Source organism: Bos grunniens, chromosome 10, assembly GCF_055505025.1.
Source record: "Bos grunniens cultivar Pamir isolate PY7600 chromosome 10, Bosgru_T2T1.0, whole genome shotgun sequence".
Lineage (NCBI taxonomy): Eukaryota > Metazoa > Chordata > Mammalia > Artiodactyla > Bovidae > Bos > Bos grunniens.
The window spans coordinates 100063518-101160461 of NC_141174.1; the positions used below are offsets into that span (position 1 = coordinate 100063518).

The 1096944-nt window shown below is 40.7% G+C and overlaps 4 protein-coding genes, 3 long non-coding RNA genes, 1 other non-coding gene and 1 pseudogene across 47 annotated transcripts; 5 read left to right on the top strand and 4 right to left on the bottom strand.

The window, feature by feature from the left end:
* Nucleotides 1–5772: 5772 nt before the first annotated feature.
* Nucleotides 5773–323839, bottom strand: LOC147365493 (uncharacterized). 2 transcript variants are annotated; one of them, XR_015135598.1, is made up of 4 exons: nucleotides 323510–323839; nucleotides 213933–214199; nucleotides 109342–109490; nucleotides 5773–5834 (listed from the first exon to the last, which is right to left on the bottom strand). It is a non-coding gene; the product is annotated as an uncharacterized LOC147365493 (long non-coding RNA). The 2 variants fall into 2 exon arrangements; XR_015135597.1 differs by having other exon boundaries at nucleotides 323505–323746.
* LOC147365494 (protein NipSnap homolog 2 pseudogene) lies at nucleotides 28182–29223 on the top strand (annotated as a pseudogene).
* Nucleotides 323840–323884: 45 nt separating the features above from the next.
* On the top strand, nucleotides 323885–325529 carry LOC147365495 (uncharacterized). Its single transcript, XR_015135596.1, has 3 exons — nucleotides 323885–324407; nucleotides 324914–324990; nucleotides 325374–325529. It is a non-coding gene; the product is annotated as an uncharacterized LOC147365495 (long non-coding RNA).
* On the top strand, nucleotides 324698–324834 carry LOC147365496 (small nucleolar RNA SNORA13). The gene has a single exon (XR_015135676.1). It is a non-coding gene; the product is annotated as a small nucleolar RNA SNORA13 (small nucleolar RNA).
* A 1269-nt stretch (nucleotides 325530–326798) lies between the features above and the next one.
* Nucleotides 326799–620257, bottom strand: EPB41L4A (erythrocyte membrane protein band 4.1 like 4A). Of its 12 annotated transcripts, none has more exons than XM_086323329.1 (23): nucleotides 620117–620251; nucleotides 500469–500573; nucleotides 464295–464346; nucleotides 459264–459342; nucleotides 443560–443657; nucleotides 442257–442377; nucleotides 439555–439642; nucleotides 436944–437032; nucleotides 436268–436331; nucleotides 408789–408880; nucleotides 407439–407516; nucleotides 401033–401154; nucleotides 375675–375765; nucleotides 372527–372610; nucleotides 371477–371590; nucleotides 358293–358340; nucleotides 357112–357189; nucleotides 346133–346252; nucleotides 336451–336498; nucleotides 335229–335297; nucleotides 334524–334634; nucleotides 332891–332972; nucleotides 326799–327464 (listed from the first exon to the last, which is right to left on the bottom strand). In XM_086323329.1, the coding sequence occupies exons 1-23, from the start codon at nucleotides 620213–620215 to the stop codon at nucleotides 327336–327338; spliced, it is 2061 nt and encodes a 686-aa protein (XP_086179455.1). In that variant the 5' UTR covers nucleotides 620216–620251; the 3' UTR covers nucleotides 326799–327335. The 12 variants fall into 12 exon arrangements, with proteins under 12 accessions (XP_086179455.1, XP_086179461.1, XP_086179457.1 ...); XM_086323335.1 differs by lacking the exon at nucleotides 620117–620251 and adding an exon at nucleotides 564562–564642; XM_086323331.1 differs by lacking the exon at nucleotides 371477–371590.
* Nucleotides 620231–971974, top strand: APC (APC regulator of Wnt signaling pathway). 28 transcript variants are annotated; one of them, XM_086323303.1, is made up of 20 exons: nucleotides 620231–620370; nucleotides 644820–644932; nucleotides 788663–788779; nucleotides 897705–897857; nucleotides 906426–906510; nucleotides 907657–907858; nucleotides 914177–914285; nucleotides 916844–916957; nucleotides 920530–920601; nucleotides 928963–929046; nucleotides 935023–935127; nucleotides 946062–946160; nucleotides 948335–948713; nucleotides 950417–950512; nucleotides 951791–951844; nucleotides 955379–955518; nucleotides 956166–956243; nucleotides 956770–956886; nucleotides 962484–962698; nucleotides 964377–971974. In XM_086323303.1, the coding sequence occupies exons 4-20, from the start codon at nucleotides 897723–897725 to the stop codon at nucleotides 970972–970974; spliced, it is 8682 nt and encodes a 2893-aa protein (XP_086179429.1). In that variant the 5' UTR covers nucleotides 620231–620370; nucleotides 644820–644932; nucleotides 788663–788779; nucleotides 897705–897722; the 3' UTR covers nucleotides 970975–971974. The 28 variants fall into 28 exon arrangements, with proteins under 28 accessions (XP_086179429.1, XP_086179442.1, XP_086179427.1 ...); XM_086323316.1 differs by lacking the exons at nucleotides 920530–920601; nucleotides 951791–951844; XM_086323301.1 differs by lacking the exons at nucleotides 620231–620370; nucleotides 644820–644932; nucleotides 788663–788779 and adding an exon at nucleotides 840423–840801.
* On the bottom strand, nucleotides 757249–760003 carry LOC147365499 (uncharacterized). The gene is made up of 2 exons (XR_015133576.1): nucleotides 757882–760003; nucleotides 757249–757738 (listed from the first exon to the last, which is right to left on the bottom strand). It is a non-coding gene; the product is annotated as an uncharacterized LOC147365499 (long non-coding RNA).
* A 7049-nt stretch (nucleotides 971975–979023) lies between the features above and the next one.
* On the top strand, nucleotides 979024–987190 carry SRP19 (signal recognition particle 19). Its single transcript, XM_086323342.1, has 5 exons — nucleotides 979024–979176; nucleotides 979837–979912; nucleotides 981892–981963; nucleotides 982055–982166; nucleotides 986648–987190. Exons 1-5 carry the CDS (start codon nucleotides 979136–979138, stop codon nucleotides 986779–986781), a joined length of 435 nt encoding a protein of 144 aa, XP_086179468.1. The 5' UTR covers nucleotides 979024–979135; the 3' UTR covers nucleotides 986782–987190.
* Nucleotides 987191–994952: 7762 nt separating this feature from the next.
* On the bottom strand, nucleotides 994953–1047388 carry REEP5 (receptor accessory protein 5). Its single transcript, XM_086323341.1, has 5 exons — nucleotides 1047180–1047388; nucleotides 1046425–1046518; nucleotides 1016587–1016725; nucleotides 999651–999819; nucleotides 994953–997271 (listed from the first exon to the last, which is right to left on the bottom strand). Exons 1-5 carry the CDS (start codon nucleotides 1047295–1047297, stop codon nucleotides 997222–997224), a joined length of 570 nt encoding a protein of 189 aa, XP_086179467.1. The 5' UTR covers nucleotides 1047298–1047388; the 3' UTR covers nucleotides 994953–997221.
* Nucleotides 1047389–1096944: the final 49556 nt, after the last annotated feature.

Genomic DNA, 1096944 nt, shown 5'->3' on the forward strand with positions numbered 1-1096944 from the left:
CCATAATCAGGATGCAGCTCATTTTCAGGAGGACTCTTGGCCCACCTGAGGTGTAGCCCGTGGTGTGAATGTCCCCGGCTGCGTTCTCAATGGAGACACTGCTTATAGCACAGCCCAGGCCCCTGGGGGAGAAAAGAGATACTCAGTTGTGTCTGACTCTTTGCGACCCCACGGACTGCAGCAAGTCAGACTCCTTTGTCCATGAAATTCTCCAGGCAAGATACTGGAGTGGGTTACCAAATTCTGGGGGAATTAGTGATAGAAAAAAAAAAAATAAACTAATTAACTAAAATAATTAGTTAATGTGTGCATATTAAATTGCTTCATTCATGTCTGACTCTTTGTGACTGTATGGACTGTAGCCTGCCAGACTCCTCTGTCCATAGGAATCTCCAGGCAAGAATACGGAGTGGGTTGCCATTTCCTCTTCTGGGGGATCTTGCTGACCCAGAGATCAAACCCACGTCTCCTGCATTGGCAGGTGGATCTTTACCAACTGTGCTACCTGGGAAGCCTGGGTTATGACATAATATTAAGAAAAAACTGGAAATTGACAAGTCTGAAACTCACCCTTGAGCCAACTTCATATTTGATTGGATTGAGGTGATTATCCTTTAACTTCTCTCCAGGAGAAAAAAAATAGATCACCCCTTAAAAAAAACTATCTGCAGCCCATGTAATTTTAACAATAACTTGGGTTGTCAGTTCAGTTCAGTTGCTCAGTCATGTTCGACTCTTTGCGACCCCATGGACTGCATCACGCCAGGCTTCCTTGTCCATCACCAACTCCCAGAGCTTACTGAAGCTCATGTCCATTGAGTCAGTGATGCCATCCAACCATCTCATCCTCTGTTGTCCCCTTTTCCTCCCACCTTCAATTTTTCCCAGCATCAGGGTCTTTTCTAATGAATGAGTCAGCTCTTCACATCAGGTGGCCAAAGATTTGGAGTTTCAGCTTCAGCATCAGTCCTTCCAATGAATATTCAGGACTGATTTCCTCTGGAATGGACTGGTTTAAATTCCCTGAAGTCCAAAGGACTCTAAAGAGTCTTTTCCAACACCACAGTTCAAAAGCATCAATTCTTTGGCACTGAGCTTCCTTTATAGTCCACCTCTCACATCCATACATGACTACTGGAAAAACCACAGCTTTGACTACAGGGACCTTTGTTGACAAAGTAATGTCTCTGCTTTTTAATATGCTGTCTAGGCTCGTCATAGCTTTTCTTCCAGGAACAAGCATCTTTTAATTTCATGGCTGCAGCCACCATCTGCAGTGATTTTGGAGCCCCCCAAAATAAAGTCTCTCGCTGTTTCCATTGCTTCCCCATCTGTTTGCCATGAAGTGATGGGACCGGATGCCATGATCTTAGTTTTTTGAATGTTGAGTTTTAAGCCAACTTTTTCACTCTCTTTCACTTTCATCAAGAGGCTCTTTAGTTCTTATTTGCTTTCTGCCACTCAAGGAGAATTACTAGGCATACAATGATTATTGTACAAAGATTTGTTTAAACTATTATAAATATGTTGAGGAAAATTATTAAAGATAAATTTTTCAACAGAGAAAGTGTCTATAAAATAGCAAATGGAAATTCTAAAACTGAAAAACACAATCAAGGAAATAAAGAATTCAAAGCCGGTAAAGAATTCAAAGAAGGTAAGACAGAACAGAAGAAATGATTAGTAATATAGAAGCTGGATCAGTAAAAAAAGATTCAAACTGTAGCACAGAGTAAAAGGAACAGAAAATACACATGAATCCAGATCTAAGATTCATAAAACCTAAACAAGGTAAGATCCAAGTAAACCACATTTAGTCACATCAGAGTGAAATTGCTTAAAATCAGAGACAAAGAAAAGAATCTCAAAAGCAGTTAGAGGGGGAAAAAGACCCATTGTCTTCAGAGGGACAGTTTAAGACAAACTGGCTATTTACAATAGCCACATTAAAACTGTCTATTGCCCACAAACAAATGACTGGATTTTAAAAAATGTGATATGGATAAATAAAATAGAATACTATTCAGTCATAAAAATAAGGAAATCTGCAATATGGGACAGATTGAATGAATCTAATTGCATTACATTAAATGAAATAAGACAGAGAAAGACAAATATTGCATGATCTTACTTATATGCGGAATTAAAAATAAAAAACACCAAACACACACGAAAAAGAAATAATAAACAACTCATAGAAAAAGAGATGAAATTTGTGGTTACCAGAGACAGGAGATGAGGGGTGGCAAATAGGATAAAGATGGTCAAAAGGTATAAACATCTAGTTATAAATAAGCACAGGGGATGTTATGTAAAACATAACGACTATAGTTAGCATTGCTGTGCTGTGCTGTGCTTAGTCGCTCAGTCGTGTCCGACTCTTTGTGACCCCATGGACTGTAGCCCACCAGGCTCCTCTATCCATGGGATTGTCTAGGCAAGAATAGTGGAGTGGGTTGCTATGCCCTCCTCCAGGGGATCTTCCTGTACGGTATATGTGAAAATTGTTACAGAGTAAATTTTAATATTAATAGCTCTCCTGACAAGGAAAAATGTATTTTTTTCTTTTTCTTTTTTGTAACTATATGAGGAGATAGATATTAACTAAAATCAATGTGGTAATCATTTCACAATATATGCTTATAAACAGTGTATTTTATAGAAATATAAAACAGCACTATACAATGACAGCACTTTAACTCAGGCCTAAACAAAGCTTACCCAGTACATGTGTTTTCTCTATGAGGCACACTGCAGGCTTTTTGCCCTTAGGAACATCGGACAGCACTTCAATACTAAATTTAGCGGACATTTTAAACAGCAAAATCATCATGAAAAAAAGGCACAAAAATGCAAATGCAAAACAAAGGCACTAAATAGACCAGAAAAAGCCACCTGTTGATAGGATGAGAATGAAGACGAGAAAACAGAACTTGCTTTGGCCAATCTTAGCTGCGAATGCGCATCCAGTCACTCAAATCTTTCCCTACCTACCACTGTGTACATGACTGCAAAAGCTTCGTGAGTGTAGACTGGGGCTTACAAATGAGTCTCAGCAAATGAGGATCGACTGTGTATATGTATCGCACAATCGCAGCGGTTCTAGTGGTGTCCGGTGAGTTCTTGCTGGCCCTTCAAAATCCAGGGGAGAGGCTGTAAATCTTGCCCGGGACTGTACCTATATCCACAGCAGGTCTCCAAGGTGAACAGTTACCAAACTATGTATGAAAATGATAAATACCAGTTTCTTTTACCTCTGGTAAAGGGGGGAATGGAAAGGGATGAGGGAAGGCTATAGCTCAATTTGCTTTTTTTTTTTTAATAGAGAGAAAATTGGTACACATATCACTGATCATAGATATATTAGTTTTGTAATTTCCACTTAAAATATTTTATATTAAATAATAAGAAATCGTGTAAGTGTGATCTGTCTTTCTCCATTGTTTAAGACTAACAAAAACTTCAATTACATATTAGTGTTATTAGATAAGATATGAAAAATATTTTGATAAAAGATGTCAAGGATAAAAGTGGATTATTGAGAAAAGATAAGGAAAATCATCAGGTAAAGATGATATCTGAGAACAACAAAACTCTAAATCTGTAACAACATCTTAGAAACAGAGGTAGGAATGAATTTGAGTACACGTTTCCAAACGTGGCTGTGCTGCAAAAATTACTGGATTACATTCAAAAACACAGACAAATCTTTGGGTTCCAATCTTTCAGATTCTAATTCAGTAGGACTGGAATAAAAGTTTTGGCAAAGCTCACTAGATAATTCAGATACATAGTTAGGACTGAGAATCAGCAGACAAGATGTTGGCCTTAGAACAGGGCTTCGGCCCGTAAGGACTTCAGAAGCCATTAGGCACACAGCCCACTGTCGGTGCCTCCTGGGGTTGTGCAAAGCTGCAGTCCCGTGAGACTCATGTGCTTTCTCTGTGACACTATTTCTATACTTCTGATTGGGACTGTGAGGAATTAGGAAACCTAATGACTGATCAGGAGTGTGAAATATGAAACACAGCTCCTGATACACCCGTTTTAGTTCCATTTTTTTATACCCTTTCTTTTAAAGAAAAACAATGCTTTTTTTTTGGTGTTAAATGAGTTGCTTAAGTCATGGATGTGTATATGAAAAAAGAAACTTACAAATGTGGTCTAAAATAGATTTAATGTAATCTGAGTTAAAGTTACCAGTGTAATCATACTTAGGGACACATTTATATTTATTAATCTAAATCCAACTATATGAAACAAATTCAAGTACAGATATTTAGGAGCAGAAAACATCAAAGAAATTTCTTGAGAAAACCAAATACCAACAGTTACTCTATTGAAATGTCTGTTTCTGGCATTTCTTAACTGAGCTTTTTTCTTTTCTTTTTTTTTTTTAACATATAGAAACAGGAAGCAAGCAGGGCAAGAGATATGACTAGTTTCATGTTCCTTTCTCTCCTCATCTAATTTGTTCAGCATCACAGCCTGGCTCTGGTACTGGAAGTTACTTCGATCTATCTTGCCTTTGCTACTTGCCCGGCTATGGTTTGGGACTCAGAAAAGTCTGTTTACAGGAGGAAAAAATGTTTATATATACATATTGGTGTTTTTTTTTTGATGGAGCAGAATGATTCCAAGTTGCTGCAAAATTATGTAGGTTGTGTTGCTTTCTAAACAGCACCAACAACCCTTCTAATATGAAAACATATTAGAAATATCAAAACATATTAGAAATATGAAATACTTTCTGTATATACGTATATTTTAATGCACTTTTTACTATTTTTAAGCCACAATTAATTGCAAATAGGTTAATCAAATTCTGTATTAGCAAGAGTTGCCTATATATACACCTATAGAAGCATAGGCTAATTTCAGTTAGGGTATATACTAGCTTGTTTCAGGCCAACTCTCCCACTGAAAATTTCCCCAGAGAATCTGGGGAAAAAAATGTTAATCAACTCTCTGAAGGCATCAGAGAGCTACAAAAGCAGTGAAGATTAGGAATGCAAGACCCTGGAGGGAGGGGAAGTATGGAATAATGAGGTTAAAATTTAGTGTTACTTTTCCCTGAAGGTATTTGTCGATTTACAGTAGATCTGAGAAACTGAGAAGCTAGAGGCAAGGGGCAGAGACTGGGAGAATCTGAGACTACAGCTGAAAAAAGCCTTGAGTGAGTGAAGTCGCTCAGTCGTGTCCGACTCTTTGAGACCCCGTGGACTGTAGCCTAACAAGGTTCCTCCGTCCATGGGATTTTCCAGGTAAGAATACTGGAGTGGGTTGCCATTTCCTTCTCCAGGAGATCTTCCCAACCCAAGGATTGAACCCAGGTCTCCTGCATTGTAGTTTACAGTCTGAGCCACCAGGGAAGATCTGAAAAGAGCCTTGGGGAGACAAAAACCCTGGTAAATACCCCCAGACTATAGTTGGGACCCCTAGAAAGGCTACATCCTAGAAGTAAGGCTGATAAGAAATTGAACAGTCCTTACAAAGACTGAAACTCAGCTCTGGATCTGTTTCCTACCAGATTGAGTGAAGGTGATCTGCCTTTACTCTGCCTGCCTGCCTGCCTGCCAAAATCTAAAGAAAATACTCTCAGTAGGACCCCAAAATCATTCACAGCTTGAAATTGAAATTTACTCTACATAGACACTGTCCACCATGAAATAATAATGATAATTTTTTAAAATGCCAAGCATACTAGGCAACAAGATCAAATAGTCAAAATCAATAGAAAAAAAAATTGTAGTTACAAGGATTTTAAGATACTTGCCATTAGTGTGTGCAAAACATAGATGACAAGATGAAGAATATCAACAGAGAACTGGAATCTGTAAAAAAAATAATAATAATAAAGTAAAATTACAAAACTGAAAACCATGGATGTTCATATATATCTTTCTATCTACTGCCCAATCCAGTAGCTGATGAAACTCCCTGACAATTGTAATTAACTAAATTCACGCTAATGGTAGAGAGTGAAGAGGAACTAAAGAGCCTCTTGATGAGAGTGAAAGAGAAGAATGAAAAAACTGGCTTGAAACTCAACATTCAAAACCTATGATCATGGCAACCAGAGTCATCACTCCATTACAAATAGAAGGGGAAAAAATTGCAAGCAGTGATAGATTTTATTTTGTTGACTCCAAAATAACTGCAGATGGTGACTGCAGCCATGAAATTAAAAGATGGTTGCTCTTTGGAAGGAAAGCTGTGACAAACCTAGAGAGGGTATTAAAAAGCAGAGACATCGCTTTGCCAACTAAGGAAAGGAAAGTTGCTCGGTCGTGTCTGACTCTTTGCGACCCCATGGACTGTAGCCTACCAGGCTCCTCCGTCCATGGGATTTTCCAGGCAAGAATACTGGAGTGGCTGCCATTTCCTTCTGCATTGCCAACTAAGGTCCATATAGTCAAAGCTATGGTTTTTCCAGCAGTCATGCATGGATGTGAGATTTGGATAATAAAGAAGGCTGAGAGCCAAAGAATTGATGCTTTCAAATTATGGTGCTGGAGAAGACTCTTGAGAGTCCCTTGGACTGCAAGGAGATTCAACCAGTCCATCCTAAAGGAAATCAATCCTGAATATTCATTGGAAGGACTGATGCTGAAGCTGAAGCGCCAGTACTTTGGCCACCTGAAGCAAAGAACTGATTCATTGGAAAAGGCCTTGATGCTGGTAAAGATTGAAGGTGGGAGGAGAAGTGGGTGATAGAGGATGAGATGGTTGAATAACAACACCAACTCAATGGACATGAATTTGAGCAAACTCTGGGAGATAGTGGAGGACAGAAGAGCCTGGCATGCTGTAGTCCATGGGGTTGTAGAGAGTTGGACACGACTTAACGACTGAACAACAACAACAAATTCTTACTCAATTAAAACTCTCATGTATATTTATCTTTTATTTTTCTCTGATCTGATCTGATCTGAATACACTTATTCCCTAAGAAAGAAGAATATCTAACTGTTACATTGAATATCTGAATGCTACAAATAGTTCAATTAAAGCATTACATATACTATATAGTTCCAAATGTGTTACTTTATTTGATTCATAATCAGATGTAAAGTTATTCATTAATTAGGACTATTTATAATTCCATTATTAATGAAAAATATGTATTTATTTGAACCGATCTTTCTTTGTAAGAGTATAGTATAACTTGTCACAGATAGTTTTGGGGTTTCAAAAAATTACTTAATTCTTACTGTTTTACATTTCCTAGGAGGAGTCTGGAGTAACTCAATATGTTCTCTGACTTAAAAATCTCAAGTTCTTACTTAATCTAATAAAATCATTATTTTATGAAGTCACATGACATATAAGAGCCTAATCAATTAGTTTCTTAACAGATGTTTCTTAGTTACAAGTGCATTTTAAAGTATTTTATGAGTTTAATTTTAGGATGGCATGTAACTGTACACATAAATAAACACATGCATATAGATAAACAATTTCTTTTAAAATTAGTTAACAGAGTAATGAAATGAACACTTATTTTCCAGAAATTCTGAGAAGCCAGAGGAGGGAGTGGTAATTAGGGAAAAAGGGAAAGGAAATATTAATATTTATTAATATCTAAGCATGAAATTAAAAGATGCTTACTCCTTGGAAGGAAAGTTATGACCAACCTAGATAGCATATTCAAAAGCAGAGACAGTACTTTGCCAACAAAGGTCCGTCCAGTCAAGGCTATGGTTTTTCCAGTGGTCATGCATGGATGTGAGAGTTGGACTGTGAAGAAAGCTGAGCGCTGAAGAATTGATGCTTTTGAGCTGTGGTGTTGGAGAAGACTCTTGAGAGTCCCTTGGAGTGCAAGGAGATCCAACCAGTCTATTCTAAAGGAGATCAGTCCTGGGTGTTCTTTGGAAGGAATGATGTTAAAGCTGAAACTCCAATACTTTGGCCACCTCATGCGAAGTGTTGACTCATTGGAAAAGAGTGTGATGCTGGGAGGGACTGGGGGCAGGAGGAGAAGGGGATGACAGAGGATGAGATGGCTGGATGGCATCACCGACTCGATGGACGTGAGTTTGAGTGAACTCCGGGAGATGGTGATGGACAGGGAGGCCTGACGTGCTGCGATTCATGGGGTCACAAAGAGTCGGACATGACTGAGCAACTGAACTGAACTGAAGTGAACTGAAGCTTTGTAAAGTAGGTATTACTCTTTCCATTATACAGTGATATTCAAAGAAATTAAGTAATATAATCATGGCCATAGACCTAGTAAATGGCAACAATGGAATGCAAACACAGTTCTATTTGATTTCAAAGCCTATATTCTTTCAAGTACATTATGCTTTCTATCTTTAGAAATAGATGAGTGGGCAGATTTATGTTAAAAATGGTGAGGATATAATCCTGTTAGGAATTTAATAGGATTTTTATGTGAAGTTTATTATATTTCAAATTTGAGTGTGACCAATGAAATTCATCAAATTTGGATCTCATATTTCAAAAGTGTATAGAATTCCATGTATAATTTTTGCATCTACCATTGATATTCTTCTCCAGGTAAGTTTTAGCACACAATGTTCAGTTATATGGCCTTGAGTGGGTAGGTGCTCAGGGTATAGATTAATTAAAATAAATTAATTCCACAAAGTAGAAAAAGATTAAGATATAGAGCACTATATAAAGAACTAGGAATAGTTCAATAAATGCATTATAATTTTTTACATCTATGTTGTACTTAAGTTAATAACCAGAGAAGGAACATAAGATTCTTCATTAACTGTTTCCTATCTGGTCAGAGTTGAGAACAGTGGTGCTGTATTAGAGCTAAGGGATACGTATATTATATAGTTATCATGCAGACTCTAATTTCCTTTGCTTTAAACTGTTCTGGTATTCTGTTATGATACCTATTTATGAATAGCAATGTTAGATCATTTGACATTTAATGAAAAAAAAAAAAGGCCCAAGTTTCTCTATATTTTCAGAAGAGATCCATCTAGCAATGCTCATACTGCAGCCAGATGCTCATTTGTTTCTCACTCGTCCTTAGTTGCAAGTGGGTTGATGGGTACTTGGGTTGGGAGATTAAAGCAGGGCCACAGTTTCAAACTTCAATCCCATTATTTTCCATATCTCCCTATGTGTGTGTCCTAAGTCACTCTGTGCGACCCTATGGACTATAACCCCCCAGGTTCCTCTGTTCATGGGAATTCTCCAGGCAAGAATATTGGAATGGGTTGCCATGCCCTCCTCCAGGGGATCTTTCTGACCCAGGGATTGAACCCATGTCTCTTACATCTCCTGCAATGGCAGATGACTTCTTTACCACTGGCGCCACCTGGGAGGGCCCATATCTCCCTATGCTTTCTTCCATTTTAACTCCACAGTTGCAATTATATGTTTCTCATTCTATCTGTGTTTAGTATGTATGTCCCTTTCTAGAATATACCAAAGAACAGAAAATATGTCTTTAGTACACTAAAGACAAGCAGAATTCTTGTTTACAAACAATGCTGCTGCCGCTAAGTCACTTCAGTCGTGTCTGACTGTGCGACCCCATAGACGGCAGCCCACTAACAATACAAGACACTAATTTGTCGAAATAGAAGGGGATTTTTGGTAGCTTTCATATCCCCATGTGGTCTAGAGCACAAGACTTGGATACTACCAAGCCAGGCACAACGAAGGCAGGAAAAACTTTCAACTCATACCATGAAAGAAAAGTGAAAGTGAAAGTTGTTCATTCGTGTCTGACTCAGACCCCCCACGGACTATTCAGTCCATGGCACTCTCCAGGCCAGAATAACTGGAGTGGGAAGCTGTTCCTTTCTCCAGGGGATCTTCCCAACCCAGGGATCGAACCCAGGTCTCCCACATTGCAGGTGGATTCTTTGCCAGCTGAGTCATCAGGGAAGCCCAAGAATACTGGAGTGTGTAGCCTGTCCCTTCTCCAGAGGATCTTCCCAACCCAGGAATCAAGCCGGGGTCTGCTGCATTGCAGGCAGATTCTTTACCAGCTGAGCTACTGCCCCAAATTTAGTACTGAGCATGTTAAGATATGAACACAACAACTCCTATCATAGCTATTTCAAAAGAACCAGCTTCCAACTCCACTGTGCATGTCAGAAGATCTATTCTCTCTCTAAGACTAAAGCCTCGGGTTTCTCATTTTAGTATTCAAATGTTATTCAGAGCCATCTGACTGGTAGCACCTAGGTCACATGTCTGTAGTCTAATTGCAAGGGAGTATGCAAGTATAATTTGTATCTTTCAAGCCTCTCTAGTGGAAGGAGACAAGTTGGAAGAAGGTTAAAATGGGTACTGAATGACTTCATGTGCAAAATATGTGACAACACTCAATGAGTACTTGTTAGATTTCCTTCTTCATAACCAGGATTTATTTTCTTATTTGAAGATATATTCTTGTGGACCAGACTAAAAGTAGAAAACAAATGTTTTCTTGAAAACCAATACTAACTGTTTATTAGTAGCAGACTTTCCCATCCTCAGTGGGAAAATGTGGTTGACTGGTGTTGACTTTCTTATATACTGAAGGACTGTTATTGCTCTGTGTCAGTCTTTCCTTGTGGAAAAATGGGCACTACTGTACAATATTTATCAGTGTAGGGGTGTGCACTTTTGGTCTGCACCCTACATGTGGCTGCAGTTTAGTGTCAGGGAATCTTGTGGGTCAGTGTGTCACATCAGAAAGACTATTGTTGTTTAGTCACTAAGTTACATATGACTCTTTTGCAACCCCATGGACGGTAGCCGACCAGGCTCCCCTGTCCATGGGATTTTCCAGGCAAGAACACTGGAGTGGGTTGCCATTTCCTCCTTCCCAATCTAGTGACCCCACCTGCATCTCCTGCACTGGCAGGTGGCTGTCTTTACTGCCGAGCCAGCTAGGGAAGCCATCCAAAGGATTGTTAAGGGATGCCATTTTTTTTCTTAATTATACTTAGATAATATTTAGCATGAAGGGTGTCTGCTGCTGCTGCTGCTAAGTTGCTTCAGTTGTGTCCGACTCTGTGTGACCCCATAGTCGGCAGCCCATCAGGCTCCCCCGTCCCTGGGATTCTCCAGGCAAGAACACTGGAGTGGGTTGCCATTTCCTTCTCCATTGTGTGAAAGTTAAAAGTGAAAGTGAAGTCGCTCAGTTGCATCCGACACGTAGTGACCCCATGGACTGCAGCCTACCAGGCTGCTCCATCCATGGGATTTTCCAGGCAAGAGTCCTGGAGTGGGGTGCCATTGCCTTCTCCGGAAGGGTCTCTAGCAGAATCAAAGAATGTTTTTCACAAACTAGTCACCCAATGACTAAGATACTGAGAAACCAGGCTATTCCTCCAAGGTAACAAGATCTTCCATTTTCCAGAAAATGGTCTAGTGAAATTGTTCTTCAGGAAGAATAAATGCTGTGCATTCTCTGCAGATTCAATACCTCACCAAGTGCACAAGAATGTTTTCCAAGTGTTCCTTCAGACAACATTTCAAATAGTGCTTCCATAAGTATCTTTTGTATTTATGAATACTTTGACACAATATCTCTATTCCTTTTGGATATTTGTTTTTTAGGCAAGGAATGAAGAGAAAGGTTGTGTGGAGTGTTGGAGGTGCTGCTTTGGGGAACAAGTAAAGAGTATAGCAGAAAAAGATCTATGTAGTGTATGTATGACATGTATCTCTTTAAAAAAAAAAACTCATAAACATTCATTCTCTAAAACAATGTTCACCTACTGTCCCTTGGATGACTTCAACTTAATTTCACACTTAATAACCTTAAAGATTAGAGCATTTAATTACAGCAGTTACTGCTGATTGCTTTGGAAATGAAAAATGAATATCTAATATAAAGTCATTAATACTGTATCTGATGGATTGGTGTTATTATTTATTATAATCCATATCTTGGGTCCTTGTCCATTTTTTTTAACATGATAAAATGAAATATTTATTGCTTCAAGGAAATAATCATGTGCATCATAAAGATATAAATGGATTCAACAAATATTGAATAAGTGCCCACGATATGCCAAAGACTAGAGTAGGTAGCAGGGCTACCAAAATCAATAAGACAAGTTCCTTCCAAAAGGGCACAGTCTGGTAGCAACACAGACAGAGCCTCTGCCCTCCCGCGGCATCATAACCCATGTGCACGTGATACCACAGCAGCGCAGCCCGCCAGCCAGAGAACCATCCAGAGGGGAGACTGAGCTCAGCCTAGTAGTTTTCCAGGCAGCGACAGGCAAGGTCATTCCAGGCAAGACAGTAAAGGCAAACTGGCATAAAAGAGCCCAGTGTATTCAGGGGAAAACATATAATTCCATGTGGCTAGAACACTGGGTACATGTTAGGGAGACATAAGAGCTGAGCTTGCAGAGCAGACAGTCCAACTTGTGAAGTACGTTATATGCCCTACAAAAGAGTTCAGACTTCATTATTTTGCAGTGGAAGCCCAAAGAAGAGTTTTCTAGCAGTGTACCAACACAATAAGGTTTGGGTTTCACAAATGGAACTCTGGCAGCCACCTGGAAGAGGTATTGGCAGGGGGAGAGTCTGAACTCAGGGAAACTAGCTAGTGTTTTATTGCAGAAGACCAGTAAAAGATGATTATCTTGAACCTGTTCCTCCAAGAGAGCCTGACACCCACTGGCCCATAAAAACAATGTTCCTGAGACTTCTTCCCAATCCACACCCAAATATATCAAGTTCCCAATGGGATTTCAATCTTTGAGTCCCAATTCTGTCCCTTTATATACACTCTTACTCTTCTAAGCTCAGTTCCCTCATTAAATTTCTTACCTAACAACGGATGAGCTCAAAAAGTAAATATTAATACCTGTTTGTGTCTGACCCTATGACAGTCCAGACCTTACCTGAACTCAGCTCCTAGGCTGGGGGCTAGCATCCCATTCATCCTGCTATTCCTCTGTGTTAGAGGACAGAGGACCTAGACATCGAATAGCTACTGAATTTGTCCAACCCATTCCTGGTCCTTTAAACTCAGCTACCTCATCCACATATTCTACCATAGACAAACTCCTGTAAGAAACTATAGATGTGTTATTGACCATGATATGACTGCTTACTGCCCTATATTGGGTTTACAATGCTGACGAAGGTAACTCACTAGAGGATGAGAAACTTACCCAAAGCAATCTGGATACACTCTTATGATTGGCCCTACCTCCCTGGAAAATTCTCCTAGAACATACATTAAAAGCAGGTGAAAATCTAGGAGCTTTTATTACAATGAAGGATCAGGAAATGCCCCAAATTAAGGAGGAATCCTTTAAAATAAAAAAGCATCACTCAAAGAATCAAGCCCAATCAGGCAACAGGAGCAAATATGTCTGAGCTAGAAAGCATGTGATTGCCACAGCTGAGTCAGAAGGCACCCCAAACTGACCTGATGGTATCTGTCATGATGATCTCATCTTTCAACCCAGAGAATTAAGTGAACCCAAAACATTGGAAGTTCATTTGATGGAACCATGATCCACTTCCAAGGCACTCTAACCAGAAAGTGACTACAAAGATGTGTTTCCTGGAACAGAGCCATCTTCTCCCTCCCTGCCCCTTGACCCCTCCTTTCTCTCCAGGCTAAAGGACTTTAAAAGAAAGTATGATTAGAGGTGAGGCAAGGTATTTTTGTCTCCAGTGGCTAGATAGACCCATTTGAGTATGCTGAGAAATTTCAGGGAGGAGAGAGACTCAAACTTTTATGACTTTGTTGGATACTGCTGCTACTGCTAAGTCACTTCAGTCATGTCCGACTCTGTGCGACCCCATAGACAGCAGCCCACCCGGCTCTGCCGTCCCTGGGATTCTCCAGGCAAGAACACTGGAGTGGGTTGCCATTTCCTTCTCCATTGCATGAAAGTGAAAGTGAAGTCGCTCAGTCGCGGCTGACACGTAGTGACCCCATGGACTGCAGCCTACCAGGCTCCTCCATCCATGGGATTTTCTAGGCAAGAGTACTGGAGTGGCTACAGATGCCCAATTCACCATTCTACCAGTTCCACGAGGGGTAGGGACATCAGAATTCTACTACTAAGTACTGGCAGGGCCCACAATGGGACAGGGAAGCTAACATGACTTTATGGGTGGGGCATTTGGACCAATTCAATGTACTGTTGCTGCTGATTCTTCAACTGACACTATTAAGAGAAATAATATGTTATATGCTTGTACATTTTGTCCCATAAGTGCCAGGAGGAATTCTGATTGGTAAAAGCTGCATGTAGAGAAGTGTTAAAAAAAAAAATGTAAATTGCTTTCTAATCATCTCTCTACCCCATCCCAAATAGGGCTTTACAATCTTAATGGCCTCTAGGAGCTATATGCTTCTGGCTAATGATTTCACCCACTGAAGCTTCTGGCAGAAGATGCCTTCATCTGGAAGCTTCCATCAGGGGCACTCCTATGGTTCTGGACCCATCACTTCTTTGAGAAAGTTACTGGGCACATCCCTTTTGAAAAGCAGCTCTTTGTTTGCTACTGGGCTCCAGTTGACACTGAACACCTGACCCATGGAGCCCTTGTAACTCTTTAGGCTGATAATTCCATTATGTCCTGCCATCAACTCAGACACAACGATTAACAGGATGTGAATGGCACATCACAACAGGACTCACTTGTCAAAGGAAAATGAAATGCTCAAGATACAGCTAACCTAGCCCAGGGAGTATCTTGGCTTGACATGAAGAAATGACAGCCATCCTCCTGGGGGAAACTTTATTCCCCATTACACTACCATTCAATATCACAGCAATCCAAGTCTATGCCCTGACCAGTAATGCTGAAGTTGAATGTTTATATGAAGACCTACAAGACCTTCTAAAACTAACAACCAAAAAAGATGTCTTTTCAATTATAGGGGACTGGAATACAGAAGTAGGAAGTGCAAAAGAAACACCTGGAGTAACAGGCAAATTTGACCTTGGAGTACAGAAGGAAGCAGGGCAAAGGCTAATAAAGCTTTGCCAAGAAAACTCACTGGTCAGAGGGTCAGTCATCCTCTTCCAACAACACAAGAGAAGACTCTACACATGGACATCACCAGATGGTCAACACCGAAATCAGATTGATTATATTCTTTGCAGCCAAAGATGGAGAAGCTCTATATAGTCAGCAAAAACAAGACCGGGAGCTGACTGTGGCACAGACCATGAACTCCTTATTGCCAAATTCAGACTTAAATTGAAGAAAGTAGGGAACCACTAGACCATTCAGGTATGACCTAAATCAAATCCCTTATGATTATACAGTGGAAGCGACAAATAGATTCAAGGGATTAGATCTGATAGACAGAGTGCCTGAAGAACTATGGACAGAGGTTCATGACATTATACAGGAGGCAGGGATCAAGACCAAGGAAAAGAAATGCAAAAAGGCAAAATGGTTTTCTGAGGAGACTTTACAAATAGCTGTGAAAAGAAGAGAAGCGAAGGCAAAGGAGAAAAGGAAAGATATACCCATCTGAATGCAGAATTCCAAAGAATAGCAAGGAGAGATAAGAAAGCCTTCCTCAGAGATCAATACAAAGAAATAATGGAAAACAATAGAATGGGAAAGTCTGGAGATCTCTTCAAGAAAATTAGAGATACCAAGGGAACATTTCATGCAAAGATGCACACAAAAGGACAGAAATGGTATGGACCTAACAGAAGCAGAAGATATTAAGAGATGGCAAGAATACACATAACTATACAAAAAATATCATGAACCAGATAATCATGATGGTGTGATCACTCACCTAGAGCCAGACATCCTGGAATGTGAAGTCAAGTGGGCCTTAGGAAGCATCACTATGAACAAAGCTAGTAGAGGTGATGGAATTCCAGTTGAGCTATTTCAAATGCTAAAAGATGATACTGTGAAAGTGCTGCCTTCAATATGCCAGCAAATTTGGAAAACTCAGCAGTGGCCACAGGACTGGAAAAGGTCAGTTTTTATTCCAATTCCTAAGAAAGGCTCAATTCCAATGCCAAAGAATGCTCAAACTAGCACACAATTGCACTCATCTCACACACTAGTAAAGTAATGTTCAAAATTCTCTAAGCCAGGCTTCAACAGTATGTGCACCATGAACTTCCAGACATTCAAGCTGGATTTAGAAAAGGAGCCCCAAGAAGGGCTCCAAAATCACTGCAGATTATGACTGCAGCCATGAAATTAAAAGACACTTGCTCCTTCATAGAGAAGTTATGACCAACCTAAACAGCATATTAACAAGCAGAGACATTACTTTGCCAACAAAGGTCCACCTAATCAAAGCTATGGTTTTTCCAGTAGTCATATATGGATGCGAGACTTGGACTATAAAGAAAGCTGAATGCCAAAAAATTGATGCTTTTGAACTGTGGGGTTGGAGAAGACTCTTGAGAGTCCCTTGGACTGCAAGGAGATCCATCCAGTCCATCCTAAAGGAAGTCAGTCCTGAATATTCATTGGAAAGACTGATGTTGAAGCTGAAACTCCAGTACTTTGGCCACCTGATGCAAAGAAGTGACTCATTAGAAAATACCCTGATGCTGGGAAAGATTGAAGGCAGGAGGAGAAGGGGGTGACGGAGGATAAGATGATTGGATGGCATCAGCAACTCAATGGACATGCGTTTCAGTAAACTCCAAGTGTTGGTGATGCACAGGGAGGCCTGACATGCTGCAGTCCATGGGGTCGCAAAGAGTCGGACATGGCTAAGTGACTGAACTGAATTGTCATTGCTTAAGGCAAAGCCACTAGTTCAGTGAGATCGACAATGCACAGAGGTTTCCCTAAATGACTGGCTCACCCATGGCTCAGTCCAGCTAAAACCAAATGGTGTCCAGGTGCTGCTGTGGTACTTCAATCTCAATGCCATCAATGCCGAACCAAAAGTGGACATGGTTGCTCTCCTCAATGGTCAGGATTCAAGCTGTTCTTTGTCCAATACTCCCTTTGATGAACCTTGTTCCATTTTTGTTGACTCGGGTTGTTACTAATGGCCTAGCATTTTGGAAAGCCCCTCTTTGGGGCTGTGAATAGCAAAAATAAATTACAGCTGCTGATTCAACCCTTTGAGTCACTCATGTAGACACCCACAGTAAGGGCTTGCTCTTCAATGAGACAACTGTAATCAAGCTGCACCACGCACTTTGATACTATTTCCATCTAAATCCATGTTTTACCAGATATGGAAACATGCCCACCATCATAGATTGGGCAAAAGCAAAAACACTTGTTCTAATTCCAAGGCTACTGCTACATGCCAGGTTTGTGATTCCTGCTAAAAGCTGACCTGTCTGTCTCAAGGTGAAGGAGACCACACTGTATGCATGTCTCCATCTGCTCCTGAAAGACTAAGTTGGATTTTTTATTCTTTCTTGGGGCCATTGGTAGTTCCTCTCTTCCACTGAAACACTCACAAAATCCCATGCTACTATTTCAGTCCCACCAGTTGGTCTTGGTCATACCATTCTGGTGCTTAAAACTAACTTGTGTCATGTTTTCTGCTTTTTAGAGTTTGAAAATACATGAGTTTTACTGCAAAACCACCCTATAGTGGGCTGGTTGTCAATGTATTCAATGGACTTTTCACTCTCCCTACCATCCATAGATGTGTCGCACTGTGGAATGTTGACCTTCTCAAAGGACAAAGCCCAAAGATTTCTGACTCTACCTGTCTCACCTCCTGGTCTACAATATTTTTAACAAGGAGCTTTGTTCACTTAATGTGGCTACCCCCAGAAAGGAATCATCTTCTCTCAGACATGTTCTGGGTAATAATCAGGAATTATGTACATCTGTTTTGAAAACTGGAGGTTCCACCCTGACATCTCTGGACATGATACGTCTCTCTTTTCCCTAATGGCAACCTCAGGCCAACCTGACTGGTGCAACTTCTTGGTGGCAGCCAGATTAACAGAAACCTAGAGAATCCAAACTTAATTCTGGTGCTACCATCTTGTTCTCTTGTGGGTTTTACATGGTCCAATGATGGCCTAAGGATAATGGTCACTTGGCTGGGTACACTGCTTGCCAAGTGACCCATACAGGCCAAAGTGGTAGACATAAACAACCTCTGTATGTCTTATAAAGGCCCCAACTTCTGCACTTCCCATGCAAAATATCTGCCAGCCTCTCTGGATCTCTTTACTCCTAGCCCCATAGTTGATATTCAGTCTTTCCACAGACTGGATGAATGCGATGATATTGTGGATAAATGGGTAAAGTTGAATACACTCAGGCAGTTCCTCCAAAAAGAAGGATTAGACTCAATTCCTATAGTGAAGCTGCAACTGTGGGCTGGCCATGAGGACACATGGGCTGTGAAGCGCTGGCAGCCCATGTCCCTGACTGAAGTCTGCCCCATCTGGTGGGCTCCAAGGATGGTAAACAACAGCGGCTTGCCCAGGACTATGTTTCTTTGTGAAAGCCAGGCACTAACTTGCCTCCCTCCTTAAAACACAGTGCTTTGCACCTTAGAGATGGTCATAGGAGACCTAAAAGTGTTGAAAGAAATACTTCTAGATCATGTAGTCCTCAGACAGCGGCAATGACCTCTCCAAAATAAGGTTACTTCAGGGAAAATTCTCAAGGGAGAACTGACTTGTAACTTAGGGGCACCCTCAAGACAGTTTTCCCTACAAAATGAATCCTTCAACTAAAAAAGACAATACACATTTTCCCCCTGACTTTAGTTGAACTGATTGATGACTCACTTTGGTGCTGGAAGGCATTTAAGTCAGTCTCAATCCACAGGCCAGAGTTAGTCTGGAGGACAGAATCTTCCTAGACTTCCTTCCTCCTTGCAGGCCAAGATGGAATCTGTCCAATCACTAATACATCTTACTGCACCTGGATTAATGCCTCAGGCCAAGCAATTCAAGGAGAAACCACTTGACACTTTCTACAGCAGACACGGATGGTTTATGGAATTTATTTAGCTAAGTGGGTCTGAGCCCTAGGTGCACGATTAAAGCAAGCACAGCAGATGGCCTCATCCTGTTGCTTGAAGTTTTGGTGAGAGTATCCTTAATTAAATGCTGTGTAAGACTAATTCACAGATTCAGTCCCAGCTTCTCTCAGCCAGATTAAGCAGAGTGGCCCCAGCTTCTGCTGGCATACTCATGGAAAAAATCACCAGAAGCCAAGACTGTAAAGAAATGAGTAGGCAGGTATCAGTACAAGGGGATATTCTGTGGATCCATCTTGGTTTTGCATGTTTTGTAAATAGAGGTTCTGACAATCTTTGTTTCAGATGAGTTTTCCAGGGATATTTTTTGTTTGTACGGCAGGCAGCCTTTGGAGATAGAGATGGTGTCTCCCTTTAGAGCAAAAGGCAGCCAGCCTTACTCCATGTTATAGAAGATTCAGATTCCCTAACGTCCAGGTTCTTCTGTCACCAACCCACTGTGAAAGCTACTGACACCCAGCCTTCTTTGTGTTGCCCTGCAGGACTTGGGGTTTAGGAAACCAGTGTGAAGGCAAATGCACTCTGACTACTGCTCTTGCCAGGACTGATAGTTTTAAGATTCTAACCCAGGGGTTTTGTGTCTTCATCAGCAGCCATGAAGCTGTCTTGAAAGGTGGTAAGGATGGTAAAACTTCAGACCCTTCCCAGCTCTTAATGGTAATCCCAGCTATCTAATGGTAATCTGGCAATTCCATTATCAAATACTGTGCTTCATTATCACATGTTAATTCTGTCATTGATTTCATGATCTTTCCAAAGTAGAACCATGCATTTTGTAGTTGAAGAACCAAAATGTGAAACAATTATTTCAAACTAAAATATTTTTAGTATCAGGAAAGATCAACACCAGGTCATAGACCAATATTGCTGCTGCTGCTGCTTCTAAGTCGCTCCAGTCGTGTCTGACTCTGTGCGACCCCAGAGACGGCAGCCCATGAGGCTCCCCCGTCCCTGGGCTTCTCCAGGCAAGAACACTGGAGTGGGTTGCCATTTCCTTCTCCACTGCATGAAAGTGAAAAGTGAAAGTGAAGTCACTCAGTCATGTCCGACTCTTAGTGACCCCATGGACTGCAGCCCACCAGGCTCCTCCATCCACGGGATTTTCCAGGCAAGAGTGCTGGAGTGGGGTTCCATTGCCTTCTCCATAGACCAATATTAGGAAATGACAAATGCAGTAATGTTTGGAATCATATGTATGCTGTTAAATTACCTTACAGTATCATAATACATTCCAGCTGCTGTGGTCAAGTCTTTTCCTCTTCATGTACTTTTTCTATTTATGCATATAATTAGCATAATGAAGTGGAAAAGGTATTGGATGGGATATCAGGAAACCTGAGATCAAATACCAGTTTTGCCAGTTACTGGTTGCAAGACACTGGACAGGTTTCCTCCCACTACTATGGACCTTAGACTCTTCATCTTTAAAATGTGAATTAGGATGGGCAAAATGAATGGGTTTTGTTAGATTATTTTTTAGATTTTTTTCCCTAGTACTTGTTTTCAATGAATGGTAGAAAGGACTTATAGCCAAGATGGATAATTATGAGGTTTTGGGTTTTTTTTTTTCTTTTCCTATTTGCTTTAGCAGAAAGTTCAGACACTGGAATAAAGATTTCCACAACTGTCTACTTGTCCAAGCCCTTGTGAGCAAGATTTGTTGTAACCCTCCTTGAATTAGGGTTTACATTCCAAGGGGGTAACTCCTGTGAAATGAAAGAGAGGAACATTCCTTGCACAGAAGGTCTTTTCATTTGCTGTCCTCACCACACACAGACATCTTTCCTTTGGCCAGCGTATTACACAAACAAGAAAGTTAGTTGATTTCCTACTCAATACATGACACAACCTTGCCAAGGTCAGGGTGCCCTTGCCAGAGCTGGCTACAGGAGGAACACACATTGGCTTGAACTACCATCGGATTTTTCCTGAGCACAGTGGAGCAGCTAGAGACAATGAGATGGTCAGTCTCATTGGTTCATTCATTAATCAGTATATCAGTCAAAGCCCTTAGGACCTACTACAGCCAACCACTGGGAATATACATGTTACTGATAAGACCATGTAACTGCCCACAAGGATCCCACAATCACTTGCGGGAGGCAGATAAATCAACAGATGATTATAACACATCTGAAACTGGTGAAATTATAGAAGGGAGTTGAAACTGGTGAAATTATGACCATCTATTCTGTGGGAGCTGAAGAGGACTCCTCAGAGGAGAGAATTCTTGAGCTGAGACTTGGAGGCAAAGAATGAGAAGATATTCAAGCAAAAGAGCATATGAAAAGTAAAAAAGACAGATGAACTAAGATAGAGGGTCAGATATTTCAGTATGAGAGGAACATAGCTTTAGGGCTGCAAGTTACAGGAGATGAAGATAGAGAGGCAGGTAGGAGCATTTTAGGGTAAGAGGGGGACAGGGCTTTAAAAGATTTGAAACACTAGAGCCTATTTATATGCTGAGTAGAAGGAGCTAACCGGAGAAGGCAATGGCAGCCCACTCCAGTACTCTTGCTTGGAAAATCCCATGGGTGGAGGAGCCTGGTAGGCTGCAGTCCATGGGGTTGCGAAGAGTCAGACACGACTGAGTGACTTCACTTTTGCTTTTCACTTTCATGCATTGGAGAAGGACATGGCAACCCACTCTAGTGTTCTTGCCTGGAGAATCCTAGGGACGGGGGAGCCTGGTGGGCTGCTGTCTATGGGGTCGCACAGAGTCAGACACGACTGGAGTGACTTAGCAGCAGCAGCAGCAGCAGCAGAAGGAGCTAACAGGAAGGGTAAAGATAGAACAAGGGAGACCACTGCTGAATCAAGATCCTAGGGAAATTAGGAGATGTATTCTAGACATAAGTTGAGTAGAAAGGCTTGTCTGAAGTTGAAAATGGATCTCTTTCTCCTCTTAGAAAGGAAAAAGAGAAAATAGGTGCAGACGAAAGTGGGTTTGAAAGAGAAGCATGGAAAGCCAAGAATTTAGGCATCTGAGCCCTAGGAGCTAGAGAAAATGTAAGGTTCCTGCAGTCTGGGTGGTCAGCAATTTACATGCTTATTCATTCAGCCATTCCTTCCTTCAGAAATATCTGATGAATACAGAAATACAACGATGAACTAGACACTGATTCTCCTTCCAAAGAATATACAATCCAGTTCAGATTTTAAAGGCACAAACCTTGGTAGGAAGAAAATTCTTAGTATATGTTCATAGAAGAATAATGAATAAAAAAATAAGTTCAACAAGAAAGGTAGAAATGAAGTATAATTAGAATAGAAGGAGAAAGGACTATTTTCTAGGCTTGTGTGGGCCCAAAGAATGGGTGGATCTGAATATACAGAGCCTGGGAGGGAGTAGGAAAGGTCAATCTATGCAAAAAGAACACATGAGCAAAATTCTGGAGGTGAGAAAGGGTAGGCGCTAAGGCAGGGAATAGCAAATCTTTCCAAAGTGATGTTCAGCGAAGTAATATTTGGAAACAATAACACAAGTCTTTCTTTCTTCGTGTTTCTTTGGGCCTCCTACACCAAAATTAGTGGTATTTATTGTCTTGGGTAGGAGACAAAACACTTCAAGAGAAGCCAGCATTAAAGTAGAAATATGTGGTATGGAATAGGAAGACAGTCCCAGAGGGAGCCCCAGAGGGAGGGAAAGAGAGCATCCTAAATTTTCTTACAATCCAGACGCAGGTGGCAGCAGTTGTGAATGGATGATTAGACCTAGAAATTCCCAGCAGCTCGGACAGAGAGCACGGAGAGTGGTCTGCAGAGACCTGGGGACCAAGGAGCAGAGAGAACACGTACATCTTAGATGTGGATGTTGCTGAAAAGGGATCCTGTGCTATTATTTTCAAAGTCTGGCATCCTACGCATGAATATGACACCTCCTTTTAGGTTCTAGGACAACTTAAAACACTCGTGTTTCCCAGCCCTGACATCTATACTATCTTTGGGGAAAAGGTAAGGATTGCAAGAAACAAAAGAGATCTAAATTTGATTGAATTTTAATCCAACTAAGCCTAAGAAAAATCCAGAAGGGACTGAATTTAATTGGATTGGAAAGAATTTACTAACATCAGTGGAAATTCAGGTTGCTTATAGGGAAATAAAATTCCATTTTTTTAACCCCAAGTTTATGACCGTAAAATTCAGATATAATTACAAGTAAATAAAGTTATGACTGTAAGCACAAGATCTTAGTTTCTAAACACATTTCCTAATACAAGGCTTTTTAAAAGAAATGGTTGATTCAAATATGAGCAGGAAGGCACAAGGTGAGTCTGGTCTGGGATATATTGCTTTCCCAGAAAGCAAGAAAGCTTTCCAGGATCAATGAGATTGTGTCCGAGGATACTGGAAACAAACTGAAGGGCTACCCATAGTTGAAGTATAAAAACTCAAGCATCAAAGAGAATAATGATTGAAGTTGACTGAAAGATATTCTGAATGTAAAGAAAACCCACAAGTTTATAATGATATTGAAAAAAGAGAAACCAAGAAAAAAGTAATTTATCATCATTTACAGTATTCACTTAATCAATTCTTTACACTGAAAACTGGCAATTGAGGGAGAGAGGTAAGAATGAAAGGAAAGAGACAAAATCTTTTCAATAACTATTTATAGCAAATGATCTGAGTTAAACAGGAAACCTCTACTTGGTGGACTAAAGATAATTACTTATGTACAAGAAATGACAAAATTGAACATTAGCTATTTTTGAAATCTCTGATGAAATTATTGATTTAAGCAAGAACTATCAACGGCTACTGAAATCATTAGATACATTGGCAACTAGAAACAGAATGTCCTTATGGCAGCAAAGTGACACCATGTGGATTACTTTCTAGTCTGCTGCTGCTGCTAAGTCGCTTCAGTTGTGTCCGACTCTGTGCGACCCCATAGACGGCAGCCCACCAGGCTCTGCTGTCCCTGGGATTCTCCAGGCAATCCCACTGGAGTGGGTTACCATTCAGTTCAGTTCAGTTCAGTCGCTCAGTCGTGTCCGACTCTTCACGACCCCATGAATCGCAGCATGCCAGGCCTCCCTGTCCATCACCAACTCCCAGAGTTCACCCAGACTCACGTCCATCGAGTCAGTGATACCATCCAGCCATCTCATCCTCTGTCGTCCCCTTCTCCTCCTGCCCCCAGTCCCTCCCAGCATCAGAGTCTTTTCCAATGAGTCAACTCTTCGCATGAGGTGGCCATTAGACAAACCTAATTTTACCACTGGAGACTCAGTGTTCATCACCTTAATTCTGCGACCAAGCTCTAAACCACTAATAGTATATACAAAGATAATACTTTCTACTCCATATGAAGTACCATGACAATGCAATCTTACTGGGATAGTTGAGGCTTAATCTAACTGAGTGACTGAACTGAACTGAACCAAATCTTTAGAGTCTAATTTCTAGGTTACAGAAAATACAGAGGCTAGAGTAGCACTGCCCTCCCCACATATATATGTTGCCACATATATAATTTAAAATTTTCTAGTCATCCACTTTAAAAAGTAAAATGAACCAATGAAATTAATTGTAGTGGTTAATACATTTTTAATCCAGCACACCTCAAATACTATCATTTCATATAAGCAATAATAAAAACAATGATAACCAAATAATAAAAAAATTATTAATGACATCATTTATACTCTTTATTTGTACTATGTCTTCTAAATTTGGTATGGATTTCACACTACAGTTCAGACTAACTACATTTCAAGTGCTTATTAGGAGCTGCTAGTCACCATATAGGACACCACAGGACTAGAAGAAAAAGCTAAACAACACTGCGGAATTTAGTTCTATGTGTCAACTTGGCTAGGCTATAGCAGCCAGATTTCAGCTAACCACTGATCTAGGCATCACTAGGGATGTATTTTATAGATGTGGTTCATGCCTACAATCACCTGACTTTAAGGAAAAGAGATTGTCCATGGGATAATGTGGATAGGCCTCATTTAATCAGTTGAAGGGCCTTAAAAGCAAAACTGAGGTTTCCTTGAGGGAGAAGCTCCTGCCTGAGAGTGTCTAACCTGCCAGCTTGCCCTTCAGATTACAGACTTGTCAGCCTATATAATCCCATAAACCAATTCCTTGTTTCATTCAATTCATACATTTCATATACAGATACATGGTTTTCACATACACACACACACATATATATGATATTTACATATATAGTCTATTTTTATATATAATCTATGTCTATATATTATAAACCAGATCTAAGAGGTATATTGGAGGCAACTGGATATTTTTGAATACGAACTTCTTGAATAATTAAGGAGCTATTGTCAGTTTTACAGGTGAGATAATATAAACTTATCTATGGAGGAAAACATCAGTATTGTCTAGAGATGCCTTTTGAAGTAATAAAGGATTAGATGTCATGATGATGATGGATTATACTCTATTGACTAAATCTACATGAAGTCATAATGCTTAGTAAAATGAAGAAAATAAATCCAGCCTTTATCCTCATTGACATAAACTACATTATCTTTCAGTCAGTTCAGTTCCATTGCTCAGTTGTGTCCAGCTCTTTGCGACCCCATGGACTGCAGCATGCCAGGCCTCCCTGTCCATCACCAGCTCCTGGAGCTTGCTCAGACTCACGTCCATCGAGTCAGTGATGCCATCCAACCAACTCATTCTCTGTTGTCCCCTTCATTAGCTTTAGCATAACAATAGTTAATAAAGTTTCAGCCTAATATTTAATAGAGCTTCACAGCATGATAAATTGGTCTTTAAAAATTAAATGAGAGGGAACCTAAGGGTGTGATGCAGTTTGCTTTCACTAGCTGAGGGAACAGAAAGCATTCTCCTTCCAGAGCACGAAGAGCAATGACCAGAGTCACAGGAAGTGATGTGGACGATTCAAAATGTGAGTGTTTCCCACTTGGCCCCTAGCTCCACGTGACACCCCAGGACACTATGCCTCAGAATGATGACTTTTTACAATCAGCTATAAAACCAATATTTTGGCTTTTCCTGTTGTTTTCTTAAGAATACAGATGTTACTGGTCAAGTAACAGTGTGTTCTTACCAAAACTCTCCTGTACAACTAAAATGACAGATATTTTTCCTTCCTTTCTGTCACTAAATTGTAATGAAGTGTTGATAGTCTTTGCTGTTATGGTTACTGTTATTACCATGGTGATAACCTATACATTCCGAAAGAAGAAAAAACCATATCCGCCCAGTGTATAGCATTATTTTATAAAAGTCCTCTGTCAGAAATACAAGGTAAGTTTACTTTTCAACATAAAATCTAAATAAATATTTGGGTACCTACTATGTACTTAGTTGAGTGTAGGACAGAATACTTTCTAATTTATGCATAAAATAAACTACTCAGTAGTTTGCAAGGCATTCTGCAAAGCTCTTTCACACATGTGATCCTATCAGAACCTCATGGAGACCCAAGTTTGATCCCTGAGTTGGGAAGATCCCCTGGAAAAGGGAACAGCAATCCACTCCAGTATTCTTGACTGGAGATTCCCACGGACAGAGGAGTCTGGTGGGATACGGTCCATGGGGTTGTGAAGAGTCGGACATGACTGAGTGACTAATACAAAACACACACACACACACATTTCATAGGACTCCACGGAGTTTGTAGGTTAGGTGTTACTAACTTCATTTTGCAAAGTGGGAACGTGGTAGACATAATTGGGTGCCTACCTGACATCCATTCATTCCATCATCCCAACCTCATTGCTAACAAAATCCTCAATGTGTTCAAGAGAAAAATTGCCCTTCTTCAATCTAGGTATTTGTTTTTCCTAGTCCTGCTGTAGGAGTATGTGCTATAGTTCAGACTCATGTCTCATAAAGTAGAAATCTGCTAGGGCTTCTGGGACATCTTTTTTGGTTGTGCGTGTGTTGGTTTTTGCTTAAAGGAACTAAACTACAGCTGAAACTCTCCTCCACTCTCCCTTCCTGCTTTGTATGTGATTGTGAGGACTGGAACTGCCATGGCTATTATGTGACCAGGAATGAAAAGAAAAAAAAAATACTGGTTCAACAGCCTAGTTTTGGATTTTATTATGTGAGACTATAAACCCTTATTTAAGAGACTAATGAAGATAACTTTTCTATTACCTATAGTTAAATGCATTCCCAACTGAAGCTGAGATAAGGTTTAAACGATATTCCCAAGATAACACAAACTATTAGGAACATGCTGTTGTTGGTGGTTAAGTCTTGTCTGATTCTTTGTGACCGCCATGGACTGCAGCATGCCAGGCTTCCCTGTCCTTCACTATCTCCTGGAGTTTGCTCAAACTCATGTTCATTGAGTCAGTGATGCTATCTAACCATCTCATCCTCTGCTTCCCTCTTCTCCTTTTGCCTTCAATCTTTCACAGCATCAAGATCTTTTCCAAATTTGTGTTGTTTTAAGTCACTAAATTTGTGGAAATTTGTTAAAGCAGCTGGAGAAAACAGCACAAAGGGCTTCTTGCTGCTATTATTAAGCAGAGAGCTTGACCTCTATTAGACCACAGTCTATTCTGAGTTACATTAACTTGAGAAGAATAAAACTTCATTTTTTAAAATAAAATATTTTGCAGTGCACTTTCCATTCATTCAAGTTTACTTCTCCCACTGTTTTTTTCTCAATCAGTGATACGTTAGTGTTCTTCTAGGTGATTCTCTGGCTATAGAGTTCAATGAGATGATATCAAACTCTTCTGGGTTTGCTCCTTGTATATGACATTTCTTTTATTAGCTAACCATGGCATATTTTATAGTTATTTGTATATAATTTAAGAGACCTTGCTTAGAAATCAAAATATTAACATTCATGGTTCATTCATTCATACATGTATTAAACTAATGTTTTATTAAGCATCCACCAAAAGTCATAAAGTCAAGCAAAAAGACTTTGACCAAACACTAATAAAAGCGATGCCTGACCCAGAGGCTTCTGTCATAACAGAACCATGGCCTCTTCATTTTCATGAGACTATATATTTTCAAGATTGCTGGGAGTAACATGAATAACCTCAGATATGCAGATGACAGCACCCTAATGGCAGAAAGCAAAGAGGAACTAAAGCTTCTTGATGAAGGTGAAACAGGAGAGTGAGAAAGCTGACTTAAAACTCAACATTCAAAAAACTAAGATCATGGCATCCGGTCCCATCACTTCATGCAAATAGATGGGGGGAAAATGGCAACAGTGAGAGACCTTTATTTTCTTAGGCTCCAAAGTTACTGCAGATGGTGACTGCTGCCATGAAATTAAAAGAGGCTTGCTCCTTGGAAGAAAAGCTATGACCAAACTAGACGGCACATTAACAAGCAGAGACCTCGCCCGCGCGGTGGGAGCGAGCCACCTGAGCAAGACAGCGGGTGGAGAGCTGCGCACCCGCGGAGCGGCCTTCCTGGGCGGGCCAGCCCCTGCCGCCTCCTGCCCCATCTCCGGAAACTGACATCTCCCAGTAACAGACCTCGAGAGGACGGCTGGCTAAAATCCTTGTTTGTCCACAAAGTTGACCCAAGGACAGATGCTCACTCTAACCTGCTAGCCAAAAAGGAAACCAGCAGTCTGTACAAATTACAGTTTCACAATGTGACACCGGAACGCCTAGAAGCATACAACAAAATCGGTCAAGAGATGTTGCCACAGATTCATGAAGATAAACATTACCCTTGTACTTTGGTGGGGACTTGGAACACGTGGTATGGCGAGCAGGATCAAGCTGTTTGCCTCAGGAGATATGAAGGAGGCTATCCAGCTCTCACTGAGGTGATGAATAAACTTAAACAAAATCAGGAATTTTGAAATTCCATAAGGCAAGAAGCAACAGGCTTCTCTCGAGAATCAGCTGCTGGTGGCGTTCAGTTTCTGGAATGAGCCCATCTCACGGTCCGGACCGAACATACATGAACTCAGATCCTGCCAGCTCCGACCAGGAACTATGTTTCAATGGGGCAATTACTGGGCTCGTGCTCTTCGCTTCAGACAGGAGGGCAATGAAGCAGTTGGAGGGTTCTTCTCCCTAATTGGGCAGCTCTATATGGTGCACCATCTTTGGGCTTACAAGGATCTTCAGACCAGGGAGGATAATACGGAATGCAGCATGGCATAAACATGGCTGGGAAGAACTAGTATATTATACAGTCCCGCTTATTCAGGAAAGGGAATCCAGAATCATGATCCCACAGAAGACCTCTCCCCTCCAGTGAAGTGACGGAATGGAGATGTGCCTACAGAAGTTTATGTGACAAGTGCTTGTCATCAATCAATTTGAACTGTGTGAGAGAGAAACACTTAAGTGTAAACTGCTGTATATAGCTTGTAAAAGACCTCTTTTCTTTAAAATTTACATAATCACAAGACAGGAAACTATTACAGTTTGGCGTGGGCTGTAGTCCTCTGGAACACCCTTAGGTTTATCGAATGTGCTGTATAATATTAACAACAATCCACCTCTCCCCACCCCCCCAGGAAAAGAGAGCCCAACTGAAAATTGGAGTCATCTCCAAGTAAGAATCTAACCATGGGGGGAAAAAAGTTAGCCATTTTTTTTATAAAGAGCAACTTGCTTTATAATTACAAATTTTTTAGACAAATTTCTTGTATCAGGAAGAAATATAAATTTCATCATGTTTCTGTAGCTTTTTTTTTCTGAATTTCAGACTAGGAACAAATTATATGTGTACTCAATACCTGGAAATGTTTTACTTCACTCTCATTTTTAATGTCAGCATAGTAAACTGTGTCATCATTGAGGGGGAAGTGGTTGATCAGTAATTCAGTCTCCATTTTGCGTATTGTGATATCTTTATACAGGAGGAAAAGATGGCTTGAACCTGTGTATCTTATGTGACTTTGAAATGAACACCTTGAACAGCACTAATTTTTATTTGTAATATTTTTCTACAACAAAACGAGTAGCATTAGGAAAAGAGGTTTTATTCTGTAAACAGTCATCTGTGACCTGTGTTTTAATAAGCTCACAGCAGATTCTTCGAAGTTCATGAATGGGGGAGGGGAGTGTGCATGTTGAGATTTAAATTGGCATAAAACTGCATACTTTGTCTAGCTCTGATTTCGTTTTTTAATAGTGCCAATTTTGTGACTGTAATCATGTGAAAGTCCTGTTGAAATAAAAAATTATATCTGACCCCCAGATCAAATAATTTATGTTAAAGTGTAAATAAATCTCATATCAAATGTCAAAAAGAAAAAAGCAGAGACATGATTTTGCTGACAAAAGTCCATATAGCCAAAGCTATGATTTTTCCAGTGTTCATGTACAGATGTTCATGTACAGATGTTCATGTACAGATGTGCAGAGAGTTGGACTATAAAGAAGGCTAAGCACCAAAGAACTGATGCTTTCAAATTGTGATGCTGGAGAATACTCTTGAGAGTCCCTTGGACAGCAAGGAGATCAAACCAGTTAATCCTAAAGAAAATCAACACTGAATATTCATTGGAATGATGGATGCTGGAGCTGAAGCTCCAATACTTTGGCTACCTGATGCGAACTGACTCATTGGAGAAGACCCTGATACCAGGGAAGATTGAAGGCATGAGGAGAAGGGGATGAGATGGTTGGATGGTATCATTGACTCAATGGATGTGAGTTTGAACAAACTCTGGGAGACAGTGAAGGACATGGAAGCCTGGCATGCTGCAGTCCATGGGGTCATAAAGAGCTGGGCACGACTGGGCAACTGAACAACAAACAACAGCAACGTATATTTTCAAAAAGGAAGACATGTGAAACACGTTTTCTTTTCCATGTTATTTACTTATTTTTTAAGAAACCAATGCTTTTTACACACACAAATTAATGTGATATGATTGTGCTCTCCATGCAATAATGATGGAATTTATAAACTCTACAATCTCACAGTGCTCTGCAAAACAGTATAGTCTAGCAAGGGGCCCAAGTTTAGGTATATGATGCATGCAGTTTGGTTCCAATTCTGTCAGCACATCTGACTCTTTGTATGTCCTTGTTTGGAGACAAGGTCAACTTCCTAAGTTTGCTGCCCTTTGTGAATATAAGGCCGGGGCCAAATGTCCCTGCCTAACCTCAGTTATTTACTATCAAATTAGAATAAATTGCATACACAGTTACCAGTCACATAGTTAACTGTACACAAATAGAATTCAAAGTTTCTATTCATACCCATGAACTTAGTTAAAACTACTGGTTGCGTCAATTTCCAGGGTAAATATACATGTGTTCTTTCTAGGTCCTCCATTCCAAAATATTCCCAGAGGACACTTGCTATTTCATTTTCCAGCACTGCCAGAGATTTAAGACCAAGTCTCAGGAGGGCCCTGACCAAGGAATGCCCAGCCCAGAGATTCAGCAGGGCTCAAGAAACTGGATCCACAGGGCTGAGTCTTTCTCAGCTTCCTCCCTTGAAGAATACTACAAATACTCTAAGTCAATAGATGTCTGGTTTATGGTTTTGGGTGTCTTTGAGTTGAAATACTGTTGACAAGAAGAAAAGTGTAATTAAAAGACATTTTTGATTTTTAGTTTGTCATAAATTTGAAAGTTAGTAAGCTCCTTCTTTCATATAAAGTATTTTTAGACACAGTTGGCAAACCATATGGATGTATTTCTAGTTCTTTATTTCTAGTAAGGTTTTATTAAAAAAGAAAAACACAGATTAACTAGAGCTTTCAAATTAGTGCATACTTCAATGCTAGCCATTTAGACACTCATAGGATACCTTCAACACTCTCATTTGCCCACATGGAAAGAAAATTTTTTTCTTTCCCTGTAGCACCTTGGAGCCACACCTGCCTGTTTAAAATCAGGCACACAGCAGAGGAAGTGCTGATGAATTTGGTACTGTCTAGACAAGTACACTAATGTGCAGTGTTGGGCTGGTGGTTGTCATGGTAATAAGCAAATAAGCTCTTACAGCTCCACTAAATAGTGGGTTGTGGATGCTTCCTTTACAATAGGCAATTTTCCCTCCCTTGAAAGGGGCATTGCCAAAAACGATCTGACTAGCTCTAAGACATGGAATCATGACATGCAGCAATGTTTCAGGTTGTAAGATAAATGCCACATTCTAATGTTTCTTGTAAAAGTAATTCATTTTCTTTGCCATTTGTCAGCATATTAATAAGTCCCTCATTATGTTGCAGAGCCTGAGCTGAAGAAACAACAGAAAATGGGCAGGAAATCTAAAGTGTTTTCACTGCTTTAATAAATAATAGCTTTTAAGTTTTTCTCTCATTAGAATTATTCCTTCCTTTCATGCAAGCAATATTTTTCAGTCTCTCACTCCATACTAGTCACTGTGCTAACCTCCAGGCACTCAGACTTGCAGAGGGGCTTCTTTTCCTTCAAGGAGCTGAGAGTTTGGTGGGTAACACAGAGAAGCCAAGCATTACAAGGCAGATTTGGATAAGTGATACACATGACACTCTGGGTACTTTCAGGACGAGTATGTATGGCACATATATACTTCAGAGAAACCCGTATGCAAGTCAAGACGCAACAGTTAGAACTGGTCACGGAACAACGGGCAAGTTCAAATTGGGAAAGGAGTACATCAAGGTTGTATATTGTCACCCTGCTTATTTAACTTACATGCAGAGCACTTCATGCAAAATGCTGGGCTGAATGAAGCACAAGCTGGAATCAAGATTGTCAGAAGAAATATCAATAACCTCAGATATGCAGATGACACCACCCTTATGGCAGAAAGTGAAGAACTAAAGAGCCTCTTGATGAAAGTGAAAGAGGCGAGTGAAAAAGCTGGCTTACAACTCAACATTCAAGAAACTAAGATCATGGCATCGGGTCCCATCATTTCATGGCAAACAGATGGGAAACAATGGAAATAGTGAGAGACTTTATTTTCTTGGGCTCCAAAATCACTGCAGATGGTGACTGCAGCCATGAAATTAAAAGACGCTTGCTCCTTGGGAAAAAAGCTATGACAAACCTAGATAGCTTATTAACAAGCAGAGACATTACTTAGCCAACGAAGGCCCATTTAGTCAAAGCTATGGTTTTTCCAGTGGTCATGTATGGATGTGAGAGTTGGACTGTGAAGAAAGCTGAGCACCAAAGAATTGATGCTTTTGAACTGTGGTGTTGGAGAAGACTCTTGAGAGTCCCTTGGACTGCAAGGAGATCCAACCAGTCCATCCTTAAGGAAGTCAGTCCTGAATATTCATTGGAAGGACTGATATTGAAGCTGAAGCTCCAATAATTTGGCCACCTGATGCAAAGAACTGACTTACTGGAAAAGACCCTGATGTTGGTAAAAAATTGAAGGCAGGAGGAACAGGGGATGACAGACAATGAGATGGTTGGATGGCATCATGGACTCAATGGACATGAGTTTGAGCAAGCTCTGGGAGATGGTGAAGGACAGGGAAGCCTGGCGTGCTGCAGTCCATGGGGTCGCAAAGAGTTAGACACGACTGAGTGACAGAAGAACAACCACAATATGTGGCTCAGAACTCTGTCCTGGAAGACCTAAGAAAGTGTCCTGGTGGGGGCAGTATCTAGGCTATAAAGAAGATGGGAAGAATCCAAGCAGAAGTGGGGAAGGTATACTAAGAAGAGGGAACAGGAGAGGGCAGGAGAGGAGCTGCCAGTCAGGGTGAGACACAGAGGGAGGGAGCAAGTGGAAGTGGGTCCTCAGTCACGCCGACTCCTTGGGCCCTGGGGACTGGAGCCCACTCAGCTCCTCTGTCCGCGCAGTCCTTCTGCCAAGAGTTCTGGAGTGGTTTGCCGTGTCCTTCTCCAGTGGATCTTCCCGACCCAGGGACTGAACCTAGGTCTCCTGAATTGAAGGCTAACTTTACCATCTCAGCCACCAGGGAAGCCCCTGAGGGGACAACATAGGGCGTAATGGGCTCTATGAGGAGGAGAACAGAGAGGTGAGTCTTAAGAGGCAGGTAGGATTTGAATGACAACAGCCTAGCTACACTTAGAGGTTAAGGCTTCATCCTAAAAGTGCTGAAGAGTCAAGGCAGCGTTTAAGCAGAAGAGTGAGACACTTTGGAAAACTAATTTTAATTGCTGCACGGACAATGGTTTGGAAGACAGTAAGACTGGAGGCAGGAAGAAAAGTTAAATAGGCCTTTTAAATAGCCAACCACTTGTCAAAAAGTGTCTTTTCTGAATTATTATTATCCTTTCCATTCAAGATGGAGATGGCTAATGTTCCCCAATATCCATGCTTCCCTCATTACAAAGTATGAAGCTGAGAGTCAGGTGAGCACATGGCTGCCCAAACATTTACATTTCCCAGATTCCCTGTAACCAAGGACAGTCATGGAAAACTGAAACGTGCAACTTCCAACGCTGGCCTTTCCCATTCCTCTTTTCCTTCTTTCTGCAAACTTGAATACAGATGTGATGGCAAGAACTGGTGGAACTGACTTAAACCATGAGAACAAAGCCCAGTTTAGACTGCTATAACAATGGAGCATCAACTAGGAAACTTATAAACAACAGAGATTTATTTCTCACAGTTCTGGAGGCTGGAATCTGAAATGAGGACGCCATCATGGTCAGGTTCTGGTAAGAGCCCTCTTCCAGGTTGCAGACTTCCACCTCCTTGTGGTATCCTCTCATGGTAGAAGGCCAGGAGAGCTCTCTGGAGTCCTTCTACAAGAGCATTAATCCATAGTTTCCTAGTTCACCTCTCAAAGTCCCCACCTCCTAATAGCCTCACGCTGGCAGTTGGGATTTTGACATATAATTTTGAGGGATACACACATTCAATCCACTGTACCCAGTGTTAAGGAGGCAGAGCAATAAAGTAGAAGAATCCTGGGACTCTGATGATTGTGGAATTAGCATTCCAACCCTGAACCATTTAATGCGGCTGTTTTGATTTTTCAGTTATAGAATCTCAGCCAACGTTCTAACACATAGTGTCTTTAAGTCATTTGACAGTGTCGGGAGCTAAGTCATTTTCCCCATAACCCGTCTACCATCTTGTCTTTATGACAACTTCTCTGCCCGCTTATCTGTCCGGCTATCTATCAGCTCAGTTCTTCCACTTCACCAACTACTCCCTGGGTAGTGGCTTTCCTGGGTTCTCTTTGTCTTTCTGCATCATCATGGGTGTGATGTCAGCTCTGTTCTGCACTCCTCTGTTGATAGAGTCTGTATTCAATGCAGAAGGTTTCCCATTTTATATTTGAGCCTGATCTTTGTCTAGACCCATATTTTTAGATGCCTGTAGCATATTTCCATTTATGTCTCTGGTTATCACTTCCCAATCAACATGTCCCAAATTGAGCTTGTCATCCTCTTCCCCTCACCCACAAGATTCTATTTCCCAGAACTGTCTTTTTGTTCCAAGGCAGTATCATTTTCTTCTCCTCTTTCAGCCCTCGAATCTTTTGATTAACTTGAACTGCTCCCCTCATCCATCATCCCTCATGTCTAACCTATACCTAAGTTTCATTGCTCTAGTTTGTCTCAAATAGCTTTAATATTTGCCCTTCCCATCACTTCTGACACTATTCATTGCAGCCTTTTTATCTGGGCCCCCCGATATCCATTCTCATCCTTTAATACTCTTGTCTTTAGTAAGCAGCCCAGTGAACAGTTTCCTAAATCACTTTCCTGTATCCCTTTTCTCCTTAAGAACAAAAGTGATCAGGCTTTATCACATTACCTGCAAACCCATCTCCTGAGAAAGAGTGTGACATGGTGGAGAGAACCAGGGCCTTAGAGTCTGACAGAACAGGTATGAACCACTAACCCATTGATCACTGAGTGTGTTATCTTAAGATTCCTTTACTGCTCAAAGCTGAAATAGTCACACGTATGAATAGAGATAGTAAGAATTCATTTCTGGAGACTGTTGTGAGACTCGAGTGAGATGAGTCATCCTTACTATAGTTGGCAGCATGTGGAAGGTGTCAGTGAAATGTCATCTGCCTGCTGGGCAGCTGCAGTCTCGTGTTACGCTACCCTGCCCGGTTCAGTTCTACATTTTTCTACCCTGGTCAGGTCAGGCTGGCCTCAATCAGTTCAATCTCTGTGCCTCTGCCCGTACTGTTCCACCTGTAAGGTACACATTTTCCTTCTTTTTTTTATTCAACAAATGATCATTGAGAGCATTCTAGGTACCAGGTATTGATTCAGACACTTACCTAAATCCTACTCCTCCCTTATGATGTATCAAGCTCCATGAAGCCCCTGGACATACTCTAGTGTCAACAGAATGTTCTTCTCCAAACTTGCTATTGTCCTAACATGAGAAAACCTGGTTGCTCTCTAGTTATTTGTTGGTATTTTCTCATATAGTCCATGAGTTAGTTGAGAGCAGGAAAACTTAATTATACTTCTTCTCATTTCCAGCTTGGTATACCCTCCCTTAATAGCCAACTGACAAATACTGTTGCTTAAAAAAGTAACTTTAACTCCAATATTTATCATTTCATAAGGGAACTTCTTTGATTACTTCAGCTCTGGCTTAGGAAAAGTTTAAATCAAGGGAAACAAAAATCATAGGCATACTAACAGGTAATAATACAACAAGCCATTGTTAGCTGCTTACATAAATATTGCTGGAGACTAGAACCATCAGCCTTCCTGCTCACACTGAATATTCATAAGAAAGACTTAACATCCTGCAAAACATGAACCATTTTCTAAGTATCCCTTCTATGGAGAGGCCAAATAATCTGCTAATGAGCTTCAGGCAGGAGACAAGAGTTCTAGACCACCTTCAGGGATGGGCTGTCAACAGTCAAACTTTTCTCCAAAAGGTGGTGGAAGGGGAGGGAGGGGGAAAGGTGAGGCTGTGTAGTGCAAATTTTCTACTTTCATCTGTGTAATCTACTCTTCTGTATCGCTTGTCGCTAACCCAAAGGCACTTTATCCTAATGTTATGCCCCTTCCCTGCAGATTCTTCTGTGTCAGGCTTTCTTCTCAACATTCTGACGAGGGTGCAGATGAGATCACTACATGACCTCAAAGCCTGGAGGTGTGCAGTGCCTCAGTGCTTCTCAGACTTATGGTCATCCTGACTTGTCCTCATTTTCCCTGAGAATGTGACTGTATTTCAGTTCCAATGAAGAGATACTTGTAAAGTGCCTATTACGAGCAAAGCATGCTCTGAGGGTTTATTTAAAGTCAGAAGTTCTGGGTTCTGGTTCCATCTGGCCGCTCACTTTGGGACTTTGAGAAAGCCGTTTCTGTTTTTTGTTGGGGGAGGAGGTGGATGTTTATTATTAAATTAGGAGATTCATTGGAAGGAGTGATACTGAAGCTGAAACTCCAATACTTTGGCCACCTAATGCAAAGAACTGACTCATTGGGAAAGACCCTGATGCTGGAAGAGATTGAAGGCAGGAGGAGAAGGGGACGACAGAGGATGAGATGGTTGGATGGTATCGCCGACGCGATGGACATGAGCTTGGGTAAACTCTGGGAGATGGTGATGGACAGGGAGGCCTTGCCTGCTGCAGTCCATGGGGTCACAAAGAGTCGGACATGACTGAGCGACTGGAGTGAACTAGGAGATTCTTTTGAATACTATGTCGTATGATAAAATACAATTTCATTGTTTTTGGAGCATACAGGTAGGACATTAAGACGTTATAACCAGGCAGTAAAAAACGAACTGTGGAATCAGATCACCAAGATTCAAATACTAGCCCCACCTCTTTAGCAACTGTATGCCCCTGAGCTAATCAGGAAACCTCTGGGTCCTAGATCCCTTTTTAAATGGCCATGACAAGAGCACCTTTCTCAAAGATCTGTAGAGAGGACTGAAAGTCCGTATCAAACAATTCATAGCAAAGGCCATGAAGGAGCTACTTGGGTGATGGAAGCCGTCTGTGTCTTGAATGTGGTGGTGCTTACACTTCTGTACACATTTGTTAAAACTCATAGAACTGCATGCCTAAAAAGGGTGCATTTACCTTAAAAACCCCTAATCTTAAAAATAAAGGTCTACTCTATGATTCTAATGACATATTCTGGAAAAGGTAGAACTATTAGTCATAGTAAATAGGTCAGAGGTTGCAGGGGTTTGGCGGTGGCGAGCAGGCTGGTGAAGCTGCTCTTCTGAATCTGTACCAGTGGCTACACGTCATTACACGGTTTTCAAAAGCCACAGAATATACAACACAAAGAGTGGGCCCTGATATAAACTATGAACTTCAGTTAATAATATATCGATTTGACTCATCAACTGTAACAAAAGCACCACGTGAATGAAAAATGTTAATAATAGGGGAATGTGGGAAATCTCTGTACTTTCCACTGAAACTTTCATAAATCTAAATCTGCCCTAAAAAATACATTTTATTAAAAAAAAAAACAAAGAAACAAGCACTTAGAAACAAATACTCCATAGTTACTGTTATTACTATCCCTTCCTTTGAAAACAACAACCAAGGTTTATTCCTTAAAAGCAGGCCAACATACCCATGCCTGGGTTGCATCTTAGCAGGAGAAGAATGTATGAACAAGTAACAAAGTGTGGTCCCTCCCAACTCAGACTTCTTAAATACTGCTTTCCCTGGTGGCTCAGACGGTAAAGCATCTGTCTACAATGTGAGAGACCTGGGTTCTATCCCTGGGTTGGGAAGATTCCCTAGAGAAGGAAATGGCAACCCACTCCAGTACTCTTGCCTTGAAAATCTCATGGACAGAGGAGCTTGGTGCACGCTACTATCCACTGGGTCGCAGAGTCGGCATGACTGAGTGACTTCACTTTCACTTTCACTTTTGTTTAAAAGGGGAAAATAATCTCATAAACATCTCCTCTCAGATCATTTCTCTGAGGCCTGATCTGCCTGTGGAAGCTGCTCTTTTCTCCCGAGCTGCTCCCCTTCTCTGTGATTCAGCCACAGATGCTCTTTCTTATTTCATGATCGTATCTGCTGTTGTACCAAGGCACTGAAGACATGGAACAGCCAATTAAATATCGTCACATGTTCAGTGCCCTTGGGAAAGCCGTACAGGAAACAGACTGTTTATATCTCACACCTCTGGGGAGGCTGCACAAGCTGAAAGCAATGTAGGATTTTTCCTTCTCTTTATTCTCAGAGAAGAATTAAAAACAAAAATCCAAGCCACACATTCACCCAAAACAAACAAAAAAAACTGTAGTTTCAAATATAGAAACACTCTCCTTCATGATGAATATGCATGTGGGAGAATTGTCACAAAGTCTATGAACAATCTGGCCAAAGGCTGCTTCATTTGGGAGCTCAACAGCGCTTCTGCTCAGGACTTTTAGAGCACATACATGGGTTCTGAGCATGGGGCCAGCCTCTGGGAGGCTCTGTGGGGCAGCACCTTGCAGGGCCACTTGCCCAGGGAGCACTAGTGGTTGGGCTCCGAGTGAGGGGTGTAAGCCCACCCTATGTGTCCCGTGCTCATGATGAGAAGGCTGCTCTGGGGGACCACAGTCAAGCTACATAATCTTCCAGAGCTCCACTGTCTTCATTGGTGAAAGTGAAAAATCTCTAGGATCCCTTCCAGCCCCGCCATCTGTGACTTTTAGGGTTTTTTCCAGAACTGAAGTTCAGTTCAGTTCAGTTGCTCAGTTGGTCCGAATCTTTGCGACCCCATGGACTGCAGCACGCCAGGCCTCCCTGTCCATCACCAACTCCCGGAGTTTACTCAAACTCATGTCCATTGAGTTGGTGATGCCATCCAGCCATCTCATCCTCTGTCGTCCCCTTCTCCTCCTGCCTTTAATCTTTCCCAGCATCAGGGACTTTTCCAATGAGTCAGTTCTTTGCATCAGGTGGCCAGAGTATTGGAGTTTCAGCTTCAGCATCAGTCCTTCCAATGAATATTCAGGACTGCTCTCCTTTAGGATGGACTGGTTGGATCTCCTTGTAGTCCAAGGGACCCTCAAGTGTCCTCTCCAACACCATAGTTCAAAACCATCAATTCTTCAGTGCTCAGCTTTCTTTATAGTCCAACTCTCACATCCATACATACATTAACAAATTAATGTATTTCTTTATATATTTATCCACCTGTCAATTTCTATTTATTTTTAATTGCATAAGTAAAACATAAAGATATGAAAATGAATAAGAAAACATGAAAAAAGAGAACACTTTATACATAAGGCCAGGCCCCTCTGATTAAAATCTCTTTTACCTTCCCTTCTGCCCCTTCCCAGAAATAACCATTGTTATTATCCTGCTGGTATCTTTCCAGATACTTTCACACCTATATAGAGGCAGAGAAAATAGGCAAGATTGTGTTTGTTTTTTAACATAAGTGGTATCATACCATTTGCTTCATTCTGCAACTTGTTTTATCACTCAGCAATAGGTCTTAAAGAGGTCTCCATACTGTGGAATTATAGAATATTCATTCTGTAATATCACTGTGCCGTTCCACAGTGTAAGAACTATAGTTTATCCATCCGTACTTTACTGGTTCATGTTTAGCCCCTCTGCTCACACAAACAATGCTATAACCAAAGCCTCACAGTGAATGAGTGAGTGTATTTCCCTCAGGTAGATGTGAGTGGAATTGCTGAATTAGTTAATTACTGTTTATTTTCATAGGTATTGCTGGATTGTTCCAGAAACTGTCTGGACCAACAGACACACTGGTAGCAAGTACATTTTCTGAGTCATATGGAATAATGGCTAAAAGCACAGGATCTGGAGAGTGCCTGCATTTCTCCCCACGCCACTACTCAGAGTTCTGGGACTCTGAAATATCAGTCAAGATATTTTCTCTGTGCCTCAGTTTCCACGTGTTAAAACAGGAATAAAATGCATGGCAAATTGCTCTGAGGATTACTAGACAGTTGCTGGCACAGAATAATAGTTCCATCTTATTTTTAATCATCACTATTTTTACTAAGTTATGTTTTGAGGACCTTCAAGCTTCTTGACCAAATGGGTCTGCCGTCCCACCTCCCAAATCACTCTGTGAGTCAGGATTTTTCCAGACCCAGAGGTTAAGTGCCTGCTGGGCTCATTTAACTCCCACTTCTGAGTCCTTCTCTGAAGTGAAGCCAGCAGAGCCCTGACTGACAGGCTGCCAGTGCCTGTTTGTACAACAGTCTTTGCTAATGTAAATAGCTAAATGCAAACTGCACCATCTAAGAACCCTCAGGGGATTTGAGGACATTCTTGGAAGAGGCTGATTGCATTAATCTTTAAGAAGCAAAACACAGGCCACCCTGACCTCACATGCAAGTCCATCCACAGGAATTGCAGAACAGGACAAATCACACGGGGTCTCTCCTCCTCTTTCATGCAGGTAAAATCAGGTTAAAATGAACACCAGCGACAGCTTGGAGTCAAAAAGAAAGGTGAAAGAAAATGATCTGCAGCTGTAAGAATGTAAAAGGACAAAAACTGTTTTGTCCGCCCTCCTCCCTCTGTGTTATTGGTGAGGACCTGAGCAAGACACGACTATGGATGAGCTAGCCTTGGTTAACTCGCTGAGCCGCTCTGAACTGTCCCTCCGTCTCTGGCTACTTGTATGCTGGTCTACCTGCCATGGAGCGAGGGGGGAAAGATGGAGGGTCTAGGATGTTTCCACTTAAAATGCCATCTGCCCAAATACAGGATTCCCCCAAAGGGCTACTGAATCTAGCTGTGTCATCTCCACTTTCAAGGAAATGTAAATAGTTGCTTCTTCTTTTATCCAGATCTTTACAAAAAAGGATATTGGTGCCCAGAGAGTTAAGTTCAAACAGGAATGTCAGAGCCACAGTAGGCCCCTTCCTGTTTTGCAGCCCAATACCCTTTCCATATGTAATAAGCCAATTAAAGAAGCAAACTCACATCCTTATACTGAGGCTCCAAAGGCATGAATTCTTTCTGACAATTGCCTTATGGTGGGTGGTTAAGAACAAAAGCTGGGATTTTTGCCGACCTCAGTCTGAATTCCAGAACCAAGCACTTAACTAGTCTCCACACCAGAAGGAACACAGTCCACTCTTAGCTCAACTACCTGACCCCTGACAGTGTTTATCCCAAATAATCACCATGTAGATTGTCAAGGCATTAAAATTTAACCATTTATGATAGCAAAATACAAAACATTTAATGATTTTTTTCAGAAGTGAAAGAACATTTACACTCAAGTCTTTTTTTTTTTTCAGCTTCCCTCTGACAAAAAGAGATATTGTGGTGTAGTGAAGGGTTGAGCAACTGATTATTCCCTTTCAACATATAGTTTTGGTTTAATGTGTGTTAGATGTTTTTTTTTTTTAAGTTTGACACTAATTTTGGTATTCCTTAATTTTAAGTTCTTTTTGTTTGTGTATGTTTTAATTTAGTTTCTTTGTAAATTTTACCTCAATTTTTTTTTTCTGTTTATAGAAACATGCTAGTAAAATATTGCTGCCTGATGACAAAACACAGCTGTAGTAGGATATTTCTGCTGAATTCAAAGCGCATGTGCTAGATTTCCAAATGGGCATCACCCTGCATATTTCCCTGGGAAGCAGGTTGGGAGAACCAAGTATAATCACGGGAGTCTTTAGAAAACACAAGCGAGTGCTTGTCACCCACACAAAGTGAACCCGAGAGGTCACTTTCGTTGTTGTTCAGTTGCCAAGTTGTGCCTGACTCTTTGTGACCCCATGAACTGCAGCATGCCAGGCAACCCTGTTCTTCACTATCTCCTGGAGTTTGCTCATATTCATGTCCATTGAGTTAGTGATGCCATCCAACCATCTCATCCTCTGGTCCCCACTTCTAATCTTGCTTTCAATCTTTCATAGCATCAGGATCTTTTCTAGTGAGTCAGCTCTTCGCATCAGGTGGCCAAAGTGTTGCAGCTTCAGCTTTAGCATCAGTCCTTCCAATGAATATTCAGAGCTGATTTCCTTGAGAATTGACTGGTTTGATTGTCTTACTGTCCAAGGAACTCTCAAGAGTCTTCTCCAGTACCACAATTTGAAAGCATCTGTTATTTGGCCCTTAGCCTTCCTTATAGTCCAACTCTCACATCTGTGTATGACTATGGGAAAAATCATAGCTTTTATTATACAGACCTTTTTCTGCAAAGTGATGTCTCTGCTTTTTAATATGCTATCTAAGTTTGCATAGTTTGCCCTCCATGGAGCAAGTGTCTTTTAATTTCATGGCTGCAGTCACTATCTGCAATGATTTTGGAGTCCAAGAAAATAAAATTTGTCACCATTTCCAATTTTTTCCCTTCTATTTGCCATGAAGTGATGGGACCAGAAGCCATGATCTTCATTTTTTCACTGTTGAGTTTCAAGCCAGCTTTTTCACTCTCCTCTTTCACCTTCATCAAGAGATTGCTTAGTTTCTCTTCATTTTCTGCCATTAGGGTAGTATCATTTGCATACCTGAGGTTGTTGATATTTCTCCCAACAAACTTGATTCCAGCTTGTGATTTATCCAACCTGGATTTCACACGACGTACTCTCTATATGAGTTAAATAAGCAGGGTGACGTACTTCTCTCCCAATTTGGAAACAGTCAGTTATTCCATGTCCAGTTCTAACTACTGCTTCTTGACCTGCATACAGGTTTCTTAGGAGACATGCAAGGTGGTCTGGTATATCCCATCTCTTTAAAAATTTTCCACAGTTTGTTGTGATCCACACAGTAAAAGGTTATAGGAAATGGTAAACCACTCCAGTATTATTGCTGCAAGAACAGCATGAAAGGCAAAAAAATATGACACCATAGGATGAGTCCCCCAAGTCAGAAAGTGTCCAGTATGCTACTGGGGAAGAGTGGAGGGCAATTACTAAGGGAAAGAAAGAATTCCAGAAAGAATGAAGGGCTAGGTCTAAGCAGAAGCAATACCCAGCTGTGGATGTGTTTGGTGGTGAAAGTCCCATGCTGTAAAAAACAATATTGCATAGAAACCTGGAATGTTAGGTCTATGAATCAAGGTAAATTGGACATGGTCAGTCAGGAGATGGCAAGAGTGAACACGGACATATTAGGATCAGTGAACTAAAATGGATTGGAATGAGTGAATTTAATTCAGATGATCATTATATCTACTACTGTGGGCTAGAATCCCTTAGAAGAAATAGAGTAGCCCTCACAATCAATAAAAGAGTCTGAAATAGAGTACTTAGGTGCAATTTCAAAAATGACAGGATGATCTCAGTTTGTTTCCAAGGCAAACTAGTCAACATCACAGTAATCCAAGTCTGTGCCATAACCACTAATGTCGAAGAACCTGAAGTTGAATGGTTCTATAAGGACCTTCAAGACCTTCTAGAACTAACACCAAAAAAAGATGTCCTTTTCATCATAGGGGATAGACTGCAAAAGTATGAAGTCAAGAGATACCTGGAACGACAGGCAAGTTTGGCCTTGAAGTACAAAAAGAAGCAGAGTCGTGGAGCATAAAGCTGTGTGTTGCTCTGTGGTCCTGGCTTCATCTTAAGCATATGGTACTCATTATAAACCAGAGAGCAGAACCTAAAAGCCAAATTGATGGTTCTCCCCTTTAACCTATTGATCTTAAATTTAGTTTATCACATACCTTGAGTTTGTTATTCTCACCTAGCCTCAGGTGATACCTAAACGTTCTAGTGGTTTTCCCTACTTCCTTCAATTTAACTTTGAATTTTGCAATAAGGAGTTCATGATCTGAGCCATAGTATTCTTGTCTTGTTTTTGCTGACACTAAAGAGCTTCTCCATCTTTGACTGCAAAGAATATGATTTTTTGAACCTGATTTTGGTATTGCTCATCCAGTGATGTCCACATGTAGAGATGTCTCTTGTGTTGTTGGAAGAGGGTGTTTGCTATGACCAGTGTGCTCTTTTGGCAAAGCTCTGTTAGCCTTTGCCCTGCTTCATTCTGTACTCCAAGGCTAAACTTGCCTGTTACTCCAGGTATCTCTTGCCTTCCTACTTTTGCATTCAAGTTCCCTATGATGAAACGGACACCTTTCTTTGGTGTTAGTTCTAGAAGGTCTTGTAGGCCATCATAGAACTGTTCAGCTTCTTCAGCCTTAGTGGTTGGGCACAGACTTGGATTACTGTGATATTGAATGGTTTGCCTTGGAAACAAACATATTCTGTCATTTTTTTAGATTGCTTCCAAGTACTGCATTTCAGACTCTTGTTGACTATGAGGGCCACTCATTTTTTATGACGGATTCTTGCCCACAGTAGTAGATATCATGGTCATCTGAATTAAATCTGCCCATTCCAGTCCATTTTAGTTCACCGATTCCTAAAATGTCTATGTTCACTCTTGCCATCTCCTGTTTGACCACTTTCAATTTACCTTGATTCATGGACCTAACATTCCAGGTTCCTATGCAATACTGCTCTTTATAGCATCGGACTTTACTTCCATCACCAGTCACATCCACAACTTGGTTTGTTTTCATTTTGGCTCTGTCTCTTAATTCTTCCTGGAGTTATTTCTCTACTCTTCTCCAGTAGCATACTGGGCACCTCATGACGTGGGGAGTTCATCTTTCAGTGTCCTATATTTTGGCCTTTTCATACTGTTCATGGAGTTCTTGTGGCAAGAATACTGTTGTGGTTTGCCATTCCTTTCCCAGTGGACCATGTTTTGTCAGAACTCTCCACCATGACCTGTCCATCTTGGGTGGCCCTTCATAGCATGGCTCATAGTTCCATTGAGTTAAACAAGGCTGTGGTCCATGTGATCAGGTTGGTTAGTTTTCTGTTATGGGTTTTCATTCTGTCTGCCCTCTGATGGGTAAGGATAAGAGGCTTATGAAAGATTCCTGATGGGAGAGACTGTGGGGGAAACTGGGTCTTATTCTGGTGGGTAGAGCCATGTTCAGTAAATCTTTAATCCAATTTTCTCTTGATGGGCAAGGCTGTGTTCCCTCCCTGTTGTTTGGTCTGATACCAAACTATGGTGGAGGTAATGAACCTAAATCAAATCCCTTATGATTATACTGTGGAAGTGACAAATAGAGTCAAGGGGTTAGATCTGATAGACAGAGTGCCTGAAGAACTATGGATGGAGGTTTGTGACATTATACAGGAGGCAGTGATCAAGACCGCACAATTGCACTCATTTCACATGCTAGCAAAGTAATGCCCAAAATTCTCCAAGCCAGGCTTCAACAGTACATGGACCATGAACTTCCAGATGTTTAAGCTGGACTTAGAAAAGGCAGAACCAGAGATCAAATTTCCAACATCCGTTGGATTATAGAAAAAGTAACATAGTTCCAGAAAAACATCTACTTCTGCTTTATTGACTACACCAGAGCTTTTGTGTGGATTACAACAAAGTCTGGAAAATTCTTAGAAAGATGGGAATACCGGACCACCTTACCTGCCTCTTGAGTGAAATCTGCATGCAGGTCAAGAAGAAACAGTTTGAACCGGACATGGAACAACTGACTGGTTTCAAACTGGGAAAAGAGTACGTCAAGGCTGTATATTGTCACCCTGCTTATTTAACTCAGATGCACAGTACATCATGAGAAACGCTGGGCTAGATGAAGCACAAGCTGGGATCAAGACTGCTGGGAGAAATACCAATAACCTCAGATATTCAGAGGACACCACCCTTGTGGCAGAAAGTGAAGAGTAACCAAAGAACCTCTTGATGAATGTGAAAAAGGAGAGTGAAAAAGCAGTCTTAAAACTTAACATTCAAAAAACTAAGATCATGGTGTTCAGTCCCATCACCCATGGCAAATAAACGGGGAAACAATGGAAATAGTGACAAACTTTATTTTTTGGGGGTTCCAAAATCACTGCAGATAGTGACTGCAGCCATGAAATTAAAAGATACTTGCTCCTTGGAAGAAAAGTTATGACAAACCTAGCATTTAAAAAGCAGAGACATTACTTTGCCAACAAAGGTCTGTCTAGTCAAAGCTATGGTTTTTCCAGTAGTCATGTTTGGATGTGGGAGTTGGACCATAAAGAAAGCTGAACACTGAAGAATTGATGCTTTTGAACTGTGATGTTGGAAAAGAGAGTCCCTTGGACTGCAAGGAGATCCAACCAGTCCTGAATATTTATTGGAAGGATGGATGCTGAAGCTGAAGCTCCAATAATTTGGCCACCTAATGCAAAGAACTGACTAATTGGAAAAGACCCCGATGCTGGGAAAGATTGAAGGCAGGAGGAGAAGGTGATGGACAGAGGATGAGATGTTTGGATGGCATCACTGACTTAATAGACATGAGTTTGAGCAAGCTCCGGGAGATGGTGATGGACAGGGAAGCCTGGCATGGTGCAGCCCGTTGGGTGGCAAAGAGTCGGACACAACTGAGCAACTGAACTGAATTGAACTGAACTGAACCTCAGGTGTGCATTAGGGTGCTAGGCGTAGAGCAGGTGAACCTTAAAAATATCTGATTACTAAACTTTCTTCCTTGGACAATGGGAATTGTTTGCACTGAGTTCTCTTTACTACAGTCTGGAATAGAAACTCCATAAATAGACATATTGGTCTGTTTTTTTTTTCATAACTAGATCCCCAGCCTCTAGCAAAGTGAATGGGACATAGTAAAACTAAATAAAATATGTGTTGAATGGAAAAATAAATAAATGCATGACTTTTTCATTGTCCTCTGGAAAGGTAGAAGAGAGGAAATGAGTAACTACTCATCTTCCCACAGTAGTGATACATAAAAGCAATAAGAAGTGACAGCAGCCACTGTCCCCAGTGGCAATCCCTTCCGATACCAATCTTGGGATCAACCAAAAAGGACATGAAAAAATATCCCATTCATTCCTCTGCTATTTGATTGTACTTCAGAGCTAAAATACTCTGCTACAGGTTACAGCTCCTAGAAGTGAGAAATTTACTTACATGACTCTCAAAGGTGGTCCCTGGAAACAGCAACATCAGCTTCACCGGGAATGTGGTGTTAGAAATCACACTTTCAGGTGTTACAGCAAACCACTGGATCAGAAACTCTGGGGGCAGAGCCAGCAATCTGTGTTTTAACAACCCTCCAGGGGTTTGATTCTGATGCAGGCTTAAGTTTGAAAACCACTTACCTGAAACACGGTTTTTGCTTCTGTAACTCTCCACACCCTACCCTGCCCAGAGTAAGGTTTCTTTCTATTTTATTTATTTTGCCTTCTCTACCTACATGATCTGGATGTTCCACATTCCAAATCTTCCCCACCAAATCCAGATCACCTTTTCTTATCTCATATGTCCCAGGAGCAGCCGTGTCCAGCTTTTTTGGGTGGGGGAGTTGGAGGGGGATGGGGTTAACTGTCCCTGGAGTAATAGGCAAGTTTAGCCTTGGAGAACAAAATGAAGCAGGGCAAAAGCTAATTGAATTCTGCCAAGAGAATGCACTGGTCATAGCAAACACCCATTTCAACAACATGAGAGACGACTGTACATGTGGACATCACGAATAGGTCAATACCAAAATCAAATTGATTACATTCTTTGTAGCCAAAGATGGAGAAGCTGATACAGTCAGCAAAAAGAAGACCTGGACCTGATGGTGGCTCAGATCAGCAGCTTCTCATCGCAAAATTCAGGCTTAAACAGAGCAGGGAAAAGCACTAGACCAGCCAGATGTGACATAAATCCCATCCCCTATGACTATTCAGTGGAGGTGACAAAGAGATTCAAAGGATTTGAGCTAGTAAACAGTGTGCCTGAAGAACAGACAGAAGTCTGTAATATTGTACCGGAGGCAGTGAACAAAACCATCCCAAAGAAAAAGAAAAGAAAGAAGGCAAAGTGGTTATCTGAGGAGGCTTTACAAACAGCTGAAGAAAGAAAAGAAGCAAAAAGCAAGGGGAAAAGGAAATGTACATGCAACTAAATGCAGAGTTCCAAAGAATAGCAAGGAGCGACAAAAAGCCCTCTTCAATATACAGTGCATAAAAATCGAGGGAAACAACAGGGAGCAAAGGACTAGAGAGCTCTTCAGGAAAATTGGAAATATCAAGAGAACATGTTGCTCAAAAAGTGAAATCGCTCAGTTGTGTCCAACTCTTTGTGACCCCATGGACTGTAGCCTACCAGGCTCCTCCGTCTGTGGGATTTTCCAGGTAAGAATGTTGCTCAAATAAAGGGCACAATAAAGGACAGAAATGGTAGAGATCTATTAGATGCTGAAAAGATCAAAAAGAGATGGAAAGAATATGCAGAAAGACTGCACAAAAGAAATCTTAATGAACCGGATAACTATGATGGTGTGGTCAGCCACCCAGAGCCAGACATTCTGGAGTGTGAACTCAAGTGGGCCTTAGGAAGCACTACTGATAATGAAGCTACTGGATGTGATGGAATTCCGGTAAAGCTATCCAAAACAGTAAAGGATGATGCTATCAAAGTGTTGTACTCAATATGTCAGCAAATCTGGAAGACTCAGCAGTGGTCACAGGACTGGAAAAGGTCAATCCTCATCCCAATTACCAAGAAGGGTAGTACTAAAGAATGTTCTAAACATCGGACAATTGCAATCATCTCCCATGCTAGTAAGATCATGCTTAAAATCTTGCATGCTACAACTTGGCAGGCTACAGTCCGTGGGGTTGCAAAGAGTCAGACACAACTGAATGACTAAGCACAGCACATGGCTTCAGCAGTATGTGAACCAAGAACTTGCAGACATCCAGACTGGGTTTAGAAAAGGCAGTGGAATCAGAGATCAAATTGCTAACATTCACTGGATCACAGAGAAAGCAAGGGAATTCTGGAAAAACATTTACCTCTGTTTCATCAACTACACTAAAGCCTTTGACTGTGTGAACCATAACAAACTGGAAAGTCTTAAAGAGATGGGAATACCAGACCATCTTATCTGTCTCCTGAGACACCTGTATGCAGGTCAAGAAGCAACAGTTAGAACCCTGTATGGAACAACTGATTGGTTCATGATTGAGAGAGGAGTATGACAGGGATGTCTGCTGTCATCCTATTTATTTAACCTATATGTCTAGCACATCAAAAGAAATGCCGAGTTGGGTGAATTACAAGCTGGAATCAAGATAGGCAGGAGAAACATCAACAACCTCAGATATGTGGATGATATCACTCTAATGGCAGAAAACAAAGAAGAACTAAAGAACTTCTTGATGAGGGTAAAGGAGAAAAGTGAAAGAGCCTGCTTAAAACTAAATATTAAAAAAAACTAAGATCACGGCATCTGGCCCCATTACTGCATGGCAAATAGAAGGTGGAAAAGGTGGAAGTAATGACAGATTTCCTTTTATTGGGCTCTAAAATCACTGCAGATGGTGACTGCAGCCATGAAATCAGAAGATGACTGCTTCTCAGCAGTGAATACAAACCTAGACAGTGTGTTTAAAAGCAGAGACATTACTCTGCCAACAAAGGTCCATTTAGTCAAGGCTATGGTCTTCGGGAGGCCTGGAGTGCTGCAATTCATGGGGTCGTAAAGAGTCGGACACGACTGAGCGACTGAACTGAACTGAACTGATGGTCTTCCCAGTGGTCATGTACAGTTGTGAGAGCTGGACCATAAAGAAGGCAAGAGTGCCAAAGAACTGATGCCTTCAAACTGTAGTGCTGGAGAAGACTACTGAGAGTCCCTTGGACACCAAGGACATACCAGTCAGTCTTAAGGCAAATCAACCCCTAATGCTCATTGGAAGGACTGATGCTGAAGCTGAAGCTTCAATGTTTTGGTCACCTGATGCGAACTGCTAACTCATTGGGAAAGTCCCTGATGTTGGGAAAAAATGAAGGAAAAAGGAGAAAGGGGTGTCAAAGGATGAGACGGCTGGATGGTATCACCGATGCAATTGACGTGAACTTGGGCAAACTTAGGAGATGGTGAGGGACAGGGAGGGCTGGCATGCTGCAGCCCATGGAGTCTCAAAGAGTCAGACAACTGGGCAACTGAACACCAGCGAGGGTAACTCTCATGAAGGGATTCCATATAACAAGTTTTAGCAAAGATTCCTAAGAATGTGGGAACTAGCAGGGGTTTTTGAAATCATAAGGTCTGAATCATTTATTTTGTATATGAGAAAAACTGACTTCAAAGAGATTTAATAACTTAGCTGAGACCAAATACATTTAAAATACTAAATCTGAATTTTTCCACTCATAGACAAGCTTTTCCCATCATTACTGCAAAATGACCCATACAACCTTATATTTATATTCAAGATGTTTATTTCCAGAGCTTCAAACACCAACAAGGGTACATGGAACCTGTTTATGTTATAATGATTCTCACAGCGTGGGTGTATGATTAATCACTCAGTCGTGTCCAACTCTTTGACCCCATAGACTATAGCACACAAGGCTCCTCTGTCCTGGGGATTCTCCAGGCAAGAATACTGGAGTGGGTTGCCAAGCCTTCCTCCAGGGGAGTTTCCCAACCCAGGGATTGAACCCAGGTCTCCCGCATTGTAGGCAGATTCTTTACCATCTGAGCCAGCAGGGAAGCCCAGGAATACTGGAATGGGTAGTCTATCCTTTCTCCAGAGGTTCTTCCCGACCCAGGAATCGAACCAGAGTCTCCTGCATTACAGGCAGATTCTTTACCAGCTGAGCTACCAGGGAAGTCGGGATTCTCAAAGTAATTTCTATATATTCATTCCCATTTCCCAAGAGAGCTGAAGCAATGTGAAAGGTAACATGTAGATGATCAGCCAAAGAACAAGTTTTGAAAAAAGAATGACACAAATCAGGAAAAAACTAAGTTTTTCTACCTCTTACTTCTCAGCCTTAGGGGTAGATCCATGTGTTGCCCACATGGGCTTCTGATAACATCTACCAGGACCTGATGCTCAACATTCAGAAAACGAAGATCATTGCATCCGGTCCCATCACTTCATGGGAAATAGATGGGGAAACAATGGAAACAGTGTCAGACTTTATTTTTTTTGGCTCCAAAATCATTGCAGATGGTGACTGCAGCCATGAAATTAAAAGATGCTTACTCCTTGGAAGGAAAGTTATGACCAACCTAGATAGCATATTCAAAAGCAGAGACATTACTTTGCCAACAAAGGTCCGTCTAGTCAAGGCTATGGTTTTTCCTGTGGTCATGTATGGATGTGAGAGTTGGACTGTGAAGAAAGCTGAGCGCTGAAGAATTGATGCTTTCGAACTGTGGTGTAGGAGAAGACTCTTGAGAGTCCCTTGGACTGCAAGGAGATCCTACCAGTCCATTCTGAAGGAGATCAGCCTTGGGATTTCTTTGGAAGTAATGATGCTGAAGCTGACACTCCAGTACTTTGGCCACCTCGTGCGAAGAGTTGACTCATTGGAAAAGACCCTGATGCTGGGAGGGATTGGGGGCAGGAGGAGAAGGGGACGACAGAGGATGAGATGGCTGAAAGGCATCACTGACTCGATGGACGTGAGTCTCAGTGAACTCCGGGAGTTGGTGATGGACAGGGAGGCGTGGCGTGCTGTGATTCACGGGGTCGCAAAGAGTCGGACACAACTGAGCGACTGAACTGAACTGAACTGATTTAGAAATGTGAGTTCTTAGGGCAGAAAAAGGGTTTAAAGTGGCGATTCCGAATACTTTGAATTACAGCTTAGACAACATGTTCCCTTATCTCTTTCAGGTAGAGAGTCTTCATCTAAGAAGGAGTCATTCTGAGCAGAAATTTTTGTCTTGACTGCTAAATACTCTAAAAGGGACTCCACAGTACTAGGAAGACAGACACCAGTTCTAGCTAGCCAAAGAAAACCTGTGGTACAATTGAAATGTTGCAGCAAAAGATCCAACCACTCAAAAGGAAAAAAGATAACAAGCTTAAAAAGAAGAAATTGCTTTTAGAATAGAAGTTTTTGCCAAAGAAAAAAGTCAATAATTGAGTAAGAGAAGAGAGTGTGCCAGGCAGCTGTGCCCCAGAGCACTTCCTCTTGCTGTTTAGTGTAAATTAGGCAACCAAAGCACCTTGGAGGCCTTTGGGATGAAGCTTGGAAGACAGATCTTACAAGGGTAATGTTAATGTGTTCACAGACCTGCTGGGGATCTGGAGCCAGGCACAGCCTTGCCCTTGCTGGCTCTCTGCTCTCCTACCCTACCATACCTGGTGGTATTTATTTTTCCGAGGACCGCAAGAGGAGGTCAAACCCGGACATGCTGAAAACAGAATGGTTCCAGGAATCTTGCTGAGAAATCCAAAAATATCCACCACCCCACAGGCAATTTTATCTGCCCAGTCTTTTTTAATCAGGTCATCCTACTACTAACAGTGACTGGTAATGTTCCTTGGGCGGTGAACTTAAACCTGAACTAATCCAGGATCAATGTACAGCTCATGTTGCACATTTTTATTAGCAATCCAGCTTTTCATCAATTTGGCTTCATAGGCTCACCAAAATTTCTTTCAGTTTTCAGGTCTTTGGGCTTCTTTACAGGGCAAGCAAATGCTCTGGAGCCTCACTTACGACTCTCCTGTTACATCCAAGTTGCATAATCATGTTGTAAGTGAAAAGCAATGTTGTAATGAAATCCTTCTAGGACTTCCAGGAATAAACTTCCTTGGATGGGGTCCAAGATGAAATCACCTTACTCTGACTTCAAGGCTTATAGGAACTAGTTCAAGGCCCCAGTGTGAGTGTGTGTCACTCGGGGCATAGGACACGCTCCCTCTGAGTTCTCTGTCTTCACAGATGACACCACTGTCTTCTTTACAATGAAAACCTTGGCATCTCTTTTGATTACCTCTTCCCATCACTCACATCCAACATTTCACCAAGAACAATCATGTGTTTCCTTGAAATACTTATTTACACCTTCTTGTCCATTCTGCTGCTGCTGCTGCTGCTAAGTCGCTCAGGCGTGTCCGACTCTGTGCGACCCCACAGACAGCAGCCCACCAGGCTCCCCCGTCCCTGGGATTCTCCAGGCAAGAACACTGGAGTGGGTTGCCATTTCCTTCTCCAATACATGAAAGTGAAAAGTGAAAGTGAAGTCGCTCAGTCGTGTCCGACTCTTAGCGACCCCATGGACTGCAGCCTACCAGGCTCCTCCGTCCATGGGATTTTCCAGGCAAGAGTACTGGAGTGGGGAGCCACTGCCTTCTCCCCTTGTCCATTCTATTTGCACTTTAATCCTGGGTCTCATCAGTGTTATGCTTATATTTCTGTGGAAATCTACCAGCTGGTCTTTCTGATTCCAGTCTCTCCCTCCTTCATTCTGTCCTAAACTCAGTTTCCCAACTAACACATAGGAAAATATCTTTTTGCCTATTTTCCAGAGCAAAATCCAACAAGGCTTGTATTTCATATTTTAACTGTATTTCTTATTCATCACCCAACATACAATAGACATCATTTAAAAAGAGCAAAGTGAAAAGTAGTTGTGTTAGGAAAGGACAGGATAATTCATATGAAAATGCTTAATGTATTCAGACACATTATATAAACGTAAAAAACTAAAGAAACAAATCTTTCAGAAACACTTGGGAAACATTTGTAGCATGTCTTACACATAATTTTGTGGTTCACTGCTCTCACAACAATAACGAACGCTCCGGAGTTGGGATCGAGATGGTGGTCTGAGAGCACCAGGCTGTGACACTTCTGCCCTAAATCCTTAAAAGTGGTGGAAAAGAGTTTTAAAATTCTGAAAACAAAGGAAAACAACAACAAAAACGATGAGGAATCCTTGAAAGAAAACAGATGCTGAGAAAATACTGGAGAAAATCACAGCCTAGAATGCATTTTGAAGGGAGTAGATTTGAGAGTGGAAAGGGTCAGAGCCACCTTGAGCTCAGAAGCTTCAGGGACAGGGAACAGGAAGTGTTCCTTAGCAACTGCTATGGTGGTGGGCTTGGGCTCTGCTTTTGGAACAGCCAGATGTGCAGTGTTCCCTCTCTGATTTCTGTTTGGGCCAAGAAGTGGCTGCAGAGGTCTGTGCCCCAGGGCTAGTACTTGGGATGCTTGGATTAGACAGGTGTAGTAATGACTCTTGTAGCTACAGATATACAAGGTGGGTGAGGTGGGGAGTGTCGAGCACAAGGAGAAACTGATGTCACATTCCTAGAAGACTCATCATGTTCTCAATGAGGTCTTTGATTTCCCCAGGGCTAGTTATGATCCATCATTTCCTATGTTCATCGTATCTTCTATACATCTCCCCAATATCAATTATTAATTGCATTATATTTGATAACAGAAGCCAAACATAACTGTCATTTTATGATTAAATTTCAGACCTATGAGAACATATCAGCTGTTATATTGCTGTAAAGAACAACTTGAAATGTTTTTCAACAGGTTTTGTTTTCTTTTTTTTTTTAGAGCTTTTTTAAAAAATTTTTTTAACTTTACAATATTGTATGGTTTTGCCATATATCAACATGAATCCACCACAGGTACACACGTGTCCCCCATCCTGAACCCTCCTCCCTCCTCCCTCTCTGTACCATCCCTCTGGGTTGTCCCAGTGCACCAGCCCCAAGCATCCAGTCAATAGGTTTTCTTAGACTTCAGTCTAAGAAAGTTTTGTTCTACATATAGGAACATGGCGAATAACACTAAGTTGCATACAGTAGGTATGAAACAAATATTGATTTAAGATAATGCTAGTCATGTTGCCCAGGAAAATACTAACTATCCCACAAGAACTTTTATTAGCAAAGGGAAGCACAGTCTTCAAAATTATTAGTCTTGACATATGTAATAAATAATACATAGGCTATTATGCCATTCAAATACCAAGTAAAAAAAGGAAATTAATTGAATGGTGCAAGTAGAACATTTACACATGATGATTTTCTTATTTACCTGTATAGAATAATGACTATATTTTTATATTCCCCTAAATAGTTAGGGAAATGGCTTATTTTTAATCAATTATGAGTATAATTTTAAAAGCATATATATTTTTATCAATAGAGATGCATTAAGTCATACTATACCAGAAAATAATGAACTAAGTGCAATTCTTTGTATAAAGCTTCTATTTACAATGAATTCACTTGGAAATTATAAGGTTGGTGAGATGTCTTATATTTTGGACAAGAATTTAAACTCCCTGAGGATAGTCAAATTATTCATGCATGAAGCATATAAATGTCTCCAGGAGTTGGTAGGTTGATAGATGATGGGGCATGCTGGTACAGAAAACAGAATGCCACTGAAATATTTCCAAGGACAACACAGATCAGAGAGCAGGGAAGTCAGCTAAGTGTGTGCACCTTGCTATCAGCAACTATTTCATTATGCAAGAAAGGAAGCTATAGCTCTCTCTGAGGCATGAAGGAGAATACAGTCAGGCTCCCAGGGAAGGTATGGTCCTTCTGAGGCAAGACTCCAGGAAGTAGCATTCTCTTACTCAAGGCAGCAATATTAAGAGAATGGAGGATGTATGACAGTCCAGTTTTAAGAACGGACTTGTAAACAGCTGTCAGTTTCCTAGAAAAGTAGGCTATCTGGACCATCTTTCCCACACTTTTATAAATTAAAAGCCAGGAGAAAGAAAACATTATTCACTGATACATCAACTTTTATTACCTAGTTCCTTGTATCAAATCCTGTGTTACATTCTGGGAATAGAGCAGGGAATCTGACAAACTGGGCTTAAAGTCTGTTAAAGACGAGAGACATAAAATTACTCACTGCACAATTATGTGTTTATTGTTGTGACATATATAACAACGAAGAGAGTCAGGTATGAGCATGTTATATTTAAAAATCAAAAGACAACCAACACAGCTCACTGCATCCAACACAGAGAAAGGTGACAATAGGTTTTCTAATCAAAAGGGTGGATTATTTGGGGCCTTAGAAGACATATTAAATATCTTAATATTGATTCTGAGAGCATATTTATTGAAAGCCTTTAGTCAAGGGATAATATGCCAATTGCAAAAGATTACATTGGCTTCTGAGTGAAAACAAATTCAAAGAGGAAAGAATGAACCCTAAGGAACCAGTTAGAAGGCTGCAGTAATGTTCAGGTGAAAGTGGTTGTGGTTAGGTGCAGAATGAGTAGTAGAGACAGATAAAAGTAGAAAATGCAAGAAACAGTAAAACTTAAGAACAAAGTGATTCAGTGATAGGGTAAATGTGGAGAGTGAAAGAGAGGTGATGATTTCCCAGTCACTCTCTGCTAGCAATGCCATTCACTGAGGTACATTACACTGGGGGAAAATTCAGATATGAATTCAGCTTTTTATGTACTGTATGCAAGATATCAATAAAACACCCAAGTAGAGAGTCTGAAGTGGATATTTTGTTGTTGAATACACAGTCTTGAACGTCAGAAAAGAGGTGTGTGCTGAAAGTGTACATTTGGAAATTGTCTCTTTCCAGTGGTTGAAGATTTGAGTATATATGAGATTGCTTGCACAGAATATTAGGGGGAAGGGGAAGGAAAAAGGGAAGAAGAAGGAGGAGAAGGGGAGGAGAAGGAGGAAGAGGATGGTCCAAGACAAAGCTTTATGGAACTCTTAACATCACAAGCTTGAGGGAAAGAGGATAAAACAATGAGACTGAGAAATGGTAGCCACAGAAGTGAGAGAGAAGTTATGAGAAGGCAGTGCCACTGGATCAAGGGGAAGTGAACATTTCAATAAACAACTGTAATTAATGTCAAGTGGTGATGAACAGTTGAAGATAAAGACCTAATTCCATTATCTGCTATTTGTATCGAAGATGGTTCAGATGCCTGACCAGCCAGCTGGTGCTAGCTTTCAGCTGGAAACTCGTTTGGAACTATCACTAGGAATCCTGAGTCTTTGCCCATGTGGACCGCTCCACGGGCACTGTCTGGGCCTCCCCACACCCTGGCCACCAGCTCCATCATCAGGCGTTCAAAGACACAGAAGTCTTCTAAGGTCTAATCCCAGAAAACAGTACAGTGTCATCCCTACCATCATCTGCTGGCCAAGAAGTCATACTGCTCACCATGATTCAAGGGCATGAGGCACTTACTGACAGAGGACTGTCAGAGAAATCATGACATCTTGTTTTAAAAAAAAATTTATTTATTTTAATTGGAGGCTAATTACTTTACAATATTGTATCGGTTTTGCCATACATTGACATGAATCAGCCATAGGGGTACATGTGTTCCCCATCCTGAACCCCCCTCCCACCTCCCTCCCCATCCCATCACTCGGGGTCATCCCAGTGCACCAGCCCTGAGCACCCTGTCTCATGCATCAAGCCTGGACTGGCGATCTGTTTCACATATGATAATATACATGTTTCAAGGCTATTCTCTCAAGTCATTCCACTCTTGCCTTCTCCCATGGAGTCCAAAAGTCTGTTCTTTACATCTGTGTCTCTTTTGCTATGTCAGAGAAATCATGACGTCTTTAATCTACCACAGACCCCAATATTCAATGTGTATAATCCTAATCATTGTAACATGTTTTTTTTAAAGCAGAAAAAATTGGAAATAACCTAAACATCCATCACTAAAGTTAAATAAATTTAAATTACCTTAAGTAAATTAGTTTAAATTTATAAAATTAAATACTATGCACCCGTTAAAAACAATGGGGATGTTTTTAATATAATATTATAAAAATATTACCATGGGATATTTTGAGTAAAAAAAGGAAAGGTTAGTATGTGTGTAGTATGGTACCATCTGTGTGAAAGGCGGAAAATAAAATGCATTTGTATTTACTTGTATTTGCATCAAACAGCTATGGAATATGCATTCTCATTGGGGTGATATCACCACTGAAGCGGTAAAAACTGGTTCTTTTGTGGGAGGAATCTTAATATTTTTATGTAAGGAGCACAGTTATATGTAGAGTACAAAAACAGATACACAATATACCTGTGTATTCAAATTAAAGGAGGAGCCAATAATCAGGAAGAGATGTCTTCAAAGCCTCCTTAAGAGAGTGGTGATGGAAAAAGGTTTGCAGAAAAAAAAGGATGAGAAACATCTTTTTCTAGAAGGATGTAAAGAAATGAGTCCAGATGGTTGTCTGAGAGAGCAGAAATGAGTTACTGGGGAAAGGAAGTGATAAGAATAAGAATGTTCAGTGTGTTCTCTTTCATATTTTTAGTGTTAGAATCATGGGACGATAGTATCTATCTAAATTTAAACTAAAAAACTGTTGTGTGAAAATTGTATAAATCTTAATTATGCTGAATTGGTTAAAAAAGATACAAGCTTTTGGTTGGTTATAAGAAAAATAAGCACTAGTGATGTAGTATACACACGATGACTATAGTTAATACTCCCCTATGATGTATATGAAAATTAAGAGAATAAATCTTAAGAGTTCTCATTACAAGGAAGAAAATACTTTTTTGTATCCATGTGAGATGATGAATGTTCACTAGATTTATTGTGAACATGTAATCATTTCATGATGTATATAACTAAAAGCATTATGTGTGTACCTTAAACCTGTACAGTAATATATGTCAATTTTATCCTAATATAACTGGAAGAAAACAATTGAAAAGGTTATCAATCTCATTTAATCATATAGTATTACTAAACAGAAGCTCTTTCAGCAAATATTACAGTATATATAAACCATACACTTTTAAAGGACTAGTCTGGACAAGAAAATAATTTCATTCAGTTATTTTGACTATTCAAGAGAAGCTCATAAAGTGACATTTTAAACAAAGCCTTAAAAGTCAATTATTACTATATATTCAAGGTAAACAGTTCTGAAAGACATGTTGTGTGTGCTTCATTCTAAAGGGACAGAGGATATGATCCCCTCCTAGAAGTGTGAAGGGTTGCTGGAGTTCTCTCAGTGTTGAAATGTTTCCTCCTTCACACTCCAGGACAGAAGCAGCAGCTATAAGACTCAGAGAAGTAGAGGCGATGTGAACAGTTAAAGTCCTTAGCAATGCTGTAAAACAACTATACTCCAACAAAAATTAATTTTTAAAAATTCCTCAGGCAACAGCCATACAAAACAAATTTTTTTTACATGTACTAATATGGCTCAACTTACACTGCAGAAGAATGTAGCCATGCTAAACTCTTGGCAATCTTCTAGTTGGGAACACCCATATGTAAAGCTAGCCAAATAAATAACTTCCTTGTTATCTCTGCTCCTTTAACACTGAAAATCTACAGTAAGGTTGTAGCTCTTAACTGCTGAAGTCACCAGGGGAAGAGCAACATTAAACCTGACCCTGGTATCTAAAAGACAGCATGCAGCTCTGGGAGCTGGACCGTGTCCTCGGGAGGGAATCAGACTCGCCCAGTGTTCCAAGCAGCAGCTATGTCGCCACTATGACCAATACTGGGCAGCCTGAAAGGATAAAGAGGAGACTTGGAAGCAGTAAAGAGCTATGGCTTTGCCTAATACTACTAGCCTTGCAAAAAAGTGGCTATTTCATCATTAAGTTCCTATATCCTCCCAATGACACCAACTGATACCGGTAAAGCTGACTTAATTGCGTAGAATTTCCACAGAGAGTTCATGGACAAAGCACTGAAAATAATTTTAAAAGTCCACTTAGACCATTCATCGTTTCTCAAATTTACCCTCACATCATATCAAGTGCAACTCTGATCACAAATGCCCTTTAGAAAAGCATGTGACTACATGTGGTATAACCCAAACCATAAGTTCTGTTCAACAATGCATAAAAACTAATGTCCCAAGTCACCAGGTGATATGCAGTCACTCCCTGCCAACTTTGGATGCTCTCCATTGCCTTGAAATGTAGCTCCCTCGTGTTTCTCTATGGACACTGGGATAGCAGTTGTTAGAATATTGGTTAATTCTTTTTTGTTTGTTTGTTTTTTTACTGTTTTTGTCAAACCTCAACATGAATCAGCCATAGGTATACATATATCCCCTCCGTTTTGAACTTCCCTCCATTTCCCTCCCCACCCCATCCCTCTAGTGGTGAGCTTCCTGAGCCATACAGCAAATTCCCATTGGCTATCTATTTTACATATGGTAATGTAAGTCTCCATGTTACTCTTTCCATACATCTTACCCTCTCCTCCCCCACCCCACCTCCATAAGTCTGTTCTCTATGTCTGTCTACTGTTGCCCTGCAAATAAATTCTTCAGTACCATTTTTCTAGATTCCATATATCTGCATTAGAATATGGTATTTATCTTTCTCTTTCTGACTCACTTCACTCTGTATAATAGGTTCTAGATTCATCCACCTCATTAGAACTGACTCAAAGGTGTTCCTTTTTATGGCTGAGTAATATTCCATTGTGTATATGTTCCCAAACTTCTTTATCCATTCATCTGTCGATGGACATCTAGGTTGCTTTCATGTTCTAGCTAGCTATAATGAACAATGAAAAATGGGATACATGTGTCTCTTTCAATTTTGGTTTCCTCAGGGTATATGCCTAGGAGTGGGATTACTGGGTCATATGGTGGTTTTATTCCTGGTTTGTAAAGGAGTCTCCATACCGTCTTCCATAGTGGCTGTGTCAATTTACATTCCCGCCAACAGTGCACGAGTGCTCCCTTTTCTCCACACCCTCTCCAGCATTTATTGTTCGTAGACTTTTTTGATGATGGCCATTCTGACCAGTGTGAGGTGATATCTCATTGTAGTTTTGATTCGCATTTCTCTCATAATGAGCGATGTTGAGCATCTTTTCATGTGTTTGTTAGTCATCTGTCGTCTTTGGAGAAATGTCTGTTTAGGACTGTTTCCCACTTTCTGATTGGGTTGTTTGTTTTTCTGGTGTGGAGTTGTATGAGCTGCTTGTATATTTTGGAAATTAATCCTTTGTCAGCTTGCTATTATTTTCTCCCATTCTGAGGGTTGTCTTTTCACCTTGCTTATAGTTTCCTTTGCTGTGCAAACGCTTTTAAGCTTAATCAGGTCCCACTTGTTTACTTTTGTTTTTATTTCCATTACTCTAGGAGGTGGGTCATAGAGGATCTTGCTTTGATTTATATTATCAAGTGTTTGGCCTATGTTTTCCTGTAAGAGTTTTATAGTTTCTGGTCTTACATTTAGGTCTTTAACCTATTTTGAGTTTATCTTTGTGTGTGGTGTTAGGAAGTGTTCTAATTTCATTCTTCATAGCTGTCCAGTCCTCCCAGCACCACGTATTGAAGATGCTGTCTTTGCCCCATTGTATATTCTTGCCTCCTTTGTCAAAAATAAGGTACCCATAGGTGTATGGGTTTATGTCTGGGCTTCCTATCTTGTTCCATTGGTCTATATTTCTGGTTTTGTGTCAGTACCATACTGTTTTGATGACTGTAGCTTTGCAGCATAATCTGAAGTTAGGAAGGTTGAGTCCTCCAGCTCCATTCTTCTTTCTCAAGACTGCTTTGGCTATTTGGGGTCTTTTGTGTTTCCATAGGAATTGTGAAATTTTTTGTTCTAGTTCTGTGAAAAATGCCATTAATAATTTTATAGGGATCACATTAAATCTGTACACTGTGTTTCATAGTATAGCCATTTTCACAATATTGATTCTTCCTACCCAGGAACATAGAATGTCTGTCTGTTTATGTTGTCTTTGATTTCTTTCATCAGTGTCTTATAATTTTCTGTGTACAGTTCTTTTGTCTCCTTAGGTAAGTTTATTCCTAGATATTTAATTCTTTTTGTTGCTATGGTAAATGGGATTGATTCCTTAATTTCTTTCTGATTTTTCATTGTTAGTATATAGAAATACAAGTGATTTCTGCGTATGATTTTGTATCCTGCAACTTTGCTAAATTCACTGATTAAGTCTAGTAATTTTCCAATACTATCTTTAGGGTTTTCTGTGTACAGTATCATGTCATCTCCAAACAGTGAGAGCTTTACTTCTTCTTTTCTGACCTGGATTCCTTTTATTTCTTTTTCTTCTCTGATTGCTGTAGCTAGAACTTCCAGAACTATGTTGAATAATAGTGGTGAAAGTGGACACCCTTGTCTTGTTCCTGATCTTAGGGGAATGCTTTCAGTTTTGCACCATTGAGAATAATGTTTGCTGTAGGCTTATCATATATGGCCTTTACTATGTTGAGGTAGGTTCCTTCTATGCCCATTTTTTGAAGAGTTTTAATCATAAATGGGTGCTGAATTTTGTCAAAGGCTTTTTCTGCATCTATTGAGATGATCATACAGTTTTTATCTTTCAATTTGTCAATATGGTGTATCCCACTGATTTATTTGCATATATTGAAGAATCCTTGCATCCCTTGTATAAACCCAACTTGATTGTAGTGTATGAGCTTTTTGATGTGTTGCTGAATTCTGTTTGCTAAAATTTTGTTGAGGAATTTTGCATCTATTTTCATCAGTGATATTGGCCTGTCGTTTTCTTTTTCTTGCGTTGTCTTTGTCTGGTTTTGGTATTAGGGTGATGGTGGCCTCATAGAATTTGGAAGTCTTCTTTCCTCTGCAATTTCTTGAAAGAGTTTTAAAAAGATAGGCATTAGCTCTTCTCTAAATGATTGATAGAATTCTCCTGTGAAGCCTTCTGGTCCTGGGCTTTTGTTTTTTGGGAGATTTTTGATCACAGCTTCAATTTCAGTGCTGGTAATTGGGTTGTTTATAATTTCTATTTCTTCCTGTCTTGGAATATTGAACTTTTCTAAGAATCTGTCCATTTCTTCCAGGTTATCTATTTTATTGTCATATAGCTATTCATAATAGTCTCTTATAATCCTTTGTATTTCTGCATTGTCTGTTGCAACCTCTCCTTTTTCATTTCTAATTTTGTTGATTTGATTCTTCTCTCTTTTTTTCTTGATGAGTTGGTTTGTCAATATTATTTATCTTCTCAAAGAACCAGCTTTTAGTTTTATTAAACTTTACTATTGTTTCTTTCACTTCTTTTTCATTTACTTCTTTATGATTTTTTTTCCTTCTACTAATTTTTTTTTTTGGGGGGGTGTTGTTCTTTTTCCAGTTTTTTAGGTGTAAAGTTAGGTTGTCTGTTTGATGTTTTTCTTGTTTCTTGAGGTAGGATTGTATTGCTAAAAACTTCCCTCTTAGAACTGCTTTTGCTGCATCCTGTAGGTTTTGAATTGTCTTGTTTTCATTGGCATTTGTTTCTAGGATTTTTTTTTAATTTCCCTTTTGATTTCTTTAGTAACCTGTTGGTTATTTAGAAATGTGTTGTTTAATCTCCCTGTGTTTGTGTTTCTTACAGTTTTTTTCTTGTAATTGATATCTAGTCTCATAGCACCATGGTTAGAGAAGATGCTTGATATGATTTCAATTTTCTTAAATTTACTGAGGTTTGATTTGTGACCCAGGATGTGGTCCATCCTGAAGAATGTTCCATGTGCACTTGAGAAAAAGGTATATTCTTCTGCATTTGGATGGAATGTCCTGAAGATATCAATGAGATCCATCTCATCTAATGTATCATTTAAGACTTGTGTTTCCTTATTAATTTTCTGTTTTGATGATCTGTCCATTGGTGTGAATGGGGTGTTAGAGTCCCCTACTATTATTGTGTTACTGTCAATTTCTCCTTTTATGTCTGTTAGTGTTTGTCTTATGTACTGAGGTGCTCCTATGTTGGGTGCATAGATATTTACAATTGTTATGTCTTCCTCTTGGACTGATCCCTTGATCATTATGTAGTGTCCTTCCTTATCTCTTGTAATTGTTTTTATTTTAAGGTCTATTGTGTCTGATATGGGGATTGCTACTCCAGCTTTCTTTTGCTTCCCATTTGCATGGAATATATTTTTCCACCCTCTCATTTTCAGTCTATATGTGTCTTGAGGTATGAAGTGGGTTTCTTGTAGACAGCATATATATGGGTTTTGTTTTTGTATCCATTCAGCCAGTCTGTGTCTTTTGGTTGAAGCATTTAATCAATTTACAGTTAAATTAATTATATATATATATATATACACACACACACACACACACACACACTCCTATTGCCTTTTTTTTTTTGTTTGGGGTTGATTTTGTAGATCTTTTTTCTTCTGTTGTATTTCTTGACTATATAAGTCCCTTTAACATTTGTTGTAAAGCTGGTTAGGTGGTACTGAATTCTCTTAACTTTTGCTTGTCTGAAAAGCTTTTGATTTCTCCAGCAATTTTGAATGAGATCCTTGTTGGGTACAGTAATCTTGGTTGTAGATTTTTCCCATTCAGTACTTTAAATGTATCTTGCCATTCCCTTCTGGCCTCCAAAGTTTCTGCTGAAAGATCAGCTGTTAAGCATATGGGGTTTCCCTTGTATGTTACTTATTGCTTCTCCCTTGCTGCTTTTAATATTCTTTCTTTGTGTTTTGTCTTTGTTAGTTTGATTAGTATGTGTCTTGGTGTGTTTCTCCTGGGGTTTATCCTGTATGGGACTCTATGTGCCTCTTGGACTTGATTGGCTATTTCCTTTTCCGTGTTGGGGAAATTTTCAACTGTAATCTCTTCAAAATTTTTCTCATACCCTTTCTTTCTCTCTTCCTCTTCTGGGACCCCTATAATTTGAATGTTGGTGCATTTGATATGGTACCAGAGGTCTCTGAGACTGTCCTCAGCTCTTTTCATTCTTTTTATTTTATTCTGCTCTTCAGAAGTTATTTCCACCATTTTATCTTCCAGCTCACTGATTCATTCTTCTGCTTCAGATATTCTATTATTGATTCCTTCTAGAGTATTTTTAATTTCCATAATCCTGTTGTTTGTCTCTGTATGTTTATTCTTTAATTCTTCTAGGTCTTTGCTAATTGATTCTTGCATTTTCTCCATTTTGTTTTCAAGGTTTTTGATCATCTTTACTATCATTGTTCTGAATTCTTTTTCAGGTAGTTTGCTTATTTCCTCTTCTTTTATTTGGACTTCTGTGTTTCTAGTTTGTTCCTTCATTTGTGCAGTATTTCTCTGCCTTTTCATTATTTTTTTCTAAGTTATTGTTTTTGAGGTCTCCTTTTCTCAGGCTTCAAGGAAAGTTGAAGTCTTTCTTTGAAGAAGGTTGAATTCTTTCCTCCTTTTGGTTTCTGCCCTGCTAATGTTGGTCCAGTGGTTTGTGTGAGCTTCATATAGGGTGAGATTTGTGCTGAGTTTTTGGTTTTTTGTTTGTTTGTTTTTCCTCTGATGGGCAAGGCTGAGTAAGGCGGTAACCCTGTCTGCTGATGATTGGATTCGTATTTTTGTTTGTTGTTTAGATGAGACGTCCTGCATGGGGTGCTACTGGTGGTTGGGTGATGCTGGGTCTTGTATTCATGTGGTTTCCTTTCTGTGAGTTCTCATTATTTGATACTCCCTAGGGTTAGTTCTCTGGTAGTCTAGGGTCTTGGAGTCAGTGCTCCCACTCCAAAGGTTCAGAGCTTGATCTCTATTAAGAAGCTGTGGGCATGAATCTAAACCTGGAGCGATGTCTGTTCACACTTGACTCTCGCCCAGTGGTTACTGGTTAATTCTTTTTTTAATTTATTTTTAATTAGAGGATAATTGCTTTACAATGTTGTGTTGGTTTCTGCCATACATCAACATGAATCAGCCATATGTTCCCTCCCTCTTGAATCTTCCTTCCCCATCTCACCCCAACTCATCCCAGTAGACTGTCACAGAGTACCAGGTTAATTAATTCTCATTCATTTAAAGGCTTAGCTCTGGTTGCTACAACAAAATACCATATAAAGGGTGGCTTAAAAAACAAAAATTTATCTCCTCCCAGTGTGGAGGCTGGAAGTCTGAGATCAGTATACCAACATAGTTAAGTTCTGGTGAGGGCTCTATTCCTGGTTTAAGAATGGCCACTCTCTTGCTATATGTTCACATGGCCTTTTCTCAGTGCATGCATTGGCGGGGAGGCGGGGGTGGTGGGGCATGGGTGACACAGAGAAAGAGAGAGAGAGAGAGAGAGAGAGAGAGAGAGAGAGAGAGAGAGAGAATCTTTTCCTGTTTAAAAGTCCACCAATTCTATTGGATCAGGACTCCACCTTTATGACCTCAGTTCAGTTCAGTTCAGTTCAGTCGCTCAGTCGTGTCTGACTCTTTGCGACCCCATGAATCGCAGCACACCAGGCCTCCCTGTCCATCACCAGCTCCCAGAGTTCACTCAAACTCATGTGCATGGAGTCGGTGATGCCATCCAGCCATCTCATCATCTGTCATCCTTTTCCTACTGCCCCCAATCCCTCCCAGCATCAGAGTCTTTTCCAATGAGTCAACTCTTTGCATGAGGTAGCCAAAGTACTGGAGTTTCAGCTTTAGCATCATTCCTTCCAAAGAAATCCCAGGGCTGATCTCCTTCAGAATGGACTGGTTGGATCTCCTTGCAGTCCAAGGGACTCTCAAGAGTCTTCTCCAACACCATAGTTCAAAAGCGTCAATTCTTTGGCGCTCAGCTTTCTTCACAGTCCAAATCTCATATCCATACATGACCACAGGAAAAACCATAGCCTTGACTAGATAGACCTTTGTTGGTAAAGTAATATCTGTGCTTTTCAATATGCTATCTAGGTTGGTCATAACTTTTTTTCCAAGGAGTAAGCGTCTTTTTATTTCATGGCTGCAGTCACCATCTGCCATTATTTTGGAGCCCCAAAAAATAAAGTCTGACACTGTTTCCACTGTTTCCCCATTTATTTCCCATGAAGTGGTGGGACCAGATGCCATGATCTTCATTTTCTGAATGTTGAGCTTTAAGCCAACTTTTTCACTCTCTTCTCTCACTTTCATCAAGAGGCTTTTTAGTTCCTCTTCACTTTCTGCCATAAGGGTGGTGTCATCTGCATATCTGAGGTTACTGATATTTCTCCTGGAAATCTTGATTCCAGCTTGTGCTTCCTCCAGCCCAGCGTTTCTCATGATGTACTCTGCATTTAACCTTAATTAGCTCCTAAAGGTACTATCTCCAAATACAGTCACATTAGCGGTTAAAGCTTCAACTTATGAATTTGGGGGGGGGGGCGGGGGGAAGGGAGTCACAATTCAGTTCACAGCATCTATAAACATAGATCAGAAATGTTTAAATATCTACAAGAAAAATTTAGGTTGAATATTAGAGTGAAGTGAAAGTTGCTTAGTCGTGTCCGACTCTTTGCAACCCCATGGACTATACAGTCCATGGAATTCTCCAGGCAAGAATACTGGAGTGGGCAGCCTTTCCCTTCTCCAGGGGGTCTTCCCAACCCAGGGATCAAACCCAGGTCCCCTGCATTGCAGGCAGATTCTTTACCAGCTGAGCCACAAGGGCAGCCCAGGAATACTGGAGTGGGTAGCCTATCTTTTCTCCAGCGGATCTTTCTGACCCACTTAGGAATCGAACTGTGTCTCCTGCATTGCAGGTGGATTCTTTACCAACTGAGCTGTCAGAGAAGCCCACAAGGGGACCTGTTTCCTCCTAGCGTCGAACCCAGGATCTTTTGCGTGTTAGGCAAACATGGTAACCACTACACTATGGAAACCACACATATATTAGAGAGGTTGAATATTAGAGAGGTTAAGAATTATATAAGAGCTTAAGAAATGTAGCTAGCTATTCAGAAAATAAAATAAGGAAATACAGCATCCTTACCTGACACTGTAAACCTCTCTAATGATAATAATGCATCTTGGCCCTGTGGCAATGGCATTTTTGCTTAAATTGAAGCAAAATTCACATAACAAAATTCTCTAGTTAAACCATTTCAAAGTGTAAAATTCAGTGACTTCCAGTACATTTACCATGTTGTACAACCATCACATCTATCTAATTTCAGAACATTTTTAATCACTCAAAAAAGAAACCCTGTACCTGTTAAGTGGTGATTCTCCATTGCTCCTAACCCAAGTCCCTAGCATTGCTCTTTTAAAGTTCAGGAAAGAAAGTTACAGAGCTTTATTTATTATTTCCACTGAGGAACAAAAAGGCACTATTTTAAAAACCACTGGTACCATAAACTCAGAGAGAATTTAACTTAGAGAACAAAGTCTTTGTCTTATTTTGTTGTGGGAAGGACAACTTCATAGAAATGTAGAGTCAGAGATCATGCAGAGGATTTCTGTTCCCAGAGCATCTCTAAATGCATAATACCAAATAGCTGAAAAAATAAAAGTTATGGATATCATGTCCTCATACACCCTCCTCAACAAAAGAAAAACAGATTTTTGTTGAAATATGTTTAAGAAATTCTAAATTCAACTGTTAACAGATTTCTTTGCCAAGCAAAGAGGATGGATAGAGCACCAACAGGCAAGTTTTGCTTTTTGTTTTAATTATCAGTGTAGAATACCAGTTGCAACCTGGTGGTTTTGTCACAACAAATGGACCAAAATCACAGATGGATTTTATTTTTTAAAGAAATTGAGCCAATAATGTAGTGTCTGTAAATTTTACACAAAAGTATAGATTTCTAGTTTTGCTTAAAAAATTCTAGGCTAGGTGGCAACTCTGGGCCCTTGTAGATGAGACTAGAGACAATTGCTGGTTTTGAGAGGATCGTGCGTAACCGAGTTTACTAGAGCCCTCATCTAGTCCATTTCTATCCTGTGTTAGCTGCTTGGCCCCTGATGACACTTGAATTTGCTTTTCCTATTGTACAACAGCCTCTGAAGAGAGATTACAGAGGCATATTCTTTTAATCATACTTCAAGCACAAAGCCATCTTAAACTTGAAGTATCATCCAACTTTCTACCACAATTTTGAATTCATGATGGTTATTATCCCTATAGATCTAGCAACTTGAATGAAAAGTACAAAATATTTGAGTGGGAGACCAATGACTAAACTGGACTTTTTTGAAAGATACACAAAAATTTCTGTTTAAGGGGTAAATAGTTTTTGCACACTGGGTCTCAGCATAAGTATATGTAATTCACTTAGACTCTAATAAATATGTGGGAGCCATGAGGTGGGAATAATTTGAGCCATAGCAAATGGTTTACAAAAGTCTATATGCATATGTATCTCCCACATAGATAGAATTATAGATATACCCAGAGGTATAGTTAATAGAATCTACATACTCATACTAGTTAAGGATGAGAGATTATTTACCAGCATCAGAGAAAGCAAGTGAAGCATGGAGGTTTAGCCAAAATTACACATCTGCTCAAAAAACAATAATTAGAACTTCCTTAAATTCCATTTGTTGACATGCTGCTTGAAACTATACTGAAGTTATTTCAAACATACATATTTCTACCATTTAAATACAAAATTAAGGACTTTCCCAAAATTATTTTGTTTACATTTCATTTCTCCTCTAAAATCCAGTAGTATAACTGCTCTTAAATTAATCACTGTCAATCAAGTTTTAACTAAATATCCCAAGTCTCACGAGCAGTTGCATGCTCTCTTGTACTTGTTTTAGAGTCACACTGTTCTTGGTGTTAAATAGTGTAGTACATGTGATCCAGTACAATATCATGGCTAAAAGTTCAGGCTTTAAATTCAGAGAGACCTGGATTAAAATGCTCATGTGGAAAGGACGAACAAATAGAGTCATGAGAATTCTTCTCAGGAATAACAGTGGATTTGGGGGAGGGATATGCTTTGAGAAATGCTAAGGAAGAAAGAGTGAGACCCTAAGTGCATGCTCAAGAACAACAGAAGCAGAAGACAAGAAGAACAACTTGTTTCTTTCCTGCTAGAAAGAGTGAGTAAAAATAGGAAGAACCAGCTTAAAATTGACCAAATGCAAAACATGTTTTCTGGGAGTGAATTTCTTAATAGAGAAATATGTATGTGTAGCTGAATTGATATAGGGCAAAAAAGACAGAACATTATAACCTCTAAGATTTAAAGTTCTTCAGCATAGACTCTGCAATATTGTATATATGCCAATTAGTATAAATTTCAACTTCAGCGGCAGACTATTGACCTTAATGCACCAGGAATTAGTGGTTGGGAAGATCCACTGGAGAAGGGATAGGTTACCCACGCCAGTATTCTTGGGCTTCCCTTGCAGCTCAGCTGGTAAAGAATTTGCCTGCAATGAAGGAGACATGGGTTCAATTCCTGGGTTGGGAAGACCCCCTGGAGAAGAGAAAGTCTACCCACTCCAGTATTCTGTCCCGGAGAATTCCATGGACTCTAGAGTCCATGGGGTCGCAAAGAGTTGGACAGGATTGAGTGACTTTCACTTTTGTTTTTCAGCTTTAAACATGGTCAGGCTGGAAGAATTCTCTCTTACTCTTGGAAGAGTGAACTTACACAGGCATTCAAATGGTTAGATAATGATGACTCCACATTGTGGAGGGGGATCTTCTTTACTCATTCTACCAATTTAAATGTTAATCTCATCCAAAAATAGCCTAACAGAAACACCCAGAATAATATTTGACCAAATAGCTGGGCCCCTCGCAGCCCTCAGGTTGACAGATGAAAGTAACCATCACAACATCCATGCTTTAACCTCTAAGAAGTTGTGCGCTCTACCATTAGCTTAAGAGGATTGATAGTTGCTTGCGCTACCTCCAAATGTAACAGAATCTTGTCTCTGGAATGTAGTTACACCTGCTTGAGCAAATCTTTTGTACAAGGTGGTGTTGGAGCATCTAAAGGATAAAATTTTGGAACTTGCTAATCCATATTTGTATGAACTGTGTTGGTCCTGCATGCTAATGAATATTTGTTTAATAAATGCTTGTACTTGTGGCAGAATTTGAAGTGAGATTTCCTTTAATTTATATAGGATGGCAAGTTTCAAAAGGAAGTAGTTAAACCTCACAATTCTCAAATTTCTAATGCTTTACATTAGCTATTGAAAAGAATGTGAAAGTCATACTTCACCAAATTTCTGGGAAGGGCTTCAGCTTTTCACAAGCTGAGAAACTGTCAGCATTTCAGTCATTCTTACTTGGATCAGAGGCATAAAGCATTCCCAGTTGATATCTAGGTCGTATCATTTATTAAACAGCAATCTGACATTGAGCTATTAACCTTTCCAAGTCTTGGTTTAGTCACCTGCAAACTGGGGGAAATAGTAGTACCTACCTCAACTACTACTGTGAAAATTAGATATCATAATTCAGGTAATGGCTTTCCTGGTGGCTCAGACTATAAAGAATCCACCTGCAATGCAGGAGACCTGGGTTCACTCCCTGGGTTGGGAAGATCCCCTGGAGGAGAGCATGACAACCCACTCCAGTATTCTTGCCTGGAGAATCCCCAGAGGAGCCTGGTGGTCTACAGTCCATGAGGTCACAAAGAGTCAGACACAACTGAGTAACTAAGCACAGTACAGCACAAAGGTTGTCATTATTATTTTTAATCTTAGATGTTGTTTGACAAGCCAGAAAAATAACGGAGGACAGCAAATGGGTGTGACCATAAAATGAACAGAAGGACCAGGAATATCTTAATTTTCTATCACTATTGTGACAAATCACCACAAATTTGGAGGCTAAAACGGACACAAATTTATTATCCTACAGTTATGTAGGTCTGAAGTCTAGAAAGCTCTCTCTCACTGGGCTAAAATCAAGACGTCCATAGACTGTATTTCTTTCTAGGGGATAATCTGTTTTCTGCTCATTCAACTTGTTGGAAGAATTCAGTTCTTTTCAACTACAGAACCAAGGTCCCCAACTTCTTGCTGGCTGTATACTGAGCACTGGTCACCACTTTTAGAGGCCACCTGCGTTTCTTGGCTCATGGCCCCCTTCTCCATCTTCAAAGTGAGCAGTGACTGATTGAGACCTTCTCACGTCTTGTCTCCTGCCCCACTCTTCTGCCTCCCTTTTCAAAGATTTGTGAGATTAGATTGCATCATCCAGATAATCCAGGATTAATCACATCTGCAAAGTCCTTTTCTTCACATAAGGTAACAAATTCACAGAGTCCAGGGATTAGGATGTGAACATCTGCGAGGGAACCATTATACTGCCAACCACAAGGAACGAGGGGGAGAGAGAGCAGGTAGAGTCCTAGTAACTCCAGGAAACCTCTTATGTTCTCCTGACCTAGACATCTTCTCCCCACTCCCTCCCCATCCACGCCCAACTTTCTCTCCACAACAGAGAGTGTCTCAGGTGGAGACAAAGACACAGATTAAAGATAGGAACACACTGTTTGGGCTGGTGATTTTTGTTCTGGGTGGTGGTACAATCTCATCTGTTCATAACCTGAGGGCCTAGACGTTGATGAGGAGTTAGGTGTATGAAGAAAATAACCTACTTGCACCACAGCCCAGTCTCTGCAGTGTATTTGAGGTATCACAAAACCCCAAGATAGAAAGTGCTCATTTGCAGACATAGGTGAAAATACAAGCCATGTTTTTTAAAGCTCTCCTTACACTGCTCTCCTTGTTAGCTAAGATGCTAAAATGAGTCATCTGTATGAACACTACATGTATGCTCTATGCTAAGATTGAGAGCCAAATCTGGAAGAAAGAGAAAAAGAAACATTTCACAAGTCCAAGAAAAAAGTGTATAAAATCCTTCACTGATTGAGATCTATGGGACTTGATTTTTAAGTGACTATTCAGCTATCCAGTGTTTTGATCCTAAGAAGCAGGGTTTTTCCATTATAATTCTTTCTTGATTTGTGGACTTCATGATAGGCTCCAGAAAGGTTGGCCCTGTCTAGGGAGAAACTTTTGTGGCTTAACAGGCTTTTTAATCCTGTTACATAGATTAGCTTGTTTGGAGCTGCTAATGTAGCTAACATTTTTTATACAAATCATATATGCAGGTAGCATAAACTTTTGCAGGAAGTCTTCCAAGGACTGCATGGAGCTGGGGGCTGAAGAGAAGAGGTACTTCTGCCTCCATGCTGAGTTACATGTGAGGTAGGCTACCTGGTGCCTTATGACCTATTATAGGCCCATCTCAGTGTGGATATGTTTCTGGCCACTTGTCACAGAGCAGACTGCCTGAGACACTCTACTGTCTTCTGTGTTCTACACTAATAAAATTATTTAAGCAGGATGGTTCATATGGGTTTAGAACATGAGCTCTAACACGATGCATGTTAAGTCTAAGCATAAAAGCCCTTCTACGCTTGGGTTGACTAGAATGTCTGAAATTACATTATTAAAGAGTTGTTCTTTGGACTCTAATCTCTCTCTCTAAATTTCCTCTTACCTTTTCAATTTTAAAATAGTACTATTCCTAAAAAACTACTATGAGCCATGCCACGTAGAGCCACCCAGGACGGACTGGGTCATGGTGAAGAGTTAAGACAAAATGTGGTCCACTGGAGAAGGGAATGGCAAACCACTTCAGTATTCTTGCCACAAGAACCTCATGAACGGTATGAAAAGACAAAAAGATAGGACACTGAAAGATGAACTCCCCAGGTGAGTAGGTGCCCAATATGCTACTGGAGATAAGTAGAGAAATAACTCCAGAAAAATGCAGGGATGGAGCCATCACACTAGGACCACAGCCTTGTCTAACTCAGTGAAACTAAGCCATGCCCATGGGGCCACCCAAGACGGGCAGGTCATGGTGAAGAGTTAAGACAGAATGTGGTCCACTGGAGAAGGGAATGGCAAACCACTTCAGTCTTCTTGCCTTGAGAACCCCATGAACAGTATGAAAAGGCAAAATGATAGGATACTGAAAGAGGAACTCCCCAGGTCAGTAGGTGCCCAATATGCTACTGGAGATCAGTGGAGAAGTAACTCCAGAAAGAATAAAGGGATGGAGCCAAAGCAAAAACAATACCCAGTTGTGGATGTGACTGGTGATAGAAGCAAGGTCCAATGCTGTAAAGAGCAATATTGCATAGGAACCTGGAATGTCAGGTCCATGAATCAAGGCAAATTGGAAGTGGTCAAACAAGAGATGGCAAGAGTGAACATTCTAGGAATCAGTGAACTCAAATGGACTGGAATGGGTGAATTTAACTCAGATGAACATTATATCTACTACTGCAGGCAGGAATCCCTCAGAAGAAATGGAGTAGCCATCATGGTCAACAAAAGACTTCGAAATACAGTACTTGCATGCAATCTCAAAAACGACAGAATGATCTCTGTTTGTTTCCAAGGCAAACTATTCAATATCACAGTAATCTAAGTATATGCTCCAAGCAGTAATGCTGAACAAGCTGAAGTTGAACGGTTCTATGAAGACCTACATGACCTTTTAGAACTAACACTCAAAAAAGATGTCCTTTTCATTATAGGGGACTGGAATGCAAAAGTAGGAAGTCAAGAAACACCTGGAGTAACAGGCAAATTTGGCCTTGGAATACGGAATGAAGCAGGGCAAAGGCTAATAGAGTTTTGCCAAGAAAATGCACTGGTCATAGCAAAAACCCTCTTCCAACAACACAAGAGAAGACTCTACACATGGACATCACCAGATGGTCAACACTGAAATCAGATTGATTATATTCTTTGCAGCCAAAGATGGAGAAGCTCTATACAGTCAACAAAAACAACACCAGAAGCTGACAGCAGCTCAGATCATGAACTCCTTATTAGCAAATTCAGACTTAAATTGAAGAAAGTAGGGAACACCACTAGACCATTCAGGTATGACCTAAATCAAATCCCTTATGATTATACAGTGGAAGTGAGAAATAGATTTAAGGGACTAGCTCTGATAGATAGAGTGCCTGATGAACTATGGACTGATGTTTGTGACATTGTACAGGAGACAGGGATCAAGACCATCCCCATGGAAAAGAAATGCAAAAAAGCAAAATGGCTGTCTGGGGAGGCCTTACAAATAGCTGTGAAAAGAAGAGAAGTGAAAACCAAAGGAGAAAAGGAAAGATATAAGCATCTGAATGCAGAGTTCCAAAGAAAACCAAGAAGATATAAGAAAGCCTTCCTCAGCAATCAATGCAAAGAAATAGAGGAAAACATCAGAATGGGAAAGACTAGAGATCTCTTCAAGAAAATTAGAGATACCAAGGGAACATTTCATACAAAGATGGGCTCGACAAAGGACAGAAATGGTATGGACTTAACAGAAGCAGGAGATATTAAGAAGAGGCGGCAAGAATACACAGAAGAACTGTACAAAAAAGATCTTCATGACCCAGATAATCACGATGGTGTGATCACTCACCTAGAGCCAGACATCCTGGAATGTGAAGTCAAGTGGGCCTTAGAAAGCATCACTATGAACAAAGTAGTGGAGGTGATGGAATTCCAGTTGAGCTATTTCAAATCCTGAAAGATAATGCTGTGAAAGTGCTGCACCCAATATGCCAGCAAATATGGAAAACTCAGCAGTGGCCACAGGACTGGAAAAGGTCAGTTTTCATTCCAATCCCAAAGAAAGGCAATGACAAAGAATGCTCAAACTACTGCACAATTGCACTCATCTCACATGCTAGTAAAGTAATGCTCAAAATTCTCCAAGCCAGGCTTCAGCAATACGTGAACCGTGAACTTCCAGATGTTCAAGCTGGTTTTAGGAAAGGCAGAGGAACCAGAGATCAAATTGCCAACATCCGCTGGATCATCAGAAAAGCAAGAGAGTTCCAGAAAAATATCTATTTCTGTTTTATTGACTATGCCAAAGCCTTTGACTGCGTGGATCACAATAAACTGTGGAAAATTCTGAAAGAGATGGGAATACCAGACCTCCTGACCTGCCTCTTGAGAAACCTATATGCAGGTCAGGAAGCAACAGTTTGAACTGGACATGGAATAACAGACTGGTTCCAAATAGGAAAAGGAGTACGTCAAGGCTGCTTATTTAACTTCTATGCAGAGTACATCATGAGAAATGCTGGACTGGAAGAAGCACAAGCTGGAATCAAGATTGCCAGAAGAAATATCAATAACCTCAGATATGCAGATGACACCACCCTTATGGCAGAAAGTGAAGAGGAACTAAAAAGCCTCTTGATGAAGGTGAAAGAGGAGAGTGAAAAAGTTGGCTTAAAGCTCAACATTCAGAAAACAAAGATCAAGGCATCTGGTCCCATCACTTCATGGGAAATAGATGGGGAAACAGTGGAAACAGTGTCAGACTTTATTGTTTGGGGCTCCAAAATCACTACAGATGGTGACTGCAGCCATGAAATTAAAAGACACTTACTCCTTGAACGATAAGTTATGACCAACCTAGATAGCATATTGAAAAGCAGAGACATTACTTTGCCAACAAAGGTCTGTCTAGTCAAGGCTATGGTTTTTCCAGTGGTCATGTATGGATGTGAGAGTTGGACTGTGAAGAAAGCTGAGCACCAAAGAATTTGATGCTTTTGAACTATGGTGTTGGAGAAGACTCTTGAGAGTCCCTTGGACTGCAAGGAGATCCAACCAGTCCATTCTGAAAGAGATCAGCCCTGGGATTTCTTTGGAAGGACTGATGCTAAAGCTGAAACTCCAGTACTTTGGCCACCTCATGCAAAGAGTTGACTCATTGGAAAAGACTCTGATGCTGGGAGGGATTGGGGGCAAGAGGAGAAGGAGACAACAGAGGATGAGATGGCTGGATGGCATCACTGACTCAATGTATGTGAGTCTGAGTGAACTCTGGGAATTGGTGATGGACAGGGAGGCCTGGCGTGCTGCGATTCATTGGGTCGCAAAGAGTCGGACACGACTGAGCGACTGAACTGAACTGAACTGAAAAGATGATACTGTGAAAGTGCTGCACTCAATATGCCAGCAAATTTGGAAAACTCAGCAGTGACCACAGGACTGGAAAAGGTCAGTTTTCATTCCAATCCCAAAGAAAGGCAATGACAAAGAATGTTCAAACTACTGCACAATGGCACTCATCTCATATGCTAGCAAAGTAATGCTCAAAATTCTCCAAGCCAGGCTTCAACAGTACATGAACTGAGAACTTCCAGATGTTCAAGCTGGATTTAGAAAAGGCAGAGGAACCAGAGATCAAATTGCCAACATCCATTAGATCATAGAAAAAGCAACAGAGTTCCAGAAAAACCTCTCCTTCTGCTTTATTGACTACACCAAAGCCTTTGGCTGTGTAGATCACAAGAAACTGTGGAAAATTCTCAGAGATGAGAATATCGAACCACCTTACTACCTCTTGAGAAATCTGTATGTGGGTCAAGAAGCAACAGTTAGAACTGGACATGGAATAATGGACTGATTCCAAATTGGAAAAGGCTATATATTGCCACCCTGCTCATTTAACTTATATGCAGAGTACATCATGGGAAATGCTGGGCTGGGTAAAGCACAAGCTGGAATAAGACTGCCGGGAGAAATATCAATAACCTCAGATATGCAGATGACACCACCCTTATGGCAGAAAGTGAAGAGCAACTAAAAAGCCTCTTGATGAAAGTGAAGAGGAGAGTGAAAAAGTTGGCTTAAAGCTCAACATTCAGAAAACAAAGATCAAGGCATCTGGTCCCATCACTTCATGGGAATTAGATGGGGAAACAGTGGAAAGTGTCAGACTTTATTTTGGGGGGCTCCAAAATCACTGCAGATGGTGACTGCAGCCACGAAATTAAAAGACACTTGCTCCTTGGAAGAAAAATTATAACCAACCTAGACAGCATTTTAAAGAGCAGAGACATCACTTTTCTGAGAAAGGTCCATCTAGTCAAAGCTATGGTTTTTCAGTGGTCATATATGGGATGTGAGAGTTGGACTATAAAGAAAGCTGAGTGCCGAAGAATTTATGCTTTTGAGCTGTGGTGTTGGAGAAGACTCTTTAGAGTCCCTTGGACTGCAAGGAGATCCAACCAGTCCATCATAAAGGAGACCAGTCCTGAATATTCATTGGAAGGACTGATGCTGAAGCTGAAACTCCAATATTTTAACCTCCTGATGTGAAGAATTGACCCACTGGAAAAGACCCTGATGCTGGGAAAGGTTGAAGGCAGGAGGAGAAGGGGACGACAGAGATGGCATGACTTACTCAATGGACATGAGTGAGTAAGCTCCGTGAGTTGGTGATGGACAGGGAAGCCTGGCGTGCTGCAGTCCATGGGGTCACAAAGAGTTGGACATGACTGAGCAACTGAACTGAACTGAACTGTTGCCTAAAAAACATCTTTTAATAATAGGCCTTATGAGATGTATAGAAAAAGAGATAAATAGAAAATGCTTTCCCTAGATCTGAAGCTGTCATTAAAAAAGAAGACAAAGAATATATTGTCCTCATTGCATTTTTGCTGAGAGGATCAGTTTTCAAAAATGTCTGAAAAAAAGTAAAATTAAGACAACATGGGAGGCTTATTGTTTCTACCACTCAGAATATACCAGCAATTTACATAATGGCTCTTGGACACCAAACTCTGCAAGCTCTAATATCATTGAACTTAGCTCCCAGTGTTCCCCCCTCTCCTCAGTTTATCTCCTTACATTATAGAGAAAATGTTATAATTCAGAAACCCCGTTCAGAAACAGTCAAGTTAACCCATCACTTCTGAAACATTAAATTTAACTCCTATTATACTTCTGACTGTTGGAGATAATATCTAAGCGGTTGAGGAGGTTTCTGTTTTTCTTTTACAGGTGTGAGAACGCCTGACTTTCACGGGCCATCAGTGGTGATGGGGCTCAGAACAAAGAGCGAAGCTGGGTACCAGTTCATCGATTCCTCCTCCTCTTAACCATGAGTCCAAAACTCCTCAGAGGGGCAGGTCATCTGGTCTTCAATGACATAAAATTCCCACACACAGTCCCAGGAGGAGAATTGGTGTTTGAGGGCTGTGAGTACCAAGTCTCTCCACTTTCTAAAGCAGAACAAAAGAAAACACAATCTAATCCAGCGATATGAGGAAACACTAACCAACATCATTCTTAATATAAAATACACCTCAGTAGAGTCAGGATGTCAACCCAGGTGGTCTTTGTTTTTAACCAGTCTACTTAGTTGGCTCTCATTCCCTAATGATAAAATAGTGGCATATTTTGTATAACTCAGTATTCTGAAATCACAATATTTTCTCAAAATCTGCTTTTACTCTTATGTTGCTGATTCTGGTTACTGATATAACCCATCTAAGCCATCAAACCAGATACCCTCATGTGTGTTAATTCCCTAAGGATAATCTATCACTTTTACCTATCAATTCTATTTCCTGCATGTCTCTCAGTCTTTGCTCTCTCATCTATTGCTTCTGCTATAGCCTAGTCAGCTCTCCGTGGGCCCCTGCAACAGCCTCCTCCATAGAGGCTGTCACTTCTTTCATATCCTTTATCCATTCCTTCTCTGACGATCCTAAAACACAAGCTAATCATACTATTCCCACTAAAACAAAACAAAACAAAACAAAACCCTCTCATTATTTCCCAGCCTCTATATCAGTGTCTTTCAGGCTATTTCTCCATGAACCAACAACATATTAGTCATTCTAAGGATCTTTTAAAAAGTACAGATTTGTGGCTGCCACCTTGACCCTAGTGAATCAGAATTTCTGGGGATGGGACTCAGGAGTCTGAATTTTGTTAAGTGCTTGAGGAGATTTTTACATACACTTGAAGTTAGAGCAGTACAGATCTGCTGAGGAAATTCCAGATCCACTGCAGGGGTATAAAGGTCCCGGGATCCCATCTTACCTATTCCCCAGTCTCGGCTCCTGTTGCCTCTCTCACTTTCGGTCCTGCAGTACTCCAGCTCCCACTGCAGGGGTATAAAGGTCCCGGGATCCCATCTTACCTATTCTCCAGTCTCGCCTCCTATTGCCTCTCTCTCACTTCCGGTCCTGCACTGCTCAGGCCTGCAGTGGCTGCACTGAGCCATCTGCATTGCCATCGCGTGTGTTGCCGCCTGTCTCCTCTGTCTTGAGAGTTCTACCATCTCCTCTCACACTGCCCACTCCATGAGGCCTTCCTTGAATAAACCATGCCAAACAAATGACTCCGCTCCTCCTTATCCCTTTGCCCCATGACAATACCTTCCAGATGGCACTTTAGCTACTTGTTTACCTGTCTCCTCACATACACTGAAAACTCCTTGAAAGTAAAAATCTGTCTTTTTCAGATTTTACTTCTATTTCTACCATAGAGCCTGAACAAGCTGCATGAATGATACTGAGTTTAAAAAGTTCCATGATCACTTTGCATTAGGAGAGAGCAGTAGGAGTGGGTATCTTTAGAGCTGACATTCATGCCAAGAAATGGAGCCTCATCACAGACCACATCCAGGTCATCCTTTTCCTGCCTAAAGCCAAAAAGGCCTGTTAAAACTTCCCCACTGCTGCGTTCAGGGTCAGTCAAGGTGAAACTTCTTGGCAAAGCTGTGTTTATCACAGTTTCTTTTTCTGTAGAGTAAAGGTTTTAGACAGAAATTGAAATAATATTTGAAATACAAGTCTGTGTAATTAGCGTAGAAAGCCTACACCTTGAGAAACAAACTTTGAGCCACTGAAGGTAGGAATGCTGGACACTGTATTAATTAGGCTGTTCTGTAAATATATGGTGGAAACTAACTTGAACTAGTTAAGTGAAAAGGAAAAGCTTATAATGATATCAGAGTATTTTACAAAACTCAGGCTTAAGAATGCAGCTGGAGATGCAGAACAACTTGAACTAAGGACATGAACACTGTTGGGAACCCCCCCTGCTGCCCCCCCGCTGCTCAGCATTGCTCCATTCACCACTCTGGCTATATACAATGGAAAGCATGGTTGCTGTAACTTCTGAGCTTTAGACCACATAGTTGTAGACTCTTAAGTATTCTGAAAGAGATGGGAATACCAGACCACCTGACCTGCCTCTTGAGAAACCTGTATGCAGGTCAGGAAGAAACAGTTAGAACTGGACATGGAACAACAGACTGGTTCCAAATAGGAAAAGGAGTACATCAAGGCTGTAAATTGTCACCCTGCTTATTTAACTTATATGCAGAGTACATCATGAGAAACGCTGGGCTGGAGGAAGCACACGTTGGAATCAAGATTGCCGGGAGAAATATCAATAACCTCAGATATGCAGATGCTAATGCTAATGCTAAGTCGCTTCAGTCATGTCCGACTCTGTGTGACCCCATAGACGGCAGCCCATCAGGCTCCCCCATCCCTGGGATTCTTCAGGCAAGAACAATGGAGTGGGTTGCCATTTCTTCTCCAATGCATGAAAGTGAAAAGTGAAAGTGAAGTCACTCAGTCATGTCTGACTCGTAGCAACCCCATGGACTGCAGCCTATCAGGCTCCTCCGTCCATGGGATTCTCCAGGCAGGAATACTGGAGTGGGGTGCCATTGCCTTCTCCGATATGCAGATGACACCACCCTTATGGCAGAAACTGAAGAGGAACTCAAAAGCCTCTTGATGAAGGTGAAAGAGGAGAGTGAAAAAGTTGGTTTAAAGCTCAACATTCAGAAAACAAAGATCATCTCATCAGGTTCCATCACTTCTTGGGAAATGGGAAAACAGTGGAAAGAGTGTCAGACTTTATTTTTTGGGGCTCCAAAATCATGGCAGATGGTGACTGCAGCCATGAAATAAAAAGACACTTATTCCTTGGAAGGAAAGTTATGACCATATTAAAAAGCAGAGACAGTACTTTGCCAACAAAGGTCCGTCTAGTCAAGGCTATGGTTTTTCCAGTAGTCATGTATGGATGTGAGTTGGACTATGAAGAAAGCTGAACACTGAATAATTGATGCTTTTGAACTGTGGTGTTGGAGAAGACTCTTGCGAGTCCCTTGGACTGCAGGGAGATCCAACCAGTCCATTCTAAAGGAGATCAGTCCTGGGTATTCATTGGAAGGACTGATGCTGAGGCTGAAACTCCAATACTTTGGCCACCTCCTGCGAAGAGCTGACTCATTGGAAAAGACCCTGATGCTGGGAAAGATTGAAGGCAGGAGGAGAAGGGGACGACAGAGGGTGAGATGGCTGGATCGCATCACTGACTCGATGGACATGGGTTTGGGTGGACGCCGGGAGTTGGTGATTGACACGGAGGCCTGGCGTGCTGCGGTTCATGGGGTCTCAAAGAGTCAGACACAACTGAGTGACTGAACTGAACTGAACTGAAAGAGATCCTCACTGAACTCTCAGGGGAGCAGCTCAATAACCCAGTTGAGTCAATGACCAAGTTTCTTCGGGTTAATTCAGTGTGACTGACAACACCAGCAGAGACATATTGGAACAAGGTGCCCCAACTCGTTATGTGAAAGGGAGAGGTAACTGGAGTGAGAAATCCTGTAAGTGATTACCAGCAAGAACAAGCTCATTGATGCTGGAAGCAAAGAGGATAGTTTATATTGTGGGTAATCCAAATGGGATATATGGAATGGGACAACTGAACAAGAAGAGCCAGACCAGGAGGCTGGGCCAAAATCTCCCCTGGTAAAAGCCTGTACCAATAGCACAGTGAGGAACTGACTGTTAGGGCCACAGTTGTCTGTTTGTCATTTATCATTTGCTGCTATGTCTGCTACAGTTAAACATTTGTATGCAAAATAAGAAGTCTGTTGCATAGAGCAGTTTTAGTTTTTAACTAATCCTTGTGTCATCTTTTTAAAGCCATAAGTAAAGAAATCTTTTTAAAGAGAGCAAACATGTAGAAAACAGTAAGAAATCTAGACTCCGTTATGCCTGACGGATACTGCAACGCACTGGAAGGCACTTGCGTTAGTCTGCTCGGGCTGCCACTTCCGGTCTCTTTCTTCTGTGTCCACATTTCCTCTCCTTATAAGGACACGGCTGATGCTAAGTCTCTTCAGTCGTGTCTGACTCTGTGTGACCCCATAGACGGCAGCCCACCAGGCTCCCCCGTCCCTGGGATTCCCCAGGCAAGAACACTGGAGTGGGTTGCCATTTCCTTCTCCAGTGCATGAAAGAGAAAAGTGAATGTGAAGTCGTTCAGTCCTGTCTGACTCTGTGCGACCCCATGGACTGTAGCCCACCAGGCTCCTCCATTCATGGGATTTTCCAGACAAGAGTACTGGAGTGGGGTGCCATTGCCTTCTCTGTATAAGGACACTAATCATATTAAATTAGGGCCCTTTCTAAAGATCTCATTTTAACTTAACTCTTTAAAAACTTTATTTCCAATCACAGTCACATTTGAAGTACTAGGATTTAGAACTTCGACATATGAAGTTGGAAGAAGGGAACATCAGAGACATGTCAGCCCATAACACTTGAAATGCAAACTTTTTAAACTCTCAGATATATTATTTTATTGGTCTTCATGAAAAAATTTTAACATTGCAAGGAGACTTGCATTGCTATTATCTCAAGTGAACAGATAAGAAGGCTGCAGGTAACAGTGGGCAGAATCATGATCCCAGACAAATGCTCAGTCCCCAAGATCACAATGCTTCCACAAGCTGTCACTTCCACTAATCTCAGCGAGATGCAATTACGAGCTGCTGAGTCCAGTCTGGGCAAGGCAGAGTGGGACTGTAGTAGGACAGCTGCTCTAAATACTGTAGAATAGGAATCTGGACTTTGGATAATTTAATTGGTATGAAGAATGGGGGAAAAGGACGTTAAGTGCCTTGAAATATAGCTGAATGCCTTGTCATCTGGGGTTTGCTTGGCTATTTTTCACTGAGGTTGTTCAAATCCAACTGAAGGCATTCCAGACAGATTCTACCCAGAAAACTCTCATTTTAAAAAGTGCTGACATGGCCATGGGCATTGCTCTTGAGATGTAGGCAGATCTGATACTCATGCACCTTTTTGTAAAGTCCTGATCCAGCTCTAAGTATAAATTGGATTTGCCTGTCTCAGAGTCACCCACCTGACAGGCCCCCAAAACACAATTCTGATTACTTCTTAGCAGTATTCCCAGAGGTATCTTGTTAGAGCAATCACAGAACCATTTGAAATCAAGGGGAAAGTCCTGGCAAATGAACTACTGAAATAATTGTACTTTACAAGGCTTCCATGGCCCAGTTTGCTGTAGCACTGATGAAAAACAGAAACTTCAGAATGGAATCCTAATGGACTACAGGCTTGGGATGGGGGTAAGATTAGGCAACAGAGTTCTGTTTCAGAAATCCTGTCATGCTTTTGGACTGAAAGTCAACCTGTTGCCTCTAAATTATGAAACAGCGGTCACTGCTAGCACCTACTGTTCAGCTAGATGCAATCTTTCATTTTAGCCTGCGTCCTACTTCTTAGGTAATGGGTCTCAATGAAAAGTTTATGGCCGTAAAAATACGAAATAATGCCATTTGCAGAAACATGGATGGACCTAGAGATTCTCATAATGACTGAAGTAATTCAGACAGAAAGACAAATAACGTGATATCGCTTATATGAGGAATCTAAAAAACAGCCTACAAATGAACTTATCTACAAAACTGAAATTGAGTTACAGATAAACTTATGGTTGCTAGGGTGGGTAAGGGGGTGATACGGGCTTCCCAGGTGATGCTAGTGGTAAAGAACCTGCCGACCAAAGCAGGAGATGGAGAGTGATGTGGGTTCAATCCCTGGGTTGGGAAGGTATTTCTTGCCTGGAGAATCCCTTGGATAGAGGAGTTTGGCGGGCTACAGTCCATGGGGTTGCAAAGAGTCAGACAAGACTGAAGCGACTTAATACACACACACACACAAGAGGGATATAAACTGGAGGAGTGGGTTGACACATACCCGCTACTATATATACAACAGAACTAATACGCACCTACAGTATAGCACGGGGAGCTCTACTCAGTACTCTGTAATGGCCTATATGGGAAGAGAAAGAACGGGAAAAGAGTGGATATATGTATACGTATAGCTGATTCACTTTGCTGTAATACAACATTGTAAATCAATTATACCAATACAAATTTTAAAAAATTTTAGTGTAAAAACTAAACAAAGCAACAATAACAAAAAAGAAAATGTTATGGCCAATTGCCCACAGCTCACCATCAACAGGAATGCCTTTTCATCTCTCCCTTGTCCCTCACCTTGTCCCACACCCCAAGCTAACTAAATTGCACTGAACAGGAGACTGAGCTCCAGTTCAAATGTTGGGTTGAGAGCAACATTTCCCTCCAGTCTTTCTCTAAGACTCCATTGAAATAAAATTTTAGGGGCACACAAGGAATAAACATATGCAGCAACTTGAACAAGAGTGAGGTGGTGATTATTAGTGGATTGATGGATTTCAACAAATATATGAAAGCCAGAAAATTGAGCAATATGTATGGCCTCACACAGTAAACACACTCCTGGGACACATGTCAGAGAAATTCTCAGTTAGGTCTACAGGGAGCATGTTCATGGATGGTTCTTGCACACGAACACAATGGCCATTTAAGGTAATGGGAAGCAGGAAGAAACTTTGGGAAAAGATAATTAAAGAGGAGTGAGAACATTCTATGAAACACTGGGCAGTAACAAATAGAAAAATTAGACATAGAATGAGAATTTATAAGAAAAGTAAAAACGAGGAAGCACAATGTTATCTGTGTAAACACTAACACACAACAGAGCATATTATTAACAATTTCATGCACATTTTGAGGACATGTAAATACATTACTGCAGGTACCTACAGGGAAGAGACAGATGGAAAGGAATGAAAGACTAGAGAAGAAGGGAAAAATATAATAATAGAGGGTACTCATTTAAGTTACTAGTAACAACGTACTCTGCATAGCATGCCTGGGAGCCTACAGGAAAGATACACTGAGTAGTATGGATTGGATGAAACAGGGAAGAAGCTACATATCAGAATGGAGGGTCAACAATCTATGTACTATAACATCAAAATGATCTCACATATTTATACTCCTACATTTATTTATATACATATAAAAATTACTTGAAGATGCACTCTAACTTTTCAATATAAGCAAGTCTAAATAATTTCATTTTTCACTATGGTGCATACATTGTTTAGATTAAAAATTAAGAAAAAGAGGGGCTGTAATACACTGAGAAAAACTCAATTTACTCTCTTTTTTTCAAAGGAAAAAACCACACACAAATAGGGAAGAGAATGCCTGAAGGAAATGTAGGTTAAGATTTTAACATGTGGAGTGCCTACAATCTTATTTTAAAACTTGACTTTCTCTGTATGTTTTAAGGAATAACTCTGAAAACACAAGAAGAGGCTCTGGAGAGCAGCTGCCACGGGGCAGCCATTCAGGACATTGGTTTGGGAATTCTATAAACCCTATAAAAACTTGGGTTTCTTAGGATCTGAAGGTTACTGGATTTTTTTATTAATGAAAGTCTAGCCCACCAGCAATATGAAGTTTCTACTCTGTGAGAGGAAAATACTGCTAACTGAACCCATCATTAAATTGGAGAAAACCTAGAACTCCAGTGGAAAAACAGTTTTATTGATTCCCCGCATTTGCCACTGAGCTACCCGCAGCAGCTCTCATGACCTTACACAGCTAGGTAGAGAATTTGCTTTGTTGTGTGATGGTTGCAGCCAGATCTTCCTGTCTAGATGAAGATTCCACACAAATCCCAGGAAAACAAAACAAAGGGTGAACTGCAAATAATTCCTGTGGGTCATCAGGATGGCTTTTTGCTTTAATTGCAATTATGTTATGAGCATTCAGCACTAAATAGGGAAATAACACAAAGACACTAACTTAAGTAATACTCAGACAGCTGACAGATACTATATACACTGTACACTGAGTAGAGAAGACAATTAAGGTCTTTAAAGAAAAGAAACAGGTGCTTCATGACACAAAGACTAAATGGGTAAACTCTTAAAGCTCCTTTCCTTTCTTCTCTGGGCACTACCTCAGGGTGGCATTCACGAATCATTTTGAAAGATTTCCAGTAAAACTTTATTCCATATTTCCAAAGCAAAGACTATTTACAACATGAGAACTGTACACTAAGTTTAGAATATCAAAATAGAAAATTAAAGCCAAATAAAATGATATATGCAAATACATCCATTTTAACAGTTAAAACTAAGTTGTTGGGATTTCCCATTTAATTTTCAGGGGACCTGAGCATTCACAATTCATTTCACAATCATCTAACTCTCATGAGGCATGAAGGGACAGGAGTGGAGTTTTTACAGAGAGGTCTAAAAAGTGCAATGACTCTAACCTAGAAATTAGCTTTAGCAAATAATAGTATAATAATAATAAATTTTCCAAATAAAAACTCTTGGTTAATCCTAGTTCAAGTACAGGGTACTGAAGATAATCTATTTAAATAGCTATGTTTATGATAAGAAATTTTTGTGTTTCAAAATTTGTTCTTTTAAATGGGAAGTTCTGTGATTAAGACTTAGAATGAATTTATTCTAATTAGCTTTTCTGTCAGCATAACCTTGAGGGATTTTCTTTTTCTATTTTTTTCTCAGCATGAAGTCCTGCTGGAACAAAATTAAATTTGATGAGATTTGGGAATTCAGTTGTGCTTTTCCTTGAAATTTGATCATTTAAAGTCAAACCAAATGGAAAACCAGCAGCTTTCCAAAAGCAGAGACACTTGTATGTTGAAACATGATTTTCTAATTCCAAAGACAAGTTAACCTACTGATTCAAAGCAAGTCAGGCCTTGGCCCAGCTCTTTATTGTACTGATGATTCCTGCTGCCTGTGTGATTTCACTGAGAACGTAATTGTTGATCTACAACAGCAGACAACCCTATGGTGTGGCCTTCAGATTATGGCCAGCATGGGGTAATCCCAAGGCCAGGAGGGGGATGTCATCCACATGGAGTGAAGAGTCATCACAATATTTATACAGTTATCATGGTACCTCGACATCAGATCCTCTGCAACAACACTGTAAGATGTTTAATCACCAGGAAAGTCATAACTCAAGCAGAAGATGACTAGGCAAAACAATCTGCGTGCACAGCTCTTAGAGTACCCTCTGAGTAGAAGGTTCTGGGGCATGGCTTTGGCTCTCATGCCTTCTGAGGCTGCTTTATGGTGCTGATTCTGGGGATGCTGCAGAAACCGTCATTTTAATTCGGAGACAATCTGATGGGGACTAAAAAGCACTGTTCTCCAAGCTTTCAGAGAGAAATATTTTTTTTCTTATGCAGTATACATTCTAGGTGGGAGTGCCAGAGATGAAACAAAAATAACTATAAAGGTAATATCAGGTGGTTTCAGTGCCATGAAATAGAGAACCCCTGGGGGTAGCAATTTGCCAGGTAGAGCCAGAAGGCAGTGGAGAAAACAAGTAAGGAAGACAGTGCTATGGATGTGACAGGCAGGAAGAAGAGGGGTATCTCAGGGCGCTGTAACTTAGGCATTACTGCCAACTGGGGCCAGATAACTCTGTGTCACAGAGGGCTGGTCTGTGTCCTGCAGGATGTGAGCAGTGTTTCTGGCCGCTCTCCAGGAACATGTCCGGAGCACACCCCATCTGTGACAACCAAAAATGTCTCCAGATATTGCTGACAATCCCTCGGAACATTTGAGACTCTCTAGTTGAGAACAGCTAGCTCACATAGGGTCTTAGAAGCAGGAGAAATAGGCAAAATATTTAACTCACGCAGCAAGAGCACTGGCCACTCAGACTAGGCATCCTCTATAAATAATCCACAGAGCTGTACCAATGCATCCTGGGTGAATATCAGCCCTGCTCCAGCTCACGATAAGGAGTTTGAATTATATTATAATTGTGATAAAAAAGCTATAGTAGCAATTCCTATTTGTCCATTAAAACAAAAAGTGACATGATTTCTTTTATGTTATTCAAAAAGACCAATTCAGCTGCTAAGCAGAGAACAGATTTCAGGGCAGGGAGCAGGAGAGGACACAGGGAGACTGGGAGGAGGCTGCTGAAGAGGTCTACATGCAAAGATGCTGGTGGCTTGGGCTAGGCTAATAGCGGTGGGGACAAATCAAAGTGACCACAATACATTCGAGACACGGAGGGCAACTGAGAAATGAAGGGTCATAACTAGGTTTGGGGAGAAGGCAATGGCACCCCTCTCCAGTACTCTTGCCTGGAAAATCCCATGGAAGGAAGAGCCTGGTGGGCTGCTGTCTATGGGGTCGCACAGAGTCAGACACGACTGAAGCGACTTAGCAGCAACAGCAGCAACTAGGTTTGGACTTAACAACTGAGTGAATGGTGTTCGTGTATAAAGATGAGGAAGACTAGGTAAAGAATGGATTTCAGAAGGATAATCAAAAATTCTTTTTTTAGGTATGTTAAAGTTTCAGATGCCTATGAAACATCTAAATGAAGTTGTCCAACAGGTACCAGCTGGGAACGTGAGACTAGAGGTCTGAACAAATTTGATAAGCACCAGCATATATAATCCAGAAACAACTGATATCCAGAGTGTGTGTTTACATAGGTAATCAACACAGGACAAGCCACCAACCATTTAAATCAATGTATCTCCTCACTTTCTAAAGATGAACTTACATATTTCATGGCCTGCCTCCCATAACCTTCCATGTCTTCCCTACAATTGACAAAGATTCAGTTCAGTTCAGTTCAGTTACTCAGTCGTGTCTGACTCCTTGCGATCCCATGAATCGCAGCACGCCAGGCCTCCCCGTCCATCACCAACTCCCGGAGTTCATTCAGACTCACGTCCATCGAGTCAGTGATGCCATCCAGCCATCTCATCCTCTGTCGTCCCCTTCTCCTCCTGCCCCCAATCCCTCCCAGCATCAGAGTCTTTTCCAATGAGTCAACTCTTCTCATGAGGTGGCCAAAGTACTGGACTTTCAGCTTCAGCATCATTCCTTCCAAAGAAATCCCAGGGCTGATCTCCTTCAGAATGGACTGGTTGGATCTCCTTGCCGTCCAAGGGACTCTCAACAGTCTGCTACAATACCACAGTTCAAAAGCATCAATTCTTTGGCGCTCAGCCTTCTTCACAGTCCAACTCTCACATCCATACATGACCACTGGAAAAACCATAGCCTTGACTAGACGAACCTTTGTTGGCAAAGTAATGTTCCTGCTTTTCAATATGCTATCTAGGTTGGTCATAACTTTCCTTCCAAAGAGTAAGTGTCTTTTAATTTCATGGCTGCAGTCACCATCTGCAGTGATTTTGGAGCCCCAAAAAATAAAGTCTGACACTGTTTCCACTGTTTCCCCATCTATTTCCCATGAAGTGATGGGACGGGATGCCATGATCTTCGTTTTCTGAACATTGAGCTTTAAGCCAACTTTTTCACTCTCCTCTTTCACTCTCATCAAGAGGCTTTTGAAAAAAAAAAAAAAGAGGCTTTTGAGTTCCTCTTCAGTTTCTGCCATAAGGGTGGTGTCATCTGCATATCTGAGGTTATTGATATTTCTCCCACAATCTTGAGTCTAGCTTGTGCTTCTTCCAGTCCAGCGTTTCCCATGATGTACTCTGCAAAGATTAGCCTCATTTAATTTCAATTAATAAACAGACTGACCTTTACACTTTGTTTTTTACTGAAAAATCTTGGGCAAATACTCCTGTGTACTTTTTAAAGGTTTTGTTATAATGCAAAATTGAATGCAAATCTATTAGGTACTGGGGTGGGGACAGGGGCATGGAAAGAAAGTCATAGTTCTTTGGGTAACAATATGATTCCTTATTCTTAGTCCCAGACAGCCCAGGACCCCACAATTAAATACTATCTATTTTTACAATATTCAATGTATTTTGTCATCATTTCATTTACTATTATTAAATTCTTATTGGTCTTGAAGGATAGGTGTTACTCTATTAGATTCAAATCTGGTTCTAACAAGTGCCAGTAAATACTGTTAATAATAAAGGAAATCTTATATTTAAATAACACTTTGTGGTTTTCAAGGCATTTCCTATACTGATAAGATTTTATTTTCACCACAGTTTATGACATAGGAAGGGCAGATATTAGTACACCAATTTTAAAATAAGGACACTATTGTTCAGTGAGATTAAATGATTTGCCCTTTGTCCTAGAGTTGGTAAATGTTAGGGAAAGGATTGGAACACTAGTGTTTTGACAGCTAATTCAGTACTGAGAGAGTAGACAGTGTTCTGCCAGTACATTATGATACCAAAAGTGAACTCTTGTTTGACTTTTTCCTAAAGATGATTTGAACTTGTTCCTCAGCCCAAACATATTTTCCTGTTTCTTCTCTGTAATCGAATTTTCTAGGCCTGATAAGATTTGTGTGTCTGCCTCCCATGTTCAACATGCTATCTGTCTGTTTTCTTGGGTTGTGTTTATTTTAGCTGACAACCTTTTCCCAAGACTGCCGTGCTGGCATCCTAACTTTTCCCTAATTACTGCAATGCCATTATGACCAAGACAGTGCCACAGACTACACAAATTGAATTATATTTGCTCCTTTTCCATGCTTAGTGAGTTTACTCTAACTTTGCTCTCCATCATTATTAACAACTTTGCTCTCCCATTTTCCCAACTTAAATGTCTCATTCTGCATTGACAAAATGTTTTCCTTACTAATTTTACGTCTAATAAATGATATTGTGAAAAATGACATAAAAGTACAAAGAAGAAAATATAAATTACCAACATACCCACTAGTCAAATATCAGTAAAATGTGATTGCCTGATTGCGTTTGCTGTCTATTGAATCGAATGTTTATTAACCTTTTAAATTCTTTCTTGTTAATAGTAAATGGATTCAAGTCTATGAATTTTACTCAAAGTTTTAATACAACTTTAGCCATATCCCATCACCTTGGGGGAAAAATAGTAAAAATGAACTCAGAGAGGCAACATGGCAGAATGTGTAGGCCTTGGAGGTCATTGTGAAAACTTTAGCTTTTACTAAGATGAAATAGAGAGCCAGGGAGAGTTTTAGGCAAAGCAGTAGCATAATTTAACTAAAAGACTCAAATGAACTGCAAAGTAAAAAGTGTCTATTTAGGAATGTGAACAATGCCACAGAAATACAAAAAATCCCATAAAAATTAATATGCAATTTTGCCTTCCCCATCTGTAAGTACTGAGCCCTATGATATAACAGAAACATGTTTTATTCTCCATAATTGCAATAACCAAAATCTAATAAACATTTAAATAAATATTGAAGTGAAGTGAAGTGAAGTCGCTCAGTTGTGTCCGACTCTTTGCGACCCCATGGACTGTAGCCTACTACGCTCCTCCGTCCATGGCATTTTCCAGGCAAGAGTACTGGAGTGGGTTGCCATTTCCTTCTCCAGAGGATCTTCCTGACCCAGGGATCGAACCCATGTCTCCCGCACTGTAGGCAGACGCTTTACTCTCTGAGCCACCAGGGAAGTCAAATAAATATTAGTTATTACATTTTCATCTCATCCTAGCATTTTATATTAATAAAGTATAGACCACTGAGTCTTACATAATGAGTATCCAATAAATAAATATTGTTGGTTTAAAAACGAAAAAGAAAGAAAGGGAAGAAGAGGGATGGATCGAGAGTGAGAAAGACGAGGGAGAAGACAGGAAAGTCATTTAGTAGACCTACTTCTACAAAAAGGAAATATGCATACTGTTTAGGACAAATACTTAGGTTAATACATCTCAACTAATCTCAAATTTTAGAGAATATACAATATGATGAGCCTATAATTTAAAAACAAAGAACAAAGAAATGTTTTATTTCTTAAAATTGCTATTAAAAACTGAGCTTGTATCTGTTCTTACAGAGGACAGATTACTGTGAGAAACTAAGATGGTGCAAGATATACCTTGAGCTGGCTTTCTTCCCGAGATCAATGCAGAACAACAAATAAAATACTAATTTGCACATCTGGGCTTGGTTTTGTTATTAGTGTTTGAAACAATTTCAATTTTTGTATTGATGATTGTTTAAAGGATTTAGTATGTCTTAAGGAGAACTATTTTAATGCACTTACAAAGTGGAATAAGATTTGCTTCTCTATAACTGTGTTTAGCAGCTCAAGATACCATGGGAAATGGATTGGTGTGTAAATTTGCTCTCCCCATGTGAAGCAAACATGTTAGGCTTCTAGGACTTCATGATCTAAAACCACTAAAAGAGAAGAGAGATACTTGAACAGCAGGTTACAGCAGGAATGTGCTTTTGTGTGAATCCCCACTTACATTTTTCTAATGGTTTACATATCAAATATATCCCATCTACATGTCAAAGTTTTCATTTTCTAATATAAATTCCACCCAGAGCCTCAATGCCAAGCTGTGTTCTCTCAGCCTTGATTTGTCAATGCCAGATAACAGGCCTAGCAGTAACAGTTCATCTGACAGTTTTGCGATGAGCATGGGAGGCAGAACTGCATGCAGATGGCTCTGCCATCACTGCATTATCATCCCTGCGGCTCTAACCACAAAACTCACCTTTTGTGGATTAAGCAGGCATTTATGATTAAATGTCTGGACCACAGCTTTATCTGGGACTTCTTTATTTCCATGTATAGGACTGACTTAGTAAGTCTCAGAAGAGCACAATGTAATTTAGTTATCATATAATACACAATTACAAAAGAATATGAATTACTGAATTTGTTGTAGACTAGAGCAGGCTTCAGGCTTCCCAGCTGGTGCTAGTGGTAAAGAACCTGCCTGCCAATGCAGGAGACATAAGAGTCATGAGTTTGATCCCTGGATCGGGAAGATCCCCTGGAGGAAGCATGGCAACTCAGTCCAGTCCTCCCATAAACAGAGGAGCCTGGTGGGCTACAGTCCATGGGTTCGCAAAGAGTCAGACACGATTGAAGTGACTGAGCGTGCAGACACAGAGTGGGCTTCCCTGGTGGCTCTGATGATAAAGAATCTGCCTGCAATGCAAGAGACTCAGGCTTGATTCCTGGGTCAGAAAGATCCCCTGGAGAAGGAATGGCTACCCACTCCATTATTCTTGCCTAGAGAAGTCAATGGACAGAAGAGCCTGGCAGGCTACAGTCCATGGGGTTGCAAAGAGTCGGACATGTCTGACTGACTAACACTTTCGCTTTCAGAGTGATGTTATATTTTTTCATTTCCTTAAATTCAGTTATCTTCAGCTAGTGAAATTAATGGTTAAAATGCCCATTTACCTCCCTGAATTTTCATTCTGGATACCAACAAAAGATGACATTCATTTTAAGAAGTTGGAAGCATTTTAAATGTTTACAAATATAGACTGAATAAAAAATACTTGCCACTTTTCTATAAGAGTTTAAGTTAAATCATCTTTTTTCTATAATCAGAGTTCTCACAGGGAATATTACAAAAGGGTCAATGTATGGGGATTAATTGTCTCCTGTTTTTATTATGAGGGATAGGTTAGCAGAGTGTCCTTACAACAAAAAACCTTAAGAAGTGAAAAATTCAGAAGGACCCACACACTTATCATAACTGGCTTTCTCCATGAAAAGAAATTTGAAGTAAATTGTAAATGGTATCAAAGATAAAATTCAAAAAATATGAAAGGTGCTGAGGACAAGAATGTTGCCACGTGTGGGTCTAGTGCCTGCTAAGTTGCTTCAGTCGTGTCCAGCTCTTCGCAACCCTATGGACTGTAGCCCTCCAGGCTCCTCTGTGCATGGGACTCTCCAGGCAAGAATACTGGAGTGTGTTGCCATGCCCTCGTCCAGGGAATCTTCCTGGCCCAGGGATCGAACCTGTGTCTCTTATGTCTCCTGCGTTGGCAGGAGGGTTCTTTACCACCAGCACACCTGGGAAGTCTTTGTGGGTCTCAGCATGATGCTATTTGGCACCATCAAAGCCCCAGGCTGGGAAGCTGAGGAACCTGGCCTCTGGGACTGTAAGAAACGCACAGTTCTCCCAGGAGATGAGCCCTCTGACGGCTAACTCTTGAAAAGAAAACCCCCTGAGGAAGGAACCTTGTCTATCTTGTTCACTGCCATAATACATTCGCGTACCCAGGTTTCTAAAACACAGGGTTCCAAATATTAAATTATAATTTCTAATAAGTCCATGTATAGCTCCTGTTGTGCATCCCCCAAATGGCCTCCCACCACCTCAGCCCCTTCTTGGTCCTGGATGCTTCAGAAAGGTATCCCCCGGCAGAACAGAGCACCTCCGGGATGCCACTTTATCACCACCAGTGTCAGTTCTAATTAGCACTGCAGGGACACTGGTTCCTTATTCTAGAAACCATCCCTTTACCCACTGCTCTGAGAACCTCCAGTGTGCAGAGTGGTGTCTGCCACACAGATGCTACTTCTTGAGTTTTTCTGAGTAAAATGATGAATAACGACCTATTTACTTTCTTTATTTCATATTTTTAATATATTTTATATATATTTACATATTTTTTATATTTTATATTTTTATTTATATATTTTAGTTTATGCATTTCCTCAGAAACATTACCTATTCACTAGTTCAACCCAACAAAACCCAAGTATCTGCATGGTTATCATCCACATTTCCAATGCCATCCATCCATGCAGACAAACCCTGAGTAAGCATCTACCATGTGGCAGAAATCCTTCTGGACCTTGGACCGATCCTCCAGGAGTCTGAGGGAGACAGAGATGTGTTTGGACTTCTTCCCCAAAGTACAGATCACATAAATAATTCACAAGTAGGAGAGAAAATGAGATGTCAAAGAGATTAAAGGGGTCGTAAGCATGCTGCTATTCTTCAGGCTCAATTTGGCTTCTTTTTGACTCTAGTCCTAGGGTCTAAAAGTTATTTTTATGACCAGCTAAAGACATAAAAATAGGTACAACCATATGACAGGTCAGATTACATAAGCTTGAGGAGACCTCTAGACATACATGTAGAATCCAAATTCAGAATAGTTTACACACATTGCCTAGCTACTGTGAGCCAAGCACCGTGCTAAGACACAACCAAACAGCCTTTCGTTCAGTGTCCAAACCACCCCATGAGCAAATTCTAGGCTTCACCTTATTTTACACATAACATAACTTAGTGGGAACTCAAATAATTTGCCAAAAGGTACACAGCTGATAAGAGGCAAGGACAAAATGTGATCTCCTGTCTTTCTGCCTCCAGAGTTTGGGTGAAAGCACTGCACCATCTGCCTTGTAAAGACGTAAATCTAGTACATTAAGTGTCTCTGAAATTGTAAATTTTATGCTAGAATAGCCAGTATTTAAACTAGAGCAGATCTTAAACCTTTTGGCCACTTTAATTTTCTTCCCAGCTTATGAGTTGGTACAAGTTGCCATAGCAACACTCTGCAGCCTTTTTCTTCTGCTCTTTGCTCATCAGCCTCTTCTCTCTGACTCCGTCATGCAGTCTGGTGTGGCCCCGTAAGTGACTGAAACCACCACAGCAGACGGGCTAGGGTCTCCCTGGTCACATTTCAAGCAGACTTGGGTTTGCTTATTGAACCTCCTCACTTCACCCACTCAGAGCCTTGTTCTTCTCTCTGCTCATCTGATGCCCTTGACCACTGGTCTGATGCAGATTACTGTGTCCATATACTGACCCTACTTACCATTAGAGCTTGACTTATAGTCTATTGTCTCCATATCTCTGAAAATGGTCTCTCGCTCAACTTTCCTAAAGGATATAGATGTGCCTCTTTTGTTTGACTCTGGATATTCAAGGACAAACTTCAGAGGGGATTGAGATATTCTCTTTCTTGTCTTTTTAATATCCAAAATACCTAGACTTTTTATTAAAAAAAAAAACACTCAATTACATGCCAAGATGGGCCTCTGTGCCACATGTCTTGTACCCTCCAGAGGACCCACCCTAGCCTTTGGCACCTAGTGAAAGTGAAAGTGGTGTTCGCTCAGTCATTACTGACTCTTTGCGACCCCATGAAGCACATAAATAAGTTAATAAATAAATGAATGGATGGTTGACTAGTAGATATAGACTAGAGAAGAGCTAGTATTGTGCACAGGTGAAGGAGAATCTAATTTAAGAGGTACAACTTATTTCTTTCCTTCTATACAGAGTATCTAAGAAATATTTGATCATTAAGATTACCAGCATTACTTGGAGTTACAATATTCTTTTACAATATTTGCATTTACAATACAAATACAAAGCAATACAATATTGTTTTATAACTTGGTTTATAATACTGTTACTATATTAGCTTCAATTTGTAAGACACCTACCTGTATATCAGACACTAACCTGGGTACTCTTTATACTTTTTAAGTAAATAGCTCCAAAAATATGGAAGACAAGTGCTAGTATCCTTTTTTTTATATATTTTATTTTATTCTTAAACTTTACAATATTTTATTGGTTTTGCCATATAGCAACATGAATCCGCCACAGGTATACATGTGTTCCCCATCCTGAACCCTCCTCCCTCCTCCCTCCCCATACCATCCCTCTGGGTTGTCCCAGAGCGCCAGCCCCAAGCAACCAGTATTGGGCATCGAACCTGGACTGGCGACTCGTTTCATATATGATATTATACATGTTTCAATGCCATTCTCCCAAATCATCCCACCTTCTCCCTCTCCCACAGAGTCCAAATATCCTTTTTTTATGGGTGTTAAAAGGTAGATTAGGCAGGTTCAGAGAGGTTAAATAACTATGGATGATCTCTTGGGAAATAAGGAAGAGAGATGGATTTGATCCAATGTCCATTTAATTCCAAAAGTAAGATTTCACTTTCTCCTATACTGTCTCATTATTGAGGGAGTCATAAGAATATTCCCCTTAAAATTTGCAGGTGTTTTCAGGAGATGAAGAATTAGTATGTTGTCTTTAATCTATTACCATAGACTAGGTGACAAGACCATCAAGCTATCACATAGCAGAAAGAACAATCTTGTATAGATAGAACTCAGGATAGGTTAATTTTGATGGGAGAAAAGGAAGTTTAAGAAGATTCAAATGACATCTTCCCAGATTACCGGGTGGAGAAGGCAATGGTGCCCCACTCCAGTACTCTTGCCTGGAGAATCCCAGGGACGGGGGAGCCTGGTAGGCGGCCGTCTATGGGGTCGCACAGAGTCGGACACGACTGAAGCGACTTAGCAGCAGCAGATTACCGGGGCGGTGGCGGGGGGGGGGGGGGGTGAGTCTATATTTCAATGTACTATATGACCAAGGAATAAGATGAGGACACTAAATGGCCAGAAGAGACAGAGAACCAGAAGCCAAAAGAAGGAACTAACAGAAAGTAGAGTGGAAGAGAAGGGATGGGTGCTGAAAACAAGATTTTCTTCTTCACAGGAGAGAAGGGGCAATTTCCAAGTTCTATTCTTTTCCCATCTCTGGCTCTGATTACAGGGATGGTGCTATTACTACAAAAGACAAAAGGGCAGGGCAAGGGAAGGGAAGTAGAAGACATTTCACATTGAAATAACATCACCACTTAAAGTTACCTTATGATGGAGGAGGTCATCATAAATTCAAGTCAAGCCACAGATGTACTCTAAAAATTAAAAGCATGTCCAGTCTGAATTAGGAGACAAATGGAGTGTAACCATCCATAGGCATAAAAATGTAAGATTCTTCAGTGGTCAACGGCACTTTTAGATTTGAGTCCATTGGCAGAAAAAAATTTAAATGGAAATGACAATCAGGTGCAAAAATGGGCTCTAGGCTAAGGGCCACATTCCCACTTCAGATCCAGGGATCAGCATAAAGAGCCTTCTAAGCATAAGGACTGGTATGTCTTTAGCTGAAGCACTTACTGCAAAAGTGAGTTCTTGGCTTCTGTTCCTCTTTGCTCACAGAATACATCTCTAAGGCAGAAGATTTCCATCTTAGGTGGTTAGGGAAGCTTAAGAAGTTTAAACATATATGTAACTTTCTCTGATATGAACTTAAAAACGTGCCCTAAAGTTGCTCTCAGGGAGTGGTCTTTCCATTTTTGTAAAACTCTTGCTCTTTCTGATTATTCTCTTGAACTATGTCCATGCATGAACAAAAGTCCTTTTAATTGTAAACATAGGCTTCCTGATGGCTCAGATGGTAAGGAATCCACTTACAATGCAGGAGACCCGAGTTCAATCCCTGGAGAAGAGAATGGCTACCCTTCCAGTATTCTTGCCTGGAGAATTCCATGGACAGAGGAGCCTAGCTGGCTACAGCGTGTGGGGTCGGAAAGAGTTGGACACGACAGAGCAACTAACACTTTCACTTTTTCACTTTAAGACATAGATAACCAACCACTCAAACCAGGGCTAGCAAATACCATCACTCCAGGCCGATGCCCTCAGATTACCCCTTTTGTGCTGGCTTTCTTGTTGATTGCTTTCTGTGGACTCATCAATGACTATTCTTTCAAAGACTCCCTCTGGCTATTGAGTTGCACAATCAGGAAGCTGGACATGCTTGGGAGTTTGCATCCCCCTGAGTCCTGAACCAGCGGCTGATGGTGCAGGGCAACGGAAGGCCAACATTCTGAGCTCAGGTCAAGAGAGCTCTGAGGTGAAGCTACCTTCCATAGACTATCTGAAATCACAACTTACTCTTCTCTTCTCTTACATTGCTTTCTCCGTTTCCTTTCAACTTCTCTTGGGAGTACTTCCTTAGTCAATTACCTGGACATGAACTGTCACTTCAGCATCAGTCTCAAGAGAACCTGACCTAAGACACCAGCCCAAATAAAAACTGGCTGGAGTGGCCTGGGTAACACTGCAAGAGGTGATCACAGACACACACAAAGCGCAGCCTCATCTTGGGAACTGGTGCTCAAGAGCATTTGGGTACTAGAGCTTCTCTCTGCAACTGCAGCTCCATGATTGCTATCGTGTGTTTGAGTGTGTGTGTGTGTTTCTTTTAGAATCTTTCCCAGTCCCCTCATTGCAGAGAGCCTTCTCAAACTTCAGGCAGCCTTGCCCAAGGACACAGGTCAGAAGTATAAGACTGGCCACCTGGGTGTACATTTTCATCAGAGGTGCGTGTGTGCACACACACAAACACACACACATGCAAAACTTGTTTAAGTTCTAAAGTGCACAAATGAATTAAGCTGAAGGGGAGCAGAAGATAGGTACAGATACATTTGCATATTATTGTAAATATTTTGTATGTGAAAATACGCTGATTATATAATATGGAAAATGTTCATGAGAACTGAACATCAGAGCCTACTAGTTTACTAGCCTTTCACATAGGCATAGCTACTTTGTAGTCTAGAATAGATGAATGAGAAATATGCTTTGTTTCAAAAAGCATTTGTGTGCAGGGAAAGTGAGTGAGAGGTTAACTGTGAACTGTCGCCTTCTCTTTCCTCCTTAAAGAGTATGAGTGAATATTCACATATATCTTGTGTTTTATGATACAGATAATTACTGAGGCAATTCAGAACCCTGTCTCCCAATCCGTCCCTCTTATCTTCTGCCAGGAGATGTGACACTGACCAATAGCAACATCTACCCTACGACTATGGTTTTCAAATCTTTCTGGCCCATAGTAACAACACAACCTAATATATGCCAACACATGCACATATAAACAAAATTTAAACATAATCAAAACAAATATTTGTGAAATAATACTTATTCTTCCTACCTCTGATGTGCTTTGTTTTCCATTGTTTTGTTATAACTGAGTCTATTTCATTTATAAAAATGCTAGCAGCAAGCAACTAAATTGATTTCAGGGCCCATTAATGGGTTGCAACTAGTGCCTTGGGACATTAAGGGCCTACCTCTAAAGGCTAATATTACTAGAAGTGTTACCCCTTTAAGTCATTACCAACCACTAACATCTGGTTGTGCATCAGCTCATTGTTCACGTAAGAAATGTGTTCTGAGCACCTGCTCTGTGTTTGTCATTTTGCTGAGAGCCAAGAAAGACACAAGCAGAAAAAAGCACCCATCTTCACCTTTAAAATATCACCAGCAGGGTCCTTGGTTGCAAGCAGTAGGAGCCTATTCTGACTGACATAAGGAGCTATATACTGTATAGTTATGAGAGTGTTGTAGATGATAGATAAAGAGACAGACGATAGACAGTAACTTTTCCAGGACCACCAGGAAAGAGAGAGAACCTCATAGAACGTTGCGTGGCCCAAGCTACAGTCACAATCATACCCCAGCAGGGGTCCACAGCTGTCCCTGCTGGCACTCCACGCTGCCAACCCTGGACCCCAGTTGCTACCACTGGCCCATCATCGGCATGTTGCCCTGAGACAGTCCAAGCGGTGGCCATAGTGGTCCTCCCCGGTCCCACATGGAATCTCCTGTCACTGCTTCTCTGAGGCACCAGCTCTTGAAAAACAGTCTGCGTTGACTGTACCTGATTGTGTGAACTTGGGCCATGTGCCTTTGCCTGGTGACTTAGAACTGAGATTCTAGAGTCAGATTCCTTGGATTCGAAGCTTGGCTTATCCAGTTACTTGTTGTGCGACCATGAGCAAGTTACTTTGTCTCTGCAGGCTCCAGTTAGTCCCCTCCTGTATCCATTTGATAATGTGCGCGTGCTCAGTTGCTTCAGTTGTGTCCAACTCTTTGAGGCCCTGTGGACTGTAGCCCACTCAGCTCCTCTGTCCGTACAATTCTCCAGACAAGAACACTTGAGTGGGTTGCCACGCCCTCCTCCAGGGGATCTTCCCAACCAAGGGATTGAACCTATCTCGTCTCTTGTGTCTCCTGCAATACAGGTGGATTCTTTACCACTGAGCCACCAGGGAAGACTAATTTGATAATAATGGTACCAATTTCACAGGTATTAATGAAGATTACTAAATTTAAGACTATTATAGTTGGGTTATATATTATGATAGCTGTTATTAAGGATTATATGAGTTATTACTTGTCAAGTACTTAGAAGTGATATCACTTAGTAGAAGGAGTTGGGAAAGGGAATATAGGAAACTTTTAGATTTTATCATGCGAGATGGGTTCAGCCTCCAATCAAGACTCAAAAGATGGGGAACTTTCTAAACCACAGAATGGGCAAAGAAGAATGGTCACTAAGCTAGTAGAAACTTTTAAAAGGACTTCCCTGGTGGTCTAGTGGCTAAGACACTGAGCTCCCAGTAGGGTGCCCGGTTCTGATTCCTGGCTAGGGAACTAGATCCCATGTGCTGCAACTAAAAGTTCTCAGGCTGCAACCAAAGACGCCACATATGGCCACAAAGATTGAAGATCCTGCACGCTGTGACTAAGACCCAGGGAACCAAACAAACAAGTAAGCTGAAATAAATAAAAAAACGTGAGTTGAACAATTAGATCCCTGCTCCTGGAGGTCAGGGCTCTGTAGAAATGAAACCCAGAATAGGATGGAAGTGCAAGGACTATGGAGAAGGCAATGGCACCCCACTCCAGTACTCTTGCCTGGAAAATCCCATGGATGGAGGGGCCTGGTAGGCTGCAGTCCATGGGGTCGCTAAGAGTCGGACAGGACTGAGCGACTTCACTTTCACTTTTCACTTTCATGCATTGGAGAAGGAAATGGCAACCCACTCCAGTGTTCTTGCCTGGAGAATCCCAGGGACGGAGGAGCCTGGTGGGCTGCTGTCTCTGGGGTCGCACAGAGTCGGACACGACTGAAGCGACTTAGCAGCAGCAAGGACTATAGAAACTGGACTGGGGAACCCTGGCTGCCAGAGACCTCTGTGAGGAAAGCTTCAAAGGAAAGGCAGAGCAGAGAGAGGAGAAGGCCCAGACGCCAGAGACTTCCTTTCTGGACAATTTTGTGATGGACTCCTCCTGTTCTGCCCCGCCCTAAGATAATATGACACTCTCAGGCAGTAGTCTTCAAATACTTTTGCCCAAACATCCCCTAAAAGAATTTTGCAAACTATCTACATGCCACAGATTTCTAACATCTAGAATTTTTATCATAAATTTAAACAGTTGAAAATGTTGTGATTTCTGGCATACAATATACATGCTTTAAATATATTCCTCAAAATCTTGAAGCTTCAGATTTAGCTATTTTAATTTATAGAAACTGTGTATCCTTAAAAGGAAAATGGCAAAGTTCTCAGTTTCAAATCAATTAGGCAAAACAGACCATTTTTGTCAGCAAAAAAAAGTCTGACTTTATATTTAATTGAAATGCATATATTAATCTGTGTCTCTGGGTTAACCAACTGATTCTGAATTCAAGTTCTAACAGAAATGGAGCCTTTCCTTGAGTCTGAAGCCTGAAGCAAATAATGTGTTTCTCCTTTCAGATCTTTCCACTAGAAGTTTCTCTTTATTTTCCTCACACAATGCTTCCTTATGAGCTGTGAAGTCTCAAATTCTCCCTTTGGCACCTTGACATTCAAGTCCTGAGTCCTGAGCAAGGCATCACGGTCAAACTTAGGACCACTAAAGTGGAGGGAGGCAACTGTAAAAAGGGAGACAGAGAACCCATAGACCACAGGTTCATTCTCAGGTGGCCCGTTTAGGAAGAACAAATGTAGAAGTTAAAAAACAGAAGTTTATTCCTTAAAATGAACCCAGCTTACATATTCACTGAAAAATCTCACTGGAGCATGTATTCCAGTTACAAACAAACAAACAAAACTTATTCTAGAGCTATATCTAAATGCAGAACTCTTTATATGCATATTTTCTATTATAAGTATATTTTCCATTAGAGAGAGAGAGATAAATGACGGACAGACATAGATGTTCTTACCGAGAGTTTGAGCCAATCAGGGCCAATATGGTAGAGGTGCTCCCACCCTCTCCACAACAAAAGGAAAAGGAACATGCAGCAAATGGTGCAACATTTTATATTACACATTTATCTCTGTCTTTGCCAGCAGCTTAACTTTCTTAGGGGGCCCTACAATGCCTTTGGTTCCAAATTAATCTTGACAAAATATTATATGTAATTGTGAAATAATGTGACTATTTTATGAAGTGCTATGGTATTTAGAGCAAATATATGATCCAAAGAAAGGCAAACAGAAAGATACTAAGGAATTTTGCCAATCCATTTTAAAGGGGAAAGCCAATGGGTTAGGGAGTCCCCAAGTCTCCACTCCCTCCACCCCCCTCCCCTGACCCCCCATGAAATCAGCCTGAGAGCTTCTGGAGCCAACACCTACAGCCACCTCTGCAGAGGCCTGGCTCCAGTAAGGGACTTTCCTCACCACATCTAAGGAGCTTGTTAGAAAGTGTTAATCGCTCAGTCGTGTCCAGCTCTTTGCGGGTTACCCCATGGACTGTAGTCCACGAGGCTGCTCGTCCATAGAAATCTCCAGGCAAAAATACTAGAGTGGATTGCCATTCCCTTCACCAGAGGATCTTTCTGACCCATGGATTGAACCCAGGTCTCCTGCTTTGCAGGCCGATTCTTTACCTGGGAGCTTGAGCTGGTAAGGAGGAGCTTAAGCTGGCCACAAATATTTAGACACTTTGAAGTTAAATTCCCTGATCACTGTCAAGTTGACTTTAAATAGAAATCTTCCTTTCCTTCTCTTAGCATGTGTATGACTGACACAACATTCTGTAGGAAATGAGAAATCTGCACACCAATCTTTATACATTTTCAGTTCAGGCAAAATCTTTAAGGAATTAATTATGTGTCTTGGATCTGCTGTTATTCAATTTGTCAAGGCAATTTCTGTGTGCCAGACAGAGTTTTCCACTCCCAGTCATTCACTTGCCCCCTGAATGATAGGGAAACAGAAGCCCTCGGAGACCTCAAAGCCAAATAAGTGAAAGAAAGAAAAGAAAGAAAGGCAGAAAGAGTGAGAGAAAGAGAGGGGGAAAAAAAAAAAACCTATTAAATGCAAAGTATCTAACCAAATATCTTTGTACCTACGCAAGTTTAGCCTTTCTCCCAGGAGAAGAAGATTATTTCTACTCTTTCCTCTTTCTTCTGTTCCCCTGAGTTTGTCTTGAGAAACTGTCAAGCAATTGTAAAAACTCCATGAAATGACTAAAACAGAGCACAGATGAAACATGACGAATGAACTGCTGTGGAGATGTGCTTTGGGTGAGCGATGCTGAAATCACCCTGAATAGCTCTGCAGGGCTCAGGATAACAGAGAGGCAAGAGCATCAGCCTGTGGCCCCAGTGGCCTGCCGCGGTCTCTGACTGAGCAAGAGCAGTGGAAGGAACGCGGGGTGTGAAAAGGCGGGCGAGCAAATGACCCCTCTCTTCCACCAACACTGAATATTATTAAAGATGTATTCTGAGATTATATTTTCTGAATTTTTACTTATTTTAACTAGAATGAGCATTATATTAAGAGTTACTGAGGGGCTACTTGGACTTGACCTTCTGTCTAAAGTATAACCCTTTACATTCCACAGAAGAGGCACTCTTGTCCTGCTCACAAGGCATGGTGATTAGAAGACCGTCATGGAAGGAGATCACGGATCCAAAGCTAATTACCAGCTTATAGTGTTTCCCTCTCTTTCTTGCAAAGGGAACTCTTAATTTACTTCAGTGTCCACCTGAGGACAAGCTAGCTCCTGGTCTCTAGCTCAGGAACGCATCCCGATTTATGTAAGCCATTCACGGCAATGCCACTCCGCTTGCCTGTGATTTGAGTAGGTGATACAGTTCTGGTCAGGTAGTTAAGACAGGAAATCATTGAAGGCTTCCAGAAAAGGTTTTCTTACCCAAAAATCACATCACAAGGAAGACAAAACCGTTTTTCCTGCTGGATGTTGTGACTGGATATGGTAGCCAGTACTTGTCCAGTCATCTGGCAACTCTGTGTGGGCCTAACTGGAGCACAAAGTCAAGGCACCAAACGTGGCAGAACAGAAAGGGGAAAGAGTGCAGACCCTTGACCGTGTCACAAAGATGCTGAGCTAAATAATTCTGGCACTGCCTTATCTTGCCCCTTCTCATGTCCTTATTATTTCAACCTTCTGTTTTGGCTTTAAAATATGCTCCCATTCACTGATCTTCTTCCATAAATGACTGAAACCTAAATCTCCCCCCTTGATTTAGCAGACTTAGTGACTCACTTCTAAAAAATAGCATAGGGCGGAAGTGACAGCACACAACTTCAGAGACTAGATTTAAAAGGGCAAAGGCTTCCTCTTCACTTTCTCTCTCAGAGCACTCACAGTAGATGAAGCTACCTGTCATGTCCTGAGGACACTCAAGCAGCCTAAGCAGAGGCCCATGTGGTGAGGAACAGAGCTCGTCTGCCAACAGACATAGGTAAGCCATTCAGAAGCAGACCTTCCAAGCCCAGTCGAGCCTGAAGATGATGGAAGTCCCTGTTTGTGTCCTAACTGCAACTTAATAAGAGACTCTTAGCCAGAACAATCCAGCTAAACCACTCCTGAAGTGCTGACTCATGCAAATGCTGATATAATATCATTGTTGTTTCAACCACTACTTTGTTGGAGAAACTGTTATAAAAGAGCAGATAACAAATACGCTTTTTAAGATTTAGTCTAACCTTGTCAAAGGTATATTAATTGATAAAATGTTCTAAAAGTCTGCATCCTAAAGCCAAAGAATTACAGGGCCCTTCAGGGGTCCCCTGGATCATTTTCCTCTTTCTTTAAAAGGGCATACGATACACTCTGAGACAAATAGATATCTCTCTCATATGACCTTCCAAAAAAGGAGATAATAGTTGTTCTAGGGCTTTACTTTTACAGTCATCTGGTGAGAGGCCAAAATCCTCTAGCTGTGATTAAACCAACTGCATCTTGATTAAACTGAATAGTATTTCCCAAATTTCTTATAGGAAAAGTATCCTGAATAACATTAACAGATATTCTACCCCCCCCAAAAAAAAAGAGAGAGGGAAGTGATAGGGATTCAAAGCATACACATAGTGTAGTGAAGTCTTTGGAGAAGTCTTTCTGCAAAGAAATCGGTTTAACTTTTAAGTCATAGTTTCTCAAATTTAGGGTGACTATAGACAGTCCTCGGGGCTTCCCTGGTGGCTCAGAGGTTAAAGCGTCTGCCTGGAATGTGGGAGACCCGGGTTCGATCCCTGGGTCGGGAAGATCCCCTGGAGAAGGAAATGGCACCCCACTCCAGTACTCTTGCCTGGAGAATCCCATGGAGGGAGGAGCCTGGTAGGCTACAGTCCATGGGGTCGCAAAGACTCGGACACAACTGAATGACTTCACTTTCTTTCTTTCTTTCTATAAACAGTCCTCTAATTCTCCTTTCTTCCAACAAAAATACCTATGATAATATCTTGAGACATAAATGTTCTTTAGGATACAGAGAAACATGAGAGTGGATGAGAAAGAGAGCATCACAATACACTGAATGAATGTATTAACATGAATGATCAAAATAATTCAACACTATACTCAAAATACCACAGCCATCCTACGGAGACACAGTCACATCCATTATCTGAGTAATTCAGTGTCTAAGTTTAGACTTAGATCTCAAGTCAGAAATGGTATAAGAATTAGCAATGTGCAATGTGCAAAATAGGACTCATGTACATTTACTCAAAAAGATTAGCACTTTTCTCCAGAAGTCCAAACTTTCAGATTAGTTTCTTCTTTTCATTAAGCAATAAAATGTTGCTTTTGCCTTTAAAATTTTTAATTTTAACATTTCAGGAGAATTTTTCCTCTCAAATATTTGGCAAAGGAAAAGAACTTCTTACAAAGATTGCTAAAATATTGATATCTGGTATATAAAACCCCAAATTGACATGCCAGTGCCTGCTAAAATGTCAAATAATTCACTAATGATGCAGCCACTAGTGCCAAGGCTGGCAGTGTCAGCTCCTGGATTCTGTCCTGTTAAGCCCCAAGTCAGTTCAGTTCAGTCACTCAGTCACGTCCGACTCTTTGCAACTCCATGGACTGCAGCACACCAGGCTTCTCTGTCCAACAGCAACTCCCAGAGCTTACTCAAACTCATGTCCATTGAGTCAGTGATTTGGGTTAAGCCCCAAAGCCAAGTGAATAAAGTCCCACACTCCTGAGTAAGTAGGAAGATCACTCACAGGAGTCAGTCAGGACTTCCTCTAACCAGACAAGGTCCCATAAGGTAAATAGTTCTGTCCTGGGGCTGGGCCAACCTTTTATGCCCAGAATACCTCTGACCTCCTAATTATACCTTTGAAGGAATTTCTTTACCATTTAAACATCAAATCAGGATGGGGAACACGTGTATACCTGTGGCAGATTCATGTCGATATGTGGCAAAACCAATAAAATTAATTTAAAAAAATCAAATCACCAACCCTTTAAAACTCTTTAGAAATGGGATCTATGGAAATGAATATATTCAAGCAGGTACATGAGAAGGCCCGCTTTTCTCCTCCACCCCCTGGTCTCCATCTTTGATACTTGTAGTTGGCCATCATGCTCGCCACTCAGGAAAGGGAGACTGCTTTCTTCGGTCTTGTCCAGGAGAGGACATGAATGCTTTTCCTTAGTTCCATTACTAGCAACTTCCATTTAGGAAAAGGAACTCCAAAGGAAAGAAATGGAGTAATTGCAGAGCAATCTTTGAGTGGTCAGTTTTTGAAAGGATGCTACAACTGCTGCAGTCTTAACGGCTGGTAAATCGGTTTGGACATTTTCCTGGTTTCTTCTATTAGTTAACCCATTAACTGGTTAATCCATTGCCTATAATCCTTTATTGAGAGAGGATGTTACCATCTTGGTCAAGGATGAAATGACTACATTCTTTCTCATCCATACCATCACTCCCAGTAGTTCAAGTTCCGTTTTTTGTTTGTTTGTTTGTTTATGAAAGATTCCTCATCTGCAGCTTTCCTAAATTCCCATATCCTGTTGGTCAGCCAATCCATGAAGGGCATTGCTCAATCCTAGAATTTCTGAGAACTTAAGAACAGCTGCACCATTTTTTTCCTTTTGGCTTGCTTGAGGGAAGGATGGACATCACATCACATGGTAGACTGCGTTCCTAAATAGAAACCATAGCTACTAATCTTTTAACTGAGACAGTCTCAGAAACCAGAGCAGGTCCATGGAGTGGAGTCACACAGAACCTAAAAAGACCCAGGGTTTTTAGACTGTTTTCCCCCCACGACATGAGGTCAGGCTTCTCACCGACCCTCAGGAGGAGGAAGCTGTGGCTGTAGCTCACGGCAGGACCCAGCCCACACTGTCTACTGCCTGAAGCAATGAGTGGTGCAGGATCTGCTATGTGAGGCCCAACGGAGGTTCATCCCAGGCAAGAAGTGTTGCCAACACAGGTGACTTAGCAAGGATGGAGAACCTCCTGTAGGAACAAACAGCACACCCCAGATGATGGCGGCAGTAACTTCAGCCAGACTTACCTACACAGCTTTGGAGAGGCTGGAGAATATCTCACCCACACAGCTAGATACCGCTTGGTGTGTGGGAGTTACTGTCTTTGAGGAACACGTTCATTCAGGATGCAGACCCATGGTGAGGTGGGTGGATAGGAGGAGGATGAGAAGGCCACCTAGAAAAGAAAGAGTATTTTGTAGGATTCTTTTTGTAGTTTTAGTAATTATTTTTCTAGAAGAGAAATGTGGCTGTACAGCATTTTTTAAAACTAACTGATCACTCCCCGTCACCTCCAATATTTCCCTACCTTCTGAGTGCTCATAATTACATAGCAGGGAGATGATAGCAGAAAGCAAAGATAAAAAGAACTATTCCAATCAGTCCCAAAGGCAGAAGGAGAGTAGCTGTTTACTGAGCCTTAGACAACATCCCGGAAGAGTCCAAACCTCAGCACAGCTCGAACTTAGCAGACCACATCAATGGGCCAGGAGGGCTAGGAGCCAGTGCAAAGAATGAAGAAGCACCCAAGACCACCCTCGCTTCTGACACCTAATGCAAGCTTGGGGGTCCTCAAGTGCACTTCTGGCACCAAAGGCAAATTTGAGTTTCCCCAAGAACACTCTCAGGTTGAATAATTCACCAAATTAAAAAGCAGCAAAGGGAAGAGGCACATACGTCAAGAGTATTCCATGCATGAGCTTCCGGTGGTCCTGTCCCAGTGGAGTCATGCAGACAGCACTTATTTCTCCCAACAAAGATATGTGACAATATACAGTGCACAGAGTACTCCCAACCAGACAAGCTCACTCTGGCCTTGGCAATCAGAGTTTTTCCTGGGGCTCGGTCATGTAGCTATGGTAGACAACCATACTGTGTGACCCAAGGATCCCCAAATAAATCACACTGTCACCACAGATTGTCTGTCATGGCTGGTTTTTCTGAATGCACTGCAAGAGAGTTCATTTCCACGCTTTCTTCCGTTTCTAGGGGTCACCTGGAGTTTTCTGCTTGCATTCCCTTTCTCCAGCCTCAGAGCACATCACTCCCTTCTTTGTTTCCATCATCACATCACTTTCAACTGTGACCCTTACTCTTCCAGAGTCTCTGTTACAAGGTTCCTTACCTAGGGTAACCTTCCACCTCAAGATCTTAAACTTAATTACATTTGCCAAGCCCCTTCTGCCCTATAAGGCAACATTCGCAGTTTGCAAGGACTTGACAGGGACATATTTCGGAGTCTGTTATTCAGTCTATTTCAGATGGGTTGTATGCCTAAAGAATCATAGGTACCACCAAAAAAAATGTATTTTATCTTCATTTTATCTGACTTATAGTAAGAGATTTGTTATGAATAGCAAATATTTGTTTCTCAGAAACATTTATAATACGGAGAAAACTTAAAATTTTCTTAATAGGAAAAAAAATCCCTCCTTAAAGAGACTTACATTTTGTAGCATAAATGTTTTGATACCCTGGAAATGCCAGCTGGCTTCAAAGAGTGAAAGGGCTAGGATGAAATATAATTAAGTAAGCCTGCATAAAAAAAGAGCTCATGGAGAAGAATGAGAAGCTACTTGCTGGGGCGGAGGGTGGGGCAGGGAGGTATGGTCAGTGGAGAAAACAAAATGATTCATGAGAATTTCCTGAGTGCTGAGTCTTGCGTACTCTGATGCTTGGGAAGATTTGAGGGCACGAGGAGAAGCAGGTGACAGAGGATGAGATAGTTGGATGGCATTACTGATTCAATGGGCATGAGTTTCAGCAAACTCTGGGAGGTGGTGAAGGACAGGGAAGCCTAGGGTGCTGCAGATCACGGGGTTGCAAACAGCAGGACATGACTTAGCAGCAGAATAACAACAATGATCGATCCAACACTTCGTGGAAGAGCAAAACCAACTTGTTTTTTTTTTTTGCTTTTGTGATAAGAGTGCCTCTCCCAGGGATCAATTCCATAAAGCACTATCTTATCTTATCCTTACAAAAATAACTATATTAATTTAACCTCACAAAAGACATTTTTCTTGATATTCTTGTAGTAATTATTTTAGGAAAAAACTGCCAGTATTTAAAAGCTTGTTTGTTAATAAAAGTTTATCCAGATGCTTACCTTAAAATGTTTAATATCATTTCATATTTTTATTGAGAATTATACCAAATAACACTAAAATCAAAATGATTCACTTTTACTTCAATTGTGGGTATTCTGAATCTTCTCACTTTAAAAAGTCTGATGAGATTTGCATTCCCATCTGATAAATGAGAGTCATGGTCACATGTGATGGAGTCATTGCTCATATCCCTGGTGTGGGTTAAAAACAGTCTCTAAAATAGGCTCTGTTGCTTTTCCTGATGCCTTGACTGCATTACACTACATCTGCAGCCCTGCAGGTGTCTTCAATTCACTGCAACGCAGTTTGTGCTATCAACTAACAGCAGTGTGTGCTAAGATCACCTTGGAAAGAGACTTTTGCACTCCAGATTTGGCTTTAAAAAAGAGAGAAAAATATTTTACTGTGATTGCTCATATAAGTAAGAGGCTGTAAAGAGAAGGGATTAAGCACATGGACTCAAGAATCAAAATGCCTGGTGTCAAATCTGTGTTCAGCCCTTAGTAACAGAAAATGTGAGGCAAGTTCCTGGAACTTTTTTTCCTGAGTTCCCTCAACTGTAAAATGTGGATAAACATAGTGCTTTGTAGGGCTGTGGTGAGACTGTCAGTCACAGCACTGAGAACAAGACCTGGCGCTAGGCAGCACTCAGTGATGGGGCTGAAGTGTCATCCTCTCCTCCTCCTCTCCTCTGACCTCACTTTCATCCCATCACCACCCTCTCATGTCCTCCCTTTTCCTCTTCCCCATCATCAGCTTTATACAAGGCTTTGAAATTGGCTCTCCTTTTGTATCTGTACTCTGTCCCTGGCTGAATTCAATAACATATTAATAAAGCATCCTGCTATTACTCTTCGATAATAACAATAGTTAACATTTTTTGAGCATTCACTATGTTCCTATTATGCATCCTTTTGTGAAATACACCCTACACCCCTAAGCAGTCTCCTCCCTGAACTCTGTGGAAAAATACTGTCATATTTTTCCTTGCGTCCTCCTCCTTTCTCTTAAAGGCTGGCTTTCCTTGGCATTCTTTCCCAGTGCCTTCTCTGTACACTTTCCTTTGGGTGGTAAATATTGCATATTTTCAGTAACCTACTACATGCTGATGATCTCAAAACTGTATCTCCAGCTTGAACTTCTCCCCAGAGTTGCAGAATCTGATGGATGTGCACTGAACATCTCACTTAGATGTCCCACTGTAGCGTGAAGCCAGCGCAGGCAACCTGAGTTCATCTTCACACCGAAGTCTTCCCCTTCTTGCATTCCTATCTAAGAAGCAGCAGCATCCCTGCCCCATCCCAAGATGTAACATGTTAAATACTGAGTTGAAAAAGTTAAGAGCAAGAAAATGGGCTCTGCCCTTGTGGAACTTAGAATCTAACTGGAGGATACAATAGAAGAAACAAGTAAATAGGCCATACTTAATTTTCTGTCTTTTTACTATTATTACTTACATAATTAAGTGTACTCTTTTCTTGGGATTTTTTTAATTTGCTTTTTATAAAACTGACTCTCTCATATTTTACCACACATACTTTCTTATTCAGTAATTTTTCTGCATTCACCAATCTATTATTTTTAAATGATCAGGGCTAACGACCTTTCCTTCTATGAACTTTTGTCTACCACTAAATCAACAAAGGTTTTCTCTATCAGGAGATCTTACGAACGGTCAAGTTTGTCTTCCAGTTTTTCTATTTGTTTATGTTTCATTCTGTTCTAATTAGGCATTTGTTATTGATGAGGTATTATTAAAATTTAATTTATGAAGTTCTCCAAATCTTAATAAATAGATTGGACGAGAAATCAACCTGCCTAGTTGATTGAGATTGCCTAGATAGCAGTCTCTTTCATTTCTGAAATATTTGATACCATCAATTTTTCTATCTTAAAATTTGCATCTTCCTTGTTTTAGCAACAGAACTTTTAGGGTTCTTCCTACCTTTTCAGCTTTGACACCTCTCTCCTATTTTCTCATCCCTCCTCCTCTTTCCTTCTGGTTGTATTTGTTCCCACAGCTAACGTCTTAGACATCTGTCCTCACCTGATTACTTTCCTTGACTCAGTTCTGGTCCACGGTATCAAAGATACTTTGATTAGGATGACTTCCTACTTATATTCAGCAAGAATAAAATTCAACATAAAATCTCCTGCAGCCTTCAACCGGCTTACTCTCCAATTTCTCAATTGATAACAATCTTTTCTTCAATCAAAATCCCAGTTACATATACTCAAAACCTCAGAATCACCTTCAACTCTCCTTTATCTCCCTTATTTCATTAGTTAATGATTTCTACTAATGCTGCCTTTAAATATTTTATTATTATTTACATCTATCCCTACATCTCTAATCTAATAGACTAATGATCAAAGGCCAGCCAGAACTCTTCCCTGTACGTTTAAACAACACCCTAACTTCTGTTAATGAATGCACTCTCTTCATCCTTCAGTGTCTACCGTGCACTTCTACCAGAAGAACCATCCCTATCATGCTATTTCCAAAATTAAAAAACCTTAGGGTATAAATGACAAAGTCCAGCACTGTTATCCTAATTTTCAAGTCCTTGTGTGATCTGATTGTATTTAGTTTCTTACTAAACACCTTTAAACTAAGGGCAAAAGAAAAAAAAAAGATGAAAAGGAAAGGGAAGGAAAATAAAAAAAGGAAATAAAAAATGGAAGAGAGGAAAATGTTTAAAATTTTTAAAAGAAGGGTATTTTTGTTGGAAATGACAGACACCAATCTCAAAATAAATTAATCACAGAAATAAAATCGTTGACACATATAATTAGGAATGTGAGGTCTGAATCTGGCTTCAGGAGAGTTGGATCGAGGGTTTTACATGATATCATTAGGACACTGTGTCTCTCTTTATTTCACAGCTCTGTTTTCCTCAGTATCTGTTTTATTCTATGCCAAAGTCTCTGAAAAAAAAAAGAAAAAAGGAGACCTGAACCAGTTTAGCCAACTCATTTAGATAGCATCACCAAATTTCTGTCATGAGCTCTGACTGGCTCACCTTGGCCTTGTGCCCAATTCTAAACCCATCACTGCGACCAAAGACAAGCAGTACGTTCATTAGCAGATGTGGGGCACATCCTCATCCCTGGAATTAGGCCTGGTTTGAACCCCACCAAACCCAATGTTTGAAACTGAGGCAGAGGAGACTCTCAAAAGAGATTTTTATGTGGCATAATACACATTTATGTGAGACAAACTAAATTTGAAAGAGTCATGACTAGCCTGAAAGTGTCAATTCTGCTAATCAGCTATTGGTGAGATTTCTGTCAAGCTAATTCAATTTTATTTGTGCTTCACTTTCTTTCACAACAAAATGGGCATAGAATTTATGCCACCAGCTGCTCCCAAAAAACAAGATCCTCAGATGAACCTTGACAGAGTTCTGCCAACACCACAAAAGGCAAGAGTTTGTAGAGTCCAGTGTGGGCCTTACACTGAAGTTCTTCACAGTCATATATGGAGCTTTTGACTTTAAGGCACTTTCATACTGTCTAATTTGATCCAAATAAGACAACTGTGAAATACCTAGCTTTTCATTTTACACATAATACTTTGCTTCTCAGGCCACAGCCCCCTAAAGGCATCTCGGCTATCCCATAGCATCAGTCATTTCCTCCCTTCCCACTCTCATTCTTTCCAGCAAAGTCACATGTAAAGAAGGAGGGTGGTGTCTCAGCACTGACTGTAGAGAGCCCACTCTGCTAAGGGGCTGACGTCTGTTTAGAGGACACTGCATGTCCTTGCCTCTCCTCCCCAACGGAAAAGTCAATTCCCACTGACTCCGTGCCAAGAACAGCCCCAACTTCCTCCAAAATTATCTCTGCTTCTCTTCCAGTCTACTTCTAGAGTTTTATAGTCAACCAATTGAGAGATCAAAACCAAAACCAACCAACCAAGAAACATACAAAATTTCTTCTAAGAAAAATAAGAAAATCCCAGTCTCTTTACCATTAATCCAATTTTTCCCCTACAACATGATGAACTTTAACTCTCCTGGGGCAGGGATGATTAGTAAGATTTGGAAACACAGTTTACAGAATTTCCCAACAAATTCCTCTTGGACATTTAAAAAGGTATAAATTCAAAGAAAGAATATATAACTATGGAAGTCCCTATTTTTTAATTCCCTCCTCCACAGTAGTTTACAGTTGTTTGTACACAGTAGCTACTGTAAAATTCTTGTCAAAATTAATTAAAATACTATCTTTGGAGGTTCTAAATACCAAACTTATTAAAAAAAAACTTTTAAATTCAGATCTCATTAATTCATGTTCTGTGTTCTTTCAATCAAGAACAGAAGTAAATTGTCTACCTTTATAATATTAAAAAGGAATGTGACATGATAAATGATGGGTAATATTGAACTATATTATAGAGGGATATTTATCAACTTTGAAAAACAGTTTTAGTTTTATTGTTTGCATAGCAATTATATAATGTAATTATGATAGATATCACTTACTGAGTACTGATTGGGTGTTACCCTAACTGCTTTATATTATCTTATTAAATCCTCACAACAAATCTATGAGGCAATTACTTTCTTTACAGATGCAAAAACTAAATCTCAGAGAGAAACTATTCAGGGGTTTTATATAGTAAGGTTGGACCCTAGCGCCAAACATTATGCTCTTAACCAATACACTGTACTCTTCCTCCTTCTAAGAGGTGACCACTCTTTGGAAGAGTGCTTTGATATGGTAATTTAAAATTATTTTTGTACATACTTTAAATAAAGGCATCTTGACAAGAAATATTTTGATAACATATTTTAGTTATTGTGTAAATTTTAGTATTCATGTAATGTTTGAAGTAAACATATTTCTTATCAATGTCTTACAAACATGTCCTCTTATGAGTTGCTGAGCTGTTCCTAGACTTTGCTCCTTCATTTATTCCCAGGTTAAGTTCACATGCTATACTCCATACATGCAGCCCTCACTCACATTTCTAGTCATTTCTGACTCAATATTTGCTGCCACTTCAATTTGCATGAGCCACATTAAACGTATTAGATATCAGTTCTATTTGTTGGAAAACACATTTGTTGGTCCCAAATTTTAAATAATGAAGATAAACTGCTGTTGAGAGAGGTAGGGAACCAAAAGAGATTGGTAGGGAACCAATCTCTATAAACCCCCAAACATTTAGTTTCCCACAAAAGGCTTATTCCAATGATTTAATATTTCCTGTAATGCTATTTCCCTGGTGGAAAGATCAGTGTGTTCTACACTTCTTGGACCACTTTGTATTTTGGATCAGAAATGTATGGCAGTGAACAGCTGTGGAGAAAGTGGAAGACAGTGTGCTGGGTAAGGGCCTGCCAAAACACCCTGAAATGAATCCTCACTATTTTGACAACGACCATACAAACTATATATTTCCGGTCTTCACTGTAACTCAGCCCTCCCCTTATGGGATACATAAGAGAGGGAGATGCCCTGATGGTATTCGCTTCTATGTCACCAATCAGTAGGCTAGAATCTGTCCTGGCTATTTCAGTTCTATCAAGTTCAAAGACCATTTGTCATATATACCGAGACAAAAACAAGAGTCCTTCTCAGACAGCTGTGCCTAAGGGCCATGCGAAAGTGAATGGAGGTCCAAGGAATGTCTTCATGGAAAAAATTCCTGAACTCTAAAAGCCAGCACTTCTCCCTCCTGCCCCGTCAGCCTGTCACCTTTCCCAAGCATGGAACAGCTCACTGTAAGTGGACAACATGTTCCCAGCTGCGGCTGACTCATCATGTCTGTGAATCCAAATCAGCTTCTTTCCAGTGTGGGAAAAATCTGAACTTAATCAATTCCCTATGTAGAAGGCATTTCCAATTTTTCTCATCCTCTCTGGAGAACTAGAAAGTCACCTAACTTGAGACTTGGTGACCAAAACTCACCCATCTAAAATGTGAAATAAAGGACAAACATTGTTGGTGGATCTCTTTCTAGAATTTTCAAAGAGGAAAGCAGAGAACAACAAATAAACCATAGGATTTGGGCTAGAAAACTGAAGTAATGGTAAATTCATAAAGACAAATAAATGAAAAAACAAAACAGAATCTTGACAACACTTTCTCCTCTCAACCAGCAATTTTCCATAGCAACCTATTCTGATTACAAATAAAAGTGCTGCTGGAAGACCAAGGCTAGTGAAAGCACTTTCATTGTCCAACACAAATGTTATCATATTAAAAGTGCTGTCAAACAGGCTCCATGGATGGAGCACGTGGTTGCACCACTGAATGAGACATTAAGATTCAACTAATTGCAGCTGTCTATCAACAAGGGGTCAAAACCTGCAGTCTAACACAAAGGCATTCAAAATTTAAAACTCTATAAAAATTTTTAATCATAAAGTATTTGAGACAAAGAAAAAGGTCCAGGATATGATATAATGAGCACTCCTTTACACACCATTTGTAGATCCTCCATGAGCATTAAACTTCAATTTAAGTCCCCTGCATGCCCTTCCTTGATAGCTCTGAACTCACTCTTGCCATAGGTTACCACTATTCTAAATTCGATGTTTGTCTTTCTCATAAATCTTTTTATACTTTTATTATATATATACATATCTTAAAACAATAGGTGCAATTATTCTGTAAAACTCAAATAAATTACATCACATTTTCTGCATACTTCTTGCTTAAACATTGTGGGATCTATCCATGATGATATAGAGTGCTGGGACTTCCCTGGTGATCCAGAGGTTAAGAATCCACCTTCCAATGCAGGAGCCTCAGGTCCGATCCCTGATCAGGGAAATAAGATCCCACGTGTTGCTGAGCAACTAAGCCCAAGTGAAGCAACTGAGACCAAGGACAGCCAAAAAAATAAATATTTTTAAAAGAAGAAATATACAGAGTGCTCGTATTTATTCATTGGCAGATACAGTTATTTCACTGCACATATATACAATCTACTTATCCATTTTTCTAATGATGGACATTCAGTTTATTTCTAATTTGCTCTATTGCCAACAATGATGTTATGAACATTCTTATGTGTTCTTATGTATTTGTCTTGTGTGTATAAAATTAAATGATTCTTTAGGTCAGGAGTCAGCAAACTATGTCTTTTGGCCAAATATGGCCTGTCATTTGCATTTTTAAATAAAGTTTAATGGAAGAGAGCATGTTCATCTGTTTATGTTTTATCTATGGTTGCCTTCAACACAAGAGATGACTCTACACATGGACACCACCAGACAGTCAACACCAAAATCAGATTGATTATATTCCTTGCAACCAAAGATGGAGAAACTCTATACAGTCAGCATAAAAAAAAAAAAAAAAAAAAAAAAAATGACCTGGAGCTGACTGTGGCTCAGATCATGAAGCTCCTTATTGCAAAATTCAGGCTCAAATTGAAGAAAGTAGAGAAAATTACTAGATCATTCAGGTTTGGCTTAAATCAAATCTCTAATGATTAGACAGTGGAGGTGACCAAGAGATTTAAGGGATTAGATCTGGTAGACAGAGTGCCTTAAGAGCTATGGACAGAGGATTACAACACTGTACAGGAGGCAGTGACCAAAACCATCCCAAAGAAAAAGAAATGCAAGAAGGCAAAATGGTTGTCTGAGGAGGCCTTACAGATAGCTGAGGAAAGAAGAGAAGCAAAAGGCAAGAAAGAAAGGGAAAGATATTTCCAACTGAATGCTGAGTTCCAGAAAATAGCAAGAAGAGATAAGAAAGCCTTCTTACATGAACAATGCAAGGAAACAGAGGGAAACAATAGAATGGGAAAGACTAGAGATTTCTTCAAGAAAACTGGAGATACCAAGGGAACATTTCATATAAAGATGGGCACAATAAAGGACAGAAAACAGCAAGGACCTAACAGAAACAGAAGAGATTAAGAAGAGGTGGCAAGAATACACAGAAGAACTATACAAAAAATGGCCTTATGACCTGGATAATCATGACAGTGTTCACTCACCTAGAGCCAGATATCCTGGAGTGTGAAGTCAAGTGGGCCTTAGGAAGCATTACTAAGAACAAAGCTAGTGGAGGTGGTGGAATTCCAGCAGAGCTATTTCAAATCCTAAGAGATGATACTGTTAAAGTGCTGCCCTCAGTATGTCAACAAATTTGGAAAACTCAGCAGTGGCCCCAGGACTGGAAAAGGTCAATTTTCATTCCAATCCCAAAGAAAAGCAATGCCAAAGAATGTTCAAACTACTGTGCAATTGTGCTCATTTCACATGATAACAAGATAATGTTCAAAACCCTTCAAGCTAGGCTTCAACACTATGTGAACCAAGAACTTCCAGATGTACAAGCTGGATTTAGAAAAGGCAGAGGAACCAGAGATCAAACTGCCAACATCTGTTGGATCATAGATAAAGCAAGAGAGTTTCAGAAAAATATCTATTTCTGCTTTATTGACTATGCCAAAGCCTTTGACTGTGTAGATCACAACAAATGGTGGTAAATTCTTAAAGAGATGGGAATACCAGACCACCTTATCAGCAACAGTTAGAACCAGACATGGAACAACAGACTGGTTCCAAATTGGGAAAGGAGTAGGTCAAGGCTGTATATTGTCACCCTATTTATTTAACTTATATGTATAGTACCTCACATCAAATGTGAGCTAGATGAATCACAAGCTGGAATCAAGACTGCCAGGAGAAATATCAACAACCTTAGATATCCAGATAACACCACCCTTATGGCAAAAAGCGATAAGAAACAGAAGAGCTTCTTGATGAAGGTGAAAGAAGAGTGTGAAAAAACTCAACATTCAAAAAACTAACATTATGGCATCTGGTCCCATCATTTCATGGCAAATAGATTGGGAAACAATGGAAACAGTGACAGATTTTATTTTCTTAGGCTCCAAAATCACTGCAGACAGTGACTGCAGCCATGAAATTAAGACACTTGCTCTGTGGAAGAAAAGCTATGACAAACCTAGACAGCATATTAAAAAGCAGAGACATCACTTTGCCAACAAAAATCTGTATAGTCAAAGCTATGGTTTTTCCAGTAATCATGTATGGGTATGAGAGTTGGACCATAAAGAAAGCTGAGCACTGAAGAACTGACTCTTCAGAGCTGTGGTTCTGAAGACGCTTGAGAGTCCCTTGGATAACAAGGAGATCCAACCAGTCAATCCTAAAAGAAATCAGTCCTGAATATTCACCAGAAGGAGTGAAGCTGAAGCTCCAATACTTTGGCCACCTGGTTTGAAGAGCCAGCTCATTGGAAAAGACCCTGTTGCTGGGAAAGATTGAGGGCAGGTGGAGAAGGGGACAACAGAGGATGAGGTGGTTGAATGGCATCACTGACTCAATAGACATGAGTTAGAGCAAACTCTGGGAGACAGTGAAGGACAGGGAAGCCTGATGTTCTGTAGTCCATGGGGTCACAAAGAGCTGGACATGACTTAGCAGCTGAGCTACAACAATGAATGGTTGCATTCACACTACAGTTGCAGAGCTGAGTAGCTGTGACAGATAATATGTGGCATGTGAAACTGAAAGTATTTATCTGATCTTTTATAGTAAAATTTGCCAACCCCTACTTTAGGGTAGAAGCTTAGCAGTGACATGTTTGGATTGAGTGAAAGTGAAGTCGCTCAGTCGTGTCCGACTCTTTGCGACCCCATGGATGGTAGCCTATCAGGCTCCACGGTCCATGGGATTTTCCAGGCAAGAATACTGGAGTGGGCTGCCATTTCCTTCTTGGATTGAAGACTACATAAATATTCAATTTTACCAAATATTGCCAGATGCCTCCCAAAGTAATATGCCAATTTACATTCTCTTCAATAATGTAAAAACAACTCCATTCTCCTTGTTCCTCAACCTTACTAGCACTTGAAATCTCAAAAACTTGCGAATCTTGTCTAGTTGTCTTGTGGTTTCATTTCAGATATCCTGGATTTGTATTATAATGGCGCACATCTATATTTGTAGGTCATGTTCCAGGGCAATAATTTCAATGGTAGACAATGGTCTAACTCCATCCCAAGGTCAGGCTGAGGCACAAAAGTGCTGAGGGATATCTCCTCATCTGTTTCCACCTTAAGTTCCTCCTTGCAAACACTATATCCTGTTCTCTTTCCTGGCACCTGAACCCCAGGTTCTCTAAGGTCTCTAAGGACCTATGCATCTGGATCATGTGTACCAAGTTCTAGAGTTCATTTGCTACCTGCCGAATACAGCTTTCTACTCCTTCCATTCACAGATAAATTGCACGGTGAAAGAGGACCCTGGTGGTTTTCCTGAATGAAGAGAGAAGTCCTACTCTTTCAGTGTGGATACTAGGTCTCCACATGGCATCATCATAGTGCAGTTTCTACCACCTACACATGAGGCCAACCAGACAGGCAGCTGTAAGAATATGCTGAAAGGAGGAAGGACTGTTCTGTGCCTCTGGCTACTCTGGAGATGAGGTTCACTGTCTAGGTGCCTCTGGATTATCCAGTTTTGATCAAACTCTTTGATGGAAGTAAATCAGCTTTTTATCTTCTCAAGGCCTTTGATTTTATTCTGGAACACAGATACTGCTTTACAAGAGTCTAGCTTATTGTCTTTTCATTTATTCAGTTGGCTATGGTAAGGGAAACGCCCCTCCTCATGGATATTCCTATAACCTGAGTAGGTAAATGAGACAAGGGGGCAGCAAGGGAAGGGCAAGAAGTAACAGAAGAAGTTTATACGAGTCAGTTACTGACACATTCTCAGAGCCCTGAAATGCCAAATAGCACCTCAGTTTTACAGTCAGGCTGTTGATCTAGGTGAATTTAAAGAGGGAAAGGCAGATAAAAGGGAATAGAGAAAATTGGGTGAGAGAAGCAAGACAGGAATCATGATGAAACAAGAGAAAATCAGCATGAAGAGAAGTTGAAGAGAGCTATCAATAATGTATATGATACGTAATGATTAGCACAATTCCAGCTACGGTGAGGTACAAGTTGGGCTATCATAATACAGGCACATGTGCTAATACTTAGGGACAGGAGACAGGGACTTCCCACCATGGGGTGAGTGATTCAGAGCAGCATAGCTCCAAGCCTTGTCAAGCTTGTGCTTCCCAGAGGGGTAGTGAGCAAGCAGGCATTGGTATGCAGGGAGGCCACTTGGCAGTGGACATGCTCATGGCTAAATTACACCTTGGGAATGATTCAGTGGATTTCCTTTTGAACGCTCTGTACATGGGTATAGAATCATCTGAGGCCATTAGTTATGTCCCAAACATTTTCTCCTGCATTACTGGCAACTTCTTCCACTATTTCCTTTTTTTTTCTTTCTCTCGGACTAGCTGTCTTCTAAAAATGTCTGGTTTTTCAGCTTTGTCTGAGCTTGCTCTCATTCTCTAGGCAACATGTGTCCAAACAGTATTTACTGAGGGCCAACTCAATAAATGAGGAAAACAAAGATTAAAGAAGACATGGTTCCTGCCTTCAGAAATTTCAGATACTAAGTCACATTACAGAGTGGAAAGGAGGAGGACGTGAACTAAGTGTCAAGATCTGGGAGCAGAGAGAAATAAATTCTCCCTCAGAGAATTGAGGTATATTTTCAGAAAATTTGAGTTGTGTTGTGAAAAATAATGGCGAAAGAGAAGAAAGATAGTCCAGGTAGGAGGGCCAACAGATGCAAAGGCACACTGATGTGGAAATACATGGCATGTTTAGGGGAAATAGTTTTTAAATAACTGCTCTAGAGGGTGGGAAGTCCTAGCCCCATGTCCTTGAAGTTATCAAAGCTTTGAGCAGGGATATATTTTATTTGATTTTTTTTTTCTGATTTCGCGAAACTGTCTAAGAATGGCGTTTTTTTAAAGTCCCAAATAGATGTATTTTCATATCATTTAAATGACTTGCTCTAATAAATGACAATTTCTCTACACTTGAAAGTATCCATTGTTAGATTGGAGAATACCACTTTCTCCTTTGCTCACAAAGATATATTTGGAAAATAAAAAGGAGAAAAAATTAGAAGGATAAAGAAAGGTAGAGAATAGAAATGCAAAGTGAGAAATAATACATATGTGAAATGGAAAGCAACAGGTTCTTTCCATGTTACAGTGAGGGCAGGGAGATCTAAGCAGTTAAATGCCTCCAGTGTTTGCACAGAGTAAGAAGCTGGGTCCCCAGACTGTCTGGGACCCTGCTCTCAGACCATTCTGTACACACCTTCTGGTAGGAGCAAAGAGAGTGTGAGAATAGGATGTTAAATAACTTTTTGAAAAATACATTTTGATGATTATTGGTAACCAATACAAAAGACTAAGTGCAAGATGTTGCAGATGATATTAAGGACTAACGTACGGTCATAAGCAGATTAATTATTTTAAGAAGAAAAAGGCAGACAGCATATATATACTAGTCTGCTAAGATTGCCATAACAAAACATCATAGACTCGAGTCATTTAAACAACCGAAATTTATTTTCTCACAATTCTGGAATCTGGAAGCCAAGATCAAGGTGTTAACAGGATGGTCTCATGTCTTTCTCTTTGGCTTCCAGGAGACCACCTTCTTTCCACGTCCTCACATGAAATATCCTCTTTGTGCACATTCCTGCATCTCTTTCTATTCTTACAAGGATATCAGTCCTGTTGAATTAGAGCCCCACCCTGATGGCCTCAATCTTAACCACCTCCTTAAAGGCCCTATCTCCAAATACCGTCACACTGCGGGTTTACAGCTTCAACATATGATTTTTTCAGGGACACAGTTCAGTCCATAACAGTGTGTAACAGACAGGGAGACAGGTCCAGACCAAAGAGAGTGGTACCTGCGTTACTGTTCCAAAGAATTTACTCTAGCCTCTACCTTGCATGTCCTGTGGCATCTTGCTGACCTCCAACACTCTACTATCGTCTTTTAGAATTTGTCAAAATAACTATTCATTTATTGACTTTCTACGCAGTTTTTCAACTCTCGCCCTTGGAACTCTGAACTCCGTTCCTGGGCCAGGTACCTGTCAGTTTCTAACACAAAGACCCGCTCCCCTTGAACTCTCACTGGCCCAGGGTGACCCTTTCCTACACAGTGGCTTGAGTACTACTGTCCTTGTCCACTGTCCTTCCATCTGTGCGCTTTCAGGCTTCTCCGGGGACCACTTCTGCCAGCACAGCTGCCCAGTAAAGCTTCAACTACCTGCCAACACATGTTCTTCCACCTCTAACCCAAAAGGTCCTTGAGGCAACGACTATGTCTTGTTCATTTTGTGTACTCAAGGCCCACAATGGTGTTTGAGCATGTAATAAGTTTTTGAGAAATGTTTTATAATAAGTGACAAAAAACAAATCAGGTTTCTAATGGAGATACATGGGGAAGAAGGCTAAATGAAATTGGCAGTGAGTCCAGATTTTTTGTTTGCTCTAGTAAGGAAAATGTAGCTCCACATGATATTATCCTCTACAATAACACTTACCCTCGGCCTGCCTGACATATAGATGAAACCGGGAAGAATAAGTAAAGGGTTGTGGAGAAAGTCACAGCCCCATGCTTAATTCTTCACTCAACTAGCACTTTTTAAGCAGCAGCTACAGTCAAAAAGCTATCACATTCTGTACACATTCAAAGAGGAATACCAGTTTTATATTTCTTCAGGTCATGCTGCTGCTGCTGCTGCTAAGTTGCTTCAGTCGTGTCCAACTCTGTGCGACCCCATAGATGGCAGCCCATCAGGCTCCCCCGTTCCTGGGATTCTCAAGGCAAGAACACTGGAGTGGGTTGCCATTTCCTTCTCCAATGCATGAAAGTGAAAAGTGAAAGTGAAGTCGCTCAGTCCTGTCTGACTCTTAGCGAACCCATGGACTGCAGCTCACCAGGCTCCTCCGTCAATGGGATTTTCCAGGCAAGAGTACTGGAGTGGGGTGCCATTGCCTTCTGTTATTATTGGTACACATGCTAATAAAATAATAATTATGAACATTTTATTTATATGCCACTTCATTCTACCAAAAATTTATATAATGCAGAAATATAAAATTAATAGTTGAGTCACTTCAAAAAAGATTAATAGTTAAGAGAGACCAAAAAAAGGAATATTTTCACTAACTGCAGGACATCCAAGATGCTGTATCTAGAGATGCTAGAAATGAGAGACAAACTGGGCCATAATCTACCTATACCAAGAAAAAACTTTCAGTTACAAGACTTGTGGTAAGAAACATAATGTGTTCTTATGTAGAGATCCTGTAAGTAATTTCTTTCCATGTCTGTATGAGGGGAACACTGTGGAGACTTTTTTGGGGGGGGAGTGGGGGGTCCAGGAAATATTTATTTATTTATTTTTAATTTATTTTTTTATTGAAGGACAATGGCTTTACAGAATTTTCTTGTTTTCTGTCAAACCTCAATGTGAATCGGCCATATTAAGTAGAGTTGGACTGTGAAGAAAGCTGAGCACCGGAGAATTGATGCTTTTGAACTGTGGTGTTGGAGAAGACTCTTGAGAGTCCCTTGGACTGCAAGGAGATCCAACCAGTCCATTCTAAAGGAGATCAGTCCTGGGTGTTCTTTGGAAGGAATGATGCTGAAGCTGAAAGTCCAGTACTTTGGCCACCTCATGCGAAGAGTTGACTCATTGAAAAAGACTCTGATGCTGGGAGGGATTGGGGGCAGGAGGAGAAGGGGATGACAGAGGATGAGATGGCTGGATGGCATCACCGACTCAATAGACAGTGAGTTTGAGTGAACTCTGGGAGTTGGTGATGGACAGGGAGGCCTGGTGTGCTGTGATTCATGGGGTTGCAAAGAGTCAGACACGACTGAGCAACTGAACTGAAACGAACTGAACTGAAGGATTTAAGTCCTCATTTCCATTCCAATAATAAAATACTAAATAAAGTATATAAACTATATTTATTTTTATGTAAATGAGCTGGATGAAAGGAATAATGAGAAATACCCAGGTGTCAGAAATGTAGTGATTTTAGGCTGAGTTCTGGAAACTCATGGTATCCTGGGAGATCTTGGCAGATCCTGGGAGTAAACAGAACCATGGAGTCTGTATTTCAACATCAACATGAGGATGAGTGTTAACAGTTACAGATCTCATCCCTGTGGTGGAAAACCAAAGTGATGTAATTCTTAACTACACCTAGGCCCAAAGTTGGGTTTCCTGTGAGAATATAGGACCTGGTAAGCAAATTGTCCACTCAAGCCATGGTTGGAAATAGCTTCCCATTGAATTCCAGAATCTTGGATCTGTGTCATATCATTGCCTAGTTACAATATTTAAATCCAAAAGAACCAGAGACAAAACACAAACATAAGAACTTTCTCAGAGACAGTGGCAGTGCCTAGGTAAGGCTACAAGGGGAAACGTCCACAACAGAGGGTATACACGAGGGGCTCAGAGAAAGGGTGATGACCCAGGAGAGTGAACTCACAGACAAGAAAGACACAGCAAATGGGAATGCTTGCATCCAGAGAAAAGACAGCACATAGAGCTCAGAGCAAAGAATAAGACAATGACAAATGCCTAGGAATTAAGTTATTAGAAAAACAAACCAACTCATGGTTATGATTCAACATTTCAAAAAATATTTTTCTCTCCCTAAATAATTTATAAATCTATGTGTGCATGGACTGCAGCCTGCCAGGCTCCTCTTTCCATGGTATTTTCCAGGAAAGAATATTGGAATGGGTTGCCATTTCCTACTCCAGGGGATCTTCCTGACCCAGAGATTGAACCCGTGTCTCGTGTGTAGGCAGGCAGGTTTTTCACCACTGCGTCGCCTGGGAAGCCAGCAATTCTGATAAAAAATGCCAAGAAGAATTTGCAAAGAACTTGATAAGCTAACTACAAGATTCACTTTGGAAAGCTTTGGGAAAATATCAAGATTTTTTTTAAAAGGACAGTGTTAGGAGAGAACTTGGTGCTACATCTATCAAAATACTAAAAATAATAAAAGCATGTTCTTTTAACAAGGGTATACAAATAAATAACAGTACAGAATAGGTAGTCCTATGTGATGAATCACTGGGGAAGGGCACTTTTCAAGGCACTTCAGATACATTTTACTTTTCAGAAAGGAAAAAACTATATTCCTACTTCATACAAGGAAAAGATCAGATGGGTTAGGGAACTAAGTGGAAATTCAAACTGCAAATCTATTTAAAAGACAACTTGAGTTTCAGATGAGAAGTTTTCTTGAACAACTTACAAAGACATAAAGGAAAGATGAACATATCTGACTAAATAAAATATATAATGGCTAAACATCAAAATATATTCAAACTTACTCCATAAGTTCATTTATGTAAATGTTAAAATGGTGACTGAAATCAGAATAGTGGTTACCTTTGAGAAAGGGGGGCTTCCCTGGTAGTTCAGTTGGTAAAGAATCCACCTGCAATGCAGGAGACCCCAGTTTGATTCCTGGGTCGGGAAGATCCACTGGAGAAGGGATAGGCCACCCACTCCAGTATTCTTTGGGCTTCCCATGTGGCTCAGCTGATAAAGAATCTACCTGCAATGTGGGAAATTGGGTTTGATCCCTGAGTTGGGAAGATCCCCTGGAGCAGGGAAAGGCTACCTACTCCAATATTCTGGCTTGGAGAATTCCATGGACTAGTCCCAGGGGTTGCAAAGAGTCAGACACAACTGAATGACTTTCACTTTGAGGAAGGGATGTGTGGGTAATAATTGGAGAGGTTTATAAGGGGGGCCTCTGAGTGCTAATGAAGTTTTTGCTTCTGATTTGGATGATGATTACACTTTTTGAAAAGATATCAGGCTGCACATATGTGTACACTTTTCTTTATGTATATAACTAAATTTAAAATTTTAAATAAACATGGATATCTAAACATGATTAAAATGCAAACAGTATTGGGGGGGCATTTGTATTAGATATCAAAGAAACTGAGTATCCAGAGTATATATTTTTGTAAAAACTCACAAACGCAAATCAATATTCCATTTTTTTTAACCTATAGCATTGACAAGAACTTTTAAGACTTCAAATATCAAGAGTTAACAAAGGAGTAGATAAAACTATATTCTCATGTGAAATCAGTGAAAAAATAATTAGCTTGACATACTGAAGAACAATTTAGTGTCATTTCTATTGAATTCATACTGTATGGATGTAAAAGTTGGACTATAAAGAAAGCTGAGCACTGAAGAATCGATGCTTTTGAACTATGGTGTTGGAGAAGACCCTTGAGAGTCCCTTGGACTGCAAGGAGATCCAACCAGTCCATCCTAAAGAAAATCAGTCCTGAATATTCATTGGAAGGACTGATGTTGAAGTTGAAACTCCAATACTTTGGCCATCTGATGCAAAGCACTGAGTCACTGGAAAAGACCCTAATTTGGGGAGAGATTGAAGGTGGGAGGAGAAGGGGACGACAGAGGATGAGATGGTTGGATGGCATCACTGACTTGATGGACATGAGTTTGAGTAAATTCCAGGAGTTGGTGATGGAGGGAGGCCTGGCGTGCTGCAGTCTATGGGGTCACAAAGAGTCAGATACAACTGAGCGACTGAACTGAACTGAACTGTTGAAATTAAAAGTTCATATACCTTAAACTCAGTAATTCAACTTTTGCCTAAACACCATAGAGCAGTATTTTTCAAATTGTTTGTTGTGACTCATGAAGTGGGTTCTTAAATCAACTTCATGCTTTATAACAAGGTTTGTTTTTTTTTTTTCCATGAAGTATAAAAACAATAAAATATTTGGACATGGAAATGCTATGCATGGATAGCAGTCAGTCCAAGACATGCTTTTCACTGAACCAAATGAAGAAACAAAAATGTCAAGTTTTTCATAAAGCTAACCAGATAATGTAATATTTTAATTCTGAGACTGTTGTTAAAACTTTTTAGTACAGAAAAGTTCCTTCTATCATAAATTATAGTGACTCAATATTAATATTGTCTGTGGATTTTTTAATGTTTGCATCAAGCAAAAGTAAAAGTTGGCAAACCTGTGTGCATCACCAACTTTTTCCCTCTAAATATCACTGATCTCTGACATTCCAAAGTCCGGGAATCACTATTCTACTCCACACCTCGGCAGTTTTGAGCAGATCAGAGTCACAGTCTGAGCCTTTCGTGCTGTAACTACTGAACTAACCATGCACTCATTCTTTAGCACATCCAGTGAGTGGATGTTGAGGGGACGGAGGCATAAAGGTCAGTTAGCTTGATTTAATTCCACAACAAAGCCTTTAAAATATGTGCGCCATTGTTCACTAGGGCATGGCAATGGAGGTGGATGGATTATTGCAAATCCATCATCGCTGTGAAAAACAATCCAGCGGACGGGTCAAAACCTTCATCTTTATTTGAATATGATCTCATATGAGCACACTGCTAGTGATCTGAATAGACAAGAATGCGGAGGATCAAAGAACAATACAGGCCTAGCGCCCACTGGAAGTAGCCTACTGGAGTGGCTGTGAGAAACAGAGACGGAGTGAGGCTGGATCCTGAGGTGGAGTTTACAATCCACTCTGACTCACCCTCACTGTATCTAAATTTGCTTACAGTTTAGAAATAGATGTCTATAGATTGTTTGAAAGTTTAAATGTTTTACAAGTTTTATTTAAAAAATGCCAAGCAGTTAGGGATCTATAAAGCTTAGAAGATGAAAAACCGATCCTTCAGCTATATAAACAATGAAAAGTGATTTTAAAAATCAGTTTAAGCCAAATAACCTCCAGCATTACCAATTTAAATATTAAATATTTTGTGTATGTTGTGTTAGTCGCTCAGTCATGTCCAACTCTTTGCGACCCCATGGACTATAGCCCACTAAGGCTCCTTTGTCCATGGGATTCTCCAGGCAAGAATACTGGCTGCTAAGTTGCTGCTAAGTCACTTCAGTCGTGTCCGACTCTGTGTGACCCCATAGACGGCAGCCCACCAGGCTCCCCCGTCCCTGGGATTCTCCAGGCAAGAACACTGGAGTGGGTTGCCGTTTCCTTCTCCAATGCATGGAAGTGAAAAGTGAAAGTGAAGTCGCTCAGTCATGTCCGACCTTCAGCGACCCCATGGACTGCAGCCTTCCAGGCTCCTCCATCCATGGGATTTTCCAGGCAGAAGTACTGGAGTGGGGTGCCAGTGCCTTCTCCGAAGAATACTGGAGTCTGTGTCATAACATGTTACCCGTAAGCACTCATGTGGCAGTAGTCCTGGCTTAGTCAGTTTAGACTTCTACTCATTGACAAGTTCCTATCCACTTCCAACTATAAACCCAGAGATCATTTATCTCAGTCTTTCCCCACATTGCAGTTAAGAAGCTGAGGCTCAAAGAGGTGAAATGACTTTTACACAGGCAGTTAGTTCAGAATCAAGGCCCCTTGGCTCTTAGTCCAGTGCTCCCCTAGTGGTACCACTTTGGATGGAAATTATACCCACTTGGAGTGCACTTTACCCCTCCAGCAACCAATGCTCACTGGATTTAAGTTTGAAAAGGAAAATGAATATTAATAATCAGCAACAAAATGCTATATTTTTGTCCAAAAGAAAATAATAAGTGCTATGCTCCATTGATCTATGGTCCAGTTAGGAGAGCTTTCTTAATCTGACAGTTGAATGAAACAACATTTGATGAGAAACAAATGGTAAAAATATGCTAAAAATATTATAATTTCAACTCTAGTATTTTCTGTTCATTTAACCTAACTTTAAAGAGTTATGTTATTTTAGAGCTGTGAGTCTATTTCTAGTATGAAAACCACTTCCTTTTATTTACTCTATATTTATAATTTTTAAGTAGCGCTATAGTTTCCATGTATAATTTCTACTGTTTGCCAATTCTATACTTTCAGTTCAGTTCAGTCGCTCAGTTGCGTCTGACTCTTTGCGACCCCATGAACCACAGCATGCCAGGCCTCCCTGTCCATCACCAGCTCCCAGAGTTTACTCAAACTCATCTCCATTGAGTCAGTGATGCCATCCAACCATCTCATCCTCTTTTCATGTCCCCTTCTCCTCCCACCTTCAATCTTTCCCAGCATCAGGGTCTTTTCAAATGAGTCAGCTCTTTGCATCAGGTGGCCAAAGTATTTTTGGAGTTTCAACTTCAACATCAGTCCTACCAATGAACACTCAGGACTGACGTCCTTTAGCATGGACTGGTTGGATCTCCTTGCAGTCCAAGGGACTCAAGGGTCTTCTCCAACACCACAGTTCAAAAGCATCAATTCTTCAGTGCTCTATACTTTAACAAGTGTCAAATACTGCTATTACCCTACTGTCTTCTGATTCTATAAGCTAGAGATTCCAAATCTGAACGCTTTTCCGGGCTAAGCGATAACATAAATGTGTGAAGTGACAATTTGGAGTGATGAGGATTTGGTGAACAAGTTCATGTCTTTGTTTTTGCTCTACATGGATTTTGAAAACATGTAGAATTTTAACAGGAGTGTTAGAATATCAGTGAGCAATTAGATAAAACTCTAAAGAAGAAGGGGAGAGAAACTGAGAGGGTCCATTAGAAACAAAGACCGTGCTTTCTGTAAGTCAGGGCTCCAGTAAAGGGTATAGTCAGATCTCAGGGAAGGTATAACAGCCTCCATAATGACAAAGCTCAAGTTGCCTCAGTAGTCCAGTGCTCTTTTCATGTCAATACCAGGACTAACGATGAAAAAAGTTTTGTTGTTGTTTTTTTTTAACCAACTGAAGTTCTTTTCTTTTACCTTATTTCACCTGTAAAACCTCTTCGTTCTTTATCATTAGCTAAGAGGAGACTGGGCTTCCGTAGCGGCTCAGATTGTAAAGAATCTGCCTGCAATGCATGAGACCTGGGATCGATCCCTGGGTTGGGAAGATCCTCTGGAGGAGGGCATGGCTACCCACTCCAGTATTGTTGCCTGGAGAATCCCATGGACAGAGAAGCCTAGTGGGCTACAACCCACGGGTCACAAAGAATAGGTCACAACTGAGCAACTAAGCACAGCACAGCAAGAGGAGACTATCCTAAACCTGAATCCTTAAAAAAGAAATCACTGATATGGGTGGATGAGCCAATTAAATGTAATCCATGCAGTAAAACTGATGCACTCAGAACATTGCTCACATTTTCCAGTTCTCAACCCTGGTAATCCACTCTGCTAAAAAATCAGTATTACAGAAGACATTGTCAAGTACTCTTTCTTTTCTTCTTTAGCAAATGTTCCCCTAAATATTCAGTGACTCTCTCAGAGAGTGACAGCATCTCAGAGAAACTCTCTGGAACAGACGCTATAAAATTGTGCCAAAATGTCATCCCGCCAAGAAAACACAGAACAAGAGATTTTTTTTTAATGGATCATCAAAACCCAGTTCAGAATAGCATGAAACAGAGAAAGCAATTTGAGAACTGAAGGCAGTCAATTAAACAAGACTGAACTTCCTCCCTCTAGCCCTGTCCAGAGATGTAGTTGACAGTTTTCTAACAGACTATGTAGTTTTCACACCTAAATTTACTACAGAAGTTTCTATGGCACCTTGAAATTCACAAGTTTCACATGGTCTGTACTCAAGACCAACAGCCAAGAAGCTTGAAAGAAGAAAACGTAGAATGAAGTGACATATCATAGAAAAATAGAAAATTACAGTAAGAAATGACTCTTGAGGTTCAATTCTCTCATTTTATAGAAATAGAAACTTGAGTCCTTGGAATGACATACTCAAATAAGATGAGTAGCAATCTTGTTTATTTTCTACTACACTACTACCATTCATAAAGGCTTTCTAAAAAATTCTTTTGAAGTATTATCAATGCATGAAAATGAAAGTGAAGTTGCTCAGTTGTGTCCTACTCTTTGCGACCCCATGGACTTCTCCAAGCCAGAATACTGGAGTGGGTGGCCTTTCCTTTCTCCAGGGGATCTTCCCAACCCAGGGTTCGAACCCAGGTCTCCCTCATTGCCGGTGGATTCTTTACCAGCTCAGCCACAAGGGAAGCCCCATTATCAATACATATAGGAAAGTAAATTAATCAAATGTACATTAAAAAAAAAAACAATAATAATAAAGCAGGAACTTGTGAAAGCACCACCCAGGCAAAGAATCAGGACACTGCCAGTCTTTTGGAAGCCCTCACATGACCCTCTTATTGCTCCCTCTTCCCTCCCTGCAAAGGAAGCCAGGCTCTCCTGCAAGTGCTTTACTTTATACTCTTTCTACTTAGGCATCTGTACCTAAATAACGTATTTTTAGTTTTTTTATTTAGTGGAATCAAATCATTATATGGAAAATTTTATATCTGACATCTTTCACTCAATGTACATTTGCAAGATTCAACTAAGCTGATGTGTAGAGCTATAATTTGCTCATTTCATTGCTATTTAATATTTCACTACATGAATATGTCATTTTTTTAATCTTTAGGTTATATATCTGTATAGAGTGCAATTTCTATGCTGTAGAGTATGCACATAGTCTACTTAGAACACTTTCAGCAGGAAAAAAATATGTAACTCTAATTAAAAATGGCTCAAACAATAAGAACACTTACTATTTTGCATAACAAGGAATTAAGGCATAAGTAAAATCCAATGTTGTCTGTTTCAGTGACTTAACAGCATCATCAAGGACCTAGGCAATTTCATCTTCTGCTCTCATCCTTGATCTCTGTCCCACTTTGTTCTCAGGCCGGGTCCTTCATAATCACAATAAGCCACAACAGCTCCAGACAATATATCCAACCACGACCACATCCAGAGGGAGAAGGGGCCATTTCTCCAGTGTTTCTCTCTTAAGTGTAACACAACCTTTCCTTGGAGCCCGCAGCAAACTTTCTCTCACCTCATAGTTAATGATTATATCACTTGTTCTACCGAAATCAATCACTACAAAGACAAATAAAACTCATCTATGTCAATCAAGGTAAGGTGTTCAATACAAACTCTCAGAGGCCAGTGAGAGACCCTGGCCCTGAGCGCTTTGCCATGGGAATGAGGTTGTATGCTTTATCTTTATTCTCTTAAATTTTACTATTGTTAAACATAATGACATATATTTGTTTACTATGGAACATGTAATTTTAAACCTATATAAGAACACAGTGAAAAGAATAATAAACCTAAACCCCAGTCCATGAAACCAGTTCCGAGCTTCACTATTAACTCATGCCCAGTCTCCTTTCATCTGTACCCCATCCATTCCCCTGTTCCTTCTTTGGTTGCTGCTGCTGCTAAGTCACTTCAGTCGTGTCTGACTCTGTGTGACCCCGTAGACGGCAGCCCACCAGGCTCCGCCATCCTTGGGATTCTCAAGGCAAGAACACTGGAGTGGGCTGCCATTTCCTTCTCCAATGCATGAAAGTGAAAAGTGAAAGTGAAGTCGCTCAGTCGTGTCTGGATCCAGCTCTCATGTTATTACATCTATAAATATATCAGTTGCTGTTTAGTCTCTCAGTTGTGTTTGACTCTTTGCAACCCCACGGGACTGTAGCCCACCAGGCTCCGCTGTCCATAGGATTTCCCAGACAAGAATACTGGAGTGGGTTGCCACTTCCTTCTTCAGGGGATCTTCCTGACCAAGGGATTGAACCCAAGTCTCCTGCATTGGCAGGCAGATTCTTTACCACTGAGACACCAGGGAAGCAAAACTATATACCAATATAAGTCTTTTTAAGACTCCTTTAGAAACAAAGCCACAATACAATTATCACAAGTTGAAAAAAGAAATTTCCTAATACAAGCAGAAGATATTAAGAAGAGGTGGCAAGAATACACAGAAGAACTGTACAAAAAAGATCTTCATGATTCAGATAATCACGATGGAGTGATCACTCACCTAGAGCCAGACATCCTGGAATGTGAAGTCAAGTGGGCCTTAGGAAGCATCACTACGAACAAAGCTAGGGGAGGTGATGGAATTCCAGTTGAGCTATTTCAAATCCTGAAAGATGATGCTGTGAAAGTGCTGCACTCAATATGCCAGCAAATTTGGAAAACTCAGCAGTGGCCACAGGACTGGAAAAGGTCAGTTTTCATTCCAATCCCAAAGAAAGGCAATGCCACAGAATGCTCAAACTACCGCACGATTGCACTCATCTCACATGCTAGTAAAGTAATGCTCAAAATTCTCCAAGCCAGGCTTTAGCAATACGTGAACCTTGAACTTCCAGATGTTCAGGCTGGTTTTCGAAAAGGCAGAGGAACCAGAGATCAAATTGCCAACATCCGCTGGATCATCGGAAAAGCAAGAGAGTTCCAGAAAAACATCAATTTCTGCTTTATTGACTATGCCAAAGCCTTTGACTGTGTGGATCACAATAAACTGTGGAAAATTCTGAAAGAGATGGGAATATCAGACCACCTGACCTGCCTCTTGAGAAATCTGTATGCAGGTCAGGAAGCAACAGTTAGAACTGGACATGGAACAAAAGATTGGTTCCAAATAGGAAAAGGAGTATGTCAAGGCTGTATATCGTCACCCTGCTTATTTAATTTATATGCAGAGTACATCATGAGAAAGGCTGGGCTGGATGAAGCACAAGCTGGAATCAAGATTGCTGGGAGAAATATCAATAACCTCAAATACAAAGATGACACCACCCTCATGGCAGAAAGCGAAGAAAAACTAAAGTGCCTCTTGATGAAAGTGAAAGAGGAGTGTGAAAAAATTGCCTTAAAGCTCAACATTCAGAAAATGAAGATGATGGCATCTGGTCCCATCACTTCATGGCAAACAGATGGGGAAACAGTGAGAGACTTTATTTTTTTGACCTCCAAAATCACTGCAGAATGGTTACTGCAGCCGTGAAATTAAAAAATGCTTACTCCTTAGAAGGAAAGTTATGACCAACCTAGACAGCATATTAAAAAGCAGAGACATTACTTTGTCAACAAAGGTCTGTCTAGTCAAGGCTATGGTTTTTCCAGTGGTCATGTTATGATGTGAGAATTGGACTATAAAGAAAGCTGAGCACCAAAGAATTGATGCTTTTGAACTGTGGTGTTGGAGAAGACTCTTGAGAGTCCCTGGACTGCAAGGAGATCCAACCAGTCCATCCTAAAGGAGATCAGTCCTGGGTGTTCATTGGTAGGACTCATGTTGAAACTGAAACTTTAATACTTTGGCCAACTGATGTGAAGATCTGACTCACTGGAAAAGACCCTGATGCTGGGAAAGATTGAAGGTGGGAGGAGAAGGGGACGACAGAGGATGACATGGTTGGATGGCATCACCAACTCAATGGACATGGGTTTGGGTGGACTCTGGGAGTTGGTGATGGAAAGGGAGGCCTGGCGTGCTGCGGTTCATGGGGTCGCAAAGAGTCGGACACACTGAGCGACTGAACTGAGCTAATACAACAAATATCCTGTTAGTATTCAAATATTTCCAACCACCTCATAAATATATATCAGCAAGTGTATTTATGTCCATGTGTGTAGGTCGTGTATTTAGAGAGTTTGAATTGAGATCCAAATAAGGCCCAAACATTCCAATTATTGATAGGTCTCCTAAGCAGGACAAGGTATTCTTGAAAAAAAAGTCAGGGTTTTGTAAATGAGGAGGATGGGCAGTTGAGGTAATGTGAGTACAGGCTGGAGCTCCCAAGCTAATAAGCCTCAACCAGGCTCTGAAAGTCTCCCTAAAAGACCAATCCATGGACCATGGTCAGTGATCACACCTAGAAATGCGCAGGTTACAGTCTAGAAGACCTCCTTCGCTCAAAGGGCAAAAAATACTAAGGATCCAAATTTCTTATGAAAAGCATATCACGAAGAAATGAGCATCATCAAAACTGGGTGAGAAAGAACATGGAATTAATGCTAACGTCACTGCAGCAACGATTTGTTTTTAAGAAATCAACTGTTAACAAAAGATTAATAAAGGTGGTAAAAGACTAGAAATGTGTAATTCCCTGATGAATGATATCTATTGGTTAAAATAAAAGTAAAAGTATAAAATATAGTGACTTCAAGTCATCACTTCTTTGTAATCAATTTCGCTTTTAATCTACACTTAGATTTTACAATTAGGTTGTAAATACTTGAAATGATTGGTATCGAATTTGAAATTGTGATTTTTTAAAAATGTGGTGTTGAGATAAACTGCTAACCGAAGAAGTGATATAGTGCTAATGAGATTTTATGGTGCTATTTATTAATACCTCTCCACTTCTAAAAATGATTTGCAGTAACAAAATAAAATATATAGATTTGATAAGACTGGAAAAACATCAAAGAAGAATAAAGGCAAAATTCAAGAAATGAAAGAAGGAAAGGAGAATAATTAAGCAGAAAACATGGGCTAAAGCAAGGGATCGACTACTTTTTAAAAAAATAAAACTTAAGTTTACTATTCCCCGTCTCTACTTTTCCAACCCATTTTTCTTCTAACAGTCACAAGTCAGAGGTAGTGGTTCAAAGAGGAGGAAAAAATGCTTATTATCACCACAGCTTCTCCAGGAACTGGGCATGGCAAGATGGCTGTGCTGAATACACCTACAGCCTATTATACAGAGTGAAGGGAGTCAGAAAGAGAAAGATAAATATCATATACTAACGCATACATACGGAATCTAGAAAGATGGTACTGAAGAATTTATTTGCAGGGCAGCAATGGAGAAACAGACATAGAGAACAGACTATGGACATGGGGAGAGGGGAGGAGAGGGTGAGATGTATGGAGAGAGTAACATGGAAACTTACAGTACCATGTGTAAAATAGATCAGTTCAGTTCAGTCTCTCAGTTGTGTCCAACTCTTTGCGACTCCATGGACTGCAGCACACCAGGCCTCCCTGTCCATCACCAACTCCCGGAGTTTACTCAAACTCATCTCCATTAAGTCGGTGATGCCATCCAACCATCTCATCCTCTGTCATCCCCTTTTCCTCCCGCCTTCAATCTTTCCCATTATCAGAGTCTTTTCAAATGAGTCAGCTCTTTGCATCGGGTGGCCAAAGTATTGGAGTTTCAGCTTCAGCATCAGTCCTTTCAATGATCACTCAGGACTGATCTCCTTTAGGATGGACTGGATGTAAAATAGATAGCCAATGGGAATTTGCTGTATGTCTCACAAATTCAAACAGGGGCTCTGTATCAACCTAGCAGGGAGGGATGGGGAGGGAGATGGGAGAGGATTCAAGAGGGAGGGGATATATGTATACCTATGGCTGATTAATGTTGAGGTTTGACAGAAAAGAACAAAATTCTGTAAAGCAATTATCCTTCAATTTAAAAATAAGTAAATTTTTAAAATTTATATTTAAAAAAGGAATACGACAGTGGTTCTCAATGACGGTAATTTCGCCCCTCAGGGGGAGAATTGGAATTGCATGGAGACATTCTGTCTATGTTTGTTTCAATAATGGAGAGTTACTATGTTCAATGAGTGGACAGAGGCCCAGGCTGCTGCTAAACATCCTACTATGTACAGGATGCTCCCTTCCCCCAGTAAAGAATCACTCAGCACAATATGTCAACAGGACCAGGTTGAGAATCCCAGCTCTAGTGGACAACACTGTAGAACAATTCCAAGGCACCAGCCCATCATGCACCATTAACATACACAGAAGGACTTCTCTCTCCTTTGTCCAACAAATTCTTTCCCAACAATTTTCTTTCCTTGCTGTTACCCTCAGCACAATCAAAATACATGCTTTAACAGATCAATTCCAGTTTACTGCAAGCCCCCAAATGATTTTATGGCTCACTTTGATATGAGTTCACAGATGTCTAATTTTTCTGACATTATAATTGACCCCTCTCACCTAAGAATGGCAGGGGTTTCTGCTTTGTCTATGATGTCAAAGCTAATTCCTCTTCCTGACAACAGACTCATCATCCATCAATGGCTAATTCTTCACTTTTGTAAACTCACCTTAAATCTTCACAGATCCTTTTCTCCAGCCAAGACATCAAAAGGCCTTTCTCCCTCTTATCTCCTTCACCTGTTCAACCTGCCTCCAGGTTGGTTAAAAACTTTGGTAAAGAATACTTTCGAAAAACCGGATGTATTTTTTAGTTCAGTCAATTCAGTCACTCAGTCATGTCCAACTCTTTGCGACCCCATGGACTGCAGCATGCCAGCCCTCCCTGTCCATCACCAACTCCCAGAGCTTGCTCAAACTCATGTGCATTGAGTCGGTGATGCCATTCAACCATCTCATCCTCTGTTGTCCCCTTCTCCTCCCTCCTTCACTCTTTCCCAGCATCAGGGTCTTTTCCAATGAGTCAGCTCTTCACATCAGGTGGCCAAAGTATTGGAGTTGCAGCTTCAGCATCAGTCCTTCCAATGAATATTCAGGACTGCTCTCCTTTAGGATGGACTTGTTGGATCTCCTTGCAGTCCAAGGGACTCTCAAGAGTCTTCTCCAACACCACAGTTCAAAAGCATCAATTCTTCGGTGCTCAGCTTTCTTTATAGTCCAACTCTCACATCCATACATGACTACTGGAGAAACCATACCTTTGACTAGATGGACCTTTGTTGGCTGAGTAATGTCTCTGTTTTTTAATATGCTGTCTAGGTTGAACATAGCTATTCTTCCAAGGAGCAAGCGTCTTTTAATTTCATGGCTGCAGTCACCACCTGCAGTGATTTTGGAGCCCCCCCCCAAAAAAGTCTCTCACTGTTTCCATTGTTTTCCCATCTATTTGCCATGAATTGATGGGACCGGATGCCATGATCTTAGTTTTCTGAATGTTGAGTTTTAAGCTAACTTTTTCACTCTCCTCTTTCAGTTTCATCAAGAGGCTCTTTAGTTTTTCTTTGCTTTCTGCCATAAACGTGATATCATCCGCAAGCTTGATTCCAGCTTGTCCTTCATCCAGTCCAGCATTTCTCATGATGCACTGTGCATACAAGTTAGATAAGCGGGGTGACAATATACAGCCTTGACGTACTCCTTTCCCAATTTGGAACCAGTCTCTTGTTCCATGTCTGGTTCTAACTGTTGCTTCTTGACCTGCATACAGATTTCTTAGGAAGCAGGTAAGGTGATCTGGTATTCCCATTTCTTTAAGAATTTTCCACAGTCTACTGTGATCCACATAGTCAGAGGCTTTGGCGTAGTCAATAAAGCACAAGGAGATGTCTTTCTGGAACTCTGTCACTTTTTCTATGATCCAAGGATGTTGGCAATTTGATCTCTGGTTCCTCTGCTTTTTCTAAATCCAATTTGAACATCTGGAAGTTCACGGTTCACGTTCTGTTGAAGCCTGGCTTGGAGAATTTTGAGCATTACTTTGCTAGCATGTGAGATGAGTGCAATTGTGTACCAGTTTGAGAATTCTTTGGCATTGACTTTCTTTGGGATTGGAATGAAAGCTGACCTTTTCCAGTCCTGCAGCCACTGCTGAGTTTTCCAAATTTGAGGCATATTGAGTGCAGCACTTTCACAGCATCATCTTTTAGGATTTGAAATAACTCAACTGAAATTCCATCACCTCCACTAGCTTTGTTCGTAGTGATGCTTCCTAAGGCCCACCTGACTTCTCATTTCAAGATTTGTGGCTTTAGGTGAGTGGTCACACCATCGTGGTTATCTGGGTCATGAAGATCTTTTTTGTATAGTTCTTCTTATATTCTTGCCACCTTTTCTTAATATCTTCTGCTTCTGTTAGGTCCATACCATTTCTGTCCTTTCTTGTGCCCATCTTTGCAGATTTTTAGTGACTTCCCTTGTGGTAAGTGGGACAATAGTAGAATCCACTACAAAATCTGTGTGTTGAAAAGGCTTTTTCTATGACTTTTTCCAGACTCCGCCTGCCAATGCAGAAGATGCAGGAGACACAGATTTGATCCCTGTGTTGGGAAGATCCCCTGGAGAGGAAATGGCAGCCCACTCCAGTATTCTTGCCTGGAAATTTTCATGGACAGAGGAGCCTGGCAGGCTACTGTCCATAGGCTTGCAAAGAGTCAGACACAACTGAGTTCTGGGCATGCACACATTTTCCTTCTAATATTCTATGTCAGAAAACTAAGGCTGAAACAAAATATATTTTGATGCAAAAACAATTTTAGTTAATTGAAACTGAGTCCCCCTAAGATTGAGTTCCCTTGCCAAATTTATGATTTATTCTCCTTTGTCCTGCCCCCTGTTTCCCTCAGGTTGAGGACTATCAAAGAAATAGGGAACTGAAACCAAGCAAGACCTGTGGGGCCCTCCTAAGTACAAAAGTTCCTCTGTGTCCCCTGTCTGTCCTTTGTAGAACAAGGCTTTAGTCTTCGAGGCCTTCCCAGAGTTCCAAGAAGCCCACTCAAGTAACTACTAACTGGATAAGTGAGGGAATGCAGAAACAAAGGAAAAGCAGTGAAGCAAGAAAATTAATGACACTAGTTCCTCCTCAAAGGACATGTGTAACAATTGGATGCATATCTTTTAATCATTCTGCAAGAACCAAGACCTCCACCCAGGGAGAGGATGGTGACTAGAGGCTGAACACAAGCCCACAGATCCCAGACTGGTTGGAATTAGAAGGCTGATTAAGATGCCTGAAATACCACTCTGTTAGGCTACCACCAACCAATCAGAAGAAAGTCCTGCCTCCTTTCAACCCTCACCCCAAATGTTGCCTTTAAAAATCCTCTCTGAAAACCATTGAGAAATTTTGGTCCTTTGAGTGTAAGCCACCTGTATTCCTTGCTTAGTACCTGCAAAAAACCTCTAATTTCCTCCATTACAACCTGGCGCTAGTAGAAGAGTTCTGCTGTGAGGTGAACAAGCAGACACAAGCTTGTTTTAGTAACATAATCATAATTTTTTCATTTTCCACTGGTTTAATTAATGGAGATTTTGTTTCATGAAAATCTGTGTTCAGAAGAAAGGAAATTTAGGGAGATATCATTCACACTTTTTTAATTTGTTGTTGTTTTTTTAATTTTAAAAATTACCCTTTTGGGGGAAATTTTTTAATATATTGAAATCTAGTGACTGAAAAAATGAGATGAAAATAAAATATGAAAATTGAATTCACATTTTTAAAAATAAACTCTATTGCAGAAGAGAATTACTCTCATTTCTGATAACACTAAGTCAACATTTCTAGTACAGATATTGGAAATGCTCAGCCTGAATAAAACATGAAAACTATTTTAAAATATCTAAGAATTTATTACACAGAAAGGGGGATAGATGAACTTTCAAAGTTGCTCACAATGAGAGCAGTAGAATAAATGAGGCAGTTGCAAGAAGTGAGATTTTGACTTAATATAAGAATGAAGACTTGCCTCCACTCTGATATTCAAGGAGCTTCCTGAATGTTTCAATGCCATCACTTTAGTTAGGAAAATATGCCCTAACTATCAACTGATGGGCTGGGCATCAGCATTCCCTCCTGGTGTTTTATGGACACGACACATGCAGCTTCATGCCTTCAGATCCTTGGTTACCCAGCTTCTCTCAGGGTTTGGGCAGCCACCAGCCCCATACATCGTACTTAGATGTACTGGGTTGACCAAAAACTTGATTCGGGTTTTTTGACCAGCTCCATAATTATGCTCCTCCTTTGCTCAACAGCAGAAGTCCCCTGCTGTGTCCGAAACAGCCATAAAAATTTAGCAAGAGTCACAGGGCCCTTCACAATCTGCACACCACCACCAACCACTCCTCCACCCTGGTGGAAGAGTAAAGATTTTGATGTAAAACAAGTCCATTTTTTAAAAATTCATTGTTATTTATTTATTTTTTTTTTTAGAAAAAACATTTTGATGGACTCAAAGGAATGACTTGGGGAAATGTTATAGATAGAAAATGCATTCAGATAGTATAAAGGAATTTAATAAAGTTTCCCCTAAGATTTTTTAAGTCAAGTTAGAGAAATGTGAACCAGATACTAGGACATTCAGGAGAATCTATAACTAGAAAAGTGACATCAGAAACTAATTAATGGATGATTACTAGCCTTAAAAAGAGATTTCCAATGGCAAAACACAGAATGTTGCTTGTCCAATGACATGTTTAAAAATATGGAACTCCTGTTCATCACATCTACAGACCATGGTGCTGAGAAGGGAAGCAAATACAGTGAACGGCAGAAATAAGAGGCAAAAAGCTAGAAGGTCAGAATGCTGGATGGAAAAGAAGATGAAATTCAACCAATTCAGAAAGCAAACTGCAAAAGTACAAGACAGTGAGACAGTGATATTCCAGAACCATTTGTAGAAAAGGCATAAATATTTTACTCAACTGCAAACTTAATATAAGTCAACATATGACTCTCCCTCCAAAAAGGAACTAATATGACCTTGAGTTGTATTAATAGACATACAGTAGCTATATAAAGGAGATAAATGTTCCTCTGTTCTCTACAACCTAAATGCAAAGGTACTGGTGATATTTAGCCTCAAGAAAGAAGGTAGATTGATTGCTCTCTTTAAATATTTAAAGGGGTGTCATGTAGAAGCAGCTCTCAGAAGTTTGACATACAATGGGTAAAATATATGAGGAGATAAATTTGGATCTTCTTCCTAACAGTGAAAATATCCATGGGAAGGAATAAGGTCTCTATTACCAGACTGGACCAGTTTTATACATGCTGAAGGTTGGATTCAAGTTCTGGAGAAGTGACTGGAGTGAATGAGACAGTTCAAAATATCTACCTCATTCACTAGGGGGTCATTGGGTAAAGCTGATGGTGGATTGGACAGAGTGGGGATTAGTGAAGGAAAATTGCTCCATACTGGAGAAGGCAAAGGCACCCCACTCCAGTACTCTTGCCTGGAAAATCCCATGGATGGAGGAGCCTGGTAGGCAGCAGTCCATGGGGTTGCTAAGAGTCAGACATGACTGAGCGACTTCACTTTCACTTTTCACTTTCATGCATTGGAGAAGGAAATGGCAACCCACTCCAGTGTTCTTGCCTGGAGAATCCCAGGGATGGGGGAGCCTGGTGGGCTGCCATCTTCGGGGTCACACAGAGTCGGACACGACTGAAGCGATGCAGCAGCAGCAGCAGAAAAAGCATGAAGCAAAACTCCTACTGTCTCTCATTAAAGTTTTACTAGAGATGAATTGCACTTCCACACTCATTAGGAACAAAGCCTAATAGAATTACAGAGAAAATTCTCTTTCCATTTTATGTTTTGTAAAAACTTCAAAATGTTTCCTCTTCCTAAACCTGATCTTCAAAATCTCTTTTATAAACTGTGTACAATGTAGACTTGTTAGGCATTTTCCAGGAGTAATTTTTCAACTGTAATAAGTGAAGCCCAACAACAAACTGTAGAATAAATCTGTTACTTGGAATTAAAATTTGCAGTTCTAAATTTATTTTTTAGTTTCTTTTGTGTTCCCAAGATATCAAGTAAAATAAACCTATCTGTCAGCACACATGGGTCTCCTTACATCAATGTCAAAATGATGGTTTCGGTCTGAGTATTTTAGTTCTCAACATCAGTGACAAGTATTTGGCCAACATTCCTTTGGGATTTACCTGTGCTGGTTTTGTATCAACATTCTATAGACATGCTCATTTTCTCTGGCTCCAAGGGACTTCCTGGCCTCTCATATGCATTTAGTTTCTATTCCCACCACTTCTTCATGGCATTTCTTCAAGGCAATAAATACATCTAGAAGTCTTGCTGGCCAGATCTCTTATAGCTTCATTTGCCTGCTTTTCCTTTCTCTTGAGCTGAGAGCTCTCAAATTTAGAATGCTTCAAAATCACCTGTATAGCTAGTTTAAAAATATGGATCCCAAGATCTCATCCTCAGGTGTTCTGATTTAATAGCTGCCTTGAGACAAGTATGACCATTCTAACAAATTCCACTTACCCTATAAAGGTGTGTGTGTGTTTTAATACAGAAGGTCAACAGATTACACATGGAGAAATATTCTCCCAAGGATTCTAAATGGAAATGAAGCAATGTACTATGTGGTATTTTTCTCATCAGGCCTGAGAAAATTCGTTGATGATCTACATTTTTACAACAATGACTGGTTAAAACATGTCTCCCTCACCCAAAAAGAGACAGCAAAAAATGTAGTTTCAAGACTATCTGCTATTTAAATGGTGATCTGTATGGAGCTTGTTAGAAATCTCACCCCATACCCACTGGATCAGAACCTGCATTCCAATAGGATAGCCAGGTGATTTATATCAACACTAAGCTTTGAGAAGCAACTGTGCTACATACAGCACATGAAAAAAATGACAAGCAACATACATAGGCCATCACACCAGGGTTGATTCAGCTTCAAATACCACACACTCAAAAATAGCAGTAGCTTAAACAAGAAAGCTTGTTTCTCTCACAAACAAAAGTCCACCTGTAGGTGTATTAGGGCAGATACTATAACTTTCTTCTGTGTGGTGGTCCTCAGGGATCCAGGTTCCTTCTTGACCAAGCTGTTGTGTTTTGTCATGCAAAATGCACACTGCACAACTCTAGGATACCATTCACATAATATTCAAAAAGGATTTGTGAATTTATTATGACAGTTTTCCTGCATGTGGCAATAAAGGACTTAACAGAATGGATGCTTTTTTCTAAATCACAAAAACTTGCTTTTATGGGCTGATGGCAGAACAGTCTAGCTTTCTGCTTATTATCCCTTCATCCTCCTGCTAAGTTAGATTTCCAGAAGTCACACTCACTTTTCAAGCAGAATCCTAGATAAAGGGCCAAGAAGTATGCACCAGTTATCTAGTCCTGCTATATTTACCTGGTGCTGCCAAAATCTTAGCATACATCTCATTGATCAGACCTGATACCAGAGATACACATAGTTGCAAAGGAAGCTGGAAAATGTAGTCTTTATTTTGGGCAGCTGTACATCCAGCTCAAAAGTCTATTATGATGAAAAACAGGAATAACACTATGGTAAACAACTAGGAAACATATATTTGGGGACAAAGCCAAGTAATTCTGAGATTTCTACAGCAAAATAATCTGCCTTTTCAGAACCTGTTCCACTCAACCAGATGGTTCTACTTCAAAGTTGAGTCTCTCTAAAACTGCCACATTTGCTATAAGCAACTTCATAGCAACATTTGACTGTCTCAGTTTTCTTTCCTTTGTCCTGGAGGGGCAGTGATAGGAAAGTGGTTAGGAGTGAGCCTAGAGAAAAGAGCAGAAAAATGCAGGTACCTGTACTGAGGTACAGAGGAGACAATGTTCAAAAGAAATTAGAAGTTGTCATCAAAGAAAGACTAACAGACAAAGTGACCTAATACTGAGTCTTAGGGAGTTAAGCCAAAGCATCTTCAATCCTTTGTGTTCAAAGCAAGGATTGTCCTAAAGGCAGGAGAGGTTGAGTATACTGAACTAGAGGAGTCATCACTCTCGGGAGCAAGGTTAGCTCCCAAATTTGTGGAACCCAGTGCAAAATAAAGATGCAGGGTCCCTTGTTCAAAAAGAAGGAAGAAAGTGTAAAGTTACTAAAATATAAAGCTATTTCCTTTAAAACTATCTTATTATTTATAAACATAATAAGGATATAGTAATAGGTGAGTAACAACATTAACTTACAAATTGTACAAAAATTATATTTTGGTACATAATTTTATAATACTATTTTATTAATGTAATATCTTGATTCATTACAAAATTTGCTGGATCATTTTTGTGCAAACTTATTTATCAGGTCATCAGAATACTTTATTTTCAATTGATACAATTAAAGTCACATAAAGTGTTCCTGCTTATTTAACTTACATGCAGAGTACATCATGAGCAATGCTGGGCTGGAGGACGCATAAGCTAGAATCAAGATTGCTGGGAGAAATATCAATAACCTCAGATATGCAGATGACACCACGCTTATGGCAGAAAGTGAAGAGGAACTAAAAAGCCTCTTGATGAAAGCGAAAGAGAAGAGTGAAAAAGTTGGCCTAAAGCTCAACATTCAGAAAACGAAGATCATGGCATCCAGTCCCATCACTTCATGGGAAATAGATGGGGAAACAGTGGAAACAGTGTCAGACTTTATTTTTTTGGGCTCCAAAATCATTGCAGATGGTGATTGCAGCCATGAAATTAAAAGACGCTTACTCCTTGGAAGGAAAGTCATGACCAACTTAGATAGCATATTAAAAAGCAGAGATATTACTTTGTCAACAAAGGTCTGTCTAGTCAAGGCTATGGTTTTCCTGTGGTCATGTATGGATGTGAGAGTTGGACTGTGAAGAAAGCTGAGCGCTGAAGAATTGATGCTTTGGAACTGTGGTGTTGGAGAAGGCTCTTGAGAGTCCCTTGGACTGCAAGGAGGTCCAACCAGTCCATCCTAAAGAAGATCAGCCCTGGGATTTCTTTGGAAGGAACGATGCTAAAGCTGAAACTCCAGTACTTTGGCCACCTCATGCGAAGAGTTGACTCATTGGAAAAGACCCTGATGCTGGGAGGGACTGGGGGCAGGAGGAGAAGGGGACGACAGCAGATGAGATGGCTGGATGGCATCACCAACTCCATGCACATGAGTTTGAGTGAACTCCGGGAGTTGGTGATGGACAGGGAGGCCTGGCGTGCTGCGATTCATGTGGTCGCAAAGAGTCAGACACAACTGAGCGACTGAACTGAACTGAACTGAAAGTGTTCCTGGCAAATAAAAGATGACAAATCACTTTTTTCAATATTTAATTGTGAGAAGGATCTCTCAGCTCACATAACTGTTATTAGAGCTATTAAGAGTATTTCATAGACTGTGTCAAAATTGGGATAAAAAAATTGTTTTGAAATGTAAAGGTTAGTATATCTAGAGCCAATGGTTCTTGCAGAAGAAAATCTTTAAAAGATTTAATTTCAGAGCTTCCCCGGTAGCTCAGCAGTAAAGAATTCGCCTGCCAGAGCAGGAGACAGAGGTTCAGTCCCTGGTCCGAGACGAGCCAACACGCCGCAGAGTAACTAAGCCCATGCACCACAATTGAGCCTGTGCTCTAGAGCCTGGGAGTCAGCACTGCTGAGCCCACATGAGCTCCAGGGCCCGTGCTCCACAACAAAAGCAGCCACCACAATGAAAAGCCTGAGCGCCACAACTAGAGAGCAGCCTGAGCAGCAACAAAGACCCAGCACAGCCAAAAATAAACCAACACACTTAAAAAAATAATAATAATTTGAAGTATCTTCTAAATACGACCATTTTGGCCTGAACCATTCCCTCCCTCACCTCCTCTCCATCACCAATCCAGGAGACAAGTACAGGCATGTGTAATGCTTAGAGGTGTTTGAATAAATTCATATCAACAATCATTTACAAAAAACAAGCATTCCTATGAATTTCAACACAAAGTATACAAAATGTGATAATTTTACTACTTTGTCATACACTGGCAACCTCTTTAACATCTAGAGACTAGAGGTCACAAAATTAGGACTCATTTGTCCGTGATATATACTAGATACACAGCAAAACCAAATGCACATAACATACAAAAAATGATTTCATCTGAAAATGTCCAGGGACAAACAACTTGCATATTGACTTAATTTGTCCACTATATACAGAGCAGTCTTGAATAAACTGCCACATATAATGGTTATAATCTGAAATTGTCTTCAAAATATGAGTATTCTAGCCTAAGACCCTTCCCTTCTCTCCCCTCTCCACCATACCCAGGAGGCTATAATGCTCAAATTTTCAGAAGACAATCTTTCCTAGAAACTTTTAACACAAAATGTACAAAATGTATTGTTTATTAACTATTTTCGTCATACAGTGGCAACCTCTTTAACATCTAGAAAGACTAGATGTTGTAAATTAGGATTCATTTGTCCATTATATACACTATATACACAGCAAAGTGAAACAAAATGCACTAACAGAAAAGACAACGGTTAATCTTGCCTCACTATAAACACACTGGCACAGAGGTCTGCACTACCCTCCCCTCGTGGCCACCACCCCTGACCTCCAACCAGTGCACAAAACACGTGGTCTGGCCAATCCCCCCATCCCCCAACATTTCATATGAATTTTAACAAAAAGGTATTTACAAAATGTCTTTTTACTAAAGCGACTTTTAACATATATCAGGCACTTCAGAACATCTAGAAGGATTTTTCCAAAAAGTACTTATTGTCAACTATATATACAGTATTGAGGACTGAAATGTACACACAAAACAATGTTTATATGAAAATGTCATCTAAGTATGATCAGTCTGGCATAGAACTTTCTATTCTTCCTCCCCAAGGTCTTCCATTCCATGTCCTCCAACCCACTGAAAAAACCGGGACTTCGGTGGCTCCGGAAGTTGCTTCTAGAGGTAATCGGACAACTCATTTCGAAAAGTCATTTCCAGAAGACTGCTACTGCTGGTGCTAAGTCGCTTCAGTAGTGTCCGACTCTGTGCGACCCCACAGATGGCAGCCCACCAGGCTCCCCCGTCCCTGGGATTCTCCAGGCAAGAACACTGGAGTGGGTTGCCATTTCCTTCTCCAATGCATGAAAGTGAAAAGTGAAAGTGAAGTCGCTCAGTCGTGTCCGACTCTTCGCGACCCCATGGACTGCAGCCTACCAGGCTCCTCTGTCCATGGGATTTTCCAGGCAAGAGTACTGGAGTGGGGTGCCATTGCCTTCTCCTTCCAGAAGACATTTCTTTTCTATAGTTTTGTTTTGTTTTTAACAAATGAGTATTTACAAGACATGTGATTTTTCCGTTTTATCGTACGTCGGCAACCGCTTTACATCTAGGAGGCCTAGATGCAGCGACAGTTTTTTTCCTGAAAGGTTGGGGTGGCAGGGGAGATGGGAGCAGCTTTTCCGTATTATATACACAGGCCTTGTGTCAGCGGCCAGTAAAACCTCCCGCTGGGCGATGGGCACTTTCTGCTGGCCGCAGGGGTACGTTACTCTGCCATTTCTGTCTTCTGACATCAAGGGCTTGGCTGAACGACGCTCATCATCCCATGGCCCACTAACGCTCCACTTGTCATGGACTGCGGCTCCGCTCACCTCGTGGGCTCGCTAAGGCCTTTGTCCCTCACTGTCTGGACGAGGTGAGGTCTTATCCAACCGGGATGCAGCGGTCACCTCAGGCTGCGGATCCGTGCGGCCCCAAGGCCTAAGGGTGGACGCGCCAGCACCACAGTCCTTCCCGGCCCCGGGCTCTAACGGGCCTCCACGGACTTGGAGCGGGCGCCATTCTTCTAGTCCCGCAACGCCCGACGCCCAGAGGTGCCACGATCTCAGAGGCCGGGAGGAGGCTTCACCTGAGGCCAAGCCCTGCCGCGCAGGGTGGAGACCCAGCGGTCGGCAGATCCCGGCTCGGAGGGGCCGCCGCCATTAGGTCGCGGGGGTGCGGGTTGGGGCGAGGAGAGGTTCGCGGATGCTTCCGGTCCTGGGCCCCGCCGACCGGGGCCTCGGCTACCGCTCTGCAGAGCACACCACGACTGACCCAGGGCCCGCGGTTCACCGACCGACCAGAGGCTGGAGGGCCTGGAGGGCCCCAGGGTAGAAGGCCACGGTCCGCTTCTGGCCACGCTCTCTGCCAGACCTAAACAAATACATTTTGAAAAGATATATTTTTCAAAAAGGCAAACCCAATTAAAAAAAAAAAAAAAGATTTAATTCTTCATGCAAATCAGTTTTATGCATTTGAGTTTAATTATAAACATAAATTAGTGTAATGGCATTTAAGTATTTCCTCTAAGAGTTCCGGAAATGGAGGTTGTACAAGAAACCAAAAGTGGTTTTGAATTTGCAAATAATTCAGAATACTTGCTTATTCAGTTCAGTTCAGTTCAGTTGCTCAGTCGTGTCCGACTCTTTGCGACCCCATGAATCGCAGCACGCCAGGCCTCCCTGTCCATCACAAATCCCAGAGTTTACCCAAACTGATGTCCATCGAGTTGGTGATGCCATCCAGCCATCCCATTCTCTGTCGTCCCCTTCTCCTCCTGCCCCCAATCCCTCCCAGCATTAGGGTCTTTTCAGTGAGTCAACTCCGCATGAGGTGGCCAAAGTATTGGAGTCTCAGCTTCAGCATCAGCCATTCCAATGAACACCCAGGACTGGTCTCCTTTAGGATGGACTGGTTGGACCTCCTTGCAGTCCAAGGGACTCTCAAGAGCCTTCTCCAACACCACAGTTCAAAAGCATCAATTCTTCGGTGCTCAGCTTTCTTTATAGTCCAACTCTCACATCCATACATGACCACTGGAAAAACCATAGCCTTGACTAGACGGACCTTTGTTGGCAAAGTAATGTCTCTGCTTTATAATATGCTATCTAGGTTGGTCATAACTTTTCTTCCAAGGAGTAAGCGTCTTAATTTCATGGCTGCAATCACCATCTGCAGTGATTTTGGAGCCCCAAAAAATAAAGTCTGACACTGTTTCCACTCTTTCCCCATCTATTTCCCATGAAGTGATGGGACCAGATGCCATAATCTTAGTTCTGAATGTTGAGCTTTAAGCCAACTTTTTCACTCTCCACTTTCACTTTCATCAAGAGGCTTTTTAGTTCCTCTTCACTTTCTGCCATAAGCATGGTGTCATCTGCATATCTGAGGTTATTGATATTTCTCCCGGCAATGTTGATTCTGGCTTGTGCTTCTTCCAGCCCAGGGTTTCTCATGATGTACTCTACACATAAGTTAAATAAGCAGGGTGACAGTATACAGCCTTGACGTACTCCTTTTCCTATTTGGAACCAGTCTGTTGTTCCATGTCCAGTTCTAACTGTTGCTTCCTGACCTGCATACAAATTTCTCAAGAGGCAGGTCAGGTGGTCTGGTATTTCCATCTCTTTAAGAATTTTCCACAGTTTATTGTGATCCACACAGTCAAAGGCGTTGGCATAGTCAATAAAGCAGAAATTGATGTTTTTCTGGAACTCTCTTGCTTTTTCCATGATCCAGCGAATGTTGGCAATTTGATCTCTGGTTCCTCTGCCTTTCCTAAAACCAGCTTGAACATCTGGAAGTTCATGGTTCACATATTGCTGAAGCCTGGCTTGGAGAATTTTGAGCATTACTTTACTAGCATGTGAGATGAGTGCAATTGTGCGGTAGTTTGAGCATTCTTTGTCATTGCCTTTCTTTGGGATTGGAATGAAAACTGACCTTTTCCAGTCTGGTGGCCACTGCTGAGTTTTCCAAATTTGCTGGCATATTGAGTGCAGCACTTTTACACCATTATCTTTCAGGATTTGAAATAGCTCAACTGGAATTCCATCACCTCCACTAGTTTTGTTTGTAGTGATGCTTTCTAAGGCCCACTTGACTTCACATTCCAGGATGTCTGGCTATAGGTGAGTGATCACACCATCGTGGTTATCTGGGACATGATCTTTTTTGTACAGTTCTTCTGTGTATTCTTGCCACCTCTTCTTAATATCTCCTGCTTCTGTTAGGTCCATACCATTTCTGTCCTTTATCGAGCCCATCTTTGCATGAAATGTTCCCTTGGTATCTCTAATTTTCTTGAAGAGATCTCTAGTCTTTCCCATTCTGTTGTTTTCCTCTATTTCTTTGCACTGATGGCTGAGGAAGGCTTTCTTATCTCTCCTTGCTATTCTTTGGAACCCTGCATTCAGATTCTCTATCTTTCCTTTTCTCCTTTGCTTTTCACTTCTCTTTTCACAGCTATTTGTAAGGCCTCCTCAGACAGCCATTTTGCTTTTTTGCATTTCTTTTCCATGGGGATGGTCTTGATCCCTGTCTCCTGTACATTGTCACGAACCTCATTCCATAGTTCATCAGGCACTCTATCTATCAGATCTAGTCCCTTAAATCTATTTCTCACTTCCACTGTATAATCATAAGGGATTTGATTTAGGTCATACCTGAATGGTCTAGTGGTTTTCCCTGCCGGGGACCAGCCCCGGCTGATCCAGGGTATTCGAAGGAGAGACGGCGTAGGCAAAGATCAGGAAACAACTGCTTAATTAAACGTTAATTAAGGATATAAAGAGTAATAGAATGAGGATAGCTCAGTGAGGAAATTCAGTGGAGAAAAGAGGCTGAAATAAGGATAGCTCAGTGAGGAAATTCAGTGTAGAAAAGAGGCTGAATAATTCAGCCAGAAGGTAAGAGAAAGAAGGACATGGTGAGACCAAGTTTCGGTGAACAAGGCCCGCATTTTATTTTCCAAAGTAGTTTTTGTACCTTAAGTTATGCATAGAGGATAATGGGGGAAGGGGTAGAGTCAGGCAGCAAGCCAGGCTTTCTTCCTGCAAAGTTATCATATGCAAAAGCTTAGGTGATTTACATCATCTTCTGGCCCGGAGGCCTGTTAACATTTTAAGACCCTTTCTTCAGAAAACTTATTTTTCTCTAAAGGTGATTGGTCAGGAGCCACCCTCCAAAAGCATTAGATAAAGTTGCATTCCTACAGCGCAAAGTGTGGTGGGCTATAACAAGAAAAAGAATTAACTCAAGGGTCCCAGGTTACAAACATTAAAGCTACTACTTACACCAATTATATTAATCAATACACTGCCAGGGACACAGCAGGTAAGGGATATGGAAACTTAGCAGCAAACATTGGCCCAACAAGTGAAAATCCCTTCACCAATACAATTTCTAATCAATCTTTCAACTACTCAAAATAATCTGTGTTTAGACAGTTTAGAACATCTCTTGCCTCTCACAGTTGGGAGGCTCTGAACAATCACATGTGGCCGGAAAAACCTATTCAGGCAGGCTGGAGGATTTCCAAAGGAGTTTGTAGGTTAAACACTGTCACACCCAGGAATTATTAACTGGAACTGTAAGCTAACTCTTTTTTCAGAGAGAGGTAGTGGGGGACAGCCCCCCGTAAAGTCAGAGGTATAGGTGAAAGCACAAAGCAGAAAGTAGGCAGACTCTGGTTTTGGGGGTATATGCTCAAGAATTTCCAGGGGGACTCCTGAAGCTCGATCCTGCCTTTGCGTATGCCTAGCCTCCTTCCTCGTGACCTTTGTCATGGGCGGAGTTCCTCACACTGGCTACCGGCAGTGATAGAATTCCAGTTGAGCTATTCCAGATCCTGAAAGATGATGCTGTGGAAAGTGCTGCACTCAATATGCAATATGCCGGCTCCCGGCATTTCCCTACTTTCTTCAATTTAAGTCTGAATTTGGCAATAAGGAGTTCATGATCTGAGCCATAGTCTGCTCCCGGTCTTGTTTTTGCTGACTGTATGGAGCTTCTCCATCTACGGCTGCAAAGAATAGAATCAATCTGATTTCAGTGTTGACCATCTGGTGATGTCCATGTGTAGAGTCTTCTCTTGTGTTGTTGGAAGAGGGTGTTTGCTATGACCAGTGCATTCTCTTGGCAAAACTCTATTAGCCTTTGCCCTGCTTCATTCCATATTCCAAGGCCAAATTTGCCTGTTACCCCAGGTTTTTCTTGACTTCCTACTTTTGCATTCCAGTCCCCTATAATGAAAAGGACATCTTTTTTTGGGTGTTAGTTCTAAAAGGTCTTGTAAGTCTTCATAGAACCATTCAATTTCAGCTTCTTCAGTGTTATTGGTTGGGGCATAGGCTTGGATTAGTGTAATATTGAATGGTATTTCCTCTAAGAGTTCTGGAAATGGAGGTTGTACAAGAAACCAAAAGTGGTTCTGAATTTGCAAATAATTCAGAATACTTGCTTATAGACCCTATCGTATTTTCAATTAAAAGGAAAAGTCAATCTTAGACTTGTCATCCTTATTAGTAATTGGTTCATCTGATGCTCGGAGAAGGCAATGGCACCCCACTCCAGTACTCTTGCCTAGAAAATCCCATGGAAGGAGGAGCCTAGAAGGCTGCAGTCCATGGGGTTGCTGAGGGTCAGACATGACTGAGCGACTTCACTTTCACTTTTCACTTTCATGCATTGGAGAAGGAAATGGCAACCCACTCCAATGTTCTTGCCTGGAGAATCCCAGGGACGGGGGAGCCTGGTGGGCTGGCGTCTCTGGGGTCGCACAGAGTCAGACACGACTGAAGCGACTTAGCAGCAGCAGCAGCATCTGATGCTACATATGAAAACAATGTTCTTTTCCATCCACTGGGGCAATCATTAAAGTTAGTTTGTTTCATACATGATATTATACATGTTTCAATGCCATTCTCCCAAATCTTCCCTCCCTCTCCCTCTGCAACAGAGTCCATAAGACTGTTCTATACATCAGTGTCTCTTTTGCTGTCTCGTACACAGGGTTATTGTTACCATCTTTCTAAATTCCATATATATGCATTAGTATACTGTATTGGTGTTTTTCCTTCTGGCTTACTTCACTCTCTATAATAGGCTCCAGTTTCATCCACCTCATTAGAACTGATTCAAATGTATTCTTTTTAATGGCTGAGTAATACTCCATTGTGTATATGTACCACAGCTTTCTTATCCATTCATCTGCTGATGGACATCTAGGTTGCTTCCATGTCCTGGCTATTATAAACAGTGCTGTGATGAACATTGGGGTACACGTGTCTCTTTCCCTTCTGGTTTCCTCAGTGTGTATGCCCAGCAGTGGGATTGCTGGATCATAAGGCAGTTCTATTTCCAGTTTTTTAAGGAATCTCTACACTGTTCTCCATAGTGGCTGTACTAGTTTGCATTCCTGAAACGAGTTGCCAGTCCAGGTTCGATGCTCGATACTGGATGCTTGGGGCTAGTGCACTGGGACGACCCAGAGGGATGGTATGGGGAGGGAGGAGGGAGGAGGGTTCAGGATGGGGAACACATGTATACCTGTGGTGGATTCATTTTGATATTTGGCAAAACTAATACAATATTGTAAAGTTTAAAAATAAAATAAAATTAAAAAAAAAAGTTAGTTTGTATTTCTAAGCCTGTAGCTGTCTGTTTGCAATGTTGTAACAGCTTTTAAACCCATGGACTAAACTCTTTGAAAAAAAATGATAGTCATTTCCTATTACACTTTATTGCAAGGTGCATGTGTACACTTTTATTTTGTAGGTATTAGCAAAATGTACCTAAGTACTGGCAGTTCCTATATCAGCATTCCATCTTGAGGATTAATACTTATGCTAAAGCCCTAGGGATGAGCTCCTAAGACAAATACCCAAGCCGGGGTCCTGGCCCAGTCTCAGTCCTACAGCCTTCCCAAGGCTGCACTGCTGGCTGTCACCACCAATCTAGACCAGGTCCTAGTCTCAGCGGCCCACTCCAGGTCTCACATCATCCTGTACTGTCCCAGCAATGAGAGTGCACACAGAGCAACACTCAATGTATATGCCCCAGTGTACAGCACAATGCTTTTACATTTTTATACATCATATTTCACTTAAAGTTATTATGAAATATTGGCTATATTCCTTGTGCCATACAGTATATTCTTACAGCTATTTATTCACTCCTGGGACAGTCCAGGATGCTGTGAGACCTGGAGTGGGCTGCTGGGGCCAGGACCTGGTCTAGATTGGTGATGGCAGCCAGCTTATTTATTTTATACATAGAAGTTTGTACATTATTTTATACATAAAAGTTTGTAAGTCACTTCCCTGGTGGCTTAGACAGTAAAGAGTCAGCCTGCAATGCAGAAGACCCAGGTTCTATCCCTGGGTCAGGAAGATCCTCTGGAGAAGGGAATGTCAAACCACTCCAGTATTCTTGCTTGGAGAATCCCATGGACCTAGGAACCTGGTGGGCTACAGTCCATGGATTAGCAAAGAGTTGGACAAGACTGAGCAACTAACACTTTCACCATTCATTCTGGAAGTTTGTACACATTAATCTTCAACACCTATCTTGTACCTTCCCACTGTATCTGTCCCCACTGGTAACCACTAGTTGGTTCTCTTTATCTATAAGTTTATTTCTGCTTTGTTATATTCATTTATTTTTTAGATTCCACATATAAGTGATAACACACAGTATTTGTCTTTCTCTGACTTATTTCACTAAGCACAATATCCTCCAGGTCCATCTGTGTTTTTGAAAATTTTTTAAGCTGAGTAATATTCGCGTGTGTGTACGTAAACAGACCGATCTTCTTACCACTTTACCTTTTGATGGACACCTAGGTTGCTTCCATATCTTGGCGATTGTAAACAATGCTGCTATGAACACTGGGGTGCATGTATCTTTTCAAGTTAGTGGTTTTGTTTTCTTTGGATCTATATCCAGGAGTTGAATTGCTGGATCACGTGGTAGTTCCACTTTGAGTTTTCTGAGACACTTCCATACTCTTTCCCATAGTGGTTACACCAATTTACATCCCCACCAACAGTGTACCAGGGTTGCCTTTTCTCCACACTCTTGCTAGCATTTTTACCTGTGGTCTTTTTGATGATAGCCATTCTTATAGGTGTGAGATAGTATCCCGTTGTGATTTTTTGTTTGCCTTTCTCTGATGATTCACGATGTTGAACATCTTTCGTTTCTTTGCACAAGCCTAAAGCAACCTCCTGAGTTTTGAATCTTCCATTTGCATTTAACAAAAAAGGCCAAACTTGTAAGTTATTGAGTGTATATTTACTTTTAATTTCTCCTTTTTTCTATTCAAGTTACCAGGTTTAATGCTATTTATCCACACTTAATTTGTAATAAGGCAAATTGTTTCTGAAATACTTTCCCAGATCACATGCACATATATCAATTATGTACACTATTTCAGTTCTCTATCACTGAACATTTTCCCCATGCTCTGAGTATTATCTACACAGGCTCTAAGCCAACAAGAATTGAGACACACACTGACATACTTCCCTGGTGACTCAGTGGTAAAAGAATTCACTTCAGCAATGTAGAAGACATAGGTTTGATTCCTGGGTGGGAAAGATCTTTTGGAGAAGGAAATGGAAACCCACTCCAGCATTCTTGCCTGGGAAGTCTTATGGACAGAGGAGTCTGGTGGGTTACAGTCCATGGGGTCCCAAGAGTTGGACCAACATGATTTAGCAACTAAACAACTGACATACTGAAAAAACCCTTACCTGAGTCTGTTGCTTGCTTTCTTGTAGCTAGTACGTTCTGCATGGCTTTCTCTCTCTGAAGTCTTTATTTCCACCAATTATTTTGGGTCTGGTCAAGATTTTTACTCTTACTGGCTCACAAAATGTGTGAAAGTGATACAGTTGGACCTCCCCAAGGACAGCAAGGAAAGTATCATGTTGGATGCTGTATTTATGTAAGTTGTAGGGCAGCAGATGTTACCTTCAAAGAAATAGATGTGGAAACATAGGATGAAGCTAGGCAGACAATTCAGGGATTGGTGGAAATACAGAGACATTAAGAACGGCGATATAAACATCTCTGTGGTTTGGGATAACTGATCTGTCATTGTTGAAAAAAACACATCAAAGAAAACAGGCCCAGAAGCAGTCTTGACTTCAAGTCATTTTAAGAGAATGGAAAAAGTATTGTCAACATAAAATGCTAGGAACTCATAGTGTTGACAGCTGGGCTACAACAACCTTATATGACATTGCTAGCAGTCCTACTTCCCAAAACACATCCTCCTTGCTAAACAGTGTGTGCACACATCATATAGTAGTATCTTTATATAAAGCACATCACTGTAAGAACTATTGCTATTTAATTTAATCTAATAGTAAAATAATTATACTCAGCAAACATGAGTGCATTATATTTAAGTTCATTTTCCATTTAAACTGTATTTTCAAAATTCTCATAGAACTATAAAACAACAGTTGGCAACATCATTTTTATCAAAATCAAGCACATATAATGTTTAAGGCACTGGAGATACATAAACATAGGTTATATTGTCTCAAGTCTCAAGGAATTTAAAATGCAGTTAGAGGAAAAATATCAGTGAGCATTTACTGAGAAAAAGGTGCCTATAATACAATGGATGCCCAGGGAACTAGGAAAAGATATATACGGCAAGTGGAGCTTGAGCTGGATGCTAGTAAGGATTGACCCTCCTAAAAGGAGAGACTGGTGAAGGTCCCTGTGCAGAGGTGTGAGGGAAGAAACATAAACAAAGCTCAGGAAGTTGAGTGAAGAGCCTGAAGTCATGGAAGGGGTCACATAGGGTAGTAGTGAGGATTACAATAGTAAGAAACTGCTTGGCTGCATATGATAGAAACTCAAACCAGTTGAACCAAAAAGAGGAAATCAGGATTACACAATCCAAGAACAGAAATCTGGCAGAGAACCTGAGGACAACTGGAACCAAGGATGCTTGTCTGTCTTCTTTTCCTCTTGGCTCGTGTTTCATCTTCTACGTGACAAGAAAATGGATGCCAACACTCTCTCAGTATACATCTTACAGCCTCAGCGATTCAGAATGAGAGAAGGAGAATGGTCTCTGTTTCCATTTCTAAAATTCCTGAGAAAGACAGTGACTGGCCAGGGTACGGAATCAGGAGATCTGGAAGCCTAACGATTAATGTAAGGAAAGGAAGGTGGTTTAATAAAGTGTTTGAAAAGGAAAATGGTTATACTATAAATATATACATGTTACATATGGAAATAATATCCATAAACACGCATTCATGCCGAAAACCAAAAATACCACATTTTGTGTTCCTTAACTTGGAATTAAAAATGCTTAAAAACTCACATCAAAATGCTAGCCTGAGACAGGCTTGATTCATTCCTGTTATTCTTTCCTAAAACAGTTAATATCACCTGTAATTATTAGATGAAATGCAATTATCTTTAGGACTCACTGCTGCTTTGTATTCTGTGCCAGGCTTTCATCAAAGCCACATTCCATCCTCTTGCTTTCCTGTCTTTGTTTAAGTTAGGCAGCATATAGACTGTTTTACAAATTAAGCTGCTCTTTCTTCAAGGTGAAACCTTTTTATAATGATAATTGAGGGGAACTGAGCTAACCTCAAAATGTAGATTAACTATGTTATATCATGATTTTATGGTACATAGTATGTTTTGAGGTCTAAGAATTTGCTAATTTCATATAATAAACTCTATTATAAGGAATCATTACTGCCTTCATTCAGAAAAGACTGCATAATAGCTTCTGAGTTAAATAGGTGCTCTGAATATTTCAATGCTATAGTGAAAAGTGTTAGAAGCATGATAGAAAAACTGGTATTTGTTTTATGGCATTCTTGACTTAAGAAATGTAGATTCTAGTCCTATTGAAACAAGTCCACATCTATGTCTGACATGTTTATATTTCCAGAGCTGGAAAGAAGAATGCCTTCCAGAATACATTCTTACAGATCCTCAGTAGAATTTCCCCTCCCCTCTCTTTTTTGCCACTTTATTTATTTTTTTAATTGAAGGATAATTGCTTTACATAATTTTGTGGTTTTCTGTCATACAACAACAAGGATCAGCCACTCTCCCCTTGCCCTGCATTTTCATGGACATGCATTTCCCAGGTGGCTCAGTGGTAAAGAATCTGACTGCCAATGCAGGAGATAAGGGTTCTATCCCTGGTCTGACAAGATTCTCTGGAGAAGGAAATGGCAACCCATTCCAGTATTCTTGTCTGGGAAATCCTACTGACAGAGAAGCCTGGCGGGCTACAGTTCATGGGCTTGCAAAGAGTTGGGCAGGACTGAGTAATAGAGCACGCACGCACACACACACTCGTCATAGTCTCTCATACTAAATTACATAATATATTTCACTATTGCTAGTTCTTTGCACTAGGGAGCACTCAATAAAAATATGTGACTTGCTTTGGAAAGCAAAACAAAAAAAAGAAAAAGAAATGTAGATTCTACATCAAGTTTTCCCTTTGGAATAACTTTTTTCCTGCCTCATTACTCTGTGCTGCACCCCAGTGGCTTCAACTCAGATGGTTCTACCATATACCAGTAGGGGAGCACAATGTGCCACCCTAAAATGCATCTCTTTGGCAGAAGGACTAATTTAAGTTGATTATTTTTTAAAAAACTGTTTATTTATTTTACTTACTCATCTCGGCCGCCTCGGGTTTTAGTTGTGGTGCACGGGCTTAGTTGCTCCGCAGCACGTGGGGTCTTAGTTCCCAGGCGAGGGACTGAATCTGCATCCCTTGCATTGCAAGGTGGATTCTTAACCATGGACCACCAGGGAAGTCCCTAGGTTGATTATTTTTAAGAAGCTGAAGACACAGGAAGTCTTTCTTTTCACCTTCACCCTAACTGCCCAAAAGAATGTAGACAGAGGACCTGTTCCAGGAAGGGAGCTGTCACCACAGATCACTACAGTTTGAATGTGATAGACAGGGAGGAATGAAGCAAAATATATTTGTTACAATTCATCTCTGTGTTTCATGTGTCTACATATGTGGCCCAGAAAACATTTGTTTACCAAATATCAGCTTTTCATATCCATGTGAATTGCCTTCCTCTCCTTTGAAAGTCTCAAACCACTACTCCCAATATCCTCTTTTGTCTTTAGCTGAAGACTGTATTTAAGCTCAGGGTTTCAGCCACTTTGGTGAGCTACTTCTTGTTTCTGGGTCTTTCCCATGTATACATGTTATTAAACTTCTGTTTGACTTTCTCCTGCTAATCTGTCTCATGACAATTCCTAGGACGAAAATTTCTTCCTCCTCAACATATCTCAAGGCCAGGGTTCAGCCTCCATTGGGGCAAAAATGTCTTTCTATTCTAGCACCTGAAATGGTGACAGGACCATTGGCATTCAGTCAATATTGAATAAATGAATGAATTGCATCAAAGGTTTGCATTCATGGACACAAATCAATAAACAGAGTAAAAACATCCCCCAACTAAAAAGAGCAAGGTTAAAATGAAGAGGTCAGTGAGGCAGGGAGCAAACAGCTTATACTTGCTTCCTTTCTTTATAAAATGTCCCTTCATGTGCATAAATAGAAAGTTATTCTTTACATACCAAAGCTGAGTAATTCCAACTCCATTTATTCCAATTCTGTTAGTGCTTGGGGATTAAGTTCAGTCTCTAAAGGACAAATAAGTTTCTTGCTCAGTGTTGGCCAAATGGCTCAGGGCACAGCTCTGAAGTCCATTCTGACTATCCAAAGTTTCTTTTGATAAATAGCATGATTGCACTGACTGGAAGAGTAATTCCTTCTATCAGAAAATACTAGCAAAAGAATTATTCTGGACTATCAGAATAATTGATAGTAATTATCAATTATATAATTACCTGATAATAATCACAGTGCAAAAGTATAAAAGTGTCTGCATTTTTATCAATAGGTAGATATTGATACAGACAAAAGTCTGCATTTTATCAATGTCAAATTTAATCAATATGTTGGGATCAGTTTTTATTTGGTTCCTTGGATAACGAGACAACACACAGCTTATTCTGTGAATTAAGTCTATCCAAGCCCAAATACACAGTTTCACACAGCACACCACATGTCTTTATGCTACGCCCAAGGCATTTTCCTAATTAGCAAAAATGAAGAGCATATGGTAGGAAGGAGAGAGACAGCAAGCACCAGGAGTTTGAAGTACCTATGGGGCAATCCAGGGGCAGATATGCAGTAGCAGATATATAGGGCTTAAAACCAATAATGGTTTAAATCATAGCTAACATGTATTAAATAGTTGCTAGCCACCATGCTAAAGGCTTCACCATGTGACTTCACTTAAGCCTTACAACAACACTCTGAATATGCTCTACATTAATCTCCATCTTACAGATAAGGAAATAGAGGCATAAAGGGATGAAATAATTTGTTTACAACTAACAGTTGTAAATTGATGAGTTAAAGCTAGTTTGTGCCTCTTTCAAAGAAAGAACAGATTTCATGGCAAAACCTCCCCCATTATTTTAATCTGCTGTTATGTGTGCTCAGTCGTGTCTGACTCTCTGAGACCCCATGGACTCTAGCCCACCAGGCTCCTCTGTCCAAGGGGATTCTGCAGCCAAGAATACTGGAGTGGGTTGCCATGCCCTTCTCCAGGGGATCTTCCCAACCCAGGGATCAAACCCAGGTCTCCCACATTGCAGGTGGATTCTTTATCACTTGATCCACCAGGGAAGCCCACCATCATTTACATACTCTAGCAAATTTTTCTTTCTCCATATAAAAAATGTTGAGATTCTGAGTCAAAATAGATTTTGAGGCTTCAAAAAGTCCTATAAGTGTTTTGTTGATGGAGGTAATGTCTCCTTCTCTTTACATCCATGACACAAAACATCTAGAATTATTAGTGACCATCTAAAACTTCCATGGTAATCCTCTCTCAGTTCTTGCCTCCAAATGGTGCTCTCTTTTACATTCTGAATCTGGCTTTTAATAATTCAACTTTGTTTGCCTCCCTTGTACTGAGTTACAAATTCTGCAGTTATTTCTTGTACTGCCCCACAAAAGGCAGCTAATCTTATCTTGCCAGGAAAATGTCAAAGATGTAGTTAGCCCTCTAGAAGCTGATACCCTCTCATTTCTTAATGATGATTTAGGGCAGGAGTCCCCAAACTGTAGCTCACAGTTCAAGTTTGGTTGTCTGCTTGTCCGTATAAGTGCTTTTCATTGCAACACAACCCACATTCATTTGTTCATATATTGTCTGTGGCTGCTTTTGTGTTACAAGAGCAGCAATGAGTAGTTGCAGCAGACACTACTGGCCCACAATGCTAAAAATGTTTACCATCTGGCCTTTTACAGAAAAAATGTTTGGACTCCTGGTCCAGGTGGTTAGATGGGGCACTCTATCACAAGCATGCTTTCAACGAAATGCATGAGAACTGACAGGCAGTGACTTTAACTTAAGAATGCTTATCGCTTTCCCAACCTAAAGTCTAGAGTCTGCAGATTCCAGTTGGTTCATAGATTCAACAGTGACATCAGAGACCCAGGTTCTTTATCCTTGTCCACTCTGCCATCCTCAGCAGGTTGACTTACCAGTTCAGCATGTCCAGATGGCTAAACAACTACCAGTGTCCTCACAGGACAGCATCCAAGAAAGACGGAAAGTAAAGGGCAAAGGAGACTTCGAATTCTTTTTTTTTAATCATGAAAGTGAAGCTTTTCCAGAAAACATTAGCAGAAATTCCCATATTTGGCTATGTGCATAGCCTTGGACCAGTAGAAAATGGGTTTGGAGACATGGCTGTCTTGCCTGGTTGCATATCAGAATGACCTGCAGAGTAAACAGCAAATTAGAAACACTAACATCTGTGCCCTGTCTCAGACCAATTATGTCAGAAACTCTGAAACTGTTCCTAGCAGTGGCATTTTTCTTTAACTCCCAAGAAGATCCCAACAGGTAACCAGGAATGAGAATCACTAGTTACACTAATCATAATTTCTTTCCTGGAGCTAAGCATACTTCCATATGAACAAAAGCAGAATTCATTTTTCTAGGAAGATGATGGAATAGTTGATGGTTTGGGACAGGCAACCAACAGTGTTTGCTACAGTTATATACATGTATAATCAAAGCTATGGTTTTTCCAGTAGTCATATATGGAGGTGAGAGTTGGACCATAAAGAAGGCTGAGCAATGAAGAATTGATGCTTTTGAATTGTGATGCTGGAAAATACTCTTGAGAGTCCCTTGGACAGCAAGGAGATCAAACCAGTCAATCTTAAAGGAAATCAACCCTGAATATTCATTGAAGGACAGATGCTGAAGCTGAAGCTCCAATACTTTGGCCACCCGATGCAAAGAGCTAACTCATTGGAAAATATCCTGATGCTGGGAAAGATTGAAGGCAAAAAGAGAAACGGACAGTAGAGGATGAAATGGTTAGATAGCATCACCAACTCAATGAGAGTGAAAGACAAGGGAGCCTGGTGTGCTACAGTCCACGAGGTCACCAAGAGTCTATGGGTACACAACTTAGCAACTGAACAATAAGAACAACATACATGGACGTTAAAGTAATTCAGATAGATGGTGGGACTAATGTGGAAGAGACAATGAGCAAGGATCCCCCCCAAATCCTCAAAGAATGGGGAGAAGTACTCAGAAAACTTCTGAGCAACAACTCAGAGAAGAGTAGAGGGCCATGAACTTCAAGGAAGAAAGAACACGCAGATGGAGATCACAGGAGATAGGGAGTGTTACAAGTGTAAGAAATACAGGAAAGAAAGGAGTTCTGAGAGTACAATTGGTTCAGTATTAGGGTAAAGTGTCTATGTTATTTCAACAAAAAGACTCATCAGTCTAGAATTCAAATAAGTATTCTTTATAAAACATTTTTGAGAATGATAGGCAGGAGGCTACTAATAATTTCCTCAATGAATAGGAGTAAACTAAGTCAGGAGAAAACTCTAACTATGAGGATGGTGGAGATCATGAGTCTGGGTGAAGCTGTTCTGTGAGATATGTAAAGTACAGAGAAAAGTATACAACAAATACAAATCAAGTCTGCTACCAACTGTTAATAGGTTGTAGATGTTTAGAATTATCCTGAACTTCTGCTAAAGATAATAGAAATTTGAATGTTTTACTTGACATACTTTAAACCTTGATGATAAAATTAGTTTTCAACTAATAAGACAGGATAAATCCAGTCCTTCTAATTCCAGATTCCCTGGATTGAGTCCTCACTTAAACTAAAGATTGATTTGCACACGACTAGTAACCACAGAATGTGAGTGACCTTTTGGTCTCCAATGAAACATCCTGGGAAAATTGTTTTCCCTGAACTCATTTAAAAACAGCTAACTGCTCTATATTATTTAAGGATCTTTTGTCAAGGGAATTCAATGAGCATCAGCCTGAGGTCACCTCATGACTTCTTAAACTTTTTCATCCTGCGAACTCCCCTGGGTTTTCCATGACTCATATCAACTGTCCACAGAAAAATAACTTCAGTTTTCATCATACAGATTCTGCAGTAGCTTTGGTCTCCCCCTTAGTATCACATCAAATCTGAAAGGAGGAAGTGCCCAAGGGGAGGCTGAAGGTAAAGAATGCTGGGTCACCCACAGTTTAGTGCCTCTTCTCCAAACACTGCCCAGAGCACTGGCCTACAGATGCTATGATTTCCTGAGAACAGTCCATGAACTCGGTATGGGTCAACCAGCTCCTAGTGTAAAAAAACACTGGGAAAGTATTGAAAATCTATTTGGTGTAATGACAGACTATAAGATAAATAGAACCCAGGAATGCTAAAATAATAATTTTCCAAAATTGCTATATCAATAGCATAAAAACATCACCTTAAAAATCAGTGGGCAAATATTTATTGTTTGCTATTATTAGTAAATTTAAAATATGCCACTTTCATAACACTATCATAAGTTAAAAACATCATTCTTTAGCCTTTAGTTCAATAAATACTTCAGTGCCTACTATATGCGTGTCATGCGTAAGGGCCAAGGTTAGTGGAACACAATTCCTGCTTTTCAGGAAATTTAAAAATCTAAATAATACCTTTGCTTAAAACAAAAAAGTTAACATGATATTATAATATGGCACAAAGGTATTAGAGTTAGTCCAGCATTCACAATGAGAATTCGGATGTGCGTGCTGTCACTTCAGTCATGTCTGACTTTTTGAGACCCCATGGACCGCAGCTGGCCAGGCTCCTCTCCATGGGATTCTCTAGGCAACAACACTGCAGCGGGCTGCCATGCCCTCCTCCGGGGGATCTTCTCGACCTAGGGATGGAACCTGCTCCTCTTACATCTCCAGCATGTAGGTTCTTTAACACCAGAGCCACCTGGGAAGCCCAGAATTCTGAGGTACCTGATCATATTCCACACGCTTTATGTAATAGGCTTACCAGGAATCCAACCATAGGCATCTCTTGCTAAGAAGACATGATTAGGTAGGTAAGCCTGGCCTGGTTGAAATGCACTTCTGTCAGCGGCGGGTGACTCTGACAGCCGTGTCTGCCCATTAGAAGTCTCCTTTGCCCTTTGTGCAACAGCAGAAGGAACTGTTCCCACCAACACCAACAGGATGTGAGACCAGACAGGGCCACGGGCCGGCCCTAGTCTCTCACAGAGAACGGTCTGTTAATGCAACCAAACCCTTAGCAAATTCAGTCCTTCAGCAAATATTCTTCACGAGTCTACAATCTGGCAGAGTCACAGGGCTGTGTGGCCTAACAAAAATGGAGGAAGATGAATAATGTTCATATGCCGTGAAATAATCAAGCTGATGTGTTTTAAATTCATGAGGTTCTTATTGGAATAGAATGTCCAACTGGTGACAAATTTTTAAGGATGTGTGAAGGCTAAAGCAGATCCAGAGGAAAATGGAAAGGATGATTAATTAGGAAAGGAAATTAGGTTCTATGAGGAAAAGTTAAATTAATTCCAGCTTTAACTTGGAGAAGACTAAGGGCTGACTTGATTATTATCTTTATGATCAGGACAGATTTTATGTTTTTTTTTCCCTAAAAGACCTGGACACAGAATTCCCTGGTGATACAGTGGATAAGAATCTGCCTGCCAATGCAGGGTTCAATCCTGGTCTGGGAAGATTCCACATGCTGCCAAGCAAGTAAGCCCATGGGCCATAACTACTGAGCCTGCATTCTAGCGCCTGTAAGCTGCAACTGCTGAAGCCTAGGTGCCTAGAGTCTCTGTTCTGCAACAAGAGAAGCTGCTACAACATGAAGCCGGTGCAGCACAATAACGAGTAGTGCTCGCTCTCCGAAACTAGAGAAACTCCCATGCAGCAATGAAGACCAAGGGCAACCAAAAATAAAAAAAAAAAAACACCCAGACATAGAAGAAATAGGATAAATTCAAAGCATTTATTTAGACACTGGTCTAAATAAAACACAATAAACACACAGTGTGGGCCACTGCCTCATTGCCTAACGCAATAGGAGGTTGCAGAAGCACAAAGATGAAGTACATATGTCTCTGCCAATAGAAGTCACTGCATTTCAATATAAGAAAGAACTCCTTTGACTAATCAGGTGATAAAACTCATGAACTGGCTGAAGGGGCATATGTAATATAAGCGCCTAGAGATTGTCAAGAATAATACTGAATGCTATTCAAGATTGTTATGATAGTTATGATCATAGAACTAGATGATTATTGAAGTTCCTTTCTAGACTGATACTAGAGCCTGTACCTTAGTTTTACAATCAACAGTTTCCTTCAAGTGGTGTTAAAATTAATATACAACCAAAGTATATATAACTGGATTTATACTTGTCCACTGCAAGGAGATTCAACCAGTCCATCCTAAAGGACATCAGTCCTGAATATTCATTGAAAGGACTGATGCTGAAGCTGAAACTCCAAAACTTTGGCCACCCAATGCAAAGAGCTGACTCATTTGAAAAGACCCTGATGCTGGGAAAGGTTGAAGGCAGGAGGAGAAAGGGACGACAGAGGATGACATGGCTGGATGGCATCACCAACTCAATGGACATGAGTTTGAGTAAACTCCAGGAGTTGGTGATGGACAGGGAGGCCTGACGTGCTGAGGTCCATGGGGTCACAAAGAATCGGACACGACTAAGTGACTGAACTGAACTGGTTGATTAATATTACAATTTCATGGCAAAATATTCTTATGTCCATTTTTCAGCTGATTTAATTAAAAGCAATACTTAACTCCTTAAATTTAAGGGAAAACAACTGATAAGCCCTCTGACAAAGGGTTAAGAATTTAAACTCTGCATCAAGATTGTGTGTGTGTTCAGTCACTAAGTCATGTCCAACTCTTTGCAACCCCATGCACTGTCGCCCACCAGGCTCCTCTGTCCATGGAATTTTTCATTCAAGAATACTGGAGTAGGTTGCCATTTCCTTCTCCAGGGGATATTCTTGACCCACGGATAGAACCCACATCTCCTGTATTGGCAGGTGGATTCTTTACCATTGAGTCACCTGAGAAGCCCCTGGATTAAGATTATTACCAATAAATAGATTACAGCTATAAAACGAGAGGACTATTTGGAATGTGATCGACTACATTTTAATTTGAGTTTTCAGGTTGAATATGCAGTATTACAGACTAGAAAAAGAACTATGAAAGCTGAATTCAGTACTATTCAAGAAATGTAATGAGATACATATAACCCTGAAGCCTAGAGCTTACATCTAGAACATTTGTTGTTTAATAAGAACACTACAAAGAATAAAAATATTTGAAACAGCTTTCTAGGTATTTCTACTTGGATATCCCACTAAAATTTCAAATACAATGCATGAAGAAAAGGGAGAGAGAAAGTCAAAGAGTAAGAGAGTGAGACCTTAACTCAAATCTGTACCTTGTATTCTTTATATGTCTTTATAAGTATCACCATCTTCCCAGTATTTCAGTCCAGAAATGTCAACCATCTTTGACTCCTTACTTTCTGTTCCCCACATTAATTAATTTAACAATAATTTATTGGGCACCTATCATAAGTCTGTCACCACATTAGAGGTTGCTATGCTAAGTCACTTCAGTCGTGTCTGACTCTGTGCGACTCCATAGACGGCAGCCCACCAGGCTCCCCCGTCCCTGGGATTCTCCAGGCAAGAGTACTGGAGTGGGGTGCCATTGCCTTCTCCACATTAGAGGTTAGGAGTGCAAAAATACATGACATTGTATTTGCCCTCAAGTATATGGCCATGTAAACCAATTTTCAGCCCCACATAATTAGACTGTTTTTGCTTCAGCATCATTGAGATCATTGTGGATTCATATGCAATGATTATGTTAAAAGACATAATACAGAGAAATCTTTCACACACTTTGCTTCATTTCCTCCAGTCTTAGATACTACAAAACTATAGTGTATCAAACCAGAATATTTATATTGACCCAATCCAATCCTTATTCAGATTTTCCCAGTTTCATTAGTATGTGTGTGTTTAGTTCTACACAATATAATCACATATGTAGGTTCCTTTATCCACCAACACAATCAAGCTATTAACAATGCCATCACTTCAAGCGTTCCGTCACCCTTTTACAACCACACCCACTTCTCTTCCATTTCCCACCCCTATTCAACTGATTTCTAGTTCCTGTTTGGGTAGCGCTTTTTCCGGCTTAGCTGGAACTTCACATTTCCTCCACCTCCTTCTTAGCCTGTGGAAATGTTCCTGATCCTTAAAGACTCAGGCTCAGTCTGATTTCCTTTCATGAAAGTCTCCCAATTCCCTTCCCTCCTCCATCTCCTGATTTATGCTACTACTCTTACTTTAGGTTTCACCATCATTTTGCTTCTATCATGAAACTACCATGATACTACAGTTTAAAAACTCCTTCTAACATGTCTGTGGACATCAAAGCCACTTCTGATAAGTTTATGGAAATGCAGAGTGAGCTGCACACCAGTGATGTTGCCAGTTTCACACATTTTTCAAATACAAGAGCTCAAATGACAAAACTGCCAAGAGTTAAGTCAAGGTGACCATTCATTACCTGGAAGGTGTGACCAGACTATTTTTTAATAGTTTTCTCTTAAAAATAATAAAATAAATATATATAGGATGCAATGCAAATTTATCTCTTGGTGATGAGCCAATGTGTTGATCTAACTTGAAATTTATCAGGAAAACCTGACATCTCCTGCCCTTTTAAAAAGAATAATTTACAAAACTATTCTCTAAATGAAGACCCAGTAAATGTTACCTCTTTCTCTAATAAAATTAGTATTCTATTCCTATAGTATGCTGATGGCACTCAATATATCTTCAATTTAAAGGAAAAGGAACAATTTCATGCTAACCTTTTTTGATATATAAAATAAATACCATAAAAGGTTAAAGGTTAAAAGCTTAAAGTAGGATCACTTAGCCTCCTCTTCTCTGGACACAGAGTCATCAGGAGCTGATCACTGGGACTGTCGCTGAAGTTCTCAAATAAACTACATTGTTATTTGTTCTTTTTTCCCCCTGCGGTAAAGCAAATATATTCCTTACTTTTTGAAAGAAACTCAGCAACACCGAGGTCATGATTTTTATTAAGTTCTAAAATCACAGCCAGTATCTAAATTGGATCTTTTGATAGATCTTTAATCAGTTTTTAATCACATTCACCACAAGTTCCAGCCACTGTAATAAAAATTTCCCTCTAACTTATCAGACCTAAGAGGAGTATGATTTTTTGGAAATTCCAACATAGGCTTAGCTGAACACAGAGATTTCTTTGGAGCCTAATTTTATTTTAGCCCTCTTTCCTGATTAGAAATGAAAATTTAAAAAAATGTTTAATCATTAGGTGTATCAAATAAATGAGTGGCTATCTGTACCTTCCAGGGAAAATATTGCCATCTAGGCAGGACCCTCATGAACTAATGACAGGCTCAGTTCAGCCATAATGGACAACAGTTAGCAATAAAATTGACTTACATAAATGTTTCAATTTTTGTACTGTTCCTTATCCTTTAATATTGAACAAAGTCAGAAAAAGAAGCTTTAAAAGGAGACTGGAAGAAGAAAAAAGAAACACACTGGAAGGAAGTCACAGGGTGGAAAATGAGCCATAGCAGGGGAATATGATGAAAATTTTTGATGGATTTATGTCATGTATTAGAGTGTCATAAGAAAATAAATTAAAACAGGAAAGAAAAGAGAGAGGCTTCAAAAGTCCTCCAGTGCTTCAATAATAATAAAAATAATGCTACTATAAATAGTTCTCATCTGATTTGTGTTTGGACCACACAGTGCACTTTTGCCCACACATATTTTCTTTCCTAATCCTCACAATAACTCTTTGAAGTGAAAAAAAATTACTTAATGTAGATGTATGGCAGAAACACAATATTGTAAAGTAATAATCCTTCAATTAAAAATAAATACATTTAAAAAAATTACTTGAGCTTCATACCACCTAATACTGCAGCATTCAACTGTAGGAATGGCATACCTTCTCTTAGTAGCTCTCTGCAGAGAATCTGCTTGCTGTGTTTAAACATACAAGTAGAGTGGTGGATTCAATCATCCACAGTGTGAATAAGATCTACTAAAACTGTAGTGATCTGACAAGCTTATGGATTTCTGATTCCTCTGTGTACCTGACCCTACTTCTCAGTTCTCATGTCACGTACCACATCCTAGAAGCTGCTTCTTTACTTACTGTGACTTTTGATGATATGGCCAGTGTAAGACACTGTGTCTTAATGACAAATTCGACAGAAGTAAAAGGCAACTCTAGGGACTTCTCTATGAATAAGAAAATTTTGCAGTGTTAACTGATAAATCTTTAATTTTTAATTTAATTGGACCTAATTAAATACATGTGAGTTGAACAGCTGCAGTTTAACTGTCTTCATCCTATCTATGAAACTTAAACCTTCAATGATTGGTGGGTCAGAAATGAACAATAACAGTTTCTAATAGAGTTGCATTTATAAAAATATTTCACATTTTTGGTTAATTTGTCATCTGGGGCATGTTTAGTCTAAAATAAAGCAGAAGCCATGACTATTACTATTGTGGCCTGGGTTCGGGCCACATGAGACACATATGACCTCAGACAGAATACAATGAGTCAGCACTGTGGTCTAGAATAAGGACGAATTAGCCCTAGATTGGACTTCATGTCCATGGAGTTGAGTCCCACGTGGACCAAACAGCTAATGGAGCTGAGTCATCAGTGTCTAGGGGCTCAGCCAATTATTTCCCAACTGAGAAGCTTTTTACAATACAGACACATAAACCACTCCCTGGATCTACTTCATACCGTTCATGGTCACACTGTTCATGGGGTCCTCAAGGCAAGAATACTGAAGTGGTTTGCCATTCTCTTCTCCAGTGGACCACGTTCTGTCAGACCTCTCCACCATGACCCGCCTGTCTTGGATCTATTTCACCCATATTTCTTGGAATGCTTATGGATCTGAATTTTTCAGAAGTTTCCCAGGTGACTGGATGATCAGTAAATTTTGGGAAATAGGGCTAGACTAAAATTATTCTAAGTAGGCATAAAAGGGGTATAGGAGTTCTCCATCTACTCACAGACAGAAAAAAAAAGCCACCTTAAACTACTGCTCCACCACCCAATGCTGCTAACTAGAAATCTGATTACAAATGGACTCTTACTCCTTTCTTAACCATTTGTTTGTATAACTGATTGACTGACTGATCTTCTCTAGAAACTGAATTTGGAGACCAGAAACTTTATTACGATGCAGCTATTTAAAGGTACTCTATTAATCTAAAGACCCCAAACCTTCAGCTCAAGGGAAATTCCTCTAGTTCCTTTTCATCACTTCCATTTCCTATGTTCTCTTTTCCTAAAGCACCTATTTTATAAGTATTTAAGATTAAGAATTAAAATTCTTGTGTTTTAACTTTTAACTCATTTTTGTTCTCATTTTTTCCTCTTTTCTCTCCAAATTTTAGAATATTTTATTGTCCAGAACACTAATTTAGGCCTTCACTGTTTTTCAACTCTTGCATTTTTTTTCAACGTTGCCTTTGAGGTTTTTAATTTCTAGGACCAATTTGTGTTTTCTTATTATTCATCTTCATAACAATCTTTTCCTTTCCCTCCTTCTCCCTCCTCATCTTCCCCCTTCTTTGCTTTTCTTTTAATGGATAATAGCCATTTGACTTTCTCTAAAAGATATTTTTAAGTGTTTCTTATTAAGTTTTCATCTATTTCTTGAAATGTTTATTTTATAACCTTAGATCAGTAGTTCAGCTAGTTCATCTTGTTTGTTCTATTGTTTTTCATCAACTATCTGGTGATGGGTGGTTGTCCATGAATAGCTGGAATGGGTCACTTCTGCAGTGATGTAGTTCCAATGTTCCAGCAGGCCTCAACTTTGATTGAAAAGACTGCTTTTAGTTTTCACATAAACGGTTAGGGTGGGTCAAGCACACAACACCCCTCAAGGCTCCCTGGGCATGGGCGGGCAGGCAGGCTGGGTATCCATCTGCTGTACCCCCTGCCAACTTAGGAAGATGTGTACTTTGGCAGAGAAGCACTTCAGAGCTTGAAACTCCTGGCAGAGCAGTCTGTTCTGTTTTTTCCCTCTGTGCCTGTATGTGTCTCATGTCACCACATGATCTGCTCTCCTTTTCACTCAGACCCCTGAAGGCTGTTTTTGAAAATACATTTCAGGCTTACCCTGACACTGAATTTCACCTGTGCCTGTCATTTAGTTTTAGTGGGGTAAGTGAAAGGACTAAATTGCTCCATTGTTCAGATTTAGCTCCTGTTTAATTATTACAAGGGAAATTCCTTCAGCTCACTCTCCTTTATGTTAGGTCACTCTCAACTTGCAGGATCTCAGGACTGCATTCTCTCTAATTTGAAAAATCCTCAAAATTTTCTGCCTGCTGATGACATTCTTCCTCCTTTTCCAACACTGATCTGAAATATACACATATATTTTATATATATACACATTCAGCCATATAAGAGAGTCAAGACAACAGGAAATTTAGATGTTTTCAGTTTGATCTCCTCCTACAATAATTCTCTTAGATTTCTCCCATATTAAATCACAGATACATTCAACTCCAGGCACAAACACAAACATTAAACCACATCTTTCGTAAAATACATAAGAAACCAGTGAGTAAAAAGCTTACAAAACTCACAGGCTAATGACATCTGTTTCTTCATGAAAATATAAATAGATGAATTATATTTTATATTTGACCTTTTTTTTACTATTATTTTTCATTTTTAACAAAAGAAGTTCTACCTGACAAGGTATCTTCTTGAGTAAACAGAAGTACTGCTCAAGTTGATAAAGCATACTTGACTACATATAACAGTTTCTATCATTTTCAAAATATTTAGTCCAAGAGAAGCCTGAAGTGAACCTATCATCATGGCCTATTGTATCATATAAATTTATAACAAGAATGATACCTACAAGGTACTGTGAAAATCTACGTTAATAATTCTCAACCTCTTGGATGGTTATTGACCATCTGCAGTTACTAGTTACACAAGGAAACTGTTTCTTGCCAAAATACAGACCCAGTTGCAGAGGGTTATAAGTCCTATTAATCCGCATACATACTTCTGTTAGAGATTAAATTTTGAAATCATATAACTTGATACTTGCAAATATCACTCAGGAACATGCTATCTTCCATCTTCCCATAGTGAAGAATCAGTAATCACTCATAAGTCACACACCAAAATTCTATGTGCTCACCACATTAATCATAAGTGTGTGTGTGTGTATAATCCAGTTGTGATGTAAACTCAAAAACTAAGGGCTTTAGAATCTCCTTATCCTATTTCCAATTCACATCTCGATGGTAAATATGGCACAAAAAAAAATGACCTGTATCAAGAACTTGTCTGTTATATATTCATGCACTCAAATTGGTCTGGAGTTGATGGGACATGACATGCTACATGGACAAAAATATAAACAGAGAAAAGCAAACAGCTTTGATATTAAAGGTAAGTTGTCTAGACTGCCCAGAGTAGCAAACTATAAGATTAACCAGTGGCCAAAAGGCCATGAGAATAAGTGTAAAGTATTTTTAAATATCAAGAGATGTAAATAGAGCTGTATCGGTAGTGACAATAGTTGTGATTATCTTTTCCCTGTGAATTTAGAGACATTCTCAAATCAGCCATGTCATACTAGGCTTCCCTCAGAAGTATGAATAAATAGCAAGCTACCACTAAAGTAGAAAAGAAAGAATCTGAAGAAAGTGAATGTTCATGCTAGCAGAAGACCCTGTAGTATATATGGAGGCAAAACCTGCCTTGGGTCCCAGAGGGTCAGGGATCTGATGGTATTAAAATGATACATAAAGACAATTTCATTTTGATGGCCTAAGTTTAAAATACATTCCAGTGAAGACTGTGTGACATGTTATGTTGAGTTTGGAAAGAGAAATAATTATACTATAATTTTTATCTGTGTATAAAAATGTATTGGACAGGAGACAGGAATCAAGACCATCCCCAAGAAAATGAAATGCAAAAAAGCAAAATGGCTGTCTGAGGAGGCCTTACAAATAGCTGTGAAAAGAAGAGAAGAGAACAGTAAAGGAGAAAAGGAAGGATATACCCATTTGAATGCAGAGTTCCAAAGAATAGCAAAAAGAGATAAAAAGGCCTTCCTCAGTGATCAATGCAAAGAAATAGAGGAAAACAACAGAATGGGAAAGACTAGAGATCTCTTCAAGAAAATTAGAGATACCAAGGGAACATTTCATACAAAGACGGGCTCGATAAAGGACAGAAATGGTATGGACCTAACAGAAGCAGAAGATATTAAGAAGAGGTGGCAAGAATACACAGAAGAACTGTACAAAAAAGATCTTCATGACCCCGATAATCACGATGGTGTGATCACTCATCTAGAGCCAGACATCCTGGAATGTGAAGTCAAGTGGGCCTTAGAAAGCATCACTACGAACAAAGCTAGTGGAGGTGATGGAATTCCAGTGGAGCTATTTCAAATTCTAAAAGATGATGCTGTGAAAGTGCTACACTCAATATGCCAGCAAATTTGGAAAAGTCAGCAGTGGCCACAGGACTGGAAAAGGTCAGTTTTCATTCCAATCCCAAAGAAAGGCAATGACAAAGAATGCTCAAACTACCACACAATTGCACTCATCTCACATGCTAGTAAAGTAATTCTCAAAATTCTCCAAGCCAGGCTTCAGCACCACATGAACCATGAACTTCCAGATGTTCAAGCTGGTTTTCGAAAAGGCAGAGGAACCTGGGATCAAATTGCCAACACCTGCTGGATCATCAAAAAAGCAAGAGAGTTCCAGAAAAACATCAATTTCTGCTTTATTGACTGTGCCAAAGCCTTTGACTGTGTGGATCACAATAAACTGTGGAAAATTCTGAAGGAGATAGAAATACCAGACCACCTGACCTGTCTCTTCAGAAACCTATATGCAGGTTAAGACGCAACAGTTAGAACTGGACATGGAACAACAGACTGGTTGCAAATAGGAAAAGGAGTATGTCAAGGCTGTATATTGTCACCCTGCTTATTTAACTTTTTTGCAGAGTACATCATGAGAAACCCTGGGCTGGATGAAGCACAAGCTAGAATCAAGATTGCCAAGAGAAATATCAATAACCTCAGATATGCAAATGACACCACCCTTATGGCAGAAAGTGAAGAACTAAAGAGCCTCTTGATGGAAATGAAAGAGGAGAGTGAAAAAGTTGGCTTAAAGCTCAACATTCAGAAAATGAAGATCATGGCATTCGGTCCCATCACTTTATGGCAAATAGATGGGGAAACAGCGGAAACAGTGTCAGACTTTATTTTGGGGGGCTCCAAAATCACTGCAGGTGGTGATTACAGCCATGAAATTAAAAGACGCTTACTCCTTGGAAGAAAAGTTATGACAACCTAGATACCACACTAAAAAGCAGAGACATTACTTTGTCAACAAAGGTCTGTCTAGTCAAGGCTATGTTTTTTCCAGTAGTCATGTATGGATGTGAGAGTTGGACTATAAAGAAAGCTGAGCACCAAAGAATTGATGCTTTTGAACTGTGGTGTTGGGGAAGACTCTTGAGAGCCCCTTGGACTGCAGGGAGATCCAACCAGTCCATCCTAAAGGAGATCAGTCCTGGGTGTTCATAGGAAGGACTGATGTTGATGCTGAAAGTTCAATACTTTGGCCACCTCATGTGCAGAGCCGACTCATTTGAAAAGACCCTGATGCTGGGAAAGATCGAGGGCAGGAGGAGAAGGGGACGACAGAGGATGAGATGATTGGATGGCATCATCGACTCGATGGACATGGGTTAGGGTGGACTCCGGGAGTTGGTGATGGACAGGGAGGCCTGGTGTGCTACAGTTCATGGGGTCGCAAAGGTCGAACATGACTGAGCGACTGAACTAAACTGACTGAATGTGTGAGGAGATTTCGGCAGGAGAATCTGGGGAATTAAGCATCTGTGCTGCATTAGCTTTCTAGGGCTGCATTTCCTTTGTACCTGTCTGTGTCCAAATTTCCTCCTCTATAAGGACACCAGCCATACTGGATCAGGGCCCACCCTAATAGCTTTAGTTTAATTTAATTACCTCTGTAAGACTCTGTCTTTAAATATGGTCTCATTCTGAGGTACTGGCAGTTAGGACTTCAATCATGTTTTTGAGGGGACATGATTCAGCCCATAATGCATGCTATTTTTGCTAGGTATTTTTGTAAAGAGAGCAGAAATTAATGGGTGAAGGAAGGAGGGCAGGGGTGGGAACAAGGGAATCTTAACATTGAACTCTAAATAATAAGTTTACCAGAGCCTATACAACTGAATTAAATGTCAAACAAGAGCCCACACTAGATGAACAAAAAAATTTAGATTTTCTTAACAAAAAAAGAAGCAGTGGCAACTTGAAGGAGATACAATGGTTCTTGAATATGGACCTTACAAATTCATATTAATAACAATTAGAGAAACATTATTAATTGCAATGTGAACAGACAATCTAGGATTATTTAGGATGAGATCAAAATTAATTATGTATAAAGCTCCTTTACTGGAAAATATGATAAAGTGTTTGTGGTATTACTATAATATGAGATATCAAATTACTATTATCTAACCTATTTTTTTTTTTCAGTTTTCTGCTATCTATATAGCAATTGATGTTGATTATTAGGATGACATTTTTTAATTGGGGTATTTGGCTTTTTTAGTTTTTTTTTTTTAAAGAATATCATTGATAAGAAATGAGTATGAATAAGAGTAACACGAAATTTCCTGGCATTTTGACCCTTACTGAAAAATCAGGCAGACCTGCTAAGATACGAGTGAGGACTAGGATATCACTTTATGCTAACATCTTCCATTTCAAAATTTTCACCGTGAAACATCCGTGCATTTAAAATGAAAAGCTATAACAAATTCACTTCAGTAGAGTTTTTGACTTCAGCCTTATACTCTCCCCTCCAGACCTCACCAGCAGTCTGGGAATGCCACCATGCAGTCTAGGTTGAAAGAAGTCAAAAACACTGGTGTTTCTGGGACAATACACATTCTCCTTTCTGTCTCTCAGTCACAGCTTCAAAACCCTAAGGGGTGATGCTGAGACCTGCTTGATTTACCTTGCGATGTGACCTGTTTTGACTCTTGTGCTGGTGACTCACTGAACATCTCTTTTATTAATCCTTGTATCTACTGCTAACAACCAACATTGGAGCTGACACAGCTTTCAGAAATAAACAGTGTTTTCCTGTACTCTCAGAGGGGAAAAAAAGAGAGAGATGAGGGCACTGGCCATATAAAACCATATACTATATACACTTGGCTTAGAAAGCTAACGTTTTTAATCTGTATTTTAAAAGTTGGGAGTCTATTTTTAATTTTTCCCTACTCAGATTCTAGGGGGCATTATCTGTCTATTCTAGCTTTTTTAGTTTTCTGATATCTATATGATACTCACTAATAGAACAAGGTTGTTGGTTAAGATGTTTGCTTTTGTTGCTGTTTTCTCATGTTGTTTTTTATTCGTTTATTTATTTGGAGGAGTTTCATTTTCCATTCATTGATTTTTCCTGAACAGCCCTGTCTCTGCTTGCCATGGTTCATAACTATGGTTACTTTAAATCTTCTCTTTAGGTAGGACAAGATGTGGGGTCTCAGATTCTCCAACACAGAGGAGAAATATGAACAAATTTGATAATGAAAACTTTATTTTAATACAAATTCTAGAAAAATCTTCACACATGCTCAGTTCAGTTCAGTCACTCAGTTGTGTCCGACTCTTTTGCGACCCCATGAATCACAGCATGCCAGGCCTCCCTGTCTATCACCAACTCCCGGAGTTCACTCAGACTCATGTCCATCGAGTCAGAGATGCCATCCAGCCAGCTCATCCTCTGTCATCCCTTTCTCCTCCTGCCCCCAATCCCTCCCAGCATCAGAGTCTTTTCCAATGAGTCAACTCTTCGCATTGAGGTGGCCAAAGTACTGGAGTTTCAGCTTTAGCATCAGTCCCTCCAAAGAAATCACAGAGCTGATCTCCTTCAGAATGGACTGGTTGGATCTCCTTGCAGTCCAAGGGACTCTCAAGAGTCTTCTCCAACACCACAGTTCAAAAGCATCAATTCTTCAGCACTCAGCTTTCTTCACAGTCCAACTCTCACATCCATACCAGACCACTGAAAAAACCATAGCCTTGACTAGACGGACCTTTGTTGGCAAAGTAATGTCTCTGCTTTTCAATATGCTATCTAGGTTGGTCATAACTTTTCTTCCAAGGAGTAAGCGTCTTTTAATTTCATGGCTGCAGTCACCATCTGCAGTGATTTTGGAGCCCCCAAAAATAAAGTCTGACACTGTTTCCACATCTATGTGCCATGAAGTGATGGGACCAGATGCCATGATCTTCATTAACTGAATGTTGAGTTTTAAGCCAACTTTTTCACTCTCCTCTTTCACCTTCATCAAGAGGCTTTTTAGTTCCTCTTCACTTTCTGCCATAAGCATGGTGTCATCTGCATATCTGAGGTTACTGATATTTCTCCTGGCAATCTTGATTCCAGCTTATGCTTCTTCCAGCCCAGCGTTTCTCATGATGTACTCTGCATATAAGTTAAATAAGCAGGGTGACACTATACAGCCTTGACGTACTCCTTTTCCTATTTGGAACCAGTCTGTTGTTCCATGTCCAGTTCTAACTGTTTCTTCCTGACCTGCATATAGGTTTCTGAAGAGGCAGGTCAGGTGGTCTGGTATTCCCATCTCTTTCAGAATTTTCCACAGTTTATTGTGATCCATACAGTCAAAGGCTTTGGCATAGTCAATAAAGCAGAAATAAATGCTTTTCTGGAACTCTTGCTTTTTCCATGATCCAGCGGATGTTGGCAATTTGGTCTCTGGTTCCTCTGCCTTTTCTAAAACCAGCTTGAACATCTGGAAGTTCATGGTTCACATATTGCTAAAGCCTGACTTGGAGAATTTTGAGCATTACTTTACTAGCATGTGAGATGAGTGCAATTGTGAGGTCGTTTGAGCATTCTTTGTCATTGCCTTTCTTTGGGATTGGAATGAAAACTGACCTTTTCCAGTCTGGTGGCCACTGCTGAGTTTTCCAAATTTGCTGGCATATTGAGTGCAGCACTTTCACAGCATCATCTTTCAGGATTTGAAATAGCTCAACTGGAATTCCATCACCTCCACTAGCTTTGTTCATAGTGATGCTTTCTAAGGCCCACTTGACTTCACATTCCAGGATACCTGGCTCTAGGTGAGTGATCACACCATCATGATCATCTTGGTCGTGAAGATCTTTTTTGTACAGTTCTGTGTATTCTTGCCACCTCTTCTTAATATCTTCTGCTTCTGTTAGGTCCATACCATTTCTGTCCTTTATCAAGCCCATCTTTGCATGAAATGTTCCCTTGGTATCTCTAATTTTCTTAAAGAGATCTCTAGTCTTTCCCATTCTGTTTTTTTCCTCTATTTCTTTGCACTGATCACTGAGGAAGGCTTTTTTATCTCTTCTTGCTATTATTTGGAACTCTGCATTCAGATGCTTATATCTTTCCTTTTCTCCTTTGCTTTTCGCTTCTCTTCTTTTCACAGCTATTTGTAAGGCCTCCCCAAGGTCAGAAGGGGTGGCTGTGAGGAGATACCCCTCATCCAAGGTAAGGAGCAGTGGCTGTGCTTTGCTGGAGCAGCCGTGAAGAGATACCCCATATCCAAGGTAAGAGAATCCCAAGTAAGACAGTAAGTGTTGCAAGAGGGCATCAGAGGGCAGACACACTGAAACTATACTCACAGAAAACTAGTCAATCTAATCACACTAGGACCACAGCCTTGTCTATCTCAATGAAACTAAGCCATGCCCGTGGGGCCACCCAAGATGGGCAAGTCATGGTGGAGAGGTCTGACAGAATGAGGTCCACTGGAGAAGGGAATGGCAAACCACTTCAGTATTCTTGCCTTGAGAACCCCATGAACAGTATGAAAAGGCAAAATGATAGGATACTGAAAGAGGAACTCCCCAGGTCAGTAGGTGCCCCACACATGCTCAGAGATATATAAAAATATTTATGAAGTATTGTTTGAAACAGCAATAAATAAGGAAACCATATCTGTTAATGGAACAGTAGTGAATAAACTATGAAATATCAAACCAATAGAACACCATGCAGCAGCTAAAGAAATGAGGCAGACCTGTGTGTATGCAGGTCTCTGTATTTTGTTTTGCTTTTGGCCATTCAGCCTGCAGACCCATTTTTTATCTGAAGGGAATTCTCTTTTCACAAGATAGGAATACTTGGTAGATTTAACATGTGACTTGCTCATCCCCTCTACATGCCCCTGGGTGGGCCTACAAAAATATTCTTTATGCCAAAGGTTGGCTTTTTGATACCTTCTTTATGAAAGAGGTACTACATCTAGAATATTTAGAAACAAGAATTAGAACAGTGTCTGATACATAATAAGTGCTCAATAAATGTCATCTCTTCCTATTATCTTATACTTCTATACAGAAATATATAGCATTAACTGGGAATGTGAATCTCAAACTTTTTGTACAACTGCACTATGTCTCTGAGCTAACACTAATTCCTGAGGACCAAGAATATCACTCTCGAGCACTGATCAGAGTGAGGATAAGGAGGATTCAGATTAAAATGGAATGCTGATAGCCTCAAAATGGGTTTAGAAAGACCCTGAATTACAAACAAATACAGACTCAAGAGATGAAGAACAGATATCATTAATCATAGAGTGCCGCCCACCCCCCACCCCCGCCACCACCAATCATGATACCTTTCTGATTTACAGAGTAACGAATAAGGACTAACAAATTAAATATCCTGGAACATCTATTCCTATATTCAACCAAGCCATACTGCAATTCTGAGGACTGGCCAGGGTGGTAACATCAGTGAAGATCTGAAATGTATGGTGGTGGCTTCTACTCTGTGTGTGTATGTTAGTAACTCAGTCATGTCCAACTCTTTGCAACCCTGTGGACTGTAGCCTGCCAAGTTCCTCTGTCCATGGGATTTTCCAGGCAAGAATACCGTTGTGGGTTGCCATTTCCTTCTCCAGAGGCTCTTCCTGACCCAGGGATCAAACCCAGGTCTCCTGCATTGCAGGGAGATTCTTTACTGTTTGAGCCACACTACCATTTAATTCTCCAGCTTGGTTGGTTGAAGAAAGAGATGGATGGGTATTGGAGAGTAATAGTGGGAGAAGCACAACTATTGCCAGAAGCACTCCATTATTAAATAGAAGTACATTTAAGGATGAGGTTTGAGCAGTTCTGAAAATCCAAGTAAACTGAAAAGAAGTCTACTTATACTTATTTCAGTCCAATTGCAAAGCAGCTCTGTTGCTGAGTGGATCTTGGAAGCATTTTCCATAAGACCATGACTGCCCTGGTCCATCTGGCAAAACCATTCTTCTCAAGAGATGGAGACATCACATATGCCTGGACTGGTGCCACTGTGCACTGAGTTTATTTAAAGCTCCCTCTTCTGAGTCCGGGATCACCAAGAAACTCTGATTCTGAAGTTGTTTAACTTTAGGCAAAGAACAGATTGATGATATAACTGTCTTCCTGAAATCACTGTATTTTTTCCCATGGTTTGAAGCATCTTAACAAGGTCTGTCTACAGGGAAAGACTGCATTAATCATGTTTCCACGTGTATGCCCAGGCCGTGTAGTAGTTATATTTTCCTTTGTTAATAAATAAACCATCATTCTGGGTCTACCTCAGTCATGCAAAGTATTTTGGTAAGCATGAGTCAGATTCTCAGGGCCTGGTCACTCCTGGGAAATATAAGTCATTGGAACTTTAAAAGATGACCAAATTTAGCTGGTCTCTTTTTTAGATGACATCGCATGCAGGAGCACATGTCCATTCAAAACATTTTAAAAGTTTCCATTTCCTTCGTCTCCGTTTAGCTTTTGGTAAGTACCTGCATTTCAATTTTTATTTCTTCAGCCCTATTACATGTAATTTGATTTCTACTTTTACTCTTTTACTCCAAGGTCTTCACTAAAGGTTCTAGAAGGATTTTCTGTGGACCTAGTTTTATTGATGTTATTGCTATTGGAGATTATGGTCAAATGATAAAACTTGGCCAGGCCCTGATGGGAGGGAGTTTGGGGAAGAATGGACACATGTATATGTATGTCTGAGTCCCTTCTCTGCTCACCTGAAACTACCCCAACACTTAATCAGTTCTATCCCTACACAAAATAAAAAGTTAAAGCAAAACTAGGCCAGGTCCCAGTTTTCCCCTCTGTATCCAACTGTGTCTGGAAACAGTTAACACTTGACATCCCTATAAGTAAAGAAATGGCTTCTCTGTACGTTCATGGAGTTTTTTTTCCCCAGAGATGCACATGCTTATTGCTGGGTCTCTCAAGAATTCCCTGTATTTGCCTGTTGCCCAAACCTGTTGCCAAAGCCAATTCTCTTTATTTCCTTAGTCTTACTTAAACACATTAATCTGAATTAAATAAAGCAGTTTTCTGATGACCTGTCAAAAAACCAACTCCACAAATGATTAAACTTTTCTTAAGTCCTCTTCCAAACAGCACTGGGTTGCCCAGAGATTTATCTTGGCAAAACGAACACTGCAAACCTAGAGCATGCTGGGTAAAAACCTCATCATTAATCCTCAAAGAGGTGACTCAGTCTGCTTGGCATTCACCTTTGGCCTTTGCCCAAATATGTAGAAATTTTTTCTTAGTGACAAAATAGAACTAACGGCATTTGGTAAGAGAAGGGGAAAAATGGAGGGAGGAGAGCAGAGAAAAGAGAATAGAAGCATATAAATGAGAAATGTGTCCCTTTGGGCTTATGCATCAGAGTAATGCATTATACTCAAATTCCAAATATAGGTTGAAATTTGTTTTAAATTGCATTATTTTTGTAATTGGTTTATTAAGAGTAAATTTCCAAAATGAACCTGTTACATCCCAAGATTCAACAATGGAATAACACAGAACTTTAAAAAATTGGTTTAAAAATCACTGTTTCTCTAACTCATGAGTTAGCATGTGAATCATAGAATAAATGGCTCACCTAAAAATAATGTTAGAGCTTCATATAAAGTTAGTATTTTTGAACTATTTTAAAATGAAGTCTTTTTTATCATCTAAAATTAAGTTTAGCATTTTGGAAAGTCACTTCCTTCAAAGCTCTAAGGATCTTATGCTAGAGCAATTAGTAAACAATCACAGTCCCTTTTTGTATGCTTTGATCTGCTTTGTTGATGATGTTCCATATAAAAAATATGCTTCACAACTAACAAAGGATTAATCTCCAAAATATGTAAGCAGCTCATATGGCTTATATTAGAAAAGCAAAATAGCCCAATCAAAAAGTGGGCAGATGACCTAAACAGACATTGCTCCAAAGAAGACATATAGATGGCCAATAAACACATGAAAAGATGCTCAATATTGCTCATTATTGGAGAAATGCACATCAAAACTACAATGAGGTATTCACCTCACACTAATCAGAATGGTCATCATCAAAAAAAAAAAAAAAAAAAAACTACAAATGATAAATGCTGGAGAAGATGTGGAAAAAAGGGAACCCTACTGCACTGCTGGTGGTAATATAGATTGATACAGCCACTATACAGAACAGTATGGGAGGTTCATCAACAAACTAGGAACAAAACTACCATATGACCCAGCAACCACGCTACTGGGCATATACCCTGAGAAAACCACAATTCAAAAAGACACCTGTACCCAATGTTCATTGCAGCACTATTTACAATAGCTAGAACATGGAAGCAACCTAGATGTCCTTTGATAGATGAATGGATAAATAAGACGTGATACATACGTACAATGGAATATTACTTGGTCATAAAAAGGAATGAAATTAGGTCAGTTGTAGTGAGGTGGATGAACCTACGGTTTGTGACACAGAGTGAAGTAAGTCAGAGAAAAACAAATATCATATATTAACACACAAATATGGAATTTAGAAAAATAGTATTGATGAACCTATTTTGCAGGGAAGAAACGGAGATGCAGACATAGAGAATGGACTTGTGGGTAGAGGGGAGGGGAAAGTGAGGCTGGGATGAGTTGAGAGAGCAGCACTGACATATACAGACTACCACATGTAAAGCAGACAGCTAATGGGGAGCTGCCGTGTGACACAGGAAGCCCAGTCTGGCACTCCGTGATGATCTGGAGTGGGGATGGGAGGGCGGAAGGAGCCTCAGGAGGGAGGGGATACAGAAATATATATAAAACTATGACTGATCTGCGTTGTACGGCAGAAACCAATACAATATTGTAAAGCAATTAGCCTCCAATTAAAAATAAAGAAAAAAGCTTCAATTAACTAATTGCTTTTATACAGGACATCCTATAACATAGTGGAATCAACTGTATTAATAAATACATCTGAAGTAAAATTAGTTAACATATAGGATGTTTTCGTTTTTCAGGCCTCCTCGACAAAAATTTATCCTAAATCAATAAACTAGAAATTTAACTAATATACACACACTTATATTAATATAAAAACAATAATGATGATGGAATTACATCTTTAGAAGCCATCTAGCTCATTTTATAGATGAGGACGCTGAGGTCAACAGAGTTATAAATTAGATGAAATCTGTCTTCAAAATAGTAAAAATATTTTTGTCCTCTTCTTTTAAAAGTCATTCTCAAAAAACATAGGTAACAAAAAACAGAAAAAAAACTTTAACTTCATTACAATTGAGGATCTCTATAATCCTGAACCAATTAGTATATGAAAACAGAAAGCGGATAGAGAAATGGTGAAATGATTCAGAAGGCGGTGGTGGGAAGATTAAGTCCACAACAGCATGGTACAAATGAGAAGCAAGCCACTTTTATCTTAGAATCTTGGGAAGTTTTAGGAAATGGAGGTAGAAATCATGGAAGTCAGTTGGAAAGTTTCTACTATCTCCTACCTCCAACACATTACTGAACCAGAGGGCCCTTGACTGGAACATCAGGCACAGAGGAGGGAGAGATGTGGTGCCTTGCTGGAAACTGGAGGATGACATTCTATCTGCATCATAAACAGTGAAACTTCCAAGCTCTTCTGCCTCCCAGATTTAGTAGTATTTAGTACTCCTAGATTTAGCCTCCTCCAGGCAAGAAACAGAAAGATCCTCTTTCTGAGAAGAACTGTTGCGGAATAAAAATCAACAGAATTTCACATCCAAGGGAAAATCCTGCTGACCATATTCATGATATCCACCAGTTGGTAAGATCCACCCAAATACACGAATGCCAATCAACATTTTACTACGTCTTTCACAAATATAAACATAGTCAAGAGAGATCAGAGATTTGAGAAAGATAGAGGTCAGATTGACCTTGCTGGGCTTTGTGAAAATCATGCTGCTGCTGCTAAGTTGCTTCAGTCATGTCCGACGCTATGCGACCCCATAAACAGCAGCCCAACAGGCTCCCCCGTCCCTGGGATTCTCCAGGCAAGAACACTGGAGTGGGTTGCCATTTCCTTTTCCAATGCATGAAAGTGAAAAGTGAAAGTAAAGTCTCTCAGTCGTGTCCAACTGTTAGTGATCCCATGGACTGCAGCCTACCAGGCTCCTCCATCCATGGGATTTTCCAGGCAAGAGTACTGGACTGGGGTGCTATTGTAAAAATCATATGAGTTTGTAAATTCCCAGTATCTAGTAGAGTGAAGGTGCCTACAATGTATGCATAGGATTCTTACGTAATGTTGAATTCAAGTATACATTTCTTTCCTTTCAAAAGTAACCAAATGTGCATCTTCACAATACACCTTTAAAGGTAGATGGAGACTTCCGTTGTATTGCTTTTGCTCTTATTGTAATTACTATTTTAGCAGTTTCAAGAGAGATTTGGGACCATGGATACCATAAAAGTGGGAAAATTCTTTGTCTGAAATGAACATTCATGGATAGTGACACATCTGTCTACACAAAGAACAAGAATGTTTAGAGGCACACTTTTCATTCAGGTGTGCATATCAAAACCTCGATGTCTATCTGGAGCTTCTGGAAAGGGATCTTACATCAATATAAATAACTTGAAAATAGGAAAATCCCTTATGATAAGAATTTAAAATAATTTCCCCTGAAACACTGAAAATAGGAAATGTTTCTAATACAGTGAAAGAAAGTAAAAGCATAGTGATAATTTTTCTAGGCAGGGTATCTGATCACCAATGTAAATGGCAAAATATTTAAGATTAATGTTAATCTGACGCTCATCCTCCTCTCTTATGAACCCCATCAGACTGAACACCTGTCACAGGATCTGTGCTGTGGACCCTTGTGTGACTCCACATCATGCATTCCCGCTTCCTTGATTAACGGGCGAGGTACTTATCAACTCTCAGACCAAATGGTTCAGATGGAACCAACTTCATCCTCAAGTCTAGAGGTGGACATTTGATCCTTGAGGGACCATCCAGAACATCATCAACCTACCCCAAACACAGTAATTGGTTAAGCAAAGAAAATATGTCCACATTAGAAGGTTCCAGGCCTTTGGCCCTGGGCACTGGTGAGAATTCTTTCCTTTCTGCAATACCAAAGATTTAAAGATGAGCTTCTAAAGGTCAGCTCTAAGAGAAAGCCTACCTGAGAGGGAAGTCAACTTCCAAATGGATGCAAAACAAAGATTAAAAGAGTGATTTGATTCTGATTACATCAATACATCAGATCTAGTGGTATTTAAGCAATACATACCCTTGGCTTTTCAGATATATGAGCCAATTAAGTTCCCTTTTTTGCTAAAGGCAGTTTGAATTGGGTTTCCTATTACTTGAACTAAAAAACCCTAAAACAATCATGCATTTGTATGTAAGTATATTCAAGATAAAACTATGTATAATCTAGTCTCCTTCCTTAGATCATATAAACTCCCCACACATGTCTCACATATAGTCTTCCAACACAAATATATATAAGAGAGCCTAAAAGCTATTTTTAAAAAATTTTTCAAAACCTATTATACTTAATAAGGAGTGAGAAATGCTCCATAAATGTTTATTGAGTGATTTGAAGATGACAGACTGAATATATGAATGAATAAAATAGATCCCTGAACTTGTCTAATATTAATCCATGCAATAATAGATTCTCTGTATCAGATCAGATTAGTCACTCAGTCGTGTCCGACTCTTTGCGACCCCATGAGTTACAGCACACCAGGCCTCCCTGTCCAGCACCAACTCCCAGAGTTCACTGAGACACACGTCCATCAAGTCAGTGATGCCATCCAGCCATCTCATCCTCTGTCGTCCCCTTCTCCTCTTGCCCCCATTTCCTCCCAGCATCAGAGTCTTTTCCAATGAGTCAACTCTTCACATGAGGTGGCCAAAGTACTGGACTTTCAGCTTTAGCATCATTCCTTCCAAAGAAATCCCAGGGCTGATCTCCTTTAGGATGGACTGGTTGGACCTCCTTGCAGTCCAAGGGACTCTCAAGAGTCTTCTCCAACACCACAGTTCAAAAGCATCAATTCCTCGGTGCTCAGCCTTCTTCACAGTCCAACTCTCACATCCATACATGACCACAGGAAAAACCATAGCCTTGACTAGACGGACCTTTGTTGGCAAAGTAATGTCTTTGCTTTTGAATATGCTATCTAGGTTGGTCATAACTTTCCTTCCAAGGAGTAAGCGTCTTTTAATTTCATGGCTGCAGTAACCATCTGCAGTGATTTTGGAGCCCAGAAGAATAAAGTCGGACACTGTTTCCACTGTTTCCCCATCTATTTCCCATGAAGTGATGGGACCAGATGCCATGATCTTCGTTTTCTGAACGTTGAGCTTTAAGCCAACTTTTTCACTCTCCACTTTCACTTTCATCAAGAGATTTCATCAAGAGTTTCACATTCATCAAGATTCTCTGTATAATCATTAATTCTAATTTAATAATTTTCAAGAATCATTGGAAGCTCCCAATCTTCTTCAGCTGAAAGGAAACTATTAAATTAGCTTTATCCAGTACAAACAGAATGCACCTACAAAATTCTTAGTGCTTGATTAGAGACTGGAAAAAACCAAGTTAAACTGGCATGGTTCTTATCAACTAGAAGCTCATCAGCTAATATGTATAATGTATGGAGAACTCTAAAGGAAATATGACTGTACAGCTGTATGCATATAGTTAAGATAACTTTTTAAAAAATCCTCATATTATACTGATCCCTTTATAATCCTAGGAATTTTCCTCTAAATATACACTAATATGCTTTTACAAGAATAATAATTAAAGTAATTTATTAAGCAATTACCTTGTGCTGTATACACTGTGTGGTACGAAGAGCTGATTCATTGGAAAAGACCCTGATGCTGGGAAAGATTAAAGGCAGGAGGAGAAGGGGACGGCAGAGGACGAGATGGCTGGATGGCATCACCGACTCAATGGACATGAGTTTGAGTGAACTCCGGGAGTTGGTGATGAACAAGGAGGCCTGGTGTGCTGCAGTCCATGGGGCTGCAAAGAGTAGGGACTTAGTGACTGAAAAACAATACATTGTGTGAAGTCTCTATATCCATTACTATTTCTTGAACTCCTCATATCAACTGTACATGGTATAACTGAAGATAATTTCTTTGAAAGTTTAAAGGCTGTAAGCATTCAAATAATTTTCATGATTGCCTATTTTTAGTCACGCTATATAATAACAGATCACTTTGCTATAATGTGCTTTGCTGAGCTAAGTTGTTTTTTTGTTTATTTATGGTTTCCCTGGTGGCTCAATAGTAAAGAATCTGCTTCAAGGTGGTAAACGACAGGAAGGTGATGATGAAATGGACAAGGCAGTGCAGAACACAAAGAAAGGTTAGACATTTCATAAATCCCATGGAACAAAATATATTCACTGGTGAGCAGAAGTTACTCCAAAGGCATAGGAAGGGAGAGAAGCTTGAAAATGAAAGAAAGAACAAGTACACAGTGGGTCCCGCCTGACCTTTTCCGAAGACCTATTGTATCGTCCTCTCCTGTGGCTGCTACAGAAAAAGCAAATCCTAGTGATTAATAATCTTACGAAACTTCTTTCTGCAGATTAGGAACTAATTGTATGTTTTTAAAATAAATCTTGTGCCTAAAAAATTTCCAGGTGCTTTTTAAAGCCATTTTTTAAGGAAATGAATATGGTTTATAAATTCTGATTTTGTAATAAAAGTGTGATGGGCAAAATATATTGATTATACATACAATGTTTATAACATTAAATCTTTATATTTTATGTGATACATATTTTCCTTTCACAGGTAAACAAATATTTTCATTTGAATCATCCACAGATACACAGAATTCTTTAGTAATTTGCATGGTATTTAACTCATAAAAGTGATTCTGTAAGACATCAATGCATATTAAATTTATTTCATATCATAGTTGACATCTCATATTATATACCAAAACTATCAGACTAAAATGGCTTTGGTAAATCACTGTGCTCTTTAGGAATTAAGATATCTAAAGTAAGAAATATTAACCTGGAATGAGTCAGGTCCCAACAGTCTAAGTAAATGATCTTTTATTGTAGGTATTAGTGCCCATACTTTATTGATGGGGAAAATGGGGCTCAAAGAAAATAAGTAAGGTCAAAGTAAGCCAAGATTCAAATTCTTGCCTCTCTGATTCCAAAGCATATGCTCTTTTTTAAAAAACAATATTTGCTTTTGGTTTTGCTGGGTCTTCCTTGCTGCAAACACGCTTTCTCTGGTTGTGGGGCTACTCTCTGGTTGCGGACTTCTCACTGTGGTGGCTTCTCCTGTTGGGAGCACGCGCTCTAGGCTGTGCAGGCTTCAGTAGTTGTGGCTCCCGGGCTCGGAAATCGTGACTCCTGGGCTCAGTAATCGCGGCTCCCGGGCTCAGTTATCGTGGCTCCCGGGCTCAGTAATCATGGCTCCCCGGGCTCATGGGCTCAGTAATCGTGGCTGCCGGGCTCAGTAATCATGGCTGCCAGGCTCAGTAATCATGGCTCCCTGGGCTCATGGGCTCAGTAAGCATGGTTCCTGGGCTCAGTAATCGTGGCTCCCGGGCTCAGTAATCATGGCTCCCTGGGCTCATGGGCTCAGTAATCATGGCTCCTGGGCTCAGTAATCGTGGCTCCCGGGCTCAGTTGCTCGGCAGCATGTGGAATCTTTCCAGATCAGAGGTTGAACCCAGGTCTCCTGCGTTGGCAGGTAGATTCTTTACCACTGAGCCACTACAGAAGCCCTCTTTTTTTTTTTTTTTTTTTTAATGTTTCTTATCTGAATCCATTTTTTAAAATTAAAGTATAATTGCTTTACAAGGTTTTATTAGTTTCTGTTGCACAACAAAAGTGAGTCAGCTATATGTATACACACAATGTATAATAAAATACACTAGAATATAACTCCATGAGGTTAAGCATTTTTATGTTTTGTTCACTGTTGTAGTTCCAGAAACTATGACAGTTACTAGTATATATTTAAGAGGTACTTAATAAATATTTGTAAAACAAATAGAAAAATGGTTACTTCCTTTTACTTACTATTAACACAACCTAATGCTTAAGTTGTTTAGCAATGAGAAGATAAGTGTCTTGTATTTACATCTGACTATGTTTATATTCTTGTGAATGTGACATAATAGAAAAGTAAATAAAGAAAACACATTGTAAGAAATCCCAGAATTCCTGGGATGATTTTCTTCAGTGAATGAAAGAGGTGGAAGAGAGTGTATATGATAGTTTTATGTCTAATTGTAACAGTTTATCTCTCTAGGAACATAAAGGAAGACAAAGTATGTAGGTGCACAGGACATGATGAGTGATTTGAACATCCTCATCAGTCTACTTACATTTTTTTAGTGAACAAGAAGGAAGGTCATCAGCTGAGACTATGAATGGAGGAGGTGACAGTGTTTGAGGAGAGAGAAAAAGTCCAAAATAGTCATGTGACAGACTTGGAGAGGGAAGAGGTTAGGGACACACAAAAAGATCAGTGCCATCAAGAGTGAGGCTAGTCTGCAGTCCTGTTTATCCACGGATTCATGTAGAGAGCCAGATTTATCCATGGCTGTGGTTTTGTAAAGGACAAGGCAAAAGATGGGCAAGGGAGTGATGATCAACCATGAAATTAAGCTTTGTGGGAGGAAACACAGAACAGCAAGAGGGTAAAAGACAATCAAAAGTGGTCCGTAAAATCAATGGAGTCAAGGTACTGAACTTTATTAAGTGCAGCCATTTTTTTAGCCACTCAACTCCTTTTGAATCTTAATCCTGTTGTTAACTATATTACTTCCTTTTTTGTATCACATGAAAGTAATACTAAATTTGACATTAAATTCACCTACTCAAAAATACTTTACTGAGTACCAGATGCTGTGGGATATAAAGTTAAATAAGATTGGTCTTTTACCTCAAGAACTTCACAACCTCCCAAAGGAAACAGGCAAGAAAGCAAGGAATTACAGAATAATGTGGAAAATTCTATGAAAAACTACTATAGTGATACAGAAGGGAGATCTCTGAACCAAATTGGGGTGTGACAGAAGACTTCTGAGGTGGGGCTTTGAAGATCAAATAGACAATCAAACAGGAAATAGAAAAGGTCCTTCCATGACTCACCCAAACTATAAATCAAAATGCTTATTGAAGTTACACCAACTAAGAGTCTTGTGGCACATCTCTAAAAATCACCTCCTAAATTAGATAATTTCATGGAGTAGCCATAGCAGTTCTGACAGACTGGGCCATTTCACCCAGTTCTGTTTTCTACATCTTGTCCATGAAGCCATCTTGAGCAACTACTTCAAGCATCTTGCTGGAATCAAAATGCTCTCTATAGGTTCTCTGACCTCCCAGTGCAGGGAACCTATGTAAGGGAGAGATTAGTTTGCCATTTGTTCTTAGAAAATTCATGAATACCCTCACAGTTTATCACTGGCTTTTTTCCCTAAGTGCTAACAAACTACTTATTTAATATTCTGTTTAAGGATTTTCCCAATAACTTATAGCAGATTCATCAGCCTGTAACTTGCCTGCTTACAGAGGGTGATATTAGGATGGGAAGCAATACCTCTTTTTGAAAATATTTTAAGGAGATAATAGTGTTTGAGAGTCACTTTTATGCTGAGGGAATTGAGATGAGAAAGTTCTGCCTAAGACAAAGGATGAGGATAGATAGGGCAAGATAAATGGGACAAAAAGGGAGAACATTAGCCTGGAGAAATGGAGTGTTATTTAAGAAGTTTGTGTTCAATTCATGAAGGGGAGTAATCCAGGTCAGCTTGGATAAAGTCCTTAGAAGTCAAAGATGATGTCTTGGTTCTGACATCTGGTAAAGGGCTCTCTTCGAGCTCAAGATAGAAGCCACACTTACTGGGGAAAAACTTGGAAACCACTTTTAAATAAAACAAAAGAAATTCTTTTCTATGACGTCACACCAATTCTGCCAAATCACAGTTTGCCAATGCTTGTCACAATGTTTACAATTAAGAATTTGAATACATAAAAGCCCTTGGTTCTCCTGCAGTTCAGCAAGGCTGCTAAGAATCTGGAATAACTCCTTCAAGGGAAAGGAAAAGAAATTAAATTGATGACAGACAAAAAAATCACAGCTCAATACAGATAAAAGAGACTAGTAGGTTAAAGAAATTGCATTAATTGGGTCAGCAAGGACCTAGCTGATAATTAAGTCATTAATTGCTTTTTTCTTTCCTTAATCATAAAAGTTAATTCAAAAAACAAAAGTTTTATTTTGTGTGATTCCTTTAGTGCCTATATTAATTTTTTAATCTTAAAATCAAAATACAGACAATATTACGTTTATCAAAGTTAAAAACAACGCCTGATGAAGCAGGAGGATGGGTAAGGGAGAAACTATCTCTGATTATCTTTTGGTTAAATCTTATTTGGAAAAAAAAACGTAATGTTTGGGCAAAGCATCTAATGAGCAGAGAATCCAATATTCTCTGTTCAGTTTTTGCTGGGGAGGCAGGAGGTAGAACCTAGAAATCCTGAAATTGCCAAAATGAAAGTAATCTGATTAAATTTCTCTCAACATTAACAACAATTTATTATTAGGCCAAGATTAGCCAGCCTTGAAAACCAGTATGTTTCCTTCAGGAAAGGCAGCTAAGGCAATCAGAAAAATATGCTGGTTGGTTTTTTAAACCAGCATTACTTATGCAATAGTAACCAAACGGTGTGAATAATTATATGTCGGTGGGTACCCCATGGGCAGGTACCATCTTATCTATTGTCTTACATGCTCTGAACAGACAGAAGATTGTGCTACAAAACCAAGAACTTTTGAAAACTGAATCACATGAACAGTTTAAATTGAAATCTATGCAAAATTAATCTGGCATATTTAATGATGAATCATTGCTATTGTGTTTTTATGTTATTGACAATTATACATAATTGATGATTGGTTTATACATTTATTGTAACTAGCATTTTTAACAATTTTTTTCTCTTTTATTTCTCAGTGCCTGCTGTTGGTGTTACTTGAAAGTTTTCCTCATTCTATAGCAGATTTTAATTATTATCACTTTACTTCTGTCATAGAAGGTCATTCTATGTCAAGTCATTCTGGACTTGATACCTCAAATTTAGGTGCCAGGCTCTAGTCTGAGGAACTCTGCCCTGAAGTGCCTTGCCCACTCTACACCATCACAGGAGGCCTTCCAACGCCATTTTAGTTACTTTCCATTTAGGACCCTAGGAGTTATGCTAACTGAACAGACAAGAGAATGAAAATGTAGGTTGTGAGCCTGTGCAGGAGCTGGCAATATGGCACATGCATGAGGGAAGCAGTGTACAGGGCAGGGGTGGAAAAGCAGGTTGGTCCCCAAGGCTGGGTGAAAAAAAGAAGAGGCAGATGCCAAAGAGGGAACAGATGTGGGGTTTTAAACCTGCACCCAATACTTCAGAGAAAACATAAAGCTGCTCCCATTTGTTTTTTCCTATCTACCTTCTCCTGATGTTTAGCTTTTATACTGGCAGATGCTCAGGTGTGTTCAGGGTGGTATAATCGGGCATTGATCAGGTTATAAAAAGAATTAAATTAGGCAACAATCTCTGTTTAAGTCACTGGAAAAAATTAAGGGACAGCTTATCTCCACATTATTTCACAAACATCTTCTCCATTTTCTGTACTGCCTAGAACTTAGTGTAATGCCTCATATACTGCCCCTGCTGCTAAGTCTTTTCAGTCATGTCCGACTCTGGGCGACCCCATAGACAGCAGCTAACCAGGCTCCTCTGTCCCTGGGATTCTCCAGGCAAGAATACTGGAGCGGGTTGCCATTTCCTTCTCCAGTGCATGTGTGCATGCTAAGTCGCTTCAGTGTCCGACTCCTCATATGCTATAGGAGCTCAATGAATTACTGAATATATTATTTTTAATCCTTTTTTAAAGAAACTTCTCAGTATTATATGTATTGCTGTCTAGAACCAAGTCACAGACTCACCTAACCAATTCATAGCTTCCTGAATTGTTAATCTAGAAATAGTACAAGCACCCAGGATATAGCAGGGAGAGTGTATGCCTGAGTCTGTAGTTCAGGGTTGGTTATCCAATGTTCTAGGTATAAAAAAGGTCAAAATCTATTTTCTGGCTCAAATCTACATTTTGTTTTAAATAACTGTGTAAATTTGATCCTAATAGCAGCCAGCTGCTTGATCTTAGGGCATAGAATTATTATACTACCTTTGTTTTCTGGTCTTTAAGAAGAGGGTGTATACATTTCACTACATTTTATTAAGAAGTCCTGCCTGCAGAGCACTGTGCTCGACACTGCTATAGGGAAGAAAACTGACAGTATGGTGCTTTCTATTTTCTTTAGGAGCCAAGACCACCCAAAATAAGCAGGTCTCTATCCTCCTCTAAACATTCACAGGGAATATCTCTTAATAAACAATGTTAACAATAAAAGTAATCCTTCCACTTTCTTTTCCTTAAATCCCTTTTGGGATTTAACAAGGACACTGATAAAATGCCTTACATTCCCTAGAGTTAGAAAGCTTTTTATTTCAAATCTAAATCCTGTGTGCTATAGCTTAAATCTATTTCCTCTTATTCTGTTCTCATGGAAGACAGAGAAAAATCACTTATCCTCCTCTATATAATAGTCCTTCATGTATTAAAGATTTCAGTCTTCATTTCTCCAGGTTCAGTTCAGTTCAATTCAGTCGCTCAGTCGTGTCTGACTCTTTGCAACCCCATGAATCGCAGCACACCAGGCCTCCCTGTCCATCACCAACTCCTAGAGTTTACCCAAACTCATGTCCATCGAGTCAGTGATGCCATCCAATCATCTCATCCTCTGTCGTCCCCTTCTCCTCCTGCCCCCAATCCCTCCCAGCATCAGAGTCTTTTCCAATGAGTCAACTCTTCACATGAGGTGGCCAAAGTACTGGACTTTCAGCTTTAGCATCAGTCCTTCCAATGAACACCCAGGACTGATTTCCTTTAGAATGGACTGGTTGGATCTCCTTGCAGTCCAAGGGACTCTCAAGAGTCTTCTCCAACACCACAGTTCAAAAGCATCAGTTCTTCGGCGCTCAGCTTTCTTCACAGTCCAACTCTCACATCCATACATGACCACTGGAAAAACCATAGCCTTGACTAGATGGACCTTTGTTGGCAAAGTAATGTCTCTGCTTTTGAATATGCTATCTAGGTTGGTCAAAACTTTCCTTCCAAGGAGTAAGTGTCTTAATTTCATGGCTCCAATCACCATCTGCAGTGATTTTGGAGCCCAAGAAAACAAAGTCTAACACTGTTTCCACTGTTTCCCCATCTATTTCCCATGAAGTGATGGGACCAGATGCCATGATCTTAGTTTTCTGAGTTACAGAATGCCAATTCCTTTCATTTTATTCATATATCTTATTTTTCCCAAGCTTTTAAATGCCTCTTGGACTCTATGAATAATCAAATAGTCATGCAGTCCCTTTCAAATTCTAATTGAGTAATAAACCTTCAAGGAGTGAAGTTTTTAAACTTAAATCAGAATCTCACATGATCTGGGGTTTAAAACATTTTTGGAGAGCAGGAGGAAGCTGGAAACACTGGCACAGAAAGCATGGGAAGAGGCAAGAAAGTACTATTTGAATATTGTTATTATTTTATTACAGAGAAAATTAAGGGATATGTCACAGCAAATAAGGAAAAATGCAAGATTAAAGTCACAATTAAAATAACCAGCTGCTTATTCCTGATTTCCTACCAAATTGCTGTCAGATGACTATGATATCTGATCATAGTAATCTAGATTGAAGTTAAAAAAAAAAAAATCACAGTTTAATTGGGCATGAATTCACTCTGTACAGTGTTTGCATCATTTTTCTAGAAGTCTTCCAGTTTTTTTCTTCTTCCCATTCCAACTAAGTTCTGCAAAAGAATTCCTCCCCATATATTCTATGGAGAAAAATAAGAGACTGTTACCCTATTAGACTTCATCTAACATCTAGAATCAATTAGCATGTATATAAAATATTATTTGCCTAAATTCCATAACTGATGAATGGATAAACAAAATATGGTATAGCCATACAACAGAAAAGCCACAAAAAGGAGTGAAGTACTGACACATATCATAGATAAACCTTGAAACATTATGTTGAGTGAAGGGAGCTAGACACAAAAAGCCACATATTGTAGGAGTCCATTTGTATGAGAGGTCAAAACAGGCACATCCATAGAGACAGAGACAGATTTGATCTTACCAGGGACTTTGAGGAAGAAGGATGGGGAGTAACTGCTTGATGTGCATAGCATTTCCATTTAAGGTGATGAAAAAGTATTGGAACCAGATAGTGGTGATGGTAATTGCAGGGCTAATAAAGTGATGTCATCATTTTTGTGAAATTCTTCTCATAAAATGTACTTAATAACCTTGAATTGTATATTTTAACATGGTTAAAATGGTAAACTGTGTGGTATGTATATTTTACCACAATAAAGAAAACATCACTTGTATTCTCAGGGAGTGTACATATTACCAAAAAATCAAGTAGAAACAGAGGTTAGACACAAGAGGACTTTCTTGTAAGTTAGTAAGCAGTTTAACATTTATTGAGAGCCTACAAAGAGCGAAGTACTGGGCTGAGTGTAGAGACACAGCAGGGCATAGAGACAGACGCGGATTCCGCCCTAGCACAGCAGTTGAGTGAAGCAGCCATTCTTCCACTTCTTCTCTGCTGCTTGAGATACATTCATTCTTAGAGAAAAAAATAAGACAAAAAATATATATATGGGCTCTATTGAGCCACCAGATATACCTACACCTACATTTTGTTTGTAAATAAACAAACAAAAATGAAGCAAAGAGTTGCTAAAAAGTTTATCTCGGATCCTAAAATAAGGACTTGAAAATTTATACTTAAATTTACTCTTAAGCTTATAGAATGCCATGAAAAAGAAGGGATAATACTTAGTGATTCAGTGTATCTGCATATGATTTCACAAATCGGGATCCTTTCCATCCCACATGTCATTTCTCATACATATCATTTCTCATAAAGAATAAAAAATTACAAGATAGTTTGGATTACTCTTCAATAAATATTCACTCCTATCCTTCCCACTCCTCCAGGGGTTTGTTATATCCATGGATTCCAGGCTTGGCCATGAGACTGACCTTGACCAAAGGAACCTCAGAGGATGATGCTTGTAGAGTTTCTGCTCTTTGCCACAGCAAAGTGCTCTGAGCAGAAACTGGTCCAAGAACAGTGAAAAGCTCATAAAACTAATATAACTGCAATTAGCGCCTTAAGAAGGGTTGCCCAGCTGTTCTGGGCTGGACCTCTCTGCAGTCAAATATAAACGTTTGAGATGAGAATAATTTCATCTTGTTGTATAAATTGTGAAGTGCTGGAGTATTTATGCAGCATTATTGTGGTAATAAAGGATTAATTCAATACACACATTGCAATCAACTGACCCAGAATTCTCTCAAAATATGATTTATAAAAATACTTAGAAAGCTAACCATCAATAATAAATTAGCTTTTTCTTTATATATTTTCTTATTCAGTTACAGATTTAGTACTAAAAATCCTCAAATGTGTAAAATGGAAATTCACACTATCATTTATCTATTAGTATAACTGGTGAGATATGCAAGGATGTACTACTGGGATGTTAAAAAAAATACAGAAACCATGATATTTGCTACATATATCCTGATATAATGAGGTTCTAATAAACATTTTGATGAAAGCAAATTAGTCACTAATCCGACATTTTCTTTTGGTAAATTAGCAAGATTAGGTTTCACGTTAAATGAAATGTGTTTCTGCTTAAGTACTCCATCAGAGCAGGATCACTGATGGCCTGGGTAGAGGGAACTAATTTAAGTAAACCTCCTCACTATATTCTACATTTCTATTCTACATTTCTACATCACTATATTCAGACATTTCTATTCTTAATCTTCATGTTTTTAGGTCCCAGACAGAGCTGATATATCAATGTCATATTTTTTTTTGTGAAATTTTCCTCATGAAATATTGAAGAAGTTTAAAGGAAAGCATCTGGCACATTCAGAAAACCTTATGATGTTTTTCGTTTAACCTGAGTCCCTCCATTGATCCCCGGTGGAAAACTGAAAATACTATACAATGACTACTAAGAAGATATTTATAAAAACAGTCTCTTAAAGAAGTGTAATTCATTTTTAACTTTTCATAGGGCACAAGATTTTATTTTTCCTAATAAAATGTTAGTTTATGAAATAAACATTGTTTATAAATTATGATGGAACATCTAATGAAGGTAATTTTCCTCTCATTGGACACTCCCTGCCATTCATAAAAGTTCACTGGAATAGGAAAAAATGCAAAATAGTAAACAAAGAAGATGAAACAATGCTTATTAGCAATCACAAACCAAAAAAGGAGTTGAATTTTTAAGACAATTAGAAAAAAAAATGATTTAGGATAGATTAAATGATAGAAGTAGGCAGAGACAAAGAATTCTATTTGCCTGAGATAGCTGAGAGTTAAAATGACTGTGAAAAGGCCAAAACACCCCACTAAATAGCCACAAGACAAAGTGGAACAGAGACTGCTATTCATTCAATAAACATCAACAATACACTATGTACTTCATTAGAAACTTAAATAAATCAAGGAAGTGGAGATTACAGGTTGTAGTAACTCCGAGAAATTTAAATAATGACTAGAGCAGAAAAACACATGAAGGAATCAAGAGTTCTGCCCTGAGGGAAAGAGTAGTCATGAAAAATTCCAGAGGCAGGTCTCCAGAGTAAATTCATTGCATGTGTCCTTTGACTAAATTAATGCCATGGAAACTTTTAAAAAAATATTATTGCATTGGAAAGCAATAGGCTTTGTGATCAGAAAAAAAAAAAAACAAAAACTTAAAGTAAGAAAAGACAGATTCTGAGAAGGATTCAAATACTTTAAATACTTCAAATATTTTCAAGTTTTTAATCTCTGTGGTAGGCAGAACTCTAAGACAGTCCCCCAAGATTCCTGGCATTTGGTGTGCACACATCCTTTCAATCAAACACTAATCTACATTCTGCTCTGAAGGGATTTTGCAGATAATTAAGGTCCTAAATAAGTTAACCTTTAAATTTAAGAGATTATATGGGTGGGTTAGATCTAGTCATGTGAACCCCTTTTACAACTAGAGTTTTCATCCACTGGTATCAGAAGAGGAAGTTAAAGAACTTCAAATTGTGAGTGAGAGTGAATGAGGAGAAATTTCCCATTGGAGGTTATATTCATTTCTTACTGCTGCTGTAACTAATCATAAGAAATTTAGTGACTTAAAACAATGCACATCTATTCTCTTATATTAGTTCTGGAGGTCAGAAATCTAGGATAAGTCTGAAGAGGCTTAAATTACGGTGTCAGCAGCTGGTCTGTTCCAAGGGTGAATTTGTCCCTTGCTCTTCTAGCTTCTAGAGGCTTCAGCATCCTTTGGTTCCTGGCTGCATTACTCCTATCTCTGCCTCTGCCTTCTGATTGCCTTCTCTCCTATGAGGACCTTTGTGATTACTCAAATTTACCTAGACAGTTGAGTATAGTCTCCCATCTCAGGACCTTAATTTAATAACATCTGCATAGTTCCTTTTGTCTATAAGGTAACATATTCATAGGTTTCAGGGATTAGGATATGGAGATCTTTGGGGCTGGGGAGGAGGATGGGGCACATTACTCCACCTACCACTTTGGCTTTGAAGATGAAAGAGGTGGCCCACAGGAACTAAGAGCAGCCCCCAGCTGACAGCCAGCAAGGAAAGGAGGACCTCAAGTCTACAACCGCAAGGAACAGAATTCTGCCAGGACTTCCCTGGCAGTCCAATGGTTAGGAGTCTACGTTACGACTGCAGGAAGCCTGGGTTTGATCCCTGGTCAGGGAACTAAGATTCTACAAGCCCCACAGCACAGTCTAAAAAAAAAAAAAAAAAAATTGCCAACAAAAATGAGTTTAGAAACAGGTTTTTCCAGAGTCTCCAAAAGATAACTCATTCAGGCCAACACCATGTGATACTCTAAGCACAGAATCCAGGCATTCCATACTGGACTTCTAACCCACAGAATGGTAAGCTATTATATGGTAAATGGTAAAGTATGATATCATTTCAAGCTTCTTGTAGTCATTTGTTACACAGCAGCAGAAAACTGCAAAATATTTTGCCCTCAAAATATTTTGCCCTCAAAATATTTTCAATATTTCAAATCAGTCACAGTATTCATGATGCTATGCACTAAAAGGTTTTGAATTTCAATTAAAAATGTGTGTGTGCAGCACAAATAGGTGCAAACATCAATATCACCTAGTTATTCATGTTCTTTACTGACATTGATATAATTATTTTAGTCAACACATACTCTAGTGACACAAATGAAAGCCTTTGAAATCATAACACTCAGTTATGCAGCTAGGAACACGACACACAAGCAAGGCCTTGCTAGAAGATGGCACCACGAGAAAATGTGTATAGAACCACCCTCCTTGAAGTCTATTAAAATAAATAAAATGAACCTGAGTTAGCTACAAAAATCTCATCTACAATAATACTAGGGTACTACCACAATCTAAAATAAAGACTTCCAATAATATGTACTCATAAACAGTGAAATTTGGACACAACCACAGGGAAATGTTGAGAACTGAAATCTGTCTCCATAATCTTGATCAGTTTTTGTTTTACACGATAACATCCCTTAAGTAAAAAGGGTAAATACCAGTGTCAGGTTAAACCTTGAAGAAGAAAAAAAGCATCCACTTGAATGGATGTATTATCTGTACATGCAAAGACAAACAATGAGACAAGGCTGAAGATGGTAATAGGCCACATGTCATCTTTATTTTGTATGAACCTAACTGGAAAAATCCATCATTATGATCTTTAAAACAAAATTAGAAGGTAGTACCTCTTTCTCATATATTATCCCAACCTCACACCCACACATACACACCCCAAATGAAAGATGTCTAAAGACAGGTGATTTATCATTTCTGAAAAGTGTGTAGAAACAACATATCTGAACTAAAGCTGCAGACTGCCTGCTATCCGAGCTCACACATCACTGCCCTCCACCCTACTCCACCACACACACACACACACATGAAACCTTACCTTCCATTTAAGTCTTCAGGGGACAATTTAAACAATGCCTATATAAGCATGATGAAGATCTTCCCTACTCGCTGACAAACAGAGGATCAAGAGTCATTTATGACCCTATCCCCACATCAGGCAGCAAGGAGGGCTGTTCAGAGCCTGAGACCTAGATTACCAGTGATGCCGGGGTTGGGGTGTGGCTGTCTTTCAACATTAAATAACAACAAGCTCCCCCAGAATCCCAATTCCACTTAGATTCAAAGTTCAAAGCAGAGCCTCTCCCATCAAGAGCGGACTGTGCTCTAGTTCAGGGGAATGCAATCCTATGATATAGGGCAAAAATCCACTTCCTTATTTCCTGTTGCCTCTGTCAACAGGATCAAGAGGGAGCTTCAAGCACCCAATTGTTCCTGCCCAAAACACTCAGGCTGCTACCATTTTCTGCCTTGAATCATATAATAAGGGTGAATCTCACTATAGCCTTATATATGTTATCTCTGCAGCCCCAGATGGCTAAGTACACCCTCATCTCCTACCTTTGAAACCCCATAAAGTTTTGCTAGCTCCTCATCCATTCTCTTCTTCCAACCCTCCAGGAATCTTTTTACTAACTAGAATTTGGGGACTCTATTATTGGCACGACCCCAAACATCCCCAACCCCTTCTCTGATTCTCTTACCTTCTTACTCCAAAGGAAACCTGGCATTGTCCTAGGTTTCCCCTGTGGCTCAGCATTAAAGAAGCCATCTGCCAATGCAAGAGACACAGGAGACGCAGGTTTCGTCTCTAAGTCAGGAAGATTCCCTGGAGGAGAAAATGGCAACCCACTCCAGTATTCTTACCTGGAGAATTCCATGGACAGAGGAGCCTGGCAGGCTACAGCCCATGGGGTCACAAAGAGCTGGACACGACTGAGCATGCGCACACACAGCACAGTCAGCATTGCCCTAAAGGCATTGCTTCCTGCAGAGCCATTGACCATATAGGAAAAAACTGATTTTCTCCATCAGTCCTTATGTCCCTGAGCATGGGACTGAGCATGGATAGCCTCCCTGTTGCTTATTCCTTTCTCACTTCCATCTAAAAACCTTCAGCTGTATGTTTCATGACATCAGATTATATTATCTCCTACCCCTCAATTCTGCTCTGTCTACAGGTCTTCCACCACATTATTCACTCTTGTATCTCAAGACTTTCACATCTGACTCATTGTCCTTCTCTCCAGACTACACCTTTCTTAATTTTTGGAGAGTTCAACATACATATAGATAATCTTTTCAAGTCCCAAGCTTCTCAGTTCCCTGAACCTCTCTCCTCTGGTGATACTGTTTTCCACATTATTTAGCCTCTACTTCCATAGATTTTATTATTATAAAACATAACATAATAACATAGATGTTATTATAACTTTAGCCTCTCCCTACTCATTATTTCACCTATTTTACTATTGGATAACCACCTTCTTTTGTTTTCACTCGATCTGGCTCACAAACTGCAACAATCCGTTGGCCCCTCTAGGACTCCAGTGTTATCAGTTTTGACTGTGTCTCACCTTATTGTTATTTCTCTCCCTTCTTTAACTAGCTTTACTTTCATAATCCTTAGCTCTCTCGTCCTTCTCCTTCATCATTATAAATACTTAGGAAATGTCTAAACCTGGTTAAATCTAACCTTTCAACCACCACATGTCTGCATCTCTGCAGCTGGATATGGCTTTTAAAAAATCCACATAACTACCTCGATTGGCATCAATTTGAATTCATGATCATAAACCTCAATCAATCCCCTACTGCTCTCTTACTATCATCCTACACTTCTATAGCCTATTCACTTTCTACTCTGCTAGAAATTCATTTTACTTTTTCTCATTTCTCCTCAAACTCCCAACATCTCCTGCATCCTCACTCTTGATTATAATTTTGCTTCCAACTTCACAATGAAAATTAGGACAACATTTACAAATTTATACTACCACATTTTCCCAATTGCCAGTCTTGCATTTGTCACCTGTTACCACAGCAGCTTTCTGACTTTCACAAGGAAATAGCTCAAGATAAAATGGACAGTTCATATCCATTAAAAATTAACAAAAATCCTGAAGATAAGTCCAAGAAGAAATTAAAAGATTATTTAATGTAGTCCATGATTACTGGTTATTTTAATTTTATAGAGTTACTTCCCTAAATGTGACCAAGGCCCTATAATTTCAGAAATAAATTGCTTCAAATTTCTAAGAAATAAAATTCCTATTTAAGCTACATTGGAAAGCAGTAGGAAAAAAAAGAGAAATGCTTCCCAGATCATTTATAAAATTAAATAGCATTGCTACTGAAATCATACAAAGATACCTTTAAAAAAGAAAATACGTATACCCGTGGTGGATGCATGTTGATGTATGGCAAAACCAATACAATATTGTAAAGTAAAAATAAATAAATAAATAATAAAAAGAAAGAAAGAAAGAAAATATAGGTTAATTTCACTTATCTAGTTATAGCCATTCCAGAATTGCAGGGATGGATCAATATTAAGAATTCTATTAATAATATTCACCATACACTTATCTAGTGAGTGAGTGAAAGTTGTTCAGTCATGTCCAACTCTTTGTACAGTCCATGGAATTCTCTAGGCCAGAATACTGGAGTGGGTAGCCTTTCTCTTCTCCAGGGGATCTTCCCAACCTAGGGATCGAACCCAGGTTTCCCACATTCCAGGCAGATTATTTACCAGCTAAGCCACGAGGGAAGCCCTTATCTAAGTAGATAGCAAAAAGGCATTGGATACAATTTAATTATTTATAAAAGTTGGATTTAAATCAATCCCGTTTTATATTTAAAAAATTCAATAAAGTAAACATTCATAGTTACTTAATTAACATGATACACATACAACTCAAAAGACAGCATTATGCTTAATTTAGGTACTAGAAACAGAAATATTAAAGTAAGCAGCAGGGTGAAAAGATACCTAACATTATCACAACAGCTGTACTTTGCACTGGAAAAACTCTGAAAACAGAGCACTAGACTAAGATTTACCAATAGAAAAAAAAAAGGCAAGTCATTACTATTTACAGGTATTTGTCTCTCTGGAAAGTGAAAGGCAAGCAACTTTAAAAGTACTAGCAGGAAACAAAATATTCAGCATAGAGCTGGATTGAAAATTAATATACAAAAATCAATAATTTGATATATTCTTATAAAACATAATGAAAATATGTATAATAGAAACAAAAAATACAAAATATCCTGGGAATATTGGTCAGAAATACATAGTCCCTATGAGAAAAAGTTAAATAAGCAGGGTGACAATATACAGCCTTGATATACTCCTTTCCCGATTTGGAACCAGTCTGTTGTTTCATGTCCAGTTCTAAATGTTGCGTCTTGACCTGCATACTCAGGAGGCAGGTCAAGTGGTCTGGTATTCCCATCTCTTGAAGAATTTTCCACAGTTTGTTGTGATCCACAGAGTCAAAGGCTTTGGCATAGTCAATAAAGCAGAAATAGATGTTTTTCTGGAACGCTCTTGTTCTTTTGATGATCCAACAGATGTTGGCAATTTGATCTCTGGTTCCTCTGTCTTTCCTAAAACCAGCTTGAACATCTGGAAGTTCACGGTTTCACATATTGTTGAAGCCTGGTTTGGAGAATTTTGAGCATTACTTTACTAGCGTGTGAGATGAGTGCAATTGTGCGGTAGTTTGAGCATTCTTTGGCATTGCCTTTCTTTGGGATTGAAATGAAAACAGACTTTTTCCAGTCCTGTGGCCACTGCTGAGTTTTCCAAATTTGCTGGCATATTGAGTGCAGCGCTTTCACAGCATCATCTTTCAGGATTTGAAATAGCTCAACTGGAATTCCATTACCTCCACTAGCTTTGTTTGTAGTGATGCTTCCTAAGGCCCACTTGACTTCACATTCCAGGATGTCTGGCTCTAGGTGAGTGATCACACCGCTATGATTATCTGGGTCATGAAGATCTTTTTTGTATACTTCTTCTGTGTGTTCTTGCCACCCCTTCTTAATATCTTCTGCTTCTGTTAGGTCCATACCATTTCTGTCCTTTATCGAGCCTTGTCTTGGCATGAAATATTCCCTTGGTATCTCTAGTTTTCTTGAAGAGATCTCTAGTCCTTCCCATTCCATTGTTTTCCTCTATTTCTTTGCACTGATCACTGAGGAAGGCTTTCTTGTCTCTCCTTGATATTCTTCGGAACTCTGCATTCAAATGGGTATATTTTTCCTTTTCTCCTTTGCTTTTCACTTCTCTTCTTTTCATAGCTGTTTGTAAGGCCTCCTCACACAACCATTTTGCCTTTTTGCATTTCTTTTTCTTAGGGATGGTCTTGATCACTGCCTCCTGAACAATGTCATGAACCTCTTTCCATAGTTCTTCAGGCACTCTGTCTATCAGATCTAATCCCTTGAATCTATTTATCACTCCCACTGTATAATCATAAGGGATTTGATTTAGGTCATACCTGAATGGTCTAGTAGTTTTCCCTACTTTCTTCAATTTAAGTCTGAATTTGGCAATAAGGAGTTCATGATCTGAGCCACAGTCCATTCCTGGTCCTGTTTTTGCTGACTGTATAGAGAGTCTTCATTTTTGGCTGCAAAGAAGATAATCGATCTGATTTCGGTGTTGACCATCTGGTGATGTCCATGTGTAGAGTCTTCTCTTATGTTGTTGGAAGAGGGTGTTCGCCATGACAAATGCATTCTTTTGGCAAAACTCTGTTAGCCTTTGCCTTGCTTCATTCTGTACGCCAAGGCCAAATTTGCCTGTTCCTTCAGGTATTTATTGACTTCCTACTTTTGCATACCAGTCCCCTACAATGAAAAGACATCTTTTTTGTATGTTAGTCCTAGAAGGTCTTATAGGTCTTCATAGACCCATTCAACTTCAGCTTCTTCAGCATTATTGGTAGGGGCATAGACTCGGATTACTGTGATATTGAATGGTTTGCCTTGGAAATGAAAAGAGATCATTCTGTTGTTTTTGAGACTGCATCCAAGTACTGCATTTCAGACTGTTTTGTTGATTATGATGGCTACTCCATTTCTTCTAAGGAATTCTTGCCCACAGTAGTAGATGTAATGGTCATCTGAATTAAATTCACCCATTCCAGTCCATTTTAGTTCGCAGATTCCTAAAATGTCAGTGTTCACTCTTGCCATCTCCTGTTTGACCACTTCCAATTTACCTTGATTCATGGACCATGAATTACAAGTTCCCATGCTGTATTGCTCTTTACAGCATCAGACCTTACTTCCATCACCAGTCACATCCATAACTGAGTGTTTTTACTTTGGCTCCATCTCTTCATTCTTTCTGCAGTTAGTTCTCCACTGATCTCCAGTAGTGTATTGGGCACCTACTGTCCGGGGGAGTTCATCTTTCAGTGTTCAATCTTTTTGTCTTTTCATACTGTTCATGGGGTTCTCAAGGAAAGAATACTGAAGGGGTTTGCCATTCCCTTCTCCATTGGACCACGTTTTGTCAGACCTCTCCACCATAACCTGTCCCTTTTGGATGGCCCTACACAGCACGGCACCCTGCTTATTTAACTTCTATGCAGAGTACATCATGAGAAACGCTGGACTGGAAGAAGCACAAGCTGGAATCAAGACTGCCGGGAGAAATATCAATAACCTCAGATATGCAGATGACACCACCCTTATGGCAGAAAGTGAAGAAGAACTAAAAAGCCTCTTGATGAAAGTGAAAGTAGAGAGTGAAAAAGTTTGCTTAAAGCTTAACATTCAGAAAACGAAGATCATGGCATCCAGTCCCATCACTTCATGGGAAATAGATGGGGAAACAGTGGAAACAGTGTCCGACTTTATTTTTCTGGGCTCCAAAATCACTGCTGATAGTGACTGCAGCCATGAAATTAAAAGACGCTTACTCCTTGGAAGGAAAGTCATGACCAACCTAGATAGCCTATTCAAAAGCAGAGACATTACTTTGCCAACAAAGGTCCATCTAGTCAAGGCTATGGTTTTTCCTGTGGTCATGTATGGATGTGAGAGTTGGACCATGAAGAAGGCTGAGCACCGAAGAATTGATGCTTTTGAACTGTGGTGTTGGAGAAGACTCTTGAGAGTCCCTTGGACTGCAGGGAGATCCAACCAGTCCATCCTAAAGAAGATCAGCCCTGGGATTTCTTTGGAAGGAATGATGCTACAGCTGAAACTCCAGTACTTTGGCCACCTCGTGTGAAGAGTTGACTCATTGGAAAAGACTCTGATGCTGGGAGGGATTGGGGGCAGTAGGAGAAGGGGACGACAGTGGATGAGATGGCTGGATGGCATCCCTGACTCAATGGACATGAGTCTGAGTGAACTTGGGGAGTTGGTGATGGACAGGGAGGCCTGGCATGCTGCGATTCATGGGGTCGCAAAGAGTCAGACACGACTGAGTGACTGAACTGAACTGAACTGAACACAGCATGGCTCATTGTTTCACTGAGTTAGACAAGGCTGTCCATGTGATCAGAATGGTTAGTTTTCTGTGATTGTGGTTTTCAGTCTGTCTGCCTTCTGATGGAGAAGGCTAAGAGGCTTATAGAAGCTTCCTGATGGGAGAGACTGACTGAGGGGGAAATTGGGTCTCGTTCTGATGGGTGGGCCATGCTCAGTAAATCTTTAATCCAATTTTCTGTTGGATTTTTCTGGATTTTCTGGATGAAGCAAAAACTGGAATCAAGATTGCTGGGGAAAATATCAATAACTTCAGATATGCAGATGATAGCATACTTTTGGCAGAAAGTCAAGAAGAACTAAAGAGCCTCTTGATGAAAGTGAAAGAGGACAGTTAAAAAGTTGGCTTAAAACTCAACATTCAGAAAACAAAGATCATGGCATTGGTCCCATCACTTCATGGCAAATAGATGGGGAAACAGTGGAAACAGTGACAGAATTTATTTTGGGGGCTCCAAAATCACTGCAGATGTTGACTGCAGCTGTGAAATGAAAAGACACTTGCTCCTTGGAAGAAATGCCCAACCTAGACAGCATATTAAAAAGCAGAGATATTACTTTGCCAACAAATGTCGGTCTAGTCAAAACTGTGGTTTTTCCAGGAGTCATGTATGGATGTGAGAGTTGGACTATAAAGAAAGCTGAGCACTGAAGAATTGATGCTTTTGAAGAGAAGACTCTTGAGAGTCCCTCGGACTGCAAGGAGATCCAACCAGTCCATCCTAAAGGAAATCAGTCCTGAATGTTTATTGGAAGGAGTGATGTTGAAGTTGAAACTCCAATACTTTGCCCACCTGATGCAAAGAGCTAAATCATTTGAAAAGACCCTGATACTGGGAAAGATGGAGGGCAGGAGGAGAAGGGGACGACAGAGGATGAGATGGTTGGATGGCATCACCGACTCAATGGATATGAGTTTGAGTAAACTCCGGGAGTTGGTGATGGACAGGGGGGCCTGGCATGCTGTGGTCCATGGGGTTGCAGAGAGTCAGACATGACTGAGCAACTGAACTGAACTGAACTGATGAGAAAAAGAGTATAAAATTCCAATGAAGGCCATAAAAGAAGACTTGAAAAATGAGTTTCATTTTGTTTGGGGGTAAAAAGATTCACTTACTTAAAGGTATCTTTTTTATCAAATTAATCTATAAATCAGTGTTATAAAAATCAATATTCCCATTGTACTTTTAAATTTGGCTCTATAACTTGAACAAAGGAAAGTGGAAGGCCCTTTAGATATTCAAATATATTCAAGCTACAATAATAAAACATCCCAGGATCAGCACAGCAATAGACAGAATAAAAGAAAATAGACTCAAGTATATGTAAATGTATTTGATAAGGATGGTATTTCAAATTAGTGGAGAGAAAAATGGACTACTGAAAGAAGAGGCTTGTACAATGAACCAGTCATCTGGAAAAGGACAGCAAATTGGAAAAGTGAATCCATGACTTATCCATTAGCAATGGCTAATATGTGTCATAAACTTAGAATTCAGGAGGTATTTCCAAGCATGATATGATATCTAGAAGCAATGACATAATGGACACATATGTTCACATGAAAATTTGAAACTTCTGCAAGGCAAAATATACCATAACAAAAGAAAGAAGACAGAGTGATCAGAGAAAAGTACAGACAACACACAGAAAAGACAAAAGTCTAACATCTCTAATATGTATTAATATATGTAACATATTTATATATCATATATGTTAATATATCATATATTAACAGGTTAATATGATATATAATATATATGTGATATATAATAATGTATTTGTTAATATATTAATTAACAAATTAATATGTATATATTGTGTGCTCAGTCTTGTCAGACTCTTTGCAACCCCATGGGCTGTAGCCCACCAGGTTCCTCTGTCTATGGAGTTTTCCAGGCAAGATTACTGGAGTGGGTTGCCATTCCCTACTCCAGGGGATCTTCCTGACCCAGGGATTGAATCTGTCTCTTGTGTCTCCTACACTGGAAGGCAGATTCTTTACCACTAGCGCCACCTAGGAAGCCTATTAACATTATATAGAAGTCTGTATTTAAAAAGACAAATAACCAAATAGGGAAAAGATACACATCAACAGGCAACTTGTAGGAAAAATTCTGTGGGCCAATAAACTTATAAAAAGGAGCTGAACCTAACAATTAAAGAAATTTAAAGTAAAACAGAATTAACAAAGAGTAATAAAGACCAATGGTAGATTATAGACAGTATTAATGAATACAACTTTACTTGGCAGAGTAATTAATAATATATCAATTGGAAAAACATTTATGGACAATCTACTAAAATTCTGAAAGTTCAGAATCTTTGAACCAGCAATACTACAGGTATTAATTCAGAGGACAGAAAGAGAAGAAGAGGAGTGGGGAATGAGAATGGGGGATATAGGGAAGAGGACTAAGGAGAGGAGAATGAAGAGGAGAAGGAAGAGGAAAAAGAGGAGAAGAGGAGGACATCAGAGGAAAGGGAAGAGGAGGAAGAGGAGAAGAATCTCATAAAAAATAAAAAATAAATTCTGGAAGAGTATAAAGAATATAGACAAACTATTAATGACAGTTACTTCTGAAGGATGAGTTGGTATGGGAATTTCACTTACTGTTAAATATTTGCATAGCACTTAACTTTTTAATATAAGAAAATATTAGTTTTGAAATCTAATTTTGAAATATTAGATTTCTACTTTTAGAAATCTAATTTTTGAATATATAGATATATTTATATCTATATATAATCTTATAAATATATAGATATATATTTCTAACAATAGAAATATTAGAAATCTACTTTTTGAAATATTTCAAAAGTAAAATGAAATTGCAAGCAAGCTTAGAAAGATAGCATTTCCTTTATAGTGATTTTGTTGCTAGCTTTTTCTCACCAAGTGCATATCTAGAGCTCCTATAGATAAAATTTCCGATTTCCACCCAAGTAGTGACCATTCCACTCTCTCTGCTCATGCACTGTAGAAATAGAGAATGGAATGGTCTTCATCAAAGCTTAATTCCTCAACACACAACACTGACACATATTTCCCCAAATTGCTCAGATTGTTGACTTTAAGAACCATTAGGCAAGAAATGCTGGAAAGCTAGCACAGAATTATATAAATACTGATCTGAAAGTAATGAAAATGATTGCACTTTGCCAAGTCAGAAATCTAAGAATTCTATTGGGGAAGCAAAAGAAAGTTGTTTTCATCAAGATAGTTTGTGATGTCTCCAATACAACTAAAAATCAAAGAACTTACTTGGATGGGCCTGCTCCTTAATTAACACTTTGGAAATGTCTTATCACCAAAAGGTTTCCTAGGAATTAGTATCCCTGCTCAGTGGAATGAAGAGGAGGATTTTCACCTTTTGACCTAAAATTTTTGAATCTTTCCAAGCATTGATTCAGCACCAAAAAATCCAATTTAGTATTGACTTCTACATAATAAACAATATATTAAATAGATTTATACATATTAATCTTCATGTCCCTTCATATTAATATTTTCACAGCCTAGGGAATAATAAAAATGATGTAAGGAACTTGGAATAATAATACAGTAACCAATTCTCCCAATCAATACACAAATTATTTCAGAGACAGAGTCAAAGTTCCTTAAGGATCTAATTTTCTTCATACTGAGAAGCACAGTGATGACTCAAAGAAACTGAAGTTAACAACAACCCATTTTCTGTAATTTGGAGATTGTTTAGGGGTGTGCATAAGGGTGGTGCGGTGGTAAAGAATTCACCTGCAATGAAGGTGACACAGAAGTTGTGGGTTCCATCCCTGGGTCAGGAAGATCCCCTAGAGAAGGAAACGGCAACCCACTCCAGTATTCTTGCCTGGAAAATTCCATGGAAAGAGAAACCTGGTGGGCTGCAGTACCTGAGGCCATAAAAAGAGTCAGACATGATTGAGCATGCATCTCCTCTCCTCCTCCTCCTCCTAGGGGTGTGTGTATTGAATGCATACCTTGGATGGTCCTCTGTGTCCTCTATGAAGAAGAGCAACATGTGGCATCTCTAAATCATTCTCATCTTCTGGGTAACATCTCTCATAGTTGCTAGATTACCATACTTCACAGTCATTTTCATTCAAACCTCACTTATGTGTTTAGAGTAAAGGAGTCCTTGTCTTTTGTAGTCTGTTTCAAGTTTAGTCTTCAAGTTGAAGTATGTGATCATCTTAAGACAGTTGGAATTTAGGATGCTCTCTGAATAAAGCTCCACCATAGCTGACCTGGGGAAGAAAGAAATTTGGTACCAGGTGTTAAAGGGTTAAGATTAGAGGCTGAGTATCCAAAGAGAATGTACAAAAAAAAAAAAAAAAGGCAATTCACAAGATGTCTTGATCTCCTGGAACACAAGGGAACCTCATACTTTGATAGACATTATCGATGCTCACTAGTATCCAGGTCTTCCTCCTGGATACATAATACTGTACCTCCAGGTATACTTGGGATTCAGTTCAGTTCAGTTCAGTTGCTCAGTCGTGCCTGACTCTTTGCAGCCCCATGGACTGCTGAACACCAGGCTTCCCTGTCCATCACCAATTCCCAGAGCTTACTCAAACTCATGTCCATCAAGTCAGGCAGGGTCTAAAAACTAATTCTAGACAATGTTATGAGTGGAAGTGTTCATGCCTTTTTCCAGGCAGGCATATTTAATTATTGGCACGAGACCCTTCAGAGTTCTCCACCTGCTGTGCTGACTAGATAAACACATTATGAAATGAAAGTATCATGAGATGGTAGTGCACTCTTTACTTTGGAAGCATGAATAACTGTGAAGAGCAGAGGTCTACTGCTGGACCTCATTGGGTGTATTCCTGTTTTAAGCCACTGAGATTTGAGCGATCTCGTACCAGCTGCATAACCCAACTTGTCTTGAGAAATACATATACTTAAGCAATCATCATGGTACCAGATGAAAGGTCTTTTTGATGTCATCATTATGGTCAACAAAGATGACCTGGGGTAAAGTATTATCATTTCAGTACTAGAATAAGTTCATGACATAGTTAGCTATGCATGTATATAAATTGGTGGATAAAAAGATCTTTAAAATTTTCATAAACTAATAATTGGGTTTTCTGAATTTGCCTTTTATTTCCAAATACCTTGGTTTATTTTTTAATGAATAATATTTGAAGGAGAGAGAAGATGGGGCTAAAAATATAAATTTACCCTCATCTATTAATAGTTAACAGCCAAGTATACAGGCAAGAAGAGTGATTTCTTTCTGTTTCGGTAGTGGGAAGATATATTGTTAAATCAACATGACATATTTATAAGCCACAAATGCAAGTTTAGCCTGAGACAGTTCTATCCAATGAGACAAAGAGTATACTGGTTATTTTATATTTGTTTAAAATGGGCACCTTATCTCTCCTTTCACCCTAGTCTTACCCCACGAGCACTTATACATTTTGTGTTCAGCCAATAAGGATGCTCAAGCAGAAAATGAAGAGAGAAGACAATATGGTCAGGATATTATGTCCCTAATTCTCTCCTTGGAAAATCACCTCAACTTGTCTGTGTCCCTAAAAGAAAGTCATTGCTTCTCTCAAGGAAGTATTAATACCCACTCCCCCCCAACCCCGCCCTCCCCAACCAACACACACACCCTGCTGTTGTAGCTTCCAGCCTAGGGATGGTAACAGCTCCACTATTCCTAGCTTCAGGCTCCTGCACTACTCTTGACAACTTACATAATTCTATAATAGAACAGACTTAATGAAAGAAACATTTAGGCATTGGTTCTTACTGGCTACTGAACTGGGGAATAAATAATTTAACATTATCTCTTCCATTGAATCACAACACTTGATTTTAAAGACAGAAGAATAACATAACATATTGTTCATAAAAGAATCCAACTTGTTATTTTACTAGGGCTATCATTTCATGTTTATATAGTAAACTACTTTTGTAAAGAATCTTCATGTAAAACGAGCAATCAACTAGATGGGAGAACAAGACAACTTTGCAACAAAACCACAAAAAAGACCCACACAAAAGACCCCCACATCCCTAAATAAAGCAAAGTGACAGCATCCACAAGATCTGCATGTCATCAGTGTCTGTGGAGAGAAGACAGAGAGAAGAAATGGGGTGTCTGTGGGTCTAAAAAATGAAAAAGCAGAACAGCGTACAGGTATTCCCTGAGGAGCAAGACCCGCCAATTTGAAAACAGCATTCAAAACTGGAAGCTTTTTGACCAACTCAACAGTGGATGGGAGCTTCCCTGGTGGTCCAGGGTTCTGCCTTCCAGTAAGGATCTGCCTTCCAATACAGAGGATGCAGGTTCTATCCCTGGTCAGGCGATTAAGATCCCACATGCCACGGGGCAACTAAGCCCATGTGCTACAACCAAGATACAGAGCAGTAAAAAAAAAGAAAAAAAACTATAAATGGCTGTTGATTGCTGCAAGAGACCCTACAGTAAAGTCTGAAAAAGACAAGCAGTATGGGTCACATGAATTGTCAAGATCAAACAGCCAAAATTTCCCTCTGAGACAAAGTCCCACAGTAGGCAGAAACTTCTTGGAATAAAGTGAAAATTCAGAAAAATTTGGGCACTGTAGAAACATGGAAGAGAGGACCCAGGTAAGTACGGAAAGGGAAACAGAGCCAGGAAACCTCAAAGAGTAAGTGAATATATGCCCTCACACTCCAAAAACATAAAACTAGAGAGTAAGTGAGTATATGCCCTAACACTCCAAAAACATAAAACTAAAGGGAGCACTAAAAATTAAGAAAACTACCTTGAGTAATAGAGCTATAACTTCTAAAAGCTTAGAAAAATTAGTTTCACATAAATATGAGCAACAGAAAAAGATCTAGGTCAAATCCAATACAAAGCTATTGAGGGAAAAAAGAGAAAAAGTATATACTACTACCCCTTTGGACACTGAAAACATACTAGGAGACATAAGCACAAAACAGATCTAATTGTGACCTCTCAGAGCAAATAAAGCTGCTAAGAAAACTATGTAACTTAAAAGAAGAACATTAATCAGAATTATAACTCAGAGTGTTAAGAGTTGATATACTTAAACAGAGCGATCGGGGCTCTGTAATCCCCGATCAGCCACCCCCCACCACCTTCCTTCCACCAGTCTATGCGGGAAGGTGAGGACCACAGGGACGCGGCACCGGGGTCAAGAGGCCCCACGGGCTCCAGCACAGGCCTCCAGCACAGCATGTGGGAAGGAGCTTGTGAGAGAATCTGGCTATCCTCCGCAGAGCCAGGGAGTCAGAGCTGGGATGACCACTCTCACCTGAGGACGTCAGCTGGCCCCGACTGAGGGTGAGCAAAGCCGCTGACAGGAGCAGGCACCAGTGGCGGCAGGTGCTATACCAAAAGGAGGCTGCAGAGGACCCAAGGACTGGACCTGAGGGGAACCTAAAAGCATCAGCAAGAAAACCCACCCCCCTGCACCAAGGAAGTGCAGAGGGGAGATCCCCTGCGGTGAGGCTTCCAAAGAACTCCCCAGGGTGATGGGAGAGGAGGAGCCGGGAGCTCTGGCCCTTCAGATTCCGTGTCCATTCCCATCCGCCCCCCTCACAGGGGAAGAAGCACAAACAGCCTTGAGGACAGGGATAAACCTGTGGAAAGCTGAAGAAGCGTAACCTTATTGGTCAAACTGTGCTCCCCTTGCCTACTATAGGTTTCACAAGAGCAAGCTGTGAAAGGGGAAACTTTTTAATTGACTGAGAGATTGATGTTGTTCAGTTGCTCAGTCGTGTCCCATCTCTTTGCAACTCCATGGACTGCAGCACACCAGGCTTCCCCATCCTGCACTGTCTCCCAGAGTTTACTCAAACTCATGTCCATTGAGTGGATCACGCCATCCAACATCTCATCCTCTGTTGCCCCTTCTCTTCCTTCCCTCAATTTTTCCTAGCATTAGGGTCTTTTCCAAAGGGTCAACTCTTTGCATCAGGTGACCAAAGAATTGGAGCTTCAGCTTCAGCATCAGTCCTTCCAATGAACACTCAGGACTAATCTCCTTTAGGATGGACTAGTTGGATCTCCTTGCAGTCCAAGGGACTCTCAAGAGTCTTCTCCAACACCACAGTTCAAAAGCATCAATTCTTCAGCACTCAGCTTTCTTTATAGTCCAACTCTCACATCCATACATGACTACTGGAAAAACCACAGCTTTGACTAGATGGACCTTTGTTAACAAAGTAATGTCTCTGCTTTGTAATATGCTGTCTAGCTTGTCATAGTTTTTCTTCCAAGGAGCAAGTGTCTTTAAATTTCATGGCTGCAGTCACCATCTGCAGTGCTTTTGGAGCCCAAGAAAGTAAAGTCTGTCACTGTTTCCATTGTTTCCCCATCTATTTGCCATGAAGTGATGGGACCGGATGCCATGATGTTAGTTTTCTGAATATTGAGTTTTAAGCCAGCTTTTTCACATTCCTCTTTGACCTTCATCAAGAGGCTCTTTAGTCCTCTTTGTTTTCTGCCATAAGGGTGGTGTCTGCATATCTGAGGTTACTGATATTTTTCCCAGCAATCTTGATTCCAGATTATGCTTCATCTAGCCCAGAATTTTGCATGCTATACTCTGCATGTGTTAAATAAGCAGGGTGACAATATACAGCCTTGATGTATTCCTTTCTCAATTTGGAGCCAGTCCATTGTTCCATGTCCAGTTCTAACTGTTGCTTCTTGACTTGCATACAAGTTTCTGAGTGAGAGATAGACGTTTGCATTTATACAAGATTGGACTTTCTAATGGCTGAAAATGAGACTGTCTTTAATGTCTGAATGAAAATGATGAGATCTGTCCTAGGGAGTTTCCTGGGGTGGAAAAGGGAGGGAAGACAAAAAGGGCAGGAAGACAAGGTGAAAATACATAATGAAATGAAGTTGCTTCTGCTGTTATCCTACCAATGAAATGGTTGAATGGTAACATTTCTGGAACCAGCACAGAAGAGCTACACTCTCTGGGACTGGAGGAATTAATAGATGGTGAGGACTGACAGCACTTTGACTCAATGTGGGCCCTTTGTCCTTAAAACCTAATGATTCAGTATGATTCACACATTTTAAATCTTACAGGTAAAGAAACTGAGACTCAGAAACTTTACATAAATGGCCCAAGGACAGCGCTGGTACAAGCATGTCTAGGACATTTGTGAAGTAGGCTGCTCCAGCTCTGTGGTGTGTTTTATACACACTTCTCATTTAATCCAAACAACTCCTTACAGGCTAGCTTCTATTTTTATGCCCAGATCAGAAAGTCAAATTAGTCTTTGGTGCCTCCTCCTGCTTCACTACCTTGGGCAGTAGGGTGATTTTAGGAATCCAAAGAAAAGCTTAGTGCAGTGTATCCTTTAGTGAGGAAAAGGTCCCACTGGCACCCTCAGAGCCAAAGAAAATGTGTTCCAGATTTAGTGCCAACTTTTCATGTCAGATGCAGGTAGTTTCAACAAAATTATAGAACAGATTTTATTCACTATCCATTTGTATCCCAAAATTACTTGATTCATACCAATAGTTGCTGGGCTGTTTTAAAAATACTCATTTTCTTTATTTAAAGCTGTCACACACAAATTCTTGGGATGCAGCCTGATGTAAAATTAACTACCAAGCATATTTCAACTGCCAAGAATAAAAACTCAGAACCATAAATGTCAATGGTTTACTGTGCTATAGTTGACTTTATAGTTAGCATTATTAGTTTTCTTCCTAAGGAAGAACATAGTATGAGGCTTTAAGGACATACTGCCAGACAGTCACAGAGAAATATATTTCCTTCCAGGAGCCATTGAAACTGTACTGGCTGGAGAGAAAGGATAGATAATTACAGTAGACAAGTATACAAATTACACTAGTCAGAAGGACAATGGAACAGACAGGAAGAGGATAATCCTGGTTTCCTTGGGGCAATATAGAATGTGGTGTTTGTAAATTTTAGTTATGATGGCACTGAAATCGACAAAGACACCCTCAGTCATCACCTCATTCCTTTTTATTTTTAGCTACCAACCGAGGTTACATTCTGCTCAGTTTCAGTAAGAAATGGGTTTTGTTTTACATTTTCTAGGCTCTGCTTTAATTAAGAAATCTTACTACATAGAGACTTTATTTCTACATATTAATTTGATAGCCAAATCTGTGAGCCCTCTGCCCTTTGGTTGAGCTTGTTTTTAGTACAATGTATTCTGTAACCAACATCTTTTGTTCCTTTGCTATATCATGATTTGTTTTCTGGGTTCTTAGTACATAAGATATACACAAACTTGCTGTCATAGAATTGGTTTTCAAGATGGACAAAGAAAAATAAAGAATTACAAAAGGGCCTACAGGAGCCAAGAAACTTCATCAGATTTCTTATATACTTCCATCTTCTTGGAGTTTGTTCATGGTATTATCTCATTTCTTTCCCCCTTGTGATGATTAGTTCTTAAACCATTAAAATAAAAAGATCCTGTGTTCTGTCTTTGGGTATAGAAAGCAAAGGAGTTCTCAAAGAGCTGCATCTGAGTCCTCAGCCAGGACCATGGAAAGAGGAAACACACACACACACACACACACATACACAAGAAGTGTATAGTAGCATCATCCAACCAGGAAGGTTTCCAGGTTCACTTAAAAAGAAAGACCTTCAAGAAAGAACACCAGAGCCCTGGGAGCAGATCTGAGCCAGGCTGGAGTGAGTGACAAGACCTTTGCATCACATGTCATGATCCAAAGACACTAAAGGATTTGCATCTAGGTAAAGCACCATGCTGGAGAAGGCGATGGCACCCCACTCCAGTACTCTTGCCTGGAAAATCCCATGGATGGAGGAGCCTGGTAGGCTACAGTCCATGGGGTCGCGAAGAGTCGGACACGACTGAGCGACTTCACTTTCACTTTTCACTTTCATGCATTGGAGAAGGAAATGGCAACCCACTCCAGTGTTCTTGCCTGGAGAATCCCAGGGACAGGGGAGCCTGGTGGGTTGCCGTCTATGGGGTCGCACAGAGTCGGACACGACTGAAGTGACTTAGCAGCAGCAGCAGCAGCAAAGCACCATGCCACAGCGAGTGTACCTAACCTAGCAAGGTCATGTCACACAAAAATCTTTCTCCGTATTTTAATGGAGATATGGCCAGACCACTTATCCCAACTAAGATGATCGGTAGCAATATCATTGCATTTATTCTTCTCTGGTATTGCATGCCTACCAAGCCAAACTAAAAGCTCCCTTAAACTAAAGAGCTAAAGTAATTCTCCACAACTTGATGTGTTGAACAGTCTCAAAATCAAGAGCATGGATACCAGAATTGGAAAGTGAATAGGAGAAATGATAACTGAGAAGTTTCCCCTAATAGAAGTTTTCTTTAATAGCCCTCCCAAGAGCAAGCCTTCATGGAGAAAAGGAAAAAAAATTGTGTACTTTGCACATATTTGGATATTCATATTTTGAACAGCTTTTGAAAAATCTCAACAAAATTACCACAGAAACCTGGATAAACACTGGTAATATTTAAGATAATGACTGCTCCCTTCCAAACCAATCTCAGAAGCAACAAAATATGGTACTGCAAGGAATAATTCAGCAGTCCATAAAAACAATTCTGCTTAATGAAAGTGAGTGATTCGCAAGTATTGCAAGAAATAGGAAACATTCTCAGGAAGCATTTATGGTTCATGTGTTAGTATTTATACTAACCTGGATTATTCCCTCTTTAATTTTAGGCAATATAGTGCTTTGCAGGTGGGTGGCTCAGTGATAAAGAATCTGCCTGCCAATGCAGGAGACACAGGTTCGATCCCTGGATTAGGAAGATCCCCTGGAGGAGGAATTGACAACTCACTCCAGTATTCTTGCCTGGAAAATTCTGGAAAATGGACAGAGGAGCCTACTGGGCTACTATCCATGGGGTCGCAAAGAGTCAGACACAGCTGAGCCGCTGAGCATGTGCACGAGTGCTATCTAAATTTAGGTCTCTTTTTTTCCTTTGTCACATTTTTCTTATGGCACATGTGCTTTTGGGTCAACATTAGTGGTGAAGCCCAAAAGCACACATGCTGACAATTATATTTTCCTTACTATGCATCTCTATTGTGGGTTAACTCTTATGATCTTTCTCACGAAAGCCAAGCAAATCAGATTTACGTTCATGGAACTATAACAAAACTTTTGGGAATGTTGGTAATGGGTCCCACATGTTCTGTTTGCTTAGATTCATAAAGCTGGAAAGGGAATTTCAAGGGATCATGTGGGGATTTTAGAAACTTAATTTTAAATGATCTGATACCATTTACTAATTTTCCACAAGGATAGATTTCTGAGCAAATGGGTAGTTTCTGTTAGGCCCCTTGAGTTCTCACTTGTAAGACTGAACCCACTTTTGTGTGAGAGAATACACTGCTGACAGATAAAGGGAATTCTGATGTCACCCTTATGAAGACAGTAGGAGGCAAGTGGCAGACACCACAGAACACCTTAAGCAATTCTGGTATCAGGATAGATATATGACACCAGAATTCCAACCAATTAAAAGCATAAAAATATCTATGAAGCATGCATAAGTAGCCATTATTATTTTCTAAATGTACTAGTGATGCAACATGCAATATAAAATAAAATATGTTTCAACATATTTTTGCATGCTGAATCTTCAAGGGATAATCCTGCTAAATTACTCTTCAATCAGGAAATTATTTTATTAGTTGGTCTCTCAAATAGTTTGCCTTGAGGAAACTGAAAAATTTCAGTCATTTTGGCCAGACCTCTGCTGCTGGTATCTATACTTAAATCACCCAAAATAGGTGGTTGCTTATCCAGTTTTTAAACCCTTTCTGAAACAGGGATCTCATAACCTTCTCATTACACCAAAATGCCTCCTATATGTAAATCTGCTCTTTGGGTCACCACTACACTCACTATATGAGTAGACCTTAACATGGCAGTAGATGGACTTCATAAATTGGTAAAGAATTAGTAATGTATGTAGGGAGCAGAGTCAGCTATAGGAAATAAAGAGGACGGCTGGGACTAGCTCACAAGCACAGGGTGCACAGCAGCAGTTCTCAAACTGAGGCCTGCATCAGAGTTACCTGGAGGGCTCACTCAACAGATTACTGGACCCAGTACTTCTAATTCAGTAAGTCTGGTGTAATCTAATGTCTGAACTTTTTTTATTTCTAAAATATTTCCCAGTGAGGCTGATGTTGCTGGTCCAGGGACCACATTTTGAGAACCACTGTTCTACAGTATTTATTCTTGCAAATAGCTCCATCTTCCTGAGATACAGAAATGTATACAAAATAAAAACAGAAAAATCTTAGGAAGAAAAAATTGCTTTCATTTCTCCTAGAAACATTTTTCACATAGATCTATAACTGTTTGTCTCCCTAATTATGGAGTTAACTTGTCTGTACCAAAAAGACCCCAAATGGTTACTGCCGAGCCTGGAGTGTTACCTTCTGAGGTATTTAAATGTCAAGGAGGAATGAGCCCCAAAACTTGGAGATACTTCTTGGGTGGTAAAAGCCAAGAACACAGGGCATTCTGGCTCCTGGAGAGATTTTATTTATAAACAAAAGAGCTGAAGTAAGGATTTAGGCCCATGATGTTTCCAAGGAGATATTTTCAGGAGAGGAGGGGGATAGCTGTCTCCTTCCCCCTTGTAAGCAAAGAAAAATCATTTTCCCTGTCTCTCACCTATGGAGTGTTCAGCCACTCAAGTAGTACACTTGTCCTTACTTTTATTACATCACACCAGAGGTAAGTTCTGGGACAACAGGAGTTGATGTGCTTAAGAACTCTCTCTCATACCCACAATACTTTATGTATGCATTTAGGACAAAATTTTAAAAAGCTAGTATTAAAAACCTAACAGCATCCAACCTTAAATCAGCTCCACTGTGATTAGGGCACCTTGCAATTCCTGATAAAGGTTAAGACTGTACCCAGCTGATTCTGTAAAAGGGATATTAAAAAATTTTATCCAAATTATTTCTTCCTGGCAGAAAAAATAACTCATATGTGTATTGCCTTTTAGACCATTAACCAGTTTCCAACTGTACTCACCATTCTCATTCTAAGATTCTCTTACTGAATTTCCTACAAATGCCGACTTTCTCAAAGTGTTATTGTAATCAAGCTTTCATCTTACTGGTTCCTTCATTATTTGATAAGTTAAGTAAAATTGTTGACAAGTTATTTCTATTTCTATAAGTTACACTTTTAAATTCAAAACCTGTGTTTACAGGAAGTTCCAACAGCCATCACTCTAACAAAGCCTGTAGCAATGGGGCTTGCCCCTGTCTGTGCTGCTGTCCCACCTCTACTACCGATTCATGGAAGTGCTGCCTCTTCTCTTGACAAATTTACTTAGGCAGGCGCCATCATTCCTCACCTGACATCCATGTGCCTTATGGTTTAGTCGCTAAGTCGTGTCTGACTCTTGAGACCCCAGGCTCCTCTGTCCATGGGATTCTCCAGGCAAGAATACTGGAGTGGGTTGCCATTTCCTTCTCCAATGTGCCTTATACCCTGCTTGAAATGGAGAAAAACATTAACCTTTACACCTACTCTTTCTTTGACAAAGGTCCTCCTAGCGCGTCTAAGTAGCACAACTGGACGTGATTCACACAACCTCCATTTAGATGAGGCCATGCCCTGTGGAGTTGTGCAATATGGTGGCTCTGGACCACCAGGTCTTGTCTTGGGAGCACAAGATGGATCATAAAAAGTATTTATATTTTATCCATACTCTATAAGCCACTCATCCAGAGGAAAAAGACTCCAGTCTAGTCCACATCTGGAATAATATAACTAATGAAGAAGAAAGAGGAAGTTCTAGGTTGCTTAAATGTATATAATGAGCATTTTCCATTTTTCTTCCTCTTATGCAGAAAGTCATTCCTTCTCCATATAAGTAAATACATTTAGTTCCTTCATCACTCTTAAGCACCGAAGAAGCCCAGATGGCCACAAAAGCAGAGCAGGCTCATCTGTCTCTACGTCTTTCTTTCCAGAGCACAGTGGCTTCAGAAGCAGATTCTGGTTCTTCTATCTGGTTGTATAAATGGTTTGTAGTGTAACAGCCCTTGGTAGGAGTGATTTTGCTGAATTGCTGTTGGATATGAAGCCACTGATAATTAACAACCCTGAGAAATGTATCAGAGTACCACAGAACTCTGCTGAGAATATCATTCATTACGTCACAAGATGCCATCTCCATTAAATCTTCTCCTGTCTGTCCCCAACCTCAAGGATATATCTGTACCTCTGGAGTCACAAATGTTTGCATCTTATGTACAACCAGCCTCTTTTCTGAATAGCTTTTAAAATATCAGACATAAATATAAGGGCCTTTGTAGACCTTTATGGTTGACTTTTTAAATTATTATTATTATTAATGTTATTTCTTGCTCCATTTTAATATTCATGCTTTTATGTTGCTCACTTCTCATTTCCTTTAAAATTGTATCATTTTGCTTTCTCTTGTTCTTATTTTTCCCCAACTCTTTCTCTATCTCCATCCCCTCCCCCACAACTGTCATACAGTCCTACACACAGAGAGAGAACTATTTGGAAACATAAGATCTCTCTGTAACAGGTAGACAGTAAAAGAAAGAACCCTGGATTCTCTAAGTCAATGATTCAGTACTCTAGTCGTCTGTTAACATATGCCCTCATTACTCCACACACTGTTCAACTGTGATCCCCCCAACCCTGAAGTTTCTACCTTTCTTCCCTACTTTCATCAGGAACACTATCCAGCTTATCCAATGTTTGGTAAGTTTTCAAACAATGCAGTTCTTGATATTAGGTAATTCTTTGAATGTTGTCAAGAAACTGGGACATATTAGTTAAGGGGAGTCATTTGTTTGGGGGAAGCAGTTTTTTTAATTACTAGGCAGTATTATCTATATTTCAGATAATATTAACAGAAGCAGAAGATGTTAAGAGGTGGCAAGAATACACAGAAGAACTATACACAAAAGATCTTCATGGCCCAGATAACCACGATGGTGTGATCACTCATCTAGGGCCAGACATCCTGGAATGTGAAGTTGGGTGGGCCTTAGGAAGCATCACTACCAACAAAGCTAGTGGAGGTGATGGAATTCCAGTTGAGCTATTTCAAATCCTGACAGACGATGCTGTGAAAATGCTGCACTCCATGTGCCAGCAAATTTGGAAAACTCAGCAATGGCCACAGGACTGGAAAAGGTCAGTTTTCATTGCAATCCCAAAGAAAAGCAATGCCAAAGAATGCTCAAACTACTGCACAATTGCACTCATCTCACATGCTAGCAAAGTAATGCCCAAAATTCTCCAAGCCAGGCTTCAGCAGTACATGAAACCATGAACTTCCAGATGTTCAAGCTGGATTTAGAAAAGGCAGAGGAACCAGAAATCAAATTGCCAACATCCACTGGATCATCAAAAAAGCAACAGAGTTCCAGAAAAACATCTATTTATGCTTTATTGACTACAGCAAATCCTTTGACTGTGTGGAACAACAAACTGGAAAATTCTTCAAGAGATGGGAATACCAGACCACCTGACCTGCCTCCTGAGAAATGTGTATGCAGGTCAGGAAGCAACAATTACAACTGGCCATGGAACAACAGACTGGTTCCAAATTGGGAAAGGAGTACTTCAAGGCTGTATATTGTCACTCTGCTTATTTAATTTATGTGCAGAGTACATTATGCAAAATGCCAGGCTGGATGAAGCACAAGCTGGAATCAAGATTGCCGGGAGAAATATCAATAACCTCAGGTATGTAGATGACACCACCCTTATGGCAGAAAGCAAAGAAGAACTAAAGAGCCTGTTGATGAAAGTGAAAAAGGACAGTGAAAATGTTGGCTTAAAACTCAACATTCAGAAAACTAAGATCACGGCATCCAGCCCCATCAGTTCATGGCAAATAGATGGGGAAACAATGGAAATAGTGACAGACATTATTTTCTTGGGCTCCAAAATCACTGCAGATGGTGACTGCAGCTCTGAAATGAAAAGACATTTGCTCTTTGGAAGAAAAGTTATGGCCAACCTAGACAGCATATTAAAAAGCAGAGACATTACTTTGCCAACAAAGGTGGGTATAGTCAAAGTTATGGTTTTTCCAGTAGTCATGTATGGATGTGAGAATTGGAGTATAAAGAAAGCTGAGCACTGAAGAATTGATGCTTTTGAACTGTGGTGTTGGAGAAGACTCTTGAGAGTCCCTTGGACTGCAAGGAGATCCAACCAGTTCATCCTAAAGGAGATCAGTCCTGAATATTCATTGAAAGTACTGATGCTGAAGCTGGAACTCCAATACTTTGGCCACCTGATGCAAAGAACTGACTCATTGGGAAAGACCCTGATGCTGGGAAAGATTGAAGGCAGGAGGAGAAGGGGACAACCAAGGACGAGATGGTTAGATGGCATCACTGACTCGATGGAGATGAGTTTGACCAAACTTCGGGACATGGTAAAGGACAGGGAAGCCTGGAGTCCTGCAGTCCATGGGGTTGCAAAGAGTCAGACACAACTAAGCAAATGAGTTGACTATCTGTATTTATGTCTCTGTACAGCAAAAATAAACTTTATTACTGCAGAATATGTCTCTGATTATTTTAAACTTGCACTGACCACCAGCAGCATTTGAAGTACCAGAAAAAAAAACAGCATTAAACCTAATTACAGCCCAGTGGGCATGCTGCCTAAAATGGTCATGTTCTGGCTTCTGTCTAATATAATTCTGTTTATTTGGCTTACCCTGTCAATTTAGGTTTTATTTGTCATCTTTTATTCATCGTTATTCTTTAAAGACCTATATCTATCACTAAAAATTCCCAAGCAATCCTAATCATGTGAAGAAAAGAAAAATCTAATTTGTACAAAATATCTGAGTCCCAACTTTGTTATAAATTCTGAGATTTATTTCTTTAATAATGTATCAAGACAATTTGAATAACAGTCTTTTCATAGGTTTTAATGCTGTAAATTCTGGATGCTAAAGTTTTTGCTTTCTCATTATGTCCAGAAACTCAAATAATCTGGAAATTACTCCTTCAGGTACCTACCATACTAATGCATTACACTATGTGTTGTGATTACCCAAGTAAAATAAGAGCCAAGGATAAGGTGAAGGTTACTATTTGCTTCCAAAGAGGCTGTTTCATTGAGATTTTTATATTCTGTGAGTGCTACCTAAATACTTGTTGACTATGAAAAGAAGGTACCCCTTCCAGGGCCCATGTCCATCATTCAGTCCCTTCACTGACCTCAGGATGCTTACACTCTGCTGTCACAGCTCTCACCTCCCCTGATGACTATTTCCTTTCAGTTTTCCATGCTGTTTGGCTCATATGCAGACAATGTAATGGGACGCATCATTAACATCAAATACAGGGAAAGGCGAGGAAGCTTCACTCCCTTTCTTTATTTAAACTGCATAAAGGCTCACAAGGTAGTCAGGTAGAAAGAAGTAATATGTCTCAATGGAGAGTTGTAGAAGTTCTCACATCCAGGCAACAGAAAATGTGAAATGTAATTCATTCTCCTACTCCAACCTGATTATATTCCAAAGGCTTCCTAGTTCTAGAGCTGGATCAAGAATTTATGCCTGTTGTTGGCTATTTTAAAAATCCCAGATTCGTTACAGTCATTTGGATGTGCTTCCTTTCTTGAGAATCCAAAAAAAACAAGTGACTGAAGTCTAAGGCCCAACTCCCAACCCTACCCCTGGAGGCAGTTGAGTCATTCCAAAACATCAGAAAGTTATCTAGTCTGGCAAAATTTCAATCCTCCCCTGCTTGCTTCATCTTTATGGCAGTTAGAAACTTATTGCAAAGCTTCTGGTTATAGCTGAAGACTACATGCATTTACCTAGCCTAACTTGCACAATCCCATTAAAATGGCATCAGTTCAGTTCAGTCACTCAGTTGTGTCTCACTCTTTGTGACCGCATGGACTGCAGCACACAAGGCCTCCCTGTCTATCACCAACTCCCGGAGCTTCCTCAAACTCATGTCCATGAGTCAGTGATGCCATCCAACCATCTCATCCTGAGAGAGTCAATTCCTAGGTAGGTTGATAAGAAGTCTGGGGGTCCCAAGGAAGAGAAAGGGGTCTGGGGCTCTCAAAGTGGAGATTGGGGGTCTGGAATTCTCAAGGAGGAGAAAAGGACAAACTTTTTTTTTTTTTTTTCCCTCTGCATTCCTTAGTCTTAGTCAATTAAACAACTCAGTTTAAACTGTACTATGGATTATACAACAACAACGTATCTGGCTGGAGGACAGTTTCTCCTTCCTGAAAACCTTCTGACTAATTCTGATATCTTCAGATCACATCAGTCGCTCAGTCATGTCCGACTCTTCGCGACCCCATGAATCACAGCACGTCAGGCCTCCCTGTTCATCACCAACTTCTGGAGTTCACTGAGACTCACATCCATCGAGTCAGTGATGCCATCCAGCCATCTCATCCTCTGTCGTCCCCTTCTCCTCCTGCCCCCAATCCCTCCCAGCATCAGAGTCTTTTCCAGTGAGTCAACTCTTCGCATGAGGTGGCCAAAGTACTGGAGTTTCAGCTTTAGCATCATTCCTTCCAAAGAAATCCCAGGGTTGATCTCCTTCAGAATGGACTGGTTGGATCTCCTTGCAGTCCAAGGGACTCTCAAGAGTCTTCTCCAACACCACAGTTCAAAAACATCAATTCTTTGGCGCTCAGCCTTCTTCACAGTCCAACTCTCACATCCATACATGACCACTGGAAAAACCATAGCCTTGACTAGACGAACCTTTGTTGGCAAACTAATGTCTCTGCTTTTGAATATGCTACCTAGGTTGGTCATAACTTTCCTTCCAAAGAGTAAGCATCTTTTAACTTCATGGCTGCAGTCACCATCTGTAGTGATTTTGGAGCCCAGAAAAATAAAGTCTGACACTGTTTCCCGATCTATTTCCCATGAAGTGATGGGACCGGATTCCATGATCTTCGTTTTCTGAATGTTGAGCTTTAAGCCAACTTTTTCACTCTCCACTTTCTCTTTCATCAAGAGGCTTTTTAGTTCCTCTTCAGTTTCTGCCCTAAGGGTGGTGTCATCTGCATATCTGAGGTGATTGATATTTCTTCCAGCAATCTTGATTCCAGCTTGTGCTTCTTCCAGTCCAGCGTTTCTCATGATGTACTCTGCATATAAGTTAAATAAACAGAGTGATAATATACAGCCTTGACGTACTTCTTTTCCTAATTGGAACCAGTCTGTTGCTCCATGTCCGGTTCTAACTGTTGCTTCATGACCTCCATATAGGTTTCTCAAGAGGCAGGTCAGGTGGTCTGGTATTCCCATCTCTTTCAGAATTTTCCAGTTTTTTGTGATCCACACAGTCAAAGGCTTTGGCATAGTCAATAAAGCAGAAATAAATGCATTTCTGGAACTCTCTTGCTTTTTCCACGATCCAGCGGATTTTGGCAATTTGATCTCTGGTTCCTCTGCCTTTTCTAAAACCAGCTTCAACATCTGGAAGTTCACGGTTCACATATTGCTGTAGCCTGGCTTGGAGAATTTTGAGCATTACTTTACTAGCATGTGAGATGAGTGCAATTGTGCAGTAGTTTGAGCATTCTTTGGCATTGCCTTTCTTTGGGATTGGAATGAAAACTGACCTTTTCCAGTCCTGTGGCCACTGCTGAGTTTTCCAAATTTGCTGGCATATTGAGTGCAGCACTTTCACAGCATCATGTTTCAGGATTTGGAATAGCTCAACTAGAATTCCATCACCTCCACTAGCTTTGTTCGTAGTGATGCTTTTTAAGGCCCACTTGACTTCACATTCCAGGATGTCTGGCTCTAGGTCAGTGATCACACCATTGTGATTATCTAGGTCGTGAAGATCTTTTTTGTACAGTTCTTCTGTGTATTCTTGCCATCTCTTCTTAATATCTTCTGCTTCTGTATGGTCCATACCATTTCTGTCCTTTATCGAGCCCATCTTTGCATGAAATGTTCCCTTGGTATCTCTGATTTTCTTGAAGAGATCTCTAGTCTTTCCCATTTTGTTGTTTTCCTCTATTTCTTTGCATTGATCGCTGAAGAAGGCTTTCTTATCTCTTCTTGCTATTCTTTGGAACTCTGCATTCAGATGTTTATATCTTTCCTTTTCTCCTTTGCTTTTCGCTTCTCCTCTTTTCACAGCTATTTGTAAGGCCTCCCCAGACAGCCATTTTGCTTTTTTGCATTTCTTTTCCATGGGAATGGTCTTGATCCCTGTCTCCTGTACAATGTCACGAATCTCATTCCATAGTTCATCAGGCACTCTATCAGATCTAGGCCCTTAAATCTATTTCTCACTTCCACTGTATAATCATAAGGGATTTGATTTAGGTCATACCTGAATGGTCTAGTGGTTTTCTCTACTTTCTTCGATTTAAGTCTAAATTTGGCAATAAAGAGTTCATGGTCTGAGCCACAGTCAGCTCCTGGTCTTGTTTTTGCTGACTGTATAGAGCTTCTCCATCTTTGGCTGCAAAGAATATAATCAATCTGATTTCGGTGTTGATCATCTGGTGATGTCCATGTATAGAGTCTTCTCTTGTGTTGTTGGAAGAGGGTGTTTGTTATGACCAGTGCATTTTCTTGGCAAAACTCGATTAGTCTTTGCCCTGCTTCATTCTGTATTCCAAGGCCAAATTTGCCTGTTACTCCAGGTGTTTCTTGACTTTCTACTTTTGCATTCCAGTCCCCTATAATGAAAAGGACATCTTTTTTGGGTGTTAGTTCTAAAAGGTCTTGTAGGTCTTCATAGAACCGTTCAACTTCAGCTTCTTCAGTGTTACTGGTTGGGGCATAGACTTGGATTACTGTAATATTGAATGATTTGCCTTGGAAACGAACAGAGATCATTCTGTCGTTTTTGAGATTGCATCCAAGTACTGCATTTCGGACTCTTTTGTTGACCATGATGGCCACTCCATTTCTTCTGAGGGATTTCTGCCCGCAGTAGTAGATATAATGGTCATCTGAGTTAAATTCACCCATTCCAGTCCATTTCAGTTCGCTGATTCCTAGAATGTCGGTGTTCTCTCTTGCCATCTCTTGTTTGACCACTTCCAATTTGCCTTGATTCATGGACCTGACATTCCAGGTTCCTATGCAATATTGCTCTTTACAGCATCGGACCTTGCTTCTATCACCAGTCACATCCACAGCTGGGTATTCTTTTCGCTTTGGCTCCATCCCTTCATTCTTTCTGGAGTTATTTCTCCACTGATCTCCAGTAGCATATTGGGCACCTACTGACCTGGGGAGTTCCTCTTTCAGTATCCTATCATTTTGCCTTTTCGTACTGTTCATGGGGTTCTCAAGGCAAGAATACTGAAGTGGTTTGCCATTCCCTTCTCCAGTGGACCACATTCTGTCAGATCTCTCCACCATGACCGGCTCGTCTGGGTTGCCCCACGGGCATGGCTTAGTTTCATTGAGTTAGACAAGGCTGTGGTCCTAGTGTGATTAGATTGACTAGTTTTCTGTGAGTATGGTTTCAGTGTGTTTGCCCTCTGATGCCCTCTTGCAACACCTACCATCTTACTTGGGTTTCTCTTACCTTGGGCGTGGGGTATCTCTTCACAGCTGCTCCAGCAAAGCATAGCCATTGCTCCTTACCTTGGACGAGGGGTATCTCCTCACTGCTGCCCTTCCTGACCTTCAACGTGGGATAGCTCCTCTAGGCCCTCCTGCACCCACGCAGCCACGGCTCCTTGGACGTGGGGTTGTACTCCCGGCCACTGCTCCTGGCCTCAGGCGTGGGGTTGCTCCTCCCGGCCGCCACCCTTGGCCTCGGGCATGGGGGCGTGGGGTAGCTCCTCCCACCCACCACCCCTGGCCTTGGGCTTGGGGCACGGGTTATGTCCTCCCCGCCACCGCCCCTGACCTCAGACGCGGGGTAACTCCTCTCGTCGCCACCCCTGACCTTGAACGCTGGGTATCTCCTCTTGGCCGCCCCCCCCACCCCCCGCCCCCCGACCTCGGATGCGGGGTAGCTCCTCTCGGCCGTTCCTGCACCGTCGCAGTCTGGTACTGTCAGCCGCTGCCCCTGACCTCGGACGTGGGGTAACTCCTCTTGGCCGCCGCTCTTCCGGCATGGGGTTCTCCCGGCTTCTGCCCCTGAATTCGGACGTGGGGTGGCTCCTCTCGGCCGCGCTTAGGGCGCCCGTCGCAGCCGCCTGCGCTTTAGCGCGCCCGTCGCATATATATTATGGGAGTGGGTCTGGAAGATCTTTCTATTGTTAAATTCTAATCTTGTTATCCTAAAATGTAAACTGTGAGAGTGGGTCTGGTAAAATTTTCACAAACTTGAGACATTCTTTTGATTCATTGTAATAACTAATTAAAAGTATATAACTCCATTGCTAACACTTGCAAGGGGGTACTCTTTCTGTCCCCTTCTATGTCAGAAGCATTCTCTATCCTTTTTATACTTTAATAAAATTCTATTGCACAAAAGCTCTGAGCAATCAAGCCTTGTCTCTGGCCCTGGATTGAATTCTTCTCCTCTGGAGGCCAAGAATCCAGGCCTCTTTTGTGGCTCAGCAACAACCTTTCAATCCTCTGTTGTCTCCTTTTCCTCCTGCTTCAATCTTTTCCAGCATCAGGGTCTTTTCCAATGAGTCAGTTCTTTGCATCAGGTGGCCAAAGTATTGGAGTTTCAGCTTCAGCATCAGTCCTTTCAATGAATATTCAGGACTGATTTCCTTTAGGATGGACTAGTTGGATCTCCTTGCAGTCCAAGGGACTCTCAAGAGTCTTCTCCAACACCACAGTTCAAAAGCATCAATTCTTCGGTGCTCAGCTTTCTTCACAGTCCAACTCTCACATCCATACATGACTACTGGAGAAACCATACCTTTGACTAGATGGACCTTTGTTGGTAAAGTAATGTCTCTGCTTTTTAATATGCTGTCTAGGTTTGTCATAGCTTTTTTTCCAAGAAGCGTCTTTTCATTTCATGGCTGCAGTCACCATCTGCAGTGATTTTGAAGCCTAAGAAAATAAAGTCTGTCACTGTTTCCCCATCTATTTGCCATGAAGTGATGGGACTGGATGCCATGATCTTAGTTTTCTGAATGTTGAGTTTTAAGCCAACTTAAACAGCTATGTCTTATGTTAGCCTCCTGAAGCTGCAATAACAAACTACCACAAACTCAGTGACTTAAAAGAAATTGATTCCCTTATGATTCTAGAATCTAGAGATATGAAATCAGTATCACTGGGTAGAAATCAGGGTGTTGGCACAGCCTCTAGAGACCCTAGAGAAGAAGCTCTTCCTGCCTCCTCCAGTTTGGATGGCTGCCACAATTTCTTGGCTTATGGCTGCATCATCTTAATTTCTGCCCCCATAATCACATCCCCTTCTCCTGTCGGTAACAAATCTCCCTCTGCCTCGTTCTTAAATGGACATTTGTGGTTATATCTAGGGCCCACCTGGATATCCAGGATGGTCTCCCATTTCAAGATCTTTAACTTAACCACACCTGCAAAGTCTTTACCATGTAAAGGAACACTCAGAGTTTCCAGAGACTAGGACATGGATATCTTTTGAGGGGGCCATTATTTACCCTACTATATGCCTCAAAAGATATGAGGAGAGGGATCAACAGCATCTAAGAAAGGACTTTTTTAGATGATTAAAGTAGATGAAGCAGCTCAACATTGCTAATCATCAGAGAAATGCAAATCAAAACTACAATCAACTATCACCTCCCATATCAAAATGGCTATCATTAAAAAGAACACAAATAACCACAAATAACAAATGTTCATGAGGATGCAGAGAAAAGGGAACATTTTCACACTGTTGGTGGGAATGTAAAGTGATGCAATCACTGTGGAAAACCTTAAGGAAGAAAGAATATTAACAAAAAGGTATTTATCACTGTGGTTATCTACTGTCTTTCTCCCAACCTGACAGGAAAGCAGAGGTTATTCTCTGGAGAAATAAAGGCAAAAAGGCCTCACAGTTATGGCCACCAAACAGAATGGAGGAGAGAAGTGTGGCAAAGGATAAAACCAGAGGATGACAAGGTACACTAGTGAACGAAGGAATATGCAACCCCCTTTCTCTGACCCACTCCCAAAATGCCACCATATAGCACAAAGTCAAAGAAATGAAGAATTCCTCTCTGGAATAAAATGAACAATTTCAGAAAAATGCATCTACGAGTAATAACATTTATGAGTGTTCCAATGAAAAGACCAGGTCTTCCTTCTAAGACCTGTAGCAGCACATCTCAAATTCTGGTGCCTGTACCTCCTTATAGTCACAAAAATTTCTGATAGCTTCAAACTATGCAAATTACAGGTATCAAATTGTAACATTTTAGAAATTAAAATGGGAATTTAAAAATACTTATTAATTCATTTCAAAATAACAATAACAAATCTACCATATAACATAAGTAACATTTTTAATGAAAAATAATTATTTAAAACAAAAAATATTTAGTGGAAGAGTGGTAGTTTGAACAATCTCTTTAAAGTCTGTTGTAACAAAATACATCTGGGCTCTCATATCTGCTCCTGCATTTAACCTGTTGCAAAGTTCTGGTTGAAGTATATGAAGAAACTGTAGCCTCACAATAATATATACAGTTGGAAAATGGAAAACGTATTTTAGTACCCTTTTTGGATAAGTGAAGACTGAAACTCCACCAAAACTTGAAAATCAGTAGTTTCTAAAGGTTATCCTTAGGCAGAATCTGAAATTATACCAGTGAACTTTTTGTACTATGTTTCATTAAAGTCCATTGGTCTATCTTGCACTTTGAACGTATCTTTTGATTTTGTAACATCATGCATTTATCATTTAGAAAAATCTTTGCTCACTGAGTTACAGAGGTCTTCCAAATGTTGACACATTTCATTATACAATATCCAAAAAAATCACATTTGTTAATATTACCACAGATATCATCAGAAAACTCTATAAGTATTGGTAAGCTGTCAAGTTCCCCATGGCCAATTTAAATGTTTCAAACTTTTATATTTCTTGAAAGCTTGAATTTTATCATTGGCAAAAAATAGTATGAGTTGTTTTCCTTAAAGTGACATGCTCGCTTTATTGATTTTTAAGAAAATGTCTGGTAGGTATCCAACTCTAAATGATCATAGTTTGTCTATCATTCACTCTTGTAAATAAAAATGGTTTTCATGAAAAAAAAAAAAATCACTTCAACTTTCAACTCAGACAAGGGCACTAATGATTCTCCTTGAGACAGCCACTGTATACAGTGTGTGGCAGAAATGTCCTAGGCAGACTTGCCATTTTCTTGCACAGAATGTTAAAAAATGTGTACTCAATTCATAAATTTTACTATTTCACCAAGGTTAACCTTCAGTGAAACTAGCATGTTATACAATAGCTTGTGGTGGTGAATAATACTGGCATGGCTCAGTGCCATTACCTTTATTCATGGCAAGAGGTTTCAGCAGTTTTATCCACCAGTGCTTTGCACCATCTGTGTGAATGTTAACACAGTGAAAAAGCAAACAGCTGTCTGATATTTAATACGAAAATAATTTTGACCTCATGAACTCCTTGCAAATTTCTCTGAGATCTCAGGAGTCCTTGAACAACACTTTGAGAACCATTACCTTATAACCAAATGAACAAACCTGTCTTTATGATCTGAGAACTCTTTGGGCATTTTAGTCACTTACTTAAAAATATGCAGAGTTAAGTAAGAATCACTTTTGTGCTGGGGTTTTCCAGGACGACCCTCAGGCTCAGTGATTCACTAGAGGGACTTAGAGTACTAGAAAAGCTGTTATACTCATAGCTATATTTTATTACAATAAAAGAACACAGATTAAATTCAGTAAAGAGAAAAGGTACATGGGATGAAATCCAAGAAAAGTCAGGTATAAGTTTCCAGGCTTCCCATCCCGGTGGAGTCATATAGGGATACAACTAACTCTCCCAGCAATGATATGTGGCACATGTAAAGTTGTGCCAACCAGGGAAGCTCACTGGAGCCTGGGTATCCAGGGTTTTTATTGGGTGTCAGTCATGTAGGCAAGCAGAACCTGTATGAATAACCTCAGCTACTGACCTTTCAGTCTCCCTCCTCCAGTACAAAACCAGGCAGTCAACATAAATCACTTTTTTAGCACAAACCATTGGATCACATTGGTTCAGTGTGGCCCAAGGTCTCAAGCATACAAAATCAATTTTATCAAGTAGGATATTCCAGGGGCTCAGAATTTATCCTCCAAGAGCCAGCCAAGGGACAGTTCTGAAGGTAGGACTTTCTGTGAAATGTGTTGGGTTTACCTCAGGTGTGCTAAGTCAATCCTTTCCTGATCAATCTGCCTCCATAATTAAAGAAAAAAGATAAAGAACTGAGGGTGGCTCAGTGGGGAATCCGCCTGCCAATGCATGAGACACAGGTTGGGTCTCTGGTCCAGGAGGACCCCGCTTGCAGCAGAGCCATAGGCCCACACACCACAACTATTTGAGTCCGCACTCTAGAGCCCAGGAAACCGCAGCAACTGAGCCCTTGAGTGGCAACTACTGAAGCCCAGGTGCCTAAGGGCCGTGCTCCGCAGCAGGAAAGGCCACCTCAGTGAGAGGCCCGCGCACCACACCTGGAGAGTGGCCCTGCTCTCCACAAGGAGAGAAAAGCCCATGCATAGGCGAAGACCCAGAATGGCCAAAAATAAATAAACTATTAAAAAAAAAAAAAGCTGAACGGAAAAACAGAAGAGACACGCAAGCCAGATGCAGAGCAAAATTCAAATAAGTTATAAATAATATCCCCAGTGACATAATACAAGATATTGCACTCATAAAACAATATGAGTAGCCTACACAATGATCAGAGGGTAAGAAAGAGCTCTTGGGAATTTGCCATCATAAAATATCCAAAATAAAGAAATCAAATAGTTGAAAGTTAAAACAGAAGATATTACCAAGAAGCCAGAATAAAAAACTTTTAAAAAGTCAGAAAATATAAAAACAATGGTTAAAAAGAACCCACAAAAATCCTCTTTGAGTTGATCTAGGATGGCCAGTGAATGAAAGGAGGATGAAAATGAGGGAGCAGAGACAATGGAGAGAAACAGCTCCAAGAAGGAGCACAAGACATTTTTCCAGAATTATAAGGCAAAAAATCTACAGTTTGAAAGAGTCTGCTGAGTGACTAGAGCAATGAAAGAATATGCATCATTTCAAAATTTCAGAATGCCAGAGATAACGAGAAGAAGTTTCCAGAGAGAGAAAGCCTGTCAACATAAAAGAATGAGAATGAGAATGATATCAAATTTCACAACAGCAATATTGAATGCTAATGACAGTGGAGTAGAGCGATGTTTCAAAATCTAAGGGAAAATATTTTTTTACTTAAAATTTTGTCCAAGCCAAACTATAAAGGAAGTGTGAAAATTAAAAAATAGAGTCAGTTTAGACTCTAAAAGTTTTTTAATAAATGTCTCATGCACCTTTTTGAAGGATATGCTTCAGCAAAAAAGGGGAGTCAGTCAAGAAAGCAAAATGTGTTCATTGTAAGTGCCAACAAAGTGACTGTATCAAAGGAGAGTAAGAGTGTCAAAGAAAGGTACAGAATTATCCCATCCATCACTCTGTTTTCCATACAAATAGGATGACTGCACAGCCTCTGTTTGTTGAGACAGTACCAGTTTATACAAGTTGGTCATAAAACCTCCTTTAACTCTCAAAAATGTCCAGGTTTGACAATAAATCATATAGTCACTTTAATTAAAAGCCACTGTATCAAACAGCTTAGCTAAGTTATTCTATGATAATAAATAGCCCTAAAATCTCAGTGGTGGGCAACAATATGAATGGAATTACTTCCTTTCCATGGTCACTATGGGTATCTCTTCTCATCTTCATTACAAGATCAAGGCTGAAGATCAGACTCTAGTTGAGACATAAGAATTTTGTAGTAGAAGGAAAGAATAATGGCAGAACCACATTATGGCTCTTAAAGTCTCTGCTGAGAAGTGGCACCTATCACTTGCATTCACATTATTGGCTAAAGCATGTTACATGGCCAAGTCTGAAACCACTGAGTTGAGAATTAAAAACCTTCTGTAGTGTGATTCTCAGTATGGAAAGGATCAGTTGGGGTTGATGTAAGTAAATTATTTCTGGAAAGTAATTTACATTATCACAGGTATGTAGAATTTAGTTTTAGAACTGCATATTTCAATTCAATAAAGATAAAGATTGACTTTAAAGTAGCAATTCATGAAAAACCCTGATTCTTATCTAGAGAGCAATCACTAGGAAAGGTGTGCATTAAATAATGGCATTCCTCAATATATCTAATGTTGATTCAGGAGTTAAAGTAGCATCAGAGCTTTCCAGGTGAACAGCATAAACTACTAGGTAAGACTCAAGTCACTCTTGACTTACTACGTCATCAGCATACACTTTCTTCAGAGACACGTGGTGCCAAACTGACTTAAGTCTACTCATTCATTCATTCCTTCACACAGCACACATGTACTGAGCATTAGAAATCCAAATTCCCGTATTGAGCTACATGAGTTGTTTGTTTATTTTAGAAATTAATCCTTTGTCAGTTGTTTCATTTGCTATTATTTTCTCCCGTCCTGAGGGCAGCCTTTTCACCTTGTTTACAGTTTTCTGTGCTGCGGTTACGTATACCTATGGCTAATTCATGCTGATGTATGGCAGAAACCAACGCAACGTTGTAAAGCAGTCCAATTAAAAACCAGGTCTGTGTGTGTGTTAGTCACTCAGTCGTGTCTGACTCTTTGCAACCCCATGGACTGTGGCCCCCCAGGCTCCTTTGTCCATGGAATTCTCCAGGCAAAAGAAAACTAAAAAAAAAAAAAAAAAGAAATCCAAATTCAAATAAGATTCTATAGTTTCCTACAAGGAGCCCTCAATCTTAAGGAATTGTGAAAATACTGATAATACAATGGGATATGTACTTTATGCTTTTAATAAAGTGCTTTGTGAGCACTTTATTACTGTTGGGTTGATCTTGTTCACTGGTCTGAATTTCACTGTCTCCCTCCTGCTGTGGCCTAGCTGAGGCACTTAGAAATAATTGTAAATTTTTAAACTATATGGTATTTTCATAAAGTGGTTAAATACCCAAATGTCCTACAATGACACACTTTTCCTTAAGTTCCATGCTAAGTAATTATCTCAGGCTATCTACCCAAGCATCTTTCTCTGGATTGATAGTCACTGTGTATAGTGTAAAGGAAATGACAAAAACACAGAGGCATAATTGTAGAAGATGATATTTCCCAAAGAAGATCTGATTCCAATTACGACCATTCACTTTAAGGATTCTGATTAAGGGAACCTACAATTTCATGGTTGTAAAATCCTTAATTACCAGCTAACATGTAAACTTTCAGGAGTAAGGAAAAAAAAAAAAAAACCAGCAAAGTACAGTTGACCTTGAACAAAGTGAGTTTGAATTGCACAAGTCCACTCACACAGAGATTTTCTTCAACAGTAAATACTACAGTACTGCATGATTCAGTGGTTGAATCTGCAGATGTGAAACTGCAGATACAGAAGAATGACTGTAAAGTTTTACATGGATTTTTGACTGGTTCTGGGGGCTCCATGCCCCTAACCTCCACATTCTTCAAGGTCAACTGTTGAACAAAAGCATAGAGCATCTTAAATCAAGGCAGAAGGTGAACCAGATAAGAACCAGAATAGGGGAAATGTCAGGCTCACATTGATGCTGTTTCCCTAAAGGTAACTCCTCACAAATCCATATATTCCTTCTCTGGGTTGAATATTCCTGGCGTTGTAATACATCTCTTCCATTTTTCCCTTAACGTCTCCTCACTTTACAAGACTGTACAAGCCCGCTGTTCCTAAGAATCAAGTAGATCTCAGGCTCCATCTCCATGATCTGGGGAAGAAGGTATTTCCTTCCATTTTCCCAAAGCTAATATCACTTCAGAGTAGAAAAAGATAAAATGTCAGCAAAAACCTTCTGAGAGCTGTGCCTTCTTGCCCACTGGAAATAGCTAAGTGCTTTACATGCAACATCTCATTTTATCTTCTCATGAGACCCAGGAGAACTTTTTTAAAATATCCATCTTACTGATGAAGAGAAATTACGTAACAGAAAAGTTGATACTTTGTCCAATATCTCATTACTAACAACTGGTGGAGCTAGGATTTGAGCCCCTACAGGCTTCAGAGCCAATGCCTTAATTATATACTATACTGTACCCCCTCCATGGCAGCAAATGTGGAAAAGACTATAGTGATAGAAACTAAAAAGTGGCAAATATCTTGAATATGTGCCAATCCAACAATCTGCAGATAGATCCCATGGAATTAGTTAGAAACTTCTGTACTATTTTATGTGGAACATCCACCTTTCCTATCAAGCAACCCCAGATAGAACAACAACCTGCCAAATGGCTTGAACGCAATAAGTGTAACCAAATAATCTTAACAAGAACTTCTACAAAAATCATTTCACAATACATGTAAATCAAGTTATCACTCGATATGTCCTCAACTTATATAGTGATATATATCAATTGCTTCTCAATAAAACTAGAGAAAAAAGAAAAAAACTTAAAATCTGCAATGTTTTCATAGCTACTTCAAAGAGTTAGTACAGCAGCTTGATTTTTAGTCAGCAATTTGTTCTCTGTGGAAAAAAGAAATTATCATATAATAGGTCTCACATTCATAGTCACTCCAAGTTAGTATGAATTTTAAGCATAAGCATTGTGGCAGAAAACAGTCTTAACTTTTTAACTGCTTAGAATTTAATTTTAAAACATTTCTATTCAAGTTGTAATTTGAACAACATATGCTGCTAAATATTAAAACAAAAATTATCCTAATTTTCAACCATATTTATAGAAAAAAGTTTTTATTTATAGTTTTAACCTGTTATCAATAAGGAAGAAGACATACAACAACACACATGACTTTTCAGCAGAGATCAAAAGATTTGTATTTCAAATGTCATATATACTCCAAATTTCTAAACCCGCTTGTATTTATTCTTTAAAAGCAAAAAGAAAGCAAAAAAAGGTCAATTTCTAATTTCAAAGAATATTAGTGTGTACTTTGAAAGTATTGATTTTGCCTCTGACAGAGTTATTTCACGCCATTAAAAAATTATGGCTTAGAGGTTACTAGAAACTGTCTCCCCCTATAAACAGAATTGAAGACCATAAAAACAAGTTGCAAATAGAAAGCTCACTTTTTCGCTAATAGACATTTATGTGTTTCAATTATATCTATGTTTTTAAAATACAAAAGCTTAAATATTACACAAGAACATCATGAAAATTATGTTGGAAGAAAAATATAGTCACCGCTTATCACACTGCATGTGGATCAACTGAAAACTAAATTTATAATGTTGCTTTAAAAGAGACCAAAAGGATGTCCTAAAGTAGGGACTCTGGTTGGTGGTATTATAAGCATCATTCATTTTTTCTTTATTTACTAATTTCCTAATTTTATACTGCTAAAATGTAAAACATTTGAGATGAAATAAGGTTTACCATGTGTTTAGTCGCTCAGTCATGTCCTACTCTTTGCAACCCCATCAACTGTAGCCTGCCAGGCTCCTCTGTCCATGGGACTTCTCCAGGCAAGAACATTGGAGCGGGTCACCATGCCCTTCTACAGGGAATCTTCCCAGCCCAGGGATTGAACCCAGGTCTCCCACATTGCAAGCAGATTCTTTATCAGCTGAGCCACCAGGGAAGTCCCAAGGTTTATTAAATCTAATGTGGAAAGATAAAGGGAATATATGCTGATTTCAAAGCTACAGTAATTAAAATATGATATTGGCACAAGAATAGACATATAAATCAATGGAATAGAATTGAGAAACTAGAATAAGCCCTTAAATTTATGTTCAATTGGTTTCAACAAAGGTACCAGGACAATTCAGTGGGGTTTTTCAACAAATGATGCTGGGATAACCAAATATCTATACACAAAAGATGAAAGTGGACCCTATCTCATACCACATACAAAGATTAACTTAAATGTGAAAGTTAAAACTGTAAAGTTTTTAGAAGAAAACCTAGGTATAAATCTTTGGAACTTTAAATTGTTTTGGAGACTCTGAATTAAGAAATCTTTGGTTTCTTACATGTAACACTAAAAGTATAAGCAATAAAAAAATAGATAAGTTGGACTGTATTAAATTTTTAAATGTTTATGCTTCAAAGAACACCAATAAGAAAGTGAAATGCCAACCCACAGAATGAGAAAAAACATTTTCAAATTATATGACTGATTAGGGATTTGTTTCCAGAAAATATATATAATATATATAAAGAATTCTTGCAACTCAACAATAAAAAGCAAATGTCAAATTTTAAAATGTGAGAAGCGTTTGAATATACTGTCTTTCTTCAGATATATGAATGACCAATAAGCACACGGAAAAGTGCTCAACATCATTAGTCATTTGGGAAATAACAGAGTGAGATATCAATTCAAAGATATACAATCATAAGTGTTGGCAAGGAGGTGAAGAAACTGAACTCTCATACATTGCTAATAGGAATACAAAATGATACCGACACTCTCAAAACAGTCTGGCAGTACCTCAAAATATGATACATAGGGTTACTATGTAACCCAGTAATTTCACTCCTAGGTATCTACATGTGAAACTTTTGAAAAATTATGTCCCCATAAAATCTTGTACACAAATAGAAGAAACCCAAGTATCCTTTCTGCTTTATTGACCATGCCAAAGCCTTTGACTGTGTGGATCACAATAAACTGTGGAAAATTCTGAAAGAGATGGGAATACCAGACCACCTGATCTGCGTCTTGAGAAATCGGTATGCAGGTCAGGAAGCAACAGTTAGAACTGGACATGGAACAATAGACTGGTTCCAAATAGGAAAAGGAGTACATCAAGGCTGTATATTGTCACCCTGCTTATTTAACTTATATGCAGAGTACATCATGAGAAACGCTGGACTGGAAGAAACACAAGCTGGAATCAAGATTGCCGGGAGAAATATCAATCACCTCAGGTATGCAGATGACACCACCCTGATGGCAGAAAGTGAAGAGGAACTCAAAAGCCTCTGGATGAAAGTGAAAGTGGAGAGTGAAAAAGTTGGCCTAAAGCTCAACATTCAGAAAACTAAGATCATGGCATCCGGTCTCATCACTTCATGGGAAATAGATGGGGAAACAGTGGAAACAGCGTCAGACTTTATTTTTTTGGGCTCCAAAATCACTGCAGATGGTGACTGCAGCCATGAGATTAAAAGACGCTTACTACTTGGAAGGAAAGTTATGACCAACCTAGATAGCATATTCAAAAGCAGAGACATTTCTTTGCCAACAAAGGTCCATCTAATCAAGGCCATGGTTTTTCCTGTGGTCATGTATGGATGTGAGAGTTGGACTGTGAAGAAGGCTGAGCACCGAAGAATAGACGCTTTTGAACTGTGGTGTTGGAGAAGACTCTTGAGAGTCCCTTGGACTGCAAGGAGATCCAACCAGTCCATCCTGAAGGAGATCAGCCCTGGGATTTCTTTGGAGGGAACGATGCTGAAGCTGAAACTCCAGTACTTTGGCCACCTCATGCAAAGAGCTGACTCATTGGAAAAGACTCTGATGTTGGGAGGAATTGAGGCAGGAGGAGAAGGGGACCCCAGAGGATGAGATGGCTGGATGGCATCACTGACTTGATGGACTTGAGTCTGAGTAAACTCCGGGAGTTTGTGATGGACAGGGAGGTGTGGTGTGCTGCAATTCATGGGGTCACAAAGAGTCGGACACGACTGAGTGACTGAACTGAACTGAACTGAGGAAAAGACAGACAAAATGTGGTCTGTCCAATGCAGCAACAGGATGAAGTACTGACACATACAGTAAGGATGAATACTGAAAACAACTGTGTTAAATGAAGGAAGTCAAACACAAAAGGTCACATATCACATGATTCTATTTACATGAAATGTCCAGAATAGGCACATCTATAGATATAGAAAGCAAGCTGATTAGTAGTTTCCAGGGACTGAAGGAGAGGTGAGGTGGGGGTGGGAAGTGACTATTAACAGGTACAGGGTTTCTATCTAGCATGATGAAACGTTCTAAAATTAAATTTTAGTGACACTTTCACAATTTTATAAATATAATAAAAATCATTGAACTGCATATACACTTTAAATGAGTGAATTTTATGGTATTTATACACTAATAAATATTTTTTACATAGTCACCACAATAGTGTTTGTAACAATACATTATTTTGACAATAATCCAAATTTCCATCAACAGTAGAACAGGTGAATAAATGAGTATTTACACAATGCCATGCCTATGGCAATGGAAAGGAGTGAGGTATATACTAGGATAAATAAAGAAGAATTTCAAAACCCTATCACTGAACAGTAAAAGGAAGGTACAGAAATGCATAAAGTGATTACATGTATAGAATTCAAAAACTAAACAAAATGTCTTTTCTAATCTGATTACTCACTTAGAGGGGAAAAAAAATCAATGTTATGGTTAACTATTTGTCCATGCTATAAAATTTTAAATTTTTAAACTTTAAGATTATTTTGCTGTGAAAGAAGCCCTCTCCTCTAAAAATAGATATCAATATCTTTATCTTCATTCTGCACTTTATTTTACCAAAATCTTATTCAAAGTAAGTTTAAAATTAAAAAACAAAAACTCTTGACAGAAATGTCAACATAAAGGATGCATAAATACTAAACATTACAAAACATCCACTAAATATCATAAACAAAAGGGTAAGTCTATATTTTATCCTGTGGTGATTGATGGCAGTCTTATGAGACTGCAATTGAGGACAACAGCATTTTTATTCCAATTAGTCATGAAGGATTTCATAAAACTTCATAACATGTTAAGATCTTCTGTTTCAAATAGGAAGAGGTTATGAAGTTGAAAACCTTTAAAACTAAACTGTCTTTTTTTGAGGCTATTTTCTCATTTTACTATTCTCTGCTCAAATATTTAAAAGTCCAGTTAAATGAGAAATAAAGGTACAGTATCCCCATACTTATCAACTTACTATGTGGTTTATAAGATGATTTCAGTTCAATTCACTTCAGTCGCTCAGTCGTGTCCGACTCTTTGCGAACCCATGAACTGCAGCATGCCAAGCCTCCCTGTCCATCACCATTTCCCGGAGTTCACTCAAACTCACGCCCATCGAGTTGGTGATGTCATCCAGCCATCTCATCCTCTGTCATCCCCTTTTCCTCCTGCTCCCAATCCCTCCAAGCATCAGAGTCTTTTCCAATGAGTCAACTCTTCGCATGAGGTGGCCAAAGTACTGGAGTTTCAGCTTTAGCATCATTCCTTCCAAAGAAATCCCAGGGCTGATCTTCTTCAGAATGGACTGGCTGGATCTCCTTGCAGTCCAAGGGACTCTCAAGAGTCTTCTCCAACACCACAGTTCAAAAGCATCTATTCTTCAGCGCTCAGCTTTCTTCACAGTCCAACTCTAATATCCATACATGACCACAGGAAAAACCATAGCCTTGACTAGATGGACTTTTGTTGGCAAAGTAATGTCTCTGCTTTTCAATATGCTATCTAGGTTGGTCATAACTTTCCTTCCAAGTAGTAAGTGTCTTTTAATCTCATGGCTGCAGTCACCATCTGCAGTGATTTTGGAGCCCAGAAAAATAAAGTCTGACACTGTTTCCACTGTTTCCCTATCTATTTCCCATGAAGTGATGGGACCGGATGCCTTGATCTTTGTTTTCTGAATGTTGAGCTTTAAGCCAACTTTTTCACTCTCCTCTTTCACCTTCATCCAGAGGCTTTTGAGTTCCTCTTCACTTTCTGCCATCAGGGTGGTGTCATCTGCATATCTGAGGTTATTGATATTTCTCCCGGCAATCTTGATTCCAGCTTGTGCTTCATCCAGCCCAGGGTTTCTCATGATGTACTCTGCATAGAAGTTAAATACGCAGGATGACAATATACAGCCTTGACGTACTCCTTTTCCTATTTGGAACCAGTCTGTTGTTCCATGTCCAGTTCTACCATTTCTGAAAGAGTAGTGAGGGACAAGATTATTGGGTTCCTGGAGATTCTGATTCAAAATTGAATATTTGAATATAAACATCTGAATACTTTTAAAGGAACTATAGGAAATTTTAAGGGAACCACTGAATTAGAAACTTCTTTAAGTCCCAATTCCAGTTTTACACTGCAAAATACAACAACTGTATAAGCAACTAGTTAGCAACAACAGAATGGTACAGGACTAGTCAAGTTATCAAATCACAAATCTTGGAATATAAACACACTGCTTTGTGATAAGCAGAGCAGCTCTTTAATCTGGTAAGAGAAACTGAAATCACATCTACTAGGAAGGCCTGATAGATACTGAACACGGAATCAGTAAACAGAATTCATTATTTTAATAATTCACATTCTTCAAGGCACTTTAACTCACAAGGAAAATGAGAAAATACATGATAAGAAGTTCTAATCATCTAGCTGTGTGGTGATATTTTTCTTTTAAATATATGTAAACAATCTGTATACTATAATTAGATCTCAATTTTTACCCAAAGGTTTTCATATCTTTCAGTAAAAATGGACTTTAGGAATCAAGAGAAAATTACTAAGATTCAGATTTCTCTAGTTCTTTAATTTGGCAATGAAGGAGTAGCATGGTATGTCAAAAACATCTAGAACTAAAGAATAAATTTAACTCTGCATACCTTATCCATCTGAGATTATAGTCATCTACAGACTTCACAGAAACTTTAGAAGTCATCTGATTTTTTTTTAATGATGTCTCATAATACCCTTAAATTCCTTTCAAAGGCAAATTCTCTCTTGGGTTTCCAGGTTATGTCCTTTTTCTGCAAACACATGTCGCTGAAAGCCAATGGAATTACCTAAACAGGATAGAGGGCCAACACAGCGGTCCAGGCCTGTGTCAGAGTTGAGCCGTTTCTGCTTCTGCCAGTTCCCATCGCCACTCCTGCCAGGAGCCCATCGCAGCATACACGATAGGTCTGCCTGTAACTGATCCTGCTTCTACAAGGTCGCACATCATCAAGACAGAGCTTCCTTTTATTTCTACCTTGAGTTGATTTATTAGCTCAACTTCTCTAACCTTCTTTGGAAAAGAAGTTATATAAATAAGAACTTTCTTCTGCTTAGGACATTTGACTAGAACAAAGTTACCTTTGATTCCGAATGTATTTTGAAAGAATAAATACCAACAATGAAATATCAAACATCAAACATCAATATGCCTTTTGTTTTTTACTCTTTTAAGAAGAAGAAAAATAATACAAGAATAAGAAAGCAAACTACTAAAATATGGTCCAAGACATTAACAAACACCTCACCAAAGAAGATATACAGGTGAAAAATAAGCATATGAAAAAATGCTCCACGTCATGTCATCAGGAAAAGCAAATTAAAAAAACAATGAGATTCAACTACATACCTATTAGAATGACCAAATTTTGGAACACTGACAGCATCAGATGCTGGTGAGAATGTGGAGCAGTGGGAACTCTTGTTCATCGTTGACAAGAACGCAAAATAGTACAGATACTTTGAAAGACAGTTTGGCTATTTCTTACAAAACTAAACATACTTTTACCACTTGGCCCAGCTGTTATGTCCCTTAATATCTAACCAAAGGAACTACAACCTATGTCCACACAAAAACATCCATGTCCTGCACACGGATGTTTATAGCAGCTTTACTCTAATTACCAAAACTTGGAAGCAACCAAAATGTCCTTTAGTATGTGAATGGATAAACTGTGGAACATTCAGGCAATGGAATTAAAAAGAAAAGTGATATTCAGGTATAAAAAGACATGGAGGAAAGTTAAATACATATTACAAAGTGAGTAAGGCCAATATGAGAAGCTATTACAGTATGATTCCAACTTTATGACATTCTAGAAAAAGTAAAGTATGGTGATAGTAAAAATACCTGTGGTTCTTGGTGTTGAGGGGTAAATAGGCAGAGAACAGGAGATTTTTAGGGCAGTAAAATATTCTACGTGATATTATACTTATGGATATATTTACATATATATATACATTTGTCCAAACCCATAGGATGTTCAAGGCCAAAGGTGAGCCCTAAGGTAAACTATCAGTGCAATTGAGGTGGGTCAATGTAGGGTTATCAGTTCAGTCATTCAGTAGTGTATAACTGTTTGCAACCCCATAGACTGCCCCACATCAGGCCTCCCTGTCCATCACCAACTCCTGAGTTTACTTATATTCAGGTCCATTGGGTCGGTGATGCCATCCAACCATCTCACCCTCTGTTGTCCCCTTCTCCTCCTGCCTTCAATCTTTCCCAGCATCAGGGTTTTTTCAAATGAGTCAGCCCTTCACATCAGGTGGCCAAAGTATTGGAGTTTCAGCTTCAGCATCAGTCCTTCCAATGAATATTTAGGACTGATTTCCTTTGGGATGGACTGGTTGGATCTCCTTGCAGACCAAGGGACTTTCAAGAGTCTTCTCCAACACCACAGTTCAAAAGCATCAGTTCTTTGGCACTCAGCTTTCTTTATAGTCCGGTTCTCATATCCATACATGACCACTGGAAAAACCATAGTCTTGACTAGATGGACCTTTGTTGGCAAAGTAATGTCTCTGCTTTTTAATATGCTTTCTAGGTTGGTCATAACTTTTCTTCCAAGGAGTAAGTGTCTTTTAATTTCATGGCTGCAGTCACCATCTGCAGTGATTTGGGAGCCCAAAAAATAAAGTCTGACACTGTTTCTACTGTTTCCACTGTTTCTACTGTTTCCCCATCTATTTGCCATAAAGTGATGGGACCAGATGTCATGATCTTCATTTTTTGAATGTTGAGCTTTAAGCCAACTTTTTCACTCTTCTCCTTCACTTTCATCAACAGGCTCTTTAGTTCTTCTTCACTTTGTCATAAGGGTGGTATCATTTGCATATCTGAAGTTATTGATATTTCTCCCAGCTGTCTTGATTCCAGCTTGTGCTTCATCCAGCTCAGAGTTTCTCATGATGTACTCTGTATATAAGTAAAATAAGCAAGGCGACAATATACAGCCTTGATGTACTCCTTTCCCTATTTGGAACCAGTTCGATGTCCAGTTCTAACTGTTGCTTCCTGACCTGCATACAGATTTCTCAAGAGGCAGGTCAGGTGGTCTGGTATTTCCATCTCTAAGAATTTTCCACAGTTTGTTGTGATCCACACAGTCAAAGCCTTTGGCATAGTCAATAAAGCAGAAATAGATATTTTTCTATAACTCTCTTGCTATTTCGACGATCCAACAGATGTTGGCAATTTGATCTCTGGTTCCTCTGCCCTTTCTAAATCCAGCTTGAACATCTGGAAGTTCATGGTTCACATCCTGTTGAAGGCTGGCTTGGAGAATTTTGAACATTACTTTACTAGCGTGTGAGATGAGTGCAACTGTGCAGTAGTTTGAGCATTCTTTGTCATTGCCTTTCTTTGGGATTGGAATGAAAACTGACCTTTTCCAGTCCTGTGGCCACTGCTGAGTTTTCCAACTTTGCTGGCATATTGACTGCAGCACTTTCACAGCATCATCTTTCAGGATTTGAAATCGCTCAACTGGAATTCTATCACCTCCACTAGCTTTGTTCATAGTGATGCTTTCTAAGGCCCACTTGATGTCGCATTCCAGAATGTCTGGCTCTAGGTGAGTGATTACACTATCATGATTATCTGGGTCATGAAGACCCTTTTTGTATAGCCTCTTCTGTGTGTTCTTGCCATCTCTTCTTAATATCTTCTGCTTCTGTTAGGTCCATACCATTTCTGTCCTTTATCGAGCCCATCTTTGCATGCAATGTTCCCTTGGTATCTAATTTTCTTGAAGAGCTCTCGTCTTTCCCATTCTATTGTTTTCCTCTATTTCTTTGCATTGATCACTGAGGAAGACTTTCTTATCTCTCCTTGCTATTCTTTGGAACTCTGCATTCAAACGGGTGTATATTTCCTTTTCTCCTTTCCTCACTTCTCTTTTCTCCGCTATTTGTAAGGCCTCCTCACACAGCCATTTGCTTTTTTGCATTTCTTTTCCTTGGGGATGGTCTTGATCCCTGTCTCCTGTACAATGTCACGAACCTCTGTCCCTAATTCAATAGGCACTCTGCTATCAGATCTAATCTCTTGAATCTATTTGTCACTTCTACTGTATAATCATAAGGGATTTGATTTAGGTAATACCTGAATGGTGTAGTGGTTTTCCCTACTTTCTTCAATTTAAGTCTGAATTTGACAATAGGAGTTCATGATCTGAGCCACAGTCTGCTCCCAGTCTTGTTTTTGCTGACTGTATAGAGCTTCTCCATCTTTGGCTACAAAGAATATAATCAATTTGATTTCAGTGTTGACCATCTGGTGATGTCCATGTGTAGAGTCTTCTCTTGAGTTGTTGGAAGAGGGTGTTTCCTATGACCAGTGCGTTCTCTTGGCAAAACTCTATTAGCCTTTGCCCTGCTTCATTCTGTACTCCAAGGCCAAATTTGCCTGTTACTTCTGGTGTTTCTTGACTCCCTACTTTTGCATTCCAGTTCCCTATAATGTAGGGTTATACTTGGTAAAAAAGAAAAAAATGTGTACCACTCTAGTGAATAATATTGATACTGGTAGAAGCTATACATGTGTGTAGTAAGGGAGTATAATGGGTAATTTTCTTATCTTTGTATCAATTTTATTTTAAAACTAAAATTACTCAAAAAATAATAAGTTCTTAAATAAAAAGAATAATAATAAAGAGGCTGAATAATTTCTCTAAATATCAGTATGTGCTTTTTTATTCTCCCATCCATAGGTATTTTCCTCTCTCCATCCCAAGGAGGTTTTCTAAGCTTATTTCTTCCCTTGCCTTGACGCAAATGTTTCTGTGTCCAAATATAAAACAAAGCTTGGGCGTCTAGAAAACAACACCTCCTCTTGGACTTTATATGCAAAATCAAACTCATAGAAGGAATAATTGAAGAGAAAGTTGAGGACTTTGAGGTAGAGGGAGGGAGGAAGTAAGAGAGCTTCTCTTAAAGAGTTGGGGGACCACAGCTCTCCTCCACACATATGATCCAAGCATCCTCTTTCTGAGGATTCTTAAAGGCAACCTGTGAAACAGCAATGGGCATAGAAGAGAAAGAACCATGTCCATGGAAACTTTGGGGAAAGGTCTTATGCCCAGTCTTGGCACAGAAGCAACAATGCTATTATGTAGCTTAGGACATGAGTCAGTTCAGTTCAGTCAGTTCAGTCGCTCAGTCATGTCTGACTCTTTGCAACCCCGTGAATTGCAGCATGCCAGGCCTCCCTGTCCATCACCAACTCCCAGAGTTCACTCAGACTCACGTCCATCAAATTGGTGATGCCATCCAGCCATCTCATCCTCTGTCATCCCCTTCTCCTCTTGCCCCCAATCCCTCCCAGCATCAGAGTCTTTTCCAATGAGTCAACTCTTAGCATGAGGTGGCCAAAGTACTGGAGTTTCAGCTTTAGCATCAGTCCTTCCAATGAACACCCAGGACTGATCTCCTTTAGGATGGACTGGTTGGATCTCCTTGCAGTCCAAGGGACTAGTAGCGGGCATTAGAAAGCATCACTACAAAGAAATTCCAGTGGAATTCCAGTTGAGCTATTTCAAATCCTGAAAGATGATGCTGTGAAAGTGCTGCACTCAATACGCCAGCAAATTTGGAAAACTCAGCAGTGGCCACAGGACTGGAAAAGGTCAATTTTCATTCCAATCCCAAAGAAAGGCAACACCAAAGAATACTCAAACTACCACACAATTGCACTCATCTCACACACTAGTAAAGAAATGCTCAAAATTCTCCAAGCCAGGCTTCAGCAGTATGTGAATGGTGAACTTCCAGATGTTCAAGCTGGTTTTAGAAAAGGCAGAGGAACCAGAGATCAAATTGCCAACATCCACTGGATCATGGAAAAAGCAAGAGAATTCCAGAAAAACATCTATTTTTGCTTTACTGTCTATGCCAAAGCCTTTGACTGTGTGGATCACAATAAACTGTGGAAAATTCTGAAAGCTATGGGAATACCAGACCACCTCACCTGCCTCTTGAGAAATCTATATGCAGGTCAGGACATGAGTAGTCGAGACTAAAGATTGAAGGCTATAAAAAGAATGAAATAACGCTATCTGTAGCAACATGGATGGATCTAGAGAGTATCATACTAAGTGAAGTAAGTCAGACAAAAATAAATATCACATGATATCACATATGTGAAATCTTTAAAAAAAATGATACAAATGAACTTATTTGCAAAACGGAAACAGACTCTCAGACTTCAAAAGCAAGTTTATGGTTACCAAAGGGGAAATGCGTCAGGGGAAGATAAATTAGAAGTTTGGGATTAACATATGCACACTCCTGGTGGCATAGTGGTAAAGAACCCACCTTCCAAAACAGGAGACATGAGACGTGTGTTCAGGCTCTGGGTTGGGAAGACCCCCTGAAGGAGGGCATGGCAACCCACTCCAGTATTCTTGCCTGGAGAATCTCATGGACAGAGGAGGCTGGCAGGCTACAGCCCATAATGTTGCCAAGAGTGAGACACAACTGAAGCAACTTAGCATGCACACACACATGTGAAAATGAAAGTGTTAGTCATTCAGTTGTGTCAGATTCTGTGCGACCCATGGACTGTGGCCCACCAGGCTCCTCTGTCCATGGGATTTTCCAGGCAAGAATACTAGTGTGGGTTGTCATTTCCTTCTCCAGGGGATCTTCCCAATCCAGGGATCGAACCCAGGTCTCCTGCGTTGCAGGCAGACTCTTTACCATCTGAACCACCCAGTGAAAAAATGAAAGTGAAAGTCGCTCAAACATGTCTGACTCTGTGACCCCATGGACTATAGCCCATCAGGCTTCTCTGTCCATGGGATTTTCCAGGCCAGAATACTGGAGAGGGTAGCCATTCCCTTCTTCAGGAAATCTTCCCAACCCAGGGATTGAACTCAGGTCTTCTTTACCAGCTGAGCTACCAGGGAAGCACACATATATAAAAGAGGTAATCAACAAGGACCTACTTGTAACTCTACTCAATATTCTTTAAAAACCTACATGGGACACCTTATCTTTGACAAAGGAGGCAAAAATATACAATGGAGAAAAGACAATCTCTTTAACAAGTGGTGCTGGGAAAACTGGTCAACCATTAGTAAAAGAATGAAACGAGAACACTTTCTAACACCATACACAAAAATAAACTCAAAATGGATTAAAGATCTAAATGCAATACCAGAAACTATAAAACTCCTAGAGGAAAACATAGGCAAAACACTCTCTGACATAAATCATAGTAGAATCCTCTATGACCCACCTCCCAGAGTAATGGAAATCAAAGCAAAAATAAACAAATGGGACCTAATTAAACTTAAAAGCTTCTGCACAACAAAGGAAACAAAGGAAATAAGCAAGGTGAAAAGACAGCCTTCAGAATGGGAGAAAATAATAGCAAATGAAGCAACTGACAAAGAATTAATCTCAAAAATATACAAGCAACTCCTGCAGCTCAATTCCAGAAAAATAAGCGACCCAATCAAAAAATGGGTCAAAGAACTAAACAGACATTTCTCCAAAGAAGACATACAGATGGCTAACAAACACATGAAAAGATGTTCAACATCACTCATTATCAAAGAAATGCAAATCAAAACCACAATGAGGTACCATCTCACGCCAGTCAGAATGGCTGCTATCAAAAAGTCTACCAACAATAAATGCTGGTCAGGGTGTGGAGAAAAGGGAACCCTCTTACACTGTTGGTGGGAATGCAAACTAGTAGAGCCACTATGGAGAACAGTGTGGAGATTCCTTAAAAAACTGGAAATAGAACTTACGACCCAGCAATCCCACTGCTGGGCATACACATCGAGGAAACCAGAAACCAGAACTTGTACCCCAATGTTCATCACAGCACTGTTTACAGTAGCCAGGACATGGAAGCAACCTAGATGTCCATTGGCAGACGAATGGACAAAAAAGCTGTGGTACATATACACAATGGAATGTTACGTAGCTATTAAAAAGAATGCATTTGAATCACTTCTAATGAGGTGGAAGAAACTGGAGCCTATTATACAGAGTGAAGTCAGAAAGAAAAACACCAATACAGTATATTAACACATACATATGGAATTTAGAAAGATGGTAACGATGACCCTATATGCGAGACAGCAAAAGAGACACAGATGTAAAGAACAGACTGTTGAACTCTGTGGGAGAAGGCGAGGGTGGGATGATTTGAGAGAAGAGCACTGAAACATGTATATTATCATATATGAAACAGATCGCCAGTCCAGGTTCGATGCATGAGACAGGGGGCTCAGGGCTGGTACATTGGGATGACCCTGAGGGATGGGATGGGGAGAGAGGTGGGAGGGGGGTTCAGGATGCAGAACACAGGTGCACCCATGGCTGATTCATGTGAATGTATGGCAAAAACCACCACAATACTGTAAAGTAATTAGCCTCCAATTAAAAATTTTTTTAAAAACCTATATGGGAAAAGAATCTGAAAAAGAATGGATAAATGTATATGCATAACTAAATCACTTTGCTATATACTTGAAACTAACACAACATTGTAAATCAACTATATTCCAATATAAAATAAAAAGTAAATTTAAAAAGACTAAAGACTGAGGAATGAGGCTTCCCTGGCTCATTCCTTGAAAATCTATCTGCAGTGAAGGAGACACAAAAGATGTGCATTCAATTCCTGGGTCTGTAAGATCCCCTGGAGGAGGGCATGGCAACCCACTCCAGTATTCTTGCCTGGAGAATCCCATGGGCAGAAGAGCCCATCAGGCTACAGTCCATAGAGTCACAAAGAGTTGGACACAACTGAACCGACTGAGCATGCACACATACAAAGACTGAGGAATATAATGTTCCGAACTGTAAAGAACTCTTAAAACCTTTGGATGAACAAGGTGGCAGGCAAAGAACCTTAGTAATGACTGAGATTTAATTCCTTGGCAGTGCATCAGGGTGGGAGAATATCTGACCTGGAAAAATGAAGGGAATACAATGGTTTATTATTGCCTGATGTCATAGAATAAATACTAAATTTTCTACAGTTTGGAAAAATTCCATGTATATACACCGTACCTTTCCACCTCAAGGTTAGACAACCAGTCAGAATGCTTCCAGAAAACCACTAATCAGTTTTTTCAATTTAAGAAAGGTCTTCTATATAACCATCAGGATATCTGATGCAGCAGCCAAGCAGAAACATGTTTTGTATACACAATGGAGAGAATAAAGTAAAGCAGATTTCTCTGAGAAACAAGTAAAGGCCAATTACTTCTTCTCGGTCAGTGGAACAAAATGAAAAAGAAATGAACTATAAAAATGCCAAACTTCCAAAAGTATGTCATTTTGTTCTTCTCACATGAGTGGAAATATCTAAACTTTTGAAGGGTAAACTCAGTTTTTTGTACTAATATTGACTAATAGGCTATAGTTAATTTTAAAGTAGACATTTTCAAATTCACTTGACCACCTTTATAGGAATACTACAATATAGAAGGTAATCTTATAGGAACTTCAGTTCAGTTTAGTCGCTCAGTCATGTCCAACTCTTTGGGACCCCATGGATTGCAGCACGCCAGGCCTCCCTGTCCATCACCAACTCCTGGAGTTCACTCAGACTCACATCCATCGAGTCAGTGATGCCATCCAGCCATCTCATCCTCTGTCGTCCCCTTCTCCTCCCACCTTCAGTCTTTCCCAGCATCAGGGTCTTTTCCAATCAGTCAGTTCTTTGCATCAGATGTCCAAAGTATTGGAATTTCAGCTTCAGCATCAGTCCTTCCAATGGATATTCAGGACTGATTTCCTTTAGGATGGACTGGTTAGATCTCCTTGCAGTCCAAGGGACTTTCAAGAGTCTTCTCCAACACCACAGTTCAAAAGCATCAATTCTTCGGTGCTCAGCTTTCTTTATAGTCCAACTCTCACATCCATACATGACTACTGGAAAAACCATACCTTTGACTAGACAGACCTTTGTTGGCAAAGTAATGTTTCTGCTTTTTAATACGCTGTCTAGGTTGGTCATAACTTTTCTTCTTAGGAGTAAGTGTCTTTTAATTTCATGGCTGCAGTCACCATCTGCAGTGATTTTTGGAGCCCAAAAAAATAAAGTCTGCCACTGTTTCCATTGTTTCCCCATCTATTTGCTATGAAGTGATGGGACCGGATGCCATGATCTTAGTTTTCTGAATGTTGAGCTTTAATTCAACTTTTTTACTCTCCTCTTTCACTTTCATCAACAGGCTCTTTAGTTCTTCTTCATTTCTGCCATAAGGGTGGTATCATCTGCATATCTGAGGTTATTGATATTTCTCCTGGCAATCTTGATTCCAGCTGTGCTTCATCCAGCCCAGCATTTCTCATGATGTACTCTGCATATAAGTTAAATAAGCAGGGTGACAATATATAGCCTTGACGTACTGCTTTCCCTATTTGGAACCAGTCTGTTGTTCCATGTCCAGTTCTAACTGTTGCTTCTTGACCTGCATACAGATTTCTCAAGAGGCAGGTCAGATGGTCTGTATTTCATCTCTTTAAGAGTTTTCCACAGTTTGTTGTTCCACACAGTCAAAGGCTTTGGCATAGTCAATAAAGCAGAAATAGATATTTTTCTGGAACTCTCTTCCTTTTTTGATGATCCAACAGATGTTGGCAATTTGATCTCTTGTTTCCTCTGCCTTTTCTAAATTCAGCTTAAACATCTGGAAGTTCATGGTTCACATACTGTTGAAGCTTGGCTTGGAGAATATTGAGCATTACTTTGCTAGCGTGTGAGATGAGTACAATTTTGTGGTAGTTTGAGCATTCTTTGGCACTGCCTTTCTTTGGGACTGAAATGAAAACTGAACTTTTCCAGTCCTATGGCCATTGCTGAGTTTTCCAAATTTGCTGGCGTATTGAGCACAGCACTTTCACAACATTATCTTTTAGGATTTGAAAGCTCAACTGGAATTCCATCACCTCCACTAGCTTTGTTTGTAGTGATGCTTCCGACTCTGTGACCCCATGGACTGTGGCCTACTACGTTCCCCTGTTCATGGGATTTTCCAGGCAAGAGTACTGGAGTGGGTTGCCATTTCCTTTTCCAGAGGATCTTCCCTACCCAGGGATCGAACCCAGGTCTCCCACATTATTGGCAGACGCTTTACCGTCTGAGCCCAATGCCCTAAAGAGTTTATAACTTACCAAATCTGAAACTAGAGGCCAATCTCAGGAATAGATATACGGCTTGTATGTTTAGTTAATTCTTACGCAGTGCACTTCTCAGAGACAACAGATCATTTACACTGTAGCCCCATTTGCCCTAGAGTATTGCCTGGCACGTAGCAGGTGTTCAGTAAGTATGTTTTGAATTGAATTTAACTCTTTCCTGAAATTTCAGGTTCCTGCCCCAAAGTAAACAGTAATAGATGTTGTGGGTGCCTCTCATATATTCACTGATTAATATTTCCATCTCTAACGCTCTGAACTTGCTATTGTTGCTAACACTTTGCACTTACACTTCACAAATGCACGTTGGGTGGGTATTTGGGAAGAGAATAGTGGAAGACTGAATAAATGAAGTGAGGAAAAACTACTTCTGCAGAGCGCTGCCTCAGCAGGAGATGCCTTGGAAATTAAAGCGTAATCACCCCATATATCCAGCCCAGAGGATGGCCAAGGATTGGTCAATATGGAGTTTAGAGCCTGGTCCTCTTGCCTCAAGGCAGAACAGCTCTAGGCTGAACCTAGATTCAGAGCACCCTGTGAATCAGACTAAGGCGAGACTTTACCCAAGACTCCATCACTGCTCAACTCCTCCTCCTTTATCCTGCTTCCTTTACTTAGTCCTGAAAAGCACTTCCTCAACCCACACATACCTCAGTCTCTGTCTTGAACTCTTCTTTTAACAAATGTGATCTAACACAGTAATTCTCGGCTCCCGTCCTCTGTTTCTGTTTCTCTCTCATAAGCATGTGCCACTCCACTAATACAACCATGCCTTCTATAAATTCACTTTAGGTTTACTTCTGCTTAACTTTTTTAGTAAATAGTAACCACTGCCTGGATTTCACCAATCAAAAAAAAGCAGAGGTTCCTGAAAAGGCCAAGGGTCCCAAATAGGTCTGAGATCTCTGTTGGTCAAGAGAGAATCTTGACATTTATTTGCTCCTGCAGTATCAAGACTATTGGAAAATGTAGTTGGCAATTCTGAATATAACCAAATGCAAAATTCAACTAAAGGTCAACTATTCAACACCAGAATATTACACTTCTGGTGTTACTGAAATGCAAGTTCCTATGCCCAACACACAGTGAGGCCATGCAACACTAAAATGTCAGAGCCTGGAACAGATTTATTGCAGGGCCATGCAACAAACCAGGAGGCTCATGCCTTAAAAACTCCAAACTTCCAGAAAGCTTTTGGCAAAGCCCTTTTCTAAGAAAGGTGAAGGAGGGGGCATAATTAGTTGTTGCAAGCTTTCTGATGTCAGATCCTTTGTTTCAGAGGTCAGGTCATGGTCAGGTAATGATGTTCCTGTAAATCTCTGCCAAAGTAGTGTTATTCTCACAAGTCTCTCTATGTTTTGGGGATATGTTGATACAACGGGGGAAGGAGAGGGTGGAACAAATTGAAAGAGTAGCACTGAAACATATACATTACCATATGTGAAACAGATCAAGCTGGAAACGACTGAGCAACTGAACAACAGACAAAACAGCTAGCTAAGCTAGTGGGAAGTTGCTGTAGAGCACAGGGAGCTCGACTTGGAGGGGTGGGATGGGGACGGGGGAGGGAGGCTCGAGAGGCAGGAGACCTATATACTTATGGCTGATTCACACTGTTGTACGGCAGAAAACAACACAACAGTATAAGGCAATTATTCCTTCAATAAAAAACAAATTAAAAAACGAGAGTCATCCTCTGTCCAGACAAGAAAGGGTGAGGTCCCAAGGGATAAATCTCCCTTCTGAGGTCCTGGTCCTGGCTAAAAGACAGGTCTCAGCTGGCGGCTCCCTCGGGGCCAATCCCCAGACCCTTCCCAGCTGTCATCCCCGAGGGAGCCAGGCGCCCAGGACCCAGCAGCCCTCAGGCTCCTCAGGCCGCTGGGGTGGTGGGGACCAGGTTCGCAGGCTGCATCCCATGCAGACGGGCCACCGCCATCAGGCTGCAGAGGTAGGGGGGCACGAGAGGGAGGTTCAGGGCCACCTCACAGACCTCAGTCCAGTCGGTGGGAGGCCTTGGTGAGGGCTCTGGAACCCTGCAGGACACCACCCCCAGCCTGCTCCCTGCCCCCCAGCTCACCTGCTGGCCGGAGGCCCGGTGAACTGGAGAGCCCCCAGAAGAAGACCAGGATCCCTCTCTCACCTCACTCCCTCACTCCCTGAGGACCACCACTCCGCCCACCGCCGGCTGAATGGACCCACTAACGGTCCCTCCTTGACAGCTGGCTGCTGGGGGAGGGGCCCACTGCTGTGCCCACCAGTGGCTGAGCAGGACCGCCGCCTGCGGTAACTGTGGCAGCCACAGGCTGAGAGCTGCACCCGCTGCGCTGTATTACACCGCCTCTGTAGGAGAGTGCTTCCCTGATGGCTCAGGTGGTAAAGAACCTGCCTACAATGTGGGAGACCTGGGTTCGATGCCTGGATTGGGAAGATCCCATGGGAGAGAGCATGGCAACCCACCCCAGTATCCAAAGGCACAGGTTACCCACCCCAGTATTTTTGGGCTTCCCTAGTGGCTCAGACAGTAAAACATCTACCTGCAATGCGGGAGACCCCATGAAGGAGGGCATGGCAACCCACTCCAGTCTTCTTGCCTGGAGAATCCCCCTGGACAGAGGAGCCTGGCAGGCTACAGTCCATGGGGCCGCAAAGAGTTGGACACAACTGAGCAGCTAAGCAGAGCACAGCACAGCACACTGCTTCTGTAGGAAAGTTAACATTGAAATGATTTATTACTAGTTATGACTTAAAATTGTACAGTGACTGGAAAGACCACTAAGATAAGAATCTGGTAACCTGATCACCAATAAATATTTAGTTGGATTATTGTGCAAAAGGTTATCGTAAACTTATATGTCAATACTATACTTACATATAAAATTTGATAATTCAATTAATATAATCTAGAGATTTTTTATCAACATCTAATAAACAGAAGAGCTGAGGTATAGTTTTTTATCAACAATAAAGATGATAAAATATATAATTACCTTCAAGAGCCAACTCAATCAGCAGCTTACACTTCCAGCTCTCACTGTTGATAATCAGATAACTTTAAGCTGCATCTCTATAGTTCTCTTGTTCTTCATGGTCTCACAGTAAATACAGAAGCTCCAAATATCACATTTTCACCTCATTATCAAAGACAAAAAGCATGGGGAGAGGTAGCTTTCTCTCATTGGAGAAGGATTCTTTCCCAGGAGCCCCCAACACATGTCCTCTGGCCAAAACTAGGTCTCATGACCTCTCTTAAGCCAAGTTCAGTTCAGTTGCTCAGTCGTGTCCAACTCTTGGGACCCCATGAACTGCAGCATGTCAGGCCTCCCTGTCCATCACCAATTCCCAGAGTTCACTCAAACTCACATCCATCGAGTTGGTGATGCCATCCAGCCATCTCATCCTCTATCGTCCCCTTCTCCTCCTGCCCCCAATCCCTCCCAGCATCAGAGTCTTTTCCAATGAGTCAACTCTTCGCATGAGGTGGCCAAAGTACTGGACTTTCAGCTTCAGCATCATTCCTTCTAAAGAACACCCGGGGCTAATCTCCTTTAGAATGCACTCGTTGGATCTCCTTGCAGTCCAAGGGACTCTCAAGAGTCTTCTCCAACACCACAGTTCAAAAGCATCAGTTCTTCAGCGCTCAGCTTTCTTCACAGTCCAACTCTCACATCCACACATGACCACTGGAAAAACCATAGCCTTGACTAGACAGACCTTTGTTGGCAAAGTAATGTCTCTGCTTTTGAATATACTATCTAGGTTGGTCATAACTTTCCTTCCAAGGAGTAAGTTTCTTTTAATTTCATGGCTGCAGTCACCATCTGCAGTGATTTTGGAGTCTCCCAAAATAAAGTGTGCCACTGTTTCCACTGTTTCCCCATCTATTTGCCATAAAGTGATGGGACCAGATGCCATGATCTTAGTTTTCTAAATGTTGAGTTTTAAGCCAACTTTTTCACTCTCTACTTTCACTTTCATCGAGGCTTTTTAGTTCCTCTTCACTTTCTGCCATAAGGATGGTGTCATCTCCATATCTGAGGTTATGGATATTTCTCCTGGCAATCTTGATTCCAGCTTGTGCTTCTTCCAGCCCAGCATTTCTCATGATATATTCTTCATATAAGTTAAATAACCAGGGTGACAATATACAGCCTTGATGTACTCCTTTTCCTATTTCGAACCAGTCTGTTGTTCCATGTCCAGTTTTAACTGTTGCTTCCTGACCTCCATATAGGTTTCTCAAGAGGCAGGTCAGGTGCTCCGGTATTCCCATCTCTTTCAGAATTTTCCACAGTTTATTGTGATCCACACAGTCAAAGGCTTTGGCATAGTCAATAAAGCAGAAATAAATGTTTTTCTGGAACTCTTGCTTTTTCGATGATCCAGCAGATGTTGGCAATTTGATCTCTGGTTCCTCTGCCTTTTCTAAATCCAGCTTGAACATCTGGAAGTTCACAGTTCACGTATTACTAAAGTCTGGCTTGGAGAATTTTGAGCATTACTTTTCTAGCATGTGAGATGAGTGCAATTGTGCGGTAGTTTGAGCATTCTTTGTCATTGCCTTTCTTTGGGATTGGAATGAAAAGGGACCTTTTCCAGTCCTGTGGCCACTGCTGAGTTTTCCAACTTTGCTGGCATATTGAGTGCAGCACTTTCACAGCATCATCTTTCAGGATTTGAAATCGCTCAACTGGAATTCCATCACCTCCACTAGCTTTGTTTGAAGTGATGCTTTCTAAGGCCCACTTGACTTCACATTCCAGGATGTCTGGCTCTAGGTTAGTGATCACACCATCATGATTATCTTAGTCGTGAAGATCTTTTTTGTACAGTCTTTGCAGCCAAAGATGGAGAAGCTCTATGCAGTCAGCAAAAACAAGACCAGGAGCTGACTGTGGCTCAGATCATGAACTCCTTATTGCCAAATTCAGACTTAAATTGAAGAAAGTAGGGAAAACCACTAGACCATTCAGGTATGACCTAAATCAAATCCCTTATGATTATACAGTGGAAGTGAGAAATAGATTTAAGGGACTAGATCTGATACATAGAGTGCCTGATGAACTATGGACTGATGTTTGTGACATTGTACAGGAGACAGGGATCAAGTCCATCCCCATGGAAAAGAAATGCAAAAAAGCAAAATGGCTGTCTGGGGAGGCCTTACAAATAGCTGTGAAAAGAAGAGAAGTGAAAGGCAAAGGAGAAAAGGAAAGATATAAGCATCTGAATGCAGAGTTCCAAGGAATAGCAAGAAGAGATAAGAAAGCCTTCCTCAGAGATCAATGCAAAGAAATACAGGAAAACAACAAAATAGGAAAGACTAGAGATCTCTTCAAGAAAATCAGAGATACCACAGGAACATTTCATGCCAAGATGGGCTCGATAAAGGACAGAAATGGTATGGACCTAACAAAAGCAGAAGATATTAAGAAGAGGTGGCAAGAATACACAGAAGAACTCTTAAGCGAAAGGATGGGCCTATTTTGCCTCAAACTCATTTTCTCTACCTCAAACCTGAATAAAATTGGAGGAAAAGATGCAAAAAATGTTTGGGGCCAGGCAACAGTTCTGCTAGAGTCAACATAAAAAGTCAGGGAATCTCCTTTAGCAAACCTATTTCTGGTTCTCCTCAAAGTTACAGAGTCATTTAACTAAACTCAAGGCTTTTTCATCTCAGACAAGATGTATTTGCATATTTCTACACTGCTAGTTATAAGAGAGAGAGAGAGAGAGATTCATTATAATTCAAAGGTGTAGACAGTGACATCCTACAGCTTTTTTCAAATAAGGAAAAAGGCCTAAAAACAGAATTGCTTTCCTCTGTTTACTTTATAATAGTACATAATTGTCTACATATAACAGCCACTCAGTTCATGTTGTCCACTAGAAGGGGGCATGTGTATACAATTAGAAGCAGAGAGCCAGATGGATGTGAGTTCAGTATAACCTCCTTCACTTGCCAGCAATGGACTTGGGTCAGATATTTTACCTCTGTATGCCTCAGTTTCACTATTTGCAAAAGGGCCCCATCAATCCTTACCTTGCTCTTTTGAAGATGAAGATTACTTTAAAAGAAAAAAAAAAAAAACAGCACAATTTCTGGGCCACACTAAGTAGTCAATATGTGAAAACTATTATTGTCAGTTCAAGAGTCTAAAAAGTGAAATGATGGCAGTCACCTAGCCAATTCCCATTCTCCTCCTCAACTAGAGAAAAAAACTAAAAACAACAAGGATCAGCTTCATCCCTTTCCAGCGTAAAGGTTTCTGAGAAGTTATGATCTACTGGTAAAAATTTATAGGTATGAATGTTCCCTTCAGAGAGATTTCCTAAAGCATACCTCCTAGAAGACTTCTGATTCACTGGATTTTGTTTCTATTATTCCCATGAATTGTAGTATGGAAATCCAAAAGGGGCCAATCTCATTTCAGTCCATTTTTCATTTTTCACTAATTGCTTTCTCATATCTTGGTCTGAGTGGTAGGTCTTATGTAAAATAACTGTGTGATTAAAACAAACATAATTTTGATACTGTAAGCCTCCTAGACAGCATCAGTTACCCATACTGAGAAGGAAACTCAATATTTGAAATGCCTTCTTACATTTTAGAAACACTGTCATGTGTGTTTCTAAAGACATATTTTATTAGTAAAATTTTTCTAAGTGCTTTTTTCTCTGCAAAGGCACACCAACCACACATTACAGTGAATGGCTTTTCTAAACGTACTGCTGCTGCTAAGTCACTTCAGTCGTGTCCGACTCTGTGTGACCCCACACAGACGTCAGCCCACCAGGCTCTCCCGCCCCTGGGATTCTCCAGGCAAGAACACTGGAGTAGGTTGCCATTTCCTTCTCCAATGCATGAAAGTGAAAAGTGAAAGTGAAGTCTCTAAGTCATATCCGACTCTTAGCGACCCCATGGACTGCAGCCTACCAGGCTCCTCCGTCCATGGGATTCTCCAGGCAAGAGTACTGGAGTGCGGTGCCATCGCCTTCTCCCTAAACGTACTGCTGCTGCTGCTGCTAAGTCGCTTCAGTCGTGTCCGACTCTGTGCGACCCCTTAGACGGCAGCCAACCAGGCTTCCTGTCCCTGGGATTCTCCAGGCAAGAACACTGGAGTGGGTTGCCATTTCCTTCTCCAATGCATGAAAGTGAAAAGTGAAAGTGAAGTCGCTCAGTCGTGTCTGACTCTAGCGACCCCATGAACTGCAGCCCACCAGGCTCCTCCGTCCATGGGATTTTCCAGGCAAAAGTACTGGAGTGGGGTGCCATTGTCTTCTCTGCCCTAAATGTACTAGTTATTTTATAATATAGTCTTAAACTTCTCTTTGCTGTTCTGGTTCTTATACCAAGTAAACTATGTCATGAATTAACAATACTCAAGATCGTTAAGTATTTAATTAAAGAATTATATGAGACAATCCTCACCTCCTAACTATCCTGTCTTTTATTTTTATGGGTCCATTGGTAAAAGGAATCACAATGCACCTAGCATTAAATACCTGCTTTTGGGAACAAATATTTTTGGCTTACAGAAATAAAATACCATGATATAAAGACAATAGTTTCCAGAGACATTATGAAAAATATATCAAGTAAAGAAATTTAAATCTCTCTCATAAAAAAAAAAAAGAATGAAAATGGATGAACTACTTAACCACATGGAACAATATAGATGAATACACTGCATGCTTTTATACCTAATAAAATATATAGTAAAATATATGTCAGTTTCTGCTGCATAGAAAACAACTACAAAATCTCAGCAATAAACAAAAATGGCACTTATTGCTTGCTCACTTGTCTGCAGGGTCATCTGGGCTTCAGCTAAAGGCCCAGCATGGCCAGGCTTGACACAAAGCTGTGTGATTTCAAGTCCATTCTAGGTTCCAAGTCTGTGCTTTTCCTTGTCCTGGGCTGGGTAGATTACCCAGGGCATGCTCTCACGGACATGGCAAAAGAGCATAAAAACAAGTCTAGTATATATAATACGAAACCATTCATATAAATTTTTTAAATAAACACAAAGCAAAACCATGTATTCTTTATAAAAAAGAATAAAAATATGAATGGAAATGGAATAATTTTAAAATAGTGAAATGGAAGAAGAGATAAGCCTGAAGTTTTAGCTATGACAGTAAAACCTAATTAAAAAGAAAAAGAGAGTCTACAAAAAAATATGCAAAATATGAACATCTCTTAAATCTCAGTGTGTGGTTAGTAAATATATGACAATTATAATTACCTGTATATTCAAAATAATTCATAATTAGAAACTATGAATGATTATATTTTTTGAAAAGCAACATAAAAACTAACCAATTGCCCATAATATTTCTGGAAAATATTGTTTCACAGGAATCATTGATTCAGCCTGAAGATTCTACAAATACCCTCAGTAACTCATCCATACATTAATAACTCTCACTATCTAAGATTTCCTCTCCTTTCACAACAATCAGGGGCTTTGTTCAAAATACTTCCATAATTTGTGAGAAATCTTGATGTTTGATGGCAACTTTGTGCAGATGACCACACATGCTGAGCAATCTGGTATTTTATGAGTTTTGTCATACTTTTAACTCCCCAGGGATATTTTCAATATATGGAGATTGAAAGTAGCTAATAGAATGACAGCCAAATCTCATCATCTTCTTTGTTTTAAGGACAGCTCTTACCAGGTTGCAAATAGAGACTGAATTAAAATCTGGATGTGCCTACAAAAAGAACATTCTAATCTGAAAATGGGGATGTTCCACCAAATTTCAGCTGAGGAAAGAGAGTTAAAAATATGAACACTGAGTATATATGTCAGGCATTTGTTTTACATGTATTTTCCTACATAATCTTTGTGGACAGAGTATCTCTTCCCAGTCTTGGTTGAAATTACCCTTGCTGTGGTCTCAGCAAAGTGTCATGAAAACAATTTTAAAGATTGAAAAGACTGATTTATACTAATATGTAACCAGTGTACACAGCCCTGGAAACAAGTGTAAAAGCAAAGTTATTATACCATGACTCAAAATGAAGACTAGCTATAATTTCCTTCAAAAGACCTAAATAAAATATTAATAGTACTACAGTGTATAGATACATGGAGATATTCTACAGAAATTCTATTTATAAATAAATTAATTAAACATATTACATTTATTTAGAAAATGATTATAATTTTTCATAGATAGAATTAGTGAATTTGGAATTACTGCATCTTAGAAAAAATACAGCCAACCAGACAACTCATGTGTTCCTTGCCCTAGAGAAGCCAAATGAAGACACCGAGAGAGAACAATGGCCCCACACGAGCAGAATCTCTCTAAATGACAACATTTTATGTAAGAAGAATGGGCAAACATACATTATGGGGCAGGAAGTTCTATTTCCCCTGCAGGAATACATCGAAGTCCCCAGACTAATGTATTCACCCAATTTCTCATTTTAAGCCCCAGAAGATACCAGCAAGTCTTCTTATCCCAAAGAAGAAATTAATATTTTCCCTTCTATGTAGGCCTATGAAAGTGAAAGTGTTAGCTGCTCAGTCTTGGCAGACTCTTTGCGACCCCATGGACTGTAGCCTGCCAGGCTCTTCTGTCTATGGGGTTTCCAGGCAAGAATACTGGAGTCGGTTGCCATGCCCTCCTCCAGGGAATCTTCCCAACCCAGGGATCAAACCAGGGTCTGCCACATGCCAGGCAGATTCTTTACCATCTGAGCCACCAGGGAAGCCCCAGTGTAGGCCTATACCAACTACTTAAATAATACAACAATCTACAGGAGTCATCTACCCACAAAAGGATGGATTTTAAAAGCCTTCTAAGGCAAATAAGCCCCTTCTGCTAAGAAAACAAAGCTCAAGTCTTTGGCAATACATGTACGACTGAGTGGGCTTCCCTACTCAGGTTACGTACTCCAGTATTCTTGCCTTAAGAATTCCATTGGCAGAGGAGTCTGGCAGGCTACAGTCAATGGGTTGCAAAGAGTCAGACACAACTGAGTGACTACCACTTTCCTTTTCTATATGACTGAGTACTCTATGAGCATTCAGTATTTACTGAATACCCACTATGTGCCAGATATAACACTTGACCCTGAGGATACAGCTGATGGTAGGCAGCCTCTTAGCTTACCCAGAATCCCTACTCACTGTTATCCATCCTGTGTAACCCACTTCCCTTGAGTCACTAGATCTAGTGACTTCTTTCTAATGACTAAAAATGGTAAAAGAGATTGGATGTCACTTCCAAAATTAAATTATGAAAATACTGTAGCTTCTGTTTTGGGTTCATTCATATTCTCCGCTGTCTCTCTCTCCCCCACCAGTTATCCCTGGGAAAGTCAGCTTGCCATGTACGGGAGGTGGCCCTGGTCTACATGAATTAGTTGAGAAGTAGGAGTGAGCTCAAGAGCAGACCTGTCAGCCCAACCTCAAGAGAGATCTTGAGCAAGAAGCCCTCATCTCTACCACACCCAGATAAATCCTGACCCACAGAAATTATAACATAATAAATGTTTGCTGTTTTAAGCTGCTAGATGTGGGGGTAATTTGTTAAGCAACAATAGAAAACTATTATTAATACATGATGGTTTATAACACAAACGAAGACCTTGTCTAAGTGCAGCTTACAAATGAGTGGACAGACACAGAAAATAAACAGATATATATAATATAATTTTCTATAATTTTAAATGCTATGGGGTAAGTAAAACAAAGTAATGGGATATAGGGTGATTGCATAGGTGGGTGGAGAAAGAAGACTCCTCTGCAGAGACCAGAATGAAGTGGACCTGAGCAATGGGTATGTGCTACTGTAATAATTTAAATGAAAAAGCAGATATGAGAATTAAGCCATCTTCTGTTAAGCCAAACATTACAGAAATTTGCAAAAATGTAAAGCAATGCCACTCTTTCCAATAATTTTTTGTTTTGAAAAAGCTATTTTCATTCAAAGTGTGATATGTACTATGTTGTATTACTACTGTTTCTAAATAAACATTTTTCCATTTTTGATTTTGTTTTAATGTCTAATATAATAAATCTAAATAGCTATAACTCATATAAACAAAGACATTTGAGGATCCTCAATAATATTTAAGAGTTCAAAGGGATCCCAAGACCTAAATAAATGAGAATGCTGGTTTAGGTCATGGTATGAAGTATATATATATTATTCCAAGTTTAACAGGACTAAACTCCATTGAAGGATTTTTCAGCAAATGATATGACCTGAAGTAACTTTTTCAAAAGATTATTTGGGGTTACATAGGAGAATGGACTATGTAAGAGAGAAACGTGGAAATCTGTCAGAACTTTGCAAATAATTACCCATGATGTTTTCATGTGGACCTGAGAATAGCTCATAAAGTGAGGCTTGTATTTTTTACATACCAATTTCATGTTATCCCACATGAAAATAACATATCTCTATTTTGCAACCAAAGATTTGCTAGTGTCATATTAATAAAAGATTCACTAGTATCATTATTAATAAAGGAGTAAATGAATCCTGATGAGTTAGATTATAACATGGAATTTCCTTTTCACTTGTTCCCCAGACCCCAGTGATTTGTTCCAAGCCTTTACGTTATGCTCTATGGACTTTACCCAGGCACACCATATAAATTCTAAGCAAAACAGCAAATTTATACTTTGGTGACATTTCCTGCAAGATGAAACAATCAGAAAACAGGGCTACCTGCTGGCTGCATTCAGCTCTGCTTTTGCCATTATGAAATTCATGCTTCTATAAACTGGCAGTAATAGAATTTCACCTGTCTTATAAATACCACTTTTAGAGATGGCTTAAATGTTATCTCTAACAGCAGTATGCCACAGAAATAGAAAACAAACAGACCAAACCAAAACACTTTAACTTTTGCATTGTTAGATGAAACATGGTGGGGGGTTTTCTGCCAAATATTAACTTACAGAAACAACAGGATCTAATCTGAAGTTCTAAAATGTAAAAATTTCAACAAAACTGAATTAGTATAGGTCTTTAAGGTATCTTTCCTGAATTTTTCTGCCAACACTAAGGAATATCCGGTGCTACTGATGACTAGTAATTCCTAGTTTGATTCTTCTCCCACAAGTAATGCTTCAGGAAATATACTTAAAATGCTAGGAAAAAAAAAAATCATGCATCTTTCTGAATTAAGTGAGTTTCTGATCTTGCTCATATCCTCCTTTGTGAATCAGTCAAGCATCGAGGTAGGTGCCTACCTAGTGTAGTGTAAATAAAATACTGCATGCTTCGCATTACCCTCACTAATTTCCCTTCCTTACAGGGAAATTTTTTTAAAAGATGGGGGAAAAGAAAAGAAAAACCTGTAATAAGTTTTTTCCTGAAGATAGACAAAATTGGATGGCATCAAAGAAGAAAACATAACAGCACAAAGAGAAGTGAAAATCTGCTAAGGATTTGGTGCAGTATGCCTGATTTAGGCTTGGAGAAGGCAATGGCACCCCACTCCAGTACTCTTGCTTGGAAAATCCCATGGGTGAAGGAGCATGGTAGGCTGCAGTCCATGGGGTGGCTAAGAGTCGGACACGACTGAGCGACTTCACTTTCACTTTTCACTTTAATGCGCTGGAGAAGGAAATGGCAACCCACTCCAGTATTCTTGCCTAGAGAATCCCAGGGACGGGGGAGTCTGGTGGGCTGCCACCTATGGGGTTACAGAGTCGGACACGACTGAAGCAACTTAGCAGCAGTAGCAGCCTGATTTAGGCTACAGAGTACACTTCAAGCGTAAGCTGCTCATCCTGACTTTCAACAGAAAATCAAGCAAAAGAAAGATCAGATTTTTTCTCTTTGAGCCAGCTTTAGGAAAACAGTTTAATATAGCTACTGACTGATGGAAGGAAAGAAATTATTTGATATGTGATTATAAAATCAAATGTGGAATAAATAAAAAAACGATATTAAAAAAGTACAGCTTCTATGAAACTAAAGTGTAATTATGTTTTATGCATTCTTTGTAACCCAGTGGAATATACTAGAGCAAATTTTAAACAGTATGTTGGAAATAGCACTTCATTTGCAGAAATTCATTTATGCAAATTTTCAAAGGTATATTTAAAGGAAAGCACATCCGGCTTATTAAATTATTTGCCTGAAAGCTAGAACAAGGAAACCTTGGAAGTTGCTTTAATTTCCTTCTGTTTCTCTCCATCCAATATCCTTTTCCTTCACTCTTATTTGCAAGGTCTCCAGACCTGACCGTCCCTGCTCTGTAGGGTGATAAGTGCCACATGAAGCAGCAAGATGTAAACAGAAGAGGCATTAAGTATGCCAGCTTACATGTGGCAGCTGCCAGCAACAGGTAGTTTTAAAAGTTGCAAAAGCCTTACCTACCCCCTTGACTAATTTTTGCCCACTGACTTCTAACTTAGAGCCAGAAATTTCTATAGGTTCTACTCTTTGACCCACGGAAGTAGGAACTCTTGCCTAAATGCCAATATTATATAAGAGAAATAGACTAGCAAGATTTAAGTGGAAGGGAAAAGAACTGTGAGCTTGGCACAGGAGTGTGAGACTGCAAAATCGAAATTTACTAGTCAAAATTTCATCCAGAATAAATTTGTATGAGTGAAATGAGGCAGGTACAGGGTCATTAGACTGGAACCTTGGTGGGTGAGTGTCTTAGTGAGTACAGGTACTTACTTACTGGGGAAAAATACTCTTCCACTATTGAAAAGCAGAGACATTCCTTTGCCAACAAAGGTCCGTCTAGCCAAGGCCATGGTTTTTCCAGTGGTCATGTACGGATATGAGAGTTGGACTATAAGAAAGCTGAGCGCCAAAGAATTGATGCCTTTGAACTGTGGTGTTGGAGAAGACTCTTGAGAGTCCCTTGGACTGCAAGGAGATGCAACCAGTCCATCCTAAAGGAGATCAGTCCTGAGTGTTCATTGGAAGGACTGATGCTGAAGCTGAAACTCCAGTACTTTGGCCACCTGTTGTGAAGAGCTGACTCATTGGAAAAGACCCTGATGCTGGGAAAGATTGAGGGCAGGAGGAGAAGGGGACGACAGAGGATGAGATGGTTGGATGGCATCATCGACTTGATGGACATGGGTTTGGGGGGACTCCGGGAATTGGTGATGGACAGGGAGGCCCGGCGTGCTGCGGTTCATGGGGTCGCAAAGAGTCAGACACGACTGAGCGACTGAACTGAACTGATTGGACCAAAAATCCAAAGTCTTGAAGCAAAGCTGATTCAGGAACTACAGAGAAAGCCAGACTCCAAAGAAACAAATTAGGGATAAGTCAGAGGATTTTTGCTCTGTGGGTGTATTAAAAGCATCATGCAACTTTCTGGCTGATAAAAAAGATGATCAGCTTTGTACAAAAACACGGCATGGAAAGGAAGTGGAGTGTCCAGTATGTTGGCACTAAGGGTCAGTAGCTTAAGAAAGAATACTGGATTGGTCACTTAAAATCAAAGAATGATCCACAGTAAACTGATGGAAGACTGTGAAGAAGCAACATCACTAGCAAAATACATTAAAGAAAGTAGGACAGAGAGCATAGCTATGAAGATTAGGAGCAGGCACTGAACTAAAACTGGGGCAAGAGAAGGGATTTAGGGATGAAAAGAGGAACCAGAAGGGTGTACATAATAAAGAGAGGAAAGAATTTCAAGAAAAAAAAAACTGTAAACAACAGTGACGGCAGAAAGAGAACAAACTTATGGTTATCAGGAAGGGTGGGAGGGAGGGATAGTCAGGGAGTTTGTGATTGACACTTATACACTTCTATATTTAAAATGGATAACCCACCTGCAATGCAGGAGAAGTGGTTTCCATCCCTGGGTCGGCAAGATGCCCTGGAGAAGAAAAAGGCAGCCCACTTCAGTATTCTTGCCTAGGAAATCCCATGGACAGAGGATCCTGTGGTCTCAAAGAGTTGATCAAGACTGAGCGACTGAACTGAACTGAACTGAGCGACTAACACTTAAACCTTGGGTCTTGTCTACCTTTTCTCAAGGTCAGTTCAGTCACTCAGTCATGTCTGACTCTGTGACACGATGGACAGCAGTACACCAGGCTTCCATGACCATGACCAACTCCCAGAGCTTGCTCAAACACAACTCCATTGAGTCAGTGATGCCATCAAACCATCTCATTCTCTGTCATCCTATTATCGTCCTGCCTTCAGTCTTTTCAAGCATCAGAGTCTTTTCCAATTTGGCATCAGGTAGCCAAAATATTGGAGTTCCAGCTTCACCATCAGTCCTTCCAATGAATATTCAGGACTGATTTCCTTTAAGATTGACTGGTTTGATCTCCTTGCAGTCCAAGGAACTTTCAAGAATCTTCTCCAACACCACAGTTCAAAAGCATCAATTCTTTAGCGCTCAATTTCTTTCGTGTCCAACTCTCACATCCATACTGACCACTGGAAAAACCATAGCCTTGACTAGATGGACCTTTGTTGGCAAAGTAATGTCTCTGCTCTTTAATATGCTGTCTAGGTTGGTCATAGCTTTTCTCCCAAGGAGCAAGCATCTTTTTATTTCATGGCTACAGTCACCATCTGCAGTGATTTTGGAGCCCCTCAAAATAAAGTCTGTCAACTGTATCCATTGTTTCCCCATCTATTGGCCATGAAGTGATGGGACCAGATACCAGGATCTTAGGTTATTGAATGTTGAGTTTTAATCCAACTTTTTCACTCTCTTTAAACTTTCATCAAGAGGATCCTTAGTTCTACTTCACTTTCTGCCATAAGAGTGGTATCATCTGCATATCTGAGGTTACTGATATTTCTCCCAGCAATTTTGATCCCAGCTTGTGCTTCCTCCAGCCCAGCATTTCTCATGATGTACTCTGAATATAAGTTAAATCAGTAGGGTGACAATATACAGCCATGACATAGTCTTTTCCCAATTTGGAACGAGTCTGTTGTTCCTTGTCCAGTTCTAACTGTCGCTTCTTGACTTGCATACAGATTTCTCAGAAGGCAGGTAAGGTGGTCTGGTCTTCCCATCTCTTGAAGAATTTTTCACAGTTTGTTGTGATCCACACAGCCAAAGGCTTTGGTGTAACCAATAAGCAGAAGTAGATGTGTTTCTGGAACTCCCTTGCTTTATCTATGATACAACGAATGTTGGCAATTTGATCTCTGGTTCCTCTGCCTTTTCTAAATCCAGCTTGAACATCTGGAAGTTCATGGTTCACATACTGTTGAAGCCTGGCTTTGAGAATTTTGAGCATTACTTTGCTAGCATGTGAGATGAGTGCAACTGTGTGATAAGTTGAACATTGTTTGGCATTGCCCTTCTTTGGGATTGCAATAAAAACTGACCTTTTACAGTCCTGTGGCCACTGCTGAGTTTTCCAAATTTGCTGGCACACTGAGTGCAGCACTTTCACGGCATCATCTTTTAGGATTTCAAATAGCTCAACTGGAATGCCATTACCTCCACTAGCTTTATTTGTAGTGATGCTTCCTAAGGCCCACTTGTCTTCACATTCCAGAATGTCTGGCTCTAGGTGAGTGATCACATCATCATGATTATCTGGGTTGTGAAGATCTTTTTTGTATAGTTCTTCTGTGTATTCTTGCCACCTCTTCTTAATATCTTCTGCTTCTGTTAGGACCATACCATTTCTGTCCTTTATTGAGCCCATATCTGCATGAAATGTTCCCTTGGTATCTCTCATTTTCTTGAAGAAATCTCTAGTCTTTCCCATTCTATTGTTTTCCTCTGTTTCTTTGCATTGATCACTGAGGAAGGCTTTCTTATCTTTCCTTGCTATTCTTTGGAACTCTGCATCCAGATGGGTATATCTTTTCTTTTCTCCAATGCCGTTCGCGTCTATTCTTTTCTTGGCTATTTGTAAGGTCTCCTCAGACAATCATTTTGCCTTTTTGCACATCTTTTTTCTTGGGTATGGTCTTGATCCCTTCCTCCTGTACAATGTCATGAACCTCCGCCCATAGTTCTTCAGGCACTCTCTCTATCAGATCTAATCCCTTGAATCTATTTGTCACTTCCACTGTATAACTGTAAGGGATTTGATTTAGGTCATACCTGAATAGTCTAGTGGTTTTTCCTACTTTCTTCACTTTAAGTCTGAATTTAATAATAAGGAGTTCATGATCTGAGCCACAGTCAGCTCCCAGTCTTGTTTTTGCTAACTGTATAGAGCTTCTCCATCTTTGGCTGCAAAGAACAGAATCAATCTGATTTCAGTATTGACCATCTGGTGATGTCCATGTGTAGAGTTTTCTCTTGTGTTGCTGGAAGACGGTGTTTACAATGACCAGTGCGTTCTCTTGGCAAAACTCTATTAGAATTTGGCCTGCTTCATTTTGCACTCTGAGGCCAAACTTTATTACTCCAGGTATTTCTTGACTCCCTACTTTGGCATTCCAGTCCCCTATGATCAAAAGGAAATCTTTTTTGGATGTTAGTTCTAGAAGGTCTTGTAGGTCTTCATCAAGGTAGATGAGACCTAAAAGAGATGGTTTTTCATTATAGGGGACTGGAAAGCAAAAGTAGGGAGTAAAGAAACACCTGGAATAACAGGCCAATTTGGCCTTGGAGTACAGAAAGAAGCAGAGCAAAGGCTAATAGAGTTGCCAATAGAACACACTGGTCATAGCAAACACCCTCTTCCAACAATACAAGAGAAGACTCTACACATGGACATCACCAGATGGTCAATACCGAAATCAGATTGATTTTATTCTTTGTAGCCAAAGATGGAGAAACTCTATACAGTAGCAAAAACAAGACTGGAAGCTAACTGTGGCTCAGATCATGAACTCCTTATTGCCAAATTCAGATTTAAGTGAAGAAAGTAGGGAAAATCACTAGACTATTCAGGTATGACCTAAATCAAATCCCTTTCAGTTATACAGTAGAAGTGACAAATAGATTCAAGGGATTAGATCTGATAGAGAGAGTGCCTGAAGAACTATGGACGGAGGTTCATGACATTGTACAGGAGGCAGGGATCAAGACAATCCTCAAGAAAAAGATGTGCAAAAAGGCAAAATGATTGTCTGAGGAGGCCTTACAAATAGCCAAGAAAAGAATAGAAGCTAACAGCATACGAGAAAAGGAAAGATATACCCATCTGAATGCAGAGTCCCAAAGAATAGCAAGGAAAGATAAGAAAGCCTTCCTCAGTGATCAATGCAAAGAAACAGAGGAAAACAATAGAATGGGAAAGACTAGAGATTTCTTCAAGAAAATGAGAGATACCAAAGGAACATTTCATGCAGATATGGGCTCAATAAAGGACAGAAATGGTATGGTCCTAACAGAAGCAGAAGATATTAAGAAGAGGTGGCAAGAATACACAGAAGAACTATACAAAAAAGATCTTCACAACCCAGATAATCATGATGATGTGATCACTCACCTAGAGCCAGACACTCTGGAATGTGACGTCAAGTGGGCCTTAGGAAGCATCACTACAAATAAAGCTAGTGGAGGTGATGGAATTCCAGTTGAGCTATTTGAAATCCTGAAAGAGGATGCCATGAAAGTGCTGCACTCAATATGTCAGCAAATTTGGAAAACTCAGCAGTGGCCACAGGACTGTAAAAGGTCAGTTTTCATTGCAATCCCAAAGAAGGCAATGCCAAAGAATGCTCAAAGTACCACAAAATTGCATTCATCTCACACACTAGTAAAGTAATGTTCAAAATTCTCCAATCCAGATTTCAACAATACATGAACCATGAACTTCCAGATTTTCAAGCTGGATTTAGAAAAGGCAGAGGAACCAGAGATCAAATTACCAACATCCATTGGATCTTCGAAAAAGCAAGGGAACTCCAGTAAAATATTACTTCTTCCTTATTGACAATGCCAAACCCTTTGACTGTGTGGATCACAACAAACTCTGGAAAATTCTTAGAGATGGGAATACCAGACCACCTGACCTGCCTCCTGAGAAATCTGTATGCAGATCAGGAAACAACAGTTAGAACTGGACATGAAACAATGGACTCATTCCAAATAGGGAAAGGCACACCTCAAGGCTGTATATTGTCACCCTGCTTATTTAACTTATATGCGGAGTACATCATGAGAAACGCTGGGCTGGATGAAGCACAAGCTGGAATCAAGACTGCTAGGAGAAATATCAATAACTTTAGATACGTAGATGACACCAACCTTATGGCAGAAAGCAAAGAAAAACTAAAGAGGCTGTTCATTAAAGTGTAAGAGGAGAGTGAAAAAGTTGGCTTAAAGCTCAAGATTCAAAAAACTAAGATCATGGCATCTGGTCCCATCACTTCATAGCAAACAGATGGGGAAACAGTGGAAACAGTGACGGACTTTATTTTCTTGGGCTCCAAAATCACTGCAGATGGTGACTGCAGTCATGAAATTAAAAGACGCTTACTCCTTGGAAGAAAAGTTATGACCAACCTAGACAGCATATTAAAAAGCAGAGACATTACTTTGCCAACCAAGGTCAGACTTGTCAAAGCTATGGTTTTCCCAGTAATCATGTATGGATGTGAAAATTGGACTGTAAAGAAAGCTGAGTGTGAAAGAATTGATGCTTTTAAACTGTGGTGTTGGAGAAGGCTCTTGAGAGTCCCTCTGACTGCAAAGAGATCCAACCAGTCCATCGTAAAGGAAGTCAGTCCTGAATTTTCATTGGAAGGACTGATATTGAAGCTGAAATGCCAATATTTTGGTTACCTGATGCAAAGATATGACTCATTGGAAAAGACCCTGATGCTGGGAAAGACTGAATGCAGGAGGATAAGGGGACGACAGAAGATGAGATGGTTGGATGGCACCACTAACACAATGAACATGAGTTTGAGTAAACTCCAGTAGTTGACAATGGACAGGGAGGCCTGGCATGCTGCAGTCCATGGGATCACAAAGAATCAGACATGACTGAGTAACTGAACTGAACTGAACTGAAAAGAGATGGTAGATCTTATCTCCTTCTGGTTCTGCAGACAGTAAAAAGTGAGCACAAATGTGCAAGAAGTGTTCTGACCACAGATCCCTCCAGAAAAGGAACCAGGAGAAAATTAACTCCCTCTCTAAAGTAACAGATGTTGGCTTCTGCTTTAGATACTTTTGTTAAGGAACAGACGTTCCTCCAAATATACCGCACTCCATTCCATCCTTTCCCCCATCCACCCTGGGGACACTATTTGCTTTCTAGCAGTTTCCCACCCACAGGGTCTCAGTTTGCTCCTTTTCTGTACCAGACCTCGTGGTAAGATTCACTTCTCATGCTTTTCTCTCTCTCTTTTTTGGCTGTGCTAGGTCTTCACTACCGTTCAGGCTTTCTCTAGTTGTGGTGATTGGGAGATAGTCTTCACTGTGGTGCAAAGACGTCTCATTTTGGTGGCTTCTCTTGTTCCGGGGCCCAGGCTTCAGTTGCTGTGGTTCCTAGGCAATAGAGCAGAGGCTCAGTACTTGGGGCACTCAGGCTTGAATGCTCCAAGGCATGTGGTAATTTCCTGGGCCAGGGATTCAACCTGTGTCTCCTGCATTGGCAGGCAGATTCTTTACCACAGAGCCACCATGGAAATGCCCACCCTGTTTTCAGCTAAATCATCTCCTTGCCTCTAGGTCAAGGTTTCTTACCCTCTGTTCTACTGTCATGTTGAATCCAATAATTTCTGGAAGGGGTATGGATTGGGGGATCCTGTGCACTGTAGGATATCTAGTTGCATCTCTGGCTTCTCCCTAAGAGATGGCAGTACCATGCCCTCCTACAGTCCTAACAATCAAAAATGTCTCCAGATAATGCTAAGTGTTCTTCTTGGGGCAAAATACCTCACTCCCACACTGAGAATCACTGCCAAGACACCTCTGTCCCTGAATTCACCCAAAGCCCAATGCAGACAACTTCTCCCATCCCAGGTCTCCCATACTGCCTGTCTCTGAAATAAGCAAATGACATTTTTTTCTTTGCAACAGTTTTTCTCTACAGGTAAAAACTGATGAGGCTTAACAAATATAATCATGAAAAAATTCCAGTTTCAAGAATGCTAACCAAGTGGCCATGCTCCCATATTCCACAGAAGCACGATGGGAATAAGGGCTGCAGTTTACATGCCCCCTTCCTAGACCTCCTCCTTGGCTAAGCATGGGATACAGCTGCATCCCAACCAATCATGGTGAGACTGGATGCTGGACCCAACTCCAGGTTCACAGTCCTAATGGACCACTTTCACTTGCACTTTCTAGAATTCTGAACTGTTTTTTCATTGTATGTTCCAGGAATGTATACATAATATTAGCAAGTCCATTCTAAAGGAGATCAGCCCTGGGATTTCTTTGGAAGGAATGATGCTAAAGCTGAAACTCCAGTACTTTGGCCACCTCATGCGAAGAGTTGACTCGTTCAAAAACACTCTGATGCTGTGAGGGATTGGTGGCAAGAGGAGAAGGGGACGACAGAGGATGAGATGGCTGGATGGCATCACTGACTCGATGGACGTGAGTCTCAGTGAACTCCGGGAGTTGGTGATGGACAGGGAGGCCTGGCGTGCTGCGATTCATGGGGTTGCAAAGAGTCGGACACAACTGAGCTACTGATTTGATCTGATCTGATGCCAATATTAATAAAGTACTACAAATGCATCATTTGTTTAGAAGAAATAATCCAAATTGGTAGGAAAATGGTTGATTGTAGATATTTTACCTTAAAAAAAGTGAAACACCTTTTGAAAGACAAGAATCTTAATATGCCTCTCTGAGTACCTCTCTTTTACACAGGGGAAAAACACCCCACAGATTCATATAATATGACATAAACTTATACAAAAATCAAGAAATTATGTTTCAGAAATTTTAAGAAAACTTCCATGTGCCATCTACTCACTTACATACTGTAGAAAATAGATTTTAAAATATGAATTTTCTCTACAATCTTGAGAAAAATTGATTCCACTTCTAGACAGACTCATTATTAACATTGTTTTCTGATAGTAAGTATAGGTTTTTTCTTTCAAAAATCAATAGATGCATTCTCATTCATAAAAAATAAATGTCATCACCTTGAAATATTTTTATACAGCTTTTTGTCCATCTGATATAACTTTTTTTCTTTAAACTCCTTGAGCAAGCAATGTTAAAGCTTCAAGATATTTTTTGCCCAATTTCAATTAAAGATTCATTAGGTCATCATGCCAGTAAATTTGAGCTGCAGTAGGTGTTTTTGTATTTATTACCAAGAAGCCTGTTGCTGATGGACAATTCACTAATCCACTTAAAGGGAGGAGAGATGGAGGCAAAGAGGAAATGGGGAAGAGGAGGCAAGAGAGGAGAGGGCAAGACAGAACACAAGAGGAAAGAGGAGAGAGGAATGGACCTATAAGAAAATGAAGCATGTGCTAAATTCAATTCACAGTGAAATCAACCTCCTCTCAGATCATAGGGTGTTTCCTTCTGACACATATTTATCCTTATGTGAGCCTTTATTGCTCTGTCAATTTGTACCTTTTAATGGATTAAGCAGATCTTTTTATATTTGTAAGTACTTTGCAAAACTGGCATGACTAAATAGGCATATTTATATGTTTGGAGTTAAACACCTGTTCTTCAGTATGGATTGTTGTATAACAAAAGAATTAGAGATGTTAAAAACATCTACTCATTTCAGAAAGTACATTTTCTGTGTATCTATTTATTGAAGAGTATTTTTTCTGTTTATGTGTTTCAGTTCCCATCACTCATCTTTGATTGTCTTTAAATATGTTTTTCAAACCCCCTTCTGTTGGGCAACTTTTCTCTGTGGCAGTCTTCTGTCTGCAAAGGTCACTTATTATCATGTTTACTGTATATGCTTAATTTTATATTGTGCAATATATCTTCAATAGCTCCTACATATGATAAGTCTGAAGGTTCAATCAGAGGTTGGATGTATCAATGTTTAATGCATTTCTCAATAAAAATAATTAGTATATGTTTTAAAAAAAAGAAAGATGTATTGTCTCCTATCTTCTTCATGTTTTTATCATCTTGAGGATGGTTACCATTTAATAAAATCAGTTTATCCTTACCAAAGCTTTCCATTCATTCCCAGATCAATCAACATGCCTTTAAATATTTTCCTTTCAGCCCTCTGCCCCCACATAAGCATCCAGAAGAAAAATGCCAATTTTTCCAACCAGTTTCTGGCTAATACATTTAGTCCCTACTTTAATAAATAAGCAGATACTTTCCTAAGGCTTTCATTAAAAGACCTTTCCAAATACTACTGATTCTCCTCTCCAACTATATAGTTTAACACAGCCACTGACTTTAGCATATGCCTAACTTACTTTTAAAAAGAAAAGGAAAAAAAGGCTCCAAAATGTCAATACAAGAGTCCAAGATATTCGCCATGTAACCAAGGACTGAGAATACATTTGCACAAGGAGCTCAGGTCCTCCTCTGAGCGAAGACGCTTGAGAATCTGAAGAATATACACAGTGAATTGATCTCTTCATATCATGGATAAAACTGACAGGAGAGAGCCTTCAGATCATTTTACTCCATAACCTGCAAGATGAAGAGTTACTGTGTACAATCATAATCTTTTTCCCATCATTGAAAACTCAGTAAATATCAGTAACTACAACTCTTGGTTTGTACCAAAATTTTTTATTTAACTGACCTAGGAAGGTTGATTAAAATTCCACTTGGTGTTATAATTTAAAACACAAGTGAGATGACACCTCTAAGAATACATATATATATATATATATATATATATACTGTTTTGAGTTGTGTGGAAGGATTATAGAAATAAATGAAATGCACAACGAAAACAGTGGAAGTGAGAATCAGTCCCTGTGGGTGTACAGGGATTGAGTATAAGAGAGGAAGTGAAAAACTGGGAAAGGAGAACAGGACGCATTTCTCTTTAGGATACAGAAAATAAAACAGGAAACCAGGGAAGAGTTCAGGGAGGGTTTTCGTCTTCTTTCCTGCTACAGAAAATCACCAATACTTTCTGAGAAAAGAGATAAGCCAACCAATTTTTACCTATTAGTGAAATTTCTTAGTTTAGGCATATTAGTGATTACTGTCCTTTATAATAGCTCAAGAAAATTCCGCTTAGAAAATACTTGACAGTAATCCCCATTGTTTCTAAGGTAAATTCACCATTTTAAGTGAAACTCCAAAAATGTGACTTCTAAAGAACACCAAGCAGATTAACAAAAGAAATGCTAAGATCCTGCTAAAACATCCAATGTAATATAATCCATATCCAGAACCAACTGAAGCAAAATGGTCAGTATGCAGAAATGTATACTTTTTAGGAAACATTTTAAATTTGAATATATGACATGCCAGCCTTTCTGAGAACCTTTCATAGAAGCAGCTAAGTGGAACTGTTGGTGTCCCCATTTCCTTCCTTGTATCTTCCTCTATGACCACTATGGAAGCAGGTTCATCCTACTGGTCCTGCATTCTTAATCCAGAGCGATCCTTTAAGAGACCATGTCAATTTTCATGAAGGAGAGGCTGGGACATCCCCCTTCCACCCTTCACTTCCCCCATTCAGCACACGCCCTGAGCTGTCCCCAGAATTAACCTGGAAGACCAGCAATCATAGCAATAGATTTGATTGAGTCAAAATCCCCAGGATAAACCCCAAGGCTAACTTCCATTTCTAAAATTTCAGCACCCACCAGGGTTCCCCTAAGTCATTTCACTGGGTCATGATGAAAAAAAGTTCAGATCTCTAGTACAGTCACAACTTCTAATTCAGAGGAGGAGATCACGGCATTAAAAGTCAAAACTATTGACAGTCTCATCTCATCTGCATAACAACTCCAAAGAAATAGGTTTGGTCTGTTTGACCATTTATAATGCATTAGAGAGCTCTTGCTACATGTAAAGACTTGAAAAAATAGAGAAATTACATTGTTGACTCCCACATGGTAGCATATATTCAATATAATACTGTGCTGAAATGCTGTGATAGGCGAGAGCTGGTTTACATGAATGTGTTGTAATCTGAATTAAAATGCCTCTACATTATTAAAAAGAATAACTTTCACTACCATTTGGTATGTAAGGCTCTGGAGGCTCTCCTTCCCCATTTCTGTTTTAGGATCTCTACTTTCCATACATTTGCTAACTCTACTTGCATTGTTTTCTGGACAAGCCTGGGGGTAAACCTCACCAAGGTTAGCTTTTTGACTGCTAGAAAACTAGTATCACTATGCAGCATATCCATATGATTCTTGTCTGATAATTCAGATCTGTATTTGTGACATCGAATATTTCTGTGTTCTTCTTTCACACTGTTATGGACTGAATTGTGTCCCTCCAAAATTCATATATTGAAGTCTTAACCTCAGAATGTGACCATATTTGGAGACAGGGTCTTTATAAAGGTAATTAACTTAAAATAAGGTCATGACATTAGGCCCCCGTTCAATATGATCAGTGTCCTTACAAGAGGAGCGAACGTGGATACACATACAGAGGGAATATGATGTACAGAAACAGGGAGTTGATAGCCATCCACAAGCTGAGGAGAAAGGCCTCGAACAAATCCTTTCCTCATGGTCATCAGAAGGAAGCAATTTTGCTGATGCCTTGATCTTGTACTTCAAGACTCCAAAACTGTGAAAGTCCTTCATTTGTGTCCAACTCTTTGCTACCCCATGGACTACACAGTCCATGGAATTCTCCAGGCCAGAATACTGGAGTGGGTAGCCATTTCCTTCTCCAGGGGATCTTCCCAACCCAGGGATTGAACCCAGGTCCCCAAAAAGAGAAGCCACAATACTGGAGTGGGCAGCCTATCCCTTCTCCAGAGGATCTTCCCAACCCAGGAATCCAACCAGGGTTTCCTGCATTGCAGGCGGATTCCTTACCAACGGAGCTATCAGGGAAGCCCAACACTGTAAGACAATTAATTTCTGCTGCTTGAGCCACTTAATCTGTGGTACTTTGTTATGGCAGCCCAAGCAAACTAATACGCTTACCAAAGGAAGAAGGGTGCAGGAAGTTTTAAGATGCCAAAGGGACAGATTGTAAAACAGTAGGAAATGGGGAAGTTCATTAAGATGACAAGTGGGAGCCAACAGGTTACATAAGAGTACAACTGTTAGGCATTCCCAGCAAAGGAAAGAATTAATTTAGGTCCTGCTGGACAATTCAAAAGGTGTAAATTAAAGAAAATTATCTGTTCCTAAGTTTAAAGAAAAAAACATAGACAAACATTGAAATACACAAAGATGCAAAGTAGCAAAAAGAGATCTGCCATGTTGAAAATATATTAGGATACTGAGTTAAAATAAACAGTCCTAACATTTTAATACATAAGACATAATACAAAGACGTAAGTCTTTGAAGCTGCTTGGCAAATTCTAAGACTCCTTTCTAAGGCTTAAGAAAGTCTAAGTAACCAATTTATTCACTGGAAAATGGCAATAGAAACAGTCCTAAGGTATTTGTAGCACACTGCAACTTAGGCTGAGAAGTAGATTTCAGTTAAACCTATATAGAATAATTGATAATAGATTTTTCCAATATAATTTTTAAAAGACATACATTTACTTTTAATAAATGATAAATAAATGCCAACTTGAGGTACGTTAATAATCAATTTTGGCTGTTTCCCCATTTATTAAAAATGGGAAATATGTAGTTTATAGCTCTATAAATATACTCAGACTGAACATTTTATCTTCCTGGAGAGGAGCTATCAGAGGTGGCTCAAGAATAGGGCCATACACTATATTATAAATGATTTTACTTTTGTTCTCATCATCTTCATTATAACATCTCATTCACTCAAGTAGAGAAACAGACCATCTAATGTTTCACAAAAGATAAAGCATTTTCCATCTTTCATGTTGTGCAGAAGGCTGAATTCTCTTAATCTCACATTGTATTTTTTGTCTTAAGCATCAAGCCTGTCCTCGGTTTTCTACCCACAAGCCAGAATATTGGGTTGATTATCATCCTTCAAGCACACTCTTTGCCAAGGTCTACCATTATTTTTCATTAGTTTTAATTCTGGAGAAAAGGAGCTGGAGCCTATACAGGTGATGTATGGGGTTAAGGGCCCAAAGACTAACGTGATTGTGTAAGAAGCTACTGCTGGGTGATATATGGACATATTGGAGTAACACACGCTAAAAGTGAGGAGGCAGCATGGAGCAGTTGGCAGGACAACAGGAAGCCTAAATTACATCATTCATTTAATAGGTCTAACATATGGCAGCTATTACATCTTCAAAACAAACGCAAGACTAACCAACACTCTCACAGAAAAGGAGCTTCCCCTCTTATTTTTGCTTATAAAAGTCCTCAGTCCAAGTTGCTGACAATCCAACACAATAATACATGTTTCTAAAAGCAATAATAGTACAGATTGTGCCATGAAACTGTTTCTCCTGATAACATACAGAATGTTAAATGTTCTTGTTTTCATCTGATACATTTTTTGAGAAGCTCTATAGTAACTCAAATGGATAATTTAATGGTTTTTAAACAATAATTCAGTAACATATAAATCAGCTCATAATTGTTTTCAGAATGAATGATACAAATACTCTATATCAAAGCTGGTCTTTACTCAAAGCAAGTGAAATATGTCTTCAATTTTGTCATTTTCCAATTAATCTCATTTTTGTGTTGCAGAAAAAAAAAATGCAGGAAAAAGCTCCAGTGATCTTTGAGGACCTAATTTTGTCCTTGTTTTACATGGTTTTCTAGTAGTCACCCTAATTAGGAGAAAGAGAGACAGTAAAAGAGTAAGGTAAAAGCATTATAACCTACTAATAATAACTGGAATTATTTTTTATCCTGCTTAAGGAAAACCATCCATCTAAATTCCAGCTCTTCTGGTAAGATACCCTTAAAGTCTCAGACCCTCTGGAAACACTCTGGAAGGGAAATGGCTTAGGAAGAGGAATACAAAACAACTTTGCACCAAAATTCAAACAGGGACCCATTAGTTCATTCCTCATTGCCTACCTCTGAATTCTATGCTTTATCCATGTCACTCTTAGGCATGACCCAAGATGCAATTCCTCCTACTTTCTTGAACTTAAACCCATTGGGTGTAGTCCCCTGCTTCTTTGACTGGCTTCTTCTCATCCTACTTCCCTTTCACCAACTGTCTAAAGCTTTAAAACGGAATATCATTCTTCTACCTAGAAATTTCCAACATTTCAAAGCTTTTTAAGAACGTCAATTTTCAGGACCTCCCTGGTGATCCATTGGATAAACTCCACACTTCTAAGGGAGAAGGCAATGGCATCCCACTCCAGTACTGTTGCCCGGAAAATCCCATGGATGGAGGAGCCTGGTGGGCTGCAGTCCATGGGGTCGCTAAGAGTCAGACACGACTGAGCGACTTCACTTTCACTTTCCATTTTAATGCACTGGAGAAGGAAACGGCAACCCACTCCAGTGTTCTTGCCTGGAGAATCCCAGGGACGGAGAAGCCTGGTGGGCTGCAGTCCATGGGATCGCACAGAGTCGGACACGACTGAAGCGACTTAGCAGCAGCAGCAGCAGCAGCAGCAGCCACACTTCTAATGTAGGGGGCCTAGCTTCAACCCTGGCCAGGGAACTAGATTTCACATGTGAACAAGAGTTCGCATGCTGCAATTAAAAAATCCTGCATGCCACAACTAAGACCCAGAGCAGTCAACCAATCAATAAATATTTAGGGATTTCCCTGGTGGTACAGTGGATAAGAATCTGCCTGCCAATGCAGGGGACATGGGTTTAACCCCGGGTCTGGGAAGATTCCACATACCCCAGGGCAACTAAGCCCGTGTGCCAAGACTACTGAGCCTGTACTCTAGAGCCCAGGAGCCACAAGTACTGAGCCCAGGAGCCACAAGTACTCAGCCCAGGAGCCACAACCACTGAGCCCAGGAGCCACAACTGCTGAGGCCAGGAACCACAGCTACTGAAGCCCACATGCCCCAGAGCCCATGCTCCATAACAAGAGAAGTCACTGCAGTGTGAAGTCCATGCACCACAACTGGAGAGTAGCCCCTACTCCCCACAACTAGAGAAAAAGCCCACGCAGCAACAAAGACCCAGCACGGTCAAAAGATAAATAAATAAAACTTTTTAAAAGAATAAATACTATTTTTAAAAAAGAATGTCATTTCTCTACCCTAGTATCCATTCACCTTTTTCTAGATTGCATTATCAAAGTTTTCCTCTGAGAAACCAACTTCTTCCTCATTCTATCTTCTTACAGCCAGAACAGGTAGAGTTAACTCTACCCCGACTCTAGAATTAAAATATAAAATGAAAACATAATCAATCAAAGAATTGCATTCTACTCTTACCATCCATTCCACTTTGTGGTGATGATGAGCTTAGAATGAGTACGTGAACCAGTAAGGTCCAATGAGAAACCCAAGATGTTCCAAATGGCACACAAGGACAAACTCTATTCCACTGGGCACCACGCAGGAGGACGTGACCTGACGCTAGTAGACGTATTTCCGATACACGAGCCCCAAGAATGAAGCCGCAGCGAATGACCCCAAACCAAGAGATGGCTCAAGACCACTGGAGACCTTTATACTGTCTTTCCCTTCTTAGTTGCTATTATCTCAGAAGCAGAACTGTGTACCCCTTGAGATCAAGCTCGTGGGTATTTCTTTATACTTTCAACCACATCTAACACTGTCTGTACTTTCTCTACCAGGAGAGAGAATTATAATAAATGTCGCAAATAATGTGTGCATCTTTGCCCCCATTTCATTTACAGCCCAAATTGAGATTAATCTGAGACGTAAAGTGCTCTTCCCTTAATTTACTTCTCATGGTGTGAGCACCACATTGAACATGATTGTGGAGTTTAAAGAAACTTTTAAAGTACAACACTGTCCCTAAATATGGGTCATCTACTTCACATGAAGCTCAACTGAATATTTGAGAAAGTTTCACGGTAGTTGTCACTGTAAATTATTGCTTTAGATGTTGGTTTTATGACCAAACCAAAGTAATATGTGACTTTCCTTTGTGTGCTGTGTGACCAGGCTGGTGCAGACCACGGTCATACTAAGTCCAGAAGCAGGAGTGATGTGGAGCTTGATAATGCCATATCTTGATGCAGTGTAGAAAAAAACCTGTCTGTCTCAGAACCGGAATTCTTTGCCTCCAAAAACTCTTGGACTGCTCAAAGAGCTGTTACTGTGAAAAAATTCAAGTTCACCACAAAGAGAGGTACCTGGAGACCTCTGGCCATAATTCATTGTTATGAATCCATGGGCTTGGGGGTGGGGGTGACTCACAGAGAATTCCCAGTATAAGTAAGAGAACATGGAAACTGTATCCCATAAAACTTTTTCCCCTCTTTTAGCAAGTTCTCATGTGTCTCTGAGGCTCACTGAAGTTTCTGCAGAGGAAAGCTGATGAGGAAGAACCCAAGAACCTGAAGGTCCCAGCACCTGGTTATCAGAGTGAGTGAGACCTCAGAGAGGTATCAGGGTCTCAAATAGAGACTGACCTTGAGAAACACTGAGGAAGGCAGGACATGACTGCCCCCAACAGACATCTGTATCTAGCATGGTACACAAGCTACTCCTCTAGCCTGGCAGAGAGAAAAACTCAAGTGAGCACTACCTCACCACAAGGGGCTGTGAAACTGCTCAGTGTAAATAACGGAGAGAATGCAGAGACCACACGGACAGACGAGCACAGGACAAGAAGGACAAGGTGTGGGCCCACATGTGAGAACCTGTCTGCTGCTTCAAGGCTCCCTGGTGCACAGGAACACATGGGAGGCTGTTTTGGCCCCACTCGCCGGGCATCGCATGGCCACTCCTCCAGAGCTGCACTCAGGCACCAGGGCTTCGGGCCCCTCTCTGAGGCTCAACCGGTTCCCCTTCTACCCTCCAGCTGAGGGATCTCTCTTTAATCTCAGGGGAAGCCTGCTCTCTTCCTCCTACGGCTTCTAAATATCTTGTCGATACCTCCAAATACTCTTAATTCCCTAAGGCTTTAGGGTTTGGGAACACAACTCTAGAGAGGTTCTTCCTACACTGTCACTTCCCTTCCTGGGGTGATGAGCTCAGAGCTGGCCATCTGCTCCAACGGGAAGAGGAAAGATGTGCCAGAAGAAATAAAATAATAAATCTCCACGGTATTATTCCACCATATCCTCCTCCTGAATTAAATATTTACATCCCTGCAAAGCAAATTTACTCCACATGCAGGCATCACTCCTCACCCTCACCAAATACCCCCTTCAAACACACACACGTGCGTATACATGTACACACACACACACACACACACACACACACACACACACACACCACAGGCTCAGATCTGGGTCCAAATCCCAGAAGGATGAAAACTGCTGTGGACAAGTGGCCCTTGACCACAGGAGTGATATTTTCTCTGAGTTCCCAAAGGTGGTGGTGGTGTTAGTCACTAAGTCATGTTTGACTCTTTTGCAACCCCACCAGGCTCCTCTTCATGGGATTATCCAGGCAAGAATACTGGAGTAGGTTACAATTTCTTTCTCTAGGGGATCTTCCCGACCCAGGTATTGAACCTGCATCTCAACCACATTGGCAGGCAGATTCTTTACCACTGAGCCACCAGGGAAGCCCAAAGGTGAAGTAGGTAAAAATGTGCCCTGGATGAGGCTTTCTCCTTTATAATTCTCCTTATCTGAGGTCATCCATAAAATTCTCCCACTCCCATCAATAATCCTTTTGCCATCTGCCCCCCAAACCAACCCATTATTTCTACTGAATTAAGGAGCCCACTTTACCCAAGAAGTGAAAAGCTGATGACATCTGTTGGTGACAGGTGTGTGATCAGACTCCTCAACCTCAATTCCCATTACCTCATTCCCAAAATCTCTGCTGCAAGATCTCTGGACTCCAGAGGTCTGGATAATGGAGAGATATAGGGGTTTACTGAGCCTAGACTCTCCTGTTTTTATTTAATTTACTTATTTGGCCACTCTGTCTGGCCTGTGGGATCTTAGTTCTCCAGTTCAATTCAGTTCAGTTGCTCAATTGTGTGTGACTCTTTGCAACCCCATAGACTGCAGCACACCAGGCTTCCTTGTCCATCACTAACTCCCAGAGCTTTCTCAAACTCATGTCCATCGAGTCAGTGATGCCATCCAACCATCTCATCCTCTGTCGTTCCCTTCTCCTCCTACCTTCAATCTTTCCCAGCATCAAGGTCTTTTTCAGAGTCAGATCTTCGCATCAGGTGGCCAAAGTATTCGAACTTCAGCATCAGTCCTTCCAATAAATATTCAGGACTTATTTCCTTTAGGATGGACTGGTTTGATCTCCTTGCAGTCCAAGGGACTATCAAGAGTGTTCTCCAACATCCCAGTTCAAAAGCGTAAATTCTGTGCTCAGGTATCTTTATGGTCCAACTCTCACATCCATACATGACTACTGGAAAAACCATAGCTGTTTTTAGTTCCCCAACCAGGGGATCAAGTCTGCATCCTCTGCATTGGAAAGTGAAAGTGAAAGTCACTCAGTCATGTCCGTCTCTTTGCGACCCCATGGACTGTACAGTCCCTGGAATTCTCCTGGCCAGAATACTGGAGTGGGTAGCCATTCTCTTCTCCAGGGAATCTTCCCAATCCAAAGATCAAACTCAGGTCCCCCGCATTGCAGGCGGATTCTTTACCAGCTGAGCCACCAAGGAAGCCCAAGAATATTGAAGTGGGTAGCCTATTCCTTCTCCAGCAGATCTGTCCAACCCAGGAATTGAACCAGGGTCTCCTGCATTGCAGGTGGATTCTTTACCAGCTAAACTACCAGGGGATCTTAACCACTGGACCGCCAGGGAAGTCCCCAGACTCTTTCCTGAAGGTAGAAAATGGCCCTACTCTTTGGTCCTCTCACTTTTCTGAGACCCTTTCCTCTTACCCTCACCAAGCAGACCTTACCTCCAGTATTAATGACTGAGGGTTTCCTTTAAGGCAAAGTCATCATTAAAATGGTCCTTTTTTCTGGCAAACAAAATAGCAGTGTTGTGCTTCACTAGTCTTAGAAACATTCTCCAATGTAGAGCTGTGCCCTCTGGAGGCTTGTTAAGAAGTCCTATCTCCTTTCCTAAGACAGCGTCTGACTGTGGCCCTGGCCATTGCATCAATGCATTAAGCAGAGTAATAGGATCCTTCTGCCTTGCAAGCTACCTTACAAATAGCCTAGGTAAGGGCCTCCCAAAAGAGCTGCTGTGGTAAATACCCATCTATGCCATCTGGCAGGGTGAGAGCTCGTGTTGCTTGGAATCACTCCTTTCTCCTTAGAGTCCACTCTACATCCAGAGTCTGAGTCTGAGAATATGCCTTGAGAAGATGCCATGCACCTTCCTTTGTCACTGCCTTCCTGACACTTACAAAGCTCAAATTCACCCATTTATAAGGTTACATTTGTCTTCTCTTCTGCCCATCAGCCCTCAGGTTGCCCCCAAATTTTAAAGTATTTTTGTAAAACTCTTGCAAACTTGATCTCACTACAGTCCAGTTTTCTGATCACTGGTGTTTCTGGAGCACTTACCTTATCTCTGCATGGGTTCATAAGTATTGCCCCCAGAGGGACTTTGACCCTATTTCTGGAAGGTATCTGCGATCTGTAGTCCAGAAATATGCTGCCTCAGGAATCACAGACATTCCAGGTCCCCATGGGTATGAGATGCAAGTCCTAGCATCTCAAAACAGGTGTGCCATCAACATAGTTCTTCTCCATGATTCAGTCTACCTTTAAGTTCCATGTCCCTAGACAGGTTAAAATTTAATCTGTGTTGGTTTGGCATTCTTCCTTTCATACTTTTCCTTTCCTGGGTCATATCTAAGTCTCCAGGGATCTACAGGGATCTACATGCCGTTGGTTACTTTCTAAAGCATCTGATGTCCTGTCTGGTCCTCCCTCACCACCCTAAGGCCTCCCACACTCTGTCCGCAGGGCCCTGGGGAGTTCAGTGACTCTTCCCTCTGCTTCTGAGCCCTGCCTGCGGGATCCAGGAACCTCCGTGAGGCCATCTGTGGCTGGCTGCTAAAATACACCGTGTGCCAGCTCCACTAGGGTCTGATTCCTTCCCCATGGCCTCTCCTGGAAAGTGGGCATACAGCCATTCTTGGCCCCCATAAACCTATCTGAAATTGCACATCCTCCAGAATATTTGGAATTAAATCTCAGAAACACTAGTCATTCTCCATTGCATGCCTGGTCTGAAAAATTCTTTAGGATGGCCATTTTCCATCTAGGCATGGAGAAGCAAAAAAATTTGCATGAAAAAAAGAATGAGGCAAGCTCCCACACAGAAGCAGAGAAATAAAGAATAAGATCCAGAAAACTACTACGTGAATCCTAATGGATTTTTGGTCATAGTCTGCTGGGAGCCGGCACGAGGACCTCCGCCCATGGCAAAGGTCGTGAGGAAGGAGGCCTGACATACGCAAGGGTGGGATCGAGCCTCAGGAGTCCCCCTGGATATGCTCGAGCATCTACCCCCAAAACCAGAGTCTGCCTACTTTACTGCTTTGTGCTCTCACCTCTGACTTTACTGGGGGCTGTCCCCCACCACCATCTCGCTCTCTTTGATAAAGAGTTAACTTACAGCTCCAGTTAATAAGTTCCTGGGCATTAGGAGTGTTTAAATCCAAACCCCTCAGATAGCTCTCTAACTGGCCTGACAAGTTTACCCGGACTCCTACAGCTATGCATACGATTGTTTACAGTCTCTCAGCCATGAGAGGCAGGGGAAGCTTAAGATATTCAAATAGCTTAAAGCCTCTCAGAGAGTTAGAAACTGTCAGAATAAAACTAGTAAAAGATTTGATTGATGAGCCAATGCTTGCTACCAAGTTTCCACATCCCCTGTGTTGTATCCTTGAATGTGATTTAATTAATATAGTTGTTATGTAGAAAAAATAAGTAGTGGCCTTGGTGTTAGCAACTTTAGACCCTTAAGGTAATAAATTCTTTCCTTTGTTGTAAACCCACTGCACCTCTGCCCTATAGGAATGCAACTTTATGTAACACCTCCGGACGATGGCGCCAAACCTTAAAATAATTACTCCTAGAGAAAATAAGTCTTACGGTTGACAAACCTCTGTCAAGAGTCATAAAACGTTAATAGGCCTTCTGGCCAGAAGATGATGTAAATCACCTAAACCATTTATATACGATAAATTTGCAGGAAAGAAACCCTGGTTTTGATAAGGATCAAAGACTGCTGACTTTGCATGGTTTCATGCCCCCTATTATCCTCTATGTACAACTTATGGTATAAAAGCCCCAGTTGAAAATAAAGCTAAGGGCCTTGCTCACCAAAGCTTGGTCTCCCCATGTCATTCTTTCTTTTCACATTCCGGCTGAAGTTTCCATCTGGAGCGTGGAGGTCCTCTGCGACCATTTATTTGCCTGGGCTTCTAAGACCCACTCGAGAAGGTGCCTAAGGTGGGGCACCTTCCGCTATTCGAGAGGGCGCCTGCGGCCTCCATGGTCAGGGCTAACCTGATGTCACAGGTTATATTGATTTTCCGTGTAAACCAAGCTACTCAGCCTCTTTTCTCCGCTGAATTTTCCTACTGAGCTATCCTCATGCTATTACTCTTTATATCTTTGATGAATATTTAAATTAATCGCCAATGCCGTCTCCCCTTCGAACTCCCTGGATCAGCCGGGGCTGGACCTCGGCAATAGTCCAGTCCTTTGTGAGACCAGAATGAACCTTTTGTTTTCAAACTGTATCTTTCCATTTTCAGTAGGTATCTGTTAAAACAGATTCACATATTACTTCTAGGTTTGATTTTAAAGTCAGTTAAGTGAAGAAAATCATATACAGCATCATGTATCCTTAAAATACTTTACACTGCTAAAAAGTATAGTATGCATTTTTTACAGCTCTGTAAGATGCTTTATTGGCTCCCCTAATTAATCACCTATACATGTTCCCCCACTGACATCAATTAATTCTTCAACTCTTCAAGAGTGTAGGTGAATCTACATTAACTTACTTGGTCATCTAAACAATACACTTCTGTCCATTGTCAGTGATAAAAATAATTCTTAAGTGACATCATTTTTACATTATTTCCATAGGTTTTGTTTGACCAACCTGCACTGACAACTGATTATTTAAGTGTCCTGTATTATGTAACGGCTTCCCAGGTGGCGCTACTGGTAAAGAACACAACTGCCAGTAAAGGAGACCTGAGATGCAAGTTGGGTCCCCGGGTCGGGAAGATCCCCTGGAGAAGGGAATGGCAATCCACTCCAGTATTCTTGCCTGGAGAATCCCATGGACTCTTTCTCCCTCTTACTCTCTGGCTCTCACTCCTGAATTGGAGAAATTTTGAAGTTGAGTAAGCTAATTATGCATATGATAAAATTCTATTATACATGCAAACAAGTAGAGGACATAGGAGACCATGCATTTAGGACTACTCCTATATTTCGCCCATGCAGAAACGCAGGCCCAGAGCGCGCACACTCACTTCAAAAGTATAGAGTAATGATTAAGAACATAGCCTCTGAAATCAGCTAACTTCTTCCTTTGGGCTTTTCTTCATTTTCAGGTGTTCTTCAGGGAGCATGAATTATTATTTTTTAATTAGAAGACACAAATAAATGATTTTATTTAATGATTAAGGACCTAAATGTGAATTGAATTCAAATGGAAGACTTACTGGTGTTATTGTCAGTAATTCTTCATAATTCCCTAGGTTCATTATGAAATTTTTAATGAATTCAATGTGAACAACTTAAAGTTTAGCTTCGATTTACAATTAGCTTCGATTTAGCTTCAATTACAGTTAATAATTGTTCTACTTCTGCTCACATGTCAGCTGGTAGAAGTGGCACTATGGTGTTTGGGCTTAAAAGACCTACAAGTGCACAGGTGCTATCTAGTTAAGAAAAAAAGACTTTCCCAAGATTTTAGGTAGACCACATCTAGGGGTCAGAAATGTCACATGCCACACTGCATTTTCATGAGTTACATGTTGTATACTCCTTAATGAATGAATAAACAAATGTGCAAATGAATAATAATGAGATAGATATTATGTAGTATGTGATGCAATGTCAAAAGTTCTTGCAAACAAAACATTTAATCCAGTGGGGTTCTGCTTTTCAAAGATTCCCCCTTCTCTTCTGCTTCTGTCCATCCTAGTGAAGTAAAGTGAGCAACTGCAACAGTGGAATTCTGGGTGTGGTTGGCAGCCTTTAAAATGCGCTCCAGTGATCCCGCCTCCCTGCATTCAGGCCACTGAATTGTCCCTTCCCTTGAATGTGAGCAAAAGTGACAGGCTGCCACCTGTAAGATTAGGTTACAAGAAACACTACGATTTCCATCTTGGGCGCCCCTCCCCCTGCCCACCCTGCTTGGAGGGAAGCCAGGTGCTGTGCTGTGAGCGGTCTGTGACTGTCCCTTGCCTATGTCTGCATGCAATAGCTGGCAAGGCCCTGAGGGTTACAAACACCACGTGTGTCAGCCTCTTCAGTCGAGGCTTCAGAACACCACAGCTCCACCTGACACGCTGACTGCACACTTGTGAGGGATCGGAGGTACTCAGTAAGTCACAACCAGAGAAACCCTAAGATAATAATGTTTGTTGTTTTAAGCAACTAAGCTTAGGGTTAATTTGTTATGCAGCAATAGTCCAGGGAACAAAAAGAAAGCTTAAATCAATATCATATAAGGTAATAAAAAAATAACAACAATAAGACCCAGGAAAGCTAGAACAATTTGGGCAAAAATAAATAAATAATGTTGTTGTATTAGATCATGACGTATAACTGGATGATAGAATAAACAGAAGTACATTTATACTGATATACAGGCTTCCCAGGTGGCGCTAGTGGTAAAGAACCCATCTGCCAATGCAGGAGACATAAGAGATGCAGGTCCAATCCCAGGTCAGAAAGATCCCCTGGAGGGGGCCATGGCAACCCACTCCAGTATTCTTTCCTGGAGAATCCCAGAGACAGAGAAGCCTGGCAGGCTATAGTCCACAGGGTCACAAAGAGTTGGACATGCCTGAGTGGCTAAATGTACATACATACTGATATAAATAAATGACTGAAGACAGGGAAGACAGAAGGAAGGCATACTTCTTAGAGAAAAATTCCACATAATACCTACCATCCTCTCCCTGCTCCAAGGAGGTATAGCTTAATCTCCCACCTACTTGAGTGTGGGCTGGGCTTAAAAACTTACTTCCAAAGAACAGAGAATAGAAAAGGAAAATAGTAACTTCACAATGGAGAAACCTGGAAAACTCTACATTTAAATGATAAGATTAACATCAGCAGGGGCAAGTCATGTGGATATACACGCCCTTTATGAAGTAATAATAAATGTGCCTCTTTCCTTCTTGGCAGAAAAGCTATGACAAACCTAGACAGTGTACTGAAAAGCAAAGACGTCACTTTGCTGACAAAGGTCCGTATAGTCAGGCTATGGTCTTTCCTGTGGTCATGAACGGTTGTGAGAGTTGGACCGTAAAGAAGGCAGAGTGCTGAAGAATTGATGCCTTTGAACTGTGGTCCTTGAGAAAACTCTTGAGAGTCCCTTGGACAGCGATGATATCAAAGCAGTCAATCTTAAAGGAAATCAACCCTGAATATTCATTAGTAGGACTGATGCTACACCTGAAGTTCCAGCATTTTGGTCGCCTGATGCGAACAACTGACTCCTTGGAAAAGACCCTGATGCTGGGAAAAACTGAGGGCAGGAGGAGAAGGGGACAACAGAGCATGAGATGGCTGGACAGCATCACTGATGCAATGGACATGAACTTAGGCAAACTAAGGGAGATGGTGAGGGACAGAGAAGCCTGGTGTGCTGCAGTCCACGGGGTCACAAAGAGTTGGACACGTCTGGGCAATTGAACGACAACAACATGATGTAATGAAAGAAGCAATACACCTTCATCGTATTCTTTCCCAGAACTCACAATCCAGTCTAATCATGAAAAAAAAAGAGTAGACAAACCCAGAGTGGGGGATATTCTACAAAATATCTAACCAGGGCTGCCAAAACCATCAAGGTCATGGAAAACAAACAATGACTAGGAAACTGTCACAGAACAAAGACTGTAGAGACCTGACAAGCAGCACCGTTTGATATCCTGGATAGGATCCTAGTTCGGAAAGGGGAATATCAATGAAGAAATGAGCCTTGTCCTCTTCTCCCCATGTGTCCCTGCTCTTTGTGTCTTTTATAAGGACCTCTGTCATTGGATTTAAGGCCCACTCAGATAATCCAGAACAATCTCATCTTCAAATGCTTAATTACATCAGCAAAGATTCTTCAAATAAGGTCACATTCACAGATTCTGGGGTTTAGGATGTGGACATGGATTCTGCAGGCCACCATTCCACCCACTTACAGATGGCAAACATTAGGAAAAGATAGGTGAAGTGTATATGAAAACTTGCTACACTCTTTTTGTAAATTTTCTGTGCATATAAAATTATTCCAAAATAAAAGTGTACTCAAAAAATATTCAAGCAAAGTTGGCTTATGACATAAATATTCAGAGACTGAAACCATAAAAAGAAGCATCCACAGACAGATGCCCCTTTGCTGACAGCAAAACTGGTGGCAGCAGTTATCTATAACTTTGTAAAGAATAACATGTATATTAATAATAATATAGAAGATTATAGAATCTAGAAGATTACACTGGTTTTTTGAAAGCATGTCCAAAACAGCAGAGATGGAAAACCATCCTGATCTTTCAAATACCTTCAACCAGAACTTGAAAGTAAAGAATGCAAAACTGCTTTCATGTTTGGTTGCTTTTCCTTCCCTTTTTAATTACAGATTTAGAAGAAAGGTCAATCACTGCAAAATATACAGGTAATACAAATTCAACAACTCTTTGATTTTGTCACACCACAGAAGAATTCCAAACTCTAAAATTTGCTCTAATTTACTCAGTGCTTTGAACAAATGCAAGATAAATGGTTCTAGTGGCTGATCTTTCCTCTGTATTTACCAAAAAAGACATTCCTACAGCTCAAACTTGTGATTTAAAAGCTTAAAATGATTATATGGAGTTGGCCTACTTGAACTTTAAAAAAAAAATTTTAGTCTTCTTTCTGAGACAGTCCTATATGGCCATGGATCTGTTTTAATTTCCTTGGGTTATTTTTCCTTTAAAACATAAAATGTACTCTATTGTCTCAAATGGTTCATGCTGAAAACTGACTTCAGGCTTCTATTCTCACCCACATGGTTAGAACCCTGCACCTTTTGCTGAGGGGAAAGAGTCTACAGTCAGATGACTGTAGATACAAAGTCTCAGATGTGGGGTACAGGAATGTCAGGCCCCACAGCCCTGAGATCCAGCCTTGACTGCAGGCCAAATTCCTCTGATTGAGGCAGTCACCCAGTGCCAGAATGCAGACCAACAGACAAGAGGGAAAACAGATTCTCCATTCAAAGTTTCTCTGTGTTTCTAAACACAGAATGCACAAACCTTCTTAAATCACTTAGGAAACTTGTCAGGGAGAATGTAATCCCTGTTTTGTTTCCTCCAAAGAGAACACATTACAGTTCTTTTGCTACCCTGTCTTTTCCTGACCGCCAGATTCCAAAATCAGAACCTATTCTGGTATGAGATTGGCATGTTTATCAAAGTAATGAAAAGAAGTTGAATGTACAGGCTAATATGATGTTTAAAAATTATACATATGACCTTTATCCCTACTAACCGATTTATAAGTCATAAAGCCATCTGCTTTCTCACCAATCCAAAGATGTCCTCTTACCTGTCCTCCTTCCCCTTCTCCTGCCTCATGTGAACCATTTGAACACTCCCCTTTCTTATGCCCACATCCCAGGTGTGAGTTCCAGTCATCCCACATCAAACCAAATGAACTCCAAAATGTTTGCAAGTGTTCAGTTCTACTCACTAGTGTTCCCTCCTAGAGAAGCCCTTATTTCAGTTGCAGAAAGAAAGTTTCTGACAGTTGTCTTCTTCATTTTTCACTGTTTGTTTCTGTACCTTTTTGTTGCTGTACACTGTTTGTTTCTATACCTTCCTAATCTTCCTTTCTTCACAGCAATCATGCTTTTTAATTATTAAATTTCATGAGGTAAAGTTGCCTGTGTGGCCATCCCTTTCCATCAACACCCTTAGGACTGTTCTAGAGGAAGAATTATAACATCCAGACTTTTAAAGTAGGCCTGCACAGAGCGTTTGAGCTAATTATTTTGGTAGAGGCACAATATGAGACAGCGAGTCTTATAGTGCAACACCAGGCTCTCTGTACTCCATCCTTATGAGAAGCCCTGGAGACAGCTGCCTCTGGAATATGCATGGGGCCTTTCACACCAAGCTGCAAGATTCCCAGGTAGCTCAGATGGTAAAGAATCTGCCTGCAATGCTGGATATCTGGGTCGGAAAGATTCCTGGGTCGGAAAGAACCCCTGGAGAAGGGCATGGCAACCCACTCCAGTATTCTTGCTGGGAGAATTCCATGGACAGAGGAGCCTGGCGGGCTACAGTCCATGGAGTCGCAAAGATTCGGACATGACTGGGACACTAACGCTTTCACTTTCACTGTTAAGATTCCTCAGCTTAAAGGACAGCCACTATCACTATTACTCTCCTCAGAATCCTTCAGGATTGAGGCTCACTGTCTCTCCCTTCCGCTTGTTGACAGGCTTCTTCTCTCTGAACAGCTCTCATCAACTTCCAGTTTCCCACTTGCCTGAACTAAGTGTTCCCCCACTATCAATCCAGGTCTCCCGCACTGCAGGCAGATTTTTAACCATCTGAGCCACCAGGGAAGCACTAATTATCTCTAAGTATTACTATATTGTTCTTATTGTTTAGTCACTAAGTCCTGTTGCATTCTTTGCAACCCAATGAACTGCAGTACACCAGGCCCCTCTGTCCTCCACTATCTCCTGGAGTTTGTCAAATTCATGTCCATTGAGTTGGTAATGCTATCTAGCCATCCCATCCTCTGCTCCCCTCTTCTTCTGCCCTCAATCTTTCCCAGTATCAGGGTCTTTTCCAGTGAATCAGCTTTTCACATCAGGTGGCCAAAGTATTGGAGTTTCAGTTTCAGCATCAGTCCTTCCAATGAATATTCAGGACTGATTTCCTTTAGGATTGACTGGTTTGATCTCCTTGCAGTCCAAGGGACACTCAAGAGTCTTCTAGAGCACCACAATTCAAAAGCATAAATTCTTTGATGCTCAGTCTTCCTTATGATCCAACTCTCACATCTGGACATGACTACTGGAAAAACTATAGCCTTGACTATACGGACCTTTGTTGACAATGTCTCTGCTTTTTAATATGCTGTCTAGGTTTGTCACAGCATTTCTTCCAAGGAGCAAGTTTCTTTAACTTCACGGCTGCAGTCATCATTTGCAGTGATTTTGGAGCCCAAGAAAATAAAGTCTGCCACTGCTTCCATTTTTTTCTCATCTATTTTCCATAAGGTGATGGGACCAGATGCCATGATCTTAGTTTTCTGAATGTTGGGTTTCAAGCCAGCTTTTTCACTCTCCTCTTTTACACTCATCAAGAGGACCTTTAGTTCCTCTTCGCTTTCTGCCATAAGGGTGGTATCATCTGCATATCTGAGGCTGTTATTTCTCCTGGCAATCTTTTGATTCCTGCTTGTGATTCATCCAGTCTGGCATTTTGTATGATGTACTCTGCATATAAGTTAAATAAGCAGGGTGACAATATACAGCCTTGTCGTAGTCCTTTCCCAATTTGGAACCAGTCAGTTGTTCTGTGTCTGGATTTTTTTTTTTTTTTCTGTGTCTGGTTCTAACTGTTGCTTCCTGTCCTGCATACGGTTTCTCAGGAGATAGGTAAGATGATCTGGTACTCCTATCTGTTTAAGAATTTTCCAGTTTGAGGTAATCCACACAGTCAATGGCTTTAGCATAGTCAATGAAGCAGAAGTATGTATCTGTTTTTCTGGAATTCCTCTGCTTTTTTCATAATCTAGTGAATGTCGGCAATTTGATCTCTGGTTCTGCTGCCTTTTCTAAACCCAAATTGTACATCTGGAAGTTCTCAGTTCACGTATTGCTGAAGCCTAGCTCGAAGGATTTTGAACATAATCTTGCTAACATGTGAAATGAGCGCAATTGTATGGTAGTTTGAACACTCTGGCATTGGAATGAAAACTGATTTTCTCCAGTCAGGGGGCACCGCTGAGTTTTCCAAATTTGCTGACATATCGAGTGCAGTACTTTAACAGCATCATCTTTTAGGATGTGAAATAGCTCAGCTGGAATTCCGTCACCTTCACTAGCTTTGTTCATAGTAATGCTTCCGAAGGCCCACTTGACTTCACACTCCAGGATGTCTGGCTCTAGATAAGTGATCACACCATCATAGTTATCCAGGTCATTAGGACTTTTTTTGTATAGTTCTTCTGTATCCTCTTGCCACCTCTTCCTAATCTCTTCTGTTTCTGTTAGATCCTTTGAATTTCTGTCCTTTACCATACTCATCCTTGCATGAGATGTCCCCTTGGAATCTCCAATTTTCTTGAGGAGATCTCTGGTCTTTCCCATTTCATTCTTTTCCTCTATTTCTTTGCACTATTTATTTAAGAAGGCCTTCTTATCTCTCCTAGCCATTCCCTGGAACTCTGCATTCAGTTGGGTATCTTTCCCTTTCTCCCCTGTCTTTAGCCTCTCTTCTTTCCTCAGCTATTTGTAAAGCCTCCTCAGACAACCACTTTCCCTTCTTGCATTTTGTTTTCTTTAGAATGGTTCTGGTCACTGTCTCCTGTACAGTGTTACAAACCTCCACCCATAGTTGTTCAGACACTCGGTCTACCAGATCTAATTCCCTGAATCTATTCATCACCTCCATTGTATAAGCATTAGGGATTTTATTTAGGTCATACCTGAATGGCCTAGTGGTTTCCCCCATTTTTTTTTTCCAATATAAGCCTGAATTTTGCAATAAGGAGTTCATGATCTGTGCCACAGTCAGCTCCAGGTCTTGTTTTCACTGACTGTATAGAGCTTTTCCATTTTTGACTGCAAAGAACATAATCAATCTGATTTTGGTACTGACCATCTGGTGATGTCCATGTGTAGAGTGGTCTCTTGGGTTGTTGGAAGAGGGTGTTTGCTATGATTGGCATGTTCTTTTGACAAACAGTTAGGCTTTGCCTTGCTTCATTTTGTACTCCAAGGTTAAACTTCCTATACACTACAAGTTATTTTATCTATTCTCCAAAAATAACACTTGGTATTTCAAATCATAGTGTGATGCAAATTGAAAATATGAACTTCCTTTTCTTGTGGATACAAATATGGATAAAAATGCTTGTAAGTATAGCTCAAGAAGACCTATTCATAGAAAGTTAATACCTTTATTATAATAAGGAACTTGTCATAACAAGTTTCAAGTCATTCAAAAGTGATCTAAGAACAGGACTCTAGAAACTATTAGTAATTAAGTTGTGACATCTGGACTGCATGGATCAATCAGCAAGACTAAAGAGAAACACTGAAAGAGCAAGATTTTCAGTCATAAGATTAAGGCTCAATTCCTGTCTCTAATGCTTATTAGCCAGGACCGTGAGGAAATTTCTAAACTTTTGAAACGCACATAACAATTTTTTTTTAAATTTTATTTAACTTTACAATATTGTATTGGTTTTGCCATATATCAAAATGAATCTGCCACAGGTATACATGTGTTTCCCATCCTGAACCCTCCTCCCTCTTCTCTCCTCATACCATCCCTCTGGGTCGTCCCAGTGCACCAGCCCCAAGCATCTAGTATCATGCATCAAACCTGGACTGGCGACTCGTTTCATATATGATATTACACATATTTCAATGCCATTCTCCCAAATCATCCCACCCTCGCCCTCTCCCACAGAGTCCAAAAGACTGTTCTATACATCAGTGTCTCTTTTGCTGTCTCGTATACAGGGTTATTGTTACCATCTTTCTAAATTCCATATATATGCGTTAGTATACTGTATTGGTGTTTTTCTTTGACAAAGGAGGCAAGAATATACAATGGATTAAAGACAATCTCTTTAGCAAGTGGTGCAGGGAAAACTGGTCAACCACTTGTAAAAGAATGAAACTAGAGCACTTTCTAACACCATACACAAAAATAAACTTAAAATGGATTAAAGATCTAAACGTAAGACCAGAAACTATAAAACTCCTAGAGGAGAACATGGCAAAACACTCTCCGACATACATCACAGCAGGGTCCTCTATGACCTACCTCCCAGAATATTGGAAATAAAAGCAAAAATAAACAAATGGGACCTAATTAAACTTAAAAACTTCTGCATAACAAAGGAAACTACTAGCAAGGTGAAAAGACAGCCTTCAGAATGGGAGAAAATAATAGCAAATGAAGCAACAGACAAACAACTAATCTCAAAAATATAGAAGCAACACCTACAGCTCAATTCCAGAAAAATAAATCAAAAAATGGGCCAAAGAACTAGACATTTCTCCAAAGAAAACATACAGATGGCTAACAAACACATGAAAAGATGCTCAACATCACTCATTATCAGAGAAATGCAAATCAAAACCACTATGAGGTACCATTTCACACCAATCAGAATGGCTGCGATCCAAAAGTCTACAAGCAATAAACGCTGGAGAGGGTGTGGAGAAAAGGGAACCCTCTTACACTGTTGGTGGGAATGCAAACTAGTACAGCCACTATGGAGAACAGTGTGGAGATTCCTTAAAAAACTGGAAATAGAACTGCCTTATGATCCAGCAATCCCACTGCTGGGCATACACACTGAGGAAACCAGAACGGAAAGAGACACGTGTACCCCAATGTTCATCACAGCACTGTTTATAATAGCCAGGACATGGAAGCAACCTAGATGCCCATCAGCAGATGAATGGATAAGCAAGCTGTGGTACATATACACAATGGAGTATTACTCAGCCATTAAAAAGAATATATTTGAATCATTTCTAATGAGGTGGATGAAATTGGAGCCTATTATACAGAGCACATAATTTTTTAGTAGATTAGCTGTGCTCTCATTTTTCCATGCCTGCCTATGCTCATGTCCTTTGGCTTCCAACTCCTCCCATTAAAAGTAGAGACTATTTCCTCATTGTCTGAGTCAGGGCTGGCCCTGTACTTTGGCCAGTAGGATGCAGCAGAAGTAGAGAAGTGCCAGTGCCTGGTCTGGGCCTCGAGAGGACTTCACGCACCACCCACTCTCTGGAAAACCCATTACGTCCATGTGAATGAGCCTGCCCCATGTAGACACAGATACCCTTCCAGTTTCAGGAACACAGAAGTAAAAGCAATTTTCCTTATTGACTGCACTATAGGACAGTCTCCTAGACAAGGGCTCTTACTGGCCTTGTTCAGGTCATGTGTCGGATCTGAACCAACCACATAGACAGGTGAATGAAGCTCTAAGACTCTATTAGTTCTTGTGCTGATCCCTATATGAAGACAGGAAGTAGAATCTGCACTAAAGGAATAGGAAAGGAGAGGAAATATGCTGGGTTGCAGAAATAATAGTGCCAGAAGCCTGGAATAGTACTGCTACCCTACAATTTATTACATATACAATTGTCCCACATTATCACTGAACTACATCTTTAGACTCGGAGGCCATAGTCTAATAAGGCAGAAAGAAGATAATCTGACCTCAGAAATAGAATTCAGTGCTCTTATTTCTCTATTTACAATCCTTTAACCACCACAAATATGGAGCAGTTCTGGGAACATCAGCTCAGATCAGTTCAGTCGCTCAGTTGTGTTCGACTCTTTGTGACCCCATGGATTGTAGCACACCAGGCTTTCCTGTCTATCACCAACTCCTGGACCTTGTGCAAATTCACGTCCATCAAGTCAGTGATGCCACCCAACCATCTCATCCTCTGTCATCCCCTTCTCCTACTTGCTTCAACCTTTCCCAACATCAGGGTCTTTTCCAGTGAGTCAGTTCTTCGCATCTGGTGGCCAAAGTATTGGAGTTTCAGCTTCAGCATCAGTTCTTCCAATGAATTTTTAGGACTGATTTCACCTCCTTACAGTCCCAGGGACTCTCAAGAGTCTTTTCCAACACGACAGTTCAAAAGCATCAATTCTTTAGTGCCCAGATTACTTTACAGTCCAACTCTGACATACATACATGACTACTGGAAAAACCATACCTTTGACTAGATGGACCTTTGTCAGCAAATTAATGTCTCTGCTTTTTAATATTCTAAGTTGGTCACAGCTTTCCTTCCAAGAAGGAAGCATCTTCTAATTTCATGACTGCAGTCACCATCTGCAGTGATTCTGGAGCCCAAGAAAATAGTCTATCAACTGTTTCCATTGTTTCTCCATCTATTTGCCAAGAAGTGATGGTACTGGACGCCATGATCTTAGTTTTTTGAATGTTGAGTTTTAAGCCAACTTTTTCACTGCCCTTTTTTACTTCACTCTTTCACTTTCATCAACAGGCTCTTTAGTTCCTCTTTGCTTTCTGCAATAAGGGTGGTGTCATCTGCATATCTGAGGTTACTGATATTTCTCCCTGAAATCCTGATTCCAGCTTGTGCTTCATACAGTCTGGCATTTCTCATGATGCACTCTGCATATTAAATAAGCAAGGTGACAATATACAACTTTAACATACTCCTTTCCCAATTTGGAACGAGTCTGTTGTTCAATGTCTGGGTCCTATTGTTTCTTCTTCACCTGCATACAGATTTCTTAACAAGCAGGTAAGGTGGTCTGGTATTCCCATCTCTTGAGGAATTTTCCACAGTTTGTTGTAATCCACACAGTCAAAGGCTTTAGCATAGCCAATGAAGCAGAAGTAGATGTTTTTCTGGAACTCTCTTGCTTTTTTGATGATACAACAGATGTTGGCAATTTGATCTCTGTTTCCTCTGCCTTTTCTAAATCTAGCTTGAACATCTGGAAGTTCATGGTTCACATACTGTTGAGGTCTGGCTTGGAGAATTTTGAGCATTACTTTGCTAGCATGTGAGATGAGTGCAATTGTGCAGTAGTTTGAGCATTCTTTGGCATTGCACTTCTTTAGGATCGTAATGAAAACCGACCTTTTCCAGTCCTGTGGCCACTGTTGAGTTTTCCAAATTTGCTGGCACATTGAGTGCAGCACTTTCACAGCATCATCTTTTAGGATGTGAACTAGCTCAGCTGGAATTCCATCACCTCCACTAGCTTTGTTCATAGTGATGTTTCCTAAAGCCCACTTGACTTCTCACTCCAGGATGTCTGGCTCTAGGTGAGTGATCACACCATTGTGGTTATCTGGGTCATGAAGATCTTTTTTGTATAGTTCTTCTGTGTATTCATGTCACCTCTTCTTAATATTTTCTGCTTCTGTTAAGGCCCTACCATTTTGGTCCTTTATTGTGCCCATCTTTGCATGAAATGTTCCCTTGGTATCTCTCATTTTCTTGAGGGATCTTTAATCTTTCCCATTTTATTGTTTTCTTCTATTTCTTTGCATTGATCACTGAGGAAGGCTTTTTATCTCTCCTTGCTATTCTTTGGAACTCTGCATTCAAATGGGTATATCTTTCCTTTTCTCCTTTGCCTTTCACTTCTAGTCTTTTCTCCACTATTTGTAAGGCCTCCTCAGACAACCATTTTGCCTTTTGTCTTTCTTCTTCTTGGGGATGGTTTTGATCACTGCCTCCTGTACAATATCACGAACCTCTGTCCATAGTTCTTCAGACACCCTATCTATCAGGTCTAATCCCTTGAATCTATTTGTCACTTTCACTGTATAATTGCAAGGGATTTGATTTAGGTCATACCTGAATGGTCTAGTGTTTTTCCCTACTTTCTTCAATTTAAGTCTGAATTTGGCAATAACGAGTCCATGATCTGAGCCAGAATCAGCTCCTGGTCTTGTTTTTACTGACTGTATAGAGCTTCTCCATCTTTGGCTGCAAAGAATATAATCAATCTGATTTTGGTATTGACTGTCTACGGATGCCCATGTGTAGAGTTGTTGCTTTTGTTGCGGGAAGAGAGTGGTTGCTATGACCAGTGCATTCTCTTGGGAAAACTCTGTTAGCCTTTGTTCTGCTTCATTTTGTACTCCAAGGCCATATTTGCCTGTTATTCCAGGTTCAGTATCTCTTGACTTCCTAGTTTTGTATTCCAGTCCCCTATAATGAAAAGGACATCTTTTTTGAGTGTTAGTTCTAGAAGGTCTTGTAGGTTTAGAACCGTTCAACTTCAGCTTCTTCTGCATTAGTGGCTGGGGCAAAGACTTGGATTACTGTGATAATTGAATGGTTTGCTTTGGAAATGAATAGAGATCATTCTGTCATTTTTGAGACTGCACCCAAATAGTGCATTTCGGACTCTTGTTGACCATGAGGGAACAAAAAAGAAATTAAATGAACATACATGTATTTTTTAAAGAAAGGTACTTTATTATACTTAACTTTCCATTCTCTCTCAGCAACATACAAATATTCTCACGGCATTCTTACAGGGTTTTTGATGCTCTAAATACTGAGATTTTAGAGGCTTAAGCTGCCATGGCTGAATTTATACCTAGGATTTAAAGATGATGTCTCTTGAGCTGAATCAAAAGACTCTGGATACAGAAGAAAACTCAGCAATCACTTAAATCTAAACTGGACACAAACAGCAAAGACATTTCAGGTTACAGGCTTTAGCGCCATAAATGGGGCAATCGTTGGCATTAGGGATTCCAGCAAAGAACTGAGTAGATTAACAGGTATGTTGCCCACTCATTCTGACTGCTTTATGATGTTCTAATCAGTGTCTCATTTTCATTTGAACTGAAATGTACACCTTACTGTATAATTTTAAATAGCCCAACTAGTTAGAGAAATGATTTGTTTGTGCCAACCCTTTTTGGGGCCTGTCAGAGACTCTGACAGGAATTTACAGATAATTCCATCACCTTAGACAGCAGCTGTGCTCTGAAGAGACTTAAAATCCAAGGGCAAATGAAGCCTAGTTGTTCTGCACACATGAGCAAGAAAATGCAGAACTATCTCATCAATTCCAAGAGATCTGAGGGATTCTTTCATATTTAATTTCCCATTCCTTTTACTTCCTCGAATGTAGTTTGCCTGTGCCTTTTCATCGACAAAATGTAAAAATCACAGGTAGACGGCACCAGCAGAATTAATATGGGTAAGACACTGAAAATGCATGTGCTCACAATGCCGTATCTTACTAAAGCTTATCTATATTAAGTTTAACAGAGAGGAAAACTACTGGACAAACCAGAAACACAGAAGATAGGCTTACCACTACATTTAGGCACAAAACACAGTCGCATACCAATGGGGAAAAAATATCAAAGTTCAGTTAATTAAATCTTTTCTGGAAAAACTTCTGGATATAAACATTTATAAATACTAAATTAGATAGACAGACACACGGATACCAAGCCTTGGTTGTGACGTAAAATGGAAAGAGCATTACAAAGCTAAAAGGAACTGGAGATCTTCTGCAGGTGAAGAAATTTAGGACCCAGAGACATAGGGTGACCTGTTATTGACACTGCTCTTTGGTGACAAAACCACACCAAGAATCTAGCTGGCATTTCCAGTCACTGCTGTAGCCAGCTCATCTACTTATTAAGCTGCTCTGCTCAAGATGCACACAGAGAACAGCTTTATCCTTTTTTCCACTCTCTTCACACCTGCTTTCTGGACTCCTTCACTCCCTTTGAATGGGAACTTAGGAAGGTCCCACAGTTCTCTTATCTAAGTTGCAAGAATGGTCTTACTTGAGTATTTTAAAAGCCTCTTTCATTTACTGTCCAAATTCCAAAATCTCTGATGTAAATTGGCTCCCATCTTCCTAAGCCTCGGGCAGGCAGGTGCATGGGGTTAGGTTCTTCTACCTTTCTTGCTCCACCTCTGCCCATGATCACACAGCAAGTAAGTAGCAGAGCCCGGCTTTGAACCTAGTGGCCTGGCTCTCTAGGCAGTGAATCTCCTCTCACTGACTTCTTGTCAGTCTCCTCCACCAGCCCTTTATGGTAGTCCACCCTCCAGGCAACCTTTTAAAATGAACAGGCACCTTTGCCACACCCACTGCATGATGGTGGAGCTGCTTCCACCAAATCGCTCTCGTCTGAGCCACTGCAGGCAGGGGCAGCTCCAGCCACGGTCTCTCTTAGCGTCACAGTCCTTGAGTCTCCCAAACTTCCATACACACCACGTTCTCCCAGAGTTCCCCGGGGTGGGGACGGGTATTATACAGCATGCCAATGACTCTAACAGTTTTTATCACCAGTGCTTAAGCTCCAACCCTAGAGGTTAGCAATGGGCCAATACAGGCCGAACTGGTTGCCCAACCATATAATACAATCTGCTCAGGTGATCTCTTTAGGATTTGGAAGTACTTGGCATCTACTGTGTTTATCTTGCCATTGGAGTTTTGACCTTATCTCCTGGTGGCTCAGACAGTAAAGCATCTATCTACAATGTGGGAGACCTGGGTTCGATCCCTGGGTCAGGAAGTTCCCTGGAGAAGGAAATGGCAACCCACTCCAGTACTCTTGCCTAGAACGTCCCGTGGACGGAGGAACCTGGTGTCCATGGGGTTGCAAAGAGTCGGACACGACTGAGCAACTTCACTTTTTTTCTTTCTTTCTTTCTGAGATAACAGGAATAAAAGTCACATTTAAAATCCTAATACTGTCTCTGCTGACTAAAGACATTAAAAAGAAAAAATAACACATATTAGGATTATTGAGGTAAATTAATATTGCTCAATCTTTAAAGATGCCTTTTCTTAAGGAGTCTTGTTAGCTTAAGAAAATATGGATTAAGAAAATAACCATAAACTCTCAGAATTGAAAGGAATTTTTTTTAAGGCCAAACAGGACCTTAGTTCCTTGACCAGGGATCAAACCCGTGTCCTCTACATTGGGAACGTGGAGTCTCAACCATTGGACCACCTTGGAAGGGATTTTTAAATGTATTTAACTGTCTATCAGTTGCTAAGATATTTCTAAGTTCTTACCCATCCATGCTTGGACAGCCTCATGATGAAGAAATCACCATCTCTTCAACAGTTTGTTCCCATCTGGGCTTGCTTTCAACCATTAGAAAGTCATTATATGAAACTCAAAACTGCCTCTTTAAGGTTTCCACCCCTTGATTTTAATTTGATCCCTTGGGATGACTCAGAACAAGTCTAACCCCCCTCTCACAGGGCAGACTTCCAAACATGTGAAGCCAACGTCACTCTGTCTTCTGATACTGCACCTTCTAGTCCCCAGTTCCTTCAGTCACTTCCTTTATAACACAGCCTCTAGTGTTCTTGTTACCTGGGTGGTCTTTTTCCTAAATAGTCCCGAGCCTGCCTATGACGCACCTGAGGGACAGCACGTAGAACTGAAGACAGGATGGTGCAGCCTGGGGAAGAAGGAACATCTCTCCTTTGCCATGGCACACTTTTTGATTAATAAAACCTAAGTTTACACTTACACTGCTGATTGCCATGGTACAAATGGATTTATATTATATTCACTGCCAACAAATTCCCTTAAGTCTTTTCTAGGCATGCTACAGCTAAGTTACAACTTATCCTATATACACGCTGTTGATTTTAGGGCACACATAGTGGACTTTACATATATTCTCTTCAAAATCATTCTTTTAACACTCACCAAGTTCAACAAACCTAAGATTTTAGGATTCTGTCTAATTTATCCTCTTTAACTTCATATCATCTCAAATTTTATAACGGTGCCTTCAACATCTTCATACAGACCAACAATAAAAAAGATGAAAGGAAAAGGCCAAGGGCATTCCTAGAAACATCTCTCTATTGAACATCAACCTATTAAACAACATCCCCTTGGTAGCTATTAAAGTACTTATCAACATACACAATGACAGGGGTACATAATAAGGGACTTAGTTGTGTCTTATTTAGATTCAGGTTGCTAGGTTCTTCTACTCAGCTCTCGAGGTCTGGATACCTTACTAAAAAAAGAAATTTCACTGTGATGGGTGTTAAATTCTTTCTGGCTTCTCATAAGTAAGTGACGCAGCTTTTAAGGACTCACATCAGTCACTTATTAGTACTTTACGGAATTGTAACCACACTGGTTATTATAGACCGGAGTTTACTGAAATTACTTAATTTTTTGAAAGTTTGAAGGATCAGAACCCTCAAACTCCTCCCATCCTTCAGCTCCTCCTGGGCTCACCATGATGTTTCACAGATTCCTGACTGAGATTCTGTGTGATCAATTTCAAGCTGAGCCTCAGTACTCAGGGATTTAATTTATTCAGCTGTGAGACTTCAAATCTCTAATCAAGCAGCTAGGAATTCTCTTTCAGTGGCTAAAACAAACATTAACATTAATGCAACTAAAGCCACTCATTAGAAACCCAGGTTTGGGGGTTTGTGCTGTTGGAACTGTTCTGTGCCTCACAGGAGCACTCGTCTCACAGAAGACCTTCCAGTGCTGTCTACACCAAAGAAAGCCTCGGGCACCACCAAAGAGGAAAGTTACTAATATGGAAACAGATGTTCCTAAGAATACCCTTGGAAATGTATGGATATGAAACACATGCCACATATATTTAGTTACAAAAATTAAAAATCCTATTTTTATCTAGCAACTATTTATTTCCAGAAAGTGACTAAGCACTGCAATCAAGTCATACCTGACTTAAAAAAATTAAGACAGACTGAGCTCTCTAACCCACAAAAGAAGTATCTATTAATAATTCAACTCCAATTGCTATGTATATTTCCTGGCAGTCTAGATCCTGACTAAAAGCACCAGATTTATTTTCCTAGTTGGCTTAGGACATACACTTCTGTGGCACAGGGAATTTTACCACTGAAAGATGTTTCATTTGTGTCCAGACTGGAATACATAAGATGTTCTTTTGAATTACTCAAGGTAGCATATTAAATGGAGAAGGCACTGGCACCCCACTCCAGTACTCTTGCCTGGAAAATCCCATGGACGGAGGAGCCTGGTAGGCTGCAGTCCACGGTGTCGCTGAGGGTCAGACACGACTGAGCAACTTCACTTTCACTTTTCACTTTCATGCATTGGAGAAGGAAATGGCAACCCACTCCAGTGTTCTTGCCTGGAGAATCCCAGGGACAGGGGAGCCTCGTGGGCTGCCGTCTATGGGGTCGCACAGAGTCGGACACGACTGAAGTGACTCAGCAGCAGCATATTAAAACAGGTTTTTCTATGCAACTTGACCAGATATTAAAAAAAAAAATCGAAGTATCACCTCTGAAAAACTTGTATAAAAACCCAGGTTTTAAAAACACCTGGAGAAGAGGGTGATTCTACTCCAATGTGGATATTTGATTGCTAATTTCATTCCAATTAAAGTGTAACAACTGAGAATGCATCTGTTAAGCACAGGGAAGTTTTGTGCTTGGCTTGTACTGCCACCTGGCGGTTTACTGCCTGTACTGTCAGACTTGTTTAAGGAATTTCTTGAAGCAGCATTCATTTAACAGTCTCTTTGCAAGTATCACGGGACTTCCCAGGTGGTGCTGGTCCTAAAAAATCCACCTGTGGATGCAGGAGATGCAAGAGTCGCGGGTTCGATCATGGAGTGGGGAAGAGCCCCTGGAGTAGGAAATACCAACCGACTCCAATACTCTTGCCTGCACAATTCCATGGGCAGAAGAGGCTGGATGGACTACAGGCGATAGGGCCACAAAGAATTGGACAGTTTTGAGCGATGGAACACTACTACTTGCAGCATCACTGGCATTGACAAACAAAATATTTCTGTAAGACCTCTAACATGGGGATGCAGAAGAGATTTCACATAAAGGCTCTGCTAACCAAGTTAAGATAAACCACATCATCTGAACACAATAAGCAAAATGATTAGTAAATTAATAATAAAAGATCTGTCAGGAAAAAAAGTTAGGCCTAATCACACCCTAAAATAAGAACAAAATGAAAGAGACAAAGCTTCTCTAAACATAGACATACCTAGCTTTTAGTTAAAAAATGAATATATGAAAATAAAACTGGAAATTTAGTTTACATTTATACAAATGAATAGGGTTACAAAAATATTTTTCAAAAAAAATTCCTTAAGGTATTAACACTTCTCAATGTTTCAGAGTCCATGCTTCTCCTTTGTGAAACATCTTTTCTTGGTTTTGGTCCTACTGGGTTATCAGCATTTCTATGGATTAACAGGAATACTTTATTAAGTATTATATTTGTTAAGGTATATCTATTGTAAGAATTTGGCCTGTAGATACAAGATATTTTCCTTGTAATATTTAAGATGTGTGTGCATGCTTAGTTGCTCAGTCGTGTCTGACTCTTTGCGACCCTTTGGACTGTAGCCCGCTAGGTTCCTTAGTCAATGGGATTCTCCAGGCAAAAATACTGGAGTGGGTTTTCATGCCCTCCTCCAGGGGATCTGCCCAACCCAGGGATCAAACTCACATTCCTTATGTCTCCCGCATTGGCAGGTGGGTTCTTTATCCGCTGAGCCATTGGGGAAGCCCTTAATTATGTAAGATAAAGAGTTTTAATTTTTGCCAAATCAAATTATTTTCTTACTCTTTTCATTTATTTATTTTTTAAATAAAGATTATTATTTTGAAAGGTAATACTTCCTCATGGCCAAAAAGTAAGGAAAGTATATTATGTTGCTATTCGTTGTAATCAGTTTCTTCCAGAAACAGCCATTAGCCATTAAGTTTAGTAAGTCCTTTCTTCAGTCAAATATTTTCACTAGCCTTTCTATTATTTGTTTTTTTCCCATTTAATTCTTTAAACTATACAGGACTTATTTTGATTTATATCAGGTAATATTCTTTTTATTTCCAAAATGACAAATCACTCCTATCAGTGACAGGCGTGGGTTGAAGCCCTCCCATCTCTGCTGATTTGTGGTGTCTGCTTTAAGATATATTAAAATTTAACATACAGAACAAATGCTTATGAGTTATACCTTCCATTTCATTGATAGGTGAGTGCCTGTGCCAAACCCTTAATTATCTTATGAAGTTGAGAATGTTGTAATATTTAATATTGGAATATATATTAATATTTAGAGTTAGGTAAGGAGTTAGCCCTCCATCATTACTCTTCTTTTTCTAAATTTTTCTGGCTATTTTCATTAGTTTCTTGCTTTAAATGACCTTCAGAATAATTTTGTGAAGTTGCAAAAAAATTTAACCAAGTTAATTTAATAGATACTCTGTGAGAATTGCTCTAAATTATAAATTATTTTGAGAAGAGTTATTACCTTTACAGATAGGTTGTTAGTAGAAAAAGCAGGATTAGTGATAAGCCTTCTGACACTCTTAAGCTGAATGGCTTTTCAAGGATCAAATTGATGAAGAAACGCAAATTCTTCTGTACCTGCAATGTGGCAGGAGATATGCAGAGAAGTCCCCTAATTCCAAAAATTAAAAATGCTGGATAAAATATTTTAAAATATCTTTCTAAATGCATGGCTGAGTTGGCTAAAAAATAAGGGAAGTCCTCAGAGGCCACATATAAAAGACAGCATTAATCCAAAGTAAGTTCTGGAGCTGGTATGTGCCTGGGACATCTATCGACCTATCCCTGGTGGCTTACAGCTTAAGCTTCCCAGGGTCAGTTGGAAGTTAGGACATAAGGCCTGAGCCAGCGGGAAGCAGAACTGCCCATCCATATGTTAAGTGAATGAGGCAGGGTGGTAGCGAGTGAATCACCCTACGGAGAGAAATAGTGGAGACAGTTATCCCACTTTTTATTAGGAAGGATAAAACGGGGGGAATGTCTCTCTAGAGAATGGCTAGCACCAGCTCTCCCTCACGCAGGAGGGCGCACAGCTGGCGCTCTGCGGAGCGGGTGGGGCGGCCTGACAGCGCCTCCAGGCAGTAGTGGTGGCAGCGGTTTAGTCGCTAAGTCACGTCCACCCCTCGCGACCCTGTGCACTGGGGCCCGCCAGGCTCCTCTGCCCATGGGATTTCCCAGGCAAGAATACCAGAGTGGGTGGCCACTTCCTCCTCCAAGAGATCTTCCCAACCCAGGTCTCCTGCATTGTAGGTGGATTCTTTACCAACGGAGCCAGCAGGGAAGACCTGATAAAAGCACCCCAAATGCCCAGCAACACCACACATAAACCTTTTCTAGAGGAACACACCCAAAAGATTACCACAGCTTAGTTTCCAGAGAACATATTCTTACAGTTTAAAAAAAAAAAAAAACCAACCTATAAGAAAACATATAACATATATCAGTGAGTTGAAACAGACAACTTTAATTTCTGACCTTGAGAATATTGAATGAGTGTGTTTATATTTAAATATAAATCTCACATATATTTTTGAGAAATAAAAGGGGGTACATAACAAAGGAACAAAAGATATCATAAGTAACCTACATCTCTGAAAAAGAACCAAAGAGAAATGCTAGAAAAATAATTTCTAATCATTGACATCAGAAACTCAGTCTCAGCATCTGGCTCAAAATGGCAACGTAAGAGGCTCTCTGACCTCACCCTCCCAGAGACACACTGAATCAACAGCTGGACACAAGACAATTTCCTCTGAAGAAAATCCAGAAAACACTAGACTCCTACTTACTGGGAAAATGAGAAAAAACCCACATAAAACCAAGGAGAAGCTGAGAAACAATCTTGCCATAACCCCCAGCCCTGGTGCAGCAACACCTAACTAGGAGGGAACTCAACACCTTCCAGCTTCTCCCTAAGGAGTGAAGGATTGAGACCTCCAATCTGATGCTAACTTTTAAGACCTCCACCTGAGAGACGAGTACCTAAAACATCTAGCTTTGAAAACCAGTAGGACTTGCATCCATGAGCTACACAAGGCCACAGGGCTCTAAAAGACAGTCCCTAAAGGGCTCACACAGACAGCATGGCTAACCCCTCAGGCCCAGCACAGAAGCAGCAGGCTGAAACCTGCCCAGTCTTTCCATAAAAGAGGCCTATTTGCGTATTTTGGTAACAATGATCTGAGGGGTAACTTCTAATTTAACAGATATCCAAGGGCTGACTTCATTTTTACCCCCCTTGCCCTATAATTACTGTTTTTGACATCATATCTCACATCTTTTCGGTTGCGTATCCCTTAACTACTCATTGTGGATTAGATGATTTTACTACTTGTATTTTAACTTCCCTAGGAGGTTTTCACACAGTTGGTTTACTACGTTTATGGTACATTTGCCTTTACCTGTTTTTCCTATTGCAATAATTGTGTTTCTAGTCGTGGACTTCTGTTTTTCCCTTAGAGAAACCCCTTCATCATTTCTTGTAAAGCTGGTTTGGTGGTGCTGAACTCTGTAAGCGTCTGCTTATCCTTGCAATTTTTCATGTCTCCATCAAATGTGAATGTAAGCTTTGCTGGGTAGAGTACTCTTGGTTGTAGATTTTTCCCTTTCATCACTTTAAAATATATTGTGGCACTCCCTTCCGGCCTGCAGAGTCTCTGCTGAAAAGTCATCTAGAGCTTTAGGTGAGTTCCCTTGTATGTAACTTGTTGCTTTTCCCTTGCTGCTTTTAATATCTTCTCTTTATCATTACTTATTGCCATTTTAATAAAAAATGTGTCCTGGTGTAATCGTCTTTAGTTTGATTTTGTTTGGGACTCTCCATGTTTCCTGGATCAACAATTCCAAAAGGCAGCAGAATGGAGGCGAAATGGATACATTCCTCAGAAGGATGACTTAACAAAACTGACTAAAGAAAAAACGTGAATGGTTCAATCATTAAAGAAACTGATTCAGTAGTTTGAAATATATTCCTACAAAGAAAATTCTAGATCCAGATAATTCTTAAAGGGAGGTTTATTTTTTACTTTAAAAAAATTTCTGACTTTATATTAAATTCTTCAGAGTAGACAAAAAGAGGAAAAAGTCTCCAAGTAATTTTATAAAGCCAGTACTGTATAGGCACAGAGAAGGCAATGGCACCCCACTCCAGTACTCTTGCCTGGAAAATCCCATGGACAGAAGAGCCTGGTAGGCTGCAGTCCATGGGGTCGCTAAGAGTCGGACACGACTGAGCGACTTCATTTTCACTTTTCACTTTCATGCCTTGGAGAAGGAAATGGCAACCCACCCCAGTGTTCTTGCCTGGAGAATCCCAGGGACGGGGAGCCTGGTGGGCTGCCGTCTATGGGGTTGCACAGAGTCGGACACGACTGAAGCGACTTAGCAGCAGCAGCAGCAACTGTATAGGCATACTCCACAGAACATTTTCCTGATTAATGTTTTCCCAATAAATTAACTCTTGTATTTAATACTCCAACATCATATAACACATACATCATTCAAAACAACAACAGAGTGAAGTCAGAAAGAGAAACAAATAAATACTGTATATTAACGCATATAGATGGAAGCTAGGTACTGACCAGCCTGTCCACAGGGCAGGAACAGAGAACAGACTTGCCGACACAGCAGGGGAAGGAGCGGGAGGGCCAACCTGCAAGAGGAGCGTGGAAACACAAGCAGCACCGTATGCAGCCCAGGTAGCATCGGGAAGGGCGAAACACAAGGTGCTCAATCCTGTGCTCTGCGACAACCTAGAGGGGTGGTACCGGGGTGCTATGAGGGGCTCAAGAGGGAGGGGCCACAGGTGCGCTTATGGCTGGTTCATGGTGAATGGCAGAAACCAACATCACAACAACATTGTAAAGCAATTACCCTCCAGTTAAAAGTAAATCCTAAAAACTAAAAAACCGACTATTTATATAGAAATATTATATTTAGGACCCCAAAACACATTTTTACCAATAACAACAAAGGTATAGGGAATGCCCTGAGTTGCATTACAAACGCAACTGGAAAAATGTTCCCAGCATCATCTGTCAGCAAATCACAAAGCATACTGAATTTCAGTGAAAGGGATATTCCATATAGACGCCATTGGGGATGGAAGAAGCACTAAAGTACCATACCATCCTCAGTGTGAGTCATTTCCTGCCACATTTCCACACTGCCTTTCATATTTCATATTGCCTTCCCCCTGACCCCAGTTTTGTATTCTGAGAACCAAGAAAGCTGAGGAAATGTTAAAGATTAATGGAGAAAGAAGCAAACCAAGCAGAAAAGTAGTAACAATAAAAGAGATTATGTTAATGCTGACAAAGCAACTATTTGTTCATAACTATATGATTGGGTGATCAGGAAGGGAAGTTATGGATGTTATAGCCTATTGTTACAGTTTTTTATTTAATAGAGCTTTGTTTAATATATTTTAGTTACATTTTATGAAACTAGTTTGGGTTAAGGACAAACTCATTATAATTTTACCATTTAAAACAAAGGAAATAGGCTCCCAGTAAATGTTTTTGCATAGAATATCTGTAATTTGTTCAGAGACAAGTTACTAATATTAAGTAGATATCTAGGAGCTTCCCAGATAGAGCAATGGTAAAGAATCCACCAGCCAAGGCAAGAGTCAAGGATTCGATCCCTGGCTTGGGAAAATCCCCTGGCGTAGGAAAGGGCAACCTGCCCCAGCAGTCTTGCCTGGGAAATTCTATGGACAAAGGAGACTGGTGGGCTACAGCCCATGGGACCGGGAGACTCGGACACGGCTGAGCCACCGAGCACAAGGACAAGAAGAACTATTGTGTGAGTGAGTGAAGCCGTTCAGTCGTGCCCGACTCTTGGCGACCCCACGGACTGTAGCCTACCAGGCCCCTCAGTCCATGGAATTTTCCAGGCAAGAGTACTGCAGTGGGTTGCCATTTCCTCCTCCAAGGGATCTTCCCGACCCAGGGATTGAACCCGGGACTCCCACATTGCAGGCAGACGCTTTACTGTCTGAGCCACCAGGGAAGCCCCAAACTATCTGTATAATTCTAGCCAAAACTATCAAAGGGGCTTTCCTGGTGGTCCAGTGGTTAAGAATCTGCCTTGCATTACAGGAAACACCAGTTCAACCCCTGGTCTGGGAAGATCCCACATGACACAGAGCAACTAAACCCCGGTGCCACAACCACTGAAGCCTGTAAACCTAGAGCCTGTGCTCTGCAACGGAAGCCACCGCAGTAAGGAGCCCGAGCACCACAGCTCCAGGGCAGCCCCTGCTTGTCGCTACTAGAGAAATGCCCGCTCACAGCAGCCAAGACCCGGCACAGCCAAAAATAAATGCACAAATGTCTAAACACATAGATAAAAAAAACTATCGAAGACAGTATGAGAAAGATAAACACAATCCCCTCTTGTCCATAAATATAAATGCAGTAATTCTAAACAGAACAGTTTTTGAAATGACAAGTTTGGTTTCTCCCAGAAATGTAAGGCTGGTTCAACATTAGCAAATGTATTCACGCAATTCACCTCATTAACACACTATAAGAAAAAACCTTGTGTTCATCTCAATAGAGGCAGAAAAAAAAACCATTTAATAAAATTTAACATCCACTCATGATATATTAAAAAAAACTATTAGCAAACTAAAAATAGGACACTTCTCTAACCCAATCAACGATAAAATGCATTAAAATGTCATACATGTTGTACATACATGCTGAAACTTTACGGGCATTCTCTTAAAGCTGGGAACAAGACAAGGATGTCTATTATCATTCTATTCAACAATATCCTACATGTCCCAGTTTGGGCATGCACACACACACAGTATAAGTAGAAAGGAAAAACACTTTCATAGATAATATGATTGTTTAAAGAGAAAATCCAAGAAAATCACAAATGACTTTAAATTGAGTATTCAAATTATTTAATATCTATTGGATTTTATATCAGATCCCTAACTCCCAACATAAAGAAAATGTCAGTCCTATGGATTAAGCACTTCACAATGAAATGTGCATAGCTTATCTGCAAAATTTTACTGTGTCCCTGATGAGAAAATTGAAGCAGGACGAGGAGCAGGGGAAGAAAAGCAGCCCACTTCTCCCTCTCCACCCTTACAGGGTTTATTAGTTTTCTCTTGCCACCATAACAAATTAACACAAATTTAGCAGCTTCAAACAACACAAATCTATGATCACAGCTCTGTAGGTAGGAAGTCTGGCATGAGTTTCAGTGGACTAAAGTCAAGGCATCAGCACGGCTGTGTTCTTTTCTGGAGACTCCAGGGGAGAATCTGCTTTCGTGCACACTCAGGTGGTTGGCAGATTCGGTGCACACAGCTGTAGACAGGACGTCCGTGTTTGCTTACTGGCTGTCAGAGGAGGGCCGTTCCCAGATTCTAGATGCTGTCCATCCAAAGATCTTCCCCGTCCATCTTCAAAGCTAGCAACGGAAGGTTGAGTCCTTCTCCTGCCTTCTCTTCTGCCACATCTCTCTGACTTTTTTTCTCTGCGTTTTTTATCTTCTCATTGCGCGGTCCCTCATATTAATCACATCTGCAAAGCCCCCTTTTTACTACATAATGGAACATATTCACGGGTTCTGGGAATTAGGATGTGGACACCTTTGAGGGACCATTATTCTGCCTACCAATCAGAACAAGGAAACTGGGTTTGTTCCACGCTTGCATTAACACTGTAGGTAGCTTGTACATCTTTCCATACCAACAGCATAGGAACTACCCCCTAACTTTTTCTCACGTCCTTTCTGCTTGCGTTGGCTGAATTATCAAGCCTTCCTTCCTAGGCTATGTGAGGTCGAAGCAGACGGGAAGATGAAGAATTTCAAATGAATTTCCTGACACTTAACATTAATCCAGTAATTGAAACAAATGCCTTCTATTCTTGAACCATCCAGAGTTTAGGGATGATTTACAAGGGGCGGATGAGAAAGAATGAGGTGGAAACAAAATGTCAAGATGTTAAAAGAAAAATAGCAGCATAGTACCCCCCTTCCTTAAGACGTCAACCCAAGAAGTTTCCATACTTGGGATGGCAGTAAACAAGGAGAGTATAGCTCATCAGAGTCCTTAATTGGGTGTCACTATGTACTGTACAGTGTTAACTGATGCAACAAACCTTGCTTAAATCTTTAATCTATGTGGTCCATGGCAACCTCTGGGACACAGTGAAGGACAGGGACGCCTGGCATGCTGCAGCCCCTAGGGCCGCAGAGTCGGACACAACTTAGCGGCTGAACGACAACAATGTGGCACGTGGAATTCCCAGGTGGTGCAGCGGCCAAGCGTCTGCCTGCCAGTGCAGGAGACACAAGAGACGCGGGTTCAATCCCTGAGTCAGGAAGACCCCCTTGAGGAGGAAATGGCAACCCGCTCCAGAATTCTTGCCTGGACAATTTCATAGACAGAGGAGCCTGGTGAGCTACAGTCCATAGGATCACAAAGAGTCGGATATGACTGAGCAACGGAGCAGGCACACATGCACCCATGTGGTACACAGGTAAAGGTATTATCCTATAAGATAGAACCCTGGGCTTAGAGACGTGGTCACTTACCCAAAAGCACAAAAGTCAAAGAAAGAAAGAAAGTCAAGTCGCTTAGTTGTGTCTGACTCTTTGCAACCCCATGGACTGTAGCCCGCCAGACTCCTCCGTCCATGGGATTTTCCAAGCAAGAACACTGCAGTGGGTTCCCATTTCTTCCTCCGGGGGAATCTTCCTGACGCAGGGATTGAACCTGGGTCTCCCTCTACTGCAGGTAGACTCTTCAACGTCTGCCCACCAGGGAAGCCAAAAGTCAAAGAGCTGGATAGGAACTTGGGTCAGCTGGCTCCTCCAGCCAAAAGAAATATCTTCTCACTGACTCTCCCGAGCAAGAAGGCAAGATTGAAAGTTGCCATAATCCCCAAACTGTACCCTTCAGAGTCTTCAAATAACACTCTTTGAGGAGACCTTCTCCTTCTCCAAACTTTCTCTCCCCAGATGTTACAGAGACTTCCTAATGAAGGTCTTAGATTTATTTACCTTTTCATGGTCATTACACATTTACTTCTGTATGGTCCCTGCCCCTTTGTCCCAATGGTGATGTTATCATTCAGGCCAGTCCTTGTGGGATGACCACTGGACTACAGGCATTAAATTACCTTTTCTTTTCTTCTTCCTTCCTTTCCTTCTTCTCTTTCCTCTTTCTCTGTTTCTTTTTTTTTTTTCTTTTCTCACTTCTTCTATCTTCTCTCTTTCCCTTTCATTCCTTCCTTCCTTCCCTCCCTCCCTTCTCTCTTTCTTCATGCAGAAGCTTCAAAGAAACAAAGAAAGGTGCTGGGCTGAAGTCTCTGGTGCTTCTCTACTAGGACTTGGGGGTGCAAGGAAACCACACAGTCCAAATCACTACAGTTTCCATCCCTCCCATAAGTTATGGTGATCCGCAAGAAACCAATGAACCACCTCTACTTTCTTTCAGTGCTAAAAATCAATTTTAAAATTTCAGCATAAAATCCCAACCCCTTACCACAGGTAAAATCCCTATATGATTTGTTCCCGCCTGTCTCTCCCGCCGCATCTGATGCCAGCCTGCACTCCTCTGGCGGCTCCAGCCACGCTGACCAGGGCCTGCTTCTGAGCACCAGAAACGTGACTCATCTGAATTGAAATGTACTAGAAATAAATACACTGGATTTCGAAGACTTCATAGGAATAAAAGAATGCAATGTATATCATTAATAATTGTATAGTAACTACATGTTTAAATGATAATACTTACCACAGTTTGCAACTCAGAATTTAACTTGTTCCTTTTTTTTTAACTTAAAAAAGGTTTTATTGAGATATAATTGACATCATACAATGCACCCATTTAAAGTATATGATTCAATGGTTTTTAGACATATTCACAGATATATGCAACCATCACCATTTAGAACATTTTCATCTCAAAAGAAACCCCATATCTTTAAGCTGTCACCTCCCTAGCCATCCATTCCCACTCCCCCAGTTCTATGCTGCTGCTGCTGCTAAGTGGCATCAGTCGTGTCCGACTCTGTGCGACCCTGTAGACGGAAGCCCACCAGGCTCCTCTGTCCCTGGGATTCTCCAGGCAAGAATACTGGAGTGGGTTGCCATTTCCTTCTCCAATGCATGCATGCATGCATGCTAAGTCACTTCAGTCGTGTCCGACTCTGTGCGACCCCATAGACGGCAGCCCACCAGGCTCCTCTGTCCCTGGGATTCTCCAGGCAAGAACACTGGAGTGGGTTGCCGTTTCCTTCTCCTAACTTGTTCCTTTTAACGTGCATTTCGAAAACTTAAGACATTCGTGGTTCGCACTCGATTCCTACCGGACTGCGCGGCCCTATCACGTTTTCGCCTCCTTTGTTTCCGTCTTGGCACTTACACTGATGAACTTACGGGGTGCACGTTACCTGTTTCGTATCTTTCTCACAGAAACAGAATGTAAGACAGGAACTCTGTCTCATTCACACCTGGTTCTCAGGCATTTAGAATAGAGCATGAAGCACAGTATATACTCAATAAATATTTCTGGATTAATGACCTTACTCTTCCTCAGCTGGAGACGGTGAGCTCTGTCTCTCCTCCTCAGAACACGAGGTCTCCGGTCCTCTGGACTACACCCGCAGCTCAGCGCTGACCGTGTGCTCTTGACACTGGGAGGAGGGGTGGTTGAGTATCCACAATGGGAAAAAACCTCCCCTCCCGCATAAAGAACTGCTCGCTGGGCTCCACCGGCCGGCGCTGGGAGTGAGAAGCCGCGCCCTCACAACTCTGCCCGTGCCGCCCCGCCCCTCTGCCAATCACTGGGCAATTCGCCCTCCGGCCACACGGCGGCGTCTGGCGAGGGCGCGCGAATGTCGATGGTGCAGTCCGTCCTCCCCGCACCCCTCTAGCAATGGGTCGTTCCAGTCGTAGAAAAGCATTGTGGGAAGACGGCGCGTCCTTTCTGGCCTCGGCTCTCGGTGGGGGATGCTCGTTTGCTAGAGGTTCGGATGGCTCGGGTCGCCCCGGAGCCAGCCCTCTGAGGGCCCGGGCGCCGGGCAGGACCCTGCGGCCTGCCTGAGTCTTGGGAGGCTGCTGCCGCAACCGGGCCGGGCAAGATGCTCCCAGCACCTGAACGCGTGGAGGGCAGCGGCCTGCTTTGGCCTCCGCCACGTTGTTGAGACCTCAGGAGGCCCCAAGCGGCCCCGAGTCTGTTTTTCCATGCCAGGAGACGCGGCGATGGGGGCGGGGGCTTCTGACTTCATCGACTGTGTGTCAGGGAATTTCTAATGAGGGAATTTTGTGCGTGTGAAACGGAAAGGCTTCACCGTGTAACAGTACGTATGCCGACCATGTCGTGGTGTGAAATCAGGTCAACGCGAGAGTGCCATTTCAGGTGTAGATGTTGATAACTATGTCGTGGTGCGGAATTTGGCGGAAATGAGTATCACCATCCGTGCAGGTGAGTTTTCATGTTCTTACAGAAAGGACCAGTTGCCTCGAGATTTTAATATTTTAGCCATCTAGTAGAGTAATTAAGCGTTCTTTACCCAGTTGGATTCTGAGTTGTAGAAGAAAATGTAGAACTGGGCTTAGTTATCCTCAGAACAGTGAATCTCCGCCCGTTGTCAGGGTTAGCACCTCGGCGCCACGCAGTATTGCTTACGCTGTGTTCTTACCGCCTTTGTGTTGCCCATTCCTTACGCGGTGTTACCGCCTTTGTGTTGCCCATTCCTTAAGCGGTGTTCTTACCGCCTTTGTGTTGCCCATTCACTTTTGGAAACTAGTGGATGTGGTGTCAAAAAAGGCGAACACAAAACACTTTCGCAGCTTTTTTTCCTGCCCTTGTATTTGATGTCTTTGGTGTAGGAGCTGCGTAAGTAACATACACTCATTATTTACACATGTAGTTTTGATTCTGCAAAGTCAAGTGTACCTTTCTCTTAACCGGTTTTAATTTTTGTTCAGGTGAAAGATGGACGCTGGAAGCATAGACTGCTGCCAACTGAATACTTAACTATCTGGAAGCGTGAAGATGACCTAAGGTAGGGTGATAGTTTTGAATTATTGATAGTTGTCATAACAGCAGTTATCAGTAACGTGAATTTTATCTTTCTAGATCGGGGGTCCTTCTCTGGTGGTTATTAGTTTATAATTGTTAATAGTTCATTAATATTAGTACTGCTGTAAACGGATTATTAACTGCAAATGGGATACCCTCATCCCATTTATCATGAAATATTCACATGATTTTATGCGTAGTAGCTAAAATTTTAAAAACCACTTGGCCAGATCTCAAGCATGTTTTATGTTGATGTATGAAGTCCAGAAGTGCATGACTTAATCCAGGAAAGACGAATGTACTGAGTTTATAAGTCTTGAAGTAAATGTTCACTTGTCAAGTTGAGCGTCTTATTTTTTCTTTTAGGCTGTCCTTGGTGAGGAATTTGACAACTTGATCTTCAGGAGCTGCTTAGAGTATTTAAAATTTCCAGGATTGCTTAAAAAAAGAAGTGCTTTTGGACAGCCCATAAATGTACATATACAACAGTGGGACTGTAAATAAAATAATGTGCTTCTTGGAGGTTTGTTTGTGTGTTATAATTTAACTGCTAGAACACAGCATTCTTTCACTGAAAGATCAAAAGGGGGCAGATCACTTAAGGCTCTGTTTAAAGCAAGGGAAAGCCATGATGGAAATGTACATTTGCAAGAAAAGCAGTGCTGTGGGCCAACTGGAGGCTTCTCCTGTATGCCATATTCTGTCTATGCCAGAGCTGACCACCTTGGACAAGGGTGGTGTAAAGTTAGGGAAGAGATAGTTAAAACTATAGCAGCCAGGAGTTAGTAATGAAGGATATGTCCGTAATGATTGCTAGGTGTGTGGTCTTCTACATTCACAGATGAGCTGGGGGAGCAGCTTTTTGAGCTAGTCTATTTGAATTGCCTTAGAAATCTAAGTGACTCCTTGATACTACACTGGTCTGTAGTCTGAAGGAAAATGAAAGTCGCTCACTCTTGTCCCAGCTCTTTGTGACCCCATGGCGTATACAGTTCATGAAATTCTCCAGGCCAGAATATTCGAATGAGTAGCCTTTCCCTCCTCCAGCAGATCTTCCCAACCCAGGAATCAAACTTGGGTCTCCCACATTGTAGGAGACTGAGCCACCAGGGAAGTCTGTAGTCTAAGCTATGTGAATAAAACTTGGCCACAGGAATAAGTGTGATCCATGAGGGTCTAGATTTAAGAGACTCAATTACTGATGATGTAGAATAGGGGGAGCTGGCAAGGACAGAATGGCAGGAGCAATGGGAAATGCATGAAAGTAAAAATACTGCAGTATAGCTGGAAAGTTAACCTTGGGATGTGGTGACATGAGGGTAATGTCTGCTTTAGTGGAACAGTGGGGAAGAATCCATATTTGAGATGGGTTGAGATAGCACATTAGGAGATTAGTTGAGCACACTGGTAACTGGAGAAGGGTCTGGTGGTGAGATCTGGCTGTCTTTAGATGGCAGTCTAGCTGACAGGAAGAGGCTGAATACATGAGGCAGCAGGGATGAGAAGGCTGAGGGAGCTGGGCTCCAGAGCATAGGTAGAGAGACAGGAAAAAAGGAAGGACGTGGGTTGATGGCAGCCATGAGGAGGTTTGTATCAGGGGAAGATGAAAGATCCTATAGGACTATGTCTTCCCTGTAGACTGCAGTCATCTGCCAAGAGGAAAGGTCTGAAGTAGTGTTTTGGAAGAGTTAGCCAGGCAGACCTTTCAGGTTGAAGGTCATGAATTTATAAGCTGAGGTCAAGTGAAATCCGCACATAACTTCTGACAGCACAAGACAAGGACACTAGGAATTAAAAGCAGCACTTTTTTTTAACATTTGCAAATAACCAGTGAAACTTAATGCCACAAAATACAGTATTACAAAGAACATTAATGTGAATAAAAATATCTGCAGTGTGAAAGTGATCCCTCAGCCATGCATTTCTACACAGGCCAGAGATCTACCCAGAGTCAGGAAGAACCTTTTCATCTCCCTTAGTGCACTGCTGCATAGCTACCTGGCCACAGTCCAGGATTCCAGAACTTTGATCTGAAGCCTCTGGTCTTGATGGTGGCAGACAAGACACTTGGGAGTTTCCAGGAAGGTAAACATGGCATCAAATGAAAAAGGTTTTATAAGACCACCATCTTTCCAGTTACCAAATAAAAAGGCCCTTAGGCACAAATAAACTGTAATTAAACTTTTAAAAGATGCAATAGACTCCATTATTTTCTTCTGAAGAAACACTTCTGCAGGTCCAAGATATTTCAATAATTATAATTCACAGTTTCAAAGTAAAGGTGGCACACATACCCTTCCCACCCCCATCCCAAGCCCTTCACTGGGATTAAGTCTCTATCTTGAGGCGTGAAGCTTGGATAGTTTTTATTGTTTTTGCTGTGTGTTTTCCAGCCATGTTGCTTGTAGATGTCTGAGATTTTTCTTCAATCAGGCTATCTTTAGACCCGTTTCTTCTCTGGAAAACAATATTTGAAAAAAGAGAATGTAAGATTCAGAGAAGAAACTACAGCCAAGTAAATTTTATTAACACATTAGAAATAACTAAGACACCAAGTTATATTTAGGAAAAGTGTGTGATACCAGGCTGTACAAATACTCCCTTTATTTAAGTAATTATGATAAACGTGTTTAAATCTTAAAAAGTTATATGTGCATAACAAATTTTAAGAAAGTATCTCAATCCATTTCCCCAATTAAGTGTCATTTCTACTGAGAGGCTAACCCAGCCTCTCGGGCCTCTCTTCAGAGGAGGGGCAGAGAGATGAAGAGAAAGGGGAGTTTGGGATAATTTTTAATCTTCCCTGATTATATTTTCAGTAGTCACTGAAGAAACCCCTCCAACACAATGCTCTGGGTGTCCTCCCTGAGGGCTGGAGCTCCCTGGCGGCTGGGGTGGGGGGCCCTCGAAGCGGGGGCCCCTCACGGAGAAGCGGGAGTTAAGACCCAGGGCCTGAGCGCCACACAGGGCTGCCGCTCGAGGCTCTCGTGCGCCTCCCACAGCCGCTGCGGAGGCCCTGGGAAACAGGAGAGGTGCTGCCACAGCGCCCCCTGCCTAACAAGCCTGCCTGCTCGTGCCTTTGCTGCTGCTGCTAAGTCGCGCAGTCGTGTCCGACTTGTGCAACCCCATAGACAGCAGCCCACCAGGCTCCCCCGTCCCTGGGATTCTCCAGGCAAGAATACTGGAGTGGGTTGCCATTTCCTTCTCCAATGCATGAAAGTGAAAAGTGAAAGTGAAGTCACTCAGTCGTGTCCGACTCTTAGCGACCCCATGGACTGCAGCCTTCCAGGCCCCTCCGTCCATGGGATTCTCCAGGCAAGAGTACTGCAGTGGGTTGCCATTGCCTTCTCCACTACAGATGGCCTAACCTGTCAGTAGATCTGGGCTAAAGAAGCATATTTACTTCCCCAAAAGTATCTCCCCACACATAATGATTTACACTCCAGAATTCTATTATTCTGGGATTTCTCTGGACTGAAGCCACCCTCTAAAAAAGTTGTCTTTTATCTGTTGTGAGACTGGCTTAATTTTACTCATATTCAAAGAAGCACTGATGGAACGATTTTGCTGAGCATAGGGAGTACAAATCAAGCTAATTTTGGAGTCAAACACCTGTTTGGGATAGAAGATTTTTAGTTAACCAGAGGCGTAGGAGGAGGATACCAGAGCATGAGAGTCAGGGCAAGGGAATATAGCGTTAAGACAGCAGAAGAATCACTACCGTTTAAGTTTGTTAAGCGTTGAACCTCTCTCTTCTGCCTGCAAACCTTAAGGGAAATGAATCCAAGTCCCAAATCCATCCCACTTTAACCAGCCTTCTGCATAAAAAAGTGAGATGAGATGCAGGCGGGCCAGGCCACTGGCAGAACTCTGGCATCACCGTGGAACTTAGGAAATGCAACTTTCCCACTTGCCCATCTCACTTGCATCCTTTTTCCACATGGCAACCAGATCAGCAGTTTCCTTTTGGCACAAAGAATAATACAGAACAAAATCCAAACAAACTCTTTTCCCACGGCATCTAAGGCTCTGCATTATCTGCCCTCCTTCCCCTTCACTGTGCTCAGACCTCAAACACCCAGGCCTTGCCAGCCTCAGCATTTTTTTTACCATGCTCTTCCTTCTGCTTCCGTCAGCCTTTCACGAGTACTCACATAGTTGGCTCCTTCTCACCTGCGAGTTTCAGTTTTCCAGGTTACTTTCTGAGATGGCCTTTGCCATATCTAAAGTGAAGTCACCTATTTTCTAACTCAGGCCTTTGTTTCTTCACAATGCTTACCTAGTTTCTGGTTTTGTTTCACCTGTCTACTGTTATGTGTCAAGGCAAGAGTCACCATCTTCTGTCAAGGGCGAGTCATAGACTCCGCCCGTCTCTAGTGCATACTGTTTTTCCCTGCCTGCAAGCAACCCTTTAAAAGCAAAAGCAGTTAGCTCCTGGACTATACAGAAGCAGGCTGCAAACTAAATTTATCCTATGGGCTGTAGTTTGCTGACTGCTCCAGTGAGTGCCTTGTCATTCCTTAGAGGTGCTCACTAGATAGTTATTGAATTCAGAATCAAAGGTGTCCCAGAGACAAGCTTAGATTCAGTGCCATTGATCAGAAGATGCATGTGAGTTGTTCCTGTGTGCAGCAAAGTGATAGCTATTCTTTCAACATTTCATGTAAGTTTTTTGAGATTCCTAAGTGGTGATTGGGGGCTTCCCTTATAGTTCAGTTGGTGAAGAATCCACCTGTAATGCAGGAGACCCCGGTTTGATTCCTGGGTCAGGAAGATCCGCTAGAGAAGGGATTAGTTATCCATTTCAGTATTCTTGGGCTTCCCTTGTGGCTCAGCTGGTAAAGAATCTGCCTGCAATGTGGGAGACCTGGGTTTGATCCCTGGGTTGGGAAGATCCCCTGGAGAAGGGAAAGGCTACCCACTCCAGTATTCTGGCCTGGAGAATTCCATGGACTGTATAGGCCATGGGGTTGCAAAGAGTCAGACACGAATGAGTGACTTAGAGAGCCTAGTTGGAAAAGCAGAAATACAATGAAATTCTCATTTGTATTGAAGCCAACTTAAATTTAAGACCAAAAAAAAAAAAAAAAAGAGCTCTGAAAAATAATAATGCTTATTAATCCTCCAAGCAACCTCAAGAAGTAATTATTATCCACATTCCAAAGAAATTTAGTTTAGAAGTTTAACAACCTTCAAAGCCATACATGTGGTGTGTGGAGAGAGACAGAGAGACGCCAGTGCACGTCCTGTCTGAAGGCAAAGTCTAAACTACTAGTCGTGAATGTAGTTTTTTTAAATTGCTATTGACTTAAATTGTTTGGACAACCTATTAGCTCTCCCAGATTAATCAAAAATTATGCAGATTTTAGTGGAAGCTGTGGTTAACCACGCAGATCTCTATTCCAGACTGAGGCAGTCATTCCCCAGCAGCTTGAAGAGACAGCTGCCATACAGCTCAAAACTGAGCCCCACCCTGGGCTGAGGAGGCCACCTCATCCATGGTCAGGACCCCCTCCTAGGGCACCCTTTATCCAGTCACTTGCTACATGGTGAGTGTTTAAGGTCCAGCCCCCTCATATGCAGGTGGGAGGAATCAGAAGGGCCATCTTGGCTCCAGAACTCCCCATGGGACCATCTGATGCCTTTACTGGGGCTTGTATCATTCAATTCAACTCTTGCCTATCTTTTACACCCCAACAAGTATTGATCCTAAAAGCACTTTCCAATAAACTTCCCCCATGCAAACCTCCATTACAGAATCTCTTCCTAGGGAACCTAACCTAAATTGGCACAGGCTTTTTCTGTCCTTGCTCAGTTCAGTTCAGTTCAATTCAATCGCTCAGTCATCTCTGACTCTTTGCGACCCCATGGACTGCAGCACGCCAGGCTCTTCTGTCCATCACCACAACTCCCGGAGTTTACCCAAACTCATGTCCATCGAGTCGGTGATGCCATCCAACCATCTCATCCTCTGTTGTCCCCTTCTCCTCCCGCCTTCAATCTTTCCTACTCCAACACCACAGTTCAAAAGCATCAATTCTTCGGCGCTCAGCTTTCTTTATAGTCCAACTCTCACATCCATACGTGACTACTGGAAAAACCATACCTTTGACTAGACAGACCTTTACTGGCAAAGTAACGTCTCTGCTTTTTAACATGCTGTCTAGGTTGGTCGTAGCTTTTCTTCCAAGGAGCAAGCGTCTTTAAATTTCATGACTGCAGTCACCATCTACAGTGATTTTGGAGCCCCAAAAAATAAAGTCTCTCACTGTTTCCATCGTTTCCCCATCTATTTGCCGTGAAGTGATGGGACCAGATGCCATGATCTTAGTTTTCTGAATGTTAAGCTTTAAGCCAACTTTTTCACTGTCTTCTTTCACTTTCATCAAGAGGCTCTTTAGTTCTTCACTTTCTGCCATAAGGGTGGTGTCATCTGCATACCTGAGGTTATTGATACTTCTCCTGGCAATCTTGATTCCAGCTTGTGCTTCTTCCAGCCCAGCGCTTCTCATGATGTACTCTGCATATAAGTTACATAAGCAGGGTGACAATATACAGCCTTGATATACTCCTTTTCCTATTTGGAACCAGTCTGTTGTTCCATGTCCAGTTCTAACTGTTGCTTCTTGACAACAGATTTTTAGGAGGCAGGTCAGGTGGTCTAGTATTCCCATCTCTTTAAGAGTTTTCCACAGTTTGTTGTGATCCACACAGTCAAAGACTTTGGCATAGAAGATGTTTTTCTGGAACTCTCTTGCTTTATCTATGATACAACAAATGTTGGCAATTTGATCTCTGGTTCCTCTGCCTTTTCTAAATTCATCTTGAACATCTGGAAGTTCACGGTTCACATACTGTTGAAGCCTGGTCTGGATAATTTTGAGCATTACTTTGCTTGTATGTGAGATGAGTGCAACTGTGCAATAGTTTGAACATTCTTTGGCATTGCCTTTCTTTGGAGGTGGAATGAAAACTGACCTTTTCCAGTCCTGTGGCCACTGCTGAGTTTTCCAAATTTGCTGGCATATTTGAGTGCAACACTTTAACAGCTTCGTCAGCATCAACAGAAAATTGGTCCTTGCTCAAGTCATTAACAAAAATGAATCAAGTTAAGCACAGTGAATGACAGATACGCTGAAGTCAGGGTTCTTAGGTTGTCCATGAACTTCTTGAATCGTATGCTCATGTGCTTGAAATATACGCTTACACACATTTTCATGGGAAAAAGACAGTAGTTATAATTGCCTCTCAAAGGGATCCACGATCTGAACAATCCACTGCGAACAACAAGCTGATACTGATCCATTATAAACATCACTGATACAAATCTATCCAGTAAGCTTATATAGCCTCCATCTTTTTCTGTCTTGTTAAATATACAGTGAGAGATGATGTCAAACACTTTGTTTGCTCCAGTGTTCCTCTGGTATAGCTATCTAATTCAGCTGAGTATTAAACTGATTTTGTTAAGGAAGCTAGATGCTTTGCAATGTCCTTGAATTTCTCTTTGACCACATTTTTAATACATCTCCAGAACAAGTGTAACTCTCTTTGACTGAGAAGACAGAAATAAAATGGGAATAAAACGGGACTTCAGTAATTCTGCCTGCTATCAGTTAACAACAGAACACGGGTCCCCTTATCCTTATTTCTCTGACTCAAAAAAAAACTTACAATCTTTGTTTTCATTGGCTTTGCCCCAATTCTCACTTTAGAGTTTACACTACCTCTAGCTGTCACTTCGAACTTGCCAGGTTGTGCCTTGTCTTGACCACACACCCTTCCTTCCTTCCTTCTTCTTCAACGTTTTATACATGCTATTTTTTTAAACATGGAACCTCATCATCAATACAATACCCTCTTAAAACCTGATTATTTCCTACCTGATGAACTGTGGAACCACCAGAACCCTGAGCATCTGAAGAACGGGTCACAGGAAGCGGAGGTACAAGATCGGTTTTTGAACTGCAGAGAGTGAGTTTTAGAATTAATGACTGAGATAGTACCTAAAAGCACAATTTGAGTTGGTAAAAGGCTACAGCAAAATAAACAGGTTTTACATATCTTGCATTCCTTATAGTTACTAGTACAGTGCTTTACACAGAGAGGTATTTAATAAATGTTTCTGAATTAAGTTCAATGGGTTAAGTAACTTACCTCAAATCACAGCAAATAAATAGAAGAACCAAGAATAAATTGTAAGTATGTGCTTTTCTTACTGTGATATGTGTATAAATGGCTTTTTGATTTGTTTGTAAAGAAATACTTATTGGCCATGTATTTTTTTTTATTTAAAAAAAAAAAACAAACAGCTGTGGAGCTATGGACAGCAATGTTCTACATTTTACAAGCAAACAAAAAATTTAAAAAACAAAAACCTGACCTATATCTCTCTCTGATGGGCTAGTCTATCTCCCAATTTATTAATGTTTATTTTAGTTTTAAGCCTTAATGCTGAGTTTAATGGTTAATATTCCTACCCTGCAATATCAAGTACATGAATTTCCATGGGGCTCCCTGGTGGCTTAGTGGTAAAGAATCTGCCTGCAGTGCAGGAGACCCAGATTCGATTCCTGGGTTGGGAAGATCCCCTGGAGGAGGAATGACAACACACTCCATTATTCTTGCCTGGACAATTCCATGGACAGAGGAGCCTGACGGGCTACAGACCATGATATCATAGAGTCAGACATGCCTCTGTGACTAACACACAGACAGTACTTTCATAAATGGATGCATAATTATTTTGTTAACACATTCATTTAAAATATAGCACTTATTGTGTTAAGCTGAAATACAGCTACTTTTCTCAAAAGAAAAACTAAACAACACAAAGAAACAAACTACTGTAACATAATATTTGCTATAGTAAAAGAAAATATAAAATGCCATCGATTCAAAAAGAAACTGTTATGCCAAATTCTCTCTAATATGGATGCATTTATTATTCAAAATAGAATAGTCATGCATTTTTTCTGTCTTCTAAAAGCTTCAGTGCATAGTTTGGAAGGGCAATGCATGCATGCTAAGTCACTTCATTTGTGTCCAACTTTATACGACCCTATGGACTGTAGCCCACCAGGCTCCTCTGTCCATGAGGTTCTCCAGGCAAGAATACTGGAGTGGGTTCCTATGCCCTCCTCCAGGGAATCTCCCCAACCCAGGGATGAAACCTGTGTTTCTTATATCCCCTGCACTGGCAGGCAGGTGTTTTGTTTTTTTTTTTTTTTTTACCACTAGTGCCAGCTGGGAAGCCCTTAGAAAGGCCATAATTCAGTATAATCATAGTCTAGGTCTGTGCTATCCAATATGGTTGCCACCAGCCACACATTGCTGCTTAAGTTTAAATTAATTAAAATTATAAATAATAGGTTTTTATTTTCTAGGTCACACCAGCCACATTCCAAATACTCTATGTCCTCAGATACAGAACATTTCTATCACTGCAGACAGTTCTCTTGTGCTCTGCTGTCTGGAGCTGTGAAGGTGATGGCGTACTCACGCCTGCCCACTTACTTCACTTCTGAGAGGACGGACCGCTCTCCATCTGAGCACTGGGACCTGCGATGCTGCCGGTGGCTTCTCGGTGAATGAGAATGCCGGATGCGGACTGGGTCACCTTGAGTCCTGAACAAGCAAAGACAAACCATGGAGACAAACACACCAGAAGTCAGAATGGGACCACGTTGGGGTTTTCCTTAATATTGTAACTGTGAAGGAATATAACTGAGAGTTTTAAAAACTTGATCTCTCTGAGCTTGGAAAGCCTAAATGGCTTTCATTTCACAAGTTAACAAAAGAAAACTACCTCCATCAGAACATGCAAATAAAACTTCATCATACAGTTGGCCCTTGAATAATGCTTGCTTAGGGATACCAACCCTGAGCGAAGTTGAAAATCCCCATACCCCGTTACAGTCTGAATCCATGGATTCAGCCAGTGAAGATCGTACAGTACTGCTGTACTTATTTAGTGGAAAACACCCAGTACAAGTGGACCACCTACAAATAGGCAGTCTACAGGAGAGAGAGTGACCTCAGTATAGAATGACAATAATTAGTTTTAATACACCCCTTTCTACTTCTTCTTCTATAGTTATTTTTACTTTTAGTTAAAATGTAAAGACAAAGCACTGAAAGGAATACCTCTGAAGAGTAAGAATGGATTACTCATTTACAAATATTAATAAAACTTTTTAAGAAAGATTTTCAAAGACATACTCTATTTTAGTGTATGGAATCTCTTTTAATTGTTCTTCTGACAGTCCAGATGGATCCACAAGCTCTTTTCTAGAAGGGAATGAGCAAGAGAATGAAAGTTTTGACATAAATACTAACACCATTTACAACTGGCAGGTGAGTTTTCACCTCTCTAATCTTGTCTCAGCTTTCTTTAAGAAAAAGAAAAGCTTTCTTTTCTAAAGAAAGCTGAGTGCCAAAGAATTGATGCTTTTCAACTGGTGTTGGGGAAGACTCTTGAGAGTCCCTTGGACTGCAAGGAGATCCAACCAGTCCATCCTAAAGGAAATCAGTCCTGAGTGTTCATTGGAAGGACTGATGTTGAAGCTGAAACTCCAATACTTTGGTCACCTGATGCAAAGAACTGACTCATTGGAAAAGACCCTGATGCTGGGAAAGACTGGAGGTGGGAGGAGAAGGGGACGACAGAGGATGAGATGGTTGGATGGCATCACCGACTTGATGGACATGAGTTTGAGTAAGCTCCGGGAGTTGGTGATGGACAGTGAGGCCTGGCGTGCTGCGGTTCATGGAGTAGCAAAGAGTCAGACACAACCGAGCGACTGAGCTGAACTGAATCTTGTCTTATAACACAGTGTTAATAAAAGTAATAGAGATATAAGCCAGGAATGAAGATTAAGAAAACTAGGGTCCATCTGGGACATCCTTGACAGTCTTGGGAAGGGACTCTGCCTTCTAATGGAGGGGGTATGGGTTCAATCCCTGGCCAGGGAACTAAGATTCCACATGCTGCAGCCAAAAACTAAAACATAGACATAAATAAAACTTAAAAAAAATAAAAAAAACACTAGTATGTATTTAAGGGAAAAATGGAAGGAAAACCTTTTCAGTAGCTCTTCTACCCTCTTGCAGTTTTTCTTTATTCAGGATATAGATGACTCGCCAGTATCTCCTATCTCCCTAAAAAGATCTGCTTCTCTCTCCTGTAGCAGGTGTCTTTTCCTTGGTATTTATTTACACAGTGTTGGCCTGTCTGAGGCTCATTTACAGGCAAGGCTGACTGGCCTCAGGAGAGATGGCGGGCTGCCTGCTGAGGTCTGCTGGCCGCTGAGGCACCACCGCTGAGTGCCGGCCTCCACACAGTGATGGCAGTGAAGACCACCTCGCAGGCTTCAGCCCGAGCTGCCTCTCTGTGTCCTTATAAGTGCCTTCAAACCACGTGAGTTTTAAAAACAGTACTCACTGGATATGCTTCCATAGCTCTTCTTTCGCTTGGATATCGGGACTCCTCCTATAAATAGAAAGAACAACACTCATCTCGGCACACATGCTTCATCCAATGATCTAATCTCTAACTTCAGCAGAGCCACAATATTACCAGTTTCCAGACTGTGATGTTCTTATCTGCCAGCTGATACCAGACAAGGAAAGGCTGAACAGGAAGAGCTAATGTGGGATGGTTAGCACAAAGATACCAGATAATTTATCTGCTAGTTCACTAAAAAAAAAAGAAAAGACATAAAAATCAGCCACAACCAGGGCTCCATTTAATGAAGAGCTTAGCAGTAGCGGGGCAAATCTACACACTCTCCAGTGGTGGTTTTACAATGAAGACTGATTTGAGGCTTCTGTTTCTGGTCCTAACTACTTCTCAGTTAAATCAAAAGAACTAACCTTGACTGTATTAACATGGAGAAGTCCCAATGTGATCTGTGATTACGTAGTAGAAGCAACACCACAAGGGAAAGGAAAATGGTGGGACAGCCAGGCTGGCAGACCGTGTGCCGCTGACTCACTGTCCTTTTTCGCTGCATCTGACACTGCATTTCTGGGTGAAGATGTGGGTTCACAAGGACGGGAGCATGTCCGTGGCCCATGCTGCCGTCTTCCCATATGCCCTTCTCCACCCCGTCTATAGACTGTACAAATTTCTCCTCTAGGAACTACTTGAATACAAACCGCAGCACTATGTTTAACTTTCTAGAATGAGAAATTCAAAGCCAGCATTCAGGTGTTCAAGGTCCCCATAGCAGTGAGAGCTAGAAATCTATGATCACAGCAACTGTTGCCACAGAATGTTTTTTTTTTTTTTTCCCCCTAGTGAGATAATGATAAGATCAGTCCTTTCAAGAGAACTAAGTTCTAACAAAGGCCCAAAGAAAAGACCTAAACTCCAACAATTAAAATGTCCACAGCAAACAAAGCCACCGATACGCTCTCCTGTGGAATTTTAAATTTATAATCTGTATCAGCATTTCTGGGCTCAATATCACTTTCAGCATATGAAATTATCATTGCTTTCACTTTTCTTGGTTAATAAGGGCATCACTGAGACATTCTGGTAGGTCTTTCTGAGTCCACAGAATACAATAAACTACTTTCTCACAACTGAATTGACTAAGTAGTTTTTTCCCTTTGTAGAGAAAGAAAAAAAATTCTGCAGACCTTTTAATCCACTCAAAAGGAGTCAAAACACAGAAGATAAGGGAAAGGGAACGAAGCCTTGGTCTCAGACGTATAAAATATGGTATTGTTAAAGGTAGAGTTTGTTATCAAAAATAAAATTGTAGGCTTAAAAAACTTAAAATGCTTCTTTGGAAAAATCTCCTATATGGGATCTGCCTTTCCTACATGGCTGATCTTGTTCACTAGACGATACATTAGCCCAGTCAACTACACTGCCGGAGAGAAGGTACTAATATTGAAAAGCACCAAACTATTATTCTGTTTATATACAGAAAGATGAAAGATGGTTCCATTGTAATTATACACCAGCATCTGATTTTCACAGGAAGTCACCCAACAATCCTCAGTATTACATAGCATCTAGGTTAGGAAGCGATTCTGCTGGGAACCACGCTTGTTTCAGGACGGTGCAGTGCTGAGGCTGTCTTAAGGGCAGGGTATGTTGACACCCCACTGCTGACACTGGGGTCAGATGTCATCCATGGGTGTTGGGGGCTGTCTTGACCACCGTAGGATGATTAGTAGTGCCTATGGACAGGGAGGCCTGGCGCGCTGCGGTTCGTGGGGTCGCAAAGAGTCGGACACGACTGAGCGACTGAACTGAACAGCCTTGACACCTAGATGCCAGTAACACCCTCCAGTGAGGCAACCAAAAACGTCTCCAGACTTCACCAAGTGTCCTCTGGGAGGAAAGACTATCCCAGGGTAAAAACCACTGGTCAATGGTATGATACGGTAGTACAACAGCCAAAGTCTGGTGAGGAAAGGAAGAGGCCAAATGATCGTAAAGCTCCATTTTATGTGGGTACTGAATATTGCTGGATAGAATGACACTGAAACAGGAACTATTTAAATCTTAAAAGAATGAAGGAAATGTCATAATTTGATAGCAGGAGGGAGGAAGGGAGGAGAATGACAAAATGAGGGGCAAGGAGGACACGTTCCCCAAGGCTGCCAACCCCAGGCCTACTGGTAGAAAATGGTAAATGTGAGCAAAATACAAAAAGCTGATAACAACAGATATTTCTGAGTGTTGGAATTGCACCTAATTTTATTTTCTTATTTACATTTTCCTATAGTCTGATTTTTTTTTCTTTTAGCCAAGAGAATTTCTTACCTTAATTATCAGAAAAGAAAAAAAATAAGGTTATTTTCATGTTTTATACTTATGGATGATTCACATTGTTGTACAGCAGAAACCAACCCAAAAATTGTAAAGCAATTATCCTCCAATTAAAAATTTTTTTAAATTACAATTGGGGGGAGGAATAAATTAAGAGCTTGAGATTAATATATACATACTGCTATATATAAAATAAACAAGGACTTATTGTACAGCACAGGGAACTATATTCAGTATCTTGTAAGAACCTATAAGGGAAAAGAATCTGAAAAAGCACACACGTGTTACTGAATCACTCTGCTGTTCACCCGAAACCAACACAACACTGCAAATCAGTGACACTTCAATTTTTAAAAAAGTTATTAATGCTGCAATTCCACAAGAAACGTCTTTCATTCACATCTCAGAAAAATTGGGAAAATGTTATCTGAAAAGAGGGCTTCCCCGGTGGCTCAGTGGTAAAGAATCCACTTGTAATGCAGGAGTCTCAGGCTCTATCCCTGAGTTGGGAAGATCCCCTACAGGAGGATATGACAACCTATTCCAGTATTCTTGCCTGGAAATCATATGAATAGAGGAGCCTGGTGGGCTGCAGTCCGTCCATAGGGTCATAAAGAGTCAGACACAACTGAGCTACTGAGCACTTATCTTAAAAGAACATTAGTCCTTCCAGACATAAATATTGGTCCTAAAAGATTCAGAAATTTAGTCTACATGTTTAAATGCTATGGTACCATAACAGTCATGTATTTAACCAAACTAAATTCTGAAATGCCAGCAGTTTCAAAAAACATTAAGTCAGGGAAAAGTCCCAAAGCTAAAAGAAAAAAAAATGCTAATTTCCTCCAATTGCTAGACAACCTGCGATTTAATAAATGTAAACACAGGTTACATGCTAATGAGAACTGTATAATTTTTATGCTGACATCTGCATGCATTTCATCAATAATTTAGGATGATCTCATGATGTGCAACTCAACATTGATTTGTGGATTCTGAAAGCTGTGGGATTTTAACTGCCGTTTTTCTTAACTTAAAGGCCCTTAATTATGCAGGTGTTTTACTTGAACTCACCAAATAAATTTCTAAGAAAATAGAACCATGAGTTTCCACAGGTACAATGTATATAAAACACATACATGCAGTCCAATATTAGCCCAATATTTTTCAAAAAACATCCTTCATACACACCTTATACCAATAACTCAAATTAATATTACCTTTCAGAGAGATTTCTTTGATAAGACATCATAGAAATAATTTTTCTTTTTTCCATATAGTCTTTTTCTACATCCCCAAACACTATCTAGAAAATAGTATAACATATGCTGCTGCTGCTGCTGCTAAGTCACTTCAGTCGTGTCCAACTCTGTGCGACCCCATAGGCGGCAGCGCACCAGGCTCCCCCGTCCCTGGGATTCTCCAGGCAGGAACACTGGAGTGGTTTGCCATTTCCTTCTCCAATGCATGAAAGTGAAAAGTGAAAGTGAAGTCACTCAGTCATGTCTGACTCTTAGCGACCCCATGGACTGTAGCCGACCAGGCTCCTCCATCCATGGGATTTTCTAGGCAAGAGTACTAGAGTGGGGAGCCATTGCCTTCTCCGTAACATATAATATGTGCTATATATTATAGTAGAGTGTTATTCACTCAGCTGTGTCCAACTCTCTGTGACCGCATTATAACCCACCAGGCTCCTCTGTCCATGGAATTCTCCAGGCAAGAATACTAGAGTGGCCATTCCCTTCTCCAGGGAGCCAGAGATTGAACCTGGCTCTCCCACATTGCAGGTAAATTCTCTACCATCTGAGCCACCAAGGAAGCCCATATTATAGTACATAGTATACTATATTTTGTATACTATATTATGCTGAAAAAAATACATATGACAGTATTTGACTTATTTTTGGGATCACTGCCAATAGAAGGAAATTTAGAGTTGAAAATGTGTTACTAAAACAATCAATTTTATAAAACACCTTTATTTAAAACATTCAGAACACTTAACTCAGTAATTGCTTATCAAATTCCTGAGTGGTCAGAATAGGTATGATTATGCAATGTCTTAAATCTTCTCCTCCTTCCCTCTCCCCCTCTAAGAATTAAAGAAAGATTAGAAAGCCACAGAGCCCAGAAACCTAGTTGCTGAAGATCACTCAGGAGTCACTTCCAGGAACTTCATGCTAAATCTTTATCTAAGGCATCAGACTTCTGTTTTGTGTGTAACTGGGAACATCATTCCACTCTGACAACCTCATCTTTCACTGTTTTTCATAGAAGTAGTAAGACATTATTGCCACCAGAGGGAGCCTGAGCCTTCGTGCACATACAAGTTGAACCTGTAAGAACTTACTGTTTCAACTTCCATGTCTTTTCCAAATATCCCAGTAAATAAAAAAATTCACCCATGTAGAAAAGAAGTTTCATTTAAGTTTCCCAATGATATGTAATATCAACGTCTTGGCAATGAAGCTGAAAAATAAACTAGATAGGACCATTCCCACATTCAAGTAAATTATATCCAATCATATTTCAGTTTATGTGTTTTAGGAAAGAGGATTTTGTATTTTCTACAACTGTGTATCTCTGGTATTTAATAATGAACACGATTTTCTAGTTTTTCACTGGAGATTTAAAAAAACAATGAGTGAATCATGTGTGAATGATGTATCATAACATTCTAAATCCTCAGTGGATACCTCTCTATGGGCAATTGACACACATGACCATAGCAATTCAAGAATAGGGGAGTAACTGACAGATATGTGGCTTACTAAGTATCTTAAATGCTACATACACTTACAAATATTGATACATCTAAAGAACAATTTTAATTACTTTCTTCAGATTGCTGCTCTACGTTTTCACTTAAAAGAAAGAAAAGCTGTGGTGGTTCCTAGAGATTCCTAAATTCTCAAATTCTAGTTCTAATGTGAGTGACCTCAACCTGCTCTCTTTTCTCAGCTCTTCCCCATTTCAAGGGGAAAAAAATCAAGTAACTTATTTATACGGATACACTGAGACCTGGAGAACTTACTAATTATAGTAATTGCAATTGTGAGTATTTATGCTGTCACTTGACATATATGATTTGACTTAATGTTCAGCAAAATCTCTTCAGGATGGTATCATCATACATGACACTAAGAAGTTCATGGAGACGAGGTAATAAGCTAACATTCAGAGGCCCAGAATGCAGACATAGGTCTGTTCTTAACAACAGCACCAATCAGATATTTTCTTAACTGTCAACAAACCTTGGGTTTTTGATGTCATGACTCAAATAGAAGGCAGAGTCCAGTTTGTCCTAAATAAAGTAATGAACAATCTTGCAGAATTTTAACACTTCTGTCTAACAGCCTACCTGACATTTCCGTTTGAGCGCCAACTTGGTTTTTCAAACCTAATGAAACAGAAACCTTAACACTTCCCACAGACACCAGACCATCTCTCTCCATCTCATGGATGAAGTATGTAAAAAGACATGGCTACTCACTTAATCTGTCAACTCCAAAGTTCATCCACACTATCCCTCACACTATGAACCCATTAGCTTTCCTTCCAAAATGTGTATTCATCCACTTCACTTCCACCACCACCACAATCTTCTCTGAGTTAAAACCACCTCACACTTGGACCACTGAAAAATTTTTTAAATTGCTCTTCCTGCTTCCTTTCCTTTCTCAATCTGCTTTTAACTCAGCAGCCAGAGCAACTTCTGAAAGAATTACTCTTCAAATTTATATTTTTTTGTTAACTGTACTTTGGCCATATCAGCTATAATCAAGTTCAATTAGAAAGTCATACCACAAACATTTGATAAGTCTTTTTATGGTTTGTTTTAAAAACTAAATTCCAGAAAGGTACATATCATACTATTTACATGATTCTATCACACAATTGCATTGTTCTGAGATAACCCTCTCTCTGGTCTGATATTTTTATCATGTAAGATTTAAAAGAAAGTTTAAACCCCAAATATTAATAATTATATGACCCATAAGTATCCTAAACACTCAATTTACGTTATAGATGGTCAGACTATATTTTTTAAAAAAATTTTAAGACAAATTACTGCAATCTACAAGAGATCAAGAGATGGGCTTTAATCATAAAGATATACTTAGGCCTAAAATAAAAGTCACTTCAGTCATGTCCGACTCTTTGTGACCCTATGGACTATACAGCCCACCAGGCTTCTCTGTCTATGGGCTTCTCAGGCAAGAGTAAGGAGCGGTTGCTATTTCCTCCTCCAGGGGATCTTCCTGACCCAGGGACTGCACCTGCATCTGTTATGTCTCCTGCATTGGCCGGCGGGTTCTTTACCACTAGCGCCACCTGGAAAGCAGTAGCTCAGCTGGTAAAGAATCTGCCTGCAATGTGGGATACCTGGGTTTGATCCCTGGGTCAGGAGGATCCCCTGGTTAGGGAATGGTTACTGACTCCAGTATTCTTGCCTGGAGAATTCCATGGACAGAGGTTACAGTCCATAGGGTCACAAAGAGTTGGACACAACTGAATGACTTTCACTTTCCTACAACATGTAAAAAGTGAGCATGAACAAAGTATAATGGCTACATATAAGTACACATATACATATACACACAAAAGTCTGTGGGTAAAATGGATACAGAGAAAGGAACAGTTCCAGAATAAAAGACATGTCACAATGATAAAAAGTTTATCAGGTAGACCAAAAAAACCCCCACTTTTTTCCCCCACAAATATGTGTGTACCTAATGCCAGAGCTTCACACTAATCTGAAACAAGAACTGACAGAACTAAAGGGTAAAACAGAAAAATCCACAATTATTGGAAATTTTAACATTTCTCTCAATGACTGATTGAAAAGTAGACAAAGAAATCAGCAAAGTCACAGAGCATCTAGACAACATTCTCAGTTAACTAGATTCACCTGACATTTGTAGACTATACCCAACAACTGAGAATGACTCTCTTCAAGTCCATCAGATCATTCATCGTTAAAGACTATATGCTAGCTCTTAAGATAGATCTCAATAAATTTGAAATGATTGAAATCTTACAGATCTTAACCAAAATACAAGTAAATTAGAAATTAATAGTAATTTGATATGTAGAAAATCTCCAAATACTTGGAAATTAAATAACACACTACTAAAAAAAAAACAAGGTCAAGGAAATCACAGATTTCAGTGTCACATTAAGAAGATTAAAAAAAGAGCAAATAAAAGACAAAATACATAGAAGAAAGTAATAAAGAGTAGAAATCAATGAGTGGTTAACAGACAAAGAAAATCAACAAAACCCAGAATTAGTTCTTTGAAAAACTAGAAAACATAATTAAGGAGAAGATTAAAAGAAGAAACAATTTATCCACATCAGGAATGAAAGAGGTAATATCACAACAGATGTTCAAAGGACACTAATAGAATTCTCATAAACAAATTTTTTATTAAAAGATAACAACTTAGATAAAAGGAACAAATTCTTTTAAAAACACATACTACTGAAACCTACACATAACAAGCGGACACAATCTTAACAGCCCAGTATCTGTTAAAGAATTTCAGTTTGTACTTTAAGACTTACCACAAAGAAAGTTCATGGAAGGGTTGGTTTCCTGGGTAAGTTATATCAATATTTATGGAAAGAACACTGTTAATTTTATACTCTCAGAAAATAGAGAAAACAAGGGAAAATTCCTAAACTATTTTAAATGACCAGCATATCCCTGTTTAAAAAAAAAAAAAAACTGACACAAATGCTACAAGAATTGTAAACCAGAATCTCTCATGAACATGTGGAAAAAAATCTTAGCAAAATATTAGATAGAAAGTGGCAATATATGGAAAGGATAGTAGGTTTATTGGGCATTTAACCCAGGAATGCAAGGATGTATCACTCAAAGCTCAGTCAATGTAATTCCTCCACTGACAGAATAAAGAAAACCCATACCCGAGACACTCTCTCTCCCTCCACGTGTAGGCAACACGAGACATCTAACTACCCAGGATCATAAAGGGATATAGGTAGTTAGTCCCAGCTCACTTTTCATTTTAAAAATGTATGCTTTGGGGCTTCCCTGGGATGGTTCAGCTGTAAAGAATCCATCTGCCCATGCGGGAGACATGAGTTCGATCCCTGGTCCAGGAAGGTCCCGCATGCGGTAGAGCAATCAGGCCTGTGCACCACAACTCCCGAGCCTGTGCTCCAGAGTGCAGGAGCCACAAGCACGGAAGCCGACATGCCCTACAGGCCACACTCCACAAGAAGAGACGCTACTGCAGTGAGAAGCCAGCCGACTGCAGCTGGAGTGTAGCCCCCACTCGCCACAGCCAGAGAACAGCCTGCGCAGCGACAAAGACCCAGTAGCAATGAGAAGCCAGCCGACTGCAACTGGAGTGTAGCCCCCACTCGCCGCAGCCAGAGAACAGCCTGCGCAGCGACAAAGACCCAGTACAGCCAAATAAACAATACATTTTAAAAGTATGCATTTTTTAAAAAGGCATCATTGGGGGCCACTCTCACCTTTTAAAATGGGTCACATTCTCTCCATGGAATATGCCCATCTCCCGGGGCCTCTCACCTTCTGGGGTGGCCCATACTCAAGTCTATGAAGTGCATATCCATAAGACAGAATACATAAAGCTGCTTTCCCTCTTAGTTCTTGGAGCACAGTCCCCTTGTCTGCCCACTTATATCTCTCGTAAGTGCCCTATATTAATAAATCTACTTCTTGCTCATCAAAAAAAGAATGAGATGCTTTGGAACAAGAGGTGGGAGTGGGGAGTCTAAATCTGGATGATGCATATTTTTTTTTAAGTATAAACATTATCAGTTCAAAAAAAATTGATCTGGGGGACTGGCAATCTCATCATCATGGGATAATTGAGCTCACGCTTGGCATTGCCTAGCTGGGACATAATGAATCACTCACTGACAACTGCTCACAAATGGTAATTTGATGGGAAGTTAGTCATTGCTAGTTAACCTGGACCAAGGCTTCAGACGAGAGAAGCAGCAGGTATTTCACCAACAGTCTGGCTCCAGAACAAAGGAGACTTCCTACTTACTCAGCTGAATATACACTTTTGTTTAAAAACAAAACAAAACATGATTTTGATAGCCTTGTGTTTAAGATATTTTGCTTTGTCTGTGCTCCAACTTCTACCCCTTCAGAGATAGTTGATGAGTGTCACAATAAAACAAAGTAAATATGACAGATATAGGATAATTGTGATAAACCTGAACCACTTTAGAAGACCTCAGAAGAGACAGTCCAATGCGCCCCAGAATCCACATGCTACCAAAACTTCTGAGCTTTTAAATTCAGGCATAAAGAGGGAGCACATACGAGCGAGATCTGTGTCTGGATCGTCTATTGTTCGGGTCCGCTTGGTTTTTCTCCTTTTGTCTCCTTAATACAGCTTCCCACTGTGGTGCCGAATCAACCATATCATTCTCCTGCCGTATTCTGAAAAGAAACAATGGTCACCTAAAGTTAACACCCATACATGTGTTACCTTTATCAGTTCATCCTAAATGCGCTGTCAAAAAGTATCAAAGTTATCAAAAAGGTCAAAGGTCAAAGGTGTCAAAGGTATCAAAAAGTTATTAAATAAGCTATTTAGAAGTTATTAAGAAATGAAATGCAGATGACACCACCCTTATGGCAGAAAGTGAAGGGGAACTAAAGAGCCTCTTGATTAAAGTAAGAGAGGAGAGTGAAAAAGTTGGCTTAAAGCTCAACATTCAGAAAACTAAGATCATGGCATCCGGTCCCGTCACTTCATGGCAAATAGATGGGGAAACAGTGTCAGACTTTATTTTTCTGGGCTCCAAAATCACTGCAGATGGTGACTGCAGCCAAGAAATTAAAAGACGCTTACTCCTTGGAAGGAAAGTTATGACCAACATGCTACTGCTGCTGCTAAGTCACTTCAGTCGTGTCCGACTCTGTGGGACCCCACAGACGGCAGCCCACCAGGCTCCCTCGTCCCTGGGATTCTCCAGGCAAGAACACTGGAGTGGGTTGCCATTTTCTTCTCCGATGCATGAAAGTGAGAAGTGAAAGTGAAGTCGCTCAGTCGTGTCTGACTCTTAGCGACCCCATGGAAGGCAGCCCACCAGGCTCCTCCATGCATGGGATTTTCCAGGCAAGAGTACTGGAATGGGGTGCCATTGCCTTCTCCATGACCAACCTAGACAGCATATTAAAAAGCAGAGACATTACTTTGTCAACAAAGGTCCATCTAGTCAAGGCTATGGTCTTTCCAGTGGTCACGTATGAAAGCTAGAAATTCAAACAGTTAAATATGGTGGCATAATGCCTTGGCAGTGGGGTAGGCACAGAACGTTCTGGTTACGCTGCTAGCGTGTTTAAGAGAGAATGAGGGCTGAGCACTCAGTGTGGCCAGGGTCCTGGCAGGGAGAACAAACCAAGGGAAAGTGAAGCTGGGGGGAGAAGGGGCTGGGGGTACAGGCACTTGTCATTTGAGGTCAGGGGACAATATTATCAATCCTGTCAGTTTTCAAAAGATAATCTACAAATCTGGATCTTTTTTTAATGAACTCTTTACTTTTTTAAGTAATGGCAATCAATTATGAGTGTGAAGATACTGAACAGACCTAGCAAAAACCATCATGGACCACACCCAGTCTGCAGATACATCAAGTCTTTCTAAAAACAAGGGTGAGGAGTTACAGGGGAGAGAGGGAAACAAGTATTAAATTAAAGCAAGTGCATACTTAATGTGTAAATAATGTCTAGAATGCACTGATGCTGTAAAGCCATGAGTATTTCTTGCAAAAATCAGACAACTGTTATCTGAATCTTTAACTCTGACTTTATGTAATTTCTTGAGGAAGCCACTCCAGGCTGTTTCTTTCACACTGCTGCTCCCAGGACATGGGAGAGCAGCATCACACAGTAATCATCCAGTACTCGGACTGCATGAGCATAACTGTCTCAAAAGAGAAATGAAAAGAATAGGCAAGTCTGGAGTCATTTCTTTCACTGAACAGATGTCTTTTGGTTGCCCTCTTACAGCACTGTGGGATGGTTATCTGGATTTGCTTATAATGCAGATCAGTAGACAGTGACAAATATTCATCTCACTTAAACAGAGACAAAGGAAAGCAAATTCGAGTTTAAAAAAAAAACTAAAAGTAGCTTAAAAGGAAAAAGCTATTTAAATCTCTCTATATTAAAGAGGAATTGTGTTAAGTAAAAACTTATCTGTAACACACTTCAAGTCTTTGAACTGTATCTATTTCCTCACTAAAGCTTTCATTTCTATTATTTGAATATTATTAACAGGATACAATCATGGTATTTTTTACAAATTCAAGAACATAGTTCCCTCTCTCATGGTATATCCAAAGGAAATTAAAATTGAACATATGTGGTTATGAATTTGAACATTAGAAATAGCTAAAGAAAAATATGAGAAGATATATGAATATTAGACATAGCTAAAGAAAACTATGAGAAGATATACGATTCAAAGTCATATGATTATTAATAATTATTTGAAACACTGTTATTTTTTATATTTTGACTACATATACAAACACATACGTATATGGATTTTCATAGCCAAAACCTACACCTCCGAGCCATTCGCTGTATCACATGACAGCCAGGGACCAACCAGACCTGCTGGGGGAGCACTGTCCTGTACACCCCCAGGACTGAGGAGTCCAAAGTTAGGAAGAGGTGGTCAGTGGGAAGGTGTCAGGCTGGCAAGGAGATAGCTCCCTTCTCACAGGAACCCACACCTTGCGTTGCCCGGGGATAGATGTAGAACCAGGTCCGTGCGGCTCCCAAGCCTGGAGTCTTCTAGATGCAGCTTCCATGCTGAGCTAAATCACTGTATAGTTCATGGACAGGACTAAATTTCACTAATTTTGTTTTTATCAGTTAAGTCAGAACCTTTAAATATTTTTGAGGGGTCAGGTGTGCCAGCAAGGGTGAAACCTGACTCAGGCAAACATACTTTTGCGAGAAGAACATTCCCTAGACATTTCAAAGGAAGCACAAGGAGTATATGCTCCTTCTTCTGTTGTGGACTTTAGCTAGCTACCTTCATGCTGAGGCTTTTCTCTGGTAACAGAAATGAAAACTCCTACTTCCAGTACCTTACTAGTAATAAGAACCATATCAGAAAGAATTTCAGACCGTGGCCTGTACCTTTAACTTCTATCTTCCTAATCAAATAGTTGAAAGTGAGGGCAATGAAACCCTGTCAGTTAATATCCTTGGGACCCACATGTTCCAGAGACAGATGCCCTCTACCGGTGATGCAGCTTCATAAATATTCTAACAAGGTGCATTAAAAATGTAAGGCTCATTGCAGAGTCACAACAGAAGCACGTTTTCCTGAGTAATGGGTGGTGTGGCTGCCTTAGTCTGTAATGAAGTTTGAAATTACACCCTTACAAAAGGCCTCTGGTTAATGGTACCTCATTACAAGAGTGAAAGTGTCATTTCTTCCATCACTGACCTGCTCCGGAAAATACAGATGCTACTTGGAAAGGAAAAATCCTACCCTTAGAGGCAAGAATACTGTAATACTCAGTCCTTAGGAGGCAGAGGTTAACTGTTTTCTTTATGCATAAGTAACTAAAGAAATCTTTACAACACATATCCTATAACGGTTCTATTTTGTGAGTCTCATTTCTCCTGAGACGTGGGACACACAGAGTACTGGGTTTTGCTTCTTTCCTGATAGATTTTAATTTTAATGCAGGAATTTAAATTATGAAGAGTAAAAATACTGTAAGCATTATATTGATACAGGGCCTTTTGAAAAGTCAAAATGTTTTCTATTTTGACTTTTTACAGTCATGAAAGTGTTAAGGGGGGAAAGAGTCCGTTGCATTTTTTACTGGGAATACATTCATTTTCAAATGTTATATTTAAAGTTGAACCTCAAAAATGCTAAACATTTCTTTCCTGTATCCACTAAGGCAATAACTCTACATATCATATTTTGTCTATTTCCTCAGTACAATTAAGAAGACTTAACAGCTAGACTAAGAAGCCTAACCATAAGAAGGCTTTTTTTTTTTTAATTCTCCATCATTTTATGTTTTTTTGGCTACGCCACATAGCATGTGGGATCTTAGTTCCACAACAGGGATGGAACCCACAGCTCCTGCAGTGGGAGTGCAGAGTCTCAACCACTGGAGCACCAAGGAAGTCTCGGCTTTTGTGTTTCAGTTAATGTGTAAGGAAGAGAGTTCCTCTAGATCAGAGCATTTTCCAGTAATATTTCAGAATAAGAGAGTTCTGATATACTTCCTTCATATCTCACCAAACTTCAACACCCTACTTTTCCAGGCTATCCATGCAATTTAGATTTTAACTGCATTTGACACTTAATTAAAGTTTGTAAAAGATTGTGAAGATGAAATGCCATATAATCATTTGATAACAATAATGAAGATAATGACTATTCTTAGTCTCTTCTTTCCATCTTCCCCGTTATAGTTCTGCTGCTTCTGCAAAATTCTTCACGTTACCACATGAAGTCTTATACAAATCCTTGTGGATTTTACTTGGTCCTCCAGATTTACCAGGGCAGTTTCCTTCCTAACAGGACATTCCTTTAGACCAGTTCTTAATTCATTTCTCCTTCACTGAGATAAAAGGCCATGTTTAATACAAACCTGAGCAATCTTACAGAGCAAATGTAGAATGACGCTTTGGATGATAAGGAGCAATCCCTGTTGCTCCTGAGTTCAGCCTAGTTCCAGCTCTGTTGTTATCTGACTCAGAGATCTCTGGGCAAAACGTTTAACCTTCTTTGGTAAGTCTGTTTCTTCATCTACTGAATTACTGTGAAGATCCTTTCCAGATTTAAAACTCCATGTTTTTCTCTTTGTGCTTCATTTGTTCATTGTTCTTTGAAACAAACCTCCACTCTTCAGCTACAGCATGACTCTCCAGACAATTGCTTCATATGGCCACTCAATCGCTAACAGTAACTCTGCAGTTTCCAACCGATTGTGGACTTGTGCTTCTCAACAACAGCTCTCATTCTGGGATCACCTGCTATAAACCAACCTTCTTTTTTTTTCAGTAGTTTTTCTTCCCTAGGGAAATTTATATCAGTTCCAGGCATCTGTCGACATACTCCCTGAAGACCAGCAAGCAAAAAATTCATTTGCTTTTCCCATCTCCCCCCACCATCGATAAATTAATCTTATTTGCTCTTAAAGGTACTTCAATGTCTTCCACTTACACCTTATGCTCTCCCTCCTAAAATGGGCTACCTGCAGCATAATTTCCTCTCCCCAACTCTGCTTCTGTTTTCGTAATCATTCAACCTGCCTCGAGTTTAGTCCTCTGAGAACATTTCTCTGTTGCTGTAGCTTTGGGCTTCCATAGTCGTCTCTATCAATTTGGATTATGCTCTGGAATTCCTAAATTATCCATTATCAAATGTTTAAATCTTAATACAACTTAGTAAAGTAGAAATCAGAATGCTATGCCATGTGTGGAGCACAGTAAACGTCACTTCCAGTGGCTCTGAACAGACTACCCACTCCAGCCCCGCAATTTGTACCTGGTTTGCAGCCCAGACATTTCTGTCAGGGACAGGAACCAGGCAGGAGGGCATGCTTGCGAGGAAACAGTTATCTATTTTCAGGCCATGTGGAATAAACACCCTTGGGTTTAACTTTGCCATCATCCAAAACACATCTTTCCCTTAAGGCACAGGGACAGTAATGTTTTGTTTTATGATTCTAACAACAACAAAACCCTACCAAGGCTGTGATCTAGATTTGCCTGCCTCAGCCATATCGTCCCTGTTACCTGCAGTGCCACAGAGGATGGTTTCTTACTTTTCTCAGAAAAATAATATAAAAGACTTTGTGGAATGCATTTAAAATATTTCAAACCATCTTAATCCATTATTCAGATACAGATTCTAAGAGACACCTAAAAAGCAGGAGGAAACTCTAACATTTGTGGCAGGATAAACTCACATGTTAGAAACACTGGTCTCTTTGTTGTTAAAGGGAGCTGCCCCCACTCTGTAGATACAATGGGGACTTCAGGTAACACTGAGCAGCACTGAACATTCTCATCAGTCGAATGCAGGGCTCTTTCTGCTTTTCAAAGCACATCCGTTATCTCAGATCTTCACAAACCTCATGAGGTAGGCCAGGCAGGTATGATCCCATTTAGCATGTAAGAAAATTAAAACTCAGAGGGTAAAGGAACCAGCTTCTAGGCACGGAGCTCTTCAAAGCAGGGGCAGATTCATAATGCACGGTCCCTCATTCTTTGTTCTGTGCTCTATTTCACCCACACGCATGCACACATGTGCATACATATCGCCTCATGTACATAATTCATGTGATTATGATGCAAACGGCTTAGAATGAAATTTGGGAAAGGTCCAAATGGTCCCCTGTTGCCAATTTATTCTAGTCCTGTTCTTACCCCCAGCTTCTCTCATTTTTCTTACTCTTTTAATTTTTGCCAGGCTCCAGAGTTACTTCCACTTTTATGCTTATGCAAAAAACACCAGACGGGTTCTCTGCCTCACTGCCCCCTACCTCCTCCAAATCTCCCACTTCAAATCCTAAAAGCCTAGCAACACATCAAAGCTAATGACTGAGTAATCCACAGATCCCAGTGAATGCCTAAAGGAGAGCTGATTTTCATCAGCAGCACAAAGGATATTTTGCAGACCAGTTCCTTTGAATGTGAAGGATATTTTATTAAGCTCAAGGTATTTTCAGGGAAAGCTGGCTTATGAAAGGCTTCACCGTGATAGATCTACTTCTTAGGTCCTCCTCCAACATGCTCTGTGGGCAAGTCCCAAGAATGGCCCGGGGGTTCAAATCCACAAAGAGGAGCCAACGGACACTTCTGATTTTACGTGCAAGATTCAAAATTCTAACTAGTAAAAACTAATGCAATCTAATACTCACAAAGATCATTAATTTAATGCTTCTCTGTACTTGGTAGGTTTCTAATTTGATTAATTTAATTGAACCAATTTTTTCACAAATCGGTATAGAAAAGTAAGGAATCTCAAAAGAAATTTGCAGCCTTTTATATTTCAACCCTACCAGTGAACTAAGATATCAACTCCATTTCCCAATATCAATCTATCTTTCATTATTTAGATCATAATGACCACTTTATAACTTTTTAGAGATCAGATACCCTCTTAAGAATCTGATTAAATCTACAGACTCTTATCACCAGAAAATTGTATGCTTGGAAACAGAGAATTTTACATAAAATTGCTTGAGATTATGATACCCCTAAAACCTACCCATCAATCAAAGGATAAAAAAGCCTGGTCTGAAAATACAAATGTGTAGATAGGGAAGATGGGGAAATGGAGGACAAAGTTAAAAGAAAAGTGGAAAAGGCTAGAAAGAGGGTGTAGGAGAGGTTGGGACAGCCAAAGAAGAGGCAGTGACACCAAAATCAGATATCCAGCTCTGTCCGCCACAGCGCCATCACCCCTTATAGCGCAGTTAGTCTTTGCGGGAACTCAAGAAAACAGACCAGGCAGTACACACACCATTTTAAGGATGACAAAGCTAAGTTTAAATTGATTAAATGAGTTGCCCAAGGTCAAACAGCAGACACGGCAGAACCAAAACCCTGACCCACTCCCTTAGGGTTTTATCTTTGCTTTTTTTTTTTTTTGACATTTTATCACTGGTTCCTAAACAAAGACAGATGTCAAAGAGGACAGGAAAGAAAGTGAGAAAGAAGCTAAGAAAAGAAAAGAATAGGAGGGACCTGGTGAGGGAAAAAAATGTGATAGAGTAAAAAAGGGAGAGAAGAGAAGAGAGATGAAGAGAAAGGTGTACGTAGAGACACCACCAGGCTTCCCTGGTGGTTCAGACAGTAAAGCATCTGCCTACAATGCGGGAGACCCGGGTTCAATCTCTGGGTCGGGAAGATTACCTGGAGAAGGAAATGGCGACCCACTCCAGTACCCTTGCCTGGAAAATCCCATGGACGGAGGAGCCTGGTAGGCTACAGTCCATGAGGTCGCAAAGAGTCAGACACGACTGAGCGACTTCACATACTAGAGACACTGAGGGGAAAATAAGGACTCTGTCATCTTAAAGATGTTATAACAAGAAATTGCTCCAACTTCCAGTTAATTATACAGAGGAAAAAAAAAACTACTTTCTCCAACCTCAAAATCTGGAAAACTGTAGGTACCCATGCAGATTATGAAAACAATAAAGAGACAACTAAAGTGAAAGAGGATTAAGAAATACATAAACAATTTCCCAAACAAAGGAGGCTTAAGTCTCTGCTGTTGGAAATTCTGTGGAATGATACCCTGCAGTTATTCCTCACCCATCTGGCCTCACTAGCTCTCGACCCAAAGCTAACGGAGGAGGTTGCTTATCTACAGTCATATTTTTCTAAAATTGAATCTAAACAACATCCTGTTTCTAATACTAGCCTTCCAGGGTCAGTGTGGATTATGAGTTTTTCCATGTCTGTTCAAAGCCACAACCACTGCTTTGAATAAAGCTGATCTGTAACACTGTCTTGTTGACTTGTGCTTCTCTTCACGCAAATGAGAGATACTGAAACTGTTATCTATGGGAGCACCAAAGCAGCTTGAACTCCAATAGGCAGACACTGAAAAAACAGTATTGACACAGGATTGTCTTAAACCTAATATGAGAGACCTTCCTCATGTTAAAAAAGCAAACAAAGAAACGAACAACAACAACAAAAATTGCAACAACAGCAAGAAGCAGTGGCAGAGGAAATATCATCCTGAAGACCACACAGAGTCTCCAGAACGTCTCTCTGGAGAGAGTCTGTCCAGAGCTCCACTGGACACATCATGGGCTTCAAAACAGTGCTTGAAAAGCTAATGTGCACAGTCTTTGTCCTTCTGCCCCAGGCTACAGTTCCCATGGGGAGATAGGAAAATGAGTGTCTCCGGCGCAGGCTCTGACTTTCAAAGTGAGAAAGTATCCGGAGCTGAATTTAGAGACCTTGCTGGCAGGAAGCAGAAAATCAGCACGTTCAAGACTCACTTTGCCTCATTCTAGGGTTACCAGAGTCCTTTAATAAAAGCACAAAGGACGCTGGTGAGAGCTTGGCTGGGTCACCCTGCCAATGGAAATAAGGAAAGGCAACTGAGGTTGAAGAGATTCATTCTCTCCCAAAGTTGAAAGTCAGACATCGTTAGACAACCCTTCATTACAGACACAAGACATGTTGGGACCATTAGCAGGGCCACAGTATAAATATTCAGACCCACGTATCCCAAGGTAGAGTGAGTGGGCTCTGGCACGATTTTAAAGGCTGATAATGGGGTGGAGTGGGTAGTGGCAGCACTGCATCACGGGTACGTGGCCCCCGGGGCAGAGTCCTGCGCGGCACCGCCCCGCACGCTGTGCCTCCACCAGGAGTCTCAGCCATGGGATTAGCACTGCAAGACCTGCTCCTTCCTTCGCCCACTTTCTGCTATGCCTCTGAGAGCCAGACTCCAGACCCCATCTTCTACAGACACAGCCACCCTGTGTGAGCCCAGGGCAGTATCTCCACAGGTGAAAGAAATTAGTTTTGCAAGTCTTTGTGTCAGTGTGCATGGAAAGCAATTTCTCATTAATAGCCTTATAAAGTACTTTAGCATTTAAACATTCAGAACCACCATCATTCTAAAATATACTATTTATACAGTACAAAAAAGCCAATCTGAAAAATTGTTGATGAAACGAGGGTAGAGGCAGAAAACACCTATTAGGAATATTAAAGCCAATGCTTCTAGATCAGTAATGAGCTATTTAGGAATTTGCTGGCAACCTTTGAATAGTGTTTCATTTTAACAGCAAATGTCAAGTTAGCACTTCTGGCTCAAAAAGACAGTTTTTAAATAGGCTGGCTCTGAGAAGTTGAGAATAGCGCACCAGGCCCTGGTCCATAGGGTCACAAAGAGAGGGGCTAAAGCAACCTAGCATGCACAAACTCAGAATACACCAAGCAAAACAGAAATATATTTGTCAAGACACTGGCTTGATAACTAGGTCCATGGAGATGCAGGAGGTGTTTTTCCGTTTGTTTTGTGTTGTCTGTGCAGAAATACTGGATTTTAGAGTGGGAAGAGCATACCTGAGGGAAAGCTACCGTCCACACTTGGGTTTTTATAGATGAAGACATTGGGATCATTTCCTTGAGAAAACTGTCCTAACACATTGAGATCTCACCTCTATCAAGAAGGCTCAACACAGAAAGTTTTCCTAAGAGAGTGGTCCACTCTCACAGTGCTGTCTGGGCGGTTATGACATAGGTGCTGCAGTTAGAGAGGGAGGCCAGTTCAGTGCATGCCATGCACAAGGGCTCTGAACACAAAACAAGGACCCCAGAGAGCATCTCATGCAACCTCCTCAGCAAGTGGCAACCCAGAAGAAGCAACCACGCCGGAGTCTACGTCAGGTGGGGACGGGCTTCCCCACGGTCACCACTGCCATCTGGGGCTAGGTGTTCCAGCTGTGGAGTGCTGCCTTCTGCACTGTCGGACGTCCAGCAGCATCCCTAGTCAGTAGCAACCCCCAGCTGTGACAGCCAAAAGTATCCCAAAACACTGCCAGGGAAGAGAGGGAAAACAAAACTGTCCCCAGCTGAGAACCACTGGATTAGAAACTGGCATAACCGATAACTATATCCCTCAGCTCCCCAACTTGGTGTTCTTTCATCATGGATCACTTGTTTTCAAATAAATATTTCAGAATTAGGAAGAACTGATTAAATCAATGCATTGCCATCACTAATATTGATTACATGTCAAATCATGTTACTAACAAGCTCTTAAGACTAAGTCCTAAAAATATGAACTAATTGCATTTACCCATCTAATTGCGTGTGCCTAGCACAAGTATAAACACATTTGCATTAAATATACATAAGACTAAAAGTATGCAACTATGAGTGTCTTGGTTTTTGGTTGGGCAAAGAATAATGATGTCAAGTTAAAAGACACTTCAGGGAGAAATCTCTCTACAAATGATAAAATTTCTTACCACTCTTAGGCAAATTCACTACATGTTGTACCTAAATATAGATTATTGCTTTTTATTTTTTTTAATTAACAAGAAGGGACATCACTGTCAAACTGTTTAATCATCTTATTATAAAGATAAGAAACTCAGTTCAAAGAGCTGAGGTTTCCTAAAATAGTACTTCAGAATCATTCCAGATTTCTTCTTAAATACAGCTGAGAAAAATCAGGTAAAAAAATTCATAGGACACACAGCTTCTACAATCAGTGGTAGCCGCTGATGTCAGAGTTTCTGTTAACTATCATATTCCAACATTACCTGTTTCTCTTTTTCCGGTGCTCTCTGTTAGAATTTTCTGATTCACTACCACTGCTTGTGTTACAGCGTGAGCGTGACCTGAAAAGAAAATAAGAGGAAAAAAACTATATTTATGACAAATGACAAATTTCAGAACGGTTCATGTAGGTTCTTTAGAATTAATTTTGCAATAAAATTACCAATTCAAACATAAGTAGTTGTCATAACCCTCTCCCAATCAGTTCCTCAATTCAGCTAGCCATCTGAACGTCTATAAGAAATGTGGAAGCAGACTAAAGTAAATGTCACCATGCTCCTAGAAAGGACCACAGAATCAAGTGCTTTCAACAGAACTCTGATGTGGAAAAGCTGTAAATCCCTGGGGTGGACTAAATATGGACTCAAAGTCCTGTCAAACCCCTACCCCCATGAAGAGAGGGAGAGTTTATTTCCACTCCCCTTGAATTTGTGCTGGTCCTACGAGTGATTTTTCCAACAGAAGGAGGTAGAAGGGATACTCTGCCAGTTCTAGGACTATCTCTTAACAGGGCTGGTAGCTTCTGCTTCTTCCCAGCCACCTAGGTTAACCAGGCGCAGAGATCACAGACAGAGTGAGTTCCCAGGCGGACAGCCATTCTGCCAGGGACCAGTTAAACTAGCTAACAAACTGCTGTTCAATCAATAGAATCATATAAGATATATATGGTTGTTGTTATATTCAACCACCCCGTTCCAGATGGTTTTACTGTAGCAAGAGATAAGCGAGGGACTTCCCTGACAGCCCAGTGGTTAAGACTCCACACGTCCATTGCAGGGGGCATGGGTTCGATCCCTGGTCAGGGAACTAAGATCCCAAATGCCACGGTGTGGTGTGGCCAAAAAGAAAAACAGAAAGAAAGAGACTAGAAAAGAAAAAAAGAAAAAGAGAGATAATGGAGATAGCTCCTCTAAGACAAAAAGGAGCAGGGTAAAAAAAAAAGAGAGAGAGAGAGAGAGAAACTCCTAAAGATGTTAAGGAATGGAAGACGGAGAACCAGTTGCAGCCAAAATTGTTATTTCAAAGTTTAAAAAATTACAATATCCTTAAAGCAGTCACTAATAAAACCAAACATTCCCCACACTCTTGCCTCAGGTCTGAGCTGTGCTGACCTGCTAAGCCCTTTCCCTCTCCCTTGACCCTCCTTCCATTTTGGCTTTTTTACCTCCTCCTTTGCTTTAGATCTGAATCTTCACCACTGTTATGGGCTTTCCTATGGGGGGAAAAGAATAATAATTCATTCAGGAGAATAGAAAATTATCAACTGGCTAAGGAAAGCATACCAGAATGAGTTTTACTTCAGTTAATGCACATTACACAGTCATCCACTCACGTCAGTCACCAAACACATGAGTCACACATACATGCCCAGCTCTACAACAGATCCCAGAAACGATATCAAATGGCCTCAAGAAGCCAACAGGCTAGCAGGGGCTACAAACAGTCCATAAGTAATTATGCACAATTATCTGTGTCTGTAATTATCCATTAAGTAATTAACAGATATAACTAATTATCTGTTAAGTTCCATTCATCCAATAACAGAGTTCAATTGTAGTGTCCAGATCTGCAACTGAAATAGAGCACTAACCTGATTAGGTGCACCAAATCCAACCTGCCTCACTTGCTTTTAGTTGATTTTAAACTAACCACTCCCTAGCTTCCTTATGGATAACACCTCCGATGTATGGGTCACTATAGTAATGGTTGCTTAAATTGTTTTTCAGGAATGTGGAGTTAGTCCTTACCCAGTTCAAACTGGTTGAAACCACTGACCATTCAACTGGCCATGCGTGAGTGTCAGACGGATGATCTTTTGATGCTAGAGGGCCAAAACCTCTACCCTCAGAACACACTAACTCTGCCATCTTCTGAACAGTTGCCACGGAGAACCATGAAGCTTGACCACTCTTGCAGAAACCACTGATTACCTCCCTTTTCTTACCTCAATCACCTCTCCCCACGCCTGATACACCCTGCCTCTTTATCCTATAAACATCCCTAAGTCTGACCTTCAGGGAGACAAGTTTTGGATTTGTTCTCCCATCAACTTGTTTGGCTATCTTGTGAATTAACGATTTCTCTGCTGCAAACCTTGGTGTCTCAATGTCTGACTTGCTGCAAGTTAAGCAAACAAACCCAATTCCGCAACACAATCCACCAAGCCAAGTTCTGCTATAATCTGATGTCAGCTCTCACCTGAATGCCCTTTCCAACATCCCAGCCTCCATGGCCCTTGTCATCTTCCCTAAGGACCTCTTTACTGCAACTCAGCAACCCCATCAGGGTCACACTTTGGACTTTATTATCTGTAACCACCTGCAAAAACCTTGTTCTCTAAACTGAATCTCCTCTCCTTCCTGAATACCACTTCCTATTTACCTTCAAACAGCTTCAGTGGGGCATCCTGTTAAATGTGTGAGTTTTGTAGTCCTGAATGTGAATCCCGTCCCGTCTGATGATAAGTAGTGTGATTTAAACACAAGACTTCTCTACTGAGCCTCAGTTTGAACAGTACTTCCCACACAGAGTTGTTATGAGGATAAAATGAATTAATATATTTAAAATGCACACAGTAGGACCTGGCCCACTCTAAGCACTCAATAAATGTTGACTATTATCATTGCTGCTTGTTCAATGACTTCCATCTACCTTTCTTCGACCTCAGTAGTACTGTCTGTCTATCAACCTTGCAACTTTCTGTAAGCTAACTTTTATTTCCTCCCTGACTCAGTTTGGATTTTCATCATCACAATAACATGTATGCCAGTACTTGAAACTTCCTCTGACTGTGTTTTTTGTTCAGTCTCTATGACAAAACTCCAGAGGTGGGTGAATCCAACTCTCCAGGTTCTTTGGGCAAGCCCTCAAAAGCTGGCAAGCAGTGCTAGATGAGGTTACATAAAAGGGCATGTTAACTACACTACAAATCCATGTGCATAATCTCAGATCTACAACATGGCCCAGCAATCCTACCACCTTTCTCTGATCCAAGAACTCTCAGTTTCTTCAAAGTGCTTTCAAACTCCTTTCGCCTTGCAGCCCTCTGACTCACTGTACCACTGCTGCACCAAATGACTTTGTGTTCTCCTTCCAAAGCAAAAAGGAGCCAGCCATTAGATGGGAACACTTTCCTTTTCCTGTTACCCAAAATAAAACTCACCCACATCACCCTCTCTTTTACGGAAGTGTCCTTATAATTAAGGTCAATCCGCTCACCTGTGCTGTGCAGATCCCATCGCCTTTTACCTCCTCGGTGACTGTCATTAACCACGTCTTGTCTCTCACATATATTCACCTTGTCCTCAGAGCCAAGTTTCTTTACCAGCCTTTCACATTCTCAAGTCTCTCCTGTTCAAACATACACACACCTACTTTGACTCCACATCTCCCACGACTTTCTGCCCAGTCTCTCTCCTCTCCTGCAAAGCCATACTTCTTGAGCAAGGTCTCTTTCTTGCTTTTGGGCTCCATGTCCTTATCCTTTGTTATACGTGCCTTTCCGATCTAGCCAGGGCAGACATGAATCTTTTAATGCCACATTCACAACTTTCATTTTCCCACTTTCCCAACATAATTATATCAAATATATCAAACAACATTATGTTGATAGAATTGTTAACTGTAAACACAATTACGTAACTATTGTTCACAGATGACTGATCTAAACAGTGTTTTAGGAACACAATTTCTTGTATAGGTTTAAATTTTTCTTAGAGATGATAACTGGCTAGTTTTCTACTTAAGTTGCTTGCTTAGTTTTCCTCGTGCTGCTGCTGCTAAGTCGCTTCAGACGTGTCTGACTCTGTGCAACCCCATAGATGGCAGCCCACCAGGCTCCCCCGTCCCTGGGATTCTCCAGGCAAGAACACTGGAGTGGGTTGCCATTTCCCTCTCCAATGCATGAAAGTGAAAAGTGAAAGTGAAGTTGCTCAGTCATATCCGACTCTTAGCGACCCCATGGACTGCAGCCCACCAGGCTCCTCCACCCATGGGATTTTCCAGGCAAGAGTACTGGAGTGGGGTGCCATTGCCTTCTCTGAGTTTTCCTCGTACTTCTCACTAATACTTTATGCCATCTCTGAGAGAGCTGCACAACTCCTCCTGAGATAGATAAATACACAGATAGCAAGTTCCATGTAAATCCCTTCTGGAGCACTCTGCCCTCCTACTCACATTGGACAGTTTGCTGTCTAGCACTGCTGCATAGATGTCCCTTCACCCTGACCATGGAATTTATTTTGCACCTTTGATGAATTCCATAGTCTTAGGTCTGATGGCCTCTTGTCATGGCAGCTATATATTCATATATATACACACACACACACACATATATATACTCCTATTTAAGTCACTTCAGCCATGTCTGACTCTTTGCAACACTATGTACTGTAGCCCGCCAGGCTCTTCTGTCCATGGGATTCTCTAGGCGAGAATACCGAAGTGGGTAACCACGCCCTCCTCCAGGGGACCTTCCTGACCTAGGGACTGAACCCGTGTCTCTTATGTCTCTTGCATTGGCAGGTGAGTTCTTTATCACTAGCGCCACCCGGGAGGCCCATACACACTATATATCAGTTCAGTCTAGTCGCTCAGTCGTGTCCAACGCTTCGCAACCACATGAACTACAGCACACCAGGCCTCCCTGTGCATCACCAACTCCCAGAGTTTATTCAAACTCATCTCCATTGGGTCAGTGATGCCATCCAACCATCTCATCCTCTAGCATCCCCTTCTCCTCCTGCCTTCAATCTTTCCCAGCATCAGGGTCTTTTCAAATGAGTCAGCTCTTCGCATCAAGTAGCCAAAGTATTGGAGTTTCACCTTCAGCATCAGTCCTTCCAATGAACAGCCAGGACTGATCTCCTTTAGGATGGACTGGTTGGATCTCCTTACAGTCCAAGGGACTCTCAAGAGTCTTCTCCAACACTACAGTTCAAAATCATCAATTCTTTGGTGCTCAGCTTTCTTTATAGTCCAACTCTCACATCCATACATGACTACTAGAAAAACCATAGCCTTGGCTAGACGGACCTCTGTTGGCAAAGTAATGTCTCTGCTTTTTAATATGCTGTCTAGGTTGGTCATAACTTTTCTTCCAAGGAGTAAGCGTCTTTTAATTTCATGGCTGCAAAAAAAAATAAAAAAAATTTCATGGCTGCAGTCACCATTCTGCAGTGATTTTGGAGCTCAAAAAAATAAAGTCTCTCACTGTTTCCACTGTTTCCCCATATATTTGCCACTAAGTGATGGGACCAGATGCCATCATCTTAGTTTTCTGAATGTTGAGCTTTAAGCCAATTTTTTCACTCTCCTCTTTCACTTTCATCAAGAGGCACTTTAGTTTTTCTTCGCTTTCTGCCATAAACGTGGAGTCTTCTGTGTATCTGAGGTTATTGATATTTCTCCCAGTAATCTTGATTCCAGCTTGTGCTTCATCCAGCCCAGCGTTTCTCATGATGTACTCTGCATAGAGGTTAAATAAGTAGGGTGACAATACTCACCCTTGACGTACTCCTTTCCCAATTTGGAACCAGTCTGTTGTTCCACATTCAGTTCTAACTGTTGCTTCCTGACCTGCATACAGATTTCTCAAGAGGCAGGTCAGAATACCAGGTGGTCTGGTATTCCCATCTCTTGAAGAATTTTCCACAGTTTATTGTGATCCACACAGTCAAAGGCTTTGGCATAGTCAATAAAGCAGAAGTAGATGTTTTTCTGGAACTCTCTTGCTTTTTCAATGATCCAGCGGATGTTGGTACTTTGATCTCTTGTTCCTCTGCCTTTTCTAAAACCAGTTTGAACACCTGGAAGTCATGGTTCACGTATTGTTGAAGTCTGGCTTGGAGAATTTTAAGCATTACTTTACTAGCATGTGAGATGAGTACAATTGTGCAATAGTTTGAGCTATGTATATACATATAAATATATATGTGTGTATGCGTGTGTATACACTAAATATACAAAATACATTGTATATATATATGCACACTATATATAAATATATTTTTGAGAATGAAATTTCTGACAATGTCTTCTTTATACACATATAATCTGGTTTATCTTGGCATAGAATCCTAAATTGAAATTAACCTTCCTTCAGCATTTGGAGGCAATGCCTCATTATCTTCTTTCCCTGCTTTTGCTGTGAAGCAGTCCAAGTCCATGATATTTATTTGTCATGATCTGTGTTTTTTTCCTTTCACATTGTCCTCCCTGATGCCAATTTTTTAAAATTCTCTCTTGGTCTATAATGTTTTAATGATCTTGGTACAGATCTTACTTTTCAATACACTATGCCAAATGCTCAGTGCGTTCTGTCTACCTATAAAGTTAAACCATTCCAATCTGGGGTATTTTCTTATATTATTTATTTCATAGTTTCCTTACTTGTAATTTTTTGGGTTTTTTCCCCTCAGAAATTTCATTAGTCAAATGACTGATATTCAGGTTTGATCATAATAATCCTTATTTCCATGGATTTGTTTTGGTTCTACTTTGGGAAAGATTTCCTTATCTTCCAATTTAATTATTTAAAATTATACCCCACAAATTTAAGATCTGAAAACTCTTACTCACTCTTTCAATACCACAGTTTTCACTTTTCTAAAGGTAATAAGTATATATTTTTTAGAAAATTTTGTTTCTTATACTGTCTCTATTTCCTGTGAATTCCCCCCGCACATACTCCTAAGTCTTGGCTCAGTCTCTGTCTTTCCAAAGAGAAGCTATCCCCAAATGCAGGGTGATTATGGCTCTTTTGATATTTTAGACACTAAAAAGACTGGAACCCTCTGGATGGTGCAGTGCATGGTAACAGACAGCCTCACTGCATTGCAGAGCTAATATGGGAAGTCTCGCCATTTCACTGGAGAATCTTTTGAAAGTTCCTATCTGTAGACCTTTTCCCTAGTATCTTTCCATATTTTATAGGGAGAGTCTCTACTCTCATGCCTAGGAAATAGAAGCCTGGCTTCTAGCATTCTGGGAATGAGGACTTCAGTTCAGTTCAGTCACGCAGTAGTGTCTGACTCTTTGCGATCCCATGGATTGTAGCACACCAGGCTTCCCTATCCACCTCACCAACTCCTGGAGCCTGCTCAAACTCATGTCCATCGAGTCGGTGATGCCATCCAACCATCTCATCCCCTTCTCCTCCTGCCTTCAATCTTTCCCAGCATCAGGGCCTTTTCCAATGAGTCCGTTCTTCCTATTAGGTGGCCAACGTATTGGAGTTTCAGCTTCAGCATCAGTCCTTCTAATGAACATTCAGGACTGATTTCCTTTAGGATGGACTGGTTTGATCTCCTTGAAGTCCAAGGGACTCTCAAGACTCTTCTTCAACACCACAGTTAAAAAGCATCAATTCTTTGGCGCTCAGCTTTCTTTATAGTCCAACTCTCACATCCATACATGACTACTGGAAAAGCCATAGCTTTGACTAGACGGATCTTTGTTGGCAAAGTAATGTCTCTGCTTTTTAATATGCTATCTAGGTTGGTCATAGCCTTTCCTCCAAGGAGAAAGCATCTTTTAATTTCATGGTTGCAGTCACCATCTGCACTGATTTTGGAGCCCAAGAAAATAAAGTCTGTCACTGTTTCCATTGTTTCCCCATCTATTTGCCATGGAGTGACGGGACTGGATACCATGATCTTAGTTTTCTGAATGTTGAGCTTTAAGCCAACTTTTTCACTCTCCTCTTTCTTTCATCAAGAGGCTCTTTAATTCCTCTTCACTTTTTGCCATAAAGGTGGTGTCATCTGTGTATCTGAGGTTACTGATATTTCTCCCAGCAATCTTGATTCCAGATTGTGCTTCATCTAGCATCTTGCAAGATGTACTCTGCATAGAAATTAAATAAGCAGGGTGATAATACACAGCCTTGAAGTACTCCTTTCCCAATTTCACACCAGTCTGTTGTTCCATGATTTTTCATATAGATATAATATCTCTGTCTCTTTTACAAGTTAATCCTCTTCAACTAAGGCAAATAAATGCTGAAGTTTCTCACAGCTCTGTCATTGGCTTGTCTTTGCATTCTATCTATAGTATGTATCTATCTAGACAACCTCAACTCTATTTCATATTTCAACTAACATCTGTAAGAAATCTATATTTCAGTCCAGATAGCCATCTAGCTCCTGACTTATATCAAACAATCCATGTAAATCCCTCACTTGGACTTCTCAATGGTACAACAAATTCAACTTATCAACAACCAAACTCAGTTTTCCTTTTTAAGCCTGTGATATCCAGGTGATTCTTATTTCAGTGCATCACACCTCCATCCATGAAATTATACAAGTCTGGCTTTCATCCTGACGCCTGTCACTCCTTCGCCCCTCATTTTGATCCTTCTCATCCCACACTTTTACCTCTTAAAGGGTTTTAAAACCATCCACTTCCTCCTATCTCCACATCGCCACCTTGGCACAAGTTCCCATCCTCTTTCTCTAGGACCTGTGTGCTGTCTGGCCTACGTCCACCACCACCTTTCCCCCAGAGGCAGTAAAGACCATCTTCACCCAGTACAAATGCAACCGTGTTACCACCCCCTTAGAAAAACTACCGGAAAAATGACTGAAATCCTCAACAAAGGCCAGGTGTCCTGTGAGGTCTGACTTCTCTTTCTCTCTTCCGTTCTCTCTTTCTCTCCGGGCTCGTCTCTAACACATTTCTGTCCTCTCAGTGCTTGACGACACTGACCTTTCAGCCTTTCTATGAATACTCCCCATCTCCATTCCATCCCAAGGCCCCTACAGGGACTGTCTCTAGTGCTGGTTAACACATGCCTTGCATAGAGACGCCCTCAATAAGCATTTTTGAGTGTGAAAATGGACTGGGGTAAAAATAAACTTGTACTGCCCAGAACTATAGTAGCTGTTCTGTTCTAAAACAGGACTGCTTAAACAAGCAGGCTTCAGGATCTCCATGAACGTTGAAAAATTCTATGAAAATTTATGTAGTGGTGGTTTAGTCACTAAATTATGTCCGATTCTTGTGACCCCATGGACTGTAACCTGCAGGCTCCTCTGTCCATGGGATTCTCCAGGCAAGAATACTGGAGTAGTTTGCCATTTCCTTCTCCAAGGGATCTTCCCGACCCAGGAATCGAACCCAGGTCTCCTGCATTGCAGGCAGATTCTTTAGCAATTGAGCTGCAAAGGAAAATTTATACATGTATTTAATTAAGTACCTACCCCCGCCCCGCCCCCGGAATGAATCCAACATTTCATCAGTCTCTCAGAGAGTTTCATCATCCCAAAAGGTTAAGGACCAGGGTTCTAGACTCCACCAGAATTTGATAGATTTATCTATTTAATGACAGACAACTAGCAAAACAGGAAATTTTGATATGTTTGGCAAAACATGTTATTCTGGCCATGCATTGCAAAGTAGAATTTTCCATTATTAAATTTAAGTACATGATATTCCTCCATGCTGATGACAAATCTCAGTTTTAAATGTCAGAGTTGATTCAACTATGCAGGGATTTGTGCTCAAGAGCAAGGTAAATACATGTGAAGATAAAACAAGACTGAGAAGGACAGGGACAATTACAGAGTATTTAGAGTGGAAAGAAACAAAGAATGAGCCCCAGCTCTTGATGCCAACAGTCAGCAATGTCTAGTCTCCTCAAAACACACATGCCCAATAAGACACCTTTCAAGTACCACACAGAACCAGACAGAGGCCCTGATGCTCAGACAAAAAGATTCACTACTCTATAAAATCAAAACTGTCTTTCCCCTGGATGGTACCCATGAGAGGATCCTGTGTCCACTCACCACAATTATGTCTCTGTGTTGCACAGGAAGCCAGCAGAAACTGTATTCAATATGAACATTATTAAGTCTCGACTTGGGAATGTGTGTGCTCCCAACTATTTCAAGCAATTAGTTTAGGAAAAAAAATTTCTATAAATTTTGATATGTAATGTAAAAACTTGATAAATTCACTTCTAAACATTAAAATTGAAATGACCATCTGCTCAGTGTGTGTATTTTATTTAGGGAATGGTGAAAAAATACACTAATAATTTAGGGTGAGAACCTATAAAAACCTATCTATTAACAATAATCATACCATCACAGATTCTTAAAAGATTTAGTAATTCCCACTCCCCAGAACTCCTCAATACACATGTACAGACAAATGCACTATATAGTGTTTCCCAGTGATGTTGACTTGTTTTTTAAGTGTTCTCCAAGTTGAACCAATTGTCGGAAGAGAAAGGAGAGCAGAAAATCTATTCCCCTGCCTGTTTTAAATGATGACTCATTATCCCTGCCTTTTTCAGACATACAGATGTGGACCCAAATTCTGGATGTGTGCAAGGAATAGTTACTCTTTCCTCCTCAAGCCTGTTTTCTCATCTATAAAAGTGAGGTAATAATGCTGGACCAGGTATTTCTCCATTGGTACTCAGTCCCATCCAGACCTAGCTGCAGTCTCCCATGTATTGCCAAGACGAGAGACCTGAAAATTACACCTTCCTAGGCTTCTTCACCACTTAGGTGCTCAGCTGAGACTTGAAGGCAGGAGAAAAAAGGAGGCGATTTTGCTTCTGGCAGCACCTGCAGCACTTACTGTTGCATTCCCTAAAAGTGAGGATTCCACAGCCTTAGACGTGGTGGTACCTTCTCCAGCAGTTGCAGCAAGAGTCATTCCTACAGTGGTGGTGGCCCCGGCAGTGTCAGCGCCAAGCACAGGCTCCCGGGGGGCCAGCTCTAAGGCAGAAGCAGCTTTGAATCTTTGGGTGACTTCCCCATCTCCCCCGCTACTCCTGCAGCCCAGGGGCAGCACAGCATCCAGGCCACAGACTCTTGGTCTTTTTGTTCCTTCAGTCCTGCTCATACCTGTGCACTGATTTCTGCCTTAATCCCTCTCTGCTGGAAAGGCCTAGTAACTGAGAGATACATCAGCTTCTGTAGGGTATCATAAGGTTGAAACGAGATAATACATAGCTAGTAAACTGCTCAGTACTTGGAACATGGTACATGCCAGCTATTTTTCCATTATTCTGTCTAATCATCATGGGTTATGATCTGGCTCCCCCTTCTCAGTCCTGTTAGGTGAAGATGATGACCTTTCTTTTCTTAACTTTCAAAGGATTTTGGTGAAGTGGACCTGGTTTGAGAAAGTTATGGATGAAGACTCTGGGAAACTGGCAGAAGCAGAAGGAATCAAGCAGGGATGGACCAGCAAGTGAGTATGCAAAAGGGCAGAGAAAAGAGATGCACCTCTGCTTTCTAAATCGACAGTGCATACAAAAAGAATCTTGATGGTTATCTGAAAACATGACATAATGTGGAACATCTCATAATGTGGTTATTGTCATTGTTGTTCAGTTGCTAAATTGTGTCCAACTCTTCATGACCCATGGACAGCAACATGCCAGGCTCCTCTGTCCTCCACTATCTCCTGGAGCTTGCTTGAATTCATGTCCATTTAGTTGGTGATGCTATCTATTCATCTCATAATTATAAGTCACATAAAATACCACTCATGTAGGCACCCAAAGTAAAACACAGTCCCCATTAGATAGAAATAAAGTGAATTTCACTAGTAAGTGATTTCTAAGTCTTCCTCTCTTAGACCTATCATATTGCCCAGCCTACTTTGCAGAGAGGGTTCAAAACCGCTATTTAGGAATTTTTCTTTTTTTTATTAAGCACAAACACACAAGTATATTCATATGAACAATCTGACCTGCTGGGTAAAATGTAACACGACTCATTTTCTCTGTTCTTGAAAGGGGTTTTACTCAAGTTTAAGCAACAATATCAGTCTTGAGAGCCAATAACTCAGTCTCACCTAAGAGATATCTCTCTAACCATGATCCTGTCTTCCCAGTTCAGTTCAGTTGCTCAGATGTGTCCGACTCTTTGCAATTCCATGGACTGCAGCATGCCAGGCTTCCCTGTCCATCACCAACTCCAAGAACTTGCTCAAACTCACGTCCATCAAATTGGTGATACCATCCAACAATCCCATCCTCTGTCGTCCCCTTCTCCTCCCACCTTCAATCCTTCCCAGCATCAGGGTCCTTTCCAAGGAGTCAGTTTTCGCATCAGGTGGCCAAAGTATTGGCGTTTCGGCTTCAACATCGGTCCTACCAATGAATATTCACCCTGACTTCCTTTAGAATGGACTGGTTGGATATCCTTGCAGTCCAAGGGACTCTCAAAGGTCTTCTCCAACACCACAGTTCAAAAGCATCAATTCTTTGGTGCTCAGCTTCCTTTATAGTCCAACTCTCATATCCATATCTGATTACTGGAAAAGCCATAGCTTTGACTAGACGGACCTTTGTTGGCAAAGTAATGTCTCCAACATTAAATGCTTAAATATTAAATGCTTTTTAATATGCTGTCTAGGTTGGTCACAGCTTTTCTTCCAAAGAGCAAGCATCTTTTAATTTCATGGCTGCAGTCACCATCTGCAGTGATTTTGGAGCTCAAAAAAATAAAGTATCTCACTGTTTCCATTTTTCCCCATCTATTTGCCACAAAGTGATGGGACTAGATGCCATGATCTTAGTTCTCTGAATATTGAGCTTTAAGCCAACTTTTTCACTCTCCTCTTTCACTTTCATCAAGAAGCTCTTCAGTTCTTCTTCACTTTCTGCCATCAGTTCAGTTCAGTTGCTCAGTCGTGTCCGACTCTTTGCGACCCCGTGAATCGCAGCACGCCAGGCCTCCCTGTCCATCACCAACTCCTGGAGTTCACTCAAACTCATGTCCAGCGAGTCGGTGATGCCATCCAGCCATCTCATCCTCTGTCGTCCCCTTCTCCTCCTGTGCCCAATCCCCCCCAGCACAGAGTCTTTTCCAATGAGTCAACTCTTCGCATGAGGTGGCCAAAGTATTGGAGTTTCAGCTTTAGCATCAGTCCTTCCAAAGAATACCCAGGACCGATCTCCTTTAGAATGGACTGGTTGGACCTCCTTGCAGTCCAAGGGACTCTCAAGAGTCTTCTCCAACGCCACAGTTCAAAACCATCAATTCTTCGTCTCTCAGTCTTCTTCACAGTCCAACTCTCACATCCATACATGACCACTTCAAAAACCATAGCCTTGACTAGACGGACCTTTGTTGGCAAAGTAATGCCATAAAGGTGGTATTATCTGTGTATCTGAGGTTACTGATATTTATCCCAGCAATCTTGATTCCAGCTTGTGCTTCATCCAGCCCAGCGTTTCTCATGATGTACTCTGCATATAAGTTAAAAAGCAGGGTGACAATATACAACCTTGACGTACGCCTTTCCCGATTTTGAACCAGTCTGTTATTCCATGTCCAGTTCTAACTGTAGCTTCTTGACCCGCATACAGATTTCTCAGGAGGCAGGTCAGGTGGTCTGGTATCCCTATCTCTTGAAGAATTTTCCACAGTTTGTTGTGATCCACACAGTCAAAGGCTTTGGTATAGTCAATAAAGCAGAAACAGATGTTTTTCTGGAACTCTTTTGCTTTTTCAATGATCCAATGGTTGTTGGCAATTTGGTCTCTGGTTCCTCTGCCTTTTCTAAATCCAGCTTGAACATCTGGAAGTTCACAGTTCATGTACTGTTGAAGCCTGGCTTGGAGAATTTTGAGAGATTTTTTATTTTGCTAGCATGTGAGATGACTGCAATTGTGCGGTAGTTTGAACATTCTTTGGCATTGCCCTTTTTTGGGATGGAATGAAAACTGACCTTTTCCAGTCCTGTGGTCACTGTTGAGTTTTCCAAATTTGCTGGCATATTGAGTGCAGAACTTTCGCAGCATCATCTTTTAGGATTTGAAATAGTTCAACTGGAATTCCATCACCTCCACTAGCTTTGTTGTAGTGATGCTTCCTAAGGCCCACTTGACTTTGCATTTCAGGATGTCTGGCTCTTGGTGGGTGATCACACCATTGTGGCTATCTGGGTCATGAAGATCTTTTTGGGGTCATGAAGATCTTGTCTTCTCAGATAAAAACATTTAAATCTTTTACATATTAATGTATATCATTAACCCAATACATATTATATATACATATTATACATACTATATAATATATATTTTCAAAATATTATACATATTTTTAAAAATTTAGTCTTAACTACAATACAGAGAGTAAGTTCCCATCAATATTTTATGAAATCATCCTCTGAAACTCTGGCTTTTTAAGAGAAATGCTTCAGGACCTCTAGCTTATTTCATCTCAAAAAAACAAAAAACAACAACAACAAAACTCAGAAGCTCTCTGTTATTGTGAGGGGACCAACAGTCACGCACTATGAGAATATCCTGGTTAAACTGCAGCTGGGGCCTGGAACTGCTGCTGAAAATTTAAAACCGACGGCCGTTCCGCTTACCTCCTCCTGGTGGGCTGCACAGAGTCATTGTCGCTCCCACACGAGGGGTTTCGGCGGCGTGTGTAAGGGAACTTGGGGGATTTCGTGCGGTCGTTGGGGGAGTTATAGAGTCCGCTGGAGTGGAAGAGGAATGGTCAAGGATGTCTGCAGAGGGCTGGGAGAAGCAATACCCTAAGCTGGACCTAGGGAAGTGCTCATAACTGCCATTCTCTACTTTCCGGGGAATACTGGGTCTTGGGCATATGGTTCTCTTTCCTGACAAGATTTATTGAAAGAAGAGTAAGATCTAGTAAAATAAATCAGGAATGGGCTTGTTTTACTGGACTTCAAAAGAAATGAGCGCACAAATGATGGCAACAGTAACAACAATCCGCGTTTAAGATGAATCTACACATGCTTGCTGAGGGCTTTATACTCATTATCCCAGTTTATCTCCAGGTCAACCCTAGTCACTGAAGTACAGGTATTAGACCCATTTAACAGTAAAGAAAACAGAAATACAGAATATTTAGTTAAGCAGCCAAGTACCCAGGAAAGAGGCAGAGTTAGAATCTGAACCATCGCATGGTCAGACCTGGAACCATCATTCAACTTATCAATAAATTATGAAGCAGATCTGTCCCTGGTATGGTAATTGTGAACAAAATTAACTAAATATTTATTTCTAGGAATAAACGTCATCTAAAAGCACTATTCATCAACGGTAGTTTTCAATTTAAGTTTTAACAAGAACAATGCAGTTGGGGAAATTATCATCAATATGTCATTTCAAGCATCCAGATGACCACCTAAGCCATCCTCACCAACTTTCAGGCAGTTTCTTAGTATACGCACGTTTTCCTTTCTGTCTTTCCAGGAGAAAGTTTCATGTTAGGACACATGCTGTTGACTTCGACTTCAGAAGTTCTCAGTCATGCTGATCTAGGAATCTGACTGCCTTGTCCACAGTTAGTCATCACCAGCCACAAAGCAAATTCCATTGTTTAACAAGCTGCAATTGCCAACCCCATTTATACTGTTCTCCTTTATAAAAACAAGGATTCTCTTTACCTTTGGGGGCCATTTTCTTCCCACGGTGCATGAGATTTGCTTCTCTGGGTATCAGGGCTGTTTTCATTCTTTGCTTTCTTAAAGCTTTAATTTAAAAAAACAAACAAACAAAAAAGAGTGGAAAATAAATTAAATAGAAAATAAAAGAAAATTAACTCACATACTTATTTCTTCAGTAAAATTATTTAACAAATGTTTTAAAATGTGTTTTTATTCATACCTATGACTCATTCCAGAAAAAAAGGTAAAGTGGCTGCCTAAAAAAGAATAATAATAATAATAATAAACTTTCCAGCTGTACCTTGGTGGTCTCTTTGCCTCTTCTTTCTTTCTAGTTTTACTGCCGTAAGTCACCCAAATGCCAAGTCATCAATTGTTAAAAGAAATTTTCTAGAGTCCACCTGCAGTATGGGAAGGGGCTTCCCTGATAGCTCAGTTGGTAAAGAATCCACCTGCAATGCAGGACACCCCGGTGCAATTCCTGGGTTGGGAAGATCTGCTGGAGAAGGGATAGGCTACCCACTCCAGTATTCTTGGGCTTCCCTTGTGGCTCAGCTGGTAAAGAATCCACCTGCAATGAGGGAGACCTGGGTTCAAACCCTGGGTTGGGAGGATCCCCTGGAGAAGGGAAAGGCTACCCACACCGGTATTCTGGCCTGGAGAATTCTGGCAGGATGAGAAACAGGGGGAACCAGCAAGCCAAAAACACAAGGCTGACAAGAAAGGAAAGTTGAGTATCCTGGCTCATGTGGCTGGTTCCCTCTTTCAGTAGTGGTCAGAGACCGCTGGCTTTGGATCTGGGTCTGAATTTGTGCAGGCCGGTCAGCTTTGGGCAGGTTCAGGCCGCCCAAATTGACCTTCTCTGCCCCCAGCTTCCGCCGTATCTTGGCTTCATCCTTCCAAATCAGAATGACTTTCAAATCTTATTTCCTGACCTAGTATCATCTTTCTGTCCCAAGAATGTAAATATAACTGAGCTGTTATTCAACCTCAACAATTATTTTAGAAACACTGGGAGACACAAGGCAGGGGCTCATCAAAAGCCTCCCGTCACCAGGGGAGGACAGAAGGTGTGCCACCTCTCACTTCCCTGGGAGCCTCCACTTCAGAAAAAGATAGAGCTACTTAACTCCTAATCCATGTTTAACCCCAGCTTTCTGAGGAATCCTCTATTTAATTGTCCTGGAATATAGTCATAGCAGAGTTCTTTGTAACAGCAAAGAAAGAGGAGAGAAAAAATGACAAGGTAATTTCAAAAAATGAAAATATACTTGTACCCTAGTATATGATATTCATCTAGGGAGTTATAAAGCCTAAAAAATTAGATATTTGACAAAGGCATGTTAAAGAGCACTAGTATTCGTAGACGGTAGGTATATTTTATTTATGTTATTCTTAAAAAGATTAAAAAACATTTGGAAGATCAAATTTCTAAAGTAAAACTTTAATTTTGAAAGGAGGAAAAGTAATAAATATGGTATGTAGAAAGATACAGTAGAAAGTTTGGGTGTGTTTAATAAATCAGAGAGAAAAGAGAAAAGGGAGATTGAGCAGTGCAGTAGGGACATGAAAGAGGAACTGAGAGAGCAGCAGCAGAATAATGAAATCTCAGGGGGCAAATTAACTGAATGCAGTCTCTGAGCTAGTTCTCATCTGGAGCTTGAGTGGGAAAATTTGGCAGTCCTTCAGGTATCAGTCCTATGGGCAAGAATGCAGTTGTGGAGCGGACTGCACTCCTTCCATACACTCTAAAAAGCCTTGGGATCTGAATTTCATGCATGACCATTCTTATGTTAGACTCACCGTAAGCATACCCTGTACATACAGATTCAGCTGACCCTCTAGCCACAACTACGAGGCTACGAGAAGCACAGCACATGAAAGTACATCAATGCTGGTATAAAATCGATAGTGGGGAGCTGCTACAGGACACAGGGAGCCCAGTCCAGCGCTCGGTGCCAACCTAGAGGGGTGGGATGGCGGGGAGTGGGGGGAAGGCCCACGGGGAGGGGTATACTTATGGCTGGTTCTTGCTGTTGTACCGCAGAAACTAACACAACATTGTAAAGCAATTATCAACCCATCAAAACAAGAATGCAAAAAGAGAAAAGAGGAAGAAAGTGTACACGAAAGCAAAGAACTTATCATTCCAAAAAGGGAATCTATACAGGGAGCACCCAGCACGTAAACAAAGAAAATGAAGGCGAAACCTTGGGGAAAACACTGCAACTCTGAGAAATTTCAGAACTTAGAATTATTTTGCTGAGAAATCATACACTATATTTCTCCAAGTAGCAACAATCCAATTGAATGAAAACACCATTATTATTTTTTTTGGGGGGGGGAGGTGCTTTGCAGATACTGCATTTTTTTTTTTTTTTTACTTTACAATATTGTATTATTTATTAACAAAAGATGGAGTAGATGATCTAAGAAGTTTCTCAAGGTCACATATCTCGGAAATATGTGACTTCTCTACAATACGTATGGAGTACTCTCTATAGAGAGCTCACTGTATGTGCAACATTCTGTTCCATGAACATAATTGGAGATAGGAAAAAGTGACGCTGAAACAGTGTCTGAACAGAGAACAAGGCTGATCTTTCAGGGAAACAATCCACATAATATATTAAGAGAAGGTCCTTCCGCTGGGGGATGCTTCAGGGAAAATTGATGCAAAAGACCATGACAACTCTTCATACATATGCAATCACTGCCTTCTGAAACCCTGCACCTCTAAACGCTATAAAACCTCCTTCCAGGGCCACAGTTCAGCGTACTGCTATAATGAACGCAGTACATTAAACATGAATGCTATCTACTTTACTTTCCAGGGCCCTCGGAGTTAGTCCATTATATCATGCCATTTAAAAAAATCACATGGGATTTTCACTGTGTTGTGGAGAAGGCAGACCACAGACTATCTATAACTTCATCATGCTATGACGGCAGGAGCATTTCCTTCAAATGAGAGGGACATGTTCTGATTCTTTACATTTTACTGGCATCTTAAAGTATTCTTTGGCCCATTGACTATTTTCATTAAAAGTACTAATTAATTACCAGCGTGCTTCTTAACCTTGACAAAAGATAAATAGCATTTCTGTGACAGCAGATAGCAGTGTGTCCTTTCAGTTAACTAACTGACCTTTTTATTGGTGAAGGTGCGATAATTTTAGTTGTTCCTTCATTTTCTCCATTTTCCATATTCTCAGTCACCCGATTTATGCTGTTTGATCCTAGTAGCAAAGCAGAGGAAAGAAAGAGACATTGGAGAAGAAAAAAAAAGGAGGCAGTGGTCAGAAAAACACAAAATAAATGGAAAAAAAAATTTTAATGTAAACTTAGGGACATCATGGCACAATGTACTGGTAAAATATAATTCTAAATACATAATGAATTGCTCAATAAATCTGAGATAATATTTTCTGAAATGTACTAAACCCTGAACATGACAATGTCCAAGGGGTCTGGGTTATGGCACCATTTGAAAATAGGATGTTTTGAGACTTCAGTGTTTACAAAGTTCCCACATCATGGACATTCTTTAAACCGTTAAATAAGAATCTAAGATATTTAGTACTATTATACTGGAATGTAAGCCATTCCAATAGGTTTTTGACAACTGTGTTGTGAAAAAAATTACTGTTTCTTGGCATGCCGTTGACAACCCTCATTCTCATTCAAACCTACCCCAAATATTTCAGACCTGAAAATACTCCAACTCATAATGCAAATGGAAAAAACAGACTAATATAGATATGATTTGTATCACTCACATTAAAAAAAAAAACATTTTCAAGTGTGCTTTTTAATGTAAACATCCCTAAAAGGCTAAAACTAACTTTTTAAAAGCTGCTATCCCCCAGATTTGCACACATGCTAGATGGACCAGCAGAGGGCACCCCCAGCAGACACAACGATGGAAACTGATCAAATCTAGCACAGCAGCCAAGCCCATCCAGGAAATCTGGATCCCATTCTTGGGGGAGAGGCTGATAAGCCTGCAGGGGAGAGATGTGCAGGCACTGATGGCTAGTCTCCTCTCTAGTGGCACGCCCCCCACTCCAGGAGGATGGACGCCTGCAGTCCTGGTTCAATCATGTGGCAGGCAGGCGTGTCCTCCTCAGAAAGCCATCTTGTATGTCCATGGGTCAAGTCCTTCAATCCAAAGTATAATTATCGTTGCTGCTGCTGCTAAGTCACTTCAGTCGTGTCCGACTCTGTGCGACCCCAGAGACAGCCTCCTACCAGGCTCCTCTGTCCCTGGGATTCTCTAGGCAAGAACACTGGAGTGGGTTGCCATTTCCTTCTCCAATATAATCACGGCTAACAGTTTCCAAATTCTAAGGTAAGTCTGTAATACTAGTAAGAGCTGATACCTGTTGAGCACTTACTATGTGGTGGGTGCTGACCAAGTAAAAGTCGCTCAGTTGTGTCCGATTCTTTGCGACTCCATGGACCCTCCGTCTATGGGATTCTCCAGGCAAGAATACTGGAGTGGGTTGCAATTCCCTTCTCCAGGGATCAAACCCAGGTCTCCTGCATTGCAGGCAGATTCTTTACCATTTGAGCCACCAAACTGTCCTAAGTACTTCTGGTTTATTTACTTATATAATCCTCAAAATAATCCTCTAATATGGATACTAATTATTTCCCCATTTTATAGATAAGAAAAACAGGACTTTGCCAAGGTCCCACAGCTCATGAGCGAAGGCCCAGCTTTTAAACCCACCAATCTGGCTCCTGAGAATTAGCTCAAAACCACCACAATGCACAGCCTTCCATGGCCACCTGTGCCTCATCCTCAGGAGCCAGTCTAAATTAAGGATACACTGGGAGAAACAGACTCTCTGGAAGGTAAGTGAAAAGAATACCCAATGAGGAGGACATTTAATCGTCAACAAAGAGAAGAACTCTCTGCCAAGGGCAACCAACCTTGAGAGATAACAAGAGAAACATGTGAGCACCCTGAAGTTGGCGACTCCCTCCAGGACATTGGGAGGCAGCTTTGGCTACTGATCAGGAATGATAAACATTAATGAATACACCTTAGACACGGAAAGCAAACAGGGGTTTCAAATCAGCACTCCATAAACTATTACGAGCAATTTGACATGGATTCAATACCTGAATTTTGTTCCAGTTTCGGAATCCTGAAGTGAAAAGGTGAACCTGAAGATGGCATCAAACGTAAGCTCACATGGGAGCAACATTCAGAATTCAGGCATTATAAGAGTACGGTCGGATGAATGGGACACAACCAACTCCCTCTGAACAACCGCCAATGCAATCAGACACTGGAGTGGCCAGTCACTGTCTACTTTGCCATAACCCTTAATAAAAATCACAAGGGCATATTCCCAAAATTGCAGGCGTAGATGTGAGAAGGAGCTGCTTCTCAAAAGTGGGAACTCTGTGTGATATGGCCCTGGGACAGTGACAAGAGGGATTAATTCATTTGTGCCCCAGACAGCTGATGTGTCCCCATAATCAATATTTTTAATAGTTTTAAATACATGTTTTGTAAATGCAGCATTGTTCTAAGCTGGTATTACTAATTTATAATATAAGGGAAATTCACAGACCCAGGGCTATTTCCCAGGCTGGGGGAAGAAGGGGGCACAGCAGGGAAACCAGCCCAAGTGCCCAGTGGCAACAACAGCAGTGAAAGAAGCACCGAGTGAAAGCAAGCATCACTTAAACTGAAGTCCTGTGCAGCTAGCTGGGGGATAAACCTGGGTTTGCTTCAAGTCTTATCACTTTTGACTGAGCTGCTGCTGCTGCTAAGTCGCATCAGTCGTGTCCGACTCAGTCCCCATGGACTGCAGCCCACCAGGCTCCTCCATCCATGGGATTTTCCAGGCAAGAGTACTGGAGTGGGGTGCCATTGCTTTCTCCGTTTGACTGAGCAGTCGGTCTCTTTTTGGCTTTTTTTTTTTGGGGGGGGGTTGTTGTTTGTTTGTTTTTTGTCCTTTGTTTGATTTTAAAATTTTTATTAGAGTATAGTTGATTCACAATGTTGTGTTACTTTCTGCTGTACAGCAAAGTGAATCAGTTATACATACATATACCCACTCTTTCTTAGATTCTTCTCTCATGTAGGTCATTACAGAGTACTGGGTAGAGTTCCTTGTGCTACACAGTAGTTCCTTATTATTTATTTTACACAAAGTAGTGTGTATGTGTCAATCCCAACCTCCCAATTTATCCCAGTCTTCCTCTCCCTAGCCCTGGTAACCGTAATATTGCTGAGCAGTCTTTTCTGCGGCTTGATCACTTTCACCGAGTCTCTTTCCCAAGCTTGCAAAAGCTTAATAAACAGGCCAAAAACTGAGGAATATTTTCAAATAGAAAATTTTCAAACTTTATATGTATATGTACTTCCTTAAAGAAACCAACATTTGGTTATTCACAATACCTAAGTCATAATTTTTGAGGTCAAACACTAGATCTATGGTTTTCTCAAAGAATTTCAGGGAAAAAAATCACGTACAAGCTCTCTCAGACAATCTCAGACACAATAGGCAAATGTCTTCAAAATAAACTGCTTCACTGACAAGACTATTTTACTAACATAACAGTCATATAATACATACACTCAAACACATCGTAACTAGATAGGGTAATCCAATTTAATTTATATTTTTTTATACTCAAAACAGCATACTACTAACCAAAAAAAATCTATTTATATGCATCTCCCTCCTCTGTAAGTATGTGAACTGGACAAGTCTGAAGTGTAAAAGACTTACTAGGAAAACTAACTATAAGAAAAAAAGCTACTTATAAGCCTTAACTTACTGGGAGATTTTCTGCAGTATCCATTCATGTAATATTCATACCTTAATTATAAATTACTCTTTTTATTCATGAATGTAGGGTTCTTTAAAAACTCTAAGTAGGCAATACTTATTAGCTTTACATTAGTAAATATGCACTTAAAAGTAATAACTATACTTTAAAAATATTATATTTTAACCATTGTCCTAATTATGTCAAATGAGTGAGGTTTTTTTAATCATGCTATCATTTAAGAAGAAAGCTAAGCAATTAAATATTGCTTACTGAAATCTGCAAAGGTGAGAGAGATGGTTATGCATCCTTTAGGCTCACCGATTTTCCATTTTGCTGACATGCACTAACTGCTTTCCTTTTCAAAACTCTTCCTCCCCTCATTATCCTACCTTCCAGAACCAGCCCTTCTACATAAGCTCAGATTCTTGAACTACAGAGAAGTGGTGATCTGACAAACCAACTACGCTAAAGGGCTCATGTCTTCATGTATTAACTGGTCACAAATGGTTGCATTTTAAAGACAAAAAGGAGAAGACAAATATTAACTAAAATAATTGATAACAATGGAATTTTAGGCATTGTTCCAGAAGAAATTTTGAGGCTGGAGAAATTGGTTTTCAACATTCTTTTTTCATTGTAAATTATAACAGACCACCAGAAAAGAATATAACATACATATGTGAACTGTTTAACAAATTATTATAAAGTGAACCACTATTAAACTACTTCTCATGTCGAGAAATAAAACATTAAGGGCAGTTTTCCTACACTATAGAAATCACTCCATGTGCGGCAACTCTTTCTTTTAGAGAAGGGAAAATAGTTGTTTTCCATCTAAAATATCCAGAAACACAAATGGCCACATATATATTTCAAAAAATATTTATAATATACACAATAAAATTATTAATAAAAGTGAATAAGGCCTCAAAATCTTAATAAAATGAAGGGCATATCACTGAGGCCCCATGATTTCCAGCACAGTGTTTTATAGTATTCAGTGAAGGTTTGTTACTATAGAGGATGTCTTTCTGTTTCTACTATTTTTTCCAACTAGAAGGGAAAATTGAGGATAATAATGTTATGTTTAAAAAGTGTCAAAACTAAGACAAAAAAAAAATCTGGATGTGGCAGTATGGAAAATGCAGGAGACGAAGTGACATGCAGCCATACTCTACAAGCCTGGGCTACTTCTCAGGGCTTTACGGCAGCCTTCCGCTATAGCATGCTCCTCCTTTCTAGCCTTTAAAATGAAAGCAGCAGATGATCTACAAAAAAAGTCAGTTATCCACATAGGATTACCAAGGCTCCTAAGTAAATTTGTATTTTATTTTACATAACATATTAACTCTAGCAAGGTCATTTAGAATTAGAAGCATCCAGTTCAACTTACATATCATTCACAGAAAAAGACAAAGGTCTGGGACTTCCTGGAGGTCCGGTTAAGACTCTATCCTCCCACTGCAGGGAGCGTGGGTTCCATTCCTGGTCAGGGAACTGAGATCCCGCATGCCACATGGTGTGGTAACCCCCCTCCCCCAAAAGACAAAGGGCTTTACTCATGAGACTGGTCACAGGTAGAAGAATAAGTTTATCAGGAGACTGCTATAGTTTATTAAGGAGCCAGATCTAGCTCATGATCTGTGATTATTTTTGTCTCTGGACTGTTAAACACTGCAGCATGGCATGGGCCCACACAATGCCCTATGGGTTAGGCAGCACTGCAGTGCCAGTGTTCAGTGTTCCATGGTCTCATCTGTTCACCTTTTAACACCCCATATGCAAATGCTTTCAGCCCGCGTGCAGCGGACCATGACCACGCTATTGTGCAGTTTGGCTTTGCTCACAATTCAGTGCCTTCATCTTAAGTGACCCTTGCCTTCCGTTCAGGAAGAGCGGCTTTCAGAAACAGAACCAACTTTCCCAGGATCTGTTTAGCTGCTTGACCTGGGGGAGATTCTTAAAAGTCATCGCTGTGATGTCCAGATTTCAAGATGCAGTACTGAATTCACATGGATGCTCAATTATAAAAACACTGAGCCTCACAAGGTCCCTCATAGCTCAGTCAATAAAGAATCTGCCTGCAATACAGGAGACCTGAGTTCGATTCCTGGGTTGGGAAGATACCCTAGAGAAGGAAATGGCAACCCACTCTAGTATTCTTGCCTGGATAATCCCCATGGACAGAGGAGCCTGACAGGCTACTGTCCATGATGTCACAAGAGCTGGACATGACTTAGCAACTAAACCACCACCAGCAAAGTTCATAGCTCAATTTGACATCTGTCAACCTTAGTTTAAATGTCTGATGTTACTTAAATGTTGCCACTGCTTTGAATTTAGAGTGGGCATGGAGGATGAACATGTGACATTAAAAGAAAAAAAAAATATATATATATATATATATTTATCAGAGTAATTTGACTTATTCTGTTTAATGGGGAAAAGGACAAATAGCCAGTAAGTAAAGCGAGACTATCATATATACAAGATTTCATTTTTAAAACTCTCAAATATGATACATTTGTAAACTTTTAGGCTAAATTTTATCCCACTTATTCACATTTTCTTTCCTGACCTATATTTTTTAAAAGCTACATCTAATGCTTGAGACAAATAATCAGGACAGAATAGATTTTAACTCTTCACAACACAACAGATTATTAGGTTTCATTAAAGACAGTCTGAGTTCATATTATCTGATCTAGAATGACTTATCAGAAGAAATATTATATTCATGAATTAAGAATGAGCTAGTAACTGGAAATATATTTTAGCTCTAGTTCTCACACTGATAGTACAGAATCACTTTGCTGTGGTTTTTCAACTTTATAACTGGTTACTATGGGAAAAAATGGCAGAAGACAGAACAACTTGGCAAAATATATTTTTCTAACATCACAAATTACAAACAGTAAAATGGCCATGGAAACTTTATATATATTTTTTCCTATCATCATGAAGGTTTTATATTTGCCAAAACTGATATTCATTATGTATAATTTAATTAAATTTCAAAACACATGATTTGGAAAATAAAAAGTGTTTAAGTGTACAGTGGCTAATTCTTTAAAGTTCAAATGCCTGACCTCAGCCCGTTCATCCCAAAGAGGTAGCCAGACCCCTGCCTTTCTGTTTCTGCATTCAAAAGTCCTAAGGGTGGTATTTAAACACAGTTACCTCTTTACTACAAACATACAGACTTTTAAGACTGATTTTGCTACATGTCAACTGCAAGATCAAACAAAGCATTCTGCTAGAAAGCTGGAGGGTAGATCATAAAGAGTGGGTGTGGATGAGAAAGATGCTAGGAAAATATGTCTATGCATGAAAGATCCCTTCCCTGGTTGGTCTGCTTCCAGTGTCTTCTCCCTTGACCCAGCACTCTCCTGGATCCCTCTGCTTTCCTCGTGACCAACATGGTCAACTTAGGAGAAGAAGAGATGAAGGCATTTCATCCTCTGCCCAAGCTGCCGAGGCACACACCCCGAGAGGTGGGCACCAACACCCTTCTCTGTAGGTCAGAATACTGGTTCAAAACCAAAAAAGGCACGTCCAAGCATTTGTTTTCTCCCTTAGGCCCTCAGAGTGGAACAAGGGGCTGTAGTATCTGAAGGACCTGTGATCCACACCTGTGTACGCTGGAGGGGCTGCCAGCCACGCTAACAGTAGAGGGGTGCCTATCTTTCCTCTCAGCCGTCCCAGGCCCAGTGCTAACGTGGCTCTGTGAATGGTTGTCTGGAAGCACGAGGTGTGGCAAACCTCTTCGTCTCCAAGTTTTTCTTCCTGTGATATGAGAACACAGTATGGTGGAGGAGAACTGAGCAAGCGCTCACATCCTATCCCTGTGCTGCTCTCCCACTCCCCCTCCCCCGCGGCCCCCCATCAACAGGGCCACACAGTTGAGAGCAACCTACAGCAGACCTTCTCCAGCCATCTTTTCTCAGGCCCCACATTTATGCTCATTTGGTCTAGGGCAGGGGAACAGCTCCACACCAGACACAAAGTTTGTTCTGTTCCAGAAGAGAGTGCTAGACCACGGCTTTAGAGGTTTTATTTGATGTAATTACAGTGGTGTATAAAGAGTGTGTGTGCTCAGTCACGTCTGACGCCTTGTAACCTCATAGACTACAGCCCGCCAAGTTCTTCTGTCCATGGAGTTTGCCAGGCAAGAATAGTAGAGTGGGTTGCCATTTCCTATCCCAGGGGATCTTCCCAACCCAGGGATAGGACCTGCATCCCCTGTGTCTCCTGCATTTACAGGCGGATTCTTTACAACCGTGCCACTTGGGAAGCCCCATATAAAGTATATACAAACACAAAATACATATAATTGTATGTAAAGATCACTTTTAAAAGGTTTATTTTGCTTAGGCAAAATTGAGAACATTTTTGGTTTTTCTGATTTTTCCACAGTTGAGCTCATACCTAGGAGGCCTTAACTCAGTGTTCTTTAAACTTTTTACACAAGTACTCACTAAAAGAATTTGGAAAATGATTCACCTTAGTGCATGTTTCTAAGATGATATCTAACATCTTGCATCAGAAGTTTAAAGAGTATCAAAAGGATGTCATTTGCAACATACAGTAAATACTGACATTTTAAAATGTAACTGTTTTTACATACACTTATGGCTGATTCATGTTGATATATGGCAGAAACTAACAAAATATTAAATTAAAAACAAACATGTTTTAAAATTTTTAAATAAAAAGATGTAAATCTCTTGAATCTCTCTATTCACAGAGAATGATCTGGTGGCTGCCAAGGGGGAGGGGGCTGGGGAGGTATGAGATAGGAGAGGTTAGGGTTAGCAAATGCATACTTTGAGACACATAATGAGTAAACAAGGTCCTATTGTATAGCAGAGAATGGTATTCAATATCCTATGATAAACCATTACGGAAAAGAATATTTTTAAAAAGAACACACACAACCGAATCACTTTGCTATAAGTACAAATTAACACGACACTGTGAATCAACAGTATTTCATAAAAAATATTAAAACAAAAAATTAATTAAATGAAACGGCTTCATGACTCTCTTAAATATATCCAGTGTAATAAAATACCATACAACTTTGATCTCCACAGTCATTCATTTTAAAAATACATGAAATGACCTGGAGGGGTGGATGGGGTACAGCAGGCAGGGATAAGAGGGAGGGGTATGCATATATAGAGCTGATTCACATTGTTGCACAACAGAAACTAACACTACATTGCAAATTAATCACACCCCAATTTAAAAAATTTAATTACAAAAATAAGCAGACAAAAATACATGAAATGAGTTTATCAGTTGAAAATTTCACAGCAATCTTTCATTCTCCTTGTAGTTGCAACTCAATTTCATCTCCTCTGCAAAAATGTATCCCAAAGTAATGTTTTATGCTTGAAAGTATTTATTCATCACTATATCTTACTTTTGTGACAGAAAAACAGAAATAAAGTAAAAGGTTTATTTCCCATGACCATAAAGCTCGACATGGTAAAATTTTTTTCTAAACCAAGTTATCATTACAATTACTAACAGCATGTTATTAGTATACTGCATCAATGCTGATAAGTAATTTTTAAATGTAAAATGTATGTTTTTATTGAAAAGTTAGTTCTTAATAAGATAAACAGGATAGTCTTGTTTTCTCCATGATTAACCTGGATCATACCCATTCAAGAATATTATTTTGTGCTAAAATGAAACAGTTTAGCAACAATTCTATTCTTATTTTTATTTGAATAGATTTTCTTCTTCACATTAAGTAGAGGTTTATATTATTCTGTTAAGTATTCTGTTATAAGGACATCACCAGTGTCCCAGAGAACTTCCAAATTACATGTAGACCTATAACTCTACAAGTAGTGATACATTATCTAAAAGTATTTCAAATTTTCTATTAAGTGGCAAATCAATTGGGTCCTTCATCAGTTCTGCTGAAAGTCAAAGTGAGAAAATAACATACAAGGGTGTGTCACTTGATAATCAAGGTCATTTTACTTTTCCAACATCAGTCCAGGAGGTTGAACATTTAAACACAAAATAGTGTAACAGATTCTGAGTGGGAAAAATGACTACTTTTCTTTTGGAAAATAGGAAAAAGTCCATTGGAAGGGGCAAGCCTACTATCACAGGCAGGCTCCTTCCAGGAAAGAGAATCTGGAAATCTAGTCTATCAAAACTGCCTGGGTCTAGAGAACCCTGAGAAAACCCTCCGGCATCCCCTCCTCACCAGGGGCTAGAATCTTCCGTCCCAGGCCACCAGACCTTCAGAATTTGCTTCCTTCACAACAGCATCATAGAACATACCATTAGTCATAAGAAAACTATCTTCCTGGACACTTAAAACAGAAAGTGCTCCACTCCACAATACCTGACACATGTGCCTGATTTCGGTAGGTCTTTTATCTCTTTGGTATGACAAACTGGTTAAGTATACAAGTCTTACAAACCCAGATTCGTTTCTAGCTCTGCAAATTTACCCACTGTGTGATCTTAAACAAGTTATTAAATCTCTTTGCATCTCAGTTTTCTCATCTATAAAATGAAGATATAACGAACTCCTTATATAGTGGATATGAGGATTACATCAGATAATTTCTCAGTTCAGTTCGGTCACCTCAGTCATGTTCGACTCTTTGCAACCCCGTGGACTGCAGCACACCAGGCTTCCCTATCCATCACCAACTCCTGGAGTTTACTCAAACTCATGTCCATTGAGTTGGTGATACCATCCAACCATCTCATCCTCTGTTGTCCCCTTCTCCTCCCACCTTCAATCCTTCCCAGCATCAGGGTCTTTTCAAATGAGTCAGCTCTTCGCATCAGGTGGCCAAAGTCTTGGAGTTTCAGCTTGAACATCAGTCCTTCCAATGAAAATTCAGGACTGATCCCTTTAGGATGGACTGGATGGATCTCCTTGCAGTCCAAGGGATTCTCAAGAGTCTTCTCCAACACCACACTTCAAAAGCATCAATTCTTTGGCACTCAGCTTTCCTTATAGTCCAACTCTCACATCCATACATGACTACTGGAAAAACCATAGCCTTGACTAGACGGACCTTTACTGGCAAAGTAATTTTATGCTGTCTAGGTTAGTCACAGCTTTTCTTCCAAGGAGCAAGCATCTTTTAATTTCATGGCTGCAGTCATCATCTGCAGTGATTTTGGAGCTCAAAAAAATAGTCTGCCACTGTTTCCACTGTTTCTCCATCTATGTGCCATGAAGTGATGGGACCAGATGCCATGATCTTCGTTTTCTGAATGTTGAGCTTTAAGCTAACTTTTTCACTTTCCTCTTGCACTTTCATCAAGAAACTCTTTAGTTCTTCGCTTTGTGCCATAAGGGTGGTGTCATCTGCATTTCTGAGGTTATTGATATTTCCCCCAGGCATCTTGATTCCAGCTTGTGCTTCATCCAGCCCAGCATTTCGCATGATGTCCTCTGCATATAAGTTAAATAAGCAGGGTGACAATATACAGCTTTGACGTACTCCTTTCCTGATTTGGAACCAGTCTGTTGTTGCATATCCAGTTCTATCTGTTGCTTCCTGACCTGCATACAGGTTTCTCAAGAGGCAGGTCAGGTGGTCTGGTATTCCCATCTCTTTCAGAATTTTCCACAGTTTATTGTGATCCACACAGTCAAAGGCTTTGGCATAGTCAATGAAGCAGAAGTAGATGTTTTTCTGGAACTCTTGCTTTTTCGATGATCCAGCGGATGTTGGCAATTTGATCTGTGGTTCCTCGGCCTTTTCTAAAACCAATTTGAACATCTGGAAGTTCACAGTTCATGTATTGTTGAAGCCTGGCTTGGAGAATTTTGAGCATTACTGCGCGGCGCTGGAGTGACGAGCAGCCAAGGGGAGATACCCCATGGCCGAGGTCAGGAGCAGCTCCTGCACTTCGCTGAAGCACCCGTGAATAGATACCCCATGTCCAAGGTCAGGCACGGCAGCTGTGCTTCACTGGACCAGCGGTGTGGAGATACCCCACATCCAAGGTCAGAGAAACCCCCATAAGACGGTAAGCACTGGAGCCACTGTGAGGAGATACCCTACGTCCAAGGGCAAAGGAGAAGCCCTAGCAAGATGGTAGGAGGGGCAAATTCACATTTAGAATCAAACCCCATTCCCGCCAGAGATGCTCAGAGGGCTCAAATAAACCTTATGCGCACCAGGACCCAGGGACCCCACAGAGACTGGGACAGAATTGTGTTTGAGCATCTCCTGTGGAGGTACGGGTCGGCAGTGGTCTGCCGCAGGAACAGGGGCTCTGGGTGTGGGGATGGCATAAGCCCTCTTGGAGGAGGTCACCATTAACCCTACCACAGAGCTGCCAGAACTTACACAGGACTGGGAAATGGACTCTTGGAGGGCACAACAGAGCCTTGTGCACTAGGACCAGAGAGGAAGGAACAGCGGCCCCACAGGAGACTTGCCTGTGGTGTCCAGGAGTCTCTGGCGAAGGTGTGGGTTGGTGGTGGCCTGCTGCAGGGCTGGGGGCACGGACTGTAGCAGTACATGCATGGGACCTTTTGAGGGAGGTCACCATTATCTTCATTACATCCACCATAGTTTGGCCCCAGATAAATAGCAGGGAGGGAACACAGCTCCACCCATCAACAGATAATTTCTAGAAAGTATTTAGACAGTGCTTGTCATTTGTTGTTGTTGTTGTTAAGTCACTTCAGTCGTGTCCGACTCTGCATGACCCCATAGACGTCAGCCCACCAGGCTCTCCTGCCCCTGGGATTCTCCAGGCTTGTCATTTAGCAAGTGCTAAATAACTGTTATATCCTTTTTATATGATAAAGTTCCTCTAGATCAGGGGCAAGTCTTGCTCCATGGGACAGGGTCTGCACTGGGTGTTTTTCCAACACTATCAAGTAATTCTTCAATTTTCAGCAGACACTGCTGAGTATCCTGAAATTCAACTCTGTCCTGATACTATCTACCTGGGTAGCATCAGATCAAACAGGTTAAGGGCTCAGCTCCATAAGACTGCCCCCTTCTTTATTTTTAATTGGAGGATAACTGCTTTACAATGTTGTACTGGTTTCTGTATTATATCAACATGAATCAGCCATAGGTATAACATCTGTCTCCTCCCTCTTGAACCTCCTTCCCACCTCCCATCCCATCACAGGCTGCTAGGTTGTCACAGAGGATGAGGTTGAGCTCTCTGTGTTATATAGCAAATTCCCACTACCTACCTATTTTACATACGGTAATGTATATGCAGCTGTGGGGAGCTGGAGCAACAGTGAGGAGATACCCCATATCCAAGGGCAAAGGAGAAGCCCAAGCATGGCCGTAGGAGGGGTGAAATCATGGTTAGAATCAAAGCCCATACCCAACAGAGACTCTCAAAGGGCTCAAGCATACCTTGTGCGCACCAGGACCCAGAGACTCCACAGAGACTGAGACAGAACTGTGTTTGGGTGTCTCCTGAGGAGGTATGGGGCAGCAGTGGACTGCTCCAGGGGCAGGGGCTCTGGGTGCAGTAGACGTGGGTATGGCATAAGCCGTCTTGGAGGAGGTTGCCATTAACCCAACATAGAGCCGCCAGAACTTACACAGAACTGGGGAAACACACTCTGGGAGGGCACAAATAGAACCTCATGCACACCAGGATCCAGGAGAAAGGAGCAGTGACCCCACAAGAGACTGACCCAGACTTGCCTGTGAGTGTCCAAGAGTCTCTGGTGGAGGAGTGGGTCGGTGGTGGCCTGCTGCAGGGTCAGGGGCACTGAGTATAGCAGTGCATGCGTGGGGCCTTTTGAAGGAGGTCACCATTATCTTCATTACCTCCCCCATAGTTTGGCCTCAGGTCAAATAACATGGAGGAAACACAGCCCCGCCCTTCAACAGAAAATTGGATTAAAGATTTACTGACCAAGTGAGTGAGTGAAGTTGCTCAGTCATGTCTGACTCCTTGCAACCCCATGGACTTAGCCTTCCAGGCTCCTCCATCCATGGGATTTTCCAGGCAAGAACACTGGAGTGGGGTGCCATTTTCTTCTCCAGGAGATCTTCCCTACCCAGGGATTGAACCCGGGTCTACCACACTGTAGGCAGATGCTTTACCTTCTGAGCCACCAGGAGCCCTGCCCATCAGAACAAGACCCAGTTTCCCCCTGTCAGTCTCTCCCATCAGGAAGCTTCCATAAGCCTCTTATCCTTCTCCATGAATCAAGGTCCATGAATCAAGGCAAACTGGAAGTGGTCAAACAGGAGATGGCAAGAGTAAACATCAACATTTTAGGAATCAGTGAACTAAAGTGGAATGGAATGGGTGAATTTAACTCAGATGACCATGAAATCTAATACTTTGGGCAAGAATCCCTTAGAAGAAATGGAGTAGCCATCATAGTCAACAAAAGAGTCCAAAATGCAGTACTTGGATGCAATCTCAAAAGCAACCGAATGATCTCTGTTCCTTTCCAAGGCAAACCATTCAATATCAGAGTAATCCAAGTCTAAGCCTCAACCAATAATGCTGGAAAAGCTGAAGTTGAATAGTTCTATGAAGACCTACAACACCTTCTAGAACTAACACGCGAAAAAGATATCCTTTTCATTATAGCGGACTGGAATGCAAAAGTAGGAAGTCAAGAACACCTGGAGTAACAGGAAAATTTGGCCTTGGAGAACAGAATGAAGCAGGACAAAGGCTAATAGAGTTTTGCCAAGAGAACGCATTGGTCATAGTAACCCTCTTCCAACAACACAAGAGAAGACTCTACACATGGACATCACCAGATGGTCAACACCAAAATCAGATTGATTATATTCTTTGCAGCCAAAGATTAAGAAGCTCTATACAGTCAGCAAAAACAAGACAGGGAGCTGACTATGGCTCAGATCATGCACTCTTTATTGCCAAATTCAGACTTAAATTGAAGAAAGTAGGGAAAACCACTAGACCATTCAGGTATGACCTAAATCAAATACTTTATAACTATACAGTGGAAGTGAGAAATAGATTCACGGCTGTATACTGTCACCCTGCTTATTTAAGTTATATGCCAAGTATATTATGAGAAATGCTGGACTGGATGAAATATCAATAACCTCAGACATGCAGATGACACCATCCTTATGTCAGAATGCAAAGAAAAACAAAAAGCCTCTTGATGAAAGTGAAAGAGGAGAGTGAAAATGTTGGCTTAAAACTCAACATTCAGAAAATAAAGATCATGGCATCTGGTCCCATCACTTCATGGGAAATAGATGGAGAAACAGTGGAAACAGTGACAGATTTTATTTTCTCAGGCTCCAAAATCACTGCAGATGATGACTGCAGCCATGAAATTAAAAGATGCTTGCTCCTTGGAAGAAAAGCTATGACCAACCTAGACAGCATATTAAAAAGCAGAGATATTACTTTGCCAACAAAGGTCCATCTAGTCAAAGCTATGGTTTTTCCAGTAGTCATATATGGATGTGAGAGTTGGACTATAAAGAAAGCTGAGCACCAAAGAATTGAAGATTTTAAACTGTGGTTGGAGTTGACTTGTGGTTGGAGAAGTTGACTTGTGGTTGGGGAAGACTCTTGAGAGCCCCTTGGACTGCAAGGAGATCCAACCAGTTCATCCTAAAGGAGATCAGTCCTGAATATTCATTGGAAGGATTGATGCTGAAGCTGAAACTCCAATACTTTGGCCACCTGATGTGAAGAGCTGACTCAGTTGAAAAGACCTTGATGCTGGGAAAGACTGAAGGTGGGAGGAGAGGGGACAGCAGAGGATAAGATGGCTGGATGGCATCACCGACTCGATGGACATGAGTTTGAGTAAACTCTGGGAGTTGGTGATGGACAGGGAGGCCTGGCGTGCTGTAGTCCATGGGGTCACAAAGAGTTGGACACGACTGAGCGTCTGAACTGAACTGAATGTATATGTTTCAATGCTACTCTATTTGTCCTACTCTCTCTGTCTCCTTCTGTGTCCCCAAGTCTATTCTCCATGTCTGTGTCTCTACTGCTGCCCTGCGTATAGGTTAGTTAGTACCATCTTTCTAGATTCCATATGTGTGTTAATATGCAAAATTTGTTTTTCTTCTTCTGACTTACTTCACTCTGTATAACAGGCTCTAGGTTCTTGCCTCCACTTTAGATACCTGTTGCAATTTCAGGTACCCACCTGTGATTCTAACCAACAGGCTACAGATCAGAGACTCCCAAGACCCCCTCCTAAGATTAATCTGCTAAATTAACTAACAGAACTCAGACCTCAGTTACTTACTAGATTGCTGGTTTGTTATATGTAAAAGGATGTAACTCAAAAGCAGTCAGATGAAGAGAGGCACAGGGCAAAGATACATGGAAAGAGACAGAGACCTTCCATGCTGTATGTACACCGCTCTTCCCACATCTACATCTATATGTTCACCAACCCCTCAGAACCCTGTCCTTTCTAGGTTTGGGAGGTTTCATTAATAGGCAAGATTGATGAAACTACTGGCCATGGGGGACTGATTCAACCTCCAGCGTCTCTCCCCTCCCCAGACATCACCAGATGAGACAGAAGTTTCTGACCCTCTGTTCAAGTTTAGTTCCCCTGGCAGTTAGCATCCCCTCCTTGTTTGGGGCTTTCCAGAAGTCATCTCATCACCATAAACTCAGATGTGGTTAAAAGGAGCTTGTTACGAGTAACAAATGATGCTCCTTTCACGTTTAAAGTTCTTACCACTTAGGCAATTTCAAGTGTTTAAGGAGCTCTGTGCCAGAAATGGGGATGAAGGCCAAATGATTAATTATTTTAATTACAACATCACAAGTCTTATGACAAACAAGGGTTCAATGAATTCTTGTTGAATGAGAAAGTAAAGGGAAGAAAAATGTCATTTATGGTAACTCACTAAAGCTATGGTATTTAACAGGAATATACAGTACGCCTTAGCCTTGGTTGCTTTTTTAATTTTGATAGCTATGCATGGAATGCTAAACACTCCCAGAAAGAGTGGAAACATTAACTTTTTAGAGAAAATATAACCAGTCTGCCATATATTAAGACATTTTTTATAGAATGAAAATAAACATTAGCTTCAAGACGGAATAGAAAAAGGTGTCAACAAAGGAAGACAGCCTTGAACAAACATACCCCAGACTCTGGGACCTAACGTTCCTTGCAATTAACACAGTTACTGTCATTTCCCCTCTTTGCTAGGCAAAATGTCCCAAAGAAATTAAATATTTTCCGTGAACAACTAGATGGTATAAAAAAACAGAATGATTTGCTGCTACTCTATAAATGTACTATCTTCAAAAATACCTGCTGAAACAGCATCTAGTGAAGTAAAGAAATCACACAATAGTAGAAAAATAGAGGACATATACTTATTTTCAAATTACTTTTCACTTTTTTTGTTTTTTATTTACTTTCCAAGGATGTGCCTTAATATTCCAAAAACTTCAGTTCAAATTCTGATGCTGCTCTTACTATCTGTGTAACTCTGAATAAGTGTTCAATGTTTTTGAGCTACAGTTTCCTTATGTGCAAGATGAGGATAACACCCACCGTCCTCACAGCTTTACCAAAAGAGTTGCTTCACTTCATGGACAATGAGATGAAAGCTCAGCCATGCTGAATGATGTGTTACAAGTCACAGTCAAGGTAGACCAGGAATTCAAGTCTACTCAAATCAGATAGATTTTTTTTTTCCTGCCACTGTCCCACATGCCTTCTCAATACAAAAGCTTATATCATCAGTTGCAGGAATTCTTAGGGTGAAGAGAAAGTGGGCTCACAGATTTGGACCACACATCAACAGATGACCTAATTCTGACTTGCCAGTTTGAAGGAGGAAAGTCATAGTCACACTTTCTCTAAAACAAAGTTAACACTCTCCTAAATTTTCTAGAAATCATCTCCAAAACTACCCACATAGTTGTTACACGCTTGGTTAGAATGCTTTTTCTCATTTCCTTATATGAGAATTTTTACTAATGCCTTCCCTTCCTGTCTTCAGCTGACCTAGGGAGGACAAACATGCAAAAACTTCACAATGCCTACTAAGTGCCCAACAGGCGTGAGAGCTATTATTATCAATTTTCTCAATCTGTTCCCAGACAGTACCTACTGATTCTCATCCAGATAACCTCCAGGTTCCAGAACTTGCTACACTTGCAAATCATTTCACCTCTTTGGGCCTCAGTGTCCTTGCCTACAACACAAGTGAGTATCCTCTATTTCATCTAATCCAAAAACACATGTGGGTCCTACATAAGTCTTCCTCCTTTGACCTGATGATCTACAGTGCAATTTCCTATACTTTAAGGCTTACATTTAAATGCACAGATATGAGTGTGTCTAATGCCTTTGCCGTGAAGACTTGGGCTGTATCTGTTACAGCACAGTAGAAATCCTAACATTTGAACTTGGATGATCCATCCTGTATTGTTCTATTACATCTTTCATAAATTATCATGCACACATCCTAGCACAATATCAGTGTCCTCATCTGAGCTTTTCAAGAATCTGTCTGTTGGAAACTTGGACATTTGAAATTACTCTGTGAACTTAAGACACTCATGACAATTATCTGAAGGGATTTTTTTTTAAGTACAACATGGTAAAAATGCAAATACTATTAAAGAATACAGAGTAAATTTATCTCTCTCCCATTTCTGATTTTCTATTTTTGATCCTATATCTACGCAATGGGAGTATCTTGCCTGCTGCTACCCACTACCCCTGCCCTTTTTTCCCCCCTTGCTTATACTGTATCTTGGAAATCATTTCATATCGATGCCAATTTATCACTTTCTTTTTTGTTCCCTCTCCACAGTGACCTGGTTCATATCCAGCTCTGGGATGCTGGACAAGTCCTTGCCTCTGACTGTTGACCTGTACACTGTGAGTCAGAGCATCTTCCAAAAGAAATGAGGGCAATACTACTTGCAGGGTGCCCAGTACACTGCAAGGCATGCAGTGATGCTCACTGACTATTAGTTATTAACAATCCTCTGCCTGGGGAGCTCCTCAGGGGATCTGACCTTTTGCAGCAGACGTGGGGGGACTACAGAGTTGGCCAACATAAATTCAAATCCTGCCCTCAGATTTCTTCTAAAAGACACATGGTATTTCCCAGGGGTACACATCTGTTATTTTATTAGGTCAGTTCCCTACTAGTGGACACTTAGGTAGTTTCCAGTCTCTCGTGATGATAAACATAGCCATGGGCCTGCTCATATGGCAGAAGTGAGGTTGCTGCTGATCTAACAATATGTTGAGGCTGTGACTTGACTTATGAAATCACATATCCACAGCTGTGACTGCTATTTCCTCTTCACTCAACAACTCTGATTCCCTCTCCGAGCCCTTTCAGCTTTGCCCTTTATCTTCTGTTTCTATTGTCTGCTCATTAGGAAAAATGCACTTGGGTAGGCCTAGTGCCTAATTACCTCAAATAGGGAAAACCATCTTACACAGAAGATGAAATGATTAACTATGTGAACCTTAAAAACAGCATACAATCGCATCATTATTATGGGTTCACTGTAAGGAGTTTGTTATTCTCAACTCACAGCCATAGACTATCCAGGGGTGGCGGGGGTGGGGGTTAGAGAGCCTGGAGAATGGTGAGCATGGAGTAGGGGCTAAAAATAAGTGGAGAAAAATGATTACTCTGAGGAGTAGGAACAGGGTAAGTAGGACAACCCCTAGCTCTGGGCTCCTCATACTGCCTGACAACAGCTGCCCTTGGGTGCCCAGGGATTTTTGGGCAGGCAGTGGAAGAATGAAGCAATACACCTGGCCCCAGAGGGGGCACTTTGACCTGCCCACTTCCTTCATATTGTTTATACCTAATCTTCTAGAATAAATCGGTACCAATCCAGTGGTAACCAGTTTCTTTCTGAAGCCCATTCATTGAACTTCAATGACTCTGTCCACGCATCACTCCCAAAAGGCCCCTCCTCCACATGATACTAACCTTTGTATGTGAAACTGATTCTATATGATAAATATAATTCAAAGACTGCCAGGTAGACTCACAGACTGGTCCCCACTATGTATGGAAAGACTCCTTTTGATTTAGGAGAAAGAAACTAAAGAGATGTTTGAAAGAGAAACTAAAGAATGTGGAAAGCACTCTTCCACATTCCCAACATGATGCTGTGTCCCATACCACCACCTGTGAGGCAGGAGGTAATACCACCACCGGATCCACAAAGAAACTGAGGCTCAGGATGGTTAAATGACTTCATAACATCACACAACTAGTCCAGGAATGACTGAGGCTGAACCCAGATTAACAAGATGGAGCTAAGTCTGATACGCCAGTCTCTACTCACATAGCTGGTTTTTCGACTGCCTTAAAAAAAATTATTTTAAAATATATTTTTGATCACCACAAGTCAAGCTGGACTTCTGCTGACCTCACATCTGGCACATGTCAACCAGAGCAAGGGCTCAGTGACATTGACATTACTATTTCCCAGCAGCCCAGGGAGTCTTACTGCACCAAATTGGTGAAAGTGTACTTCACTGTCTCTCCTGCTTGGGCTGCTCTCCTGCATTTCTCGGGTTCTCCTGCTCTGGCCTGCACCAGCTCAGGGAACCAGTAAGCGTCGGTCAGCTTCCCACATGTGAATCATTTGTTAGGGGCTTCAGAACTGTGTGGCACCATCAACCCCTGGAGCTGGCCAACTCACCTACCAGCTATAAAGTGCTCCTGCTGGGAGTCGCGGACTGTAGAATCTGATTTAGGGACCCTACAGGAGATGCTGCAGAAACCACAGAGACCCCAGGGCAGGTAGGCCGGTCATTCATACCAACTCTGTCAATCAGGTTCTGAAGAGGCAGCCCTCAAGCCATAGTGGCCCTTTAGCAATGTTTCATTTGGCACACAGAGACTTTCTTCAAAATGAAATTAATCGCCAATACTTAAAACTCTGGAAAGTTTCTATAAATAGCCAAATTCCATGCTTCCCTTAAGACAGTGGAAGATTTGGAAACACGACTTGAGTCTTCTTTCCTGCACAGAAACACTGGCTTGGCCTGAGCAGGAGCTGTCTGCTTCCAGACCGGCCTCACTCATGAGTCATTTTCACGAACCCTCTTGCATTGTGTCTGCAGCGTCTTCTAGAATGCCAAAATGTCACCTGAACCAGCTTTTCAATTGCCTGAAGGACTACACTGCAACTATTTATTTCTCTGTTCATCAGTATGATATCCTTAAAAACTCAAAATGCTGCACCAGACAATCGCAGCATTGTTTATCCACTGTAAATGGTTTCAGCCATTACTTTTCAAATAGCTAACTACAGATTATAGCTAAACATTCTGTCTTTACTGCCCTTCTTACAGCAGAAGCTCTTCTATGACATGAACCCACTTACGTGAGGTGCCAAGAACTTGTCAGAGAAAGGGCTGGACACACATGCACTTTTCCTTCCTGCCATCTGGCCTCTTGCTTTACCCCGAATGCCTGCCTCTGCCGGGCAGATCTGCAGGAATGCTCTGGATGCCTGCCCTGGCGCTGAACTCCTCTGGGTGGGGCAGCAGGCAGGGCTCTTGACTCTGGAATGCACTTCCTCACAGAGGTGCCAAGGCCTAATCTCAGTGGATTCTAATCACAATGGCTTTTGAGCTACCAGGGCATTTATTATTCCTGATCAAGAAATGAACAAACAGACTTTTAAAAATTATCAGAGAACTTAGATACAGGTTAAGAGGAATAGTGATTGAATTTGACTGAATTACTTCAGCAGAAATAAAAGAATGTCTTCTACAGTTACAAGTCATGCAGTATAAATTAATGATATAAACTAACAAAAAGCCAAAGTTCCCTTTCTATCTTAACTTGTTTTTTAGTTAAATAAGAGGGGAGGATTTATGCCAATAACTCTGGGAACTGTAGTTCTCAAGTTTTATTTTAGACAGAATACCAGAATTCAATTTATGGAAATTCATAGCTGGTCTTAAAGAGTTTTTTTTTTTTTTTTTTAATCTATCTTCCCTTTAAACCACAGCTCCATTTTTGTGAAACACAGTACAATCTAATAAAATAAACGTTCTCTATGCTTTAAAATAAGCTTTCTACCATTTTAATTGTCAAATTTTTCAAATTAAAATTAAAGCAATTGTGACAAGAATTAAGGTAATACTTTTGCTTTTCTTGGGTTAGTTAAAAGAATAATAATAATAATAAAAACCTACTGTTTTGAGCAATTGTTCCTTTCCTGCCCAGCCACCCATGAATGAGTCTTAGGAACAGGGAGCTTTGGAGGAGGAGGCAGCTCTGGAGCTGGGAGTATGGGAATCAGAAGTGACAGGCCTAGGAGAGCTGCCTGGAGCAGGAGAAAAGGCTTGGTAGGGAAGGAGGTGGAGGCTGGAGGGCTGGGTGACCTAGTGACCTGCAGGCCACCCCCTCACAGCAGCCTCCCCTCCCCACTCTCAGCAGCAGAGCCTTAAAGGGCAGGCTTGACTCTCAGCATAGGAAGCTTCCAGCTTACCCATGACCTCCCCTCTCTACACACAGGAACACAGATTCACACAGAATTGCCCTGCTTCAAGGGACCTGGTGGACAGGATAAGGAGCAGAAAGTGACTGATAAACGTGAACACAAGAACGCCCTCTTCAAATGTTCTGCTCCAAGTCCAAACCCCACCATGACCTTAGATACCCGGTCTCGACCAGCTGGGTTCAACTGAGGCTCAAAGTAGAGTACATTTGAATTAGAGGAAAAAGAATATACTACATTCAAAAACACATACAACAACATCATCCCTGCCCCTACAATAGTCTTCATTTGTGCATGACAGCAACTAAAGTAACACTGCTTCACTGGCATTGCTAAATGGTCCTTTTCCACCCAGTCATGGTCTCAAGGGCAGGGTCACCTCTGGGTTCCCAGAACACATCACAATTTTGCAGCATACAGGCTTGAAAAGCAAAACTGATAGGTACATACAGTCAAAGTCTTAGTTTTTAAACACAGCATTGTATGGCTTTTTTTTTTTTTTTGAATGGGCTTCCCTTGTGGCTCAGCTGGTAAAGAATCCATCTGCAATGTGGGAGACCTGAGTTCGATCCCTGGGTTGGGAAGATCTCCTGGAGAAGGGAAAGGCTACCCACTCCAGTATTCTGGCCCGGAGAATTCCTCACCCTAGAAGGAATGTGTTTTAATGCAACACTACGGGGGAAGGGAGAAAACATGAGGCTCAATACAGTTTCAGGCAGGTTTGTGAAAATTGCACTTGGCTGGATTCTACATAAGCCAGCAAAGAAACAAACAAACAAAACCTCTGTCTTTGGAATTGAGGCTTACAAGGAGAGACTCACAGAGTGCTATACAGGCAGATGTTTTTCTAAGAGCATGTGAAGAGAGGAAAAGGAGCAACCTGAGCAGGTTTGTGTAAAAAGCATGTGTGATTCCAGCATCTCAAGTGGAATGAAATGTTGATTTGACACAAGGAATGCTTTTGATATTCTCAGTTGGTCTCAGAATAATTTCATGAGGCCTGGTGTTTCAGAAATGCATGATGATCTGAAAGTTGGCTTATCAATTATACCACACTGCACTTGATCCAAAGGATTAATACTGATCAGATACAAAGATAATCACAAAATATTGATAAAGATATTAAATTTCAAGGCTAAAATTTCTGTCCTAAGTCACCTGCCTATTATGTAATCTTGGCTAAATTACCTTTATAATCTTAGTTTCCTCAACAGCTAAATGGGGATAATGATATTACTTATGTGGCACGGTAATCTATTGTAAAATTAAATCATGTCTAATTTTTGCCACTGTAGAAACATCAGAAAGAATTTAATTTCCGCTCAGCCCAGTGAGAGGAGGGGACCTACAATCAGATTTAATTTCACTCTAGAAACTCGAAATAAGTCAGGTGACATTCTCGCAGCCAGCAGCAGTGGAGCAAACTTAAACATGTTCCTCATAGCCTTGGTATGAGGATTAAAAGAAACAACGGCTGTCATAATGCTTTGCCAGCTGTCATGTAATGTTCCGATGCTAATTACTGTTATTAAAAATTCCATTCATTTCATACAATATGGCAAAAAGACCCAGGAGGTCTGGGCTCTCATCCCAGCCTCACTCCTGTCTAGCTACTGAGACCATGTCTTTCTCATCTGTAAAATGAAAACACAGACTTTGCCATGCCCTCCCTCCCAGGATTACTGTGAGGCTCAAGTGAAATAATACATGTGAAAAGCCTGTGGAGAGTGTTAGACAAGGGTGATCTGTAAGAAACCACAAACCAAAATCAGTACTATCACTTTAGAGTAAAATCTGTGAGCTCTGAGCATTGAACATAGGTTAAAACTGATGGATTAGGTGGCTTTATTAAAGAAATGGTGTGCATTAAAAACAAAAAACCTGAATAACCCAATGTACATCAACAGTAGAATGGATAAAGAAGCTGTCATACAACAGAAAACTCATTGCAAGGAAAATGAATGCACTTTAAAAGAACACCCTCCTTGATTCATTTATATTACACTTTAAAAACAGGCAAAATAAACTACTTTGTTCAGAGAAGGCTACATAAGCAGTAAAATTATAGTGAAAAGTAAGGAAATAATTATCACAAAGTCAGATGGGGGTTTTTGCCAGTTGGGACAAGAGGAGATGGTGAGGCTGTGATCAAGCAAATAGTAGGGACTTCTGGGGCCACAGGCTATGTTAAACTGTGTGTGTGTGTGCACGTGTACACATATATATACACATATGTGGGGATTCCCTGGTAGCTCAGCTGGTAAAGAATCCACCTGCAATGCAGGAGATCCCAGTTCTATTAGTGGGTTGGGAAGATCCCCTGGAGAAGGAATAGGCTACCCACTCCAGTATTCTTGGGCTTCCCTGGTGGCTCAGCTCAGAATCTGCCTACAATGTGGGAGACCCGGGTTTGATCCCTGGATTGGGAAGATTCCCTGGAGAAGGGAATGGTTACCCACTCCAGCATTCTGGCCTAGAGAATTCCATGGGCTGTATAGTCTATTGGGTTGCAAAGATTCGGACATGACTGAGCGATTTTCAGTTTCACACACATATGTATGTGTAATGCTCAGTCATTTCCAACTCTTTGTGACCCCATGGACTACAGCCTGCCAGGTCCCTCTGTCCATGGCATTTTCCAGGCTAGGATACTGGAATGGGTTGCTATTTCCTCCTCCAAGGGATCTTCCCGACCCAAGGACAGAGCCCGCATCTCCTGAGTCTCCTGCATTGTCGGGCGGATTCTTGACCACTGAACTGCCTGGGAAGCCTCATACATACCACATTATGTTTATGTGCGCAGGTGTACATGTTTGTACATTTATGCACTTTATTATACTGCACAATGAAACACAGTCCAACGCCAATAAAAACCAATTAAACTCTTCACAGACTGTTACACCAGCAGTATTTTTTTTAATGAATTTTGCTAAGACTTTGTTTTAATTCTAATCTCAGCTACACCAAACTAAGAAATTGCTCAGTTGTGATTTTATTTAACCCCTTCAAAAAATGAATTATTAAGTACAGTCAGTAAGCAAGTTACAGTGATTCAAATTGATTACCTGTCAATTTATGAATAATTCTGATTGCTGGGACATTTTCTGGGTCACATTGAAAACTCTATGTTAACAGTTAAAACCTTTCAAGGCTACAGTCACCACTTCAGTATATGCCGTACCAACAGCCTCAAAGGAAATGCAAGGTAACTGATGAGCTGGGGGTTCTGTGACTTACCAGCTGGCTGTGTTTGTGCTATTCTCTTAGGGTAAGTCTTGCTTCGACTCCTTGACACATTCTGATCGGGCCGGGGAAGTTGAATAGAAAGATCTCGACTCATCTGTAGTGCTGTCCTGCCACTTGAAAATACAACATTTTGAGTAACACAGGTAAGACCACACAGCCACAAAATTAAAGCACAGCTCATAAAGAATATCTGCAGTGTATGGAGAGAAAGAAAAAAAACAAACAGACTCACGTAGATTATATAGGACCTTCAAATGATTCCCATTGCAGTGTTAAGCAAGGAAAGATTTAGGTGAGATATAACTGCCAGCTGAAGAATGTCACCCATCATCTGGTTCTGCAAGAATGAAGCCACTAGCCACTACAGCTGCTGACCTTCGACATACTCTAAAAGGGATTCGGGACAGAGATTGGGACTGAGGCACTCTGTGCTCTGGGAAAAAGTGGCAAAACAGGCCTTCAGATAGACATTTTCAGGAGAATATTTTATGAACTTGATCTCTTGCATCTTCTACTAGAAAAGCACTACAATCATTAATGGAGACATCTGCTCCTTGTGACTAGCAGCAACCTTCTACAGAGATATGTGTTTGATTGCACACATTCCCTTAGGGGCAGGCCCTCAGAGCTATCTGAAAGACCGTCTCTCAGCCTCTAGTCCTCTCTCTACAAGCACCAATAAAGCTTGACTCACAGCTCTAATGTTGCACTTTTTTTTTCCCTCAGCTGACATAAGGAAGACTTTTCAGAGAGAGAACCAAGAAAGAATTTATTAAAGAAGGAATCAGGTTTGGATTTAAGTAGAATGATAGGCTAGAAACTCAGGATGCTCATGTTGTCAGCTCAACAACTTAGCAATAAAAGCGTGCTGGGCTGAAGTACTGAGGGCAAAGATTCTACATGAGTCAACATGTCCTCGTGCTGTACTTACAAGGCAAGTCGTAGAGCCTCTGCCACTGTGCCACTTGGTGAGATTGCACTCTGAAACCTGTGACACAATCAGCCACTGATTCTGCCCACCCCACCTGTGCCAGCAAGTACCCAGGAAGATTCAGAGCAGCCAGAATCCTCCGGCACAGCACTACTTCCTGATGAGTCTATGAGGCAATAGGGTGAGCTTTCCCTGAGGATAAACTAAACTTCTCAAGAACCATGTAATTTAATTTACTGAATTTTTGTCAACGTTCATTTTACTAAACAGTTATTCCACAGCTGCTGAATTTGAACCAATAAATGACTCTTGGATTTCAAGGGAAGTGTCATTTAGGTACAGAGAAAATGCATTTCTAAGTGACTACTTTGATTCACTATAAGAAGTGCCATCTAATGGGAAAAAAGTCTTTTAATGGCCTCAACCTATTTACCCTACATTTACAGGACACATGGCAATCCACTCCAGTGTTCTTGCCTGGAGAATGCCAGGGGCGGCGGAGCCTGCTGGGCTGCCGTCTGTGGGGTGGCACAGAGTCGGACACTACTCAAGAGCCTTGGCAGCAGCAGCACAGGATACATATTGGTGGTTCTCTCCCCAAAAGAGATCAAATGAGATGGAAAAAAAGCCAAATTTACCTCCTACATACTTCTGTAGAAACTTCCCCTGCTTACTACCCCATTCATTTTACAAGAAATAGAGGCCTGAAACATTCATAATGAGCAATTTCTCATCGGGCTAACTGGGGATGTGGCTTACTATGTGGAATGAAGATGACAGTTTCTATCCATGAGTGTATATACTCCACATTCAAGACTTCATGAAAACCAGGGGGAGGGCAGGGGGCTGGGGGGCAGAGAGTGACAGGTCTGCCTTCACTTGAAATTTAACTACATGTCCCCTTATATATGATGAAAATGTATCATACAGAAATCTCATAACATTATTTGATAAGAAAATTATCATTTATCAAGTTTAATTTTGCTGTTTTTACATATTAATATATTGTTACTAAGAAGCTCTGGACACTGGGTTCAAATTCCAGCTATGTCATATCCTAGCTCTCTGACCCCAGCAAACATTACTCAAACTGTCTGTATCTCAGATTCCTCATTACTAAAGCAACAATAATACCAATGACCACTTTATAGGCTTATTATGAATGTTAAGTATGAATGTTTCTAAATTTTCCAGAACAATGCCAAGCATATAAAATGCTACATAATTATTAACTAAATACAAATAGATTTTTAAAATTATTAATTTGAGAACTTTCAACAGTTTTAGCTATTCTAAAGGTAGTACATAAGATAATACAAATAGCAACATCTCTCCCCTGAAAATCTTTTTTAAATTCTATAGACAGCAAAATTCCATTATTATAAATGATTTGGAGTATGAAGATAAGATCTCCTTGCAACAGACTTAATCTAAGACTTGGATAGTCTGTACTTCATTGCATGGAGGAAAAAACATTTGCCCTAAAAACATAACCTAATATGTGGACTACTGAGGCATTCGATAATGAGATTTTACTTTATTATTCAATTTTTCCTCATGGCTTGTTTCTCAGGAATAAAGGAGAAATGAGAAAATCGTATCACAAGACTAATAAAACTGAAGTCCAGGGACATAAGCTGACCTGGCAGAGGCTGCACAGGACCCAGGACTGGGAGAAGCTTTCTACCCTCCGGCTGGCCAGGGTGGCACAGCTGGGCAGCCCAGGAGAAGAACAGCGCGCACAGCCATGTACTTTAAAGCTACAAGCCTGGCTCAAAGCTCAGCTCTACCAGAAATGTGTGGTCTTCAGTAGATTATTCTTTTAATCTCCTAGAACCTCATTTTCCTTGTCTGTATTTCTATTGTTCATATTATTTCCTAGCAGAAATACTCCTGTATGGTATTCTTAGTACTTCCTTGTAACAAAAAAGCACAGGGCAAATGCAGAGATTTTCAGTGTTGGTACAGGCGCTCCTACACACCTAGTGGCTGTCCACAGTGCCAGGACAGGGCTTTGTCCCCGTGTCACCCACTTGCCCACCCTCGCCCTGCGGCACACATACTCCCATTCCATGCTGGGAGGCCCTGCCAGCAGCCCTTCTTCAACTCCAAAGTGAGGCTACAAACAGCCATTGGTTGGGTAGAGGGAAGAGAACAAGACACCTGGGTTCAAATCTCAACTCTGCTGCTTAGTAGCTAAAGGTCTTCAGTTCAATTACCTTAGACTTGAGGGGGCTCAAATATCTTGTCTATACAAATGAGGATAAGTCCCCTTTGATGGGTCATTGAATGTGTTTAATAAAGTAACACACATGAAAGCACTGGACACAAAGTAAGTTCTCAGGAGAACTGGATCTCTTTCACACTTCAAGAAATGTGGCAAGAAGGTTATCAGGGTTCTGGGGAGCAGGGGCTGGTTCTCAGGTCTAAGTCTCATTTCTAGACTATAAGTTCTACACAACTCATTCATTCATACAAACCAGGAGTCCTCTACAAACTTAACAACAGGTAGAGGCAAGATTAGTTTTTAAGGGGCTCAGAGAAAGAGAGAGCAGTGTATAACAAAATATTTAACCAAAGACTATTTCAGATGACTTTGACTATCACATTTCAGCTCAATCTTTCCCCAAAAATTTAATTTTGAATTTCTGAAAGGACTGCCTGTCACATACCACTAAAATTAAGTTTTCTCCTCTAAAGTAATGACTGCTGCTGCTGCTAAGTCGCTTCAGTCGTGTCCGACTCTGTGCGACCCCGTAGACGGCAGCCCACCAGGCTCCCCCATCCCTGGGATTCTCCAGGCAAGAACACTGGAGTGGGTTGCCATTTCCTTCTCCAATGCATGAAAGTGAAAAGGGAAAGTGATGTCGCTCAGTCGTGTCTGACTCCTAGCGACTCCATGGACTGCAGCCCACCAGGCTCCTCTGTCCATGGGATTTTCCAGGCAAGAGTAATGGAGTGGGGTGCGTTTTTCTTAAAGATGTTGGAATCTCCTTGGTATTCTGCAAGCGCTAAGATGCAAAAGAGAAAGTAAAGACTAGAACTCTGTCTTTCTCTATCATACACTCCTACACACACATACTCCACTGTGAACACATGTAGAGTTATACACACAGACAACCACACTCACACACCACAGCCACTGGTTATGCCATTCACTACCTCCCATGCTCTAAAAACCTACAGGGTAAAGTAAGGAGCTTTCTGTTTCCAGAACTCTTCCTTCCTTCCAGGTTGCCTCCAGCACATCTCAAAATAAAGGAACAGGCATATGATGTTTTTTAAGGATTGGCTGTTATTACTTTTGACAATTAACAGTCATGTACTGGTGACCACCTAGTAGTCAGAGACCCATCCCTGCCTAAGCCTGGCTCTGGATAGTGGGATGAAACATCCTCCTTCCAGGAATTGCATAATGTTAGTGCTTCCTACAGAGTCGGACACGACTGAAGTGACTTAGCAGTGCTTCCTACATACAGACATTGAGACTCGAATTTCATTAAGATTTACTAGGCAGTTAACACCAGCCACAAAATTAGAACAGATTTAGCAGAGCTTCCAATTTGCAAAGGTTACCTTTAATTACTTTTGTGGAAGAAATTATATTTAATATGCAAAATCCAATAACTTCCTAATAATAATTCCCAGAGCAACAGCATTTGCATTTCAATAAATTTGAAAAATTAGGTATGTAAATTTGTGGAAACCAGCTACAGTGTATGTTAAACAGCATAATTACAAATTTAACATTGTGAATATTAAGATAGATGCTTTTTCACTAGCTTCATTTCAGTGACAAAGAGACAGGTTTACACATTCACTCTATAACCCTTGAAATGTGTTAAGTTCCAATGGGAAGAACAGCCCAAATACTGACTATGAGCTGTTTTCCTTAATAAAAAAGTAAATACTCTCTCCTTAAATTCCTGTAATTATATCACTATCTAGGGGAAAACCTTGATAACTTAAAGTTTAAATTTTTAGATTTCAATAAACACTTTCTTACAGATACCCAGAACATCTATAATAATACTTAAGTGTTAAGTCAGCAAATGAGGAAACATCCAAGTGAATATATAAAGATTAATGCACTGAACATTTAATATTAATCACTCCTTTACTGATTATCCCTGGTTTCAAAGCAAGATAAACAAAAGTGGTTCATAAAAGAAAGGAACTAAAATCTGACATATTATTATCTTGCAAACACTTGACCTGGTTTGATTTTTAAGTCTCCTAAGTAAGCATTTCACTTGGAGATGTCTCAAATGGACTGACAGAACAGTGTCCTGCCTCCCAAGTCCCATTTCTGCATGCTGCTTGGGTTTTATAGGGCCTGGGACCGTCTCACTGCCTGAATAATACTGTAGCTCTCTGAAGGCAGAGGTGTTAGTTGCTCAGTCGTGTTCGACTCTTTGCGACCCCATGGACTGTATGTAGCCCGCCAGTCTACAGTCTCTGTCCATGGGATTCTCCAAGCAAGAATACTGGAGTGGGTTGCCATGCCGTCCTCCAGGGGTTCTTCCCAACCCAGGTATGGAACCCAGGTCTCCCACATTGCAGGCAGATTCTTTATGTCTGAGCCACTAGGGAAGCCGAAGGTAAAGGTGGTGAAATCTTATTCTTTCTATCTCTGGGCACCTATTACCCTGCCTTCGACATCACAGGCTCTCTAGTTAACAGAATGAACTGAAACAAAACAAATTATTTTTCAAAACATAGAAACTTTCCATTTTCACAAGCACCTGCCTGGCTGCTTGACAATCAGGCTTTCCCCACAACATGCAACAGTCTGACTAACCGGTAAAGACACAGGCTCTGTCTGGAGTTAGACTGCCAGATAGTGGGCCCAACACAAACACTTCCTGGCTGGTTTCTCTGAGAAGTGACTTGTCTCTGAGCCTCAGTTTCCTCACATAGTATGAGGATAACATCAATAAGACTGTAATGATTAAAGAAGCAATAAATGGGACACATTTAGCACAATATATGGCACTTGGTACAAGTATAAAGTTACCATATATTTGCTAGCATTACTATATTGTAGGCATTATACTACAGAAAACATTTGACCCATGATATTACAACACTCAACTGAATATCCTAAGAATACCAATAAACTACTATTCAGAATATCTATTTTGTTTCATAATCACAACATAATTGGAAATAACTGATAATTGGACCAAAATGAATTTCTGAAGATAGTAAGCTCTACTACATTCTAAAAACTCTATACTTAATCAAGCTAATGTACTCTTTAAACATCATTAAACCTAGAAAATCATTTTTTGTCAAGAAAGTTTAATAAACTGTTATTGCCTATCAAAATCACTGGCATTGTGAAAAAAATCAGAAAAAAATCAGATTACAAACTTTAATATGCATGCATGCATCTGGATGGTTAGATTAAATATGCATTCATACACACATCCACACACCCCAGAGGAAAAGAATGCCATTTACCTATACCGGTGCTTATAACTCATGGATCCAAACTTGCTCAGTTTTCTTGACAACGAATTTGATTCATTTTCTGGCATTCTAATGAATTTGTAAAAGAAAATTAGAAAAAGACTTACAAATATACTTATGTAACATGAGCAAAAACTACGTAGAAATATATTAATAGTGCAATACTGCTTAACACATAGCTGAAATATTTTACTCAGTCTACATATTGGCAAAAAATAATAATTGATTATTTTAAAGCTAATACTTAAAACAACAACCACATTCTAGTATTTTATACAAGTATGATATCAAAATACTCATACTTCCTGAAGACTATTAAATATATCATCACCCTTACAAGGAAGCTTTTGTTGTGAATAAATTTAATTTCTCTACTTAAATTCTCTTGGAAGCCTTGTCACTATGTTGATTAACCCCAGCCAAGGTTGTCATGGCAGTCGATCATATCTAATGCCATGGTTCACCCCTCTTTGTACTTTCCACTCTGTGGTACATTCAACACACAGCTCCAAGTGGAGTTTCTTGGCCCCGCCCCACTGATGGAGAGGTACTGTCTCAGACATTTTGGGCTACATCCCTTTCTGAACACAAACTCCTCCAAAGATGTGGATCATTTTATAACACTACTCCTCTAGCATCATACTATTTGGAAAAAATGTTCAGTGTAAATCAAAAAGGAAAAAGGGGAAGGATTAATCTAGTTTTAAATCTGAAAACCAAAAATAGTTTAATGTATAATATTACCTGATAAAATTTAATCTTTACACCATAAGAATGTGAAACAAACAGTGCCCACACGACCCAACGGTCAGTTCTCTGCCTGCATCCCTGCGACCTCCCAGGAGCACACAATGCAGATGCCAGCTCCTCACTCATCACAGCATCTGCCTCCCTTACTTCCCATTCCCCACGCTCCTGTCCTCTAAACGCTGGGAGGGTCCCACAGCGCAGTCCCTTTCCTCTCTTTACTGTTTACATAGGCGACTGTCTGCCTACTGTCTGCCTTATTACCTACAAAATTTACATGACCAACCTTGGTCTTTTCTGTAAGTTTTGCATACCCAGCCACCCATTCCATATTCCCAGGTTAGGCATTTTAATTTTAGTGTGTCCACAGCAGAACACTTAACTCCCAGCAATACCAAAGCTATACTTTTACATAAACCTAAAAAGCAATCATCCTTGATCCTTTCTTATAGTATGACAAAAAAAAAAAAAAATCTACATGCATGTGCATGTAAAAAAGTTAATACAAGAGAAACACTTCTAAATTTCTTCTAAGAATAGAATTCTTGTTATAAAAGCAAACACAATTTTCATTTATTAGGCAAAGGAACATACCTAAAAAATGTATGATATTCTACACTACATTTCCAAAGGTGCTTGCAAGCAGTTTTACTTCGAGCTTCAAAAAAGAATGAGGTTTCACTGCACTAAGAGAGAAAAAAATGTGAGATTATAAATTACAAACCATAAGATTTTTCAGATGACACCCACCTTCTAGGTACCAAAAATTCAAGTAAGCAGAGAAATCATTGTTAACACATTTAAAAAAAAAAAAAGAAGAACAATTATCTCTTGATAGAATTACAAAATGTAAGTTCCATGTAAATTTTAACACCATCACCTCTACTACCTTTTTCTACATCACCCCATGACTGCAAATAACCACAGTGATGGCGCGGAAGCACTGAAAACTCTTCTGCCAACCATGTGCACCAGAACAGGAAAAATACTGACCACGTGGAAATCAATGCCCCCCAGAAGAGAAGACACTCATAAATCCAGTTCTTAACTGTGTTTTTTTCAGGGATGTACAGGCCACACTTATATGAAAGAATCTCAAGAGGGGCTGCTAGGAGGGACAACACCATTGCAGCAGTGTAATCTGGGCAAGTTACTGAGTTTCTCCATTCTGCATCAAGTTATTGGGTGAAAGAAATTAAATGACATGACAGATGTAAAGTGCCATATACTAGGTATGCAATTAATTTTCACAATTATTTTAATCTGGTAGTTCCTTATCTATTTTATACATATACAATATCTATTTTATACTTATATAGTTTAATACAAAAGAAACAGAGGCAATATTAGATGTAATTTGAATTATACAGGAAAAGATACTATTTTTTAAAGTGACTTAATAGAAAACCAAGCAAAATACAGTATCCATACAAAAATAATAATAAACCACAAGCTCTGTGAAGTTACATAATTGCTAATTTAGTTTCAAATAAAAATCAAACTCAAGTCACAAATGCAGAAATGCCTGTGGAATAAGGTTTCCATGGATTCATAAACACAAAATTGTCAATGCAGAGGAATAATTGAAATGATTCCTCCCCCTTCACACATCCTTTTAGCAAGGACAGAACATTTATATGCAGGAAATTTCTCCCAAGTCCATCTAGAATGAGGCTGCCCAATTTAGGAGTTTATTTGCAAAATGAAATGGTGTGATGGAAACAGAGCCAATATACGCATTTTACACAGCAGACAACCTGTAATTCCAAACTTCGTGAGGTGGAGGAAGGAACTTGGGCAAGTCTAGGCTTCTGAGCTGGGTGCAGCAAAGTACTAAAATATAGCAAGTGGAAAAAACTGGGGATCTGGATGGCAGAGGAATGGACAATAGCTCACACTATTTTGATTTTGAGGCGCCCATAGAATTGGGAACTCCACACACCTAGTGGGCCGGTAAATATGCAAGGGCAGGGTGAGGGGAGAGGTCGTGTCTGCTGGTATAGGTGATTTTACCCAAGAATCTAAAACAGTTTGCTCAGGGAGAGAGCACAGATAATGATGGGATCACAGTGAAGATGTTCACGAAGGAGGAGTGAGAAAGGTCAACATGGACCAGAAGGCAATGGTGTCAGAGAGGTTGGGGGATAGGGCAGGTCTCAAGTGACCCAGAAAGGTCACAGGGCTTGAAAAGAGGTCACTGCATTTCATGGGGAGAGATCTTCAGTGGCTTTCATGAAAGGGGCAAGGATTTAAAAAGTAGGGATGAGTAAGAAAAGGAAATGAATTCAGAATGTGTCTTCCTCAAAAGCAAAAGAAACCAGGGGGGAGCAGAGGAAGAAGGGGCACAGAGGAAATCACAGAAGATCCTTGGAGGCAGGAGGGAGACCAAGCATCCTGTCAGGAGATGGGGATGCTTAGAGGGGAATTGTTCTTCTTTCACGTTTCCTTTTTAAATACATACACGTGGTAAAAACACCAAAAGTTACCAAAGTGGTCACACAATGAGAACTAAACCTCCCTCTCATCACTGTCTCCAATTCCCCTCCCCAGAGGCAACCACTATTAAGAGTTTCTTATATAACATGCCGGTGTTTTGAGGTCACTGGATTATCCAATATATAATGCACAGGTCATTAATTTTAAGAAAATGTGTTTCTGGCTGTTTATCAGGATAAATAAGATAAAGTCAGTGCACGGGACCTCCCTGGTGGTCCAGTGGGTAAGACTCTGTGCTTCCACTGCAGGAGGTACGGGTGCTATCCCCGGCTGGGGAAGTAAGATGCAGCATGTCTTCTCAAAAAAAAAAAAAAATAGCCAGTATAAGACAGGTTCCCCCTGGTGGTTTAGTCACTAAGTTGTGCCCAACTCTTGCAACACTGTGGACTGTAGCCTGCCAGGCTCCTCAGTCTATGGGTTTCTCCAGGCAAGAATACTGGAGTGGGTTGCCATTTCCTTCTCCAGGCCATCTTCCCCACCCAGGAGTCGAACTCAGGTCTCCTGCATTGCAGGTGGATTCTTTTCCAGCTGAGCTATCAGGGAAGCCCCAGGCTCCTCCTCCCCTGCCCCAACTACCACCTTTCTCAATACATCTCTCTGTCAGCAACTGAAGCACGAAGTGTTTCAGGTAGGACCACATGCTGGGCATTGTCACTGACAAGAAATGGTGGCTGCTGATGACTACTCTGTGACAGAGACACCATCATGTTTTATCAAGAACATCCAAAAATAAGGTGTGATTTAATTACATATATTACCTAGGTTTCCAAAAATGCAGGAGAAAAAAAAAAAAAAAACATTTAAACTTGAAAATAAAGTTCAGTTCAGTTCAGTGGCTCAGTCGTGTCCGACTCTTTGCGACCCCATCAAACGCAGAGCGCTAGGCCTCCCTGTCCATCACCAACTCCCGGTGTTCCCTCAGACTCACGTCCATCGAGTCAGTGATGCCATCCAGCCATCTCATCCTCTGTCGTCCCCTTCTCCTCCTGCCCCCAATCCCTCGCAACATCAGAGTCTTTTCCAATGAGTCAACTCTTCGCATGAGGTGGCCAAAGTACTGGAGTTTCAGCTTTAGCATCATTCCTTCCAAAGAACATGGAGGGCTGATCTCTTTTAGAATGGATTGGTTGGATCTCCTTGCAGTCCAAGGGACTCTCAAGAATCTTCTCCAACACCACAGTTCAAAACCATCAATTCTTCAGCAGTCAGCTTTCTTCACAGTCCAACTCTCACATCCATACATGATCACTGGAAAAACCATAGCCTTGACTAGATGGACCTTTGTTGGCAAAGTCATGTCCCTGCTTTTGAATATGCTATCTAGGTTGGTCATAATGTTTCTTCCAAGGAGTAAGCGTCTTTTAATTTCATGGCTGCAGTCACCATCTGTAGTGATTTTGAAGCCCAAAAAGATAAAGTCTGACACTGTTTCCACTGTTTCCCCATCTATTTCCCATGAAGTGATGAGACCAGATGCAATGATCTTCATTTTTCTGAATGTTGAGCTTTAAGGCAACTATTTTACTCTCCTCTTTCACTTTAATCAAGAGGCTTTTGAGTTCCTCTTGACTTTCTGCCACAAGGGTGGTGTCATCTGCATATCTGAGGTTATTGATATTTCTCCTGGCAATCTTGATTCCAGCTTGTGCTTCTTCCAGCCCAGGGTTTCTCATGATGTACTCTGCATATAAGTTAAATAAGCAGGGTGACAGTATACAGCCTTTTCCTATTTGGAAAGGAGACAGTATATGTACTCCTTTTCCTATTTGGAACCAGTCTGTTGTTCTATGTCCAGTTCTAACTGTTGCTTCCTGACCTGCATACAGATTTCTCAAGAGGCAGGTCTGGTGGTCTGGTATTCCCATCTTTTGAAGAATTTTCCACAGTTTATTGTGATCCACACAGTCAAAGGCTTTGGCATAGTCAATAAAGAAGAAATGTTTTTCTGGAACGCTCTTCCTTTTGCGATGATCCAGCGGATGGTGGTAATTTGATCTGTGGTTCCTCTGCCTTTTCTAAAACCAGCTTAAACATCTGGAAGTTAACGGTTCACATGTTGCTGAAGCCTGGCTTGGAGAATTTTGAGGATTACATTACTAGCGTGTGAGATGAGTGCAATTATGCGGTCGTTTGAGCATTCTTTGGCATTGCCTTTCTTTGGGATTGGAATGAAAACTGACCTTTTCCAGTCCTGTGGCCACTGCTGAGTTTTCCAACTTTGCTGGCATATTGAGTGCAGCACTTTTACAGCATCATCTTTCAGGATTTGAAAGAGCTCAACTGGAATTCCATCAGCTCCACTAGCTTTGTTCGTAGTGATGCTTTCTAAGGCCCACTTGACTTCACATTCCAGGATGTCTGGTTGTAGGTCACTGATCACACCATCGTGATTATCTTGGTTGTGAAGATCTTTTTTGTACAGTTCTTCTGTGTATTCTTGCCATCTCTTCTTAATATCTTCTGCTTCTGTTAGGTCCATACCACTTCTGTCCTTTATCGAGCCCATCTTTGCATGAAATGTTCCCTTGGTATCTCTAATTTTTTGAAGAGACCTCTAGTCTTTCCCATTCTGTTGTTTTCCTCTATTTCTTTGCATTGATCGCTGAGGAAGGCTTTCTTATCTCTCCTTGCTATTCTTTGGAACTCTGCATTCAGATGCTTATATCTTTCCTTTTCTTCTTTGCTTTTCGCTTCTCTTCTTTTCACAGCTATTTGTAAGGCCTCCCCAGACAGCCATTTTGCTTTTTTGCATTTCTTTTCCATGGGGATGGTCTTCATCCCTGTCTCCTGTACAATGTCACGAACCTCATTCCATAGTTCATCAGGCACTCTATCTATCAGATCTAGGCCCTTAAATCTATTTCTCACTTCCACTGTATAGTCATAAGGCATTTGATTTAGGTCATACCTGAATGGTCTAGTGGTTTTCCCTATTTTCTTGAATTTAAGTCTGAATTTGGCAATAAGGAGTTCATGGTCTGAGCCACAGTCAGCTCCTTTGCTGACTGTATACAGCTTCTCCATCTTTGGCTTCAAAGAATATAATCAATCTGATTTCGGTGTTGACCATCTGGTGATGTCCATGTGTAGAGTCTTCTCTTGTGTTGTTGGTAGAGGGTGTTTGCTATGACCAGTGCATTCTCTTGGCAAAATTCTATTAGCCTTTGCCCTGCTTCATTCCGTATTCCAAGGCCAAATTTGCCTGTTACTCCAGGTGTTTCTTGACTTTCTACTTTTGCATTACAGTCCCCTATAATGAACAGGACATCTTTTTTGGGTGTTAGTTCTAAAAGGTCTTGTAGGTCTTCATAGAACCGTTCAACTTCAGCTTCTTCAGCGTTACTGGTTGTGGCATAGACTTGGATTACTGTGATATTGAATGGTTTGCCTTGGAAACGAACAGAGATCATTCTGTCATTTTTGAGATTGCATCCAAGTACTGCATTTCGGACTCTTTTGTTGACCGTGATGGCTACTCCATTTCTTCTAAGGTATTCCTGCCCACAGTAGTAGATATAATGGTCATCTGAGTTAAATTCACCCATTCCAGTCCATTTTAGTTTGCTGATTCCTAGAATGCTGACATTCACTCTTGCCATCTCCTGTCTGACCACTTCCGATTTGCCTTGATTCATGGACCTAACATTCCAGGTTCCTATGCAATATTGCTCTTTACAGCATCGGACCTTGCTTCTGTCACCAGCCACATCCACAGCCAGGTATTGTTTTTGCTTTGGCTCCATCCCTTCATTCTTTCTGGAGTTATTTCTCCACCTATCTCCAGTAGCATATTGGGCACTTACTGACCTGGGGAGTTCCTCTTTCAGTATCAAGGCAAAAATACTGAAGTGGTTTGCCATTCCCTTCTCCAGTGGACCACATTCTGTCAGTACACATTCCTTGGGTACAAATTTATTAAAGGAACAAAAGAGTTTCCCACAGGCCCCCTAATTACTTCTGCACCATGCAATGACAAGTATAAACTCATTCCCCCATTCATACAGGGCTTTAACACCAGCTGCCTGGATTTTGTCCCACTGTAGCAGAATGATCCAAATACTAAAAGGTGAGTTGATATAAATAAATTAAAAAAAAAAAAGCCAGGTATTCTGAATAAATTCTATATATTTTTGCCACTTAAAGTAACTGCTGACATGAATGTAACTGACATGATATTTAAATATCTTTCCTTCCCTTGTGGCTCAGCTAGTAAAGAATCTGCCTACAATGTGGGAAACCTGGGTTCGATTCCTGTCTGGGTTGGGAAGATCTCCTGGAGAAGGGAAAGCCTACCTACTCCAGTATTCTAGCCTGTAGTATTCCATGGACTGTATAGTCCATGAGGTCACAAAGAGTCGGACACGACTGAGTGACTTTCACTTCTTTAGTGACTTCCCTGGTGGCTCAGACGGTAAAGCGTCTACCTGCAATGCGGGAGACCCAGGTTCGATCCCTGGGTCAGGAAGATCCCGTGGAGAAGGAAATGGCAACCTACTCCAGTACTCTTGCCTGGAAAAATCCATGAACAGAGGAGCCTTGTAGGCTACAGTCCATGGGGTCACAAAGAGTCGGACACGACTGAGCGACTTCACTCACTCACTACCTGCTAAACCTTTTCCAAAAGGACATGGACAATTAGCACCTTTCCATTAGTTTATACAAACGCAAGTAGCTGCTTAACTTCGGAAGTTCATTCCAACCAATTGCTAAAATACTTTATCCAAGAATCCAATGCATGCTTTTGGCAAAATTTTTCAAATTCCTTCATAACTTCAGCCATTTCATGCCAGAAGAAAAACTATGGTCTCAATCTACTTTTTTTTATTTTATAAACAGACCAAGCTTAAGTCACCTCTAACTCAGATAACACATGATGGTTCATCATACTGTGGATCTCTAAGTAAACGGGGCTCAAAATCCCAATCCCATCATTTGTAACAATTCAGGACCCAGATGAAATGGATGAATTCCCAACCTAACTCCCTTTGTTTTTCTCACTCTTTTCCCATCTCTGCTGGCTGTTTCACTTTGCAGCTTTGAGAAATCAATCTGTTTTGAGCCTGACTTCTCTGAAGGGCCTTGAGTTTACTGACAGGGTCATGGAGGTGCTTACGCTGCAAGACGCTCCGCAGTTACCTCTCCCTGGGCTCCAGCTTCACTGCCTCTCCCATGCCCAACAGCCTCGCCGCACAAAGCCCTACTCTAGCTGGTCCCTCGCTCCTGCCTTGGGAAGCAACCACAACTGGACAGTTTGCCTTCCCCAGCTTCCCTAGAACTGCCGGGGATAAACATCTTCTCAATCCTGTCATTACATATTCATCCCATCTCCAAGGTCAATTGAAGTAACCTAAGGGACACTGCAAAGGTCAAATACTTAAAAGAGATTAGTACTTCTAACAATGGTAAAATGCAATCATTACATAAATATTGGAAAGGCCTACAGCAGAGAGGTTCCTTATCAATGATCCACAGAGACAGAAGAGAGACTAAAAAGAAGTGCAAAGATTACAAGACTACAGTATTATGGGATCTTTTTTAAACATTCGATTTCTACAAGATTTATATGTACTTGTCAATTATGAACTTACTTTAGGCACCAGATGAAATAAAAATCAGGGGACTAATAGCAAATGACTGAAAGAACTTAATTACTGATAAAGCAAAGGAAGGCAAATGGTAGAATGGAAAAAACTATTCTTGAACTAAAAGTAAATACCAAAGAAATATCACAAAATTTTAAGTATTTTGAGAAATTTTATCTTTATAAATGGTGAGCCTAAATGTAAAATTAAATTATGTTTGTGTATGTGAGACAGTGGGCACAGTATTTTAATCACTTTCCCCATATCTTCCACTGTTTTCTCACTCCAAGTGCAAAGCCATATAAAGAATTCAACTAAGTTCTGCAATAAAAAAACTATCAATCTTGCTATTAGTTGGAAAGGCAAGTTAGAAGGGAATTTGAAAACACTGAGTAAAATATTATCTTGTTCTTTTAACGTTATCTTGTTTTTTCTTTACAGAGTGCTCTCTAAAAAGTGACTCTTGAACATTAACTTCTCGTGATATTGGCATAAAAAAGAGTTCTATGTTCAAGTAAGTTTGGGAAACACCAGGTTAAATGCTCAGATCTTTTAATGAGCTAATTTTACACTGTGACTCTAGAAGAGCTGCTAAGGTAGCCGGTCTTTCCTTGATTTATATAAGCAAAAAGTTTATTTCTAGAACTTTGGCTTTTATACACTACTTTTATATGTAGTTTATATACTACATATAAACACCCCTACACACACATCAGTTATTTTTAAAATTCTTTTTGAAATGCACATAATATGGTTTGAATTAAAAATCACTGGGCATTTCAACAGAGCACTGCAAGAATAACATTAATTTCCATTCCTACATATATGTTGTATTTTACAATAAAAGAACAAAAACAGCAAAAATATTCCAGAACTCTTTTGTCTGCTATGTGGGTAGTATTTCAAATCATACACTAAACATGAAAAACCTTTTAACCTCTTTTACAAAGAAATTAATTGCTTAATGAATAATTGTTTATAATTCTTTCTAGTTCATAGAAATATATATTAAAGAATTTGAAGGGATGTGTTAGACTGTGTTGCATCTACCCTTTTTCCTTTTCCTCCCAGGAATTTAAAGGAGAAAACAGGAGCCAAAACATTAGAGAATGTTTATATCATGTTTCAGTAAACTTTTTTGAAAACTATTTTGTTGAACTTACTCTTCTTCCTATTTGAAAAAATTCACAGATGCAAATCCAAGATTCCAGATGGCTTGCTTTTTTATTGTTTTTACTCTATCTTTTCTTCATCTTCTCTTTAAAGAAACTGTAGAATTTCCTTAAATGTCAGCATTTCTTTCTTATACTTGCATGTTTCATTTTTTCATGAAAACTAATCCTTATTGCCAGTCTTACAAATGTTTGAAAGACTTTAATAACAAATGTTACTTAAGCTTGTTAAAATGAAGGCATATCTGGTACTATCTACGGATACTCTTAATGTAGAAAATTTTTATAGCAGAATTTAGACATTCTTCCAAACGAATGGCTCACTTAATTATGGAAAAACATACATAGGAAACTCCATGGGCCTGAAAAGACCTGAGCTCCCCTTCCTGCTGTGGCATCAGCTGTTCACCTTTCAAGAACAAGTGCTGCCTGAGCCCTTTCCTGTGCAAAACTTTAAGTGCATGAGGGCAAGATACTTCCAACACAGAGACATGTACCCGGTGCTTGCGACAAGTCCAGCTTTGGACTGGGTTCATTCACAGTACGACCTCACAACCCTGTAAAACAGATATTATCATCCTCCCTTCATAGATAAGAAAAGGGAGTTTCAGTGTTGTTCAGGAAATTGTCCAAAGTTAGAGAAGTGAGAGTTCTGGGCTTACATTATGCTATTTGACCACAAGTTTAGTAGTCCATCATTGAATCTGAAAGACTCCAAGCCAAACTGTCATATGGCCTCAGGATCCAAATGTTACCAATGGAGTCACACGTTTGAACATTTACAGGAAAATACAAATAGTTCAGGTGAAATGCACAATGGCACAGAAACTGCGGGTAAAGGCTGGGGTATGGGAATAAGGCAACACCTAATATTCACACCTGTACTTACCCTCTTAACTGAGCATTCTCACTCCTGAGAACATACCCCAAAGACAGTCCACCAACAATATAAAAATACATATGCACAAAGTTATTGACTGAAGGAAAAATACATAATTGCAAACTATCAAGAACTATCAAATGATCCAGCATAGGAGATTGGTTGAGTAAATGATTTTATAGACACTCAATAAAGAAAATGCAGCTGTACAAGAGAATAAGAAAGCTCTCGATGATCTGATATAGAGATTTCTAGGAGGTATTACTAAACAAAGGAAAAAGCACAAAACCATATACAGGGACTTCCCTGGTGGCCCAGTGGTTAAGAATTCACCATCCAAAGCACGGCACACAGGTTTGATCCCTGGTCAGGGACCTAAGATACCACATGCCAAGAGGCAGCTAAGCCTGGGTGCCACAACTAGAAAGAAACAAAAAAAACCTGTCAATTTTAGTGGTTTGCCAAAGGAATTCTGACACTGCTTGAGATGAAGTTTTAAGACCGAACAAACAAGTAAATGTGTTACTGTCCGGAGCTAAGATTCTCATATGCAAAAAAAGGTTATACAAATATGAAATGAGGAAAAGAAGAGCAAGCCCTGTGGGGCTAGATGGAAATTTGAGGTATGGCATGAATTTACAATTTCTAAAATATGTAGAAATAGCTGTGAAAAGAAGAGAAGTGAGAAGCAAAGGAGAAAAGGAAAGATACAAGCATCTGAATGCAGAGTTCCAAAGAACAACAAGGAGGGATAAGAAAGCCTTCGTCAGTGATCAAAGCAAAGAAATAGAGGAAAACAACAGAATGGGAAAGACTAAGATCTCTTCAAGAAAATTAGAGATACTAAGGGAACATTTCATTCAAAGATGGGCTCGATAAAGGACAGAAGTGGTATGGACCTAACAGAAGCAGAAGATATTAAGAAGAGGTGGCAAGAATACACAGAAGAACTGTACAAAAAAGATCTTCATGACCAAGATAAGCACAATGGTGTGATCACTCACCTAGAGCCAGATATCCTAGAATGTGAAGTCAAGTGGGCCTTAGAAAGCATCACTATGAACAAAGCTAGTGGAGGTGATGGAATTCCAGTTGGGCGATTTCAAATCCTGAAAGATGATGCTGTGAAAGTGCTGCACTCAATATGCCAGCAAAGTTGGAAAACTCAGCAGTGGCCACAGGACTGGAAAAGGTCAGTTTTCATTCCAATCCCAAAGAAAGGCAATGCCAAAGAATGCTCAAACTACTGCATAATTGCACTCATCTCACACGCTAGTAAAGTAATGCTCAAAATTCTCCAAGCCAGGCTTCAGCAATATGTGAACCATGAACTTCCTGATGTTCAAGCTGGTTTTAGAAAAGGCAGAGGAACCTTGCCAACATCTGCTGGATCATTGAAAAAGCAAGAGAGTTCCAGAAAAACATCTATTTCTGCTTTATTGGCTATGCCAAAGCCTTTGACTATGTGGATCACAATAAACTGTGGAAAATTCTGAAAGAGATGGGAATACCAGACCACCTGACCTGCCTCTTGAGAAATCTGTATACAGGTCAGGAAGCAACAGGTAAAACTAGACATGGAACAACAGACTGGTTCCAAATAGGAAAAGGAGTACGTCAAGGCTGTATATTGTCACCCTGCTTGTTTAACTTACATGCAGAGTGTATCATGAGAAACAATGGGCTGGAAGAAGCACAAGCTGGAATCAAGATTGCCGAAGAGGAACTGAAAAGCCTCTTGATGAAAGTGAAAGAGGAGAGTGAAAAAGTTGGCTTAAAACTCAACATTCAGAAAACGAAGATCATGGCATCCGGTCCCACCACTTTATGGGAAATAGATGGGGAAACAGTGGAAACAGTGTCAGACTTTATTTTTCTGGGCTCCAAAATCACTGCAGATGGTGACTGCATCCATGAAATTAAAAGACACTTACTCCTTGGAAGGAAAGTTATGACCAACCTAGACAGCATATTGAAAATCAGAGACATAACTTTGCCAACAAAGGTCCATCTAGTCAAGGCTATGGTTTTTCCAGTGGTCATGTATGGATGTGAGAGTTGGACTGTGAAGAAAGCTGAGCACCAAAGAATTGATGCTTTTGAACTGTGGTGTTGGAGAAGACTCTTGAGAGTCCCTTGGACTGCAAGGAGATCCAACTAGTCCATTCTAAAGGAGATTAGTCCTAAGTGTTCATTGGAAGGACTGATGCTAAAGCTGAAACTCCAGTACTTTGGCCACCTCATGCGAAGAGTTGACTCACTGGAAAAGGCCCTGATGCTGGGAGGGATTGGGGGCAGGAGGAGAAGGGGATGACAGAGGATGAGATGGCTGGATGGCATCACTAACTCCATGGACATGAGTCTGAGTGAACTCCAGGAGTTGGTGATGGACAGGGAGGCCTGGCGTGCTGCGATTCATGGGGTCGCAAAGAGTCGGACACGACTGAGAGACTGAACTGAACTGAACTGAAAATATTTAGAAGCATGTTCATTTGAGCACATGTGTATGAATGTATGTATTTACACCTGTACATATATGTATATTCATGTGTGTATTCCCTGGCATTGTCCACTAGAAAGTCCAGAAGCAAAGTCATCCCAGTAGCAGTGACCACACTGACACCCAGATCTTGACCCTTCCCCACTAAAAGGAACCAAGGCTCTTTGGAGAAATAACTGATAAGAGTGTAAATGCGGGGTAGGTACAAGATGCACCTGAAATACCATGAGATGCCAAAAAAGGGAGAAAATGATCAAAACAATGGTAGGTGACATGTCAAAAGGGCTCCCATTGGCCATATCTAGGACAATTACAACACCAGAATAGCTAGGTACAGTAGTGCATTAGAAACCACTAGAAAAAATAGGAGTAAGTCCATGCTGATAACAGAAATAAATTAAAAAGAGAGAAGGTGAGGCTCTCACAGTGGAATGTCAAGGATTGACTGATAAATGTGGAGGATATATGTATGTGTGTATATATATACACACATACATATACACACCTAATTATGACTGATTGAAGTTGTACAGCAGAAAAAAACACAGCACTGTAAAGCAATTTTCCTCCAATTAAAAATAAAATATGGAGGCAACGGGAGAGCTAGAAAATCAGCATTTTGCAAGCATCATAGTAAAAGATCTAATCAGGAAAGAGTCCTAAGTCAATGTTAGACCTAAGGGACATTTTGAAGAGCACAGTATTTGCAATGAATGACATGATCCCTCCACAGATTTCCTATTAGTTGTAAAGGAGGGGAAAAACACCAGCAATTACACTAATTTAATATAACCAACGAGAGGTAGACAGGAGTCTCCATGCTCCTCCAGATCTAACACCCCAGGTGAGCCACAACTTCACCTGGGCTGCCTTCCAGCTGAGAATGCAGAATCTCATCTGACCACAGTGAAATATCAGACAAATATGAAAATCTACAGTTGACCCTGGAGCAATAGTGCATTAGCAGTGCCAACCCCCACACAGTCGGCCCTCTGGATCCAGGGTTCTGCTTCTACATGTCCAACTAAGCACAGATCAAGAAGTACCTGTAGCATCTATTTAGTGAAACAAATCCATCCATGGTGGACCCATGCAATTCAACCCCCTTGATATTTAAAAGTCAACTGTATTTTCAAAAAGTGGGGTAGAATTGTATTCTTCAAAAATCCCCCATCCATCATAAAAAACAAAAATGCTACTAAAATGTTCCAGATTAAAGGAGGCTAAGTTGATTCTACACTGGAGCAGGAAAATGCTATTAATATAAAGAATGTTATTAGGTCAATCAACAAAGTTGAAAAAATATTTATATATATTTCTATAAGTAGATAATAGAAGTATTCTATCAACATAAATTTATTAAGAAGATAAATATGCTGTGGCCACATGAGAAAATATTCTTATTCTTAGGAAATACACACTGAAGTAATTAGAGACAAATGACATGTGAAACATACAGTCGAATCACTCAGAAGGTAGTATGTATGTGTAGAGAAATAACAAAAATGGAAACGGAGTAAAATGCTAACAAATGAATGTAAGTAACAATATATAACCCTGTTCTTTGTAGTATTTTAATCTTTGCAACTTTTTATAAATTTGGAATTGTCCTCAAATAAAATCAAATTTTAAAACTCTGTAGTTCTACTTCAAGCATGAAAGGAATGCCTAGCTTGTGTAACCAAGACCTCTTGGGCTTGTTGATGAACAGTGTCAGCTCCTGGCCACCATCACTTCCCGTGTCCTCTTGCCAAAGCAGGCAGAGAGTTCAGCCACGTTGGTCTAATTACTTGTGGCCAGAGCTGCCAGAAACCTTTTGATTCTACATCCTGTCACGCTGGGTGGGTTTAGCTGAGGTCAGTTCCACGATGTATTACATGTAAATATAATCACAGCATCATTTTTTCCCCCGTTCATTCAACAATGTGCTTAGTACATGCCAACTTCTGGGCCTACTGTGGAGACTACATTCTCCCCTGTTAATGAAACCAAGAAATTTGGGTATGATCCTAAACTCCTCCTTATTTTCACAAATCATTCAATCTGCTACCAATCAGAAACAACTTTACCTCCTATTAATATAAAGAATGTTATTATACATGTCTCCCAAATGTCCCCATTTAAACATCTACCACATATCTGAGACTCCCTGAACCTCTCTACTCACAGCCTCCCCCACCTCCCTTGATGGCAGCTCCATTCTTGCTGCCATTGGTGCCAAACACATTTAAGTCACCAAGTCATATTTCCCACGTCCATAAAACCATGTGGCTGCATCCAGATCCAAAAGCTTCTCAGCACTTGAAATAGTACGACTCTGGTCCAAGTCACTATCATCTCTCATCTGGATTTTTGAAATCAGCATTACTTATTGAATGAGTGAACAACCAGCAATCTTGGCTCTCAGGGCACTCAGTGAAAATCAACCATTTCATCCAAACTTTTAAAAAATGTAAACTCCAGTAATGAACACATTCTTAAAACCGAGAGCTAATATACATGTTGTAAAACAATAGTGGGGTTTTTATTAAAATAAAAAACCACATATTAATCAAATTAACAAAGATCAAACACAAAGAACAAATATTAAAAGCAGCAACAGAAAAACAACAAATAACACACAAGGGGATTCCCATAAGGATAACATCTGATCTTTCAATAGAAACTCTTCAGGCCAGAAAGGAATGGCAAGACATACTTAGAGTGATGAAAGAAAATAACCTACAGCCCAGATTACTGTACCCAGAAAGGATCTCATTCAAATATGAAGGAGAAATCAAAAGCTTTACAGACAAGCAAAAGCTGAGAGAATTCAGCACACCAAACCAGCTCTCCAACAAATGCTAAAGGATCTTCTCTAGACAGGAAACACAGAAAAGGTGTATAAACTCGAACCCAAAACAATAAAGAAAATGGCAACAGGATCATACTCGTCAATAATTACCTTAAATGTAAATAGGTTGAATGCCTCAACCAAAAGACAAAGACTGGCTGAATGGATACAAAAACAAGACCCCTATATATGTTGTCTACAAGAGACCTACCTCAAAACAAGGAACACATACAGACTGAAAGTGAAGGGCTGGAAAAAGATATTCCATGCAAATAGAGACTAAAAGAAAGAAGGTGTAGCAATACTCACATCAGATAAAATAGACTTTAAAACAAAGGCTGTGAAAAGAGACAAAGAAGGACACTACATAATGATCAAAGGATCAATCCAAGAAGAAGATATAACAATTATAAATATATATTCACCCAACATAGGAGCACCACAATATGTAAGACAAATGCTAACAAGTATGAAAGGGGAAATTAACAATAACACAATAATAGTGGGAGACTTTAATACCCCATGCATACCTATGGATAGATAAACTAAACAGAAAATTAACAAGGAAACACAAACTTTAAATGATACAATAGACCAGTTAGACCTAATTGATATCTATAGGACATTTCACCCCAAAACAATGAATTTTACCTTTTTCTCAAGCGCACATGGAACCTTCTCCAGGATAGATCATATCCTGGGCCATAAATCTAGCCTTGGTAAATTCAAAAAAAACTGAAATCATTCCAAGTATCTTTTCTGACCACAATACAGTAAGATGAGATGTCAATTACAGGAGAAAAACTATTAAAAATTCCAACATATGGAGGCTGAACAACACGCTGCTGAATAACCAACTTATCACAGAAGAAATCAAAAAAGAAATAAAAATATGCATAGAAACAAATGAAGATGAAAACACAACAACCCAAAACCTGTGAGATACTATAAAAGCAGTGCTAAGGAGAAGGATCATAACAATACAGGCTCACCTCAAGAAACAAGAAAAAAGTTAAATAAATAACCTAACTCTACACCTAAACCAACTAGAAAAGGAAGAAATGAAGAACCCCATAATTAGTAGAAGGAAAGAAATCTTAAAAATTAGGGAAGAAATAAATGCAAAAGAAACAAAAGAGACCATAGCAAAAATCAACAAAACCAAAAGCTGGTTCTTTGAGAAGATAAATAAAATTGACAAATCATTAGCCAGACTCATCAAGAAACAAAGGGAGAAAAATCAAATCAATAAAACTAGAAATGAAAATGGAGAGATCACAACAGACAACAAAGAAATACAAAGGATCATGAGACTACTATCAGTAACTATATGCCAATAAAATGGACAACTTGGAAGAAATGGACAAATTCTTAGAAAAGTACAACTTTCCAAAACTGGACCAGGAAGAAATAGAAAATCTTAACAGATCCATCACAAGCACGGAGATTGAAACTGTAATCAGAAATCTTCCAACAAACAAAAGCCCAGGACCAGACGGCTTCACAGCTGAATTCTACCAAAAATTTTGAGAAGAGTTAACACCTATCCTACTCAAACTTTTCCAGAAAATTGCAGAGGAAGGTAAACTTCCAAACTCATTCTATGAGGCCACCATCACTCTAATACCAAAAAGTGACAAAGATGCCACAAAAAAGAAAACTACAGGCCAATATCACTGATGAATATAGATGCAAAAATCCTTAACAAAATTCTAGCAAACAGAATCCAACAACATATTAAAAAGATCATACATCATGACCAAGTGGGTTTTATCCCAGGGATACAAGGATTCTTCAATATCTGCAAATCAATCAATGTAGTATACCACATTAACAAATTGAAAGATAAAAACCATATGATTATCTCAATAGATGCAGAGAAAGCCTTTGACAAAATTCAACATCCATTTATGACAAAAACCCTCCAGAAAGCAGGAACAGAAGGAACATACCTCAACATAATAAAAGCTATATATGACAAACCCACAGCAAACATTATCCTCAATGGTGAAAAATTGAAAGCATTTCCCCTAAAGTCAAGAACAAGACAAGGGTGCCCACTCTCACCACTACTATTCAACATAGTTTTGGAAGTTTTGGCCACAGCAATAAGAGCAGAAAAAGACATAAAAGGAATCCAGATTGGAAAAGAAGTAAAACTCTCACTGTTTGCAGATGACATGATCCTCTACACAGAAAACCCTGAAGACTCCACCAGAAAATTACTAGAGCTAATCAATGAATATAGTAAAGTTGCAGGATATAAAATCAACACACAGAAATCACTTTCATTCCTATACACTAATAATGAGAAAATAGAGAAATTAAGGAAACAATTCCATTCACCATTGCAATGAAAAGAATAAAATACTTAGGAATATATATACCTAAAGAAGCAAAACACCTATATATATAAAACTATAAAACACTGGTGAAAGAAATCAATGAGGAAACTAATAGATGGAGAAATATACCATGTTCATGGATTGGAAGAATCAATATAGTGAAAATGAGTATACTACCCAAAGCAATCTATAGATTCAGTGCAATCCCTATCAAGCTACCAAAGGTATTTTTCATAGTTCAGTTCAGTTCAGTCACTCAGTCATGTCCAATTCTTTGCAACCCCATGAATCGCAGCATGCCAGGCCTCGCTGTCCATCACCAACACCCAGAGTTCACTCAAACTCATGTCCATAGAGTTGGTGATGCCATCCAGCCATTTCATCCTCTGTCATCCCCTTCTCCTCCTGCCCCCAATCCCTCCCAGCATCAGGGTCTTTTTCAATGAGTCAACTCTTCACATGAGGTGGCCAAAGTATTGGAATTTCGGCTTTAGCATTAGTCCTTCCAATGAACACCCAGGACTCATCTCCTTTAGGATGGACTGGTTGGATCTCCTTGCAGTCCAAGGGATTCTCAAGAGTCTTCTCAAACACCACAGTTCAAAAGCATCTATTCTTCGGCTCTCAGCTTTCTTCACAGTCCAACTCTCACATCCACACATGACCATTGGAAAAACCAGAGCCTTGAGTAGACGGACCTTTGTTGGCAAAGTTACATCTCTGCTTTTGAATAGGCTATCTAGGTTGGTCATAACTTTCCTTCCAAGGAGTAAGCGTCTTTTAATTTCATGGCTGCAATCACCATCTGCAGTGATTCTGGAGCCCCCCCAAAAAAAGTCTGACACTGTTTCCATAGTTTCCCCAACTATTTCCCATGAAGCGATGGGACCAGATGCAATGATCTTAGTTTTCTGAATGTTGAGCTTTAAGCCAACTTTTTCCAACTTTTTTTATAGACAGAGAAGCTCTATATAGTCAGCAAAAACAAGACGGGGAGCTAGCTGACTGTGGCTCAGATCATGAACTCCTTATTGCCAAATTCAGACTTAAATTGAAGAAAGTAGGGAAAACCACTAGACTATTCAGGTATGACCTAAATCAAATCCCTTATGACTACACAGTGGAAGTGAGAAATAGATTTAAGGGACTAGATCTGATAGGTAGAGTGCCTGATGAACTATGGATGGAGGTTCCTGACACTGCACAGGAGACAGGGATCAAGACCATCCCCATGGAAAAGAAATGCAAAAAAGCAAAATGGCTGTCTGAGGAGGCCTTACAAATAGCTGTGAAAAGAAGAGAAGTGAAAAGCAAAGGAGAAAAGGGAAGATATAAGCATCTGAATGCAGAGTTCCAAAGAATCACAAGGAGAGCTAAGAAAGCCTTCTTCAGCGATCAATGCAAAGAAATAGAGGAAAACAACAGAATGGGAAAGACTAGAGATCTCTTCAAGAAAATTAGAGATACCAAGGGAACATTTCATGCAAAGATGGTCTTGCTAAAGGACAGACATGGTATGAACCTAACAGAAGCAGAAGATATTAAGAAGAGATGGCAAGAATACACAGAAGAACTGTACAAAAAAGATCTTCACAATCAAGATTTTTCACAGAGCTAGGACCAATAATTTCACAATTTGTATGGAAATACAAAAAAACCTCAAATAGCCAAAGCAATCTTGAGAAAGAAGAATGGAACTGGAGGAATCAACTTGCCTGACTTCAGGCTCTACTACAAAGTCACAGTCATCAAGACAGTATAGTACTGGCACAAAGACAGACATATAGATCAATGGAACAAAATAGAAAGCCCAGAGATAAATCCACAGACCTATGGATACCTTATCTTTGACAAAGGAAGCAAGAATACACAATGGAGAAACAACAATCTCTTTAACAAGTGGTGCTGGGAAAACTGGTCAACCACTTGGAAAAGAATGAAACTAGAACACTTTCTAACACCATACACAAAAATAAACTCAAAATGGATTGAAGATCTATAAACGTAAGACCAGAAACTATAAAACTCTTAGAGGAGAACATAGGCAAAACACTCTCCAACATAAATCACAGCAGGATCCTCTATGACCCACCTCCCAGAATATTGGAAATCAAAGCAAAAATAAACAAATGGGACCTAATTAAACTTAAAAGCTTCTGCACAACAAAGGAAACTATAAGCAAGGTGAAAAGACAGCCTTCAGAATGTGAGAAAATAATAGAAAATGAAGCAGCTGACAAAGAATTAATCTCAAAAATATACAAGCAACTCCTGCAGAGTTGCAGCTCAACTCCAGAAAAATAAATGACCCAATCAAAAAATGGGCCAAAGATCTAAATAGACATTTCTCCAGAGAAGACATATAGATGGCTAACAAACACATGAAAAGATGCTCAACATCATTCATTATCAGAGAAATATAAATCAAAACCACAATGAGGCACCATTTCACGCCAGTCAGAATGGCTGCGATCCAAAAGTCTACAAGCAATAAATGCTGGAGAGGGTGTGGAGAAAAGGGAACCCTCTTACACTGTTGGTGGGAATGCAAACTAGTACAGCCACTATGGAGAACAGTGTGGAGATTCCTTAAAAAACTGGAAATAGAACTGCCATACGACCCAGCAATTCCACTGCTGGGCATACACACCAAGGAAACCAGAATGGAAAGAGACACGTGTACCCCAATGTTCATCGCAGCACTGTTTATAATAGCCAGGACATGGAAGCAACCTAGATGTCCATCAGCAGAAGAATGGATAAGAAAGCTGTGGTACATATACACAATGGAGTGTTACTCAGCCATTAAAAAGAATACGTTTGAATCAGTTCTAATGAGGTGGATGAAACTGGAGCCTATTATACAGAGTGAAGTAAGCCAGAAAGAAAAACACCAATGCAGTATACTAACGCATATATATGGAATTTAGAAAGATGGCAATGATAACCCTGTATATGAGACAGCAAAAGAGACACAGATATATAGAACAGTCTTTTGGACTCTGTGGGAGAGGGAGAGGGTGGGATGATTTGGGAGAATGGCATTGAAACATGTATATTACCATATGTGAAACAAATCGCCAGTCCAGGTTCGATGCATGATACAGAATACACGGGGCTGGTGCACTGGGATGACCCAGAAGGATGGGATGGGGAGGGAAGAGGGAGGGGGATTCAGGATCGGGAACACATGTACACCTATGGCAGATTCATGTCAACGTATGGCAAAACCAGTACAATATTGTAAAGTAATTATTCTCCAATTAAAATAAATAAATTTATATTTAAAAAAATAAAATAAAATATGGAGAGGTAGGAATTCCCCCATGGTCCAGTGGTAAAGGCCCTGCACTTCCATTGCAGTGAGTCCAGGTTAGATCTTGGTGAGGGAACTAAGACCCAGAAACAGGGCAGTGTGACTCCCCCAAAAAAAAGCCAAAACAAAAAACAAAACAAACCAACAAACAGAAAAAACAGTGAGGTGAGTGAAATGAGTATACAAATGCAGAATCCTGTTTTTATTAAGATTCTGATATTTTGTTCATCATGGATTTTTGTTTGCATTGATTTTGATTTTTTAATTACTTAAAAATAGCATTTATTTGCAAATCAAAATCACAGTGAGACACCACCTCACAACCACTGTGACAGTCACAATAAAAAAAGTAGAAAATCACAAGTGTGAATGAGCATATCAAAAACTTGGAGCTCTGCTAGATGGGAATGTAAAACGCTTTAGCTGCTGTGACAGTTCATTAAAGAGTTAAACTCAATAAATAAAAGTAAAAAATAAAAAGAAATAAAATAAAAAACTAACCAAGAATTCTTTATATGACTAGATCACTTGACACTCTTCTAGAAGTTGTGACCAATACTATAAAATTACAAAAGTTTATTAAATAAGCGAAACAAGAGTATAAACTATTTTTACCTGTGACTGATATAACTATATAGCTATAAAATGTGTAAGTATCAAATTAAGACTCCTGGCTAGAACAAAAGAATTCAACAAAACATCCATATTTGAAATAAACATAAAATTCCACAGCTTTCACCTCTATCAGCAAAAAAAAGTTATGAGATATAAGAGGAGGAAAAAAATGTTAACTGCAACATTAAGAAAAAACACATAACCAAACACTATGCAGGCACAACATGAATATATATAATAAAAGGAGAAATATTTGTGATATGCTATGAAGTATAAAAACTGTGTACAAAACCACATGGAGATGAAATATATATACATGTCTATATACATACATTAAATGTTCACTCTAACAGGGAAAAAATCTAAGAGAGTGTACCAAAGTAATAATCATAATCACTACCTTTGATCTAAAGTACTAGATAATTTAAATTTTCTTCTTCATAGTGTAATTCCCAGATTTCTACAATCATCATGAAAGATTTTTCTTTAAACCACAGTACCTACTAGGAAGCTTAAATAATGCATAAAAGTATTTATACTAATTAGATTCTGACCTTGTCAGAGGGATAAACCTTTATAAAAACAGTACTTAGTTACAGACAGCTATTTGCTATTTGCAAAGCAATATACAGACAGATTATCAGTACACATTAAATATTATTAATGTTTATTAAAATATGTCAATGTGTTATGTTGGGCACAGTCAATATTTAAAAGTGGAATGGGACAGCATTAGTGCCACAGTATTGGAGAAGGAAATGGCAACCCACTCCAGTATTCTTGCCTGGAGAATCCCAGGGCCAGAGGAGCCTAGTGGGGTCACACAGATCAGACACGACTGAAGCGACTTAGCAGCAGCAGAAGCAGCAGTGCCACAGAGCGACCTCAGGAAAATATTTTATCTACAGGACATTGCTATTCTTTTGAGAACTCAATCTCTGAATTTGGCCCTAACAGCACTTAACATACGTAGTTAAGTCTCTGGAGCAGTCAACCAGAAAACCAGCAGAATAAGGCCCTCAATCATTTTTCAAATTGATGGTGATTATTGTTCCAGGTGATAAGTTTCAGGGGCTTATTTAATCTGTGATTAACAGTTAGGCCTCCATAGTAATCAACTTTATTCTAACATATATATCACCACCTTACAAAGAGATGCCCTGGTAGAGAAAGAAAAAAGACTCTGCAAATCCAAAATACTCAGGAAATTGTGTGCTTTGGTTAATGTAGTATTTAATAAAACAAAATTTTTTTCTTTTTTTTAATTTATTTTAATTGGAGGCTAATTACTTTACAATATTGTAGTGGTTCTGCATACGTTGACAAGAATCAGCCATGCGTGTACATGTGTTCCGCACCCTGAACCCCCCTCCCACCTCCCTCCCCATCCCATCCCTCAGGGTCATCCCAGTGCACTAGCCCTGAGCACCCTGTCTCATGCATTGAACCTGGACTGGTGATCCATTTCACATATGGTAATATATATGTTTCAATGCTATTCTCTCAGATCATCCCACCTTCACCTTCTCCCCCAGAGTCCAAAAGTCTGTTCTTTACATCTGTGTCTCTTTTGCTGTCTCGCATATAGGGGTCATCGTTACCATCTTTCTAAATTCCATATATATGTGTTAATATATATTGTATATATTATATAATATATACTATATATATATGTATATAAACATAGAATATGTATTGGTGTTTTTCTTTCTGACTTACTTCACTCTGTATAGGCTCCAGTTTCATCCACCTCAATAGAACTGATTCAAATGCATTCTTTTTAATAGCTGTGTAATATTCCATTGTGTATATGTACCACAGATTTCTTATCCATTCGTCTGCCAATGGGCATCTAGGTTGCTTCCATGTCCTGGCTATTGTAAACAGTGCTGCGATGAACAATGGGGTACACGTGTCTCTTTCAATTCTGGTTTGCTCAGTGTGTATGCCCAGCAGTGGGATTGCTGGGTCGTATGGCAGTTCTATTTCCAGTTTTTTAAGGAATCTCCACACTGTTCTCCATAGTGGCTGTACTAGTTTGCATTCCCACCAACAGTGTAAGAGGGTTCCCTTTTCTCCACACCCTCTCCAGCATTTATTGTTTGTAGACTTTTTGATAGCAGCCATTCTCACCGGAGTGAGATGGTACCTCATTGTGGTTTTGATTTACATTTCTCTGATAATGAGTGATGTTGAGCATCTTTTCACGTGTAAAACAAAAATTTTAATCCCTTTGATTCAAGCATGAGTTATATGTGACCTGCTCTGTCACTTTACTAAAGACCACAGCCACTAAAAGAGCCAGGAGCACACGGTGCCTCAGGATGCACACTGACAAACGGTCACGCTTTCTCAGAAATGCCAGGGCACAGACAGTGAGCTGTGTGTGTAGGAAACCAGGCCACCCCCTGGAGACTGCCACTAAAAAAATAAAAAATCACACAATGACATCAACTTTATTGTTGCTTTTGCCTAATAATGAAGAAATGTAAGAAATTGAAAGTTCAAGTTAGCTGCAACTTTACCAAACATTTATCTCAAAGCAGCAGATGGCATTTTAAGGCAGTGTAGTAATAATGTACAAAGAGTTCACCAAAGGACCTCATTCACAAAAGTAAGTTAGGTTTCAATGGAAAAATGACATTGAATAATAGTGATGTTTCCATGAAAAAGTCTTACCATTTTATTATCATGCTTTGTTTTGTTTTTCCCTGTCAAGGCCACGCAGTTTGTGAGGTCGTAATCATAGATCCCCGACCAGGGACTGAACATGGGCCCTAGCAGTTGGAAGTGTGGAGTCCTAACCACTGGACTGCCAGGGAACCCCTACTATCACATTCTCACTAAACACTCTGCTAGCAGGCCACGTAATTCTGGGAGGGATCACTGCATTTTCTTCTAGAAGAACGAATGGTAGTACCAAGTTCTCTGCTTTGGCAGCCCACCACCCTAGTACATCAGTTCACTGATCAGGTGACAAGTGTTTACTGAGCACCTGCTGCATACAGGACACTGAGCCAGATATGTTCCAACTGTGGTTGCAGCCACTTTTCTTCCTGTGTCTTAGTTCGTGGCTGCATCAGATTGGTTTTACCTCTTTTTATAAGTGTCTTATTAGAAAGTCAATTCAAGACCATTCACTTGAATTCTGTTCTGCCAAAAGCTAGTATTAAAGAGACAGAAGGGTGGATTCGCCTACGTCATATTTTCACCTGTGTATCCCATAAACATGAATCATAGTAACAGCACTTCAAGGAAGCATTACTTTCACAGGGAGATTAAAAGGAAGCTTTCATATTCTTGTCTTCTTTTGCCTGGTTTCCCTAAAACTACTCGTCAAGGCAGGAGAGCACTCTGAGGCTCTAACAAATCCTGTGCCTACTAACCAAGTAGTCCTGGAGGTCTCTGCCAAGCTGCAGCAGGACGATCAGCATTTTTGCAACCTTGGCTCACACTCCCTTGAAAGCATCCAGAATTTCTCATCTGGTTTACCTACCATGCTCAACTAGGGAAAGAACAGAAGCGTGACTTCCTATATTGTTCAATTGACTTTGAGACAAAATTAGGACATGTTTTGTCCTGCATGAAGGCTGCACCCTTCTAATTACATGAATCTTAAGTCAAGAAACACCTGGAGTAACAGGCAAATTTGGCCTTGGAATACGGAATGAAGCAGGGCAAAGACTAATAGAGTTTTGCCAAGAAAATGCACTGGTCATAACAAACACCCTCTTCCAACAACACAAGAGAAGACTCTACACATGGACATCACCAGATGGTCAACACCGAAATCAGATTGATTATATTCTTTGCAACCAAAGATGGAGAAGCTCTATACAGTCAGCAAAAGCAAGACCAGGAGCTGACTGTAGCTCGGACCATGAACTCCTTATTGCCAAATTCAGACTTAAATTGATGAAAGTAGGGAAAACCACTAGACCATTCAGGTATGACCTAAATCAAATGCCTTATGATCATACAGTGGAAGTGAGAAATAGATTTAAGGGCCTAGAACTGATAGATAGAGTGCCTGATGAACTATGGAATGAGGTTCGTGATATTGTACAGGAGACAGGGATGAAGACAATCCCCATGGAAAAGAAATGCAAAAAGCAAAATGGCTGTCTGGGGAGGCCTTACAAATAGCTGTGAAAAGAAGAGAAGCGAAAAGCAAAGGAGAAAAGGAAAGATATAAACATCTGAATGCAGAGTTCCAAAGAATAGCAAGAATAGATAAGAAAGCCTTCCTCAGCGATCAATGCAAAGAAATAGAGGAAAACAACAGAATGGGAAAGACTAGGGATCTCTTCAAGAAAATCAGAGATACCAAAGGAACATTTCATGCAAAGATGGGCTCGATAAAGGACAGAAATGGTATGGACCTAACAGAAGCAGAAGATATTAGAAAGAGGTGGCAAGAATACGCAGAAGAACTGTACAAAAAAGATCTTCACGACCCAGATAATCATGATGGTGTGATCACTCACCTAGAGCCTGACATCCTGGAATGTGAAGTCAAGTGGGCCTTAGAAAGCATCACTATGAACAAAGTTAGTGGAGGTGATGGAATTCCAGTTGAGCTATTCCAAATCCTGAAAGATGATGCTGTGAAAGTGCTGCACTCAATATGCCAGCAAAGTTGGAAAACTCAGCAGTGGCCACAGGACTGGAAAAGGTCAGTTTTCATTCCAATCCCAAAGAAAGGCAATGCCAAAGAATGCTCAAACTACCGCACAATTGCACTCATCTCACACGCTAGTAAAGTAATGCTCAAAATTCTCCAAGCCAGGCTTCAGCAATATGTGAACCATGAACTTCCTGATGTTCAAGCTGGTTTTAGAAAAGGCAGAGGAACCAAAGATCAAATTGCCAACATCCACTGGATCGTGGAAAAAGCAAGAGAGTTCCAGAGAAACATCTATTTCTGCTTTATTGACTATGCCAAAGCCTTTGACTGTGTGGATCACAATAAACTGTGGAAAATTCTGAAAGAGATGGGAATACCAGACCACCAGACCACTGCCTCTTGAGAAATCTGTATGCAGGTCAGGAAGCAACAGTTAGAACTGGACATGGAACAACAGACTGGTTCCAAATAGGAAAAGGAGTTCGTCAAGGCTGTATATTGTCACCCTGTTTATTTAACTTATATGCAGAGTACATCATGAGAAACACTGGACTGGAAGAAACACAAGCTGGAATCAAGATTGACGGGAGAAATATCAATAACCTCCGATATGCAGATGACACCACCCTTATGGCAGAAAGTGAAGAGGAACTGAAAAGCCTCTTGACGAAAGTGAAAGAGGAGAGTGAAAAAGTTGGCTTAAAGCTCAACATTCAGAAAACAAAGATCATGGCATCCGGTCCCACCACTTTATGGGAAATAGATGGGGAAACAGTGGAAACAGTGTCAGACTTTATTTTTCTGGGCTCCAAAATCACTACAGATGGTGACTGCAGCCATAAAATTAAAAGACGCTTACTACTTGGAAGGAAAGTTATGACCAACCTAGATAGCATATTCAAAAGCAGAGACATTACTTTGCCAACAAAGGTTCGTCTAGTCAAGGCTATGGTTTTTCCAGTGGTCATGTATGGATATGAGAGTTGGACTGTGAAGAAAGCTGAGAGCCGAAGAATTGATGCTTTTGAACTGTGGTGTTGGAGAAGACTCTTGAGAGTCCCTTGGACTGCAAGGAGATCCAACCAGTCCATTCTGAAGGAGATCAGCCCTGAGATTTCTTTGGAAGGAATGATGCTAAAGCTGAAACTCCAGTACTTTGGCCACCTCATGTGAAGAGTTGACTCATTGGAAAAGACTCTGATGCTGGGAGGGATTGGGGGCAAGAGGAGAAGGGGACGACAGAGGATGAGATGGCTGGATGGCATCACTGACTTGATGGACATGAGTCTCAGTGAATTCTGGGAGTTGGTGATGGACAGGGAGGCCTGGCGTGCTGTGATTAATGGGGTCGCAAAGAGTTGGACACGACTGAGCAACTGATCTGATCTGATCTGATCTACCTTCACAGACAATACTAAAGAACTAATAATGATAATCACCTCCTATTCGCTCCTGTGCCCTAGAAAGGTTATTTTTTCCCCTTTGTTAAAACTGAAGTGACATTTCTCCATTACTAACTCATTAATTTATACTCACTTCCCCTTCCCTTCCTTAAAAAGGAGTTGTTTACCTGAGTCAATTAACCTGGTTCCCTGTGGCCGCAGCTGAAGAAAACATGGCAGTTTTACTTTACTAGGTCTTCTAAGTTATCAATGAGCAGACAAGGCTTCCCGTCTCAGGGAAGCTAAGCACTGAACACAAACTTACATCTTTTCCCAGTACTCTGAGTTCAAACTGGGTCTCCTTGAAGTGAACCTTTGTAATCCGAGGCCTGAAAAACAAAGCAGATGGTAGTGCTACTGGTGCTTTTAAGAATTAATCAGAAATTCAGAGAAGTATCCGGTAGAAAAAAAGGTTGCTCCTACTGGCCCCTTCATAGGTTGCTACTGTAACTGTAGAGAGTTCCCTGTATATCCTTTGCTCTGGACACCTTCCTAAACACACTTCCTTCTCATTCTCCTGGGCTTCTCCAGTGAATGCAGGTGAGCTTGGCATCCCCAGGCCCTGGCAGTACAGCCTTTCCAGAAACAGTGTAGTGCTGTGGGCTCCCCAATCTCTCTCAGATCCTGCCTCATTTAGGGTCAGAACTCAGAGCAGTCCTGGGCCCACAGTTCACCACACACACTGGAATGGATAGGAAATCCTATTATAAACAGCCTCCATGGACAAGAGAGCCTAGAATAAAAATACCTCAAATTTACAGAGAACATACACACCGAGAGGAACTAGAAGAGAACTTACACCCAATTTCACTCATTTATTATCAACCACTGGAAATGTCTGTTTGCTTTTCCCCAACACTTTCAGTGACATTATAGTTCCATAAGCCCAATACATATAGTGCACAACTTTAATACCAATTCTGCCCTCAAGTTAAACTTACCAGAAATACTTTCCCACTTGTTTTTTATTCTTATAGACAACTACACCAACCGGAGTTAATCCTAAAAAATACTCAGATTTGTTTTCTCCCTGCAAAAACAAACATATGCTTGTAACCATAAATTTATTCATGTAAAAAGTCTCTGTCAAACTATAATTAGCCATATGCACATTATCTGTTGCATAAATACTGGATCTGGTTTTTCAAAGACATCAGCTTAGAAAGCTAGTTAAGCTATCATGGTAGCTAACTTGCTGCTCATTTCTCCTGAAGTTTTTAAGAAAAGTGTTCTTGTGTATTCTAACTGGTCACCTCAGTTCATTAAAAGAACCTGGACCACCTGGACCACCCACCAATCAGGCCACTGACTGATGCACTCCATGTTGCTTCTATAGTGGTGTTCAACCCTAGCTGCATATTAACTGGAATCCCCCATGGACCTTAAAATGCTCTTGCCTGGGTACCATCAAAACAGGTTAAATGGGAATCTATAATGATGGAATCCTGGAGAAGGCAATGGCCACCCACTCCAGTACTCTTGCCTGGAAAATCCCAAGGACAGAGGAGCCTGGTGGGCTGCAGTCCATGGGGTCACAAAGAGTCGGACACGACTGAGTGACTTCACTTTGACTTTTCCCTTTCATGCATTGGAGAAGGAAATGGCAACCCACTCCAGTGTTCTTGCCTGGAGGATCCCAGGGACGGGGGAGCCTGGTGGGCTGCTGTCTATGGGGTCGCACAGAGTCGGACACGACTGAAGTGACTTAGCAGCAGCAATGATGGAATCCAGGTAACAAAAACACATAAATGTTCTAGGTGATTCTCCTGAGCAGCCAAGAACTGATAACCACTGGCTGCCCTAAAGGGCCCTTTTCAAGATCACTTATCTTGATCTTACTCTCTGATCTGGACGATCATGAGGCCTGGTTCACCACCGTCCTCCCTAGAAACCTCAGTCAGCCACCTGCATGGTTTTCTGAGGTCTCCAGCATACGCCTTTCTATTTTCATTTGTGACTTAAGACTGCTCAAAAATTTTAAAATACGATCTCTTCTGGTAAAGACTTGAAACCTTTCATTTCTAGGCAATAAGAAATCCCAATTAAGAAAATGGGATTCTGAATTGAAAATGTCACAGAGTGCATACCAAACAGGGAATTGAGTTTGTATTTTTTTTTTTTTTTTTTCTATTCTAAGGTCAAATAACAGCCTGCAAAGCCAAATTCCCAAGGAACATAAGATAAATATATTTTCAAAGAAAATCAGCTGTAGCCTATTTTTAGTTCTAAAAATTCAATTTTAAAGCAATGTATGGAAGATACTAATGAATCTGATTAATTTGCCATAAATTTCCACCTCTCACAAAAAAACGCGTTTTTTGAATTAGGATAAACATTACACAAACGTAGAGGTATTTTACAGAAGACCCTCTTTATACATTCCCTATAAAATATACTTTTTAAAAAACTGAAAACCTAACAAGATTAATGTGGCAAGAAGAGAAAAAGGGAAGTATTCCATAAAGTTTTAGAAGAAGTTTTAAAGGACAGTAGGATGGAGCATTTAATGGTTTAATGAGATTAGATTATAATTTATCAGGGAACAACTACTTCTACCAAATATGTAACTTTCATGCCATATTAACAGTATACACAGGGATGCTTCTAGTTTTTTACAAATAAAATGAGATGATTTGTTTTGGGAAACTCTGAGACTCTTATGAGCAAAAGACATATTACAAAATGAATACATCAATTAGTGCCTGTATTATAGTAAGTATTATCAGGATTTCTTAAAAACTGAGTTCTGAGTCCATAATTCAATTGACAAGCATTCAATCTACATACACCCTTTAGCAATTCATTTCATGTAAATAAAACATCTGATTCACTTTCTCAAATAATCAAATTTGTTTATTGCTAACTAAACTCACAAAATCAAAGACAATGACATTCCAGTCTCATGGGCATAGAAGAACCAATTGGTAACCTGAGAAAAGTGTCTCAAAGTTGAAGACCTGGTCCAGAAAACTCAGTGCAGATTCAGTGTAAGTGTCCACTGATCCTATTCAGAAAGCTTTCATCAGCCACTGAAGAAAATCTGCAAAAATGTTCCTATTTATACAATGGCAATAACTACAGTAGGCAGTAACCCTAATACTGATAACACCTGAACATCCAACATAGAACCACCAATAGTTACACATGTACTGTTGCCTAAAGTCTACTTTGCCATGCAGGTGATTTTATGAATGCTTTTCAGCCATACACTCTATTTTTGGAAAATCCTCCTGTTTTCTGTCTAATATAATCAATTATAGACTAATTTAAAACCGTTTTGATGTTTAGCTAACCCCTCTGGAATTATTATCCAGATTGTGTTTTCAAGCCAGTTAATTGTTTTCTACACATGGAAATACAATCACAGACTTTTATGCAAAACTCATTAGGATTTAAACAACGCAAAAGATTCTTTATGTTCAAAAACACAGATGAAAAAGCATCATCTGCTCACTAAACAACAGGATTGCTGCTTTCCTTTGGGAGTTTCAGTGACTTTTTAAGAAAATGTCATCAGCTTAAAATATTCTGTGTTAATTAAATGTTACTCACATAGACAGGATGGAGGTCGACACCATACATCTCCAGGGATTTGGCAGTCCTCAAGTAATTCAGCTCTGCTTCAGAAGGAGCCTGACCCCTGCACTCAGCATAAAAACAGAACAGCCTTACTTTACTTACAGCTACTGCGCTCACAGGGAATATAAACCATTTTCACTATATTCACTGGAAAAATAAATAATCCTTTGTGCTAATGCAAACTTAAGCCTTCATATTTCAAGAAACCTCCTGCCTTCCTGGTGACAAAATTTTATATTCTGAGGTGATACTTGTAAGTATTACCAAATCTAGTTTTGCTCATTATATCCAATTACAATAGCTCCACACATATTAAAAAGTCTCAGTTTCAGAAACCCCAAAGAGATTATTGAGCATATAAGCACTCACATGAAAAAGCACACCCCTTTGCAAAGAGTAAAATGTCTCTATGCTCCAGCAGCTCTCCATCGGGAAGTAAACGGAGGAGAGCAGTGGTGGGAAGAATGAGAGTGGGCTCCTCAACAACCAACCTTGCTCAACAGCATTTCCTGAGCACATGTGCAGTTCTTCAGAAACTGCAAAAATATCTGTCGTTTTCTTAATACAAAATGCTTGTCACTTTTCTTAAAGTCTTCCCTAACTCTTCATTGGTGATAATATACAGAAAACAGCATTCCTTCCTAATGAGGATAAGCATCTGCCAAGAATCTCCACAGCTAAGTGGAACTCTGTGTGTGTGTGTGTGTGTGCGTGTGTGTGTGAGAGAGAGAGAGAGAGTGAGAAAGAGATTTTTAATGGTTAACAAAAGGAGTGTGTGTGTGTGTGTGTGTGAGAGAGAGAGAGAGAGAGAGAGAGAGTGAGAAAGAGATTTTTAATGGTTAACAAAAGGAGTGTGTGTGTGTGTGTGAGAGAGAGAGAGAGAGAGAGTGAGAAAGAGATTTTTAATGGTTAACAAAAGGAGTTTTTAAATATTAAAAAATACTACTTCAAGGCAATCCCATGTTTCAGCCATGGTACTCTGGAAAACCCAGCAATGCAATACTTTTGAAATCTATGAAGAATGTTTATCACAAATTAGACACAAAAAAGCTACCAAATACTGATTGAGCTTTAGCCTCTCAAAAGTAACCACCATGCTGTCAGTGCCATCACATAAAACAGACAAGGTGCTTTGCCAAAGCTCCTCGATAATTTCAAAACAAAATTATACTTGAGAACTCCTAGCACAATTAGTATTCTCCGAATGTGCCAAATACACTGGCCTTCATAATTTTGCAACAGGCATTCTTTCAGCACTCATTTCAGTGAAACCTTATAATGCAGGACTCTAGAAAAAGGCTAGAATACAAGGTAGAGAGCCTGGTTTCTCTGATTGCAATTTCTGCTGCTACTCATTGAAACAAATCCTTTAGGCAAACATTTTTTTGTTGACCAGATTAATTCTACATTTTCGTCTCTTAAGTATGGTAGATCTGAAACCAAGCAAATTCAAGAGGGAAAGTTACATGAGAGGCAATAAAGGCAAAGTTAATCAGTATAGGAAATTTAACAAAATAACTATAATTAAATTATAACTTCAATGCTGCAGGTCATTAATTGAAAATCCTACTCGTGGAGTGTGTGTATTTCTCAGAAGTGCATGTGGTGTTAATATAATACCCTTTGAAAAGCCACACTGGTGTCATGATCTCCAGATTCATTGCTAAAGACTGAATAAGGGTTTGCTTGTAACTGTGAAGAATTTGCATACTTAAGACAGAGCAAATCCAGAATACATTAAGGCTTTTGTGACTATAAAATGTGTTCATAGTTTAAAAAAATTAATTTCATGAGGTACTGGTGACTGAAAAAAATATAAAATTGTAAAATATAGTATGAACAGAATGATTTCATTTATGTATTTCATACATACATAAATACATTTATATATTTCATTTCATACATACATAAATCTAAATAAAATAAATTTTCATACAAAATAAATTTTCTCTGTGGGAAATTATGCATAGAGAGGGATCTGAAAGGCCACTGACTAAAAATACACTGACTTTAAGTATTAGGATTTACTCTTTTACACTTATTTTTTTCCTTTTTAAATTGTCTGGGTTTCCTATGAGCATTTTAGTGTTATAAGCAGTAAAAAAAAAAAAAAAAAAAAAAACCTTTAAAAAGAAAAATGTTCAAGACATAGAATAAGAAACTTTTCTTAAGCCTGTCAATAGCATAAGATAATCGCTGATGCAATGTAAAGTGGGATTCTTTTTTTTTCCAGCTTTATTGAGATACAATTGACATATAACATTATGTAAGTTCAAGGTGTATAACATATTGATTTGATATATTTAAACACATATTGCATAATGATTACCATCATAGCATGGCTATCATTTTTGTTGTGCTAACATTTAAAATCTACTCTCTCAAGTCTATGAATACACTGTGAGGGCATAATGCTAAACGACATAAGACAGATGAAGACAAATACTGTAAAATATATCACTTGTATGTGGAATTAAAAAAGGAGACCTCATAAAAACAGAGACTAGCATGGTGGTTACCAGAAGTTGAGGGAAGGGAGGGGTGTGTGTATGTGAAACAGAGACATGTTGGTCAAAGAGTATAAATGTCCAGTTATAAAATGAAGTTCTGAGGCTCTAATGCTGATTATTGTTAATAAAATGTGCTGATTATTGTTAATAAGATGTGCTTCTTACGTTAGAGTTTTATGAATCCTTTCTATAGCTTCTTCAAGTTCTTCCTTTTGATCAGGAACAAATCGGTACTCTGACACATAGCCTGCAGTATGTTTATATGGATCATAATCTCCGAGTTCAGCTAAAAAAGAAACAAAATGTAATTTTTTTCTATTTTAGGATAATATACCTAAAAATACAGGAATAAAAGTATGCCTATCGTGCTTAAATATTTTCTTCAAATGCTTTACTAATAAATTTATATAAGGTGACTAATTTTAGTTTAAAACAACTCTGATGAGCATATATAGAGAATATAAACAAAATCTTATCTAAAAATCATAACATTTTTGCTTTCTGTGAGACTATAACTATCATTTTCATTTAACTTATTCTTACCAGTTTATATGAAGTACAATGTTGTAAATAGAATTTAAAGCACATATAATGGAAATGCCTGAGGTGAAAAACAACCAGATCCTCTCTCTGACAAGAACACCAAGAGATAAAGCATGTGGTTCAAAACATATTTGCCCCAAATAATGGTCATGGAAATACAACACGATGTTGCACGTAACCCCACTACAGTTTACACAAAGAACAAAATGAAACCAGAGAATTCACTGTGTTATGCTTATAAAAATTCTTCCTACATTAATCAGCTTCCAAGCCCAACCCAGTTCCCCAGTTCATTTACACAGCATTTTTCTGGGAATATTTTTTCTAGACTGTTTCTGGTCTGCAAGAACTACACAGTATGTTCCTTAACATACTGTCTCATCACCCCATATCTAGCTTGATTCCTTGAAAGGGCTCAGTAATTATAAATAGAAGACAGCCTCAGATTCAGCCTCCAAAACGACAATGCAGCCTGGAGCTGCCCCTCAATATGGTGCCCACATTGATGCCAAGAGCTAATGGACAATGGGTGTTGACTGTAGGCAACACATAAAACTGGTGATGGCACCTGCCCATGTGGAATCTTCACAGCAGCCGCCTGGAATCAGTGGGATCTCTGAGACACAGCAACTATGACGGATCGATCAACTTAGGCAGAATGTAGAACAGAACAGATTTTCAGACTCTCCACTGAGTCAAGAATCAATGCCACTCCTATGGCTAAAATTCCATGGGACTACTATCAGGGATATGTAACCAGTTTCATTTTCACCTCTTCTGAGAGCATGTTGATTAAACCTAGAATTCTAACTAAATTCAATTTCTTTTTAGCAAAATGTCATTTAGTTTATAAACTTGCTTAAAAAGAAAAATTCAAACATCCTTCTCAAGACCTCTGAAGCAAGTCTGCTTAAGTGAAACCCACCCTGGATGGCATACGCTCCCAGTTGAGCAGCAGTGTTAATGGGGCAGGGCAGCCGGCCCTGAAGGACATCTTGCTTCACCTGCAAGAAAAACTGATACCTAAAAGAGAAACAGAAAAGAGAGATTAATAATCTCTTCCACTACTGTGATCTGAAGGTTCAGACTCTCAAACCTGTCGCCTTTAATGAAAATTAAGCCGATTTTTGCTCTTTTGTGAGGGGGCTATTGAGGGAACAGGGACTATTTAAACACACTGCAGAGGCAATCAGGGTAGTGACTAAGGAGTGAAGGGTCTCAAGTTCAACCAGATGGATTGCATCCCAGCTCCAGGACTCACTAGCTGTTTGCCTTGAGTGGCTATTTCAGGTAACAACCAGGCTCCTCAATGGTAAAAGTGAGACCAGGAAGTATCTATACCTCATTAGGTGGATATGGATGTTACACACAAGCTATTCTTACCATTCTCATCACTGCCGCTGCTGCCGCCACTATGACATGTTCTCCTTAGAATGAAAATATTACAAGGACACACTCAATAAGCTATGTGTTCCCTACCGAGTCTAAAATCATGGATACAGGACAGAAAGGTCATTATAATTCCATCAGCCCTCGCTGCCCATTACCTGAGGCTTTGCTCATTCCATCTGCTGAAAGAAAACCTTTTATAATAACAGTGCCACATATAATAATAACTGAAGACTTAAAAAATGAGGTTAGTACCATTTTTACCTCCATTTTGCAGATGAACAAGTTAACAGACAAAAAGAGATGAAAAAAATTTGTCCAAGATCTCACAATTAGTTATGTAGCAGAACTAGAACTGGAACCCAGTAGCAATTATGACCCAGAACTCTCTAAATCAGGATGTTATGCAACCGTTAAGGTTTTCCCCTTCCCCTTCCATTCAGGCTTTCTGCCAGTGGGTGACGGATGTGAAAGGTTTATGAACCAATACAATGAACAGTCAATGCCATCCTCAGTCACCACCATTCACTTTCTCTCTCACTTTAGGCTGTCTTTTGTGATTTCTCTATTTACAAGGTGATTCCTGCTGTCATTGGAAAGGAACAAGAGAAAGCACAGGAAATTAACTATAAAAGTCAGTTGTCGTAAGTATTTCTTTACCAAATGCTCACAATAAAGTTTTTAGTGAGAGAATTTTAAATGCTACTCTGATAATTTCTAGAAGTTCAATTCAGTTGCTCAGTCATGTCCAACTCTTTGCATCCCCATGGACTGCAGCATGCCATGCCTCCCTGTCCATCATGAACTCCCAGAGATTACTCAAACTCATGTCCATTGGGTTGGTGATGCCATCCAACTATCTCACCCTCTGTCGTCCCCTTCTCTTCCTGCCTTCAATCTTCCCAGCATCAGGATCTTTTCAAATGATTCAGTTCTTCACATCAGGTGGCCAAAGTATTGGAGTTTTAGCTTCAGCATCAGTCCTTCCAATGAATATTCAGGACTGATTTCCTTTAAGATGGACTGGTTGGATCTCCTTGCAGTCCAAGGGACTCTCAAGAGTCTTCTCCAACACCACAGTTCAAAAGCATCAATTCTTCAGTGCTCAGCTTTCTTTATAGTGCAACTCTCACATCCATACATGACTACTAGAAACACCATAGCTTTGTCTAGACGGATCTTTGTTGGCAAAGTAATGTCTCTGCTTTTTAATATGCTGTCTAGGTTGGTCATAGCTTTTCTTTCAAGGAGCAAGCATCTTTTAATTTCATGGATGAAGTAACCATCTGCAGTGATTCTGGAGCTCAAAAAAATAAAGTGTGCCACTGTTTCCACTGTTTCCCCATCTATTCGCCATGAAGTGATGGGACCAGATGCCATGATCTTCGTTTTCTGAATGTTGAGCTTTAAGCCAACTTTTTCACTCTCCTCTTTCACTTTCGTCAAGAGACTCTTTAGTGCTTCTTCACTTTGTGCCATAAGGGTGGTGTCATCTGCATATCTGAGGTTATTGATATTTCTCCCAGCAATCTTGATTCCAGCTTGTGCTTCATCCAGCCCAGTGTTTCTCATGATGTACTCTGCATAGAAGTTAAATAAGCAGGGTGACAATATACAGCCTTGACGTACTCCTTTCCCTATTTGGAACCAGTCTGCTATTCCATGTATGGTTCTAAACTGTTGCTTCCTGACCTGCATACAGATTTCTCAGAAGGCAAGTCAGGTGGTCTGATATTTCCATTTCTTTGAGAATTTTCCACATTTTGTTGTGTTCCACACAGTCAAAGGCTTTGGCATAGTCAATAAAGCAGAAATAGATGTTTTTCTGGAACTCTTGCTTTTTCGATGATCCAGCGATATTGGCAATTTAATCTCTGGTTCCTCTGCCTTTTCTAAAACCAGCTTGAATACCTGAAGTTCACGGTTCATGTATTGTTGAAGCCTGGCTTGGAGAATTTTGAGCATTATTTTACTAGTATGTGAGATGAGTGCAATTGTGCACTAGTTTGAGCATTCTTTGGCATTGCCTTTCTTTGGGACTGGAATGAAAACTGACCTTTTCCAGTCCTGTGGCCACTGCTGAGTTTTCCAAATTTGCTGGTACGTTGAGTGCATCACTTTCACAGCATCATCTTTTAGAATTTCAAATACCTCAGCTGGAATTCCATCACCTCCACTAGCTTTGTTCGTAGTGATGCTTCCTAAGGCCCACCTGACTTCCCATTCCAGGATGTCTGGTTCTAGGTGAGTGATCACAACATCATGATTATCTGGTTCATGAAGATCCTTTTTGTATAGTTCTTCTGTGTTCTTGCCACCTCTTCTTAATATCTTCTGCTTCTGTTAGGTCCATACCATTTCTGTCCTTTATTGTGCCCATCTTTGCATGAAATGTTCCCTTGGTATCTCTCATTTTCTTGAAGAGATGTCTAGTCTTTCCCATTCTATTGTTTTCCTGTTTCTTTGCATTGATCACTGAGGAAGGCTTTCTTATCTCTCCTTGCTATTCTTTGAAACTCTGCATTCAAATTGGTTTATCTTTCCTTTTCTCCTTTGCCTTTAATTTCTCTTCTTTTCACAGCTCTTTGTAAGGCCTCCTGAGACAACCATTTTGCCTTTTTGCATTGTTTTTCTTGGAGGTGGTCTTGATCCCTGTCTCCTGTACAAATATCATGAACCTCAGTCCATAGTTCTTCAGGCACTCTGTTTATCAGATCTAATCCCTTGAATCTATTTCTCACTTCCACTGCATAATTGTAAAGGATTTGATCAAATTTGTACCCACAGGCTTAAGTGAAAATCTGCTCAACACCCTGCAGTTTCCCCACCGCTCAGTAACGTCACCATAGTTCTCAGGTAATGGAAACCGAGAACAATGTGTAACCCATGGCACCCACATTCAATCACAAAATCTGTTTTCTGGGGTCTATACACTTTTCACCATCTCCTAGTCTGGGTAACTAACCAGAACATTTCTAAAACTTTCACAACCCTGTCACTAATCATACTTATCTCTCTTACAAACAAGAAGTAAATGGGATAATGTTACTCCCTTGATTTAAAAAAAAAAAAAAAACAAATCAAACAAAACAAACAAAACTTAAGAGACTTCCCTATGCCTTCAGGATAAAGTTCAAGATCCCTAAGATAGATTGTAAGACTTTTGCTTACTTCTTGAGCCAAATCTCTTGCCATTAACTAATGACTACCCCCACTCCCTAACTTGCAATCACTTTTCCAGCCCTACTTAAACACTTTCCATTCCCTGAATGCTCATCTTAAGCATCAAATCCACTTTGTTATAATCATCTGGGTTCCTCTTGAAGAGGAGAAAAGCAGAGTAAAGTAACATTAGCAGAACTAAAATGCAAAAATATAAAGATATTTAACCAGGATTACTATAGATTACTGGAAACTTGTGTTAGCTTCACTCCCTTCCTCAATTGCTAACTTGGAATCTCTTTTCCCGAGGTGGTTTTTTTTTGTTTTGTTTTTTTGAGTAAATGGGTCATAGATGCATATTTTTCTTGCTCTACTAAGACTTTTACAATATTTGATTGAACAGTAAACATCTTTTGCCAAATAAATTGAGGGGCCTAATTCTATAGACTTTGCTTCAGAGAGAAATGGAAAGAGAACCAAAGAGATGAGAAAACAAAGAGCTTAAACAGAGCAGAAAAACAAGCAGATAAAAAGGAGAAGAAACCAGATTCCACCAATGACTATATTTCTAGTATCTCAGGCTTAGCACACAAGTACTCAGTAAATACCTGTTGACTTGATGGATATAAGAATGAACAGAAAGACAGATGGATGAATATGGGGACAAATTAGCATCCTTTGTTGTCTCTGAAGGACTTCCCTGGTGGCTCAGATGGTAAAGTGGCTGTCTACAATGCGGGAGACCCGGGTTCAATCCCTGGGTTGGGAAGATCCCCTGGAGAAGGAAATGGCAACCCACTCCAGTACTATTGCCTGGAAAATCCCATGGACAGAGGAGCCTGGCAGGCTACAGTCCATGGGGTCACAAAGTTGTCTCTGAGAAATTTATGGAAAAAAAAAAAAGGAAAAAAAAGGACATCTATTCAAATTTCCCTGGATAGCTTGCCTTTTAAAGATACTGGAGACCTTTAAACCATTTTACTTTTTTAAAATTCACTAAAATCAAAGAAGACAAGTAAACTCTTTTTAACTAATAATTTCATTAATCTCTATCATAGCAAGCATCATATTAGTTTTATATAAGAGAAATCTCTGACACAGCAAAATCATATTTTTACATGTTAAACACTTTATTTTATCTCAAGGCTTATTTTTAATATACATAACTAATTTTGTCCATTTATGAGACTTAGTGTACAATATAATATTTTATTTTATTTAAAGTATCTGCCTGCAGTGCAGGAGAGCTGGGTTCGATCCCTGGGGTGGGAAGATCCCCTGGAGAAGGAAAAGGCTACCCACTCCAGTATTCTGGCCTGGAGAATTCCATGGACTGTATGTATAGTCCATGGGGTCACAAAGAGTCAGACACCGACTTTCTCTTTCACTTCACTTTCTTTATTTAAATTACAGATTTAGAGTTGATAGGTCTTCCCTTCTACATCATTCCATTAAGGCTATGATTGGATGTTTGAGTCCTTGTTTATCTCTGGTTTTAAGGAGATAAATCCCATTTTGCCTAGGACAGTTTTAGCTTAAGCCTGTTATAAATTCTCCATTATTAAGAACTTTTCTCATCATGCTCCAAGTGTTAGGGTTTGAACAGCAAATTATATGATGACCCAAGTTATATTATACCCTTACTCGAAAAAAATAATGCTGATCCAGAACATAGTCTGGTACAAAGCAATATCTGCATAAAACAGTTACTTGTTATCTTTTAATATAAATCACTGTACTAGTGTATATGGAGAAGGAAATGGCAACCCACTGCAGTACTCTTGCCTGGAAAATTCCATGGACTGAGGAGACTGGCAGGCTACAGTCCATGGGGTTGCAGAGAGTCGGACCCGACTGAGCAACTTCACTTCACTAGTGTATATGCGCTGTCACCCCAGTGAGATTAAGAGCCCCAGGAGTGGGGGGTCCTCCATCTTTCACCCCAGCCTCCCTCATCACAAAAGTACAACCAGTACAACACAAGAGGAGGACTTGAAATAGTGGCATCACAGTTTTCTGTTTATGTGATGTTCACAGAAAAGAGCTGACTTGACACCCCGGACGTACAAGCTGCTAAGGACCATCGATGATTCAGCAAGTGCCAGGGATGAGAAGAACAGGCAAAGGAGACTTGCTTAAAGAAGAGGCAGAGAGAAACCGTTCTTTCAGGAGCCCAAACAGGAGGTTCTGAGGCCAAAGACAACCAAAAATGCTTGAAGAATACCAATGCAGCTTGAAGCATACCTTCCCATGACTTAAGACCCTGGCTGAGTAAACTGAAAGATGTGGGGACAAGTAGAAGCTTGATTTCTGGTGCCAGCTGAATGTGACACCAGGAAACCTGAGAGAAGAGGTTGCCTGCCTACACAGGAGGAGTGTTCTCTGAATCCAACAGAGAAGCCTAATCATTGGGATAAAACAATGTGCTGGACAGAGGGGAATGTTTAAATAACAACATAATAGTAAACATGAGGGGGAGGGGGAAACAGCATGCATGGCTTAAGAAAAAGAAAAACACCCACTGACTATCAAGGGAATATGGCAAAGACTGGGAATAACATTTCTGCAGCTTACAACTGATGATAAAAATACAAGAGCAAAGAGTTGTAATATCACCTTATATTTGGATAGTCTTTTAAAGGTCACAAATTTCTTCTGCATCCATACTGGAATGTGATCCATGCCTCAAATCTAATGTGTTGAGGATCATTATCTTCACTTAGAAGGAGACAGGGACCCCGGAAGTGAATGTTTAACTGAAGGTCACTCAACCCATAAAGAAGCTAAAACACACTAGCCTTCACAAAGAGAAGAATATGGATTACCAGATATAATAATAATAATAAACTGACAAGCTTAATGTCAATCTCTCACAAAGTACAATAAAATATTAAAAAACAAACGCTTATTTTTGGAAGCTATTCATCATGAACAAGTTATTTGGAACTAACATGATTCTCTTTTTTAGGAAGAGTTAAAATTTCAATGGCAACAAGATCAGTGTCTCAGTCGTGTCTTTGTGACCCTATGGACTGTAACCCACCAGGCTAGTCTGTCAATGGGATTTTCCAGTTAAGAATACCAGAGTGGGTTGAGATTTCCTTCTCCAGGGGATCTTCCCCAACCAGGGATCGAACCCACATCTCCTGAGTCTCCTGCATTGAAGGTGGATTCTTTACCACTGAGCCACAGGGGGAAGCCACAAGGTTTGTCAGCAAAGCAACAGGCAGACTCCTTCACTCACTCATTCTCTGTCTTTTCTCTCCAGAGGACTGAAACCACAGCTCTCTCGGTCACTACTAAATTTCATGGGTCCTCAGTGCACTGGACAACAATGCCCCACATATTATTCAACGAAGGGTGACTCAGTGAGGGAATTCTGTCTTGATGTGCAAATTCAAGAAATGCAGGCTAGAGGATAGTAGTAGGATGCTCTGATTAATGGATTGACTTAACCTGGAAGATCTATCTTCAGGGCTCCAAGATGGTCTTTTCCTCCCTAATTTGTGTGTATGCGGGGCGGGGTGGTGGTGGGGGTGGGGGGCGGGTGCCGTGCGCTGGGTCTTCACTGCTGTGTGTGGGCTTTCTCTAGTTCCAGCAAATAGGAACTACTCTTGGTTCCAGTGTGAGGGTTTCTATCGTGATGGCTTCTCTTGCTGCTGAGCACAGGATCTAGGCAGGTGAGCTCAGTGGTGGCGGCTCAAGGGCCCTAGCTGCATGTGGGCTCCTCAGCTGTGGTGCACGGGCTTAGCTGCCCTGCCACTAGTGGGATCGTCCCAGACCAGGAATGGAACCTTTGTTCCCTGCACTGGCAGGCAGATTCTTATTCACTGTACCACCAGGGAAGTCCTCTTCCCTAATTTTTAATCAGTAATTTAAACTCATAAGATAATTCATTTTATCTACTCTTACCATCTACTGAACACTTACATTTTTACACAGGTGGCGTGGTGGTAAAAGAATCTACCTACTAATGCAGGAGACTCAAAAGACGAGGGTTCCATCACTAGGTCAGAAAGATCCCCTGGAATCAGTTCGGGTCAGTTCAGTCACTCAGTCATATCCAACTCTTTGCGACCCCATGGTCTGCAGGATGCCACACCTCCTTGTCCATCACCAACTCCCAGAGATTACTCAAACTCATGTCCATTGGGTCGGTGATGCCATCCAACCATCTCACCCTCTGTTGTCCCCTTCTCCTCCTGCCTTCAATCTTTCCCAGCATCAGGATCTTTTCAAATGAGTCAGTTCTTTGCATCAGGTGGCCAAAGTATTGGAGTTTCAGCTTCAGCATCAGTCCTTCCAATGTATATTCAGGACTGATTTCCTTTAGGATGGACTGGTTGGATCTCCTTGCAGTCCAAGGGACTCTCGAGAGTCTTGTCCAACACCACAGTTCAAAAGCATCAATTCTTTGATGCTCAGCTTTCTTTATGGGCCAACCCTCACATCCATACATGATTACTGGAAAAACCATAGCTTTGACTAGACAGGCCTTTGTTGGCCAAGTAATGTTTCTGCTTTTTAATATGCTGACTAGGTTGGTCATAGCTTTTCTTCCAAGGAGCAAGCATCTTTTAATTTCATGGCTGCAGTCACCATCTGCAGTGATTTTAGAACCCAAGAAAATAAAGCCTCTTACTATTTCCATTGTTTCCCCATCTATTTGCCATGAAGTGATGGGACTGGATGCCATGATCTTAGTTATCTGAATGTTGAGTTTTAAGGCAGCCTTTCATTCTCCTCTTTCACCTTCATCAAGAGGCTCTTTAGTTCTTCTTTACTTTCTGCCCTAAGGGTGGTGTCATCTGAGGTTATTGATACTTCACCCCTGGAATAGGAAATGAAATTCCCTCCAGTATTCTTGCTTGAAAAATCCCATGGACAAGGGAGCCTGCTGGGCTACAGTCCATGGGGTCACAAAGAGTAAGACACAATTGAGTGAGTAAACACAGACACACACACACACGTTTGCTTGTAATATCTAATATATTCTTCCTGTCATCTTTTTGAAGAAATACAATAATGCCATTTTACAGACGAGAAAACTGAGACTTTAAACGGTTATGTAATCTTCTCAAGTTAACATAACCAGTGAATGGCAGAGTAAGGCTGCAAAACCCAACCTGACCCCACAGCCTGCCTTAACAAATATGTGCATTATGCTGATAAAATCTGCAGAAAATACAGAGCTATGAATGATACATACTACATGGAAGTTTGTTATAATATTTTGAATCAGAATTGAAAATAAGTTTAACAGATGCCATGAGGACACGAAGTATTTAAAGAACTGAAAAAGACAAAGAGTTTAGATCTATTGTGCATAAACCTAGAAAGAATACCTAGTGCTGACGACAGAGGTCCCAGAGACCTTTTATTTCTTTTTGAACTTCCTACTGCTTTGTGAAGCAGTAAGGTTTCCTCTCTTAAAAATGTTTAAGAAGAAGCTGGCTGACAATTCAGGAACATTTTATAAAATGAAATGTAGGATATATGACCTCAGAATCCCCCAACTTCATTTAATATCAGAAAACATTTTAGAGCAAATAGTAGGTACTCCAAGTTGAAGCGATTCTATTAACTTATATTTTTCATAGTCTGGAACCTTATTTTTTAATGTATCTCACTTACCTAAAAAAAATTTCCCTCTAAATACAATGTCCTTCTGGAATACTTCATCTAATATGATCATTTATGTACTTAATGCAGCACTACCTATAATTTTAAAATGAAACAAGCTGGACAGCCATCCACAAGGGGAGGAGTATAACAAATGGGTTAGATGGTGAAAGAGGTCTGTAACAATATGTACGAAATTGTGTGATTTTCAAAAGATCTATATATACAAAGAATAAGTAAAAGTGTGTTTACTATAGCTATTTTTCATATACAAATTGCAAAGTATATATACAAGATAGATAAACAACAAAGACCTACTGTATAGCATAGGGAAATACGTTCAGTATCTTGTAATAATCTATAACAGAAGACAGTCTGAAAAAGAATATACGCATATACACATTTGTATGTATGTATATATAAATGAACCACTTCACCATACATCTGAAACACTGTAAATCAACTACACTTTCAGTTTTAAAAATTAAATTAAATTTTTAAAAAAAGAAACAGAAGAGAGAAAGTGAAGAAATAAAAACTAAAAAACCTAAGAGCCAATACAGAGTAGGCTGAAACAATTTTCCAAAGAACTGAAGCAAGATAAAAATTCAAGGTGAAAATGCAGACAGAAGTATGCTTTTATTTTGGGGGATTTTGTCTTTTGGTTTCCTTTTTGCTTTTGCCAAAATTATCTTGTGTAATTGACTCCCTTTTTAAGGTCTATTATGCCTAACCATTTAAGTTAACATATTCATGCAAATCAGTGATTTTATCTTTAGGATATACTAAGAGGGAGTATATTGGAGAAGGAAATGGCAACCTATTCCAGTATTTTTGCCTGGAGAATCCCATGGACAGAGGAGCCTGGTGGGCCACAGACCATAGGGTCACAAATAGTCAGACGTGACTTAGTAACTAAACAACAAGAATATATAATAGTAGCACATTAAATGCATATTTAACTTACCTAAATTTGACTGTATGTTTTTTCACAATAAAACCAAATTATCATAGATCATGGCCACTAACTGTAAGCTAACTATATCACCTGGTTATTACAAGATCTGGTCTAAAACTTGAAAGAAAAAAGGTTGCATTCAATATATTGTGGGGTTGTACATTACAAACAAATCCATGTATTCTGCTAATGAGCCATTAGAAGATTCTGAAAGGAAATTTCTATGCATCATCAGTATTTGTGTGAACAGATATGAAGGAATGCATTATTAGAAAACACTACTCTTTTTCTCCCTTAATACTAAATCAAGCACTCTTTTGGACTCTAACCCTCACTTAAGATGTAACTAACTGAACTGTCAGAGAAAAGAGAGAAGAAAATAGTAGTGCTAGCATTTATTACCCACTGAACTGTGAGCCAACACAACCAACTTAAAAGAGCTTCACATACATTATTCCATTTAATGCTTATAAAAACCTTACAAGACAGGTGGTGGAGGTGGTGGTTTAGATGCTACGTCATGGCGGAGTCTTGTGACCCCGTGGACCTTAGCCCACCAGGCTCCTCTATTCATGGGATTTCCCAGACAAGAATATTGGAATGGGTTGCCATTTCCTCCTCCAGGGGATCTTCCCCACCCAGGGACTGAACACGAGTCTGCTGCATTGGCAGGCGGATTCTTTACCTCTGAGCCACCAGGAAAGCATGAGGCAGGTACAGTTCCAATATTATAAGTAAGGAAACGGAGGCACAGAGAAGTTACTGATAACATCAAAATGAAGAACTTCCCTTGTATTTTCATAAAATGTTGTGCCCTGTAATTCCCTGATCACTTACAGATACAAATGTGCTTCTATATCACTTGGACTCAGGTTCCCCAGAAACCTCAACTTAGAAATGACTCTTTACTGCAAAGACTATTCATGAAACTCCAGTGTAAATAGGACCCTCACCTGAGCCTCTCCCCAGCACAGTGTCCCTTCTCCCATAGAGGTCTGCTCAGAGAAAGCCTAGACGCAGTCCTGCCTTTCCAAGCGCTCACTAGCAATGTAGCGATGGAAGACTGGAAAGCAGATGTCAGCACAGTTCTGCAAACGAGGCCTAATTACAATACTTCAGAGCAGAACAGCAGAGGTCCCATAGCTGACCTTCTATCTTTTCTGTGTTGCTGCTGCTGTTGCTAAGTCGCTTCAGTCATGTCCGACTCTGTGAGACCCCATAGACCTACCAGGCTCCCCCGTCCTTGGGATTCTCCAGGCAAGAACACTGGAATGGGTTGCCATTTCCTTCTCCAGTGCATGAAAGTGAAAAGTGAAAGTGAAAGCGCTCAGTCGTGTCCAAAAGTGAGACAAATCAAGACAAAAGGAAGTGGAAGGAATAAGACTTCTAAGGAAAAAGATAAAGGATGGAACAGAAACAAAACCATAGACTGTCTTCGTTACCAAAGGTATGATTTCCAGTTCTTTGAACAACGCATTGGGTTCTACTCAAGCCACGCGTGGGTTCATTAGAAAACTGACCATTTAAAGGCAAGTTAGGGAAACGCTTCTGTTTCTGCTACCACATGTAGGAAGGTCAGGCTTCCCAGGTGGCTCAGTGGGTAAAGAATTCGCCTACAATGCAGGAGATGCGAGTTTGAGTCCTGTGTCAGGATGATCCCCTGGAGGAGGGCACAGCAACCCACTCCAGAATTCTTGCCTGGAAAATCCCATGGACAGAGAAATCTGGTGGGCTACAGTCCACGAGGTCACAGAGAGTCAGACTCAACTGAAACGACTGAGCACACACGAATGCACACAGGCAGGTCATTAGTGGAATAAGTGAAAACAGAATGCTATTGTCTGCTCTTCATAAGCCAGTTTCAAATGTTGGCATGGACTGTTTTAACAATATAACCAATACCAATCAGAAAGTTTGCCTTAATTGAAATAAGATACTCAATGACAAAGGTGAAGTAATACATTATAAAATACTGGGTTTTCTCTCTCCCTTAATACTAAAAGCAATTATCTTTTCATTTTCCATAGAGATGAATGAAATCTCTGAAGAGATAATATTTAAGCTACAATAATTAAAGAGAAGTAAGTAGTTCTTCAAGTTTATATTTACATATGCAAGCTCACCATCAAAATATCTTCCCTACATAAATGAATTTAAAACAAAACAGAAACATACACAGAAAACAGACTTGTGGTTGCCAAGGGGGAATAAGGGCAGAGAGGGGTGGATTGGGGGTTTGGGATTAGCAGACGCAAACTATTACGTACATTACAGTATGGAAACACAGTAAGGCCCTACTCATTGTTTAGTACACAGGTATAGCACCTTTTAGAACTAACACCCAAAAAAGATGTCCTTTTCATTATAGGGGACTGGAATGCAAAAGTAGGAAGTCAAGAAACACTTGGAGTAACAGGCAAATTTGGCCTTGGAATATGGAATGAAGCAGGGCAAAGACTAATAGCGTTTTGCCAAGAAAATGCACTGGTCATAACAAACACCCTCTTCCAACAACACAAGAGAAGACTCTACACATGGACATCACCAGATGGTCAACACCGAAATCAGACTGATTATATTCTTTGCAGCCAAAGATGGAGAAGCTCTATACAGTCAGCAAAAACAAGACCAGGAGCTGACTGTGGCTCGGACCATGAACTCCTTATTGCCAAATTCAGACTTAAATTGATGAAAGTAGGGAAAACCACTAGACCATTCAGGTATGACCTAAATCAAATGCCTTATGATTATACAGTGGAAGTGAGAAATAGATTTAAGGGCCTAGATCTGATAGATAGAGTGCCTGATGAACTATGGAATGAGGTTCGTGACATTGTACAGGAGACAGGGATGAAGACCATCCCCATGGAAAAGAAATGCAAAAAAGCAAAATGGCTGTCTGGGGAGGCCTTACAAATAGCTGTGAAAAGAAGAGAAGTGAAAAGCAAAGGAGAAAAGGAAAGATATAAACATCTGAATGCAGAGTTCCAAAGAATAGCAAGAAGAGATAAGAAAGCCTTCTTCAGCGATCAATGCAAAGAATAGAGGAAAACAACAGAATGGGAAAGACTAGGGATCTCTTCAAGAAAATCAGAGATACCAAAGGAACATTTCATGCAAAGATGGGCTTGAAAAAGGACAGAAATGGTATGGACCTAACAGAAGCAGAAGATATTAAGAAGAAGTAGCAAGAATACACAGAAGAACTGTACAAAAAAGATCTTCACGACCCAGATAATCACGATGGTGTGATCACTGACCTAGAGCCAGACATCCTGGAATGTGAAGTCAAGTGGGCCTTAGAAAGCATCACTACGAACAAAGCTAGTGGAGGTGATAGAATTCCAGTTGAGCTATTCCAAATCCTGAAAGATGATGCTGTGAAAGTGCTGCACTCAATATGCCAGCAAAGTTGGAAAACTCAGCAGTGGCCACAGGACTGGAAAAGGTCAGTTTTCATTCCACTCGCAAAGAAGGGCAATGCCAAAGAACGCTCAAACGACCGCACAAATGCACTCATCTCACACGCTAGTAAAGTAATGCGTGTTCTCCAAAATTCTCCAAGCCAGGCTTCAGCAATATGTGAACCATGAACTTCCTGATGTTCAAGCTGGTTTTAGAAAAGGCAGAGGAACCAGAGATCAAATTGCCAACATCCGCTGGATCATCGAAAAAGCAAGAGAGTTCCAGAGAAACATCTATTTCTGCTTTATTCACTATGCCAAAGCCTTTGACTGTGTGGATCACAATAAACTGTGGAAAATTCTGAAAGAGATGGGAATACCAGACCACCTGATCTGCCTTTTGAGAAATTTGTATGCAGGTCAGGAAGCAACAATTAGAACTGGACATGGAACAACAGACTGGTTCCAAATAGGAAAAGGAGTACGTCAAGGCTGTATAGTGTCACCCTGCTTATTTAACTTATATGCAGAGTACATCATGAGAAACGCTGGGCTGGAAGAAACACAAGCTGGAATCAAGATTGCCGGGAGAAATATCAATAACTTCAGATATGCAGATGACACCACCCTTATGGCAGAAAGTGAAGAGGAACTAAAAAGCCTCTTGATGAAAGTGAAAGTGGAGAGTGAAAAAGTTGGCTTAAAGCTCAACATTCAGAAAACAAAGATCATGGCATCCCGTCCCATCACTTCATGGCAAACAGATGGGGAAACAGTGGAAACAGTGTCAGACTTTATTTTTTTGGGCTCCCAAATCACAGCAGATGGTGACTGCAGCCATGAAATTAACAGACACTTACTCCTTGGAAGGAAAGTTATGACCAACCTAGATAGCATATTCAAAAGCAGAGACATTACTTTGTCAACAAAGGTTCGTCTAGTCAAGGCTATGGTTTTTCCTGTGGTCATGTATGGATGTGAGAGCTGGACTGTGAAGAAGGCTGAGCACTGAAGAATTGATGCTTTTGAACTGTGGTGTTGGAGAAGACTGTTGAGGGTCCCTTGGACTGCAAGGAGATCCAACCAGTCCATTCTGAAGGAGATCAGCCCTGGGATTTCTTTGGAAATAATGATGCTGAAGCTGAAACTCCAGTACTTTGGCCACCTCATGCGAAGAGCTGACTCATTGGAAAAGACTCTGATGCGGGGAAGGATTGGGGCCTGGAGGAGAAGGGGACGACAGAGGAGGAGATGGCTGGATGGCATCACTGACTCGATGGACGTGAGTCTGAGTGAACTCCGGGAGTTGGTGACAGACAGGGAGGCCTGGCGTGCTGCAATTCATGGGGTCGCTAAGGGTTGGAGACAACTGAGCAACTGATCTGATCTGATAGCACAGGGAGCTATATTCAACATCCTGTAATAAACTATGTGGAAAAGAATACGAAAAAGAATATAAACGTACATGTATAATTGAATCATGGCTTCCCAGGTGACGCTAGTGATATATAGCCAGTAAATATTGCCAATGCAAGAGACATAATAGATGTGTATTCAATCCCTGGGTTGGTAAGATCCCCTGGAGGAAACAATGGCACCCACTCCAGTATTCTTGCCTGGGAAATCCCATGGACAGAGGAGCCTGGTGGGCTACAGCCCATGAGGCCAAAGAGAGTCAAACACGACTGAGTGAGCAACAACAACAATAACTGAATCGACTTTGCTGTCCAGCAGAAAATAACACAACATTGTTATTCAACTATACTTCAATCAATTTTAAAATATATTTATATCTTCCATTTACATATTCATATGGCTACTTTTACATGACTACACAGTAACGATACAGATATATCCCATCACAGTAGATGCAGAATCTATTATGACATCACCCAGGTCCGTGTCATTGTTCAAGCACATCTATCATTAGACGCTGAACTGCCTCATGCAAGGCGAGTTTAAATTTAACTCTCACAGGAAACGCTTACAAGACACTTGCAGACACCATCCCAACATTTGACTCCAATTTGTTTTAAATAAAGCCTTTTGTATATGCCATACATGTACTGATCAAAAGCAAAGTCAGTACTATACCTGGTTATTTCTTCTTTAAGTTTACATGGATCTTCGGCATAGAATTTAATACCAAAATACAAAGTATATGGAGGTCCAGCTAAAATAAGAAATAAAAATTAAATTTCACATTAAAAATTTGCCAAAGTAGTAGTGTAATACAACAGAACTATTAAAAATTACAGTCATCAAAAATATTTGTAAACCATATACTGGATAAGGGGTTAATACAAAATATATGAGGAAGTCACACAACTCAACAGCAAAAGACAAATAGCCTTTGTCTTGGAATGGAAACTAAATAAATATTTTTCCAAAGAAGATGTTCAAATAGCCAAAGATATTCAACACATGAAAAGATATTCCACATTGCTAATCATCAGGAAAATGCAAATCAAAACCACATTAGGACATTACCTCGCACCTGTAAGAATGGACACCTGTAAGAATGGCTGTTGTCAAAAAGACAAAAATGCTGGTGACGATGTAAAGAAAGACGAGCTCTGTACACTGTTGGCGGGGACATAAATTAATGGAACCATTAGGGAAAACAGTATGGAAGTTCCTCTGAAAGTTAAAATCAGAGCCGCCATATAAGGCAACAATCCCACTGCTAGGTGCTTATCCAAAGGAAATGGAATCAGGGTCTCCGAGAGATGTAGGCACCCCCACATTCACTGCACTCCTACCACTAACTATTGCAGAAAGTACTCACTAAAATCAGCAAAAAGCTGGAAACAGTAAATGCTCAACAGCAGGTAGACAGACATACAGTCTATTTTCATTTTTAACTAAGTAAATAAAGTCACAAATTTAGAAGCTAGGGAGAGGAAGTTACACAGAACAACAGGTAACAAAGTCACAATACATTTATAACATATAAGTGATGTTATTATTTACTATTATTATGACACACGCATGCTAAGGCACACAGGAGACAAGCAACACCAGGGTCCTACCTCTCTCCCCTAGCCTATGCCTTCCTGCATAAGGCCCTCCTTATGCTGGAGCTTTTTTAGAAACTAAATTTTACAAGAAACTTTGTTAGAATTCATCCCTAGAGTTGATTCCATATGTTCAATTTCTATGTTTACTTAATCACTGTGTTGTTATTTCTGACAAATATAACTTCACCCCTGAACACAGATGTCAAGGAGGCACCGATTATTAAATATTCAGAGAGCTAGGAAGTCCATCCTCCGCTAATCTGTCTGTGTCAATAAGCTCGGTGTTACTGAGCAGGTGGGCCTGCCTCTGCCTGCAGGCCACAAGGGTTCACGAATCTGGGGACGGGAGGAGCACAGATGCTGCTGAGGTGGTGTACAAAGGGAAGAAGGCCTTGTCCAGCCGCCGGGGCTGCTTTCACTCCCCAGAATAAAAGGGGAATTCCACACTACTGACCAAGCCTAGCCAGTTCAAATGTCTTTGGTGATAAGCAGTTAAGCAGAAGTTTGAAAAACATATAGTCAAAAACATTCAGTTTGGACTAATTTTCTCTAAGGACTTTTGGCCAAAATCAGCCCTCCTTTACCCACTTACATATAAAATGTCTTACGTCCAAATACACAAGTTACTATTTGATTGTATCTGATAATGTTCAAAAATGTTTCCTTAACATTTGATTCCCAGCAAGCATCTGGTAACATATGTAAGGCCGGAAAAGCTCCAAGGAGGTAAAGCAACTCACCCAAGATCCCAAAAGAGAGAACCACGTTTGCTAATACCTAGAGTTTAGTGCTTGCTGGCAACTATAGCATACAGGCTCTCAGGGAAAAAAATCATACAACTTCAGAGTAAAGTTAAATACTTCACACACATCACTGTTTTGTACATCAACTGAAGGCTAAAGAAATGGAGATTCTGGAGCAAGGATATGTCTGCCCAGGTATTTTTTCAGCTTCTTAATCTGAAGCTGACTATAAAAATAAGGTGCCAATGAAGCAAATTCCTAGATTATTATCTTGATCTATGTTTTTCTAGGTCTATCTTTAAGAAATCATTTATGTAAAGTTAATATTGTTTTACTCTAGCAAAATAGAAGCCAGAAACTGGGAATCCTCTAATCTACCTCTTGTGAAGACTGATTTCAAGGCCTTTAATGATAATAGCCTCCCTTTAGCTCAGGATATCTAAATCAAAGTTTACCAATGAGAATTCCGGTGACTAGTAAATATTCTGTCATTTTTACAGATATTCCTTCTGACTTATCTGCTGGAGATGTGAGAGGCATTCTCCTTCATTAATTATCAAACTATCTTAAAAAATAAAAAATTATGCATTATTCAATTGTTATGCTGCTGCTAAGTCGCTTCAGTCATGTCTGACTCTATGCAACCCCACAGACGGCAGCCCACCAGGCTCCTCTGTCCCTGGGATTCTCCAGGCAAGAACACTGGAGTGGGTTGCCATTTCCTTCTCCAATGCATGCATGCATGCTAAGTCGCTTCAGTCGTGTCCACCTCTGTGTGACCCTATGGACAGCAGCCCACCAGGCCCCTCTGTCCATGGGACTCCCAGGCAATAGTACTGGGTGGGTTGCCATTTCCTACTCCATTCAATTGTAGTATCAGTGATTTATTCTTCCTGTACATCAAATTTTTGACAGGATGACATTTATTTAGGATAAGAAAGTTATAACTGCATTAAGAAATGCAGTTAAAAACTGTAACTGCATTACAGATTATGGATATTAAACATAATATTTCATACCATGTAAAGAAATAGATACTTCATGAGGTGGATGAAACTGGAGCCTATTATACAGAGTGAAGTAAGCCAGAAGGAAAAACACCAATACAGTATACTAACGCATATATATGGAATTTAGAAAGATGGTAACAATAACCCTGAGTACGAGACAGCAAAAGAGACAGTGATGTATAGAACAGTCTTATGGACTCTGTGGGAGAGGGAGAGGGTGGGAAGATTTGGGAGAATGGCATTGAAACATGTAAAATATCATGTATGAAACGAGATGCCAGTCCAGGTTCGATGCACGATATTGGATGCTTGGGGCTAGTGCACTGGGACGACCCAGAGGGATGGTATGGGGAGGGAGGAGGGAGGAGGGTTCAGGATGGGGAAAACATGTATACCTGTGGTGGATTCATTTTGATATTTGGCAAAAACTAATACAATTATGTAAAATTTAAAAATTAAATAAAATTTAAAAAAAATAATATAATTGACATACAAAAAAAAAAAGAAATAGATACTTCAAATGTTCTTAAAGGAACATTAGAATAATATACTTTAAATAAAATAATTTACATTTTTCTCCACATTTGCATAGAAATCTGCTTTAAAATAGTAAAATTTTTCTAATTTTTGAACTGGTATTTTTTAAGTAAGTGGTTGAAATGGACAAGAATTTATTGTATTTATTATTCTACCTGAATCTTTTGGAAAAGTGCAGATTTCTAGATCCTGAGGGATGAGACTTGTTAAACTGGAGCATCTACCATTCGTATCAGGATACCTCATGGAAGTTATCTGCATTCACATCTAATCACATGAACCTCCTGCTTCCTCTCAGCCTTCAGTGGGCAGTTTGCTCACTCAGGAAGCACGTGGAATGAAAAGTCAGATGGTCAGGGCTTTGGTCATCCCTCCAGTACTGAGCAGCTTCTCATCCATGGCAGGTCGCAAACCCTTTCTGATTAGGACTTACTCTTGTGTAGGCTGAGGAGGCAGAACTTGATGTCTAAGGTATATATTTTGAGGGTGTTTTCTCATCTCATAGGCCACCAGCCCCATCTCTGAAACCTGTTGCCCATTCTCATCCAGAATGCTGGCCCGCATACCAACTGTGTTTGTACTGACCTTGGAAAAGCCTAGACACAGCTGAGTGGACTGAACTGAGCTACTAATGCAAACTGGCCAAACACCCTCCCAAGCGTTTGGAGTTGCAATTCAGAGACAGTCAGTTCTTCTGCTTGTGGCTAGAACTATAACTTGGAAACTGCGGAGGTTTCCACCACAGACATGGAGGGGCAAAAAGAGCCAGACCACAGAGAGAAACAAAAATGATGCTGATGTTCAGAGAAATGGTACGTGCCGAGTTCCTGACAACTTTGCAGCTCTTAGTTCCTAGCCCTTCCTGAGGCCCAGCTCTGTTCCTGCCCGTGGGGTCCATGGAGCACCATGTGACCCATGTGACCCCAGGGAATGAATCAACACAGGAAAAGTACAGACTCAGGGTCGGGTAAGAAGGCCAGAAGAGTCCTCCAGGTCTTATCAGCAATAATTCAGCGAAATAGTTTAATGATATGGTTTCAGTTTGGGACGACAAAAAAGTTTCAGAGATGGTTACTGGTCACGGCTACAAACCAATGAGTGTATTTAATGCTGCTGAACTGTACACTCCAAAATGGTTAACATGGTACATCTCATGTTATACATTTTACTAACAATTTTAATAATAAAGATGATTTAAAAACAACTACTCTTCTACATACTTAAGGGCTGCAAGTGTGTGGGCATGTGTACATTTAAAAACAAAAATTTGAGTTATGAAAATTAATGTTAATGAATATAACATTAATTAGACTTCTGGGTCAATTAGTAGATTCATATTGATAAAATCAAAACCAAAATAGATGGATCCTTTCTGAATTCATAGCAATCTTTCAGGTTATGAGGGCACTCCTTAATTATTGACCCAGTAAATAATGTGAAGGGCAATACCACTCTTTAACCCAAGAAACTCAAGCACTTTAATATATTCAATGTCCACTTGCTTTTCAAATCAGTGCGTCTCTGCTTTTTCTGTCTGAAGGTGAAATTTCAAAAGCAGTGGAAAAATCACAGACAGAAGTCCAGGCCAGGTGCACCCAAAAGCAAAATTCAATACTCATATCTCCTCAGAGTCCCTATCCACACAATCTAATCAGAGTCTGCAGAGACTGAACAATGTATAAACACCCATTTCCATATTCTGGCACTCAAATGATAATATTCACACCTGTGGTCTTAAAGCCTATTCCTGCACTCATCTAATCAAGGACATTACATCATTTTCAAATTTCAACAAAATTAAAATCAAATACCTACTGTTGATCAGTTCTTTGTGTTCAGACAGGGTTTTCGCAGGATCCAACCAATACTGGTGTGAGGAAGAAAAGAGTAATAGCAGAAATTAGTTGCATTTCATTGGCCTTCTCTTCAAGAATATTTGCAAAGTGTTATTTTTTTAATTACATTTAAATAACAAGTAAAACATTTGATTTATGATATATACACACAAACATATATAAGAATTTTCTGCTGCTAGAACATTAAAAGAGAAATGACGTCAGGGTTTGGAAAGAAGCAGAGAAGAGAAACAGTACATGCTGGGTTCTTAGTTGAATTCTCATGTTGGTTATAAGATCAGTAACATCAAGGTAATGATGAGTGAGTTTCTTACAGTCTTTGGCTGCAGAGAATGCCGCCCAAATCTCTTTCCAGCATCCCCACAGCAACTCCCCTACAGACATGTCTCTCCCTAAAATTTTCTCTGTCCATTTCCAGTCCCCCTGACAAGCATCTCTGTCAGGTGTAAGGAATAAAGCAATCTAATCAAATCATATCCAGGAGAGGAGGCCCAGTTCAGTGGGTGAGGGTCCAAGTCCCAGAGCAGGCCTATTTGGATTCCATCCTCTCTCCCCTCATTCATCACCATATAACTTGGAACCAGTTACTGGACATCTTGGGGCTTCCCAGGTGGCACTAGTGGTAAAGAATTGTGAGTCACTCAGTCATGTCCAACTCTTTGGGGTCATGTCCACAGAATTCTCCAGGCCATAACACTAGAGTAAGTAGCCTTTCCCTTCTCCAGGGAATCTTCCAACCCAGGGATCGAACCCAGCTCTCCCACATTGCAGGTGGATTCTTTACCAGATGAGCCACAAGGGAAGCCTCAGTACCAGAGTGGGTAGCCTATCCTTTCTCCAGAGGATCTTCCCAACTCAGGAATTGATCTGGGATCGCCTGCACTGCAGGTGGATTCTTTACCAACTGAGCTATCAGGGAAGCCCAGTGGTAAAGAATCTGCCTGCCAATTCAGGAGACTTGGGTCTGATCCCTGGGTTGGGAAGATCCCCTGCAGGAGAGCACGGCAACCCACTTCAGTATTCTTGCCTGGAGAATCCCATGGACAGAGGAGACCAGTGGGGCTACAGTCCACAGAGCTGCAAACAGTCGGACAGGACTGAAGAAACTTGGCACGCACGCAAGCACTGGACATCTCTCTCTGAACCTTCTTCACAGGCTTGCAGGAAGCATTAAATCAATTACGTCATGAGTCTTTATAACAGCCCCTGGCTCACACTAAGTATGCAACACATGCTAGTGATGATTATCATTAAATGTGATGGTCATTCTTAATAAGTATCATTAGCCAGTCTTAAGACACTTGTTTATTAATTCAAATTAATCTTTGGAGGACAGAATTTTAGACAGTAATGGGAGAATTTGGGGCCCTTCAAGAGGCCTTCCTTTAAATCTCACCCTTGTGAAACAAAATCACTGGAAGAAAAAGAAACAAACCTTCTGCCTCATCTGGAGGAAGAGCAGAGGAGGAGCAAACCAAGTACAAAGCAGGCGGGAGCACCCAGAGTGGCCACAGAAGCACATAGTCAAAGGGATTCCAGTGCCTGTTAAGTCAGGGGAGAGAGCAAGGTGGAACCTTTACCCCACTCTTCATGCCAAATGTTGGCGATTCCAAGGGCCAAGCTAACCAGTTTCCACAGTTTCCATTTTATCATGTTACTGGGTGAAGAAGGGGCAACTCTCGTAGCATGGAGGTAGGAGCTAGTCCAACCTGAACCACTTTATTCCCAGCACTCTTGTGTTTGTCCAGTGAAAACATTCACTCTCTCTTAATCACCGTGGGTCAGGAATAACAAACCACAAAAGGAGCCTCAGAGAACCTTTTGGCCCAGCACCCCCTTTTCCTGCCCCTTCACCAAGGGCAGAAGTGCTCACTCTGCTGTGTAACAGTACCAGTAATTATAAATAGTTATTATAATATTTTATATAATCCCCTTACCTTTTATTCCTATTTACATATAATAAAAATCATTCATCCTAAATGAGTATCATAATCATTTTATTACAGATTTTATCACAATACTTAACTCTATTCATGTATACATAATCCTATTTGCCACTCACAGAGCTGTTTCAAATTTTCCTACTTTTTCAAAAGGTAACCAATATAAACATATTTGATTATCCATCACCTTTGTGAAATAAAATCACTGAAAGAAAAAGAAGCCTTCTGCCTCATCTTATATATTTGACAAACATATATGCTACCCATCAATATAAAGGGCTTCCCTGGTGGCTCAGATGGTAAAGCATCTGCCTGCAGTGCAGGAAACCTGGGTTCAATCCCTGGGTCGGGAAGATCCCGTGGAGAAGGAAATGGCAACCCACTCCAGTATTCTTGCCTGGAGAATCCCATGGACAGAGGAACCTAGTGGGCTACAGTCAATGGGGTTGCAAAGAATCAGACATGAGTGAGCGACTAATACACAGACACATCAATATAAATGGGTAGCAACTTATAACATAATGTTCATCATCCCACTCTTATCATGTCTTAATTTTTGAAAGTCTAGAAAAACTTACTTTTAATGTAAGGTATTTGAAGAAGAGGTCATAATCAGTGAACCACTTTTGGAGTCTACAATGACTAAAGATGTGGCTTTGGTGTTAAAAAATAAATGGTTCCCAGGGAAACATTGATTCACTAAAATTTGGATTGACCATTCAATCCAAATGTTCAGCTGTGTGTTGGACACAGAGCAGACCTTCTCCCCTAGATAAAGCTAGGGCTGCTTCCTACAAAATGGAAACATTAGGTGGGTGGATTGTTTCTTGCCAAATCATGTTAAACAAAAAGGTTAGACTCTCCCTGGATTTTTCAAATAAGATAAAACAGAGGAAAACACACTCAACCTTAAACACCTGCATCAGGTTTCTATTGCTGCCATAACAACTTACACCACCATCCATTTATTCTCCCGAAGGTCTGCAGAGGTATCTTTGCTCCAGGTTTCACAGGACAAAAACCAAGATATCAACTGGCTGGGGTTCCAGAGGGTTATCTGGCAAGGAGACCCTACCCACAGGAGTACTTCTGGAAGGAGACTTAGGAGCGGGGCCATGAGAGTCTTTCCCAGTTTTCTCCAGATGTCAAGGCATACTTAATACTAGGCCTTAATTTTAGGCCTTACACTTCACTGACAAAGGTCCGTCTACTTAAGGCAGAGACCAAACTGCCAATATCCATTGGATTATCCAAAAGCAAGAGAGTTCCAGAAAAACATCTATTTCTGCTTTATTGACTATGCCAAAGCCTTTGACTGTGTGGATGACAACACACTATGGATAATTCTTCAAGAGATGGGAATACCAGACCACCTGACCTGCCTCCTGAGAAATCTGTATGCAGGTCAAGAAGCAACAGTTAGAACTCCACACGGAACAACAGACTGGTTCCAAATCAGAAAAGGAGTAAGTCACCCTACTTATCTAACTTATATGCAGAGTACATCATGCAAAATGTTGGGCTGGATGAAGCACAAGCTGGAATCAAGATTGCCAGGAGAAATATCAATAACCTCAGATATGCAGATGACATCACCCTTATGGCAGAAAGAAGAACTAAAGATCCTCTTGATGAAAGTGAAAGAGGAGAGTGAAAGTTGGCTTAAAACTCAACATTCAGAAAACTAAGATCATGCATCTGGTCCCATCACTTCATGGCAAATAGATGGGGAAACAGTGGAAACAGTGACAGGCTATATTTTGGGGGGCTCTAAAATCACTGCAGATGGTGACTGCAGCCATGAAATTAAAAGATGCTTGCTCCTTGGAAGAAAAGCTATGACCAACCTAGACAGCATATTAACAAGCAGAGGCATCACTTTGCCAACAAAGTTCCATCTAGTCAAAGTTATGGTTTTTCCAGTAGTCATATATGGATGTGAGAGTTGGACTATAAACAAAGCTGAATGCTGAAGAATTGAAGCTTTTGAACTGTGGTGTTGGAGAAGACTCTTGAGAGTCCCTTGGACTGCAAGGAGATCCAACCAGTCCATCCTAAAGCAGATCAGTCCTGGGTGTTTATTGGAAGGACTGATGCTGAAGCTGAAACTCCAATACTCTGACCACCTGATGTGAGGAACTGACTCATTTGAAAAGACCCTGATGCTGGGAAAGATTGAGGGCAGGAGGAGAAGGGGACAACAGAGGATGAAATGGTTGGATGGCCTCACCAACTCGATGGACATGAGTTTGTGTAAGCTCCAGGAGTTGGTGATGGACAGGGAGGTCTGGTGTGCTGCAGTCCATGGAGTCGCAAAGAGTTGGACATGACTGAGACTGAACTGACACTGTACTAAGTGCTTCGGGCAAAAAGGAGGGAGGGCAGAGGCCTGTGGTCTTACTACTCTCTAATCTCATCTCAAAACTAGTAAAAAGAAATTGCAAGAGAGTCTCTTAATCTGTCCTTCTAACAAGAGGAGAGTGAAAAAGTTGGCTTAAAGCTCAACATTCAGAAAATGAAGATCTCAGATGGCATCTGGTCTCATTGCTTCATGGCAAATAGATGGGGAAACAGGGGAAACAGTGGAAACAGTGTCAGACTTTATCTTTTTGAGCTCCAAAATCACTGCAGATGGTGACTGCAGCCATGAAATTAAAAGACGCTTACTCCTTGGAAGGAAAGTTATGTCCAACCTAGATAGCATATTCAAAAGTAGAGACATTACTTTGCCAATAAAGGTCCGTCTAGTCAAGGCTATGGTTTTTCCTGTGGTCATGTATGGATGTGAGAGTTGGACTGTGAAGAAAGCTGAGCGCCGAAGAATTGATGCTTTTGAACTGTGGTGTTGGAGAAGACTCTTGAGAGTCCCTTGGACTGCAAGGAGATCCAACCAGTCCATTCTGAAGGAGATCAGCCCTGGGATTTCTTTGGAAGGAATGATGCTAAAGCTGAAACTCCAGTACTTTGGCCACCTCATACGAAGAGTTGACTCATGGGAAAAGACTCTGATGCTGAGAGGGATTGGGGCCTGGAGGAGAAGGGGACGACAGAGGATGAGATGGCTGGATGGCATCACCGATTCGATGGACGTGAGTTTGAGTGAACTCCGGGAGATGGTGATGGACGGGGAGGCCTGGCGTGCTGCGATTCATGGGGTTGCAAAGAGTAGGATACGACTGCGTGACTGAACTGAACAGAACAACATTATCCCCCCAAAACAAATTTCACAAACATACTCCTCAAACCACCTTTGTTTCTTTGTTCTTCCCTCCAGAATGACTTTCAGGCATTAAAATTCCAGAGAAAGAAAACAGGAAGGAAACTTTAAGCTAAATGTAACAGGAAAAACTGGTTAACCTATTAAAAATTTCCAAATTAATGGTAATCTGTACACTTTTAAAATAAATCTTTCCTCGTGAGGTGAAAAAGCATAATGAAGGGTCCACGAGGACTTAGAAATTACAATTTTGCAACATAAAAGGAAAGACTCAAGACTCAGCCAAAGACTGCCCACTGCCATTAAATTTGCTTGGTATATATCCATAAGCACACGTGGCATTTGATCCAAAGAGAAACTGGGATTACAGAAGTCAGACAGTGATAAATGCTCCAGAATACACATAATAAACATGAGCCACCTGTTTCCATAAGCCAGCATCTTAAAATGTAAAACCCACTTACATTCAACCAAGGTAAAGAAATGACCTTGGAACCAAAGCAGCCATACTATGATGGCACTTGTCATCACACATTATCAACAACAGATCAAACGTAGCACATGTGTGATCACCATGAAACACAGCAGGCAGCTCCATAACCAGTGAGAAAAAAGGGCACAAAATTTGCTAATAACACACAGCATTCCCATTTCAGCTTTAGGGTTTGCGTTCAAATATTCACCTATATCCAGAATGGATGTAGGCTCTAAAACTGGGATAACATTCATTCACTCAACATTTATGGCATACCCACTACATATATTCTCTATACGTCATGTCAAATCTTGCCCTGAGGATTGTAGTAAAACACAAATGAGTGAGAACTTTCCCTAACCGTGAGACACGCACAGCCCAGCAGACACACAGACAGAATTACTGATACGGTATAACGTGGTGAGACTATCATCTGTATAAGACGAATACATGTAAGACAAATGTAAAAAGAAAAGGAGCTCTTCAAGGTAAGCACAGGGAGGCATCACTGAAGAGAGAATCTTTGAACAGTATGCTCACAAATAAAAAACTTCCCCAAAATACATAAATGGAGACCGAGCCCTAAGTTTTTATAAAACAGCTCAACTGCTCTTAAAGCTGACCACAGAACAAGATACTCCAAGTCCTTTACAGCAGAGGACTTACTGAAGTCAGTGCCATCTGATAGCTTATAACTATGCAGCTAAGAAATTAATGTTCCTGAGACTTACCTGGTGGTCCAGTGGCTAAGACTGCATGTTCCCAATGCAGAGGCCCTAGGTTCAATCCCTGGTCGGGGAGCTAGACCCAGCATACCGCAACTAAGACCCAGCACAGGCAAATCAATAAATAAACATTTTTTTAAAAAAAGAAAAAAGAAATGTGTTTCTAAAGGACTTCCAGAAAGAAAAAAAAAAAAAGTGGCCCATTCAGTCTTTCTGTCTGTGCTGAGTTGGGGAAAAAAGAGGAATAGAGGGCCGAGCAGGGTCCACCACAGTGCTGGGCTACAGAACAGCTTTCCTGAACTATACTTGCTACCTAGACAGTCAAGAGGAAAGACTGCCCCATTTCTCTCATTCTCTCTCAACATTTAAGCAGCTCACTCTCTAAGAAAATCCATCAATCACTCTACCCCTTACCTTCCCCCACCTCCTCTTGCTCACTTATTTCAAACATATCCAATAGTTCTGTATATCCTCATAAGCTGGATTGGATCCTATTCAGCAGGAAGATGAAGTGACAATTAACCAAAACAGACCCTGCTCTCTCATCCTGATTTCTGCAGCGGGCTTCCTAACACAAGAGCACATTAACAGACTACAATCTCAATGTGCTGTGCTGTGCTTAGTCGGCCAGTCGTGTCCGATTCTTTGTGACCCCGTGGACTGGAGCCCGCCAGGCTCCTCTGTATAATTCCAATGCCCAATCACTAAGGAGTTAAGATGACAAGCCCTCCTTGGCAATGACTCTTTGCCAGGGTATAAGGCTCCAATAGTTAGAGGGTCTTACCTCTTCAGTCCTGTCAATATTAATAACAGCATTTATGCACACAGTCTTGGCTAAATGCCCCGAGCGCCTTTTCATCCACCTTGGCTGATCATGTCTCAATTTTATCAATTTCCTACGCAACAGTCTCTGAATTGTATTTTAAAACTCTAACACTATCCAGTAAATCAATATCCTAACCTTCAAAAGATATATATTAAACTCGGGATCCAACCTTTCATTTGACAACTGTTCTTTTGGAGTCTCCTAGAGCTCTAATGTTTACAGAAGGAAATGGCAACCCACTCCAGTGTTCTTGCCTGGAGAATCCCAGGGACGGGGGAGACTGGTGGGCGGCCATCTATGGGGTCGCACAGAGTCGGACACGACTGAAGTGACTTAGCAGCAGCAGCAGGAGAGCTCTAATAGTAGAATAAAGCCTAAAACATTTTAGATAATGCATGGACAGCATGGAGTAAAAAGAGCTTTGCTACATCTTATTTCACACTGAGTATAATACTGACTCTTCTTTGGAGAATTTAAGAATACCACAATGGTATTTAATAATGTTTCCTGTAGATCCAAAAAAGGCTTTAAAGCACACAGTCTGTATCAATATAACAAAATAACTTATTGATCTAAGGGAGTATGAAGAGTTGGCAATCTGTAAGTGACAATGGAGCCAAAAAGATCTAAAAAAAATGATACTGCAAGTCATTCCTGGGGAGTTCCAGGACTTGACATAATTTGCACATACATTCCTAGAAATCCAGGGCTTCAATAATGGCTATTTGGCTTTTTCTATGCCCATTTCCCAATGTCCCTATACAGACACATCTCAGGTCCTCTAAGCAACATTCACAAGATGTGATTTTAATTTGCTCCTTGGTATCAATCACAGAAGCCTTGGAACCTCGGGTAAAACCACCATTACAGAGCTACTCATAGCAGGGACAGAAATCAGGGCTTGTCATTAAGCCATCATGAGGGGATGGGGGGCGGGATGGGCCAGTGTGTAACCAGGCCTTATTTTTCAACAAAAGTGGATTCTATTGCACCATCTGACTACTCAAGAAGTGACACTGGCCCCAGGAGCAATTCCTCAGTTCTTTCCCACAGACCCTGGCACCAACTAAGGCTTAGAGAACTAACAATAGTAATGGCTAACACCTATTAAATGCTTACCATGTGCCAGGCACTATTGAAGACTTTACACGTTCACTTATTTAGTCCCTTTAATTATGAATTAGAAACTACAAAAATTACCCTCTGACAAATGAGGAAACTGATTAAACAACTTGCCCCAAAATACAGAATGACAGATCCAAGGAACTGAACTTCCTTTTATTTTAGGTTCGAACTAAGCCCTCTTCAAGAATACTGTCTGAATAGGAATGCAAAACTTCAATTTCAAGATTCATACACTTGACTACCAAACTTCTTTTTTCCCAGCTCACTCCCTCATATTCTGACTCCACCAGGATACAACTGAGAGTTGCTACTACCTTTGCATCATCTTTCCTCCCCGTTCCAATGCACGTCCTCACTTTGCTCGTGATTCATTCTTTGTTCACTCAAAATTGTCCTCAATTCCCCTGCACAATCTTCTCTCCATTTATCCAATGGAAAAAAAACAAACAAACAAACAGCTGCTAACTCTCCGCCTTCTCCATGCCAGCACCTGAGAGGCTAACTGTAACTGAAGACTCGAATTGCACAACACAGATGGGCTCACTTGAAAGTCATTATTAGGAACCACTGACACCACCCAGAATCCTACTACATATTATTCTTTCACTTGCCTGGACAACTCTTCCATACTTTCTCTTCCCCTTTCTCACTCTCAGCTGATGATCCTTCTTGTTTCACTGAGAAAACTGAAGCTATCAGGTGAGAACACGTATGCCTTCTCACAACATCTCCCAACCTGTGAGATCTGTGCTGGTCCTGTCTCCTCTCCTATTGCTGTGGAGGAATGGCCACGCTCCACTGAAGCCCATCCCTTCCCATCTTTTCAGGAATATGGTCCCAGCAATTTTGTGCTCTCTTCCCTGCACCATCAAAGCTTCCCTTTCCACAGAATCATTCCTGGCTGAATACATGCTTTTGCTGCTGCTAAGTTGCTGCTAAGTCACTTTAGTCGTGTCTGACTCTGTGCAACCCCATAGATGGCAGCCCACCAGGCTCCCCCATCCCTGGGATTCTCCAGGCAAGAACACTGGAGTGGGTTGCCATTTCCTTCTCCAATGTATGAAAGTGAAAAGTAAAAGTGAAGTTGCTCAGTCGTGTCCGACCCTCAGCGACTCCATGGACTGCAGCCTTCCAGGCTCCTCTGTCCATGGGATTTTCCAGGCAAGAGTACTGGAGTGGGGTGCCACTGCCTTGTCCATACATGCTTTTATTTCTCCCATATTGAAACACACACACACTTTTGAGCCCATATCTGCCCATTTTACTTCTGTGCTTTAAAACAAATCTCTGGTGGGCGAGGGGAGTTCAATATTCTGGTCCCTCTCACCACATCACTGCCCCCCTCAAGCCCCACCGCCATTTAGATGGTAGTGATTTGCTGGACGCATCCCCTCTATACCCAGCAATGTCCTATCTACTTTGGGATTTGCAGAGATGAAATTTAGGAGACATAAGACATGGACCATTAACAAATCTCAAAGTAAATTCTAAGATTTTTTTAACAACTGTCTGCATGCTCACTCATTCAGTTGTGTCTGATTCTTTGCAACGCTATGGACTGTAGCCCGCCAGGCTCCTCTGCCCATGGAATTTTCCAGGCAAGAATACTGGAGTGGGTGGCCATTTCCTCCTCTAGGGGATCTTCCCGACCCAGGGATCAAACTCACATCTCTTGCATCTCCTGCACTGGCAGGTGGATTCTTTGCCACTGCACCACCTGGCAAGCCCCTTTAACATCTGCAGCTTGCATTTATTGACCTTACCATATGTCTGGAACTATCTAAACCCATTTCTGGATTTATTATGTCATTTTGATTTTTCCTCACATCAGGGTACTGGGCAGATGAATTAGTTGATAGAGCTTGTTATGAGTTGATGAATGTGAAATCATTTCCCAAATTATAAAATGCCATATGGACTTAAGGGAAGTGCTGGGAATTTCATGTAGGCTAGGTGGGTAATTTGGAGAGTAGACTCAGATTAGTGAAGACTTAGGAAAAAAAAAAAAGTGTGGAGCTTGGATTATGAGTCCCTATTTACAGATGGGGTATTTCAGTCTCTGAAAGGCCTAGTGGTGTATTCAAGATCATACTGTGAATGAGTTAGGGAATCATTAAAGTTTCCTGACACTGGGTCCAGTACCTTAAGGGCATGGAAAACTTTAATTTGTAATTTGAAAATAAGAAAAATGAAACCAATGGCATTTTACATGACCTGCATACCTACTGTGTGCCAAGCACTGCACTAGATGTTTTGCCTATCATTTTTTCACGTTAACCTTTTGACAACCTTGTAAGAAAAGTACTTGTATCCCCATTTTATAGGTGGAGACAGAGTAGTGGCCTACAGTTCCACAATGGGTCAATTAGGAAGCAGAGATTCAAACTCAACCATGCCTGTATCCAAAATAACTTCCATCTCCACTCTATCACTATGCCTTCACTCAAGTGGAATAAATCTGCTACATGAATTGTTCTCCAGCATTATTTATTTTCCCCAAATTTGATCATAACTGCTCATTCAAGGGCTGAGCTTCCCACCGCCTCTTGAGAACCCACTCTAGTGCCAACAGCAATTGTTAACCCTACTGACAGGTGCAGAGTCATCACCCACTGTCTTGAAATACCTTTGTCATGCGCTCTCTCCCTCCGGCCTTTCTTCCTACTTCACTGACCACAACTTCACAGTCTCCTCTGTTGGGTGCTCACTATCTCCTTAACCAGGAAAGGCTGGATTGCCCTGGGCTCACACCTTACAACCAGGCTCCTGGCTTTAAAAGTCATCCATACACGACACCTCTCAAACGCATAGCCAGACCAGAATTGCCCCCCGAAGCCAACTAACTTCCTAGATGCCTATTAGAATCTTTAAACTTCACATGTTCAAAGAGGAAATGATGATTCTACTCCCTTCCAGAAAAACCCGTTCTCCTGTAGTCTTTCCCATCTCAGTAAATGATACAAAACTCTTCCGTTGGTTCCAGTCAAAGCCTCTTTACCGTCTATCTCTTCTATCAATCTGCAAATACTGCTGGCTTGTTAAAACACAAATAGAATCTGACAAATTCTTACCGCTCCCAGAGCCAAGCAGTCATCACCATTTACCTGCATTTCTTAAACAACTCCTTTAATGGTACCGCAGGTTCTACCTCAGCATTTAGAGGAATGCTTTAAAAATGCAGATCAGATCAGCTTACTCTCCTCTACATCCTCTAGTTGTTTCCCTTCTTATACAAATTAAAATCCAAACTCCTTATGATGATCTGTAAGGCCCTACCTGATCTGGCCCGCTCCTGTCAACTCTCCATTATGTGTTTTGATGATGAGGTAGCAGGAAGGACCTTAAGAAAAGTGTTAGTGGGAGCCTTAGGGCCCCCATGGGTGAGTGTGTGTGAAGTTGCTCAGTTATGTCCGCCTCTGTGACCACGTGGACTGTTGTCCTCCAGGCTCCTCTGGTCACGGGATTCTCCAGGAAAGAATACTGGAGTGGGCTGCCATGCCCTCCTTCAGGGGATCTTCCTGACCCAGGGATTGAACCAGCCTCTCTTAAGTCTCCTGTATTGGTAGATGGTTTCTTTACCATTAGCACCACCTGGGAAGCCCTTAGGGCCCCCCCAAGGGGGCCTAAAGGAAAGCAAAGAGAAACCTGCTGGAAGCAGGAAGAAAGACCTGACTTTTCAGGCAGAGAGTTTAGCAATGCTGTTGCCTCGGGCATCATGGAAAATAAAAGATGCACCTATTGAACTGGACGATCCAGACAAGGAGATGTCCAGGCAGACTGGAGAAAGTCTTGACTGACTTCTTTTGCTCCCTATAATGAAAGCTAAGAGGAAAGAGATATACTGAAAACTGACTGTGAAATATCAACTAGGACTTAACAGGTTTGAAAATAAAATTCTCTCACTTTTAGACTTATCAAAAGGCAAATGATGCTACAATTAAGAAATGGCTCCTGGGCAAAGGCCAAATCCAGAGTGCCGTCAGGAAATTATGAATGTAACCATAAAACTTAAGTCTTCATAACATCTAATATGATATATTATCATGCATAAAACAGATAGCTAGTAGGAAGCTGCTGTATAACACAGTGAGCTCACCTGGTGCTCTGTGACAACCGAGAGGGGATGGATGGGAGGTGGGGTGGGAGGGAGGTTCAAGAGGGAGTTCAGTCCAGTTCAGTCACTCAGTCATGTCTCTTTGCGACCCCATGGACTGCAGCAAGCCAGGCCTCCCTATCCATCACCAACTCCCAAAGTTTCCTCAAATTCATGTCCATCGAGTCGGTGATGCCATCCAACCACCTCATCCTCCGTCATCCCTTTTTCCCTCTCAATCTTTCCCACCATCAGGGTCTTTTCAAATGAGTCAACTCTTCACATGAGGTTGCCAAAGTATTGGAGTTTCAGCTTCAACATCAATCCTTCCAATGAGTATTCAGGACTGATTTCCTTTAGGATGGACTGGTTGGATCTCCTTGCACTCCAAGGGACTCTCAAGAGTCTTCTCCAACACCACAGTTCAAAAGCATCAATTCTTTGGTGCTCAGCTTTCCTTACAGTCCAACTCTCACATCCATACATGACTACCGGAAAAACCATAGCTTTGACTAGATGGACCTTTGTTGGCAAAGTAATGTCTCTGCTTGTTAATATGCTGTCAAGGTCAGTCATAACTTTTCTTTCAAGGAGCAAGAGTCTTTTAGTTTCATGGCTGCAGTCACCATCTGCAGTGATTTTGGAGCCCAAAAAATAGTCTGTCACCATTTCTCATCTATTTCCCATGAAGTGATGGGACCAGATGCCATGATCTTAGTTTTCTGAATGTTGAGTTTTAAGCCAACTTTTTCACTCTCCTCTTTCACTTTCATCAAGAGGCTCTTTAGCTCTTTTTCACTTTCTGCCATAAGAGTGGTGTTACCTGTATATCTGAGGTTATTGATATTTCTCCCTGCAATCTTGATTCCAACTTGTAATTCATTCAGCCCAGAGTTTCTCATGATATACTCGGCATATAAGTTAAATAAGCAGGGTGACAATATACAGCCTTGATGCATTCCTTTCCCTATTTGGAACCAGTCTGTTGTTCCATGTCCATGTCTAACTGTTGCTTCCTGACCTGCATAAAGGTTTCTCAAGAGGCAGGTCAGGTGGTCTGGTATTCCTATTTCTTGAATAATTCACCACAGTTTGTTGTGGTCCACATAGTCAAAGGCTTTGGCATAGTCAAAAAGCAAAAGTAGATGTTTTTCTGGAACTCTCTTGCTTTTTCAATCATCTAACAGCTGCTGGCAATTTGATCTCTGGTTCCTCTGCCTCTTCTAAATCCAGCTTGAACATCTGGAAGTTCACGGTTCACGTACTGTTGAAGCCTGGCTTGGAGAATTCTGTGCATTACCTTGCTAGCATGTGAGATGAATTCAATTGTGCGGTAGTCTGAGCATTCTTTGGCATTGCCTTTCTTTGGGATTGGAATGAAAACTGACCTTTTCCAGTCCTGTGGCCACTGCTGAGTTTTCCAAATTTGCTGACATATTGAGTGCAGCACTTTCACAGCATCATCTTTCAGGATTTGAAATAGCTCAACTGGAATTCCATCACCTCCACTAGCTTTGTTCGTAGTGATGTTTATGTGTATACTTATGACTGATTCACACTGTTGTATGGCAGAAAGCAACATGGCATTATTAAGCAATTTTCCTCCAATTAAAAAAAAAAAAGATCTAAAACGATGCCTTGTAAACAAAGAAAAGTCCCTCTAAGAATCTTAAGGGCATTGTTTTCCAAAACTTTTACAAGGAATCGAAGGTTTGAAGAGCTTATTTCAAGAAACAGTGATTTGTCCCTAATTATTAGAGAACTGCAAATCAAAACTACAATGAGATATCACCTCTCACCAGCCAGAATGACTATCATCAAAAATCCATGAACAATAAATGCCAGAGAGCATGTGAAGAGAAGGGAACCCTCCTACACTGTTAGCGGAAATGTAAATTGGTACAGCCACTATGCCTAACAGTACGGAGGTTCTTTAAAAAACTGAAAACTAAAATAGGCCCTGCAATCCCACCCCTGGACATATATCCAGAGAAAAACATGATCCAAAAGGATACATGCACCTCACTGTTCACTGAAGCACTGTTTACAGTAGTCAAAACATGGAAACAACCTAAATGTCCATCAACAGAGGAATGGATAAAGAAGATATAAGACATATATATACAATGGAATATTACTCAGCCATTAAAAGGAATGAAATAATGCCATTTGCAGCAACACAGATGCTAGAGATTGTCATACTGAGTGAAGTATGTCAGACAGAGAAGGAGAAGTATCGCATGACATCCCTTACAAGTAGAATCTAAAAAGAAAGGATACAAATGAACTACTCACAAAACAGAAACAGACTTAGAGAAGGAACTGAACCGTTGCTGGTGGGGAAGGATGGGGAAGGGACACTTAGGGAGTTTGGGATGGACATGTATGCACTGCTATATTTTAAAGGGCCTACTGTACAGCACAAGGAACTCTGCTTAATGTTATGTGGCAATCTGGAAGGGAGGGGGCTTTGGGGAAGAGTGGATACACGTATATGCACGGCTGAATCATTTTGCTGTTCATCTGAAACTATCACCACATTGTCAATCAGTTGTGCATATGTGCTTAGTCGCTCAGCCATGTCTGACTCTTTGTGACCCCATGGAACGTAGCCTACTAGCCTCCTCTGCCCATGGGGTTCTCCAGGCAAGAATGTTAGAGTGGGTAGCCATTCCTTTCTCCAGGGACAATTCCCAACCCAGAGATAGAACCTGGGACTCCTGTGTTACAGGTGAACTCTTTACCATCTGAGCCACCGGGGAAGCCCTGGAGAATGGATACACACATATATACAGCTGAGTCCTTTTGCTGTTCACCTGAAATTATCATAACATTGTTAATCGGTTGTACTCCAATACAAAATAAAAAAAAATTTTTAAAGAAATAGCAATTTGTATGGCCTGTGTCAAATAGAATTGATTATAAATTGATTCATAAGAAATCCATGAATTTTTTTAAAGAAATTATATCAGTTTTAGTTGAAAGGACAGAAATCACACACACTGAAAAGGGGCCTTTGGAACCCAAGCTTCATCAGGCAAAAAGCAGACTGAAAATATTACTCAGCTGCAGACACACTTTAGTTTTTATAGAAAGGAAAAGAAAACTCAGAGAACAGAATCAAAAGCTCAGAGGGAAGGGGCAACTGTCACAAGCAGTTAAGACCAAGCTCTAATCAAAGAAACGGCTGCATGATCCTGGCTAGATTTCAGAACTGTTATGGACTAGTAACTGCTATGTGCCTCCTGTTTTCCCTCATTCTAAATGCAACTGTCTGTACCAATTAGGGGCTTTCCCAGGGGCTCAGCAGTAAAGAATCTGCCTGCCAATGCAGGAGACACAGGTTCAATGCCTGGGTCAGGAAGATCCCCTGGAGAAGGAAATAACAACCCACTCCAGTATTCTTGCCTAGGAAATCTCATGGACAGAAGAGCCTGGTAGGCTACAGTTCATGGTGCTGCAAAGAGTCGGACAAAACTTAGTGACAAAACAACAGCAAGTACCAATTATCCTATCCCATGTGTGTCCCATCAGTATATGCTGAATGATGGTCTGGGGTATGCAGATACATATTTCTTACCCTTCCAATTCACAGCTCTTCAGATCAAGAGAAACTATATTCACAAGATTGAACTGCAAGTACTGAAGAACAATACCCAAAGAGTCTGATTTGATGAACTCCTGTACCTTAAGTCTGAGTCTAATGCCATACTAAATGAGATTTGGAAAGGCCTTGGGAGGGATGTGAGTGCATTTTATATGTAGGAAGAAGAGAAATAATTTTTGGCTGGAAGATAAAACTTTCATGTTTTGAAACATGGGCAAATTTAGCTGATGCTCCTCTCATCAAGTGGGATCATCTAATCTCTCTTCCGTTTAAATACAGACTGGCCGTTCCTCTCTTCAAATCAGCAGAATACAGCAAAAGTAATACTCTCTGACTTCTGGGCTTAATTACAAAAGGTGATACTGCTTTGCCCTTCGGAGAAGGCAATGGCACCCCACTCCAGTACTCTTGCCTGGAAACTCCCATGGACGGAAGAGCCTGGTGGGCTGCCGTCTATAGGGTTGCACAGAGTCGGACACGACTGACGTGACTTAGCAGCAGCAGCTTTGTCCTTCCCTCCCTATCTTCCTCTGAATGCCTGCCCTGGAAACCCAAACTCTACCCTGTGAACAAGTCAAGCAACAACATGTCAAGTCCACATGTAGGTGTTCCATCACCAGCCAAGCCCAAGCCAGTGCCGACATCCACAATCAGACACGTGGCTGAGATTTCAGATGACTGCAGCCTCCAGCCTTTGAGCCTCTCCAGTTGAAAATAGTGATGCAGAGATAAGCGATCCCTACAAAGCCCTGTCCTCGTCACAGGTTCAAGAACAGAGTTGCTTTTTTTTTTTTTTCTTGCCTGTGCTATGTGACTTGTGGGATTTTAGTTCCCTGACTAGGGATTGAAACAATATCCTCAGCAGTGAAAGCATGGAGTCCTAACCACTAGTCCACCAAGGAATTCCTAGAGTTGCCTTAATGTATTTATATTTTTTAAAAGAAAAAACTTCATGTATATATCTATTTAGCTGTGCTGGGTCTTCCTTGCCACACGAGCTTTTCTCCAGTTGTGGTGAGTAGGGGCTACTCTAATTTTGGCCCACAGGTTTCTCACTGCAGTGGCTTCTCTTGTTGGGAATCACAGGTTCCAAGGCACACAGCCTTCAGTAGTTGCAGCTCCCTGGATACAGAACATGGGCTCAGAAGTTGTGGTACACAGGCTCAGATCCCCTGCAGCACATGGGATGTTCCCAGATCAGAGAAGCAACCCGTGTCTCCTGCACTGGCAGGCAGATTCTTTACCACTGAGCCACCAGGGAAATCCACCTTAATTTCAAGTCACTAAATTTGGAGGTGAATGTTACAGAGCCATGATGAACAGGAACACATGCTAATTCATCAAGGTCTCTTTGTTCCTCACTCTTGCATTCAACAGGTCTGCTGTTCCCTCTGTGTTTAAATCATCTGTGAACCTGATGAGCATACCCTAACCCTCTACAGCTTTATTTTAGGAGCTGATATCAATACTGTAACCTCTAAGACATACCTAGAGACTTCCTTCTAAATTGATATCATTTAAAAATCAGTTCTCTCTGCTTAAGACTTAGTCAACTAAACTATCTTTCAATTTAACCATTATTTTTTCATTGAATCCACACATATATCAACTATTCTATATAACTTTCTGAATTCTAAATATACTAGTTTTATCGGAATAAAGCAGTCAGACATGAGTTGGTTTTCTGGTTATTAATAGAACCATGTTGGATTATAGTGACCAACTATTATACCTCCTTGTAGCCCACAGATCATCCCTTGGACATCCCTTCCTATCAAGCTATGACTATCTCTAGTTGGGCTTCTCCACACTGCATCCATAGGCTGTTCCTAATCTCTAAGGGGCCAGGATATCTAATAACAAATGAGTTTCGATTTCTTCTTAAAATAAAAATAAACAGTGTCTTAAGCATGACAGATTTCATGAGAAAAGTTCTGAATCCTTGAACGGACTTTAAGATATTACCTCAGTGCTATAGGGCTTCCCTGGTGGCTCAGATGGTAAAGAATCTGCCTGCAATGCAGGAGATCCAGGTTCAATCCCAGGGTTGGGAAGATCCACTGTAGAAGGAAATGGAAACCCACCCCAGTACTCTTGCCTGAAGAATCCCATAGACAGAGGAGCCTGGTGGGCTACACTCCATGGGGTCGAAAGAGCAGGACACTCCTGAGCAACTATCACTCAAGCAACTTTAGTTTTTTTTTCAATAAGTTTTGTCTACCTTTTGGACAAATGAAGTTGCTACCTACACACTTCTAACATCTGAATAAGTGAGGCATCATGATTTATCTTGAAATAAAATCTTAAATCTTCCATACTTTGAAATCGTAGTAATTGAACTAGAGTTTTTTTTAAACTCTGTTCAAGCAACTGAATATAAAGAACCATAAATTTGTCACAGAGGAACCAAGCCAACCCAAGGGGAGTTATGCCGTGACCTGGAAATGGGTACCCTGCTCAGGACTACTATACATAGTTGTGCCCAACTCCAGAGGCCAGAATTACATGGTTAGCCCAGATGTATATGGCAGCCCTGCCCCTCTTCTGCATTTATAGTCTATTTCTCCCTGCTGCTACTGTGTACATGCTCAGTCACGTCCGACTTTTTACAACCCCATGGACTGTCGTCCTCCAGGGTCCTCATCCATGGGATTTTCTGGGCAAGAATACTGCAGTGGGTTGCCATTTCTTCCTCCAGAGGATCTTCCCGACCCAAGGATCAAACCCATACCTCCACACCTTCTGCATTACAGGTGGATTCTTTACCACTGAGCTACCTGGGAAGTCCCTGTTTCTCCCTAAATGACCTTAAAAACTTTGAAGTCTTAAGACTAAAAACCTAGGGGATCCTAAATGTGACACTGTCCTCTCAGGAACCCAGCTACTTGCCTAACATCTCCACCTAGATGTCCACTGGGCATCTGAAACTTTACCCGTTCAAAACAGAACTACTGACTCTCCACTCCCCAAATCCAGCTCCTCAGTCAGATGCTACCACTTCTCAGCTTCAGCTTCCAATAGGTTCCCACATACCCAGGCTCCCACATGCTGTCAGGCACTCTATACACCCCTCCTGCTGGTCAACCTGTCACCCTCCTCCCTATGCTTAGCACCACTGGCCTTTTTCTCACTTCTAGAAGACTTCCTATTTGTCCTTGTTTTAAGCCACTGAACTGCTGCTCCTGCCACAGCCCCTCCCTTCTTGCCTTTCAAGCCTCAGTTTAAATGGTATCTCAGAGAGACTTTTTCTGACACTCAGCAAAAGGAGCCTCCCAGTCACTCTGGCACAAGTTATGTTATTTTTAAAGCATTTGTCACTATGTGATATTTGAACACATATTTACAATTTATCTCTCCCTAGAATATAAACTAGGGACCTTGTCTTTTGCTGACCACAGCATCCTCGTTGCTGAGACACAGTTGTGACCCAGTAAGAATCTGTTCCGTGACTCAGTGGAAACAAGAAATAGCATTTGCTCTTATCTCATCACAGTCCCAGGTCAGGTCTGGGACACCAACGAGAACAAGGATATCACACTGTAAACAAAAAGTTTTCTGAGTAAATATTCTCTGTAAAATATCCTGCAACCCAAAACAGTGGTGGGCATCATTTTTGCTTAAAAAATGCTTAAAGAAATTAAGTTCCTATACAAATAAGCTTTTAGAGGGCATACTTTTGTTAACTCAAAAGCTACTCTGAAATTTCACAATCCAAAAGAGGAAATGGGTAAATCTTGCCTCTGTCCCCAAAGAAAGTACCTGCCCCAACTTTGAACAATTTTTGGAGCACCTCTCTTACTGGAAGAGTCATACAAAAATGGTCAAACTAGTCATCTTAGCTTTTTTCTTCTTTTTTAAGGTTTTTTTAAATAACATTTATGTCTTAAAAGTTAACATGTGCATAATAGGAAACCAAAAAACACAAGAAGCAAAAAAAAAAAGTCATTCATAATCATAAGCAGTTTATCGTTTGATGTGTCCTTCTAGGTCTCACTTGTGTATTTTCACAACTAAGCATCCATTTTTATGTCATCAAGATCACACAGTTACGTATCATGCTGTTTCACAAAAAAGGCTCCATGTTTTTTTACCATTTCAAAGTCCCAAAGCTATGAGTATTTTGATAACCAAGTTGGTCATCTTAGCTTTTAGTGCCTGCAATATATTTTAAATTTAATGAATTTCAAGATAAACGTTTTATCAGTAAGCTACTGGCACATTCCAATCAAATCTCGTTTTATATTCATGAAGAAAACCCTCTTAAGATTCTGAGTAAGGTTAAATCAAGGTCAGTTTATCAGAGGTTTGTATCAGAACACTAGATTTAAAAAAAAAAACCCTTGTTTCCTATGATAATCAGAAAAATGTCTAGAAACATTAAAACCACTGCTTTCCCATTATCCAATCAATCAATCGTCTGAAATTCCATCCTGCATAGCTCATTCTGAGTCAACCAGGTAGAAGACAATCTAATAAAATGTTCATGATAATGAAATCGGCAATATTCTTGTCACGCACTTAAACAACTAAGAAGGTGTGGGCCACAGAAATTGGTCACACGAAATCTGATCTATTGACAAAAAGAACACAGCATACCTGCATACTTTGTTATATATGCAAATATATGTGGGTGTGTGTATATAGTGAAGTTAGTATCATTTCTGATAGCTTTGTTTTAAAGTATTTTGTATCTTTACCATGTTCAACTGTTCCTCCTTTTAATCTATTTTTGATGAAAAAAGACACTACTTGCCATTAGTGAAGAAAGAACTCTCTGTGCAAGATAGAATTCAGTCCTTCACCTTACTCAGTCTGAAAGACAAATTTATGGAAGCCACGGGATAATCTATTTTATTACATTTTATCAGTAAGCTGGCACATCCCAATCAAATCTCGTTTTACATTTATGAAGAAAATCCTCTTAAGAGTACATGACCCATGGAAGACACATTTGTGTCTATTATGATCAACCATCTGGGAAAGAAAAGGAATGGTGGGTGGGGGGTAAGAACTACAAGAGCATTAGGTTCTAGGTCCTTCAAAAGCATTTTTGAAACCATGTCAAAAAAATAAACAGACAGGCTTCCCTGGTGGTCCAGTGGCTAAGAATCCACCTTGCAATATAGGGGATACAGGTTTGACCCCTGGTCAGGGAACTAAGATCCCACATGCTGCAACTAAGACTCAATGCAGACAAATAAATAAATAAAATTTTTAAAAATAAATTTAAAAAAATCAACATACACAACAAAGAGAATAATCAGAACATGTTCTGCTGGGGTTCTTTCAAGCAGGCCAGCTCCTGAATTCTCACTATGCAGCAAGTGACTGGACTCAGAAGAAATCAAACCCACTCTAAACAGAAACCAGTCCCAGAAAAGCATCATCACTTCCTTTCTTTTCTTTTTTCGGCTGCACTGGGCTATTGTTGCTGCTTTCTAGTTCTGGCACATGGGCCTCTCCAGTTGCAGTGTGCTGGCTCAGTTCCCCTGAGGCACATGGGATCTTGGGCTTCCCAGGTGACTCAAGGACCTGCCTGCAATGTGGGAGACAGGGCTTTGACCCCTGGGTTGGGAAGATCCCCTGGAGAAGGAAATGGCTACCCACTCCAGTATTCTTGCCTGGAGAATTCCATGGACAGAGAAGCCTGGTGGGCTACATCCATGAGGTTGCAAAGAGTCAGACATGACTGAGCGACTAACACTTTCAGTTCATATAGGATCTTAGTTCCCCAACCAGGGATCAAATCGGTGTCCCTGACCCTGAGGCAGATCTCAATCACTGGACTTGCCAGGGAAATCGTATCACCTACTTCCTTAATAGAAACTGTTCATAAACTACAGAGAAATAGAAAAACCTATTTTATTAAAAATACCATTTATTATGAACACATTCTTTAAAAAAAATCATAGGTAACACAACTGTATAGCCACCAGTGACATTACCTGAACTCAAAATCTCATACACCTCCTTCTACTACATATTACACTACCTCTTACAAAAGAGGAAGATTCCGAATAGCACTCGGTAATCTCCAGCATACTAAGAATATCATTCATCTGTAACTTACTGCAATTCCATATACTTCCAGCATAACCTCCTAATATCTCAGTAATATCTTCAGTTTATATATATATATGTGTGTGTATATATATATATGTATTTATGAAGTCTAGTTAAAATGAACAAGAGGAAAGTCCTTTCTTAAGAGACCCAAGGCAATAAATTCAAAGAACAGTGGGGAACGGAGGCAGCAAACAAAGAAAAGCCAAAGAGTCCTCTTTCTCTGACTTGCCATTTGTCCAGGTGAGACAGCACCTAGTTGGCAGTGGCAGAGGTGGTAATAGGGTGAGAAATGGGGCATAATCCCTATCATCAAGGAGTTTTCAATCAAGTGGGAGATATTATTTAAGAGAAAAACACAAGGTAGTATTCCTTACCTGTCTTCTGTGAAACCTGTATGCAGGTCAAGAAGTAACAGTTAGAACTGGACATGGAACAACAGACTGGTTCCAAATTGGGAAAGGAGTACATCAAGACTGTATAGTATCATCCCACTTATTTAACTTATATGCAGATGCCACTCTGGCATCACAAGCTGGAATCAAGACTGTTAGGAGAAATAACAATAACTTCAGATATGCAGATGATACTACCATTATGGTAGAAAGCCAAGATGAATTAAAGAGCCTGTTAATGAAAGTGAAAGAGGAGATTGAAAAAGCTGGTTTAAAACTCAACATTCAAAAAACTAAGATCACAGGATCCAGTCCAATCACTTCATGGCAAATAGATGGGGAAACAATGGAACCAGGGACAGACTTTAGTTTCTTGGGCTCCAAAAGCACTGTGGACAGTGACTGCAGCCATGAAATTAAAAGACATTTGCTCCTTGAAGAAAAGCTATGACAAACCTAGACAGCACATTAAAAAGCAGACATTACTTTGCCTATAAAGGTCAGTCTAGTCAAAGCTATGGTTTTTCCAGTAGTCATGTATGGATGTGAGAGCTGGACAATGAAAAAGGCTGAGAGCTAAAGAATCGATGCCTTTGAACTGTGGTGTTGGAGAAGACTCTTGAGAGTCCCTTGGACTGCAAGATCAAACCAGTCAATCTTAAAGGAAACTAATCCTGAATATTCACTGGAAAGACTGATGTTGAAGCTGAAGCTCCAATACTTTAGCCACCTGACACAAAGAGCCGACTCACTGAAAAAAAACCTTGATGCTGGGAAAGACTGAAGGCAGAAGAAGAAAGGGACGACAGAGGATGAGATGGTTGGATGGCATCACTGACCGAATGGGCATGAGTTTGAGCAACTCTGGGAGACGGTGAAGGACAGAGAAGGTTGGCATGCTGCAGTCCATGGGGTTGCAAAGAGTCAGACACTACTGAGTAACTGAACAACAAGAATTTCCAATGCGTGGTAGGAGTAAGCCTAGGGCATCTCTGGGGCATGAGAGAAAGCTTTAGGAAAGACATCTCAGTCAGATGGTAAGGAAGAGCAGGATCACCAGGTAAAAATCAGGCACAAAAGACAAGAAGGGTATTCAAGCCAGAGAAGCAGAGGGTACATCACGAGACACTACAGTACAGGTAAGGAGCCGTAGGCAGTTGCGTGTAGTGTTCATGAACCTGTAGTGCAGGTTTGGGTGGAGGATGGCTGGGGGACTAAAGAGAAGAATTACAGTGCAAGAAAAGCTCTAGAACAACAAAGGGCCACACTTCTTAAAGGATCTTGTAAACCTTGTTATGGAATTTCTGAATTTTTCCTTAGGGATTCATTAAAGAATTTGAAGCCACAGAGAAGACATTCTTAAAGTAGTATTTCTGAAACAAAACTACAATTGCAAGGGGGAAAACATGGGAGGGAGCAAGAGCGAAGACAGGAAGACCAATCAGAAAGTTTTTACAGAAATCCAGGTTTCAATGCTGGCACTTCAACCAGGATTCAGGGCTGGGGACTGGTGCTAGAAGGGTAAGAGGTGACCACAGTCCTGCAGACACACTGCTCTCCCCACTTAGTTATGAACAGTGGTTCTTTTCACTCTCAAAAGTATCCTAGGTTGGATGGTTAATTACACAGTCACATTAGCTATTAAGAACTGACAGACTTGAGAAGATTGTCAGCTCTGAGAAGGAAGATGATGGATTTGGGGATGACACCCTAGCTTGAAGTGCAGCATTCACCAAGGTATTCAAGAAGAAGGGCAGACACCTCTTATGCAACCGTAAGAACATCCTAATGGGTACACAGACAACAGATAGTTTTAAGGGGCTTAATTGTAGGATCCTCAACTTCCATATACATTTTTCTTCCCACTTTTATTGAGAAATTATTGACACACACAACTAAGTTTAAAGCATTCAACACGACGGTGTAATTTATATATATTGTGAAATGATTACTGCAACAGGTTCAGCTAATGTTCACCTTCTTACATACACACAATAAAAAGAAAAGAAAAAATAGTTCTCCTTTTGAAGAGAACTCTTAGGATTTGCTCTCTTCACACACACATTCTTTCTAGACCTGATCTACTGGGCACAGTTCTCCCCACCACCCTCCCCTTCCACAAACACTCCTTTCCCATTTACAGTAGGGAGGCACCTCTCACCCTTTCAAATTCTCTAGAGCACACTGCCGCAGGATGTGGAAAATCCTCGAGCAGAAAAATACCAGTGTTTTAAATACCAGTTAGCAAAGTTTCCTTCAATAAAACACTCTTAAACCAGAAGATCAGGGCGTTCTGTCTTTTCGAACCTTACATGTCCTTTTGGTGAGGACTAGACAAAGTAAGAAAAGTATGGTATTTTGCTCCTTGGCAAGGTTGTTCTGAACTGAGGTATATTATAGAACAAGGCAACAAAAGGAACGGTGATTTTTGTTTAATGATCTTGCAACTTCCACCATCCAGCTATTATCAAAATACATAAAAAATATGGCTAGGTCAGGAGATAGAGATCCATAGAAAAAAACAAATCAAAGCCCCAGAAAACCTGTCACATCTAAGTGACAAAACACCGTGTCTTATCTGTCTATACTCATCCAGAAATCAAATTCCAAGGTGAAATACTTGTCACAGGACACATGTTAACATTTTTATTTAAACTACAAAATATAGCATACATGCTGGTTTAGCTGAGTGGTTTGATAACTGGTTTTGCCAAAGTAAAAGTTGGACTCTTTTTATAAATTGGATGAACTAAATCTGCAGCTCCATACTTCTGATGAAAATACAAATACGCAAGTAGATAAAAGCATTTCACCAAAAATCACATATTGGCAAATGTTCATTAAAATGAACAATTTTTAATTTCCTAACCCTTTCAAATCAAAATAGACTACATCAGGTACCTCTAAGTAAAAGAGAAAAAACATAACAAATACTGCTTTGATAAATCTTGCTGAAGCATTTTTAATACACCTCCCAGAAACTGTGAAGTTGAATTACTCTAATGATTACAAACTGTTTGCCACTAGGTAAGTTTTGAACCCCTTGCTTTCAAACTGAACTAAAGCAGAACCCGACGAGTGGTCTGAGATACCCTTGCTCTCAGGGCAGGTTGAGAGGGGATGGCGATGGCTACAGTGCCTTTGAGATGCCTAACAGATTACTGAAAATAATTTTAGATGACGATCACTATGTGATTTTTTTTTGGGCGGGGGGCATATAACTCAGAAGAGTTCAAAGAACTGAGTGATCTTCCTTTATCAAAACTCCTTCCTTTTCAATCTACCTCCTTCAGTAGATAAGGTTACTCAGTGCTCATCCTTATAAAGACAAGAAATAGGAATAAAATTGATGCTGACCCCTGTCTCACACCAGGAGTATATTATAATCATCCAGGGGTATAATGAACTAACTGAGAAGAAGCAGTCCAGTATTTTATCAAGATGCACTTCCAATAAATATTCACTTTTTAAGCTTAAGAATTATTAAAATGTATAACACTTTGCTGTTTTAATTGACAGCCATAGTAATAATAAATATTCTTAAGACTTATTAATAAAGCCTTAAGGTTTCATGAAATAAACTTTTAAAATTTCAATTTTTTAAATAAATAAATAAAATTTCAATTTCTAAAAATGGTAAAATGTGTAGCTACTAGATGACATGGGCAATAAATTAATATTTAAATAATCCAATATAGAAAAAATAAAATGTTAATTTCTCTATATAATATTGTTACGGATAAATATATTTTGTTAATAAAATATAATAAGAAAAAATCCTATGAAGAAAGTAGAATAAAAGTTTAAAAACATAAAAGAAATAAAATTCTCTGACTTTTAATGTAAAACGTTTTTAAAGGTTGAGGATGAGTACCAAAATTACTATGACATAGATTCATTTAAGACTATACATTTAAGATTCACTTAAGAATAATGCGACAGATTTTATAATGTCAGTGCTTTATGATAAACCAAAAACTTGTATCTATTTAAATGTAGGATAAAACTTTCATTCTCAACCTAAAATTATACAAAGGTGCATAGCTTTTTTATTTAATCTGGAAAATCATTACTCTCGAGAACATTTAAAAAAAAAAAAAAGAGCAGGTCTGGAGGTATGATGATGACTTCAGTTTTGAATATGTGGGGCTGGAGGGACCTAAGGGTCACCGAAAGACAGAATAAGAGCTAACACTCAGGCCACACTAACCATACAGCTTAAAGCACTAGTCTGGGTGTTTACAGACTCCTTTACCCTGAACTACCACCCTTGATACTATTATTCGAGTTGATACTATTACTATCCCACTTTATAAGTGGGGAAACTGAGGCATGGAGACTCACCCAATGCCTCACAGTTCTCCCAAGTAGTAAAGGCTATATGAACCCAGACAGTCTGAATGCAGAGTCTGTATGCTGTATACAGTATGATGCCGTGAGATGTCTGAGTTGGTGATACAAGTTTGAGGAAAAACTGAGCCTTTAGATAGTCATTTAAAGCATACAGCAGATAAAATTACATAGGAAGACTGACATAATCACCAGCAGGAAAATGAGAGCTTCAGTGGTAAGGATTCCTATAAAGACACTTTGGGTGCTCCCTTCCAGGGCCCTGGACTCATGAAGAGCCTCAAGTCCTCCCCGCCAGGTACCCTCGATGTGCTGTCATCAGCCCTCCCAGGTTACTCCACTGTTCATGACGCTCTTTATAAAGTCAGGAGGCTACTGAAGAAAACACGTTTAGGAAAAGGCAGAGGGAAAGTGATGCTAAAGAAGACTGAACAGGAACAATCAAAAGAAAACTCAAAAAGAGAAAAACAAGGAGCATGTGTTGTCAGAAGAGCAAAATAAGATTTCAAGAACTGAGTCAATGCAAGAGAAAGATTAAGGAAGATAAGGGCTTAAAGTTTCACCTGGATGTAGCAACTCATGACTACCCTGAGCACCATTTCAGTATGATGGGTATCAAAGCTGAATTGTTAAAAGTTTATGAATGGGATCTGAGAAGTAGAGGCAATGAATTTATGCAAAGCTTTCTGCAGTTCAGGTGTGACATAGGGAGTCAATACAGCAGTAGACAAAGGAGTGCATGCGAGTAGGAGAAGGATGTTTTTAAAGGAAAGACACTTAAACATGCTCAAATCTTGATGGAATAAAGGGAACACAGGAGAAGGCTGCAGATGCAGAAGCAAAATCCAGGAGAGAGGCATTGGGGCTCCTCCACTGAGAGGAGGGAAAAGGATGATTAAGAAGCAACTAAGAGTCCCTTAACCCACTCCAGTACTCTTGCCTGGAAAATCGCATAGATGGAGGAGCCTGGTAGGCTGCAGTCCATGGGGTCGTGAAGAGTTGGATACGACTGAGCGACTTCACTTTCACTTTTCACTTTCATGCATTGGAGAAGGAAATGGCAACTCACTCTAGTGTTCTTGCCTGGAGAATCCCAGGGACGGGGGAGCCTGGTGGGCTGCTGACTATGGGGTTGCAGAGTCGGACACAACTGAAGTGACTTAGCAGTAGCAGCAGCAAGAGTCCCTTGAACTGCAAGGAGATCCAACCAGTCCATCCTAAAGGAGATCAGTCCTGAGTGTTCATCAGAAGGGCTGATGTTGAAGCTGAAACTCCAATACTTTGGCCACCTGATATGAGGAACTGACTCATTTGAAAAGACCCTGATGCTGGGAAAGATTGAGGGCAGGAGGAGAAGGGGACAACAGAGGGTGAGATGGTTGGATGGCATCACCGACTCAATAGGCATGAATTTGGGTAAACTCCGGGAGTTGGTGATGGACAGGGAGGCCTGGTGTGCCATGGTCCATGGGGTCGCAAGGAGTCAGACACGACTGAGTGACTGAACTGAACTGAAGTGTGTGCAGAGGGTTAAGAAGCTGGGGAGTTTCCATCTGATTGCTTTTATTGTCTCAGTGAAGAGAAGAGTTCACTGGGAGAAAGGGCATTCATGTGCTGGCTGAATCTGTAATGCAAGGTGTCTCCCTCCTCCTTTGACTTCAGATCCGGCAGGTTGAATTCTATATTCTGAGAAAAGCTCTAACTAGGTAAAATCTGCATTTGAAGGAGGAATTCGTAGAGAAACCTCAAACTAACATTAAAATAGAATATGGGAACTCCTGCGGTAGACCGGTAGACTGATGCCTAAGACTCAGCAGTCCCAATGGAGGGGGCCCAGGTTCCATCCCTGGTCAGGGAACTAGATCCTGCATGCCGCAATGAAGATTAAAGATCCCACATACCACACCAAGACCCTCACACCCAAATAAGCAAAATAAATAAATATTTAAAGTAAAATCAGACATGATTATAACTATTACTTTTAAAACCAGAAGTAGTAATAGGATATCACATTTACTCTTATTACTGCTTTCAATATCAACAAAACAGATCTTCAAAAATCTCCAGAGGTGTTTAAGAGTCCAGAGCTTATTTGATTTTTTCTCCTTTCCTCCAGACTGTTTCCTTCTTTCCTCTACTTCACCTTTTAAAAATATATTATCACCAGCAATATTTTCCTCCATCCTAGTTTCAACAGGAAAAGTGTTCAAAATGTTTAAAACTGCATAATACACAACGAGCTTTCAAGTGTTCTCTCATTTGATCCTACAACAATCTTGAATGTCGGGGCAAGGAAAGCATCTCAGGATTCAGAAAAATGAAGTGACTTGACCTTTCTTAAGAGCAGACCTGGGGCTCGACCTGTCTTGTGGCTCCAAAGGCAGTTATCTGTTCCGCTACCGCTGCACACTCCATTTACAATACCAAAAGCAGCTCATGCTTCCTTTCAGCTTCAGAGTAATTTCAAACTTGTGCAACTATTAAAGTGAAGAAACCTATATTAAAATCCCAATTCTCTACCTATCTTGAACAGATCTCACTCCCTCCCTCATAATAAGGAATTTAGATAATCCGTGAAGCAGCAATTAATGTACTCATAGACTTCTGCGGATATACACATGAGTCCTAACCACAGAAATTCTGCACACCTGCAGGAGGGTATACGCTAATATTACCCAGAGAAGTAACAGTGTCTCAGGTTTCTGCCTAATGCAGTGAACCCAAACAAGAAAGCCCTCATGTTTCCACCGAGCAAGCAAAATAGAATTCTCCCCACAGTAACCACGTGCATTGGTTTCTTCTTGATGCTCCAACAAATGACCATAAACTTGTGGCTTGCTGCTGCTGCTAAGTCGCTTCAGTCGTGTCCGACTCTGTGCGACCCCATAGACGGCAGCCAACCAGGCTCCCCCGTCCCTGGGATTCTCCAGGTAAGAACAATGGAGTGGGTTACCAGTTCCTTTTCCAACACATAAAAGTGAAAAGTGAAAGTGAAGTCACTCAGTCGTGTCCGACTCTTCGAGACCCCATGGACTGCAGCCTACCAGGCTCCTCTGCCCATGGGATTTTCCAGGCAAGAGTACTGGAGTGGGGTGCCATTGCCTTCTCCGAAATTTGTGGCTTAAAACAGCAGAAATTTATTATCTTACAATTCTGAAGGCCAAAAGTCCAAAACAATCTCAGTGGGTATATAAAAGACTGAAGGTCTGTGTCCACTACAAGTTTACATGTTAAAGCCCCAATCCCCTATGTATCCGTGTGTGCTCAGTCATGTCTAACTCTTTGTGACCCCATAGACTGTAGCCCACCAGGCTCCTCTGTCCATGGGGTTTTCCAAGCAAGAATACTGGAGTGGGTTGAAGAATCCCTCCTCCAAGGGATCCTCCCAACCCAGGGATCGATCCCCCATCTCCTGCATCTCCTGCATCGGCAGGTGGGTTCTTTACCACTGAACCACCTGGGGTGATGGTATTTGGAGATAGGGCCTTTGGGAGGTAATTAGGTCAGGGAGGAATGGGATTAGTGCTTTTACAAGAAAGCTCTTATATAAACCACATGAAACTACTTGGTATAATTTCAGCAGTCATCTGTCTGAAACCTGGAAAAGGACCCTCACCAGAACCCAACCATGCTGGCACTCTGCTTTCAGACTTTCAGCCTCTAGAACTGTGAGAAATCAATGCTTCTTGCTTAAACAACCCAGCCTCCGGTAATTTGTTAAAGCAGCCCAAACTGACTAAGACACTGGGCTTAAAACTTAAGTGTAGGCAGGGCTGTGCTCCTTCTGGAAGAACCTGGGGAGAATCTTTGCTTTGCCTTTTCCAACTTTTAGAGGCCACCTGCCTTCCTAGTATCAAGGCCTCCTTTCAGTAAATGCACCACTTTGACCTCTGTGCCCACTGTCACATCTCCTCTGACCCTCTTGCCTTCTCTTTCATGTGTAAGAATACACGTAACTATACTGGTCCCACCTGGATAATCTCCCAGTACAAGATCCTTAATTTAGTCACATCTGCCAAGTCCCTTTTGCCACACAGAGTGACACATCCACAGGTGCTGGGGATTAGGACACTGAGCAGAGAGAGCGGGTACCCACTTGAACTGAAGCGGCACCAAGTGGAGCTGCTGGTCACGGGCCAGGAGGGAAACAGGAAGGAGCTCCCAGGAGCCCCCACTCAACGGGTGGCAGGCAGGCCCAGAGCACACTGGAGGGCGTCCACTCCCCTGACAGTGCTGCTGCTCAAGACTGAGGGTTAATACTTGAAGAGAATTTTAAATACTTATAGCTAGTGAGTGGCATGGTCATTAGACAAAACTGATGTGTTCTTGTAATCCCTATGACAGACTGCCTCACATCCAGCTTCCATCAAGGCTGCTCCAGATATAAAAAGGACATATTCCACACAGACCAGTCTGGATTAAGAACGAACCTGGTATCGATGCACAATACTGGATGCTTGGGGCTGGTGCACTGGGACGACCCAGAGGGATGGTACGGGGAGGGAGGAGGGTTCAGGATGGGGAACACGTGTATGCCTGTGGCGGATTCATGTTGATATATGGCAAAACCAATATGATATTGTAAAGTTAAAAAAAAAAAAAAAAGAACGAACCTGATAACCCAGTTCAGAGCAGAAGAGAAAGGAGGTTCTAGATCCAGGCTAAGGTTGACTGCTTTCACCATTGCCATTTTTAGAAAAAGAAACTGCAAGTCCATGAACTCCACGGTGCATCTAAAAGCAAGCCTGAGGCAATGCGGGAAGCACTGTGTTAATTCAGTCTCAGTAAATGTGTCTTCATGAAGAACTGTTTTTATTATGCTGAGATTCTTTCACAGACCCCTCCTGAGAAGTGAAGAAATTAGGAAGCCCAGAGTGTTCCAAATCAAGTCAGCTATACCTCAGAGAGACATTAGCCTTAACAAGGCATGTTTCTATCCTGAATACTCATTGGAAGGACTGATGCTGAAGCTCCAAGACTTTAGCCATTGATGGGAAGAGTCAACTCATTGGAAAAGACTCTGATGCTGGGGAAGACTGAGGGAAGGAGGAGAAAGAGGGCAACAGAGGATGAGATGGTTGGATGGAATCACCGACTCAATGGATACGAATCTGAGCAAACTCGGGAAGATAGTGGAGGACAGAGAAGCCTGGTGTGCTGCAGTCCATAGGGTCACAAAGAGTCGGACACAACTGAGCAACTGAACAACAACAAGTACTCTTTACACATATAGAACATCTAAATCTAGGCATTTGCTACATACATTTCCCAGGACTTCGTTCCATGGAATATACAGTTTAATAAAATTTGAATTTTTTCATTTAACATTCCTGGCATGAAACTCCCTTTCCTCAGAATTCCTCATCTTATATACATTTAAGTCAGGACATTATTGTACTGAATAACTGGAAGATCTTGAAAACATGAAGACTTGGGTTTGAATTCTGACCTTAATACTTGCTGGTTATGTGACCTTGGGAACATTGTTTAACCATTTTAGCTTCCTTTTCTTCATCTCTGATGGTAGAGTAACAATATTTAACCTGAACAGTTGTTCTGGGTATGTAATGAACATAAGAAAATGTTAAACAGTTGCTGGTGTATTGATGACAATGATGGTGATTGCTGATACATCTGGATTGAGGCCTGTTGGTTATTTCTGTTCTCCAGGAGAGAAAACAAGTTCCCTGCGATGTGGGGTCTACCTGTCACAGGGATATATTTATCAGGCATAAATGTATGTACTAGTTGCTCAGTCATGTCTGACTCTTTGTGACCCCCATGGACTGTAGCTCGCCAGGCTCCTCTGACCATAGAATTCTCTAGGCAAGAATACTGGAGTGGGTAGCCATTCCCTTCTCCGGGGATCTTCCTGACCCAGGCATTGACTCCTGAATTACAGGCAGATTCTTGACCATCTGAGCCAACAGGGAAGCCCACTGTTGCTGCCTAATTCTCTAGGGTAGCTGCCCATCTTCTCATGCGACACACACCTATTCCCTGAGATGGGCATAAAGCCCTCCATAACCTTTCCTCGTCAGTTCTGCAGCCACTGCCAGTCTAACTCACCTACAGACGCATCCTTACACTTGGGCCACACCTGGATGACTAGCAGTGCTGCAGGCTGCCTCCTGCATTGCAGGCAGATTCTTTACTGTCTGAGCCACCAGGAAAGCCCTCTACTCCCCCCATCCCCAGCCAAAGTTCAGGCATGGCCCCAAAGCATGATCCACTGCTGATGGAGGGAGGCGGAGGGAGAGCTTTTCTCTGATGCACCCATCTCTTTTTCCTGTCCTCTTTCTTCCTTTCATCCCCAGTTCCTCTCCCCAGTCTCTTTGCATTGGCTTCAAGAGTTGATCTAAGTGGTACCCATTAGGACCTCAAAGTCTTCTATGTAGGTCTTAATTACATACAAGATCCTTACACAGGCATTGTTCATTAAAATAAACTTCTGGGCACAGAAAAAGAGAAAAGCAATAAACAAAATCCAATCTACTGGACAGTAATTCAGGCATATTCACAGAAATAATTCCTCTATTTTTAAGACAAAGACTTTTCACCATGTCCCACACTATTCTAACATCGGGTTGTTCTTAAACTCTTATTTACCGTAAGTAACTATGGGATACGAAGGGCTGTTTCTACTAGTATAGAGAGTAAGTAGGGAAATATGAAGTGACAATACTGACAATCCCCTCAAAGGCTTACAGCTGGGGGGTTGCCCTTCTAGAGTGAGGGAGGTCCCAACACCTATCTCAAAATCCAAGAGAACCATGTCAGGAACGGAATCATGTCTTCCTTCCCAGACACACTCTACCAACCCTGCAGAAATGACAGGCTTTGATCAAACAGTTACCTAAAAGAAGGGTAAATTGTCATGACCTTTTCTCATAACTTCCGACAATTAAAAGGGAAACATTACCATCTTTCTAAATTCCATATATATGCGTGAGTATACTTACGCATATATATGGAATTTAGAAAGACAGTAATGGTAACCCTGTATGTAAGAGAACAAAAGAGACACAGATGTATAGAACAGTCTTTTGGATTCTGTGGGAGAGGGAGAGGGTGGGATGATTTGGGAGACTGGCATTGAAACATGTATAATATCATATAAGAAACGAATCGCCAGTCCAGGTTCAATGCAGGATACAGGAAGCTTGGGGTGGTGCACTGGGATGACCCAGAGGGATGGTACAGGGAGGGAGGTGGGAGGGGGGTTCAGGATGGGGAACACGTGTACACCCGTGGCAGATTCATGTTGATGTATGGCAAAACCAATACAATATTGTAAAGTAATTAGCCTCCAATTAAAAATAAATAAATTTAAATTGAAAAAAAGGAAAAGAATGCATTTAAACATGCAAAGACTAAGTCATGTTTACAAATCACCTCTATTTTTTCTGAGTTTACTAGAAAGAAACAAATTCAGAAGGCCAAAAAATCATGTGATTTACACATCTGATGTTTTTCCCACATAAAAAACATGCCTTAAATAAGTTTTATCCTTCATATTATGTATTTTCTCCTAAACCTGTATCACAAATGCCAACTCTTAGAAATAAAGGTAATGGAAAAATAAATTTTGATCTTAACAAGCCCTAGAAAACTTTAAATAAACTATCAATACCACCTTCTAATTCTTTTGCAATGATACAAGCCATTGTTTGAAATTCTCTAGCTTTTCACATTTTTTTCTTTGGAATGTTAAAAAAAAAAAAAAAAAGATAAGGTCTATACAATCTTAGGAAGATAGTCAATCTTTCCAGGCAAGGTCTGACATACAAAATCAGGAAACTGAATTTCCCTCTGCTAGGAAAAATGCTATTTCAAAAATATGAAGGTAATACAAGTTATCTTCTATAGCCTTCAATTTAATCTCTCAGTATACATTTACAGTTTTGCTGTGTTGACTTATAGTCATACAAGACAGAATTCAGTGACCTTCTGAATATGTCCATTCCCTTTGAAGTACATATTAATGACCACTTGCCTTTAGAAAGCAATTCCTTCCTATGGAAAGCTAAGTAACACACCCAATTTTTTATTCCTACTTTGTGAAATCTTCTTGTGAAACAGAACAAGCTTGTTATGGAAAAAGCTCAAAACATATTGCCATCAACAACATTCCATTTGCCTGCCTCTTCTCATCCTAGCATGCTCTTGAGAACAGAACAAGAAACCCCACTCAGATAATCAGTGAACCGCAATGAACAGACCCCAGACCCAGATGACTCAGTGGAGGCTAGGAGAACTGTGGAAGAAAGAAGAGAAAATCTATTTTAACAGGCATATAAAAAAATGAAAGGTCAAATATGGTATTTTTAAGGTAAGCATATAAGCATTATAAGCATAAGCCTTTCTAGCTCAGGTTAAGATCTGTCTTAGACTTTTAAGCCATTGGGCTTAATGGATATTAATGGATATACTTTCATATCTCAAAACCCTCACCTTCAAAATCTTCCCTCTTTTCATCATCCAAGAGAGCTTTTCAACCTTATAACCAAATAGAATCTACACTAACCAATTTGCTAAGTTTGTTAATAACTCTCTACCATCCAACCAGTCAGGAAGATCTTGAGTTAAATCCTCCTGAACAAATGACATCCAACACCAAAAGCTTGGTTGCCTTTATTACTCTTATTTCATCAAGCTTATGAATGAAAACCTCTACTTAGTTTATCTTATAATTGCTTGTCCAACTTATAAAACTTAGATAGGCACCTTTTTACACTGTATTTCTTTTAAATACTCTTTAACCATTTACTTTCCTAAAAAGCAGTAATAACCACAAGGAGCTTAGCCTGGTGTTCTGTGACAACCCAGAGGAGTGAGATTGGGACAGGGGCGGTGTGGGGGGGAGGGTAGAAGGGAGGCTCAAGAGGGAGAGGATTTGTGTATATTTACAACTGACTCATGTAGTTGTACAGCAGAAACCCACACAGCATTGTAAGGCAATTATCCTCCAATTAAAAATTTTTTTTAAATTTTAAAAAACAATAATACTTATCACTATAAGACATTAGTCATTCGGCTCCTAACACATTAAATGGCTAATTCAGTCCTCCTAACAACACAAAGGGAAAGTACTCTCTATAATTGTAAAAAACAGAAACCATGTAAGCCACCTATAAAGAAATCTACACATACAAACTGTGAATCCTACGACTCTACAGACTTTTGGCAGAAGAGGGAAAAAATGCAAAGATATTAGCAGTGGAAAACATGTTTAAGTTTTTCAGGTACAAGAAAAGACAGAGATATGATGACATTTATAACCAGAAAATTGAATATGGAGCCACCACACTCACCGTCTGATGGCTTCTGTCACAGTAACGCAGCCCAAAATACTCCACCTCCACAAGGTTGACGTGGCGGAATACGTGCTCAAGGACAATGGAGCCTTTCGTTGACTTCTGCGAAAATAATTCACAGGTTGTGTCTTTTTTTTTAATAAGGTGTCTTGTCTTTCTCAATGGGACACAGCCACAGTTCTCATCTTTTATTAGCTTTGCTCACATGGAAACAATTTTATTAGCCCATAGTTCCCTCTTTAAGTTTGGCCTCAATTACAAAGAGATTTAAGTATTAAATAAATACTTCTGAAAAACAATTTTAAATTATTATTTGTTATAAATTAATGAGATGCTTTTCTTATGAGACTAAAATATCATGACAAAATTATTATTTTAATAAAGATAATAGCTTATATGAAGTGCATTTAATAAATACATCAAAAAAATTTACTTTGGTTAAAATCTCATACTTCTCTCAGTTTAAAAAGCAATTTTCACCAGGATCATTACTCCCACAACTAATGCAGAAGATATATAAAGTTAAAATAGCAATTTATAATGGGCTTCCCTTGTGGCTCAGCTGGTAAAGAATCTGCCCGCAATGTGGGAAACCTGGGTTAGATCTCTGGGTTGGGAAGATCCCCTGGAGAAGGGAAAGGCTACCCACTCCAGTATTCTGGCCTGGAGAATTCCAGGGACTATACAGTCCATGGGGTCACAAAGAGTCAGACACAACTAAGCAACTTTCACACACACACAGCCAAAGTTTTTTAAAATTTTTATCTCATATTGATTAATAAGGTTTTATGTTTCATTTTTTAATTGAAATAAAGTTGGCATACAATATCACATTAGTTTCCAGTATACTATATGATTTGACATTTGCATACATTATGAAATGATCACCATGATAAGTTTCAGTTCAGTTCAGTTCAGTTGCTCAGTCGTGTCCGACTATTTGCGACCCAATGAATCACAGCACGCCAGGCCTCCCTGTCCATCACCAACTCCCAGAGTTCACTCAGACTCACATCTATCGAGTCGGTGATGCCATCCAGCCATCTCATCCTCTGTCATCCCCTTCTCCTCCTGCCCCTAAATCCCTCCCAGCATCAGAGTCTCTTCCAGTGAGTCAACTCTTCGCATGAGGTGGCCAAAGTACTGGAGTTTCAGCTGTAGCATCATCCCTTCCAAAGAACACCCAGGGCTGATCTCCTTTAGAATGGACTGGTTGGATCTCCTTGCAGTCCAAGGGACTCTCAAGAGTCTTCTCCAACACCACAGTTCAAAAGCATCAATTCTTCGGTGCTCAGATTTCTTCACAGTCCAACTCTCACATCCATACATGACCACTGGAAAAACCATAGCCTTGACTAGACGGACCTTTGTTGGCAAAGTAATGTCTCTGCTTTTGAATATGCTATCTATGTTGGTCATAACTTTCCTTCCAAGGAGTAAGCGTCTTTTAATTACATGGCTGCAGTCACCATCTGCAGTGATTTTGGAGCCCCCCAAAATAAAGTCTAACACTGTTTCCGCTGTTTCCCATCTATTTCCCATGCAGTGATGGGAACACATGCCATGATCTTCGTTTTCTGAATGTTGAGCTTTAAGCCAACTTTTTCACTCTCCTCTTTCACTTTCATCAAGAGGCTTTTTAGTTCCTCATCACTTTCTGCCATAAGGGTGGTGTCATCTGCATATCTGAGGTTATTGATATTTCTCCCGGCAATCTTCATTCCAGCTTGTGCTTCATCCAGCCCAGGGTTTCTCATGATGTACTCTGAATATAAGTTAAATAAGCAGGGTGACAGTATACAGCCTTGACGTACTCCTTTTCCTATTTGGAACCAGTCTGTTGTTCCATGGAGAAGGCAATCGCACCCCACTCCAGTACTCTTGCCTGGAAAATCCTATGGATGGGGGAGCCTGGTGGGCTGCGGTCTATGGGGTTGCACAGAGTCGGACATGACTGAAGCGACTTAGCAGTAGCAGCTGTTGTTCCATGTCCAGTTCTAACTGTTGTTTCCTGACCTGCATATAGGTTTCTCAAGAGGCAGATCAGGTGGTCTGGTATTCTCATCTCTTGAAGAATTTTCCACAGTTTATTGTGATCCACACAGTCAAAGGCTTTGGCATAGTCAATAAAGCAGAAATAGATGTTTTTCTGGAACTCTCTTGCTTTTTCCATGATCCAGCGGATGTTGGCAATTTGATCTCTGGTTCCTCTGCCTTTTCTAAATCCAGCTTGAACATCTGGAAGTTCACAGTTCACATATTGCTGAAGCCTGGCTTGGAGAATTTTGAGCATTACTTTACTAGTGTGTAAGATGAGTGCAATTGTGTGGTCTTTTTAGCATTCTTTGGCATTGTCATTCTTTGGGATTGGAATGCAAACGGACCTTTTTCAGTCCTGTGGCCACGGCTGAGTCTTCCAGATTTGCTGGTATATTGAGTGCAGCACTTTCACAGCATCGTCTTTCAGGATTTGAAATAGTTCAACTGGAATTCCATCACCTCCACTAGCTTTGTTCATAGTGATGCTTTCTAAGGCCCACTTGACTTCACATTCCAGGATGTCTGGCTTTAGGTGAGTGATCACACCATCATGATTATCTGGGTCGTGATTCCCACACACAGTTATTACAACATTATTGACCATATTCCTTATGCTGTATATTACATCTCTGTGATTATTTATTTTAATTGGAGGAAAATTACATTATTTTGATTATTTTGCCACATATCAACATGAATCAGCCACAGATATACAACTGTGAACCCCCCTCCCACCTCTCTCCACCCTATCCTTCTGGGTTGTCCCAGAGCATCAGCTTTGGGTTCCCTGCTTCATGCATCAAACTTACACTGGTCATCTATTTTACATATGGTAATGTACATGTTTCAATGCTATTCTCTCAAATCATCCCACCCTCGCCCTCTCCCACAGAGTCCAAAAGTCTGTTCTTTACATATGTGTCTCCTTTTGCTGTCCTGCATGTAGGATTGTTGGTACTATCTTTCTAAATTACATATATATATGTATACACATTAATACACTCTGCGATTATTTATTACATAACTGGAGGTCTATATCTCTTAATTCCTTCACCAATTTCACCCCCTCCCTTCTGGCAACCATCCATTTGTTCTCTGTACTACAAGTCTATCTTCATTTCGTCTTAGTTTATTCTGTTTTTAGATTCTAAGGCATTTGTCTTTCCCTGTCTAACTCACTGCTTTTAGCACAGTATCCTCTAGATCCATCTATACTGTCACAAATAGCAAGGCTTCTTTTTTTAATGGCTGACTAGCATTCTACTGTGTATAGATGCACAAGACATCTTTATCCATTCATGTATCAATTTACACTTAGGTTGCTTCTACATCGGGGCTACTGTAAATAATGTTGTAATGAACACTGGAGTCCATATACCTTTTCAAATCAGTGTTTTTGAATTCTACATGTAAATACCCAGAAGTGAAATTGATGGATCACATGGAAGTTCTATATTTAATTCTTTTAGAAAACTTCATACTATTGTCCATAGTGGCTGCATCAATTTACATTCCCACCAGCAATGTACAAAGGTTCCCTTTTCTCCACAGTCTCATAAACACTTACTATTTGTTGCCTTTTTGATGATACACATTCTGACAAGTGTAAGGTAGTATCTCACTGTGGTTTTGATATGCATTTCCCTGATCCTTAGTGATGAGTGCAATTGTGCAGTAGTTTGAGCATTCTTTGGCATTGCCTTTCCTTGGGATTGGAATGAAAACTGACCTTTTCCAGTCCTGTGGCCACTGCTGAGTTTTCCAAATTTGCTGGCATATTGAGTGCAGCACTTTCACGACATCATCTTTCAGGATTTGGAATACCTCAACTGGAATTCTATCACCTCCACTAGCTTTGTTTGTAGTGATGCTTTCTAAGGCCCATTTGACTCCACATTCCAGGATGTCTGGCTCTAGGTCAGTGATCACACCATCGTGATTATCTGGGTCATGAAGAGCTTTTTTGTAGAGTTCTTCTGTGTATTCTTGCCACCTCTTCTTAATATCTTCTGCTTCTGTTAGGTCCATACCATTTCTGTTCTTTATCCAGCCCATCTTTGCATGAAATGTTCCTTTGGTATCTCTGATTTTCTTGAAGAGATCCCTAGTCTTTCCCATTCTGTTGTTTTCCTCTATTTCTTTGCACTGATCGCTGAGGAAGGCTTTCTTATCTCTCCTTGCTATTCTTTGGAACTCTGCATTCAGATGCTTATATCTTTCCTTTTCTCCTTTGCTTTTCACTTCTCTTCTTTTCACAGCTATTTGTAAGGCCTCCCCAGACAGCCATTTTGCTTTTTTGCATTTCTTTTCCATGGGGATGGTCTTGATCCCTGTCTCCTGTACAATATCACGAACCTCATTCCATAGCTCATCAGGCACTCTATCTATCAGAACTAGGCCCTTAAATCTATTTCTCACTTCCACTGTATAATCATAAGGGATTTGATTTAGGTCATACCTGAATGGTCTAGTGGTTTTCCCTACTTCCTTCAATTTAAGTCTGAATTTGGCAATAAGGAGTTCATGGTCTGAGCCACAGTCAGCTCCTGGTCTTCTTTTTGCTGACTGTATAGAGCTTCTCCATCTTTGGCTGCAAAGAATATAATCAACCTGATTTCAGTGTTGACTATCTTTCTCCAAGCCAGGCTTCAGCAATATGTGAACTGTGAACTTCCTGATGTTCAAGCTGGTTTTAGAAAAGGCAGAGGAACCAGAGATCAAATTGCCAACATCCGCTGGATCATGGAAAAAGCAAGAGAGTTCCAGAAAAACATCTATTTCTGCTTTATTGACTATGCCAAAGCCTTTGACTGTGTGGATCACAATAAACTGTGGAAAATTCAAGAGATGGGAATATCAGACCACCTGATCTGCCTCTTGAGAAATCTGTATGCAGGTCAGGAAACAACAGTTAGAACTGGACATGGAACAACAGACTGGTTCCAAATAGGAAAAGGAGTACGTCAAGGCTGTATATTGTCACCCTGCTTATTTAACTTATATGCAGAGTACATCATGAGAAACGCTGGACTGGAAGAAACACAAGCTGGAATCAAGATTGCTGGGAGAAATATCAATAACCTCAGATATGCAGATGACACCACCCTTATGGCAGCAAGTGATGAGGAACTAAAAAGCCTCTTGATGAAAGTGAAAGAGGAGAGTGAAAAAGTTGGCTTAAAGCTCAACATTCAGAAAACGAAGATCATGCATCTGGTCCCATCACTTCATGGCAAATAGATGGGGAAACAGTGGAAACAGTTTTAGACTTTATTTTTTTGGGCTCCAAAATCACTGCAGATGGTGACCGCAGCCATGAAATTAAAAGACGCTTACTCCTTGGAAGGAAGGTTATGACCAACCTAGATAGCATATTCAAAAGTAGAGACATTACTTTGCCAACAAAGGTCCGTCTAGTCAAGGCTATGGTTTTTCCTGTGGTCATGTATGGATGTGAGAGTTGGACTGTGAAGAAGGCTGAGCACCAAAGAATTGATGCTTTTGAACTGTGGTGTTGGAGAAGACTCTTGAGAGTCCCTTGGACTGCAAGGACATCCAACCAGTCCATTCTAAAGGAGATCAGCCCTGGGATTTCTTTGGAAGGAATGATGCTGAAGCTGAAACTCCAGTACTTTGGCCACCTCATGCAAAGAGTTGACTCATTGGAAAAGACTCTGATGCTGGGAGGGATTGGGGGCAGGAGGAGAAGGGGACAACAGAGGATGAGATGGCTGGATGGCATCACTGACTCGATGGACGTGAATCTGAGTGAACTCTGGGAGTTGGTGATGGACAGGGAGGCCTGGCGTGCTGCGATTCATGGGGTCGCAAAGAGTCGGACACGACTGAGCGACTGATCTGATCTGATCTGATCCTCAGTGATACATAGCTAGTGATATAGAACATCTCCTCACGTGTCTGTTGGCCATTAGCATGTCTTCTTTGGTAAAATATCTATTCAGGTATTCTGCCTATTTTTAAATTGGGATGTTTGTGTGTTTTTGACATCAAGTTGTATGAGTTTTCTGTGCACCTTGGATATTAACCCTTATTGGATATATTGGTTGCAAATAACCTTCCCTCATTCAGTAAGCTGTCTTTTTATTCTGTTCATATTAATAATTTCCTTTCTGTGAAAAGCTTTTTATTTTGATACAGTCCCATTTGTTTATTTTTGCTTTTGTTTCCCTTATCTGAGAAGATATTTCCAAAAAATATTTCTCAGACCAATGTTGAAGGGCACACTGTCTATGTTTTCTTTTAAGAGTTTTATGGTTGCAGGTCTTACATTTTCATCTTTAATCAATTTTGAGTTTATTTTTGTATATGCAATGAGAGAGTAATCCAATTTGTTTCTTTTTCATGTAGCTGTCCAGTTTAACAAAGATAAAGAAGAGGCTGTCTTTCCCACGTTTTGTATTTTCTTGCCTCCTTTGTCATAGATTATTGTCCACAGCTCAGGTTCATTCCTAGGTTTTCTATTCGGGTTCATCGATCCACATGTCTGTTTTGTGCCAGTACCATATTATTTTCATAAGTGTAGCTCTGTAGTATAGTTTGAAATTTGGGAATGTGATTCCTCTGGCTTTTTTCAAATTACTGCCTTTGTGCTGGGATTCAAAGCGTATCAGGTTTTGCAGTCACTCATTAAGAGTGGAGTCTTTGTTTTCTACAGCCCTTTAGCTCTCCTGTCTTCAAAACCAGATATTCTGGGGCCTTGTCTTCCCAATGGGCTGGGGAGCTCAAAGCGGGGGCTGCACTTTAGGGAAAAATTCAGCAATGGTGATCATCCTCCTGCTTGTGGGTCACCTTCCCAAAGGGCGTGGGTGTTAATTATACTGAAGCTTTGTCTCTCCTACCCATGTCATCTGGTTCCTTCTTTACATCTTTACTTATGGAAAATCTTTTTTGAAACTCTTCAGGTCATTCCCATAGACAGTTGCTCTGTAAATAGGTGTAATTTTCATGTGCCCATGGAAGAGGTGAGCTCAGGGTCCCCCTAGTCTACCATCTTGGCTACTACCACCAAGGCTTTCATTTTCAATCCTTACCTAACAAACCTATAATTAAAACCACCAACGTTAATGTTCTGAAAATGTCTTTGTCTAGATATTAGACTTTATCTCTTTCATATAAACACAGACATAAGGAAAATATTTCCCTTGTCTGGTAAATGCTGATACCTATCTAAAACATCTAATCTCTCCCCTTCCCACTGCATATTCTTTAAAGATTATCATCTAACATATTAAATATTATTCACACATAACCATTTAATCAGCAAACATTACTCCATATACACATTAATCTCAAAAAGAACCTATTTTGATGGTATACCTACAGACAGATTTTTTTCTTTCTTTCTTCTCATCACTGACAGTTACAAGAAATTTCCAAGATGTTACACATCATGAGGCAGGGCTTTGTTCAGTTGCACTTTCTTCAGAGAATTACCATTTCATACATATTCACGTAAGATGAGAACACAGCATTGTTTTGAGAAAACAGATTGTAATATACGGGAAATGTTTTTGATTAAATATAAAATGGGTGATAAGAGGTGATAAAATCACACACTGGGAGAAGACAGTGCTTGTTACAAATCCCATAAATTACTTTGGTTAAACTTAATTGGTCTTTTGTCAAAATCCATTAGATAATTTATAAACAACAAGCCTTGCTATGAAGTATCTTTAGGTTGTTAGACATTTCCTGCTATAATAACAATGCCATATCCAGAAAATGTCTCTTTGTGCTCACGTACCTATGTCTTTAACTACAGTAAAACTCTCCTAATGAAATTACTCTTTCGAAGGATAGGCCTACTTAAATTTACAATGAGCACTGCCAAAAAGACCATTACAATTCATGCAAGGAGAGTACATGTCTCAATGCCCTTGCCAACATTTGGATTGAGCAAAATTTTTCAAATCTGACTGAGCAAGAAAGACGGAAGGACTAATTATTTTAATTTGCATTTTCCAGATACTAATCAGTTCAGTTCAGTTCAGTTCAGTTGCTCAGTCGTGTCTGACTCTTCGCAACCCCATGGACTGCAGCATGCCAGGCTTCCCTGCCCATCACCAACTCCCGGAGCTTGCTCAAACTCATGTCCATCGCGTCAGTGATGCATACAACCACCTCATCCTCTGTTGCCCCTTCTTCTCTGCCTCAGTCTTTCGCAGCATCAGGGTCTTTTCCAATGCTTCTTAGCACTTTGGTTAGTTATTCTCTACATTGAAGTTTAAATCCCCTTAAATACTTCTAATACCTGTACATTTTACTTAAGTTTATTTAGTTCTTCACTCCATCTGGAAACTATTTCTGTGCTTGGGATGAGGATCTAATTGTGTTTCCAAATGGAGAGACAACTACACCACTATTTACCTAGAAGGCCATCACTTCCCTTTTGACTGAAGCAAATTTATCATCTACTAAATGAATCCTCATTCTATGCCATGGATTACTCCTAGACTAATCCTTCAAGATTTTATTAACTTTAGTTTAATATAGTCTGTTGATCTCTATCATTCTCTTTCAAATTTGTCTCTGCCAATTCTTAGACATTTTGCTGTACTACAGGGAGCTTAGAACCAGCTTGCCAATTTAATAAAAAAATTCTGTTAAGAATCTGACCGAAATTAAATTGAATTGACAGACTAGATAACTTGGGAGGTAATGATATGATATTTACAAAGTGAAACCTATATGATTTTCTTTTATATCCATCAAGGAAATTTTATACTTTTTTCATGTAGGTCTTACAAAATTCAACTTGGGCTCTGTGGCAGGTAGAAGTTATAAAATGTGCTCCCCTCCCCACATAAAAAAAAGTCCTGCTCTAATCCCTGGAACCAGTAAGTATGATCAAATATAAACCTTCTTATTGTGTTATGTGTTATAATTTTTACATTAAACTGGGAAGATTATGGGATTATGTTAGATGTAATCACTTGGGCCCTTATAAGCCAAGCACATTCTACAGCAAAAGAGGAAGGCAGAAGGGAAATCAGAGATGTTTAAAGCATGAGAACAACTCCATAGGTCCTTGCCACTTGAAAGATGGAGGGGGCCATGTTAAATAGCCTCAACAAGCTGAGAGTAAGCCCCAGTTGACAGCCAGGAAGGAAATGGCAACCTGAGGCCTACAACCACAAGAACTGGATTTTGCTAACACCTTGAAAAACTGTGAAAGTCAATTCTTCCCCAGATCCTTCAGATAAGAGACCAGCACCTTGATTCAGTCCTGTGAGCCTGAGCAGAGAACCCATTCATGCCATCCTGGACATTAGACCTTCAGAATGGTAAGAAAACCAACAGGACTACGTTTAAACCACTAATTAGTGGTAATTTGTTATGCAGCAATAGAAAACTAACACAGGCTTAATTTTAGCTATTTTATAGTTGCTATATTATACTTGCTGCCTGGCTATTGTTACTCTCATGGTAAGCAACTGATTTTCTCCATTGCAGGCTCTGTAGACATCACCTGACAGGAATTTAGGTCTTTTCCACATCCTAGTATCACAGCCACTAAACGTGGAGTCATCACAACCTCCTTCCATGGGTCTCCTGCCCATGTGCTGGGCTACAGTATTCACTTTCAATTGTTTTTTACACTTGCCTGTTGCCTCAGTAATTTTTTTCAACAATCTCTGGTTAACTGAGATCAGCTTATTTTCCAGGAGGCTATGGAAAATGCACATGCATCTTTCCTATTCAAAATAGTTTCAGAAGGCTGCCATTCAAGCCAGTGCTCCACCTTGCTCTAATCTCTTCTCTGGGTCTGTTCTTCTATCCAGGTACAGACAGGAACAGGTAGAACCAAAGAACTCCACTTAATTCTTCTATCCCAAGCAGGTAAAGAAGTGCTTTGTGAACACAAGAGGAATGATTGATGCTTAAAATTACATCAGTGAAATGGGGTGGATTTTTTAAAATATACATATAAATTAAGGCTGCCTTTATATAAAAACATTTTACACTTCTATTTCTACAAGAAATGTTAGCCTTTTCACATATATCCTCTCACATACAGCCTTTTTATGCTACTCAAAAAGCATAAAAAAGATAAAATGCCCTACTAATGACAAAAATACACAAAGACAAGCTTGGAAAAACAGCTTAGAAGTTTGGAAAGTATATGAAAATTGCAATAATTTCACACAGGAATCACTGTTTCCAAAACTATCATTCCCAAAATACCAGAACATAAGCCTGTAAATCCTCTATGACAGTTTTGCATTTATATAGAATCTGATGCTGAAAATACTTTATAAATATTATCCTTTAGCATATGTGATCCTGTACAGAGAAACCACAAGGAAAGCATGCGGTGTTGGGCAATGAATCCGGAGCCGACCAAAGGAAAAGCATGACGTTTCATGATCCCCCTGCAGCTTCCTGTGCACTGCAGGTGTGTCTGCACATGCACCTGGAAAAGAGCCAGGTGGACCTCGGAAATGCTATATTTCTGTCACTTCTTCAAGCAAACGTGCACAGGAAAAACCTGTGACTTCTCATCTATCACACTGCAATACGACAAGACTCACAAAACTGGGACGCCAGCAGTACATTAGCCTCTGGGGCGGGGTGGTGTCACCCCTGAGGTGGCACCAGCTGAGCCCCTCCAGTTCCCCGCCCGGTCATTTGTATTCCACTGCAATGCCCTCCGCTTTTATTTTTTTATTTATTTATTTTTTTGCCCTCCGCTTTTACACTTATGGATAACTTCATTCTTCACATATGGGTTCTTCACAGAGATTGCTTGTGAGCTATATGTTGCAGTTCGAATTGAAAGTCTTCAAGTTCCAAAAAAGTCATTCTTGAATAAAGAAATTAAGAACTGATACAGAATTGACAAGAGCCCAAAAATAAACTAGAAATACCCTGGGCAAAGAACAGGCCGGTTCAGGATTTATTACTAAAAAAAGGACAAGTAAGTATCATCAAGGATATTATGAAAGGAATATGACCTCATTCATTCAAACATTTATTGAGGACCTACTACATGCCAGCAAGTGATTAACACTGATAAGATGGAAAAAGTACACTAGTAAGAATGCCAGAGGAAAGTCAGACACACCTGGACTATAATACTAAGAACATCTCTACGGAGGAAGCAGGTGACTGGCTTCTCAGAACCACAGAGAAACCAGGGGGTTATGGAGCAATAAGAAACTTCCAGAAAGTGAGACAGGGAAAGACTTGGTTTTCATCAGAAGTTTTTTTGTACATGTCTGATAATTATGTACCTGTCTGATAATTATGTACCTGTCTTACTTGTATAAAAAAAAATTTTTTAAGAAAAATATATCTAGTAGAAACTAGTCAGTATCTTTCTTTTTGCTCACAGCTATAATTGTTTTGTAGATCTGGTTCACATGCTATGAGCTATTAAGTACAGAAATGTAGAGAGAGGAGAGAGCACTCTCCTCTCTATCATGGTGAGTTGTCAACATGCTGACCACGTTTACACCAACAATTCATGGTCCCACATGCCAAAACAGTGACTACAAGACTTTTTCATCTTAATTTTTCCCGAGCCCTCTGAGCAGGCAAACCTAACTATTCTAGGCCATCATATACGAGTATGGAGGTCATGTGCCCCAGTACTTGAACTGCTGGAGACATATCTTCCAAGGGAGACAGTTCATTTCATCTGAAGTTTAATATAAACTTATTTTTTAACTTTAATTCCTTCGGCACTTAGAAAGGAAACTCATAAATGTGATTGTATTTAGCACCCTTCCAGTTCTTTCTGAACATTTCTAGAAGAATCTCTGCCAAAATGAGAAAATCAACAGAGATGCCACAAAATAAGATACAACAACAACCAAAGCACTTGGCAACATGCCCAAGGATTTTCTGAATACTGAATAAATTAAAATATTGTCATTGATAAGGAACATCAACTAATGAGACTTTTGAGAGAATGAGTTGAGTGCCAACACAAATAACAGAAAAGTAAATTCACAAGGTCTCCCCATATCTTGGCTCATCTGTACTGTTCCCTTTCTGTGGAACATCTTCTCTCCTCTCTGTCCTCTTCAAAACTCCACTTATTCTTCAGAATTCAGCACAAATACCACTTTCTCCATAAGGCCTGTCTTTATACCCTCAACCTCATTATGACCTCAGCCTCCCTGGACCTACAAAGTGTCTTGTTTTTGTCCATCTCTGAGACTTAACGCTATTCTGCCTTTATTAAAGCCATTTGATACTTCTCTTAACTTTGCCACCGATATTTAGAGATTCTGAAGGCAGGTCCTGAGCATTGCACACCTCCTCCTTTGCATCCAGTCCAATAATCCACACACAGTAGGAACTCCACAGAAGGCTACTAAGGGCCAACAAACAAGGAAGAGAAACAGTAGTATTAGGAATATGGTGGCCTGTGAAAACGCCCCTTCCAGTTTCTCAGTGAAGATTCCCATTTTTCTTGCCCCGTCAGACTTGGGAGCGTGAAGAAAGATGGGTGGATCCAGGGGTCCTGCTGACCTCAGTGCTACTTAGTTTGCTTTTAATTTCAAAAATATACATTCATTTCTGTGTTAATATAATTTCAAAAGACTTAATAGGCTCTGAATTTGGTATAAGTATCTTATATTTGAAGTTCATAAGATACAAAAAAATTAGAGGCTTGGTATTCAACTTTAATGTATAAAATGTAAAGATACATAGTTTTCTTTATGTAATAAAATAAATCTGACAAGAATTGTGTTCCCTATCATCAGGAAAACCAAAATTATCAATATGAAGCAGTTAAGAAGAAAATAAAGAAGTAAAGGAAGCTTCTGGCCTTTTATAACTCCATTCAGAAAACTTCATTTAATTGTTAGAATTAATTAACTTACCTTTCAAGTGACAGTAAATAAATGCCTGTGACATATTTCTGGATGGTAAATTATATGCCACTCAAATCTCGGCAATTAGAGATAGATTACTTTTATTACTGACATTTTAACAATATTCTGGAAAGAACAAAGCTACAAGAGGCTTATGATCTCAGAGAAAGACTCCCAGGCAGGACAAGTTTATTTGAAAATACCATCAGTGAGACTTTCAACCAGAACAAAGGATTCTTCGAGTAACAACACCTTTTCAGATTAACATGACATTACAAACCAGAAAGGCAAGTTTTTACCAGCTGCACAGAATGATAACTATTACATTCTAGACAAACAGCTTACTCCCTCACAAAGGGGAAATGAAGCCTTCAAAAAATTGTTTAATCTCAGGCCTATAAAAAGTCACTATATTTTCATTCAATATTTTTGACAGAATAGATTTCAGGTTCTCTGACAAAGCAGAAATTACATTAATTTTTTTCAGCTCAGGCCCGTTAGGATAAGGTGAAGCAGGGGCATGGAGGAGACCTTCCTGAGGCACCAATGGTACCTGCTTATCAGGTCAGGTACTGTTAACCACCATATGAAGGCTTTTGACTAAGAGTTACCTTCACCCTAGGTGAAGAAATTTGTAAGAAAAAAAGATTTTCTTAAACCTATTAAAAAGCAGAGACATTACTTTGCCAACAAAGGTCCATTTACTCAAGGCTATGGTTTTTCCAGTGGTCATGTATGGATGTGAGAGTTAGACTACAAAGAAAGCTGAGCACCGAAGAATTGGTGCTTTTGAACTGTGGTGTTGGAGAAGACTCTTGAGAGTCCCTTGGACTGCAAGGAGATCCAACCAGTCCATCCTAAAGGAGATTAGTCCTGGTGTTCATTGGAAGGACTGATGTTAAAGCTGAAACTCCAATACTTTGGCCACCTGATGCGAAGAGCTGACTCATTTGAAAAGACCCTGATGCTGGGAAAGGTTGAGGGTAAGAGGAGAAGGGGACGACAGAGGATGAGATGGTTGGATGGCATCACTGACTCGATGGACATGGGTTTGGGTAAACTCCGGGAGCTGGTGATGGACAGGAAGGCCTGGCGTGCTGTGGTTCATGGGGTCGCAAAGAGTCGGACACGACTGAGCGACTGAACTGAACTGAACTGACATTTAATCATTAAATAAAATAAAATGTGTATTTTTCAAGGTACTACATATAATTTTCACATATAAAAGCTTGCTCACATTGATGGACTTTTCTCAGACTTTCATCTAGTGTTTCTATCATTGTTTCACAAACACCTCCAGGCTTAGTGGCTTCAAGCTGATTTGCTCATGATGTGCCCTCTGGGCAGGGCTCAGAAGGGACAGCTAGTGTCTACTCTGTCTAATGTTGGCTAGAGAGGTCACTGTGGACTCGAGATGGCGTCATTCAAGAGTGACATCTCACCCCAGGCGACTGGAGGGGCTGGAGGGCTGGGAGGCCTTTCTTTCTCCCCTCGCTCCCAGTCTCTCCGGCTCCAGGGCCTTTCTCCCAGCGGGGCAGTCTGACTTTATCACGTGGTGATTAGGGCCTCCAAGAGGGCGAGGAGAGACGCTATCCAGTCTCTCAAGGACCAGGCCCAGCAGAGCATCACTCTTGCTACACTCTATTGGTCTAAGTCAGTCCCAGGGCAGCCCAGATGGAAAGGAAGGGAAGGAGACTCTGTCTCTTGAGGAGTAATACCATGAAGGCACAGGGAATGACTGGAAGAATCACTGGTACTCAACCTTATAGACAACCTACCATATTTTATTTCCTAGTCTCTCTTTACACCTGTTACATTCTTCTCTTTCCCTCCTCTGGTCAACTCGTCTTCACTATAATGTTTCAAATGACATGTCTCATTTAATGTACTTCCTTTTCTTGCGCTTTGCAGATACTGTGTTTTTCACAACATGGAGGTTTGTGGCAACCCTCCATTGCGCAGCTCTCTCGGCACCATTTCTCCAACAACATTTGCTCACTTCACGTCTCTGTGTCACATTTTGGTAATCCTCAAGAACAGTTAAATCTTTTTCATTATTATTATATGTTACGGTGATCTGTGACAGTGATCTCAGATGTTACACTGTAAAAAGATCATGACTCGAAGGTTCAAATGATGGTTAGCATTTTTCAGCAATAAAGAATTTCCTATTTAAGGTATGTCCCTTTTTTTAGACATTATATGATTGTACACTCATTAGACTATGGAATAGTGTAAACACAAGCTTTATTCTATCCACACTGTCATACAACCCACATTTCCATTACAACTGAGCCACACATGCAGCTGTGACTCCACAGTACCATCACAGAACGGTATCAGATTTAAAATGCATCGCCCCAACATGAATGATGGTGTTTACTTTCATGTCTCAAACACTTAGAGGGCTGGGAGAAACTAATCTCACCTTCTCTCCCTTCCTTCCTGAATAACTGAAACATTCCACTGAAAAGCCAGGAGAATCCCTCCTTTTTCTTCAACACTTGTTAGCAACAGACAGCAGATCAGGGCTGAGCAGGGTGGTTGGGTATCTGGTGCAGCTGGAGGTTGAGCCAAACAGTTGTCTGGGCAAGGATGGCCACCGAGGAAGGCAGCGGAGTGAAGTAATAATAAGCAGGTATATTGTGAAAATGGAGAAGACAATGGCAACCCACTCCAGTACTCTTGCCTGGAGAATTCCAGGGACAGGGGGCCCTGGTGGGCTGCCATCTATGGGGTCGCAGAGAGTCGGACACGACTGAAGCAACTTAGCAACAGCAGCAGCATATTATGAAAAATAGGAGCCAAAACGGAGTTACACAAAGGAGAAAACAAGAATGAATCTTGTGGTGTAAATACATGGTTTGGTATTTTCAGGTTAATGTGTGTGTGCATATACACCCCAGTTCTCTAGACCTTCCCACTGAGTGGGCACGGGAGCAGTGACACCTGGAGAGCAATGACCAGTCTTGTGCCTGGAACTTCAGTTCTAAATATCATTCTCTACTCCTTAGAAAACAGACCAATTCAAGCCTTGGACAGGGAAGTAAAAGACCAAAAATGATTTTTTATTACAGAAAGGAATGGTGTGCTCAAAGAATGATGGGGCCCTTCCGAAAGAACAGAAGTGTTAGTTTGAAGGGAATTCTTACCAATCAAATCAGGCACAATTTGAACACCACTGTAAGTGAAAATATCAGATTATAATCCTCTGAGAGGAATCCCTGAGTTCATGTGAAACAGAAACAAATAATGAATAAACAGAAGAGAAAACACTTCTTTATAACAAAATGCCAACTTGTAAATGCCAGGAAAATGACAGAATTAGAAAATGATCATCATGGTTATGACTGATTGAACTGAGATGCATCAGCAATGATAAATGAGTGGGTGAAAAGCCAGAGGATGAATAGAATATTTTACAAGGTCTTAGAATATCACCGCACAAAATCTTTATTACAAAGAATAAAAAAGTAACTTTACAGTGAAAAAAATCTAGCGTCTTTACCTTAATCAAATTTAATTTCTCCAGTAGTGGGACAAATTGACATCAAGTACCACCTCAAAAAGGATGCAACAAATATAGCACTACTTCAGTGTTTTTCCTGCCAAAGCTATCTAAGCTGAATTTAATACTGAGGAAATGTGAGGCAAGCCCAACTTGAGGGACACTGTACAAAACATCCGGTGTAGTCTCTTCAGAAATCATAAGGTCACAAAAGTACTGAGTAACCATTCCAGACTGAAGGAGAGCTGAACAACATGTTAACAAAATGCCATGAATAATCTGATTTGGATTATTTTGTTCTAAAGGGGACAATGTTGGGACAGCTGACAGAATTTGAACAAGGCTTTGGATTAAACAGCTAGACTACATCTCATTTCCTGATATTGACAGCTGTGCCAACATTATGCTGCAGAGGGTCCCTGTCTATAGGTAATTGGCACTAACGCATTCAGAGGTAAGAAGTCAGGTTTTCAATTAACAAATGGTTCAGTAAGAGAAAAAATAATGATAAAGCCTATGTTGTTAACATGTTAACTGCATCTATGAGTGAAGAGGATAAGAGTTTATACTATTTACAATTCATGATTGTATGATTTTTTGACATATGATTATATGATTTTTTGACAAAATTTCTTCAATTTGGGGGAACTTTCAAATTTAAAAGATAAAGTGGGGACTTCCCTGGTGGCACAGTGGACAGGAGTCTGCCTGCCAGTGCAAGGGACACAGGTTTGATCCCCGGTCTGGGAGGATTCCACATGCCGCAGAGCGGCTGAGCCCAAGTGCCGCACCCACTGACAGCCTGCGTGCCCGAGGGCCCCACCCAGTGGGCCCCCGCGTGCACGCCTGAAGCCCGCGCACAGAGGGCCGGACCTCTGCAACGAGAGAGTGAGACCTGTGAGCGCTGCAACGGAGAGCAGCCTCCACCCACCTCAAGTAGAGAAAGCCCACGCAAAGAATAAAGGCCCAGTATAGCCGAAAAGAAAATGGACAAAATATTTTTAAACTTATCAAAAAATGATAAAGTGAGGCTTTGTTAATATTTCGTTCTGTCATAATAATTCAAAGTCACCTAAGCCAAAATCACATAAAAAAACTGCTAACGCTTTTATTGGTGCATGCTAGTACTTTACATATATTAACTCAGTGCTTACAGCAACCCTGTGAGTTGGAGGTGATACTACAGCTAACATGTCCCATCTGCCAAGCACTTGACACTGATCTAAGAACACCACATCTTTCCATAAAGAGGAGACTCACTGAATCCTCATATCAACTCAAGGATATACGTGTTGTCATTTTCCTCATTTCAGAGACAAGACAATTAGAACCCATAAGTAAAGCAAATTTCCCTGAGAGAACACAGTAAATGGCAGAGTCAGGATTAAAACCTAGGCTGTCTGGCTCTAGAAACCGTGCTCCAAATTGCTCTTACACTGTGAAGAGAAAGCGAGAAAAGGGGTGTGAGGCCAGAATTCTCTCAAATCTCCTATGGAGAGTTTCTCAAAATCTGTGTTAGAGCCAAAGGATCCACCTGAGTTAACCGCAGATCTTAAAGCTCCCTAAAATGATCTGGCCAGAAATTTCAGTTTGTTCTATCTCGGAAGACAAGGTGACTTGTCCTGGAAGGACTTCTCATTCTAGTGACCCCAGCAGACCTCCAGGGTCACGGTGCTGGCGAGGCAAACCACTAGAGCATCTAGCAGCTCCTCCAAATACCGTGGTCGATGAGTCTCAGTTTGATGGCTTATACTCATCTATTCACACACACACACACACACACACACACACACACGTGAGCTTTTACCTTCCAGTACTTGATTTATCACAGCCCAGCAGCCCTCTTAGCCTGTCTGAGAATGAGGCATCCAGGGTAAAACAAACTCAAATTACAGCCCAAGTAAGAAGGCTTGGCCACTTGAGTAGAGGAACCCAAGATGAAAAACTAGAAGAGTATCTATTAAAAACAAACAAAAAATAATAAAGGAGAAAAGGTAACAGGGATTTTTAAGATGATACTCTTAGAACACACCAAAAAAAGGCTTCCTGAAATCAAACAGCATGACTTCTGAAATTAAGATGTCAACAGACACAATGGGAAAGAGTGCGATCACTACTGATCAGAAAGACCAGATAAGCGTAAGTGAAAATAACAGAGACATAAAAGATATAATCAGAAGATAGAACATGCAGAAAACAGGTTCTCCTAGAAGAGTAACAGTAACAGAGATGAAATAAACTGGAAGGGAAAGTGGGAGGGGACAAAACAAAAGAAAACCTCCCTGAGCTGAAAGAAGGGATAATTCTCTAGATGGAGAGGTCTCACAGTAAGCTCAGGCAGTATTAATGAGGAATAAGGAATACACATGCCTAGGCTTGTGAAATACTTTAACTGAGAAGGGAAATCATCTGCCATCATACATCTTATTAAGTTATGTAAACATAACTTTGGAGAAGGCAATGGCAACCCACTCCAGTACTCTTGCCTGGAAAATCCCATGGACGGAGGAGTCCATGGGGTCGTGAAGAGTCGGACATGACTGAGCGACTTCACTTTCACTTTTCACTGTCATGCTTTGGAGGAGGAAATGGCAACCCACTCCAGTGTTCTTGCCTGGAGAATCCCAGGGACAGGAGAGCCTGGTGGGCTGCTGTCTCTGGGGTCCCACAGAGTCGGACACGAATGACGCAACTTAGTAGCAGCTGCAAACATAACTTTACTACTTCAAGAAACTCTTACCCAGGAAGATGAAGCTACAAACAATTTTATTGTTTTAGGAACTTCCAAAAACCTACTTATTTAAACAATAGATGGCTCAACTAACCCTTATTAAGATCATGGCATCCGGTCCCATCACTTGATGGCAAATAGATGGGGAAACAGTGGAAACAGTGTCAGACTTTATTTTTCTGGGCTCCAAAATCACTGCAGATGGTGACTACAGCCATGAAATTAGAAGACACTTACTCCTTGGAAGGAAAGTTATGACCAACCTAGATAGCATATTAAAAAGGAGAGACATTACTTTGCCAACAAAGGTCCGTCTAGTCACGGCTATGGTTTTTCCAGTGGTCATGTATGGATGTGACAGTTGGACTATAAAGAAAGCTGAGCACTGAAGAATTGATGCTTTTGAACTGTGGTGTTGGAGAAGACTCTTGAGAGTCCCTTGGACTGCAAGGAGATCCAACCAGTCAATCCTAAAGGAGATCAGTCCTGGGTGTTCATTGGAAGGACTGATGTTGAAGCTGAAACTCCAGTACTTTGGCCACCTGATGTGAACAGCTGACTCATTTGAAAAGACCCCGATGCTGGGAAAGATTGAAGGCAGGAGGAGAAGGGGACGACAGATGATGAGATGGTTGGATGGCATCACCAACTCGATGGACATGGGTTTGGGTAAACTCTTGGAGTTGGTGATGGACAGGGAGGCCTGGTGTTGCTGTGGTTCATGGGGTCACAAAGAGTCGGACACGACTGAGCAACTTAGAGTCAATATGCCTTACTCAGCCCACCAGTCTTACATTGTTTTACCAAAAACCTGGTCTAATTCTATGTCCTTGCTCTGAACAGGCTGCCTCAAATCAGACCCTGACAAACCTCACAAATCTCCCATCTTTGTCCTCCCTCCTCTGAAAAACAGTCAGTCATGGTCTCTTTCATTGCAGTAAGCGATAAACTAAACTTAGCTTTATCTATGGGTTTCCCTGGTGGTTCAGATGGTAAAGAATCTGCCTGCAGTGCAGGAGACCCGGGTTCAATTCCTGGGTCAGGAAGAGCCCATGGAGAAGGAAATGGGAACCCACTTCAGTATTCTTGCCTGGAGAATTCCATGGACAGAGGAGCCAGATGGCTACAGTCCATGGGGTCACAAACACCTGGACACAACTGAGCAGCTAACACTAACACATTTGTTTTATCTATACTGTATTCTTCAGTCTTCTCAGAATCAGCAGTCAGAGACTAAAGACTAAGAGGAAATCACTCAGGCTGCCCAGGTGGCTCAATGGTAAAGAATCTACCTGCCAATGCAGGAAACACAGGAGACAAGCATTCCATCCCTGGGTCAAGAAGAGCCCCTGGAAGAGGAAGTGGCAACCCTCTCCAGTACTCTTGCCTGGAAAATTCCATGGACAGAGGAGTCTGGTGGGGTACAGTCCATGGGGCCAGACTCGGACACTACTGACCACAAATAAAGTCACTTACACAAGTTGAATAGAGGATTTACAGAAGAAAAAGGATTAGATTAGCATCAGATTTCTTGACTGCAGTACTGGAAACAAGAGCACAGGTATATAGTGACTACTGAAGAGAAAAAGCCTAACCCAGCTGTTCTTCACCTGTCAGGAAAGACATAAACCCTTTTTTTGAACATGAAAAAGTAAGAAGCTACTTAACCAATGAACTCAACCTGAGGAAATCTTGGAGGTTGTGCTCTAACTGGAGAGAGAACTCAAAATGTGAAGGACAATAAAGAGGGCAGAAGTGGCTCGATGTATCCACGTTGTGGATAAAGTATAAAGCTGATATGACTCAATTTATAGTCTATAACTTAAATGTTTATTATGAGACATACAATAAGAAGAAACGTAATAAATAGATGAGAACAAAAAAATTCTAACCTGTCTAGGTAAAACTCAAAGCAGGGATACTCTCTTTAATTTCTGTTATTATAGAATTTTTAATTATAGCAGCTGTCAAAGTATTCAGTGGGGAAAGAACCACTAAAAAAACAGACAAGCAAAGAATGTCCATTTTCATGCTGAGGTGGGTAGAAAACTGAGCAGAAATGTGACCACGGACCAAAGAAAGTAAAAGAGTGAACACGACAAAGTGTAACAAAAGATAAGTAAAAGGTAGATGGAAAGGATAAAAACACACGTAGCATTTAGTATGATAAGTATGAGTTATGCAAGAGTGACAGTCTTTTGGACTCTGCGGGATCTATTTTATGGAAATAAAAAGCACCAGCTATACAGCCAGAGATGTTTACTGCTGCCCTGAGAGTGGCAAAATAAAATCCCCCAGCCTGGGGGGCCACCAGCTGAAAATTGACTGAATAAACCACAGTCGTCCAAAATGAGAAATTATGCAACGATTAACAAGGTGAATAAATAAGGTATTTTACTTACAAAAGCAGAGTCGTGTTTTAAGTGACTAATATGGAATTAAGTTTTTTTCTATGTATCTCTGCCTTTTGAATATTTTTTACAACAGTTTGTTTTACTTTTGCAATGCCAAATTTAAGAATTTCAAATTTTGTAATTTCAAAAGCATCTAAGGAAAAGAAAAGAAGAGGTTATGGGGAGGTCATCCCTTGACAAGAGAACAGCACAGAGGCAGCTGAAGGTGAGTCAGGGCCCTCGGTTTCACCCAGCTCTGCTCCTGCCCCACTGTGTCATCTCTGGTGGGCTGCTGAACCACTCAGGGGCCCAGTCTCTTCACTTGTGAAATGGGGTAAGCGAACTGAACTCTTTCCAGCTCTGGCAGGCAGGGAATATGCAACAAAAAGTGTAGACTGAATCCTTTGGAAACCCCCACTGTCTGCCTCTTTCTCTGGGAACTTAGAGTTAGCCAAATTCTGGTCAAGGGTCAGTGCTGCCAATCCACCTTGAAGGCATAACCACCTCCCACTCAGTAGAAAATTCCACCAGGAGGTTATCAAGAGAACTGACAGATCTACACAGAAACTGGACAAAAACTGTTTCCTGGAGTCCCTTCGTCAAACAGGGCTCAGTTTCATAGGTGAGGCAATAAACCATCTCCCTTGGGTATTACTGGCCAAGGGGTAATTCAAAATAATTAGGTATAAGATGTTTCTTTTCATCTCAAATTTCTGAAAAAGATATTTTAAAAGGAAGAATACTATCAGAACCAAAGTTTTTTTTTAAGTTTTATAAATTGACTTTCGTCATTGAAAGCGTTCTACTCACCATGCCTCTAACAGACAGGGTCTTGCTCCAGTTCCTGTTACTTCATTTAGTGTTCTTACCTCCTGAAGTATGTGATATACAGCAGTTCACAGGGCAAAGGCTGGGACTCTCTCAACTCACCCTCTCTCCTTTGTTTTCATCACTACTTCCTTTTTCTTGTTTCTGCTCTCCACTTTTAAGGATCAACCAAATGACTAAAACCTTACACACCTACCCCATGTAAGTTCTACAGTCAATCAAAAATCTTTAGAGGCGACAGAGCACTAACAGTATCACAAAATCAGGTATTTATTCACTCAACAAACATTCGCTGAGCATCTGACCATACACTGTACTAGAGACATTCCGTATCTTATTTAACCCTCACGACAGCTGTGTAAAACAAGTCAACGCAGCTTCCCTCTTACATATGGGGAAACCAAGGCTAAGGAAGGTCAGCTGAGTGACTTGTCTAAGTCCCGGAACCAGCTGAGTGCTGAAACTCAGATACGCACCTGGGCTCCCACGTTCATGGTCCTTTCTGAACACGATGTTAAGGCTCGGAAGAGCAGACATATTTCTGGCTTAGAGTAATTTGAAAAGGCCTCCTCAAAGAAAAGAAATTCAACATATTATGGAGTAAAGATAGCTTTTTTAAGAAGGAACCCTCCATGTTTAAATTTATTAATTCTAAGATATAAATATCTTTAAAAGCTTCTTTTAGGGCTTCCCTGGTGGCTCAGAGTGAAGAATCCGCCTGCCAATGCAGGAGATGGGGGTTTGATCCCTGAGTAGGGAAGATGCCCTGGAGAAGGAAATGGCAACCCACTCCAGTATTCTTGCCTGGGAAATCCCATGAACAGAGGAGCCTGGTGGGCTACAGTCCATGGGGTCTTAAAAGAGTCAGATACAACTTAGTGACTAAACAATAGCAAAGCTCCTTTTAAGGATATAAAATGTTAAAACTATCTATACCTACTTAGTAAGACATTTTTCTGTTTAACAGAAATTGTAAGCTACAAACTTCAGCTGTAAATAGAAGCACCTTGAATATAGTGAACAATTAATAACTACTCTTCGATAACAGAAAGCTAGGAGGCCAGCACTGGATTCAAAATGGGGTCTGGTTGTCCAGTCAATCCACCCTTCGTGTTCACTGCAGTTCTACAACTTTTGATTAAATGCAGTCTCCCCGTATCAGTTTATTTCTTCTTCATATGTTCATTGTATTTCTAATATTTGGGCAAGTTACAGTCCTTCAAAAAGATGCTGTATAATACTGGAGAGAAAGATTCTACATAACAAAATAATCTTAGTTGAATGCATTTCCCAAAGAAATAACATAATGAATAAAGAGTTGTAGTTCTTGAGCAGAAAAGGATTCTGTATCTGATAACTATTTTCTAATGGTTATATCTAAACTGTTCTTTTTAATGAAGTGATTTGTATAGTTATATAAGTAGTGAAATAGAGCTAACTTAAGAATTTGCCCCAGAATGGATTAATAACCAGAGTAGAGACTAGAATCCAATTCTCCTAACTGTTTAATATTTATCCTGCTCATTTAATATGTTGTTCATTTTGTAAACACTTTGTAAGCAACTAGTATTTCCCTAAAAAGTGGCAAAAAAATCAAATTTTCACCATTCAAACTAAACTGTACCACCAACTTTTTCTGAAATTGTATTATTTTCTCACTAATCCTCACGTAGCATAGCACCTAATGTGTGTGTGTGTGCTTAGTCGCTCAGTCATAACTGACTCTTTGTGACCCCATGGACTGTAGCCTGCCAGAGCGGAGTGGGTAGCCATTCCCTTCTCCAGGACATCTTCCCAACCCAGGGACTGAACCCCAGTCTCCTGCACTGCAGGCAGATTATTTAATGTCTGAGCCACCTGGGAAGCCAAAGCACCTAATAAAACTTCTCAATTCCTTGGATTTTTTTTTTGGTGGGGGGGGGGGGCAGAGCGTGGTGAAATAGAAGGAAATGCAAATGTACTAGAAGAATGAGAATCACCAACTCCTAAATCACAGCTCTTACAAACTTAAATTCTTTCGTGGCACTTATTAAAGCACAGTTCATTCAGTTTCTCCATTCCAAGGGAGTTCAACCAAAATGCACAGTGAAACGTTAGCAAGGGCCATGAGGCATGGTCTCTGTTTCAAAGCAGCCTGAACAGTGCAAATTTAAGCAGCCCCCTGTGCCCTGAGACCTATGCATCCAATATGGGAGCCATGGCCACACGCGGCTACTGAATCCTTGACGTGTGTCTGGTCCAAATCAAGAGGCGCTGTAAGTATAAAATACACACTGGACTTTGAAGGCAATATAAAAAAGAATAATTTTTATATTAATTACATGTCAAAATAATATTTTAGATCTATTGGGTTAAACAAAATGTTATTAATTTTTAAATGCACCTACTAGAAAATTTTAAATTACCTGTGTGTTTCACATTATATTTTTAGTGGACACCTCTACACGGAAGCTTTTCTTGATAAAGGAACACAAATGCTAATAGCTGGTTTCCTGAGTTGGCAAGAGTTCTAACAGTCCTGATAACTAACTCTTTCATCACAAATCCTCCCAATCTAGTCCTGGCTCTGCTTTAACTAGCTGGATGTCCCAAAACTGCCACTGAACTTCTCCAGCCCTAAATCCTCATCCATAAACTCAGAGAACATTTAATACCAAGGCATCGTTTTAAACAATGAAGACACTGAGACCACATTTCCTGCCTTCCAGCTCATTGCTCCTTTCACTGCACAACTCACCACACCCACTTCCTGATTTTATCTACTCAGTGACCCCGCAGTGCATCTCTAATCCCAGGGACTGGCCAGAAAACAGGTGTCACTCTACAGGAAAGGAGAGTGTAGATGGATCTGAAGTATAGATCTATTATACAACAGGGGACCTTTTCAGAAACCCCTCCCTCAGCTGAAAGGAGAGGACTTTCCCACACCAGGTAGCCCACAGGATTATTTGTAATATCAAAGGGATGCAGAATTCCGGGCATCTTCACAGCTCTAGGCAAGGCTATGTGATCTCAGGCAAGTCTGCTGAATCATGGGCAAACTCGATTTCCTCATTTGCAAAATGCATTAATAATATCTGTCCAACCCACATCATAGGCTGGTTTGGAAGATGAAATAAAACCTCTTCAAAACCAGAAAGTGCCACAAACACAGTCATGGTCTCATTTCCGTCGCATAATGCTAGCCTGTGCGCAAGCAGCGTGTGAACCAGGCTCCACAGCGCTGGAAGACAATAAAGGCACACTTTGATACCTGGCTAAATTCACTTCTTTTTTAGGTGAACAAAAGAATAGATATAGATCATGTTTTTTAACTTAAAAAAAAAAAAGGATGAAGCTAAGGAATAAAGAGCTTACCTTCATCCTGCATATAGTATGCTTCAGGCTTTGTTCCACATTTTGAATATTATCAGATTTTATCAGAACAACCTATTCTTGAGATGAGGAAACTAAGGTGCAGAAAGGGACTATTCTAATGCCCTTACGTAAGGCAGGAAGAGACCAGACTTGACCCCAAGCCAAGTGGCTATGCGGCTCATGCTGGCAACTGTGCTGTCCTGCCTCCACTGTCTTGGTATAAACTAAAAAGCCTAATACTCTTGGGCCTGTGTGTCAACACCTCCAAATTGATAACCTCTGGAAACAGCCGTCAGCAGGATGGGTGTGTACAGGGTGAGAGGCTTTCATTCTGTAGCCTCCTGTACTGGTTCAAGTTTCTGACCTTGTATACCTTGTTTTTGTCCACAGACTATTTTAAGTAAGGGAAGTCATCCTTCAACACACCAAAGGAGCTGCCTTTCTAGTCTTACAAATCCTTAAACCAACATGGTAGGAAAGCCACGGCCTCTACATCAGCAAACCCAAACCCAAATCCAAATTCCAATTCCCACTACATAATACTCACGGACATGTGGAGAAGTTCCTTAGCCCTCTGCTAAGGTTCCTTAGACCAGCTGCTTCTTGCACAAGGACAAAACTCCACATTCCTCACAGGTCTGCTGTGGAGATGGATGTATGCCAAGAATCCGGTCCCAAATTGGTGCCTAGCCATAACTCAAAACCATCACTTCTGCTCCATTCCCCTTTATAACTACTCAGATCCACTGGTTTTATATTTAAAATGGTGAGTATGTTGACCTGCTACACCAGACAAATGACCCCAAGTGAAAGTGAAAGTCGATCAGTCATGTCCGACTCTTTGTGACCCCACGGACTATACAGTCTATGGAATTCTCCAGGCCAGAATACTGGGGTGGGTAGCCTTTCCCTGCTCCAGAGGATCTTCCAAATCCAGGGATCGAGCCCAGGTCTCCCACATTGCAGGTGGATTCTTTACCAGCTGAGCCACAAGGGAACCCCAAGAATACTGGAGTGGGCAGCCTATCCCTTCTCCAGTGGATCTTCCTGACCCAGGAATTGAACTGGGGTCTCCTGCATTGTTGGAGAACTGAGGGTCTTCTGTGGTTTCAGAGTCTGGTGTGTCCTCTTCCCACTAACATGCTGAACCAAAGAAACACTGGGCATCCAGGGCCAGAGCAGCAGAGGGCAAGGGCCAGCTGGGCACAGCCCTCTGGAGACTGCTGCTGCCTCCTGACAAGTCTCATTAGAGCAAAGTTGTCAGCCTCCACTCCAGCACTGGGTCAGCAGATCCTTGAAGGCACAGCTACAGGAGTTGGGAGGCAAGGGGTTTCAGCCCCCAGGAGCAAACACCCCCTGTCCCTTAACCAATGTGGGCAGCAGCAACTGGGGAGCTGCTAACTCAACAGAAGATCTGCTGTCCGTGGTATCCAAGGGGTGCCTGCCTCCAGGATGTGTGAGAACAACCTAAGTTTCTTTTTCAAAATACTGATCCTTCACCTCCCACCCTGTCCTGTCCATGTGACTGCCAAGGACAGAAAGGCATTAGAATCACAGCAAGAATTTCTTATTAAGGATAGGATGCTACCAACCAGCTCCCCATCAAAACAAGTGAACTGAGAATGGAAACTGAAGAAATATAAGGGATCTAGTCTGTAGGACCAGGAATGAAAGCAAAGGTATTCATGACCTCCACTTCTATCCTCAAGGAGATGGGCACAACATTACAAGAGTTAAATTCCAAAATCTTAAGAAGATAAAAAGTAAAAGAGTCTTTTTGGTTTTGCTCTCCATCCAAACAATCTCATTCCTATGGACTGTGACCCGCGCAAACAATCTCATCAACTTTCCTTATTCTACTCTCTAACCATTCTTACTGCACACAGCCTGAGGTGCAGTGGTACTACTTCTGTTACTTGGAGTAATCATCTGTTTGAGGCACCACCCAGGACCTTTTCAGTGTGACAAGATCTGCCACGAAATAACGTCTTGTGGGGGTTTTTTGGTTTGTTTTACAGTCTGTAACAGACTCACAAAAATAGAAAACAGATTTACGGTTGCCAACCAAGGGTTAGGGGAGAAGGAATGGATTGGGAGGTTGGGGTTAGCAGATGAAAACTAGTATGCTGCCGCTGCTAAGTCGCTTCAGTCATGTGCGACTCTGCGAGCCCAGAGACGACTCTATATAGAATATAGAAAACTATAGTCAACATGCTGTGATAAACCATGATGGAACGAACACAAAGAAAGAACGCACATGCATGTATAACCAAATCACTTTGCTGTACAACAAATTCACACAGATTGTAAATCAACCATACTTCAATAAAATAAACAAAGTAAAGTCTGAATAAAACTCTGGGCTACAAAAGATGTGGGTACTGTTGCTCCCATATGACATAGGGCCTCTATGAAATCACCCCTTCTACTCCCTAGTCCAGGCACTATTTGGTTTTTTTTTTGCATTTGTGGTTATCTTTTAATTTACTTGCCTATTCGTTTATTTTGGGTCTTCACTGCTGCATGTGGGCCTTCTCCGGCTGCAGGGAGCGGAGGCTGCTCTGTGTCGTGGTGCACAGCTCTCTCACTGCAGCGGCTTCTCGCTGCGGAGCACAGGTTCCCGGTGCACACGCTGCAGCAGTTGAGGCTCCCGGGCTCCGAGAGTGGGCTCAGGAGTTATGGTTCGCGGACTTCAGTTGCTCCATGTTATGTGGAATCTTCCCAGACCAGGGATCAAACCTGTGTCCCCTGCACTGGCAGGTGGATTCTTATCCACTGCATCACTGGGGAAGTCCCTCTGGTTGCCTTTCATTTCTCTTCTTTGTGCATTCTTTCTTTTCTAACTCTTACATTTCACTGCCACTACAATTTATATTTTAAGCCCTGATAGCGCTTAGAATAATAGAGATTACCAACAGGTAAAATTAGGAATGGAAAGTATACACAGATATGATGGAACTATGGCTATTTAAAAATTGACCTATTTTGGAGGTATTTCCCTGGTGGTCTAGCAGCTAAGACTCTACCCTCCCAATGCAGGGAGCTCAGGTTCCATCTCTGGTCAGGGAACTAGATCCCACATGCCACAACTAAGAGTTTGCATGCGGCATGTGCCCCTAACTAATCCTGGTGCAGCCATATAAACCAATAAAAGTATATTTTTAAAAACTGACCTATTTTGTTTAAAAAGCACTGCTTATGTACTTTGTTGCTGTGTTCAGTTTCTAAATCACGTCCAATTCTTTGCAACCCCATAGACTGTAGCAAACTAGGCTCCTCTGGCCTCCACTACCTCCCAAAGTTTGCTCAAATTCATGCCCATTGAGTCGATAATGCTATCTAACCATCTCATCCTCTGCTGCCCCCTTCGCCTCCTGCCTTCGATCTTTCCCAGCATCAAGGTCTTTTGTAATGAGCTGGCTTTTCGCATCAGGTGGCCAAAGTACTGGAGCTTCAGCATCAGTCCTTCCAATGAATATTCAGGGTTGATTTCCTTTAGAATTGACTGGTTTGATGTCTTGCAATCCAAGCGACTCTCAAGAGTCTTCTCCAGCACCACAATTTAAAAGCATCAATTCTTTGACACTCAGCCTTCTTTATGATCCAGCTCTGACCATATGGACCTTTGTCAGCAAAGAGCTGTCTCTGCTTTTTAATACACTATCTAGGTTTGTCATAGCTTTCCTTCCGAGGAGCAAGTGTCTTTTAATTTCATGGCTGCAGTCCCTGTTGGCAGTGATTTGGGAGCCCAAGAAAATAAAATCTGTCACTACGTCCACTTTTTGCCCTTCTATTTGCCATGAAGTGATGGGATAGCATGCCATGATCTTAGTTTTTTGACTGCTGAGTTTCAAGCCAGCTTTTTCACTCTTTCATCAAGAGGCTCTTATTTCCTCTTCATCTTCTGCTTTTAGAGTGACATTACCTGCATATCTGAGGTTGCTGATATTTCTTCTGGCAATTTTGATTCCACCTTGTGATTCAGCCTGCCATTTCGAATAATGTACTGTGCGTGTAAATTAAATAAGCAGAGGCAATGTACAGCCTTGTCATATTCCTGTCCCAATTTTGAACCAGTCAGTTGGTTCATGTCTGGTTCTAACTATTGCTTCTTGACCTGCATACAGGTTTCTCAGGATCCTGTGGCTCTTCACAAATAGCGGAAGGCTTTCTTCCTTCACTCTTTTAAAAGCAACACAACATACCAATCAAGAGATTAGTGTCCAAAGTCTGGGGAAAGGTTCTTCATAGATTCAGATCATGCACGATGTGTGGTACACGGAGAACAGGGAGGTAGTGGGTAATATTTAAACATAACTCACATTTAACACTATAGAGTTCCCAGTGCCTGCAAAGGCTAAGAGTACTGAAATCATTAGTAGCACTTTGCCGAGCAGGAGGCCTAACTGCAGAACTGTTTTTCCCTCCATCAACTTAATACCTGAAACCAACACAATATTATAAATCAACTATATTTCAAAATAATAATAATAAAGTGGAGGCATCCCTCAAAGGCTTAAAGGTTTGGGAACAAGCCTCTGACTAAGGAGCTACATCCCTGAGCAGGCTGCATTTCCCAGGCAAGAGCCCTAATTCCTCCTGGTTCTGCTGGGCCCTCCCCTATAGGAAATGAACTGGGGAGTGGGAAGATGTCAAGCAAGGGGGATGGGACAGTGGTAGGAGCGTGCATGTCAGCACTGCTGACCCCACAGCCAATTAAGGCACCACAAGCTGGTCTCCACGGGAAGCTGCAGCCAGCCTCAGACAGAAGGATAATGGCTGTGACACCAAGCCCCAGGAGATGTGGTCTTGATGAATATTAAACAAACACACACACACCAAGTGGAGACAATCCAGGATGCTATGTTTGCAGTCCCTCTTCTCAGAAATGGAAAGGGTGGCCACAAGGGGAAGATGTGTCTCCCCCAAACTGCTTGGCTTCCTCTGGTACTCTTTTCTTCACCACACTCTCCTGCACTTACAGGTTGTAGGAAATTCTTTCTCTGGCTGCTACATATTGACAGCAATTCTGATCCCACTCTTTCCAGGACACATGTCACCAGCTCAGCTTTTGCATAAATCCTTCTCGGGCAACCTGGCTGCCTGTCAGGGCCCCTGATCAGCCTGGAGGGGTATCACACTGAATTATTCTAAATTGATGTTGTTACCAGCAGTTTCCCCTGTAAATATATGGAAACAGCTTGCTCAGCACCCACTTCAGGTCATCCCAAGGACCACAAAACACAATTAATGGTGAGTCTAAGAAAATGAAAAGTAAGAGATGACAGACATCCCACCCGGCAAAGCCAAACATTAAATTTTGACAGAGAAAAGAACTGGAACAAACATATGTGACAAACAACCTTAGGAAACATATTACTAAATCCTGGACTAGAATGGGATTTTTTTTACTTCCATTAAGTTAACATAGAATAAAAAGAACCACTTTGTCATTAGGGGAAAGAAGACAGGGTGGCTTTTTGCACTGACTGGGCATAAAGGGGCCAGAACACAGGATGCCTCGTGAGGACCCAGCCAAGGCCCTACACAGTGGATCCAAGAACAGGGGAGAGATCTCCATCCCTGAAAAGCAGAAACTAAAAGCACCTCCACTAGAGTCGGAATCTTCCCAAGCACCAAACTCACAAAAAAACCCTCCTTCTTCAGCAGTTAGAAATTGTTTCAGTCTTATAAAGAATTAATCATCTATGCTCTTTTTTTCAACCAGGAAAATGTAAACATAATATAGATTCATCAATGATCAATGCAAAAAAATAAAGGAAAACAATATAATGGAAAAGACGAGAGATCTCTTCCAGAAACTTAGACATACCAAGGGAACATTTCATGCAAACATGGCCTCAAAAAGGACAGAAATGGTATGGACCTAACAGAAGCAAAAGATATTAAGAAGAGGTGGCAGGAATACACAGAAGAACTATACAAAAAAGATCTTCATGTCCCAGATAATCACCATGGTGTGATCACTCACCTAGAGCCAGACATCCTGGAATGTGAAGTCAAGTGGGCCTTAGGTAGCATCACTATGAACAAAGCTAGTGGAGGTGATGGAATTCCAGTTGAGCTATTTCAAATCCTGAAAGATGATGCTGTGAAAGTGCTGCACTCAATATGCCAGCAAATTTGGAAAACTCAGCAGTGGCCACAGCACTAGAAAAGGTCAGTTTTCATTCCAATCCCAAAGAAAGGCAATGCCAAAGAATGCTCAAAATACTGCACAATTGCACTCATCTCACACGCTAGTAAAGTGATGCTTGTAATTCTCCAAGCCAGGCTTCAGCAATACGTGAACCGTGAACTTCCAGATGTTCAAGCTAGTTTTAGAAAAGGCAGAGGAACCAGAGATCAAATTGCCAACATTTGCTGGATCATCAAAAAAGCAAGAGAGTTCCAGAAAAACATCTACTTCTGCTTTATTGACTATGCCAAAGCCTTTGACTGTGTGGATCACAACAAACTGTGGAAAATTCTGAAAGAGATGGGAATACCAGACCACCTGATCTGCCTCTTGAGAAATTTGTATGCAGGTCACGAAGCAACAGTTAGAACTGGACATGGAACAACAGATTGGTTCCAAATAGGAAAAGGAGTACGTCAAGGCTGTATATTGTCACCCTCCTTATTTAATTTATATGCAGAGTACATCATGAGAAACCCTGGGCTAGACTGAAGCACAAGCTGGAATCAGGACTGCCCGGAGAAATATCAATAACCTCAGATATGCAGATGACACCACCCTTATGGCAGAAAGTAAAGAAGAACTAAAGAGTCTCTTGATGAAAGTGAAAGAGGAGAGTGAAAAAGTTGACTTAAAGCTCAACATTCAGAAAACTAAGATCATGACATCCAGTCCCATCACTTCATGGCAAGTAGATTGAGAAACAGTGGAAACAGTGGCTGACTTTATTTTTTTGGGCTCCAAAATCACTGCAGATGGAGACTAGCCATGAAAGTAAAAGATGCTTACTCTTTGGAAGAAAAGTTGCAACCAACCTGCTGATGCTGCTAAGTCGCTTCAGTCATGTCCGACTCTGTGCGGCCCCATAGATAGCAGCCCACCAAGCTCCCCCGTCCCTGGGATTCTCCAGGCAAGAACACTGGAGTGGGTTGCCATTTCCTTCTCCAACGCGTGAAAGTGAAAAGTGAAAGTGAAGTCTCTCAGTTGTATCAGACTCTTAGCAATCCCATGGACTGTAGCCTACCAGGCTCCTCTGTCCATGGGATTTTCCAGGCAAGAGTACTGGAGTGGGGTGCCATTGCCTTCTCCTACCTAGACAGTATATTAAAAAGCAGAGACATTACTTTGCCAACAAAAGTCTGTCTAGTCAAGGCTATGGTTTTTCCAGTGGTCATGTATGGATGAAAGAGTTGGACTATAAAGAAAGCTGAGTGCCGAAGAATTGATGCTTTATAACTGTGATGTTGGAGAAGACTTGAGAGTCCCTTAGACTGCAAGAACATCCAACAGTCCATCCTAATGGAAATCAGTCCTGAATATTCATTGGAAGGACTGATGTTGACGTTGAAACTCCAATACTTTGGCCACCTGATGCCAAGAACTGACTCATTTGAAAAGACCCTGATGCTGGGAAAGACTGAAGGCAGGAGGAGAAGGGGACGACAGAGGGTGAGATAGTTTGATGGCATCACCAACTCAATGGACATGAGTTTGAGTAAACTCCGGGAGTTGGTGATGGACAGAGAGGCCTGGTGTGCTACAGTCCATGCAGTCGCAAAGAGTCGGACACAACTGAGCGACTGAACTGAACAGAACTGAATACAGATTCATAGGCAGAAAAAAACCACCACTACCTTATTTTTGTTTGGGGTTTGGGAGTGGGTTATTTGTTTATTTTTAACCATATCTATAAAACCAAAGACAATGGGGAATATGAGAAAATCACTCAAATAGGTTTGGATGCTTCTAAATATTCAAATCTATTGACCCAGTCCCACAAACTGGCATTTTCCAGATGATTCATTTTACCCCACCACACCAGTCAGACACCTGGTGATCAGGACAAAATTTCCAGACACAAATCTACCCATGGCTCTCATCACCACCATCAGCCAGTCTGAACCTCAGTTGCCGCCTAACTGGTCTCCCCCTCAAACACAGAAGCTAGCTCTCTCTCAGTCTCAAAGCCAAGTTATCAAACTCTGCTCCTCTCACTCCCAAATGTCCCACCTAAACTGTCTTCCAGTCAAACCAAATCTCTCCCTTTCCCTGAGCAGAGCCTCCTCTCATGCCCCCAGGCCCTCCACAGGCCGCCTCCTCTCCCCGGAAAGCCCCTCCTCCTTTGTCTGCTGGTGAGCTCCTGCCAACCCTTCCCTTGGCAGCTGTCCCAGAAAGCCTGCCCACCCCTGCCCCTGTCACCTCAGCCCATCTGGCCTCCCTGCTGTTCCCTGAGCAAGCTCAGCACATGGCCACGCCAGGGTCCCCGCATCAGGTTCCCGCCACCAGAAAGCCTCTCCCATCACAGGTTCTGTGGTCATTCCCCCACTTTCTCCAGATGAAGGGGCTTCCTCTTACAGCCTAGGTAGAAAAGAACACTCCCTACACTTTCACACCCCAGCCTGCCTCATTCCCTTCACACTGCTTTACTCTCTACAGCATTTTATCACAACTCAATACACACACAGAAAGACACAGAGACGTATTTTATTGTGTATTTTTTATGGCCAACGTCAGTCTCCACAATGGGCTGGCCAACTATGGTGCATGGGCCAAATCTGCTCCCCCAACTCACCCCCCTCCCAAGCTTTGATTAGAACAAAGGAGCCCCATGATTTTACCTGTAGTCTGCAGCAGAGTGGAAGAGTTGAGACCTCATTACCCACAAAGCCATTTCCTACCCAATCTTTCACAAAAATATTTGCCAACCATGCTGTCCTGCTCTCCAGTGTCAAGCAAGCTGCCCCCTCCCCTGCTGTGCTCACAGTTTACCTCCAGATGTACAGGTGCATAGTCCAGCAGGCAGCAGGCAGCAGGCACTTGGAAACCATTTGTTAAATGGAGAGAGGGAGACAGAGGGGAAAATGTGAAGGAAAAGGAGTAAATGGATGCAAGAGATGCTGGAGGAGAAATCGGCAGGCCTGGTAACTGCATGGAGGTGCCAGGAAAAGAGAAAGAATCACGCAGGAGAAGGATTTCAAACATGGCTACGTTCCTTGGTCAACGGATGAGGTGCTAACCAAACACAAGTTCTGCATCAGGGCTGTCTCCTCATTGAGGGGTCTGAAGTGAAGTGTCAGCTTCCTTCACAAGGTGAGTCAATGCCCCACAGACAGCCCCATTAATAAAGTTGCTCCAGTGAAATATACACTGGAAATTCAAAGTTTTGGTAACCAGAGATAACAGGCTTAAATCTGAATAGCTAAAAACAGAGTAACAAGTAAATACATATAAGCCAATTTATAAATTCTAAATACATAAATGTTTACAGGCAAACAGAAAACCTTAGACCCGATGGAGGAGATCCTTTAATGGTTAGCAAATCTTACTCTCTGGGTTAACAAATGAGAAATGAGGGCTCGGACTAGTTAAGTCACCCAGACTAGTTAAGCTGGTTAAGAGGAGGAGGCTAGAACAGAAGCCAGCACCTTGCCAGGTCAGGGGCTCTGCCCAGGCACCAGAGCCCACGGCCACACAGGGAGTCGGGAGGGAGGGCCTGTCCACTCCCTGCACTCTCAGTGAAGTGCTGGGGACAGGAGCAAGACCACACAGGACTGAGGGGGCAGCGAGGGAAACAAAGAACTGCCCATGCAGGAAGGCCAGTGGGGATCTCTGGCCCACATCTCACTTGACCTTTCTGTAATACAGCGCTTCTCAAAATTCAGGTTGCATCGCAATCAACTGCTGGGCTTTTCAGATGGATGGCCCACCCCAAAGTTTCCTCCTCAGGTAGAATGGAATGGGCCCAAGAACCTGCATTTTTAACAAGTCCCCATGTAACACTGATGCTGCAGGTCCAAAGATCACACTTCAGGAACCACTGGGGCAGCACTTGACCATGACCCATCCTGTGGCTTTCCTGAGATGTCTCTCACCTGGCTCTTCACCTCTCTCTCCAGCCACCAGTTTGAGAAGTCTGTCTATAAAAAGAAGAGGAGGGGAAAGGGTGGTGACTGCTGCAAGTTCACGAAAAATGAAAGAACCTGAGCTTATTCACAACACAGCTGAGGAAACAGCCACTCTCAGTGAGGGAGTGCAGAGGTGGGGACAGGAAAGAGTGGCAGATGGATGAGCAGACAGAAGGGCACAGAATCTACCCAGACACTAGGGACAAGCCCACTGCTCTGGACAGCGAGCAGTGAAGAATACCTTTGCAAGTGTGTCAGGATGAATGTCTCAAAATGAACACGAGCCACTTCAAAACAACTCCCGTGATTATTACACTATTATAGTACTGCATAGTTTAGTGCTTCCTGTAGAACTTTCTTCTGAGAATGTAACACATGTTTTAAATATCCTCAACATTTGCAGACGGTCATTTGAGGGTGGTTTCCCTTGTAGCTCAGTCGGTAAAGAATCTGCCCGCAGTGCAGAAGACCCGGGTTCAATCCCTGGGTTGAGAAGATCCCCTGGAGAAGGAAATGGCGACCCACTCCAGTATCCTTGCCTGGAAAATTTCATGGACAGAGGAGCCTGGTGGGCTGCAGTCCATGGGGTCGCAAAGACTCGGGACAACAGAGTGATGTCAAAAATTATCTGAAGACCAGTCTTAGTAAACACGTTGAGTACAGTGAATAACATTGTATTTCTTAGTTAAAAAACAAGAAATAAATCTAAAGTAAAATTGATTTCTTTAAACAATAATGAGAATACCATTATATGTACAAAATCAGCTGAAAATATGCATAGATACATGAGTTATGATATTCTTAAAATTGGTCTCACAATTTTATAACTGCAAGATTGACACTTCAGTCGTCAAATAAACCAATATATAGGAAAAGAACAAATGATAGAGACTAACTCGCCATCACCTTCCTCTTGTTATAATCCTCCCATGATACCAGCAGTGTTGGGGCACTAAATCTAGGTCATCACATCCCTACCTCAGGAAGAAAAGATCTTAAGTGGTGAACCAGTTGCTGGGGAGGGGGAGACATTGGCATGATTCCCCCAAAGCTGGAAGCCCCTGCTCTTAATCAGACAGACCTGAAGCGAATCCTGGCTCCACCACTTCCTCAACATGTAACTTTAGAAAACCTGCCTTCCAAAGCACAAGGTTTTCCATTTCAGAAACACAGCTGGTAGGAAGAATCGCCTCACAGGAGGGCTCTGAGAATTAAACGACAAGGTCCTGTCCTCTGTGCAGCTGCACAGGCTGCTTCCTCATAAGGCGTGCTCCAGGCTAGCCGCCACTGTCCTTTCTCTCATGATCTGCTAAGGTCAGGCTGCCCCTGGGGAGCCTGGACGTGCCCTGTGCTCTGCCCACCCTCTATCCTGTTATAAAGACTAAAGCCAGCTCCAGAAACCCAGGAGAATCAGTGAAGACTGTTACAAATCCAACTTCTTCCAAACAGGCTTTAGAACCACTCTTCAGCATCACTGAGGTTCCTGCTCCCTGGGGAGTCCTGAGGAGCTGATGAGAGCCATCTTCTCCCGAGAGCTCTTCCAGTCAGTGACCTGCAGATCTGCCTCTTTTGCCCTATTTTGCCATCTTACATTTTCCCTTCTAACTTGACTTTCTATTCCTCCTCCTACTACTAATGATGGCCATAAATTACTGAGCACTTAATGGGACCAGACACTCTGCTGGATCATTTTACAGGGAACATCACATTTTATTCCCACAACAACTCTTTGAAGATGGAACTACTGTTACCACAATTTTCAAAGGAGAAAAAACTGAGACAGAGAAGTCAGGTAACTTCCTCACCCAGCCAAGAAGCCATGAAGCCAAGATTCAAACACAAGCCATGTCACTCAGAGCCTAGGCTCCTAATTTCATACCTCCTCATAAAAACACATACCAGATTTCAGTGATCCGAAGTCACAAGCATTCTAAAGCTGCCTGACCACATCCAGCGATGACCCCAGCCTCCACTCTCAGTTTTCTATCTTCAGTATGAAAAAATGACCATACATCTTCAAATTTGGTTTTTAAGAAGACTTCAACTTACTACTTCCCTTTCCTCCCTCTGAAAGATATAATTTGGCCTCTTCTGAAGGCACAACCATGAGCTTGTTTTAGTTTCTCAGTGAGAAGGAAGTTTATTCAGTTCATTTTTCTCAAGTGTTAGAGCAGCAGTCTTGCAAAGTATTAACAAGCAGAAAATGGAAAATACATAACAGAGACAGCACTCCTGGAAAAGCGTTACACTTCTGTCAGGGATTCTTCCACTGTGACATGTTTTAGGTTGGCTGCCATGTTGCCAAAAATCACATTACCCATTTTAGATAAAGAAATCAGTAACCAAGTACAAACTACCCATCAAATGTAGGGAGAGCATGAGCTGGTAAAGGCTGTGATCTAGCTGGGGTTTGTAGTGTTGATATTTGCCTTCCTATATGCCTAACTATAAAGGTGCCCAGACAGAGAAAGCATTTTAATGTTTATCTTCTCATTTTTGACAGCTTGAGAAGAAAACAAAATATTTCTTAATGCTTGTATTATTATTTTCCTAGAGTTGCCTTTACAAAGTACCACAAACTGGGTGACCTAAAGAACAGAGACTGATTGTTCTGGAAGCCAGAAGTGCTAGATGAGGCTTGGTTTCTCGTGAGGGCTGTGAGGGAAAACGTATTCCATGTCTCTGTCCCAGTTTGTCAAAGCCTCAAGCTTCCCTTGACTTGTAGATGGCATTCTCCCTATGTGTTCACATCATCTTCCTTCTTTTTTGCAAGGACACAGCCATATTGGATAAGGAACCACCCTAACGACCTCATCATAACTAGATCACCTGCAAAGACCCTATTTCCAACAAAGGTCACATTTACAGGTCCTGGTGAGCATCTTTTGGGGAGACACAATTCAACCCATTCCAATGCCTAACAGGGAAGTTTGTCTTAGACCACTTCCTTCAGTAAGATTTTCTAATCCTCATATAAAGATTAAAAAGTAACAGAAACAGATCTATGCTCCAAGAACAATTTTTTCAATTCTATGTAACAGCACATTAAGGTTTTATTTTTTCCTTTCAACTTTACTGAAAAAGTTTAAGTATCAGTATTAGTCATTCAGTTGTGTCCAACTCTTGGAGACTCCATGAACTGTCTGCCAGGCTCCTCTATCCACAGAATTCTCCAGGCAGGAATTCCCTTCTCCAGGGGGTCTTTCTGACCCAGGAATTGAAGCCAGGTTTCTTGCATCACAGTTATAATTTCTACCATCTGAGCCACCAGGGAAGCCCTTCACCTTTACTAGTCCAATCCAACTATATTTCTGCCAATTTTATTCTGTGATGTGAATTTTGCTTGCAAATGATTCACTTAAAAGGATGTACAGTTTGGACTTCCCTGCTAGTACAGTGGATAAGAATCCACCTGCAAATGTAGGGGACATTGGTTCGATCCCTGGTTTGGGAAGATTCCACATGCCGCAGAGCAACTAAAGGCTGTTAGCTACTCCAAAACAAGAGAAGCCATTAGCCCATGTACCACAACAAAGAGTAGCCCTCGCTTGCCACAACTACAGAAAGCCCATGAGCAGCAACAAAGACCCAGCATAACCAAAAATTTAAAAAGGATGTACAGTTTATCCTGTATGTACTTCCTGTATAAAGATCCAATTTAGACAGCAAGCCCACAGCATTCACTCAGCCCTAATATAAACTTAAGTATTGTTCACAAATAAGTACCTATTTACACATACAGCAAGGATGTTCACACATACTGTTCACTCTGCAAGACTACTTCTTTCTATCAAATAATCAGATGGTTTGCTTCCTTCATTAAAGTTTCTGTTCAAATGTTACCTCATCAAAAGTCCCCAACTAGTACTCTAAAACAGTCCTCCCACATCCCACCACTCTTACCCCCTTCACCCAACTTTATTCTTCTTAACATTAAGTGTATTTATACTTAATTTTTCATTGTATAATTGGTCTCCTCCTGCCAGATGGGACTTTGTTTTAGTTCACTGCTCTGTTTCCTGAGCCTGGGAAATATGGCACTCAATAAACTTTGATTGAATTTACTGAATAAATCCTTATCAGGCTCCAAAAATTCCACATATAATTGTGTTTAATTATAATGTATTAACCTTCCTACTTGAAACTAAGGAAGTTACCTTACCCCCTTCACAACCAATTCTTAAAGAAATAAGTTTACAAAAATACATAGGTGTGTGTGTGTGTGTGTGTACAGAAAATGATTTTAATAGTGGAGGTCATCAAATGCAGCTCTGATGCATTAGCTGTCAACTGACATATCATGGTAATAGGATTCTCTAATCTCTCTTTCATGACCTCACAAATGAACAAGGCATGTAAACTATTATAAACATCTTTGCTGATGGCTCACAATATGAAAGGAAGTCATTTTAAATATTAAAAACTATATTGTTCATCCATAACTACATGCCTTAAAAAAACAAGGCACTCTAAAGACAGAGTCTGGTATCTTAAAAAAAATATACTGAAAAATAATTTTGGAAAGTAATCTAAAATTCTGTATATCAGCTTAGGTGACGACAGTATACAAGATTGAATATGCAATTAATTATGTCAAAATTCCTTCAAATATCTTTATTTAAACTCAAGTATCAATTCCATCCTATAGAATGAACCAAAATAATTCATAAAACACCATGCAAAGATATGTGCAACTGGAAAATATAAATTGTCAGAGAACTGTATTTTTGGGAGACACTTAAATAAGAATTGTTAAAAACTTCACTTTTTAAAAAAAGTATCAGTAAAGTAACCCTTTCCATTAAAGACCATTTCCTTAAAGATACTGGGTAACAAAGACATGTAAAAGAATAAAATTAGAATACTTTCTAACATAAAACACAAAGATAAACTCAAAATGGATTAAAGACCTAAATATAAGACCAGAAACTATAAAATGCTTAGAGGAAAACATAGGAAGAACACTCTCTGACATAAATCACAGCAAGATCCTCTATGATCCACCTCCTAGAGTAATGGAAATAAAAACAAAAGTAAACAAGTGGGACCTAATTAAACGTAAAAGTTTTTGCACAGAAAAGGAAACTATTAAACAAGGTGAAAAGACAACCCTCAGAATGGGACAAAATAATAGCAAATGAAACAACTGACAAAGAATTAATTTCCCAAATATATAAGCAGCTCATACAAGTCAGTATCAGAAAAACAAACAACCCAATCAAAACCTGGGAAAAAGACCTAAACAGACATTCTTCTCCAAAGAAGACATATAGATGGTGACTAAACACATGAAAAGATGTTCAACGTCACTCATTATTAGAGAAATGCAAATCAAAACTACAATGAGCTATCATCTCACACTGCTCAGAATGGCCATTATCAAAAAAGTCTACAAACAATAAATGCTGGAGAAGGTGTGGAGAAAAGGCAACCCTCATGCACTGTTGGTGGGAATGTAAACTGATACAGTCACTATAGAAGACGGTATGGGGATTTCTTAAAAAACTAGGAATAAAACCACCATCAGTTCAGTTCAGTTCAGTCGCTCGGTTGTGTCTGACTCTTTGCGACACCATGCACTGCAGCACGCCAGGCCTCCCTGTCCGTCACCAACTCCTGGAGTTTACTCAAACTCATGTCCATCAAGTCAGTGATGCCATGCAGCTATCTCATCCTCTGTTGTCCCCTTCTCCTCCTGCCTTCAATCTTTCCCAGCATCAAGGTCTTTTCAAATGAGTCAATTCTTTGCATCAGGTGGCCAAAGTACTGGAGTTTCAGCTTTAACATCAGTCCTTCCAATGAACACCCAGGACTGATCTCCTTTAGGATGGACTGGTTGGATCCCCTTGCAGTTCAAGGGACTCTCAAGAGTCTTCAACACCACAGTTCAAAAGCATCAACTCTTCAGCGCTCAGCCTTCTGTATAGTCCAACTCTGACGTACATACATGACCACTGGAAAAACCATAGCCTTGACTAGACAGACCTTTGTTGGCAAAGTAATGTCTCTGCTTTGCAATATGCTATCTAGGTTGGTCATAACTTTCCTTCCAAGGAGCAAGTGTCTTTAAATTTCATGGCCGCAGTCACCATCTGCAGTGACTTTGGAGCCCAGAAAAACAAAGTCTGACACTGTTTCCACTGTTTCCCCATCTATTTCCCATGAAGTGATGGGACTAGATGCCATGATCTTCGTTTTCTGAATGTTGAGCTTTAAGCCAACTTTTTCACTCTCCACTTTCACTTTCATCAAGAGGTTTTTTAGTTCCTCTTCACTTTCTAGCATAAGCATGGTATCATCTGCATATCAGAGAAGGCAATGGCACCCCACTCCAGTACTCTTGCCTGGAAAATCCCATGGACAGAGAAGTCTGGTAGGCTGCAGTCCATGGGGTCGCTAAGAGTCGGATACAACTGAGCGACTTCACTTTCACTATTCACTTTTATGCACTGGAGAAGGAAACGGCAACCCACTTCCAGTGTTCTTGCCTGGAGAATCCCAGGGACAGGGGAGCCTGGTGGGCTGCCATCGATGGGGTCACACAGAGTCGGGCACGACTGAAGCAACTTAGCAGCAGCAGCATCTGCATATCTGAGGTTATTGATATTTCTCTCAGTAATCTTGATTCCAGCTTGTGCTTCTTCCAGCCCAGTGTTGAAGAAGCTGAAGTTGAACGGTTCTATGAAGACCTACAAGATGTTTGAGAACTAACACCCAAAAAAGATGTCCTTTTCATTATAGGGGACTAGAATGCAAAAATAGGAAATCAAGAAACACCTGGAGGAACAGGCAAATTTGGCCTTGGAATACGGAATGAAACAGGGCAAAGACTAATAGAGTTTTGCCAAGAGAACGCACTGATCATAGCAAACACCCTCTTCCAACAACACAAGAGAAGACTCTACACATGGACATCACCAGATGGGCAACCCCGAAATCAGGTTGATTATATTCTTTGCAGCCAAAGATGGAAGCTGACTGTGGCTCACATCATGAGCTCCTTATTGCCAAATTCAGACTTAAATTGAAGAAAGTAGGGAAAACCACTAGACCATTCAGGTATGACCTAAATCAAATCCCTAACGGTTATACAGTGGAAGTGAGAAATAGATTTAAGGGCCGAGATCTGATAGACAGAGTGCCTGATAAACTATGGACTGAGGTTCTTGACATTGTACAGGAGACAGGGATCGAGACCATCCCCATGGAAAACAAATGCAAAAAAGCAAAATGGCTGTCTGGGGAGTCCTTAAAAATAGCTGTAAAAAGAAAAGAAGCGAAAAGCAAAGGAGAAAAGGAAAGATACAAGCATCTGAACGCAGAGTTCCAAAGAACAGCAAGGAGAGATAAGAAAGCCTTCCTCAGTGATCAATGCAAATAGAGGAAAACAACAGAATGGGAAAGACTAGAGATCTCTTCAAGAAAATTAGAGATACCAAGGGAACATTTCATGCAAAGATGGGCTCGATAAAGGACAGAAATGGTATGGACCTAACAGAAGCAGAAGATATTAAGAAGAGGTGGCAAGAATACACAGAAGAACTGTACAAAAAAGATCTTTATGACCAAGATAATCACGATGGTGTGATCACTCACCTAGAGCCAGACATCCTGGAATGAGAAGTCAAGTGGGCCTTAGAAAGCATCACTATGAACAAAGCTAGTGGAGGTGATGGAATTCCAGTTGAGCGATTTCAAATCCTGAAAGATGATGTCGTGAAAATGCTGCACTCAATATGCCAGCAAATTTGGAAAACTCAGCAGTGGCCACAGCACTAGAAAAGGTCAGTTTTCATTCCAATCCCAAAGAAAGGCAATGCCAAAGAATGCTCAAATAACCGCACAATTGCACTCATCTCACACACTAGTAAAGTAATGCTCAAAATTCTCCAAGCCAGGCTTCAGTAATACGTGAACCGTGAACTTCCAGATATTCAAGCTGGTTTTAGAAAAGGCAGAGGAACCAGAGATCAACTTGCCAACATTTGCTGGATCATTGAAAAAGCAAGAGAGTTCCAGAAAGACATCTATTTCTGCTTTATTGACTATGCGAAAGCCTTTGACTGTGTAGATCATAATAAACTGTGAAAAATTCTGAAAGAGATGGGAATACCAGACCACCTGACCTGCCTCTTGAGAAACCTATATGCAGGTCAGGAAGCAACAGTTAGAAGCGACAAGTTAGAAAGATGGTACTGATGAAATTATTTGCAGGGCAGCAATGGAGACACATAGAGAACAGACTAATGGACATGGTTGGGGGATAGAAAAGAGACTGTGTGGGGTATATGGAGAGAGTAACAAGGAAACATACATTACCATATGTGAAATAGATAACCAGTGAGTATTTGGCTATGTATGACTCAGGGAACTCAAACCAGGGCCCTTTAACAACCTAGAAGGGTTGGACGGGGAGGGAGGTGGGAGGAAGGTTCAAGAGGGAATGGACATATGCATACCTAAGGCTGATTCATCTTGATGTTTGTCAGAAAGCAACACAAGACTGTAAAGAAATTATCCTTCAATTAAAAATAAGTAAATTTGTTAAACAAGACACTAGGCAACAAAGAGAAATGCCACACAGTGTGCAGGAAAACAAGCAGGCTTACTGGGTATAGCAAATGCTGTCCTAGAGGGCTTGCCAATTCCTTTCCTTCTCTTTCTTCATTCCTTTTCACTATTCTTTCTCCTTCTGTGTTTCTTCCCACTGAACTGAAGACATAAGAAATACACCTTATCACACACACACATACAACACCTTATCACTAACTTTTCCTGATAACTTCTCTATAGCACCGGTTACCATGTATTTCTAAGCAGGCTGGCTTTGAGATGCCTGGAAGTCCCGAGTGGGTGGGCTGGCAAGGGGTTTTATAGAGTAGCAGTTGCACTGGGCACATTTTCCAGACCTGTTTATCAGCCAGGTGAATGTCCCCATGTGCTGCCTTAGGTAGCAATTTAATCCAATACATGTGAAAAGAATTAGAGCTGAAGGCACCCACCCCTCATTGGTCTGTTGAGTTGCAGCAGGCTCCACAGCCACCTGGGTTGAGGAAGGAAAGGGTGGTCTTGAGGGAAGACCAGCCACTAAGACTGACAGAGATTAGCATGTAGACTTCTGTAGTTATCAGATCAGCATACAAAACAGGAAAATTTCAGCACACATAGACACTCAGGTTTTGTTATCAAGTTGCTATACTTCAAAGGCATTCAGTCCCAAGAGTGCATTTCAGCATTCCATCTTGTTGACACAGACAAATCTCTCCCAATCCAGATGAGAAAAACAATCTAGAAAATGCACGAGGCACTCTGAATAGAAGAGTTTTTAAGCAAGTTTCTTAGAGGATTTCTATAATGTTTAGGGGACTTAAAATAAAAATGTCCTATTCAGAATGCAGCCTACAGGAATAGATTCCATTTTAAAGTAACTGACACACAAAACACAAGTAGGAATCTGGGAGTAGTAATCAGTTGACTTCACAGACAAGTAACAGTCTTTTATGTTAAGGGTCCTCAAGTCCTTCCAAGCATAGCTGCTTTCATTCTCCCAATAGCCTTGGAAAGTCACTTGGTAAAATTTAAGTTTGTAATTTCAAATATGTTCAGGTTCCTAAGAGGCAACCCAGATGAATTTCTCAGCCTCTGTGTTTAAGGGGAAATACAGAATGGTGTGTGCTTAGTTGCTTAGCTGCTTAGTTTTGTCCAACTCTTTGCAAACCATTGGACTATAGCCCACCAGGCTCCTCTGTCCATGGGATTTTTCCAGCAAGAATACTGGAGTAGTTCCCATTTCCTTCTCCAGGGGATCTTCCCAACCCAGGGATCAAACCTGTGTCTCCTGCTTCACAGGCTGATTCTTTACCTGCTGAGCCATCAGGGAAGCTCACAAAATATAGCAGAGTGATTAAGAATTCAAACTCTGGACCCAGCAGCCCCACTTTGAACCTTAATTTGGAGTCAAACCTGGCTTTGAGTATAGCTTACACACCTGAACCTTGACTGTATCATCTATGAGTAGGATACAGAACTTAGAAAGGACAAAATACCCCATATTTTCAACAAATAACTAACAAATTAGAAAAAGAGAACCTACAGTCTTGAAAACACACACATCTACTGATTGCAATATACGATTTCTGTATTCTGATCCAAACGATTACATACACAATTTATCACACTTATGAAACAAGTGGAAATGTTAATGCTGACTGGATATTTGATAATATTAAGGAATAACTATTATAATTCTTGGCAAGATAACAGGATTATGTTACATGAAAAGAGCTCTTACCTTAAGTCATTGTCTCCAGTTCCATAGCCACTAACCACATGTGGCTACTTAACTCTCAACTAATTAAAATTAAACACAAGTAAAATTTTATTTTCTTCTTATGGCAGAAAGTGACGAAGAACTAAAGAGTCTCTTGATGAAAGTGAAAGAGGAAAATGAAAAAGTTGGCTTAAAGCTCAACATTCAGAAAACTAAGATCATGGCACCCAGTCCCATCACTTCATGGCAAATAGATGGGGAAACATTGGCTGACTTTATTTTTCTGGGCTTCAAAAATCACTGCAGATGGTGACTGCAGCCATGAAATTAAAAGACGCTTACTCCTTGGAAGGAAAGTTATGGCCAACCTAGACAGCATATTAAAAAGCAGAGACAAACCTAACTCTATACCTAAAGCAACTAGAAAAGGAAGAAATGAAGAACCCCAGGGTTAGTAGAAGGAAAGAAATCTTAAAAATTACAGCAGAAATAAATGCAAAAGAAACGAAAGAGACCATAGCAAAAATCAACAAAGCCAAAAGCTGGTTCTGTGAAAGGATGAATAAAACTGACAAACCATTAGCCAGACTCATCAAGAAACAAAGGGAGAAAAATCAAATCAATAAAATTAGAAATGAAAATGGAGAGATCACAACAGACAACACAGAAATACAAAGGATCATAAGAGACTACTATCAGCAATTATATGCCAATAAAATGGACAACGGGGAAGAAATGGACAAATTCTTAGAAAAGTACAACTTTCCAAAACTGGACCAGGAAGAAATAGAAAATCTTAACAGACCCATCACAAGCACAGACATTGAAACTGTAATCAAAAATCTTCCAGCAAACAAAACCCCAGGTCCAGACAGCTTCACAGCTGAATTCTACCAAAAATTTAGAGAAGAGCTAACACCTATCCTACTCAAACTCTTCCAGAAAATTGCAGAGGAAGGTAAACTGCCAAACTCGTTCTATGAGGCCACCATCACCCTAATACCAAAACCTGACAAAGATGCCACAAAAAAAGAAAACTACAGGCCAATATCACTGATGAACATAGATGCAAAAATCCTTAACAAAATTCTAGCAAACAGAATCCAACAACACATTAAAAAGATCATACACCATAACCAAGTGGGCTTTACCAAGACTTGCAAGGATTCTTCAATATCTGCAAATCAATCAATGTAATACACCACATTAACAAATTGAAAAATAAAAACCATATGATTATCTCAATAGGTGCAGAGAAAGCCTTTGACAAAATTCAACATCCATTTATGATAAAAACTCTCCAGAAAGCAGGAATAGAAGGAACATACCTCAACATAATAAAAGCTATATATGACAAACCCACTGCAAACATTATCCTCAATGGTGAAAAATTGAAAGCATTTCCTCTAAAGTCAGGAACAAGACAAGGGTGCCTACTTTCACCATTACAATTCAACATAGTTTTGGAAGTTTTGGCCACAGCAATCAGAGCAGAAAAAGAAATAAAAGGAATCCAAATTGGAAAAGAAGAAGTAAAACTCTCACTGTTTGCAGATGACATGATCCTCTACATAGAAAACTCTAAAGACTCCACCAGAAAATTACTAGAACTAATCAATGATTATAGTAAAGTTGCAGGATATAAAATCAACATACAGAAATCCCTTGCATTCCTATACACTAATAATGAGAAAACAGAAAGAGAAATTAAGGAATCAATTCCATTCACCATTGCAACAAAAAGAATAAAATACTTAGGAATATATCTACCTAAAGAAACTAAAGACCTATATATAGAAAACTATAAAACACTGATGAAAGAAATCAAAGAGGACACTAATAGATGGAGAAATATACCATGTTCATGGATTGGAAGAATCAATATAGTGAAAATGAGTATACTACCCAAAGCAATTTATAGATTCAATGCAATCCCTATCAAGCTACCAATGGTATTCTTCACAGAGCTAGAACAAATAATTTCACAATTTGTATGGAAATACAAAAAACCTCGAATAGCCAAAGCTATCTTGAGAAAGAAGAATGGAACTGGAGGAATCAACCTGCCTGGCTCTACTACAAAGTCACAGTCATCAAGACAGTATGGTACTGGCACAAAGACAGAAATGTAGATCAATGGAACAAAATAGCAAGCCCAGAGATAAATCCACGCACATATGGACACCTTATCTTTGACAAAGGAGGCAAGAATATACAATGGATTAAAGACAATCTCTTTAACAAGTGGTGCTGGGAAAACTGGTCAACCACTTGTAAAAGAATGAAACTAGAGCACTTTCTAACACCATACACAAAAATAAACTCAAAATGGATTAAAGATCTAAACGTAAGACCAGAAACTATAAAACTCCTAGAGGAGAACATAGGCAAAACACTTTCTGACATACATCACAGCAGGATCCTCTATGACCCACCTTCCAGAATATTGGAAATAAAAGCAAAAATAAACAAATGGGACCTAATTACACTTAAAAGCTTCTGCACAACAAAGGAAACTATAAGCAAGGTGAAAAGACAGCCTTCAGAATGGGAGAAAATAATAGCAAATGAAGCAACTGATAAACAACTAATCTCAAAAATACACAAGCAACTCCTACAGCTCAATTCCAGAAAAATATGGGCCAAAGAACTAAATAGACATTTCTCCAAAGAAGACATACAGATGGCTAACAAACACATGAAAAGATGCTCAACATCACTCATTATCACAGAAATGCAAATCAAAACCACTATGAGGTACCATTTCATGCCAGTCAGAATGGCTGCGATCCAAAAGTCTACAAGCAATAAATGCTGGAGAGGGTGTAGAGAAAAGGGAACCCTCTTACACTATTGGTGGGAATGCAAACTAGTACAGCCACTATGGAGAACAGTGTGGAGATTCCTTAAAAAACTGGAAATAGAACTGCCTTATGATCCAGCAATCCCACTGCTGGGCATACACACTGAGGAAACCAGAAGGGAAAGAGACACGTGTACCCCAATATTCATCGCAGCACTGTTTATAATAGCCAGGACATGGAAGCAACCTAGATGTCCATCAGCAGATGAATGGATAAGAAAGCTGTGGTACATATACACAATGGAGTGTTACTCAGCATTAAAAAGAATACATCTGAATCAGTTCTAATGAGGTGGATAAAACTGGAGCCTATTATACAGAGTGAAGTAAGCCAGAAAGAAAAACACCAATACAGTATACTAACGCATATATATGGAATTTAGAAAGATGGTAACAATAACCCTGTATTTAAGACAGCAAAAGAGACACTGATGTATAGAACAGTCTTTTGGACTCTGTGGGAAAGGGAGAGGGTGGGATGATTTGGGAGAATGGCATTGAAATATGTATAATATCATATATGAAACGAGTCGCCAGTCCAGGTTCGATGCACGATATGGGATGCTTGGGGCTGGTGCACTGGGATGACCCAGAGGGATGGTATGGGGAGGGAGGAGGGAGGAGGGTTCAGGATGGGGAACACATGTATACCTGTGGCGGATTCATTTTGATATATGGCAAAACCAATACAATATTGTAAAGTTAAAAAATAAAATTAAATTAAAAAAAAAAAAAAGCAGAGACCTTATTTTGCCAACAAAGGTCCATCTAGTCAAGGCTATGGTTTTTCTAGTGGTCATGGATGGATGTGAGAGTTGGACTGTGAAGAAAGCTGAGCGCCGAACAATGATGCTTTTGAACTGTGGTGTTGGAGAAGACTCTTGAGAGTCTCTTGGACTACAAGGAGATCCAACCAGTCCATCCTAAAGCAGATCAGTCCTGGGTGTTCATTGGAACGACTGATGTTGAAGCTGAAACTCCAATACTGTGGCCACCTGATGCAAAGAGCTGACTCATCTGAAAAGACCCTGATGCTGGGAAAGATTGAAGGCAGGAGGAAAAGGGGACGACAGAGGATGAGATGGCCGGATAGCATCACCGACTCAATGGACACGGGTTTGGGTGGACTCCGGGAGTTGGTGATGGACAAGGAGGCCTGGTGTGCTGCGGTTCATGGGGTTGCAAAGAGTCAGACATGACTGAGCAACCGAACTGAACTGAGTCTCACTAGCCATATTCCAAGTACTCAATAGCTACATGTGGCTAATGGCTACAGAAAGAGAGTAAATACTTCTGTCATCACAGAAAATTCTGTTGGACAACACTAGACTAGAAATGCATACCTACTGAGTCATTTGTGAATGAAACCTTATGATGACTAGGATTTGCTTCAAAATATAACAGGAAGGAAAGAAGTGGATGAAGGTATGAATGAGGTAAAATTGATTTATGGTTGTTGCAGGGGAAATGAGGGTACCTGAGAGCAGTTCATTTAATATACTCTATGTAACAGTCACCTTTATGAGTCAACATGGATGGCTGGGTGACAGTCTCCGGTTTTGCAAACAGTTATCTAGATGTTATGAAGGTATTTTGTAGAACTGAGTTACCAGACGTTTCTTTGACTTCACTGATAAGGATGAGGAAGATCAATTCATTTGCACAGAAAACAGGTTCCTAGGAACACTAGGAACAAGACTGTTAGTTCCAACAATCCACAATTATTTTTGCTCTTTCCAAGATTTCCATTGCTTTGGGATGCCAAATCATTTATTCACAGAGATATAACTATTTTCTGTATTTCCATCAAACATCTGATAGGAAAGATCCTTCAAAGTCAGATAAATTAGATACTTTTCATCTAACAAAAGAAACCAAAAGAAAAAGGACTTGTCTGACGTCCAAAGTTTAATCAATAGAAATTGAAAGAAGTCATACTGTGAGAATAGATACTTCCTTCTGGTTCTCATAAAAAATGTTAGCCACAGAGGTTCATAATCAGAAACACAGCAGTGTACACACTGGAGAAGTATACAAATCTACCAACACTTGTTATTTTATAGTCATCACCTAAAATAACCAAAAATAAATGTTAGTGAAAGAAAAGTCACATATCATCATTTCCCTGTTCCATCAGACAACACAAGTTTTAGCCACTGAAATCCTCTCTGAGATCTCTCAGGCCACGGCTTTGAAAGGAAAGCTACATCCAGAAAAATTCTTAAATCCCCAGTGATCTTTACAGCTTTTTAACATCAAAGTGGAGGACCTGAGAGTGAATACCCAGTGTTTAGCATTTTGGAAGTTAACAGTCCAAATAGCCAGCTATATATCTGATCCTAACCCCAAACAAGAGCCTGATGCTGGGAAAGATTGAGGGCAGGAGGAGAAGGGGGTGAGAAAGGATGGGATGGTTGGATGGCATCATTGACTCAACGGACATGAGTCTGAGCAAACTCTGGGAGACAGTGAGGGAAGCCGGGTATGCTGCAGTCCATGGGGTGACAAAGAGCTGGACAAGCCTGAGTGACTGAACAACAACAAACCCCAAACCAAAGTTGGGCACAAACAGCGCACTGTAAACCAACAGTGCTCTGAGCTGTAATATGGATAGAACCACGGAGGCCTACACAGAGTTCTGTAAGGAAACACTAAGCAAATAGCAAAGCAAGTGAAAGCCACGAGAAGCAGCATCTCACCACAAAAGCAGGCTGGAACAACTGAAAGGATGGTTAGACACACCTACATACATACATACACACACACCAGCATTCTCAAAATGTGACCATTATGGGGGCCCACATTGTTTGCCTCTTTCACTTTGTTGACATTTGAACTGATGACAGAAAAGCGACAATGGGTAAGAAGATGAGAAAAATACAAAAGGAATACAAAATACAAAAGGAATCAGTTGAATTTTTAAAAACTGAGGCACACTTCACCAAGCAGTGTAGATATTTCATCTCTGCTTACTAAAATACAGAATTTAGTCAAGCATTAACGTTTTAATTACAGATTCTCCACTCCCTCAAATCCATGTCCTACAGCCATGAATTTCCAAGCATCTTGGAGCCATTAACGTGGTTCAACTAAGAACATGTGGTTACTCTGCTCATATCAAACATGCTTTTGGACCTTCATCCAGCTTTTGATAATCTGTTTTGTAAATGGCTTCTCTTCTTCCTCCTTTTCACTGCTTGACCTTTGAGTATCCATTTAAAACATAACTGAATACTTGTGGAGAAGAGTGGTGACAGGAAGACTGAACTAGCAGAAATTTGGAGAAAAGCTTAAGTCTAAGAAGCTGAGCAGCCAAAGGTCACGGTTTCAAGTCTCAGATCAGAGTGGGGCACAGCCAAGGGGCAGCCTCTGCCTCCCATCACTCCAACAGAGTAAGAAAGAGAAAGCCCCAGTATCACAACGTCCCTAGGCTGGTCAACCAGCCACAGATGCCCAGCTTCCACCCTCCAATAAACCCTCCAATTTACTTCTTGCTGCCAGGGCATCTTCCCAGCATCCCATCCTCACACTTTTCCTCTGACAAAAGTCCAGAAAGGTTCCCCACAACTCACCACATGTGCACTACCTAGGCTGGCACTCTCTTCTGTGGCTCAAACTGTCCTTCAATGTGTGTCTCTCAATACACCCTTGTATCAATCAAACTGAAATACCCAACACAAGCCAGCATGTGGCTTACTTCTTACTGCCACGACTCAAGCACCCTACCTGGATTGCTCCAGCCTCGCTCTCATCTCTACCCTCTGAAATTCTCACCTGTCCTTCAAGGTTCTCAAGTCACGTCCTTCATGAAACTTTCTGTAAAATGCCCCACCTTTGCTCAATTACCACCTTGTGCCTGTATTAGAATTATGTGGTACACATATACTCTTCTCAAAGTAGCTTATAATCACCTCAAAAGCCATGGTTTTCACATTTTATTTAGTTCTCTTTATATCTATGAGAACAAAGACAGTCCCCATAAATTGCTAAAGAAGCATTTTCAGATATCAGTAACAATGGGCCCAAATCCTATTTCATGAAAAGTCATTTTTTTAGAAAATTTGACTTAAAAACACAGTAGTCCTAAATGTTTCCTGGCTGCCGATAAAACCTAAAACATCCAGGAAGTCCCATGAATCCCTCTACAGGGTCAGTGGGGAGGCAACTAGAGGCAGGTGTGAGGCAAGTGGTGCGCTCAAGACAGATCAGCAAAGTAAGACAGGTAACGAGTAATGTGACAGTGGTACTAACAAAGCATTCAGGTGTTTTGTGGAGGGAGAAAGTAAATCTTGATGGTGAGCTCCCAAACATCTATTAGGGATTCCATCTCTCCATTCAGAAGCACACACATGCAAATCAAGAATGTGTTTCAAGTTATCCCCAAACAAGGTATTTAGTCCCCATAGCGAATCATGCTAGAGCCTCATCCTCATTCATTAATGTTATTACTAAGTCTGTGAATCAGTTTCTGTTATGTAAATAAGTTCATTTGTATCATTTTTTCACTTTTTTGGAGGGGAGACTTGGCAAAGCCCCCATATAGCAAGATGGGGCTTGCGTGGCCCACTGGAGAGGTGAGATTTAGAAGGGTGAGGTGAGGGAAGGGATGAAGAATAGGCGCAGCTCCTAAGGGGTGTGAAGGTGGAGGTGAAGGAAGTACAGGAGTCTATGTGGCTCTGCCTCCAGGTGAGAGGTGGGGTCATCTGCTGAGGCTGGCAGGGGTGGGCGCGGGTGCCAGGGGTGAAAAGGTCGGTCGTAGCCACTACGGAGGAAAAGAGAGAACGATATAGGAATGACTTAAAGGACTGCTGTGCAGATATGAGTTTCCAAATGAGACAAAAATTAAGGCGACATCTGTTTGAAGGCAGATGATTTTCTCTAGCAGCACTGGGGCAGGAGTAGCAAGGAGTGTCAACAGCTCTGTGTCCAGCATCAGAGCTGCCTGCCATAGGTGCAGCAGGAAAGGACAGAGAAAATGGAAGACACAGAGGAAATGTCCAGGACATTACTGGTCATGTGGTACAGAAATGAATAGAAAAAAAGCAGGAAAACCTGGGAAATGGCTAGGCGGAGAGGTTGCACTGGAAAGAAAACAGAATTGGAGGCTCAGGTCAAAGAGGGATTTATGAGTTAAACGATTTCTGCAAAGCAGATGAGTTCCAGGGGATGACATGGTCAGGGTTCAGCCACGTCAGTGGGCCACTATAAAGAAAAATGAAGGTCATGGGGTCACGGAGGCAGGCAGTGTGAGGGATGAGAGGCATCACAGTGCGGAGCAGCGCTGTCCAACAGAACTGCTGCTGGGACAGAACTACTCTAAAGCTACCTAGTCCAACACAGCAGTCACTAGCCACGCTGGGCAATGGGGCGCTTGAAATGTGCCAAGGAGATAGAGGGACTGAGTTTTCATTATATTTAACCTTAGTTTATTTAAATTTAAATAAACACAAGCAGCTAGAAGCTACCATTCTAAGTGGTGCAGATATAGAGCAACAAGTTCTCAACTTTATGCAGTAAAGTCACTTGGGGAGACTTAAGCAACTACCTGGCTCTCGCTCACCAGAGATTCTCAGTTGGGCAAGTGCCTCAGGCATCAGCACTTTTTAAAGGTCCTGGATTGTACTGGCTAAGAATATGAACTCTGGAATCAGCTTACCTGAGTTCAAAACCCACACTTACTAGTTGAGTTCTGTGACTTCGAGCAAATAACCTCATCTGTGAAATGGGAATAATGAGAGTACCTACACCTCAGAGGGCTATTCCAAGGACTGACTTTCATATAAACATGATTTACAAATAGTACCTGGCACAGAATAAGAACTCATTAAATGTCAGTTATTATGATTCAAATGGATGTTGGAGTCACTAATGCTGACAGTTATAGGGGAAAAGAGTGGTGTGAACTGTCGAAATCCACACTGCAAAGGGACCCAGATGTCAGGAATAGATTAAGTTGAAGGTAAGGAGAAAGTAAGAGAGGACAATAAATGAAGGAAAGAGAAACAACCTGGACGGGACAGTGATAAACCAAGTTAATGTAGACCCCACTCCCTGACACGTGACACACTACCAGGGCTAGGGAGACGGGGAGGAGGCACGTCAGGACAGAGTCGATGGGAGGCAGGGCAAGGAAGGGCATGGAAGAAACATTTTCTCAGTTTGACAAAATCTTGCCCACTCCCCTAAAAAGGGGCACATAAGCTAACTATCAATCAAGTAGTGGTTTTTTGTACTGGTGTTTGTTTTCCTCTGCCATATAGTTACCCTGCACACACACAAAAAAAACATCCAGGAAAGGCTTCTGATTTAGAAGGCTTCTGATTTCAAATTAGAAATCCCATTTTCTAATTAGGACTCCAAAACAAATAGCAACCTTGCACGAGTGAACAGAAAATACTTTATGATTCATACTAATCTAGTTCAAATCTAGCTGAATTGATGTTGAAGTCTTTGCAAACTATATGTCAAGATTTTACTACAAACCTGTTTTATTTCCATTTTTAACTATGTCGTCTATAAGTCTCAGATTTGCAACACCATTAATAAGCACAGCACAGTACCATTAGTTAAGAAAGACTATCATGAATGACTAAAGAACAAAGTATGTTATTTAAATTTGATTTAAGAATAGGTACCAAAACAAACAAAAGAATAAGGGGGCAAAAGACCTAAAATGGAATCAGAGACATGTGGGAAGAAGGGAAATCTGACCACCATCAGATGCCTTAGGTTACAGGGTTTTTTCCTTTTCTCTAGAATTTCACATAAAGATATAAGTTTAATGAATACAGATTTATACTCAAATTTCATCACCACTACCAGATAATCTATTTTATCAACTTGCAAAAGAAGCAAAAAGTAGTCATATTTATTTGCAACTAGTAAGAAGTCAACAGTTATTTCAAAGACAGTTTCTATGCAGCACAAGTGGCTGAATTCAAGCAGTGCAATTCACAGAGCTCAATGATTCAGATGAATCAACTGTATTTAGATTTTTACCTGAGTAAAAAAATAATAACTCTGAAATTTCTTTATGGACTAGTTATTTCTCATAAGAAAAAGAAACACCTAACAACATCTTTTCTGTAAGAGTGTTTCACACTTCAAAATGGTATTTCACTTGCTTGTGGAGTGCTAAATGTATTCATGTATGGCACAAGCTGAGTTTCACAGTTGAAACTCAATTTTCAATATAATGAAGGTCACTTCTGATTCCTTATTAGAAAGCATTAAGAATGGGTGAAAACAAACACGTTCTTCCAAACCACCTCCTAACACAACTACAAGCTCTACAGGAATTACCTTTTGCAAAGACCACTGCCCACAACAAATTCCACTCCTTCACCTGCTAGCCCTTACCGACTCCTAGGATTACTCTTAGAGATACACTAAGTGATCTTGAAGCTGGAAACACAAGCATAACCAAAACACATTCTACTTGCTTTGATTCCCTTAGACAGCAATCCTTACCTTTCCACTTTTGAAAAGTTAGAGCTCCACTAAATCCTAGTGACCTAAAATACCACTAACAGTCAAAGTTAAGTCTATTGTAGTCAGGTGAAACATATTTTGGCCTCCTGCATTTCACAGTGAGTCCAACAAATTCATGGACCCACCCTATGGTTATTTTGCAGTTTCTGAATGTGTATTGAATAAACTTATTTGACCACTGACACATTTTCCACAAAGGCTCCATGACCAGGGAGTATAGGCTATTGTGATAGGAATGACCAAGTGACCTCCCTATTAGGATAGTAAACCAAAGAAAATATTACATCCATGGGAAAACTGTAGAGATTAATATCACTACCAAAAACTTGAAATTTTCAAGGATCACATTCATGTTTAACTTACCTCTTTGGTCTGTGCAGAGAACAGATAGATCTCAGAGAATGGCTGTGGGTTATTGTAAACTCATCAACAGCAGCTCCAGTGTGACTGGCTGTACCAAATGAGGTACCTTCTCTGGACCAAACCTAGCTCTTGGCACCTGAGAGGAAGCTACTCATCTGGAAAATGCTTTAGCAATACGCAGAGAACACAAGAATCCATTTGCTTTTATTTTAGGTCAAGGTTAAGAATACACTTTCAACATACTTACCTCAGGGTTTGAACAACTCTCCGCTCTGCCATACTTACTCTACAGAGACTGTGCTTAGTCTAAGATACGTTATAGATCATCACAACTGGTCCACTGAACTGACTGCACCATGCAGAATAGACTTGATGAACAGGACATGACAAATTCCTTGGTGTTTCAGTATAATGTGCCCAAGCTTCATGCTGAAAAACGCTATGAAAATTCAAGGGCTGCTACATCAGTCAAGTTTCTGAGGATACAGTGGTCTAGAACATGTTGGAATATCCCCTCCAAAGTGAAATGCAAGTTGCTGAACCCAGAAATTCATACTGTCAAAAGAAAGAAGCACAACACTTCATGGGCCACTTGACATTTTACTAAAGACAATGCCTACCACATTTATCAGGCTTCCCTGATAGCTCAGTTGGAAAAGAATCCACCTGCAATGCAGCAGACGCTGGTTCGATTCCTGAGTCGGGAAGATCTGCTGGAAAAGGGATAGGCTGCCCACTGCAGTATTCTTGGGCTTCTCTGATGGCTCAGCTGGTAAAGAATCTGCTTGCAATGTGGGAGACCTGGGTTTGATCCCTGGGTTGGGAAGACCCCTGGAGAAGGGAAAGGCTACACACTCTGGTATTCTGGCCTGGAGAATTCCATGAACTGTATAGTCCATGGGGTCACAAAGAGTTGGACACGACTGAGCGACTTTCACCACATTGATACACACTTATAGGTTACTTATAGCAGTGAGGGTTAGTTACTTACTTAGAGGGCCCAGAGCAAAATGTGGTTATATGCAGCATGTCTGGTCTGCAGTATCAACTGCTATGCCACTTGGGTCTTAAGATGCAGCAAGTTGAATTAGTTGCATCCAATAAAATCCAGAAAATCACAGCACAAATTTCTAAGGTTCTGGAACAAAGCCATTCCCTAAGAAAAGACTCCTGGCTTGCAACTAGGCTTTGGCAGAGCCCGAGGAAAAGATATCAAATAACTTGTAACCTGAGCTGCCTATAAGGATCTGAATGCTATCTGACTCACCAGGCTATAAAGTTGGGCTTGTGCAGAAGCAATCAATCATCAGAAGACAATGGTGTAAAAGAGACTGAGCTAAATGAGATCTATACAAGGTAAGAAATCACACGAGCAGATGGTTCAGACACCTCCAATGACCACTCTTACTGTATTACCCTACCTAGAGCTTCATGGAGAATTCCTTATGATCAGCTGACTGAGAAGGAAACTTCCTCAGTATCTGGCACCAAGCAAAAGTGGACTGTCGCAGTCTCACATCTCCAATAAAGAACATCCTTGAAACACCTTGTGAAGAGAAGTCACCCTAGCAGACTACTACTTTTGCTTGTCCGCTTTATCAACACAGAGAAACGGCCAGAATTATGGATCTATGGTGAGTCATGGGCAAGTGCTAATGGTTACCCTGGATGGTCAAAGTGAAAGTCATTCAGTCATGTCCGACCCTTTGTGACCCCATGGACTATACAGTTCATGGAATTCTCCAGGCCAGAACACTGGAGTGGGTAGCCATTCCCTTTTCCAGGGGATCTTCCCAACCCAGGGATCTAAGCCAGGTCCCTTGCATTGCAGGTGGATTCTTTACTAGCTGAGCCACCAGGGAAGCCCAAGAATACTGGAGTGGGTAGCCTATCCCTTCCACAGGGGATCTTCCCAACCCAGGAATCAAACCAGGATCTCCTGCATTGCTGGTGGATTATTTACCCACTGAGCTACCAGGGAAGCTTTATGGATGGTCAGTGGCTTGGTTGGGGCGGAGAGGGTGGACAGTACTAGGAGAGGTGATAAAAGGAGATCTGGGAAGAAGTATATGGATGGACCTCTCTGGATGATCATAGTATGTGAAAAATGTTTTGCTCCAATGTGGATATACACTAAAGGGCATCCACTGCAGAGGGCCCCTCAGTAATCAAGTAAATAAATCTTCAGATATCAGTTAGCCTCTGTCACCAGCCACCCCAGGACATCCTCAACAGACTAGAAGTGGCCACAGTGACAGCAGCAGAGGTGATGAATGGATTCCACACAAGAACTTCTCATGAAGGCCAACCTGGCTCCTGCCAACAATGAGTACTTAACTTGCCAACAGCAGAAACTAATCCCCAGTCCTCAAGATAGCAACATTCCCCTGAAGGATCAGGCAGCCACTGGGGGGAGTTGGGAGGTAGGAGTGTGTGTGTGTGTGTGTGTGGATGAGAAACACTGGACCCTTTCCATCAAGGAGGAGGTAATGAATCATCCTCACTGTTTAAGTCCAACTTATACACACACACACACACACACACCATGTTATTTGCTTCTCCTCACTTCTTTCTCTATCTTTTCCAAGAAGGATTGTCCATAGTGTTTAACTTTACAATTTAGTTTTTGATTAAAGAATATTCCATAGAATTGTAAATAAGTTAGGAGAGATGATAATATCACCCAGAGACAGATACTATTAACTATCACCAACAATGAAGTTCTTAATCTGAAATCCTGATGGGGTGAGTACATGGTTAATCATTAGGAAAACTAAATCCACTCGCAATCATACAGGGTGGGAAAAAAATCAGCCACTAGAACAGCAAAAATTTATAAGACATAATACTGAGATTTGGCGAGCAACTGGAATTCCCATATATTGCAATTTGGAGCATAAATTGGTATATCCACTTTGGAAAACTAGCAGCTACTCATACACCTACTCTGTGACCCAGTAATCCTATGTTTTGGCTATACACATGAGTAAGTACACACATCCACACATGTATAAGAATGTTCAGAACAGTTTTACATATAATAGCTAAATACTGTCAATAGAATGGGTAAATTGTATTATCCTCATATAATGGAATATCACACAGAAATTGAAAAAAGTAAAGAACTTCTGCTACAGGCAATAACATGAAAGAATCACAAAATATAATGCTAGGTGAAAGACGCTGCACACAAAGGAACACATATTTTATTATTCTACTTCTGAAATGTCAAAAAGGGATAAATTAAGGTACAGGGATGAAAGTCAGAATAGTGGTTTACTTCTAGGCTTCCCTGGTGGCTCAGAGGTTAAAATGTCTGCCTCCAATGCAGGAGACCCGGGTTGGGAAGATCCTCTGGAGAAGGAAATGGCAATCCACTCCAGTATTCTTGCCTGGAGAATCCCATGGACAGAGAAGCCTGGTATATCACAGTCCACAGGGTCACAAAGTCAGACACGACTGAGTGACTTCACTCCTCACTCCTCACTCTTCTGGGCAAGTCAGTGAAAGGGGAGACAGGTACTGTTTGAAAAGGGACACAAGGGACCCTCCTTGGAAACTGAAAATATTCTTAATCTTGATCTGGGCAGTGTCTACATATTTTATTTACATGTAAGAATTCACCCAGCTATATACTTAAGATTTGTATATTTCACTGTATGTTCAGTTCAGTTCAGTCGCTCAGTCGTGTCCGACTCTTTGCGACCCCATGAATTGCAACACGCTAGGCCTCCCTGTCCATCACCAACTCCCGGAATTCACTCAGACTCATGTCCATCAAGTCGGTGATGCCATCCAGCCATCTCATCCTCTGTCATCCCCTTCTCCTCTTGCCCCCAATCCCTCCCAACATCAGAGTCTTTTCCAATGAGTCAACTCTTCGCATGAGGTGGCCAAAGTACTGGAGTTTCAGCTTTAGCATCATTCCTTCCAAAGAACACCCAGGACTGATCTCCTTTAGAACAGACTGGTTGGATCTCCTTGCAGTCCAAGGGACTCTCAAGAGTCTTCTCCAACACCACAGTTCAAAAGCATCAATTCTTCGGCGCTCAGCTTTCTTCACAGTCCAACTCTCACACCCATACACAACTACTGGAAAAACCATAGCCTTGACTAGACGGACCTTTGTTGGCAAAGTAATGTCTCTGCTTTTGAATATGCTATCTAGACCTTTGTCTAGGTTGGTCATAACGTTTCTTTCAAGGAGTAAGCGTCTTTTAATTTCATGGCTGCAGTCACCATCTGCAGTGATTTTGGAGCCCAAAAAATAAGGTCCGCCACTGTTTCCACTGTTTCCCCATCTATTTGCCATGAAGTGATGGGACCAGATGCCATGATCTTAGTTTTCTGAATGTTGAGCTTTAAGACAAGTTTAAAAACCACTTACTTCCCTGCTTTACTTTCAAGGATAAGTAGGAAAAATGTCCTTGAAAGCCTTGATGAGTTTATCTTATATATAAGTCATGTATCACATACTACCTTTTTAAAAGAACTTTATATGATACACCATCTTCCCTTTCTATTCAATATACCATGTTTCAAATTTCAAAGTATATATTTGAACTCTGTGATTACTTAAAACTACATTTTATTTTAAAAAATTCTTGTCCAGACTAGATCCAATAGAAATTTAATACATTTGTAAAAGTGTAAACAGATAGGCAGGGGGGTCCCCAGAGGAAGAAAACCAGGCACGGCTTTCTTGACCTAAGATAAGTCATTTTTAGCCTAAACCACTGTGTGATTTAAGCCTGGCTACAAAGCTTGTCCTTAAACAGGTCTCAGTGATAATTATTTTAAGGGTACAAAAGAATGCAGAAACAGTCTTATCAGGCAAGAGAAGTAACAATAGCAAAGATAACAAATCAGTTGCAAAGACTCCCAATTCTATATCAATTGTAAAGATTAGCCTAAAGCACTATCTGGAGCTGTATAGCAGAATTAAAATCCGGCCCCCCCACCGCCCCGGGGCAAGGGGGCGCTCAACCCAGGTCAAATGGAACCTAAGACAAGATGATGTCCAACCTTTTCTGATCCTCCTGACTTTAATCAACTAAAACTCGGACTCTGCCTTCCACTCAAGCCCCTTCAAGAATAGGGATGTATCCTTAGATTAAAACTTCCCCAATTTTGCTGTTTGAGGAGACACTGTTTTGGGAAAGATTCCTGATGTTGTTCTTGCTGCAATGAATAAATCCTTCCTTCTCCCAGACTTTGACTTGGTTTTGTCTTTTGACTCAACAACCCCCAAGAGGCAAACTCAGTTTTAGTAACATAAGCAATTAAAGAAAATCCAATTCTAAAAATATTTTACCATGTTGACATTTTTTTCTTCTTTCTTAATAAGCCAGGCTATCAAGGTAAACTTTTAAATTCTTGGGTTGTTTGCTATGTTAAACTAAATGGGCTAGTCTATTATTAGACTATTAAGTTTATAAAACCAGCAGACCATTAATTTTAAAAGTCAAGCAGAACACTGACTTCAGTTTACCCTTAATATCAATTTCACTGGGGTTAACGTTCACATTGTTCAAAATTAAACCTTGGAGAACAACACACAAGTCTTCAACTTAAGTTCCCTAAAGTAATTATTAACAATGGTCTTTACCCTTCTCTTCAATACATTACCTTCCCTAAGACAACTCAATTTTTGAAACAATAAAGGCAGTATAAATGGTATCAAGTCTAAGGGTTCATTTCAACTCTAATCTAATGGCTTAACATATTTTCTAAAAGTAGTAGATGACTTAATCTGTATCTTTTTTGATTACTGACTCTCAAATTTTAAATATTAACTTTACAATTGAAAATTAAACTATTACCTAACACAGTTGTATGCATATTCAGCAATTTCTACTAAAAGTTCATGTTACTGTTTTCCCTCTTCAATTAAATATTCACTTTCACCACTGAAACTATTTATGCTGTATTTGCATAAAAGTTTTTAGAGTAAAACTTTCATAAAAATATTGAATAATGAAGTTTTCTTTTCAAAAAACAAAAAATTCAGCATGGACACAAGGTAGTATTGAACATATTATTTTATGCATAAATTTATTATATGTAGAACATTTATAAATGTTCACATCACAGTTGTAATTCTTAAATTTCAGTTTTATCCTACTGATCTGGAGTCACTGCTAATACTATTTAGCTTTTCACTGGTAATATTGACATTATTGCCAAAATCCTACTTGACAGACACCATAATACGAGCATGTTCTCACTAGAAATAAGACAAATTAATGAGAAACTCAAAGAGGGAGAAGGGAGACTTTCTTCTTTCATATGTACAGTACTCAACGCAGCTCTTTTCTCCCTGTCAAATTTATGTTTCTGACAAAATTTCTGATTTTTAAAGAACACCTTCTCTCTTAAACCTTAACTCTGAGGAAATATCTAAAAATTCTTTCAGACTTTTAAGTACTTTTTGTTCTAATTACTACTTCAAATAAATTTATAATACAAATCTTTCCCAATTCATAATTTCACTCTCTAAGGTTAAGGTTAATCTCTGAATCTAGCCTCAATCTTTAAAGGGAACATAAACTATAAAATCATACTTTTATTAGGTTTAAGTGTAATTTTTAAAATATACTCTTATATTCATAGAACTTTGAGCACTTAATGTGAGTATACGGTATTATGTGCTGAGACAAAATAAATCTGAGATACAGAATTAAGGAAATATCCACAACACAAAAGTTACCTATTTCTCAACTGCAATGTTATCTGTCTTTATTACTCTTATTTCTAAAACCTAGTTCAGTTCTTGGCAAAAAAAAAAAAAAGGTAATAATAAACATTTGTTGAATTATGAATAAAAATTCCAAACAAAAACAAGGGATCTTAATAGGCCTGAACTGTGCACAAGATTCATGAATTCTATACTTCACTTTGGGTCCAAATATTATCTTCCTCAGCAGAGAAAAATATCACATAAATAATTGTCTTAAAGTATTTGATTTAGTATCAACTTATTTAGATATTAAAGATTGATTTTTAAAGGAATTATTTATTTTAAAATAGTTTTAGACTTAAAGAAAAGTGGCAAAGATAATAAACAGTTCCCATAAATCTGGCACCCAGTCACCTCTACTGCTAACACCTGACATTGCTATGGTATATGTGTTACAACTAAAGAATCAACATTGGTACATTTCTATGAACAAATTTCCGAATATCCAAATTTCACTAGTTTTTCCTTAATGTCCAAAACTCTACCTAGAACATCATATTAAATTTAGTGATCATATTTTCTTAGCTTTTGGTCTATGATAGTTTCTCAGACTTACCTTAAGTTTGATGTCCTTGACAGTTTTGAGAAGCACTGAGTTCAGGAATGTTCCTCAGTTTGGATATGTCTTATGTTTTTCCTAGAAGGTTTTGGTTTTGAAAACATCAGATTTCAAAATATTCAGCTCAAAGACTTCTGACAGGACAAAGTACAAAGCAAAAATTTTGTCCCTCATCTCCCCATTTATTCAACAAAAAATGCACTATTCTAGGAAGAAGCCATCCACAAGTTTAAACTACAGACTGCAGATAGAGAACTCAAGCAATAAGAAATTAAGTTCAACAGTGTTGCTGGGGGACAAATCCAAGGACCCTGAAGAGAACGAGCCAGAAAAAGACTAAGAGCCAAGGGGAGAACTGGGAGAAAATTCATCTGGCATCTACTCTGCCCCAGGCCTCTCTATGAAGTCAGAGTTCAACTACAAAAACTGTACTGACTATTGCCCCCTGCCACTCCCTACTTTTGCCTCAGTCTCCCACATCAATTCATTGCAGCCTATCTCTCCATCTGGGTAAGCTGTCTATAATCATTTTCAGAAAAAGAAAAGAAGGTGGTCGGGTCCCAGCAGGAAAGAACATTACTAACAGCGTAACTCAGATTAATCAAGGAACCTCTGCAAAGATGTAGGCAGAGAAGCCAACCTGAGATGATACAGTACCTTGGGGTAGGCCAGCACTGGAAGCTGTTCCACACCGAGCTCCAAAGAACAAGGAAAGGAAGGCATTGCTAAAACCCTGGGAGAACTGTGATTAGAAAGAGCTACCTGATGAGCTGAAGGGAACAGACATTTTCACCTCACTTTCCTGCCCTCCAGGCTCAACCCTGCTAGAGCCTTCAGTTGACCAGAACCAAGGAGACCAGAAGGTAAATGAATTGACACACAAATCAGCATCCCAGAGCACAGAAAGGATTAGGATGGGGAATGAATCTGGAGGGGCAAATAAAAGATAGGCAGTTCAGAAAGGAAGGCACTCTTCAGAGAGCTATTTGCATATTGATATTTGTTCTTCTGTCTTATCACCCCTGCTGTGCTGGGAACTCCTGGAAGAGGATTTACAAAAATAATCTTAAATCCGCTCCTGGTAAGCCCTAGAAATCTATCTGAAAGAAGAGATGCAACAGGCCAATTTAGGTCCATCACAGCATGACTCTGCTGCAGGGAAGACTCACAAACACCCAGACTGACCACTCAGCTCTGCCCTCTTCTCATGTCAATACAGAACAGAGCCTGCACCTGTTGGTCACAGGGCAGTGTCTATGTTCTCACAAGGAAGAACCTAACCATTGGACCTGCCCAATACTTCATAAACTTCAGGGCTGTACCTTGAATCTATACCTGATAGACTGGGAACAAAATGAAACTTCATTTACATTACACTCCAATTCTCCAAATAATTTGTCTTGCTTAATGGCCTGTACACCTGTTGTCTGGAAACCTTCAATAAGTTACTACTAGACCTTTTATGTTTATATAAACACCAGATTTATCTTTCCTTATCACCCACTACTTGCATGCTCTCCCCTTCCCACCCTTCCCCTGCTCTCCTGCCTTGGGATCTTAGCTATTTTTCTCTGTGGAACTTTCTACTCCACATTTCATTACTGGCAGCTCCTTCCAGGAATGGCAGATGCCTCCCAATTTCTTCTCACTTCCTCCCAGACAAGCACTGTACTGGGCAACAGAGTAAGTGCCTAAGAAATTCATGAGCTGAATATGCTGTGCGCAAATGCCTTTGCATTTAATAAAAACACCCATTCCTCTTTTCAGAAATGCAATGAAAACATGAAAGGTTGAAGGTTCACAGGAATGACATTTATATTTCATAACGATTGTGCTGCCAATATCGTTCCGAGTCCTGTTTTAACAAACCATGAACAGCCTGGGCTATCATATCAGTTCCAGTCAGTTCAGTTCAGTCGCTCAGTCGTGTCCGACTCTTTGCGACCCCATGAATCCCAGCACACCAGGCCTCCCTGTCCATCACCAACTCCCAGAGTTCACTCAGATTCACGTCCATAGAGACAGTGATGCCATCCAGCCATCTCATTCTTTGTCGTCCCCTTCTCCTCCTGCCCCGAATCCCTCCAAGCATCAGGGTCTTTTCCAATGAGTCAACTCTGCACATGAGGTGGCCAAAGTACTGGAGTTTCAGCTTTGGCATCATTCCTTCCAAAGAACACCCAGGACTGATCTCCTTTGGAATGGACTGGTTGGATCTCCTTGCAGTCCAAGGGACTCTCAAGAGTCTTCTCCAACACCACAGTTCAAAAGCATCAATTCTTCGGCACTCAGCCTTCTTCACAGTCCAACTCTCACATCCATACATGACCACAGGAAAAACCACAGCCTTGACTAGACGGACCTTTGTTGGCAAAGTAATGTCTCTGCTTTTGAATATGCTATCTAGGTTGGTCATAACTTTCCTTCCAAGGAGTAAGCGTCTTTTAATTTCATGGCTGCAGTCACCATCTGCAGTGATTTTGGAGCCCAAAAAAATAAAGTCTGACACTGTTTCCACTGTTTCCCCATCTATTTCCCATGAAGTGATGGTACCAGATGCCATGAACTTCGTTTTCTGAATGTTGAGCTTTAAGCCAACTTTTTCACTCTCCACTTTCACTTTCACCAAGACACTTTTGAGTTCCTCTTCACTTTCTGCCATAAGGGTGGTGTCATCGGCATATCTGAGGTTATTGAGATTTCTCCCAGCAGTCTTGATTCCAGCTTGTGCTTCTTCCAGTCCAGCGTTTCTCATTATGTACTCTGCATATAAGGTAAATAAATAAGCAGGGTGACAATATACAGCCTTGACGTACTCCTTTTCCTATTTGGAATCAGTCTGTTGTTCCATGTCAAGTTCTAACTGTTGCTTCGTGACCTGCATACAGATTTCTCAAGAGGCAGTGGTCTGGTGGTCAGGTGGTCTGGTATTCCCATCTCTTTCAGAATTTTCCACAGTTTATTGTGATCCATGCAGTCAAAGGCTTTGGCATAGTCAATAAAGCAGACATAGATGTTTTTCTGGAACTCTCTTGCTTTTTCGATGATCCAGTGGATGTTGGCAATTTGATCTCTGGTTCCTCTGCCTTTTCTAAAACCAGCTTGAACATCAGGAAGTTCACAGTTCATATATTGCTGAAGCCTGGCTTGGAGAATTTTGAGCATTACTTTACTAGCATGTGAGATGAGTGCAATTGTGCGGTAGTTTGAGCATTCTTTGACATTGCCTTTCTTTGGGATTGGAATGAAAACTGACCTTTTCCAGTCCTATGGCCACTGCTAAGTTTTCCAGATTTGCTGGCATACTGAGTGCAGCACTTTCACAGCATCATCTTTCAGGATTTGAAATAGCTCAACTGGAATTCCATCACCTCCACTAGCTTTGTTCGTAGTGATGCTTTCTAAGGCCCACTTGACTTCACATTCCAGGATGTCTGGCTCTAGGTCAGTGATCACACCATCGTGATTATCTGGGTCATGAAGATCTTTTTTGTACAGTTCTTCTGTGTATTCTTGCCACCTCTTCTTAATATCTTCTGCTTCTGTTAGGTCCATACCTTTTCTGTCCTTTATTGAGCCCATCTTTGCATGAAATATTCCCTTGGTATCTTTAATTTTCTTGAAGAGATCTCTAGTCTTTCCCATTCTGTTGTTTTCCTCTATTTCTTTGCATTGATCGCTGAGGAAGGCTTTCTTATCTCTTCTTGCTATTCTTTGGCACTCTGCATTCAGATGCTTATATCTTTCCTTTTCTCCTTTGCTTTTCACTTCTCTTCTTTACACAGCTATTTGTAAGGCCTCCCCAGACAGCCATTTTGCTTTTTTGCATTTCTTTTCCATGGGGATGGTCTCGATCCCTGTCTTCTGTACAATGCCACGAACCTCCATCCATAGTTCATCAGGCACTTTATCTATCAGATCTAGTCCCTTAAATCTATTTCTCACTTCCACTGTATAATCATAAGGGATTTGATTTAGGTCATACCTGAATGGTCTAGTGGTTTTCCCTACTTTCTTCAATTTAAGTCTGAATTTGGTAATAAGGAGTTCATGATCTGGGCCACAGTCAGCTCCTGATCTTGTTTTTGTTGACTGTATAGAGCTTCTCCATCTTTGGCAGCAAGGAATATAATCAATCTGATTTCGGTGTTGACCATCTGGTGATGTCCATGTGTAAAGTCTTCTCTTGTGTTGTTGGAAGAGGGTGTTTGTTATGACCAGTGCATTTTCTTGGCAAAACTCTATTAGTCTTTGCCCTGCTTCATTCCGTATTCCAAGGCCAAATTTGTCTGTTACTCCAGGTATTTCTTGACTTCCTACTTCTGCATTCCAGTCCCCTATAATGAAAAGGACATCTTTTTGGGGTGTTAGTTCTAAAAGGTCTTGTAGGTCTTCATAGAACCATTCAACTTCAGCTTCTTCAGCATTACTCATTGGGGCATAGACTTGGATTACTGTGATATTGAATGGTTTGCCTTGGAAACGAACAGAGATCATTCCGTCGTTTTTGAGATTACATCCAAGTTCTGCATTTCAGACTCTTTGTTGACCATGATGGCTACTCCATTTCTTCTGAGGGATTCCTGCCTGCAATAGTAGATACAATGTTCATCTGAGTTAAATTCACCCATTCCAATCCATTTTAGTTCGCTGATTCCTGGAATGTCGACGTTCACTCTTGCCATCTCTTGTCTGACCACTTCCAATTTGCCTTGATTCATGGACCTGACATTCCAGGTTCCTATGCAATATTGCTCTTTATAGCATCGGACCTTGCTTTTATCACCAGTCACATCCACAACTGGGTACTGTTTTTGCTTTGGGTCCATCCCTTCATTCTTTCTGGAGTTATTTCTCCACTGATCTCCAGTAGCATATTGGGCACCTACTGACCTGGGGAGTTCCTCTTTCAGTATCCTATCATTTTGCCTTTTCATACTGTTCATGGGCTTCTCAAGGCAAGAATACTGAAGTGGTTTGCCACTGCCTTCTCCAGTGGACCACATCTGTAAAATCTCTCCACCATGACCCACCCGTCTTGGGTTGTCCCACGGGCATGGCTTAGTTTCATTGAGTCAGACAAGGCTGTGGTCCTAGTGTGATTAGATTGACTAGTTTTCTGTGAGTATGGTTTCAGTGTGTCTGCCCTCTGATGCCCTCTTGCAACACCTACCGTCTTACTTGGGTTTCTCTTACCTTGGGCGCAGGGTATATCTTCATGGCTGCTCCAGCAAAGTGCAGCCGCTGCTCCTTAACTTGGATGAGGGGTATCTCTTTGCCGCCGCCCAAGGGCTATCATATAAGGAACACCAAATATCATCACCCACAAACAAGTCTCTGCTGTAGTATGGCAATGAATTATTATGTTCATCTTACCAGGAATACAAAGCAGATGATTTAGTACTGTTCTTTATAAAAGGAGATGATCAGTAATTGTATGTAATTTATCAAAATGAGATTGTACAGAGATTACTTAGTAGGAAAAAACAGGTCGTAAGATGATATAAAATAATTTAAAAGCAGCAATGACTTTTGTACCTTTTAGGTCCTTTATTAACTTAGTACTTAATTACAATCTTTAAAGATACGAGAAGTAAACTTTCACAACAGATTGGCCTTCTAATGAAATGTCTTTATACCTATCTCGTCTTTCTGCTTTCCCTTGTTAAAATAATTCTATCCCCTCTGCACCTTTGATCTAAGAGCACGGATTGTCTCTTGTTGGACTCCATTCCTTCCGTAGTATGACTGACACCACCCTCTCACCTCCTTTGCCCGTCTGTTGCCCCCTCTTGTTTATCACCATCTTGTCTTCATTGGCTCACTCTTTCTTTACAGCCTTAGTCACTCAAATCCTTTTAAAAAGTAAAATACAAATCTCCCTAGCCTCTATGGAAGTCCCTCCAGTTGCTCCCTGTTGCTTTCTTCCTTCTCACTAGAAAGAATACCGGTGTTCTGGCCTTCTGCATCTTTACCTCCTCGCCCCTCCTTTTCTTGAGCCAAGGCCAGACACCATCAATCTACTACACCTGGTTCCCACAAAGGACACCAATTTCTTTTGGATGTCAAACCCACTAAATACATTTCAGCCTGTGTCTTGCTGGCCTTCTCTGCCATGTTTGCTACCACTGACTTCTTCCTATGACTACTGTAACATAAGTTTTTCATTTCTGGTTGTTCTGGATCTAACCATTCCTGCTTACTGCGCTTTCTTGGTGTTTCTCTGCCCACTCTTTATACACTGTAGTCTCTAATGGTTCCCTTTTGTTACTGCCTTTGTCTTTCTCTCTGCCTTCTCACCCCTCGGTCAATTCTCTTCCATCCCTCCCACTCTCCTGCTCCCTTCTCACTCTTTCCAAGCTCTCCTTGGAGTACACGGTCATATCCACTTCCACAATTCTCTCACCTTTTACTAAAGGCTCTCTAAGTCTTTTCTCCCTAAGTCAAAGCTATGATTTTTCCACTAGTGAGGTATGGTTATGAGAGTTGGACAATAAAGAAAGCTGAGTGCTGAAGAATTGATGCTTTTGAACTGTGGTGTTGGAGAAGTCTCTTGAGAATCCCTTGGACTGCAAGAAGATCCAACCAGTCCATCCTAAAGGAAATCAGTCCTGAGTAGTCATTGGAAGGACTGATACTGAAGCTGACGCTCCAATACTTGGCCACCTGATATGAAAGAACTGACTCATTGGAAATGACCCTGATGCTGAGAAAGATTGAGGGCAGGAGAAGGGGATGACAGAGGATGAGATGGTTGGATGGCATCACCGACTCGATGGACATGAATTTGAGCAAGCCCTGAGAGTTGGTAATGGACAGGGAAGCCTGGCATGCTGCAGTCCATGGGGTCGCAAAAAGTTGGACGCGACTGAGCAACTGAACTGAAGTCTTTTCTCCAGCTACAGAAATATACTTAGCTAGCAACTTTGATGTCCACAGTGTTTCCAACTCAACATAAATAGCCCAAGGGTACCCTAGCCACCATCAGTCTGGCAAAGCCAGCAATCTGGAATCATCTTAACCTCTACCTCTTCCCTCAATTTCCAAATCTTGCAACTCTTATCTCCTAAGTATTTTTAAAACTCATCCCCATTTCCTTTTCAAACAGATCTCCAAGTACTAGTTTAAGTTCTTACTGTCTCTCACCTGGAGCACTGCAAAGTCTTCTAGCAGAGCCTCTACATTCTCCTTAATTTTGAACCTGTATGTGTTATGTGTGCTCAGTCATGTCCAACTCTTTGCAACTCCTTAGACTGTAGCCATCCAGGCTCCTCTGTCCATGGGATTCTCCAGGCAAGAATACTGGAGTGGGTTACCATTTCCTTCTCCAGGCAAGAATACTGGAGTGGGTTACCATTTCCTTTTCCAGGAAATCCTCCACACCCAGGGATCAAACTTGTGTTTCCTGTGTTGTAGGAAAATTCTTTATCACTGAGACATCAAGGCTTCAAACCTGGTTCTCCTTAATTCTGAATCTCCATTTCACGTCCCTGACACAACCCTGCCAGATCCACTGAAAACATAAATGTCTATCAGTAGCCTAGTCACTCTACTTCTGCTTTATTGACTACACCAAAGCCTTTGACTGTGTGGACCACAACAAACTGTGGGAAATTCTTCAAGAGATGGGAATACCAGACCACCTGACCTGCCTCCTGAGAAATCTGTATGCAGGTCAGGAAGCAACAGTTAGAACTGGACACAGAACAACAGACTGGCTCCAAATTGGGAAAGGAGTACGTCAAGGCTGTATATTGTCACCCTGCTTGTTTAACTTACATGCAGAGTACATCATGAGAAACTCTGGGCTGGATGAAGCACAAGCTGGAATCAAGATTGCTGGGAGAAATATCAATAACCTCAGATATGCAGATGACACCACCTTCATGGCAGAAAGTGAAGAAGAACTGAAGTTCTTGATGAAAGTGAAAGAGGAGAGTGAAAAAGTTGGCTTAAAACTCAACATTCAGAAAACTAAAATCATGGCATCCGGTCCCATCACTTGATGTCAAATAGATGGGGAAACAATGGAAACAGTGAGAGACTTTTGAGGGGAGGGGGCTCCAAAATCACTGTAGATGGTGATTGCAGCCATGAAATTAAAAGACGCTTACTCCTTGGAAGGAAAGTTATGACCAACCTAGACAGTGTATTAAAAAGCAGACATTACTTTGCCAACAAAGGTCTGTGTAGTCAAAGCTATGGTTTTTCCAGTAGTCGTGTATGAATGTAAGAGTTAGACTATAAAGAAAGCTGAGCATCAAAGAATTGATGCTTTTGAACTGTGGTGTTGGAGAAGACTCTTGAGAGTCCCTTGGACTGCAAGGAGATCCAACCAGTCCATCCTAAAGGAAATCAGTCCTGAATGTTCATTGGAAGGACTGATGCTAAGGCTGAAACTCCAGTACTCTGGCCACCTGATGAGAAGAACTGACTTATTGGGAAAGACCCTGATGCTGGGAAAGACTGAAGGCAGAAGGATAAGGTGACAACAGAGGATAAGAAGGTTGGATGGCATCACCAACTCAATGGACATGAGTTTGAGCAAGCTTCGGAGTTGGTGAGGGACAGGGAAGCCTGGCATGCTGCAGTCATCTGGTCGCAAAGAGTCGGATATGACTGAGGGACGTAACTCAACTGAATTAAGCCTAGTTAAAACCCTTAAGATGATCTTCCATAAGCCTGCACACAGAGCATAAAGGTTCTCCCATTCTAGGCCCACATGCTTCCCCAGGCCATTCATGGCCCATAGAATCTTTACTTTTTTTGTTTCAATGTGGACCATTTTTAAAGTCTTTATTGAATCTGTTACAACATTACTTCTGTTTTTATCTCTTGGTTTTTTGGCCACGAGGCATTTGGGATCTTAGCTTCCCAACCAGGGATCAAACCTGCACCCCCTGCACTGGAAGTGGTGAGTCAACCTCTGGACCACCAGGGAAGTCCCATACCTAGTCTACACTTGGCTTCAAGTTCTAGTAATCAGAACTGACTGCTGTCACCTGCATGTGTTCCCCAGGGCCATGCCATGGTTCATCTTTTTTCATGCTCTTTGATCTTCTGTGGAATTCTCCTAACATTTCTTCCCTGAGAAGGTCACATTCTAGGTATTCTAGCCTCCCTGGCCTTATTAATTAAAATCATCTGTTTGTGTGCTGCCTCTAACAGACTGTAAGCTGCCAGAGGGTAGGGACTCTGTCCTCTTCAGTGGTGTATTCTCAGTCCATAGCAAAGCACAGAGGTGCAAGAAATGCTTACTGAATCAAAGAGCTCTAATTAAAGTAATTAGGACTTGAAGCAGAAGTTGGTATGCTTAAAAATATTTGAGGGGTATTTTGAATATCATCTGGATTTGGATCAAATTACTAGTAAATAACTTATGATCAACCAAGATAGCATATTCAAAAGCAGAGACATTACTTTGCCAACAAAGGTCCGTCTAGTCAAGGCTATGGTTTTTCCTGTGGTCATGTATGGATGCGAGAGTTGGACTGTGAAGAAAGCTGAGCACCGAAAAATTGATGTTTTTGAACTGTGGTGTTGGAGAAGACTCTTGAGAGTCCCTTGGACTGCAAGGAGATCCAACCAGTCCATTCTAAAGGAGATCAGCCCTGGGATTTCTTTGGAAGGAATGATGCTAAAGCTGAAACTCCAGTACTTTGGCCACCTCATGCGAAGAGTTGATTCATCGGAAAAGATTCTGATGCTGGGAGGGATTGGGGGCAGGAGGAGAAGGGGACGATAGAGGATGAGATGGCTGGATGGCATCACTGACTCGATGGACGTGAGTCTGAGTGAACTCCGGGAGGTGGTGATGGACAGGGAGGCCTGGTATGCTGCGATTCATGGGGTCGCAAAGAGTTGGACACAACTGAGCGACCAAACTGAACTGAACTAGTAAACAAAGAGAACTTAAAGAATATTCTTGGAGGTAAAAGCTTCGATGAGCCCTGAGAACACTTATCTTTTCCTTCATTAAAACTGCAAACAAAACAATACCAAAAATCAGATTAGCATATTTCATTGTTTCTGTTGCAATAGATTTTCAAAGGAGAGTTATTTCTCTTGTAGACATTCTTCTGTTCAGGGACTTGAAGAAATAGCTGCATAATCAGATATATATATATATTTCTTTAACAAATGAATTAGAAAAACTTAGGGATGTATCTGAGAGTTTATTTGAAATAGCTATAAATCTTGTGACTTTATTTTCAAATGCTGTTTATACTAAATGATTTATGACAACATGATCCTAGTTTAATGTTAAGAAACATGGCTCATAAAATGATCTCAGAAAAAGCTAAATTAATTCACTCATATGTGTTCCTCTACTTGAGAAAGGCCAATGTCCTCATACTACTTCACTTGTTTCTACATACCACTGAATACAGACCATTCACAAACTTGGGGCTCTTTATATAATGAGCACCACCTGCCATCCTGGGTTTTTTTCATTCATTTATTCAATACTTTCCAAATTCTTAAGATAGCTGTTTTATCTCCATTGTCTACCTGAAGAAATGTTGAGAAACCACCAGCACTCCAGTGGCAACTGCTGGGAGCAGCAGGAATGCTGTCAGGGAGGTGGGGCAGCTTACCCTCTGGAAGCCCCAAGCTTTCTGACGGGACAGGAGGATCCCTGCGCACAGACAACTTGGCCCACTTAGCCAGGAGCAAAAGCGACTGAAACTTGGGAAAGGCCCTGGCCTCTGAGCTCTGCGTTAACTCCAGTGAACACCCCAGGGTGCTGACCTGCTTCTGCTGCTTCTCTATGTGCGGTGTAGGTCTCCAGAAAGGGCTCTAACTCTACAGCAATCCTTAGCTCCCTTTGACCACTTTTGCTCCCCTAGAGAACTGCTAACTTTCCCTTCTTTCAGGAATTTCTCTATAGCTTTAATCTGTCAGTGGCATTCTATATATTTCTTGGATTTTATGGATTTTCTCTTTTTAAAAGTTTATTTTTCTGTTGCATGGCTTGTGGGATCTTAGGTCTCCCACCAGGGATTGAGCCCAGACCTCCACAGTAAAAGGGCTAAGTCCTAGCCACTGGACTGGTAAGGAATTTTAAATTTTTTATGTCATTTTCACAGCATTTTTAAGATGTGAATGCTGATGGATATGTTTCCTATATTCATAAAATAGCCTCCTAAGCAAATAAGATACTTGATTAATAATCATATCGTCAACCAAATCATCTAGATTAAATTAAAATATTCACAGATTTCTTTTAAAAGGTTAATTTTTCAAGTCACAAATCCTCAAAGTCTGTTATGCTCCAAAAGTCTGTACACTGGTTGTTCAGAATATAGATTATTTTTCTATCAGAATTAATTTCAACTATCATGAACTAAGTACTATTTTAAATGATGGAGATACTATAGGAAATCAAACAGAGAAGGTCCCATCTATTACAGTTCCTGAAATTTAGGAAAACTTTGGTATAAACAATGCACACTGTGTATTTACATATTAGCTTGTTGACATCCTAACAGTCATTAGCATTTCGAGTTCTGTTATTGGGAATTCACACTCCTGCTCAGCACTTTAAGTATTATTATTTTAAAATACAACAAAAGGCTTGTTCATTAGTAAAGGGGCTGTTCGATATAATTTTAATTTGTGAAATGAGTGGTGTCTAAGATATGTGGTTGGTTACAACTGTACAGGTTCCACCATCTCTGTAAGAACAAGGCACAAAAACCTGGCAAAGTCAAAAATCTGCCACCTATAGTGTGGAGCTCAAGATCTGGAACTCTTGTCCTGCTTCTCTTCACTCTTCAAGAGACTCTCCTGCTCAGCTTGAGTCACAACTAGCTGGCCTCATCATCAGAACATCACCACTGTGTTTGTACCAGAGGATGCTCAAAGCGCCCAAGGACAGAGGGCGAAAAAAAGATACCTGGCTCTGGAACCGCTGGAACTGCTTCCTAATAAATGACTGCACACCTGGCAGAATTAAGACCAGAAATTACTTTCCTTGTAATTTAACAGCTGGAAGCAAAAGCCTGGAGGAAAGGTTATAGAGCACTCACTTATTTCTAGACTCTGGAGGTCTCCAATATTGACCAAAAGAACACAACACAAAGCTGAAAGGCCAGACTAACTTAAGTCAGCCTATGACATGCCTTCCTGGAGTTTATATTCTAGTGGAGGAGATGGACCACAGCAAGTAAAGAAATACACATCAACAGTGGTATTATTAAGAAGGAAATGAGCAGAACAATAAGGATGGCTGTTTCAGGAAGGTATATCTAAGCTGAGTGTGTACTAGTCTCGAGAGGAGGAGAACGTTCCAGGCATAGGAAGCTACAAGTACAAATTCACCTGTCACCCAATTCGGAATTGGTATTTTTTTCATATATATGTCAAGTGTGCAGAAACTGGTAGCCACCTATACTTTAAGGTCCATTTAAATAATAAAAATAGCTAAATTATTTGAGGACTTGTTTTCAGCAATATGTGAACCATGAACTTCCATATGTTCAAGCTGGTTTTAGAAAAAGCACAGGAACCAGAGATCAAATTGCCAACATCCGCTGGATCATCGAAAAAGCAAGAGAGTTCCAGAAAAACATCTATTTCTGCTTTACTGACTATGCCAAAGCCTTTGAGTGTGTGGATCACAATAAACTGTGGAAAATTCTGAAAGAGATGGGAATACCAGACCACCTGACCTGCCTCTTGAGAAATTTGTATGCAGGTCACGAAGCAACAGTTAGAACTGGACATGGAACAACAGACTGGTCCCAAATAGGAAAAGGAGTACGTCAAGGCTGTATAGTGTCACCCTGCTTATTTAACTTATATGCAGAGTACATAATGAGAAACGCTGGGCTGGAAGAAGCACAAGCTGGAATCAAGATTGCCGGGAGAAATATCAATAACCTCAGATATGCAGATGACACCACCCTTATGGCAGAAAGTGAAGAGAAACTAAAAAGCCTCTTGATGAAGGTGAAAGAGGAGAGTGAAAAGGTTGGCCTAAAGCTCAACATTCAGAAAACGAAGATCATGGCATCCAGTCCCATCACTTCATGGGAAATAGATGGGGAAACAGTGGAAACAGGGTCAGACTTTATTTTGGGGGGCTCCAAAATCACTGCAGATAGTGACTGCAGCCATGAAATTAAAAGACGCTTACTCCTTGGAAGAAAAGTTATGACCAACCTAGATAGCATTTCAAAAGCAGAGACATTACTATGCCAACAAAGGTCCATCTAGTCAAGGCTATGGTTTTTCCTGTGGTCATGTATGGATATGAGAGTTGGACTGTGAAGAAAGCTGAGCACTGAAGAATTGATGCTTCTGAACTGTGGTGTTGGAGTAGACTTTTGAGAGTCCCTTGGACTGCAAGGAGATCCAACCAGTCCATTCTGAAGGAGATCAGCCCTGGGATTTCTTTGGAGGGAATGATGCTAAAGCTGAAACTCCAGTACTTTGGCCACCTCATGCGAAGAGTTGACTCATTGGAAAAGATTCTGATGCTGGGAGGGGTTGGGGGCAGAAGGAGAAGGGGACGACAGAGGCTGAGATGGCTGGATGGCATCACTGACTCGATGGACGTGAGTCTGAGTGAACTCCGGGAGTTAGTGATGGACGGGGAGGCCTGGTGTGCTGCGATTCATGGGGCTGCAAAGAGTCGGACACGACTGAGCAACTGAACTGACTTATACATGTCACTGTCAACTAAAAAATATTACACAACCTGAAAATTGAGAATTACTTTTTATTTGGCAGACAAAACTCAGGACTTAAGTCCAGAAGACAGTCTTTCAGACAGCTCTGGAGGACTGCCCTGTAGAGTTAAAGGAAGAGCCAGAATATATAGGAGTTTTGCTAGTCGGACCATCAAAATATTACTGTTATTTAAAGAAAACCAGCTGTCTCAAGTTAATGAATTTAGCCCTTCCCTATGTATGGGAAGATAGAAGAGTCTGGGCTGACTGAAATCATTCCTTTGATATGCATCTTAAGCATCCATGGCCAGTATCCTACTTTCTACATCCTGAATCCCCTTGGGTGCACAGTTGGGGATGGCTGCAGTAAACGCTGGCTTGGTAGTTGCAGCATTCTTTGTTTACTGATATGGCAGGCATTTTTCATCCACATCATGAACTGTTTTACAGCTTTCAATGTATCCACTAATGCCATTCTCAGAAAATTCTACTTCCATTTTATAGAGGGAGAAATTGAAATACAAAAAAGCTAAGTAGCCATCAAGCAACAGAGGCAGTATTAAAACTAGCCAGTTTGCCCATGGTCCCTGCGTTCTTCACCACTTGAGCTGCCTCTTCAAAACTTCCTTTACTCATTCTTCAGGAATAAATGGAAACAACTGCTGTCAACCACCAAAAGGTCTGTGATTCAATGTAAAGCCAGAGTATCCAACTTATATTTTAATGGAGAAATGTTGAGGTGACAGTTTATACGGTTACTATAGTGCTGAAATTACATGAGTTTGATTCCACCAAGTTTTGAATTACTGCCAGAAAATCAGGTTAATATGTGAAGAGGAGAAAACATTCATTTTTCACTGAGTATGTGGTAAAGAGAGCAACTCATGTACATACTTGTCAGTTTTGCCACAGTGCAAGCCTGCAGAGGAGGAGGCACCCATCTTTTGAGAGAACTTCCCACAAAGAGAATTATTAGTGTGGACAGAGTGCTCAGTTCAGAAATAAATGGCATTCTTCAACTGTCAGAAGGATCCCCACAGAATAGCAAAGGCCCCCAACAAGACTGTTAAGCTTGTGTTGCAAGCTGTGGCCATATAGAAAGGAGCTCATCTGCACTGACAGTGATGGGGGCCGGACACAGAAAGGCTGAGAATGTTTTCATTATCCAATAATCCCCTGCTGTAACCCTCTAAGAATGAGTAGAAGTGGTTCAGACCAAAAAAAAAAAAAAAACTTAGGGGGATGAATACTCTTGACACCAAAAGATAATGAAAAAGGGTAAACTGTTCTAAACAAACATGATTCATACTATAAAACATCGCATTAGTCCAGTCACCTAGGTTACCTAACAAAACAAGTTATAAACATCTCTCAGAGACAGCAGTATTTTGCCTCCCAGGCCTTCACCATACATTTCAAAACAATTCCACCAAAGTAACCCCAGTTAAGAGCCCTGCCAACGCCCATCCATGGTGCTGGGGCTCACCACCAATGTGTACTTTCTCTAGAATCCTACCTAGCTTGGTTTTTTCTTTTAAAAATGCATGAAATTTTTTTATTCTGCTCTTTAAAAAAAAAAAAAAAAAGATCTGTTTTGATTTTTTGTCCTTTTTTGCAAGGTAATTTAAAACATGATTTTTCTATCAGGCAGAACTGGCACTCCAGGAAGATGGGTCAAGTTTATTCTGTAACTTTTCACACCTCTCCTCCTTCCCACTCACCACTGAGAATGCATATAAACAAAACTTCAAGTTTGAGGCCAAGGCTTTTAAAAATGTAAGAATCCATAATGTTATGGTCAACATTCAGGTTCTTTTTATCTGCAGAAAGGTAGCTCTCAACTCCAGCTACACATTACAATTAACTGGAGAGCTTTTTAAAAATAGCACTGCCTAAGCTTCACTCCGTACCAACTGAATTAAAATCTCAGGGTAGAAGAAGAGACCATCATGTACAGTTGCTGATTTTAGCTTCACTGGGTGACTTTAATGGGAAGACAGGTTGAGAACCACTGCACAGAGGATGCTAAAGAAATATTAAGGCCCCAGAGTAATGGTGGAACACTAAAGCCAAGCCCTAGGCTCAATCCTCTTGCCCCTTCTTCCTAAGAATCCCTTGCAAACACAGATATTAAGTAGGTGACAACTTCCCCACTTGCCCTTTGGAGTGCGGTCAAAACCAGAAGGTTGAAATGGGATCCAGAATCTCACAGCATAATACAAAAATGTCTAAGTTTTGTTCAAAAGTCACTCATCATACCAAGAATGAGGAAGATCTCCAACAGAATGAAAAAAGACAAGCAACAGATTTCCATATCAAGATGACAGAGATATTAGAATTATCTGACAGATTTTTATGTACCCATGATTAAAATTCTTCAAGGAGCCATTAGGAAGATGCTACATAAACTAGGGGAGATGCTCCCATCTTCCTCAGGCCCCTGAAGCAAATTCATCCCTGGCCCAGACAAAATCATGCAGGGGTGGGCTAGCGCAGGTTGGGAAGCTTGTTCAGGGGAAGGATACCATGGGATGCCATCCCACCTGTACACTAGCCTGCAGTCTCCTAGGGGTCGTTCACTGTAAGTTACCTTTGTCTTAATGGATTTAATCTGACTTTCTGAATGAAACTGTTGAATCAAAGATGAGGACCATTAGAAGGGAGCTCCACTACTGAGGAATGATCGACTTTGTCTCCAAAGGCTTCTGGTGTGAAGAAGGGACAAAAGGACTGACCTCAGGGCTGGTTTTGACTAAACACAGAAAGTAAGGATGAAAGTTAAATACTTCTATGGACTTCATTGAAATTCATAATTTCTGCTTAGCAAAACATCCTGTAAAGAGAATGAAAAGACAAGCTACAGACTGATATAAAATATTTGCAAACTACATATCCAAAGTAAGGACTAATACCTAGAATGTGTGAAGCACTAGAAAAATGCAACAGTAGCAAAACAAACAATCTATTTAGAATATCAGCAAAGACAAAAAGAGACACTTCACCAAAGAAGATACACAGGTAGCAAATACGTACATGAAAAGACATTCCATATAATTAGCTACTAAGGAAATGCAAATTAAACCTACAAAGAACAATTCTCTGTTTAAAAAAACCAAAAACTACCATATCATACCCCTATATACCGAACAGGATAGCTAAATAAAAAGAGTGACAACACCAAATGCTGATAAGGACACAGAGAAATTGGGTCACTCACACATTGCTGGTGGGAAATATAAAGTGGTATTGGAAGGACTGATGTGGAAGCTGAAACTCCAATACTTTGGCCACCTGATGTGAAGAGCTGACTCATTTGAAAAGACCCTGATGCTGGGAAAGATTGATGACAGGAGGAGAAGGGGACAGAGGATGAGATGGTTGGATGGCATCACCAACTTAATGGACATGGGTTTGGGTGGACTCTGGAAGTTGGTGATGGACAGGGAGGGCTGGCATGCTGTGGTTCATGAGGTCGCAAAGAGTCGGACGCGACTGAACTGAACTGAACTGAACAGCCTCTTTGGAAAAGAGTTTGCTGCTGCTAAGTCACTTCAGTCTTGTCCGACTCTGTGCGACCCCATGGACTGCAACCTCCCAGGCTCCTCCGTTCATGGGATTTTCCAGGCAAGAGTACTGGAGTGGGGTGCCATTGCCTTCTCTGGGAAAACAGTTTGGCAGCTTCTTAAAAAACTAAACATGCATCTGCCATATGACCCACTAATTGCACTCTTCAGTATTAATCCCAGAGGAATAAAATTTTATTTTCATATATAAAATGTATTTACAAATATTTGTAGCAGCTTTAAGCATAAAGTCAAAAATTGTAAATAACCCAGTGTCCTTCAGCAGGTGGAAAGTTAAACTATTGTTATGTACTATGGAATACTGCTTGGTAATAAACACTGATACATGCAAAACCTGGATGAATCACCAGAGACTTACTCTGCATGGAAAAGCCTATCCAAATGACTTCATAGAACCATTTTTGTAATGATAAGATTATAGAAAGAGATTTGTGGCAGCGAGTTTAAGGAGACAGAGAAGCAGCCGAGGTGTAGCTGTGGCTATAAAAGGACACTGAGAGAAAGTTCTGTGATGTTGGGAATGTCCTGGGTCTTGACTGCAACCATGTTGATACCCTGGCTATCACACTGGACTATATAGTTTTGCAAGAAGTTACAATGAGCAAAACTGAATAAAGGGACACGGCACCTCTCTGTGTAGTATTTCTTACAACTGCATGTGAATTCCTCAAAAGAAAAAGTTTAATTAAAACAAAAAGGCTGCTGGCCCACTGAATATTGACTACAACACATACAGCAAACAGCAAGAACCTGGAAATGACCTTTGTGTGTGTTCAGCATGGTTATTTACTGGCCATTTTTAGCTCTAACATTTCATTCATGATTCATGAGTCTCAGCAACCTAATTTTATTCAATAAAGGACACCCCATAGCCTTGCCAAGACTAATATTTCCCTAGTGACATTCAACATATTAGCTATCAAGCCTATGACACACAACAGACTCCAGTGACCATTTTCTATGCTGATACTTGCTTTGTTCTCTACCATCTCTTTAAAGAAAGATGCTAAAATGCCCATCTGTCTAATACTACAACCTTTCCAGCCCTGTCTTTCAGACTAATATCTTCATATGAACTGGGGAAAAAAAAAATCACTACTCCTAATGCTTCATCTTTCCTGTCACAAACCCAATTCTCAGAGGAAACCGAAAAGGGTTATTATTACTCTACAGTGTATTTAGGACACTAAGAATTCATCTGTAACTCAATTTCACATTGGAGAGATTCTGAATCCACATTGATTGGGTCCAAAAAAACAAAAAAACCTGGCACCTTCATTTTTCACCTACAAGAATAGTTCTTAAAGGGGCTTCCCAGGTGGCACAGCTGGTAAAGAATCCGCCTGTCAAAACAAGAGACACAAGAGACATGGGTTCAATCCCTGGGCGAGGAAGATCCCCTAGAGAAGGAAATGTCAACCCACTCCAGTATTCTTGCCTGGAAAATTCCATGGACTGAGGAGACTGGCAGGCTACAGTCCACGCAGCCGCAAAGAGTCTGACAACTGAGCAACTGAGCATGCACACATAAACACTTATTCTGAACTTAAAACGGTCCAGAGAGAGGAAATCTACAACCCATCATACTTTCTTTGATACTCCACAACCTTCATTTGTCAAGCCATGTTATCTTCAATATCACAACTTGGTAAAAATTATGTTTTTTTCCTCTCGTGATTAGAGGAATTAGTATCCACACAACGTTGCTGCTGCTGCTGCTAAGTCGCTTCAGTCGTGTCCGACTCTGTGCGACCCCATAGACGGTAGCCCACCAGCCTCCCCTGTCCCTGGGATTCTCCAGGCAAGAACACTGGAGTGGGTTGCCATTTCCTTCTCCAATGCATGAAAGTGAAAAGTGAAAGGGAAGTCACTCAGTCGTGTCCGACTCTTCACAACCCCATGGACTGCAGCCTGCCAGGCTCCTCTGCCCATCGGATTTTCCAGGCAAGAGTACTGGAGTGGGGTGCCATGACACAATGTTAGCCACTCCTAAGAATGCCAGGTTGGCTGGGTCTGAGAGCATTCAGCATTTGACTTTTGCACAACGAACTAGATCAATCTGAGAAACAAGTAAATTCCAGGGGCCATTCCTGTTCCTGCAGCTTCAGTTCTGCAAAGCCTCTCTCAACTGTGCTTCAAAACGGAGTCTGATCTTAGTGGTTCAGGTGCATTTTTTTTTTTTTTTATTACAACACAAAGCCTCCTTCTTTATTTGTCTGATGCACAGTTGAACATAGAATAACAGGTCCCGAGCAAGAGGAAACATGGGCCATGTTTAACAGCTGGTTGGGCAGCCTTTCTAAAAGTATTTTAGAGTCTAGTTCTGACTTAAAATTAAGTCTAATTTTGCACCAAGGGCTAAATATGGAAACCATTCCACTGTGATGTACTCCCTGAAAATCCTTACCTGTGGCTCAGGTGTGAGTAGGTGTGAGCAGGCATGAACACCTTTACGTAGTGGCAGGGCACACTGGGCCAGCACTAAAGCAGTGCCCCTCACTCTCTCTGCACACACTCATCAAGCCACGGCAGCCCCTCAGCTTTCAATGGACATGAATGCAGGCAAAGAACACATAATTTCTCCTCAAACATTTGGAAACATCTTCTTAAAGTAATCAGAAGTTTGTTAAGCACTTCCTTTCATGAAATAAACTGATGAAACCATTGGCAGTGTTAAAATATCCACCCCCCCCCCCACACACATATCCTGAACACCTAAAATTTATTATTTAAAAAAAAAAAAAAAAAAAAAGATGTGTCCTGCAAATAAAGTTAGGGCATAACATCAAAATACTTCTCAAAGGAATATGAAAGCCTAAAACTGACTTTCGTAAGTACTGATGTGGGGGAAAGAAAGAGGTGAGGAACATAAAGGCCAGAACATAAAGAAACATCCAAAAGAGCAGCAGAGCTGGCGGCAGGAACCAAGTCTGAGACCACACACTGCCGCATCCTGGGAGTCTGCCCATAATGGAGAGCAGGGAGGAACACTGGAATGTTCACGAGCCTCATCACGCCTACTTTCTCCTCAAAGGGAGCAAGAGGTCTCGCCAGTGGCAAACTGCAAGACTGTATTCTGAGATGAAACCTAGCCATTCTGAAAAGCTATCAGCAGCATTTCTCATACTGACTTAGATAGCTTTGCTCTCAGGCTTGCCCAAAGGCACAACAAATTCTCCATCATTAACAGGAGAGTTGTCAAAATAACTGCTTAATGGAATCTGTCCAAATCTAGAACCAATCACTTTTGCCAACATATGATTAGTTACTGAAAGTCTTCAAGATGTTAAGACAGGCTATTCGAGTTGTCTTTTATTCAAAGCACTGATACAGTAAATTTTTGAGATGACTGTTTTAAGGAAATTAAAAGCCACAGAATTTCTCTATTTTATGATCTTCGGGTCAAAATGGAATCTACTCTTCCCAGTAGGTTAATCATTGTTACCTGAAAGAGAGGGCTATATCATCTAAAGCAACCCCACTAGTGGAGAGCTCAGTCCTAGTCCCAGGGAGCAGGAACCAGACAGGAGTAGTTAAGAGGGTGTCATGCTAAATAAGAAAACAACATAACACTATTCTACCGAATCCTGAGGGGAAAAAAACAGGTTAAGAAGTGACTGAAAACAACTGAGGGTCAGTGAGAAAATTTTCCCGGAGTATATTATTTATCTATGTTTAAATATAATGCTTCCTCTCTCCCTACTTGTTTTTTATTTCAGCAAAATATTACTTACTTGTTATAACTACACATGATGTTCTGTAAAATAATGTTAAAATAACTATAAAGACAGAAATTGATCACGGATAACTTACTTTTCTCATCCATAATGTTACCACCTGAAAATTCTTTGACCAATGGATGATTTTCATGGGAACCGACAAAACAAAAAAACCTTCCCTAAAAATTGGCATACTCAAGTAAGTTCTCAGAGAATAACCTCAAGAATAGAAAAAACAAACAAAAAACCCTCTAGTTTCAGATAGTTTAACATACACAAAGAACAGTAAGTCTCTCATTATGCAATGTATTACAAAGCATGGAAAAAAGACTAAAATGTCCCCAACTAATTTTCTGATGTTGGCAGAAACAGCCAGAGAAACCATTCCCCTACACATACAGACACATGTACACACAAATGAGCCAAAGGAAAAGGAGAGGAAAGCGCCCGTTTCATTCACCCAGAGGACAGTGATTTTTTTTTTTTTTTTAACAAATAAAAAAACTCCCCAGACCATTCTGACATGCTGTCTGACTGTGAATCAGTATAACTCAACAATCCTTCACAAATCCTTTATCCAAAACTCATGGGGCCAAATGTGCTTCAAGATTCCAAACTCCCCAGAAAGACACTATGGGGCATATGTACTATATTTCACACACCTTCAGAGAGTCTGGGCAGCTACAATTAATGTGATAAATAAAAAAATTTAATTGCTTCTCATCATAGCTAGATATTTTCTTCAAACATTTGCAAGTCAGGTCAGGTTTTACAATCAAATGAGTTATTTAAAAGTTTTCAGAACTTTTTGGATTTCAGAATTATGGAGAAAGGATTATTGACCTGTTATAGAACATTCTGTAAATAATGGTAATTACTGATAATGCATCAAATGCCTACTCTGAAAGATGATGCATTTGGCATATATTATCTTTAATTTTTTCTACCATTCTGCAAGAATGAGGACATTCTGGGTGAATGTCCTCTGAACAAATGAGGTTCAGAAAGGTTAAGCGACTTGCCCAAAGCCAGTTATGAAAGAACTACGACTTGAATCAAGATCTGTCCATTCACCAACAATAGGACTTGTACCAAGTCCATCCACTATGCTATTAAATAGTCAGGTTCTTGATTTCAAGCTACAGAAAGCAACTCTAGCAAACCTAAGCAGAGAAGCAATTTTCTGAAAGCATACTGATAGCTTACAGAATAGATGGGAAACCTGGAGAATCAAGCTCACCAAGTGAGCACAAGTTAAGGGAAGTCAAGCTGAAGAAGCCACTACCTACATCAAGTCCTGAATTTAGGATGCTGCTATTGACATCTCCACCTCTACTGCTGCCTTTACCCTGCCAAGGCAGGACACACACCTCACTATTGCTGCTGGACTCTAGATAACCAAGCAGAGCTATGAAAATTTTCTAACCTGTTTGTCTTTGCAAATTCAAAGTGCTAGCACTTTAGTTAAGCTTCAGCCACATAATCTCCATGCTTTCATAATGTGAAAAAGAAAACATGCCCCATCAAGTCCACACCAAGAAGGGGCTCTTCCCAAATCCTACCAAACATTTAAAGGGGTGTTAGGATATTGGGCAATTTCCCCTAAAAGGGGTCAGGAGAACAGTGTTGTTATTCTAAATAAAATATTTGCAAATCATACTCAATGGCATGCAATAAGGTGCGTGTGTGTGCGCTTAGTTGCTCAGTCATGTCCGACTCTTTCGACCCTGTGGACTGCAGCCTCTAGGCTCCTCTGTCCAAGGGATTTTCTAGGCAAGAACACTGGAGTGGGTTGCCATTCCCTTCTCTGGGGGATCTCCCAGAGAACCAGGGATCAAACTCAGATTTCCCTGCATTGCAGGCAGATTCTTTACCATCTGAGCCACCAGGGAAGCAGGACTTCAGAAATAAAATTGCTTTAATTTTAAGAAATTTATAATAGGGTAATTCACATTAGCAAAATTTAAATAAAAAAACCAACCGGTGGTTTTAAAAATATTTTATACAATTTAACATTCATTCATTTTTAAACTCTTAATAAGTTAGGAAGAGAAAGCTCTTTCATTAACCTGATGTTCTTCAATTTAATCATACTTGAAAGTGCAAGACAAAAAGCATTTTAATCACTCACCATCATTTCTCCATGTCATTCAAAAGCTCTAACCAATGGCTATCAGAAGAGAAGGGCTACAACTGCCAGAAAACAGGAAGCAAATTGTAGTTATCTGGCAGATGACAGGACATCATATACCTGTGACAAGGATGAAGACTGCAACCCAGCACAGAGGCTGAAATCCACTCTTGTATGAATCCCGTCTGAGTCAAGAGCTTGGCTGTTCCTGGGGGAAATTCTGACCCAGTGAAGTAACTCACATGCAGTTATTCAGACTGAACGTTAAATATTCCATTTTATAATACAAGAGTATCTCTTCAAGAATAATGATGATATCTTTTGAATGTTTGAGTTTCTTTTGAGCACATGAAACTTGATTGGTCCTCAGGGATTCAATAAGGAGAAGGGAGTCTTATCTGCAGCTACAAGACCAGTATATAGGAAGCAGGTGTATACAGTTTCAAATTTCCTTACCTGCCTTTTAATCCTTTTAGGTTATCCTCAATAAAAATATTGTATATATGTGTGTGTGTGTATATATATACCCTACACTTAGGTACATAATATATTAATATTATTCTGAATAAAAAGTATTTTAGAAAGAGTTACAACCAACCCAGACTTGAATTAGAAGTATCTGAGTGCAAAGAGGGAAATGCTTTGGACAAAGACTTGCAGAAGTATGACAAAGCAGTCTGAAGAAGCTAGAAGGAACCATGGAGAAGCTGGAAAGAAAAGTCCAGAGCAAGAGCTGACAAATGCCAATCCAGACAAGTCCATCTCCAAGACCAGATAGTTTCCCTGGTGAATTCTACCAAACATTCAAAGAAGATTTAATGCCAGTCCTTCCCAAACTCTTTCAAAATATTGAAGAGGAGGGACCACTTCAAAATATTATTTTTTAATAGTAAAGTCAGCCTTGGTTTGCCATGTTAATTGCAAACATGTTATTTTTTTGCCTTTCAATTCAGGTTTAAGAAGTTGTAATTTTTTCATGAAGGTATAACTGACACATAATACATAACATCATATTAGTTTCAGACGTAAAACATGATTTTATATATATAAATATATATAAAATACTATACATCACTCAAGAGAGGAGACTTCAGTCTCACAAGTTCATGGTAGGTGTTCAAATTGGTAGAATTTCTGAAAATAATGTGAGTAATGTGCATTGATTTTTTTTTTACCTAGAACATTACTCCTTTTCTCCAAGCTTTATTGTCTCAGAAATAAAATTGTGAGCTCATTGTTAGCCAAATAATTAATTTTAATATGACTTAATTAGTCTTTTCAGATATTTCATTTCATTACACATATCTCTAGCTACTTTAATAAAGAATTCAGCCCAAGCGCTTTATATTTTTAAAGGGCAAAACAAGATGAGGCAATGCCGTGCATCCTCTAGCTGTGAGGCCTGTGTGTGTGAAGCGCTGCTCTTTGCACTAAGGCCTAACGAAGACACCATCACCCACGAATGGGCATCATATGGTAAACCCTGCAAACACATAGTGAAGAAATACATGGCCCCTGAAGCACCAGCCTCGTAAACCCAGACAATAAAATTGCTCAAGCCTTACATAAAATATCGGTACAACAAATTACTCCTGTCTGATCCTAAATTATTTCCAATGGGACATCAAACCTTCAGTAATACATTTTACTAGTTTAAAAATTAGTACATACTGTTCATTTTGATAGATTCTAAAAGGCTTACACATAAAATAATTATTTTAAGGAATACAAGGACTTCCCAGTTCATCTATATGGCCCAATATTGATTTAAAAGGATGCTCAGGGAATGAGTTTTCTGGGTAATTGAATTTTTCAGGTTGTTTTAATCCAATAAATGATTGTCGAATTTAACTGTCAGGCTGACTGTGAAAGATGTAAGAGATTGGACTGAGCACTAACTTCAGAACATATTATAGAATAAAGTTTTAAAATAAATCTCTTATATCAACTTCCTTTTTAACCCAATATTAAGGATCAAAAATATAGGACAGATCTCAAAATTGAGATTATAGATTCCAGTCACTTTGACTGGACAGTAAAGGAAGATACTATAGATACAACATTGGAAGACTGAATAGATGAAAGGGTCAGTGAGATCAGAGAGTGATTCTCCTGTAAGAAAGCAGAAGCAATTGAGTTGAGAGACAACAAACAAACACTGGCAGTAGATCCTTTCCCCGTCCGCCACCCTACTTGACACTGACTTCACCATTAACAGAGCCTACCAGCAGGTCCCTGCTAAAAAGATTGAGAAAAAGAAAAATTAAAGAAAAGAGCAAATTGCCACCTGGATACCTTAGTGTGTGTGTCCACCTGGAAGGCCCACATGTGCCCCAAAAGACATGGGACTCACAACTGACAGAGAAAACTAAAGTCCAGAGAAGGGAATTCCCATCCCACTGAGACTAATGATGGCATAAAAGCACTGACTTACAAAGACTTAGCCATCCACACACGGAGGAGAAAGGCCTAAAAGCTGCTTGGCCTCCAGCTCTGTCAGTTAGTGCCCCAAGGGATGGTTGAGGGTCCTGCATATAAGGATGTGCAGGATGAAGCTCACTAACCTGGAGGTTCCCAATGGCATCTCCTCTCAAACTCTGCTCAGAAAGGTCTCCAGGCTGACTCGCATGGTTGCTGACTTGGCCAGATCCAGATGCAACCAGAGATTAAGGTAGACCCATGAAGTCCTGGTATCTGAGGCCAACCATGTCCAACACAGGGCCTCTTCTGAGCCCACCCAGACTGTTACCGAAACACAAGTCTGTGTGCCCAGCGCATAGTGAGGTCAAACAATACCAGAATGTTGAAGTTTGGAGCAGAGACAGGTTTATTGAGGGCCATGAAAGTAGACAGGTGGCTCGTGCCTTAAAAACCCCAAACTCCCCGAAAGCTTTCAGCAAAGCCCTTTGCCAGGAGAGGTGAGGGAGGAGGGTGGTTAGTTGTAAACTTTTGGGCACCAGATCCTTTGTTCTAGAGGTCCTCTCATAGTCCAGTAATGATGTTTCTGTAAATCTCTTCACGAATGTTATTTTCTGTCCTGACAAGAAAGGGCGAGGTCCCAAGCAAGGCACAACTTTCCCGTCAGAGGTCCTCGTCCTGGCTAAGAGGAGACAGGTCTCAGCTGGCGGCTTCCTCAGGGCCAGGTTCCCAGACCCTGCCCAGCTGTCATGGCTGAGGGAGCCAGGCACCCAGGACCCAACCTGAGCCGGGAGCCTCAGGCTCCTCAGGCCGCCCATTTGGTAGGGACCAGGTCCCCCAAGCTGCCGCCATCAGGTCGAAGAGATGGGATGAGGGGGAGGTTCACCATCGCCTCAAGGTCTGAGTCCAGTCGGGAGGCTTTGGCGAGGATTCTGGAGCCCTGCAGGACGCAGGACACAGCCCCCAGCCTGCTCCCTGCCCCTCAGTTCACCTGCTGGCTTGAGGCCGGGTGAACTGGAAGAGCCCCAAGGAGAAGGCTAGGATCCTCCTCTTACCTCACTCTCCCCATCCGAGGACCACCACTCCGCTGACTAAATCCCTCACTAAAGGTTGTTCCTTGACAGTTGGTTGTTTGTGGGCGGGGCCCACTGTGGCGTCAACCAATGGGTGAGCAGGACCACTACCGGTCTCACATTGACGGTTGGTCGCCTAGGGGAGGGGCTCTGTGCAGCACCAACCAATGGATGAGCAGGACTCGTTGCCTGATAATAGGGTGGGGGGTACTGGCGCATATCAAGGGCCGTGTGCTAAGGGCTGCACTTGACCCAGCTCTATTTATAAGACTACCATTCCCACAGGACACCCCAGCTTCCCTCAGGGCTCCAAAGCCTTCCCATCACTTTAAGTATCTCAAAAAGGTAATGAACTACCAACAGAAGGTAAGTGTCAGACTTTTCCCAGAACAGACCATTAATATTAACAGTTTCTTATCAAGTGGCTATATTTTAAAGACACTGTGCTAAGTAATTTGCAGATTTTTCCTTTGAGTTGCCAAAAAATACAACATTTATCACAAAGTCCTCCAAACTGTAGATCTGAAGAGTTTCTACATTTTCAAATATATATTGTCTGTAAATGAGATTTTATATGAAGCAGTTCTGTAGACTGTAGGTTTTATTAGAATATAATCAGAAAAAAATCTAATTTCTCATTTTTCATTCAGATTAACTCTTAAGTAACTGATTCAAAACCCATGAAATACATTCTTAATGTTCCACCTTGACTACATTAAAAAGAAATGTAAAAGTTGCCCACCCAAGTTTTAAGAACAGGAATAATAAAAAGGAAGTAAATCATCTCAATCTTATACCAGCACTTAAGGACCAGCAGAGAGAAGTTTTAAGATATCAAATCCAAGAGTTCCTCACCAGGGGCTATGCCACAGAAGAGACTTGGATAGTCTAGTTGTTTGAGGAGAAATTCACAGATCATTAAATTAATTCAAAGACCAACAGGGCAGCAAACTAACAATGCTGCCTTACAGTACCTGATTACAGACTGTGAATATTCACCAAAACAAATCACTTAAAGGGGCAAGCAGTCCAAGGTTGAAGTTTGAAAGTGCAGGACAGAGCTATTGCTAGAGCTCTTAAATATACAGACTGAAGGAAGGCAAATGGTAGGGAGGAGGCTGGAAAGGCTAAGTCTGGAAACAGATTGGTGGCCTGGGTTCCTGGTCATGGAGTGCACCCAAATCACAAAGGGAGGTTTTTTAACTTTATCCAAGCTCAGATCCCACCCAGACCACTTAAATCAGAACCTCTCTGGTTATTTTCAAAACTCTCTCCAAATGACTGTACTGTGCAATCAGGGGTCAGCCCCACTGGCCTAAGAAGGAGAGGAAGTCAGGGTTAGGAACAGACAACCTGTGTTCTAAAAACCTCAAGTCCACAGGCTGCCCTAACAAAGTGCTGCTCTGTGACCACCTGGGCAGCAGAAGGTTCTCTCAAAGGCCTAGCCTAGGCTTCCATCCACCTGGTTCATTTCTATATGCAGAGTCAATTGTCTCTAATCTTCCTAAGGGCATCTTGATGGGATCCCAGAAAACAGCAACACTGTGGAAACATTTCTGGTGAGGGGTCTGGTGAGCAAGCTGAGCAGGGAGCTGCCAGGCTTATTACTCTCCCTTTTAGCCCCCTGCTATGAATTCTCAGACATAAACACACACTTAAGAGTAAATTATTGGTTTGTGGACCTCTGACGAAGTTGCTTCTTAAATTAATTTAATGAGCTGTGAACTTACACTAAAGTAACTTCTCATTTCAGAAGAGAACCTTTGGACATGAAAAACAACAAATGTCAGGGCCTCAGCAAGAGGTTCAGAGCACAAGAGTAGGGGGGGGGGGACAAAAGTATGAGAATTTAAAAAGCAAAACTCACATTTCCTAATAGGAGAAACTGATTTCATTCAAAGTTATCTCCCTGTATGGGGACAGATTTGAATTGGCATTTATAATAAGCTGGGTGGTTCTGGCTCATGTTCTCTGATGAGGCCGTAGTCAGAATATTTGCCAGTGCTGTACCTGTTGAGTGCATGAATGGGACTATGAGCCCAAATTCCAAAATGGTTCACTCCCCAAGCCACTGGCAAGATATTTTCTTTTAAAATTAAAAATGTATGTATTTATTTAATAAAGCATTGATAGACTTGATCTAAAAACAATTTTTTACCAAAACAGAATAATCCTCACATATTATACACACATATGTTTTAAAAATCCATATGGTATCTCAAAAACCACCTGTGCATTCTTTGTGCTATGTTTGGTGATCTTAAGGACACCAGGTACATGTAAAGTGAGTGTGAGTACAATATGGATTTAAACTTAGAAAAAGAAATCATTACCGAAATGTAGTTTGAAACATTAAAAAAAAAAATGTAAATAATCATGAACATGAAAAAAAGCACTCAAAAGTAATCAAAAAATATAAAAACTCCACATTTTCCTTATCAAATTGACAAGGATATTTTATATGCTAATATTCTATGTTCATGAAACTCTAGAAGTACAAAATAAAATAATCGTGATAATAATAGCAGCCAGAGTGCACTCTCAGCTAATTTTCATCGCTACCCTGTAAGAAAAGGTAGAAAGAAATGAAGGGCAAGGGACCAAGTCAAGTCAGCACATGGCTGGCAAGGGCAGATCCAGGACAGATCACAGCTATGCTAACTCAATAACCTAAGCATTAGCCATTATCCTAAAGTGCAGCCTATGTAAAAAATATTTGGCCCTAAAACAAGAACCTCAAAAATCTCCAAGCATTTGGATCCAGAAATCCCCTTTCTAGAGTACTCAGACAGTCATAAACTAAGTCACTAAGCTAAGGAATGCACACAGCAAGTTCATACAGTGGTGTATTAAACCGGCCAGAGTAGAATATTTAGACAGAGCAGGATCATACAGCTTTCAAGATGGAAAGTGGCTTTAGTGATGATTTAGTCCAACCCAGTCACCCTACAGGGATGATTATTTAATAAGAAAAAAATTTAACTTTTTTCCCCAATGTGGGAAGACATGGAGGAATCTTTTTTATAAAATATAGCCTTTTCTTACTTCTTCCTGCTGCTGCTAAGTCACTTCAGTCATGTCCGACTCTGTGTGACCCCATAGATGGCAGCCCACCAGGCTCCCCCATCCCTGGGATTCTCCAGGCAAGAACACTGGAGTGGGTTGCCATTTCCTTCTCCAATGCATGAAAGTGGAAAGTGAAAGGGAAGTCACTCAGTCGTGTCCGACTCTTCACGACCCCATGGACTGCAGCCAACCAGGCTCCTCCATCCATAGGATTTTCCAGGCAAGAGTACTGGAGTGGGGTGCTATTGCCTTCTCTGCTTACTTTTTCCTAGGACTGCCCAATTTCTGTACTCAGGAGTTTAATGGGAGGGAAGGTCTATCAGCGTTTACAATAAACAGCCCCACAATAAACACATTTTTAGAACTGGGTTTTCTTTCTTGCATGTATGGTCATCCCAGTAGGCCTGTCTTTGCTACAGAGGTAAAAATTACAATTAAGTTATGTAACTGTTCATAAAATCAGACTGCTGATTTAAGTTCATGGCTCTGAGTAAAATGTACATTGTCTTTAAAACACAGGCTTCTCAGTGGCTCATTCAGTACCTTGGAGACCTTTTCCCCTTACTGTCAGGGTGTTTTCCGAAAGGAAGAAGCTATTGAGAGCCTATCCTTAAAAGGTGGGGTGGGGGGGATCACAATACATCATCATTAGAGCCAGCAACAAAATGAGTTTAGCCCATGTAAAAAGAAATGTTTATTCAATAAGTATTTACTGTGAGCCCACTACATGCCAGATGCTGTAGTCAATGCTGAGGAGATCTCAGTGGACAAATCCTTAAAAAAAACTCCTGGCCTCATGAAGCACACGTTCTAGTGGAGAAGACAGGCAACAAGCAAAATCATCAAGTAAATTATCCACTATGTTAGAAGGCGGTAGATATGGTGAAGAGAAATAAAGCTGAAGGGGCTTAGTGAAAGTGTACGCAGAGGGCTCAAGGAAGGTCTCAGAGGGGAGACACCTGAGCAGAGACTTGAAGGGGTGAGGTTAAGCCAGGCAGATTTCTAGGGAAAAGCATTCTCGGCAGAAAGAACAGCAGGAGCTGAGGCCCCAAGGCAGAGACAGGCTGCATGTATGAGAAACAAACAGACTTGACTCCTAACATCTTTATGACCCTTAAGCCTTAGAATGCAGAGTATTTAAGATTAATTATTTCACTGTCTTTTAAGAATGCTCTTTAAAAATAAACCTAAAGCGTTTTCCCCTTTGCCTCCAGGTTCAGCAAGCCTCCTCACTGTCCTAGGAGTTCCACAGGGCAACCCCTCACTTTCTGGGTATCTATAGCCCACTTATCCTTAAAAGTCATATTCAAGACACTTCTCCATGAGACCCCTCAGGTCTCACACTTCAATATCATACTCCATTCTGTATTCCCCACAACAGGCTGACAAGTGTCAAAGAGAAGGAAAAGGTAACATTTACTCAAATTCACTACGTATAACATCGACTGATGTTATACATGGACTGGCTCACTTTTTCTTATGGGCAACTTTTAATGGCATATGGGCTTAATCTATGAAGTAGCCTTAAAGAAGAAAATAATAACCCTCTGCCACTCCCTACCTGCACCCCCACCCCCCACCGCCACTAAAATGAAGTAACCAAAAGTCCAAAATGCTCATGAGTCTGAGAAAAAACAGAGTTTCACTCTCCTTTCCCCACCAAATCATTCAAGTTGCTGAAAACAAGAAATCACATTGATTTTCCTGAGCCCTGTCTACTATATGCAGCGAACTGAACAAGCCGTAGTAATATGTGAAGCCTGGGCAATGAAAAGGTGATTATAGCTCCAGACTAGATAAACCACAGACACAACTGCTAGAAATGAAAATTTGCACCTGTCACCAAAGCCACCTTCAACACAACACATCAGACTTTGAGAGCTAGAAGGAAACTCGGCTATTTATACTTATGGTCAAATGCCTGTGTCAAATATACAATTAACATGTTCACTACCCAGGGTCTGCAGAATCCTTTCTTCATCCTTCACTCAGTTAAGAACTAAAAGTGCCTGTGTAAGGAAACTATTTCTCAATCAAGGTTGTCTCATTAATTTTGAAAACTTTTTTTAAAAAAAAACTACCCCTACATGCACTGACACAACCAGAAATATGGGTTCATGTAATAGCAAGCATACTTGTGGTCTGTATATGATTTGTTCTCAGCCCCAAAGTTTTAATTTCTGAGGAAGTGCAAAATCTATTAGTAATTGGTATAAAAATTACAGATATTTCTAACTATTTGAGTTCTTACTGGCTCTTACTCCTTTTTCTTCCTGCAAGAGGAATCTAACATCCTAACACAAGAAAATGGCAATCAAATTGACCAAAGTGGTTTCAATGAATCTTCCATGAAGAGACTGGCCAACAAATGAGAGCCAAACTCTGATAAAAGCATGCAGCGAGACTCAAAACATGCCAGTCTATGTCATTTTGTTCATCATTTTCAGTTGAACATACTTAGAAAGCTAGCGACTTGGCATGTCTAATAAGCCATGGATTCTACTCAGAGCAGCAGAGCTTGTTAAATGTAGGGGGAAATGGTACATTTTGTTGTCACTTTGCTACCACAACCTCCGGCAGAAACCACAAAATTGTCTAACTGTTTGAGGACAAAGGTGGACACATATACTAATGGTAAAGCCAAAACAGAGGGAGGCATGTGCTGAAACCACAGCAGCCTGTCAGGAACTTGGCTTTGCTCAACTCAGCACTGACTTAAGCAAGTGGAAAAGCACAAGGAGGACCCAGTGATCCGTAACCAAGCTGACACATAAAATCACCCTTCCCTTGGGGGAAAAACCCTCTATGTCATTTTCAACTTTCCAATTATACTAAATGAGAAGCATTTTAGAGCAAGAATCAATTCACAATGAAATTCTTCAAAATAATGGTTTTTTTAAGTATAGCAATGTACATCCTGATGAATATGATACCTGTTTTCAGTAGCCACGATTCTCATATTAAAGAAAATGTTTCAGAACATACTGATCATCTTTCAAAAACATTTAAAAATAAGAAAAATGATTTTTCTAGAGAGCAATAAGTCATACACTTACTCTTTTTTAATTTACTTTAATGAAGTATAGCTGATTTACAATGTTGTGTTAGTTTCTGCTGTACATCAAAGTGATTCAGTTATACATATATATTCTTTTTCATATTCTTTTATTTATGGTTTATTAAGAATATTCAATATAGCTCCCTGTGCTATACACAGGACCGTTCAGTTTATCAATTCTATATATAATAGCTTGCATATGCTAACCCCAAACTCCCAATATATCCTTCCCAATACCCCCTCTCCCTTGGCAACAAGTCTGTCCTTTACATACATTTATTCTTAAACACAACTACCCAAATATTAAAATGGTAAACACTAGGTCATTTATCTTTCTTTCTCTGGCACAAGCACACTTGTGTGTGCACACAAGCATACACCCACATATGGTTCAGCATTTTCAAACGGGGAAATGTCAAGAATTTTTAACCTGAAAACACAAAAAAAGCCCAAGGTTTTTCACTACCATTCAAAGGAAATTTGTGACATAAAGCGATTGATCTGCTGTCAGCCTGGGGTCTGGTTTCCTTTATAGCTGTTGTTTGGGGGGTCACTAAAATGCCAGCGTCAATACTGACGTTTCCATGACACTGTCACGGCTCACTCTCCCTGGGTGCATGCGATGGCATAAGGCATTCTAAGGGAAAGTTCTTCAGAGTTTGCCAGACAAAGATTCTAGAAAATAATGATTTGTGGAAGTTCTCATGATCCTCAAAAGAAGGCTATTCAGATTCGTACAAAGACTAAATCATAACAAACTGTCTTCATCACAGAAATCAACAAAATTGCAAGTCCTCATTTTTGACTCATAATTTAATCCAACAAGGAATTTTAATGAGTAAATTCTTCCAGGCTTCCATATCTAAGCTTCATTTTTGAAACACATCTTCATCACGTGAACTAAGCTCTAAATTGAACTTAGTTCTTTCTGCTTGGACAAGTAATCTGACTACTGGGTTACCAGAAAAGCAAAGAGATTTATTTTCAGCTATGACCTTCAAAATGTGAAAAGCTGTACATGAAGGTCAACATAAAAAAAAAAGAGACAAAGAGAGGAAGAGGAGGAGGAAGGAAGCTGGCAGTTGTTTTCAAAGTAATCTCTGTCCAACCCAATAAATCAGTTTTCTAGACAGCAAATGCAAAATAATAAAAAAGCATTTAAAGGAAAACTGTAATTTGTCTCATGGTTTCAAACTTTCTAAGGACATTCTAAATCATCATTTAATTTTTCTTTTAATCAATATAAGGCTTAGTACTATACTGTACTATACTTAGTATAAGTACTATAGTGTACTATATACTATGTAAGTACTATACTGACATAATAATAATAGTTAATATTTATTTGTTATTTCTCATGTTATCATGTGCCAGACACTATTCTCAGTTCTTACATGTTTTATTTCATTCAAACACCAGAGCAAATATGAAGTAGACAGGATTATCACCCTCATTTCACTGGTGATGAGACTGAGGCCAAAGGTCATTAGTTAATAAATGCCAGAACCACAATACAATAATAATCAACACTCCAGAGCACCTTAAAACTTTGCAAGATTTTTTTCAGCCATTATCTTCCTTTGAGCCTCACAAGGAACTCCAGGAAAACCTCTACTTCTGCTTCATTAACTATGCCAAAGCCTTTGACTATGTGGATCACAACAAACTGGAAAATTCTTCAAGAGATGGGAATACCAGACCACCTTACCTGCCTCCTGAGAAACTTGTATGCAAGTCGACAAACAACAGAACTGGACATAGAACAATGGACTGGCTCCAAATTGGGAAAGGAGTATGTCAAGGCTGTATATTGTTACCCTGTTTATTTAACTTACATGCAGGGTACATCATGTGAAATGCCAGGCTGGATGAATCACAAGCTGGAATCAAGACTGCTGGGAGAAATATCAATAATCTCAGATATGCAAATGACACCATCCTTATGGCAGAAAGCAAAGAAGAACTAAAGAGCCTCTTAATGAAGGTCAAAGAGGAGAGGGGAAAAGCTAGCTTAGAGCTCAACACTCAAAAAACTAAGATCATGGCACCTGGTCCCATCACTTCATGGCAAATAGGTGGGGAAAGAGTGGAAACAGTGGCAGATTTTATTTTCTTGGGCTCCAAAACCACTGTAGACAGTGACTACAGCCACGAAATTAAAAGATGCTTGCTCCTTGGGAAAAAAGCTACGATGAACCTAGACAGTGTATTAAAAAGCAGAGACAGTGACATCACTTTGCCAACAAAGGTCCATATGGTCAAAGCTATGATTTTTCCAGTAGTCATGTATGAATGTGAGAGTTGGACTATAAAGAAAGCTGAGTGACAAAGAATTGATGCTTTTGAACTGTGGTGTTGAAGAAGACTCTTGAGAGTCCTTGGATGGCAAGGAGATCAAACCAGTCAATCCTAAAAGAAATCAGCCCTGAATATTCATTGGAAGGACTGATGCTGAAGCTGAAGCTCCAATACTTTGGCCACCTGATGCAAAGAGCCCAACTCACTAGAAAAGACCCAATGCTGGGGAAGAGTGAGGGCAAGAGGAGAAGGGGCAACAGAGGAGATGGTGGAATGGCATCACTGACGCAATGGACATGAGTTTGAGCAAACTCAAGGAGAGAGTGAAAGACAGGGAAGCCTGGTGTGCTGCAGTCCATAGCGTCGCAAAGAGTTGGCCACAACTGAGCAACTGAACAACAACAACTGAGCCTCACAATACCTTGATATTGATGGAATAACATAACCAGCGATTTAATTTCACAAATGGAAAGAAAAAACTAACACTCCACAATATTGACTTCTGCAAGATAGGAAATGAAGGAGCTGGCAGAAAAATGCAGATTTTCTGAGTCTATATTCTCTCACTATGTCAGGTTTCTAACTATGCTGTCTTTCTCACTGTAGACAATACAGGTATCTTCAAAGCAAAACTCTAGATTTTCTCAAATCAAAATTCTAGCTACAGATGGTTAATAATGTATCTGCCTGTCTGCTTGCCTGCTAAGTCACTTTAGTCGTGTCCGACTCTTTGCGACGCCATGGACTGTAGCCTCCCCATGCTCCTCAGTCCATGGAATTCCCAGGCAAGAATACTGGAGTGGGCTGCCATGCCCTCCTCCATGGGATCTTCCCGACCCAGAGATGGAACCCACGTCTCTTATGTCCTCTGAACTGGCAGGTGGGTTCTTTACCACTAGCACCATCTAATTCACCTTTTTAGTCCCCATTTCAGGTACAGTGCCTGGCACAGAGCAGACCATGAGTCTATGTATTCCTTAGACACGCTTCGTATTCCTCCACCAAAGTCATTTCTCTATGTTTATGCTATCCTGCAGTCCTAGACTGCCTTCAGAGCCACGGTTCATCCTTACAAATCATCACTTTGAGGAAGCCAGAGTCTATAGGAATTCAGAACCCAAAAAGATACAAAAACTGAGAACTTTATCTAAAGTTTGATGCCAAAACTCACTTGGTAACTATGGCAGTCCCTCTTCCAGATGTGTCCTAGTGATCTCTGCCTCCCAGTATTCACACTCTTATACAGTCCCCTCTAACTCCAAGATTGGCTAGTATGACCAACAAAATACCACATAAACATAATAACAGATGTTATATACAACTAGGGCTTCCCTCTTGGTTTTTCTGTCTAAGATTACTTGCTTTGGAGCAAGCCAGCTACCATGTTGTGGGGACACTCAGGCTCACGTGGTGAGGAACCACAGCCTACCAACAAGCCCGTGAGCAGGCTTAGAAGTAGTCCCACCATCTGCTTCCCTTTGACTGATGCCTCAGACATAGGTTGAGTGCAGCCTCAGAAAAACCTGAACCAGAATCATCCACTGAAGCTGCTCCTGGATTCTGGACCCAGAGAATCTGTACAGGATAGTGTTCGTTCTTCCAAGCTGCTAAGTTTTGGATGTAATTTGGCACACAGCAATAGATACACGACCCAGATAATCACGATGGTATGATCACTGACCTAGAGCCAGACATCCTGGAATGTGAAGTCAAGTGGGCCTTAGAAAGCATCACTACGAACAAAGCTAGTGGAGGTGATGGAATTCCAGTTGAGCTCTTTCAAATCCTAAAAGATGATGCTGTGAAAGTGCTGCACTCAATATGCCAGCACATTTGGAAAACTCAGCAGTGGCCACAGGACTGGAAAAGGTCAGTTTTCATTCCAATCCCAAAGAAAGGCAATGTCAAAGAATGCTCAAACTACCGCACAATTGCACTCATCTCACACGCTAGTAAAGTAATGCTCAAAATTCTCCAAGCCAGGCTTCAGCAATATGTGAACCGTGAACTTCCTGATGTTCAAGCTGGTTTTAGAAAAGGCAGAGGAACCAGAGATCAAATTGCCAACATCTGCTGGATCATGGAAAAAGCAAGAGAGTTCCAGAAAAACATCTATTTCTGGTTTATTGACTATGCCAAAGCCTTTGACTGTGTGGATCACAATAAACTGTGGAAAATTCTGAAAGAGATGGGAATACCAGACCACCTGATCTGCCTCTTGAGAAATCTATATGCAGGTCAGGAAGCAACAGTTAGAACTTGACATGGAACAACAGACTGGTTCCAAATAGGAAAAGGAGTTCATCACGGCTGTATATTGTCACCCTGCTTATTTAACTTATATGCAGAGTACATCATGAATAACGCTGGACTGGAAGAAACACAAGCTGGAATCAAGATTGCCAGGAGAAATATCAATAACCTCAGATATGCAGATAACACCATCCTTATGGCAGAAAGTGAAGAGGAACTAAAAAGCCTCTTGATCAAAGTGAAAGTGGAGAGTGAAAAAGTTGGCTTAAAGCTCAACATTCACAAAACAAAGATCATGGCATCCAGTCCCATCACTTCATGGGAAATAGATGGAGAAACAGTGGAAACAGGGTCAGACTTTATTTTTGGGGGCTCCAAAATCACTGCAGATGGTGACTGCAGCCATGAAATTAAAAGACGCTTACTCCTTGGAAGGAAAGTTATGACCAACCTAGATAGCATATTCAAAAGCAGAGACATTACTTTGCCAACAAAGGTCCGTCTAGTCAAGGCTATGGTTTTTCCTGTGGTCATGTATGGATGTGAGAGTTGGACTGTGAAGAAAGCTGAGCGCCGAAGAATTGATGCTTTTGAACTGTGGTGTTGGAGAAGACTCTTGAGAGTCCCTTGGACTGCAAGGAGATCCAACCAGTCCATTCTGAAGGAGATCAGCCCTGGGATTTCTTTGGAAGGAATGATGCTAAAGCTGAAACTCCAGTACTTTGGCCACCTCATGCGAAGAGTTGACTCATTGGAAAAGACTCTGATGCTGGGAGGGATTGGGGGCAGGAGGAGAAGGGGACGACAGAGGATGAGATGGCTGGATGGCATCACTGACTCGATGGACGTGAGTCTGAGTGAACTCCGGGAGTTGGTGATGGACAGGGAGGCCTGGCATGCTGCTATTCATGGGGTCGCAGAGAGTCGGACATGACTGAGCGACTGAACTGAACTGAACTGAACTGAACAGATACACACCTGGGGCTTTCCAGGTGGTGCCAGTGGTAAGAATCCACCTGCCAGTGCTGGAGATTCAGGAGACACGGGTTTGATCCCTGGGTCAGGAAGATTCCCTGAAGAAGGAAATGGCAGTATTCTTTCCTAGAAAAGTCAATGGACAGAGAAACCTGGCAGGCTGCAGTCCATGGTGTTGCAAAGAGTCAGTCAAGATGAAAGATAAATAGATAATAGTTAACTAATACAGAGTCAAAATCTGGAAGAAGGCAACTTGAAGTCTCTATTTACCCCCACTTATTGTGAATATTCAAATGATGAGTTGTGCAAATATTACTGTGCTTGTTTTAAGAGGTATCACCCTAAACCTGGCCAGGGATATTGCATAATGGATCATTTATATACCATACTACCTTGCTAGAATCTGAAAGATTTTGAACCTTCAAACACATCTAGCCCCACCTGAAGGTGAATCTATATTCACTTCTAAAATACCTTTCCTGATTAACCGATCCACCTCAGTATGTAAGAAACATCATTTCTTATAAGGATGTGTGTACCTCTTAAAATCTCCACTATATAACCCAGTACTTATTTATGAATTGTATTGAATGTTGTCTTTATAAGTAAATATTTGTCTTTCCACCTAAAACTTAAATTTCTTTTAACTCTTTAAACTTCTCTTAACTATAAAGCAAACTCTATTACTCATATTAAACCTAAACTGGCATTTCTCATGACATTACCATTTTTAACTGAGAGGGTTAGTAAAATATTAAGACAGAAAACTTGCTTCTGTCTCTTTCATCCCCTCCTCCAGTTTGCCACCTAGGACCGCACTTGTCAGCATGGGGACTTTTCTGAATCATATTGGGGTACAATAATTTTAAAAACTCGGGTTTTTAAACATGATTTACACGTTCTGTATAATGTTCAGTTTGTAACTTTTTAAAGTGTGGATACATAGAGGGATAAATAGGAAATATAAGAATTGATTATTCGGGGGGCTTTTTTACTTACAGTATTTAAAAATTCAACAGTATGGATGTAAAATTATGTAAATTTCATTCAAATGCTTATGAATCAAATCATTATTGAACAAAAGACTTGTGGCTGTGTAATTACTATTTTATGCATTTGATAGAATTAAATATACCCATACTTTTTGTTTGAAGGAAAAAAAGGCTAGAGTCTTCCCTCGATTTCATCATCCCTACCAGAAATCCTAAGTGCTACTGGGTACACAAGCTCTGAATAAATTCTTATAAAAGTGAGTTCACAAATCTATACTTAAAATTACAGACACACAGCACTGGTCCAGACCACCATACACCCTCACACTCAAAACCTATTTATCTTCAAATAACTACCCCAGAACATTATGTAAAAACACTGTCTGAAAGAAAAAGAAGCCGGTTCCCTGAGGAATTCTGGAAAATTTGCACAACCTCAGAGTGCCCTTGTAAACAGCAGCAGATGCATGAAATAATCGTTATCGGGGGGAAGATCTATTAGCCTCCTGATGACTGGCCCATCTGAAACCTTTCAACGAAAGAGCAATTTTACCTTTTTGCTTTCCTCTCTTGCACCCTCCCTCAGGCAATAAGAAGGGTCACTAATCAGTTTTTAATTTTCTTTCCTGGAGAGATACCAGAATAGAGCTGTAAGAATTCAAGGTAAAGACTTTACAAACAGAAACCAAGGAAAAACTCTGAGTGATACGAGCTCTAAAACAATGACCATAACCATACATTATTCTAAGCCTTTTAAATAAACAAGCATCTTTCAGAAAGTTAAAACAAATAAAATGCAATGCAGTTAGTATCATTCTGAAAAAAAATTCCACATAAGCAAACTCCCAAATTGGGAGGGGAAAAAAAAAAAGATTATTTGAGACAAAAGAGTCTCTCCCTCATATAATCTACCCAGAAAGAGTTGCACAAATCCAAATGCCGAGACTGCAGAAGGCACTCAAGCCAGATGCGGGCCTAGAAGGACCTGATTTAAGGAGGAGAGGGAGGAAACGGGAAGGGTTGGCAGCATGAGAGGAGACGAGATTGGCAGCAAACCTAAAGGATTTTCAATCAGTTCTGACCTCTTCCCCCATAATCAGCTCCCAGCTGTTCCTTGCAGACTGCAAAGAAACTGAGGGCGGGTGAGCACTGAGAAATCAGCAGACAGGAAACCAAAGACAGGGCTCCAGGACCACGGACTGGGCTCTGGCAAATCACTGCCCCTCACTGGGTCCCTGTCCCCTCAGCTGTCCAATGGGAGGGCTGCATTAGATGACTTGAAATGCCCGTGCCTAGTCTGCCTTCCTAGGGTAAGTGAAAGTCAGTCTGTTGTAATGCATGCCATCTCTCCCACATCCTCCCCTGCTTGTCTGCTGCACTTGGGGGCAGGCATCGCAGGGCTGCATTATCTGAGGACGTACGACCACAGTCAGGTTTGGGGCAGAGAACCAGACGTGAACTACCGGGCAAAAGAATGAGTGACTGGCAGAAAAAGCAATAACACGTAGCAACCAGTTTGTGTGAAAGATTTTGTCACCCACAGCTGTGGCATTATCTAGATTCTAGACACTTGAGATTTTCTTCACAGAGGAAACTGCCTGTAGCCTGCATATCTACTGGGATTTGTGAAGTGTTTGAATCAGTTCAGTTCAGTCGCTCAGTTGTGTCTGACTCTTTGTGACTCCATGGACTGCAGCATGCGAGGCCTCCCTGTCCATCACCAACTACCGGAGATTACTCAAATTCATGTCCATTGAGTCAGTGATGCCACCCAACCATCTCATCCTCTGTCGTCCCCTTCTCCTCTCTCCTTCAATCTTTCCCAGCATCAGGGTCTTTTCCAATGAGTCAGTTCTTCACATCAGGTGGCCAAAGTATTGGAGTTTCAGCTTCAGCATCAGTCCTTCCAATTTACATTCAGGACTGATTCCATTAGGATGGACTGGTTGGATATCCTTGCAGTCCAAGGGACTCTCAAGAGTCTTCTCCAACACCACAGTTCAAAACCATCAATTATTCAGCACTGGGCTTTCTTCACAGTCCAACTCTCACATCTATACATGGCTACTGGAAAAACCATAGCTTTGACTAGATGGACCTTTGTTGGCAAAGTAATGTCTCTGCTATTTAATATGCTGTCTAGGTTAGTCATAGCTTTCCTTCCAAGGAGTAAGCATCTTTTAATTTTATGGCTGCAGCCACCATCTGCAGTGATTTTGGAGCCCCCAAAAATAAAGTCTCTCACTGTTTCCACTGTCTCCCCATCTATTTGTCACGAAGTGATGGGACCAGATGCCATGATCTTCGTTTTCTGAGTGTTGAGTTTTAAGCCAACTTTTTCACTCTCCTCTTTCACTTTCATCAAGAGGCTCTTTAGTTCTTCTTTGCTTTCCGCCATAAGGATGGTGTCTCTCCCTGCAATCCTGATTCCACCTTGTGCTTCATCCAGCCCAGCTTTTCTCATGATGTACTCTGCATACAAGTTAAATAAGCAGGATTCCTAGTGTGATTTCGGGTTAAAACCTAGAGAGCAACTGTGGCTTCATGGAACTGGACTAACATCCCCTATGGTGTGATATTACGCCAGTTTCAGTACCACTAAGATGTGCTACCACTTCCCTCAGCCATAGGGGACGTTAGTCCAGTTCCATGAAGCCACAGTTGCTCTCCAGGTTTTAACCTGCAATCACACTAGGAATCCTGGAAGTTCAAGGCTGAAAGAAAGCCATGAGGATGGGAGAGGGTATGGGTGTTCAGAAATGATGATCTTCCAGCCATCTACATCACTTTCCCAGGGGGAGAGCACTGCACGTTCCACTGCTCAGGACCAATATCTAGCAATTTCTCAGTGTGTTGCAAGGTAATAGATGAAATCCACATACCTAGTTAAATGACCTTAACTTTCCTAACACACTACACCCTTAACTACCAAGACTGACAAAGTTATTCATAAAACATATGCTAATACTCTTCTCCAGCCCTCCATCAAGTAATTTACAGAAAGAGTCTGGAAGAACCAAAGGCAAATCCTTCACACAACATGAACAGCAACATTCAAAGCTTATGCAGAAAAGATTTTGGAAATCTAAATAGTCAACAACCAAGGTTTCAAGTTACAAAAGCAACAACAGCATGACTAAAACAATCCTCCTATCAATCCTTCTTCAAATATGATGAATATTTACTGAGCACCACCACGTGCCTGCCATTCTTCTAAGCTCCTGTGGATTTAAAAGTGGATAAAATATACAATATTTTACTGCCACCAGGAAGTTTACAGGAAATTTTGCTCAAAATATTAAATGTCAAATTTGTTTTAACTGGGAGTGCTTTCTCTGCTGAATTATACACATCTATCCTACCAAGGAATTAGTAAAAATAAATAAGAGGTATAGATAGGTATGTCAAGGGAATAGAATTGGGAGTCCAGAAATTAACCTTTAATTTATTGTCAATTGATTTTTGATAACTAAAAAAATTACTTTTTTCAACAAATGAGCTAGGACAACTGGATATCCACATGCAAAAGAATGAAGAAAAGATCATAGCCCTAAGTGTAAGAGTTGAAGCCATAAAACTCCTAGAAAAAAAAAAACAGAAGTAAATCTTCATAACATTTGAGTAAGTAATGGTCACTCAAATATGACCCCCAAAACACAGGAAACAAAAGGAAAGATAATAGGACTCATCAAAATTTAAAACTTTTGTATATGAAAGAACATTGTCAAGAAAAAATTTTTAGATCCCACAGAATAGGAGAAAACATTTCCAAATCAAGTATCTGACAGAAAAAAAAACAAACTTGCCATGGGGTCAAGAAGAGCTGGACACGACTGGACAACTGAGCAACAACGTACTAAACACACACAGCAAACACTTAACATAAAAAGAAAAATAACTCAGCATTTTTAATTGACAAACTAAAGATACTTCTCCAAAGAAGATATACAAATGGCCAACAAACATATGAAAAGATGCTCACATCACTAATTTTCAGGAAAATGCAAATCAAAATGACAGTGAGACACCATTTCACACCCAAAAGGTTAGTAATAATCAAAAAGATTAAAGCAAGTGTTGGTGAGAACATGGGGCAAATTGGACCCCGTAGACATTGCTGGGCTTCCCTGTGGCTCAGATGGTAAAGATCTGCCTGCGATACAGGAGATCTGGTTCGATCTCTGGCTCAGGAAGATCCCCAGGAAAAGGGAATGGAAACCCAAGGATTCTAGCCTGGAGAATCCCATGGACAGAAAAGCCTGGTGAGCTACAGTCCAGAGGGTCACAGAGTCACACACGGCTGAGCAACTACCACTTTCACTTTCAGACGCTGCTGGTGGGAATGTAAAATGGTGCAGCTACTGCGGAAAACAGTTTGCAAGTTCCTCAAACTATTAATTGCTGCTGCTGCTGCTGCTGCTGCTGCTAAGTCGCTTCAGTCGTGTCCGACTCTGTGCGATCCAGCAATTTCACTCTTAGGCATATATGCAAGAGAAACTAAAACATTATGTTCACATAAAGACTTGTACATGAATCTTCATAGCAAAATTATTTGTAATAGCCAAAATCCATCACTGATGAATGGACAAATATGGCATATCTATGCAATGGACTATTATTCAGCAATAATACGGCATGAAATACTGATACATACATTATAAGTGAATGCAAGGTGAAGAAAGCCAGGCACAAAAGACCACATATTATATGAATCCATTTATAAGGAATGTCCAGAATATGCAAATCTACAGAGACAGAAAGATGAGTGGTTGCCTAGCTGGAGCTGGTAGGAGGGCCGGGAGGAAAGGAGGTGTGACTGCTAATAAGAGTTCTTTCGGAGTGATGAAATGTTCTAAAATTCATTTTGATGAAGGTTGCACAACTCTGTAAATACATGAAAAACCACTGAATTACACACCTTAAATGGGTGAATTATAAGGTATGTGATATACATCTCCATAAAACTGTTTTTAAAAATTAAATAAGAAATTAGAAGTCAAGCAGGGACACGTGTACCCAGGGAACCTAGAAAGTATCAAGGTGAAAAGATGTCATTCCTTCTCAGATTCATTGCTTCTATCAATCTGGAAGTACCTTTCCTTATTCAGATTAATTCAGCCAGTCCACAATCATTCATTGATTCCTCAGGAACTCAGCTTGACCTGGGGATCCCATAAAAGAGATATAGTCCCCTCCCTCAAGGCTTTCTATGTCTATCACAACAGCTCCCACTCATTCAGCATGGGGCTAAGGGTTATGCACAGTACTCAGGATAAGGTGGAGAATTTGATCCTCATTTTTTAGAACTGGAAGCTGACTCTGAGGGTAGTGACTTGGCCGTGGTTACAGTACTAACACATGGAAGCGAGACCTGAAGCAAGAGTTATCTATGACCAAGACTCACGCCCTCATCATCTTCTGATATTGCTCCCAGGGTGAGGTGGGCAGGAACGTACAGAAACTCCTGCAATGAAATGCAGGCTTAATTCAGATTAGGAGAGAGCCTTCAGAGAAAGTGGCACCTGAGCAGAACCCTGCTTGATGAGAACGGGGACTTCACTGAAGAGGAGGTGGGATGAGGCTTTCCAAGCAGAAAAAGACCAGGATGAAAGGGAAGGTAGAGAATTCAGACTAGAAAGCAGCTTGGCTTGGCCAGAATCCACAACAAGGATATGGCAGGTGGTGGGAGTAAGGTCAGATAGACGTGGGGTCCCATCATGAAGGGCCGGGGTGCAGCCCTCATGCTCAGGAATATAAACTAAGCCAAAGAGATTGAGAAGCTACAGCAGCCGTCCAGCTGAGAACTGACAGCAATCTAGACCAGGGCAGAAGGCATCAGAGGAGGGGAGAAGAGTCGAACCTGGAACATACTGAAGTGGTAGAATTCCAATGTCTGGAAGGATGTGGAAATTTAAGGAGAGCCCAGGTGCCAAAATCCTGACAATCCTGACCACCTTCCCTCCTGCCTGAACCCCTTCCCCTTTCCCTTAGGAAAGAATTCCACCCCTACCCAGCCCCAAGCAGAGCCTGTCACCCTGAAGGTGACCCCATCGCCACTGTGGTTCAAGAATGGCCACAAGACTCTTTGCTATAAGACACAAGGGCAAGTCTGCTGGTGAACTTCGGGAGAAGGAGTCTTCCCTCCTACAACAGAGCCTGCCTCCACTCCCATCTCACATAGTGGCACGTACAAGTATCATCTCTAGAACCATTTACCCATCTGCTACCACCTGCATATGACCCTGATTCCCAGTATGACAGGGCACAGAAGAGATGAAGAGAAACTGGGAACCTGATCTGAGCAAACAAATCTCATGTTAAAAGAATCTGCAATGAAATCTCTGTAACCAAGAATCAAAGCATCTTAACTGATCAAGACCAAGTGCAGCCTCATTCACCAAACTAGGCAGCGCCAGAAGACAGAGTCTGGAGGGAAAAGAAGGGCTGAGACATCTACTGTGACCTCCAGCAGGCAGTCAGAAACTCAAGCCAGATAAGAGACAGGAAATCTCACTAGGGGTACAAATGCAAAGTTTCAGCATCCCAGTGGTAGCTGAGGCAATGTGAGTAAAAATACAGAGATCTGAAAAATCACTGGTATCTATGGATATTGAACCACTGTTTCCCTACTTCTAACAACCAACCCATCCATGCCTCTCAGGGATCTAGCACCACTTTGGGCTGGATTGCGGGGTAAGATATCCTAAAGTGGAATTTGGGCGGGAGAGGCAAGTCATAGATCATACATAATGACAGCTATCATTTTAGGGGGCTTCCCAGGTGACGCTAGTGGTAAAGAACTCGCCTGCCAACACGAGCACCTTTTAGGCTATGTGCCTAAAATTCTTTTCTCAAATTTGTGGTCATTCCATGAGGCAGTTTTCCCACCCTACAGCTCACAGATGAGGAAAGAAGAGTCCTGTGGTCCATCACAAGATCAGTTATTTCAGGATTTAAACACAGGGCAGGGTAGGGGAAGCGGGGAGACCAAAAATGACCACACAGCACCCCAGTTAGTAGGATGGTTCCAGTACAAAGTGGGAGCAGTGAGAATGGTGGATAAAAACCAATTTTGACAAGTGACAAGGCAGGAGAGGCTCCAAGATTGCTTCTCAAACACAGCTCTAAACGAAGGGCAAGGTGGGACCCGAGTGTTTAAAAACTCAAACAGGGGGGCTTCTCTGGTGGTCCAGTGGCTAAGACTGCACTCGCAAGGCAGGGGCCCAGGTTCCATCCCCAGTCAGGGAACTAGATCCCACATGCAGCAACTAAAGATCCTGAGTGCCACAACGAAGACCCAGCACAGCCACATGTTACATTTTTTGGGGGGCGCGGGGTGGGGGGGGATTTTCTTTAAATAAAAAAAAAAAAACTCACAGTCTCCATGGGCTAGCTCAGGAGCTTGACCCCCAACTCACATCACTGTTCGTACACAAAGATGTATTCTAAACAAGGTTTTTTTTTTATAAGATTTTTTTTAAATTTTATTTTATTTAACTTTACAATATTGTATTAGTTTTGCCATATATCAAAATGAATCCGCCACAGGTATACATGTGTTCTCCATCCTGAACCCTCCTCCCTCTGCCCTCCCCATACCATCCCTCTGGGTCGTCCCAGTGCACCAGCCCCAAGCATCCAGTATCGTGCATCGAACCTGGACTGGCAACTCGTTTCATATATGATATTATACATATTTCAATGCCATTCTCCCAAATCATCCCACCCTCTCCCTCTCCCACAGAGTCCAAAAGACAAGGTACTCTTTCAGCAACCTCCGGGAGCTGAAATGAGCCTTGTTTGGCTCATTCCTCCTCTGACATCTGACCTTTCAGTCACTGTTCATAGGGTCTAGCGCTCAGCACCTTTCAGGTCTCCTGGCCTGCATTCATCTCCACTTGGCACATCAGTATCCTTGAAAACAAATTTCTCACCCATTTGGAAACCGCTGCCAGGCCCCCTCTTGACTTCAGTGAATTACTTGCAAGAGCCATCTCAGCCTCTGGGGACTCAGCAAGAGTGTTCAGTTACAGAGAAATGGATTAACAATAGGCGGCACTAAGGAAAAGTGACCATCTCACTTTAAAAAAGAAAAAAAAATAAAACAGGAAATACATGGTTCAGAGGGCAAGGAATGCAATCCACATTTCTGAGAACGGTACAGACTCTCCAAACTGTGGTTATAGGCTCTGAGTCACAAACTAAACCGGCTGGTCGCTGACCTTAACACACCTAGTCTAGATCCAAACGAGTGATAACAGGGGCCTGGTTACATTTAATATACGAGACTTAGAAACAAATCTTGTGACACAGGAGCAAATGGCAGTTACTCTTACCACCCAAAGCAGGCTGCAGGAGCATTAAGGACGAGCTTTACGTGTGGCTAAAATATCAGAGACAAAGCTCGGCCAAAGAAGGTGGAGTGCGTGCATGCTTAGTTGCTCAGTCGTGTCCGACTCTTCGCGACCCTAGGGACTGTAGTCCACCAGGCTCCTCTGTCCACGGGATTTTCCAGGCAAGAATACTGAAGTGGGTTGCCATTCCCTTCTCTAAGGGATTTTTGCAACCCAGGGATTGAACCCTGGTCTCCTGCATTGCAGGCAGATACTTTACCACCTGAGCCACCAGGGAAGCTGAAGGGTTATGGCAAATCTGACATCTGACTGGTCCTGTTTATAACAGGCCTGCAGAAAAATCCATGGTGCATCAGAATGAAAAACATCATTTGTCATAAAAAACCAGTATTTAACTTTGACCCTGTCTTCTCCATTATGCCTCAGAGAAGTGTCAGATGAGGTTTATGCAGCTTTAGCAGTAAAATTGGCAGTACAGCAAGATTAAAAATTATACCAATGGTCCCCAATTGTGTAAGTCCACACTATGAAACCAACTGACACTGTTCTCCAATGGTTTAAAGAATCAGAGACAAGGGAAGAAAAGCAACTAAAGTGTGAGGTTCTGTTATCCCATCTTGAAACAGGCCCTTCTTCCAAAAGACTCTTAAGCTGTAAGGGGAAAGTTACACTGCTAAAAAAGAGAGAGGAAAGATTCAGTAGTTAGTTCTGTAACACAAAAATGGTATAACTCATGTTTTCTGAAATAGCTGCTCCTCAGCTAGATCTTCAGTGTCCTGCACGCGGTCAGTTCACTGCACCATCTCATTTTCTACCCACTATCAATGTAAAAATTAGAGTACCTTGGCAACAGGATTTCTCACAGAAGATTCACTTTATTCTAGGATCTTTTCAAGTTAAAATAAAATGGCAAAGGAATCTCATTATCCACAAGATTTTCAACATGGCCTGTTGGGCCTATTCCAGTAGTAATACTCCATTCATTCTCCTATTCAAATTACAGCGAATACGCATCTATTACACGTGTACAGCTCTAGCTGCTGGGGATCACAGGTAAGGGCTCTCAGGCTTCGGTGGGAGAGAGAGGCATCTAGAAATGATGCTTGCAGTGAGATAAGTGCTATACCAGGATGTGTGCAAGGCACAGACAAGCACTTAGCTTTGCCAGGGCAAACTGCCTTAAAGGCTTTCTAACAGATGGGATGCTCAGTTTAAGTCTTAAAGGATGAGTTCAGATGAGTGTGTGGCTAAGGAAAGGCAAAAGGGTACCACTCAGCAGCAATCCCAAGCATAAGGCGCAAGAAAGTCAGGTATGTTTGGAAGACTGAGCAGTTCTACCCACAGAGTAAGTCATTTGGGTACACAGAACTGCTGAAGGTCTAGGTCAGGTAGAATGTTAACTTAAACAATGATGGTTGGACTTTATATGCAAACAGGAAGGAAGCACTCAAAGGAAAAGAGGACAAGGAAAGGAGGAGGAAGAATCTAGACCAACAATTTCTGAGTGTTTATCACATGCAAGGCACCATGAATTCATGAAGTGGGTATTATTTTGTTTGCATTTTACAGATGGGGAAATTGAGATTCAGAGAAGAAAAGTAACTTTCTGAAGGCCTCACATCTAATAAGTAATCAGTGGAATCAATATGTAAATCTAGTGGTCTGATGCTACAGCCCATGCTTTTCATCAATCCAGTATACTGCCCGCTAGTCTAAGAATATTAAGCAAGTTACAGATACAGATTTCCTATTGTTTTCACTAACCTATGAGGCATATAACTCTCTTTCAAAAGAGAAAAAAGAAGGCATCTGAAAGTTAGTCTGCATACAGTGTAGAAGGTTGGGTACCAAATACAGAAGAAAAAGGGAAGCTGCTACCCTCCATGACAGTGGTTTTCACCTGAGGGTGATTTCACCTATCAGACATTTGGCAACATCTGGGGGTATTTTTCCTTCTTACAACTTAGGCAAGCGGTGTGACTGGCATCTCCTGGGTAGAGGCTACAATTACACCTAATTATCCTACAATGGAGCAGACAGCATCCCACAACAAAGAACCATCTGGCCCCACGAAGATACAACCTGACATGAACCACTGAACAAAAGATGAGTTTCCCAACTCATTTTATAATAAAAATAAACAACCACTGTCCATATATCTAATGGAAAGTCGAGTCTGAACTTCTGACCCTGCAACTTAGATTTAATTTTATCACCATCTGCTATGGTCTAAATGTTTGGGTCCTCCTGAAATTCGTATGTTGGAAACTTAAGCCCCAAAGTGACGGTCTTTAGGAGGTGTGGCCTTTGGGATTAGTACCTTTAAAAAAAAAAAAGGCCAACTGAGCTCCCTAGCCCCTTCTGCCACATGAAGACATAACAAGTTTTCAACCTGGAAGAGGGCTCTCACTCAACCATGCTGGAAGCCCTGATCTCAGACCTCCAGCCTCTAGAACTATGAGAAATACATTTCTCTTGTTTATAAGCCACCCAGTCTGTAGTGTTTTGTTATAGCAGCCTGAATAGATTAAGATACCACCCATGCTCAAAAACAACAAAAGCTGTGTATCAGTTTAAATTTAGTTCAAAGTTCAGTTCAGTCGCTCAGTCGTGTCCGACCCTTGGTGACTCCATGGACTGCAACACACCAGGCCTCCCTGTCCATCACCAACTCCTGGAGTTGATTCAAACTCATGTCCATTGTGTCAGTGATGCCATCCAACCATCTCATTCTCCGTCATCCCCTTCTCCTCCTGCCCTCAATCTTTCCCAGCATCAGGGTCTTTTCAAAGGCGTCAGCTCTTCGCATCAGGTGGCCAAAGTATTGGAGTTTCAGCTTCAACATCAGTCCTGCCAATGAACATTGAGGATTGATCTCCTTTAGAATGGACTGGTTGGATCTTCTTGCAGTCCAAGGGACTCTCAAGAGTCTTCTCCAACACCATGGTTCAAAAGCATCAATTCTTCCACGCTCAGCTTTCTCTATAGTCCAACTCGAACATCCATACTGACTACTGGAAATTAACTTAAAGTCAGTTTAAGCTTAATATTATAGAATTCAAGGACAATTAACAGGGCAGCAAAAAGTGTGATCTAGTATCAACCAAGAAAAGTGTAAGCCCCTAGAAAAGGATAGCTAGTCATTATCTGCTAAAGGTAACAAACAATGCTTTCCCCATTAAATTGCTTTTAAATCACTTTAAAACCATGGATAATAAATGGCATTTTTAATCATTTTTTTTTCATGGAAAAAGTCTTGTAAAATTGAGGGGGCAGTTAAGTCTAAAAGTATAACATGGTATCTACAGGGGATAAGGCTATAGTATATAACTGAAATTTGCTGAAAGAGTAGATCTCAAGTGTTTTCAATAAGAAAGAAAGGTGTAAGAGGTGCATGTGTTAACAATGGTGAGATGTGGGAAGCCTTTCACAATATATACAGGTATTATATCATCAAGTTGTACTCCTTAAACATGTTACAAATTCATTTGTCAATTATACCTCAATAAAGCTGGAAAAAATACTTTCAATCTTTTTTTTTTAATTTTTGAGGGAGAATTTATGTAGTAGTTCATCTTAAACAGTTACGGCACAGATACCACATTTGAGGTTTAGAAACCTAGACGCAGTGTGAAAGAGGTGTACTACCCCAGTCACCTGTAACTTACTAACCAGTCAAGACCCATAGTCAATCTTATATTACCCCAGAAATGCTTATAACCCAGAAATGCTTATACCCCAGAAATGCTGGGGTACAATTACTTGCTTAAACCTATGTTTAGAAGGTCCCTGACTGTGTACCTTATGTCGTTGCTATTAAAAGATATAGCTATATGTAAATATAATACGATTTGCAAAAAACTACTGCTTTTCCCTTTTTCTCAGTCTTCTTAGATGTTTTATTTACCAATCTAAATAGAGTATAAGAAACAATTGTTGGTAAGACAGATGCATATAATTCAAGTCCCCAAGTTCTGCTTTTCTAACTTACTAGGAAGTTTCTGATCAAAGTATCAAAACTGATTCATAATATTCCCTCAGGAACCTCAGGATGATTCAGAAAGTAACTTCATTTAAAAGTTAATGGATGGGTTTAACTGTGTGAATTGGATGGTATATCTCAGTAAAGCATGTTTTTTTAAGTTAAAGGAAATTCCATCTTACTGTCACATTGGTTTCATTAATTTAGTCAAATACACTGAGGGAAAAACAAGCACCTCAGTATTTATTACATTACTACTCAGAGGACTAAAATCTTGCTGAAATGAAAATACTGATCTAGTTCACATTTGCAGCAGCAATTTTGTGAACTAAATCACAAAACCTCATGATTTTTTTTTCCCTAAAAATCTTTTGCTAATCAAATGACAAGTAATAAAAGTAGTCTGAGTCACATTCAAGTTTTGCTTTCCAAGAGAACAAAAAGAAAGATTTCTACCTCCCCCAGCACAGAAAATTACAAAGGACAAAATGAAAGTTTTCCTGAACAAACACTGCTCAAAAAACTAAGAGACCAACCACAGCAGAAATTCCTACTAAAATAAACAACAGAGATAGCAGCAGAGAACAAACAGCTAAAAGCTATTGTGTGGCTCGACACACAACCAATAGCATTCAGTTTATATAAACTTGGGTTTTTAAATCTTGGATAGGGCTCAAACTCCAATCTGCACGCAAAAGACTTTCTGTTTGACAAGGTAAGGTTACCTCTAAAGTAAGTTAAGAACGCAAACAGCTATTTCTTATTAGTATGAATATGACACCGGGTTTTATTTTTCTAATTATTTTTGAAACAGAAAACTATTTTCCATTTAAATGCTACGCATCTTAACAAGGGGCTTCCCTGGTGGCTCAGACAGTAAAGCGTCTGCCTGCAATGCAGGAGACTCGGGTTCAAACCCCGGGTCGGGAAGATCCCCTGAAGAAGGAAATGGCGCCCCACTCCAGGACTCTTGCCTGGAAAATCCCATGGGTGGAGGAGCCTGGTAGGCTACAGACCATGGGGTTGCAGAGTCAGGCAGGACTGAGCAACTTCACTTTCACTTGAATCTGAAGATATAAGACGTTTAACTATTGTCTTCAGGCTGAAATGCTTCCCATGGGAACAAATATGTAGATTTTTTTGCCTAAAGTCAAGGAAAAACTTTGATCGGAGTTGCAGGAAAAAATCACTTATAACTAACTTTTCAATGAGTAACTTGGTGTTTAAACAAATCCACAGTGTTTTTCAAAATAGTACAGAGGGGGAAAAAATGTTTTACAAAGCTTATTTCTATGCCTTCTACTTAAATTTACTACAACTAATCTTTTTAATTTATAAAGCATTATTATAATGGTAATGCAAGCAAATTATTAAATGTTTAGGAATTAGTAAAATTCCTCCCATTAAGGGTTAAAATATGTAGTTTTAACACAAGATTAGATGTCTTCATCTAAGATAGAATGTGAAAAAGGGTCATCTCAAAATAAATATTAGAAAATACTTTTGAAAAAAATTCTATTTCAATTTCAGGGGAAAATGTCATATGCTTAGCTAACTTTAGTTAGCGATAATCAAAATTATCAAGAGTACTATTCTGGAAGGAAAACACTATAATAGTAGTTATTGGGTATTGACTTCGTAGTAAATTGTTTACTATTTCATTTACAAACTAAAGTAGGAGTTAAAGAAAATGCCAAGTATGTATAAAAAAATAATATACACAAACATAATACTCATTCAGTGTTTGAATATCATGTAAGATGCTGTTCATACATTATATCATTTGTAAGCACATATGTGTGTGTTTAATTTAGTACATACCATTAGCAGATTGGAGAACGAAATGGCAAACCACGCCAGTATTCTTGCCTGGAGAATCCCACAGACAGAGGAGCCTGGTGGGCTACAGTCCACGGGGTTGCAAAGACTCAGATACGACTGAGTTGCTGAGCACGCGGGCACAAGCAGATAGGTGCTTAACACATGCATTTTATGGTAGCATAGTAGCTACAGATAATGTGGTTAACTTCAGCAGACATCTGTGTTACACATATGGCCATCAAAATAACTGTGGCGTGCTTCGTGACATTGAAAGAGGGCATGGCTGCTGCAAAATGATTACTTTCAACAAAGGCATGCCTAAATTATTGTTTAGTTAAATGGCATATATCCAAAATAACAGCATTATAAAGTTGTGAATGCCTTTGAATCACTCACCTATTTGTAAAACCAGATAAGCACCATCAGGTTATAAAAAGTAATTATGGATCAGGATTTTTGATTCATGTTTCTTTGACAATATTATTCCATTTGATCCCAAGTCTTGGCTGCTCTCTTGACAGAATAATGTACAAGCTCCACAGCTGACAGGAATAGGGCTTTCATGATAAAATAGGAAGCTCACATACCAGATGACTTTGGACTTCAGAAAGATTGCTTTGTTGTTTTAGTATCAGATCATGAGTTATCTTTCTCTAATTGTTTCAAAGCCAAAGAGAATCTATATGTTATCAAAAATGTATGATGTTTTGGGGAGTGTTGCCTATTTTATTTGAACAGTACCCCAAAGAATGTTACATCATCTTGTAAGTTCTTTCCCTGATTTCATGTTGGGGGGGGGGGGGGCGGGGCGGGGAATGGGAGTTGGAACATAAAGAGCTAAAAGTATACAATGAACACTTGCCCAGAGAGTCTTTTATTGACGTTAAAAGGAAACACTGAGAATCTGATTGACTTTTGCTTATTACAATTACAGGGCAAATAATATTCAAAACAATTTCCCAAAGGGTTAACTTTATTTTGTGGCTTTAACTGATCATTTTTACCTCCTTTCTCTAACCAAAAAAAAAAAAAAAAAAGACAGCTGTAAAATCAGAATTCTGTACACCAAGAATGATTCAAAGCTGAAACTTCTGACAGAGAACAGTTACTCTAGTGTGTATTAAGCTATGTTAAAAACTAACTCACACAAGGAAACGCCCAGAGTCTACGCCACTAGGATTAAATTCTGAGATGACAAGACAAGGACAACACAATTGGCAGCCCTCACTTTATTTTTCAGACGGCCTGCTGTATGAGAGAGAGGCGGGGGAAGGGCGATCTCCCCTCCTCAGACTCAGCAGCGGAGGTATCTGAAATGCCGAAGTGATTTTAAACTGAAGGAGAAAGAGAAAACAACAAAACACTCGGGACTGCGATCATCTCTAGGTAGCTACCTTACTGCGAGACAAAAACCAGCGCGCAGGCGCTTCCTTCAGGTTGTCAACCGTAAACACGAGCCCATCAAAATTAAGGAAGTGGATGTCTGCAAGCTCCCATAGCCTTTTTGTTTGGGTTCTTCAGGTTAATAGAGGTAATTGCATTTTAATGACCTACTAAGAGACACAAAGTTATTACCTCGTTTGGAGAGATGTTTACTTAAACATGGGGCGAAAACCAGGTTGCTTTCGGAAAAGGAAATTATTTTCCGGCCAAACGTAACATTACCCAACCACAAACACAGGCGACACAATCACAACCACCTAATACATGCGTTTCAACGAATGAGCTATTTTCCTTTCCCAGTAATCCTATCAAGGAAAAAACAGTCGTTCAACAAAGCCGAGGATCGCCTGTATACTCAGTTCTGCGCCTCTCTGAGAGCTCTGGGGGCCTTAGCTGCTTTGGGAGGAGAACGAGGTAGGGAAGAGTTTTGGGTCTGTTTCAGGACGGTGGGTTGCAGCTGAGAGCTGGTGCATGGACGATCCTGCCAGACGTCAAACTTACTCTCTTTTATGAAGGACTCAAAGTTAACTCGGCCTGACACGTCCACCCCGCACCTGAGCGCGGGGGTTAGCTGCCGCGCCTTCCCACCGTGCGGAGACGCCCCGCCGCCGCCCCGCCCGGGTGACAGCGCTGGGACAAAGCCGCGGACCCCCTCGCTCTCCCGGCTGCGCAGCCCCTCCCCCGGCACACGCCCCCGACCCGTGCCTACCTTGATGCCCTGTTGCTGGGTGGTGAGAGTTAACTTGGATTCATTCAGCAGCAAAACTTCGCAATAGAATTCTTCCGGAACCGCGCAGAAACAGCCCATGTCGGCTGTGGCGGGCCTCAGCCAGCGGAGAAAGCTGCGAGCCAGCCGCTGAGCCACCCCCTGCCCTCAAACGCGAGGCATGAACGGACTGTCGGCGCCGCGGCGAGGCCGAAAGCACCAGTCACCGGCGGGGTCCGGAGCGGCGCGGACGGAAGGTAAGGAGGGCGGGGAAGCCCGGGAAAGCGTCAGCGCCCGGGAGCGGCCGGGGAAGCGCCGGCGGAACTGGGCGCGGAGGGCGGCGGCGAGTCCCCGCGCATCCTGCGGCTCCGGCTCCTCCGAAGGCGGGGGCGCCGCGGCCCCTCCCGCAGCCCTGTGGACGAGAAAAGTCGCCTGTCAAAGGGGTCAAGGGGCAAGAAAAGAAACGGACGAGAGCTCCGGGCCCACCTCGGACTTGGAAGCCCCTAGAAGCCCTGCGGCCCCCTCCACCTACGCCCGCCGGAGCGCAGAAGCAACGCACCGGCCTCCCCTCCGCCTCCGGGGTCCCCAGAGGGCGCGCGTTTCCAGCTCCGACCCCACCCCGCAGCCCCCGATTCGGTTCGCCGACCCGGGAGCACTCGGCTGTTCCTTTGTGTCAGGGGTGCCCCCACCACGTCCCGGCCCACCGCAGGGGCAGTGGCGAGGGTCGTCCCTCAGTCCACTACCACCGCCGCCTCCCCAGCCCACCCGCACCGAGAAGCCGGAAAAGGGTCCGAAAGGGTTTCGGGCTCCTTACCGCGACCGGCGAGTGGAGGTCAGCTCGTCGGGGGGCGCAGCTCCCGTCTGGGGATCCCCGAGTTCATCACGGGTCTATGCGTGGCCAACTTGAAGCTCTCCCTCCGAGAGCCCCCTGCCCGGGCGGCGGAGTGCTGCTCCTCCAGGAAATTCAGAGAAGCCGGCGGTCGGGAGGCTGGTGGGCGGAGGAGCCGGCGGCCCGGCTAGGAACGCGGCCAGCGGGCGAGCGGGGTGTGCCCCGGGGCGCGCCAGGCCGCGGCGGCTCCCGGGAAAGTTATCTCGGCGGTGCGAGGGGGGGCGCCCCGGGCAGGAGCCGCCCAGGTGCAGCTGGGCCGGGCCTGGGTGTCTGCGAAAGGCCCGGGAGCCAAGCCCGGACCCAGTGGCCGCGAAGGGGGCGCCCCTTCTGGGGCGGGGTCTCGGCTGGGGATGGAGGGCGGAGCAGAGATGGTCAAATGGCGAGGTGCTGGAAGGTCCTCACGGGAACCGCGCGGCGCGGGAGCGGTCCGCCTCGCGGCCCCGGGCCCGAGCTCTCTTCGCTGTATCGGTTTCCCGGGGAGATCTGAGGCGTGCTCTAGGAAGGGGCAGGGCGCGGCTCCGCGCGGACCCCGGCGCTCGAGGCTCCCAGTCCCACGCCCTCCGCGCCTCTGGCTCTGTCCAGGACGGGCAGGCACAACAGCTCCGAGGCTGCAGTGCCCCCTGGTGGGCACTCCTGTCCGTGCACAAGCAACCAAGGCTGGGCTGCGGGTGAAACGGGGCTCCCGCTGGCCTTCTGAGCAGGTGCAATCTGCGCTCTCCAGATGGGAACCAGAAGTGAGTTAATACAAGTGGAAGTTAGAGGAAACACTAGGGAGAGCGCCGGGCATGGTTGCGGCAGGCCTGCCAGAAAGTTTCTCTACTTTACACCGAGTATTAGAAAGAGTGAGAGTTTGCGCGTCAGACAGTTTTGAGCTTTCTCCTCTACCACTTTTAAGGTACGGAGCCCAAGTGTGAACAATTTACTTAAAGCCTAGGGCGTTACTAGTTTGAAGAAAAAAAACAAAAACCTGGCATCCTCAGCACAGTAAAATGGAAATACACAATGCAACTTTGGAAGGAATTTCCTCCCATAGTGATTTGCTACAAAGAACCTTCTGTAGAAAGCCTCTCTGTAAACATGAATTAGCACAACCCCCAAAGAGCAATAAATCCACTATATGTGGTGTGAACTTAACCTAAAGCTAAGAATCAAACCCTGTTTTTTCTTTCAAGCTCACTGTCCAATTGAAGCAGGTTTGAGTTTCTAACCAAATTGTGTGTCCAGCTTTGGACTGCACTGACAAAGTTTTGCCTCCCATGAGCTGACATCTTATTATTCTAGATTTTAGTGTATTTTCTTGTGGAAGCTTTTCTGTCATATAATATTCCTCACCCAAATTACCAAATATGATTGAAAGATTGATTCTTTGCGACAATATCCAGTAGAGCACCTAAGCTTGAAAAAGCTGGCTTAAAACTCAACATTCAGAAAACTAAGATCATGGCATCTGGTCTCATCACTTCATGGCAAATAGATAGGGAAACAATGGAAACAATGACAGACTTTATTTTCTTGGGTTCCAAAATCACTGTAGATGGTGACTGTAGCCATGAAATTAAAAGATGCTTGCTCCTTGGAAGGAAAACTATGACCAACCTAGACAGCATATTAAAAAGCAGAGGCATTACTCTGCCGACAAAGGCCTGTCTATGGTTTTGACAAAGTCAAAGCTATGGTTTTTCCAGTACTCATGTATGGATGTGAAAGTTGGACTGTAATGAAAGCTGAGCACTGAAGAATTGATGCAACCTGCCCCTTCCTGGACCACACCTCCAGTTCTCCCTGGGGAAACCGATAAAGCGAGCAGAGGCCCAGAACCACAAGACTATCCACTCATGTGCCCTGCAGTTCCTATGGACCTTCCCACACCTGGCCATTTTGAACTGTGGTGTTTGAGAAGACTCTTGAGAGTCCCTTGGACTGCAAGGAAATCCAACCAGTCCATCCTAAAGGAAATCAATCCTGAATATTCATTGGAAGGACTGATGTTGAAGCTGAAACTCCAATACTTTGGCCACCTGATGCGAAGAGCTAACTCATTGGAAAAGACCCTGATGCTGGGAAAGATTGAAGGTAGAAGGATAAGGTGACAACAGAGGATAAGAAGGTTGTATGGCATCACTGATTGGATGGACATGGGTTTGAGCAAGCTCTGGGAGTTGGTGATGGTGAGGGAGGCTTGGCGTGCTGCAGCCATGGGGTCACAAAGAGTCGGACACGACTGAGCAACTGAACTAAACTGAACTGAAACTTGAAAAAACAAAAGATAAATCCCAAATGTAATTATCTGTTTGCTGGGTTTGAGTTTACTGCCATCGGTTTTATGTTCTTTGGTATTGTGGTTTTGTTTGCTTTACCTCCAGTGGTAATGGAAAAGCTAGCTTTTTGGAGTGGGACAGAGTTCTGTTCTAGGCTCCTCACAAGGGAAAGTTCAAAGCTGTGGAGTCCTGTACATATGACAGCCTTTTTTGGATGAGGCATTTTCTTTTCCATTTCTTTATCAAAATGGAGAAAAGAAAATCCACTTAACACAGAGTTGCCAGGAGAGAGTAGAAGTGCCACAGGTTTTCTTTGTCTAATAGCCTATTGAGCTACTGAAATGAAGTAGGGTACTGGGTGGCCTTCCCAGGAACAGTCACCACCCTCGTGTCCCCTTGCCTCTTGTTTATAGAAAGGCTTTAGCCTCCTAGGCCTTCCAGGTTCCAAAGGGAAAATTTAATCAGAGAACTGAGAAAATGCAGAAACACAAGAAAACAGTCAAGTGAGACAAAAGAATAGTACTTTAGCCAGGAGACCAAGTCAAGGACTTTTAGTTCCTCCTTGAGGGCTATAGATAATGTTCTGAGCCATATCCTTGAGTTGTTTTTAGTTCAGTTCAGTTCAGTTGCTCAGTCATGTCTGACGCTTTGCGAACCCATGAACTGCAGCACGCCAGGCCTCCCTGTCTATCACCAACTCCTGGAGTTCACTCAAACTCATGTCCATCGAATCGGTGATGCCATCCAGCCATCTCATCCTCTGTCATCCCCTTCTCTTCCTGCCCCCAATCCCTCCCAGCATCAGAGTCTTTTCCAATGAGGCAACTCTTCACATGAGGTGGCCAAAGTACTGGAGTTTCAGCTTTAGCATCATTCCTTCCAAAGAACACCCAGGACCTATCTCCTTTAGAATGGACTGGTTGGATCTCCTTGCAGTCCAAGGGACTCTCAAGAATCTTCTCTAACACCACAGTTCAAAAGCATCAATTTTTTGGCGCTCAGCTTTCTTCACAGTCCAACTGTCACATCCATACATGACCACAGGAAAAACCATAGCCTTGACTAGACGAACCTTTGTTGGCAAAGTAATGTCTCTGCTTTTGAATATGCTATCTAGGTTGGTCTTAACTTTCCTTCCAAGGAGTAAGCGTCTTTTAATTTCATGGCTGCAGTCACCATCTGCAGTGATTTTGGAGCCCCCAGAAATAAAGTCTGACAATGTTTCCATTGTTTCCCCCTCTATTTCCCATGAAGTGATGGGACCAGATGCCACGATCTTTGTTTTCTGAATGTTGAGCTTTAAGCCCCCTTTTTCACTCTCTTCTTTCACTTTGATCAAGAGGCTTTTTAGTTCCTCTTCACTTTCTGCCATAAGGGTGGTGTCATCTGCATATCTGAGGTTATTGATATTTCTCCCGGCAATCTTGATTGAGTTGCTTTAAAGATACTAAAATTCCTACAGGGTGGAAGAAGTTAACTGCTGACCACTAGCATTTAGACTCCAGACCAGTTAGAATCAGAAGGTTTATGATGTTAATTTTTGAAACGCCACCCTGTTACTTCACCACTAACTAATCAGCAGGAGGTCTGCCTTCTCCCTCACCTAGTCTTTATAAAAATCCTTCCCTGAAAGCCACTGGGGAGTGTAGGACTTGAGTATGAGCCGCTGGTTCTCCGAACCTTGTCCTTATGTTGAGTGCCTTGCAATAAAACACCAAACTTTCCTTCACCACCAACCAATCAGGAGATTGGCTTTACTTTGGCCAGGCTAGCAGACTCAAATTTGGTCCAGAAATACTATAACTGGCACACAGTAAACTGTATATTTAGAGTACACAATCTGTAAGTTTTAACTTATGTATATGTGAAACCATCATCATGGTCGAGCTAGTAAACCTGTCTATTACCCTCTAGGGTTTACTTCTGTATCTTTGTAATCTCTCCCTCTCACTCCTCACCACACCTCACCTCCCAGACAATCTCAGATTGTTCTGTCACAATCGGCTATTGACATTCTCTAGAATTTTATATAAATGGAATAATAGTGCCAACTCTTTTCTTTTCGGTCTGCTTTAGTTCCCTTAGCATAATTTTTTGATATTTATCCATGTTGTTGTGTATATCAATGGTTTGTTCGTTTGTATTACTCAGTAGTATTGCTTTGAACTTGTGTATTCCACAATTTGCTTATGCATTCATTTATGTGATTTCTAGATTTTTACTATTACAAATAATATAAATAGGACAAATCCTGCTGTGAGGACTGTACTACTCAGCCCCAGCTGCCAAAACAAAAGGTTACAGGCTGGGTGGCTCCAACAACAGACTGTTATTTCCTCCAGTTCTGAATGACAGAAGAGTAAAATCGGGATGCCTGCATGACTCCTTTCTGGTGAAACCCCTACCCTTACTTACAGGTGACTGCCACCCCACGGCATGCTCCCATCATCTCTTCCTTATGAGGAGCTACTGGGGAGAGCATGAGCTCTGTGCATCTTCTCTCACAAAAACACTAAACTTGTTCGATCAGAGTCCCACCCATGTGACCCTTTTAACCTTAAGTACCTCCTTATAGGTTCTATCTCCTCATACAGTTATCTTAGGGGTTAGAGCATCAGCATATAAATTTGGGCTTCCCTGGTGGCTTAGCTGGTAAAGAATCTGCCTGCAATGCAGGAGACCTGGGTTCAATCCCTGGATTGGGAAGACCCCATGGAGAAGGTAAAGGCTACCCACTCCAGTATTCTGGCCTGGAGAATTCCATGGACTATATAGTCCATGGGGTCACAAAGAATTGGACACAACTTTCACTTTCATATAAATCTGGAGGAGACAGAATTCAGTCTATAGCAAGGATCCATGTTTTTGTATGGACATGTGCTTTTAGTTCTTTTGAAATAAAAAAGAGCGGAATCACTGGACCAGAAGATAGACAGATGGCAAATAAGCACATGAAAATATGCTCAATGCTACTTGTCATTAGGAAAGTGAAATTCAGATCAGAAATTGATCTGAACCGTAGCAGGCATTGGTGAGGGTGGGGGACAATTTGTGTTTCCATACACTGCTGGTGTGAATATTAAGATGGAATCACCTTTGGTAATGTCTCCAAAATTTGAACATATACTGTCTACAGGATTTTGGAGGAAAATTTTCTCTGTCTATCCAGAGATACAAATTAACAAGATACTACTGAAACATATTTTTCTCCCCAGGAAAATCATATAGATTTTCAACATGTGCATAACATAATACACTCTATTTAAAGCCTCGTGTCAAAACCTTTGATCTCTCTTCAGAGATTTTTAGGAAAATATTTGCTTTGGTCAAGATGACATTCTGTCATAATAAGCCCATGTAGATGAGTCAAATGACAAACAAATTCAGAGTAGATATAATTTTACAGAAATATGTAGACCATCTGCGATGGACTGCAGGAATCTCATCCTGGAAGAAGCAGCTTCACTGTACATTAAACAGGCCCCCACCCTTTGCTGAAACATGCACTTCAAAATGCCAGACACCACATTCTGTTTAAAGCTCCATATTCCCTTCAGGAAGATGTATTTAAACAATTCATGTCTTCTGTCATCTTTTTATAATTTTACATTTTCCAAACTTCAGAAAGTTAACTAATTTGAAAAAAGAAAAAACACCTTTAAAACATTGACATGCATAATTTAATTACTTAAACCCCTGAAGGCTATGCGGAAGAACCAGGAGGAAGACTTGTTAAAATACAGATGCTGGCCCCGCCCCTAGAGTTTTGAATTCGGTAGGTCTGAAATGGGACCCGAGGAACTGCATCTCTCACAGGTTCCCTGGGGCTGCTGATGGTGCTGGGTGGGAACTACACTGTGAGAATCACTGCTTTAGAATCTACCTCTCAAAAAAATAATCAAAGTTATTTCTAATTACCTATGAATAATTTTTTAAAAGGGGACAGTTCATTCTTTACCAGCAGCTCCCTCTTATTCTACCTCATACATCAAAATAATGCCATTCAGAAAAAAAAGAGTATTGAAGACCCTGCTAAGCAGGTTACATCACAAAGAGTAGTTTTTAAGGAAGGGAGAGCTTCCTGTTGAGTTTCATCACAGTACCTACCACCTAGTCTATTTGGATACCCTCTTCATTTAATTGTAAGATATTGAATATATAATAACATGCTATATAGTAAGTCCTCTTGCTTATCTATTTATGTATGGTAGTTTGTTATTTGTTAATTCCATATGGTTAATTTGTCTGTCCCGCCCTCCCTCCTTCTCCCTTTTAGTAACCATAAGTTTGTTTTCTATGTCTGTGAGTCTCTGTTTTGTATATAAATTAATTTGTATTATTTTTTGTATTCTACATACAAGTGATATCACATAGTATTTGTCTTTCTCTGTGTGATTTAATTCTCTAAACAATATTCTCTAGGTCCATCCATGTTGCTACAAAGGGCAATACTTCATTTTTTATGACTGAGTAGTATTCCACTGTGTGTGTGTGTGTGTGTGTGTGTGTGTGTGTGTGTGTGTGTGACATCTTCTTAAGCCAGTTATCTGTTGATGGGCACTTGGGCTGTTTCCAAGTCTTGTCTGTGGTAAATATGCTGCATGAACATTGGGCTGCATGGATCTTTTTGAATTAGTTTTCATCCTTTCTGACTGTATGCCCAGGAATGGGATTTTAGGGCCATCCGGTAGCTCTACTTTTAGTTTTTCGAGGAACCTCCATAGGTTTTCCATAGTGGCTATACCAGTTAGTGTCCTCACAGTGTAAAAGCGTTTCCTTTTCTCCACACCCTCTTTAGCATCTATTATTTGTAGACCTTTTGATGATAGCCATTCTGACCAGTGTGAGGTGGGTACCTCATTATAGTTTGATTTGCATTTCTCTTTTCATTAGTGATGTTGAACATAGATTTACAGCCAAAAATGTTTTTCCTGTGTTCTCTTCTAGGAGTTTTGTATTGTCATGTACTATATTTTGGTCTTTAAACCATTTGGAGCTTATTTTTGTATACGGTGTGAGGGAGTGTTCTAAGTTCATTGATTTGCATATAGCTGTCCAGCTTTCCCAATATCACTTGTTGAAGAACCTGTCTTTTCTCCATCGTGTGTTCCTGCCTTCCTTGTCATAGTCGTGTCAGTTACACAACTACCTTGTGTAATTGATTGCAAGTGTGTGGCTTTATTTCTAGGCTCTCTATATGTTTGTCTTTGTGTTAATATCATTGTGTTTTGATTACTGTAGTTTTGTAGTATTGTCTGAAATCTGGAAGGTTTATGTCTCCGGCTTTGTTCTTCTTTTTCTCAGGATTGCTTCGGCAGTTCTGAGCCACTTTTGGCTGCATATAAATCCTAGAATTGTTTTTTCTAGTTCTGTGAAAGATGACATGGTTATTTTGATTGCATTAAATCTATACATTGCTTTGGGCAGCATGGCCATTTTAACAATATTAATTCTTCCAATCCAAGAGCTTGAAATATCTTTTCATATCCATGAATCTGCTTTAAATTCCTTTATCAATGTTTTGTAGTTTTCAGCATGCAGGTCTTTTACATCTTTGGTTGTTTATTACTAGGAATTTTTTGTTGACATGATTTTAAGTGGAATTTTTAAAATTTTCTCTTTCTGTTATTCCTTGTTAATGTAAATAAATGCAACAGATTTCTGTGTATTAACCTTGTGACTTGCTGAATTTATTCATTACTCCTAACAGTTTCTGTGTGGAGACTTCAGCTTTCGCTGTGTAGTGTGTCATGTAGTCTGCACACAGTTTTACCTCTTCCCTTCCAATCTGTATACCTTTTATTTCTTTTTCTTATCTGATGGCTATGGCCAGGCCAGTACTATGTTAAATAGGACTGATGAGAGTGGGCATCCTTGTTTTGTTCCTGAATTTAGTAGGAAGGCTTTCAACTATTCACTGTTGAGTATTATGTTGGCTGTGCGTTTGTCATAAATGGCTTTTATTATGTTGAGATATGTTCTCACTGTACTCACTTTGGTGAGAGTTTTTTTTAGGAAGGGATGTTGAAATTTTTCAACTGCTTTTTTTTTTCCTGCATTTATGGAGATGATCATATGGTTTTTATCTTAACTTTTGTTAATGTGGCATATTACATTGATTGATTTGCTTAAGTTGAACCATATCTCTAGGATGAATCCAACTTGATCATGGCGTATGATCCTTTTTATGTATTTTTGGATTTGGTTTGTTAATATTTTGTTGAGTTTTGCATCCTTTTTCATAAAGGTATTGACACGTCATTTTCTTTCTTTCTCTGTCTCTCTGGTTTTGGTACAGGATGATGGGAGCTTCACAGAATGAATTTGGGAGTGTTTCCTCCTCTCTTTAGTTTTTTGGAATCGTTTGAGAAATATAGGTATAAACTTTTCTTTGTATGTTTGGCAGAACTACTCAGTGAAGCCCTCTAGTCTTGGACTTCTGTTTGCACAGTTTTGTTTTATTATTATTAAAAATTGTATTTCACTAATGATCTGTTCAAGTTATCTGTTTCTTATTGACTCAGTTTCAGCAGATTTTATGCTTCTAGAAACTTGCCTTGGAGAAGGAAATGGAAACCCACTCCAGTGTTCTTGCCTGGAGAATCCCAGGGACGGGGGAGCCTGGTGGGCTGTCGTCTCTGGGGTCACACAGAGTCGGACACAACTGAAGCAACTTAGCAGCAGCAGCAAAAACTTGCCTATTTCTTCTAGGTTTTCCAATTTGTTGACAGGTAACTGTCCATAGTAGTCTCTTACGATTTTTTTTTATATTTCTGTGGTATTTGTTGTTATTTCTCCTCTTTCATTTCTTATTTTGTTTATTTGAGTCCTCTCTCTTTTATTCCTGGTGAGCCTGGCTAGAAGTTTGTCAGTTTTGTTTATTTTCAAAAAAATATATATCAAGAAAAAAAGAAAATTGCTGTTGGTTTTATTGATCTTTTCTGTTTTTTAATCTCTATTTTATTTATTTCTTCTCTGGTCTTTATTATTTCTTTTCTTCTGCTGATTTTGGGTTTGTTTTTTCTTCTTTTTCTGATTATTTTAGGTGATGGTTTAAGTTGCTTACCTGAGATTTTTCTTTTTTATTGAAGAAAGCCTATATCACCATGAACTTCCTTCTTAGACCTACGTTTGTCACATTTATCAACTTTGTGATGCTGTGCTTTCATTTTCGTTCATCTCAAGGTATTTTCTAATTTCTTCTTTGATTTTTGTCATTGACCTATTAGTTTTTCAGTAGCATGTTGTTACTCCACTGTTCATTCTTTTCCCATTTTTTCCTTCTGTGGTTGATTTCTAGTTTCATGCTGTTGTAATCAGAAAAAATGCTTGAAATAATTCCTATCTTCTTTAATTTGTTGAGGCTTGTTTTGTGACCTAGTATGTGATTTATCCTAGAGAATGTTCCATTCATGATTGAAAAGAATGTGTATTCTGGGTTTGGAGGATGTATTGTTGTATAGGCATCACAAGGTTGCAGCTGCCAGTGCGAGGCTCTCTACCCTGGTTACCAGCAAGCCAGCACACATGCACTCTTCTTGAGCAGAGACTCAGTTTCTCTGACAATTCTGTCTTATTGGACTTCTCAGCAGAAAAGAGGGCTGTCTCCTCTGTGCACAAACACAGGACTGGGATGCCCAAATTATAGCTCATCCTGCTGAATCCCACATGTCTGCCCAAGTGGGCCTTAGAAAGTGAAGTCACTCAGTCACGTCCAACTCTTTGTAACCCCATGGACTGTAGCTTATCAGGCTTCTCCATCCATGGGATTTTCCAGGCAAGAGTGCTAGAGTAGATTGCCATTTCCTTCTCCAGGAGATCTTCCTGACCCAGGAATCGAACCCGGGTCTCCTGCATTGCAGGCAGACGCTTTACTGTCTGAGCCATAAGAGAAGCCCAAGTGGGCCTTCTTGGCCTAACAAATCCCTCCCAGGATCAGTCATCCTGATTTGATTGATGCCTTTTTTCCATCCTCCTTGGTTACATGGTGATCTTCCTTGCAGCTTTGATGGTATAGGAATTCTGTCAGTTTCTAGTTAATTTTCCATCATAATTGTTCTGTATGTAGATTTTGTGTGTATATATTTGTGGGGAAGATGAGCTCCATGTCCTCCTACTCCATTATGATCCCTTCCCCTCAGTCTTAATTTGTTTATTTTTTCATTTACAATTCACCATCACATGTAAAATAACATCACCCAAAACTCTAAGAAAGTATGAAATTAAGTTTTGTTGTATGTACTTATAATGTATATACCAGTTATATATATATATATATATATATATATATATATATATATATGAATATGGTTAGTTCAGGTTGTAGATAAGATAAAGTGGTATTCAAGAGGGGATATATATCAAACCACAATCAAATTACCATATTTCATTGAGTCTAAGATGCCACTGATTATATTAGTATCTTATTTACCACCAAGAAAGAACTAATTGAAGAAACTATCATTTATAGAATAACCCAATTTCAGAAATATTAATATGAGGGAAAAACATCATCTTGAAAATTGACAAAGTATAGTAGTGATAATTAGATTAGTTTATACTACTCTTTTCTGCTAAATAATTGATTCACTACTACTAATGTCTCTGTATTTATACCATGTTCATTGGTAAATATATGTGAAGGGCATAGGTGTAAATATTTACAGGTAACAGTTATATATAAGAAAGTATGCATGTATATAATTTTTTTGTAGATCAAATAATAGGGGGATGCTTTTGAAAACTGAACTTAAACCATCCTTTAGAGTAGAGTTCATTGCCTTGCTGACTACAAATTACATGTATCATTCAAAAACTGACTCTGATTCTCTGTGTCCTTTTACCACATATTAGTCTTTAGCTCAGCCTAACTTCTCTTGAAGCAATCAGATGCTGGAGTAATTCCAAGGCTCACATCTGTTGTCCACGCCACACAAAGGGAGCCAGTCATCCTAACTCTGTTAGTTGGAGGCCCAGGGTTCACTCTGATAGACCAGTCTGAGTCACATGCAGTTGAGTGGAGTCATTAGGGGCATAGATTCCACAGCCAAACTGCCTGAGTTCAGAATGCAACCCAGCTCACTATTTATAGCTCTGAGATTCAGAGTAGCACCAAGAAAGGGTTATAACAGTCCCCACCTCTTGTGGTTGTTATAAGGATTAAATGGACTAACACAGTGCTTAGAACAGTGCCTGGTACTTAGTATGTACTGTGAAGATGGTATTGATGATGCTGGTGGTGATGGTGGTATCATTCATTCCTGAAACAATCACTGTGGCTAGAGGGAGACTGTACTGAATGGCTTAGCCTAGGTCAGAAGTCACCTCCCAAGTGATAGGCAACATTTGCTTCTCTGGAATCACATGGATCGCCAAATAGAGGCTTTGAGAAGGAAAATTAGACAACTGAGGCATAGAAAGAAGGTAGGAGTAACCAACGAATGTCTACTACCCAAATCATGGCTTAAATATACAGGGCTATTTGGCAAATCATATTCTGAAATGAAGACCATCTATTCAAGGTAAATAATCATCCTTTGCCTTCTGTCTTTGACAAATATCTATTTTCATGTACCAAGTTTCCATGTTGTATAAAGTATACACTTAAAAAATGATACTTGGACTCCCCTTTTCCTCAAATATTTCCAATCGTTTTACTACTCAGTCAGAACTTGTTGACAGCCTACTGTGTGCCAGGCTTAGCAATGAGTAAACTGTGTAAGGTTTCTGGCCTCGTGGAATCTGCAGCCTTACAGAATGTTCTTAGCAAGCGTTAATCTTCCTTTAGCTAGATCCATATTACATAATGCTGCTGCTGCTGCTAAGTCACTTCAGTCGTGTCCAACTCTGTGCAACCCCATAGACGGCAGCCCACCAGGCTCCCCTGTCCCTGAGATTCTCTAGGCAAGAACACTGGAGTGGGTTGCCATTTCCTTCTCCAACGCATGAAAGTGAAAAGTGAAAGTGAAGTCGCTCAGTCGTGTCCGACTCTTGGCGACCTCATGGACTGCAGCCTAGCAGGCTCCTCCGTCCATGGGATTTTCCAGGCACGAGTACTGGAGTGGGGTGCCATTGCCGTCTCCGATATTACATAATATAAAAGGGCAAATAAGACTCTAGAAAATCATGATGTGGATTTTTTGGTTGAGTAGATTATTTTTTGCTATAGTATTATAATTAAAAATGTTCTTCTGTGTGTCTGTCTTCCCTATCAGACTATGAGGGGCTTGAAGGGAGAGGCAGCACCTTATTCAGCTTTTTACCTGTAACACCCAAGGTACTGCCTGGAGCATCATACGTATTCAGAGCTTTTAAGTAATTGATTTAGTTCCTTCTCCAAAAACCTGTTAATAGTAAGGATGGGTGCAATGGATTCAAATTCGGTACGAAGAGGTAGTCCCTGAGTATTTATGCAAAGATATTTCTGATTTTGTTATTTATGATAACTTGAGGTATAAATTTACCTTCCCATTATCTACATATCAAAACAAAATACAGCATATAATCTACCTCAGAAATGAAACCCCAATTTTTAGCTGAGCCTTTTCCCCAAATTCCCTTGGAAGTAGATATGCCCATGTGGCTCAGACCTGACCAGTAAGATGTGTTAAGTATTCAATAATACTTCCTGAGAGCCTCCCTTTTTTTAAGTTTTATTTATTTGCTTTTTTTAGCTGTGCTGGATCATCATTGTTGTACAGGCTTCCCCTTGTTGAGCAGAGCGGGGCTGCTCTCTGGTTGCTGTGCGTGGGCTTCTCGTTACGGTGGCTTCTCTTACTGTGGGACTCGGCTCTGGGATACAGCGGCTTCAGTGGCCGCAGCGGGTGGGCTCAGCTCTAGAGCAGAGGCTCGATAGTAGCGGTGCATAGGCTTAGTTGCTCGGGGCCTGTGGGATCTTCCTGGGTCAGGGATCATACCCAGGTCTCCTGCATTGGCAGGTGGATTCTTTAACACTGAGCCACCAGGGAAGCCCCTGAGAGTCTTTTAAAAATCTGTCTCAGTCTTTACCAAGAAGAAAGGAGACAAGCAACATCCGCCATCCCTGCTGGTGGCTGAATGGAATGGCTGGAATGCAAACAGCCAGGTAAAGACAGTGATGGGGACCAAGAAAGGAACCTCTGCCCAGCATGCATGGAAGCACCATGTCAGCCTGGGCAGCCTGTCTCAGCCTCTCTATGAGGAAGGAAGGAAGAAAATCCACCTGTTCAAACCCTTGTTATTTGTCTTTTGTTAAAGGTGGCCAAATGTAATCCTGTGTGAAACTCACACCCATGTTTCTAACTGTATGGGATAGCCAGGAACCAAATAATCAACCTAAATACCTATTTTTCAAGGACCACTTACTTATGAGCTCTATGCTATTTCTTGGAAACAAGTTTTATCTATTATTAAACGAAAACATTTAGCTTCTATGAGTTTATGTATCCTTAAAATGTGCAAATTCCATTTCTTGGAGAATCTATTACTAAGAGTTCTTAATTCAAAAAGAATGAGGAGAAAAGAAGGCATTTCTTCCCCTGCAGAAGTCACCATGGCTGCCGGGAGCCTGCCCTCTCCTTGCCCTTTCTGTGGTCACTCTGGGCGTGGGAAGCAGGAAGGGAGACAGAAACAACGGTGGGTGAGGGGGTGCTCCAGAGTTACTCCTTGTTACTCAGAAATCATGGTAACTAGCTTTTCAAAAACTCACAGCCCTTTTCTCCAGGACTTGTTATATAATGAACTTCACTTAGGTTCTAAACCCTGTGACAAAACCAGGGCCAGTATTATCCTCATTGTGAGGCTGAGGGGTTCAGGGAGGTGCTAGGACTCCGCCAGCCAGTGGTTTTGCGGGGAGGGGCTGTGTAGCACTTGGGCATGCTGCTGTTTCCTACACACTCACAGGTCTGACCCGTTAGAGTGAAAGCGCTCCTTTTTAAGGTAAAGGTGAAATAACTCAAAGGTGTGCTCCTCCTCAGCCTGATGTAACAAAGGCTCCCAGGGGACCATCAGAGATTGGGCAATCAATATCCATCCTACTTTTCCTTTTCTGGATTTCAGATTTCACTAGTAGACTTTGGTGAAAGAATTAACGGAGTGGTGGATTAAGGCACCAACAGGAGAGCCTTATTGATGTTTCAGTCTCTTCCCAGACTGTGCTTCTGAATGACTTAGGCCCTGCTTGCTGGCTGGTGGATCCCCTGACTAATCAAACCTGCCAGCACACTTCAGCTGGCGCCAAGCAAACATATGGTGTCAGGGTCAATATTTACCTTCATTTGGCGTGTACAGCACTGCATCTATTCATTTATTCAGCAGGCAATTAGGCTTCACAGAGCAAAATCCCCTTGTTCTCTATTGGGGTTACTGGATATCAGAGCCTTAGCAAACAGCTTTCAGACAAGACCATCTAACCCTTAGTGTGCAGTATTTGTGCACCACTGCTATTTCTATGAGAGGAAAAAAGAATATGTAAACATATACACAAAGTATATATTGAGAACATGTTATTATATATAGAAGAATACATTATTAGTAGTAAGGTAAATATTAACATATTTTACATATTATTTGTATCTTTATATTTAATATATAAATTTAGATAGAGAAATATGTATATATATATAATATAAATATATATTATTTGAGAAGCATAATGTTCTTTTTAATTTAGGCATATATCATGTCAATGTATTATATGTGGTTTTGGTACCTTGAGAGGATTTTGCAAATAGGAAAGATTACTTAGGAACTTCATTTTTTAATAAGTTATATGTTAATATTAAAAATGGAAAGTCTAGGCCTTTTTTGAGGTTTTAGTTCACTTACAAATATTATCATTCGGTTTTTACAGCTGGCAAATTTTAACATGACTTGTAAGGAAGGCTTGATTAATATATTAAATTAATGTATAAGCTAAGTTAATTTTAAAAAATACCCTCAAACATTTTAAGCTGTATTTATACATTTTATTTCCATGTTAAGTATCTCAACTATCTAACAAACAAGCCAACTATTTTAAGAATGTAAATTACTCTTATACATGGCTATTAAGCATACTTTTTAATGTTTTAAGATTTCTAATCCTATTTTTAAACTTACAAACATATCCTTATATTTTTCCAATTTAAAGTCACAAGTCACAAATTAATAATTCAACTACAAATTTATATTGGAAGCAAGGTTACTTGTTTACTCTAATAGGCTCAGTTCCCTTAAATATTTATAGCATGTACTTCAAGTAACAAATATGCACAAGTTCCTTAAGACAAGAATTATTGATATCCTAACTTTGTCTCTATATTTAATTCTGAATCTTCCTGAGAGTAAAAGATGCTTTATAACTAAGGAAATAGTGTCATTGCAAATAATTGGGGGGTTACTGTCTCAACATGCTAACATGTCTTCAAGATCACAGATATTACCTGGAACATGAGGTTAGGGGTTAAAAATACATGGCACCATGTTCCTCCCAGCCCCGACAATCATGCTGAGCCCCTTCTCAGAGTCACTTTCTCAATACAAAGTGACTGGGTTTAAGACTCTCTTGACCCTACATCGAAAAAGCAAGAGAGTTCCAGAAAAACATCTATTTCTGCTTTATTGACTATGCCAAAGCCTTTGACTGTGTGGATCACAATAAACTGTGGAAAATTCTGAAAGAGATGGCAATACCAGACCACCTGACATGCCTCTTGAGAAACCTATATGCAGGTCAGGAAGCAACAATTAGAACTGGACACGGAACAACAGACTGGTTCCAAATAGGAAAAGGAGTACATCAAGGCTGTGTATTGTCACCCTGCTAATTTAACTTATATGCAGAGTACATCATGAGAAACGCTGGGCTGGAAGAAGCACAAGCTGGAATCAAGATTGCCAGGAGAAATATAAAAAACCTCAGATATGAAGATGACACCACCCTTATGGCAGAAAGTGAAGAGGAACTAAAAAGCCTCTTGATGAAAGTGAAAGTGGAGAGTGAAAAAGCTGGCTTAAAACTCAACATTCAGAAAATGAAGATCATGGCATCTGGTCCCATCACTTCATGGGAAACAGATGGGGAAACAGTGGAAACAGTGTCAGACTTTATTTTTGGGGGCTCCAAAATCACTGCAGATGGTGATTGCAGCCATGAAATTAAAAGACACTTACTCCTTAGAAGGAAAGTTATGGCCAACCTAGATAGCATATTCAAAAGCAGAGATATTACTTTGCCAACAAAGGTCCATCTAGTCAAGGCTATGGTTTTTCCTGTGGTCATGTATGGATGTGAGAGTTGGACTGTGAAGAAAGCTGAGCGCCGAAAAATTGATGCTTTTGAACTATGGATTTGAAGAAGACTCTTGAGAGTCCCTTGGACTGCAAGGAGATCTAGCCAGTCCATCCTAAAGGAGATCAGTCCTGGGTGTTCATTGGAAGGAATGATGCTAAAGCTGAAACTCCAGTACTTTGGCCACCTCATGCGAAGAGTTGACTCATTGGAAAAGACCCCGATGCTGGGAGGGATTGGAGGCAGGAGGAGAAGGGGATGACAGAGGATAAGATGGCTGGATGGCATCACCGACTTGATGGATATGAGTCTGAGTGAACTCCAGGAGTTGTTGATGGACAGGGAGGCCTGGTGTGCTGCGATTCATGGGGTCACAAAGAATCGGACACGACTGAGCGACTGAACTGAACTGAACTGACCCTACATGGTAGTGGGCCCTAAACAATGGATGTGCTCAAATATATTCTCCTCTTCTACGGTCCCCACCCCTGCATTTGAGGTAGTGACTTGGAAGATGTCTCCTCTCTCTACCTCCATTTATAATCTGGCCAATCACCAGGTTATTCCATTTCTCTTACAACCTCTGAAATCTCTCTCTAATCTGCCTCTTTTCTCCTTCTCCTGTTGCCTGAGTCCAGGCTTCATTATTCCTGCCTCCAGTTACTCAGCAGCCCCTCAGCACTCTCACCTGTCCAGGGGCTCTACTACGAGCCTCCTCCTTCGATCATGTTAATAATGACTATCCACCATCACCGCCATTTACAAATGCCTTCTGCATACCTGGCAACAAGCTAGGTGTTCTACCTATGTTTTCACGTTGGCTTTCATCAGACCCCTGCATGAGACAAATTATTCGCCTCATTTTAAAATGAGTATATCAATGCTCAAAAAGTTTAAGTAACTTTTTCGAAACCCTAGAGCTAGTGCAGAGATCAATCAGAATTCAACTCAATGCTTAGCATTTCCCCAAACAAATCGTCTCCGTTTTCTACCTGTAACACTCGTACTGTTTTCCAAAATTATATTCATTGATCTCTTCCTTTGAAAAGACTGCCCTACTCCTGACGCCCATCTAATTTAGGTATCTCTGCCTCGATCTTCCATAGCACTTAAATACATTCCTTTGTCACTAAGCTCTAAGCACACTTTACTACAAATGACTCACTCATATTTCTTTACCTTTCCAACACCAAGAAAAATGCCTGCCATGCTGACATGTAAATGTGAGTGGGGATAGGGTGGGGAGAAACAGCAAACAGCCTTTGCTGTGACTCAAGCACAGGTTTTATTTAGAGAGCAGAAGATTCCATCACTTACCAGTCCAGTGACCTTGGACAAATCATCTAACCTCTCTAATTTTAATGATCAAACAAGAATAATAATTCCTCTTACTGGGTTGTTGTGAGAATAAAATTAAAACATATAAATATGAGGCATATTGCTTGACCCATAAATAGCAAATAGCTTGCCATTACCATATGACCATTATGATCATATTGTTATGGTTACTGACTATCAAAGAAATCATTTCTGAGTAGATGATGTGAATGAAGTATATAAAGTGGAGGATGTTGAAGGCCAAATCTTGGCCTCTCTGGGGACCAGCAATAAATCTGGTTTCAGCATCTGCTGTACCTCTAGAGGCAGCTCCTTTTGAACCCAGTCAGAGGACACTGAAATTCTCCTCTTTTCCATGGTTTACTCTAATTGAAATCCACAGACATTTACTCAGCTGCCATTGTGCATCAAATACACAGCCTTGTAGAAGACACTCTAATTAGACACTCTAACTGCCCTCCAGGAGTTGGTTCTGCTGCTGACACGAAAGAGACTAACACACACCAGTGTGGACCCAGTGAGGACTGTCGATGGCCTGGCCCCCGTGGTGCTGGGAGAATACAAAGTGGGTAAAGAAAGAGACAGTCAGGTGAGTCACTCATCAGCCTGGAGCAGGTATGGATTGTGGAACGCCCAAAGCAGCTACAATATGAAATACTAAAACTGTAGACCAAGCTAGAGGGTTCTCAGTGTAAACTTCCCATGCTTGGGTACCACAGATCGATAGACCTAAAACAAAGCCCTCAAATATACCCAGACTCCGACATTCTGTATGTGACTTTGTGTAGAGCCAGATAGTGTTCTGACAGACTTGAATCTCTGTTGCATTCAGTTCAGTTGAGTTCATTTGCTCAGTCGTGTCCGACTCTTTGCGACCCCATGAATCGCAGCACGTCAGGCCTCCCTGTCCATCACCAACTCCCGGAGTTGACTCAGACTCACATCCATCGAGTCAGTGATGCCATCCAGCAATCTCATCCTCTATCGTCCCCTTCTCCTCCTGCCCCCAATCCCTCCCAGAATCAGGGTCTTTTTCAATGAGTCAACTCTTCATATGAGGTGGCCAAAGTACTGGAGTTTCAGCTTTAGCATCATTCCTTCCAAAGAAATCCCAGGGCCGATCTCCTTCAGAATGGACTGATTGGATCTCCTGGCAGTCCAAGGGACTCTCAAGAGTCTTCTTCAACAGCACAGTTCAAAAGCATCAATTCTTCAGCGTTCAGCTTTCTTCACAGTCCAACTCTCACATCCATACATGACCACTGGAAAAACCATAGCCTTGACTAGACGGACCTTTGTTGGCAAAGTAATATCTCTACTTTTCAATATGCTATATAGGTTGGTCATAACTTTTCTTCCAGGGAGTAAGCCTCTTTTAATTTCATGGCTGCAATCACCATCTGCAGTGATTTTGGAGCCCCCAAAAATAAACTCTGACACTGTTTCCACTGTTTCTCCATCTATTTGACATGAAGTGATGGGACCTGATGCCATGATCTTAGTTTTCTGAATGTTGAGTTTTAAGCCAACTTTTTCACTCTCCTCTTTCACTTTCATCAAGAGGCTTTTTAGTTCCTCTTCACTTTCTGCCATAAGGGTGGTGTCATCTGCATATCTGAGGTTATTTATATTTCTCCTGGCAATCTTGATTCCAGCTTGTGCTTCTTCCAGCCCAGCATTTCTCATGATGTACTCTGCATATAAGTTAAAAAAGCAGGGTGACAATATACAGTCTTGACGTACTCCTTTTCCTATTTGGAACCAGTCTGTTGTTCCATGTCAAGTTCTAACTGTTGCTTCCTGACCTGCATATAAATTTCTCAAGAGACAGGTCAGGTGGTCTGGTATTCCCATCTCTTGAAGAATTTTCCACAGTTTACTGTGGTCCACACAGTCAAAGGCTTTGGCATAGTCAATAAAGCAGAAATAGATGTTGTTCTGGAACTCTCTTGCTTTTTCCATGATCCAGCAGATGTTGGCAATTTGATCTCTGGTTCCTCTGCCTTTTCTAAAACCAGCTTGAACAACTGGAAGTTCACGGTTCACATATTGCTGAAGCCTGACTTGGAGAATTTTGAGCATTACTTTACTAGCGTGTGAGATGAGTGCAATTGTGCAGTAGTTTGAGCATTCTTTGGCATTGCCTTTCTTTGGGATTGGAATGAAAACTGACCTTTTCCAGTCCTGTGGCCACTGCTGTGTTTTCCAAATGTGCTGGCATATTGAGTTCAACACTTTCACAGCATCATCTTTCAGGATTTGAAAGAGCTCAACTGGAATTCCATCACCTCCACTAGCTTTGTTTGTAGTGATGCTTTCTAAGGCCCACTTGACTTCACATTCCAGGATGTCTGGCTCTAGGTCAGTGATCACACCATCGTGATTATGTTGGTCGTGAAGATCTTTTTTGTACAGTTCTTCTGTGTATTCTTGCCAACTCTTCGTAATATCTTCTGCTTCTTTTAGGTCCATATCATTTCTGTCCTTTATCGAGCCCATCTTTGCATGAAATGTTCCCTTGGTATATCTAATTTTCTTGAAGAGATCTCTAGTCTTTCCCATTCTGTTGTTTTCCTCTATTTCTTTGCATTGATTGCTGAGGAAGGCTTTCTTATCTCTCCTTGCTATTCTTTGGAAATCTGCATTCAGATGCTTATATCTTTCCTTTTCTCCTTTGCTTTTCACTTTTCTTCTTTTCACAGCTATTTGTAAGGCCTCCCCAGACAGCCATTTTACTTTTTTGTATTTCTTTTCCATGGGGATGGTCTTGATCCCTGTCTCTTGTACAGTGTCACGAACCTCAATCCATAGTTCATCAGGCACTCTATCAGATCTAGTCCCTTAAGTCTATTTCTCACTTCCACTATATAATCATAAGGGATTTGATTTAGGTCATACCTGAGTGGTCTAGTGGTTTTCCCTACTTTCTTCAATTTCAGTCTGAATTTGGCAATAAGGAGTTCATGATCTGAGCCACAGTCAGCTCCTGGTCTTGTTTTTGCTGACTGTATAGAGCTTCTCCATCTTTGGCTTCAAAGAATATAATCAATCTGATTTTGGTGTTGACCATCTGGTGATGTCCATGTGTAGAGTCTTCTCTTGTGTTGTTGGAAGAGGGTGTTTGTTATGACCAGTGCATTTTCTTGGCAAAACTCTATTAGTCTTTGCCCTGCTTCATTCCATATTCCAAGGCCAAATTTGTCTGTTACCCCAGGTGTTTCTTGATTTCCTACTTTTGCATTCCAGTCCCCTATAATGAAAAGCACGTCTTTTTTGGGTGTTAGTTCTAAAAGGTCTTGTTGGTCTTCATAGAACCGTTCAACTTCAGCTTCTTCAGCGTTACTGGTTGGGGCATAGACTTGGATTACTGTGATATTGAATGGTTTACCTTGGAAACGAACAGAGATCATTCTGCCATTTTTGAGATTGCATCCAAGTACTGCATTTCGGACTCTTTTGTTGACCATGATGGCTACTCCATTTCCTCTGAGGGATTCCTGCCCGCAGTAATAGATATAATGGTCATCTGAGTTTAATTCACCCATTCCAGTCCATTTTAGTTTGTTGATTCCTAGAATGTCGGCGTTCACTCTTGCCATCTCTTGTTTGACCACTTCCAATTTGCCTTGATTCATGGACCTGACATTCCAGGTTCCTATGCAATATTACTCTTTACAGCATCGGACCTTGCTTCTATCACCAGTCACATCCACAGCTGGGTATTCTTTTTGCTTTGGCTCCATCCCTTCATTCTTTCTGGAGTTATTTCGCCACTGATCTCCAGTAGCTTATTGGGCATCTACTGACCTGGGGAGTTCCTCTTTCAGTATCCTATCATTTTGCCTTTTCGTACTGTTCATGGGGTTCTCAAGGCAAGAATACTGAAGTGGTTTGCCATTCCCTTCTCCAGTGGACCACATTCTGTCAGACCTCTCCACCATGACCTGCCCGTCTTGGGTGGCCCCACGGGCATGGCTTAGTTTCATTGAGTTAGACAAGGCTGTGGTCCTAGTGTGATTAGATTGACTAGTTTTCTGTGAGTATGGTTTCAGTGTGTCTGCCCTCTGATGCCCTCTTGCAACACCTACCGTCTTACTCAGGTTTCTCTTACCTTGGACGTGGGGTATCTCTTCGCAGCTGCTCCAGCAAAGCGCAGCTGCTGCTCCTTACCTTGGACGTGGGGTATCTCCTCACCACCCTCCTCACCACCGCCCCTTCTGACCTTGAACGCCTGCGACCGGCACCCTTAGCGCCGGCGGCTGCGACCGGCGCACTTAGCGCGGCTGAGAGGAGCTACCCCACGTCCAAGATCAGGGTCAGAAGCCGGGAGGATCCCATGCTCGAGGGGCAGTGGCCAAGAAGAGTTACCCCACGTCCGAGGTCAGGGGCAGCGGCCAAGAGTGCCAGGCTGCGACGGCGCAGGAATGGCTGAGAGGAGCTACCCCGCGTCCGAGGTTAGGGGCGGCGGCCCGGAGGACTTAAACCACGCCCGAGGCCAGGGGCCGTGGCGGGGAGGAGCAACCCCACCTCCAAGGAGCGGTGGCTGCATGGGCGCAGGAGGGCCTAGAGGGGGTATTATTCTACGTTCAAGGTCTGTTCCATTACCCTCTTCTAAACATTTTTTGGTAGATTATTTCATTGGATTCTCATAACCAAACGTGGCACTTTCCCTTGACATTAAAAAAAAAAAAAAAAACGTAGTTAATATTCAGTTTTTGCCTGTGTTGTGAGATTTAACAGTCCTGGAAGAATCAATTCCCAAAGTTCTCCATCTCCCAGAAATTTTCCCACCACTAGTACATTTCTTTGGGTTAAAGTGGACTCCGGGAAGGTCACCTGTTAAGTTGCTGTCTTGTATATTTTGGTGATTTAGTCAGTTATCTTAGTAAATGAGAACACAAAATAAGCAAATACTCATTGAGCACCTGCTATGTGACAGATAAGCTGGAGGGTGGGGCACAGTAAAAAATGGGATGCAATCCCTGCCCTGTAGCAGCTCACAGCTTAATGTTTAGAGACTTTTGAAGCCTGCAGCGCTCCTGAGGGTTGCCCTGTGGTCCAGAGTTCTGGGTAATCCAGGATAGCAGGAGGGCTCAGACCAGAAAGGTAAGAGGAAGACCTTAATGTAAATTTGAGCTATCTCACAATTTGATCTAGGGCAGGTTGTTTCCTGAACTTCTTCAGTCTGTTCTGTCTCTGCCTCCTGAGACATCTGCATCGTACCAACCCACAGTTCAGTTCAGTCACTCAGTCATGTCTGACTCTTTTGCAATCCCATGGACTGCAGCACACCAGGCTTCCCTATCCATCACCAACTCCCAGAGCTTACTCAAATTCATGTCCATCGAGTTGGTGATGCCATCCAACCATCTCATCCTCTGTCATCCCCTTCTCCTGCCCCCAATCCCTCCCAGCATCAGGGTCTTTTTCAATGAGTCAGCTTTTTGCATCAGGTGGCCTAAGTATTGGAGTTTCAGCTTCAACATCAGTCCTTCCAATGAATTTTCAGGACTGATTTCCTTTAGGGTGGACTGGCTGGACCTCCTTGCAGTCCAAGGGACTCTCAAGAGTCTTCTCCAACACCACGGTTCAAAAGCATCAGTTCTTCAGTGCTCAGCTTTCTTTATAGTCCAACTCTCACATCCATACATGACTACTGAAAAAACCATAGCTTTGATTAGACCAACCTTTGTTGGCAAAGTAATGTCTCTGCTTTTTAATATGCTGTCTAGGTGGGGCATAGCTTTTCTTCCAAGGAGCAAGCGTCTTTTAATTTCATGGCTGCAGTCACCATCTGCAGTGATTCTGGAGCCCAAACAAATAAAAGTCTCACACTGTCCCACCCTACTCTCGGGTATTTGTGTAGGTGGCCTCTGACTTTGCATCCTGAGTGCTTTGATAGTACCCACTCCTTTCAGGTCACTGCCATCATGTCAGACCCTCATTTTCTTATGTCTGGACTTGTCTTCACAGCCAGTTACCCGTCTCCCTGTCTCCAGCCCTGTGACTGTCCATCACTGTCTACACCGCAGCCAGAGCATCCTTCTGAAGCACTACATCTATCTTCATCACTTTCCACTCCCCAGGTAAGATTCTGCCAGGGGTTCCCATGGCAGATACAAGCTCCCGAGTGCATACCCAATTCTCACCCTGTGTTCTTTTCCCCACAAACACTCACTCACCTGGTTCTAGCCAAAATGAACCATAGCCCAAGGAAGATATGTATACTTCTATTTCTAATGGGCCCCTCCAGATTTCTTTCCCCAAAGTTGTAGCAATTATTTCTCCCCATCCTCACTAGCCTTTTAAAATTCTGCCAACCTGATGTGTGAAACCAATATCTTGTTGTTTAAATCAGTGTTTTCCTCTGACCTCCAGTGTAGCTGGACATATTTTTATAGGTTTATTGAGAATTAGCATTTCCTCCTCTTAAATTGTCTTTCCATAATCCTTGCTCAACTTTCTGTGTTTTTCCTTTTCTCATTAATTTGTAGAAGCTCCCTGTGATACTAACTTTTTGATGTTCTAGTAAGCATAATGCGTGCTAAGTCATCTCAGTTGTGTCTAACTCTTTATGACCCCATGGACTGTAGCCTGCCAGACTCCTCTGTCCATGAGATTCTCTAGGCAAGAATACTGCAGTGAGTTGCCATGCCCTCCTCCAGGGGATCTTCCCAACTCAGGGATCGAACCTGTGTCTCTTGTGTCTTCTGCACTGGCAGGTGGATTCTTTACCACTAGCATCACCTGGGAAGCCAGTAAACATAATAGCTAACCATTACTGAATATTGTGTACAAGGCACTATTTCCCCAGTCAATTCTAGGTCTTTGATTTTGTTCATGTTGAATTTGCCTAAATACAACATGAATTAATAATGTTTAGCAAATGTTTAACATTAATAAATGTTTAACAAATAATGGATAAAGGAATGAGTGAATGAACTGAATGAATGAAATGTGTAAGTTTACTTGCCCTCAAAGACATGCTTTTTGATCGGGGGCTCTGTCGTCCTAGGATCCTTCTGCCTTGTCTTGTGCCCCGTTGTCTCCTTTCGAATCACCCCTCTCTGCCTCTTGCTTGACTAGCTAGTAAGTACACCAGAGAGTCTGAATAAATGCTTTCAGAATGAGAAGAATGCCTTTCTCGCCTTTAAATGTTGGGTTTTGGAAAAAGGCTCAGGAAACACACTCAGGTGAGAAGAGGAAATGCTTCTTGTTTCATGAATTGTATAGAGAGAGCCATTATTAGTTACCAGAAAATGATATGCCTAGCATGTAGGAACATAAATGATCTTGGCAATGAGGCTACTAAAATTTTAATGTTATTTCTTTTATATACTGTATCCTTCTGGGAGGAGTTTATAAAATCTTTCCTGGCTTGTTTATGAAGCACCAACCAGCCTGCAGAACTCTAGAGGGATTTCTTCCTTGTTTCTACAAGGAAGCAAATCCACAGCAACTGAGCAAAACAGAATGGTCCCAAAACATTAAACCAGAATCATAGAGGTTTCACCTCCAAAGCACGGACTGAATGATTTTCTTTTAATTTTAGAAGAGCTTTTCCTTTGGATTTATACCAGTATACCCCATTGTAATTCAAGATTAAGTTATTCATTCAGTATCCTCTCCCCATCGCTTCTGCTGAGACTATAAAACAGCCTCAACCTCTCCTTTCTTGTCTACTCTTGCCTTCCTCCTCCCTCCCCAGTTTTCCTTTAACAGTTCTTTTCCTTAAATGACTCATAAATTAAAGTCCATACATTTGGGACACATTGTGTGTTATTTGCAGATAAAACACTTAAGTGTTTCATTTGGAATCAAACACAGTTTCCTGAGGAAATAACTGAAATCACAGAATTGTTGAATAATTTGCTGACAAGTAAAATCAGGTCACCAGGCAAAAGTTATCTTTTTTCCACCAAAGAATCTAAAACAGCTTTATAAAGATACACAAACACTAAGGCCTTGGTCCAGAAATCACCTAGGTTGGACCTTAAATGTAGGGATGCAGGCTGTCAGAAAATAAAGGTTTCAATAAAAATGAAGAGCAGCACCAGCTCCCATGAGCTCATCGGGTATTACTGCAAAAACTGCCTCCCTGATCTCAGGGGGAGGAGGGAGAGAAAATAGCATTGATTAAGCTCTCAGAACAAAAAAGTTAGAGAAGCTCTATACAGTCAGCAAAATAAGACCAGGAGCTGACTGGCTTAGATGATGAACTCCTTATTGCCAAATTCAGACTGAAATTGAAGAAAGTAGGGAAAACCACTAGACCATTCAGGTATGACCTAAATCAAATCCCTTACAGTTATACAGTGGAAATGACAAATAGTTTCAAGGGATTAGATCTGATAGACGGAGTGCCTGAAGAACTATGGATGGAGGTTAGTGACATTGTACAGGAGGCAGGGATCAAGACCATCTCCAAGGGAAAAAAAAATGCAAAAAGGCAAAATGGTTGTCTGAGGAGACCTTACAAATAGCTGAGAAAAGAAGAGAAATGAAAGGCAAAGGGGAAAAGGAGAGATATACCCATTTGAATGCAGAGTTCCAAAGAATAGCAAGGAGAGGTAAGAAAGCCTTCCTCAGTGATCAGTGCAAAGAAATAGAGGAAAACAATAGAATGGGAAAGACTAGAGATCTCTTCAAGAAAATTAGAGATACCAAGGGAACATTGCATGCAAAGATGGGCTCAATAAAGGACAGAAATGGTATGGACCTAACAGAAGCAGAAGATATTAAGAAGAGGTGCCAAGATTACACAGAAGAACTGTACAAAAAAGATCTTCATGACCCAGATAACCACAATAGTGTGATCACTCACCTAGAGCCAGACATCCTGGAAGGAGAAGTCAAGTGGGCCTTAGGAAGCATCACTACGAACAAAGCCAGTTGAGGCAATGGAATTCTAGTTGAACTATTTCAAATCCTAAAAGATGATGCTGTGAAAGTGCTGCACTCAATATGCCAGCAAATTTGGAAAACTCAGCAATGGCTACAGGACTGGAAAAAGTCAGTTTTCATTCCAATCCCAAAGAAAGGCAATGCCAAAAAATGTTCAAACTACCACACAATTGCACTCTTCTCACATGCTAGTAAAGTAACGCTCAAAATTCTCCAAGCCAGGATTCAACAGTATGCGAACCATTAAATTCCAGATGTTCAAGTTGGTTTTAGAAATGGTAGAGGAACCAGAGATCAAATTGCCAACATCTGCTGGATCATTGAAAAAGCAAGAGAGTTACAGAACAACATCTACTTCTGTTTTACTGACTATGCCAAAGCCTTTGTGTGGATCACAACAAACAATGGAAAATTCTGAAAGAAATGGGAATACCAGACCACTTGACCTGCCTCCTGAGAAATCTGTATGGAGGTCAAGAAGCAGCAGTTAGAACAGGACATGGAACAACAGACTGTTTCCAAATAAGAAAAGGAGTATGTCAAGGCTATATATTGTCACCTTACATATTTAACTTATATGCAGAGCACATCATGTGAAATTCCAGGCTGGATGAAGCACAAACTGAAATCAAGATTGCTGGGAGAAATATCAATAACCTCAGATATGCAGATGACACCACCCTTATGGCAGAAAGTGAAGAAGAATTAAAAAGCCTGTTGATGAAAGTGAAAGAGGAGAGTGAAAAAGTTGGCTTAAAACTCAACATTCAGAAAACTAAGATCATGGCATCAGGTCCCATCACTTCATGGGAAATAGATGGGGAAACAATGGAAACAGTGACAAAATTTATTTTCTTGGGCTCCAAAATCACTGCAGATGGTGACTGCAGCTATGAAATTAAAGAGCACTTGCCCCTTGGAAGAAAAGCTATGATCAGCCTAGACAGCATATTAAAAAGAACAGACATGACTTTGCCAACAAAGGTCTGTGTAGTCAGAGCTATGGTTTTTCCAGTAGTCATGTATGGATGTGAGAGTTAGACTATAAAGAAAGCTGAGCACTGAGGAATTGATGTTTTTGAGCTGTGGTGTTGTGAGAAGACTCTTGAGAGTCCCTTGGACTGCAAGGAGATCTAACCAGTCCACCCTAAAGGAAATCAGTCCTGAATATTCACTGGAAGGACTGAGGCTGAACTTGAAACTCCAATACTTTGGCCACCTGATGTGAAGAACTGACTCATTTGAAAAGACCCTGATGCTGGGAAAGATTGAAGGCAGGAGCAGAAGGGGAGGACAGAGGATGAGACGGTTGGATGGCATATCTGATTTGAATGACATGAGTTTGAGTAAGCTCCAGGAGTTGATGAGGGACAGAGAAGCCTGGTGTGCTGCAGTCCATGGGGTGGCAAAGAGTCGGGCACAACTGAGTGACTGAATTGAGCTGAAGCTGGATTCATGACATCCAGCTTCGAAGGTTCGCCTCTCTCCTGGCTGGAAGCAGAGGTTCAGGTAGGATGATCAAAACACTGGACCATAACTTATTCTAGCCTGAGGATGATCACTGTTATCAGACTGTAATGAACCCTGAGCAGGATCAGTTTATTCACTCATTCATTATTCAGTGACTCTTTATCGAGCACATACTCTATCGGCAATAGAATAGGTCTTAATTGCAGGGGAAACAGTCTCTATATGAAATCTAACAGGGCTAGTCTAGTGCTGTGCTGACAGATACAGGAAGGTAATATAAATGATGCCAGCTGGGAGGAGCTGGGAACTCTGGTGGCCAGAATAATAGAAGCTCCATCAAAAAGAGGCTGCCTTGACAAAGAAAGACAAGGATCATATATTGTTTTTAAGTGGAATCTAAAAATGATACAAATGAGCTTATGTACAAAACAAAGGCAAAGTCACTGACATAGAAAACAATTTTATGGTTAGTTAGCAAAGGGGAAAGGAAAGTGAAAGTGAAGTCGCTCAGTCGTATCAGACTCTTAGCGACCCCGTGGACCACAGCCTACCAGGCTCCTCCATCCATGGGATTTTCCAGGCAAGAGTACTGGAGTGGGTTGCCATCGGTACTATGTATAAAATAGATAACAGTAAGGACCCATTGTATAGCACAGGAAACTGTATTGAATATCTTGTAATAATCTATAATGGAAAAGAATCTGGAAAAGAATATGTATATGAATATATGGAGCTTCTCTGGTAGCTCAGACAGTAAAGAATCTGCCTGCAGTGCAGGAGACCAGGGTTCTGTCCCTGGGTTGAGGAGATCCCTGGAGAAGGGAATGGCTACCCACTCCAGTATTCTTGCCTGGAGAATTCCATGGACAGAGGAGCCTGGTAGGCTACAGGGTAGGTTCATGGGGTTGCAAAGAGTCAAACACAACTAAGCAACTAACACTTTCACTTTTCATATGAATATATATATGTCTATGAATAGATATATGTATACCTGATTCACTTTAATGTACAACTCGAAGTAACACAACAGTATACATCAGCTACACTTCAGTTTTAAAGAAAGAACCTGCCTTTATTCAGCTCCATTGATTATTTTCATAAGGGAGTATGAGCTCAGTATTGTCACATTTTCCAGTTTTCAAAGAAGAAACCCTCAAATCCCAATTTTATTGTAAAATTTCTTCTGTTTAAAGACTGACAGCTAATTGCAATTTTTTTTAAATACTGTGTCAGCAAAATATGACTGCAAGGCCAAATATGACTGAGCCGCTAGATAACAACCTCTGCAATAAACTGCTGTATAGTATTTAAAATATATAGCACTGCATTTCACAAAGTGTTGCCATTTCCCTATTCTTGTCTCCTTAACTTTTGGAAATATCTTAAACATGCAACAGCTACTCTTACAATATGTTGACATAAAATGAGCTTTTTTAAATGTTTGAAATATGGTACTGGAAACCTCCCTGTGCTCCAGCCCCATAGCACCATTTGGGATGCGTGGGGTTTCCTATGCAGTGACTGAAATATATAGGAACCTTTCTAATTAAGTGCGCTTATCACCTGTACTTCATTGGTCTTCTTGTGGTGTTTTTCCCCTCCGCATGGCTGTCTCAAGATCTACAAGGTACTCCTATGCATATTCTAAAACTCAGGCCCTCCCCACACTGCAGACCTTCACTGATTTTTACAAATGGGAAGGTCATTCTTTTCTCTTTAGCCCCAACCAGCCTGTCACATTCAAAATATAGCTAATGCAGCTCTTACTGAAACAGTGTGCAAATTAGGGAAAGAGAACTTTAACTCTGAAGCTCTTCACTAACACTTGTTGGGAGAGTATCAGAACGTGCAAATCTCTGACTTCCTCGTGCATGGGCTCCCTTACAGCTGGCAGCATACAATCTGTACACCAATAAGAGGTGGTCCTGTGTTAGTCCCCTCCAGGGACACTTCTCACCAATCCACCCTCAGACTCCTTTTGGCATCTCATAAACCCATGGCCCTTGGTTTTCAACTTCCTGTCTTCACAGTTCATCAACAGGCAATAGTAGTGAGGGACCTCCACACTGTGTCCCCAGCCCTACGTCTAAATCCCGTAGGGACTGACAAGCAGAGTTGCCTTTGTTGGGCTGTATGAGAGGGATGCTTTGAACAGCCTGGAACAGGGTGGGATGTAGCATCTTTCTAAGGATTCTTTCCAGGCTCCAGAAAAGAGACTGAAAATTAATAGCCAGAACTGAAAACTAGTTCAATCTATCTTAAGACACATATTTTGTTTACTCTTGTTTTGGCATGTATATTGTTTCCTAAAACTTGGATTTTAAGACTTTAACCATTCCTTTCAATTGACTTATATACTATGTGGATTAAGAAACAGATTCTGCTTGTAAAGCAAAAGGACCAAAGTAACAGTGACTTAAGTGGGATGATTTGGGTTTTCTCTCATGTAATGTAGTTCTAGCATGAATAGTACAGAGCCAGGGTGACAGACCCACGGTGTCTGAGCCCCAGGTCCCTTCCGTGGTGCTGCTCAGCCAGCCCTGAGGTATGGTCCTTATCTGAGTGGCCTGCGATCACTGACTGCCACCAGGAACAGGGTCCTGCTGATGAGAAAGAGAAAGGGGGAGGGGAAGTGTGTGCATTCTCTGTAACTGCACAACCCAGAAGTCACACCTGTCATCTCTGCTCTTACGTCATTGGCCAGAACTTTATTGCGTGGTATCTTAGTCTTCTCAAGCTGCCATAACCAAGTACCGCAGGCTGTGCGGTGCAAATAACAGAATTTTTTTTTTCTCACAGTTCTGGAGGCTGGGAAGGCCCAGATCAAGGTGCTGGCTGATTCAATTTCTGGTGATAGCTCTCTTCTTGCCTTGTAGACAGGGGTCTTCCCCTGTGTCCCCACCTGGTGCAGAAAGATCTCTTCCTCTTCTTAGAGGTTACAGTCCTGTTGGATTAGTGGCCCACCCTTAGAACCTCATTTACCTCTAATTACCTCCTAACGGCCTTTTCTCCAGATACAGTCACACGGTGCTGGTGGGACAGGGTGGGGGCATATAGGCTTCAAATTGTGAACTTGGGAGACACAATTCAGTCCATGGCACATGGCTTCACATAGTTGCAAGGGAGCCTGGGAAGTGCAGCGTGTGTTCTAAGCAGGATTCTATTACTAATCCTGGAGGTCCATTAGTTGTCTCCTGTACAACCCAACTTTTACCTGCCTGGTTCTTCTAAGCATTTCTTTTGGCAACACTGTTTGAATGTCTTTGTTATTTTATTTTCAGTTTTCTGAATCCCAACAACAGTCATATCTAAATTCAGAAATAAATACACTGTAAAGTCCACTGTAAAGATGTTCTTATTACCCGCCACAGATCTCCCCGTCGCTGTAGCTGAAGGCTACATTCAGCTGAATGTTGATTTAGCTTCTCAGAGAACAACAGTAGCCAATGAGCAAATGCTACTTGTATAAAACTACTTAAATATAAGAAAGCTGTGTAAAACAGGAAAGCAGTGCTACCTTTGGTTTTCCTGCTAATGACTGACTCGGCGTCTGCTCTGGAGCCTGGTACTGTGACAAGAGTGGGCAGGGCTCAGAGACTCCTCGTTTGACTCCGAGAGCCGACCACATCCTGCAAAATCGGGTTTTAAAAATATGCAAATTAAGGTCAAACAGCCCCACATCGGAGATTTAATGGCTAATCTGTTCAGACAGCTGCTTCTTGGCCATTAAATTACAAGGTGACTGAGTTCATTAAGATTTTCACACACAACTAACTCCTCAAATTGTGTCTCATACTTCGGCTTTCATGGACAAAGCTAGCCAGATGAGCTATGGTTGTAGCAGAAAGAGCCAATCTGGCGCCATTTGTTTTCCAATAGACAAAGAGGCATTATGTTCAGGTTGATTAAAACTGGTCACTCAAGCCAAATTCCAGGATGAGGTCATGAAGATCAGTCACTGTGGGGTTTATTGCCAAAGGCAACTGGGGAAAGAGTCCAGTGTTCTTTGCTGAAAGATATAGTGCCAAAAATTCAAGTTAAACTTTAAAATTATGTTACCTTTATCTGTACTATCCTGCACACACTAAAAATAACAATATTAAATGCAGGTCCTTAAATATTAATCTTATATAAGGACATTGTTCAAAATGTATACATCACTGGGTTAGATCAGGCATGGTTTATTATTATCGCTATTCTCTTTCCTCTTCTCGGACAACTGAAACCTTATTTGTTTTATAAATACATTTATAAGCAAAATAATGTGGAACACATTTTATTCTGCTCATATAATTTATTTAATATTATTTTGTTATTAAATATGAGGGAATTTTAATAAGTGATTGCTTCATCACTCGGACTTTCTCATGTGTAGTATGAATGACTTCCACAGAATTGTCTCGCTGATGAAATTACTTTGAATTCTTAAAGCAACTCTGAGTCTTTTATTAATACTATAAGAATGCTATATAAAATCTCACAAATTGCCAACAATAAGGAAATGGCTGTTTTACCAAGTGAGAATTCTTAATCACAAAATATTTTTAAAGACAATTTACTCTTAATGTAGCACATATAATATGTAAATAAGGAATAAAATAAGCTAGTGTTCTTTTGGACAATAAACACAAGCCATTTAATACTAAAATAATATATTGCTAAAAATCAAAAGTTGAAAACACAAAGAATAAATTGTTACTTTATGAGCTCTTGATTTGAAAAATTTTAAAAATTGATCAATTTTGGACTAAACTGCCTTTTCTAACCAATAAGGCCATAAAATTCACAGTACAAAAATTACTTTCAATCATAATTAGTAGGAATCGGTTATAACTTTGTCAAAAGTTTGAAATGAAATGATCATGAGACTTAAGAGTTCCATTGGTTCTTAGAATATAACCAAACGAATTAACCTTTAAAATATGTGGAAAGTCCTATCCACATGCTTTGTTATTTATTAAAAAAATGGTTACTAATCAAAATATCTTTTTTTAGGATGTCATTTTTTTAGTCATTTAAAATTACACTCAAAAGAAAGTGAAATAATACAGAAAATAGTTATGATATAATGTTAAGTATAAAAAACAAGTTCTTAGATTTTTTTTTTTCCTCCTCAAGGAATGAATTACTGAGGTGGGAAATAATTTTGGTTGTCATTGATAGAAACAATGAGAAAGAGCCATATTTAATGCCTCGTGATCTAACAACCCACTCCAGTACTCTTGCCTGGAAAATCCCATGGACGCAGGAGCCTGGTAGGCTGCAGTCCATGGGGTCACTAAGGGTCGGACACAACTAAAGCGACTTCACTTTCACTTTTCACTTTCATGCATTGGAGAAGGAAATGGCAGCCCACTCCAGTGTTCTTGCCTGGAGAATCCCAGGGACGGGGGAGCCTGGTGGGCTGCCGTCTGTGGGGTCGCACAGAGTCGGACGCGACTGAAGTGAATTAGCAGCAGCAGATCTAACTTTGTGGCTCCCCCAGTGGCTCAGCAGTACAGCATCTACCTGCAACGCAGGAGCCGCAAGAGACAAGGGTTCAATCCCTGGGTGAGGAAGATCCCCTGGAGGAGGGCATGGAAACTCACTCCAATATTCTTGCCTAGAGAAGCCCATGGACAGAAGAGCCTGGCAGTCTGTGGTCCATGGGGTCGCAAAGAGTCAGACATGACTGAAGTGACTTAGCATGTAGCACAATCTAACGCTGTAATTTTAACAGTGAAATACAATATTGCAAACATCAATTCCGCTTATCTCCAGTGTCGCATTTACTTGAAATCTGTGCATGTTAGCTACTTCTTCGTTTCTCCCCAGTATTCCAAATGTAAAAGTTTTGTGGACTCCAGGAGGTGCAGGCAGGAAGTACCTTTCTTTTTCTCCCACGTTGATCTTCAGATATCTCCCATCAGGTTTCCCTGCTCATCCCCTGGATGAGAGCTTAAGCAGATCCCAGAGATTTGCAGTCCCTTTCAGAGCTAAAAAGGTTTTATTTTCTAGTACAATATTAACAAATCCTGTATGATAAAATGAAAACTATCATCTCTCCAGCTTCTCCCTGCCACCACCCACAGACTAACAGCGGGGAGAGGGACTTGGTCTACTTCATGGTTTCACAATTCCCCAGCATGGCTCTTCCACTTTCCTTCTCCTACTCTGTATGCACCCTTTGGTTCCTCCAAGGTTGGAGGAGATAACAGGGAGAGGAGATAGGTAAGGAATAAACACTGACCGGACAGATGCTGTTGTAACATGGTATTAGGGACGCTTGCATGGCAGATGCACCAAAGCTGGCTCCTTCTTTTGGGAGGTTCTTTGTGAAAGCTTGGGCTAGAGGATCTGCCTCCGTGAGTCACTCAGAAGGCTAGAAAGCTCGTGCTGGTCGTTGGCAGGGATGGCCCCTCCTCAGGACTGCCTGAGTGTCCTTACAACATGACAGCTGAGTTCCCCAAGAGCAATCAATACAAGAGAAGGGGAGGCAGAAAGCTCAACGTATGTATAATTAAGATTCAGAGGCCATACACTGTCAGCCTCTCAAGTATTCCATTGGGTATAGAGGCCAAGCATGATTTAATATGGGAGGAGACTGCAAGGCTACGAGTACTAGGAGCCAGGAATCCTTGGATGCGGTCTTGGAGGCTGGCTACCATATGTACCATCTTTAAAACATGGAAAAATTAAGTGAATGAAGGACAGGCATAGTAGATAAAGTATAAATATGGGATTGACATGAAGCAAGTAAGCTGATAATCTTTGTGTATAATGTTGTGATCTGCTGCAAAAAGACATAGCATCTTAGTTTTATGAAAAATAAGCCTATAGATAGACCTTAGTAATATTCTAGGATATTGTTTTTAGAGTTTTTTGAATTTTACACGTTGACTTTATTATTATTAGTGACTTAATTAGGGGATCAGTAAACAAAGGTACGCATGAATGGAAAGGTGCAAAGTTTGAACCAATGCATATCTGAGGTGTGTGTGAATAAATGATTTGGTTAAACCCTGTTAACTCTGAGGTCAGAGACCTAGTTAATGCCTGCACAACAGAAGTTAATGCTCAGGATTTTGTTCTCAGGCTATTAATATTCATAGGTCTGGATGGTATTACTATAAGTGAATTAATGAATGAGTAAGTATATCTATCGGAGAAGGCGATGGCACCCCACTCCAGTACTCTTGCCTGGAAAATCCCATGGACAGAGGAGTCTGGTAGGCTGCAGTCCATGGGGTCGTGAAGAGTCGGACATGACTGAGAGACTTCACTCTCACTTTTCACTTTCATGCATTGGAGAAAGAAATGGCAACCCACTCCAGTGTTCTTCTTGCCTGGAGAATCCCAGGGACGGGGGAGCCTGGTGGGCTGCCATCTATGGGGTCACACAGAGTTGGACACGTGACTTAGCAGCAGTAGCAAGTATACCTACATAGACGACAAGGAAAGCCATATATGGTCCAATTATGAGTGTTTAATGTATTTTTGCTATTAATACATTTCTAAAGTGCTCAATTCCAATATAAATCTATTTGGATAAATAGCATACAGAGATAAATACCTGGAAATCAATGTTCTGCATTATTTGAGAAGTGCTGACTGCTTATTGAAAATAAGATATGATCTAATTGGTTATGTCTGGGAGTAATGATGGAGAAGGCAATGGCAACCCACTCTAGTACTCTTGCCTTTAAAACCCCATGGATGGAGGAGCCTGGTAGGCTGCAGTCCAGGGGGTCGCAAAGAGTCGGACACGACTGAGCGACTTCATTTTCACTTCACTTTCACTTGGGAGCTCTGCCCTCAAATAACACGAGCGCTATGTATGCACTGATGTGGGTGGTGCATTCTCCAGACGACTGCTTACCCCCACCTCCCTAGATCCTGTTTCCAGCAGAATATCTCACACTGGCCACTCTGGCCCAGGGGATCTACTGTCCTTCCCTAGAGGGAAGGCAATTGCCTTGCCTCCACTGCAGCAGTTCCCCTTGCCTGCTTCAAGGATAGGCCCAGAGAACCTAAAACCTTAGAGGTTTCCAGACAGGAGTTAAGCCCCAGATCCTGGTCTTCTGTGAACCCTCTCACCAGGGGCCGCTCCAGGACCATCACTTTTTATAAGTGCTTATGGAGGAGCCCACTCACTTGGCTGGAGTTGGGAGGGGGTAACTCTGTCTCCCTTCTACTGAAACGGGAGACCCATGCCACAGAGTTCAGCACTCACCAAACTTCCAAGAAATCCTTATTCTCAGTCCTTTTCACTAAACCTTGAAGAGGCAGCAGGGCCAGTTTGGCCTCTTACCAAGTCCTGTAGAGATGGTCCAGCCCCTGTATTTAAAACATGGGTCTACTTGCCATGAATTGTTCTCAGCTTTGTGGCCTCAGTTGAAATGAAAAATCCTGTTTGCTATTATGCAAAATACCCCTTGCTCATTAATAAATAATAGTCCTCTACTATTTCTGCTCAATTCCAATAGATTACCCTAAAAATCAAATGGCAAGTCAGTTTCAAGTAGTCTTGGTTTTCTACTCAATCACTCCAAGATCCTAAGGCTTTTTGAAATAGACTATATGAATATTCAGGTCAGTCTGTTTTCTGCAGTGACTCATAACTGGGATTCAGACAGGACCAGACTTGTCTGCTGATCTGGTATGGCAGGCCTGCCAGAAGGCTTGCTTTGTTTTGTTGGTTGAAAAGGAAAGAGGCAGGCGCCCAAGTCCCAAAGGGAAGGAGCTGTAGGGTAAAGGGTTAGAATTTCAGCGGCATTCCTCGGGCAGCCCCGTGGGTGTGGGGTTGAGTCGATGGAGAGAGCGGATGCAGAAGGAAGCTGAAGGAACTGTTTTTATAGGGGCCTCTGTGTGACACCCTGAGATAGGAGGATGTAGGCAGTGCCACATTTATGCCCAGGTAAGGGGAAGCTTCTTTTCATCAGTTAGGCATAGGCCCCATGGGCCTTCACAACTCTGATGACTCGGGAAAGGGCGGCATAGCCATTCAGTTGCAGCTTTGTAGACCAAGAGGCAGCCCTTTTGGCCAAGACACCAATAGAGGGCTTCCCTGGTGGCTCACTGGTAAAGAGTCTGCCCAGCAGTGCAAGAGACAAGGGTTTGATCCCTGGTCCGGGAAGATCCTACATGCCGGGAAGCAGTTGAGCCCATGTGCCACAATAATTGAGCCTGTTCTCTAGAGCCAGGAGCCGAAACTACTGAGCTTACATGCCACAGTCACTGAAGCCCACGCACCCTGAACCCCACGCTCCACAACAAGAGAAGCCACCACAGTGAGGAGCCTGCGCACTGCACCTAGAGAGGAGCCCCCCCGTCTGCAGCTAGAGAGGAGCCCCCTCTCTGCTCCTAGAAAGGAGCCCCCTCTCTGCAGCTAGAGAGGGACCCCCACTCTGCAGCTAGAGAGGGGCCCCCACAGCAGTGAGGACCCAGCCCAGTCAGAAACAAATAAATACACAAATATCTTAAAAAGGAAAAAAAAGGACCCGACTCAGCTAAAATAAATAAATATTTTTTAAAGAAGACGTCAGGAGGGTCCCAGTGAGCATCTGTGACGGCAGCAGTGGGGAAGTGGAACCACGTGTGCTTCCGCCAGCTCCACGCCAGGCTCTCTGGGTGCGGTCCAGTCCCCCTTCAAATGTAGCTCTTCATGTTTAACCAAGTCAAGAAACTCTTTATTATAACTAATATTTGTATATATTATTTTAAAAAATATTTATTTACTTATCTGACTGTGCCAGGTCTTAGTGGTGGCACACAGCATCTGCAGTCTTCATTGCAGCCTGCAGGATCCTTTAGTTGGGGCGGGGGCGGGGTGGGGGGGCGGGGGCGGGGTGGGGGGGCGGGTGTGAACTGTTAGTTGCCGCGTGTGGGATCTTCTTCCCTGACCAGGGGTGGAACCCAGGCCCCCTGCCCTGGGAGTGCAGAGTCTTAGCCACTGGATCACCAGGAAAGTCCTTAATATTATTTTTTAAATAATAATACTTTTTTTTTCTTTTTTTTTTAATTTTATTTTATTTTTAAGCTTTACAATATTGTATTAGTTTTGCCAAATATCAAAATGAATCTGCCACAGGTATACATGTGTTCCCCATCCTGAACCCTCCTCCCTCCTCCCTCCCCATACCATCCCTCTGGGTCGTCCCAGTGCACCAGCCCCAAGCATCCAGTATCGTGCATTGAACGTGGACTGGTGACTCGTTTCATACATGGTATTATACATGTTTCAATGCCATTCTCCCAAATCATCCCACCGTCTCCCTCTCCCACAGAGTCCATAAGACTGACCTATACTTTAATAGTAGAGAGGAAATAGAATAACTTCAATGATAACTCTCATTTGGGAAAAGAGAACACAGTAGTCCCTGGACTATAGCATATATTCACTCCTGCTGGACAGAAATAGCAAGGAATAGTTCAGCTGGTCAAGAATCTGCCTGCAATGCAGGAGACCCCGGTTTGATTCCGGGGTTGGGAAGTTCCCCTGGAGAAGGGATAGGCTATCCACTCCAGTATTCTTGGGCTTCCCTGCTGGCTCAGATGGTAAGGAACCTGCCTGCAATGCAAGAGACCTGGGTTTGATCCCTGGGTGAGAAGATCGCCTGGGGGAGGGCATAGCAACCCACTCCAGTGTTTTTGCCTGGATAATTCCATGGACAGAGGAGCCTGGCGGGCTACAGTCCATGGTGTTGCAAAGAGTCAGACAGACCTGAGCAACTAAGCACACTGTGCCCTGGCTGCCCTTGGTCTACGTGCCAGTTGCCCCAGCTTCCGGTCTTGGGGGAAATCTCCTTTGCTCATAGATTTTCACGATCACCTGTCCAGCTTTCTGAGGATCGCCCTTGTCTAATGCCTAGAACAACAATGGAAGGCCAGTCTAGTCGCTGCATATCTTTCTGAGACCTATTTCTGCTGGTGTGAATTTTAGAGGCTCAAGAAAGTTGAGTTGTACTTAGGTGTTTCCTGACTGTGCTATTCATTAGAATAATGCAGTAGGCTTCAATTCGTGCGCTATTAACCAATGCCTTAAATTCATTCAAGTCATAGACTTTGGGCATAGAACCTAGAATTCTAAAAGTTTTATCCTACCAATAGACTGGGGTGCCTGTGCCAGTTTTATGGCACCCCTTTGGCCTCGACCCCAGGACAATTTAAAACAACAGAAGTAAGACAGCAACCTTAATCTCCCCCTCCTCTCTCACCACATCCAAGGTGACATCCATAGTGAGAGTGATCGTCCCTGTTGCAGAGGGCAGGAACTGTTTGAAAGGGCTCAGGGAGTCAAGTTTCCCCCAGGTTCCATATAATCTCAACCTATGGCTCTTGCTTCTCTGCTTTCCTCTGTACCAACATCAGATTTGAGAGAGAATTTGGTATTTTCACAAATATTACAGGATTTGGATCTTAACCTAGATGAAGTAAGCTAGGTAGAATAAGCTCTCTCAGAAACGTTCTGTTTTCTTTCCCCTCTATTAAAAGGTCATTTATCAGTAAAGTTGGAGAAGACAGTGGCACCCCACTCCAGTACTCTTGCCTGGAGAATCCCATGGGTGAAGGAGCATGGCAGGCTGCAATCCATGGGGTTGCGAAGAGTTGGATACGACTGAGCGACTTCACTTTCACTTTCACTATTAGTAAAATTAAAATTTGAAATTATTAGCATGAATTATTGCTATTCATTTTTATATTGTGTGAGGCAAGTTTTAAATGCAAATACAAGGGCATATAACTTCTATATGGGATTACGGAAATTACACCATTTGTATTTTGTGGTTTATACATGTATATGCATTTTGTACATACCTGAACAGTGGAACACTACACAAAACTAACTCAACTGTTTTTATTTTGCTTCTTGATACTTACATATTCTATTAACATTCTCTACCTAAGGCTTCAGTTGAAGGAAGGAAAACTGCAAGGAAAAGCAACTATGGGTTGCCCTATATTTCTCTTTGCTTCTGTGTCATAATTTTCAATGTAGGTTGGTTCATTTCAGTTCAGTTGCTCAGTCATGTCCGACTCTTTATGACCCCATGGACTGCAGCTTGCCAGATTTCCCTATCCATCATCAACTCCTGAAGCTGGCTCAAACTCATGTTGTTTGAGTCGGTGATGCCATCCAACCATCTCATCCTCTGTCGTCCCCTTCTCCTCCCACCTTCAATCTTTTCCACCATCAGGGTTTTTTCAAATGAGTCAGTTCTTCACATCAGGTGGCCAAAGTATTGGAGTTTCAGCTTCAGCATCAGTCCTTCCAATGAATATTCACTGATTTCCTTTAGAATGGACTGGTTGGCTCTCCTTGCAGTCCAAGGGACTCTCAAGAGTCTTCTCCAACACCACAGTTCAAAAGCATCAATTCTTTGGCACTCAGCTTTCTTTATAGTCCGATTCTCACATCCATGCATGACTACTGGAAAAACCTTTGACTAGACGGACCTTTGTTGGCAAAGTAATGTCTCTACTTTTTAATATGCTGTCTAAGTTGGTCATAGCTTTTCTTCCAAGCAGCAAGCATCTTTTAATTTCATGGCTGCAGTCACCATCTTCAGTGATTTTGGGGCCCAAAAAAATAAAGTCTGTTACTGTTTCCATTGTTTCCCCATCTATTTACCATGAAGTGATGGGACCAGATGCCATGATCTTAGTTTTCTGAATGTTGGGTTTTAAGCCAGCTTTTTCATTCTCCACTTTCAACTTCATCAAAAGGCTCTTTAGTTCTTCTTCACTTTCTGTCATAAGGGTGGTGTCATCTGCATATCTGAGGTTATTGATATTTCTCCCAGCAATCTTGATTCCAGCTTGTGCTTCATCCAGCCCAGCATTTCACATGATGTACTCTGCATAGAGGTTAAATAAGCAGGGTGACAATATACAGCTTTGATGTACTCCTTTCCCAGTCTGGCTGATTAATACCGGTAGAGAAGAAAGATATGATAGAACTCCTTGAAAGTGAAAGTTTCTCAGTCATGTCTAACTCTTTGCGACCCCGTGGACTATACAGTCCATGGAATTCTCTAGGCCAGAATCCTGGAGTGGGTAGCCTTTCCCTTCTCCAGGGGATCTTCCCAACCCAGGGATCGAACCCAGGTCTACCGCATTAAGGCAGATTCTTTACCAGCTAAGCCACAAGGGAAGCCCAAGAATACTGGAATAGGTAGCCTATCCCTTCTCTAGGAGATCTTCCTGACCCAGGGATTGAACTGGGGTCTCCTGCATTGCAGGTAGATTCTTTACCAGTGAGCTATCAGGGAAACCCATAGAACTCCTTGGTTGTTCTTATGTGTTAGAATGGCTTTCCCTTCTTTCTGCATAAAGAAAATTCTGGTTCAAACAGAAAGCATGTTTTCCTGAGGTTGTCAATGCCATCACTTACTCCTTTGTAGAAGAAGCATGCTTACTTTGTTCTTGCTTCTGTGCTCATGGGGTATCACAGATCCAACAGTATCATAGGCCCAACATGCAAATGAGGCAGCAAAGAGTGGGGGAGACACAAATTGACAAGTATCACCTCTGATCTTGTGTGTGCTCTACTGTTCCATCAGAGTTTGTTTACAATACAAGAACTTAAAGATAAAAGTATTAAGAATTTCAAGATGGCAGCAACAGAGCATTAAACCAACCATGGTACCCTTCTAAGCGCAGGGCCCTGTGTGGCTCCACAGGACTTGTGAAGCTGGCCTGGTTGGGTTATGCAGTAGTCTGCATTGTTCTCTGTGTTTCCCCTATTGTAATGAATTTAACTCTCTCAGCATGGTGCACAATTCACATTTGGTCTACGTTACAGGGTCGCACTGAATTAATTCCCACAAACACCCAGGATTATGAGAGAGCAGGGAGAGCTCCTGCAAGAGCAACTCCCTGAGAAAATGTTGAGTACATATTTATTGAGAACTTACCTGGCATTCAGTAACAGAGCTCAGCAAAGTGGTAGTAAGACTTTGAAGATAAGGAAGTTTGTTCTGCATACAGAACAACATCTGCTGAGGCTGACATGTCAGCCAAGGTATCTGTCTTAAGAGCGAGAGAAAGAGCATGTAAAGAAAGGGAAAGACAGAACAGTCTCTAGAAAACAAGGCCTTGAAAAAGTAACAACATTTATATTCCCATAAGTCTATATGATATTCTGTGATTTAACATTTTCATGGTCAGGATTTATCAGAGTATGTCTTTGTCTGAAGCTGTAATGTCAAAATGTCACTTCTTACTGTATATCTGCTTAATGCATTTAGAGTGAAAAAGTTATGAAGACAACAAAAACAACAAAAAGAACCTTAATTTAAAAATGGATGACTTTTAAAGAGCTATATGGTGAAAAAGCGTCTTTTAATTTCATGGCTGCAGTCACCATCTGTAGTGATTTTGGAGCCCAGAAAAATAAAATCTGACACTGTTTTCACTGTTTCCCCATCTATTTCCCATGAAGTGTCACTGACTCAATGGACGTGAGTCTCAGTGAACTCCGGGAGTTGGTGATGGACAGGGAGGCCTGGGGTGCTGCAATTCATGGGGTCGCAAAGAGTCGGACACGACTGAGTGACTGATCTGATGGTAAAAAAAAAAAAAAAGCACCAACTGAATAGGTTTAACCAACTGAATTATATGAGCTGAGTCATTAATTACATTGGCCAAAAATCTTGCTAAGTGTAATGGAAACCAAGCTTCACCTCTTGTTTTGCTCTATCATCTTTAGCACAGATAATTCATCCTGATGGTCAACAGATAACTGTTCCAACTTTAGGCATCATGTTTATCGTCTAAAGAGAAAGGACAGTAACTCAACCTTAGGGATTTCTAGAAGTCTCTACATTTCAGTACCACAATTATGTTTTCTGTAGCTGCAAAGGAGCCTGAAAGATGTGTATTTTTAGCTTTTGGTCTCTTTAGTAGAGAAAGGCAAGGAAAGGGTGTTTGTGAAAGGCTCTTGGGTAGTCCATCCAGGGTGTCCACCTCAATCTATCCCCTTGGCGATGCATAATTCATATGTTTCCTTATTTTCATATACTCATTTCATGTGGAATGCATTTACTTCTTCCCCCTACGAGTACAGCTCTAGTTGTGTTCAGGTCAAAGTCCAGTATCTCCGTGTGAGCTCCAGTCCTCTTCAATAGTTCTGGCTGTGGTTCCGTAGGACTTGGTAAACTTAAGATTTAAGTAATGATATCTGATCCAGATCCACCCAGTATATGATGATGGAGGAAGAAACAGGATAACTATAACTTTTAAAAACTCCCATTTGATAAGGTACAGATGAGAAACACACAGCCCACATTACCTCCTGCTGGACAGTAAGAATAAGAATGAGGCCCTTGTGCTTAGGCAGTGAAGTCACTTTCCTCTGACCCTGGCTCTGCCTGCTGGGGAAATCCTCTCTGTTTATTTTCCTTTGTCCTGTAGCTGTACGTTTGAAGACCTTCCTAGTGACTGTCTCTTGGGGCCACATCTGACCTGAGCATTTAGGAGGATGCTCTTCCTAGAGGCTTCTCAGCCTTTGAAAATTAGGTTAAGAGTCCAGTTAGGGACCAGCTGTCAACCAATCTTGAGTTTGTTTTTTTTGTTTCATTGTGTTATTGTTGTTGTTGTGATAGAATTTCACCATAACATCGTCTTCTACCTTAATTTCTATCATTTGCCCTCCAGAACCATCTGTACTCATCTCAGCCCTGCTCTGTGCTCTGGGAAGCTGACCTGTATGCATGGCCTCGATGATTCTCTTGCTGTCAGGCTCTCTGTTGGGCTTGGTCAATGGTAGGGGGATTCTGGTAGAGATCACCAAGAGGAGGGAGGGAGATCAGGGTATCTTTCCCCTAGATATCTTTCTGCTGGGTTCCATGGGCCTATTGATGGTCATGTGCTGTGCTGTGCTTAGTCGCTCAGTCATGTCCGAGTCTTTGCAACACCATGAACCGTAGCCTGCCAGGCTCCTCTATCCGCGGGAATTCTCTAGGCAAGAATATTGGAGTGGGTTGCCATGCCATCCTCCAGGGGATCTTCCCAATCAAGGGATAGAACCCAGATCTCCTGTATTACCTGTGGATTCTTTACTGTGTGAGCCACCAGGGAAGCCCATCAAAGGTCATAACTCCTGTCAAATGGCCTTCTCTGAATTCTGATAACTGATCCCTCTCCTTGCCCTTCAGGTTTAAGAGTGGCAATGAACTGACATATATGCACTTCCATACGTAAAACATAGCTAGTGGGTGGCTACCGTATAACGCAGGGAGCTGAGCTTGGTGCTCTCTGACGACCTAGGGGGTGGAATGGGCGCGTGGGAGGGAGGTTCAGGGTGGGGGGGACATATGTATACATATAGCTGATTCACGCTGTTGTATAGCAGAAACTAGCACAACATTGTAAAGCAATTATCCTCCAATTTTAGAAAATTTCTTTTAAAGAGTGGCCCTAGCTCCCTGCCATGACTCCACCCCACTATCCTCTGTGATTTTCCTACACCCTCTCTGCATCTGTGTCAATAGTCCTTTTTATTTATTTATTTTTGGTTATTACTGTTTTAATTTTGGCTGCGCTGGGCCTTCGCTGCAGCACACAGGCTTTCTCCAGCGACCATGCAAGGGCTTTACTTTTTGCAGCATCTAGTTTAGTTGCCCTGTGGCTTGTGGGATCTTAGTTCTCTGACAAGGGATCAAACCCATGTTCACTGCATTAGAATGTGGATTCTTATCCACTGGGCCACCAGGGAAGTTCCCAACAGTCCTTTTTAAAAACTCTCCTCAGATTACCCATATGCATTACACTCTCCATTTCCTGCCAGAATTCTAATTACTACAACTTCCAGTTTATTTGCTTTTGGTGAAATGTGTTTATAGGTATGAATGTTTTAGAAAATTGCATAGTGTCATGATAAATTGCATGAAAATTTTGAGAAATTTGAAATTTCTCTTATGTAGTGGATAGAAAATCAAATCAATTGTGGATCACCATTATCATACAATGGAATGTGTTATTGTTATTATACAGCTAAAGGTCATGTAAATGTTTGAAAGTAATAGGATAAGAATGCAATGACGTAAATGCTATAACATTTAGAAGCATGAGTGGTTTCAGAAATCAGTGAGGCATAGTGTATCATTATTACTTCCGCTTTACAGTTGGGATAGTAAAGTCTCAAGAGGTTAAGTAACTTGGCAATTAACAAGCAGCTGCTGCTGCTACTAAATCACCATAGACGGTGACCCCATCTGTGTGACCCCATAGACAGCAGCCCACCAGGCTCCCCCGTCCCTGGGATTCTCCAGGCAAGAACACTGGAGTGGATTGCCATTTCCTTCTCCATAACAAGCAGCGGAGCTGAGATTTTAATTCAAGGATTCTGTCTCCAATTTTTGCTCTTACCTTCACCCACTGATTCTCAGGGAAGTACCTGGAAATAGCTGGACCTCAGGCAGGTTCAGGTGATATTAGAAATGCCAGATTGTAAATTTTAAAGCTGCATGGTGTCCTGTAATTTCTCATAGTTAAGTAAAGAGACCACTTTGGAATGGGAAACAAACTCAGATTTTTTGAAAACCACAGGATTCTGCAACTCTTAGAAACTAGCCAGAACATACAGGTTGAGTTAATTTCTTTCTCTCTGTTTTCATAGCACCATGAACACACCACTGTTACAGCTTTTATTACAGTGTTGTAATTGTTTTTATGTGTCTACCTGCCAGTCTGCGAGTTCATCAAAGGAAAAAAATTATGTCTTAGTCATCTTCATTAATGTCCTATAATATGGAATATTTAATGAAAGACCAATTAATATCTTATCTATAAATGCCCATTTAATTATATCTTAATTTAGCTCTCTATGCAGCTAGCCACGATGTAGGTGCACTTCCATTGATTTGATTGTCACTAGCCATTACATCTTTTAGGATCTAATTAGTAGTTTTACTCTCATCAGTATTGAGACAGTTATTAATGTAATATGGACATATATGAAAAACTAAAAGCTAAGCAGCAACAACAAACAACATCAAAAGATTCAGAACCTGATTTCCCTAAGTTGAACCTTAGAAGCATGGATCAGAAGAAAGACTATTATTTATGTCCTAAAAACGTTTTGGTTTATATCCAGCTCAGTTAACCCCTTTAGGGTCTTCACCCAGACTGGGGAAGCACATAAACAGCACAGCAAGAGATAACAAAGACACTTCTATTCAGTTCTGGGCGTCCCTGGTGGCTCAGACAGTAAAGAATCTGCCTGCATGCAAGAGACCCAGGTTCGATCCCTGGGGTAGGAAGACACCCCTGGAGAAGGGAATGGCTAACCACTCCAGTATTCTTGCTGAACAAATCCCATGGACAGAGGAGCCTGGCAGGCTACTGTCTCTGGGGTCTGCAAAGAGTCGGATACAACTGAAGCAACTTAGGACGCACTTATACCATATTGGAACATTGGATTTTTATAAACTTCCTGCTGAGTTATATTGTATCACAACTTTCTTCTCAGCTTCTTCAAGCAGGAGAAGGATTATTGAGATACATACTTTAGCTCACCTCTTCCTTCAGCACTTCAGTGCGGTGGCAGGTGGGTTGAAGATGGATTATCTAGGCATGGATATTGGGGCTGCTCTGTGCTGCTTTGTTTCCTTGGTAATGGCGGGGATGTTGTCGGTGCTCAAAGTTTATCTATTACCCAGATTCCCTCCATCTAGCCTGAGAAACGATCAAGTATTATGCTTATAACTACCTGTCCTAGGCACACGGGAGCATTCATTCAACAATATTCATTCACCCAGCTGTCTTAACACCTACTTTGTGCAAACTCCATGGCAGAGATCACAGTGGTGAGATAGTCCTTATTCTCAGTAGCTTAAAATCTATTAGGGAGCCAAAATGATCTTACTTGGAACCAACAGTAGACAATAAGGAAGAGATTAAAATATATGATCAGTCAGTCAGTTCAGTCGTTCAGTCGTGTCCGACTCTTTGCGACCCCATAAATTGCAGCACGCCAGGCCTCCCTGTCCATAACCAACTCCCAGAGTTCACTCAAACTCATGTCCATCAATCGGTGATGCCATCCAGCCATCTCATCCTCTGTCGTCCCCTTCTCCTCCTGCCCCCAATCCCTCCCAGCATCAGAGACCTTTCCAATGAGTCAACTCTTCGCATGAGGTGGCCAAAGTACTGGAGTTTCAGCTTTAGCATTATTCCTTCCAAAGAACACCCAGGACTTATCTCCTTTGGAATGGACTGGTTGGATCTCCTTGCAGTCCAAGAGACTCTCAAGAGTCTTCTCCAACACCACAGTTCAAAAGCATCAATTCTTCGGTGCTCAGCTTTCTTCACACTCCAACTCTCACATCCATATATGACTACTGGAAAAACCATAGCCTTGACTAGACAGATCTTCGTTGGCAAAGTAATGTCTCTGCTTTTGAATATGCTATCTAGGTTGGTCATAACTTTCCTTCCAAGGAGTAAGCGTCTTTTAATTTCATGGCTGCAATCACCATCTGCAGTGATTTGGAAGCCCCCCAAAATAAAATCTGACACTGTTTCCACTGTTTCCCCATCTGTTTCCCATGAAGTGGTGGGACCAGATGCCATGAACTTCATTTTCTGAATGTTGAGTTTTAAGCCAACTTTTTCACTCTCCTCTTTCACTTTCATCAAGAGGCCTTTTAGTTCCTCTTCACTTTCCGCCATAAGGGTGGTGTCATCTGTATATATGAGGTTATTGATATTTCTCCTGGTAATCTTGATTCCAGCTTGTGTTTCTTCCAGTCCAGCGTTTCTCATGATGTACTCTGCATAGAAGTTAAATAAGCAGGGTGACAATATACAGCCTTGACGTACTCCTTTTCCTATTTGGAACCAGTCTGTTGTTCCATGTCCAGTTCTAACTGTTGCTTCCTGACCTGCATACAGGTTTCTCAAAAGGCAGGTCAGGTGGTCTGGTACTCCCATCCCTTTCTGAAGTTTCCACAGTTGATTGTGATCCGCACAGTCAAAGGCTGTGGCATAGTCAATAAAGCAGAAATAGATGGTTTTCTGGAACTCTCTTACTTTCTCCATGATCCTGTGAATGTTGACAATTTGGTCTCTGGTTCCTCTGCCTTTTCTAAAACCAGCTTGAACATCTGGAAGTTCACGGTTCACGTATTGCTTAAGCCTGGCTTGGAGAATTTCGAGCATTACCTTACTACTGTGTGAGATGAGTGCAATTGTGCGATAGTTTGAGCATTCTTTGGCATTGCCTTTCTTTGGGATTGGAATGAAAACTGACCTTTTCCAGTCCCATGGCCACTGCTGAGTATTCCAAATTTGCTGGCATATTGAGTGCAGCACTTTCACAGCATCATCTTTCAGGATTTGAAATACCTCAACTGGAATTCCGTCACCTCCACTAGCTTTGTTCGTAGTGATGCTTTCTAAGGCCTACTTGACTTCACATTCCAGGATGTCTGGCTCTAGGTGAGTGATCACACTATCGTGATTATGTGGGTCATGAAGATCTTTTTTGTACAGTTCTTCTGTGTAATCCTGCCACCTCTTCTTAGTATCTTCTGCTTCGGTTAGGTCCATACCATTTCTGTCTTTTATCGAGCCCATTTTTGCATGAAATGTTCCTTGGTATCTCTAATTTTCTTGAAGAGCTCTCTAGTCTTTCCCATTCTGTTTTCTTCCTCTTTTTCTTTGCATTGATTACTGAGGAAGGCTTTCTTATCTCTCCTTGCTATTCTTTGGAACTCTGCATTCACATGCTTATATCTTTCCTTTTCTCCTTTGCTTTTCACTTCTCTTCTTTACACAGCTATTTGTAAGACCTCCCCAGACAGCCATTTTGCTTTTTTGCATTTCTTTTCCATGGGGATGGTCTTGATCCCTGTCTCCTGTACAATGCCACGAACCTCCGTCCATAGTTCATCAGGCACTCACTCTATCAGATCTAGTCCCTTAAATCTATTTCTCACTTCCACTGTATAATCATAAGGGATTTGATTTAGGTCATACCTGAATGGTCTAGTGGTTTTCCCTACTTTCTTCAATTTCAGTCTGAATTTGGCAATAAGGAGTTCGTGATCTGAGCCACAGTCAGCTCCTGGTCTTGTTTTTGCTGACTGTATAGAGCATCTCCATCTTTGGCTGCAAAGAATATAATCAATCTGATTTTGATGTTGACCATCTGGTGATGTCCATGTGTAGAGTCTTCTCTTGTGTTGTTGGAAGAGGGTGTTTGCTATGACCAATGTGTTCTCTTGGCAAAACTCTATTAGCCTTTGCCCTGCTTCATTCCGTATTCCAAGGCCAAATTTGCCTGTTACCCCAGGTGTTTCTTGATTTCCTACTTTTGCATTCCAGTCCCCTATAATGAAAAAGACATCTTTTTTGGGTGTTAGTTCTAAAAGGTCTTGTAGGTCTTCATAGAACCGTTCAACTTCAGCTTCTTCAGCATTACTGATTGGGGCATAGTCTTGGATTACTGTGATATTGAATGGTTTGCCTTGGAAACAAACAGAGATCATTCTGTCGTTTTTGAGATTGCATCCAAGTACTGCATTTCAGACTCTTTTGTTGACCAGGATGGCTACTCCATTTCTTCTAAGGGATTCCTGACCACAGTAGTAGATATAATGGTCATCTGAGTTTAATTCACCCATTCCAGTCCATTTTAGTTTGTTGATTCCTAGAATGTCAACGTTTACTCTTGCCATTTCTTCTTTGACCACTTTCAATTTGCCTTGATTCATGGACCTGACATTCCAGGTTCCTATGCAATATTGCTCTTTACAGCATCGGACCTTACTTCTATCACCAGTCACATCCACAGCTCGGTATTCTTTTTGCTTTGGGTCCATCCCTTCATTCTTTCTGGAGTTATTTCTCCACTGATCTCTAGTAGCATATTGGGCACCTACTGACCTGGGGAGTTCCTCTTTCAGTATCCTATCATTTTGCCTTTTCGTACTGTTCATGGGGTTCTCAAGGCAAGAATACTGAAGTGGTTTGCCATTCCCTTCTCCAGTGGACCACATTCTGTCAGACTTCTCCACCATGACCTGCCCGTCTTGGGTGGCCCCATGGGCATGGCTTAGTTTCATTGAGTTAGACAAGGCTGTGGTCCGTATGATTAGATTGACTAGTTTTCTGTGAGTATGGTTTCAGTGTGTCTGCCTTCTGATGCCCTCTTGCAACACCTACCGTCTTACTTGGGTTTCTCTTACCTTGGGCATGGGGTATCTCTTCACGGCTGCTCCAGCAAAGTGCAGCTGCTGCTCCTTACCTTGGGCAAGGGGTGTCTCCTCATAGCCACCCCTCCTGACCTTGAACATGGAATAGCTCCTCTTGGCCCTCCTGCACCCGTGCAGCCACCTCTCCTTGGACATGGGGTAGCTCCTCTTGGCCACCGCCCCTGACCTTGGGTGAGGGGTAGCCTCTTTGAGTTTGAAAGTTCTTGTCATAGAGTAGATACTACTGCTTTGTTTGGATATATGGTTTGAAAATATTTTTTCTCAGTCAGTAGCTTTTTTCTCACCCTCTTACCAGGGTCATGTATAAAGGACATTTTTTTAATTTTCTTTTTTTTTTTTTTTGGCCACACTGTGAGGCTTTCAGGATGTTAGTTCCTCAACCAGGGATTAAAACCCGGCCCTGGCAGTGAAAGCACCAAGTCCTAACTACTAGAGTACCAGGGTATTCCTTAAAGTTTTTAATTTTGATGAAGCCAAATTTATCAATTTTTTTTGGTTTTATATGGATCATTCTTTTGGTGTCAAGCAAGACTCTGATGCTGGGAGGGATTGGGGGCAGGAGGAGAAGGAGATGACAGAGGATGAGATAGCTGGATGGCATCACTGACTCGATAGACGTGAGTCTGGGTGTACTCCAGGAGTTGGTGATGGACAGGGAGGCCTGGCGTGCTGCGATTCATGGGGTCGCAAAAAGTCGGACATGACTGAGCGACTGAACTGAACTGAACTAAGAACATTTTGCCAAATCCTAGTACCAAAGATTTTTTCCTAGGGCTTTATAATTTCACATTAAGTCATTATCCATTTTGAGTTATTTTTTGTATTAGGCATAAGACATGTCAAATTTCTTCTCTTCTCATTTGTTTATTTTTGGCCTATGGATGTCCCCTTGCTCCAGAACAATTTGTTTTGCTATCTTTTCTCTGCAGAATTATTTTTGCACCTTTGTCAAGAAACAATTGGGCATATTTATGTAGGTCTATTTCTGAGTTCTCTATTTTGTTCCATTGATCTATGTGTTTCTCTCTCTTCCAATATCATATTGTCTTGGTTATTTTCATTATGTAATGTCTAGAGATTGGATAGACAGTTCCTCCCACTTTATTGTTCCTTTTGAAAATTTGTCAATTACCTGTTCATATAAAAGTTAGAGGGGGGCTTCTCTGGTAGTTCAGCTGGTAAAGAATCTACCTCCAATCCTGGAGACTCCAGTTCAATTCCTGGGTTGGGAAGTTCCCCTGGAGAAGGGATAGCCTACGCACTCCAGTATTCTTGGGCTTCCCTGGAAGCTCAGACAGTAAAGAATCCACCTGCAATGTGGGAGACCTGGGTTGGGAAGATCCCCTGGAGGAGGCCATGGGGACCTACTTCAGTATTCTTTCCTAGAGAATCCCCATGGCCAGAGGAGCCTGGCAGGCTACAGTTCATGGGATGCAAAGAGTCAGACATGATTGAGCGACTAAGCACAGCATAGCACAGCATAAAATTTGGAACAATTTTGTCTTGGTCTACAGAAAGTCTTACTGGGATTTTGAAGGAATTATGTCAAACATGTATGACAGTAGGAGAGAGCTGACATCTTTATCACATTGAGTCTTCTAATCCATGCTCATGATATGTCCCAATACATGTTTTGCTAGATTTACACCTGTGTTTCTTTTCTTTTTTATTTCTTTTGAGCATTTACAAATGGTATTGCATTTTTAATTTTTATTTTCATATGTTCACTGCAACAGGAATGGCCTCATTACTGTTGGGTAATGTTGAAAGTCTTAACTCTGTTCTAGGACTCGTCTGAGACCTCTGCAGGGAAAGGGAGATGGGGGGGAGCCTAGGTTCCCTAGCTGATCTTCTCTGACACCAACCCCCTGAGAGTGTTGGGTGTCTCATTACAGCCTTACCAGTGTGGAAGCCAAGGCTCCCCATTTGCCCTTTTCTGGCTTTGGTGAGAGTGAAGCCCTAGTGTTTTCTGTGGTATTTGGCTGGAGTAGAGCTGTTATTGTCTAGAAGTTTTCTGTCTCGCCAGATTTCCCCTTTCTCGGTCCCTTGGATAAAGAGTCCTTTGGATATAGTCTTTTGTTGTTGTTGTTGTTGCTGTTTTTTCTCTGAATCTTTGGCATTTCTAAATTACTTGTTTCTTCATCTCCAAGTTTGGGATATATGGGACATAAAGAAAATCCAGTAAACTCACCACAGTATTATTCTTTGTGTCTCTAAGTCTTTAGCTGTTGTGCCTGTTTCTCTCTAATTTTCAGAGTCTTCTGATGTGTTGGAGAAACACATCTATTCCTTTTCCCTGAAAGTGAAATTAACATTTTAAGAAGCAGGTTGGGTTAATGAGGATTGAGATGGTAGAAACAGGTCTGAGTCTAGTTTTCCAAAATGGTAAAGAAGGAAAGAAGAGGAAAGGGAAAAAAGAGAAGAAGAAAGAAAAAAGAGAAAGAAGAGGAGAAGTGGGGGAAGCATTTCTAGGAGGATGTGAGGCTGGGAATGGATCTCAGCAGTGAGCGGATCAACTTGACTAGAATGGGGAGTTCATATTAGAGTAGAGCAGAAGCGATATTAAGGGACTATTTGTTTGGTACTTAGTACCTTCATGTACTCAGCTAAGAACTTGAGATATATTGTCGTATTTATCCCTCATAATTCTTTGAGGTGACTTGCGTTTTTTTGGTGAGGGAAATGAAGCTCAGAGAAATAACATAATGCATCCAAGATCACATATTTAGTAAACAGTGAAGCCTGGGTTCAACTCATGTCTTTTCAATGTCATAGATCATTTAAAAAAATTACTAGATCTTACTACATAATAAGATAGAGTACTCACACTATAAGCTCATGGAAATCCAAACAATGAGTTTAAAGTCAACGCCTTGGAAGAATGAACAAATTGATAAAATTGATGTTAAAGGAGCTTGATCTATTAGTGGAAGGCAGAATATATTTAAGCTAAAAAAATGAAATCACTCCCTAGCTATAGAAAACTTACTTGTTTGTTCATTTTGCATTTAATTAATTCATTCAATAAATGTTTGTTACATGCTATATTATTAATGATTCCACCAAAGCAACAGAGCCAATAGGATATATCCAACAGGAGAAAAAGAGACAGAGAGATACACAAACAGGGTCTTTGCAGATGTAATAAAGCTATGATGAGGTATACTGAATTCGGGTGAGTCCTAAATCTAGTGTCCTTGTAAGAAGAGGGAAATTTGGACACAGCCGGAGATACAGGTGAGAAGGCCGCGTGACAGTGAAGGCAGAGGTTTTAGTGATGCGTCTATGAGGAGAACCGAGGACTGGCAGCGGCCCCCAGAAATCAGAGGAGGCAAAGAAACGTCCTTACCAAGAGTCTTTGGAGGCTCCGCCAACACCCTGGCTTTGGACTTCCGGCCTTCAGAACTGTGGGACAATACATTTCTGTTGTTTTAACCCACACAGTGGGTGGTAATTTCTTACAGCAGCCCTAGGAAACTAATACAGAAACCGGGTTCCGTGAGTGGTGTGAAAGATGGATGAAGATTCAGGTGGAGACAAAGCTTAAGGCTAAGGGGCTTCCCCTGGAGGAGGGCGTGGCAACCCACTCCGGTATTCTTGCCTGGTGAGTCCCATGGACAGAGCAGCCTGCCAGGCTACACCATGGGGTTGCAAAGAGTCAGACACGACCGAGCAACAAACACACACACGCAAGGGGCTTCCCTGGTGGCTCAGTGGCAAAGAATCCTGCCTGTCAGTGAAGGAGACATAGGTTTGATCCCTGGTCCAGGAAGATCCTATGTCTTAGTTATGGAGCAACTAAGCCCATGCACCACAGCTACTGAGCCTGTGCTCTAGAGCCCCGGGACCACAACTACTGAGCCCACGAGGCCCAACTACTGAAGCTGGTTACCTAGAACCCCTGCTCTGTGACAAGGGAAGCCACTGAAATGAGGACCCTGAGTACCACAGCTGCAGAAAAGCGGCAATAAAGACCCAGCAGAGTCAAAAACAAATACACGTAAATAAGTAAAAATACTTTAAAACCTGAAAGCTAAGAATGAAGTGGAAATGGCTAGTGCAGGTTGAGGACGATGTGATGAATCTTCTCAGTAAAGAAATATAAGAACTTCCATGTCTGTGCCTTGCATTATCGTCCTGACTGTTGGTATGACAGAATAGCTTAAGGCCAAAAGGTCAGTGAACTCAAGGGAATAAGCATTTTTTTGAAGATTTATATTTAATGGCTTTAGTAGAGAAGTGTTGGGAAATAAGGACAGAGGGATGAGTGATACGTAGTATTAATTAAACATTCTAGAAGGAAGGGGAACCATCAGAGGAGACAGAGAAGGGATCCTGAATGAGATGGATAGATAGTAATAATGCATGCAAAGATGAGCTCGATAAAGGACAGAAATGGTGTGGACCTAACAGAAGCAGAAGATATTAAGAAGAGATGGCAAGAATACACAGAAGAACTGTACAAAAAAGATCTTCACAATCAGATAATCACGATGGTGTGATCACTGACCTAGAGCCAGACATCCTGGAATGTGAAGTCAAGTGGGGCTTAGAAAGCATCACTACGAACAAAGCTAGTGGAGGTGATGGAATTCCAGTTGAGCTATTTCAAATCCTGAAAGATGATGCTGTGAAAGTGCTGCACTCAATATGCCAGCAAATTTGGAAAACTCAGCAGTGGCCACAGGACTGGAAAAGGTCAGTTTTCTTTCCAGTCCCTAAGAAAGGCAATTCCAAAGAATGCTCAAACTACCACACAATTGCACTCATCTCACATGCTAGTAAAGTAATGCTCAAAATTCTCCAAGTCAGGCTTCAGCAATATGTGAACCGTAAACTTCCTGATGTTCAAGCTGGTTGTAGAAAAGGCAGAGGAACCAGAGATCAAATTGCCAACATCTGCTGGATCATAGAAAAAGCAAGAGAGTTCCAGAAAAACATCTATTTCTGCTTTATTGACTACGCCAAAGTCTTTGACTGTGTGGATCACAATAAACTGAGGAAATTCTGAAAGAGATGGGAATACCAGACCACCTGATCTGCCTCTTGAGAAATTTATTTGCAGGTCAGGAAGCAACAGTTAGAACTGGACATGGAACAGACTGGTTCCAAATAGGAAAAGGAGTTCGTCAAAGCTGTATATTGTCACCCTGTTTATTTAACTTATATGCAGAGTACATCATGAGAAATGCTGGACTGGAAGAAACACAAGCTGGAATCAAGATTGCCAGGAGAAATATCAATAACCTCGGATATGCAGATGACACCACCCTTATGGCAGAAAGTGAAGAGGAACTCAAAAGCCTCTTGATGAAAGTGAAAATGGAGAGTGAAAAAGTTGGCTTAAAGCTCAACATTCAGAAAATGAAGATCATGGCATCCGGTCCCACCACTTCATGGGAAATAGATGGGGAAACAGTGGAAACAGTGTCAGACTTTATTTTGGGGGGCTCCAAAATCACTGCAGATGGCGATTGCAGCCATGAAATTAAAAGACACTTACTCCTTGGAAGGAAAGTTATGACCAACCTAGATAGCATATTCAAAAGCAGAGACATTACTTTGCCAACAAAGGTTCGTCTAGTCAAGGCTATGGTTTTTCCTGTGGTCATGTATGGACGTGAGAGTTGGACTGTGAAGAAGGCTGAGTGCCGAAGAATTGATGCTTTTGAACTGTGGTGTTGGAGAAGACTCTTGAGAATCCCTTGGACTGCAAGGAGATCCAACCAGTCCATTCTGAAGGAGATCAGCCCTGGGATTTCTTTGGAAGGAATGATGCTAAATCTGAAACTCCAGTACTTTGGCCACCTCATGAGAAGAATTGACTCATTGGAAAAGACTCTGATGCTGGGAGGGATTAGGGGCAGGAGGAGAAGGGGACGACAGAGGATGAGATGGCTGGATGGCATCGCTGGTTTGATGGATGTGAGTCTCAGTGAACTCCGGGAGTTGATGATGGACAGGGAGGCCTGGAATGCTGTGATTCATGGGGTTGCAAAGAGTCGGACATGACTGAGTGACTGATCTGATCTGATCTGATCTGAATAATAATTTACTAACACAGGAGCTGGGGGAAGAAAGGACAAGGGCATCTGTTAACTAGAACACAAGCTCCTTGAGGGCAAGGTCTTGTACTTTCAGCAGCCATAAGAGTGCCTGGTCCAGTCTAGGAATTTAATAAATATTTGTTTTTGTTCAGTTGCTCAGTCATGTCCAACTCTTTGTGACCCCATGGACTGCACCATGCCAGGCTTCCCTGTCCATCACCATCTCCCAGAGTTTGCTCAGATTCATGTCCATTGAGTCAGTGATGCTATCTAACCATTATCCTCCATCCAATGAGTTGGCTCTTTACATCAGGTTTAATAAATGTTTAACAAATTAATAGTCATTTCCTAATACAGGAGAAATCAATAAAAATGAGAGAAAAAGGGTGTATGACTTAAGCAAATACAAGATCCTAAAATCCTAATTTAAAAGAATCTGCTGATTCTTAAAATCAGAAAAAACTAAAAACTTTAAGTAGTCTACCTCCTCATTTTACAGATGAAGAAACTGAGGTCCAGAGAGATTGCTTTCGTGACTCTGGGGTTTTTACACCAAGATGCCTTCTGTAACCAGCAGATGATTTTGTGCGTTGTAGCTGACACTAACCCCTTTCAATCATCAGTTTTTCTGGTTAATTCTTTTTCTATCCTTTGAGGAAAGTATCAATCAGACATAGATTGTTAAAAGCAAAACTGAGAATTTAGGGGCTAAAGAGCTAACATATGAAAGTTCTGATTAGAGAAAAGAATGGTAAAGGGTTAATCTCATGATAGTAATTTGAGGTCACCAGCTAGAACCCAGACTCCTTTTGGAGGGTGGATAGGGTCACATGCAGGGTATTTAACATAACCCTCAGGGCTTAGGCATGAGGAAAGCTGGTCTAAAACTACTTGAGTTTCCAACAAGAAAGTGAAATTTAACATCAATTGAAAGGACTGTTGCTGAAGCGGAAGTTTCAATACTTTGGCCACCTGATGCGAAGAGCCGACTCACTGGATAAGATGTGAAAAGCTGACTCATTGGAAAAGACCCTGATAGTGGGAAAGATTGAGGGCAAGAGGAGAAGCGGGCTACAGAGAATGAGATGATTAGATAGCATCACCAACTCAATAGACATGAATTTGAGCAAACTCTGGGAGATAGTAGAGGACAGAGGAGTCTGGCATGCTGCAGTCCATGGGATCGCAAAGAGTCCCACACGACCTAGCAAGAAGATTCCTCCCAAGTTAGGTGTTTTCATGGCTCCTTTCTGACATCTTTGCTGGGACTTGCCAAAGTCCCTGCTGCCAAGCAGGTCACCTCGCAGGGGACCATTAGAGAGCAGGACCTGTAGTGGCAGCAAGAGGACACAAACCCGAAGTCCACCAGAGAAGACAGCTCTCAGCTGAGAACACCTTGCTAGCACAGGTCGGCTTCTGGAGCCTGTTTATTAACTTGCTACAAAAGAGTATAAGCGAGCCTTTGAAATATTTACCATCTCTCAAGGTATACTTTTGGTCTCCTAGGATTGACTCATCTATTCCTCCACCTTTTTTTCTTTCTTTAGTTTTTCACATCCAGGAGATAGGTTATTCTGCTCTGATACAAAACTGCAGTGAGCGAATGATCTGACTAATCAGACACTAAAAATAGGCTCTGCTTACAAAGCAGTTCTAGATTGGAGGCTATTATCCCAATCTTGTTTCAATCAAGAATTTCAAATGATTTTGTTTTGAACTTTAGTTTCTTTGATTGGGGGTCTTTTTTTAAAAAAAAAAAGAAAAGAAAAGAAAGAAAGAAAGAAAAAATAAATAGGCTTATGAAGGTGTACTCAGGCTTCCCGTCTTTCTGAGAAGGCAATCAGCTTTCTGCTTCCTGGGGGCTACAAAAGCACAGGGCTCTGAAGCCTCAAGGAAGAAAAGGAAGATGCCAATGAAGGGTTTTCTAAGACCACTCATTAAATGAGTTAGTTGGAGGAGAAAAATCTCTAAATGTAACAAAGTAAAGAACTGCCCCAAGAGCACCAAAAGTTCAACTAGGCCCACATGCCAAAAAATACATATAATATTCTATTCTATTTTCAAACTTTTTTTGCAGTGTAAGGTATGCAAATTAGAAAATAACAGAGGCAATTATCAAAATCACCCATTTGACACCAATCCTATGGCAATACACTGCCCTTGACTTGCTTTTCTGGATTTCTCAAGATTAAAACCAATTTAAATCTTCCATTTTGTACTTTGTGTTTGAATATATCTTTCAAGTACTTAAAATGACTACTGAGACTTAAAATAGGGGCAAAAAATAAAAACAATGATCATTTTTATTGAAAGTTACCAATAAACAACTATTTCAATGACTAACTGGAAATGATGGAAACAAGAAATCTGTCGGATTTAAGAAAATGTACTCTCTCTTACATTTGGGCTGGATGAAGCACAAGCTGGAATCAAGATTGCTGGGAGAAATATCAATAACCTCAGATATGCAGATGACACCACCCTTATGGCAGAAAGTGAAGAAGAACTAAGGAGCCTCTTGATGAAAGTGAAAGAGAAGAGTGAAAAAGTTGGCTTAAAACTCAGTATTCAGAAAACTAAGATCATGGTATCTTGTCCCATCACTTCATGGCAAATAGGTGGGGAAACAGTGGAAACAGTGACAGAATTTATTTTGGGGGGCTCCAGAATCACTGCAGATAGTAACTGCAGCCATGAAATTAAAAGATGCTTGCTCCTTGGAAGAAAAGTTATGACCAATGTAGACAGCATTTTAAAAAGCAGAGACATTACTTTGCCAACAAAGGTCCGTCTAATCAAAGCTATGGTTTTTCCAGTAGTCATGTATGGATGTGAGATTTGGACTATAAAGAAAGCTGAGTGCCAAAGAATTGATGCTTTTATTTTATTTTATTTTATTTAGAATTGATGATTTTAAACTGTGGTGTTGGAGAAGACTCTTGAGAGTCCCTTGGACTTCAAGGAGATCCAACCGGTCCATCCTAAAGGAAATTAGTCCTGAATATTCATTGGAAGGACTGATGCTGAAGGTGAAATTCCAATACTTTGGCCACCTGATGCAAAGAGCTGACTCATATGAAAAGATCCTGATGCTGGGAAAGATTGAGGGCAGGAGGAGAAGGGGATGACGGAGGATGAGATGGTTGGATGGCATCACCGACTCAATGGACATGAGTTTGAGTAAACTCCAGGAGTTGGTGATGGACAGGGAGGCCTGGCGTGTTGCAGTCCATGGGGTCGCAAAAAGTCAGATATGACTGAGCGACTGAACTGAACTCTCTCTTATAAAAGGCAGAGAGAGACACATTCAACTAGTCAAACACCTGGAAACACCTGAATCCATCTTACTGACCCAGAGGGCAGCTGCCACATTCATCACCACCAGAATCCTTAGCATAATAAAAAATGACTTATGGTTACCAGTTAGAAATATCATATGAAATAATGAAATGATAAGCCCATTCAGGAGAAATTAAAATTGGCTTGTAGATTTAAAATAGCTACCAGGCTTAATTTTCAGTACGTAACCAGGAATGACCCTATGCGTGCTTCACAGGACAGACCTCTCCCCATGTCCTCTGCCTGCCTCTTGTAGAAAAACTTTAGCCTCCTAGGCCTTCCCTGAGTTTCAAAGAATACATTTTATCAGAGTAATGAAAAAATGCAGAAAGAAAGGAAAATAGTCAAGCAAGACAAAAATAATAATAGATTAGCCATTAAACAAAGTCAAAGACTTTTAGTTCCTCCTCAAGGGCTACAGATAAGATTCTGAGCCACATCCTTTGCACTGTTTTTCAGATACTAAAACCCCCACCAGGTGAGAAAAGTTAACTGTATGCTGACCATCAGCAGATAGACCCCAGAGTGGTTGGAACCTGGAGACTGAGGATGTTGAGTTCCAGTTACCTTACCATCAACCAATCAGAAGGATATCCACAAGCTCATCACATACTGCACAACCCCTCTCCCTCACCCTGTCTCTAAAAACCTTTCTCTGAAAGCCACTGGGGACTTTGGGCCTTTTGAAAACTAGCTGCCTGCACTCCTGTCTTGGCACCCTGCAATAAACACTGCACTTTGCTTCACCGAAACCCAGGGGCAATAGATGGGCTTTACTGCTCCCAGGTGAGCAGACCCGAGTTTGCTTTTGTAACAAATTCATGGCTGTATGGAGACCATTGCTCTTTGTCATTTAAATGAAAGACTAAGTTATGTTTAATGTGGTTTATTTTCCAGTACATTGCTTGATTTATCCTAACCCATACAATCATAGCATTTGTCATACATTTTACAAAAAGAACCAATTCATTTTTTTGTTGTTGCAAAAAGATTTAAGTGATCAATAGCTTGGAGCTGAAGAGGCTAATCAGTTTTACAAATCAAAATAATACCTTGTAAAGCCAAATAGCATGTGTCTCCACAGTTGAATTGTGTCAGATTCTATAGCACAAGAAACAGTACTTTGCTGGCCTGCTAGATACCTCCTCAGAGCTTTAGGCAAATCACTTCAGCTAGAATCTATGGTTCATAATAACAAAGAGAAGTCAAGCATATACAAAGAGGAATGCGTATTTCAAGAATGTGCTTCTGGCATTTAATCCACTAAATTATCTCCTAAACTATTTCTTTGCTATTTTAAGTAGGTGCTTTGGGGACACATCAGTATGATTTGTGGATATTTGAAGCAGTTCAGGAAATGGCAGGAAGTGCCCTGATTACCTCTAGATGTTTCTGTTGCCCCTGAAGTGCTGGAGATTGCACTCACAACATAAGGTTTGTCAGATAAATGAGACCCTTCTCTACCCTCTCTACTGTTGTGTCCTGCACCCCCGTCATCTCCTGTAGCCCCAGTTTTATGCCTCCATGGCTCTCGCTTTGGCATCGGCCCACCTGTGTCATGCCTCTCTAGATCACTGCTCTGCACATACCAGGGGGTGCCTGCACACTCATCTTCAAGGACCAGTCATCAGGTGCAATAGGAAATGTCCCAGGATGTCTAAGGCTCTTAGACCAGTGTTCCAAATGTGCTTCTGTTCCTAGATCGTTAGAGCTCCGAACTCTAACCCTGGTTCAAGGCAGCCTTCATTCCCAAAAGTAAAGTGGCAAGACTATCAGACTGAATAAAGAATTAAGTTCCAGTCTCTGGGGCGTGAGCTCCAGGAAGCTCATTTTCTCTGTCACCACAGCTCCCTGCATGTGACCTTTCGCATGCACTTATTTTTTTATCAGTTTTATTGATGCATAATAAATTTCAAATTTAAACTATAGAAATTGATAAGTTCTGTCTGATTATACATCTGTGAAACCAGCACCATAGTGAAGATCATAAACATATTTATCACCTCATGCCCTCTTAGCCCTACCTCCCTGCGCAGGTAACCACTGATCTGCTTTCTGTGACCATAGATTGGTCTGCATTTTCTAGAATTCTATATAAATGGAATTATGAAGTGTACCCTTTGTTTGAGTCTGGCCTTTTACTCAAAATAGTTATTTTGACATTCATCCACATTATAGTATAGATCAATAGTTGGCTTCATTTTTGAGTAGTATTCCATGGTATGTATATGCCATAATTTGTTAACACATTTGCCTGTTGATAAATGTTGAGGTTGTCTCCAGTTTGGAACTATATTCTGTGAATATTCATGTACTAGTCTTGTGTATGGATATGTACTTTCATTTCCCTACAAGTGGGATGACTGGATCATCTAACAGTGCATATTTAACACTTTAAGGAACTGTCACTATTTTCCAAAGTGATTATGCCATTTGATGCGATCAGTGGACTAGTTCCTAAAACTACTAAAACAAAGTCCTGTGAATTTGGTGTCTTAAAACAATAGAAATTTATTCTCTCATAGTTCTAAAGGCCAGAAGTCCAAATCAGTATTGCTGGGTTGAAATCAAGATGTTGGTGGGGCCGCATCCCCTCTGAAGCTGTAAGAGAGACTGCTCTGTGCTTCTTCCACATTCTCACGGTTGGCTGCATTCTTTGACCTCTGGCTACATCATCCACGTCCACTTCTGTGGTCACATGTCTTCCTCCTCTTCTGTCCGTGAAATCTCCCTGTGCCTCTCTCTCATAAAAACACTTGTGATGACATTTAGGGCCCACCTAGTTAATCTTCTCAAAGTCATCAACTCAGTTACATCTCCAAAGACATCCTTCCCCTTTTATGATCAAGGGAGGTAACAGTCTCACCTTCCATGAACTAGGAGGTGGATAGCTTTTGTGAGGGGGCGTTTTTCAACCTGCCCACAGCCAGTCCTTTTATTTTAGCCAGTATAATGGAATTTGTGAGCGGGTGGGGTGGGGGGGCAGTTGTTGTTGTGGGCTTTTTTTTTTTTGCCACACTACAAGGTTTGTGGCATCTTAATTCCCTGGCTAGGGATTGAATCCAAGTCCTTGCCAGTAAAAGCACGATCCTAACCACAGGACCACCAAGGAATTCTCTTCATTAAATGCTTGTTGTTCTTTTCTTCAGTTTGTTACTCATCTTTTTCATAAGGTCACATTTTAAAAAACGAAGTTTCTCACATTATTAACATAATTTTAGTGTGGTCTGTGTTGTGTGTGTGTGTGTGTGTGTGTGCGTGCGTGCGTGCTCAGTCATGTCCAGCTCTTTGCAACCCCATGGACGGTAGCCCACTACACTCCTCTATCCATGGGATTTCCCAGACAAGAATACTGGAGCAGGTTGCCATTTCCTACTCCAGAGGATCTTTCCAAGCCAAGGATCGAACCTGTGTCTCTTGCATCTCCTGCATTGGCAGGCAGATTCTTTATCACTAGTGCCACCTGAGAAGCCCATGCAATATGTTGTTGTTGTTCAGTTGCTCAGTTGTGTCCAACTCTTTGTGACCCCCTGGACTGCAGCTCATCAGGTTTCCCTGTCCTTCACCATCTCCCAGAGTCTGCTCAAGCTCACATCCATTGAGTCGGTGATGCCATCCAACTATCTCATTCTCTGTCATCCTTTTCTCTTCCTGCCTTCAATCTTTCCCAGCATCGGGGTCTTTTCCAATGAGTCAGTTCTTGGCATCAGATGGACAAAGTATTGGAGTTTCAGCTTCAGCATCATTCCTTCCAATGAACACCCAGGACTGATCTCCTTTAGAATGGACTGGTTGGATCTCCTTGCAGCCCAAGGGACTCTCAAGAGTCTTCTCCAACACCACAGTTCAAAAGCATCAATTCTTCGGTGCTCAGCTTTCTTCACAGTCCAACTCTCACGTCCATACATGACCACTGGAAAAACCATAGCCTTGACTAGACGGACCGTTGTTTGCAAAGTAATGTCTCTGCTTTCCAATATGCTATCTAGGTTGGTCATAACTTTCCTTCCAAGGAGTAAGCATCTTTTAACTTCATGGCTGCAGTCACCATCTGCAGTGATTTTGGAGCCCAAAAAAATAAAGTTTGACACTGTTTCCCCATCTATTTGCCATGAAGTGATGGGACCAGATGCATGATCTTCGTTTTCTGAATGTTGAGCTTTAAGCCAACTTTTTCACTCTCCTCTTTCACTTTCATCAAGAGGCTTTTTAGTTCCTCTTCATTTTCTGCCATAAGGGTGGTGTCATCTGGATATCTGAGGTTATTTATATCTCTCCCGGCAATCTTGATTCCAGCTTGTGCTTCCTCCAGCCCAGCATTTCTCATGATGTACTCTGCATATACGTTAAATGAGCAGGGTGACAATATACAGCCTTGACATACTCCTTTTCCTATTTGAAACTAGTCTGTTGTTCCATGTCCAGTTCTAACTGTTGCTTCCTGACCTGCCTATAGGTCTCTCAAGACAAGTTAGATGATGATAATTCTCTGGAACCGAGGCTTTGAAGGAGGTACAACTCCATTCTGCAACTTCCAGTGGCTTCCAGGTGGCCAATTATCAACATGATTGCAGGCTGTTGGTTTTCAAGGCTACCTTGGAGCTAGAGAGGGGTGTTGGAAGAGCTACCATGGAGCTAGAGAAGGGGTGTTGGAAGAGGGCAAGTTAAAATGCTACAAGTCTCACTGTTTTTACTGAGATTGAGACATTTTCCCTGAATAAACACTCCTCAGATTGCTGCAAGCCTTGGGTTTGTATATAGTTTGGGAAAAGTTGACTGAAAATTTTTAGCTCTTTTCTTATTCCTTTTATAAAGAATTTTTGGAGTTCCTTAGTCTGCCATTTTCTCTGACATTACTCCTCTGTAGCTTATTTAAGATGACTTATTTTGCACTCAAATGGTTATATCCAAATGCCATATTTTTGCATGGTTAACTCCTATACATCCTTAAGACTCAGCTCAAGAGTCCCTTCTTTAAGCAACGAAACACTTTTTCTGCAAATTAAATCGGATGCAGAAGCTGATTAAGTGAATCAGATGCTAACCCAGCTGTTCTTGTTCAACGAGTGAATGAGGACAACTGGATCTATGCCAGGTTAGCCTTCACTTTCCCCAGTTCCCCACCCCCCACTTCCTCCTTATAGTAGCCCTTGAAACACTGCCTCTGAGAGCCTGGGGCTCTGCAGATCATAGCATGAAATTCTAAAGTGGAGGAATGCTTAGTAAGAATTTCAAAAAGCAAATTTAAGCAATAGGCTGTCATTTGGACTGGATAACATCAAATCCTTTCTAACTAGAAATTATATGTTTTCTTGAACGCAAAAGATGAGCAGTTACTCTGATGATTCACTAACAAGATCATAGTATTTTTTTTTACAAAATTATAGAAATATGTAAATTACTGATATGTGTCCCTCACAAAGAACAGTCACTACCTACTGGAAATATGAATATCAGAAAAAATTTCTTAATATATTATGGAGATTATTGTGGAGAAATGTTGGCTAAGACTTTTGAATACCATTGGCCCAGGTATATTGATACTACCACTGCTTTGGATCACATCTAAATTTTTCAAATTAGACAGTGTGAATCAACCTGAACATATCCTGGAACATGTGGATCCTATTTTGGAGACCAAAGCATTACATAATGGCACCCCACTCCAGTATTCTTGCCTGGAAAATCCCATGGACGGAGGAGCCTGGAAGGCTGCAGTTCATGGGGTCGCTGAGGGTCGGGCACGACTGAGCAACTTCACTTTCACTTTTCACTTTCATGCATTGGAGAAGGAAATGGCAACCCACTCCAGTGTTCTTCCCTGGAGAATCCCAGGGACAGGGGAGCCTGGTGGGCTGCCGTCTGTGGGGTCACACAGAGTCGGACACGACTGAAGCGACTTAGCAGCAGCAGTAGCAGTGTGTTTCTAAGTGGATTTAGAGCATTTTAAATGTACAGAATTAAGAAAATCAGGCATTATTTGGCTTTATGTAATTTATTATATAATGTAACATATGTATAGACTGGTATAACATGTGTTGTGGAAAGAAAAACCTTTTGGGAAGACTGATACGAATAGTTGTTAATTATGGCACTGCTGATATTTTAAACAGCTCTCTTCACATACTACTTAGACAAAACATCCAAAAATGTTGACTAATAAGATTATTCTGAAGACATTCATTATTTATACCTGAAGTGCCAAAGCAAAGCAAAGAGAAATTGAGACTGCCCTATTAGCCTGTGAAGTTTTTCACTGAAGAACCCCAGTCTCTGTGGCTCAGAGAAAATAAAAGCCTCTTCCTCTAATAACAGATATTTTTGCTCGGGTAATTCAAACAATATTATATTGTTTGAATATAATATTCCTTAATATTTCAGTTAGCGTTATCAATAAAATCATTTAATAAGTCTTTAAGTTAGAACCTCTAACTGAGGCATTCAAAACAAAAGATACAACATTTTAAAGCAAAATGAAAATTGGTCATGTGACCGTTTGAAAAATAACTTTAGAAACTTCCCCGGCAGTTCATGGTTTCCATCCCTGGCCTAAGGTCCTGTATGCCATGTCATGCAGTGTGGGGGGGAAAAAAAAAAACCACCTCATATTTTGAAATAGTTTAAGAGTCACAAGAAATTGCAAAAATAGTTCATAGATGCTCATGTAGCCTTCACCAAGCTTTATCCAGTGTTAGTATCTTAGGTAGCCACTATATATGTCAAAACTAGAATTGAGTAATTCAAACTCCTCATCCATGTTGAGCATATGAAAGCATCCAGTTGCTGGAGATCAAAATTAAGGATTTTTGAAGAGTGATACTTCTTTAGAAAGAATTCAGGGTGTGCTGTGGGTCCCTCCTAGTGCTCCATCCTCAAGTAACCACAGATCTATAGCAAATAGTATTTTCTATTTCCAAGAGGCCCTAACTGTCTGATCTGAAAAACTACAAGAGAAAAAAGCCTTAAGGAAACCATATGGGTTTTGGTTTGGCTTTGGTTTTGTCCTTAAAGATTGGCAGCCTTTACAATTCTGTAATTCAAGGAGAATATTCAACAACAACAAAAAATTGTCTCCAGATAACAGAGATACAAGACAAAAAAAAAAGGGCAAAATTTCTTTTTCTTTAAATCTCTCATGAGGACATCTCTAACTTTATTTCTACTTGTAGCTCTCTCATTTAGTAAAATTGTCACTGAAATCTACTTGGGAGTGAAGAGGAATGGCCGTCATGCCCAGCATGGTTTTTACCTGCCTGAACACAGACCCAACGCCTGCAGGTCTGTACCCTGGCAAGTCATGCTTCAGCTTTGAGCAGCCTTTGTGCCTCACTCCACTGCTCAGCACTTGCCTGGTCCACCTCCTACCAAGTCTGCATCATCCATCTTCTCTCTGCACAGCTCAACTTCTTTTGCTCCATCTTTCCAGTTTGGGCTTATTCCTGGGATTTTTGCAATCCCTCAAATCTTAGATTTGGTCCACTAAAACTAGGGCATGTATATCCAATATCTTCATTTCTTTTGAAAAAAATTAGTCATTTTCTTTCTTATGTTAATATTGTTGATCTTCTTTTCAGTTCATCTCTGCATTTCCCACTTTTCCTACTAGAGCACCTTGGACATAGAAGAAAATGAGTGAATGTCTAATAAACGGATGGAATCCTTCCATAAAGAAAGGAGCTGAAAGGATGACTAATTAAGGCAATTAGCCAGATAATTTAAAACAAAACATTTTTCTAATATTTGGACATTTCAGCAAGATTTTTTGTTAATTATACAGATAATTACTTTACTATACCATAGCACTCTTGCGCATGTTACACATATACAGTTTTACAAAAAGTAGATAACTTCAGTTGGATTAAAAATCACATTCATGGAATATTTCTAAATAAATACAAAAGTTACTGTTACCAATATTATTTCTGGAGAGTGAGGAAAGGGAGTTGGATCAATGAGGTCACCAGACGAACACTTTTTACTGTATACACTTCTGGTTTTTGTGGGGTTTTGGCTCTTTTGTTTTGTTTTGTTTGGGGCCGTGCTGCTCGGCTTGTGGGACCTTAGTTCACTGATCAGGGATTGAACTCAGGCTCTTGCCAGTAAAAGTGCAGAGTCCTAACTACTGGACCGCCAGGGAATTTCCACTCCCATATGGTTTTGATTTTTTATGAGTATGTATTACTTATCAATATTAATTTTTAAGGTTATATTGACTAAGCAGAAAACTAAGTAGAGGTGCTGTGGTCCTGAACTGTTGAGCTTACAGCCTTCATTAACTCATAGTAGGGGATACACAAAATCAAATGCCCCCCGGGCACAGGCAAGTAACATAAGTAAGCGATTGGGTAGCAAATGGATGAGGAAAGGGGACAGTGCCTGTGCTGTCCAAAATAGCCAGGTGCTACCCAACTGCAAGTAACTGCTGCTCTGCAGGAACATGGGTCCAGTGCTGTCAGATTCCGCAATTTTCAAAGGAAGTTAGAAGTCTGGAAAATTTTTGGTGAAATTTCTTGATTCTTAAATGAAAGCAATTGATTTAAAAGTTTTGTAGTTTAAGATACAGACCAAACAAAACATGTCTATGGCCCAAATCCAACCTGTGGATCACCAGTTTGCAAACTCTGACTTAGATGGTAGTCTAGAGTAATTTGTTTATCCTTTTAAAAATAGAGGAAGATGTTTCAAGAAATTTACTCATCTCTTGCCTGTTTTCCTCCTATCCAAACATCAGCCAATGTTCCAAAGCATACACAAGGCAGATATTTCCAAGATGACTGAACTATTAGGACCCAGAAACTTCCAAGCCTCCGCAGGCTTGCTAACTGATTGCCAATCAGCATACCATTATGGGGCCAGGCACAAGGAATAAGGTCTCGGGTGTGGTAGCAGCATTTCCTGAGAAGACTGTTAAGGCCAGGAACTGAAATGAGGTTAATAGAAAAGAATCAGATTGGAGTGGTCTTCAAGCCTTCATACAGAGCTATGGCCAGTTGGATTATAAACTTTAAAATAGTCATAAAAGCCAGAATTAGGATATGCCTAATGTGATATTTGGGTATGAGGAAGGGTCAAGACAAGCTCAGATAGTAAGGAATCTGCCTGCAGTGCAGGAGACCCAGGTTCAATCCCTGGGTCAGGAAGATCCCCTGGAGAAGGGAATGGCTACCCACTCCAGTATTCTTCCCTGGAGAATTCCATGGACAGAGAAGCCTGGTAGGCTTCAGTCCATGGGGTTGCAAAGAGTTGGACACCATTGAACAATTAACACATTCCACATAAAGACATTGGGAGGTAGATATACAGGTGAAAAGATGAAGTACCTCCCAGCTTCAGGTTTAGTTTTCTAAGTATTATAGGCAAGTTGAGCTGTAAGGGAAGAATAATTCAGAACAGTCCAGTGGAGTTTGATTTTCCACTTAAAGTTGTCTGTAACACTATTCAATAAAGACCATGAAAATAGTGAGTTACCCCGCAAATGAATTCTGTCAAGCTACTTGCTTAATTAAGATTTCATACCAAGTGTTTTCCCCTTACAGATAACAATATCTGCCATGCCACTTACCAACACTATTAAAAACCTAACTGAAAATCAAGAAACAAATGAACATTAACCAACAAAAGACCTCAAAGCACCCCAAATCACCTTGGCAAGGCCAACCAATAAAGACAGCAAGTCTGATTAGAGGGGCATCTGTCTCTCCATGCAGCACATGTTAAAGTCTAGTTGGCACACAGTACTGGGAAATGGTCTAGTTCTTCCCTTCAAGGACGTGGGAACCAGCAGACACATACAACAGAGCACTTAGTAGGCACTCCATGTACTTATCAAGTGATAAATATGAGTACTGGAAACAAACCCAGCTAAAATGATCAGCCAACTGCCTGACAGTGAGAAAGAAGGCAGATACCCTGAAAAGTTGACACAGGACTTGGTCTGAAGATATTAGGGGCAGGAGTAAAGCTCTTGAAAGCCTAACTCTACTCTGTATCAAGCGGCTACTCCTCCCTAGTTGAGAGGGTCTGCTCAGGGGCTTGGATGACTGGGTTCCATTGTTACCTGCTGGCTGGATGAAGTGGGACAAGTAGCTTAACCTCTCTTTTTTTTTTAACAGAAACCTTTTTAAATTGAAGTATAGCTGATTTACAATGCTGTGTTAGTTTCAGGTATACAGCAAAGTGATTCATTTTATATGTATATGTGTGTATTTTCTTTTTCAGGGTCTTTTCCCTTGTAGTTTATTATAAAATATCGAGTATAGTTCCCTGTGCTATACAGCAGATCCTTGTTGGTTATCTATTTCATATATATTGATATGTGTGTGTGTTTATTAACCCCTCCTAACTTAGAGTTCTTCATCTATAATTGTCTCATAGGGTTATAAGGATTCAAATGAGTTAACATTTGTAAAAAAGAAAAAAAGTCTTCAAAGATTGCCACGTTCATAAAAAGTACTCAATAAGGTTATCTTGGGATGAGGGTACTGTGTCACCCTTGAAAAAGAGTAGATTATGTTCAGTTATGACAAACCTAGATCACATATTAACAAGCAAAGACATCACTTTGCTGACAAAGTCCACCTAGGTCAAAGCTATGGTTTTTCCAGTAGTCATGTACAGATAGGAGAGCTGGACCATAAAAAGGCTGAGTGCTGAAGAATTGATGCTTTCGAATTGTGGTGCCAAAGAAGACTCTTGAGAGTCCCTTGGACTGCAAGGAGATCAAACGAATCAATCCTAAAGGAAATCAACCCTGAATATTCACTGGAAGGGCTGATGCTAAAGCTGAAGCTCCAGTATTTTGGCCACCTAACGTGAAGAGCCAACTTATTGGAAAGGACCCTGGCATGCTGCACTCCATGGGGTTGCAGAGTTGGACATGACTTAGTAACTGAACAACAACCAAATATTCAGGATAATCTATGAATTAATAAGGCAGGAAGTAAGTAACAAATGTAGGGCAAATGTTCTCCCCAAATTATTAAAACAAAAAGTTCTGGTTTGTAGAGAGTTCCTTTTTTAGCTGTCTGGAAAAGTCAAGTGAAATACTTCATTGATGAACGTTTCAGCCCGGCTCAGCTCAGGGCTCCGTGGAGCACGGGAAGCAGGCTTCCTGACCCGAGTCTCAGCTGTCATCACCCACCAAACACTGGCAGCTACTTAAGCATGCTTCAGTTTTCTCCTCTATCAAATTGAGATAATAGTAGCACTCTTACTAGAACTGTATGGATTTTCATGGGGCCTACATAATGGATTTGGTGTTCACCTTGCCTTCCTGTTGTACTGATGTCCGGCTAACTCGCTCCTTGGACAGTTATCACCTGCCCTCTTACTAGTGCTGGCTACATAATCTGTGGAGCCCAGTGAAAAATGAAAAGGTGAGTCTTCTTGCTTAAAAAGCAGAAAAGGAACTTCCTGGTGGTCCAGTGGTTCAGACACCGTGCTTCCACTGTGGGAGGTATGGTTTGATCTCTGGTCGGGAAGCTGAGATCCTGGATACTGCAAGGTGCAGCGAGAAAATGGAAAAAAAGAAAAAGCTTTTCCCCTTTTGTTTTTGTGGTCCCTCTCTTGATTCGTCATGGCATTTTTATTTGCTGATTGATGTTGCACTCCATCGTGCTTGAGGACACCTGAGGCATGGGTGTGACCCAGTCCCACAACTCAACAGGTGGCCCTGTGTGGCATGAGCTTGCCTGACACCAGCCCTTCCTGCTTCACACCCAGGCCCCAACCTATGTTGCTGGGGAGGCTGGAGAACTAGGGAGAGCTGGCAGCTATGAAGCAGTTAGCAAAAAGTGGTGAAAAGCAAGATCGCTTATGAGCTGAGGCCCCAAGTCCCTCCAAGTCCCTCCATTGTCCCATCCAACTTCACTTATAAAACAAATTCAAAAATTAACTTATTAAAAAACTTCAAGATGTCGACCACAGAGAGTTAAACTTGAGACATGAGGTCCTTCTGAGCAGAAGGCCCCATGCATCTGCCCTGGTTGCCTGCTCACAAAGCATGAGCCTCGCCTGCCACCTTGGAATTCTAAACCCGGTCTCCTCTTGGGTCTCTCAGCCAGTGCCCCGGTCCTCTCAGAGGAAGTCTGACTCAAACGCTGTCTGTCACAGTGAAAACTCAAGGCCAGACCCAGTCAGCTTATTCCTTGTGCCTCGTGCTTTCCTGTGTCTGGCTTCCCTGGATCCATGTACCCAACATGAACAAGTACCTCAAGACAAGAAATGAACAGGCTATATTTGCCCTATGCTAGTCTTTGCTTTCCTTTCTAGAAGCATTTCTAAGCACCTGGGCTCCTAAGAGGAGTCTTGGACCAGATCCCAACACACACATACAACGAACAGGACCCCCTTCATCCAAGACCTTTTTCTTTTTTTCCTTCTTACCTTTCTCGAGCTCCACCTTCTTACTCATATTTCAAGTTAGGTTGTGTTGAGTATAGGAAGTCACTGTTTATTCTTAAAAGAGGCATTCTGATCCAGCCATTACAAGACAGAGGCTCAAACAGAACCCACCGTAACGCCTTTAGAGCAATCCGAATAGGCTGTATGGATTTTATAGTAAGCAGCCATGTGCTCTGGCTGTCAGCTCCCAGACTGAATTTCTCTGCTACCAGTAAATATTGGAGAGATCTTTTGCCAATTTTCTGGAGAAATAGAAACAAGATGTACTGAGATCAGATATACCATATTTATTTCAGATGAATTGACGGTTGCTTTATCTTGAGCATTTAGAAAAATCTGTTAGGCTCAAAAGAATTTGAATTTAAATATAAAAGTTATGTTGTCCTTGGCTAATTAAGTCATTGCCTTATCCTTTTATCAGACCCATCATATGGAAACATATCATTTGTCATTTCCTGTCATAGTTTTAAAGTGAGAAAGACCTTGAAATCCTCTCATCTACTCATTTCATTTTACAGATGAGGAAACTGAGACCCAGAGAGGTTATGCCCAGAGTCACACACAGTGTGTTAAGTAGTGTTGGAACCACAGCTGGAACTGGCTTATGACTTCCTACCAGCTCTGCCCTGACTCCATACTACAAAGAAGTATCAGTTCAGTTCAGTTCAGTCACTCAGTCGTGTCCAACTCTTTGCAACCCCATGAACCGCAGCATGCCAGGCCTCCCTGTCCATCACCAACTCCTGGAGTTTACCCAAACTCATGTCCATGAGTCGGTGATGCCATCCAACCATTTCATCCTCTGTCGTCCCCTTCTCCTCCTGCCCTCAATCTTTCCCAGCATCGGGGTCTTTTCAAATGAGTCAGCTCTTCGCATCAGGTGGCCAAAGTATTGGAGTTTCAGCTTCAGAATCAGTCCTTCCAATGAATATTCAGGACTGATCTCCTTTAGGATGAACTGGTTGGATCTCCCTGCAGTCCAAGGGACTCTCAAGAGTCTTCTCCAACACCACAGTTCAAAAGCATCAATTCTTCAGTGCTCAGCTTTCTTTACAGTCCAATTCTCACATCCATATGTGACTACCATGGAAAAACCATACGTGGAAAAACCATAGCTTTGATTAGATGGACCTTTGTTGGCAAAGTAATGTCTCTGCTTTTGAATATGCTATCTAGGTTGGTCATAACTTTTCTTCCAAAGAGCAAGAGTCTTTTAATTTCATGGCTGCAGTCACCATCTGCAGTCATTTTGGAGCCCCCAAAAATAAAGTCTGTCACTGTTTCCCCATCTATTTGCATGAAGTGATGGGACCAGATGCCATGATCTTAGTTTTCTGAATGTAGAGCTTTAAGCCAACTTTTTCACTCTTCTCTTTCACTTTCATCAAGAGGCTCTTTAGTTCTTCTTCACTTTCTTCTATAAGTGTGGTGTCATCTGCATACTTGAGGTTATTGATATTTCTCCCGGCAATCTTGATTCCAGCTTGTGCTTCATCCAGTCCAGCATTTCCCATAATGTACTCTGCATATAAGTTAAATAAGCAGGGTGACAATATACAGCCTTGACGTACTCCTTTCCTGATTTGGAACCAGTCTGTTGTTCCATGTCCAGTTCTAACTGTTGCTTCTGCATACAGACTTCTCAACAGGCAGGTCAAGTGGTCTGGTATTCCCATCTCTTGAAGAATTTTCCACAGTTTGTTGTGATCCACACAGTCAAAGACTTTAGCATAGTCAACACTGGTATTCAAATTAAACAGAAGAAGGAAATTAGGTCATGTAGATTTAAGAGTTAGTACACCTGGCAGCTTTAAGAGATTTTACAACACCGGTAGATTTATAACACCAAGTGACTTCTATTCCGAGTCACAGAAGGAACCAGCAGACATGATTTAGGATACTGTAGTCATCTACAAAAACTTGGGATCTGCTAGAATAGTGGAGACAGTTAAAGCTTTGTCAATCCTAAAGGAAATCAACCCTGAATATTCATTGGAAAGACTGATACTGAAGTTGAAGCTCCGATACTTTGGCCACCTGATGCAAAGAGCCTACTCATTAGAAAAGACCACAATAGTGGGAAGGATTGAGGGCAGAAGGAGAATGGGGTGACAGAGGATGAGATGGTTGGATGGCATCGTTGACTCTATGGACATGAGTTTGAGCAAACTCAGAGAGATAGTGAAGGAAGAGAAGCCTGGTGTGCTGCCGTCCATGTGGTCATAAAGAGTCAGACATGACTGAGCAACTGAACAACAAAACCAGCAACAAAATAGATATACAGATATTTAGTCTTCACACTAATCTCCAGCAAAAATCTCGAATGTTCCTGTGTGTACTTTTAGCAAGACTGCTGGATTCCCAAGAATGAGCACTTGGAACCAACTAAGCTCATTTACATTCACAGAATGCATGCTTGTGGGTAAAACAGGGAAATGACAAATGGATGAGGATCACAGTCTTGGTGTGTAAATTTGCTTTTTTGCAAGTAAGGGGAAAGTCTGAGGCACTGTTGGTGCCTGGGTTGGACCCAGTCAGTGGGTTTCAAAAGGCAAAGCGGAATGCAAATCTGAGTTTTCATCATCACTGCCAGGCAGGCTCCTCCTGTGCTCCCAGGATGATGAGTCCGCGATGGACTAAAACCCACAAGGAAGAAGTCATCTAGGTGATCCTGAGCATCAGATAGGGAAGGTAAGCCAGACCTGAAGATTATTACTAGAGAGATGAGATAAATCTATCAGGCCTTGCAGTCATGTGTTCCTTTCTAAGAGAGGAGCTCCAGGTTCCTCTTTGCATCCCTGTCTCCAAGTGGTTAGGGATTCTCTGATGGCTCAGTGGTAAAGAATTCTCCTGCAATGCAGGAGATGTGGGTTTGATACCTAGGTCTGGGTCAGGAAGATCCCCTGGAGGAGGAAGTGGCAACCCACTCCAAGGTTCTTGCCTGAAAAATCCCACAGACAGGGGAGCCTAGTGGGCTACAGTCCATGGGGTCTCAAAGAGTTGGACACAGCAGAACATCTGAGCACTCCAGGTGGTTAAGATGGTAATCTCTGTGGCCATTTGTTGGTTTCACCACCAGCATCCATTTGTCCTCTTCTGGCAGCAGTTTCCTTTATCTTTCTTTGAAGGAATGCACTTTGCTTCATTCTTTGTGAATATCAAGAGCTCCCACTGCCACTCCCAGCATGGAGTGAGCATGGAATCCAAGCCAGACCAATCTGATTCTCTCAGCTTATAATTTGATCCCTGAGCAGAGACAAAAGACTAAAAGCAGTTGTTGCTGAAACAATAGCAGCACCCTGAAAAGATTGTCCATTGGTTTCTGCAGTTTGGATTCCCAAAGCTGCCTCTTTTCTATTCTTTCCAGACCTGATTCTTCCACTGCCCCTTCAATTTACTGAGCTGCTCTGTTTGTCTCAAACAGATGCATGCTTTGCCAGGGCTTTTGTTCATTAGTTTGCTTGCGTGCAGCTGAGAAATCCTCCCTGACTCCACGGTTTGTGCTAGTAAGGGAAAAATCTAAAGCTTCTCTACAAACTGTAGAAGACTCTCCTATAGGAAAAAAAGCATTGGTCTTGTTCTACATTGTTTCCAGTTGCACATACCCACAGCAAAGATATGGGGAAGCAGATTTTAACTTTTGTACATTCAGGGACTGAGTTCACTTTGTTTGCCACTAAATCTGAAATACCCAGCACAATCATAGGTGCTAAATAAATATCAGTTACATGAATAAATGGAAATAGAGAAGAAACTTTCCAGCAATTAGTTTAATAATGGAATTGCTACCTCACAGAATAGTGAGTTCCTTGTCACTGCAGAGATTTTTCTTTTTAATGGGAGTGTAGTTGACTCCAGTACTCTTGCCTGGAAAATCCCATGGATGGAGGAGCCTGGTAGGCTGCAGTCCATGGGGTCGCTAGGAGTCGGACACGACTGAGCGACTTCACTTTCACTTTTCACTTTCATGCATTGGAGAAGGAAATGGCAACCCACTCCAGTGTTCTTACCTGGAGAATCCGAGGGACAGGGGAGCCCGGTGGGCTGCCGTCTCCAGCGCGCACAGAGTCGGACACGACTGAAGCGACTTAGCAGCAGCAGCAGCAGTTGATTTATAGTGTTGTCTTGTTTCTGGTATACAGCAAAGAGATTCAGTAATACATATATTCATTCTTTTTGAGATTCTTTCCTCATATAAGTTATCACAGAATGTTAAGTAGAGTTCCCTGTGCTATACAATAGGTCCTTGCTGATTATCTTATATTGGATTGGCCAAAAAGTTTGTTAGGGTTTTTTTGTGTAAGCTGGGTAGGGAAAATCCTAGTGAACATTCTGGCCAACCCGATATATTGTAGTGTGTGTTAACTCCAAAGTCCTGATTTATCCCTCTCCCCTACGTTTCCCCTTTGGAAACCATGAGTTTGTTTTAGATACCTGTAAGTCTGTTTCTGTTTTGTAAATAAATTCATTTGTATCATTTTTTTAAATTAGATTCCACATGTGAGTGATACCACATGTTTGTCTTTCTCTGACTTCACTTAGTATGATAATCTCTAGGTTCGTCCATGTTGCCACAAATGGCATTATTTCATTTATATCGCATCTTCTTTATCCATTCATCTGTCAATGGACATTTAGATTGCTTCCAGGTCTTGACTATTGTAAATTGTGCTGCAGTAAACATTCAGGTGCATGTATTTATAGACTTTTTGATGATGGCCACTTTGATCAATGTGAGGTGATAACTCGCTGTAGTTTTGATTTGCATTTCTCTGATAATTAGTGATGTTGAATATCTTTACATGTGCCTCTTGGCCACATGTATGCCTTCTTTGGAGAAATGTCTATTGAAGTTTTCTGCCCATTTTTTGATTGGGTTGTTTGCTTTCTTAATATTGAGCTTCATAAACTTTTTATATATTTTGGAGATTAATCCCTTGTCTGTTGCTTCATTTGCAATTTTTTTTCCCATTCTGTGGGTTATCTTTTCATTTTGTTTATGGTTTCCTTTGCTATACAAAACTTTTTAACTTTAATCAGGTCTCATTTGTTTATTTTCATTTTCATTACTCTAGGAGATGGATCAAAAAAGATATTGCTGCAATTTATGTCAAGGAGTATTCTGCTTATGTTTTCCCATAAGAATTCTATAGTGTTTAGCCTTACATTTAGGTCTTTGGTCCATTTTGAGTTTATTTTTGTGTATGGTGTTAGAGAATATCCTAAATTCATAGTGGTCCAGTTTTCCCAGCATCACTTATTGAAAGTACTGTCTTTTCTCCAAGGTATTATATATTCTTGCCTCCTTTATCATAGATTAATTGACCATAGGAGGTGTGAGTTTATTTCTGGGCTTCTGTCCTGTTCCATTGGGCTATATTTATGATTTAGAGCCAACACTATACTGTTTTGATGGCTGTAGCATTGTAGTATAGTCTGAAGTCAAGAAGCCTGATTCCTCCAGCTGTTTTTCTTTCTCAGAATTGCTTTGGCTATTTGAGGTCTTTTGTGCTTCCATACAAATTTTGAAATTTTTTTGTTTTAGTTTGTGGAAAATGCCATTAGTAATTTGATAGAGATTGCACTGAATCCCTAGATTACCTTGGGTAGTATAGTCATTTTGGCAATTTTTAGTCTTGCAATCTGAGAACACAGTATATCTTTCCATCTCTTTGCATCATATTTAATTTCTTTCATCAGCATCTTATGGTTTTCAGAGTACATATCTTTTACCTCCTTAAGTATGTTTATTTCTAGGTATTTTGTTCTTTTTGTTGCAGTGGTAAGTGGGGTTATTTCTTAAATTTTCTGTCTGATCTTTCGTTATTAGTATATAGGAATGCAAGAGACTTCTGTGTATTAATTTTGTATCCTACAATTATACTGAATTCATTGATGAACTCTAGTAGTTTCCTGGTAGAATCTTTAGCATTTTCTATGTATAGTATCATGTCTTCTGCAAACAGTAACAGTTTTACTTCTTTTTCAGTTTGGATTTCTTTCATGTCTTTTTTTCTCTCATTGCCATGGCCAGGATTTCCAAAACTGTGTTGAATACAAGAGGCAGTAGTGGACTTTGCCTTGTTTCTGACTTTAGAGGAAATGCTTTAAACTTTTCACAATGAGAATGATGTTAGCTGTGGGCTTGTCATATATGGCCTTTATTATGTTGAGGTAAGTTCCCTCTTTGCCCACTTTCTGAAGAGTTTTTATCATAAATGGGTGTTGAATTTTTGTCAGAAGCTTTTCCTGCATCTATTAAGATGAATATATGCTTTTTAAGTGAGTGAAGTAATGTTAGTCGCTTAGTTGTGCCCAACTCTGCAACCCCATGGACTGCAGCCCTCCAGGCTCCTCTCTCCATGAGATTTTCCAGGCAAGGATACTGGAGTGGGTTGCCATTTGCTTCTCCAAGGGATCTTCCCAACCCAGGGATCGAGCCCGGGTCTCCTGCACTGCAGGCAGATTCTTTACCAACTGAGCTACAAGGAAAGCCCCCATAAAAACATCTCCAGTTTGTTGATGTGGTGTATCCCATTGACTGTTTTGCATATATTGAAGAATCCTTATGTCCCTGGGATAAACCCCACATGATCATGGTATGTAATCCTGTTAATGTATTGTTGGATTTTGTTTGCTAGTATTTTGCTGAGGATTTTTGTGTCTGTGTTCATCAGTGATCTTGGCTCGTAATTTTCTTTTTCTGGTAGTGTTTTTGTCTGGTTTTGGTATTAAGGTGATGGTGGCCTCATAGAATGAGTTTCAGAGTGTTCCTTCCTCTGCAAGTTTTTGGAGTAGTTTCAGAAGGATAGGTGTTATCACTGTAGAGATTTAAAAAGAGCCTAGATCTCTTAGGATGACAAAAAAAAAAAAAAGATTCCTGCATTTTCCTGCTTGAGTAGATGGTTTCCAAAAGTTATTCTAATTTTGGCTTTGTAATTTCATAGCTATTTCTTATTTACTTTTAGAAAATACACTTTAAAGCAAAGATAGAATACTATATGCATTAAGATAATATATAGAACACAGACTATATGACTAGAACAAAAGATACATGATACATTTTCAGTGTCAGGAGAGCATTTCTTCACAGGCCCACAAAAAAGCTAGCGAAATTTGTAGCAGGAGGCATAAACTACTGCTGAACTTTTTTGCAGTGACCTACACTTGATCTATTTTTAGTCTCAAGGAAAGTGAAATTTTTTTTAAAAAATGGATAGTTGCCATGGTTATTCACATCCACCAACTCATCTCACCACCCATTTTCCATCATTTCTAATAACCTAGTTTCCCGGAGTGGTATTTTAGGAGCCTATAACCAAGTCCCTTTATTAAATGAGTTCCCTTGGTGCCACCCTTATCTGGCCACTTCTCACAGCTTCCCTTTGTCTTAGAGTCTTCAGCATGGTTGGAAAATGGAAAATACCCAGCTTAAGGCTACCAAGGTTTTTCAGCACAGCTAATCTTGTGCTTGGTTGCAACCACTTAGGGGTCTAAATGGTTCATGAGTTCCTATACCTTGAGGATGCGTCCTTCCTTATGTCACCAGGATGGAAAGCAGCTGAGATAGTGGATTGCTGTTTTCTTTAATTTCACTTATTCTATAAGCAGCGCATCTTGACAGAGGAGGCAAGTGGAATTTAAGAAAACAGTCTGGAGACTATGCTACTTTGTGAAGCTGAGCTTGACAGCTCTCCTGGTTGCTTGGAATTTCTTTAGTAGCTAACAAAGACAGTATCACAGCTTGGCAGAGGCCCATGAGACTGGAACACTCAAGGCCCCTCAAGAGACATGTTGTGGAGAACTGTGCTCTGTTGGTAAATTCTGGTCTTTGTAATATCAAGTTGTGGAAGTGCAGCTTTCTATAGATTCTTTCTTACCAGTGCCACACAACTAAGCATCTAACACTAGGTGGCAACCTTGCCTTTTGTGCCACAAGTCATAGCCATGCGATAAATGCCATAGGAACTAAGGAAATAAGTTAGACCACCAAATCTCAGCCTTCCTCTCCCATGATTTAATTTAATATTGGCATCCAGAAATTACAAATAGTCAAAGGCCATTCTTAAAGGTGGAACCAATAATGTGTATAGACTTGATTTTTTGGAAACATTTGCCCTAATGACTGCAGCCTCATGATTGCTAGAATTCCCTCACCATTCTGGGGGCAGACATTCATGGATTAAACCTTTGTCCCAGGAATGAGGGATTCTGTGGTGAACAAGAGACAAGGGCCTTGCTTTTGTGAAGCTTGAATTGAAGTGGAAGAGGCAGTAACAATAAATGAGCAAGTAAATGAAATTAGAGAATTCCTACAATGGAATTGAGAGCTGGACTGTAAAGAAAGATAAGCGCCGAAGAATTGATGCTTTTGAACTGTGGTGTTAGAGAAGACTCTTGAGAGTCCCTTGGACTGCAAGAAGTCCAACCAGTCCATCCTAAAGGAAATCAGTCCTAAATATTCATTGGAAGGACTGATGTTAAAGCTGAAACTCCAATACTTTGGCCACCTGATGCAAAGAACTGGCTCATTTGAAAAGACCCTGATGCTGGGAAAGATTGAAGGCAGGAGGAGAAAGGGATGACAAAGGATGAGATGGTTGGGTGGCTCATCACCGACTCAATGGATATGAGTTTGAATAAACTCCAGGAGTTGGTGATGGACAGGGAGGCCTGGCGTGCTTCAGTCCATGGGGTCTCAGAGTTGAACACAACTGAGTGGCTGAACTGAACTGAACAATGGAAAAATGAGGGTGTAATGTGAAAAGTTGGGTGTAAGTGAAAAGGGATGATGGTCAGGAAAGACCTCTGGGGGGAGCGAGTCTGCCACCTGAAGCCAGAAGAGGGAAGCAGTCGGCCAGGCCAAGAGCTGGTGGAACCGTGGTCCAGGGCTGGGACAATCCGTGGCAGGTTGAGAATCAGAAAGAATCTATCTAAGAACTGGAAAGTAGGCCTGGAGCCCAGAAAGGTCCGGGAAGAGTGGGACAATTTGAGGCTGGAAGACATGCAGGGGTCAGACTGCATAAGAACAGTTGGCCAAGGGAGAAGACGAAATTGATTCTAAGCTCAGTAGAAAGCTCTAGAGACAGAAGAGCAGAGGGAGCAGAGTTCACTGTTAATATCATCACCAAAGAGGATGGGCCATGCTCTTGACAGCACTCACAGTGGACTAATCATTAATGAATTTAATAGATCTGATTCTCATCCTAGGACCTCCCAACCCAGAACAGGCCCTGAAGGCAAAGCACACCCCAGTGAAGCATCGTTTGAGTGCGGATCCCTGCAAGGAGAAGGCAGAAGCAGAGGAAAAGAATCAGTTTTTAGAAACACTAAACACTGGGACAAGCATCCATTTGCCTCTGAGAAAGTATTTTAACCCACATTCCGCCTTTATGGAGAAAGTGAAGTGAAAGAGGTAGATTGTTCCCATCGTGATAGGCAAAGATCCAGTTTAGGCTCTAGGACAGCTGAGCTCTGCTTGGCTGTCTTTGCCTGGCATCTAACAATGAAGCTCTATGATAAATGATGATGGCAACAAATGGATAGGAAATGGTTTATTTGGTCACTAACTGAGGCATTTTAGTCAGAAGGCAAACATTCTAAAATAAATGCAGCCTTGCTCAGCTAGTCCCAAGACCTTTTTTTTTTTTTTTAATGTAGCCACACCCAGAGCTATTTATGGGCAACCGTGCCCACTTAGCCTCACGGCTTGGCACTGAGCAACATCTCAGGAGGCTGTGAGCAGAAGGCCAAGGAGGAGGCTTTATCCCACCCCCACCCCTGACCAAACAAAACAAGGATGCATTTTCCTGCCAACTGCATGCAAGCATAGACAGATATGCCACCCTTTTATGTCTCCCCCCACCTCCAGCTTGCTCTATATCAGTGTCATCAGCTGAGAAGCTGGCCCATTCAAATAAGGTAAATGTAGAGTGCGTGTCTGGTGGTCTGTGTCCAAATGTAGAGGACATGTCCCACTGGGAGGGGACAGCCACTCCCCAGCTCTAGCCAAATGTTTCCATGCAAGAATGTGGTGCCTGGTATTGAATCTCTTTCAGTTTTTCTAGAAAAAACTGGAAGTCTAGATTTTTATTTGAAGTCTCTTGCCCTTTAAAATGTCTGCAACTGATTGAATTTTTAAAAAGTCTTCCCGGGTCAACAGCAGTCCTTGCCCTGGGTTTGCTCTCCAGTCCCCACACTCCAGCTCCTAGACCCCATGCACACTGATAGACACACCCCAGGCTTGTGTACACTACCATGTGTGCAACAGATCGCTAATGGGAAGCTGCCGTATAACACAGGAAGCTCACCTTGGTGGTCTTTGATGACCTAGATGGGTGGGATGGTGGGGATGGAAGGGAGGTTTGAAAGGGAGGGGATATATGCATGCATACAGCTGATTCACACTGTAGCAGCAGAACTAACATATACACGCCAATTATTTTTTAAAGTCTTATACAACAAACTAGTGAATATAACGAAGAGAGGCAGACTCACAGATATGTTGTTGTTGTTGACTTGCTATGAGTGTCTAACTCTTTGCAACCTCATGGACTGCAGCATGACAGGCTTCCTTTCTTTCAGTATCTCCCGGAGTTTGCTCAGATTCATGGCCTTTGAGTTGGTGATGCTATCTTACCATCTCATCTGCCACCTTCTTTTCTTTTGGCTTAAACCTTTTCCAGTAAAGATCTTTTCCAATGAGTTGGCTCTTTGCAACATGCGGCCAATGTATTGGAGCTTCAGCTTCAAAATCAGTCCTTCCAATGAATATTCAGGGTTAATTTCCTTTAGGATTGACTGGTTTGATCTCCTTGCTGTCCAAGGGACTCTCAAGAGTCTTCTCCAGCACTACAGTTCAAAAGTATCAATTCTTCATCTCTCAGCTTTATTTATGGTCCAGTTCTCCCATCCATACATGACTACTAGAAGAACCATAGCTTTGACTGTACAGAAATTTTCCTAATAAATATTGGAAAATATTTGACTGAAGTAGAATTTGCAAATGGGTGGCCCACAGGCCATGTAAGGTTCAGTTCAGTTCAGTCACTCAATCGTGTCCAACTCTCTGTGACCCCATCAACCGCAGCACGCCAGGCCTCCCTGTCCATCACCAACTCCCAGAGTTTACCCAAACTCATCTCCATGGAGTTGGTGATGCCATAAAACCATCTCACCCTCTGTCGTCCCCTTCTCTTCCTACCTTCAATCTTTCCCAGCATCAGGGTCTTTTCAAATGAGTCAGCTCTTCGCATGAGGTGGCCAAAGTACTGGAGTTTCAGCTTCAGCATCAGTCCTTCTAATGAACACTCAGGGCTGATCTCCTTTAGGATGGACTGGTTGGATCTCCTTGCAGTCTAAGGGACTCTCAAGAGTCTTCTCTAACACCACAGTTCAAAGGCATCAATTCTTTGGCACTCAGCTTTCTTTATAGTCCAACTCTCACATCCATACATGACTACTAGAAAAACCATAGCTTTGACTAGACAACCTTTGTTGGCAAAGTCATGTCTCTGCTTTTTTAATATGCTATCTAGGTTGGTCATAGCTTTTCTTCCAAGGAGCAAGCATCCTTTCATTTCATGGCTGCAGTCACCATCTACAGTGACTTTGGAGCCCAAAAATAAAGTCTGACACTGTTTCCACTGTTTCCCCATCTATTTCCCATGAAGTGATGGGACGGGATGCCATGATCTTTGTTTTCTGAATGTTGAGCTTCAAGCCAACTTTTTCACTCTCCTCTTTCACTTTCATCAAGAGGCTCTTTAGTTCTTCTTTACTTTCTGCCATAAGGGTGGTATCATCGGCATATCTGAGGTTATTGATATTTCTCCTGGCAATCTTGATTCCAGCTGGTGCCTCATCCAGCCCAGCGTTTCTCATGATGTACTCTGCATAAAGGTTAAATAAGCAGGGTGACAGTATACAGCCTTGACATACTCCTTTCCCTATTTAGAACCAGTCTGTTTTTCCATGTCCAGTTCTAACTGTTGCTTCCCGACCTGCATACAGATTTCTCAAGAGGCAGGTCAGTTGGTCTGGTATCCCTATCTCTTGAAGAATTTTCCATAGTTTATTGTGATCCACACAGTCAAAGGCTTTGGCATAGTCAATAAAGCAGAAGTAGATGTTTTTCTGGAACTCTCTTGCTTTTTTGATGATCCAGTGGATGTTGGCAATTAAGGTACAGACATGATATATTTGGCCATCAAACTTTTTTTTTTTAATTTTAAAAAAATTTTATACAGTGTTTTTTTTTTTTTTTTTTTTTGCTTTTCAAACTGTCAAAAAAACATTGTATTAAAATTTAAAAAGAAAATCTTCATGGCCAAATAAATCATGTCTGGACCATACATGGCCTGTGGGCCACCCATTTATAAACTCTACTTTGGTCATTTATTTTCTAATATTTATTAGGAAAACTTCAAATATGTAGAAAACTTGAAATAATTTTACAGTGGATACTTCTGTATACCTGTTACCTAGATTCCAGTTGCTTTATTGCCTATCTATTTAGTGACTTCCTGTAATCAAAGTTTAGCTGTGGAAATTTGAAGGGGCAGGGAAGAAGAAAAGAGAGGGTAAGTCCTATAGAGGTCACTCTCGTCTTTTAACTCATTTCTTAAAATTCACCCTGAGGGTAGAGAGAAATAGGAAATTGCTAATCAACATGTATTATGTTTCAGCTGTGCAAAATGAGCAAGTCCTAGAGAACAGCCATACAGCCTTGTACCTAGAGATAGCAACTATATTGTACACTTAAAAATCCAAGAGGCTAGATCTCATGTTAGGCATTCTTACCACAATAAAACTAGTAATCATAATGAAAATAATAAATTATTTTTGAATTTCTTTTTTTTTAATAATAAATTTTTAAAAATTCAGCTTATTTGCCCAGTTTTCTATTTGGCCGTGATTTTTTTGTTGTTGTTTATTTCCTTTTAAAAATTTTTTCTTTATTTTTCTTCTTTATATTAAAATTTTTGATAAAATTTTATATAATTTTTGAAGGTTACTTCCCATTTCCAGTTATTGTAAAATACTGGCTATATTTTCCACGTTATACAATACATTCTTATAGCCTATCTTATATCCAGTAGTTATGCCTCCCACTCCTTCACCCCAACCTGCCCCTCCCACCCCTCACCGATAACCACTAGTTTGTTCTATCTGCTTCTTTTCTGTTATACTCTGGCCATGGTTTTAAATGGACCTTAGGACCTGATGAAGCCCGTCAGCCCCGAGCAGATCCAACCTGCCCCTCAAAGTGACGTCACCAGGAGGGAGCCCGGGCGCTTCACTGGAGAGAGCAGCATTCTTCCGACGCCTCCCAAGTGAGGCCTGGACGGTCCAGGCAGAGCACTGCCTGCAGTTTAGTCAGGAAGGGCTGGCCCCGGCCCCCAGGACCCCTACCAGGGATCTTGAGCATGCAGTTAAGGGGCCTCACTCGCTCTGAGTGCCAGTGAGCCAGCCTCTTTGGACGTGGGATGCTCATTTTGGGTAGGGGGTTAGAGTCAAAAGCCTTGGCTGTGAAAACTGATCATTTTAATGAAGTCCCATGAGACTTGACATGGAACACTTTTCCAAGGTTGAAAATAGCTTTTCCTGGGACCCCCACCTGTGTGCTGGTACCCAGGGAAGGTATTTCCGTCCCAGCAGCACCTCTCATGTTGGCTTGTCTAAAGGGATTGATGAGCAGCCTGTTCTTGTTCTTTGTGGTGACGGAGTAGCACCCAGGGACGGAGAAGAGAGAAAGCTTTAATACCTACTCCTGTTACCTGACTCTTTCCACACGTTTAAAGAAAATTACATCCCCATTGCGGTAGCAGCTATATCATTAAGGGTTGGTAATCACCATGGTAACCAAGGATCATCTGCTACAAGCCAAAGGAAAAAGAAAGAAAAAACCATGGAGCCAGAGCTTGCTACACTCACAGTAGCTCAAAATGCCCAGGCTTTTAAGTAATATGGAAATGGAATATATTTCCTAGACTGACAGGTTGATCGAATTTTAAAATCATTAAACTGTAAAATGAAAGGAACCTTACAGAATGACCACGGGCTACAAGAAAATGCCTTCAGGGTCAGCTGGTCAGGTAAATAATCAGGCTGGTGACGCCATGGTGGTGTCACCATGGGTGTCAGGGGATCGGGCCTGCACACTGGGGCCAGGCTCTGAATGAAGGGACCGCTGCTTCTGCAGCTGCAGCTAATTGTACCAATGGGAGAGGCCAGCCCTGTTAGGTCACACTGAAATTTTCAAAGGTAGCTGAGAATGCAGATTTTTACGTGAAGTATCCCAGTTTTTACTACTAAGTAAAAATAATTTCAAGCAGGTCACATGAAGCACATCTGTGAACTCCAGTTTATGACATTTGATTCAATACGTGTGACCCACTCTTTTTCTTAAACCCTGGGGTTACTGAGGTCACACAGTGAGGGACCTTGTGTAGGTCACACAGTCAGTGAGCAAGTCAGGCCTCTGGGGTGTGGACTCTGGGGACAGTGCTCTTTCCCTTCTAAAATGTGATGACAAGACAGCCTGGCTCAAGGAGGCACAGTTTCACTATAATTGGTCATAGACGCTGCTGGGGAGTAAAGACTTCCTGTAGACAAAAAAGGTAAAAACCATAAAAACCGTTCTGAGAAAGTATGAAATGTGTGAATCTATTTTTCATTCCTATCCATTCCTTGTTAGATCATTCCCTGAATGGTTTGTGTTTACTGTTATTGTAAATGGAATTTTTAAAATTAAAACTTTAATAAGTAGCTATTTCCATATAGAAAGCTATTAATTTTCTCATTGGATTTGTAATACCCACTGTACTGAACTTTCTTATTTTTCTCTAATCAACTCATTGTGGTGGAATTTCTAAATAAAGAATCAAATCTCCAACACGTAATTGTTGTCTTACAAATTCATTTCTTTGTCTTTTCATTAATTAATAATTATATAGGATAGTATTATCTAAGAACTAAGACTAGTTTGTGGGCATCTATGTCTTGGTCCCAAATTTAGCAAGAGTTATTCTTTTGTCTCACCTTTAAGTATGATGCTGGCTTTTTATTTTAAAAATAATTTTTAATTGAAATATATCTAATTTACAATGTTGTTTTCTGGTGTACAGCAAAGTGATTCAGTTATACATATATGTATATTCTTTTTCATATTGTTTTCCAGATGGTCTATTCCAGGATATTGAATATAGTTCCCTGTACTATAGAGTGGGACCTTGTTGTTTGTCTATATTATACACAATAGTTTGCATCTGCCAATCCCAAACTGCCAGTTTATCCCTCCTCCACACCCTTTCCCGTAATGGTTACACCAATTTACACTCATGCTGACTTTTTATATATATCTTAAACATCTTAGCAAAATTTCTATTCCTATTCTATTAAGCACAGTTTAAAAAATAATGAAAAGTGTCACATTTATCCTTTTTATTTTTTTAGCACCAATGGTGGTGACTAAATGATTTTTCTCCTTTGAGAAACATGGGAAATTATATTACTGCACTTCCTAGTATAGAATGACCTTTGCCTTCCTGGAATGAAGTCTATTCTTTTAAAGTTCTGCTGGACTCTGGTGACAGACATTTTGTCTGTGTTGCTTATATTAATATATGGTCTATAGTTCCTTCTGTTTTGATAACTTTGAAAAGTTATGTCACAAATATTGTTCTATATAAAATACTGTGGAGCCTTTACTTCCCTCATCTACATGCTTGAGTGGTTTAAATACATGTGGGTTTCCTGGTCTTTAAAGATCTAATTGACTTAAACTGTTAAAATTTGAAGTCCCCATGGCTCTGTTCAAGTCTTGCTCCCGCTCTTGTCCGATGACCAATTCTCTTTCCTGCAGGAGCGTCTCTGTCCTTCCTGTCCTGCACCCCACAGTGTGTCTCCTTGTACAACAATAGCTGCTTCTCTTTTCCTTTAATCCATTTCTTAATCCTGGTGGCTGAAAACCCCATATTTTCTTCAGAGTGTCTCCCAGGTGGCCGAGGAGACTTTGAAGAAACTGGAATCTACAACCCAGATGGCCAAGGTGTAAATCTAGATTAGTTTCATTTACCTGCCCTTTCTTTCTGCTTGAAAGAGGACCAGACCTAGGGTTCCTGCTGCATTTAATTACTGATCTTCAGTATTTGTTAAAGCCCATGTATTAAGTGTGGTTCTACCAGGCCAGCAAGGAGATGTCTCTTCTAGTGCTTTGTCCAATTCTTATTCTCTTCACTTCTTCCCTTACTTTCTTTTCTAGCCCTTTCCTCCTGCTAATGGCAGAGGTATGCATAGATTAGATTCCAAGAGCAAGAGACATTCTGTCTTAGCTTAGATTACATCCTGGATTCTAGCTTTTCACCAACATTTTTATTGTAATAAAACCAGTTCTTTGCACAGTATTTCCTAGTCATCCCAAATGAATCATATCAGAAACGAAACTTAAATAATTTCATTTTTTCCCACCATCCTTCACATAGATAAACCATGATTGGAATTAAATACATATGGGCAGAAGAGACCTTTTGCACAAAGTATCCATTCCTCATCCTGCTGCTCTCAAGCTAATATGCAAGCGCAGGAGTTTTCTGACCCTGTGAATATTTGTGATGGGAAAGGATGGGGGCCAGAGAAAAAAAGCTCGAGGACTTGATCACATGCATGTTAAACGATTAGTCAGTTCAGTCACTCAGTCGTGTCTGACTCTGCAACCCCATGGGCTGCAGCACACCAGGCCTCCCTGTCCATCACCAACTCCCTGAGTTTATTCAAACCCATGTCCATCAAGTCAGTGATGCCATTCAACCATCTCGTCCTCTGTCGTCTCCTTCTCTTCCTGGCTTCAATCTTTCCCAGCATCAGGGTCTTTTCAAATGAGTCAGCTCTTTGCATCAGGTGGCCAGGGTATTGGAGTTTCAGCTTTAGCATGAGTTCTTCCAATAAATATCCAGGACTGATTTCCCTTAGGATGGACTGGTTGGATCTCCTTGCAATCCAATGGACTCTCAAGAATCTTCTCAAACACCACAGTTCAAAATCATCAATTCTTCAGCGCTCAGCTTTCTTTATAGTCCAGCTCTCACATCCATACATGACTACTGGAAAAACGATAGCTTTGACTTTTATTGGTAATGTCCCTGCTTTTTAATATGCTTTCTAGGTGGGTCATAGCTTTTCTTCCAAGGAACAAGCGTCTTTTAATTTCATGGCTGCAGTCACCATCTGCAGTGATTTTGGAGCCCCAAAAAATACAGTCTGTTGCCATTGTTTCCCCATCTATTTGCCATGAAGTGATGGGACAGGATGCAGTGGTCTTAGTTTATTGAATGTTGAGCTTTAAGTCAACTTTTTCACTCTCCTCTTTCACTTTCATCAAGAGGCTCTTTAGTTCTTCTTCACTTTCTGCCATAAGGGTGGTGTCATCTGCATACCTGAGGTTATTGATATTTTTCCTGGCAATCTTGTGCTTGGAATCTTGGATTCCAGCTTGTGCTTCATCCAGCCTGGCATTTCTCATGATGTACTCTGCATATAAGTTAAATAGGCAGGGTGACAGTATACAGCCTTGACATACTCCTTTCCCAATTTGGAACCACTACATTATTCCATGTTTGGTTCTAACTGTTACTTCTTGACCTGCATACAGATTTCTCAGGAGGCAGGTCAGGTGGTCTGCTATTCCCATCTCTTTCAGAATTTTCCACAGTTTGTTGTGATCCACACAGTCAAAGGCTTTGGCATAGTCAATAAAGCAGAAATTGATGTTTTTCTGGAACTCTCTTGCTTCTTCTGTGATCCCAATGGATGTTGGCAATTTGGTCTCTGGTTCCTCTTCCTTTTCTAAATTCAGCTTGAATATCTGAAGTTCTCGGTTCACACACTGTTGAAGCCCGGCTTGGAGAATTTTGAGCATTACTTTGCTAGCGTGTGACATGAATGCAAGCGCTGCTATATTCAGTGCCCCCGACCCTGCAGCTGGCCACTGCTGACTCATGCCTCTGCTGGAGACTCCTGGACACCCACGGGCAAGACTGGGTCAATCTCTTGAGGGGTCACTGCTCCTATTAGAGATACCAAGGGAATTAGAGATACCAAGGGAATATTTCATGCAAAGATGGGCACAATAAAGGACAGAAATGGTATGGACCTAACAGAAGCAGAAGATACTAAGAGGTAGCAAGAATACACAGAAGGACTGTACAAAAAAGATCTTCACGACCCAGAAAATGATGATGGTGTGGTCACTCACCTAGAGCCAGACATCCTGGAATGTGAAGTCAAGTGGGCCTTAGGAAGCATCACTACAAACAAAGCTAGAGGAGGTGATGGAATTCCAGTTGAGCTATTTCAAATCCTGAAAGATGATGCTGTGAAAGTGCTGCACTCAATATGCCAACAAATTTGGAACACTCAGCAGTGGCTGCAAGACTGGAAAAGGTCAGTTTTCTTTCCAATCCCAAAGAAAGGCAATGCCAAAGAATGCTCAAACTACTGCACAATTGCACTCATCTCACACGCTAGTAAAGTAATGCTCAAAATTCTCCAAGTCAGGCTTCAACGGTACATGAACTATGAACTTCCAGATGTTCAAGTTGTATTTAGAAAAGGCAGAAGAACCAGTGATCAAATTGCCAACATCCACTGGATCGTCGAAAAAGCAAAAGAGTTCCAGAAAAACATCTATTTCTGCTTTATTGACTATGCCAAAGCCTTTGACTGTGTGGATCACAATAAACTGTGGAAAATTCTTCAAGAGATGGGAATACCAGACCACCTGACCTGCCTCCTGAGAAATTTGTATGCAGGTCAGGAAGCAACAGTTAGAACTGGACATGGAAAAACAGACTGGTTCTAAATTAGGAAAGGAGTACGTTGAGGCTGTATATTATCACCCTGCTTATTTAACTTATATGCAGAATACATCATGAGAAACGCTGGGCTAGATGAAGCACAGGCTGGAATCAAGATTGCCAGGAGAAATATCAATAACCTCAGATATGCAGATGACACCACCCTTATGGCAGAAAGTGAAGAAGAACTAAAGAGCTTCTTGATGAAGGTGAAAAAGTTGGCTTCAAACTCAACATTCAGAAAACTAAGATCATGACATCCAGTCCCATCACTTCATGGCAAATAGCAGGGGAAACAATGGAAACAGTGACAGACTTTATTTTCTTGGGCTCCAAAATCACTGCAGATGCTGACTGTGGCCATGAAATTAAAAGACACTTGCTCTTTGGAAGAAAATTTATGACCAACCTAGACAGCATATTAAAAAGCAGAAAGATTACTTTGCCAACAAAGTTCTGTCTAGTCAAAGCTATGGTTTTTCCATTAGTCATGTATGGATGTGAGAGTTGGACCATAAAGAAAGCTGAGCACCGAAGAATTGATGCTTTTGAAATGTGGTGTTGGAGAAGACTCCTGAGAGTCCCTTGAATTGCAAGGAGATCCAACCAGTCCATCCTAAAGGAAATCAGTGAATATTCATTGGAAGGACTGATGCTGGAGCTGAAACTCCGATACTTTGGCCACCTGATGCAAAGAACTGACTCACTGGAAAAGACTCTGATGCTGGGAAAGATTGAAGGCAGGAGGAGAAGGGGATGACAGAGGATGAGATGGTTGGATAGCATCACCGACTCATGGACATGAGTTTGAATAAACTCTGGGAGCTGGCAATGGACAGGGAAGCCTGGCGTGCTGCAGTCCATGCGGTCACAAAGAGACACGACAGAGTGACATACCTTTCTTTACACGACAGACATATCTTTATTTTTCTCCTTTGCCTTTCACTTCTCTTCTTTTCTCAGCTTTTATGGCCTCCTCAGACCACCATTTTGCCTTTTTGCATTTCTTTTCCATGGGGATGGTCTTGATCCCTGTCTCCTGTACAATGTCATGAACTTCTGTCCATAGTTCTTCAGGCACTCTATCAAATCAAATTCCTTGAATCAATTTGTCACTTCCGCTGTATAATCGTAAGGGATATGATTTAGGTCATGCCTGAATGGTCTAACGGTTTTCCCCACTTTCTTCAATTTAGGTCTGAAATTGGCAATAAGGAGTTCATGATCTGAGCCACAGTCAGCTCCTAGTCTTGTTTTCGCTGACTCTATAGAGCTTCTCCATCTTTGGATGCAAAGAATATAATCAGTCTGATTTTGGTATTGACCATCTGGTGATGTCCATGTGTAGAGTCTTCTCTTGTGTTGTTGGAAGAGGGTGTTTGCTATGACCAGTGCATTCTCTTGGCAAAACTCTGTTAGACTTTGCCCTGCTTCATTCTGTACTCCAAGGCCAAATTTGCCTGTTACTCCAGGTATCTCTTGACTTCCTACTTTTGCATTCCAGTCCCCTATGATGAAAATGGCATCTTTTTTGGGTGTTAGTTCTAGAAGGTCTTGTAGGTCTTCATAGAATCATTCAACTTCAGCTTCTTAAGCATTACTGGTTGGGGCATAGACTTGGATTACTGTGATATTGAGTGCTTTGCCTTGGAAACGTACAGAGATCATTCTGTCATCTTTGAGATTGCATCCAAGTACTGAATTTCAGACTCTTGTTGACTATGTTAAACAATAGGCACATTGAAAATCCAGTGCCCCAAAGGTGAGAACCAGAGTTCTACTTCCTGCAGGGTCTTACTCTGAACAGGAAAAAGGTACATGGTTTTCTGGGGCTTGATCCTTTCCAGATCAGGCAAAACTGAGCCACACATTTCCGGGGATCTTGGTGCTCAATGCCATGCTTCAGCAGCCCATCATCCTAGATGAGTTTGGGGCAGCCTTACAACCAAAGAAAGTAATTTGCTGGTGGCAAAAACATGGTTCTCCCAGGAATAAATGTGAACAGGTGGTTAAGCAGTGGGTTCTTAAATACTGTGCCACTACAAGAGAGTGAAAAGAGAAGATGCAATATTTGCTCTTGCAAAAATATCCTGCCCTTAATAACAGCTTTACACTGTAAATGCAGATGATACGTTAAAGTGATCGGGGGAATAGCATGCTATTGCTGCTGTTATTTGGTAGGACAATTAAACAGTGTTAGCAGGAGCCCTGCTGGGCACTTGTATGGTACTTAACACTTTCACAGACCCTGACAGGCAGCAATTCATTGTAAGGCTTTTCATGTGCTTTCTCTGGCCTGACAGTGCTTTAGAAGCATGTAAATAACTCTTTTCCACACAGATACCTTAATGCAGTAGCTAGCTTGTTTTATATCCTCAACTGACAGGTTTTAAAGGTGCTATAACCATGTAGGAGGTCAAATTATGAACTAGTTAGCAACCTAATCCTTAGCTTGAGAATCTAACCTTAAGTTATGGAGAATAAATAATTATTTATAGTTAATTATATGTATAATATAATTAATTTCTCTTCCAAGTTTTCACTTTTCTGTGCCAACATACCCCATTAATGAAACCCCAGAAAACACAAAATCTTTAATCAGATTTTAGAAATGAATGTGCACCAACCTTGTCAATAATAAGAAAAGCTTCAGGAGCCAAAAAACAGTTTTATCTTTGCTCCCTTTTCCATGGAATTTACCATCCATACTATCAACAAAATATGTGAAAGAATTCTATAAATCATTTATCACGCATTTTTATTGGTTCAAGGCACATGTTTCTTTTGAGGATGATACATCAAGCTCTCTTGGATTATGTTTCATAGTTATTATGGCTTCCCTGGTGGCTCAGATGGTAAAGAATTTGCCTGCAGTGTGGACCTGGGTTCGATCGCTTGGTTGAGAAGATCCCCTGGAGGAGGGCATGGCAACCCACTCCAGTATCTTGCCTGGAGAATTCCATGGGCAGAGGAGCCTGGAGGGCTACAGTCCACGGGGTCACAAAGGGTCGGACACGACTGAGCAACTAAGCACAGCACCATGGTGTTCTTTCTCTAGGTTGTGACAAAGACTCCGTTCTTGACCAAACTTTAGTGAGGCTCCTGAACCTTCTCCTAGGCCCAGCTGTAAAATCTAGTTGCGGCCAGAACCCTCTAGGTCAGTTAGACAAGAGCTCCTCGCTCTCCATGTCTGATCACCCTCCACATCTAATCAGGTTCCTCGTCCTCCCTTATCCTCCAGGAGATGTCCGTTCACCCTGGCCTGTCTTCAGCAGAGACCCGGTTATAGGTCAGCTTAGCCGGAATGCCCTTAACCCCTCATGCTACCCCTCAGTGATTTTCCATCCGATGATGGCTATCCTGCTTCTTGGCTACAATTTCCACTTGTCTGTGATGTATTTAGAACTGAGTTCCAATTATAATGTTTTTACCAGTTACCTTCCATCCAGTTCTGGTTTCTGTTTGACCATTAAACAACTACAGTTGTATGTTTTATACAGTTTTCTGTATAAAAACTGTATAAACAGTTGTATGTTTTCTACAGTTTTTATATGACAACAAAAAGTCATATATTTATGGTCCACTTTTAGGAATATTGCTCTAACTAAATATAAATACCTGTGGACAGGTTAGTAAAAAAGACTTTCGAGTTTTTTATGCTAAAAAACAGCACAAAAACATAAACGTTTAAATCAGTGCAGCGTTAATTCAGCATTACTTTCTACACACAGAGCATGAGCTAGACATACGGATACCATGGTGAATAAAGTGTGATTTCTACCTTTAAATATTTCATCTGGGTGGAGGAAAATGTGTAAGTGGAAAAAAGTATAGTGGTGTTTAAAATAGAGATGTGCTATAGAAAGAAAGAAAGGAGGAAGGGAAGAAAGAAAAAAAGAAAGGTAGAAAGAAACAAAGTCTGGAAGACACAAGGAGAAAACAGTTCATACCCTTGGGATAGGGTGAGCAGAGAAGGCTAGAGTGAGAGATGCTTTAGCACAGCTATGAAGGTTAGGTAAGCAGTCAGCAGTTGAGTGGGACTGCTGAGGGAAGGTGGGGCCATCTCAGCCACCAGGGAATGCCCAGGCCGAGGGCAAGGTGCCACAAAAGTAAAGATGGGGAAGTAAGAAGATGCATGTCACTGCCCCCCAGTACTCCTGGAACTCAAAGATATGAGCACGGTATGAAGTCAGTGCTCAGAAAGCCTTTGCTGAATGCACAGATGAATGCATAATGGAGGGATTCCAGGGAAGAAATATAAGCCATTGATGTCAAAATTGAGACAGTCCTGAGAAGCTGGTCTAGTTAAAGAAGGCAGTGGGTGGACTAGTGAGTTTGTCAAAGGCAGATGAGAGGCCTTAGAACTCTAACAGCATTTCCCACTGGATGAAGCTTTTCACCATGGCAGATTTTCAGCAGAAAGACATCAAAACTGAAAGACATTAGACACCTTTCTATCCCAAGAGGTTATTACAATGGTGGACTCAAGCTCCTGATTCTGTGTCCAGCGGTGGTACTCCCAACAGTCGGCTGATCCTTCACAGCAAGTCCTCTGACCACACTGAAGGAAAGGAGAATGTAGGAAAAAGGAAGGGCGGAGTATAGAAGGAAAAGGCAGGGCTTCCCTGGTGGCTCAGTGGTAAAGAATCTGCCTGCAACGCAGCAGACACAGTTTCTAGCCCTGGGTCAGAAAGATCCCCTGGAGGAGGAAATGGCAACCCACTCCAGTATTCTTGCCTGGAGAACCCCATGGACAGAGGAGCCTGGTGGGCTGCAGTCCAGGGGGTCGCAAGGAGTCAGACACGACTGAGCCACTGAGCATACATGCACGCAGGAGGAAAAGCCAGTGAGCAGACAGGATGGGTGGCCTGTGGACCCCAGCTTGAGATCTGGCCAGCATTTGGTTTATTCTTCACATCTTGCTGGAAGGGAAACTCCCTTGAGCCCAGTTCCCATCAGAGTGAAGGAAGGGCTTTTCACAGCCTGCTAGACAGAAACAGGCTGCCTTCAGTCCCTCTGGGGGAGGACCGGCTTTTGTGGTACTTCAGCAGTGTTGCTGGTCCTTTTTCCTCCACTTCACCAGTTGCAAGTTTCCAGCCCAGCCCTTCAAACTCTTACAGGAAATTCCTAGAGACTAATTAGTCTGGCTACAAAGTCTTTGGCAGCTCAGCTCTGAAGCCCTCCTTTGAATTCTAAAGGGACCAGCGGGGGCATCTGGACTTTCCCCAGCCTTGACCCAGAGAACTGGGGGGGACGGGTTTCCCAAGTGGAACAAAATTGACCTTTGATTGCTTTGCTTCAGCTTTTTCCTACACCAGGTGTCCCGAATTAAATATTCTCCCTATAGAAGAGGAGTTGTTTTGTTTTTTTGTTTTTTAAACCCAGCTGTTCTTAAACATTAGCATGCATCAGAATCACTGGGAAGATTTGCTAAAGTGCAGAATGCTGGTCCTCACCCCCAGTATCTGATTCGGTAGCTTCAAAATTGAGCCTGAATGTACATTTCCAACAAGTTCCCAGATCACGCTAATGGTTACGTGTCATGGCCCACCCTTTGAGAATCATTAAATCAGAAATCAGATCTTGTATTTTTTTTTTCTTACAAACAAGTTGTTTTCTGCCCATCTACACTTCAAAATTGCCCTCTGTCCTTATCCTTGGAAACAAAATCATTTCCCTGAGTAATTACTGCTCAATCTACTTATCGTTGCAACAATTTTGTTCCTGGTATCCAGAGACATTCCTAATTTTATTTCCTGCCCTTCTTATCTAGAGCAGAATCTTATTTATAATCTCCAGGCCCAAATGCATGTATAATAGGAACAGCAAAACAATACACCCCAGAGAACAATGACAGTGTTCTTTCCTAAGAAAAAGGAGCTTCATTTAAAAACTTACGCAAGTTTTAGACAAAAATGGGATTCTGTGCATGTGTGGTGAGGGTAAATTTCCTGCCCGCATTCTGAGAGGCTCTGTTGGGAAGGAAATGTTTTCTCTGGAGAAGGTTAGAAATGGTGCCAAGATTAACTAAGGCATAAAGGTGAGTGAGTCTTCCTGTGCTGAACAGTCTATTCCATGTGCCCTTGCTTGCTCTAGTAATGCCAGACAAGGTACAGTGTGAATTTCCCCACTGGTGCCCTGAACCCTCCTGTAACAGCACAGGCCCTAATGGGGAGGCCACAGATTCCTGCCCATACTTGTTTTTCACATGTTGGACTACTCCTGAAGAGGGAAGAATGACGCTCCATGGGCGGTATTTCTGAGCTCATGAGAAGACCCAATTAGAAGCCAGTTTGGAGGTGGTCATTTGGGGCCCTTGGTTGGATGACCTGGGAGTGGGGATAGAGAGATGTGGTCCACTCTAGAGGTTGTATGAGGGTGAAAGTGTTAGGCACTCTGTCGTGTCCAACTCTGCAACCCCATGGACTGTAGCCCACCAGGCTCCTCTGTCCACAGGATTCTCCAGGCAAGAATACTGGAGTGGGTTGCCATTCCCTTCTCCAGGGGATCTTCCCAACCCAAGGATCGAACCCAGGTCTTCTGCTTTGGCAGGCACATTCTTTAATAACTGAGTCACTGGGTGCTCAGCCACTCTGGATATGACCAGATAACAAAAGCTGCAGTTATTTGCAGACAGCATAGAGCCAGGGCTAGGGCAAAAGAATGGGAACTACAGCTTCATGAAGTGTGGATTGAACATGGCAGAGAATATCTCCAAGAAAGAAAAGACAGAGGGTTGTGGAGAGCTGTGATGGGTAGACATGAATTTGGGGAAGAGACTGTTCAACCCACTAGGGCATGGAGTGGAGGATGAGGGAGATGTCAGCTAACATAGAAAGTGGCTTGTGGACTGGGCAGGGGAAACATGAGTCATGCTGAGGAGGCGTGGTGGGTTACCACCTTAGCTCCACCATTCTGGATGCAACTTATTCTATGGGAATATTTCACCTAACCCTTGAGCATTTTTCAAGAGTCCATGCTATAATGGACCAGATAACAGCCCTGCCATTTTGTCACAAAGCATATTACTCGTCCTTTCCATATGCTTGGTGTTGAGCTAATTCCAAAAATGACCAACATAAAATCACTACAGAGAACAAGTAAAAAGGATAACACTTTCCAGCTCTGAGATCAGTGTTTGGTCAGGCAATCTCCGTCTTTTACGTGTCTTTGGTTCTCTTTGTTGCCTTACACCCAACTCTATTCTGTTTGTCTGTCTCTCACCACTTCATTGTAGAAATCCAGACATCAGCCTAGAGCCGAACTCTATGAGGGCAGGACATCTGACTGCTTTGTTCTCAACCGTATACCAGTGCCTAGTGCCTGCCTGGCATAAGTATGTGTTCAGTAAATGTTTGTTGGATGACTAAAGAGAAGGAGGAGAGCCGGGCAAAACTGGGGGAAAGGTGAAGAAATGTGTCTAAATAGTGAGTCTGGCCTTGTTTTTGTTGTTTAGTCGTTCAGTTGTCTCCAACTCTTTGTGACCCCATGGGCTGCAGCATGCCAGGCTCCTCTGTTCTCCCAGGCGAAAACACTGGAATGGGTTGCCGTGCCCTTCTTCAGGGGAGTCTGGCCTAGAGTCTCTTTAACTGGTGCTTCCATTTTGGATGATAGAACTTAAATTCTCATAACTGGACCTTGCTCATCTGAAAAATAGGGATAACTAGGCCTGTCTTGCAGGCTTGTTTGGGGGATTTGCAGAATGTATGTAAAATATCTGCCTGTGCACCTGAGGCAGAGTAGGAACTCAATAAATGATAACCATTATTGTGAGTGTTGGTTTGTTTATTCTACACATTCAATAACTCTGCATGATTTCCATGATAGTCTGGAACATCCTATGAAAGTCAAGCCTATGTTAATCCATGTATAACAGTTTGCAATTTGGTGTTTTTAAACTCAGCAATATATTCTCAATTGAAAAGAAGCACAGAAGCAAAAACACTAGCCACATACGGGTTGGACAGCAGTTTTCAACCAGTACACAAATACTCTGCTCATGCATTTAGCATCCAAATCAATTGCACACTGGATTTTCAAGCAGACTGTGGGCCTTGTGTATCAAGAGGATTATACTTGCTGTCTGCTCTCTCTAGCTGTGCTATAGTGAGGATTATTGGTTGATATGTATTAAGTTCTTTGAGCTGCTGGGAGGAAAAAATGTCACAGGAACACAAAGTAATGTTAAATGCCAAACAAATTGCTTTAACTCAATGGCATGTTGGGGGTTTTAATCCTGCCCCCCCATTTCCACCCCCCCAATAAAAAAAGCATAAAGTGAAAGTCACTCAGTTGTGTCCGACTCTTTGGGACCCCATGGACTACTACAGTCCATAGAATTCTCCAGGCCAGAATACTGGAGTGGGTAGCCTTTCCCTTCTCCAGGGGAGAAAAAAAAGCATAAAGAAATAATAAATCATAATTTACACAGATCCCTTATGGTTTTTCATGCATGTGTGAATTAATATACAAAATATAAAATAATTCTAAAATTTATAAATTTGCTCCTGGCAACCAGAGATCAAATTGCCAACATCCACTGGATCATGGAAAAAGGAAGAGAGTTCCAGAGAAACATCTATTTCTGCTTTATTGACTAGCCAAAGCCTTTGACTGTGTGGATCACAATAAACTGGGGAAAATTCTTCAAGAGATGGGAATACCAGACCACCTGACCTGCCTCTTGAGAAACCTGTATGCAGGTCAGGAAGCAATAGTTAGAACTGAACATGGAACAACAGACTGGTTCCAAATAGGAAAAGGAGTATGTCAAGGCTGTATATTGTCACTCTGCTTATTTAACTTATGCAGAGTACATCATGAGAAAACGCTGGGCTGGAAGAAACACAAGCTGGAATCAAGATTGCTGGGAGAAATATCAATAACCTCAGATATGCAGATGACACTACCCTTATGGCAGAAAGCAAAGAAGAACTCAAAAGCCTCTTGATGAAAGTGAAAGTGGAGAGTGAAAAAGTTGGCTTAAAGCTCAACATTCAGAAAATGAAGATCATGGCATCAGGTCCCATCACTTCATGGGAAATAGAGCAGGAAACAGTGGAAACAGTGTCAGACTTATCTTGGGGGCCTCCAAAATCACTGCAGATGGTGACTGCAGCCATGAAATGAAAAGATGCTTACTTCTTGGAAGGAAAGTTATGACCAACCTAGATAGAATATTCAAAAGCAGGGACATTACTTTGCCAACAAAGGTCCGTCTAGTCAAGGCTATGGTTTTTCCAGTGGTCATGTATGGATGTGAGAGTTGGACTGTGAAGAAAGCTGAGTGCTGAAGAATTGATGCTTTTGCACTGTGGTGTTGGAGAAGACTCTTGAGAGTCCCTTGGACTGCAAGGAGATCCAACCAGTCCATTCTAAAGGAAATCAATCCTGGGTGTTCTTTGGAAGGACTGATGCTAAAGCTGAAACTCCAATACTTTGGCCACCTCATAAGAAGAGTTGACTCATTGGAAAAGACTCTGATGCTGGGAGGGATTGGGGGCAGGAGGAGAAGGGGACAACAGAGGATGAGATGGCTGGATGGCATCACCGACTCGATGGACGTGGGTTTGGGTGAACTCTGGGAGTTGGTGATGGACAGGGAGGCCTGGCGTGCTGCGATTCATGGGGTTGCAAAGAGTCAGACATGACTGAGCGACTGAACTGAACTGAACCAAACCTTTAACTATCTCAAAGCTAATTAGTTGTTTGGTTTTCCTAAGTTCTAATGACAACACTTCATACATATGTTGGATCTTCATAGAACAGTCAAGATTCATCGAATGTGACTGCATTTATGATCAAGGTAAAATGCCTTAATTAAACAAGTAATTAGGAGAGAAATGAATGCAAAGTCCAATTAGTAAATCTTTTAACTGTTCCTCCCAGTGACAAACCAATAGCCATTCCTGTGTAGTCAGTTGGTTTGATCATGAGAATTACATACGATCCTCTGAAATGCACAACAACAAAAGTAAAAATGCTAAGGAAAAATAATGAATACAATGTAGTAGAATAACGATTAGACTGGGAGCCAGGAAACCTGGGTTTTGGTTCAGGCTGCTGCTCATAAGCTGTGTGACATAGGATAAAATACCTTAACCTTCCTTGGCCTCAGTTTCCTCAATTATTAGTTATGGAAGCTGGACGACATGAACTCCAAAGTCCTTTCCAGTGCTGACATTTTTCAAGCTTGTGTTGAGGAACTCCTCCCTTTCAATTCTTATTTTGGAAGCCACTTGCTTCCTAGCACCATGCCTGTCAAATAGCATCCCTGTCAGCAACTTACAAGGTAGATCTGTCAGTGCAAGAGAGCAGCTTCTGTCTGATCTAGTTTTGTTTACAGTGGCAGCATTTCAGCACATCCTCTGCGCTTTCAGCAGGAAGCAGCCAGGCAGCAAAATTGCTCTAGCATAAAATAAATCCAGCTGCAGGGCATCTTCAAAATGCTCCCTATGTGTTTTTCAATTTAGCCTACTATTAAAATTTTAGAGCACAATTTAGAGCTACAGTCTGCAGTCTTCTGTTACAAAATGAATCTAGGCTTCTCGTTACTGGATTTGGGGTGGTGGGGGAGGGTGGGAGGTAAGGCGCATGTTCGGGAAGAGGAAGTATTTTAGAACGTGGAGGCTGACTGCCTTCGGTCCCTCCTATGTCAGCGCTCGTCACTTGTACTTCATTCAAGGGCTTCAGATCACTTTTTACAATTGGCCAGTTCAGAACAGCAGGTGAGCTGCAGACAGGGGATTGGAGCGGGGCCGGCCTGACATGCAGGTGCCGTGGGTGGCTGGTTGAGAGGTCTCGTTTGAGAAGCTGTGGTTCTGGGCTTCTGGAGGAGTGGATGCAATGGACAGACAGTACATCCTGAGCAGAAGGAACAACGTGACAAGGCACGGAGGGTGAAGGACAGCAGTGTATTTGAACAATATAACTGTGTTTAAGGAAGAAAAAAAACAAGGGATGAGATGGAAAGAGAGGCAGGGACCCATCCTGTAAAGTCCTCTAGGACTGTGCTGTGCTGCTTAGACACTCGCTCTAGCACCTGAGGTCACACCCCACCCCAAGGGCCACCAAACCTAATAACCGGTCAGTGTTAGGTGATCGGGCATATGGAAGGCTCCCCAAGGACACTTCATAAATTATTTCCTACATGCTCACCTGCAAGTCCAATTCCACTTCTCAGGAAGTTCAGTCCTCAACACCCTGCAGGAGAGTCTGATGGCACCTCTCTTGGCAATAGTGAGACACCGAAAGGTGGTAAATGGGGGTTCACCCTCATCAGATGTGCAGTATTTAGGGTTACTCTGTGGTAGTATATGGAGGCTGCGTTGAAGTGGCAAGCACAAAGGAATAGTGTCCTGAGGGAAAGGACTTGGATGTAATGTACCCTCCAAATACACACGCATGAGAACTCTCCCACCCCACAGAACACTCACAGTGCCGATGAAAAGGCTCAAGCCACACGCCTCATGAAGTCAACCCCAAACCCCCGGTGAGAAGCCAGGGGAGGGATGTTAAGAGTCAGGTTAGGCAGCAAGCAGATGAAAGGATCGTGCTAGTCAGGCTATGTCCGTCAGCCCTCTCCCGTCTCCTCACCTCGCATCAGCCTTTCCCCCGATGGTGTGGTTACGACAGGACGAGAGCTGAGGTTGGGGCAGGAGCCCCACGAGGGACGTTGCCTGAAGCCAAAGACACACTCACTGTACTGAAGGGGAACAGAGCAAGTACATAGGCCAGAGCTGCAGCTTTTCAAACTTGAAGCTACAAGTTTTTTACAAGCTACAAACTTGTAGCTACAAGTTTTCTTCTGCACTTCTACATAGGGCCAGTAGGGAATCGTAATCATACTGTTTCACCACTGGGTGACTGATTAGGAGTGACGGATCATGCTCACCCCCACTGAAAGCACTTTCTCTCTGTAACCCACTCTCTTGTTTGTTATATCTCCTATTTATTCTATGTATCCTCTGCATGTCTCATGCAGATATAACTTACTATATCTATGTTTAACACATCTGATGAATTCCAGCTTCTGTGGTGGCTCAGATGGTAAAGAATCTGCCTGCAATACAGGAGACCTAGGTTCAATCCCTGGGTTGGGAAGAACTCCTAGAGAAGGGAATGGCAACCCACTCCAGTATTCTTGCCTGAAGAATCCTATGGACAGAGGAGTCTGGCGGTCTACCTAAGTTTCGCATACTACTTGTTTAATCATTCTCTATTCTTAAACATCCTGTGAGTTTTGCCTATATTTCAAAAGTTCTTCCTTTACTTACTATCAGTACTTCATCCTTCTTTTTTTGAAAAAGAATTTATTTATTTGGCTGCACCAGGTCTTAGCTTGGGTGCACAGGATCTTCTATCTTTGTTGAGATATAAGAGATATTCAGTTGTAGCATGTGGGGTTCAGTTCCCTGACAAGGGACCAAACCCAGGCCACCTGCATTGCGACCATGGAGTCTTGGCCACTGGGCCATCAGGGAGGCAAATACTCTATCCTTTTAAGAGTTACATGCATCCAGTTTGTTTTGTCTCTTATAGCAAAATTGAACATTCTCAAATACTACAGCAAATGCACATTATGAATAAAGACTGTTCAGGTTTGGTTTTTGTTTTTGCCAAACTGGAGGCTACAGTGTGGTTTTGATTTAGAGAAGTGGCTATGGAGATTCGAGAGCAATTTCATCAAGTGAAGTGAGCAGAAATGATGACTGATTAACTGTGGTAGGTGAGTATGATGGACGGATGCTATCAGCTGGCTGACCCAACATCCATTCCATCCCTCTTCTCCCTCCTAGTATAGAAGCTAGAAAACCTCCATACTCATTAGCAGACTCTCTTGTTCCTGGAGATGGCCAGAAGTCACAATTATAGCCTATGAAATACGTATATATGGAAGTCTGCTAAGCAATTTTGTGAAAGTGGTTGCTTCTCTTAGAAAAGACAGAACTAGCTAGAGCCATCCCTCCCATCATCTTCATGTCTTACACAAAGACACTGGTGCTTGGAGCTGTGACAGCCATTGTGTTACCTACCATGATGTGGGAAACCGCTATGCTACGAATAGCAAAGTGGAAATACAAGAAGAGCCTGGGACTTGACATCTTTGAGTTTCTTCTTCAACCCTGGGCTGCCAGCCTTCAGATCTATTGTTATGGGAGAAAAAAATGAATCCTATTATTAAACCACCATGAGCTGGGTTTTCTGCTGCTAGTAGCCAAATATATTCTAAATTCTCAGTGAAAAGGTGAGAGGAGGTAGGATAACTTAATCAAGTGGCCAGACCTTGATGCAAAGACATTGTGAAATACAGCCTTTGTTTTAGATGACCATGAACCCAACTAGAAATTGGAAAATCTCATACTAATATAAGGGGACAACCTGCAGTATTTTCCGCAGGAGGATCCAAGTTGCTGGTGCTCAGCAAAGCAAAGTCAGGTTTCCCCTCCTCCATGGTTCTCTATTGTAATGTTTAGTCACTCAGTTGCATCCAGCTCTTCATGACCCCATGGCCTGTAGCCTGCCAGACTCCCTGCCCATGGGATTTCTCATGCAAGAATACTGGAGTGGGTTGCCGTTTTCTTCTCTAGACCGTCTTCCTGACCCAGGGATTGGAACCACGTCTCCTATCATGCAGGCAGATTCTGTATTGTTGATCCACCAGAGAAGCCCCTCGGGGTCTCCAGCATCCCACAGCTACAAACAATTTCAGACTGAGTCCCAAGATCAATATTTTTAAAAGCATCTTGGATGATTCTAATGAGCAGCCAGTGTTGAACACTTCTGCTTTTAATGAATATACCTGTTTGGGGTTAAGAGTACAGCCGCCACTTCCTCCTTCTAAACCCTGTGTACTTAGTTATTTGGGTCTCTGAGCAGAAGTGAGAATTACCAGAACTTTAGGAATTTACAAATCCCTCTTTCCTCCTGTAGATTCATTATAATACTGTGAATCTTGAGTACAAACGATGAACCCATGCTTCCTAGAGCATCAAAATTAAGTCAATGGAGTGACATATTGCCGTTCTACTACATTTTCCTGTCAACTGTTGGAAGTGTCACCAAAACTCTCATTCATACTCATCCACACAGCAAAGAGAAACCATCCCACTTCTCTCCTTCTGTCTGCAGATTTTTCTATGGTCTAGAATCCCTTCTAAGACTGAGGCTTTTTTTAGTTTGTCTCCAGAGTGGAAAACATTTCCAGTCATGCTTTTATCAAAGGCCTTTGCTGGTGTCTCAGTTCAGCTTTATCTTTGTAGTGGTTGTAATATTTCTGACCATAAAATTCAAGTATGCAAAAATGTGAGAACCTATATTTCCATAACTGACTCCAATTTGTCTTGAGGCCCCATTCTACTTGATGGCAGAACTGGAAACAAATCGATTCCAGGTAAACTCAATCCACTCCGGGTTTTTCTCCTCCCCTCCCATCTTTGCCCTGGGGACTTGGCGGGAGATTGATAGAACATCTGGACATGGAGGGGGCTTGTCTGGCCCTTGGTTCTCATCTGTCCATGCTGGCATCGTCTGCCGTGTCATCATTCCTTGGAGTTGCCAATTGTCAGCGTCTTCCCTGCCGGCATCCACAGAGGCAGCTGAGTTCCCATCTGGCCTTTGATATCGGGACAGCGCTGACATCTGCTCTTGGGCTACTCTTCCCAGTACGAAGAAGCGTCTGTTAGTCTGCCAGGCCTCCTCGAGGTACTCCTGTATCCGTCTCAGACAAGTGTGGATACACTCCAGGCCATTCTGGGCTCCCAGAGACTCAGGACTAGCCTGCCATGCTGAGATTCCTTCTTGCTGACTCGCCCACTTGGGCAAAGCATGAGACCACCTCAGACCGTCATCATTTTCCTGGGACGCCCCTCGAGAAGACAAGCCAAGACTCTCAGCCCTTGAGCCCCACTCCATTCCCATTAGCTCAGAGAGGAGCCAGCGCAGGGCTGGCCCTTGAAGACACATGGCAGTGTTTCCCCTTTTTCCCTCATCCCCAGCCCATGGTATTGTCATCTGTCAGAGTAAACAGGAGAAATGCTGGCTCACAGTGTGGCAACAGACGTGGGGCAAAAAACATTAGTCTTTAAACACATATTAATTAATTTAAGGTTTGCTTAGTAAGTTTAATAATATGCTTTAATTAAACATATTAAACTATTTATGTTAATTAATATTACATTAATTCTTTTAAAATATTATTCTACCACACCTTGTTGTACACTGGGGAAGTCTACCTCCAGTTCACTCATCATCAAGAAAAATTGATGCATTAAAAAACTAGACACAACAAAACAGGATTATTTTCTAATAATGGGAATATCAATGTTCACTTTTTCTCTTATATCCCCTTTTCTACATTTTTCAAATTTCTACTTTCAGCTTTTTTGCTTTATATTTCTATAGTAAACACATCTGGAAAATTATCCAACTAAACATCTGCTGAAGAGAGAAGGCATAAAGCAAAAGACTGATAAATCTGATCACATAATAATGTAAAATTTAAATAAGGCCCCAGAAAACTCCGCATAAACAAAAGATGGACAGATTAAAGAAAAATTGCTCAAAAATGGTACTGTGAAAACTCTTTGCAGGATAGGAATAGAGACGCAGGCATAAAGAACAGACTTGTGGACACAGCAGAGGAGGGAGATGGTGGGATGAGCTGAGAGACTAGCACTGGAACATATACATTGCCATGTGCAAAACAGATGGCTAGCGGAAGTCTCTGTAGAACGCAGGGAGCTCAAGTTGATGCTCTGTGACAACCTGGAGGGGTGGGATGGGGTCAGGGGGAGGCAGAAAGGTTCAAGAGGGAGGGGATATATGTATATTTATGGCTGATTCTGATTCGACGAACACGAGTTTGAGCAAGCTCCAGGAAGTTGGTGATGGACAGGAATGCCTGGCGTGCTGCAGTCCATGAGGTCGCAAAGAGTCAGACATAACTTAGTGACTGAACTGAACTGATGGATGATTCACATTGTTGTACTGCAGAAACCAATACAACATTGTAAAGCAGTTATCCTCCAATTAAAAATAAACTTTAAAAACTTCTCACATGTAACAGAAAAAGGATACATGAAAAAATTAATACAGTAGGCAAGCTGTATAAAATTGTATAACCTATACAATAGGGTATCAGAAAATAAAAGCAAATGGCTGAAAACATAAAAAGAACCTCACTCAATTACAGAAATGCAAGACAAAACTGAAATATCATTATTATGTGGATTTGCAAAGTGAAAAAAATATATAAACCACAGTAAATGGTTAGGGCAGATAGACATTACATTTCTTGGAAATATAAATGAGTAACTTTCTAGGGGAGAAATTTGACAAATTAATCAAAATTTTAAATGTATTTCTAGGAACCTCTTGCAAAAGTATGTATATCAACTCAATAAGGATATGAACAAGGGTATCAACAAACATGATCATCTCAGAAGTGTCTGCAACAGTAAAATTAAAAAGGATAAAGAAGTGGAAGCAAAGGACCATCCAAAGGAGATTGGTTAGATAAATTCTTGTATGTTGATTTAATCGAATGCCATACAACTATTTGAAACAAGCATGAAGTGATGTGTCATATTCTAATATAGAAAATCCTCCAAAATATAGTTATTTAGTCACTAAGTCATGTCCAACTCTTGTGATCCCATGAACTGTAACCCACCAGGCTCCTCTGTCCATGGGATTTCCCAGGCAAGAATACTGGAGTGGGTTGCCATTTCCTTCTCCTCCAAGATATGTTAATATTATTAACTGAAAAACCAGTAGGACAGGGTGAGTAGTATAACAATTGTTTCCTTATAAATAAACTATATTATGTAAATATCAGTTTTTTATGTATTCTCAGAAGATATTTGGGGAGAATAAACAGAACTGTTAATAATTTCTCTACAGCTTGAAGAGTCTAACCAAGTTCACCTTTAAAATTTAATGTTTAATGTCATCCACAATTGCCACAATTCTAATTGTGGAATTACAGATAATTCTATTTTCATGTAGAATTTCAGTTTAAAAAAATAAGCATTTGGTTCATAAAATGAGCATTCAGTTCATAAAAAAAGGCAATAATATACAGGATTTCACGAGTACATCACCCTGTTCATTGGCTCTTAATGAGTGTGATAAACATCCCAGCCCTGACATCCTCAGACAGCCATCTTGCTTTTTTGCATTTCTTTTCCATGGGGATGGTGTTGATTCCTGTCTCCTGTACAATATCACGAACCTCCATCTATAGTTCATCAGGCACTCTGTCTATCAGATCTAGTCCCTTAAATCTATTTCTCACTTCCACTGTATAATCATAAGGGATTTGATTTAGGTCATACCTTATTGCTCTAGTGGTTTTTCCCTACATTCTTCAATTTCAGTCTGAATTTGGTAATAAGGAGTTCATGATCTGAGCCACAGTCAGCTCCTGGTCTTGTTTTTGCTGACTCTATAGAGCTTCTCCATCTTTGGATGCAAAGAATATAATCAGTCTGATTTTGGTATTGACCTGGTGATGTCCATGTGTAGAGTCGTCTCTTGTGTTTGCTATGACCAGTGCATTCGCTTGGAAAAACTCTATCAGCCTTTGCCCTGCTTCATTCTGCACTCCAAGGCCAAATTTAACTGTTACTCCAGGTGTTTCTTGACTTCCTACTTTTGCATTCCAGTCCCCTATAATGAAAAGGACAGCTTTTGGGGGTGTTAATTCTAGAAAGTCTTGTAGGTCTTCATAGAACCATTCAACTTCAGCTTCTTCAGCATTACTGGTTGAGGCATAGACTTGGATTACTGTGATATTGAATGGTTTGCCTTGGAAACGAACAGAGATCATTCTGTCATTTTTGAGATTGCAGTACTGCATTTCAGACTCTTTTGTTGACTATGATGGCTACTCCATTTCTTTTAAGGGATTTCTGCCCACAATAGAGATATAATGAGCAGCAAGCAGCATGGCACTGGCGTGGCAGAGGAGATACCCCACATCCAAGGTCAGAGAAACCCCAGCAAGATGGTAGGAGGGGTGGATTTGCATTTAGAATCAAACCCCATTCCCACCAGAGATGCTATGAGGGCTCAAACAAATGTATGCACCAGGACCCAGGAACCTCTCAGAGATTGAGACAGAACTGTGTTTGAGCATCTCCTTTGGAGGTACGGGTCAGCAGTGGACTGCTGCAGGGGACGGGCTCTGGGTGCAGCAGACTTGGGTATGACATAAGCCCTCTTGGAGGAAGTCATCATTAACCCCACCATAGAGCTGCCAGAACTTACACAGAACTGGGAAATGGACCCTTGGAGGGCACAAACAGAACCTTGTGCACCAGGACCCAGGAAAAAGGAGCTGTGACCCCACAAGAGACTGACCCAGACTTGCCTGTGAGTGTCCAGGAGTCTCCGGTGGAGGCGTGGGTTGGTGGTGGCCTGCTGCAGGGCTAGGGGTACTGAGCGTAGCAGGGCCTGCATGGGAACTTTTGAAGGAGGTCACCATTATCTTCATTACCTCCACCATAGTTTGGCTCCAGGTAAATAGCAGGGAGGGAATACAGCCCCACCAATCAACAGATCAGATCAGATCAGATCAGTCGCTCAGTCATGTCCGACTCTTGGCGACCCCATGAATTGTAGCACGCCAGGCCTCCCTGTCCATCACCAACTCCCGGAGTTCACTCAGACTCATGTCCATCGAGTCAGTGATGCCATCCAGCCATCTCATCCTCTGTCGTTCCCTTCTCCTCCTGCCCCCCAATCCCTCCCAGCATCAGAGTCTTTTCCAATGAGTCAACTCTTCTCATGAGGTGGCCAAAGTACTGGAGTTTCAGCTTTAGCATCATTCCTTCCAAAGAAATCCCAGGGCTGATCTCCTTCAGAATGGACTGGTTGGATCTCCTTGCAGTCCAAGGGACTCTCAAGAGTCTTCTCCAACACCATAGTTCAAAAGCATCAATTCTTCGGTGCTCAGCCTTCTTCACAGTCCAACTCTCGCATCCATACATGACCACAGGAAAAACCATAGCCTTAACTAGACGAACCTTTGTTGGCAAAGTAATGTCTCTGCTTTTGAGTATGCTATCAGGTTGGTCATAACTTTTCTTCCAAGGAGTAAGCGTCTTTTAATTTCATGGCTGCAGTCACCATCTGTAGTGATTTTGGAGCCCCCCAAAATAAAGTCTGACACTGTTTCCACTGTTTCCCCATCTATTCCCCATGGAGTGGTGGGACCGGATGCCATGATCTTCGTTTTCTGAATGTTGAGCTTTAAGCCAACTTTTTCACTCTCCACTTTCACTTTCATCAAGAGGCTTTTGAGTTCCTCTTCACTCTCTGCCATAAGGGTGGTGTCATCTGCATATCTGAGGTTATTGAGATTTCTCCTGGCAATCTTGATTCCAGCTTGTGTTTCTTCCAGTCCAGTGTTTCTCATGATGTACTCTGCATATAAGTTAAATAAGCAGGGTGACAATATACAGCCTTGACGAACTCCTTTTCCTTTTTGGAACCAGTCTGTTGTTCCATGTCCAGTTCTAACTGTTGCTTCCTGACCTGCATACAAATGTCTCAAGAGGCAGATCAGGATTAAAGATTTACTGATCCTGGCCCTGCCCCTTAGAACAAGACCCGGTTTCTCCCTCAGTCAGTCTCTCCCATTAGAAGCTTCCATAAGCCTCTTATCCTTCTCCATCAGAGAGCAGATAGACTGAAAACCACAATCACAGAAAACTAACCAATCTGATCACATGAACCACAGCCTTGTCTAACTCAATGAAACTATGAGCCATGCCATGTAGGGCCACCCAAGATGGACAGATCATGGTGGAGAGTTCTGACAAAACATGGTCCACTGGAGAAGGGAATGGCAAACCACTTCAGTATGCTTGCCTTGAGAATCCCATGATCAGTATGAAAAGGCAAAAAGTTAGGACACCGAAAGATGAACTCCCCAGGTCAGTAGGTGCCCAGTATGCTACTGGAGATCAGTGGAGAAATAACTCCAGAAAGAATGAAGAAAGTGAAAAAATGAAGTCACTCAATTGTGTTTGACTCTTTGCGACCCCATGAACTATAGCCCGCCAGGCTCCTCTGTCCATGGGATTTTCCAGGCAAGAGTACTGGAATGGCTTGCCATTTCCTTCTCCAGAGGATCTTCTCAACCCAGGGATCAAACCTGGGTCTCCCACGTTATAGGCAGACGCTTTATCATCTGAGCCTCCAAGAAAGCCCTAGAATGAAAAGGAGAATGAAGAGATGGAGCCAAAGCAACAACACCACCCAGTTGGGAGTGTAACTGGTGATAGAAGCAAGGTCCGTTGCTGTGAAGAGCAATATTGCATAGAAACCTGGAATGTTAGGTCCATGAATCAAAGCAAATTGGAAGTGGTCAAACAGTAGATGGCAAGAGTGAACATCGCTATTTCACTGGAAGGGCAGGCATGAAATCAACCAGTGGGTGATTTGGAATCAAGGAAGGGGAATGTGTGTGTTTTAAGATGAGTAATCTTTTTTTTTTTTTTTTTGCTTAAAAAAAAGGTCATTTCTTTATCTGCCCGTGTCAGGTCTTAGTTGGGGCACAGGGGAGCTTCCGTTGCTGTGCATGGATTCTCCAGTCATGGCACACAGGCTTCAGCATAGGCTCCAGAGCACAGGGACTCAATAGTTACTATGCGTGGGCTTAGTCACTCCGTGGCATGTGGGATCTTTTCCCCAACCAGGGATTGAACCCATGTCCCCTGCATTTCAAGGAGGCTTCTTAATCACTGGACCATCAGGGGAAGTCCCATGAAGTTCATAATCCTGTACTCTGATCTGATTACCCCAGGGGAGAGAATGTTGAAGAAAAAGGGAAAAGACTAGTCCATCATCCTTGAGACAGTAATCCCAGCACACACAGAGGGACTCTCGTTTGACAGGAAGGACATTGCTTCTGTTAGAGAAGAGGTTTCCAAGCAGCATCTGAGATGGGACAGTGCCCAGACACACAGGCCCTGCCAACTCCCTGCCTGTGAGAGTTCATTACCAGCAACCTGACATTCTTAAGACAGAGTATGCACATGTTTCTCTCTGAAACATGTAACCAATTAGTAAATACATTTCTTCCTGCCCTCAATGTCTCAAAGGAAGCTCAATTATATACTTAAAAACTCAGAATTCCAGCCATGGAAAGAAAAAAACTTGCTAAAGAGTGTAAATGGGCTTCCCTGGTGGCTCAATCGTCAACAGGAGACACAGGTTCAATCCCTGGGTCAGGAAGATCCCCAGGAGAAGGGAATGGCTCCTCACTTCAGTATTCTTCCCTGGAAAATCCCATGGACAGAGGAGCCTTGCAGGTTACAGTCCATGGGGTTGCAAGGAGTCAGACACAGCTGAGCGACTAACACACTTTCGAAGAGTGTAACTATCCTAGGCAAATGAGTTCCCCCCCAAAAACGGTAGAGGTAATTACGTGTCAAGATTCCACTGTCTGTCACTTCTAGATTATACTTGACTTCAAAAAAGTGCTAATGTTTGATTAATGCTTTCTTGCTTTTAGTAGCTCAGCTAAAAGCACAGCTTCTAGTGAACAGGTGGCACGTTAATTGAAATATAAAAGAAAGAGACTAAAGATGCTTGGGATGAGAAGGAGAAGGGCCTTTAGATGATGGAACTGATGATTACCTTAGTTGTTTTAAAAAGGCAAGGACTGATCATTTAGAGGAAGATGCTCCAGCCATCGTAGCAGTTTCCCACAGGCTTCTATTTTGCAGCTATAGAGACAAAGGCCTTTGATGAGTCACTCTTGAAGGGGTTCTCGCTATGCTCACTGGGTATTCATAGTTCTGTAGTGAAAATAACAAGGCATTTGGATAAAATACCTAGTTCCCTACCTGGGATGAATAAATACCAACTTTTTTATTACTTTTATTATTTAGCCACTTATTTCTGAAAATTCTGTTGTTATTGTTATTACCTAAATGTGTGAGCATGACATGTGACTTGCATCCTTTTCCAACCCGTTATCAGAGGTGAATTTTCCAATGGTTAATAACTGTAACTGTTGCATGAATGATGAGTTCCTATTTGCAACTCAGCTGGATTTTAGTATATTTCCATTCAAATTCAAATGAAGACATCTGTCTGTGTACATTGTATCCAGATCTATGTCTGTTGTAACTGCATCTGACCAGTTGGCAACTTCTTATATTTCAAGTGGCATTTTAAGTGCATCTGAAGAGTTTTGAATACCTTGTTCTCAATAGCAATATATCATTAAGGAAGATATCTCTCACTTTGTTTGGAAAGATATCTTAGGACAGGCTCCTTGGGATCAAGATTGGGATTCTTGGGTAAGCAGTTTCTTGACAGAGTGAGAGAGCAATCTTGGGAAAAATCTGTAAGGGAGTGAGGGAAGCAGAACTGGGGAGGGGAGATTGTTAGGGAAAGATGTGGTTTCAGGAGAAGTCTAGCCTTAGTCTTATCTCATAGGGAACTCTGGAACATGACTTGTACCTCAGCTTGTTCTGCCTGAGGCACGGGGTTGGACTTGTGTACCACTGAGTCAGTCACGGGTCACAGGCCATCCTCCCCAGGTGGGTGGTGGCTATAACCTTCAGCTTCTGTGGACAAGGGAGTGCCCACTAGCTAAGGGAAGGTACCCAAAGACAGAGGCAGCTGTGAGCTGCTTTGAACAGCCAACACCCGCAGCAAATGGAGTGGGTTGGGAGCTTCAGCCTAGAAAAAGAGGATTTGGGTGGGATACCGATAGCATCTGCCTCAGAGGGCAAATGGCAGCAATGATTCCAGTCCAGGAGCAGATCCAGCAGTGATTCCAGTCCAGGAGCAGATCCAGCAGTGATTCCAATCCAGCAGCAGATCCAGCACTGATTCCAATCCAGCAGCAGATCCAGCAGTGACTCCAGTCCAGGAGCAGATCCAGCAGTGAATGCAAGTTCCCTTAAGCCATGCCATTTGGATCACTGTTGGCAGTTCTTGAATGCTCAGTCATGGGACTTCTCGGTAACGAAAACAGAACTGCCAAGTAATACCAATTGATCCAAGAGCTACAGTTACAGAGACGTTCAGCCCACAAGCTCTCTGTTGCTGTGGCACTGAGTAATGGTTGTGAAGCATTTTTTTAAGGGCGCTCTAGGTAGAAAACAACACATCAAATGCACAATTCTTATTCTATTAACAGAAATACACCATGCACTTCACAAAGTTTGATGCCATTAAGAGCTGTCCATATAAGACAATAAGGATGACATCATGATATGAGCTTAGCTGTCTGTTTTAGAAGTAACGTCTCGGACGGCAAAACCCCGTTAGGATGAGTAATATGAGGAAAAGCACAGTACTGTTTGCTAGGTACATGCTGTTGTATTGTTAGAAGAAAAATAAGTACAGTGTGGGCTCTGTGTTGTCAGTGACCGAAGGTCACTTGAGTCACCATTCCCTGAGGTTAGCAGATGAACTTCAGATGAGCAAATAACACAAATCAATGCTTGCTTCTCTGGCATGTTAATCACAGAGCAAGATTCCCTGCAGATTTCCACCTTCTCATTCTATCTGCTACTGAAAATGCTTTCTCAAGCCGTGGATCTCATGACCTGAAAGGTCCTTTATGAAATTTCTTGTTCATAATTCATGCTCCTGGCTGGGTAGGACTAGGACATTGAATGCAGAAGATGAATTTAGCAGCTTGGTCACTGCATAGTTGCTGAGTGGTGGGACTTCCAGGCAGGCAGTACACTGCAGAAGAAACCTGGGCTGAGAGTGCCAGGGTGAATGCAGGGTTGAACAGAGAGAATGTTTTATCTTGCTTCTAAAAAAGTACTCTCCATGAGACAGGGATCAAGGGTTCCAAAGAGAACAAATGGGGAGAAAGATGATTGGCTGCCTAAAGAAATGATAGCAGTCAAACCATGACAGTGTTTGGAAGACAAGGACTGTGTCACTTATTTTTCTTAAAACTGCCCATCTCTGCATACGAAGGGATCATGCCTAACTAAGCTGGGTCTTTGGCATATTGGATTTTTCCATTGTCTTCCAAAGTGCTTGATGTTTTTAGGAAGAGCTTGCTGTAAGTACATGTTGACTTACTATTGGGTTGTTATTAATGTTCTGCAGTCCGGTTAGTTTTAACTTATTCAGATTGAAACAGGGGATATTAACTGGGTACCTGTGTGAAAAGATAGCTTTTTGAGAAATAGCATGTTTATAAATCACCTCAAGAAGCCTTTAAGTTTCTGAGTTCTCACCCCTTTAATGAAATGATTCAGTGAGAAATTTTGTTTCCTGATTTCTTTACAGTTCCAGATTTCTCAGAACAGAGTTTTTCTTTCTTTCTTTTTTTTTTTTTTGTAGGCCAATGTAGCAACTCTGTGGGTGCCAACCTACTGCTCTTTCCACGTTGACAAAAATAGCATGATGATAAATGCTGTAACCCAGTAGTAAGCATGAGCATCTCCTGGAGATCTTGGTAAAATCAGATTTATAAGAACAAGATGCTAAGTTATTAGGTCTAGGGTGGGGCTCAAAAATCTCATTCATAAGAAGCACTTGTCTAGTGCTTTGGTTGTTGTTCTCATTTTATTTATTTCTTTATTTTTAAACTTTCTATTTTGTATTGGGCTGTAGCTGATTGACAATGTTGTGATGGTCTCAGGTGAACTGTGAAGGGACTCAGCCGTGCATGTACATGTATCCATTCTCCTCCAACCTCCCCTCCCATCCAGGCTGGCACATCACCCTGAGCAGAGTTCCCTGTGCTGTACAGTGGTTCCTTGTTGGTTATCCATTTAAACATAGCTGTGGCGCACTCATTTGGTTCTGAGGCAGATGTGTTTCCGTGGGCTATTGCCACAATGATACTGCATCACGAACCACTGAAATCTCCGTGGCAGACACCAGTAAACATCTGCTCCTACTCGTGTATCCACAGGGAAGCTGGAGAACAGATTAGCTAGGCTCCAGGCTGTGGGCTGCATCCAGACCTGCTGCATGTGTCTCTCCTCCTTGAACCAGCGTCTATGTGAGGCAGGCTCTTGTGGCAAAAAGCAGAAGATGAGGTGGCGCGCCAAGCCTCCACTGCATATCCCACTGGCCAAAAGAAGCGACTTAAGCAGAAGCCAAGGGAGGGGAAGTATACTGTTTTCGTGGAATCCTGGTGGAAGAAGTAAATATTTGCTGAATGATAATTGATCACAAGGTCATACACAAATCCTGTACATTAAAGTGCTAGAGTCTCTGGAACCATCCAAGAAAGGTGAATGCAAGGTCACTGTTTGTTTATAGGTGATTCAACAAACATTTATCAATGACAACCAAATGCCAGCCAGATGGTCATTAGTTTTTGCTTAATATTAATGATTAATTAATTAATATTTTGTTTAATATTGATAATAATTAGTTGTTGTTTATCTGAAAGGAGTCCAGTCCAGAGAAAGATAAGTACATAGATAACTACAGGCAATGCTTCTCTAATGGCTCAAGCAGTAAAGAAACTGCCTGCAAATCCAGGAGACACAGGTTTTGGGAGGATTCCCAGGAGGAGGAAATAGCAACCCACTGCAGTATTCTTGCCTGAGAAACCCCACAGACAGAGGAGCCTGGTGGACTTCAGTCTGTGGGGTCTTAACGAGTCAGACATGATTGAGCATGTGAGCAGGCGCAGGGGTGCCAGTTACCAAATAAGAGAAGCAATACGATTTATTTTTAAAAAATCTAAAACCAACCTGAGAAGCAAAATGTGACGCTCTCTGTGAGCCAGCAATTGTAAAGTATCCTTAAAATATGGGAAACACATAGAATTGGATTATAGATGAAATCAGACCCCAGGGTACTCTCTGGAGAAGACTGCTGAAAGTAATAACAGTGGCTCCTGGAATGTCTCAGGCTCACAGGTTGTAGACACAAAGGCAAGGGAAGGCCTGGGTACCATTCTCTTGGCAAACAGCAAAAGTCTTGGGGATGATGTTGATTGGCCCACATAGGGGCACCTTTCCTGTGATGCTAATTGGCCCATATGAATCTTAGTCTGGCTTCTAGATGGAGTTCAGTTCAGTTGCTCAGTCATGTCTGACTCTTTGCAACCCCATGACTGCAGCACGCCAGCCCTCCCTGACCATCACCAACTCCCAGAACTTACTCAAACTCATGCCCATCACATCGGTGATGCCATCCAACCATCTCATCCTCTGTCATCCCCTTCTCCTCCTGCCTTCAATCTTTGCCAGCATCAGGGTCTTTTCCAATGAGTCAGCTCTTCGCATCAGGTGGCCAAAGTATTGGAGTTTCAACTTCAGCATCAGTCCTTCCAATGAATATTCAGGACTGATTTCCTTTAGGATGGACTGGTTGGATCTCCTTGCAGTCCAACGGACTCTCAAGAGTCTTCTCCAACACCACAGTTCAAAAGCATCAATTCTTCAGCGCTCAGCATTTTTTATAGTCCAACTCTCACATCCATACATGACTACTGGAAAAAACCATAGCTTTGACTAGATGGGCCTTTGTTGGTAAAGTAATGTCTCTGCTTTTTAATATGCTGTAATATGCTGTCTAGGTTTGTCTAGATGGAGAAGAGGAGCTTACTAGACCATGGACAAACAGTACAGGAGGTGGTTTCCTAAGAAAATATCATGATCCTGTCAAAAGAAATACATCCTTCATGCTAAAATACTATGTGGCTAAAACAGAGATTTATTTATTCTGACATGGAATACCTTTCAGACATATTGTTGGATAAAATAAGAAAGTTCCAGGATATTTTACATGTGAATTAATTCTATATTTCTGTGTATACATTTGTATATATGAAAATGCATCAAAATGTTATAGATACACACCAAAGTCCTAAACATAGTCCTTACATTGTGGAGGAGCCTGGAATTTGAGGATAAAGCGTAATAGAAAGGAACACTGAGTTTTCCTATATTATCTGACACTGGTTGCCTTTTCCTCTCACTGGGTATCCCAAGACAATAGAGACTTGACTTTGCCTGTCTTGCTCACTACTGTATCTCTGGAAATTTGAAGCACAGCTGGCGTATTTCTAGTGAGTGCTTAGTAAATGTTTATGGAATGAACGAATGGAGAGCATGCACGTAGGGATAAAGGTGTGAAGTGTCAGGGACCAGTTAGGAAACTTCAAGGAGTTTGACATGATCAGAGTGCTTCGTACGAAAGAAATGGCAGAATGTGAGTCTGAAAAGACATCCAGAATCCACTGATATTCGATGCCAAGGAAGTGGATTACTCACTGCAAAACAGAGACATTAGACAGGGGAGAGCAATGAAAGAGTTCGCGTTTTAGAAAGGTGACTTGTGCAGCCATTTGAAGGGTAGAATGAAAGAAAGCAGATGGAGAACTAAATACCAGTCAAAGAAAGTCTGTTATCAGAGCCCAGGTGAGAAATGACAAATCCTGAAATAAGGGTGGGGCAGGAGGGATATAGTTGGACTATAAAGAAGGCTGAGTACTGAAGAATTGATGCTTTTGAACTGTGGTGTTTGAGAAGATTCTTGAGAGTCCCTTGGACTGAAAGGTGATCCAACCAGTCCATCCTAAAGGAAATCAGTCCTGAATATTCATTGGAAGGACTGATGCTGAAGCTGAAACTCCAATACTTTGGCCACCTGATGCAAAGAACTGACTCATTTGAAAAGACCCTGATGCTGGGAAAGATTGAAGGTGGGAGGAGAAGGGGACAACAGAGGGTGAGATGGTTGGATGGCATCACTATCGTGTCTATGGACATGAGTTTGAGTAAACTCCTGGAGTTGGTGATTGTCAGGGAAGCCTGGTGTGCCGCAGTTCATGGGGTCACAAAGAGTCGGACATGACTGAGCCACTGAACTGAGAAGGGATAAGGAGCAGTTGATGATTTTGAGAGACAGGCAGTCCTTACTGACCTGTGGAATGTGAGCAGGGTGGGGTAGGGGGTGTAGGTTGATTCCAGGTGTCTGGATAAACCACCATGGGGATGCTGGTGCCATTCACCGAGAGAGGGGACATGTGAAAAGAAGTCTGTGGGTGAAGGATAGGAACCCATTTTTTGATAAACATTGATTTATTCCCAGTTCCTCATTTTTTCTTTTTTCTCTGTATTTTAAAAATGTTTTCATTTTATATTGGAGCATAGTTGATTTTGCACTTTCATGCATTGGAGAAGGAAATGGCAACCCACTCCAGTGTTCTTTCCTGGAGAATCCCAAGGACGGGGAAGCCTGTAGGCTGCCGTCTATGGGGTCGCACAGAGTCAGACACGACTGAAGCGACTTAGCAGCAGCAGCAGCAGCAGAGTTGATTTACAGTGTGTTAGTTTCAGGTATACAGCAAAGCTATACACATACACGTATCTATCCTCAAATTCTTGTCCCGTTTAGGTCGTCACAGAACACTGAGCAGAGTTCCCTGTGCTATATAGTAGGTCCTTATTGCCCCCCTATTATAAATATAGCAGTGTGTATCTGAACGAGTCCATCTCCGGACATGCTGATTTCCAGGGAACAGTGGAGCCTCCAGGTAAAGCTGTCCCACAGAAAACCTGGGGTCTGGAATGAAGTCTCCCTTTTCTTCTGCCCAAGGAGAGCGTTTCATATTTCATTAAACATTTTTAAAAGGAGCCAATGCTCAAACAACAGAGTGTTTAATGCTTCCCAACTTAACAAAAGAGAGGCAGCCCAACAGGGATGGTTTTTTCCCAGGGCCTAGGATTTCAGCTCACCCAGCTCTGTCTAGTATACCTTATCCTCCTGCTTCATTAGCCGAAATAGCAATAATTCTGCAATTAGTAACAAAGAAAGACTGTAATATGTACACCTGGAGAATTAAAAATATTAAGGCACACAGAGAGACGTTTGGGGACACAGGCTGCCTCCAGTTTAAAGGGCTTATCTGGCCAGGGGTTGCTAGGGGAGAGACAAAGGAACGCACAGCCCCTCAGCTGAGGTTCTCATCTGGCAAAAACCTCTGCTTTCTTGCATGCTCTGAAATCCAGAGCATCTATCCCTTTCAGTGGCCTGTGCATCCTTCTCTTTCATCTGTTTCAAGGCTCAGAGTTGGCAGTAGCGATAAGCAGTAAAAATCGGGATCAATGGCCGTAAACAGAAAATGATGATCTGACTCCCCTGGGACCCAGGTCCGCACCTGGCACTTGAGCGCAGGAAGCACAGGAGTACAAAAGAGGCTCCCACCCTGTATTCTTTTTCCTCTGCTCTGAAAAGGCGAGGCCTGGGATGAGGAGAACTTTCTTCTCCCACAACAAAAGCTGAAAACTTAAACCCACCTTGTGCCTAACCACTGGCCTTTCTGGAAAACCTTCCCCTCTTTGTCTCTTTGTGTTTCCCAGCCGTTGGAACTGGAGTGCTCAAAGAAGTACCTGACCTTGTTTGTCAGAAAAGAAACAGAAAATGCTGACCCTGAATTCTCTGATTTGCTCCTGCTGCTAACCTAGCAGTACTGCAGAATCTCAGACACTTCAGCAGCCTCAGCTGGCTGGGGCTGCAGAATAATGAGTGTGTAAAGCTCCTCGACAAGAGCCTTCTCTTCCCTCTAGAGGGAGGGAGGCCATTAGCAAGGAGTGAGCACAGGGGGAGTGGCGTGCAGGGGCGCCCAGGGTAAAGGCCCATTTCAGCCAATACTGATGACCTACTAGAACCGTTCCTACTCAGAATGGCTTATCTGCTTTGTTGTATTGTCTGGGTCCTGCCATTAATTTTGTCAGAAGAAGAAACTGAGCCCACAGGGGCAGAGGCAATATCTCATTCATTGCCAGAACTGAAGAAAGAACCTAGATTTAGAGAGGCAGAGATTATGGGGAAGACATCTTTTGCAAATTTGAAAGCTTTTACATTCAATTTGCAGAAGAGAAACACAGGTTTGGAGGTGTTAAGAGACTCGTTCAAGACACAGAGCTAATCAATAGCAGTGTCTCAATTGGGCACCTTCACAGATAAGCATCAGAATACAGCTCTGGCATATTTAACCAAAAAATGTCACTTATTAGAGGGATAAAAAGAGGATGGAAATCTAGAAACCCAAATCAGGAAGAAACTCCTGTGCTAACAGGAGTTAGGACAGATATAAAGAGAGAAGGGATTTTCAACCCCCTCACTTAGGAGTCAGTTTGAACCAACATTTTTTAGCATCTTTGCCTTCACTCTGCTAAAGATGGTCCATGTCCTAAGAGAAAGTGCTAGATTGACCAAGCTCAGTTCCACATGTCCACCAATTGGAGGTGGTGGGCAAGACACTGTCTCCAAGATTTAGAGACCCATCAAGTCAACATACAGTGGGGAAAGGTTATTTCCGCAAAAGAAAATGGGATACTGTTAGAAAGAGAGAATGGGTGAGGAGTGGCTACCAAATTCAAATGTCCTCTAGCTCATGAACATCTAAGACCAAAGTCTGCATTCTTTCTTTCCCTATTCCTGCATGATATAGGTAGAGGTTGTTCATCAGTGGTGATTTTGTCTTCCTACTCCCAGAGACATTCAGCAATGTCTGAAGACATTTTTGGTTGCTGGGAAGAAGTGTGATTGGCATCTAGTGGACAGCAGCCAGAGATGCTGTTGACAATCCTGTCATGCACACGACAGCCCTCCAGAGGAAAGAATAATCCAGGCCTCAGTGTCAGTCGAGCCAGGCTGGAGAAACTCTGGTATGAGGAGACAGGGAACTGAGATAATACACCATGTGTTTAAGAAAATTCAATAATTTAATTTGGTGAAAGTACGGGCTTACATATAGAAAAGTTGGAGGGGGGAAAACTTTTAAAAAATAGTTTCAGATCAGATTTTGTGGGGTCTTGAATCACAGGTTAAGTTGTCTATAGGCTATATTTAATAGGATTGGGTGCTTTGTAGCCCAAAATGAAATCTTAATTGCCTGGGCCTGGCATATCTCTGTTTTTGTCTGGAGTTTATCTGTAGGAGACTTTTGGAGAACAGGACTGAATGCCACAAGACCGTCCATGACAAGACCCCATCAGTGTAACCTGCCCTGACTCACAGGGCCTCTCCTAAGAGCTTTACCTCTCTGTGCTGCTCACGTCTCTCAGGTATGTGATTTTGGAAAGGTCGTTGCTTCTTAGAGTATATATTTCTGCTAAAGAGATTAACATTAGTATCAACATTCTTTCAAGTAATACAGCTGCCAAATGATCTTTATTATTTCAGAAAAAGCTGTTTTTAAAATAGACATATTTCATTGGTTCATTTTTTTTCACACCTCTGAAATGAGGATGTACTTACAATCAATAGTACATCCTCATTTCAGAGGTGTGGGGAAAAAAAAATTGCTACCGGCGCACTTGGTGTTGGCGGCTGCGACCGGCGCACTTGGCGTGACCGAGAGGAGCTACCCCACGTCCGAGGTCAGGGGCAGAAGCCGGGAGGACCCCCATGCCCCAGGGGCGGCGGCCAAGAGGAGTTACCCCACATCCGGGGTCAGGGGCAGCCTCGGAGACTGCCAGACTGCGAAGGTGCAGGAATGGCCAAGAGGAGACGCCAGGGGCGGCGGTCGGGAGGAGCTACGCCCGCGTAGGAGGTCAGGGGCGGCAGCGGAGAGGAGCTACCCGCGTCCAAGATCAGGGGCGGCAGCCAGAGGAGCTACCCCACGTCCAGGGAGCTGTGGCTGCGCCGGCGCAGGAGGGCCTAGAGGAGCTATTCCATTTTCAAGGTCAGGAGGGGTGGCGGTGAGGAGATACCCCTCGTCCAAGGTAAGGAGCAATGGCTGCGCTTTGCTGGAGCAGCCGTGAAGAGATACCCCACGCCCAAGGTAAGAGAAACCTGAGTAAGACGGTAGGTGTTGCAAGAGGGCATCAGAGGGCAGACACACTGAAACCATAATCACAGAAAACTAGTCAATCTAATCGCACTAGGACCACAGCCTTGTCTAACTCCATGAAACTAAGCCATGCCCGTGGGGCAATCCAAGATGGGCGGGTCATGGTGGAGAGATCTGACAGAATGTGGTCCACTGGAGAAGGGAATGGCAAACCACTTCAGTATTCTTGCCTTGAGAACCCCATGAACAGTATGAAAAGGCAAAATGAAAGGATACTGAAAGAGGAACTCCCCAGGTCAGTAGGTGCCCAATATGCTACTAGAGATCAGTGGAGAAATATCTCCAGAAAGAATGAAGGGATGGAGCCAAAGCAAAAAGAATACCCAGCTGTGGATGTGACTGGTGATAGAAGCAAGGTCCGATGCTGTAAAGAGCAATATTGCATAGGAACCTGGAATGTCAGGTCCATGAATCAAGGCAAATTGGAAGTGGGCAAGCGGGAGATGGCAAGAGTGAACGCTGACATTCTAGGAATCAGCAAACTAAAATGGACTGGAATGGGTGAATTTAACTCAGATGACCATTATATCTACTACTGCGGGAAGGAATCCCTCAGAAGAAATGGAGTAGCCATGATGGTCAACAAAAGAGTCCGAAATGCAGTACTTGGATGCAATCTCAAAAACGACAGAATGATCTCTGTTCGTTTCCGAGGCAAACCATTCAGTATCACAGTAATCCAAGTCTATGCCCCAACCAGTAACACTGAAGAACCTGAAGTTGAATGGTTCTATGAAGACCTACAAGACCTTTTAGAACTAACACCCAAAAAAGATGTCCTTTTCATTATAGGGGACTGGAATGCAAAAGTAGGAAGTCAAGAAACACCTGGGGTAACAGGCAAATTTGGCCTTGGAATACGGAATGAAGCAGGGCAAAGACTAATAGAGTTTTGCCAAGAGAATGCACTGGTCATAGCAAACACCCTCTTCCAACAACACAAGAGAAGACTCTATACATGGACATCACCAGATCGTCAACACTGAAATCAGATTGATTATATTTGCAGCCAAAGATGGAGACGCTCTATACAGTCAGCAAAAACAAGACCAGGAGCTGACTGTGGCTCAGATCATGAACTCCTTATTGCCAAATTCAGACTGAAATTGAAGAAAGTAGGGAAAACCACTAGACCATTCAGGTATGACCTAAATCAAATGCCTTATGATTATACAGTGCAAGTGAGAAATTGATTTAAGGGCCTAGATCTGATAGATAGAGTGCCTGATGAACTATGGACTGAGGTTCATGACATTGTACAGGAGACAGGGAGCAAGACCATTCCCATGGAAAAGAAATGGAAAAAAGCAAAATGACTGTCTGGGGAGGCCTTACAAATAGCTGTGAAAAGAAGACAAGCGAAAAGCAAAGGAGAAAAGGAAAGATATAAGCATTTGAATGCAGAGTTCCAAAGAATAGCAAGAAGAGATAAGAAAGCCTTCCTCAGCAATCAATGTAAATAAACAGAGGAAAACAACAGAATGGGAAAGACTAGAGATCTCTTCAAGAAAATTAGAGATACCAAGGGAATATTTCATGCAAAGATGGGCTCGATAGAGGACAGAAATGGTGTGGACCTAACAGAAGCAGAAGATATTAAGAAGAGGTGGCAAGAATACACAGAAGAACTGTACAAAAAAGATCTTCATGACGCAGATAATCACCATGGTGTGATCACTGACCTAGAGCCAGACGTCCTGGAATGTGAAGTCAAGTGGGCCTTAGAAAGCATCACTACGAACAAAGCTAGTGGAGGTGATGGAATTCCAGTTGAGCTATTCCAAATCCTGAAAGATGATGCTGTGAAAGTGTTGCACTCAATATACCAGCAAATTTGGAAAACTCAGCAGTAGACACAGGACTGGAAATGGTCAGTTTTCATTCCAATCCCAAAGAAAGGCAATGCCAAAGAATGCTCAAACTACTGCACAATTGCACTCATCTCACACACTAGTAAAGTAATGCTCAAAATTCTCCAAGCCAGGCTTCAGCAGTACATGAACCATGAACTTCCTGATGTTCAAGCTGGTTTTAGAAAAGGCAGAGGAACCAGAGATCAAATTGCCAACATCCACTGGATCATGGAAAAAGTTCCAGAAAAACATCTATTTCTGCTTTATTGACTAGCCAAAGCCTTTGACTGTGTGGATCACAATAAACTGTGGAAAATTCTTCAAGAGATTGGAATACCAGACCACCTGATCTGCCTCTTGAGAAATTTGTATGCAGGTCAGGAAGCAACAGTTAGAACTGGACATGGAACAACAGACTGGTTTCAAATAGGAAAAGGAGTACGTCAAGGCTGTATATTGTCACCCTGTTTATTTAACTTATATGCAGAGTACATCATGAGAAACGCTGGGCCAGAAGAAGCACAAGCTGGAATCAAGATTGCCGGGAGAAAAATCAATAACCTCAGATAAGCAGATGACACCACCCTTATGGCAGAAAGTGAAGAGGAACTCAAAAGCCTCTTGATGAAACTGAAAGTGGAGAGTGAAAAAGTTGACTTAAAGCTCAACATCCAGAAAACGAAGATCATGACATCTGGTCCCATCACTTCATGGGAAATAGATGGGGAAACAGTGGAAACAGTATCAGACTTAATTTTTTTGGGCTCCAAAATCACTGCAGATGGAGACTGCAGCCATGAAATTATAAGACGCTTACTCCTTGGAGGGAAAGTTATGACCAACCTAGATAGCATATTCAAAAGCAGAGACATTACTTTGCCAACAAAGGTCCATCTAGTCAAGGCTATGGTTTTTCCAGTGGTCATGTGTGGATGTGAGAGTTGGACTGTGAAGAAGGCTGAGCACCGAAGAATTGATGCTTTTGACCTGTGGCGTTGGAGAAGACTCTTGAGAGTCCCTTGGACTGCAAGGAGATCCAACCAGTCCATTCTGAAGGAGATCGGCCCTGGGATTTCTTTGGAAGGAATGATGCTTAAGCTGAAACTCCAATACTTTGGCCACCTCATGAGAAGAGTTGACTCATTGGAAAAGACTCTGATGCTGGGAGGGATTGGGGACAGGAGGAGAAGGGGACAACAGAGGATGAGATGGCTGGATGGCATCACTGACTTGATGGACGTGAGTCTGAGTGAACTCCGGGACTTGGTGATGGACAGGGAGGCCTGACATGCTGTGATTCATGGGGTTGCAAAGAGTCGGACACGACTGAGCGACTGAACTGAACTGAACTTTAATCAGTAGCACTTTTTTCTTTCTCAGGGATATATACAATTATGGCACTTAGATGTCATGACCCTTTAAATTCAATGAAATATGATACATTTATTATTGTTTAAATTTTATTCATACTCACTTCAAAGAACTGGGATTATATATGGGTATTAGGGTTGAACTCTGGCAGAATACTAAGAACTATACAGAATATCATGATGGAACTGGTCATTCTCTGTCATCATTGTTTTATAATTAGAAATACAGCTCTTATATTGAACAGAAGAGGTTTTGTAACCATGCAACCATCTCCCCAGTGGGAGCATCCAGGGCCTGACCCCAGGGAAAAGTTTCATCTGTGTTTCAAAGCTTTTCAAGAGTATTTGACAGAAACATTCATTCAGGTCAAATTGCACTGACATATGCTTTGGGGCTGTTCTTATTTTGTACAGACTTCCTTGGCCCATCATTAGATAATTGTATTTGTACAAAGGAAATGGAGTAAGATTTCCTTCTGCATCTTTTCTGTGTTTCTCATCTTTTTCTCTAAGAGGACTTCCGCCCTTCCTTTGTCATCTGCGTATATCAGAAGATGAATATGTAATGACATCCACTCTCCTGTAATATTATCAGCCCAACAAACAAAGGCTTGAACTAAGACTAAAGAAGGGGAGCTGGAAATGAAGAGTGGGAAGCTTAAGCAACTGTGAATTTCCAGGAAATATTTATGAGCTGATTTAAATACTAATAAGCTGTCATCTGACAGCAGCAGCAAGAAGATGAAGATACTGGAGCTCAAAGTCTCAGCTAAGCCATGGGCTCTCTCATATCTACACAAGCTGCACAGCAGAGCAGCCACATTTTAAGCCTCCTGCTAAACAGACATGCCAAAATGCTGTTAAGTGAGAAATTGACATTTTCCCCCTGATTTCGATTATTTATTTCTGCCATAGTACTTAGCAATCAATTTGAATCCCATCTTAAAAAAGTATCTAGGGCCTAAATGTAAAAATTGCTTTGCGCAAACCTTTTATCTCAATGACTACTATATTAGGAAAAACGCTTTCAATTTCCTTTTCTGTCCACTTTAAGAATCTGCCAAATAGCCTCTCCTTGCAAGTTCCGACGAAGCAGCATGAACGATGTCTCCAGAGTGTAGTAAGAGGTAATTTATCTGAAAATGTCTCCTGTCCCAGCCTAAATGCAGAAAATACTTCAGTTGCCTATGGGTTAGAAAAGATAAAAACACTTGCTGTTGTAAAAAAATAAATTTAACTTCCAAAGAGCATTTTACATATATTGCCTTGGGTCTGACAATCTGCTGACTTGATCCAAAATAAACAACTGGCTTTCGCATTTCTAAATCATAATTCAAGGTTCCACACACAGAAGTGCTGTTAGGGTTTATTCAGCAGAGATTTTTTTGAGAGGTGGGGTGGGAGAGGGGGTGGGTGTAGGATGCAGGAGGCTTTTTTCCAAACATGTAGATGCTGAGTAAGGCAAGAAGAAAAATAGAAGGAGGGAACCCAGAATGTTTCTGGGAAACGATCTCACCTTTAGAACTGAGAGGCTGTAAATCCCGAAAGTTGGACAGCAGAGAGTTAGGCCGCACCATCTAGAAACTTTGCCCATGATGCCCTGCCCTAGAAACATGGTGACCACAGGGCCTGGGACTGGAAGAAGGTGAGGGAGGTTCTCAGGTGCAAAAATTAAGGCAGCACCAAAAAACTCAATAATCAAGAAAAATACTATTCTTATGCAGTATTTTAAAAAATCAAGATTAATGCAAAAATAAATAATGAACCTAGCACAATTTTAAATAATAACTGGATTCAACAATGCCAGGCCAAGCCATGCTGAAGCCCAAGGCAAAAGGAATAAGGTGCACCTCTATATAAACAGTTTAATGTTTTTAAAAATTTTTTGAGATATAGATTGTGAATACATTGCTGATATTTTGCTCCATTAAATACAGGAAAGTAAAATTATAAAACATTCTGCTTGGAATATAAGTCAAATGTTTAAACTTAATATAATGTGGGTTTTTATACACCTGTTGTTCCAGTTTTTGGTATTTTTTCAATTTCATGAATGTTCTGGTCAAAACTCTGTTGTGGTAGCATTGCACTGAGCTTGCCCAGAAGACATGTTAGAAACATTAATATGCGAGGCTGAGCAACAAACCTGAAGACACAGGGACTTTTGTCAAGGGTGCTTAGTGTTTGTGTGCTGTGGATTTCATGGTATGTGCAACACTTGCGGACTGCTGGATTAGGATGCTGCAATTAAAAGACAACTCACTGCTCACTACTAAACAATGAAGAGAAACTATGTTCATCTAACAAGAAGTCCAAAGGAAGAGTGGCTGCAGAGTGGTTAATTCAACATCTCGATGACAGCAACCAGGATTCAGATTCTTTTTATTGTCCTGCTCAGCTAAACACAGCAGGCATCTTCATCTTTGACAGGCTCCTCTCACAGGAGAAGGTGGCTGTCCCACTTCCCGGCATGCATGCTAAGTTGCTTCAGTCATGTCCAACTCTTTGGGATCCTATGGATTGTAGCCTTCCAGGCTCCTCTGTCCATGGAATTCTCCAGGCAAGAATATTGGAGTGGGTTGCCATGCCCTTCTCCAGGGACTCTCAAGTAAACACAGTGGAGGAAGAGGGATTGTTTTTTTCCCTCTTGGTCTCAGTTTAAAATAGAAGAAAATTTTCTCAGAAGCCTTCCAGCAGACCTTTCCCACATCTCATTGACTAGAAAGAGGTCACATGCCACCACTGAAGCCAGTCCCGGAGAAGAAGAACAGCAGGCTTAGGTTAATGACCCTAACATATCATGGCGGGCTAGTTGTCCAAGCAAAGTTAGGACCTGTGGCAAGGAAAATGGAGGCAAGAGCTATCAGCTAGGCTGCTGCTGCTGCTGCTAAGTTGCTTCAGTCGTGTCCGACTCTGTGTGACCCCATAGACAGCAGCCCACCAGGTTCCCCCGTCCCTGGGTTCTCCAAGCAAGAACACTGGAGTGGGCTGCCATTTCCTTCCCCAATGCATGAAAGTGGAAAGTGAAATATGAAAGGGAAGTCGCTCAGTCGTGTCCAACTCTTAGCGACCCCATGGACTGCAGCCTACCAGGCTCCTCCATCCATGGGGTTTTCCAGGCAAGAGTACTGGAGTCGGGTGCCATTGCCTGTTCCCATCAGCTGGGCAGTCTGTTACAAATGTCAATTATGAGTGGAGAGACACTGGGTAGAAAATACATCACAAAATTTGTATCAGGCAAATTATTCATGAGTACAGGAAATGGCCATGATGTTGTGTAAGACAAACTGCAGAAATCTTTAGTGAAACTATATTTGTTGTTGTTCAGTCGCTCAGTCATGTCTGACTCCTGGTGACCCCATGGACTACAGCATGTCAGGCTTTCCTGTCCTTCACTATCTCCCTGAGTTTGCTCAAACTCATGTCCATTCAGCCAGTGATGCCATCCAACCATCTCATCCTCTGTTGTCCCCTTCTCCTCCTGCCCTCAATCTTTCCCAGCATCAGGGTCTTTTCCAGTGAGTCAGCTCTTCGTGTCACGTGGCCAAAGTATTGAAGCTTCAGCTTAGCGTCAGTCCTTCCAATGAATATTTAAGGTTGGTTTCCTTTAGGATTGACTAGTTTCATCTCCTTGAAGTCCAAGGGACTCTCGAGACTCTTCTCCAGCACCACAGTTTGAAAACATAGTTAGATTCATACCTCCCAGCTGGCAGCAGGAGAAATTCCAAGTAGATCATAGAATTAAATGTGAAAAATTTACTACTATTAAATGAACACATTGGAGAGCTCTATTACAATCTTGGAGTAGGAGAAGGCTTTCTAATTTTGACTTAAAATCAAGAAGTTGTAAAGGGAAAAAGAATCAGTATGGAATGAAAACATCAGAAGTAAAGTCAAAAGATAATTGGTTAACTGAGGGGCAGAGATTATAACTCGAATCCTGAACAATAAGTTCATCTCCCTATTGCATCAGACCTCCTACAAATCAAGAAAAAAATAAAAGATATCAGCCTATAGAATAACATAGGATGATAGGCAAAGGAGATAAACAATTTTCCACTAGAAAAAAAAGCCCACAAATGTCCCTTACACATATAAAAAGTTGTTCAGTTTCACCTCATTCATATTAAGAAACATGAAAATTAAAACTATCCTGAAATATTATTTTTCGGCTATCTGATTGGCAAAAGTCTGATAACTCTCTGTTGACAAGGTTGTATAAAAAGAAAGATCCAGTGAGAATATAAATTGGCATAACTCCTATGAAGGACAGTTTGGCAGTTAGTCCAGCAATTCTGTTTCTGAGACTACATCTGTGGATTCTATAGATTCCACAGTCTACAGATATATTTGATATATGCAAAAAGATTTTTCAGGGCTAATATTTAACTGGAACATACACATAAAACCCAATTGGTTAGTTCATAGCCAGTATCTCTCCTAAAATGTTGATGTCCCTGTTTACTTAAATTTGAAAATTTTGAAGATTATTCTTTTGGGTATAAAATTTTTTTAGGGACAATCCAGCCAACCAAAGTGAACTAATTAAATAAGCTTTGGTGATCCTTACAATGGATTATACATCTGTACAAAAAGGTGAGTATACTGAGGCTTCCCTGGTGGCTCAGTGGTAAAGAATCCACCTGCCAACGCAGGAGACACAGGTTCTATCCCTGATCAAGGAAGATCCCGCGGGCCACGGAGCAACGAAGCCCGTGTGCTGCAACTTTTGAGCCTGTGCTTTAGAGCCCAGCAGCTGCAGCTGCTGAGCCCGTGAGCATCACTGCTGAAGCTGCCAGCCTTAGAGCCCGTGCCCTGCAACAGAGCAGCCCTGCAGTGAGAAGCCCAAGCACCACACCTGGAGAAAAGCCCGCACAGCAGCAAAGACCCAGCCCTGCCAGAAATACATGAATAAATATGTCAAAACGGAGGATCACCATTAAAAAAAAAAAAATGAGGATACATATCTGTATGTAGGGATACGGGAAATTCTCCCAAACATAAAGTTGGGGGGTGGGGAAGCAAGATGCTGATCAGTACTTGTCATACTCCAGTTCTGTATAAAAAGAAAAGTAACCATCACTAATATATCAAAAGCATTCAACGTGATATTCGATTATAAAAATGTAAAGAAACTCTGAAGGAAATACTAGAAAAATAACAGTGGTTCCTGTGCTGGGGAGACGCACCCTGAGAGGGTGAGACGTTTGCATTATGTAGCATTTATTTTGCTTTCAGTTTGGAGCTATGGTAATGTATGTGCTCAAAGTTTTTTTTTTTAATTTATTAAACATCTGTAACTGTTTACCATCGCATACAGTTTCAGTTCCAAATCTTTAACTTGGGATTCAAGACAAATCATAATTTAGCTCAAATCAACCATTTCATGGTGAATTCCTACTAATTCCTCCTCATGTCTACTCCCACTCTTACTGCCCCTGCCCGCCCCCGCCACAAACACACACAAACACACACAGCCTTCCCTGGATCTTCTCCCTAAAGATAATCACTGTTAACAGTTTTCACTTCAGAAAAAAATGTCATATGCCTATGCCTACTTTTATATTAGCTATATAACATTTTTGAAAAAATGTATACCTGTGATCGTGTTTTTATTTATTACGTTTTAAACATTTTTATATAGCATGCGTTTTTTCCACTTATTTATGTACTTTATAATTTTTCATGGCTTTTTTAATGGTTAGATAGCATTGCATCATCACAAGGATGCATCTTAATTTAGCTTATTTCCCTTACACAGTTAGATTGTCTCTATTATATTAACAATCGTTGGTACAAGCTATGCTGCAATAAACATCTTGTCATTTTTTTGCCATGATATCAAAGCACAGTTGTTAAGGAAATGTTATGTGTTTTTGTAAATTTGATTGATAGTGTCATATTGACTTCACAAGTTGTATCATGTACACTTTCAATGAGTATATGAAAATACTCCTTTCCTCATTCTTTCACCAATATCATTTGAAACTTCCAAGAGTTGCCTGATAAACAAAAAAGTATTCTCTTTATTCTTAATCATTTCCTTAATTATGAAGTTGAGTATATTTTTTATGTATATAGGAATTTTTTTTTTTTTTATGAACTGTCTATTCTAATTTCATGGAGTCAGATGAAGCCATCTTTTCTAGTATGACTCCAGGATTTAGAAAGGCTTCTCTACTTCCACAGGCCTCTCTCTTACACACACAGAAGTTGTCCTATATATGCTTTTAGTCTCTTACATATCTTTAAATGTTTAAATCTTTAATCCATCCAGATTTGACAAGAGTGGGAGAGAGCTGGTATATCCTAAAAAGTAGCATTGTAATTAATTTTTCCCCCAAATGTCTCAATTTAACCTCCTGTACAATCTATACCTTCTCCACTGATTTGAATTACAATATTTGTTATATACTGAATTCCCATAGGCCATATGGGAATTTTTGAAATATTTATTTATTTATTTTATTTGTTAGGCTGCATCAGCTCTTTTTTGAAAAAATTTACTTATTTTGTATTGAAGGATAATTGCTTTACAGAATTTTGTTGTTTTCTGTCAAACCTCAACATGAATCAGCTATAGGTATACATATGTCCCCTCCCTTTTTAACCCCCCTCCCCTCTCCCTCCCCATCCCACCCTCTAGATTGATACAGAGCCCCTATTTGAGTTTCCTGAGCCATACAGCAAAATCCTGCTGGCTATCTATTTTACATATGGTAATGTAAGTTTCCATGATACTCTTTCCATACATCTCACCCTCTCCTCCCCTCTCCCCATGTCCATAAGTCTGTTCTCTATGTCTGTTTCTCCACTGTTGCCCTGTAAATAAATTCTTCAGTACCATTTTTCTAGATTCCATGTATATGCATTAGAATATGATATTTATCTTTCTCTAACTTACTTCTCTCTGTATAATATGTTCTAAGTTCATCCACCTCATTAGAACTGACTCAAAGGTGCCCCTTTTTATGGCTAATAATATTCCATTGTGTATATGTGCCACAACTTCTTTATCCATTCATCTGTCAATGGACATCTAGGTTTCTTCCATGTTCTATCTTCTGTAAATAGTGCTGCAATGAGCAATGGGATACATGTGTCTTTTTCAGTTTTGGTTTTCTCAGGGTATACGTGTAGGAGTGGAGTTTCTGGGTCATAAGGAATCTCCATACCGTCTTCCACAGTGGCTCTTTCAGTTTACATTCCCACCAACTGTGCAAGAGCGTTCCCTTTTGTCCACACCCTCTCCAGCATTTATTGTTTGTAGACTTTTTGATGAGGGCCATTCTTGCTGGTGTGAGGTGATATCTCATTGTAGTTTAGATTTGCCTTTCTCTCATAATGGGTGATGTTGAACATCTTTCCATGTGTTTGTTACCCATCTGTATGTCTTCTTTGGAGAAATGTCTGTCTAGGTCTTTTTTCCACTTTCTGATTGGGTTGTTTGTTTTTCTGGTATTGAGTTGTATGAGCTGCTTGTATATTTTGGAAATTAATCCTTTGTCAGTTGTTTCATTTGCTATTATTTTCTCCCATTCTGAGGCTTGTCTTTTCATCTTGCTTATAGATTCCTTTGCTGTGCAAAAGCTTTTAAGTTTAATTAGGTCCAACTTGTTTACTTTTGTTTTTATTTTCATTACTCTAGGAGGTGGGTCATAGAGGATCTTGCTGTGATTTATGTCAGAGAGCGTTCTGCCTATGTTCTCCTCTAAGAGTTTCATAGTTTCTGGTCTTACACTTAGGTCTTTAATCCATTTTGAGTTTATCTTTGTGTAGGTGTTAGAAAGTGTTCTAATTTCATTCCTTTACATGTAGCTGTCCAGTTTTCCCAGCACCATTTATTGAAGAGGCTCTTTGTCCCATTGTATATTCTTGCCTCCTTTGTCGAAAATAAGGTACCCAGAGGTGCATGGGTTTATTTCTGGGCTTTCTATCTTGTTTCATTGGTCTATATTTCTATTTTTGTGCCAGTACCATACTGTCTTGATCACTGTAGCTTTGTAGTAAAACCTGAAGTCAGGAAGCTTGATTCCTCCAGCTCCATTCTTCTTTCTCAAGACTGCTTTGGCTATTTGGGGTCTTTTGTATTTTCATATGAATTGTGAAATTTCTTTCCTCTAGTTCTGTGAAAAATGCCATTGGTAATTTAATAGGGATTGCATTGAATCTGTAGATTGCATTTGGTAGTATAGTTTTCACAATATTGATTCTTCCTACTCAGGAACATGGAATATCCCTCTATCTGTTTATGTCATCTTTGATTTCTTTCATTAGTGTCTTATAATTTTCTGTGTACAGTTCTTTCATCTCCTTAGGTCAGTTTATTCCCAGATATTTAATTCTTTTTGTTGCCATGGTGAATGGGATTGATTCCTTAATTGCGCTTTCTGATTTTTCATTGTTAGTATATAGAAATGCAAGTGATTTCTATGTATTGATTTTGTATCCTACAACTTTTCTAAATTCACTGATTAGCTCTAGTAATTTTCTGATACTATCTTTAGGGATTTCTATGTACAGTATCATGTCATCTGCAAACAGTGAGAGCTTTACTTCTTGTTTTCCAATCTGGATTCCTTTTATTTCTTTTTCTTCTCTGATTGCTATAGCTAGAACTTCCAGAACTATGTTGAATAGTAGTGGCAAAAGTGGACACCCTTGTCTTGTTCCTGATCTTAGGGGAATGCTTTCAGTTTCTCACCATTGAGAAGAATGTTTGCTGTAGGCTTATCATATATGACCTTTACTATATTGAGGTAGGTTCCTTCTATGCCCATTTTTTGAAGTTTTAATCATATTTTGTCAAAGACTTTTTCTGTATCTGTTGAGATTATCATATGGTTTTTATCTTTCAATTTGTTAATATGGTGTATTCCATTGATTGATTTGAATATATTGAAGAATCCTTGCATCTCTGGAATAAATCCAGCTTGATCAGGATGTATGAGCTTTCTGATGTGTTGCTGAATTCTGTTTGATAAAATTTTGTTGAGGATTTCTGCATCTATGTTCATCAGTGATATTGGCCTGTAGTTTTCTTTTTTTGTGTTATCTTTGTCTGGTTTTGGTATCAGGGTGATGGTGGCCTCATAGAATTAGTTTAGAAGTGTTCCTTCCTCTGCAATTTTTTGAAAGAGCTTTAGAAGGATAGGCGTTAGCTCTTTTCTAAATGTTTAATAGAATTCTCCTGTGAAGCCATCTGGTCCAGGGCTTTTGTTTTTTGAGAGATTTTTGATCACAGCTTCAATTTCAGTGCTTGTAATTGGGTTGTTCATAATTTCTATTTCTTCCTGGTTCAGTCTTGAAAGATTCCTTTACCCCAAATGTCCCAGTTTAACCTCCTGTACAATCTATACCTTCTTCACTGATTTGAATTACAATGAATTCCCATAGGCCGTATGGGAATTTTTTAAATATTTATTTATTTATTTACTGTATTTGTTAGGCTGCATCAGCTCTTTTTTTTTTTTTTAATTTGGAGGATAATTGCTTTACAATGGTGTATTCATCTTTGCCATACAACAATACGAATTAGCCAAAGAGGCAGGAGATATATATAAACTAATGCACCAGCTCTTAACTTGTGGCATTTGGGATCTGATCAAGGATTGAACCCAGGACCCTGCATTGGGAGCACAGAGTCTTAGTCACTCGACCACCAGAGAAGTCCCTGTCATATCTATTATGTTCTATTCACCTGAAAATCTCTTCTTACCCAGGATCACAACATTTAACTTACTATAGTTTTGTAGCATGTTTTTCATCTGATAAGACTGTCTGGTCTCTACCTCTAAGTAGTTTTGTTTGTTTGTTTTTTCTAAAAAATTCTCAGCTATCACAGCTCATTTAGTCTCTATAAGAAGAACATATAGATTAATATGAGGGAAAATATATTTTTATAATATGGAGTCCTGACTGTAAGTCCAGTGCTCAAAATGTCACATGAAATCACTGGCTAATTACTTAATGAATCTAAGACCAGATCCTTGAGGATATTTCTGACCAGATTAGTTGTGTGAGTCATCTGAATCTATGGCATTATTGTGCATTTCTCCCCTTTCTCGGGTAGACCCATGGGAACTACATAGGTATCAAGAAAACCAGGCCCACAGCAAAAAATAAATAAATAAATAGTTCCTTCATATCCTTCAGGAATTCTTTAATAGAAAAATTAATCATTCACATCCTGTCCACAGTGAGAGCGGAGCTCCAGTCACAATCAATACCGCTGCTCATGTGTGCTGCAGGCTGCGTGCGTCTTGGGTATAGAATTCCTGGCTTGTGGCCATAACCAATACAGGGATAAATGCCATTTAATTCCACCCAGCTGTTCCTGGGGCCTTCCATGGGTGGGTATGCTGAGGGGTGTTTCATTCGATTCACAGGAAAAAATGTGCCCCTCAATTGCTTGGCACAGAGCCAGATTTGCTAGGACTTTCCAATTCCAAGCACACCACTGTGAGGAAGCCATGGAGGCCGTTCGCATCGCCGCCCAAGCAGCCCAGGGTGCTCTGCGGGCTCCGGCAGTCTGTCCAGTGCTCTCAACTTGCGCTTCACTTTGCGCTGAAAACCCAGCGCTTTGTGTTCAGTTTAAGGTCTTCCCAACGTGGGAGGTTAAGAAGACATCTTTACCTGTTTAAATCAGTGAAGCAATGGACATGATTAAGTAGAAATGATACTTTAGGTAGTACTAAAGGTGACATCCATCTATGTAAGTTTAGCGTAATGGAACACTTAGTTTAAGAATGTAATATTCTTAATCCAAAGATACAAACCTGCTTTGCTTGACATGGGTTACTGAATTGATGTTTTTTAGTGTGTTTAGGTGCCAAAAAAGCCATTTTGGTTTCAGCATAGTCATTTTCCAATTCACATCATATAATTCCAGTGTTGTAGGTCAAAACAGATCCTTCTTCCCTTGAAAAACAAAGACAAGGGACCCCATATGGTTTGCTCTTGTGTTGTTGTTTTATTTTGTTTTGATACGTCCCAAGATTATGATGGAGAAGGAAATGGCAACCCACTCCAGTATTCTTCCTGGAGAATCCTGTGGACAGAGGAGCCTGGTGGGCTACAGTCCATGGGTCGCAAAGAGTCAGACATGACTGAGCACACAGCACACAAGATTATGATAGTGTGTTAGTCGGGGCTTCTCTGGTGGCTCAGTTGGTAATGAATCTGCCTGCAATGCAGGAGACCCGGATTTGATCCCTGGGTCAGGAAGATCCCCTGGAGAAGATCCCATTCTCCAGGAACAGAGGAACCTGACGGGCTATAGTCCATGGTGTTGCAAAGAGTCAGACACGACTGAGTGACTGAACACCACATGCACCATTAGATAGATTATTATACAGGGTTTATACATGTTCAAAGTTATACCAAAAGAGGCTAATGTGGCCAAAACCATGTGACATAGTAAGGTTGGTGGTTCTTTGGGGTTGAAATATGGCTAAATGTGTTTGGGACAGCCCCAAACCAAGGGGTCCCTCCATCTTTGGCTCTGCTGGGCAGAAACTATATGGGATAGAAGGACAGAGAAAGAATCTTTATTGAGAACCCGCTTAATACAAGGTGTATATTTGATTGTAGTTTAACCCCCACCAGATCCTGATTTGAGAACTAAGTCTCAAAATTTAAATTAGCTGTATGCATGTTAACTGATTCATCAGAGTCAGTTCTAACATGAGAAATCTGTCGATTGGCCAACCCCTGTTTAGGAAAGGAAACACATTCACGGAGCACCTACTGTGTTTAAGACCTGTTTTAAAACTGTGGTTCACAATTCCTAGCCCACCATATTAGCTTTTCAGTGTTTCAGATTCTGTGGGAGAAGGCGAGGGTGGGATGATTTGAGAGAATAGCATTGAAACATGTGTATTATCATATGTGAAATGAATCGCCAGTCTAGGTTCTATGCATGAGACAGGGCTCTCAGGGCTGGTGCATTGGGATGACCCTGGGGGATGGGATGGGGAGGGAGGTGGGAGGGGGGTTCAGGATGGGGAACACATGTACACCCATGGCTGATTCATGTTAATGTATGGCAGAAACCACCACAATATTGTAAAGTAATTAGCCTCCAATTAAAATAAATAAATTAATTTTAAAAATTTACATATTTTAAAATGTTTCGTTAAAAAGTATATTGCATAATCTATTACACTTTGAGAAAAGAAAGTTGGGGATTTCTCCAAAGAAGTTTTTTTAAATACAGAGAAGAATATCTGTGATCTAGATGCTCTTATTGAAAGGGTTTTAGAATGTTTCTCGAGCTCTACAGTGCAGCACACCATAGGAGGGGATATTCCTTCTAAAGGACATATTTCAAACAGCAAATAACAAGGTGCTGGAGAGACACTGGCTTGGATATGGTTGACGTGGATACGGCTGATTGAATGCTGCTCACCATGCATTCAATCTCATTGTCTGTGCTTCCCCACAGCAGAGGCTAGAAAACTGAAATCTACATTTTCCAGACTCTCCTGATGCCAGAGTTCTGGATGCCTCATTGGTGCTGGTGACTGCATGCACTTTGATTTGATTTGGAGTATGGAAGTGAACCTGAGACCATATTCCTGTGACTTTCTACTGGCACACAGGCAACCTGTCAAAAGGGCAGGTGGTGGCTGAACTCAGACTTTGGATTTCTAGGCTCCAGCTTAAAAGGACTGGAGAGGGAGTTGTGTTCACTCTGCCAGGGCTTCCTGGTCTCTGGAGCCACACTTCAGCAGTGTGTCCTTGAACTCCATCGTTCAGTGGCTGCCACTATGTTTGTTGGTCGCTCAGTCATGTCCGACTCTTTGTGACCCCATGGACTGTAGCCCACCAGGTTCCTCTGCCTATGGGATTCTCCAGATAAGAATACTGGAGTGGGTTGCCATGCCCTCCTCCAGGGGATCTTCCCGACCTAGGGATCAAACCCAGGTCTTCTGCATTGCAGGTGGATTCTTTACTATCTGAGCTAGGGCCAGGAAAACAAGGAAACAGATTCTCCCCTAGAATCTCCAAAACAGATGTAGCCCTGCTGACCCATTTTAGATTTCTGACCCCTAGCGTTGTAAGGGAATAATTTCTCTTATTTTAAGCCACTAAGTTCGTGGTCATTTTTTACAGCAGAAATAGGAAGCTAGTACAAACATTTCATAAATAACTATTGAGATCCTATCATGTGGTGCTGGGATAGTTGTAACAAAAGTAAGTGCCTGTCCTGATATTCCAGCTTGCATTCTTGCCCAGAGTGAAGCAGAAGCAGGACCCCAAGCCCAGACCTGTCCCTCTTGCAAGCCTGTGCTCTTAACGCTGTCCTCCTCCACCCTCACCAGACCAGGCCCCATGCAGGTGCCCAAGCCTGGGGTCTCTTCTTTTCTACAGGGATCTAATGAGTTTTATTCCTGATTGGATTCTCAGAAGTTCATATAAAACATCTTTTCTCATTTGTAGGAACCTGGATGAGTCTCTTCCTTCTGAGGGTCACTGTGGTATTTTCTGTAAAGGACTCCACCCACCCCACCCCACCCCACCCCACCCCACCACCCAAGTCCATTTCTAGACCTCTGGTTCGTCTCCTGCATATGAGGCGTTTGTTAAAATGTTCAGCTTCCAGAGTTCTAATTCCATACATCTTCATGGGGCCTGAGGATGTACACTTTCACAGCCCAGGTGATTCTGAGGCACACCAGGGACCTCACCTGGGAAATACTCTTTTTATAAAATTATAGAAAAGCCTTGCCTTCTGAATCCTTAGAGACACAGTTTCCAACATTCCAATTGCCTTAGTTCTTCCGGAGGTCTTTCAAGCAGATGTTCTTTTCCTGATGACACATTTTGCAATGGCATTAGAAAAAAGCAGAATCCACATTGACTAATAATATGGGTCGTATTGTTTCATGTTTTATTTGTGGTACAGTAATGCTACTAGAGTTATCTTTCTTTTTAATATTGTAATGATATTATTAATATTACAACTACTAAAAAGTCATGTTGAAATAGCCAATGCATTTCAACATTCTCAGACATACTCCCGTAGGATTTGACTTTTTTTTTAATGTCATTTAAATTCAGTTACAGATTGTTTCACTGAAATTGCTACTTACTGGTCTGTGGTTTAAGAATTCCTTCTAAGTGACAGCTCAGAAGCCAACTTTGCTTCACTGGCTTCCTTTAGATATTTACAATATTTCTGTGAACCAGAGAATTGTATTGCTCTAAATAGCACCAGTTATCCAACCCAGCCCTGTCATTTTACAAATGAGGAAAATGAGGTTTAAAGGAGGGAAGTTACTTGCCTACAGTTACACAAGTAGTTACTGTGAGGTTAGCAGCTGCTCTCCTGATTCCTGGTCTATTCAGAGGCTCCGTGACTATAATTTTATTTCTGAATCCACTTACAGTATTTTGATCACTTCCGGTATAAGTTGATTTTTTATAGTGGATAATCTGAAGAAGATACATTTAAAATATTCATGTATTTGTTTTGCTAGTTTTTTCTTTGAAGAAATAAATTCACAACCTCTTCTATGTTAACCCCAATTTTTTTTCCTGTAAGTATTCATTATTTAAAATAAGATTATTAAGGACTTAGAAAAATCTTTGTGGCTCTCTACTTCATTAGCCTTGTCTTGATAACTCTCCCATTCAAACAGAGACAATGTTGCGGGGGGCGGGGGGGGGGGGGTAGGGTGCTCCAGATGAGACCTAGAGCACCAACCTCACTCTGTTTAATGCACCATTAATTTAGTATGTCATATCCAGCCCTACCCCCAAATCCTCTCTTTCTTAGCAACAAGGAAATGGTTTCACACAATTGACTCAAGCGAAGTTCTTTGAACAGTTGTTAGGGTGGGAAACTCAACACCTCAGAACAGTGATCACAGAGGTGGTAGCGGAACGGCTGGGGGACCGCAGTATCAGCCACAGCAGACGCGCTGTGGGTCTGACTCTCAAATCACCACTGCTCAGATTTGGAGCCAGGAGCAAACGCGCTGTGGGTCTGACTCTCAAATCACCACTGCTCAGATTTGGAGCCAGGAGCAAAAAGCCTAGAATGGTGAAGACTTGATTCAGTGTGAAATCCAGAGACACCCATCCCCCGGTTTAATTCGTATAACCAAATGACCCCTGAAGTCTTGCTCTTTGCTCATTCTTCTGGCCTAAATGCCTTTCCCCTGCCAATGGAAAGGCAAGGGGAGGGCAGTGCTGACCAGCAGGCTATGAGTTATACATAGCAACTGGATATCAAAGCGTGGAGGGAGTCCTCTTTCTTTCGAAAGAGGAAGGAGAAGGGAGGTGGGTAGGGGGCACAGTGCAGCTAACACTGTTCTGACTTTACCTCCATCCTGTTGAAGTCATGTTTCTAAAACAGCCACACAGAACTTCCGGTTTCAGCTCCAAAATGTAAAACAGCCATACTCAGATTATCTTGACATGAAGCAGAGCAGGAAATTGAAGTGGGGGAGGGAGTTCTCATTGTGTCTCTTGGCAGCAGGGCTGACAACAGTCAGAGGTGGAGGTAGTAATTTTGTGGGAGAGGCTTAAGATAAATGTTGTGTGTTTTTACATGTCTTTTATAGATTTTCAGTTCAGGCATGAGAAAAATTGGGTTGACACTTAAGTTTATTGTCTTGAATTCCAGCCCATCTGGGACAAAGTCATCTTGTTTGGTTACATCCCACTGGAAAATTAGTTCAATGTCTTTTTCTTCCTCCAGGACACAGATTTTCTGTGTAACAGTTCATTTATTCACTTGTTTATCCTTTCAACAAACAATTATTTCAATGTACAGTACTTGCTAAGTTCTTAGGATATAGGGGTGATTATAGCTGCCTTCATAAATAAAGCTTAAGGTCTTGTGAGGGAAGCATGCAATCAAGTCATGACAATAAAGTGTATTAAGTTTTACAGTAAAGGAAGTGAAGGGATGAATAGCTGAAACACCAATCCTGCCTACTCCCCCACCTGAAAAATGGGCATGATAAAAAGAATATCTACCTCTGGGGCAGGCATGTGGACCAGATGAGATGATGTGGTTAAAATCTCTGTTAAGTGAGATGACTCTTAGTTCTACTTTCTAGTCAAATCCTCTGTTGAAATCGTTTAAATGCTGCCAAGAAAGATGTGTCAGAACACTTCTCTTATTTTAAGCGTCCAGGCTCTGTTTCCATAAGATACAAGAGGCTGGTCAGGCATCGTCCACCACTTGCTAAACAAAGACTTATACCAGCCTATGTGGATGAGTTACTCCACATGAAGGCCCTGCCCCTCAAATGTGTCCATGTTCCCGAGCAGGCTACATGGACAAAAGCAGAGGCCAGCTAAGAGCAAGGCACAGAAGAGTGATGTCCATGGGTCTGAGCTCACCATGGACCTGCCCGGCCCACCTCTACTCTCCTGGCTCCCTGCCTTTCATTCAATGTTTCTCACAGTTGTATTCATCTATTTGTGAGATCATTTTGATCCGTCTCTCTCTTCCCTGGTAGGTAGTGTGCTCCAGTATGACAGAGTCCAGAACTCTTTTGCTTCCCACTATAGATGCCCCTGAATTTTCATTGGAAGCGCTGAAGCTGAAGCTGAAGCTCCAGTACTTTGGCCACCTGCTGCAGAGAGCTGACTCACTGGAGAAGACCCTGATGCTGGGCAAGATTGAGGGTAGGAGGAGAAGAGGGTAACAGAGTATGAGATGGTTGGATGGCATCATCAACTCGACGAACATGTGTTTGAGCAAGCTCCAGGACATAGTGAAGGACGGGGAAGCCTGGCATGCTTCAATCTATGGGGTCGCAAAGAGTTGGACATGACTGAGCAACTGAACAGCCAACAACATAGCTGCCCCAGCCCTTGCCCCAGAAAGGTGCATAGTGCTGCCTGATGACGGTGCCTGAAGGAGAGACAGAAGGCGTGCTACTTACTCTGCTTATACGCTTAGGAAAGCATCACTTTCTATCTGAGCAGTGGTTTCCACTTGACATTATAATGAAATCCCTATAAGACTATTCCTCGAAGATGCTAAAGCAGGATGAGGCAGTGACCCAAAGTGAAAGCTCAGGTTGAAAGGGGTCAGGACAGTCACCAAGAGTGCCGTTCAAGTGCCTCCAGCAGGATATTCTAAAAAGAGTCTCACAGCCCACCTCCAGCTGGGAAACATTTCTAGAAAGGAGGGAAAAGTGTCCTTTTAAAAACAAGGTATTTGATGCCCTTTTGGGTTTGGAGCGGCACTGGGTTCGGCTCCCTGTAGTGAGGAGGTTTCTTCATGCTAGAGCTCCCAGTATGTTCTGCAAGGAAAGAATGGACATGTGGCCTCAGCTTCTGGTGTCTATTTTTATGCCCTGGTTGTGTGTAGGGGAAAATGGAAATATATTTTCAGTATGTGTGTTTTTCCCCTGGTGTCTGCTGACTCCCACGGAGGCTGTAAATCCCCAAATCCAAACATAAGAAGTCCATGTCAGGAGGCAATGACCCACCACTTTGGACTCCATTCAACATCTACCCAAAGAATATCCTTGGCAAAGAGCAGTGACAGCATAATAGTGGTAAAAATAGCAATCATGCTCTCAGTTGTCAACTAAATATAACTCCTAATGACTAAAGTTCTATAAACTAATCAATTTTTTTGTTCTAACAAAATAGTTTGAAAATCAATGTTACCTTGGACACACAAATTCAGTATGATATCAGATATTCCAATTGTCATATAATTAGTTGTTTTACATCATTATCTTAGAATTTCCACTGTTCCAATGTTTCCTATACAGAGTGAAGGGAGAATAGAAGAAATAGGATTTACTGTATACTTTTCTTTCTGTAAGAAATTATATATTCTGTATACAGTGAAAAAGATAATGCTGATCAGTCTATAGATAATTTTAAAGAGAAAATGAGTTTAGTAAGCAATGGAGAGGACCTCCCAGGTGGTCCAGTGGCTAAGACTGCATGCCCCAATGTAGGGGACCTGGGTTCGATCTCTGGTCGGGGAACTGGATCCCACATGTAGTTAAGACCGGCAAGCCAAATCAGTATTCATAAATGAAACAATGGAGAATATTGGAGCCTTGGTTTCAGGTAAACCTCCTGGGGAAGCCAAAGGTTGAAGGGAACTTGAGGTTAGTCAACTGGCTGCCATGTGGTTTTGTGAAGCTAAGGAAGAGCGGCATCATTGACAAATGAGTGCTTCAGTAGACAGTTGCCCAGTGAGAACCTGTTACTGAAGAGAAAGGAAAGTGATTTAGGGTGCGCAGTGCAGGGAAAGGGGCACCGAACCAGGAGAAGTAAAGTTAAAACTAGAACAGACTGGGGAGGGTTGAAAGGCAAAAATTCATGCCCATTGTAGTTCTCTTTTCAAGCTCCTCTAATGAAAAACAGATATGCTGTCATGTCTGCAAGATTTATTCATTCAAGAACATCAGAATCAACTCTACCTTTCCCCTGAAAGGGGCAATGCATTAAACCTTTGCTCTACGCAGTTCAATCAGGAGACAGACGAGGCTATATACCGTTTTCCCCTGTTATACCGTTTTGTGCCTCAAGACATTTTCCTTTACAGCACTAAATTGGGGTTGTCATGTGAAATTTACGTATATGATTGTTTGATAAAGGTCACTCTCCCCCATTAAACTACAAGTTCCCCAGTGACAAAAATTTTGTCTTCTTTTTTCGCTAACCACTGGTTCCTAGTGTCTGGCATGTTGCCTAACATGTAGGAGACACTTGTTTATTGAATGGATGGATGAAGCCTACTTGACCTTCCCCTTTTGTCTCCTTTCTGTCTTCCTTTCCTGCTCAGTATTTTCTGGCTTTCCTCTATTCATTTTATTTCCAGATCAAAACTAAAATTCATCTCAACTCTTCCATATATTAGGTTCTTTTCATCAACAGCCCAAAAGAACCAATCAAGCTAGGAGTAGTCTCTTTTGCTCCAAACTACTCATATGTCTATCCCTTAGAACAAAAGTTAGAAACCTTAGATATTCCTATACCAGCAGTAGTCCTGGGAAAGGCGAGCAACATAGTGGTTCCAAGTGTAGAAACTGGGTTTGAGTTACACTTCGGTACAGTTCACCATATGTGATCCTACATGAGCTGTTTAATCTTTCCAAGTCTTAGTTTCTGCAACTATAAAATGAGGATGATAATGAAATCATCCACCTCCAATGGTTATTTTAATGATCTAATGACTTACTTAACAAACATAAAGTGTCAGGTGCTGGAAAGCCCTATAAAGTATCAGCTATCATAATCTCAGTGACCACAAGGCCTAAACGTGGACCTTGTTATATATTTTTGAATCTGGTTCACAATTTGCACCCCAAACGTGGACAACAGAGCTAAATGTCAGACTATTGTCCCCTGCTGCCTGTTACGTCTCACTGGCAGTCTCCTTGCCCAGGTGTCCAGGCTGCAGAAATGTCTGCTCTGGGCTGGGGGGGCTGGGGCAGGGGTCATTGGGTCACAGGGTCATGAAGAAGCCCATGAAAATCAGAGCCCAATGGCCAGTTGTTTTTCCAGGGCAAGGTTTCTTTGTTTCCACTCTTGGTCTTCGGGCATTTCTTTGATGGCTCTGCCTTGTCTTTCCAGGGAAGTTGTTTGTGCCTAGATGGACAGCCTCCTTCCAAGTGCTCTCCTCTCTTACAGCCCCCTTCCCAACACCAGCAGGTTCCTGTGGTTGAATTTCTGTGTCACTGGAGAAGGAATGCTTTATAACTCTTCTTCAAGCATCTCAAGTTTTCTCTCCAACTCTTGAGAGAGAGAGGTTTCTGTGACATAGCAGGCAGAAATGGTTGGGGCTTTGCAGGGAGAGGAGGTGGGAGGCTGCCCAGAGCAGCTAGGGGGCCAGAGTCCCTGCACCCACCAGCCACTGCTTGCAAGAGAGCTTGTCTAAGAGAAATGGGAAATGTGGATACACTGTCAGCATTTCTGCGCTTTGCTTTCCAGGCAAGCCTAAGAAATCAGAATGACAGGTAGAGTCCCCTTCTGGGGGAAAGCAGCTCTTTGCAGTCCAGTTTAGACGGTTGCAGTGGGGAGGAAAATGGAGTCACCTAGGCCCATGTCTCCTTGTCCAGGAGGTGGGGAGGAGGAGGGAACAAGCAGCCCTCCAGCCTGTCTCTCAGTGGATGCCCCCGAGACTGGAAACTGCTCCGGGTGGGAAGGGAGGTGGGAGGGAGGGTCAGGAAGGGGAACACATGTACACCCATGGCTGATTCATGTGAATGTGTGGCAGAAACCACCACAATAATGTAAAGTAATTAGCCTCCAATTAAATTTTAAAAACTGCTCGTGGATAAGACCAGCAATGTCCACAAACCTGCACTGCAGCTTTCTAGTCGGAGATCGGTGACTGTAGAGATGGAAACTGAGTTGTCAGGGACCCTAGGGGGTGCTTAGAAACCACAGACCAGAAGAGCTGAGAGATGGGGAATGTGCTGAGAAAGATCCTGCTTTCAGAATTGCACCGGGAAGAGAAAGCCCACAGAGGTGCTGCATTCTCAGCCACGACGGGAGGACTGCTGCCAAGGGGCCAGTCCCTTGAGAGCAGGCACCCTGCCAGGCTCAAATGCCAGGGCAGAGAAGTCTTGTGGATCAGTTTTGTGTATGAAGTGTGGAATCAAACTTTCACACAATTAGAGAACCTCCTTCTCCACAATCGAGTCACAAGGCAGGAACTCTGTGTTTTCTTAAAATTTCCAGTTTGTGGGAAATGAGAGAGAGGGAAGCAAGAGTTTGTCATCATTTTCATCCCCAGCTGGTTTTTCTTCTCTGGGCCTGGTTTCAAAACCCATACATATAATCCTCACCTTTGAAATTAACCTTACTTTTCATTTCTTGGGGCTTCCTTCACAACTCATTCAGTAAAGAATCTGCCTGCAATGCAGGAGACCTGGGTTCAGTTTCTGGGTCAGGAAGATCCCCTGGAGAAGGAAATGGCAACCCACTCCAGTATTCTTGCCTGGAGAATGCCATGGACAAAAGAGCCTGGCGGGCTACAGGCCATGGGGTCTCAAGAGTTGGATACGACTGAGTGACTAAACCACCACTTTCATTTCTTACTGCTTTTTTTTTCTTCTAAGTTTCCATTTAGATAAATCTCTTTCACCAATGGGATATCTAATGAAAGATGTAGGGGGTCTAATTTGGGAACATTTTCTTAATGGTTATACCTCTTGGGAGGAAGGTTGAAAATACTTAAAATATTGGGGAATTTAACATTTTTTTTCCCAAAGCTGCCAAATAATTAGAACTCCAAAGCAAAAAAAAAAAAAAAAAAAAAGAATAAGTCTTGGGGCTTGGAGAGGGATCCTTGCTGCTGCTGCTGCTAAGTTGCTTCAGTCACGTCCACCTCTGTTCAACCCCAGAGACGGCAGCTCACCAGGCTCCGCCGTCCCTGGGATTCTCCAGGCAAGAACACTGGAGTGGGTTGCCATTTCCTTCTCCAATGCATGAAAGTGGAAAGTGAAAGTGAAGTCACTTCAGTCTTATCCAACTCTGTGTGACCCCATGGACTGCAGCCCACCAGGCTCCTCCGTCCATGGGATTTTCCAGGCAAGAGTACTGGAGTGGGGTGCCATTGCCTTCTCCAGAGGGATCCTTACCCTTTATTTAAATGGAAAAATTAAATTAGTTTCCAGAAGAGAAATTTTAATTTTTGTGGAACCACCAGTGTTACTAAAATTACTCCGAAAATGTGAGTTGCTCAGTTGTGTCCAGCTCTTTGGGACTCCTGTGGATTGTAGCCAGCCAGACTCCTCTGTCCATGGGACTTTCCAGGCCAGAATACTGGAGTGGGTTGCCATTCCATCCCCCAGGGGATCTTCTCAACCCAGGGACTGAACCAGGATCTCCCACATTGTGGACAGATTCTTTACCATCTGAGCTACCAGGGAAGACCAAACTGAGCCGATAATACTCCAGTACTACTTCCTAGCTTCAGTCGATGGCACCCCACTCCAGTACTCATGCCTGGAAAATCCCATGGATAGAGGAGCCTGGTGGGCTGTAGTCCATGGGGTCACTAAGAGTCAGACACGACTGAGCGACTTCCCTCTCACTTTTCACTTTCATGCATTGGAGAAGGAAATGGCAACCCACTCCAGTGTTCTTGCCTGGAGAATCCCAGGGATGGGGGAACCTGGTGGGCTGCCGTTTATGGGGTCGCACAGAGTCAGACACGACTGAATCGACTTAGCAGCAGCAGCAGCAGCTTCAGTAGATACTATTGTTAACGTTACCATTGTTAGGCAAATACTCTAAAGCCATACTGATTTACTTCAGCAACCATGTACATTTCAAACCTCTAGATTGTGAAAACCAAACACTCATTTAAATTTTTTTTATTTACTTTTAATTGAAAGATAATTGCTTTACAATATTGTGTTGGTTTCTGCCATACAACAACATGAACCACCCATAGGTATACATATGTCCCCTCCCTCTTGAGCCTCCCTCTCACCTCCCACCCCAAGCCACCCCTCTAGGTTGTCAAAACACTCTTATTTTTAAAATGTATTTTTATTTTTGATTGTGCTAGGTCTTTGTTGCTGCTCACAGGCTTTATCGAGCTGTGGTGAGCACGGACCACTTTGGTTGTGGTGCGGGGGCTTCTCACTGTGGCGGCTCCTCTAGTTGCAGAGCACGGCTCGGGGTGCAGGGGCTCAGGAGTTATGGCTCACAGGCTTAGTAGCTCCACAGCAGGCAACCAGGAACCAGGGATTAAGCCGGTGTCCCCTGCATTGCCAAGTAGATTCTTAACCACTGGGCTACCTGGGAAGCCCCAAACACTCTTATTTTAGTAAGGCATTACACTGATGTGGCATTTTCCAATTTTCACCATGTTCTTAGATAAATTATCTCACATCTATTTCTCAAAATAGTCTTCCGAAAGCAAGCATTATCATTTTTTGTTTTGTTTTTAACTAGCTTATTTCTTGAAAAATACACTCCCACCCACAGCAACAAATTCAAGTAGAAGAGCACAAATAGAAAGTTAAATCTCTCTTAACCTGTCCCCACCCATCTCCTCCTGAGGTATAACTACTGTTAAGAGTTTCTCTGTGACCTTTTAGAAATTCTTTCTAAGCCAGGCTTCAATAGTACATGAACCATGAACTTCCAGATGTTCAAGCTGGATTTAGAAAAGGCAGAGGAAACAGAGATCAAATTGCCAACATCCGTTGGATCATTGGAAAAGCAAGAGAGTTCCAGAAAAACGTCTACTTCTGCTTTATTGACTATGCCAAAGCCTTTGACTGTGTGGATCACAACAAACTATGGCAAATTCTTAGAGATGGGATTACCAGACCACCTGACCTGCCTCCTGAGAAATCTGTATGCAGATGAAGAAGCAACAGTTAGAACAGGACACGGAACAACAGACTGTCAGCAGGCAGATGCTTTAACCTCTGAACCACCAGGGAAGCCCGATACGCAGATGACACAGATGACACCACCCTTGTGGCAGAAAGAGAAGAAGAACTGAAGAGCCTCTTGATGAAAGTGAAAGAAGAGAGTTAAAAAGTTGGCTTAAAACTCAACATTCAGAAAACTAAGATCATGGCACCTGGTCCCATCACCTCATGGCAAATAGATGAGCAAACAATGGAAACAGTGACAGACTTTATTTTGAGGGGCTCCAAAATCACTGCAGATGGTGACTGCAGCCATGAAATTAAAAGATGCTTGTTCCTTGGAAGAAAAGCTATGACCAAACTAGACAGCATATTAAAAACCAGAGACATTACTTTGCCAGCAAAGGCCCATCTAATCAAAGCTATGGTTTTTCCAGTAGTCATGTATGTGTGAGAGTTGGACTATCAAGAAAGCTGAGCACCGAAGAATTGATGCTTTTGAACTGTGGTGTTGGAGAAGACTCTTGAGAGTCCCTTGGACTGCAAGGAGGTCCAACCAGTCCATCCCAAAGGAGAGCAGTCCTGAGTATTCATTGGAAGGACTGATGCTGAAGCTGAAGATCCAATACTTTGGCCACCTGGTGCTAAGAACTGACTCATTGGAAAAGACCCTGATGCTGGGAAAGATTGCATGCAGGAGGAGAAGGGGACAACAGAGGATGAGATGGTTGGATTGCATCACCAACTCAATGGACATGAGTTTGGGTGAACTCTGGGAGTTGGTGATGGACAGGGAGGCCTGTTGTGCTACTGTCCGTGGGGTCGCAAAGAGTCAGACACGACTGAGCGACTGAACTGATACACATACCAACCCAAATCTACGTGTTCTCTTTAAAGATAAAGTCACACACATGGCAGTAGGCTCTTCCCTGGTTTGTGCCTTGCTCTTTTAATTAACCAGCGACTTGGAGATCTTCAATAAGAACATGCAGAGCTGTGCCTCATTCTTATTTTATGGTCTATGTAACTGGTTCCCTACTCTTTGTAACGGAAAATAGAGTTTTCCATTACAAACAGTGCTACAATGAGCAATATTAGCAAAAACTTACATAGTTCTTACTTGGTGTTCTTCGTGTACAGAAAGTCAGTTAATCCTCATAACTGTCCTATAACAGAAACTATCATTACTTCATTTAAAGATGACAAAATAGGCACAAAGATAAGTAATTTGCCCACAGTCACACAGCTAGTAAGTGGCTTTGATTTGCACGTTTGATAGTCTGGCTCTAAGACTCAAGCACAGTGTCCTGCCTCTCGTGTTTCTCCTGTGCATTTAGATCTGAAAAGCCAGGCCACACTTCACAGCGGGAAAAATTGAGCCCAGAGGGGCAGAGTCTGCTCAGCCAGGTGGCTGCAGAGCCTGGACTGGAGGGAGACCAGGTCTCCCGGTTCCCAGAGCCTGGCTCCTTCACTGTCCGTCATGCCCTGCCACTCCTGCAGAATGTTCTCTCTGGATTCCCGAGAGCTTCTGAACACTTTGGGCATGAATAGAGCGACTACACTGAGAAGTAGTTTAGGAAAAGTGGTTTCAGAAGAGACTTGGGACTGTGATGAAGGAGTTCAATTCTCAGGGTCTTTCTACCACTCTCCTCCTGTACTAGTAGATACATACTTAAAGCAAATGTTGCCACAGAGTATCTCTAATGTAAAAATGTACTTTTTGAGTTGCAAGTTTAGAGATACATTATGTAAAATTTTATTCAATGTTGTCCCTCTTTTTTTTTTTTTTGCAAGTGCCATAAAAAAAAATGTATCAAATCATGAAAGTTTAGACTAAAGAGAGTACACCCCATTTAATCCTACATGGCTACTCATTAACCACAGAGAAAGCAGCATGGAACCAACATTCTGCCCCCAGCTTGGGAAAGGTACAGCTGTACTCTATTTGAAACCTGCTTCCAAAGTGCTGGGCAGCCCTGAAGAGTTGTAAGCAAAACTGTTTTCAGGGACCCCTTGAGTTTAAACAGTTCAAGAATTTCCCATAGATCCTCCCAATACTCTGGCCCTGGCCCTACTTGATTATGAATGCCTTTGATTCACAGACTGGAAGGCTCCTTAGAAGCATCTAGTTTCATCTTTCACCATGATGTGGCCTCACATTTGCCTCTTGCTTTACTGTCTTCCGATTATTTTGCCATTTACGTTTTTCTGTGACCCCCATGACCACACTGTGAGAGCAGGTTCTTTGTCTTCACAAATTTTGTATCCCCTTCACCCAGGCAGGACTTGACCCGGCATGGAAGCTCTACAAGTTTTGGTTGTATCCTTCCCTGTTTCTCTGTTGTCCTTAAATTTCCCCCCATTATTATCCAACTGTTGCCTGGGAAGCCTGAGCTCTTCCAGCAGCAATGCAGGCTTGATGGAGAACCAGGCTCCTTGGCTTTGCTGCCAAAAGAAAGACTTGAGACAGGTTTCTGGGCTACAGGTTTAGCTTTATCATTTTTCTTCATTCGTCAGTTATGTACCTACTGTGGGCCGGGTATACTGCCAGGGCCTCGGTATACAGAGATGAACAGCTCTGTCAGAGGTACCTTCTGTGTGAAAGACCGATTCAACGTGAAACACACAAATACAGAATCACCAGTCCTGGCAGGGGCACTGAAGACGCTATGAGAGAGACTACCAAAGCAAGTATAACCTAGACTGGGAGGTCAGGGAAGGCAACTCTGAAGAAGTGAAATTTAAACTGAGACCAAAGGCTATGGAAGGGATCCAGGACTCACAGAAGAGGGAGGAGAAGGAGGCCAGTGTAGGGAACCGCGTGCACAGAGTCACCAATGCAAGACAGAGTTTGGAGGAGGAGACTTCTGGTGCCCCACGTTACATAGTCTCAGCCCTCCTCTGTTTCAACCACAGCTATGATGGACACTCCCCTGACAGCTCAAACTTGCATCCATCAGACAGCCACCCACCCCAAGCCTCTGAGCATCTTTCTCCTTTCTCTGACAATGGCACAAGTGCAGCCTAGAAACGCCAGGATATTACTGCTGCCCCATTCCCACCCCTCACCAGGCAGCCCTCAGCAGTGGGGACACAAGCTGATACACACATGTCCCAGCTTCCCCTCCTTTAAGTGAACATCACTGGGAGGCATTCTGTATTCTTCTCAGCAGAAGAGAGACATGTTACTTAGAACAGCAACCTCCAAAAAAGGCGCTCTGTGTTTTTGCCTCTTCTTTTCTTATTCTTCTCATGCCGTCACTCCTTTCAGATCCCTGATCTGCCCCCCACTTCCAGTTTGCCCCTAAGTCATTTCAAAGAAACTCAAATCTAGGATATACACACATTAGAGGAGCTGGAAGAGGGTCTTAAAGGGAGTGGGCAAAGAGGAGAGTGAAGCAGGGTGAGGCTAGAATTGTAGGGTGGAGCAGGCTATGCAGAGCTGAGAATGTTTTACTCTATGGCTCCATGGTTCTGGGTTGTAGTAGCTGAACAAAGCAGGAGGCTCGAACAGTAGCCCAGACAACAGAAGATATTTTCTTGTAGTATAATGTTAGACATCCCAGGTGGCACTAATGGTAAAGAACCTGCCTGCCAATGCAGGAGACATAAGAGACACAGGTTTGATCCCTGGGTTGGGAAGATCCCCTGGAGGAGGATCCAGGTCAACTCACTCTAGTATTCTTGCCTGGAGAATCCTCATGGACAGAAGGACCTGTCCACAGGGGGGCTACAGTCCACAAGGTTGTAGATTTAGTGATTTAGCACGCATGCACACACGCACTGTAATGTCGGCAGAGGTGATAAAAAGATACAGACAGGACTCCCCTGGTGGTCCAGTGAAGAAGAATCCAGCTACCATTGCAGGAATCACAGGTTCAGTCCCTAGTCTGAGAAGATCATGCATGCTGCAAGGCAGCTAAGCCCAAGTGCCTCAACTCCTGAACCCATGATCTAGAGTTTGGGAGCCACAACTACTGAGCCCACAGGCCAGGGAGCCTGTGCTCTGCAAAGAGAGAAGCCCACGCACCTCATCTGGAGAACGGCCCCCACGCACCACAACTCGAGAAAGCCCTCACACAGCAACAAAGAGCCAGCACAGCCAAAAAAAGAGATACAGACAGGTTGGAATACGGTTTTGGGGGGGGAGGGTTTGGTTGCACTGGGTCTTTATTGATGCTCACAGGCTTTCTTTTGTGGCAGCAAGCGGGGGCTACTCTTCGTTTTGGTGCATGGGCTTCTCACTGCAATGGCTTCTCTTGTTCCAAAGCACGGGCTGGAGGCACACAGACCTCAGGAGCTGACTGTGCAGGCTCTCGAAGGTGCAGCCCTCGGTAGTTGCGGTGCATGGGCTTAGTTGCCCCACGTAGCATGTGGAATATTCCCAGACCAGGGGTCAAACCCCTGTCCCCTGCATTTGCAGGCAGGTTCTTATCCACTGTACCACATCCCAGGGAAGTCCTGGGGTGTGTTTTAAAAGTAGAATGATCTGCACTTGCTGATGGGTTGGGTTGGAGAAAGGAAGGGATCAAGGATGCCTTTGCTTGGGTTACTGAGTGGATGGTGGTAATGTGTAACTGAGAATGGAAGGATGGCGAAGGAACAAGATTGAGCAGGAAAACTGAGTGTAATCTAGTACTCACAAAGTCTAAGATGTCTGTGTGACATCCAGGGAGAAAACATCAATTGTGCATTTGTTTATATGAGTCAGGAGCTCAAGGGAGTGGCCAGCAATGTAGATCTGGGATCATCTGTTTATGCACAGTGCTTAAACCAAGGGACTAGATAGGCAGACAAGACAAGAGGATTCACAGTGAAGCTCCGAGGAACTCTATTTAGAATTTGAAAAGACCCTGATCCTGGGAGAGACTGAAGGCAGGAGCAGAAGGGGACGACAGAGATGAGATGGTTGGATGCCATTACCAACTCAGTGGCCATGAGTTTGAGCAAGCTCCGGGAGATAGTGAAGTACAGGGAAGCCTGGTGTGCTCCAGTCCCTGGGGTGGCAAAGAGTCAGACGTGACTGAGCGACTGAGCAACAACAAAGGGGGCAAAAGGGCAGCAAATGAAATTCAAAAGTAGCCAGCAGAAATAGAAGAGACTATGATATCACAGAATCCAAGAGGGGAGAGAGTTTCACGAAGGAAGGGTGGTCCACTCTTCTGAATGCTGCTCAGAAGTGGGATAATTTGAGGATGTAAAACTATCACCTTCTCTCGTATCTTTCATCAGCATTAGTCACAAAAGGCTCACACCCTTAGGCCAGGCGTCCCAAGTGCAACCAAGCTACTTTTAAAAATCAGCAGATGACTCGAGGCAGAAACTAAATGCTTTGTCTGGCTTAGGAGACATCTCACTCAGATCCTTAGACCTGTGTGCCCCCGTCTGCTTTGGTCTCTCTCTTCCTACCTCAGTTTCCAAGCTGCTGAACTTCTAGATCTGATCCAAGTCCTTGAGATCTTCTAGCCCTGAAAAAATGATTGTATGAGTTTTATAGAGCACTGTATTAATTTTCTAGGACTGGATGACTTGCACAGCAAAAATGTAAACCACTCTGGAGGTTAGAAGTACAAGCACAAGCTGTCAGCTGAGCTGGCTTCGTTCTGAGGCCTCCCCTCACCTTGTAGATGGCCATCTTCATCCTTGTGTTCGTGTGGCCTTCCTTCTGTGTGCATCTGCGTCCTAACCTCTTCTTTTAAGGACACCAGTCATATTGGACAAGGGCCCACCTTAATGACCTTGTTTTACCTTGCTGTCGTTGTTCCAAGTCATGCCCAACTCTTTGCAGCCTCATGGACTGCAGCACGCCAGGCTTCCCTGTCCTTCACTCTCTTCCGGAGTTTGCTCAAGCTCATGTCCATTGAGTCAGTGATGCCACCCAACCATCTCATCCTCTGTTGTCCCCTTCTCCTCCCATGCTAGGGATTGAATTCTGAGGTGCCGGGGATTAGGACATTAACGTATGACTGAGGGGACACAGTTCAGCCCATAACTGATGTATTAGTCTTTCTTCAAGTCTTAGACATGATTTAAGAATCTTACCGCGATAGGCCTACCTTTCCTAGGTCTCAGATCCATTCACTTAGTCAATTTCTAAATGATCTTCTTGACTTCCTATCTTTCTCTTACTTAGTGCTTTTTTAAATTCTTTTTTTAATTTCTATAGTTTTAAAGGTTACTTTCCATTTACAGTTATTACAAAATATTGGCTGTGTTCCTCATATTATGCAGTACATCCTTGAGCCTATCTTACACCCAATACTTTATCTTGCCCACTCTCTCACCCTTCTGTTGCCCCTCCTACCTTCCCACTGGTAACCACCAGTCTGTTCCCTATTGCTGTGAGCTGCTTCTTTCTTGGTACATTCATTTGATTATTGTATTTTTTTTAGGTTCCACATACAAGCGATACCATACAATATTTATTTTCCTCTGTCTGACTTATTTCAATTACTATAATGCCCTTCAAGTCCATTCATGTTGCTGCAAATGACACAATTTAGTTCTTTTTTATGGCTGAGTAGTATTTCATTGTATGGGGCTTCCCAGGCGGTGCTAGTGGTAAAGAACCTGCCAGCCAATTCAGGAGACATAAAGACATGTGGGTACAGTCCCTGGGTCAGGAAGATCCCCTGGAAGAGGGCAGGGCAACCCACTCCAGCATTCTTGCCTGGAGAATCCATGGACAGAGGAGCCTGGTGGGCTACAGTCCATGGGGTCACAGAATCTGACATGACTGAGCAAGCAAGCAAGCGAGTATTTCATTGTGTGTGTGTGTGTGTGTGTGTGTGTGAGCTGTACCTGCTTTACCTATCTGCCTGTTGATGGACACTGAGGTTGTTTTCATGTCTTGGCAACTGTAAGTAGTGCTGCTGTGAATGTAAGGATGCATGTATCCTTTCCAGTTATAGTTTTATCCGAATATATGTCCAAAGTGGATCATACGGCAACTCTGTTGTCAGTTTTCTGAGCCACAGTCCCTCCACCAATTTACAGTCTCACCCTTCCAGTTTAGACTTTCTGATAATGGCCACTCTGACAGGTATGAAGTGATACTTCCTTGTGGTTCTGTCTTGTATTTCCCTGATGATTAGCAATGTTGAACATCTTTTCATGTGACTATTGGCCATCTGCATTTCTTCTTTGGAAAAATTTCTATTCGGTTTTCTGCCTATTTTTTAATCAGGTTCATGGCATTTTTTGGATGTTGAGTTGTATGAGCTGTTTATATATGTTGGTTATTGGTTGGTTATGACCCTTATCAGTCATATCATTTGCAAATATTTTCTCCTATTCAGTAGGCTATCTTTTCATTTGTTGATGGTTTCCTTTGCTGTGCAAAAGCTTTTAAGTTTAATTAGCTTTTAAGTTTAATTTGGACAGATCCAAAAAAAAATTGCTGTGATTTATGTCAGATTGCTGCTGTTTCACGTAGCCTTTAGCTTTGTTTGGCTGTTGAGACTTGCTTTAATCACTCGGGTTTAAAGTTGCCACACCGTTGGCCTCTGTACACAGTAATTCATCAGGAATACACAGACTGGTCCCAGGAAAATTCACTGAGATGTATAGGACCTTTCTTCACTGAAGTTTAGTGCTCTGCGCCTTAGGAAGTTAGCTTTCCAGAAGTAGTCCTTTTTTTCCCAGCAGCTCTTCAGTTCAGATTAGCCAGTGATGGCTAATACTCTAAGATTGTTATTGGGGGTGGGGAGATTTATTTCATGGCTATCCCCTGAGAATATATGATCATATAATTAGAGAATTGAAAGGATTCGCACTGTGCAGCCAGATTAATCAGGATAATCAGAGATGCTCTCCATCCCCCAAGTCACCCCAGGTACCTTCAAAAGTCTACCACCCCAAACTCCCTCAAGTTATATTATTTGTATTAGATCACGCCTATGTTCAAAGGTTTCCGTGTCTCTTTCTTGCTTGTTTCTTCGAGCTTTTCTCCCTTCATACGCCAGCCCTACCAGTCTACCTACCATCCATATGATAAAATAATGCAGCCCTTTCTGGAGCCCTTTCTCCCCACGGATGCAACCCTTTCTCCTCGTGGTTGTGGAAGCTGACCTTGCCTCTTCCCCCCGTCCTGTAGTTCTCACTCGGAACACCATCCTCCATGCAGGCCTCACCCCTTCCTGGAGCCCTGCCTGCCACTATATGCCAGATTTCGCATTACTCTCTTCAAAATCCCGGAGGCCTTGATATCCATCCATAATTCAGCCTTTTACCTTACCTTCTTTCCCTTTTTAATTGAATTATAATTGATTTACAATATTGTGTTAGTTTTAGATATACAGCAAAATGATTCAATTATATATATATTCTGATTATTGATTCAGATTATTTTTCATTATAGGTTATTGTAATGTAACCTATAGGTTATTCATTATGTATTTCTTATAGGTTATTATATTATAAAATATTAAATATAGTTCCCTGTGTTCTATAGTAAATCCTTGTTGCTTATCTATTTCATATACAGTAGTTTTTATCTCTTAATTCCATACTCAAAAGTCCATCTAGTCAAGGCTGTGGTTTTTCCAGTGGTCATGTATGGATGTGAGAGTTGGACTGTGAAGAAAGCTGAGCACCAAAGAATTGATGCTTTTGAACTGTGGTGTTGGAGAAGACTCTTTTGAGAGTCCCTTGGACTGCAAGGAGATCCAACCAGTCCATTCTAAAGGAGATCAGTCCTGGGTGTTCTTTGGAAGGAATGATGCTAAAGCTGAAACTCCAATACTTTGGCCACCTCATGCGAAGAGTTGACTCATTGGAAAAGATTCTGATGCTGGGAGGGATTGGGACAGGAGGAAAAGGGGATGACAGACAATGAGATGGCTGGATGGCATCACTGACTCGATGGACGTGAGTTTGAGTGAACTCCAGGAGTTGGTGATGGACAGGGAGGCCCGGTGTGCTGCGATTCACAGGGTCACAAAGAGTCGGACATGACTGAGCGACTGAACTGAACTGAATTTTTAATCTCATTCTGTACGCTAGTCTGAACTCTTCATCCAAATTATAAAGTCCTCTCTAGTTTCACGACCTGGCACTGGCATAGTTCAAGCCCCAAAGTCTCTCACCAGAATGACTTTAATAACACTTGACTGGTCTGATAGAGTCCCTCCTCTACTTAAAAGTCCTTCATCACAGGATGACGTTCATCCCCTTAACCAGCACACACAGCCTCTCATGTTTCAGCCTCGCTGGCCTTCTGGCTTCACCTCCCAGCTTTCTCCTCCCTTACTACCACACACAACTTCGGGCCCAGTCACATGGAGCCCCTTGTTCCCTGACGCTGTCATGCTGGTCTGTGCCTCTCACGTGCCGTTACCGAATTGTGTTTCCATGGCTCATTCACCTACCAAGCCCTACTCGTGTTTTAGTTTAGCTAGAGTGAAACCTGGGCTTCCCTGATAGCTCAGCTGGTAAAGAATCTGCCTGCAATGCAGGAGACCCCGGTTTGATTCCTAGGTCAGGAAGTTCCCCTGGAGAAGGGATAGGCTACCCACTCCAGTATTCTTGGGCTTCCCTGGTAGCTAAGCTGGTAGAGAATCCACCTGCAGTGCAGGAGACCTGAGTTTGATCCCTGGGTTGGAAAGATCCCCTGGAGGAGAGAATGGCAACCCACTCCATATTTCTTGCCCAGAGAATCCCATGGATAGAGGAGCCTGGCAGGCCACAGTCCATGGGGTCACAAAGAGTCGGACATGACTGAGCAACTAAGCATGGCACAGCATGAAACCTCCTCCAGGAAGTCTTCCCTCATTTATTTATTTAGTTATTGAGTTTAGAGAATCTTTTTTTTTTTTTTGAAGTTTTTAAAAATTGAGGTATCATTAATTTACAATGTTGTATTGGTTTCAAGTGTTGAAAAGTTTCAACTTTTCAAGTGAGCAAAGTGATTCAGTTATACAAACATACACACAGACACACATACAGCTTTTTAGATTTTTTTCCATTATAGGTTACTGCAAGATACTGAGTATAGTTCATTTAGACTCTGTTGTTTACCTATTTTATGTATAGTAGTATGTACCTGTTAATCCCAACCTTCTAATTTACCTCCCCACCCCGCCGCAGTCTTCCTTCATTTAGATACCCCTGTCCGTGCTTCCAAAGCACCCTGTTGCTACCACTCTCAGCATTTCTTGGCCTGTTCTGTAAACACTAGTTCATTTTAGCAGCAGAGGTAGTCTTCTTTATATTGGTAACCCCAGTGCCCAGCATTACAACTGGTATACAAGAACAGTAAAATATCCCACAAATACTTGTTGGGTAATTAGAAGAACCTACTACTGGTTTCCTGCCTGCTGTTTCTTCTCATTGATTCCCTGTATTGGTGCCATCCTTCCTGTTAGAACAGATACTTTGTATCTCCCCTACCCAAATGCCGCTGATGGGTGATGTAACTAACAAAATCCATCCTCCTCAATTTAGAATTCAAGATCCTTGGCAACCTGATCTCTACTCTGCATAGACCACAATTCTACTCCCCATTTTGTAAGAATGTGTCCTTTGCTTTCCAGACCTGGGAATTTCCTCAGACCTGAGGGCCTGCCTGGAGGGAGTCCTTTTGTTCCCCCTCCTATGTCTCCTATCAGTGCTGGACTATTCTCCAAGCCTCAGGTCAATCCCATCTCCTCTATAAAAGCATTCCCAGATTCCCCCTCTGCATGGTTATAATTAATTTTTTCCTCTTCTATTTTTATAACATTTTGATATCTAATTATAGTATTCATTTCTATTTGCTTTATGTGAGGGGAGTGTGTGTGTGTGTGTGTGTGTGCCACTAGATCGTTGGCTCCTAGATGGGAAGGCCTCCAGGGTACCTAGGAAGTAGATCACGCTCAGTGAGTGTACTAAACTAAACCTTTTTGTTAGAAGAAGCCCCAAGCTGCATTCTGGCTACTGTTCCAGGCACAGCTGCTTATAACCTTGGGCAGGTCCTCTAAATTCTTTTGGTGTCCCTTGCTTCATCTCTAAAATAAGATTAATCATATCAAGGATGCTGTGAAAATTAATTATTTATCATTTTGAAAGTGCCTTGATATCTTTAGAGATTGGCATTTCTATTTTTGTGGCATCCTTCTCACCAGAGCTTGCCATTCTTTTAAAAGGAACGTGCAAAGGAGAGGCAGGGACTGTTCAAAGAACAATTTTTTCAGAAGCTGAAATAATTATATCCTGTATTTCAGACAAGGTCACCTTTTACCCTTAGTAGCAAATGATGGAGTCTTGAAGAAACCTGTTTTTCCTACTAGTGACTTAAAAGTGATTATAGTATTTATGTACAGTTTTTAAAAGATGAATAAAGATTCTATCACGCAGAGCACAGAGATTTCCCTGAGGGAAGAAATAAATGAAGTAAACTTTTAAAACATTCCTAATGTAAACGACCTTCATAGACACAAGTCACCTGTTATACGTCCTGGTCAAGACTAGCAGTAGAAACACTCACTTGAGTATTCATTTCAAGACATATCCAAAGTCAAGGGCAAAGGAAGCAAAGTCACTGATGTAATAACTGATGTTTCATACACATCCACTCAATTCTCACAATACTCTCATGAGATACCCAGGGCAGGTCTTACTAACCCCTTTTTCTGGTTGAGGAAATTGCAAGCCTCTGTGGTTATGCAACTTATCCAAGGTCACTCCGTAAACAGCAGAGCCAGAACTCAACTCAGTCTTTTGACTCAAGTTCAGGGCTTCTCCCGGTCACCTCACTACATCTCAGCCCTAGAGCTATGAACTCTGAACAGGACACCGAGGCTGCTGTAGAAGTAGATGCGCTTAGTTGCTCAGTCCTGTCCAACTCTTTGCGACCCCGTGGACTGTAGCCCACTAGGCTACAGGATTCTCCAGGCAAGAATACTGGAGTGGGTAGTCATTCCCTTCTCTAGAGGATCTTCCCAACCCAGGAATCAAATCCAAGTCTCCTGCATTGCAAGCAGATTCTTTACCATCTGAGCCGCCGGTGAAGTCCACCGAGGCTGCTGGGGAAAGGTAAGACAGGAGGGCAAAGTGGACGGGGGACTTCAGAGAGCTTTCTCTGCAGGTCCCTCCCCCAAACCGGGCCCCTTCGATACTCCTCAAAGCCAGATGCTAGTACTCTTTTAGGGCGGAGCCCCTTCACCTAGGTCGGACCTCGCCTCTCATTTTCTCCTCTGGGTCATTCCTCTTGTAAAGTTTCCTCCACTCTGGCTGTTGTAGACTATATTACATAATCCTCACAACAATCATACAATTCATCTTTTGAGTTAGGTACTATTGTTATCTCATTTTGCCGGTGAGAAAAATGCAGCTCAAAATGGTGAAAATTGTACATAAAGTGACGTAGAAGGTGATAAGTAAGGACACAGACCCAGGTCTCACTGACTCCAAGGCCCTTGCTGACCACCACCAGGTCAGACAGCCCCTCACATGGCCCTGCCCAGGGAGCGGCCGCCAGATGGACATCAGTCTCTCTGGAATAATTCATTTTACCACTTACGCTGAGACACAAAAATTTAAGTAAGCCAGTCTTATGGACTCTGTGGGAGAGGGAGAGGGTGGGAAGATTTGGGAGAATGGCATTGAAACATGTGAAATGTCATGTATGAAACGAGATGCCAGTCCAGGCTCAGTGCATGATGCTGGATGCTTGGGGCTGGTGCGCTGGGACGGCCCAGGGGGATGGTATGGGGAGGGGGGAGGGAGGAGGGTTCAGGATGGGGAGCACGTGTATACCTGAAATTTTTTTTAATTTTAAAAATAAAAAAAATATATATATAAAAAATAATAAAAAAAGAAGCATAGCAAACACAAATTTCTAAAATGATAAACTTAGTTATTTGTCTTTACTAAAGACATTATTACATTTTTATCATAGGTGGTCAATTTACAAAGATTTTTTTTTTAATAAAAATCTTTAACTTATAAGTTAAAAAGGAAATATATGTAAGTTCAAAAAGGATTTAGATAAATAGTATATCCATAGTGGTTTATAAAAGACGCCAAGGATGTTTATAACAAATATCCTCTTTTAAGATTGTAAATAAAAGTGAAAAGTGAAGTGAAACTGAAAGTCACTCAGTCCTGTCTGACCTTTGTGACCCCGTGGACTATACAGTCCATGGAATTCTCTAGGTCAGAATACTGGAGTGGGTAGCCAGCCTTTCCCTTCTCCAGGGCATCTTCCCAACCCAAGGATTGAACCCAGTTCTTCCACATTGCAGGTGGATTCTTTACCAGCTGAGCCACGAGGGAAGCCCAAGAATACTGGAGTGGGTAGCATATCCCTTCTGCCCGACCCAGGAATCAAACCAGGTTCTCCTGTATTGCAGGTGGATTCTTTACCAACTGAGCTATCAGGGAAGCTGTCAATAAAAATAATCCATGTTTATTACTGAATATTTGGGAAAAAATTTAGAGCACACACACAAAAAAACCACCTACCATGGTCATACCATTAAATCTTCATCTACTGAAATTGACATGGGAAAAGCAGCCAGTCTCTTCCACAATAAGTAGCTGCAGAGATGATGGTTGGCCTGCAGGTAGGGAAAGTCTGATTCCTAGTGTGGAATTTCTCGAGAATTTTTCAGAAGGGTAGAGCATATGCCCACAGACACTGAAGCAGGGAGACAGTTGATCTAAGAAATCAAGTATCCAGGGCTAATGAGATAAGGATCATAAAACTTGGAATTAAAATCTGAGAATGACAGGAATAACAGAATGGGGGAAAAAAGAGTGGAAGGTGAAAAGAGAGGTGGGTTGATAGGTGAGATGAGTTCCAGAAATTTTGAGACTGAAACCATGTTTATTTTTCTGTTTTTTTAATTTTTATTTTTAATTATTTTCACTTACATTTTTAAAGACAGAGATTCTGACCTTTGTAGTAAGTCAGGTCACAGCATGAAATGGGATGTAAGAAAATGAGCCACAGGTTATTTATTCATTTTTTTAAAGATGAAAGACCTTACTTCTCCCAAAGCCAGGGGCTCTAAAAAAGCCAGAGCTGAGGCTGCTCACCAGCTGTGCTCGCCCCGAGCTGCTCACAGACCCACTGTGGCCATCACCCTACCCAGGTCTTCACTCTTCACTCTCTCCCACTCATCACAGGGTACCCAGGCTCCTCCGTGGAGTCAACAGCAGACCTGAATTTAGAACCTTGTTCTTCCAAGTGTGGTCCCTGGACCAAAGGCAGCATCCGGAGTCTTGTTAGGAATGCAGTCTCAGGCCTCACCCCAAACCTACTGAATCAGAACCCACATGTTAGCAAGATCCTCAGCTCTGTCCCTGGCTTCTCTTGCTTATGATTCCTGACACTTGGCCCTGGTAATCTTTGGAAAATATCTAATTCTTATGATCCAGACTTTGAACCCCCTCTCCCACCCTCAACTCCTTCTCTCCCCAGAGTCATCCACACCCAGCATGAGTCACTGACCGAACCACTTTCTACGATACTCGTGCTGGGGATACGGCAATGAACAAACATTCCCTACCTTCTTGGAGCTCACATTCTGGAGGAGGAAGTGTGCATGCTCAACCACTAAATAACGTCCAACTCTTTGCAACCCCGTGGACTGTAGCCTGCCAGGCTCCTCTGTCCATGGGGTTTTCTAAGCAAGAATACTGATCTGGGTTGTCATTTTCTTCTCCAGGAGATCTTCCTGATGCAGGGATCAAAGCCATATCTCCTGCATTGGCAGGTGGGTTCTTTACCTCTGAGCCACCAGGGAATCCTGAAGGACGGGGATAGACTGATTTTTTAAAAAATAGGTAAAAAAGTGAAAAAGACGAAAAACAAACGTAGCCTCTGTGAGATCACCTCTGCTCAAGCACTGAGGTCAGGGCTGGGTCCCCTGGGTAGAGATCTATTGCCTCTGGTCTGACTGACGTTCACCTCCACCCCCTCTCTGCTTGCCAAGAGATGACAAAGACCTTGCTGACCCCAGTGTTCAAATCTGGCATAAAAGATCAGTGCTCAGCAGCTCCCAGGGCAGATGGAAACAGTTTGACCTTGCCCAGCAACTGGCCCTTCTCCAATCGTCATTCCTCCTGGAGATAACCACATTTTTAAAGTTAACCACGTGCACATCTGTAAGGCAACCTGTGGTACTTATTACCTTTTTTAATGAATGGGGTGTAACAGATCAGAGTTTTACAGACAGACCTAATAAGCAGGCCCACTTATTTTTCCAGTCATAAGATGGCTCCACAGCCTGCTTTGCTCTCTCTCTTAGGTCATTTCCACACTCAGAGTTATAGATGTGGGAGGAGGAGGAGGCAGGCTGTCATTTCTTAAGAGCCAAAGGTGACAGCAAACTCAGCCCCTGAGATGCCACCAAGCTGGCTTGATTTTTAAATTGGGACATACATACCAGGTTTCATTTTTTATAGATTGTATTATCATTATTTTTGTTCAGACAAAATAATTCAATGTGAGCTAATTTGGAGATTTTCTATCGAGAGAGAAGAAAAGCAGATTATAGTGAAATGAGGTTAAGCTGGAAAGGGAAGGAAGCAGAAGGAGTTTTTCCCCAGCACGAGTGCAGTCTCAGCCCAGACGCCTTCCTTCAGCCAGAATGAAAGAACAGTCTTATTCTCTCTCCTTCATAATCCCAGCCCAGTTTACTTTTTAAAATTCTGTAGCACGGCGTGTTTACAGAAATCCACCCAAGCATATGTAGTTATATTTCTTTCTTTCGGAAAGATTTCAATTTCATGGTTTCAAAAAGTTTACCTATAATGTCTCAGCCTACAGGAAATAGCTGTTTACATTCCTTTAGTTCTCCTAATCTTTTTCCACATATACACATACTTTTCACATGATTCGTATCATAGAGTATGTATGATTTCGTGTTTCTAATGGAGATTTTTTTTTTCAAGTCATCAAGGATGGCTTGAGACCCTATTCTCTAATTCTTACATTTCAAAAGAGAAGATTTTGATTTTAAAGTGATTTTAAGTTACTATAAAAACTGAGTTGCAAGAAATTTTTTAAAAGCTGAGTTGCAAAAAAGAAAAAAAAAATTGAGTTGCAAGAGTTGCTTCAAGTGGAGTAACTGTTAATTTAGTTTCTGAGAAGCCTCTACTGTAATTTCATTAAGTCATAATCTCCCTGTTTGTCTGATTCTGCCCTTTGCTCCATGTCCTTCATCTGCTGTTTCTAAGAATAAAATGCCACTGTGAACTTTATAAGAGAAAAACATTTCTTAGAGATTTCAAACAGAGAAAATGGAGACTATGAGCCTTGTGATCCAGAAGCGCAATCAATTCCCATCAGTTTGAACCAGAGGGAAGACAGCAGCAGTGCTGCTGCCTGAGAGACTGGACGATCCCGAGGCTCCAAGAGGCGCTCTGGAAGCAGAGAGAGAAAGGGAAGAGGTTCTTGGAGACGGCACCGGCAGCTTCCTTTGTCTAGAACTTGTTAAAGTACCTCTTGTCAACTAAAAGTGTTAACCTGCATCTTGTTCTCTTTATGGATAAAATGAGAAGGGAAAAGACAGACTGGATGCCTTCCCTCTTTACTGTCGTCCAAGAAATAAAATGATGAAAGATCTCCCAGCTCCCTTATGACTTATGTGCAATAGAAAGGAGTACAAAGCAAAGTTTAGCATATTATGCCGTGTTCAAGACAAAAGCATTAACTTCAGAGGTGTAATATGGTGAATTTAAGTTGCATATTTTAAAAAGGGAAAGCAAAATGTAGTGTCATAGCCAGCCCCAAGGTTACCCAAAAGAATCTAACTAGGAAATAGAAAATCTAACCAATTTTATAATTTCTCTATTGCTGCTTAACAAATCACCCCCAAATTTAGTGACTTAAAATGACATTCCTTTTCAGTTTGGGGGAGTCAAGAATCTAGAGACGGCTTTGCTGAGTGGTTCTGGCTCCAGGTTTTCCATGAGAAGACTTGCTGGGGTTGAAGGACCCTCTCCAGCCTCACTCATGCACTGCTGTCTGGAGGCTTCAGTTCCTCGCTGGCTGTTCACAGAGTCAGACCTACAGATCTCTCTATCGGGCTGCTAAGCTTGCTCACAATAGGATGGCTAATCACATATCTTCACTTCCACCATATTCTGTTCATTAGAAGACAATTTAGCCCCACACTCCAGGGGCAAGGAATTTACCTCTGCCTTTTAAGGGAAGGACATCAAAGAATCTGTGGATATATTTTTAAACTAGAGTACAGCAAATTTTTTAAATGGGGCAGCTGGAGGTATAAAGGGCTGCAGAGGGGATACCAGCTTCTAGAACAGAGCATAGAAGCTGGATATACGGGAAAGCCCAGCTCCTAACCTCACTACCACTCTCAGAAACTGAAGGTAGTCAGTCAAATCCTGAGGAGTGTCACCAACACTCCCAAATCTGGAGACAAATATATTGAGTGCATATGTACCTGTCTTTCATCTTCTGACTGAGGATGAGTGGAAATGGATATGGGGAGAAATGGATAAAATAGAGCAGGGGGCAATAGTGTTAACTCTCTCTGGCAAACATGAACAATTCGAGCTCCAGGATGAATTGGGGGAAAAAATCCCAAACCACAGTGTAGGGGCTTTGTCCACCCCTCCTCAGCATTCATAGTTACCATGTTTGCTTTTCAGGTTGCCAGTGGCAAGCACCTACAGCTCGGAGTGTCTTGTTTATTTCTGACCAGCAGAATGCACATGGCCTCTTGTGGAGCAGGCAGCAGTGCTGGGGAGTGAATGCCTCCTCCCAGCAAAGCTGACTGACAACCAGGGGCTCCTCCCTAGTGCATGCATGCTGACCCTGCTGTGTGCTCTGTGCTGTCTGCCAGAGTTCCTGTTGAACTCTCAGTAAGAACGCCACTTTCTGCTTTCCCCTGCCTGCCCTCCTGCATTCTTTCTCCCCTGACCAGTGCTTCTTGGGCTGCTGCTGCTGCTAAGTCGCTTCAGTCGTGTCCAACCCTGTGTGACCCCATAGACGGCAGCCCACCAGGCTCCCCCGACCCTGGGATTCTCCAGGCAAGAACACTGGAGTGGGTTGCCATTTCCTTCTCCAATGCATGAAAGTGAAAAGTGAAAAGTGAAAGTGAAGTCGCTCAGCCGTGTCCAACTCTTAGCGTCCCCATGGACTGCAGCCCACCAGGCTCCTCCATCCATGGGATTTTCCAGGCAGGAGTACTGGAGTGGGGTGCCGTTGCCTTCTCCAGTGCTTCTTGGGATCACCTCCCAAATGCAACCACTTCTACTCATTTCCTCCCCTCAGGTTCTGCTTCTGTGGAAACCCAACCTACAAACCACCGAAAAGAGTGCAATACCCTCTCAAATGAAGAGTGTGAACCCTGGCACAGAACAGTTAACAGAATCCCAGAAGAGAACCCAGGTAATGACAAAGATAGTGTAACAACTGTTATCTATATTATGATTCCATTTTTATGAAAGTTTACCCTTGCTCTCCACCCAGCCAACCAGCTCTCTATTCCTTCTTCTCTTATTCACCTGATTCTATAGACATGCATAAAAAGATGTCTCAGTTCAGTTCAGTTCAGTCACTCAGTCGTGTCTGACTCTTTGCGACCCCATGAATTGCAACACACCAGGCCTCCCTGTCCATCACCAACTCCCAGAGTTCACTCAGGGTCACGTCCATCAAGTCAGTGATGCCATCCAGCCATCTCATCCTCTGTCGTCCCCTTCTCCTCCTGCCCCCAATCCCTCCCAGCATCAGAGTCTTTTCCAAAGAGTCAACTCTTCGCATGAGGTGGCCAAAGTACTGGAGTTTCAGCTTTAGCATCATTCCTTCCAAAGAACACCCAGGACCGATCTTCAGAATGGACTGGTTGGATCTCCTTGCAGTCCAAGGGACTCTCAAGAATCTTCTCCAACACCACAGTTCAAAAGCATCAATTCTTTGGTGCTCAGCTTTCTTCACAGTCCAACTCTCACATCCATACATGACCACAGGAAAAACCATAGCCTTGACTAGATGGACCTTTGTTGGCAAAGTAATGTCTCTGCTTTTGAATATGCTATCTAGGTTGGTCATAACTTTTCTTCCAAGGAGTAAGCGTCTTTTAATTTCATGGCTGCAGTCACCATCTGCAGTGATTTTGGAGCCCAAAAAAATAAAGTCTGACACTTTATTATTTTAGAAAGATGTCTAAAATCATGCTTTTCTAATGTTAACTCTAATTATCTCTACATGGTGCAACCCAGGGCTTTTTTTACCTTTATATATAACTTTTTCCATAGTACGTATGTTCTTTATAACTAGCACATGCCATTTTAATGAAAACAGTAGTGATTTTTTTTCCTTTAAACAACAAAGACCAGAAACAGATAACCAAGAGGTGGGTAGGGGTGGTTTATACGAGACAGTGTGACTATAGATGACTGTGATGTTCTTTTGTGAGGTTCTTAAACTTTTAGTGAGAAATTAATTCCTCTTCCTCATCCCTATCAAATCAGTAATGAGTTTTTAAACTGAAAATACATGCTGTTTGTAAAAGACAGCAAAATAGCAAAATAGGTAATTTTATTTATTAAAAGGCAGAGAGGACTCTTCTTTAATGTAGTTCACTGGTAAATTGGCCAAACCTTTCAGTAAGGTAAATTAACAATATAAAGCAGAGGTCTTAAAAAGTATCTATCTTAAAAAATATGTTTTTGATCCAGTAATCTGCTTCTGTGTATTTAGTCCTAGGCAGTGTTTCCCAGAGCATGGTCCTGGCATCAGAGTCTCCTGGACTTACCCAAAGTTGGTGGAATAAAGATATTTGAACATATCTGGATCAGCATCTTTGATTCAGACTGAGATGTGGGAATTTTGAGTTCACAAAGTCTCCTGATAGTTCTTTTTTCCTTTTAGCCTCGCAGGGGAGGCAACTCGTGGAATCTTAGTTCTCTGACCAAGTATTGAACCCAGGTCACTGCAGTGAAAGCTCTGGGTCCTACCCATTGGACCACCAGGGAATCTCCCTAATAATTCTTTATTCTCTTATATCATTTTTTAAAATCTTTAACTTTTTAATTTGTAATTGGGTATAGCCCATTAACAATGTTGGGATAGTTTCAGATGGACAGCAAAAGGACTAAGCCATATATTTACATGTATCCATTCTCCCCCAAACTCCCCTCCCATCCAAGCTGTCACATCACACTGAGCAGAGTTCCACCTTCCCCTGATAATTCTTATATACCTTGAAGCTTCAGCACCACTCGCCTGGGCAAATGAGAGTCAGTCCCTAACGTTTATTGAGTTCCATGAGGAATTGGGCTCCATTCTCTGCACTGAGGACACAGCAGTAAATAACACAGAAAAATTCTTGGTGCTGGTGGAACTAATTTTTCTTACTCAAAAAGTTTATATTAGTGTGTCATTATGGATTATTTATGTGGATATAATAATATTTCAAAGATGGCATGGAAAACTGTTCACCAGGTGTTGTCAGAGGAAAATCGCTAAGATTACTTTTATTAAATATATGTATACATTGATAAAAAGACTAAAGGAAATATCAGTATACAAAAATACTAATCTTGATTACCTCTGGAAAACATGAGTGTAGATTATTTTTATTTCTTCTTCATACTTTTTAATATTTTCTAAATTTCTAGAATAAATGTGATTTACTGACATAATCAAAAGAAATGTTTTTAAAGTTCATTTAAACACCAGAGGAAATGGGAATTTTCCAATGCTGTCTTTTCAAATAAATTTTGATTTACTAATATTAATACACAATTTCTTTCACTTAAAAATTAAACCTTAAAACTTTTTTCCCCCAGCCCCACTGGCGGTGTCTCTTTAGGAGCCCTGCTGCCCCATTTTCTGAGCAGGCAGGGAACTCCTGAGAGGTGGGTCCTGGCTTGCTTTGCCTGTATCGTCAGCAGCACCCAGGATGCTGGGCGGGACTGGGGGTTTGTAGGGTGTCTTAGAACATTTGATTCCATTTCTGGAGCTATTTCATCTTCAATTTCAATCTTACTTAAGGAGATGAGCTTTCAAATTCTCAGGGAAAGGAAGGTGTTTGACTAGCTGATGAACCTAGAGTACTTCGCAGCTCTAATGAACGGAGAACTCAAGAAGAGTCTAGATTTTTTTTCTTAAATTTTTACCTTTGTTGCTTTTTCTGTATTTCAAATGTGATATATAATTGTCATGGGAAAATATTAGAAAAATACAGAAATAGAAAGAGAGAATTAGCCATAATTTCAGCTCTGCCCCCCACCCCTAAGATAACTACCTTAAAGTATTTGTTTATGTTTTTTCAGATTATTCATAGATGTGTATATATATATACACATATATAAATCATACATATCATATTTTATGTATGGATTATATATATATACACACACACATATATACATATAATTTTATTTTATTTACTTTAATCCTTTACATACTGGGGCTTCCCTGATAGCTCAGTTGGTAAAGAATCTGCCTGCAATGCAGGAGACCCCAGGTTGATTCCTGGGTAGGGAAGATCCGCTGGAGAAGGGATAGGCTACTCACGCCAATGTTCTTGGGCTTCCCTTGTGGCTCAGCTAGTAAAGGCTCTGCCTGCAATGCAAGAGACCTGGGTCCAATCCCTGGGCTGGGAAGATCCCCTGGAGAAGGGAAAGGTTACCCACTCCAGTATTCTGGCCTAGAGAATTCCATGGACCCCCATGGGGTTGCAAAGAGTTGGACACACTTTCACTTCACTTTACATACTATTTGGACCTTGCTATTTCCTATTACTGAGTATCTTTCATATCATTTTTTTTTTTTTTCTATCTGGGGAAAAAAAAATTCCAAGACTGTCAGAGATGGGTCTAGGGATCATCTAGTCAGTGCTACTCAAAGTATGGTCCAAGGACCAGTGGAATCCACCACCATTCCAGTGTGTGGGAACTAGGAATGGAAACTGAGTAAGCATTTGAGAATTTTAACAGGAATTTGACCTTGCCCCAACATCCAATTTTTTGTCTGTTGAATCTAACAATCCCTGTTAAGGGATCCCACTTCATTAGAAATGATCTAAGTTTGAACAAACACCACAACCTGATGGTGTAAGAAAGGTCTACTGTGACTTCTGTGAAAAGATTATTCTCAAGAAAAGGTAAAATCACGACTCTCAACAGATTTAGAATGAACACTCATTAGAGGTTTTAATTCAGTCAGTGAGGGAATTAGGTAGATGCCACAACTGATTCTTTCATATCATTTTATGGAGATCCACTTCCACTTCTTTGTAATGGCTGTATATATTATACTGGATGGACATATGCTGATTTATTTTTAAATTCCTCTTATTTAATCTTTTTTACATTATATTTTATAATTGATTACTGCTGATATGTAAGAAACTTACTGATTTGACCTGCTTATAGTTATACCTGGCCTCCTTACTCATACCCCTCAGTAGACCTCATTGTTTTTTCCTTTGATTGCCTGAAATTTTATATCACTGTCATTAAGAGATCACGACACCTTTGTCACTTTCTTTTCAGTATTTCTCTTCCAGTTTCTTCCTGTTGTCCTATACTTGGCTGAGACCTCCAGAAACGTGATAAATATCACTGAGTGGTAACTATCCCTATAATTTAGGTAAAAGTTGATCTTTGGGTTCTAGGATTATTAAGCTAATTAACCTGTATGTATCAAGTCTGTCTGTTCAAGCACTCCTTTGCTGTTTCTTAACTTGTTGATGTACCCAGGGGATATGGAATTCAAGGTGGACATTTTCAACTGCAGGCAGCAGAGGCAGAGTGAGAAGGTGATGGATGCACTTTTGTAGGGGGTACTCACTTATGGTTTCCAGCCTCAGACATATTCCTGTTCTATCTGCAATTTCCTGTTTTTGCTAACTTCTGTCACCAGAGAAGAAAAATAATTAGGAACCCTCATATTCTTCTCTTTTCATATCTGTCCTGTCCCCAGAAAACTTTCCTCCTAGCTGGACAGTGGTAACTTGGGAAGGTAGAGTTGCTGCATCAAGTAAGTTGTAGAGGACTTAATTGGATACTAGTGTCCCTCCAGGTTTTGGTGGGAGGGATAACTGAACCTAAAGACTTTGGTAGACTTACTGATACTGTTAAGCCAGTATAGAAAGTTGCTTTAAATTAAGTGAGGGAGATGGTTAATTTTAAAAAAAAATTTTTTTCTATTTAATCTAAAAATAAAGCTAGAAAACTGGAATTATTACGGCTTCAGGGGAAAAAAAGCAAAAACTGTTTGAGGTCAGCACAATTCTATCAATAACCAAGTTAAAAAGTTGGAAAGTTATGCTGTTTTTACTTAGCCTCATCTTGTTCTCAGTAATTGCTTCCTTTCAACCATAAAGTTGTTTAGTGTAGGAGAGATATTCCAAAGCTTCTCTTTATATTCACTGCTGCAGGATCCCATTTTAGCATAATTACAGTCTTGGAGTTGCAGAGACAGGCTCACTCTATCTAACTGTGCAGCTGGCTTTCTCAAATGACAATGGGATGCTCACCAGCTTAGCGAAGTCCAAGGCTATGCACCAGGGGGAGGCCCTCATGCTGAAATTTTGCCCTTGCTTTGTGTGTATTTCCTCCATGAAAATGGGGAAATGGTTTAGAATTATAAAAAGCACAGTTTTTATTCTCTTGGAGCTTTTTAAAGGGATACACTTAGCTTTAAATGCAGATTTCAGAATCCTAAATCAGAGATCGAATTCATCTTTACATCTCAGACTGACATTTCAGAGCAAACACAACAAAACAGAAAAATGAATTTTGTAGTACTTATCTCCTTGTCCTTCCTCTTATATTTCTCTTTTCTTTTTGCAAGAAAACTAAAGAAAGTCTAACTATGCTTGCCTTCTTTACCTGCAAGGTACTTTCCTATTCAGCTTGCTTATTTTCTGTAGAAGTTCTTTAGATGATTTGATAACCAATAACTATTCACACTCAACACCCAGTTATCTCTTTAGAGACTTCTGCTTATATATATTTTGATTTCCCTGCTTCTCAGTAAGAGCAGGGCCCTTCTGGGTGAACACAGCTCACCCAGATACATTGTCCTCTGCCCCCAAGTTCCATACAGTCTTCCTTCACACAAATTGTTGCATTCATCCCTTTTCTATTTCACGTAGCATAACCTTAGTTCAGGTCTTTATATCTCTTTCCTCATTTATTACAGAAGCTTCCAAAATGGTCCATCTACTTCTAGGCTGTCTCTATCCAACTTTTAAAGGTTTCAAATCAAACTTTTGGTAGAACCATTCAAAGAGGAATGAACAAAACAGGCATACACCATCCATTTTGTATCAGGTGCCAAAAGCGACACTTGGAGTACATGGGTGAGAGATGCTGTCGTGGGTGGGCTTTTTGTTCTGATCCAATGATGTCTTTTCTAGCTCAGAGACAGGCTCCATATATGAGACCATATCAGTCGCTCAGTCATGTCCGACTCTTTGCAACACCATGAATCGCAGCACGCCAGGCCTCCCTGTCCATCACCAACTACCGGAGTTCACTCAGACTCACGTGCATCGAGTCAGTGATGCCATCCAGCCATCTCATCCTCTGTCGTCCCCTTCTCCTCCTGCCCCCAATCCCTCCCAGCATCAGAGTCTTTTCCAATGAGTCAACCCTTCGCATGAGGTGGCCAAAGTACTGGAGTTTCAGCTTTAGAATCATTCCTTCCAAAGAAATCCCAGGGCTGATCTCCTTCAGAATGGACTGGTTGGATCTCCTTGCAGTCCAAGGGACTCTCAAGAGTCTTCTCCAACACCACAGTTCAAAAGCATCAATTCTTCGGCGCTCAGCCTTCTTCACAGTCCAACTCTCACATCCATACATGACCACAGGAAAAACCATAGCCTTGACTAGATGGACCTTTGTTGGCAAAGTAATGTCTCTGCTTTTGAATATGCTGTCTAGGTTGGTCATAACTTTCCTTCCAAGGAGTAAGCGTCTTTTAATTTCATGGCTGCAGTCACCATCTGTAGTGATTTTGGAGCCCAGAAAAATTAAGTCTGACACTGTTTCCACTGTTTCCCCATCTATTTCCCATGAAGTGGTGGGACCGGATGCCATGAGCTTCGTTTTCTGAATGTTGAACTTTAAGCCAACTTTTTCACTCTCCACTTTCACTTTCATCAAGAGGCTTTTGAGTTCCTCTTCACTTTCTGCCATAAGGGTGGTGTCATCTGCATATCTGAGGTTATTGATATTCCTCCCGGCAATCTTGATTCCAGCTTCTGTTTCTTCCAGTCCAGTGTTTCTCATGATGTACTCTGCATATAAGTTAAATAAACAGGGTGACAATATACAGCCGTGACGAACTCCTTTTCCTATTTGGAACCACTCTGTTGTTCCATGTCCAGTTCTAACTGTTGCTTCCTGACCTGCATACAAATTTCTCACGAGGCAGATCAGGTGGTCTGGTATTCCCATCTCTTTCAGAATTTTCCACAGTTTATTGTGATCCACACAGTCAAAGGCTTTGGCTAGTCAATAAAGCAGAAATAGATGCTTTTCTGGAACTCTCTTGCTTTTTCCATGATCCAGCAGATGTTGTCAACTTGATCTCTGGTTCCTCTGCCTTTTCTAAAACCAGCTTGAACATCAGGAAGTTTACGGTTCACATATTGCTGAAACCTGGCTTGGAGAATTTTGAGCATTACTTTACTAGCGTGTGAGATGAGTGCAATTGTGCGGTTGTTTGAGCATTCTTTGGCATTGCCTTTCTTTGGGATTGGAATGAAAACGGACCTTTTCCAGTCCTGTGGCCACTGCTGAGTTTTCCAAATTTGCTGGCATATTGAGTGCAGCAGTTTCACAGCATCATCTTTCAGGATTTGGAATAGCTCAACTGGAATTCCATCACCTCCACTAGCTTTGTTCGTAGTGATGCTTTCTAAGGCCCACTTGACTTCACATTCCAGGATGTCTGGCTCTAGGTGAATGATCACACCATCGTGATTATCTGGGTCGTGAAGATCTTTTTTGTACAGTTCTTCTGTGTATTCTTGCCATCTCTTCTTAATATCTTCTGCTTCTGTTAGGTCCATACCATTTCTGTCCTTTATCGAGCCCATCTTTGCATTAAATGTTCCTTTGGTATCTCTGATTTTCTTGAAGAGATCCCTAGTCTTTCCCATTCTGTTGTTTTCCTCTATTTCTTTGCATTGATCGCTGAGGAAGGCTTTCTTATCTCTTCTTGCTATTCTTTGGCACTCTGCATTCAGATGCTTATATCTTTCCTTTTCTCCTTTGCTTTTCACTTCTCTGAAAAGCAAAGAAGGGCCTCCTCTAGGCCCTCCTGCGTGGGCACAGGAGGGCCTAGAGGAGCTATCCCACGTTAAAGGTCAGGAAGGGCGGCGGTGAGGAGATACCCCTCATCCAAGGTAAGGAGCAATGGCTGCGCTTTGCTGGAGCAGCCGTGAAGACATACCCCACGCCCAAGGTAAGAGAAACCTGAGTAAGACGGTAGGTGTTGCAAGAGGGCATCAGAGAGCAAACACACTGAAACCATACTCACAGAAAACTAGTCAATCTAATCACACTAGGACCACAGCCTTGTCTAACTCAATGAAACTAAGCCATGCCCATGGGGCCACCCAAGATGGGCAGGTCATGGTGGAGAGATCTGACAGAATGTGGTCCACTGGAGAAGGGAATGGCAAACCACTTCAGTATTCTTGCCTTGAGAACCCCATGAACAGTACGAAAAGGCAAAATGATAGGATACTGAAAGAGGAACTCCCCAGGTCAGTAGGTGCCCAATATGCTACTGGAGATCAGTGGAGAAATAACTCCAGAAAGAATGAAGGGATGGAGCCAAAGCAAAAAGAATACCCAGCTGTGGATGTGACTGGTGATAGAAGCAAGGTCCGATGCTGTAAAGAGCAATATTGCATAGGAACCTGGAATGTCAGGTCCATGAATCAAGGCAAATTGGAAGTGGTCAAACAAGAGATGGCAAGAGTGAATGTCGACATTCTAGAAATCAGCGAACTAAAATGGACTGGAATGGGTGAATTTAACTCAGATGACCATTATATCTACTACTGCGGGCAGGAATCCCTCAGAAGAAATGGAGTGGCCATCATGGTCAACAAGAGTCCAAAATGCGGTACTTGGATGCAATCTCAAAAACGACAGAATTATCTCTGTTCGTTTCCAAGGCAAACCATTAAATATCACAGTAATCCAAATCTATGCCCCAACCAGTAAAGCTGAAGAAGCTGAAGTTGAATGGTTCTATGAAGACCTACAAGACCTTTTAGAACTAACACCCAAAAAAGATGTCCTTTTCATTATAGGGGACTGGAATGCAAAAGTAGGAAGTCAAGAAACACCAGGAGTGACAGGCAAATTTGGCCTTGGAATATGGAATGAAGCAGGGCAAAGACTAATAGAGTTTTGCCAAGAAAATGCACTGGTCATAACAAACACCCTCTTCCAACAACACAAGAGAAGACTCTATACATGGACATCACCAAATGGTCAACACCGAAATCAGATTGATTATATTCTTTGCAGCCAAAGATGGAGAAGCTCTATACAGTCATCAAAAACAAGACCAGGAGCTGACTGTGGCTCAGACCATGAACTCCTTATTGCCAAATTCAGACTGAAATTGAAGAAAGTAGGGAAAACCACTAGACCATTCAGGTATGACCTAAATCAAATCCCTTATGATTATACAGTGGAAGTGAGAAATAGATTTAAGGGCCTAGATCTGATAGATAGAGTGCCTGATGAACTATGGAATGAGGTTCATGACACTGGACAGGAGACAGGGATCAAGTCCATTCCCATGGAAAAGAAATGCAAAAAAGCAAAATGGCTGTCTGGGGAGGCCTTACCATATATCAGTGTTTCTCAAATACCAGTCATTTTTGATTGTTCCAACTGGGGTGAGAAAGAGGATACTGTCATCCAGTATGTAGAAGCCCGGGATGATGCCAACCGTCCCACAATGTCCAGGACAGCTCCCTCAAACAGAAACAGTACGATACCAAGTGTCAGTGGTGCCAGTGGTGCCCATGTTAATAGCTAATTCATTAACTGTTCCCTCAGTTCAATGCCGCCAGCTCCATGTAATCCACTCCTACTCAGTCTCCAAAGCTTACTTCAACTCCATCTCTCCCAGTTCCCTCCCTGAATTCCTGCAGTACTTCTGGTCTGGAGCATTTCCTGCGTGTGTACCATTTTCCTTTGTAGATAGTGCTCTACGTCCCTTGTACCCATCTTGTCAGGGTGTTGCCGCTGCAAGTCACTGGTCCCCATTCTACTTAATTCCTCCATTTTAACCAGAATTAAGTGTGAAGTTCAGTGATGTAAACACTTTCTTATTGCTGTGCAACCATCACCACCAACCATCTCCAGAACTCTTTTCGTTTTGTTTCGTTTTGCCCCTCCACACTGCCTGCGGGATCTTAGTTCCCTGACCAGGAATTAAATCTAGGTCCTCCCTTGGCAATGAAAGCTGGAGTCCTAACCCCTGAATCACCAGGGTATTCCCCAGAACTCTTTTCCTCTTGCAAAACTTAAACTCTATAAAAAATAGAAATGCATTTAAAAAAAAAAAAAGCTCCCTTTTCTTCTTTCCTCCACTCCCTAGCAACCATTATTCTATTTTCTGTCTCTATAAATTTGACTACTGTAGGTAGCCCATAAGAGGAAATTTGCAAGATTTGTCCTTTTGTGACTGGCTTATTTCACTTAGCATAATATCTTCAAGGTTCATCCATGTTGTAGCATGTGTCAAAATTTCTTACTTTTTAAAGGCTGAATAATTTTCCATTGTATGGGAATGAAGTCAAAGTCGCTCAGTCGTGTCCAACTCTTTACTACACCATGGACTATAAAGTCCATGGAATTCTCTAGGCCAGAATACTGGAGTGGGCAGCCTTTCCCTTCTCCAGGGGATCTTCCCAACCCAGGGATCAAACCCAGATCTCTGGCATTGCAGGAAGATTCTTCACCAGCTGAGCCACCAGAGAAGCCCTTCCATTTTTTACCACATGTTGTTATCCATTCATCCCTCAGTGAACACTTGGGTTGCTTCTACCATTGGCGAAGGAATAAGGGCTTCCCTGGTGGCTCAGTGGTAAATAACCCACCTACCAATGCAGAAGACGCTGGTTCCATCCCTAATCCAGGAAGATCCCCTGGAGAAGGAAATGGCACCCCAATCTAATATTCTTGCCTGGCAGGCTATAGTCCATGGGGTCGCAAAGAGTCAGACATAACTGAGTGACTTTCACATTGGGAATAAAGCTGCTATGAACATACATAAAAATCTGTTCGAGTCTCTGCTTTCATTTCTTTTGGGTATATACTCAGAAATGGAATTGCTAGATCATGTGGTAATGCTATTTTTAATTTTTTGAGGGATTGCCATACTGTTTTTCACAGCGGCTGCACCATTCAACATTCCCTGAAACAATGACAAGGGTTCCAGTTTCTCTACATCCTTCACAACATGTATTTTTTTCTGTTTTGTTTCATTTTTTAATAACCATCATAACGAGTGTGACTTATTATCTTATTGTGGTTTTGCTTTGCACTTCCCTAATCACTAATGATATTGAACATTCTTGCATATGCTTAACTGACCATTTGTATATTTTCTTGGACAAGTGTCTGTGCAAATCTTTTCCCCATTTTTAAATCAGGTTCTTTATTTTGTTGTTGTTGAATTATAATAGTTCTTTATATAATTTAGATATCAATCCCTTATCAGATACACAATTTGCAGATATTTTCTGCCATTCTGTGGGTTGCCTTTTCACTCTGTTGATAGAGTCCTTTGATGCACAAATATTTTTAATTTTGAAGAAGTTCAGTTTATTTATATTTTTTCTTTTGCTGCTTGTGTTTTTAGTTTCACATTGTCAAATTCTGTGTCATGGAAATTTTTCTCAGTTTTTTTCTAACAGTTTTATGGGTTTAGCTCTTATGTTTAGGTCTCTGATTCATTTTGAGTGAATTTTTATATACGGTGTAAGATAAGGGTTCAGTTTCATTCTTTTGCATATGGATGTCTAGTTTAACAACACCACTGATTGAAAAATCTGTCCTTTCCCCATTCAGCATCCTTGGTCTTGGCATCCTTGTTGAAAATCGTTTGACTATATATGAGAGGATTTATTTCTGAGTTCTATATTCTGTTTCATTGGTTTATATGTCTGTCATGATTCCAATAATCACACTGTTTTGATTACTGGGATTTTGTAGAAAGTTTTGAAATCAGGAAATGTGAGACCTCCAACTTTTTTCTTTTTTTTCAAGATCATTTAACTATTTGGAGTCTCTTGAAATCCCACATGAATTTTAGGATGAATTTTTCTATTTATGAAAATAATGTAGTTGGAATCTTGATAGAGATTGTGTTGAATCTGGGATACCACTTTGAGTAGTACTGATGTCTTAACAATATCACATCTTCCAATCGATGTATACTGGATGGCTTTTCATTTACTTGTGTCTTCTTTAATTTCTTTCAACAACATTTTATAGTTTTCACAGTATAAGTCAATTGATTCTTTGTAAAAGAAGTTATTTTTTCAAACAATATAATAATGGTAATGGAAATTTTAAACTAGAAATTATTCATTCTAAATCTCACTTCACAAGAAACCATTTGGCTTCGTTTTCACCCATTTTCTTATCATCTTACCTGCATATATATATATATATATATAGAGAGAGAGAGAGAGAGAGAGAAAGAGAGAGAGAGAGATCATTGTAAAGCAGTCATTTCGTGAATCCAATTTTGAACCCTGGTTTTTACTTATTACTATACCCTATTCATTTTCCATATAGTCATGTAGTCATGTATGGATGTGAAAGTTGGACTATAAAGAAAGCTGCGTGACGAAGAATTGATGCTTTTGAACTGTAGTGTTGGAGAAGACTCTTGAGAGTCCCTTGGACTGCAAGGAGATCCAACCAGTCCATCTTAAAGGAAATCAGTCCTGAATATTCATTAAAAGGACTGATTCTGAAGCTGAAACTCCAGTACTTTGGCCACCTGATGCGAAGAACTGACTCATTTGAAAAGACCCTGATGCTGGGAAAGATTGAAGGTGGGAGGAGAAGGGGACGGCAGAGGATGAGATGGTTGGATGGCATCACCGACTCAATGGACGTGAGTTTGAGTAAACTCCAGGAGTTGGTGATGGACAGGGAGGCCTGGCGTGCTGCAGTCCATGGGGTCACAAAGAGTCAGACACGACTGAGTGACCAAACTGAACTGAACTGATTCCTTTTCCATGTTGTCATATAGTCATTTTAGCAGATTCTGAGGATGCTATATCAAAAGTGAACTCTATCTAGAAGGGGGAAGAACAGTAGGGTTTTTTAATTTCATGAAGTAGCAAAAACAAATCCTTCCTTAGCAAATTGAAAGCAAGAGATTTAGAGATTCTTCTTGGGAAACTCTCTTACTGCTCAAATGAAAGTAGTCAAAAATTAAGAAAATATATTCACTGACTTTACCAGTGCTATCTCTGACCGGGAGCTGACTGTGGCTCAGATCATGAACTACTTATTGCCAAATTCAGACTTTAATTGAAGAAAGTAGGGTAAACAACTAGACCATTCATGTATGACCTAAATCAAATCCCTAACGATTATACTGTGAAAGTGAGAAATAGATTTAAGGGACTAGATCTGATACAGTGCCAGATGAACTATGGATGGAGGTTTGTGACATTGTATAGGAGACAGGGAGCAAGACCATCCCCAAGAAAAAGAAATGCAAAAAAGCAAAATGGTTGTCTGAGGAGGCCTTACAAATAGCTGTGAATAGAAGAGAAGCAAAAAGCAAAGGAGAAAAGGAAAGATATACCCATTTGAATGCAGGGTTCCAAAGAATAGCAAGGAGAGATAAGAAAGCCTTCCTCAGCGATCAGTGCAAAGAAATAGAGGAAAACAATAGAATGGAAAAGACTAGAGATCTCTTCAAGAAAATTAGAGCTATCAAGGGAATATTACATGCAAAGATGGGGTCAATAAAGGACAGAAATGGTATGGACCTAACAGAAGCAGAAGATATTAAGAGGTGGCAAGAATACACAGAAGAACTGCACAAAAAAAGATCTTCACAACCCAGAAAATCACAATGCTGTGAAAGTGCTGCACTCAATGTGCCAGCACATTTGGAAAACTCAGCAGTGGCCACAGGGCTGAAAAGGTCAGTTTTCATTCCAATCCCAAAGAAAGGCAATGCCAAAGAATGCTCAAACTACCACACAATTGCACTCATCTCACATGCTAGTAAAGTAATGCTCAAAATTCTCCAAGCCAGGCTTCAGCAATATGTGAACCGTGAACTTCCAGATGTTCAAGCTGGTTTTAGAAAAGGCAGAGGAAACAGAGATCAAACTTGCCAACATCCACTGGATCACTGAAAAAGCCAGAGTTCCAGAAAAATGTCTACTTCTGCTTTATTGACTATGCCAAAGCCTTTGACTGTGTGCATCACAACAAACTATGGAAAATTCTTCAAGAGATGGGAATACCAGACCACCTGACCTGCCTCTTGAGAAATCCGTATGCAGGTCAGGAAGCAACAGTTAGAACTGGTCATGGAACAGCAGACTGGTTCCAAATAGGAAAAGGAGTACGTCAAGGCTGTATTGTCACCGTACTTATTTAACTTATATGCAGAGTACATCATGAGAAATGCTTGGCTGGAGGAAGCACAAGCTGGAATCAAGATTGCCAGGAGAAATATCAATAACCTCAGATATGCAGATGACACCACCCTTATGGCAGAAAATGAAGAAGAACTAAAGAGCCTCGTGATGAAAGTGAAAGATGAGAGTGAAAAAGTTGGCTTAAAGCTCAACATTCAGAAAACGAAGATCATGGCATCTGGTCCCATCACTTCATGGCAAATAGATGGGGAAACAGTGGAAACAGTGTCAGACTTTATTTTCTTGGGCTCCAAAATCACTGCAGATGGTGACTGCAGCCATGAAATTAAAAGACACTTACTCTTTGGAAGAAAAGTTATGGCCAACCTAGACAGCATATTAAAAAGTGGAGATATTAATTTGCCAACAAAGGTCCATCTAGTTAAAGCTATGGTTTTTCCAGTAGTCATGTATGGATGGGAGAGTTGGACTATAAAGAAGGCTGAGCACTGAAGAATTGATGCTTTTGAACTGTGGTGTTGGAGAAGACTCTTGAGAGTCCCTTGGACTGCAAGGACATCCAACCAGTCCATCCTACAGGAAATCAGTCCTGAGTATTCATTGGAAGGACTCATGTTGAAGGTGAAACGCCAATACTTTGGCCACCTGATGCGAAGAGCTGACTCATTTGAAAAGACCCTGATGCTGGGAAAGATTGAAGGAGAAAGGAGAAGGGGACGACAGAGGATGAGATGGTTGGATGCCATCACTGACTCAATGGACATGGGTTTGAGCAATCTCCGGTAGTTGTTGATGGACAGGGAGGCCTGGCGTGCTGCAGTCCATGGGGTCGCAAAGAGTCAGACATGACTGAGTGACTGAACTGGACCCTAACTTTAAAATGTAGCATTTAACATTTGGAATTTTTCTTGAAATAAAAGTCCCAAAGCAATAAGAATATTTATTAGCTACACTTATTACAGTGGATAATTGAAATATTTATATCCATCTGTAACTTTTAGTTACTCTGTTTTCAATAGCTGAAATTCACAGAAATTCTGTGAAACTGGATAAAATTCCAATAGCTGTTTTCCTAAATATGAAGAGCCATTTTAGTCGCATTTGACTTTATCACCTTTCTTGGAATGAAAAACTAAGCTGACAGTGTCAAATGTTGAACTGGGAGGCATGAATTGGTAAAGACAGGTTTGGGAAGACTTGCTGTGCCAAAGTTTATAATCAGAGTAGCGAACATGCCCCTACAGTGAAAGCAGCCTGTCTCCTAGAATTACTGTCCTCAGGTAGTTAGAAGGAGCCTGTACATACTTGATTACACCAATGAAAATCCACTGTTTCACCTCTCCTTTTACAACATTTATGCCATTTCTTGGATGAATTTAAGGACTGATGAAATATAAACACGGATCTTGGGTTCTTCCTTTCTCTGGCTGTGTGCCACCCGCCCCCTTTTCACTTTTCCTTAGGGACCGTGCGTTTCTAATCAGTTACTAACAATGTTATAGACAAAAATTCTCCCAAGTTTTTCTCCTCCTTCTTCCCCACCTCCTCCTTTACCATCATCGTTATCATCGATTCTTACTCCAGTTTTCAAGCTATTGTCTTAATTATGTCACATTTTTCTGCTAGTACCACTTTCTCCAGGTTCAGAAATTGAAACCTGCGTAAAGCAATCGCAGTGTTCCTTTTAACTGACTTTTTGTTTTTGCTTTCCCACTCAGTTAAAGAGTGAATATTTTTTTTCAACTGACAGTCTGGAACAAAAACTTTTTTTTTAACTCCTAGTGACCAGCCCTGAAAGATCTGAGATTTAACTTAAGAGGTAAAAATAACAACCATGCCCACTGAGTAGCTCCTGGAGAACTGGTTGGTTTAACTTTTCAGGTTGGCTGCCCACGGCGGTCTGCTTCCACCTGTGGGGCACGCGCACCTCACTGCAGAGTTCAGAACGCACACGCTCTAGCCAGTCACTATCAACGTGCATGAGGGGAGTAGACAGCTCCATTAGGCAATGTCAAAGAAAATAAGTGTGTCCAAATTACTAGCCAGAAATGCTTAGTAAGCATCAGATAGATGGGTTCTGCTTTCCAAATTATTAAGTGGACTATTCAGAAGTACTGAAACATTAATTTTTCATTGCAGATTGTTGACCAGAAGCCAGGGACAGCTGTCTTCCTGTAATGGTCCACAGTGAGGCCCACAGAACTTTTCCCTTCAGTGTTCAACACGCTAAAATGTGTGAAGAGATGTGCAATCACTTAGCATCCCTGACATCTAGGATTAGATACAAGCGTTTTATGCAGAGAAGCGCATGGGTCCTGGAAGGTCAATTGTCTACCTTTAGATGAATTTGTTTCAGTAAACTCAACTTGTCTGGTTTTCTCTGCATAAAAATACTGAAATGATCACAGTACATGTATGCATTGTGTGCATAAATGTATCATAGGCTATCTGTAATCCAAGGCTGTCTACTTGGATCTGAGTCATGATAAATTTAAAATGTGAGATTTTGCTTTCATTCTACAAAGGGTAAAGTGGAGACATCAACCATCTCTAAGGAACTGTTTTTGAAAACAAGGTCCTAGGACTGTCTGCATCAGAATTATCTGACTTTAATATCTTCATATTTCAGAGTTTCACCCCAAGTAAGGTGTGGGCACCTGCTCTTTGGCAAACACCTAGGGCATTCTGATGCACATGACCCCGTAATCTCTTGTCTAACAAACACCACCCTGGGGAAACAGCCGAGCATTCCCTTGGGGGAACTGAGCTCTCTCTCCTCCTCTTGGTGAAAGGAAGGACCTGAACATTTATGCTACCGAATTATTTTAGGCAGAACTAGTTATAAAAAGGAAGTAAGGGCAGTTAATAGCATTACTTGGACATCTGTCAACTCCATCATTTTTTCTCATTCTGGTATTTTCTTCAGTTTTTCTCCATGATGATATGAGCCTTTGTGGTCTAGTCAAGGACCCTCAGTTATTCTCACTTATGCTTTTGTAACTCACTGAAGAGCAGAGAGGTATGGACCATGGCCACTGTGTTTTGGGGCTGATTCAGTTATCAAATGATGATCTGTGTATTAGTAACTAATAATATGACTAGAATCCTAGCTGGATTTTCCCTGCTGCCCACTATAATATTTTTAATAGAAAGCATACAATAGGAGGTATAGGAGAATATGAGAGGTGTAGGAGCATACTCTGAATGATTTGAAACCATTTCTTAAGAAACTTGTATAAAGTAGGTAGAGTAACTACTTAATGCTTTTTTTTTTTTTTTACTGCTTTGGAATAATCCCCCCATCTCCTCATCAGTTCCTTTGATGAGAACACACAGCCGCCCTACTCCTCTGCGTGCCATCACCCAAGTGCTCCTCATCTTCACTAAGGGACCTCCAACTAAAACTTTCCCTTCTTTCTGTACACCAGAATTTGTTCTACTATCAAACCGTGCCTATTCACTTATTAAAATCAATGCAGAAATCATAAAGATTATCAAACAGAATCCAGCAGCACATCAAAGGACTAAATTACCAAGGTCAAGTGGGTTTCATTCCAGAGATGCAAGGGTAAGTCCACTTTAGGAACTCCATTAACTGAATTCATTTTAATAGATCTTATAAGAAAAGTCATCTAATATTACCTACATTGATGCTGGAAGAGCTCTTGCAAAATATATACATCTATTCTTCATAAAAATTCTCAGTCCTTAGCATGATTGAGCAGATCTGCCTTAACCTGAAGCCCACATCATACTTAATGGGAAACCACAAGAAATATTCCCATCAAAGTCAGAAACAAACAAAGGATACTTATTCAACCACACTTGTTGTAAGAGGTACTTTAGTAAATGGTAAAGTTTGTGGACTTTGGTATTCAACTACCACTATCAAGGTTCAAATCCCAACCTTGCAATTTATTTAATATTTCTCTGCTGAGTTTCCCTTTCTGTAAATAGGCATAATTATAATACTTAAATCATAAGGTTCCTTGCCATGAGGTATTAATAGTTTGATAGGTATAAAGTAATTGATAGGTTCATGGAAATGTTTGACAAATATTAGCTACCATTGTTATTATCTAACATTATTTTTAAAGTACTAGACCAAACAGAAAGAAGGGATTTAGAGGTGCTAAAAGAAGAGATAAGATTATCTGTAGTTTAGTTACTATAATTGTAAAACTTGAAAATCCAGAAAGACTACTGAAAAACTATGACAGATAATAAGAAAATTCTCTAAATAGCAGGGTATAAAATTCTTGTACAGAAATCAACAGAGCTCATATATATGAAGAAAACTTGAATGAAAAGAAGGCATAGACTGTTCCTGTGTAGGAAGACTCAACATTGTAAGGATGTTAATCCTCTCTAAATTAAATTATAAGTTTGACACTGTCATTAATAAAATATAAGGAATTTTTTAAAAACTGGATAAATTGATTCTAAATTTCATAAGCAGAATACTCATTGGGAAAGTTCAAGGGAAATTCTGGGAAAGAAGAGTATAAGTGATAATTTATTCTGCCAGATGTTAAACATGGGCAGATTGAGAATAGAATCTGAGCTCAGAAATGAACCTGAACTCATACAAAAATCCAGTATACAGTTGTCACCGAGAATCAGTCTGCAAAAGGGGAACTATTCCCCACTTGCAAAAAAAAAAAAAAATAGTAATAGGAAACCAGCCATTTGAAAAAAATGGAGGCAATTCCTGTCAAGAACTGTGGTGAGCCTGAGGTTTTCTCCTCCTCGTAAGCTAGCAAGCTAGCCTACCAGGTTTTCATAGATGCTCTCAGAAGATATGAAACTCCTAGGTCGAGACAAAAGACTTTCTTTTGTGTTCATGAAACAGCAAAAAGCATGAGCTTCACAATTGCATTTGTCTTGCTCCCTAAGTAATGCAGAGGTTTGGTCCAGATGGAAGCTACATACACAGTGGGTTTGGGTCACAGTTGAGGAACTCTGAGTTTAGGAAAGTCTCTACCTCATAAGGGGATTGCTAGAAAATCTAACCCAGAGGGAAACATTATATTTATCATCCTGGAAAGCAAACAAATCTGGCCTTTGACATGGAGACACTATTTCTATCTCCTGAGGCTGAACTGGTTTGTAGCTCAGATGGTAAAGAATCTGCCTACAATGCAAGAGACCTGGGTTTGACCCTTGGTTCAGGAAGAAGATCCCCTGGAGAAGGAAATGTCAACCCACTCCAGTATTCTTGCCTGGAGAATTCCATGGACAGAGGAGCCTGATGAGCTACAGTCCATGAGTTTGCAGAGTCGGACACAACTGAGCGATTAACATACACATGGCTGATCATGATACAAACATCCTTGAAAAGATAGTCTGGAACAAAAACTGTCATAAGATGCCCAGAAACATGAGCTATCCATGGAGACTCGACTCCTATATCTTTCCCTTATACCAAGATAAATTCCAAATGGATCAAAGGATTAAATGTTTACCAAAAAGTAGTCAACATAATAGTGATAAAAAGAGAAAATACTCAGAATGATAAAGGCCTTTCTAAATTATAATACAAAAACGTTAAATGTATTTTTAAAGTACATACCATAATCACTATAAACAAAGAAAGAAAATTGAAAAAGGAATTTGCAAATCATATTATAAATACATAGCTAATTAACCTAATGGAAAACCAAAGACCAATAGAAAAATGAACAAAGGAGGTTAGTGATTCACCAGAAAAGAAAATGTAAATGGCTTCTGCTGCTGCTGCTGCTAAGTCGCTTCAGTCGTGTCTGACTCTGTGCAACCCCAGAGATGGCAGCCCACCAGGCTCCCCCGTTCCTGGGATTCTCCAGGCAAGAACACTGGAGTGGGTTGCCATTTCCTTCTCCAATGCATGAAAGTGGAAAGTGAAAGTGAAGTCACTCAGTCGTGTCCAACTCTTCGCGACCCCATGGACTGCAGCCCACCAGGCTCCTCCATCCATGGGATTTTCCAGGCAAGAGTACTGGAGTGGGGTGCCATTGCCTTCTCCGAAATGGCTTCTAAACATATGAAAAAAAAAATTCAATTAAAATACACTGACAATATTTTTCACCTATTAGATTGGTAAAACCATGAAAATTTGATAATACACTGAATTGGTGCTCTGCAGTATAAAAAGTTGTATATGCTGAACAAGCCTATCTTGGATTTGCTACAGTATTGCTGTTTAAAATTCTGAACCACAAGAAAATGTTTTAGCTATTTTTAAAAATTAAAGTAAAATGTTAAAAACTGGAAATTCCCTTGGCTGTCCAGTGGTTAGGGCTCCAAGTTTCCACTATAGGGGCAGGCACAGGTTTCAATCCCTGTTCAGGGAACTAAGACCCCACATGCTATGCAATGCAACCAAAATAAATGTTTTAAAAATTACCTATTGTAGCTTATCATGGCTTTATTCATAATTACATAAATAAAAACAACCCAAACTCACCTGTATTCATCTGCTCAGGCTGCTGTAACAAAATTTGACAGACTAGGTGACTTAAACAACAGAAATTTATTTTCTCACAATTCTTGAAGTTGGCAAGTCCAAGATTCAGGTGCCAGCTGATTCAGTTTCTGGTAAAGACTCTCTCATTGACTTTCAGGTGGCTGCCCTCTCTCTTTGTGCTCACATGGCCTGTCCTAAGTGTGTGCTGGCAGAGAGAACTTGTTCCTTCCTCTTCTTACAAGGCTACCAGCCCTGTTAGGTTAGAGCCCTACCCTTATGACCCCGTTTAACCTTAATTAAGGTTATAATCAATTTAACCTAAAGGCCTTATCTCCAAATACAATTATATTATGCATTAGAGATTCAACATATTAATCTGGGTGGGGGGGACGGACACAATCAGTTCATAACAGCCCTTTAATTGGGCAAAGAATACACAGAAACTGGTACCTTCACACAGTGAACCCTTACTTTATACCATACATTACAATTTCAGCAATGTCTGATTCTCCGACCCCATGGACTGTAGCCTGCTGGGAGCCAGCGTGAGGAACTCCGCCCATGGCAAAGGTCATGAGGAAGGAGGCTCGGCATACGCAAAGGCGGGATCGAGCCTCAGGACTCCCCCTGGAAATTCTCAAGCATCTACCCCCAAAACCAGAGTCTGCCTACTTTACTGCTTTGTGCTCTCACCTACACCTCTGACTTTACGGGGGGCTGTCCCCCACCACCTCTCTCTGAAAGAGTTAACTTACAGCTCCAGTTGATAAAGTTCCTGGGCATGACAAGAGTGTTTCAACCTACAAACTCCTCTGAAGGTTATTCCAGCCACATGTGATTGTTCACAGCCTCCCAACCGTGAGAGGCATGAGATGTTCTAAACTGTCTAAATACAGATTCCTTTGAGCAGTTAAAAGATTGATTAGAAATTGTATTGGTGAAGGGTTTTTCACTTGTTGGGCCAATGTTTGCTGCTAAGTTTCCATATCCCTTACCTACTGTGTCCCTGGCAGTGTATTGATTAATATAATTGGTGTATAGGAACGTAAGTAGTACCTTTAATGTTTGTAACCTTGGACCTTTGAGTTAATTCTTTTCTTGTTATAGCCCACCACACTTTTGCCCTATAGGAATGCAACTTTATCTAATGCTTTTGGAGGGTGGCGCCTGACTTTAGAATAATCACCTTTAGAGAAAAATAAGTTTTCTGAAGAAAGGGTCATAAAATGTTAACAGGTCTCTTGGCCAGAAGAGGATGTAATTCACTTAAACTTTTGCATATGATAAGTTTGCAGAAGAAAGCCTGGCTTACTGCTGACTCTACCCCTTCCCCCATTATCCTCTATGCACAACTTAAGGCACCACTTACCAGGGTCCAGCCCCGGTGGAGTCAGGGGTTTCGAAGGGGAGACGGCTTCGGCGATCAGGATACGATAGAATTAAAGATATAAAGAGTGGTTAAATAAGGATAGCTCAGTGAGAAAATTCAGTGGAGAAAAGAGGCTGAATAACTTGGTTTACGTGGAAAGCTAATAAAATTCCAAAATAAGGAATTTACGTCACCTACGTAGGCCGCAGGCGTCCTCCCGTTCTCCTGAAGGAGAGGAGACACTTAGGCCTCCCCGGTCAGATCTTAGAAGCCCAGGCAAAATTAGTAGGCTTGACGAGCCTCCACATTCCAGATGGGAATTCAGCCAGAAGGTGAGAGAAAGAATGACATGGGGAGACCAAGTTTCGGTGAACAGGGCCCGCACTTTATTTTCCAAAGTAGTTTTTATACCTTAAGTTGTGCATAGAGGATAATGGGGGAAGGGGTAGAGTCAGCAGTAAGCCAGGCTTTCTTCCTGCAAACTTATCATATGCAAAAGTTTAAGTGAATTACATCCTCTTCTGGCCAAGAGACCTGTTAACATTTTATGACCCTTTCTTCAGAAAACTTATTTTTCTCTAAAGGTGATTATTCTAAAGTCAGGCGCCACCCTCCAAAAGCATTAGATAAAGTTGCATTCCTATAGGGCAAAAGTGTGGTGGGCTATAACAAGAAAAGAATTAACTCAAAGGTCCAAGGTTACAAACATTAAAGGTACTACTTACGTTCCTATACACCAATTATATTAATCAATACACTGCCAGGGACACAGTAGGTAAGGGATATGGAAACTTAGCAGCAAACATTGGCCCAACAAGTGAAAAACCCTTCACCAATACAATTTCTAATCAATCTTTTAACTGCTCAAAGGAATCTGTATTTAGACAGTTTAGAACATCTCATGCCTCTCACGGTTGGGAGGCTGTGAACAATCACATGTGGCTGGAATAACCTTCAGAGGAGTTTGTAGGTTGAAACACTCTTGTCATGCCCAGGAACTTTATCAACTGGAGCTGTAAGTTAACTCTTTCAGAGAGAGGTGGTGGGGGACAGCCCCCCGTAAAGTCAGAGGTGTAGGTGAGAGCACAAAGCAGTAAAGTAGGCAGACTCTGGTTTTGGGGGTAGATGCTTGAGAATTTCCAGGGGGAGTCCTGAGGCTCGATCCTGCCTTTGCATATGCCGAGCCTCCTTCCTCATGACCTTTGCCATGGGCGGAGTTCCTCACGCTGGCTCCCGGCAGTAGCCCACCAAGCTCCTCTGTCCATGGCAGGCAAGAATACTGGAGTGGATCGCCATGCCCTTCTCCAGGGCATCTTCCCAACCCAGGGATCGAACCCACCTCTCTTGGGTCCCCTGCATTGGCAGATGGGTTCTTTACCACTGAGTCTCCTGGGCTTCCCAAATGCTAAAGCCAGATTTGAAAGGCTATATACTGTATGTACCCATTTACATGACATTCTGGAAAAGACAAATCTATCAGATCAGAAAACAGATCAGTGGTTATAAGGAATGGAGAAGGGTTTGACACAAGGGATATAGAGGAATTTTTTTTTTGCTGTGATGGAAGTATTCCATATCATGTTGGTTATGGTGTGGTTGCATGGTTGTGTGTATTTATAAACACTTACAAAACTGAATATTAAAAGGGCTGAAATTTGCTCAATCTAAATTATATTTAGTTTTAAAAATGAAAAAAAATAAACACCTATTCTGTATCCTATACCCTATCAACTTGTCATCATATTATAAGGTAATACTGTCTGATACTAATATAATAGTTCTTTCTACCAAGGATTTCTTATTTTTTTTGTTTTTAAATTTAACAGAGCCTTTCAGGGAAAGATAGTGACTTAACTAAAGCAATGAATCTCAGTGAAAGTTTAGGGAAAGATTTTTTTTTTTTTCCTTGTGGGTTAGGATGTCCTTTGTGTAACCCCACAAACAGAAAGTCACTAACTGAGCCTCCAAGTCCGTAAACTAATTATATTGCTATCAAGGTTAAAGTAGAAAGCTGTGGAAACAGCCCTGAGCTTTCTTCCAAGGGGGCCAGTTTTTTTTTTAAAAGAAGGGACAAAGACATCAAAGGAATTCTAAGAACATGAACCCAACCTGCTGTGTCCTCTAGCAGCACCTGCCCAGGGCACGAGAGCTAGGCTTCTGTTTCTCAGTTGGTGTCCTCTACTTGTCCCCCCACCCCACCCTCTCCATTTCCCTGCCATGTGCCCAGTGTCCACACAGCAACCAAACAGCATTCCCACCATGTTTTACCACCAAAAAAGAAAAATAAACTGGTGAGCAAAGTCCTTCCTTATGGCAACATTAGAATTATTTTTAACTTTATCAAGCAGGAAATAACCGTTGAAAGTCACCATCTCTAATGGGACTTCTCTTAGTGAAAAACAATAGCACCATATTGATAGGCTATCAGTTATAGGATATGACAAATGTGCAGGCAGATTCCCTAGGGAGTTTCTCCATTTATTTGATATGCAGTGAGATATTTTATTTTAAAAAATTTTAGGGAATCATCAGACTCAAAATCATCAGACTGGAAAGGTCAACTGTAAAGGATGAAAACAAAACCTACTTTCCTCTAAAATGAAATCTCTCACCCTGCTCCTCATACTTTGCAACCCCATGGACAGAAGCCAGGCTCCTCTGTCCATGGAATTTTCCAGGCGAGAATACTGAAGTGGGTTGCCATTTTCTACTCCAGGGGATCTTCCCAACCCAGGGATTGAACCTGCATCTCTTGCATCTCCTGCATTGGAGGCAGATTTTTTACCACTGTACCACCTGGGGAACCCAACCTTAGATTCCTTTATCAATTCCTCAGTAGTCAGCTTTACGCACTGTGGAAAGACGGGTGTGAGTCTGTTACCCAAACTATTTCCAAGCTGATGAATTCATCTGAAAAGTAAATGAGAGTGGGACTGGGGATATGTAAATCCAGACTAGCTCTGGATTTCTGTTCCGCAGGACCTGAGCCTCCAGCCCTTACTGTGAGTCTGAAGTCTGTGTCCGTCAGGTAGGCCTGCGTGGGAAGAAGTGCACCCTCTGGCAAGAACTCCTCTGCCAGGTAGCTTGTGGTCAGCAGCTGCGCATGCTCATTGCTGCTCTGTTACTGCAGCTGCAGCAGCAGCTCTGCAGGGCTTTTGTCAGGCCTGGGCCGCTCCATGAAACCCGCAGAACTATCTACTCCTCCCCACTCCTCTCAGCCAGTCACTCAGCCCTATTTTTAGGATTCCTTAGCAACTGAGCAGCCTGTTATTCTGTAACTAATATTTTGCATTCCTGATTCCATTACTACTGTTAGCACCTCCTGCTTCTCCCAAAACGTATGCCGTGCTGTCTCTGCAAGTTCTCCAAGGGCAGGAGGAGCACATTCAGCGTCTCTGCTCTGTGACTCATAACTCCTGGATTCAGGAAATTCTTCAAGCCTTAACTGCTTCTAACAAAGTTGAGCCCTATTTCCAGCTCTCCATCTTCACCAGAGTTGAGGAATAGCCAGTCAACATGCCCTCTGTAATAAACTTTCATTGTGCTTAATCAGAAACAAGAAAAGCATGATATTTTTAAAAATCAATTATCTGCTTTGGAAAAAAGAGGGCGAGAGAGCTGCATCTGTGGGTGACCCCACTATGGGAGGAGGTAAGGGGAGAATTTCTAAGTCCCCAGACCTAAGGAATTCTACCATTTTCGTTGTAAATCAGAGAAGCATTTGTGTTACAATTACAAGATAATATGACACAGTGGAATGGGGGGAGGGGGGAATCTCTGCCTTTTTAAACTTAGGATCATTTATAATCATTCAGTCTTGGCAGGTCTAGTTTTCATCTATCACTCCCTCTTACTAACAGCTTGTTCCTATTCTTAGCCTGGTGGGAATGTTTGACTATGTGATATACTTTGGGAAAATAAGCTAGAGTCATTGAATGTACAAAGGAAGAAGCTCATTTTATAGATGTTTAAATTAGGATAGTACTAATCTTAAAAATCTAGTCTATCTTCACAATAAAATCCAAATTTAAATTATATATGTGTGTGTATATATATATATATATATATATATATATATATATAAATGAACATTTCTTTCTAATGAAAAGAGATTCTGCTTGTCTTTTACCATGAGAACTTGATAGTAGTTCTTCTTCGAGCTTTCACAAGTTCCCAATGCAGCTTCAAGTCGTGCAGTGTGGGTTCCAGGCTCCCTGGTGGGGACTCCGTGCTTCTGCTTCCCTGTGGCAGCTGGTGTGCTCCACTGAAGAATTTGTCCTCTGTGGAGACTGAAGCAGGACATTCTTTGGGGCATGCCCTTCATTTTCTTGCCAACTCTTTGAAGCTTTGCCCAGTGCAAAGCTCACATCACTCGAGTACATAGTGGAATGACAAGATGGAATTTGTATCAGCATGAGCTCTGTGAGCCCATGAATTATAAACTCTTTTGATATTGATTAGAATAATACTAATTAGAAAAACCTTGCTTCAACACCAATTTCAGCTTAATAAACTAAAGATAGAAAATTAAAGAAAGGTGTTGTGGGATTCTGGGTATAGTAGAGCCACCACTTGCCTCAAAGAGCCCCATTTGACACAGAATATTACATGCTTCCTAACAACCCACTGGAGGAAGTTACCATTTTGACTATTACCCCTGAGATTAAGGTGTGTGTAGATTTCACACTTTGTAATTTTGCCATCAGAGTCTGTCTTTTAGACATTGTCATCTGCTCTTATTAAATGCTGTGGATAATTATATTCTAACAGCTTCAACCACATTAATATATGTTTTTCAAAAAAAGTATTTTAATTCTCATCTATACCTACCAAATGATGTAAGTAATTTTTATTGTTATCTAAGATAAGCCAAAAAAGATCACTTTTTGCTATATGTTTGAACAAAATCATTTAGGTTATTTGCCTTGATTTTCAGAATCAATTTGTCCAGCTATCTCTCTGGTAGTTTCAGTCACATGCTGCTTGGGATAACCCCACCCATATGGTTCCCTGGGGACCTTAAGGACCCAGACGTCTTTGGTCCCCTAAATCTAGAGGCTTTCAGTCAAGGGGCTAGTGAGGCAGAAGTGGAGACTAAATCTCGCTGCCATCCTCCCCTCTGCAAGTTTCGCAGTCCAGGACAAGAGTTCATCCGAGATCTGGCCTGTTTTCTTGGTTTTAGCTCCATGCTCTCTAGGACTGCTTTTCCTAAATTCTAGCATCAGGATCTGATGGTTCTAAGTAATGGAGCCTTCACCCGTCTTCTCCTTGCCTACAACTCTCTGCCTCCTCCAAAAGGAACAAATGGTGAGCGTTATGTTTCTCCAAATTCAGCGAGAAACACATTAAATTCTGCTACCGAAAGGGGCCATTTTGTTCTTTTACTAAAGGCAAGTCCAGCATCTTCTTTGTTTAATACCTGAAAAGCCAGTTTGTGATAGCGATTTACAGGTAGCACACATAGAAACAATATATCTGAGTAATTCCTTATGGTGAGATTTTGCCAAAATGTTCTACTTCATTTGTTTGTAACTCCTGTGAGCTAATTTGCGAAATAAGATTTTGGCCCTAAGCACATTTCTTAGAAGTAAATAAGAAATTTAGGTAAAGATTATGCAGGTTGCTTTGAAGCTACTACTGTACTCCCTCATCTATCAGTTTTAATAACTGTTTTGAAAACACCATGTTTGGAAGGGAGCTTTGTTTTTCTCAGCTCCATCTCCCATCTGCTACATTTAGTAACAAAGCCATAATCTGGGGTTTATGATATTACTTTCTGTGGAAATTAATGTAATGCTATGCTCTCAATGTTTTACTGAGACAGCATGGATCAGTAAAGGGGTTTGAAACATAAACAATAAACTATAGTAAGCATTTGAGAAAAGTGAAACATTCAATGAATGGAATCAATTTTAGAATTAATTAATATGTGCTCACCTTTGTACTCACCTACTGGTTGGTTGCAGGGACAATTTAAAGGGTTAGGTTAAAGAAAATTCTGTTTAAAAGGAAAAAAACCTATTACTTGGGAAATGAAACTGTACACAAAAGAAGAGATGAAGCTATTGTATTTTAAAGAAGCCTCCATTCTATGTCCCAGGATAAAATGGTTTGACAAAGATAATTGATCTCTCTTCTGCCTCAGAATACTAGATTAGTAACACTTGGGGTGTGTGTGTGTGTGTGTGTGTGTGTGTGTGTGTGTTAGTTTAGTATTCAGTGCTAAAAGAAATAAACTACCAAATCATTAAAAGTGGGGAGGGTGAACTAGTGTAGGAGGAAAGACAGAGTCCTGTTATAGAAGACGTTTCTTGCTTTAATAATTTTCTTAAAGCCTTTTATTCCTGCAACTAGAATGGAAGGAAACAATGCCTCTCTTCCTTAGCATCTGCCTGCCTTCGCATTCCCTCCAGTTCAAGATCGAACAAGGCTAGACCTGAGCCTTCCTCCAAGCTTCTTGCCTCAGGCATTTACTAAACCCTGGGAACTAGTGAGTAATTTACAACATCCATGTCGAATAACAATAACAAAAAAGGAAACTCTACTCTTCTCTCGTCCTATATGCAAAAATAGATGGTAGACATAAATGTATTACACAACTTATAAACTATAAAACTTCTAGAAGAATTCATAGGAGAAACATTTTGTGACCTTGAGTGAGGCAAGTTTTTTTATTTTTTTAAATTATTAATTTATTTTAATTGGAGGCTAACTACTTTACACTATTGTGGTGGGTTTTGCCACACATTCACATGAATCAGCCATGGGTGTACATGCGTTCCCCATCCTGAACCCCCCTCCCACCTCCCTCCCCATCCCATCCCTCAGGGTCGTCCCAGTGCACCAGCCCTGAGCATCCTGTCTCATGCATCGAACCTGGATTGGCGATCTGTTTCACATATAATAATATACATGTTTCAATGCTATTCTCTCAGATCATCCCACCCTCACCTTCTCCCACAGAGTCCAAAAGACTGTTCTATACATCTGTGTCTCTTTTGCTGTCTCGCATATAGGGTCATCATTACCATCTTTCTAAATTCCATATATATGTGTTTTTCTTTCTGACTTACTTCACTCTGTATAATAGGCTCCAGTTTCATCCACGTCATTAGAACTGATTCAAATGTATTCTTTTTAATGACTGAGTAATACTCCATTGTGTATATGTACCACAGCTTTCTTATCCATTCATCTGCTGATGGACATCTAGGTTGCTTCCATGTCCTGGCTATTGTAAACAGTGCTGTGATGAACACTGAGGTACACGTTTCTCTTTCGATTCTGGTTTCCTTGGTGTGTATGCCCGGCAGTGGGATTGCTGGGTCATATGACAGTTCTATTTCCAGTTTTTAAAGGAATCTCCACACTGTTCTCCATACTGGCTGTACTAGTTTGCATTCCCACCAATAGTGTAAGAGGGTTCCCTTTTCTCCACACCCTCTTCAGCATTTATTGTTTGCAGACTTTTTGATTGGAGAAGGCCCTGGCACCCAACTCCAGTACTCTTGCCTGGAAACTCCCATGGATGGAGGAGCCTGGTGGGCTACAGTCCATGGGGTCGCTAAGAGTCGGACATGACTGAGCGACTTCACTTTTACTTTTCACTTTCATGCATTGGAGAAGGAAATGGCAACCCACTCCAGTGTTCTTGCCTGGAGAATCCCAGGGACGGCGGAGCCTAGTGGGCTGCCGTCTGTGGGGTCACACAGAGTCGGACATGACTGAAGCGACTTAGCAGCAGCAGCAGCAGCAGACTTTTTGATAGCAGCCATTCTGACCGGCGTGAGATGGTACCTCATTGTGGTTTTGATTTGCATGTCTCTGATGATCAGTGATGTTGAGCATCTTTTCATGTGTTTGTTAGCCATCTGTATGTCTTCTTTGGAGAGATGTCTGTTTAGTTCTTTGGCCTATTTTTTGATTGGGTCGTTTATTTTTCTGGAATTGAGCTGCAGGAGCTGCTTGAATATTTTTGAGATTAATTCTTTGTGAGTTGCTTCATTTGCTATTATTTTCTCCCGTTCTGAAGGCTGTCTTTTCACCGGCAAGTTTTTTTAGATAGAGCACCAAAAGCATATTTTATTTAAAAAAATAAACAAACCAACAACTGATCATTTAGACTTAAAATGTTAAACTTCTCTTCAAAAGAGACTGTTAAAGTGAAAATACAAGATACAGACTGGGAGAAAATATTTGTAAAATACACATCAATTAAAAGATTTGTATCCAGAATGTGTAAAGAATTCTCTAAACGTAAAAACAAAAGATACAAGTGCCACCATATAGCTATTAGAAGGACCAAATCGGGAACACTGACAACCCCAAATTCTGGCAAGGATGTAGAACAGTAGGAACTCTCATTCACTCTTGATGGGAATACAAATGGTACAGCCACTTTGGAAGGCAGTTTGGCAGTTTCCTACAAAACTAAACATACTCTTACTATACGATCCATCAATCGTGTTGGTATTTACTCAACGGAGTTGAAAACTTAAATCCATGGAAAAACCTACACACAGATGTTTATAGCAGTTTTATTCATAGTTGCCAAAACTTGGAAGCAACCAAGAGGTACTTCAGTAAATGAATGAATAAATTAACTGTAATAATTCATATAATGGAATACTATTCAGCTGCTACAGCTAAGTCACCTCAGTTGTATTCGACTCTGTGCAACCCCATAGACGGCAGCCCGTCAGACTCCCCCGTCCCTGGGATTCTCCAGGCAAGAACACTGGAGTGGGTTGCCATTTCCTTCTCCAATGCGTGAAAGTGAAAAGTGAAAGTGAAGTCGTTCATTTGTGTCGGACTTGTAGCGACCCCATGGACTTCAGCCTACCAGGCTCCTCCATCCACGGGATTTTCCAGGCAAAAGTATTGGAGTGGTTTGCCATTGCCTTCTCCGACTATTTAGCACTAAAAGAAATAAACTACCAAATCATTAAAAGATATGATTGAAACATTATGCCTATAACTAAATAAAAGATGAGATGGTTGGATGGCATCATCGACTCAATGGACATGGGTTTGGGTAGACTCCGGCAGTTGCTGATGGACAGGAAGGCTTGGTGTGCTGCAGTTCATGGGGTCGCAAAGAGTCGGACACGACTGAGCGACTGAACTGAACTGAAGTAAGAGAAGACAATCTGGAAGAGCTTCATACTATATAATTCTAGCTATATGACATTCTAGAAAAGGCAGCTCTATGGAGAAACATCATTGTTTCTTGAGGAGCGGTGAAGGGGTGTGTGTGTGTGTGTGTGTGTGTGTTAGTCACTCAGTCGTGTCTGAGTCTTTTTAACTCCATGGACTGTATAGCCTGTTTGGTTCTTCTGTCCATGGAATTCTCCAGGTATGAATACTGGAGTGGGTAGCCAATTCCTCCTCCAGGGGATCTGCCCAACTTAGGGGTCAAACCCAGGTCTCCCACATTACAGGCAAATTCTTTACCATTTAAGCCCCCAGGACAGCCCATGGTGGAAGTATAGGCAAAGCACTGAGTTTTAATGTCAGTGAAAATGCTCCATTTGATATTCTAATTATGGCTGTATGTCACTATATATTTGTCCAAACCCACAGAATGTACACCATCAAGAATGAACCCTAAGATAAATGTGAACTTTCGGTGATTGTGCTGTGTCACTGTAGATTCATACTTGGTAACGAACACATAACATTTTCATGAGTGATGCTAATAATGGGCAAGGCGATTCATGTAGGGAGTACTTGAGGGTATATGGAAAATCTCTGTACCGTCCTCTTAATTTTGTTGTGAACCTGACTCTGCTCTCTAATACACTATGTTAAGTGAAAGTAGCTAGCCTCAACAGGCTACATGCTGTGTGAGTCCATCTCAGTGTCGTTCTGAAAAGCAAAACCAGAGGATAGGAAAGTGGCTAGAGATGGGGAGGGGGTTGATCACAAACAGGCTCAGGTGAATTTAGGGAGATGATGGAAATGTTCTATGTCTTCATTGCAGTGGTAACTGTGTGACTGTATGCATTAATCAAAACTCATAGAACTGTACTCTATGGTGACTTTTACTGTATATAAATTATACTTTTATTTTTTTAATGTGAAAAACAAGCAAAAAAACCTAAAACGACCTCTGACCAAGCGTCAGCATGGTCGCTGTTGCTGGAGACTGCTGGCTCCTTAGCTCTCTACAAGTAAGGTCACCAGCTAATCTCATGAATATTTGTGACTCCAGGCCACAATAGTTGTGCAATGGTTTGTCTCTTATCTTGCAAAGAGCTGCTGACTAATGATGAAAGACAAGACAGGGAGAACTTTCTTTTTCCTTTCTTTCTCTTCTTTTTCTTCCTCCATTTTCTGCTTTCCACCAGCTCTTTTCCTTCACTTCTTTTCCCTATTTATCAGTCTGTGTAGCTGAAAGGGATCTGCTAGAGGCTATGGTGAGTGGGGCAAAGGGAAGCATTTGCTCTGATCAGTAGTGTATTAGTAAATGATTAACAGCCAGCTTTGTGAAGCACACATATTAACACATACGCAGTTTTATTTTAAACTCGAAAGTTATGACCAACCTAGATAGCATATTGAAAAGCAGAGACATTACTTTGCCAACAAAGGTCTGTCTAGTCAAGGCTATGGTTTTTCCAGTGGTCATATATGGATGTGAGAGTTGGACTGTGAAGAAAGCTGAGCGCCGAAGAATTGATGCTTTTGAACTGTGGTGTTGGAGAAGACTCTTGAGAGTCCCTTGGACTGCAAGGAGATCCAACCAGTCCATTCTGAAGAAGATCAGCCCTGGGTGTTCTTTGGAAGGACTGATTCTAAAGCTGAAACTCCAATACTTGGCCATCTCATGCGAAGAGTTGACTCATTGGATAAGACTGAGACTGGGAGGGATTGGGGGCAGGAGGAGAAGGGGACAACAGAGAATGAGATAGTTGGATGGCATCATCAACTCGATGGACATGAGTTTGAGTGAACTCTGGGAGTTGGTGATGGACAGGGAGGCCTGGCGTGCTGCGATTCATGGGGTTGCAAAGAGTTGGACACAACTGAGCGATTGAACTGAACTGAACTACTGATATAAAGGGTATAGAACAAATAGTTTGCAAATACTAATAAAATTTACATCATTCTTTAGTGTCAATTCCATATAGCCAGTTGATTTCCATCAAATGTTTCACTGACTTTTGCTGAACTTTGGTATCCTGTAGGCTTCCCTAGTAGCTCATTTGGTAAAGAATCCGCCTGCAATGCAAGAGATCCTGATTTGATTCCTGGGTCAGGAAGATCTGCTGGAGAAGGGATAGGCTACCCACTCCAGTATTCTGCCCTAGAGAATTCCATGGACTGTATAGTCCATAGGGTTGCAAAGAGTTGAACATGACTGAGCGACTTTCCCTTTCTTATCTGTAGCCAACATGCCATTGTAAATAGTAAACAAATGTAGTTTTGCAAGAATCTTGGCTGATATTTTCATAAACAGTAATGATTGAGATGAAAGTGAAACAACATAGATATGTGTTGGATCTTGACTCATTAATCAAGGGCCTGAGTGACTTGGATTAATTTGAAAGTTCTTGAGTACTGGAGGAATAGTTCCTTGAACTTTGTGCTGGTCACAATATAACAGTTATAGACACAACATTTAAAATTTTTTATTATACGTTGTTAACATTTTCTCTGTTACTATACAACCAACGAAAATATGTGAGCCCAAATTTGGAGCTTTCTTCTATTTCCGTGGTTTAAATACTCTCACCCTAAAGGATTTCAAACTACCAAGGTGAAAACACTGGATGAAGAGACATCCTCCAGCACACCATTATACCCTATTTCCACAATGTAGATGCAGTAGATAGAAACAGCATCAGGAATACAGTTCAGTTCAGTTTAGTTGCTCAGTCGTGTCCGACTCTTTGCGACCCCATGAATCGCAGCATGCCAGGCCTCCCTGTCCATCACCAACTCCCGGAGTCTACTCAAACTCTTGTCCATCGAGTCAGTGATGCCATCCAGCCATCTCATCCTCTGTCGTCCCCTTCTCCTCCTGCCCCCAATCCCTCCCAGCATCAGGGTCTTTTCCAATGAGTCAACTCTTCACATGAGGTGGCCAAAGGATTGGAGTTTCAGCTTTAGCATCAGTCCTTCCAATGATAACCCAAGACTGATCTCCTTTAGGATGGACTGGTTGGACCTCCTTGCAGTCCAAGGGACTCTCAAGAGTCTTCTCCAACACCACAGTTCAAAAGCATCAATTCTTCGGTGCTCAGCTTTCTTCACAGTCCAACTCTCACATCCATACATGACCACTGGAAAAACCATAGCCTTGACTAGACGGACCTTTGTTGGCAAAGTAATGTCTCTGCTTTTGAATATGCTATCTGGGTTGCTCGTAACTTTTCTTCCAAGGAGTAAGCGTCTTTTAATTTCATGGCTACAATCAACATCAGCAGTGATTTTGCACAGGCACCAGCAAAACATAAATGATTAAAAATGATGACTTGTATGTATTTATGACCTTAGCTTTGAATAGAATTTATTTAATTGAAAGCTTATATCCTTTAATTTTTAATAATGACTTTGTTTTAGAGCTAGCTCACAAAACTCCTGAAATTTAACAATCAGTTCTCTGGCACTTCTTTGAGTTGGTTCCAGTCCATTAAGGATTCAAGTGCAAGGCCACGAGCCCTTCCCCCCTTCCACAGATTCTGTAGCAGCAGAGGCAGCATGAAGGGAGAGCGGGTGAGACATGTGTTGTTTCTCTGAGCCCCGCTACCCTCAATATGCTGCCAGGGCTGCTCTAGCCTTATGAGATATTTTCCTGAGCTACTCAGACTGATTGTCAGGGCTAAAATATCCATTGTCATAAGCCACACTTTAAACTGTATGAGAAAATGGATATGAATTTCAGTGGAATAAATGGTTTGACATTCTTCATTAAATTTCATCCATTAAAATATTGTGCCCTTAATGAGAATTTGTTGTTGACGGAAAATATTGTTATTCTGAAATTCCTTTTATTTTTAAAGCCAAATCTGAAAAGATTTTCATAAAAATGTGAACAATTATCTTAAATGGTGAGTTTTTTTTCCTTGTAATTTTCTGTAGTTTTCAAATTTTCTATAATAAATATGTAACACGATGGTAATATGTAAAAAGAACTGAGACAAATCTTTGTTAACTTGATATGTTAAAGTGTACTGATGTTATCTTTTTAAAGACCAAAACAATAAGTTGCATTTTCAGTAAAAAGAATGCCCTGGGAAACAGACATTACCATGTTCAGTTTCATTTGAAAGCCAGATGTCCAGGAACTGGATATGGCTAATTATCAAATTCTACCCAGATGGAGTGTTTTCTTTTTTTTCTATCATTAGATGGAAAAGCAAGTATCTCTGGCTGCTTACTTTATTATATTTAATCACTTTAGTTGGAAAACTTTAAAGAATAGATGCAGCTTAGAAAAAGGGCAGTTTATTCTATCATGAATGAAAAGTTGAAACAGGTACAAGAAATAGAAGGAAAATAATTAAAATGTGTCATTAGTTATGTGATAAAGAATTTTAAGCTTGCTCTTTGACCAGTTGCAGCAGTGTTAGAAATGAAACTGATCCCATCTCTTTGGGGTCGGTCTTCCTGAATTTATCTATTGGTGTGTAACAAATTGCTCTAAGATTAGCAGCTAAAAACAATAGCTATTATTTCACAGTTTCTATAGGTCAGGAAGTTGAGCGTGCTTTATGAATTAGTTGACTCAGGGGGCTTCCCTTGTGGCTCAGCTGGTGAAGAATCTGCCTGCAATGTGGGAAACCTGGGTTCGATCCCTGGGTTGGGAAGATCCCCTGGAGAAGGGAAAGGCTACGCACTCCAGTATTCTGGCCTGGAGAATTCCATGGACTGTATAGTCTATAGGGTCACAAAGAGTCGGGCACAACTTTCCTTTCACTATTGTTCAGGGTCTTTCTGTGAAGCTGTTAGCCAGGGCTGTAGTAGCATCTGAAGGCTTGATGGGAGAAGACCCACTGCCAGGCTCACTCACATGAGTGCTGGGGGGTTACCTTCCTTGTGACCTGTTGCACAAAGAACCTCAGTACTTTGCTAGCTTTTGGGCAGGAGCCTCCTCTGTTCTTTGCCATCTAGACCTCTGCATAGGGCCTCTCACAGCGTGGCAGTTGGCCTCCTCAGAGCAAACAAGCAAGAGAAACATCTAAGGTACTTGCTTCCTGCCTTTCAGGGCTCATTGTTCTCTACTGCCAGGTGTTCAGCACCTCAAAGCAAACAAAAAGACAAAACCATTGCTTCATATATTTTTCCCAGCTTGGGGTTGTTTAATGCTTGAGGGTGTGCCTGGTACATGTTACTTCGTCTTATCTAGAAGTGGAAGTGTCTGAAAATCACTAATAATTCTATCATATTTCTCTGCTAGAAACAAATTTAATTATTTCTTATACTTTTATTTTTATAAGCATAAGGTAATGTGTTTTAAAATTATTCTCATTGATTAAAGAAAAATTACTAGCACAAAAAGTAAAATTTGTTAGAAATCAATGTCCTACTGAGACAGACTGGGGACATTAATAGAGCATTAATTAATGTTAAATTATTCTTTTGCTTGGCATTCATGGCAATGAATCTCTGAGAAATGCTTGTTTCTCTTTGGTAAAGTGGTGGGAGAGCTATTGTGAAAATGGAGTTGACAAAGAACCAGTATGTATAAGACAGGATGCCTTCTCAGGTAAATCAGTTTTAGAAAGAAAGTCATGAAATTTGGTGATCTGAGAATTACTTTCTTAAGACCATTCCTTACACATACTATTATTTTCCACATGTGCCATGACATAAAAATGGTTGGGGGAAAAAAATGGTTGGGAAATACTAGTGTCCACAGTGCTCCATTTCCCATTTCTGCTTGTAACTATGACTAGCTAACCTGTATCGTTGCTAGACTTCTCCAGAAAGTACTAGCAACTACCTCTGCTGTGATCCTTCACTGCAGTCTTCCTCCCTCTCACAAACTGATGGAACACTCTCCCATTCTTAACATTCACGGATGCCTTCCCTTTTATGAACACTTATTGACCCCGGGCAATGGCACCCCACTCCAGTACTCTTGCCTAGAAAATCCCATGGACGGAGGAGCCTGGTGGGCTGCAGTCCATGGGGTCGCTAAGAGTCGGACCCGACTGAGTGACTTCACTTTCACTTTTCACTTTCATGCGTTGGAGAAGGAAATGGCAACCCACTCCAGTGTTCTTGCCTGGAGAATCCCAGGGACGGGGGAGCCTGGTGGGCTGCCGTCTATGGGGTCGCACAGAGTCGGACACGACTGAAGTGACTCAGCAACAACAGCAGTTGGCCCCCGGCTTTATCTAGTTGCAGTGAGCAGGGGCTTCTCGCCACTGTGCTGTGCGGGCTCCTCGCTGCTGTGGTTCCTCTCGTTGCAGAGCACAGGCTCCAGGGTTCACAGGCTTCAGTAGTTCTGGCACACGGGCTTAGTTGCTCCACACATGTGGGATCTTCCTGGACCAGGGATCAAACCTCTGTCCCCTGCATTGGCAGACGGATTCTTAACTACTGGACCACCAGAGAAGTCTTCTCCATTTCTTTTTCCAGAGAATTACAGTGACAAGTTCAATTTCTTCAATGGTTATAGGACTACTCTATTTCATCTTGTTTGAGCTTTGGTAGTTTGTAGAATTGGTCTATTCTAAGTTGTTGAATTATAAGTTTGTGATATTCCCTTATTAAAGATTATAGAAATTATAATGATAAGCCGTTTCATTACTGATATTGATGATTTATGTCTTCTCCCTTATTATTTTGCACTCTTTTAACTAGTGTTTTGTTGCATTTCTTATTTTATTTTGTTTTCCAATGTTTGATTTCTGCTCTTTTTTTCTAACTTCTTGAGGTTATTGATATGAGACTTTCCTAATGTAATATGTCACATTTTTCTGAGTGATATTTAATGTGTAAATTACCTTCTTAGTACTACTTAAGCTGTGACCCAGAAATTTTGATATGCTGTATTTTTGTTTACATTCAGTTCTGTGGTTTTTTATTTTTTGTTTATTTTTTAAAATTTTCTTTGTATCTTCTTTGACAAGGTATATATGTGTGTGTGTGTGTGTGTGTATGTTTTGTTTTGTTTTGTTTTTGGTGTGGCTTATGGGATCTTAATTCCCCAACCAAGGACTGTACCTAGGCCCTTGGCAGTGAAAGTAGAGTCCTAACCAACAGACTGCCAGGCAATCCAAACAAGGTATGATTTTAAAGTGTGGTGTTTAATTTCCAAGTATTTGGAAAATTTCCTGTTGCCTTTCATTGCTTTTTAATTCAATTCCATAAAGGTCAGAGAACATACTTATGTCAATCCTTAAATGTGTTAACATTTGTTTTCTGACCTAGCATTTGGTCTATTATTGGTGCTTGAAGAAAAAAAACATGTGCATTCTGCTGTTGTGGGTAGAGTGTTCTATCAATGTCATTTAGATCCTATTTGATTGTACTGTTTAGGTCTTCTATATCTTTGTTCATTTTATGATTTTTAGTTCTATCAGTTGCTGAGAGAGAGATGTTGAAGTCCCCAGTTATAATCAGGGATCCATGTCTTACAGGAGATGAATTTTTCTGTCTCTGTGTAAGAGAAAAAATATAAAATGTGAATACAACTTAAGTACGAAAGTAAGTATTTATTTAGAATGAGAAAAGAACCACAACAAATTACACATTTTGGAATGCTAACATAAAATCAACAAACATCACAAAATCCAAGAAACAACATAATAGGTTTATTATTTTACTGCTAAGTTACTTCAGTCGTGTCTGACTCTGTGCTACCCCATAGATGGCGCCCATCAGGCTCCCCCATTCCTGGGATTCTCCAGGCAAGAACACTGGAGTGGGTTGCCATTTCCTTCTCCAATGCGTGAAAGTGAAAAGTGAAAGTGAAGTCGCTCAGTCGTGTCCGACTCCTAGCGACCCCATGGACTGCAGCCTACCAGGCTCCTCCGTCCATGGGATTTGCCAGGCAAGAGTACTGGAGTGGGGTGCCATTGCCTTCTCCTTATTATTTTACTACCTGATATAATTTCTATAATACTTTTTCCTTACACTTTTTGTGTAGATGCTCTTTTCTTTTTTTGGCATGTGACAGTTGTTTCATCATATTTGTATCAACTGAACAGATCATTCAGTCTTTATAAGTATGGTTGATCAAAAAAATTTTTATTGCTGATAGTTTTCTTTCTTTCCCCAGCTTGACAATTTGTCATTTTTTTAAGATTGTAGTCACATTTGGGGATGCTTCTATTAGGTTTCATTTATAGGAATTATAAAATTTGGAATAATTTCCCACAAACTAGCTTCTGGCTCCATACATACTTCTGGTACAGATGACATAGGCTGTGTTCAGATTGCCACACAGCCTCTGGCCCTGAACCTTGATGTTACAATCTAGGAGAGCAGACAGTGGGCCGGAGGCAGATAGCTGGAAGCTATTCTTCTACAGCAATGGTTAACAATAAAATGCTACTCACAGAAGTGACTGTGAATCATATAAATATCCTCCCACTCAATTCTAACAACTTGTATCTCAAACTCAACTTCCCTTTAACTGGAACTCAAAATTACTCCAACCACTCTAATACTACCAGACACAAGGAGAACTGTGATAGAGGAGAAAAAATACAAACACATGAACATATTGCTAAGGCACCTTCCAGGACCTTGGAAAGGGCGTGTGTAAATGGGGGCCTTGGAAATTTAACCCTCCTTAGTTTAATTGAAAATTAAGCCTTGCTGCTGACGTTTTACTGGGATTCAGAGACAAGGACATAAACACTTGTACTTAGTCAGCTATCTTGAAGCAGAAGTTTCTTGGATGTCTTTTTTAAAACTTTTTATTATGAAAATTTCCAATTATACACCAAAGCAGTAAGAATGGTATAATGGATATTCATGGTTTTCATCAAGTTCTAAAATGATCAAATTTTGCTGATCTTGTTTATTTGGGTGCTTCCAGTTCAAGAAATTTGTAGGGGATAGATACAAAGAATGAGTCATGGGCTCTGCCCTCATGTATGTATCTGATGAGGAAGATGTGGTGTGAGTCCAGCAAACCCTGTCACACTGCCCATGGGAGAACTCGGGTTTAAAGGATAGAACACCGTCAACAAGGAATGACCAGTAATGGGTTCGAGGAGGAAATAAGTACCTATTTTAGAAAACAAGTACCTATTTTAACTTGTCCAAGCTGAAACAGAATTGAAATATCTGAAATACATATTCTGGTTTTCACTCTAGAATGTTCCTCTCAGCTTTGGAGAAATAGTTCAATCTCTTTGCTATTTACCTAAATATTTAATACTCAAATTTATTCAGATGTAGGACTTCCCTTTCACTTTCATCAAGAGGCTCTTTTGTTCTTCTTCACTTTCTGCCATAGGGGTGGTGTCATCTGCATATCTGAAGTTATGGATATTTCTCCCGGCAATCTTGATTTCAGCTTGTGCTTCATCCAGCCCAGCGTTTCTCATGATGTACTCTGCATATAAGTTAAATAAGCAGGGTGACAATATACAGCCTCGATGTACTCGTTTCCCTATTTGGAACCAGTCTGTTGTTCCATATCCAGTTTTAACTGTTGCTTCCTGACCTGCATACAGATTTCTCAAAAGGCAGGTCAGGTGGTCTGGTATTCCCATCTCTTGAAGAATTTTCCACAGTTTATTGTGGTCCACACAGACAAAGGCTTTGGGATAGTCAATAAAGCAGAAATAGATGTTTCTCTGGAACTCTCTTGCTTTTTCAATGATCCAGCAGATGTTGGCAATTTGATCTCTGGTTCCTCTGCCTTTTCTAAATCCAGCTTGAACATCTGGAAGTTCATGGTTCATGTACTGCTGAAGCCTGGATTGGAGAATTTTGAGCATTACTTTGCTAGCATGTGAGATGAGTGCAATTGTGTGGTAGTTTGAGCATTCTTCGGCATTAGCCTTTCTTAGGGATTGGAATGAAAACTGACCTTCTCCAGTCCTGCAGCCAATGCTGAGTTTTCCAAATTTGCTGGCATGTTGAGTGCAGCACTTTCACAGCATCATCTTTTAGGATTTGAAATAGCTCAACTGGAATTCCATTACCTCCACTAGCTTTGTTCATGATGCTTCCTAAGGCCCACTTGACTTTGCATTCCAGGATGTCTGGCTCTAGGTGAGTGATCACACCATCGTGATTATCTGCATCATGATCTTTTTTGTACAGTCCTTCTGTGTATTTTTGCCACCTCTTCTTAATATCTTCTGCCTCTGTTAGGTCCATACCATTTCCATCCTTTATTGTGCCCATCTTTGCATGAAATGTTCCCTTGGTATCTGTAATTTTCTTGAAGACATCTCTAGTCTTTCCCATTCTATTGTTTTCCTCTATTTCTTTGCACTGACCATTGAGGAAGACTGTCTTATCTCTCCTTGCTATTCTTTAGAACTCTGCATTCAAATGGGTATATCTTTCCTCTTCTCCTTTGCCTTTCACTTCTCTTCTATTCACAGCTATTTGTAAGGCCTCCTCAGACAACCATTTTTCATTTTTGCATTTCTTTTTCTTGGGGATGGTCTTGCTCCCTGCCTCCTGTACAATGTTATGAAACTCCATCCATACTTCATCAGGCACTCTGTCTATCAGATCTAGTACCTTAAATCTATTTCTCACTTCTACTGTATAGTCATAAGGGATTTTATTTAGGTCACAGGAGCTGCAAGCAGTGGCTGCACAGAGCTGGAACAGCAAGCTGCTGAGAGGAGATACCGCACGTCCAAGGTCAGAAGCACTGGCTGCACTTCGCTGGAGCAGCTGTGAATAGATACCCCAGGTCCAAGGTCAAGCACGGCAGCTGCGCTTCGCTGGATGGTGGTATGGAGACACCCCATGATCACAGTCTGATGGTACCCCAGCAAGATGGTAGACGCTAGAGCGGCTGTGAGGAGATACCCCACGTCCAATGGCAAAGGAGACGCCCCAGCAAGACAATAGGAGGGGCGAATTCACATTTAGAATCAAACCTAATTTCTACCAGAGACGCTCAGAGGGCTCAAACAAACCTTGTGAGACCCAGGGACCCAGGGACCCCACAGAGACTGGGACAGAATTGTGTTTGAGCATCTCCTGTGGATATACGGGTCGGCAGTGGTCTGCTGCAGGGACAGGGGCTCTGGGTGTGGGGATGGCATAAGCCCTCTTGGAGGAGGTCACCATTAACCCTACCACAGAGCTGCCAGAACTTACACAGGACTGGGAAATGGACTCTTGGAGGGCACAACAGAGCCTTGTGCACTAGGAACAGGGAGGAAGGAACAGCGACCCCACAGGAGACTTGCCTGTGGTGTCCAGGAGTCTCTGGCGAAGGCATGGGTCGGTGGTGGCCTGCTGCAGGGCTGGGGGCACGGACTGTAGCAGTACATGCATGGGACCTTTTGAGAGAGGTCACCATTATCTTCATTACATCCACCATAGTTTGGCCCCAGATAAATAGCAGGGAGGGAACACAGCTCCACCCATCAACAGAAAATTGGATTAAAGATTTACTGAGCATGGTCCTGCCCAGCAGAACAAGACCCAATATCCCCCTCGGTCAGTCTGTCCCATCAGGAAGCTTTCATAAGCCTTTTATGCTTCTCCATCAGAGAGCAGACAGACTGAAAGCCACAATCACAGGAAACTAACCAATCTAATCACATGGACCACAGCCTTGTCTAACTCAGTGAAACTATGAACCATGAGGGCCACTCAAGATACGGGTCATGGTGGAGAGTTCTGACAAAATGTTGCCCACTAGAAAAGGGAATGGCAAACCACTTTAGCATTCCTGGCTTGAGAACCCCATGAACAGTATGAAAATGCAAAAAGATAGGACACTGAAAGATGAACTCCCCAGGTCTGTAGGTGCCCAATATACTACCAGAGATCAGTGGAGAAATAACTCCAGAAAGAATGAAGAGACGGAGCCAAAGCAAAAACAACACCCAGTTGTGGATGTGACTGGTGATGGAAGCAAGGTCTGATGCTGTAAAGAGCAATATTGCAGAGGAACCTGGAATGTTAGGTCCATGAATCAAGGCAAATTGGAAGTGGTCAAACAGGAGATGGCAAGAGTGAACATTTTAGGAATCAGAGAACTAAAATGGAGTGGTTGGATGAATTTAACTCAGATGACCATGATATCTACTACTGTGGGCAAGAATCCCTTAGAAGAAATGTCATAGTCAACAAAAGAGTCCAAAATGCAGTACTTGGGCACAGTCTCAAAAACGAAGGCATGATCTCTGTTCATTTCACGGCAAACTGTTCAATATCACGGTAATGCAAATCTATGCCCCAACCAGTAATGCTGAAGAAGCTGAAGTTGAAAGGTTCTATGAAGGCCTACAAGACCTTCTAGAAATAACACCCCAAAAAACTGTCCATTTCATTATAGGGGACTGGAATGCAAACATAGGAAGGCAAGAAACACCCAGAGGAACAGGCAAATTTGGACTTGGAGTATGGAATGAAGCAGGCAAAGGCTAATAGAGTTTTGCCAAGAGAACATAGTGGTCATAGCAAACACCCTCTTCCAACAACACAAGAAAAGACTCTACACATGGACATCACCAGATGGGTGACACCGAAATCAGATTGATTATATTCTTTGCAGCCAAAGATGAAGAATCTCTATAGAGTCAGCAAAAACAAGATGAGGAGCTGACTGTGGCTCAGATCACGAACTCCACATTGCCAAATTTAGTCTTAAGTTGAAGAAAGTAGGGAAAACCACTAGACTATTCAGGTATGACCTAAATAAAATCCCCAACGATTATACAGTGGAACTGAGAAATAGATTTAAGGTACTAGATCTGATAGACAGAGTGCCTGAAGAACTATGGACGGAGGTTCATAACATTGTACAGGAGGCAGGGAGCAAGACCATCCCCAAGAAAAAGAAATGCAAAAATGAAAAATGGTTGTCTGAGGAGGCCTTACAAATAGCTGTGAATAGAAGAGAAGTGAAAGGCAAAGGAGAAGAGGAAAGATATACCCATTTGAATGCAGAGTTTTTAGAACTTCTTTAGGAATTCTTTAGGAATAGCAAGGAGAGATAAGACAGTCTTCCTCAATGGTCAGTGCAAAGAAATAGAAGAAAACAATAGAATGGGAAAGACTAGAGATGTCTTCAAGAAAATTACAGATACCAAGGGACCATTTCATGCAAAAATGGGCACAGTAAAGGACAGAAATGGTATGGACCTAACAGAGGCAGAAGATATTAAGAAAAGGTGGCAAAAATACACAGAAGGACTGTACAAAAAAGATCTTCATGACGCAGATAATCACCATGGTGTGATCACTCACCTAGAGCCAGACATCATGGAATGTGAAGTCAAGTGGGCCTTAGAAAGCATCACTACAAACAAAGCTAGTGGAGATAATGGAATTCCAGTTGAGCTATTTCAAATCCTAAAAGATGATGCTGTGAAAGTGCTTCACCCAATATACTAGCAAATTTGGAAAACTCAGCAGTGGCCACAGGACTGGAAAAGGTCAGTTTTCATTCCAATCCCTAAGAAAGGCAATGCCAAAAATGCTCAAACTACCTCACAATTGCACTCACAAGCTAGCAAAGTAATGCTCAAAATTCTCCAATCCAAGCTTCAGCAGTACATGAACCATGAACTTCCAGATGTTCAAGCTGGATTTAGAAAAGGCAGAGGAACCAGAGATCAAATTGCCAACATCTGCTGGATCATCGAAAAAGCAAGAGAGTTCCAGAGAAACATCTATTTCTGCTTTATTGACTATCCCAAAGCCTTTGTCTGTGTGGACCACAACAAACTGTGGAAAATTCTTCAAGAGATGGGAATACCAGACCACCTGACCTGCCTCTTGAGAAATCTATTTGCCGGTCAGGAAGCAACAGTTAGAACTGGACATGGAACAACAGACTGGTTCCAAATAGGGAAACGATTACGTCAAGGCTGTATATTGTCACTCTGCTTATTTAACTTATATGCAGAGTACATCATGAGAAACCCTGGGCTGGATGAAGCACAAGCTGAAATCAAGATTGCCGGGAGAAATATCAATAACCTCAGATATGCAGATGACACCACCCTTATGGCAAAAAGTGAAGAGGAACTAAAGATCCTCTTGATGAAATTGAAATATTAGAGTGAAAAAGTTGGCTTAAAGCTCAACATTCAGAAAACAAAGATCATGGCATCCATTCCCATTATTTCATGGCAAATAGATGGAGAAACAGTGGAAACAGTGAGACTTTATTTTTGGGAGCTCCAAAATCACTGCAGATGGTGACTGTAGCCATGAAATTAAAAGATGCTTACTCCTTAGAAGAAAAGTTATAACTAATCTAGATAGCATATTAAAATGCAAAGACATTACTTTGCCATCAAAGGTCCATCTAGTCAAGGCTATGGTTTTACCAGTAGTTATGTATGGATGTGAGAGTTGGAGTACAAAGAACCCTGAGCGCCAAGAAATTGATGCTTTTGAACTGTGGTGTTGGAGAAGACTCTTGAGAGTCCCCTGGACTGCAAGGAGATCCAACCAACCATTCTAAAGGAAATCAGTCCTGAATGTTCATTGGAAGGACTGATGCTGAAGCTGAAACTCCAACACTTTGATCACCTGATACGAAGAACTGCCTCATTTGAAAAGACCCTGATGCTGGGAAAGATTAAAGGCGAGATGAGAAGGGGATGACAGAGAATGAGGTGGTTGGATGGCATCACTGACTCAATGGACATGAGTTTGAGTAATATCTGGGTTTGGTGATGGACAGGGAGCCTTGGTGTGCTGCAGTCCATGGGGTTGCAAAGAGTCGTATACGAATGAGCGACTGAACTGAATTGAACTGAATGGTCTAGTGGTTTTCCCTATATCTTCAGTTTAAATCTGAATTGGCAATAAGGAGTTCATGATCTGAGCCACAGTCAGCTCCCGGTCTTGTTTTTGCTGACTCTGTAGAGATTCTCCATCTTTGGCTGCAAAGAATATAATCAATCTGATCTTGGTGTTGCCCATTTGGTGATGTCCATGTGTAGAGTCTTTTCTTGTGTTGTTGGAAGAGGGTGTTTGCTATGACCAGTGCGTTCTCTTGGAAAAATTCTATTAGCCTTTGTCCTGTGTCATTATGTACTCCAAGGCCAAATTTGCTTGTCCAGGTGTTTCTTGACTTCCTACTTTTGCATCCCAGTCTCCTATAATGAAAAAGACAGCTTTTGAGGGTGTTAGTTCTAGAAGGTCTTGTAGGCCTTCATAGAACCGTTCAACTTCAGCTTCTTCAGCATTACTGGTCAGGGCATAGGCGTGGATTATGTGGTATTGAATGGTTTGCCTTGGAAACGAACAGAGATCATTCTGTCGTTTTTGAGACTGCGCCCAAGTACTGCATTTTGGACTCTTCTGTTGACTATGACTTTTCTTCTAAGGGATTCTTGCCCACAGTAGTAGATATCATGGTCATCTGAGTTAAATTCACCCATTCCACTTCATTTTAGTTCTCTAATTCCTAAAATGTTGATGTTCACTCTTGCCATCTCCTGTTTGACCACTTCCAATTTGCCTTGATTCATGGACCTAACATTCCAGGTTCCTATGCAATATTGTTCTTTACAGCATCAGACCTTGCTTCCATCACCAGTCACATCTACAACTGGGTGTTGGTTTTGCTTTGACTCCATCTCTTCTTTCTGGAGTTATTTCTCCACTGATCTCCAATAGCATATTGGGCACCTACTGACCTGGGGAGTTCACTGAAAGATGAACCTAACTTTTTGCCTTTTCATACTGTTCCTGGGGTTCTCAAGGCAAGAATACTGAAGTGGTTTGCCATTCTCTTCTCCCGTGGACCATGTTTTGTCAGAACTCTCCACCACGACCTGTCCGTCTTGGGTAGCCCTACATGGCACGGCTCATAATTTCATTGAGTTAGACAAGGCTGTGGTCCATGTGATTAGATTGGTTACTTTCCTGTGACTGTGGTTTTCATTCTGCTTGCCCTATGATGGAGAAGGATAAGAGGCTTATGGAAGTTTCCTGATGGGAGTGACTGACTGAGGAGGTCAGTGAAGAAGAACTAAAGAGCCTCTTGATGAAAGTGAAAGAGGAGAGTGAAAAAGTTCACTTAAAGCTCAACAGTCAGAAAATGAAGAACATGGCATCTGGTCCCATCAGTTCATGGGAAATAGATGGGGAAACAGTAGAAACAGTTACAGACCTTATTTTTGGGGGCTCCGAAATCACTGCAGATGGCGACTGCAGCCATGAAATTAAAAGATGCTTGCTCCTTGGAAGAAAAGTTATGACCAACCTAGATAGCATATTAAAAAGGAGAGACATTACTTTGCCAGCAAAGGTCCATCTAGTTAAGGCTATGGTTTTTCCAGTAGTCATGTATGGATGTGAGAGTTGGACTATAAAGAAAGCTGAGCGCCAAAGAATTTATGCTTTTGAACTGTGGTTTTGGAGAAGACTCTTGAGAGTCCCTTGGACTGCAAGGAGATCCAACCAGTCCACCCTAAAGGAAATCAGACCTGAATATTCATTGGAAGGACTGATGCTGATGCTGAAACTTCAGTATTTTGGCCACCTGATGTGAAGAGCTGACTCATTTGAAAAGACCCTGATGCTGGCAAAGATTGAAGGCAGAAGGAGAAGGGGACAACAGAGGATGAGATGGTTGGATGGCATCACCGACTCAGTGGACATGAGTTTGAGTAATCTTCAGGAGTTGGTGATGGACAGGGAGGCCTGGTGTGCTGCAGACCATGGGGTCACAAAGAGTCAAAATGACTGAGCAACTGAACTGAACTGAGAGCTTCCTTGGTGGCTCAGATGGTAAAGAATCCTCCTGTAGTGCAAGAGACCTGGGTTCATTCCCTGGGTTGGGAAGATCCCCTGGAGAAGGGCATGGTAGCCCACTCCAGTAAGGCATCACTAGCTGCATTTTAGCGCCACAGGTTGAAATGATATTTTGGATGCATGTGTGCATGCTAAGTCATGTCTGACTCTTTGTGATGCTGTGAACTGTTGCCCACCAGGCTCCTCTGCCCATGGGATCTTCCAGGAAAGAGTACTATAGTGGGCAGCCCATCCCCATCTCTTTCCTCTGCTTCAAGCCCTGAGAGTCTCTTTCCTCTACTTCAAGTCCTCACACATACACGCACACACACACACATATGAAGAGACAGTGGGGTGTATTAGTTTCTAAGGCTGCTATAACAAAGTGCCACGAACTGGGTAGCTTAAAACAATGGATGTTTATTGTCTCACAGTTCTGGAGGCTATACATCTGAGAGCAAGGTTTTGACAGGACTGCATTTCCCCTGAAATCTGTAGAGAAATCCTCACTTGCCTGTTTCTCAGTGTTGGTGGCTAGCCAGCAGTCTTTGGTGTTCTTGGCTTGCAGGTGCACGACTCCAATCTTTGCCTTTGCCATCAAACAGCCTTGTCCCTGTGTGTTTCTTTCTTCATTTGGCTGTCTTCTTATAAGGACACTAGTTATTGGATTAGGGGTCCACCTACTCCAGTATGACCTCATTTGAACTTAATTACATGTGTAATTATCCTATTCGCAAATAAGTTCATATTGTTGAGTACTTGAGGTTAGGAATTCAACATATCTTTTGAGGAGTGGGGGAACGATTAACCAATAACAGATGGTAACCATGAGGAAAGCATACCAGAGAAACCAAAGACATTGCTTTGATTCCAGAATTTATTCCAAGAAGGAGTCCTACTACAGTGGGGTAGAAGATCGAAGAATCTTTTTAAGTATGTATTCCCACCTACTATTTGGTTAGCTTATGGACTAACTGGGTTTGATTGACAAGTGTATGCTATCATGAGTTAATGATATTAAAAAAGCTGAATGCCTTCATCTAAAGACTGAATGGCCCTGGATACAGGATAGCGGCCCTATCCTTTCTTGTCCCAGCTATCCTGTTTAGAGGGAAATGATGGTGTATAATTTTGATGAGTAAATGGGATAAGTTATTGTTGTGGTGAGGATGTCACTCTTTGCCAGAGAACTGTCTTTGATGTCTAAAGTACTACTTGGGACCTAGATGAAAGAGTTAGTCATACAGTAACAAGCCTAACCAAGGGGATGCAGCTAGCATTTAGGAAATGCACCCATTTTTCTGTATCTCTTTTCCTTTGATCAAACGTGTACACATTATTAATTAAAAAAATACAAATTTTAAAAAGACATGAAAAGGAAATGGTAAAATGAGCTCTGCCCTAGTCCAAAAGGAAAAAAAAAAAAAAAATCACAGCAATCTCAAATCAGGCCCTTTGTTGAGATCCTATACAAGAACAGCAGTATGATTGGGATTCTTAAATGGCAGTGGCTGAAATGGCTAATAAAAGCCTGCGAATGACACAGAATCAAATCACCAAATAAACCCATCTCAAAATCCAGTTTCTCTAGAAGGGAAGGGCATGAACTTTATGGTTGGCACCGTCTCTTAATGTAGGACCTTGGGCAAGTGACTTAATCTCTCTCGTTTGCTATGTATAAAACTAAGGATAACTACCTAGCAAGGCTGTAGTGAGAATTAAGTATCTAGCTGAATGCAGGACACATATAATAGGTACTTCACTAAATTGAAGACTTCCACTCCCAGTCCTGCAAATATATGCAAAATACAATCTTTGCCCACTACCCCGTCACCTCCTCTTCATCTCATTCTCTTCCTCTCTCTCTCTTTTGCCAAAGTTCTTATTTATAATCTAGCAAAGGGTATATAAACAGGAAATGACTTGCATTTATGTTTAAAAACCAGTGTAAAACAATGTAGTATACCACTGACTACTTGCTGCTGCTGCTGCTAAGTCACTTCAGTCGTGTCCAACTCTATGCGACCCCAAAGACGGCAGCCCACCAGGCTCCCCTGTCCCTGGCATTCTCCAGGCAAAAACACTGGAGTGGGTTGCCATTTCCTTCTCCAATGCATGAAAGTGAAAAGTGAAAGTGAAGTCGCTCAGCCATGTCCGACCCCCAGCGACCCCATGGACTGCAGCCTACTAGGCTCCCCCGTCCATGGGACTCTCCAGGCAAGAGTACTGGAGTGGGGTGCCATTGCCTTAAGTGCTGACAAACTGGACATTCCTAAAAACAGCACACATATTGAGTGATCACTCATGCCAGGCATGGTGCTAGGCATGGAGTAAGTTAAACATCTTCCCTCCCTGGTGGAATTCAGTTTAGTGAACTGAATGGTGAAGAAGCAATGAATAGATAATTGAGAAATATGTTCAGTGCCCTAAAAGAAATGATCAGGTGCAATGTGGAGACTAATGCAAGGGCAGGTGGGATATTTAGTTTAGGAAGGATGGCCTTTCTGAGGGGACATTTAAACTGAAACCTGAAAGATGAGAAGCTAGATGTGTAAAGAACAAGAGCAAGTGTCTTCAAGAAAGTGGAATCAGCATGTGCAATGAGGCAGTCAGGAGCTAGAAGTGTTTGAGGAGTAGTTCTGGCAGTGTCAACAAGATAGAGGGGCCACCATGAAGTAAAAATCCAGCTCTTAACATGGGCTCAATGCCCTACCTAAATTGCCCCTGTTCCCCCTGCCCCAACCTCATATCCTCCCCAGGCAACCATATCACCTATCCTTTCTGTCCTTTATGCGGTGTGATGGACAGGGAGGCCTGGCGTGCTGCGATTCATGGGGTCGCAAAGAGTCGGACACGACTGAGCGACTGAACTGAACTGACCTGAACTCATTCCCACCTCAAGAATGAGAGGTTTGCTGCGTTTGCTGTTCTTCTGTCGAGAACACTCTGCCCAGATGATTCTCATGACTTCTGGCCCCTGTGGTCAGTCAGGCCTCAGATCAAGTGTCATCTCTGGAGAGAGATCGCTAAGTACCACCCCTCACCCAACATTAACTTCTGGTGGTTTTTTTTCTCTTCCCATCCCTCATCACTATCAAACGTTATTTTGTTGATTTCTAAAAGTTCTTTTTGTTTGTTTTATACTCTCCCCTAAAATATAAGTCCCATGAGTTTATTTTCCTTATCGCTATAACCAGAATCATATCTAGAATATAAAGGAAACTCAAATATTACTTGTTGAATTTATGTTGAATGAAATAAAGCTTAAAGAGGTAACGCAAGATGTTAGAACTGGCCCAGTTGTGTGAGCGAGGACTTCCTGGAAGAGGTGTTTTCAGTTAAAATTGGAGGGGCAAAAGAGCGAAGGTGGCGCGCAGGTAAAAAGAACTGTGGAAATCACTCGTTCATTCCCGTCCTTTTTCACTAGCTTAGGAACACCTTTAGCGCTGGAGCCGCGTTTTACTAATCTTTCCCCAGCGCCTGTCCCGGGACCTGGCATACAGATAGGTTTTTACACAATGACTGGCTGTGGGGTGCGCAGATGGGTCTATTAACTCGGCTGCAGTACAGTTTGAGACTGGCCCACTAAGCCTGGCAGCACCGGTGCAAGAGAGCAGACGGCGGTGCCGAAGCCGGCCTTGGCAGCGCGCCTGCGCGTTACGATTCCCTCGCGGCGCGGCTCGGGGAGCCGGCAGCCTCGGCGCGCGCCTGCGCAGTGCGGTCTTCCCGCCTCCGACAAGATGGCGGCGGCTGAGTAGCGCGGGGGCGGGGTGTGGCCGCCGGAAGCCCGGCCGCTGCCGGGGGGAGCCGCGGGCGAAGGCCCGGGCGCAGCGGGCCGAGGCGGGATGCTGTTCCCAGGGAGCGCCGTTGGCCACCGGTGAGGAAGGTCAAGCACAGAGCTGCCTTCCCGAGCCTGAGCGACCCCTATGTACACACCCCTCTGCTCGAGTGCGGTCGCCGCTTTGCCTGCTTCGGTACCGCCCTGTGCTGTCCGGTCCCGGAGCTCCGGCGGCGGCAGGGGCTGTGTCCGGCAGGAGAGGAAGCGCCCGGGCTGCGTCCGTGCTTCTGTCCGCGGGGCGAGCGTCTGGCAGGTGGGTGAAGATGCAGGCTTCGGTGTCTCCTCTTTGGGCAAAGCTTTCTCGGCTTTGCCACGCCGTGGCTCAGAGCCTGGTGGTGCTCAGCCGGACTCTGCCGCTCCCTTGTCTCCACGTCCCGCCCCCTCTCCGCGCCCCGCTCCAGGCCTCGGCTGGCCCCTGGCTTTGCATGCCCTCCATTCGCACCCAGGGGCTGGGGGTCGCGGCGCCGGCCGCCCTCCGCAACCTTTCCTGGCTCCTGCTGAAGCGTCAACCCTTGCAAGCGGTCTCTCCTTTGCGTTAGGTGGGTGGGTCGTCTGCCTGTTTTAGTCACCTCCCCATCTTCCTGGTTTCGACCTTCTTGCTTCCTTGAGAAGTCTTTTAACTGTCTGGAAAGCTTACCCTGGCTTATAGACTTACAAAGAAAAGCTTGCTATCCACGCCAGTGGATTTTGTTCATCTTGTTGGGGGAATCCAGGCCCCAGGAGACTGGGATGGTTTTGGGAATTTGACCATCGAACTCCTGCAAAGTTGAGGAATGGTGCCAGTGACGGCAAGTGATTCTTCATCTAAATTAATCCTTTTCTGACTACAGCAAGTCTTAGGTCTCTAAACTTTGGTGGGGGGGCGGGGGGACATATGTATACTAGATCCAGGGAAAGAATTGAGAAGTGGTCCTGTTTTAAAAGAAGGCTTTATGAAGGTAAGAAATGTAATAGCCCAAGAAGGGATCAGTGATTTTAGTGATTATTTTATTCACTGTTAGCCTAAATTGTCCACTGAAGCTTCAAAATCTTGTGTTGTCCGAGCCCTTTGTTTTATTTGGAAAGGACTAAAATGGAGAAAACGCTTTTTAAACTTGAAACTTATCAAATTTCTTGGATTCTCAATTGTTATTAGTACTACTTGACGATCCTTATTGTACTTGATATTTTCTGCAAAATTTAGGTTGTGCCAGTGTCATTTCTTCTTTAATTACTAGGGCAAGAGTAGTCAGAATTAATGGTGTAAAAAGCGCAAAGTTAAGGAGGGATGTAGTAGTGGAGGAAGTTGCCATGTCTGATTTTTCCCATTTTTTCCTATAATTGGATAATGTGTCAAGAGCAGCAGAATGGCAAAACATGAGATTATGAATATAAATGATAGCTTGTCCATTGAGATTGCAGTAGGTGGACCTTTTAAAATTAAATTGAGTGATATCCTTTTTTTGAAGCCATCCTAGGTGCTCTCCAGAGTTACTAAAGCACAAACCGTTGTTGCCTTATTGGAATTCTGTGCTAAAAATCTTTAACAGGTGGGTTACAATTGGCCTGACAGATTTAACTTCTCGTTCTACCTCCTGACACACATCTGCCTTAACCTTTATTGTAGACTTTTGTCCTCTTGATGAATTTCTTAAATTTGGAGATAGAATTGTTCATTTTAAAAGGAGAGGAGATATTTTAAATGTTTGATTCCTGTACGGGCAAACTCACTCACTTGTTTGTTGCTGTGCTGAGTCGCTTCAGTCATGTCCGTCTCTTTGCGACCCTGTGGACAGCCAGACTCCTCTGTCCATGGGAATTCTTCAGGCAAGAGTGTTGGAGTGGGTTGCCATTTCCTCCTCCAGAGGGTATTCCCGACCCAGGGGCTGGGCCGCACCTCTCAAGTCTCCTGCACTGGCAGGTGTGTTCTTTACCACTAGGGCCACCGGGGAAGGCTCTTGGTTTCCTGCACCCAAGGACTGCGTGTCTTTAGAGGTGATTGTCTCTCAGTTCTGTGCTTTTAGCTGAAAGGATAGTGCTGAGCCCTAATCAGTAGCTCATTGCCTGAGGCATTGTGTCAAGACCTGTCTGACCACAAACAATCCACTCTTCCACACTTACGGAACCTGTTTTCTCTCTCTCTCTTCCCCTCTTCTTTAGGAGCCCTGCCATCTTTGTGTCTCAATTCATTCAATTCATTAGCCTACTGCTCTTTGCATTTGCCTCCCCTTGTCACCAGGGTCCCATGGTCGTCAGTTTTTACCAGCCTGTCGTTGATACCTTAGAATACTTAACTTTATGTCAGTTTATCTTTTTAGTGCCCAATTCTGAACAGGCCTCATCACTTTTTGATCCGTGAAGGATACAGGAGACAGTTGTGTGAGGATTTTGGTTTGTTTTCATACCAATTAGTGTTCTGTTATCTTCCAAATCTTTAATGTCGGTTGTGTTTTTGTTTTTTGGTTTTTTTTGTCTTCATGAAAGTTTTTATAGCAAGTAACTTTATCTTTTCCTTTCCTGAGAAAAATCTCAAACATCGGAGGTATAATCGTTTCTATCCTGATATCATTTCTTTACTTACCCTTTTCTGAAAAGAAGGAATTCTCCTTCCTTTTCTTCAAGAGCAACCTTCTCCAGATGTGTCCATGATACCCCTCTCTATCTTTCTTTCTCAGTAATTATCCATTAACACTCCTTTTTAAGTCTCGTTCTCTCTAGCCTACATACACGCTTAAATATATCTTTGCCAGAGCTGCCAAACACAGTGCTGTGTGCCGTGCAACTCACAGAAGCCAGTCTGAATTTTGAGCCTGCTGTGCCACTGTATTTTTATTCTTTAATCCTAGGAGCCTGGTATAGTTGTTCAGTTGCTCAGTGGGGTCCAGCTGTTTTCAACCCCATGGACTGCAGCATGGCAGACTCCTCTGTCCTCCATTATCTCCCGGGGTTTGCTCAAATTTATGTTCGTTGAGTCGGTGACACTACCTAGCCATCTCATCCTCTGTCACCTCCTTCTCCTTTTGTCTTCAGTCTTTCCTAGCATCAGGGTCTTTTCCAGTGAGTTGGCTTTTCGCATCAAGTGGCCAAAGTATTGGAGCTTCAGCTTCAGCATCAATCCTTCCAATGAATATTCAGGGTTGATTTGCTTTAGGATTGGTTGATCTCCTTGCAGTCCCGGGACTCTTAAGAGCCTTCTCCAGCACGACAATTCTCAATTCTTTGACACTCAGTCTTCTTTATAGTCCAACTCTTATCCGTCTGTGACTACTAGAAAGACCATAGCTTTGACTATATGCACCTTTGTCAGCAAAGTGATGTCTCTCCTTTTTAGTATGCTGCTGAGGTTTGTCATAGAATTTCTTCCAAGGAGCAAGCATCTTTTAATTCCATGGCTGCAGTCACCATCCACAGTGATTTTGGAACTCAAGAATATAAAATCTATCACTGCCTCCAGTTTTTTCCCTTCTATTTGCCATGAAGAGATGGGACCAGATGCCATGATCTTAGTTTCTTGTATGTTGAGTTTCAAGCTAACTTTTTCATGCTCTTCTTTAACCCTTATCAAGAGGCTCTTTAGTTCCTCTTCACTTTCTGCCCTTAGAGTGAAGGCAGATGATACCCTTATGGTATCATCTTCATATCTGAGTTTGTTGATATTTCTTCTATCAATCTTGATTCCAGCTTGTGCTTCCTCCAGCCCAGCGTTTCTCATGATGTACTCTGTATATAAGTTAAATAAGTAGGGTGACAATATACAGCTTTATTGTACTCTTTCCCAGTTTGCAACCAGTCAGTTGTTCAATGTCCGGTTCTAACTGTTGCTTCTTGACCTGCATATGGGTTTCTCAGGAGGCAGGTAAAATGGTCTGGTACTGCTATTTCTTTAAGAATTTTCCACAGTTTGTTATGATCCACACATTCAAAGGCTTTTGCACAATCAGTGAAGCAGAAGCAGACGTTTTTCTGAAATTCTGTTGCTTTCTCTATGATCCAACAAATGTTGGCAGTTTGCTCCCTGGTTCCTCTGCCTTTTGAAAACCTAGCTTGTACATCTGAAAGTTCTAGGTTCACATTCTTTTGAAGCCTACCTTTAAGGATTTTGAGCGTAAGCTTGTTAGCATGTGAAATGAGTACAGTTGTATGGTAGTTTGAACATTTCTTTGACATTACCTTTCTTTGGGATTGGAATGAAAGCTGTGACCTTTTCCAGTCTTGTAGCCACTACTGAATTTTCCAAATTTGTTGACATATTGAGTGCAGCACTTTAACAGCATCATCTTTTAGAATTTTAAATAGCTCAACTGGAATTCCATCACCTCCACTAGCTTTGTTGGTAGTAATGTTTCCTAAGGCCCCTTGATTTCACACTCCAGGATGTCTGGCTCTAGGTGAGTGACCACACCAACTGGTGTACTGTTCTGTGTATTTGTGCCACCTCTTCTTAATATCTTCTCCTTCTATTAGGTGCTTACCATTTCTGTCCTTTATGGTGCCCATTCTTGCATGAAATGTTCCCTTGATGTCTCCAGTTTTCTTGAAGAGATCGCTAGTCTTTGCCATTGTGTTGGTTTCCTCTATTTCTTTGCATTGTTCGTTTAAGAAGGACTTCTTATCTCTCGTTGTTATTCTCTGGATCCCTGCATTCAGTTGAGTATATCTTTCGCTTTCTCCGTTGCCTTTCCCTTCTCTCCTTTCCTCAGCTCTTTGTAAAGTCTCCTTAGACAATCACTTTACCTTCTTGCATTTCTTTTTCTTCGGAGTACTGTGGTCACTGCCTCCTATACAATGTTATGAACCTCTTTACGGTGATGAACTTTGTATATAAACTCATATACAAACATATGAACCGCTTTCAATAAACTCATATACAAATATATGAACCTCTTTCAGTGTTATGAATCCGGTAGACACTTTCTCTACCAGATCTCATCTCTTAAATCCATTTGTCACCTCCACTGTATAATCATAAGGGATTTAATTTAGGTCATATCTAAATGACCTAGTTGTTTTCCCTATATTCTTCACTTTAGACTTGAATTTTGCTATTAGGAGCTCATGATCTGAGCCACAGTCAGCTCCAGGTCTTGTTTTTGCTGACTGTGTGGAGCTTTTCCATCTTCAGCTGCAAAGAACATAATCAATCTGATTTTGGTATTGACCATCTGGTGATATCCATGTGTATAGTTGTCTCTTGGTTGTTGGAAAAGGGTCTTTGCTATGACCAGCATGTTCTTTTGACAAAACTCCATTAGCCTTTGCCCTGCTTTTGCACTCCAAGGCAAAACTTGCCTGTTATTCTGGGTGTCTCTTGACTTCCTACTTTGTATTCCAATCCCCTGTGATGGAAAGGACATCTTTTTTTGGTGTTTGTTCTAGAAGGTGTAGTTCGAGAACTACAGCAGTTCTGCTTCATAGAACTGTTCAACTTCAGCTTCTTTGGCATTAGTGGTTGGGGCATAGACTTAAGATAACTGTAATATTGAACAGTTTGCCTTGGAAACGAACTGAGATTTTTTTTTTTTCTTTTTTTTTTTTTGAGATTGCACCCAAGTACTGCATTTAGAACTCTTGTTGACTATAAGGACTGCTGCTAAGTCACTTCAGTCATGTCCAACTCTGTGCAACCCCATAGACGGCAGCCCACCAGGCTCCCCCGTCCCTGGGATTCTCCAGGCAAGAACACTGGAGTGGATTGCCCTTTTCTTCTCCAGTGCGTGAAAGTGAAAAGTGAAAGTGAAGTCGATCAGTCGTGTCCTACCCTCAGTGATCCAGTGGACTGTAGCCTGCGAGGCTCCTCCGTTCATGGGATTTTCCAGGCAAGAGTACTGGAGTGGGGTACTCCCTTTCTCCTAAGGGATTCTAGCCCACAGTAGTAGATATAATGGTCATCTGAATTACATTCACCCATTCCCATCCATATTAGTTCAATGATTCGTAAGATGTTCATTCTTGCCATCTGCTTCACCACATCCAATTTGCCTTGATTCATGGACCTAAGGTTCCAGGTTCTTATGCAATATTGCTCTTTACCGCGTCAGACTTTAACCATCAGCCACATCCGCACAACTGAGCGTCATAGCCGCTTTGGTCCAGCCACTGCATTCTTTCTGGAACTAGTAACGACTGCCCTCCACTCTTGCCCAGGAGCATGTTGGACACCTTTTGATGGTGGTGCTCATCTTCCGGTGTCATGTTTTTTTTTGCCTCACACTGTTTGTGGGGTTCTTGCGGCAGGAATACTGGAGTGGTGTGCCGTCTCCTCCTCCCGTGGACTGCGTTTTGTCAGAACTCTTCACTGTGACCCGTCTGTCTTGGGTGGCCCTGCACAACATGGCTGATAGCTTCATTGAGTTACACAAGCCCCTTTACTGCAACAAGGCTATGATCCATGACGGGATATAGTAGGAAGAACGTTTACTTTTAAGCTTCAAAGATCTGATTTTAAAGTCTACTGAAACCCATTACTGTCTGTGTGGTTGTGGCAAGTTACTGCTCAGGCTGTATTCTTTATCTGTAAAGTAGAATGGTATACGAGGAGGGCGTGGCAACCCAATGCAGTATTCTTGTTGGAGAATCACCATGGACAGAGGAGCTTGGTGGACTATAGTCCATGGCATCACAAAGAGTCGGACAAGACTGAGCGACTCAGCACAACACAGAATGTTATACTTACCTCACAGAGTTGTAATCAACGGAGTTTAACACGCGTTACATGTCTTTCCAAGGGTTTGGTCCATTATGGAGTTCTTAAAAGTATACATTATTCTTTCCTTTGCACTCTGACTTCTTTTACCATTGCAGCACTGAAATTGCTTTTTAAAAAGTCATCTTGACAATCTAATTACCAAATCTAATGGCCTTATCTCAATCATCCTTGGTTTTCTTAGGCCACTTTTGAAATATACTCTATAGGAATGAAATGATCTGATTTCTTGTTTCTTAGCTTTATAGTTCCTGATTCTCTTATGTCTCTGAAAGTTTCTTTAAATTTCCTGCAGTGTCTTGATTTCGCTCTTCCCCCTAAACATAGCCATTTCCTGTATCAGTTAGGATGCAAATAGGATTTAAAAACAGAAGTGTATTAGCTCAGGTAATTGGCAAGTGCATAGGTAGGATTAGTTTAAAGGGTGGTTTATTCATAAACTTAGCTTTGTTTAGTCCTTTAGTCCTCAGTCCTTAGTCAGGACTGAGGTTCTGTTTTTCCGTTTTCCTCTAAACTTTGTCCTCCCATTTGGGTTTCATGCTCAGACTGGCTTCCCTTCTAGATTAAATCCAAGTGCTTTCCGTCTTTCTCTGTAGTGTGATGACCTTTGCGCTCAGGTTTATCCTTTCATAGTTGCATGTTTCTCTTTCTGCTCCAGGCAGCACATTCTGACACAACCACCAAAGACAGGAGGAAGTTTGCCCTCTCATCTCTTGATGAAACCTTTCACAGAAAGCCTGTATCAGATTTCATTTTGGCCTTATTCATTTCAGTCACTCAGACGTGTCCAGCTCTTTGCGACCCCATGAATCACAGCACGCCAGGCCTCCCTGTCCATCACCAGCTCCCGGAGTTCACTCAAACTCATGTCCATCGAGTCAGTGATGCCATCCAGCCATCTCATCCTCTGTCGTCCCCTTCTCCTCCTGCCCCCAATCCCTCCCAGCATCAGGGTCTTTTCCAGTGAGTCAACTCTTCGCATGAAGTGGCCAAAGTACTGGAGTTTCAGCTTTAGCATCCATTCCTTCCAAAGAACACCCAGGACTGATCTCCTTTAGAATGGACTGGTTGGATCTCCTTGCAGTCCAAGGGACTCTCAAGAGTCTTCTCCAACACCACAGTTCAAAAACATCAATTCTTTGGTGCTCAGCTTTCTTCACAGTCCAACTCTCGCATCCATACATGACCACTGGAAAAACCATAGCCTTGACTAGATGGACCTTTGTTGGCTAAGTAATGTCTCTGCTTTTCAATATGCTATCTAGGTTGGTCATAACTTTTCTTCCAAAGAGGAAGCGTCTTTTAATTTCATGGCTGCAGTCACCATCTGCAGTGATTTTGGAGCCCCCCAAAATAAAGTCTGACACTGTTTCCATTGTTTCCCCATCTAGTTCCCATGAAGTGATGGATGGGACCAGATGCCATGATCTTAGTTTTCTGAATGTTGAGCTTTAAGCCCACTTTTTCACTCTCCTCTTTCACTTTCATCAAGAGGCTTTTGAGTTCCTCTTCACTTTCTGCCATAAGGGTGGTGTCATCTGCGTATCTGAAGTTATTGATATTTTTCCCAGCAATCTTGATTCCAGCTTGTGCTTCTTCCAGCCCAGTGTTTCTCATGATGTACTCTGCATAGAAGTTAAATAAGCAAGGTGACAATATACAGCCTTGACGTACTCCTTTTCCTATTTGGAACCAGTCTGTTGTTCCATGTCCAGTTCTAACTGTTGCTTCCTGACCTGCATGTAGGTTTCTCAAGAGGCTATTACTTATGCCCTAGTTGCAAGGGGACTGGAAAAACCAATGTCTGGCATTTCAGTCTAGGAAGAAATTAGATGAATGGCTACAGGGAAGGTAACCAACATTGTCAGTGACATATACTGATAGTATTGTGTAGAGAAGTAAGCTTAAATGAATGAGAATTTTCAGACAGTAGTAGCAGACTTAAAGCACTGCTTATCTCAAAAGCTGATATAAGCTATACTTAGGACTGAATCAGTCATTTAGATAGTCATGAATGACTAATTAAAATTGGATTATTATATAAAATTTGTATATTTGAGTGTTATATTCCACTTCTTTTAAGGTGGTTGTTAAGTGCATTTACGCATGCACTGTGAGAAATGGATATATGTAGCAATATTAGGGAATAGATTTGTGGTTCTTGGAGATGAGAGGTATTTAGAAATCTAAGGATTTGGTTTTTTTGGTTGTCACAGTGATTGTGAGGTCCGGTCCAGTTACTGGTAGAGATGAGATATACCAAGTGTCCTGTGATGTTTGCCCACAGAACAAGAATTGTCCCTTCCAAAATACCAATAGAGCCCCTATACACTGAAATAACAAATGCTTTGGGTTTTGAAAGAATTCATGGAGATTCATCTGTATACTTACATTGCAAGTGACAGAAAACCAAATTCAGACGGCCCACACAGTAAAGGGCATGATTAGATCTTGTCCTTGAACGTCAGCTAGGGCTTCGTCCAGTCTGAGACCATCAAGGACTTGGCTTTGTTTCTGTGGTTTGTTCTGCTCTGTCATTCCTCTTGTTTTGGTTTCATTCTCAAGCTGGCTTATCTCATGGTAGCAAATTACTGTAGCACTTTCAAAGTCAATACTCTCATTTTGTATGTAAAGTAAAATGAAGTATATCTTTTGTTATTTGATTTTGCAAGTATTTGTTGAATGTCATCACTGTTGAAACTTCCCTGAGCACCTACCCCTAAAAGTTGATTACTTCCTCTGTTATGTTACAACTTTACAAAACTCTATTACATGCCATATTCTATGGTTATTATGTTTATATGTCTCATGCATTAATTTGTCTTAATTGTCTATGTATTCTTAATGTGTAGAATACTCTCTGACTTAGTGGTACACAGTAACCATTTATGGATGAGTGAGACAGGAAGGAAGGATATGGGAAGGGGCGGAGAAGGAAATGGCAACCCACTCCAGTGTTCTTGCCTGGAGAATCCCAGGGACGAGGGAGCCTGGTGGGCTGCCGTCTCTGGGGTCGCAGAGAGTCGGACACGACTGAAGCGACTTAGCAGCAGCAGCAGCAGCAGCAGCAGCAGAGAAACATAGGAAGTCCCCATTCCTTCCTGTTACTGAACCCTGAATTATGAACGTTGTACTCCTACCACCAAAGTATGTGTATAATGCTCTTGTGATTGAGAATGGATTCATTTGAAAGCTTTACTGAATTCTAGTAGTGTTCCATCATTATTTTCTCAGCAAAACTAAAACCAGTTACCATTTTTTGTTCTTTCAACAAGTATTTTTGAAAGCCTGCTGTTGGCACATAATGTAACAACAATGGTAAACAAGATAGAGCTATGCTTTCTCGGAGCTTAAATATCAGTGAGGGACATAGACACTATTCATGTGTGCACACTCAGTCTCACACACACACGTCAGGAAGCTAATAGGTTTTGAAGCAGAATAAGATAGATTCAGGGGATTAAAAAGTAACAGGATAGTATAATACTTCAGGTAGTTTGGTGAGAAAAGGCTTTTTGAGAAGCCCTTTTCTGAGTGAAGTGGATTAAGGCCTGGAACTATCTGGAAGAAACTGTTCGGGTAGAGGAAGCAGCAGCTTCTGACGTGGAAGTGTCCTTGGCATGTTGGAAGAACAGCATGTGGGAGGCCGTGGCTGAAGCAGAGTGAGAGAAAGGAGGGTGTGGCAGGAGAGGTGGCGGGACAGGTCAGGGGGCAGGGGTGGGGAGGGGAGACCAAGGAGAGTCCTGGAGGTCATTTAGAGACTTGATTTTATTATGAGGTGGAAACCACTGAAGGGTGTGAAGCATGGGAATATCCAGGTTTGACTTGATTTTTAGAGGATTACTCTGGCCCTGTTTGGAAAATTGATTTGTATCGAGGTAAGAATGCAAGTAGGAAAATCAGTTAGGAAACTTACAGTAATCTAGGTTGGAAATGTCGTGCTTGGGCAAGGTGGTAGTGGTGGAGGACCAAAGAAGTGATCGGATTTGTGATCTATTTAGAAGGTGAAGTAATGACAGTTTATTGATGGAATTGATGTGGGGTGTGAGGAAAATAGAAATAAAGGATGGCTCTGAGTTGTTTGATGTGAGCAACTGGGTGAAAGGTGGTATATGTTACTAGATAGAAACTGCGGGGCAAGGGGTACTGGTTAGCGGGAAGCAGGTTTGGAGGATTAAATCAGATTTGTTGTGGATGTGACTTTGTTTGAAATGCCTATCAGACACTCAACTGGAGACGTTGAGTATACACACAAACACACACACACACAGGTATATATATATTAGCTAGGAGTTTAAGAGAGAGATAGAGCTAGAGATAAATGTCGGAAATTATCAAACACCTAGATGGTGTTTCAGTCCATGGGACCAGATGAAATCACCTGAGGAGTGAGAATAGAATTCATGAAACACTTTGATGTTGAAAATGGCTTCCTATATCGAAGATTGGGAGCTTCTGTTTGGGACAATAATAGCATTCCGAGTATGGAGAAGATAGTGAGTAACCCTTGGAGAAAGAAGTGCAACTTGACCTGGACTTCAAAAGGATACAAAGAATAGAAAAGACTTTTTCCTTCTCTCATGTCAGGGACAGTGCCTGGCTTGCGGTGAGCATTCTACAGGTGCTGATGAATGAAGAAAAAAGGGAACAGCTCGAGCCAGAGGTATGGCAGCAGGCAAAGCCTGGAGTGTTTTAAAAGAAAGTCAGAGACCTAGAGAAGGTATTGGGTTGGCCAAAGTTTGTTCGGGTTTTTCTGTAACATGTTATGGAAAGTCATCCAAAGTAGGGTTGGGTTGGTCTATTCAAGGCTTTAAAATGCTAAAATGCCAGTTGTGTTTAACTCTGTGATCTAATGATTTTCAACTGTTTCATTCATTAGCACAATACCTTTAGTTCTTGGCCTCCTAACAAACGCTCAGTCAATACTGAATGGCTTCTGTGGTGGCTCACTGGTAAAGAATTCGCCTGCCAAAGCAGGAGACACAGGAGACATGGGTTCGATCCCTGGGTTGGGAGGATCCCCTGGAGAAAGCAGTGGCAACCCACTCCAGTACTCTTGCCTGGGAAATCCTATGGATTGGCAGGCTATAGTTCAGGGAGTCGGAAAAGAGTCAGACACACTTAGTGACAGAACAGCAGCAACAACAATAAAATTATTATTTCTAATGATAAGCTTTAAAAAGTTATACTTTATTATTGATGTAAAATTATTTGTGACATCTCTCATAACCAGTCAGAAAATACCAGAGATAGCAGCCCTGAGGATGAAAGTGGCTTTCAAAAAACCAAGGAGCCACTAACAGTTTTATGTTAAGAGACAAACGATTATTTTGTTTTTATAAAGATAATTGCCTGAAGCCTGTTTGTTGATCATTTTCTCCTTTAGCTGTCAAGGAGCAAACTGGTTAGAATTATGGGGGTGTTAGCTAGAAAGTCCGGAGAAAGCAGTGGCACCCCACTCCAGTACTTTTGCCTGGAAAATCCCATGGACGGAGGAGCCTGGTGGGCTGCAGTCCATGGGGTCACACAGAGTTGGACACAACTGAAGTGACTTAGCAGCAGCAGCAGCTAGCTAGAAAGTCACTCAGTCATGTCTGACCTTTGTGACCCCATGGACTGTATAGTCCATGGAATTCTCTAGGTCAGAATACTGGAGTGGGTAGCCAGCCTTTCTCCAGGGGATCTTCCCAACCCAGGGATTGAACCCAGGTCTCCCACATTGCAGGCAGATTCTTTACCACCTGAGCCACAAGGGAACTTCCCTGGTGGCTCAGACGGGAAAAGCGTCTGCTTGCAACGCGGGGAGACCCGGCTTTGAGCCCTGGGTGGGGAAGATCTTCTGGAGAAGAAAATGGCAACCCTCTCCAGTACTCGTGCCTAGAAAATTCCATGGATGGAGGAGCCTCGTAGGCTACAGTCCATGGGGTCGCAAAAGAGCGGGACCCGCCTGAGCAACTTCACTTTCACTTTTCACTTTCTAGCTAGAAAATTGGAGATGATGTATCTTTGGAAATCTAATTATTATTTTTAAGTTATATTATTTTAAATATAATTATGATTAGAAGTTCTCTCTGTGCTAATTAGCATATGATAGACTTAACACAATTTAAATGTTAAAAAATAATTTATCTGAATAAAATGGTACGGAGATACAAGTTGAAATTTTAAAGTTACCCTTTGAAGGAACTTTTTAAAATACTTAGGATACTTTATTTAGGTTTGTGATTACTTTCGTCAGTTCTTATGTATCCCATTCCTAAAGTTTGCTGTAGTCATTAAAGAAAATTCAGGAACTACAAAAGTACAGGTGACATTCATAAGCTGATCATATGAAGAAAACCAGTGTAGTTTTCGTCTCTCCCAACCCTTCCCTCCTGCTTTCATTACCCTCCGTCCCTCTCTTCTTCCCTCTGTCTCTCACTTTCTTCTTTGTGCCTAGGGCTTTTTCCCCGTTACAGTATAAACGTGTATATATCTAATTTTTTTAAATTAGGTTATATTCATTTCTTGGAATATTTGATAAATCTTATTTTTATTGACTGTATCATCCCATTGTAAAAATTATTTTTCTTAATTGTTTCCTGGAGTTGGTTATTTAGTTTAGGTTTTCTGTTTTATTATCATGTGGGCAGTGAATGTCTTGACACGTGGATTTTTTTTCTCTTTGTCTTTTTCTTTAGAATAGGATGATAGGCAATGGAGTTACTAAATAAGGTTTCATCGTAAACATTTTTAAGGTTCATGATACATGTTGCCACATTGTACAATGTCTTGTAAGCCCAATAAATGTTAATTGGTGTGAAAGTAATCCTAACTGGGTGGTGGGGGGGAGGTTAGGACCTACGGAGTTGCCAAGCTTGAGTGATAGGCTAGGTTAGCCTTTTATTTCCAAATATTTCTTTCTTATCTTTAATATATATTTCAAGGTGTATATAAAAAATAACATGAAGAACTTAACATGTTACTGCAAACACACATGGAGTTATTCCTCAGGTCAAAAGACGTACAACGCTGCCGTCGTCCCAGAGCGGCCTTCCGGTTCCTGGTCTTCAAGAGAAAGCTTTCAGCATTTCACTCCAAGTCTGTTTGCTAAAAGCTTGTTTCGTTTTGTTTTTGTGAAAACCTTGTATCATATTAAAGAAGTTCCGTTCTGTACCCAGTTTACTAAGAATTTTGTGTTTTGTTCTTTTTGAATTTAATGCTTTTTTTGTTGTTGTTGCAGCTTTTTATTACCATATGAATTTTCTCCTTCACTATATTAATATATTGAATTATATGTTATTTAAAATCTTAAACCTAACCTGATTTCTGAGATAAACCTAATTTTGTTTTACAGTATTACTCTTTTTATGTATTTCTGGATTCAGTTTGATAGTCTGTTAATAGTTTTGTATCAGTGAGGTGGCCTATATTGTCCTTGTCAGAATTTGAAATCAACGGTTATCTCATACTAGCTTTATAAAATGAGCTGACCCTCATTTTCTATTCTGAAGAAGTTTAAGTAGGACTGAATTGTTCTGTTAAATTTCTGTGAGAATCTGGCCGAGAAGCCATCTGGGCTGGTAATTTTCTTTGTAGAAAGATTTTTAATTACTACTTTGATTTCTAATTTTTAAGCCTTCTCAGATTTTCTATCTGTTGATTATTTTGGTAGTTTTCCCCCTAAGAAGTTGTCTTTTTCATCTAAACTTTTAAATTTACTAGCATAAAATTATTTATAATAAGTATTAGCATCCATTTAATGGTTGCAGTAAAGAATTATCTTTTTGTGTCTGTTATAGGCTAAAACTACCTTCTGTTTTTCCTCATTCAGTCTCCCTGGGAATTGAGTAGTCACTCAAAGGAACCAAATTTTGAATCTTGCTGATTCCTTTTTTTATATTTGTTCTCTATTGCATTGATTGCTGCTCTTTATTTCCTTCCTTCTATTTTTGGGATTTACTTTTTTGTTCTTTTGCTAACTTCTTGTAGTTCACTACTTTTCAGCATTTCTCCCTTTTAAATATATGCATTTAAGGCTAAGCATTTCCCTCTAAGTACTGTTTTAGCTAGCTAAATTACTCAAATTTTAATATGTAGTACTTTTATAATTCACTTTAAAATGTTTTCTAATTTTCACTGGTACCTACTTTAACTTTTGTATAAGTTGAATGTATTATATTTCTCAATTTCTGAACACATGGAGATTTTCTAGTTATTTTTGAATGTTTTTTATTTCTAACAACATAAGAATGTCATCAGAGAACTCTAACAACATAACAGTGTCAGTAGAGAACAATCTCAGTGTTTCAAAGGTCAGTGATTTCAGACCTTTAAAATTTGAGATCTGCACTGTGGCCCCAGTATACTGTTTTCTCTCTACAGTTATTGAATGTGGTGTTCTATATATTTACATTAGGTCTTGCTTGTTTATCCCGTATTTCATATCTTCAGGATCTTAAGTGACCTTTTGTTTGCTTGTATCAATTACACAGACAAGGGTGTATTAAAATATCCCATTTACCACTGTAGATATATTTCCCCTTGTATTCTCTCAGCTCTTGCTTTATTTATTTGAGACAGTGCTAGTAGATGAATGTATGTATACATTGTGCTTAGTTGCTCAGTCATGTCTGACTCTTTGCAACCCTTTAGACTGTAGCCCTCCGGACTCCCCTGTCCATGGGATTTTTCAGGCAAGAATACTGGAGTGGGTTGCCATTTCTTTCTCCAGGGGATCTTTTCGACCCAGGGATCGAACCCACATCTCCTGTGTCTCATGAGTTGCCAGCAGATTCTTCCCCTGCTGAGCCATCAGGGAAGCCTAGTAGATGGATGTGTAATAGTTATATCTGCTTAGTGACTTACTGTTATGAAGTATTCTTCTTTTATTCTGAAAGTGCTTTTTGCATTAAGGTCTAGTTTGTCTGGGATTGATATAACAACACCAGTTTTCTTTTATTGTTTTCTAAGGCTGATCTACCTACACGGTTTAAAAAAATCATATTCTGCTTTTATGTTATCAAAGCCAGATTGTTTCTTGTCATATCATCTTGGCTGTTTCTAGCATTGTAACATGTAACTTGCTTCAAATGTAGGCACTAATAAGATACTGAGATAATGTCTTACTTCGTTGAATTTAAAAAGTAATGAGCATGATTTTGAATAAGTACTGAAGTTGTTTTAGGTTTCTCTTATTTTAAACATTAAAAAATGTAGTTTTGTCAGGAAAAGAGACTAAGATTTATATCCTTGAGCAGATATTACCGGCATGCAGTATACATATCAAAAACTGCAAGAGAAAACGAAATGAAAATAAATCTGCTACCCCTGTCTCTTCCCTGGTGGCTTAGATGGAAAAGAATCTGCCTGCTATGCAGGAGACCCTGGTTCAGTCCCTGGGTTGGGAAGACACCCTGGAAAAGGAATGGCAACCCACTGCAGTATTCTTGTCTGGAGAATTTCCTGCACAGAGGAGCCTGGTGGGCTATAGTCCATGGGGTCACAAAGAATCGGACACAACTGAGCAACTCACACTTTGACTTTGCACCCGTCTCTTGGTTACACATGTCCCCTCCACAGAGGCGACCACTGTGTGGTTAACACAGGTAACAGTGTAAGCACTGTGACCAGTTTCTTGTTTAGTTTTTCCAACTGTAGTCCACAGAAACCCAAATTTTGCAAATACAGCTTGTTAGATGGGCAAATATATATACTACTGTGGTAAACTCTTGGAGAAGGCAGTGGCACCCCACTCCAGTACTCGTGCCTGGAAAATCCCATGGACGGAGGAGCCTGGTAGGCTGCAGTCCGTGGGGTCGCTAAGAGTCAGACACGACTGAGCAACTTTACTTTCACTTTTTCCCTTTCATGCATTGGAGAAGGAAATGGCAACCCACTCCAGTGTTCTTGCCTGGAGAATCCCAGGGTTGGGGGAGCCTGGTGGGCTGCCATCTTTGGGGTCGCACAGACTCGGACATGACTGAAGCGACTTAGCAGCAGCAGCAGTGGTAAACTCTAATTTGTGTTTTCGTCCAAAGGTAGCATTCTGGAACATGACATACTTATGAATTTTAAATCATAATGATAACTGTCATTCAAGCTCCAGAACAGTTTTTTACTTCAAAAGTTACAAAGCAGATACTGGAAGAGGATAAACAGCTTTCTGCTTAAATCTGATTACCTAGTCCTTCAGTTTGGAAGTCCTTCTGGTTTGGACTTTAACAGAAGTGGTCCCATGGTTAAAGATAATTGGGAAAAATCTGACAAGGATGGCTCATTTGCTAGTTACTCAAGGGGGTGGCTATGAGGAATTTCTGTTACGGATTACAGTAAGGTGAAAGAATCTGTGTATTTTGCTTATTTTCTGTCTACATGAGCAACAAATGCTGAGTAGGGCTAGAGGATCTGCTTCCGGGGTCATTCACTCACTCATTTGGCTGGCAAGTTGGTAGTCATTGTAAGGACACTCAGGTAACCTTATGGAAAGGCCATCCTGGGACCCAAATGTTGACCTTTCCATGAGGTTACCTGAGCGTCCTTATAATACAGAGGCTGGCTCCACAGTAAGCAGTCCAAGAGACCAGGGTAGAGGCTACAGTGTCTGACAGTGACCTAACCTCAGAAGTCACACGCTTCTGCAGTGTTCTGTTGGTCACTCGTGTGTGTGCTCAGTCATGTCCAGTTCTTTGTGACCCTGTGAAAGGAGCCCCAGGAGGCTCCTTTGCCCTTGGGATTTTCCAGGCAAGAATACTGGAGTGTGTTGCCATGTCCTCTTCTAGAGGATCTTCTGACCCAGGGATCAAATTTGAGTCTCCTGCATCTCCTTCATTGGCACGTGGATTCTTTACCGCTGAGCCACCTGGGAAGCCATTGGTCACTCAGGTCAGCTCCATTCAGCATAGGAGAACACTATGCGAAAGCTTGAATATCAGAATTTAAAGATTGTTAAGGATAGTCTTTGAAAGTGGCTATAGTATCTCTCCCCATTTAAATAAGGATTGGATCAGCAATCTTATATTTGGTGTTTATGATAATCTCAAGGTGAATTTATTCAAAAAAGTCTAACACTTTCAGGGTGCTGCATACTTTTCTATTATTTATGCATTGCTCAGGAAAATGCCTGTTTGCCAATGTTTTCACAGTGATTTATTTTTTGTTGTATTTGATGCCTGATAAGAACAAAATTCACATAATCTGGGAATATCTAAAGAATTAGTATTCTAGCTTCCTCTTAGAAATTGTAGCATACATCCTCGAGCCTTAATATGGTGCTGAAATTTTGCCTGCCTTATCTATTGATGTTACTGCTTTAATCTAGCCATTGGATCCAGGTGTCATTCAGAACTTTGACTGTATATGGGCATTTACATTCAGAAAATAATGAATTCCAACTATACTGTTCACAAAATAAGGAGGTGCAAGTGGTAAAGAACCCACCTGCCAATGTAGGATATGTAAGATACGTAGGTTCCATCCCTGGGTCGGGAAGATCCCCTGGAGGAGGGCATGGCAACCCACTCCAGTATTCTTGCCTGGAGAATCCAATGGACAGAGGAGCCTGGTGGGCTACAGTCCATAGGGTCAAAAGAGTCAGACACAACTGAAGTGACTTAGCACATAAATACTTAGACTGCTGTAATAGTATGGAAGAACAAGGCTGCCAGTGTAAGAGAGAGAAAAAAAAAAAAAACTGTCCGTGTATTCTTTGTGAGAGAAATCTTCAGAGGAGTAAGAATTTGAAGATTTAAGTCTGGTAGGGAGAGGGACAGGAAATTTGTGAATCAAGTATCTGTTTATTTTCTGTATCAGATATCCAAGTGAAAAATAGATAGATATTCACAGAAGAGGGTTAGGATTTAAATTTGAGATTTAACATCATTAGATGACATTAAAAGCCTTGGGAGTAGGTGAGAAAACAGTGAGGAGAGAAAGCAGTCCTGATACAAGTCCTCAGGCACTCATGTTCTAGAAGACTCTTGAAGAGACAAATCAATAGAGGAAATCAGAGGGAAGAGGAAAACCAGGAGAACATGTCGTAGAGGACAAGAGATGACATCTACTTCAAGTAGAAGAGAGTGGTCTGCCTGGCCTAATGTTCCCAAGAGGTTACTGTTCTAAAATGAGGGCAATGGAATTAGGCCACTGGGTAGTCATTAGTGACCTTGACAATTGAGCTTCAGGAGATTTTTTAGGAATAGGGTGGGTTAAAGAGTGAATTAAAGGTGAGAAAATAGAGATAGGAAATGAAGGCCACTAGATCAAGAAGTTTTCCTGTGAGTAGAACAAAGAAATGGTCATATCTAGTTGGTGGGGGGTGCAGGGTGGAGGTGAAGGGGAGCTGAGGTCAAGAGAGGAATTTTCTGACCCAGGAATCGAACGCAGGTCTCCTGCATTGCAGGCAGATTCTTTACCATCTGAGCTATAGGGAAGTCCCGAGGAATTTCTTAAGATGTGTAATAATAGAGCACGTTTGTTCACGATAATGGTCCAGTAGAAGAGGGGAAACTGACTATACAGGAGACAGAGGGGTTAGTCAATGGTTTTCTTGAAAAGACAAGAATAGCTGGACTCCATGCCCACGTTAGGGGCATGGTCTTTGATAGAAGCAGTGCTGCTTTTTCTATTTTAATAGAAGAGAAGCAGTGTAGAAGCTACAGTTCTACCGATCTTACAGGACTTGGCAAAGAGAGTTTTTTAAAAGATGTATGAAGTAAATATAAAGTTTTAGTTTTAAAAACATTAATCTATATTGAAAGAAGGAATTCAATTTATTAGTTTGCCTTGATTTTCCTTTCTCTCTTTCACTTTTAGAGTATAATGTTAAGTGTTCATGTTGAACTCTTATTGTGATTCATTCTCTTAATCTTTAAAATGAATCTGTATATTAGATCTGTTGTGAGTAGTCCAAGTGACCCAGAGGTTTCTGATTTGATTGACACAGTCCAGTAATGCCAGGTAGATTTTGTTTTGTCATTTTACTTAAGAATAAATTTGGATTGTTTACCCTGTAATAGAAAACATTTATCTTCAGATATTCAGAAGTGAAATAATTTTATAGTCTATGCATTGCCTTACATGCTAAACTTCAGCATAAAGCAGGAGGGAGGGACGATATTAAAAAAGCAGGAAATGGTAATATAGAATTAGGCAATGCTATCTGCAGTCAGTATATAAGGTATTGAAAAAGTCATTGTTTTCTCATCCAAGGTAAGAACTTGAGGATACTGTTTAAGAATAAAAGTCTTGACCCAAGTATTTGGTTTGAGGTTCTAATAAATAAACATCATTATCAGGCCATAAATTTATTCTTGCATATACAGTAGATTTTATTTTTAATGTCAATTTAAAAATTGGATTTTTTATTATCAAATCAAATGTATTTTGATGGCTTATTTGTGTGTTATAAATTGATAAATGATTGGCCAAGTGATCTAAGTATTTTATTTTAAATGTTAAGGTGATGGTAGTTTTAATTATGTTTTGGAAAAACCGCTATTTTTTAAAAACTCATTCTGTGTGCTCCTTTTTCTTGAATTCACAGTGATACCATAAACATTTGGTGCTGTTTTGGTAATTTAAGTCCCTGAACTCTTTAGTGTTGAAATCTCATCTTTATGAAGGAAGGTTTATAAGTTTGTATTGTAAATTGTACCTTTGGGAGCAGTGTTATAGCTGTTCTAGGTTTTTAGAAAAGATCAAAGCTAAAAACATTAAACGACATAATTTTAAAAAGACACATGGGCAAACATAAAATTCTGCTTTAAACATTTAGTTTTTAAAAAATTAATCAAAATTTTTTTTCTCCAGACGAAGGATAGCTTAAAACATTGGATGGCCAGAAACTGGAATTTTATCAGATTAGAGCACATTAATAATTTAGGAAAAAAGTTTCCTTTACTAATCAGGAGATATTTGAATATTTGTTAATTGGGTAAAATGATTGTCAAAGGTGATTTTTTAGTTTTTTGTCTTACTAACAACATAAATTAGTAAGTATGCTGTCAAAATTATCTCAAAATAAGACTAATTAAAACAGTTAAATTTCTTATAGAGTGTAAAATTCTGTTTTTTTCCTGTTACTATGTTTTCAATTGAAAAAGCCTTTGGTCATTAATTTTAACTATAAATTAGTAGTATATGCCTATAACGCCTGGTTATTTCTTCTCTAGAGTAAGAAATATCAACTGGTTCTGTTAATTTTTGTAAATCTTGCCATAATCATGTATCCTTCCTTATTTGAAACGTCTATATTTTTCATTGCCTATAAGAAGATGTCTAAAATTTTTAACCTACCAGACAAAATATAAAACTGCTGTAAAATATTCCTCAATCTCTTTGAAGGCTAGTTCTCTTGCTGCTTTCTCTCTGAACTCCTTCTTAATTGCCTAGCCAGAAATTATCAGATCTCATCCTTTGATACAGATATTACCTTGTATTAAAACTTCTCTTGCGCACATTTGTAAGTTGATACCTTACTCCTCTTTGTGTCATCTGCATTCATACATTCAACAGTGTTATTGGATATCTGCTGTGCACCAAACACTGTTGTAGGTGTGAAGGCAACAGCAGTGCATGAGAATCTAGGTTCCTATCCTCATGAAATTTATATTCTAGTTTGGAAATGATGATGAGGCAGACCAGAAATTAAACAAACAGATAGAAGCATAGAGCCTTTTAGATCTTAAATGTTTTGAGGAGAAAACAGTATATATGATAGAATGTTTAAGGACAGTACCAGTGTTGATTTGGTGGTGATGAAAGATCTCTTTGAAAATGTGACATTTACACCAAAGCTGAATGATAACGGTGGAGCAGTCATTTGAAGATTTGGGAGCAGAGTTCTCGAACTGAAAGACAGACAATGCAAAGGCATTAGGGAGAGGAGAGAAGGGGGGAGGTGGGGGAATAGGGTGGAAATGGAAGTAGGAGGTAGGTTATACAGAGTCTTGTAAGCAGAGGTAAGGGATTTGGAATTTATTCTAATTTAATTTCGAAGCCTGTGAATTGTTGTTTAGTTGATAAGTTGTGTTTGACTGTGCAGCTCCGTAGACTGTAGCCCATCAGGCTCCTCTGTCTGTGGGATTTCCCAGGCAAGAATACTGAAGTGGCTTGCCATTTCCTTCTCAAGGGGATCTTCCCCACACAGGGATCAAACCTGCATCTCCTACCTTAGCAGGGGAATTCTTTACCAGTGAGCCAGCAGGGAAGCCCAGCTTTTAAGGGTTCATGTGATTACATTGGGCCCACCCCAGGTCACCCTCCCCTCCTTTATTGAAAGTGTACTATACAAACCAGCACAGTATTAGGCACTGATTTGTCTTCTTGAGCAAGCAAAGATTTTAATCCAGAAGCCATGTAAAAACAAGGCAGAAGTGACCTACATTCTCAAGGAAAGTCCATGTCAAAAGGTCCAGGACCACAGTGCTCTGGAGTTGGCCTGCTTGAATCACAGGAGTTTGACTGTGGTTGTAAGAGTTAGTCCTTAAAGTTACAAGGCAACTTTCTCATGTCTCTTAGTTCAGTTCAGTTCAGTTCAGTCGCTCAGTCGTATCTGACTCTTGGCGACCCCATGAACTGCAGCACGCCAGGCCTTCCTGTCTATTGCCAACTCCCAGAGTCCACCCAAACCCATGTCCATCAAATCAGTGATGCCATCCAACGGTCTCATCCTCTGTCATCCCCTTCTTCTCCTGCCGTCAATCTTTCCCAGCATCAGGGTCTTTTCAAATGAGTCAGCTCTTTGCATCAGGTGGCCAAAGTATCAGAGTTTCAGCTTCAACATCAGTCCTTTCAGTGAACGCCCAGGACTGATCTCCTTTAGGTTGGACTGGTTGGATCTCCTTGCAGTCCAAGGGACTCTCAGGAGTCTTCTCCAACACCACAGTTCAAAAGCATCAATTCTTCGGCGCTCAGCTTTCTTTATAGTCCAACTCTCACATCCATACATGACCACTGGAAAAACCACAGCCTTGACTAGACAGACCTTTGTTGACAAAGTAATGTCTCTGCTTTTTAATGTGCTATCTAGGTTGGTCATAACTTTCCTTCCAAGGAGTAAGCGTCTTTTAATTTCATGGCTGCAATCGCCATCTGCAGTGATTTTGGAGCCCCCCAAAATAAAGTCAGCCACTGTTTCCCCATCTATTTCCCATGAAGTGATGGGACCAGATGCCATGATCTTCATTTTCTGAATGTTGAGCTTTAAGCCCACTTTTTCACTCTCCTCTTTCACTTTCATCAAGAGGCTCTTTAGTTCCTCTTCTCTTTCTGCCATAAGAGTGGTATCATCTGCATATCTGAGGTTATTGGTATTTCTCCTGGCAATCTTGATTCCAGCTTGTGCTTCTTCCAGCCCAGCGTTTGGCATGATGTACTCTGCATATAAGTTAAATAAGCAGGGTGACAATATACAGCCTTGACGTACTCCTTTTCCTATTTGGAACCAGTCTGCTGTTCCATGTCCAGTTCTAACTGTTGCTTCCTGACCTGCATACAGATTTCTCAAGAGGCAGGTCAGGTGGTCTGGTATTCCCATCTCTTGAAGAATTTTCCACAGTTTGTTGTGATCCACATAGTCAAAGGCTTTGGCATAGTCAATAAAGCAGAAATAGATGTTTTTCTGGAACTCTCTTGCTTTTTCCATGATCCAGCGGATGTTGGCAATTTGATCTCTGGTTCCTCTGCCTTTTCTAGAACTAGCTTGAACATCTGGAAGTTCACGGTTCATGTATTGCTGAAGCCTGGCTTGGAGAATTTTGAGCATTACTTTACTAGCATATGAGATGAGTGCAATTGTGCGGTAGTTTGAGCATTCTTTGGCATTGCCTTTCTTAGGGATTGGAATGAAAAGGGACCTTTTCCAGTCCTTTGGCCACTGCTGAGTTTTCCGAATTTGCTGGCATATTGAGTGCAGCACTTTCACAGCATCATCTTTTAGGATTTGAAATAGCTCAACTGGAATTCCATCACCTCCACTAGCTTTGTTTATAGAGATGCTTCCTAAGGCCCACTTGACTTCACATTCCAGGATGTCTGGCTCTAGGTGAGTGATCACACAATCGTGATTTTCTGGGTCGTGAAGGTCTTTTTTGTATGAAGATCTTTTTTCTCATGTCTCTACATTGTTCTTTATTGCATCTGTACTGGTCTTACCTAAAGCAGATATTTGCAATACCATCATTGGATAAATGTCAGCCAAACAAAGCCAAAACAAATTTTGCCATTGTTCTGAACTTTAGGGCAAGGGTCACAGTGCTCTGGGGCTCATCTTCCCCGTATAAGCTCATTCTTCAGAGTGTGTTCCTTCCTTAGGGTTGCAGGCTACCATATGGCATGCAGAGAAAGTGCCAAACGAGTGACAGTGAATCTTGTCTCCTTGTTTTAAAGTCTGCTAATTAATAATTTTAGTTACATCTGCCAAGTCCTTCTTACCATGTCATATAGCATATTCACTACTGTAACACCAGGGCATATTTAGCCTAATACGTGTTTAACGTATTTAATATCATATAAGAGCAGTGAAGCAGAATTAACTCAGACAAAGTTAATTTCTGAGTTATTCCATTGTTCTTATTTCTTTTGCCTTTGCTTATACGCCCACCTTCAAGGATTACCTTGATAGTGCTGCCTGATAGATTTGCCATACTCCCATAAGACAACCCCAAACTGTTTAGTTTTAGTTATTTAACTAAATGAACATAGAAGTGTGGAAATGTCTCTTGCATTTAAAGCGATTTTGTTCTAGATATCTTCCAGAGAAAGCTGTGGTTACCCATTGATAAAAATTTGTGGGTCAAGAGAATTTTTTATGGATTCCAAATTGACATTGTCTAAGCTGTTTGAGATTTTTTGTTTCCACTTATTCTATTATTTAAAAAATGTATTCACTCAATAAATGTTTATTGAGCATCTGCTGCTGCAGAGCTAGGTGCTAGGATGATAATAACTGAACATGTAACTTTTTTGGTAATTAATTTATTTTAATTGGAAGCTAATTACTTGACACTGTTGTAGTGGGTTTTGCTGTACATTGACATGACTCAGCCACGGGTGTACATGTATTCCCCACCCTGAACCCCCCTCCCACTTCCCTCCCCATCCCATCCCTCAGGGTCATCCCAGTGCACAGGCCCTGGGCGCCCTGTCTCGTGCATCGAACCTGGACTGGCAATCTATTTCAGGTATGGTAGTATACATGTTTCAATGCTATTCTCTCAAATCATCCCACCCTGCCCTTCTCCCACAGAGTCCAAAAGTCTGTTCTTTACATCTGTGTCTCTTTCGCTGTCTCACCTATAGGGTCATCGTTAACCATGTTTCTAAATTCCATATATATGCATTAATATACTGTATTGGTATTTTTCTTTCTGACTAACTTCACTCTGTATAATAGGCTCCAGTTCCATCCACCTCATTAGACCTGATTCAAATGTGTTCTTTTTAATGGCTGGGTAATATTCCATTGTGTATACATACCACAGCTTTCTTATCCATTCATCTGCCGGTGCACATCTAGGTTGCTTCCGTGTCCTGGCTATTGTAAACAGTGCTGCGATGAACACTGGGGTGCACGTGTCTCTTTCAGTTCTGGTTTCCTTGGTGTGTATGCCCAGCAGTGGGATTGCTGGGTTGTATGGGAGTTCTATTTCTAGGTTTTTAAGAACTCTCCACACTGTTCTTCGTAGTGGCTGTACTAGTTTGCATTCCCACCAACAGTGAAAGACAGCCTTCAGAACGGGAGAAAATAATAGCAAACGAAGCAACTCACAAAGAATTAATCTCAAAAATATACAAGCAACTCCTGCAGCTCAATTCCAGAAAAATAAACGACCCAATCAAAAAATGGGCCAAAGAACTAAACAGACATTTCTCCAAAGAAGACATACAGATGGCTAACAAACACATGAAAAGATGCTCAACATCACTCATTATCAGAGAAATTCAAATTAAAACCACAATGAGCATACCATCTCACACAGGTCAGAATGGCTGCTATCAAAAAGTCTACAAACAATAAATGCTGGAGAAGGTGTGGAGAAAAGGGAACTCTCTTACACTGTTGGTGGGAATGCAAACTGAACACGTAACTGTTTATGAAGCATGAGACTCTGAAGGAGAAACAAGCTGCTCTGGGAGATAACACAGTCATCCTTTAGTATCTGTGAGGGGTTGGTTCTGGGACCTTGGAGAATATCAAAACCCGGAGATGCTCAAGTCCTTTATATTAATATAAAACAGTATAGTATTTACATATAACATACACATATCCCTCCCATTATACTTTAAATTGTCTCTAGGTTTCTTATAATACCTTGGCAGTGCTATGTAAGTAGTTGCCAGGCTGCTTGGCAAATCCAAGTTTTGTCTTTTGGAACTTTCCCCAAATCTTTGCTATATATTTTTGATCCATGGCTGGTTGAATCCACAATGGTTAAATGTAGAATCCAAGGATATAGAGCACCTCCTGTACTTGGATCTAGGTGGATGATCTAACATGAAGTGCTTATGAGGATGAAGTAGTTTGACCAACACTGGCTTAGGAGTCAGACTGCCACTTCACTGTGGGTGGACCTGAATTAATTTTGAAATTTCTTTGAGCCTCAGTTTTCTATGTGTGTGAATAGTAATCTTTAATTGCAGTTCCTACGCCCTTTGGCAGTGAAAGTGAGTGAAGTCGCTCAGTCATGTCCGACTCTTTGCGACCCTGTGGATTGTAGCCCACCAGGCTCCTCCGTCCATGGGATTCTCCAGGCAAGAATACTGGAATGGGTTGCCATTTCCTTCTCCAGGGGATCTTCCCGACCCAGGGATAGAACCCAGGTCTCCTGCATTGCAGGCAGATGCTTTAACCTCTGAACCAGCAGGGAAGCCCAAAGCACTACCAATTTTGAATTAATTTGTATTTTCCTTAAGAAAGGCTCCCCCACAATTTATATGTACCTTGGATCTGCCTTTGGCTACCTTAATTTTTTTCTCCTTCAAATGTGATGATTTCAAATTGTGTCCAACTTAGAGGTACTTAACTTTTGAAGGAAAAAATAAAAAAATAATGTGTGTTGGTAGAAATTTTATAAGATTAAGAAAAATTACGATTTTTATAATTTCTACACCCAGGGAAGACACTTGATATTTTAGTGATCTCTTTTCAGTCTTCTCTGTGCACATACATAGTTCATTAAAAAAAAAGACAAGGCTAGTTGGCTAGTTAGTATCATATTACAAATTACGTATTTCACTTTAATATGTAATTTTATAATTTATTTTTATAATTAATAAATTTAATTATGATTATTAAATTATATAATTTAATAAGTGTTATAAATATGAGTTAATAATTTGATAATTCTCCATTTTCACTTAATGTCACATGAATTATATAATACAATTGTATCTAATTATCTTCCATGACATAATTTTATTTTTTTCTATGAGATTGACTTTTTATTTAGATTCCTCATATAAGTGATCCCATGCAGTATTTGTTTTTTCTGCCTGGCATATTTCACTGAGCATAACGCCTTCAAGGTCCATCCATGTTGTCCCAAATAAGTAGGGTTTCCTTCATTCTCATGACTGAATAATATTCCAGTGTGTGTGTGTGTGTGTATCATCATTTTTATTTATTTACCCATTGATAGACACTTTTCCATATCTTGGTTATTAACAATATGCTGCAGTAAACATGGGAGTGCAGAACTCTGTTCCATACCCTGCTTTCATTTTTGGGGATACATCCCCAGCAGTAGGGTTGCAGAATCATATGGTAGTTGAATTTTATTTTCTTGAAGAACCTCCATGCTGTTTTCCACAGTGGCTGCACCAGTTTATATCCGCACTAACAGTCCACTAGGGTTTCCTTTCCTCCACATCCTCCTTGGTATTTGTTATTTCAGACTTTTGATGATAGCCATTCGAACAGATGTGAGGTGATACCATTCTGGTTTTGATTTTCATTTCCCTGATGATGAGTGATGTTGAACATCTTTTTATGTATTTGCTGGTCTTGTGGATGTCTTCTTTGGGAAGATGTTTATTCAGTTCCTCTGCCCACTTTTTAATCCAGTTGTTTGGTTTTTTGGCTATTTAGTTGTGGTTTTTTAAATGTAATCAATATTTTGGATATTAACCCATTAGATATATGAGTTAGAAATGTTTTCTTCAATTTGATAAGTTGCTTTTTCATTTTGTTGATGGTTTCTGTCTCTGTGTAGAAGCTTTTTAGTTTGATGTTGTTCTACTTGTTTGTTTCTGCTTTTATTGCCTTTGTTTTTTGGAGTCACATAAGAAAAATCATTGCTGAGACTGATATCAAGGAGCTTACACTCTATGTTTTAGGAATTTTACAGTTTCTGGTATTAAATATAAGTTTCTGATCCATTTTTTGTTGATTTTTGTGCACGTTGTAAGATAGGGTCCAGTTCATCCTTTTGCATGTGGCGGTCCGGTTTTCCCAATACCGTTTATTGAAGAGACTGTCTTGTCACCATTGTATATGCTTAGATCCTATGTTATAAATTAATCTACCATATTTGCATAGGCTTATTTCTGGGCATTATTGTCTTCCTTGATCTGATGTCTGTTTTTATATTAGTGTCTTTTTTTTTTTTTTTGGAGCATAACTGATTTGCAACTACCATACTGTTTTGATCACTATAGTTTTATAATAAAGTTGGAAATCAGGATATGTGATGCCTCCAGCTTTTTCTTCCCCCCAAGATTCCTTTGGCTATCTTGGGTCTTTTGTGGTTCCATAGACATTTTAGGATTGTTTGTTCTGTTTCTGTAAAAAATGCTGTTGGAGGTTTGAAAGGGTTAACGTTGAATCTGTAGATCACTTTGGATAGTATGGACATTTTAACAATGTTAATTTTTCTAATCAGTGAGCTTGGAATATCTTTCCCTTTATTTATGTCTTCAGTTTCTTTCATCACTGACTTATAATTTTCACTGTACAGATCTTTCACTTCCTTGGTTTAAATGTATTCCTATGTATTTTATCCTTTTATATTTGGCATAACTTTAACTATCTTTAAGTGTGCCAAAAGTATAATCAACCTAGCTGTTGTTATCAGTCATTGAGTTTGTTTCTAAAATTTCCTTTGTGGAGACAATACTGAGTATGTTTGAATATTAATATTTGTATCTGATTGTATGTAAGATCATTTCTTTAACTGGACTTACTTCAGTATAACCATTCTATTTTTATGCATTCATTCATTTATTTTTGATTGTGCTGGGTCTTCATCGCTGCACGTAGGCTTTCTGTGGTTGCAGCCCTCTGGGGCTACTCTGCTGTGTGCAGGGGCTTCTCATTGTGGTGGCTTTTCTTGTTGTGGAGCATGGGCTCCAGGCACACAGGCTTCAGTAGCTGTGGCCTGTGGACTCTAGAACGTGGGCTCAGTAGTTGTAGCGAACGGGTTTCCTTGCTCCACAGCTTGTGGAATCTTCCCAGACCAGGGATCAACCCACGTCCCCTGCACTGGCAGGCAGATTCTTATTCACTCTACCACCAGGAAAGTCCAGTATAAGCATTTGAAGGACTTTAAAAAGCTACTGCTTATTTTTTTTTAATGTATCCTCACTGACCCACAATATTTTAAAATACCGTTTTCTACTTAATAGGGGAAAATTATATTCTTTTGTTTTTATTTCTTTGATTCCTTACTGTAGTGGAACATTTTCTGTATATTAGTCCCTATTGTTTTTCTCATGTTAATTGCTAGTACGTGACTAGGAAGCTTTTTGACAGGAAAAAAGAAGTTTGTTTTTTTCCTCTGTAGGCAGATGCAATTAGGCTGTATAGCCCTCTGACTTTAAAAACATTTCAAAACAGTCTCCCTATTGTAGTGCAGTAGGAGCTTTGATGGCAGAAGCTGGAGTGACGCACGGTGCTCCGCAGTTCTGACGGTACTCACCTGTGCCTGGACCTCGTCTTCAGAGATTCTGACTTAATGACGTTTTTAAAACTTCTCAAGGTCCTAAAGCGATTTTATTGTGCAGCCACCCAACCTCAGAAACTTAACCCCAAGTAGATGGTTATATTTTACAGTAATATTCATTATTCAGCATTTGCATTACTATTATTCCTTGTGGGATCTGCATTGCATGCCCTTTGGAGATTAATTTCAAATCATTCCTTATACTAATAGGACTTAATAAACAGCATATTATGGTGTACACCATGAGACATTCAAGGTACAATCGGGTGTGGCTCTCCCCTAGAATTCTTACAGTCAGGACTAGGAAAGGGGATGTACACAGAGGCACTAATATGTTTGTACCATAAAAGAGGCAGGAACAATGGAGGGAAGATGAGGGTGGATTGAGTCTGGGTGGAATGGTCGATTATTTCATGGAAATCTGTGTTTAAGCTGAACCTTGATTTGGACCAGTAGAGCAATTAATAGTCCTTTATGTGTAAAAAGTGTTTCACAGTTTATAAAATTTGTCTATACTTACACATCTGATCCTTATAACAGCTCTGTGAAATAAGCCAAACAATTGTTCTCATTTTACTGATGAAAGAGTAGTCAAGTAGAATCAAGTAGAATAGTTGTGACATCCGGAGTCCATAGAGCTATGAAATGAAAGATTCAGAACTTGAAACCTGATTCTTCAGTCTGTGTACGCTGGAGCCTTCTACTGTACCACATTATAGTAAAGGCAGAAAGTTCTGTATTTAAGGTGAATTTTAGAATTGGCTAAGTGATTAGTTCGGTGGCTCAGACGGTAAAGCGTCTGCCCTACAATGCGGGAGACCTGGGTTCAATCCCTGGGTTGGGAAGATCTGGAGAAGGAAATGGCAACCCACTCTAGTATTCTTGCCTGAAAAATCCCATGGATGGAGAAACCTGGTAGGCTGCAGTCCATGGGGTCGCAAAGAGTCGGACACGACTGAGTGACTTCACTTTAACTTTCAAGTGATTAGTTTGATTGGACTGGTATTAGGATGCACATTTTAGAATAGTTGAAGATAAAGCTTTAGTGCAGTTTAGGCAGAATAATGGCTCCCTAAAGATGTCCACTTCCTAATCCCCAGAACCTGTGAATATGTTGCATTATGTTGCAAAAGGGAATTAAGGTTGAAGATAGAATAAAGTTGCTAAGGAGATACCCTGGATTGTCAGATTGTGGAGGTGGGCCAATGTAAGAACAGTCTTTCAAGTAAGTCCTTGAGAATGTAAAAGAGAAGAGCAAGAGTCAGAGAAAAGGCTAATGACCGTGGAAGCAAAGTGACAGCTGCGACCTGAGAAGAGCGCAGTCCCCCACTGCTAGTTTCGAAGATGCAGGAGAGAGCCCTTGGCCCGGGACTGAAGTTGGTCTCTAGACCCAGGAAAGGGCAAGAGAACACATTCTCCCTAGAGCCTCCTGAAAGAAGTAAAGCCCTGCAGACACCTTGATTTTAGCTCAGTGAGACCAATTTTGGAACTTGCTTTTTGAAGTAACACAGAACACATATATATTATATGAGGACTGTGTGTGTACCTCCCACTTGGTCTATACACCACCTAAACTCCCATTGCCTGTACAGCATTTCAGCTCCTTCTCGTGTCCCATAAAAACTAGAAAAGAGGAGAATTGGTCTTCAGAACCAGTTGGTCTTTGAAATGTGACTGACTTTATTTTCTTCTTATGCTTTTTTGTCATACCCTAACCCAGTACAAATCTAAAGACTGGAAGGTTGTTAAATGAATTTGAGGTTTATTTGATTGCTTAGCCCCTGGAGAACCTATACTAGTACACGCCTTTTCAATACATAATTATTATTTTTAAAGAAAAAAACTTTCATTGATCTCTTTGTAGGCATTAATCTAGTCTATTCTATTTGAGGTCTCCAGTAAAGAGAGTTGAGTATTAACAAAGTGCAGGAGTCGAAATAGCTGAATTCAGAGCACTGGTTTTAACTCATTTTATACTAGCTGATATTGTTGCCCGTATTCTTGTCAGTTTTTGAAATCACAAGTGTTAAACTGGGCCTAACATGCTCATGTCAAAGTGGAATGCAAAGTTTAAGATACTAAGAATCCTATTATTCCTATTCAGAATAGAATCCTATTCTTTCTATTCTATTTTTTTTTTTTTTTTTAAGTTACAGAAGGTTCAGAGGGTTTTTCTGTTTTTTTAACGTGAACTATAGTTCACTGGTTTTAACTCATTTTATACTAGCTGATATTGTTGCCCATGGACGGAGGGGCCTGGTGGGCTGCAGTCCATGGGGTTGCTAGGAGTCGGACACGACTGAAGTGACTTAGCAGGCATGCATGCATGCATTCATGCATTCGTATTTATAACATTTATTTGAAAAGTGAAAGTGTTGGTCACTCTGCTGCTGCTGCTAAGTCGCTTCAGTCGTGTCCGACTCTGTGCGACCCCATAGACGGCAGCCCATCAGGCTCCCCCGTCCCTGGGATTCTCCAGGCAAGAACACTGGAGTGGGTTGCCATTTCCTTCTCCAATGCATGAAAGTGAAAAGTGAAAGGGAAGTTGCTCAGTCGTGTCCGACTCTTAGCTACCACAGACGGCAGCCCACCAGGCTCCTCCGTCCATGGGATTTCCCAGGTAAGAGTACTGGAGTGGGGTGCCATTGCCTTCTCACTCAGTCGTATCCAACTCTTTGCAACCCCCTGGCAGATTCTTACTATCTGAGCCACCAGGGAAGCCCTCAACATTTACTTATGAATATTTATTAAAAACAGACGAGGTAATCCTGATGAGCACAGATCATTTGAAGTCAGTGACTGTTTATTGGTGTAGTCTTATAATAGCCTTAATATACAACTTATTTCTGTAGTAAATTTTAATCAGAAAATATTTTTAATGCATACAGATACATGTAGCCTGAATATGAAATTTGTAACTTATTTCTGGAGTAAATTTTAATCAGAAAATATTTTTAATGCATACAGATATATGTAGCCTGAATATAAAATTTGTACATAAATAGGGATGGCAGGAGCTTTATTCTGAGATACATATAAACCTAGTAGCACAAATTTTGGAGAAGGAAATGGCAACCCACTCCAGTACTCTTGCCGGGAGAATCCCAGGGGCGGCGGAGCCTGGTGGGCTGCCGTCTACGGGATCGCACAGAGTCGGACATGACTGAAGCGACTTAGCAGCAGCAGCAGCAGCACAAATTAATGTTTCAGTGACCTCCACTGTTTCCATATTTGTGCCAATACATTTTGATTGTATATGTTTTTAATTGTAGTTTTAAAAATAACTAAGTATACGGAAACATATACACTACCATGTGTAAAATAGATAGCCAGTGGGAATCTGCTGTATGATTCAGGGAGCTTGAGATGGGATGGGAGGTGGGAGGGAAACTCGAGAGGGAGTATACCTATGTACATATAGGTATACATATGTATACCTGTTGCAGGAAGGGGACACCTTCCAGGGTCCGAAACTGGGCTCTTGTCTAACACTCGGAAATGAATTGTCTGAGGAGACACGTGTGCTGACAAAGCAAGAGATTTTATTGGAAAAGGGCATCCAGGTGGAGAACAGCGGGGTAAGGGAACCCAGGAGAACTAACTGCTCTGACACGTGGCTTGCAGTCTTGGGTTTTATGGTGATGGGATTAGTTTCCAGGTGGTCTTTTGCCAATCATTCTAATTCAGAGTCTTTCCTGGTGGCGCACGCGTTGCTCAGCCAAGATGGATGCTAGCCAGAGGGATTCTGGGAAGTGGACTGACACGCGGTATCTCCTTTCGGCCTTTCCCGAACTCTTCGGGTTGGTGGTGGCTTATTAGTTTCCTATTGCTTATCAGAATCTCCTGTCATAAAACAACTCATGCAAATGGTTACTATGGTGCCTGGCCAGGGTGGGTGGTTTCAATCAGTGTGATTTCCCCAACATACCTATAGCTGATTCATGTTGATGTATGGCAGAAACCAACACAATATTGTAAAGCAATTATCCTTCAATTAAAAAAATAAATAATTTTTAAAAATAGCTAAATATATTGTTATACAAAATTCAAATCAAACTTTTGTGGAATTGATGAGAAAACTGGTTTGCAAATCTTACTGAAAAAATTCAGTTGAAAACATTGTAAAATGTAAAGTTTTAAGATTGGCTTGCTTTGTGATTTGAATTATATTGATTGATGAATGTATGATGGTCATAGCTTTCTGTAAAATTTTTTCACTTGAATCACTAACTTTTATAACACATGTAATAAAAATTTAGACAAATACTTTGGCTACAAACTAGTGTACTAAATAGTAGCTTGAATCATAGTCAGAGTCAGGAGTTGTTTCTTAGGGTACTAAGAAGTTATTTTAAAAGCTTTTTAAATTCTGTGTTTAGAAGGGTACTTTTTCTTTCCAGAAGCTTTAGGCCTTATGAGGAATTATCTGTTCTGAATTTGTCACAAATAGTTGATGACTAAATAAGTCCTAGTCAATGAATCATGCACTTAAAGTAAAGAGAGTCTTGAAAGCCTTTTGTAAAACTAAGTCATCTTGACAAAAGAGATATTTAGGACAGAACCAAGTTGATTAATGTTTCTTTTACTTGAAATATCAAGGGAAGGTGTTTCTAAATATATTTAAACTTTTCATTTGTTATATATATATTTAATTACTAATAATATGTGTTTCATTTGTTCATTCAACAAATATTTAGGGAGTATTTGCTATATAAGCATTATAATACAGAGACAAAAGAAAAAAGTATCCAAAAGCAGAAAGGAAAAGCAGAAATTACTCCATAATCCACCTTCCATGGATAACTGCTGTGAATATCCACTCTATGTATATCTGTGGGCATTTTGCTATTTGTCCATTACTTTTCTAATTTATACCATTTTTATTAAAATGAAATTGCTCCAAATACACTGTTTGATAGCTTGCTCAGTGCTTTTCTTGCTATTAATTTGAAAAATTAAGATCATAATAAATATATTTCATTTAAAGACCTAACATTAAGTATTCTTTTAAATTTGAAATAGATCATGAAAACTGATTCCCCCCACCCCCCACATTTTAAACCAGATTTTAAATCCAGTTTAAATCCTTGGCAATTTGGATTTTGTCCTTCTAACTAATAAAAAATAATTCACACTTTACTTGGTTAAAAGTGAAATGTGGAATTTGCATTGAAATATTCAAGTCACAGATTAGTAGTGACTCATAGCATTTACTGTGTCAGGATGTGTTCTGAATACTGCTTCATATATATTTACTCCTATTCAACGTTTCTATTCCCATTTTGTGGGGGAAATTACGCACTGAGCCTTTAAGTGACTAAAGTCACACAGCTAGTAAATCACAGAAGCAGAAGATTTAATCCAGATTATGTGACTTCATGATTTTGGTCTCAACTACTCTTCTGTACTGCCATCATAGCTTTTCTGGAAACTTGTGTTTTTAATTCATAGTTCCAGTGATTTACCTAGCAAATCGGTGATTTGCAATGTAACATTATTTGTTTTGATACATTTAGTAGAATTCTTTTTCTCTGTGCTGCAAAGCTGTAAATCTTAGCAAGTATCGAATGAGATGTAATTCGTTACTCACCCACCCACCTCTAGTATCTCGTGCTAATAATTTTTCTGCCCCATGTACCTCCCCCACCCCACTGTTTCTGCTTGTCAGCTTCCGTCGGCTGCAGTGGGTGGCCCGGAGGTAGAGTCCAGGGGCGCTAGGTGCCGGCCTGGGCTCGGAGCCGTGCGGTGGGGCGGGGCCCTTGCTCTGCTGCCCTTTGAGTTCAGAGTGCGAGTCGGAAAGAGGCGCGTGGAGCCGCTGTGTAATCGCTGGATGCGGACCAGGGCGCTCCCGTTCCCGTCGGGGACCTGCCGATTGGCTGCGCGCGCGCACACGTGACCGACATGTGGCTGTATTGGCGCAGCCCGCCTGGGTGTCACTGGAGACGGGATGGAGGTGCTGCTGGGCTCGGAAATGGGGTAGGTGCTGGAGCTACGCTGGCCCAGCTTGCTGCCTGGGTTGAGAGCGGGCGGGGGGGCGACGGGGAGGCGATTTTTCCTTGCACTGTCTAAAGCCGATGGCCTTACCTTGGCACAGGGTCTGCAGCCACAGGCCAAGCGAAAAGGCAGGGGCGTCTCCCCCCACCTTCCCCCTACTGCAGCACCGGAGATGGATTTCTTGTGCTTCTGATCCTGGGTTTTTGACAGAAGAGGGAGAAGGGGGAGGGGTACGAGTGTTAAGGGGAGACTGGTGAGAGAAAGCTGTTTTTGAAGGTAGAAAGAGGTTTTGTTTTTATAATGCCTGTTGACAGAGTAGAGTGGAATAACAGTATCTAAGGAAACGGGTAGAGGACAACAAAGAATGGAGCATATTCATGGCAGGGGCGAAAGCTGTAGCCCATTGAAAGGCTTCTTTTCCTCCCTGGCCACAGGGACACATGCAGTGGTAGCCAAGAGAGGGGATACAAAGCTGCTGCTGATGGCTGATGTGAACCTTGTGGAAAGGGCAGCTTGGGAGAGGAGGAAGAGGTGGAGGCAGGTACTGCAGAGCTTGAGTGGTGGCTTTGGTTGATTGATGAAATTTTGGTTACCAAAGAGCCTGCCTTTGCAAACGGTCTCAGTGAACTGCCTGTGAATAGGGTGGCAAAAAGATACCAGTGCCTTTGTTACTTTGAAGTCACAACCCTAGTGCCTTTTTGCAAATGACTGCAGCAATGCTTTCTCCCACCCAGGCTGAAATGATAACTGCAGAGGAGTAAGAACCCTTGCAGCAATGCTGTTGGTAGAAGTCTTTTTATAAAAAGCCATAATTTATAATTACAACCTGTATAGAAGAAATTATTTAGATTTTTAAAAGTAGGAAGAATATCTGGCTATGAATGTTTTGACAGTGGACTGTATCAGACACTTTGATTCTATATCACAGAAGAGATGTTCAAATTCTTTGCTTCAGATAAATCCTGTAGGAAATCTTAATAAATTATGTATGAAGCAGTGGATCTTTTCCTTTGTTAACATAGCTTTCTGCTATTAATTAGGTTATTCAAGAGTAAATCACTTTATAATGTAAATTACTTTGGGAAAAATTGTGATAAATTTTTTCATAGGCTTAATATTTAAGATCTGTATTAAGTATTTCTATTACTTTTTGGTCACTTTTAGATATCATTGAATAAAGTCTATAGGTAAATATTTCAAATTAAAGCACCATGATTTTTCTTTTAGATGTATTTCTGTCTAGTGAATACTCATAAGGTATACTCTTGATATTGAGTGTTTTCATTGCACTGTTTTTTGTTCCTTTCATTAAATGTCTAAAAACATGTTTTCAGATTGAGTATAGTTTTAAATGCTGTCTTATCTTTATGCATATTTATGGTAGCCAGCTTGTCACACCTCCCTACTCTCTGATCAGAATGGCAGTGGCTTTGTAAAGCACCCCAGGGTCAATGTATCTTAAGTAGTGTTCATTATGTATTAGAAAGTCTTGAAAGAACCTTTTATTTTTGTTTTAGAAATTTTTTTTCAAGATAAGGAATTGAACTTGAATAAAACTAGCCTGGTTTTCACTGATAAATAAGCAATTTTATTCTTTATTTTTAAAACTATTTTTGCTCTAAGAATTATTAATCATGTATATCAGGGTTAATAGTCCTTAGAATCTCTTTTTAAAATCTGATGAAAATTATACCTAGAATTAATGGTGTTATATTAAATTTTTAAGTGAAATGTTTTTTGTAGTATATCTAAATTTTCTAGAAGATCCTTTGATATATTTTTCCAATAAGTTAAAGAAAAATTTAAGTGAAATTTAATAGCTAATGCCATTCATATCTTTGAACTCTGGTATAGTTTTTGAGAGTTTATGGTTCTTATTTTTATATAAATTATTTTGTTTTACTATTTAAACAGCTCGGTGTAGCGTGATTTTCATTTTAAATGATAAATTATTCCTAATTACGTATATTGTGACTTTATACAAGGTCATGTATTGTATATAAGGACATAAAGAATGTAAGTCTTAGGTTTTGTTCTAAGTCTGTAAAACTATTTTATAATGTCGCTTGTTGCATAACATACAAAATAATATGTAACAGAAATTACTTGAAAAGCAGTATAAATCAACAAATCATTCATTGAATGAAAAAGAAATCTCGGTTTTGAGTTTTTAGCTGTGGTGTAAAATACGTGAATTTGTAAAATACGTGGTAGCTAAGCAAGTGGAGATGCAGCAGTTTTCATAATGACATTCATAACATACTTTTTAAAGATCATCTTATTAATCAAATTAATACTTGTGCTAAACAGAATAATATTAGATTGAGATTTTAGGGGGATTAAATAAGAAAGAGCTAAAGTACGAAAAGTTGATTTCTTTTATATTTATTATGAAATACCTAATATAAGACTATACTGTTGGCTTTAGTGGTCTTTGAAATTATTGTTAATTAATATGGGTGGCTCAGATGGTAAGGAATCTGCCTGCAATGCAGGAGACCTGGGTTTGATCCCTGGGTTGGAAAAATCCCCTGGAGAAAGAAATGGCTACGCACTCTAGTATTCTTGCCTGAAGAATTCCATGGACAGAGGAGCCTGGCAGGCTACAGTCCACGGGGTTGTGTCAGTGTTGGACACAACTGAGCATCTAACACTTTTACAATTGATATGGTCAGAATTGAGCTATTGAGGAGTTCAGAAGTTAAATATTCCTAAGTATGTCTGTGAAGTGAATCAAAGCTGTTAATTGCGGTCTTTCATGCCTTGCTCTTTCGATTTTTGCCATTTCTCTTATTTTTAAAAGTAATCTCACATAATTTAGCAGTCTTCTTATATTAAATGTTTTCTTTAATTTTGACCTCCCCCGCTTTGTTTTTTTACCAATCTCCGAGTGTAATTTCACCTAGTACACAGGATAGGATAGGGTAATATGATGTAGAGAAGATGACTTGAGGAAGTACATTCACTACGTAGTTGCTGCTGCTGCTGCTGCTAAGTCGAGTCAGTCATGTCCGACTTTGTGCCATCCCAGAGACTGCAGCCCACCAGGCTCCCCTGTTCCTGGGATTCTCCAGGCAAGAACACTGGAGTGGGTTGCCATTTCCTCCTGCAACGCATGAAAGTGAAAAGTAAAAGTGGAGTCGCTCAGTCGTGTCTGACTCTTATCGACCCCACGGACTGCAGCCTACCAGGCTCCGTCCATGGGATTTTCCAGGCAAGAGTACTGGAGTGGGGTGCCATTGCCGTTTCCGACTGCGCAGCTAAGTACCTACTAAATGCCAGACAATATAAAGGTACAAGACATGGAAACTAACCTCCAAGAAACTTACAGTAGAACTATTTGAAATATTATTGCTACTGCATTGAAAACACAGCTTTGGCTACTCCTACAATCTTTAAAGATTTATGTTATCTAAAATGTCTTCTAATGTCAAGGAATGTGGTAGTTTGCTGTTTGAAACACAATGCCTTGTAAAATCTGCTTGGAATAGCAGATAATTCTGAAATTAAATTTCTTTTGAAGTATTAAGTGCCTTGAATGTAAAAGATGAAGTGATTTCTAGATCTTCTAGCTGTAATAGTCAACAATTTGTGGTACTTGGTTTCCATAACCTTAGAAGGAAAGTTACACAGATCATTTCTTGTTTTGGTATAGATGACATCTCACTTGTTAAGTATTAGGTATGTTCTTGAAAATTATTTTTGTAAATCAAATCATGACATCATCAGTCCGACAAGGCAAGCTTGCACCCCTTTATTCCCACTCCCCTTATAGGCACTCATTCACACATGTTCTTAAATATGCATTAATTCTTGTGAAATGTTCAGCATTTTGTGTCTTTTTTGTAGTTAATGAGGCTTTTTTTTAATTGTGGTAAAATATACATACATAAAATTTACCTGCTCAACCATTTTTAGGTGTATATATAGTTCTGTGGCATTAACTATTGTTGTGAATGTATCACACAATTCATCTCTAGTTCTTTTTAACATTCCCAAACTGAAACTCCACTGAGTAAGCACTGATTCTCCATTTCTTCCTCCCCAGTTCCTGGCAACCACCATTCCATTTTCTTTCCCTATGAATTTGACTTCCCTTAGAAACTCGTATAAGATAAGTCTTCAGGGTTCATCTATGTTGTCGTATCTGTCAGAATTTCCACCTTTTTTGAGGCTGAATAATATTCCAGTGACACCACCCTTATGGCAGAAAGTGAAGAGGAACTCAAAAGCCTCTTGATTAAAGTGAAAGAGGAGAGTGAAAAAGTGGGCTTAAAACTCAACATTCAGAAAACGAAGATCATGACATCCGGTCCCATCACTTCATGGGAAATAGATGGGGAAACAGTGAAAACAGTGTCAGACTTTATTTTGGGGGGCTCCAAAATCACTGCAGATGGTGATTGCAGCCATGAAATTAAAAGACGCTTACTCCTTGGAAGGAAATTTATGACCAACCTAGATAGCATATTCAAAAGCAGAGACATTACTTTGCCAACAAATGTCCATCTAGTCAAGGCTATGGTTTTTCCAGTGGTCATGTATGGATGTGAGAGTTGGACTGTGAAGAAAGCTGAGCACCAAAGAATTGATGCTTTTGAACTGTGGTGTTGGAGAAGACTCTTGAGAGTCCCTTGGACTGCAAGGACATCCAACCAGTCCATTCTGAAGGAGATCAGTCCTGGGTGTTCTTTGGAAGGACTGATGCTAAAGCTGAAACTCCAATACTTTGGCCACCTCATGTGAAGAGTTGACTCATTGGAAAAGACTCTGATGCTGGGAGGGATTGGGGGCAGGAAGAGAAGGGGATGACAGAGGATGAGCTGGCTGGATGGCATCACCGACTCGATGGACATGAGTTTGGGTGAACTCTGGGAGTTGGTGATGGACAGGGAGGCCTGGCGTGCTGCAATTCATGGGGTCGCAAAGAGTTGGACACAACTGAGCGACTGAACTGAACTGAATATTCCAGTGTGTGTATACCACATTTGTTTATCCATTCATTTTTTGATGGACACTTGGGTTGCTTTCATCTTTTGGTTTTATGAATAATGCTGCTCTGAACACGGATGTGGAAATACCTTTTGGTTCCTACTTTTTCTTCTTTGGAGTATTGTACCAAATTTATGTTTTTAATTTGTATAACTTTTTAACATTTTTAACTCAATACTCTTTTTTCTTTTCTTAATACTATTTAAAAAATAGTAATCAGTACTATTTAAAAAAATATTTGTTGGTGGGTGCTACCACATGCAACATGGGGCTTCCCCTGGTGGCTCATTGGTAAGGAATCTGCCTGCAATCCAGGAGACATTGGTTCTATCCCTGAGTTGGGAAGATTCCCTGGAGGAGAGCATGGCAACCCACTCCACTATTCTTGCCTGGGAAATCCCATGGACAGAGGAGCCTAGTGGGCTACAGTCCATAGAGTTGCAAAGAGTCGAACACGACTGAAGTCACTTAGCACACGCGCACGCACACAGCATGTGTAATCTTAGTTTCTCTGCCAGGGAGTGAACATATGTCCCCTGCATTAGAAGCGTGGAGTCTTAACCACTGGACTGCCAGCGAAGTCCCTCCATACTGTTTTTAAGATCTATCTGGTTTGTGGTACTAAGTCTGCTATGTAATGTTCTGTAATATCTGTCAGATGGGAAGGTCCTTAAGGTTTTTTTTTCCAAATCTCTTTTACCACAAACTTTGCTATGGTGTGCATCCATGTATGGAACTTCTTATAGATTATTTTAGTAACGTATCAGTATATAATAAATTACCCCGAATCTTAGTGACTTAAACAAGAAATCCTTAATACTTCAGAGTTTCTCTGGGGTAGAAATTCAGGAATGTCATAATTGGTTATATGGCTCACAGTCTCTCATAAAGTTAGTTAAGCTGTTAGTCAGGCCTGCAGTCGTCTGGAGGTTTGACTAGACTGGAGGATTCACTTCTAGATGGCTCACTCATAGTCTGTTGCTCCTGACTTTTGGCAGAAGGCCTCACTTCTTTGCCATGAGCTGCTCTAAGGGCCTGCCTGAGAGTCTCCATGACACTGCGACTGGCTTCCCCCAGTGATCCCAGAGAGAAAGAGCAGGAAGGAAGCCTTTCACAAGATAGTCTTGAAAGTCATGCTCCATCACTTCTGCCATATTCTCTTCATTAGCAGTGAGTCACTTAGTCTAGACCACACAAGAGGAGATGGATTAAGCTCCAGTGTTTGAAGGTATAAGGCCAAAGAAATTGTGGATGTATTTCAAGATCACTTCATGTCTGGTGAGATTTCACTGGAATTTATCCTTGGAAGAGGGATCACTGGATTATAGGATATTTTTCATATTGTTTTTGTAACAAATTATCACAAACTTAGTGTTTAAAACAGCCCAAATTTATTATCTTACAACCTTGGGGATCAGAAGTCTGAAATGGTTTTCATTGGACCAAAATCATGATAGCAGCAGTGCTATGCTTTCTCCAGAGGCTGTTTGGTGCGTCCATTTACCTGCTTTTTTCAGCTTCTAGAGTCCAGCTGCATTGCTTGGTTCATGGCCTCTTCTCCATCTTTATGCAAGCAACATAGTAAACCTCTGTCTGACCCTCTGTTTCTGTCTTCACATCTCCTCTGACTCAGACTTTTCTCTTTGCTTCTTATAAGAACCCTTGTGATTACAGCAGGTCTCCCCACATAATTCAGGAAATTTTCCCAATATTAAGAAACTTTTTTGGTTCACATCCACAGAGTCCCCTTAGCCATGCTTTCCAGGATTAGGACATGGACATGTTTGTGGGACTGCTGTACTGTAGGCATGCACATACAGTTCTTTTTCTTTTTTCAGATGTACACATGCAATTCTGAAGTGTTTTTTTTTTTTTTAAGTTTTATTTTTGTGAATGAATGTTACTTTTTTGAGTAAATTCACACCAAATTTGTTTATAGTATGGTATATAATAATGACTAAGATGGTAACCAGATATCCATTGAAGAATATTGAAATATATGTTCCACTAGCTATTTTTAGAGTCTTGGTTTTATTATCATTTGATTTATGCTGGTATATTAGCTACTTCTGACATTGTTTAGAATAGAAGCTGAGAAACATTAAAGCAGTGTGGCTGTACCTTTGAGTCTTGTTACACCATTTCTGTGGGTACTCTATCCGAACCTCATCTTCCTCACACTGTGATGTTACCTAGCCGCAGTGTGGTTCCAGGCCACATTTATGCAATTACCTCCAATTGTCTCAGCAAGGTGTAACTCTCATAAACTCTGTCAGTCTCTTGAACCCAAACTTGCCTTTGAATTGTCAGTTATTTGTATCTTGGGGCTTCCCAGGTGGCTCAGTGGTGAAGAATCCACCTGCCAAGCAGGAGACACAGATTTGATCCTTGGGTCGGGAAGATCTCCTGGAGAAGGAAATGGCAACCCACTCTAGTATTCTTGCCTGGAAATCCCATGGACAGAGGAGCCTGGCAGGCTACAGTTCATGGGACTGCAGAAGAGTTGGACACGACTTAATGACTCAACAACAACAGCAGTTTGTGTGCCTGAGTCTCCTGTGGGTCGGAATCTTGAGACAAGACTTGTGTGAAATACTTGCTTTGTGAAGTGATCCAGGAGCAAGAGGTAGTGGCTTAGAAGATGTTAAATAGTGAACAGGTACAGCCAGTATGTGTTCTCAAGCTGATCACCAAGACAACTTGAAAGCCAGGACTTGCAGAGGAGCGGTGTAAAATTGTTTGCCTAAGGAAAAGGATTATATGTACTAGCTCCCATTCCCCTTCAGTCCCAACTCGTGTTCAATCTTACGTAGGCTGTACATGCGTGGATATTGGGGACCCACACTGGGGTGTCACAGAGATCCTGGAACGGAAAGCAAAGGATGCCTGGTGCAGTCAGTGTCCTGTGAGTTTATGTCTTGCCGTGAGCTGTTTGTTGCAGCAGTGACTGCAGTTAAAATGAGCCACGGGAATGTAAGATGAGACAAGAATGTCTGATTAATTTGTATACGGAACCTGTTTCTCCTTTCTACTGGCATATTATCCTTTTGCTAGATCATAAGATACTGAGAATAAGGAACATGTCAGTTTATCTTTTCAGTATTATAGAGCTGCTGTGACAGAGTTCCACATACTCGTGGATTAGAACCACAGAAATGGATTCTCTCACAGGATTGGGGCTGGAAGTACAAAGTCACAGTGTCGGCCAAGTTGAAACCTTCTGGAGACTGTGAGACTCTGTTCCCCGCCTTTCTCCCTGGCTCGCGGTGGTTGCTGGCATTCTCTGGCGTTCCTTGGGTTGCAGCTGACTCACTCCAGTCTGTGCCCCCATTGTCGCTTGGCATTTTCCCTGTATCTCTGTTCATTTCTTCACGTGGCCTACTTTTAAGGATTCCAGTCATTGGGTTTAGGGACAGTCCTAATCCCATAGGACCTTATCTTAATTTGATTATATCTGCAAAGATCCTGTTTCCAAGTGAGGCCATTTTTCACAAGGTCCAGGGATTAGCTACTTGTGACTCAACATATTTTGGGAAACCTGATTCACCCCATAAAACTTCCCTGTAATATTTGCATGGTGTCTTGGGAATAATTAGTTTTCAAACGTTTCTTGATTTGAATTGTACAGAAAGAAACCTATCATCTTACTTTTTTAATGGGAAAGTCATCTTGGACAGTCTCTGAATTTGTGCCCTCTTTTTACTCTTCTTTGCTCTCTGTGGCTGTTTATTCCTGCATGTATTTATCTTTTTCTGACTTGCACTGAGTGTTTCAGGAATCACGAAACTATTAGATACAAACCTTGTCTTAAAGGTGGGAAACAACGTGGCAGATTGATGTCAGTGTATGGCAGAACCAATACGATATTGTAATTAGCCTCCAATTAAAATTAATAAATTAAAAAAATAAATAACCATTTTTAAAAAGTAATACCAAAAAAAAGTAAAGGTGGGAAACAAAACTTGCCAAAGTAAAATGGAATAATTAGAAAACAGTTAAACCAAGTTGTATTTACTGAACAATTAGCAGGAAGACTCATTAATGGCTTGTGGGAAATAGATATTTTTGTTGTTGTTTAAAAACAATAGCAATTTAAAGTGACATTTAAACATTAGTAGCTGATGTCATAGTCATAGCCAGTATGATTCTTTAAGCATACAATAATTCCTGAGTACATTCATTTTTTGCCTTTTTTTTTTTTTTGCCAGTTTTAAGTAAGATTGTTTCCCCCTATGACTTGTGATACAAATTTAGGAAGGTTTTTATGTGAGGAAACAGAATTGGGCTTTAAAGTATACCAAAGCAGAGGGGGAAAAGGATGGGGCATTCAAAAAGGCGATGAATTCTGAGCAGAAGTACAAAATAGTTTGTATGGAAGAGTGAAGAGGGAATTAGTTAAAGAGAAGGGTTATTTAGGAACTTAATAGAAAATAATTGTGAAACGAAGACTGGTATTAAGTACACTAGATCGTGAAAGCTACATAGAGGTAGGAGCATGATCTTAGGAGCTTGAGCATTGAGAACAAATATGACTTTAAATTCTGGCTCAGCCATTTGATCTGTGTTTTTAGGAAAGTTACTTGCCGTTTTTGAAGTCCCATCTTCCTTAACTCTAAAACAGGAAGTGATACCTACCTCACAGTTGGTGAAGATTAAACTACATACACACGCACAAACACAGACATGTATGTGGCACTTATGTGACCTATTGTAAATATGCAGCAAACAGAAGACTTTCTACATTTCATCAAGTAGAAAGATTAGCAGATATACCGAGGATCTGAATAATATAAACAGGTATTAGCATATTATATACCTGTTTACAACTTTATGCACTTTTTCCTTTTTTAAAAATTTCAGTCAGATATTTATGAAAATTAGTCATGTTCTTGATTACAAGGCAAACTTTTAAAAATTCAAAATAATAGCATTTGTAGGCAGCAGTCTCCAGTCAGTCTAATAAACAATAAATCAGTGGCAAGAAAAAGATGACTCACAAGTCATTTTATATAGCTAATAATTGAGAAAAATCTTAAGTACCCTTGAGTCAAAGAAGAAGTCAATATTGAAATTATAAATTATCAAGAAATAAAGAGGGAAATACTTCATACTAAAACCTATGATATATGGCTAAAGCTATACTGAGAAGAAAGTTAGTATTATACCTTAAATTATTATTATTAAAGAAAAAACTGACAAATGAACATGGAAATAAAGGCAGTAAGTTAATTACTGCTCAATTTAAATAACAATAAATAATAAGACAGCGGAAAATAAGAGGATATAATTAGTAAAGGTAAATTCAGAAATGAATAAAATAGAATACAAAATAGTGGAAAGGATATATAACACTAAAAGTGGATTTGGGGAGGAGTTGAAGATGAGTAAAATAGATGAAACCCTGTAAAGCCGGGTTAAAGGAACAAAAGATAAAAAGCATGAATGGGAAAGGAGACAAATTTTAAAGAGACTATATACAGCACTTTGCTTATGCTTGAAAATCTAGAGGAAATGGATAATTTATGGGTGAACCGTTAATGAATCAAATTGATACAGGAAGATGAAGGAATGAAAAGGCTTAACAGAAGAAAATTTTAAATACTCAAAAATCTTTCATCTAAACAAGCACCTGGTGATCTGAATTCTAGCTGACTTTCAAAGACTAGATAAGTTGTTTTTCAAACTATTCTAGACCATATACAATTAGCGTAAAGTTAATTTAAATCCGTAATTTAAACTACTGGAAAAATTTCAGTCATATTGTGATTTCTTTCATAAAAATTCCACATGAAATACTGAGCAATGAACAAAGTAGTAAAATTAATAAAATATGAACAGGTAGGGTTTACTGCAGGAATGGAGGATGGATCAAAATGAGAAAAAATAGTAACTGACAGCATCAGCAAATTAAAAGAAAAACCATATAGTTATGTTTTATCATAAATAGAGGAAAGCAGTAGTATGGGAAAGACTAGAGATCTCTTCAAGAAAATTAGAGATACCAAGGGAACATTTCATGCAAAGATGGGCACAATAAATGACAGAAACAGTATGAAACTAACAGAAGCAGAAGATATTAAGAAAAGGTGGCAAGAATACATAGAAGAACTATAGAAAAAAGATCTTCATTACCCAGATAACTACGATGGTGTGATTACTCACCTAGAGCCAGACATCCTGGAGTCTGAAGTCAAATGGGCCTTTGGAAGCATGACTACAAAGCTAGTGGAGGTGATGGAATTCCATTGAGCTATTTCAAATCCTAAAAGATGATGCTGTGAAAGTACTGCACTCAATATGCCAGCGAATTTGGAAAACTCAGCAATGGCGGCAGGACTGGAAAAGGTCAGTTTTCATTCCAATCCCTAAGAAACGCAATGCCAAAGAATGCTCAAACTACCACACAGTTGCACTCATCTCACATACCAGCCAAGTAATGCTCAAAATTCTCCAAGCCAGGCTTCAACAGTGTGTGAACCAAGAACTTCCAGATGTTCAGGCTAGATTAGGAAAGGCAGAGGAACCAGAGATCAAATTGCCAACATCCGCTGACTCATCGAAAAAGCTAGAGAGTTCCAGAAAAACATCTACTTCTGTTTTATTGACTATGCCAAAGCCTTTGACTGTGTGGATCACAACAAACTGGAAAATTCTTCAAGAGATGGGAATACCAGACCACCTGACCTGCCTCTTGAGAAACCTATATGCAGGTCAGGAAGCAACAGTTAGAACTGGATATGGAACAAGAGACTGGTTCCAGATAGGAAAAGGAGTACGTCAAGGCTGTATATTGTCACCCTGCTTAATTAACTTATATGCAGAGTACATCATGAGAAACGCTGGGCTGGAATCAAGATTGCCAGGAGAAATATCAATAACCTCAGATATGCAGATGACACCACCCTCATGGCAGAAAGTGAAGAGAAACTAAAGAGCCTCTTGATGAAAGTGAAAGAGGAGAGTGAAAAAGTGGGCTTAAAGATCAACATTCAGAAAACTAAGAATATGGCATCCTACCCCATCCCTGCATGGCAAATAGATGGGGAAACAATGGAAAGAGTGAGAGACACTGTTTTCTTGGGCTCCAAAATCACTGCAAATGGTGACTGCTGCCATGAAATTAAAAGACACTTGCTCCTTGGAAGAAAAGCTGTGACCAACCTAGACAGCATATTCAAAAGCAGAGACATTACTTTGCCAACAAAGGTCTGTCTAGTCAAAACTATGGTTTTTACAGTGGTCATGTATGGATGTGAGAGTTGGACTATAAAGAAAGCTGAGCACCAGAGAATTGATGCTTTTGAACTGTGGTGTTGGAGAAGACTTGAGAGTCTCTTGGACTGCAAGGAGATGCAAGGATGCAAGGAGACATCCTAAAGGAAATCGGTCCTGAATATTCAATTGGAAGGACTGATGATGAAGCTGAAGCTCCAGTACTTTGGCCGCCTGATATGAAGACCTGACTACTTGGAAAAGACCCCAGTTCTGGGAAAGATTGAAGGCAGGAGGAGAACGGGAGAGACAGAGGATGAGATGGTTGGATTTCATCACCGATTCAATGGACATGAGCTTGAGTAAGCTCTGGGAGTTGGTAATTGACAGGGAAGCGTGGCATGCTGGAGTTCACGGGGTCACAAAGAGTCAGACACAACTGAGCGACTGAACTGACTGATGCATTATCAAAACGTGCTATAAAGTGATTTAGAAGCCACTCCTAAAATTATTTTTAAATAAAAGGAAGATAGCTGAATGTTAAAAATATTTGTTAAAAATATTTACTGAAATCTAAGAGTAAGCTTTTAAATGGTGAATTATGAAATCATTCCTATTAAAATCAGGAATAAGACCATTGTTGTTAAAATATTATTTTGAAGTTGATTCAAGCTAACAATAAGATAAAAAGAAATGAGGTCTAATTATTAGGAAAGAAAAGACAAAATTATCACTACTTATAGATTATATGATTACATACCCAGAAAATTTATAGGAAAAGACTGTTAGAATTCATAGGATAATTGGATAAGGTGTTGCCATAAGGGGTATGTATTATATAAAATAATACTGGTACTAGCAATATTTGGTGTTTCACTCATGGCAAATCAAATAACAAAAAGCCAGAAATCAATTTGATACAAAATGCACAGGGCCTTTTCTTGGGGAAAAAAAAAGAAAATTTGATCGAATTATTCTTGACTGAGGTAAGATTTTTAATCTATTTCAAATTAATATAAATGTAATACAGTTCTATGTATATATAAGAATTTAACATAGTTCAGTGAAAAAGAAATGTTTTAATCATTCTGTAATTGGTTATTTGTATGAGAGTCAATTCAGTTAAACCACTCATAGTATAAAATAAAAATTCTAAATGAATTAAAAATCTTAATGTTAAAAGTGATTTCTGATACAGGCTAGTGAGTTAAAAATCACTTGTGTTTATCACTTCTTTCTCTTAAGACCTCATTGTGAAGTGATAGTAAAAAACAATTAAAAGAATACATGCTGGCAGTGTCACAGAATGAAAGGGATCCAGATCAAGACTGTAACAAAGTTCTGGAAGAGGAAGAAATCATGGAAATTAAAAATGATTACTGAAACATAAAGTCCTTAAGACTTCCTAGGTCTCTTTTCAGGTTACTTCTTCTTTAAGAAAAAAATACTAGGCAATTCTCTACTAGTCCAGTGATTAGCACTTGGTGCTTTCACTGCCATGGGCCCGTGTTCAATCCCTGGTTTGAGAATTAAGATTTTGCAGACTTCATGGTGCAGCCAATAAATAAATAGTAAAATACTAATTTTGAAATTTCTCAGTAGCCTTTGAAATTATGTGGGCTACCTTAAGGGGCTTGGAAACCAGAATTGTGAGTTAATGCTTTGGGCCAGGAGTTAGCAAATTGCTGCTGTTTTTGAAAATAGTGTTATTGGAACACAGTCGTGTGCATTTATTTGTGTATTGTCTGTGGCTGCTTTTGTGCTACAGCAACAAAGTCAAGTAGTTGCGACAGAAATCATATCGTTTACAAAGACTTATTATCCAGCCCTTGCAGAAAATTATCCAACCTCTGTTCCAGGTAATTTTGGTGGCCATCTTGGAATTGCCCTCACTTGGAACAGAGTAACAGAGTCCAGCCAATGAATGTAGCCGTTTACAGAATGTAAAGGAAAGGAAGGGGTGGGGAAAGAATAGAGCAGATAGGAGACTGATTATCGCTATCTACCTGGCTTTAGTAGAAAAGAGGAAAAGAAGTAGAATGGAGAATAAATACTTCTATTGGTTGTTAAATAAAGAGAAAAGAATTAAAAATAGGTGAGGTACAAAATTACTTTTTTTAATCTGACTTGTTAAAGTTTCATATTTCTTGAGATTTTTGTTTTATTTCTTCATTTTCAAGTATTATTTCCTTTTAAAAAATTTCCTGTCCTAATTAGAACTTCCAGGATTATGATGTAACAGTAGAGAATCCTTAGCATGCTTTTGATTTTAAAAATAATGCCTCTAGTATTTCGATATTAAGAATGACATTTAATGTTTTTGACAGCTTCTCTCTGTTTCCAGTTCATTGAGTTTTTAAGTAGATAATGACTTTTTCCAAATGTTTGTTCTTTGTTGAGATGATTGTATGGTTTTTCTTCTTTGATGTTTTAATGAAGTGAATGACACATAAATCATCCAGTGCTAAACCATCTTTGCATTCTTAGAGTAAACTCAGCTTGATTCTGCTATAGTTTCTTTATACTTTTGTGTTTTATTTCCTGACACTTTGTTTAGGGCATTTGTGTCAGTATTCATAAGTGATATTAGCCTATGACTATCTTTTTCACCGTACCTTTGACTTTTATATCATGACTATATTAGCCTCATAGAATGGGTTGGGGAGTATTTCCTTGATTTTTATTCTTGGAAAAGTTTGCATAAGTTTGGAATGATACGTTTCTCAAATGTTTGGTAGAAGGTGTTTATAAAACCATTTGAATCCTGTGATTTTTTGTGTTGGACAGAGAAAAGGGGAAACATTTAACTCCTCCAGCTTTCAGTAGTTGTAGAACTATTAAGATTATCTATTTCTTGTTGAGTCAATTCCCCCCACCTTTGAATGTTGTTCACTTTATATGTTTGAGATCTTGTCTGTCTCTAACATTCAGTCTTTTCAAAAAACCAACCTTTTGCTCTAATATTCAAACTTTACAAAAAGGTATACAATGAAAAGGAAGGCATCTTCTCAGCAGAGCTGAGACTTTTCCAGAGGCCATCAGTGTACTTTTGTATATCCTTTCAATGACATTTTTATCTTTTTCTGTTCAGTCACTCAGTCGTGTCCAGCTCTTTGCGACCCCCATGAATCGCAGCACACCAGGCCACCCTGTCCATCGCCAACTCCCGGAGTTCACTCAGACTCATGTCCGTCAAGTTGGTGATGCCATCCAGCCATCTTATCCTCTGTGTCCCCTTCTCCTCCTGCCCCCAATCCCTCCCAGCATCAGGGTCTTTTCAAATGAGTCAGCTCTTTGCATGAGGTGGCTAAAGTACTGGAGTTTCAGCTTTAGCATCAGTCCTTCCAAAGAACACCCAGGACTGATCTCCTTTAGAATGGACTGGTTGGATCTCCTTGCAGTCCAAGGGACTCTCAAGAGTCTTCTCCAACACCACAGTTCAAAAGCATCAATTCTTTGGTGCTCAGCCTTCCTCACAGTCCACTCTCATATCCATACATGACTACTGGAAAAACCATAGCCTTGACTAGACGGACCTTTGTTGGCAAAGTAATGTTTCTGCTTTTGAATATGCTATCTAGGTTGGTCATAACTTTCCTTCCAAGGAGTAAGCGTCTTTTAATTTCATGGCTGCAGTCACCATCTGCAGTGATTTTGGAGCCCCCCAAATTAAAGTTGAACACTGTTTCCACTGTTTGCCCATCTATTTGCTATGAAGTGATGGGACCAGATGCCATGATCTTAGTTTTCTGAATGTTGAGCTTTAAGCCCACTTTTTCACTCTCTTTCACTTGCATCAAGAGGCTTTTGAGTTCCTCTTCACTTTCTGCCATAAGGGTGGTGTCATCTACATATCTGAAGTTATTGATATTTCTCCCGGCAACCCTGATTCCAGCTTGTGCTTCTCCAGCCCAGCGTTTGGCATGATGTACTCTGCATATAAGTTAAATAAGCAGGGTGACAATATACAGCCTTGACATACTCCTTTCCCTATTTAGAACCAGTCTGTTGTCCATGCCCAGTTCTAACTGTTGCTTCCTGACCTGCATATAGGTTTCTCAAGAGGCAGGTCAGGTGGTCTGGTATTCCCGTCTCTTTCAGAATTTTCACAGTTTATTGTGATCCACACAGTCAGAGGCTTTGTCATAGTCAATAAAGCAGTCACAGTTTATTGTGATCCACACAGTCAGAGGCTTTGTCATAGTCAATAAAGCAGAAAGAGATGTTTTCCTGGAACTCTCTTGCTTTTTCGACAATCCAGCGGATGTTGGCAATTTGATCTCTGCTTCCTCTGCCTTTATCTTTTTACAACCCTTTTATTTTTTACTAGAACAGGATGACCAGTATGAGACATAGTGATCTATACTGTCTTGTTTTCTCTCTTCTTTTTGTTTGTTTTTACATCAACCTCATTTTTTAAATGCCAGTGTAATATTCCACTGCATGGATGTATCCTGTTTAATTAAAAGTAGTTATGCTTTTATACCTTTCCCATTTGTTTGACGTAACCTAAGAACTTGATTGATTACCCCTATTCTAGTAATAGACAATCATTTCAGAGGTCCAGCAGGCCTTCCGTGTGCCTTACCCTTTCACAAATAAGTTAAAATTAAAATGTCCATTGCTCTATAATAGCCTCCTTGGAAGAGGGTGTATTCCATTTCAGCATTTTTAATTGAAAGCACAGCTCTTTTCTCTAATTTAAATGCCGTATGATGTCCTTCAGCATTTGCACCCCTGTCCTCTTGTAGTCCCCACTAAAGTGTAGGGGAGGAGTGGATGCCGCTGCATGTGTCCTCGTGGCTGTCCTGCTGCCCTGGCCGCTTGTGTAAAGTCCATCTTCTGACCTGTCTTTGAGATGCTGCCTTTATTATGACTAACTTCACATATACTTCTGGAATTTAAAAAAATGTGTTCCCTTGGTTGATCTCTTCATCTGCCAGTTTCATAGCTTTTTAAAGCCTTTTTATTTTTAAATAACTTTGTACTTATAAAAGTTAGAAAAATAAGAGAGTTCCTATGTACCCTTCAATTTTTCCTAATGTTAACATCTTATATATCCATAGTATAATGACAAGAACTAAGAAATTAGCTTACTGATACAGTACAGTTAACTTCATACTGTTTTGCTTACAATGGCTTTGTAGCACTAATTTAATATGACGTAGGTATACTCTTGATCTTCCCTTCATATTTTCCCTTTTTTTGTTTTTTTCAGTTGTCTAGCTGCAGAAAACAAAATAAAAAATATTTTATATAGTATTTATATTGGGACCATGTAAAATTAACTCAGGGAGAAATGACATCATTATGATACTGAATCTTTAGTACGCAAACAAGATATGTCTTTCCATTTGTTGAAATCTACCTTTGTGTCTCTCAGAAGTGTTCCATAGTTTTCCTCATACATGTTTTGAACTCTTTATTCAGTTTATGCCTGTTTTTTTAAATTGTAGATAAGATCTTTTCTTCCATTTTATCTTTTTTTTTTTCCTAACTTTTTTTTTTAAATTTTATTTTGTTTTTAAACTTTACAATATTGTATTAGTTTTGCCAAATATCAAAATGAATCCGCCACAGGTATACCTGCGCTCCCCATCCTGAACCCTCCTCCCTCCTCCCTCCCCCACCCTCCCTCTGGGTCGTCCCAGTGCACCATTTTATCTTTTATCTGGTTTCTCTTTGTACATGTAAAGGAAAGATTTCTATATGTTTTATACTTCACAAAATTACTAGATTATCTTGTTGTAGTAATATTTAGTTGGTTCTTTTGGATATTCTAGTTATTTCATTTTACCCCTGCCAGTAGTATTCCTTTCTAATTTCATTCTGTGTTGACTGATAAAACGAGTAAGAGTGGTAAAAATGGGGCTTTCCCTGACTTTAGTAATATAGTGTATCTAGTATTTCCTCATTGGGTGGTGCTGGCTTATTGTGGGGCTGAAATACATTGTGTTAAAAAAGTGTGCTTTTATATCCAGTATTTTCAACAAGAATGGGCATTGAATTTTTAAAGCGTCTTTTCATCACCTTTGGCATGATAATATTTTTCTTCTGTGTAGCTCTATTAATGGGCTGAATGATATCAATTTTACAACAATGATTTTTGTTGTAAATTTTAGATTTTCCTTCTCTTGTGGTTAGTTTTGATAAAATACACTTTCTAGTAAATTCTCTATTTCGTTTTCAAGTTTGTTTACATAGACTTGAGCAAAGTAGTCTTTTATGATTCTTTTGGTTTCTTTTTGTATTGATGTTTTCTTCTTTTTTCATTACCATCTAACAGTACTGACAAATACATCTTTTTTTAAAATTCATTAAACCAAAAGAATAAAAGCAGTTTAATGTTTTTTTAAATCCCAAACTTCTTAATTTATAATAAAGAATCTTTCAGATTTAGTTCTAATTGAGTATCCCTTACCTACCTAAACTTTTCTGCCTCCTTGCATTAATTTCTTAGGATCCTTGTGAATTTGTTTCCAGTGAACATGAGGATACAAGTCTAAATAACAGTCCTTTTACTTTCTTCTCCCCTACCCTACTCTTAAGGGATGAGAATCTCTTTAGTGCATACCCTGACTCCCGGTGACTCAGAAAGAATCCACCTGCAATGCAGGAGACCTGAGTTTGATCCCTGGATCAGGAATATCTCCTGAAAAAGGGAATGACTCCCTTCTCCAGTATCCTTGCCTGGAGAATTCCATCGACAGGAGCCTGGCGTGCTACAGTCCATGGGCTCCCAAAGAGTTGGACAGGACTGAGCAACTAACCCTTTCACTTTCTGAAAAGCATATTTAGATCTCTGTATATTCTCAGTAATGTGAAAGAGTCAGAGATTTTACCCATTTCATCAGATAAATTTTGGGTGTTTTTTTTTTTTTTAATGATGCTGGGTGGTTTGCATTTACGATATATTTTGTATGAAATTCTTGTGGTTGTTTAAAAGGCTTTCTAAAACAAATTTATGATTTTTTTTAAATTTTGCATTAACCAATTTTGACTTAGGTATGGCTGCAACATATTAAAAGGACATAAGGCAAAGTATTACCTTGAAACATCTTATTTTTCTCATAAAATTATATGAAAACATGCTGCTTTCTAAAGCAGAAATGACTTAAATGTTTTGATTCTGGAGGGAGAGAAAAAAAAATGATGGAATGTTTTAATTGTCCACCTAAAGGGCTGAATTCTTTTTTGTTCCAGTAAAGAGCACTGTAGTAGTCCCTTGCTCATTTTGCCCACCCGGCTTTTTTTGTGATTGTGTATGGTTATAACCTCTGTGTCTTAACATAATTCCGGTAATTTTCTCTTTCCCTGTATTATTACTTTTTCTCTTATTCATACTATTTTAGTGGGAAGTTGCCTGTTAGGATTTTATTTGGAATGAGGAATTTTAGGACTTATGTTACTAAATGCTGTCAGCTTCCCACCTTTGTCATGTGATTTTTAATGTGCTGCGTCTTTGTAGAGATGCCTATTAGTGGTACGGTATAAAATAGATAGGGCTTCCCAGGTGGCTCAGTAGTAGAAAAACCGCTTGCCAATGCAGGAGACGCAGGAGAATGGGGTTCAATCCCTGGGTCAGGAAGATACCCTGGAGGAGAAATGACAACCCACCCCAGTATTTTCGCCTGGATCATCCCATGGACAGAGGAGCCTGGTGGGCTGCTGTCCGTGGAGTTGCAAAGAGTCAGGCACAGCTGAGCATGCATGCACACAAAACAGATAAGTGATCCCACCTGTGAACTTCTCCTTTGTTTCTGATATACCTTCTCAGTTCTTTTTCAAAAGAGTTCACCTCTTGTCCGTTGGTCAGAGGACTGAGGCTTATAACAGTAGGTCTTACTAAGGAAGTTACGTTTCAAGTGTATTTTCATCATATAACTTACACAGGACTTTTATTTTTAGACCATCATTTTGTTTCTCAATTCTAACAATATCCCTGTAAATTATATTAGAAAAGGTAGTAAATGTCCATTTTACAAATGGTGAAGTGAATTAAAATTCAGGGGCAAAGGTAAAGGCGTGACCAAGACTGAAATTAAGACCAGTGTCTCCAAATACAAGTCTAGTGCTCATTCTTTTCAGGCATGAAGATTTTTGAGGGTGATCTCCACCATCCAGGACTCTGTTTCCTCCTCAGTTGACAGTGGGTTGCACCAGATTTATCGTCCCTAGCTGTTGCAGAACAGACGGGACCTGTGTCACTTGATTTCCCTTGTTAGGGAATCCCTTCCAGTTGCTGAACTACAATATTGTCATGACTAGCGAGTGTTGTAATTTGTGTGCCTTATTTCGTATCGTGGATTTTTACTGCAGAAACATTTTTTTAATGTCCAGATCTATTAAGTATTGTTTGAGTACAAACTCTGTTATACTTTTTAACTCTTAGAGATAGGTAGAAATTTATTCCATAGAAATTAAACTACAAAGAGGATCTGGGTCTTTGGAACTTCGTTAGTCTGAACATAACTTCTAGCATTCTCTAATTCTTTAGGCCAAGGACCTCTTATTACCTGACTGTCCTCTATATCTTTCTTTTCTCCCCTCTTCTTTCATGGTAATGTAATTAATAGCCAGCCTCTGCTTCACTTCTCTTTGACAGTCTCCTAAAATCATCCGTTTTCTTCAAGTGTCTTTCAGCCTCAATGTGAGCACAGTGGGTCCCGTGATACGTATGCCATAGCATGGCCTATTATATTCATCCTTTTGGATAAATGTAATAGAATTTTATATTAGCAATTATTATCATCTTTCTTTCCAAAAGATTTGAAGTCTCAATCCAATCTTCTGCCTTGTGTCTATTTTGTTAAATGACCGCCTTTTTAGTGAGGCCTTCTTGGAACTTCGTATTTCCCCATGGATAATGTTTTAAGACTAGCTTTTTATCAAATGAAAAGTGGTAGACTGCATATACCTAATCTCATTAATCCATTTGGGCTATAAAATTGTGTGATTATTGGACAAAATCCAGAAGTAAATTAATATGACCAATATAAATATATTTCTTATCAATAACTGCATTTCCTAAATCTTGTCTGTAAGACCATTTAAAGTATCTCTGAAACCTCGAAAAAATTCTAACCTGATAGAAATCTTACCCACCTGTGAAAAGGCAGGTGTTTTTCAAACACTACTGAAGCTCTCTTCTGTTTTAAATCTTATTTGTCTTTAAAGCCTCGGTGTTCATCTTCTCAGATGCTGCCGCTTGCACATTGTTGTTTTGAGACTGAAACCGCTACATTAACACAGCTCTTATTAAATGTCTGGAGGTTTTGTTTCTTTATCCCTTTCTTTGTAACAAGCAGCCACTCTATTTTTCAGTAGTGAATTTCAAAATCCTTTTTAACCTTATAGGTCCAGGGGTAGCCAAGGATGGCTGCAGCTTCATATGATCAGTTGTTAAAGCAAGTTGAGGCCCTGAAGATGGAGAACTCAAATCTTCGACAAGAGCTAGAAGATAATTCCAATCATCTTACAAAACTGGAAACTGAGGCATCTAATATGAAGGTATCAAGACTGTGACTTTAAATTGTAGTTTATCCGTTTTTATTCCATGTTTCTTCCTGTAAACTTGGGGTTAGACACTTCACTTACTTAGAAGTGTATTTTTTAAGTTAAGCAATAATTTGTAAACTCTTTCTTGCAAAAGTTAACATTGATATTTTCAGTCCAAATGTTTTTAGTTCATCCAGCAAATCATATAAAGAAAATGATTATAAAACCACAGTGACTAAGTAGTTAGTCCTTAGTTATTTTTAAGCTTAAAGATGAGAGACCAACTTCACCATCGCTATAGTGAGGCTGGGGGTCCTGTGTGATTCGTAGAAGCTAGCCTCGCAGCTGTAGGATTTATCATAAGGATTAAAAGAGATCACAGTCACATCCCCAACCCCCTCAGATCCTGTCGTCACTTACGTGCTACAGTGACAGATCATCAAGAAATTTGGGGTGACCTAATGAGAAGAGTCCTGAAGTGAAGATTAGTACCTGATTCTATTTCTGGTTTTGCCATAAGCTGAGCTACAGACTGTAGGGTGCCCTTCTAGAATTAAATTGCTTTATTTGAAAAGTAGTCATTGCACTAACAGATGATGTCCATGACACCTTCAAGCCCTGAAATTGGTTTTCTATATAGCATTGAAAAGCTGTGATAACCTCCATGAAAAGTTATAAAATATTCAGTGTGCACTGGGAAAATATGTTCTTATTTCAAAATAAGTGCAGTTAAAACTTTAACTGTTTGAATTTCCAGTTAGGCAGATTGTCCTCTCACTGAATTTACTAGAACTGGAGGTCATCAACAAAGCTGTTACCTCCTTCTCTTTAAAAAAAAAAAAAAATCCTTCTTGCTACATGTTTTTTCTGCGCCTTGGCTATTTTACCATCTGGGTTTCTGACCCTCTTCTTCCTGTCTGCTCACTACTCTTATTCCTTATTCATTTATTATTCTCTTCTATTTCTTTTTCCATGCATTTTGAGGTCTCTCTTATTCTTCAAGTTTCTGTGTATTAACTGAACTATTGAGCTGCTCCTCTTTTAACTTTTTATTAAATATCATAGCAGTTTAGCCTTTTACTCATATGAACCTTTCTTTCTTTTTCTCTTTCTCCCTTTCTTTCTCTTCTATCCATAAATATTTTCTACTCTGTTGCCTATTTCTGTGGCAGTAGCAATGACAGATCTCCAAGATACCTATCTCAAGTCCTTCATAAAGAAATATTTTTTTCTATAGACTATAAAGAAACATTTTTTTTCTCACCACAAACCATGAAAACAGCTGAATCAATTACTTACTAGGTTAAAAAAGAGTAGTTTGGTATTTTAACACTGATCAACATAATGTATCTAAAATTATTGTACATGACATGTGGTTTTAAAAGTTTAAAGATACAAAATTTAAACTCCCCAGCAGGACTAATCATTTATCTGCTTCAGAAGTATATTTTGTAGAGAATTCTTCCTAGCACACCTGTCTGAATGTCTCTTGTGCAGAATTCTGAGTCCTCTTTTAAAATTTTATCTTTTTCTTTAACTAGAGCAAATTGAAACTTCATTTTGGTGAAACATTTTAACATACCTTTAGATCCATCTCCACGGATGGGAATGCTGAAGTGTGGAATGGCTCTCAGAGTAACAATATGTCAGGTCCTTAAATTTCTGCAATGGAATACCAGGTTGACCTCTTAGCAATGGGGTATAATATATATCATGAATATTAGTATTTAAGATATGTCTGAATTCAACCATGAATTGATTACTGCTCAGTGAGTCTTCTTACAGACATCCTTGCAAAGCCATCCACATATTTCTTGAGGATTTAGAGTATGGTATCATAGCAGTTATGCCCTTTTACTGAAATTATTTATGTATCTCTCCTTTCAAGAAGCTTTTTGAAAAAAAAAAAAGCAGCAGCAGCTTTATGGTATTAACAGGAAACCATGCTCTGTTTGTTTTGTCTTAAAATATTGATGTGAAAAGACATTTGGAAACATTGGAACTTACTACATTGGATTAAAGTTAATCCGAAACAATGGTTATTTCTCAAAAAAAAATCACTTTTTAGACTTTGTAATACATCATATGATCTTGTATTAAGTTTACTGATCATTCATATGTAATGTGGGACGGCAAGGTGTGTCTCTTCCAACTAGGTAATTCCAGGATTTCTGAAATTTATACAGTAGTACCATCTAGTGGCAAAAGAGAATACTGCTTTGCTATTGATTACATGTCATTGATAGTGTAAAAATATTCTCTGTGTATGTGACAGTCAGGGAAATATGTGTACAGCAGTTAAGGAAGTGTGAGCATTGACTGTATTTGAGAATATTAAGAAAATGTTTATTTTTTAGGTCTAATGATGGCATTGTGGTTGTGTTTAGAAAGAATCCCTTTTTAAATATATATGTAGAATTTTTTTAGAGAAAAAGCAGTATGATGACTGAGACTGGTTTTTCAAATACATTTGGGTTGAGGGGGAAATGGAGGAAGTGGTTATAAGTATAAATGAAAGAAGCCCGTGAGTTGATAATTATTGAACTAACGTGAGGATACACGGGAGTTCGTTACATTATTCTCATACATATATTGTTATGTATATACTTGATGCTTCTGTAACTAAAATAAACTACAGATTTTGTGGGATTTAGAATAAGAATGCAGCAATTATAGCTAAACTTAAGGGAAATTATATACTATACTTTTTACTCCAGGGCAGGAAGTCAGTGTGATTTACTTTAAAATACTGAGTATCACAGCATGATAAATATGGTGAAAAGTTAAGTTAGTTGCACAGTCATGTCCAACTCTGCGATTCCTTGGACTGCAGCCTGTCCCTCTCCTCTGTCCATGGAATTCTCCAGGCAGGAGTACTGGATTGGTTGCCATTTCCTTCTCCAAAATATGGTGAAGTATGAAGCATTTAAATTGAAAGATGGCATGGTGTAGAAAAATATATCTAGGTAAAATTTTAACCAACTGTTTATATCTCTTGCATTTTAGTAAAATGAAGTATTTATAAATAGTTTTTTAACTGTTAAACCATCTACATGGAGAGTATCTTTTATTTTCAGAGTGTAAGAAAAAAAATGAGAAGTAAAAATTCAAATTGGCATAGTTCATAATTTATTTTGAAGATTTAATTACCAAGTATACCTTTATCTAGTAATGAAAGATATCAGTAACTATGACATAGCGAGAAAAACAGAAGTGGGTCAAGTTAAAACTCCCTTGAAATGACACAGTTACTCATTGATATTTTCTGTTCACCTATATGACCACAGTAATTTGTCTGTAATAATTAATTCTCTCATGGTTTTAAAATCTTAACATGTTTTTAAAATAATGTTTGATTATGGCTCCCTACTCCAGTACTCTTGCCTGGAAAATCCCATGGATGGAGGAGCCTGGTGGGCTGCAGTCCATGGGGTCGCTAGAGTCGGACACGGCTGAGCGACTTCACTTTCACTTTTTACTGTCATGCATTGGAGAAGGAAATGGCAACCCACTCCAGTGTTCTTGCCTGGAGAATCCCAGGGACGGGGGAGCCTGGTGAGCTGCCGTCTATAGGGTCACACAGAGTCGGACACAACTGAAGCAACTTAGCAGCAGCAGCAGCAGCATACGATTTTGTAAAACCAAACTTCCAGAATTTATAAATACAAATGAGTATTCTCTCCTTTAAAATTACATATTAATTTAAAAAACCATCATTTCTCAAAACATTCTTGTGAAATATTTTGTTTGGAATTGCTTTGTAGTTGTGTAGCATTTTCTTTTAAAAACCTCTTTGAAATTAAGGACTTCTTTTTAGGCTGTATTCAGTATGCAGCTCCAAGCAATTAATCAGCCCTACCGCAGCAACTAGAAAACACTGGATAAAAACAAAAACCATTCTTTTAAAGACATTGGAGAACTGTAAAATCATCAAGGACTATGTTAACTAAAATTCCTAAGAGGAAAGAGCCCTTTCTAGATGAGCTGAGATCACCAGTAATTTTATTCCCAGGGGTGTTTGCTGATTGTGGGGATAGACTGCTAATCATTGGCACAGGCATGAAGACTCCACTGTTGACAGACACACAGGCATATGTGAAGTATTGACGTTTAGAGGAGCTCCAAGTGTATGACTGGTTTCTCACATTTTCTCCAAAAACATGGGATGTTAGCTGAGTCTTGTTGAGGGGAAAGATGCTGGGGTGGACTAGGAAGCAGAATGTTAGGAGGAACATCCTGCTAAAGGAATACTTTCACATAGCAGGTCTCCTTAGTCTAAATTTAAGAGAAGAGATACATTGAAAGAACTCAGCAAACCAAATCAGATGCGAAAGGGAAAGTCACTCAGTCATGTCCAACCCTTTGCAACCCCATGGACTATACATTCCATGGAATTCTCCAGGCCACAATATTGGAGTGGGTAGCCTTTCCCTTCTCCAGAGGATCTTCCAAACCCAGGGATCGAACCCAGGTCTCCCGCATTGCAGGCGAATTCTTTACCAACTGAGCTATTAGGAAATCCCATATGAATTTCACTTAAACTGCATCTGCAACCCATTTTCAGTTATTGGTTGAAGGAAATCAGACCCCAGTGGTAGAAAGGGCAAACTCTGTAAGGGAAACTCCAATCTCAAGTCTTTGTTGTTCTTGTATACATAATGACTGGCATACAGTTAAAAGTTACAAGAAATACAAAGAAATAGGAAAATGACTGATAACCAACAGAGCAAATAGGTAATAGAAACAAATCCCAAGATGATCTACATATTGTAAGTAAGAGTCAAGGATTTTAACATAATTATTTTAAATGATTTGGAAAAAATGATGGATTAAATGGATAAAGAGTCAGAAAATCTCAACAGAGAATTGGAATCTATAATTAGGAAGAATCAAACTTAAACCTTGCTGGTAGGAGTATAAAATAGCACAAACACTTTGAAAAACCATTCAGCAGTTTCTTTTAAAGTTAATCACTGTGACTAAGCATTTAAACCTCCAGATGTATATTCAAGAGAAGTGAGTACGTGTGTCCACCTGGAGATAAGTGCAGGAATGTACGTAGTAGCATTCTTCATAATAGCTTCCAACCTGGCAGCAACCCAAATGTCCATCAAAAGGATAAGGGATGTATCAGTGGAGATCTAGTCATACAGTGGACAACTGCACAGTATTAAATAACTGATACATACAGTAGCATGGGATGAGTGTCATAGAGACTTCGGTGAGCAAAAAACACAAGACACAGAAGACTGTGTACTATGTGACTTCATTTATATGCAATTCACAAGCATGCTAACTGGTAACAAAAATCAGAGTACTAGTTACTTCTGGAGAATGAATATTGATTGGTAAGGGACAAAAGGGAACCTTCTGAGATACTGGAAATGTTCTGTGTCTTCCCTGGGTGGCAATTACATGGATACTTGGATTATATAAGAAATTTAAGATTGGTGTGCTTTTCATATGTATATTCTATCTCAGTAAAACAGAAAAGAAATGAGCTTAATTTTTATCATGGAATAGACACAACCTGTTCACAAGAAAGTAGGAATGTAGTCATGCTGGGTGGTGTCATCTTGAGACAGAGTAACTGGATCTATAAATTAACTGCATTTTTTTGAGATTCATAACTCAGAATTTACAAGAATAATTTAAGAGAACACATTGGAATAAGTAGCTTTTCAAGATAGCTGTTTTGAAATTTTAATTTTTTTAACTTTAGATTTCAATAATTTTATTTACTTTATGGTTATTGCTTTTACCAATAGACTTCTAGCCATATGCACAGAAACTTAAAACTTACAAGTTATGTATATTCACTATTTTTTAAATTTAGGAAATACAGACAAAGAGAGATCAAACTCACCCATTAAAAAAATTTTTTTTAATGTTGGTAGGTGATGGACAGGGAGGCCTGGCGTGCTGTGATTCATGGGGTCGCAAAGAGTCATTTTTCTCTCTGTGCATTTTATGCAGACATGCATTCAATGGGATCATATTTTGCAGCATGCTTTTTAATTTAATAGAGCCATCTTTTCATGTCATTAAGTATTACTTAGTATTTTTGTAGTTGTATAATATTCTGTTGTTTGGCTAATGCCATAAATTTATTTAATCCTTTATTGTTGAGCATGCAGATTTACATGGCCTTTTCATTTCTGTTGGTGTTATTTTAATTTTTCCTTATTATTTTTAATATGTTTTTTAAAAACCAGTAATATGCCGTTAATTTTCAAAAATTAAGTGTATGTCCTATGACATGCCAGGGATTTCTTTTAATTGTTGCTTTTCAATTCTTAAATGCTTGTACTTTTTCTGAAAACAATATTTGTTTTGATAATATCTGTTGTTTTAAAATGAGGAAACCAAAAACAAAAATTGCTTGTAATCCCAACTTCTATAGAATACTCACTGTTAACACCTGATGATAGGCTCTAGAGAAGGATCATGTATAAAGAAAGACCTGATTAGAGCTGTGCTTTAAAAGTTTTATTAATCTGTTAGTCCTGTGCAAGGTAGGACCATTTAGGAGATTATTTTAGTAGTTTTGGTGGGGTCAACAGCCAGGATAATGACATAAGAATAGAAAAGAGATGGCTAATAAGAGATATTAAGCCTAGAATACAGAATTGATAACTGATCAGGGAGATGAAAGACACGAGGCTGAAGATTTGAGCCGAAAGGGAAAAGAAGGCTACTGCTATTTAACTGAACAGATATAAGGCAAGGAACAGGATTTAACGGCACAGGGTGATAGCTTGGACGTTTACATATACAGTGCATATCATCCAGACACACTGAATGTTAAGCATCTATCAGTCATACTGGGAAAATGAGTCTGAAGTTGTGAGGTTAGGATTAGAGACATATCATTGATAGTTCCTTGAGAGAGGTAAGTGTTGAATTGTGAAACTAGGGATTATGTGAAAGTGAAGTCGCTCAGTCGTGTCCGACTCTTTGCGACTTCGTGGACTGTAGCCTACCAGGCGCCTCCGTCCATGGGATTCTCCAGAATGCTGGAGTGGGTTGCCGTTTCCTTCTTCAAGGGATTATAAGAAATAAGATTAAAAGATCATTGAATTGCAAGCAGCAGTGGATGGAAGGAGACTCAGGATCCTGAAAACTGCAGGTAGCCTCCAATGGTAATTCTCAAACTTTATGGAAGAGAATTGTGTCCTGATGTTTGTAGCAATCTATATTCATTCAAGAAAGACATCCCTGTGCAAATTTATTTCCTATCTCGCGGTTGTGATACACTGACATAATTTCTGACTGTAAATAACAATCACCTCCATATTCCCACATCTGCTTATCTAAGCCTTTTAACTTCCAACATGGTCTTTATATGAAGGGCAGATCATTAAGGTCACAGGCTATTTCTTATTGTTAACATAGGAATTCTTTTCTTAATGCTTCTAATGTGACTGTCAAGGTAAACCACTGACATGCTAAGTTGCTTCAGTCGTGTCCAACTCTGTGCGACCCCATAGACAGCAGCCCACCAGGCTCCCCCATCCCTGGAATTCCCCAGGCAAGAACACTGGAGTGGGTTGCCATTGCCTTCTCCAATGCATGAAAGTGAAAAGTGAAAGTGAAGTCGCTCAGTCATGTCCAACTCTTGGCGACCCCATGGACTGCAGCCTACCAGGCTCCTCCGTCCGTGGGATTTTCCAGAAAAGAGTACTGGAGTGGGGTGCCATTGCCTTCTCTGAAACCACTGACATAGTCTTTACTATATTTACTCTTCTTGACAGGTTTCCTTTTCAATCTATTTACGGATCCTTTTTCACATAGAGGAACACTGCCCATAGCTGTAGGATTGTAACTGTTCAAATACATTGTTTTGCATTTGGAATCCTACTTGGCCAGCAAAGATTTTGTTATGAACTAGAATGGGATGCCTCAGAATATGTAAATGTAAAAATACATATAAATTATTGTTAAGGAACATACAGAAAAACTAGTAGGAAGTGAAAGTTTTTAACGTTCTCTGACAAAAATTTGTTATGAGAAGGCTTTAGATGGGAAAGGACGTAATGGATCAAAAGTTGGGAGACAGCGTACAGTCATTTAACTATCTGCTGACTATAAATCAGTGTACTAGTAGAATGTATATAAGTTGAGTACATAAATGCTTGGTATCAATTGGGGTGTTAAATAAAACAGCATAATGTGTTAATTTGCTGTCTTCCATGGCCATGTTGGTACAAGTTTAGTTTTTGTGTCTTCAGCAAATCTTTGAGTCTCAGTTGGTCTATCTGAAAAATGAGAGTAATCCACCTTGTTTTGTTCTTTCAGAAGTTACAAATAACATATCTTAACTATCCTGTGTATACTGTGTGGAGACTACTTGTAATCACCATTGTCACAAAGTATCAGTGTTGTCATTGGGCTGTAATTTATTATTTATAATTAGTAATAGATAGTATCTGTAAAGTACTTTGCATTTTATATGTTTTCAGATAGATCTGAAATAACTTTTTTCCCCCAGCAGACCTAAATGCCAAGAAACTTAAAATCATATCTTCAAAAAGTTATTTAGAATTTTGTCATACTGAGATACTGTGTTCTTTTTTACAGGAAGTACTTAAACAACTACAAGGAAGTATTGAAGATGAAGCTATGGCTTCTTCTGGACAGATTGATTTATTAGAGCGTCTTAAAGGTAAATTTTTAAAAAATGTTTTAAAGTAATTTTTTAAGCTCCAGTTGTCATCTTTAGGTGTATATATCCAAATAATGCTTCTCTTGATTAGAATGTTGGTGTTGGATTTTCTTAGCCTAATGCATTAGGATGTAATTTTTTAAGTACAAATATGTAAACAGTCTATTTGCTTGTCATTTTTCCAGTTAAAACATTTAACTGCCTTTAAATAAACTATTTTAGATACCTTTCTTTACAATTTTCAGCTCTTTCTAAAATGCATTGCTCTTCTGCCAGTCATTAAGTAGGCCTTTATTAAGCTTTATGCTATAGACTGGACCCATTGCTTCATTTGAAGGAGTCAGTGCCTTTCTTTGTTCCATTCAGAATAGAAGTGCTTTATCTTTGTGCATACACACACACACATACACACACTGATTTTAAGCCATTTTTAATAGAATTTTGAAAGAATGTCTTTCTTGTTTTATTACTTAAAAATTCAAATATCAAATCAGCTAAGTTTAATTGTAATTGAAGGTGGGCAGAGAAATTACCTTTGGATCCCCAAGTATATTATTACCTAGTAGGAATCTAAGAAAGGACATTCTGTCTAATTTTTCTTTAACATACTTTTTTTCCACCGGACTGATTCAAGCTATCTTGGAGGGAAAGTTTAGCTGTTCTGTTCCTAAATAATTGTTCATTCACTCATATACATTTGAGGCTTTCTCTGATAGAAATCTAAAGTTGCAGGTCTGTATACCAAAAGGTGAACACTTCTTTTTATTAATGACACGTATTTGTGTATATTGCAAAAGGTCACCACCACAAGTGTACCCTTTTATATGTGCTTTGGCCTGGGTTTTTTTCAGGACATTTCTTTTATAGAACCAGTAGTCAGTGAATTTCTCTGAGCATCAGCATTTGTGATAAGGATTCCCTCTGTCCCTCTATAGATCTGCTGCTCAATAACTGCCATAATTTAGTACTCCTGCATACTTTATGTGATATATATAATGTATTTATATATATATAAAGTGGTTTAAAATTTGAGGGTTGAAATGTGAACCTAAGGTTTCATTATTAAAAGGTAATATAATTACATTAGGAATATTTTAGATCACTTAAAGCAGTTGTTTTATAAAAACTTGTCTGTATTTTATTTAGAACTTAACTTAGATAGCAGTAATTTCCCTGGAGTGAAACTACGGTCCAAAATGTCCCTCCGTTCTTACGGAAGCCGAGAAGGATCTGTATCTAGTCGCTCAGGAGAGTGCAGTCCTGTTCCTATGGGTTCATTTCCAAGAAGAGGGTTTGTAAATGGAAGCAGAGAAAATACCGGTTATTTAGAAGAACTTGAAAAAGAGAGGTAACTTTTCTTCATTAAGTAGTAAACTTTTATACTCTAATTTTTGCTAGATTTTGTCATTTTGTGACAATACAAAACAGGAATTATGAAGCGTGTGTGGTGGGTGATCACAAGCAGCACTAGAGAGCATTTTCCATTTATTGTCTCAAAGCAGTGTATTACTGATTGTCCTTATCTTACATCTAAAAATGTGAAGGAGGCAGTTTCTTGGGATTCTAATGCTCAAATGCTCTGTACATTGAATAATGTACAAATAGTACACATAATCACAGTGGCTAAAATATGTAACTGAGTTTTGATTGACTTTTCCGTTATCTTTTCAAATGAATTAAATAGCTACCAGATTCAGTATAAGCTGACTGGTTTCCATTATTAAACAAGTGAAACAATTTATCAGTTTTGGTTTCTTAAAAAAATGTTGCTTGATACAGAATCAATTCTTGTTTCTAAGAGCTAGTATGTTAATTCTTTTCTTCTTGAACTTAAAATCATCTCACAAGTATCAGAATATATAGTTACCAAAAACTTTGTCAAGTATTTTTGTACCTCCTGTAAGATTATAAATTCCTTTATGCATGATCGATACCATATTATATTTATATTCCTAAAAGTTCTATTGGACTTTCAAGAAATACTCAAATTCATAAATCTTAATTTGCATAAATGTACAAATGTATAAATTCTCTGGGACCTTGGTCAAGTCTTTAAATTTTTGTGTCATTTCCTTCTGTAAAATAGGAATATGGTTCTACCTTGTGGAGTTATGAACAATGGATATTAACATATGGAAAATACCCAGCATATCTCATTGAGAGGCAAAAGACCTTTTACTACTTTCTCTCTGGTTTTAGATGTGACCATCTCTAAAAATAACAATAATCATGGGCCAGAAATAGTGTTAAGCTTTCTTTAATCTCTTGAGTTTAAATGAATCTCTGTTTCATATATTGAACCAGGACTGTTTCTGAGAGTCTAGGAAACACTGTCCTGAAAAATCAGAAGCTAACTGGAGTATACATTCTTCCAGCACTTTGTCCTCTTTGAGCTGTTAAGAGGCATATGAGCGTGCCAGTTTTCCTAGGAACTTACTTTGCTTTATGTGACAAAGGCCTGATTTTATTCACAAAGAGTGTGTGTGTGTGTGTGTGTGTGTTTGTAGTTCTCAATATCTTGTGTCCTCCTGGTTCTCACCATTGTTTGAAGGTAAATTTAGCCCTTGTTTATGTGACAAAAATCTGTATTTTGCTCTCGTACTTGATTGATAGTTTGAATAGGTCTAGGATTTATTTTCTTCAACTTTTGAAAATTCTGTTATTTCTTTGATGATTTTACCCCCTCTGTTTTTCTACTCTTTCTTTCCAGACATCCCTTAAGTCATAGAAACTATCTCTGTATCTTTTTTTCTTGTTCTCTGTATTACCTATAGATACAGTAAGTTTAAGTGAGGTAAGTGTTAGAAAATAGTCAAGCCAGAACTGAAGCCCAGATCCATACCCTTTTTTTTTTTCTTAATTTACTTTTATTTTTGACCGTGTTGGGTATTCCTTGCTGCACAGGTGCTTTCTCTGGTTGCAGAGAATGGGGGCTTGTTCTGCACTCGGGCTGTAGGGAGCACAGGCTTCAGTAGTTGTGACGCGTGGGCTTAGTTACCTCTGGGCACGTGGGATCTTCCAGGACCAGGGGTCAAACCCGTGTCCCTGGCAGGAGGATTCTTAACCACTGTACCGCCAGGGAAGCTCCATGACCTTTTTGAACCTCAGTTTTCCAGTTAAAATATGTTGTGAGGATGAAATTAGATATTTTAAAACAACTGCTTAGTACTCTATATCTGATACACTCAAATAGTTATTGTCACATTAGCCATTAATACTTTTTAACAAATATTTAAATGCCTGATACATGTGCCATGTTCTTCTAGATGATCCTGAGTTAGCTAGAGGACTAAGAAGACATGAAATTTATGTCAGGTCAGTTTATTTATCTTCCTTGGTTCTTGTCTCATCGCAATAAAAATGTGGAGCAATGGACCAAAAGGTGTGGAACATCAGACAAGTTGCAGCTCAGTGCAGCTCAAGCAGACAGATCTTTTCCTAGTGAGATACTCCCGAAGGAGCCCTCCCCATCTTTCCAGTTGATCCCTCTTGGCTCCCCTTTTATTATATGTCCAGTCTCCTCCTCTTGGTTACGCCTGGTGCAGAGTAGGGCTTGTACCCACCACAAATCAACGAGAGGAATGCAAATGGTCATACACTCAAGGCCATTTGACAATTTCAAGTTATGTAACAGCAGGCTGTGTTGTTATGCCTTACCATATGTCTTCCCCTAAGTCCATATTATAATTAGATGTAGAATATTCATGAGCCCTTAATGGCCTCCTAACTGCCTTAAGGTTACTTGGAGAAGCCCCCCTGGTTGTTTTGTATCCACTGTGTGCCCAGGGCCCATGTGCAGTAGTTGAAAAGTCTCTGGTTATTTTGTAACATCTGTGAGCGCTCATGAGTGTGTCAGGGATGTTCAGAGATCAGCTTGCATCCCTTTCAGCCAGGCCTCCCCTTGTTGTTCCTGTCTAACTTCCTACCTAACATTTACATTTTAAAGAAGACTGTTGACAGTCACTAAACAAGCCTTTAATCTGCTAAATGATAAAGACCCACCAGCTTCCTATCAGTTTTGAGCCTTAAATACTGTGGTATGAGTCATAAGATCAACTCCTGTCAGTTAACCACTTGTTACCACGTTGGCTCTTGACTTTGGCTTCGCAAGCAAGAGCATTTTGCCAGAGTTCAGTCTTAAACTTGATAGCAACAACTTGGCCCTATTCTCCTTAACATTTTTCTTACTCCAGTACCATCGCTAAAATTAGCTTATTCATTTGAGCACTTTTAGCACCCAGATCTTGATTAAATAAGCCAATTTATTGAAGACTAATCAGAAAAAGCAAGAGAGTTCCAGAAAAACATCTATTTCTGCTTTATTGACTATGCCAAAACCTTTGACTGTGTGGATCACAATAAACTGTGGAAAATTCTGAAAGAGATGGGAATACTAGACCACCTGACCTGCCTCTTGAGAAACCTATATGCAGGTCAGGAAGCAACAGTTAGAACTGGACATAGAACAACAGACTGGTTCCAGATAGGAAAAGGAGTACGTCAAGGCTGTATATTGTCACCCTGCTTATTTAACTTATATGCAGAGTACATCATGCCAAACGCTGGGCTGGAGAAGCACAAGCTGGAATCAAGATTGCCGGGAGAAATATCAATAACCTCAGATATGCAGATGACACACCACCCTTATGGCAGAAAGTGAAGAGGAACTAAAAAGCCCCTTGATGAAAGTGAAAGAGAGTGAAAAAGTTGGCTTAAAGCTCAACATTCAGAAAACTAAGATCATGGCATCTGGTCCCATCACTTCATGGGAAATAGATGGGGAAACAGTGGAAACAGCGTCAGGCTTTATTTTGGGGGGCTCCAAAATCACTGCAGATGGTGACTGCAGCCATGAAATTAAAAGACTTTTACTCCTTGGAAGGAAAGTTATGACCAACCTAGACAGCATATTCAAAAGCAGAGACATGACTTTGCCAACAAAGGTCCGTCTAGTCAAGGCTATGGTTTTTACAGTGGTGATGTATGGATGTGAGAGTTGGACTGTGAAGAAGGCTGAGTGCCAAAGAATTGATGCTTTTGAACTGTGGTGTTGGAGAAGACTCTTGAGAGTCCCTTGGACTGCAAGGAGATCCAACCAGTCCATTCTGAAGGAGATTAGCCCTGGGATTTCTTTGGAAGGAATGACGCTTAAGCTGAAACTCCAGTACTTTGGCCATCTCATGCGAAGAGTTGATTCATTGGAAAAGACTCTGATGCTGGGAGGGATTGGGGACAGGAGGAGAAGGGGATGACAGAGGATGAGATGGTTAGATGGCATCACCGACTCGATGCACATGAGTTTGGGTGAACTCCGGGAGCTGGTGATGGACAGGGAGGCCTGGCGTGCTGCGATTCATGGGGTTGCGAAGAGTCAGACACGACTGAGCTACTGAACTGAACTGAATCAGAAGAAATAGCATCTCCCTCTATCCCTTGTTTCCTTGCCTTAGTCCTGGTAGGTCCTGCAGGTGCTCATCAGGGATCATTTAAAAATAGGATCAGATCTCATTTTTTTGCTAGTTGTAATACCCAGCCTGTGAAAGGGGTTCAGGATTTCTGCACTGCTTTCTCCTGCTCCTATTGTCAAAAATGGAAGGGAGAGGGCAGCTTCTCATTGGTCAACACCTCTGCCTCAGGTTGGTACATCGTAACCAGGATCTGGCTTCTTCCCATGAATTCCCCCGCTACTGAGGTTGCCACAGCAAAAAGTGAAGGCTTATTTCTTATTTTTCAAGTTGCTTCTCAGTAAAGAAAGGAAAGTTTAGCAACAGTAGAACTTTCCACATACATTCATACATACTCATCAAGAAAATATAATCAAACAGAATTTTAAAGTGTTAATAACAGAGTCAGAGTGGGGAATGACTCAGTAAGAGCAAAGCCCAGAAGCTGTAATAAAAAATATCTTCATATTCAAGTGATTAACTGAGAAAATAACATTTATAACTGACAGAGTACTATCATTCTTAATGCAGAAGAGGTCCTGTAAATAAGAAAAAGCCACAGAAAAGGAAATAAAAATGGATTTTAAACTTGGAAAAATGTTTACCCTTACCCATACTAAAAGAAATCAAATTAAAACCTTAGTAATAGGAAATTCCCTTTTGGTCTAGTGGTTAGGACTCTGCACTTCTAATGCCGCGAGCTGGGGTTCCATCCATGGTCTGGCTCTGCAGCATGGCCAAAAACCAGGAAGTCCATAATGATACACCATTTTTTAAACCCTAGAAATGTAAAAGAATCTTAAAAGTTTGATAAAGCATTTAGATTGTCAAAGGTGGCAGAAGCATAAATTGGTACAATATCTAGTAAGGACAGTAAGTTAAAAATTTACATATCCTAGGAATTTGTCGTCTATACATGCTTGCATATTTGTACAATGAAGTTACTTATAAGGATATTCAGTGGAGCACTATTTATAATAGCAAAAGATTAGAAAGACCCTAAATGGGAAAAAAAAAAAGACCCTAAATGCCGTCTAACGTAGAATCAGTTACTATTTACTCTTGTATGGATTCATAAATATCTTTGCAGCTAGCAGAAAAACACATAGAACCTTTTTATATTCTGATACAAGAATGATCTCCAAGATAGGCTTTAAGTGGTAAAAAGTTATAAGACAACACAGCTAATAATATGCTATTATTTATGTTTTAAAATGTACGTGTACATACACACACATACATTCTTTCATTTTTATAGAATGTCTCTGGAAATAAATATAAGAGAATAATAGTGGTCGCTTAGGGAAGGAGTCACACAAAAAGACATAGATCATATACTTCTTGTGAAAGTGAAAGTGAAGTCGCTCAGTCGTGTCCGACTCTTTGCGATCCCACGGATTGTAGTCTACCAGGCTTCTCTGTCCATGGGATTTTCTAGGCAAGAGTACTGGAGTGGGTTGCCATTTCCTTCTCCAGGGGATCTTCCCAACCCAGGGATCGAACCCATGTCTCCTGCCTTGCAGGCAGACACTTTACCCTCTGAGCCATGCAGGATCTTTAATACTTCTTGTGCCTACTGATTTTTTCCTCTTAACACTTTATTTTGCATTTATGTTTATATTGATCAGGTATAGAGTATTGATATAGGTTGTAATTGAGGACATCATCGATTGGGTTGTCACAAATTATGTAACAAGTTCATCTTCAGATTTCAAGCCTAAGAAAATGTTTCTCTCCCTCAGAACAACCTCCTCTTATTGCACAGTGATAATATATTTCTTATTTTGACCAATAAGAAGCTGAAAGCTACATGCAATAGTTCCCTATACTCTAGATTTCTTTTTTGCATAATTACTGCTTTTCTTTGCTTCTTTATTATACTTTTTATTCTTATATCTGAGTTTTATTAAATCTGTACTTTTTACTGTATACCAACATCAAATTCTTAGATTGTAAATAAATGTGAAGAAAGCATTTGGTTAGAATGTAAATATTCTAGTAAGAATGGTTGCCATCTTATTTAGCTGAAAAAGTTTAAAACTTTTAATATTCAAATTTTAATGATTATAATCTAAGTCCCACCTTCAGAAATCTCAAATTAGTAAAATTCTTACTGATTCATTATATTACTTTAACTAGAAAACATTACAGTTATAGCTTAGAGTTGCTGTTATGTGTTCTGTATTAGCATTGTGTAAACTTAAATTTTTTTTGAAAAACAGATCATTGCTTCTTGCTGACCTTGACAAAGAAGAAAAGGAAAAAGACTGGTATTATGCTCAACTTCAGAATCTCACTAAAAGAATAGATAGCCTTCCTTTAACTGAAAATGTAAGTAACTTGACAAAATAACTTATTTTTATATCTGAAAGTATATCTAAGTTTATAACTATATAGTTATTTGTAAACTATAATATGTTTTATCCAACTTCAACATAAATATATAGTCAGTGAATTTTGTATATAAAGATGATACAACTAAAAGATTCAGGATTCAACTAGGTTTTTTATTAGATGTGTTGAATTACCAAAGATACTCTGTAGAAATGTTTTTCACCATCTGTCTGTTTTTTGAACTATATTACAGGACTCGTGCCAGATGGTTTTTGCAATGAAAGTATCTTTGAGATAAGTTGAGTCCTATTCTAGTTATTGTAAATGACAGTAGTTGTTGGCACAGATGTTAGGGCTTTTTGCAAGCACTAAAAGTTGTTTGTTTTGCTAATAGAACTATGTAAAAAATAACTTAATTCTGTCAGCCTCTCCCTCCCCACTGAGCCTCTCCAAGTTAACTGTTTTATTTATGGGGTGACACGTATAAGAACATTTCTGAAATACATTAATAATTTTAAATAAGACTTTAACTGTCACCCATAAATTTTAAAACAATTTAATAGGCCAGTTAAAATTAATCTTCCACTCTTAACTTAGATTTTTCATTTTCTAATAAAGTTTTGAGAGGACATAATAAAAGAAAAAGTACAACGAAGGAAAAACCTTTTCCAAAACACACAGTTAATCAGTTTCCTGCGTGGGCATTGTCTGGCAGGAGCTAGAACTAGTGCTCAGCCTCCTGAGCACAAACTTACCCAGGTTTGTGAGAGGGAAAGAATCTCCCTTCCTGACAACGTCCTTAACATCATTTTGGGAGCTCAGGAGACACGACAAATGAAAGAACAGTTCATAGAGAGTGTTGACGCGTGAGGATTAGGAGCTCAGGAGGGTTTGGAGGGATATTTGCTCTTAATGTTAAAGTGGTGTTTTGCTTAACATTCACTTTGGTGATTAAAATGTACAATATTTAGAGTCCAGCTGTCTGCATGCAGTTGTGTATGAAACAGTTCGAGAGCAATCGGTTAATACCTGAAACAAAGATCAGTTGTCAAATCATTCCCATATTAATTTACCATATAGTCATTCACATTTATTTAAGAGGATATGTAAGACATTATAGACCATTAGGCAACATTAGCAAATGTAAATTGCTTATATTTCATAAATATTTTTAAATTCACAAAATTTTTATTTTATATTGGGAAGGCAGGTTGAGAATGATTTCATATGGAAATACTTATCAGGTTACTAGGCATTGCTTAAAACATCAGATATAAACCACATTATTGTAGCATAATGTGTCATCTTCAGCCTTTTGTGCAAGGGATTTTTAGAAGTGGAGGACAAATAAGTGTAGTTATAACTGACTCGCTGTACTTATAACATGACTCACAGCATGCAGACTGTTTCAACTGTGTTGCAGCACATAATGTGGATATGCCTATAGGAACACATTCTGCGTGTGTCATCTGTATATTGTAAGAGAAAAGGGTGAAAGGTCCTCTAACTTACCTGACAACGCACTTTGGGATTCTTAGGCCTACAGGATGTTATTCTGAGTCAGACACATACACATGCAGCTTTTGTGTGTGGGTGTGTGTGAGTATGTGTGTGTATGTATGTAGGGTCTCAGTTTCTTGATCAGGGATCAGACCTGCGCCCTTGACAGTGAGCGCATGGAGTCCTAACCCCTGGACCTGCGGGGAATTGTCCACATGCAGCTTTTGATTGGACTTACAGAGCATGAAAAATCTACAGCGCTTGATTATTCCTTTCATGGTCCATTATAACTGTCACCTGTCATTTCGCCTGGTCGTTTTTTAGCCTTGGAGCGTGTCTTTGTAAGTTTCTTTGCCTTCTCTTTTCCCTCATTTTTTATACCTAGCAGTTACCACAGCATCTGGAATTGTAGTTAGAGGGCTAATGAAGTTTTGAATGTACTAACACCCACTCCATGAAGAAGTACTTTTTTTGGTTTGTTTCAACTTTGGTTCATATTTATATTTTTACCAAAAAGTTTGTGTTATCTCTCAATTTATGATTGTATTATATAAAAGCTTTTCTTTATTCTATCTTCTTCATTTTACATGTGGGAAAGTTCTCTCAGTTTAGTCTATATGTATATAACAATCCTAAAGTGAGGTATCAACTTAAGGATGATGGACCTGATTCTTGATTTTTCTATTTTGTCCACATTAATATTCTAATTTTTAATAATTCAAAGTAGTGCTTTTTCAGGGCAGAAGAATTGTAACTAAAAATAGGCTGACCTTAACTGGACCAGTATATACATATACATTTTAAAGAGCTTGTACAATTTAATTAAAACTGTTGGTGACTGTGGGGCAATAAAAGTGTTTCAACTCTTCACATCAGAAACCCAGGCTGAGCCTCGCACTGATCAAGTTTTAGGACTTCTTAGAGTAAAAAGTAATTTTCTCATATATAACAATTATGTATTTGTTCATTCATTTTCTTTATTGGTACTTATATGCTTTTTCATTTTTACTGATAAACACAAGACCCTCACATTTCCATTTTATTTGTGGTTTTAGTTTTCCTTACAAACAGATATGACCAGAAGGCAGCTGGAGTACGAGGCACGGCAAATCAGAGTTGCAATGGAAGAACAGCTAGGCACTTGCCAGGATATGGAAAAGCGGGCACAGGTAACGCTCATCATTAAGCTACGAAGCAGTGCTAGCCAGATTTCCATGAAGGATCGAGTGAATTACAGCTCTGTTAACTCTGCTTAAGTTTTATTATTAAAGATATTTTAAAGTCTGTCTTTACTTTGGCACGAGTTCAAAACAAGAATAATTTAATATGGCTGCTGGGAAGCATAACCAGTATTCACATAATTCTGCCCTCCTATTTCAGTTCTCTGATACTGTTCTGCTCTGCTTTGGAATTATAAGAGGGAAAAAGAATTCAATTCTGGTCATCTTATTCGCTGCTGGCTAACTTTAGTTATCCTTTGAGATTTTTACTTCCGTGTTTGTGTAATGAAACCCAGAATATTAAAAAAGGAAAGTCTCATTCAAGGAGAGAAACATACAAAGAGAACATTGGGAAGAGAAACGAATTGGATGGAGAACATTCCCGTGTTTCTGCTCTCAACTATGTAAAGAAAGAATATTGGGATAAGAAAGGATTTCTTAAGACATTAGACTAATTGCAAAGATTGGTAAAATTCTACTACTTTAAAATTAAGAGATTATCTTTATTAGGCACCTTGAAGAAAATGAAAAGGGGAAAAAACATGTTTGGGAATTTCCTGTCTATCCATCGGTCTGGGCTCAAGTGCTTGTACTGCCAGGCCCTGAGTTCCAGCTGTGGTCAGAGAACTAAGACCCCACAAGCCAAGTGGCACGGCCAAAAGGAAAAAAAAAGGTGAAAAGATAAGTTACATATTGGGAGAAGGTATTTATCACCATATAAGTGGCAAGGAATCAAGAATATATAATGAATTTCCAAAAATACTGTAAATTAAATTATATGATACAATTAATACAGATTTAGTATTTGTAACAGTTGGTGTTTTCATGAAATTATTTTAAAATACCAGGCAGATTTTCTTTGTTTTTTTATAGAAAAACTATGAGAAATTTTACTCTGGTTTATATGAATTTACGTTTTTAGAATGTGAATTTATGGAATACTGTATGCATGTTTTTGTATATCCGTTAATGTGTTTGTTTTTAAAGGTACTTAAGAAATAAGAGGTAGATATGAAAATTTCTGTATTAATATATAAATATGCTGCTGCTACTGCTGCTAAGTCGCTTCAGTCGTGTCCGACTCTGTGCGACCCCAGAGACGGACGGGCTCCCCCGTCCCTGGGATTCTCCAGGCAAGAACACTGGAGTGGGTTGCCATTTCCTTCTCCAGTACATCAAAGTGAAACGTGAAAGTAAAGTCGCTCGGTCCTGTCCGACTCTGTGCGACCCCATGGACTGCAGCCTACCAGGCTCCTCCACCCATGGGATTTTCCAGGCAAGAGTACTGGAGTGGGTTGCCATTGCTTTCTCTAATATATATATATATATATAAATAAGTATATTCCAGACAGCTTACTGTAGAACAGATTAACTTGAGTTCTTTCTTGGCCATACTGTCCAGATATGTGCAGATGTATTCATTTTAATTTTGTTCTGGAATATAGTGTTCTTCTTTTGGTAATTAATATTCTAAGGAATTTTTAGCCCATATTTTATAAATACAGCAAACATTCATTTATTCTGGAAATATATTAAGGTTGCTGCTGCTGCTGCTAAGTCGCTTCAGTCGTGTCTGACTCTGTGCGACTGTATAGATGGCAGCCCACCAGGCTTCCCAATCCCTGGGATTCTCCAGGCAGGAGCACTGGAGTGGGTTGCCGTTTCCTTCTCCAATGCATGAAAGTGAAAAGTGAAAGTGAAGTCGCTCAGTCGTGTCCGACTCTTAGCGACCCCATGGACTGCAGCCTACCAGGCTCCTCCGTCCATGGGATTTTCCAGGCAAGGGTACTGGAGTGGGGTGCCATTGCCTTCTCCATATTAAGGTTAGGGTTAAAGAAATATTGTACACAAAGCAAAAATGGAAGTATTTGTAGTACACATGAGGAGTTAATATCCGTAATATACAGGGAGCAACTACAAATCAGTTGAAAACAAGACAACCCAAAGAGGAAAATAATCAAAAGGTATGAGTAGTCCCATCACAAAAGTACAAGTGGTTAATAAATAATTGTGAAAAGATACTGAAACATCACTAGTCATTAGGGAAAAGTAACACAAAATAATGTTGTTTTTCGTTAGTGGTGGTGGTTTATTTTTTGGTTGGTTAATTTTCTGCCTATCAGACTGGCAAAAGCTTTAAAGTTTAGCATCATGTAATACTGGTGAGATTGTGAGAGACTGTAATACGAAGCATTGTCGTCTGCCTGTGTAAGAATACACTGGTACAGTCCTGAAGGACTCTGTAGCACTACCTGTCAAAGTTAAAATGTTTGTACCCTCTGACCTAGTAATTCTGTAATACTCTCAGAGTATGTCCTCCAGGAATGTCTACTTAAAGCAGCAAGAATATAAGTATAGATTTTATGATATTCATTGCAACAGTATTTGTAAGACACTTAGAGAGACATTACAGTGTCCATCATTTGGGTAGTTATTAAATTAGTAGTATGCAGCTGTTACAAATATTAATAATTAGGTGATGGGAATAATGAAAATAATTGCCCATAGTAATTCTTTCCCTTGTAACTCTACTTGAGTGACTCAACATGTAAGACTAGGCCAGCTAATGAACATGGAAGTGAATTCCAAGAAGGCCTGAGGCCATGAGAAAAAAATGTGGTACCTCCTTTGCAAGGAAAAAAGATGGATAAAAGTTCCAAGTAAAATAAGAATAGAGTAAAAATTTTTTAAAAAATAATTATGTACCAGAAACAGAAGGCAACATTATATTAGACTGAGAAAATAGAGAAATAATTAGATTATTACCATTGCGGTCATTAACATGGTTTGCTGCTTGCTGGCATCACTATTACCTAACTTTGTTTGGAGGTTCCACTAATGCACGTAGAAAGAAAACAAGTTGTTGAACTACTGCACTATTTTCCAACTAGAAGGGAAGAGACCAAATAATTGTCATTTGTGAATTATATAGTTGTCTACCTAGAAAAGCCATGGCGAAGAGCCAAAAAGTATTTCAGCTGAGAGAACTCAGTAAGGTGGCTGGAGTTAAGATAAATTAGTGTTTCTCTATTAGCAATGGCTACCATTTGGAAATGGAAATTGGATAGAAAGATCTCTTCATAATGGCAGGAAACTTTAAAATACCAAAAACAGACCCACATGAAGAAAAATATAAAATTGCTAAAGGACACGCTATGTGGCCTTGAAAGTAGAGAAGCCTGTGTGGCTGTCTGCGTTGTGTTTGTGTTATCTGGTTGCAGCGACGCCAGGGATATCTCAAAAGAGAGGCCAAGATTGTAAGGGTCCTGCAGGGTATGGAGGAGTGAAGTGAGTAGCCAGACCACTCAGGCTGGCTGTTCTCTTGCCGTCTGTACATGCTGTGAATGCCTGCTTCCCCTGCACCCTGCATACAAGACTGACCTTCCCACACTTGCCCGGCCCCAGCTATTGACTGTGCCTATCACTGGGGCAGTCAAGGGCTTTCCCCCTGGTGGTTTCCCTGGTAACTGTGAGCCAACCTGACATTACTCTCTAACTGGCAATCTCCCCTTCCACCCGAGAGGGAGCCTGCTGCGTGTCCTGCCTGCCGTCCACCGCACATGGTAGGGTATCACTCCAGGACCTTGTTTCAGGTGCGTAAGATCCCGCTTCCATTACACCATTGATGTCCCTGTTGCTAAAAATAAATAAGATCCCTAGGTGAGAAGATTTTAATATCCTAATAATGTCTTTCTTTAAAAAGTTGATTTAGAAATATAATATGATTCCAGTCATAATCTTAGTTTTTTTAGAGCCCAGAAAAAAGATTCTTAAGTTTGTAAAGTAAGAATTTCCAAAAGTATTTAAGAAAATTATAATGAGTGAGGATTTACCTTACCATTTGGTAAAATTTACTGTAAAGGTGTTGCAGTAATCACAATATGATATTAATAGCACAGGAATAGATGTAGGCAAATAGAACAGAATAGAGACTAGAAGAAGATGTAAGAAAATCTGAAATCTTTTAATGATAAAAGTTGCAAGTTTGGGGCGGGGTGGGGTGGGGAGTGGTAAATAACTCAGTGAACGCATAGATAAGAACTAGGAACCTTTTTGGTGGTAGTTGTCTTTTAGTCACTAAGTCATGTCTGACTCTTTTGTGACCCCGTGAACTGTAGGCCATCAGGCTTCTCTGTCCATGGGATTTCTCAGGCAAGAATACTGGAGTGGGTTGCCATTTCCTTCTCCAGGGGATCTTCCTGTCCCAGTGATTGAACCCATATCTCCTGCATTGGCAGGCGGATTCTTTACTACTGAGCCATCAGGGAAGCCCTATTTGGTAGTACAGAAATTAAATTAGATCCCTACCTCACATCTTGTACATGAACAGTTACAGGTGAGTTAAATATCTAAATGTAAAAAATAAAATTAATAGAAGAAAATACAGGACAAGAGAGATCTTAATTAAGAATGGAAACCCAAAAGCAATCGGAGGGCACAGGATTTATTTTGTAAAATTTTGAAGCATTCATCCTGCAGGAAAAAGCATACGGGAAACTGTTTGTGACACATCAAGGGAGAAAGGTTTAATATCCCTGTACTGTAAGAATTCTACAAACTAATAAGGAAAAGACAACTGTTTTTATATGGGCAGAGGATGTAGTCATTCAGTTTATTGAAAAGAAAATGCAGATGACCAATAAAACACATGCAAATGACTGTTGAACAGTTCAGGGGAAATTGAAACAAACTCCACTCTTGCCCATGCCTGTTTGAATTAGTCTCTAGCTATCTCCGTTAACAGTTTGGTTATTTATTTGTTTCTTTGTTCAACACACATTTGGGCACCTAGTATGGTGCTCCCTACTCTCCTCTCTGCGTGTAAGAAAAGGTTGGATAAATGCACATTGAGTTGTTCATAAGAGCTTTTTCTGGGAGTTGGGGATTGGTAGGGTGACGGTTACTTATACTTCTGTACTGCTGTAATGTTTTATAAATACATGGATGACATAGTTCTGTGTAGCTTTACCTGTTTTCTGGTTGACAGATACTTAGGTTATTTATAATTTCTCGCTGTTAAAACAACTCTGATAAACATACTTATCCATATCCTATAAACGTGCACAAAAGTTTTTCTAGATCAAGAATCTTTTTCTTGGAGGGCTGTATGGTAAGTATTTAGACTTTGTGGACCATGTGGTCTGTTGCAACTACTCAGCTCTGCTTTTGTAGCAAGAGAGCAACCACAGACAACAGTATATGAGCAAATGAGCATGGCTGCGTTTCAGTAAAACTTAATTCATAAGCACAGATGACTGGCAAGCTTTAACTTGCTGACCTCTGCTCTGGTATACATACCTGAAAGTGTAATTGCTGGCCCTCAGGTAGGAGTGTTCTGAATAGTGTCTGCCAAATTGCACTCAAAATGATTTATCAGTTTACGTTCCTCCCAGTAGTATATGAGAATTCTGTTTCCTTTGTTGTTGTTTTTTTCCCTTCAGAAATTGTGAGTCAGACTTTATAATTAACAGTCAAGGGGCATATGAAACAATTATCTTGTCATTTAGTTTATGCTTTCATGAGTAACTGAAGTTGAATATCTTTTCATGTATGTATTAGACTTTTAGATTTTCTTTTTGCTGTTTTTTTTTCTTATTATTAGATGTCTTATTCATATATACTTAAGAGATATTTTAATATACTCTTAATACCCATTGGTTATACAGGATGTATTTCACAACCCTTCCCTGCCAAATCTGCTACCTACTTTAGCTTAATGATAACAAAAAATTAGTTTTTATTGTAATGCTAAATTAATTATATTGTCATTTTGTGCTTTCTTCAACCTATTTTTACATCTTTTCCTATCTCTAAATATACCCTCATATTTTTTTCTAGTAAATGTAATGTTTTATTTTTCAATTAGATCTTTAATTTGTCTCAAATTTACTATTATATATGTTTTAGAGGTCAGTCAGTTCAGTCACTCAGTTGTGTCTGACTCTTTGCGACCCCATGAACCACAGCACACCAGGCCGCCCTGTCCATCACCAGCTCCTGGAGTTCACTCAGACTCACGTCCATCGAGTCGATGATACCACCCAACCATCTCATCCTGTCGTCCCCTTCTCCTCCCGCCCTCAATCTTTCCCAGCATCAGGGTCTTTTCCAGTGAGTCAGTTCTTCACATCAGGTGGCCAAAGGATTGCAGTTTCAGCTTCAGTGAATATTCCAGTGAATATTCAGGACTGATTTCCTTTAGGATAGACTGGTTGGATCTCCTTGCAGTCCAAGGGACTCTCAAGAGTCTTCTCCAACACCACAGTTCAAAAGTATCTATGCTTCAGCAGTCAGCTTTATAGTCCACTCTCACATCCATACGTGACTACTGGAAAAATGATAGCTTTGACTAGACGGACCTTTGTTGGCAAAGTGATGTCTCCGCTTGTTAATATGCTGTCTAAGTGGGTCATAAATTTTCTTCCAAGGAGCAAGCATCTTTTATTTCATGGCTGCATTCACCATCTGCAGTGATTTTGGAGCCCAAAACATAAGGTCTGCCACTGTTTCCCATCTATTTGCCATGAAGTGATAGGACCAGATGCCAGGATCTTAATTTTCTGAATGTTGAGTTTTAAGCCAGCTTTTTCACTCTCTTCTTTCACTTTCATCAGCAGGCTCTTTAGTTCTTCTTTGCTTTCTGCCATAAGGGAAGTGTCATCTGCATATCTGAGGTTATTGATATTTCTCCCAGCAATCTTGATTCCAGCTTGTGCTTCATCCAGACCAGTGTTTCTCATGAAGTACTCTGCATATAAATTAAATAAACAGGGAGACAAGATACAGCCTAGACGTTCTCCTTTCCCTATTTGGAACCAGTCTGTTGTTCTATGTCCAGTTCTAACTGCCTCCTAACCTGCATACAAATTTCTCAAAAGGCAGGTCAGTTGGTCTGGTATTCCCATCTCTTTAAGAATTTTTCATAGTTTGTTGTGATCCACACTGTCAAAGGCTTTGGCATAGTCAATAAAGCAGAAGTAGATGATTTTCTGCAACACTCTTGCTTTTTCAGTGAGTCAATGGGTGTTGGCAATTTGGTCTCTGGTTCCTCTGCCTTGTCTAAAACCAGCTTGAACATTTGGAAGTTCATGGTTTGCATACTGTTGAAGTCTGGCTTGGAGAATTTTGAGCATCACTTTACTAGCGTGTGAGATGAGTGCAATTGTGCGGTAGTTTGAGCATTCTTCAGCATTGCCTTTCTTTGGGATTGTAATGAAAAGGAACCTTTTCCAGTCCTATGGCCACTGCTGAGTTTTCCAAATTTGCTGGCATTTTGAGTGCAACACTTGCATAGCATCATCTTTTAGGATTTGAAATAGCTTGACTAGAATTCCATCACCTCCACTAGCTTTGTTCGTAGTGATGACTCCTAAGTCCCCCTTGACTTCGCATTCCAGAATGTCTGGCTCTAGGTGAGTGATCATATCATCATGATTATCTGGGTTGTAAAGATCTTTTTGTACAGTTCTTCTGTGTATTCTTGCCACCTCTTGTTAATATCTTCTGCTTCTGTTAGGTCCATACCATTCCTGTCCTTTATCGAGCCCATCTTTGCATGAAATGTCCCCTTGGTATCTCTCATTTTCTTGAAGAGATCTCTAGTCTTTCCCTTTTGGTTGTTTTCCTCTATTTCTTTGCACTGATCACTGAGGAAGGCTTTCTTATCTCTCTGTGCTATTTGTTGGAACTCTGCATTCAAATGGGTATATATTTCCTTTTCTCCTTTGCCTTGCACTTCTCTTCTTTTTACAGCTATTTGTAAAGCCTCCTCAGACAACCATTTTGCCTTTTTGCACTTCTTTTTCTTGGGGGTAATCTTGATCCCTCCCTCCTGTACAATATCATGAACCTGCATCCATAGTTTTTTAGGCACTCTGTCTATCAGATCTAATCCCTTGAATCTATACATCACTTCTACTGTGTAATCGTAAGGGATGTGATTTAGGTCATATCTGATTGGTCTAGTGGTTTTTCCCTAGTTTCTTCAGTTTAAGTCTGAATTTAGCATTAGGAGTTCATGATCTGAGCCACAGTCAGCTCCTGGTCTTGCTTTTGCTGACTGTATAGAGCTTCTCCGTCTTTGGATGCAAAGAACATAATCAGTCTGATTTTGGTGTTGACCATCAGGTGATATCCATATGTAGAGTCTTCTCTTGTGTTGTTGAAAGAGGATGTTTGCTATTACCAGTGCATTCTCTTTGAAAAACTCTATTAGCCTTTGTCCTGCTTTGTTCTGTACTCCATGGCCAAATTTTGCCTGTTACTCCAGGTGTTTCTTGACTTCCTACTCTTGTATTCCAGTCCGCTGTAATGAAAAGGACATCTTTTTTGGGTGTTAGTTCTAGAAGTTCTTGTAGGTCTTCATATACCCTTTCAACTTCAGCTTCTTCAGCGTTACTGGTCAGGGAATAGACTTGGATTACCGTGATATTGAATGGTTTGCCTTGGAAACGAACAGAGATCATTCTGTTGTTTTTGAGATTGCATCCAACTACTGCATTTCGGACTCTTTTGTTGACCATGATGGCTACTCCATTTCTTCTGAGGGATTCCTGCCCGCAGTAGTAGATATAATGGTCATCTGAGCTAAATTCACCCATTCCAGTCCATTTTAGTTCACTGATTCCTAGAATGTCGACGTTCACTCTTGCCATCTCCTTTTTGACCACTTCCAATTTGCCTTGATTCGTGGATCTAATATTCCTATGCAGTATTGCTCTTTACAGCATTGGACTTTACTTCCATCACCAGTCACATCCACAACTGGATGTTGTTTTTGCTTTGGCTCCATCTCTTCAGTCTTTCTGGAGTTATATCCAGTAGCATAGTGGTCACCTACCAACCCTGGGAGTTCATCTTTCAGTGTCCTATCTTTTTGCATTTTCATACTATTCATAGGGTTCTCAAAGCAAGAATACTGAAGTGGTTTGCCATTCCCTTCTCCAGTGGGCCATGTTTTGTCAGAACTCTCCACCATGACCTGTACATCTTGGGTGGCCCTACATGGCATGGCTCATAGTTTAATTGAGTTAGATAAGGCTGTGGTTCATGTGATTAGAAAGGTTAGTTTTCTGTAATTGTGGTTGGTTTTCAGTCTATCTGCCCTCTGATGGAGAAAGATAAGAGGCTTATGGAAGCTTCCTGATGGGAGATACTGACTGAGGGCGAAACTGGGTCTTATTCTGAGGGGCAGGACCAGGATCAGTAGATCTTTAATCCAATTTTCTGTTGATTGGTGGGGCTGTGTTCCCTCCCTGCTATTTACCTGGGGCCAAACTATAGTGGAGGTAATGAAGATAATGGCGACCTCCTTCAAAAGGTCCCATGCATGCTCTGCTACACTCAGTGCCCCTGACCCTGCAGCAGGCCACCACCGACCCATATCTCCACCGGAGACTCCTGGACACTCACGGGCAAGTCTGGGTCAGTCTCTGGTGGGGTCAGTGCTTCTTTTTCCTGGGTCCTGGTGCACACAAGGTCCTGTTTGTTTCCTCCAGGAGTCTTACTTCCCCAGTCCTGTGTAAGCTCTGGCTGCTCTGTCGTGGGGTTAATGGCGACCTCCTCCAAGAGGACTTATGCGATACCCAAGTCTGCTGCACCCAGAGCCCCTGCCTCTGTGGCAGATTACCGCTGACCCGTATGTTCACAGGAGACACTCAAACACAGTTCTTTCTCAGTCTCTGTGGGGTCTCTTGGTCCTGGTGCACATAAAGTTCGTTTCAGCCCTCTGAGTGTCTCTGGTGGGTATGGAGTTTGATTCTAAATGCAATTTCAATATATATATCAAACTATATTACTATATAATTTTATATCAGTTTTTCAAAAGTCATACCATCTCTGTATGCCTGAACAGTTAAGCGTTTTGCATTTAATTTCATAAATATTCAAGATTGTCATATAGAGAATGGAAAGAAATGCTACTGGCTTCTTCCATTGTATGTTGAGTAACAAAAGCACACAGGTTACTGTGGAAGCCGTCATCAAGGTGTTGACTTGATTTCAGGCTTTAGTGACCTAATAGCAATACCAAAATATGGTTCTGTGAAGAGGAATGTTAGATATATTTTGCTGTTTTCATCCTCTAAATATTAAAAATTTTGACTTGGGACTTTATTGGTGAGGGGGAGCTGGTTATATAGAGAGAGGAAAACAATGAAATATTATGAAAGTAGTAAGTGTAGATAGTTGTGTTGTTTCTGTAATGTCAGGATGTATTTAGTATCTGATGTAGAAGTGATCACTCATCTCTGCAGAATCTTTAGAGAGCTACCAAAAGCACTTCTTCTTCAGTGTATTTTCATGGTGAAAATTAGACATGGTAAATGTCTTAATTAGAGAATATTATTTACCTTAATTAAGTTCACTATTATCAGAATCGTGATAGAGAATTAGCATAGTTGTAGTGTTACAAAGGAGGGACAGAGGGAGGAAGTTTTCTTTTTTGGTGAGCACAACTTTTTTGAGCTTTTCCGTGTTTGTTTATCATAATGAAGCAGCAACAGTAATCATTCCTACTATGGCAACAAAATCATAAGGACATTTATTTAAACAAAACTATTTTTGATCAAAGGGTAAGTTTTGTATGTAAGTTTTTTAGCTATATATACTTAAAGCTGTTCTTTATAATACTTTAATTATCTATTGAAGTATGCGTGCTTCAAAAATCTTTCATAATCATAAAAAGTTTGGAAATGACTCATCTAGTTTCTGACACTTTTTACTCATTGAAACAATTACTCTTACAATACAGCTTTTTATACCAATGTTACAGTGTCAACTATGGAATTATGGCAGAAGATGATACAGTGTCAGCAGTACTTATTTTTAAAATATATATACTTGAAAACATTTCCCACATTTTTCAGTTCCACATTGTTTGATCTGTAGTTACTGCTTTGTGTTCACTTGAAGATCTCAGTATATGGGGGAAGCAATAACTCTTACCATCACTGTGATCTTTAGTGTTGGGAGTAATGTTTAGCTGCAGTAAGTATTTGGGAAAGCTAACTCTGAAAGGTACTGCTGACCTGTAATAGGAATAACTTTGGGGAAGATTATTCTTATTTTTTACATACTGTTGCTTCTTAAAAAAGTCAGATGTTCTTTCTCTTTACAGGATGCCATACTTTATATAAACCCATTTTACTGTACTGACATATGAATTAATATAATAAAAGTTTAGATTCAGATGTAATTTTCTTTTTGAAATAGTTTTTGAGAACAACTTTTAAATACCAATTTCACACTGTTACATATCATTTGTTGTTCAGTTGCTCAGTCATGTCCAGCTCTTTGCTACTCTGTGAACTGCAGCATGCCAAGCTTTCCTGTCCTTCACTATCTCCCTGAGTTTGCTCAAACTCATGTCCATTGAAATCCGTGATACCATCTAACCATATCTTATCCTCTGTCGTCCCCTTCTCCTTCTGCCTTCAATCTTTCCCAGCATCAGGGTCTTTTCCAGTGAGTTGGTTCTTCGCATCAGATGGCCAAAGTATTGGAGTTTCAGCTTCAGCATCAGTCCTTCCAAAGAATATTCAGGACTGATTTCCTTTAGGATGGATTGGTTGGATTTCCTTGCAGTCCAAGGGACTCCCAAGAGTCTTCTCCAACACCACAGTTCAGAAGCATCAATTCTTCAGCACTCACTTTTCTTTATGGTCCAAGTAGATACATGACTTGCATTTGTACAGTTTTCCTAAATCTAGAGATCTGTTTTATAAAGTTAGATGTGTTAAAAAGTTGAACTGATCCACTGATGTCCTCAGTATATGAATATGTATATATATGTATCTAATTTTCACATAAGAATGATTTGGTATAGAAAAAAAGAATGATTTTATACAATCCTAAGCTTTTAAATGGTAACCATAGAATGGTTAATGTTAAATTAATATTAAAAACTAATGTTTTCAATAAAAATAGATCTAATTTGGTTACTTATTTTATTTTAGCGAAGAATAACCAGAATTCAACAAATAGAAAAGGACATACTTCGTATACGACAGCTTTTACAGTCCCAAGCAACAGAAGCAGAGGTTAGTAAATTGTCTCTTTTGTTTGCAGATGTAATGATGGGTGGTTATTCTAAGAGAAGATGTGCACAGTTAGTGCAGTGTCATTGAAATAGATGTTCTAGAGAACTGAGACATTTGATAAGCTTTTTCATTAAATTAAGTAGATTTCAAAAACCTATATTACTATTTCTTCATAACGTTTAGTCAGTTAAAGCTTATAGAGCCATAAATAGATACCTTACTTCAGTTATCTGTTTACTTATAATTTGGCTACTAACAGTTTGTAAATAAGCTATCTCCTTGTGTAATCCATAGTAAAAATTGATTGTATACATTTATCTATGCTCACTTTACAAACTTCATTAAAATGACAGTAAAAGGACAAAATGAAAAAGCACAAATACCAGGGAAGGTGACAATTAATAAAATTAGGAGAACTGCAAAGCAGATAAACAAATCATTCTTCTAGATGATGGTAGAGAGTTGACCCTGGAGTGAGCACTAGTAGGTCACAGAGCAGCTCATCTTACCCTGTGTGGTCTTGAGAGCTTCCAGAATTGGTTACACTAGGCGCTTCTGGACATGAGGATTAAAAAGGGGGTTCAAACCATGTTTGTCAGCTCTGCAGCTAAAACTTGGTTTTGATCACCACACAGAAGGATGGGGTATAAAAACCATCCCTTCAGCTGTCTGTTTATAGCCACTGAATCTGGGCACTTCTCACCTTGTTTATGGGCAAATAAAAGGAAAACCTACATGGAACTTAAATGAACTATTGCTGAATAGGGAGAAACAGCATGTGGGAGGCTCAGAGAAAATAAAGTATTTGCTGCTTAAGTCACCTACAGGAAGACCTGTCTCTATGCAATAAGAGCAAAAAGTGTTGAATAAAAGTCCACATTGAACAATACAGAATTTTTGCTAGGAAAAATTGGCTCAGTATTTGGGGATACATCAATGCAAAGTTTCTAATATGCAGCCAGATTAAGACTCACATTCTAGATGATACAAGAAAAAAGAGAATGCAAAGATTGAAACATCAACCTACTGCTTTATTCTAAATATAATTACTAAAAACACGATGAAGTGCTTGTTGATATTTTTTAATGTTTATGATATAAAAAATAGTATGTACACTTTGATCCCATTTTTTAATATGCACAAATAAACATAGTGTGTCAGAAATAATATGAAAAGGCAGATAACCATTGTTAATAGCTCCTTGTTTTTTTAGTTTGGCCAGTTTTGTAATGTTTTTATAGTAACTGTACAGCTTTTACAGTGAGAGAAAACTTTTGTACGCGAAACAAATTTGACGTGTCCTTTCATCACCAGCATGCTTACCAGGTAGCTCGGTGGTAAAGAATCTGCCTGCCAGCACAGGAGATGCAGGTTCTATCACTGGGTCGGGAAGATTCCCACTCCAGTATTCTTGCCCGGGAAATCCTATAGAAAGAGAAACCTGGTGGACTCCCGTCCGTGGGGTTGCAAAAGAGTCGGACATGACTTAGCAGCTAAACAACAGCAACAACACTCATCGCCAGCACATATTTTCCACCCATGGAAAATCTGATCAAATAATGAATAGTTCTGTTTGGAGGCAGAAACTTAGTGCAGGCCCATTTATACAGAGGGAAGACAACTAATTCTAATGTTAAAAGGTATAATTTTTGCAAACAGTGTCTTTAAGGCTCTCTTCATCCATGCCTTGCTTTTTAAATATCTTAGAAGCTTTGGCTTCAGTACATCGGAATTTGAAATATGTAGAAACATGTATTTGCTAAGTAGTCAAGTTCAGTGTAATAGTCATATTGTTAGAAGTAGTTTAACCTGGATGTTTTAAGTCAGTATGAACCAAGTATTTGTAATATACAGAATGTGTCCTTTTTGCAATGTTAACCCTTCAGGACTGTTTTTTTCCTTCCAAAATAAAACTATCTCTTTACTCCTTTTTCAACGTCATTGGCATTGCTGTATGTGGCATTCGGTTATTATGGCCCCTTTGGGTTTCCAGGGTAGTTTATCTGCGTGTTTTTGTTTTTTTTTTTCCTCAATCAAAAATACTATACTCTATTTTTAAAGCTGTTTTTAGAGAGGCAACTTGTGTTTTTTATTGAGCAGCACTGCATTTATATTTTCTTTTTATATATATTTTTTCTGCTTTGAGTTTTTGCTGTTGTTTTTCTACCTTCTTTAGTTATAGTTAGTTTTTATTCACCATCTTTCTTGTATTACGATTTTTACTGTTTGGCTGCATCAACAGGGTTGTTTTTGTTTTTTTTTTTTAATTTCTAAGTCAATATTTACATTTATTTTTCCTACTTGATTGACTCTTTTATGTGTGTGAAATAGCCTTCTTTGCTGTTAGTATTACTGCATGGGACTTCTTTTGGTCATCATTTGCCTGGTATAATATACTCACTGTCAGTACATTTCAAACTTTACCAACATTCTGGCCTCTAGAAATTCCTAAGAAAAATTGTCATTTGTTAGTAACAGTTCTCATTGTCAGCACAATTATAAGTTTATTGCAGGTCGGGGGCTTGTTTGTGTTTTTTTATATGTTCAAGATTTCATTTATATCATTGGATTTGGGACCAACTGTCTACCACTGTAACTTAGTCTATTCTTGTTTCTTTTTGTTATAAAAATGGCCATATTTTTCATAGCCTTAAGTGGTTATATTTATTCAGTGAATATAAACTAAAAGAAGGTGTCATGTCTTGTTTAAGAAAGAAAGAAAACTTTTTAATTTTGCTGTTTGGTGTTTCTTTATTATGATCAGAAGGAGAAGCTAAAAAATGGAGAAAACTGTGGATCAGATACTCATAAATTAGTTCACATACAGTATAGAGAAGAAAAGATGTCTGCCAAATACTTTGTCCACCATGAAGCATCTTATAACACTATCTTTGCCCTACCTGCTAACAACTCTGGTTTAGGGTCTAGATACAGGATATAACTCAGATGATATAACTATTGCACTTGATTCAAATCTCAGAAGTTCCAAGAGGGTACATGACGCAATCAGTGCTACCACTTTCTTTTGTATTCTTTCCAATAGGTTATTTACTGACAAGTGTATACACTGGGGGGAGAGGGGCCCCAAAAGATGGAGCTATAAGGAAAATTGAGGTGTGGTTTAATAATCTCTAGAAAATAGCCATTGAGAAATAGTTTTTAAAATCCCATGCAGAGTACTCTTATAACTCATTAATAAAGAGACAACCCAACTTACAGATGGGCTGAAGATTTGAATACACATTTCACCAGAAAAATACATAGGAATGGCAAATAAGCACATGAAAATGGGCTCAACATCATTGGTCATTAAGGAAGTCAAGTTAAAACCACAACGCTGTATCACTCTATACTCACTAGGATGGCTGTAGTCATGAAGAAAACAATAAGCACTGGCAAGGAGGTGGATCAATAGAAGCTGTCATACGCTGCTGATGGGAATGTAAAATGGTTCAGCCACTTGGAAGTTTGGCAGTTACCTGAAGCATTAAACGTACAGTTACCATATAACCCAGCAGTTCCACTTCTAGCTGTCTAAGAGAAATGAGCACATTTGCCCACACAGAGACTTTAGTTTGAATATTCATGGCAGCATTACTCACAGTAGCCCAAAAGTAGAAAAAGGCAAAAGTGTATCAACTGGTGGATCAATAAATAGAATGTATACTATTACAATGTAATACTATTCGGCAATTAAAAGGAACAAATTGTTGACACACGCTGTAACAGAGGTGAACCACGAAAGCATTATACCCAGTAAAAGTAGCTAGACATGTAAGTCCATATAGTCCATTTACAATAAATATACAGAAAAGACAAGTTTACAAAGTAGAGCCATAGTTACTTGGAGCTGTGAGTGGGAATGGGGATTACCTATAAATGAGCACAAAGGATCTTTTTAGAATGATGAAAATGGTCTAAAACTGAAGTATGGTGATTCTTGGTAAGTTGATTCAAAGTCATTGAGTTGTACACTTAAAGTGGATTGTCTTAAAGGCATTTTAAATCCAACATACCCAAAGCATAATTAAGGATGATCTCCTCCTAAGTCCTCCTTGGGACTCCCACATCCTCCCAATCCTCATTCTCTTTTAGTATTATCTGTCTCTATGAATGGCACCAGCATTATTTAGCTGTGTGAGCTGAGAAACAGAAGAGTAGTTTGTGACCCCAGATCTCTTCTTCCACTCACTGTATCCAGTCTGTCTTGCAGTCCTTCAGATTGACCTCTGTCTCCACTGCTTTGATCTACAACAGTGCTTCCCTGGGTGTAAAGGACCATCATCTCCCACTTACCTTAATATATAGTCTGCAAGTCGATCTCTTCTGTTTCCCGCCTACTTAGACCATTTAAAACTTGAGTTTAAACAATCAGAATACATGCACCTTTTTCCTTTAGCATTACTAGTATTGGTTATGTAGGGGCGTGGGTGCCATCTGAGAATCACACTGAAATTCAACAAAATCATTAAGTTCCTTTTTTTAACCATCTGTTCTGCTCTTCACACTGTAATTCTTTGATATCCTAGAGCAAACCATGTGCCTCTCATCCCAGCTCCTTTGCATATGGTCTCTATTTCCCTAAATCTTTGCACATGGTCTCTGTTTCCTTCATCCTCTGTCATATCCCATTTCCTAGATCTCCTGTTTATATTTTAGATCTCAGTCCAAACAATACTTCCTAAGAGAGTGCTTCCCCGGACTCCCACAATGTCTGATGTCCTTCTGTTATATATCTTTATAAGCACCCTGTGAGTACTTGTCAAAGTTTTTAACTTTATTGTCGTTTCTTTCATTATTTGATAGTATCCCTGACTAGACTAAATCTTGAAGAGTGCATTGAACAATGCCTGGTTCCGTCAGTGCTGTATTCTCCAGCCCTATTGCAAGTTACTAACATTGCACATACTCAAGAATTGCTTTTATGTTGACATCTTCAGTGATGTTAGTGTCAGATCTTTGTGGATTTAGTGCTCATTGATTCATTTTTTTCTCTTCAGTGACTTTGTATTCTCTACTTTAGATGATTTTGTTGAATTTTATAGTGCCACTTTCCCGTGGTACTGTTTTTTCTTGTTTCTGAATTATTGGGACTACCTCTCCTTGTTTATTGATGGAAATAGTATATGTAAATTATTTTTAAGTCCCATTTTAAATGGTCTAGGAAAGCTTTATGTTTAAAGAAATTCCAGTGGAAGCCACTTGGTAATATAGTTTTCCATTATTATGTCACACTTTTTAATGTGTGATTTTTAATTTTGCCTATAATTTTCCTAGAGGAGGCACACTGGTAATTGTTTCTATAAAAGATGATTGATAGATTATTTTATTTCTTTGATTCTGTGGTGATATTTTTCAAAATGACTGCTTTGTATTGGATATAATCTGTCTTGAAATGACTGCTTTTACTGGATATAATCTTGCCCTTTCACTTTACATAACAGATGGTGGTTACATTAGAAAAGGTTTTGGTTTTATTCATATTAGAACCTAAGAGCTTATCTGTTGGTTTCATGTGACTTTTATTAGCAGATGTATATGGAAATATATATGTGTGTATAAATATACTTACATAGAAGGCATTTATAAGCTTAGGTAGTAACTGTTATATTTGCAGCTCTATTAAATACCAGAACCATGTGACCTTGCGGAAAAGACAGTTATTTGTTCTAGTTGGGTTATGTCCCTGATAGTGATGTGAGCACAGCTGGTGGAGGATGGTGTTTCTGTGAGTCTCAGAAAATCCTTTGTCTTGTGCGGCTCTATTGCTCGAGGGACACACTTCACTTTCCTTTTACCGAAATAGTCAACTGACAACCCTGCTGGAGGTTATGAAGTATGAAGTGCAGTTCCATGCTTTTGTAAACCTGTATTTATATATGCATTCAGAGCTTTAAAGCAAGAAAGAAGGAAAGCTGTGGGCTAAGAAAGCATGCACCATTTTTGTATGTACTGATGTTAACTCCATATTAACAGAGGTCATCTCAGAGCAAGCATGAAGCGGGCTCACATGAAGCTGAACGGCAGAATGAAGGTCAAGGAGTGGCAGAAATCAACATGGCAACCTCGGGTAGCGGTCAGGTAAATAAATTATTCTATTAATTTTTTTTCTAGTTAACTATTTAAATATTTAAAAAGAAATACTGAGTGAGATGATTCTCACAACAATCTGTAAATCTTATCTGTTTCCTTAGTCCTAAATGGATATCTCCAGAAGAATTCAGTACTAAAATGCTATGTCGTTTTTCTTTATTATATTTAACAATGATGCTTTCAAAATTTCCAAGTATATTTTATAGCTCTAAATTATGTGTCTCTGTTTTAGCCTAAAATGATTAATGTGAGTAGAGTTTCTTTGAAAAATAAATACTGAGCTGCATTTTGGTCATATGTGATTTGACCTAGTTATTATTGCATGCATCGAATAGATTTGCTCTTTCTCTGTGGCATTCTTTATAAGACATTTTTATGGTTTTTTTTAATCATAAAGAGTTAATATTCTCATCTTCAGTTGTATTTCAAGATTATATAAACCCAGCATTGAAATAAATGATTCTAATGCCCATTTAAAAAGTAAATACATACCCTAGTCATATTTACTATTATCATCTTTAGCAAAATTGTGGAAGATAATTTTTTTTTAAGGTAGAACATTATCTTGTTGTGCTGCCATCAGTTTTCCATTAGAGTTTGATTGGAATGCATCCTGATATGACAGTATTTTTCCTTGGAGTGTTCTGTATCCTCCACATTTTTTCAAGCAATATTTTATGTTTTAAATGAATGATTTTTTAAAATGTAGTTTCAACTAAGTTGATTTTAAGGAAATTTTCTTACTGTTGATAAAATATTCCTTTTGTGTCTATAGGTTACTTTTAATGATACTATTTATTTAGAAAGAACATGGTTCTATTAGTTCATTAAAATTTAAAGCTTAAAATGTCTCATACTTAATATTTAAATTTACCACGTTTAAACAAAAATATACTTCATTTTAATATTACTGGTCCACATTGTACTGGGTAATACTCTACAGATGGGTAAATTAGGGCAAAAGAAATTATATTTAAATAGTACATTCAGGTTCTTTGTCTATTATTTAGGGAATTCTTTGGGACTATCATGTGGGACTACATATCTACACATATGTAGAAAGAAGTTCTGTCTTGACAAAAACATTTTTTTTTTTTTTTTTGCTTTAGGGTTAAGACCCACTATTAATGCTTTGGGTCATATTTCAATTATTATGTCCTTCAAAGCCTCACCTAGCCAATAAGCTGGATATTTTTTTTTTTTTTTTGAATTCTTGTCACTTCTTACATCAAAATTTAACTCTAAATATATTAGATTTAATGTCAAAAATGAAAACTTTAAAAAACAATTTACTCATTAGCCTGTGTCGTGTCTTAGTCGCGGCACGTGAGACCTTTGCTGCGCCGTGCGGGATCTTCTGTTGCTGTGCTGGCCCAGTAGCTGTGGCCCTCGGGCTTAGTTGCCTTGCAGCACGTGGGACCTTAGTTCCCAGACCAGGGGTCAAACTCACATCCCGTGCATTAGAAGGCAGATTCTTAAATCACTGAACCACCAGGGAAGTCCCCCAAATGAAAACTATTAAAAATATTAAAAGGTAAGAAAATGGGGATAGAATTTTTATAATCATGAAGTGAGTAGGAAACCATAAAAGAACGGTAGCTTTCATCTAAAAATGTAAGACTTTAGTGTGCCATAAAATCATAACAAACTTAGAAGACAAAAACCAAGATCACAAATGACACTACAGCGACTCCCAGATCCTAATGTAGATAAGTGGTGTCTGTGAAACTGTGATTTAGTTATGCCAAAATCCCTTTATCTGTCTTAATAGGATTGACACATGACAGACTCTTGGGGTTTGTTCTTTAGTTATTTGCTCCAGAGACAAAAACAATTAACACTAACAAAAATGAAAATACTCTCTCTGACTTTCTCGGGATCTCAGTAAGATGATCCATCAAAGCTCCTACCCTAGTGCCCTTCTCTCTACCGCTGTGTGGAAGGAAGCTCACTGTACCTCACCTGCCTTCCTGCCCACAGCCACTCTGCCAGGATGATCTTTCACAAGTAAATCACCCTCTTGTATATATTTGAAATTTTAGCTACTTTAGCGACTAAACCACCACCATATTTGAAATTTTCCATAATAGGTTTAAAAACATTTTATTGGCAGTGGAAAAGGTTCTCCTGCCATTTCATCCCTTTCCCACTCTTGTTTGAACTTCATCACTGCTTACTGGTTGTATCACTAGAGATCTGGTTCTAAACATTAAATGGAAAAGCTAAGAATCGATTCATAAATGAATTACACATAAAGTTATATACTAAGCAAGTAGGGATCTAGCTCATATAATTTATTTCTAGCTAAAATTTCAAATATATACAGAGGCAAACAGAGTAATATAGTAATCTCCATGTACCCTCTATACTTTGTCCTCTGATTTTATTTTTGGAAAAGATCCCAGACATCATAATTTTTTCTTAAATATTTCACTGTATATTTCCAGAATATAACATTTTTTTAATTGAAATGTGGTTGATTCATAATATTGTTAGTTTCAGGTATACAGCAGAGTGATTCAGTTATATTGTATTTTTCCAATTCTTTTTCATTTTAGGTTATTACAAGATATTGAATATAATTCCCTAGGGCTTCCCAGGTGGTGCTAGTGGTAAAGAACTTGCCTGCCAGTGCAAGAGACGTTAGAGACGCAGGTTTGATCCCTGGGTTGGGACAATCCCCTGGAGAAGGGTGTGGCAACCCACTTTAGTGTTGTTGCCTAAAGAATACCATGGACAGAGGAGCCCGGCAGGCTATGGTCCATAGGGTCGCAAAGAGTTGGACATGACTGAAGTGACTTAGCATGCACACATGCACATACTATAAAGTAAATCCTTGTTGTTTATTTTATATATATCAAAGTGTATATATCTGTTAATCCCATACTCCTAATTTATCCCTCCTCCCATTTCCCCTATGATAACCATAAGTTTGTTTTCTGTGTCTAAGAATACTTTCTTTTAAATTGAAATACAATTGATTTACATTATTATGTTAGTTTTAGCTCTACAGCAAAGTGATTCAGTAATATATACATATTTTTTGGATTATTTGTATTTGTTAATCCCATACCTTTAATTTGTCCTTCCCTGTCCCCTGTGGTAACCATAAGTTTGTTTTCTGTGTCTGTGAGTCCGTTTCTGTTTTGTACATAGATATATTTGTATTATTTTTTAGATTCCACATATAAGTGATATCATATAATATCTGTCTTTATCTGACTTCCCTCACTTAGTATGACATTCTCTAGCTCCATCCATGTTGTTGCAAGTGGCAATATTTCATTCTTTTTTGTGACTTCTTAGACCACTGTATCTTCTTAAACCATCATCTATTGATGGGTACTTGGGTTCTTTCCGTGTCTTGGTTATTGTACATATGTTGCTGTGAACATTGGGGTGCATTTATCTTTTCAGATTAGAGTTTTCATCTTTTTTGGATTTATGCCCAGGAGTGAGGTTGCTGGATCATGTGGTAACTCTATTTTTAGTTTTTTAAGAAACCTCCATACTGTTTTTCATTGTGCCTGTACCAGTTTATATTCCCACTAACAGTGTAGGAGGGTGTCCTTTTCTCCACATTCTCTGCAGACTTTTTGTTTTGATGGTGGCCATTTTTAATTTGAATTTCTCAGTAATCAGTGATGTTGAGCGTCTTTTCATGATTTGTTGGCTATCTGTATGTCTTTTTTGAAGGAATGTCTGTTTAGGTCTTCTGTCCATCCTTTGATTTTGTTGTTTTTATTTATTTATTTGTTTTTGATACTGAGTTGTATGAGCTGTTTGTACATTTTGGATATTGACTGTCAGTCACATCACTTGCAAATATTTTCTCCCAGTCTGTGAGCTGTGTTTCTGTTTTGTTGATAGTTTTCTTTACGGTAAAAAATCTTTTAAGTTTGACTAGGTCCCATTTGTTTATTTTTGCTTTTATTTGTTTTCCCTTGGGAGACTGATCTAAGAAAATACTGCTATAATTTGAGACTATGAGACTATTTTGCCTATGTTTTCTTCCAGAAGTTTTATGGTTAAATGTCTTATATATAGGTCTGTAAAACAATTTGAGAGGGGTTTTTTTGGCTTGTTTGTTTATGGTGTGAGGGTGTGTTCTAACATCATTGATTTACAGGTAGCTGTCCTGCTTTCCTAGTGTCACTTGCTGAAAAGACCTTCTTTTCTCCATTGTGTGTTCTTACCTCCTTTGTCAAGGATTAACTGACTGTAGGTATGTGGGTTTAGTTCTGGGCTCTTTATGCTGCACTTTTGGTCTGTCATGTTTTTGTACAAGTACCATGCTGTTTTGATTACTGTGGCTTAGTAGTATTGTCTGAAGTCCCAAAGCAGTCTGCAGATTTAATGCAATTCCTGTCAAAATGCCTATGACATTTTTCACAGAACTAGAACAAATAATACTAAAATTTATATGGAACCACAAAAGGCCCAGAATTGCTAAAGCAATCCTGTGGACAGAGGACACCTATAGCATACATAACTATTGTGCCATTATTACGCTCCCAAGGAAACTAACAGTAATTCCTCGGTAGCATCAGATAACTAGTCAGTATTCAAATTTGCAGTTGTTTCATAAATGTCATAATTTTTAAATTTATTTGATACAAGGGCCAGATTTAAAGTTCATGCACAGAGATTGGTTAATGTGTCTTTGAAGTGTCTTTTAATCTATAGGTTTCTTTGTCTCTTAGATTTTTGCTATATATTTGTTGAATAACCAAAGTTATTTGTCTTCTCAAGTTTTCCATAGTCTGAATTTTGCTAGGAACATCTGCATGGTGAGGTTTGACCTCTCTGTTTGTCTTCTGTATTCCCTGTAAATTGGTATTTGGGTCTAGAGATGTGATCAGATTTGGTCTCAGGCCCTGATTCTATGGCCGAGACTTTCACAGGTAGCATAGTGGTCTTCCACCAGGAAGCACGTAACGTCTGGTGGGCTCTCTTTTTGTGATATTAACAGCATTTATACTTAATGTCTAGGTTCACTAATTCACTAAGGGTTATAGAATTAGCTGTAGGACTTTAATAAAGAGAAACTTCTCCTTATCTACTGTTGGACCACTTCCATGTACCATCTGTATGAAAAAAGGCAAGGTGAGGAGGGTGCTTGCTTCTTTTGCTTCTTCCCCCTCTTACACAGTTTCACAGTGAGTTGGAGACTGTTGCTACCTCTATGAAGAACTTTTTAGAGTCACTTTGTTTCGTTTTCTCAGAAAAATACGACTTCTGAGTCACTTCCTAAAGTGAGCATGATAGAAGAGAGGTTTGTACTCAGCAGATGTAGTTGAAATTGACCGTGTCCCAGCTGTGCTGATTGAGCTGCCAGGCATAGTCCTTCTTGGGCCCCTCGGCACACATTTGAGTGCCAGTGATGGCAGCGGGTATTGAAGGGTGGATAGAGGAGGACCAGTAAATAGAGAGGTGCTTGATTCTAATGTGTGCGAAAAGGAGGTGCAGGTCAGAAGCAACAGTTAAAACCAGACATGGAACAACAGACTGGTTCAAAATCTGGAAAGGAGTACATCAAGGCTGTATATTGTCACCCTGCTTATTTAACTTATATGCAGAGTACATCATGTGAAATCCCAGGCTAGAAGACTCACAAGCTGGAATCAAGATTGTTGGAAGGAATATCAGCAACCTCAGATATGCAAATGATACCACTCTAGTGGCAAAAAGTGAAGAGGAACTAAAGAACCGCTTGATGAGAGTGAAAGAGGAGAGTGAAAAAGCTGGCTTAAAATTCAACATTCAAAAAATAAAGATCATGGCATCCTGTCTTGTCATTTCATGGCAAATAGATGGGGGGAAAGTGGAAACAGTGGCAGATGTTATTTTCTTGGGCTCCAAAATCACTGTGGATGGTGACTGCAGCCATGAAATTAAAAGACACTTGCTCCTTGGAAGAAAAGCTATGACCAACCTAGACAGCATATTAAAAAGCAGAGCCATCACTTTGCCAACAAAGGTCCATCTAGTCAAAGCTATGGTTTTTCTAGTAGTCATGTATGGATGTGAGAGTTGGACCGTAAAGAAGGCTGAGCACTGAAGAATTGATGCTTTTGAACTGTGGTGTTGGAGAGGACTCTTGAGAGTCCTGTGGACTACAGGGAGATCAAACCAGTCAATCATAAATGAAATCAACCCTGAATATTCATTGGAAGAACTGATCCGGAAGCTCTAATACTTTGGCCACCTGATGCAAAGAGGCGAGTCATTGAAAAAGACCCTGATGCTGGGAAAGATTGAGGGCAAGAGGAGAAGGGGGCGAAGGAGGATGAGATGTTGGATGGCATCACCAACTCAAAGGACATGAGTTTGAGTAAACTCCAGGAGATAGTGAAGTACAGGGAAGCCTGGCATGCTGCAGTCCATGGGTCACAAAGAGTCAGACGTGACTTAGCCACTGAACAACAATAACCATTTTTTACAGGTTACTGCTTCTCTGGTCCCTCTGAAGGATGTTGGTGCAGACTTAATCATAATAAAAAGGCCCAGGAAAGATTCTCAGGACTCGAGTTCTGGCTTACAGGTAGTATGGGTATGGGAATGTTCTCTTGGAATTTCCTTATAATAAATCCATCTGGGTTTCTAGCCAGAGAGTTTGGGAGAGCAGAGTGGAGAGTGTCCCAAAATCAAGGATCTGTTTAGAAAGATACTAAGTCTGAAGCTTAAAGGTGATTTGATGTCTACACGGAAATGAATGTCAGAACACGTTTCAACGTAGACATGGGTTTTTCCTTGCTTCATAATATAACCTCTTGTTTCTCTTCTGTTTCAAACAATATCTGTTTCAAACAATAGTTATCTATTGCTGCCTGACAAATTTAGCAGCTTAAATCGGCAACCATTTATTGTCTCTGTAGGTCAGGAATCCTGGTACAGCTTAGCTGAGTGCCTCTGGTTCAGGGACTCTCATAGGCTGCGGTCACCATGTTGGCTGGGGCCACAGTCATTTCAAGATTTGATGAGGGGAGGATCTGCTTCTAAACTCACCATATGACTGTTATCAGGCCTCAGGTCTCCAGCTGTTGGCTGGTAGTATCATTTCTTGCCACCAAGGCCTCTACAAAGAGCAGTTCATAGTGTAATATCTGGCATCCCTCAGAGAAGAACAAGAGAGGGTGTCCACGATGGGAAGCCACAGTCTTTGTAAACTTATCTTGAAAGTGACTTCTCATCGTATCTACAGCAGTCTGTTCACTAAAAGCCTTTTACTAAATCTAGCCCACACTTAAACACAGGGCTAGTTCATAAGGTGGTGAATTCTAGAAGACGAGGATCCTTACAGGTTGTGTTACATCCTCACTACCAGAAACAGTCCAAGTTTTAGATATCCTTAAAGCCAGTATGCTTGCTTCAGGATAAGGAGTCATTCATTACCTCCTATAGATCAAAAGCAGCCCTTTGCCAAAATTTCCTTAAAAGCCTCCCACCTGCTTTCTTTATTTTGAGTCTTGGTCCCTCAACTCCATCTTCGTTAATGCGATTAGAAGAAGCTCTTAATCTCCAAGTCAGTCAGTCAGTTTCTCTCTCTCTCTCTCTCTCTCTCTATCTCTCTGTCTCTCTCTCACACACACACACACATTCTTTCTGACCTGCGCTTATAGCCTCTGCCTCATCTGAGCTGCCATGTAGCTAACCTTCCTCTTTTTTAACTAAACACCTCTTTGTCGTTCAAAATTAGACAACACTTTCCCGAACTGAGTACACGCCATTCCTATGCGCACACCTGGGCTCTGTCAAAGCACTGTGCATTTACATGTTGAGCAACCTGTCTAGACTCGTTATGCAATGAGGGTGTGGATGTTTTATTCACTTATGTTCCTAGAGACTAGCATTGCACCAAGAAAGGACAGAAATGGTATGGACGTAACAGAAGCAGAAGATACTAAGAATAGGTGGCAAAAATACACAGAAGAACTATACAAAAAAGATCTTCCTGACCCAGATAACCACAATGGTGTGATCACTCACCTAGAGCCAGACATCCTGGAATGAGAAGTCAAGTGGACCTTAGGAAACATCACTACGAACAAAGCTAGTGGAGGTGATGGAATTCCAGTTGAGCTATTTCAAATCCTAAAAGATGATGCTGTGAAAGTGCTACACTCAATATGCAAGCAAATTTGGAAAACTCAGCAGTGGCCAAACAGGACTGGAAAAGTTCAGTTTTCATTTCAATCCCTAAGAAAGACAATGCCAAAGAATGCTCAAACTACCGCACAACTGTACTCATCTCACATGCTAGCAAAGTAATGGTCAAAATTCTCCAAGCCAGTCTTCAACAGGACATGAACCGTGAACTTCCACATGTTCAAGCTGGATTTAGAAAAGGCAGGGGAACCAGAGATCAAATTGCCAACATCCATTCCATCATCGAAAAAGCAAGAGAGTTCCAGAAAAACATCTACTTCTGCTTTATTGACCACACCAAAGCCTTTGACTGTGTGGGTCACAACAAACTGTGGAAAATTCTGAAAGATGGGAATACCAGACCACCTTACCTGCCTCCTGAGAAATCTGTATATAGGTCAAGAAGCAACAGTTAGAACTGGACGTGGAACAACAGACTGGTTCAAAATCAGGAAAGGAGTACGTCAAGGCTGTATATTGTCACCCTGCTTATTTAACTTATATGCAGAGTACATCATGAGAAATGCTGGGCTGGATAAAGCACAAGCTGGAATCAAGATTGCTGGGAGAAATATCAATAACCTCAGATATGCAGCTGACACCACCCTTACGGCAGAAAGCGAAGAAGAACTAAAGAGCTTCTTGATGAAAGAGGAAAGTGAAAAAGTTGGCTTAAAACTCCCAACATTCAGAAAACTAAGATCATGGCATCCGGTCCCATCACTTCATGGCAAAAAGATGGGGAAACAATGGAGACAGTGAGAGACTTTATTTTGGAGGGGTCCAAAATCATTGCAGATGTTGACTGCAGCCATGAAATTAAAAGACCCTTGCTCCTTGGAAGAAAAGCTATGACCAACCTAGACAGCATATTAAAAAGCAGAGACATTGCTTTGCCAGCAAACGTCCGTCTAGTCAAAGCTATGGTTTTTCCAGTGGTCATGTATGGATGTGAGAGTTGGACTATAAAGAAAGCAGAGCACTGAAGAATTGATGCTTTAGAACTGTGGTGTTGGAGAAGACTCTTGAGAGTCCCTTGGACTGCAAGGAAATCAAACCAGTCTATCCTAAAGGAAATCAGTCCTGAATATTCATTGGAAGGACTGATGCTGAAGCTGAAACTCCAATACTTCGGCCACCTGATGCGAAGAACTGACTCATTTGAAAAGACCCTGATGCTGGGAAAGATTGAGGGCAGGAGGAGAAGGGGACGACAGAGGATGAGATGGTTGGATGGCATCACTGAGAACGTGAGTTTGAGCCAGCTCTGGGAGTTGGTGATGGACATATAGGTCTGGCGTGCCACAGTCCACAGGGTTGCAGAGAGTCAGACATGATTGAGCAACTGAACTGAACTGAACTGAAGAAAGGAGCAGGAGCTCAGTAAATGTTTGTTGTTTGCATGCATGTGAACTGAAATACCGTTTCAGAAGCATACGGTAGCTGGTGACAGTGGAAGGAGATGTCTGTCTGTTCTGCCCCTTCTCCTGCCCAAAGGGTGCTACCCTGCTGCTTCTAATTGAGAAATAACCCTAGAAGATTAATCAACATAAAGCATCCAGACCTGCAGAAGGAGTGGAGTCCAGAAAGGCTAGCCTGTCTGGGACTCTGCTAGTTTCCTTAATCTAACCCTAGATTTCCCAGTGTGTGTATGAATAGGTAGGTCTTCATCCTTTTATCTGAGGAGACATAAAAAAGACCTCTCAACTTATGATTCTTAAAAATAAACTTTATTGAGTAAAGAGTAACATACAGTAAAATGTACCTATTTTAAATATACAGTTAAGTGAGTTTCACATTTAGAGTTTTTTCCTACAGTTATATTTATAAATGTATTTTTCTCTTAAAACTTTTTTTTAATAATAGCCATTCTGGCAGCTATGAGAATGGTATCTCGTTTCAATTTGTATTTCTGTAATAAATGGTGATATTGAGCATCTTTTCTTGTGCCTATATGTCTTCTTTGGAGAAATGTCTATTCAGGTCTTCTGCACATTTTTTGATTGGGTTTTTTGTTTTTTTGATATTGAGTCTTATAAGCTATTTAAATACTTTGGATTTTAATTCCTTGTTGCTCACATCATTTGCAAATATTTTCTCCCATTCTCTAGTTTGTCTTTTTGTTTTGTCTGTGGTTTCCATTGCCATGCAGCAGCTTTTAAGTTTAGTTGGGTTCCATTTGTTTATTTTTACTTTTATTTCTTTTGTCTTAGGAGACAGATCCAAAAAAATATTGCTACTATTTATGTCAAAGAGTGTTCTGCCTATATTATCTTCTAACTTGTTCCCCATATTAGTCCCTTTAGACATCTCAGTGCAGTTATTTATTTTTTCATGTCTTTGTCCAATAGAAGTTTCAAGCAGTCTTCTCTCTTCTCTCAGCTCCTGGAGAACTTGGAGTGTACCCAATTCAATTAGTTTTGTGCTAATTCAGAGCATTTCATTACTCAGTGGAGCTTTCTACCAACCAATTTATATTTAACTGAATGTGGTTTCATGCCTTTTGATTTGGGAAAGAATATTACTCTTAGAATTTCTTCAGTGTTTGGTACTTTGTCTTTTGCAACAGTTTTTTTTTTCCTTCAGTGTTTCTCTAAATTCTACTCAAGTTTATATATAAAAATACTCATTTTGAGCAGTTATAAATGTTCACACTTTAATGGTATATTTAGCTATTTACCCTAATGACAGTTCATTTGGAGTATCTTAACATGAAGCTAGCTACATATATCTATAATCTAAATTATACTGTCTATAATTTGCTTAATTTCTAGGGTTCAACTACACGAATAGATCATGAAACAGCCAGTGTTTTGAGTTCTAGTAGCACACATTCTGCTCCTCGAAGGCTGACGAGTCATCTGGGAACCAAGGTAATAGATTATAAAGTCTTGTTGCTAGAACTCTGAGTACTTTATTAAAACATTCTTCATTCTTCTTTTAAATTTAGCTAAAGAATTCTTTTGTTTCCATCATCACAGTCTCTTAAAGAAATGACAGCCAGTTCTCTGCAAGTATCCTAAGGTCCAGCCCAGAAGCTGGCTTGCTCCCCCAAGCCCTCCCCTCCCATTACTTTCTAACCCCTTCACTTCCCACCCCACTGCAAGATGACCGTCAGGAGTCCTCGCCAGCCTTCAGAACTCTTCTTGGGCTTTCCTTCTTTACAAAACGTTTTCTGATTTCCAGGGCCCTCTTGCCTACCCATGCAGTCTGTCTGCCTCCTTTGAATCAGTACATTTGGAGCACAGGGACTGTTTTTTAAACAGTATATTTTCCATTACGTCTAAATACTTCCTTGTTTTCATAGCATATTCTACATACTCTTTCTTTACTTTAGTAATGGCTCTGAGGAAAAGCATTACGTGACAAATGTTGATTTAAGAAACGAATTTTAGAGTAGCAGTGATATTATTAATATAAAGCTTAATCCTTTTAGTAACTCACAACGGTTACTGCTTAGGATACTACTTAGTATGCCAGTAACTGCTAAGAGTTGTACGTTTATTATCTCTTATTTCTTCAGAAACCCTTTGAATGTATTACTCTTGCCCCTCTTTTGAATGAGAATACTGAAGCCAAAAAGATGGTAATTAAATTAGAATTCCACCCCAATCTGTCCAACATCAATGAGTAGTTTTTACTATAAAGAAAACCTTTAATATTTAAGAGTTCTGTTACTTGAAAACTGGCAGCTTGAATACCATTTCCTTTTGGAGTGATTTATGCACGATGATATTAAGACCTGACTACATTTTTGAATGCCAGTTACTGTCCTATACATGTGTTACTTTATTTAATCTTCACAAAGAAAACCCTATTAGGTAAATTATTCCATTTTGCAACTGAGACAGCTGGACCCCAGAGAACTCAGATAACTTGGTTGTGTCACACAGCTCACTTGCAAATAGTGGAGTCAGAATTTGAAAGCCTTTTTTTTTTTTTTTCCCATTAGGAAGGCAATCCTGTACTGCCTTCCTAATAAAACTTACAAATCTATGAGTAGTGTGTATACACATTTAGAGTACAGTTTCTCAGCCTCAGCATTATTGGCTGGATAATTCCTCATTGCATTGTAGGGTGTTTAGCAGCATCCCTGGTCTTCACCCACTGAAGGCCCAAAGTGTTTCGTCCCAAAGTGTGATGGCCAAAAATTTCTCCAAGATATTGTCAGAAGAGTCTCAAGGTGGCTAAAGTTGCCCTGGTTTGGAACCGCTAGTTTATGGATATGATAGACAGATACAGATAAGATGCTCAACTTTTATGCAGTAGCTCTTGCTTTAAAAAATTGCTGTTGATCACAGGACAGGATGACTGGGTGCTGTTTCCTGTTTCTAGTCTGCTTCTGAGTCAGTTCTTAAGTTTACAGTAAGGGAGTGATGATGCTTACCAGCTGCTTCAAAAAAAAAATTGAATAAGAATAGTGACTTTGTATCCCTATATGATCAGGGCATTCTTTTTATGACAAGATACTTTTACATGTATAAGGGAGACATCATAATTTTAAGAATATTATAATCTGGTGAGGGTTAGCAATTGCTGAGAACTAGTACTTAGTAAATAGTAATTGCTAAAAAATATTTTCTCTTTATTGATTATGGTTGTAGATTTTAAAAAGTAAAATTTTTAATTGTGTAAAGAATTTTAGATAAACCACATTTCTTACTCTGTGTGTGTCAGTAGGTGTGTGTGTGTATGTGTGGTGGGTGGGGGAGATGTGAGAGAAAGAGAAATCAGTTGATTGTCTTTCGTTATAATAACGGACTATCACCCACTGATTCAGACAATAGCAGTTTAGGTATGCAAGAACCTATGTCTCCTTATGACTATATACTAGCACTACTAATATTTACTTATAAACAAGACGGTGATAATGATTATAGCATATGGATTTTGAAATAATGCTCATTACTTCATCCTAGAAAGAGATTTTTGTTTTTGTTTCTGTTTTTGTTTGAGTTACAATTAATATCCCCATTCATCACTTCATTGGTGTTGGCTTTTGGCTATTAAAGTCATAATTTTGTTTCTAAACTCATTTGGCCCACAGGTGGAAATGGTGTATTCATTGTTGTCAATGCTTGGTACTCATGATAAGGATGATATGTCGCGAACTTTGCTAGCTATGTCTAGCTCCCAAGACAGCTGTATATCCATGCGACAGTCTGGATGTCTTCCTCTCCTCATCCAGCTTTTACATGGCAATGACAAAGACTCTGTGTTGTTGGGAAATTCCCGGGGCAGTAAAGAGGCTCGGGCCAGGGCCAGTGCAGCACTCCACAACATCATTCACTCACAGCCTGATGACAAGAGAGGCAGGCGTGAAATCCGAGTCCTTCATCTTTTGGAACAGATACGAGCTTACTGTGAAACCTGTTGGGAGTGGCAGGAAGCCCATGAACAAGGCATGGACCAGGACAAAAATCCAAGTATGTTCCCTATGGTGCATGTGACAAAGCAAATGTAAAAGTTTTTGAAATGAAAAGTTTTTTAATTAGGATGGTGTCTTTATGAATCAGAGTGGGAAATTCATATTAGCTACCTACACTGCTCACATAGTTTAAAGCTTAATTTCTCTATTTCTCTAGGAAAAAAATTAGCACAGGAAAATGTTGTGTGTACTACAGTGCAACCAGAAAAGAACAGAAAATCAAAGTAGACTTAAGTAGTCATAGCATAGTTGATCTAGAAAGAACTTGAGCGATTATGTTCTCCTTCTCTCGAGATTAAGCTCCGGAAAGTGACTTTACATAAGTTCCTTCAGCTGTGAGTGACCAAGCCATTCTCTCTTATTCGCACATCACTTAGTGGATGCAGAGCTGTGTTATATCCATTATTTGATCCTTACAACAAGCTTGTGAAGTAGCAAGGGGAGAGATTACCATCTTCATTTTATAGATAAAGAGACTGAGGTTCAGAGAGGCTAAAAGACTTGCCTGTGGCTTCACAGATAGGTGGTGGGTGGTGGATCTAGGATCAGAGGCCAGACCTCCTGACTCTCAGCTCAGTGTTCTTCCCACTGCACCATCTGTCTTCAGGCCTTGGGGCCCCAGTTGCTGGGGTGATCAGCCACCCAGCTCTTTTCTCAGGGAGAAACCCTCTCCCCCAGGAGCAGGGATCATGGGAGTTGGGACCCTTGGGGAGATAACTTACTTCATTCCTATAGGAAGAACCAAAAGCAGTAAGTATAGAAGGTAAGAGCTCCTTTCACCTGAGAAGAACCCATACATAGACATACACACAACAAAGGACCATCGAATCAATATCTTGATTGGGGGAGCAGGAGAAAGACTGATGATGAGAACTTGATCTATAAAGATTTAGTAGATTTCTCTTAGGGTTAGGTATAAAGGTGAATTTATTAAAAATTAAAAATTTTTCAACAATAAGAATATAGCAGAAATGTCCTTTCTGTTTATCCTAGGGCTAGGGAGAATTAATAAGTTGCTTTCCTGGGAAAACATTATCTTTCTGGATTGTTTTCTTTCGCTGTCCACAATTATGTAATGACTTGTATTGTGTGCTCTTAATACCTGTTTTCAGAAAAGTTAAATAGAATAAATATTATTACTTCTGAAAAATAGATTGGTTTTTAAATTTTTATTTCAATTAACAGTTTTGAAACTTTATGCATAATATTAAATGTGCAAGTACATTTTTGTAGACACTTTCCCTTTAAATTTTTATTTACTATCTGGTATCTATATAATAAGCTTTCGCTACTAGAGTTGCACTAGGTTTCTCTATACATTTCTATACAGCCATGTGCCTTTCAGTTGAAAACAGAGATTATAAATAGTTTTATACCAAAATGTTTTTATTATTTCAAATAACCAATATAATTTTTAAGTTATTAATTGAATTATAGCATAAACCTACATGGGAGTTAGTCCAACAGACTTGGTCAAAGGCTGATGAGAGGTAAACATTTTTATGGAACCAAGAAAAGCGCTTTACCTATATTTTCCTTTCCGTGTGTGTAGTATCTTCATCTCTTCAGCAAATACTTGTTGATTCACTAAGCTACCATGCATGAGAAGTCTATCAGCAAACTGAGTATTTTTTAGTTATAATGAACATCACTACTTTGAGAAAACAAAGCATCATGGCTTATGTCCATTTTACTTTTCAGTGCCAGCTCCTGTTGAACATCAGATCTGCCCTGCTGTCTGTGTTCTAATGAAGCTTTCATTTGATGAAGAGCATAGACATGCCATGAATGAGCTTGGTAAGATAAAAATGTTTCTTAATGCCATAGAAGAATCCTGACGATTTTTCGTTATTGTTGAATTAGTGTATAAGGCCACTAACTTCTATTACCATATGCTTCCTCCTTGTAGCAAGTGACTCTGGTTTCCAGAGAAGACAATGTCCTAAGTGACAGAAACTGCTACCCTTTTATAACCTAACTTGGGTTTCTAAAATCTTAGCCAGGGATGGGCAAAAATAAATAAACGGGCCACTCTTGCCAATATTGTCAAGGTAGACCCTGGGTGACAGTTGGTGGGAGGGTAATTTGAATCGTTTTGAGATGTGATGATACGGAGCTTTGTAATTATTCTTGAACTCAGTCACTTCTGATGGACACAGGAAGGAATTATTATTAAGACTCATTTATCTTCATGGTTATCCGTAGTTTACTGGGTTTTCATGATAAGCAGCGTGGCTGGTATCTCTGAAACTCATTAATAATGGAAAAGCATTATCCTCTAATTTGTTAGAAAATATTCCATTAATTTTGGAAGGATTACTCTTAGGATGTGTTCTCACATACTCTGAACCTTATCACACCTGCCTCTGTGGCCCCCATTTTTCATGAGATGGTTTCTCTTTGACTTCTAGGTTCATTTTGCACGTGTGGTATTTATAAGTTGCGTCATGCTGAGCCATCTCCTGTGAACCCGGATCGCTTTCGTTGTGCCACAAGCGAGAAGCAGGCGCTGAGTCTGCATCTTAGTGTGGCTGTGCCCTTGCCTTTTGTGCTGTTTACGTTACCTTTCATTCCAGCCCCCGCTTTGTATCCCTGCCACCCTTGCCATTTTCATTCATCATTTATCTTACAAGTGACAAAGTCGTGAGTCGCTTAAATCACAGAGAACCTGAACGGCTGGAAATGAGTGCTGTCTCCTTCAGATCGTCATTTTGGGAGGCTGTGTGTACTTGGTCTCCACCTGCCCCCCACAGGCCCTAGGCCGCTTGATTCTCTTTCCTTTTTCCCTGGGTTCCTGTGAAATTGAGTGTGCACTTGTGAGTTCTCCCCTCCTCAATACAATCCAGCACTGGTGAAATTTCAAGTTTGGGTGTTTTGTTTTTTTTTTTTTAACACTCATAATAATGGGGAAAATAATGAACAAACAGGAAAACTAATCCAGTTTTAAGCTCCCACAAATGTTTTTTCTAAATGTCCCTGTGTTCCAATGAACTGTAGACTAGGACTGACCCACATTAATCATCTGAATTTCCAAGTAAAATCTAGACTCAGTGTTTGTTCCTCTTCCTTCTTCAGGTAGGAAGGCTACCCGGGGCATTTCATCCCAGGAGCTAGGGCAGGGGCTTTCAGGTGAGGAGCAGGACGGGGCCTCTGGGGGTGTGACTGTGGGGATGTAGCCACAGGCGATTACCTTCTCACTCTTAGCCTCTGACTTTGCGTTGGAGCCAAAGAAGGAACAAGGTGTGTAGACTGTGGATAGATACAGTCAGGTAGCACAAGGGATCTGACAATGAGGGATAGGAGGAAAGAAGTCCCAAGCAGATGAAGAAAAATTCCTAAGCCCAGTCAGCTAGGACTGTCTTTTGTAGATGCAAGAAAATTCTACAACTGTTAGGGTCATTTAAGTTTGCAACTATTAGTGTTGCAAGTTTTAGACTATAATACCAGGAATGTACACATTTATTAATTTCCAGACATATGCATTGGTGTTTCCCAGACTAGATGATAATGATCACCAGGGGCAGTGGTCAGAACGTGCACTTCTCTGGCCCATGGTAAGCAAGCTTAGGAAAATAGAATCTCCAGAGCAGAGGACCTAGGAATCAAATCTAGTAAGTGGCCCACCTGATTCTTACGACCAGGAAATTTTGTGAAACTACCAATATATAGAATATTGTTGCTGAGCCCTACTTATTTTAGAATGAGGTATTTCATGCTAATGGTGACTATCTAAACCAAGTAAAAGAAAAGTAATATACTTTTTAAAAATTCTGTCATCTTTCTACTATCTTGTTTTGATAAGTTTAAGGATTTTGGTAAATGTCATCTGAAGACATTGATCATCTACTATCAATAAGGTTATGAGATACCATACGCGATAATATTTGGTTCATCTAGACCACTATTCTCTAACACAGACACCAAGATAATGTGGAAGGATGTGCTCATGACCTTTACATTACCTTGAAACATCCTAGTATTTCTTAGGGCAACCAGTTTTTTTCCTATCTGTCATGAATTCACATCGTATTTTTGTGAATCCATTTTTAAAGTGTATAGATTCTTTGCCTTACAGTTCACTGGAAGTTTTTTTTTAACTCCTGGAAATCATAAAGGGTCTCTCTCTTCTATCTAATACGCTAAGTTTTATTGAATGTTCTTTTTTCATTAGCACGTTCTTCATCATTGGCATTAATCATGTTGTTCTTTTTCAGAATCAAGTCCTAAGATTTTTGGTTTTCCCATACAAAAGTAGTCAAGGGCCTTCTTGGGAGGTTCTTGAGATTATTTCACATGTTACTTTCTTAGAACAGTGTCACAGATGCTGCTGTGCCAGGCAGGATTTTATGTAGGCATGAAGCAGAGTGTGCTCTGTATGGCTTTGATGGTCCGGTTTATAATCCTCAACATTTGGTGATCTGATCAGTACACAAGGCTACTGTCTTTAAGTCAACAGTGACTCCCAGGTCTGTTTCCTAGTCAAGACTCTAGTTCCTCCTCCTTTGCTGAAGGATTAAATGGTGGAATTTTCTGAAGCTCTGTACTCGGCTTTCTTCCACTCTCCCTAGGCTATATGCTCTACTACATGGCTTCCCTGACAGTGTTTTTCAAACTCACATCTTAATGCACGTTCTCTCTCCTGAGATTTACACACATTTTCATACTGCTCCTCCAGCATTTTCACCCAGATGATTTTTCAGACATTTCTGACTGAGTTGACAGAAACTGAGTCTGTCTCCCCCATCCCCAAAACTATCTCTTGACCAGGGTTCCTTTTCTCAGACAGTAGCCTTCCCGTCAACCCACTTGCTGAAGCCGGAATCTTAGAAGACATCTTGGACTCTGTTCCTGTCCCCTGTATCTGCTAACTGCTTTAATTCTGGTTCTCAAATATATCTTCCCCCACTGCTCTTCTTTTTATCCCCAGCACAAGCAAAGCCTCTTTCTTCACTCGTGGTCTCCCATAGTTTATCTTACTTGGCTCCCCACTTCCAGTAGTAATCATTTCTATAGCCTTAATCATAGGAATCTGTTTAGAACATACATCTAATTATTCTTTTCTCCTGCATTAGATCCTTGGTGAGGCACACAAAGTCTTGTCTTACCTGGCACTTTTGTAGCCCCTCCTTGTTGCTGTATATCAATGTCTCAGGCCCATCAGCCTTTACATGTGCTATTTTATCTGCTTGAGGTGCTTCCTGATTGTTTCTCCTCTACCCCTTTTAGATGGTCATTCATCCTTTAAGTCTCAAGTTAAATCTTAGTTCCTCAGCCACTTTCTTGATCCTTCCAGTCTACGTTAGGTTTGCCTGTTATCATGCCCCGTGCTTCTACACAATCATGACATTTAAATTAGTTGTTCAATGGCTGTCTGTGCTAATCTGTAAGCTCCATAAAGACATTGGTTGTTTTGTTCATGGGCTGTTTATCTTTCCCATCATCATGGGTGGATGGAGGAAAATCTTCCTAAATATGGTTTGGATTTTCCTTAACCAAATTAATTTTTATTTACCTACATTCAGACTTATCTGTCATTGGTGCCAGTTATAAAGATTTACACAAATGTTCCAAGAGTTAAATCCCTGGCTTGGCATTCTTGACCCAGAATTGAACTTGGTCTGTTTTGCAAACTTGCTTATTGCTCTGCATACTGATCCTTCTAGATCATTTACAAAAATGATGAATGTACAGATCCTCTTTCAGATTAATGACCTGACAGTTTAGACTTCCAGTATCCAGGAACTGCTGTTTATGTTCATCATCTCTTTTTCTGTCTCAGCTAACAGTATCTCCAGTTTCATAATGATTAATATTGATGATGATGAATATTTTTAATAACTTCCATATGCATTTTTCTTTTTCTTTTTATTCACTCCCTCACCATTTTGCTTCACCTTTTGTCCTTCTGTTTTGTGTTGTCTTTCTGCTACCCCTTCCTTTATGTCTTTTCCTCTCCCTTCATTTTTCTCCTTGCCTTCCTACTGTTGACCACTGTAGGCATTGTTAAGTATACCCAGTGGTGGGAATCAAGGGGAGAGAAGATACTAAATCCTAGTATTGGTATTTGACACTTTGTGTGTATCAAAGAAAAGAAAGAATTTAAAAAGAAAAACCATAAAAATGGTTCTATTCAGCTTAGTAATAAGTTGAACAGGTAATTCTTTTTCATAAAAAAGAAATAAACTTTGCTTCATGCACTATTTCACTTAGAAGTTTTAGTATTCCTAATGATACTAAAAATTATTTTGGAGATAAAAATATATTAAAGTAATTAGGCCATAGTGTGTGACAGTGAAGAATGTTTTTATAAAGTCCTAGTAATAAAGTTACCTTTTTCTGCTTACATTCAGGAGGACCTAATAGTAGAATATAGTCTTCTTCCTTGACAGGATACAGTGTATTGCAGTAAATAGAGTATAATATTCATCTTACTCAGTAAGACAGGGGGCTGGAGGGTGGAGAAACTGGCAGCAAATGAAGTAGTTGTCACTTGTACTTGATAAGTATATTACACGAGTGCCTTATAACATTTTTTGTAGCTTGTAATTCTGAAGACAGAATTAAACTCATTCTTTGAGATTTTTCTCTAGTAATTTATAAACTTGGTACCCATTTGTGTTATTTTAGATTATTGACTTCTTCCTCTTGCCCTTTTTAAATTAGGGGGACTACAGGCCATTGCAGAATTATTGCAAGTGGACTGTGAAATGTATGGGCTTACTAATGACCACTACAGTATTACTTTAAGACGATATGCAGGAATGGCTTTGACAAACTTGACTTTCGGAGATGTAGCCAACAAGGTATGTTTTATAAGATCCATTTCTTAAGATGGCTCTGGTACGAGCTTTTTTTTCGTACAGACTACTTTTCACTGACTTTCTTGTCACTCTCGTCATTAAACACTGACTCATAAAAACCTGTACTTTATATTCCACTGCATATCCGTACTTGTTTGATGTCTAATGCCTAAACAAAGGCAAAAGATGGAACACAGACGTGAACTTACGTAATCACATTTAAAACTCTGCTCCGGGCAGACTTCCCTGGCGGTCCCGCAGTTCAGACTCCATTCTTCCGCTGTAAGGGACACAGGTTCAATCCCTGATTGGGGAACTAGGATCCCATATACCGCCCAGTGAGGCCAAAAAGTAATTAAAAAAAAAATACTGTTCTTGGGAATGATAGCAAAAATCTGGAAATCTTGATTGGTGAAAGTGTCAAACACATATTAGTTCCATCCAAATAAAAGACTTTACATTCAAACCCTTTTCTTATCATTTCTTATTATTTATTCACTTTATTTTTCCAGTTTGCCAAGAAAGGAATGAATATTGCAAAGGATTAGGAGGGTATTTGTCTTTTATTTATGTAATTGATGGTTCTAGTTCTTTTATGGGTGGCTGCAGGTTGCCTTGTTACTAACGCTGTGTAACCCTTGACTTTCCAGGCTACTCTCTGCTCTATGAAAGGCTGCATGAGAGCGCTCGTGGCTCAGCTCCAGTCTGAAAGCGAGGACTTGCAGCAGGTACTCCTCAGATTCCACGTGGTTTTCTTGGATATTAGTGGCTTAACACCCTGACTTAGGTTAATGTAAGCTGTGACTCAGTATTCAGCATCTCATGTTTAAATTGTGGCTGCATTAACACCAGAATAGAGGCAAAGATTTTATTCTAGACTTCCTTTTGGCTTATATCAGCTTTAAGAAGAAATGTATTTGTTGATAGATTTCTACTCTTACTTTTGGGCTTCCCAGGTGGTACCTGTGCTAAAGAACCTGCCTGCCAGTGCAGGAGACATAAGAGACACGGGCTTGATCTCTGGGTCAGGAAGATGCCCTGGAGGAGGGCATGGCAGTCCATTCCAGTATTCTTGCCTGCACAGTCCCATGGACAGAGGAGCCTGGTGGGCTACAGTCTATAGGGTTACAAAGAGTCAGACACGACTGAAACAGCTTAATACACATGCACGCAGTCTTACTTTTAACATTAAGAGCAAGAAAGCAACTAGTATAAATAATTTTATAAACAATTCTAAAATTGATCCATTTGCAGGTTATTGCGAGTGTTTTGAGGAATCTGTCTTGGAGAGCAGATGTAAATAGTAAAAAGACTTTGCGTGAAGTTGGAAGTGTGAAAGCATTGATGGAATGTGCTTTGGAAGTGAAAAAGGTACCTTTGAGAACTTTTGGTATTACCATATGCATTTCATCTTTGGATACTTTTTCACTGCCCTCTCCCACCTCTGAGACTCACTAATTTCTGACCCTCTTAGCTTACCAATCCCAAGACTTAGACTGCTCCAAACTCTGCAAGTATTAAGGCAGACAAGACTGTACAAGGTGACCTAGTGTAAATCGGGGTGTTGCAGCTCTGTTGACATCTTGGACAGATAAGTCTTTGTTTGGGGGTACTGATCTGTGCCTTGTAGGATGTTTAGCAGCATTCCTGGCCCTTGCCTACTAAATGCTGACATACCTTCCCCTCAGTCATAATAATCAGAAATGTCTCCATTTATTACAGATGTCCCCTGTAAGAGAAAAGGGACAGAATCACCCCCAGATGATTCCTTGCTGCCCAAATCCCAATCTCCCAGAGTCCCCAGATTTTAATAGTCACCTTATAGAGGTAATCAGACCCAAAGATGAAAAATCCATCAAATAATAATTTGTTCACAAAAGGAAGTAATGTCTAGGTGGGATATCTACTTTAGAAACTAAGCTGATTTTTTTTTTAATTGAAATTTGTGAAGAACTAAGCTAAGCTAGTCTTTTTAGCTAATCTGAGCTTCCTTTCACCCAACCAGCCCTCCTTGACCCAGAGCCTACATTTTTCTCTTCAGAATTTCCTTTTCAGTCTGGGGCTATTTTTTTAATTTATGTATTTTTTTCTAAATTACATTGTTTTATACCTGGAAACTCCAAGAAAATCAACTGGAAAATTATTAGAAATAAGAAAAATATTCAGTTAAGTAACTGGCAATAAAGATAATGTTCAAAGGTGGTCAAGAGGTACAAACTTCCAGTTATAAGATAAATACATAATAGAATGTAATATACAATATGATAAATGTTGTTAACACTACCATATCATTATATATGAAAATTTTTAAGAGAGTAAGTCCTGAGTGCTCATCACAAGGAAAAAGTTTGCTGTTTCTTTAATTTTTGTGTATGTGTATATACATACATATATATATATATATATGAGATAATAGATGTTCACTGAACTCACTGTGGTAATCATTTCATGATGTATGTAAGTTAAATCATTATGCCATTTACCTTAAATAGTGCTACATGTCAATTATGTCTCAAAACTGGGAGAAAACAGTACTGTTCAAATATACTCAGGATTTGTATAAAGATACCTTTAGAACACTACTGAATCAGCAGAACACTTGTATTCACACTCTAGAAAAAAAGGTTATGAATGGCCAGTAAGCACTTGAAAATATACTCAGCATCATTAGTCATCAGGGAAATACGGATTACAGCTGTGAGATACCGTTACACATATTATATTGGTTATAATCTTTAAAGTTGACCATGTGTTGTCCAAGATGTTAAACAGCTGAAATTCTTCTGCAGTGCTGGCAGAAAAGTTAAATGGTATACAAGCATACCTCACTTTATTGCAGTTTGCAGATACTGCATTTTTGGTAAATTGAAAGTCTGTGGCAAGCCTGCACTAAGCAAGTCTTTTAGTGCCATTTTCCCGACAGCGTTTTTTTCAGTTAAGGTATGTACATCTTTATACACAATGCTTTTGGACAGTTAATAGACTACAGTATAATGTAAATGTAACTATATATGCACCGAGAAACCAAAAAAATGGCATGACTTGCTTTATTTCAATATTTGCTTTATTGGAGTGGTCTGGAACCATACCTGCAATATCTCTGAGGTCTGTCTGTCCCGCTTGAGAGAACTTTTGGCAGTGTTTTCAAACTAACATTTACCTGCTATACAACCTGGCCACCCATGAGGAACAAAAACTTAAATTTACACTAAGACACACAGTTATTCACATAAAGATTATTCGTGATAGCCAAAACCTAGGAAAAAAATTCTAATGACCATCAGTGGGTAAATGGGTAAATAAACTGTGGAATACTATTTGGCTATATAAAAAAAAAAGAATGAACTATTGATACCTGCAATAATCTGTTATGTCAGAAATCAGAACAGTAGTTGCCTGGGGTTGGGGGTGGATTACAAGGAGTATAAGGAAATTGGAGGAGGATCAAAGTACAGTTTATTGGTCGCCTTAATACCTTACTAAAATTATACAAAAAAATTAGTGCCATGTACACTTTAAGACTTCTTTCTAATCAACCTTGTGTATTTTCAGAAAGATTTAATGTTTTTGTATAGATTATTGGAACTTGTATTGCTGTTGAATAGCTCATTGTATCAGAGAAGGCAGTGGCACCCCACTCCAGTACTCTTGCCTGGAAAATCCCATGGACAGAGGAGCCTCGCGGGCTGCAGTCCATGGGGTCATTAAGAGTCGGACACAACTGAGCAACTTCACTTTCACTTTTCACTTTCATGCATTGGAGAAGGCAGTGGCAACCCACTCCAGTGTTCTTGCCTGGAGAATCCCAGGGACGGGGGAGCCTGGTGAGCTGCCGTCTGTGGGGTTACACAGAGTCGGACACGAGTGAAGCGACGCAGCAGCAGCAGCTCATTGTATTATCACTCGGGGACCTCAAAGATCTACATACAAACCAATTGCTACGTACCAAGAAAGTTAGATTAACAGACACAGCCTGCTGAAAAGTGTAAAAGAGGATTTTAATAAATGTCAAGACATAGCCTGTCTTGTAAAGGAAGAATAGATCATTTCTCTCTCATAGATGAGAGAGAGATCATTAAAGATCATTTCTCCCTAAATTCATCTATAAATTTTTAATGTAAGCCCAACACGGAGAAAACCAGAATTGAAAGAGACACATGTACCCCAGTGTTCATCACAGCACTGTTTATAATAGCCAGGACATGGAAGCAACCTAGATGTCTATCAGTAGACGAATGGATAAGAAAGCTGTGGTACATACACACAATGGAATATTACTCAGCTATTAAAAAGAATGCATTTGAATCAGTTCTAATGAGGTGGATGAAACTGGAGCCTATTATACAGAGTGAAGTAAGTCAGAAAGAAAAACACCAATACAGTATATTAACACATATATATGGAATTTAGAAAGATGGTAATGATGACTCTATATGAGAGACAGCAAAAGAGACACAGATGTAAAGAACAGACTTTTGGACTCTGTGGGAGAAGGCGAGAGTGGGATGATCTGAGAGAATGGCATTGAAACATGTATAATATCATATGTGAAACAGATCGCCAGTCCAGGTTTGATGCATAAGACAGGGTGCTCAGGGCTGGTGCACTGGGATGACCCTGAGGGATGGGATGGGGAGGGAGGTGGGAGGTGGGAGTTGGGTTCAGAATGGGGAACGCATGTACCCCCATGGCTGATTCATGTCAATGTATGGCAGAAACCACTACAATCGTGTAAAGTAATTAGCCTCCAATTAAAATTAATTAATTAAAAAAAATTTTTTTAATGTAAGCCCAATCTTAGAAAAGCTAGCCCATCAGAAAGTTATACTATCCAGTTCTGGTTTGGTCTTGCTCTGGTTAACGGTATTAGAATTTATTTTTTCCATCTTTTTCTACATTCAGTGCAACAGCCAATATGAACATTCCTTCTCTTTTTAACTTGTCAGCTCTTCATTCTCAACTTCATTTACTCCTCACAACCACAAGAACCAAAACTCCTTCCATATCCCCGTGCACTGCATTCTTTCCCCTCATTCACTGGCCCTTCCTCTTCTACACAGCAGAGTCTTTTCCTTCACCTGCACCCTGTGCTCTGGGCATTGCTGTTACTCAAAACTGTTCTCCCTTACTCTTCTCCGCTATACTGTCTCTACTGCTTATAGAGAAGGAGGCTTTTTTAATGTTTCACTTATCTGTAAGAAGCCCAATATTTTGAAAATAAAAACAAAAATGTTCATTTTCATTGCTTCTTCCAACTTCTTCAGAGTCTCCTGTGACAACCAAAGCCCTGAACAAGTAGTCAAGTAGTCACTCCCTTCATTTCCTAACAGTCGTTTCTAAATTTGCTCCTAACAAAAAATCTAGATTTATAGTTAACTAGGACATCACTTTTCTACCTGTACCTGCATTTGATACCTTTGATCACATACCTCACTGAACCTCCTCCCTTTGTTTTGACTACCTATACCTCCCACATCTAATCGTTTCATCTTGTCTCCTCTAACTATAAAGCTTCTTTGAAACAAAACCCTTGGCCCCCTACATGTAGTCCCAAAGAGAGCAACTTCTGTTTTCCTACCTTCAACTCTCATCTCTAGGTCAGTTGTAAGTTTAGCTCACTCCTCTAAACTGTTCCCATTTTTTCTGATCTCAAGATACTTTGTCCCATTTCCTCAATCACATTATAATTAAAATTGAGCTATTGTCCTTTTCACATCTTCAGTGGTGAAAGCATTTCTTCTCTGCCTCAAGGTAAATAGTATCTATTTTATTCATTTAATATCCTGAAGAAGAGAATACAATGGCTCTTGATTGGGTTGAGCCCAAAATGTTTGCCGTGACTTTCAGGGCCCTCTTTTCCCTGTCTGACCTTACTTCCCACAAATTCCCAACGTGGACTTTGACTTCTTCTGTGTCTTCTTTCTGTTATTTAGTCCTCCCTTGCTTATTCCCACTTCCATGCCTTTACTCATTCTACTTCCCCTGCCTCCTCTGAATGTACATGTCTTTTTATCTGCAGAGGTGCTCTCCTCCAAAAATTATTTCATTTATTTGACTTAAGTTCCCATGGCAGTAGTCTTTTCATTAGAGCCCTTGGTTTTAAGTATAGTGTTACTGTCTTTTTTCCCCAAAGTAAACAGCACCTTCAAAGCAAGTGTCAGGTGCTCTGTTTGTATCCTCTAGAGTACCTGTAACTGTGATAGGCACAGAGTAGGTTTCTAATGAATGTTCGTTTGTTCCCTGATTGATTTTTAGTAAGAAGACTGTTGTCAGGAGCATGGCAAGTTTTAACCAAACATCCTTAATTGCATACTCAAAGTGTTTTCTCTGGCAGTTATAATTTGACAGTTTACTATGATACTGTACATCAGGGGGTTCTCATTTTTATAATGACTTTGTTTCTTCGAGGATTTTAAGAAATTGGAGTATTTCCAGTCTGCTTCCATTTTAATAAATTGTTACTTTTGCATCAACCACACATAAATATGGATGTGTATTTTTATACAAACAATATTGTACATACTTCTCTGCAATTTGCTCTTTTCATTTAATGATAGGTCTGGATATCTTTTCAAATCACCATTTAGAGGGTCTTTTCTAGTTTATATTATCCTGAAAATATTATCTTTTCAGAATGCACATCAGTTGTTTCATTTTCTAGTATAAGCTTCTGTGAGACAAGTGTGAACCCTCTAACACTTCACGTTCATTGTTTAGATGAATGTGATGGTCATTGTCTTAATGTTGTGTTCTGCTTGTTTCATGGGGTATCACTGTCTTAAGTTCGGTTTGGTATTTTATGAAAGTTTTTTTAAGTGAGGCGTTCCTAATGCTTTACCAGTAAAGGATGGGCAGCAAGGGGATATTTTTAAAAAAGAGAGAGAGCTTTCTCTATAGAAGTAAGCATAGACGTTCTAAGAGTTATAGTTACAACTCTTAACTAGATGACATATTCTGTTTCTTGATAGGAATCAACCCTCAAAAGTGTATTGAGTGCCTTATGGAACTTGTCAGCACACTGCACTGAGAATAAAGCTGACATATGTGCTGTGGATGGTGCGCTTGCATTTTTGGTTGGCACTCTCACTTATCGCAGCCAGACCAATACTTTAGCCATTATTGAAAGTGGAGGTGGGATATTACGGAATGTATCCAGCTTGATAGCTACAAATGAGGACCACAGGTAAATACAGAGTTTATTGTTACTTTTAAATGAATTTGTAAGATTCATATCTTCAGAAAGACTTAACTGAGCAGTGTTTTGTGTAATTATGCAAGTTCTGACCCAAATTACACTTATGACAATGAAACTATTAACTGTTAATACCTGATTTATTCATTAACATTTATGCTAATAAAAGTTCATAGTATCACAAAGATGTCTAAAAATAAACCAGTGAGACTTGAGAGATATAACCCATGTGTAGAATAAAAAATGAAAGCCATAAATATTACAGAGAACAAAATCCTTTCCTATATGTAGTATGGATTAAGGGAATATGAGGTTATAAAAAAAAAAAAAACTGTGGTTATGATCCAGAAAGTACAGTGATTCACATTTTTCTAGTGGAGCCATAACATCAGTAATCAAAATGTTTTTCAGCCAACAGCCATTCATCCAATTTATTAGAACTGTGAAACCTAACAGAGCACCTCAGATGCAAGGCATACATTTTCACAACTTGGGCTTTGCATTATCTCAACAAAAATATAGTATCTTTCACAGTGTATTTATTTATTTTATCCTGTATTGTTCCTCTCTCATTTTCAAAAAAAGACTATGGGGTACTTGTAGTAAAAGGGCTTTGTAAAGAATGTAAACATCTTTTCTGTAAGTTTTTGATGCACAAACTACAAGCCTTGCCGCCCTTTCCTCTTCTCATGGAAGAACTCTTAAACTCAGTAAGCATTCAGGTGTCTACTGGACTGCTGAGAGAGCTACCATTGCTAAAGCTTATTGTACCTTTTTGCCTATCAGTTTTAAAGCCCACTAGAGCTGACTATACCCACCTCCAGTGTTCTTGCCTGGAGAATCCCAGGGACGGGGGAGCCTGCTGGGCTGCCGCCTATGGGGTCGCACAGAGTCGGATACGACTGACATGACTTAGCAGCAGAGCTGACTATGCTCTCATTAAACTTCATTTTACCATGCATTAAATAAGCCATAGCTCTTCAGATCCTAACATTCATTACGCTCTCAACTCTTGTTTTTATAGTTACTTTTAAATGTTTTGAAAACTTTCACTTTAGTTTTAGAAAAACTACACACACAATTTTCCCAAGACCACTTATAAGGGGAAGTATCAGTATTACAAATTCAAACCAGAGAGAGATTATCTAAAAGTCATTTTGTTGACCTGAGCTTACAGTGTGTTCCCTGACTTTGTAAAGATCTATTAATTCATTCTCTCTACTTCTTCTGAGATGTCTCTGTTGTCAACATTATGGAACCCACCCAGATGTTAAATTACCACAGAGTCCCTGTTCAGCTTTCATAATATATTTATACTCAGTAAACTGAGAAACTCTGTCACTATGTAAAGTAAATATATATTTGCTCAAGAAAAATCTTTAAAGCTGTTAGGTCAGAATAGGAAATGCAGAATTGATGAAACTGAACATTTTTACCTTTTAGTCTGACAGATGAGTCCTATAAAACAAGAAACATTAAATGAACTAAGGTAGAACAAAAGGAGATGGGCAGTGCTTGAAATTTATAATATAATTTGGTGTAGTTTTATTATGCCTGTTGTTACCAGTTTTAGCGGTTACCTTTAGATTTAAATTTGTTCTCTTTCCTTTTATTTGTCACTGCAAACAGATTTTTACCTTACTTTTGTAATATCTTGTTTTTATTTCAGGCAAATCCTAAGAGAGAATAATTGCTTACAGACCTTATTACAACACTTGAAATCTCACAGTTTGACAATAGTCAGCAATGCATGCGGAACCTTGTGGAATCTCTCAGCAAGAAACCCTAAAGACCAGGAAGCATTGTGGGACATGGGAGCAGTCAGCATGCTCAAGAACCTCATTCATTCAAAGCACAAGATGATTGCTATGGGAAGTGCTGCAGCTTTAAGGAATCTCATGGCAAATAGACCTGCAAAGTATAAAGATGCCAATATCATGTCTCCTGGTTCAAGTTTGCCTTCTCTACATGTCAGGAAACAAAAGGCCCTGGAAGCAGAATTAGATGCTCAGCATTTATCAGAAACTTTTGACAATATTGACAATTTAAGTCCCAAGGCATCTCATCGTAGCAAGCAGAGACACAAGCAAAATCTCTATGGTGACTATGTTTTTGACACCAATCGACATGATGATAACAGGTCAGACAATTTTAATACTGGAAACATGACTGTCCTATCACCGTACTTAAACACTACAGTATTGCCCAGCTCTTCTTCATCAAGGGGAAGTTTAGATAGCTCTCGTTCTGAGAAAGATAGAAGTCTGGAGAGAGAACGAGGTATTAGCCTAGGCAACTATCACCCAGCAACAGAAAACCCAGGAACCTCTTCAAAGCGAGGTTTGCAGATTTCTACCACTGCAGCCCAGATTGCCAAAGTCATGGAAGAAGTATCAGCTATTCATACCTCTCAGGAAGACAGAAGTTCTGGGTCTACCACAGAACTACACTGTGGGACAGATGAGAGGAATGCACTAAGAAGAAGCTCTACCACCCACACACATGCAAACACGTACAACTTTACCAAGTCAGAAAACTCAAACAGAACATGTCCAATACCATATGCCAAAGTAGAATATAAGAGATCTTCAAATGATAGTTTAAATAGTGTCAGCAGTAGTGATGGTTATGGTAAAAGAGGTCAGATGAAACCTTCAATTGAATCCTATTCTGAAGATGATGAAAGTAAATTTTGCAGCTATGGTCAGTATCCAGCTGACCTAGCCCATAAAATACATAGTGCAAATCATATGGATGATAATGATGGAGAACTAGATACACCAATAAATTACAGTCTCAAATATTCCGATGAACAGTTGAACTCTGGGAGGCAGAGCCCTTCACAGAATGAAAGATGGGCAAGACCCAAACATATACTAGAAGATGAAATAAAACCGAATGAGCAGAGACAATCAAGGAGTCAAAGCACAGCTTATCCCGTGTATCCTGAGAGCACTGATGATAAACACCTCAAGTTCCAACCACACTTTGGGCAGCAAGAATGTGTTTCCCCATACAGGTCAAGAGCAGCCAATGGATCTGAAACAAATCGAGTAGGCTCTAATCATGGAATTAGTCAAAATGTGAACCAGTCTTTGTGTCAAGAAGATGACTATGAAGACGATAAACCAACCAACTATAGCGAACGTTACTCTGAGGAAGGGCAGCATGAGGAAGAAGAGAGGCCAACCAATTATAGCATAAAATACAGTGAAGAAAAACATCACGTGGATCAGCCTATTGATTATAGCTTAAAATACACCACAGACATTCCTTCTTCACAGAAACCAGCATTTTCATTCTCAAAGAATTCATCTGGACAGAGCACAAAAACTGAACACATCTCTTCAAGCAGCGAGAATACATCCACAACTTCATCTAATGCCAAGAGGCAGAATCAGCTGCATCCCAGCTCAGCACAGAGCAGAAGTGGTCAGACCCCAAAAGCCACCTCTTCCTCTTGCAAAGTCCCCTCTATCAACCAAGAAACAATACAGACTTACTGTGTAGAAGATACCCCAATATGTTTTTCAAGATGCAGTTCATTATCGTCTCTGTCATCTGCTGAAGATGAAGTAGGGTGTGATCAGACAACACAAGAAGCAGAGTCTGCTAACACTCTGCAAATAGCTGAAATCAAGGACAACAGCGGACCTAGGTCAAATGAAGATTCTGTGAGTAAAGTTCCAGCAGGGTCACAGCACATTAGAACCAAATCCAGCAGACTCCAGGCTTCTGGTCTGTCTTCAGAGTCAGCCAGGCACAAAGCTGTTGAATTTTCTTCAGGGGCCAAATCTCCTTCCAAGAGCGGTGCTCAGACACCCAAAAGTCCACCAGAGCACTACGTTCAGGAGACCCCACTCATGTTTAGCAGATGTACTTCAGTCAGTTCACTCGACAGTTTTGAGAGTCGCTCGATTGCCAGCTCTGTTCAGAGTGAACCCTGCAGTGGAATGGTAAGTGGCATCATAAGCCCCAGTGACCTCCCAGATAGCCCTGGACAAACCATGCCACCAAGCAGAAGCAAAACCCCTCCGCCGCCTCCTCCGCCTCCTCCTCAGACAGTTCAAACGAAGCAGGAAGTACCTAAAAATAAAGCACCTAGTGCTGAAAAGAGAGAAAGTGGACCCAAGCAAGCTGCTGTAAATGCTGCAGTACAAAGGGTCCAGGTTCTTCCAGAGGCTGATACTCTGTTACATTTTGCCACAGAGAGTACTCCTGATGGATTTTCTTGTTCATCTAGCCTGAGCGCTCTGAGCCTTGATGAGCCATTTATTCAGAAAGATGTGGAACTAAGAATAATGCCTCCAGTTCAGGAAAATGACAACGGGAATGAAACAGAAAGTGAGCAGCCTGAAGAATCAAATGAAAACCAGGAAAAAGAGGCAGAAAAACCCACTGATTCTGAAAAAGATCTTTTAGATGAGTCAGATGATGATGATATTGAAATACTAGAAGAGTGTATAATTTCTGCCATGCCAACAAAATCTTCACGCAAAGCCAAAAAACCAGCCCAGACTACTTCAAAATTACCTCCACCTGTGGCAAGGAAACCAAGTCAGCTCCCTGTATACAAACTTTTGCCATCGCAAAACAGGTTACAGGCACAAAAGCATGTTAGTTTTACACCAGGAGATGATATGCCACGGGTGTATTGTGTAGAAGGGACACCTATAAACTTTTCCACAGCTACATCTCTGAGTGATCTAACGATAGAATCCCCTCCAAATGAGTTAGCTGCTGGAGAAGGGGTTAGAGCAGGGGCACAGTCAAGTGAATTTGAAAAACGAGATACCATTCCTACTGAAGGCAGAAGTACAGATGAGGCTCAACGAGGGAAAGCCTCATCTGTCACTGTACCTGAACTGGATGACAGCAAAACAGAAGAAGGTGATATTCTTGCAGAATGCATTAATTCTGCCATGCCCAAAGGAAAAAGTCACAAGCCTTTCCGTGTGAAAAAGATTATGGACCAGGTCCAGCAAGCATCTATGTCTTCATCTGGAACTAACAAAAATCAATTAGATGGTAAGACAAAGAAACCTACTTCACCAGTAAAACCTATACCACAAAATACTGAATACAGGACACGTGTAAGAAAAAATACAGACTCAAAAAATAATCTAAATGCAGAAAGAAATTTCTCGGAAAACAAAGACTCAAAGAAACAGCACTTGAAAAATAATTCCAAGGACTTCAATGATAAACTGCCAAATAATGAAGACAGAGTCAGAGGAAGTTTTACTTTTGATTCACCCCATCATTACACGCCCATTGAAGGCACTCCATACTGTTTTTCACGAAATGACTCTTTGAGTTCTCTAGATTTTGATGATGATGATGTTGACCTTTCCAGGGAAAAGGCTGAATTAAGAAAGGGGAAGGAAAATAAAGAATCAGAAGCTAAAGTGACCAACCACACAGAACTAACCTCAAACCAACAATCAGCTAGTAAGACACCAGCTGTTACAAAGCAGCCAATAAATAGAGGTCAGTCTAAACCCGTGCTGCAGAAGCAGTCCACTTTTCCCCAGTCTTCCAAAGATATACCAGACAGAGGGGCAGCAACAGATGAGAAATTACAGAATTTCGCTATTGAAAATACTCCAGTTTGCTTTTCTCGAAATTCCTCTCTAAGCTCTCTTAGTGACATTGATCAAGAAAACAACAACAACAAGGAAAATGAACCTATCAAAGAGACAGAGCCCCCTGCCTCACAGGGAGAACCAGGTAAACCACAGGCCTCAGGTTATGCTCCTAAATCATTTCACGTGGAAGACACCCCTGTTTGTTTCTCAAGAAACAGTTCTCTCAGTTCTCTTAGTATTGATTCTGAAGATGACCTGCTGCAGGAATGTATAAGTTCTGCAATGCCAAAAAAGAAAAAGCCTTCAAGGCTCAAGCCTGATAATGAAAAGCATAGTCCCAGAAATATGGGTGGCATATTAGCAGAAGATTTGACACTCGATTTGAAAGATATACAGAGACCAGATTCAGAACATGGTTTATCCCCAGATTCAGAAAATTTTGATTGGAAAGCTATTCAGGAAGGCGCAAATTCCATAGTAAGTAGTTTACATCAAGCTGCTGCCGCTGCATGTTTATCTCGACAAGCTTCATCTGATTCAGATTCTATCCTTTCATTGAAATCGGGTATCTCTCTGGGATCACCATTTCATCTTACACCTGATCAAGAAGAAAAACCCTTTACGAGTAATAAAGGTCCACGAATTCTAAAACCTGGGGAGAAAAGTACATTGGAAACTAAAAAAATAGAATCTGAAAATAAAGGAATAAAAGGAGGCAAAAAGGTTTATAAAAGTTTGATTACTGGAAAAGTTCGATCTAATTCGGAAATTTCGAGCCAAATGAAACAACCCCTTCAAACAAACATGCCTTCAATCTCTCGAGGTAGGACAATGATTCATATTCCAGGAGTTCGGAATAGCTCTTCAAGTACAAGCCCAGTTTCTAAAAAAGGCCCGCCCCTCAAGACTCCAGCCTCCAAAAGCCCTAGTGAAGGTCAGCCGGCTACCACCTCTCCCAGAGGAACCAAGCCATCAGTGAAGTCAGAATTAAGCCCTGTTACAAGGCAGGCATCCCAGACAGCAGGATCAAACAAAGGACCTTCTAGATCAGGATCTAGAGATTCCACTCCTTCGAGACCTGCCCAGCAACCATTAAGTAGACCAATGCAGTCTCCAGGGCGAAACTCAATCTCTCCTGGTAGAAATGGAATAAGTCCCCCTAACAAATTATCTCAACTACCAAGGACGTCATCCCCTAGTACTGCTTCAACTAAGTCCTCAGGTTCTGGGAAAATGTCTTACACATCTCCTGGCAGACAGATGAGCCAGCAGAACCTCACCAAACAAACAGGCTTATCCAAGAATGGCAGTGGTATCCCAAGAAGTGAATCTGCCTCCAAAGGGCTAAATCAAATGAGTAATAGTAATGGATCCAATAAAAAAGTAGAACTTTCTAGAATGTCTTCAACAAAGTCAAGTGGAAGTGAATCCGATAGGTCAGAGAGACCTGTATTAGTACGCCAATCAACTTTCATCAAAGAAGCTCCAAGCCCAACCCTAAGGAGAAAACTGGAGGAATCTGCTTCATTTGAATCTCTTTCTCCATCTTCCAGACCCGATTCTCCCACACGGTCCCAGGCTCATACTCCAGTTTTAAGTCCTTCCCTTCCTGATATGTCTCTGTCTACACATTCGTCTGTTCAGTCTGGTGGATGGCGAAAACTCCCACCTAACCTCAGTCCCACCATAGAGTATAATGATGGAAGACCAGTAAAGCGCCATGATATAGCACGTTCTCATTCCGAAAGTCCTTCCAGACTTCCCATCAATAGGTCAGGGACCTGGAAACGTGAGCACAGCAAACACTCATCATCACTTCCTCGAGTAAGCACTTGGAGAAGAACTGGAAGTTCATCCTCAATTCTTTCTGCTTCATCAGAATCTAGTGAAAAGGCAAAAAGTGAGGACGAAAAACAAGTGAACTCTATTTCAGGAAGCAAACAAACTAAAGAAAACCAGGTATCCACAAAAGGAACATGGAGAAAAATAAAAGAAAGTGAAATTTCTCCCACAAATAGTACTTCTCAGACCACTTCTTCAGGTGCTGCAAATGGTGCTGAATCAAAGACTCTGATTTATCAAATGGCACCTGCTGTTTCTAAAACAGAGGATGTTTGGGTGAGAATTGAGGATTGCCCCATTAACAACCCTAGATCTGGAAGATCTCCAACAGGAAATACTCCCCCCGTGATTGACACTGTTTCAGAAAAGGGAAACCCGAACCCTAAAGATTCAAAAGATAATCAGGGAAAACAAAATGTGAGCAATGGTAGTGCCCCTACACGCACCATGGGTCTGGAAAACCGCCTGAATTCCTTTATTCAGGTAGATCCTCCAGACCAAAAAGGAACTGAGACAAAACCGGGACACAGTAATAACCCTGTCCCTGCATCCGAGACTAGTGAAAGTTCTATAGCCGAGCGTACCCCATTTAGTTCTAGCAGCTCAAGCAAGCACAGTTCACCAAGTGGGACTGTCGCCGCCAGGGTGAGTCCTTTTAATTACAACCCAAGCCCAAGGAAGAGCAGCACAGATGGCACTTCAGCCCGACCGTCTCAGATCCCAACGCCAGTGAGCAACAACACAAAGAAACGCGACTCAAAACCTGACAGCACAGAACCCAGCGGGACTCAAAGTCCTAAACGCCATTCTGGGTCTTACCTTGTGACATCTGTGTGAAAAGAGCTGGAAGGATGAAACCGAGAATGTGATACGTGTTCTTTACAACTGCTATGTAGAAATTTTGTTTCAAGTGAAACTGTAAAAGACTGAAAAATTTTGTAAATAGGTTTGATTCTTGTTAGAGGGTTTTTGTTCTGGAAGCCATATTTGATAGTATACTTCGTCTTCACTGGTCATATTTTGGGAGGCACTCTTGATAGTTAGGAAGAAAATGGTAAAGCCAAGTATATTTGTACAGTATGTTTTTCATGTATTTAAGTAGCATCCCATCCCAGCATCCTTTAATTATTGCTTGTCTTAAAATAACACTACAGATAGAAGATATGATATATTGCTGTTATCAATCATTTCTAGATAATAAACTGACTAAACTTACATCAGGGAGAAATTGGTATTTATGCAAAAAAACATTCTGTTCTAGTCCTTGAGAGTCCATCTAACATCATTATTAATCATGTGGCTGTGAAATTCACAGTAATATGGTTCCCAATGAACAAGTTTACCCAGCCTGCTTTGCTTTACTGCATGAATGAAAATGATGGTTCAATTTCAGAAGTAATGATTAACAGTTCTGTGGTCACATGATGTGCATATAGATAGCTATAGTGTAACAACTTACACTATTTTGTGCGCAAAACAAAAAAATCTGTAACTGTAAAACATTGAATGATACTATTTTACCTGAACATCTGAAAGTAGGTAGAATTTTTGCTATGCTGTAACTTGTTGTATATTCTGGTATTTGAGGTGAGATGGCTGCTCTTTTATTATTGAGACATGAATCGTGTCTCAACAGAAACTAAATGAACATTTCAGAATAAATTATTGCTGTATGTAAACTGTTACTGAAATATTTGTTTGAAGGGTCTTATTTCACATTTGTATTAATAACTGTCAAAAAGGGCCTCTTTTAAAAGCTTATATAAATTTTTTCTTCAAATTCTATGCATTTAAGAGTAAACTTCCTCTTACTGTAATAAAAAACAATTGAAGCTGATTGTTGGCATTTAACCATTCCATGCATTGGCACTTAACCGTTCCTGAAAATTTTTTGAATGTGTGATTAGGACTTCCTGTTTAGTATTTTTCTGTTTACTTTTTTTTCTTACTCCGCTGGAGTTGATTTTTTAAATTCATATAATAGCAATGTGAACTGCCTTGCATATGGGCATTGAACACAATAGGCCCACAAAGAACATTTCTTTTTTCTTAATAGAATTCTGTCCTTGAGAAATTAATTCTTCTGAGGTAGAAGTAGTCTCTTCCAAGCCCGTCTTGGAATGTCACTGTCTTGTCCCTCCTGTTGCTCCTGGGTCTGAAATGAACACCTTTCATCCCCTTTTGTGTTACAGCAAAATTTCAGCAGCCAAATACAATCAGTACCTTGCTATGTTCAGAAAATGCTAAGACATTCAAGAGACTCTTAAGAAACCACTGCCTGTTAATGAAAACTTTGTTTTTGATGAGTAGGGTTGTGGGGTGTGTGTTCAAATGCCCCCTTCCTCACACAGCAAGGAGAGGATCCTCCTTCATGAAGGAAGGTAGACTGATAAGATTTATTTAAAAAGCTAATATATCTTTCCAGAATTTGTTCTAAATGATCAGAGAGTAAGGATGATGATAAATGTTCACGTATTTGTTGAATAAATGAAATTTTATTTTTTAATGATAAATTCATGCACTCTGCATTTGGGGAAGGGAAAAGATATTTAAATATGGCAGGACACTGGGGAAAGGTGGTGAGGAGTAAGCATATCTACCTGCTGTCTTTGAAATCACATCATAGAGTTAGTTATCTACCGCTTACCTGTGTTTATTATTTACAGGTAGGGACTTTTTTTTTTTAAGTCATTTACTAAAATGCCAGTAAATAAGTGCTGTGATTTGAAGAAAGGCATGACTCCAAAGCCCATACTCTTTCTACTGCTCACCTTTGGAATATACCTACATTTAAACTTTGATCAAGTTTTATCTGAGTGAAATCATTGGTAAGTCATAAGACTATTCTGTTTTTCTCAAAGGATGCCTTATCCAGCAGGGATATATGAATAGAGGTTATATTTCTTTCCTGTTTAGTCCTGATTTTCTATTTTTTTTTTTTTAGTTACTATTGCATGACAATTTTTATAAACCACTTCAAATACTTTTATAGAAAAAAATGGGATATAAGTCAATTAGAATAAAATTGCCTTTCTCAAGGAAGGGAAAAAAAAAACAGTGCTGAAAATGAAAAAAGGATGCCCTCCATATCCCAGGAAACTCAGGAATTCCAGTAAGCAGTACCTGCTGGGAGAAGGTACAGTATATATTGCCCATTGAGGAAAAGGTTCTGTATGAGACCCTCTAGTTAGAGACAATGGCTCTGAATTAGTAAAGGAGAAAATCTCAGTTCTAATTTTAGAAGTTCAGGGAGTGCTCCCATAACTGATAACCCAAATAGTCCCCAGTTTACACTTGTATGTTACAAATGGCACACTGAGCCAACATTGGGGGTTAGTTGAGTTGCAACTCCTATTAAGTAGGGCAGTGCCCTGTTATCTTTGGACTGCAGCAGACAGAACCGAGGCAGTGGTTTTCGAACTTGAGTGCGTGCAGATCACCAAAAATGTTTGTTAAAACACATCCCCATCCTTCCTGATTCTGAGTCAGGCCTGGGAACTAGCAGGCGATGCTGATGCTGCTGGTCTGGGACCACTCAGAGTTAACTGCCATGCGTGACTGCAGTAAAGCTCCTCGAGGGACTGCCTTCAGTTCCAGCTATTCTTCTCAACCACTGGACTCAGCATCTGAGAAAGTACACCAAGCTGCCCTCTCCTTTAGGCATGAAAAGATGTTAATATTGAGTTACAATCTGACACAGCCCATCTCAGCTCCCAATAGCCCACAAGTTTACCAGACATGAATGAACAGGTAATTCTGTATCTGAGGGATTGACTCATGTTCCCTTTGGAACAGTTATCAAAAAGGCAAAATTTCAGCAAATATCTAATTTGGATTTGCAATAATATCAAAAGAGACACACCAAGAACAGGGCAAAGAAGAGAACTTTGAAGAGAGGGAAAATGGACTTCAGATGAAAGAAAATGTGCCCAGTTGCTATACAAACAATGGCAAATGCGGTATTTGAGAATAAACTTTACAAGTTTCTTTGCACTGACAGCAAAGTTAATGAGAGGGAAATAATGAAATAAAAAATAAGCCCCAAAGAATCCAACTGCATTGTAAGAAGAGTCAAAAAACTTTTTTCCCCATAAACTATGGATTGTTCTCACAAGGTTAATGAACTGAAGGGATGAGTCTTGCTGAAGATGGAAGCCAGTTGCACTGTTTCTGAGTTCATGTTTTCACAGAAAACATGTTTCTGTGAAACGTATTCATGTATTCTGTGAAACATGAATACATGTTTCCTTGTATCTAAATAGAAAAAAACTGAGTGCCAGAAATGCAAAAAGAAAATTGCCAAGAGCAGAAGAATACTTGAGTAGTCATATCATTCACACTTAACCAAACAAAAATAATTTTTCAAGAGTCACAAGGATTGAAATGGAGTATATAAATTATATTTTAGTTTCTAATTCCTTCATATTAATGCTGACTTTCAAATACTACTTCATAGTGTTGAAACCTAGGACTTTGACTCCTACAAACTCCAGGTCTTTTTTCTGCCCTTCTCTCTTCTGTGGTCTATAAAACTATATTCTGGTTTTTGTTAGACCATCGATCCTTCTTTCAACCTGTATGTTTTGTGTGTGTATAATATTGTTCTCGGTGCTAAATACACTTCTGATATTCAGGATAACTCTCTACAATTGTGACTATTTGCTTATTTTCTTGACATTATGAGATTGTTCCTTTTTTTTTTAATTAAAAGTACTCAACCTTTTGCTAGTGAAGGTGACCACTGAATATAAAGCAACATTAGTGAATGTTGCAAAAATTAGCTATTGTTAATAGCTCTTGTTGCAGACATTACCTGCCTCACCACACAACCTTCTGGAATCCTGACATTAGTCTCACTGTTGATCACTGAACCTTGTACTCACTCAGTGTTAGCCCCGGCCATGGCTGTTTCCACCAGAGGGGGTACCTGACCTAGAGGAGACTAGTTACCAAAGACTTGTATGGCTTGTCTTTAAAAAAAAAAAAAGATTAGGTCAATTTTAAATAAAAGAGTCATGAAATTTCCGGTTGGAGATGGAGTGCTAGAACTGAAAGATCTTGTAGAGTTAAGACTGAAGGTGCTCTGATTGGCATCATGAAGCTAAAATAAGGGAAAGTCAGTCGCTAGAGAGAGAAGGAACAGGTATGAGAGGGAGGCATAGAAAGCAAGTGCGAGACATACAAGAATGGCTAGCTCCTGGCCTTACCACAGTTCTTGCTGATTCTGGGGGCTAGTTCTACTTTTCCTTGTGTTTGGAACATTTGTGAAGTTTCAAACCCACTTTGTTCCTGAAGTAACTTCAAACAGAAAACTATTTAGACAGTTTAGTGAGTTGTTTTTTTTTTTAATATAAAGCTTTCTTTCTTTAAATCTTTAAATCTTTCTTTCTTGAAATCATCTGTGGGGAAAGAGGAATAGGCTGCCTACAAAGAAAAAAAATAGATTGGCATCAGATTTCTCTGAAATACTGAATGCCCAAAAAAAAAGCAATAGGACAATATATATACCATTTGGAAGCAAATGGAAATATTACCTACGAATTCTGAAACTTGCCAAACTAGCACTTAATTTATCTGAAACACTTGTATTATTCAGGATTCTTGTTACAGTTGTTAACAATAAGACTTTCTCTAAAAGAGGAGACACTCATTTAAGGAATCAGATAGCTCACAGGAGTTGTATGAGGGCCAGAAAATCAGGCTTGGAAACCACCACAGAAACAATACCCAAACCATACTGTGAGGCTGCTTCAAAAAGACCCGGTTGTTACCTGTCAACTCTGGAGCCCTCTGACACCACCCTCCCCATAAATTAAGAATATATTCAGCACTTGCCTCATCACACCGCTCAATTCTGGACTGCAGTCTTGCTGAATGGACACTTGGCAGAAGCTGTTGTCATATGCCTGTAGAGCCAGGGAAAGCTCAGTGGTTTGGTTTCTCCATTGAGGAAGCTGGATGCCTAGGACATGAATTCTCCAAACCTACAAGGGGCGTTTCAAAGGCACCATTGGGAAACCAGAATCCATGACGTACCTCCTACCATAGTGCTCCTGCTGTCTGAGCAATTAAATGGGAACGTATTAAGGAAACAGTTTGAGCAATAAAACCTTTAAACTAAATAAACGTGTAAGTAATTGTGGTTAACCTGATAATGAATCTCAATGTGAATGTGCACGTAACTCAGAACTGAAAAGATGAAATGCTTAAATTCCACATTATTCCACCCCAAACTGGGAAATGAGGGAGAGAAGACATAAAAGCATGCTAAATTTCTCCTCTTTTAAGTAGCCAGTGTCAAAAGATACTATTTTACTTTTAACTTGGAAAAATACAAGTTCAACTTTTCTATTTAGTGCTAACACCAATGTTAAAAAGAAAGCTTTCCATCCAAATCATTAGTCAAAATAACTATGAATACAAGAACACTTGAACAGGATATCAAAGAATAGGGAAAAGGGGAGAGGGAGAATTAGCCACAAAAAAGCATAAAATGACAGTAATAAATAATGAGTGGATTAAGCACATATGGTAAAGTTGGAGTCAAGTTAAAAAAAAAATCCTTTACCTATATGCCATTAGTAAAAGATACACCTAAAATGATCCAGACTGGACAAAACTAAAAGCTCAACTACACACAGGCAAATGCAAAGAAAATGGTATAGGTAAATTTATGTCAAAGTATAATTCTGGATGAAAGGCATCAAACAATGAAAAGAAAATGAACAACAGTTATGACTTTATTTGAACATCAAATGATAAAGCATCAAGTGTATGAAACAATATTACAAACACAAAGAGATTGATAAAAACTGTGGAGCTAGTGACAGGGTCAGTGTTTGATAGATGATAGTCTACACACAACCAAAGGAGGGTTATTACTTGAAACCACAACTTCTTACTTAAAATCACTCCTTCCAGAAAGGGTGACTCTTGCTAAGATTAAATTCTTGAAAAGTCCTTTTCTTTAGCTGAGGACCTTGATGGGTTTGGGATCAGTAAAGCCAAGCCTGGAGTTTAGTGGGAGGAGGATTAGAGAAAATCACATAGGTGTGCTTAAGAGAGGCAAGAACTCAGGGTTCGGGGGGTACCCAGGAATGGGGGGTTGAGGAGCAGAGATGTGAGCACAAGAGGAGAGACAGAACAGAAAAAATGGCAGGAAGCCAGGGTCCTATGAAAACCCTGGTGATGCGACAGGCAATGGTTTTAGAAATAGAGACATACACTATTTCAGTTGAAATCTAAGTTCTTTATAAAATCTTTGTTCAGTAATAATGTATTCACTTAATTTTCAGAATCTTTTTAACAATCGCAGTTATCTTCATCACTTTATATAAATTATTAAATTATTTGAATTTACTTATATTACATCTAAGTGTTCACTGTTTCCTCTATATTGCATAGCGGAAACACTTTCTTCTTTATGTTAATATAATTTGGTTTGGCTGGAATATGCCCTTAAATAGTGTTTGTTTGTTTTCCAGAAAAGCTAGGTTGGAAATATACTTTCTCAACCCTTGCTTGCTTAAAATTGTTTTTCTTTTGCCCTCACACAAAGGATAATTTGATTCACAACTTTAGTCACAATTCATTTTCTGCAAAACTCTAATGTTTACTGTGGCTAAATAGTTCAGATATCAAGCTGAGCTCTGTTTCCCCTATAGAAAACTTATTTCCTGCCTGGTGTTCTTAGGGTTTTGTTTTTAATCCTTGAAATAAAGCAATTTTACTAGCATAAACCCAGCTGTGTGTCTTTTTTTTTCCACAGCCCTTTTAATACTGAGTCTTTTCCATCTTGAGTCCAAGTTCATTGAACGTTCTCGCCTTACTCTTTATAAACCAACCGGATCTACCAAAACACTGCTCTCCATTAGACACCAGCCAGAAGCTTGGTGGCGGGTGCCATCTTGTCAGTTCTTGGTGTCCAAAAGCTGCACTCTGTCCCTATAGAAGTGGGAAGAACACTTGTCCTCCACTTTGGGATTTAGTGTAACACTTCCCCTCAGAGTACCAAAGCAGAACTGCTTGTGTTCAAATGCCTTAAAGGATTTGTAGTGAAATAGTTTCACTAAAAGAAATTTTACTTACAGTCCACCCTCCCACACCAAAAAGATCTGAAGAATACTGGAGTCGCTCAGTCGTGTCCGACTCTTTGCGACCTCCTCTGTCCATGGGACTTTCCAGGCAATATAGTACTGGAATGGATTGCCTTTTGCTTTTTCAGCGGATCTTCCCGACCCGGGAACGAACCCGGGTCTCCCGGATTGTAGACAGACACTTTATGGGTCTGAGCCACCAGGGAAGTCTTGAAGAATACTGAAGTGGGTTGCTATTTCCTACTCCTGGGGATCAGTCATCCTAACCCACGGATCCAAGCCATGTGCAAGGAGATTTTTTACCACTGAGTTTAATTTTAGGGAGAGATTCTGAAAAGTGTATAGTCGAATTCCTAACATTTACACAGAACACTGAAACAGTGCCAGTAATTTTGCTAGTTCCACCACTATAAAAATCCATTTTTGCCAAGTTGAAAGCAAGCTGCAGGGCCCAGGAGCGGTTAAAGATTAAACAAACAGGGCATTTCCTTGCCTACTCTAACAACTTGCTCACAACTCACAGATAACCCACGGTGTTGAGCCGTACTCTAAACATGCATCATCCACACTCAACCCGAAAGTAGCTAAAAAAAGGGGGGGGGGGCGGGGCGTGAAAGCGTAAGCCAATGGTAGCGACGGCGCAAGCGTTCCAAAGGCTGGTTTCTGCAAGCTCACAGCCAGGAAGGAATTAGTCACGTTCGTGTACCCTCTCGCGAGAGGAAAGGATTTCAACGCCACATCAGGAACCAGAGAGCCCAGACAAGCAGACGTTCCAATGGGCGGGACTTCCGCCGGAAACGGGGTAGTCTGGGCCCTCTGAGAGGTCTCCGGCCGGCTTTTTTACCTGCAGACCCAGCCCGGGTGCTCTCTGGGCGTGGAAGCTGTCTGGACCGGGGTTGAAGATGGCTTGCGCCGCGGCGCGGTCCCCGGCCGACCAGGACAGGTGAGTCCGGAAAGAGGAAGCGACTTGGGGCAAGCCCGCCGGCTCTGCGCCTCCTTCCCCAACCCTAAGGAAGGCTCCTCAGAGGGAGCTAGGCCCTGGCCCTCTTCTCGGGCGTCTGTACCTCCCGGAGGCCGCTGTTCGCAGGACCCTAGATTCCAACTTTACGTAGCTCGATGTTTACCTGTACTTGAGACAGAGGATATTGGGAGCTCCGTGGGTGACGGAAAGGAGTCGTTAAGTGACAACTCTTTCTTTCGATCGTTGGCGTGTGAGAGCAGAGCCCGCCCTCAAAGCTTTTGACAGGCTGTTGTATGTAAATGAACAGTTCCAGTACTGTTTTCTTTTCTTTTTTTTAAAAAAAGCTTTGTCTAGCAAGTGATTTTTTTTCATCTAAGGTAATAAGTTAAAGTTCGGTTTTTAAATAGAGGGGAGCATCACCGACTCGATGGACATGAGTTTGAGCAGGCTTCGGGAGTTGGTAATAGACGGGGAAGCCTAGCGTGCTGCGGTCCATGGGGTCGCAGAGTCGGACACGACTGAGCGACTGAACTGAACTGAATAATTGTATAGGTGCACCGGCAATCTTGATGATGGTGAAAGAATGAATGAATTTGGGGAAATATTGCTCTAATGATACCAGCTGGGCTTTTCCTGTGGCAGGTTCATTTGTATTTATCCTGCTTATTTAAATAACAAGAAGACCATCGCGGAGGGACGGCGAATCCCCATAAGTAAGGTAAGCGTGTTTTGCAACGACGACCTGGGCAGGTTGTCCTGTTAGGCCACAAAGGCTTCTTTTACTCTGCTGCATTGTTTGAGGCCCGAGAAGAACGAGCAGCCAACGACTAGGCTGCTTTTTAAGTGATTCTTCATGAGCCTTTGTTTGAAACAGTTTGGGGGTGGGGTGTTGTAGGGTTTGCACATTTTTTCTTTTTTTAAACCAATGTTATGACAGTCTTCTCCTTAATAAAGGAAACCCAAATTATGGCACTGTACAATATCATGTCCAGAACGTAGTTGAGTTTTTTATTTTAAATAAGACTTGCAGAAAATTCAGATGTGTTGAATTTTACAGTTTTAGGCCTCTTATCATCATAATCCTTTTGACTTGGAGTAAATTACTTTAAAATTAACACTTTTTTAAAGTAGGTGTTTATAGTCTTAAAAGAAATGATTTCTCCCTTGTGCTGTTTCAATAGAAAAACCTAAGTTCTTAGTTGGCCTAGTGGCTTAAGTTTAGAAAGAGCCTAGAGCCAAGTGAAGGGATTTTTGTAGTTTTGTATTTCCACAATTAATGTTATATCCTATTTTTTAAGGCTGATTTACATTTTGTAATCTAATGGATTTAAGGAACTTGGCCTGAAGCAGTACATTATTTTTGAGTTGTTTAATATCTCCCATTTTGCTGCTTAAATATGTGAAGTCTGCTTTGCTGCTACAGCATAAAGGAGAAGATGCCAAAGCACTAATTCAGAAAAATGCCTAACATCAAGCCACTTTGACAGAGGCCTCTGGTAGCAGGCTCTTAGATAATTTGGAAATGATTGAATTACTTTTAACTTTATTGATAGCTTTCATACAGAAACAAACATAAATCTTAAGTGTTTTTCTTGATTAATTTTCATGAAGTGAGTACACATGGTTAACCAAGTATCCAATTAAAAAAAAAAAAACATTACTAGCACCCAGAAAGATTCCTGTATGTCCCCGCCACCCACCAGTCAGTGTCCCCTGCACATACAGTCATAACAAAGGATGACCACTGTCCTGACTTCGAATACCATAGATTACTATTGCTTGTTTTTTAGTTTTATTTAAATGGCATCACACACTATGTGGTTTTATGTCTGTCTTATTTTAATGAATGTTAAGCTTATGAGGTTTACCTGAACTTTTGAATATAGTTTGTTAAATCTCATCTCTCTGTTGTAGGGTTTCCCAACAGCAGCACTGTTGACATTTTGAGCCAGATAGTTCATGGTTGTGAGTGCTGTCTGGTGCTGTCTGGATCGCTTAGCAGCTTCCTTGGCATCTACCCACTGGAAGCCAGTGCCCTACCCCACCCTAGTTGTGATGATCAAAAATGTCTCCAAGCACTGATGAGTGTCAGGGTGCAAGATTACCTTGCTGAAAACTACTGCTCTGTAGTACGGCATTGTGTGAATGTACCACAGTCCATTTTACTATTGACAGATAGTTGGGTTGTTTCTAGTTTGAGGCTGTGATAAATAGTGCTTCTTGAGATCGTCTATTTTGTATTTTGGGAGGGGGAGCAGTATATACCTTGCAGTGGAACTGCATGGCCATAAAGAATGCATTTATTTTATTTTACTTCCATAGATTCTGCCAAACAATTTTCTAAAGTTGTTGTATCTGTAATAGTTGTTTAACCAATATTCATTGAACACTACTATATTCCAAGCATTATGCCAGATGAACATATTGGTGAACAAAGCAGTCCTTAACCTTGTGAAGTTTATGTTCTCATGGAAGGGAAATCGACACAAAAGTCTGAATATGTGAGTCCCAAGTTTAAAAATTACAGTTGAAACAACTGTACCTAGTTGGTTCTTTGGTTTTTTTTTTTTTTTAAAGGAAACCAAGGGTCTTGGTATGTGTTTTATTCATAGTGTTTGAAATGATTTATACAACAGTGTAGCAGTATCCACTTAAAGCTGAGCTATTTACTGTTTTCATCTTTAATTAACTTTTCAGGCTGTTGAAAATCCTACAGCTACAGAGATTCAAGATGTATGTGCAGCAGTTGGACTTAATGTATTTCTTGAGGTATGATATAGTTCTTCATTCACTAACTTCCATACTCATTTCATTGATGTGATAACTTTCATAAATCTTGTTTTTATTTCTTTCTGTTAAGAAAAATAAAATGTACTCTAGAGAATGGAATCGTGATCTTCAGTACAGGGGCAGAGTCCGGGTCCAGCTCAAACAGGAAGATGGCAGCCTCTGTCTTGTACAGTTCCCATCACGTAAGCTTTTTTTAATGAAAGAATGAATTTTGGGATAGGTTATTCCTCTACATTGGAGAAGGCAATGGCACCCCACTCCAGTACTCTTGCCTGGAAAATCCCATAGACGGAGGAGCCTGGTAGGCTCCAGTCCATGGGGTTGCTAAGACTCAGGAATGACTAAGCAACTTCACTTTGACTTTTCACTTTCATGCATTGGAGAAGGAAGTGGCAACCCGCTCCAGTGTTCTTGCCTGGAGAATCCCAGGGACAGGGGAGCCTGATGGGCTGCCGTCTATGGGGTCGCACAGAGTCGGACACGACTGAAGCGACTTAGCAGCAGCAGCAGCATTCCTCTACATTGCCAAAAATATTCTCAAACTGACATATTGACAAGTCAGAAAAGTAATTTGCATTCTGTGAATTAATTTAGAAAAAGGACTACTGCTGATGGAGAGAGAGAAACAGTGCTTTTAATTTCTTTTATGTTAGGACATTTGAGAATTTGATGAAACCTAGTAATCATTTCTCCAAAAAAAAAAATTGTTCAATGAACATTTTATGAACCTATGGAAGTCCATTGTTCCCAGGTTAAGAATGAGAAATTATTAAATTGTCAGCTATTATTGCTATTTCACATGTAGAAACACTTGGGATCTGTTACTAATTTCTAATACTGATAAATCTAAAAAACTGTATTGAGTGAAAAAAAGCAAGAAGTATGCAGTGTGGTGCTACTAAGGTGTAAATTTAAATATAGACTATTACTATTTATTGATAGATATGGGTGCAGTGTTATTTATTGATTTTATATATATGTGTGTGTATATCAGTTCAGTCGCTCAGTCGTGTCTGCTCTTTGCGACTCCATGGACCACAGCACGCCAGGCCTCCCTGTCTATCACCAACTCCCAGAGTTTACTCAAACTCATCTCCATTGAATAGGAGATGATATCCAGCCATCTCATCCTCTCTCGTCCCCTTCTGTCCTGCCTTCAATCTTTCCCAGCATCAAGGTCTTTTCAAATGAGTCAGCTCTTTGCATCAGGTGGCCAAAGTTTTGGAGTTTCAGTTTCAACATCAGTCCTTTCAATGAATATTCAGGACTGATTTCCTTTAGGATGGACTAGTTGGATCTCCTTGCAGTCCAAGGGGCTCTCAAGAGTCTTCTCCAACACCATAGTTAAAAGTTAAAAGCATCAATCTTCGGTGCTCAGCTTTCTTTATACTCCAACTTTCACATCCATACATGACTACTGGAAAAAAACATAGCCATGACTAGATAGGTCTTTGTTGACAAAGTAACGTCTCAGCTTTTTAATATGCTTTCTAGGTTGGTCATAACTTTTCTCCTAAGGAGTAAACGTCTTTTAATTTCATGTCTGCAGTAACCATCAGCAGTGATTTTTAGAGCCCCAAAAAATAAAGTGTGCCACTGTTTCTCCATATGTTTGCCATGAAGTGATGGGACCTGATGCCATGATCTTTGTTTTCTGAATGTTGAGCTTTAAGCCAACTTTTTCACTCTCCTCTTTCACTTTCATCAAGAGGCTCTTTAGTTCTTCTTCACTTTCTGCCATAAGGGTGCCGTCATCTGCATATCTGAGGTTATTGATATTTCTCCCGGCAATCTTGATTCCAGCTTGTGCTTCATCCAGCCAGGTGTTTCTCATGATGTACTCTGCATATAAGTTAAATAAGCAGGGTGACAATATACAGCCTTGACGTACTCCTTTTCCTATTTGGAACCAGTCTGTTGTTCCATGTCCAGTTCTAACTGTTGCTTCCTGACCTGCATACAGGTTTTTCAAGAAGCAGGTCAGGTGGTCTGCTATTCCCATCTCTTTCAGAATTTTCCACAGTTTATTGTGATCCACACAGTCAAAGGCTCTGACATAGTCGATAAAGCAGAAATAGATGATTTTCTGGAACTCTCTTGCCTTTTCAATGATCAAGCAGATATTGGCAATTTGATCTCTGGTTCCTCTGTCTTTTCTAAAACCAGCTTAAACATCTGGAAGTTCACAGTTCACGTATTGCTGAAGCCTGGCTTGGAGAAAATTTGAGCATTACTTTACTAGCATGTGAGATGAGTGCAGTTGTGTGGTAGTTTGAGCATTCTTTGGCATTACCTTTCTTAGGGATTGGAATGAAAAGGGACCTTTTCCAGTCCTGCAGCCACTGCTGAGTTTTCCAAATTTGCAGGCATGCAGAGTGCAGCACTTTCACAGCATCATCTTCTAGGATTTGAAATAGCTCAACTGGAATTCCATCACATCCACTAGCTTTGTTCATAGTGATGCTTCTTAAGGCCCACTTGACTTCACATTCCAGGATGTCTGGCTCTAGGTCAGTGATCACACCGTCATGGTTATCTGCATTGTGAAGATCTTTTTTGTACAGTTCTTCTGTGTTTTCTTGCCATCTCGTCTTAATATCTTGTGCTTCTGTTAGGTCCATACTGTCTCTGTCCTTTGTTGTGCCCATCTTTGCATGAAATGTTCCCTTGGTATCTCTAATTTTCTTGAGATCTCTAGTCTTGCCCAGTCTATTGTTTTCCTCTATTTCTTTGCATTGATCACTGAAGAAGGCTTTCTTATCTCTCCTTGCTGTTCTTTGGAATTCTGCATTCAAATGAGTATATCTTTCCTTTTCTCCTTTGCTTTTTGCTTGTCTTCTTTTCATAGCTATTTGTAAAGCCTCCTCAGACAGCCATTCTGCTTTTTTGCATTTCTTTTTCTTGGGGATGGTCTTGTTCCCTGTCTCCTGTACAATGTCACAAACCTCTGTCCATAGTTCATCAGGCACTCTGTCTATCAGATCTAGTACCTTATATCTGTTTCTCACTTCTACTGTATAACCGTTAGGGATTTGATTTAGGTCATACTTGAATGGTCTAGTGGTTTTCCCTACTGTCTTCAACTTAAGTCTGAATTTGGCAATAAGGATCTGAGCCACAGTCACCTCCTGGTCTTGTTTTTGCTGACTGTATAGAGCTTCTCCATCTTTGGATGCAAAGAATATAATCAACCTGATTTCAGTGTTGACTATCTGGCGATGTCCATGAGAAGAGGGTGTTTGCTCTGACCAGTGCTTTCTCTTGGCAGAACTCTATTAGCCTTTGCCCTGCTTCATTCTGCATTCCAAGGCCAAATTTGCCTGTTACTCCAGGTGTCTCTTGACTTCCTACTTTTGCATTCCAGTCCCCTATAATGAAAAGGACATCATTTTGGGGTTTTAGTTCTAAAAGGTTGTAGGTCTTCATAGAACCGTTCAACTTCAGCTTCTTCAGCATTACTTGGGGCATAGACTTGGCTTACCGTGATACTGAATTGTTTGCCTTGGAAACGAATAGAGATCATTCTGTCGTTTTTGAGATTGCATCCAGGTACTGCATTTTGGACTCTTTTGTTGACTCTGATGGCTACTCCATTTCTTCTAAGGGATTCTTGCCCACAGTAATAGATATAATGGTCATCTGAGTTAAATTCACCCATTCCAGTCCATTTTAGTTCGCTGATTCCTAGAATGTTGACGTTCACTCTTGCCATCTCCTGTTTGACCACTTCCAATTTGCCTTGATTCGTGGACCTAACATTCCAGGCTCCTATGCAGTATTGCTCTTTACAGCATCGGACCTTGCTTCCATCACCAGTCACATTGACAACTGGGTGTTGTTTTTGCTTTGGCTCCGTGTGTGTTTATGCTGCTGCTGCTAAGTCGCTTCAGTCGTGTCCGACTCTGTGCGACCCCATAGACGGCAGCCCACCAGGCTCTCCTGTTCCTGGGCTTCTCCAGGCAAGAACACTGGAGTGGGTTGCCATGTCCTTCTCCAGTGCTTGAAAGTGATAAGTAAAAGTGAAGTCGCTCAGTCGTGTCCGACTCTTAGCGACGCCATGGACTGTAGCCTACCAGGCTCCCCCATCCATGGGATTTTCCAGGCAAGAGGACTGGAGTGGGGTGCCATTGCCTTCTCCATGTGTGTATATTTGAAAAAAACACCAAGTTTTAACACCTGCTTACCCTAATGCAAGCAGGCGGTGAGGAAGACTGTTGCATTATCTCTAGCATTTTATTCCTTAAAAAAATCTTTTACAGCTTAATGACATTGAGTTTTTGTTAGAAGATTAAGAAGCCTGTGCTTCCTAGCTTAAGATACAATAACAGCCTGATTCTGTTGCCAGCTTGTTATGTTTAGATACTTTCTTTGATCTTCAAGTCAATTACTAGGATCAAGGTAAAAATTTTTATTTCAAATAAAGTGTTCTAAATTTTTGTTTTGTTCATTTAAATTTAATTTCAGCATTGTTCTTAATACATTTTCTCCCGGAAAGGTCCCCACTTCTGCAAATCATTGTCTTCCTAATTATTTAATTTTTTCTTTTTAAATTCTTATTTTCTTGATGTGATGATGACTTCATGAACTTTATGATTTTCAAGTATGATGACCTTTTACATCATGTTTCTCAGTTTATGTACTAAGCCTAACTTCTGGTTCCTAGGTAAGTCAGTAATGTTGTATGCTGCAGAAATGATACCTAAACTGAAAACACGGACACAAAAAACAGGAGGTGGGGACCAAAGTCTTCAGCAAGGAGAGGGAAGTAAGAAAGGGAAAGGAAAGAAGAAGAAATGATCTGGTCTGAGAATCAAGGATGTGATACTACTGTAAGATACATGAATGGAGGCTTCTCACTTGTATCTGAGAGAAACAGAAGCTTTTTCTTTGCTTCATTTAACTGAGCTGTGACCATTTGTGCCTCCCAGCTTCAACATCAGAGTTGATAATGAAATAAAGATACATCAGAAGTTTGCATCCAGCTCTTATGCAGTATAAGAGAAATTTTTCTTTTTTGCCTCTTAATACAGTTTTTGTGAAAGAAGCATATTCTTAAATGGACAGTGGGCTCTACCATAAGTTACTTGAAATCCTGTATCTGTTTGTCCTCTATGTAAACATGTTTCAAATAAATGAGTTTAATAAGATTTGAAATATACATTTTGTTTATCTTTTTAATTTTAGTGAAATAAAATTTGAAACTTGACTTTTTGTAGCTTTTGCTTATGAACTGATTAATGCCAGTAGAGGAGATAAAGGGAATAAAATGGGGAGTGGAAGCTCATGCTATGCTATGCTAAGTCACTTCAGTCGTGTCCAACTCTGTGTGACCCAATAGACGGTAGCCTACCAGGCTCCCCCATCCCTGGGATTCTCCAGGCAAGAACACTGGAGTGGGTTGCCATTTCCTTCTCCAATGCATGAAAGTGAAAAGTGAAAGTGAAGTTGCCTAGTCGTGTCCGACTCTTAGTGACCCCATGGACTGCAGCCCACCAGGCTCCTCTGTCCATGGGATTTTCCAGGCAAGAGTACTGGAGTGGGGTGCCATTGTGTGAACCTAAAACCAGAAAGTGGTTAAATCCTTTTGGACGTCTATGAACAGGCAGTCTGTGGATCATATTCTTTTAATCAGTCTTTGTAATTGAGTTGTTTCATCAATTACTAGTTTGTTGACGTGGAAATTTAAGCTTTAGATTTGCTTATTCTGTAGATTGGAGTTCTAAAATTGTCTATGCTTTAGCACCTTGAGATAAACTTTTTTCCAAGAAACTAAAGTGGATTGATAATTCTGACTTTATTCCAAAGCACTGTTCTAAAAGTGGTGACTTTGTGTAAAACTTAAGAGACTCCTTCTTCGGCCTTTTGTTTTGTCTACTGAGCATCTCCTGGGGGACTGCCTTCTCTGACTCAGTGTGCTTCTGGAAGAGCTGTCAATCACAGGACTGCACCCTGACCGCAGGATGTGGCCAAGGCCAGGCCAGTTCAATTTTATGTATGGAGTAGAAACACAAGTACAGATGGTGAAAGGAGCTAAGATGTGATTCACATCTTCCTGAGGCCTAGTGCCGCTCTTCTGTGAATCCTGTGAGTGAACTCATAGCCTTCTTTAAATCCCAATTCCTGTTTTATTGCTAGAGATTGAACAATTCCAAGTGATTACAGAATAAACGTAGCCAGAGTTTCAGAACTCTAAAAGGGATTATAACCCAGGCTGTATGACATGACCCACTGGTGTGTAGGGGGAAGTATTAGAACTGCTACTTAGGTTTTCTCTCCAACAGTTTCTGTTTTTACTATGTCCTATAGTGAGCATAATTGTATAGTAGTTTATATATCAGACTGACAAATAAATACAGGGGTGCAAAACATGATTCAGAAAAGCCCTCTTTGGAAAAACGTATCACTTACGAATATGGCTGTACAACAGAAAAGAATGAGGGACTTAAACAGGAATTAAATTTTTAAATAACATGAAACTCAAAGGTTATTGTAGGTGTTGATCCAGTTGCTCAGTGATGCCCTCCTACCTCTGTACTCCACTATCTGTGGCATGTTTCCAGCGTCCTTAAGTTGTTACAAACTCGTAAGAGGACTGGTGGCAAACCCAACACCACGTCAGAGTTCCACATCTGTCCCCCTGACATCACCGTGTGAAGTTCACAGAGTAATCAAGCGTTCATCAGACAACTTAGATTGTCGTTATCATCCTCATTTCGCTGGGTCAGGTTTTGTTGCAACATTGTGTATATTATAAACACACCTTTATTACTGTAAAACTTTCAAGAAAGAAGCATCACAAAATTTTTGAGTGAAGAATTTTTCAGTGAATCTTACGTAGATACTTCCTCTGGCTGAACGACATATGTATTAATACTAGTGTCTCAGAAGATCATAGTTCTTCAGAATATAGTTCTGATTCAGATGGTGTAAATGATGATGTCAGACCAACAAAAAGACAAAAATCCTTAGTGATTGATTCTGCAATGGGAAGTGAAAATGAAATGGTGCTGGAGAATGCTCCTTTGCTTCCAAAGAAGAGTGTATTTAATAGAGTGTTTCACTAAAATGACTTTACAGGTGTGTTAGGTATAATTGTTGAATATAATAACCCACAAAGTATTAGTGAAATAACAATTTTTGGCCAGCAACAGTAAAAATTGCCGGCCACAGGTGTTCAGTTCAGTCACTCCATGTCTGACTCTGCAACCCCATGGACTGCACCAGGCTTCCCTGTCCATCACCAACTTCCAGAGTTTACTCAAACTCATGTCCACTGAGTCGGTGATGCCATCCAATCATCTCATCCTCTGTCGTCCCCTTCTCCCACCTTCAATCTTACCCAGCATCAGGGTCTTTTCAAATGAGTTCTTCGCATCAGGTGGCCAAAGTAAGAGTTTCAGCTTCAACATCAGTCCTTCCAATGAATAGTTAGGACTGATATCCTTTAGACTCCTTGGATCCCCTTGCAGTCGAAGGGACTCTCAAGAGTCTTCTCCAACACCACAGTTCAAAAGCATCAATTCTTCAGCACTCAGCTTTCTTTATAGTCCAGCTCTCACATCCATACATGACCACGGGAAAAACCATAGCCTTGACTAGACGGACCTTTGTCAGCAAAGTAATGTCTGCTTTTTAATATGCCATCTAGGTTGGTCATAGCTTTTCTTCCAAGGAGCAAGTGTCTTTTAATTTCATGGCTGCAGTCACCATCTGCAGTGACTTTGGAGCCCCCCAAAATAAAGTCTGCCACTGTTTCCACTGTTTCCCCATCTATTTGCCATGAAGTGATGGGACTGGATGTCATGATCTAAGTTTTCTGAATGTTGAGGTTTAATTGTTAAAAATAACAATTTTTGGTCGATCACAATAAAAACTGCCGACCACAGGTGTTAGTCTCTGCAAAAATTTCCTGGAAAGTGTGTTAAAGGAAAGGCAGGGATTTCTCAAAACCTGTCCTGGCCAGCTTGTTTCATTGTCAAGAACTCCGGCACAAAGTGAAATACAACCTTCTCAGTCCTGATAGAGTGGCAGACAAGAAAGTGAGTAGTTGAGAGTGGATACTGGGCAGTCAGTGTAAAAGATTTGTCACAGAAAGATGCCTAGAACCTAAAATTGTTTTAGAGATAGGGCAATAGGATTGCCAGGAAAGGTTTCACAACTATTGCTGTACATGTTGCTGTTTGTTCATGTTGCAGTCAGTGAATAGTTATCTTTACTTCTTTGCCAGCCAAGTGAAAAACAGAGTCATTTCAGTGAATTATGTTCACCTTCTTTGCCCTTTTTTTAAAGGACTTTATTATTATCAGTTTTATACTTGTACATAATTGAAAGAGCTAGCCAATTTTAATCGGAGAAGGCAATGGCAACCCAATCCAGTACTCTTGCCTGGAAAATCCCATGGACGGAGGGGCCTGGTGGGATGCAGTCCATGAGGTCACTAGGAGTCGGACACGACTGAGCGACTTCACTTTATTTTTTCACTTTCTTTTTTTTTTTTTCACTTTCATGCATTGGAGAAGGCAATGGCAACCCACTCCAGTGTTCTTGCCTGGAGAATCCCAGGGACGGGGGAGCCTGATGGGCTGCCGTCTATGGGGTCACACAGAGTCGGACACGACTGAAGTGACTTAGCAGCAGCAGCAGCAGCCAATTTTAATTGGCATTCCATTTAGGCATTAACTTCCATCTGTAGAGGAGGATGATTTCATTTTCCTTTCTTTATTCCCAAGACATGCATGCATCTTTCCCATCTTCCCTCCTACCACTGTATTTCATCATTGTAATCACATCTTACCTGACTCCTGAGAAACTTGTATACAGGTCAAGAAGCAACAGTTAGAACCAGACATGGAATAATGGACTGGCTCATAATTAGGAAAGGAGTATGACAAGGCTGTAGTACAGTGTTACCCTGCTTATTTAACTTACATGCAGAGTATACCATGCAAAATGGTGGGCTGGATGAATAACAAGCTGGATTAAGAGTACTGGCAGAAATAGCAATAATCTCAGGTATGCAGATGACACCACCCTAAAGGCAGAGAGCAAAGAGTAACTAAAGAGCCTCTTGATGAAGGTGAAAGAGGAACGTGAAAAAAACTGGCTTAAAACTCAACATTGAAAAAGCAAAGATCATGGTATCTGGTCCCATCACTTCATGTCAAATAGATGGGGAAGCAATAGAAATAGAGACTATTTTCTTGGGCTCCAAAATCATTGCAAATGGTGACTGTGGCCATGAATTCAAAAGATGCTTGCTCCTTGGAAGAAAAATCTATGACAAACATAGACAGCATATTAAAAAGCAGAGACATCACTTTGCCAACAAAGGTCCGTCTAGTGAAGGCTATGGTTTTTCTAGTAGTCATGTATGGATGTGAAAGCTGGACCATAAAGAAAGCTGAGCGCTAAACAATTGATGCTTTTGAACTGTGGTGCTGGAGTCAGTACCACAGTCAGTCCTAAAGGAAATCAACCCTGAATATTCATTGGAAGGACTGATGTTGAAGCTGAAGCTCCAATAGTTTGGGCCATGTGATGCGAAGAGCCAACTCATTGGAAAAGACCCTGATGCTGGGAAAGATTGAAGGTGGGAGGAGAAGGTGGCAACAGAGGACGAGTTAGTTGGATGGCATCACTGACTCAATGGACATGAGTTTCAGCAAGCTCCGGGAGATAGTGAAGGACAGGGAAGCCTGGCGTGCTGCAGTCCATGGGGTCACAGAGTCGGACACAACTTAGCAACTGAACAACAACAATTTAAAGTGTACATTGTTGTTCTGTGTTTCATTCATAGCTGAATTATGCAATACCTTTGCTGCTAAATAGTGTGATCGGTGTGCAGCAGTACTGGACTCCCCAGGGAGCTTGTGAAAATTTCACACTCACTGGCCCCAGCCTGGAATTCAGATGCATTTTGAAGATTTAGCTTATCTCCGGAAACACTCTGGAGTATGCTATGGTTATTTTTGTTTTCCTTGGAGCTAATTTTATTTGCTTAGTTTTATGACTATTTGATGAATTATCCGTTGTCAAAATGTCCTTTCAAAAAGCTTGTCCATATCAGGTAGATGTTTTCTCTAAGGTTGATCTGCTTCCCCAGAGAGAAGGCTGACAAGCTCCCAGGATAAAGATCTGGGCACCTAGTGAGAGAAGGCAGGGTGGGCAAATGGGTCTCAGCATTTGGTCACTCAGTCATGCTTTTAATGCAACTTCCCTCCCTTAACTCTGCCCGTGCCCCCTCTCCAAGGATCCCCCACTCTTTCCAGAGGATAAACCTCCAGGCTACATGGTTGTGAATAAGGTAGTTCTTCATTAAATCCTCCTCTTTTTTTAGTTCCCTCCCAACATTAAGATACTCTTTGCAGTTATTTTGATATTGGGGGTAACAATAACGAAATTTCTGTACCCAAAGAGAGAGACTAGTGGGGTAGGCAGAATATGCTGTTCTCCTGACCATCATCCACCCTCGCAAAAAAACCGGTAAATATGTTGCTTTCATGGCAAAAAGCTTTGCATGTGAGATTAAGAATCTTGAGCTGGAGAGAGCTGGGTTATCCAAGTGGGCCCAATGTAATCACAGACAAGCTTATAAAAGGGAAGCAGGGGTCAGTGTACTAGCAGGCCACAAACGGGGATACAGGCAGAGTGTGGAAGCTGAAAGCAGCAAGAAAATGGGTTCTCCTGTATCTCCAGAAATAATGCAGCCCTGCCCACCTCTTTCGGATGTCTGTCCTTCAGAACTATAAGCTGATACATTTGTGCTGGTTACAGCAATAACAGGAAACTAACACATGAGCTGAACTAATTAGCTAAGAGAAACTGTCCAGACCTTGGCATTCTTGACCTTAGCAGTAGTCTCTAATAGTAGCTGTTGTCAAAAAATTAGTCAACTTAAGAAAAATTGGAAGATTTTATTCGAGCCAAATTTGAAGATTATAGCCTGGGAAGAGCACCTCAGAAAGCTCAGAGAGTTGTTCTGCCCATTAAAAGTCAAGACAATTTATATACGTTTTTTGAGACAGAGGGCAGTACGTTAAATGATGTATTCGTATTTGAGTTTTCATAATCCAGATGTAAGCGCCATCATGGTGGGTCATGTGACTTTTTACAAGCTCAAAAAGGAATGTTGTCTTTTAAAGAGTTGTCTTCATGCTGAGAGAATGTTGCTGGTTATGGTGAGCAGGTATTCCTGCTGTCAGGAGAGGTTTGGTCAATGCATAATGTAGATATACAGTGCACAATTGGGGGAGTGCAAGTTGCTCAGTCATGTTCAGCTCTTTGCAACCCCATGGACTATGCAGTCCATGGAATTCTCCAGGCTAGAATACTGGAGTGGGTAGCTCTTCCCTTCTCCAGGGCATCTTCCCAACCCAGGGATCGAACCCAGGTCTCCCACATTGCAGGCGGATTCTTTACCAGCTGAGCCACATGGGAAGCCCAACAATATTGGAGTAGGCAGCCTATCCCTTCTCCAGTGGATCTTCTTGAGCCAGGGATCGAACCAGGGTCTCCTGCCTTATAGGCGGATTCTTTACCAACTGAGCTATCAAGGAAGCTGAAGTTGGAGGGAGAGGGGAGGCCAAACAGCAAAGAATTTTTATGTTTAAATTTTTCTTGCCAAAACATGAATTTCATTTCACTTTCTTAATCCTGGTTATACATTGGAAGAGTTTTAAAATACTGGCACCTGGGTATATAGTTGATTGTTAAAATTTCTGGTAGTGGAGGCAGACACTAGTATTTTCTGAAAGCTGCTCAGATGATGGTGATGTACAGCCAGGCCTGAAAACCTCTATACTGAGTATAAAGACACCATTAACCTAACTCAGTGATTTCTTGTCAAAGTGTGGTTTCTGTATCATTAGCATCACCTGGGATCTTGTTCCAAATACAAATGTTTCAGCCCCACCCCAGACTTCCTGAATCGGGGATGGGACCAGCAATCTTTTACCAATTCCTCCCCTCCCCAAGGAAATCCTGATGCACACTAATACTTGAGAACCTCTGATTTGACCAAAGAACCTCTTTATTGCTCTTAATTCTCTGAGGTATGTATGTTACAGATTTTATAAGCTAATACTGTAGTAAGCAGCCTGAAAAACTTAAGGTCATTCTCAGATATATGTACTTTCTCCTGCTGTATCATACAGAACTAATATTTGGTTAAGGATGTGAACTGTATCTCTTACTTTCTAATTAAACACCATGATTCTAGACATACAGACATGCAAAGGCAGATGCAGGAGCGGATGCTGACCGAAGTGCACTCTCCAAAGGCAGGCGTTTCGAATAAAATCCCCAGTTCTTCTTTTCTTAGTCTAAAAATACAGAGTGATTTGGAGGCATATGTGTGTTTACTATATTAAGATACACTTACATGAAATAGTAGCACCAACTAGTAGCCGTGTGAGACTGTGTGTAATGCATTATGCCAGCATTAGAGCTGACTCCTCTCAGGCAACCGCTCGGTGATAACTTTGCAGCGCCCGGGTATTCAATCAGCCGCAGATTGTGTAGTACTGCAGTGTGTGTTTATTGAAAAAATCTGTAAGTGAGCCCATGCACTTCAAACCTGTGTTATGCAAAGGTCAAGAAGAGTTTGGGTTTCCTCTCCATTTATTGCTAATTAGTAGAAACTCTTTCTGACTGGTATTTTTTTTCCTGGCTTTTAAATATTTTATATTTTTTTATGAAGTATAATTGCTTTACAGTGTTGTGTTAGTTTCTGCTGTACAACAACATGAATCAGCCATATGTATACATATATCCCCTCGCTTGTTTTTAGGGAATGTCTTTGCTCTGACAGGTAGTCACCACCACGGGGAAAATCACAGGCCAGGTGAGAAACACGGTCCATGAACAGCAGTGTTAAAGGGTTATTTATCTGTGTTAAGATTCTTCTTACATTTTATTTTAAGCCCCATAAAAGAAAATGGACTATAAAAGCTCAGTGAGATAACAAAAGCTCAATGAGATAACAAAATTTTATTTACATCTATTTCCATTTAATATATCACATCTTCAGGACAGGTGGTAACTTATTTAAAGGTTATGCTCATATTCTTCAGGCTGTGGGTAGAAGACTCCCCAGGGTAGCAGTAACTGTCTTGGTGTAGGAATTCTTTGCCTTCACATATCCCCAAAATACCATTCATGTACAAATAAATACTTGTCTTATAGCTGAACACAGGCTCAATTAGTTTTTCAAATACTCTAGCCACAGCAGTATGCTTTTTTGGAAATCTAAACTGAGACAAGAATTGCTCAACTCATAGTTTCTCCTGTCATTAATATGTACATGCTGACTGCCAAAAAGAGTAACTAAAATTTCTTACAGAATGTACTGCAAGAGAAACCTATGGTAACAACAACAAAAAAAATTGCATTCAGAAATTTCTGTCTAAATTGATATTAGCCTGTAAGTAGTTATAAGCAATAGTAACTTGCATGCTTCACCATCTTGCCTGATATTTTCTACACTAAAAGTTACATATTCTGTATACTAACAGTCTGATTATATAGTCTGAATGCTAGAAGTTGCTAATTTTCATTCTTTTACCACCAAGAAAGCATACTTGATTTATAGGGAAAGGGATTTAAATACTCCTAGAGGTACTTCTAAAACTTTTTAACTTAAGGCTTGATTTTCTTCCAATAACAAGTAGCTGTTTGCTTTCTGAAAGATTTTATGTTTTAACATAAGCTTAATAAGGTGCTTTATTATCATCACATTCCTCTCTCCCCAAAAAGGCCCTGATCCATATTGTTATATTGGGGTGATATTGTCCTTATTTTTGATACCTTTGACATACTTTTGTATTACATTGTGACACATCATTATGACTTTACCTAATTGTTTTCTAAAAGGGAACTAATCATCTTTATTTGCCTTAAAATATTTTATAGGCCTGGTTGTTAGTTTTGCAATGCTTTTGTTTTAGTCAGTTTAGTCTGAGAAGGATCCTAGCAGTATGGTCAGTGCAAAGCTTAGATTCTTTAGTATGGACAAGTTGTCAAGGTCCCTATAAGCCATTTGGCTAATCAAGCTAGTAATATTAATTTTAACTTTTTATTTTGTACTTAAACTACATATAACCTCATAGTTTATCATCAAAACAAAGCATATAGATGAAAGCATGTAAATGGACTGCAAATGATTCTGACTTGTAACCTAGGGAAGCCTCTGTTGTTTGACCCTAAAGTCCAGGGAAAGAAGGGAAAGGTGTTTGTCTTAAGCACTAGCAGCTAGGCTGTGCAGCATGTCGTACTTCTCTGAGAACTGCTCTTCGAGCCTGGTGTCACCATGAGCATGTAGGTGCTAATGATACAAACAAGAACGTACATGTAATGAGAGGTGGGCAAGTCTCTGGAGGGTCCTTAAAGTAGAGGCTTTTCAAAAGACTGGAAAAGAAACAAGACTAAACCAACATGTTACTCAGCTATGAAAGTAAAACCAGGGATGGTTTCCACAACAAAGTGTATCAGCCAGTTTTTTAAAAGCTACAAGACAATATTGCTAGTTCTACAGAACTGGAAACTGTGATGTGTGTACATTTTCCCATTTATCACTTAGCTGACTGCTTCACAAAGCTGTTCTGGTATTCAGCTGCTACAATGTTAGGAAACCACCAGGCCAACCTCCCTTCTGCCTCATTTATCACTTAACTGTTCCTTTGAAACACTGCTCATTTGTATTAATTTTCTGAAGTATTATTCAGCAGATCACACCAACACAATGGAACCTTCAGCCTCTGGCTGGTGCTCCCCATAAGCAATATGCAGGCTATAGACAGTAACATTTCCCTACATGTGTGTATGCACAGATACATTAAAAACATTGAAACATTTTCTTAAAGAGTATCCTAAAATGTAAGTACAGGGTAAGTACAGAGAAAATGCATGCAGAGAGAGCCCACTGCAGTACAAAGCCTGTGGGATATATAATTTTAAGTTTATATTTCCTACAGGATGGTAACATAGGTCTTTTCCTACCCAGAGGCATAATATATTTTCTGAAAACCTGGACACTGCCCATTGCATTAAATGTAAATGCTCCCTAAGTATATAAACAGTAAAAGTAAGCAAAAAACCTTACAACACATTCCTTTGTTTAATATATCAAAAATGTTTCCAAGGCAACATTATTAAAACGATCATACACCACAGCCCCTAATACGGTATCGCGCTCCCGTGGGAGGTGCAGAGGCGCCAGGGAGGCTCCGGCCAGTCAGCGGTCTAGGTGCTCTTCTTCTCCTCGCCCAGTAAACTCACGGCGGCTTTCCTGGCTGTTAGAAGGAGAGAAAACTGTATCAGAGCTGTGTGTAACCCAGCTGTGTGCCAATGTGGCTCCTATTGTGGGTGACGCCGTGGGTGACTCACGCTCAGATGAGGACACACGGAGGTCTGTGGGCAGGGCTAGCAGAGTTTCCAGGAAATGGACCTGAGAACTCTTCAAACGCAGCTCCTGAGCACTGCAGCCAAGTTACTGAGGACCTGGCCCCTTTGAGTGACCGTGTCGCCTGTGCCACTGTGTCCTGTCCCCTCCGAGTATCGCAAGAAGCAGAGGCTCCTTGAGTGTATAGTGTCCTGTGTACAGTCAAGAAATTCCAGGTCCTCCCTGGCCTTCCGAATTACCACTTGGCTTGGAACGTGCTCTAAGAACTCGTGTGATGTGTCTGCGGGCCGCGGGGAGGGTTCTGAGAGCCTTGAGGCCTCCTGAGAGTCCAGACTGCAGCTGTTCTCAGAGCCCTGAGCGGGTGCCAGGCAAGACTGCCCTCCTTATGCACCAGCCGCCCGACAGCAGCTCTCCCTGCACTCACTTAAAATTGTGGACTAAAGTTTACAAAGACACTGCAGGCTCTCAACTAGCTCTTTGCAAAAATGTACTTCCTGGAGAATCCAGAAACTCAGAGTTAATGTGTCAGCCTCAAAATCCCTCTTATTTTCACTCTTAACCTCAGTTTATGAATGTATCCTATCAAAGTAAAACAGGATTTCAGAGGACTGAGATCTAAGAGAATCAAAGGCCAAGAAATGTGGGTGAACTAGACAGAAATGACATCACCAGAGGCTGCTGGTTTGGTTAAGAGCAGAGAAGAACAGTTAAGAAACCTCTTCAAAAGGAACTGGCGATCCTAGAGTGGGAGGATGTGAAGAAACGTAGGAACGCACTGAAGGAGACTGGAGCTGCGTCCGGGAGCAGGGCTTGGGGAGGACACAGTCTGCGAGGAGGAGAACACACATCAGCTGGGGCATCAGGGCTGCAGCGGGCCATCTGGGGGTCTTCCTTCCCCAGAGGCCAGCTCACCTCTCGTCTCCCACTTCCTCAGGAGCGTAGAATCCTTTTTGTATTTTAATTCCCTAGTTCTATGCCCACTGTCCATGGGCTAAAACCCTTACTGTGCCCTCTGGAACTTCCGACCCATCATCAGGAAGACCTCTGTCCTCACCCGTTTCTCCGAATGGATCCTGCTTCCTGTTGCTCTTACAGAGACCTGCCTGCTCCCCAGGATACTGCCTTCTCAAGTGTCCTATGCGTTTCCTTCCATGACCCTGGTACTTCTGGGTCTGGAGGTCCAGGAAGCATTGTCTTTGATCTTCATGGCTGTGTTCAGAATCTCATGGCATCAGATGACCTTTCCCAGCCGCCCATCTTTTTTCCAATTCTCTCTGACCCTTGGGCTGTGCTGCCTCATTTCTTTAAGATTTTAGCTCCAAACTTACAATCACTTTTGAGCACTGCTGTTACTTGAATTATCACTGATTTCAGTATTCTCCCAGTATCCTGGGCACTTGGGTCCTCCTCTCCAGTAACCGGGATGTTCCATTCTAGCTGCTCTGCAGCCTGGTCTCCTTCAGCTCTCCCTCTGGGCCACTCCCTTCCAGTCATACGTTCCCTGCTCTCAGCTTTCGCACATGCTACTTCTCCCACGGGGGCTTTCTTCCCCATGGTTCCTTCCCTTAACACTTTCAAATGTGACGCAGTATTGCCTCCTTTGTGAGGATTTCCTAAATCACTCTTTAAAACTGTCACCTTCCCTTCAGCCCCTGCGCACTCCCTATCTTTGGATCTATTTTATTTTTCTCTGTATCATGTGCTAACTACACCACGTAACTTGCTTTTTCATTGTATTCTCTCTCTCTCTCAACAAGACTGTAAGCTTCATGGGTTCATGCAGTATGGTCTGCTGGTCTGTTTGGTTCCCTGGCTCATACCCAGTGCTATGAACATGCTTGGCACATAATTAAGTCACCTCAATAAATAAGTATTTGTTGAATGAATGGATGAGAAAGGCTGAGAGAGAGGGCATTCTCTTGCACCTCTCACAAAAGCCATTTGAACAGCAGCATAACAAGCAGCTCAACCTGCAATGAATTAGGGAGACTGGACTTGTATATAAATACAGATGACCCCTAAAATCTCCACCCACCACAGGAAAGTCACTTTTCCTAATGTGCTGAGTGAATGATGTGTTATTCGTGGCATGGCAGAAGAATGTTGGGAACAGTAAAGGCAACAGGCAAAGCCTTGGTGGAGAAATCCCAGAACAGCCTTGGCACGTGGCTGAGGAAAGCCAACAGGATGTGAAGTGAGGAAGCCCGCTGTCTGGGCCAGTATGACCCCGGCCCCTCGCACACTGAGCCAGGCTGCCCCCAAGCCATACCTTCCTTGGAGATGGTGTCTGCAGTCTCTTTGGCTTTGTCCTTCAGGTCGTTCACCACAGTGTCTACTTGGGACTCGTGCTTCAGGAAGAAAGGCCGGATGATGCGCTTGTAGAGCAGGTCTGCTCCGTTGGCGGGGCTGGGAGCCATGCACCACAGCAGGAAGCCACACTGCACGGAGGAGAAGCAACACGGTTACAGAGGGGGTGGCACGGACCACACGCACTGCCGCCTCTGCTGCTTGCTCCACCAGCATCGCTGGTGTTTCTGCAGGATGTTAGGTGCACTTTTCTTGGTGGAGAAAACATGACAAATAATGACCTAGTAAGGAAAGGCTGCCAGGGCGTCCCTGGTGGCTCAGCTGGCAAAGACTCTGCCTGCAAGGCAGGAGACCCCACTTCGATTCCTGGGTCGGGAAGTTCCCCTGGAGAAGGGATAGGCTACCCATTCCAGTATTCTTGGGCTTCCCTGCTGGCTCAGCTGGTAAAGAATCCACCTGCAATGGAGGAGACGTGGGTTCAATCCCTGAGTTGCAAAGATCCCCTGGAGGAGGGCATGGCAACCCACTGCAGTGTTCTTGCCTGGAGAATCCCCATGGACAGAGAAGCCTGGTGGGCTACGGTCCATGGGGTCGCAAAGAGTCGGATATGACTGAGCAACTAAGCACAGAAGGAAAAACAGAGTGACAAAGGCAAAACACACCAGGTCCAGCGCTTAACTTCCTTGCTAACTTGGACCACTTTTTAGTTGTGAGTCACGAGAGCTCTAGAAATGCAAACCTGCAAAGGGGCTACTACTATGACAGAGCTTGAGTTAAAACGCACACAGAGCACCGCTACTGAGCGCCCTTCTGTGACATTCAAAATACAGAACAAAATGCAGGTTCTAAACAGATTATAGGGGGCCAGTTTTTAAAAGACAGGAGTTACCAGGCATTGGAAAAGACTCTGATGTGGGGAGGGATTGAGGGCAGGAGGAGAAGGGGACGACAGAGGATGAGATGGCTGGATGGCGTCACTGACTTGATGGACGTGAGTCTGAGTGAACTCCAGGAGTTGGTGATGGACAGGGAGGCCTGGCATGCTGCGATTCATGCGGTCGCAAAGAGTCGGACACGACTGAGCGACTGAACTGAACTGAACTGAACGAGGCTGGATTTAAAAAAAAAAGAAAATCCCAAACTATGGCTATATAGTTCTTGCAAGAAACACACCTAAGACAAAACCAATCAGGAACACTGAAAATAAGATGAAAAAAAAAGATGTATCTGACAGATACCAACTCTCAAAATAGCTCATATAATAATGGTACATAAACACAAGGAAAAATAAGTGAACAAAATGATAAGGAAGGAAAACAACTTGTTAGGAAGAATAACTGGCCCGAACCTATGTATCTTTGAGCTATGTAAATTATATATACTTTTGTTTTTGTCTTCCCTGGTGGCTTAAATGGTAGAGTCTAACTGCAGTACAGGAGACCCAGGTTCGATTCTTGGGTCAGGAAGATCCCCAGAGGAAGAAATGGCAACCCACTCCAGTATTGCCATGGACGGAGGAGTCTGACAGGCTATATAGTCCATGGGGTCGCAGAGTAGGACACGAATGAGCGACTTCACTTTCTTTTTGTTTTGATACTTATATAATTTTAGTTTTTATAATTATGTAATTTATAATTATATGTAGTTTCTAAATACATAATAGTTTTGAACTGTATAAACTTGAAAGTCAGAATTATATAGATCAATGGACAAAATCCATGATCAATTGCTTTTTAATATTTCATCAGAAACTGATATATTAAAAAAACTAGAAATCAATAAGAATACATAGGAAAATACACAAAATTTAAAATCTTAATCTAAAGATACATACAGATCTCTCCACCCAACAACCTGAGACCTAAGAGAATTGTATACTACAAAACAGAGGTAAAAGAACGGAGCTCAGAGACGCTGGTTCCAGCCTTGGCTCTGCCACTTACTAGCTGGGCAAAACTTACGCAAGTTACTTATTTGCTTAAGTCTGTTCTGACTCTATAAAAAAAAGTATAAATAGAAAAATTTTTTTAATCTATTTCATACAGGTTTTGTAAGAAAATAAGAAACATCTGGAGCATCTAGCCTAGCAGGGGCTCTGTCCCTGTCCCAAGAATACGGTGTCTTCTACCAACACCCATGAGACAGAAGCAGGCTGCCTATTAGAGTTTTAAGTCAGGTAAAATCAGGTCTCAGGACCAACATACACCCTTTTTAAACAATTATTTTGTTCTTACCTCTCCTTTCACTGCCTGAAATGAAATTCAAAGTCATGAGACGCTTACACATACAATTATGGAAAAAAAAAGGTTTCTAACTGGAATATGAAGAAAGAATAAAGTAAAAGTGTTTTATTTTAAAAATATATTTTGGACTTCCCTGGTGCTGCAGAGAATAAGAATCTTCCTGCCATTGCAGAGGCCACTGGTTCGATCCCTGGTCTGGGAAAATTCCACCTGCCGTGGAGTAGCTAAGCCCACGCACCACAGCGACCGAGCCCACACGCTAGGGCCCGCGAGCTGCAACTACCGAGGCCCGGCGCCTAGAGCCTATGCTTTTTTGATGCCCAAACATTCATATTTTCCATCAGTTGCTTATAAAGATAATGCTAATACAGCCACACACACACCTAAAAGTCAATAGAGCAATTTAGGAAAGTTACATTCTTGACAGAACATCAGAATTCTATGTGAACATTTTGAATCGAATGCAGTGTGGCAGCCAAGGGAATGTGCCATGTACTACTGCATACAAAGCAAGTTTCCTACCAACTATATTAACTATTCAAAGAGAAGAACTATTTGGATTTAGTTTTTAGCATCTAACATCCAATATACTTGTTATTTATATCCAGGCACTTTGCTGTATTTATTATTTAGGAGGAGAAGGGGCGACAGAGGATGAGATGGTTGAGTTTGAGCAAGCTCCAGGAAATAGTGGAGGACAAGGAAGCCTGGCGTGCTGCAGTCCATGGGGTCGCAAAGAGTCAGACACAATTAATAATTAGGAAATTGGCATAAAGTTTTAAATTGGCATGTGATACATTTTAATTTTTACTATTTAAAACTGTAGAAAATAGTCTCCTGGCTGGTATTCCTATGTAGAATATCTGATTGTCAGGAATATTACTGATGTAGACAAAGCCTCAAAGTGAAGTGGAAAGGACTCACTGGGTTAAGAATCAGGAGAGTTGGGGAGAAGGAAATGGCAGCCCACTCCAGTATTCTTGCCTAGAGAATCGACTGGACAGAGGATCCTGGCTGGCTACAGTCCATGGGGTTGTGAGAGTCAGACACGAATTAGCAACTAAACTGGGTATTCCAAATATTAAAAAAAAAAAAAAAAGAATCAGAGGAGAGTTGGTATCTATTTCATGACTGTAAGTAAATCAAACAACCTCTCAAAGAGTCAATTTTCTCTTCAGGATTTTTTAGGAAACTCAGAAATTAAAAAATATACCTGAAGAAACTACACAAGATACAGCTAATATTACCAAGTCCTACAGTGCTTACTGTTGTTGAAAATCTCTGAAATGTTATCTGCCTTTACATCTAACAACCCTAAGCAACCCAGAAAAGCTGACTTGTTCACCTTTTCTGGATGACTTAAGCATGGCTACCAGACAGGGCCAGAGCCAAGAGCCTGCATTTCTGTACCTCTCCAATGTGATTAAGTTTATATGCTAAACTCCAGACTGTTCATTTAGTTCTTCCCAGTTCCCTCTAGGTATTGTCTTGAGACTGTAAAGTCATTACTGCTCTTTACCTATATCCAGAGCATTTTCCAGTTCTCAAATGAAATAACTTTCTCATATTAAAAATAAAGTTAATTACAGTTCAACTCTCAAGGGTGATATTCAGCTGCCAGCTTTTACAACTCCCTTTTCTTAACCTATGTACCTACCTACTCAAGAGCTCAGAAATACACAGATCTGACCATCCTTTTAATCAGCGCAGCTCACGGTGTTCCCAAGAACAAACATAAGCCCACTCTTACCCGCAGTGCAGACAAAGAGTCTGTGCTATTTCAATTTAACTCTCAGCGCTAGCAGCACTGACATACTAAATCCTTAAATTACAACAGGCCAGAGAGTTGTGTCTGTGATTCTAATGCTGCCACTATTCAATTTCCCTGTAGAAATGCTTCCAAGGTAGGGATATATTTAATATGCACAGTTTGGCACTAGCCTGGTGAGACCTGAGAGTTAATGTCTGAAAAAAATGCATTTCAACACTAGCTTCTGGTGTGCTGCAATCACTTGATCAGAAACAAGTCTTGGGAAGCCTTTGCGACACAGCCACAAAAACAGTAATGCTCAGCATGCACAAATAAAAGCTAAAAGCAAACTTGTGAAGGGCAAGACTTTTCTATCTTCTTTGCCTCCTACAAAGTTAAGAAGAAAAATGTTATGCTCTCTATCAGTGGGTCCCACCATACAGGTAACAGTCTGGATCAGGACTTAAACTTGCCAAAGTTTATTCAACCTTGTTTGAAAAATCTAGAAACTTATTTAAATGAGAATAAAGATGAGGTGCAAAGGTATTCATTGCAGCATTAGTTATAACAGCAAGATAAATGTCCTAAATGTCTATTAACTGAGGAATGAATGAATTCTTATCTATAATGGATTAGACATCTAGGTCAAAGAATATTGAGTAACATGAGAAAATACTCATAGTATTGTATTAATCAAAAAAGTGAGATATAGAATCATATATGATATATATGGTCTCAACCATATATAGTAAAGCAACAACATACACAATTCTCTGTGTGTATACACTGTATCAAGAAATTTATTTGCACATTAAAAAATAGGAACACTACCCTAAGATGATAACAGTGGGAGTCTTAAAATACTATTTTATTTTCTACATAAAACATGCCCCAACACACAGGCACACATGCACACAACCACAGATGCCAAGAATATAACAGCAAGGATTAATTCACCAAAATCCCCCTGACCTAAAACACATTCTGGCACACAGAGGTTCTAAATAAATATCTGCCGAGTAAAGAAGATATACTACTTTCACAAACAGAGAAATTATTTTTAAATAAATGCATTTATTTTTAAACCTTCCTGTTCCAAGGCAGAGCTCAGATCAAAGCTCTAAACAGGCAGGATCCACTTTTTCTAGCTCAATACATGGAACAGTATCTTCTCAACCAACCTTCGATGCCTAATCATTGGTTCCTCTTACATTCCTTAAATCCAAGAGGCTACTTTAGAAAAAAGGGGGGAACAGGTCAACAATATTAACTCTGCAAAAGATAAAATAGTAAACCTGGCCTTAGTTGCAGGTCTTTTCTTCATCCTCCCAAACAATTACCTTGTGATTGTAGCAGTAGCACAGGTAGGACCCAACTAGTCCTTAAAATGGAATACTCTCACATACAATTCTCTGCAATTCAGAGACCTTCACTGAAGCCACCCAGAATATACCACTAATACAGAAAGAAAACATTTTTATTGACAGCGTGATCAATTTTTAATCATCTCAAGTATATTATCTATCTGGAACATACGGGATAAATTCCCTCTTTCCGGATGCCATGCCATCATACAGCCGGGCACTCACTACTAATGGATGCATGTTCACTTCACTATTCGGGAGGAAAACTTGCTGCACAGCAATTTCTGTAATGTACTTCAAATATAAATGACTTGCTGATTATCTTGTATTTTGGAGCCTTTCTGACTCAAGGGGCCTCCATTAGCAGAGGTGATCACGAGCAGGCTGCCGTCAGACCACTCACGTTTCGGAAGTCTGAGGTCAGGTGCTGGTGTAGTGGTTCTACTGGCAGCAGACTGCTGGGGGCAAGCAGTGGGCCCGAGGCAAAAGCCCGGCTGCTTGCTGTTAGAGGCTGCAGTGTGACATCACTGCCATTAGATGGGTCTTAAAGGATTCAGAAGTGTTTGAAGTTTAAAGTATGGACATCCACATCAAAGACTATAAAGCTATTATTATAAATGCTAAATATCTTTGGATAACAAAACCATGAAAAATCCAGCAGCCTATGAAATCTAAATCTTCCGATAGACCAATTTTTTTTCCCATTTCTTTTGAAAGGAAAAATTTTCAGCTGTGTTACAAGGCATTCTGTGGTAACATCATTCAAACTTAAAAGAATATCCAGGGACTTCCCTGGTGGTCTAGTGGCTAAGACTCTGTGCGCCCAACGCAGGGAGCCTGGGTTCAATCCCTGGTTAGGGAACTATATCCCACGGGTCGCACCTAAGACCCACTGCAGCCAAATAAACAAAGAATTGCTTTTTAAAAAGAATATTCACGTTTTCATTTAAATTTTTAAATTAAAATAGAGTTTATTTGCTTTTCTTTTAATATAAACATGAGGAAGAAAAACCACTTAAGTTGTAGCATTCTTTTCAAAATAAAACTGCAATCAATACTTGAATCTCCAAGCTCCATAAACAATATTTTTTGAGGTGGTAGATTGTAATATTTTTATATCCATTATTTATCATTTATGTCTGTGTCCTTTAAAAATGATGGAACCTGTGGCACTCAATATAATGTGAAGCCTTGCTCTAAAGAGAGAAAGTATTTCTGGCCCAGAAATGCTTTGTTTACAGGCAAAATTCCTAGAATTACATTTGAGAAGGTACGAGGAGAAAGATTTTACACAGTTGAGAACACTTTTTTTTTTTTTTAATGTTTCAAGTTTAGGTGACATCATTACCAACTTCCTAAAAGACTGATTACTGGACCTCCCTGTCTTTTAATGGGCTTCCTGGTGGCTAAGTGGTACCCTGTGTTTTAAAAAGCCTGAGGTAAGGGTTCCTAAGATTTATCTTTCCTCAAATAACAGAACACACCTACAGCCAGGTCAACATACAGGACAGAAATGCTGTTTCATATCACTTACTTTCCTATCGCTGCTGCTGCTAAGTCACTTCAGTCGTGTCCGACTCTGTGTGACCCCAGAGACGGCAGCCCACCAGGCTCCCCCGTCCCTGGGATTCTCCAGGCAAGAACACTGGAGTGGGTTGCCATTTCCTTCTCCATCATTTAAATTTTTAACTATCTAGCTTTTTTTTTTAACCATAAATGGTTTCATACTGTATATAATCTATAATTTTTATAAATAATGAATTATGCAAAACTTCTGTATCTCAATAAATGAAGTATTTCTTTTAACAGTATGGATGTACAATACTATTAATTCATTTAACCATTTACCTGTTGATGGACCCTTCAGGGTTTTTTTGTAATTACCAGAATGAGAGAGCTTCTGGTATCTAATTTCCTGTATCTACATTTCTTTAGGTAGACATTTTAAATAACTGCCAATTTAATGAGGAAGCTACACCATTTGAGTATTTTAACTCACACTTCCCAGATTGCTGACTACTCATATTTTTTTGTCTTATGTGAAATATCTCTATATGACTTGTTTAATTTTTCTCTTTTTCTTCCCTGTAAGTTTTTCTATATATTCTGGATATTAATTCCATATCTGGTAGGAATGGAAATACATCCTCCTCGCCTGCCATTATTTTTCCTTTGTTTATTTGCCCACAGTTATATAGAAATGTTTGTCTAATTTCTATTCCTCCAAGTTAGAAAACATTCTCCTATACTTTTTCTAAAGCAGAGGTTCTGGCGTAGAAGTCCTGCCTTGGGAGGGACTGAGGAAAACAGCCGCGGACTGAGTAGCCAGGGTGGTTTCTCCTCACGCCCCTGCTCCAAGCCCTAGAGCTGGGAGTGACCGCCCAGGAGCACCTGCTTCGAGTGCTGCTGGGGCAGTCAAAGGCTGATGCCTGCACCCGAGGAGCTATTCTGGGGAGGGAAGGGTGATTAACTGTGGCTCCTCTGCTGCCTGGGGCTCCCCACCCTAGTTTAGGGTGGGCAAGCCCCCCACCTGCCCCCCTATCCTGAGTTTACCAGAACTAGCATGGATCGGGGTGTGGCCACCTCCATTCCAGCACCCGATGGAACAGCTGATATGCCTGGAGAAGAATGAACTTACAGGCCAAAGTAACAAGGTATTTGAGAGTACAACCAGTTCAAAACACAGACAGCACAGTCAACTACAGACCTATCAGCAGCAGAAATTTTAGAAGTGACTGACCAAGAATTTTAAATTAACTATACTAAAAGAAATACAGTGACATGAAAGAACAAAAAAACACAGGAAAGAACCAAGCCAAATTACTAGGAATGAAAAATAAAATAGTTGAAGTAAACACAATATATAGCATAAAGATCAGATGGAACAAAATTGAAACTGGAAGATCATATTGAGAAAAACTCCCAGAAAGCAGGAAAACACAAATAAATATATTTGAAAAATAGGTAAGGCCAGAGGAAAAGAAAAAATACATCCAAATTACCCAGAATTAAAAATCAAGATAATATCAATGTAGTGGTGGTTACAGCGAGGGAAATCAAAGAATGAGAGAGTTTCTGGTATCCAATTTCCTGTATCTATGTTTTTTAGATAAAAAATCTAAAAAGAGAGAGAGAACAAGATGCCGGAGGAGTAGGTGGACATGGAGTCCATCTCTTCTCCACGGATACACCAGGAATACACCTTCAGACACAGAAGTGCATGCAGCACACCAGCGGAGAGCGGACAGGAGGACCTGACCAGCGGAAAAGCACACACAGAACCACGCAAAACTCGGTAGGATGAAGGAACTCGGGGGAAAAACAGGAGTGTTAGTACGACTGGACCTGCCCTGGGCGGGTGGGGGACTGAAGCGGGGGTCCGATCCCCACAGCGGGGCAACTGAGTCAGAGGAGAAGCATTTAAGGCTGAGAGTGAAACAGCTGATCTGTGGCAGCCTAAATGGAGTGAGAATCAGACAGTCCTTGCCGCAACCATACATATGCCAGGCAGGAATGGAGATCTACTGGAAGGTTCGATCCGGGTTCGATCCCTGGGTCAGGAAGATCCCCTGGAGAAGGAAATGGTAGCCGACTCCAGTATTCTTGCCTGGAGAATCCCCATGGATGGAGAAGCCTGGTAGGCTACAGTCCACAGGGTCACAAAGAGTCGGACACGACCGAGCGACTTCACTTTCACCGAGCAGGACCCCACCCAGGGTGCCCCCTTCAGTGACTGATGTACCAAACTACAGAGCAGGACCCCACCCAGGGTGGCCTTCTAAGTGCCTGAAGCCCGAACAACAGAGAAGGACCCCAGGCAAGGGATCCCTCTAAGTGCCTGAACGGGCGGAGATACGAAGAAAGACTGGCCAAAGAGGCCCCCTGAGCACCAGCTACGAGAGGCTGGAAAAAAGCCTCTGATTGGGCCATAACTCCTGCCGCAGAGGCAGTCCATGTCCCTGCACACTTGGTGCCACCAGGGTCCCCCCAAGACAAGCAGCTGCACCACCTTCACGCTCAACCCTCACTGGGGCAGAGCTGCCACAGGCAAAAAAAAATGTCATGTGTTCATGTGCGCAGGGTCTCTTTGGTCCTGTTCGACTCTTTGCGACCTTGTAGACTGTGGCCTGCCAGGCTCCTCTGTCAGAGAGGGGGTTCTCCAGGCAGGAATACTGGAGCGTATTGGCCAATATTGGGTGCCATACCCTTCTAGAGCACTATATTTCCTGCTGCCCTAGCTGCCAACCCCCCTGCGACCAGAACCCCTGCAACCAGTGCAGCTGCACCACCTCCGCACCTGGCCCTCACAGGGGCAAACCCAAGTCCTCCAGGGCAGCCTCAGGACCTAAACCCCATGCAGAGGTGGAAATAACACCACAGGTGAAACCCAGGGGCAGTGTGGCTAGGAAGAAGACCCAAAACCTTCCCACCAGCTGTACAAGCTGCAGATTACATCCACACAATCAACTAGGCAGACTCTGTGCCTATGGAATATATAAAAGGCCACTGAGAGCTCCCACAGAAGAAAACGTGCTAGCTCTGATAGCTGTGGACACTGGAGGCAAGAACACACAGGAGTAGGACCAGATGAGAATCTGAGTTGCCCCACAGCAGGTCCATGATCAGCACAGGAGGGCATCCTAGGGAGGCAAGGTGGACTGGGATTCCCAGTGCGAGAAAGGACTCTGACAGCAGTGACTCAAGATAAACCTTTATTATTTTCAGTTTTTGACTTGTTCTGTACATTCACTTGGATTTTTTTTCTTTTTTCCTTTTTTTCCTCCTCTGTTGTAGTTCTCGATTTTATTGACACTGAGAAATCCAATTAAGCTTTTGAGGCTTTTTTTATTTCCTCAGTCACATTTTTATTGTTGTCATAAACTGCTGCCTCTATGTTGGCCTTTTACAGTTCTGTGGAGTTTTCCTCTTTTATTTCTTTTCTTTTTAATTTTAATTTTTTAAACCTATTATTATTTTTTCTACATTTATTCCTTTGTTTGCTTTTCCTACTGTTCTTTCCCCCTTGCTGTTAATCTTTAACATGTGTAAATCTTTATCTACTTCTATTTAACTTGGCACATCTATTCTTTCTTTTCTTAATCTCCTTTCCTCTCAAAATATTTGTTAGTTTTATTATTGCTTTATTCCCCAATTGGATGACCCACCACCTAGAGTAATGTAAGTAAAAACAAAAGTGAACAAGTGGAACCTGATTAAACTTAAAAGCTTTTGCACAGCAAAGGAAACTATAAGCAAGGTGAAAAGACAACCCTCAGAATGGGAGAAAATAATAGCAACTGAAACAACTGACAAAGGATTAATTTCCAAGATATACAAGCAGCTCATACAACTCAATGCCAGAAAAACAAACAACCCAATCAGAAAGTGGAAAAAAGACCTAGACAGACATTTCTCCAAAGAAGACATACAGATGGCTAACAAACACATGGAAAGATGTTCAACATCACCCATTATGAGAGAAAGGCAAATCTAAACTACAATGAGATATCACCTCACACCAGCAAGAATGGCCCTCATCAAAAAGCCTACAAACAATAAATGCTGGAGAGGGTGTGGAGAAAAGGGAACGCTCTTGCACAGTTGGTGGGAATGTAAACTGATACAGCCACTGTGGAAGACGGTATGGAGATTCCTTATGACCCAGCAATTCCAATCCTACACATATACCCTGAGAAAACCAAAACTGAAAAAGACACATGTATCCCATTGCTCACTGCAGCACTGTTTACAGAAGATAGAACATGGAAGAAACCTAGATGTCATTCGACAGATGAATGGATAAAGAAGTTGTGGTATATAAACACAATAGAATATTACTCAGCCATACAAAGGAATGCATTGGAGTCAGCCCTAATGAGGGGAATGAACCTAGAACCTATTATACAGAGTGAAGTCAGTCAGAACGAGAAGGATAAATACCATATTCTAACACATATATTGCATGGGAATCTGGAATGTTAGGTCCATGAATCAAGGCAAATGGGAAGTGGTCAAACAGGAGATGGCAAGAGTGAACATCGACATTCTAAGAATCAGTGAACTAAAATGGACTGGAATGGGTGAATTTAACTCAGATGACCATTATATCTACTACTGTGGGCAAGAATCCCTTAGAAGAAATGGGAGTAGCCATAATAGTCAACAAAAGAGTCCAAAATGCAATACTTGGATGCAATCTCAAAAATGACAAAATGATCTCTGTTCATTTCCAAGGCAAACCATTCAATATCATGGTAATCCAAGTCTATGCCCCAACCAGTAACGATGAGGAAGCTGAAGTTGAAAGCGTCTATGAAGACCTACAAGAACTTTTAGAACTAATACCTCAAAAAAGATGTCCATTTCATTTTAGGGGACTGGAATGCAAAAGTAGGAGGTCAAGAAACACCTGGAGTAACAGGTAAATTTGGCCTTGGAGTACAGAATGAAGCAGGGCAAAGGCTAATAAAGTTTTGCCAAGAGAACGCACTAGTCATAGCACACACTCTCTTCCAACAACACAAGAAACACAACAAAATCATGGACATAACCAGATGGCCAACACCAAAATCAGGCTGATTATATTCTTTGCATCCAAAGATGGAGAAGCTCTATACAGTCACCAAAAACAAGACTGGGAGCTGACTGTGGCTCAGATCATGAATTCCTTATTGTCAAATTCAGACTTAAATTGAAGAAAGTGGGGAAAACCACTAGACCATTCAGTCAGTTCAGTTGTTTAGTCATGTCTGACTCTTTACGACCCCATGAATTGCTGCATGCCAGGCCTCCCTGTCCATCACCAACTCCAGGAGTTCACTCAGACTCATGTCCATCGAGTCGGTGATGCCATCCAGCCATCTCATCCTCTGTCATCCCCTTCTCCTCCTGCCCTCAATCCCTCCCAGCATCAGAGTCTTTTCCAATGAGTCAACTCTTCGCATGAGATGGCCAAAGTATTGGAGTTTCAGCTTCAGCATCAGTCCTTCCAATGAACACCCAGGACTGATCTCCTTCAGAATGGACTGGTTAGATCTCCTTGCAGTCCAAGGGATTCTCAAGAGTCTTCTCCAACACTACAGTTCAAAAGCATCAATTCTTCGGCGCTCAGCTTTCTTCACAGTCCAACTCTCACATCCATACATCACCACTGGAAAAACCATAGCCTTGACTAGACAGACCTTTGTTGGCAGAGTAATGTCTCTGCTTTTGAATATGCTATCTAGGTTGGTCATAACTTTCCTTGCAAGGACTAAGTGTCTTTTAATTTCTTGGCTGCAATCACCATCTGCAGTGATTTTGGAGCCCCCAGAAATAAAGCCTGACACTGTTTCCACTGTTTCCCCATCTATTTCCCATAAAGTGATGGGACCAGATGCCATGATCTTAGTTTTCTGAATGTTGAGCTTTAAGCCAACTTTTTCACTCTCCTCTTTCACTTTCATCAAGACACTTTTTAGTTCCTCTTCACTTTCTGCCATGAGGGTGGTGTCATCTGCATATCTGAGGTTACTGATATTTCTTCCGGCAATCTTGATTTCAGCTTGTGTTTCTTCCAGCCCAGCGTTTCCCATGATGTACTCTGCATATAAGTTAAATAAGCAGGGTGACAATATACAGCCTTGACGTACTCCTTTTTTCTATTTGGAACCAGTCTGTTGTTCCATGTCTAGTTCTAACTGTTGCTTCCTGACCTGCATATAGGTTTGTCAAGAGGCAGGTCAGGTGGTCTGGTATTCCCATCTCTTTCAGAATTTCACAGTTTATTGTGATCCACACAGTCAAAGGCTTTGTATGACCTAAATCAAATCCCTTATGATTATACAGTGGAAGTGAGAAATAGATTTAAGGGACTAGATCTGATAGAGTGCCTGATGAACTATGGATGGAGATTTGTGACATTGTACAGGAGACAGGGAGCAAGACCATCCCCAAGAAAAAGAAATGCAAAAAAGCAAAATGGCTATCTGAGGAGGCCTTACAAACAGCTGTGAAAAGAAGAGAAGCGAAAAGCAAAGGAGAAAAGGAAAGATACACTCATGTGAATACAGAGTTCCAAAGAATAGCAAGGAGAGATAAGAAAGTATTCCTCAGCAATCAGTGCAAAGAAACAGAAGAAAACAATAGAATGGGAAAGACTAGAGATCTCTTCGAGAAAATTAGAGATACTAAGGGAACATCTCAAGCAAAGATGGGCTCAATAAAGGACAGATATGGTATGGACCTAACAGAAGCAGAAGACATTAAGAAGAGGTGGCAAGAATACACAGAAGAACTGTACAAAAAAGATCTTCACAACCCAGATAATCACGGTGTGATCACTCACCTAGAGCCAGACATCCTGGAATAAGTCAAGTGGGCTTTAGGAAGCATCACTACAAACAAAGCTAGTGGAGGTGATGGAATTCCAGTTAAATTATTTCAAATCCTAAAAGATGATGCTGTGAAAGTGCTGCACTCAATATGCCAGCAAATTTAGAAAACTCAGCAGTGGCTGCAGGACTGGAGAAGGTCCGTTTTCATTCCAATCCCTAAGAAAGGTGATGCCAAAGAATGCTCGAACTACTGCACAATTGTACTCGTCTCACACATTAATAGTGTAATGCTCAAAATTCTCCAAGCCAGCCTTCAGCAACACGTGAACTGTGAACTTCCAAATGTTCAAGCTTGTTTTAGAAAAGGCAGAGGAACCAGAGATCAAATTGCCAACATCTGCTGGATCATTGAAAAAGCAAGAGAGCTCCAGAAAACCATCTACTTCTACTTCACTGACTATGCCAAAGCCTGTGACTGTGTGGATCACAATAAACTGTGGAATTCTGAAAGAGATGGGAATACCAGACCACCTGACCTGCCTCTTGAAAAATCTGTATGCAGGTCAGGAAACAACAGTTAGAACTGGACATGGAACAACAGACTGGTTCCAAATAGGAAAAGGAGTATGTCAAGGCTGTATATTGTCACCCTGCTTATTTAACTTATATGCAGAGTACATCATGAGAAATGCTGGGCTGGATGAAGCACAAGCTGGAATCAAGATTGCTGGGAGAAATATCAATAGCCTCAGATATGCAGATGACACCACCTTTATGGCAGAAAGTGAAGAACTAAAGAGCTCCTTGATGAAAGTGAAAGAGGAAAGTGAAAAGGTTGGCTTAAAGTTTAATATTCAGAAAACGAAGATCATGGCATCTGGTCCCATTACTTCATGGGAAATAGATGGGGAAACAGTGGAAACAGTGGCAGACTTTATTTTTGGGGGGGCTCCAAAATCATTGCAGATGGTGATTGCAGCCATGAAATTAAAAGACACTTACTCCTTGGAAGAAAAGCTATGACCAACCTCCTCCATCCATGGGATTTTCCAGGAAAGAGTACTGGAGTGGGTTGCCATTTCCTTCTCCAGAGGATTTTCCTGACCCAGGGATTGAACCCGGGTCTTCTGCATTGTAGGCACACACTTTACTGTCTGAGCCACCAGGGAAATCATGACCAACCTAGACAGCATATTCAAAAGCAGAGACATTACTTTGTCACCAAAGGTCCATCTAGTCAAGGCTATGGTTTATGGTATGTATAGTGGTCATGTATATGTGAGAGTTGGACTATAAAGAAGGCTTAACACCAAAGAATTGATGCTTTTGAACTGTGGTGTTGGAGAAGATTCTTCAGAGTCCCTTGAGGGGTTGCAAGGAGATCCAACCATCCATCCTAAAGAAGATCAGTCCTGAATATTCACTGGAAAGACTGATGTTGAAGCTGAAACTCCAATCCTTTAGCCAACTGATATGAAGAGCTGACTCTTTTGAAAAGACCCTGATGCTGAGAAAGATTGAGGGCAGGAGGAGAAGGGGATGACAGATGATGAGATGGTTGGATGGCATCACTGACTCAATGGACATGAGTCTGGGTAAACTCCGGGAATTGGTGACAGACAGGGAGACCTGATGTGCTGCATTCATGGGGTCACAAGAAGTCGGACACGACCGAACAACTGAACTGATCTTAACTGAATACATATATACAGAATCTAGAAAAATGGTACTGAAGATTTTATTTACAGGGCAACAACGGAGAAACAGACATGGAGAATAGACTTATGGACATGGGGAGAGGGGAGGAGAGGGTGAGATGTATGGAAAGAGTAACATGGAAACTTACATTACCATGGGTAAAACAGACTGCCAACGGGAATTTGCTGTATGGCTCAAGAAACTCAAACAGGGGCTCTGTATCAACCTAGAGGGGTGGGAGTTGCAAAAGGGAGGGGATATATGTATACCTAGGTCTGATTAATTTTGAGATTTGACAGAAAACAGCAATATTCTGTAAAGCAATATCTTTCAATAAAAAATAAATTAATTAAATATATATAAAAGAAAACATTGTAGGAAGGAAAAAAAAAGTCTAAAAAGAAAGTAAACAAAAATGTAGACATTTAGGACAAGTTAAAATAACAAGGACACTCAAAACAGGTCTAAATATACAAAGGAAACAATTAGATTTGAGGGAAACTAAAATAACTTTTAAGAGAGGCAATACAGGGGGCAGGAATGCAGATCTTCAAAATTCTTCGAGAATTACTTGAGTCTTTAAACTATTTCATATGTAACTCAAACTACTTCTTGTGTAACTTCACGTGTATTCTTACTTGAGTCTTTAAACTTTTTCACTTGTAACTCTTACTAAAACAAATACTTAAAGAGTATGAAGGGAAAGAAGAGAACCCATAATTCGTAAGAGCTGGACTTAAACCCCCTGCAGCTTGGCAGCCTGGCTCAGTGAGCCCGAGGCACTTTGCATCCTATGACGTCCATGGGAAGCAGGGCCTCTTCCACAGAAGACATCCGAGGACTCACCATTTAGAGAGAAAGAAGCAACCACTCTATTAAAAGGTATGAACTTCTTCATTGTCATTTGCCTCTGATGCAAGTCCAGAGTTGACACAGGCCCATTAGGAAAAAGTTCAACTTCCTACTGCCTTTCCTCATAGTTGTAACAAAAGTGAGTCCTCTGCCAAACACAAGGTGTGGCAGTGCTGATGCCAGACTAATGGACCTGCCAGAGTTATTAAAATGACTTCCTCAGCTGATTTCACATCTTCTTTTTCCAAACCTATATAAGAAATGAGTATTTTTTGTCCAGATATAAAGACTCCAGCACACAACTGTGAATAATTGAAGGATTGATAAAATTTGCAATGTTCATGCATCAAACACAGACAACAGCGCATGAAGATAGGATTTTGGCAAAGAGCAACGCTTGTGCTAGTTCACAGTATTTCCATCTTTCACTATTATCAAACACATGTTACAGACATAATTGCTTTGGCTATTTCCAAGGCCATACACAAAATAGTTAGCTATATTGAGTTCTTTCTTCCTGTTTACATAATCTGAGGCAGAGCCAGAGATGTCTAACATTCAAACATCTGTTCCTATTCATTGTATATAGGTCCTGATATTGAGTTTGTTCTAGTGGTAGGGAGCAAAACTAAAACAGATGAAAGAAAACACGGCAGTGCAGGAAAAGCCAACGTACCTTCAGCATGTAGTAGAAGGGGAACCAGGACAGGAAGAGGTCAGAGAAGAATTCGACAATGCTGAACACACCATATACTACCCAGTACGTCAGCCACTGGGTATCATCTTCTTTGTTGGGGCTTTCTATGGCTTTAATTCTGAAAGGCAATACAAAAGCAAGTGTATTATGTAGTAAGATCTCAATGAGACAATTTTGATCATTATACTTTCACGCTGCCCTCCAATACCAACTGAAAAACTCAGGCAATATATGTACCATGACACTAGATGCGTGAATTCAACACGAAAACAGACAGCAAAGCAGAAATATCAAGACAAGCTATTATAACCACCTGTTACCAGTCCTCTGGTCACCAGAGACGCCAGCACCAGTTGTCTCATGAGTCTCCACCTTGCCTGGGCCTCCACCACAGCTCCAGGAAATAGCACTAATGACTGGAAACTAGAGTGATCCCCATTTTCAAGTGGGGTCCTGCCGCTAGGGACATATTAAGAATTCACTCATGTACTTCAGTTCTTATGCACTTTAACTGAAGTACATCATGAGTGAGTAGGCATTTCGATAAACAATATCTTGGGAAACACAGTTCCAGAATGCTTTCCAGAGTTCATAACATACTTCGTAACAAACAGGTGAAAACTAACATTAGTTCTGACTGTCGTCACGTGATCCCCAGGCGGTGACCTTTCCTCCCCTTATCAGTTAACACTAGGACCTTCTCAGTATCAACTACTTCTTAAACAAAATTCATTCTGTAAATAAATTTAGAACTAAATTTAGAATAACCTTCTTTTACTTCTGAATCAGAGGAATTTCTTCTAGTCCTAAAAATCCCTTCATTCTAAGACCCGATTCCATAATTTTTTATCCTATCCTGACATGTCTGGATACTTATAACTGAGCTGTACTGCATCAGTAAACTAGAAGAAATATGAGTCTTGTTTAGCTTATGCAATGGGTTAACTACTGAAAATACATTGGCTACTTGGTAACAGGGGTTCGCCAAAGAAACAGTCTGATGAATCATGCTGAATCATCCCCTAAGAAACCCTCTGAATTAATCAGAAGCAGCCATGGGTGTATGTGTGCCTGCCTACATGTGTGTTTTAAGAAAATGACCAAGTGGGGGAAATTATAGCTGACTGCAATGACTGTTAATGACATGAGGAAAAGGCGAGGAGAGGGTGATGAAGTAAATGTGTTTTGAACATCAAGAGTAAATACAGAACCACAAAATAAATTGAAGAGAGCTAATTATAAAATAATGGCTTGTCACATGTAGACTGTGTCTGTGTTTTAGCTTTCCTCAGAAACTAGCTGATGTAATAGGAAGTCAAAGGAAAAAGTAGGCAAGCACGTGAACCAAAGAGCTAACAAATGTACATCCGTTACATGGGAGGTTTTTTTATTCCTGCTATGCTTTAAAGCTCAACATTTAGAAAACGAAGATCATGGCATCCGGTCCCACTAATTCATGGGAAATAGATGGGGAAACAGTGGAAACAGTGCCAGACTTTATTTTTCTGGGCTCCAAAATCACTGCAGATGGTGACTGCAACCATGAAATTAAAAGACGCTTACTCCTTGGAAGGAAAGTTATGAGCACCTAGATAGCATATTTAAGAGCAGAGACACTACTTTGCCAACAAAGGTCCGTCTAGGCAAGGCTATGGTTTTTCCTGTGGTCATGTATGGATGTGAGAGTTGGACTGTGAAGAAGGCTGAGCGCCGAAGAATTGATGCTTTTGAACTGTGATGTTGGAGAAGACTCTTGAGAGTCCCTTGGACTGCAAGGAGATCCAACCAGTCTATTCTGAAGGAGATCAGCCCTGGGATTTCTTTGGAAGGAATGATGCTAAAGCTGAAACTCCAGTACTTTGGCCACCTCATGCGAAGAGTTGACTCACTGGAAAAGACTCTGATGCTGGGAGGGATTGGGGGCAGGAGGAGAAGGGGACGACAGAGGATGAGATGGCTGGATGGCATCACTGACTCGATGGACGTGAGCCTGAGTGAACTCCAGGAGTTGGTGATGGACGGGGAGGCCTGGTGTGCTGCGATTCATGGGGTTGCAAAGAGCCGGACACAACTGAGCGACTGATCTGATCTGATCTGATCTGATGCTTTATTTGGTATAGAATATAGTTTATCTGGGGAAGATCCCCTGGGGGAAGGCATGGCAACCCACTCCAGTATTCTTGCCTGGAGAATCCCATAGACAGAGGACCCTGACAGGCTACAGTCCATAGGGTTGCAAGAGTCAGACAGGACCGAAGCGATGTAGCACAAGCTTGCATGGTTTATCTATTTACATTTAAGTTGATTTTTAACAATTACAAAGTATGATAAAAATTTGTTTCTTATACATCTTACCCTGGACAAAGGGCCAACAAACATTTATGAAACCACTGATATTTTTAGTTCCATTCTATGTCATTATTACTTTTTTTACTGAAGTATAGTTGATTTACAATGTTGTGTTACTTTCTGGTGTACAGCAAAGTGACTCAGTTATTTATGTGTGTGTGTATTTTTCTATTACATTGATAGATATGATAGATATTATATTGACAGATTGACAGTCATGTCCGACTCTTTGCAACCCCATGGACTATACAATCCACAGAATATTCCAGGCCAGAATACTGCAGTGGGTAGCCTTTCCCTTCTCCAGTAGATCTTCCCAACCCAGGGACTGAACCCAGGTCTCCCTCATTGTGGGCAGATTCTTTACCAGCTGAGCCACAAGGGAAGCCCAAGAATACTGGAGTGGGTGGTGTATCCCTCCTCCAGGAGATCTTCCCGACCCAGGAATTGAATCTGGGTCTCCTGCATTGCAGGTGGATTCTTTACCAACTGAGCTATGAGGGAAGCCCCATTATATAGGTAGTTTATTATAAGATATTGAATATAGTCCTTTGTGTAATACAGTAGGACCTTGCTGTTTATCTATTTTATGTATAACAGTTCGCATTTGCTAATCCCAAATTCCTAATTTAATCTAATTAACCCACCCTTGGCAACCACAAGTCTGTTCTCTGTGAGTCTAAGTTCATTCGTGTTATACTTTAAACTCCACATAGAGTGTTACCGTATGGTATTTGTCTTTCTCTGTCTGACTTCACTTAGTATGATCATCTCTAAGTCCATCTATGTTGCTGCAAAGGGCATCGTTTCATTCTTTTATTTTATGGCTGAGCAATATTCTATTGCATATATGGATCACATCTTCTTTATCCATTCATCTGTTGATGGACATTTAGGCTGCTTCCATGCCTTGGCTATTGTAAATAATGCTGCTATAAATACTGGACACGTATATCTTTTCCAGTTAGAGTTTTATCTAGATAAATGCCTAAAAGTGGGATTACTGGATCACACGGCAACTCCATTTTTAGTTTTTGAAGGATCTCCACGCTGTTTTAGACTGTGGCTGCACCAACTTCCATTCCCACCGACACTGTAGGACTGTTTCTTTTATCAGATTCGTGTGCTGATTTGCTTAGTTAGGCTGTGGTGGGTCTCCCTTGCTTCACCTGGGCTTTCTCTAGCTGCAACCGGCAGGGTCTACTCTTCATTGTGGTGCACGGGCTTCTCATTGCAGCGGTTTCTCTTGTTGCAGAGCAGGCTCTAGGCCTCAGCAGTTGCAGTGCGTGGGCTCAGCAGCCGCAGTTCACGGGCTCTAAAGCACAGGCTCAGTAGTTATGGCACATGGGCTTTGTTGCTCTGTGGCATGTTCGATCTTCCCGGACCAGGAATCAAACCAGTGTCCCTTGCATTGCAAGCAGATTCTTAACTACTGGACTGCCAGGGAAGCCCTCTAGACTTTTTAATAATGGCCATTCTGACCAGAGAGAGCTGGTACCTCATTGTAGTTTTGATTTGCATTTCTCTAATATTAGCATGCTGAGCATCTTTTCATGTGCCTATTGGCCATCTATATGTCTTCTTTGGAGAAATGTCTGTTTAGGTCTTCTGCCGATTTTTTGATTGGGTTATTTAGTTTTTTTATTACTGAGTTTTATGGGCTGTTTGTGTATTTTGGAAATTAATTCCTTATCAGTCATATTGTTTACAAATATTTTCTCCTATTCTGTAGGCTATCTTTTCATTTTGGTTATGTTTTCCTTTGCTGTGAAAAAGCTTATAAGTTTGATTAGTCCCACTTGTTTATTTTTGCTTCTATTGCCTTGGAAAGACTGCAATTATTTTTAAAACGTTAGTTCCACAGATTCAGAAACCAAAAAATAAACAGTACCCTATGTATCTCTTCATCTGGTGATTGATGTGTTTCCTTTAATCCTTTTATAATACATTGGTCATCTAGTGAGTTCTGTGCTTCATTCTAATTAAACCTAAGGAGGGGATGTGGGAACCTCTAGTTGATAGCCAGTTGGTCAGAAGCACAAACTAACAACCGGGGCTTGTTACAGGTGCTTCAGGTGTGAGGAGGTCTGTTTGGACTGAGCCTTTTAGCCTTGTAATTTGATTCTGTCTCTGGGTAGACAGTGTCAGAACTGAGTTGAACTCTTGGACTCTTGGGCTTCCCAGGTACAGTGGTAAAGAATCCGCCTGCCAATACAGGAGATGCAAGAGATGCAAGTTGGATCCCTGGGTGAGGAAGATTCCCTGGAGTCGGACATGGCAACCCATTGCAGTACTCTTACCTGGAAAAGTTCACGGACAGGGCAGCTCAGCGGGCTACAGTCCAGGACTGCAAAGAGTTGGGCGTGACTGAGGACACACACTTGGATCCTCTGCTATTATCTGAGGATCGCTGGCGGACATGGAGAAGCCTTTGGAATTGGGCCCTTTGCTTTGACCACTCTGCTGCCTTTTATTTACATTTGCTAAACAGTATTTTAACTTGTATCAGAATGAAGATATATCAAACTTTCAGGCAACATACAGGATTCAGGAAATCCTAAGATGCAACTCTATCCTTAGGCCCTTTGTAGTTTTTGGTCTTCAGCTAAAGAGGCAAAGATAAAGAATGGGAAGGACAGGAACTTAATAATTATTTAATTTAGCCTTCAGAATAGCCTATGTAACAGGTAATGTTATTCTCATTTTTGAGAGAAAGAAACTGAGGCTTAGGGAAGGAAAACCCCTTCGGCAGGGGAGCCAGAAGTGTACTCCCACAAAGCCTGTGTCTGTCTCTCTATCCCAAGTTGTTTTCCTAGTTGGGAGAACTACTCACCACCCTGTTGCACAGTACTTAGCAAAGTGTCTGGTACTAAGTGGGCAGTTAGTAAATGTTTGTTTCATTCATACAGATACAGAAAAATTCATAATCTGACTTTTGGAAGGGACAAGAGTCCTCTATTGGAGAAAATCAAGGCTTGGAGAGGTCAACTTGGGCACAAAGCAGACTAACAGGGGGAAAGGTCATGGTCTCAACATCCAGATTCCTGAAGGGCCATGCATCCTGCTTCCTTGAGGTGGAGGACCATTAGAAGTGAACGGGATGTTCAAGTTGGTGTTCCAAGTTGGTGCCCTAGTCCACCAGTTCTCAGACTTAGATGATGATCCACATTCACCTCAGGAACGGTTAAAAAATATATACACTATATTTTTATAGTGTATAAATATATAAAAGATAGTGTATAAATATGTAAAAACTATATACACCAGGTCCTTCAGACCTAGTGGCTCAAGCTCTCCAGCATGACAGGTATGTGCTTTTAGAAACATATGCAGGTGATTCTAACACACAGCTAAGTTTCAGAACCACCAGCTCCAAGATCCAGTTTCAGTACCACTTGGTCATATCATTTCTAAGACAGAAAAGCAAAATGACTGAATCAATTCCAAAAAGCTATGGCCAGAGGGTAGGCGACCTCTTTCCAGCCAAGGGAGGAGAAAAGCTCGATCCTAGAGGGACTCGGGGATTGTCGCCCCAGCGGTTGGCAACAGTTCCCCTGTGCTCTCAGAGCCCTGGGCCATGCTCTCTCCAGTGCCACGTCACCCTCGAACGGCAGACGCCAGCAGCGACCGTGGGCTCAGAACTACTGCCAGGGCAGCACAATCCTGCACCACTCTCTGCCCACGGTCACGGCCACCTAAACTCAGCGCTGTGCCTCCTGCTCCAGGGGCACTGGTCAGGGGCAGAGTTTCACCTCCGTCACGCAGGCAGCGAAAGGAAGCAAGGCCTGGGTGAGCAGGAGACGGGCCTGCGGTGTGGAAGATGGTTGGCAAGCAGTTCTAAAAATTTACTGAGCAGAATTAGAAATTGTAGACTGTTGAATTGGAAGATGTCTTAAAGTTCTAGTTCAAGTTCTACATTTTATAGACACAAAATAAAATGAACTTCAGAGAGGAAAGAGTGATATTAAAATGACTTTCAACTCAAAGATTATAGAAGAAGAAATTATAGAAGCATGTGTTTATACTTATTTTTTAAGGGAAGGATGGATTGTTTAAATATATTTGGGTATATCCATACAGTGAAATATTTCTGAAGCCTTTAAAAGGATATTCCTTAACAGGGAGAGATGTCCAAGATACAAGGCTAAGTGTCAAAAAGAGATTACTAATTTTGTTTTTAAAAGAAAAAAGAAAACGACCTGTGTTTATAGACCAAGAATGGCATTCAGAAATACTTTTTTCAAGTTGAATACAGTTAAGCCTCAGTATTGGGATTGTAGAATTTTGTTTTTTTAAGATCTTTCAATGAGCATGTACCATCTTTTTTAAATTGAAGCACGACTGGTGTACAATATTATATGTTACAGGTGTACAGTATAATTACAATTTTTTTTTTATAGTCAAGAAAAGGTTTATTCCCAAGGCCATTAAGGGAGAAAATGGTAGAACAAGTCTCAGATCTGCCTTCTCAAAGTCGAGAGGCTCAGGATATTAACAGAAAAAAAATAGAGTACTCTTAGACATAAGTAAAGGTGACTGGAGTCAGGGAAAAAGTATTCTGCGTAGCTACATCTGGGTTACATGCTTCTGCTTATTCAAAATAGAGGTCCTCAGCATGATTGATGAGTGGAGTTTTCTGGTCATCTGAGGTCAACAGGCCATTCATCAGACACAGGCCTAGTTTTAGAGTTGGTGTCCAAATCAACCTTAACTGGGCAGGAAGTGACACCAAGTTCCTATAGAACAGCAAGTTTGCCCAAAGCTGGATATAAGCAGTGAAAGAAAGGGGGGAAATGAAAAGCTAAAGTGAACTTAATCAATGAAGGGAATTTTACAAGCAAAGGCGTTTTCAACAAGCTATTTGCTCATCTATTATTCTGTCAGACTGGCTTAAGAATTTCTATTAGTTATCAGCTTCTGTCAGCCTATGGGGCACAGTTTCACTCTCCATCCATTTGGTCTCCAGAAATGATGACTTTTAACTCTTGCAGAATTTTATTCTCTGGTTGTTTCTGATTACAGGAAAACAATTATACATGTAAAATCTCTATCTATCTATCTATTGTCTTATTTTTGTGTAGCAAATCATATGCATGCATACATACTTATGTATAATTTTTCCTTATTTTAATTTTTTTCAGAATAGTATTTGTTCATAATATAAAAACAGAAGATATCACTCCTGAATCAAATGGTATACCATGATTATGAATCATCTCTCATATAACTTATGTTGATTTTCCTTGAATAATTCCTTTATTATTTTCTTAGATTTCTCTCTATGTCTTGAGCTCAAATTCAGCAGTTTGAAGCATTACACCCCTTTTTCATAGGTTCCATGTCTTCTTCCTGTTTCCGTTTTCAATCTTTGGGCATAGAAGATAGCATTTGAAATCCTTGTATTTAGAAATGTCTTTATCCTGCATTTATACTTGACTCATAATTTGACAGAACATTGGATTCTGGGTTTCAAGACATTATCAGAATTTTGAGGGCACTACTTCATACATTAGCATTTTGTAACTCAAAGTACACTCAAGGAACCAGCAGCACCATCATCTGAAAGCTTGTTAGAATCAACCTCAGACCTAATGAGTCAAAATTTGCATTTTAACAAGACTTTCAGTGATTTGTAAATACATGTAAATATTTGAGAAGCACTGATCTAACCTGAAGTGTTGCTATTCATTTTTGGTTTTGTTTCATTTGTTGGACTGAAGATGCAATGAGTCATTTACAACTTGAGAATCATGTCATTTGTTTCTGGGCAGTGTCCTTGTACAATTTCTTGATAATTTCTTCTTTGCCATTTTGCCTCATACTTAGAATGTCTCCTAAATGGATGTGGAATCTCCTGGGTTGATCCTCTAAGTTTTCATCTTTTCTCTCCTTTTCAACTCTTTTCATCTTTATTATTTCTTGAAACTCGAGAGGAACTCCAGGAGTCGGGCCACCAGTCGAAAAGACCCATATGTCCCCATCTGCCGGGGTCCAGCCCCAGCGGATCCAGGGAATTCGAAGCGGGGACGGCGTCGGAAGGATCAGGAAACAACTGCTTAATTAAACTTTAATTAAGGATATAAAGAGTAATAGAATAAGGATAGCTCAGTGAGGAAATTCAGTGGAGAAAAGAGGCTGTATAATTCAGCCAGAAGGTAAGAGAAAGAACGACATGCTGAGACCAAGTTTCGGTGAACAAGGCCCTAATTACAATTTTTAAAGGTTATACTCCATTTATAGTTATTACAAAATATTGGCTATATTTGGCATTGTACAATATATTCTTGTAGCTTATTTTATACTTAACAGTTATACCTCTTAATCGCCTAGCCCTATATTGCCCCTACCCCCTCCCCTCTCCTCACTGGTAACAATGACTTTATTCTCTATATTTGTGAGAATATACTAGCATCTTTTAAAAATTTTTCTATAACTGACTTACAATGTTAGTTTCAGTTGTAGAGTAAAGAGCATCAGTTATACATATACAGCATGTACTACTTTTAATAACAAAAGTGAGGACAAATATTTCTATTTGAGGGGAAAAACAGGAGCACCAGACTTTATATAACTATGAGAGTAGGTCTCTTTAGGGCCTTGTTAAAAGAAACGCTGAAGTGAACAGCAGACACATTCATATAATTTCTCTCTTGAGAAAACTGCTCATGATTTTCTAACAAACTTCCCTAACAATGATCAGACACAATCTATTGTGTTTTAGGGCATTTAAAGTACTTCACTCCACACAGATGGCTCAGACAGTTAAGAATCTGCCTTCTTGAAGGAGACACAGGCTTGATCCCTGAGTCAGGAAGATCCACTGGAGAAGGGAATGACTACCCACTTCAGTATTCTTCCCTGGAGAATTCCATGGACAGAGGAGTCTGGTGTACTATAGTCTGTGGGGTCACAAAAGAGCGGACACAACTGAGCAAAAAGACACTTTTTTTCACAATACATAGAATGACATAGAGGGAGAAAAGAAGTCACACCACCCATCATATGAATTGACTCATTCTAATTTCCTCCTCATGACCAACCTAGATAGCATATTCAAAAGCAGAGATATTACTTTGCCAACAAAGGTCCATCTAGTCAAGGCTATGGTTTTTCCAGTGGTCATGTATGGATGTGAGAGTTGGACTGTGAAGAAAGCTGAGCGCCAAAGAATTGATGCTTTTGAACTGTGGTGTTGGAGAAGACTCTTGAGAGTCCCTTGGACTGCAAGGAGATCCAACCAGTCCATTCTGAAGGAGATCAGCCCTGGGATTTCTTTGGAAGGAATGATGCTAAAGCTGAAACTCCAGTACTTTGGCCACCTCATGCGAAGAGTTGACTCATTGGAAAAGGAATTGGAGGCAGAAGGAGAAGGGGACAACAGAGGATGAGATGACTAGATGGCATCACCGACTCAATGGATGTGAGTTTGAGTGAACTCCGGGAGTTGGTGATGGACAGGGAGGCCTGGCATGATGCAATTCATGGGTTGCAAAGAGTCAGACATGATTGAGCGACTGAAATGAACTGAATTTCCTCCTCATTCTAATTTCTTAGAAAAAGAAATGCTAAATGGCAAAATGGTTGTCTGAGGAGGCCTTAAAAATAGCTGTGAAAAGAAGAGAAGCAAAAGGCAAAGGAGAAAAGGAAAGATATATGGATTACATTTGAATGCAGAGTTCCAAAGAATAGCACAGAAAGATAAGAAAGCCTACCTCAGTGATCAATGCAAAGAAATAGAGGAAAATAATAGAATGGGAAAGACTAGAGATCTCTTCAAGAAAATCAGAGATACCAAGGGAACATTTCATGAAAAGATGGGCTCAATAAAGGACATAAATGGTATGGACCTAACAAAAGCATAAGATATTAAGGAGAGGTGGCAAGAATACACAGAAGAATTATACACTAAAGATCTTCATGACCCAGATAATCACGATGGTCTGATCACTCACCTAGAGCCAGCCATCCTGGAATGTGAAGTCAAGTGGGCCTTAGGAAGCATCACTACAAACAAAGCTAGTGGATGTGATGGAATTCCAGTTGAGCTATTTCAAATCCTAAAAGATGATGCTGTGAAAGTGCTGCACTCAGTATGCCAGCAAATATGGAACACTCAGCAGTGACCACAGGACTGCAAAAGGTCAGTTTTCATTCCAATCCCTAAGAAAGACAATGCCAAACAATGCTCAAACTGCTGCATAATTGCACTCATCTCAAACCCTAGTAAAGTAATGCTCAGAATTCTCCAACACAGGCTTCAGTGGTACGTTAACCATGAACTTCCAGTTGTTCAAGCTGGATTTAGAAAAGGCAGAGGAACCAGAATCAAATTGTCAACATCCTCTGGATCATTGAAAAAGCAAGAGAGTTCCAGAAAAACATCTATTTCTGCTTTATTGACTATGCCAAAGCCTTTGACTATGTGGATCACAACAAACTGTGGAAAATTCTGAAAGAGATGGGAATACCAGACCACCTGACCTGCCTCTTGAGAAATCTGTATGCAGGTCAGAAAGCAACAGTTAGAACTGGACATGGAACAACAGACTGGTTCCAAATAGGAAAAGGAGTACGTCAAGGCTGTATATTGTCACCCTGCTTGTTTAACTTATACGCAGAGTACATGATGAGAAATGGTGGGCTGGAAGAAGCACAAGCTGGAATCAAGATTCCTGGAAGAAATATCAATCACCTTAGATATGCAGATGACACCACCCTTATGGTAGAAAGCGAAGAAGAGCTAAAAAGCCTCTTGATGAAAGTGAAAGAGGAGAGTGAAATAGTTGGCTTAAAGCTTAACATTCAGAAAACTAAGATCATGGCATCCGGTCCCATCACTTCATGGCAAATAGGTGGGGAAACAATGGAAACAGTGAAAGACTTTATTTTGGGGGGCTCCAAAATCATTGCAGATGGTGATTGCAGCCATGTAATTAAAAGATGCTTGCTTCTTGGAAGAAAAGTTATGAACACCCTAGACAACATATTAAAAAGCAAAAACATTACTTTGCCAACAAAGGTCCATCTAATCAAGGCTATGGTTTTTCCAGTGGTCATGTATGGATGTGAGAGTTGGACTATAAAGAAAGCTGAGCACCAAAGAATTGATGCTTTTGAACTGTGGTGTTGAAGACTCTTGAGAGTCCCTTGGACTCCAAGGAGATCCAACCAGTCCATCCTAAAAGAAATCAATCCTGAATATTCATTGGAAAGACTGATGCTGAATCTCCAATACTTTGGCTACCTGATGTGAAGAACTGACTTATTGGAAAAGACCCTGATGCTGGGAAAGATTGAAGGCAGGAGGAGAAGGGGACGACAGAGGATGAGATAGTTGGATGGGATCACCAACTCAATGGACATGAGTTTGAATAAACTCCAGGAGTTGGTGATGGGCAGGGAGGCCTGGTGTGCTGCTGTCCATGGGATGGCAAAGAGTCAGACACAATTGCGCAACCAAACTAAACTAAACTGAATTTCCTACTATAAAAAGAAAACTAGTAAAAGATGATTAATTTCATTGAATTATGAAATAGCCAGGCTTTCCCCTTCATTTCTTCCCAATGCTCATCTGTCTTTACATTATTTTACTATTCTTGGCTTATAGTTTTGTATCCTGGAGTTACCACTTACTAGATACATGACCTTGGGCGAGTTTTTCTGGGCCTTAGTGAGCTCATCTGTTAAGTAGGGATGACAAACCTCACTGTGTTGCTATGAAGATTAACTTAGTTAATACATGTTAAGCACTTAAACAGGGTAAGCACTCAGAAATATTACTTTATTAGGTAGTAATTACAATATGGTGATAATTTATTATTATCATAGGAGGCAAAGGATTAAAAAGAAAAGAAGGCAATAAGAACACTCCAGTCCTTCTGGCTAAGCAGAGCATAAAGGATTAATAGCATTGTTAATACAGGAAAGAGGAGATTAGAGAATTACTCAGGGATTTTAATTGTACTTCACTCTCCAAATCTAAAATGCTACAGAAAGTAAAGGGTTGGGTAAAATCCAAAAATCCTATATGCAGGTCAATGTAATAAACCTGAACGCTGCTTAAAACATTTTTCAGGCCTACATGGAGACTGGCCAAAAGTCTTGACACTGGTATTGAACTGGCACTGACAGAGATGTAACCACTGGCCAGCCCTCATCCAGACTACCCAGCCCCAGTGACTGTACTGGCTGCCTCCACCTTGTTGAATCATCTGTTTCTTTGCTACTGCTTTCTAAAAGTAAGATCATGAACCAAAACCAGCCAAAGCATAGCATTAAACAGATGTAAAAAAACCAAAGTTCAAGTAGATACGGTCTATCAGCATTTTCTCCCTCCAAATTAAGAGTCTCCCTCCAAATACTTACATTCAGAGAATATAAGTATTCTGTGACCCACAGGCATGAGTAAAGTGTAAATTCCCTAAGTACTTCATTAGAAAGAAATCATGTAAACTAAAGACAGTTGATGTGAAATTGAAAGTCACTCAGTTGTGCCCAACTCTTTGAGACCGCATGGACTGTAGCCCACCAGGCTCCTCTGTCCATGGAATTCTCCAGGCAAGAATACTGGAGTGGGTTGCCATGCCCTTCTCCCGGGGATCTTCCCGACCCAGGGGTCGAACCCAGGTCTCCCACACTGCAGGCAGATTCTTCACCTTTTGAGCTATCCAGGTAGCCCCTGCAAGTTAAGCATTTTTTACACTATAATAACTTTTTCAGACTCAAAGTTTATTCCTGGTTAATAAGTATTTCAATACATTCAAGTCATTAAGTTAAAAATGTCCATTTTCTACAATAGTATGGAGTATAAGCTGTGTGTACATTATATTTAGTATTATATATGCGTATGTCTACAATGAAGGGGAAGCATAATAAAGATGATAAATACAAAAAGCTAGGTAAGCCATTTTGCAATTATTTATTCCTATGTCCTATATTTTAAATGAGCTACTTTAAAAGTAACTTCTAAGAGGGAATAAGACTGTCTGGTTTAATCTTCTTTGTTGTAACTTTTCTTAAGATAAAAAGGCAATGAAAAAATAGATAAGATTCTTTACCATCGGTACAAACCAAACCAAACCAGCGTTACTTTTCTCCACTCAATTCTTGGTGGTAAAATGGCCAGAGGCCCTGTCTAGGTAATCCACCATGACTCTCAGTGACAGACCTGTTCAAATGCACGCATATGTGGAGCACTGACCATGCATGACACTGTACTGAGTTCTGAGGCCAAAACAGTGACGCTCCAGGGCTGAAAATCAAAAACAGTCAAGTGATACTTCCATTCTTAAGTAAGCAGCACAGTTGTGCTTGGGGAAAGGTCCAATGAATGAGAAGACAAACTAGAAACGTCAATGGAAGCAAAACAAAGTAAAAAAATAGATTTAATATTTAAAAACTGTTAGTAACAATTATGCCCAGTGCTTTGGAACAAGTATACTACTGTACCAGAACAAGAAAACCACTAGCCATAACACATATTTATAACTTGGAAAAACAAAACCTTATTGTACCTTATTGCTCCTTAAACAATGATGTCTTAAGCTGCTGATATCTAAGTACAGGAAAAAATAACACAAGGAACAAAAAACAATAAGCAGAAAAAATAAGTTAAAATATGACTTGAGAGGTTTTTCCTTAATCATTTAAGTTCAATGATATGAGTAAGAGAACCATGACTATGATTAAGTCAGTTTTCCCCTGTATGTTAATTAAAAGTTCAGTTGAGTTCAGTTCAGTCGCTCAGTCGTGTCCGACTCTTTGCGACCCCATGAATTGCAGTACACCAGGCCTTCCTGTCCATCACCAAATCCCGGAGTTTACTCAAACTCGTATCCATTGAGTCGGTGATGCCATCCAACCATCTCATCCTCTGTCATCCCCTCCTCCTCCTGCCCCCAATCCCTCCCAGCATCATGGTCTTTTCTAATGAGTCAACTCTTAGCATGAGGGGGCCAAAGTATTACTGGAGTTTCAGGCTCAGCATCAGTCCTTCCAATGAACACCCAGGACTAATCTCCTTTAGGATGGACTGCTTGGATCTCCTTGCAGTCCAAGGGACTCTCAAGAGTCTTCTCCAACACCACAGTTCAAAAGCATCAATTCTTTGGCGCTCAGCTTTCTTCACAGTCCAACTCTCACATCCATACATGACCACTGGAAAAACTATAGCCTTGACTAGATGGACCTTTGTTGGCAAAGTAATGTCTCTGCTTTTGAATATGCTGTCTAGGTAGGTCATATCTTTCCTTCCAAGGAGTAAGTGTCTTTTAATTTCTTGGCTGCAGTCACCATCTGCAGTGATTTTGGAGCCCCCCAAAATAAAGCCTGACACTGTTTCCACTGTTTCCCCATCTATTTCCCATGAAGTGATGGGACCAGATGCCATGATCTTCGTTTTCTGAATGTTGAGCGTTAAGCCACCTTTTTCACTCTCCTCTTTCACTTTCATCATGAGGCTTTTTAGTTCCTCTTCACTTTCTGCCATAAGGGTGGTTAATTAAAAGTAACCACCCTTAATTAAGCAGTTCCTAAAATGTTGATTCTGTTAGTGTTTAACTTAAATTATCCCCTCCTTTTACATAGAGAAAATTGAATATTATAAAAGTTAATCTATTTGCCCAAGGGTTAATTCAGCTAGTAATTATCAGGTGCATTATATATGCTTCTGATCACTCACACGAAAGAAACCTGGGTATACACTCCCCAGACTCTATGTGGTTCACATGTAACTTAGTCACTATAGTTCAAACTAGCCAAATGATGTAAAATTAAGTATTAATATTAAATGTCTTCAGAGCACTGGCTTTACTACTGAAACTAGTTGTGCTCATCATTAGGATTTTAATTTTAATAAGTTATTATATTTCCAGACTGACACGACACCAAAAAAAAAAAAAAAAAACCATTCATGAAAAAGGCCTATAACAATAAAAAGCTTTGAGATGTGTTGTTTGTAAGGAACAGAAAGGAATCTACTTCTGGTCCATTTGCTTTGTTCTATTTCAAATGTGGTAAGTTACATTTAAAAACAAATATTCCAGAGTTTGAGGTATATTATTTGAAGCATGAATATGAAGAATATGGACCAGAACGTTAATAACCCTTTCTGATACAGCAGACACACGCTGTGAGCACTATGCACAGCACTGCTTCCGGCAGTCCTTTGCCAGAATTTCTCGGAGAATGTGAAGTAGGAATTCCTGACAGCTCAAAATGTTTTTCCTATTTCCTATTACCTCTGTTTCGGTGTCTGTCATTTCAAATATTATTTCACACATACAGTGTGTCAAATTAAAAGGAAAAAAACACACATTTTAAGACATGAACAGTATTTATTTCCATGCCAGTAAAGAGAGATTAAATTACATGCCAGTAAATTAGGGATACCAAGGGAACATTTCATGCAAAGATGGGCTCAATACAGGACAGAAATGGTATGGACCTAACAGAAGCAGAAGATATTAAGAAGAGGTAGCAAGAATACACAGAAGAACTGTACAAAAAAGATCTTCACAACCAAGATAATCACGATGGTGTGATCACTCACCTAGAGCCAGACATCCTGGAATGTCAAGTCAAATGGGCCTTAGAAAGCATCACGATGAAAAAAGCTAGTGGAGGTGATGGAATTCCAGTCGAACTATTTCAAATCCTGAAAGATGATGCTGTGAAAGTGCTGCACTCAATATGCCAGCAAATTTGGAAAACTCAGCAGTGGCCACAGGACTGGAAAAGGTCCGTTTTCATTCCAATCCCAAAGAAAGGTAATGCCAAAGAATGCTCAAACTATGGCACAATTGCACTCATCTCACATGCTAGTAAAGGAATGTTCAAAATTCTCCAAGCCAGGCTTCAGCAATACGTGAACTGTGAACTTCCAGATGTTCAAGCTGGTTTTAGAAAAGGCAGAGGAACCAGAGATCAAATTGCCAACATCCTCTGGATCATCGAAAAAACAAAAGAGTTCCAGAAAACCATCTACTTCTGCTTTATTGACTATGCCAAAGCCTTTGACTGTGTGGATCACAATAAACTGTGGAAAATTCTGAAAGAGATGGGAATACCAGACCACCTGACCTGCCTCTTGAGAAACCTATATGCAGGTCAGGAAGCAACAGTTAGAACTGGACGTGGAACAACAGACTGGTTCCAAATAGGAAAAGGAGTATGTCAAGGCTGTATATTGTCACCCTGCTTATTTAACTTATATGCAGAGTACATCATGAGAAACGCTGGGCTGGAAGAAGCACAAGCTGGAATCAAGATTGCCAGGAGAAACATCAATAATCTCAGATATGCAGATGACACCACCCTTATGGCAGAAAGTGAAGAGGAACCAAAAAACCTCTTGATGAAGGTGAAAGAGGAGAGTGAAAATGTTGGCTTAAAGCTCAAAATTCAGAAAACGAAGCTCATGGCATCCGGTCCCATCACTTCATGGCAAATAGATGGGGAAACAGTGGAAACAGTGTCAGGCTTTATTTTGGGGGGCTCCAAAGTCACTGCAGATGGTGATTGCAGCCATGAAATTAAAAGACGCTTACTCCTTGGAAGGAAATTTATGACCAACCTAGATGGCATATTCAAAAGCAGAGGCTACTTTGCCAAGAAAGGTCTGTCTAGTCAATGCTATGGTTTTTCCAGTGGTCACATATGGATGTGAGAGTTGGACTGTGAAGAAAGCTGAGCACCAGCGAATTGATGCTTTTGAACTGTGGTATTGGAGAAGACTCTTGAGAGTCTCTTGGACTGCAAGGAGATCCAACCAATCCGTTCTAAGGGAGATCAGCCCCGGGATTTCTTTGGATAGAATGATGCTGAAGCTGAAACTCCAGTACTTTGGCTACCTCATGCAAAGAGTTGACTCATTGGAAAAGACTCTGATGCTGGGATGTATTGGGGGCAGGAGGAGAAGAGGACGACAGAGGATGAGATGGCTGGATGGCATCACTGACTCAATGGACGTGAGTCTGAGTGAACTCTGGGAGTTGGTGATGGACGGGGAGGCCTGGCGTGCTGCAATTCATGGGGTCCCAAAGAGTCGGACACGACTGAGCGACTGAACTGAACTGAAGTGAACTGAAAGAAGAGATTTTTCTTCATGGAAATAAAGATCAGAAACTATGGACACTCAGAAAAGTACTTGTTTTTTTTGCTGCAGAGTAGGTGTACTTTCAAAACAAGAGAGAACACCAACCGAGAAAGAGATAAATAAAGAAAAAACTAAACAAGTAAAGAAGTAAAGGAGCAATTTGCTTCTTTACTGTTTACATGGTACCCAATCCTCCTCCCTACCCCAAAGAAGGATACAATCACTATAGCAAATCTGCTTCTTAAATATGTAGAAACCATCTTCTAAGATGACTATACAAGAACAATGAAAAAATATACTATGCTCCTTTAATTTTTAATAGTGTTCCCCTATAGTACAAAATGACCGACTTAATGAAATGCTTAATATAATACAAGCTAAATTTGCAGGCAAATGTATATCAAGATGACTCTATAAAACAACTCTAATGGAAGCTGAAATACAAAAAAGCCAAAAACAGTCTTTTAGTGGTCAAATATTTTGGTGTTTAATTATGGTGATCATATCTGCCAACTGTTTGCTTTTTTTTTAATGCAAAATGGAAGTGTCAGTAATGGTTGAATATAAAGCATAAGGAATGTTGGCAGTGGGCAGGCCAGGGGAGTCAGATACCCTTTCCCTACACCTGATTTTGTCTCAACAGACTTGTCAAGTAAGTCGTAAAACTTGATTTTGTCACCTTAGTTTCCAAATATGTTAAAGGTAGCTACAGTTCGAGCAGCTTGATCTCTAAGACCTCTTCTAGCTGCTGCTGCTGCTTCTAAGTTGCTTCAGTCGTGTCCGACTCTATGCGACCCCAGAGACGGCAGCCCACCAGGCTCCCCCGTCCCTGGGATTCTCCAGGCAAGAACACTGGGGTGGGTTGCCATTTCCTTCTCCAATGCATGAAAGTGAAAAGTGAAAGTGAAGTCGCTCAGTCGTGTCCGACTCCTAGCAACCCCATGGACCACATTTTATAATTCAAAACAGAAAGCATTAGACTATTCACTAGGCAATATTAAAAGGTGAATGCCCGAAGCAATAAAACAGCAGATGCAAACAACCAGGACCTACTATACGGCACAGGGAATTATATTCAGTATTTTGTAATAATCCATAATGGAAAAAATATATACATGTAAAACTGAATCACCTTCTGTACACTAGAAGCTAACACAGCAATGTAAACCAACTATACTTCAATAAACGAACAGGAAACACCAGCAGATGCAGATTCTACTGGGACAACCCTCTGCTGATAAAACTGATGGCTCTGTAAATATAATATCTATGTCAGGTATGTATTGGAAAATTTAACTTACACTCATGCACCCTTACCACCTCTGCAGGAACAACCTGAACTGACCTTTCCCAGATGAAAGAGGGCCACATCAAGATGTAGAGAGCAATCTAGAGTTACCTCTGCCATGTAAGTGATCCCTTCACTAGGTCACCTGGCCACACCAGCAGAAGTTGTAGGATATATATAGTGGCCTTGTGAGAGGGACAGATGACAGCTCCACTCCCAGGAACCAGGAAGTGTTAGTATGAAGTCAACATAGGTTTCTGCAGCCCCAGCTTAGATTTCAACTGCTAGAAAAGTAATTTCATTAGCAATTTTTGAAACTATTTTTAAACTTCTGCTATACTGATTTATTCTCAAAACTTGGTAATATAGGTATTAAATATTAATATTAATATTAAGATATTAAATATCTTAACGTGTCCCATAAATATTTATATTTGTTTAATTTTATTTTTTAATATTTTTTTGTATCTATTTGGCTGTCCTGGCTCTTAGTGTGGCATGGGGAGCTTCGATCTTTAGTTATAGCATGCAGGGTCTTTTAGTCATGGCATGTGGCATCTACTTCCCTGTCTAGGAAATGCATCTGGGCCCCCCGAATTGGGAGTGTGGAGTCAGCCTCTGGACCATCAGCAAAGTCTCTATACTTGTTTTAAATACTATTCAAGGATATTAACTTGAAAAATGGAGTCCTCATTCAAAGTCCTAAAAAAAGAAAGCTCTGGGACAGGGGGAAGAGGAAGGCAGCTCAGAAGAACAAATAGATCTTATCTCCAGGGCCTCCATGAAGAGAACAAAAAAACAGTTCATTAAAGTTCACAGGGAACACTCCAGAACAGAGTCTGGAATGAAGTCTCCCTCCACAACTGCTTCAGAGCCCAGAAACTACATTATGAATAAATCATTCAAATCATTCATCTTATTTGCTCCTCAAAACTTTCTTTTCTCTATGACACAGGCAAAAGGAAAAAAGCAAAAACATAACCAAAGTACTGGCTGTAATTATCCACAAAATAGTCACGGGTGCCTATAAGGATAATTTATTAGTATTACAGTTTTCTCCATAACTCCTTCATTTTAAAATAGTTCAGTAATACTAACCATAATACAAAGTGAAAACAACCAGCGAACAGCTGACAAACGTAAATTTTACGACCTCAGTGGTGCTTAAGGCAACATTTACAGACTGTCAGTTGTATTTTTGGTCCAAGTACCCAGTAGGCCAGAGAAGGAAAGTGTGGGCATGCGGTGCCCTGCCCTGCAGCTCTCCTAACAAGGAACACACAGTTGCAGAGAGAAAAGCGGGTGTAATGGGGACATAAGCAGCTGAGTGGAAAATATATCTGCTCCCAAGTGCTCATGAATGTAAAAGAAAAAAGATAATTACAAGTTATATAAAAAACATAAGAAAACAAACACATTCCTTACTAATAAGTCTATGAGAGAAACACAAATACACATCCTTCAGCACCATTAGGGAAGCCTAGCTCTGGTTCACAAGACTCGCTCTCATGAGACGGGAAGTGATTCAGAACTGTCAGTCACACCACGGCGACCTTCCTAAACTCCCCTCTGGGTGGTGAACCTCTGTTCAGGGGTCTGCCACTGCAGACTGTAACTAGCTAGATTTCAACCCTTTTTAGCCTGCCTTTCCTCGTGTTATCTGCTGTGTACTGTCCGCTAAAATGCTATAGCTTTCACTTGTGATTGACTGTAGTACAACCCTTGTAGTTATTCTGACTGTATTCCCCTTCACCATCCCCTTTTCCAATCTGACTTCATACAGTTCAATTCAGTTCAGTCCCTCAGCCGTGCCAACTCTTTGTGACCCCACAGACTGCAGCACGCCAGGCCTCCCTGTCCATCAACAACTCCCAGAGTTCACTCAAACTCATGTCCATTGAGTTAGTGATGCCATCCAACCATCTCATCCTCTGTCGTCCCCTTCTCCTCCCGCCTTCAATCTTTCCCAGCATCAGGGTCTCTTCAAATGAGTCAGCTCTTCGCATGAGGTGGCCAAAGGATTGGAGTTTCAGTTTCAACACCAGTCCTTCCAATGAATATTCAGGACTGCTCTCCTTTAGGATGGACGGGTTGGATCTCCTTGCAGTCCAAGGGACTCTCAAGAGTCTTCTCCAACACCACAGTTCAAAAGCATCAATTCTTCGGTGCTCAGCTTTTTTTATAGTCCAACTCTCACATCCCTACATGACAACTGGAAAAACCATAGCTTCGACTAGACAGACCTTTGTTGGCAAAGTAATGTCTTTGCTTTTTAATATGCTGTCTAGGTTGGTCATAGTTTTTCTCCCAAGGAGTACGCGTCTTTTAATTTCATGGCTGCAGTCACCATCTGCAGTGATTTTGGAGCCCCCCAAAATAAAGTCTGACACTGTTTCCACTGTTTCCCCATCTATTTGCCATGAAGTGATGGGACCGGATGCCATGATCTTCGTTTTCTGAATGTTGAGCTTTAAGCCAACTTTTTCACTCTCCTCTTTCATATTCATCAAGAGGTTCTTTAGTTCTTCTTCACTTTCTACCATAAGGGTGGTATCATCTGGATATTGGAGGTTATTGATATTTCTCCCGGCAATCTTGATTCCAGCTTGTGCATCATCCAGCCCAGTGTTTCTCATGATGTACTCTTCATTTAAGTTAAATAAGCAGGGTGACAAGATACAGCCTTGACATACTCCTTTCCCTATTTGGAACCAGTCTGTTGTTCCATGTCCAGTTCTAACTGTTGCTTCCTGACCTGCATACAGATTTCTCAAGAGGCAGGTCAGGTGGTCTGGTATTCCCATCTCTTGAAGAATTTTCCACAGTTTGTTGTGATCCACACAGTTGAAAGCTTTGGCATAGTCAATAAAGCAGAAATAGATGTTTTTCTGGAACTCTCTTGCTTTTTCCATGATCCAGCAGATGTTGGCAATTTGATCTCTGGTTCTTCTGCCTTTTCTAAATCCAGCTTGAACATCTGGAAGTTTATGGTTTACATACTGTTGAAGACTCACTTGGAGAATTTTGAGCATTACTTTACTAGCATGTGAGATGAGTGCAGTTGTGCGGTAGTTTGAGAATTCTGTGGTATTGCCTTTCTTAGGGACTGAAATGAAAACAGACCTTTTCCAGTCCTGTGGCCACCGCTGAGTTTTCCAAAGTTGCTGGTATATTGAGTGCAACACTTTCACAACATCATCTTTTTAGGATTTGACATAGCTCAACTGGAATTCCATCACATCCACTAGCTTTGTTCATAGTGATGCTTACTAAGGCCCACTTGACTTCACATTCCAGGATGTCTGGCTCTAGGTGAGTGATCACATCATAATTATCTGGGTCGTGAAGATCTTTTTTGTACAGTTCTTCTGTGTCTTCTTGCCACCTGTTCTTAAGATCTTCTGCCTCTGTTAGGTCCATACCATTTGTGTCCTTTATTGAGCCCATCTTTGCATGAAATGTTCCCTTGGTATCTCTAATTTCTTGAAGAGATCTCTAGTTTTTCCCAGTCTATTGCTTTCCTCTGTTTCTTTGCATTGATCGCTGAGGAAGGATTTCTTATCTCTCCTTGCTATTCTTTGGAACTCTGCATTCAAATGGGTATATCTTTCCTTTTCTCCTTTGATTTTTGCTTCTCTTCTTTTCACAGCTATTTGTAAGCCTCCTCAGACAGCTATTTTGCTTTTTTGCATTTCTTTTTCTTGGGTATAGTCTTGATCCCTGTCTCCTGTACAATGTCACAAACCTCTGTCCATAGTTCATCAGGCACTCTGTCTATCAGATCTAGTCCCTTAAATCTATTTCTCACTTCCACTGTATAACCATTAGGGATTTGATTTAGGTCATACTTGAATGATCTAGTGGTTTTCCCTACTTTCTTCGATTTAAGTCTGAATTTGGCAATAAAGAGTTCATGATCTGAGCCAAAGTCAGCTCCCAGTCTTGTTTTTGCTGATAAAAGAATATAATCAATCTGATTTTGGCATTGACCATCTGGTGATGTCCATGCATAGAGTCGTCTCTTGTGTTGCTGGAAGAGGGTGTTTGCAATGATCAGTGCGTTCTCTTGGCAAAACTCTATTAGCCTTCACCCTGCTTCGTTCCGTACTCCAAGGCCAAATTTGCCTGTTCCTCTGGGTGTTTCTTGACTTCCTACTTTTGCATTCCAGTCCCTTATAGTGAAATGGACAGTTTTTTGGCGTGTCAATTCTAGAAGGTCTTGTAGGTCTTCATAGAATCGTTCAACTTCAGCTTCTTCAGCATTACTGGTTGGGGCATAGATTTGGATTACCGTGAATTTGAATGGTTTGCCATGGAAATGAACAGAGACCATGCCTTTGTTTTTGAGACTACACCGAAGTACTGCATTTTGGACTCTTTTGTTGACTACGACATTTCTTCTAAGGGATTCTTGCCCACAGTAGTAGATATCATGGTCATCTGAGTTAAATTCACCCATTCCAGTCCATTTTAGTTCGCTGATTCCTAAAATGTTGACGTTCACTCTTGCTATCTCCTTTTTGACCACTTCCAATTTGCCTTGATTCATGGACCTAACATTCCAGATTCCTATGCAATATTGCACTTTATAGCATCAGACCTTGCTTCCATCACCAGTCACATCCACAACTGGGTGTTGTTTTTACTTTGGCTCCATCCCTTCATTCTTTCTGAAGTTATTTCTCCTCTTATCTCCAGTAGTATATTGGGCACCTACCGACCTGAGGAGTTCATCTTTCAGTGTCCTATCTTTTTGCCTTTTCATACTGTTCCTGGGGTTCTCAAGGAAAGAATACTGAAGTGGTTTGCCATTCCCTTCTCCAGTGGACCATATTCTGTCAGAACTCTCCACCATGACCCACCCGTCTTGGGTGGCCCCATGGGCATGGCTCATAGTTTCATGGAGTTAGACAAGGCTGTGGTCAATGTGATTAGATTGGTGAGTTTTCTGTGACTGTGTTTTTCAGTTTGTCTGCCCTCTGATGGAGAAGTATAAGACTTCTTACAGATCATCCCCAAACATCTCACCTCCCTGAGATGTGCTGCCTCCTGACAAAGAACTGAAGGCAAGCCGCATTTGCTCAGAAGACCCAATGCAGTGTGCCATCTGGCTGCGCACAGTTAAAAAAGAGGTTTCTGCATATAACGATGTATAGTGCTGCCATCATAAATCAATGCTACATCACATCAGACAAGAGAAAGAACTTGTTAGTAATATACTCTAATCCACAGTTATAACACACTGCAAATTATTGTGTGTGCAGATATGATTTGGAATGGTGGTACCTTGAGAAACATACTGCCTGAAGTTGATGTATTCGCATTGACAGTGTCAAATGGATAAAGAAAAAGTTAAATCAACAATTAATTTTCATCCCTATGGAAAGTTTTGGCCTCTGTGGGACACTTAAAGAGCCATATGGGAAGCAATTTAACAGAAGTTTAAAACTTGGACTCTGCGGCCAGACTCCCTAAGGCTAAAATATCAGTTTAATCATCCACTGTTGTGAGACCATAATCAAATTCCGTCTGTTTCTCTGTTTCCTCATCTGTAAAACAGGAATAATCATAATACTTACATCACAGGGCTGTCATGAGGATTAAATGAGCTATATTTGTAAAGCACTTAAACAGAGATATTTAAGTGTTTATTAAGTTATTCAACAGCCCCACAAGGAGCTAAAAGCAGTCACACTCCTTATACTGATAGTAGAAGCTTAAATCGGGCTGGTGAGGACACACAGAAGATAAAATGACACATCACCCAAGAGGGTATGAGATCTGAAAAATGCTGCCAAACATTAGATTAAATATAGACATTAAAATGCTGGACTCAGAGCATCTAGTATCTTCTCAAGCTTGGTGCTAAAATACGCCTGAACGTGCTTTCATATTCCTGCGCACTTAACTGAGGCTCCAGACCAAGCCTAGCCTCTGTGTGACCTTGGAAAACCTTCTAAACTCTCTCTGGATCTTTTGAAAAGCGTTGATGATCAGACTACCCGTTTGAAAGCTAAGGCCCAACTCTGATAGTCCCAGGAAGGTGGCCACCTGATCCTTAACAAAAATATGAAATAAAAAAGAGGAAAAGCAATAGATGTTTTAATAGAATTTCAAACAAAAAGGTTGCCGGGTTGTACAGAAAGCAAGCCCTCCTCCTTTCCCTTATCTTCAGGACAATGACAAAAACAGAAAGCCATTGGCCTTTCCCTCCTATTATATTTGAATAGAAAAGCAGAGTCAAGAACAGCCACCACATTCCAGGACCATCGGGAGGAGGTTATCTTGGGTCTCAGCTCCAACTTTGAGGCGTCATATAGTATACACTCCTGAGAGGTCTCTCAGACAGACTTGTTAATAAATGCAGGGCCACCCCAGAAACAAACAGCCATATAAGATATGATTCGGTTTGTATGAAATGTCCAGAACAGGCAAATCCGTACAGACAGAAAGCAGGCTGGTGATTGCTGAGGACTGGAGTGTAGAAGAAATGAGGGATGACTGCTAAGAGGTACAGGGTTTCCTTTTGGGGTGATGAACCCGTTCTAGAAATAGGCAGCGGTGATGGCTGCAAAACTTTATAAATATATTAACTGCTAAATTTGTATACTTTAAAAGGGTTGCATGAGACTTCTATCTCAGCAAAAAATGGGGGAGGGCCAGGTTCACTGTGGTAATAAAGTTTCCTATGACTATCCAGTAGTCTGCTTTCTCTTATCAGTAATAGAAGGAAGTAGGGAGATTAAAGTCTTTCTGTCAACAGCTCTTGATAATGAGAAGGCTGGGATGACATTTCAAACTGCCTATACAGGGTGGCCAAAAAGTCTGGAAACATAGAGGAAGAGGATAAAGGTCCTGCTCTCAAAGGGAAATTATCTGCACAGAAAATAAGAGTAACCAGTAGGAAGGGGCCTCCTGATAACAAGCTGGTTCCACTGCCTGGAGGCCTGGCCAGGCCTCTAGCTGTCTTTGGCTCCAACACGCCGCCAAGACCTGGCAGGAAGCCAGGAGCACCTCAGCCCCACCCACAGATTTCCCAAGGTAGTGAGCCATGAGAAAAGCTGGGAAGACAGACAAGCTTTTCCAAATTTTACTTCTGCACCCTGCAGCCTCTTGGTCAACCAAGCTTGACCATTGTTGGCCACCCAACAGGGACCATTAAATAGCACAATCTGATGGCCCAAGGAGATGAAGCGGCAGAAGTGAACACAGAAAGGTGAGAAAGAAAGGGATTAACGATAGTTTGGCGGGATCACAGCAGCCAGAATGACCTTAAGAATGTAAATCTTCACGTCACCTCTTATTTCGAACCCATCCAAGGCAGTCAGAAAACATGCAAATTCCCCACAACTACCCGAAATAAACTGCACACTGGACGTGCCAGCCAGTAGCCGTGGCTGGCTGACGCCTGCCCTCACGGGCCCTCCTTCGCCCCTCTCCCCTCTCAGAGCTCCCAGTGCACCAGTGCCTCCAGGGCCTGGTGCACATTGCTTCCTCCTCCAGGGTCTGCTCTCAGCTGGCACCTTCCCATCCATCAAGTCTTAACTCCAATAGTAGCTCAGATGAGTAATCTGCAGGGGGTCCCTGCTGTTAGCCTCTCCCACAGCTCCCTGTGAGTGCTCTGTGGAGGACTCAGCACACGGTCACTATTTCATTATTTACTGCAGTTTACTATGTGGTCTATCCGCGCACAGATGGGGACTATGTCCGCCTTAGTCCCTGTGTATCTGAGATGCTGCCACGGTGCATGGATAGCATTTGGTGTTCGCTTAATATTACTAGATGAACCTGTATTTAAAAAAAAAAAACAACACTCTGGCTGGCAAGAATTCCAACAGACGAGAACAATTAGAGTGATGACAGATCACATCTTGAGTAACGCTGATTTAGGTGCTACTAATAGCACCATTTTCAAGGACTTTCTTTCTGACAATTACACCATCACATTGGTTAAGCAATGAATAGACTTATTAGGCTAATGTAACAGTGATTGCCTCAAATGTTTCCTAACTGGGGGTCTGTATGCTTTATTGTGCTTACAGTCTCCTTGAATCTCTTTCACAAAGCAGAGGCCAGGTGGGCCTCTAGACCCTCCCCAGGGTCTGCAGGTCATTCTTCCACCCCCTTCAATCCCCCTCTTCAAGTATATTAAGCACAAGCTATGCTGCTGCTTTATACTGGGGCTTCTCAGCATGACCTTTAAAAATGAGACTCCTTTAAAAATTCCAAAACCTAGGCTGCACCCAAGAGCAATTACATCATAATCTTCAGGGGCAGGGCCCAGGAATCAGTAATTTTTAAGGCTCCTCAGATACTTCCAGTGGGCAGTCAAGGCTGAGAAGCAGTGTTTTAGGGAAAAATCTAAGCACCCACAGAGACCAACCTTCACTTAATGATACAGAATTCTGTATTCATTTTAAATGAGAGTCCCTTAGACAGCAAGATCAAATCAGTCAATCCTAAAGGAAATCAACCCTGAATATTCACTGGAAGGACTGATGCTGAAGCTCCAATACTTTGGCCACCTGATGCAAAGAGCTGACTCATTGGAAAAGACCCTGGAGCCAGGAAAGATTGAAGGCAGGAAGAGAAGGGGGTGACAGAGGATGAGATGGTTGGATGGCATCACCAACTCAATGAACATGACTTTGATCGAATTCTGTGAGATAGTGAAGGACAGGGAGGCCAGACGTGCTGTAGTCCACCGGGTCACAAAGAGTCATATACCGATTTAGTGACTGAACAACCATATTCATTTTAAAAGTAAGAATTCGGTCTACCAAAAGGAAACACCCTATGAATAAATACTAATAGATGTAGGTACTCATCAATTATCCCCTGAACTTTTATTTAAGTCATTAAAACCCCTTTATTAGATTTCTAATACTCATCACTCCTGTTAAATTGTACTACAAATGTCACTTTGCCTCAGAGTACTCAGATAGAAAAGAAAATAAAGTGTGTCTACTTTATGAATAGAGAAATTCTAAAATATATAAAGCCCATTTACCTCAGAAATATGATCATGTCTACCATTTTAAAGAATTCCTAGCAATAAACAGGGACATTTAGCTTCTTCTAAATAAAAACAGCCAATAATATTCAATGGACTATGTAGAAAATGAATAAAAAAAATGACTTTAAACAAATGATAAAACTTAAATTGACTCACTTGAAATTACTTTAAAATATGACTTTTAAAATGGCTGGAATTAATCCAATAGGCCAAGGAAAAGCTTGTCCAAGCTCCGTCTGCCTTAGTCACATCCACTTCCAGATACACAGGTCTACACACCCTACCGAGAAACGGACTTCTACTTTTCTAAAGCCTATACCAATGATCTAATCGCACCAACAGACAAGGTTATGGTTCTCACAAGATTATACATCAAATGGCACTGATGTGGAGAAAACATTTTTTAAGCTCTGCAGTATTTTTCAAGAGCCATAGTCTCTGCTAGTTTAAAACAATTCAAGCAACTTTTATAAACCTTACAAAAGTGTTCCCCAGAGAAAAGCGTTTGGTCCCTGAATCGGGAAGATCCCCTGGAGGAAGAAATGGCAAATGTTTCCAGTATTCTTGCCTGGAAAAATTCCATGGATAGAGGAGGCTGGCAGGCTACAGTCCATGGGGTCACAAAGAGCATGACTCGACTGAGCATGCACAGGAGATAACTTTTTCATTGATCTGAAAGTCAATCCAGTTTTTCTGGTCGGTCTTCACCATTTGGCATACACAAACAATATGTATGGTATTTTAGCAGATAATGCTGGGGCTGCTGCTGCTGCTGCTAAGTCGTTTCAGTCGTGTCCGACTCTGTGCAACCCCATAGACAGCAGCCTACCAGGCTCCTCTGTCCACGGGATTCTCCAGGCAAGAACACTTGAGTGGGTTGCCATTTCCTTCTCCAATGCTGGGGAGGATCTCCAAATTCAAAACCAAGTAGTAGCCTATCTGTAGCTAGATTTTCTGGAGCCACTAAAAGTCTGTACCTGACTAATTCAGTAACTACTACTTAGGTACTTTCGATTTAACTGTTCAAGTCAGAACTAACATTTTCCTAAAACACATTTCCACTTTCTAGTCACATATTAAATTCTAGCCAGGTCTATGATAGACAAGGTGTAATCATGTATTATTGGTGTCTTAGTCTTCCAGCTGACATTTTTTTCCTTTATTTTTATCCTTATGGTTGAGGAAAGTTGTAGAGACCAACTCAATGAAAGTAAAACCCATCAGAGTTCTCAGGAACAGCTGTAGAGTAAAACAAAATTCATTTAAGGGAAAGAATAATTCCTATTTCAATGAATGGGGAAAAATGAAATCGGACAATATTTTTAAATTAAACACACTGTAGAGTAAATCTGAATTAAGTGAAAGTGAAGTCGCTCAGTTGTGTCCGACTCTTTGCGACCCATGGACTGTAGCCCACCAAGCTCCTCCGTCCATGGGATTCTCCAGGCAAGAATACTGGAGTGGGTTGCCATTTCCTTCTCCAGCTTTACTATGTACATAAATATAAGGTGAAACGCACATTTAAATAATTACTAGGGAGAAGGAATCTACTCTCTGTGCGAGTTTCCCTGGAGGCTCAATGGTAAAGAATTTGCCTGCCAGTGTAGGAGAGGTGGGTTCCATCCCTGGGAGGGGAAGATCCCCTGGAGAAGGAAATGGCAACCCACTCCAGTATTCTTGCCTGGAGAACCCCAAAGACAGAAAAGGGTGGTGGGTTACAGTCCATGGGGTTGCAAAGAACCAGACATGACTTAGCAACTAATACAACAATAATCCACTCTCTGATCTTGGTGAGATCTCCTCAAAAGTAAAGGTCCACTTTGTTCTACCTTTCACTTGTGGAGCTGTTAGAAGGCACACACCCTGCCACTATAAGCTGATGAAACATACATTTTGGCTAGTCATCAGGAGATCAGATGTTAAGGCTCTAAAATGTGTAACCTTAAGCGGTGAGTTACTCCTCTCTGGTCCTTTGACCACTCTCCCAGGAAAATGGGGGATGTGATGTAACTAGGACCACTCTGGATGGGGGAAGGGGAGGAAGGGACAGTTGCAGGGGGAGTCACTTACGAGACGTAGGCTGGGTAACCAAATCCTATCAGGTTGCAGAGGAGAGAGGCTCCATAACCAAACACCAGGTACAACGCCAGCAGCCCGATGACACCTGGAGACGCGAGGACAGAAGTGGGTCGGGTGGCACACTGCAGCCTCAGCCCCCACCCACAGCGCACGGCTTGGCTCGTTCTAGGCGATGGAGAAAAACAAACCGCACCACGGCAGAGCCTGCGCCTTCGCGGAGCTTTGCCTCGGGTCTGAGGATACCCGGCAGGCCTCCTATTTGTGCCCTTCCTTCCACCATCCTCCCCTCAAGGGGCACACCAGCTGGAGGAGCCGTTTCTTTCCTTCTCCGAGGGTCTAGAGAAGTCGGGATTCCCTGGCCGGCCCGCAGCCCCTCCGCTCCCGCGGGGACACCCCTTCCCGGCCCCGAGCCTGGCGGGTACCCGGTGTTCCGCCACGGGCACCGCGCACCCTCCCGCAGGGGCCGCGCCGCTCCGCGCCAGCCCTGCGCTCCGCCACTGCGCTTGGCGTCCGGCCGCGGGGCAGACACGTCAGCGTCAGCGGTCCCCGCGCCCGGCGCCCTGGGCGCCCCTTCGCCGGGCGGCTCTGGCCTGTCCAGGCAGCCAGTCCCGTCCCTGAAGGTGCCCGCCGCTCGCCCCCGTCTGTCACCGACCCCGCGGTCCCCGTGGGCCTGCCCGGCAGCGGATGAGACAGCTGCCCCCGGGCCAGGCGGGGCAGGACCCCGCGGGCACCGGCCCTGCACTCACCGAGCGCAATGAAGCTCCGGTTCACGCCGGTCTTGGCCTCGATCTTGGCCAGGAGGTCAGTCATGCAGTTCTTCTGGTGCAGGAACTGGTCGAACCTCTGCCTCATGGCTGCAGACATGGCGGGGACCGTCGCGCTCCGCCTGGTGCTGTTCCTGGTGCCGGTGGCCGCAGAGCGAGGTGACTGCGCCGGGGCGGCGGGGCGGGCGACTGACGCGTCCCCGGCGGTTCTGCGCAGCCCCGCTCCGGCCCCGCCCGCCCGCCGCCCGCCCCTCTCGCGCCCGGGCGCCGCGCCCGGAGCCACACCCTGGGCGGCGGCCCTGCGCCCACGGCTCCCTGCCCGGCGGCCGCCCCTCCGCCCCCACCTCTGTTAACTGAGTGAGCCCCTTTCAGAAATCGGACTGGACAGAAGGACAGAAGGAAAGTGGAGGCAGGCGGCCTTGTTGCTGCCACCTACAAAGTAGGAGGACTGGTTTGATGGACCTACACTGCTGTGTTATATCTACTAACACATTTTCCACTTAAATACTGAAATGCACGACCAATCCCCAAGAACTGTTTGATTGCAGACCTGCTTTTTCTTTCATGGCCGGTACTCGGCATAGCTTTTCTTACTTATAGATAACAGTCTTTTTGAAAAAACCCTTAAAGAAACAAGACACCCTCCTCTGGGGACACCATTTCCAACAAAAGTACTGCCCAACTTAAACCATTTCATGGTGGGCTTGGCATTTGCTTGATCTCTGATACCACGGAAATGTTTCTAGCCTCAGAGACATACCGTTTGCTTGCCTTGTGGTTGTCTAGTCGCTCAGTCATTGTCCGACTCTTTGCGACCCTATGGACTGTAGCCCGCCAGGCTACTCTGTCCACAGGAATTTGCCAGGCAAGAATACCAGAGTGAGTTGTGATTTCCTACTCCAAGGGATCTTCCTGACTCAAGGATTAAACTCTTGAGCCATCAGGGAAGCCCCGTTCTTGCCTAGAAGCAAAATTACTCTGGAGAAAATAGGTCCAAGTCTTAGGGCAGGACTTCGCTTTTCTTCCTTCAGAAGGTCCGGCTCCTGCTCTTCATCCACCTAAATATAAGCTCTTTTTATGGCTCCTATCGCACCCCTAGGAATGGTGACAAGAAGGCAATGGCACCCCACTCCAGTACTCTTGCCTGGAAAATCCCATGCACGGAGGAGCCTGGTAGGCTGCAGTCCATGGGGTCGCTAAGGGTCCGACACGACTGAGTGACGACTGAGCGACTTCACTTTCACCTTTCACTTTCATGCATTGGAGAGGAAATGGCAACCCACTCCAGTGTTCTTGCCTGGAGAATCCCAGGGACGGTGGAGCCTGATGGGCTGCCGTCTATGGAGTCGCACAAAGTCGGACACAACTGAAGCGACTTAACAGCAGCAGTAGCATGTTAATTCAGGAAACTCCCTTTGAAAGTAGTCTTTCTGACTCCTGTGATCTGTACCCTGCTGCAGAGTTTTCCTTGTTACTTAAGCTTCAACGTCTCCCCATCCCTTACAGACCAGAGCTATGATTCCTTAGGAAAGCATTCACCGGCCCCCAACATTCTCTCTTTACCCTCTTTCAAACTGACTGCCTTCCACTTCCACGAAAAGCTCCCTTGCCCACTCTTAGGCTTTTCCTTTTATGCTAATTCTCCTTCCTCTTTTCTTCCCCAGATTTTATCTCAGTTCTCTCACTAGTCCCATCACTACCCAGCCAAATCAGTGACCAAATTAAACAAACAAAAAGCAAATATATAATAAGATTACTGTGATTACCACCCTGCTGAGGTGTCCATTTCTGTCTTTCTACCTATGGACAATTCTCAGTGTGGCAGCTACTTGGGTCTTTCTAAATTGTGGGTCAAGGTGTGCTGTCTTTTTGCTCTTAACCCTCCAGTAGTTTCCGTTGATGGAAAGAATGGCCTCAAAGTTACAGGTGGTATGTGTATGGTTTATCCTTCTCCCCTCTGATCTCATCTTGTATTGTGTGCTTCCTAGCTGTGCCTCAAACAAGCTGAGCACACTCCTGCCCCGGAGCTCTCACTTTCCTTCTACCTCAGTGGTCCTCAACCAGCAGTGATTCTGTCCCCCCAGGACATGTGACAATGTCTGGAGACATCTTTGCTTGTAAGAAAGGTGGTCACAACTAGGGTGGCAGATGCTACTCAGTTGCAAAAAGCATCTAGCAGGGATGCCGCTAAACATCCTGCAATGCACAGGTCAGGCCCCCCAAAAAGAAAAATCCAGCCCCAAATGTCAGTAGTGCTGAAGTGGGGAAGCCCTTCTCTATCTAAAACCTCCAGATAAGCACTTAACTGTCTTCTCCCATTCATCAGGTCCTTGCTCAAATGACGAATCTATAAGGTCCCCTGTGATCCAGAATTGCAATCCTAACACTCTCTAACCTGTGTCTTGCTTTTGTTTTTTTGTTCTACAACACTGACTACTCTCTGACATTCTATATGATCTACTTTTTGTATTTTTTTCTTCCCCCAATAAATTATGAGATCCACAAAAGGGGGTATCTTTGGCTGTTTTCTTTATGTCTGTATCTCAAACACCTAGAATAGTGCTTGATACTTAATAGGTGTTCAGTAACAATTTGTTGAATTAATGAATATCTAACATGCATTGTGCTACTAAGTATTCTAAGTGTTTCATGCATGGATTCACGTAATTCTCATGACAGCATGGGGTAGATACTGTTTTATCCTCATTTAAAGGAGGGAAATGAGGCATACCAAGGTCTCAAAATTGATAAACGTCAGAGCTAGAATTCAGACAGGACTCTTACCCCTCAATGCACTGCTGCTGTAGTAGTTCAGTCCCTAAAGCGTGTCTGACTCTGGGACTCCATGAACTGTAGCACACCAGGCTTCCCTGTCCTTTGCTATCTCCTGGACTTTGCTCAAACTCATGTCCATTGAGTCGGTGATGCCATCTAATCATCTCATCCTCTGATGCCCTCTTCTCCTTTTGCCTTAGATCTTTCCTAACATCAGGGTCTTTTCTAATGAGTCAGCTCTTTGCATCAGGTGGCCAAAGTATTGGAGCTTCAGCATCAGTCCTTCCAATGAATATTCAGGGTTGATTTCCTTTAGCATTGCCTGGTTTGATCTCCTTGCAGTGCAAGGGACTCTCAAGAGTCTTCTCCAGCACCCCAATTCTAGAACATCAATTCTTCAGCCATCAGCTTTCTTTATGGACCAATTCTCATAACAGTGCATGACTACTGGAAAAACCATAGCTTTGACTATACAGACCTTTGTCAGCAAATTGATGTCCCTGCTTTTTAATGCACTGTCTAGGTTTGTCAGTTTTGCTTCCAAGGAACAAGCAGCTTTCAATTTCATGGCTGCAGTCACCATCAGAAGCGATTTGGAGCTCAAGAAAATAAACTCTGTTGCTACTTCCATTTCTTCCCCTTTTATTTGCCATAAAGTGATGGGACCAGATGCCATAATCTTAGTTTTATGAGTTTTAAGCCAGCTTTATCACTCTCCTCTTTCACCCTCTTTAAGAGACTCATTAGTTTCTCTTCACTTCCTGCCATTATTAGAGTAGTATCACTTATCATTTAGTTTCACTTCACTGCCATTATTAGAGTGGTATCATCTGCATATCTGAGGTTGTTGATATTTCTCCCTTGATTCCAGCTTGTGATTCATCCGATGTACTGCTGATATGGGTCAGATAGTGTCTTCAAAAAAGATAAGCTGGATTGATAATCTCCTTCTCATTTGGAGGTAGGATCTTTATAAAGGTAGTAAATTAAGATGAGTTTATCTGGGTGAGCTCTAATCCAGTATGACTAGTGTACTTATAAAATGAGGAAATTTGGATGAGATAGAGACAGACATGGACAGAGGAAAGACAAGGTGAAGACACATGGGGCGAAGCCAGACTTCTACAAGCCACAAAGAGAGACCTGCCCTCATAGATCTTGAAGGAAACCAGCTCTACCAACACCTGATCCTGGCCATCTGGCTTCCAGAACTGTAAGACAATACATATCTTTCACCGAAGACAGGCAATTTATAGTTTAGTCATGTACAGAAGGAAAAGATAAAGGGAGAAATGCCATGCAGAAATTTTACATTTTACATTAAAATTTTACATGTTACAGAAGCCCTAACTGATATAACTGGCTACCAGAATAACTGAATTTTAAGTTTTTAGCCAGTTGTGAATTTAATTTCCTAAGTAAATACAGTAATTACTCATTTGTCTGGAAGTCAAGGTCATGTTTTTGAGAACTTCAAATGATTCACAATTTGATAGTATTATTATTTTTTAAGCCAAGGAGCAATGTCCTTTAAGTGTTCAAATCAACCTATATTTTTATCTCAACTTTTCATATTGTGTCAACATTTGTATAATATCAGCTATGCATGAAGTATCTAGAAGCATACTATTCATTTAGAATTCTTTTGTAGAAATTTTTCTACAATTTTCTAAAATTCTGAAATTTTTCCCAATTTTCTGTGAAGTTAGATTGCAAGTTTTTCTCTCTTTCATTATAATACTGGCAAGATGAGGCAGCATAGTAAGGCATAGTGTGTGTGTGTGTGTGTGTGTGTGTGTGTAGCACAGCCTCTGGACGTGGCCTATATGGGTGAAATCCCAGTGTATCATTTAGCTCTGTGACTTTGGGCAAGTTACATAAGCTTTCAGTGCCTCTAGGGGTGACATTAGAATCTATTTCACAGGGTTGTCATGATGATTGAATGAGCTGCTATTTCTAGAGTTTTGGGAAGAGTTCCTGATGCAAAATAAGTGTTTCTTAAATATATATAAATACTTTTTGGCTGCACCACATGGCATGCAGGGTCTCTAGTTCCCTGACCAGGGATCGAACCCATACCCCCTGCAGGGGAAGTATGGAGTCTTGACCACTGGACCACTGGTAGTCCTTCTTAAGTAATTTAAGAAAGAAAGAAGGACAAACATAACCAGATGCTAAAATTGAGCTAAAGGAGTACATAGTTCTTGCCTTTAGGAAGTTACAGTCAAGTTAGGCAATGTGGGACCCTTAGCTCTTTCAGTCATCACCACAAAGCTTAGACTCTTTCAGAAATAAGAAAAGAGATGCAGAAGATAAGAACTCAGCCTTAGGTCTCAGACCATTCACCTACTCATATTCATGGAGTATATCCTGGATGCCCCATGCTGACAGACCTGAGAACCAGACAGACCAGGTCTCTGTCTGGAAGGCCATGGAGCAGGCTGGCCTGAAGCAGGTTGACTTTGGCAGTTCCTAAGAAGGAAGTCAGGCTAACCTGGGATGATGCAAATGATGTTACTCCACCCTTTTCTGAGCTACAGAACAAAATTCTGCCAGAGACCTATGATCAGGTCACTTTAGTTGTCCACAGGCTGTATCTTCAGGTTAAGATAACTTCTTAACTGCTTGAAGTTATTAATATATTTCTGTTCTACCTCTCATATATGTTAGGAAGAAGTTGCACTGCATAGTTTGCCTCGTAATCTCTTTGTTACCCTCCCTCCACCCCAAATATGGAGGCGGAACCCTGCATGTTCCTGGATCCTGCCACCCAGGCGGTGGCTAGCCTTCCCAGTCAGGAGACCCTCCGACCCTGTGGACACAGCCCTGTTAGCGCACAACCCCCATCCCTCTGCTGGAGGAGGTTAGTGGTGACATCATCAAAATAAAAAGAGCAAAAGACAAAGGAAACAAAACCTGAGGCACAGACTTTCCAGATGACAGGAGGAAAATGCAGAGGCTTAATAGAATTTAAGAAAGATTATTGAAAGAAATAAAATGTGAAGATTATTGTGCTTCATTGAATACATTGGAATTACATTTTATTTGCTTCATTTGTCTTCAGTTCAGTTCAGTTCAGATCAGTCGCTTAGTCATGTCTGACTCTTTGGGACCCCATGAATCACAGCACGCCAGGCCTCCCTGTCCATCACCAACTCCCGGAGTTCACTCAGACTCACGTCCATCGAGTCAGTGATGCCATCCAGCCATCTCATCCTCTGTCGTCCCCTTCTCCTCCTGCCCCCAAGCCCTCCCAGCATCAGAGTCTTTTCCAATGAGTCAACTCTTGACAAGTCAACTCTTGGCATGAGGTGGCCAAAGTACTGGAGTTTCAGCTTTAGCATCATTCCTTCCAAAGAAATCCATTTGTCTTAGTCTTCAACATTTTCTACTGAAAGTATGGACAAAGCATTGTATTATGTGTTCCCATTTATCAAACAAGAAATTCAGTAGGTTCGGTCTTTAAGTTGTGTCCAACTCTTTGCAGCCCCATGGACTGCAGCATGCCAGGCTTCCCTGTCCATCACCAACTCCCAGAGTTTGCTCAAACTTGAGTCGGTAATGTCATCCAACCATCTAATCCTCTGTTGTCCCCTTCTCCTCCCGTCTTCAATCTTTCCCAGCATCAGGGTCTTTGCCAATGAGTCAGTTCTTCACATCAGGTGGCCAAAGTATTGGAGTTTTGGCTTCAGCATCAGTCCTTCCAATGAATATTTAGGTCTGGTTTCCTTTAGGATGGACTGGTTGGATCTCCTTGCAGTCCAAGGGACTCTCAAGAGTCTTCTCCAACACCACAGTTCAAAAGCATCAATTTTTCGGCACTTAGCTTTCTTTATAGTCCAACTTTCACATCCATACATGACTACTGGAAAAACCATAGCCTTAACTAGACAGACCTTTGTTGGCAAAGTAATGTCTCTGCTGTTTAATATGCTGTCTGGGTTGGTCATAGCTTTTCTTCCAAGAAGTAAGCATCTTTTAATTTCTTGGCTGCAGTCACCATCTGCAGTGATTTTGGTGCCCCAAAAGATAAAATCTCTCACTGTTTCCATTGTTTCTCCATCTATTTGACATGGAGTGATGGGACTGGATGCCATGATCTTCGTTTTCTGAATGTTGAGTTTTAAGCCAACTTTTTCACTCTCCTCTTTCACTTTCATCAAGAGGCTCTTTAGTTCCTCTTCACTTTCTGCCATAAGGGTTGTGTCATCTGCGTATCTGAGGTTGTTGATATTTCTCCTGGCAATCTTGATTCCAGCTTGTGCTTCATCCAGTTCAGAATTTTGCATAATGTACTCTGCATATACATTAAATAAGCAGAGCGACAATATACAGAAAGTTGAATTCTAGAAAATAACTTCTCACAAATGAAAATAAGTCAACCTAGGCATATCCTTTTGTTCTTCAAAACATCTGTAGTCTGAAATTGAATACCATGTGTCGTTGGTATTGCATATAAATCTAGAGATTTTCACCAGGTATAAAATGTGCAGTGCATTTCACCCTTCCAGTTCTCTCATAATGCCTGCACAGGAGACAAATAGAAAATAAGTCACTGGTAAGTTGTTTCTCTATGTTCAAGACCAGTTAGGCCAGTTCTGGACAAACCATAGCATTTGGATTCCATACTGAGATTGTCCACTGACCCTGGGGTCTGTTTCCAACCATAGAGAGCAATCCAGATTTACCTCATAGCCTGCAGGGTGGTGTGCATTTTTTCACTCTTCTCTCCATGTAGGAGCAGGATGAAAAAGATACACTTTTGTGCACTTCTCTTAAGTGCATCAGGAAAATGCACTTAACTTGAATGAAGGAATTGAGCAGTTGTATTAATTTCCTTTGGCTGCCTTGACAAATTACCACAAACATGGTGACTTATAACAGCACAACTTTACTGTCTCATACTTCTCTGTATCAGAAATCTGACAGACGCCTCACTGGGCTAAAATCAACATGTCCTCAAGCAAGGCTACTTTCCTTTCTGTAGGCTCAGAGGAAGATTTGACCTTTGGTTCATTTTGGATTTTTGGCAACGTGTAGAGTCTTGTGGTTGTAGGACTGAGGTTGCCATTTCCTTCCTCATCTTCAAAGCCAGCAGCTGTCCGTTGAATCCTCTCATACTTCAAACTTCTCTTCCTTTTTCTTCCGTCTCATCTCTCAGACACATCTGCCTTTCACTTCCGTTTTTAGGGGCATGTGATTATGTTGATCCTACCCACATAATCTAGGATAATCTGCCTATTTTAAGTTCCGTAAACATAAAAACATCCCTTTTGCCATGTAAGGGGACATAATCACAAGTTCTGGATATTAGGACAAGAACATTTTGGAGGGGGTGGTCATTATTCTGCATGCCATAACAACATACACGGAGGATTCAAAACCAACATCAAGGTCCCTGAAAGAATGAATACGTTAAGCTCAGTGAGCTGGTGTAGCCCTTTCATTCACATTGAAGGCCTGCCCAGGATATAGCAAAGGCTTAACTCAGGCCCTGGAGTAGATGCCCTGGCTTACTAGCTGCATAATCATAATAAACTTCTCCAACTCCAAAAACCCCACTTTCTTCAGTGTATAAAGTGAAGATAATGTTAGTGTCTACCTGCTATAGGCTGAATGTTGTGTCCACCCAAAATCCACGTGTTGAAACCCAATTCCCAGCATGATGGTATTTGGAGATGGGATCTTTTGGGAAGTAATAAGGTCACGTGGGTGGAGCTCTCCTGAGTGGATCTAGCACCCTTGTAAAAGATTCCCCAGAGAGCTCTCCTGATCCTTCCGTCATATGAGGACACAGAGAAGAGATGGCCGTCCTTGAACCAGGAAGCCAGTTCTCACCAGATATCAGATCTAGCGGCTCCTTGACCTTGGATTTTCTAGCCTCCAGAACTGTGAGAAAGAAATACTGTTGTTGAAGTCACCCAGTTGATTTTTTTATGGCAGCCTAAATGGACTAATATACTACCTCATAGGGTTGTCGAGATAAATTGCACACTCCAAAAAAAAAAAAAAAAATTTGCACACTCCATCTCAAGCATTTCTTAGAGTGCCTTGCCTCATGAATGCTGATAAAATTTTAGCTCATCTGAGAGATTCATATATACATGAAGTAGCCATAAGAAGTAATGTCAAAAATTCCTCTCTTGCCTCATCCTTTCGATTTCAGTATTTGGTATCTGTGAAAATGAAAATTCTCTAAAAGAAGTAAGAGTACATTTTCATAAGCAATTATGGGGAAGAGGGAGGAAAACAAGAAATTTTATCAGTCACCTATTTTGTGTTAGCAATTTGTGTCTATGAAGGATATGAGCGCTTTTTTTTTTTTTTTGCTGCGCTGGGTCTTCTTTGCTACGTGAAGCCTTTCTCTAGTTGCGGCCAACAGAGGCCACTCCCTTGTTGCGGAGCACGGGGTCTAGAGCCTGAGTGACTCAGGTAGTTTGGTGCACAAACTCAGTCGTTGTGGCAAATGGGCTTCTTCGCCCTGTGGCCTGTGAAATCTTCAAAGACCAGGGATCGAACCTGTGTTCCCTGTATTGGCAGGAGGATTCTTAACCACTGGGCCACCAGGGAAGTCCCTGAAAACATATCTTAATAAGGTGGAGGCACCAGGTGTGTAAGGGATTAGAAAGCAGGCTTTCACAGGTACACAATAGTGAAATCAAATTGCTAATTTCCTATTACACTTAGGATCCTTTGACTAGTCAGTGGCCAAAGGAAATGAACTCTCCAGGCCTGCACAGATGGGAGCAAGGAACTGACCTAACAACGTGTGCCTGGTCAAATCAAACTGTCCTCTGACATGTGGCAGGCAAGCTGCTGTATGTAGCTCTTAATCACTTAGCAGTCCCCAGATGCTTCCTCTCTCTCCTCTGGCTCTGTCAGCCTTTTCTGGACAAGTTTTGGCCCAAGATCCTCCAGCTCTTGGACATCAGTCATACTGTGACCACACTCATTGACTCAAGAGCGTGCCTCTTCCTTAAAATACATAAATAACTTTTGCTTTATTATGCACTTTGCCATGAACTTAGGAGAGAATGATTTGACCATGTAGCCTTTTGCTTACTATCCAGCGTGGTCTCTGTAAAACTGACACTGATGTAGATTTATGACTAGCTGGTATTGAAGGATTTGGAATAAGATTTAGGGGTACAGGCTGGATTTTTTTAGTTCCCTTGGTTTCTGATAACTCTTACCTATTGGTCACCATAGCAAAAACTCTCTGCTGAAAGTGAGAGAGTATCAGTATAAAAAAATCATGATGTGTGTATGAAATGATATCATCTTAACCAGCTTTACACAATTTACTGAAAGTCAGTGCTGAGACTTTTGATGACCATTCTTATGCAAACAGTTTGAACTTGGAAACATTAATCATTCAGCTGTAACCTCTAGTTTTATACAATTGTCACTAAATTTAGGTTTGACACAGTATACCAAGTCTACATCACATGCATATTTGGTGTGTTTATAACACAATGGTATAGGAGATGGATTAAAGGAGGAGCTTCCATTTCCGGATTTTGTGGGACTGTGGTTACTTACAGTGTATGTCTTTAACATGTAGGAGGAACTTAGATTGCTTGATAGCAGCTTCACAACTTTAATGTTAAAGGATGCCATGATTCGGATTAGACATAAACATCTTAAGCTACAAAAGACTGCAACATTACCTAGAGGATAGACCATTATCTTGATAAGCTAAAAGAGGAAAACATTGGCTCAATTTCAGAGTGCTCTTTTATTTATTTATTTATGGCTGTGCTGGGTCTTTGTTGCTGCCCTGGGGTTTTCCTCGTCGCAGTGAGTGGGGCCTGCTCTCTAGTCGAGGTGCATGGACTTCTCGTTGTAGCGGCTTTTTCTGTTGCAGAGCACAGGCTTTAGGGTGCAGAGGCTTTGGTAGTTGTGGCGTGTGGAACCTTCCTGGACCAGGGATCGAACACGTGTCCCCTGCACTGGCAGGCAGACTCTTAATCACTGGACCACCGGGTAAGTCTCTTTAATAAATTAAAATAAAGTCTCTGTTTTAAATCATTTTAAAATAATTTTTATAGTTACCTCAAATAACTTTTTACAATTTTTATTCACATTTTTATTATAATATTTTATTCTGTTCAACTTAGCCTGAAGATCTGCATTATTTTATAGAGTATGATTTCATTTGCCTTAGATTACATCCACATTGACAGAGGAATGTAGAGAGTTAAGCAATGCTCTTTGGATTTTACCAGTAACAACTATACGAATAATAATTTAGTGTAGACAGTCCCACGCTATGACTTTTTAACAGAAAACAACTGGACGTGGGTAGATTTTTCAGGATGACTTAGTGTGAAACCAGAGAATGGTGAGTGCTGTTTTTGTCAAGTATAAAAAAGATTCTAGAATAAAGTCTTCTGCCCTTAAATTCACTTTCCGTTAGTATTAGACCTATTTAGATTTAATTTGCTAAAGGCTGTAGACTCTTTTCAGAAGGCTACTGAATCATCAGTACTTAATATTCACTCATTCAACAGTTGTTTACTGAGCCCTCCTGTCTGCTAGGCCCTAAATATACACCAGAAGCCAAGATAGATGAGGCCCATCCTTTCTGGATCTCACATTTGTTGTTGCTGTTTTTCAGTCACCCAGTTGTGTCGATTCTTGGAGACTCCATGGACTGTAGCACACCAGGCCTCCTGTCCCTCACCATCTCCTGGAGTCTACCCAAGTTCATGTTCATTGCATCAGTGATGCCGTCCAGCCATCTCATCCTCTGATATCCCCTTCTCCTTCTGCCCTCAATCTTTTCTAGCGTCAGGGACTTTTCCAATGAGTCATCTGTTCACATCTGATTACCAAAATACTGGAGCTTCAGCTTTAGCATCAGTCCTTCCAGTGGACTGAATATTCAGGGTTGATTTCCCTTAAGATTGATTGGTTTGATCTCCTTGCTGTCCAAAGGACCTTCAGGAGTCTCCAGCACCACAGTTCTAAGGCATCAACTCTTTGGCATTCTGTCTTCTTTATCTGCCTTCTGGTTCTCATAATATTTGAGGTCTATCAGTGAGAATTTGAAACTTTATATCTTAACCCAAAACTTACTTTTTTCATCACTTAAGAGAAAACCATTGTTAATTTTAAAAACATCTCAACTTGACTATCTTATGGTACCGTTTGTTTGCTCTTCACCAGTCACCTTCTACTGTCTGTCTTTCCCCTTGCCCCAGATTCAGCGGGAGTTAGGGGAGTGCTGACCTCATGCTTGAACCAGCACTGTGTTGCAGGAAGGAGGGCCCCTTCCATGGCTGAGAATGGGCTCTTGTCTAACCCTTGGCAGTGAACTGTCTGAGGAGACACATGTGCTGACAAAGCAAGAGGCTTTATTAGGAAGGGGCTCCCAGCTGAGGAACCCAGGAGAACTGCTCTGCCACATGGCTTGCAACCTGCAGTTTTATGGTGATGAGATTAGCTTCTGGGTTGTCTTTGGCCAATCCTTATGACTCAGGGTCCTTCCTGGTGGTGCATGCATTGCTCAGTCAAGATGGATACCAGCAAGAAGGACTCTGGGAAATGGTCGGACACGTGGTGTCTGCTTTTGACCTTTCCTAAGTGCTTCTGGTTGGTGGTGGCTTGTTAGTGCTGTGTTCCTTACCAGGACCTCCTGTCATAAAATAACTCTTGCGAATGGTTACTATGGTTCTTGGCCAGGGTGGGTGGTTTCAGTCAGTGTGCTTCCCCTAACAATTGTGCCACTTTATATAATAAATTTATACATGCTGACAGTGGAAAAAACTAAACAATGGGAAAGATCCGCTGTTTATCCAAATACTTCCCTAGTGGGGTCAGTTGTGAAATGATCAGACCTCTGAGGAGTGGGAGGGAGAGCTCATCATTGACCTGCCCGAGCAGCTGATTTTAATAATCTCTTTTTATCCTTTAGGGAGATATATTCAATTGTATAAAAAGACGTATCATTGTTTTACCTTAATGCAAAATGTGTTAGCAATTAGCAATTGTTTGTTATACCAGTGAACCAACATCTGTTAACAATGAGATTCTGGCATCCCATCCCACATGAGTAATTCTGAGGAAAGAACCCAGAATAGCAGAGTAGCAGTCACCCCCAAATAGCCTGAGACTGCAGCTTTGGGCACAACAACCCACAGTCAGAGCTGAGGTGAGCAGAGTTGTCTATTCATGGGCTCATCTGTTTCTATGCATCTCTCTATGGTGGGTGTGATGGCGCTCAGCATCGTGCTTAAAGAGGAGCAAGATGCATTTCCTGTCTGAAGAAACTTCTAAATTTTATCTTCCTTCCCCTAAATATTATTTTCCTCTACACCCCCTACATGTCCAATATCCTCTCTTCTTCTTCTCATCTATTGTGAAAAGCTCTTCTTAATTAACTACAAGTTGGGAAGAAATTGACCATTAATTCGTACTATAATGTAAAAGACTATAATGGCTTAATTCATTGTATTCTACTATCTTTCTCAGAGGTGCATGTGTGTTCAGAGAAAGGAATCCTTGAACCTGAAGCAGTGGAATTAATGGTAGAGCTGTAGACATCAGTGAAGCAATAACAGAGACTTTTTCTCCCAAATGTATATAATTTCCCAAGGTCCACCAAGTATGAATAAGGCTACACTTGACTTTGAGTCCTGAATATTCCGTTCACTTTTCAACGTGAGTCCTAGTAAACCAAGCTGGCTACAATTTTTGGTGAGTTGATATAATCAAACCAATATCTTTTAGATATTAGAGTACATTTCTCCTTTATAATTAAAATTTTAATGACTTTTAAAAGCACTTTTCTGTATTATGCACTTTGTCATTCAGTTGTGTTCAACTCTTTTGCAACCCCATGGACTGTAGCCCACCAGGCTCCTCTGTCCACAGGATTTCCCAGGCAAGAATACTGAAGTGGGTTGCCATTTTCTTCTCCAGGGGATCTTCCTGACCTGGGGATTGAACTCATATCTCCTGCATTGGTGGGTGGATTATTCACCACTGAACCACCTGGGAAGCCATATATATATATAATGTAAAAAATTTAAGCTTCCTCCACTTACCCACCCCTCCACACTTCCATCCTCTTCCTTGATCTTAAAAGTTTGGTTTGTACCCTGCCAGATCATCTTCTGTACAAATAAAATAATATATCTGTAAATCTAGATTTATATTTAGATATAAGCATATAGAATTTTAAAGCAAAATATGTTCAGACTATGACTCCTGAGAAATCTGTATGCAGATCAAGAAATAACAGTTAGAACCAGACATGGAACAAAGGACTGGTTCCCAACTGGGAAAGGAATACATCATGGCTGTATATTGTCATGCCGCTTATTTAACTTATATGCAGAGTCTATCATGCGAAATGCCGGGCTGGGTGAAGCACAACTGGAATCAATGTTGCCGGGAGAAATATCAATCACCTCAGATATGCAGATGACACCACCCTTATGGCAGAAAGTGAAGAGGAACTAAAGAGCCTCTTGATGACAGTGAAAGAGGAGAGTGAAAAAACTGGCTTAAAACTCAATATTCAAAAAATGAACATCATGGCATCCGGTCCCATCGCTTCATGGCAAATAGATGGGGAAACAGTGAGAGACTTTATTTTCTTGGGCTCCAAAATCACTGCAGATGGTGACTGCAGCCATGAAAATTAAAAGATGCTTGCTCCTTGGAAGAAAAGCTATGACCAACCCAGACAGCATATTAAACAGCAGAGACATTACTTTGCCAACAAAGGTCCGTCTAGTCAAGGCTATGGTTTTTCCAGTAGTCGTGTATGGATATGAGTTGTACCATAAAGAAAACTGAGTGCCGAAGAATTGATGCTTTTGAACTGTGGTGTTGGAGAAGACTCTTGAGAGCCCCTTGGACTGCAAGGATATCCAACCCGTCCATCCCAAAGGAGAGCAGTCCTGAGTATTCATTGGAAGGACTGATGCTGAAGCTGAAGAACCAATACTTTGGCTGCCTGGTGCAAAGAACTGACTCATTTGAAAAGACCCTGATGCTGGGAAAGATTGAAGGTGGGAGGAGAAGGGGATGACAGAGGATGAGACAGTTGGATGGCATCACCGACTTGATGGACATGAGTCGATGGACATGAGCAAGCTCTGGGAGTTGGTGAGGGACAGGGAAGCCTGGCATGCTGCAGTCCATGAGGTTGCAGAGTCTGACACGACTGAGCAACTGAACTGATGAACATATATGTATTGCTCAGTAACTTTTTTCCTTCTATAACACAGCAAGAATATCTGTGATATACTAAGTTTAAAAATAAGGTTATAAACAGCTTATTTAGAATGATCCTGCTTTTGTAAAGTGTGTATGTGCACCTGCAAGTGTGTTTTTAGGCCAAGAGAAGAGTCTAGGCAGAGAGATTTCTTGGTGGAGAGAGTGAAGTAATTTTTAGATATATTTTTTAAATCTATATGCTTGTTCCATTGACTTTTTAAAATAATGAATTTGAAGTACTTTAATGTTACTTTTATAGCCAAAATAAAATCTGTTTTCATCACAAAATTAAAAAAAAAAAAAGTACACCTGGAAAACATGTGATGTAACATTTCTTTGAGGTCTTATTTTGAAAAGATGGAGTAGTACTTTTATGACCTGTCTTCTCACAGTCTGAAAACTAAAATTCATATTCTATGTCTTAGTAAGTCAAAGTATGATCTGTACTATAGTCTATAATTAGTATGTATATAACATAAATTAAACTGCATTTTTGAACTGAGTTGTGACTGAAAGTAGGATTCCTGTTTCAAGATCAGACAGATCTTAACTTTTGGGGGGTTTGTTGACTTGAATGGCTATTTCTAATAAAACTAGCAATCATGGGACAAACTGCAGCTGCCATAAGGGGAAGAAATTAAAAACCATAATCATTTTGTTGCCATTTTTGTTAGAACTGTAGATGGTGAGATTGATTTCCTTTCTGCATCCAGTTAAGTGAGCTATAAATGAACTTTCCAAGGTGAACAGAGGAGAACTTCTCTCCACGTGGCCTTCTGCATTCTGTGGCATCCATTTCATTGCCCTGAATGGGTGCAAGGAGAAGGGCTTGGTATATTCTTGTAAAACTGCCTGCATTGAGGGGTTTGCTGAGTCACCTCCACAATCCCTTCATGCCCTTTCTCCTCTGGGGTCCGATACTCATCCACTCTCACTCTCATTTTCTTTTTAAAAACTGTTTTCAGAAATTTAGTTGTAAAGTGTCACTTCGTGTGTGCGTGCTCAGTTGCTCAGTCGTGACTGACACTCCACGAACCTGTGGACTGCAGCCTGCCAGGCTCCTCTGTCCATAGAATTTTCCAGGCAAGAATACTAGAGTGGGTTGCCATTTCCTGTCACTTCAGCCCAGAGTATTTGTATCCAGACTGGGAACAAACCTTAAGGCAAAGCAAGAACTAGAAGGACCAAGTCTGAGACAGTCTCCAGACCTTGATTTATCAGCTGAAAGGGAAAATGCAAAGAATATACTGTCTCCTATTTCTACATAGAGTGGTGAATTTGTAGCAGTAGTAAGATTTTACTCCATTACATACTGGATGTGGGTGTTTATGCCTTTTTGGATGTCTCTCTTCTCTATGTATCAGTCTTTGGTTTTGCCATGAGATATTCAGAAATATTGTGTTACTTATTGACTTTATCAGTTAATTACATTTTCTATATATTTTATGTTAGGAGTGAAACTCGGCTGTTGCTTATTTGGAGGTTTGGGATCAATCATCCATTACACTTCTTTATGGCACTTATCACTGTCATTGTATTGTGCATTATTGATATATTTCTACCTACAGAATACAGTCTCCCTGAGAGCCAGAATTTCATTTTGTTTTCAGCTTTATCTGAAGTGGGTCCACATGCCAGGCACCCCAGCGGTGCTTTATGTATCAATCCCAATCTTTCCCCTTTCACCTAAAAATAACCACATCTTGACTTGTATAGTCATCTCCTTGCTTTCTTTATAAACTGTCACCCAAGATACATCTCTAATCCCTATAGTTTTAAAAAAATGTACATCTTTTAAGTCTCTTCCAATTCTCCAAGCACATTCCAATCTTCCTTTGTCTCACCTTTTTCCTTCCAACTTAGTTCTGGAGGAATCTGGGTTGTTTGATTTGCTTGCAGAGTTTCCCACAACTGGATTTTGTTATTAATAACTGCATTTCCTGTTATTCTGTCTCTTGTATTTTCTACAAATTTGGAATGAGATTATGAACTTGATCAGATTCAGGTACAATTTTGTTACAGACTCCATTGTAGGTGGCATGGAGGAGACGTGTAATAGCCAATTGTCTTTCTTTGTGTAGTGGCAGCAATTAATTAGTTGATTAGGCTTTGCAAAATGGTGATATTCAAATTTAATCACTCTTTTTAGTTGGAGAAATACTTCGGTAATGAGAAACTTCTCTATTTCTATAAATATGTGAAATACAGAAAATAGATATACAAAAGGAAGAAAATATACTACCCATAGACCTACAGGAAGAGACCTAGTAAAAGATGTTATTTCAAAAGAAGAATAATAAACCCACAGAAGAGAAATTAGTTGCAAGAAAAAAATAGTGAGCACAGAAATTAATTACTTTTTATTGACACAGTTGATTTACAGCATTATACTAGTTTCAGGTGTAAAGCATGATTAAAATGATAGATTATATTCCATTTAAAGGTATTCTGAAATACAGGTTGTGTTCCCTGTGCTGCACAATGTATCCTTGTGTCTTATTTTATACTTAGTAGCTTGTACCTCTTCATTCCCTACTCATATCCCTATCTTGCCACTCCCTGCTGCCCTCTCCCATCTGGTAACCACTAGTATTTTCTCTGTATCTATGAACCTGTTTCTGTTTTGCTCTATTCATTTGTTTATATTTTAGATTCCGCAAATAAATGATAACATACAGTGTTTGTCTTTTTTCATCTGAGTTGTTTCACTAAACATAACACCCTCCAGGTAAACTATGAACGATAGGGTACATTTATGTTTTTGAATTTTTGTTTTCTTTGCGTATATACCTAGGAGCAAAATTGTTGGATCATATGGTAGTTTTAGATTTTTCAAGAAACTGCTATACTCTTTTCTACAGTGTCTGTACCAGTTTACATTTCCACCAACAGTGTACCAGGGTAGCCTTTTCTCTTGTGGTTCAGTCGCTCAGTCGTGTCTGATTCTGTGACCCCATGGACTGTAGCTTGCTAGGCTGCTCTGTCCATGGAATCCCAAACCCGTGTCCTCGACATTGGCAGGTGGATTCTTATCCACTGTATCACCAAGGAAGTCCTCTCACTGTGTTTTTTATTTGCATTTCTTTGATGATTAGCAGTGATAAGCATCTTTTCATGTGCTTATTGTCCATCTGTGTATCTTCTTTGGAAAAATGTCTGATCAGTTCTTCTGCCCGTTTTTTGATTGGGTTATTTGTTTTTCTGATACTGAGTTGTATGAGCTGTTTATATATTTTGGATATTAATCCCTAATTGGTCATATCATATGCAAATATCTTCTCCCATTCAGTAGGTTATCTTTACATTTTGTTGATGGTTCTGTCAGGCGAGTGTATGCTCCTCGGTTCTATCTCTTCATAACAAAGATTTGGAGTGACAGACATTAAAGCCCTCGGCACATCACAGCTCTCGGGTCTTGGACAGACCGTGTTATAGCTTTAAGACAAATCAGTGTTACAGCTCTATTTGATTTAGAAAATAGCAAGAGAATCCATCCTCCAGGCGTGAGGGCACGCGGACCCAAAGATGCGAAGAGAAGAGAATAGGGGAGCGCGCCAGTGTGCAGGAGAGACAGAGCGCTTGGCTCCTCTTTTTATATGTTTTTTCCTCCCCTCGGGCCTGCCCTATGTAATTTGGGCTAGCCAGGAGTGCTGTTTGTTCTACCTGAGGTCCATACTCCGGTCCTCAGACCTTCCTTTGACCTTCCTTTGTTCTATTTTCGTGGGCTTTTCCCTTCCTTGTCTTTTAGCCACCACCATTTTGGACTCCTGTTTCCCATTCTAACTACCTAACAGTTTCTTCCTCAAAATTGAAAGTATCAGTACCCAGAAATCTACTTGTAGGCATACACCAAAGAGAAAGTCTTCTGTATGTTTGTAATTGGATATGAACAAAAACATTCTTTGCAGCCTTTTTTTTGAACCTGGGTAAAACTGGAAGTAGTTTAAATGCGCATCAACAAGAAAACGGCTTTACAAAAATAAAATTCTAGATACTTGAATTATACACAGTTATATTAACATGAGATAAATTACAAATATATATTGTGAAGAGAGAAAGAAGAGGTTGCAGAATAATGAGTAGAATATGATAACACTTAAAATATACATGACAGTAATAAATATGTTATTTATGGATACATACTAATATGCAAACATTTGCAGGAATGATATTCATAATTTTGAATGTCTTTTTTGTTTTGTTTGTGTGTTTATTTTTTGGCCCTGTCACATGGCATATGGAATCTTAGTTCTCAATCAGGGATCAGACCCGTGCCCCCTTAAGGTGAAGTACAATTAACCACTGGACTGCCTGGGAAGTTCAGGAATGATATTCAATGACATTTATAGAAAGATTTTCCAAGAAATGGAGAAAGAAGCTTCCAATACTTAAAATAATGGTGTCACAAAAAGTCGGACATGACTAAGCATGCATGCATATGCATAGAATGATTATTTATAGAGTGAATACTGTATTTTATAAATCTGCTTATAAAATGTGTGTAAGCTTACTTAAGCCAAGTTTATACAAGTCTAAGAAAATTGTAGTCACTGGAAGGGGCATACATAGGCTTTCAGAATTGCTGCAGTTATATCAATAAGGCAGTAATCTTTATTCCTTGGGAATCCTGGCAAATGTGAACCACATGTTGGTTTCAGCCAAGTTGTCCTTCCTTAATTTGTGGCTTTAAATATACCCGTGTTAAGTCTGGTTTTCATGGCTTAGGTAGAATTAATCAGTCAACAATTATACATTTATTAAGTAGTGTATCTACAAGTTTCTATAGGAAATTTTAAAAATATAAAATATTTTCCCTATACTCAAAGAACTTAAAATCTAATTCTAGAAATAAGACAAACTGAGGACAGTATGAAACCAAATTTAGGCTAACTTGTATGTCATGTGTCATAAGAATTTAGAAAAGTTGGAGATCAGATGAAATCTGATAGCAGCAGATGAAGCTTCATGAAATAAGCGAAATGTGAGTTGGGCTTTTAAAAATGAGAAAAATATACTCTGGTGCAGAGATGGAAAAACAAGAATTTTTTTGGACTGTGTTCTTTTTCCAGATGTGAGGAAAATTCATCCCATCAACCATTGGCCCTGGATTTAAAAACAGGTCAAATCATAAACACTTGTTCAGTGGGGAAGCTTCTGGTTGGATAATTCAGTGCTCATGTCTTTTCCTGCCTCAACTGTTCACTAGGTTGAAAATTGACAAGAGAGTAAGGATTATGCCATGCCTCTTTCTGTCCCCCTTGAAGTCTGGTATAATTTATGGCAAGGAGCAGAAACACATACAAACATGCAAAAGTGAAAAACAGGGGCTTTTTGAATGCATACTGAGGTTTAGTAGATGTGAATGCTTGCATTCAAAGGGCCTGTGAATTGGAAAGTTGGGCTTTGAAATCTACTCTTTCTCTTCCATCTCTTTCTTCTCTTGATTTTCCTCTTTCTGCCTCCTTCATTGTTATCTGCCTTCTTCTGTTCACTCACGTTGCGCATAGCTCAGAATAGCAGACTTGATCTGTCAAAACTTCAGCTGGACATTACTTTTGCTTTTGCAAATTCATTTCTTGGAATATATGCTGCAAATATACTCACACAAATGCACAAAAATAAATGTATAAAAATCTCTGGAAAAAAAAAAAACAGAAGTAATCTAAATGTCCATCAATAAGAGACTATTTAAATAAAATTATGGTATAACAATTCAGTGATATGTTTGGTAGGTGAACCTGGTGTTCACCAATATTTCTTAGTCTCTTCTCCTGAGTCCATGAAGCAAATACACTTTTCTGCCCCTTTGAAGTCGAGCACACTGATGTGATTTGACTTGGCCCCTGAGATTAGACAAGCATTTTAAGAGCCCGTGGCTGATCCTCCATGCTCCCTTCTAGTGTGGCATTTGCAGAAACACACATTGGGAGGGAGAGTCATGAGACAGAAGCAGCTAGACTGAGCCTTGACAGCCACGTCAGCAAACTTCACATGCACAGGAAATCAGCTTTTGTGTTAGGCCACTGAATTCTGTTGTTGTTATGATAGCATAAGAGAGATTATCCTGACTGATACTGTCTACTAAGCGCCAGTAAAGTGAATGAGGCAGATAAAAATGAGTTGAAATGGAAAACATCCAAGATAGACTAAGTGAAAAACACAAGGGACATAGATTTATACAGAATTATTCTAAATTGATGCTTTTGAACTGTGGTGTTGGAGAAGACTCTTGAGAGTCCCTTGGACTGCAAGCAGATCCAACCAGTCCATCCTAAAGGAAATCAGTCCTGAATATTCATTGGAAAGACTGATGTTGAAACTGAAACTCCAGTACTTTGGCCACCTGATGCAAAGAACTGACTCATTTGAAAAGACCCTGATGCTGGGAAGGATTTAAGGCAGGAGGAAAAGGGGATGACAGAGGATGAGATGGTTGGATGGCATCACTGACTCAATGGACATGAGTTTGGGTGGACTCCGGGAGTTGGTGATGGACAGGGAAGCCTGGTGTGCTGCAGTCCATGGGGTCGCAGAGTCGGACACAACAGAGCAACTGAACTGACTGAACTACGTACGGTTTTATGAAAACATATCTGTAGAAAAAGACAGACTGAGGAACTCTTCCAAATGAAGGCAATGAAAGACGCATGCCAACTAAATGCAGTGTATGACCTAGTATTGGATATTGGACCACAGAAAAATACCTTTCTTTTTTTTTTTTAATTTGATTTCACCGAGTCTTAGTTGTAGCACTTGGACTCTTAGTTGTGGCTTGTGGGATCTAGTTCCTTGACAAGGGATCAAATCCAGGTCCCCTGCATTGGGAGCTTGGAATCTCAACCACTGGATCATCAGTTGGTTTTTCTTTTGCTATAAAAGACATTAGTAAGATAATTAGTTACACTTGAATAAGATCTGTAGCTTCAGTTCAATTCAGTTACTCAGTCATGCCCAACTCTTTGTGACCCCATGGACTGCAGCATGCCGGGCTTCCCTGTCCATCACCAACTCCTGGAGGTTACTCAAACTCATGTCCATTGAGTCAGTGATACCATCCAACTATCTTCTGTCTTCCCCTTCTCCTCCCACCTTCAATCTTTTCCAGCATCACGGTCTTTTCTAATGAGTCAGCTCTTTGCATCAGTGGCCAAAGTGTTGGGAGCTTCAACTTTAGCATCAGTCCTTCCAATGAATATTCAGGACTGATTTCCTTTAGGATTGACTGGTTGGATCTCCTTGTTGTCTAAGGGACTCTCAAGAGTCTTCTCCAACACCACAGTTCAAAAGCATCAATTTTTGGTGCTCAGTCTTCTTTATAGTCCAACTATCACATCGTAAGTGACTACTGGAAAAACCATAACTTTGACTAGACGGACCTCTGTTGGCAAAGTATTGTCTCTGCTTTTTAATGTGCTGTCTAAGTTTGTCATAGCTTTTCTTCCAAGGCACACATGTCTTTTAATTTCATAACTGCAATCACCATCCACAGTGATTTTAGAGCCCAAGAAAATAAGCTCTGTCCCTGTTTCCATTTTTCACCCATCTATTTGCCATGAAAGGACTTCCGTGGTTGCTCAGATGGTAAAGCATCTGCCTATAATGTGGGAGACCCTGGCTCAATCCCTGGGTTGGGAAGATCCCCTGGAGAAGTGAGAGGGTAACAGTCAGGAAGGCCAGGGGTCTCCAAAATAGGAAATAGGCTGCAAGTGTCAGACATTTTTTTTTTTTTCTCTCTCTCTTAAGTGGCAGGAAGAAACAAACTAGTGTTACATTTTTTTCCCCTTCTCTATACAAATTTAAAAAGAGGTTTCTCTTAAAACTCTGTGTTTCCATAATGACACCTGGTTCCTCCTGAACTTTTCTCAAACCTTGAGCTAACCAATGCATTTTTTTTCTCATGGAAATATTTGTCTTAAGCTATGTTAATATACTATGCATTTACCCCACACTCTGTCTTCAAGTCAGTTCTGCCTAAAGGCTCAGAACCAACTTGACAAACCAGAATGTTATACTAATACATTGTTCTCCTAATCTATGTTAATGAAACTGCCTTTCTTTAAGATTCATGTCAATCATTTTATGGCCAGAGATGACTCACCTGGTGCCAAGATTATCTCAAAATGCATCTTGTGGGTGAGGGGCCTGGTGCCATTCTCTGAGTTTTGAGACTTTTCCTTTCTAAAATTAGCAGACTGCTAGTAGTGGCACCCCACTCCAGTACTCTCGCCTGGAAAATGCCATGGACAGAGGAGCCTGGTAAGCTCCAGTCCATGGGGTCGCTGGGAGTCAGATACGACTGGGTGACTTCACTTTCACTTTTCACTTTCATGCATTGGAGAAGGAAATGGCAACCCACTCCAGTGTTCTTGCCTGGAGAATCCCAGGGATGGGGGAACTGGTGGGCTGCCATCTATAGGATCGCATAGAGTCGGACACAACTGAAGTGACTTAGCAGCAGCAGTAGCTATATAACATCCAGCTAAAGACTAGCAGAGGGGTATTCTTTTTGCCCCCTTCTGATGTCTATGTCAGAAGCTTTCTCTATATCTTTTATACTTTAATAAAACTTTATTACACAAAAGCTCTGAGCGATTAAGCCTTGTCTCTGGCCCCGGATTGAATTCTTCTCTTCTGGAGGCCAAGAATCCCAGCGTCTTTCATGGTTCAGCAACAACCTTTCAGAAGGAAATGGCAACCCACTCCAATACTCTTGCCTGGATAATCCCATGGACAGAGGAGCCTGGTAAGCTCCAGTCCACGGGGTTGCAAAGACTCGGACATGACTGAACGATTTCACACATTCACTCACTCTCATCTTCCATGAAGTGACGGGACTGAGTGCCATGATCTTAGGTTTTTGAACATCAGATTTTATGCCAGCTTTTTCACTCTCCTCTTTCACCTTCATCAAGAGGCTCTTTAGTTCCTCTTCACTTCTTTCTGCCGTTAGGGTGATATCATCTCCATATCTGAGGCTATTAAAACTTCTGACAATCTTGATTCCAGCTTGTGCTTCATCCAGTCCAGCATTTCGTGTGATATACTCTGCATATAAGTTAAATAAGCAGGGTGACAATATACAGCTTCTACATACGCCTTTCCTAATTTGGAACCAATCTGTTGTTCCCTGTCTGATTCTAACTGTTGCTTCTTGATTCTTATACAAGTTTCTCAGGAAGGAGGTAAAGTAGTCTGGTATTCCTGTCTCTTTAAGAATTTTCCACAGCTGTTGCAATCCACACAAAGCCTTTACCATAGTTAATGAAGCAGGAGTAAATGTTTTTCTGGAATTCCCTTGCTTTTTCTGTGATCCAACGGATGTTGGAAATTCTCTGGTTCCTCCGCCTTTTCTAAATCCAGCTTGTATATCTGGAAGTTCTCGGTTCACATGCTGTTGAAGCCTAGCTTGATGGATTTTGAGCATTACCTTGCTAGCATGTGAAATGAGCACAACTGTGCAGTAGTTTGAATATTCTTTGTCCTTCTTTGGGACTGGAACGAAAGCTGACCTTTTCCAGTCCTATGGCCACTGCTGAGTTTTCCAAATTTGCTGTCATATTGAGTGCAGCACTTCAACAGCATCATCTTTTAGGATTTGAAATAACTTGGCTGAAATTCCATCACTTCCACTAGCTTTATTTATAATGATGCCTCCTAAGGCCTATTTGACTTTGCACTCCAGGATATCTGGCTCTAGGTGAGTGATCACACCATCATGGTTATCTGGATCATTAAGACCTTTTTTGTACAGTTCTTCTGTGTATTCTTCCCACTGCTTTGTAATATCTGCTGCTTCTGTTAGATCCATACCGTTTCTGTTGATGCCCATTTTTTAAAATTGAAATATGGTTGATTTACAATGTTCTGTTAATTTCTGCTGTACAGCAAAGCAATTCAGTTATACATATATATCCATTCTGTGTTATATTCTTTTCCATTATGGCTTATCAAGGAATACTGAGTATAGTTCCCTATGCTATAGAGTAGGACCTTGTAGTTTTTTCATTCTATATATAACAATTTACGTCTATTAACCCCAAACTCCTAATCAATCCCTCCTCCTTCGTAACCACAAGTCTGTTCTCTGTGTCCCTGACTCTGTTTCTGTTCCATAGACAGATTTATTTGTATCATATTTTAGATTCCACCTGTAAGTGATGTCATGATATTTGTCTTTCTCTGTCTGACTTACTTCACTTGATTTGATAATCTCTAGGCCCACCCATGTTGCTGCAAATGGCATTTTTGCATTCTTTTTTATGATGAGTAGTGTTCCATTGTGTGTGTGTGTGTGTGTGTGTGTGTGTATGTATACGACATCTTCTTTATCCATCTGTCGATGAACATTTATTTCCATGTCTTGGCTATAGAGCTGCTATGAACACAGGGATGTATGTATCTTTTTGAATTATAGTTTTGGTTGGATATATGCCCAGGAGAGGGATTGCAGAATCATATGGCAACTCTATTTTTACTTTTTTGAGAAACGTCCATACTGTTTTCCCATTGATGCCCATTTCTTGATCTTTATAATTATACTATTCAGTTCAGTTCAGTTCAGTCGCTCAGTCGTGTCCAACTGTTTGCGACCCCATGAATCGCAGCATGCCAGGCCTCCCTGTCCATCACCAACTCCCGGAGTTCACCCAGACTCATGTCCATCGAGTCAGTGATGCCATCCAGGCATCTCATCCTCTGTTGTCCCCTTCTCCTCCTGCCCTCAATCCCTCCCAGCATCAGAGTCTTTTCCAATAGAGAAAAATGTCTGTGTTCTCAGGAAATACATACTGATGGATTTAGTGGTAAGGGGGCATCATATTTGCAACCCAATTTCAAATTTTTCAGAAAAAGTGTATATAGAGAGGATAATAAAACAAATTATGGCAAAATGCTAATATTCGAGGAGTCTAGGTGACAGGTATTTATTTTCTGTGCCATTTTGTAAATTTTCTATAAGTCTGAAATTATTTCAAAGCAAAGAGCCAAAAATATATCTTTACATATATTTATATCAGTTTTTATATTCTTAGACATGTTTCAAAACTATTAAAACTCACTATCTCTGGGTATATGAATGAATAGATGGATGCAAAGTCCTGGGGTAGAAGGAAGACCTTTCTTTTTTGTAGGAGAGAAAAGTTTATTGCAGGTCCAAGCAAAGAGGACAGGTGGCTTTTGTTAAAAAATCTTGACTGGACTTTTACTTTTCTTGGAGTACTTTGATTCTACTTGAATTCTCCAGAGAAAATACATATTTGCTGTTGTTTTCAGATACAGAGATTTTGGGTAATTTGGCTTGCAGCAAAAGATAGCTAATGTATCTGGTGCCTCCTAGCAAAATAGAAATAATTGCAGGAGAATGATGACAACCTGAACCACAACCCCAAAAGCCAGAGAATTTAATGTGATTCAATTATAGCATGAAAGAGAATTTCTGGGAATATTAAGGATAATTTTCTAGATTTAAAATTTATTAGATAAATTTAAATAAAGGATGGTAATGTAGAAACCTGAATTAGTGGTCTGGAAAAGGAAAAAATGGAGTAGGAACCACTCCAGTATTCTTGCCTGGAAAATTTCATGGACAGAGGAGCCTTGCAGGCTATAGTCTGGGTACAGTCCATAGGGTCAAAACAAAGCATACATGACTGAGTGACTGAGCACAAAGGGAAGAAAGATTTCAAAACACAGAAGGAAAACAGCAGTAGAAATGGAAAAATAAATAAATTAATAAAGACGTGGAAGACAGATACCAGAAATGCAGTGTGTAAATAATATTATCAGGGAGAGAGAAAGGAACACATGGAGACGAGGCAATAACTGAACCAATAAAGGGAGAAATTTTATATGAGGTAAAGAACAATTTGAATCTGAAAATGGAAAGGTCTTCCTGAGTTCCAATCAGATTGATTAAAACATGGTAGTAACAAAAAAACAAACATATATTTACACACAAGTATGTTCTAGTAAAATTCCTAAACTTCAAAATCTTTTTTTAATTAATTAATTTATGTATTTTTTTATTGCACTGGGTCTCCGATGCTGCACATGGGCTTTCTCTAGTTGCTGTGTGATTCCTATCCACTGTACCACCAAGGAAGTCCAGCAGTGCTCATCTTAGAATCTGCTGGGTAGAAAGAAAAAGTTACTCAAAAAAGACAACTATCAGGTTGGCACCAGGTTCCCCATTAAAAGTCTTAAGCTAGAGAGGATGAAATAAAGTCTACAGAATACTGAAAAAACAAAAACAAAAATCCTACCCAAGGACCTTTACCCATCTTAGATAGCATTCATTTAAGATGGAAAAAAAGTCTGTGTGGATCCACGAGGATTCAGAGAGCACTCCACAGAAGTTCCCTACGACACAGACAAGCAAATCAGAACAGGGGCAAGGGGACCCGCAGACTGTTTACCATGAGGTGTTAAGAAATCTAGGGTCAGACAGTAAAGAATCTGCCTGCAGTGTGAGATACCCAGGTTGGGTCCCTGAGTTGAGAATATCCCCTGGAGAGGGAATAGCTACCCATTCCATTATTCCTTCCTGGAGAATCCCATGGAGAGAGGAGCCCTGTGGGCTACACAGTCTATGGGGTCACAGAGAGTCAGACAAGACTGAGTGAGAAATCTGATCCAGAACTGCTGTGTGTGCATTCAAGATAAAATTAACAAAAATGAATAAATACCCAACTGTCACTTCTGTTTTTTCAAAATTGAAGTATAGTTAGTTTACATTGTTGTGTTAGTTTTAGGTATACAACTAAGTGATTCAAAGTATTCAAGTAACCCATATATATGTGTGTGTATATTTATTTGTTTTTTCTTTTTCAGATTCTTTTCTATTATAGATTGTTACAAGATATTGAATATAGTTCCCTGTGCTGTACAGCAGGTCCTTGCTGTTTATCTATTCCATATATAGATAGTATATACAGAATATAAATATACATTAATCTCCAATTTATTCTTCCCCTCCTTTTCCCCTTTAGTAACCATAACTTTATTTTCTATGTCTATGAGTCTATTTCTGTTTTGTAAATAAGTTTCTTTGTATATCACTTTTTCTTTTATTCAGTCTTCTTTTTCTTTTTACAAACTCTTGTGTGCTGACTTTCAATAAATCTCAGCAAGAGTGTATCATTTCTTTTAGATTCTACCTATAAGTGATATCATATGATATTTGTCTTTGACCTACTTCACTTGATATGGGTCCATCCATGTTGCTGCAAATGGCATTATTTTATTGTTGCTTTTAAAGAATATTTTTATTTCTTCCTTTCCAATTTTTATTCCTTTTATTTCATTTTCTTTTCTTACTGCACTGATTATGGGCTTGCAGTATAGTGTTGAATAGGAGAAATGAGAGTGAACATCCTCCTTTGTTCCTGATCCTAGGGAGAAAACATTCAGACTTTCACCATTAAGTATGATCTTTTAAAAAATGCATTTATTTAATACATATTTAAGACCTTCATCAGGTCTTAATTGCAGCCCTCGGGCTCTCTGTCGTGTTGCATGGGCTCAGTTGTTGCTGCATGTGGGCTTAGTTGCCCCAAAGCATGTGGGATCTTAGTCCCCGGACCAGGGATCAGACTTGCATCTTCTGCATTTGAAGACTGATTCTTAACCACTGAAGCACCATGGAAGTCCCAATTTCATTCTTTTTTATGACTGAGTAATATTCCATTGTATACATTAATATATACCACATCTTCTTTATCCATTCCTCTGTTGATGAACACTTCAATTGCTTCCATTTCTTGGCTATTATAATTAGTGTTGCTATGAACACTGAGGTGAATGTACTTTCTGGATTATAGTTTTCTCCAGATATATGCCCAGGAGTGAGACTGCAGGATCAAATGGTAACTCTATTTTTGTTTTTTGAGGAACTATTTCATACTGTTCTCCATAGTGGCTGCACTGATTTGCATTTCCACCAACAGTGTAGGAGGGTTCCCTTTTCTCCAGCATTTATTATTTGTAGACTTTTTAAATAATGGCCCTTCTGGGGACTTCTCTGGTAGTCCAGTGGCTAAGATTCTGCACTCCCAGTGCAGGGGGCCTGGCTTTGATCCCTGTTTGGGGAACTAAGATCCTGCATGCTGCCTGGTGAGGCCAGAAAAAAAAAAGGCCATTCTGACGGGTGTGAGATGATACCCCATTGTGGTTTTGATTAGCATTTCTCTAAGAATTAACAGTGTTGAATATCTTTTCAGGTACCTGTTGGCTGTTGGTATATTTTCTTTGGAGAAATGCATATTTAGGTTTTCTTTCTTTTTTTTTTTAACTCCTTTTTAAAATTGATTTGGCTGCACCAGGTCTCAGTTGCAGCATATGGGCTCTTTTACTTGTGGTATGTGTGATCTAGTTTCCTGACCAGAGTTTGAACCTGAAACCCCTACATTAAGACTGCAGAGTCTTAGCACTAGACCACCAGGGAAGCCCTTCTACCAATTTTTCAATCAGGTTGTTTGTTTTTTGATATTCAGCTGTATGAGCTGTTTGTATATTTTAGAAATTAATCTCATTAGTAGCATTATTTGAAAATATTTTCTCCCAGTCCATAGGTTGTCTTTTCATTTCGTTTATGGTTTCCTTTGCTGTGAAAAAGTATTTTAGTTTAATTATGTCCCATTTGCTTATTTTTGTTTATATTTCCATTATGCTAAGAGATGGATCCAAAAAAAACATTGCCGCAATTTATGTCAAAGAGTGTTTTATCTGTGTTTTCCTCTAGGAATGTTATAGTATTTGGTCTTATTTTTTGATCTTTAATCCATTTAAGATTATATATGTATATGGTGTTAGAGAATAATCTAAGTTTGTTCTTTTACACATAGATGTCTAGTTTCCCCAGCACCACTTATTGAAGAAACTGTCTTTTCTCCATTGTATATTCTTGCCTCCGTTGTGGTAGATTAATTGACCATAAGTTTGGGGGTTTATTTTGGGGTTTTCTATTCTGTTCCATTAATTTACATTTCTGTTTCTGTGCCTGTACCATACTATTTTGATTACTGTAGCTTTGTAGTATAGTCTGAAGTCAGAGAGCATGCGAACGCCTTTTATCAAGATGCAATAATTGAAAAGAATAGTAATGCCTATGACTGGTGGCAATGGAGGTGAGTGCAGGGGAAGGCACACTCATACATTTCATTTAAAACTGTGAATTCAATACTGTGCGTTGGGAAAGCAGTCTGGGAATACCTATTAAAATTTAAAATATACACACCCTTGACCAAGTTCTCTCACTTCTGCTAGAAATAAAGGCACCTGTACTTAAGGACTTGCCTAAAGGACTTTTATTGCAGAACTTTTTGCAAGGACAAAAGACAGAAAACAATGTGTATGACATCAGTGGGGAAACAATGGACTAAACTGTGCTATAGCCACCTCATAGAATGTTAAGAAACACAGAATATTATAAATTTAAAGAATGAGTGGGTTCTTTATCAGTTGACCTGGAGAGATTTCCACATACTTTTACTAAAGAAAGAAAATTTAAAAAATTTTATAACCATCATTTATTTTGTAAGACAATGAGGAGGAAATCCTCATGTATATATGTTTGTCTAATTAAAAGAGTAGGGAGGGAATTCCCTGGCAATCCAGTGGTTAGGAATCTGCACCCCACATAGTGTGGCCAAAAGAAAGAAAAAAAAAAGAGTAGGGAGAAGGCATGCAAGGACATGTAAAGGTTGTTAACTTGCTCAGAGTAGGGAAAATGGATTGTTGCAGGGAAGGGGAGAGAGGAGGTAAACCAGACTAGGGATAAAAGCGGGACAGGGGAAATGAGCAATAATTCATTCAATAATTCAGGCTACTCGTAACACCTGTATCAAGTGGGCTGATGGTTTGCAAATAAAACTTTAAATTTGTAAAAACTAACATATGCTTTTGTATAGCTTTTATGGTTGTTTTCTAACTATGGATTTCTGGCAGAATGGGTGTTTTACCTAAATTAGAGATGCATGCTGTACACGCCAAGTTCAGCAATGCAAATTCTCTTCTGTAGAAAATTAAACAAACAGACTTTACCGTAGGTACTGATGCAAGGGCAAACCAGTTCTTTGAAACCTGGCAGTCTACCTGCTGGGTGTCATTTGCCATTCTTTCCTAAACAAATACTTCTGAAGAAATGGCACTCAAAAGCTGGAGTAGATAAACTTTAAAACACGAAATTCTGGAAACTATAAATTTATGGTTCGCATACTCCACTGTCATGAAAATAATAATATGTATGGGCAAATGTACAGAAATTAACAATCTATTTTTGCATATTAATGGTACCACAGTTTGTACTTTTTCAGCATAAAACTCCATACATTATTTAATCCCAGAATGAGTTCTCCATTGATTTGCATGAATTTTTCATATTCAAAGTTAGGAAAATTAACTTTCAGAAAGTTGCTTACTAGTAAAAACAATAAAGCTCTTTTAAGAAGTAAAATGGAGAAGGCGATGGCACCCTACTCCAGTACTCTTGCCTGGAAAATCCCATGGGCAGAGGAGCCTGGTGGGCTGCATTCCATGGGGTCACAAAGAGTCGGACAGGACTGAGCGACTTCCCTTTCACTTTTCACTTTCATGCATTGGAGAAGGAAATGGAAACCCACTCCAGTGTTCTTGCCTGGAGAATCCCAGGGATGGGGGAGCCTGGTGGGCTGCTGTCTATGGGGTCACACAGAGTCGGACATGACTGAAGTGACTTAGCAAGAAGTAAAATGGAAAGCACTTAATTTCTGCTTAAAAAAAGAAAATTCTCACTAACAGTGTCTATGTGTAGTCGAGTTTAATGTATTAATGCTCTTTGTGGACATTTGCATTTTTAGAGGGGAAAAAGTGTTAGGACAAAGGTCCAAGTTTCTAAAATGGCATTTCCAACACTAATGAAAATGTGGATTTGGCCCTTCGTGTGCAGGGAGGCCCACGCAAAATTAGGACCAAGTGCTGTGGGCCCATCCTTCAACCAGCCCCACCCCTCAGAGCCCAAGACAACAAAGGCCATACGCAGACGTCACAGTTTGATTAGAACAATTACCAAAATCTCTTTGTTCATTTACAATGAACAATTTATAATTACGAATCTTTTATTACTGTTATTACTTTTATTGCTGCTGCTAAGTCGCTTCAGTCGTATCCGACTCTGTGCGACCCCATAGACGGCAGCCCACCAGGCTCCCCTGTCCCTGGGATTCTCCAGACAAGAACACTGGAGTGGGTTGCCATTTCCTTCTCCAATGGATGAAAGTGAAAAGTGAAAGGGAAGTCTCTCAGTTGTGTCCAACTCCTAGCGACCCCATGGACTGCAGCCTACGAGGCTCCTCCATCCATGGGATTTTCCAGGCAAGAGTACTGGAGTGGGGTGCCAGTAATAAAAGTTTTGCTGACTCAGAGACTGTAGCGCCCTCACCCTTCCAATTCCATACCCCGTTCCCAAACTCTGGTTCTGTATAGGACCCTCCAGACCTGGCCTTGGGCCCTGGCTTCTGACACAGTTTGACATTGCCTGCTCTCAAAAGGTTTTAATACGAACCTGCTCCCTCTCCTTTGCAGGGCCTTGCGTCACCCTTGACACTGCTGATGGAAGGCTACAAGTGATATAAAATTGTAATCTTAAATGGCTGGAAGAATGCTGAATTGAAATAGCACCTGAATAATTTTTTAAGGTTGAAGGTCCCATCACAGCCATTATGTGGAAGTACTGCCAAGCAGATGGTCAAGTTGGATACTCAGCATGTATCCAATCTATGGGACTTGGAGCTGCTGCTGCTGCTAAGTCGCTTCAGTCGTGTCCGACTCTGTGTGACCCCATAGACGGCCGCCCACCAGGCTCCCCCATCCCTGGGATTCTCCAGGCAAAAATGCTGGAGTGGGTTCCCATTTCCTTCTCCAATGCATTAAAATGAAAAGTGAAAGTGAAGTCGCTCAGTCGTGGAGGCAGTGTCAAATTCTGCATCTCAAATTTCTTTCAGGCTTTCCTCTCTATGCCTTTTGTTGACTCACTGTTTTTTTTGGAGATGTGAATAATATTAGCCAACAATCTGATTCAGCTCTTCCCGCTTGGACATATGAGACAGTTTTCCGCATATATCATATTTCATTTAGGATATATTGACTTTACTGGTGTAATGAGAGTGCTCTCAAGTTCTCCAGGTTTCAGAGGTCATTCTTGTTGAGTGTCAGAGTAGAGGTTTTAAGCTCTCATCTCCATCACTTGCTTTTGGATTGGTGTTCCATTCCTGCCAATCTTCTCTTGCTCTCATAAGCTTCTTTTTACGCTGCTTTGCTCCCCTAATAAACATATACTCCACATGTAGGCACACACTTCTTCCTTGATTCCCCCAAATACAGGAGGACCAGACTTGCTGTGTATGTCAGTCAGGACTCAGGGTTGTAAGAGACAGACACACTCATCTTGAGAGGGTAACAGGCAGGAAGGCTAGGGGTCTCCAAACAGGAAATAGGCTGCAAGTGTCAGATGTTTTCTCTCTCTCTTAAGCGGCAGGAGGAAACAAGCTACAAGTGTCAGATTCTTTTCCCATCTCTATACAAATTAAAGAGGAGATTTCTCTTAAAATTCTGTGTTGCCGTGATGACACCTGGTTCCACCTGAACTTGTCTTTTCTCAAACCTTGAGCCAATGAATGAGTTTTTCTTATGGGGGACAACTCACCTTGTGCCAATGTTATCTCAAAATGCATGTTGTGGGTGAGAGGCCTGGTGCCAGTCTCTGAGTTTTGAGACATTTTCTTTCTCCAATTAGCAGCCAGCTAGTAGCTATATAACATCCAGCTAAAGACTAGGAGGGGAGCACTTCCTTCTGATGTCTATGTAAGAAGCTTTCTCAATGTCTTTTGTACTTTAATAAAACTTAATTACACAAAAGCTCTAAGTGATCAAGCCTCGTCACTGGCCCTGGGTTGAATTCCTGTCCTCTGGAGGCCAAGGATCCCCGTGTCTTTCACAGCTCAGCAACAACCTTTCAATCTCAAACTGGTTTTAAAGAGTAACAGCACCTCCATAAATATTAGAGAATGTATTGGCTAAGGTAATGAAAAATCCAGGGGGTACACGTATTTCAAGGCTCGGTTGTATTCCAGGGTTCAAACAATGTGACCAGAAATTTGTTTTTTTTCCGTCTCATATCCTTGTTTCCTCTGTTTTGGCTTCATTCTCTGGCAGGCCCTCCTAAGTGATAGCAGAGAAGGCACTGAATTTCCAGGCTTATGTTCTGAGCCCTTTAGCAAGCAGAGCAGAAAAAAGGCTTCCCTTTCCAACAAAGTCCCCCAAATGTCATAGCACTGGGTCTACGGAGCATGACTTGGTTCCTAGCTTAACCCTTGAGTAATCACTGTGACAGATGTTCTTGGATATTGGGGACTAGGATGAAGGGGTTGGGGATAAGGAATCAACCCTTCCCAAAACACAAGGGTGAAGATGGGGGAGGGGGTGCTCCTGAAGAAAACATAGCTTCATGTTACCAGACAGAAAATGGATTCTGAAAAGAAAAAAAAAAGAAAAGATAAGACAGATGATCACTACACTTGGACATCAGCAGAGAGAATTCCCCGCAGGGAATAAAAAAAGAAATCTACCTTAAAATCAGTGCATACTGATATCCTGGTTCCCAGATCCATCTCTGCAGGAGGCTGTCCCACCAGCTGTCACTCTCCTCAGGCCCTTGGGTGGCAGAAGCATCTTTGAGAGAATAGATGATAGATTTGGGAATCTTGAACTTAAATTCAGCCCAGGGTCAGGCCCTCAACTATACGCTTTTTTTTTTTCCCTCTTCTAAAATGAGAAGAAATCTTTCTTTTCTTCTTCTTATCTTTTCCACCAACTTTGTAACCCTCTTTCCGTAGAGGCTCAATTCTGCTCAAAGGAAGAGAAAATTTTGCATCATTCCACGGAGCTGGTTACCTTCCAACTGTTTCAGACTTTTCAGTCTATAATCATTTCATGCCTTTAATTTTATATGATCAAAAGCCTATTGAAGTATTTTTTTTTCTCCAAATCAAAACAGCAGTCTCCAGACTCAAATGAGAACAACCTTTGCCTCTAGATAAGGAGAAGCTTGCTTATGTAAGTTTGGATTACTGTCTGCATGTAAGAGAATAAAGCCAAATATCTTGGCTTAACAAGATAAGTTCACCTCTTCTCTCCTCTCTCTGTCTCTCAGTAAAGTACTACAGGAAGGTACTCCAGGTCTGATTTGGTTGCTTCAATGCATCAGAGTCCATAGCGTCTTCTATTTTACTTCTCTGACCACAGGGTCAGTTGTTGGCTACAGGAAGGTGTAAAGAAGGGCTTGCCACTTTTTAAAGAAAATTTATTGAAATCCTAGACTACCCTATGCATACATCTTCTTGGCCAAAAGTAGTTGCTCTATCAAATCACATAGAGTTGTGAGAGGAGCCAGGAAATGACGGTTCTTAAATGAGTCCTTAATTTTTTATTTAATTTTTAAAAATCAAAGTATAGTTGATTTACAATGTTGTGTCAGTTTCTGCAGTACAGCAAAATGATTCAATTCCCTACGTCTATGAGCCCATGTCTGTTTTGTAGATAAGTTCATTTGTGTCATATTTTAGACCCCACGTATAAGTGATATCACGTGATATTTGTCTTCCTCTTTCTTACTTCATTTAGTATAATAACCTCTAGGCCCATCCATGTTGCTGCATTATCTCATTCTTTTTTATAATTCTGTTGCATATATGTACTACATCTTCCTTATCCTTTCATCTGTCATTGAGCATTTAGGTTGCGTCCATGTCTTGTCTATTGCGAATAGGGCCACTATGAACATAGGGGTGGCATGTATCTTTTTGAATTATAGTTTTGTCCAGATATATACCCAGGAGTGGGATTGCTGAATCACACAGTAACTTTATTTTTAGTTTTTTGAGGAACCTCCATACTGTTTTCTGTAGTGGCTGCACCAACACATATTCCTAAGTGCCGGGGTCCAGCCCCTGCTGATCCAGGGTGTTCGAAGGGGAGATGGCTTAGGCGACTATTTAAATATTCATCAAAGATATAAAGAGTAATAGAATGAGGATAGCTCAGTAGGAAAATTCAGTGGAGAAAAGAGGCTTGAGTAGCTTGGTTTACGTGGGAGACCAATAAAACTTCAAGACAAGAAGCTTGCACCACTTACGTAGGCCGCAGGCGTCCTTCCGTTCTCCCGAAGGAGAGGAGACACTGAGCCCTCCCCAGTTGGATCTTAGAAGCCCAGGCATAATTAGTAAGCATGGCAGGTTCCGCGCTCCAGATGGAGACTCAGCCAGAGTGAGAGAGAGAGAGAGACATGGGGAGACCAGTGTTTCGAGGAACTGATCCCAATTCTTTATTTTCCAGAGTCTGTTTTTATACACTGAGATGTTATACAAAAGTCACATGGGGACAGCAGTCCTGACTTTTATTAAAGTCAGGTGCTTCATACAAATGTATACAGAGGTCTTAGGGGTGTTACATCATCTTCTGGCCAGGGGAGCCTGCTGACAATTTATGACCCTCTCCTTGTGATAGTGGTCAGTCAACCAGAACACTTTTTTCTCCAAGGGTGATTATTCTTAAAACAGACGCCACCCAAATAAAGTTACATTCCTATAGGGTGAGGGTGTAGTGGGTTTTAGTTAAGGAAAGAATTTACTTAGCCTAAGGTCTAATGTGATTAATATCAAAGGTTAATACTTATTTCTTCTATATATTCATTAATGTGTATAAGGGCAGGGGATGTGGAGTCTTAGCAACAAACATTGGCTCAACAAATGAAAAACCCTTCCCCAATACAGTTTTTAATCAGCCCATTATACTTATACTAATAGTTTTCTAACTTTTCTAAGGAACCTGTTTTTAGAAGGTTTAAAGCATCTCATGCCTCTCACAGTTGGGAGGCTGTGAGCAATCACATGTGGCCAGACAAGCCTGTCAGGCAGGCTAGAGAACCTTCAGAGGAGTTTGTAGGTTGAAACACTCCTATCACGCCCAGGAATTATTGTTAACTGGAGCTCTAAGTTAACTCCTTCTCTGAAAGAGGTGGTGGGGGACAGCCCCCCGTAAAGTCAGAGGTGTAGGGGAGAGCACAAAGTAATAAAGTAGGCAGGCTCTGGTTATGGGGGTAGATGCTCGAGGATTTCCAGGGGGACTCCTGAGGCTCGATCCCGCCTTTGCGTATGTCAAGCCTCCTTCCTCATGACCTTTGCCATGGGTGGAGTACCTCACGCTGGCCCCCAACACCTAAGTGGGTGCTTTAACTGAAGGGAAAGGGGAGCCTGGATGTTGGCAGAGGCCACTGGCAGTAGCAGTGCTTATCACACAGCTGATGCCTCCTGGCCATCCCGGTGGTGACCACAGCTGCTCTGCAGCCCCACCACGCTGCTCTGATACTGGAGTTCCAGGGTGCCTCTCCACTATGCTGTGCACTGCTCTCAGTCCCTTATTTGAGCTCATATTTTGTGGTCTGTTTATGGTTCCTAAAATTTGGCCAGTTCAATTTTAGGGTTATACCAGGCGGCATGTTTAACAGCTCTGAAAAATAGGTTTTGGTAATTTTAAGCAACTGCCAGTTAAGTCCCCAGAGAGGGCAATGGTACCCCACTCCAGTGTTCTCACCTGGAAAATCCCATGGACAGAGGAGCCTGGTGGGCTGCAGTCCATGGGGTCACTCAGAGTCGGACACAACTGAGCGACTTCACTTTCACTTTTCACTTTCATGCATTGGAGAAGGAAATGACAACTTACTCCAGTGTTCTTGCCTGGAGAATCCCAGGGTCAGGGGAGCCTGGTGGACTTCTGTCTATGGGGTCACACAGAGTCAGACATGACTGAAACGACTTAGCAGCAGCAGCAGCAGTTAAGTCCCTAAGCAAAGTTGAAAGGAAGGTGAGTAAAATCGATGAGAGGGTCTTCATTTGTAATACACAATAAACACCTGTTGCCTGCACAGAAACTGCTGATTGTAAAAGGGCATCATGAAGGATCCTTAAGGTTATGAAAACATGTGCCTTGACTGTTGATTCAGCCTCCTGGTTGTGATATCCTGCTAGTTTTATAAGATATTACCATTGTCAGAAACTGGGTAAAGGGCATATCAGAGGTCTCTTCTTAAAACTACACATGCGTCTCCAGTTTTCTCAAAATAAAAGGTTTAATTTTACAAAAGTTGCATCTCGTATATTATATCTCAATAAAAATTTTAAGTTAGCTGCATTTCCAATTAGTGCACTAAAAAGGATATGTTTAGCATACAATTAAAAAAAATATTGATTGATTGACTGGTGTGGCTGTGCTGGTCTTAGTTGCAGCATGAGGGAATTTATTTGCAGCATGTGGGATATTTTTGAGGCATATGCACTCTTAGTTGCAGCATGTGGGATCTAATTCCCTGACCAGGGACTGAACTTGGGCGCCCTGCCTTGGGAGTGTGGAGTCTTAGCCACTGGACCACGAGAGAAGTCCCTAGTATGCAGTTTGGGCTATTCTTATCAATTTGTTTCCACAAATATTAAAAAAAAAAAATCAGGAGGTCAACTGAATTCAAATGTTCAATTTTTAAATTATGAACATTTGAAAGTATATACAAAAGAAAAGAATATAAAGAAACTCCATGTACTTACCACCCAACTTCAAAAATTATCACCCTTTTGCTTACCATATTTTGTTTGCCTTGCAACTTTTTCCCCTGGTGGATTATTTTAAAGCAAATCCCAGACATTATTTTACCCTTAAATAACAACTTTTTTAAAGCTAGGTGATCCCACACGCAATAAATCAGTTCAGTTCAGTCACTCAGTTGTGTCCAACTCTTTGTGACTTCATGGACTGCAGCATGCCAGGCTTCCTTGTCTATCACCAACTCCCGGAGCTTGCTCAAACTCATGTCCATTGAGTCAGTGATGTCACCCAACCATCTCATCCTCTGTTGTCCCCTTCTCTTCCTGCCTTCAATCTTTCCCAGCATCAGGGTCTTTCCCAATGAGTCAGTTCTTTGCATCAGGTGGTCAAAGTATTGGAGTTTCAGCTTAAGCGTCAGTTCTTCCAGTGAATATTCAGGACTGATTTCCTTTAGGATGGACTGGTTGGATCTCCTTGCAGTCCAAGGGACTCTCAAGAGTCTTCTCCAACACCACAGTTTAAAAGCATCGATTCTTCAGTGCTCAGCTTTCTTTATGGTCCAACTCTCACATTCATACATGACTACTGGAAAAACCATAGAATAAAGGAGCTAAAGCTCCATAATTTCAATTCACTAAAACTATCAATTTTCAGGCATCATGACATTTGTCAATGGTTCCTAGAAATGGAAGTAAGGGGGTGGGTAGCCATAGAGAAAAGCTATAAAGCAAGGATACCTATAGAGTGTGAGAAGCAGACTAATGCCCCCAAGATGTCCATTTTAATCCCTGGAATCTGCGACTATGTTGTTAATGGAAAAGGGCGATTAAGATTGCTGATCAGCTGGTTTTAATATAGGGAGAGTGTTCTAGATTATCTGGGTGAGCGCATTGCAATCACTGGACTCTTTAAAAATGGAGGAGGAAGTAGAAGGAGTCAGTCACTGGGAAATAGGACTGTGAAAGAAGGTCAGAGTAATGTGATGTGAGAAGGAATTGACCAAACATTGCTGGCATGAGAGGGGAGGAAGAGAAGCATGAACCAAAGAAAGCAGGTGGTCTCTAGAGGCTGGAAAAGGCAAGGAAACTTACACTCCCTTAGGACTGCCAGTAGGGAACACAGCCTTGTCAACACCTTGATTTTAGCCCGGTGGGATCTGTATTGGGCTTCTAATCTACAGAACTATAAGATAATAATATGGGCTTCACTGCCAACTCGGTAAAGGATCCACTTGCAATGCAGGAGACCGGGGTTTGATTCCTCAGTCCGGAAGATCCCCTAGAGAAGGGATGGGCTACCCACTCCAGTATTCTTGGACTTCCCTTGTGGCTCAGCTGGAAAGAATCTGCTTGCCATGTGGGAGACTTGGGTTCAATCCCTGGGTTGGGAAGATCCCAGTATTCTGGCCTGGAGAATTCCATGGACTGTATAGTCCAGAGGGTTACAAAGTGTCAGACATGACTGAGGGACTTGTACTTCATAAGTTAATAAATTTGTATTGTTTAAGCCAAGTCTGGTAATTTGTTAGGGCAGCGAAATAATGTAAAACTACAGCAGAGAGTGAGATTGTATCACCCTGCTAAAGGGCTGCCATGACTATAGAATGGAGAAGAGAGGCCTAACTTTAAGAGAGGAGTTTTATTATGTGGGAAAGGGCTTTTTTAGATATCTGAATCATTTAACCAGATAATAATATAATTATCTGAAGTTGTTAGAGTGGAGGTTCAGTTTTCAAGTCCAGCTCTTGTGCTAAAAAGATGAGAAGGCAGTATGATATATTTTAGAAATGGGAAAAAGGAATGGACACTCACTGGTGGTAGAGATAAAACAGACTTCTGGTGTTTTGGATTCTGCTTTCCTTGTGTTTTCTGGGAACAGTTAGGGCTTCCCAGGCTTATCCCAGATGGGGCCTCTGTTGGGGAGATTAATGGACCAACTCTGGACCATGAGCTCCATGTTGACCATGTGGAACAGAGATGGAACCCAACTGAGCTGATTATTTTGATAATGAGTGATTGGAGGAGTACTTAGGACTTGCCTGCTGTTGTTTCAACCAAAATTTATTTTAAATTCAATGTGAGATGTTTTGAGACTAACAGCTTTTCCCAGTTAAGATGCTTACAAGGTCAATTAACGAAAGAAAAACAAAACAGACTCCAGCCCACTTACTCAACAACAAAATTTATTCAAAGAATCAACACCATAATTAGGGTCTATTAGTAATTTAGTTTCTGAAATTTTAGTAAAAAAAACAGCCCTTCATCAGTGATAGGGAATTAATAAGAAAATTCTTAAGAACTCTTACAGAGATTATATTTCTGATTTTAAAATATTAAGAAACTATTTCTAAAACTGGAAAATCCTGAAACAGTTTCTTTTTCCTGAGCTATCCTCATACAAAAAGAAGTTTGTTTGCCAAAAGAGTAGAGCTTTTTTATTTGAATCTGGTAAGTTTACTTTCTCTTTTTGAACTGCCTCCTACAATTCTGGGCAAACTTATTAGGGCATGGAAGTTAGACATGACAGAGGAGCAGGAAGGGGAAGGGTAAAAGTAAAGGGAGATACATTAGAGTTCTAGCATCAAAAGTTGCTTTTATATGTATTTATACATATATTTCGGAGAAGGCAATGGCACCCCACTCCGGTACTTCTGCCTGGAAAATCCCATGGATGGAGGAGCCTGGTAGGCTGCAATCCATGGGGTCGCTGAGGGTCGGACACGACTTGAGCAACTTCATTTTCACTTTTCACTTTCATGCATTGGAGAAGGAAATGGCAACCCACTCCAGTGTTCTTGCCTGGAGAATCCCAGGGACAGGGGAGCCTGGTGGGCTGCCGTCTATGGGGTCACACAGAGTCGGACATGACTGAAGTGTCTTAGCAGCAACATACATATATTTATGTTTAACACACATAGGTATGTATTATATATTACGTTGTATATTATATTTCATATCTATTACATATATTTATATTATATATAATATATACATATATATAATATAGATATACAGATACATAGAGGAAGAGGGAGCAAGTGAACTCTGCATTGATTAGAACTCTTTGGTACAAGTATCAAAAACCCATCTGTTCATCTGTTCCAACAGATTTCTAGGCGGAGATGTACTTTTTTAAGGAGATTCACACTTACTCATGTTAAGATTTTGCATCTCATCACTTCTTCCTTAGTAATCTCAGCATACATTTGGTGATAACTTACTCATTTGCCTATTCTTGACTAGCAACTGTTTACAGAGTGCCTGCCATGTAACGAAAGCATTCTAAGCACTGAGAATTCAATGAATAACATGGAAAAGATCCCTGCTTTCCTGTAACTTATGATATAGTTGGGGAGGGGAAAAAACGAGTTGAAAAAAAATCACATTGAGGAGCATAGAATAAAAGGAAAGAGAGGAAGGCGACTGATAATAGCAGTAGAGACTCATTACGACTGGCAGGGAAGGATTTCTGAAGAGGTGACGGTTAAGTTGTACGTAAAGGATGAAAAGGAGGAAATTATAGATGGAGTGGACAACATTCCAGGTAGAGGGAATGGTATGCAGAAAGAGTTTCGAGTTTTGTGTTTTTTTGACCGCATAGCTTGTGAGATCTTAACTCCCTGACCAGGGATTGAACCTATGCCCTCAGCAGTGAGAGCATGATATCCTAACCACTGCACTGCCAGGGAATGCCCAAGAGTTTGGAGTTTTTTATGAATTGGAAGAAGACTAGGGAGGCTGGAGTGTAATGAGATGAAAATGGGACATACGAGGAAGTGAGAGTGATAAGCAGGTGCACCACCTTATAATGTCTCTTAGACTATGTCACGAAAATTTGATTTTCCTCTGAGGGTCAAGCAGAAGAGCAATTTGGTCAAATTTGTGTTTTAAGAGGATCACTCTTGCTGCTCTGTGGAGGCCAAATTAAAAGATGGCAAGAGCGGAAGACAGGAGAGCAGTTAGGAACCCATCAAAGTTGTCCAAGTGAGAGATGAGGTGGCTTGGACTGAGGTGGGGAAAGCTGAGGTTGGAGAGAAGGGGATGGGTTTTATTTATTGATAATTTGTATTGAAATATACTTGCTTTGAAATGTTGTGTAGTGTCAAGTGTACAGTAAAGTGGTTCAGTTACATGTATATAAAGAGGGTGGGTTTGGGATAGGTTTGGGAGGTAGATTGGACAGGACTCACTGATAGACCGGAAATGGTGAGAAAGACAGGAATTGAGATTCACTCTTGGGTTTCTGGTCTGAGCCTCTGGCTGGCTAGTGGAACATATCAGTTGAAATGATTTGGGTCCATGTAATAGAAAGCCTTGCTGAAATAAAAAGAAATGTGTGGGTTCAGGTAGGTTCGGAGGTAGCACAGGTTTCAGGGTTCACAGAATTCTGCAGTTCTTGAAGAGTCTGGCTTACAGTTAAAGACCCATGTGGGATTTTTTCAGGCCTGTTGCCTAGCCTGGAAGGCCTCATGGGGAATGTCCGCTTTCCCTCCACAGCCTTGGGACACAACCAGTGCCCTGCAGTCTGGGAGAGGGGGCTGCTGTCAAGGCCTCAGGCCTCAGACTCCTGTGCTTCTGTCTGTGCATTCCTAGCTCCAAGGCCTTCCATGCGAGGTCTCTTTACTCAGCAGTGGCCACAGGACTGGAAAAGGTCGGTTTTCATTCCAATCCCAAAGAAAGGCAATGCCAAAGAATGCTCAAACTACTGCACAATTGCACTCATCTCACACGCTAGTAAAGGAATGCTCAAAATTCTCCAAGCCAGGCTTCAGCAATAAATGAACCGTGAATTTCCAGATGTTCAAGCTGGTTTTAGAAAAGGCAGAGGAATCAGAGATCAATTGCCAACATCTGCTGGATCATCGAAAAAGCAAGAGAGTTCCAGAAAACATCTATTTCTGCTTTATTGATTATGCCAAAGCCTTTGACTGTGAGGATCACAATAAACTGTGGAAAATTCTGAAAGAGATGGGACCAGACCACCTGACCTGCCTCTTGAGAAACCTATATGCAGGTCAGGAAGCAACAGTTAGAACTGGACATGGAACAACAGACTGGTTCCAAATAGGAAAAGGAGTTTGTCAAGGCTGTATGTTGTCACCCTGCTTATTTAACTTCTATACAGAGTACATCATGAGAAACGCTGGGCTGGAAAAAGCGCAAGCTGGAATCAAGATTGCCGGGAGAAATATCGATCACCTCAGATATGCAGATGACACCACCCTTATGGCAGAAAGTGAAGAGGAACTAAAAAGCCTCTTGATGAAAGTGAAAGTGGAGAGTGAAAAAGTTGGCTTAAAGCTTAACATTCAGGAAACGAAGATCATGGCATCTGGTCTCATCACTTCATGGGAAATAGATGGGGAAACAGTGGAAACAGTGTCAGACTTTATTTTTTTGGGCTCCAAAATCACTGCAGATGGTGACTGCAGCCATGAAATTAAAAGACACTTACTCCTTGGAAGAAAAGTTATGACCAACCTAGATAGCATATTTGGAGAAGGCAATGGCACCCCACTCCAAAACTCTTGCCTGGAAAATCCCATGGATGGAGGAGCCTGGTGGGCTGTAGTCCATGGGGTCGCTAGGAGTCGGATACGACTTGAGCAACTTCATTTTCACTTTTCGCTTTCATGCATTGGAGAAGGAAATGGCAACCCACTCCAGTGTTCTTGCCTGGAGAATCCCAGGGACGGGGGAGCCTGGTGGGCTTCTGTCTATGGGGTCACACAGAGTCGGACTGAAGCAACTTAGCAGCAGCAGCAGCAGATAGCATATTAAAAAGCAGAGACATTACTTTGCCAACAAAGGTCCGTCCAGTCAAGGTTATGGTTTTTCCAGTGGTCATGTATGGATGTGAGAGTTGGACTGTGAAGAAAGTTGAGCACCAAAGAATTGATGCTTTTGAACTGTGGTGTTGGAGAAGACTCTTGAGAGTCCCTTGGACTGCAAGGAGATCCAACCAGTCCATTCTGAAGGAGATCACCTTTAGAACACCCTGGGTGTTCTTTGGAAAGAATTATGCTGAAGCTGAAACTCCAGTACTTTGGCCACCTCATGAGAAGAGTTGACTCATTGGAAAAGACTCTGATGCTGGGAGGGATTGGGGGCAGGAGGAGAAGGGGACGACAGAGGATGAGATGGCTGGATGGCATCACCGACTTGATGGATGTGAGTTTGAGTGAACTCTGGGAGTTGGTGATGGACAGGGAGGCCTGGCATGCTGTGATTCATGGGGTTGCAAAGAGTCAGACACGACTGAGCGACTGAACTGAACTGAGACATCTTTAAGGCACCTCTGCTGACGCTTCCTTGTCCAGGAAGGGGGAATACTTTTTCACTCCTAACTCTTTCCTTCTAGTCTTTTTTCCCCAGGGTCCATAGAAGAGCTGGAGCTTTCTGTTCAGTGAATTCACCCCCAGCATAGATGAATCTGAGCTAATCCACCTGACCTTGACCATTGCTCTGTTCCATGGAAAAATGGGAAGGTCTGGTTTTAACCTTTTTGTCACACTGTCACAGGAAGTGGTTAAAGGTTTAACTCCGAATTTTTTCTTGCTGGTTTAATTGGCTACTTTGACACCTGGCAGCTCTCACTCTCTCCTCTTTTTGTTGCGTGTCATCAGATCAGGATATGATGTCTGGGACTACCAGGGCCAACTCACCAATGTCCTGAGTTAACACATGGAGTGGGGCAGAGCTGGAAGACCTACAGGGCTGTCAGGAGCTCGGCTGACTTGAGAGAGGCCAGTAAGCTTGTTCAGTTTTATTTTTAGAATTCCACAAACAAGCTTTTTTTTCTTATGAGGATTATTGTACCTGGAAATAATTTTCTATGATAGTATGCTGTACAGACATCAGTAATTATTATTGTGTTATTCTCCTTGAAGCAGAATTCCTGCTAATTAATTCTGAACATCTGAATTCTAGCCCTGCCTCCATTACATACTTTATTTAATCTTTATAAGTCACTTAACCTTTATAAGCCTCGTTAATTGCTATCTGCCTATCCCATGTCATTATAAAGACTAAATGAGATAGCATATTTTAAAACCATAAATATTTGATCAAGTCAACTATTTAAACATCATATCAGTATTTAAAAAATATTTTAATTATTTATTTGGCTGTACCAGGTCTTAGTTGCAATATGTGGGATCTTTGATCTTTGCAGCATGTGAGATCTTTTTTTAGTTGTGGTACTTGGATCTTTTACTTGTGGCATGTGAACTCTTAGTTGCAGCATGTGGGATCTAGTTCCCTGATCAGGGATTGAAACCAGGCCCTCCTGCATGGGGAACACAGAGTCTTAGCAACTGGGACCACGAGGGAAGTTCTCACATTAGTATTTTAAGTTAAGAACGTTAGCAGCTTCCTTTCCCTTAACTGCAAACTCCAGTTTATTTTCCACTCTCAAGCCACAGACTGCTGTGGACAGTTGGGTTTGAATGAGGCCTTGGGTTCTTTGGAAGTCACAGCTCAGAGGGCTGCTGCACTGTTTAGGAGTCCAGCTCTGAGAAGTGTGTGGAGAGGAAGCAGGAATGAGCTGGAGAATGGGCAGGAAAGTAACTTGGAAGATGTGTGCCTTCAGACACTGCTAGAATTCTTTGTGGGGAAGATCAACTTAGCATTGTGAGAGTTTGGGGACTTCTTGGCCCCTGAAAGTCAAAAAAGGAGTTGTGTAGCTGCCTCTGAGTTGGGAGACTGTAAAGAAGTAGGGGAGCAGGAAGAGTTCCTCTAGATTCCTCAGTGGGGCTGGGAACCTGAGTGCTTTTGTACCATTGGCTACTTGGGGATAAACACCTCTTTGCCTTCCACCATGGTTTGACTGATGCCATTTGTCATTTAGAGTACTCTAAAAGCCAGACTTGAATTACAAGTGGACAACTAGGAAAAATAGCCACCAAGATGCTCCCCAGACAGAGAAAAGAAGTTCAGTTAGTGTTTCTGAACTCAGGTTTATCTTCTCGGTGCTTGAAAGCCAGTACTTGAGAGACAAGTGTTGGTAGGAAAGGAAAGACAATTTTATTTAGGAGGCCAGAAATCTGGGGAGAATGCAGATGTGTGTCTAAAAGCCAATTACTAACTGCTGAGCTTCCAAAGGGGAGTTTTTAGGGGTGTATAGGCAGAGAGGAGGCCATGTGCAGAACAGCATAGTCAGCTCTGACAGTCACCTTGAAATTGGTCATGCAGTGGTTTGATCAGTGTCATCTTGATTGTTTTAAGTACAGTTAATCTTCAGTTCCAGGGTTGACTGTTCCCATCTCTTTGAAGTCAGTTCTCAGAATTGTGTAAGATGGAGAAGTTTATGTCATTACTAGTCTGGTCGTTGTGTAGTTAGCTTTTTCCACCTGATCAGAGTTTCAGTATCTACAAACAGCTCAAAGGATATAGCTCAGAATATTATCTGTAGCCCTTGAAGAGAAACTAAAAGTCTTTAACTTTGTTCAATGGCTAAATTATTATCTTGTCTGTTTGTTTTCCTTTGCTTTCACGTTTTCTTACTTCTCTGATTAAATTTAATCTTTGGCTAAAGTTTTTCTGCAGAAAGAGGCAAGTAGAGGACATGGGGAGTGGCATCTATCTCAGGAAGGCCCCTGGGGTCCTTCTTGTGACAGTAGAGTAGAGAGAATGCACACCCAGCAAGACGCAACTGCTGAAGGGGCTCTCCAACATCCTCATTAATCTGCTACCCAAGCTGCCTGCATGCCTCCATCGTCAGGCTGTTTAAGATGGCTCTTCTCTTGCTTCTTGTACATCCCATGCTTGTCCAGTTTCTGTTTCACTCACACGACAGTCCAATCCTCTTAAATATAGACCTTAATTAGTCACTGAGCCCACCTGATGTCAATTCTACCTACAAATGGTAGCCTCCTTTGCCTCCTGTCATGTCCTACCTACCATCTGCTGCACGTGGTAGGGTCATTTCAGGGTCACTTGTGTAAGATCCTCCTGTCCAAAATACCACTGATGCTTCTGTTGCTGTCTCCAGGGTCATCTTTTGGTCTCGAGGCTGAGCAACCACAAGACTAGCATCTGGTCATCATGCAATTAACTTTTTCCACCTGATGAGGGCTTTTTCTGGTCACCAGAGCCTTCCTTGTTGACCATGTGGCAAGCTGGGGTGATGACCCCCAGGGCAGTCCTGAACAAATATCTGATGGAAGTTAGTATCAGTATCATCTTTCTCATCCCTTGAGTAGGATAACCCTTGAAGTGTGCTTCATGCTGGCCTTCAAGATTCTCCGGTAGGATTAGCTCCAATCAACCCACAGTACTATGTTGATAAAAATCCTTTCATTGGCTTTCTTCCCTTTCTTGACTCACCTCCCTTCTCTGCCACAAGTCTTGCCCAGGATCATCTTCCAGATAAACTACTTGCACTCAAATCCTTGCCTCAGGGCCTGCTGCTGCTGCTGCTGCTGCTGCTAAGTCGAATCAGTTGTGTCCGACTCTGTGCGACCCCATAGATGGCAGCTCACCAGGCTCCCCCATCCCTAGGATTCTCCAGGCAAGAACACTGGAGTGGGTTGCCATTTCCTTCTCCAATGCATGAAAGTGAAAAGTGAAAGTGAAGTCGCTCAGACGTGTCCGACTCTGAGTGACCCCATGGACTGCAGCCCACCAGGCTCCTCCATCCGTGGGATTTTCCAGGCAAGAGTACCAGAGTGGGGTGCCATTGCCTTCTCCGGCCTCAGGGCCTATTTCTTAGTAAACCCAAAATAGACTAGTACTGTGGCAGGGAGGACTGAAGAGAGCAAACAGAATATTCCAGCTTGTGCTTCCCTACTTGACTCCCAGAATACTTCAGTTTGACCTGAAAGGATTTTCTCTTTAGGGACTCTGACCAGCTAGAAAGAATGACCTACAGATTCCAATGCCATGTTTTCCCAACCAGCAGCCCAGTCAGATCATCCTATTGTGAAGCTCAAAGTCCCACCCACACGCTGGGAGCTTCCAGTCAGCTCTTTTTTAACTTTTAATTTTGTATTCGGGGCATAGCTTCCCAGGTGGCCGCAGTGGTAAATAGCGGCCTGCCAATACAGGAGACATAAGAGACTCGGGTTTGATCCCTGGGTTGGGAGGATACCCTGGCAAAGGAAATGGCTACCCACTCCAGTATTCTTGTCTGGGAAATCCCATGGACAGAGGGGCCTGGGGGGCTACAGTCCATGGGGTTGCAAAGAGTTGGACACGACTGAGTGACTTTACACACACACACACACACACACACACACACACACACACAGACGATTCAATGTTGTGGTAGTTCCATGTGAACAGCGAAGGGACTCAGCCATATATATAAATGTATCCATTCTCCCCAGAATTCCCTTCCCCCAAACTCCACTCCAATTAGCTTTTATAGCACTTGACTTCAGTTTTTTAGTTTCATACTTAAGTATGAGTGAATAACTGAGCATCATCAGCAAACTTCTGATATGATAGGTGGTGACCAAATTAATAGAAAAAAGCAACTGAGATGAATAAAAGGCTATTCAGGAAGAAGAAAGATTTTAAATGTATTAATATCCTCATAATAATATGGGATTTATGAATCATGGCTATGACACCATGACTAAGAGACATTTGAAGAATGAAAGAAAATTCTAGAAAAATAAAAACTACAGATGGCTGGAAAACAAACTTGAGGAATATTCCAATAAAAAGCAAAAAGATAAAGATGGAAAACAGAGTAAAATAGATGGTAAGATGGCCCCTATATCAGATTTGGGCTTGACATGCATCAGAAGCTGAAAAGATAGTCATCTGTTCATATCTGGACAAAACAAAACTTGGGCAGTTATATAGGCTTAGAATGGAGGTAGAGGTAGTACTGATTAGGCAGCTCTTGGACTAGTGTGGAGAATTAATATGAACTTGATATAAAGGCAGTGTGTATTTTATTAAGAGAAAAGATGGGAGATTAAATGGTTCAGTTCAGTTCAGTTCAGTCACTCAGTCGTGTCTGACTCTTTGCGACCCCACGAATTGCAGCATGCCAGGCCTCCCTGTCCATCACCAACTCCCAGAGTTCACCCAAACTCATGTCCATCGAGTCGGTGATGCCATCCAACCATCTCATCCTCTGTCGTCCCCTTCTCCTCCTGCCCTCAATC

Excerpts from the sequence above, each read along its gene's own strand:
- EPB41L4A (XM_086323329.1), bottom strand. The coding sequence starts at position 620,215 with ATGGGCTGTTTCTGCGCGGTTCCGGAAGAATTCTATTGCGAAGTTTTG. Across the intron at positions 459,343-464,294 it reads ACACAAAGAACTGATCAACA|CTGGACCTCCATATACTTTG; the intron begins GTAGGTATTTGA and ends TTCTTATTTTAG. Across the intron at positions 358,341-371,476 it reads GTGCAGCCCACCAGGAGGAG|GAAAGCCCATAACAGTGGTG; the intron begins GTAAGCGGAACG and ends TTCCCCCCATAG.
- APC (XM_086323300.1), top strand. The coding sequence starts at position 840,637 with ATGTACACACCCCTCTGCTCGAGTGCGGTCGCCGCTTTGCCTGCTTCG. Across the intron at positions 914,286-916,843 it reads GCCTTCCTTTAACTGAAAAT|TTTTCCTTACAAACAGATAT; the intron begins GTAAGTAACTTG and ends TTGTGGTTTTAG. Across the intron at positions 956,244-956,769 it reads AAAGCGAGGACTTGCAGCAG|GTTATTGCGAGTGTTTTGAG; the intron begins GTACTCCTCAGA and ends ATCCATTTGCAG.
- SRP19 (XM_086323342.1), top strand. The coding sequence starts at position 979,136 with ATGGCTTGCGCCGCGGCGCGGTCCCCGGCCGACCAGGACAG. Across the intron at positions 979,177-979,836 it reads TCCCCGGCCGACCAGGACAG|GTTCATTTGTATTTATCCTG; the intron begins GTGAGTCCGGAA and ends TTCCTGTGGCAG. Across the intron at positions 982,167-986,647 it reads TCTTGTACAGTTCCCATCAC|GTAAGTCAGTAATGTTGTAT; the intron begins GTAAGCTTTTTT and ends TCTGGTTCCTAG.
- REEP5 (XM_086323341.1), bottom strand. The coding sequence starts at position 1,047,297 with ATGTCTGCAGCCATGAGGCAGAGGTTCGACCAGTTCCTGCACCAGAAG. Across the intron at positions 1,046,519-1,047,179 it reads CCGGAGCTTCATTGCGCTCG|GTGTCATCGGGCTGCTGGCG; the intron begins GTGAGTGCAGGG and ends TCGCGTCTCCAG. Across the intron at positions 1,016,726-1,046,424 it reads GGTTACCCAGCCTACGTCTC|AATTAAAGCCATAGAAAGCC; the intron begins GTAAGTGACTCC and ends ATTGCCTTTCAG.